The sequence below is a fragment of the Lagopus muta genome, chromosome 1 (genome assembly GCF_023343835.1).
Source record: "Lagopus muta isolate bLagMut1 chromosome 1, bLagMut1 primary, whole genome shotgun sequence".
Classification (NCBI taxonomy): domain Eukaryota; kingdom Metazoa; phylum Chordata; class Aves; order Galliformes; family Phasianidae; genus Lagopus; species Lagopus muta.
In genome coordinates, this window is record NC_064433.1 from 8,911,630 (window position 1) to 9,926,231 (window position 1,014,602).

General features: G+C 36.2%; 4 protein-coding genes and 1 long non-coding RNA gene across 14 annotated transcripts; 4 read left to right on the forward strand and 1 right to left on the reverse strand.

The window, feature by feature from the left end:
• The first annotated feature begins 1,181 nt into the window (after window positions 1-1,181).
• On the forward strand, window positions 1,182-172,171 carry SEMA3A (semaphorin 3A). Its single transcript, XM_048934056.1, has 17 exons — window positions 1,182-1,468; window positions 49,084-49,241; window positions 52,576-52,638; window positions 70,067-70,186; window positions 101,830-101,923; window positions 108,951-109,070; window positions 135,765-135,907; window positions 136,909-137,023; window positions 137,124-137,193; window positions 138,722-138,866; window positions 143,716-143,935; window positions 148,932-149,023; window positions 152,224-152,265; window positions 157,541-157,698; window positions 161,377-161,444; window positions 166,928-167,070; window positions 168,585-172,171. The coding sequence occupies exons 1-17, from the start codon at window positions 1,357-1,359 to the stop codon at window positions 169,038-169,040; spliced, it is 2,319 nt and encodes a 772-aa protein (XP_048790013.1). The 5' UTR covers window positions 1,182-1,356; the 3' UTR covers window positions 169,041-172,171.
• Window positions 172,172-261,925: 89,754 nt separating this feature from the next.
• On the forward strand, window positions 261,926-756,398 carry LOC125688256 (uncharacterized). Of its 2 annotated transcripts, none has more exons than XM_048934057.1 (2): window positions 261,926-262,002; window positions 755,015-756,398. In XM_048934057.1, the coding sequence occupies exon 2, from the start codon at window positions 755,438-755,440 to the stop codon at window positions 756,143-756,145; it is 708 nt and encodes a 235-aa protein (XP_048790014.1). In that variant the 5' UTR covers window positions 261,926-262,002; window positions 755,015-755,437; the 3' UTR covers window positions 756,146-756,398. The 2 variants fall into 2 exon arrangements, with proteins under 2 accessions (XP_048790014.1, XP_048790015.1); XM_048934058.1 differs by lacking the exon at window positions 261,926-262,002 and adding an exon at window positions 262,188-262,251 and having other exon boundaries at window positions 755,264-756,398.
• Window positions 310,116-445,931, forward strand: SEMA3E (semaphorin 3E). 2 transcript variants are annotated; one of them, XM_048934054.1, is made up of 17 exons: window positions 310,116-310,904; window positions 380,421-380,581; window positions 387,001-387,060; window positions 392,466-392,585; window positions 409,705-409,798; window positions 418,026-418,145; window positions 420,179-420,321; window positions 422,717-422,831; window positions 423,127-423,196; window positions 424,369-424,513; window positions 428,299-428,521; window positions 431,170-431,261; window positions 431,865-431,906; window positions 435,010-435,176; window positions 439,911-439,978; window positions 440,469-440,608; window positions 442,784-445,931. In XM_048934054.1, the coding sequence occupies exons 1-17, from the start codon at window positions 310,778-310,780 to the stop codon at window positions 443,234-443,236; spliced, it is 2,340 nt and encodes a 779-aa protein (XP_048790011.1). In that variant the 5' UTR covers window positions 310,116-310,777; the 3' UTR covers window positions 443,237-445,931. The 2 variants fall into 2 exon arrangements, with proteins under 2 accessions (XP_048790011.1, XP_048790012.1); XM_048934055.1 differs by having other exon boundaries at window positions 439,911-439,963.
• Window positions 533,586-852,553, forward strand: PCLO (piccolo presynaptic cytomatrix protein). 6 transcript variants are annotated; one of them, XM_048934047.1, is made up of 26 exons: window positions 533,586-534,048; window positions 539,785-541,024; window positions 552,238-553,638; window positions 671,031-672,173; window positions 678,686-683,747; window positions 684,125-686,130; window positions 707,770-709,981; window positions 715,077-715,225; window positions 722,451-722,532; window positions 738,993-739,118; window positions 778,594-778,702; window positions 779,331-779,398; window positions 781,270-781,481; window positions 785,859-785,909; window positions 787,609-787,739; window positions 789,404-789,430; window positions 791,611-791,704; window positions 794,183-794,254; window positions 796,605-796,785; window positions 798,024-798,218; window positions 799,436-799,618; window positions 809,593-809,734; window positions 813,353-813,420; window positions 847,339-847,473; window positions 848,049-848,194; window positions 852,186-852,553. In XM_048934047.1, the coding sequence occupies exons 1-26, from the start codon at window positions 533,816-533,818 to the stop codon at window positions 852,324-852,326; spliced, it is 15,609 nt and encodes a 5,202-aa protein (XP_048790004.1). In that variant the 5' UTR covers window positions 533,586-533,815; the 3' UTR covers window positions 852,327-852,553. The 6 variants fall into 6 exon arrangements, with proteins under 6 accessions (XP_048790004.1, XP_048790005.1, XP_048790008.1 ...); XM_048934048.1 differs by having other exon boundaries at window positions 799,439-799,618; XM_048934051.1 differs by having other exon boundaries at window positions 799,544-799,618.
• Window positions 795,842-839,953, reverse strand: LOC125688257 (uncharacterized). 3 transcript variants are annotated; one of them, XR_007374666.1, is made up of 10 exons: window positions 838,460-839,953; window positions 827,029-827,124; window positions 819,225-819,261; window positions 817,804-817,864; window positions 815,751-817,168; window positions 805,415-805,734; window positions 805,024-805,276; window positions 798,040-798,208; window positions 797,875-797,943; window positions 795,842-796,659 (listed from the first exon to the last, which is right to left on the reverse strand). It is a non-coding gene; the product is annotated as an uncharacterized LOC125688257 (long non-coding RNA). The 3 variants fall into 3 exon arrangements; XR_007374667.1 differs by having other exon boundaries at window positions 796,597-796,659; window positions 797,879-797,943; XR_007374665.1 differs by lacking the exons at window positions 795,842-796,659; window positions 797,875-797,943; window positions 798,040-798,208 and having other exon boundaries at window positions 799,801-805,276; window positions 838,460-839,949.
• Window positions 852,554-1,014,602: the final 162,049 nt, after the last annotated feature.

The window sequence follows — 1,014,602 nt, forward strand, 5'->3', positions numbered from 1 at the left end:
GATTTAATTAACCATCACTCACTGGAAGGGGTTGTTCAGATGTGTGGGAGGGGAGAGTTTCAGTTTGCTTACATGTTTGTATTTACAGCTCTCTAACATTTAGAAGACCTCTGGGGATTTTGTATATCCTTTTGTTTAAACAAACAAAACTCTTTATCTGTCTTTATTGCATAAAAATATAAGGTTAAAATAATCAGAAATTTGAAGATTTGGAACACTTTTAAGAATGCTTCAGAGAATCCTCCAATGTAATTTATAAGCCCCTCTAGACCTGTGCATGTCTCGAACTGACTGCTGGAGTGGGCTTTGCGAGGAATTTCTTCTGCGGAACAGAAGTAGTGCGAGAGGTGGGGAGGGTGGGAGGGTTGGAGCAACCTTCCCTAACAAGGCTTTAAAAGCTTCAGTGGTAAAGTTATGCTGATGGAGTACTTCGTTACTTGTTTCTAGCTGGGAGCGACCCAAAGAGGATTATGTTTTGGGCAGGAGATGTTATTTATGTGGGTAGAAACGTTGTGGTTTGCGTTGTGCTGTTGTTTTTCAAGGGGGACGAACACCTTTTAATTAGAAGCGTAAAATGAAATATTAACAATAAAAAGAAAAAAAAAAAAAAAAAAAAACAAAAAAAAACAAAAAAAAACAGAAAACCTGGACGACGACATAAAATACCTCGTGAAATTTATAGCTCCTTGGTTTTCCCAAGCTCGCTGGAGGTTTCTGTTCCCTCCTCTCATCTCCGCCGCGATGTTTTTTGCTTTTTTTTTTCCCCTTTGCATGTGTGCTGTGACAGCAGGGAAGGGGGGGTGGGGGTGGGGGGGGGGTCGAGCTTCCCTGCGCTCCTATTGTCAGCCGCTCCTGGGAGCGCGGGGAGAGCCGGTGTGCCCCGCGCCTCTCCCTCCATGTGCGCGGGGAGCGCGGGGCTTCCTCGGCGCCGCGCCCGCCCCTCCCGCCCGGGACCCGCCCGCCGCGCGGGGAGCGGGGCGCCCGCCAGCCCCGGCCCGGCCCGGCCCCGGCCCCGGCCCCTGCCCCCGGCCCGCGCCGCCGCCCGCCCGCCGCCGCCCGCATCATGCCGCCCCCCCGCCCGCACGCCACTCGCGCCCGGGGGCTGCCTCCTTTTCCGGCCCGCGGCGTGTGCGTGAGAGGGGCTTGAAGTTACCCCGGAGGCGGCGGAGGAGAGGCGCGGGTCCGGGGCGGCTGTTGGCGGCGGCGGGGCGCGGCGGGGCGCGGCGGGGCGCGGAGCCCACCCCCATCACCTGTTACCTCCGCTCCCCAGGTTGCCTGAAGTTCCCCGGCGGCGCCCGGCAGGACGGGGAGCGCCGCGGCTCCGGCTCGCAGGGACCCTACAGTGGCTGCTGCAGCATGGGCTGGCTCAGGGGGATTGCCTTGCTTTCCTTGGGAGTATTATTAGCAGGAAGAGTGAACTGCCAGCATGTGAAGAATAACGTGCCAAGACTCAAATTATCCTATAAAGGTAAGTCTGTTGTTCTCTCTTATTCTCAGATTCCCGCTCCTCCTTGCCCGGTCACCCTCCCCCCCCCAACCTCCCGCCCGCTCCTCACCTTCCTCCCGTCTTTCCCTTATCTCTGGAAGGGGAAACTGTTGTATGGAGAAATTTCTGAGAAAACACTTAAAAAAAACACTCCGTGCTCCTGTACCCCGCAGTTTGAGCACAAAGAGTTAGTTGCGTTTGCAGACAGGGACTGGGGATCGTGCTGATCCACGAAGAGTGTTTTCTGCCTTCTGCTATTCCATCGGACTTTACTCTTTAAAACGATGAGCCTGGCCGCTCCGCTCATCCCTCGTTCTGGGCACGGAGTGCAGCCCCGGTACAGATCTCTTTCAGACAGCGTGGAATAGATGAAGCTTTATATTTCCCCTTTTTAGGCATGAAATGGTTAATTTTCAAGTCATGAATATTCAGTCTGTAAAAATCTGACAATCAGATGCCTAACATAAGCAGTAGATGGTGGGTTTGCCAAGAAACTATAAACTGAAAGGAGCAGATCAGTCCAGAACAGGGGGAAAGGACTGTTATGCACTGGAAAGCACTGCCTGTGGATGTTGAGTGCAGCGCGATTTATTTGATCTGAGGTTGTGTTTGGTGTAGTCTGATGCGTTTCATTAAAGATCACAGAGAAGGTGTAACTGAAGAAAGAGCTCTGAGATTACGTTTATGTGGAAATTGTGTAATACCACTCATGCTGCAATTGTCAGTAATTAACTTTTGTACCATATTGCTAGCATTAAGAGAGGGCTCTGAAGTAGGCAGATTCTTTTCTTCACCAGAGTAGTTCCTCTGTAAGTACATTTTCAGGAGAATGCACAAAATCCGAAGAATATGTAACTGGGAAAGAAGACTGAGATGTAGGGGCTGTAGAGCATTGTTATTAAAAGGGTGTGTGTGTGTGTGTGTGTGTGTGCATTTTTCTCAGTAAAGCTGCTTTCTCATAATTCTCAGATTATTGGAGGTTGGGAGAAGGAGCAGCAGCTCTGATTCTGAGGGAAGGGAGGAAAAGTATCACACTACAGTGGAAAAGAGAACATGTGTGTGCACGCCTGGTCAGAGATGTCAATCCCAGTTTACAGTATAGTGGCAATACATCTCTTGCCAGTAGAAACACATTTCCTTTTTTTTTTTTTCTTTTCATTTTTTTTGCATGCTGCAAATGAGAGGGGGAAAGTCCTCTCTGGTAAGAGGCAGATGTCATTTTAATGCTCCAGTTAAAAAAAGAAAAAAGCAAAAAAGAGAAAAAGAAAAAAAGATATTAACACCTGCAAAACTTGGATGCATTGTATGCAGTAAATACATGTGCAGAATTTTATTAAAGAATACTCATATGCATATTTGTGTGTGTTTAAACATGAAAGGATTTATGTGAAAAGAAGAGTTAAAGGGGTTCAGAATGTGTTTGTTTAGTTTTCATGAGAGAAGCCATTTCTATTTGACACAAAATTGAATATTATGAATAATGTAGACTGAAGAAAGCTTCTACCATAACTACGTGTCCAACAAAAATCATTAAAAACCTCTTAATTGATTCCAAACTTTCACAATCATGCCTAAACGAAGATTAGTCCATGGAAGCATTAATCCTATAAAAATATCCTGTAAAGGGGTTTAATGGCTAATTAATTATTGTTTATTATTTTTCACCCTTTTAAAGTTTATTGATGGATCAGGTCTGCTCCCCCCACTTGCACAGGCTGATCTTAGAAACCAAAGGATGGCCTAATCTGGTTGGCAGTGGTTTTTATTCCGATGCTACTGTATCCATATGCACTTTAGCAACATTTTGCTACTCCATTGATTGGTTGCTTTCCAGTTTGAGCCTTGCTGGGCAAAAAGGTCTAATTCTCATTTTGTGAGTATATCAGACACTAAATTTTGATACAAAGCCAGTCCTATATGCACACAACAGGAAACAGAAAGAAGCATTGACACTGTTTTTGTAACTGCTGGGTCGCTGTAAAAAGATAATGAGTTCAAATGCTAAGCAACCCTGCTTCCTCCCTAGCAAAGAAAGTAAACACATGTTTAATTCAAAGCAAGTTAAAGTTAAGTCTGAAGACTTACAGGAATTCTCACTCTGGCCTTTGATTCATATGTGTACTTAATCACATATTTGACTTAAAACATGTGTAACCCTAAAAATCAAATGAGACCACTCACATGCTTAACGTTAAGTACCAGTGTAAATGCTTGGCCAGGTCAAGAGGAGCGTGTTGCATGTGCTGCTGCATCGATCCCTCAGAATAGGGATATCATTATTAGCCAGGGGAAACTAAGCCTTATCAGCTGGTGCTTTTCAAGACAAATTTTCCTTCCAGCCTAGTGCACAGATAAATGTTAACACTTTGGCTAGGAACAGCTTGGAGAGCTGTAGGTATTGAAAATATGTCTTTCAGGCACTCGCTGAATACCTTACATGCTAATATGCATCTCAGGTTATACTTCACTGTTGGGTGGTGCTACATGATTTATCTCTATCCAAACTCCTTGCCATTAGGATAAGAAACTCCCCAGTCACTGATCAGTTCTGCCTCTCTTTAAAGAACTGTGGTTGAGTAAAATAAGACTTATGATATTAAAAAGAATAGGTGGGGTGTAAAGTACAAGCCAACTGACTTCTCTTTTCAGTGGCTGTCATTGTTCTTTAACATGCATGCTTGTTTTTTTTATTATTATTATCTAAACAAATACCTTGGAGCTAATTGTTGGTGCTTTACTTCAGAAGAAAAGCAAGGATGCATTTTAACGTCTTGTTTTTCTCGACTGCTGGATGTCAAACATGGTTAAAAAGCTCAGGCATTTGCTTTAAAAGTTAGTGAAATGAGTCATGAAGGGTTAAAGCCCTGCCAACCCTGATTTCCTATGGTCACTTGTTTTCAAAGGTCCAGCATTAGCTCTGCCATTTCCCAGGTTGCTGGACAGAAGTTTTGGTGAACTCCCATTTTTGCTTCCTCTTAACTTCTTGTCACTCAGTCTTGTAGCAGATTTAGAAGCATCCTACAGGGCACACTGCAGATAGGAAGGGGAAGGGAAGGTGTGTAAATGCATATATTAAGGCCATGTCTGCGGCCTGAAAAGGTTCTTTCTGTTTATTGTAAAACAGAACTCTGGTTATTTAGCTTACATCACCTTGATTTTGAGATGTATTAAAGGAAGGAAATTTGAGGAGAGCATTGGGGAAATCCTTGTTCAGCTCAGGTCTGTGGAGAAACTGAACTCCTGTTCAGTAGCTCCAAGCATTTTCCTCTCAGTGCATGGATTGGGAAGGTTTTACAAGGATGATATCTATCTCCTTATTTCACTCAAAGAGAATTAATATGATTAAGGGCCTGATCCAAAGCTCACTGAAGTTGGTAAGTTCTAGATCATAGCCAAACAGCTACAAAACTGAAAGCTCAGCTGAGCCCCTCAACTTCAGAGTTCCTCTATATGTGTCCTTCAAAGATTTTGTGTCTTTATTATAGAGTTAACAAGAAGCGCTATTGTTGACAGGCCAAATGTAATGGAATCTTTCCTTAAAAATGTGATGGCTTTTTGTTGTTGTTTTTTTAATTGAACGGGCTTGACTCTCAACACGGCTGTAAGTCTCTATGCTGTGTCACCAGGTCACAGATTGTGTTCGGGAAACTTCTATTGAACAGAGAGTTATCAGAAAGATGGTGACCAAGCTGAGTGTGCAAAGTTTAAAACAATAAATACAGCCTTAACTCCAGATGGATTTTTTTGCATCGTTCATTGTTTCTTATTTTCTTTTGCTGTCCTCTGCATGGGGGGAGGCAATGTCACAAGCAGAGACAGAACCATTGACAGTAACACTTAAATATAAAAATATAAGTCCCAAAAAAGAGTTTCCATTAACAGTTCCCTGACTTATAGATTTTTCCTAAAGCAGCCCCAGTTTCTCTACGAGTAAAACTTGTGAACCCAACTTTCTCAAATCCATCTGTTGCATCCTATTTTTCTGCTGAAAATTACTAAATGCTGTAAGTATGTTTTGTAAGAGTACATGTGTGGTTCTTCTTTGTTATTGTTGCTCAATTGGATACATATTACTTGAGAACAAATAAGTGGAAAAGCATTGCACACAGATTTAGCTCTATTAGTCCCTGGCTCAATTTCAAGTCATATTAAAAATAAGTGTTTTGTTTAAAATTGGAGTGATAGTAAGAACTGCTCCGTCCTTGACATGCAGTTGATTTACATCTTTATGTGATGGATTTTTATATGGATGAAATCCTGGCCACAGCGAGAGAAATGGCAAAGCTTCTGTCCGATTCAATCAGTGCAGCACATTGTGATGAGGGAGGAATGACACTGCTCTGAATTACCTGTATGTATGCTAGGGTAAATGTGATATTCAGTTTAGGTTACTGACCTAGTTGGGTTGTAGCTGATGACCTGCTGGTAGGTTTGATTGTGGTTTTTCCTTTCAATCAAACTCAATTCAGTAACTCCATAAATATGGAGAAAGCAGGCCAGAGTGGGAGAAGGACAAGGGAGAGGAACCTCAGCCAGCACAGGCTTTCTTGAGCTGGGACCACTATTTAAGATTGTCTCAGATTTCAAAGTATCTCTTTAAAAAGCCTCATGCTTAAACTCAGAGATAAAAGCCCCTCTAACATGCTTGAAAAGGAGAAGAAGGGCAGCCTAGATTTGGGAAGAAGACTGGGAAGGAAGGCAAGTGGATAACGCCGTTAGGCTCATCACACTGCTCAGCTTCCACCACTCCTGCACAGGATTTCTGCATTGCCTGGCACTCTGTGTCCTTACCATTATCTCAGTGCAGGCTGGAAGCAATGAAGACATCAGATGCAGCCATAGATTTTGTCAGAATTTTTTTTTTCTTCTTTCCCCATAAATACTGAGTACTTAAGATAAACTCTGTGTGTTGCTCTACCTTGCCTTGCTTGAGTGGGGTCTTTACGAGACATGGGAACTGTTAGGAGAGACCATAGAACAACCCAAATGAATCTTGCCTGCCTCTGTCATGTCCCACATGCTGAATGTAGGGAAAAGCTGATAAAGAAAATGCCTGAGCTCAGATCTTGCCTATATAGGGAAATTTTCAGCTCACTAATTAGGGCCTGTAACACACAGAGTAATTGGAACAAGGAGGGTGAAAACCTAGCCCAACATTTCACTTTGCATTTCCAACTTTCCCATTTAATTCCAGTGGAAAAAGTGGTTTCTGAATTACAGAGCCCGCCTTTTCTGAGAAGCTGAAGTTCTTATAATTCTTTGTGCTGCAGGGATTGCAAATGACTGAATTGTTCATGGCAGGTGCTGTACTGACAGCAGTGGACAGTCTGCTTTTTAGCTGTGTACAAGGTGTGCAGCACTTACCCCTGCTTTTTATTACAGCAGCTTTAAAAATCTTCTAGCAATCAATTTAAGCATCTGTATTTTCACTGAGTTCAATGGATCTGCTGATACATAAAGTGTTTCTAAAAATCTGCTTCTGTGCTTGAAGTCTTTCTGATCAGGTCTGAAATACCTACCTATTTGTTTGCTTGCTTGCTTTTTTTTTTCTTTCTTTCTTTCTTTTGTATGTATTTATTCCATAAAACTTAGCAGAGCAATATTTAAAATAAGAAACCCAGTCTTTGCAGGTTGCTACAATGTAAATGGATTATTTATGATAATCTCTTCTGAATATGCATCTACATATACAGAAAGAACTTACATGGAGCTTCATCCAAGAAGAAACCACTAAATGATTTGTATTTTCAGTTCCTTCTTTTTGCTTAGAAGTGTGTTTCAGGCTTTATTTAATGCATGGCTGTAATCTGATCCTTTTAATATGATTTAGGTTTGACTAATCACTGGTTCAGTGTACAACCTTTAATGCCCACAACTGGTATTAAGGAGACATCATTTTATTTACTCCTGGGCCACAGGCATTTTGTCTTACACACACCCAGAAGATAGCAATGGAAGCACAGGTAATACAGAGTTGTTCCAATATTTTGAACGTTTTCTATATCAGTTGAAGCCTGGCTTGACCCTGAAGGAAAATCATATCTTTACCTGGGGTGCCTGAGTGATGGAGAGGAAAACAAATCCTTCTGAGTGGTGTCAATGGTTGTGACATTTTCCAGTTGTTTGAAAGCTAAAAAGGATAAGGCTGTCTTCAGGCTCCCACACGTTCATTTTTTTTTTAAGGAAATATGTGGGGTAGACCCCGTCAGTTCTATGTCAAAATTTTAAATGGAAGTTCTGTAGCTCATCCTGGTGCACTTGTTAATTAAGGTTACATGTGAAAGTTGCTGCTGGTGTTGTACTGGGGCTGGTGGGCGATTCAGCAAATTCCTTCCCTTGCAGGATTAAAGCTCCCTTCAGGAATGTCTGCAAGTTCACGGTCCTCCCACATAAAGCCTTCATATAGGTTAGCTGCTCTCTTGCAGTAACAGCTGTGGATGTTGAGAATAACTGCGGGGATCGTACATTTACTTGACTTTTCCTATTTTTTTCCAAGTGGGACAGTGCACAAGAGAAAGGGATGGCCACAGCTGTTTAGAGCATCAAAAATCTTAAGAGTGCTGTAGCCTTTCTCCTGCACAGTAGGAGTTCTCTGCGGTATCTTTCTCTCTCTTTTTGACTGACTATGTCAGTCACATTAAGCTCTTGTTACTGTCAATGGGTGGAGAGGGGAACCTCCAGAGAGCTAATCTTAGGCTAGGCGCACTGAATGAGACTTTAAGGGCGCACATCACTCTTCAGCGACTGGAAAGGAAATTAAGCTCCTTGTTCATTCATTTAGGTTTTTTTCTTACTCAGGAGGAGGATATCAAAAGAAGGTACCAGTTAAATGCTGTGGAAGAATTTAGGCTGTGTCTTGATCTCAAAACAGCCAAATTTGAGAATGTGTCTCTCTCCAAATGAGCATTTAAAGCTGTTAAAAAATCTAACTACCTACACCTACATATGCCCTCAGTTTCTGATCTGGAGGTCACCTGCGATTCGATGTAAATTTGCATCAAACCTTCAGTCACAGAGAGAAATATACAGTACTACTAAATTCTTCATTGTTCTTAAAACAATTCCCTAACTTACATTTCCCATGTCTCTCCTCCTTAATAAGCTTGTTCCAAATCCAATGACACATGCTGCAAGTGACTGTCTGGGGCTGCAGAGCTTTACTAATTTAATAGCTTAATCATTCAGAGCTTTCAATAAGCTGTCCCCTGACCAGTTCTACTACTTTCTGAAGGTTTTTAAACTTTAAATAAAAAAATTTTTAAGACCCAATTTTTTATAAGGTGGTTTGTACATAAATATGCAAATGTGCATGTACAATCTAAAGGGCAGGTGCCCAAACACTCAGTCTTCCCTTTTCAGTTGACCTATTTCATTACCGAGTGCAGGATGAAACCTAATTTAGGTTCATTTCTAAAAATTCTAAGTTTGACTTACACTTTTGGGGATTCTTTTCTCACCTTGGTGATTGCAAATTCTCCTTGAGCTGGACTCATCTACAGAAATCCGTGCAATGTGTGAGCATTACTTTGTGTCACATCTCATTTTAATCCTTTGCTGCTTGATAGCCAAACATGGCAAAGTCAAAAGTTTTTAACATTCTTCTAATGTTTTAAAATTGTTTGACACATGTTGGGCTGCTTGCTTATCTCTCCAGCTGAATGTTGCAGAAACATTAGAAGTGAGCAGTCAAATAAAATTCTCATCTCTTATAAATATTTTCGTGCAAAGTTGGATCTTGCAGGGAACAATTCGAGGAATGAAGTAGTTATTTGCTTTCAACTTGTGCAAGGAAGAAAAAGAAAATTCTCCTTTACTCTCCACTCTAATGAAGCAAAGCTCATGTTGGTTCTGACGGCCCCTCTTGGCTCCTTTTGAAATTCCAGCCTTGTGTGAGAAAAGGACACAAAAAAGCTCTGTGAGATAATTTAAAGGATTTAGAGCTGCCTTTCAAAGGGGAGGGGTTGGTGGCCTTTTCTAGAGGCAACAGAGGATAAATACAGCTCACAAGCATCCAAAAGAGCTGCAGAGAGTGCAGGATACAGCTTTCATCAGCAGCTGACACCGGAATAGCTATCCTTTGGTATACACAGATCTGACACCTGGCACGGAACATACTGAGGTCTCTTAAGATGAAGGAAAGATTCGAAGGTGTTAATGTTAGTTTTACTTCCTTTATGGATTTCCCAGTGCAACTTTACTACTTTTTACATAAACATGTAGTCTAAAATGGCTCTGACTCCTGGTAGAGCTCTTTTTCTCCAAACACAACAAAATTCATATCAGCAATGATGAGTGTTGGTCTGTCATACCTGTAGGTTAATCTGATCTCATCCCCATCATGCAAGTCAGTGTATACATCTCTGTTCTGCTAGCCCTATATGATAGGTATAACATTCTTTCAGTTAATGGGAAGGGCAGCAGAAATATCTTTTTGTGGATAACAGTAAGAAAATTTTATCTTCCAGATTACTTTCTCATCTTCTTCACTAATACAGCAAATGAACAGCTACATCAAGACTTCTTGTTTCAACTGCTTACGAAGAACAATATAAATGAATTTCTGAATTGCATAGTCCGGAAATCACTTTATTTTTAAATTGCTGCTCTTCCAAGATGTGTCAGAGACCATCAAGTGAGAGTAAGTGTAAATTCAGATGTACAGGAAGGCATGTTAACATTTTAAAAGAACCCTTGTTGTCACTTATCTGAAATGTTCTAAACATTAACAAGACAGTATTTGAAGGATGTCGGTTGTGCAGTTATCAGGATGGTAACCCTTCCCCGACATTGCTGTTCAAAATATGAATCCCCAGTCATACATACTGTAGTCATAATAACTGACCTCAAAGAATTGGGCAAGCAAGATTTCATCTCATGAGAAAAGATTTAGAAATTTATAAAATTTGAAAGAATATTCCATATAACTCTTAAAGGAATGTTTTGAAAGTGAAAATAAGAATGACTGTTGGACATTTTGGTTTTCTTTGCAGTCTGAAGTATAGAAAGCAAAATTTACATAAATTTATCATTCTAAACTTTTCAGATTTTCCCAGACCCTTTTTCCATCTGTGATGTTTTACTCCGTACAGGGAACAGTAGTCTACTGAGTATTTTACTTCCTTTTCTGACATCCCTTTTCAATTTTGCGTCTTTCATCATTCTTCTGACACCCATTGCAACTCTTTAGTGGACAACAGTCATGCAAATTAGGAAAGTTTTTTTAGCCTCACCCACAAGTGAAAGTTGGAGGTTAACAGAAACCCAACACCATGGCTGAAGGTACACAGGAAATCTGCACTGTAACAGGAATGAAAGAAAACACCATAAATGTGAAATCCTATTAATTCTTTGGCTCTTCTCTGTCAGCTTCTTCACCTCAAAGTGATATTAAGTAATCTCATGAGGAATTGCTCAAGGTCAGAGACTTGCTGTGCTTATTCAGCGCTGTATCCACTCTCAGAATAATCTCATTAATGTATATATTCAAAATTCAGCCAGAACTTAGTTTTGATCAACATACAAAGACCTTACGGGTATATTAAAGTCATTACAATATTATATTCACAAATCTGTTTGTTTGTAACATGAAACAAGTGCCTTTTATCCAGAAAGCCATACAAATTAATGCAATTTAGATATTCTAGATGGTTCTATGTAGGATAACTTTACAATATTTTTGCTTATCAGACAAAACTAAAAACCTTTAGACACTTCCCTTTCCACTCAGTCTGAACATAACAGAGGTGTCTAATACTCCTCTGCCCTTACATGCATATGTGCTTACCAAGAGATTCTGAACTCTAAACTTCTTTTTCTTTCCATACACAGTCCTTTTTCTCACTCTCCATGCCCCATGCTTTCCAGCCATCTCCAGGAGAAGTGCATCCCTTCTCTGTCACTGGGGAAATATTTGCTAATCAGCTCAGTCAGATATAATTGCCTGTCATTTGTGACTCGCTCATTGGAAAACTATAGCCTAACAGCCTTAGTTCAAATCTCATAATGAGGATTAACTGCTATAATAAATTCAGAAAGGGAATTATGCATCTCCATAAGATTCCTAAAATAAATAAGAGATTGCCTGTTCCCTCTGTCAGCCTGGCCTCTGCGAAGATAAAATTGGTTGTTTGTACATTCCACGTATCTTGTATGGGACATGTAAATTTTATCATTAGTGAACTAACACGAGGAATTTCTTTGCTTTGCTTTTATGCTTTCTCATGCCACTTACATGATGTCATGGTTGCTTTGAATAACGTTCTTCTTCTACAATACAATACCGATTTTCATGCTATTAATTAAGAAATACAGAAGAGACACATACATGGTTTTGGTGAGGCAAAATTCTGTAGTTTGACTTATCTATAATCTTATCAAAGCATATTGTTTGTGTTGGTTTGGTGATGCTAGAAAAGCTAAATCCAATTCTGGAGGCTGCCATTCAGATCATCAGAAAGCAACACAAAAGATTCAGTTTACTGAAGTAAAGAAACTTTTGCATTTGCCTTCTCATTATCAATTCTCATGTGTACTATTAATCTATATTAGAAATTTTAAGCTATTAGCAATTATCCTAATGTAAATCAAATATAACTTCATTAAATGATTGTGTCTGCAGTGGTGCAAGAGAGAAGGGAATTAGACCACTGATACTGCTAATTGCCATTGCTCCAAAGAGAATGAGGACAAGACTGAGCAACACACCTTCCATATTTTAACATGATTTGCATAGATGAGTCTATAAGCAACTTTTTAAAGGACATTTCTCGTAATTGCCATTCTCTTAAAACTGTTTTCTGTCAGTGTGTAGGAATATGACAAATGCTGAATTTTGTTTCACTGGAGGTTACTATGCATACAAACTATTTTACCTTATGCCAGACATATGGTAGTGATCAATGTATGTAAATTGTATGAGGAGAAGTGAAATATGACTTTTTAGGCTAGGAAGCATGTACTTGTTTCTGGTTATAAGACACTGGAACTTTAATTCTTATAACAAATTTTCTTTGAAAATAAAAGCTAGTGAGCAGGAAGAGTAGCAATAATTTTTGATAATCACCATGAAGGGACAATACTGTCCTGAGCAGACCAACTCAGTTAGACTCTTTGGACATCAGGATTTAGCAGAGAATTGCTTGCATGTGCCAGCCAAAAGATGAACCTGTGGTGTGCAGAGATGAAGAGATGAGCTGCTATGGGTCCACTTTTTAGTGAGTCCATACCATGGGCTCAGCAGCACAACTCAAGTTTTTCCAAACATAATGATTTAACAGAAAGGTATATTCTGTTCACTTTCATCCCTAGATATCATGTTCGTGCATCCATCATGCATCCATCATGAAATTCAACCTATTCTAAAAAATCAGGTTTTCTTGAGAGTTTGAGTTGTTTTGTTGGATACTGACTGATGGAGAAAAAAACCACATAGCTTAAATCAGTTCTGCCTTTCAAATACTTTTCAAAATTGCTCTCTCTCAGCCCATCCTTGAGAAACTGATTCTAATTTTGTGACGAAAATGCATTCACTTTGTACTCAAGTTTTTTTTTTTTTGTTCTCCTTTCTTTTTCTTCTTTTTTTTTTTTTCCTTTTTTTTTTTTTTCGATTTCATATTCAGTATTGCAGAGCAGGAAACTAATCTAGAGTCTGACAGGCCTTTATTCTAAGGTATTGTCATATTCTTCAATCTGAACTGAAAATGGACAGATCACTGGCTTTCATAAATGTGCTGAGAAGCTGTCAAAGCTCTTATTTGCATGTGAATGGTCAGCCGAGATATGAAGAGAGATATGTAAATAATTCTGCAGCTAGCTCCTGACAAAGATTGTTGCACTTCAAAGTGCTGTGAAAAGCAGTACCATAAAACTTTAACCTATTCACAGGTATGGAAACTCCCATGCCTTAAATAGATTTATTGTAATGATGACCATTTGGGGAAAGTGAATCTTACAAAGCAAGATCAAGTCTTCCACAACTATGCATTTTCTGCTTCTTTTAATATTAAAAAAAAAAAAAAAACAGCCTTTTCTTAAACCTCTTAAACCTTAAACCTCCTCTTCCTCCCCAAGGGGGGGGGGGGGGGGGGAGGTGGGTGGGAAAAAAAAAAGAATAAAGAATAGAAAGAAATAATAAAGAAAGAACAAGACCTGAGAGGTAAGCAGATATAGACCTTCACTGAAGAACCAGAGGAAGGAATGGAAGGAACGTAAAGGATATGAGTATAATTCTGAATCGTGTCTGTTAGTGCCTATTCCAAGAGACATTCAAAATAATTCATTATTTGAATCTGGTTTACAAACCACTCAGCGTTTCACTATTCTCCACTGTTGCACTTCAATATGTGTTTAACTGGGTAGGATAGGTAGATGGTTTAGTTTAATGCTAAACATATCCTTCAAAAGGTGCAGTTCTTCATGCATGCAGTGGAGCAAAATAAATGAAAATAAGACAGTAGAACAAGGAACATGGAGTAAAGTAAAAATCTTAATAGGCTCTGTGCCAGACAGTTTTCTATATGTTTTATTGTACTTTGTGTCTGCATAGAATTGGCATGTGTATATATGGAGAGAGAAAGATTTACTAAGCCTTTCATGCCTGAAACAGCTCCAAAAAGTGTGATTAGGCAGGCACAAAGGGTTCCAAAGTAAAGTTCACCTCAGAAAGTGCTGTGAATTATGTACCTACCTGTTAATCATGAGATAACGTGGGACTGTTGCTGTAGTTTACCGAGCAATAATCATTTTCCTTGATATTATTTTGTAGTTTCCATCTACTTACCTCAAAATACCATGATGTGTTTCATTCCAGCTCCATAATTCAGTAAATAGTTCGTGTCACCCCTGTAATCATTTATAGCACACATTTTCTTTCTCAAAAAGATTCTGTGCACTAATTTGATCTGGTTAAATTATGCTGAAAAGGATTCACAGAAACAAAGTTAAATGCAATTTCATTCACTGAATTTAGAAAGGGCAATTGTTCAAAGGCTCTGGGATTTGCTAAATCACACTAATATTCCTGTAACAAAATGTGATTTGTCTGAGTATTTATGAGAAGATTAAAAATGAAAATAAAAGAACTGATGTTACAAACTCCTACTCACAAGAGTAGTGCAACTGATTTTAATTTCACTTCACTCTGGCGTGAAGTGCCCTTTTGGGAGGCTCTGTACGTTCTTCTTCACATGCGGAATAATAATCCATAAAAAAACAAGCAATTATTTGGAACACTTGAAACTGTTGTGCTTTGCCCAGTTAATGGGAAGAAATGAGGCAAATGCTATTCAAAATGTTGTTCTGTTTCCAAATTAAATAGTTTTTATCCAGTAACAGTCTTTCTTGATTCTACTTATGCCATAAGATCCACACTGCTCTAAAATACCACAAGAAGAGCATTCTTTGCCTTGTTGTGTTTTGGAGCATCCTCATGTCGAGCGGGACACAAAAATGTCAAGTGAAGTCTCCACAGCAACTCTGGCTCAGCCTGGTGGATCTTTGAGTCATTTTTAGGATATGTATAAATGTCAATTAATTTTTTTTTTTTTTTAAATGTCAAAGCAAGTTTAAACTGAGTTTGTGAGCAGTGAAGTACATTGTGTCTTACTTTATCTCAGTTTTCCCTTCTAAAGGCCTTTCATTTCAAATATTCTATGTAGAATTCTGTGTACATAACATAGAGCACAAATTAGACACAAGTCAACCTTGAAGCTGTTCCACTGATTTTAGCACAGTAACTTTAGATAAGTAATACTTAAGTCTTGCAATAGATTTTCCATAATGAAATCGTTCTGTTTCAGTAACCATTTTCCATATCTTTCTGAAGAGGTCACAGTCTTGTGGAAACTTTTGTCTGTTACTGGAGCATTGCTTACTCACTATAGCTATAGCTTGAGGCACTTTGAGTGAAAGTTGCTTCTGCCTGCTTCTCACATGAGCTCATATGAAAGGACCCAAGAGCTCTTCTCCGCAGTGGAAGACTCCAGAGCTGCTTTCCTGCCACTCTAAATAGCTGCTAACACTAGCAGATGGGTGAGGAATCCCTGCTCCTTTTCAAACATCAGTCTGACAAAGTGGGCCTGCCAGCACAGGCCATGTGCTCCCTCACTCCAGACGTATTTTCAGAGGTCCCTTGGAACACTTTTCAAAAGAGCAAGAGCAATATCAACTCTTAGATTTAGCAGATGTATTTTACAGTGAGGGTGATGAGGCACTGGAACAGGTTGCCCGGAGACATGGTGGATGCCTTGTCCTGGAGATTTTCAAGGCGAGGCTGAATCGGGCCCTGGGCAACCTGATCTAGCTGTGCATGTCCCTGTTCATTGCAGGGGAATTGAACTAAATGACCTTTAAAGGCCCTTTCCAACTCTAAGGATCCAATGATTCTATGATTCTATTCATTTACGGAGACATTTCTATTACCCAAAAAATTATTGTGGCCTATGTGATCACATCTTAAGAAAATGCAGAAAGTCTCAAATGCAGTAGAGGGTGGTGGAGCAGTAACATTTTTCATGTTTTGTAATAGATATACATTTAAAGAAGGAAATAAAAATAATGCTTTCTATTCAAAATAGGAGTGGAAACAATTTGTGGCATAAAATCCAATAAGAAAAACATTTACTTTACTGATCTCTGGTGAAGGTGGCTATGAAGCCTTTCACTAGGCTGGAATGGCACATCAATTTCATTAGGGTTGTTACTTAAACTGCATCAACAATCAGTACAACCCACAGAGATTTCCCTAGTTAACAGGTATGTGCTGCTGTGGAACAGCGGCGTCCTAACACTTCAGTAGTGCTAGCTGATATTAGAAGGTAGAAAATGCATTATATAGTAATATATACACAAAAGATTTGTATCTGTCAAGGGGATCACTTACTGTAAGAAAGTCTATGATCCTGTTCACTTGATAAATAGAGGATGTGCAGGCATCAGACGTGTGTAACATTGCCAGCCAGCAGCAGGGTATGTGGAATATACATGCAACATGAAATACTCCTTCACTTGCCTTGCTGTACTGAAATCAGAATTTTTTTCCCACCCAACTGTTTGTTCTGATGGGGTATGGGGCATATCTGAGTTCAGTCTATCCCTCTGCTGAACTAAGGGAACAAACTTTCTAAAGTCTGTGAATTCTGAGTGTGTCTTTAGGTGCATGTATGCATTTACCTACATAACATACACAAACATAAAGATATTTACATAACCATGCTTGGCCAGATTCATAAATAATGCAAAATTACACCACACCCTGCTGTAAGTTATTTTTAGTACTTCCTCAATGTAAATGTCTAATTCAACATTAAGTTTCAAAATAATGAATGATGTGTTTTATGTTTCACTGCATATAAACATTTTCATTGCATAGTAGATGATTTAAGTGTGAAAGGTCTTGCATTCCTAAAGCTGCTACAGAATGTGGGTGGGAGGTGGATCTTTTCCCCTTTGCTCATACCAGGAAACAAAGAGTATTAGTATTTGTCATGAATTTTCATCAAGACAGTGTTAACATTACTGGAAGATACACGTGTACGCTGTGGAGAGTGACAGCTGGATTACAGTAAAAATATCAGGTGCTCTGAAAACCAGGACATTGGCTTTAGTATTTATAAAGGGTGTTAGCAGTGCTGGTATTGAAGATACCTGATCATGAGCCTTCTACAGCCATCAGTGAGGCCACATATAAAGGAGATCAATTGTCACTTAAAAAAAAAAAAATTCTTCAGGTGTAACTTGAGAGCTATTAGGAACTATGTCTTCTCTCATCTTCTTTCTTTAATCATCCATAGCTGGTCATCAGTAGTCACTGCATGGTACTGGTTTTTGGTCTGGCTGGATATTGCTGTTCTAATGTTCCACCTCCAAGACCAGCCTGGAAATTTCTCCACCAGTGTCAAGATTTATATACAGTTCTGTCTCCAGGAATAAGATGATCCCCAGATATACCTGCTAAGGAACAGCAAAACTCAGCCAGTAAGAAATGAAATGAACATAAAGAAAGATTATTTCTTTTCTTGCAGTCTCCCTGTGTTTTAAACTGGAAGCAGAGTGGAATTCTATCCTTACATGCATTAAAAAAAAAAAAAAAACAGAGCTGTTTCTAACAAAAACATTACTCATGCTAGTATCATAGCCTTAACTTTACATTTATTGGCATAAAGGCTAACTTATAAAGCTATGTGGATGTTTGCCATATGCAAATCCATCCATCCATAAATCAGTGTACAGACTGGAGACTGCACAGCTGAAGCGACTGTAATGGTAAATGAAACCTTTCACCACCAGGTCAAATGCAGTTCAGCATATGTAGTAAATGAAAAGCACTATCATACAGGAATTGATTTGTGGTGTGTGTGAAATGAGTGAGTGACCAGTTCATGCTGCTTCATTCACCACTACAACTGGCACTCCAGGTTTGAACTGGCACGTAAGAGCTGAGCTGCAACAGCAAAGTGCTGAAGCAACCTGGCTGATGGTTGCTCTCTCTAAGTCATGCATAAACAGAGAATTTGCCTTGTGGGACTGTCTGGTAGTGTATTACAAAGATTAAGCAGGCGTTTTCCATCAAAATGAATTGTCAATGAAAAAGGAAGTTTCCATTTAATCAAAATTTTCCACCAGTTCTATCCAAATGAAAACATACTTTGGATCATTGCACTGCTCTACGGCACATGATTTTGCACTCATCTGACACTAAACTGTGTGTGAACAGGGTTACAGCAAAGTTTATAAGAACTTCATGTGGTTTAGGTGTTCGCTTTCCCATCTTTTTTTGCACGAGACCAAAACTCCTGTTAAAATCTTTGACAGTACCTCAGAAAACAGCATAAGCATTATATGATGGCAGCACAGCTTAAGACATCAGCACAGCTTAAGACATACCGTCTAGCCTTGTATCCTGACCAACTGGTAAGAATCAACGATGAGTTGTTTATCTTTATATAGATTAGAATCAGAAGATGCCATACAAGATTCAGAAAAATTTCAAGATTTCTCAGTTTGAGGATATGACTTGGCCATATCTGGGCTGTTTTTTCCCTGCTAGAGCCTAAGAAAGTTAATCACCCAGACCAGAACAGACAGGTGAAATGATCAAAACAAAAAGCTGTACATTCCTGCATGTCATTTTTTTCTAGATTGTCACTCTGTGAAAAGTTCAGCTTTTTGACTGTTTGTCTTAATTTTAAAACAGCTGTTGGAATATTGTAATTTCCCTTGAGGCAAAAAAGTTCTTCAGCTGTACTTATTCCTGCTATGAAGCTATATAGTCCCAGAAAAGCAGTGCTTCATGAAGCTCCTGTGTGAGTTGTGAAGCTCCAAACCATCCTGACCATTACAGCTAAGTGTTAATGTCAAAACATAGTCCTCAGTATTCACTGCAACAAAAATAGCATTAAAAATGTATTTAATTTTTAGCAGCATTTAATACATGAATTAGAGAAAAAATATTGTTATTTGTTACAATATGTTGAACAGAACTATTATGTAAATAAGTTCTAAATTATTTGGTCTGTATATTTCATTATTCATTATCCTTCCTTCATAGAAAGCAGATGAGGTGCCTGCTATATTGGATAAAATAAGATTATACCACAGTTGAGAGCTATTGCTCAATTTTTTTAAGAATAAAGCATTTAAGATTTTGATAGGTTAAGATGTGCATTTGCCTTCACGCTTCAAGGACATTAATAACGTCAGGAAGACTGTGGCTAAAACAGATAGTCTTCAATTTCAGGTTCTAACACAAACTTTCTGTGAGACCTCAGATTATACTTCTGTGCCTTGGCTTCCAGTGTATTCTTACGCATTTGTTTTATTTTCCAGAGATAGTGAATATTTCTCAAAGGCAAGAACTATTTATGCATAATGGGATTCTGCCTGGGCTTTTCCGAAGAAGTGGTATAACTGATAAATAATACAAGTATTTAGTTCAAGGCTCAACCAAATGCCTAAGTACTGAAACAAAAAGCCTTACTCTTCTTTATTTTTACTCTAGTAAGAAAGCAGTAGAAAAGAGATTTATATATATATGAAAAGAAATGATGAGCAATTCCTTAACAGTATATGCAGATTGATTTCACACACTCAGGTTTAGTCATTCGAAAAGTACCTTCCTGACTGCCTCGCTTTTGCAGCTGATAAGTGAAATGGAATTTGGAAGACTGTTCATTTTAGACAGTTAAAAAAGGCATTGTTAGTTTAAAAAGTCACTTTTATAGCTTACCATTGTTCTAAAAGATTATTTTCATGATTATTTCCCATCATGCATTCAAAAGTTGAGAATTTCTGTTTTCCAAATTTCTCCTTTGCATCAAGCAATGCTCTGTATGTGAAGGCTGAAAAAATTTTCAAGTTTGCTACATTCATTCATTTCAGTATGAAAAGACAGTTTTGTTTCACAAAAATGCTGTCGAGGAGATGCAATTTCATTTTCATTCTGATTGATGCTGAAACGCTCTGTGCATTCTCTTGTTTCTTTCTTCCTTTCTTCTTTTCTTTCTTTTTTTCTCTCTCTCTACATATACATGTATATAATCTGTGGTTTCAGGTGCAGTTTATTATACTAGTCAGCTGGAATATTCTAGATTATCAGGGGACTTCCAGGTGTCATGCAAGAAGAATGACTGTTTTCCAAAACAAGCTGTGCAGTCCCCTAGGCTCTGGCATAGATGAATATATGAGCGTTATTAAGCACAGAAAACATTTCTGAAAAGTTAATCCCATGTTGTGTTTGAATGTTAAGGAAATCATGTACTCATTCTGAGGGGTTTAACCTTTCTTCAGAAGGTAAGTCTGGAACAAAAGTCCATATTTACAAAAGGTTTTCTTTGTTTTCCATAAGGAATACAATAAAAAAAAAAAAAAGAATTTCTCCTTTGCTAGAATTGCTGTTTCCTTGATGTAAGTACTCATTATCACTGTTGATTTACTCAAATACTGGTTATTACAGTAATAATAAGTGACAAGCTCTGTGTTATTTTGAAATAACACACATTATGGTTCACATCATGTCTTCAGAGACTCAAGTAATGTGTTATTTCATATTGACAAATGCTCCAAAGTGTTTGCTCTTATGAATAAAGATTTCTGCATGTAAATTGACTTTGAAGCGCACACTGTGCAACAGCATTTGGATGTTGGGCTTCACCACATTAATCCTTAACCTCTGTCACCTTCTGCTAGTATTACTACTTTCCATACTCTGGCACTTCTTCAAAGCTAACTGGAAGACACCAGTGGACTTGATTAGTCCATTAAACTAGTTGTTCCTGATTGTGAGATTCTGGATAAATTCTTATCCTTAGTATCACTTTATGAAGGTGTAATCTGAAGCCTATTAAATTAAATGTCTTCCAATTTATTTAAGTTGCATATAAATTAGGTTATAGTCTCTGGTTATAGATGATGTTACAACATTATTTCTCTTCTCAAGCTCAATCCCAACAGCTGGCATTACTTGGAGAGGCAGGGCAAAGTACAGTGTTATTTGCCTGAAATTTCTGACAAAATAATTTAAGTGGTATGTCAATGGCACTGAATCTTGCTATGCAAATTAGAAAGTGCTTTCACCTGCAGAACTGTTAAGGTTAAAGAACCAATTTTTTTTACAGGCACCTACCAGCTTAAAATATTTCTTACAGTCATTGATTTGGTCCTTTGAAATCATACTGTAAATATGTGTTACTGAAAATTAAGAATGCTAACAGAAAGTAACATAGGACCTGATGTTACGCAGGCTATTCTGGGCCTCAAGGGAGCTGCATTGTGTTCTGTTAGACTGCTCAGGTTCTGGAAAAGTCTTCTGGGATGGATAAATCCATGTCCAAGCATGCCCAATGGAGCCAATTCCATGAGGCTGACAGTGAATTTGCTCTCATAAAAGAAATATCTAAGACTGTTTTGCTGCAAAATCCAGGGGGAAAAAATGGAAAAATGAAAAAAAAAAAAGAATTTGAATTAAATCATCTGAACATCTTTTCCAGTTCCAGTGAATTTTACCTCCTACATAACATTTCCAATATAGAAAGTATTTCAAGAGGAAAATCTCACATGGATTAATGTTTATTGGTTGCCAAGGCAATAGTTTGGAGACCTCTCCAGCACAAAACAGACATCATAAGCAGAAGTAGGTTAGTATAAGGAGAAAATGTATAGACTATATGGAAGAAAATGTTCCAAGTGTTTGTTGGGGAAAAAAAGAAAAACCATTTTATTTTTCAGGAATAAAAATAAGTAGCTCTAGCAGCTGCCACTGAGATTGACAGCTGAGAAAAAAAAAAAAAAAAAAAAACACAATTGAAATTTAAAGAAATAAAATAAGTACTGGGAAATTCTGTATTTATTTCTGTTCAGAGAATGCCATCGTTAAACTTTTTGTAATCATAAGAGAGTACCAGTATATTGGGCTTTTCCAGACCAAACACAACTGTGGATCTAAACAGAAGAAAGCATTTAAAACAACATTCACTTTGAATTATTTCAAGCCTAACACCTATTTACAAGGGCATTTGTAACAGAAACAGGAGCAGAATTCTGTACAGATCTGTTCCAGTGTACAACTGCACCAGATTTTACTACAAGGGTTCCTCAGGAAGGCCTTTATATAAAGTTTCCTTACCACCATCATAGGCTGCCCGTATTATGGAGAGAATTACAATGTTCCTTTTAAGGCTGAACATTGCTCTGATTAATGTTGTTTTGTTTTCAGCCATCTTAACTCTGCAGATCTTTTTGCAGTTCTTCTACGCAAAACCAGGACTGAGTGATAATGAATTTTTAGATTCTTTGATAGGCTGATTTCAAATTATATGCAGTTTTATCTATACACTTTGATATTTCTAAAGCAGCTCTGAACTTTGTTTTTTCAAAGATAGCTAGTCAGCTAAAGAGTTGAGTGCCTTTGAAAATACTGTCTTTTAAGAGACAAGCTGAATCAAAACAATATTGCTCATTCATCCTTTAAAAGTTATGTGTTCTCATCTCTGGCTTTTGGTACACATTTTTTAATGACAATCATTGTTCATGGATCACTTTTAATCAGTTGTCAAAATAGTCTCTATACTTTCTAATGTATATATGCGCATTCATATTCTAATATATGTGTACAAATTAAGCTAAATATTAATAATACATTGTATTATGGGAAGAATATGTATATAGAAACAAATGGAAAGTAAAGAAGAAAAGAAAAATATTGAACCTTGAAATCCAAACTGTTTAGACTTGGAAACATATTACCTATTTTTTTCCTTATGTAGCAGTTTATTTTTCTTAGCATAGTGTTATTTAATGTCCTGAAGAACTAGACCATACTAGTTTCCTGGTATTTTTAACTGCACTGGATCAGAGGGCTACTCATTTCTATTGCCATGAAAACCATAGTTCATACTCTCAGCACATCCTGTTTTATTTACATTTCAAGTAAGAATTTTCTGCCTTGTTATCTTGATCATTTACCTGAGAGATTTTCAGGCACATGAGATCATCTTTCTGTCTTTATCAGAGATATCTCGTAAGATAGCAATACTCTCCAACATCTTCCATGAATGGTGTGCAGTACCTTAATGAGTAATGACAGCAAATAAAATTTGATATCTAACTGAGAGCTCAGATATGAGAAGCTTTATAATTTAAGGACTCAAGATTTTACAAAGATTATTCAGAACAGTTGTGTTTTAGTTATTTATGGAAGTGATCACCTACTTCTAAAGTTGTGATGTGCATCTGAACAGGTGTTGTTTTCTCCTTTTGCTGATGAATGTATTCAATACATACTCTTTTGAGTATGCATGGCTATTTCTATTTCTCTTACAGGTTTGTTTCATGGTTTTATTTCGTCAATTAGGAACCAGATTTCCAGTAGCATCAGGGGTAGAAAATGAGCTTAGAAGTTAGTTTGTCTTGCTTGGTAAGAAACATACAGAGGTATGTTACAACATTTAGTATAGGAATCTTACAAAATCATGTATGCCATAGCTCACAGTTCTCTATGACCCACAAAACTCCCAAGAAATATGTGTCTTCATGCCAGATACATTTGATGCATCCGCAAAAAGTGTCCGAAGATCAGCTCTTATCTTGCTGAGTCGATTAACATGTTTATGAACAGTTTGCTGCTGTATAGTATCGTATGCTTTGGCTATCTAAAACTGTTCAGGAATGAAATTCACTTGATGTAGAGATCAGCAATAGTGAAAATATTCCATCTTGAGACACAAACACTAGCCCATAGTTCTTGAAATTATTCTAGTCATGCAGACAATGTCTGTTGGTAAATTCTGATGCAGTAAATGTTGTCTAATGGCCAGGGGTAGTAATACCTGTCAAATAACATTGATCATTGCATCTCCTGTGAGGCATGAAGAAATACAGCAAGAAACAGAAAGTGTGACCTGGTGATCTGTAACAGGAGACCTAGGTCTAAAATAAAAACAATAATAATAATAATAAATCCACTCTTATCAATATGAATGAAGCTTATCTAACTGGATATTGGAATAAACAAATTAAGTACAATTGGATAGTGCAAATCTTGGAACCATGGCCCTGCGCTCTAAAAATTCCCAATAGAGTAAATAGCATTCAGTTATCTCTGTTCAAACATTTTTATATCCTTGTCATTTACATATGTTTTTCAAAAGCAAATGCAAAACTAATCTATAGGTTTAATAAAGTGATTTTTCCATAGAGTTTAAAGCAGCAAGCTTACTGAAATCCAGTGCAAGGTTTGTTAAGGGTTTTCAGGAAGAGGAGCCTGGTTCCCAATCATGATTAGAGCCTTCAAAACCAAATTAAACTTCTTCATGCTTCATCTGCTAAATGGTTACCAAATGGTCTTTGAACCATGCCTGGAGGGCTAGAGGGTGAAAAGTATTGATATTATAAATAATAAATGATAACCGTGGACAATAGAAGGAATTTGTCTTCACTAATTTAGGAGAAGATTATAATTCTGCTGAAGCAATTACTGATATTCTGTTTATCAAAAGTCGTGTGGTTTTGCACAATGTTAACTTACAGAAAAATGACAGTATTTTGAAGAAGCATCATTTTCATTACATGAAAAATAAATATCTCTACATTTCATATAGAGCCTGTGGCCCTATAAGGATGATTTGGTCACATTAAAAAAAAAAAAGAAGTGTTATTACTGAAGAGTCAAGCTGAGAATTCCTAAAGAGTTATGTATTTCTACTGAAACAAAGACAGTAGCAATCACACAAGTTTGGACATTGCAATTTTGCTTCTGAATATGTGTTACATTTAGCAGCCCCCACAGCAGTTCTTGATTGATCATTTATATGAATACATCTTACCTTTTTTTTTGTTTTGTTTTGTTTCTGTTTTCTTCTGTTTTCTGTATTGATTTTCAGCCGTAATAGTTTATAGTTCCTAAAATCTGAGGATATATGCACTAATTTTGGCTCATGTTTGATCCCAGTGAAAACATTACCTTTGAATCTTTTCTGCATTGCCTGGGATTTCTATTTTGAATTCATACTGGACTTGTATTGAATGTAAAACCTATAATAACTAGAAGATAAACCAAAACTTCAACAACAGGAACCTTTTATACTGACTGTGAATGTGTATTTAAAAGGATTTGTGTTCATCATTTTTATAATTCATTGTGATATTGTATTCCATCACTAGCAGCTTAATTTATTTCTTTCACCATCTGTTATTTTTTTTCTCTTCCATGCCAAAAAAATCAATAGTGCTCAATGAACAAAATGGAGCTATTCTATTATCCAACTAAACTGGTTTTAAGATGTTTTCATTCAAAATACTTTGGCCTATTTCTTACACTGGTTTTATTTAGCTAACCAGTCCTTTTATTTTCTAAACCCATAAAACAAGAGACAATAAATACTGTGTGTGAGCTGTCAGTGCCAGCACGTTAGTAGCCACTACTTTATGAGATGTATATCAAACTGGTTGGATTTTAATTATAGTCAATAGGTAGAGCCTAGTAATAAGTGTGGGCACCCTTGTGATAACTCTATCTAGCTCATTCCTCATACAGAACAGGTTGAGCCATTTTCACAAACACAGACCAGTAGTCAAAACAGTTTTCACTGTACACCATGTTAATCTAGTGATATAAAAAAAATGTCCTTGTGTGTTCCCTAAGCCAGCAAAATAACTGGCAAGTTTTGTGAGTTCCTAGATTGGCAGCTGTGCTCTCATTTACGATCTGCCCCTATGAAAAGTATATTTGAATCTTCAGACTACAGAGTTTTAGATCAGAACACCTTACTGAATACTGGAGCAAATGAAAACTATAATCACTAAAACAGAAACTCTTTAGGAAGACTAAAATACAGAAATGGCATGGCCCACAAATATTTGTTCATGAATTAGATGTTCATCCATCTGTGATAGGGTTTCATTAGACATATTGCAAGGATAAGATAGTAAATGAGAGTAATGTTACACTGGAACTTTGCAACTGTGACCACTTTTCTGACCTAAATAGGAATAAGTTGGACATGAGTGATTTAGCTATTGAAGTACCTTGTCCCAGAAACCACTGCAATATTTAATATGGGTTTAACCTTACAGTTTTAGGGCTAGACATTCCATAATTTTAATCTCTTGTTCTTTCTATGTAATATGAGGTCAATACATTTCAACTAGTGGTGTCACTGAGCCCATATTCTCACCTGGCTCTTTCTAAATCACTCTCAAGTAGTGGGGTGTATGATCAGTCAAAAACTATGGCAGCAAATTTCTCATGATTTCTAGCAGATTAGACCCATGATCTTTTGCATAAGAAATAAAGGACAATAAAAAGCATTTTGCTGTGAAAAACATAGCTAACTGTAGTGAATTCCTTTTTGTTTGCAGTTATAGCTTAATACAATTCTTTCTTTCTACTGAATTCTATTACTATAATGCCAGGAATTATGTTGGATTTCAGGTTCATATCCCAACTGTACGATTCAGGATATGCTTCAGACCTGTTTATTCAAATCATTTTATTCAGACTGTGGCTAAAATAAACAGAGAAGCAATTTAAAGAAACTTGACGCAGGTCTTTCTGAAAGCCTAGTAGACATAATGATTAATATTTCCAGGAAGGCTAATGATTAGACAAAATAATGGTATAGAGAAGAGCTTTCAGGAAAAAAAAAAAAAAAAAAAAAAAAGAGAGAGAAAGAGCTCTTACTGAAAATTGTTGGTAACCTAAACCACCTGCAAAAATACAGTATTTGCAATAGAAGCCCTTAAAGTTAAAACAGGTAAAAATAATACAATTATTAAATTAAATATAATTGAGAGGTAAAATATTGTGATTGATATGTGGAATATTGTGCCTGCTGCTTTTGTTTTTAACTTTAAGTACAGCATGCTATTCATAAAATATACATTCAAATGGATGTGATAAAATACAAAAAAAAAAAAAAAAAGCAGAAAAAATATGTCATGGTTTTGCACAGTTATCACTACAGGATGTAGCTTTTTGTCAGCTGGCAATTCATCAGCACTGAGGGTGCTCGCCATCCACACCTAAAAATGTCCTCATGCTAGCATTGCTGTTTTCTCATGAAGTCTCATTTATCTTCCTACACAGGTCATTAAATTTTGAACCTTCTTGCTTGAAGCTTGTGTCTCTGGTTGCCACTTTCTCTGTACCTACTCCCACAGAATTTTTGTGCTCCTGAGATCTCTTTATTTCAGTGACACTACCAACAACAAAATACTGGAATTTATATAGCTAAAAAAACGAGGAAAGATTTTGTTTCACTTTCATCCAAGTTTCTAATTCTAACAGATTGCAATCATTTTCTCTGAGCTACAAGATCTCACTTTTAGTCAGACCTGATATGTCTTTGTCTACTCTCAGCCACATAACACAGGGTACATATACAACACCATTATTCTGAGAATTTCAGCTTGCATGGTAGCACAGTAGTTCTGCTTTAAGTAACAGTGTGCCATTACAGGAAATCCTAATTGGATTCCTCGTAAAACTTGAACTTTTTTCTAGTCCACCCATGGTTTGATCCCACCCAGAGTGTATTTTGATTCCATACTTTTTTTTTTTTTTTCCTGTTCTAGTTATTTGGCTCATGGTTGTTCTAGATGATTGCTGATTGCCCATGTGTATTCCACCTCTGGTTCATATACACTGTATATATAAAAATTTTTTCAGCAGCTACTGGGACTGCATCTGGCTTCTGGGTGATATCATCATTTCGTGCACCCAAATTGGATGGAGCGAAACCAACATTCCCTCAGTTCCTTCATGCTGTCATATGTCATTTTGACTTCTCAATGTACAACATGATTTTTAATACCAGTACATGAACAGCAGGGTGAATGGAAAAGTTATTCTAACAAGTATTATATTCATGGATTTCTTTTTTGGCATTATTATTTTTTTCAGTTGTACTGCTTAGTTAGGCAAAGTGAAAATTATAGAATCATAGAATCATAGACTGGTTTAGGCTGGAAGGGACCTTTAAGATCATCTAGTTCCAACCCCCCCTGTTATATGCAGGGGCATCTCCCTCTGGACCAGGTTACTTGAAGCCCCATCCAGCCTGGCCTTGAATGTTTCAAGAGAGGGGGCATTCAAAACCTCTCTGGGAAACCTGTTCCAGAGAGGTTTGTTTCTTATTCTGCCCTAGAATTGTGGAAATGCTGAAGGAAGACAGTTTGTGTAGACAGATACTCCAGTAAGACAAGAAACTGAACACCTGTAAGAGAAAGAAAAATATTTGTATTCAGCAAGGCAGACATAGCAGTGTTGCTTCTTTTTAACAAAATGGTTTCAGAATAATTCAAGTCCATTGCTATATGTTGTATACTTTAGAAAAGTACGTGGGAGTAATTCAGAGGAATCTGAACAGGCAGCTGAGTGTTCAGCTTGCCTCCACATCAGCGTTTATTAATTAGAGGTTACCGGAATAGGCAAAATATATGGCAAAATCTAGCTTCTGTGGCACATATCTTTAAATGTGGTAAATAGCAGCTCAGGTTTGCTTTACTAGAGCTCTAAAAATATTATGTACTTAAAGCATTCCAAGATTTCTTTGCTTTATGAGACCACAGTTGGCACACATCAAATAGAGTAAGGCTTTATTTCCTCCTACCTTCATTTGATATCCTTTTTGTTCTTGAACCCAACTAACAATGCTCTTCTTTCCTGGAACCACAGTATAACTTTGTACTGGTGAAAAAACTTTTACTTAAAAAAACTTAGCAACTTGTTCTTTATACCATGGAGTCACTGAAATTTCATTTTCAGTAGGTATGACAGTCACTTGAAGAGTTGTGGATATTCCTGGTTTCTACTGATGAAGTGACACTATAACCACCAATTCTGTTTTCTGTGTACATAAATAAATAAATCACAGATTTTGATCAGGTCACGTATGCTTTTTGCCTACCCTTGGAACTTGTTTCCCACGAAAACATTCTTTAAAAATTAGTTTGATCTGATCAGATTTTATGGGAGCTTCTCCAGACTCTTTATTCAAGTCATGTGAATGCAATACTGAAGAAATACAGCTTGGTTATGTCTAGCCTACATAAAACAGTTGAGTAAAATAGCTAGGGATAAAAGGGTTCAGACTTTGAGAAGCATCTATCTCTCAAAAATTTTCAGGGCAACTATATGAAAATTAATCTTTTTAGCCTTGCACCGTACCTAATCAGAGGCCACAGGCGTTTATAATGTCTCTCAGCAGCCAGTTCTGCCAGTTGTGAGGTCAGTGTTTCCTCATCAAGAAAAGCAGCATGCAGGAAAAAATGATGGGACAAGTATTTATTAACCTTGAATAAATCTATTTCTTCAATATAGCTCTGTCTAATAATAGAGATGAGCCATGGTTCTTCCCCACTGCTACAGAATCTATCTGGAGTCTGAGCTGGCAAAGGAATTTAGGACTGGTTGAGCCTGCTCTTCCCTCTATACCTCTGTGTGTGGGAGTAAGAAGAGGGTGAGATCATTCACTGCATAACAGAGCCCCAACAAAGACTCCTGGCTTGTGAGTCTAAACTCACATTTGTGGGTCTCATACACACCAGAGTGAAACTGCCAGAAACTGCCCAGTCTCAGCTGTTTTTTTTTTTTGCTATGTAATTCTTCTTTTGCTGTCTCTAAGGTAACTGGAATCTGTGCGCTTTTTATCTTTCAGCACATCAAATGTATCAGATAATAGTTAGAGTTGGAACAATAGAAGATGAGATGCTGTGTCAGCATGTGGGCTGCAAATGGAACAAAAGAGTTTTCTTAAATTCAGTACGTTCTGAAAATACAAAGTTAGTAGCTATGTTCAGCCATGCAGTAACAGGACATAAAAGGAGAATGAGTTACTCTTAATCTTGCAGGTTTTTTTGTCTTTCTATATCAACATCCCCATCTTAAATAGCCATAAACTATTATGTTAGCATAGTATTATTTTTTTTTATTCCGCTCACTAAGTACCTCTGCTTTTTTTCTTTTCTTTTCTTTTCTTTTCTTTTCTTTTCTTTTCTTTTCTTTTCTTTTCTTTTCTTTTCTTTTCTTTTCTTTTCTTTTCTTTTCTTTTCTTTTCTTTTCTTTTCTTTTCTTTTCTTTTCTTTTCTTTTCTTTTCTTTTCTTTTCTTTTCTTTTCTTTTCTTTTCTTTTCCCATGCTATTATTTTGCAAAATAGACCATAAAACAACAAGTTCTGTTTCTTAAGGCTCACTGTGCTCTTTATGACTGTGGTGCATGTGTTGTCCAGCAGCTAGAGTGAGACTTGGAGAATGCTGAAGTCAAAAGAACCAAAATTTACACTGAGATTATTAATTGTCATTAAGATGCAACTTTTAATTGATATTCACCACATTGTTCCATGAAGATTTTTCACAAGGCCCTTCATGTGGTAATTTAATAAAGGTGAAGAGCAGCAACAACAGTGATGTGTGTAGAGAGTCTCTATCTGAAGACAAAATTCACATGACAGATATAATGGACTGTTTTTCAAGACAGTAATCCACAGCAATTATTGGCTCTTTGTGCTTGCATGATTGTTAAATAATTTTATTTTAAAGGAGATTGTGTTGAAAATATCTGAGAGGAGAATTAATGAAACATGATTAATAGCTGAACAACTACAGAGCTTTATAGCAATATACCTGTTATTTTAGAATCTGACCTAAATTGTGTAAGAATTCCTGTATCTGACAAATTTGACATACATATATTACAGTACAATTTTGGAGATTTCTGTCCTCTCTCTTTTAGTGAAAGCTATGTATCCTCACCTGTCCAAGAATGCATTCGTATGTATGTTCCACTGCATGTTTCAACTGCTTTACAAGGATTGGCACATGCCATGTCTCCTGTTGTCCATTGAATTGCTTTCTGCTCTCTCTTACAGTAAAGAAATTGTTACTGACCCTCAGGAACAATCAGCTTTAAGAGAGACTCATGAGACTAATTTTTCTCCTGTTTTTCTTTCTTTCTTTCTTTTTTTAATTTAGTAGGACAAACTTGTCAGTAATGCTCTGTTATTTCTTGTTGGGGCCTAATTTATCAAAGCTAAATTAGTAATTTTAAATCACAGGGGAAATAAGTACAGGAAGACACCAGATCAACCTCTTGCTGAAATCAAGGCTGTCTTCAGATTTAGGTGAGGTTGTTTTGTATCTGGTCCAGCCAAGTTTGAATTCCACAGTCTCTCTGAGCATCTCATTTGAGTCAAGACTTCTTTCTTATATCCCATTCCATTTTTTCCCATTCAATGGGATTCCAATTTCATTCAATTCCATTTCCCATTACAATGGGAATTCCGTCCCATTGTAGTTTGTTCATGTTACCTCTTGTCCTTACACTATGCACTTGTGGCAAGAATCTGGTTCTCTTTTCTTTATAATCCCCCTACAGAGAATTGAAGAAAACAATTAGATCACCTCTTAGAATTACTTTATTTTTCTAAACATAATATTTTCTCAGATATTGTAAGTTCAAGTGTTTTGATACTGCATCAGCCTAAAATGGCACTCAGCACTGTGGTTCCCCAGAGTACAGGTGAGTACAACTCCAAAATTATTTTGCTTCAATATTATGGACATATTCCACAGCTAGGACAGTAAAAGGAGCTTTAAAGCCTTTATTTCTGTGTTGCACTACTTCTGCACTGCTTAAGACCAAAACTCAAGTTCTGTTGTTTATAGAAATAGGTCTTTGCATGAAAGGTAAATTGCAATGTAACTGATTTTATTAGCTGTAAAAATTGTATTTACTGAATCAGTATCTAATACACCTGGACAACAAATTGTGCTTAGTTTCTCTCTCACCAAATTCTTCATATTTACACTCTATAGGTAGTGGCAGTGTAGTTAAACATACAAATGAATCAAACTCTGGAGGGCGAAGACTGAACACAATTACAGTCTTAACATTAGATCGTAATTGCTGGCATAGTTAAATTTTGGTTTATTTAAATATAGCCACCAAATTATGATGTGCTCTAATGCATGGGAATGAATTGCACTTTTGTTATGTTCAGTGAATACTTAGCTATATCCTTTATGTAAACATCCTACTCACGGTAATCCAGTAAGGACATAAGGTAGAGTCTGTTTATTTTAAGAGGTAAACCACTCAGGATTATCCAGGAATTAGGATGTACATGCAGATATGGAGGTTTCTGATGTAAGAAAACTTCAAGTTGTCCATTTTGCTTTGCTTTTACACCATAGTATAAGTTCAGCTACCTAAAAAATAGTCTATATTCCTGATTTACAGAAACATTTTAATGCTTGTAACCTGAAACAGGACTTCAGTAGAAGCTGAGTGTGTGCTGAATTTTAAGAATAATAAAAAAAAGCATGCATTTATTTATGCTTTTATGGCTATTGAGCATTACTGAAAACATAATTGATATTTTTATGTATACATAAAGGTCATGTTATCTGAATACTAACTAAACATGCCTGGTACATCCTGTGATAAATCAATGGTTTTAGTTTCTCATAACCTATAATGATTTGGACTGAAAGTTTGTATGATGAGTGTTCCGCTTCCTGCTGCTTGGAATTTTTTGGCCAACACAATCAATTCTGGATGTGAATATATGACATAAAAACTGGACAATCACTTGCACTCTGTCTGAATTCCAGAGAGGAAGCCTTTCTCTCCTCACTGGAGGATCCAGCAACTCATTTCATATTCATGAACTGAATCAGTCCCATACAACCTTTGATTACACATTTTTTATCTATTATTTCCAAAGGGATTTTTGTTTCCCTTGATGTACAAGATAAAACTGGGTAAAGAAGTAGGATGAGGTCAGAGGTGCTATATACACCTCTGCTTCAATTATTGCTGCATCGGGTATCTGTATTAGAGGTAATATGTGAATTAAGGTACTTGGTCTCTGTCCTGAATGTATAACCTTGCTGTTCTATCATACTTAAATGATGTGTGAACTGATAATTTGTTTATTTTCTGTCAAGCTACCATCCCTGTGGATGTATGTTTGGGCTTTGCATACTATGGGGTTAGGTTTAGAAGCAGCACATCTCATCATGCTAAGTTTTCTCAGTGATCATGGCCTGTTGATTCAAGTCAAACACCTGATATTTAGGAAACTTCTGTTTTAATTGTCCCTGTGTCTACATAAATCATAATGGCTTCTCTTTCACCAAGTCAATTGATACATACAATTAAAATGCTGCAGTTTAATGTTGAGATCTCTTTTGCAGAGATTTAAATATTTAAATTTCTAAATGTGATTTTATTTAAGTTGTTAAATATAGGCAGATTTGATTTCTTTTGGAGATTATCAGGCATACCTCCTGACTACCACTGACCTACGTAACACCTCTTTTAGGCAAACTGCTTCTTGATATAACAGAACGTAGACTCAAGTCAGGTAGCCAAGCTAGGTGTAGTACTGTCCATTAAATCTGGAACAGAGCTCTCATATGTCATGGAGAGCAGCAGAACATGCATATCTTATAGAGACTTTGAGCCAACACCAAATCTCAAATACTAAAGATCACTCTCAACTCATAAGATCTATACTGAGGCAAAATACAAAACTCTCACTGCTTATATTTTCTCCACAGAGATCATTGTAAAGCATATCAAATTGAACATTTAATCACAAGATAAGAAAAATATTTGGAGCAGTGTGCATAAGAGTGTTAGCAACTGACCCTTTGTTATCAGGGTCCTGTGTTTTAGCTTAGAGTGCATTCTTTTTTCAAAATGTTTCTGAGGTTATAAGGGTAAATGTTTTGGAGGAAGTTCCTGAAAACACAGGTCCTGTAGGAATCATACCCTTAATCCATTGGCTTGATTCAGTTTTCAACACAGTCAGTAAAATCCCACTGCCTTTGCTTGTCTTTGGATTAGACCTCGAGGGTCATTAACCAGTTGAACTAAGCATTGGAGCAGATGGAAACTTCCTCAACTTTCTACCAGATTGCTATTCAGACTTGTTAGCATCTGAATCTCAAGAGTGCACTCTAGAATTTACATCTGCAGAAAACAGCATATATAGCAAATGTGTAAATTTTTTGTCTTAAGTCTCAAAGCTTATACTTCTGAAAACAGCAACTGCAACTTTCTCTTTAGGTAACTGGGTACTATGTTCCTATTTACCTCCAAACTTGAAGACCTTTTTTAGAACCTATTCATATTCAACAATCATAATACTATTTAATTAAGGAATGTACCACTTGAACTGTAGTCATCCACTACAATCAGAGTGCTTTTTCTCTGACCACCATGGAGAGTTGGTTGTTATAATTTCATTTGCTCAAATTAGCGTGTTAAAACTCCCTCTGAGGAGGTAAGTAGTATGTCACAGCTTGAGGCAGGACCTCTGCACATGAATCCTTTTAGTTCATAGCAGGGTTCAGGCATGCAAATGTTGACATTTAGAAATTGTTTCCCCAGTAGGTCAAATTAGTGCTAGTGGCTACAGAAAGAAAACACTTCTGCCCTGATGCCTTTCATAATTAGACTAGCTAGGAATAAAACTAAATGTTTGCCTTCATACTTCAGGACATGTCCTCTGCTGCTGAAATTATATTTGATTAAGGAAAACAAAACAAAACAAAATGCTTTCTCTTGAATATACATTTGTCAGTACATGAAACAGAAATGATTACAATAAATGAACATAACTTTGTAGTACATTAACATTGTACACAAACTGGTAATGTTCCATGAAAACTCAGAGTTCACTCATTTCAAAGCTGCAAAATACATATTCTTGAAGATCTTCAAGTATATATTGAAACCACTTGATCGTAAAGACAAAGAATAATTTCCCTAACTATTTTATTAATAGGAGTGTGCTGTGCAATAGAATGTCATAATATACCTTTGTAATGTCCTTCTTTGGTATTAGATAGTCTTCAAAATTGATAAACACGTAGAAAATTTACTGTTGTGGTGATAGTTTATTCCAGATTTAAGCAAAATCCTACTGGATAGTGAATTCTACAGAAATACTTAGTAAGCTTAACTTAAATTATGGCAACATCTGCTTTAAATTAATCTGAGTTTATTAAAAGTAACAGTATAATAAAGCCACAGAGTTGTACCAATTTATATAATCTGAAATGCGTCTCTCTTGAACTCATTTAGAACCACCCAGTAGTGCTTTAATTTGGAAACACTGTCCTGTTCAATTTTAGGTGAATAGCTATTTATATATATATTATATATATTTATATATAATTATATATATTTATATTATATATATATATATATATTATTTATATATATATATATATATAAAATAGCTATTTTTATATATATAGCTATATATATATATAGCTAAAAAATTTATATATATATATATAAATAGCTATTTAATATATTTAATATTTATTATTTAATATATTTAATATTTAATATATATATTATACATATTATATATATATATATATATATATATATATATATATATATATATATATTTTTTTTTTTTTTTTTCCCTACATATCTAGACTTTTTCATTTACAGAAATGTGTTACTACTATATGAGCATCAAGGAGAAATGTCTGCTCTAATTTTGAATGGGGTTTTTGTGTAAATGCTCCTTATCTATCAACAGTGACCTGTGGTTTATTGGGTCAGTATGAGCATTTGGAAGACTGTACGGCAGTTGAATATACACTTGAATATTATACCCAAGAGAGCCTTCTTTTGGAGAGAAATTAGCAAAATAACCAGTGAGCTGTTGGGAATGAATAATATAATTTGGTCTGGAAAGGTAAATGGAAAATGCTCTGCTTTATCCCCCAAAAGATTCTTATTTTTAAAGTCTCCTTTACTTAAAACAATCTTGTACAGAGGCTATACAAGCTGTCTAAGCAATTCATTAAACTCATTGGGCAGGCATGGTAACTAAGTGCCAATAGCAAATGTTTCATGAGTTCAGGTGAAAAGTTGCCTTGTTTTACTCAAAGTACAAAGAGATTTAGAATGTGAATAAGTGAACTAAATTAAAATTCCTAGTAGATTTTGCAGAAATTATTAGATTTTAGTAATTCTCATTCAATGTAATAAATAAAAGGTACCATGCTGTGCTCTCCATCTCAGTGTGTCTGGGCCATTTCATTAATACTTGGAGTGTACGGGTAATACTCTGATGGTATCTATTCTATCAGCATCTGAAGAAAATAGGAATTTGATCTCAGATCTCTGTCAATGTAAGAAAAGTGTAGTTTTCATGATTGGAAAGACAAATGATGCACAAAAGTTGCACTAGAGTATCAGAAACAAAACTTTCATTAATTCTTTTTCCTGATGCAAAATTTCACTAAACTTACTTCCTCATGCTAATGCCGAGGATAATTATGCTATTGCGGTGATGCAATAACTATAATTTACTTAGATAGTCAAGACACCTAGGATCACAGATGTGGGCTAGACCTCTAATGTGCTACTGTAAACAGAGAGGAAAATAATAATAATAAAAAAATTGTCTGGGAAGAGACACATTTGAAATTTAGCAGCTTTGAACCATGCCAGCTTTCCTTTCCCAGCTAATTTCATTGAACAAAATATTGCATGTTTTTGATAGTTTTGTAACAGTATTTTTGCTTTTTCAATTGTTGTTTGTGTGCATGTTACCTTCCTCCTCCTGACACCTACTGCAGAATATCAGGGCAGATAGGGCTGGACGTTTTGTATGTATTTAGATAACTTCAAAAGCAAGGTGTCCTATTTATTTCAATGGAAACTACAAAGAATACAATAAAACAAATGCAGTTGTTTTATTACAATTTACAATACAAAAAACAATACAGTGTTTGATAGAACAAATTCTCAGCTATGGAGCAATCTTTTTCAACATAGTCACCACCATTAGCTTTGCTTTTTTGGCAGCAATGAACATGAACCTGTATGCCGTGCTCATAAAAATCTGTACCAGTGGAGATGACCAACTGTTTCACAGCTGCTGTGATGACGGTGTTGCTAGGAAAATGTTGCCCACACAGTCCATCAGCCCAAATGGGTGTTAGTCAGAGTACACCAAGTCCAGAGTATATGCTGCATGTGGTAGGACAATACAGCCATGATTGGTAGTGTGCTCCAGAGTCTTGAAACTGGCATGGGATCTGGAAGATTGTCTTCTTCTCTGGCCTGATTCTGGATGTTTGAGCCTTCAGCTTATTCAGTGTTGCAATATAAGCTGTCAGAAGTGAAGGATCCTCCCTTTCCTATCTCAAAAGTACATATCACTTTACCTGCTGAGGGCTGCTTCTTGAACCTTTTCTTTGATGGGGAATTCACATATCATCACACATGGACTGCTGTTTTGACTCTGGCTTGTAGTGGTGACACCACATCTCATCACCAGTAATGATGTGATCCAGGAAACTCATCTTCAGCCTTGTATTGGTTCAAATGATCCTGAAAAGCTTGCATATAGTGATCTTTCTGTTCCTCTGTGAGCATTTGTGGGACTCACCTGGCAGAAAACTTGGGATGATATTCCAACATTGCCACCATTTTTTCCAACACATTGAAGATGATATTCAGCTCTGTATACAGCTCTCTGTTTCTACTGCATCGATTCATGTGGATGAGCTGATCGAATGAGTTTTCATTTCTTGATGTGAGAGTTGTGCATGGCTGTCCAGAACATGACTTATTTGTCACTGTTACTGGCAGACATTTTCTCAGACTGCCCCTCTGCTGCCATCTGACATACAGCAAAAAATGTAATCGAATGTTGGGGAAAAGATTCAAGCTCTACTGCCATACCACCAATATCTGCCTCCGATGTTGTGAACCAACATAATAAAATAGGAGGCATTACTTTTAGAGAAACCCTTGTAGTTCAACTGTAAGTGGTTCAGCTGACATTGGAATAAAAACAACCTAAACTACTTTCAATTATCTTTGAAGTCCTTTTGAATGGTGCTCTAAAGGGGAGCCTGATGCTTCAGGTGATTTGATGCTTGAACAAATCCAGTTGTATTTACACTGATATGTCTTTGAGAAATCCAAATCTGGTCATGCATTAAGACCATGCAGACAGCAGGTGTAACGTGAATGCTGATAATCCGCTCCTTTTCCTCTTATTGCTGATGATTCTTTTTGCTGTTTGCTTAAAAGATCAAATACCTACCCTATTTCAAAACAGAAGGTATTTCGAAGAAGTTAGAGGTTGAAATACTGTTGCAGAAAATAGGTTCAGTCGCCCTGAAGTGATGCTGTTTCAAAATATTTCCTCTCACCTGGGACGGCCCTGGAGGTTTTGAGGTGAGGCAGAGGGATAAGGCAAGGCCAGGGAGGCTCCATTGGCAGCCACACCACACAGCCCAGGTGAGAAAGAAGTGTCAACTGTTATTTTACACTTCACATCTTGCAGCTTGGCTCTTCTCAAGACCTAAGTCATGGCTGTATTTGTATGCATTCACAGTGAGGTGGTAAATATGCTGGCTCCAATCATAGCCACAACAAACTCATAATAATAGAGGTTCATAATAGAGGTTCTTCACAGTGGGAGAAAGTAGATTTAAGTTGGTTAAATGGTGTTAGTTCCTCAGAATAAACTTTAAACCTCTGACAGCTTGAAGTTCAGGAACTCCGTGAGTTAGAATCTGTACCTAAATTAAATAAACTTTTAAGGATTTCTTACTCTATATGTTATATAACACCGACCTTTGAAATTAGGAACAAATACTAACATCTACACCTGCCCATGTCAAGAAACTCCACAGCTTAATTGTGTTTTGCGCAAAGTGGATTAAGACATTTTTGAGGGAACACTGAATTATCTAAATCACTTTACACTATAATTTCTTGGTGGTATCACAGTTCATGTTTGTTTATGTGCCACGAAATTTTAGGTGGAAACACACCCCTCCCAGCCTTTTTGGACTATACTCAGAATCCAGAAAATTGATATGAAATTTTATTTATCTATTTATTTATTTATTTATTTATTTTTGCATTTTGATTCTGGATGTTTCTTTGAAATTCCTTGTTCTTCCTTTGCTTGAGTAACCACTGCAAAAATAATGAAAGTAGAGTGAGTTTTAGTCATTTAGAAAGAAATTTAAAACATTGATTGATAGAAGGGCATTAAACATGAAATAAATTAGGCATCATTTCTTAGTCTGTTTTGGCACAGAATTATGTTCAAAGAGTATCAGTAGTAGAAGCCCCTCCTTCTGTGTGCTGTGATTAAATTGCATTAGCAGAGCTGTGTTGGTCTGTATGTGAGCTACACAGACTGTTTAACTGCACTCAGTGCTTTCATACTCTTGCTGAAATTCATCAAAATCCTCACCTGAACATTAGAGGAAACAAGAGCTATCAGTAGAGAGAAGGATGTAAAATGTGGATTTTACTCATGCATTATAATAATATGAAAAGACAATTCCTGAAAGTGCTGGATATGTGATCAAAGTGAAGAGTGGATTCCATTCTATAAAAACAAATTTTAACAGAAGGAGTGTTGATAGCTATGTCTGAAATTGAAACTTTGTACCCATATAAGAAAGGCTGTACGTAGCCCATCTAAGTCAGCTGCTATATAAAATATAATTATTTACCTAAAAGTATAACTGGCTGAAAATCTATTTGCTTTTTTCTTTTTTTTAATCACAGAACTGTGAAGAGTTTTTGTACATATTGACTAATTCACCTTACTAAATAATTTATGCAGTTATATATTGTAAGCTCAATAATTAAAAAAGCAATAGAATAAAATGAAAAAGGACTGAATCTCTGCTGTATTTTCCCCTACATCACAATATTTTAAGCTGTAGAAAGACACTGTCTCGTGCAGTCTCCTTTATCACAGACAATTATGTCTGAATTTTCAATTGTCATGCTAAATTGTTAGGAATATAGAATAAAGCATAGTCCTATTAAGGGATGAATGAGAAAAAAAAGCTGTTCTTCTCTTGGTCCAACTTCTCAGAATTTTTTCTCAAATGTCATGGAATTGTAAATAGTTTGTTGCTTGACTGTCATCAAAGAATTTGTCTGGTTTTGATATTACAGTTAGTTTTATATTCACTTGATAATTTTTTAAATCTTTTTGTTTGGTTAGTTGTTTTTTTTAAAAAAATTTCTTTTTTTTTTTTCTTTTCTTTTCTTTTCTTTTTTTTTTTTTTTTTTCCAGAACAAAAGGCATAAAGAGAATGCTCTGGGGAAATCCTAGTGGCCTTCCAGTACCTGAAGGGGTCTACAGGAAAGCTGGGGAGGGACGTTGTAGAAGGGCATGTGGCAACAGGATGAGGGGTTTTTAAACTGGAAAAGGGCAGATTTAGAGTAGATATTAGAAAGAAATTCTTTACTGTGAGGGTAGTGAGACACTGGAAAATGTTGCCTGGAGAGGTTGTGGTTGTCCCCTCCCTGGCAGCATTCAAGGCCAGACTGGACAGGACTTTGAGCAACCTGGTCTAATGAGAGATGTCCCTGCCTATAGAAGGGGGTTGGACATGGGTGATCTTAAAGGTCCCTTCCAACCCAAACCATTCTGTGATTCAATGATTCTAAGTAAAATAAAGAACTATAATGAGAAATAATATATATATGTATATAAGCTTAAAGCTTGCCTGCTTAGCCTGCAGCAGCACCCTTGGAGCTTCATGGAGGCAAATTAAGATTAGGAGCAAACTCAACTAATCTTTTACAGACAATGTTATTGTCTGCACAGTCTAATGTTATTAGACAATACAGGCACACAAGTGAGTTTAAAGCTAACTCAGGTGTATTTACATTGCATTATAATCAATATTTTGAGTAAATAGAAACTGTTCCTTTATTGCTTTGCTTTTTTCCCTGGGGAAAAAAAAAAGAAAAACAAAACAAAAAGCAAGTCCATGAACTGGTAATCTCCATCTTTCCTTTTTACAGGGAACAGTCAGTGAGCAAAATCTGTGCTCTGTACAATGGTTGGACCCAACTTGCATACAGGCCATAGAGAGTAGAAGATATGACAGTCTTCCAGTCTCGTTCCCATGTGCCTTTGCCACAGGAAAACAACAGTCTCTCTATGCTGTTAGTTATTGAAAAGGTGTTCATAACTGTAATATTTATGATATTTATTGAGACAATAATGAATTGTTTATAATAAAGTAATCAAAGAAACAACTAAACCATTTCACTTTCTTGATAACCAGTACCAGTTCTGCTTGTTGAAGCATATCTTGTTGATACCAGCAGTACCATACAAATGGCTGAGAAGTGGTGAACTAATAACTAGATTTGAGATACTTAATGAATGGGATTTAGCTGGTCACTTATCAGCACCAGCTGATGATGCAATTTAAGGTTATACAGTGTCACTTTAACCAAGCACATTCAAGATACGTTACTCAAGATATAGTGCTGGGCTAGTGTTCCTAAAGTGTTTCTACTATTTGAGTTGAATCATAGAAACATAGAACCACAGAATCATGGAATGGTTTGGGTTGGAAGAGAACTTTAAGATCATTTAGTTCCAACACCCCATTATAGGCAAGGTCACCTCCCGTTAGACCATGTTGCTCTGAATTTGGGTTGAAAGGGACCTTAAAAGATCATGTAATTCAGTTCCCCTCATGGGGACTGTCCAAGTCACTTTTGACCTGGTCTTGAGCACTTCTAGGAATGAGACATCCACATTTTCTCTGGGGAACCTATTCCAGTACCACACCACCCTCATAGTAAAGATTTTCTTCCTTATGTATATCTAAAGTTTAAAACCATTATTCCTTATAGTTTCACCACATGCTCTTATAAAAAGTCTATCTTTGTCTTCCTCATAAGATTCTTCCAAAGTACTGAAAGGCTGTATAATAAGTTCTTTCCCAAGCCTTCTCTTCTCCAATCTGAACAAGCCCAATTTCTCAGCCTTTCTTCATAGGGGAGGTGCTCCAGCCCTCTGACCATCTTCATGGGCCTCCTCTGGACCTACTCCAGAAGCTCTATATCTTTCTTGTGCTTCAGGGCTGCAAGCCTGGACACAGTAGTCCAGATGGGGCTTCACAAGAGCTGAACAGAATGGGAGAATCACCTCCCTCAACCTGTTGGTCATGCTTTTTTTGATGCAGCCCAGAATATATTTGGATTTCTGAGCTGCAAGTGCACTGTGCTGGCTCTTGTCCAATTTTTCATCCACTGATATCCTCAACTCCTTCTCTGAAGGGCTACTCCAAGTCTACTCATCTCCTATTCTGTACTAATGTATGGGATTGCCCTGACCTAGGCGCAGCATCTTACACTTGGCCTTGTCAAACTGCATGAGAGTCATGGAGGCTCACCTCTCAAACCTGCTGAGATCTCTCTGGAACTTCTGTTTTGTCAGCTTGATGTCATCTGCAGACTTGCTGAGAGTACACTGTCTGTGTCATTAATGAAGGTATTAAACAGTACCAGACTCAATATGGACCCAAGAGACACTACTCATCTTTGATCTCCACCTGGACATAGAGACATTGACTGTAATTCCCTGAATGTGGCCATCCAGACAATTCCTTATCCACAAGATAAGAAATGTTTGTAAGCAATTTTCATTAGCTCATTATTTTACTGTATTATTTTGCCATATTTTAGAAAACCTTAAGGGTTACAGAAGTCACCCTTGATACCTAGGGACTCATTAAGACATAAATGGGAGGTACTGAAGATGTTACCTACCCACACCTTAAGTTAGACAAGTTTTCCCTTAGGCAGAAATCTAGTTAAATCAGATTCTACATGAAAAAAAGAAAAGGTATAGATAATATTTTTATTTCCGATTTTATAATATAGTGCTTAACTGCTTATAAAGTTCACAGTTAAATATATACCAAAACCTTGAGCATAAAATCAAGTTCATAATATAAGATATTACAAATAACTTTACAAATATCATTGTTTAGTTCAGAGGTTACTATTTCTTGTGTTTTATAAGAAAACAACTCTGAGCAATGGAGATAATCTGGATTCATTTTCAGAGACAAAAAAAATGTGGAACTAATAAAAGGCAAACAGGTTAGCTTTTGAAATCTAAATGTTTCATGTCTTAAAAATGTCATGTGACTCCTTCAATTATTCAAATCAAGAACACTTTAAGGGCTGTCATGTAGCTAAATAGTGATGACATTAATGAACTAAAATCTACTCTCAGTTTTACAGTATAAAAAACATATGCATCCATATTTTGAAGTCAAAGGAGTCCATGCTTATGCCGGTGCAACTGAAACAAAACATTGGTGCAACATTCCTCTTTTCAAGTATCTGGTTTTAATCAAACTGTACTCATGGCTCTCAGGTTTTCTTTGCTTTAGTGGAAGGTAAGCAGGAGTGTTTCATTTAAAATTCTTGGATTGCATCATGAGCACATTAAAAACTGTATATCTTGTCCTAGTTACTTTCAATTGATAAATTGTAATGAAAACATAGTTCCCAGAACGATGCTCAGTTCCCTGAACTATGTTTCCAACTACATGTTCAGAAACAAAAGTATTACAACAAAAATAATGATTCTGTTTTTCTTCTACTCCTTTCAGTAGAGTTCAGTGAAATCAGGTGATTGGCAACTGTTATGATAAGGTAGATGAAGAGGATGAAAGCTAAGATAGATTGAACAGCTGTGACAGGCTCTGTTCCAATTGTATTTTGATTACCGATAAGATAACCCTCCCTTTTCTGCCTGCAATTTATCTCATTCAAACTACAATAACAAAGAATTGCCATTAACAACATATGCTGTGTAGTTTCAAGTTTATTGGGCCCATACTACACAAAAAAATCGAAGGTACTGATTGCAAAATTTTTCTTTTTACATTACTAAAAATGGCCTGTTTCACTGTGTGAGCTCATGCATCTGTGTTTTGTTTCAATTCAGATAAAAATGATTACTTTTTGATAATCTCAAGTAACATAATTGTAAAATTATGGGAAATTATACGTTTTTGAGGTTTGGGCGTTTCGGTGTTGTGTTTTTTTTGTGTGTGTTTTTTTTTGTGTTTTTTTTTTTTTTTCTTTCTTTTTTTAATCTTTTGCTGATAGTTTGATGAGTTAAAGATATACGAAAACAGAACTTTACTTGCTAAGGGCCTAATCCTAAATTCCCAGTGATATCTGAGGAGGTATAGGTAAAAAAAATAAACCAAATCTTGCCTCCTCAACCTCCCACCCCACCAAAACAACAACAAACAAACAAAAATATTGCATGTGTGTGTCACTCAGGATCAGACTTGGAATGCAGACAAGCTCATCTGTCTTCAGATACCTCACAAGCACCCAAGTCAGTTCCTGTCAGTGTTTGTAATATAGGAATACATCAGCGAAACCTCTCTGTGTGCACCACAGCTGTTGTCTGGTTGGGATGGGGAAATAATACAACAAATCTTGTACCTTTTTCCTGTTCTATCCCTGGTTTTGCCAAGCAGTCTCTGCTGGCTATAGCAGGAGGAGGCTATAGAAGAGGTTAGAATTTAGACTATCCACTCCTTTCTTTGCACAGTAGAATTGGTATCTTAGAAATCAGCAAATAATCACTCAGAGAGTAATGACTAATTTATATCTGGGACTATTTAAACAGATATATGAACTGTTATAAAGCAGAGGCAAATATGCATGTGTAAGCAACAAATGCATGTGCAAACATGCAGCCACCTGATATTCGGTAGCCAAGGTAAAAGCCTGGCGAGAGAAGAAGGAAATGTTCTAGCATGACATTGTGGGAGGCACTGCTCACAATTCAGCAAAATCCCTGTTTGATGGCATAATACGCATTGACTCATCTTTTATCTACTGCTAGGAGATATACAATGAGATCTTATCATTCCAGGCAAAGGAATGAAGGTTGAGAATTTTGTGCAACCAACAACCCACTCATTTGATTCTCAAGCATGTTATGACAAGCAGTACTGACTGTGTAATCCAGTCACTGCAGAGTCGCCAGTAATAGGCCAGGGCCAGATCTGAATCCTTGTGAAGAAACTTGGATTTTTATAGCAATGGATATGAGTTTTTGATTTTTGATTCTTGTCAACAAAAATCCTTACTGACATGTTCTTCTGAAGACTATAAGGGGATCACAAACCAAAGCTCATGAATTTTCTCATTTCTCATTGAAACACAGAAAAAATCTGCACACTAAAAAGATTATTGCCTGGTCGTAGATAAATTTAAAAAATAAGAGTGTTTATTTTGTTTTGCTCTTCATTTGACAAACTCCACTGAAGGAACACAGACATAAACCAAGGTTTACAGTGACATACCAACCGTGGATAAAACAAACATCAGGATCTGCCTGACTGTATTCATATTATCTATAGTTGTGGTTTTCTGGCTTATTCCTTAATGACAAAATTGTCATAAAAACAAACCAAATCTACATTCCTTCTGCATGCGTATTTTCATTGATTTCACTTTAGGAATTTGATCATTTTTGTATATACATACCATTAAATTGCAGTTCCATTAGCAAATTAAACAATCATGTATTAAGAGGAAGGAAAAATTGAAGGACTGGTTTTCTTGTGTAAATTTGTGAGGTTGATCTCGCAAAGTAAATGTTCTGACACAAGTCGCACTGGATCAACAGAAATGTCAGTTAGAAAAGAAAGACCATACTAAGACTACAGAGAGACGCACAGAAATAAGGTCAAATACCAGAAAGCTTGGAAACTAGTAGAGAAAAGAGAATGAAAGAAAGAACAAGCAAAGCAAGTCAGGATTGTGAATTTTAGGTTGTTAACGTGAAGTGCTCAATATCAAAAGCTGCCCCATAAATCTTGAGAAACTCAAACTCCAGTTAGTTTCAGTGATCATCACAACTGAATTTTTGTTATAATACAATGGGTTTTTTTTAACAGATGGTGCTTTTCAAGCTGTTAGTTTGGGTCACCTGCAACACTCCTAATAAATGTGGGTATCAAGTACTAATAACAAAAGCAGTGAAGTCTTTATTACATTCAGAATATCATCACTCATTTTAAATTTACTTCTTATATCATTTCATAGATGATAGTAAAGTCATAATGTGCAGTTGTTAGCTTTATAGGGAAAAATTCAAAGCAACAAAAATGATGATAGTTGAGGATGTGTCAAAAAGGAGTAAGAAAATGCTCTCTGAGCAATCACTGAATTAATGGTTCTTTTCTGCAGCAGTTGGTGGGACAATGTTATAAACTTTGCAGTAAAAATAACTGGAAAAAGCATAAAAGAATTTCAAAAATGACTAAAGGGCTTTTAATACAGGCAATCATTGTTTATCTGCGCAGGTCATAGATTTGCCAAACTTCAAGATGAACAAGAAAAATGGAAAAGAATTAGAGTATGCATAGTAGACAGTATTAGTTTCATTGACTTATTGAGGGCATTCATCATTTTCTTCTTGTCATTGCAATGCAATCTTTGTTGTAAATCTTGGTTTATTTTAGCACTGATCAGACATGTATGTTGCCAACATGACTGATCGACACTTAACAGAATTGATGGATATCAATGACCTTCTGGGAATGTGCCCTGTCACTGCTGTTTCTGTCATTGTCTCAGCAATAGTCTCTGGTTGGTTACTGAAAAGACACTAGATGGTAAACACTTTGAAACTAATTAATCTGAGGAAATTGAATACTTGATTTGTATTGATTGTGCAAATGTCATTGCTTTGCTCTTCAAGAGTACTTTCTAGAATGTCATATAAAGCTATATTAATCACTGAAGAAATGCATGTACTTTAGAATAAACAGTAGAGGAAATGCATACATTATTTAGGCTTTCATCTTTTAGTTTTGCTGTAACTATATCCTAATTAAATTATCAGTGAATGAGAATCAACAGCACCCAAATGTCATTTTTCTCCTTAACATATTCTCTGTTTGATTCCTGAGAAGGAGAAACTTGATTTAACATTATTTAAACTATACTGCCTTGTATATGATAAGACCTAACTTTTTTTTTCTTTTTTTCATTGAAAATTGGGAAACAACTATATGCCCTGTCGATTTACAATTTCCAGGAGAAATGTTCTACTGTTAAGGAAAGTATTATTATTATTTTTTTTAATCCAGAGCCACAAAAGGCAGAGTCATACCTCTATAAGTTCAAACTAAGAGAGATGAAAAAATTACAAAGGCTTCTGACAGCTATATTATAAAAAAAAAAAGATCAGATACAGATGACAGCAAAGCATTTCTAGCCAAGAGAGTTCTAAGACAAGTTAGGCAGTCAATCATCTGCGTCACATGCTATTCAGTAAGTCGACATTCAACATCTGAATCAGTCATTACAATGTAAAAAGAATTAGTAAAGTCTAACAAAATGCAAATCAGTGAACTGGAGGACAATACAGTCAAATTCTAAAACTTGGCAGGAAGCCAGAAGAATTATTTTGACAAGAATGCTTGGGATTATTTGATTTCTTCTTGTTACCTCAAAAAAAAAAAAAAAAAAAAAAAAGTCTCAAGCAGTACGAATTTTATAGAGTGAAAATGTATAGTAATATTTAGCCAGTTAAAAACTAAGAGAATGAGGAAGAAAATTTAGCGTGTGATCTGATATGTTGCTGTACTTTAACATCAGTGAACTATTTGATTCTAGGGGGAGGTTTTTTCAAATAAGTGCAAAGAATAGTGGGGCAAATCTGGGCTGAACAATGAACTTTCTTATGGTTATGTTCATCGAATGTGTTGCCTACTAATTCTCTCCACATTAGCCTTTATAGAATATCTGCTTCAAAATCCACCTGGTATATGCAAATGTGAAAAACAGATACAACATCTCTGGGACTACTGAATTGGAGATGGTGAAATTCTGTGAAAGTATCTTCAACCAACAACTTTGTTGTCCTGGTTACAGTAAAAGAAGGGGGAAAAAGAATAACAATTACGAAGAAATATTAATCAGAAGCTTATTTTATAACAGCAGCTTCACCTTCATTTTTATCCGCATAGGGTATATTCTCATTTACTCACTAATTAATTGAATCAGTTGTGGAAAATTGAAGTGAGCTTGTTGAAAACTAAGAAGTCATAGCAGATAGCTGCACCACTAGGCAGAAGCTAGACATTTAACTACTGCTCTTAAGTGGAAAGACAGACATCTTTGCCTTGGCAGATCTTGGTCATGACGCATATGCTAGCTGCCTAGAGGTCTGACCATGTCCTCTCTTGGAGTGTGCTCCAAGCCCTTGGATTCAAATGTGTCTGAACCCTCTCTCATCTGTCCCCATGGGTGTTGTGTGAGGAGTTGTTTTGGCATCGATGCAACTGCTTCTGCGCCTAAAACTGTACTTGGTTCTGTGTATCACAAGGCCAGAGCTTGAACCATGCAGGATTTCTCATTATGGGGAAAGTTTCTTATCAGTATCTTACTAGCACACAATTTGAAATGATAAAGTTGGCTTTGGTCCCAATATGAATGTAGGTAGACAGGACTGAAGAAAGAGTGCTTTCATGAAAGATTATACTAATACATTCTGCATTATTGTATTGAAAAATATTTTACAGCAATTTCAGACAAATGAATTTATCTTTGTTAATGCTTGTGTATAGCTCAGAGGAATTCTGTGGATTCTTGCACTTAAATTAATCCTGTTCTTGGCAAGTTCTGGGAGGAGTATGAAAACTAGAAAATTATCCTTAAGTTTAAAAAGAAGTATCTAATTTTATTCCTGTGATGGATAAGTACACAACTCCTGGTATCAGTAAGCTGAGACGATAGTAATACACAGAAAAAGATTGCGTGTGTCTTCTTAACTCATCACCTAGTCTTTCTTATCCTCTTTCTCACAACTTACAGATGTGTGAAACAGTTCTGTATGTTAGAATTCTGAGACTTCATGTTTAAATGTGGTTTTTATCAGCTGATCATCCTCAGCTTCATGCTTGTAAATCTCACTGATTGAACAAAGCTGAATTTTGTCCAACAGTTGATTAGTTACATGGATAGAGTTTTGACTATCTAAAATCTCATACACAATTTTAATTGATTTTGCTGATGACCTTTGTTTGTGTAGAGCTGAATCTCAGTAGCAGTCTGAGTGCGAATACTTGAGATAACAATATTCACAGGTCCAAGTATATAATACTTTCACAGATTTTCATTCCATAGCAATAAATAAATAAATAATTAAAAATCCATACAAGTCAAAACATAAGTCTGTAATCTATTTGACCAGATTAAAATAGAAAACATTATCTTTATCTTGCAGAAATGTTGGAATCCAATAATATAGTCAATTTCAATGGACTAGCTAATAGTTCCAGTTACCATACTTTCCTCTTGGATGAAGAACGAAGTCGGCTGTATGTTGGAGCAAAAGACCACATATTTTCTTTCAACCTGGTTAACATCAAGGAATATCAAAAGGTACAGTTAGTCATGTTTCATATGTCTTACGTGTTTTATATGTTTCACAATTTTGTATAGGACTATATGACTTACATAGTAAGTGTCTGTATATCAGGAATACTACCACGGCTAAACAGCCAAACGTGTGTCAACTCTATGAAGAGAGAAATTATTATGAGCCTGTAAGTGTCGAATCATTTTTATTTTCCCAAACTATGAAAATTTAAGTCATAAAGGAATAATCCAGCTAAGTTACAAACAAGATATACTTTGTGTTTGTTTAAAACCAAACAAACATACAGTTATGAAAGTCTACAAAAAAATCCTCACTTTTCCTCATTTGCAGATAGAAATATTCTATTCATGACTCTGTGTTGATTTCTTATCTTTAGCCCAGCACTTTAAAGCACTTTTCTCCTGCTGCTCATTAAGCAAAATAGATTAAGTATTAAAAAAAGAAAATCTGACAGATAGTTTAGTGATGTTCTGGAATATGCTTTCTTGCAGCCCTAAATAAAACCTTTTTTTATTTACTTTAATGTTACAAAATGCTAAAAAGGTAAATAATGGGACAGAAGTTGGATTTGTTATATTTAAGCATTTTGATGGCACATTTTAAAATTCAGGGAGTACTCTGTTATGAGAGATATATTGCTTCAGTACCGGGGGATTTTTTTCTTGGTGTTCCTGACCTTTTGCCCGTTTCACTATTAGCTTCCTAAGGTGATAGCAATAAATACCTTGTGTTTTTTGTTCATAGAGAAGACAGGTTATTCATTTGTATTCTCTAAGGAGAAAGGATAAAAGGAAAACTGTATATTTTCTTTTCTATTCTCTTTAGAGTAGATATAAAGGAAACTAGCTATTTATTTGAATTCTCTGAGGGATTCATAGTTTAATGTGCAAAACATCTGGAGTAATTAAAGGAAACAAGGTGTTTCCATTGCAGAAAACCACTCTGTAGAACGGCAGGGGTTGTATTTTACTTACTTTGCTATTAAGATATGTTTAGAACACTATTTGAATTTCTATACGAATATTATTGTATTATATAAAGAATTGCTGTTGATTATATAGAACTTAAATAAGAGACAACTTGGACTTCAGCTCTAAGAATAAACTAAATTCTTAAAGAATTTTGGGGTCTGCTTATTGAGGACAGGAGGGACACTGAAGAAACTTCAATCAAAATAACAACTAAGTTGGTACTGCAATTAAACTTCATCTTTCAGCATATTAAAATTAAGTCCAATCCAACCAGACATTGAACAGTTCCAGGGATGGGACATCCATGACTTCCTTTGACAACCTGTTCTGGCGCCTATAAGGAATAAGGAATTTATTCCTTATATCTAATCTAAATCTACCCTCTTTTTGATTAAAGTTGTTACCCCTTGTACAGTCAATTCTTATCCTTGTAAAATGTCCCTTTCCAGCTTGCTTGTAGGCACCTTCAGGTCTTCCCAGAGTCTTTCTCTTCTTCAGTCTGAACAATCCTAACTCAGCCTGTCTTCATAGGAGAGGTGCTCCAGCCATCTTTGTGGCCCTTCCTCTCTACTCACTCTAGCAGGTCCTTCTTATGTTCGGGACCTTGTAGCTAAACAGTGAATAGAGCACTTGCTGATGAAGACTGAAGAAAAAATTTAATTGAGTACCTCAGCTTTTTCCACATCCCCCATAATCAGGCTTCCTATTTCCTTCTGGAAAAGGCATACATTTTCCCTATTTTTACTTTCATCACTGGTGGACGTATAGAAGATTTTCTTTCTGACCTTGACATACCTGTTCAGTTTTAATTTTGACAGAGCTTTAGCTTTGCTATCATGATCCTTGACTGCTTAGACTATATTTCTCAGTATTCCTTTCAGTGTTATTGCTTCCAGCCTCTGCAAGTTTCTGCTTTCTGTTTGAGTATGTCCTTGTTCATCCATGCAGGCCTCCTGGTGCTTTTGTCCGACTTCCTTCCATTGCTTAAAAATAGTTCAATTTTGCTGACATTTAAACCAAAATAGAGAAAATACCGTGGTGTAAGAATCGTGAAAAAGAACAGCCAGCCATTCATTTAATTGATTAAAATATTGCTTTAATTAATATAAGAATCTTTGCCCAAAACTTGAACTGGTCCTTCTGGGGGATCTGAGAAATTTGGTTAATGTTTTTTCAACCTAGTAAATTTTAATTTTCACATCTCTTCATATTTTAAGCTGGGCATAGAAACAGGAAGTAGAAGGCATCCTTGGAGAGATAATGTGCTTATAAAATTTTCAACATTATTGTACAGACCTCAGACAGTCAATTTCTGTTTTCTGATTTTATTACATTCTAAGAAAACTCCAAATTTAAAAACACAGTTGGAAACTGTATTTTTGAATGACACATATCACATCTTTTTCATCCTCTTCTGTCACTTATATTCATTATTTTTCTGTTTCTATTTTGTTTCTTTTTGAATACTTTCCTTTTCACTTTCTTTTGACAAACACTATTGAACACCGTGGTTGTAATTCAGACTTATTGCCACTTATATTCATTATCTGAGACTCCCAAATGAGCAGCCTGGCATTTTATGTGAAGATCATGTTTTATTCTATATGTAATTCCTGAAAGCTTTTCAAAACAAAATAAAACAAATAAACAAAGCAACAAAACCCATAATAATAATAATAATAATAATAATAATAATAATAATAATAATAATAATAATATAATATAATAATAAACAAAACCCATGAGTAATTGACTGTGAGGGTCTCCATTTTCTCCATTTTCTGCAAAGCAAACACTACAGTAAACCTATGTTTAAGTTTTTGCATATTTGAGTAGCTCAATTGGAACAGAATAAACATTTCTGCTTCAATGGTGTGATACTTTTCAAATATCACAGCTTCTTTTTTATTATTTAATTAACTAAATCTAGAAAAATACTCAACTAGTAGTGATACTGAAGAGGCCGATGCCTCATTTACAATGCTGTAACTTTAATCTTAGATTGTATTTCACATAGATCAGATTTACTTCTAGGAAGTATCTGAAATTTTTGGCTCTGAGTCTCCATTTCATTATGTCAGATACAAAAGCGGAAGAATACTCAATACATTCAACTCTCCATTCATATTCAAGATTTTCTGCTGAGGTCATAATATAGATTATATTTCAAGATTGTTTTTACTGTGATTCTTATCACCTCTATTTTGCTCCTATCATTTCAATTCTTTGTTGTCAAATGTTGTCAAGGAAGAAGAAATAAGAATGAGCAGAAGACAAAATGAGTGAAGACACTTTGTAACACTTGGTCTGCAGTTTGTGGTAACTGAAGCATGAAATAATGTGATTTTTTGCTCTATGTCTTTAGATTACTTGGCCTGTATCTCATTCCCGAAGGGATGAGTGCAAGTGGGCTGGAAAAGATATTTTGGTAAGTACAAATCTTTTTACCCTTTTTTTTTTTTTTAATGAAACATTCTAAATATTTTATTAGACTTTATTGTGTTAATTCTTAAACTATAAGGCCGCATATCTGGGCTACTTCAAACTTCTTAATTCTATACAATTAAATTTTACCTTTATGGCACGAGGCAAAGTTTTTAAGTGGAAATAATAGAAATGAAATTAAGTTTTGTTAGGAAAAGCAAAAGTTTATTCTCAAGAAAAAGAAGGGAAAGGAGACATCAGCATGAAAAATATTAACCCTTGCATAATGTTCTTCTGACCTCGGGTTACTGACGTTCTGCTTTATTTTTGCATTCCTGAAGGTTTCATACCCGCAATGATTCCCAAGCACTTCTTCCTCTTTTTTTTTTTTTGGCTTTGTGTACTTAGCAAGATCACGATCAAAATGGTTTTAATATTCTGTATTTGGTACCCCAGGATAGACACTATTACACTAGACCCAATTTTCTGTACATTTTCCCACATTCCTCTGTATGTCTTATTCCCCGTGTTTTATGAGGTAGGATAGAAATAGCCAGTATCCTCTAAATAATACTCATTCTACACTGAGAATAACTGTTGGCTTTATAACAAGTGTATGGGAAATGGGAAGACAGGGCTGAAGAAAAGAAAATGGGAGAAAATAATCCAAATAAATACTTGCATAGCATACTCAAATGGGAAATCATTGTGATTGCCAACAACTGAGAGTAGAATTTGGCCTTGTGTGTATATGCTATTGGCCTGATTTTCAGGGATGATTCTGTAAAATATTCATAATGCCAACCATATGCCTCTAGAGAGCTCCATCTGAATAATTTCCTAGGTCACAATAAACATAATTTTATCATTTTTTACATGTAGTAGATTTTTTAATAGATTTTGGTGAAATCTAGAAAAGTAACAAGAGATTCAGCACTGAGAATGTAAGCATATTACTTTAACTTTTAATACTTACTTTTAGAAATTCAGAACAGTACAGTAAGTTCAGTGCATTGCACTAGGCTGATTCTAATCCATCTCCATCTTCATTTATAATAAAATATCATTTATAACAAAAAGATTTTACAAATGGAGTGAGCTGGGAAATTCAGGTTACCATTCTCCTACTCCTGTAAGATTGGGAGGTCCATTTATACTGTAATTAATTTATCCATCTTTAATCTTTTGCATCGCATGGTGTTAAGGCAGCTGCATCCACTAATGATGAGCAAAAGTGGTAGCCAATACCTTACTACAATGCTGTGTATGACCTGGCACATTATCTGCCTGTTGTGAACCTATGCATCAGAAGCAGCACGCTCATGAGTTGATGGAAGAGGATAATGAAAAACATGAGCATAGCACTGAAGAAAAAATGTGACCTAATAGTAGCACAGTAGTACAGAAAATTATTGGAAGAACCAGATAATTCATTTTGGAAAATATTTTTCACAGACTTGGGTTGTTAGGGATGATGTGGTATTTTTTTGCTATTGTTATTTTTTATTTATTTTCAGACTTATCTAGAAATAGAGGTAAGAAATAAAAGGATGAATAAGTCATATTTAGTGTGGGCCCAGTTTTCATACAAAAATGGAATACATTAGGCCTGCTCCAAAAGTAATGCCTCCTATTTTATTATGTTGACCCACAGTGTCAGAGTCTTACATTGATGGTGTGGCAGTAGATGTTTTCCGCCAATATTCCATTACATTTTGTTGCCGTATGACAGATGGTAGCAGAAGCATAGTCTGACAGAATGGTGCTTGACATGAAAGTGCATATGAAGAAAAGGTGTGTAATGTAATTCCTCTATGCAGAAAAAATTGCACTCATTGACAGTCATGGACTCTTGCTGAAGATTTGTGGAGCCCAAACAGTGGATATTGGCACAGTGAGGCAATGAGCGGTGCATTTCTTCAGTGGCAACAGTGAAAGAAAGAGAAACCACGTTCTGGATGGTTAGGCTCTCACATCACTAAATAAAGGGTGTCTTGATCAACCTATCCATGTGAATTGGCACATAACAACCAGGGAAATTGAATATGAAGTTGAATACTGGCTTCAGTGTATTGGAAAGTGTATGGTGGCAATGTTGGAACATCACAAAGTTTGCACCAGGTAAGTCCAATGAATGCACACAAGGAAACAGAAAGAAAACTGTAGGCAAGTCCATCAGGACATATTGAGCCAACATGAGGCTGAAGGTGACAGTTTCCTGGGTTGCACCATTACTGATGATGAAGTGTGGTGCCACCATCACAAGACTGTGTCAAAATGACAGTCCATGGAGCAGTGATATGTGAATTCCCCATCCAAGAAAAAGTTTAAGATGCAGCCCTCAGTATCTGAAGTGATGTGCACTATTTTTTTGAATGGGAAAAGGATGATTTTTCTGGATTTCCTGGAACCTGAAACAACCATCAACTCTGACCACTAATAAACATCCAGAGTCAGTCCAGAGAAGAGAACCTTTCACTTGCAACATGATGAGACTAGGCTCCTTGCCTGTTTGAGGACTGTGGATCACATGGTCAGTCATGGCAGAACTGTCCTACCACACATTCTGTACTGTCCAGTTTTTGTGCCTTCTGATTTCCATCTGTTTAGGCTGATGAAAAATGGACAATGTGTGGGCAACATTTTCCTAGCAACTGTGAAAGAGTGGGTTATCTCTGATGGTACAGGTTTTTACAAAACGTGGCATGCAGTCTCTTATTCATTGCTAGTGAAAATGCATAGCTAACGGTGGTGGCTATGTTGAAAAAAAGTGTTTTGTAGCTGAGAATTTGCTCTATCAAGTAGTGTTACTGTGCTCTTTGTATCTGTTGTAGTTTCCATGGAAATAGATAAGAGGCATTACTTATGGAGTGACCTACATATATTTTGGTCTGCTCAGGTCATCATCTTAGAATATTTACAGCTTCCTTTTATTGCTATAATACAATATACTGCTAATAAAGAATTTAGAATAACTTCTTTAGCTGTTATTAGAGATAAAGACCATTTACGGAACTTATTATTCCTTCTTCATTTATTCCTTAAAACCATTGTCAGTGCCTTGGGAGTGTGAAATATAAGGGCCATAAAAATAACTCAACAGTCTCTCATTAGTGAGAACAAGAGAAATAGAGGACAAATAAAGTGCCCTATGAAAGATGCTTGATTTAACATTGCTTTCAGCAATGTACCACTGCTAAGATATTAGATACTCCTCACTTGTGATGGTTCAAAAATTTTCAAATGACAGTCTGTACTTTTGCGTTGAGATACTTAAAAAAAAACTTTTTAAATTATTGATCTCCAGGGGAAATGAGTGCTGAAAATGCAAGTCCTCACTAATGGGCCAGGTGCACTGCAGCAGCTGCAGTGCAAGTACAACCTTGTCTCTGCCCTGCTCCTAACCTCGGCTCTGACCTCAGAGATTTCCTCTCATAATTATAAGAGGTAATTTACCATCATTTTTACTCCTTCAGAGGGATTCCTTGCACTGACACTGTCGGTCACGTTGATCTGGGTGCAGCAGACTTGCAGTACAGGCAGCTGGCTTGGGATTCAAGGAGGGTGGCCTTCTTGAACTGCTCTCGTGCTCCTGGACTCTGTTCCTCAAGAAGTCTTTCTCATTCTTATTTCTTAGCTGCTATTTATTAAAGGGATGAGTGTATGTTAATTAGTTAAGCTTTGCTCACTGTATTGATAAATATTTTTAAAATATGCTTTGAATTTCTTTCCCTGTGAGTAAAGGAGAAGGAAGGCTGAAAGATTTACCCCAGCTATGCAATATAGCAGGACTTCTCTGATAGAAGTTAACTCTTAACTTTTCACAAATTATAAATTAAAAATAACAAAAGCAGAAAAGTAATATCGCTTATGAGAAATTAAAAGCTCTAAATAACAAGTATTGTGTTTGCTTATGTAATCCAACTAAATGAACAGTTCTTTGAGGATTTCTTGCTGCTCTGGAACTCAGTCTCTCATTTGATCTACTCACCTATTCTAGTTTTTGTAAGTCCTGTAACTATTTCCAGTGTTTCCTGACTAGACATTGGTACTGATTAAAGAAGACAAGGTGTCTACAGGATATTTCTCAGCTCAACTTTTATGTTGAAACTTATGAGTGTGGACATGCTCATAGTCACATCCCTTCTTAGTGAGCCTCAATATTTTTTTGTCAAGATCTAACAGGCACCTGTGACCCAGCAAGAACACATGGCAGCCCCTGTATTACATATGGGTTAAATAGCAGGTAACTGGGAAAACAAACAAACAAACAAACAAAAAAAGACCATTGCAATTTCATTCTGATATCATGATATAATATAATAATCCAATAAAGCAAAGATTGAATGATTTACAAAAGTTAGCAGAAAGACTAGATAGTTTTGCAGGTTGAGATAGGGTAATTTGTTGACTGGAAAACTCATCTAATCCTTACACTGCTAATTTACTATAAATTTAAAAGTTAAATATGCTGTTAATACATTTCTGCACCAGGCTTGACTAAGGAACCAAAACAGTAGTTCACAAGGTACAAAAATAATTAGAAGAATCCCTATTAAAGGGTATAATAGATTTACTACAACTTGAAAACCTTGAAGATGTGTATCTGAAGTGCACATTAGGATGTTATTTTCAAGTGTGATTTGTCTATCTAATTTATTAAGCATTCTTATGTATCCCAGCCAAAATTAAATTGTTGAAATGGTTCCATACATAAATCTTTAAATTTCAATGGATACTTTGAGGAAGTCATATAGGACAAACTAGATGACAGAGACTTTGCATTCGGTATGATTTTTCTAATGAGAACTGGATGTTGGTATGCAATTAGATACAAAGAGTACCAAGCTATTTTACTTTGCACTAGCAAGATTCTTCATGCATTCTCTCAAATGAACAGCTGTATTTGTACTGGGAGTTAGACTTCGATGTCACTGAATGCAATAGCTAAGCTGTGTCAGCACAGTTGTGTGTATTAACACTGACTATATTATAATTTGTACAAGGCTGATATCTACTTGAGCTGTGTAATTGTCATTGGACTTCAGCTAGTTAACTGTTAGATTAATTCAGCTGTGATCAGCTATTATTATTGTAAGCTTTCTAGGTGGTATTTTAGAAGACCTTCAGATCAGAACCATTTTCCTATTAAAGAAGATGTAGTAGACTCTTTACAGGACATACAGTAAATCTATATTCTGTGTATGCATCTTTGCATTTTAATGTGGTATAGTCATCGAGTTTATGATTAATGTATGAAGAATCACATGACTGTAATTTAGTTCACCATTTCTTTCATGAAGATAATACTCAAGTCAAAATGTTCATATATCACCTAAATTTTTTCATTCTTTAAAGGTTTTCAGATATTCCCTAAATCTTAGGAAAATAAACAGTTCTAAAGCCATCAATGTGCAACAACTTGATTGAAAAAGGAAAGAAAAAGTAAAATAATATGATGTGTAACTTAGCAAGTGTTCCTCATATCTCATGATACTTTGGAATAATTAAGTTGGCAACGAATGAGCACTTTTCCCTTTAACTCATTTTATTACTGTTGTTGCCTTAGGGAAAATAGAAGAACATGGAGGCAGAAAGCAAAAATGATTCTTTTCATATGTTATTGTAAACAAAGATCAGAAGAGGGAATCTGAAAATTAAATACACAGTTCTGCCTCGATCTAGAAAGCTTGCTGCTAAATTCATCTGATAGTCGTTTATCAGGTCAATTTACCGCTGGCCCTTGGGGTGTGCCAAAGAGAAGTTCATCTCTTTATTCACTCTTGTTCCTATGGAGAGCATTCACAGTCAGATTTCCAACTCTTCTATCACCAAACTTTGTCACCATGAGCATTTTCTGACTGTCTCCAGCATGACAATGAAATCCCTTCATAGACTCAGGACATGCATACAGCCAGTGGAAAAGGAGAAAGTGCGTGTCTTCTGGGAGTAGTAAGAGATAAGGTGAGCAACAAATCCATAGTGATGGACCACCAGTGCAGATAAGGACAGGATTTACTCTTCTCATTAACTTCTATAAGAAGAAATGTGACTTCTGATCTGCTAGTAGACAAACAGTGCCACTGCACTTGTCCATTCTACTGCCTGTTCCAAGTAATAAACCTAGAAGAAATTATTATTTTGCAGTCTTCTCACTCACTGACCTTGTCCATGATCTTTATTGTGTTCATGATTTCCTACCAATTCATTTCTTACCGCTTGGGAGAAGAGGGAAGGCATCTTGTAGGTTGTATGCCGCTTTAATATTGCCACTGCGTGGAACTGTTTTGTATAGAATACACACAACATAAAAATAAAAAACAAAACAAACCTACAGCTCCTTCTCATAGAAGAAGTGAGCTGAGCATGGTGAAAACTAAGTATAATACACCAGTGCCTTTCAAAGTCATGTGGAGCTTTCTAACATAATTTTCTCCTCAAACAAATTCTATCTGCAACAGCTCCAGTTCTTGAACACTTGCTGGCATAATATCTCATTTATGGCTCAGAATCTATTCAGGAGTTGAGCCTACAGCTTGTGTTCACTTAGGCTTTTGCGTATATGTTTTTAGTACAGTCAGTTATTGTAAAGTAATAGCTTGGTATAGTTGGATAGGATATAGTTGGAAGGACTAAGTTGTCAATTGTTCATAGTTTACCTATTTATGTATCACGCAAAGCATTTATATCTTTTACTGTAAGGATCAAATTGATACAGATCAAAGAGAAAACTAATTTTCCAATATCTGGATTTTTTTGTTTGTTTGTTTATGGGTGTGACTTTAGAAGGAAGGAAGGAGATTTTATATTCATTAGATTTAATGCTATCCTGAATAAATTGCTTTTTTGTCTTTGAAGTATGAATTCACAGAAGCAGAGAAGGGTAAATTAAAGGAGAAATGAAGGAAAATTTGTTCCCAAATTATAGGTTTTAGTTTCTCAGCAGTATTTTTTCCTCATGAACTCTAGTTTGGCCTTGACAAAACTACTGCTGTTTAAAAATGACTTTGGGTAATTCCTTGCTGTGATTTATTGCATCCCAGTATGGTCAGAGTAAATTTGTCCTTTTTACAATTCTTTCCAGAGAAAAAACATTAACTTGATAACTATTGGAAGTCATAGATGTGTTCAGTACTGGTTTTCTTTCAGAGAGCTTCAGGGTGAAACTCATATAGTCAGAGAAGAGCATTTTCCTCGGTGCCATTCACATCTCTTTCCCTCTCTCTCTCTCTCTTTTTCCCCTGAATTTGTCTCAGGTTCTTCCTTGGCTAACGGACAAATGTTTAGGTTGCTGTTGCTTTAATGAAAGGAAGTATAAAGTAAAATTGAAGGATAGCTCAAAGATCACAGTTCCTTACTGAATGTGCACTATTTCCCTATTAAATTAGTGTACAAAAAAATTTCTTACTTTGGTTCTGTTACGTGCATCTACCACCCAATAGTTTAACTAAATTCATCCTTTCTTGATACAAATCTAATATTATCTGCCTTCTTTTGGAATAACTAAAAGAGCTAAATACTAGTTAATGTTCTTAAAATAACCTTGGAGATGATACATAATTATATCATATGTCAAAGCTAATATTTTATTCACATCCACATCTTCATGTCAACAAATATTCTTTGAATAAGCCTTATTGTAGAGAGAATTTTGGATTCTGAAGATGGCAGAACAAAAAAACTAAGAATACTAAATAAAGAAAGAAATGTCTCCCCTTCCTTTTTTTTTTTTTTTTCTTTTTCTTCTTCTGTCTGTTAAAAGTGATCTGTGTTGACACAGCTCATCTGTTTATTTTCCCTTGCTGATCTACGTATTCCAAATCTTTAGGTTACCATACATGTATCATGAATTGCGCCCAACCAAAAATAAAAAAATTAACAATCCGTTTGGCACCAAATTTTTACTGACTGGGAATTCAGAATAGTTTAATTTCCAAATCCAAATGTAAGGGATCCCACAGTAAGGAACATATAACTTCAGAGTCTGTCTTACAGAGTATATTTATTTACTGGTCTACATATTGCTAAGCAACAGTCACAAGGATGCCAAGTCTTTTGCTTTCTTTCAGCACTTCACACATTTACATTTACTTTCAACACAGAAGTTTTGAGTATATTTATCTTAGATGTCTGTGAATGGCAGCCATTACAAGATATGCCTAATGCTGAATAAAGGCAAGCTGATTGATATGGAGTCCAAGTGGCTTATGTGCATATAATAGGCTTGGCAACCTGTTTGTCTGAAATACTCCACCCAATTAGCAGGTGTTGATCCCTTTCGGAAAGGTGGAATGTAATCTGATTTCTCCAGGAGACAGGTGATCACCCCACCCAGATAGAAAAGATAAATGGGAGAGACTCCTTAGATCTAGACTGTGGTCGCAACTTAAATTGTTGCTGGGCTTGGTGATACTACTTGAGTTGAAACCAAATGGCATAGTTCATTGCTTTGCTAATAAAGCCACGTCCCAAATGTGGAACAGCTTTAGTCTGTAGAGCAAAAACAATTTTGTTTTACAGTTATAGTCAGAAAAGAATCATCTGCCACTTGTATGTAATGTTTTGAGTTATTCCTGAAATGTTTTTCTGTTCCTTACGTAAATTAATTCTGTTCTGTAGGAAATAAATGCTACTGAAGAACATAACAATTCAAAATAAATGGCGTTTCTTAATAAAGCTCCTGGAAAAGTTCAGTGTACAACAATCAATTTTGCAATTGTCACTGCAAAATCCTGAAAATCAATTTGCTGTACTGGATTCACAAAAGGCTTTCGTTTATCTTGTTAACTACACATTAACCAGATGTACAAAAATATGGACTGATCCTTAAAATGGGTATTTTGTGTTGCAGCCTTTTCTTGGCCTCCTTTTAGCTGTCCACAAGTTCAGAACAGTTGTTATCTGCATCTACTCAATGAAGATTTATGGGTGAAGTACATCTCCAAATTTAGACATACCAAATGCAGAACAAATCTGTGGAAACTTTGCTTCTTAAGACCTCAGGCTGTTCAAGATGACTGTTGCTAACAACAAAGATCCACTGATTTCACTGATGTGCTTTGTTCTTGGAGTCAAAGTGCTGGTATTGACCAACAGATTTACAGGAAGGCAGGCAGGCAGAGAAGCATTTTTTGTTTCACCCTTACTAACACAAAGCAGCAAGCAAAGGAGCTTTCCATCTGCTGTGCAAGTGTTTTGATGATAAAACTATTTGCTAATATGGCATGCAGCTTTGTGGCTTGAAGGAATCAGGATATATCTGACTTTTTCAGTAGTTTTTTCTTTTAATCACATGCTTTGTTAGTTGGCTTCTTGTTTCTTGTCTTGATGTTTCAGTGGTTTAAATTCAAGCAGACATTCTGCAACTTGAGTAAATCATACATTTTAAATATTCTCATGAACTGTTATCATATGAAAAAAATCAGACAGATAACAGGCATAACTTAATTGGGAAGATAACTGTGGAAGTACAGTAAGCTGTACTAAGCAACCAAGAATGTCTTATCAATCCTCATCAGCACACTCAGAATTTTCTCAGGGCACATCTCAAGAGTGGAGGAAAATCTAGTTATGGAATTATTCAAGTACTTATCTGCAATGGTGGCTGTGGTGACCAAGTCTAAGAGTAGTGTAATTTCCGACATCTTGGGAGGTGTTGAGCACTTCACAAGGGCCACTGGATATCAGGATCTGCCACCTTTTTCAAAGCTCAAAGTTAGTGAATGCTTTTAAAGTAGGACTAGAATTCAGTTAAAAAGCAAAACAAAACAAAACAAAAAAAACACCATAGATTTATAGAAATGACTAGATATTTTGTTTGCCTAAAAGTATTCAAGGTTTCTATTGGATAATGTGTTTTATTTATTATTATTATTATTATTATTATTATTATTATTATTTATCTGTTTATTTGATGAACATTGACTAATGGAGATGTAATCCCTAACAACTAAGTTAACAGAAATTCTGCAACACAGACCCCAGTAATTAAGCTGCTCAACTAACTTCACTCAGCAATGCAAAACTGACTTTCAGAGGTTAGGACCATAAAACATTGAAGCTCTGACTGCAAGATGCAGTAATGAGAGAACAGGAATAGAAATGAAGTTATTGATCCAGGCTCCAAGAGGTACACTGCAGTAAGCCACTGCTTGCAAATGTTTTCATGCTGTATGCAATGCTGGCCTCCCCCGCTCTAAAATCATACACCTGCTTAGTCAGGTTCAGTTGGAAGGTTATCTCCTGGAATACAGCTGCCAGGCATAATTTACCCACCTGTCAGACTCTGTGAAAATTTTATATTACTGGGAAACGTTCCCATTGCTGCCAATGCAGCACTTAGAATAATGTCTTTGCAGCAGTGTTACCAATTAGGTTACTCCAATAAAATGAAATTTAAAAAAGATAATCTCATTTTAACAGGACTGGAATCATTTGCTTTGTTCCCTGCCTACTTCAGGCCTGTTTAAGCAGACTGTGCTCTTCGATCAATGTTCTTAAGTGCTACTGTAATTCAGAGAGGGAAGGAGTAAAAAATCTTAAATTATTTTACTGCATTTAAAAAAACTTGCACACAAGCAGCAATAGCTATGAAAGCATATTCACTGCAGAGTTCACTCCAAAGAGGGCCTCCTTGCCCATGCTAATGTGCTGAAGTGTCTGCAGAATCTAGTTGATCCTAATACTCTGTGTACAAGTTACAAATACACATTTATTGCTCTGTCACTCCAGGAATATTTTTCCTGAAACAGGGGTATTGCATACTGAAAAAAATGCTGTGCCAATACAAACTGAACTGATTGCAGCTCGCAGTAGCCCACTAGGAAAAGAGAGGAGCAAAAAAGCTCCCTGATAACTTGGGAACATCTTTCAACAGTGTGATAAATTTGAATGACAGCAGTAATATGAGGGATTACTTACTCTCCATGGATACCCCTGACCTTGCCACTTGAGAATTCAACTAATTAGACAGAAGAAGAAAAAAAAAAGTAAACATATTAATTAAACTCATACATAGGACTTAATATGGAAACTGTCCATCCACTTTGATTTGAGAGACAAAACACGTATTTGTTTTGTTTGTCCAGCTGTTAGATGATAGCTTTAAATCCCCCTGTCCATCCAATTTAGACAAAACCTTCTGATATTTTAATCACTTGGCTATGCAGGAAGGTTGAAATAAAGGAAGAATGTTTTACAGGGTCTGATCCTTATCTGGATTAAATCAGCAGAAAACTGTTGAGGATAGTGGATTATTTTGTCTTCTACATTGTGTCCATATAATCTGGTCATTCATTTTTCATAAATGATATTTTTCTTGAAAGCAAAAAGGGAAAATCTTTAAAATTAGGAAAAAAAGTCTAGATGTTTGTTGGTTACATGGATTTACCCGTTAAAATTCCACCTAAAAAGATGTCATTGAAAATTCTTTGCTGCATCAGTAATCTAGACAGAAGGACATAAGTTCCTGGCTTCTGAGGAAGAGATAATTACTGGAAACTCATAAAACCCACCTAAATTCAGTTTTAATTTTCATATGTAGAGCAGATGTTTTGACAGATGGATAGGCTTTATTTTTATAAGTGTCCGGGAAAAGTCGGCAAAACACAGCCTAATCAGTGTTACATATCTGTGGTGTTTGTTTTTCAGTCTTTCTGCTTTTGACTTCCATGCTTTGGTTGCAGACATTTTCTTTGTAATTTATTTTTTCAGGCTAATCTCTCTCTTCATAATCCCTTCTATTAATTTGATACAAAAATATTGGAAATCTCTTAAAAATTAAATGTGTATGTTAGGTTAGTGTCAGACATATTGATCTTCATATGGTGGGTGTCTTGGTGGAAAGCTTAATTAACACTTTATCTTCTCTTAAAGACAGGCCCTCTGTCCTTGTGTATAATATATACTATTTGGTATTGGAATTTAGACTTAAGATCTCTGTCCAGACACACTGAACCTCACTGACTTTAATTCACGCTCGGAATTTGTGACAGTTTCTCAACTTGTACTACAAATAGGATTTTAGTACAGAAGGATTTGCAGTAAAACTTGTTTTGCTGCAATATCCTAACGTGATGGAAAAGATTTTAGCTACTTCTAATTTTTATTTTAATAAACTGTCAGTGTTGCATGTAGCATAGGCAAGACAAATGAACGGGAGTTTTCAGGACTGCTGTAACTCCCACGATATACCTAATTTTCTCTTTGAATGTCTACCTCAATTATTCTGTACCATATGAAAACACTTATGCTTTCTGCTGTATACGTGTATAAATACATTCGATCTTTAAGACAAAAACTTGTATTTAGCTATATACAGAAAGAAGAATTTCCTAATATGAAATTGCCCGTTATAAGGAATAAGACTATCAGGTGGAAAAATTTATAATGATTCACTATGGTGATTCCAATGTTCATCTTTTTAAAAATGTATTTTCATTAACTATCCAAGTTATATTTTCCTGTCTACAGAGAAATCTGCAAACTTTTCATTCATTTTCATTTGTATTAAGCTAAAAATATTTTCAACATTCACTCCACCCATGATCTCCACTTTGAAAGTCTAATTTTCTTTCTAAAACTGTTTTACTTAAAGAACAACATTCAAAAGTTATGAATATGTCCAGAACATGGAACATTTAAACAACATTCTCTTCCTGGGAAAAGCAAAAGTGGATTCAGAGGTACTTGGAGAGTGAAAAGAGATGCGGACAATGGTTAAGTTCCCTGATAATTTGACTATTACAGCTTCTGGCTCTTTCATAGAACAGAATAATAGAATCATGGAATTGCTCAGGTTGGAAAAGACATTCAAGATCATTGAGTCCAACCACAGTCTAACCATAGTACCCTAACTCTTACAACCCTCTGCTAAATCATGTCACTGAGCACCACATCCAAATGGTTTGTAAGCACATTCAGAGATGGTGACTCAACCACCTCCCTGGGGAGCCTACTCCAATGCTTAACAACCCTTTCTGAAAAGAAGATTTTCCTGATATCGACCTAAACTTAAACTGGTGCACCTTGTGGCCATTTGCCCTCATCCTGTCACCTGTCACCAGTGAGAAGAGACCAACCGCGCTCTCACTGTAAGCACCTTTCAGATATTAGAAGAGAGCAATACGGTCTCCCCTCAGCCTCCCTTTCCCCAGGCTGAACAGCCCCAGTTCCTTCAGACTTTCCTCATAGGGCATATTCTCCAAGCCCTTCACAAGACTTGTTGCCCTTTTTTGGACCTGCTTCAGCACCTCAATGACCTTTCTATTCTGAGGTGCCCAAAACTGAATGGGGTACTTGACGTGAGGCTTCACCTGGGCTGAGTACTGAGGTACTTTCTGTACCTCCAGTGGATATTTTCTCCTATCTGCTAGATGCCAGGATGCTACATTCCTTTTGTAGGCTTTGCTTCCTTTTCAGTACCGTGTGTTCTGAGATCATGTAGTGAAACGCTGGCTTGGACCTTCACGCCAACAGTACAGTGCCCAGCTGCAGGAGATATAGCTGCCAAGTGGGACAAGCCCAGTTAGAGGCAACCACGTAATTCTGGGCCTCCGGCCAAGTGGATTGGTTGTTGCTTTATAGTTGAACTGATGTAGCCACCAGTGTTGGGACCAGCAGAGCTGTGTGCCAGGTTTTACAACTGAATACCAATGCAACCAGGGAAAGAATGAGGAAACAGATCCTGGCCACTTAAGTCACCCAAATCTCATGTAGTGGTAGGTCCAAATCTTCTCGAGGCACACGCATTTTCCCTGATAGTGCTGTTTTCTTCAGCATATGTGCATGCTGAGATTTGGAGTTTAAATAATCATTCAGACCAGTTAAAATTGTTACAGTACAGATTTATTTTTATTTTTTTCTTCCCAGAGTCACATAAACGGGGAAAATTAAATATTCACCATCACAGAGCAGATTCTTGCTCAACTCTGGGTATCACTCACAAACTCACAGGTACAATGACATTTCCACACATCATAGTATATTTATGCAGTTGTACTTAAGCACAGTTAGACAAAGGAAGAACTCCAATTATGCTGCAATTGAAATCAATGAGGCTGTTGCTATTGTTCCAGCAAGAATAGCACTGTCTCTCAGGGAGGGAGAAAACTTCACTTTGAGTTTCCTGAGTTGACAAGGGCTTAAATCAGAACTATAACTTTACTTTGATGTCATTTATTGTGGTTTAATACCCCTCTTTATTTATTTTTTTACAATCATGTAAAACATATAAAGAAATCTAATCTGTTAGGGAGGTGTATGAAAATTTACTGAATAGACCTTAATGGTTCCTTTATGCAGCTATAAAACACAGGGAAGCTATATGAGCAGTATGAGCAGGACTGGGAACTTTAAATGTTAAATAAATTTATTTGTTTATTGTCAAAGGTTTATTGCTCTAAGTATTTACCTTCCCCCCTGTTTAACTAGATTGTGTCTTTCTCAGACATCCACTGTAAAATAATGTGTTAAATAATGAAATAAAGAGACCTTGAAAGCAGGGATGAATAAGCCAAATTTCTTATAATATAAGCAATTTTTATATAAATATATATTTATATTGGTAGAGATTAACTCTACCAATAATAACACAGTTCCACTACAATCCTGAACACCTGAAGCAAAAGTATACTTATCATAAAGTTAAATTCATCCTTCCTTCCTTCCTTCCTTCCTTCCTTCCTTCCTTCCTTCCTTCCTTCCTTCCTTCCTTCCTTCCTTCCTTCCTTCCTTCCTTCCTTCCTTCCTTCCTTCCTTCCTTCCTTCCTTCCTTCCTTCCTTCCTTCCTTCCTTCCTTCCTTCCTTCCTTCCTTCCTTCCTTCCTCCCTTCCTTCCTTCCTCCCTTCCTCCCTTCCTCCCTTCCTCCCTTCCTCCCTTCCTCCCTTCCTCCCTTCCTCCCTTCCTCCCTTCCTCCCTTCCTCCCTTCATCCTTCCCCTTCCCTTTCCCCTTCCCCTTCCTTTCCCTCCTTTCTTCCTTTTTTTTTTTTCCCCCCTCAGTCTTTCTCCCATAGGCTAATCTGGAGGAATTCAACAAAGCTCTGAAGATGAGCTCTGGATAAACCATGGAGGTTTTTTCATCTCACCTTTAAAATAGTAGCTATCTAAAATCTTTTGCTTTATGTCATAGGCAGCTGAACAGTGTTTAATGATTGTATATAATGTAATAGATACCATGTTGCTGTAAATCAGAATAGCTCCATTGAAACCTGTTTAAATCTATACTGGATGTAGATCTAGCTTTTTCTAAAGATGTATGACCATTGGTACCTGATATTTCATTTTTTCCAGGCGGGCAATTCTTAAAAACTTATGTAAAACATAGTAAACCATAAAAATATTTCTAAAATCATGGTACATGAAATCAGGAAAACCAAGGCATAATGCTACTGAAACAGTAATGTAGTTAAATTTGTCCAGATCCAAATCGAAAGGAAGAAAATTCTGGATTCTTTAATAATGCACAAATTGTTGGTCAGGTTTAAATTAAGTGGAGTCAATGTTGGATGCTTCAGCTGGAACATGTAATATCAGAGCTTAAGTAAAGATCTGCTTCAATTTTGTTTATTGTAATGTTTTGTGAATTTACAGTAGTTGCTCATTTTTACTCTTGCAGGCACTGAATTATTAATACATTTACACAGTTTCTCCATATTTCTTTTGTTGAAAAGAAGAAAGGAAATTCTTTTATTGAAAAAAAACAAAGGAAAATAATATTAAGAATAATACAGAAATACAACATAATTTAAATGATTTATGTCAAGAATTTGCTCAATATTCTACCATTGTGACAGTACAAGGCAGTTTGTGAATCTATAAGATAAATGTATTTTTGTGTTTATATATATGTGGGAGGAAGAATATGCATGCACTAGAGTTTGTGTGTGTTTTCATTAAGGAAGGTCAGAATGGGAAGAATTAAGAGAGACCTCTGGTAACATCCATCTCTCTCTCTTCCAATTTCCTGTTGGATTACCTTAACTATCTTTATGTTTTCTCTTCCATCTCATTTGGAAAGATAACTTAAACTGTCAGCAGTAGACCAAAGACTTAGTGTGATTTTGTATACATTTCTCTGGGGTACTCTTTTTAATACATCTCCATTATCTGTAATGCAGAGAAAGAGTAACATTTGAAGAGCAATGTCATTTTAGTGCAGTGCATTATGAGAAGCAGAGAATCAGTATTTTATCTAAGTTTGTTGCTTCCCAAGTAGTAGCCTAAGGCATGCTTCAAATTGCGCATGCATCTTCATGGCAGACATCATTTTCTGTTTGAGATTACCTAGTTAAATTAGCAAGCAAGTTACAGAGAGGGAGGATGCCAGTCAATGAGATCTCTGCAGAGGTGGTTATCACCACTGCACTGAATGCTGAGTACTGTTAGCAGAAGTAGGAAACGGCGTATAGCAATAGAGATGGATGAGCAGGCCATTTTGGGGCTGAACCCAAATGCTAATGCCGGCTTCATACAAATAGAAAATATATACATAGAAAACTTCTTCTTTTTTTTTTCTTTTTTTTTAACATAAACTTTACTGGAAATTGCTATTTTATTTCATTTTTCTTTTCTCCTATTTGAAATTCATTATTTATAATTCACAGGCATTGATGTTTATTTTCATTGTTAGACCTCATTGAAATGAAAAGATTAAATAAACAGAAAAAAAAATCAACATCTTGACTATTAAGTTAGATATTTCCATTTTAATACCATTAGGCATGAGATTTTTGCTAACATAACAGATTATGTTTGTGCTAGGGACTGTTAGTACTTTTTATGGGTGTTGAGAACTAAAATCACTCATGATGGATAATTTGGTCAGGTAGAAAATGTAAAGTCCAAGTCTTGCATAGGTTACATTCCAGGAGTCATAAACAGTTTCAGTAAAGCTAAAAGCATGTATTCATCCTTTCAGAACTGTTTCCTAAGCATAGACAATGGAAATGAGGCAGCATTTGTATTGTTGTTAGAAATGTTATATTAATGATTTGTTTTTCATCAACTCTTTCCATCTGGCCCATCTTTTTTTTTCTAACTGTTACTTAATTGAATACAAACAGTTGGTCCATTTTTCTTCATTATTTCATTCTGACACTTTTCTATAAATGGGCTTTGTCTTACAAACATGGCAGTGCCATAAATTACAGAGATGAAAAGTGTCTGAAACAAAAATGAGGAAAATTTGTTGTGTAATTTTTTCTTCAGGGCTGGATACTTTATTAAATGACAACCAAAGATATTTAAATGAGATCCTCGATCAGGCTATTTATTAAATACTTCATTCTAAACATGCTTATAAACAGCTTGAAATAATCACACGTTTAAAATCTGCTCATTCCGACGTATATCTACAACCCAGAAGCACTCCTATTAGTCATAATCACTGAATTAACTTTGTGCATAAATGTTTTTTTTTTTCATTTTCTTTGCAGAGAGAATGTGCTAATTTCATCAAGGTGCTTAAGACTTATAACCAAACACACTTGTATGCCTGTGGAACAGGGGCTTTTCATCCCGTGTGCACTTATATTGAAGTTGGAAGCCATCCTGAGGTAAATTATCTTAAAACAATATTTCTCTTTTCCCTCATTTAATCTTTATTGGTGTTTAGCCATGAGGCACACTCCCTTGTTTCTGTGGCTCAGGGAACAGATCTGGTAGGACCTGCTCCTGCTTCTGGTGCTGACGTGCTGATTGATAGATCACAACTGAATCTATGCTTTTCTCCCACACACACAGCATCCTTTCCCCCAGGGTCTTACATAAATACCAATAAGCCCATTCTGCCTACTTCATAGTTTAGCCAGTGCTTTTAATCTGAGATGAGCTTTGTCTTTTAGTGTCCTACTAGTTGGTACAGTCTGACACCACGGTAGATTTCTCCCAGCTAGGATTTAAAACAGTGTTACATATTCATAAATACCACTTCTCAGGTATGACCTGACATAGCAACTGTGTTTCATATACAACCTAAGTTTTGTTTTCTCACAAAATAAATCATTTTCCCTCTCTTTTCCTCATTTTTTTAAACCTTTATTTTGCTGACTTTTGCTTAGTACTGCAAAAAGCATAGAGTAGCTCTTGCACTGTTTTGTCAGTGACTGTGGTAACTAAATAGATAAACAGTCTTTTCCTGTGAAAAACAGTGTCATCCACAAAAAGCAATAGGTGCATGCTTATTTTTCTGGCTGAAGATTATACTAAAATATCTCTGTGCTCCTGCAGTTAATTCCATTTAAATTCTTTTCCTTTTAGGAAAGCCAATCTTTTTTTTTCTTTTTTTTTTTCTTTTTTTCTTTTTTTTTCCTATTAATCTGAGTACATGATATCAGTAAATCCACTTTTACTTTTCTTTCATTCTGACTTAACTGAGTGCTGCTCCATAGACTGTTTCAGTTTAGCAACCAGATTCTTGATGTATTTTCAGCAATCACTCACTTCATTTAAGGATATATTTTATTGTTGAATCTATAGTTATGTTACTGGTAGCTTCTGTGATCTCCAAAGAGCCACTCTTTCAACTTACCTTATGGTTTTGCAATTCAGGTTTTCAGATTTCTCTGAAAAGAAAGACATCACTGTTAACTGAATGAGGACTCAATTATTTAAAAAACAGAAATTCTTCTTGTAGAAAAGCTAACAGATTTTTTGAGTGTTGACTTTATAGTCTGGAAACTATTCTTTTCTATAAAAATGTCTTTTGATATTTGAAACATGAGTCTTTATAATGTTCTAAACAAAAGGTTTTGAAGGAATAAAGAGTAAAGGATCTGCAATGTAGAAGGTTTTTGTGTATATATATATATTTTAATATATATGCATATATATATTAGTTAATGCTTTATTCCAGAATGCATTTTTGGCAATTAGTGATTGTATCTTGACCACACACAGTATGTCATTGCTTACTGCATTAAACAGATTCTCTGCTTCCTGAGATCCATTTGGGAATTGGTAGACGTATTAATTAACTCCAGTTCCGTAAGATGTGTGTCAATCAATCCTTGGCTATCTGCCAAGTGAATCTATCTGCAGAGAGATAGCTGGTATGAGGTCATTTACTTCTGCATTTGGCTGTTTTATGACTGTGCCATAAAAATAACACACACTTTATCAAGAATTTATAGGAAGGGTGATCTGAGATGCGAGGCCATATCCAACCTTGGTTTAACATTCTGTGTTTTGAAAGACTTGGGTCAATGATGCATTTGGCCCAGGAGCTGAAAGAGGATGTTTGTTTTAGCTTCCTTCTAGCAGTTCATAACCATCAACAAAATATAAATCATTGCTTTTTTTGGTCAGTTTGTTAGCACCCAGTGCCGGAATCATTTTTGTGGACTGTGATTTCAGCTTCCCAAACCAGAGAAAGGACGATCTTCCTCAGAACTGCCGTGGTCACTGTTAGCTTCTGATTTCATACTTAAACTGTGAATGAAATTATCCTCACCTTCTGCTTCTGTATTCTCTGGATTACTGTGCAGGAGTAGTCACTTTTCAGTCCATCTCTATCTGTGCTGAGAGAAACTGGGGCAAGAAGGAGGCAGCTGCACCCACCTAATATCAGGCTTTCACAAATGTGATAGTCAGCCTGTGACCTGTCTTGATAAAGCGAGAATGGGTTGAGTTAGGTTTGCAATGAGAAATATTCTGGACTGCCTCTCTCTGAGTTAGAGCTTTTTCTTTTACACCAGCAGCCTAGGTAGGAATTACAAATGTGCACCTTCTGCAGGAGCAGGGGCAAGAGGAGTGTGTTTGACTGACAGCAGCTATTCCAGAGCGGGGGATGCAATCTTAGCCCTGCACTCTGCATCTGTAGAAGCCAGCTGGTTTATATGTTGATGTCAAACAGCAGCAATGGACATGTCAAAGAGCCACTGCTTCTGTATCATAAACAGTTTATGCCTTCATAACACATTAAAAAAGGTAAAAAGTAAAAATGGTGGTGAGGGATTGATTTTGAGTAAAAAAACTGCTCTCTAAAATATTTCCTGAAGATTCATTTTTAGCCACAAAATTGTGGAAAATTAACGAACTTCACCATCTGCTTGTTTATTTTAAATCACTTAGAGAGGTAAATCTGAACAGATTAGAGGAATAGTTGGCGAATGTACCTACTGTCTAATAAAATTGCTTGTTTATGTGATGGCAGAATAGAACCCACCTGTCTGAGACTGCTGGAGGAGAGGAAATTAGTGTGTGTCAAACTGAAGAGGATGGAAAAAATGTAATTTAAAGAAAAGAGTGGGAAGTGATAGAGGAGACACTGGAAGCAATTGGCATAGGCTGCAAGAGACTGGAATATGGTACAACTCTTATGTCTGGGGAAAGGAAGTAAATTACTTTGTGTGACAGTCATAAAGTAATGGGGAATATGATTTGTTAAGTCTGTTGAATATCTCTTCGATATGAAACAGTATTACAGCCCTATTCCATACTTGAAGAAAGCCATTTCTAGTGATGAAACTAGGCAGATATAATTGAGTTTGATGAACTACAGTATAGGAAATAATAATAAAAAGGTAAAAGGATATGAACAGCATGCTGTGCATCTGATTAAAAATGATCTGTGCAAATGTATACAGCCTAATATGTTGTGAATTACACTGCATTCTGAGGAGTAAAGCAGACTAATCTGTGCTTAAATCCATTCCAGATGTGGGAGTGAATAACCACAGTATTTAGAGAGAAGAATAAAGCTAATGTTTGAATAGACTTTAAGCACGTAAGCCATGAGTAAGCAGGAAAGAACATATTTAGACAGAACATAACATGTGTATGCGCAGAATACCTGAGAAGAACCTAATTTAAACCTTGAGGTCATCCATGGAAGAGGCTATATTTGTACCTTCACTGAATGGGGCGAAGTGGCTTGTATGCAAATGTTTATACTGCATGTATCTGAATTTAAGTAAGATGACCTAATACAAACACTTACATCAGCTTTGGGGACCTAAAGTTTGGTAACATGCAACATTCTCTCCAGGTAATGGAGTATAATTCAAGAAAGCAATTACTACACAATATAAGAAAGTAATTAGCCGAGCTATGCTTTACTCCCACTGACTTCTGTGGAAACAGTACCAAATGTGCAGAAATGATATCCTTATGGCTGCAAAATTGCAGAAGTCAGATCTGCACTTGAAAGGAACACATACAACTGCAGAGAGACACAGAGGTGCATTAAACTCACTAGTAAAGCACAACAGGATGCAAAATGCACCTGCTTGTGCGTGCCTGAGCAGGGGGAGCAGCCCTATTCCATTTCCCCAGGGCTCCCTTTGGGGTAGTTTGCATGAACAAGTGGGAAACAGTTCTGTTTAAGGAAAGAACAGAATTTTCCATTTACTTAACCCTTACATACAGGTGGAAGTATAGAGAGTGCAGTTTTTTTAACACTCAAGGCAGGAACTGCAAAGAGTTGTACAAAACTGTTTGCCAGATCCTCAGCATGAATACATTAGAATTTCTTCAGTCGAGGTAACTCAATAGATGCTGTCTGAAAAACTAACCCAGTTTCTTTTATTGTCTTCTAATTTTAGATTTCTTGTCAATGTCTGACAGATTAAAACTCATTTTTAACTGGATGAACTTAAAAGGTCTGAGATCCCTTTAGTTGCAGTTTATTTCTCATTCGCAATCAATAAAGAAGCTCTAAGTTTAGTTCAGATTTATGATGTACATAAAACATTAAGTTATTGCATATGAAGTTATATAACGCTACCACCTGTAATGTATTTACTTTTTCCGGTCTCTGTGTATTTTAAAAAATTTTAGTTCAACTCATAAAATTTTGCTGAATTATACCTTCTTCTTTTTTTTCCCCCTTCTGTACTTTACATTAGAAGAGGTCTAGAGTGCATTTTCTAAGTAATAGACATCCTGTTCTTATATATTTATGCATCTGCTTTTTCCAACCGTCTCTACATATATATGTTGGTATATATTACACAAATATATGAATATAGTGATAGAAAAACAGGGTTTTTTTGTTTTTTTTTGTTTTTTTTTCTTAAAAGAATGACTTTGCAGGGACACTTTACTTAAAGAACCAGTGCTACTGTTGAAACAAAATGTTGTGTAACATGTAAGAAGCCTACAGGAAAGCTGGAAGGGACATTTTAGAAGGGCACATAGTGACAGGATGAAGGGAAATGGTTTTAAATTGGAAGAGGGTAGATTTAGTCTATATATTGGGAAGAATTTTTTTCTGTGAGGGTTGTGAGACACTGGAACAGGTTGCACAGAGAGGTTGTGGATCCTCCCCTCCCTGAAAACATTCAAGGCCTGGCTGGATGTGGCTTTGAGCAATCTGGTCTAGACGGAAGTGTCCCTGCCTACAGTAGGGGGGTTGGACATAGATGATCTTAAAGATCCCTTCCAACTTCAATCATTCTATAATTCTATGATTCTATTCTATCATTCATTTTCTACTATAAAATCCACAGTGAAATACTGATTTCTCTAGCAGCAGATGTGGCATAAATTGGTCCAGCTTCATTGAAGACGGTAGAGTAGACTACATCAGTTAAGAATCTGATCTACTGTTTTTAAGTAAAACATTTGAGCAAACGATTTTTTAGGTTAAGAATCAACTGAGATTAATTGACTTCCCATCTAATTTATTATACCTTTATGTATTTATTATATGCTTACCAAATACATATAAAAAATAAGAATGGAAGAGATACTTTTAAAGGATGACCCTTATTTGTGATGATGGTACATCATGTTGATGTAGTAATTATGTGATACAATTGTTTTTATTACATACCAATTCTAAGCATAACTGTAATCATAGAGAAATGTTGATAAAAGAATATCTAGTTTACAGGCAGTGAGAGCTTATTTCAGTCCGGAGATTATGTACTTTTCAAGCTAGTTCAGATCCAGTCAGTACACATGAAAATAAAGATCTCCAGCTTGTGTAAGCGCTTGCCCTGGAAGAACAATTATTTCTTTACGCTTTCTGCTATATTAGAAAACTGCAGGTACTGGATTTTTTTGATGTAGTTCAGGTTTGCAGAAGTTTGTAGGCATCAGAGTAGCCATCATTAAGCTCACATCAGTCCAGGCATCTCACAGGACCAATGGCTAAAATCACAAAATAAAGGGCCTTGATTCCTCTGGAGGCTGATGTATCTACAAACCATCATTTCTACTAATCCACATTGCATTGATTTCCAATCCCTTAGGCTACCCTACATGAAGACTGCATGAAATCAGGCTTTTCACATGTGTACAGTTTACCTCCACTTGTCAAGAAGAGTAGCTCTTGGCATGTGTATAATCTTCCTAGCGTTTAGGAAGTATGTAGTTTTATATGCAGTTATATGTAGCTATATATAGTATGTAATATTTTTTGCAAGCCTTAATTGACTGTATTATCAATTGGGAAGGGATATGTCAAGAGAACTTTCCCTTGACTCAAAGACAATATTTGCAGGAGTACAGAAAGGGAACAGAGAACATCTCTATCCTTTGTCATAGCACAAACTAGGTGAGCAGTTTATTCTAGTAATCTTTGACAAATACTTCCATAAGAAAACCAGGATGTGTTGTTGGACAATCAACATATTGATAAGCACCATCATGCAGCAGTATTTATTTCTTATTTCCCAAATGGCATCTCTTGTTACATGGTATAATCTCGTGATAAAGTTACAGAAGTAGGAGATCAACATGAAGAGGTAACTTGATCCCCTTTTAAAAGACTTTTTGAAAAACTCCATAAACCTCTTTGTTAACAAATATGACTCATGCTGATGGTTAAAGCCTATTACTTAAGAAGGCCTCTCCTTGAATACATTGCTTTGTAGTTTACAGGCAGTGAGAGCTTATTTCAGTCCGGAGATGATTCAGTCTGGAATACATTGACTTCAGTTGCATTTTGAACACTTGACTGGTAAATGATATGATAACAAAATTCAGATTTTTCAAAATCCCATTCTGTCACTCTGAAACAAAAGATAATTCCAATAAAAATTTATTTCCAGAGTAGTTGTTTTAAAGTGAGACTGTTATTCTTAATATATTAATTTAGCCGTTTAATTTATGAGGTAAACTTCATTAAATTGAGTAGAACACATGACAACAGTGGCTGAAATCATTCCTACCCCTCACTGTTAGGAAAGTCTACACAGACGCTACAGAGGTTTCATCCCAAGCAAAGAGAGATACTGAAGAAAAGAATATTGTGATTTTTTTTTTAAGTATCCGATTTTAACAGGATAAGAATTGATTTCCTAATAATATTATAATAGTTACTAAACTTTGGAGTAAACCACAAAGTTAAATGTATAATCATTTAGATTTGCAGGCAATGTTCATTTCCCTGATAGTCAGTCAAGAAGGATGAACATTTATGACAACGGAATATTTGAGAACCAGCTGATCCACACTCTTCCATTTATCAGCAAAAAGATAGAATTGTAAAAATAGGACTACTCCAAATTATATATTTGCAAATAATCTGGTTCAGTATCTTGAAATTCAGATACAGTGAAAATACCATTTGGGGGGAAAGTATTTAGTATAGGGTCATACTTTAACCTCTTACGGGAAATGTGAATGTTGTAGGTTTTCAGTTGTCTTTCAATGCATTCAGTTCTGCCCTTGTATATTTCATAATTACACCTATGCAATTTGGAATCTATTTATGTCTGAAGTGACAGAAAGTCAGTAATTATGTCTGAGATTCACTTGGAGATTTACAAGTTGAACATTTACAAGATGGAAATGAAATCAAATTTTAAAACTGTCATGAGTCAAAACAGTATGCTGAATTATTTTATTTTTACACCTTTATTTCAAAGACCACAGACTTAATTGACAAGCAAAATGAAAGTGCAGTTCTTCATTAAGTCATATAGAGAAGAGGTCTGAGATATAAGAAGCAGAACAAAGACATGAAATTTATAAGTGCCATGGCCATTTGTTGCGCAGCAGAAAACACTAATGAATCCCCTATAATTATTAAAGTCTGATTAGTTCAGCTATTTAGCAAATAACTTTTGTTTAGAACTTGATAAATATATCTAAACTGTTATGGCAGATCTCTGAGTCCATTCATAAACAATATAGAGAGATATATAGAGATATTAATAATTTAAATCTAATAACTCTAAATTCACTTTACTGTATTTATATGTTGTAAAGAAAATGTAAATTAAAGTCACACTGCAGGTGATTTTCCAGCACTCTGCAGTTTGGTTTAATTGAAAACTTCCATGAGATGAAAGAGCACTGATAAGAATGAGGTCTGTAGTTTCTGGTGTTTCTGTGGATCTGGTTTGATCAATAGAGGCTTGCCATGCCACTGAATGAAATTTGGTAGTACCAAAATCCTGTGTATTTTCTTTCGTTTTTCCAAAAAAATTACCTCACACAAAGCAACAACCAAAAAATATATCTAGATTTTCTTCAAAGAGCCTAGCATGAAGGGTAGCATTGATTTTTAACCCACCGTCTCCTAATGAGTGAAATCTATGCGCTAGCACGCTTCCACTGAGATAACTAAGAAGACCATTGTTCCCCAAATGTACCAAGCTTTTGGCCTTCTGTTACTGAGAAATGCTGGTTGATTACAGTGGAGGACTGTATACAGTATGCCACAGCTGAATGACTTCCATGAATGAGAAACTAAAGCCAGTCGACATATTCATTAGGTTCAAAGAAATGTGTCTCAGAACTGTGGGAAAACTTTTGTTTATGCTGCTAGAGGGGAGAAAAAAAAAAAAAAGAAAAAAAAAAAAGAGAGAGACCTCCATGGAAGGAATGGAGTGTGTGCACGTGCACATACAGGACTACTAAGTGGATTTTCACTTCTAAGACACGTACGATTTTACTTTATGCATCTATGCCTTAAAATCATGTCACAGAAAGGATGAGTGACATTGAGTATGTTCAGATAATGCATGATTCAAGTTAAAGGAACTCTTAGGATTTGATTCTAATATTGTTCTATTTTAAAATCTCGCGTGCTTTTTCATGAAACAGTTTTCTTCAGTGGAGCCCTGTATCAGTGTAACAGACTGATGTTTATTTGTTTGTCAAATTAGAGCAGAAGCATCATTTTCTAGCATAACTAGAGAAATGACTCAGTGTTTTGTGATTGCTTTAAAAATATTAATTTTAATGATTGCTACTAGTGAAGCTGAGAATACATCCACTATTTGTAAGTGGATATTAATTATTTTTTCTATCAATTAAAGGGTGTTATGATAAATTATTTATTTCCAGAATGTAAATATTCTCACTGGCACATGATTACCTAATTTTGCCCTGAGATAATGCAATTATCCTTACTCATTACAAACTTAGATTGTTTTATTTAGAGAGATGACAGTCAGATTGAAATGTAGATCCAGTTTTCTGCGTGCGATTACTGTGTTCATCCATGAGCAAAGTTCCTAATAGCACAGAAGCTCAGCATTTGCCTCTTGTTACAGTAACAATTTGAAGCATTAACCCAGCTTCACAGTCATGAAACATATGCAAAATTTCATCCACTCACCTCCTGAAATAAAGACAAGTATGGCTGAATCCTTTGATCTTTCAACCAACACAAGGGAGAAAAAAAATAACAAACCACCATCTGTTGAGAAAACAATTTAATAAAAACAATGGAAAGCCAGCATATAGTGTAGACAGCTTTAATTGAGGAAATGATTTATAAATAGAATTATTTCTTGACTTAGAGGTGCAGAAAGAAGCAAAACTGAAAGAAGTCATTACCAAGCACAGATTTTGATAGATCAGCATCAAAGCAACAATTTTTATTGTGTGATCCTTGTCACAAATCTCCATTTGACATGGCCTGACCTCATGGAGAAGAATCACATGTTAAGTGTGATTTCTACAGCTGAAGGAAATGACTGTATTTCGTTTGTAGCTCAGTACAAACATCTTGTCAAATAGGCTTTAAACAGTCAAGGTCACAATGCAGCAGGTTTCAGCTGTGGGCGATGCTCCACATTCAGGCCACGGAGCTGTGAAATGCACAACCACAAACTAATGGGAGAATATCATAAATATGCAGATGCAAGGAGATAACCAAGATCCTGCTGACATTGACTGACTTTGCTGGACTTTGTCTAAAATTTTATGAGCTAATGTGTTGTGAAGTATTACTCAGATTTGAGTTTTAAAGGCTGTGGGTTATATTCAACTCTCAGAACTTAAGCGTACTATTTAAAAAGTGAGTCTGAAAACATCACTTATTTCCATACTTATAGACCAACCTCATACATACCCCTTTTGCATCCTCTCATTGTGTGTTCTGCACAGTGGCAGGCCTCTGGTCATTCCCTGAAAGACCCAGGCTGTTTGTGGCAGCAGTATGGCCTTCTTGGTGGCCATGGCTAAGTTTCTTTACAAACACATCCTCCTGCTACATGTGGTTGTAAGAGACTCACTCAGAATACCCAGAAAAAAAGCATTTCTCCAGTGCAAAGATGAGAGTACTCATGGATTTAAAAGTAATTTTTCAGACGGATTCAGGAAATAAAAAAGTAGTTTTCCAACACTTGGAGGCTCTCTTGGTGTGCTTCCAAGCACCCTATTCTTCCTTTCATTAACAGCTGCATTTGGCATGACGAAACTGGCTTCTCCACAATGATTAAATCTTATTTCTCCTTTGACAAAAAGCAGAGCAGCTGCAGGTGAAGCTACTACTTCTGTGAGTAAAGACCAGTGCATAGGTATTTCCAGTGGTTGCCTGATGGAACACTAAATAATTGTTCTTCTCTTGCTATCTTGACCATCCTCTTTTTATGGACAGACTCATATTTATATGAAAATGTTTCCATAATACTTTCCAGATGCCTTCTTGTTTTTACAAGATACATAAACTGAATTTCTTCTCTGTCTTGTGTTGTACAAAGAACATCTCAAATATGTTACTATCAAAATAAGTTTGAAAAATACTATTCAGTTCAATAAGAAAATAATGGTTAATATTGATGCTTTGATTAATGATTAGTACTTTGCTTGTTAAAGAGAATATAAGAATAAGAATTAATAAATAAGAATTAATAAATAAGATTTAATATATAAATATATACGAATAAGAATTAATCTCATACATGAATATAAGCCATGGAGAATATGCCTGCAAAAGGGAAGATCTCTCCAAAATATGAGCAGGTAGTTTAACCAAGACACCACTTTCTAAATTTAAAAAGTACCTTTATAAACTAAAAGACAATGGTTTTTTTTTTTTTTTTTTTTTTTTTTTTTTTTTTGTATACAATCTTTCATCCTTTTTCATCACTTTTTTTTTCTGGTATAAAATGACACAGATTAACCATCAAGTATTTCAAGATCTTAAAAGTCTGATAGGATTCCTTCATCCTTAAACAGTACTTTTGTGGGAATATGAGGCCCAGTACAGCAATGAATGTTTGATTGCTGCACTAGTACCTTGCACTATAAGGAAATCTAGATTTAGGAGTGGGAAATGAATAAGAGATTGTGTTTTGTGCAGAGAAGGAACAAAGGACTGTTTATAAAATTATCTAAAAAAATCAGACATAGAAACAGGGTATGGGCATGGAATCATAGACTCTTTAGAGTTGGAAAGGACTGCAGAAGGCCATAAATAATCATTTTTCATATATGTTAGTCCTTATGTCTTTTGCTGTGAAGAATTAATCAATTTATTGCTGGATGTCTCTGAGATATTAGGAATAGTAACTAGCAACAATAGTAATGAAATAGGCAATATATTAAATGTTTGTGCTAGTCCCATATGCCTACTGCTTATGTGATGTTGGAAATCAATCTAAGGGATCACAGCAGCTCTTTCCGTCCTGAAAATCTAAGAATAAAACCTCTTGAATTCAGAGGGGAAAAAAAAAATTTACTCTTCCATTCACTTTCAGTTCTAGTTTACATAGTTTGTAACAATTTGCTTTTTGTTTGTGGCACTCAGTAAATCTCTTTGGAAATGTGCTGGCTCCTTTTTGAGCTCTTGAGCATAAACTAGACTGAATCTATATCTTCTTTCAAATATCATTCATATGAGAGAAATGTACTGTGCCCCTCTGTTTCTTCCTTCACCTCTCCCTCGTTTATGTAAGACAGATGATTTAGTGACTATGACTTGACTCAGAAGGAATACATGCCTGAGACTTCTACGTGCCCCTGTGGACTTTTAGTAAATTAGTTATTTCCTAAGTAACTTATTTCACTGGAAAAGGGTGAGTAACTTTCCACTATTACTCGGGAACTCAAGCAAAGACAATTTAATACTTTTTTTTTTTTTTTTCCTTCAGCTACTAAGTTATTCATTTTTATTTACTTCATAAAGGAAATTTTATTTTTTAAAATGTTTTTTTTTTTTTTCTTTAGCTCTATGAGTCAAAAAAAAATAATGTGAGGAACAGACTAGAGAAACCAGTCAGTTGCCAGTGGAAAATATAGATAGAAAGAAGTAGTGTGTAGAATAAATAAATGCATAGTGGTGAATTCACACCTATAAGAAGTTCGGGTGACTTATGGCATCTAATCTATTCTACTTTGTTTACATCTGCAGTTATCTAAAGTCTGGACTGTCTTCTCACCTAATGATATAATTCACAACTGGCAATTATTGCAGTAGAGTAGTAATTTGCAGTTTTATTCTTTTTCAAATATTTTATGTCTAATTATAATCATATATATTGTCCAGTCCTAAGCAACTATCTTCTTTTTCACTGTGTGCATCAGTCAGCTCCAGAAGAGCTGTCATGTGATTTTTCTAACATTTTCATGTATTTCACTAAAGAAATATTACCTGATTTGTGAAAATCTGTGGATTCCTTTGAGTTGCAGCATGATCACATTTAGGGAGATACACTACTAAATGTTTGCAAGCACCTAATCAGATGAGAGCACAATACTCTCCATCAGTGAAATATGATCCATAGTGAATCTTTCATGGGAGTGCTAATAACTACCATTAGTTAAAGTGCTCTGATGTCACGGTATAACAGTATATGTCTTTAGATGTGTATCATTACAGCAATGTAATTAAAGATTATTTAGTTATTAAATGATTATGTTTGAGCCTTACCATTGCTTCAAACATGCCTTTGGAAAGAAATTAATCAAGGAAATTAAAAATCATCTTAAATGCAGAATATCTGGCAAACCATGCTTGGCAGAAAGCTGAGGAAGTCCAGTTATTTTTAAAATAATCTTGCTTGTCCTTGTATGTAAGACAAAGTTTATGCTGTTGATTAAAAAGAACAATGGCAAAATGGCAGAATAAAAATGCAGTGTAAAAATTATCATTGTACTGTTTCAAGTACTGCTTGAATGTAGAGCTCGAATAACACTGTGGATGGGAGAAAGATCAAAATTTGCTTGATCCTTTTCATACCTATTCTCTACATGGAGTTGAAATTCTGGAAATGAATGACTAGAGTTTTACCAACAGCTCTATCTGACTCATCGGAAGATGCTTTCAGGAATTGCTAGCCCAGTGCTTTCTTGTGTTCTTAATATAAACCATACCAGGAATGTTGACCAAGTGGCTTGATCTGGGTGTAAACATTTCTGAGCATTGTTCAAGTGAGAATATGACATGGGTGACACCCTTGACAGAGTGGGGCACTACAAAAGTGAGAGAAATTTATTTTTCCTCATAATTTCTGAGCTGGATTGAAAACTCATAGATGTTCATAGATGTTGACTTAAAAATCATTTCCTAGTTTTATGCAAACCAGCAGTGACAAATGTACAGTATACTTTGCTTTTCCCTTTGTTTAAATAGAAACAATCCATTGGGTAAACAGAATCATCTAAGACCTTTTCACATGTACACAAGAAGGTATAAAGTTCAAATCTCTGCTGTCCTCCTGAAACACTGGCTTTGCTCCAGGCATTGACATTGTTCACATACTTTAAGTTTTATCCTTATTTAAATGTTTTGCCTGATCATGTCTTTTAACAAAAGGGGGAGAAAAAAAAAATCTCTTGTACTGCCAAAAGTTTTGCTCATGACATGCTGAGAAAAGTATTGTTAAAAAAAAAAAAAAAAAGTTTTTTTGGATAGAAATTTGCATCTTTCATGCTATGATTTGTATTTTCACATCAGTGAGATAAATTAGCACTAGTGTCATCATCTTATCAGCCATATGCAAATCTACTGCACAATTTCATTGGAGGATGACACCAATATTATAGATTCTCCCTCAGACCTCAGGCTTCTCAGGAGGCCAAGAGGTTTGGCCTTAATTGGGTTTACTGTCTACAATTGAGATTTCTTAAAAGATGAGGCTTCAGTCATTGTTATGTGAAAATGATCCCAGGCCCCCAGGCCAGAAGAAACCTCCTCCAGACAAGCTAAAATAACCCTGGTGGAGTTGTCTGCACAGTGAATAAGCTTCAGATGTCCTTCAAAGACCCTCTATACACGCAATGGCCTAGTTTCCAAAATATATAAAGTTATAGTATGTAAGAGTGAAAATAATAATAGTAATAATAATTATTAATATTAATAATAAAACACATAATAGAAGAAGTCTAAGAAGAATTGGCCTTTCCATTCTACAGTTTCTTAGATACTACAGATTTTTACTTCTTGAGCAGAGTAGAAAGACTAGAAGTATATATATTGGTTGTTCCTGCCTGATTCCAGACATGCTGTTGAAGGGAAATTAAGAAGGAAAAAAAAAGTCTGAGAAAGTAAGACTCTATCCCAACGAATTATTTTCCCCTGATGTATAATTTATTTTTTCTAATTATGAGTCAGTATATGTGTAATCAAAAAACAAATGGCACTGATTACTTTTTCAAAGCAGTAAATCAAATCATTTCATTCTTTACTTCCAGGTTGTTTGAAGTATGGAAACAGCACAAAATCTGAAAAAGTTTACAAAACATTACTTTCTGAAGCTGACATTTATTTACCAGCTTGCAAAGGGTTTCATAAGAGATACGACTGCACATACAATACAAACCATGTGTCCAACAGCAGAAAACTGGAACAAAAATACTGTTGTTTTTTTTTTCTTTGCTTTAGTCAGGTTTCATTTTCTACTTGACTAAGCATCAGTGATCGTGAAGGTGCTGTATCAACACTAGTCATGGTGGCACATTCAATTTAGCTATAGCCAGTTGAAGTGCTTAACTGCATTTACTTTTTCTGAACAACAGTTTGTTTTATTCTGTTTTAACAAACCTTCCTGTTTATGCATTTTATCATCTTCAGTTATAAGAAATGCAGATCTGGTTTCATTACTCAAGTGTGGGAGTAGTGAAAGAGTAACACCCTTCATCAGCTTATGGTTGCTATGCCAAAGATCTTTTTCTGGAATAGTTACTGGACAAGAAATCTCTTGAAGTTTGTAGACTTTAATCTAGATAAAGAATTTTGGTTCCTCATTGAAAAATCTGTTAAACTCATACTGAATTTAGGACATGGAAAGTTTACGCATCACTTAATATGGAACAAGATCACAAAAATACTTCAATCTGATACATCTACTAAATTTATATATTCTCTGAAAGATTAGTGGGGATATATATAAAAGTAGTGGGAAAAGTTGACTTTGATTAACCTCAGTAAAGGGAGGGAACCAGAAAATGAGAGTTTGAACAAGGCAGTCGGGGTTTGGATTGTGGAAGACTTCTCCGCATTACTTAAGCCTTGTCCATAAGTAAACCTGTGAATGTCTCACGAAGGTAGTGTAAATCCCTGTACAGACATTCTCATTTCAGTTTAAGTATTATTTCAGATCTGCTTTTAGCTGCCTGCAAGTGACTGAAATAAGCTGTTCTTAAACTAAGCTCAGTGTACAGTCACAGAGTGCATCTGTTTACAGGAGCCTCATTACATTCAAACATACTGATACAGCTCTGAAGATTAGTGCTTGGATTGAATGTGCCTGTGCAAAGATTATAGCATGATACATTTTTTAACTCAAGATAATTTCCTGACATTATAAAAACAGTGACATATCACAAACACAAAATAAAAGTCTTAAGAGAAAGCTGGAAGAAAGTAAATGTCTGGGTTTTTTTCTTCTTCTTCTTTTTTATTTTTATTTTTATTTTTTTTTCATTTAAGAATGATAGAGAATCCTTTGAAAACTGTGATTTATTTTAACTGACATTACAACAAGTAGCTTAGATAGCACTTAAGGACTTAGTTGTTTTTTTTTGTTGTTTGTTTTTTTTACAATTAGTGTATTTCATAGAGTATTAATGATAATCAATAATGAAATAAAAAGAAGAAAGGAAAACAAAAGAAAAAAAGGAAATTGCATATTCTATCTCAGAATAAACATTGAAACTGTTCTTAATAATATTTTTTTAATAGACTTCACTCTTGTGTTTTTGAGTGTTTTCTATGATTTTTTAAGAAATCCTAATTCTAAGAATCTGCAATAAGAGAAACGACAACCAAAATTCAAGCAGAATCCTTATTAAAAACCAAAAGCAGTGCTACAATATTGCAATAAAAAGCAGTATTTTAAGAAGACAAATAAAGCATGTGAGAATTAGTGTCTATTGTAAGAAGAGAGATTTTAAATGTACTAACCTTCTGATAAGAGCTGAGGAGAGCTGTAAAAGTAAGCATAAATAACTATCATTATCATTACACAAATAAAGGAATGAAGTAATGCTGAATTTAGTCACAATAATAGATAACTGTTCAACTAACTTCTGTTAAAAAGAGATTGCTGTATTTTTTTCAAGCAATTAAGACAAAGAACTTTGGAGCTGAATATTTGTTTCTAAAGCCAAATCTCTTGTGCTCTGTGATTATTGTCTACTTGTTGATATCTATACAGCTAGGATTAGGCTCTATATGCCAGTCTGTCAAACTTTGGCATTAATGACCTAGGTATATAATTGCACACTAAGGTGCTTTTATAAAAGTAGCCTCAAAACCCCATTCAGAAGTAACCTGAGCAAATGATTTCATTGTTTCCAGTAATATGTAATTATATGTATTGTAATATGTGTATATGTACATATGTAAATTAAAACCAAATCCAAAACCTTTATGCATTTAGATACTTCTTATGGACAAACTGTTATTAAGTCTCAGTTCTTGATAGTTAGAGAGTAATATAGACATTCTGAAGATGAAAGGAAAGAGATTTGGAATTTTTGAAGTTGCAAGGAACAATAGTTTATGAAATGAATAGCAGTAGGAAAGTATGCAGGAGGATCTGAGACTTATATTTGGTCTTTCCTGGCCTAAGTTACTCCTTCACAATTTAGTTTACAGACTAATTTCAAACAGTGGAAGATATTTTACTTTATCTGAATCTTCTCATGTACAGTCAACTACTATAGTTACCTAGCCTTATATCTTGTAAATATGGAGAGCTATGCAACTTCAGAAATCATGCATCTGTTATAATATCACAGATACTCATTTCCACGAAATAAAAAATACAAGATAAGCAGGAATACAGAAACAATACATTTCAGAAAAGTTCCTGGATATCTGTTTACAATTTTCTCAACTAGAGAGAATAATGTTAAGCAAATTGAATGAAAGAAAGGAACTTAGGTACCAGTATGACATTTCAGATAAAATTTAATTGTATAAGAAGCAAATCAGTATCCAACTAGAAACAGCTCACAGTATCCTTCAGAAAAATATCAACGTAGATTTTTATGTTCAGAATATTTGAAATGTAGGAGTGCACATATACGTGTCTGTTAGAATCATTTGGCTTTCTTCCTTAGATACTACCATCTAAGATGGTAGGTCAAATCCCCATGTTGAAAATTATTTTGGTGTATTCAATTATAAATGCCTAAAAGCTCATGTGATGGAAAGGTAGAGGTGGTAGACAGGTAGGAATGCAGCTGAAGGAGAAAAGCATCTGGACACTATAAGACAGAGCAAGTCTGGTCTATTTTACATCCTGTTATTGTCACTTCGTTTTATGTTTGCAGCTTACACATACTAATTTTTTAACAAGAATCTTCTACTGACCGTTAACTGTTCTATGCAGGGACATATTGTACAAATCTGCCATAGCATCATCATCATGATTTTTTGTTTGTTTGTTTCTCACATCATTTAAGAAGATTAACAGTGCAGAATTTAAAACTTGTGACCAAAAACTAATAAAATGACTTAAAATGAATTGCATTTAAGATAGAAAGAGGCTTCTGAATACTAAAGGACAAAATCCAGACAGTAGGAAAATAAGGTTAAATGTATTCTATCTGAAGCCATTTCACAAGAAGTAGAGGAAATGTATGACATATGGTATCAACTACAGCACTTGGAGTTGAGTCTAAAAATGTTTCAAAAGACAGCTGTAAGTTTGCATGATTAAAAGGGGAAATGAAGGATATGATGATATATCAAGAAACAAGGAAGAGTTATGAAACCAGAGGTGGACTTGTGGGATGTTTGTTTGCTTTTCTTATCCATTAGTTTCTAATGTTTTTACTGAATTTATCTTCAAACTCAACCTGCACCTCTGTCTTCCGTTCTGTTTCTCCCAGTGACATCAGTGCTGGCCATTAGCACATAAACTGGGTGGATATTTGAACCTTGAAACCAAATCAAAGAACAATTTAGGGAAAGAGATAATTGCATATCAGCTCTTCTTCCTTCCAATATGTTTAAACAGATTAGATTATTTTAATAAATGTTGAACGTGGTGGAAGCATTTTTGAATAGTATCATCATGTGAATATCCAGTGCCTGTATTTGAATCATAAAAGCTAGTTTTAAAAAAAATAAAAAAATAATAATAAAAAAAGCAACTTATCTCTCTCTATATAATTGTGTCGTATTCTTTGAGAACCAAAAAGAGATATTCCTTGGGAATCACAAGAAGACTAAAGAAGCTAACTGGGCAGAAAGACTGGTGCACTTTCCCCATCACAAGTGATCCTTAGTAATTTTACTTGGCAGACTGTGCATAGCTTTGTGTGCGCTGAGTAAGCGAAGTTGCCATTAGCTTTACTAGGATTTGAAACAAGACTATATACTTTTGTTTATGGTGCTGGACAAGGCTCAGGAACTAGAACATTAGCTTTTTGCTTTGGCACAGATTTCCTGACTAAATTACCTAATTTCTCTCTGCCTCATTTCATAAGAACAGTCAAATCTGTTCAAACCAAAGGCTCATTTAGCCCAGTACCTTGGTTCTCACAAGGGCCAATAATGGATGCCAGTGGAAGAGAATAAGAAGGCAAGCATGCAGCAGTGCTTAGTGATATAGTCTCCCAGGCTCAAGCACTCGTTGTTCAGGGATTTCCTGAATCACGGGTGGAATCTCTGTGTTTAATGCTTTTCAATGATTTGTTTTTGATGAATTAGTTCTGGCGATTCTTGAGCTCATATATCTTTTAAGTATCCACAACATCCCATGCCCTACAAATGGTAACATGTGAGGAGCAACCTTGTATTTTGTTTCCTTTAATCCTTCTACCTGCCAGTTTCTGGTTTTAGAACAAAATGAGAACAATCTTCTTTTCTTCGTCTTTCTTCCGGTTTGCTGTATATTTTTTAATTCAAACGGCTATGGCTTAATGAAGTACTGAAAAGCCCAAGAGTACCACAGATTTAGAGACATAAAAATGGTGGTTTTATTCTTTACTTCTTTCTTTGAAACTTCTGACAGTAAACTTTTTTTTTTCCCAATTGTTTTTAATGTCATTCATTGAAAAAAAAAAAGGAAAAGAGAAAAAAGAAGGAAGGAAGGAAGGAAGGAAGGAAGGAAGGAAGGAAGGAAGGAAGGAAGGAAGGAAGGAAGGAAGGAAGGAAGGAAGGAAGGAAGGAAGGAAGGAAGGAAGGAAGGAAGGAAGGAAGGAAGGAAGGAAGGAAGGAAGGAAGGAAGGAAGGAAGGAAGGAAGGAAAGAAAGAAAGAAAGAAAGAAAGAAAGAAAGAAAGAAAGAAAGAAAGAAAGAAAGAAAGAAAGAAAGAAAGAAAGAAAGAAAGAAAGAAAGAAAGAAAGAAAAGAAAGAAAAGAAAGAAAGAAAGAAAGAAAGAAAGAAAGAAAGAAAGAAAGAAAAGAAAGAAAAGAAAGAAAAGAAAGAAAGAAAGGGAGGAAGGGAGAAAGAGAAAGAAAAAAAAAAGCTATTGTGATTTTAAGACCTTGTTCTTGATCTATAAAATGAGGTACTATAATATTGTTGTCAGAATTGCTTTTTCTGGAAAGATAAAGAAGGAAATGGCTATACACAAAGTGTCAAAAAGTCCTTGAAGCAAATGCATAAACTGTTCCAATTTATTCCAACTGCCTTTAGTTAGTAATATGAGATTTTACTTCTAGCACTGACAAATGAAACATTTTCAGACAGAAATATAATTTTAAATCTCCCATTCTTTATACAAAAAGAAATGCTTCCTCTGGTCATTTGAGGCCTTAATCAGCGCCCAGTGAAGGCTGAGAGTGCCACAGGCTGAACTGGAGCAGATGCTTAGTCATTGGTATGAGAATAAAATGCAAATCCTGCAATTTGACTTCTCTGCTACCACTAACACCTCCTGAAACAGGAAGACAGCTGGGCTATTATATTTCAGATTCCATTTGTAAGTGTTAATTTTAATGCCTGCATACAAAAGGAAAGGAATAGGGCAATTATACTTCATTTACACTGTAAAGTACATCTTTGTACTTTTAACTTTTCAGTTACACTGAAAAGTGCATCTCTAAAAATGGCTGGTGGACCTTGCTAGCCTTTATGTGATTTTTCTTACAAGAAACTCCAGTAGATGTTTGGTCATTTCTCATACAAGGCCATGCTTCTGAGGTCTCCACTTTCCACGGGATTTGCTTGGATAGGAACCAGTTAGAGTTGACAATGTTTCAAAAACACACTTTAATTTCTCAGGAGCCTATAATCAGTTTTCAAATCTTAGGTAAACAAAGCATCATCTATGAAGAAAGGATAAGCTCAGATGAGTTCAGAGGGTGCCTCAAGCAGCACAAACACCTCCTCCTGTTGAAAAGTTTACATGCAAAGTGATAGAAACCTGAGCAGCATTATCTTGCAGATGATCGGGGCAGATTTTAATAAATAAATAAATAAAAGACATGTATTTTCTCCTACTAGTTGGGATCAGTTTTTGTGGACTCAGGACTAACTTACAGTAAGGAAACTCTTAGTTTTAAATCTGTGACATTAGTTTAGAAATAACTCAATATCGTAAAAAACCAAACAAACAACATTTAGAATGAAGATATGCAAAAAAAAAAAAAAGTGGACTCTGATATTTGTCCTACTTAATATCTAAAAATTTTTTTTTCCTTTTAATTACATTGTCTTTTATTGGAGTTGCACAAGTGAAGCTGTGGAGAGAATTCAACTCAGTGTCTAAATATGCTAATATTTATGAATAACAAATTAAATGGACAGTTTGACACCGCAGATGAGACAGTATTTCAGCTCTTACTATTTTTACTAGTACATATATGTGTTTGTGTGTGATTATATATTTCAAGGATCAAGAGTTAAGTGTGGTTAAACATTTATCTTCATAAATGCAAATGAAGTTTTCATTTCCACTGGATATTCTAAAACAAGTAATCAGTATGAATTAGGAAAACATAATTTTTCTTCTTGGTGTTTATTGTCATTACTTTTACGATAACAAAAAGCAGAAGGGTGATTGTAGTGATGCAAGTTTAAAAGTTGTATATTCATCACTTCAAAACCTTTAAATTGATAGTGATGGAGCACAACTGTTCTAATTCCTAGTCATTTGGAAGGATTTGCTGTGACCCCAACTTAACATGTAAACATGGCAAGGGATATGAGTACAGTTCCTCTGGCGTTCACTGAACTTGAGGGGAATCTTTCTTTGACTTCTATAAGCTTCAGGATGAGACTCCAACAGAAAGCAGAATTTGAGAATATATGCATGATGGTCTCAGGGACAACACCTCTCTTGGGATGGCACTCACCCTCAGTTGAATTCTATAGAATCTGTTCTTACTGTCCTTAACCCTCATCTTACCATAATGACAGATCCTGCCTATCCTAATCCACACTTTGGCTGTGATCTTGTGGTGAATGAATAAATAAAAAATCATTTAGATTTCATTAAAACTGGCCACAGAAACTTATCCCATAAGTCTACAGAACTCAAAGGAGTTCTGAGAAGCTTATTTTCTGTATGAAATTGATGCATTTGCTAGTTAAATTTATTCTACAAAATTCAAAGATTATCTATATTGTATTATACTTACTGTACCATACTGTACATTAAAATTCAATACAATATCATACAATACTATGCTATGATCTTTGCAGATGGGATTTTGAGTCAAAGTTCTGTTAAAGAAAGGACAACATATCTTTTTCAAAAATACACCTATCAGTAGTTATGCTAATGAGAGTTGCCAGCTCTGTGCATTCCTGTTTATGAGTGTACATGTAGAAGTGTACATATGAGCTGAGTGTTTATTTTCTTTGTCAGCTTCATTAACTCTCTTCCCTTCTGGGGACGCTTGGATCCTAGAAAATCAGGCAAGGTAGAGAAGCAGGCAAAGAAGAGAATTTTTTCTTTTTCTTTTTCTTTTTTTTTTTTTTTTTTTTTTTTTTTTTTTTTTTTTTTTTTTTTTTGTTGTCATCTTGAATCAAAAGCACTTAAATTCATCTTTTTTTTTTTTTTATGTCAGCAAAGTTTTTGTTGCACTGGGAAAATATCAAACATTCTCAACTTTTCTAATAAAAAAACCCTCAACCTGCATGAAAAATATATTTTTCTCAAACACAGTACCATGAGGAATAATTGCAACTTGTCATGGAGACTGGTTATAATTATGTCTACTGTTAGTTATGTCTCCTTGTGAAGTTAGCTTTTCAACTGTATTGTTCTCTAATGCAATACCAGTTATTAACATGTTGAAGATATTATTTTTTGCTAATGAGGAAGAATAAAATGAGGCTGCATAGTAGGGCTGGGTGAAGTCACGCTGAAAGTGAAGGGTACGAAGACAAAGTAAGTGCTTATTGGAGAGATTTTAAATGTAGGTTTTCCCTTACTGAAGAAAAAAATAGACTACAGAAAGGGTCAGCTTGCTTATTCCAGACCTTGTTCAGTTTGTTGTTTTGTTTTCATTTAACCTGAATACTTATCAGGCACAGGGCTAGACCTGACACTTTACAGGCTTCTCTGAGTGAAATATTGCAGTTAGTTGACAATACTTCAAATAAAAAAAGCTTAGTAGTTGCTCCAGTATTTTCTGAGAATATAATTCTTTGTTGCTCTATGATTTCTTACACAAATTCTTTGAAAGCACATTCAGTACAGCTTATTGTAGTTGGGGAGGATAAAAAAAGGAGTTCGTAATATTTTTTTTTTTAGTTTTTCTTCTCATTCTGTCACTCACAGTCAGATTTTTGAAACCTTTAGTGAGGACTTGGGCTCACAGAGAATGTTTCCACACTGGGAACTGAAAAACAGGCTAAAAAGCAATGAAGACATATCAGTAAATTTTTCAGAAGTGACTAATAGTTTCAAGTATCAGAATTTTAAACTGCCCAGAAGGCATTCTGTGAAAATCAAAGCCCTTGAGCAAGTCTTAAATTGGGTGCTCGACTTGGGGGCATGCAAAATCACTTGGGAAATCAGACAATCTTGGCCATATGCTTAATATGTTAACTCCACTTGACTAGGTCCTTTCTATACATTGCTTCCCCAATTTGCAGTTGTTTTTGTGTTGTAAATAAGATACCCTCGACAAAACCCAACACAGACATGAAAGTTCCCCAGGAAAACTGAAGAACCTTTCTCTTGTTAAACGGCACCCTAATTATGGAGGCAGTTTTACAAACAGTCCCCTGGGGGAAACATTTTCGTTCTCATCAGGAAGGCTCTTGAATAAAATAACACCTTTGCTAACTTCATTTATTTACAACAGGACATAAGAATGAGATTGGGTTAGATTTATTGCCATTACATCACGGATGCTCAGTAATTCATAAAACATTGAGTCTAGGAGTTAGCACTGCTGTTATTTCCTCTGATGCCTGACCTCACCACAGTCTAATAACTTACAGGAAATCCAAAAGACAAAGGGGGAAAGAAGTGGTCTTGAATGCTAAAAATAACCATAGAAAACTAGTACAATCATGTAATAGACTTTGGCCCAATAATTTATTTAACATAATAGTAGAATCTGCTAAAGCAATTAGAATCTGTTCCAAATGTTTTTAGTGGAAAATATGTTGGGGGTAAGAATAAGAACAGTAAAAATTCTGTGAAAAGAGTTGAGACTTTTAGTTTCATGTACTGGTTTTAGCTTTATGTATCTTATTGCTTACATATGCAGACCACTTAATAACTAGACTAGAACAGACAGTCATTGTATGGTAGTTATATTTTCAGAGGTCATCCTATTTGAGTCAGACGGTGATCTCAGGTGATGTATTACACTTGACAACACAGAAAGCTGCAGTACAAAGACATTCTAATTCACAGTGTCCTCTGAGAATTGTTCAATATCCTTCATGGTATCTAGTGTCTGGTATGCTATTGGGATAGCATTTTTGGTGTCTTTACTAATCACTTAAGGTTAGCATGTCATTCCTATTAACAGTGTGCTATTTTTGGTTGTTTGTTTTTATGTGTGTGAATGTTTTGAAAGTTTTGCTAAAGGGATAATGACTCTAAAATGAAATACCTTGGTATTATTCATGTCTACTCATTTATTTGTGCTATCCAGAATTAAAACAATGTTTTGCCTAATGTACTAATTTAGTCAGTATTTTAGGCTTACTGCAAATGGGTAAATAGCTTCTCAGAAAAACAAAACGAAACCCAACTTGCATGTATGTTAGATAAGACTGGCCCACAAATGTATACTTCTTTTTTCAGTTTGGCTCGGCCTACCCACTTATGCTGCACAGTTATTTGAAAGATGCTATTCTTCATATAAATACCAATATAAGTATTCATACTAGTGAATAAGTCTTCACTATTTAACAGTATCAATTTCTTTGTCTTCCAGTTAGAGACAGACGGAATCAAAGTAGAGATAATGAATAGATTAAAATAGCTGTTTCTGAACAGCCCATTTGGCTGTTTTCCCTTTGATTAAATTAACTGAATTAGAATAATGTAGATAGATAATTAAATAGATTGATAGATGGATGACAGACAGATATAAAACACTTCCCTCTTTGCAAAGGTTTCTGATAACTTAATGAATATTAATTCATTTAATTTCAAAAAGTAGCAGAGAAGTATGGGACTTCCGATATTTTATTCAACCAGAACTATTGAGAGTTGTCTAAATTTGGTTCAGTCTAGGTAGACAAGTTTTCCAATCTTTACCCAAGTTGTCTACTATATTTTAATATATATTCTGAACATTGTAAGCCAGAAAAACTTGTCAGTATGAGTGACATATTGAGATAAAAGGAGACACAGAAATCTAGAACTCTGTACTGTTTTCATTAATCTACAAAAGGAAGCATGGAGGTAAAGATGATCACTACAGCTCTTTCAGCTCAGTATCAAAAATAGCATTTTCAGCTATCCAGATTTCAGTGAACTCTGCAAGTGTGGTTGAGTTCAGAACATGTTCGGGGTCTGAAAAGGAAGAGAGGAGAGGAGTTGCAGTGATCAAGAATCTGGGCAAGCTTTTTGAGGACAGGCACAGGGAGTTGGGCAGATACTTACCATTAGTTTTGCAGTTTCTTCAACAAAGATCCTTCTCAATTGCCATTATTACAGCATAGAAAACCAAGAGGCAGGTCCTGCAGAAGCTGGAGACCTTTTCTTAGGAACAGCATTTTGCTAAAAATTTCTCACTTAAGAGTGATTTCCCACAGGGTTTTAAAGCTGGTTTCCGATAGCTCGATTCTGCTGAGCCTCAAGTTGGAAAACAAAATATAATAATGGTGTTCCAGAGTCCAGTATCCTCCAAACATGTGCGAGTGAAAACACATGGAGACTGAATACTGAAAGTCAGAGACTCCTTGTATTTCTTTTCCCCCTTTTTTATTTTAATAATTAATAGTTTGAAATAGTTGCATTATTGCTTCAGTCACTTTTCACCTATTTCCCCAATGGCTACCACTTCCCTCAAAGTTTACAATTGTTTTAATATTTCTATTTTTTTGCATAATTTCTCACATTATATTTATTTACACTTGCACTTTTTAAAAAATAAGGCATTCCACTGGGATGACTTTAATAAAAGTTTCTTATTAAAAGTTCCATAACAGTGTGATTCCCAAACCTGAAACCAAAGTCCTCACTTTTAACAGTTTTCATTATTCAATAGATTAAGTGTGAAATAGGAAATATAATAACAATAACAACATAGCCATATCCCACACAGTTGTTCCACTTAAAATTCTTCTTGAAAAGTAACACAATTCATAAATAAATCACTTCTCATAGACTGAAAGGTACTTAAAAGACTCTGTGAAATATCTTTCATATAGTCATAAAATATGTGCTCAGAAAGTTGTATTGAACTAGAGGAAAATAATGAAAAAAATGAATTATATGGAAGAGGACAGGGAAAAAAAAAAAAGGAAAAAATGTAAAATCATCAGCCTGTGTTCTCAAAGTCAGATGTATCCTATCAGCTGCCTCAGCAGTATTCATTTCAGAAGGGCTACATCCTGTTTGCTCAGACCTAAGTTCATATGAAGCATCTTCTATGGTCAATGAAGAGTGACCTTGCCCTTGGGAGTTGCTGTTCTTGATTGGGCTGACTCGTCATTCACAGGTACTTGTTGCTTTCTGCTGACTGTGATTTGGGCAGCAAATATATCATGTGCAGTTAATGCCTCTGTGTAGAAGAGATAAATCCAAACCTTCTCTATAGTTTTTTTTTTTCTCTGAGCAGGAAGTGAGGCTTTTCCCTTTGTTCTCACTGATGCTGAGTACAGATTTAACTGCCAGCAATTTCTGTCTCAGCTAAGAGACATTGCCGTCTGCCTTAAAGTCCTTCAAATGGATCACCTTCTCCATGTATTGTCATACTCCAGGCAGGTTATTTTGTTTTTTCAGTTTTGTTGTCCCTTCCCTTCCCTTCCCTTCCCTTCCCTTCCCTTCCCTTCCCTTCCCTTCCCTTCCCTTCCCTTCCCTTCCCTTCCCTTCCCTTCCCTTCCCTTCCCTTCCCTTCCCTTCCCTTCCCTTCCCTTCCCTTCCCTTCCCTTCCCTTCCCTTCCCTTCCCTCCTTCCTTTCTTTCCCCAATCTGTTTCTTATATAAAACTCTTTGTATTAGTACAACAGAATCTGTGAGAATGGCCAGGGAAATATTAGCCTCAATAGTGTTCACAGATGTGGCCAAAACTACCTTTACTAGATAAACAAAATATGTTTAACTTATTTCCAAAGTGTCCTGGCATCTTGAATGTTTCTGGACCATCCCACATGATTGTTCATCAGCTTGTCATGAGGATCAGCTAGCCCCTTGAAGTTGCCTTGGAGATGCGCTCCTTGGTATTTATGGTTTGAGGGTTACAAAAGTAAGGATATGAGTTCCTTCAATCACTCTAGCACAGCTGAGGAGCATCACTGCTGTCAAATCCTTCTATATCTTCCATACCTTATAAACTAAGCCTGTAATACCTCTTTTGTGACTGTATGCATTCCATCAACATAGCTTCTTCAGATCATGTACTTGCACTGCATTAATTCATCATCGGCCAGCAGTAATTTTGTTGTGTTAAATTCTGCAATTCTACAACAGTTTCTGTGTGAATTGCCCAAGAAAAAAAAATTGTCTCTTCTCCAATAATCACCAGTTTTCTTACTAGCCATAAACAGTACTAAATTAGGAAAGAATATTTAAAATATAATAACAAAAAACAGTGTGTGCTGTTATCTTTCATCTCCTTGCTTTATTGAGAGAGTTCTGGACTGGGTGGCAGCTGAAATAGATGCAAAGAAAAGGCATTAAAAGTTTCTATACTGGGTATATATACAGATTTATGTACATGTGGATATATATGTGGATATACATTTATGTTTACATATATATGGTTGCTCCAAAAGTTATTCCTCCTGCTTATTTCTGTGAAAACTACAACACTTAACAGACACAAAGAGCACAATAACACTATTTCATAGAGAAAATTCTCAGCTGCAAAATACTGTTTTTCAACATAGTCACCACCATTAGCTATGCATTTTTATCACCTGTGAACAAGAGCCTGTACGCTGCAATCATAAAAATCTGCACCAATGGAGATGATCTGCTGTCGCTGTCACCACTGCTGAAACATACCACCCACCACCTACCTCACTGTGCCACATCCACTGTTTGATGTCCATACACTCACAGCAAGCATCAATGAATGTCAATGGGTGTAATTTTTTCCACATGGAGAATCTTGGTGACACACCTTTGCTTCATAAATGCTTCTATGTCAGATGCCATTTTTGTCAGACTTCCCTTTTGCTGTCATCTGTCACATGGTGACAAAACATAGCAAAATATTGTTGGGAAGCTTCAAACTCTAGTGTCATACCACCAACATCCACCTCTGATGTCATGGGCCAACATAATAAAATAGGAGGAATTAGTTTTGGACCAGCCCTTGTGTGTGTGTGTGTAATGTTGTCTAATGCATTATATACATATATATATAACTTCAGGTTGGTATGGTACTGGCTGGCTGAATTCTATTGCCAGTTATGAAATAAGTGTTGTCAAGTAGCAATGTCTTGTCACCACTCATTATCATGATATAGGAAATTTATTCCAGACATGTTTCAGATGTTTGAAAGTGAATCCTGATAGCCTGTAAAATAATGGAGTAAAATAATGGCAATCATCAGAACTTTTACATTTATTTCAAGGTCTGAAATATATTTCTTTGTGGCCAAGTCTTGACGTCTATCAAACTGTGCACTACAGGAAAGCACATATTTCAAGAAGCCATCTAGAGAAATATATCAATGAGATGAGGACAGGCTGAGAGAGTTGGAACTGTTCAGCGTGGAGGAAAGTAAAGTTCTGACAAGACCTGAGAGCTGTCTTTCAGTATCTAAAAAGGGACTACAGGAAAGAATCAGACAGGCCATTTACCGGAGTCTGTTGTGACAGGACAAGGGAAGATGGTTTTAAACTTAAAGAGAAGAAATTTACACTGGATATAAGGAAAAAACTTTTTACAATAAGTAAAAGTGAAGCACTGGAATAGGCTGCCCAGAGATGGGGTTCATGTCTCACCCCTGGAAACATGCAAATGAGGCAGAATGGGGCTCTGAACAACCTGATATAGCTGTGAATGTCCCTATTCATAGATGGACTGTTGAACTAGAAATAGCCTTATAATAATGAAGGGCCTTATTTAAGGGTCCTTCCAACGCATAACATTTTGTGATTCTATGGTATCACTTACAATCTAACCTTTCTAGTCTTCCACTTGAGGTCAGGGGGAGATGGGACAGAGAGGAGTATATAGGAAAGGTTTTATTTCTCTGTTGACTGTATTTTTGGTGTACAGACAGAGATGGTTTGACTTCAATACTCTAAAAGGTATTTGGGCATATTGCCCTATTTGTGATAGGTGAGACTTCCCATAGTATGTTTATCAAAACTCTCTGGGGCTTCAGGCTATCCAAGATACATTCATTTGACACTTAACAGTGATATATTTATCATAGTTATTAGTCACTGATACATTTGGAAACTTATTATATATAATGTGTGTCTACATTGCATTTTAACTGAAATATGAAAACACTGTGGGATTTCCCTGTCATACCTCCTATTTTAAATGGTTTATTCTACAATCACAAAGAAAAGGGTAGATCATTTTTGACTTAGGCTGACCCAGTTTCCACTCTTTTTTGCTTGCTATATACCAATATCAGTGAAGTTACAGTGACATAAACCAGAGGAATATAGTAAAAAATCAGATCCTTCCTATATCAAATCACTTTCCACATCTGTTTCCTATTTGTCCATAATGACAAATGGAATAATCTTGGGAATATCTTCTGCTTTAACTGTCCTGCCACTGACTTTATAGCCTTATCAAATATCCATTGGTGTGCATGTTGAGCAATTATCATCTACTAAGAAGAAATCCCAAGTAAATGTAGATTGTTAATAACATTTTTCAATAATGGCTTGTAGCATTAGTGCCTTTTTATATTACTGTAGTTGAAGTAGAGCATTCTCCTGAATTTACTGCTTTTATTTATTGTGCAAGTTCTATATATGTACGTACAGCATTTAAAACAAAATCTTTTTCATTATTAAATCATTTCTGGTCAGAAGGAGTAAAGTCAGAAAATTGCAGAGAAGTGAGGAATGTGTCTGGACTATTCAAAAGTAGAAAGGACAAAAGGAAAGTAATAAATTTAATATTATGCAAGATATTACAGATACAGGATGACTATACAAATATAATCAAGCAGGCTACATCTACAAGATTGTGCTTGAATTCTAGGATCAAATTTCACAAAGTTTGCCCCAAGTTTTTATCTTTCAAAGTAGGAAATCTCTTCAGATAGGCTGTTCTGCTAAACAGTCCATTTTCCCTTCACCTTTTTTCACCAGTAAATGAAGTGAAATGTTAAGAGCTTCTGGAGTTCCCTTGAAAATATCAGCTATTTGTGTGATTGATCTTCACATTAAAAAAAAATATATATAATCAAAGTAATTGAGTTAGTTTATTTTTATATTTTACATCCTACAACAGCACTATGGAGCGCCAAAGATCTAGCACTGAGCTCTGGAGCATTATCCTTGAGAATGAAATAATTGTGTACAATTAATTGAAGCTTTTACTTTCGAACACAAGACAATACAATATACTTTCTGGAGTTCACACACTAGTGAAGCTTCTCTGTTCTGAAGTTCTTGTGTGAGATTTAGTACAGAGAAGAGAAGGAAAATGGGCAACTTAAGAACAGCTTGTAACTACTTTAAGGGTAGTTACTCTCATTCTTCCACATCATAGTAGATAATATAACAAGGACTGAAAGCCACAAATGATTCCTCAGATGAAAAAAAAGGATTAGTTTGGTTTTTTTTGTTTGTTTGTTTGTTTGTTTTTGTTGTTGTTGTTTTGTTTTTAGAGAAAAAAAAAATCATTAAGGGTGCAATGGAAGGTTTTCAAGACTTGTTTAGAAAAAACTAAAGCTGAGTAACAGCCTGTGCTGGCAGTAGTCTTCTCTCAAATGGAAGCTACATATTTCTCTATATTGTAATATTTTCTCAGTTGATTTATTCTATGAATACATATACTTTAGTCATATTCCACGCTACTTTTTTTTTTTTTTTTTTTTTTCTTAAAACAGATAATTATCTCTGATCAGACAGCAAGAAATTCGTATTTAATTTATATTTATTAAAATACTGCCTTCGTCATCTACCTCAAAGAATTTTTAGGTATTAGTGACTGAGAACTGGGTGCACAGAATAATTCCCAGAATTATTGCCAGAGTATGTCCTGGCTTTAGAGTTCCATGATTTAGTTAGGTGTCAATGGAAATTAACCGCAGTGCAGATGGAAAAATGGAAATTTTAGCTTTTACTGTGCCCTGTGCAATTCTTCTATCAACATAATGTCTACTATGCAAAAAGCATTTATTATTCTGGTTTTACCCTTAGTGTAAAACATAAAGTAAACAAACTATTATGTTTGATTGGCAGATTTGGTCCCGCAGTTAAAATTAAAATCATTAAATGTACTGAAAAGCCAATTGCTTTGGATTTACTGACCTTGATTTGAGTTAGTGTTGACTGAGGCCTTTTTTAATCTTGTTTTATAACCCCATGTACTGTTCCCCCCAACTGCCATTTTGTAAAAGTCGCATTGCACATTACTGAAAAACAGCTTTGCTGATGAAGTTAAAATTGTATTTGATCATGTAAAACCAGTAGGTCACTGAGAACTCAAGTTCAGGTTTAGCATCCTGTAACACATTAATCTACACTTTCATTTTTTCAGTCAAAACATTGAAATTCCAGCTTCTTCAGTTGAAATTACACAGGCATATTCTTTGTGAAAGCGCAGGCTGTTCAATGAAACCAGGTAAAGTGTATGTGAAGTAGACTAGATGAGGCACAAGCTGTGTGCATGTATTTGTGCTTTTGAGTACCATCAGCACAATACTGATTAGAAAATGGGGACTTTTTTCAGATACTCTCCTAGTGTAATTTCACTTCTCTTGAGCAAAAAAAAAAACAAACCACCAAACAGTATGCATTACATATACAGTACTCTATTTAATTCAACTTATTTTTCATTTCATCAAATAAAATTGTTTTTTCCTTTCTTTTTTCCACTCCACAGGACAACATTTTTAGGATGGAAGATTCACATTTTGAAAACGGCCGAGGGAAAAGCCCTTACGATCCTAAATTGCTGACAGCTTCTCTTTTAGTAGGTAGGTGCCAGAGCATGAGTTCAGTGAGATATTCATTCACTGCCAGTTCCCTGCCATTTTTATTTACTTATTTATTTATTTTTGCTCTTCACAGCACCTATGGTAGGACTTTGTTTTATTTGTTTTCTGTCTAAGCTGACGTAGTCATTAGTCATTCCAGTTTCATTTTTCAATACAGTTGGCCCAGCCGTCATGAGAGCAGAGTTTGTGTAAGACAAGATTCAAGTATCACACTAACTGCTTTACCACTGTGTGACATCTTGTTTCTTCAGAATCAGAACTAGGTGACTCTGGAGGTATTTTAATTGCCCACTTCACTGTGTGCCCTCACAGATGGTTGCGCCAGCACATCTGGGAGCAAAATGAGAGCAGGAATAAGCAATTCTTCGTATCAGTACTGTAGCCAAGTAAAGTCCATCACCAAGTTGTACTCACATCTGAGTTGAAGATATACAAACATTCACAGGTCCAGGCCTTAAAATGTTGTTTCAGTTGAAAAGATGTATCTGACGGTGAATGCAATTAGACTCCTATCCAGAAAAGAGGGATTTCAATAAATTAAGTATATTTGAATTAGTAATACTTAGTTTCATAGAATATGTATGTATGGAGCACCTGGCATATGTTAATCTAATTAAACTAATCTAATTGATTTAATTTATATAATTGATTTAATTTATGTAATTGAATTGTGTTTGTTGTTTTTCCTTCTTCCTTCACAAAAAATGTTTTGTGAGATGAAATTAAGGGAAGAAGAAATTGAGAGCAAAACAAAGTTGATTCTTATTTCTGTAAGAACTCTGCCTAAGAGTAGCCACTTTATCCTTAATGTGTAACTTTCTGGCACTTAATCACAACTTCAAATCCAAGGAGACAGCAGTAGTCTCAGAAGCCTGCAGATTTTCTTATCACAGAAGCCTTTGGAAAATGACACATAACCAGATACACTGTGTTCTCTGGGACTACGTATGTCTAGTATTGCTTAGTGACTACAAATTTTATTTGCATTGTATTTAAAAGTGAAACTATTCAAAAGAGGCAACAACAAAAATTTAATCTTCAGTGTGCTTCATTTCCTGATCTTCGAAGCTCCTAATGTTCACAGGTGATGAGCTACCCTGGGGACATGCACTTTTTGAAAGGAAAAACAAGAAAGGCTTCCACATCTTGCCCCAACTTGTATCCTGAACAAACAGAAAGAAAGAAAAAAAAAGTATGTGTAAAAGTCCAGTGTATAAATTAGTGCCTGGAGCAACTTGAATTTGTGTCATAGCTACTCTCAAGGGATTGGCTTTACTATTTACTTTAATGTACAGTAAAGAAAGAGAATGATGGCAAGCCAGTATTACATGGTATACCTGGTATGCAACTGCACAAAATCAACAGCGTCTAGCTTTTCGCATTCCTTTTTTTTTCTACTCAGTTATGCACAAATATGATTGTTTTATTTCCCTTGGCTTAGATTTCAAGTCTTTAAAGCATCTTTGTTTTTGTGAGTCCACTCCCTATCTCAATAATTTTCACTCCATGTACTATTCCTCCTAATAAACAGTAGACTGAGCATCATATTTTGTTTTAAATCAGCCTTCCATTAGAGTCATGGTTGTATTAACACTGTAGAAAATGGCACAAATTCAACATTCAATGCCGGTGACTAATTGCAGCTCCAGTGACTTACAAGATTCATGTTGAAGCTAAAATTAGCATTCCTGCATCCTGAATGTGAACATCCTTTCTGCTCTGCCTCCTCAGAGCTACCTCACAGTTATATTGTGTCGTTGATTATAATGCTGCAGTTGTTTCAATATTTTAGTGAAGTTCTACTGATATTAAGAAGCTGTACAGCAGATTCACTCTGGTTCACAATGACTTACTCTCATCTTTGCCAAAATGCATAAAATTTATGCCAAAATTATGACCAAAGGTAATTTCCTGTCCTCAAATTGGGAGGTGAGAAGCCTTTCAATACTCTGGAGGTGAGAAATAAGGAATGAGCATTGTCTGTGTGGAGAGATGTGGTGCAACTGTTCTTTGAAGCAGTGAATGGGACTATGAAGGCCAGAAAAATATCTTCATAACAAATACCTCACACCAAGAAGAATATGGATAGATGCCTTCTTCCTTTCTGAGCTGAGAGATAGCTCAGTTGCTCCTGGCCCCTTGTCTGCTATTATCAGTATTCACAAGCAACTAGGGGTTACCTTAGGTTCAAGAGAGCAAATGTAAAAAAAATTATTCAGCACTTATTAAAATGCAATATTATAATTAGTAACAAAATGTAGCTATAGCAAAAATGGAAGAAGGCTGAGAAGAGTAAGTAATTTGAATGGTTAAATGTGGGAGGGAAAAAATAACTTCTGTTCTTCATCAAAAACACTAAAGAAAGCTTTTTACTAAGTGGGAAAAAAGAGTACGTTTTTGACTCCCTAACTAGGAGGTAAATCTTAGGTAAGTGATATGTAATTACCTAGGCTGGAATTTGGTCAAAACACCGAGGTTAGTTTGCAAAAAGTAATTTAAGATTTTTAATAGCCCTTAGTACTCAAGATTCTTATTTTACATTTCAGCTGAAACTCTTATTACTGTTAAAGGATCTTCAGTATTTCTTCTCTCCTAATAAAATTCAGTATTTGAAAAAAAAACAAAAAACAAAAAACAACAAAAACAATAACAGAAGTTCACCTTATTCAAATTGTTCCAATATTTTTCTAATATTCTTTCTTTCCCTCATCCACCTGCAAACATTTTTTCATTATTTTTTTAAGAGTTGTTCATTAAAAGTAGTTATTGTTACTCTACTCTTAAGTAAACACCAGCTGGGAACATGATACAAATAGTTCCTACTAATATCAGACATTATTCAGCCATTCCCATCTGTATACTGCTAATGAAACAATCCCCATTTGAGTGGGCTAATGCACAAATAAGTAGACACTAAGCAGTCTCTGGGCAATACACTGCAAGTGTATATTCCAGGGCAGGAGAAAAATGAGAGGAGCGTGGTACTTGCAAAACAAAATCACAGGAGAAAATTATCACTGAATGTGTTAGTCTAAAGCAGTAGTATTGGGATAGTTGAAAATAACTCAGGGAAGGAGACAGCCATTGTTCCATTATCAGTCAGCTGCTGTTTAGGAAATGTTCCTTTGGGATTTTCAAAAGCTCTGATTATCCAGAATCCTCAAGGCTGTTTATAGTTCTGTGTCTCACTGGTTTAAAAGAACAAAAAGAATATCTATCTATCTATCTATCTATCTATCTATCTATCTATCTATCTATCTATCTATCTGTTTACATTGTTTTAGATGCCTTTGTATTTCCAAATTTGAATTAATGTGATCTGAAATTCATTAGACTCTTACCAAGCAAGAATTTGCTATAACTGTATTACAACTTAGCTATTAAGTACATTTGAGTTTCAGGATTTCAGAGTTTATTTTAGTTTCAGGGGTGTTTTGGCTTTTGTCTTTAACAGAAGTGACTTCAAGGCACAACTATGTGCTTCTGAAAATCTTAACTTCAGTTAATATATAATAAAAAAAAGACCACAGATCCAGAGAATCATAGACTGGCTTAAGCTGGGAGAGACCTTAAAGATCATTTCGTTTCAACCACCCTACCACAGGCAGAGTTGCCATCTACTAGATCAGGCTGCCCAGTACCCCATCCAATCTGGCCTTGGGATGGGGCATCCAGTTTCTCTGTGTACCTTATTTCATTGCCTCAACACTATCTGAGTAACAAAATTCCTCCTAATATCTAATCTAAATTTCTCCTCTTTTAGTTTAAAACTGTTTCCCCTTGTTCTGTCACTCTCAGATTGTATAAAAAGTCCATCTCTCCCCTGTTTGTGAGCTCGTTTTAGATACTGGAAGGCCACAAGGTGATTGCCCCAGAACTTTCTGTTCTCCAAACTAAACAAGCCCAGCTCCCTCAAATTTTCTTCATAGGAGAGGTGTTCCGGCCCTCTGATCATCTCTGTGACTCTTCTCTGAACCGACTCCAACACCTCCATGTCTCTCTTGTGCTGCATTTTAGGAATGCAGCCTTCCCTAAGAGTTGAATAGAAAAAATTGGCAAATAAATGCATACTGTTTAGCTTTTAACATATTAACTTGGTGATGAACTTGGAGAGATGCTGGGAGAAGAGTCCTGCACTTCTATGACTCTTCCGTTCAATATGTAGGAAAAATAGTTCTTCTCCCCCTAAATTAGTAACCAGTAAACTTAATAGGTGTATTTGCATGCCTATGTTATAATGCTGCTTCTTTAGCATGCAACAATTTGTATCCAATATGTAGTGCTTTCTTTCTATGCAAACAACTGAGGGCTGTCATTTTGCTCTGTAAGGAAAGCCATAGTCCTTGTTTTATGCAGTTGGACTGGAAATACAAAGTGGCAACCTTTTTTTTGTTTCATTTTTTCTGCCTAGGAGATGTTTGTAAGTTTTCTATTTAGTTTCATTTCCTTCTTAAAGCCAATGAAGACTGCTTTGAAAACTACTAACAATGGAAATAGTGCAGCAAAACTATCAGTGACAGAAGAATCAATTCCTAGCATATCAGTGAGCAAATATCAGCCTAAAAGATGATCTGCATAGGGAAACAAAGATTAGCCTTCTTTTAACTATGAGAGGAGGTAAAAATCATAGAGTCATAGAATCACAAGGTTGGAAAGGACCTACAAGATCATCTAGTCCAACCATCCTCCTATCACCATAACTACACACTGAGGTACTAAACCATATCTTGTAGCACCTCTTCAACACCACTGGGGATGGTGACTCCACCACCTCCCTGGGCAGGCCATTACAGTGCATGACCACTCTTTGAGAGAAAAAGTTTTTCCTTACGTCTAACCTAAATCTCCCCTGGAACAACTTGTGGCCATTCTCTCAGGTTTTATTTGTTGTCTGGGAGAAGAGGCCAACCCCCTCCTCATCACAACCTCCCTCCAGGAAGTTGTAAAATGCAGGTCTCCCCTGAGCCTCCCCTTTTCCAGACTAAACAGTTCCAGCTCCCTCAGCCACTCCTCATAAGACTTGTGCTCTAGCCCCCTCACATTAAATCTTAAGTAGTTTATCAATAGTTCTAAATCAAAGGATGTGCATATTTAAGGTATAAAATGTTGAATCTTGTTGTTGTTTTTGTTTTAACTGACCTTTCTATTTCCTTATAAGTAGTAAGTAAAATAGGGGTTGTTACTTTTTTTTCCTTCCCCTTTGATGTATATTGATTTATCCTAACTCACCTGGGAGTGGAAGACAAGCAAATGAAGATAAGGTTGAAGATAAGGTTAAAGAAAGGTTAAGCACAGCATCAAAGCCATTTTCTCAAGCAAAAAGGTTTTACGTTCTTTAAACACTTAACTGCATACCCTGTACATAATAATCACTATAATTAAGTGATTGTCCTTTAAAAACTTGAAAATGACATAGAGGAATGATAAATTGTTAATTAAGGATATGCTGTTCTGTTTCAATTCTGATTACACCTCCTGCTGGGCACGACTGATCTATTCTAATCTCTGCTGTGAATTCATTCAATGCCACGCCTTTCTGCTATCATGTTTTCACCCTTCCTGACTTTCATGGCTACCATATGGTACGGAGCCTCAGTAAGTTCAACTGATAATTTCATGGTATCAATGTTCTGGGGAAAAGATGCCACTGATATCCAATAGGCATGCTTGGACATGGTTGTCCTACCAGGCAAACATCTAAAATTGCCATTAAAAATGATGAATGAATTCCTAAATTGTGTTTTAAAATAGAGTTCATCATGACCATGAAAAATGTATTACTTTAGCTTAAAGAAATGGTTATTTCATCCTTAAGCTTCTCTTTTTCACAGGAAACTCATTTAAAATGGGTGGCCTGAAAATAGCAGTTAGAAGCAATAATGATCTTTAATTCCATATTAGAAGTATAGAAGAGAGTATCTCATTTCCTTTTTAGGCATAAAAGGGCAGAGTTCTGAGAAAGCATTTCTACCAATTTGAATTCAGGTTATTTCATATGAAAGCTCTAACATTAATACTAGAAAAATACATGATAGATACCTTATTATTATTATTATTACTATTTTAATACTGGATATCTTCTATAAGTCTAGTTATTATGTATTTATTATTTTTATTTTCTCTACCAGTTGGAATGTATTTAACTTGATCTGGTCCATTGTGTTTAAGCTATGTTTGTCTCCTCCAGAATTCTTCTAGCTACTTCAAGAGAGGAACATTGTGACTCTAATACTATGAGTTTCCTTTCCAGCTGGGCTATGTTTGTGCCATTTATGGGCTGAAGTATCACAGGTCGACTTCTAATCCTCTTGTTCACTGTGGTACGCTTGGGGTCGAGGTAGTAGCAGATGATCTCATTTGATCTCTCCCTTAGCTGCTGCACTTTGCCAGTCTCAGTTATAAAAGTGGCAGAAGCTGAAAACTATGTTCTGTCTTCCCTTTTTAAGAGGATTTGCTGTTTTCAGAGAAGTAAAAAAAAAAAAAAAAAAAAGATGTTCCTGCATGAAAAAGCAAAGGGATATGATGACTTTCTGAACTGCGAGTCAATGAGCCTCTCTCCACTTCTAAACACAGAATGACAAAACCCCTGCAGTGTGGGTAAAAAAAATTGTGGAGGTCTCCAGGCAAAACTTCTGTTCAAATGTTCAAAATAGAATAACTTCATAGCTGTATAGATTTTGAGGAGTATTTTGTTTTTGTGTGTTGCTGTCTTCCAGGTATAGATGTACAGTCTCTCACTATTCCAGCCTAAGTATACAAATACATCTTGGTAAAGTGTCTGCAGTTGGCGGATAAAAGCTCATTTGAGAGGTTACAGTTAAGTTCTGCAGTGAGAAAGTGGGTCTAATCATATATTTTCAATGACAATAAATTGCATATGGTTTATTGCTGTGTAATTTTCTTGTTACTCCCATTAGTATAATATAAACAGAGGACTGACAACTTTCTCCTACTTACCATGACTGGAAATTTGAGAAATGTTTCTTACAGTTACATCCTCCCACAGATGGAGAATTGTACTCTGGCACAGCAGCAGACTTCATGGGCAGAGACTTTGCCATTTTCCGAACTCTGGGGCATCACCATCCAATCAGAACAGAGCAGCACGACTCCCGGTGGCTAAATGGTATGTAAGATGTACATTTATCCAGTTACATTTGTCTAGCTATTAAAGAATAGCACACAGTTTTGTTCCAGCAACATCTGTGCCATATACACTCCTTTATTTGAAGCAGAATTTTCTCTTAAACTAGTTAAACTAATCGAAAGTGATTTATAAAGAAGAATTTTTGTTTTAATTACATTGAGATTTGTGGAGTGTGATTAAATTTAAAACATATACAGAAACTAAGTTAACACAATTAAGCCACAGGAGCTGATTTCTGTAGGGCGTAAGTTGGACAGAAGCTCAAGGCCTAGGGAGGCATCAGCCACACGTCAACACAAAGTAGCTACAGAGCCTTGGGCAGGTCTAAATTCTGTACAAGCTTTAATTTTTTACTGGATTGAAAGGAATCTGACACTGGCCACCAAGTGCAACAGAGAGTGAATCCACTGACTTTTCTGAGCAGTCCAGAGTTGTCAGTGGGTTGGAAAAAATGAAAGGAATCTTGGGTATTTCAAGTTATTGCATTTCAAAATATTCAGCAGACAAAAAGAGAAAAAATATAAATTATATGGATATTACTAAGCACGCCTGTAGCTGCTTGTTCATGTGTACAGGGTGAGAGGAGAGGGATAGCTTCAGTGAAAATCTTGTTTTGACTTCATGTACTTTAAAATGTGTTTGAGTTCTCTATCCAATTTTATTGAAGTCTGGACAAGGAGCTACTAGTTATGGTTTAGTAGTTTGTGGTAGCAATGGTAATGGGAGGACGGTTGGACTAAATGACCTTGTAAGTCCTTTCCAATCTTGTGATTCTATGATTCTATGAAATTTTCACTAATTTAACTGGATTTACACCAGGATTATGAGAGTTTTGGAAATGAATATTCATCATTTTAAAAAGCTGCCATTTGATTTAAGTGGGCCAGTAATGCTAGCTGTAGTCTATGTTAATTTATATTTTAATTTTGAAAACTTGACTCAGATACTTTTTCTGTACATGCTACTTGCATCTGTCAGACTTGCACTCCTGTTTTTTGAATTCAAAGAAAAGAATTGTGTTTAGATAGTTTTCACTTCTAACCATATTACTTATGTCTGTGCTAATGTCTGGGTCTTCTTGTGTGGTTCTTTAATTCAGTGCAAAGTGATCATTTTAGTATGTAACAGCAGCCAGTTTTTTAACAACAGTTTCTTTTCATTTAAAGTAAGGAACTTTTCTTTCATACTAGTTATTATATTAGATTTATGTATGATAAACAATCTAAATCTCATGGTTAAAATTGTAAAGTTCTTTTGGAGGTTGGATGAACAAAACTATTTAAGACATGTAGCCTGAAAGTAATGCCTCCTTTTTATTTCTATGGGAACAACAACAAATGCAAAAAGGACAATAATGCTACTTCATAGAGAAAATTTTCAGCAACAAAATACTGGTTTTCAACATAGTCATCACCTTTAGCAACACATTTTCATCAGCCTTGAACAAAAGCCTTTATGCCACATAAAACTGCCTCACTGTGCTCATACCTATAATTTAGTTTCCATAAACATTCAGCAAGCATTGATGAATATGAATAGGTGCAATTATTTTCTGTAGGAAATGAAGGAATTCAGTGGCACACCTTTGCTTCATATGTACTTCTATGTCAGACACCATTTTGGTAGACTGCCTCTGTCCTGTCATCTGTTGCATGGCAACAAAATGTAATGGAATATTGTTGGGAAGATTCAACCTCCACGGACATTCTACCAACATTTGCCTCCGATGTCGTGGACCAATGTAATAAAATAGAAGGCATTACTTTCAGAGCAGCCCTCATATATACACTGTATGTATGTATCAGATAACCACATATGTGTATGTGTGTGTACACAGGTGTGTTTTTATGATGATGAGTTGTATGAATCTGACTTATTTCCTGTTAAATTTAGTTTAGTCATAACTCAGACGTACAACTGTCAGGTCAGTTGATACTTGCCTAGTAAACCAGCAATATTGTTTATTAGGTTTTTTTTTTTTTACAGTAATAGAGAAGATAGCTGTACTTCAGAAAACATTACAGTACAGTGTTACAGATATATCCATCTGTCTTGGAAACTGTGAGAGTAAAAATATATTCAATGTAATGCAATGTTCATTTTCATTGTGATAGTTGTGATGACATAGAATACGGTCCTGCAAGCAAAATCTGCTTTTGTGCTCTAGATTTGCACAATGACAGCTGAGTCAGGAGCATTTGTATGTTGGAAAAGCACAGCCACTGTCCACAGCTCCAGTACTTCATCACTGAAAATGTGTCATTCCTTTGTGGATTCGGTTATCAGTCTTTCAGCACCAAATGTGAGAACTACTTTTCCCAAATTAGCACTAAGGTTACATCTGACAGAGTAGAAACCACAACCTCTTTATGCAAGATGGGAAGGTGAAGACATTTGCATGTAAAGAACCGATGAATGTCAGACTCTTCAGAATTTAAATATCATCCAAAAGAAGCATAGAAGTAGAAAGGCAGTATTTACCATAGCACACAGTGAAGATTATTTTCAACACTAAGTGTAGTTCTTAAACTATCTTCCTGTATGGAAATATAAGTTTTATCTGGTTTAAAAACGCAAGAATCAAACAAAGGCTTTTAGAATCTATTCTTATAGCTGTATATAATTTAATAGACAATGATCCATAAGTACATTCTTGAAATCTGTCTCTCCCTTGCAAGTCAATGAAGTTACATTCCTAAGAGGCAAAATTTGACTTAAAATCTGCACTACAGTGCTCCTATTAAAGGTTCTAAAACTCTACTGTTAATTTCCCAATGGTAATGTCCTGGCAGCCTTTCTGCATAGGACTCCTACTTTCAGCATCCAGCAAGGAAGTCCAAAAATGATAACCATTTGGATTTCAAACTCTTCAGACATGCCTTTATTTGACTTTTTAATTTTTATATATTTATTCTTACTTTGGCCATTTGTCTATCTTTTAATGCAATTAAAAAGTTTTGTGATTGCATGTATTTAAGGTGAGTATATTTTTAATAAAACACATTTGCGCTGAAGGATGAGGTATACTTAATGTTCCTAAACATTTGTACAAACTAGTTTTGAATCCTAGGTTTGTAAACATTTACACATTTTTAGTAAAAGCATGGATTGCTATGTAGTGATGGGTTTGCTTTTTCAGTTACTGTCCAGAATATGCTTATCTTCAGGTTAAAAACCCCTATTCTAATGGACAGATACTGAAAACTTGATAAGGACTGCAATTCTGACCAAAATGTGAACTCCTCATCTGCATGAAGCTTAAAAGATAGGTGGTGAGACAGCCAGTTATCAGTCTTCTTGTACACTTTCAGGGACAGTGACTCAACCACCTCCCTAGGCAGCCTGTTTCAGAGCCTGACCACTGTCTCAGAGAAGTATTTCCTCACATCCAACCTGAATCTCCTCTAGCACAACTTCCTCTAATCCTATCACTAGTCATGTGGGAAAATTGGCCAACCCCCACCTCACCACAACCTCCCTTCAGGCAGTTGTAGAATGCTATACAGTCTCCCTGAGCCTCCTCTTCTCCAGACTAAACACTCCCAGTTCCCTCAGATGATCTTCATAAGAATGTGCTCCAGACCCCTCACCAGTTTCGTTGCCCTTCTCTGGACACGTTCCAGAGCCTCAATGTCTTTCTTGTAGTGAGGGGCCCAAAACTGAACACAGTACTCATGTTGTGGCCTCACCAGAGCTGAGTGCAGGGAGATGATCACTTCTCTGCTCCTTCAGGTTACACTATTTCTGATACAAGCCAGGATGCCATTGGTTTTCTTGGCCACATGGGCACACTGTTAGCTCATATTCAGCTGAGCACCAACCAACACCCCCAGGTCCATTTCTTCCATACAATCTTTCAGCCACTCTGTCCCATGCCTGTAGTGTTACCTGGAGTTGTTGTGGCCAAAGTGCAGGACCTGGCACTTGATCTTGTTGAACATCAATCCATTATCCTCAGGCCAGCGACGCAGCAAAGTTCTTGCTTGTGTTTACTTTGTTCAAAACAGAGATTTGAAATTGCTTTCCCTGTATTAAACCTAAGGTCAGAGTGCAGAGAACACAGCTTCTTGGTAACAAAAATGGAATGAAGGGAACACTTGTGCATGAGTTTTTCCTAGAATTTAAATCTCATCTGGAATTGAACAACAATACACAAGAAGTTTTTGGATTAAAGTATGAACACAGTTTCTACAGAGATTACAGAATCACGTGTTGAAGATGTTCCACCTCTCATAATAAGACTATTGCTACTGGGAAGAGCGGTTTGAACTGTGCACAGCCCAAGGGAAGGTGCTGGCCAGCAGCTTTTAAATATTTTTAAGTCTTTTAAAAATTTTAAATGCTGTCAGGCTTCTAAAGACATTTCATTTTGCATAAAAAATTAAATAGTCACCAAACCGAATAAAGCAAGGGAGACTGATTCTATAGCTGTGTAGTCAGGGCATTCATCTAGAAGGTAGAGAACAATGCATCAGTCACTGTAGCAGTGTATATTTAATTATTGATACAGAGTTAGCCAGAAGTGACATGCAGGCATTTGCAAAAACACAGTAAAATATGTCCATACTCAGGGAAGTCAACTTGGTATGAAAAACCACTGTTCAGTGCCCCACACCAAATCATGCATTTTGTCGTAAGCCATGTGCATGGACATTACTGGCTCCTTGTGCAAGTGCATAGTATTTCTCTGCACAAAAAAGCTTTGACAGTCTGGGCTGGTCTCAGTGAGGATTAAGAATACATTTGGACTCTCTAAAAACGTCTTGAAATTAAAAAAACAAACAAACAAACAAATCACATGTTCACCTTTACTATAGGACTAATAGCTTTGATGTTATTTCCCACAGAGTTCTGCCGACAGACAAAAAGCATGCTTTTCTTTAGATGTGCCATTACCTTGTATAGTTCAGACCCATCAGAAACCAATGTTATTTCAAGGAAGTGTAGATCAGATCCTGCTTTTGTGAACTGTTTCGGTAATAACACAAGATGAGTAGGAGTCATGTGCAGGCTGGAGTAGCTTCCCCTGATACTAGGGAGTTCGTCTGAGAGCTAAATGGAGAGTTTGCTGTACATCTTTCACTCCCTTCTCTTAAGCTTAAGAAGCATTCATGCAAGGGCTGAGGGCACGGCTAGAGGCAAGAAAGCAGAAATGGTGGTGCAGTGTACCAAAGCAAATTCTAAGCAATGCACTGAAGTTGAGGTTTAGGGAAATGGAAGGAAAGCTTTAAGCCACCCTAATTTTATTTTACTCAAGCATGGGGGATCTGGCCTTAAATTGTTAACATTTCATAAAATGAATGACCATAAACATTTATTTTAAAATCAAAACAAACTTGGGATGCACAAAGTTTGAGAGGAAATGAAATCACAAAATCCACATTAAGGTAGTATTATGAATGTGATTTACACTCCAAATAGTGAGGGAACAGCAAAGTTAAGGCAGACAGTCCGGATGGATTTCCAGCCATAGTGTGGAATTTCCTTGCTTTCTGTGGATTTAAATCTGCTCTATAATGTTATTTTATCATACTTTCCATGGCTTAATTTTTAAAATGGGGTAGCAGTTGTACTTACTCCCCTGGGGTTATTGTCCTTGATAATCTTTATTTTACAGTTACATAAACAGCTGAGAATTATAGAAGCTGAGTGGCTGTTCAATAAAAATGCTCTCTTAAATTTCACAGGCTCCATTTTTGGAAATAAGGGTTTGATACTCTCTTGGCGTTAATACAGAACCTTAGCTATCACTGTATGTTGTTTCTGTTTATGGCATTTTGTAGGATGTCCCAGCACTGGCAACTTACACACCTAATTTTGATTATATATGAATTGCAAGAGGAGAACAAGATTTCAATTTGTTTATATTTTCCTATCTAATAAGGATGTAGTAAATGCATCGAGCCTTTATTCTCTTCCAGCTACTCTTTTGAGGCTTATACACTTTCATTTACTGCATTCTTGATCTATAATTCTAATTTGATCAGCCAAATCATACTCTTTTTCCATCCATCCGTATGTACTCACATCCCTCTCTTATGTGCCTCTCCTTGCTCCCTAAATGCCTTCCTAGTTTCCCACTTTCCAGCCCACCTCCTACACATTAGCAATCCAGACATACAGAAAGCGATAATACATGCCAGCAAAGGTAAGCAGACAGAAAATGGATAACCTTCCAGCACAGATGGGACTAAACCATCCTAGTTTACTCTAGGAAGGCTATTTTCTAAAATTTATCTGAGATGTTCTTGGAGAAAAGAGGTGGTGGATGCTATAAACACAATATATCAAGAAAAGAACTATTTAAATGAAGGACCTTTGAAAAAGTTGGATACAAGTTGGATATGAGCAAATTTAATTTTCAAATCTGTAGTCAGTGGGGCAGCCTAGCAGGTTTGAAGAGGAACTTTAATAACAGTTTATGTGCTCTCAGATAGTATTTTTGTCTGACACTGTGAGAAACTGAAGTAAATAGACTCCAGTCTGTGTTCACATAGATATACAAGGAAATATTTAAACAATCTTACCAGTGAAAACAGTGAGGTTTATTTTTCAAGGATATCTTGCATTTAAAGTACGCATTTATATCTTTGAACCAAATTAGTTAGCTGATATCTCCTATCATGCAGGCTGCAGCATGGAACCAAGCCCAGCATTTTCCCACCACTGCTCATGCAGACAAGAACAACTCAAAGCCTTGCAGGAACAAAACGTATAAGCAAGTCTCATTTCTCACTTAATACACCCTCCCACCCCCATTCCCCTTAGCTTCCTTGCTAAGAATAGCAATAAATAATTACACAGTGATAAATTCCATGTGTGACAAATGCTAATGTCACCTAACACAGTGCTAGGAGGTATTCAGAAACTATGGTGACGGTGGCATAATAATGCGAACAGAATGGAATACAACTCTTTTTTTCTTCCTTAAGTTTCTAGATCCAAATTCTAGAGAATGAATAAAATTTTCAAATTACTTTTCTCATTGCAAGCTAACAAGTCTTTTCTGAATACATTTTATTATAACTCATTCTATTTCTCCTGGAAGAAATGTTGAATTTCTGGAAGCACAAAGATGCACTTCTTTCTTGCTGTTATTACTTGGTGTTCAACCTAAAATGGTTACAACACAGGGAGCCATAAGCTCAACCAAGTATTTGATTGGAAGGTATCAACGTAGGTGAATCCAGTAATTCATCTTGACTGATAGCCCCTGCCTGTATCCTTATACAAAGTAAATAACAGGCTCTAATTTGGAAACTGAAAGCCAAGTAGCAATTAAAGAATGCATAGTTGCTTTACACTGCGTCTGGATGTGAGAAAGATCGTGAAGGTAAAAAGAATCAGAAAAATCACTCCCAAAAAGTCACCTGAACAAAATTATTTTAAACACTCCTAGCAAAATATTTCCTACTCTCCTCCTCTCCCCTCCTCTCCTCTCTCCTCTCTCCCCCCTCCCCCTCCTTCTTCCTCCCTCCTCCTTCCTGCCTCTCCCTTCCCCTCCCCTCCTGTCCTCCACTTTCCTCTCCTTCCCTCCCCTCCCTCTTGCTATTGTCAATGATTGCATCTTTTTTTTTCATTCACCTTAAGTGCTATGAATGAGATTTTGTTTCATTTAGGTATGAAAAATAGATAAAGCCTAAAGATGAGTTTTGAGGCTAGAGTGGATTCAGAGAGTAGGAAAGAAAAACAAAAGAGGACATCCCCATGGTTCTGATCACACATTCTGAGAACTTCCTGACACTCTAGAGAATATGAACTACAGAAAAATACTTGCATCAGTAAACATATTGGTTTGTATAATAGCCACAGTATGCTTGATGAAGTTAGGATACAAATTAGTTCAGCAACACCTGATTTAGGATATGTGTATGTCTTATGGTTAACCATGTTCTCATTTATGAGTGTTAGCTTGGTCAGTCTTATTATTCACACCAAAAAAATAATAGCTGGGAGTGTAGATTAGGAACCTTGTTTTGTGGTAACTCATGCTGTGACTCACCCTCTTTATAGAGCATATATGATAAAAAATAATGAGAGCTCAGAGTTCAAAGCATGGTTTTCACAGGAGCCCAGATAAGCTTTTATGCTCTACACAGTACAGTTTTTAGGAAAGAAATTTATAGCTCTCTAAACAAGCACTGTGAGATATGACCTCAGTCCCTAAAAGATCATTGTGCAGTTTCTTTCTAAACAGAGAAAAGGAAGTGATTGCCAGCTTTGGGATATGTGCTTACACATGTACATTGAATTGATCTGTTGGTAATATATTAGAAATGATAGTTTTTGGGGTTTTTTTTAATTGTAATTTTTATATTACTGGTGAATACACTATCACGTCAACAATCCAGTAAATCCTGGTAAGCATCATGTCAGGGTGAGACCTAAGAATATTGCCCTTTCCTTCCGCTATTCTCTGACTTTTCCAAGGAGGAAATTGGATAACTGAGCCAGAACAAGCTCTGTCTAGGTCTGGCTTGACACGAATAAGTCTGTACCTGGCTGTACTGAACAAATTGAGTGATCTTGTTTGTGTGGTCAGAATCAAGATTTAATGACCCAGTTGAGTTGCACGTTACAGACATAGAATGACAAACCTGAGTCTCAGTTGCCACCTCCAAATGTAGGCGCTGTGCAAAAATTCAGCTGCAGGAGTGCACCCCAGGAATAACGGTCTCGTGTATGTTTCCAGCTCTTAACTTACTCTTTTTATATTTCTATTTATATTTATCTGACAATGAAAGAATGTTTATTTATATAGACACATGGTATCATAGAACTGTTCAGGTTGGAAAAGACCTTAAAGGTCATTGAGTCCAAATGCATCCTAACCATACTACTCTAACAGCACTCCGCTAAATTATAGGTAATTGTATGATATTTATATGATGATATAATATTTATATGATTATATTTATGTGATATTTATTACATCATACGTAATAAACATGTATCAGCTTCAATGGATAATTTCTGCAGTTGAGAATGGGCACATTGTGTACTTCTTTCAGTGAATAAATATTAAAAGGACCATGCATGTGTATCTACACATAAAAGGTCTATACATATATGCATAAATATAAACACGTTACCTTCATGCTCCAGTTAATTGTCAGTAAGTGTTATTGAAAATTCTTACCCTGGAGACGAATTTCGATAGGAAAATTGAAAAATAAAATAGGAAAGATAATTTATCTGAAACAGGTGTAATGTTCAGGTTCTACAACTGCACTTTGTTTTGCTTTTTGGCTAGGCCTCACTTCTAGTTACACAATCTGGTTTTCTTTGTAAGTATTATTTTTATAAAGATGTAAATCAGATTAAGGTGGCCTGATGCCAAAGGCACTACATGTGTACTGTAGACCTTGCAAACTCAGCTGGATTTCCCAGGAGCTCTGAGATCTCTGTGAGGGCTCACCACTTCTCTGATGCTTGAAAAGTAGTGACTTTCAGGTACCAAATTCTGCCTTCTTTCTTGTTAACAAATAACCAGCCAATTATTCAAGAAAAGTTAAGCAGAAATCTGCTGGTAGGGAATCACACCGCAGAATACTAAGTGATTTCAACAAAGTGGGAAGGGGTCTGTTACAGCCCTCTTCATTGAGATATGACACACATCTGATGTTTTTTGTACGTTCTTGTGCCTTTTCTTCCCTTCTGCTCTAGCCATCAATTTAATGAGTGTTGACCCTGTCAATACCAATTTCCTCTTCTCAGGACAGCACATTTAGAGTTTGGTGGGCATTCAATAGAAATTTACTGTTGACTGGGTAATTTGAGTTCATGTGTGTGGTGAAAAATTAGTGAGGAGAATTACCCAGAAAAGTGGATGCCATGACAATGCATGTCACCATGGTGTGACCAGCTCTGCTGACATAGGTTTCAAAAGCTCTCCCCCTGTGAAAATGGGGCCTGTTTGCAAATTAATTAGTTTCTGGCAGCAGCTTGATTGTTGACCCAAAGTTTGTAGAGTGGAAAAACAATCAGATTAGTGTGTTCAATATAAAGGCCCAGTGCGGCACTCAAGTGCAGTTTGCCAAACTGTTGAAGCTGTGAATAGAGTGAAACAAATTCTTTTTTGAGAAGCCAAGGCAAAGGTTAAGTGTGATGTGACTGGAGCACGCTGGCTGCCGCGGGGGGGGGGGGGGGGGGGGGGAAGGTGGAGAATTAGAGGTTTCAGCCATACAAGAATGGAGAGCACTAAGCAAGTTGCATTGAATTTAATGAAATTCACAGCTTCAGACCAAAGTGTTTGCCTGGCAGAGTCTGTGTTAAAAGGAGAAATAAGATGGCTTTGTTTTGAGAAGTTTTCTTTATACAATCTTGTTGGAGTTTGGGGATTGAGCCTTTAAAGACTATTAGAAACACTTCCTGAGTCTCCATACTGTTTCTAGGCACCTGCAGACTTTGAGGTTTGTACCAATTCTTCCCCATCTCTGCCACATATAAACTCTCTTTATGTCCACTGATTCTATCCAAGGCTCATTTATCACCTCCAGTGTTTGGGCAGGTTTCTTTTAAATTGAGCTGGTTCTGCAACTCACAAACAGGCATATCAGAAATCAACTCCTGTGAATTGAGAGACTAATTAAAATCTATTATTCATGTATGAAGACAAAAGTTAGATACTACAAAAATGCCACATTCCAGATATTTACCTGATAATGAAGTAAAATATCTACACTGCATCCAAGAAAAATCTGCTAATTTCTGCTCACTGCAGTGCTCAGTTCATGTCATTCACAATATACGTTATTTCTTCAATATCTATTTTTATACAAATCTGCTTCTTAAAATTAATTAGTCATTTGCTGTTTTTAATGCTTTTAGAATATTTTCTCTACATCACTGTAAAAATATACATTTTTATTATTATTTTCCCAGTATGCAAATGGAAAAGGCTAATGCCAGTACATGCGGAGGACACCATATTTATGATGTAGTATTCTCTTCTCCCAGTATCTTGGCTCTGTTTGCATAGTTCAGAAAACATAATAGAACTAACCAGAGAGAGAAAGAAGCTGGGATGAGAAGCTGAAGGGCTCCACCACAAATCCATCAAGTAACTGAGCTGCCCTGCACATTTAGCAGAGCAAATGGTGGAAGCTCTATCCTTGAAGATGTTCAAGGTCAGACTGGATCAGGCTCTGAGTAACCAGATCTAGCTGTAGATTTCCCTGTTCAGTGAATTGGAGTTGGATCATATGACCTTAAAGGGTCCTTTCCAGCTCACAAGATTAAATGATTCTATGATTCTGTAAGAGGAAACAGCACCTGAGTGTGTTCCAACCTCTTTCCTCCATTCCATAAAACCATGAGTGTTACTTTGCAGCTCACGTAGACTTGATGATTTGTTCTTAGTAATGGGCTGAACCTAACTCCTTTACACCAACATTCCTGAACCATGAATTTCTTGTCCCAGAAGGCATTCAGTGTTGCTTGCAATTAACACAACTGATTGCTCAAAGCCAGCACCTGATGTGGCATGTAGCCAGCGGTAACATAATTGGCTCTTTAAACGGGCAAACATCCACTTCAGAGTGGAATTTGTGATGAAGGAATTCATAGTTCAAAGTAAGTCAGGTATTTGAATACCTGGTCTATACATTAAAACCTCAACTAGCATTAGACACATCTGAATTATGTTGCAGACTCAAAGCCTCCCTTTCTCTCCGTCTCCACAACTTCCCCTTCTCTTTGTTCATGAAACTGTGTAAATTCCAGTCTGAATGCTTGTAAGGTTAAGTAATTGCTTTTGTTCTTTGGGTTATTTAATTACAAATCTCAGTAGATGACAGGTCCTCTGCACTAAAGGAAGACATCACATTTGCACAGTTACTGTATCCCAGCACAAATGTGTGTGGCAAATCAGTGACTGCAGATTTATTCATGCCCTCTGGGACCTGCACTGCCTTTTCAGCTTAGCATGCAATATGATTTAAATTACAGCTTGTGCAGAGCTGTGCCTTGGGATTACACTCCATGTTTCCAACTGTTTATAGTTCAGTGAGCTTTAACCTCTGTGATTCTGAAAATTAAATAATGTCATGGCTGATATCAAACTGATGGCTGGTATTAGATTCCTAAGTACTGTCTTGTATTAAAATACTATTTTTACAGCAAAGTGGAAACATCAATGTATTTTAAAATGATAATACATTCAGATAATTCAAGAACACAATTCAAAAGTCACACTAGCAAGGAGCAGCAAGGCTAATATTAAGCTCAATTCTCAAGGATGTATTCTTCTACTGTATTTAGCATTTATGGCTACTGTCTGTACTAGAGTAGGACATGGCCTAATACTTTTGTGATCAGACAGACACAGCATGCAAGATTGAGAAATGTAGCTGAAGGATCTATTGTAATTAAATTCAGATTTGTTAATTCATTGCAGACTAATTATTTATTAAATACCACCCTGGATCAAATTTTACATCTAGAAGACCCTTCTGTGCTGTAACTGTAAGACTTTTAGATATTTTTATAACCTGTCAATAGAAGAGCAGCAAAAACACCTGGTTACAAAACTGTATATTTCAGTTTGGCAGATCATTCCCAGCAGATCAGTTTTCATCTTTTTTCAGTATTTTAATTGATACAACAGCTTTTAGCAATTTTTCTTTGCTTAGCCCTGCAAACCCAGTGTGTCCAGGACAGATTCCATTCCAGTTCTGCTTAAACCACTTCACTGGGTTCCTCTCCGGGTTCTACCAGGCAACACCTGTGAAACAAAAGGGTGGAACAGATGTCACCATCAGCATAATTTAGCCCTTACAGCCTTATTCATGACAGTGTAAAGAAGAGAGAACAGGAGGGGAGAAGGACAAATGGGAGAGACAAATGGAATACTGTTTTTTCACCTGTAAAGGTAGCATGTTTGAGCAAATAAATAAAATAAAGCAGACCCAAATTCCTCATTCACAGAACGAATGATGGACAAATCAGAAAGAAAAGACTTGACAAATGGATTCTCATTTGATGTCTAATTTTTTTTTTTGTCAGAGCAGTAGATCATGAATAGACTATTTTACAGCAATGCTAAATTGGATTTTTTTCATAGTCAGCTGTAGAGCATCGTATATTACTTAGCTCAGGCTTCAGCATCTAGCTTTTAGGTTTCAAAGTGGTGTCAAATGTACCCCATCCCTTGGCTCATTTATAGGATTACATGGGTGTATATCAATACACACTTTCTGGGTAGATGTCTATCAGATTTCATTCTCTAATAAGCATGTAAGTTATGTCATTTTGCATGCTATGCAACAAAAAAGAAAGAAGAAAAAAAGTTGAGTTCTAAAAACCAATCTGCCAGCTAATAACTAACACTCAGAAAAAGTGAATGTGTTAGTAAACAAAAAAAAGGACTGTGTTATTGAAATGTGATAGCACAGTGGTTAAGAATCTTAAAAGCAACACTGTTCTCTGAAAGTTTCACTATCCAAAAGCCTGTCTGAGACTAAGCCACCAAAAATAGACTCTTTTTGAACACTTTTTGTCTCAGTACTAAAAGCTTTATTGATATAAGCTGAATACTTCATGTGTTAGAAAGATGAGATTTCCTGCATTATCAAGTTTTGACATTGTTATTCTCTAAAACTTTGGAACTACTGTTTCCTTTATAGTATCAAGCAAAATTTGATGTTCCTGGGCTATTAAGAGCTTCCACAAGCAAACTAAGTAAACAATGAAAAAAATAGTTCACCTTCTGACTTACATTTTAAAGAAATAGGTTGCCCCATATTTTCATTAGTTTCCTGGATTATGGAAAAAATATTTTTAACATTGTATGTATACATTTCCTTTCCTGATGGTACATAAAAATTTCTGTTCAGATAAATGCAGCAAGATTTGCAGAAAGGTTTTATTAGATAAATTAGATAAAGAAGAAACCAGACAAATTTTGAGGGACCAAGATCTTTTTTTCAGATTGATGTTCATGAAAATAGAAAAAAAAAGTTATTTAAAAAAACATGTTTCACATTTTGCCCTTATGAAATATTTGAAAGCATTCAGTTGCAATATGTTATCTGTAAACATAGCCATATATCTGAAAATTGGTGTTTATTATTTTATTGCTTTTTCAGTAAAATTCAAGTTGTCTGGTAAATATTTAGTGTTCCATTGATGGCAATGAGATTAAACTAGGCCCTCTGCAGACTTTAAGTATTTGTGCAGTGGGAAGCGCTCATGCACGGAAACATTGTAGCTACAATTCAAACTTCTTAAACCCTGGAACTTGAAAGAAAAGTAGGCAGAAAACACTGGGTGTTAAATTTATGAGGGATTTTTCCTGGAGATAACATGAGTTACCAATAAGAAAAATAAAACAAAACATTATTTTTAATGCTGGAAGCTGATGGCAAATGTTGCAAGCAGAAGGCAATGGAGAATAAAGACATGAGATGCAGAATTCAAGTTTCATAGAGCCCACAATAGAAAATAATAAGTTTTTAAAGACTGGGAATTTGAACAGGGACAAATGTAATGTTTACAGCAGACAACTGAGTGTCTCTTATTAATTTTATGCATTGAATACAGGATGTACAAAACTGAGGAAAACAGTCAAATAAAATAACAGATTATCATCAATATGTAAGTTATGCTGAAGGAAACAGAGGGAAACTGTCTTTTGTCAAATGCATGAATTCTTGGTTTCTCATTTACTTTCAGTGACTCTTACAATAAGACAGGTGGCTTATACATCTGATAGACAAGCTTCAAAACTCATATGGATCTGTACATGCAAGCATGTATTAAAACCAATGGTTTGTAGTGTCCAGTACAAATGTATAAACATACATATAAAGACCTATGCTTGCATCTTAGAAAAAATTATAAGTTCCAAATACGATGGAAAAAAGGGAAGAAAATATAGGAGACCTTGTTCATAATTACCTGTATTCTTCTCATGTATGGAAGTGATGGCTCAGTATTGTGGTAGTACATCCAGTAGAACTGCCACTATCTGCATTTTACACATGATTACAGGTCTTAAAAGCACAGTGGTAATTCCCACATATGAATAACCAACCAAATGAACAAGCTAGTAAACAAAAATATTTTAGGTTGTTATCTTTAGTTATTGTTGTTTGTTTTTTGTATTTTGTATTTCCTGATATCCGTGATAGTGTTTTACATGCTATGAAAGCTCAGTCACGGCACACAGCTCTCATCGCTCACTCATTCCTTCAACCTCTGTTTACTATTCTTTTGCTTCTCTGAAGGAGCTCATGCTAAAGGCAGAAAAAGCTTCATGAGAGGGAAAGGTGCAAAACCATTTTCCATGAACTAGTGAATCATCTCAAGGCTGTAAAATGGCTTGACATTGCTAATACTCAGTTCTGCTCCACATTTGACATACTTTTGCACTTTAATGGCTTGGGTTTTTTTTTGCCAGACCTCTACTGGTAGAAACCATTACTTAAACATATTCCACAGTTTCCTGTTCATTACTGAGTATCTTTTCCTACATTTCATTCTTTTATTACTATTTAAATACTTTTGCTAAGCTTCCTGCTAATTCTTCTCCCTGCTGTTTATGTATCACAAACATGTGTGCTGTAATTCTTCCCTCACTGTCTGTAAAAATACTGAAATTGTGAGACTGATACAATTTCACACCAAGAAGGTTTTCATTTTTACAAATTACAGTAATTGCATCAAATGTTTCTGAAATGCAGTCAGGAAATTAAAAAAAAAAAAAAAGCAACAAAACAAAACAACAGAGAGAGAGTTTACTTTTATGGAATAAAAGTACAAAAGTATGTACCAGTCAAACAGAATTTGAAGAGAGCAATTTTCTTACAAAGCAGTGCGAGTGCATATCCTTTGCATATCCTTGCTATTTCAAACATCTCCGTGGTTTTAAGCACACATGCACTATCAAACATTTTGTCTTATTTGTTCATTTGTTGTTTTTGTTTGTTGTTTGTTTACTTTGATAATAGATCTAAGTTTCATGTCATTGATAAATTAGTACATTACAACAGTATACATGCCGTTAATTCCTTATGTTGACTGAAGCTAAACTGGAATCACTTATTTTACTCACATGACTACTGAAAAAGGTTGTCATAAGTGATGTTATCACACTGAATACCTCAGATTGTGCTGAGGGGTTTTGCTTCCGCTTACAGACGCCTTGCTGCATTTCACATTGCTATGCTGCACTGACAGATCAATTAAAAACAGTCATTCACCCAGTCCTTCTTCCAGTCTTTGCTGCCATGCCTCATTAATCTTACGGTAAAGGATTTTATGGCAAGTTGCTTTGCACTAGCTGTGAAAGTTAGTTATAACAACAAAATCTTTTTCATAGTTTGACAAAAATGACCTTAGTTCTGTGGTCACATCTAAAGAATTTAACTAAGAAATCAAATTGTAGGAGATTGGAAAGGTAGGAAATGGATACAGGAACGTTCTCTGCTGGATTACTGCCTCAGAACTGGCTCAGGCTGAGGATCATTTCCTGATGACTGATTGTCCCTCACTGTGAGAGGAGATGATGGCAGAGTCCTGTCTAGTTTTTTGAAATGACATCTGGGAAGAGATTGCTTTTATAGTTACAAGATCCCTTTCTCACACTTCAAATTGAACCTGGCAGTACAAATTCTGGATGTTTTCTTCCTATTTCGAAAATAGATTATTTTTGACATAGGGGCCATGTCAACCCATAGGGGTTCAAGATGTAGACAGAAAAATAAAGAAATATATATGTGGATGAATGGTGCTGCTGGCAGCAGAGTAGAGCAGTGCGCAGAACTGACATTTTGAGAGTTTAAGCCCAAGGAGACATACAGAGGCTAAAGACATACTTGTCAAGTTTCTGGTGTTCAGTTTAAGGTTTCATGCTTTGCCAGTTGTGCTGATGATGGCTGTCCAACTTTCCCTTCAGTGAAATGTGGTTGCCTTGTTAATTCCCAGCTATTCCTCACCAGAGTGAACATCCAGAGGAGGGTCACAAAAATGATCGAAGGAATGAAACACCTCCCCTATGACAGTCTGAGAGATCTGGGGTTCTGGGGAGACATGAGAGTGGCCTTTCAAAATCTGAAAGATGGCTATAAAAAAGAGGAGGACAGACTCATTAGTAGGGTCTGCTGTGACAGAACAAGAGAAATAGTTTCAAATGAAAAGAAGGAGATTTACGTTGGATATAATGAAAAAGTTTTTTACATTAAGGGTGGTGAAGCATTGGAACAGGTTGCCCAGAGATGTGGTAGATTACATGTCCTTTGGAGACACTCAAGGTCAAGCTGGATGGAGCTCTGAACATCCTGAACTAGCTGTAGGTGTCCCTATTCATTGCAAGGGAGCTGGACCATATGACCTTTAAGTGTCCTTTCCAACTCAAATGATTCTATGATTCTACAACTTGGCTCCTGCATCATCCTGTGCTAGGAGCTAGGCTGATAATGCAGCAGCATGCTCCCTGAGCCCTCAGAACACTTTCCTGCAACTTCTAATTTCCAAGTTAGGAAGAGAAAGATTTTTGCATCAAGACTTAATCACATATTAATTTTTATTTTTTAAAAATAAAATTAAAAAAAATTATTTAATATTAATTAATAAATATTAATTAATATCTTGCAATATTTAAGAAGGCCTGAGAAAGTAATGAATGCAATGAAACAGGTTTGTTGTCTTCAGTTTGGGACATCTACCTTAAGCTGCTCGGGCATCCACAGTGACTTGTGCTCTACTGGTGAATCCTCAGATTTTACAAAAGACAGAGCCATTGCAATACTCTGACTGCCAAAGTGTGTGACACTCAAATTAGAAAAATCGTTTTTTCTTCATTGTCTTCATGCTCCACTTCGTCCTGTACTGTATCATTTCTTTACATAAAGACTATAGTTATTGTTAATAAGCCAGAGCTCTGAAGATGGTTACACAGTTAAGACACAGGCTTTCTGGTATTTTAATTTCCAAATATCAACATTAAGAAAAGAAAAATGACTGAGAGGGAAGAAACAAGTTTTTAGCTGAAAATCTCATCATTTTTTCTTATTACATCATCTAACTTATTTTTTCAGCAGGGAAGCTAGGAGATGCAGAAAAGTCAAATCAAATTATTTGTACATGAAGACAATATGCTGCAAATCTTTCTGTTCTGTGAAGGACAGTAGTTTTCTCAGTTTCCCAATTATTTTCTGTGGGGAACAAGTACAACAGTTTAAAATTAACGGTGTTGACAGATATATAACACCTCAATACATAGTCAGCAATGGAAAAGAGGTGTTAATTTTGGTTGCTGTTCTGTACAGAGATAATAATCACCTATTTTAAACTAAATAGGGTGGGTAGATCATAACCATTGTTTTGTGAGAAATCTAATTTATGTTGAGAATTAGGCTATAATTTTACTGAACTTTTGCATTCACTTTTCTTCACCATATAATTAACCATTCCATTGAGACCAGAGACAACAACCATTGTTGTCTCTTTAGAACAAAGGCTTCAGAAACTGATTATTGCATCAGAGTTCAATATTTTCTTCTTCCTCCACCATGTATAAGCTAAAATATTAGTTACAGGAAATATTATATGTAGATTTCGGAGTACTAGCACTGGCTGGTGATTTATGCCTTGGCTGGCACTCAAGGCCTCATTTATACAATATGGGGGTGCTAAGTACCCTAAATTAAAACTACACTCTTTTTGAATTCATTTGACACATTAGCAGTGGTGACATTCAGTCAAAGCAGTGAGAAACCGTAAGGACAAGATTCCTGGTGCTGAATTTGCATGAGTAAAAGCATCATGCATATAAATAAATAAATAAATAAATAAATAAATAGATGATACAGGAAGCCTTAGTTCAACCTTCGACTTCTTAGCCCGTACTATAATCCAACTGTGTCATCGTAAGTATTTCCAGTAGGCAATAGTAGTGCTTTTGTTTTGGTTTGTTTTTAAAAAAAGATATGAGGAGTGCATCCAAATCTATTCCAGATAATAGCATCAGCAGTGTTAGAAGACTATAGTTCTTAACTATCCATCTGGCTTGACTCAGACAAAAAAAGTACCACTTGATAAATGTTATGAACGTTTAAAACTTTCTGATGAGAATTTCTATTGCAACACCAATGAGTAACTGTAGTGTTTCTTACCCTGTAGAAGATGATAATCTCACTCATGGATAATTGAAGTGCCACATCCACCTGCCCATGGCGTTGGGAATAGTGTATTTAAATCACATCTGCTCTGTGGTCTCTCCCTGCTTCTATCTTCTGTGTCAGTGTCTGAATGCAAGTTACCACAAAGCCCTACTATTAGCTCCATAGCAGCCTGAAGTTACCTGTTGTGCAGAGAGCATTCCCACTTTGAGGATGTGGTCTGATGCCAGCACTATTGTTGAGGAGCTTTGTTCTAAACTGTGAATCTAGAAGATCTCAGCTGTGTTTGCCTGACTCGTTGCTTACAAGAGATATGTGAAAGTAGAAGAATTAAAATGAGCAGACTTTGGAAGAAGAGCTTTGGTTGCTTTAGTGTTTTGTATGCTACAGTTGAGTGACTAAAACCTCAAAGCAATTTAGTTCTCTTATCAACATATATCAAAAGCTTTGTCCTCTGGTGAACTTACTCATGGCTCTGTTAAGCACATCTGTGACTGATGCTATAAGTCCTATAAGTCCTCCTCTCTGTGGGTAGTGGAGCTTGCTATGATTTCAAGATCACATTTTCTGAGGACAGTGTTTGCTTCTCTGACTTTGCTGGGTCTCAGTGGAGAGGCACTGTAACTATTTATGAAGTCCTCAGTAAATGTCTATTTCTTTTTTTTTCTTTTTTTTTTCCTTTTTTTTTTTTTTTTTTTTTTTTTGTTAAATTTTTAATTTCAGACTCCCTAGCACTGTTTTTCTCCTCCAGGTCTTAGTCACTCTCCAGTAATTTTCATTAAATTATAGCAATTTCAATTTTACTGAGCATAAAATTTCCCTAGTTTCTTGCTGTGAGCTGGTAAATTAGTCATTTTGACCATAACTATACAATAATAGGGGCATCCAGTTCAAAATCTTTACAAAACATTTCCTGAGAGAGCTGACCTTTTGTTCCTGCCAAATGATGAAGAGATGACCTGAGCTTCTGTTCCCTCAGCTGGCTCAATCTTGACAGTTAAAAGCAATTTCTATGCCTTCCAGTCTATATATCTTCATTAAAATGCTAATACAGTTCTATTATCAATCCAATTTCTGATTTTTGTTGTTTCTTCCTATTGCTGTGTATGTGTCTGCATTATTGTTGCTGCTGAAGAATAACATTTATAAAAGAACAGATGCAATTCAATTTTCCTTAGCTTTTTCTGAACCCAAAGTGCTGAAACAAGCAAAACACATTTTCATTACTTAACTAAGCAAACAATGGCTTATAAATCATAGAGGCAGCTGGACCAAGGTGTCGTTTTCATAAAGAGCCAGATTTTTCATGAAGGACAGTTTAATGGGCTGCTGCCAATGAAATGTCTGCAGAACTGGTAATTGCAGAAGGGCACAGAAAAAGTGGCGCTAGGAAGGTGTCATGTGGGAGCTGAGAAATAGCTCCACAATCAGGACATTTAGTTAAAGGAGGCTGAGAAAGGTGTGTACTTTAATAATCTGCTTCTTGATGCTGATTACTTTAAATCAAAATACGAGTTTTTATTTTTAGCTTGTTCACATTGGCTACAAGATCAGAGAAGTGCTTTTAGGTGCAATTTTATTTTGATCATGTTTATGCCATGGCTTTGTTTCTCCTTTGATCATGCTTAAACATGTTTCAGACATGTTTGTTTGATGTATGCTATTTTTTAAAGCACTCTTCCACATTATATGGTTGTGTGTTTTTTAAAGCAATGAGTCACTGGAAATTATTTGCTGTCAAATTATTTCTTAAGTCCATTTTAACAAAACATGCTTTCTGGACTTCTAGCTAGTAGGACAATCATTTTAAGCAAGAGCATGTTGAAATGTTGTGATGGCTTTTCCGAGTGTTCCACTGATTTGAGGCAGTTTTAGAATCTCAAAATATCTTATAGTTCATGAACAGAAATTTGAAGTCATCCTATTTATCCACAACACCTACAGTGCACTGAGTTTGCAGTTGTCATTGGTGGTTTTGGATCAAAGATCCCACTTTCTATTCCGTAAAACTTGCTTGAAGTTTATTCCAGTACTTCTTAGGTAGCTATGTTGAATGTATGAAATAGGTCAGCCCTGACAGGACCATTTTAAGATTCCCATGGGAAGCTCCTGATACTGAACTTGTTTAATTTTGCAATGTAAGGACACGCAGTCTCAATATTTGAACATATACCCTCATGGATAACATTCTTTCTTCTGCTGCATGGTTGAGCAATTAGGAGAGTCAAGCATAAGTCTCTCATCTGTGGACATCTCCCTTCCCTTCATTAAAGAAGAGAAATTCAAAAGCACTACACAGTCCATGGAGAGTACTATGTTGCGTGACTGCCAGCCATCTGGCTGATTGATTCATCGTGGCCCTAAACAGTTGTAAGCATAGTCTGAAGACCCAGAGTTAAATGCCAGTGTGCATCAAGCCTCAGGCAGATCAAGCAGATCCTCAGCCAGTGAAACAGTAGAGAGCATGCTACAGATCGCTAGCTTACACCACCCCACATATCAGCTGAAGACCCTACTAAATCCCCTCTGAAAACATACACACACACAATCATGGCATTTCTTATATGATCATTATATTCATTCTGAACAGAAATTAATCTGTGTTTATATGTGTCAGAACACCTATAGCCTGTTCTCCCTTTATTTGGTTCCTTACATAGGCACAAGATGTAATATGAAAGAGGGGGGAAAAAAAGAACAAACAAACAAAAAAAACTAAGTAACAAGAACGAAGTTTGTATTACATGACGAACCATTCTTTAATTGACCAAAACATATTGACTTATCTGGATAGAAATGCAGCTTGAGGTTTGCACAGTAAGAAACACAAGAAACACAGAAAATATTCCATGATGTACTATAGATATGTTCGAATATGTGGCTGTATGAGCATTCTATTTTCAAAAGATGTAGTTAGGATTACTAATCACTAACTGAAAATCAGAATTCCTCCCAGATGACCATTGCTAAGCAGTATGTACAAAGCATATTCACACATGCTCTGAATACAACTTTAATTACATCTGCCTTCTTCACAGCCCCTCTCTTCTGCTGCCACTCTGCTAGATGCATATTTTCAATCTCTCAGTATTTTTTTTTATAATTCTCGTATTTCTGTAACACTAGGCTTTCTTACTGTTCTAGTTTCATTTGCAAAATTATGAGACGGAAAGAAAATAATAATAATATGCTAACCTAGGGCAAGTTTGTATAACCCTTACTATATCAGCAATAGTATTGACTCAAATGGGACTCCCCATGGGCTCATCGCAAAGCAGTATAAAGTTAGAATTTTGATGCCTGATAACATAGTGATTTATGTTAGAATTTGATATCTTGTGATTTACAAAACCCATTGTGCTGGAGACAAATCATTCAAACATTTGGGGAATGCATTTAGATTTTGTTTGAATGTATTTTCTTACCTCTTTCACTAAGACCTTAAGATTGTAAAAGTAACCATGTGCATTCGGATCAGAAGTTCTTCATATTCAGTAGACCAGACCAATGTCTGGCCGTCTTTTTTCTTTGATGAATCCTTCCGCAGGCTGCCAGAGATTTTCAGAATGTAGATGCACATTTCTTGTGATAGATCACATGGAAAATAATCATGATATTAACCACGTTACAATGTTAATTAATCTTAAGCCTTTTATCAGCATAAACTGAAAACCACTAAGTAAGGTAAAAATAAAGGAAATTTAGTATCTTGAGTTCTTCTTTGTGGGATGCATAGTTTAAGCTGATTACAGACTTTTGTTGCTTTTATTTGTCCAAAAATATTTATTTTAAGAGAAAACAGGTAATAGATTATAGGGAATAGCAGTTCCACAGAGGTCTGGTCTGTGGCCTCTGTTGTTCAACGTGTTCATAAATAACCTGAAAAAGAAGTTGAACAGCAAGATGAGAAAGTTTTCACACGATACTAAGTTATTCAGCACAGTGAGACAAAGGAAGTCTGTGATGAATTACAAAAGGATCTTATGCAACTGGGTAGCTAAGCAATCACATGACAAATTAAATTATTCTTGATGAATGATGTGGTGAAAAACCATGAGGAAAACTATGAGGAAAACAGACCTATTTTCACATTTAAAATGATCACCTGTGAACTGAGCATTACCATAGAACAGTGAAATTCTAGAGTTAGGCACATATTGTTCGATGAAAATTTCAACTTACTGCTTAGAAGCAGTCAATTCCATGTTGAATTTTAGGAATTAATAAAAACAAATCATAGAATCATAGAATGGCTTGAGTTGGAAGAGACCTCAAAGATTATCTAGTTCCAAACCTCTGCTATGGACAGCACTGCCAGCCACCTGGACCAGATAGTTCAGGAACCGATCCAGTCTGGTCTTGAGCACCTCCAGGGATGGGGCAAATTCCCTGGGCGTAACAGGGAATTTAACAAAGAGCGCTGTTAAAGCTATCTGTAGGAATTCAACTGATTCTCATCTTGAACTTTCAAGATATTTCCAGTGTAGTAATTATACAAAATATAAAAGAAAAAGTATGACCCAATTGTATAATAGACACAGCTAAACACATGCATGTATATATATAAATATATAAAATATGTTGCTTACAAACACTGCCATCCTTATTAAGGCATGAGGTTCATTGGACCGAGTGCAAACTGGCAAAACAAAATAAAGTTCATTATTTTCATGATTATATGGCAATAAACATACACTGAAAAGATGTTAATGCACGACGCTAAAATAGCTTATAATTTCACAGAGAAACAGGGTTCTTTGAGTAGTTAAATATAGTTCATACTTAATTATCCCAGCATGATGTAAAATGACTATAAAACAGATTGGTAAATCTGTTGGATGTTGGTTATGCCTTCTTTTTTCCAAATATAGTGAAAGATACCAGCTGAAGTATCTCTGTAAAATACAGTGATGAACCAGATTCACCACTGGTATGAATTTTCTTTTATGACTTCCATAAACTTTTCTCCCAAAACTGCTGACTTTTTTCTTTTTAAATAGCTAATCAGTGTGTGCATCTTATGTATGTTCATTTGTTGATATATTTTTATCCCAGTTTTTGAACATTAAGATATTAATACTTTTTTTTTTTATATATAAGTTAGGAACATCACACTGTCTCATTATTGTTTTCTTTGGTTATTGATAAAAAATCAAAACATTCAAATAAACAAAAAAAAAAAATCAAGAATATATACATAAAATTAGGAATCACAGAATCACAGAATCGCCCGGGTTGGAAGGGACCCCAAGGATCATGTAGTTCCAACCCCCCTGCCTAGCAGGGCCACCAAACATACACATTCAGATCAGGTTGCCCAGGACCCCGTCCAACCTGGCCTTAAACACGTCCAAGGACGGGGCATCCACAACCTCCCTGGGCAGCCCGTTCCAGGGCCTAACCACTCTCCTAGTAAAGAACTTCCCCCTAACATCCAACCTAAATCTTCCCTCCTTCAACTTAAAACCATTTCCCCTAGTCCTGCTGTTGTCAGCCCTTTTGAAGAGTTTACTCCCCTCCTGGGTGTAGGTTCCCTTCAGGTATTGATAGGCTGCAATGAGGTCACCCCGCGGCCTTCTCTTCTCCAGGCTGAACAAGCCCAACTCCCTCAGCCTGTCCTGATAGGGGAGGTGCTCCAGCCCCCTGATCATCTTAGTCGCCCTCCTCTGGACCCTTTCCAAAATCTCAATGTCTTTCTTGTACTGAGGGCTCCACACCTGGACACAGTACTCCAGGTGGGGCCTCACAAGAGCCGAGTAGAGAGGGACAATCACCTCCCTGTCCCTGCTGACCACCCCTCTCCTGATGGAGCCCAGGATCCCATTTGCCTTTCGAGCTGCCAGAGCGCACTGCTGGCTCATATTCAGTCTCTCGTCCATCAGGACCCCCAGGTCCTTCTCTGCCGAGCTGCTCTCAAGGACCACTCCTCCCAGCCTGTACAGGTGCCTGGGGTTCTTCCGGCCCAAATGCAAAACCTTGCACTTTGCCGTGTTGAACCTCATCAGGTTCACCCGAGCCCAGCCCTCCAGCCTGTCGAGGTCCCTCTGAATGGCATCCCTTCCTTCCACCATATCAACCGCACCACTCAGCTTGGTGTCGTCAGCAAACTTGCTGAGGGTGCACTCAATTCCCTCGTTGATGTCATTAATAAAGATGTTAAAGAGCACCGGTCCCAAGACAGACCCTTGGGGGACACCACTTGTTACCGGCCTCCACCTGGACATAGAGCCATTGACCACCACCCTCTGTCTGCGGCCTTTCAACCAATTGCTTATCCATCGGGTCGTCCACCCATCGAATCCACTTCCCTCCAATTTGGAGATGAGGATGTGGTGGGGGACCATGTCAAAGGCCTTGCTCAGGTCCAGGTAAATGACATCGGTCGCCTTCCCTTCAACCACCAATGCCGTCACTCCATCATAGAAGGCCACAAGATTAGTTAGGCATGACCTTCCTTTGGTGAAGCCGTGCTGGCTGTCTCGGATCACATGCTCATTCTTTATGTGATCGAGCATGTTGTCCAGGAGGATCTGTTCCATGATCTTCCCAGGCACGGAGGTGAGACTCACCGGCCTGTAGTTCCCCGGGTCCTCCCTGCTCCCCTTCTTGTATATGGGAGTGACGTGACCCTTCCTCCAGTCGTCCGGGACCTCACCTGACAGCCACGACTTCTCAAATATGATGGAGAGCGGCTCGGCAACCACCTCAGCCAGCTCCTTCAGGACCCTGGGATGCACGCCATCCGGCCCCGTAGACTTGTATTCATTCAGTCTAAGGAGGCACTCTCGGACTTGCTCTGCCCTTACAGTGGGGAGGGATTTACCTCCTTGGTCCCCACATAGAGGTTTGGGGATGCAGGGTTCAGGGACGTGAAAAAGACTAGAATCCTGGCCACCAGTGAAGACCGAGGTGAAGAACTCATTCAGCACCTCAGCTTTCTCTTCATCTGTTGAAGCCAGTTCTCCTTTTAAATTTACCAATGTAGGTACGCCCGTTTTGGCCTGTCTCTTCTGGCCAATGTACCTGTAGAATGTTTTCTTATTGTTTTTCACGTCCCTTGCCAAGTTCAGTTCTGCCTGCGCCTTGGCTTCCCTGATCCCACGTCTGCAAGTCCGGACGGCATTCCTGTACTCTTCCCAGGTGACACAGCCTTGTTTCCAGAGCTTGTACACCCCTTTCTTCGCCCTCAGTTCTCTCAGCAGGTCCTTGCTGAGCCATGCCGGTTTCCTACCTCGCCTGCCCACTTTCTTATTCAGAGGAATTCATAGAGGAAGCCATATTATACCACAGTTTTTAAGGAGATTCCACAAATGTTTAGTTACTCTAATGATAAGGTTAAGATCTGCTCATTAAATGTCTGTAGCAAACTTTTCCGTGTTTTAGAGGTAAGAGAAATATAAACACCTTTCACCACCTAAAGGTAAGGATGTACTTTATTCAGATATATGATGCAAAGATTGATTCTTGGAAAGTGAAGTCACACAGTTCATGTAAAGAAGGCAAGTGACTTAATTCATGGAATAGTAACATGAATAATGACATTGTCTTTCAGATCCCAGATTTATTAGTGCTCACCTGATACCTGAAAGTGATAATCCAGAAGATGACAAAATCTATTTCTTCTTCCGTGAAAATGCAATTGATGGAGAGCACACTGGAAAAGCCACTCACGCCAGAATAGGGCAGATCTGTAAGGTAAAATGATGACTTCTTTGTCTGACGAGGCACTCTGAGAATGTTCTTGACTGTAAACTATTCAGTGTTATCTCTGACACTACAATGAGACAGAGATCATCCAGATGGAAAATCACTTAGTTTTTTAAAAAAAATCACGCTCATCTTCTGAGCTTCAGAATGTTTCTGCAAAAAGTAAAATCTGTTATAGGAAAAGGAATAATTATAGATAGGCCAACAACATTTGAAGAATTTAATTTTAAGTAAATATTAATGCCTTCCCGTTTCCATATTAATGAAAACTCTTAAAACAAAAGTAAAGGAAGATTTAACATAATAACTGTTTAATTTAGCTGCAAAAACGGGCAACAATCCAGAAGACTTAAGGATTGCATATTGAATCATCCATCCATTGATAAATGTCCAAATATTTTCAGACAGACTTTAAAAAAGATTTCTACAAATTAAATTATATTCATAAACGTAGCTTTGGCACATAGAATGTTCATAGCAAAATCCTATGCTAATCCATAGTCACAATTTCAGTTTCTCTCTCAAACCCATACATAGCTGCTTGAAAATCATTTCCTCCATAATTATGAGGTCCTTAAATGTGTGGGGTCTATTTTGTTCACATGCAAGTAGTATATCCACTTTTGTTTAACTTAAGAATACAAAACCCCAGAAGATTTAACAAGATATGGCAGCTTAGGAATTGCCTGTATTTTTCCATTGCTATATATACTATATATATAGATACATATATATATGTATTATTATTTAACTAATGAGAATTATAAAGTGATACTATGAAATATATAATGATAAATTGTAAAATAAATGTAATTTAGAATTAATGTCATTGGCAACATTATAATGCTCTTATATGTAAATGTTGAATTATTTCCTCTGTTTTCTATAGGTAGTATCTTGCGATTGTTTAATATATTTTCCCTGCCTTCTATTCATTCTTCACACAAAGATTGTTACAAGATATTAATGAAAAATACTTTTGTTATTAGAATGACTTTGGTGGACACAGGAGCCTTGTTAACAAGTGGACAACTTTCCTCAAAGCACGTCTGATTTGTTCTGTGCCAGGACCCAATGGTATTGACACACACTTTGATGAATTACGTAAGTGTCAGAAATGGTTTTGAATATAAAAACGTTTTCTGGCATTGTCCATACAGAATTTCAGTCATTTTTCTTTTCCATCTCTTCTTATTGTTTACAGAAGACGTGTTCCTAATGAACTCGAAGGACCCTAAAAATCCAATAGTGTATGGAGTGTTTACAACTTCCAGGTATGGAATGTATTATTTTACTTGCATAGAAATTTGATGTCTGCTTGTTTTAAAGAGGTCCCTTCGTTAAAAATGTTTTTAAAGAACACAAAATTTTCTTAACCTTTGAACTGAGATGTCAGTGGCAGTAAGAAGTAATGAATTAGGTTTCTTTTCTTATGGGTAATATACATTATTGCTCTAAAGCAAGTAGCACAAAGACTACCAGTTTCTCAGACTGTTCTTTCTGTTGAACTGCCTTTTAATAGTGGAGATCAGAACTGGGCTCCTCAGTTCAGGAAAGATGAGGAACTTCTAGAGAGAGTCGAATGGAGGGCTACAAAATTGAGTAGGGACCTGGAGAATCTCCCTTGTGAGTAAAAGCTGGGAAACCTGGAGCTCTTCAGTCTGGTGAAGACTGAGGGAGGAGTGCTTATGAACATCTAAATGATGAGACTTAAATGGCCCTTTTCAGTAGTGTCAGTGACAAGACAAGGGGCAATAGGTACAAACTATAATGTAGGAAATTCCATACGAACATGAGGAAAAACTTCATTACATAGAGGGTTACAGAGCACTGGAACAATATGACCTGAGAAGTTGTGGATTCTCCTTCTTTGGAGATATTCAGAACCTTCCTGCATGCTTTCCTGTGTAACTAATTGAAGGGAACTTGATCTAGAAGAGGGGTTGGGCTTGATCTTCTGAAATCCCACCCAACCATTATGTTTCTTTGATTCTTTGATTTGTAGCAAGAGAAACTTTAGAAATAACATAAGCATCAGTAAGATTGTTTGGGGGAAGCGTAATGTAGGAAATCTGTGGTGTGAGAAACTGACTTCTTGGGGAGGTATTAGTAAGAAGTATTGTTTAAATCTGAAAAGTTTAAAAAATTTTGCAAGTTCTGTTATTGAATCATGTAAACTGTGACTTGACTGTTTTGGTTTCATTGTGCTTTCATCAGGAACAAAATGTTATTTGTAGCTTTAGCCTGGGGAAGGTTTGCAGTACTGGGAGCACAGAGCATTACCACATTTACCTGTGAAGGTCAGAACTTTAGGTCTCTAAACAGAAAGAATAGTGATTTTTCACTTTCTGGCTAGTGATAACCAGGCATAGAAAAGACATTTACAAGTACTTGCTGTCTCCTGTAACAAATTTCAAGGTAAGAAACAACACTGAAGTTTGCGTGTGTACTGCCCAAATGATGAAAGCAACTTCTAAAACAAATTGAAAAATATGAATTTTATAAAAGAATTAAACAGACCTATATGTACAGCCACAATAATTGGGGCTTTGGTCTTGTGGGAGCAATATGTTTTTAAATAGTGCAATAACAGCCATCAGCTTAGCACAGTGTCTGGGAGATCATATCAGTTTTGCTGAACTTTCACAAGAGGTAAGTTAAAATTGTTTCAAGAGCAAGTCAGAGTTTTGATAATCAGCATATGCTGATTAGAAAGCAATGAGCTACTATCTCGTAGCTTATCAGTTGATTAATCTGATAAATTAAAGAATATGATTTGATTTCTTCTCCCCTTATTTTTAGTAATATCTTCAAGGGATCAGCAGTGTGTATGTACAGCATGACTGATGTGAGGAGGGTATTTCTTGGCCCCTATGCCCACCGAGATGGCCCAAACTACCAGTGGGTTCCCTACCAAGGGCGAGTTCCATATCCACGGCCAGGAACTGTAAGTACCCTAAGAAATCTAGCGATCTAAAAAGAGAAAATTATTGAAAATATTTTTACAGATTACACAACCCTTGAGCTGAGAACCAAGGTAAAAACTGAAAAAGATTGTGATGCAGACTGGCAGAAGGGAAAGGGAAAGATAACCATTCCTCTAGGTCCAAAATTTACTGGTTTTCTAGTAAATTATGAAGCCACAATATCTGTAGTCTAGTTTCATTTGGGCCTTCATTATTTTGGCATTTGTATTAATTTCAACATAACCTTGAGCAATAGCTGCAGAAATTTGCTGAAAGTCAAATGTGTAATAAATCACTCTGCATTATTCTGTCCTTGGAATTTCTGCTTGTTCCAAATGCTGGCTGAACCATTCTTGGTGAGACTGAACAGGAAACAGAGCATCTGCCTGGCTATTAAGAAATATTAACTTGTTTGCAACATTCAGTCTGGTAGAGTAAGACACATTTCTGAAATGCATATTAGGGAGACAACGAAAATTTCATAACTTCCACTGAAATTTCTTTTTATTCCATGTTCTACATGCTTCGCTTTACAGTTAATGAATCACTGAAATATTTGTGTATATAAGGCATACATATTTAAAACTCCAAACTGATATAATCACATTCTAGAAATATTTCACTGCCCCTAAGTTGCCACTAATCTACAAAGATATGGCATTTATGAGAAAAATATTAATTCTATACACTGTGATATACACTGGGATAGCTACTTAGCTGCTATCAATCCGTTTGACCTATTTAAATTCTGGAACACCATTATTGTAGATAAAATATACATGAAAGTATAAGTAGAAATAAAAAAATATGTCTGTAAAATTTCTTAAAAACTGTTCTTAAATTCCCTTCTGGCAGAAAATAATCCAGGAATAGCTTTGATTTTTTATTATTATTACTATTAATAATAATAATAATAATAATCTGCCTTCTATTTTTGTCTGGTATGTTTTAAAATTGCTATTTCAAACCTGATCCTTCAACTGATTTCCAACATTTAGACAATACATACACTTGGACTAATGAAAATGACTTTCTAAGTAAAAGAAAACAGTGGCTCCCTGACAGCCAGATTACCTAGCACTTGTCATTCCTGCTGCTAAAGGGGTTACTAATTCTTTCCGGAGTTAAAAGATAAATTCTGGAGAATAACAGAAGTTTTATTTCTTAGAATGGATTTAATGCTTACAATTTCACTGTAACATGTCTATACTAGTATTCACCAAGAGCATGTAGATATGTTGAGATTTCCTTATTAACAATTTTCTTATCTAAAGGTGAATGTAGTGCCCAAGTTCTACATAGTACTGCAGTCACATCTTGTACAGCTAGAGTAATACTGTAAATTATGCTAATAAAAGAGAGTCTGAGACCACCAGTTCCTACTGTTAGTGATTCTAATCCTGTTGTCTAACATTTTGAAAAAGAGGATTTTTTTTGTTTTGTTTTTATTTGTAGTCACTGAAATCATTCTTTTGTATTAGTACAACAAAACTGATCTTGAAATGTGAGATGTCTTACTGAAGAGTTTTTTGTTGTTGTGTTTTTTTGTTTTCCTTAAACTGATAAAATTCAATTTACTTTCAATGGCTTTGAATCTGTTGAGAATAGAGAAGAAAGATTCTTTAAGTTTCTTCAAATGTCAGATTTCAGCTTCCTTTCCAAGAAGAATGTGAATGGGAGGGAGGAACAGTACATGAGCTACTTAGAGTATTTCAGCTACAGATCTCACTTTAGTTAAACTGTGCTGAATTATCTGAGGAATTTCATAGGTGAGGTGCCAAGAAACTTCCTGAGCATCTGGTGACTTGCCCCTTATTAGTAAAGAAAAAGAAAATGAAAGGTTCCTTTGAAAAGGTAGAAAACTTTGTAAACAATTTTACATCAGCTTCATATTTAACACAGAAGTTGCCAGGATTCTTCCTTTAAACTCCACAGAGTGTTATTTATCTATTTAATCTTTTGCTATTATTTGGTAGATGAGGGAAGATTTTTATATATACCAAATCATCTCATAAATTAATATTACTTTTATGTGAATTTAGATGCAAAGCTCAATTTTTCTCTGCTTTATGGTGCCAAGAGTCTATCTTCTTTTTTGGTTTTGGAACTGTTTTGATTCCTACTAGGATGTGCCTTTTTCTTTAGTCTTTCAGTTTTTCTAATAAGTCAGTTAGGGTATAACCTAGTCAACTTTTTCTAGCTTATCAAAATGCCTGACATAACTTACTGGAAACCAGAAGCTGGACAGATACTAAATACTAGATACTAAATACTAGAGTTCAGTTGATTCCAAGATGAATCTCATTTCTCCAACCTTTATCAGGACAACTGCATTTATGAATAATTTTAGTTAGACTCACTGCTGTCAAAAAACAATCTTGTCATTAGCATCAAAGATTATGTCTTTTCTGTTTCTCCTGGTTTTCTGACCACGACTTAAGTAAATTGTGGATATCTCCTCCTTTGGAGGTGTTCAAGGCCAGCCTGGAAGTGTCTTTCAGCAACATGTCTAGTGGGAGCTCTCCCTGCCCATGGCATGAAGGCCAGCACAAGATGATCTCTAAGGTGCCTTCCAATCCAAATCATTCTATGATTCTAATATTCTAAGACAAGAAAGACATGACTTTTACCTCTTCAGATGTTGTGCGTGCTGAAATTCCTCTGCAAGCAATCTGGACTCTGAAGAGGCTAAATCACCTAATGATTGGGTTCATTTCATTTCACTCTATTGGCAAAGGAAGGATTACAGCAAACAAATGTATTTTTTTCATTTCAACCAATTTCTTTATGTGTGATGGAATTAATACTCAGTGTAGATAATGTACTTTAGAAATAAAGACCAAAAGGTTTTCTTATTTATTCTCATGAAAGAAGAGCATTAAAGCAATAATCTGGCTCTCATAATGGAGAATCTTATTTAAACATACAGAATAATGACATTAATGTTAGGTTTATGTGATTTTGCTGCATAAAATACACCTTAGTCAAGATTGCTGCTGGTGAAATCCTTTGTTAGAAAGTGGGCCAGAAAGTAAATATGCAATCAATTGAAACACAGCTGAACTGGATTTATTTAAAATTGAAATGAATATTCATTTACTGATTTTTTCACTGTTTTTCCCAGCTGCAGTTAACAATACTTATTTCTCGTGTAGTGATTTTTATCCTTAGAGCACTTTCAATATATTATCCAATTAATCATTATCAAATTAAGCTGAGTAATTAGCACTGAATTGCATTTAGAATATTAATTAAGATGTAAAGCAAACTTAGAATTGAAGTGTAGAATTTGAAACTTAATTTTTCAGACAGGCAAATGTTTGGCCAATGATTATAAAGAGCATATCTAATTTTATTTCAGTAATATTTCAGCAGAAAGAAAGAACATATAATAATAATAAAAAGGCTGTCAAATGTTAATAAAATACAATAGATAACTAACTTATTTTCTGCTTAGTTTGTGTCCTATGTGTTAATCAAATATCCTGTGTTCCTTTCATACCATATAGTGGAATAGAATGCTGCAATTTGCTTTCTAATAAATATGCCAAAAAGGGGCAATTTACATGTACATGCTTGAAGCATCACTTGGCTGAGGATAACAACTACTCCTTTTGACAACATTGATTTTTTAATTTCATTTCTGATTAATTATTTATAATTTGGATCAAGGTGATAGTAAAAACAATTGATTTCTTCTTGTGAGCATCTGAAAGGTCTGAATTCTGGGTTAATGAGGTTGTCCTTTAGGTTTTCAGTTTAATTGAAAAACATCCTGTATGAACATATTGAAGTATCTAGATCTGCTGTTTGCATTTCAAGTGTATATGTCCTGAGTATAATCATTGTCAATGGGTTTCAAGGTCTTACATATCTTAAATATAAATCTGTGGAAAGATTAGCAGTAGGGGACAGTAAGTTGTTTGCTGGGTATCGGCAAATTAGTGATGTAATATAATTGTGGCTCATTTTCTTCATCCTTTCAACAATACTAACACATTATTAAATGGTTGCTTTGAAGTAACCTCTAATTACACATAAAATACTTACAAATTTTACAGAAGAGACAGGGATAAGGTGGTGGTGATCAACCACCATCCTCAAGTATTACCACGGGAAAATGAGGTGGGAATAAATTTTACCTATGCTCTCCATTTATGATAAATGGAACCCAGTCTGTGTAGCTAATTTATAGGTACATGTACTGTTGGTGTCACATTTTGTCAGATTAGTCAAACCCTATGCTAACTGCACTAATAAGAATATCTGTAGAGAGAACAGGATCCATTTTGTCATAACTACATGGATTACACAAACTTGCTGAGGCAGACAACCAGGAATTTTAAATTCAGCATTTGAGAGCATGATTTCCAAGAGAGGAAATGATTTCCATCAACTTCAGAAGAGAATATTCTGAAACTAAATAGTGACAAAAAAGATTAGTTATCTATAGCATAGAAAACCAATACTGAAATAGCTTGGTTTAGACTGAATAATTTTAGAAAATTCAGGATTTGTTCCTTTTGCCAAATAAAGTTTAACACAAATCAGTAAATGAGTAAAAATCTGTTTACAGCTGATAGTGGAAAAGAAACTGATGTGTAAAGTTCATTTATATTCTGTTAACTATGTTTTTTCAAATTCAAAATGAAAAAAAAAATTAATCACAGACCTTAAATGGCAAAATTAACTCTTGCTGTCAAGAGACAATTAGATCCCTTGTCATGTTTATTTATAAAATGAAAATGTTGGAATGATTGTGACAAAATGGAATTTCATATCTTAATATTCTTCAGTTTTAAACTGAAAATACTTCGTTTTTATTTTCAGTGTCCCAGTAAAACATTTGGTGGCTTTGACTCCACCAAGGACCTTCCTGATGAAGTTATAACATTTGCAAGAAGTCATCCAGCAATGTACAACCCAGTATTCCCCATCAACAACCGTCCAATCATGATTAAAACGGATGTGGATTACCAGTTCACACAGATAGTAGTAGATCGAGTAGATGCAGAAGATGGTCAATATGATGTTATGTTCATTGGCACAGGTGAGAAGTTTTGAAACTATGCTGAGTGTTCCTCCAGGCCTTGCAAAGGCAAGGATCAGATATAATTTCATATTCTGAAAGACAGAATGCTGGATTATGTTCCAGTGTTTACTCATGAAATTCTGGGGCAAGACTCAAAACTGTGTGGGTAGGCCTTTGTTAAATACATTTGTTACAGGTTCAGACTGCGTTGCTTAATTCTTTAGGAGCATTGCCAGCTGGAGTAAGATCAAACTACTTTATCCAACTACTTTTATTAGGGAATTTTATTAGAAATATTTTGCCTTATTAATTATAATTTAGTATTAAAATGGAGTTTTTGAGGTACCCATTTTGAAGCACATCATAAGAAACATTAATGAATGAGGAATGTTTCCAAGTAAGAAAAATGTCTTGTGTGCCATTTAAGTATTTCAACTATTGCTTTTAGATGCCCGGTTCTTTAGCCAGTAGAGTACATCATTTTACCTAAGATGCAGATATCTGGCACATAAAACGTGTTTTAAGAGGAGTTAGTATTTAAATAGAAACACGATATCCTTTCCAAAGCCTTGTAGAATGATACAGCTTGGGCACTTTGTCAGAAGTAGAAATATGTATTCAGAGAATACAATTTTCCCAGAAAGGTAATAATGAGAAATAACAGTGGTCAGGAACTAGCTGGTGTGCATTTGTTTAATTTCAGTGGCTTCCATAGACCTTTGCTGATTCATATTTGTGGATCTCCTTCTTCACCTGTGAAAATTTTCCAGTGGCTAATGTTTCATTATGTTGAATAGAAGTATTTCAAACTTTTATTGAACATAATTGCTAATAATTAGACATTAAAACCATTAATTCAAACCAAAACAATCCTTAAACCAACTGTTTCTTTTCAGCTTTGGCCTAAAAAATATCTGTCTGGCTCTCTGTCTTATAACAGTCAATTTCTGATTTTCATACAGTTCTGATACTCTAGATTAGGGGTCAGATTTCCAAAGCAATAAATCTCAAGGTCTCTTTCATGTTGATGTCTGAAATACATTATGCGAAAACTGAGATCTGATGAAGCTTTGTGTACTAAACACACTGTATGTGTAGCAATTCAGAACATGTATTGCAGGATGTGCTGCTCTACAGAAAGAGCTCCAGCTCTTTAAAGCTAAGAACTGAGTTATCAGATACCAGTGTTACAATATGTTCTTGCATAAAACACTGAAAAGCAGATTTTACACAATTCTTACATTTTTCTATCACATGCTAAGTGGTTTAATGCAATCTACAATTGGCAGTGTGTTGTGCCTTTCAACAAGTCTTCTATGACACGATTCAGCCCACAGAAATATTAATGGCAACATTCCCCTTGGCTGTGGCATGAGGAAACAAGCCCTTCAACATGCAGGCTAAGACACTAAACAAACATAAGGAGCTGATTTGAGCACAAGAAGTGGCATTTATCTAACAAAGAATTGGCATTCTGTCTAAGAAAGATGTCTTGGTTTCTGCAAATGAGAGATAAGTACTTGCAGAGAGAGGTTCATTGTACTCTCAGAGACCTCTATTAGACTAAGACGAGCAGTTATGCAGAAGTTCCTGTCTGTTTTCAGACAGTGCAGGAATACTTACTTAAACCTGAGATATAACTTTTGGACAGTTATATATGGCTGTTCTTATCTAAATCAGCCAGGCAAGGTCTGTCTGTAAAGAAGCTTCAATATCTAGCTCTTAACTTTGAGCTGGGAATTTAAGCACTTAGCTCTCTAAACTACCAGTGTTCAGATGTGTGGTGAGTCTTCTGGATCCCATCCAACTGCTCCTATTTGTATCCAATAATTCTAAGAAAAATATTGAAAAGTTATTACTTGCACTTATCAAAAGAGATTTCTGAACCAAAAACACAGTTTTGTGACAGTGCTATTGCTTCTTGAAATCCCATCTTTGGTCATCAAAACTGCTTTTTTTCCAGCAGGCTTGACTCTCATGGAACAAGAATGGGCATTAAAATACCCATGCTTAGAGCTGAGGTACAAAGGATGTTCTCAGTAAACTGACCCTATTGGAGTTTTCAGACTGAGTAAAGAACATGTTCCATGCAGGGGCAAAATGAAAGAGGCAGTACTAAGGCCCTGTCTTCTTATTTGCACTGGGCTGAACTTAACTGGCTGCTCTAATTGAAACCAGAAACAGATACACAATCAGTGCATATTGCACCTTCCCCAAGCAAAGAACAAACCAAACAGATCAGGGACCCTAGTCACAGTGCAATTTTGTATTTGATGACCTGAATCTATGGCAAAAACAGAGTTAAGCTCTCTGGGATATGGCTGGAATTTTTCTACGTAGGTCTCTCCCATCAGATTAGATACTTACATTCTTTGTATTTTCCCAATGCTCTGGCAGCAATCTACATTATTCTCACATGCTGCTGAACTTCAGCATGTTGAGGAAATACTTTTATTTTACTTTTCATTGAACAACTGATGATAATTGAACATAACATAATTAATAGTCATCCAGAGTGGTCGTCACATTTTCCTTTCCTGGGGGTGAAATCTTCAACCAAGCAGTTTCTTTCCCACCGTGATTGTACCAGTGTTTCACAAAGGAAATAAAATCATATCGGAATGCTTGAAATTATATCAGAAAAACAGGATTTAAGATATGCACTTAATGCATATCCTGAGCGTCTGATGTGTGGGATCATTTGGCACAGTCAAGATATATCTGTCAGTAAAGCAAATTAATAAGAGTAATCTTATCTTACTCAGCAGAGCTTATTGATCCTAAAGGAGAAGCTTGATTCCATTTGTGTGAAATTCTTTGAAACACTACTCTGTAAAACTTGATCAGGAACTGAGATAAAGCCTCCACTTTGGTACCTGTGGCCTGACCAGAGTTGCTGTAGAGATTAACTTTGACCTGAGAGTATTTCTCTGGCATTAAGTGTCTTTAATTGTTGCAGAATCCACTTAAAACATAGACTTCTTTTTTGAAACAACAACTTATGTCTATTCAGTGCAAACTCAGGTCCACAACTTTCAGTTGTGCTATTTTTTCAAAAATGCACCTATATTTCTCTAATATGGAATTTGAAGGATTGCGACTGGGAACAGCCATAACCCAACAGAGCATACAGCCACGATAAATTACTACACTGTTATATGTATCAAAGCACAATTCTCTCTTTTACCCATACAATATATTTTCCTCAAAACCACAGCCATCAAATTATCAAGGTAATTAAGGCAATGAATGCATCCATAACATTACAAATGTAACTAACATTAAATTATCTGTTCTACGTTAATCTGTTGTAGAAATGGTGCTTTAACATTCTGGTTTTCATGTTCCTATTGCATTTGCTCTGTAGTCTTCTCACTGCTTCTTGAATTAAATATATTCAATTTGTGGCAGTAACCATAAGGAAAACCACTTCCAAAACAATTTATCAAGTATCTCTTACTAGCTTAATTTGCACATTCAGCTGCCTAAATAGAAAATGTGGTTTTGTTTTTTGTTTTTTGGGTTTTTTTTAGAAAGGACCATTTGAGTTGGTTTTTGGTTGGTATTTTTTTGTTGTTGGTTTTTTTTTCCCTTTTAAAACAAGAACTATGAATTTATGATAAATGAATGAAAACAGAGATGGAGATATTTTGTGGAAAAAAAAAAATTAAATTCTGAAAATACAAAATTTCCTGTGAAGAAGCTGAAATAGCAGAACTTTCTCATGAAAGTGGCTTTTAAGTCACTCAACTTACAAAAAAAAAAAAACAAAAAAAAAACCCAACATTTTCATGCCATTTAATCTGCTTCATTTTTACCTGTATTTTTAATTCTAAAAAAAGTGAGAAAACAATGAGTTATCATCCTTTTTTTTAAATCAGAAGTTTGAACAGATACACACACATATATAAATCTGTGCTTTTATATCTCAATGCTTTTTTATTTTGAGAATGCTGATCTTTACAATTCTGTTATTTCAAGTATTTTATCAATTTTAAAATGCTTTATATTTTCCCAGAATACATATTATCGGACATCTGCAGAGATTATTCCTATATTTACACGGTACTATACTTCGCTGGTTAAAAAGTCACATGCAGAGTTGTTTACATTTCAGTGAGTCTTCAGTAACGTGTACCAACCTAGAAATGATCTTCTTCTTTTTTTCCCCTTGTAGATTCTGTTAATAAAAACAAATAAATCACAGATGCAGAAGCAGTAAAACAGAGATGGCCCTAAGTTGCAAACAGTTTCACAAAACCAGAGGCTGTAGCTCTGAAACTTCAAGTCGTGGCCTTGTTCATGTTAAAGGCAACTGTAAAACCCCCAAAAATGTAGATGGAATAGTGTGAAACTGCTGCCACACCTATTTCTGAAATTGATGATATAAGTTGCATTCCTTTTTATTCCTCAGTGAAGACTAGTTTCTATGTCACAGAGAAATATAATTGCCTTGAGGAGCTTATGCATCTTAGGTACTTTGTTTGACACAGGGATGTACTTAGGAAATCTAACGTCTTCATCTGTCTAACAACATTTGTCCAGATGTTTTTATATCCATACTAAGCCTTTTGACAGCATCTTCACATGCATTTTAAGAATGACAAACACACTTCAAAATGGACGATAAAATATTGCTGGGTGAATGTAGTGCTTTTCCTTCCTCAATTAAAGGACTGAAACACCTGCTATTTTATACTGTCATTAATGTAGTATTTCAGTCCTGCCCGTTTTGGGAGTGATAGAATACTGTTTGTCTTCTTGTTACTTTTGTTGAATTTTGATATTTAAAAAATTTCAATCAAATGCTCTATTGAAAATCAGTGTTTTTCCAGAGTATTTTGTTGGCAGTTGGCATTTGAAAACAAATGTGCAGTGGTGTGGCTTCACAATCTTTATATGTGAAATAGTTACATACAAGAGATTCTGATTGCTCTGAAGTAGAAGTATGCTTCTTAAGCACCTGAAAACACCTTTTTTTTTTTTTTTTTTTTTTTTTTTTTCCCTTTTCAAGATATTGGAACAGTTCTTAAAGTGGTTTCAATTCCTAAGGAGACTTGGCATGAATTAGAAGAAGTCTTGCTGGAAGAAATGACCGTCTTTCGGGTAAGTGCAGCTAAATTTCAAGTGTCAGGTTGTAGATTTCTCAGTGGACAGCTGCAAACTGAACTTCTTGTAGTCTAGCCAAAGAATAACCTGACGTAACCCTCTAATTAGCTTGTCACTTACAAACGCAGATGCTAGTCAAAATAAACCTTGAAACTGTCAGTGCTAACTGAAGGTTAATGATAAAAAAAATGGTATTCTAGGCTCTTGTTTTGTGGTTGAAACACAAATTTGTATCTGTGAATGTTACAGACATTACATGCTGTAGATATATGTACAAGTTTGGCAATAATGCCTGTCTCTTTTCTTCCACAGAGATACACAATAGAAGAATTGTATAGATGCATAAAAACTCAATTTAGATAACCCACATAGCATAACTGTAGGAAAATGCCTCAGGAAAAACACTGATCTTCACCATTATCTTATGTTTAATAATCTCAGAAACAAAGCGTTCATATTTTCAAAGGCAATTGAGGGCCTTATTTTCCGAGTTTCACAGAAGACACTTTAAACACTCCCTAACTGTTAACACTTCTTTGTGAAAATAAGTCTCTTCCAAGCTTTCTTGTCTGAGCTACTTAAAAAATATGGCATCATTCAGGCATTCCTGTAAGTTGAGGCCAAGTAAAGCTTTCAAACACTTTGCAGACAGATCCCAGGGATGTCTTGTGTTTTGTACTCAACAACAAATCATTTACATTCCCTACATCATTCTTTTAGTCAGTGCTGTTTTATGTCACTTTTTAAAACACCCCAGGCTTTAGTGGGCTGATACCTGGCCAGGAGCACCAAGTTGGTCTGACAAGCATGAAGATGACGTGCATGGTGGGTGAGCCCCACACTGTGTGGTGTCACTGCAGATGTTCTTTCAAGGGCCATATTCGAAGCAGCCACTATGTACTTATTATAATCAGTTGCCATCACTTTATCTTTGGCTTCTGAGCAGATACAACATACCAAAAAAGAGCATATTAATATGTATGTATTTTTTTTTCACCCATGATTTTCTCTCTCTCTTTCTATCTATATATGTATATATACACATTGTATTGGCCTTTACTTCATAGAATCATAGAATCATGGAATCATAGAATCATAGAATGATAGAATGGCCTGGGTTGAAAAGGACCACAATGATCATCTACTTTCAACTCCCCTTCCACGGGCAGGGTTGCCAACCACCAGACCAGGCTGCCCGGAGCCACATCCAGCCTGGTCTTGAATGCATCCAGGGATGGGGCATCCACAACTTCCTTGGACAGCCTGTTCCAGAGCTTCATCACCCTCTGTGTAAAAAACTTCCTCCTAATATCAAACCTAAATCTCCCTTGTCTCAGTTTAAAGCCATCGCCCCTTGTCCTATCACTATCCACCCTTGTAAACAGCCATTCCCCCTCCTGTTTATATGTTCCTTTCAAATATTGGAAGGCTAATGAGGTCTCCATGGATTCTTCTTCTCCATGCTAAACAAGCCCAGTTCCCTCAACCTTTCTTCATAGGAGAGGTGCTCCATCCCTCTGATCATCTTAGTGGCCCTCCTTTGGACTCGTTCGAAGAGCTCCACATTCTTCATGTACTGGGGGCCCCAGGCCTGGACGCAGTACTCCAGATGGGGCCTCACAAGAGCCAAGTAGAGGGGGACAATCACCTTCCTCTTCCTGCTGGCCACTCCTCTTTTAATGCAGCTCAGGATATAGTTGGCCTTTCGGGCTGCAAGAGCACACTGAAGGCTCGTGTCCAGCTTGTACCAACCTTACACAAAGACCATTGTGTTGAGTCCTGAAAGGATGGGTATCTCTGTTTCTAAGATTGGGTTTTCCTATTGAGGGAAATTTTTTTTTTTTCTTCCTTCCTCCCTTCCTCTCTTCTTTCCTTCCTTCTTCCCTTCCATTCTTCCTTTCCCTCTTTCCCTCTTTTTATCTTTCTCTCTTTCTTTTCTAAATGCCAACTATGAACAGATAATGAGACAAGTAATTTGTGGCTCCCAGCTTTTTTGTTTCTTGTACATGTAAAAGTCATTACATTAATGCAAGGTAATTTGGCAATTGTTGATAATGTATGAGTCTCTTTCCTAAATCAAGTAGAAGTGCCAAGTTAAAGGAGATTAAAAAAATATAAAAGTGAAAGAAAGGAGATAAATGGAATGAAAGTTTTATTTCAGACAGTCTATACAGAAATGCTATGGATAATGGCAATGTCAGATCTGTTATTTTATTTTATGTATGTATTTATTGACTACATAAAAAAATTTTGGTGTTCTGATTTTCTTGAAAGCTCATTTTTATCATTTGGCATACATTTAAGCCTTAAAGAGATCATTAACATACTTTGGTGCAATAAACAGAATTTGTGTGCATAAGATATGTATCTTTCAATAGGGAATTTGCAATTGATTTTAAATACATTATAACCAAATTTAAGTTTTCTTTAGTTGCAAAAGAGTCTATGTGTATCAAAAAGAATGTATTTAATTACTTACATTGCAATTTGTTGAATACAGTGCTTTTCATTTATAACTCCATCAAACCTAGCCTTCCGTATCTGTTACATTGATAACAAATTCCTCTTTTAACCCGTTTGTGCAATATTTCTCTGAACAGCTGAACAAACAAACCCATGAGTTCAATTTTCATACAAAAGTTACACTTAATTGATGCCTTCTAATGTAGGCTCTGTTAACCTTTTTGGAAAGGCAGGCCCACGTGTTTAACATCCACCAACCCATATCAAATTCTCTCAGGATAAGCAAGTTAAAAGCTACACAAGTGTGAAAGCTTAGTGAGAATGTTATTAATTTACATAATGAAAAGCATGATATACCAATAGCAAATTTTTAGATGAAATAATATTCATTATTTTCATATTTTCTGAGACGTTCTTTAAATAAGTTTAAATTTTAAGAGCAGAATTTAATTTCAAAATGAGAAATAAGTAATCACTTCAAGAGTTTGTAGACTGTAAGAATCAGATGAAATGATACTTCTACAATTGTAGTTACAAAGATGTATGTGGACATGTATATTCTAATTCACTTATAAGTAGAAAATATACCACTACAAAAGACAACAAGAAACACTATTACTAAGAAGCACCACTACTTATTACAGCTTTTCTAAGTTAGGCAAATAGTGTTCTGGCAAAATTTATGTATTTAAATAACTCATTTTATACTTTAATATTTTTTTTCTTTCTCTTAGGAACCCACTGTTATTTCAGCAATGAAGATTTCCACAAAACAGGTACTGTATCCACAAACTTTAAATCACTTTTAAATATTTATTGGTCTCTGTCTTTTAGACAGTAACTTGGCAGTCAGTGGAGATGCACATTAGTTACAGTAGCAGCACCCCTTCCCTTTACATAAACAGCAATATTTCCTCAGAAGAATGTAACACATAAATCCAATAGGAAAAACCTAGCTTGTGTTGCCTATTGGTAAGGTGTAAACTAAACAAACTAACCTTCTGTCTGGAGGCTCTCAAGAAAAAATGGCACATTACTGAGTTTTCTTATTACTGAAAATCTTCTGAAAGAGTGGCTAAGCTTTGTACCTTGCTTCAAAGGGGCTAGTGTCTACTGTCTGCGTTATTAGTTGCAAATTCTACCAACTCCAATGCTATAAATAAAGATTCAGGTCATGTGACAGGTCCCTGGCTCTGGATAGGCATGGAAGAAGTATTGGAAGAAAGTATCACCAGAAAAATAATCACCAGAGCCACTAGAAAAGAGGTTGAGGAATAGGAATAAGCACAGGATAAGCAATAGGATGCATAGCGTGCGAATAGAATGGCTTCCCTGTAAGGAGACACTAAGTAAATTAAGACTTTTCAGTCTGTAAAATGGTGCAGTCTACAAACAGGCAGAGACATGATACAAAGGACTATATAATACAGTACGGCAAAATAATGAGATGCCTAGTTTCTGTTCTCCCCAGAGGCTAATTAGCTATATAAAATAAGCAAAAGAAGATACATATCAACAGAACATACTCTGCGGAACTGATCATAGCATACAGTTTTGCAGATACTTCAGTGGCTGAAAAAAAGGATTAGAATCATGGATGAGAGAGTGTACCAGGCAGCACTGAGGATAACCATGCTGCTTCTACTTCAGGAAGCCCTTAAGATATTGTTTGTTGTAGACTAGGACACTCTAGTCTACTTAAGCTAGATGTATATCACTTCCATTCAAAACAAACAAGTAAACAAATGAAGAAAAATTCTGTATTAATCCACTACAACAATTTGTTCACACTCACTAATTTTACATTAATGTCATTGTCAGTATTAAAGAGATTTGGTAACACATGCTCAATTGGATGCTTTAATGGTTGTATGTATTCTAAATAAGATTTAATTAACTCATTTACCTGTCTTTCTACATTACTGAACAGAGCCGAGTATTCTGTTTGAAATGCTGCCTATTTGACTCAGAATATACTGTATATAGGAAAGTTGTCTGAATACATTCATGTATTTGAAAGAAAACATTTTGTTTGGGGCCATTTTTCTAACATCGTTTGTCATCTAGAGCAACAAAAATGGCTGGACAAAAAAAAAAAAAAAAAAAAAAAAAAAGTACTATTGAATAGTGAAATATTGGAAAACAAACCTGTCAGGTTGTATATACACATACATATGTTCAGTCCATACCAAAATGGTCTGCTTTGGATTATTTGTATAAGTACATTCCCTTCAAGCAGCCAATCATGTCTGATAATAGGACTTGCATTTCAGTGCAATCGCTTCTTCAAAGCATCCTTAGTTATTCAGGAGAGATTATGATTTTTCCCAAGTCTTTTGAAAACAAATGTACACTACTAAAATTGTCTAAATCTGAAAAAGAGTGTAAAACACAGTTTAAACAGGCAAAGTTAAGCTCATGGAAAGTCAACCAGCCACGGGCTAAAAATGACAGCATGAAAAGCTTTTGGCACTGTCTCTATGTATCAAATAAGTATTTGGCAACATTTTCATTTTATATTTTTGATTTCAAAATACTGTAGTTTTATTATTCAAACACTTTACTCATTTTGTTTCAATTAGCAGGGTGTTTTTCTTATAAATGGCACAATAATTCTGTGCAGTGCAGAAAGCAGGAGTATAAGATGTAAAAAGTGGAACTAGCATGTCCTACTGAATACTTTCAAAAATATCACTTTATTTTCTTCACTAACAAATCATGAAGTTTCTTCTTATTTTTGAATATGTTACTATACTAGATGTTCAAAGGTACCTCTTTTGCTGTCATGTCAAAATTATATATTACAAGAGACCTTCTTCCTAATAACCAAATCCTTCAAGTTCTTCAGGAGAATTTATTTGAAGATTTAAATGATATAAAGCTCTAAGGCTTCCATGCCTCTGTAAGTAAGAATAAATTCTGATTCTTGAGAAAGAGTGACTTTCAGCAATTCAGTTGATATAGGCCTTCTCAGGTCTTCTGTCTTTAACTAACTGGAATTATATTTACATTTTTTCACTGAAGCTACATATTCCTTCTGAGTACATACTTCATGTAGCATTATTACTTGAATGACTTATGCAGTTACTAGTAGACACAGACTTTGAGAAGACAGCATCCTCTAAAACTCTACAGCCTCTTCAATTACAGTTCTGTGAGTGCCAGGCCCCCAGCAAGACCCTGGTTGTACTTGGCCCTGAGTCTGCCCAGGAGGACTCCATAGTTTTTCGTTACGTTAAAAAAAAAACAACGTGGCTGTAAGGAGCATATGAAAAGGGCCAGTTGATAATGTTTCTATCACTTAAACAAGTTCCTGAACTCCTCTGCATCAAATAGTTATATTTCAAGACATAAAACAAAATTCAGTGGGATTTGAGTGTCCTGTTCTCTAAAGTTTTTGTTTCTCTGTTTTTGTTTTTTCAAATTCTGCTTAAGTTCTTCATTTTAAACATTCACATTTTTCATCTCTTACTAACTTTTGATTTGTTAACTGCAGATGGAGAATTCTCAGCTCCATCTTCCTTCTAACACTAGGGAAGAATACAGTGGGCAGCACAGTGGGGTGGAGAGATCACTGGATTGCTTAAAATATTAATCTCCTCAAGTTTTCTGGAGCGCTGATATTTCTTCAAGGATTTTCAGAGGGCTATTTTCTTTTTAGTCTTTGTGTTTTTTGGCTTTGTTTTTTTGTTTTTTGTTTTTTGGTTTTTTTTTTTTTCCTCTAGTTAGATCTGATAATCAACTGATTTATTAAATTAAAAACCTCTTGCTAGAGATTCCTTGCCCAAAAGGCAGTTTGTCTATATATGGCAAAGTAAGGTCAGACCACTGATACAAATCATTCTATTGCGACTTTCCAAATTTTATACTGCCTGAATTTATATATTACTGTGTACAGAATAATGATCACCAGCTGGAATCTAAAACTGACAAGAAGAGCAAACAGGGCAGAAGCCTGCAGGCTGCGCAGCACCTATATAGGCTATAGTCAGTGACTGAACTTCATGAACTTACGTACAAGAAATACATTCTTTAAGTAACTCTATTTTGGCTTCTCTCTCTCTCTCTTTTTTTTTCCTTATGCGTTTTTCATCCTCAAATGTTCTAAAGACATTTATTAGAAATCGGGGAGGTATTTTGGCAAAATGAAATTAGTTACAGAGATATGTAGGAAACTATTACACCACACTTCTTTATTTTCCCAAATACATTCTCCAGGTTCATTGGTTCATTTTTATATTGGCTGCAACACATGTTGCTACACACACACATGCACATGTATATATTAATGCCCAATTACATAGGACTCAGATCAATACCATCTGGACATTTAAGATGCTTAAGTGAAGCTTTAATTTGACCTATGCTGCCTCTATAATCAGTAAAGAGAAAAAGCATCCCTTGAGAAATATTTAGGTCACCTGAGATTTGAATTGCTGCTCTTTTTACTACAGAATGTACCCCTAAGCTGGGAACTTCATTAAGTAGCTTAAGTTAGGCAGAATCAGCCCATCATGTCCATTGCCTGTCATCTACTTGTCAACGATACAACTCTAGCTGGGGACTGTTATGTACACTGAAGGCTTTGTGAGGAGCTCTGTGTGGTCAGAGATTGTTGCCCAGAAGAATGTGGTTTTACAGCCCAGCTAAGGCGCTGTAATAGATGGAAGCAACTGCTTAGATAGCTTAGTTTTCTATTTATCAGAGCATTTGTTTTCTTTTGGGTACTTTACTTGTCATATTTTCCTTTAGAAATTATTGAAGTTTGTGTGAAGTCATGGGATGTTTGTGTTATAACTAATATGCCTGTAAAAACTGCCAAGCTGCTGTCTTTCAAAGAAACTAAAACAACACCTTTTTGGAGCACTTCCGTGTTTTCTTTCTCCTGTTATCCAGTGCACATCCTTTTCAGCAGATAGTTAACTTCAGCCACCTTCCATTCCAGGATTCTGTAGAAGTGATACCTCTGGGGCATCACATTGAAAAAGATGAAGAATTTTGATAAAATTTCTTGAAAGCCTATTTTTCACACCAACCTCATGTTTCTAAGATTGAAAAATGAGTTCAAATATCCAGTTTCACAGTGTGACTGCTCAGAGTGAGACCTCTAAAAAAATAAGTCATTTAATTTTTATAAGGCTATTTATTTTATTTTTCCCTAGTTTACTATCTCAGAGTGAATTCTATTTGCTTACTACACTCATACTTGTTTTCTTTGCAAATTAGCCCTAAGCTGAAATATCTCTCTTCAGAATTTCACATAGGATCAGTAGTTCAAGTTTCCTCTTGTCTCTCTCTCTTGGGACCAACTTCCCTAACGGACCACCTGAATTTGAGATCAGAAAGGAAAATGACAAGTTATTCTATTATGATGCCATAAAAGCTGTACTTGATTTTGTTTGCATCTCTTTTTTTCTTCACGTTTCTTCTCCACTTTTGAACTCCATCTCCTGGTCAACAATGTTTCTTATCCAAAATAAAGTATGCCTTCTTCCTTCATTAAATATATGTTTCAGTTGGAGTATATAATCTGCAGAAAAGACTATGAAACTTCAGAATTGTCAGGCATGCAAGTATGACAACTACTGCAAGCTTAAATATCTCCATATCTATCTGAAATCATTTCCTTTAGACCCACCCAAACAAATCCAAGTCATATATAAGAAACTGAAGTTAAAGCTGTTTTCCCTTTTATTTAAAGTCACAACTGTATTCTCCACTGTTTTATGTCAATGATTGCAGCATTGTGCCAATGTGGGGATCTGAATACAAAGACAAAAATGAAAAGAAGAATTTTTCTTTTCTCTTTTCTCAGAGAAACAACTGAGAACTTCATGCCAAAATGAAAGTTGTTCTTGTTTCATTTTTTACCCAGAAGACAATCTTATTCTCATTCATTTAGTGTACATTAGGGTCATGATTCCATATTGCATTTCCAATGGCCCTAACATATTAATTTATAATACATATTTTAGGCTTTCCTAGCAAAACAAAAACAAAAAAACAAGGAAAAAAAAATTATTTTATTTTACTTTTTCACTTTTGTAACAGCAACAGCTCTACATTGGCTCAGCCACCGGAGTTTCACAGCTTCCTTTACACCGCTGTGATATCTATGGAAAAGCATGTGCTGAGTGTTGTCTTGCAAGAGACCCTTATTGCGCCTGGGATGGTTCATCTTGCTCACGTTACTTTCCCACTGCTAAAAGGTAGGGACAGTTTCCGATGTCTACATGGTTTACTATTTGTTTTTCCTGATGATCTAAATGTGACCAGAGGGCTTTGGAGATTTTTCATGGGATGGTTAGCTGGAGCCCATTCTTTTCCAAAGAAAACATAATTGCGGGAGCTACAGTCAATATGAAGCTTTGATGAATTTAAAGGGAACACTACTACTCATTGGAGTGGATTTAAAAGCTATTGGAAACAAAACAAAACAGAGAAGAATAGTTTGTGAAATGGATTCATAATTTTTTATTTGGTAATAAGCAGGAAGATGTAAAATTTCTTTTACTTTCATATGTACTGATGTGTCTAAAGCTCTCAGATCAGAACAACTGCTATTTTACTATCACTCTGCATTGGCATTGAAGGTTTTGCAATGCAGAGGTTAAGAGAAATTGCAGAAAATGCAATCAAAAATGCCTTTTAAATAAGAATTTACAAGTCTTATTGCTTGATCTGAAAATTTTAAATTATATTTTCTTTTCTTCCCTTTGTGTATAAAATTCTTTTTCTTAAAGCATACGAATTAGTTACTGAACTGCTGTTAGATATTGAAGAAGAAATTAGGAACTGAAGTGATAAATGCTTTCAAATAAGAATGGCCATTGCTGTAACATCAAGATTCTTGTGATAGATTGGCTAAAATGTATGTAAATGTGTTAAGATTGAAGCAAATATGCTAAGTAACTTATGAAGAAACAAGGAGCATAGGGATTTATATGCAAAAGGACTCTTTATCTTAAAATTAAGGTTTATAAATACTTGATTGGGAATTTCAGGACTCCAAATTCCACGTTTGGATCGGTTGTTTTAGGCAGTGGTGTTAGGGAGTGGGAAGTAGCATTTGTTTCAGGTTTTCAGATGGTGGGCTTAAGGTTTCACTTTAGTGAAACTGTAGTTCACTACAATGCATCCTAAACAACTACTGATGACAAAAGAAAAAGCTGCTTCTGAGATGAATATCAGGTTTGGTTTGTTTTTTTCTCAACAGGAAGGGTTAATCTGAGTTTTTCTGATATTCGTTAAAATTAAAAAGGAGAAACCAATCTTATGCCAAAAGCAGAACAGTCAAGTTTTCTCAGCTGCAGGGATTTCTAATTTCTAATTTGTGGTGGGAGGACAGCAGTAGTAGTAGAGAAGGGAGGAGAGAGACAAGAAGATTTTCAAGGGGAGTCTGAGAGATCAAATTGATTTGAAAGTTTGGAGGACAGAATTCAGTGTGGTTTAGTACTGCCTTTCAGTTGAGAGAGATGTTAGTAAGGAATCTCTTCTCTGTTACCTCCCAGCCAGTTCTATCCCTGAACCTCATGCTTCCTTCACATACCTTTTCACCTGTCCTTCTTCCTAGCTTGTCTCAAAACTCACAAATCATATCATCCTGTTGTTCATCTTCTTACACTGAAAAAAAAAGAAAATAGAGCTCTTCGTTTTTCCTTATCCCTTTCTCCAATATTATCATTATCAGTCTGAGCTCATGTTTGCCATCAAAGGTAAGGGGACAGGGACCTCTTCATACTGGGATTAAGGGGCAGTGTTACTGCCTAAACCAGCTGTAGGAAAACCTTGTGGTGAAGAAGTTACAATTCCTGAAGTCACTGCAAAAGAAAAGTTTTTTGAGGCTGGGGTTCTGACACTGCCTTCAGAAGGAGCCACTGTCCCTTGCAACTTTCTGTGTTGTTAGGGGAGAGGATCTGCTGTTTACCAGGTACTTCTTAAACCCACTGCCTCAATCCAGTTTAGAATGTATCTGTGACATTGCAGGAAACAGTTTAAGTATCAGCATTTTCCAAATAATGGATGTCTAATTTCAGGCTCCTGAAATATTGGGAAAACGGAGTCCTCAAGCATTTGCACAGATGCTTTGCCAACAGTGCTTCTTATTCTTTCCTTTATTTAAAAAAGAAGCTTTTATGAGCCATGATTTTACTTTACTTTTATTTGTATATTTAAGAAGTCTAAATGGCAATTCACAGCTCCTGTGGTATGACCACTTAACTCTGCCTCATGCAGAGGTGTTCTGGTTCATATTTCATAAATCATGTTGATACAGTGGTGACATATGTGACATTTTCCTGAGATTCTAACTAAACATCACATCCAGATTCCATTGACAGTGATATGAGTCTGTCCGCAGATATTTTTTTTTCCTACAAATAGTATGCTATAACTGTGCTGCCTTTCCAAATTAAGGATGGAGTAAAAAAAAAGCTTGTACAGCTCCTTATGTCTTGGGGGTATTTTTATTCTTGAGTAATGACAAAGAAAAAGACAATATCTGAAATTAGCATCAGTGCATTTTTTGAATCATATGTCAATCAACAAAAGTTTCCTTTTTATTGAAGTGTCCTAAGATGCCTTGTTTCGCTAGAAACGTTCTTTGTAGTTTTTACCCAGAACGATATCAGGAATGAACATTCTGCATTTTTCTAAAACCGTTGCCGCGCTTCTTATAAATAATTTCAGCTTTAACATTTCAATAGTTTTCAGTAGAAGAAAAGAAATGATCTAAAATCTTTCAGCCAGGAGGAGTCAGCTGTGCAGTTGATGGTGCCGCTGTGAAAGCTCTCAGTACGAATTGATGCTGAGCTCCTAGAGCCTGGGGAGGGAATAGAAGAGAGATGGTCTCTGTGCTGCACAACAGTGGCTTTTTAAAAATGTGGGCTGTTGTCACAAGGGAGTGACCAACAGTGCTTTTTACAAGGCTACTTGACTTTTGCATATCCGTTGCTGGATGCCATAATCTGAAATCACAGCATTGTTCGGCAGCTTAATCCTCTTTGTTCTCCTCTAATTTTGCAAGCCCTCAGGCTTTCTCTGATTCCCAGACTAAAAAGATTGCACTTGAAACACATCTTTGTTTTCCTTATTCTTCTTTCCTTTTCAAGAGCTCTCTTCTGTGGCTCAGTTGAATTTTGTGTAACAGCTATTTAAATAAAAATAAGAGCAGACAGAGAGCAACTAATGCAAAATTAAATCGTTTTAAAAGCTTTTCCTGTGAATTACAAAATTTTAAGCACAGATAAGTTTATTTGCAGAAAGAGCAAATGGAAATCAAGTGGGAGAAACACTTAAACATCATTTTTAATTCTTCCCGTGAAAGTGTTTTATTCAGTTTATATTAAAGACAATGCCATTTGCAACACATACTGAAAAGGATGTATCAGCAGTGTTTTGGTGAGGTGTGTGGTGGCTGAGATGTTTTACTTAATTTAGTTTAAACTCTGTAGCAAATACTACAATTTGACATTCTAAATAATACCACAATATTTGAAGTATTCTGTGTTTGCAGAAAAGCTAATAGATTCTTTATGCTTTCAGAGCATGCTCGAGCTGTACTGTTTATGCTTTGATACCTTAGCAGTCCCTGTATCTGTGAGTCATCATGAATTTTTCTCTGATAAACACCACTAACAAAGTTAAAATAAACTTCCTAGGCTCCATACAAAAGGCATGTATTTACCAGTTGCTGAATACTTTTAGTATAAAGACCAATGATGCAAACTACGATAATGAATAGAATATAGTAGTAATATGATTTCCTTCATACTATTGTTTAGATGCATTTGTGACTCATGTTACTGTACATACATTCCATTTGTTGGCAAAAGTGAATGCTGACTATTGGAAAGGTTGCTAACAGTTTTCAAATTCAATATTTGCAGACGTACTAGGCGACAAGACATCCGAAACGGGGATCCCCTCACTCACTGCTCAGATCTGCAGCATCATGGTGAGTTATGGGTATGGCTTACAAACTTAGCATGAGGAGAGTAGGAAGTGCACGAATGGTTTGTTGCTGAAATTGTCTTGAACTTTTAGTACAGATGAATATAGAGAGATACATTGTTATCTTATTTACTGCCATTGCAGTGGCCTGAAGCAGAAAATAAAGATTATTTTTGTTTTTCCTCAGTTAACCAATTCAATCATTTTATTTTCTCTGCTTCATGTGTTATAACATCACACTCTTGGGCTAGGTGTATTATGTCAGAAAAAAAAAAACACATTGCTTTTAGAACATCAAGAACTATGAGAATGTTACTTCATATCATTTGAATGTGATGAAAACCAAGCACAAATATTAACCACCTTTGCTAAATATGAAATGAACTTTATTGTAGGTGCCACACAAACAATCCTTATTATCAGGATGCTCATTGCAATAGGCCTGCCCTTTGTGCCTTCAGTATGAGTTTTCTTTGTTATCTTTTGCTGGTCACATATTTTCACATAATATATAGCCCATATCTTCCCTTCTTGAATATCTTTCTGATAAACTTTGCTTGGTTACCAAAATTGCCAAAATCTTCGAAAGTTGTTGACTAAGAAAATGAAAAATATCCATTTTGTCTTATGTGTAGAGAATACTTGGGCAACACTTCCCTCTGCTGGAAAAAAACGATAACTCATCTTTCTGTTATTTCTGTAGTAATAGCCAATCAATCCACTGACAGAATTCTGGGACAAGTAAAACAGAGGTGGCTGAATCTGGAGATATCTCAGAACCCTGATGTTCTTCAAGTCCTTTTAACAGCAACAATGATTAATAGCCTGTATTTGTACTTTTGTGTCAGCTAGAGAGTCACAGAATCACAGAATGACGAGGGTTGGAAGGGACCTCAAGGATCATGAATCTCCAACCCCCCTGCCACAGGCAGGGCCACCAACCTCCACATTTAATAATAGACCAGGCTGCCCAGGGCTCCCCATCCAATCTGGCATTGAACATCTCCAGGGACAGGGCATCCACAACCTCTCTGTGCAGCCTGTTCTAGCACCTCACCACTCTGTAAAGAACTTCCCCTTGACATCCAACCTAAATCTTCCCTCCCTCAATTTAAAACTATTTCCCCTTGTCCTGCCATTATCTAACATTTCAAAGAGTTGATTCCCCTCTGTTTGTAGGCTCCCTTTAGGTACTGAAAGGCTGCAGTGAGGTAGTATAATGCACTACCAATATGCTTCATTAATATTTTTCTTTATATTTTTCTTTATATTTTTCTTATATTTTTCTTTATATTTCTTTAATCATTTGCAAAGTATAGCTAACCTTAATGTAGCTTTTCTTTTTACTTCATAAAACTCAGGCCAAGCTACTCACGGAGAAGAGCTTGGAATAGTGCATGAATGGACTGTGATCATTATGCGATTTGAAAACTCACGAATGCACAACTAATTTCACTTGGCTTTGTCAGTGCAGACCAGTAGAAAGCTCACAATTTTTCAGTTGTGTGAGTCTAGACATACGTTCACAGTGGGGGTGAGACAATATCGCTATTGATGGTGAGATGTCATTTTCAGTTCCCTGAAATGAAATTGCACCAGGCACTACATGTGGATTTTATTTGTGGAAGCAGCATGTCTTAGACATTGCCTTCACCTTTTTCCTGTCTCCATCATAAAAACTACTCACGATAAAGTAGACTATCAAAAGTCCGGAGTTTTTTTTTCTTTAATGTTCTCTTTCTCTTGCTAGCTGTGTGTTATATAACCTTAAGTCTGTTCCTTATTGTTAGGCATAAAAAAAAAAAAAAGAATTTCAAATCATTTTGCTTTTTTTTTTTCACCTTCCCTCAGTAAACATATTTGTCTGATATCTTCTGTCCAAAGTGAAGAGAGTCATCTGGGAAATTCTTAATGACAAAAATCATGACAACTCAGGGTTAAGAAAAAGCTATTCTATGCTACGGCTGACCACAAGGAGATTTAATGCAGCCTTGCTAAAATAGGCAAAGCAATGAAGTATGAGATATCACTTGAATATTGTACTTAGTAGTGAAATGAAGATGGACTGATAGAAAAAAACAGTAAAAAATAAACCTGAGGAATTACAGTTCCGAGTTCTAAACTTGAAGGATTTATTATCAAAATACTTAATACAATGAATGCTTTAGATTATTATAGAATTAAAATTTCTCTATACTATTTCTAAGTTTTATATCTATATATTTTTTTCCTATATTTATTTGGCATTTTCCTATGGAAATGTGCACCATGCATTTTTCAGAGAGCTACATGCCCCATAAACTCACTTTGCCAACTTATACTGCCTTTTTTTCTTGGCTATGACTAGTATTTTACTGGACAATGCATGTAGAATTGGATTTTCTATAGCCAAGAACCAACTCCAGCTTCTTTACACATTCTTCTGCAGTAACTGTCAGTCTTTTTCCTATGCAAACCTACAGAAATAAGAAAAAAGAACAATCTCTTAATGTTTATCTTACAAATACATTGCAGTAATTTACCTAGGCTTCAGTCTGAAACAGTAATGCCTTTAATAGTGCTTAGTTTGCTCTGTCAATTGTCCTTTTGTGCTAATGCGTAGTAAATAGAATAGTACAGAATGAGTACACAGCAACAACAGAGGAAACTGAGGATCCTTATCTGCACAGGTGTTTGTGCTTGAATTTAAAAGCTTGATTCCTTTGTTCTAGCCAAGGAACAAATTAATTTCAGTCATGCAGTAGTAATACTATCAATAATTTATGAAGTTTGTTATTGTTGTCATTGGTTATGTTGTTTTTTTTTTTTTTGAACATTTTGTAAATGGAGAGGAATCTTAGATGAGTTATCCCAGAGGGAGCTCAAGGAATCACTTTCAATTTCTTGATACAGTCAGGTGCATTTATCTGCAAAGTAATCTTGGTAAACTTAGCCTTTCATACTTCTCTTGTTATGTCAGAAATTATGTATTTATCAGGGTAGTAAACTGATATTACTGTTGGGTTCATTTGGGGAGCTACAGCTCTCAAACAGGATTTTGGGCTGAATTTTATAACCAACTTTGTGACTTCTACAGTTCTAAAGTTTTCCAATTCTTCCTGCTGCTCTTTCAAACCTCCCAGACTTTCAGTTTACTTCCTATTCTCTTTATCTTCTTCCTCACTCCCAAAACTGTTCTCTGATCCTGTGATTATGCCCTCTTTTTGTTTTACTTTCTTGCACTCCACATGTTCAATGTTACATGAACTCTATAATCATTTCTGGACCTACCTTCTGCTCCCTTAAATCATAGAATTGGAATTTGAAGGATATCTTAAATCCTTCTTGTCTCATTGCATGACTGTTACTTATACTACATTTTCTAGAATTGCAAACAAATTTAAAGGGGCCTACTGCCAACTTCCATGGCTGGAATGCAGTGGACCTGATCCACAAAGAATTTTCGAGTGTTCAGAGCACTCACCTTCAAGCTAAGTTCCACAAAAGCTATGACTAGCTTCTTAGATACTAAAGATATTCTAGGTATCTATTTTTTTTCCTGAAGAAACACATTTATGTACTTAAAATTACCCTATTGCTCATCTACATTAGGATCCTTGCCAAAGAAAGGACCCTAGGCTAAGTAAATTTCTATTGGCTGTCCAGTGTGCTTCAGCCCTGCGTGTGCTGTCTTGCGGATCCCAGTTTAGATAACAAGTTGCTTCTTGTTGTCTGTTTGAAGACTCTTTGTTTCCTTCTTACCCATGTGAATTCTGATCCTAAATCAGAGAACCTAACTTGAATCAAAAGAGGCACAACACCTAGATCATGCTCTCGAATCCATACCCATGAGTTCATACTTAATAATTTCAATTTGCAATCTTTATCCTATGACTTCTGGTTACATCAGTTAATCTCTTAATATTTTTCCACTTCCTCTATTCTGCTGGCATGAATTTGCTCATGCTTCATCTCAGATCTTTCCACTGTACATTCAGCTATGGTCCCTTCTAGCTGTCTTGCCCTTTCCTTGCTGCTTTACTTTCTAATTCATTTTCCACTGCTTGCCATCTTCCTGGTTTGAGGCTGCTCGGACATTCTTAAAAGGCGTGCGATTTCTGAGAAATGTCAGTAAAATATTGCTTCAGTTGCTTGTTTATTCTACCTCATTTACTTGCTGGAAAGGTTCAAATCCAACAAAGGAAATAAAGCTAACTCATCCCCTATTTGTTTAGTGTGTATAGGCCATTTGTTGTTTCCTTACTGAGAACTGGATAAGCACCAGTTAGTTTTCTGTCCCCCATCCCTCCTCCTATCCTCTATCCAGGCTGCAAGTCATAATGGAAAGACATGTAATTACTGTGTCAACATAAACCAGGAGCAAGATTTTATTTTTACCTTACAGCCCATGTTTGCTAAACATGACCAGTATGATAAAAGCACAGTGAAAGCAAACACACCTTGACAGTGGACTTTTTTTGAGAGGATTTTAATTAAACATCATTTTCCTGTTAAATTGCATCAAAGGAAGTTGCTTGAAGATTTCCAGTACTGCAGATCAAAAATGAGAAATTCAAATAATGACAAAGAAAGACAGAGACAGAAACCCCTTAAGATCAACACAGTGTAAAATAGTTTACCGACTCCTTCCTCCCTATTTACTCTGTAGAATAATTGTACTGTTGCCACTTAAGTTCATAACAGCTTTTTAAAGAGCTAGGTGGAGAGCTGAAATACGATGCCTTACAGTCTCTGCGGTATTGGAGAAGAATCAAATATCATATAAGTCCTATAGCTATGTGATATTTCCAGCAAGTTGATGAATATCTTGAAACATTGTTACAAAAGGAAGTAATTTGTTTAACTCTCTTTTTCCCCTCCCATCACGTCTGGTTTATTAACCTCATTACATTTCCATAAATTAAATCAGCATGAGAGGAAATGATTAATTGAAAATTGTTTCCTCAAAAACATTATTCCTGGTCATTAACCACTTCAGCAATCTGTAGTGCCTTATAATCTAAACACATTATAGTACTTTTAAATAGTCTAATGTTTTATTACTTTTCTCTAAAATATTACAATCGTAGAGCCCAGGAGATATCATTATGGGCATTCTGCAACTACACCCTGAGTTTTCTCACTGCTTAGAATTGGCTATTAAAAAAAATCTTACCGTGTCCTAGATATCTTCCTTGATGAATAATAACAAAGTTTGAACAAAATTTCATAATGAAGTTAACTTCATATATTGAGATGTTAGCAGCTGTTAGAGCTTAAAACACACACACACACACCAACTACCAGAGACTGTTACACAGATAAAGATAACGATGGAGATTTTCCAACAGTGTGCTGACATGAGAAAGTTTGTCTTTTAAATTTTTTTTGTTTATAATGAAAACTTTAAGGGAGCCCAATTTGTAAACGAATTTGTTTTATAATTAAGACTTCTTTTCTCTTCCTTGGTCATCCCAATTTATTTATTTGTTTATTTTTCCTTTACAGATAACCCAAGTGGTCAGACCCTGGAGGAAAAGATTATTTACGGAGTAGAGAATAGCAGCACTTTTCTTGAGTGTAGTCCAAAATCTCAACGTGCCATAGTCTACTGGCAATTCCAGAAGCAAAATGATGACCACAAAGTTGAGGTATAGCAGAAAAAATTAAGAGATGTAACTAGTCTTTTACATGAAAACATACTTGAATCTCAGCCGTTCCCAGAATAATTCCTATCTATATTTCTATTTAAGAACTTTTTCTGGAATCTTTTAAAGTCTCCAAGGAGATTTACAGGCTCAGATTAGAAAACGTTCATACACTATCCCTGGTCACACTCCCTGAAAAACACAGTTTTTCATTCAAATATTTTAGATTTACTCATGTTTCCTTTCACAGATGGTCCACGCTAACATGCCATGTTGAATTTAAATATTGCAAAGACCTGAAAACCAATTCTGGAAGAAAAAACAAACAAACAAACACACCACTGTAACTACTAATTATTCTGTTTGACTTTGTGAAAGGTAGTTTAACGGGAGCATTCTCTATGCATTACTTGCTCTAAAACTGAACTGCAGGTAATACACAGTCAGAAAGAGGAATTGGGAATTGTAGCCAACTCAAGGGTATGAAAACTTGTACACTTTTTTCATCAAAAGCAATATTCATAGAGGCAAAAATACGGACTTACTCTGCTTGCATTACATAAAGCTGATAATTTATTTTCCTCCTATTCTTGTCACCAGCATTCTTACATTATTACTCACCCAGGTTCCCAAGTCGTCTTAGTGTCAAGCTAGGTCACACATGTCTTAAGAGAGTAATCCACTCTGGTATGAAGAGAAATCAAGTTAGGAAACAAAAGCTTGTGTGTTAAATTACAGTTTTTGGAAATATACACAGACTACACTCATTTTTAAAACATAGCTAAATAAAAAGATTTATATACTTTTGCTTAATACTTTATTTGCATGAATAGAAAATCATCTAGAATTTATTTTTTGTGGAGACAGCAGCTAATAGGTTTCACGCCTTTTCTATTTACAACTCCACATGGATTCATAAAAAGAGGTTATATTCCTAGAAGTTAATTCATTCAGAAATATACAATATTTTGGAAAGCAGCTTGTTGAATATTCAACATTTGGGATTTAATCCTTACTGTTCCTTTGTAAATTCTCCACTTATCTAGAATCCCTTTCCATTAATAAGTGCTTCTATTGTGAGGAACAATAAAATGAGAGGTGACCTTTCCTACATATATATGTGTGCTCAAGCAAAATATAATGATAAATGTGGCCTATATAATTAAATCAAAGGAATCCATGTTGGATCTGCTGATTATGGGTTTGCATTTTCTCTGATCTAACTAACAACTCCATCTAACAGAATGCTATTGAAATTTATTGAATAGCAACTGGGACAAATGAGTGAATTCTTAATACACTATGCTTTTTTTTCTCAAACACATGAATAGTTTGTTCAGGGTATTGGATCCTTCTACAACTACAGACTAAAATGGTTTTGATTCTTGTGCTTTTGGGTCTTTTTTAGCCAAATTTTAAAAGCTGAAAGGAACAACACTTAGAAACTAGTATGATTAGAGGATAACTTTGGAGATATGAAGTATAACTGTTGAAATTGACATATTTTTCTGATACAGATAAAAGTGGATGATCGAATGATCCGGACAGAACAGGGCCTATTGCTACGAAGTCTTCAACGGAGAGACTCTGGTATTTATTTTTGTCATGCTGTGGAGCACGGCTTCATGCAAACTTTGCTCAAAGTGACCCTGGAAGTAATTGATACTGACCATTTAGAAGAGCTGCTCCATAAGGAAGAAGATGGTGATGCCTCCAAGACGAAGGATGCTACCAATAGCATGACTCCCAGTCAAAAGATCTGGTATAGAGACTTCATGCAGTTAATCAATCACCCTAATCTCAACACAATGGATGAATTCTGTGAGCAGGTTTGGAAAAGAGACCGCAAGCAGCGCCGGCAAAGGCCTGCCAATGCGCAGGTGAACACAAATAAGTGGAAGCACCTACAAGAAAATAAAAAAGGTAGGAACAGGAGGACCCATGAATTTGAGAGGGCACCACGGAGTGTCTGAGCTACATTACCTCTAGGAACCTCATCTGAGTAGAAACTTGTATAGACAGATAACTGGAAAAAAAAATGCAATATACATGAACTTTTTCATGGCATTAAGTGGATGTTTACAAGAGTTGAAAGCTCAAACAATTTCCACCGGGTTTAAATAAAATATATTTCTAACTTTCCTAGTAAGTCCTTCGTCTCCGCTCTGATTCTAAGACCAGATGGACCAGAGTTTCAAGGATGAACTCTCAGCCGGACATAGCTTACTGCTCAAAAAGTTCTACAAGCGTTCAGCAGGCAGGTTTTGCTTTCTCTGTGGCCTGAGATATAAATGAAATGTTGTATTTCATGCTGTCATCTTAAAGAAAAACAAAACCCACTTTTCATCATCAGCACCATCATTCCTAGACTATGTATAAAACTGCATGAACTCATCAAGCTGATGAATGTCTAAACACATGATTGGACACAAGGATTTGTTCTTGTTTTGTCTACCAGTTCTCCTGTTTATGAGTACTAAAAGAGGAAAAACAATGCTGAATGAGATTGTGGAAATCTGAACAACATAAGCCATTCATCATCTGGAAGAACAAAAACTGTGGAGTACACTGGCCTACTACTGATGACTTCTTTCAGCTTTGATCTAAAGATGTATTTTATTAAAACTATAATTTAATTATACCATGAAAAATATGCAGCAAACATTAGCTCTTTTCTAAAATAGATTAGCTTCTTTGTCTTAGAAATATTGTACTTCCTAATTATTACTATAGAGGAAAAAATAAAAAAAGACAACTTCCAATTATGAGCTACTTTACTCTTTTGTTTGGAAAACTTTCCAGGGGAACTGGTCACAATGCAGTTAATCTCCTCCCCACTATTCTAGAAAACTTTATGACATGTAACTTCAAAACAATTTAGGAACTAAGCTATTTTAACATAAAAATCACTGTGTAGCATGGAAGTCTTCTACATTCTTTTCTACAAGTATGGTATTTTAATTGACTCAATTTGTGTAATACCTTGCTGTAGACTGAACCAATGAAGAGGAGAGCATTGATTTTCAGTTGTATATTTTTTTAATTAAATAAAAAAAAGGTAAATAGCATTAAAATACCCTTTACTAATTACATACTTTCTTTCTTGATTAGTAAATATTTGTGAATGCTAATATTTAAATGATGTGGCTAATAGACTGTCATATATCCTTGAACAAACTTTACATTCAGTTTAAAGTGTATGGTTCCCAATTCAGTGATAGAAAATGCGTCCACACTACTGATTCCCACTGTTTTATTATTTCTGTGGGCCGGATCACCCAAAACAAAGAACTCAAAGAACTAGACCAAATGCATCCAAAAGGTCTAGGCCATAACCTCAAAGCCAGCTCTCCGTTTTAAAATTTAAGGGACTGTTTTATCTGGGAGTGATGTCTGCCACAGCAGTAAATTGGTGCAGTTCAGCTTAAAACTATTTTATAGTAACGGATAATTTGGTCTTGCACTTCTGTCTTATTCTGTGTACAGAAGAGAAACAGGGTAAAACAGACAATGCACTTGCACCATAAGTGTAAGTTTAGGGATGCAAGTAGTGGATTTATTCACCTCAGCACAGATGTGCCTTTGGTCTCCAGTTCTATGTTGTCCAGTTCTTGTGAGGTCATCTTCCTCCAGCCTCCCATATTTTATATTGATAGAGTCAGTAAATTGTATGATTTCAAGTAATGTCATTGTGGGAAAGTTACTAGAACAAAGTCCTTAGTTTGCTAAAGTAGCTTTTATATAAAGTGTATGTATTGATGACTGATCTGTTTTGCTGTTATTCACTCCAGATTATTTAATTTATCAATCACAACACTACTAGCCTTATCATAAACAGTATAACACAACTGCTGTGAAAGCAGCTCTCACAATATGTCCCAGTCCCTTTGCCTCTCACTAATTAAAGTATCCTTCTGATTAGTGAAAACTTAGCTTCTTGCTTTCATAACAATCTGGTTTTAAGGAAAGACGTAATCACTTCAGTCTCCTTTGAATCTTTTGCATCTGATGAATTTGAAAGTTTTTTAGCATTTAATTCTTTAGGAAAAAAAAAAAAATCATTGAATTCAGCAAGACGAGACTGTGAGGCCATGGAAAGTGTTTGGGAATTTAGTTTTGAAGCAACTTTAAATCTCTCCTACATTTACTTTGACTCCAATATAATTTATTTTCACTCCTGTGAACAATAGTATGGTGTCAAATTCCCTTGTTTTCGTGATGTGCTGAATAGGGGTAGCTTAAAACATAGGTTCAACTACATTCTTTCCTGTATAGAAGTATTAATTTTCAGCTCACCCTACGATTAATTTGTGAGCATTGTTGTCAACTAAAATATTTATTTGTAATCACTCTTTAGACTTTTGTGTAGGGCTATTGTCTACCATTGAGCCTTTAGAATACTCGTCGTTACAAAAGGAAACAGTTTTAAAATTAGCTTCAAGAGAATTCAGTGGAAAAGTGAAGGTTGATTTCAGAGCATGAAGACTTAATCCTTAATGATATTATGATCTAACTGTTTTTCTGTACTGTACTCATTTTTATAGCAACCTACTATCAAAAGATATCAAATCCTTACCAACCTCTCCCACCACTCCTTAAGAAAAAAAAAAAGCAGATTAAGTTAAGCCTGGATTCTTAGATATGTTTTTCTGTATAGAAAAAACAACAAAAACAACAAGAAAAACAAGAAAAACAACATGTCATTAATGGGAACAAAGTTGCAAAAGCTCTGATGCTTTTACCATGACCTGGCAATTTAATTGGATAATAGATATCGTCTTACTAACCTCAGTCCACTACTCATTGATGTGAGTAGTTATCTTGTCTTTGTATTCACTCATATAAATAAGAAGGCAGATAATTAAACCAGCAGTGGAAATCGTTGATTTCCCTGTTCATATTATGATCAAATTAAAACATCATTTTGATGCAAAATGATGTGAAATGAACTTTTTTCCAAAGATCATAGGCCTTAATAAATTCATGGATAGAAATATATCCTGCAGCTTCATTAAAAGCTCATACCCCCATTTCTGTCATTATTTTTTAATGCATCATAAGGATTGAAAATAAAGGTAAAAAAAAAAAAAAAAAAAAAAAAAAATCAGTGTTTCTGTAAATCACCAGTAAAACCCTTTAAACATTACAGTTAAAAAAAGTAAGAAGTTGTGTTTATGTGGGAGAGAAATAAAGCATTTCATTCATAACCATAAAACTTGAGGGTTTTTTTCCAAGATACATTTTGGAAAGGAACATCAAATCTGATTTGTCTACACTTTGCACTTGCATGATCACTGAAGACAGGAATTTGTTCAATGACTCCTAAAAACTGTATGATTAAATTTAATTACTGAGAAAGTGTGCGTCTTTGCAGAACAGAACTAAATCTTCATGCCCACTAAAATCACAGTGTAAAAATTAAATTAAATGCATGTGAATGCGCATTTACTGATCCTTTTTATGTATTATTTAGTGAATATCAATGGTATGTGTTTAATAGTTCAGTTTTTGCTACCTACACGTTAGCCAAAAGAGGTGTAAATATTTTTGACTAGATAAGGAGGTACAGTGTAAAGTACTGTTATCTAGAGGTACTCCATTTCAGTGTGTTCAGCATAATACTAAAATGCAAGATTTTGCCACACAGCTGATAAGGTGGTTTATTTGCTATATCAGTGCCAAAATGATGTGCTTATTCTTTAAGCACATTCCTCACTGCATAGTAAATAATTCTGCTTCAGTATCTATCACTTCAATTCAGATGGGAACTAGAAAACTGGAGAGAAAAAAAATGTAATTAAACTGCTGCTGTAAATTATTTCTTTTAGCATGTATTCAGTTGTTAAATAAACATTTCTTCCAAATATTTGAAGTTCACTGTCTTGACTGTTTACACAGAAATGTGCCCTGTAACCTTCATGAGCATGTGGAGTGCGCTGTTACCAATATAATGCTATCAGTGTATGTAAGTTCTGTTTAGTAGGCCAGAAAGGCCACTATTTTTATTAATGGTGTTTATTGTTTATTTTTGAGGAGTACAAAGTAGTAATGTTTAAAATGAAAACTTCAAAGTTATTTTCAGCTTAGCTTTTGACACAATCTCATGGACTTGTGCAGTTAAAGTTGCATATGTCCACACCACTTTATTCTGCCCATGAACAAAACTTATCTGCCTGGCTGTGCCACTCTAATGAATTAGAATGGCTATGCTACTTCCATTTGGAAGCTAGCTTTCATAGATACCAAGTAGAATAAATCAATTTCTGTCTGTTATCCGCATACCCTTGTATTAGGCAAATTTAGAAGCTGTTTAAAAAGACTTGTTTATTGCAGAGGAGTTGGACTTTAAAAGTCCCTTCCAACTCTTGATTCTATGGTTCTCTGATTCTGTGAACATACCAAATCAGTGGTTTGAGGCAGCAAGTTTTAGCATGCGATATAGGGACTGATGTCAAGCTGAAAGCTAAAATGAAAGAATCTTCAACAAAATATGAGGAAAGCCATACTCCACACTACACTATGCTGCTACAGGACTTACAGTCTGTGAACTGGAGCCTGGCATTTTCAGGTAAATAGGCTCATCCTTGACCATCTGCAGTTATTTCTCTTCCAAATGCAGATATCTCTTTCTGAAATAACCAATCAGTACTAACAGTACTTCTCTGATATAGTTTTGTTGACCCTATTTAGCTGACATAGAAAAGCAGAAAAAAAGTACAAAAATATACACCTAAACTATTCCTAATAATTAATGTGCATGAAATCATGACCTTTCTTCTTTGAGCAAAGAAGACCTCATGAGAAATAAAAGTTATGCCTTCACACAGTGTGCAAGCTTGCCATGTCTACTAATACACTAACGTACCACTGAGCTGCACCTGAGGCACACTGAACTGGTTTTGAAGCATGAGTCTTGCTTTGGTTAAAGATCCAATGCTTTTTTAGGCCACTGCATCTTACAGAATTGTGTAGATTAAATCTGATTGTCTGTCCTGTAAGCAGAACTCATCGTTATGTTCCTCAGAATGAGGTGGTCCTGGAGCCTGCAATACTTTTATGCTTCATGCTGATATATTGTACTCACTGCAGCGAGAGTTTCAAAACCATCTTTTTTCATGAGTGTGTTAGAATGAATTATGAGTGTTTATCCAGAGGTAAATAAAGATGCATGTCTCTACATGGTGACACGACAAAGTAGTCATGGTAATTCTGCTAGATAATCCAGAACATCTCACAAATATAAGTATGCATTTTAATTTCTTGTCTATTTCTGTAGCTAAAGGCAGGAGAGGAAAAGAGAAGACAAAAGAACTGCAGACATTTCAGCTATGCTTTGCAATGACCAACCCCTTAGGCCCTTCAGTCTCACATGGCAACTTTTTTCTTGGTTTGCAGAACTATACAGAAAAAATCATTTCTATAAACTCTGCTTTCACTGAATAATACCACATTGAATAGCTAAATAAACCAGAACAAACAGACAGACTGTGAAAGTTCCTCTGAAGAAGGCTTAACTTTCCTCTTCTGTTTGTTATTTTATCATTACAGTAAGGCCACTGGTCCTCATTTTATTAGGTTTTTATCAACACTTCTATTATAAAGTCTGATTTTGTGGAATTTATAATGTTGTCTAAGTTAATTCACTACCGACTAAAGGTTTTTAATACTAGCTTTTAATTCAGAAATGGTTTTACAGAAGAAAATTGTTAAAATGTGATTAGTTCAATTTTGAAAACAAAAAAATTTATAATTTTAGTTATGTCTGATGGTTGTTTCTGACTGTGCAGAAATGGGGAGCTGAGTAAAGCACAGTGAGCATAGCAAAAAGCTTCTAATCTGGGCTTTGAGTTTGTTTATAATGTATCTGCATGCTGATCAGAAATCCTAAATCAGACAACCACTTAAGCATATTTTTCCATGCTCACTCATGACTTAAGAATACAATGCTGTTCATACCATGATATCTGTAGGAGTAGTTTCACATGCAAGTCACTTCATGTCAGTCAATACAATTTGATTTTTAATTTCTAATCTATGTAAACTCAACTCTTACTCCTGTCTAACAACTGTTTGGCTTCCACTATAGAAGAAAAAGATATCTTCTGTTTTTCATACTAGATAATTAGGGAGAAATAATTTTTTGTTCTGATATAACTGAAATTTAAAGGATGGAACTGATTTAGGTCTGTTAGAACACTGGAGAATTCTCACTGCATTTTCTATCATTAATGCAACTATATGCAAACACCGCCCTTATAAACATTCCAATGCTTCTAGAAATTGATCAGTTGAATTTTTTGTCTTTAATGCTAACCAGCACACTTTGCTAAATCCTCACCCAAATAAAGCTGTGTTCCACCACCTTTTTATGGACTGAAATCTATCAAATGTTTAGGGGACTGAAAGGTATCTCTCAATTCCTGTGCTATTTGTTAGGTTCAAAGTGTTACGTATGAAAGCTAAACAGTTAAATGCCAGTGTAAAGCAGTAAAATATAACAAGACTTCAAATTATGATAAATATTTCACACATTATACATCTGTTATCTTGATTAGCTAGAGGATTTGAATGTAGAAGTATTAAATTTATAGTTAAATCCACTGTTGCATGTCAAAATAGCAGACAAAATGCAGTTTAAAAAAATCCTATTCAGACAGGGTAGATCATACTCAGCAAATAGGGGTCATTCATCATGTAAAAATTCTCCAATTTGATATTCATTGTGATTTGACAATAAGTTTGTAATTGTACACACTGTTACTTATTAGAAACCTGTTTCTGCAAATATCAGGAATTGGTGTTAACCCTGAATCCTTCTTTGTAGTTTCCGCATCTGTAAGAAATGAAAACTTGAAAAAAGGCTCTACAGATACTTGCAGCTATGGCACTAAATTTTAAGCCAACTGTTTTGAGTCTGGGTTTTCTTTTTTTTGGCATGTTTCCTGAAATTATGATTTATAAAAATAAATGAATATAGAAAATGCAATACTGGCCTACAAAATTGATATGTGTCACTTAGTACCATATTTCAGAAGATAGGAAGAACCAACTGCCTCAGAGGATGGTGTAGACATTTCTTCAACCAATAGTAATGAGATAACCTGCTCCCAGAAGAACTTTGTTCCTTGTATTCATTACTTAGAAGATACCTTATGCATTCAGTTTTCAGAAACAATTTCTCTCTCTTCTCCTCAGGAACAAGAACAGCCATGTTTTTTGGAAGAATTTGGGACTGCTTGTTCAGTTATAGTCAAACATAATCATGATAGTGTTTTGGTGGGCTGAAATATATTTGCAATACTAGAAATACTAGCTTGCAGCTCATTACCAAGGTTGTAAACAAGATTCCTTGTGATTCACTGGATAATTTCATACATAAAATGGAAAATTTCTGTCCTGAAGTGTCTTTATTTATCTGTTTCATCTTGTGCTCATAGTTTCTTTCTAACACAAATGTAAAAGAGATCCTAGTGAATATTGCCAAAAGAAAATAGCAAGCACTAGGGAAAGAACAGAACTGAAAGGGAGTATGTAAGGAAAGAATTAGTCATGGATTGGAGGTGCTGCACATTGAAAGCAAACAGGCAGCTGAATTCAGTCCTCAGGAAAAGAATCTAGAACCCAGATTTCACAATGTATGTAGAAAACGCAGTGCAATGCTTTCATTTTGAATCTATAAGCTTAAACCCAAAGGATAGGGGAGGGAACAGTATTTTGCCATTGTCAATCTGGAATATCTAGGAGTAGGAAATTCAATCAGAGTCTGTCATATTGTTTCTTTAAGGGTCAGAGCTGCAATAAATGTAAAAATAACCTGCAGATCTAATTCTACTTTGATCTGATACAGACCTTTCTTAAAGCAGAAAAGTATCTTCACATTTCAGAAGAAAAAACAATTATTCCCACTCTTCACATACTGTACTTTAACCTTACCCAAATACTTTGTCATTGGGGTAGAAATTTTATGATCCATTTTTTGTTTGTTTTCAGTTACTATTTTTGCTCTTCCAGAGTTCCCATTTTCAAAGAGGCAAGTTTTCCCAAAATCTGATATTAAAGAATCTGTTTTTGCTATGTGCAGCTGACAAGCGGACAGAAAATTACTGCTCTCATGAGACTTCTTATTTTCTTATGAAACTCATTTTTCAGGCCCAAGTGTTTGATTATATTCTAGTAACCTCTAAGATAGAGGTGTCTTAGATAAACTCTCAAAGAACAGGACTCATTATCCTTTAGGAGGCTTAGTCTCTTAAATATCTCAGGTACTGTAGAAAATCAGTTGAAGAACATTAATTAATCATTATTTTTTTATAGCATAAGAACATGTCTTCACAAGTATGATGTGTGAGACCAGAAGTCTAACTTGTCCTTCTGCAACATGGGACAAAAATCAGTGTATACATACATCTATAACAAACAAAAAGCAAAGATAGTGATAATTTATCAAAATAATCATCTCCTACCTTGCAACAGCATGCAGCCCAGGAACCTCCTGGTCCAGAGGTGGATTCTGTGCAACTGAACTGGTGCAATCCTCAGTGGATTTCTCTTCCACAAACTTTTCCAACCTTTATGAAAATACTTACAATCTACAGTATATTTTGGTACTTAGTTTCATATCTTTAACTTACTGTGTAAAGGACTGCACTTTATACCACATATTCTGAACTTGTTATATGCAAGATTAATTTAATTAATCTAATTTAATTAATTAATTTAATGTCACAGGATCCCCACCCACAAATTTATACTAGAGAAGCCTCTGAGTAATCAGTCTATAATCACTATCTGCATGTCCTTTAAATAATTACAGTAGAAGATCTATTCATTCATTTTTTTCCTGCCACAGAAGTGCTTTCCAAAATATAATTGCTTTTTAAGTTTGCTAATTATGTTTTGTGTGCTTTCTACCTAGGTTAAATAACAGTTTGATTCTTGTTGTAATAAGAAATATCACCTTTAGCAGTTCAACAAGAGCTCTGCTTCAGTGCAAAAAATTTAATTCCTGATTATGAAAATTTAAGCTACAGTCTGCACTTTGAGACAGGTGAACAGTTCAGACTACTAAGTCTTAGAATTATAAAATTAAGTGACCTTTAGTCACTTTCAATATAGTTTTAATCACCCCTGCAATGGGCAGGAATGTCTTCCTCAAGATCAGGCTGCCCAAAGCTCCATCCAACCCGAATATCCTTAATACCTCCAGGGATTGGGCATGTTAGAGTTAGGCTGTGGTTGGACTCAATGATCTTTAGGGCCTTTTCCAACCTGAGTGATTCTATGATTCTGTGCTTCTATGATCCACATCTTCTCTGAGCAACTTGTTACAGTGACTCACCATCCATTTTAAAGCTGCTACCCCTTGTCATATCACAACAGTTTCTAAGAAAGTGTCCCCATCTCTCCACAAGCCCCCTTTAAATAGGCTGCAAGGAGCCACCTTCTTCTCTAAACTAAATAATCCCACCTTTCTCACCCTTCTTTCAAACCGAGGTGCTCCATCCTCTCTGATCATAGTCATGGATCTCCTCTGGATCCAGGTCTATGCCTTTCTTACGCTGTGGGACCCACAGAAGAATGCAGTACTCCAAGTAGGAGAAACATGAATATAACTCCATGCATATACAGCTCCAGTTAGACAATAAAGATTATGGAATCATTAAATTTGGACTGGATGATCTTGTAGGTCTTTTTTCATCCTTGGTATTTCTGCTATTAAATATCCCAAGTTGGAAGGGACTTACGGTCACGGAGTTAACTAGGTCAATCTATGCCCATAACAAGAGGGGCAGTAGGCTGCTAGCCCTCCTCCCCGGCCCCACAAAATGGGACGGAAAAGGAAAAGAGGATAGGGAGCTGGGAAGGAAAAAAACAACAGCAGTGATTTATGGAGGAAAGTTTATTTTACTAACTATGATATCAGAATGCAAGATAGCACATTATAATACAATCTAATTGAAATTGAGACTAATAAATCAAAATAAAATAGGAGAGAGAGTTCCCAAGGCTGAGTCAAACCTGAAAAGCTTGGTATGGTTATATAATCAATGGATACGAAGATGTTACAATGTATAATCAACAGATATCAAGATGTTACAATCACAAAATAAATGAGAGAGTTAGGTAAAATTGATTATGATAACAAAAGAGAATAAATGGAAGGCTTACCCTTATGCTGGGCTTACCCACAAAACACCAGAAGGAGGGATCTCCAGATGAGACCCTCCCCTACTGGTAGCCAGCTCTTAAATAGGTCTAGGAGGGCTGGAGCCAAGCTCCACCCCTTCCGGCAGCACAGGTGAATTGCCTTCAGCTGTGCTCCTCTGGCTGACTCATGGCTCACTTCAGACGATCAGAGGTTCAGGCCATGACTCAGCAGTTCCCATACATACGGTTGAAGGGAAAACACCCTTCAACATCCCCTGCAAGGCATTAAGAGACCTCCCAACCCACAAGGGCCAGATCCCATGACTACCACGACATACAGGGACAGTTACCCAGAATTGGAGCATTAACATTTTAACTCCTAGTGCACTACATGATATTGTGATGTGGAATACCTAAAACCAAAAATTCACAAGACCATGATACTTACAAGGATCACTGATGATATAAATGACCAAAAAATAAAAAATAAAAAAATCTGTGTGAGTTTAAACGACTAAAAACTCAGTAGTCCCTAGAGACGTATTTTAATATAGCACTGTTTAATTACTGATGCATATCATGAAGGTAGAAAGAAGTCTTGTGAATTACCATGCTTAATCATATTATTCACAAATAAGATGACCTGTACAAAAAGTGAAATTGCAGCCAAAGGCAAGGAGGTCAATACGGTAGTCAGCTGGAAAGAATCTCCAGAAAATAGTGAGATCCTAGCAATTAATCTAATAAGAAACTGTTAACACAACACAAAGTTATGACTAACTGATTGCCAAGTATTGTCATAATAAAAGAGAAAAATGAGAAAGATGTTTTAACTGAAGACTGTGTGAGAAAACTGATTGCCCAGCTGAACTCAGAACAATGCAAAAAATAGCAGCATGTTTCTTCTATCATTATCCACTTTGTTTTCGTAAGCATCATGGGAAACTAATTATGATGACATCTGTGATAAGTCATCATTAATAATAGTACTGATCATCATTTATTTCTGATTAGTCATATGAGGAACAACTAAAAGGAAAAATAAACCTGATTCCACATGTGCATCACAACCTACTGTCTTGATAAACCAATCTAAGTGCTCTTTGAAAACAATTCAATAAATTACAGAAAACTTTATTGATAAGAAACAACTTTGTTTCTAGAAACACTACTTGTAACCACTGAGGGATCAGGATCATTATATGCTGCTTCTAATACGCATTATGCTTCCTACTTAAAGAACTTTCAAAATGCTTTTAAGACTTCATTGTTTAGTGTGTGAACTTTTCTATCAACCAAAGCGTGTGTGGAGGTTGGAGTAGATGTCAGTGTATACATGTGAACATTTAGCACATTGCCCACAATCAGAATTCACCACTGGAGTAGGATACCAGATGACTGAAAGAGGAAAGACATCTGTATACATTTGAAACTTAAATGACTATTTATCTTGGCATTTGTTCATAACTGTTAGATTAAAAGTTAGATTAAAACCATTAGATTGAATTGCAGGATTATTTATTCAATCTTCATCAAACATTAACCTTTCTAGTGCATTGTAGAAACAGGCAAAGTGTCCACAATGTTTAATTAAAAGCATGTATGTTTTTTCTAATCATTTCTTTTATGAGTGGTCTTTCTCTTTGTGGGCTGCCTTGGATATCACAGTAAATGGTACAGCTCTTTGTTGGGAAAGAATCACCCACTGAAATGATTTCTTAAACCATCTGGATTTCCTTTAGAAGTTTTTATGCTAATCAAACTTTCAGGGTTTAGAATTATCACAATCTTAATGCAAACGTCGCTGCTAAGTTTTTATTAGACAAAGTAATCTTTACAATTTTTTCAGGCATACATGCAGAATGTGATTTGATCTACATGGGCACTTAGATACCTCATATTGTCACATCTTCATTAACATCTTTCTTTTTTTCTTTACAATACGTATAGGAAATAGTGCTCATACTACTTCACAGCTGTGAACTTAGCCCAAGGATAAAAATTGCATCTCAGTAATATTACCTGAATGCCTTAGACAGAAAAGTCTGAAGCCACGAGGCTATTCACCCTTCCTAAATAAATAGATTTGCATTATGCATTTATACTCTCTTTGCCTTTGTACTATCCCAGAATTATTTGCAAAATATATGGCATATATTAAATAACCCAAGTTCCATACCACAATTTTTGTCTGATATGAAACCTTTTTTGTGTGTGTATAACTGCAAAAGCATTTCAATCTTTTTTCATATTCTCCTTCATTTTAAAACATATCTTGTTTCAGAGTTGATATGTACTGTGACTTCAAGCCAGCTCTGTATAAACTGCATGGTATCTTTCAAACATATGAAATATATTTGATCAGCTATCTGGAAAACATGATTTTTCCATATGGGTTAGTTTTCACACAGGGAGTTTTGTATTTCTATGGAGAACATAATATACTCAGACAAATATAATAGGTAAGGAGTTGCAAACCACTGAGTGGGAAAAGCAGGTGTCCAACTGGATTTTCACATAGAAAGGTCTTAAAGGTCACTGATGGTGATGAGGTCTGAAAGATTCCCAAATCCTCATAAAACTTTTCCTTCCTTTCCCAATACACTAATCTCCTGCTGCTCTTGATAATCCAGTGACTCAGAAAGTAAGACCTGTTTTATTTTCTTTTGCTTGTCAGAAGTAGATTAAATAACAATTTACTGAATTACCATTTTCTAAAACAAAATGAATATTCACAAGGGTCTTCACCCAGTAGAATAACCTTGCACTGATGTGTCAATATTTGTCTTTCTAGAATCAGACTAGAATCTCCAAGGAACAAAAATACAATGGTAGTAAAATTTACAGCCAGGTATGGCTTTTCCCGCTCTCCTAAAGTGGGAGAGCAGACAATTTGATATTCTTGTCCAGCAGAGAACTGAGTGATGTCAACCCTTTATCAAGGGAATACTTGATGGTTACTTCCTTCTGCTTTACATTTCCCACAGTGAAGGCTTCCATCCAGATGAGTTAGTTGATCTTTGTCTTTATTGTCTCTTACTCTTTTTTTCAGTTTATATGATTTAGTTTTGGTTATGATTTGTAAGGATTTCCTTGGTGTTTTTGTCCACTTGGAGATCTCTTTGTAAATTATCTTTCATCTTCTGATGTTCCCAGTTCCCTTCAGTTAAAAATTGTCTCCATAAAAGAGAAAGAAGACACTGCAGGGAATGATCTGAGTGAGAAGATGATAAAATCATAGAATGGTTTGGGTTGAAAATAATCTTTAAGTTCATCTAGTTCCAATCCACTGCCATGGACAAGATTACCACCCACCAGCTCAGCTACCCAAGGCCCCACCCAACCTGGCCTTGAGCACCTCCAGGAATGGGGCATCCACAGCTTCTCTGTAAAACCTGTTCCACTTCCTCACCATCTCTGAACAGAAGGATTTCTTCTTATATCTAATCTAAATCTACACTCTTTTAGTTTTAAAACATTAACCCTTGTCCTATCATTATGCTGCCTGATAGACAATAACTTTACAGCTTTGTTGTTGGCCTCCTCTTAGGCACAGAAAATCAGCAACGAAGTCTCCCAAGCCTTCTCTTCTCCAGGTTGAACCACCCCTATCTTCCTCAGCATTTCTTTATAGGATATGTGCTTCAGCTCTTTGAGCATCCTCTGCTCTCATTCCAACAGATCCACGTAGTTCTTACACTGGGGCCCCAGAGCTACAGTACTCCACAAGAGGTCTCATGATAGTGGTGCAGAGAGGAACAATTACCTCTCTTGCCTGGTTGACCTGACTTCTGTTGATGAAGCCCAGGATATTGTTAGCAAGTGCACAGTGTTGGCTCACACTGAGTATTTCATCAGCCAGCACCCCTTGAGCCCTTCTCATGGCACCTCTGAATTAGTTCTCTGCCTACTCTACATTCATGCTTGAAATTGCCCTAACCCAGGTATAGGACCTTGAACTTTGTTGAACTTCATGAGGTTTGCATGGGTCAAACTCTGGATGACATACTTCTCCTCCAGTGTTTTGAAGCTTGGTGTTATTCATAAACTTGCGGAGGGTGCACTCAATCCCATTGTCTATGTCCCTGGTAAGAATAAATAGCATCAGTCCCAATACAGGGACTAAGGAAGATCTCTTATCACTGGAAGATCCTGTAAACAAACAAACAAAATAACAATAACAATGAGCCAAAAAAATAAAATAACTTTTTTGATCATTTTACTGCTATCGTTTGCTTCTCTATCTTAATGCAGCAGACCTGGAGTAACTTATGAAGATTAATGAATACTGAAGTTACAGTGTTAGACAAGCACCTTTCTTTGGAAACATAGAGGTAATATATCAAGAACACTACACAGAAGCACAGTGGTTTTCAGACAGCCCCTCCAGTTAACCGTATAACCATTTGGCAGGCTTAGATTTTTTTCAGATTTAGCCTGCAGCAAATCTACATCTGTTTTGTCACAGAAAAAAAAAAAAAAAGGCTGAGAGAAACTGTAGAAGAACAGTGAATATATTTTCTCACATATAACAAGATAACCCACATCCTCCCAGAAGCATTGCTCTTTGAAAGTAAGATGAGAAGATAACCACAATTCAAATCAAAATTATTGTGAGAAATCATAAGTGGGTATAATGTTGAAGAAGAGAGAATGGGTCCAGGATATAAGAAGCAGCAAGACGCTTCAGTAAATATCTTATACATTAGTTGAATATGCATGTAATTCACAGTGTGTCGTTAAAATGTTCTGCTGTTAAGCACATCTAAATGCCTAAGATTGAAAGTACAACATCAGGTTCAAAATCACTTTCAGCCTCAGAACAGGAAAGAGCCAAAGTGGAACAGATTGGCAACTAGATCGCAGTAAGGGAGGAAGCTTAGCTGATGGGGGCCTTTGTGTTGGCAGGACTCAAGGCAGATGTGCAAGAAAACATTTTCTTTTTCAGAATAGTTACTCACTTTCACGTTTTGCTACAGGATAAGTACAGTAATTTGCTATCACTTATTGTAATTATAAATTACAAGGAAATTAGTACACTTGAACAGTGGAAACAATCATAAATTCCACACCATAAGGAGTAGAGGTACAAGCTGCAGCCCCAAATGATGACATTTTAATTTCATCCTGTGTTTTGAAGTATGATTTTTTAAAGTTTGTGTGCTTATGTGGAAAAATCAGGGGAAAAAAATAAATAGAAGAGCATAAAAATTTAAATAAGAAAAAATGCTTAAATATTCAGAATGTGACTCTGAGAAATGTTGTGAGAAATGCTAATATTAGTGTTTTACAGGCTGGTTCATCCCAGTTCTGTGACTAGCGGTGCGAGGGGACCCACAGACCCACGTCCCGGGAAAGGGAAAAAGGAAAAAAGGGCAAAAGGGTACAGAGATGGGTCTAAACACAAAGCAGCAGCAATGATCCGAGGAGAAACAAACGAATTTACTAAATAAGATTTCAGAATGCAAGATCACAGAATCACAGAATTGTAGGGGTTGGAAGGGACCTCCAGAGATCATCGAGTCCAACCCCCCTGCCAAAGCAGTTTCCCTACAGCAGGTCGCACAGGTAGGCATCCAGGCAGGTCTTGAACATCTCCAGAGAAGGAGACTCCACCACCTCCCTGGGCAGCCTGATAACACACCATAAGATAACACACAATAAAACAAAATAATACAATATAATACAACATAATTAGAATTTAAGCTAACAAATCAAAGAAAATGAGAAAACTGAAGGCCTTACTCTAATGGCGTGACAAGATGGCACCCGCAACAGAGACAAGCCAGGCAATCGAAAAGAGAGAAAGTAATCTGCAAACAGCTTTTTATCTTTTTCCTCTGAACAGAATACAGAAACACAATACAAAGTCCGCAGGGTTATGTAGTATGTAGTTCTTCTTCTCTGCTGGGACAGGTACCCCGAACTGGAGCATTAACTCTTTAACAGCCAGTGCACTACATGATATGAAGATGTGGAATACCAATAACCAAAATCATAAAACCATGATAGCTAACTACTTTCATTGTTGCCTGGAAAGAAGCTCAATTTTTAAACACAATTGTCAATACTTTGTTTATTTTTTATCCATTTGACTCCTATTCTTTATAGGAGAACAAATCCTTGAATATTTTTTTTGTAAATAATAATAAAAAAGATTAAGAAAAAATGCAACATTCTGCCTCATTCAAAATTTTCCCTTACATGGAAAATGCATGAGTCCTAAATTTGCTTAAATACTTGAAACAGAAAGGATAACAAAGTAATGATTTGGGGTATTATAGAATCACAGAATGACATGGGTTGAAAAGGACACAATGATCATCCAATTTCAAGCCCGCAGCTATATGCAGGGTCACCAACCACCAGACCTGGCTGCCCAGAGCCACATCCAGCCTGGCCTTGAATGCCTCCACGGATGGGGCATCCACAGCCTCCTTGGGCAACCTGTTCCAGTGTGTCACCACCCTGTGTGAAAAATGTCCTCCTAATATCTAACCTAAACCTCCCCTGTCCCAGCTTAAAACCATTCCCCCTTGTCCTATCACGATCTACCCTCATGAACAGCCATTCCCCTTCCTGTGTATATGCTCCCTTCAAGTACTGGAAGGCTACAATGAGGTCTCCATGGAGCCTTCTTCTCCAAGCTAAACAAGCCCAGTTCCCTCAACTTTTCTTCATAGGAGAGGTGCTCCAGCCCTCTGATCATCTTAGTGGCCCTCCTCTGGAACTGCTCCAAGAGCTCCACACTCTTCATGCACTGGGGGCCCCAGGACTGGATGCAGTACTCCAGATGAGGCCTCACAAGAGGGGAACAATCACCTCCCTCTCCCTGCTGGCCACCCCTTTTTTAATGCAGCCCAGAACACAGTTGGCCTTTTGGGCTGCAAGTGCACACTGCTGGCTCATGTCCAGCTTCTCATCCACCAGGACCCACAAGTCCTTCTCTGCAGGGCTGCTCTCAAGGAGATCTATAAATACCTGGGATTGCTCTGACCCAAGTGCAGGACCCTGCACTTGGCCTTATTGAACCTCATTAGGTTTTCATGGGCCCACTTCTCCAGCCTGTCCAAGTTCCTCTGGATGGCTTCCTTTCCTTCCAACTCCTTCCTACTCCTTCCAACACCACTCATCTTGTTGTCATCCGCAAACTTGCTGAGGGTGCACTCAATGCCATCGTCTGTGTTGTTGATGAAGATGTTGAAGAGCACTGGTCCCAAGACTGACCCCTGAGGGACACTGCTTGTGACTGGCCTCTACCCTGACACAGAACCACTAATCACAACCCTTTGGCTGTGTCCAGCCAACCAATTCCCTATCCATCAAACAGTCCATCCTTCAAATCCATACCTCTCCAATTTAGAAAGAAAGATGTGGTGAGGGACCATGTCAAAGGCTTTGCAGAAGTACGGGTAGTACAGAAGTACAGGTACATGTACAGGTACATCCATCACCCTTCCCCTGTCCACCAAAGCTGTCACTCTGTCACAGAAGGCCACCAGATTGGTCAGGCAAGATCTGCCTTTGGTGAAGCCAGGCTGTCTAGAACCATCTCTTTGTATTGGGTATGTTCATCACTATGTCTACTTTTACAGAATAGAATAAATATTCTGATTGTATTACTGTTGGGTGATCTTGGGGAATGAGTAACACCATGGTACCTGCCATGGTGAGCAGATGGTACAGATGAGCTTTCTTTTCCTCTCAACATCCAAATTGTCTTTTGGGAACAGTGTCTTCTATTCCCCAATCCATTCCTGTAGATATAGAGAGCAGTAGTTCACAAGGGCCAAAACTGTAAGAGGTCGTACACTAGCAACTAGACATGAGTGTGTGTATAAACCCCAACTCTGCTTCACTGCTTGTGAGCCCCATGAGTCATAGGTTCTTGGAGTCATAGGCTCACAGGGCTCTTGCCTATCCAAGTTTGGCTTAACAGAATGAGAGCAAATGAGACACAGCCTCCTCTATTCTTTATGCAGATAGTTAAACCCTTTCAAGAGTGACAAAGATATGAAATTTAATTTTGAAATGTTCTCAACTCCATCATTCCAATTTGAGAGCATATACAAAAAGGAAAATAAAAACAATTTTTTTTTTTTTAAATGTATGTTTGAAAAAGAAAACTGAAGGTATAAACACTGATTCCAGTCAAGTATCCCTCAAGTCTCCTTCATAGGTCCTAGGCACAACAAGGTTGATAAGAATCTCTTCACAAAATGGAAATTCTTATATTCTACAAGATATCTGTTGTAAACATACTTTATTATGTAAGAAAAACAAGACCAAAAGTTACAACTCCTACTAATAAAATCTATCGTATGGATATCTATTTACCTAGTTGTGTGTCCTTTTTAGACTTCATAATTCCACAGGCTGAGTATACTATTTCCTGATGTTACACAAATTCAAGAGCACTGTAATTCTTTCTGTAACTATTTTTAAATTTTGCTACTATATCATTATGTAAACACGTTTGCTGTAAGGCAATGGCAGATAAGATCTACTGACTTCTTGAGCCTTAGGAAGGCTACAGAGTGGACAGTAAGATATTCCATCTGTCAACAGAGACACTAAGAATATGGACATCTTTCACCAAACACAATAGGCAAAAGCCTGAAACAGGGACAGTGACTCAGATTTCCTTTAGCGCTTCTACAGCTCCTTACTTTCTGATGTGATGAATACATGGAAAGAAGTTGGTATGTAGTTTGAATATGGCTCAGTGTCTGGGGGTATATTTCATATGTGGTAATTGCTATGTAAGATGTGTACTTTTGTACTTCACTAGTGCAGAGTTAGCCTTCGCGGTGGTTTGCATTCAGATTGTACTGATAAGCAAAGCAAAAAAGGATTGTTTGCTCTCAGTTTCAGTTGTGCAGAAGTGTCATAGCAACTTGTTGTGGAGGATTTTATCAACTGATTGTGTTTTTTGTTGAGGCTCCCTCTGGAGCAGCAGAGGTGATAGCTGCATATTCTACAAGCAGATCCAAAACTCTTGAGAGGCAGCCATATGGTAGGGCTTGAATTTTTGAACATTACATTTGCAGTAGAGCTTGTTATTTTGCCATGTGCAAAACAAATGCACATGAACAAGAAAATCAATAAGTATCACAGAAAAATGCAGTATGATTTGGATAGAAACATTCAGATCTTGACATCTTAATAAAATATGTGTAAAAGGAAATATTCTTCACACTGTGGCTTTAGGCATTTAATTTAGGCAAGTGAACGATACCCTAGGCACTCTTCTCCACTCAGCAGAGCTCCCTGTCACCAGTTCACCAATTCAAGCACCTCATCTACATGGTTCAGCTGAAATAGTGTGAATTCTTTACTCTGTCTCAGCTCTGTTTAAGAGCTATTAGGTATGGGATGAGGAATATGCTTTTAAAATTGTACTGGCTCTTTCTAAGTGGTAGAAATTTTTACAGACTGAAGTGAGGGAAGAATATGCTTGTAAGGTGCACACACATAATTTTCTAGACAGATTATTCTACTAAGAACTGTGCTTCTGTGCTCCTTTAAACTAGGACAGTATGTATGCAGTAATTTCTTAACCACATTGATACTTGGTTGCCTGCATACTAATTCATTTATTGATGCAGATTCTCCTTTCCTTGAAACAGTAGAAAAAATGCTTTTGAAGAAAACTTTTCCAGATGTTCATAAGCAAGCAGTGACAGCCCTGCTTAGAGCTCTTCCTGAGGTTTGCTAAGTGATGTGGCCTGGTAATATGAGCATCAGATCTGGCATTATCAGTGTTATCATGATTTGCAAATAAAGAAGAGCTCATTCAGAAGCAGGTCAGCTTTTCCTTCTTTGTTTCATTATCTAAAGAGGGGCTAAAAGAAAGTAGGAGACAATCTCTTTAGCAGGGCCTGAAACAGCAGAACAAGAAGAAATGGTTTCAAACCAAAAGAAGGGAGATTCACATTGGATAGAAGGAAGAAATTTTTTTACAATAAGCATGGTGAAACATTGGAACAGGTTGCCCAGAGATGTGACGGATGCTCCATCCCTGGAGACATTCAAGGTCAGGTTGGACCAGACTCTGAGCAACATGATCTAGATGTAGGTGTCCCTTTTCATTGCAGGAGGATTGGACCAGATGACCTTTACAGAATGGCCCTGGTTGGAATGGACCTCAAGGATCATGAATCTCCAACCCCCCCGTGCCACAGGCAGGGCCAACAACGTCTCCCAGGCTGCCCAGGGCCCCATTCAACCTGGCCTTGAACATGTCCAGGGACGGGGCATCCACAACCTCTCTGGACAGCCTGTTCCAGCACCTCACCACTTTCATAGTAAAGAACTTCCCCCTGACATCCAACCTAAATCTTCCCTCCCCTAACCTAAAATCATTTCCCCTTGTCCTGCTGTTATCTACCCTTTCAAAGAGTTGACTCCCCTCCCTTTAGGTACAATGAGGTAAACCCGCAGCCTTCTTTTCACCAGGCTGAACAAGTCCAGCTCCTTCAGCCTGTCTTCTTAAGAGAAGTGCTCCAGCCCCCTGATAATCTTTGTGGCTCTCCTTTGGACCCTCTCCAACAGCTCTCTGACCTTTAAGGGTCCCCTCCAACTCAAACAACTCTATGATTTGGTGGAGTTGAATGCAAAGGGAGATCAGCAGTCTCCTTACTCATCCTCACTGGTCAGCAGGGCCCTTGTTCTGTTTCTGCTGTGAAACTCTGGCCAAACAACAAGTAGAAATGTTTACTGACTGTGGACTTACCATAGTATCTCATAGAGATGAGAAGGCTTAGGAATAGTCGATACTTCTGCAAGGCTAAAATGCCACACAGCAAAAAGTCAGCAAACAGTGTGGTAAATCAGTGATAACACTGTTACTTACAATAAATACAACAAGGAAAGCCTTTGTGCTAGCTGGCAGGAGCAGGTTACTGAGGAGTGATATGTTGGCCTTGGCAGGGACATGGCAGGGGAAAACAATGACAGAGTGGTAACTGAATCTGCTTTCTAACCAAGGCATTGGAGATGCAATTACTTCAGCTGTAATCTTTCTGACAAGCCAGAAATTGAACCAAAATCACTTTTAGTGCTGAGGCACCTGGATCTTACAAAAGGTTTGTATTTGCATTATGTTAAACTGCCTGCTCCAACCTATTCTACTGTCTTGGTTTATCCATCTGGAGAAAGACATGACCAAATATAACTGTTGGAGAAGAAGAGGATTTAGTTAAAAACCTGGTATGGTAAAATTCCCCATTACTGTCAGCAGGTTTAAGAGAACATCTGCAATAGGACACAGGTCACCTTGGCAAAACTCTCCAGTCATTTTAAGGAGAAAAGGAATTGTATGAGGAACTGTCGGTCAGCTTTTTGCAAGAAGCCTGGAGAACTTATTCCCACCTGGGGGAACTTTCTCCTACCAACTAATTTGGAGAACAGGAAAAAGGAAATTGCACACTGGCGGGGTTTTTTGCTAGACAATGAAGCAATCTCCTTATTGCTTAAACATTCAGGCTGCATACCTTTTGCTCTACCTCTCTTTTGTTGTGGTAGTCCCCTCCCTCTCCCAAAAAGCTGAATCAACATGAAAGATCAGCAGACATACTATGTTTTAAACAACAGACAGTGGCTTTTATAGGGCTTTGTTACATCTTGAAAAGATTAAGTGCACCTGCACGTGAAGAATCCCTGTCCCTCTGAATAATCAAGCAAATGCATCTCCTTCACCAGGTCACAAGCAAAGGACATGCTTGGGGTAGTCTGTAGATACTTGGGCTGCAGTCTGTAACAAACCTTGTTTAACCAAGAATGGGTGCTGCAATTTGTGAGGAGCAATGCTGCCATCCAGTGGATCTTCTCCAGTATAAAAGCGCATTTAACAGCAGTAGGGTAGAGAACATTCTCAAAGGGAAATCTGGAAATCTATATTTTTCTTGTTTTAAGTGAGAATCTGATTATCTTGTAAACCCTTTTTTTTCCCCTTTTATTTTGAACATTAAATTAGATGACATACTTCAGCTGTGAACTGTACTTCAGTGTAAAGTATATCAGTTCATTTTAAATCATCTGTAGCTATTGTTTAAATAGATCTGGATTTTGTGTGTATAATTTGATAATCACTCTTCTTACATGAACATGTAAATGCTATACTTTAAAATAAATGTGTCCTAGCTGAAATAGTACTCTTCTGTTAAGGTACACGTCAAATTTTAAAGCAGAAGACATATTTATAAGCTTAATTTAAAGCTCCTGAGGACTGTTTTGTCATTCAACAGGCATGGGATCAGGCCCTGTTTGAACAAAAAGGAAATTTGAAGTTATGCAATCTGTTTGAAAATTATCATGCATATTGCATATATTCATCCCTAGGGACTGACAGATCAACAGGTAGCATTACAAGGAAATTTCCTGATATATATCCTCTGCAAATTCCACTCAGGCATAAATGCTCAATCTGGTGCATAAGGCAGAATGATAATCTGCTCCTGAGGCAAATCACATAAATTCCCTTTGCTTCCATTTCCCTCTGTCTATAACAGGGATAATCTACTTTGCAGGCAAAATGTGAGCTTCAATACGTTGTGAATTACTAATGATTTTGAGCTCTTCAGAAATAAGAGAATATTTGTGTACTTCTTTATAGTGTTTGTACAAGGCATAAATCTATCAAAGGTTTGAAGGAGTTCACATTACCCTACTCTTTCCAGCCCTCCTCTTCCCAGCTAACAGCTCTTAGTAGTTCCTTTGGCTCCCAGGGTACCCCTGAAAATGGAGTCATCCTTTTGAAGGGTTATTAAGCTGAAGTACTCTTGTTGCAGCAAACTCTCTAAGAAGGATGAATCAATCTGTGTAACTTAACCAAAAGAATGCAAAGGGATCATTTCACCACTGCTCACTGTTTTTTTACTGGGAGGCAAGGTTCAGTTAATGAAGAAAGAGCGCTGGAGCACAAGCTGAAAATTTTAGTGAGATTCAGTTCCTCAAGATGGCATGAGATAAATTCAGATGCAAATGAGAGCATAAATGTCATCAATAATAATGTTTAAGAAGCAATTTAGCAAGAGTTGTGGTACAGTCAGAATCAGGGCAAACATTTAAGCTAAATTAAGGTATTTTTCTAACAATCATTTGTTTGGAGTGCAAGTTTGTTGATAGAAATCAAATAGACTGTTCTACCCCCAAACCAGGGATTATCAGGTTTTCTCTGACTTGCAAGTGATTGAATTTATAGAATCCTTTGTAAAAAAATGGTTAGGGATACTTGCTAGAGATAGCACAAACAGTTATAGTCGGTCAAAGGGAAGAAGAAAAGCATTTGAAGTGGGTTTAAAAATGGGAATACTATATGGGGAACATCTGTTCACTTATTGGAAAATACAAGAATGCTTACATTGAAAATGTCTTACATGAAATGTCAAAATATCTCAATCAGAAATTTATCTACTAGCACAATTAGGAATATTTTGGGGGGAAACATCTACCCCTAAACATAATTATGACTTAAAAAATTACATATCCCTTAAGTCTACAGAATGTTTTTCCATTTTGTGTTTCTTCACACATAGTTACAACGAACAAAATCCATCATTTTCTGTTTAGAGTGAGCAATAATTCTCTCTCATTCCTTCCATCCTCTATATGAGCCCTTTAGATGGACTGTTTGATCAGAGATCTACGACACTAACTAAAATGAACGCAGTCTTTGGATTTCTGATATTAGGAGGACAAGCACTAATTCTGGGATTCAGTCATTAACTTTGCTTCACTTTGGACATTTAAAAATCAGACATTGAAATACATGGCATTTACCCTGGAAGGTTCTTTAACTCGTTTATCTTAGATACTTACACTAAAGACGAGTTGAATCACCTTCTGAAGGTGCATATTTATCTTCTTGACTACATGAAGAGCTCAGCATGACTAGGTTAGTTTTAATTGTCCAACTTTTAGATGTCTACATTTGACAAATGAATCTTGCCTTCTGTTTCTAAACAAGGACCACCTAGGAAGAACAGAAGTCCCTTTCTTTCTTACCCCTGAAAAAATGTCATTATTATTTTTAAAGGTTTTCTTTGTCCATTCTTATTCAAATCCATGCACAACACTCCACTAAAGCTTTTTTAAAAACACATCACAATTATTAAAAATCAAAGCAAGAAAAAAAAAAAGAAAGCATTTTACTTCTGGTCAGCTGCTAATATCAAATTTATGTCCATCTTCATTGAAATGGCAGTTTTTTAAATGAACTTGTATGAGGCTGTCAAGACAAGGTGCCTGCAGAAGTCTGTAATATATAAGAAAACTTAAGCCAGAAGAATGAAGCAGCTGCATTTTACCCATAAACTCTCACTTCTGAAGTGTACTACTGAAGATTTACATAAACAATTGCAATCAGAAATTAATGCTTTTATTCTGTAAATCAGACAGTAAGTACCTATGTAAGTTACAAAACACCAATGCTGCTCTAATTTTGAAACATAACTTATGTCCTTAAACACAAAAATATATCTAACAATATACTTTTATGTATGTTTGCATTTATAATGCACTGTTCATATTACAGTTCCTTAAAATTAACAAATTATTTGAAATGCATCGTGTTTAAGATTACAAGGCATATTCAGCAAAAAATTCCATAGGCACAAGATAATAGATAAACAAAACAAACTAACGAAAAAGAAATAAATTAAAAAGAGAAGTGAATAGAAAAAAAGGAAAAGGAAAAGGAAAAGGAAAAGGAAAAGGAAAAGGAAAAGGAAAAGGAAAAGGAAAAGGAAAAGGAAAAGGAAAAGGAAAAGGAAAAGGAAAAGGAAAAGGAAAAGGAAAAGGAAAAAGCAGAAGATGAAACAAAAATCCAAATCACTCCTGGTCTCTGCTCATTTAAAAGAGGTGCAGATGATCTTCCTCATATGAAAACCAAAATGGTAATAAGATAATAAGATTAATCTCATTTTCCGTCTATATTTCCAGAAAGTGTCAAACGTTTGCAATATCTGCCTATTCCAGATGGGCTCAGCAAAGAAGAGAAGGTTATGTGCTTGAGTAACGACAGCTATCAGTAGACTTTATTTTAATGGTATCTAGGGCTTTAACTGCTTCACAGAAGCTTTTCATATCCATGCAATGAGCAAAATCATTGACAGATGCAGCCACAGTTGGATATTTTCATTCACTGCTTTTTTTTTTTTTTTTTTTTTCCCATTGCCTGTGACTATACCTGATGTGAGATTGAGATCAGCTGAATAAAAATAGCAAGGATACCCTCTAGTGGTAAACTGGAGCCCCAGCTAGCCTTGTGCTGTTTCACAGTTTTCTTTGGTTAAGCTTTATTTCTCATGCTGGTGCAGACAGGGTTGCTTGTAGGCACAGGAAAACTATATCTTACCTGCTTAAGCTCACAGCCTTTCACCCTGCTCTATGGCTCCATACAGCTCAGACTGTATCTCACACGTAGTATGACACCACGACATTCAAGATTTACCAACTTTCCTGAGTATGTCTATTATCTGGAGTTAAGAGTCAAAGAAGATGTTGTGGTTGATATACTCTCCTGTAGCTGGGAACTACACTGCCTAGTAGTCCTCTATGCTCAAAAGAAGCCCCCTGGAAGACGCTTTTCTTTTTGCAGCCTAGAATTATGCTTTTTATCTATTCTATGACCTAATATTGAAGTTTCACAGAATCACAGAATCAAGTAATGGCTTGGGTTGGAAGGAACCCCAAGGATCATCAAATTCCAAACTTGCCACAGGCAAGGGCACCAACCACCAGACCTTGGTACTAGGCCAGATTGCCCAGGGCCCCACCCAACCTGGCCTTGAACATCTCCAGGGACAGAGCATCCACAAACTCTCTGGGCAGCCTGTTCTAGCACCTCACCAACCAATTCCTCATCCACCAAATAGTCCACCAGTCAAATACATGTCAAATGTTTGAATATTTAACAGTGTTAATTCTATACTACCATCTCTCTTCTGGTTCTCTCCTAGTTCTCCTCGTTGAAATGGTAAGAGTCCCCAGGTGAATTGGAAGGAAATTCTACACATCAAAAAAAAGTTGATAGAAAAACCACGTGGGGTAGTGTATGTGAAACCATCAAATTCTGTTTGAAATGTAAAGTTATTCCAATACATATAAGTGACAATAAAAGAAGCATTTATCTTTGGATAAGAAAAGCAGCTGTAAAAACACTGGCTTTTCTCAACAGGGATTTCTTCCAGGTGAGCTCAGTGATTATCCATAAGTGTATCAGTACTGAACATTTATTTTTTTTGAGATTTACCAAGTAATTCCTGTGGCTACTATTCATTACTTTTAGATCTACTTAATTTTTAGATCTTTTAAAGTGCCAAAAAATAAATTTCTTTTAATTTAAATAGAGAATCACATTTTATAGGGAATGGAGTTTGTCTGTTTTTATAAAATTTTCAGCAATAGCATATATTAAGCATATCTTAAGCATATCCTAAGAAGAAATTACAAATTACTTAATTATTTCTTTGAGTATATTTTTTAGTTGTCAGAAATACAAACAAGATCTATTACAGCATTCCATCAATACAGGTACTTCCTTGTGAAGAAAAAGCTTATTTTCAGTAAAAAGTAATTTGAGTAATTATGATCAACTCTACCAACTCTGATTTGTTTATTTATTTATTTATTTATTTATTTATTTATTTTGAGGTCTTGGCTAAATTATGCAAAAGAATATATCAGTTTACAGTTGTTCATCCGTTTCCAAAAGAAAAAAACAAAAACAAAAACAAAACACAACAAAAACAATTCAACTACAGCAAAAAAAAAATAAATATATATATCAATATGGCATGATATATAATACATAAAAGAAGAGGGAATTGACAGTTATTTCTGAAAAAGGCTATAAAAACAGTACATTCTGATTTTTCAGTACTTTTAAGCGCACATAAATCTCACAGATGCAAAATAGAAAAATGTATGTTGAAAATTAACACATGGAATTTATCCAGTCTTTGATAGAACATATGTTTAATTTGAAACTTATGTGTCCTTAAAAAAGATCAATGCTCTATAAGGATTTAGTTTACAGTTTTGCCTGATCCTATTTTGTACACTGCTACTCTGTTAGTTTAAGTTCTTACTACTTTTTCATTACCACATGGTGCTTAATTTTGCCCAATACTGTGGGCTTGTTGAAATTAGATTTTGTGTTAGTGTCCTGAAGAGTTTTACTTTTCTTTCTCCCAGTTTCCAAGCATACTGTGAAGAAGAGTAGAAAAGAAACTGAATGCCACCTGTCTTTTCAATGTCTCCAGAGCTTTTATCTGTTCATCCAGATGGCTCCATTTGCATTGACAGTTTTTGTGGCCACTTCAATTAGTTTAAGCTGCTTCATGGTGCATCTAATTATTCTTGTATGTATTAAAAAAAGAACCTTTAATTCAGCAACAGATTTTAAATCAAATGTTGGAACAAAAAAAATGAAAATAGCAATCCCTCCACCCCAAACATTAAAATATGCAGAAATCAATTCTGAATCTTGTAACTTGGATAATGTTATAAGAAGTTTAAATTTATTTTTATATTGAGCTTGGTATAACATTGAAAGTTTCATTTACTTTCTTATTGCTTTTCTAATAGGAAAACAAACTAGAATTTTCCAACCACATTTTGAAGATCAACCAAATCTCAAACACTATTAAATATATATATATATATATTTTTTTTTAAAGGAAATTTTTTCACATGAAAAAAAACAACAGAAGGAAGTTTTGTTTCGGATTAGATTGCTTTGGAAGAAAATAATTCATTTTTAACATATCTGAAAAAATATGTGTAAGTTGCTCCAAAAGTAATGTTTCCTATTTATTTCCACAGAAACTACAAGTGATCCAAAGAGCACAATAACACTGTTTGATAGAGCAAATTCTCAGCTACAACACATTACTTTTCAACATAGTGACCACCACTCACTATGCATTTTCACCAGAGATGAACAAGAGACTGCATGCCGTAAAAATCTGCGTGGCTCTCTAGAATGCAACTTGTCTTTCATGTCTTTGTCTCTACTGCTGAAATGCACCACCCATCAACTCACTGTGCTTGCATCCGCTGTTTAGACTCCATACACATTCAGTAATTGTTGATGAATGTCAGTGGGTGCAAGTTTTTCCACATGGAAATTACTTTTTTCTTCCCATTTGATCAGACTGCCACTCTGCTGCAGTCTGTTGCACAGTAACAAAATGTAATGTAACACTGATGGGAAGGTTCTACATCTAATGCCATACCACCAGCATCTTCTTCTGCTGTCATGGGCCAACATAATAAAATAGGAGGCATTACTTTTGGAGAAGACCTTGTATTCTTTGTGTACCCTACATACCAAATTTATTTTCAGCCTGACTACGCCATTCACGCTCGCCAACACTAACCAACACTGCAAATGTTAAAATTAGTCAAACATAAACCAAGTCTAACGTACTGCATATGTGCATCTGATCCATATCACAGGTCTAGCATATCCTCAAAGCTTCAGATATGCAACACATATCATATCATATCACCTGCTAAAGATTTCTTCCCAAATTGTAGCCCACAGTGTGAATTGCTAGAGTTGTTATGTTGTTTCCCTGGCAATATAACTTCAATGAAAAATTCCACAATTTCTTGTTTTATTTTCATATTTCTATTACAGCTTACTACTTGCCTGTCTGGCAACAGGACAAAAGGCAACAGGCTCAAACTGCAACACTGGATGTTCCATCTGCACATGAGAAAAAACTTCTTCACTGTGAGGGTGAAGTATGAGTATGAGGGTGAAGTATGTCCCACTGAGTATGGGACAGGCTGCCCAGATTGCTTGTAGTCTTCTTTCTGGAGATGCTCAAAACCTGCCTGGATGTGATCCTGGTCAGTGTGTTCTAGGTGACCCTGCTTGAAGCAGAGATGTTGGACTAAATGATTCCAAGCGGTGCCATCCAACCTCACTCATTCCCTGATTCTGTGATTCTGTGAACAGTAATCCTGTTTTATTCCCCTTTTAGTATGTGTTTACCCGACAAAAAAAAATAATAATAAGTAAATTAGTAAATAAGTAAATAAATTCAAAAACAACAAAACAAATGTCAAAATGCTCAATTTCATTGAAGCTACTTGATGTTTTGTTACATAAGCTGAGAACACAAGCATTTGCAGTGGTCCAACAAATCAATGATCCAGAGATCTACTGAACAATTGTTTTTTGCATGTTTGTTTCTCATTGATTCTAAGTTGTTTAACTTTCTGCCATTTTCTTTTGTGCAGAAGTTGTGTTCAATTTTGTGATTTTTCTGTGCTATACTTTTATTCTACAGATTTTTTTTTTTTTCCATACAAGGTCTTCAGAGCCCTTTTTCAAAATGTCTGTGTTTTTTTTAACAGTGTTAGTCACGGAAGCAGACTAAAGAAGGCCATGTCTTACATAGGAAATTGGAAAAGATCCCAGAATACAGAAATATTAAATAGAGCAGAAGAAAAGTCAACATATGGATGCTATTGATGCAGAAGGAAAATAGCCAGCTCTACTCTAGTAGAAATTCCCAATCGGAAGACATACAAGAAATGAGTGTTTGTTTAGTTCACACTGTTGCCAATGCAAAGAACCATCATGACCCATAAAGCAAATCCAGGAGGTGGAAAGATTGTTTCATGAAGGGAAAGACAAATGTCAGAAATTCAGCTTTAATTGTGACCAAATGTACATGAAAAATGTATTACAAATTTTGAGAAAATCTCTCAGTGCTACCCTCAGGAGAACACACAGTCAGCTCTAGGCTCAGCTACTTGTCATGGTTATGAGGCATTCTTAGTGACAGAGGTCTTCTACCTGGAAAGAACTTCTGGAGTCATCAGTTGGTCACATGGTAAGGTTGGATCACTTTGGACTGAAAGAAAGATCTGTACATTTAAAAAACAGCAGTTAATCATAATTAACTGCCATCTGACTAGCCATTGTTAAACATATTTTCAGAATATTGTGCAGTTGCATCTCTGCAGATATCACATTGATGACATTTCTTGTACGTGGTAGATAAAAACTTTATATAAAATGTACTAGGGAAACATATAAATGATCTTCTGCTGTTAATGAACTGTATTAAATTGTAATTTAACTCATTTCCTGAGGTTTAAATTATTTATCTTAACATCATTTTTGCCATATTCTCAAATTAATTCAATATAATTCTATTTAAAATATGTAAAAATCAGTTTCTGATTTTTCAGAAATTGAAAATTAATTGATTAATTTAGGTTATTCTAGAAATAATAACTTCATTTCCTGGGGATATGCTTGAGTCCTTGCATGAGTAGTTCTAAGTTCTTCTGAAGTCAAGTAGGGAAAGTAGTAAAATTTACTGATTGATTTAAAAAAAGTAAATTTCACACCTTTCCAAACATATCTATAATTATAATATATAACAATAACAGCATGCTGTCCCAAATCTATTTTTACCAAGCCACTTTGTTCTTCAGTTCTGACAACTGTTTCCCATTATGATTCAAACAACTTCTTCCAAAAATCTCCTTAGGAAGAAACACACACACACACACACACACACACACACACACACACACACACACACACACACACACACACAAAAGTAAAACAATAATATTTTGAACAAAATCCTTCAAGACTTTGAAAACATTTCTGACTTTCTGAAAAGCTCTAAATTTTATGCTTTCTCATGACAAAGGGGTTTTATTAAATTCGTCTCTAAAGAAATGTAACCACATATTCAAACATATTAAGATAAAATTTGGTATCTAATTGAAACTTACTGCATACAGATAATTGGTCAAAACATAAATGGGCTTTGTGTTCAATATTCTCAAATGGGAAATGTATTCCCAGGTATTTGCCAATCAGTGAGTTTGAAATTTCCTTCAGTGTGGCTTCAATGGTTTTATTTTCTTATTGGGATATGTATGGGAACTGCTGAGTCACGACCTGAACCTCTGATTAATCACCTGAGGTGAGCCATGAGTCAGCCAGAGGAGCACAGGTGAAGGCAATTCACCTGTGCTGCCAGAAGGGGGTGGAGCCTGGCTCCACCCCTCCTGGACCTATTTAAGAGCTGGCTACCAGAGGGGAAGGGTCTCTTCTGGAGATCCTCCTCTTTGGTATCTTCTAGTGAGCTCAACCCAAGGGTAAGCTCTTCTACTTATTCTCTTTTGTGATCCTTGTTTGCTTTGCCTTACTCTTTGATTATATTGCAATTATAACATCTTGATATCTATTGATTATACACAATTGTATTGTGATTATAACATCTTGGTTATACAGGATACAAACCTATCTAAGACCTCAATTGTTGTTGGAAAAGGTTTTTTCTTTCTCCTATTTCTTGCTGTACTGTAATCCATGACCTCAAATATTTTCTTCCTTAATTACTGTCCAACAGCCATCTGTCCTCTGCAAAGCTAGAAAAGTATTCTTTCTTCCTTCCTTCCTTTATTCTTTCCTTAGTTTGTTTTTTTTACCAGTTCTTCGTACAGTGGAGCACGGAGAATTAGCTTAGATTACTGTGTCCTTTTAGCAGAGTAAATTTCCACTACCTTACTGCTAAGAGAATATCTTTGCTACCGAATTTTTCACAGATATGTTGTCAGAGAAAGCCTAAAACCAAGGCAAACATCAGAAGAGGAAAGCCCAGTTCAGCTGCCTGTCAGCCACTCTGACTTGAAGCTATTAAATGTATGTTTGACTTTTATAGTTAAATTAATCTTTCAAATTGATCATTGCCATTGGTCAAACAGAACTTCTTTCCATCAGGTTATTTCCCATTCAGAAAGCTCTTCAGAGCAATAATAAACACATTGGTTTGTAGCCAGGTTTTCTATTTTTCTATAAAGGCATTATTTATTATCAGAGATCTTCACACTGCTTGTAGTTTCAATACAAGTTATTCAAGAAGTCATGTATAATTAATGCATTTGATGTAAGCAATAAATCTAGTGGCTACTCATCATCCAGTCTGTAGCGTTAGGAATTCTGGACATTCTAGTAGAATCTTCTGGGGATGTCATAAGGGCTAACCCAGTTGCCATGAGATTTTTTTCAGTAAAAGTTTTACACTCTTCTATTTACCCTATACCACCAATAAATACAAGTCAAAAAGATTTTGCTTGAATTTTGCAAAACACTGAAGACAGATATTTGTTTCTAAACAGTCAGATTACTTAGAAGTCATATCTATGACCATTTTGTGCCTCTTCAGTGTCCCAGAGACAGCAGCCGGTAGCTCACTTAAACTGCTGCCTGTGCTCCAGCAGACTGTGACCAATTAATGTGGCTTAACAAATGTTTTCTGAGACAGAGTACTACAGGAAAAATAATATGATTTCTCTAGTGTTTTGAAGGATTGAGAAATAATGAAATGCAGGACATTGTTTTGTTTGCTTTATTTTTCTCTAAAAGTCATGTTCAGTTTAAATAAGAATATTGTATGTAAGGAAGAAGTATATGCTGTTACAATACATCCTTCTGGCTGATAATCTGCTTTTGTCAAAGTCCATGGAAATAAAGTACAGCATTTAGTGATGCACACATTCACTTCATTTTTATGACACTTACAAACCTTTGATCTATTACTTCATCCATCAATACAGTGAAAAGGTATTAGTTTCTAAATATGTGTAGTTTGAATCTCTCTTTTATTATTAATTTAAAATTCATTTTCCTTACAGTCACCAGGCTCTTTTCTTGATTGTAACTGACTCCTGCAGAGCAATAAAAATGTTAACACAGGAAATATGTCACTCTGCAAGTAATATTTTGTAATCCATTCAAAGCTTTTTCTATACTGTGTTTTGTTGTTGTTGTTTTTTTTCCCCAATTCAACTTCATATGAAATGAAACTCACAATGTGAAAGCACAAGACAAAGAATGATGGATCATTTCCCCGTATAAATGTTATATTTAAAATTCTGGCTTAGGTGGTTGGTCACAGGTTTTGTATATCTGTTAGTAGAAAAGAACCATAAGCAAATTTGAATCTACTAGCTCACCAAAGACTTTGAGATCCATTTCATCCAAATGATAGCAATTAGAAAAATGTGTATGATAAAAAGCAATTTGTGATCATGTATTCAATAAAAAGTAAGAAGCTCAAAAAATCAGTTTTCATGCTTCACTTCACTGGATGTGCAAAAAATGCTTAGGAAACTATCCTTGGTATACTATATCTGGAAAATAACATTTTTGTGAACAAAACAGTACCACATTTGTTCTTAATTGTCTTTCATTTCTGGTTAGTTTTGGGCTAAAAAACCATGATTTTGTGGAGTAGTCTGTATGAATTAGATTTCTGATGATACTCTAAGCAAATCACTTATGGGATAAAAATTGAACAATTATTAACTAATCTTTTTTCCATTATGACTGCAAGATACCTACCTTTTTTCATACCTTTGTAAGTCACTCCCTATATCTGTACCTCTCTTGATTGTCGATAATTTGGAGCACCAGTATTTTTCATCTAACCAAGTGAACGTTGTTTGGGAACTGAAATGAGAATCATTTTGTCATTCTACTGTTACTTTCTAGTCTCTTCTAGTAATAGACATAATTTTTGATGTATTGGAATTATCTGGGGATCAGAATGGGCAGTTCAGCCACCCTCTGGTTTCTTGCGGTAGCCAGTTCCTTCTCTCCTGTAATGCCTAGGAGCACAGCAGTAGACATTGAATGGTTTCAAGAGCTTCATGACTGCTAGGATATTTTCCTTTCATAAAAGTTACTTAGAGAAAAATTATGTTTCTTTTAGGTAGTCTTTGGATATTTTGACATACTTTCTTGAAGTAGTCATCAGACGGAAATATAAGCTCTCCTACATAAAATGGAGAATTCAATCAGCAAAGGTTCAGGTCACACAGGAATCCTGCTGATGAAACAGACTTGCAGACCAGTTTGCCAAGAGGGGACTTTTCAAACTATGTTAATTACTGACGAGAGTCAGAGTTATGAGATGCTATATATGACATGCTGGGTGATGCAGTGAAGGTGCAGAAAGTTTTCAGCTCCCATAGATCATCTTTGGTCCTTAGAAGAAGAGGATCTCATACCTGGATTTAGTGATCTGAGCTCAAGAAATTCTTCTTAATTCTGGAGAGACCATATTTAGCAATTGTCCAGATGAGGATCCAACAGTACTGAAGAAAGAGTTGTTGTACAGCTGGTCATTCTTTGTAGGTCTACAGGGGTTATTCTTTCCTTGCCAATCTCTAGATGAAAAGTAATACTGTTTCCTGAATGCCTGTGTTTGGATATATGCAAAGCACGAGTTTGTCACATTTGCTTGATGGCAGCGTGTTTTATTACACTTTCTCATGGAGATGTATGGGAAGTGGCTGGATAACACATGTACTGAAGATGTCAGCTGGTTCAACCAGATGCTGTTTCAGAGCATCAGGCAGCTGTGCAGCATATGCTGTGCACTGAATAATCCAGGTGTCTGGACCTTTTTATTTTGAATTCTGGCAGACGTACATCTTTTGATTTGTGAAGAAGGAAATGAATCACTCACCTGACATTTTCTGATAAGTCACTGTAAATAGCGATTTTTTTTTTTTTTTTTTTTCTTTTTGGTCTGTCAGAATCATCGAGGGACTTTTTGTTGTGGATTCCTCTTTTTTTCCCACTTTTAATTTTTTTTTTTAAGATTGTATCTCAGCAACTGAGTATTAAATCCGTCAGAGAAACAAGATTGCATCACCAAGTCAAAATGCATAATAAAATGCATCTTTCTCTTGAAATCAAAGTGCAAAATGAGTCAGCTTTTTTACATTCGTTTTTTTTAGCTTAGATGACTCTTTTTGTTTTGCAGAGACAACTCTGATTTTGCCTATTAAAAATAAGTTAACAACAAGCAAGATCTAAACAAACAGGCAGTGACATTCAAAAAAAGACGTGGTCTGAGTGAGTAATGTGGAGGTAAGCTCACACTGTCCAGGAAGACATCACTCTGCTTTTCTCACAGACCAGTTAATGACAGAGAAATAACAGACCAGAGAAATGATAGTGCTGCAGGGAACATTAATAGAAATAGCAGCTTTTCAGATGGTCTTCATAAGTGTACCATAGTGTAACAAGTGTGTATAATGTGTATAGCTATATACATGCATAACTGCACATCCCTTCAAATACAATACATAGTCAATCTATATATAACACTTATTATACATCTCCATTAAAATTAATGGAGACCAGCTAAAATTTGTGCAAGTAGTTGTGACAAGTCAGCAACATATTTCAGTTATCTAAAGATGTTATATCTAGCAGAACTCCCTACGTGTAGAAAATGGTGAACATTGAATAAGAAAGCACTCATAGGACTTTTTAATGCAGTTAATCTTCTCTTTACTTATTATTGTTACGTCCTTACTACTACTACATACTTATTATTTACGTCCTTAGTGACTCTCATTTGGTACAAGTCAGTTATTTCTTGCTATAGTTGTAATTCTCCAGGAACCTTGTGCACATCTTAAATATTGGGTGACTTTTCCATATAGTCTGTACACTGCATATTAAAGTCATGCCAGTCAAAGAACAGGATACATGGGAAATAGATTTCAGGACTCAAATATCTTTGCATATCTGTCATTCCACATATCTGCCATGTTGATTTATCTGACACTTTATTCCAAATACAGTAATTCTTCAGCTTGCAAAATTTTTCTTCATAAGGTAACTCAGCTTGATAACCCAGAAATCTCTGGCTGTTTTCACTAAAAAAGGCATAAGATGTTCCAAAGAATTTTTGAGTCACAGCAGGAAATTGTGAACTTCATATCTTTTAACATTTGACTTTGAGTTAGCAATCAAACAGCTTGGATAAATATATGAACTAGTATAACATCTTGAGTTAGCAAAGTGAAGCTGGAAATCTCCATTTTCAAGCTTTCTCAAAGTATTTTTATCTCTTTGCTCTGTTTCTGACAGAAAATTGTAAAAGAGTGAACTCCATTCATGCAAATGAGAAGGTATCTGTAATTTTTTTGTTACAAAATATTATTGAAGCCAAAATATTAGATGATTCAAACCAAGACCTGACATTTATATACAAACGAGAAAGTGAGCAAGCTTCAGAAAAGTTTATAAAAGATAAATTCTAAATTTAATATTTTATTTGATACTTGATTTGTAATTATGAAGTCCAAAGGAGTTGGATAAACCATTCAACTTTCAGAATTTATAGGCAAGAAAGAAAAATCAGGGGTAAACACAAAATTGTTAGCATTGCTCTTCTTTAACCAGTCAACAAAGAAACTAACTTTGATGTCTCAGGCTTAGAATCTCTGTGTATCTAAGGCAGTAATTTAGACCTAGACCATCAATTAGATTCTGTACTGTGTTGAGAGAGAATTCGCTGGAGAAAACTGTTTCTTGTGCCACTTTCCACCAGTGGCTCCCAGTTAGTGGCTGCCAGCAACAGAAGACTGGTTGTTCTGCAGAGAAGCCTCTACATGGAGCAGTGCTGTAGAAAGCTGCAGACAGAAAGCTGACCATTGAGTCAGCTCATTCTTTAACTATAGATATCACAAAAGTATTATCATTTGTCCTGCTTGGTGGCATCCAATGGCACATGTGGAGCATTTACCTGAAATAAAACCATTATTTCTGAGAAATTCAAGCATTCTCTTTCCAGAAATTAGACTTGAATAGAAAACTGTTCATTAGTGCTGTAGAACTGAGGGCTGTAGACAGACCTGGATGCAGCAAAGGGATCTGCACACAGTATTCATTTTCATGTTAGACATTTTATTTCAACTTTTTTTCTTCCCCTTCTTTGATTGTCAGCTCTATAATAAAAGTTCTGGTTGATTTAAAAATGAAATTGGATTAACTGAAGAACATAAAGATGTGAGATTAACATGCAGAAAAGCTACTGAGACCAAATCAAGTGATCAACAAAGTCTCTCAAGCGAAGCTGTAGAAGCTCTGCTACTTGGGACTCTTAAGTTAAAAAGTACTCTGGGGAACAGTTTTGGGAGATGGTACTGATAACTTACTAGGACTTCCCCATCATTAAAACCTGTAAAGACAATTATTATCACCAAGAGTAGGATCACAATTCATTAAAGTTTATAAGAAAAGCTGAAATACTCACTTCTGTGACATGAAAGCTGATGAAACAGAAAATAATATGAACACAAACAGACACAGAGTGAACCTCAACTGTCCTTTCAAGACTGGAAGGTAGAATGATGTAATTGAAGCCTTATTCTTTTCACTGATTCATGTGGTATCTGTACACCTCACATACAACTTGGCCTGAGGTTGCCATTCACCTTAGAGAGTGCACAAGACCTCATGTTTACATCATTATAATTCCACGTTCCTTAAAAATTTAAACATAATTTATACCATAGATTAATATTCAACTCACTGGGTAGTAGGACACACTGCGAAAAATAGTAACGCTAAAAAATGTCTGTTATCAAAGCAACTCAGTAAATTAAAATGATAGAGTAGTCATTTATGTAATTTTTTAAAATTTACATGACTGCTGTAGCATTTCTTCTTCAGATTTAGGTATTTTCATCCAGGACAACTGAAACTAGCAATAATAATAATATTTGATGTCAAATGACAAAGACAACGGAAAGGCCCAGTTTCCAAACAGAAGTCCCTTTTTTTTTAAAAAAAAAAAAAACAACACAAACTTTGCTTTATTTCTAGACTAAGAAAGGTGGTTAGGGCATTTGCTTAGCATTCAGGTTAATACACCCTGTCAAATCTTTTGTATGAGACCACATAAATTATTGAAGCATTTAAAACAGAAGTAGCAGGCTAACAATTTGAAGGGTATAATATTAGATTCTTTGTGCTTGATCTCCTTCTATGATTTGTTGACCCACCTGGTTAATGAGGGAAAGGCTGTTGACATACTCTACCTAGACTTCAGCAAAGCCTTCAATACTGTCTCCCACAGTATTCTCCCGAATAAACTGCCTCTCTGTGGCTTGGACAGATACACTTTTTTCTGGGTAAAGAACTGGCTAGATGGCCAGGCCCAGAGTGTGGTGGTAAATGGAGGCACATTTAGCTGACAACCAGTCACCATTGTTGTTTCAGGGTTGGTATTGAGTCATGTCCTGTTCAATATCTTTATTGATGACCTGGATGAGGGGATTGAGTGTACCCTCAGTAAGTTTGCAGATGACACTGAATGAGCAGGAAATGTTCATCTGCCTAGGGATAGGAAGGCATTACAGAGCAATCTGGATAGACTGGATAACTGGACTGGGGTCAATGGGATGAAGTTCAGAAAGACCAAGTGCTGAGTACGGCACTTTGGCCACAATGACCCAAGGCAATGCTATAGGTTTGGCTGGAAAACTGTGTAGAAGAAACCTGTGGATGTGATTGATTTTTGGATAAAAATGAGCCAGCAGATGGCCCAAGTGCCTAAGAAGGCCAATGCCATCCTTGCTTGGACCAGAAATAGTGCTGCCAGAAGGAGCAGAGAAGTGATCTGTACTCAACACTGGTGAGGCCACACCTTGATTACTGCATTCACTTCTGGGCCCCTCACTACAAGAAAGACACTGAGGCCCTGGAGTGTGTTCAGAGAATGGCAATGAAGCTGATGAAGGGTCTGGAGCACAAGTTTTATGAGGAGCAGCTGAGGGAGCTGGGATTATTTAGTCTGGAGGAGAGGAAGCTCGGGGGATTCATTATTACTCTTTACAACTACCTGAAGGGAGGTTGTGATGAACTGGGGATAAGCCTCTTTTCCCATGTAACTAGCAACAAGACTAGAGAGAATGGCCTCAAGTTGTACCAAGGGAGATGCAGATTAGACATTAGGAAATACTTCTTCTCCAAGAGAGTGGACAGGTTCTGGAAATGGCTGCCCAGAGAGATGATGGAATCACAATCTCTGGAGGTGTTCAAGAAATGCGTACATGTTGTTTTAAGGGTCACAGTAGTGTCAGTGGGAAATACTGGTGATGAGTGGATGGTTGGACTGGATGACCTTGGAGGTCTTTTCCTCAGTGATTCTATGAATATATACTTGCAAATAGCAATTCTCACTTCACAGGATATAAATGAATCAAGATTAAGATTTCCAGCACTATGTCAATAGAACCATAACATCCCTAAACTAGTTAGGTAGTTTAGCACACACTGACAGTAATTCACCAGGAGTTCTAGCCCAGTGACTTTAATTCTGCATTGCGTGTTGTGATAACAGGCTCATTTAACTCAAGGAGAATTTGACTTCAATACTGTCATGTACTTATCATACTAGAGAAATATTAAGACTTAAAGGAGATTTAAAAGCAGAAAATTTTGATTTTTTGTGAATATTTTAAAAATAAAAAATGAATAAAATGTCTTAATTGGTTAGCCATTGCTGAATTCTGCTCTAATCTGTAATTATATCTACCCTTCATTGCAAATTCTTTAGTATCCATGGAATGTTTATAAAGTAATTTAAATCTACTTCTGACTTGATTATAATTTCATTTTACACCTTAATGATATTGGACAGGGTTAATCTGACAGCTAGAAAGCCCTGTGTGCAGCATTTTTATGTAGTGGATTTAACTAAATCTAGGAGACGGTATTTTAATTTGCTACATAAGATTTACTTGAATTGGAACTTCTGAGATTGACTGCTGCCAGTAGGTGTATGCCTGCTGCCAGGAGCTATATGGCTTTTGAGGTGTTATCATCTAAGAAGAGCATGATCCTTGTTTCAGACCAAAACCTCACTGAAATCTAAAGTAACTTGAAGATCTGTGCAGTGTTGGTTCAATACTTGTGCCTAAAAAAATCCAGCTCTGTAAGGCTTTCCTTGTTAGTGGGACACACTTCGGTGAATAAGCAAAAGAACAAGAGAAGGATGCTTTGGCGTAGGACTACATGACCATCAGCATGCCAAGTGGCACACTCCCAGACAATGTCCACACAAGATTTAGGATGCAGATCACACTAGAGACTATTTATAATAAGCAGCATGGAAAAATCTACTATGCTGTTTTTGGCTGAAGGAAGCACATCCGTGGCCTGAAGAGTGGATCACTCATGGGTGTGATCTTTGCTTTATTGCTTGCTTGCCATTCTTGGCCCATTGTCATCACTACCATGAATGAACTTGTTCAACTATCTGCCTCCTGTCTTCTCTTCAGCAGACATGGAAAAGGGTTGATGACAGTAAGTACATGCTGTTGACTGAACCTGGCTCAAGAGAGAGCTTGGCAAGTGAGGAGAGAAAACTACAGCCTTGATTTTGCTACCTTCATCTTTTGAGGAAGACAAAGACCGGGAGACATCCTGACTGGCCTAAGGTTCTACTCATTTTTCCAATAGATCTATGGCACTGCAGGATTTGTTCGTGGAGCTCCCACAGAAGCCTAATGCAAGTGTATTTAGGCCCTGTCACTCCTAGGGACTTCTAAAATCTATTCCATTTCACAGCTCTTCAGCAAGAAACAGGGCACCTGGAAGGCAAGTCAGTAATTTTTAATAACTGTCCAGTTTTTTTTTTTTTTTTTTTAATAGTCATTTAACAGGTCTATCTCAAGTTAGGGTGAAATACTTTAATATACTAAACTTATCAGGGCACTTATCTGCTATTATCAGGTGTGTTTTTATGGTGAAGCTTGATAACAAAACTTTTAGATGCTACTTATTAAAATTCCATTGAGAGTCTTGACATGGTGACAAAAGCTGAATTTCCTCTCCAGATGCTGAATTTTATACCCACCAACACATGCAAAAGGAAGATTTTTGGAACTTATTATCCAGGTATTCCCCTGATCAGGAAACATCCTTCTGTGAATTGTAAAGTCCCATTTTAAATCACTTTGTGCAACTGTAAAAAAGAAATTTATACAGAAAAAAACTTCAGACTGTGGACTGATGCAGAAACAAACTTTGCAGCCATATAAATTTCTTCTGCCATCACTGTAGATTTTATAGTTCTGGTCTAATATTTAGTGGAGAGATTTCTAAGTTCCAACTACATAGAAAGAAAATTAGGGAGTCAGTAAATAATACTTCAGCATTTTATGCAGTAGACACTAAGTAATCACAGTTTCTCATATTCGCCTTTCAGAAAATATAGATCTTGACTGCAAAATATAAGAAAAGAACTCATGGGAAATATTTTAAAAAGCCATTGCCCTGATGGCATAGCTAAAGTTACTTTGAATGATCACATTCTTCCTATGCAAAGTTATACTGTAATTTAGTTGGTTTTCATTACTCATAATTTCCTTTCCTAAATAAGGTATGCAATGCCAATGGTAGTGAGGAGATGTCACAGTTACTATCCATATCATATGGAAAGATACATAAAAATTTGTGTAGCAATTTATGGCTTTATTGAGTGAAAGGTAGATAATAAAAATAAGATACTGTATTTTGATGTGATTCTCACAAAATGTCACTTCCAGGAATATTTCATTTTCTTAGCTGGAAGATCTTGGCTGACCTGCTAATGACATTTCTGGAAATCCTGAAGTTAAGTAAAATTTACAAAAGGACAAAAAATCAGCAACATTCAATAGTTTTGTGATAAAGTAGATAGGGCACACATAATTCCAGTCAATCTGCCAGACATTAAGTCATACTGATGTTAGGTAAGTTACAACAATGAATTTTATACTCTTTGCTTCGTGTGATTTTTTCTGCACTTTTGTCTCTGTATAATTTGTGTGTGTCTTTTTATGATAGGCTAAGTTCTTGCGGAAAATGCTGTGATGACCGCAACAGATATCACTAGCAAATACTGCTGAATCTAGACAGCTCTGAATTGAGTTTTCTATTCAACAACGAAGCAAAGGTGTTCAGGAACATAATTCTCTGGTATGTTTTTGTGTTTGCAGTTTATTTAGGATCTGCAGCTCTGAGTAAGACTCTTAAGTTTGCATGCAGTACGTATTAGAAATAATAATAATTGTTGGAATAGCTGAGGTGTTCTTGTTCTTATCACAGCTTGCTTGCTTTTATTGGCAGTATGGAAATACTTCTACAATTAATAATGTCTAATAATCTAACAATTAAGATTCTTTGTTAACTGATTTGAAATAGTTTACTGAAAGTTTAGAGGGTACTCTGCTTCTTCATCTACTTGGCTTTCACATTATCTTGTCTAAATAAATAAATAAATATATTTTTATATAATACATTTTGACTTTATTACTTGGATTTGTTCCACCAGAACTTAGTAGGAATAATGTAAATGCTCAGATTTTGGAGACATATCTGAGAGGTATTCAGCTGTAGCTTGAGGCCTTATTTTTATTATAAAACATTTTTTGTTGCTATTTGAAGGTCTTTTTCTTCCTACTTGCTTTGGAAGTTTCATATTGTTCAGTTATATTGAAAGTATAATGCTTTTTTTATTATTATTATTCAAAATATGAGAAATTCTCAGCATGAAGACAATCTTATTTACAAGATAATAACGTTACTACTTGTTTGGAATTCTGAGCTCTTGTATAAGATCTCATCCACCTAACAAAAATGTCCTTGAGATTTTGTCTGATCTATATTAAGGAAATTTGTGACACTAAAGAACATGATTTAGTGATGAGACTTGGTAGATCAGCTGATGGTTGAACTTTGTGTTCTTTTCCAACCTAAATGATTCTATGATTCTATTTATCCCTAAATAATTCTACTCATTAGAGCACCGCAAAAATAATGTGTCATGGCAGCCAGATTTTGCATTCTACCTGGGAGCAGTAGTGTAGGAAGAAGTTTTAGGTCCCTATCCTTGGCTGAATACAACACCAAAAGTCAACCACGAAAGGCTTGACATCTACTTCCCTGGTGAATTACTCACTGGGGAGTTAAAGCTGGCCTTTTACAATGGACTTTGAAAAACAAGTGAAAAATTGCTATGGAGAAAAGTTGCATCATTTTCTTAGAGAGATAAATTATCTTCTAAAAGTAGATCATAGTTGACACTGTTAGCAGTCATTGTTTTCAAGAGAACATGTGAAAAACATGTCTTCACGATTATTAATCTTATGCTTTAATCTCATTGAATCTTGTTTGTTGCTTAGATTTCCTTTTCTTACAACAGTCAGAAAGGTTCAGAGCTTTAACATTAAAATATTGCCACCTTGATCAAAACCTAAGAAGCCTCACATTCCTTTCCTTTCAGTCTTTCTTTGTATAAGCGTCTCCGTCTTCCATGCCATTCTCGATCCTGACCTTGTCTCAACCATGTAAATAAAACAGGACTCCTAGTCCTTCAGAAAATTGTACCTAAGTGTCTGGCAGCTGCAGAACCCTAATTTAGGTACCAGACCGAGAGCAGTAGCAGTTGCTGTTTTTTCTGGGCTACTCTTTTCTACATCATCAACATCAGCATTCTAAGCCCAGGTAGTATTTCTGCAGCAATCTCGTTTTACTAGGCAATGTCTATGACAACATAGATGTTTGAAGACATCAGCAGGATTATTGACTTTTTGGTCAAACACCTCCTCTGAGATGTTCGATAAACTGACAAATACATCTTGTGAATTGGACGTGATCCTTATATTATTAGCTGGATCACTTCAAATTATGCAGTTACTTATGTTATGAGACCAAATTTCCTAAATTAAAATTAAAAAATCTTTCAAATGAAGAACAAACAGAAATAAATTTCCAAAATATGGAAACATCACAGTGGTTAGAAATGAAACTAAATCAAGTAATTGGCTTTGACAAGGCAACAAAAAGAAAAGCATAGCAGACCTCCAATAAATTATTTGTTGTTAGTGCAGGTAACCTCTTTTGTGGATGTAATTTGCCTTGTTGCCAGGTAAAGAGTAAGCCTTCTTACTGAAAAGGCCCAGTATAGAGCTACATTTCTTGTGTGGTAGAGAATTAAGTGCATGTGGATTTAATCTTACTGCCAAATCTACTGTGCCTATATCAAATGTTAATATAATTTACCGTATTGATTCGGAGTCCCCCAAAGTAAGTTCCCCCCAAAATCTTATTTTCCCTTTATGCCTTATTTTCCCCCTTCCTCTTCAATGATTTTTATCTGCCTCAGATTTCAACACCTGTTTCAAGCAATCCGCAATGTTTCAAGTTTAATATTTTATGTTTCAAATATAACTGCAGAGGAGTGATGTACTGGGATTAGCTCACTAGGCCTATCTGATCCATGTGACTGTAGCTTTGCAAGTTAACTAACAGCAATAGCAAATGAGGGAGGTTGTGGGTTATTTATTAATCTAGGCAGTTAAAAAAAAGAAAAGGAAAAAAAAAAAAAGAGGGAAAAATATTCTTGCATGTAAATGTGTTCATGTACAGTCATTTCTGATCTTCTGAACTCTATAAAGAGGGGTTATGCATTAAAGTCCAAATATTCAATTTTATTCCTGGCTGTGTCACCAATCTGCTGCATCTTTCTAGAGAAGTCATTATGTATCTGAATTTCCATCTGAAATGGGTTTAATCACTTAACTGTGAAGTTCATAAGGAAGGGCCATCTTCATTGCTTGGTTGTCCTGGGGTCCTAAGCTTCTGTAAAAATAATAAGCCTTGTTGTAGATGAGCAAAAAATTAAGTCATTAGTGACTACATATGAAGGGACAGTGAGTTTTTAAAGTAAGTATTTATTATTTCTTTAACATGAGAATGGATTGACCGATTTAGTTAAAGGAAAGAACATGGCTTGCTGATTTCCATAGAAAAGTTTTAAATCCAAAAGCCTTTTATTAAAAACAAACAAACAAAACCTTTTAAAGCCTAAAGCTAATTTTCACTGAATGATTTATATTTATACTTTGTTATATGCAGGAACTCAAGTTTCAAACTGCCAAGAACTCAGGATGGGATCATGTGGTTATTGGCTGATCTACCCTGCAGCACAACAAAGTAGTCATTGAGGCATTTACTTTTGAAATGGTTCAGTGTATCCACATTGACCAACACTGGTTAATGGAAATGACCCAGCCTGCCCACACACAAAATTCCAGACACATTTCCAGTTCCTCCCTTTCTAATACTGTACTTGGCATTTTTCAGGAGATTGTGTTTATTTTAATAACTTTTTAAGGAATAAAGTTCCAAAGAGAAACAGCATGCTGCTTCTTTTTCGGTGTTACATTTGTTAAGAAAGTGAAAAGTCTAAAGAAAAGTATAAATAATTTCAAAAAGCATCCAATATACAATAATGCATCCTTGCAAATGTTTTTTACAGTTTGACAAGTGCTTAGGAATGCGTTTCGGATTTCAGAGAAAGAAGTTCAATCTTTTGATGCAGAATTTTTTTTCTGACTTTGGCAAATTATTTAATAATAGTGAAAAGCAAATATATAGATATGAATATAAAACTGAAAGACTACAGTACAATATGATGAAGTGAGAACAATATCAAAGACAACAGTATGCTTATCACAAAAAATGATAGTTATTCTCATATGTCATGCCATATTGAAGATTGTGTAATAAGCAAATACAAATATTAAAGATTAGCGCAGGGCAGCTATTTCAGTACAATTTTCTACAAAATTGCTGGTAATAAAATGCATTGTATCTTTAAGATTAAGTTCTTTCTGTTGTCTTTAAGGGGAAAAAAGGCTCAAGGAGAGGCTCAGAGAAGAAACCTTCATTTTACAGTCTTAAAGTGAAATTAATAAAAATCAACATAAAATGTTCTCCTTGATCATAAATAGGGAAAAGGCCAATGGAAAGTATCGTCAGTTGCCATTTGTAATTGTCCTGCATGGAGGTGACAAAAAACACAGACTTTATATACTTGTGCTGATTAAAATTCCTTTAAAAGATTTTCAGATGCTATAATGCTGATGAAATGCTTTAAATAGAAGAAATGTTACTAGAGAAAAAAATCAACGATAAGAAGCTTTAAGTTCTGCTTGATGCAGCTTGTGTCTTATTTCAACATTTCATGATATGTCAGTGTTGCAATTCTCACATTTTGTCACGGATTTGACCAGATCAATCTATGTCCGTGACAGGGGCGACAGGCCTCTGCCCTCCCCCCCCCCACCCCAGTCCCACAAAAATGGGAAGGAAGGAAGGGAGGAAAAGAACAGCGGCAACAATCTATGGAGGAAAACTTATTTTACTATAATATTGGAATACAAGGTAACACAATAGATACAATTTAATTGCAATTGAGATTAATAAATCAGATTAATAAATCAGACAAGATGAGAGAGAGAGTTCCCGGGACCGATTCAAACCTGAAAAGCTTGGAACGGCTAGGAAAGCACCCTCCAGCACCCACTGCCAGGCAGCAAGAGAGCGCCCCCCCCACCCGGAAGGGCCAGATCCCGTGACTTCTGTAATGTACAGGGATAGGTACCTGGGATTGGGGCAGTGACACTTTAATGCCCCGTACACTACATGATGTTTTGATGTGGAATACTGAAATACAAAAACAAAAAAACATAGAACCATGACATTCCACCCCTTATTCTACATCGTTACATCATGCTTAAAATATATATACATATATACAAACAAACAAAAAAAAAATGATTAAAATGCACACATGGCTATATACATATACATAAAATTAGTAACTGCACTCCCCCGGCATCAAGTTTCCCTGTGGTACACACTGGACATCCCCATTCTTCTGCATTACCCACCAAGTGGATCCTGGTCCCTGGGCAAAAACTGTACCACGGAGAGGTTTGCCCTTTCCAGAAGCTGGAAGAACCCAAACTGCCTTTCCTAACATGTTCTTTACATGTACAACAGGGACTTTATCTCCCTCTACAGTATGTAGGGAACTGGATTGGTTAGGACCATCACGATTAATAGATCCTCTGGTATTGACTAACCAGGTGGCTTCTGCCAAATGCTTCTCCCAGTGCTTAAATGTTCCGCCACCCAGTGCTTTTAGCATCGTTTTTAACAATCCATTGTATCGTTCAATTTTACCAGAGGCTGGTGCATGATAGGGAATATGGTAAATCCACTCAATGCCATGATCTTTGGCCCAAGTATTTACAAGAGAATTTCTGAAATGAGTCCCATTATCTGATTCAATCCTTTCTGGGGTGCCGTGTCGCCACAGGACTTGTTTCTCGAGACCCAGTATGGTGTTTCGGGCGGTAGCATGAGGTACTGCATATGTTTCGAGCCACCCAGTGGTTGCCTCCACCATAGTAAGCACATAATGCTTACCATTGCGAGATCGTGGCAAGGTGATATAATCAACCTGCCAGGCCTCCCCATATTTGTACTTTTGCCATCGCCCTTCCTCCCACAGAGGTTTCATCCTCTTGGCTTGTTTGATGATGGCACATGTTTCACAGTTATGAATAACCTGTGCAATGGCATCCATAGTTAAGTCCACCCCTCGGTCTCTAGCCCATTTGTATGTTGCATCTCTCCCTTGATGACCTGAGGTCTCATGGGCCCACCGAGCCAGAAATAATTCACCCTTGTTCTGCCAGTCCAGGTCTATTTGAGCCACCTCAATTCTGGCAGCTCGATCTACTTGATGGTTATTTTGCTGTTCTTCAGTAGCCCGACTCTTGGGCACATGAGCATCTACATGGCGCACCTTCACAACCATAGTCTTTGTTCGGGCAGCAATGTCTTTCCACAGTTCAGCAGCCCAAATAGGTTTACCCCTTCTTTGCCAGTTATTTTGCTCCCACTGCTGTAACCACCCCCATAAGGCATTTGCTACCATCCATGAGTCAGTGTAAAGATAGAGCATTGGCCACCTCTCCCGTTCAGCGACATCTAAGGCCAGTTGGACAGCCTTTACCTCTGCAAATTGGCTTGATTCTCCTTTCCCTTCGGTGGCCTCTGCAACTTGTCGTGTGGGGCTCCACACAGCAGATTTCCATCTGCGATGCTTTCCCACAATACGACACGATCCATCTGTGAATAGGGCATATTTCTTTTCATTCTCTGGTAGTTCATTGTATGGTGGGGCCTCTTTAGCACGTGATACTTCTTCTCCTGGTGGTGTTCCAAACTTTTTACCTTCAGGCCAGTCCATGATGACCTCTAGGATTCCTGGACGGCTGAGGTTCCCCATCCGTGCTCGTTGTGTAATCAGTGCAATCCACTTACTCCAAGTGGCATCAGTAGCATGATGGGTGGAGGGAACCTTTCCTTTAAACATCCAGTTCAGCACTGGCAGTCGAGGTGCCAGAAGGAGCTGTGTTTCAGTACCGACTACTTCGGAAGCAGCCCGAACCCCTTCATAAGCGGCTAAGATCTCCTTCTCAGTTGGAGTGTAGTGCTCTTCAGACCCTCTGTATGCCCGACTCCAGAATCCCAGGGGTCGGCCTCGGGTCTCTCCCGAGGCTCTTTGCCACAAACTCCAAGTGGGACCGTTCTCTCCGGCAGCAGTGTAGAGGATGTTCTTTATACCCTGTCCCATCCGTACTGGCCCTAGGGCCACGGCACGGGCTATCTCCTGTTTAATCTGTTCAAAAGCCTGCTGCTGCTCAGGGCCCCATGTAAACTCATTTCTCATTCGCGTCACATAATGAAGGGGGCTTACAATGAGGCTGTAGTTCGGAACATGCATTCTCCAAAAGCCCACTGCACCCAGAAAAGATTGTGTCTCTCTTTTGCTAGTGGGTGGAGACATAGCAGTGATTTTGTCGATCACATCTGTCGGGATGTGACGACGGCCATCTTGCCACTTTATACCTAGGAACTGAATCTCCTGGGCAGGTCCTTTCACTTTGCTTCGCTTAATAGCAAAACCAGCACTCAGAAGAATTTGGATTATTCGCTCTCCTTTTGTGAAGACTTCTTCTGCTGTATCGCCCCACACAATGATGTCATCAATGTACTGCAGGTGCTCAGGAGCGCTGCCCTGTTCCAATACAGTTTGAATCAACCCATGGCAAATGGTCGGGCTGTGTTTCCACCCCTGGGGCAAACGGTTCCAGGTATACTGAACGCCCCTCCATGTGAAAGCAAACTGTGGCTTACATTCTTTGGCCAAAGGGATGGAAAAGAAGGCATTAGCAATGTCAATGGTGGCATACCATTTGGCCGCTTTTGACTCCAGTTCATACTGGAGTTCTAACATGTCCGGCACAGCAGCACTCAGTGGGGGTGTGACTTCATTCAGGCCACGGTAGTCCACCGTCAGCCTCCATTCTCCACTGGCTTTACGCACTGGCCATATGGGGCTGTTAAAAGGTGAGTGAGTTTTGCTGATTACTCCCTGGCTCTCTAGTTGACGAATTAACTTATGAATGGGGAGCAAAGAATCCCTGTTGGTGCGGTACTGACGCCTGTGCACCATTTTTGTAGCAATCGGTACCTGTTGCTCTTTTACTCGCAGCAACCCCACAACAGATGGATCTTCTGACAGGCCAGGCAAGACAGACAGCTGCTTAATGTTGTCTGTGTCCACAGCAGCTATTCCAAAGGCCCATCGATACCCCTTAGGATCCTTGAAATGCCCCCTTCTGAGATAATCAATACCTAGTATACATGGAGCCCCTGGGCCCGTCACAATAGGATGTTTTTGCCAGTCCTTACCAGTGAGGCTTATCTCGGCCTCCAACACAGTCAATTCTTGAGAGCCGCCGGTCACTCCAGAAATATGGATTGATTCTGTCCCTTCATGACTCGAGGGCATCAGAGTGCACTGTGCACCAGTGTCCACCAGGGCCTTATATTTCAGTGGTTCTGATGTGCCAGGCCATCGAATCCACACAGTCCAATATACTCTATTATCCCTTTCCCCCCCCTGACTGAGGGCAGGGCCCCCCTATTCATTACCTGTGGTAACTGGAGCAACTGCACGGGTGGTAGATCTGCTTTGTAATTCTTTCACCCGGGCTCGTAGTACAGGAGTAGGTTGACCGTGCCACTTCCCCATGTCTTCTCCATGGTCACGTAGGTAATACCATAAGGCAATTCGCGGTGTATTACCCCTTACTTGAGCTGGAGAGTGTTTGCTTCTAACAGCTGAGATTTTTGATCGTGCATGTGAGAAGGAAGGTTTATCGTCTTTAGTTAGGTGGGCTCGGATCATCTCCTTCATCTCCTTCATCTCCTTCATTAGACTCTTTTGATTATCCTGATCTTCATCAAGCGTTTCTGATACTGCTACAGGTTTGTCACGGTTAATCAGTTGAGACACCTGCTCCGTCATTCTTGATATTGCAGCAACGGCAGAATGAATTGGGGACAGTAATTGTTCGTAGTTTTGGAGCGTAAGAATTAATTCATAAACTAAGGGTGTTCTCTGTTGTTCCTGGTATCTGTCACACGCTGACGTTAGTGTAGCGGCATATTTGTCCGGCGCTGTTGTCACAATTTTCTGCCATATCTCAGGCGTTGTCCTCACCTTTTCAGGGTCACGGTTTTGGTGTGGTTGGTTAGGAACAAAGTCAGGGTCATACAACATTTCCACCACGCCTATTTCCCTCAAATACTGGATACCCTTTTCCACTGTATCCCATTTTTTCATTGCAATCTTCAAGCCATTTTTGAAGGGATACTTTTCCTTCACGGCTATTAACACTCGTTCCCAGAGGGAGGCAGCCTCATCCGAACATCGACTAATTCCTCTGTCAATAGCTGGATCTCTGGCAATGGCACCTAGTTGGCGAGCTTCATTACCATCCAGAGACAAGCTATGGGCCCCACTGTCCCAACAGCGAACCAACCAGGAAACAATACTTTCATTCAGGCGCCGTGTGAACTCCTTTCTTGAACCTTGGATTTCAGTCATCTTTAGAGGCCGGCGAGTAGTAATAGAGACTTCCTCTTCATCACTCTCTTCTGCATGTCTCTTAGTTTTCGCTTTTGCCTTTCGTGGTGGTGGTGGTTCTGAGGAGGGCCCCTCGCCTGGATCTTCCTCCTCCTCCTCCTCTTCTTCTCTTTTTCGTTCAAGACGTGAAGACACTCGTTTCCATTTCTTGCCCTCCACAGGAGCAACTGGTATTGTTACTGGTGTCTCCTGTGATTGATCAGATTTGACTTGGGGATTTTCCCCTTTGGCTTGAACCTCAGCTCGGAAACTCTCTCTCTCCAGAATGGTATTATATAGGGCACGGTAAGCACAAGCCAAACCCCAAATAAGTTGTACCTCCTTAGATTTATGTAAGCCGCATAGTCCCTGACTCAAATACTGGCTTAGTTTCTCAGGATCCCACAGGTGTTCAAGAGTAAAATCCCATGACACTGCGGGTCCCCATGCTTCTAAGACCTTTCCTAAACCTCTCCATATTCCCTGCCAGTCATCATTCTCTGGTTTCAGAAGAGACTCCTTCCTCTTATTATTCACAATTATGAATACAATCAGAGAACTTAATGACATGCACACCAACATGAGTATTAATTCAAGATTCGAAAAACGTTTGACAAACCGAGAAGAAAACCTGGAGACTGGTCTGAACATCGTGTTGTTTGTAAAATTAGCTATTCCATTTGGGATGTAGTTGTTTGTGAAATTAGCCATTCCTTCTGGGATGTAGTTGTTTGTGAAATTAGCCATTCCTTCTGGGATGTAGATGTCAAAGTTCAAATCATACCACATTGCAAATAGGTAAAACATAGGTGTCTCCATCAGTGTCATTAGGTACCTATATATGGTTGCAATTCCACAACACATAATTATGAGCTGGATTATTGGCCAGTAGGTTGTGACTAGCACCATTGCTTTTAATCCTTTACCCAGCACCCCCACGATAACGAGTGGGTTCATCACTGGTGCTTGCTAAAAAAGGGTTAATGAATTGAAGCTAACAAGAGGAGGGAAAAAAAAAGGAAAAAAGGCACTACACAGACTAAGTAGTGCTCAAAGTTTACAAATATCCCAGAACACTGGCAGTACGCCTAATCTTTCAAGGTCAGGTTTTTCAGCACAGAAACCTGAACTACTGATAATGCTCCCTAACGAAGCTCTCTAAGAGCAGAGAGAAAAAGAGATTCGTTCAAAAAGCTAAAAAGCAGTCGCCCCACGTTGGGCGCCAAAAATCTGTCACGGATTTGACCAGATCAATCTATGTCTGTGACAGGGGCGACAGGCCTCTGCCCTCCCCCCCCCCACCCCAGTCCCACAAAAATGGGAAGGAAGGAAGGGAGGAAAAGAACAGCGGCAACAATCTATGGAGGAAAACTTATTTTACTATAATATTGGAATACAAGGTAACACAATAGATACAATTTAATTGCAATTGAGATTAATAAATCAGATTAATAAATCAGACAAGATGAGAGAGAGAGTTCCCGGGACCGATTCAAACCTGAAAAGCTTGGAACGGCTAGGAAAGCACCCTCCAGCACCCACTGCCAGGCAGCAAGAGAGCGCCCCCCCCACCCGGAAGGGCCAGATCCCGTGACTTCTGTAATGTACAGGGATAGGTACCTGGGATTGGGGCAGTGACACTTTAATGCCCCGTACACTACATGATGTTTTGATGTGGAATACTGAAATACAAAAACAAAAAAACATAGAACCATGACAATTTACTGTTTTATTCCAAGCTATCATAATGCTTTGTAAAAACATATTTGCTTCTTAGGGACTGGGAATGTATCTTCCTATTTTATATGAAGCATCATGTAATTTGAATTGTTGTGCTAGAGAAAATCTACAAAGCAGCTGGAACAGTCCCATGCAGTTTCTCGTAAAATTTTCTAACAGAATGTATCTGCAGACTCTAGCATACAAACTCACTTAATCCCATCCTGCAACTTTCAAGAGAGGTGCAGGAACTTCCTTTAATATGCCAGGAGGCTTCCTTCCAGCTTTATCCAGATCTCCAGCCAACTGCAGTTATCCCAGCTGGTCTGATCTGTGAAGAGAACTGCTATTTCATCAACCTGACCTTTTTTTTTTTCTTTTTTTTTCTTTTTTTTTTTCTCCAAAGCAAACAGCTTAAAGAGTAGATCTTTTCCAGCCTAAAAGTATTTGTGCTGTTTGAAATGAGTTAGTTCAATAGGCAATCCTGTAGAACAGATAAAGGACTAAAGTCAGGATAAGCAAATGGGAACACAGTAAAAGGAATGTCTTTTCAGGTACAGTGGGTGAAACCGGAAAATAGGAGCAAGTTTTGCTAACTACTGGTTTCAGCAAAACTATACAACTCTGTCCTACGCATCTTCATCCAGGCAGAGAAATCAGAAGTGATTCTGGCAACACAAACTCCCAGATGGATATTCACTGTAAATATCTACCCTCTTACTTTTATTTTTAGTGGAATCAGTGTTGAACTGCTACACAGAGTCATAGAATCATAGAATTGCTCAGGTGTGAAAAGACTTGAAAAGATCATTGAGTCCAACCACAACCTAACTATACCACTTTAACTCTAATAACCCTCCGCTAAATCACGTCTCTGAGCACCACATCCAAATGGCTTTTAAACACATCCAGGGATGGTGACTCAACCACCTGGCTGGGGAGTCTATTCCAGCTCAACCACCCTTTCTGTAAAGTTTTTGTGACATGCAACCTAAACCTCCCTTGGCACAACTTGAGGCCATTTCCCCTCATCCTGTCACCTGCCATCAGTGAGAAGAGACCAACCCCACTCTTGCTGTAAGCGCCTTTCAGATATATTCTCATGCAAGGGGAAACCTCACAAGTGGGTTCCTCACTGGTTCCTCACACGGAGCACCAATGTTGCATTGTCTCCTACGGTACTGACCTAAAACCAGGCCAGGACCAAATGACTGCACATACACAGCAATATTCTACCCACACGTCCTTTTACAAGATTGAGTGTGCATGCAACCAATCAGAAGCTTCTACAACAGTCAGTGCATGATCAAAGGGAGATGGGCGACGTCCTCTCTGAGGCACGAACTCAGGACCTTTAGATTATGAGACTTAATAACTTGATCCATCACCAGCACGGCACTGATGTCCCGATTCGAGAGCAACCTGCCATTAACCACAGGCCATCCCCACCCTTGAACTGCCACAGCAGCCAGCTGCTGCAGGCACGCCCTTAGGTGAATATCGTAACACCACGGTCTTCTACGGCCAGCCCGTAATTACCTCATTACAACATTGGAAATTCTGCAGGCTTGCAGGAGACTTTAACGCAAGTTGGCTTCTCATACAAGGGGGATCCTTACAAGTGAGTTTCTCATTGGTTCCTCACATGGGGCACCAATGTTGCATTGCCTCCTACGGTACTGACCTAAAACCAGGCCAGGACCAAATGACTGCACGTACACACCAATATGATGAACAGCAAAATGGCGTTTATTACACGTGAACTCTAGCTTATATAACCTATGTGCTTCGTCTATGCCCCTAAGGGCATGTGCCACTCATCAATCATAGAGCAGGGAGAGGGCCTATTGCGTCACATCCCGTGGGCGGGTCTCGCAGTCGCCTACAACAGCGGGGTACTTCTTTTCCTCACATTTGAATTGTGGAAACGTTTGATCGGCCACAAAGTGACCATTCACTGGTCTAAAAGTTGATTCTCTTCTTACAGCGCTGTAATGGCTCTTAGCTGTCTGGTCTTGGAAGTTATCAAAAGTAAAAATAATTCAAAATTAGTCAGCTGCTCACATTTCACTTGGAAATGTATTTCAGAATTTTGAAGAGGATGCTGCATGTCTGGAGGGAAAATATCCTGGTATCCTGGAAATTAAACTATTTTGAACTACTCTAGTCAAAGTCAGTCTACAGTCAACATGTGAAATTGAAGGTAGTTCTGTACATAAAACCATAATACATAAATTTATAGCAGAGCTTCAGAGCTTCTTTAAGGGAAGTAAACAGTCTCCTCTCTCATATGGTAATTTTCTGTGATCTTTTTAATACACAAAGTGCTCCTTCAGGCCTTCTACAAGACAAAGTTCTACAAAACATTTCTGAAAATATCTCCTTTACCTTACCTCATAACTATGGATGAATTGAATGCATGGAATAGCAGATCTCTGTCATAGATTATTAATCTAATCTTTAGCAGCTTCCTATTTACTGAAAATAATGCTCTCTGAACTTGACTTTTCTTTTCATAGTCATAGAGTCACCAAAATTTGGAAAAGACCCACAGGATCACCCAGTTCAATCATCCACCCATCACCGGTAGTTCTCAACACAACATCCAAAATTTTGCCATATGAGGTGTAGTTGATTCAGTACTTCATGATGTATGATAATAGAAACTGACCTACTGGAACATAATAAGTGATTTCAACTTCATTAATCTTACATAACAGGTGATTTTGTATTACCTAAGTAGAAAGCTGCTAAATATGAGATTCACAATTTATGGCAAACACCTGTATTCTGAAGTGAAATCTGAACACTTATATTTGTCAAGGAAAGAAGATACATATTAATTGGAAAACAACTCTAACCAGTTTTGATCAGGCTAAATTTTCCTAGGGGAAAGATGCTCAAGCAGGGGGTGAGGCAGACGACTCGTCTGAAATGTGTCTATACCAATGCATGCAGCATGAGCAACAAGCAGGAAGAGTTGGAAATGACTGTGAGTCAGGCTAATTATGACCTTGTTGCTATTTCCAAAACATGGTGGGACCACTCCCATGACTGGAGTGCTGAGATAGATGGCTACAAGCTCTTCAGAAGGGATAGACGAGGAAAGAAGGGTGATGGTGTGGCCCTTTATATTAAGGACTGTTTTGAGGTAGAAGAGCTTGGGGTTTGGAATGATAGAGTGGAATGTCTATGGGTAAGGATCAGGGGGAAGGCCTGTAGGGCAGCATCTTGGTGGGGGTCTGTTATAGACCGCCTAATCAGGACGAAGAGTTGGATGAGGCATTCTATGAGCAGCTCGCGGAAGTCACACAATCGCCAGCAATTGTTCTGATGGGAGACTTCAACTTCCCTGATATATGTTGGAAATACAAAACAGCACAGAGGAAGCAGTCTGGGAGTTTCTAGACTGTGTGGAAGATTGCTTCCTTACGCAACTGGTAGGAGAGCCTTCCAGGGGTGGTGCCCTGTTGGACCTGGTCTTCGCTAACAGAGAAGGAATGGTGGGAGAAGTGAAGGTTGGGGACCGTCTTGGGCAGAGTGACCACAGAATTGTAGAATTCTCCATTCTTTGGGATGTCAAAAGAGTGACCAGCAAAACTACCTTCTTGAAGTTCCAGAGGGCAGACTTTGATCTGTTCAGGGCGCTTGTAGCGCAGGTCTCTTGGGAGTAGCTTCTCAAGGGTAAAGGGGCCCAAGAAGCCTGGATGCTCCTCAAGACTGAAATCTTAAAGGCACAAGAACAGGCTGTCCCTGAGTGCCATAAGGCAAGCTGTAGGGGAAGACGACTGGTGTGGATGAGCCGGGAATTACTGTTGAGACTCAGGGAGAAAAAGAGTCTACATCCTCTGGAAGAAGGGACAGGCTACTTGGGGAGATTACAAAGAAGTAGCTAAGGTATGCAGGGAGGAAGTTAGGAAGGCGAAAGCCTAACTAGAGCTTAGGTTGGCCTCTGCAGTAAAAGACAATAAAAAAATCCTTTTATAAATATATCAACAGCAAAAGAAGAACCAAAGATAATTCTCATCCTATACTTGATGCAGCAGGGAATGTGGTCACTGAGGACAAGGAGAGGGCTGAAGTCCTCAATGCCTTTTTACATCTGCCTTTAATAGCCAGATCAGTTATCCTCTGGGCTCTTTATGCCCCGATCTGGAAGTCTGGGATGCTGCTCAGAATATGCCCCCGGCAATTCCGGTGCAGACAGTCAGAGAGCTCCTCCTCCATCTGGACTGTCACAAGTCCATGGGATCGGATGGGCTGCACTCTCGGGTGCTGAGGGAACTGGCAGGGGTGATTGCTGAGCCCCTCTCGGCCATCTATCAACGCTCCTGGTTAACTGGTGAGGTCCCAGAGGATTGGAGGCTTGCTGATGTGACTCCCATTTTCAAGAAGGGCCGTAAAGAGGATCCGGGGAACTATAGGCCTGTCAGCCCTCAGTACCAGGGAAGGTTATGGAGCAAATCATCTTGGATGAGATTGCACAGCATGTGCGCAGTGTCCAGGGGATCAGGCCCAGCCAGCATGGGTTCGTGAAAGGCAGGTCGTGCTTGAGCAAACTCATCTCCTTCTATGACTGGATGACCAGACTGGTAGATGAGGGAAGGGCTGTTGATGTAGTCTTCCTAGACTTCAGCAAAGCCTTTGACACGGTCCCTCACAGGCTACTTCTGGGGAAACTGGCTGCCCATGTTCTGAACAGATATAAACTTCTTTGGGTAAGGAAATGGCTACAGAGCTGTGCCCAGCGGGTTGTGGTGAATGGAGTGAAGTCCAGCTGGGACCCATTTCAAGTGGTGTCCTCCAGGGGTCAGTACTGGGGCCCATCTTGTTTAATATCTTTATTGATGACCTAGATGAGGGGATTGAGTGTAGCCTCAGCAGATGACACCAAGCTGGGAGGTGGTGGTGATCTGCCTGAGGGTAGGGTGGCCCTTCAGAGGGATTTAGACAGGCTGGACCACTGGGCTGAGGTGAATAGGATGAGGTTCAATAAGGCCAAGTGCCGGGTCCTGCACTTCGGGCACAATAACCCCATGCAGCGTTATAGGCTTGGAGATGAGTGGCTGGATGAGTGTGAAGACGAGAAGGACTTGGGGGTGTTGGTTGATGCTTGGCTGAACATGAGCCGACAGTGTGCCCAGGTGGCCAAGAGGGCCAATGGCATCCTGGCCTGCATTAGAAATGGTGTGGCCAGCAGGAGCAGGGAGGTGATCATCCCCCTGTACTCAGCACTGGTGAGGCCACACCTTGAGTACTGTGTTCAGTTTTGGGCCCCTCACTACAAGAAAGACGTTGAGGCCCTGGAGCGTGTCCAGAGAAGGGCAAAGAAACTGGTGAGGGGTCTGGAGCACAAGTCTTATGAGAAGCGGCTGAGGGAGCTGGGATTGTTCAGTCTGGAGAAGAGGAGGCTCAGGGGAGACCTCACTGCACTCTACAACTTCCTGAAGGGAAGTTGTGGTGAGGAGGGATTTAGCCTCTTCTCTCAGACAACGAGCAGGAAACGGGGTAATGGCCGCAAGTTGTATCAGAGGAGGTTTAGGTTGGACATAAGCAAGAACTTTTTCTCTCAGAGAGTGGTCAGGCACTGGAATGGCTGCCCAGTGAGGTGGTGCAGTAGCCGTCCCTGGCAGTGTTCAAGAGGCGTCTAGACGACGTGCTGCATGATATGGTTTACTGCTAGTGGAGGCAATGGTGATGAGGAGACGGTTGGATTAGATGATCTTATAGGTTGTTTCCAACCTTGTGATTCTATGATTCTATGAAATGAGTTTATTCTTTACATAGTTCATAGGCGTTAGATAAAAAAAAGAAAAAAAAAAAAAAAAAAAGGAAGCTATACTTCTATATTTGCCTTGGTTGAGAACAAGAAATAAGAAATTTTTGACATGTAGTCAGAGTCAATACTATAGTACTATGGTTGAGAGACATTGAATTGACTGGACATTTTGCTGAAATACTGTAATTTTCTTTTCCCTTGCAGATAAAGGTAAAAATGAGTGGAACCAGAGATGTAATATAGTTAACCAGAAACTGATTTATGAATCTTTTTACCATTCTTCTTGCTGCTTCTGTGGTGAATATACTCTAATTCTGATAAGATTTTTTTTTTTTTTTTTTTTGGAGCCACTCACAGAGCTAATGTGTTTAAAGGAGAAAGAGACTTATGTTAACTTAAGTGGGTAATACGGGCTGCTACACCTGGATCTTCTCCAAAATTAGATTGCAGTATTAAAAAAGTGCAATCATGCTGAGAGAGGAGTGAAGGAATTCTGTCACACTGGGGAGCATCAGGAGGGTTAAATGGGATCTCCAGAAAAACTCAGTAAAGAACCAGTTACTTGAATATATCTATTATTACCTTTTCTTCATTTTAATCTTAAAAATCAGTCATGGTTGAAGTAGTTTTTTTGATGACAGACAAGAGTGGAAGAATGGTCTAAAGTTCCAAGAGGTCTTCTTCTCCACTGTGTAAGAATAACTGGCTTACATCCAGAATTCTGCACTTAATTATATTCATTTTCGTTTTCCATGAACTTTAGTGCCTATCTTTCCAACCTTTACTTCAAACTGGAGGCACCTGAAGATACTGAAAAATCCAGATACTATTTGAATTTCTTACTTCTACAGCAGAGACATCTAACAATCTTTTGACAAAGTTCTTTTGGCAAATGACAATTTCTCTCATGTTTAATATATCTTTATACAAAATATTATATATATATAATTACTATATGTAATATATATATAATATTTTATATATATATGTACACATACATATATATTTCTGTAGCTAGTTGTTAAACAAGGTTATATTCTACCTGATGTCCTTTCTCTTTTTCTGAGCATGCTGTATAAAATACTGAAAATAGTAGAATATTCGTATTGACACCACAGGATTTAATCTTACTTATGTGTAACTTCATTTATTATTTTAAAGATAAATGCACCATCTAGAAACCTCAGTACAAAAGATATTGCACTTCTCAACACATTTTGCAGTTCCTGAAACCTTATATTATCATTATCTTTGCAGTTAATTCTGGATGCATTTTCTTCATTTAATTATTTGAGTATTTTTTATTCCGTAACAGATTTTTGTAGGAAAAAAAAAAACAACACTGTGTAAAACTGAGTCAAACTAGTCTATCATTAAAAAATGAACAGATTGCTAAAATAAAATGTCTCAGAGTTGTTTTTTTTTTTTTTTTTGTCCAAATCTTCTGGGGGCCTTCCCATCTTCTAACTTTCTTCTACTTCCTATCCTGTCAGGACCAATTCCAGAGATGTATACAAGCACAGTCTGAAGTGATATTGCTATTACACTACAAAGTTAGTTTTTCTACATTATCAATGTAAAGCAAGTCCAAAAACAAGCGCTACTCTCATATTGCTCAAATATACTTCATATTTTCATAGACTCATTGCAATTATCATGTAATTTCATTAAGATTTGTTTCAAAAGATTTTTGAATAGTATCTATTCACAAGCTTCTGAAAAAACAACCCAACACCTATGATCTTAATAACCTGCCTTGATGGCTGTATGGGATGTTTTAATTCAGGTTAAACTTAGTTGTAACTCCAGATGTAAATTTGCTTCTTAAATCATATATGCAGTATTAAATGAACTGTTACTGATGTTTTCTTAGAACCAAGTAATTGCTGACTATCAGCAATGCACACAGTCAGTAGATTGGATAGTGTAGACTGTGTGTTAGAGCTCTTGTGTTAAATAGTGAAGTTAATTTTATGACTGGATATTCTCAAGTGATAATAGTACCACAAATCATATATAAATCTAGTAAAAGTACTAAACTTAGCTCTGATTTAAGCTAAATTAGGCTTCAACACCCAGTCGCACCTCTATGAATCCTGAGCATTTAAACATTTACTTTGATTATAGACTTTTTTTCTCCATTGTCCTATTCAACCTCCTCTGTCATTCACTTCTTAAATAAAAACGAATTTAAAGTAGTTTTTTATTTCTTTCCCTTCTTTTTATTCAAAATGCCAAAAGCTCAGTACATTCGGGGGAAAAAAAAAAAAAAAAAAGAACAAGAAAAAAACGAAAGAAACCTGAAGTAAGTAGTCTGGGGAAAAGAAAGAAATCTCATTAACTGATGCATGAAAAATAAAACAAAACAGATATTTAAAAAGCTACTGCCAGAAGTGGAATAAATTGTTTTTGCCTGAGGCAGAATTTTCTGTTTAAAGTTTTCTTCCTCTATCATTTCCTCTGGAAAGTGAAGATTACTTTGCCATCAAAATTAACATATGCTGTGTGATTTTCCTTTTTCGGGATTTTGGAATAGATCTTTTACTACACTACCTTCATGTCTTTTAGTGTGATGTCTTTTTTTTCCTTTTTTTTCCTTTTTTTCTTTTTCCTTTTCCCCTTATAGTTCTGAAAAGTTTCTCAGTAGAATGGGTTTCTTTTCTAGAGATTTTGTGTGATACATATCACAGAATTGTAATGTAAAGATGTGAGATCTTTAATTATTTATCTTGGTAGTCTGATATGTAATATTTTCTGGACGTGCTCTGAATATCTTATAATCTCTTATTTTTTCTTGACATTTCAATTAACAAAACAACTCATCTGCTCCAACAAACTTCCATTAGATTTGCATATTTGGCCAACTTTGGCAAACTTTGTCCCAAAGCAGGACTCATGCTACCACCTTAGAATTCCAGATGAATATTATTACCCAAGACCAACACCCCAGGATGCCTTCTTCATTAAAGAAAAGAAGTGGGGATCTCCAGGGAGGATTTAACTTTTATCCTAAAATAGTCAGTGCAAAATTAGCTGTTTCTTTCTCTCCCTAACACCCTCTGGTCTTCAATTAAATTTTTTGTCTACACAAACTCATATTGGAAGCATGTTCTGGCACTTCTAGGGTGCAACTTATCTGATCTGTCTTAGATGTCTCCTGCAGGCTGAAATGAACCATAACCTACAAGTATCTAGTTCACTCAATTGACTATAAACAAGATCTAAATGACTCCTTCTGTATGCAGCTACGTTTGGCCAGATGATTCCCACATACCGTCTAATGTAGAGCATATAGCTGGAGGCACAGTTAGATCATTTCGAAATAATGAATATCCCCAGTGTTTTATATGCACCCTCTGGGGCTATATATAACTACACACGTTTGTTGAAGATTTTCTAATATATGTTAGCAGCCAAATTGGCATTAAGATCAAGGGAGAGTAGAGATATCATAAACCACATTTAATATTTCTAACTCTGGCCAGCCTCGAGAAAAGGTCACATTTACTGAATCCATACTTTTCAAGATAAACATCTAAACAAAAGACAAAACTCTATCCAAACATGTACTTTGTCACAGGTTAAATTCGGTATTGCATGCCAAACCTAAATTTGATACTATCCCAGTCTGTAGAATAAGTATGATTTTATGCAAGTTCAGTCAAGCTAGATTTGAAAGTGTAGACAGTATAAATGTAGCATACCAGGTTGTGGTACTTCGTGAGATAACGAAAAAAAATTTTAGGGGAAATCTGCTTGTCTTTTTGAAGGATTGCTTTCGAAAACAAAGAATATTAAGCAATTTGTTACTTATTTTGGTGACACTAAGTTATTAAGGAAGCTAAGACTCTAATTTAATGATTCTTATCAGGTTTTCTTTTTTTTTTTTTTTTTTTTTTTTTTTTTTTTTTGTTTTCTCACCACTGATTAACTTCATCCATTGATCTTAAAGCAGCATAAGAGAGAGTGATATAATTTTCATGTAACATAGATAGAAAACAGAAGGTATCAGAGTGTTTCCTAAGGATAACCAACAGACCCCTGGAAAATTCAGGAACCTGTTTTTTTTTTAAGCTCTACCTCAGGCTTCTTTACATGAAACAGCACTCTTACACTGAAGCTAATAAAAAGCATGTGCACATGCATTCAAGCAAGTCTAAATCATTGTGATGCTGACATGACAGTATTTAATTTTCCAGACTAAATTATGTTCCATTTCAATTGCATGGTGCCAGGTAGAGAATATGTTCTCAGGTGATATAGGGGCTAAATATGTTTCCAAAAGTTGTCTGACACAAGGGCAAGTGAATCCCAGTGCTGTTGCTTGTCCTGATTTATTAGTGTATTGTTAAACTCAATGCTCATTATTCAAGAACATGTCAGAATTCAATCTTTTAGGCTACATCTTGTATTGTATTTCTTTGACATTACATATATAAAAACAGGTACAAAATAAACTAGTGTTGTAACTTGGCTCTTCATTTTAAATAGCAATGTTCAGAAGCAGAGGGATAGAGAATGAAAATCTTACTAGACTGAAGTGCTTAGAAATGAATAGTTAATAAAGAAGCAAATGGTGGACCAGCTGAAGGCAAGTTTCATTACAAACAAGTAGAAAGTGAATTATTTTCTGAAGAATAAAATAATTTGAAGATAAATATAAGCTATGAATAATGTGGTACTATGATAATAAACTCTGAAAATTCCCCAGTAAAAGAATAGACCTGTTTTGTATTTACTGGGCTCCAATGCTTTGTACTTAATAGCTTTGCATTTTAGTTTTACTGACTGTTGAACTAGTTAAAAGAAAGTTTGAAAAAATGTATTTGAAGAACATTTAAAAACTGAGAGCTTGTATATGCCATGCATTATTCCATGGAGACTTGAAAAGGCCAAGAAATAGACTCTTCAGAGGCCACCTTGCACAGTGGATGTTATGCACTGCCCGCAGGCGCTGTACGCAATCCAGGCACTGTCACTGACAGCTCCGCCAGTTCTGGTGAAAGAGTAATGTGGTTGTAATGTTTCATTGTTACCATGCTTTCTCTTGTTTGAGATACGGTTAAGAAATCAGGAGATGTGAATTGTATTTCACTTGCATATGTGTCCTGAAGGAGTTCATGGAGGATGAGCAGAGGATCTCCAGGTTCTCATATACCTTCTATATTACAAGGCTGCCACTAGAAAGTAATTCTGGCTAAGATAATTTAAGATACACCTACATTGTCCTTAAATTTGGCTGGTTTACACTCATGATTTGTTTTGAGATTTTAGACCTAAGTGACTTGAATGTCCATACATTCTATAGGGCTGAGATTTGACAGAGAGCATGTTTGGCTTTTCCAGAATACAGTTTGCATACAAACCACTATACAGGCAATGGAGTAATGACGAATTTGTATTTGAATGTGAGATGGGGGTGTAAACTGACATGATACTGTGTGTTCTTAATTCCTGAATACCTATCCCTTTTGGTGTATACGTACATACATTCTTTATGGAAGGAAAATTTTGAAATCATACATTTTTCATATGAAAATTTTAGCTACACTCTTCACCAGAGTTAAAACATTCTCATTCTGCACATATATATAATACATAGGAATGTATTTTATGTCTTTGTATTGTGTGTTGTAGCATTAATCTCTTCTGCCTAAATCAAAAAGAGCTTTGATATATGTCAGCTTTAGACACATACCTAAAGCAGATAAATTAATATGTAGACTCTCATTTTCTCCCACAGCAATGATGTCATCCTTAATAACTTGGTCATCTATATTTGCAGTTTCTCCAACACTGGCTCATATATGCTGCTCTCTGCAAATCTATCCACAAAAAGCATTTTATTTTCTTCTCTAAAGCTGTTCAGACACTTCTACTGTCAATTCTAATGTCTTCAGATTGCTTCCCTTACTCAGTTACGCCAAACACAAATGACTGCGGAAAGGGTACATAACAGTATCGGTGTTTTTCCTGCCTTGTTCTCCATCCTTTCTGCACTACTTCCTATCCTTTTTGATTTATGTTAATCTTCTAAAGATGAAATATTGTGTCATTTACAGCACTGTTGACCTCAGGCACTCAAAAGGAATGTGTTAGCCTATGAATAATAATGAGTTTGGTTTCAAAAAAATATATTTGCATGATCATATGTAAAATTTTATTTGCCTTCTGCAACTTTATTTCAGACTTTACAGCAAGCATTTCCCCATCTTCTTTACAACCATGAGTGCCAAGTTTTTTTTTTTTAATATGAAAGCTGAGATTCATATATACAAATATTACTCTAGAAGCTGAAGTGTTAGAGAAAATATCAGATATCCCAAAAGCTGTGATTAAACTGAAATGCAGCATTTACTTCTGTTGGGAATACATCTGTTTGAATACCAGAATTTTACTGCACTGTTATTTATCTCCCTGGATCCTAGACATCAGAGCTCTCCTTTTGGATGGATTCTTTGCTGGTCAACAGACGATAGATTGATAAATGCTGAACGTCTGATGAAGTTTTCCCTTTGAGTAAGAAGAAAGGAGGTCAGGATTATCTTCCTTTTGATGTTATCATGTACCTTAGCAATTAGTTATCACAAGAAGAGTTCACAGTAACCCATTAGTCTTTTAACCACTTTTCTTAAAAGCTGAAATAAGATCTTGAAGATGAATGTACACAGAGTGAGAAAGAGGATTCCCAGATAAATCTGAAGTTTGTTGAACCACATCTGTGGGAATCACATAAATGAAGTATCACTGCATGAGCAGTATCTGTTTTTCTCATTTTTTTCATGTCCTTTCATTCCATTCAAAATACAGCTGCAAAGATTTTCTATCTTGCTCTGTCCTTATTTCCTTACATCTCAAGTCCAAGCTTCTCTTCCTCACTTTCAAAACACTTCACAGTTCCATTCCCGGTTACACCGCTGCCCTCCTCACCTCTTCCTGCTCTCTGCAGCCTGCCAGCTCTCCTTTTCTGACTGCTTTCTTTGTCATCTGAACTCACTGAGCATTTTGCACCTCTTTCACTGTGCCACCCTGTAGGTCTGGAACAGCCTTCTGATTATTCCAGGCCAAGCTCAGTTCCTGTGCTGCCATCAAAACCTTCTTTAAAAAATCATCACATTGCTGTGTTCTATGTCAGGAAAGAGACCTTCGTACCTTGATTTGATATATAGAGGGATAATTTCCACACGTAATTTCTGGTAGCCCATATCTACAGCTGAAAGGAGATAATACACCATATGTCATGAATGAAGGGATCTCAGTACTTAACTACTCAGGAATTGAGACAACTACAAGATTTAATCTATGAGGAATTAAAAACAAGCTGGGAAAATGCAGAGGAATTCTTACTGTTTGTTTCAGACTTGATTTTAGTTAGTTTAAGCCATAGCTTTGAAGCCAACATAATCCTCCCTGATCAATATGAAGGTGACATGCAGCAGCTTGCATTCATTACTGAGTTATTCTTTTTAAACGTGTTTCATCCATGCATCTGTGAGCACTTCACAGGGGAGATGTTTGGACTGTTCCCACTTTCAAGGAGTGACTGATGTACAATAGAGATCCATTCCACAGAACAGAAAAGTCAGTAGCCAAGAAATAGACCCTCCCTACTGCAGTTTTGAGGTCTATCTGCAACCATATGCTTGCCGCATCCTAATTCCTGGTAAGATCTCATAGCTGTGAAAGTTAATCAGAGAACAACTTTCAGTGGTCAAATCATGCAGTAAGTTTTCCTGTCAGGTTATAAGACACTTACAAACTGAGCCATAAGGTTCAGAGCGGGTTTCCAAAGTAAAGCACAGAAATGCTTTTGCTTTATTTTTGTTTCCAACTAACTGAATTCACATTTTTGTTACAACTGGGTAAGTAACTCCTTTAAACAATTTATTTTCTTTTAGAATGAAGGAGTAATCACAGAAAACATTTCCTTGTAAAATGTGAAAAAACACATTCCATCCTCTTCAAGGACAAAGACTTGCTACCACCTCGTAGTAATTAACTCCCTGTGCTTTCTAGATTAACTATTTGAGTTCAATAAAAAAGGAAAACAAAACAAAATTTGGCACTCATGCTGTGATTAGCAATAAAAATCCCCCTGGAAAATGACAAAATCAGCTAATTTGTGCTTTCATGATCATTTATGAATTCCGGTAACAAGGAATAAAGCTGAAATAAAAGCATTCATTTTAGCTGGCTATAAATAAACTGAAAATGCAGTCCTGCTAACAGACAGAGCTCATGAGGCTCTTCATTTTCAGTTTGCTACTGAAGAGAACTCCTTTGCTTTTCACAGATGCTTTGCAATGAATTTGTGTTCAAGCTAGATAGTGATAGAAGGTCAATACTTTTATTTGGAAAACAAAACTCGTGGAAAACATGAACAATATCCTTTGTTTAATACTGAAGGCTGTATTAGAATATCCTAGGAGGATGTATTGGTGGCTTGATTCAGAAAATGAATAAAAACAAGATCTTTCAAGGACCAAAGGTTGATCTAACAAAATGGCATCTAGAGAAGATGTAATAACTACTCAAAAACTTGTTGGAACAGCCTGAGGCAGTAAGTCCCAAAAAGTGAATAAAGTGGTCCAGCTAGGATAAAAACATTTTATTTCTGATAAAGTATTTATTTATTTACTTTTATTTATTTATTAATTAATTTTCTACCTTGTGTGTTGGCTTTAAATCAAAATTACACTTTCAGCAAGTGGCATATAAGTTCTCTGCCCAGGTTTCCTAGGCTCTCTAGCACTTACAGAGCAAAAGGCAGCCATTCTGCAAATTCCAGATTTTTTATTAAAATGAAAGGGAACATGAATAATAGGCACATTCAACCTTGTGATTTTTATTTTGATGTCAAAGACATAGTTACTGTTTCTTTGCTGTTAGCAGTTTGTAGAATACACAATTTGTACTGTAATTCACGTAGAGTAGCGTGTAAAGTTCCTGTAAATATTGTGCAAGTCAGAGCATAAGTTCAACATGAAACTCTATGGAAAATACTTTAAATTATATTTTAATTAAAATTTAAAATTGCTAAAAGCTTGTGATTCTGAAACAAAACATAATAACAGTGGTTTCTGTAGTGTGATGATACCAGCTAGGAATGTGCTTTTGCTAAATGAGCAAGCAGAGAGTGTGAATCAAGACTGTGTACAGTTTCCACAGACACTTCTTAAAACTGTACAGATAGTTATTTACATATGATTTTTAGAGCATTCTGAAGGTTTACTTTGTAATCATAGAAATATTATTATTTTTTGCACAAATTTCTTATAAAGATATTCTACTGCAGAGTCTTAGAATATTGATGATCTGTTCAAGATCTTATGAATATAGAATAAAAACTTTGTACCATCTATATAACAGGCTGTATAACAGGGTAAGTAGGTAGTTTTAAAATTACTATAATACAGTTTTATGTGCTGGAATTTTTTGAGTAAAAATGTTATGAAACTTAAGATCCCATGTGAATCAAAGATTAAAAACATATAATCAAAAAGTACCTAAAGTTAACATTGAATTTTATTTATGCACTAAGACTTCACATCTACCTGTTTCTTGTACTTCTGTTTATATGCAAACCTGAAACATGTTGATAAGAAATATTTGGTAGGTGTCTGTAGTACTTGCCCTGTGTCTTTCCTATCAGTCCATAATGATTTCTTACTTCCACCATAAGTCATGTAAACTTGTATTACTCACAGGAGGATTTTTATGTTTCCTTAATGTCAGCAAGTCACCTAAGTATGATTTTAAAAATAAATAAATAAATAAAAATCAGTATACATTTCATGTCTGTCCAGCAACATCTTGCAAGCTATTCTATTAATTAGAAATCCAGTAGTTTCCAGTCAGTAATTTCTTCACAATGTTGCATTTCATAGCTAGAATGTTTCCATCATGCATGAGTTACCTCCATCTGAAAGAGTGCATTCTTAATTCTTTGACTGTCTTCCAGTTCTTGTGGCATTTTTAGGAAGTGTTGCTATGGACAGTGATGTAAAAGAAGAATGTTGGTAGAATGATTAAACCCTAAGCTGAGGAACAGATGTTTGCTCCCTGAAAAAGCTTAATCATTTGGGCTTGGGTAAGCCAATTATTTTGCTTTCAGTTTTGGCTTGACTGCAATTCTTCATGAAATTCTGTGATTAGTCTTTCTACGTTATATCATTAGTAAAATTTTTACTTTCTTATCAATGTTGATAAGAAGTCTGATTCATAGTAAAAGTGATGAATTATCACTGGCTGCTTTAGGCACATATCTTTAAATCAGCTTCTCTAAAAACTACTTAAAACAGTATTGGTGAATGTAATTAAAAAAAAAAAAAAGGTTAAGCAGCTGCAATATGCACATCGATATATTTCTTACCATCCTTGGAAATCAGAACAAAAGTAGAAGCTGAAGATGACAAACTAAATAGTTCTGTATAAAAAATACTTGAGTAGTCTTCTTTAAAAGTAATGTGATTCTTGGGGGTAAAAAGTAAGAAACATTTCTGAAACTATCAAACATCTAACCTTAAAGGAAGTCTGTGTTTGCCATCCATATTTAAAGAACTAAACCTATCAGTAATATCAATTTAATTACCTAGGATTTATTTTGCCACTGCTAGCTTAAATTGTACAGATTACCAGATCATCCTATCTGACGCATCACTTTTATCTTCTTTTTTGCCTGGGACTCCTGAAACAATACTTACTTCAGTTTTCAATAGCATCTGTCAATTTGATATAAATTATTGTACTTTCTTTACTGTTACATCAATGAATAATTTACATTAATTTTACATACAAAAAAACCTCAGCAAACAACAGTATGATTTGGTGAATTAAACAGTAGAGTGAGTTTCAAGAAAAACATATTAGAATAAAATCACTTGTATTGTCTTACACAAAGTTCTGCCACTTGTTTCTCTCTGAAATTGAGATAAAGTGTCAACGGTTTATGGGCTGGTTCGGCCCGGTTCCGTGACGAGCGGGGCGGAGGGATCCACAGATCCGCGCCTCCGGAAAAAAAGAAACAGGGGACCCCAAAATAATTAAAAACAGCAGCAACGATCTGAGGAGAAACAAACTAATTTACTAAGTATATTATCGGAAAGCAAGATAGAACACTATAATACAATATAATCAGAATTGAAGCTAATAAATCAAATATAATGTGAGAGAGAATGTCCGAAAGGTGGATAGACCTCACCACAACGTTGAGGTGAGATGCGCAGTCCAGTTGAGCAGCAGGGAGATGGGAGCAGCGCCCACGACGAAGGGCAGGCGAAAAAAAGCCCATCAGGTGACCTTGCCAGGAGTTAAACCTCCTCTCCCTGACCGCAAGGTCCCCTGGGGAATGTAGTTCTTCTTCTCTTCTGGGCAGGTACCCAGGACTTGAGCATTGACAGTTAAAGTCCCAGTGCCCCACATAATGTTATGATGTGGAATACCAAAAGCCAAAAATCACAAAACCATGACATAAAGATAGAGGGTTTCTCTCTAATATGCATTGAGATTTATGTATGAAGTGCAATAAGAAAGAGTAATTCATGATTGTAAACCCACTTATTCAAATGTGTTCCACTTAATGTTCAAAGAATTTATAGAAGATATAACATGGATAGAATATGAATAGAAGTCAGTCTCTTTTACCAGCAGCAGCAGCATCATAGACACATCCAGACTCAATGAGCTTTTTGAAAAAATAAAGAATCAAATATGAAAAGGTATTGCATTGCACTATTTTGTGAAGATTAAAACATTGGGTACGCTGAGTAGATAGAAAGGTAATTTAATATTCTGATATAATTACTCCTTAGACATTTGAAACTGCAAAGAAAACACAAGTAGCCTGACTGCAATAAGCTTTGATTAGTCATACTGATAAATTGGAATAGATCTGAATTCTGTGTGAATGTAAGATGGAAGGCTAATACTTTCACCATATGGTTTGGATACACTATTATCCTTACACTATTACCCAAGTCTCAGACGTTGGTCTCATGTGATCATTATGGTTGTGCAATATATACTCTCCCCTGTGGCCCATTAATTGTCTTATAGAACAATTTATAGGTTACGGAGATAACTGAACTGTTATTAAAATGAAAGATTTGAAAATTACCCAAGTAATAACAAAAGGAGAGATCTAGAAGGAATAAGAAGTGACGGAATTGGTAATGGGATCTAACAACTTGTGAACTGTTAGAAGGAATCATATTCTCTGCTAAGAAAACAAGTGGGAACAATTTTCCACAATTTGGGAAACCATCATTAATTATACAGAAAAGGCAGGAAATATAAAGAACTGACTTTTAGCTGTATGTGGCTTACACTGTGATAGCTTAAGTTCAAATTCTTTTAGTAACTTCAATACTTGAAACATAATGAAATAGGGAGAAAACAGTTTGTACACAGGTTAAATGATGGCACAGAATGCTGGGGCCTCTCATAGCTTTTCAAACAGACTTGCAAAAGGGAATATAAAAAGATTTTTCTGATGCAGCAATGTCTTGGCAGATGACTATCAGAAGATTTTATATCTATTGTTAGACATTCTCCACTTACTAATCTTTCTACTGCAGTACAAGTAGAAAAGCTAGCAAAGGCCATGCATTACAAGCATCTACACCATCTTCAAAATTGAACTGAGTACATATGAGCCAATAGAATAGCAGATATGATAGGTGTAACTAATAGTTCTACATTTAATTTAGCTTTCTTCTGGTTTTTGAAATAGAATTGACCTTCCTCTCCTAGCTTAAATTTTCCTCACATTTGACTTCAAAGAAGTTTTTATTAAAAATAAAATAAAATCCAGTAGTACAGAATAATAGCGGTTTATATGAAAGACAATCTTTTCAACTGCTTTGGAAAGTAGTATTATTTTAAGTGATGTTTTAGTGTATTTCTGAAGATGTAAAAGAGAATAAAGCCTATTAAGTAAGACTGAAAAAGAAGGACTGAGTGCAAAATAAATACATGCTTTTTTAGTGAGTTATTTCAAAAAGATTTCTTGCAAGTTTGCAAACTAAGGAATTCACTAATCTTCTTTCTTATCTATTAAGGTAAACATTATCATAAATACTTGCAGCATCAGGAATTTACATAATAACTGGAAAAACTCTCTCAAACACTCTAGAAAAACAAACCACAGAGCAGAAAACAATCTGAGGTAAGAATTCTTAAAACACTCATAAAACATTCCATACATTTCAAGGATTATACATGGAATTTATTTTGTACACATGCAAAATATGCCACAGTGGAGTCACAAAAAATTACACCTTTCCTGCTCAAATAAGTACATTTATCAGTAATGTTTCCTTTAAATCAATTACCTTGACTTGTAGTTACCCTGATTTGTGATTTTAAGCTGTATCCTGCAATAATATTAAGATACCACCACAAGATGGGTACTGGGCAAACTTAAACTAATTGAAGTTCCACTCAGTGATAATAGCAGTAGTGTCATTTTTATCTAATTAAGTTTAGGCATTTAACTGAGAACTTTAAATTAGGACTTGAGTCTCCTAATGTTTCTAGAATCAGTGAAGAATAAGAATGCTTTCCATGAGAATTCAGATTGAATTTCTGGTAGTGCATTAAATTCAGCTGTTAGTAGTTCTCCCTTCCTGGAGTGCCCATTTTTGTTTCCTGAGCATAGATGAAAGTTGGTCAGACAGGATATTAATTTAGCACCTGCAGTGGGTGGAATTAACCTTTCCTGGTGTGAGACTCTGAATGTGAGGCATGGAGACAGCAGATAATTGTCTCATGTATTGTTTAGGTAAAAAACTCTTTTTTCTCCCATTTTTCCCAAATTATGGTAGCTCACTAAGCTATTTAGACAAAATGGCAATGATGTATCACATGGACATGATGCATCCAGGAAAGAAAATTCTTCCTATTTTACTGATTTTCAGAAGATTTTTCTGTTTTACTGACTTTCATGTAGTCTGCTAAGTGTTTTCGATAAACAGTAGAGTGAAGACATGTTGTGTACAGCTGAGTTGCTAAGTCAACTTAAAACTGTTCTACTTACTATTATTTCTTAAAGATATACATGCCTGCTGCCTTTTAGACTTATCTTCACCTACAGTAGGATATTTCAGCATGTGATTTTAGACAACCCAGATGCAAGTGAATTATATTGAGTCTCAAAAACCTGGAGTAAATTTTTGAGAAATTATTTTTGTTTTATAACACTAACATTGAGTTTTAGATGCTTTTAAAACATGGTTTTGCTTTCTGTGAGTGTTCAAGTATTGTAAAAAAAAAACTGCTTGAGTGGGTCAGCCTTCAGTCTGTATGACTTTGAAGAACTTATATCTTTGAATGTTGGTGACTTGTAATGACAATTAATAGAGTTAGTTGAAAGATGTGGAAAAATAATGAAATAAAAGAAGTGCCAAGCTTGTTTTGAAGGAAGAACTATTAATATATCAGAAACTTTATTGTACAAAATAATGATTATACTGTTCTGATTCTCTGGACATAGAAAGATTTGAAAAGACAGTTATTCTTGTGTTTGGTTTTTCTGAGCCCCTTCGAAGTCTCACTGCCTCTCTTTGTACAGAAAATTGTACCTAAATGAAGGATTTCTGTCAGGCTTGTTGCCCTAATTTAGGACACAGAACTTCAGATAGAGTCATGAACATTACAAAGAATAAAGCATTCATGTCAGTATTAGATACAGCGAGCTTAAATTGTCAGTGGAAATTTTTTGGGACTGTTGCTCACTTCCTTAGCTGTCACATTCTGACTGGCAGCCATTTTTGTATGATTTTGATTGAGGCTGAATTTAAAGACTATTTGGAACATATTTTCATTTCAGGGAAAAATAGCCTCTTGTACTACACAAGCTGCATTAAATGTGAATTTAACTAAACTATTAATTAAATTTTAAATCTTATAGACATTTATAACTGGAGGGAAATGACATGATTCATGCAGCTACATTTGTTATTATAACAAAGTGCTCTAAAGTCCTTCTATATCTTTCAGATTTATCGACCTGTGTGTACATAAACCAAATTATGTGCCTGTAACACTACACTAGAATTTCTGCTCTTTACCTTTATATAGAACAGAACAAGCTTAATATAACTGTGTAATTATTAGTTATGCTAATATGTGTGAACTTGATCCAAGGAACAAATATCTCCAATGTTTGCCCAACAAATAAACATCTCTAACTTGTCTGAATCCATTTAAAAAACCACCTCTCTTTCATTCTTTTTATTTTCTCTAAAATCCCCTATAAATCTTGGTTAATTACCTTCATAGTGTGGGGTAGATCCACAGCTGAGGCAACAGCCATCACAACCTAAAGTGTATGTACCCACTGAACTGTATACTTTCAGTGCTGGTGACATTTCAAAGCCAGTGTTGGCCAGAAATAGGGAAGTAGGGAGCAGGGAAAACTGGTGGGCAGAGAAGACCGAAGATCTTCAATTAGAGTAAGTGTATACAGCCTTGACTCTTTGAAATCTGCGACAAATTGTATAAACTTGGTATTGAGGACTTGGCATTAGATGCATACTGTCAAATATGAAAGGTGCAGGCATATGGTAAGCACTCAAATATCTGCTGCTTAAGGGTATGGAAAACAGCTATGTGAAATTGGTAGCAGATGTTCCTTCAGGATGCATGGATTTAGGTTCTGTGGAAAGACCCACAGCTTTAATGGCAACAACTAACATTTAAGTGATGCAAGTTTTTATAAATCCTACCTCACCTGTAGAGCTTTTTAAGAAATTCTGGAACATCTCAAAATAATCTTGCCCTTTCTGTGTAAATAGACTGGACTTCTATGAAAAAGATCTTGAAGCTGATCAAATACTCTGTTTAAAATTACGTTTCTTAATTTAAAACTTGTCTGAATTCATTAAAATTACATTTCTTTGAATTTTTATTTCTCTAAAATAATAATAATTTAAAAAAATAGTGACAAGGATATTGATAAAGAGATTGGGAAATTTAGGAAGTTCTTTCAGGTAAAATTCTTCCAGTCAGGAAAGTATCCTATGTAGAAATAAAATTATTCCAAAACTCCAGTGGGATTTCTGAATATTCTCTTTATAAAAATGCAGACATAAACAATATTTTTTCATTCATTTTACACTTTTATTTCTATGTACATAATTATTTTCCTATTCATGGCGTAAGTAATTTTTTTAAGTGTTCAATATATTCCACACAATTTCCATATCTTGGTTTCTTAGTAGCCCTGTTTCATTGTTGCTTTTCCAGAAAGTTCCTTTCTGAAAAGGAGAACTTATTTAAGAGGAGGTTAATGATGACTCGAATTGAAACATAGCTAGAAACCTTCAGTTTATGGGTGACAGACAGGCCAACAGAATTTTCTATTCAGATGAACTATTCCCATAGACTCCTTGGGAATTTTCCTTGGAACTCCGATAGTTTTTTTGTTTTTCTTTATTTCTCTCTTTTTTCTCTTTTTTTTTCTTCCTTAAAACAGTAGGTTATATCATGCAAGTTTTACCAGCCAGCCTTTAATGCAATGATACTAATTTGCATCTAGATGTGAAATGATATGAAGACAGGCTAGGGTAGAATGAGAAAAAAGGGTGAGAGGCAAGCAAGAAATGAGATTCTGATTTGGGACTGTGGTGACTCTTTGTATAGAACAGCAGTTCATTTATTTGAAAAGCTTTGGACAGACAGCTGAACTAAATTGCTAGACCCAAAAGTATAAAAAAAGTATTTCCATAAACACAGGAAAATATCCCTAAATTGATGTATCTTGGTTAGATACCTGATACAATCCCATGCCATGGCAAAATTCTCTGCAAAATTCTTTTAAATAAATTGAAAGATTCAGAACGATTTCAGTGATGCTGTACTGAGGTCACCATTATTTGCTATAGGGTAGGTCTAGATCACAAAATTTTTCTCCTCAGTTATCCAATATCAACAGGTTTTTTGTCTGCCTTAACCAGTATTTGACAATTTTCTTGTTTTATTCCCTTGATATGGCCCACATCACAGCTTTTTCTGTATCTCTTGCTCAATAGTGCTGCCTTTCTTAATCTTAAGCAAATGTTTAATTAATTCATGTATATATAATGATCTAACCCCCAAAATATTAGCTGTTCTAGTCTTATTTCTGTTGCATATATAGTGGTCAGCAACAAAAGTAGAACTGAAAAGAAAAAAAATAACACAAAAGAACAAATAGAAATTATACATATTTAAAAATATATTTAAGTAAGAGAGCTAGGGGAGAATAGAGAGAAAGATATTCTGTTTGGCCAACATTCACGCATTCATTTACTTCCCTCTCTATCTATCTATCTATCTATCTATCTATCTATCTATCTATTTATTTTTGTGAGCAAAATCCTGTTCTGCCCAACACATCCATGTTTATTCCTTTTCTGAACTCAATACTCATTAAACATTTTGTGCTATTGAAGAAAGGTACAGAAAGGAATACAGTTTCTAATGTTTCCTGATTCAAGTGTTTCCAATTCAGCTTACAGGTGATAACATCTCTACTGAGACTGGTAGAGCATGTTAGACAATAACTATCTTGTTATTTCTTATACTTGCAATATTTCCCTTGTCTGATGATAATCCACATGCCTTATACCTCAAGATGATCCAGAACGTCCTGTACTCCCCAAATTCAGTGACTCTAAAAACAAAAAATACAGCAAGCAAACAAATAACACAGGATTTGATATGTAGATATTTTTCCCATAAACACACCAGGATTGAATCCCTATTATCCAGGGATTCTGAAGGAAATAACATTTCTCCGCAGATCCAAGTGGCCAACATTAAAAATAAGAACTCAAGAGAGAAAGGGAATAATTTCTTAATCAGGACAAAAAGTGTTACTACGAATTCCAGGAAATTGTTCTATATTTCATAGCTGTATACATATTTTGGCATCTCATACCTTTTGTTCTGTATCCTCCCATGTTAGTCTCTTATTTGAAGTTCTGATTTAAACAAATAAGTTCAAAGGTCAGAGTGATGCATTCCCATTTCAGTCACACCTTTAGCTTTCAATAATCCTCAGTTCAATTTTTTCGCAATTCATTGTTAACATCCAGTTAATCTTTTGGTCTTGAGCAAAGTCAGCTTTATGTCTCCAGCACAAGAAGATTGCAAAGACTAAACACACAAAAGCTGCCAGGGGATCAAAAAAATAGTTATAGCCTCTGATTAAGGGATTCACAACAGTTCTCACTGCTTTGCACAGCAGCTTTATACTTCCCTCAGAAGAAGTGATTATTTGTAGGTTTTTACTTAAAATACAAATACTAATAATTATTATTAATAATAATTATAATAATTGCTACTTGTGGAAATAAATAGATAGGAAGAAACTTGTAGCTCCTTGAAAATACAATGGTGTATTCTCATCCTTCCTTACTGTTACATTATTTGCCTTTTTCATTACCAAACATTGAAAAAACAAATTGTATTGGGCAGGGATAGACATTTGAAGATAACTGTTGTTCTGATTTGTGTTACTGGTTTTTTACTTTATATTTTCTCATTTGGGTTATGGAGATCCATGCCTCCTTTCTTCCATTCAAGCATTTTACTATAATCTGACTGTATTAGTGACACAGCTGCTTGCAGCCAGAGGGCCCTCTGTACATAAGATAGGCAACAAGGATTTCGGTAATTCGTCTTCCTCTCTGTGCCTCAGCCACATGCTGTAATACTTTGATTCCTCCTAGGAAACAGAACATATCAGTTCTAGTCCTTGTTCAGAATTACTGTCGATTCAGCCATAAAAACAAAACCACCTATACAATGACCTAAAAAGAAATATTTGCTACAACTTTTCTTCCTTGAATTTTCAGCAAGGGCATAAGCATCAAAACAATTGTGTCACTTGTGCTCACTGGGTCGGAGGTAGCAGGTTTGGCTTGTTAGGTCTGTGCACAAAGGAATTCAAATGACATGCTTGCTATCCCATGCCTCACCCTGTTCTTTCTTTGTAGCAGCAGTAGGCTTTTATCCTAGGGTGGACCAACAGGATTCAGAAAATTACTTCCTCTTTGCATAACAGTTTTATCTGTCAATAGGAAGCCAAAGACTTAATGAAACCCCATTTTAAATTAAATGCATCTTAATAAACTACACCTTTATGAATGATTTGCTGATGTACCTTTACAGTTTAGGATTAGTTTGAAAGGAAATAGAAAGGATTGTAGTGGTATGATTTCTGTAACAAGCAATAGCAAAGGAAAGGAAGTTCAATAATTAGTCAGGTTTAGATACTGTATAGTATAAGTAATGAATAACAGTTCTAATATTCTTCAGCTAGTTATTTTCCTAATTCTTTTTTTGATCTTTGTATACGTAATTAATTCCCCTGGAATCAGTTAGGCATCTCTGATATGCTACAAATGTTAATGAAATTATTCTTAAAACATTCTGTGAAGTGTGGAAGTATTATTAATTCCCACTTTAGAGGTGAGTTCTGAGGCCCAGAAAAAAAAAAAAAAAAAAAAAAGAAAGTACAGAGAGTCAAAATCTGTGACAGTGCTGAAAACTAGTGGGGGATCTTACACATTTTTCTTTTTTTCTGAATTTTGTAGCCAGTGGGAATCAATTTTAATGATAGGAAAGTTGAGCAAAACTTTTAAAAGTGTAAATAAAACATTACTTCTTTTTTCTTCAGAAAATTTAATAAATTCATGTTGAGTACATGTCTAGTTTAGTTGAGCCAACCCTTTCCCTCCCTGGAAACTTGATGGAACAGCTTGTTCTGGATGCCATCTCTAGGCAATTGGAAGAAGAGTATCAGTAGTCAGCATTGTTCACCATGGGGAGGTCATGATTGACCAACCTGGTAGCCTTCTATGATGTCATCACTGGCTGGGTGGATGAAGGGCAGTGGATGTAGTCTAGTTGATTTCAGCAAGGCATTTGACATAATTTCTCGCAACATCCTTATAATGAAGCTGAGTAAATGTGGAATAGTGTGGATGGTGACATGGGTTGAGAAATGTCTTACTGGCAGAGATCAGCAGATTGTGATCAGTGGCACAGAATCCAGTTGGAGGTCTGTATTTAGTGGTGTTCCTCAGTGGTTGGTGCTGAGTCTGGTCTTGTTCAACATCTTCATCAATGAGGGGATAGTGTCTACCCTCAGCAAACTTGCTGATGATATGAAGCTGGGAGGAATGGCTGACACACTGGAAGGCTGTGCTGCCAGTCAGAGAGACCTGGACAGGCTGGAAAGTTGGGCAGAGAGGAAACAGATGAAGTTTAGCAAGAGCAAGTTTAGAGTTCTGCACATAGGGGGGAATAACTGCACACACCACTACATGCTGGCGGATGACCTGCCAGAGAGGAGCTCTGCAGAGAGGGACATGGGGGTCCTGGTGGACAACAGGTTGGCCATGAGTCAGCACTGTGCTCTGGTGGCCAAGAAGGCCAATGGCATCCTGGGTTTCACTAAAAGGAGTGTGGCCAGCTTGTCAAGGGAGGTGATTCTTCCCCTCCACTCTGTCCTGGTGAGGGCTCACATGGAGTATTATGTCCAGTTCTGGGCTCTCTGGCACAAAAAAAGACAGAGATTTCCTGGACAGAGTCCAGTGATGGGCTGAAAGATGATAGAGGGCCTGAAGCACCTCTCTTATTAAGAGAGGCTGAGCGCCCTGACTCTGTTCAGCCTTGAGAAGACTCAGAGGGGATCTAATCAATGACTATAAATATCTAACGTGTGGGAGGCAAAGGGATGAGGCCAGACTCTTTTCAGGGGAACATGATGATAGGATAAGGGGAAATGGCCACAAAATGAAGTACAGGAAGTTCAAAACAAATGTGCATAAGGCTCCCTAGAGGGCTTAAGGAGTCTTCTTCTCTGGAGATGTTCAAGATCCACCTGGATGCCTACCTGTGCAACCTGGTCTAAGGAGCCTGCTTTGGCAGGGGGATTGGACTAGATGATCTCTACAGGTCCCTTCCAGATCCTACAATTCTGTGATTCTGTGATTATGCACTGCCATTATATTCCAACTGTGTACTGCAACCTTTTGTAGTCCATGATTCATACTATTCAGATGTGGGCAGCATCTCCAAGAGGGTCCTAGCTGATCCCAGCAATGGTGTCACTAGACAAGACTGCTCTCTCAAACAAAGAGGAATGAGAATGTGTCTTCACATGGATGTTGGAGATTCTTTCTTTACAGTAGAAAAAGTCCGTATGTATGGATGTGTATTTCTCTCTTTTCAATGAAAAAGAAACTTCTAATGTGAAAGGATAAGAAAAAGTGGCTGAGCAGAACTTGGTGTTCTCCGAATTTGCCAAGTAAAGTTGTGGCAAGAGTCTCTTTCTATCCCAACTCATTTTTCCATATTTTCACCTGTCAAAAAGCAGCTTCTAAGTTGGGCAGCCACAATAACTTGCAATGATAATAAAACAAGCTGAGCCTCAGAACATAATTATCTCACAACATGTACAATGTTCCTGAAACAATTAACTTTATATTAGATAAAGGGAAAACATAGTTCCAAATAGCTTATAAGAACAATTTTGCTGAACTGAAGTAGGAATTCTTTAGATTTCTCAGTAAATATTTAGATTACTCAGTAAATATACTACTCTTATTGAGTTAATCATCATCACTATTCAGATATATGATTCACATGTTATGAATAGTGTCTTCATCTGTTTGTCTTTCGTATTAATTTGTTCTTAAAGAGACAGTTGCTGACATATTTAGCTGGTAGATTTCTGGAAATCACTTTTCCTTTTCTTTTTCCAAATAAAGCAGAGCACACCTAGTTATATTTCAGTGCTTTTATGTCTTGAACATTGCTTGCTATGGTTTATTTATTTAAGAAAATAAAAACAATAAAAATGTATTCTGTTTCAGCACTGCAAATGATCAAGACAAACATAAAAAAACAAGAAGTAGCGATTTCCAGCATTCTGTTAGACTAATGAAGAGTGATTTCTTATAGATCTGTGTTCTTTAGCATGTGAACCTTTTTATATCAGCAATCATTGCAGTATACATTAACCATTGGGAAAGATTCAGCGTGCTGCAGACAATCCAGAAGTACACATGCTCTTTGTTGGCCATGTTGGAAGGCCAGAATGTAGTTCTATCTGCCTGAACTATGAGTTTTATCTATATTAGCACGATCTGTTTTTCCCACAATGGGACCACTAATTCAAATCTCTTTCCCATAGACGATAATTTTCACAAAACTTGTAGGGATTAAATGACATTTTTAACTTCCTTCCTTTTTCAGATACGTTTGTAATATTCAAATGTAATTAGAAAGAGGATGAGAGGTACAAATAGACAGATGGATATGGAGGCAGCTAATGCAAATGCACATACATTGCTTCCTGGAGAAAAAACAGCAGTTTAGCAATAGTAACAGAATTACCGGTCAATCAGGGAAATTCCCAGATTTGTCCACTTCCTCTCTTTGAAAGTATTCTTCACAATGATATCGAAGGATTAAGGTGTGGAAATGGTTTGCTCTTTGTTGGATGTAGCCTGGATAATGTCTTGATAAAAAGAAAATCTTTAGAAAGAAAAATCAGTTTCAGTTCCAGAGTCCCCAGTGTAGAGAACTATGCAAAGACAGTCCTAAAAGCCAGGAGGGATATTTGAATTACTGGACCTCTAAGAAAGGTGGATAGTGAGAACATATTATTTGTATACAAATAGACAACTTCCGTAGATGGTTTTTCCTTATGAGAACCCCTAGTGATCCACCAAACTTGAAGAGAGAATGTTTTCTTGTCCGTGGAAAGGAATTTAGTGATCTTTCACAGTAAAAAAGATTTTGTACTGTCCCTGTATCCTGAGGCAACCAGCTCTGAATTTTTTAGGTTGTAATGTAGGTATGCAGAGTCATTTAGGTGGTGGCTTTTAAGTCACTTTGGTGGCATTAAGTCCCATCTTACAATTAAAGTGACTACTGCTTTGGCTATTAAAATAAAAATTTAGTAAAAATTTCCAGTCCTTGTCATTTAAGTAAAGCATTACATATATTTCTCTGTGTAGCTCAAGCACACAGCATGTATTTAGTTATGAAAAGTTACTCCATCTTTTCCACTCATGGTTTTTGTTTTTAATCTTTTATTTATTTATTTATTTATTTATTTATTTATTTATTTATTACAGTTTAATGACTAATAGAAGATCTAGAATTAAGTTACAGTGTAGAGGCTCACACATAATTTTTCTGTCAGATTCCTTTTTTCTGTATTCATATGTCCTTACTGTCAGTCATTTCTTAATATTTTAGTGGTTTCTGTATCTTATTAACTCAACACTGTAACATTTTATTGAAATCAGTTTTCATATTACATTTCATGAAATAAGATAGTTAGCAGGCATAATAAATATAAATTTCATTTCAGATTATGTTAAAACTTCTTTTAAAATGCTAGGTGAATTCAATCAGTCAAAAAAAATGCTGCAGTAATATATCATTTTCTAATAAAACACAGACTGGAAAATATATATCTGTTGTCTTCAGTTTCATAGCTGTTAAGAAGCAGAATTTCTCCTTTAGTTCACAATCCTCGACTTTTGAAGAATATTTTCTATTGTTTCAATTGTTTTCTGCTGTTCCTGTGGTAAATGAAAATAGCTTATTTATATTATAACCACTTACTTTCTTTTGATCCAAAGATTCAAAACAGGAAATATTTCATTGGTGCAGGAGGGTACATTATTCATTCTGCAGCTTAGACTACTTGGTACAAGCACTTGCTGCTCACTAAAAACAATTTGGCAAAATCCTATGCTTGCTGAAACCAAGGTTTAAACATCACAACGTGATTTAGCATAGTAAGGAATGAGTTTCTTAACATGACATATAGTTTAGACAGAGTCCCTCTAATTCATAATCAAAATATCTCAACAGAAGTTTGATAATATGATAGATGCAAACAATTGAATTTCTTCTACCACAATCTGAATTACTTTGGTAAGCTACATGCCACTGCGTACTCTTTCCTGGTATAAATTTATATTGTCCCTTTTGCACTAAGGGAGATATTGTGATTTATGCCTTTTGAAGTCTGGTGGTAAATATTGACACTAAACATGCTAGTTCTGATGACTCACCAAGACAGCTGGTAAATTTGCAGTCTTTTGAGGGAGAGAGAATGAAGAGGAAGCATTTAAAATTTTTCAAGTAAAAGTCCTAAGAGTTTTCACATCTGAAGAAAAGAGTTTAACTGTATATTCTTCATTGTTATCGTAGACAAATCCAAGCTGAGGAAGGCAGAAATTCTGCAATGAACAGATTTTATGTTAAAGCATATTGGAAAGACAGTTACTCAGGCAGAGTCCTTAAGAAATCTATTAAATTCCAGGATCCTATTTTTGCAGTGTGTGGTATATGAAATACAAAAAACCAGTGTACAGGAATTCATAACCAGTTACCATACACTCTCATTTGAAATGCTCTCTGACCAGTCTTCAGTATTCTGTAGTCACTGAAAGTACTTATGCACCATGAAAAGTAAGAGTTGTGCTGGACTGTTCTTGGTTTTGATCTTCTCATCCAAGTGAGAACAATACACTGCTTACAAGTTGCATATTTTTATTCAAAACTAACATACGTAAACATTATCAATTAGTTAACTGGTTCAACACTTTTCTCAACTAGAGATCCAAATTACAGACATCTGTATATAGATCTGGTAGAAACTAGCAATGTATTTGTAAGGAATTCACCCAGTGTAGCGCAGATAAAGTTTTAGAATTCCTTGAATATTCTTTCTTGCAATTTCTCAAATATTGGACTTGCAGCCCAACAGATGATATCATACTTAAAATCCAAATGCAAAGACAGAGTAGTTAAAATCTTCATCTTAAATATATGCCTAATTTTAACCAATTCAAAAATCTTGTATCCTGATAATACAAAAAGAATCTGTTCAGATGAATTTTGGTCCTTATAACACAAGCTAGTAGTGTTCTATTTTTCAAAACATCCTTTGGAATGATAAGTTAAATCTCTCTCTCAACTTCTTAATGAGATATCTCTATTAGCAGTTTCATAGCGTCACATTTTAATGTAGCTGAATTGAAATGTATGCTACCAGCTGTGGTGGAGCAAAGGCTAATGGGTTGGTTAATAAAGTATTTCCTATATGTGTAAGCCATTACATATGGTAATTAATATTTTCTTTTCCACAAAGGAGAGAAGAATTGCCTTAAGGGAGAATTTATGGTGATTTTTTTAGGCTTTGTTCCTCATGACAAACTTCTGTGGACTCATGTGCTGATTCTTTTATATTTCTAGTCATAGAATTCCAGTAATAGAGTTCCTGAAGAATGCTGTGCAAAATATTGACTTTTTTTCTAACTAAAAAATTTAATAAGTTGTCATTCTAAGTTCCAGATCTATCATTTTCCAGATATGTCTTCAAGATATTAAAAAAAAACCCACAAAATGCTTTACTTATTTCACAGAAAGTAGTGTTTTGAACTATCATATGGATATTTCTGGATATACCTGTTTTTTTAAGAAATAACATATATCTCACTATGGATGCAACTCTCAGTTCGGATGTATTCCTCTAATGTATTTAAATCTGTTGCCTTTCCTTATATAACTTATTTTTAACTTAATATTCAGAATGTCTAAGAACTATTTCTTAAGATATCTTTAAACAATAAGTTCAAATAAAGAAATAAGTTTACCAACATTTATTTCATTGTTTTTCATCTCTCAGGAAATGTTTGCTGCCCTATTATTTTTTTGTACTTTATAGAAATAATTTCCATCTGTCATTAGTCTCTGTCTCTTACAGAAAGATTAATGATTCTACAACTGTGAAACCCTCTTAAGGAAATCAATTCTCATCAGAGGTCAATCAGAAGTCAAACCAAACATTTTTTAAGCAATTGAATAGGAAAATATTCCATTATAGATGTCAGGATGAAATGTAACTAATGCCAGAAAAGTTAAAGGTTAGGGGCTAATCTACTGAGAAGTCATTCATGGATCATATTTAAATTACTTCAGCCTCTTTTAAAAAGTGCATTCTCTCATAAGATTTCTACTGCCTTTCAGGAGTTGCCGTCATATGTATAAGTTCCCTTACTATACATGTTAGTGTTTAAATTAATGAACTTCTATTTCTTTTCCTTAGAAATAGAAGGACCTTTCCAATCTATTAAAAACGATATCTTCTGAAAGACACTAATTTAGTAAGAAAAATATTTTAAAAATATATTTACTCTTCCTACAAAATCTACTGAATTAGAAAGAAAACCCATTGAAGTGAACAGAATTCTGAGTGTTAATATAGTACACTAATTCTACAGGACTCCTCTGAAAGTAATGCCTCCTATTTTCTTATGTTGGCCCATGATGTCAGAGATGGATGTTGGTAGCTGAATCTTCCTGCCAATATTCCATTACATTTTGTTGCCATGTGACAGAAAGCAGCAGAAGGGCAGTCTAATAGAATGATGTCTAACATGGAAGAGCATATGAAGCAAAGATGTGTCATTTAATTCCTTCATGTGGAAAAAATTAGTAGCTTAGTGGCAATAATGGTGATAGGAGGATGGTTGGACTAGTTGACCATGTAGGTCCTTTTCAACCTTGTGATTCTATGATTCTATGTCCCTTTGACATTTATTGATGCTTGCTGAATATTTATGGAGATCAAACAGTGGATGTGAGCATTGGATGTGATAGGGGATGTGATTCAGAAGTGGCAAAAGTGATGTGAAAGACAAGTCATGTACCAGATGGCCATACAGATTTTTACGAGCATAGTATTGAAGCTCTTGTTCATCACTGGCAAAAATTCACAACTATTTATGGTGACTATACATTAAAAAAAAAACAAACCACAGTATTTTGCAGCTGAGAGTTTGCTGCATCAAACCATGTTATTATGGCCTTTCTACCTGTTGCAGTTTCGATGGAGTTATACTTGAGACACTGCTTTCAAAATTACCTAGGAATACAGACATAGAGAAGAAAATATATATAGACATAATATATAGACATATAATTTCCAGTCTACAACATGAAACGACATTAATTAAACTGGAAGTGTCTATGCCTTGGTACTACCCCTATGGGAGAAAACTTTCGGTAGAGATGACTAAGTGATTCAGTTGTCTTTCTACAATTTAATCAAGTAGAGATTCACTTTCCTTAGCAAAAATATCTCATAAAATCCCATTCAGACATAAGACTTCAGGAAGAAGAGCAGGATTTAGCTCTGAGTGAATATCCTGTGTATCTTAAAGGCCTTGGAAACTGTTGGGTTTGATCTGAGCAAAATAGAAAATGTCACTGTGATTTATTACTGTTATGTCTACCCAAAAAGATGTATGCTGATGTTTCATATCTAAAGTACATGTTTTGAGGAATATCTCCAGAGATTCAATTTGGGAAGATACAAAATCCACTTCTCATCTTTTCTGTATTCCCCTCATTTTTTAGTACATCAAAAAGTATTCTGAATCTATTTACATGCAAAAGGTTTGAGATTAATTTGTAGGAGGACAAGTAAACTAAATAAAATGCTTATGCAATAAGAGTTCTGTGAATTTGTTTTGGAAAGGAGGGCATAGTCTCTGTTGTTTTGTTTTGCTTTGCTTTGTTTTTGAACAGCTAACTTGACTATTATTTGTGACTGCTTGAAACTAAACTGCTGGCTTTTCCTGTTGCCCTTCAGATGTATTTGCAAATATAAGTTATGGCTTTTTCGTCTTCCTTCCCAAATTGTGTCACATCAGTGTTGGCAGATCTGATTTTCAGAGGATCATGATGCTTGGTGATTTATATCAAGTTCATTGAATAGAATACTTTTTGCATAATCCTATTTATGACAGTTTCCAACTATTGCTCCTACAGACATTTAATCAAAGATTGGAAAGACCCATTGAAGTTTATCAGGTCAGCCCCAACACTCAAAGCCAAGATAATTTTAAACTGCATAGCTCAAGATTAAAATAAGATATCCTTTCTGTCTATTCCTAATGCTGAAACAAGTGCTGCTCTCTGAGCTTCTTCTCACTCATTATATCCTCCAATCTCTGAATCATTGTAGTGGCCCACCCCCAGACTCACTCATTTACAAGCAAGAGGAAATAAGCAAAACTGCCTGCTTTCACTATTTCTTAGATGTTAGCTGGGGGGGGGGGGAGCAGTTTCTTTGTTGCACAGATTTTAATTTAAATGTACTTAGCTCTTACTCCCTTTTGGAATTTCATTATTTCTCCGAGATGGAAAGAGTGATTCCTGAATGACTCTGAAACATATCCTCACATATCCTCTTTGAGATCCCATGCATTTCTTGTGCTTTTCACTTGCACTGCAACACTTCAGGGTCAGGATTATTTTGTTCTCTCAGCAGATTTTAATATAATGAAGCTGTGTTCTTGACACACAGATCTTATACTGCAGCGCTGCTTTTTCTCTGCCTTGCTCCTTGCTGCAGATAGAAGAGGTAATGCCTCAGAAACATGTCCCTTCAGCTACAGTGTCTCCAGAAGCTCTCTTGGTTTCCATGCCACACATCCAAGTGCCTTAACGCACTCCCAAGCTCCAGCATACAATTAATAGATGTCTAAAAATCCTGCTAAAAACAATTACTAAATCTCTTTACTCAAAATATTCTCTGTTCAGCTGTAGCACCCCACTCAGATTTTATTAAGACTTGGCTCTGTTATCATCTGTTTCCCAGCCAAGAACTACGAGAGTTATGACACAGGAGGAAAACTAAAAAAGCAGAACTGACATTGATTTCCATGTGTGCATGATCTTGCTCCAAAGACTAGTAACATAGCAACAAGGGTTGGATTTCTTTCTCCTCCTCTTTTTTTTTTTTTTTTTTTTTTTTTCTTCTCCCTTATGTATCACTATTCACCTTTCTTTGACTATGGTTTACATTTTACTCTTCCTTTAGGGCATTTTGGTTATAGTCAAAATAGAAGATGAATTCACAATTCCTTGTTCACAGTACTCACTTCCAAAGGTATTATGCTTGTGATAGTTAAACCCTCAAGTATCATCTGGTTTTGATAGAGTTTCTGTTTTTTATTCACTAATGCTGCTGGCCAAACCAGGTCATAATGTGTGACTTCATCTGATATCGAACAGCATGGGTTGGTTAGTTAGTTTATTTTACATACAAACCTCAGCATCTCCATTTCACTTCTTACAGCTGTGTTGTGTATCTTCCTCCAGGAACATCAATCAAGACTAGCTGATTTTAAGTAATGCGTTTTTCATTCTCCATTCATGTTCCCTTTTTGTGTCAATACATTATTATCCTTTCTTAATTTTAGAAATGGAGAGGAGCTATCAAGTTATATACGAGCATTAAGACAGTTATGTAACTTGATAACAGTGAAGTCTCAGCCAGATTTTAGGTAACTCTTTCCCTGAACACTTATGTACTCTGTTTAGACGTGGAGTCTCATAAGCTTCTGCATGAGGCTACTGTGCATTTCAGCAGGGATTTTGCAGGTAGCTCTGTGTTCAGGAAGTCGAACAGTCAGAAGCGATAAAGAAGCATATGGTGGTTTAACATTTACCCTGCACACAGAGTTAAGGGACCTGTCTCATCTTAGAATTCAAAGCTATGAGCCCTGTCAAGACTTTCTTTTTCCAGCAGGAGAAAACGAATATCATTTCCTTGACAAGATACAATTTCCTTCTCAGAGTGTTTACTACATCTCCAAATCATGAAGCTGAGGCTGAAGTCCTCTATTACCAGGGAAAATTCTACCCTGTATACATTTTTAATCATCTAACTTTACTAACAAAACTAATCACCTTTTACTGTGGAAAAAAAAAAAAAAAAAGAGAGAGAATGAATCAGAGCAGGAACCCAGTTTTATATTGACCTAATTATTGGTAGTGATTTTGGAATCTGCTTATGAAAAATATGAGGCTGAAAAACAGAAAAAAAGGATGCAAAAAACCTAACAACTAACTGTAAGTTTGCATGTATCAGTACTGGTTTGGGCATGATCTGCTGGAGAAGAGCTCTGCAGAGAAGGACCTGGGTGTCCTGGTGGGCGATAGGTTGGCCATGAGTCAGCAGTGTGTCCTTGTAGCCAAGAAGACCAATGATATTCTGTGGTGCATTACAGACAGCATGGCCAGAAGGTTGAGGTAGGTGATTCTCCTCCTCTATTCTGCCCTAGAGAGGCCACATTTATGATAATGTGTCCAGTTCAAAAAAGGCAGGGATCTCCTAGAAGAAGTCCAGCAGAGGGCCACAAAGATGATTAAGGGTCTGGAGCATCTCCTGAATGAGCAAAGGCTGAATAACCTGGGTCTGTTCTACCTGGGAAAAAGAAGACTGAGGGGCAATCCACTTAATATTTCTAAATAACCAAAGGGAGGTGGGAGGGAAATGGATGAGGCCAGGCTCTTCTTGATGGTGTGAAGTGACAGGACAAGGAGTAATGGACTAAAATTTGAACATAGAAAATTCCATAAAAACATGCAGAAGAATATTTTTATGATAACGGTGATGGAGCAATGGAACTGGTTGCACAGAGAGGCTGTGGAGTCTCTTCTGTGGAAATATTCAAGATCCATCTGGATGCCCATCTGTCCTAACTATTGTAGAGCACCTGCGTTAGCAGGGAGGTTGGACTCAATGATCTCTAGAGGTCCTTTCCAACCCTTGTGATTCCATGATTCTGTGATTCTGCATGTGCTCCATCAAGCCATACTTACGTGGTACAAAGTTTAAAGTCCCGCTATCAAGCCAAGGTCTCTTGACAGCGCTGTGCTTTGTCATGCCATAGCTTGCCTTGCCTTGCCTTGCCTTGCCCTGCCTGCCTCTCCCCCTCAACAAAGTATCTAGGAGGCTTTTATGAGGACCAGGTGATCTTCAAACTATTATTTGATCCCCCATCTCACATGTACAGTTGGGAGTCAGTGGATTAGTTGCAGATGTAGCAGGATTAAATGTTAAGAACTTTAAAAGCTACCACCATTTTTAGTACCTAATGTCAAATTTTGACGAAGTGCAAAGATCATTTCTTTGATCTCCAGATGCACGTGTGTTCAGAAATGCTTAATTTCATAGTTTTAACTATCTGAGAAAGTTTTCCTAAGTATAAGCAATGTTCAAAAAGCTCCCAGTTAGCTTAGTGATGCCAAGGTATAAGAAACAGAGGACAAAAAATACAATAGACACTAGATTTGACTGTTACTGAATGTCAGGAATTTCAGTTGTTAAACAAGATTCTAGGCAGAAAGAAGTGATTGCAAAATTATCTTTCTGCAAGTTAGCACCCATTAAAAGAAAAGAATAGGTTTTGTGTTTTTAATGATTTATGAATCACTTTTAAAAACAAAGTGGAAATTACTAGAATATGCAGGTAGCATTCCTATCAGTTTCAATCTGTCCTTAAGGGGATGGAATATATCAAGACTTCTTTGAACCTGCATATTTGACAGGCAACTTCTGCTGTTTTGAAGAAATGGACAAATGATAAAGCTAATGAAACTTGAATAACTTGTTTCTTTTAAAGTTTTGTTGTTCACTGCTTTTGACAGAAATTTTGTTACTGAAGCCAGAGATTATGTTGTTTGTGATTAATTAAAAACATATTTGAGGAGTTCTACTATGATTTTTATTTCTGGGAAACCAGAATGGAAAGAGCTATGAATAACATACTGATAAATTTAAAAAGACATTTTAATGTTCTAAATAATTTATTGATACTTAGAAAGGAAAAGATAAATACACAGGTGGCTAATTTTTAATGTGAGCCTCTCAGTGATTTACTAAGAACATCTGCTTTTTGGTTTATATGTGTTCTGTGAGGTTCTCAGATGCTCATAAAGAAACTGTCCTGAAGGAATGAGAGAAGCGCTTCACAGCAGAGATAATGTATATAGTGCAACTCACATGCCAGTGCTGATAGAGAGATTAAGTTTCTCTCAAGAGCTGTGAAGCACAAATGGACTTTTTTCTACTTTTAGTCATGCTAAAGTTTAGTCAGATTGTGAAAGATGCACAGAAATGATTTGATGAAGATTATAAACAGACAGAAATTGTAGGAGCACATGGATGTAAAGATTTTAATGAGCTAGTAAAACTTTCTTCAAGAATCTGTTGTAATTTCAGGAAGATATCTTTAGTATGGAGTTTGCTTTGACAGCATGCTCAGTTTCACAAACTTCACCTGAACTTAAATACAGCTCATGAATTAACTTAGCCTGTGCTGGAAGTCAAATAAGGTTGCAGTGCTAAGTATACGTGACTTGGGTGATGCTTATTGAAACAGCATGTGCACACTACTGTGACTATAATAGAGCAGAACTGAACCGTCAGTACATTCATGTGCCACTAAAGTCAGTTTTCACCATGACATGATCTTGCAGTGGATTACAGCTGTCACATGCCAGTGTCTTCTAGCAGATCAAATTATTAAAGCCAACTCTAGAGGCAAGTGTACTCTGAAATGCAGTTGCTTGATGCAGCTATCCTGTAGGATGGCAGGTACTACAGAAGAGCATTTTAATACTTGTATAGCTTAAAGTTCACTGACTTCCAAGGGAGCTCTCCCATGCGCTGAGCAACCATGCTTCATTGCTTTGCTGTTCCAGGGCAAGAATACTAATCTCTGAATCTTTAAAACTGAACTTTTATCTTACTCTTTGGATGATTATTTGGACAGAGCAGCCCAAATGACAGTACTGTACACGATTATTCAATTACTTCATTTGATATCTTTCCACAACTAAAACATAGTAGCATTTCTCTACTAATATTCCTGTGCTTAAGTCCCAAAAAGATACTTCAGAAAAGAATAATGTAGCGATACTTAAAATAACCAAAAGATTCCAAAGCATTGTCATGAGTCTATTGCTACTTAATGGCTTCCATATTTTGCATTATTTTTTCTTTTATGAGCAAAAGAACTTATCTTGGCCCTGTATGTAAAATCAAGACTTTATATTATTGTATCAAATGTACCAATGTAATACTATTTGCTGAATCTATGCACTAAGCAAAAGAGATTGTTTTCCTTATGTATTATAAGGCAGGACTCAATTCATCTCACTCTTCTGTTTCTTTTGCCTAACTCACTTGAATTTAAAAAGATACGTTTATTTTTATCATTATGTCAAGTAGATTTCACTTGTTACAAATTGAGCCTGAAACCTTCGAAAGCAAGGATGAAGAATTTAAACACTTCTCAGGAGTCAGATCACTAAGCTCTCCTGTGTAACCATATCATTTGTGTGGAGTTTTGAATGGTTGATAGACCATGGAATACCTTCAGAATAGTAAGGAAAGGACACAAAAAATAAGTTAGCACCTCTTCAGACAAAATTATTTTCCTCTCCATTCTAAAAATCCACTCAGAAATTCCTTACATTAAAAAGGAACTGTGAAGATAGAAGACTGAAAACAAGTAAAAATGAAAGGTGTTTGTCATCTATCTTTTGTCCGTTAAGCCTACAGCTATTTACTTGACTAAAAGAAACCAAAGATACTATGCTTATCTCCCTATCTTCTCACAAGTGTTCTTCAGGAAGACATCCCAAGTGAAATCATCTACAGCTAACTGGGGATGGAAGGATGATATAAATAGGACATAAGTACTATGCTTTTGCTATGTAAGAGTCTTCTTTTTCTAACCTGTTCCATTTGGTCTCCAACTAGACTACTGTCTTTCACATTTTTTCACATTTTTTAACCAACTTACTGTCACCTTGAAAACCAAACAGAAAATAACAAGTAGTCTCAGGTATGGAATAAAGCTGTGGAATAAAGGGAAAAATACATTGTGAGCATGCAGATAAACAATGACTTTAAAATACTCCTACCTTGTATAAATAAATCACAGCAAGAAAGTTTACACTCTCTATTGGCCCTCAACAGCTCTACAGCAGGTGAAACATTTTAAAATTGTCTTTAACATTCTTTGAAATAAAGCCTTCAAAAAAACAGGCCCCTCCACCTCTCAAGCTGAAACTGAATAAATAAAAAGCCATTTAATGGTAGCTCTTAATGCTTTTTGACATAGTAGATAGTGGCTAATTAAGTGTTAAAAGGCTAATGAAAATCAGTGTAAGGATGATACATGATCTGGAAAATACACTTTTGGCTTTTTATTGTATGACTTTGCGTCATGAAATCTTGATAAGTTCTTATTGGCTAATAAATTAGGATAAAAACAAGTTTCTCAAGATTGTTTTGGCTTTGAGACTGTCATTTGACTTTGAGTCATCAAAGTACTTAATCAAAGCCCTAACTTTAAGCATGGAGCTTGGAAGATTTTTCAAAGTAAGCCAGCTTGACACTGTATTTTGTTAAACTGGAAACAGATTACCAGGTAGAATGATGTGATCTATCACAATTTCTAAGTTAAGGTATAGAGTATGAGGTATTTCCAGCTTCTTTGTATTATTGGTAAACAACTCTCCAACTCATTCTTCACACCAGAAATATCACCTGACAAAAGTGTGGATAGACGGGAAGGAAAGTAACACTTTGTACTTCAGCCAATGTGTCCCTCCCACAGAATCACAGAATCACAGAATCACAGAATCACCCGGGTTGGAAGGGACCCCAAGGATCATGTAGTTCCAACCCCCCTGCCTAGCAGGGCCACCAAACATACACATTCAGATCAGGTTGCCCAGGACCCCGTCCAGCCTGGCCTTAAACACGTCCAAGGACGGGGCATCCACAACCTCCCTGGGCAGCCCGTTCCAGGGCCTAACCACTCTCCTAGTAAAGAACTTCCCCCTAACATCTAACCTAAATCTTCCTTCCTTCAACTTAAAACCATTTCCCCTAGTCCTGCTGTTGTCAGCCCTTTTGAAGAGTTTACTCCCCTCCTGGGTGTAGGTTCCCTTCAGGTACTGATAGGCTGCAATGAGGTCACCCCACAGCCTTCTCTTCTCCAGGCTGAACAAGCCCAACTCCCTCAGCCTGTCCTCATAGGGGAGGTGCTCCAGCCCCCTGATCATCTTAGTCTCCCATCCCTCATTGCTTTCATCTATGACTGCTGATAGAACTACCAGGCTGATCCAACTCTCAGCATTTTCCCTTTGAGTTGTCTGCCTTATAGTCAAAGGTCTAATTTCAGGACATATATGTATAATGGGAAAAGTATAAATCAGTTGCCTCAAGTACTAACAGTCATGAGCTTGTAGCAGCTCAAAATGGCAAAAGCAGTGAGTTGCAGAAGAAATACTGCATGTCTAAGAGCACAATGTTTCATGCCTCACATGTACAATGAAATCAATTAGAGGTAGCTTTGTGTACATCTCAATACATTTCCAAGCCACAGATTATACATATTCTCATTATATACTATTAAATAGGATTAGGGAACAAACTACTATTTGTAGATGACAAAAAAGAACTGCAGTAATGGAAATCACATCTTAAAGAATACTAAGCTGTTACAGGCCCAATTCAGCATCTTTCCTCTACAAAGAATCTCTGCCAAAGTCAATAGGAGATCTCACCTTTAAAAATATGGAAAGATCATGCCAATTCCTTCCAATAATAGTCATTACTCTTTACAAATATGTAAGGATCAATAAAAAAGCAAACAATATTTGAAAGCTAGTGTTACTTTTACCCCTGGTATAGGAAGTCTGAATGCTGTATATTTTTCCAAGTAATAATTTTTTTTTTTTTTTTTCCGCTCTGTGAAATAATTTAACCACTTAGTAAACCATCTGATTTGCTTTCTTTATTCTTGTTTCCATCAGGAAAATCTTCAAGACTGCTTACAAGAAAAAGAAGAAGAAGAAGAAGAAAAGAACCCTATTCATATTCTATTATATATTCTTCCACTAGTGTGATTTCAAGCACAGCAATTTTGTGTGATTTTATCAGACAGCAAAACAGAGATGTAGTTACGTCCTCTATCATTTCAAGGTACTGTTCTTACCCAGAAGGAAGTTGAAGGAGGTATTGCATGTTAGATAAATCTATTTTTCCAGACCTTGAATTTCCACCATTTTGTCCCCCCTTTAGAGGAGAGTGGTTTCTGCTATCTAATTCTTTCAGATGTCTCAGTTGCATATTTCTCCAGTCTTTAACAAAACCTTTTCAGAATGCCAGTAATACTATGCTTGTACATATGAGATCAGCTTTAGCTCTTTTCCGGGGAAAGCAATACTTCAAATCCTCTCAATCTTCTCACATCATCAAGACCTATTAGAACCAATTAGTTAAAAGCCAGAAATATACTTGGACAAGACTCTGTAATTGATGGCCAGAGTTCTTGGGCTGTTTTTATGCATGTAGTAATGGGTACACATAGGAGGGGGAATGACTTTAGATCTTCTGCTGCCCTGTGCTGTGAAGATGCTGGTGACAGCTGATGTCCCATGCAGAAGAGTTGTCCTATGGCACTGGAAGATCAGTTCATCCGGTAGAGTTGCTCCTCCCCAGCTGCAGAACTATGCTTTGCTTCTTACTGAACTTGCTTCCAAAGCATTGATAGAAAGATGTTTTTTATAATTACAACTATTATTATTTTATTATTATTTTAGCAAACAGTTTAACTATGGGCATGTCTGTTCCAGTACTTGCTGTTGCAAGAGTAGTTTCAAATTAATGTAGTATTTTCTCTTTTCAAAACAGGAAATGAAATTCTGGAGCTTAGATCTAATCAAGTACTGCACCTTCTATCATATACAACTCTGAAATTATATTTAAACTTCTATTTTGTTAAATATACATGAGTAATTCAAAAACTTCTAAAGATTTCCTAGAAGAGTCATTTTATTTAATTTTCCAATCCTTTCACATTCCTGTTCACAGAATTGTTAGGTCTAGATCCTAGACCTCCTCAAGTCATTGCCAAAATTTGCAATGAGTACATTTACAGCTGGAGTTTAAAGATATTTTTATATTTGATGAATATTTCATGAAATACACTGTATTTATCAAAAGCTAAGACATTCTAAATTGTTGATACATACTTTTTGTCATCCATTTTTGTTTTTCAACTTCTATGTCCTCCAAAGGTGGCTACATTAACTGTTACTGCAGTTGATCTAAATGTTTTGTAGATTTTTAGCACTATCCAGGTGTCTCGGTTTTCTCTCACGTGGATCCGTTCAGTCATGTTACATTTAACAACATCACTTCAAGTATAATTGGAAACAAAAGCTTTGTAATACTGAAGTCTCACTCAGATCCAACTTTATGTGAAATTCTGGCTAATATGAGGAGATAGTAATAATGCACTTTTACTGATGTGAAAATAGTATATGCGGATTCTGCATCATAATGTATGTCAAAATCTACTAGACATAATTTACATGTAGAAAGCTATCAGAACTATCAAACTATCAGTAATGTTTTGTGAATCCTTTGTGAATCTCAGATTGCATTTAGCTTTTTTCCATAGTGACAGACACGGTAGCTAAACTTTTCTGTTGACTTTTCTAGATTTTCAGTGTGAGTGTATAAATGAATGTAAACATAATCATTGCATTAAATAGTAACAGATGAAGGCAACGTATGTACGTATGTATTTATTTATTTAATACCAGAGCATTCTCTATCTTTCCATTAAAATCTAAAAGGTGCCAAAATTTTTTATACTTAAAAATTGCGGAGCAGAACCACCTGCTTTTTTTTTTTCTGTTTTTGTTTTGTTTTGTTTGTTTGTTTGTTTGTTTTTGTAATTTGGTATTAATTTAGCCCTGAAATCAGTGAGATTGTTGTCTTCTGGATTTATCCTTGCCTACAAGAACTAGCAGAAGCACTTAGATTGGAAACTAGAAAAATGTGTTACATTCTTTGCTTCTTCTTTAAGCTGTCACTTCTAAAACTGTAAATAAACAGTCTAAGGGACAGAAACATCTCAGAGCCTTGCTTTAGTTCTCATCGTTTCTCAAATAAACGACTGCAGTTCTAGTGCTATGTTTTCAGAAGATCCAGCAATTGTGATTGTCACTTTATGACTTCACTTATGGTACTTTACAGGTTTACAACTTTCAGTGCTGTTTTCTGAGAGGTTTTAGTAAATAATTTTGACTTGATATTGCTATAAATGTTTTGATATAGTGCTATGTTTAATAATACCTAAAATGCTATTGTTTTACTGTATGTAGAAAGAACAGAGGTTGATGTAAAGAGTACTGCATTACATTAAACAAAATACGAGGAAAAGTAAAACTTCACTATCCTGTGACAGCTTAAGCTTGCAAATTTCTATATATGTTTACTGTGAATCAGTTCCTGCTTTCACTCAGTCTTGAGCTGTTACTGTAAGAATAAAAAAGACTTTACATACAAACTATACATATTTTTTCACCAATGCAGATTTGCTGTATTGCATTTTCATGTAGATTTCTATTTTTTGCGGGAGTTTTTCCTTTTTTGACATTTTCCCATGGCTTATAGAACACATCTTCTCTTTTTGACAGATCCCACAGTGTACATCCAGAGTAAAAAGATGCTCTAGCTCTGAAACTTAAAAAGGAAAAGAAAGTCTGGACTTTGTTATAAGTCATTAACTTGATCCAATTTCTGTTTTTGCAATATATCTGATGAGTTTATAAAGTACTACTAACATTAACACACAATGGTGTTTCCTGTCTACTAAAGTCTGTCTTGGAGTCTTGTTTTTCTACCAGTGCCTGAATACTTTCCACTAAGATTCAGTAGTTGAGTTTTTAAGGGACCCCATGGTTGTCACAATAAGTCTAATCTGAAACTTTGGAAAATAGGTATAATATACTGCTACTTCGGTTTTCGCAAACACCTAATCAGGAATTCATAATGATTCCTGCCACAAAAGTATTTTAACCTGAAATACTATTTAGTACTTTATCAGACACAGTATTAATTTGCTATATTCTGTACATATATATATATATATATATACTGTATATATACACTGTATATATATTATACAGTGTAAAAGTTGGATATAAAGAGAATTTCCTGCAATTCCAACTCAATACTTCCAATCATGATTTTGGATTAAGCTAGATTTTTGTAATTCATTTATAAGTAAGTCTCAAGATATTAAATATGAAAATGCTCAAGAACATAATCCAAATGCATATTAGAATCAATACTTTCACATTTGGATTTGGGAGTCACTCCTGTATCAGCTAGCTTAAGCACTGCAAAATCTGAGAATTTTATTCTGATTGAAATAATATATTAAAACATTTCATTATCCACACAACTAATTATTTCCAAACTTAAACAGACGAAAGCATATACTTAAATATTTTCTCAAGTGATTAATTTTTGTTAATTGAATGATTAGTAATTATCATTTGCATGAAAAAAGATTTTGATTCTCAGTGGATATGCTCAGTTTAAGCATATCATGAAGTTCTAGTAGTAAAATTAGCTTTTACATTGCCTAGAGCTGAAGGATGATCTATGCTGGCAAATCCATGGAATGCTGTTGCGCTCACTTCTCTCCAGGCTACGAGGTGAGGTATGTGTTATCTTTTGGGAGCTCCTGACCACTGAGTGAGCTGCTGTTGACTGGTATATGTTTCAGGGTACATTTGTGGATAGTTGCATAATTGTTTTGCTTGGATTTGGGGCTGAATGTAATTAATTCATCCCAAAATGAATCGTAATAAATGAGGTCATAGATTACATCTGACTACATCTGTCATAATTTAGTAAGAAGCTGTTCTGTGTCTAGTATGTATAATTAGAGATTTTCCCACTTTTTTGCTGAAAATCTAAAAAGACAGTAAATGTGTCATCAACTTCAGGTAAAATGGCCTTTTCTATTTAAGTCTCAAAAATTTAATAGAATTATGAAAATAGAGTTCAGTGTTTACATAGGAATGGTTTCTGAAAATGCTGGGTACACTCAAATTTTTCGTATTTTCAATTTGAGAAACATTTTCTCCTCTCAACAATTTTCATGGATGACAGCCAATGCAATACACAACTGGTTTGTTATGGTAGAGACACTCCTGATTCTCTCTTCAAAATTTCTATTCAAGTATACATCATAAGAGCTTTTACATCCTTTTAGGACAGTTTTGCAATATAAAATTAAAGTCTTCTGGTAGAAGACATGTTATAATTTTGTAGAGAGGACTTCCAAGGGATTCCTCTAACTATATTATGTGGGTGGAGAGGGAGGGTGAGGATATTAAAATGGAGCATATGATTCTGAATGTGGGTGTCTGCTAGAAACATACTGTGCTAGTGAGTCATTATTTCAAGCTGTAAAGGTTTAAAAATATTCTTAAATGTTCTAGTTCAACAAATGTGAAACTTCTGTAGCTTCATGTTCTAAGGTTCAGTTGAACATGAATTCTCAATAGATAATTCCACACACGTGGCTATGAAATACATATCATTCCACAGCAGTCTTAGATGGCTCATCCAGTAGATCGTAGAATCATAGAATGGCCTGGGTTGAAAAGTACAGTAAAGATCTAGAACTAGGTTGAAACCTCTAGTTTCAACCTCCCTGCCACAGGCAGGGTCACTAACCACCAGGCCAGGCTGCCCAGAGCCACATCCAGCCTGGCCTTGAATGCATCCAGGGATGGAGCATCCACAACCTGTTCCATTACATCACCAACCTCTGTCTGAAAAACACAGATAATATCTAACCTAAACAGCCCACCTCAGTTTAAAACCATTCCCCTTTGTCCTATCCCCATCCACTCTGGTAAACAGCCATTCCCCCTCAAGTTTATATTCTCCCTTCAAGTATTGTAAGGCCAGAATGAGGTCTTTCTGGAGTCTTCTCCAAATGATGGAGATGACCAATAGAATCCCCATTTCCTGATAATTTAGATATACAAATGCTAGAACTCTGGCTGATTATCATATTTGTCACCCATCCAGCTTGAAATTCACTGGCTTTTACACATGCCCACTCAGAACAGTAAGCACAATAGATCACAAAATAGATCGTTGCAGACAGGATTTATTAGGAAGATAATATACACTGTTATGATCAGGTGCAGAGCTCAGTCATTTATTTTCAGTTCTCTGACTTTATTTTTCCCCTTTTCCCTCAGTGATTCTCAAAACACCTCAGTGCATTCTTTTCCATAATTTTGGTCCTTCTCCAAAATATTCCACAGTTTCTCACACATTTGCATAATTCCATTCAAGCATCCCACATTAAATTTTACACAATCTCAGAATATGCTTCACACAACATTCCATAACAAGCCCTCTAACCCCATTCAATCTGCAATGTGCACTGCAAAAGAGTGTTCTTGTCTGTGGATGAACTCCCTACCAAGAGTAATAGTCACAATTTTCCATGGGCAATCCCTGGATGAGGGGGATTAGGGCTCCCTGTTCATACAAATTTACTGGGGTTTATGAGTTGTCATGCTTCTTTTTCATGTTACTGGGTATTTTCATTTATAGTGATAAGACTTTAATCATAAAATCTAATATGTATTTTACAATTGCCCTTCACGGTCAACATCAGAATGTAAACACATTTTGCCACAGGTAGTTTGATGGCTTGCCTTGTCAGGGTGTGTGATCTGTAATTACAGCCTTCATATCAAACAGTACATTATTCTAATCTAATGTATTCTTTTTATTTCTATTCTCTATTATCAGTAGAGCTTCTGTACTGTTTACTTCATCTTACATACAGATATGCTGCAATATCCTTATTTTAAAGAGAAAAAAATTTGGATTTGATGTAAAAGATAGTATAATGGTGACTTCTCTGTTCTATAGGATCTTCTCTTTAATATCAGCTTTATCCTTTGATAAGACCTAATGGTACAATGAAAGAATCTTTTATTTTTTGTTTGAATAATGACAGTTTTGCCAACATATTAATCATCTATCACTAAATGATCTTTTAAACTAATTATACTGACAATGTTAAATGTCATAAAAATGATTGAGCCCAAGAAAACTATTTGAAAATCTGTTAAAATGACAGAAAAGTGAAAAACAGATTTGGTATACCCTTGACAGACTGCTACTCAGGAGATATGCTTCAACATTTAAGAGTACTTTAAATTTCAATATATGCTGAATGCTTTGTGTCCTGTTGATTTTCTGCTGTGTCACTGTTACACAAGGAAAATAGGCCTCACAAAGGACTTATGTGGGATAATTGCTACAGGTGACTTGGAAATTAAGGTACAGCATTGTTCACAGGGGTGCAAGAGCAGAGTGTAGCTGATATGCAAGGCACCCGTTCCACAGAAGTTCCCTAGGCAACCTTAGTTGTTGGCAACATCGAAGGAGTTTGATGTGATAACTCTAAGAGAAATAGCACAGGGAGTGGAGTAAAGACTAGTAGCCACACTGTGATAGATGAGAACTTGATGGTACTATGGAACTGATAAACTATATATTTGCTATCCTGGGTCAACAGTCTGCCATCTCTTGACAAAGTATGGTCCTTCGGGTGTACTTTGCTCATTATACGTTCATTATACACTCATAACACTGAAATACACCTCAATCCCAAAAGCTACCTGCCTCCAAGGTGCATCCATCCCTCACTAAGTCTGTGCTCTGAATTTTTCTTATATCTTCAAAAGCAAGGTGAGATAATTTTACATCAATCATAAATAAAGGTATGTATGACTACCATCACTAAAGCTCTGCTTGAAAAATAGAAAATACTATTAAAATGGCTTAAGAAAGGAATGATGTAAGGGAGGATACCACCGGATGTCAGACACAGACCACCTCTGACTTCTGGGACCAGTTAACTGGCTAGCTTCTCTTCTACCCATAGGAATGTCTATTGGGTAAGACTTGCACACCTGAGTCCTTTCCCAGGAAACTCAGAAACTTCAATACAGTTGTTTATAACTTAATGCATTTGTAGTCAGCTATATTATTCAAATTTTTAGTTAAACTCACGTGCTTTACAGACCGTGTATTTATCATCAGCAATCCAAAAGAAACTCCAATCTATTCTTTTAATAAAAACACTATTCATCAGTCTAGTCATGAGAGTTCTTAATCTGGGCACAGAGCAAACCCTTTAAGAGTGTTCATAACAGCCCATTTGGACTCTGCTAGATGAATTCGGCAGTGTGCTATTTGTGAATCCGTAACTGTGGTATTTTTTTAATAAACTGCACTCTTTACTAACCTAGCTGTAATAGTTCTTAGTCTGGGTGTTGCCTGAGCTGTTAAGAGTGGTAATGGGAGTCCATTTGTATGCCAGTAGATGACTTGGGCAGTGCACTGTATACTGAACACCACTGGACTTTCAGCACTGGATTGAGCATCATTTAGCATCTAAACTCAGCTCCTCACCTCCTCTGCTATCCGAGGAAAAATTGGAACACAAGGGGGGTTTATCTTCTGCCAAATTATGTTGCCCTTACTTACTGATCACCATGTCCTCATTTTGCTATAGCAGCTACTATTTCAAAGCACACTCCACAGCAACAAATTAACTTCTTACTGCGAAATCACTCCATCATATAACATAGTGCAGTTTTGTAAAATCTTATGGATGTTACAACTATAAAAAGGAGGTTGGATATTATTTCATGTTAGAATGAAGGATAAAATTTAACACACAGAGAGAAAGTTGGTAACTTAAAATTTCTTTTTCTCTCTTTTTCGTAAGAAAATCACATTTTCTTATGCTTTCATGAAAGCATAATAGTCTTATCTCAGTTAAGTTCACTGTCATGTAATGCAAATGCAAAGTAAGGCCATCAATCTGTACAGTGCAATTCATTAACATTTTCTCATTAGCTACCTTTTTGCATTCCAGTGGGATTTGTATTTAAGCCCCCAATACACAAATATTAAGCAGTATAGTTTTTAACACATAACTGATATGAACTTCAGCACTAACATTTTCATACAGTATATAAATTACATACAGTTACATATACATGTATAGAAGCAGTGCATCAGTATCACTGTATGATGTTTTAAATATTTTATAAAGAATTTGTGCTTTGGAAAGCTATTTTTTCTCCATTCAAGTTATGTATGACAGTACATCTTATGTGTATTTCAGCTCAAATACGTATGTTTTAGCGCACTTAGTGCAAAAACATGAATTACAAACCAACCAGTACTTCGTAAGTCTGTGAAAAAAAAGAAGCTGCTGAAGATAGATACTTTCTAGGGAGTATGTAGGAACTTCATTACATCAATTCTCTTCTGACCTTAGGAAAAAAAAAAAAAAAAAAAAAAAAAAAAAGAATTGGAATTGAATAAGACAGTGGAACTGAAATAAGACAGTGCAATTTGTTGTTGTTGTTTATAACTGCGTCTTTCATTTCTGGCAAAGGGCAAGCCAAATAACAAAATTTGGAAAATGTTGTTAAACTTAGAATTATCTTATTCAAGGAGCTTCTACATCAATGTAATGGCTGCAGTGTGTCCTAATAAATACCTGCAACTGAGGCAGAGGAAAAGTTCAGTAAGTATAAGGTGCTGATCTAAAACATGAATAAATTCTTACTCGTAAATAATTCTTGAGGAAGAGTGGATAATTGTGAGTAGGGAAAGACTATCAATGCGGTCAAAGCAAAAGAGGAATCAACAACTTTTTTATGAAGTCATAAAATAAATAAAGGGATTACTGAAGTAGAGAAATGCATGAATAAGAAAAATAGTAAAACAACTCTTAATGGAAAAAATCCAGAAAGTTACAAATGATTTTGAAGAGCAAGTGAACATAGATTATTAAAAAGAAAAGGCATTAAATGATGAAATTAAACTGCACATAGAAAGAACTAGTTACCAGATAAGAAAGAAATAACCTTGGAAGGAAGCCTGATTAAGTATACAACAGCATATAGACAGACTGACAATGAACCAAGATTTTATTTTCTGTTTAAAATATTCCTAACATTTGAGAAAAAGAGTGGTACAGAGACATTCATCACCTCCAAATAGCTCTGAACATTGTTACTACCATGGATGCGATGCTTGGAAATTTGGAAAAAAGATGTGGAAATTACTTTCACTTTTTTTTTTTTTTTTTTTTTTTTTTTGGCTTAGTTTAGGTTTTTGTTTGTTTGCTTTTTAACTAAAAGTATTTTCCATTTTATTTTTGCTTATTTTCCTTAACATCTCCCCTGGATAGTTGGCAAGAAAAGCATTCATAATTACCTTCATTGGCCAAACTGTTGAAAGAGAGACTTACGAAGACTTAGTTAGGAGGAGAGATGCATAGAAACAGAATAAATTAAAAATACTGTTAGTTGAAGAGTTCTAGCAAAAGTTGTGAAAATTTAAACAGCAGCCAAACTTATGCAAGAGTTAGAAGAAGAAAGGAGTTGGGATCTGCACTACAGTGAGCTTTGTTAGGAAGTTTTCTTTCCTATTCAGCTTCAGGAACAGAGTTTTAAAGAGGAAAAGTTTGTAATGCTCCTGTATGTGTTCTTCCATCCTTTCCTGCTAATGATACATTTAAAAGATACATATAATAATAAACCTTGGTAGTTCAGGAAATATTAATGCTCAGTTTACTTGTGTAAAGTTAATATCTTGCACATATGTATGATATGCCCCTTGGTACATAGTAGTTTTATATTTAAAGATCATGTCATATTTAAAATGCAAAAAAGGATCATTCTTATTTCATAATTTTTGAAAATTCATGATTTACAGGTTTTTTTGGATATGTAGTGTCAACATTTCAAGAAGCAGAATGATTACAACAACACCTCCATTACATGACAATTTTCTCAGTTGTTAACAAGTTTGAACTAGCTTTATTCTGGCATTTACCACCATAGGTAACCACCTATAACTGTATTAAGTGTATGCAGTCACAGCTTGTTATGCTTAGCATGGGTAAGATTCAAGAGCATTCATATATTTTGCCACTGAGTAACACAGCAGAAGATAGCAAATCTCAGATACAGAGCTGAAACCGTGCTCCTCAATATTAGTTCAACCCTCTTGGCTCATCAAGGTTCAAGTGGCAACTTTCATGTCCTGCTCATTCCATTTTACCTTCTCTCAGTTTTTCATCTTACCAGAGGCCACCCTGCCTTCTTCTGTTTCGTTTAGATTTCCACTGCACATTTGGCAATGCTGGAGAGATGTGCCCCCTGTTTATAGGCCACGTGTTCAACTTCAAGCTTGGGTAATCTTGAAAGGGAAATTTCATTTTTCCTCTAGTTTTAGTCTGAAATATGCTAATTCATTTTGGAAGGAATGGTGCATTCTGTCTGCATAGGGGCCAGACACATGCTGCTCATTCAGTTGGCAATTTCTTAAACTTCAACAAGGTTTAACTGATCAGTATTTAACATTTTTATAACATAGTGTCCTGGTTTCATCTGAGATAAAGTTGATTTCTCCTTCATAGTGTCTGATATGGCCATGTTTTGGCTCTGGGAGAAAAGCAATGCTGAAAACACACTGATGATTTAGTTGCTGAGCAGTGGCTGCACAGAGACAAAGATGTTTCAACTTCTTGTACTGTCCTGCCAGCAAGTGAGGTTGAGGGAGCACAAGGAGAGAGCTGGGAGAGAACAGAATCGGGGCAACTGACCTAATCTAGCCAAAGGGTTGGATATTCTATACCATATGATATCTTGTAAGGATGGGAGATTTCTGGGCAGACAGACACTGCTCAGAGACTGGCTGGGAATCAGTTGGCAAGTGTTGATAAATTGCATTTTACATTGCTTATTTTGAAAATATTTGTTCTTATCATTACTATTATTATTTTCCTTTTCTTCTCCTTGTCAGTCTAAGTAAATAGACTTTTATCTCAATCTGTGACTTCCACTTCATTTTTTTTTTTTTTTTTTTTTTCCAATTCTTTCCTTCATTTCACTAATAGGGGATGGTGAGGGAGCAACTACATGGTACTTTACTGCCTGCTGGGTTAACCCACAACACATCTATAATTGTATGAATATTCACTGACAAAAAAGCTATATGCATGTACTATATATGGTGTGACTGAAACCTTCAGAGAAAATGTGCAACCTATCGCAAATCTGTGGAAATTCACCCTAAAATATTAGTTCTGTCAAAATTGTAAACAACTGAATTTAACTCTAATGGTGGAAATCACTGACTGTTCTTAACAGTTAGTAATACACAATCCCCATGTGTGAAAGTATATTATATTTAAGTTTTGGAAGTATACTTCTTGAAGTAGATGTAAAGAAAATCTGTTCTCAGATTATTCTCCTTATGCTTTCCTGGTGGAGAAATTGGCTTCTAGCATGCATTTTGCCCTTTCACCTGTCTTCCTAAAACATCCTAATCTTGCAGCCAGAACTCTCTGACCACACACAGATTGAGATTTATTGCTGTGAGAATTTGATGCCAAGGCCAGGAAAGTATTTTTCCACCAAGAATAGCACATGGTATGTGGCAAGCTTCCTGTCTGGTCTCATTGCTTTTACACTTTTTTTGAACTGATGGAAGAGGCTACCACAGAAAGTGTCTGCTTGTGAGCTGTCTTTTGTCTAGGTGCCAATTTCCTTTCATTGACTTAAATCTGAAAAACTTTTCAATTCTGAATGGTTTATTAGCAACCAAGTCTTACAAAAATAGCATAAATGGCTATTTTATGCACAAAAAAAAAAAAAAAAAAGGGCACTAGTGTTTCCAGAAGTTCTCCAGATAAATTTAATAATTCAATACATGAAGTGTGAAACTTGTTTTTACAATTTGCAAAAATTATTTTGCTTTAAATAGAATTCGGAGAACAAATGAAGTCCTTTCAAAAAATGGCTACAGCTTTGTGTACACCTAGCACATAACAGAACATCATTATGCACAGAGAATTGTCTGAAAAATCAACCTAGTTCCTAGTTTCCATTTCTATATTTTATTTTTTCATTAAGGAGACCCTGTAGAATTTAGAGCTTTAAACAAAAATTCAAAATGTTGAATGGTCAAACTATGAGAGTCAAGTACTGCAAATAGTGTACCCCATGTTCAGTGTGTGATTTATCACATGACGATATCTGTAAAATTTGGAAACTGTAACATTTTTAGCTGGCAACAGTCCTGCATTTTTATCTGAATGAGTAAAGTAGACAAGTAGACACATTAATTGAACTTCCCTCATTAACATAGGATAAACATTTTCAGCAAATAAGTCACTTAATACGAGACACCCTCAGGCCTGATGAATACACAGTCATCTAAAATGAAGAGGAAAGGTGAGAGAAGGACTATTATCTCATTTCAAGAGGTAGGGAATTACGGGCTTAGGCACATGCAAAAGTTCCCGTGGAGATATCAAATTACAGAATAGCAATCAACATGTTGTAACTTTCCATTTGTGTTCTCTTGGTTTGTGACAAATGTGAAGTAGTTCAAATAATCCTTATCTTCTTCCATCACATATTTGTTGAGTACCAAAGAAATGTAAATCACCTCACACTTGTCACAGGATAAGAGATTGAGGATAAACATTGCTGCACATCAGTTGTATCAGGTAACTCATCACAGCACCATGACTTTCCTTTGGAGGCTAGCAAGTTCTCCATTACTACTCATTATTAAACAAGCAGCATTAACATGGCACTATTCCAAACAATAATGTTTTATCGGAAGAAATTATGATTCCACCTAATAAAGTATCTTGCGGACAAGAGAAAAATTCTAGCAATGCCTCTGCAGTAGCTGCTGAATTTTAGTATGGTACTCCTATATATTTTATACTTGTTGGAAAAAAATGCCTTTTGTTGCTGTTATTTTCTTCTCCATAAATTAAGGGATTGAAATGCTGTTAAGAGAAATTAGGATTGCTACTGCTGGGTCAGACCACCAGCGTAATCAATTACAATTTTGGGGCTCAGGATCAAGAGGTTATCAGCTGTCAATTTCTGTATCTTTTTGCAGGCAACATATACTTAGCATCTGTGTTTCAGAAAAAAAAAAAAAAAAAAAAGAGTATTTTTTGTTTGCTTGTTTTGTTTTTAAATAAACATAATGAAATAACTTTGGTGAAAATAATAAGTTCATAATTCTTTCTTTCATAACAAATGGCTCAGTGCCACTTTTTAAAAATCTTGTGGAATCATTATTCTAGTTGCTTAAAAACGATAGGATTGTTAAAGTTCATTATGTCCATGACTTTTGGACCAATTTTGAGATCACTTTCTGCTGAAGAAAGCACTGGAAGTATATGTAGCAGCAATGAAAATTTTACGTGAAGAATGAAGAGGAAACAACACAGATGACTGAATACAGGTTTATTGTATTTTCTGTTGGAAAAAAAAACAAAACAGTCTAAAGAAAGGTTTGATCCCACGTAGGAAAGCATATGGTCTTCTTTTGAACAGATACAAAGACTTATTTTAGTGCTTGCTTATTGTTTTTCCGAAGTTTCATGACCCATCTAAAGCCAGCCCTCTCCCAACATTTCTATTCTCTAAAACACTGTCTTACACATTTTAGTCTTTTGGACAGGTGAGATTTTCTTTATATTTATTTCTGGTTGTATATTTTCCTGTTTCATGAAGATCAGATGAGATAGAATCACCTGGCAGAGAGAGAAAGTATCAGAGACTTCAGACAGTGACAGAAGTCTTCTAACTGAGGGGCTGGGGAAATGGAGCTCGGAAAATATAAAGTTGCTGTAAAAAACAGCAGCCAGGATTTAAATGAAACAACATGAGAAACTCCCTGGGGACTAGAAGGGTGTAAAAAGTTTACTGAATTTTAAAGATCACTGAGTAAATTACAGTGTTGTATGGAAGTAAATTTCCACCTGCGAGAAAACTTGGGGAACAGTGAAGCTGGTGCACAAATACACATTTCTTCATTTCTTGGATAAAAAGAATTCTAAAACATTCCTTTGTACAAAGAGAACTAATACACTTTAGTTTTCTTCTCATAAAAATATAGTATTTATTGATTTTAAAAGCCTTGTGATCTTCAGGGAGCTCATTAAATTGGAAAGGTCTACTTCAAAGTATCAGTTAACTCGGGCTCCTATCAATATTTTTCAAAGCAATTTTTCTCATCTGAAGTCTGTGCACTGCCGCATTTCTCTACCTCTTTTTTTCCTGCATGCATACATATGTATCTCCTACAAATGCAAATAAATGTTTGTGTGCATGACATATACACATATAGACGCATATATATATGTATATAAACGTATATGAAGTTACTTGCGTTCTTAAGAACCTCAATTTCCTCCTTCAATAGAAAGTTACTTAGGAAACTTCATTTAATTATACTATTTACAAGAAGAAGAACGCTTTTCACATGTAAATGTGTAACACACTGATTGAGTTGGCCAAGCTGTTTAATCGATCCCAGTTGCCATGACAAGAATTCCCCTCTCAACAATTCACTCCTGCTTTTGGTGGTACCTTCTGAAGTTAAACTGCACACATGGTGTGGACCTGCATTTCAGCAAATGAGCGCTGTTAAATAGTCATTAGGGTTAGATTTCTGTAAACAGGAGATCATGAGCGATCTACTAGTCCCAGTGGATTCATTCAGTTTGGATTCATAGTTTGTCTAGGTTATGACAACAGTGTAATTAGTGTTTTGGAGGTACAGTTTTCCACTTGGCAGATAGACTACAATAGCTCTTTCAGAAATTCTACTCATTATATCTTGCTAGTATCAGGCAGGACAGTATAAATATAATTTTATAAGAGGTTTATAAGATTTCCTACTGGGAAGGGGTCCTTTTTCAAATGACCCTTAATCTTTTTTTCTGTGTCAGTTGTATATTTCCAGAATACAGTCTTCAACATCAAGTATAGCCCGAACAGTACCTTAAAATGTCAATGCACTTATTATTTCTTCAAGCTAAAACCATTTTGGGAAAAAAAAATAATTCCAATATTAGCATTTCATCAAACAATTATATTAAAAGAATAACAATTTTACTATATGTTTTCAATCAAAAGTCTTTAAGAATATCTCAAGGCTGGACAGGAATTTTGCTTTTACATCAAAACAGAAGGTTTGTTCTATTCTTCAAAGCTTTTTTTTTTTTTTACTTTAAACTGGAAATTGTGAAATTACCAAAGCTTTACATTCTTTGATCTGTTTTTACAGAAGTGACTTTTGACTTCTGAATTGTCCTAGAACTAAAAAGCCTTCATTTTGGTCAGCTTTTATGACATTACAGCATGTCTAATACAAACTTGAAAATGGATTTGAATTTTTAAGACATCTCTATCTCGTACAGTAAAAAAGAAACTGGAAAAAATCAATTCTATTTCTCATGGAGTTCAAGTATTAATAGTTTTCCATAAGCACAAGTGTCTCATTCTACAAAACTGTTTGGCTCATCCTAAGTTGCAGCCAGAGGCTGACATTTAGTGTAGAGACTTGACTAAATAGAAATCCTATAACCAGGTCTGGAGCACAACCTGCTAGATCTGTGATTAACTGTACAAAGAAAATTTTCATATAAAGTATGATAACAGTTCATTTATCATAACATTCTGCATGTATTTTGCTACTGTTGATGACAGAAACAGAACAACATTAATTACACTGTTTACGCTGTGTATTTGATGGAGTTTGTGTGAATGAGAAGAAAATACTGGTTCTTTGTGTTTCCTACTTCACTGGCAGGAAAGAGTTTAGTCTATATTCAGTGAGAATTGTGCCAGTGTCTGACTTTTCCATGCAGTGGACAATCCTGCAGAAATCATTTGATATTTGTTTTTACAAACAAGCATTGTTGCGATTCCACTGTAAGAGATTATATACATCTTGCTTGCAGTTCACATTTTTAGTGTCAGCAAAACAATACATTTCTTTGTAAGAAAACAGGCAAATATGCTTTCATTTACATCCACATGAGCCCATGACTCATGATGTATTTTAGGAATAGGCCAGTTATCAGTCTTTGATCACTGCCAGCTGAGTAATGGTTCCTAAAGCCAAAACAGAAAGAAAAAGTAAGTGTATTTCTTTATCTGCTAAAACTAAGTACAGTGTGCTTAGTAACGTAATAACAAAGAAAAACAAACATATAGAGTCAACTTTTCATTACACACGACTAGCTTAATATGGAATAAACTCTTTGAATATTTTCACGCTAAAATACATGTAGGCATATGCATTTCTCAGTTGTTCCGAATTTGAAAGAAAAGCGAAGCCAGTGGGCTGTTTGTTTTATCTGGACACAGGTGGAGTAAACCAACGGTCTCAACGGCCTTATGTCTTCAGTATCTTTTATTCCAAATTTTATTTCAGCTTCCTATTTGTTTAATTTGGTATCCTTTTACTTTACTGTTGCATAGTTGGGAATCAGTCTGAGTAAGTTTAAATACACTTACTTTAGTATTTTCTAAAGATATTGTTTAGTTTGGAAAATATATACTGCATATTTCTATCTACTGCTATTGAAATTATAATAAAATAATATTTATAAAACAATTCATTCACCTAGCTTGAATATTAATGTAATTTAGATATTTTTTATAACCTGTGAAATGATCATCTGGACTGTGTGATATATATGCATAGGTATGATATACATGAGACTGATTACTTAGTACATTTTTTTGGCTATTGAATGAGAAAATTGGTGTAATATATTTAAGAATATATAGGGAAATTTTCTTTTTTCTCCTTTAATGAAAAGGTAAAATAAATTTTCCCTTGTTTTACCAGCTGCCTGCAATGCCTGATGATTCTGTGAAAACTGAGCTTAGAATGTCACCTTCTTTTAATTACAAAGCCAAGAATCAAATTATGCTTAGCAAAACATAAAAATAGAAATCTCTGCAGACAAGATAGCAGCACCCAGTCTTGTTAGTAATTCATTTATTGTAAAAGGAATTGTGAAGAACAAGTCAATGTGAATTGCATAGGTTATATTTACTTTCCTCAAGTAAGTCAGATGGAACTGAATTTCCAATACCCTTTTTGTGAATAAATCTCAAACTTTCCAGGCTTGTCTAAAAAAGGAAGTTTGCATACAGTAAGGTAGAATGCAGTTTTACAGAACACTAGTTACATATCAACTCAAAATGCTAATGGCCCTGACCTGCAATAAGGTAGCATGCCAGAAATTTGTATATCCACACACAAAACTTTTTCTGTGAAGACAACAGCTCAGGCATATTTGATTCAACAAATCCCCATTACTTTTTTTCATTTTTTTTCATTATTTTATGGCAACATGTCTATGCCTGTGTGGTACAAACTCAACTTGTTGGAGAATACACGAAGGAAGGCTTAATAAACCAGACATAATCTTAACTTTACATCATGAAAATTAGATATTGGGAATACAACTCCCACTCCCTGTACATAAACATACCCCAATATCTGAATCACAGAATCACAGAATTACAAGGTTGGAAACGACCTGTAAGATCATCCAGTCCAACCACCCTCCCATTCCTATCAGTGCCACAAGCTACTAAACCATCTCTCGTAGCTCCTCATCCAGACGCCTCTTGAACACTACCAGGGACGGCGACTCCACCACCTCCCTGGGCAGGCCATTCCAGTGCCTGACCACCCTTTGAGAGAAAAAGTTTCTCCTAATATCCAACCTAAACCTCCTCTGGTATAACTTCTTGCCATTTCCTCGGGTCCTACTATTTGCCTGGGAGAAGAGGCCAGACCCTTTTGCACCACAACCTCCCTTCAGGCTTCTGGCTTTAAAATGATACAGAGGCTGGAGGTGCAAAGAATGCCACTCTCGGGCAATTTACAAATGCAATTTGCACACATTCATAGATATTATAAACCTGAATCTCTACATCAGTAATAACAATTATTTGATCCTCAAAGAAAACATTATCAAAATAGCAGGTGTTGAGCTGCATAGAGCTATTGTACAGGTACCAAGCAAGAAAATCAGAATATAAATGTTACTAAAAATCTGCTACATGTTCTTTTAATTTGAAGGCTACATTAATCCAAAAGTCCCAAAAAAGCCTCAAAACTCAAGAGATTGATTTCAATACGCAATTTATGGTGACAGCCTAGCCTTTTATGTATTGAGTTGCATAAGAAGATCTCAAAGGCCTTTTAAAATTTGGTTAGTGTCATATTGTTTTACTGTCAGGGATACTTTGCCTCTGTATTGCCTTGGTGACAGGCTAGCAATTCATAGTACATCTCAGAAAATGAATGTTTCGTGTTTGAAATTTGCCTATTAGGTCCAATCAAGGACTAGTTAATAAAACCAGCTATAACATAAGAGGAGTACCTTTGACGGGAGACTTTACTTTTCCAAAGTATTCAACTGCCACTTCTAATTCCTTCATCCTGAAGTCAAGAGAAACATTATTTTCTAATTTTTATGGGTGAAAGAAAAGGGGTCAAAGAAATAGAGATTTATCTCCAAGCTAGATCACAGTTTTCTGGGAAAGACAAGATTATCCTTGAAAATTCCTTCTTCCCAGACTGTTTGGGCCAGTTCCTCAATGTTCTGCCTTCAAATAGTACAAATATAAGTACTTATCAAGCTGTCTAGCATGTATTTTCTATTATTAGAGTCTATGGTGCTAACATCATGACATTCCTATTTTTCTTCCCCTTTTTTCTTTTAGTATTAGACTGTAATTCTTTACAATAATGCTTCAGGACAGAAGGAGGCCATGCAGCCCACTGCAGTCATTCCCAGTAAGACATTGCTAATTTTTCATTGCTTCAGAGTGCTTGTCCAACACTTTCTGAATTATCACAGCTGTGGTTTCTTGTGTCGTCTCAGATGATCCATTCTCCATGTTAATTACTCCTTTCCATCCTACTGATTGTCCTAGTGTCTAATCTCCTCTCATTTGACCTTGTCATCATTACACTTTGCAAAGCTCCATGAAACTTTGTCATATTTCTTAATCTTCTCCATTCTCTTGAGCTTTTATAATACACAGAGAAGCATGAAGCCTGTATATTAAAGCCTGATTCTATGCAGATGAAATTTAAACAATAAGACTTATATGATGTGGTATATGTTAAAAATAAGTGGTTTCATAAGTCTCCACATCCTGTGCTCTAGTACTCATTTACCAGTAGGTGAGTCTGAGTAGATATTATTCATTTCATTGAAAATGGAACATCCTGTAAAATATAATATCCTGTTACTAGATGAGATAACAGCTGTAGATTGGGAATTGCATTTTTCTTTAACAATTTTTTACTGGCTAATGTTTTGAGTTAGGTTTGACTTATCTGGAAGCTTCAGTGAGAGTTTGTATTCCTGCTCTTTTCCGAGAAATCATTTTGCAGTATGACTTAGTAGAGCACTTGGTGCACCCTCACAGACTTTAAAAACTGTTTTCTGCACTGTTCTAATTCCTGATTTTCTATGTTGAGATTGTTACTTCCATAGCATATCTCTCAGCTTTTGCACAGTATATGTTTTCCTATCCACTTTTAAGCAGCTGAAATATCAAAGCTAAATAAAGTAGAGATAAAAGTTATTTGTGATGTAAATAGATATGAACAGGTGATTTAACATTGCCTTTTCATTTTTCCTTGCTATATGGGACTATGAAAACTGACTCTAGCAGAAAATTTAGTGTTCACAACTAACAAGTCAACGTTGAATTTAAACTTGATAAATTATGTGTGTGCAACTGAGTGCCTGTGAGACAGATTAAATGATTTAGCTTAATGGCAGCACAGTCTGTGATATGGAGAACTTTAAGACTCAGATTTGTAACCCCTCAAATGTAAAGTAACATATGCTTCACCAGTGGATTAATAAACTAAACTCAGATTCAGTAAACATTCTCTATAAAGCACAGCCAATATTCATATAGACATTTTCTGTTGTAAATATTATTTGGACGATAAACTGAAACCACTGGTGAAAAATTAAAATGAGACCTGCATAGTTCTAAACTACTCATAAAATATAACATCCTGTTACTGGATGGTTTACAGACAAATTATTGGACACAATAGAGGGGAAATTCTTCTGCTTATGTTATACAGGAGGTCAGGTTTGATGATCGAATGGTCCCTTCTGGCCTTAAAAGCTATGAATCTACTTTTTTTCTGCAGAGTACACATAAAAGGTCAAATTTCCAAAGCTGGAATATTTCACTGAAGGACCAGAAGCTCTCTAAGATGCCTTTAAAATAATGGAGAGGGTAAAAAAAGGCATAAAATACTGACAAGGGAAGGAATACAATATAAACTGAACTAAGGGATTTCTGTCTTTTACACTCTACAAATGGGAATAAAATGGTAAATACATGAGTATGCTGTGTGCTTACAGAAGCATTTATGTGGCAGTGTTTAGAAACAACACACAGCTCAGTCTAGTCTGGTTTGCAATGGATATTTATGCACACCTTTTACCTTACAAGAAAATGAAATTCTTTCCTCCAAGGAAAAATATTTTCTCCAAGGAAAAAATACCTGTAAATTTACAGCTTCATGTCTTTATTATGCTGAGTGGCCAAGGAATGGACACAGTACTCCAGATGGGGTCTTAAGAGTGCACCTCCCTTGCCCTGCTAACCACCTGTCCTTTCATGCAGCCTGGGATATAACAGTCGGTCTTCTGGGCTGCAAGCATACACTTTTTGCTGATGGTCAGCTTTTCATCCTCCAGGATCCCCAACTCCTTCTCTGCAGGGCTTTTCTCAAGTACACATTTAGTCTCATGAGGCAGTTTCTGATCAGCTCTGCTCTTACAGTGGGAGGACTGCCTCCCAGAGAACTCTCCCAGCCAACAGTCCAAAGTCTACCCTCTGGAATTCCAAGATAGCCATTTTGTAGCATGGTTGCTACAGCAAGGACTGCTTCCTGTCTTAACCTCTTTAATGATCTCTTCTGCTTTCGTGAGCACCAGGTCCAGTAGTGTTGCACCTCTGGTCGGTTTGTACAATACCTGGACCAGGAAGTTATTCTCAAGCAAGAAGGACTCTTCCACAGACTCCTTCTGGTCAGGCAGCCTGTAGTGGACTCCAACCTCCAGGTATCGTTCATTGGTCTTGTCCTTAATTTTAAGCCACAAGCTCCCAACCTGACCATGGCTGTTTCTCAGAGGCAGCTCTTAACAATCTATACACTTAACAGCACTCCCAGATTCTCACTAAAGGTCACTCTTTAAACTGGGGCACATACTTCTGAGGCACTGTTACGTATTTTAAATCTCATTTCTAACTATGGGTTATTTATACATACATATGCTAAGAATTATATACTACTAATTTAAAGAATTCTTCAGTGGCACAGCAAAAAAAATATATATATATATCCACTCAATAGCAAATTACAAGGCTCTACTCTACTAGTAATCAGTACATAATTGAGGTTCCTCAACATATTTGCACTACATATAGATGTCTTCTCAAATACAAATAGTAATAAACATTCCTTCTCTTCCATCTTGAATAGATCATCTTCTTTTCAACATTCACTCCCTTATGATGGAGCTTTTCTAACTATATACATGCTAAAGATTCATTCCCTCCATACATATTATCTTTATTTTGTGCCTCTATCAACTTATTTAAAGATATATATTTTTTAATAATTCTAGCAGGGTTTAATTTTTAATTCATATGGCTATTTTCTGACAAACTATCTGTGCTTGCAGATAAGGTAAATATTTAGATATTTAGAAGAAAAAATGCTGAGATGTAGAGTGCAGTGAGAGATGTTTCATTTAAATGATATTTCTTCATATATCAATTCTTATCCAAAGACCTAAGCACACTTACATTTTACAGCTTATATCACTGCATTCATAAGTGAAATTCAGTTGCAGATGGAGAAAGAATAGTGAACAAACATCAAGATGACACAGAAGATAGGAAAGTACTAAGGCATCCTTGTAACAGTGAAATATAGACATAGGAGCAATTTGTTAAGTGAAGTTTAGTCAAGATACAAGAATTATGATTCTGTGTCACTTAAATCTAGCTTTATTATGCTTATATCTTATCCATTTGATAATATCTCTTAGAGTTTCTGTAAGATGACGTTGTAAATTTAGTGTAGCATACTTTTTGTTCCTATTCATTATAATTAACAATAGTTAATTACTGCAGATAAATTCCTGATCCCATTACAGTCATTACCATGACATGAGTGGGCTGGAGTCTACTTGCAATGCAATAATTTATGATGTTTTTGTAGGAATAATAGTTTCATTTCTAAATCTAGAAATCAGGAATTTTTTGTACGTGTCAGAACTGCCTGTAATTGGAAGGCAGTTAGACACAATACTGTAGATCTTTTTTATTTTTTTGCCAAGGTACCTGAGCTAAATCTAATTAGGCTCATATTATGCAAAATTTTTAAAATGAGATGAAGAATGGAACCCTTATACTCCTTAAATAGAATTCTTATTTTAGAAATAGCTATGATAACATCATAAAATTTCTTGTTGAGTCCCTCTGTGTAAAAACACAAAGCAGGTTTTATACAACTTTCCTTCCCTTTCCCCCCACTCTCCCCACCTCTCCTACTTAGGAAAGGGAAATTCTTGACATAAAGCCCTCACTGACAATCACCATCTGTCTTTGTGTTCACTAGTAGGTGCTAATTGGCATGAGTGAAAGGAGGTGGTAATAAACACTTAGACCAGTATAGCCTGTTCTATTTGACTGAGAAAGAAAATTCTTTGAACTGTACTGGATCTTCAACAAAAAGAGCTTTTCAAGGCAACAAATTCTGAGATTTCTACCAACATTATGAAAAAGTACTTGTGTCTGTAAGGATATGGAAAAACACACAGTGCTGATTATGTAATTGTTTTTATAGAAAAGGAAAAAGAATTTTAGAACTAGTACATTTTCAGACATTAACACAGACTTTAACACTTGCCACCCCAAAGAAACAGTTCTGGTGCTTGAAATCTAGAAGCACAATTATTTTAGATGAGAATAGAGGATCTGGAGTCCTGTATACTGTATCCTTCAAAAAATCCCTGGTTTGACAGTAAGCATCTACAATATCATAAGCCTTAAGAAAAAGGCTAAAATGTGAAAAAGATAACTGAAAATCAACATATCACCCTGTACTTGTGTTTTGTTTACAAACGGCATTATATACCAGTCATACTCCAGCTTAACAGTACTTCCTTATTTCTGCAGATCTGCAATTACTGCACCTGGATTCAATGTGCTTACTCAAGACAGGGAACTACTGGTGGTTGCAGAATCTAACACTAGTTTTGACTTTGATGCAATATGTTTCACTCATAAAATTGAAGAGATAAGAAGGGTTGAATGAAAGCTCCTAGTTTTCAACTGCAATTTCCAAGTGAGCAAAGCTTAAATATTATTATTTGCATTTCTGTAGCTATTTCACTTGGTCCTTTGTTCTAGAACTCACATAGACTTTTAAACACTGCTTTTTGCCCACACTGGAAGTTAATCTGAGCCATTTTAGGAATGAGTTCTGTAAAACACATTTTAAAATACTACAAACAGGTCACTTCATAAGAGTAATAGTTTGTGCCAAAAAATTTCAAAATCTATAAAAAATCACAATTATATATTTTGAACTTTTGATACTGTTAGGTAACAGAACTATATTTCATTAATAATTAGAAATACTAATTGCTAAAAATATTTTAGAACTTAAAAAAAAAAGAAATACTGACAGATTCTGGATTGTCTGTTTGAGCTATCCTTGATGAATTTTGTCATTGCTCAACTGAGGCATTGAGATTTCAGTAGAGAAGTCTGTCTTTAACAAGTAAAGAAATAGCCAAGACAAAACTCATCTCTATATTCTGTTTTCACAGTGCTACTATTTCTCTACTAAATCCTCTCCAGGTCTTCTGCTTTATCTTTCTCCATGCAAGTTGAACCTATAAAAAAAAGTAATAGAGGTAAATTCGAAACTTGTGGCATTTTTCTTCTTTCATTGTTTTTGTAAATTTCAGTTATTGCAGGCTCAGTATATGTAAATATATGCAGAGCATACAACGTAAGAAGGAATACATTTGTGTTGGTAGTACAGTTGTTAATGACATCAAGAAAATAGCCTATATTTTTAATCTCATACACTATTATGGAGCTGATTCAAAACATTTTCTCAGCTACATCTTTATTCTAGATGGTAAGAGAAGGAAAATCAACTATAAATTTATATATTGCTGAAGTGACAATGACTTATAAAGTTGTCAGAATCTTATTAAGTTTCTTCAGTTGGAAGGTTTATAAAAGTTGCTTTATCCATATTGAATTCTAAAGTGAAATAGATTTATATGGAAGAGAACTCCATCTCAGTTCAATATCAGTGCAGGAAGAATCTTCATTCATGTCTAATTGAGCTTTTGCAGTAAAGTCACAACCACCTACATGATGAGATAAAAAAGATGCTCTAGCTTTAAAAGAGAAAATGCTTTATTCTGAACTGCTTAATCCCTCACTCCTGTTTTGCTCTCGTTCCTCTGCTATTCCCTTTAAACCAATTCATACTGTGTTTTAAATATTCCCACAACAGATAAGCATATTTTCATAGTGATGTAGCTGTTTACCAATATTTGTGAAACTTCAGATTGTCTGGATTTCTCTTTATAATAAATATTAACATGGTTGTGGTAACTCCTATTGAATTCTTCCTATAACAAAGTCTCAGTTCTGGCAGTTGGGAAGAGCGCTACAATGCTGACTATTTTGATAGATACTGTTGTGGTAATTGCATTTAATTATTTAATAATAGTTATAAATAAAAATTTAAATACTGCTATAGTTGAATGTATGAACTTTTACATTTTAAGGTATGAAAATCAAACTCTGTTGTTGAGTCCACGGTACCCTCTTCTGGGGCATGTGCAAAAAATGGATATCAAGCACTCAGTTTCTTGTAGCCTGCTTTAGGTTGCTCTTGCTACCAAAATTATTCAAAGGCAATTTTTTAACAATATCAATTTATCAAGAACAGGCAGGACTACTGGAGGAGCTTTATGGCATTTTCTGTCCTTCTTGCACTGATCAATAGGAATATTTTACAGTAATGTGAATAATTAATGGACTTTCTAACAAAAATGCTTTCAATTTAGGTATAAAAATTCCTGTTATAGCTCCTCACCTGTTATAAATTTCCTGCAGAAACGCAGTCACATTTAAAACTGTCAAAAGCAAATGATGGCAGTTGGTTTTCTAATGCTTTGCAAGTCCTATTAGTATGATGTAGAAAAGTTAGTATTATCCAACAAACCTTACTTTCTGTGTCTTTCTGAAATAAAAGGAAAAACATCTGTGATTTCTCCTCAAATCATGGCCTCTCTCATCTTCTTTGGATGAATGTATCGAATCAATCCAGTGTTTGAGTTTGATAGAGAAAGAAGTTTAATCAGATAGCTTTTAAGATAGGAACAATTGGTGATTAACACTGACAAGCAGAAGTCAATGCTCTAAAATAATAAGGGAGTCCAGATTAAATAGAAACGGCGCATTTCTCATCTGATGCAGCATTTCTTTCCCAGATCCAGAGCTTAAGCATTTTGTAACAGTTTTACAAAGTATAAATGAACAGGCTTTATTATACAATATTTATGGATCTTAGTACTCTAATTCCCTTCATTCTTTTCTTTTTTTTTTTTTTTCTTTGAAAGATTATACTGCAACACAGCTAATATCTTCACATGCCAAGAACTTTAGCCAGTTGTTAACTAATTTTAACAGCCAAGAATAACTTGAATTAACTCAATCAGTAAATCACAGTCTTAATGCTAAGGTTGTACTCTTAGACCAAAGATTTATTTTATTAAATACTGAGCAAAAATGTTTTCAACTGTTTACTAGCATAAGTAGCCATAATGATGTAATCATAGCTTTAACTTGGTTATTGTACTAGTATACACCTCACTATAAGTTATTTGGCCCTCATTTTTGAGCTGGCATTATTGCATAAAGATTTCACTTAATTCTTTTAACAGAGACTTTAAACTGAACAAAAACAAGACATATAAACAAAAGAGGGAAAGGCTGCATGGCACCCTTTAGACTGTTGTTTTAATGCTTTCCTACCAAAACCTTTTTCAATATTGAAAGTAATCTAACTGACACTGAACAGAGACACTGGGGAGCCTTCCACAGAAAATGGTTATGTACTAGTTTAATTGGACTCACAGCAAATTGCAAGAGTCATGAAAGGTTTTTATTTCTAGATTTTGAGAAAGCTTTTAAAGAAACTACTGAAGTGTTCTACAGCAGCTTGAGGAAGCCAGTAAGAAAAATCTGAAATACCAGTGTACTTACAAGTGGAAAAAAATCTGGCTTTCAAATGCCACAACACTGGTAACTTTGTGATTGATATTCAGAATGCATAATCCTAAAAATAAATCAATGAACGTTTTGAATGCTGTCTGTTTGGTTACACACTGCTGTACATTTTTGTGTTTTTGGGTCCTGTTACAGTGTGTTTGTTCTCAGTTTACAATTATAACACAATTCATAGCTTTAAAATCATTTGGATTAATGTCAGTTAGGATCTTTAGCACAAAAAGAAATAGAAGAGAATGAAAGAAAGAAAGAAAGAAAGAAAGAAAGAAAGAAAGAAAGAAAGAAAGAAAGAAAGAAAGAAAGAAAGAAAGAAAGAAAGAAAGAAAGAAAGAAAGAAAGGAAGAAAGGAAGAAAGGAAGAAAGGAAGAAAGGAAGAAAGGAAGAAAGGAAGAAAGGAAGAAAGGAAGAACACTTTTGTCTGGAGTAGAGATTTGCCTTGCGTATGAAATCATTTTTTTCCCTGATTTCCATCTGACTTACAGTCTATTCTTACATGTTGCTGGTGGCAACCTTAAAACCAAAGAATGGCTTGGTATTCCACAATCCCTTTGGAAGTTAAGCTCCTCAGAAGGATGACTGGCTGTTACATAAATCAGTTTTTACATAAATCAGTCTTATTAAAAGAGCCATTATAGCTGTACTCTGTACTGGGGTATGTTATCCATTAGGCAACAAACAGCTTTTCCCAGTCACACATAAGGAAGTGCCAGCCTGTCCCCAGTGCCTCTACAAATGTTTCTATGGGATCTCACAGTTATAATGCACAACACTTGCCAAGTGCACCCAAGTATACTGAAAAGTAGCTATAACAATGAAAGACTATGTTAGATAAGTCAAAGTCAGCTGTCATAGTAAACATCAGGAATGCTGCACTGCATAATGGTCACAGCAGAGTCTTAGCTGAAATCCTTGGTGGTAATTAAGGAAAAAAATATAAAACAGAAATAGACTTAAATATTGATTTGTATCTCATAGGCATCATCGCAAAGATTTAACATTCTGGAAAATGCCAGAAGGTCTGAGATCAACATCTATTCAAAAAGCTCTGCCTCCAGCTTGGTAAGTATTGACATCTTAGAAGAGAGCAAGCATATGCTATGTCAGACCGTGTTACAGTTCTGTGATGAGAATGTCATTCATAAACTCCTTAATTGTCATTAACTTATATAGAATGACCTGCATAATACAGAATCTATACAATTCAGATGTAATTCAATATCAATATAGTTTCCCTATATGGTATATAATAACTCCACGTAACTAAAGTTTAGATTCCAAAACATACTCTGGTTTTATTTTGAGGATTTATATATGAGGAATACAAAATGTCCTCTTAATTTGTAGCATAATTGTGTTAAGAATAAGGACCTTATTTATATTTAAGTGTGTCTGTCAAATCTTTTCATGGATTACCATTGTATTTTTCACAAGATTGAAGTATTCTTGATATTTTTGTTCTCATTATGCAAAGGCTTATTAATAACACTGGAAATCCTACTGATAAACACTCAACTTATGTGAATCTGTTGACTTATGTGAATCTGTTACCTATGATGGTGTTACAGAAATACTCTTTAACAGCACCCTAACTTTGGCAGTATCAGAGCAAATCTCAGCATTGACAGCACTTGATTCAACATCTCCTGTACAAGTGTAAGAACTGAAGGAATCGTGCAGCCAACAGCACTCTTTTCAGGATCTGTTTTCAGGCATAAGATACCATTTCAAACTCTATATAGATTTTCTAAAAAATGATAATGCCTTTAATTAGACTGAATTTCACCTGTGTCCCAAAATAGTGTAGGGAAAATAAATGAGACTACTTGTGAACTGAGGATCTAATTCAGGGCAGCGTGAGGTAAGAGCTTGATACTTACTATGCCAGTTTTAGCAGGCAGTATATTTTTGGACTGTTTTCAGGAAAGTTTAAAAAGTTCTCTCTGTCATCTTCCAAACATTCCACAGTCTTTTTTAAGACTGATCAACAGACATGAATTCTGCCTAGGAATGTAAACTCATGGTCAAGTAAAATCACAATTATAATCAAAACAGCTGCCAAGATCTTTCTTGTCAGCAATTAATTCAGTTTTCCGCTGCACTCTGAGATGTCTCTTTCCAGATCTTGGTATAATGAGATTTTGGTGCATTTAAGCTATCAGACAATGCACTGTAAGGTGAAAGAAATTTTCATCTTTTGGTTATAAGTAACATAGAAAGGACCATCGCTTTCTGGCTGATTTTCCCTATTAATGTGAGAATATAGATTTCAAATATCTTTTTATTCTGACTAGTAACTCTCATCCACTAAGGAGCCAAGAATTTAGTTCTCTGAAATGTTACTCCATATTTCGCACTACTTTTCTTGTACATTTCTCGGAATTAGCTGGCTTCCCCCACAGTAGATAAAAGTCTTCTATACCTGTTAAATGTGATTCACTGTCACATGTTTTTTTAGGAAGTACATTTGTCATTGACAGAAAATAAAATTGTTCATGTTCTTACATATTATATTCTTCCATATGTATTTATTCCCAGGTAAGTGGAGAAACCTGCTCAATCATTTTATCACAAATTACCTGTAATTCAGAAGGACAAGAATCCCATCACTGTGTCCTGAAGGGGCACCTTTACTGTGTGTGATTCGGAGTCTGTTCTAGTCTTTCTTTAAAATTTATCTTCTTTACCTAAAACAGAAGATTGGCCTGTCCTGAATGCCCAAGGTACCCAGCCATAATTTGAGCGTATTTTATGTTATTAAAAATAGTTTTAAAACTGAATATTTATTTTCTAAATGTTTAGTAAGTGTTAGAGGTTGGGTATGGTATACAGGTCCTTACTTAATACTTACATTCATTATAATACTCACTACATTAACTTCACAAAATCTCAGCTCTTTATTTCTGAGCAATTTTCTATAATGTCTAGCTGCTAGACTGTAGCTTCTAAATCAATAATTGCTTATTTACTAAGATGGAGTGGAAGATTTCAGCAAATCAAAATTCTGTTGCCTCTAATTGTCCAGTAAGTACCAGCAACAAATAGACATTCTTTCTGCTTCACTCTCTTGCATATGTATCAACTCTTTATAGTTACTCAGAGAGGTGATTGAGAAAGCAAGGGTATATGTTTTTCACATGAAACATCCCTCTCCATTGGCAAGTACTTCATGAAACAACCCTTCTTCTATGTTATTGATTAAATTGCTACCACAAGCTGATGTAGGGAAGGCAACAGGGCATTGCTGTTAGTGATTTACATTGTATAGAAACTGAAACATTCCAAGTGATTAAATGATGCTGATGAAGCAGAACTCAGAAACTGAAAATGTTATGTTGAATAAAGAGCACAGTGCCATTTATGTAAAAGTACAAGGATCAAATATTAAACATAAACCAAAAAACATTTTGTTTGATGTATTACAGTAGTCTAAAAAAATATTGGACTTGAGTTTCACATTAATGTCAAGAGTTAGCACACATAGACCAAAAATCTGGAGTCTATCTGAGCTTGAATACTGAGAGACACAAATGAAACAAAGGATTCTGTTTTTAGAGGCATGCACATCAATGCTGAGAAATCTCAACTGACCACGTGGAAATTGCCTGCTTACAACTTGTGTTTTCAGCTTTCTAAGTATGAAAACGAACAGAAATAAAAGAAGCATGTTTATTTGCTTACTGTAGTCAATACTTGTCCATAATCAAGGAAGACCTTTTTTTTTTTTTTTTTTTTTTTTAAGCTTGATTCATAGGGTGTTGTTTTTTTTTTTAAAATTTGTCCTTCCTCAGTGATTTCATGCTTTCTCCCTGGGTAAAAGGATGTCTACTTTGGCACAGTATAAGGAAAGATAATGCACAAAACTATTATTGAAACAAGTTTGTCACATCTCAGTCTGCACACTGCAGACAGTTTATGACAAAGAGACAGCAGTTTTGACAAACAGAGATATTGCTGACTGAAGCACAACAAGACACACTGATAACACACTATAATCTCCATAGCAAGGAAACTCTCAGAAGCACTTTAAAATTATTCAGGCCTCCATAAGCTCTACCCTAGGCAGCCAGCAGTTTTAGCAGGCTGAATGACTTCCATGAGAGAAGAGCCCAGTACAAGACAATTGAGATAAATTTGTCCTTATGTAGTTAATTACTTTGTGTATGGTAAAGATTTTCTCCTTCTCATGCTACTGTTTCCTGTAAAAGGAGTATTTAAGAATAATCAACATTTATATTTCTTTGGAGAATCACAAATGAAATGTTATTTCAGATATATTTTTTATGTGATTTTAATGCTTCATGTTATGTTAAATGCAATTATAAAGAACATTGGTCTATCTGTGTAACCATGAAAAGGAAAGTTTCATATCTGTGGAGAAAACATAAATGGTGAAAAATGTTTGTTTTTTTGTTTGTTTTTTGTTGTTGTTGTTGTTTAATTATAAGTAAGGTGTTTGAAACCCGTGAAATTTTATCAATGTACCCCCAGAATTTGATGGGATTATTATATACTGAATCTGTATTCTGTCTCCACATTACTTGAGTGATTTCTAATTAACAGTAATGTCTAACATCAGTAAAACTTTTTAATAGATAATTTCTGAAATCTAAACCTTTGGTATAAAACAATTTCTCATACAGTAACTTTAATTTTAGTCTTCAATATCAAATGCTGAAGATCAGCTTTGAATTAAATGGTTTGCAGAAAAAAATATAAGTAGCAGTTTGAGAGAATGATTGGGAAAAACTAAAACATATGTGTTATAACTTATTCCTAATGTGAGTAATTCTCAGCTAAAAAGTGGAAGTTGACAATTTTGGAAAGTGAATTCTGTTACAAATCAATGACACTATCAGCAATAAGATCTTGTATTAATTTGATTAATGCTCTAGTATTTAGCTGCTTTTGTGAAAACCAGTGCAGAGCTGGTTTCTCTGTATGGAAATTATTTGTATTTCCATAAAGATTAATAAAGGAAAACTACACTACTTCTCTGAAATTTAAAATTTGTTATAACTATTATTCTGTTATATCTACAGTAATTTAAGCCTTGTAGCACCACTGTACTGAAGACCAAGCATTGATAGAAAAATATATTTGAAGTCAAATTTTTTACATAATGTGTAAAGGACTGTAAGGGTAAAGGAATAAAGGCTGGTCTCAGAAATGCATCTTCTTTGCTAAATAACATATTTCTGTAGAAATAGGAGACAATTTGAAAACATGATTTGATTTCAATACATCATATTCCTGTAGGCAACTCTGCATAACAGAAAATAAGAAAAAGTTGTTTTTATCAATTTATATTCCATTGTTTGAGATTGGGGCCCATAGTGCTAGTCTACGCTCAGGTGTGCCATGAAAAGTGTTCTGTCAAACAGTTAAAAACTGAGAGAGAAGAGGAAGGGAGAAGAGGCCACCGGAGCAGAACTATAGCTCACTGATTTTTTGGACTAGACCACAATCAATCACTCTGTTCCAGTGGAAACTTCATTGGTTTTGTACCATTGAAGAGAAGACAACGCAAAAGAAAAAGACTTTCATATCAACTGAAATATGAAGCTGTATAGAGATTTCTCCTGTAATATTTCGTTCCAGATGAAAACCCACATTCCTTCTTATTGAGTTTTATTACCTCTAACAAAACTAATACATTATCGTTTTATTGCTCACTTATAGTTCCACAATGATTTTTATGCTTTAGCGCAGTGTAAGCACCATCTTTCCTTTGATGTTTAATAACATCTGCCTCCCTTACATGGCAAACAGTGTTACTTAAACCCAAGTTGTCCAGTTTGCATATGACTCCCAGGGAAAATTTTAAACGTTTTGTGTTGCTGTTATTTAAGTAGGAAATGAATTAATAGGAAGAATAAGCCCTAGAGAACAATGTGTAAAATATTTTGAAGTTAAACTTATCAATTATTTTAAGATGATTGTCTTCCTAGAAGGTATTTATATTTTGGGCTTTATATTTGCAGACCTCATAAATATTCAAGGAAATATCTTTTCTGCATACCTTTGACATGACATGACAAACAATATCTTTGTTCTTTTTTTCTTTTTGGAGAAACTGAGCCTCAAAGAAATGAAATGAAAATGAAGGCACTTGAGCAAATTTGCAAAAACAAATAGTTGACATCTCCTGAGTGGTTTTTTAAGTAATTTAATTGCTGAATTAGCTTTTTAGGAGAGAAATTATATGCATCTTTGATTTGTCACCCCTGAACTTGCTCTTTTGCCTCTCAATAAAGCAATCATATGGTTTAGAAAGCAGCAAAAAGCTGTATAGTCACCTCATCAGTTGTGAAAAAAAGTGTATAGTTTTGCTCAAATAAATTACATCCTTCTGGACTTTGAAACTAACTTATATAGACTGCTGATAAAATAAGAAAAAAGAGTTCATCATACTAACTGTTGGCTGCAAACTAGTAGAAATTGCATTAGGAAATGCAATTTTTCGTAACAAATGCAATATATAGTCAGTATTTTAGAGAGAGCAATGGCATTCTCTGTAAACCAGGTCTGTCTAATTTAAGTTTATTACTTTAAGCACATATATAATTTTAAACTATACTATAAAGTGCAGATATTTAAACTTCCTCTTCTGTTAACAAAGAGATATGCCTTCTGTGTCTCCAAAGACAGGCTTTTGAGACTTAGCATTAACAGATGACTAATATTAGGGTGAACAGAACCTGACTCAGATTCATGGAAGGCCTGCTTAAAACCTCCTGACCAAGACATCAGATACATTCCAAGAAATCCAGAGAAGAAAGAAAGCCACTAAAGAGATATGTCACTGAGTTGAGAAAAGAGGCGAAAAATGAAAAGGACAAATGAATAGAGCTGAGAGATATCATCATTTGCATACATTACGTCTAAGAAGTTGTTATTTTAAATAGAACTACATTTCTACAGAAACAGTAGAGCAGCTATAGTTATGGATAATATTGTCACTCTCCATATCTAAGTGTGTTCTGTTATTCCCTGTGTAAAAAAATAACATTATTTGCTAAACAAGGTTTGCAAAACCTTTTTTTTTGGGAAAATTAACTCTTTGTGCACTATATAATAGTGCATAAGAACTTCGTTCTTGTATAATTTCACCAAGTTTCTGGATGTAACCAGTGTTTTTATACCAGCTCCTGTAAAATTTAAAAGTAGCTCATGTTGCTGCTTTGTTTGGCACCAATATTGCAGCATCTCCACACTGCAGACTGAAAATCATAAGCCTAAGGCAGTTCTCCAAAACAGAAAATATCTTTTTTAACAAAAATCTTAAATTGAAAAAAAAATATATCTATATAAATAAAGTTCAGACAAAGGGAAGAAAATGAAGAAGATCTAATGGATAATTACTTAATCCAAACAGTTAAGGATTTTTAATCCAAAATATCCAATGGCAGCTGAAGTCATTTTTTCACTATCTGGTGTTAATAAAATTTTTTTCTGTAGTAGAAAGAACTCAGACAAAAATGTTATATGTTAGTTATAAGGTGAAAAGATATAAGGAATATCAGTCAGAAAAGAAGTCATATTTTGGGAGTGTTTTGATCAATGTATCATTGCAAATGTTTCTATGAGCTTTTGCGGTAGACAAAAGATCAAGAAAATTAAATTATCCTTTTGCTACCAAGGAGTCAATTAGATGTGGATGTCTGTGGAAATTCCACAGGGATGAAGGGCAGCCTGAGCTGACAAGATCCAAATTGAAAACAGTTCTCAAAACTGCTGCTGATCATTATTTTTTATTCTTCAGAAATATCTTTTATTGTCTGTGTTCCAAATTGCACAGAAAAAACCTATAAGTTTATGAAGAATATTAGTTCCAGAATTAATATAGTTTACAAAATAAAAATTGAGATTCATAACTATAGCTTGCAAAATATCAGCAGTTCAAAAATTTGTTCCAGGCCAACTCCAGTCCAGAATATTAAGAGCTCCAGTAGGCTAATTTATAAGTATATTGTCAGGTGGTCAGTGTCAAATATTTGGTCTGAGTCCTCTGTTCAGTTAGGTTTAACATTTACTTGTTATAATCTCTTGGTAGTATGAGCATTATATATATATACATATATATATATATAATTTTACTGTGTGAAATTAAGTTGCTTGTTATGAATAGGAATGATAGTTTGTTTTTCCTCTCATTAATACTGGGGTAAACTTGAGCACCAAAACATACAGGTACCTTTCAGTGTAATGTCAATTCTTCAGCTAAATGAAGATCTGCAGACTCAACAGATGATGGACAGACTGCTTCATAAACTGATTATTTCTGTTTCAGATGTGAATGTAAAGTTGGAATTGTGTCTAAACATCAGCCAACATTTTCATAGGCATAGTCATTGGCACCTTCCTATTTCAATATGGCAGTTTCTATGTTTTTCTGGCTACTTTGAAGCCTCCTCCTATAGTTTTGCTTTCACTTTTCTCACATCCTATCCTAAAAACACAGCAATCTGAAATTATATTTCTCAATTTCACTATGCATCAGTCTTCAGCACTTTGCATTTGTAACTCTTTGACATAAAGTTTTTAGTGGAAAGGTTCACTAGTTTCCTCTGTTGTATTTAAAATAAATAAATAAATAAATAAATAAATAAATAAATAAATAAATTTATTTCTGGTATGCTTTATTTATATTTGTTTCTTTTAGACAGGACAGCACTTTTCATAAATATTAATTTCACACAAAAATGACTGAGAATGGTGATGCTGGTAGATAATTGCCCATTAAAATTCTGAATTTACTGAATATAGAAAATACAGACAATTACTATATTTCTGAGGATTTTTGTTTTTTGGGTTTTTTTTTAGGTTGAGGTTGTTGCTCATCTACAGAATTTATAAGAGAATAGCTTTAGATCCTGAAAGCATGCTATGCAAAATATTCAAAGAAGTCTTTATCCAAAGGCAAATTCCTGAGAATATCTGTGGAAAGAAATAATGTAATGATGCAAGTTTAGAACTAAGTCTTTCCAAAACTTAAGTGTCAGTGAAAGACATGTGTGAAAATGTGATTTTATTTTTAGGAGGATCATTTAAAGATATTTTAAAAACAGGATATTAGCTGTGGAAAATTACTGCCTCTTCAACTGAAATAAATAAAAAATAACCTCAGTACAAAATAATTCCTCCCATCTTACAGTTATTCAAACAGTCAAGTCAATTGGTCGTGTGTTGAGTGTTCAGCCCACAAAGTAATAATTTCCCAGCTATGGCTGATCAAGATTTATGTATTTATAAATATATACTTTGAGTTGGCAGGCTTTCTTGATCAAACACATCCCTTTTATAGAAGAAAATGGCAAATTTCCACAAAAATGACAAGTAATAGTAATCTTTCTCGGACAGGTTTCCATTCTGCTGAGTGTTTCAGTCTGATGAACTGAACATGGGAACTAAGTGCAAGATCTATTGAGGTCCTGTGAACAGTGCTTTGTGAATAACTGTATTTCAGAACTTTAAAAGTTTCAGGCTGAATAAAATGTGAAATTATTTTTCTGCATAAAAAACCTTTTTTATCTATTCAGTGAAAAATTACATAGAGAATGAAGGTTCAAGTAAGTCTATGTCAAATAACCTTTTAGCTTGAGGTGGATATGCAAAAACACAGGACCACACTTCAATTTTGCCTCATTCAAAAAAGAAAAGGAAAAAAAAAAAAAGAACTTAGATCCTTAGGTATAAATTACATCATTGATTTATTTTAAAGTTGGATCTCCCACATCTTTACATCCATCACTGGTCTATTGGTTCAACAGTGTTACCTATGCATACTCTTTAACAGTTTTATGAGCCTAATCATTTCTTTTCTACTTCTATGAGACCATGGCAATGATCAGAGCACTGTAGCACCTCTCCTTTGAGGTCACGCTGACAGACTAGAGAAATGGAGTTGTTGAGCTTAGGAAAAAAAAAGGCTCTGGGAGATTATGGTAAAGTGGCCTTACAGCATGATAAAGTGGCCTTGATAGGGGCTTATAAGAATGCTGGAGAGGTGTTCTTCAAAACAGCATATAGTGACAAGACAGGAGATAAAGGTTTTAAACTGAAAGAAGGTAGATTGGAGATTAAGGAGAATTTCTTCACTGTGAGGTTTGCTGAGAGAAGCTGTGGATATCCCATCACTGGAGACAGTCAACATCAGATTGGACAGGGTTTTGTGCAATCTGATTTAATGGGAAGCATCACTGACCATGGCAGGACGTTTAGGACTAGACGATCCTTAACATTTCTTCAAATGCAAACTATTCTGTGATTCTATGGTTCTATGATTCTAAGAACTTGAACTGCCAGGAGATCATTTAGTCATTTTCCTCAGTACACATACCATTAACAAGACCAGACATTTATGCTGTATGAATTCCAGGAGTTTTATTTTGGATTAGTTCTAGTCTGATTCCTTGGGCAGGTGCCCAATAACAGTAGGAGCATGTTGAGTCCAGTCCTGGAATGCATCTTCCAGTTTAGCTTCATTACAAAGGAATCCATTTTACATCCTCTCATTGCTCTGCAATGCTAGCCGAAGTGTGGTGTGTGAGTCAGAACATTCACTTCAACGCTGTAGTTGGATCAAACAGAAGTGCTCGTGTAGACAGATGTAACATTTGTCTATTATTCTGTTTCTTCCCAGACAAAATGTTAGAACAATCAAAACAGTGTAAATTCTTCAGGTTGTACTTTTTGCTTCCTTTTCTTTTATAACAAGTCATTTGTGACACGCAAATTTGTGACATTTGTGACATTTCTTTCTAGCAGACTTCTCCTGCTTCTTCTTAAACTTGAGCATCCTTTGACTTTGAGAACAGAGATGACCTACAGTGAATGCCTATTATGGTACTGAGTACAAAATAAGAAGTGGATCAAAAAAGTCCTGAACTTCAGAGAAGAAGAAAGCAGTAATTTGAAATAGAAAAATGTATTCTGCTTCCATTGCCACATTTGGAGAAAGTATAGAAAAGTTGATTGAACATGAAACATTCAGGAAACTTCAAAGAAGCTATACAGATTACAAAGATTTGTTTAGAGATTGAAGAATATCCTAATCTGTCTAGTGAAAGAAGTTACTATCTAAATACCTCCTAAATAATTACTTCTAATAAAGTGGACCAACTAATAGGCACTAGTTTGAATCTGAATGATAAAAACTTGCACAACATAAACAGAGATAGTTGTCTACAAGTGCTTCCTGAAAGAGGCAAAAGAGAGGTCTTTCTACATAAAGCTAAGTAGATGAGTCTTGCAGCCTCAGAGTTCTAATTTTATCTATCCATGCACAAGCTGGGAGAGGCAGGAACACTTTTTACTCAGCACAGTTTTCTGGACTCTGTGCTGATCCTGACCTTAGAAAGAGAAGGAAGCTGATCCATCTTCGTTTCATTTAAAAGCAGCTCCATCTTCATGTTAGTCCAAGATATGGAGAAAAATGTTTAGGAAACATGTCAGTAGTAAGAACACAGGAAAGAGAGTTTGCCCTACAGTGGAAGCACAGTGCTGTAGCCAGAGGGTACATCAGGGAAGGCAGAGATATCTGCAAATAAGGGGAAGAAGAAATGGCTCTCAACCCAGAGGGGAAAAGAAAAAACAAAGAGGAAGGTTCTTGCCTTCATTCCAGACCCTCTAAAATCTCTTGAAGTAAGCCTCAATATCCTTTCATTGAGATATCACAGGACTCAATATCTTGTTTGCTCCCTAACTCATTTTAGTATTGTTCCAATCATCTTTCTCCAGCCCAAGAGATAATCCAATCCAGGGGGTCCTCCTAAGTAGTCTGACCCAATTGTCCAGTACTATTTCAGTAGGCTTTGCATCCTTAGAAAACCTCACAAGCCTCTCTCCAAATGGAGATCTCTATCTTGAATCTGTTTCACACAAATATTTGTCTGTTTTGAGAGAGTTACTGAGAAGGCAAAACAAATATAAAGTAAAGTAATAGTTATTTTCTAACATTATCCTCAGGATCTTTTTTTGTTTGTTTGTTAGTTTGTTTTGTATTTCCTAGATTTCTCTTGCTGAAAAATCAGGATTTTGAAACCTGATGCAATAAATCATGTAACTGTGTGCTTAGGAACATGAATACCTGTGTTGAAATCAGTGCTTGTAGTCTGAAGGATGAGTCTGAAGTATCACTTTTGTTTGTTTGTTTGTTTTTGTTTTTGTTTTTGTTTTCTTTCTTTTTTTTTTTACTGCTGCAACTAAATTGTTTTAAATTAAAAAATCCTGTTACAGAAATTTAACCCATAATACAGATTTTATTGACTGTTTTTAGCAAATTCACATTTCTCAAGAATAAATTTATAATTTCAGAATATTTGGTGCTCTTAGCTATCTTTATTAATAGAAATTGAATCAAATCATTTTACGCAACCAGTAAATGAGGTCATCTATTTTCCAGCATTTTTGGTGATGCAAGAATTGGGCTCCGAAATCTTAGGAAAATATAACTGAAGAAGTACACAGACTGCAGAAGTGACACATGGGGACAAAAATGGAAGGGTTCTGCATTTTACACCCTACTTTGGATTGCAGATGATTTAACAATTACATAACATTTTAATTGTTATTATTATTAAAGCTATATCATATTACCTGCTAAAGCAATTATGCTGAGCACCAGATAGCACAGCAACACCAGACCATATTACTTGCCATAGTATAAGTCAGGGCTTCCCTCAGACAGACATAATTTTTATGCTCTTCTGGTTTTGCCTACTTTAACTTTTCTACTTTTGGGAATACACAAGTACGTGGTGTTTGAGTAGGGAAGACACAGAAGACTAAACTACAGTCCATAATGACTTTTTCTTTTGGGTCATTTCTTCCTTTATTCTTGGAGGAAGATGGTCACTTGTATAAAAACAAATTATGACTCAGAGAATCCCTACAGAGGGATTAGCCAGAGAAGTGTGGTTTTCACTGTACCTTCATGAAGTCACCATATAAATAGTCTTGTACTGTTTATTTAAGCAGCTCCCTAATCCTTGCCTTGCCCATTACATACAAACTGGTTTTGTTAATTCAAAATAGACATAGTTCTGAGCCACAACATTTATAAGATCATAAAATCTAGGGGTGGAAAACAAGTAATACATCATCCGGTACACCTCCCCTGAAGGATAGAGTAGTCTAGTTAAAAATGACCCAAATAACATGGTTTTAACCACATCCCGAGCCAGCTAGTTTGCTGTCTAGCTCATCCTACTGCCACAGCATTTTTTTAAAATTTTTCTTCATATTCTCCTTCACAAATCTCCAGCTTCTCACTTTCAATTCAGCTTGGCTATGGTTGGGAGAGTGACCCTCCCTTACCCATAGGAGAGCCTTCCATATTGATACAATCACTTTCTTTCTGTAAATGTTCCTACCTCTATGCTTGCTTTAGAAACTGGAGAAATTAGTGTAAACTACATTTCTGTATTATCCTGCACTGTCATAATTTTTTAATTGTCAATATTTTTTTCACATTTGACAATACTACTGTAATTTTTGCACAGCTGTAATACTGGATTGCTGACTAGTTATTTTAATAACTAAAAACTGATGTTATATACTGAATACTGTTGAATAACTATTAAGACAGTGTATAGATAAACAAGAGAAATGGGCAGAAACTGGAACACAGGAAGTTCCATGCTAACACAAGGAAGAAATTCTTTACTGTCAGAGTGACTGAGCACTGGAGCAGGCTGCCTAGAGAGGTTGTGGAGTCCATTTCTATAGAGATCCATCTGGACCCTGCAGCTCTGTGATTCTGTGGTCTTAGTAGATGACAGTAATACAATTTAATCCACACTTTAAAATGATGTAAATGATCTTAGCAAACAGACAACAGATTTCCCTGAGATAAGGTAATCACATATCTAGTTGAAAAATAGACTGTCACTGCTCTTCCATTTCCTCAAGATTGTAATTTAAGGATTAATTCAGCGCTGTTTGATGCCTTTTCCAGAGACTTAAAAGCTGAAGTTGTTGGCTCTTCAATAAAGAAAATGTGTTAAAGCCTCTTCTTTTTCTTTCTGTTTAAGTGAATGTTCATATTTCTATTAAATGTCTGTCTAGACTGATGTCAAAAGTGAAATCCAGTGACTCTCTTCATAATACAGCAGATGGCAAAAAAAGAAATGCTAACGGTGTAAGGCACACCCAAATCACCACACAAAGACAAAGTCTTTGTTTCAACTACTGCACAGAAAAGGACAGCAATTCAGTCAGTCAAGATGCTGTCTCACCTGGATTTATTCTTGGCTAAGAAAAAGCATGGGTGTATGTGTGTGGTAAAGCAGTTAAAAAGGTAGTAATGGATTTTTTTTTTTTTTTTTTTTTTTGTGAAAATAATGATCTTATTAATGCTGTGATTTCAAAAGCCCTTAAAGGATATACGTTTTTCAATTCCTGTTACTTATTCAGTCCAGAATCATAAAGGTTTGACACCTCTCACATTTCCAAAGCTGTCTGTGGCTGCAGAGAGAACAGCCACTATGTACCAAGAGGTGACATAAAATACCAGAGATTTGTGTGCTTCAGTACTCAGCATTTCAACATCTAAATGTTAGTTCAGTGACACTTGTGAAGAGATTCATGGAAGTATATACACCTCTGAATCTCAATAAACCATGGAGGGACTTAATGCTTTAACCACTATGACCCAGAAGCATCTCAACTAAGCTTCTTTCTGTATTGCAGTCAAACATTGTCAGCTCTCTCCCCAGCACGTTCCCTATTAAATGTTTGAAACTGATTCTTTAGATTTCCGCTGTCTTTCAAAAAAAAAGGATTTTGGACTATGGTGCTGTCATAAGAAATCTAATTCATTCTTGAAAGTAGATTATATACTGCTGAGGCAAATCAGAGCATGTACCAATTTGCTCTCTGCTTTTGGGATCTGTCATCATACATGACTTCCAGCAATAGGTGTAAGTAAAAATATGAACTACATGTTGTTCAGGACGCATGTCCATACTGATGATATCACCTTGCTCAAGCAGATGTGTGGAAACTATTATCAGTCAATAAAACTGGAATTCATTTTCAAATATTTTGCATCAAAATACGTTTGCATTTTTAAAACCTGCAATTGATTTGTGGTCAAAATGCTTTACAATTTACACTTTCCATTTCACCTTCGAGAAATAATTATATTAGAAGATGGCTGTAGGCTTCAAACAGAAAATCTGTAAGTCATATTTTCATGCGTCTGATTAAGAAAAGTAAACATTGTTTAAAGCTGACTCTGTCAATGGCTAAACCACTTCATTATGTAGCAGATTGACACCTATGAACTGAAACAACTAAATGACGCCTTTAAGGCGTAAGATGGTGTTTTTATATAACTAATGTGCATTTTTTTAAACAAAATGAAAAATTAACAAACGATAAATTGTAAGATCTTTTAAAGAGAGAATTACACAGTGTTCATACTGTTATCTAGTACTACAAAGAACATCATTCTCTTTAAAAAAATTCTCATTATGAGTTAATGGGAAACGTCTGATACCCGTAATTACTAGACTTCTGAATACTACATTTTTATCTTCTTCTCAGTGATCAGTGGAAAATATGACATGCCATATTTAATCATCAACAAAAATTAAGCTGTTCCATTTTTACTTTTGTTTAGACAGACTTCTGCAATTATTTAATAGGAAAAATATCATCAAAAATACATTCCTCTAGAGAAATCAGTAATTTGATTTTCATCCATAACTAACCATACAGATTGCTGTGACCCATGTGCTAATCGTAAGTCAAGCTCATGGAGTTGATTTCAGTGGTAAGATACTGATACTCTATTTTTTTTTAGTGCAACTCATAAAGATACACTGAAGAGAACTACAATTGAAGAAAGAAGCATTTGCTCCACCTGTTTTATATCGGTTAACCAAAGTATGTGATCTATGGCCCAAGTAGTATTGACATTCACCTATAATTAGTCATAGAAGTGACACTACTGCAAACAACAATGTCCCAAGGACAGTGAGTTTCAATATTTACCTGACAAAACCCAGTCTCTCTGAAATCAAAAGGAAAGTAATTTAGTTCAGAATTATTTTTTCCTCCAGAGCACTAATTTACAGGATAATTTTGCGGTGAGTTTGAAGTGCAAGTTCATGTTCAGTCAAACTCTTTTGCTTAATGAATATTGTCTAAATTTGATCTTGGATCAAAGGGAGAGTTTACTGTGTATGAAACAAGAGAAATAACATTTCCCTGTCCTAAAGACATTGTATATAAACACATTGGCTTTCACACAGGGCTAGGATCCAACTCCAGCAGACAAAAGCAAATGTCAGAATCATTTATAGTCTGAAAATTCTATATGATGACTAAGTTTTGTTTTAATTTCTTGTTATTACCTTGTATCAAACAGGATCTGGCAGCATTCTTTTGCTATCAGTTAACATATCCTCCCTAGGGTCAGTGGGGTCATTTGAGTGGTTTTCTGCTCCTTTCTTGGAGAGATCTAAGAAGATACTACTATTGAGCGATTACTCACCTGCTGTATCTATTTTTCCATGTTCTTGTTGTGTCTTGTCAGAACTCTTGCTTAATGTGCCACAGAATTTTTGTTGGTTGATTAGGAGTTAAGAGGCTGCACCATTGCACCACTGCAATGACAAGCATTTTTTCTGTAGGGCTGAAGCAAGAGCCAGTTACCAGTTTCTAACAGAGGCTGGAGCAGACATGAATTACCACCTCAAAGGCAAAGATAAGACAGAGATAATAATTACATGATATACAAGCTTTTCCTTCATCTCCCACATCTACTCTTTCTCTATAATAGTATTTGAAAGCTGAAGTGTCAATACTAACTGCAATGCTCACTGGATAAATAGTGACATATGAAAGCTTTGCAAGTAAAACACTGTAAGAGAAGGATTTCTTTAAGTTTTGTTAAAAGATTTGTCTGTTAAATAAATGATTACCTTTGCAATACACTTACCACAGGTTACAGGATTAATGAAGATGCAGGCGTCATTAACTTTCATTGAAGGCCACACAGCTCTTCCTTGGATTGCTCACCTTCTTTTGATCTGCAAACAATCCGAAAGAGATTTTCTGCCATGGCTCAGTCTTTAGAAGGAGGCAGTCTTGTAGCTTTCAAACTGGTTTTGAGTTATGGTTATGGCGATCTTTGGACCACCCTAGCTTTAACATTTCTAAACACTTCATTTTGCTTTATAGTTATAATGTTTAGAATTTGTTACTGGTGCTAGTAGCTAATAGCAGATCTACTTATTTATATCATGCTCCTGCATTTACATTTACTCTCTCAGTTAAACGAGTTCACACAGTATGTCAGAAGCATTTTATGTTAGAGTGTTTAGACTTACAGGCTCACTGGCTTCATTAGAACTGCTGTGCATCTGTGCAACAGTGGTTGCAGCAAATCAAACCGTGACTCACAGACTTTACAAAGCAATTCACAATTAATTTGGAGTTCTTTTACTAGTTTTTTTTACTGTACATACAGAATGCAAGTGTACACAGCATCTTTATTTTTGTCTTTTCTATTAAGAAAACCTCTAGTATTTTTTAGCTGAGAGCAATTATATAAACTTTATCCCAGCAGTCAAATATACCAGATTTGCATCTCAATTTTCAAACACCTGAGGACTTCTAGGCATGAATTTTTACTTACCTGTCAGCATTCACTTAAACAGATATTTTGCTACTGAAAAAAATTCAGGTTCAACAGAGATCTGTTCTATTTGCCTTGTTAACAGAAAATACACAGTAAGCCCACCATGTTTATCTTCAGAGACCCAGCAAGGTATTGCATGTGGACTCTGCAGCCCTTGGCATCTGTGTTTATACTCATCTAAGACAGAATCCTAATATTTGAACATCTTAGTTGCTATCCTTGTACCTACTGTTTAAAATCCTTCAGGAACAAGTCTCTCAAAACACCCCTAGAGGCAAGACCACATGTCTGTTTAATTGAAAAGTCGCTGAGGCAAAGAGCTTGTCTGCCTTGCCTGAGGCCACACATTTCTGCCTTGAAATTGTGTGTACCTTTCCACTACTCACTTTTCATCAATATTTATTTGTTTGTTTCTTTGTTTGTTTGTTATAAGTTGGTGTAAGGCTTATATATCTTATACAACGATTTGAGAAAAAATGAAGCAAGGATATATCTGTTAAGAACATTCATTTTTTTTCTTCTAGGAAAGAAGTGAGTCTCCTGCTTACACCAATATGTGCATTTTCCCGTTCCCTTCCATCTTGTTGGGCCTCTTTCCAGTGCAGTCATCTTTCTTTGTGTTCAGCAGCCTTTCCCTGCATGTGCATGCCAGCATCTCTTGCTGTCAGCTGAAGCCTCCCCTTCCAACAGCAGCTCCAGCTCCTGTAGCCCTGCTCCACAGCCTTCCCTCGACAGGCACGGAAAGTAGCCTGAGGCATCCACACAGCCCACTTAGCTCAAGAATTAGATTTCAGACAGAAATACTTTGTCCTTTGGCACAAATATGAAAATCAGCTTGCCTGGGTATTTCTGAAGCTACTGAAGCCCCTGCTCTGAGTCACGTGTTTGTAGGGAGCCAAGACCTACGTAATGGCTGGGGATGCATGGGTTTTTGAAGTGCAACAGAGTGTACAGGTAAGTTCTCATCAGAAGGGAATTGCCCTTATTTTTACACTGAGCTTGTCTGAGTAGACGTGCTGCACCTTTTCTCTTACCTAAGAACAAAATAAGGCCCATGCTTTCCAGCTGCTCCCTTCTTTCTCACCTTCCAGAAAAAAATGAAACTAGAATTTAAGGAATTTAAAGCTGGAGAAACTGTCTTAAGATTGTTGCACTATTGTGGTAGTACCACCTCAGGATACCTGAAGTCTTAACTAATTAGGTTCAGCATCTATAGCATTAGCTGGATCCTGAGAATATCCACAACCTCCTACTGTACTTTGAATAACAGCTCCAGAGAGGGGCAGAATTTGAGGGTTTGCATCAATGTTTGGTTTACTCACTAAATTTGGTTTCAGTATTCATACTTGAGCTTGCATTTGGATTTCTGTAGCCTTTTTGAAAATGTATAGATTAAATTAAAAAGACTATTGAATTTTCTATATCAAGATTCTTAAAAGCAAAAAGGACATTTGGGTTACTTCAGAAACTGAATTGTTTAAATTTTTAAGATTTACATTTAAGAGAGCTCACAGAATTACATCCAAAGACAAATGCAAATTTTCAGAGAGGCCTCAACAGATCGTGCTCTTTACAACAGCTTCAAGTGATCAAATGCAGCACACTGATACGCCTTAGTACGACAGAAAGGTGCCAATAAAATCTCCATCAGGTAGATGATAAACTTGTCTGTGGTGAGATCAGTTCTTGGAGGCAGAGACAGTATTGTTTTCACAGACAATGTCTCTAGCACACATACTGAGTGACTGCCAGATACCTGGCCCCACAGCCCTACATCAGTATACAATTCAGTGTAACCTGCAATGTGTGTGCATGAAATGGAACAAAGAGCTATGTGATTTAGCTCTTGCTCAGCTCTTGCTCCTGTGGTTTAGCTGCTGATGGCACAGTTTCCAACTGATTTAAGGCTAGCCCAGGTATGTGTACGTGACCTGCTGTTGGAGAACTAACAGGTAGACATGACCTCCCCACTTCTGATTATACAGCTTCCAGGAGTCCTTGGGTACCCTCACTGATTTACTTTTGTCTTTTCCTCCAAAGTTGCTTCCTTTTTTTTTTTTCCCCATCGTAGTAGATCATATTTTTCAATCTCCTTGAACAGATCTGCAGATCTTTCTTCTCCCATCTATTTATCCTGTCATTACAATTCTTAGCATTTCACAATGGTATTGTGCTAGGTTCATTTCAGTTTGTTGGCACACAGAAATTTCTTATTAAATCTTTCTGTCCAGATATCATTCTCTTTTGTAGGCTACCAAATGTGTTTGAGTACATTATCTCTAGATTAGTATATTAGTTTTCGTGTTTCATTTTTGCAAAGACCTGAGAAATATTAACACCTTCATTAACAAAAACAAAACAAACAAACAAAAAAAAAAATTAAAAAAACCCTACAATTGTTAATAACTGAAGTGTGCCTCAAAAAATGCTAAAAGATTCTATGCATGAGATCTGAGCTACAGAGCATTTTAATTTATGTATTTCAGGCCTGGACCTATAGACTTTTAAAATAAAAACTTAATTTTTGCCACAGGTATAATTTTAATGATGTGAATTTTAATGATGCTTAATTAGAAATGATTTTTAAAAAAGAGATGGAATTATCTGGTATTTGTTAGTTGCAATGTAAGAAGTAGCTGCTTGACCCTACTAAATCTGATGCTGTTTATCATGCTCTCATTAAGATGTGTGTAGAAGCACATCTGTAGAAGGAAAAAACAAACAAAAATAACAAAAACAAACAAAAAAAAAACAACAAAAAACAAAACAAAACAAAAAAACAAACAAAAGAAAACCACAACCAAAAACAACAACATAAAACCAAACCCTTTTTAAAATAAAAAAAAGACTGCTGATCCACTTAGTAGCATGCTGTTTAATGACTCTAAGTGATAATGCACTTAAACTGTTAATTCAAGGGTTAATCCTCCTCTAACACTGAGCTGGAAAAAAAACTTGAAATGACTTTTCAGAAGGGAGGGGCAGGAAGAATTCTGACCGTTCTCCTGATGCTTTACAACATGAAACCACGAAGCAATTGAGGAATCAGCGCACGGCACGTGGATTAAATCGCTTCCTAGAAGCAGCTCGTACTGTACATCGCCTCAACCCTCGCTGAACTTTCTCAGTAAATACGGCAGCCTGACAGCCCGGCTTCCCCGCTGGGTGGATCCTGCAACTCCAGGAGGGAATGGCACTTCTTGTTTTTAATTAGCAAAGGTGAAAGGTGAATTAAAACTGGCTGTTTAGCAAGTCAGAGCAAGGGGCTGAGTTCCGAAGAGCACCAAGGAGGAGGGTGCTTTCTTTTTATTTTTTTTATTTTTCTTTTTTTTTCCCTCCTTCTTTTAATGAATTGCCTTGCAGGAGGGACTGCAAATACAGCTTCTTCCTGAATCCACGGGCAGAGTTACTAGAGAGCTCAAGACACAACACTGCAGAGTAACGCCTTGGAATGTCCTCGCACTTTATAAACAATTGTACTGGGGAGGGAATGTTTTTACATGACATTTGCACAGCTTGACAAATGGCAAGCTGAGGCTGTGTGCTCTTCTGACGAACATTGATTTTTCACATAGAGATACCCCACAAACTGACCAAAGAGAGATATCTGACTGTACTGGAAAAGTAGAAGTGGAACTTGGAGCCTTAAAAAAAACAAACAAAGAGCTGCAGTTAAGTGAAGAGAGCAAGATTTCGATGTTGGGCATGATGGCATCTGCCCAGGACCTTTTAATTCTGGCACTATGTGGCTTGTTACTAGAGTTACCGGCTGGATGTCACGCAACAGATACGAGACAGCCAAGGTTACGTCTGTCACATAAAGGTAGGTCAGTGTGTCAGGTTTTTAAAGCCTTTATGCTAATGCAAGTTCATTGACTTCACTGAAAGTATTGCAGTGGGGTTAAACTGCGGTCCTTTGACAGAGTAAAATATTCCTCTTCAGAAATGCTGTAAATTATGTCCTTGTACTAAATTGCATCTGTAATTGACTTTACTGAAATTGGAATGATTTCAGGAACTTGTAGTGATTGATTTTAGGCTGTTTCAATATTCTTATACCTGAAAGAGCGTTAGGTTTTCTTGTCATTCTGTTGATGTCCTCTGTGCTGTAAGAAGGATGTCTGATCTTTAATAATAAGGAAAGTCATGAGAAGATAGCCTGAAATTACTACTGAATAAATATACTCTTATGCATAAAGTAACCCTTAAGCAATTGAATGTCTGTTTCACTTTTAGAATTCTATTTATCTACAAATATAGCTAAGGCAAAAAGACTGCATTCCTGTGTAACCATATGATTCATTTTCTAAACTAGCAAGTGTCATCACACTGTAATTAAAATGACTAACTGCCAATGTAAGTCTGCTTCCAGTTTAGCTGCTACTCAAAGAAAAATATTACTTTCTCTCATATTTGTGTATATTACTTACAACTTTTTTCTTCAGTTTTAGTCTCCCTGAAACCCCTTCTCCCTTAGCTCCTTCCAAGTGCCCCCTTGTTCTAGATTGCATGTGATTTAAACTCTTCCTTATGATTCGGTTCTTATCGTATGTATATCTATGGGTACCTGTACACAGCCATGACGTTTCAGTCCTCTGCAGTAGCATATACATTTCTAGATGTCATACATATATGTCAGGCAGTTAGTAGCAGTGAAGGTGGAAAAAATATGCATGGGTGCAAGGTAAATTGATGTTAAGCCAATCAGCTATGTTTAGATATTACCTTTTGTGCAAAGATGAAAAGAAAATACCTTTTTGCTGACATAGTTGGGAGTGAGAACATGCTAATTTGCTGAAGTACATTTCTGTGGCTATGGAAGTGATAACTATGCAGCATCAGTGTGAATTATATTAAAATATGTATTTTAAGTATGGCTAGGATTTAAAATCTAGCATCAGCTAGAACTCCACATGGCTTTAGTCTAAACAAGGTTTAATTGTGTTTTATATAGCAAGCTAAATTAACAGTTATAAAGAAAGAATCTGAATAGGATAATTGGTCTGTATGCCTTGCTAGGAAGCTCTATGAAATGAGTTTTGTTTTTATTAGGGCAATGAAACATGATTTAAAGAGGGAGACTTGTCATGAAAAGCTCTCTTGTAAGTAAACAATTGATTGCTACTAATGCAATAAATCCCTTTCAATATGTAAATCAGTAGAAATGAGTGATAAATGCTGATTATATAATTCCTTCACATCTCCTTTGTTGAAAATGTATTTTACTGTTAATTTATTTCTAGGCGTAGTCACTAAGGCTATTGTTATTATATATATATAAATATATATATATATATTGATTATATATATATATATAAATATATATAAAATAAAGCAATCTTTATTTCCTTGAAATGGAGTTAGGGAGAAGAGAAAAGCAGAGTAAATGAGACAAATAGACCTACTGTTATGTTGGTTCAGGGTTTAGCTGCCAATTCTGGCAAGCTCCCCACTATGGTTCTGCAACTATTAACTGCTTCTGTGCTCACTTGTAGGAATAATTGTTTTTCCGCTGGTTGGAATCACTGTACATTTCACTGCATACTACTTTCACTTACAGCAGGGAGCCAGTAACTTGGACATAGCACATCATAACTCTGATATTCTCAAGGAAATTTTAAAACATCCGTTTCTCTCTGAGGGCCAAACCTCCCCAGCCTAATGTCAGTTTTCCCAGATCCAATGACATAGAAAGATCTTTTACAAGCAAATTCTCTACCATGAGCACACATATCTCCATCCTGTATTTCACCTCATAGAGCAACCTGCAACATTTTTCACACTTATGGAATGTGACTGATTTTACAAGCTGTGTTGCAGTCAATGAATGCCTGACTACATACCCAAAGTCAAAGGTTATATGTGGCATCCCTGCTTACACCCTGGGAACTGCACTCGCAACTCTTCCATCCAAAAGAATGTAGCATCCAAGTATGAAGTCCATGAGTAAATGTTGCTGTATTCACTAATCAAACAGGAACAGCAGGAAGATCCCCTCATTTGAATTGCACATACTCCAGGGGGATGCTGTTCTGGGTACCAGAGGGGCATGGGCAGTTACAAAGTGGTGGCTGCACCACTTTGGTACAGGCAATGAAATCCATATGCGTATATTTTCAGCATGGAATAGCTGTAAATTCAGCAGTAAATTTAATCACAAAGATCCTGAAACATGAAAGCAGACATGCCTACTCAGTGCCTCCCTTTGCAACTGGTAACGTTGGAGGTTAATTAGCATTCAGGCCACTGCAGGCTAGGCTAGTACTGACAGATAAGTAAAAGCTTCTGTGATGAGTATGATGACCTTTAAGGACATGAGATTTTTTTTTTTTTTTTTTTCGGCGGGAGGAGTATTTATAACTAATTTACTTTAAAAGCTTATTACCTTATAGAGCTAGGAGAAGGCATCCACAAATCAGACACACTGATTTTTACAAACTTTCCTTTCCTTTTTCTGCTTCAGAAGTGATGTTCAGTGAAAGTAAAGTGAACTGACAATGAATGAGAGCTTTTTGCCCTCAGCAAACCAGGCTTCACCTGCAGAGCACACATGCTTCCCAACTCACTGCAACAAGCTCAGGTCCTAACCCTTGCTCAGAAGGGTCGCCTGATGGATAGGAATACCACAATCCCCTTGCCAATTAAAGGATATACTGTGAAACCTCTGTTTGATGCTATGGCCATTTACTCAGCTTTAGTGGGACTTAATCGAAATCCTGCATTCCTGAACTACTGTTAAACCTGTCAGTTTAATGTAAGCTGTAATGGTGTTTTTTTGGTAACACAGAGGATTGTCTTCACTCACATTAAACTCAAACATGAGAATTTTGCCATTCCTTTATTTGGGGTTGAATTAATTTTATGGTTTTAACTTAGTTCTTAGTAACTTGAACTGTATACAAGCCCAGGAATTGAAGCTGTTTTCCTCAGTCCATCAGCTTTTGCTCATGAGAAAATTTATATTGCAATTAACACCATTTGTGGTATTAGTGGTATGGTCATGTTGGAGGTTGCATTTGACAATGATCAGCAGATGTCTTGCTTGAGATAATGACGTACCTCTAACGTTTCATGTTGATTTGTAGAGATTAAAATGTATTATTGCTCACTCAGTATTAGAGAGAAATATTGTTTCTACGTTATTAAGTTGTAGGTTGATAAATACATTTAAAAATCATTAGCTGATTTTAAGTACAGTACAGGCACTGCTTAATGAGGTGATAATGGAGGCCAAGATTCAGACCCCGTGCTTTATAGGCTGCGGGTTGCATTCTTTCCCAGTGTCCCACAGTTTGAGTTCTCGCAATGGGAAATATATAATTAAGGTGAAATCAGCACACGCTATATGTTAAGAAGAAACTATTTACATTACAGGTTGAAATGGATTTGGTTTCTTTCCAGAGAGCAGGAGGGATACATTTATATAAGCCTAGTAGAACTACATTAAAAGCATGCAGGCCTGAAGAGCCCATGAAGGACATAATTGTATAATTCATGCCCAACACATGGTATGCAGTGTGCTCCTAAGTGTTCTTTTCTGGTTTGTGGATAGGTTAAAGAGCAAAGGTAACAGTATGAAAGTGGTGTCTCCACAATTTTGTACCAGGAATAGAATATGGTACAGTGGGCTCTGTGCAGACATCTGCAGATATTGAGAAATTTTACCTGTTTTACCTGTTTATACTGCTCTTAAGTGACTTGAGGAATTTTGGCATTGTCCAAGTTCAGTTTGTGTATCTATGTGCTGGACACTGTTTTTTCCTGGAAAGGGTGTGATTAAGTAGCTTTTCCAGTCCTAACATCTCCACCTTGCTTGCTGTGAGCAGTGCTTGCTACTTGAAGTAGTGAAGTTGCAACAGGCAGAAGGATCAGACTGAACTAAGAAAACAAGAATCTGGGCTTTTAAATTTTGTTCTCAAGATAAAACATTTCAAAAAGCTAGAAGACTGAAGAGACAGATAAAATTTTGCAGAAGTGATACTTTCTGTGTTCATATACAGATTTTAATATATAGGATGTGTTACATGAAACCATCTATAAGAATTATGGTTTGTTAGGCCTGGCTAATGGTCTTCAAGGACTGCTGAGCTCTGCTGCAAAGGAAAAATATTTCATTGCTATTTGCAGGAGCTGGATTTTCAATGTGCCTACTTTAACTTTTTGATAATAGTCATTTTTACTCCATTATACTTAAACTAGATTAAGATATGTCTGCAAATTTTATTGGTTGTAATTTAGTTTATCTAGTCAGAGATTTACTTGCAAAAAGAAATTTGATTTCAGAGACTAGTTTGGAAATTATTGTAGCAATGTCTTGCTCTTCATCTCTGGTCTTATAACTGTAACTATACATCTTCAGGATTTTTTACTGTGTCAGTAGGTGGCAGCAAAATTTATCCAGGGACTAATGAAAAATGTGAATAATAAAAATTTAGAAAAATTTTAGACAAGTATTTGTGGATACTGACGTAGGTAAACACATTAAATGTACATATAGTATTTTCAGTTAGTCATCACCTGTCCACAAAAAACATTGTTAATTAAAACCAGCCACATAACTGATAACTGAATCATGGCTGATTCAGTTTTATATGTAGACTTTTTCTATTTTAATAGTCTTCATGGCAGTAGAATTTTGGCTTGAAATGATTATGAAAGACTAGCTTTTCTACCAAGAAATGTTAAAACGTGAGTAAGATATTCATTCATACTATATATAAATCAATGTGAATCTATCAAAATAAGGACCTGGCTTATCGGTGCTTACCTATAGTCCAGGGAAGTCTGTATTAAAAAAATATGTTATGTGTGTGTATATATTTATGAATACCTATGTCAATGTATAAATATCTATATGTATATAAATATATGTATGAATATGTATACTTGTGTATACATAAATATAAGTATCTATAAAATATGTGTATGTAAATAACAGATAGATGTTCGGATTTTCCTTATGGTGAAATAAGTAACAGTATAACTCCGAGGGCTCAGGAACTAAAGACTTGCATTTTATCTGAAGGTATACAAATCTCTTTGAGTACAAGGACTGATATTACAAGTATTTGGAAACAGTCTCTTTTTAACTGAATTCTTGAGGCTACATAGAACTCAGTGTCAGAATAGAAATATTTTAAAGAAGGATATATAGATATCTCAGACGAACTAGTGAGTAAGACAGGAGGGCTTTTATTCCCTTTCTCCCTTTGGCCTAACAACAAACCTTGCCTCAGATTTATTATTTATCCATATCCCAAGAGGTGACTGGCAGCAAGTTCAGGAGTGTTTCCAAGTAATCCTAGATTGATTTGTTCACAAAGGCTGGAATTTTTTGGCAGAGAAATCATGACAGTTCCTTTCATAACTGCAGTTTGTTGACAAAGGCTTCTGTAAGTTTTACTTTAGCAGAACTCCGAAGTGATAAGCACTGCCACTGGGGATGTAAGAAGCAGATTGTTTGCTGTGTAACATCAATCACTTTCCTGTTTTTGCTTTAAAGAACTAAGTGCCATCTGAAGCTACAAGACCAGAATATTCTGCATGCTACTGCTTCCACACAGCTACCTCCTTGCTTTCAGAGTGATAACACCATCTGCCATTTCAAACTCTTCATCAGAGATTATACTTATTATTTCACTAGAAATGTTTTATTTTATTTACATGAACACAAGCTTAATGTTGTTTGTATGATTTACGTTATGCTGTGCAAGGGTGAGCATCTGTTTGAGACCTTTTGAGAAATTCTGGGTCAAAAAATATTCCAAAACTCTGCAATAGGTATACTAAATATTATTAGAACTGCTGTCTTGGTCTTCTTCATACAATTAGGCAAATATAATGAAGTCAACATGTAGGGAACATTAATTAGATGTAGTCAACATTAATTAGAAATAAACTTTATTTCTTAAAGAAATTCAAACCCTGTAGGGATAAAGATAATAATCTTTGTTTTACACTCCTAATGTAAGTATACTATTTTAAATGTTTTGTGTTGGTTAGTTAACGTTTGCACTTACATAATCATTTAAGCATTCATGACTGTACATGAAAGAAAATGTTAAAAGAAAAAAAAAAAGAAAATAGTGCATTATAAAAAAATCTGTGATGTAGTTTAGCATTAATTCCAAACTCTTGTGAAGAAAGAATGTTAAATAGCTTTGAAGAAACAGTATTTGAGTAGTTTTTAAATAAATTCCATCTTTAAGTTTGTGAAAATTACAAACTGTCAACATCAAGATTCTGTTTGACAAACTGACTGAATTTACTACATACTTAAAAGCAAATAAAAACATTGATTCTCTCAGGAAATGGTTTCAAAAATGAATGTTACCAGCCTATTCTTTTTTGTCATCTTACACTGAACCTACTCCTTTCTTCCATCATCTTGTTTCTTCTGATCTTCCTGAAGTCTACAATTCTGATTTTGGAAAAGATGTTTCACCTTGTTAACTGATTCAGCTAAAGACTATTGTAACTGTGTTTCTCCTTTAAGCATCTTTTGTTAGTTCTGATGAAGCTACTAGTAGATATGCTTTTGCCCATGGTACCTCCCATTATCAGGTGGTTTTATAGCTCTATAAAATATTTTTTGTTTCAGAACAGTGTAAAGCAGAACTGTAACATTTTTGTTCAACTTTTTTCATACCTCATGATGTTTACAAAAATCAGCTAGGCAAGAAACAACATTACAAACATGAAAAAAAAAAAAAGGATTTTTCTGTTTTTTTTTTTGTTTGTTTTATTTTGTTTTGTTTTGTTTTGTTTTGTTTTCAGGTTTTGTCCTGATGTTTCTTGATGCTAGGCTTTGCATTTGTAAACTTCAGCACATTACTATCAGGCATCTCTGAATACACTCTTTGGCCACAGTGCTGTAGGTGAATATACCATCTTAGCAATGTGTCTTTCTTTCTAAGTCTGCTCTCATTCTTACATTACCTATAATTTACAGGTGCTCTGGAATATAACAGCCTGTAAAAGATTCAATTTACAATTTCTGAGCAAGTATGAGCAGGAGGTCTGTAACCACAAAGATGTCAGCAAAGAAATGCTTGCCAAACATCCTGGCCCTGGCATGACGTGCAGACTGTGTGTAGCCAATAGCTGCAAAACTTGGATCACTCATGTAGCTAAAAAAATTTTTGATGGAATAAAAGTTGAATCTCATTTTCAATTTACTTATTATTAGTTTCAGGAAAAAGCAGATAATTGGTAGTTGCTTTTGTCACGTCGTGCTACTCTGTCTCAATATTGTACTTGCCATGCTTTATTACCTACTCTGTCAATTAGAGTGCTCAACTCTTAGTAAAGTCAGAAAGAGTCTTCAGTTACATCAAATGCCTTAAGACTTATTCTTGAAAGCAATACAGTGTTTCAAACTGAAATCTCATTTGCTTGGTGGAAGTGTCACTAATTTATTTTATGAACTTCACAGATTAGTAAAAATATACCAGGCTATTCTGCCCTATTGCCTTCCATGGAAAAATGGTGCAATAGCACATTCTGTAAGTCATGTGGATGCCATTGGTTGACTTCTAATACTTACGTCTTCAGTATCAAGGAAATTAATCAAAATTGTATCTTACAATATTTCTGCAAATGAAAAAGTTAACACAAAGGAAATGACAGAATAGTCTAATGGTAAAGATTAATTTCTCATAGACATGCAACATTTACTTTCTAAAGCGACATTACCATTCTTAATCAAATTTGCCTGTAAGTACAAAGGATATATTTCCAGTCAGTCAGAGAAGGTTGTATGACAAAAATTAGATTTTCATGCTTTCTGTGGTCTATTACAATATAGTTCAAAGTATCACTATGAACATTAAATATCCAAGTAAAGAAGAAATAAAAGGTCAAAAAGAAAAAAAAAAAAAAAAATCATTCATGGAGGAAGGAAAAAAGAAATTTAAAAAAAAAAAAAAAAAGAAAGAAAAAAAAGAAAAAGGAAAGAAATCCAGTCAAACAAAGCCTGTTAGCCTAACAGGAGGAAAAAAAAAAAAAAATCACTAATTTCTTCACATATTCCTTTAGCCTAGGCAGAAGGCATTCATTATTTATAAAACTTTGATGACAGGCCACATATAGCCCTCTTTAGACTGTAATTTGGCAGCAGCAACTGAGGAAAAATTGGTTTTGATCCTTCTGAAATCATTTTGCTAACACTTCTACTTCATCGGTACTGAAGAATTCCAGGTTTTAGAAAACTCATTCTTTCAGTGAATTGTGTGAATTCTATCTTTTTTGTTTCTTTTATTTTAAATTCCCCCAAACATATTTACTTAAAATTTTTAAAGATTCCTGACTTTATCATCATGATGGAATTTTTGGTGAAGTAATTGCAAAATAATTATTTTAACCAAGTAACCTGTGGTTGGAAGACAGGCCTTTCAGTGAAGAAGATGTCACTCCTCTTAATGTATTTATTCTCTACTTCTTCTGTGTTTATTTTTATCTAAAGGATTCCTGACTTCATACTGTGAATCAATTGATGCTTCAGTAGGAGTCAAACAATGGGCCTTTTACTGTTGCTAAGTTTTTTTCATAGGCTTCTTCTTACAACACATTTGTTTAATAGACCTAGTAAAATGGTGAATGCAGCTGTAAATATATCTTTTATTTGTCGATGAGTCATAAACATCACAGGGATGTTGGCTTTTTCTTATTCTGATCTTCCTGACACTAGGGAAAGGAAATTGTACAAAATGAATGAAAAGTACCTTAAACTGATTGCAGAAAACAACAGTCCCCAAATACCTTGTTTCTTTTTTAACAGATGGTTTCTCCCTGCAGTGTTACCAAACCTTAATAATAGTAAAATAATAGGTTGCTTGATGCAAGGGAATTATTCCAAATAGCGCTATTCACTCGGGTCATCAGTGAAGATCATTTTTCAGCCAGAAAGCTAAAGGTTAGCAAGTGTCACTTAATTCTGTGAGCTCCTGCAACTCTTTATTTGTGATTAAGTGAAGTGCTTTCCTGTGGGTGTGTGGTAAAATCCAAAAATAAAGGAAAATAAGCCCATTCCTCTATGCATTAAATATTTCTTCTCAGTTGACTGAGAGTGGTATGGTACAAAGCTTAAAAATATGTGTTGTCTTGAAGCCCAGAAGCACTCAGGCTGACTTTGAGATCTTGAAATTATTGCTGGGAAAAAAAAAAAAAAAAAAAAAAAAGTCTTTATGTTTCTGTGTTTACATGCAGTAAGTCATTATTTTCTCTTCTCTGCTTATCTTAGGCTTGCCCACATCCTTCAGCATATTTTCAGGTTACACAAGCACCTGAGATAGCTGTTTCTAAACATACTATTGAGTAGGTGTTAAAGTATTTGGCAGGTTGAGCATTACTTGTAGCTCTGGAACAGGTTGTAAATACTCTCATGTTCTACAATGATTGCAAAGAATTCCTTATTGGGATTCCTTATTGCTTCTGTGGGGGCGGCAGTCAAACAGTGCAATGTGTTATTTTATTTCTGAAATACTTGAATTCTTTCTGATAAAATGCCTCACATTCAAAAAATAAAAAAAAACAGTTACAGTAAAGAGTGGTTCTCCAAAAACTTCTACCTTGATTTCAGCAAGGCTTTTGATACTGTCCCCCACGACATCCTTATAACAAAGCTGAGGAAGCGTGGGATAGATGAGTGGACAGTGAGGTGGGTTGAAAACTGGCTGACTGGCAGAGTGCAGAGGGTCATCATTGGCGGTGCAGAGTCTGGTTGGAGGCCTGTAACCAGCGGTGTTCCTCAGGGGTCTGTGCTGGGTCCGGTGTTGTTCAACATCTTCATCAGTGACCTTGATGAGGGGATAGTGGCCACCCTCAGCAAGTTTGCTGATGCTACAAACTTGGGAGGATTGGCTGACACGCCTGAAGGCCATGCTGCCATTCAGCGAGACCTGGACAGGCTGGAGAGCTGGGCAGTAAAAAACCAGATGAGGTTTAACAGAAGCAAGTGTAGAGTCTTGCATCTGGGGAGGAATAATTGCATGCACCGGTACAGGTTGGGGGATGAGCTGCTGGAGAGGAGCTCTGTGGAGAGGGACCTGGGTGTCCTGGTGGACGACAGGTTGGCCATGAGCCAGCAGTGTGCCCTTGTGGCCAAGAGGGCCAATGGCATCCTGGGGTGCATTAAAAAGAGCGTGGCCAGCAGGTCGAGGGAGGTGATCCTCCCCCTCTACTCTGCCCTGGTAAGGCCTCATCTGGAGTACTGCGTCCAGTTCTGATCTCCCCAGTACAAAAAAGACAGGGATCTCTTGGAAAGAGTCCAGCGGAGGGCCACAAAGATGGTGAAGGGCCTGGAGCATCTCTCCTATGAGGAAAGGCTGAGTGAACTGTGTCTGTTCAGCCTTGAGAAAAGAAGACTGGGAGGGGACCTGATCCAGGTCTATAAATATCTAAGGTGTGGGGGGCAGAATGGCGAGGCCGGACTCTTTTCAGGGGTATGTGGAGACAGGACAAGGGGAAACGGCTGGAAACTGCAGCATAGGAAGTTCTGCACAAATGTGCACAAGAACTTCTTTACAGTGAGGTGACGGAGCACTGGAACAGGCTGCCCAGGGAGGTGGTGGAGTCTCCTTCTCTGGAGATGTTCAAGACCTGCCTGGATGCCTACCTGTGTGACCTGCTGTAGGGAACCTGCTTTGGCAGGGGGTTGGACTCGATGATCTCTGGAGGTCCCTTCCAACCCCTACAATTCCATGTGATTCTGTGATTCTGTGAATGCAGCATCCTTTCCTTTAAATCTACCATTAACTATGCTAAACCTCTGATACAAAAACAGAACAGAAACCTTGTTTCACTGTTACTGAATACAATGATAAACATCCTGCAAATTTCTGTGAATAAAGAGTTGACAGGGTCTTTCCTTGTTCCTGACCTTATTTTCTGAAAGAGGTGATTCATTTGATTGTTGCACTTATCCTGGCCGTGTACTTTTGTCTGTCCTGAGCACAGAAGGATAAAATAGTTAGCTTAAACCAGAGGCCTGACATAACACTCAGATAAAAGTGGGTGAAATGGATTTGGGATGAATGTTTGATGATAGGTCCAGGATGTCACACATCTGAAAATAAAACCCTTCTGAAAGTGACTTACTTCAGTTAACACTCTGCAGCACAATTGCCTTGACACGGTATTAAGTGAAGATATTATTCCTAATAAATGTGTCTTTGATCTATTAATGGCCTGGAAGATGAGGACAAAGATGTGGTCACTCAAGCAGTGATTTGAGCAACTTAAGCAACAGTGGTATTCGTTGAACACAGCTCCCTGAGCCACTAGCTGATATGTGTTCTGTGTCTGCTTCTGGGCACAATAAACTGACTTAGGTTAAGCAGGTTTCAGAGCACCCTGAGTTAAGCTTATGCACTTCACATTGAAATAGGTGAACCTCTCATAGCTGCCTGCCAGAGCACTGCTACTCTCTTGCAAGGACCAACAGCATTTATTTCTGCTGCAAACAAAGTTGCATTATAGACCATATTCTAAAAATTTGATTCCATAAATACTTAATCATCTGTGTACTTTAATCACACAAATGCTTCCAGCTCCACTTGAACTGGTGTTTGTTTGCAAGATCAAAGTCTAAGGCCCAGATTCTTTGTGTCCATACCTGTAGTGTAACTGATTAAAATCAATAATGACAAAAGTTGTTCTATATTCCTGTACCCCAGGCATTACAAAGCAACATTAAACTCTGACTACTTTGATTTCTGCATATAATTTAGCTTTCTGCTTTGTTGTTTGGTTAAAACACTTATGAAAACACTTGAAACTTACGTTTTTCCATGTTCTTTTATTATATGAAAGGTGGTTTTTTTTTTTAAATGCATCTATGTGGGTTTTATACAGCACTGTAATATGTGCATGTATTTGTCATTTAGAACTCTGAACTAGATATTTCAAGTGCTATATTGTCTCTGTCATTTTTTTTTCTTAATCAACCACCCCTTTGTTAGAAAATGAAACATACTACTTCATAAAGTACTTCAGGTCAATAGATTAGATTTTTTTTTTTTTTTAATTAACTGCATACATGTGTGATACCATTAAAATCCTTGAGCTGTAAAATTTTGAGTTTTTTGAAAACTTCTTATACTTTTAAAGTAAAATAAAACAAAAAACTTACAGTACGGAGATTTGAAAATAACACCAATGCTTATAACTTCTTGTGAAATAGCTCCTAAAGTGTACTGTGGTAACAGCATAGACATGCTCTAACTCAAATAGCAGGTTGAAAGGTAACAGAGGTATTGATTTGTACTTCTACATTATACTATTGCACGAAATCCAGAGGGAATAGCTGAGTTAGAGTTGTCAAATCTCAGCATTCTTTGTAATATAAATGGTGTAAATCACAAGCTAGCACACACACAAGTAGATTTATTTTAAACTATGGTAAAAATGTATCTCAGTTTTCTTGAATTATTCATATATAATATGACTAGTACATATATACATTGTATGTCTAGTAGTCCTGGACTGATAGTCCTGCTACTGCTGTTTGCTGTGGTGCGACTTCCATGTTCAACTGTCCACAATTTATAGTATGTTTCTACAGATTACTGTAAATTTCTGTGCAAATGCTGTCTCGGTGGTTTTACTTTTTGGTCCTTCAGTCTGTAAGCTGTACTCTTCCAGAAACTATAATTCTGACAGCAGAGCTTAGCTATTACTGATCTCCTGGTTGTTACTGCATTGAAGTAGTACAGGGTAATAACACATTTCTATAAGCATTTTGGAGCTTTGCAGTTGCTTTTCCAGGGATTACAATAATGCTGATAGTATTCAGCCACTTCTGGATTGTTTACAGAATTTCAAAAGTGCATCTGAGAGTACTAAGGGTAGAGATGGATCCTAAGAACTTAGCTTACATTAAAATGTGTGTGTCTGGGAAGACTATGGAGCATATCCTCCTTGAAGAGATGCTACGGCACATGCAAGATGAGGAGGTGATCCAAGACAGCAAGCACAGCGTCATCAAGGGGAGATTGTGCCTCACCAATCTGGAGGCCTTATATGGTGGAATGGTAGCATTGGTAGACCAAGGAAGGGCAACTATGTCGTCCACCTGGATTTGTGCAAGGCCTTTGATGTGGTCCAGCACCATATCTTTATCTCTAAATTGTCAGTTGTGTGCTAACTCTGAGACATGTACAAACACCTACTGAATAATCAGTTAAAACTGGGGATTTACAACAAACGTAATCTCTCAGTGCACAGTAAATTCCTAGGTAAAATTTATATGGCTTTATCAACAGGCTGTAATTCTGATGTATTATTCAGGTTATCCTGAGTTTTTCAGCAAGTGCAAACTTTCTTATGTCCTTGGAAAATCTAAAATGAGAGTGACCTAGTCAAACAGAATAATAGATCATGACTATTGAATAAGTGGCATGTTTTGCTTTTCCCAAGACACACATTTCTTAATTGAATATCCTTTTGTATCTGTCTCTGTGTTAAAAGTTTACATTCCTTTGGATAAGTACTTTAAAGTGATGACTGATGGTATAAGAATATTTGTTTTGAGTCGTAAGAAACAGAGTGCATAATGAATTCAGTAAATATCTGAAGAATAATGCATTGAATTCTATGTCATTTCAAGATTAACTTGTTTTTCCTCTCATCAGTATGACCAAATAGTTCTTGATATTTACACTGTAGGGAAAGGAGAAGAGAAAGAACAAAACCTCCTTGCTTACACATACTTTATAATGGTTTTTTTGTATGCGTTAAGAAGAGTTGAACAAGATTTGAGGTATATGTTGCATGCTGAAGCTCAAGTTCTCTGTAACCTCTGAGCAACTGTGAACATATCCTCTGACTTCAGTGCTTTATTTGGCTGCATCTCTTCTGATCATTTCCAGATTTTGATGGCATTTGTGCTTTGGGAAGTTCAAGTAGGTTTTTTTTCACTACATCCTCACTGAAAAATTTGGACAGAACTAGCTCACATATCACAGGCCAGGCCAGAATTTTCACTTTGAAGTTATAAGCTTAGCCTAAAGTTTCATCTATGAATGAGAACTGAGTAAAAGCCCAAATTAACAGTGCAGTGAAGACATGTGATCCTTTCAAATGCTACTTCTCTCTTTTTGTTTATGGCTGAATAAATGTCCCTGAGGGTTTAGAAGCATGCTGATGAATTTGTACTGCTTGGGAAGTACAGCTAAGTTTAGCATTTTGTGGTTACTGACCATATTCATGGAGAGTATTCCCTTCTGATTCATAAAATAGTATGACTAAGTAATTTTTCAGTGGTTTTGTGAATCCACACCTATTTCTGGCTCTGTATGTTCTTCAGGCTTCTACATATGATCTATACCAACAGTTATGCACACTTAGGACTATGGCTGCTTTTGTACTAGAAAATGAATAGTTTATGAACATCCTCTCTTGAAACTTTAGGGGGCAGAAGAAAAGAAAGGCAGAATCTCTTTCCCCTCCACAAAATTCCACTAGATTTGGGTTCAAGATGGTACAGATCAAGATATGTTAGGACTGAGTGAAGCTACGTTGCTGTGTCACATTTCTTTCTTTCCTAGAATCATTAAGCATCTTCACGCTACAGCTCAAATCATGATATTATTCATATCTTGCTATGAAAATCCTCAGTCTTCTCATTCTTTGCAGGGTCCAGTTCATCATGACAGAAAGGCAGAAAACAGTGATTGAACAGTGTTATCCAAATGGATCAGTAGCAATCGCATAGATATTTTCAACCTATATTAATTGTATTTTTAAATTATCTCCAATTATGAAGAAATTGAGGTCTTTCAAATCAGGCGTGTTATCCTCATTTGGATACTTTTAATCCAATTATAATGCTAATTGTTGTTCAGTGGATCATAATTCTCTATTTGAGGTGGAAATGTAACATCTGAGAGATCTGTGAAAAAAAAAAAACCTGTTGTTTTATCTTATCTTTATCTCTTATCTTTATCTTTATTTTTATCGTTTATCTTTACCTTATCTGAAAGCTTGTTGCTTCTTCCATCTCCTTCAACTGTTAGAAAATGAGACCTTTCAATTTTCCTTAATACTTGTATTCTATAAAACAACAACTCTAAAATGAAATTGATTGGCTTATTTCAAAACTAGTCATTAATAAAAATGCATACAATAAAACCCTCCAAATGAATTACTTTTGTTGAAATGAAAACCAAAACAAAGAACAGCAATTTTATGGTATATTAAGTATTTACATATTTTAGCTATCTATTTCTACTATTTTATTAATATCTTATTTTTACCCTTATAAGTAGGATCAGAAATGGAAGTGTGACAATATTCTAAAGGAAGATACGTAATTACAAACAAAAACAGCAAAAACCCTCAGATACAATTTCTTCTGTATATGCAGGCCAGTAAGTCTGAATGCTGTACACTGCATTTGGGAATACATATTAAAGTAAGAAATTCAGGACAGATTGTCTATTTGGAGCTGCTGGAATGGAAACCAAGATCATCATTCCACTTCTACCTTTGGCCATCTCAAAATCACAATGAAAATGGATCTCACATGAAGAACTGCACAGCATTACCTTTCATTATGCCTTGATAGGTCGTGATACAATTTTAAAAGCCAAGTTTTCCCTTGGTGAGATGAGTTTTTTTCTTTCCATGTTTGAACAGAATCTTTACTCTTTACTTGAAGAAAACAAAAAAAAAAAAAGTGTTTTTATTTATGTACTGTTGTTACTATTTCAAATAGCATTAATAGCTGTAGGAAAAAAAAAACAACAAACATTGCCCCAGACAGATGCAACATAGGTAACACAGATTTTTTATATGTGTATGAATCTGTACATTTTTTTCTTACCAATATACATTCCAGGAACATGTATAGAAAATTACAGAATCATAGTATGGCTTGGGTTGGAAGGGATCATCAAGATCCAAACCCCCTGTTGTATGCAAGGCCAGCAAATGACTATAAATGATTGTTAGAGCCACCTAAAGTCCATCTGCTGCAGAGGTCCTGATCTGAATACTTTAAATACTTTACATTTAGTATTCAGTTCTTGCAGCATTTTTTAATTTCTGAATGGATTAAGAAATAGTCTTTACATTGTTATTGTAAAGGATGATATCTGTTTTTCTATTCTTCTCAGTGTCTTTATAAGCTATTTATTGATTTTATGACTATATTAGGAGATGTAAGACGACCACTTGTAGCCCTACATACCTTAATACAATTGTTCAGTTGCAGATCTTGGTGTTTAATGAAGGCTTTGATGCCATTACAATGCCACTTGAAGTCCTAAAGACAACTTCTTTAAACCTATCAGACTGTCTGGAAGATGGAATGTTATAATATGAAGGTTAGATATCATAGCTGAGCAACTTTTGTAGCTCACCGTGGCAAGAAGAGCCATTAACTACACTGTCATCCTTTCATCAAGAGATTCAAATTTCTGAAAGATGCTGCAGACTACTCTATCATTTGAGCTACAAATCAAATGTATTCAATTTTCTCTTCAAAACTTCAATACTGAGTAGCCTGCAGGACACTGAAATCTTGCAGAGAGTGTAACAATTGCTGCTCACTGCACATAATCGAGAAGCCGAGAATCCTGGTGTTTCAGCTTACCAGGGAATAGATCCACAGAGTATAGCCAATTTCCTGGACTGTTATTTTAGTCAAGGGAGGATGGAGTTTTCTACTTCACTATGGATCACTTAAACAGTTTATCTTTCTTACAGATCCAAAAAACACATCTGTCCACATCTCAAGGAGCAATATTTTTTCACCCTATATATTGAAATAACATATGTCTTTCATCAGCAGGAAGTACTGCTGTTCGCCTGCAGTGATAAGTAGCTGCACTTACTCAGAGAAAACGTGATGTTCACAGTTTAAGAAGGCTGTCCACTTTTCTTTTCTCTTACTCAATGTATTCCATGAACTAGATAACTGTGTTTTACCAGAAGAATTTCTAATACCTGCATTCTCCAAGAAGGTTATACAAAATTGAGGCCTCCAAAGCATAACGTCAGTATTAGCATTGGAAGGATTTGCTTAAAACATTGCACAACCTGGTTTTCAGCAGTGATTTTTCTACTAAGAATGTGTCTTGTCTCAACCTGCATACCATGAAATGTCTGATTATAAAAAGTTGTTTGGGCTAAAGTGCAACAATAAGCCCCAAGCAAATTTTGTCCACACCTGGCTGCTTCTATAACATTTCTACTTCAGAGAAACCTAAAGTGTCTGAGAGAAATTCTGTGATCTGGCTTACATATTTGTTCTAAATATCAATACAAACATAGTTTCACAACTTCTGTGTGATAAGGCAATGTAAGGCTTGTAGCAGTACAGTAAGAATCAGGACTGGTGATGAAAATCCTTCTATTCCTTAATAAATGTTCTAATGTAAAATGATCCAAATGTACACCTGGCATCTCAATCATCATATTTCAAACACCTTGTTTCTAGAAGTGTCTATATACCTATTCGCGAAGCAAATACTTCAATTTATTTTACTTTACCTTTTTCTGAAAGAACAAAGTTTTCAAATTTGAGATGATAATCAATCCAGGGATTGATTTTTTTTTCCTTTTTATGCTGAATGAACATAATTTTCTACTGCCACTTTATCTGCTTATCACATGTACTCTTGTTCCCCAAAATTTGATTTAAGCATAATCAGATTATCTTCCATTTCCTCAACATAATTTAAATTGCACTCAAACTGTATTTCCATTGCAATTTCTGTTACCTTTCCATGGCAACTGACAAGGCATTCCTAACTGCAGTGAATCAGTTGGCTTCACTGTTTCTGTATCTGTGTAGATTCCATATACCCATTGTTCCCTTAGATTTACAAATGTATTGAGTCACCCAGATGTGTAGTGATTGATGATACATAAGTGGAAGGTCATTTCCCAGATATAAACAAAACATCGTAGCATTTTGTTTTCAAAGGGAGTTACTGAAATCACTACCAACTGAAACTGAGTGTAATGGATATTTTCATTTACCGAAGTGATCGTAGTCCCTAAAAAAAATTGTCCATTATTCTAGGGAAGTTAAAACTTTTAGAAGATCAGCTGGGAGAAGAACCCAGGAGGTATGTTTCCATGAACATTAATTCAATTCAGATTCAATTCCTCAAGGAAGTTCTAGTCACTAACGTCAGAACATAAATGAACAGGAAGGTTTGCAGTAAAGCAAGTTAGGCTACATGAGCCAATAAGGATTAATACCTTTTCTTCTTGAGTCCACAGCTAAGTGTTTTATTTCTGTCAGAAGGCTTGTCAACGGTTTACGGGCTGGTTCGGCCCGGTTCCATGACCATTCTTTGGTGGAGAATGCAGGCAACAATTGCTTTCTAGCTGTTTAGAACAAATCTCTCTCTCTGCTCTCGGAGAGCTTCATTGGGAAAGCTTATCTATTTCACCGCTACTCTCTGAAAACGTGACCTTGAAAACTCCAGGCGGACTGCCAATATCCTAGGATATTTGCAAACTCTGAGCTTTACTATCTTGCCTCTGTAAAAAAAAAAAAGAAAAGAAAAAAAATGCTTTCTGTTGTGAAACTGACTTTTAAGGGGCTGCATGCCACTGCTTCTTCTTTCCTAATGCTCAAAACATACTGGGCATTAACTAAGCTTGCCACCTTGCTCTATGGAGCAATCGGCATATACAATCAATTGAAAGCAATGGGTGGCGGAACATTTAAACACTGGGAGAAGTATTTGGCAGAAGCCACCTGGCGGGTTAACACCAGAGGATCAATCAGTTGAGACGGTCCTACCCAATCCAGCTCCCTACATATTGTAGAGGAAGATAAAGTCCCTGTAGTACATGTAAAGAACATGTTAGGAAAAGCAGTTTGGTTTTTTCCAGCTTCTGGGAAGGGCAAACCTCTTCGCGGAACTGTCTTTGCCCAGGTGTCATGGTTCTATGTTTTTTGTTTTTGTTTTTTTGTTTTTGGGTTTCAATATTCCACATCAAAACATCATGTAGTGTACGGGGCATTAAAGTGTCACTGCCCCAATCCCAGCTACCTATCCCTGTACATTACAGCAGTCACGGGATCTGGCCCTTCCGGGTGGGGGGGGCGCTTCTCTTGCGGCCTGGCAGTGGGTGCTGGAGGGTGCTTTCCTAGCCGTTCCAAGCTTTTCAGGTTTGAATCGGTCCCGGGAACTCTCTCTCTCTCATCTTGTCTGATTTATTAATCTCAATTTCAATTAAATTGTATATATTGTGTTATTTTGTATTCCAATATTATAGTAAAATAAGTTTTCCTCTATAGATTGTTGCCGCTGTTCTTTTCCTCCCTTCCTTCCTTCCCATTTTTGTGGGACTGGGGTGGGGGGAGGGGAGGGCAGAGGCCTGTCGCCCCTGTCACGGACATAGATTGATCTGGTCAAATCCGTGACAGATTTTTGGCGCCCAACGTGGGGCACGACTGCTTTTTAGCTTTTAGAACGAATCTTTTTTTCTCTCTGCTCTTAGAGAGCTTCGTTAGGGAGCATTATCAGTAGTTCAGGTTTCTATGCTGGAAAACCTGACCTTGAAAGATTAGGCGTACTGCCAGTGTTCTGGGATATTTGTAAACTTTGAGCACTACTTAGTCTGAGTAGTGCCTTTTTTTTCCTTTTTTTTCCCTCCTCTTGTTAGCTTCAATTCATTAACCCTTTTTTAGCAAGTACCAGCGATGAACCCACTCGTTATCGTGGGGGTGCTGGGTAAAGGATTTAAAGCAATGGTGTTAGTCACAACCTACTGGCCAATAATCCATCTCACACTTGTGTGTTTTGGAATTGCATCCGTATATAACTATCTAAGGGCACTGATGGAGACACCTATGTTTTACCTATTTGCAATGTGGTATGATTTGAACTTTGACATCTACATCCCAGAAGGAATGGCTAATTTCTCAAACAACTACATCCCAGAAGGAATGGCTAATTTCACAAACAGCTACATCCCAAATGGAATAGCTAATTTTACAAACAACACGATGTTCAGACCAGTCTCCAGTTTTTCTTCTCGGTTTGTTAAACGTTTTTCGAATCTTGAATTAATACTCATGTTGGTGTGCGTGTCATTAATTCTCCTGAATGTACTCCAACGCATTTGTAATAAGGAGTCTTCTCCAAAACTAGAGAATGATGATTGGCAGGGAATATGGAGAGGTTTAGGAAAGGTTTTAGAAGCATGGGGACCCGCAGTGTCATGGGATTTTACTCTTGAACACCTGTGGGATCCTGAGAAACTAAGCCAGTATTTGAGTCAGGGACTATGCGGCTTACATAAATCTAAGGAGGTACAACTTATTTGGGGTTTGGCTTGTGCTTATCGTGCCCTATATAATACCATTCGGGAGAGAGAGAGTTTCCGAGCTGAGGTTCAAGCCAAAGGGGAAAATCCCCAAGTCAAATCTAATCAATCACAGGAGACACCAGTAACAATACCAGTTGCTCCTGTGGAGGGCAAGAAATGGAAACGAGTGTCTTCGCGTCTTGAACGAAAAAGAGAAGAAGAGGAGGAGGAAGATCCAGGCGAGGGGCCCTCCTCAGAACCACCACCATCGCGAAAGGCAAAAGCGAAAACTAAGAGACATGCAGAAGAGAGTGATGAAGAGGAAGTCTCTATTACTACTCGCCGGCCTCTAAAGATGACTGAAATCCAAGGTTCAAGAAAGGAGTTCACACGGCGCCTGAATGAAAGTATTGTTTCCTGGTTGGTTCGCTGCTGGGACAGTGGGGCCCATAGCTTGTCTCTGGATGGTAATGAAGCTCGCCAACTAGGTGCCATTGCCAGAGATCCAGCTATTGATAGAGGAATTAGTCGGTGTTCGGATGAGGCTGCCTCCCTCTGGGAACGAGTGTTAACAGCTGTGAAGGAAAAGTATCCCTTCAAAAATAGCTTGAAGATTGCAATGAAAAAATGGGATACAGTTGAAAAGGGTATCCAGTATTTGAGGGAAATAGGCGTGGTGGAAATGCTGTATGACCCTGACTTTGTTCCTAACCACCCACAACAAAACCGCGACCCTGAAAGAGTGAGGACAACGCCTGAGATATGGCAGAAAATCGTGACAACAGCGCCGGACAAATATGCCGCTACGCTAACGTCAGCGTGTGACAGATACCAAGAACAACAGAGAACGCCCTTAATTTATGAATTAATTGTTACGCTTCAAAACTACGAACAATTGCTGTCCCCAATTCATTCTGCCGTTGCTGCAATATCAAGAATGACGGAGCAAGTGTCTCAACTGATTAACCGTGACAAACCTGTAACAGTATCAGAGACGCTGGATGAAGATCAGGATAATCAAACAAGTCTAGCGAAGGATGTGAAAGAGATGAAGGAGACGATGAGACTTTTGCGAGCCCACCTAACTAAAGACGATGAACCTTCCTTCTTACGTGCACGATCAAAAATCTCAGCTGTTAGAGGCAGACGCTCTCCGGCTCAAGTAAGGAATAATACACCGCGAATTACCTTATGGTATTACCTACGTGACCATGGAGAAGACATGGGGAAGTGGCACGGTCAACCTACTCCTGTACTACGAGCCCGGGTGAAAGAATTACAAGGCAGATCAACCACCAGTGCAGTTGCTCCAGTTATCACAGGTAATGAATAGAGGGGCCCTGCCCTCAGTCAGGGGGGGGAAAGGGATAATAGAGTATATTGGACTGTGTGGATTCGATGGCCTGGCACATCAGAACCACTGAAATATAAGGCCCTGGTGGACACTGGTGCACAGTGCACTCTGATGCCCTCGAGTCATGAAGGGACAGAATCAATCCATATTTCCGGAGTGACCGGGGGCTCTCAAGAATTGACTGTGTTGGAGGCCGAGATAAGCCTCACTGGTAAGGACTGGCAAAAACATCCTATTGTGACGGGCCCAGGGGCTCCATGTATACTAGGTATTGATTATCTCAGAAGGGGGCATTTCAAGGATCCTAAGGGGTATCGATGGGCCTTTGGAATAGCTGCTGTGGACACAGACAACATTAAGCAGCTGTCTGTTTTGCCTGGCCTGTCAGAAGATCCATCTGTTGTGGGGCTGCTGCGAGTAAAAGAGCAACACGTACCGATTGCTACAAAAATGGTGCACAGGCGTCAGTACCGCACCAACAGGGATTCTTTGCTCCCCATTCATAAGTTAATTCGTCAACTAGAGAGCCAGGGAGTGATCAGCAAAACTCACTCGCCTTTTAACAGCCCCATATGGCCAGTGCGTAAAGCCAGTGGAGAATGGAGGCTGACGGTGGACTACCGTGGTCTGAATGAAGTCACACCCCCACTGAGTGCTGCTGTGCCGGACATGTTAGAACTCCAGTATGAACTGGAGTCAAAAGCGGCCAAATGGTATGCCACCATTGACATTGCTAATGCCTTCTTTTCCATCCCTTTGGCCAAAGAATGTAAGCCACAGTTTGCTTTCACATGGAGGGGCATTCAGTATACCTGGAACCGTTTGCCCCAGGGGTGGAAACACAGCCCGACCATTTGCCATGGGTTGATCCAAACTGTATTGGAACAGGGCAGTGCTCCTGAGCACCTGCAGTACATTGATGACATCATTGTGTGGGGCGATACAGCAGAAGAAGTCTTCACAAAAGGAGAGAGAATGATCCAAATTCTTCTGAGTGCTGGTTTTGCTATTAAGCGAAGCAAAGTGAAAGGACCTGCCCAGGAGATTCAATTCCTAGGTATAAAGTGGCAAGATGGCCGTCGTCACATCCCGACAGACGTGATCGACAAAATCACTGCTATGTCTCCACCCACTAGCAAAAGAGAGACACAATCTTTTCTGGGTGCAGTGGGCTTTTGGAGAATGCATGTTCCAAACTACAGCCTCATTGTAAGCCCCCTTTATTATGTGACACGAATGAGAAATGAGTTTACATGGGGCCCTGAGCAGCAGCAGGCTTTTGAACAGATTAAACAGGAGATAGCCCGTGCCGTGGCCCTAGGGCCAGTACGGACTGGACAGGGTATAAAGAACATCCTCTACACTGCTGCTGGAGAGAACGGTCCCACTTGGAGTTTGTGGCAAAGAGCCTCAGGAGAGACACGAGGCCGACCCCTGGGATTCTGGAGTCGGGCATACAGAGGGTCTGAAGAGCACTACACTCCAACTGAGAAGGAGATCTTAGCCGCTTATGAAGGGGTTCGGGCTGCTTCCGAAGTAGTCGGTACTGAAACACAGCTCCTTCTGGCACCTCGACTGCCAGTGCTGAACTGGATGTTTAAAGGAAAGGTTCCCTCCACCCATCATGCTACTGATGCCACTTGGAGTAAGTGGATTGCACTGATTACACAACGAGCACGGATGGGGAACCTCAGCCGTCCAGGAATCCTAGAAGTCATCATGGACTGGCCTGAAGGTAAAAAGTTTGGAACACCACCGGGAGAAGAAGTATCACGTGCTAAAGAGGCCCCACCATACAATGAACTACCGGAGAATGAAAAGAAATATGCCCTGTTCACAGATGGATCGTGTCGTATTGTGGGAAAGCATCGCAGATGGAAATCTGCTGTGTGGAGCCCCACACGACAAGTTGCAGAGGCCACCGAAGGGAAAGGAGAATCAAGCCAATTTGCAGAGGTAAAGGCTGTCCAACTGGCCTTAGATGTCGCTGAACGGGAGAGGTGGCCAATGCTCTATCTTTACACTGACTCATGGATGGTAGCAAATGCCTTATGGGGGTGGTTACAGCAGTGGGAGCAAAATAACTGGCAAAGAAGGGGTAAACCTATTTGGGCTGCTGAACTGTGGAAAGACATTGCTGCCCGAACAAAGAATATGATTGTAAAGGTGCGCCATGTAGATGCTCATGTGCCCAAGAGTCGGGCTACTGAAGAACAGCAAAATAACCATCAGGTAGATCGAGCTGCCAGAATTGAGGTGGCTCAAATAGACCTGGACTGGCAGAACAAGGGTGAATTATTTCTGGCTCGGTGGGCCCATGAGACCTCAGGTCATCAAGGGAGAGATGCAACATACAAATGGGCTAGAGACCGAGGGGTGGACTTAACTATGGATGCCATTGCACAGGTTATTCATAACTGTGAAACATGTGCCATCATCAAACAAGCCAAGAGGATGAAACCTCTGTGGGAGGAAGGGCGATGGCAAAAGTACAAATATGGGGAGGCCTGGCAGGTTGATTATATCACCTTGCCACGATCTCGCAATGGTAAGCATTATGTGCTTACTATGGTGGAGGCAACCACTGGGTGGCTTGAAACATATGCAGTACCCCATGCTACCGCCCGAAACACCATACTGGGTCTCGAGAAACAAGTCCTGTGGCGACATGGCACCCCAGAAAGGATTGAGTCAGATAATGGGACTCATTTCAAAAATTCTCTTGTAAATACTTGGGCCAAAGATCACGGCATTGAGTGGATTTACCATATTCCCTATCATGCTCCAGCCTCTGGTAAAATTGAACGATACAATGGATTGTTAAAAACGATGCTAAAAGCACTGGGTGGCGGAACATTTAAGCACTGGGAGAAGCATTTGGCAGAAGCCACCTGGTTAGTCAATACCAGAGGATCTATCAGTCGTGATGGTCCTAACCAATCCAGTTCCCTACATACCGTAGAGGGAGATAAAGTCCCTGTTGTACATGTAAAGAACATGTTAGGAAAGGCAGTTTGGGTTCTTCCAGCTTCTGGAAAGGGCAAACCTCTCCGTGGTACAGTTTTTGCCCAGGGACCAGGATCCACTTGGTGGGTAATGCAGAAGAATGGGGATGTCCAATGTGTACCACAAGGAAACTTGATGCCGGGGGAGTGCAGTTACTAATTCTATGTATATGTATATAGCCATGTGTGCATTTTAATCATTTTTTGTTTGTTTGTATATATGTATATATATTTTAAGCATGATGTAATGATGTAGAATAAGGGGTGGAATGTCATGGTTCTATGTTTTTTGTTTTTGTTTTTTTGTTTTTGGGTTTCAATATTCCACATCAAAACATCATGTAGTGTACGGGGCATTAAAGTGTCACTGCCCCAATCCCAGCTACCTATCCCTGTACATTACAGCAGTCACGGGATCTGGCCCTTCCGGGTGGGGGGGGCGCTTCTCTTGCGGCCTGGCAGTGGGTGCTGGAGGGTGCTTTCCTAGCCGTTCCAAGCTTTTCAGGTTTGAATCGGTCCCGGGAACTCTCTCTCTCTCATCTTGTCTGATTTATTAATCTCAATTTCAATTAAATTGTATATATTGTGTTATTTTGTATTCCAATATTATAGTAAAATAAGTTTTCCTCTATAGATTGTTGCCGCTGTTCTTTTCCTCCCTTCCTTCCTTCCCATTTTTGTGGGACTGGGGTGGGGGGAGGGGAGGGCAGAGGCCTGTCGCCCCTGTCACGGACATAGATTGATCTGGTCAAATCCGTGACACCAGGGACCTGGGTCCACCTGGTGGGTGATGCAGAAAAACGGGGATGTTCAGTGTGTACCACAAGGGAATTTGATGTTGGGGGAGTGCAGTCTGTAATCCCATGTGTTAAGCATGATGTAGTGATGTAGAATAAGGGGGGGAATGTCATGGCTTTATGATTTTTGGTCATCAGTATTCCACACCATAACATCATGTAATGCACTGGGGGGTGGGGTTTGATACCTGCCGAATGTTCATCCCACGGAGAAGAACTACATTTCGCCAGGAGGCTTTGCGGTCAGCAAGGAGATATAACTCCATGCAAGGTCACCTGATTCTGCTTCTTCGCCTGCTCTTCGCTGTCTGCGCTTCGCCATCTGTTCTTCTTCAGTCACTCAACTGGACTGCACTTCTCACCCCAGCATTATGGTGAGGTCTATCTACCATCTAGACAGACTCTCTCTCTCTCTCTCATTGTATTTTTTGCTGATACTATATTTAGTAAATCATTTGTTCCACCTCAAATTATTGCTGTTGTTTCCAAGTATTTTGGGGGTCCCCTGTTTCCCCTTTCCCGCAAAGGTAGCAGAGGTATCAAACCCCACCCCATAGTGCATTACATGATGTTATGGTGTGGAATACTGATGACCAAAAATCATAAAACCATGACAAGGCTGCAAGCTGGCAAGGTAGTGGGTACACAGTACTGCAACTCTAGATTGACCTATAAGTTTAAAAAGTATAAGTTTAAAAGTGTTTCACCAGGAACAACCTCTCCTATAGGCTGACATCTGCTTGATATTTTCAGATTGTCCTGTACTGAGGCAGTCATCAAACGAGATCACTAAGTACAGTGCTATGACTATTATCTCCATGCAATTCTTTGGCCTCTGTCATGCATCCAGGAGGGAGTGATTTATTCATTCACTGTGTTTAGTAATAAGTTGAGTACATAAAGTGCATATAAACTTTTTATTTTGCTGAGTATTGCACAAACAAGTATTAAAATAATGACAAACTAGTATTAAAATAATATCAATAAAAATAAATTAGAAAAGAAAGTTTTGTAAAATCATCTATCTCTCAGTTTATATTGAAGTGTCTATCAGTTTGGAAATCTTGAACTTACACCTGCTACCTGGAAAGTTTTTTCACAGCTTCTGAAGATGTGTTAAAAATTTCATAACCTAAGTTTTCAAGTTGTCTAAATGGGGATTGATGTCTAATTTTACATGCCTGTCAATAGATAGATATATGTTGATAATCAAGTTCACTAATTGATACACATGAAAAGAAACATCTATTTAGCTGTAAATTGTCAGTCTTAGCTAGTATGAGAACATAATTCTTTGTTCGGATTCTCATTATTATTGCTCAGTGTATATTAGTTAAATAATGTTAAAGAATTCTCAATAAACTTCTATATCTAAATACAAATATTTATCTAGGACTACCACTAATATGAATTTCCTATGGTAATATTTCTAGTACAAGAAAGGGTCTATTTCTGTCTCAGCTGATACTCTATAGCCTATACTGTGCATATGGTCAAAACAAATTATTATAATGATCTCTTACATCCTTCAAATTTCTGGGGCACTTCTTATTTGGCATAATTGTGTCCAGCTTTGTTGAATGCACAGGCATACATAGGCTTGGTACAATTTCACTGTCAATATACTTCTAGTTTATACAGGCAGATACTCTCTCACCATTAATGTTTAGTTTTCATCTAATGCACATATCCTTTGCATTGGACTTTGAGCAAACATATGAAATATGTCACCTTAGCTGTTACGGCATGCCTTAATTTAAAAAGATTGAAATAGTAGGAAGTTTTATCCTGTTTAATCACAGCATATATTTTCCATCCTTGGGAAAAAAATAATTGAAAAGGATACCGTTATATATAACATAATGTCTTCTCTGACTTTTATGGGTTTCACTGTTTTAAAAATCATTGGAAATGGAAAACTATACGCTAACAACTAAAATCACATCACATTGCTTTTATTAAAAGTAAAAGACTGTCTAAAAAAGAGACCAAATTGTTTCTGCAGTGTTTCTTTCTTTGAAAAGAGACTACAAGGATATACTCTGTTCAGAAAAATATGTAAGTGTGCTTAATTAATATACTCAGAAATATTTAATAATAAGGAATTGGTTTTAAATCTAGATAAGCAGCAATTACTTTAGGAGTTTGGATACATCAAGGGACTCTGCATATATTCAACTTTTGTAAAAGTATTAATGTGACTTGATATTTGAAATAATAACTGAAGAACTTTCTGGGATCCATCCAGCTATGCTATAACATTCTTAGCACCATTTCCAATTTCCTTCTAAAGTCTTACTTTACTGAAAGTGTAATATTTAAGATACAGACTAAGACTATCATGTCATACCTAGAATAAATGAGATTTTGACAGGAGATTCCACTCCATCTGTTTGCACTCATTGTTAGCAGAGTTACCCCTACTGATTTTCTGCATCATAAAAAGTAAATCTAGTGTCAACAGATTTTGCAATTATTTGTGGAAAGGATTTGTTGATGGCAGTACTCAAGAATTTTTCATAGAATTTTTTTACTTCATAAAAGATCTTGGATGCATTTTTTACAAAGAAACTGAATTAGCTTGTTTCTTTTCAGCAAAATCCAACGTGGATTTATAATTTAATTTTCTTTAACTTTCCATTATATTTGTAGTTAAGCTCTAAACCACATCTCCTATTGGTGACTTGCATTTTTATAGAAGTTTCTGTTCAGATGCTCAGATTCTTATCTGGCTGGAGTATTTTAAATCAAATTAGAATAACTTAGTGACTGTGTATGTGTGACTTTTTTACTGAAATGTTTGTTAGCTGACATTTTCAGGGAAGACTGGGATTTCAGTGACAAGGTTTTCATCTAATCCACTTAAATCTTTTTGAAATCCTACCATTAATTATTGAATTCTCTTAATGAATAATTTCTGAAAATGCCCATGTACTTCACAATTGATATATAATGTAGTCCTTTGAAATATACTTGTCTTCAAGTGTCTTGTCATACTGACATTGCTATAAACACAAGGTTGTATATCCTTTCTAATCTCAACTGCTCTATGATTCTACAGTATTTTAACCCATCTTCTAGCCAACTAACAGGGTTTTAGTGGCAGTCCTTCAAGTTAAATTTCTCATGCTTCCATACAGATCATGACAAGAAGATACAGTACACTGAACTGTGCTTTGAGAATTTTAATTCTTTTTACTCTTAGATGTCTTTCAGAGCCATAAAATCCTTGAAGAATCTAGACAACTTTATCTTCATAGTTCTAAATATCAGTAGATATGGTTTACTATGGAGTACTCCTTCTTGTTTTCCATGATTATGAGAATTCTTTCAAAATTTCTATCCTATCACATCAAATTGCTTAGAAGCATTCTGAAACTTTTTTTTTGTTCACTCTGTGAAGATGGAGCCCTGAAAGGGGGCAGAGAGCTTATTTATATCCTGTGTTCTTCTTCCTAGAATAGTAAATATGAAGGTAATGTTCTTCTATTCCAGCAACACGCATAGAGTTTAATGAAGTGTTGCCAATTTTTATAATCTTTTAATCTAAAAAAAGACCAGTGTCGAATTTTTATTCTTCTAAAATTAATTTCTTATCTATGTTTATATATAGTCTTTTTTATATCAGTGTAATAATACTGAAAAAAAAATCATTGCTGAGTACTGTAAAGACTTTCTTGATACTATGTATAATTTACATAGACATAGTTGAGATCAAAATCTAGCAAACAAATTTATTGTTAGACATCTCAGAAGACCAAATATAATCACATGAATGGTAGCCTGCAGACATTGGACATCATGAGTATAAACCTTTGAGCTGTTCATTTTTAAGAAGCCTGTTTTCTCTTTACTTTTTTAATCATACACATAAAGTTAATTTTTCTGTTTGACTAAAAGCAGCTTGGAAGCCCCACATCCTGACAGCAACAAATTAACTCTTAACATTGTTCTTAGTATGAAGAAACACAATTTAATTTGAGAAGCATTTCATATGATTCTATGATTCTGAGGACATAAAATTATTAGAGTGTCCAAAGGAATGCTATGAGGATGATAAAGGGCTTAGAGGGGACAATATATGAGGAATAGCTCTGGTCACTTGGTTAGTTCAGTGTAGAGAAGAGGATACTGTGGTGAGGCCTCATGGTGGCCTACAACTTCATTATGAGGAAAGGGAAGGAACTGATCTCTGCACTCTGGTGGCAGCAACAGGACCCAAGGGAATGGTGTGGAGTTGTGTTAAAGAAGTGTCAGGTTGTATATTAGAAGAAAGTTCTTTACAAGAAGTTGGTCAGGAACTGGAACAGGTATCCCAGTGTAATGGTCAGGGAACTAAGCCTGTTGGACTTCAAAAAGTGACTGAAGAATGCTTTCAGAAGTAAAGTTTGAATTTTGAATTGTCCTATGTAGAGAAGGAGCTGGATTTGATGATCTTTTTGGGTCCCTGCCAACTCAGGATGTCCTATGATTCTAGGTTTTCTTTCATTTTTTCAGCTACTGATACCATTTCAATAAATAACTGTGAGTGCAACTCTTCCTATGTGTTCATTATTGTTTGGTATTATAAGGAAAACAGGCTGTGTATTCAGATCACCGCACACATACTCAAGGAAAACTGCATTAAATCAAACAATGCCTGAACACTTAACATTTTTCTTTTGTCTGTATTTCTATTTGCTAATGCCAGTTCCCGGGAGATCTCCTACCAGTAGCTAGTTATTTATACTTATTTAAATATAAAAAATGTTTTTATTTCTTGAATCATCAAAACCCCTGTGTAACTTAGCGTTTCTTTGGGGCTGTCTAACTCAGACTTCAATGAGAACAATTAAGAAAATGACTGAATGTTCCAACAAAATAGTACAACCAAGACAATCAGAACAGCTTTGTATTCCTTCATTAGACTTCCATGGGCTGCCTGGAGACTTAGGTTGGTTCTATTGCCTACCCAGCTCAGGTAACAAGACGCAGATGGGAATCAGCATGGTCCAAGTCTTCCAGTCGCTGACTAAAATAGCTGTGCTGGCATGAAGCTGGTATAATAATTTATTTCTGGAAAAGTCTGTATGTAAATGGAAACCTAGTGGGAACAAGGAGGAAGCAAGGGAGGATTTATGACTCAGAGAGATTTCTGTGAGTCGCTGTTTCCCTGGGCTACCCAAGCATACTATGCAGCTTCTTACTTGCTGTGAATGCAAAGGTGTAGTCTAGTTTAATGGCACAGCTGAACTCTGAATTTGTTTTGTATTGAACTGAGAATATCTGAAATAACTCCGATAAAATCATCAGTTAATCTGAGTTCAGTATAGAGTTCTGAGTTCAACTCTGGGGCTGCCAACAAAAGAAGAACATGGACCTGTTATGAACATGTCCAGAGAAAGGCCATAAATGTGGTCAGGGTGCTGGTGTTATCACCTCTCCTGTGATAACAAGCTGAGAAAGCTGGGTTTGCTCAGGCTGGAGAAGAGAAGGCTCCAGGATGACCTCACTGTATTCTTTCATTACCTATACCAGAGATTAGAGAGTAGATTAGAGAGACTGAGATCAGATATAAGGAAGAAATTCCTTATGAGGGAAGCGAGGCATAGGAATAGGTCACCCAGGGAAGTTGTGAATGCCTGCATCACTGAAAGTGTTCAAGGCCAGGTTGGATGGGTCTCTAGGCAACTTAGTGGAAGGTACCACTGCCCATGGAATTAATTAATCTTTAAGATTATTTTCAACACAAACCATTCTTTGTGTTGAAACCACTCTACCCTAAAACATTTTCAGTCTTACTGATGAACATCTGAGAATTTAAACTCAGTTTAAAACACTTATTTAATGAAAATGCCACTTGGTCTTTCCTAGGAGCAGGAATGCTTGAATACTTTTTTTTTTATGGTTTCATTCGACCCTAGTCGTGACTTTCAAATGTCCAATATTTCAGATATTTTGAAATGCATTCTTGTTTAAATGATCTAACAGAACTAAAATGTTTTCTGCCACAGTTGCTTCTGATAAACCCCTTCAGCTCAGTATGAATCTTCTTTAGGACAGCAGTTACACTTAAGTGGTGTCCTTAATAAGGATACTCACCTAAATCAGATTATATACATACAAAAGACAAGTAACAATCCTTCTATGTGTTTTGCTTTACCAGATAGCTGCCTTGGTAAAAGAAGCAAATCATTTTACTGCTTTTGCATCCTGATTCCAGTTCCTTATTCTCATAATCTGAAAAACAGCTGATACTTTTTGTACACCTGATTTGCTGCTTTTACAATCAGGTAGCGGAAAGCAAGTTTAGCAAAATTTCCTCTGTGTTGGTATAATCAGCTTGAACAGTTCAACTAAGGTCTGGGACTGGCAGATTTTCAAGCATTAAAACTTCAGTGATTATCCAGAAAAGTTTCTATAAAAGCCCTCAAAGCTTTAGTTGAAAGATTTCTAGTGAAATAGAAGGAAAGTATGTCCTTGAAGTGTAAAGTAACAATCTGGGGCTCTTTAAATTCAGAGAGAATTTTTTCAACACCAAGTAAAAAAATGGTCTCCAGGTATACAATAAGAAAAAAACTCAACACCTACACAACAAAATAAAACAACAAAACACAGAGAACTTGGCATTAAATTCAGGCAAAATAGCTGGCAGTTTTTGTATGATCATGCATCCTTACGATATATTACCATGAAAACAGCAGTGCTTGCATTTATGTTCATGTGCTTGTATGTATATTGAATGCATATATACACTTGCATTATATACAGTTATGTATGTCTTTCACAGAATCACAGAATCACAGAATGGCCCAGGTTGGAAGGGACCTCAAGGATCATGAATCTCCAACGCTCCTGCCACAGGCAGGGCCACCAACCTTCACATTTAATACTAGATCAGGCTGCCCAGGGCCCCATCTATCCTGGCCTTGAACACCTCCAGGGACAGGGCATCCACAACCTCTCTGGGCAGCCTGTTCCAGCACCTCACCACTCTCGTAGTAAAGAACTTCCCCCTGACATACAACCTAAATCTTCTCTCCCTCAATCTAAAACCATTTCCCCTTGTCCTGCTGTTATCTACCCTTTCAAAGAGTTGACTCCACTCCTGTTTATAGGCTCCCTTTAGGTACTGAAAGGCTGCAATGAGGTCACCTCACAGCCTTCTTTTCTCCAGGGTAAACAAGCCCAGCTCCCTCAGCCTGTCTTCATAGGGGAGGTGCTCCAGTCCCATAATCTTCTTTGTGGCTCTCCTCTGGACCCTGTCCAACAGCTCCCTGTCTTCCTTGTACTGGGGGCTCCAGACCTGGATGCAGTACTCCAGATGGGGCCACATTGTGTGCGCACAAGCACACATTTCATCATGCATTTGGTTTATAAAATTTCATTCCTATTTAAATATACATTGTTCATAAGAAAAACCTCTTGCAGTAATTGCTCCTGTGCTGTGATTTTGCAGTGTACTGTTTGCTCAGGATTATAACCCTATGCATTTCCTACAGAATTTTTAAATTTTTAAATTAGTTGCACAGTAGGACTTCAGTGTTTAGCTATCTTTTCTATAAAATTTTTCATAAATGTATGTTTTTTTAACATTTTTTTTTTACATTTAAGGTGGCAAAAAAAAAAAAAAAGGAATCAGTGTGTCAAAATTCTACTTACAAATGGAACATATGTTCATTATTTATTGCATATATTTTTCCCTACCTCTAAATAGCAGAACTTCATAGTAATAAATTTATGTTCCTGTTAGGAAATTTTCAATTAAAACATATTTCTGTTCCCTAGCACTTAAATTTCAGCCAGCCTCACTTCTTGAGTAGCCATACTCCCTTAAAGGACAAAATTAGCCTCTCAGGAGAACAGGAAAGATAATCCATGCTTTCAAGTTCAGGGAGTTTAAGTGTTCTTAAGAAAATGGAAAGACATTTCTGTTTGTGGTAAAAATACATGTTAAAATTTTCCCAAGTAAGAATAATTTCCACCCTGCCTGAAAATTGAAGAGATGTAATCATACACATTTAGGGCCAGTTCTTAAAGCTGTATTGAACTAATGCAAAACAGCTTAGTTTATATTTTTCATTTACATTACTGCAAAATTAATTTACACCAACCTTCCAGGGAAGCAAATCTTATTTGCATATCTTTTTCTTTTGCTGTAAGAAAGAAGTTGGCTCACATTGACACTAATGGATGAAAAGACATCAGAAGTTATTCCTTAGGAAATCTTGACATAATCTTTTCATCTCATCCCCACATTTTCATGCAACCAGATATCAGCTCTAGTCAGTTTGCATGAATCAGAGTGTCTCAGTAGCATGAGCAACACATGCCAGCACTGCAAACTATTAAATCTTTTGAAAAGCTTTCTTTCAAGGAATTTTAATTATGGCACCCAAGGTCATTCATGTTGAGACTTTATATTATGGGCCAAACTTCAGATATTAGTGAATGAGGCAAGGGTTAGTATGTGTAACTTTATCCTCATTGCAGAGTTCATATGCTGCTGATTATAAACTTGCAAACAAATCCTTTGTATCTCTCCTCTCTGAAATAGTTTTATGAAGAATTCATATTTTTGAAAATAAGAGCAGGTGACAAGGACAAATTGTCCTGAAGTATGTGAAAGAAATCTAACTTCCCCTAGTTTATGATGAAACAGAGATTATAATTAGAAATATCAGTTTTCTTTAGGCTACGCTGCATGTACTTAGGTCTCTTCACAATTTTGCTGCCAAGGAATACCAGTGCTTGGCTTCCATGAGGATGAATTCTCATTTTTCACAGCCTCTGTTTTCCTCTTTTCCGTCTTTCTCCGAACAGATAGATATTTTATAGACTAGACTTCAGCTGAAAGCACTGAATGAAGGTCCTTGCTCATTCATTTACAAACTCGATTTATTTGGCAGGTTAAATGAGCAAAATGCTGGACAGTCTTTATGAATGCTACCCTTTATCAAGGGTACATTGTTCATTGTCTATAATGCAAATTCTGAAGATATTTAAAGTCACATCCCAGGTTCTCCTTTGGATATTATTAATATGCGCACAAAAAATCAATTACATTAATATTTCTGCTGCTTATTCTAAACTTTATATTTTACAGACATCCAAGGGTATATTTTACAGGCATCCTATTGTAAAGTCTGTTTGGTCAGTGCAACAAAACTGGATTTCTGTTGGGGTTCTTTTTTTGCTTGAAATACTATGGGTTTTTCTTCTTTCTTTCTTTCTTTTCTTTAACTGAATCATCCTGATTGATCTGCCTATCTCGCTTTATTTGACATACACCACTTATCTTACACCTTAAGAATTAATTTGGCTCACTTGTGTAATTTGCTCTTATAGTCCACTTTTATCACAGTTTCTTCAGAAAGCTTTTATGTCTTTAACTGAGAATAAATTGTGTTAATTAGGAAAATATCGAATGGCATCTTGCCCATCACCATGGCTGAATAGCCATGTAATGTTTAAAACAAAACAAAAAAAAAGAGGTATTTGAGTTCATATAAAGTACTTCCTAAAATATAAGCGTTAAGTAATTAACCTCTTGTAGATGCTAATAATAATGTGGACAAAGTTATAGTAAGAGAGGTTTGGATGGGAAATAATGTAAACTCTATTTTGTTTTTATAATAATGAGAATAATTAATTACTGGGAAAAGTTTCTAGCCAAAGTGACAGAGCCATTTTAGCTGAAGGGCTTTCTAAATCATCTACTTGACCTCATCAAGAAGCTATTAGGATCGATGCAGAAATTACTTAATTAAATTTTATGCCCTCTGTAATGAAAGAGGTCAAATAAATAGTCATAATAATCCTTTTTGGCTTTTACTTGCAAATAAAACTGTGTTGAACTCAATCTAAGGCCTAATTCCTATTGACTTCAATAAGGAAATGATTTTACCCTATACATACACAAAACTTTTACTTATATGATGGCAGATGCAGAATGTATTTTAATTCACTTATTTTTAATTCTATTGTGTTACAAAAAAGAATGAGATATGGACATAAAATTTTTACTATGGCAATGAGAAGTTATAGCTTAATTCTACTTTGTCCCAAATGCTTCTGAAGTGTTTTGCAAATTTACAAATAAAGTTCATAAATTCAGTCAGTAATGGAACAAAACTGTCCTTTGGGTAAAGCTATTTAGTTTGGCTATTTTGATGGCTTTCTGCATTGCTGTTTTTGTTGTAGAGACAGGGACATGGCATAGTAATAATTTAAAAATGGAAGAGAAAAAAAAAAGAAATGGAAGACAATGTTTCCTCAGACATAGGTTTTCATTCTTTAATGACTGCACAACAAAACGCCTTCAGCTATAGTGTTAAACTGTGTGCTGACTGAACAAACAGTTGTCCTCTGAGAGGACTGACTTGATGATGTAAACATTTTTATTACCATCTTTTGTGCCTCTATTAAAGGCCAAAAAATATAAAAGTATCTCCTTTATCACGTGCAAAAAACATATGAATGTTCCTTTGGAAATTTGGCATTTTTGTATCTTTTCTTGTGATGATTAACACAAGTTGCAATGAGTCTGCAAGTATTTGTTTTTAATGCAGTGGGGCTGTAATATTTACTATATTGAACATTATGATAATTTTTATATTTATATGCAGCATATGTATTATGTGCCAATGAGCAGGTCGCAAAATTCTTCTAATTTATTTAATTACAGAACTTTCTGACTTTCCTAAGACACAGGGAAGTCCCTGCTGCTTTTTCTCTTTTGCAAGTTAATGCCTGTATTTTTAGCTCCATCACATAATGCAACACAGAGTCCAAGGCAATTTAGAACTTAACGGGGGTCAGTCTGCTGTTGTGACCCCTAATTGCTTCTGTCTTAAAACATTTCAGTATTTCTAAGATGTGTAATTCTTTTTCTTTTCAGTGCACATGAAAAAGGATAATGTTAGCATTTTGCAGTTAATTCAATTACTTTCCACTTGTGAAAATGCTGACAGGATTTCCTACCACTGGAAGAAGTGCCCTGACTGTTAGATGTGATTGGCAGCCCAGACATAACTTATAAACTGCAGCTGAAATTAAATAATTTTATCTTCACTCATATTTATTCTTCATGACAAATCGTTCAGCAATACTTTTAAGCCATTATTTCAGTGAATTGATTTTCAACAGTAATTAATGACCAATTTGTTAGATAACGTTCTTAGTCAAATCACAGATGATTCAGGATCTGCTTCTGAAATGGACAGCAAGTCTTTGAAGCACTTGTGGTAACAAGTCATGGCTGATTTCTTTAATAAACAGTTTAGACAAAGCTTTTCTTCTTTTCAAACTTATGCCATCTAACACACTACTGCTGAAAGACTTTGAATTGTGCATTTCTTATTTAAAAAGATGGGGAAAAAAAAGATATATTTAAAAAATAAATGCATTGCTGTCTGCATACTAGAGAAAATAACTTACCTTTAAAGGTCATTTTATTAAAAACATATTTAAAGATAATAGTGAAAAACATGCAAATTATATAACAGGAAAAGAGTTTGGAAATTAAAGTATGACAAAATTATGAAAGACTGAAGAGAAAAAGCTGTGTTAAGATACAATTACCTGAAGCTTGTAGTCAGCAAACCTAACTTTAATCACTTAAAGAATCCAGTCAGCATGAGCTTAATTCCAATATGGATTTAGCAGAGATGTGCCCAGAAAACTAATAACTGCCACATATTGGAGATACATCTAAAAATCTTTAAAAGTAGGAAAACAAAAGGAACAGACAAAAATTGGAAAAGTATGAAGACGAGTGATGTCCTAAAGGGCTAAAGATATACTTCTAGCATTAAGTCAAAAATAGTTACCTTTTCTTCCTTTTTTTTTTTTTTCTTTTCTTTTTTTTTTTTTTTCCCCTTATCTATCCTGAGGAGCTACAATAACAATGTTTAGTCTTCCGTATATCAACCTTTAGTGAAGGCTTTCTTAATTAAAGATGTGTCCGGGCCTGTTTGTACAGCCAGCTGCAAGAACAGAAGATCTCACCAGGGCCATGCAGAACTCTCTTGAGCAATTACATTTCATAGTTTGTAGAAGCAGATTTATCTATTTATTCTCCAACTATCTTTAGAAGAGAAAGAAATAGTTTCTTATGAAGGAAACGCTGATTTCCTTGGTTATTTCCCTCAAAGAATAACGGGAGACTGATGCATCTTCCAAAATTTGAAAGCAGAGTTGAGGTTAGGAGTTGCCAAACTCCTTGCCTTGACATAGTGAGGAATACTGTTTGAAATACTTATACTTCCTGAAGAAGGGCTCATGTTTTTAGCAGTGAAACTCAAAACATCATTACAGCTGATTGTGAACTGTGGCCTAAGGAAATGAAAGATTTAATTCCATTAAATATATATGAAGTTAAATATAGTCAATGCACATACTGTTCAGATTGTATTTTTTTTATTTCTAATACAACAAAATTATCTTCAAATAGAAGCTAATAAGAGATACAAAAATGAAAAGTTATTAGGTAAAATTAAGGAGCTGCACTTACATGCAATTTAAACCCTCTATTGTACTGTGAAAGCTGATGACATTTTTTGTCCTCTTTAATCAACTTTATTCTTGCAATTTTCATTATTTTTTTTAGTTTCTTGGCTTATACAGTGATAATTCAGCATACAGAAATAAATCAAAATGTTCAATTATTTTTTGAAAAATCACAGTTATTAAAACTACATTTGTAATCTGTTAGGTACCTTGTACATAAGATATGCAGTCTAGCCTTTGCTGTGTATTTTACAGATTTTTCTTGAAATATATGTTCTTAAGTAGAAGACAATTGCAAAGCATCATTTGTGTGCATGCAAATAAAAAAAATACATTTTTATAAACTTTTTCTTGTCATGTCTGTATTTAATTATGTTTAAGGATATAAGTTGCCTCAATTATTGTGTGCTTTTGACTACAATGATACCTTAGTTAGCCTGTATTTTGGAGGACTTAAGTGTTAATTATTCACCACCTGTCAATAAGAACAGATTATCTCATTGCATTTTGGAACAGTTATAGGTTAATTAGAATCAATTGATTTTTTTTTCCAATATATAATAACTTTTCAACTTAGGAGTTATGTAGTCAGAAATATATCTTTTGGCTAAATGCGCTTTTATTGGATCATTATTTAATCCATCAAAGACATTGATTATATCTTTTAATAACTAGAATAGTCATGACAAAAAGGAAAGATCGATTTAATGATATGATAATTTTAGCACAAAGCAGGCCTTGTAAGTCCAAGATCCTGCTTGAAAGGGGAGAAGTTGCCTGAAGGCTATGGAGAAAGCATTATGGCATTTCAGCGGCATATTTTCTTACTGATACTTCAGCACAGTTTACAGCTGGTTGATTTTGTTCATGCTTGCAGTCTTCTAAGAATTATGATATCATTCATGTTGAGTATGATAAAATCAAATGAAACTTAAAATCTGCTCTGGTTTAAACTGGTGGACAGTTCAGCAAAACTTTCTTTACAGTGAGAGTGGTGAGGTGCTGGAACAGGCTGCCCTGAGATTGTGGATGCCCCGTCCCTGGAGGTGTTCAAGGCCAGGATAGATGGGGCCTTGGGCAGCCTGGTCTAGGCTTGATGAGCCTTGAGGTCCCTTCCAACCTGGGCCATTCTGTGATTCTGTAACTGTTGAATGAAAAGAATGTTTTTTTTTTTAATTTATTCTGATGAGGTCTGAGATGCTGAAAATGATTTGAAGACCTAGCAAAAATTAGACTTTTAGGATTGCAAAATGAAGTCATGGTAAAGCACTAAAGATGTTTTCTACATCTGATTGATGTGCTCACATCAGAAGAAAGGTACCTAACTTTAGGCTAGTATTCTGTCAGTACTTTGACCAGTGTTAAATATAGCTTTCCAGATTGCCTTCTTGGATAACAGAAGTCCCATCTGAATATTCATTGTTTGCTGTTGAAATGGTGGCTATATTTACTGGACATATTGGTAAAGTTCAGTAATTGTATTCTTAATCTCAAGTATCACAGGAATCTTGAAACATCTTTTGTAGAATATAATCTGTAGTGGTCTTTCAAATACTTCCTAGAGAATACTCTGAAAATCAGAGTAAGAGCTAAGAAATACAAAGAGTTTCAGCTTAATTTTTACCAGGAGGCTGTCCCTCTTCATATAATTTTCTTAGATTAAAATCTTCAAACAAAACTCAAGACCAAAACCATGAATGTTATTTTTTGCCTCCCAAAGCCTTGGTTCTAGTTCCAGATCATTTATATTTATTATTTTATTTAAATCTCCATGTTTTCAGATCTTTTGACCCACTGATAACCTGTTAAACCTAAGTTCACTTTTAGGTAAACATGAAAGAAAAACATTATTTTTAGACAAAGATATTATGCCAAATACTTTAACAGAGGAACAGAAAGGGATCTGAAAGCTTGGCTTTAAATAGTGCACTAGCAAGAATACGATAGCACACCTATGAATAGGTGATAATGGAAATTTAGGTAAAACTTGATTCTTAATCTATTGCAATACAGCATATTTTTTGTTTGTTTGTTTGTTGTTTTGCTTCTTGTGGGCTCATAGAATCATAGTTGAAATGTTTTAGATGTTTTATAGCTTTTTTTGTATGTTGGTGTATAGCATGAGAGAACTACAGGGAAAAACTCTTAAGAGACACTACACTGGAAAAAAAAATTCGAAAACAAAACCATATTCTGAATACCAAGATAACAATGATTCTTCAGTTGCATTTTGAGCAGATTCTGAAATGCAAAGTTATCAATGACAGATGGACCAACACTATTAGGAAAAGTCTTTAAAAGTCCATTTTTAAATTTGGGAATGCAAGTGATTCACTTGAATAGGAATAATGTAATCTACAGGTAATATGCTTATAAATAGAAGTACCAAATTCTTGTCCCAACAATTACACTTGGGCTCGTCATATGGGAATCCTTTATAACCAATGAAAATAAATTAGCACTTCTTGAGTGCAATGCATGTCAGCGGTGTTAGGTATATGTATAACGAGGAGGTGAACAGCTATGTTCCTATAACTAGTCGATCTCTTGTAGAGAGATTAGATAACTTCATCATATGTAGACATACCAGACTTCTGAAATTGTAGTCCTTCTCTAACGTCAGATCTTGTAAGGTATTGGGCATATATCTGAATCTTTAGGGATGAAAAAATTTTCTGAGTTCAATTTTTTTTTCCAGGCTGTTATGAAAGGATGATGTAATTAATTTGTTCTATTAATGTGGTTCTTAAGTTTCATTTGAGAAGTGCTATGAATGAAAGCACTTTGTAGTTGCTGAAAGTGAAAGCAGAACCCAATCTCCTGACTTCTTTGGCTCTGCAAATTTTGCCAAATGTCTGCTGCTCAGGAAGCCATAACAAAAACCCTAGCAGTATTTAACATACTTGGATGAAAACAATTGAAATTGCAAGTGAATTGCAATTGCAATGAAAACTTGAGTTACTGCAGCAATTTCTGATGGCCAGCATGTAAAAAAAGTTTTGAAAAGTACTTAAGTTGCAATTAATAGAAATAATGGAGTATTTGTAATATCCTTTGGCCTAAAACCAAAACAATTACTGCAGTTGTCATACTTTCTAATAACAGTCTTATAAATGTTAATTACTAGTTTTTTATGTTGTCTCTGTGCTTTTTTATTTTATTTTTAATTTATTTTTGTAATGAAATAAATAAGATTGAGTGGCTTTATTAGTACAAGACATGAAGCATGCAATTATTTGGCTAGCAAATGAATAGTAACTGGCAAACTGTGTAGACAATCTGTAGCTAGATATTTGGACCTTTCTGGTGGTCCCAGAGTCTGCAGTGAAGATTGAATGGCATAGGGAATGAAGTATTTTTGCAGCTGAGTAGATCGTTCTTTGCAAATCAGAGCTAAGACAAATAACTAGCAAAGGCACAAAAATATTTACTGCTACTACCCACTGCACGTAGTGCTATCATACTGACATTATGGCTGAAAATAATTTTTCTGGCTCAAAGACTATCAAAGTAGAACACTCTCCACTGGTACAAGACATTCATAAGTCAAACAATGTGGAACAGCATTTCCTATAACCTCATAATCACATTTATGTGACATGTTGATCTTACATGAGTTCACCACTTATAATGCTTAAATTAATATTATGGTGTTAATATGGTTGATCATGCAGTCAGTGGGCTACAGCAGACCATAACAGAGGCTATTGCTTAATGGTTAGATCATTATTTGGAGGGACATACTTCTCTCATTACCTATTCATGGAATTTATTTACAGAGTATTCAGCAGCTTGGATGCCTCTGGTAGTTTCTCAATAAGGGTGAAATTAATCTAAATTTGTATGATTCTGAAAATCACATTGAAGAGTACAAAAACCAGACAGGATCCAGAAGCTTGTACTGGTCTCATAAATTCAGGCTACTATTTTATTTTATTTTTTTTCCTCTTGAACTTCCTCAGAAATTGAATCCAACATTAGAATTGAGTTCAGTCTTCAGCCAGCTAAACATGTCATGTTTAACCTAAAGAGCTTGATACATTCTAATAGCTGTGTTGTTGAGTTTTATCATTAAACAACAAGTCTTTTGTTTTAGGTCATGTGTTAAATAATGCATAGTATCTAATCTATAGGAACAACCTAATTCAGACAAATATTCAACCTATCTTTAGTGTATTTTCTTCTGATGAAAAAGAAATCACAACTGACATAGCTGTTTCTTCTGGTTGTTTCTTCTCACTCTTTACTATGAGGTTAAATATATCTAAATCACGCCTACTTTTATTAGCCTGTAATTCATCTGAATTCTTAACAGTAAAACAGTGATTTGTGTACCAAATTCATTCAGAAACGTCTCTGGAACTTAGATCATTTACTTTGAAGGGTATGTGCAGTCTCTTGATTTAAAAAGCAAAATGTTTCTGGAAGCAGGAGAAAGAACATTAGAGACATCTTTTTGTTCCACCTGTAAGGATCTTATCTACCTGATAGCATCTCAGCTCATTTGCCCTCCCCATCTTAGCTAATGTACCTTTCTAAGTCATTTAATTGCATCTTGACTCCTAAAAAAGCTTCCTGTGATTCCACTGAAGTCTCCTAATCAAAGCTTAATGACGTGTATGAATACCTGAATTAAAATAGGGGACACTGGGAGCTGAATTCTAGATATGCATCCTCCTTTTTTTAGACAGACACGTATACATTTTTTAAATTACGGAACAATTTTGATGAAAAACTAAAGCTTCCAAATCTTACATGCTGGAGAATCTAACTCATTGCTGTTACTGATACCTAGGAACTTTGTGGTTTTCATTTTAAATCATCAGAATATGTATATTTATTTACAGCCTTGAGCTACATCATAAAAGATGTCTTTGTAAGCCATAATTTTTAGTAAAAATAAATTAAAATTGTTCTGAACGCTACTGAAATAACAAACTGGGGCAATCCATCTGGAATTCATTTTTCTTCATATTATGGGGTTTGTGTCACTGCTGTCCAATTTGACATCGAAAAGCACAAAAATAACATTGACATAAGGATATAGTTATGTTTATACTTACAGAAGTGGAATTTTTTTCTGTCATTTTCAAAGTATCCATAGAATTGGCACCATCAACCAGCTTTCAGGAAAAAAAATAAATGTCTGTAGCAGGCATGCTAAAATGCAGCAGCAAAAGCCTATGAAATGAAAAAGCTGTCAGTTCATCTACTGTTCTTAGACAAATACTTTCATTGTACCCAATGGGAGGCTGGGAGAGTGGAACCAGGAGATTAAGGCCTGTTGTTCGCCCAGACATGCTTTGAGGAAAAGGGAGAATACTTGTCTGCTGGCTGCATCAATATTTTTTTCTCTTAGGGGCCAAACAAGTCTTCCCCATTAAATCAGTGTTGGTTTTTTTTTTCCAGTTGTTTTATTTTTTTCTTATTGGTGGTCATTTTGTTTTGTTTTGTTTTGTTTTTTAAATATATATATCTCCCTCAAAGCAAAATAAAAGCTGTTTCTTTTTCCTTTTTTTTAAATTTCCTGAAGTCACATTTGAAACACTTGTATAATATATGTGGGTTGTTTTGTTTTTTTTCACATCTCAAAGCTTAGCCTCCATAATGGCTGCAGCAGTAAGATCTTCAAGTGTTTGAAAGAAATTGTAGAAAGAAGAAAATAGATAATTGTACAGTGAGGACTGAGAAGAATTTTGTGACTGAAAAGAACTTTGTGATGATCTAAGTTCAACTCAAATCTAAATGAAAATTTGCTTTCAATAAGGGTAAACATACAGAATATAGGACCAAAAAGTGATTGATAATAATTGAAACGTACAAGAGAAAATTCTCCAAGTTGGAAAAACAAATATGAGAACTCTGACATCCTCAAGTCAGAATCACACACTTTCCATCAATCTAAATGCTGTAGTTGGAATCTTAATTTTTAAGTTCATTGGAAGAATTTTTCAATGAATTGTGAAATGTATGACCAAAGTGTGTGAATGGAACTTAGCAAATCAAACTCATGAATATTTTATAAAATTTATAAATTCCTCAGAAATTTAGGATGAGATTATTTTCACCTAAATCTAGGCTTATCCATCTATCTAAAAGCATGGATGTCAGTTCATTAAAAATAGGAAATTTGATATTTCATTTAATTTTAAATAACCCTGTGTATTTGTACACGTATGCCCATATGTATGTAACGCCTTCCTTTACACACATGCTTATGTCTTCCTGCTGGTTATGGGAAACCTAAAACAGTATCTAGTACTAAAAGATTCTGTTTTGGTACATTTTGGTGGATTTATTTATTTATTTGTTTAATTTTCAACTCAAAGGAAAAAAATCTGTCCTTAAAATGTGGAACTAAACTGAACTAAAAGTGAGATGATATCTTTATCAAAGCTAAATACTCTTCATTGTACAAACTTATTGTTATTTGATATATGAAGCATTTCTTCAGACAGATGAAATGCAGTAGAACAAATGTATCTAGACTTCAGTAAAATACTTAATATAGTGCTATGAGATGCTGTTAGTCAGCTAAGGATTAGGGTTAGGCAGATATTAGCACACACCTTATAAAACAAATTAAGAAAAACCAGTTACTGGATTTAAAGGATTGGGTTTTGCTTGGAGTTCCAAAAGGGTTATTCATGCAATGCAACTTATTTAATAGGCTCATTTATGAGCTTGGCATAAAAACAAGCAGTGTTCTAGTGAAATTTACAGATAATGCACAAAATAGGTGATCTGTTTTTGTGACTCTTGGGACCCACAGGGAAGAAGAAAACAAAATTCTAAGGCGATGTTCCTAGAGTTGTTGTTAGATAGGTACTGTAATTGTCTATGAAAAATAAAAAAGGGGCTCCTAAAATCCATAAAGTATTTTCTAACAAATTAGGAAAGACTGTTATATAAGGCATAGGTAAGATTGCTGATGTGTTATTCCAGTGCCATGGAAGGGCCTGATGACTACCTCCCATGAGAAAGCTGAAGACAGTTCATTATTCATTCATTATTACCTACCTGAGATGTGCCCATGACCCAGGCCTTCAAATGAGATGGCAAAAATATTTTTCATTTCTGTAAGAACTCTTCAGCTTACTACTTCTACTGCCAGAACCCACAGAAAAATGCATGATGTCCCTGCTACAGATCAAGACCCAGAGCTACTGAATTTGACCAGGAAAAAAAGCTAATAGCATGATCTTAAGGAAGGCTTAGGGTGGCAATGCAATGGCTCATGGATCGTAATACAATAGCATGGTTCAGTTTCTTCTACTTTCCTTCCACCCAAGTGGTCTTCCACCCATCACATCTCAAGAGTGAAAAATCCCATTCGAACAACAATTCCAGAATCCACTGCAAAATGACAAATTTAGAAATATAACATCAGCTAAATCATAAGCAGAAAAAGTGAACTTCAGAGAACCAAGGAAATATCTTTGTAGAACTATGTTCAGATATAAGGCAAGAAGAAATGTGAAACACCAAATAAATTCTATTACATTGTTTTCCCTAAGCTTTTTCCCTAAATAAATTTCTATGAGACATCAGCAGGGCTTTTTTTTGTTTGTTTGTTTTTTGTTTTTTGTTTTTTGTTTTGTTTGTTTTGTTAAATGAAACAGAAAGAACACATCACAAAAATACAACTAAAATAGAACGTGGCAAACTTATGCTGATATAACATTTCCATGCAGACAATTGTTAGCCAAAAACAGTAGGGAGTTCATTTATATCATTTTCGAGGCTGTGAGTTTCTGCACACTAATGAGCAGATGATGAGAAAGAGTCTTGATATTTCATTTTGTTGTTGTTCATTCTCTTTGGCTTTGTATTGAGCATCTTCAGCCTCTAGAGAGACTACCGTTGTATACATTATCTGGACCTAAGTAAAAGAAATGTCATAAAATACATTTCCATAAATATCTACAATTTTATCTTCTGCTTTACAGAATTACATGAATGAGTTCTCAAGGGGAAATGTTAGTTTAAATATAAAGGAATATATATATACAGCAACCTTAGATCAGTATTTCTTTTGTTGTCCCATTTTGAGCAAGATTGCAAAGATTTAATACCATGAAGGGTAGACGAAGATGATGAATAATAAACAGTAGACTTATAGATCACTATATTAATTAAATTTTTAATATTTTATTGTTGTAATGATTTTTTTTTTTTTTCCTGGAAGAAAGCCCTGTCCTAAAATATATTTAAGAAATGGCATAAATTCAAATATAAGGTTTCAGAGTACAACAGTTTTTCACTCTTCTGAAGCCCACTTCAGTGATGTGGAAATGTGACTTTTGTAATACATGCAGGCATTTTTATTTTTCAAATTATATTTAATTTTCAAGGGAAGTTAGGTGCCAGAAAATTGATCAAAGTGATTCTCCAACAGGACCTAGCCAGATTGGAAGAAATAGTTCCTGATTGCCTAATGTATATTTACAATACTAGAAGGCTTTCAATTTCTAAATAATTCTTAAAAGTCATAACTTACACTGCATTTTCCAACCAAAACTATATTACTTAATACAGAACACATATATATTGGAAAACAATATCTTATTAATTTAACTGACTTAACAAGCTCTTTCTTAAGTCTTTGTATTATTAATGCTTAAAACATTATGTTTTATGCTTTTACACCACTCATGGAAATTTTGTTACAGTGGCACGTTTTTCATCACACTAGTGAACTGAGAGAAAGGCAAATGATTTGTGAAGAGGAGCAGCCAAACTGAAACTACTGCAAGTTTGCATTGGGAATATGTGCGTGTTGGTGAAGACAATAATAACTTGGAACTGACTCACAGCCTAAATTAATAATGTCATCTTCATACTTGAGATTAATTACTGTGGCTTTTTATTTGTCCTAATCTTATCTGAACATATTTAAACATGATTTAATTATTGAGAATCTATTAAATGTAACACTTAAAAAAGACTTGGGGAAGATTTGATATTCTCAGTTGTTATGGATAAGTGAATAAAAGATTTATATACAATGCTCTTTAAAATTATATCCACATTGTAAAGTGGAAATATATTCCAAGTGCAATGTGTTTTCTGTAACCTTTAGGACTGCATATTTTTTCTTCAGATCAATGTACTAATAGGACTGGCTGTAAGTTACTAATGTTATTGACATTACTGAATGGTAATATCAATCCATTCTTTTGCTTCTGGATGTGCATCATAAACAGGAAGACTCTGATGCAACACATATACCATGTCAGTCAGTTTGTATAAAAATTATTTGTGGTTCCTGAAGCATCAGATTTTTAGCCATGATCAGAAGAAAAGTGCATCAAGATAAGCAAATGACTTGATTTAAGATTAATCTAATTTAAAATTAATCTTAAAATTTAAAAATAATTAGTCATAGTTTTTTAGTATGAACAAATTATTTCAGAATTATCTCAGAACAATTAGCTAAATGGACTTGTAGTCCTGGAAAATATACCTGAAATCCTCTTGTGGAGCCAATTAACTTCTTTGTGTTGCTTTGATGTGGTTTTGTAGTATAGATTAATTTTGGATTATTGAATTCAGCATTGTCTGAATTACAGAATGGAAAATGTAGCACTATGCGTACAGCAAAAAGTGAGTGAGAATATATTGGAATGGCAAAGCTGATTCTATAGCAAATTCAAACTTCTTATTCATTTCTTAAAGAAAGAAAGTAGGCTTTTTCAAACAAGTTGATGATTTATCATGTAGCTGAAGTGAGAAGGCAAAGTTTACAAATGGCATATGGAAACAAACCTTTTTCTTGCTTTAGTTGAGTAACAGGTTGGCCGAGTTATGTTTATAATCTAGACTACTTTAATGTATACAAAAAATGAAAAAACTTGAAATTGTTAATTTATAATCATAGTAATCATTTGTAGATTATTCCTTAAACAGACATAGTGCACAACTCCCTTTTGCTCCTAAAAAGAGACCACATCTTTCCAGTGTGCTAAGTAACATGTCTGAAGTTCTGCTCTAAAGCAGAGTTTCCCATATTCAGGGAAGTAACCCTAAAATGCAGGGGATAAATGGTAATAGAGGAAAAACATATCTTCAAATTCTGTTCTTAGCTCCAGCATAAGGCACAATTATTCACAAATACAAGTTACTTCAAAAATTTAACATATTTTTAATGCAACCCCACTATTTTCCCTAAGGATAACAATTTGAGCATATGTACATCATCGTATTCTTTAGGAAAATGTACTGCCTGAAGAACTTGTGCTTTTACAGATTCCATATTTTAACTTAACATTTCACATCCTCATTGTGAACTAAGATGTTTCATTAAATATTAGAATACTTTCATGAAAAAAATCTGATAGAGATTTACTGGAGGCTGAACATGCTGTTAGAATGAGATTTGGATGAATTCAAATAGAGTGAATGTCTTAATTTTACATTCCATAGTCTAATACTTCCTCAATTAAACAAAATTATTATTGAATTATATGTTCACTTTATCAAAGAAGATTCTAACTCGATTTTAATTAATGGATTGCAGATATTCTTTTCTTAAAATCATTAGAGATGATAACTAAAGTTACCATAGGTAGTTAGGACTACTGTAGTGAAATTATCTGTGCTCGTTATTGCCCCTTGGCTGTGATTCAAGAAGTGAATATAATCTTACTGCTCCTTCAGTCTCAAAGGCAAGGAACCAGACCTTTCAGAACCAGACTCATAGTACACATAAAAAATGCTTGGGACAAAAGAAGTTCTTTTTACTTTGTTGTCTCATTGATGCTGAAAGATATCAGTTAAAAAATAATTATGCTTTTCAGGAATAGAATAGACTTACATTATTTAATTTAAAACAAACATAGCAAGGATGGATTTAGTAAGTAGGAAAGATTATATTTAATTTTTAAAAAGAGGAGTGAGAGCACGAATATAACTGAAAGATTGACCTGCGATTATCCCTAGCATTTACATTTCTTATGTTCTTCTTGGCAACAGTGAAAACTAGCACTCCAAATAATATCTGGGCATGGTTCAAGAAACAGTATGACAAAGCCCATTCTGAGTAGGGGGTAGGATGATGTTACACTGTTTGGAGATCAGGATAATGGAACAGTTTAGCTTTATGGATATATGCCACATGCTCTTTGAGCCATAAAATGGTTTTATTTAGTAATACTTATGTAGCCAAGGAGACCATAGTCTTTCATATTAGCAGGGCTTATTGAATCACTCATACTTTTCAAACAGAAGAGGCATCAATTGTTTAATGTTGTCTTGATCATCAGCAATGATTCTTTGTTACCGATGAATGATCTTATCTGAAAATAACAGTGGGTAAACACAGCTGAGATAATGTTTTCAAGTACCAAATATAATTCATTAGTTTTCTTCTATTAAAAGGCTGTTAAGATGCCCAGTATGTTCACTGTATTGCACAAGTTTATTTTAATGTGTTCCCTGAAAAAACATCCCTTGGTTTCTTCATTTACATTTCATTATTAAATAGAATGTAGAAAAAAACATGATTCAGAGTGACTTCCTTCAATAAATTTTTGTTCAATATAATAAAATTTTTGCCAAGAGTATGAAAATCATATTTGTTTCCACCCACTGCAATTTATTATAGTTTCCCGCATTCACCAGTGTGTAACAGAAATAACACAATTTTAAGCCATTTTGATCACGTGAAAACATTTGTCAAGTTGACATTTTGGCTGCTTTACAGATATGTATGCAGTCTGTCAATACTGTATTATAAAGGTAGAAATTAAAGTTGTTTTTTTTATGCCATTTTGAGATACATGATTAATAGGATATAGCCTACTATGATTAATCTGTGAATTCTTAGTATCTCATACTTGACAATTGTAGCCAGTTGCTTTTTTTATGGTAATTCTTATTTCACAGAATTTCATTTATATACAAAAGGGAATTAATCATTTTCTTTGTTAGTCATCCTTTTTTTCTCAGTCACCAAAAAGCCTTGGCTTTTCAAGCAGAGTTTCCATGAAACACTCTTGCTGCTATATTTGGTTATTCCACCACATGCTCTCTCAGTTTTCCTCACTTTTCAAAGTTAATTTTCACTCTACAATTTCCACAATGTGTAATCTTAAGAAAGTATTTGAATATAAAAAGACCTTCCTAGCCAATTTTTTCCATTTCACACGTACTGAAACCAATTTGAATTGGCATATGTGAGCTAATGGTTCTTGTGCATGGGAAAACAAAACAAAACAAAACAAAAACCCAATCAAACAGAAAAATAATCAAAGTGAAATGAGCTTCAACAGTACTGGAACCCCATGGTTTCATTTGACAAAAAATTTCTGTGCTCAGTGACAGATTATATGACTTGAGTATAAGCCTAGAAGCAATAAAGAGTGAAAAGAATTGAGTTAAACTGAATGAGAGTATCCGTTAACACAGAAGCCACAATGGTCACCTTTAAAGTATTTAAAGGTTACACTTTTTAATTACACTTTTAGTATTTTATTTCATTTCAACTGTGGATAATCTCAAGTGTTGGGGGGAAATGCTCACAGAGAAGTGCAAACAAAATAAAATGAAATAAAAGCAAAACACAAAAGATAAAGTCCTGTGACCAACTCTGAAGATCACACTGAAATTTGTTCAATTTCTGACTTCCATTTGAGGTGAGGGCTTTTCAGTACAGAGCCTGTTCGTATTTCAGGTGCGTCAACATCCTCTCTGAAAGTCATGCTCTTTGTGTACTAATAAGTACCTCTGATGTTAACACATAGTACTAAGTGGAAATTGCCATGTGGTGCACAAGGATCCACAGCAGTACAATAAATTATTGCAAAACAGCTAAGTTTTGTTCAAAATCTGTTATAAGACTGACCAGAAAAAATTAATATGTAGATCACTAAATAGTTCAGGAGGATAGAAGAGATCTTTACAAAAATCATAAGGAAGTCGTTTGTTTTAAGTTTCAGGAGGGAACATACTGAACACTTCTTTGTTTTTGAGGACCAACAGAGTATTTGTAACTCTGAAGTGTTTTAAAAATTTGTCACTGAATCTGTCTCTTAAAGTTGTGCCACTGTGTCTATGAGAAAGGATACTTATTAGAATAGTAGTTATTTCTTGCAGCATTAATAATCAATGCTTTTATAGCAGTCAGTGGTTTTAGGACATGAAGAGTTTCCGTCTAGGTTATCTTCTTTTGCCTTATTTTTGTTGCCTTTTCAAAGACAATGTCTCCTCTCCCTACCTTGAAGCTCAAAAATTTTTATCTTTCTGAAACTCCACGTGGTAAGCAACATGCCAGCCTTAGGTCAGCTTCTATTTTCAATTATATTCAAATATATTTGAATATAATTTTGATATTCAAATATATCAAAAATATTTAAATAATGTGGAATAGTTCTCACAGTTTATTAGCTCACCAAGTCTAAACAGCAGATTCCTATGTAGAAGTGCAGAAGGCTGTATAAGCCTCTGTGTATATTTGGCACAGCAACCCCACTGTTGCCTTAGAATTCATTGTTCTGTGCAGTTCTGATAGTGCCCATTTAACATATTTCTACTACATAGTCTGTCTTAAATAAACATTATCAAATATCTCTTTTTTAATGCTTTTTCTTCAAGAAATTCAACCGAAAATATGATATTCTCAGCACCTCTGAATGTAAAACCTATTATAAATACAATCTAACTAATTAACAGTATAGAATTCAGTGCCAAAATATAAATATCAGTTTAAAGTGCTGTTATTTTTCTCACTCTGATGTGCACCATAGGTACCACTCTCCACACCACTGGCAACTGTGTCATTCCCTGTGTGCAAATAATTCAGCAAGCACTAGTAGGCTCATATTGAAAGTAAGACAAGAGACCTTACTGAAGGCATGACAGTGCATATTTTAATGCCATTATTGTATTTTTAATTGAAATTACTCTCCCTTTAACATTCTACATTTAACTTCTCAGTAAAATACTCCATGCAAGAGTTTTGAGACAGTCACACGTTAAAGGTGTATAGTTAGGCACAAAGCCAAAGCTAAGTGCTCCTAGCTCCTGTAGAGAAAAACATCCTCTAAGGAATGCAAATATTTATACTCAGAAGTTATCCTTAAAAGTGTGTGATTCAGCCTTCAACAATCTCCAATTCTTCCAAAGAAGGAAGTGAATTATTTTACAGTGTAAATCATAGAATCATAGAATCATAGAATGACCTGAGTTGAAAAGAACCTCAAAGATCATCTAATTTCAACCTCCCTGCCATGGGCAGGGTCGCCAACCACCAGACCAGGCTGCCCAGAGCCACATCCAGCCTGGCCTTGAATGCTTTCAGGGATGGGGCATCCACAACCTCCTTGTGCGACCTGTTCCAGTCTGTCACCACTTTCTGTGTGAAAAACATCCTCTTAATATCTAAGCTAATCTTCCTTGCCTCAGTTTAAAACCATCCCCCCTTGTCCTATCACTATCCATCCATGTAAACAGCCATTCTCCCTCCTGTTTATAAGCTCCCTTCAAGTATTTTTAGGGTACAGTGAGGTCTCCCTGGAGCCTTCTCTTCTTGAAGCCAAACAAGCCCAATTCCCTCAACCTTTTTTCATAAGAGAAGTGCTCCAGCCCTCTGATCATCTTAGTGGTCCTCTTCTGGACCTGTTCCAAGAGCTCTTTATCTTTCTTGTAGTGGAGGCTCCAGGCCTGGATGCAGTACTCCAGATGGGGCTCACAAGAACGAGTAGAGGGGGAAATGATTGATTAATGAGTGATTTGCATTCTATTTCTATTTATTTGTGTGCATGAGTAAATAAATACATATGCAGTCTAGTAGCACCATATTTTCTTGCTTAAAAGCTTATTTTCCATATAAGGAAGGAAAGGGCATAACATTGTTATTTAAAATACTCAAGTTTGACATTGTATACTTACCAGGTTATGCTAACACATGTATTACAGGTATGTGACAACTACCCACAATTTTACCAAATGATAAATAAAACAAAAAATCTAATCCCTATTCTGTTACCAGTGGTGGATAGAACAAGCAAAAAGGCAAAACAGCTTTGTTTTGATAATTGAAATAATTTGTTTGATTACAAACTGCGAGACAAGCTTCAGTACATCTCCAGCCTCTTATGTGTGAATTTTACAAACAAACTTTAAGTATAACTAATCATAATGTTACGAAGTCAGTTGCTTAAATAAATTAATTTTGACATATTAGAGGAACAAAATTTAATACATTTTATAAGAACTGCCCAATCTACATATTCATTTGTCTGTGTCAAATCGTTGAGTTAAAAAATCAGCAGTATTCAGTATTCATTGAAATAAAATGTAATGAAATAATAAAATGAAATTGTTTACTTTTCAATTTCTTCTGACTTCAAGGTCTTGATGGTTTTCTCACATTTAGCATCTTTTCTACTATCACAAGAGAGACTTGCAGTGTAAAACTGTCTCATGTAAACTCAACACTCCAGCTTTTATAGAAGTCAGATCTGTAACAGACACTATGGAAGCTGACAATGTTGTAGAATAGGTTACAAGTAGAGTATAAATGATATATTATACCTGCATTGGCAATTTTAGTCTGTATGAATAAAAAACTTATAAGACCCTCTTACTTGAAATAGCTAAAATTAGGAAGGTCAAGATTAACTGAAAAAATAAGGTCCTTCTAGTCATTCAATAGATCGTTAATAATTTCTGGTCACAGAGAATTGAAGGATATGATTACGCTTTAAAAAAAAAAAAAAAAAAGTTAAATATACATTTTTATTGAATTAAGAATTTTTTGAATTTTAAATATTCCACTAGACCTTTCAGTAATTAAAATACTGATAGTCTGTCAAGTCATTTGTCAGAATTGCTGCAAAAGAATAGAAACATTATGATTTAAAAAGAAACTCAGTTATTGACACTTCAAATTATATCATTTTTCAAATCTAAACACTTATTGAAATAACATGGAGTAAAACATTAACATTCTATCACACTTTAAATGAAAATTTAGTTCTATGTATTAATTTAAGTATTTAAATTAATTTTCTGACTGGAAATATATCATAGTGAAAAGTATTTTTTAATATTATTGCACTCTTTTGTGTCTTTCTTCTAGTAACTAGTTCTTCAAAGAATTAGAAATATTTAAAGGGAGTGAGGAAAAGGTAATGGGAAAAAATACATTTATACCAGTGGAAATACCTCTCATGGTGCTATTCAAGTAATGCTGCTATTCAACCATTATTGAAATTTGCAAGTTGTCATTCACAATTAAAAACACAATGAAAATTCCTAAACATGGAAAACAGAAAAGTTTTCCAATTAATATGAATCTACATAAAGCCAGCATTGTTTTTACTTTAGATCTGTGTGTCATTTCTAATTATGAATAATAAAAATTCATGCTGAAGTTAATCTTTTCTTTACAATAAGAAAGCTCTGTAGTGCAGAAAAAAATATCAACTTTTTTGGTTTACTATTTCACAGTCAAAGAGCATATCAGTTACTGCATATTACTGCAACATTCCGAGCGTTAAATTAAATTAAATTACAGACAATAGAAAAAAGTACAGTTTACATCTTTGGGAGATTAAAAAATGAGGCACATTAAGCAGTGTATTTATTCACAACAGAAATATTCCTGCTGAAATAATAGTCTAAAAATAGTCTTAAAACATCTCCTTCCATACATTGATGTTTCAAAAGCACTCCTAACTCGGTGTGTGTATCTGTTTTTCAAACATAACATGCTGAAAGCAGACTCGATTTTCTTGAATGACTTGCCTTTCTTGTGCTGTGGTTTAGGTAACTCTATCGCTCCCATTTTCCAGCTCTGCTACTGGATCTATGCAATGACCAAAGTGTGCTTATCCATCAGGGCAAATAAGAACAAATGATCCACGTGTTAATGTATTTTGTAGGCTTCTGACGTTTATTATGCATGATTAATTTTATAACTAGAAGGAGAAATCAAATAATGTGGAGATAGAACTCTTAATCTTTAGCTTAAGCACATGAACCTGTAACATCAGAAGTGAAAATTATACTGTTAGTTTAATATCATTAGAGCTTACTATAGTCATAAAAGAAATGGCTATAACCATTGTTGGTACATTAAAATGCAGATTTACTAGTTTATCTTGTTTTTTGCTAAATTATAAGTATTTTGGATTTTAATAGTTTCATCATATCTTCTTGTTCCTAATGCTGGAGAATTCATTTATATTGGCAGATTATGTAAGTAAATCAGAAACAGAAACCAAGGGCCAGATTTTACATAGATAAGTGTACCTTAACATAGGTAAGTGTACATAAATAAGTATACCTTCATTTACACAAGTGAAATAAGCTTTTCCCCTACATGACTGTTCCTGAGTTTATGTTTCAGTAGTATAAAATTATGTGGTGTTTATAGTAGTTTCTTTTGCACCCTGATCATGTCACTTTCTTTTGCAGCTGTGGTTTTTCACCTGTTGAGACTTAAACTGTATGGCACATTAGAAATTGAATCCATACATATCCATTTATGGATTTGTTGTGCTACATTATAATCACAAATATTTCTTTTCTTTTCTTTTTTAAGTTATTAGACTTCAAGAAAAGAATGTCATTACCCATATAAACTTTGTAGCTCAAGGTGAAATTCAGTATTTATGTCTTGAGTTCTGTGACCTAAAGCACAAGTTGTAGGATACTGGAAGACAGATGAAGGTGATTAAGCATAAATGAATCCAAATTTCATGTACCTCTTGTGCAATGAAACTTTACGTTTAAAATTCTCTGACTTATGAAAGTAAAAAGAAGATAAATATTTAACATGAAAGGATTCCTTAGACGTCTGTGGAACAAGTTAGCTGAAGCAGAGACACATAATTTGCATTAGAGAGCTGATGCTTATATTTGTGACATAAATGCAAGTACAGGATTACCTGGATTAGTGGAAGAGACTGCTACTTTGACAATGTCAGGGCACCTACACAAACACCATGGCTTCTAGAGTTCTAATTTCTGTACCAACAGCTTTCATATTGCATAATGCATAAACACTTAATAAAAACTAAAAAGTTACACAGAGAAAATAAATCCTTCTAAAGGACTTTCTTTCTGTTCATTACAATCTTTACAACATTTCAAAAGATAAAAAAAGAAAATGCATGTTCCAAAATGAATTAGACTACCACAGGAGGAAAAAATGAATAGGTTGTTACTGCTTTTATTAAATTTACTTTTCTCAAATAATCTTTTGAAAATACAGATTATCATAGCTATTATATTTGTATTTCTGTTATTAATTTGGTGATAGTACTTTCATTAGCATAATTTGAAATGGCAAACAGTATCACTTATACAACAAGACCTCTCTGTGAAATAACACACATACATATATATAAACATACATATATACTCTCTCTATATCTGTGTATATATATACACATGCACACATTCTGAGGGTCACAGTATTTTCCTCAGATGGCCATATAGATAGATGGATATTAATATTCTTTTTTTATCTTACTCTTATTCATAAATATTTTATCTGGAAAAGTGACATCTATAACGAATGACTTGGTCTCAATATTCTGTGCATATGGAAAATTCTATTCTCTATTGTAAATTGTGCTATGGAACATAAAGATGGAAAAACAACCTGGAAATTGTCTAATTCTTTTCCAATTAGTGCATGACTATTAACTGGAGTAGACTGTCAAGTGTTTCCTTCCATCCTTGCTTAATTGGCTCATCTAATAGCAGTTCCAGTACCCGCCTTTGCAGATTATTCTGAAGCTAATAGACCTGTCTGCCACATTATTTCTAAATTTATTGTTAAATTGCCAAATATAATTCCTTTGTTCGTCCTTGAATTTTTTTTCCTTTCTTTCATCTTTTTTCTTTCAAAAGCCTGTATTTATAATTTTGTTCTGTTTTAAAAGCTTCATTTTCTATTGCTTCTGAAAGAGCAAAATGGAGAGAGAATGCTTAACAGTTATCAACTTGAACTAGTGTATGTGATTATGAAATTTGGAGGGAAGAACATTTTCATCTGGTTTTCTTGTGATACAAGCATAATATATGTTGTTGCCTATGTGACCTCTTAGTGCCACCCATGCACTGGTACCTAAAAGTTATTTATTCAGCTCTTAGACAGAAACATCTATCCCTCCAGAAAAAAAACCTATTGAAATCAGTAACTTTTTATATCCAAAAGTAATGCTTTCTATTTATCTCCATAGAAACTACAAGAGATGCAAAGAGCACAATAATACCATTTGATAGAGTAAATTCTCAGCTGCAAAACGTTCTTTTTCAACTTACGCATCACCATTAGTTATGCATTTCTGCCAGAAATGAACAAGAACATGCATGCTGCACTCGTGAAAATCTGCACAAGCAGAGGTGACCCACTGTTGTCTCCACTGCTGACACATGCCATTGAAACATGCACCACCTTACTGTGCTCACATCCACTGTTAGGTCTCCATAAACATTCAGCATGCATTGATGAATGTCTGTAGGTACAATTTTTTCCATAGAGAGGAATTCAATCACATGTCTTTGCCTTATACTCACTTCCAAGTCAGACACTATTTTGTGAGACTGCCCCTCTGCAGCCACCTGTAGCACGACAACAAAACTTAGTGGCGTATCAGTGGGAAGGTTCAACCTTTACTGCTGTACTACCAACTATCTGCCTCTGATATCACAAGTTAATATAATAAAATAGGAGGCATTATTTTCTGAGCAGACTTCGTGGATGGTACTTATATCATCAAATAGAGCTAATGTGAATTAATTAAATCACAGAATCACAGAATCACAGAATCACCCGGGTTGGAAGGGACCTCAAGGATCATGTAGTTCCAACCCCCCTGCCTGGCAGGGCCACCAAACATCCACATTCAGATCAGGTTGCCCAGGACCCCGTCCAACCTGGCCTTGAACACGTCCAAGGACGGGGCATCCACAACCTCCCTGGGCAGCCCGTTCCAGGGCCTAACCACTCTCACTGTAAAGAACTTCCCCCTAACATCCAACCTAAATCTTCCCTCCTTCAACTTAAAACCATTTCCCCTAGTCCTGCTGTCGTCAGCCCTTTTGAAGAGTTTACTCCCCTCCTGGGTGTAGGTTAAATAAATATATATAAATATATATATATATATATATTTTATATATAAATATATATAAATATATATATAAATTATATATAAATATATAATAAATATATATATATTATATTATAATATATATAATATATTAATACTACAGTAATACTGCATTTGTATTTACACCAACAAGCATTTTTTGATGTACTAATCTTTATCTTTCTCTATAAAGAAAGATATCTTCAAAGAGGATAGTATTTTATAAAATCCTAGGAGGGTCAGAATAAAATAAAATGCTTCCAATTCTTTAATTCTTAAAGAGAGAATATTCCCTAGAACTTCAATCAAGTTTGTACTGTAAGTGGCAGAACTACTTAACTGTAACATTTCCCTCTAAAGTATTAATGAAATTTAATATAAACAATTAAATAGCTTTCAGTTAAATAATGTATGTTTAGGACTTATTCATTCCTAAGTGTACTTACTTATGACAGTTTGATAAATATATTATTGTATGACAAGCTATTTCATACAGTTTTGATGCTCATTTTACATATTTTCTATAGTATCAGGAATGGAGAATTATATCCCAGAGTCTAAATACTAAGGCAGCACAGAGCATGTCCTCAAATAGTCCCATGCTCATAAATAATAAGGAGAATATAAGTTTCTGTTTATATTTGCAATGCATTTAAATAAAATTCTGTTTATATTACAACATAAATTTCTGTTTATACTTCAAGCAAAACAATGCTGTCAGACTCACCTACGATGTGGTAGTTGAGATATGTAGTTCTAAGACAATATCTTCGAAGTTTTCATGTTTATATTGAATCTGATTTTGAAAGTCACCTTTCTGACTAAAAAAAAATATTAAAAAAATTTTTTTGTAATCCTGCATAGGGTCTCTGAATGTTGTCTGCTGTAGCTTTTTTCTCTATAACTTTTTATCTCATCATACCACAATGAAAAATCCCTAGTAATTAACCTAATGAAATGTTCTCTTTTCAAAAGTACTGCTTATTTTTGGAGGCAGACCATTTTTTTTAAAGATTCAAACTTTGTAACATGTATTATAGTACATGCCATCAGGTATGCTTAAAAGTTTTCTGGCTATGGATCTTGGGGAATTTCAGTTTGTTGGTTGACTTTTTTTGTTTATTTTTATGATTCCCCCCCTCCCCATGAAATAGTATGAAATTGTGGAAATCAAAGCAAGGCCTGCTTTCATTAGCTACTATTTTGGCAGATTAAAAAAAAAAAAAAAAAAAAGGATATTTACATATTTTAAATGAAGAGTTCTATTTTGTTTAAAGAGTATTTCATTTTGAAATGTTAGTTGGCTAAGAAGAGACAGCATTAATCAAAATACAATATGCAAAATTATCAAAATACTTCCATTAGGTCAATATGAAAATAGTTCCATATTTGACAATTGTATCCTATGTTGGCATTTTTCAAGGTCAAAAAAAATTCTTTCAATGCCAGAAAGGAATTTCCTCACAGTTCTAATATCTCATGTGTATTCTCCTTTTTTTCTGAAAGCAAATTCTCATTACAGGATAGCAGTAGCCGTGTCAGCCATCCATTCAAAATGCATTCAAAATATGAAGCTTCCCATTGTTATGTAGTCTACCTGAATGATCTTGTAGATCACCAATGGATAAAACCAAGCCCTGGAGAATTTGGTGAAATAAAAAATTATTCTTTTCTCTTTTTCCCCATCTTCATAATTTAATCATTTCCTCTTGCATTGTGTCTTCTAGTTTAAAATGCAAACTCTTAGTGAAAAGGATTATTTTTGCAGTGCTGGGTAAAATAATCTATAGGTTGCTATGGATTTTGCACAAAGTCAATAAGAATTATTTCAATGTCAGTATACAAAAATGTGTCAACCTCTGATTTATATTGTATCTTTATACTATAAAAAGCAAGAGTTCTTGTGAGAAAAAAAGACTATTAATGAAAATACTTCATTAATTTCTTTTTGTAAAGTCAGCTAAAACAAGAAAAGACAGGATGACCCTAAGAACTCCAAAGTTAAGCACCTAAACAAGCACCAAGATAAAGGTGAATTTCTAAAGGTACAATGAAGAAGAAAATAATGTAGGAAAACTCAATAAATTTGTAGTACTTCTACATGACATGCAGCCTGAATCAGGACAGGGTAATAGCAAGGTTGTGTTTTGAAGGATGAATGGCTTGTGATTATTTTATGGTTACATCAGGTCACATGAGGTTATAGAGATGTTACTTGTAATTTGGTCAGATACTTTCTCCTCTTTACATGTAGATTTCTTTGTAGATTTCTTTACAATTTGACAGGACTTTTATTATCAGTGGGTATTTTTCTAAAATATGAAGGCTTTAGGAGCATAAAGTACATATGAAATTCACTAGGAATAAATCTGACTCTGTGAGATGTATCAAAATCATATCAAAATTTACTGTAAGAATTTACTGATGATCAGTGAGAAATCATATTATTTACATCAAATGTACCATTAACTTATGAATAAATACTAGACTTATCCCTCTGGCTTGCAAAATCTGCCTAGGAATAATGTGGGGAAAATGTTGGGGAATGGTTGCACAAATCTGTGAAAGTCTAAGGATAATATGCAGTGGTTCACAGTATCATTTGTAATAGTTTTGAGGTCACTAATAGCTACCCAATGTTGACTTTTATTCTCTGGTTACAGTGCTTAAGATCAACTCTGATGAGTTCCAGTGGCTTAAAATCAAATGCAAAAATGTTGCAGGTTTTGACTGCTACTATTTCCAAAGTGCAATTGATTCTGAAATTTTTCAAACACATTTCCCAGGTTATTCAAATACAATTTTTCTCTGTTTCCTTCATCCAGCATTTAGTGTACTAACTATTTTACAATCAATTAGTCATTCTTGGTAAAGAAAAGGTAGAGACAAAGATTTTTTTCATTTCAGGGCTTACAGTTACAAATTTTGACAAAATACAACATTTATTCTTGTATAGAATGTATGTTATGATAGAATTCAATTACATTTAACTGTCTAAAACTTATTAAATTTCCTTATTATAAATCTTTATGTCCTTATACAAAATAATTTTGAAATGTCATTGAAATAACTTTTTCTCTTGTTCTGATAAAAAAAATGAAGAGGGACGACATCATAAACAAGCCATCAATCAAAACAAAACTTGAATAAGACATTTTCCTCCCTACAATTTAAGAAATTGAATTCTTTCATAAAAATCCATTTCAGAATAAAATAACACAGTTAAATTGGGAAAACAAGCAGACCTTTGATTTATTCAGTATTTATTCACATTCAAAGGTATTTGGGACACATACAGAAAAACAGAACGAAATCATGGATAGGTTAGTGTCAGATATCTCAAATTAAGGTAGGATTTCTGAAGAAACTAAGTATAGTAGCTGAATACTCGTCTCCTTTCTGTTAATTTAATCTTCTTCGTAGAAGCTGTTCTGGTCAATTAAAGAGAACAGACTTTGTGGTAACAATATATTAATTTCCACAAAGCTCCATTCACTGGTGCTCAGAGAAATATGAGTTTATTTCAGTGCATGTTGAAAATCTTTTTGAATTCACCTATGGAATATTATCTTAAAAGCTGCATCTGCTGGGAGTAATTGATGTGGTAGAAAAAAAAAAAAAACTTGAAAGTTCCCTTTCATCCTTTTTGTTCTTTCCATGTCTATTTTCCCTCTTCTTTTTCTTGCATTTCTTACAATGCCTCCTTTTGCCTTCATTCTTTTTTTTTTTAATCACATTGATGATTCCAGATAGTCTTAAGGTATCCTGTCAATCACATACCATCATGCCCAAGAACATATGCCCCTGAAAATCACATGGGATAGATCATTTTCATCCGTATTTTCAAAGGAAATTCAATTTAACACTCATTTTGAATGGTATAAAATACTGACTTCTGGCTTCTTCGCTCTAAATGAAAGAACCAGATTCTTTTTCTGTCAAAACACTGGATCCCTCCATTGGAAGAATGCTACTCTTCCCAGATTGGTGTGGTAATAAGCGTGTAGTAAGTCGTGCACCTTAATAAATCAAGCTCTGAAGAGACTGGACTGCCTGTATTTCATCATAAGAGAGCTGTGATTATTTGAATCATATGTTTCTGCTAAATCTCAAGAGTTTTATAAATCAATTCTTTCACTTGTTAACACTATTAAGATATTAAATATAATGCAAAGCATTTTATCTGAGAATAATGTAAAAAGCGTATATGTCTGTATGCTTTCTTTCTTAGCAATACCTTAGGTGAAGTGGATAACATGTCCAAGAACTATTTCATGGATGTCTGTGTTACCCTTAGACTGGAATAATTTCATATTAAAAAACTCTGATTTATATTTTTAATTGATTGTTTTTGTAAAAAGTGCATTTAGCAAACATTCTATCAAAAATTCTACATTAAAAAAAATGAATGATAATATCAATGATAATTATTATCTATATAATTACAATTTCTTATAACTAGCTTTAAAAATAACTCATTAAGGAGATAAAAATCATTGGGATTTGAAATCACCAGAGAATTTTAGGCAATCTCATTATACTGATTTAATACTGCTCACATAAGTAAATATCTACTCTACTTTGGACAGAGATCTGGGGACTTGGTATTATTTTATTTTGCATGAGCACAGAATACAGTCTAATATTTTCTACCACAGCCACGTTTTTAAAATGTATTGGCAGAGAACACTTTTGGGATACATCTATATTTTCTGTGAAAAAAAATCACATCACGACTGTAGAGAATTTGACTACTTGCCAAAATTTACTATCTAGAATAAAACTGAATTTAAAAAATGAATGCACCACCACTATGCAAACAATATCCAGTTACTTAGGAGTAATTATGAAATCGATATATTAAGCTTAATTTAAAATTTCTGAAAACTAATGCTAAATTCCAGTTCATTCAGAGCATGATGAGAATGCACAAAAGCAACTATCCTTTGAATGCCATTTTAGTGCTGGCATTATTATCTCTTTTTTGAGATGATTCCTTGCTTGTTATTTTGTGGATTTGGATAAAATATAGGAGAAAGTCTATTAGTTGGATGCAATATCAAAACTATTTCATCTGTGGCTACCTAGATAAAATCAGTGAATTTAACTGGCAAAATGATGAATGAGCTCTGGATTAGGCCTTATATTAGAAGCCAAAGTAAGTTTACTGTTCAGGTAATGAAAATAACAAAAGGATCTAGAAGGTCACATATTTTATGCTCAGAAGACAGTGCGGCAAACTACACAACTGTTAACAGGTATTGTAAATGTATTAAATCAATTCACAAATAAGTTTTCTTTCAAGGCAGCCTGTTAACCTGCTATAATTACTGGGTAGGTTTGATTACATACTAAAAATATTAAGATTTTACTACACTGCATTGAATTAGTTAGATTAGATTAGTTAGAATAGATTAGAATGTGCTTCTGGAAAAAAAAGTAGCTTACAATGTCATTAATCCAGCCCTCATGAAGATTATGTGTTTATTTTCAATTTGATGTGCAGTTTCATTGGATAAACTTCCAAAAATTACTATAAATGTCATTAAATGCTGTTTAAGCACGTTTTGTTTTTTAGTATTATGTAGCATACCAACACAATATGTATTTATAGATCTGTAATGGTTATATTTCTGTTTAGTGGCTAAAATCAGAATAGTTATAATGACAGTAACTGAATGTTTTGCCACTAGGGAAGAGAAACTAAATATTTGCTAAATGTAACAGAGGAAAATATAACAGTGTGAAATGGAAATATCAAGGATAAGTACCTGAGCTAACATGATTAGCTGTGTTAAAAGCTTTCAAATTTCACTGAATTTTTTCTGCCATAAGCCAAATAGATGTAGAAGAAACAGAAATATACTCTATGGTGCATTACATGTTTTATTTATAGGTTTTTTTTCCAATAGCTTTAAAGAAAGAGACATGGTTGTACTGCATACGGATAAAAAATATTTTCATCTGCCCAAACCATACCTTATAATTGCAGAAATTTTTGCCTCTGCAATTTGAACAAAGTAAAAAACAGAGATATTTAAAGGCATGTTTGCTTTTCACTATAATTAATCTCATCAGTATATCCACACATTCTGAAAAATCACCTAGAAAAGCACCAAACAGCATTTTTCATGGACTTGCTGTACCAGCTCACTTTGTGAAGCCAATTACATTACCCAAATAGAGCTAGATAGCCAAACTTCCCTGCTGTTAGGAGCAGAGGTTGAATCATGTGAGAGTAGTTATGGACTAATGGCTTTCTGCTTGTCATTACTAGACTTTACTTTCTCTCTCCTGCCCTGCCAAGTTTCTGAGGCATCTTCCTGGCAGCCACAAGATTAAACCTCAAGCAGTGAAAGTTCATACTTCAGATTCACTCACAGACTTTACCTCCTACTAATTCAAGTTCCTTAAATGAGGCCCTGAAATATATCAAGACCCATGTATTAAAAATACAGTGGAAACTTTCATAATTATTTTCAACATTCAAGATTTTTCAATTAGTTTGCTAGTTGCTATTAATCCTGCCTTTATTGATCTCAGCTCAGATTTTGCTAGCAAACTTTACTGAATTCAGCTGTCTCTTGACAATTTACACTGTTCCTTTTCTAATGCTTAATGGTTCACCTGAGTTAGCATCTCTCTCTGCTACATGGCAATCATTGTCCTGACTGAAATCAGTTTTGCAGTAACAGAGATGACTGATGACTATGAGCTCAGGAAAGTAAAAATTGCTAGTGCATTAGCTCATCTTCAGCAGAATAGTTTTGAGATGAGTTTCCATCTCTATTTTTTCCCCAGGGAAGAACATTTCTGCCTCCTGTTAACAATTCTACATGGAATATTGCCATTTAGAGGTTTTAACCTTGTCAGAATTATCCAACCACTTGTAAGATTATATTTTTGTCCTTGTGATGAATGACTCTTCAAAGTACTCTTGGATAGTAACCTACTTTAAGTACTTGTGGTTTAAACTGCAGGATACTTGCATAGCCTGATCTTATTGTTAATCTGTGTTTCATAAACTGTTACAGATATTTCAGGCTGTCTCTGTATGTCTTTTATTTGTTTCTCCTCTGTTTTGTTTATATTCCTTTCTTGTTATATGTAAGCAGATTTTGGTTGTTATTAGCTATGTAATAAAAAGCTGAATCAACTGAAATTCAATAAAGCTCACTAAATTCTTAAAAAATCTGTTCCACTATAATATTTATAGTCTAGGACTATGCTGCTCATTGGAAACATAAAATGTTATTCAGGTGTTCATATTACTTTGACTTTATATTTCTGGCCTTTTATAATATTGATGGGGACAATTGCTACCTCTTCCTGTGAAGCTGCACTGAGATGTCCACATCACGTACTCAACAAGTTCAAAGTGCCAGACTCATCTGTCAGTGCTCTGCACCTGGATAACATCTTCACCAGAAGAACGTTCTGCAGAATTAAGTAGTGTGGGAGGTGAGGCTATATCTCTGTAAAATTTGAAAGGGGAATCAAAGATTTTCGTGAGGGCAAAAAAGGGCAAGAGCAACTTTACAGTTGTGGTGATGTAATGCTGCAGAGAACAGAGCAGAACAACAGCAACTTTTTCACAACCTGAAAAAAAAAAAGTATATATCTGAATTGATATTTATCTGTATCCCATATATGAAGATATGTCTTCTTCCCTCAGTTTTTAATTTCTGATAAAATGTTACCTGCTATACAAGATAATTCACTATACTCTAGCTACTTTGAAGCAGTAACAACTTTTTTTGCATTTAATGTCCTAATTATTGGTTATCTATCACTTACATTCAAAAAAATCTTGACAGAATAAAAATGATAAAATTATTTAAAAAAATAAAGGAATAACTTTTATCACAATTTTTAAAAGAAATGTATGCTAAAGATTAAAAATTAAAAAATCAGATATTACAAATACAACTAACAATGCGTAACAAATAACTACAGTCCTTCTTGTCAAAAGGATATAATGTGAATATGTTCACTGGATTAGATTTGTTTAAGGAAAAGTACAGTAAAGAAGATCAGTCTGAATATTTGCCAGCAAGCATTGGCAGACAGACAAGAAATCTGCAGGTTTATTCTCGACATTTAAAGCAGGAAATAACAAGATTTGTTCTTCATAGATACTGTAGTGCGTTTGTGAAACATAATCTAGCAGCCCAGACTTGCTTTAAGGATCTCACTGTAAATGCACTGATTTACATGAATATCACAGAATATGTAAATGCTGAAGCTGTTATTTCTTTGTGAAGTAAAATAACACTGATATTTTAGTGGTGCACTTTTACTTCTGGTATAGAACTTCTACATTGAAATGGAAAATCACTATAGTGCAATAACTAAATAACATTTTCCTAAATATGGGGATGATAGCTCTGAGGCATTGTGAAGGTCCATTTTCACCGACGGGCGTAGGAATGGTCTTTTCTTCTTTGTCCTCTATGTTGAGCACTAACAATACATTATCTCTCAAAACTATTCTTTTTCTCTTGCTCTTTGGCATAAGACCTTTATGGGGAAAGAGCTTTTTGCTACAGAAATCTATAGAATCTCAATAAATTGTTGTGCTTTTCTCCGCTATAATCTCAGCCAATCCTGTGAGAGGACCTGACCACTTGCTAGATCAGTTTATATATTTTATCCATTAACTGCTTAATACAAAATGCATAGACTATTTTGACAACTTGGGCCAGAACATCTTTCCTGGAAAAGTAATCTAACTGCTACACTACCACTTTCCTCCTGCTTACTCTGCCTGAGCCTGAAGATCTTTCTCTACGACTTCAATAGGAAATGGAGAAAGCATCCATCTTTCCCTATCTAGTAGCTAGTATTGGGATTTGTCCTCTTTATGGAAAGAGGAATATCTGGGTTTCAATGCATTTAGAGAAGGAATTTCTTAGGTAACAGATTTAGTCTCTAGAACATTTTTAAAGGATTAGGAAACATTATAATTCCGTAGCCAGATTTTCAAAGAAAATAGCAGAAATATCTGATCTTGTGAGTGTGTTAGATGTGCTCAGCATAATTGCAGCTACTAAATCCTAGGATTAGTTAGAAAAACATCATCTTTTTGGTTCATGTTCAAATTTAGGTATGATCAAGGAAAATGAACTGTTCAATTAAGGATGTGGGCATGACCAGAAGCCCAAGTCTCGTGAGCATAAGCTTCTTGAAAGTAACTGAGAATAGACTTTAGGGAAAGCTGCTTTAAACTTAAGTATTTTGTTCCCAGTTTTGCTTTGACTTCAATGACTCCCTGAGAATCTCAACACTGCAAAATGCAGAGATCCACAGTCTATTATCTTGGTATTAAGTATGTTCTGTAACCTTTTATCATACATATCCTACAAAGTCCACAAATCCTAGTACCCTTCAAAGGAGCTACATAATACTAATACACTGGTGTTTCAGTAACCAAATTTCTCCCCAGGTCTCTCTGCTTGTTTATTTTCCAATCCTTTCCATATGTCAGACTCACTTATTTTCTGGCCTCAACACACGCAGCAAAATCACACCAGTATAGCTTTGGTGGAGGCTTTGCTAGTAATAACTCTTTTTACAAGTTTGATCTTGAAAAGTGTTTAATTTTCTCAGTGTTCACTGAAGACAAATGTGCAGGTGTGGTTGGCAGGACTGTCTCTTATACAAGTAGTTACCAGTTTACACGATCAGGTAGATGAATTCATAGTTCTTAGTATTCTTATTGAAAACAGGTGAGTGATCTCTCTGATCTATGTCAAGAAATTTTGTCTCAGTTATGAAAAATTTGCCTTCAAGATAGCATGAAAGTAAGCAGATGAAGCTACTACAATGTACTTCTGTGGCTGGATATAACTAGAATTTTGAAATGTATTTGTTCATTTGTTTGTTTGTTTCTGGACAAACTTGAAAACAAAATACATTGGATGTTTTACAAATGTTTAAAAAAAGATTTTATTTGGGACTAATGGACTATTTCCAGTTCTGATTTTAGTCCATTCCTAGTTTGATATCAAGCAAGAAATGTTCTGAAACAGCAGCCTGTTGGATTTACTTGGCGAGAGAAGCACCATCTACTCATTGCTGTGCAGTCTTGCACTAGGTGTATCACTGCCAAGAATGGTCTGTATATTAAGTTTAGACAAATAAAACTTACTTTTTCTGTTTTTTAAATCAGGACAGACACACTCACATGCCAAGTGTTTTGACCTCTCCAGTTTAAAAATATTACAGAAAGCTTAGATATTAAAAATGTTCTCCACAAATTTTTAATTATTTTTGATAAAATTTATACTAATATAGCTATTGAATGATAAATTTATTTCAAGTAAGGATAGTTGTGAGGATAAACTGAAGGGAATTTGCTGACTTTTATTAAGAGTGACTTTTGTTTCTTCTAAATAAAACAATTCATCACAATATAGCCAAAGGAACCTAGTTCCTTTTCTTCACACCCAGCTTTGCTCTTTTTGAGGCAGTCCTAGGGCACTCTCTGTAATGAATTCTCTAGAGGTTTCCCAAAGCAATGATTGTCAGCCTCTCTGAACTGCAAGCCAGACTGTGCTCTGAACCATCTGCTCTCAAGAAGAACCTGGTTGCTTGCCTCTTTCATTCTTCTTGGGGCCTGATTCCAAGTTTCTACAACATTACACAGGATGAATTTCACTTTCTCTGTGTGAGTTTAGCCTGGACCATAAACTGCTAAACCCCAGCTTGCCTTAACACTTTAGCATATTTCCTGACAAAATCAATAATCACTTGGAAAATTATGAATATGCATTTTACAGACTTTGTACGCTTCTCACTGAATTTAGTGGCAATATTTTCCATGAACTAAGTTGAGATGTTGCCGGGGTTAAAAAAATCAATAGAATCCCCCCAAAAAACAAAAGCAGAACAATGTTGTGCATACAATATGCATGCAGTTCAATATGCCTGAGTGAAAAACAAGGAAAAAAATTTCAGTAATTTTTCAATTTGCATCTGTTCATTCCTTTCTTCACATTTACAGTTAATGTTCTAAGCAGTGCTTTTTCCTTTTCAGAAAATGTTTTGGAGAAAACTTACTCTCTCCCATCCTCACCTTTTGATATATTGAGCACAAAGATTATGATGTAAAGATTCATATGCAAGTCTCCTAGAGAGCTGGCTCATTTTGAAAATTGTTCCCAGGTGTTTTGTGTCTCTTTCTTACTCAAAGATTATATGATTAGCATTTTAACGTCTCACAAATTCTTGTATAGTTCCCTAGGAGAATATGAAAATGAAGCCATGATGTTAAGCTCTTTGGTATTTATCACGCACACTCTGATTGCATTTCAGAGCTCTGGGATTTAAACAGGACGTCAGTCTTTCACAGCCCGTTTGGATATCTTGGTCTTCATATAATGCTCCTGGATGAGTATCAAGAGCGACTGTTCGTGGGAGGAAGAGACCTCTTGTACTCCCTCAGTTTGGATCGAATCAGCAACAACTACCGAGAGGTGGAGTAAAAAGATGTTATATGTTCGTCATTTTGTGTTACAATGCATAGCATAGAATATCAGAGTTTGCATGACTGGAAATGAGATAATGGTGTTCTTGTAAATACTGACATTTTGTGCATGAACTTCAACGTCATGTTTGTCTGTAAGAAAATATATCAATTATCATTTCATTTCCAGGAACATCTCATATGGGTTGTTCTCAGTGAAGAGAGCTGGGAGACTCAGAAAGTTATTTCTCACTGTTTTTCAGCATGTTTACTGAAATTTAGAACATCACACAGCACTTTATACACACCTGATGTCTACATCTCTGACATGTAACTAAGGAACAATCCTTCCCTTTTATTAGTGTAGCTTTTCTATAACAACAACAAAAAAAAAAACAAAAAACAAACAAACAAAAAAAAAACAAACAAGCAAAAAAACAAACCACCAAAAACACAAAACACAAAAAACACCAAACATATACACCCTCCCTCTTCTCCCCTCATCCCCAAGAAAAGTACATAAACTATAACAAAAATCTTTTTGATTATTTTCTACTTCTGTTTAGAAAATGCATCACTGGCTAAAAGCCAGTGCTGGTAAGTAATGACTGAAAATTTCATTTGAAGCCTACTCAGAGATTTGTGGGAGAATGGTGGTTCATGTCATAATCATACCAGTGAGCTTGGTACATGATAGATACCGCAGCTGATTGGCAAACTAGCAACTGAAGTAAAGAGACTTGAGTATTTGTTGATGTGGGCTCTGGCTTCCTTCTGCACTTGGTAGATAGGACTGGAGGCATGTGGTGGTAAAATGAGGTTGTGGGACCACCACTTTTTTACACAATCCTGCTGACTAAGAATAAAAGATGCTTTGAAATACTTCAGTTTTCCTGGTTTTTAAAATTTCTTCTTTGTTTTGATATATTTTCATTCATTCTCAAATGATTAAATGAATGAAAATGCAGGTAAATAAAGTACTCTAGAGAAAAAAGACTTTTGTTAATCTTTGTACTCCAATGATCACTAGGCTTGCGTATCAAATTCTTTTATTTTTTCCCCTACTTGTAAGTGAATAACATATTAACATGCCAACACCCTGGTCAGCTTTGCACTAAGGGGCCATTCTTATCTCCATTTGCTCCATGACTGTGAAAGGATATGTTTTATCCTTTTTATAAACAGTTTCAGCAAGGTAATCTTGCAAGGTAACATAGAGAAATGGGAACACTCAGATAGACCATCTGAGATTTTATCTAAATCAAATATATTAAAACAACACTTTTTAACTCCTCGCAGTGCACTACTGCATATTGAGCTGTGTTCCTGCGCAGTGAGGTATAAGTAAACTCCTTTTCCATTTGATAAAAATTATTAATATCCTGTGACATGATATTAGAGGTCAGGGATATGAAGACATTCAAGAAGCAGCTATTTTTATAAAATGAGCTTTTCTTTCCTCCTCTTCTTTCCCATCTGGTAGTAAAATCTGTATGGGGAAAGATGATAGGATAAAATTTTTTACACTTCTGTCCAACCACCATTCTCGCATCTGGATACACTCTTAAATTCATTACACTATTTCTTGTTGTTTTTAGATAGAAGATCAGCTCTTTACTCTGAAACTATATTGTCTGTCTTGAGATCTGTGCACAGGACATGACAAATTAATGGAAGCTCTGCATGCCTGCTTTTATGATGTGCAAAAGACAAGACACTGGAATAAATGGAGCTTGACCTTACACATTTGGAAACATGACCTCACTGGATCTCAGCTCCCTTGTCATATTCCTTTTCTCTTTTCCCAAAGTTTACGCAGCACAGATCTCATTCAGTAATAGCTAGGAAAAATTTAAGTTTCCCACTGCGATATCAGGAAAAGTCTAGAATGAAACATTTATGTTATATTAGAGCTTAATTAATGAGATATGCTAAGTAAAGTTCTTGGGAAAAAAAAAAAAAAAAAGAGATATGTCGATTCATTATTATCAAAGTTTTATATTAAGCTTCCCTTAACTATGTGTTGGTTAGCCTTTGACCTTTTTTTCCAACTGAAGATTTTAGTTTACTTAATCTAAGATACCAGCTATAACCTAGCAAAAATATAAGAAGGAGGCAAGTTTCTGGGTTTTATTTTCTCTCTAGGGTGTAAGACATTTATTTCAGATATTTGGCATGTTTGGATAGACTTCATTGATCTTTTTTTTTTTTCCTGCATTCTAGAAAGTAGTTGATGTGTTTAAATCCATTGGCATCATATTTTCTACAATTTTACAATACAAACATGCACTCTAAAAAACAAACTAAACCCCACTCCCAGTCAGAAATATATCTCTTCTGCCACAAAATGACCCTGCAGTTCCTTAGATAGCAAGATTATTAGGAGTTCTCCATAAGAAAACAAAATGCTGAGTGGACATAAATGCCTTTTCTTTGAGAATTATCGTCTGCCAAAATAATCCAGCATTTCCAACAGACTCATCTTATATGAGATACGTATCCTATAAATCTGCATTTAATAAACAGATTTAAGTTTCTTAAGGTTCAGCACAGTTTAGCTGTCAGACATGAAGAAGCGCTCTGAAAGATAGATCAGAGGTTTCTTTTGGTATACTATTAATTGTTTGTGTATATACATACCAAAATTATATTAGGCACATATTGTTCAGAGCAGCATTAATACACATTAAAGAAAAGATGAGTGCAAATGGAAAATATTTCTCAGAGAAGAAAACTATTCCTGTTGCAGTGGCTGGGAAATCTGGAGTTCTGAGTAGAGATTTCAACCATGGCATAGTCCTTCTATGTATCTTAGTTCTTCACCTGTCATATTTCTTCCACTTACTTTGTATTTGTTTTTATTTGTATTTGTTTGCTTATGGTATTCAGAAATCTTCCTTACAGTGTTTAGTATGTCTTACAATTAGCATTTGAAACAAAGCTACTGTCTATGAAATGTGGATATTAGTATTTTCGGAGAATTAAAGCCAGACAAGTACTTGAAACCATGTGTAAAGGCAGATCTTCAGAGTTCCCTCCACGTGACCTTTACTTTCTCTCCAGATATAATTTCTTTTCACACCACTTTTAGAATCAAACATTATACATATTTCAGATTTGATCCAAAGTATTTAAGTCTTGTAATGATAAACAAGCTGATAGAGAACTTATTTGATATCTGGTGCCAATTTTAAAAAGTTAATTTTATTGATGACCAGAGCAAGTCTTTTTGACAGCAAATGAATCAATGCTGGTAGCTCATTGCGAGTGATCTAACAGCTCACAGAGAAGGATGACTGTTGATTCTACTTATTCTCTTGTAGAAAGGAAATTAAAATGTATTCCCTATTTGTGCAAAAACTCTTTACAGATAGCTGTTTATCATAGCTTCTTCAAAGCGTTCACAAAGGGCTTGCTATTAAGACAAGCATTCCTGCATTAGCTTGTGCAGACAGCTTTCAATGTGCAGTTTCTGGTCCATTATGAGATAACTTCAGATTAGGATTTATATAGACATTGCAAAATGCAATAAAATCTCCACAGTATATCATGCCTTTCTTACTCTCTGGTAGAACTAAGTGTATGAGCTAAGCTTCAGAGCTGGCTGAACAGAAGGCTGCAAGAGCAGACATTGCTTGCATCTCCTTTGAATATCACACAGGAAAATATACAAATGGAAATAAGAAGTACATGATTTAGCAGTGAACTTGATTATTCCCTGGAAATAATTCCCAAGAGTTAAGATGATATGTATGTCGATACAAATAACATCTACCACACAAAAAGTTATTTTTTTCAGAATTTGTGTTTCAGAGAAAAACAATCTGTGTGTTCATTAAGCACAATTTACTAATTCAAGATAATGACTGGAAGGTTGAATTGCTTAATTGCTCTGCAGTATTCTAGTGTTCAGTCTAGCTCAGACAGTAGTTCATTTTAGCTAACAGTGCTATAAAGTTCATATAGTTTCCTGAAATTAGCTTTCATTAGACATGCTATCTTGTTTTTTGAGACCAGTGACTGAACAGGAAAGCTGTTTGGAGATACTAATTAGGATTCCAGATACAATTAAATTTTGGTTCCTCTCTGAATTTACTCAGTAGCTATCATTTGTACTGCCCTATGAATTTTTTTCTTTTTTTTTTTTTTCCTTTTTTGTCTTTAAACATAGCTTTTTTTCCTTCAATACAATGCTAGAATTATACCATCCAGTTTTCAAGGATAATAGTTTTGTGGTGCAAGATGAGAAACTATCATTAAACAAGCAATTTAAAAATGTACTTCACAGTAGTCTGCAGTGGTGACAAGTTTTGAATAGTTATGTCCAAACAAAAGATCAAGTTTGCAGCCCTGTGAAATCTATGCTAGTATGATGCTATTCCAGTCTAGATGCACACAAAAATTTCCCAACACTTGATACCACCAGTTTGCCAAAAGATTTTAATCCTGGCAAAGAGCCAATTCAAAGTTAAGGTTGGTAGTTTTCATAACACTGAAGGATAAACATTAGGAAAACATACATGTGGCAAGTTAAAGGCTACCATTACAGCTGGCTAATATCTGGATATCCATGTAGCACAAACATATCCCATTTATCCCAAAAAAGGAAAAATGAAATAATTACACAAATATCCTTTAATATAATGTTACTGTCTTGAGCCATTTACTGTCAATATCTTTGCAAATGATCATAGCAGACAGATTGAACAGCTTTTCTGTTTTCAGGATTAAAATAAATAAATTAGCTTTTTTCTGTTTGTTTGTTTGTTTGTTTTTAATTTCCTATGACAGAAAATTCAGTTTCTTTTAGCCTGTAGTCTATAAGAATTTTGAAGAGATCAAAATCGTAATGCCTATTTGTATTGAGACTCATAAGCCTTGTAAGGAGCTACTTTGGGCTATAAACATTGGTTCGGCTTAGACATAGATAAATGGCTGTAGGCATCCAAGATAGATTTCTACACCTCTTCTCACCTGCTGGAAAAGGTACAGAGATGATCCCTTATATTTATCCTTTCATTAGGCACCTTTAGCTACAACAAGCTATGATATGTATCCCAATAGGTAACGCAATGGCTGAGCCAACAACAGAAACAGGATTTCAATTGTAGAAGACAATGTGCAAGAGGCAGTTTTAGAAAGCAGATCCACAGTATAAGTGGTAGATTCAGAGATATAGGATAGTTCCTGCTGCTCATGAGCCTTTTTGATGAGAGCAAGTCACTCAGGAGGCAAAGCCCTTCACCTCTGCAAGAGGCACACATCCCCCACTTCTCTTCAGAATGTTACGGAACAAAATCTTGTTGCTTACTCTGCAGCCAGTTGTCAAACTTTCAGACAAGGGGTGAAAACTGAGTTATATCCTGGAGTTTTGTCTCTCCCTTAATTGCGCTTATGCATCTAATTCAGCACCCATTAAGTGGAGAATATGCATGTAAAATATTTTGAATTTCACTGGGACTAAGTATCCGAATACAAATATAATCACCTACAAACAATATATATTATATTAGGTTACAGAGTCAAGTGTTTCATTCATGATGTGGTTTTTCAGTGTCTTCATTCCTAACATTCTCTTGCATCACTGATAGAAAAAACCCAACACAAAATAAAATCAGTGGATGCTGCATTCTTGAAAGTATTCAAGGGCATACTGGGTAGAGATTTGGGCAATTTGAGTAATGGAAGGTGTCCCTGTCCACGCCAGGAGGAATGGAGCTTGATACTATTTAAAGTCCTTTCCATGCCAAAACATTCTATGATTCTGTGATTTCAAGCACTTTCTAGCAGACTTCCACTGAGGTGAACTTTTTTTTTTTCACTTTTAAAAATTCTAAGAAATAATCATTCTAGTCTGCTCAGTCATTGTTTAATATTGTTTTGATCCAAACAAATTATGCATTTGTAATGAAAAATAAATTTTATACAATAGATAACTGAAAAAAAAATTCTACTTGCATAATTTGGCATTCAGCAATAGACTGAAGAGCTGATCTTACTCCTAGAAGGCAAATAAGGACCTTCTATAAACCAGTTTCTTTTCTAAGTGCCACTTAAAGCAGAAAATCAGTAGTTCAAAATTAATTCTTTATGGGAAATTGTTGGAAGTCTCTGATGATTTATCAACAACATTTCTACTGAAGTTATATAAATTGTCTAATATATTTTGTTTATATTCTGTTTATTAGTATTAATTTAGCTGAGTTAGCCCAAGCAAAACTTTCATGATACAAAATATCTATTACATTATTGTACACTTATACAGATATTTAGAGGGTAATTATTTGGCTTGAAATCAAAATGTAATAGAAGCTCGATTAAATGTAATAACATACAATAAAAGAGTCTCACATGAAAAACAGTGGAAAAATTTTAACATCAGACTACAAATTGTACTACTTTCTATTTTTATTTGTTTTCTTTTTTTAGATCCATTGGCCTAGTACACCTCTTCAAGCAGAAGAATGCATAATTAAAGGAAGAGATGCTGTAAGTATCATCTAATATAAGTCAAATATACTTCAATTATAGCTTTTGCTGATCCAAAACAAGGACTCGGGAATGTCTAACTTTCAGATAGATCAAAGCAGAGACATAATTGTGTGTAGATGCTTAAAATTGTGTAACAACCAAGAATATACTAAATTATTAGTTTAATTGCTTTCCAAAGCAGCTCATAAAAAGGCAATGAACATTTTGATCATTTGAGCTTTCTCCTAATGTTTTTTTCTAATGATATCAAGGAAGGTACCTTAGTAATTCCCTTCTCCCAATTCTTTTTCTCTTTTTTTTCATACACATAGATTACCTTCTGTGTTTAAACTTTTTCACATTCCAAATCATTTTTAAAATTTAGAATCTCTAGAATACATTAAAAAGTAACAAAATTATCAATAATTATAAAGTGTACTTTTGCTCCACAGGTTTTTCTGACATACCAATATAAATATTGTATTTTAATGAACCCAGAAGCTCTACTGTTCCTGTGATTCAATGCTTAAACTTAATCATTTCCCAGAAAAAGACATGAAAGCTCACCAATACACAGAGTCTGGTATCATTTACACCACAGGATGAAAGTTCTTCTGGATGGAAGCTCTTTATAATTTTGCAGTGCACCAAGCTCATTATCTGCAACTCATAAAAACAAAGCACATAAAACACCTAGTAAATCTCACAGCTGCAAGAGCTCACACCAATTTGATAATGATGATAGTTTTACAGCAACAGTGATAGAAACATTGATGGGCAAAATGCTTTCCACAAAAGCACAGCAAACAAACAGCCTTGATGATAACCACTACATATTCAGAGTAAAGTCTAGGAAGCAATAAAATTTTTTCTTGAAATGTCCACATCAACACAATGGGTGAATCAGATGGAAAATAGTATAATAATAATAATAAAAAAACCAGCATAGTACATTACTCCTCACACTATCCTGGCTTAGAACTGATCGTTTTGTACTTATATTAGTAGTTCATTGCATTTTTCTGGATGTTTTTGGAGCCTTGAGATTTTCAGGTGCCTTTGGTTGAATATAGTGATTTTCTATATTGTCTTAAGTTCAAGGTCATATTAAATGAATCAAAAACATAAATTGTTTCAGTTTTATTTAATATGATCCCTAGCCATAAGTTGTTACTACTGTTAGAACCCTGCCACCTTTCCTTCAACACTACACGTTAGATGTATTTTCTTATATTTCGAAAATATTATTTGGGTTAAATAAATACAGAAATAGTTATGGGTGTTCCAATGGAATGTAAAGTTTTCCCCCTCAGACTTGTGAGATTCCCTAAAATTTGAGATCTTTTAAAATCCAGTCTGCTAGTGTACCTTCAAATATGCACTGGAATGAATGTGATAGTTTAAAAAATTAATATGTTTCTCATATTTCCATGTAATGTGAAAGTCAGGTGCCCTGATTTTTAAAAGGAAAAGAACAGAATTAACAAAAACAAAAACAAACAAAAAAAAAAAAAAACCACAAGACTCCAGAATACATTAAAATTGTAAAGTACATTAAAATTGTGAAAGCTGTAAATATTTTAATACCAAACAATATCAATTAATATTCTGATTCCTGTGTGACTCCTAATTTATGTGTGGGACAACTGAATGGGTGCAGCTAATTAATTCCAGGGAATGCTTAGTAATTTTCATTAGCATGCTCAGTAGTTAGTGTACTGCAATTGCTCAACATGAAAAGAAGCTACAGTGAACAAAACATTTTCTATTATTTGCCTTTTCATCTTCCTTTTTTTTTAATATAACCATAAATGAATATTGGTTTAATGGCATTATAACTTAAAATAGACAGTTTGACATTTGTAAGTTCAGAATTCTATTTTTCACAATATAAAGTCTCAGAGAAAAAAAAAAAAAAAAAAAAAAAAACACCTCATCAATTATCTTTCAAAGACCTCTTATTTATTTCCATGCTATTTCCTTCTTTATTTTCCTTTGCAAAATATCTGGTACTAACTGTGCAAATAATATTATGCAAGACTGATATGTAATAAGCATTGCAGTGCTGAGAAACTTTATACATTCTTTAGTAGCCATACTGATGTTAAACAACAGGACAATTTGATAAGCTTTTACAACCTGTATAAGGTTATCAGTAGATATTGTAGCAGTAAAACGTCAAGTATTGTAGTCATAAATACAGTTTCAGAAAACTTTCATCCAGTGTTCCAGGAAACACACCTGTTGGCCTGTAGTGTGAGAGCTTTTGATCCTTTCAATTAGTTTATCAGCACTGGAAATCATTCAGAAATAAAAATCAAATTCTGTTGTTACAACTAACTTTCACACCGAGAAACTTCAGATTATTAAATTCCACTGATCTAATAATGCATCTAAGAAGTCTCCTAAAGATAACCAGAATATTTAATTGTTTAAATAGGAAGTAGGAAGATGACTTATTTTAATGTTCTCCTGCGTGATGCATCTCTTCCTTTTTACGTGTATAGGATATTATCAGAGGGGCCAGCAGCAAAAACTATTTGTCTGATGGTTCCCAGAATAGCACCTTTTCCAACTTGTATATAATTTTGATAAAGCCATTTGGAATTAGTTTTTCTATATTTGGTGTCTCTCTTATTCTGTTTTTTAGCTGCAGAAAATGTCAGGCATTTCTATGAAGACACGTAGAAAAAAAAATAACCCATGAAGAGAGAAAAATAATCCTAAGATCTCTCTCCTTCTAAAGCTCTTTTGAGACAAAGATGAAGAGATATGTGGATAACAAAAGGAAACCATGGATAAAAAAGCACAACAGCACAGAGGCAGAACAGAGGGCTATGAGTCAGGAAGGTCATACTTTGGCAGGGAGGGAAGACAGAGCGAAGAGCATCAGTGCCAAGTGAAGCACTTATTTAAAAATTACAAAGCATCCTTTTTGTTGCCATTCCACTGCTGCTGGTTAGAAAACATTTGTGAAGCACAAGTGAAATGGGTATTTCTGTCTTTGAGTACTAACTGATGTATAGATGATGTCATCCCACTAATCTGAACTCATTTATTTCTCTACCAACTGACATTTGGGGCTTTTTTTCAGTGGGTCTAAAAATCCTGACCAGGTGAGAGACAACATAGAAAAAGACTTAAAAAAAAAAAAAAAAGTTTCCAGAAACTTATGATATTAAACAATTTTTATTTGTCCTTTGCATATACATATTTAATGTACACAGGTTACACACCTGTGTAGGTTTCCTGCTTCCTTCAAAGATTCAGTGAATGACAGGTTGGAAGGGAACTCTGAAAGACAGCTGATCCACCCCACCCTGGTCAAGCAGGCACACATAAAAAAGTAGCTGGTGCACAGATGCCCAGTCTCCTACGAGAATCAGATCCTACGAATGTGAGGCTCCTATCTGTCTGCAGAAAGCCTCACCTATTCATTCTAATTTTTCATGTCGCCTAGAGCATGAATGAGTGATAATGTCAGCTACCCCTGTCTTCCCTTTAATCTTAACCCATAAACTCTCAGTTGGCTCCTCATCCATCACCAAGCAGAACTCAATGCGCTCTAACTGCTCCCTCACATAAAGGACCACACCCCTTTATCTCACCTCCTGCAACAGACCCCCTTTCTATCCTCCCCCAAAAGCCTGCATCCTCCCATTGCAATGGTCCCTCCAGCCATCCAACAAAATCTCCATGATCGCAGCAACATCATAGTATCGCAACTGCATGCATATCCCTAACTCATCTTTATTGTTCATACTGCATGCATTATCATACAGGAATGGAGAGGCACTCCAGCATGCTGGGTTTCTCCCCAATGGTTCTTGGTAGATACTTCCTTGCTTACATTCAAGTGCTGAAGGTGACTCCTTTTTGTTGATTTTGTGTTACAATTCCTGTCACATCACTATATGCCCATGTTCATTGACCTTGTCCATCACTCACTTGCAGGGTTGCTAATAACTCTCTTTTCCCCATTATTTCATTTTAAACCTTTATGTTCGAGTCAAACATCCTATTGGCAAAAATAACTCTCAATTGCCATGACATATCCTCTCACTTAAAGGCTAAGGAGAAACATATTACAAAGGATAGTTTTTCCATATGAGTTTTTATTTTATTTTATGTTTTTTGCTCTTTTTGTTTCATAAATTTGAACACTTGCACTGAATGATGCAAAGGACTGAAGAAAAAAAAAAAGGCAGATTCTTAGTTCTGAATCTAATGTAGCTACACAAATTCTTTCAATGGCTCCACTATAGAGTTATTCTTTGGGACATTAACCTCTTGCAGATGGACATTAAAACCCAAGATTTTTCTCATATAGTCTGAAAACTGAAGAAAAGTTTCCAAAATGAAATTCCTCCACTCTCTTTTACAAAATAATTTTAGGATAGACTTATTTGCTTTTTGGAGATATATGAGCTACTTTACTGACTACTGAAAGAGTCTAAAAGAAAAGCATAGGTTAGAACAAAAAACTTCAGAATGGCTATAGTTAGATGAGATTAATCTCATTACAATTGCCTTAAACTTGGTATTAACATCTTAAAACCCAGGGTCTGAGTAATAGAAAGATCACACAACTAAAGAAAATGAATAGAATTTTTTCTTCACACACAGAAAATACTACATAATGATAAAAACCCTGATAAACCAAGTCAGCGGAGTCCCAAAATAAATAATTTTATTCAGTCTCTGCTTCTAGTTCAGCAAAGGAATTGTAATGACCCCACAACTCAAAACAATGCTTGTAAGTTTGTTAATTGTAATAATTATGAAGCTGCAAATACACTAATGAGTCCCAGGGTATTGCCTTCAGGAAACTGTATAATTTCTTCAAAGGAAGACTTGAATGGTGGAACTTAAAAAAGCATGAGGCTACACAATATAAAACGTGTTGATTAGCAATGCATTATACAAACATACACACAAATGCAGTAGTCTTATGGAAAAATAAAATAAAAGTGTTACTTCCTTGAAATAAAGTTCATTTAACTTGAAAAATAAGCCATTTGTTGACTGTTCATATATCCTGCTCTCATTTTAATACATACTGCATATAATAAAAGCTAATGCAACAAATATCTAGATTTGTGAAATGTATCCAAGGTTGAAGAAGCGCAAAATATGTTTTATAATTTAATCACTCCTCACTAGTTAAGTGCCTATAGTAAATTGTGATAAATCAGAGCTCTAAACTTCCTTCTAAGCATGTTGTAAGTGTCCATTCATGGATTTGGTGAGACTGAAGTAGTAGTATTAAGTAGGAGAACTAAAATTTTATAAATTACAGAAAAGAAATTCTCAGTATGAAGAGCATCATCTGATATCTAAGATATTAAAAAAAAAAAATTATTTTTTATCATTTTTAATGGAAATGCTAAGATTTTCCTATTTTTACACTGTATGTGAACTAGGATGAATGTGCTAATTACATCCGTGTCCTTCACCGATACAATAGAACACATCTTCTGGCCTGTGGAACAGGAGCTTTTGATCCAGTTTGTACCTTTGTAAGAGTTGGACATCCATCAGAGGTAAGAAATTTGTTTTACAGTAATGATTCTTCTTGCCTATATTACAGCAAAGCCTCTATGGTTAAAAATAAATATTTAAATTGAAGTGCTGGGAGATATTTTCCCTAATGAAATGTGATAGTTGTCCAAAATTGAGAATAGGAGAACTAATTAATGATTTATATAGTTGTATTTTGGAGAATTAGGCAAAGAACTTCAAGTCAATATTTTTGTTTGTTTTAGGAAATAATGTACTGCATTGCACATACTTAGTTGGATGGAATGTGGAAAAGCTTAATTGTTTTCTTATTGATTTCAGCTTCTTATTGTTGATCATATTCACAGAATCACAGAATTGTAGGAATTCAAGTATATGTTTGCTCCTTGATGACAATTTTAACTGTTTGAACTGTTTGAAATCTAGATTAGACTAGCATTAAAGAATCACTAAATACACCAATCTCTCATTTTAAATATACTTAGGCAGTTAACCTAGTCCAGGTTATACTAATAAACTATATATTACTGCATGGACATATAAATGCTGACTGACTGATCTTGCTTACATCCTGCTCCTATGTATAGTCTAAAGAACCTCTGGAATTAATGAGTATAGTCTGAAATTCCATAAATAAATAAATAAATAAATAAATAAATAAATAAATAAATAAGGGAAGCCGCCTTGAGGGACTGAATTTCTCCACATTTAATAAGGTTGAAACTCTGAGTAAAGGTATATATTATACTCCTAGGTGTGGACTTTGGAAATCCAGATGGAATTATTAAAATTGAAATTCAATTTTGAAATTGTTCACTTAAAACTATCCCTTACATATACCTAGTAATGCTGAAGAAATTGTTTATTCTACTATGAGGTAAAATAAAAAATGGTAGGGAATCCCATTGTTTATGAAAAAATCAGTTGATTTGTATCTCAGTACAAAAAAGACAGGGATCTCTTGGAATGAGTCCAGCGGAGGGCCACAAAGATGGTGAAGGGCCTGGAGCATCTCTCCTATGAAGAAAGGCTGAGTGAACTGGGTCTGTTCAGCCTTGAGAAAAGAAGACTGAGAGGGGACCTGATACAGGTCTATCTATAGTGTGTGGGGGGCAGAAGGGCGAGGCCGGACTCTTTTCAGTGGTGAGTGGAGACAGGACAAGGGGAAACGGACGGAAACTGCAGCATAGGAAGTTCTGCACAAACATGCGCAAGAGCTTCTTTACAGTGAGGTGACGGAGCACTGGAACAGGCTGCCCAGGGAGGTGGTGGAGTCTCCTTCTCTGGAGATGTTCAAGACCTGCCTGGATGCCTACCTGTGCGACCTGGTGTAGGGAACCTGCTTTGGCAGGGGGGTTGGACTCTCTGGAGGTCCCTTCCAACCCCTACAATTCTGTGATTCTGTGATCTATTAAAAATGGAAATGAAAATGCATTATATTTAAAGTTTTATGCAGATGAACCTACACAAATTGGAAAAAGTCTGCTGTATCCTAGAAAATTAAAGATTGGCTTCGAATTATGCTGTATAAGTTTATGATCTGCCTACCTTCATTTGAAACTGCACTATATTTTTTTGTTGTTATTGATGGTGATGATGTTTTCTACTATTGTTTCTTGCCAAACTCTTATCTTGTTTTGCGTGATTTCCTGTATTTAATTATGCAACTACAAAGTGAATGTTATTCCAGCCCACCCCAATCCAACCTACTCCTAGCTATTCTATATCAGAATTACTCAGTTTCAGCTTAAGTTCTCCAAACAACCAGGTTTTATTCTGTCTTTTACATCACACTTAAATTGTCATTCCATATTTAGCTAACAGTTTTGTACCCAGTAAGTCATAGAAGATATATTTCATACTTTTCTCATACCTGCAGTATTGTTTATTGATGTACTCGTCAGGATCATCAACAGGAAAACAAAGGATAGATGGTAGAACTCATTTAAAATATGCAGTTGACTCAAATAAATATTAATCACAAGTATGATTTTTTTTTAATGAACTCTACTCCTTATATGATAATAAAGTATTTCCTTCAGATACATATACAACTTTTAATAATTCTGAGTAAAGAAGCATACATTTGAAAAAATGAAACTGAAGCAACACACAGCACCAGAAATAAGAATCCAATCTATGCCATGCATCATCATCTTCTGTTAACAGCGTTCATTAGTTCAGAACCCTTAACAGGACTTATTTTTGAAACTATCAGACACTGTCTTCTAAAATTCTGGAACTAAACTATAAGCAATTTTAAAACAAAGAAATTTTTACATGTCTTTACCACTATTATGAACCTTGTGTCAGACTTCATGAGATAGTTTAAAAGAAGCAGTGTCTATTTATTTAGGAACTTTACTTAATCAACAAGCCAATAAAAATAGAAACAAACAAACAAACAAAAACACAAATAAATGAAAACCGAAGTTTTTATATAAGAATGTGTGGTTCACGATTCCCCCCCTTACACATCATTGTCTTTTCTTTCCTTCTTTTTAATTGATTATTTTCACATGTAAAATTGAAGTTCTAAAATTCTACCCACACTGAAGTCATGGGAAAAATACCATTTTTCTGTTTGTGTAGACCAACAGGAAACATATTTGCTACACTAGGAGCTATAAGTAGTAGCTATACCAGTTTCCATTATCTGAAAAATTGACTATAGGATTAAAAAAGACAGGTGCCGTGTGTATGGTAGTTTAAAAATAACACATGGTATGTGGTTGAGTAGCAAATTGTAATCTTGCAGGATACGGATATCTTGTAACTGCAGAAAGGAAAGGAACCAAATCTGTCTTCAGAAAATTGCAGTTTAAACTCTGTTGATCTCTCCAGTGAGACTATCCTGAGAAAGTAACTTCCAATTACTGTCAATTTCCTCCACCTCAGGTCTCATCTCCTTCTGTCTGACTTTCATGGAAAGGAGAATAATAAATGATTAGCAGCTGCTCTCCAAGGTCTTTAGGTCCAGCCATGGAAATATCCTAATTAGGGAATACTGTGATCCCTATATGGCACTGCTGGTTCCTAGCCAGCCTCACTGAAGACTCATGACATTATATTCCATGCATTTTTCTCAACTCATTTTTATTACTAAGTATAGTTGTAGAAAAACAACTTCTGAACAGAATGTCTCTAGGTAGTACAAGGTATATTTGAGGTTTATATACCTTTTTTGAACAGTAACACTTTGCAGATTTTTAGACATACAGGGAAAGAATTGTTACAGCAGACTTCTCTGCATCTCTAAGCCTAGCTATCAAAGCACATATAGCTAGATTTACACTTCCATGTGGAATTAGCATAGAAGAAATAGAAGAAATGCATGTATAGAAGAAATGCGTGCTTCGTGCCTTTGTGCCTCCTACCTTAAACATAAGTCTTGGTATTGCTTTCTGAGCTAATTGTCCAGACAAGAAGCAGCCGTTTCTGTAAAATAAAAAAAACAAACGAGGTTCTTGAATTATAATGTGTATGGTAATAACAACTAGAGCTGTAGGCATTAAAAACTTGAAAAAATAGTAGGATTACATATTCTACAACTTTCACACTTGCAATTTACTGTAGAAGCCAAAATATTTTGTTCTGGTGGAACAAAATGTCCAGCTGATGCTCTTGTTCTTCAGTCTCAGTAGTCTTCATGTTGCAGAAAAATATATTTTGCTAGTGGTTAATAATGAATGTTTGCATGAAGCCAGCCATTTCTGAATAGATGTTTGGTAAGCAAATGAAGCATTACTGCTCTTCCTTTGGACTGTGATAATATCCCATAGCCATGTTTATGACTGTATTCATACTGTATGGCAATTTCTGTCCCAATCCAACATTTAGCATGTTTTTGTGAGGCACATGCCAGCTTGTAAAAAGGAGTACTCTGCCTCTTCTACAAGTCTCACATTCTTATTCAGCTACAAATCTATATTTCCTCATAAAAATCAGTCTTGAGCTGTGTCTTGCTATAAACTGAGCTCATATCAACAAGCATTTGAAACCAGAAGACTTTTGTCCCAAAACCAGGCAGAATTTGGTTGTCTAATTGGTGGATCACTACTGCTTGGAAATTACTGGAAATCAGAATCTTTAAGCTTCTCAAAAAAAACAAAAAAAAAAAAAAAAAAAAAAAAAAAAAGCAGGAGAATGTCCTTTCCCAGTTTTTCTAGAAAAATATTAACATAATATTTTCTAGAAAATCTTAATATAGTTTAGTATGCAGTAACTGAAATATTTCACAATGAAGAAGTTTTATTAATATGCATTACACACTGAAACTCTTCTTACATGCTTTTTATGGCTTATAAAAGTATCACAATTCTAGTTATTTTAATGTTTAAATAGTTTTCAGTAATTTTTAATTATTTCAATTAAATATTTAAAGTATTACACTTGAGCATGTTGTTCAAATAAAACAACAAGCAATATTGGTAGGATTCAACCTCAAACTTGTGTTCTATCATCAGAGTATAAACAAATATTTTTCCCAAATCAAATTGCCTATAACTTTTATGATACACCACATACCCATTTGAAAAATTAAATGTATAACATATTATATAATATTTATTATATTATATTACATTACATTATACACATATAATATATATGCATATATATATATATACATATATATGTAGTTATATTACTGCTAAATCATACTGCTTTGGATTTCCAGGCTGTACATTTTAGTAAAGCTGTTGCCAGATATTACCTTTCTAAAAATATACAAGTGTAGTTATTGACAGTAACAAGCAGGGTTTTTTGGGGTTTTTGTCTCTCTAAATACTTTGACCCTGTTGAATGTTTTCTTCCAAATTCTAAACATTTCATCAAATTAACTAACATTCTTCTGTCATTTAGAAATAAATTACAAACGGGTGAAAATATGTGCTAACTTTGCAGAAGGAACAATTAAGCTGCTGTTACCAAGAATGTACTAGATATTTTTGTCTACAAAATACAAAGCAATTGCCAACCAGTAAGGGAGCTTATTATCTTTATGAAACACATTAACTTTGTGAAATACTTTCAAATGTTAAAGAGTCCATTCAGATTAGAAAAACTTGCATCTGTATTTGGCTATCAGTCATCCAGATACGAATTTTATCTCATGACATTTTTTCAGAATGTGTGAACAGAGCAAGAGTCAGATATCATCCAACCCAAATTTTGCATGATACAATCAATGTGTCCTTAACGCATATTCTGCGTATTCGTATTCTTGCTTCTTATAATTAGAAAACTTCTTTTTCTATTCAGAACAAAAATAAGGTAAGGTTCAACAGTGCAATACACTTTACACCAGACAGAGGCAAAATAAGCCCCTCGCTTCTTGCTTTAACAAACTGAAGTAAATTGACATATAAGTTAAGAAAGAATCTTCAAGTCATATCTTAGTTCAATTTTTACATGGCATAATGGTAATGACGTGGTAATATCATAATGCTTTCACCTGTTGGTAAGGAACAAAATTATATCAGATTTATGTATATTATTTTAGGATATTGTTTCTGACATATCTTTTTATAACCAAAACAAAATGATTTGCTCAGTTATTCCCTCTCCATGCTTTTTCCAATTACTCATCTCAGCTCTCAGCTTTTAGAGGATTAAGGAGTAGGAACACCTGGCTTCTCTGACACAAACAGAAGTGGGTGTTGGTCAGTCCCTTATTGCACAGAATGTGTGACAAATTCTTACACTGAAAATATTTGCTCAGAGACGAAGTGTTCCTTTTTGGAAGGATAAAAAGCCACCAGTTAGACACCTATCCCCTAGATCTTAACATGTTTATCAATACAATCTATTTATGGAATTAAATCTGCAATGATAAATGCTATGAAATTGATTATTTATTGCTGCTGTTATCTATAGTTCATGTGAAACAATTTAGATTATCTTTAAACTGTTGCCAAGAGTCCATGTATGTAAAGTGATGCCAAGTAATGAAACTACTGTCATAGGATTTTTTTTTAAAACCAGAAATGATTATATCATCTAATCTGAATGATCACCTTGCAGGCTGCGAAACTGCACCATATAACATCTAGAAGCACTACATTTTATTTCAATTAAAACACTTCAGGTTCTGGAGTTAAAAATGTGTATTTCAAAATAAATGAAAATGCCTCCTAAAATCACAAAAGGCAGAAAATTTATTAGATGGCATTACCCCCATGCTCATAGCAAACAACAGAAGTGCTTTGGTATAACAGGAAAAAACTACAAAACAAAGATCTACATCATCCTTAACCTGAAAAAGAATTTTGTACTGAACTCACAACTTACCTATGTATTCCTGAGAAAATGAGTAAGAATTAGGCAAGCAACATATGAAATAATTTTCTGCCCCAGTTTAAAGAACAACTCCATCTTCAAATCTAGCCAGTCTGATCCGTTTCTGAAAAGACAAACATCGTCTTGTAGCACAAAAAAATGTCCTTCCCAATCAATGCATATGTCTACGTGAGAAATTCAAGTTCATGAGATATGCTTGTAATAATTATCTTAATGAATGGCTGGGTATATGAATCTCTGGTAAGGGTAACAAAGAAAAGAAAAATCTCTCCCCCTGAGATCTTCACAAGTATAATGATGTATAAATAATTATGATATATATAATATATAAATATTATGATATATTATGAAATAATGATAAATAAATAATTATGGGTGTATCATAAATAGAGACAAGGGCCAGAATGAGAACATTTTGTGTGGTCAGTTACATACCGAATGGATTATTTCTCCCAAATATTGAAGTAAAACATTCAGGAAATTATGCATTATCATTTAAAATAATCCAAATAATGGCGACTCTGTTCTTTCACTTAGAAAACTTCCAGTTACTCAAGGCTAAATTTATCTAACATCAGCTTCCTGCCATTTAACCTTGATATGCCTGTGATAGCAAAGTTGAAAAGTCTCTCATTATCTTTTCCAAATCTTTTCCATGTATAAGTGCCTATACACAAAGATCAAGCTACCTTTTCACTTTTTTGATAAGCTGAATAAATATAGCTCCTTAATCCTCCTATCACAAGGATTCCTCAATTATATTTGTGTCCTTCCTCTGAACTCTGCAGTATTTTTAAGTGTTCTGGAAGGGCATGCACTACAACCAGACAAGCTATTTGATGAGGCAAGGTCACTTCCCTACTTCTGTTTGAGATTCCTGTCTCCATAGACTCAAGTGCTGAGTTCCTGGCACAGCATCACACTGAGAAATCTCATTTTTATATTTTGGAACTTCATTCAAAGCTACTCTCTGGAGCTCAATTTCCATTTGACTTTATACTGAGTTAAGATACCTAATTAGATAGTAGTCTCATATAAGAAGATGGACAAAGATTTCTAGAGATGCTTAATTGGTTGGAAAACACCTCCAAGATCATTTAGCCCAACCATCCACACACCACCAATATTATTTATTTATTCGTTTGTTTGTTTGTTTGTTTGTTGATTATTTCCTCACAAAACCATGTCCCTTAGCACCACATTTTAACATTTCTTGAACACCTCCAGGGACAGTGACTCAACCTCCTCCACAGGCAGCCCATTCCAGCACCTGACTGCTCTCTTAGACAAGAAATTTTTCCTAATATTCAACCTGAACCTCTCCTGGTGCAACTTGATGCCATTCCCTCTCATCCTATCTCTAGTAACCTGGGAAAAGAGGCAAAGCCTCACCTCTCTATAACCTTATTGCAAAAGGTTCACCTCTAAACTTCCTTTTCTCTAGAAGAAATAATCCCAGTTCCCTCAGGCACTCCTCATAAGACTTGTGCTCCAGACCTCTCATCAAATAAACAAACAAACAAACAAATAAATCATCTTTTTTTCTATCAAAAAGAAATCTTCAGTAAAAGAGGAATAATTGTTATGTACCTAATAACAACTACATTTTAATATATACCAGCAGTTCATATTCCTTAAGAATTTCACAGTGCAGATTCTTTCATCAAACAGCTACATATGGTCAAATGCCTGAGAAATCCAAGTATTCTGGATCGGTACCATTGTTCTTATCAGTCTTATACATTGCAATTGACAACAGATTTGTTTGACAGCACTCTCCACCTATGAAATGGAGTGGCATTCATTATTTTTGGATTCTACTTAAATATGACAACACATAGAATTTAAGTTCAATTTGGCAGAATTTATTAATTGATAAGTTACATGAAATGAATTTTCCACTGTATTTAACCTGTACTTTGGAAGCTTAAAGACAGGTGGCCAGGAAAAAAGGAATCAACACAGGGGAATAAGGCTATTAGATCAAAAACAAAGAAATATTCCAGCGATGTGGTAACTTAATGGGAATAGGTAGATCATTCCAGTCTCTGCCATCTCTTCCTACGCATCCTGGTTTCAGACAAATAGATGTTAACAGCAACGTCAGGTTGTTGTTGAGTTGTAGAAACAAGAACAGGCCAGTTGAAGAAGAGCTGCTGCCTTTATAGCACAGCAGTGGGGGTAGAGCAGAGCCAGGACATGTGGCCAGAATTAGGTCATGGGTTATTCCATACCATGCAACCCTGTGCAGAGTGCCATGAAGCTGGGAGGACTTGACTGGGGGTTGCAGCTGTTAGCTGCTTGGGAGGTTGCTGGGTTTTTTTTCATGACTTTTGTCCCCTAATTGTTAGTAATCATCAGATGAGAGCGTATTTATCTTGTATTTGCTCTGATATGGCCCTTGCAGTCACCAGATAAGATTAGACTGTCAAAATTGAGGAATATGGAGGTCTTGGATAGCTATGTAAAGACAAGAGAAGTTCCCCGCTGAACTTCCTTTGCTTCTTGCTGAGCATTTGTATTCTGTAGCCCCTACTTATAAGACTACATCTCCATGTAAACCTTTTAATTATAGAGATCCCTTATGAAGTTTCTGTAACTTTTATACCTGCTGACCACAATACTACTGTAATATGATCTTAAATTATGTTGTTAATTATCTTATTCTATGCCACAAGATCTTAATGAATTTATCTTTTACAGCTAAGGTTATGCAAAACTGTGTCTCCTAAAATTCTGACAAATTCAATCAGTTGTATATAATAACTTCTAACTGTTAAGGATAGATGCTTGTGATTTCTATATGCAGGTTTTCTTCCACTGCCAGAGTATTTAACATGAATTAGATCAGTGAAATATATTATCTCTGTCATTTTAGAGTAGATATTTTGACATAAATTACAAATTGCTAATCCTTTAGCAAACCCAGGCAGCAGTTTGACACAGCTCCAGATTTTAAACATGTTTTTTTCATTGGTGCCCAAAGTGTCTTACTCATTTAAATGTAGAATAAAAGGCATAGATCTAAAAAATGTGAATTTGTAGGGAGGATTTAATGTCTGTAATATTTTATGCACTTTCGTCCCATAGGATGTTTGATCTTTTCAATATGTCACTGCATAGTAAAGAGGATTGAAAACAGTTTCTCAGAAGAAACGCTACCCCCAAATAATCTTTATTATGTCAAATAGAGGAGAACTGACTATTTCAGCAAGTTCTTTGAGGACTCTATCCTTAATAGGGTATCCCCATTTGTCTCACAAAATAAAAAATATTATTGAATGAACATGGAAGGTGTAATTTTTAAATGTATTAATCCTCTGAAAGCAGGCAGAATAACATAACCAGTATGTATAATGTTTTTACAAATTAGCATTTGGAATTTTTTTAGAAGATCTTCCATCATGAAGAGTGATTTCATTACTGGAGCACCCCAGTGTTGCTCATCTGCATATCTGTGTTCTGACGATTTGCAATAGGAATTTATTAACATATATATATAAATATATATATATATTTAATAGAAACTCAATGTTACTGACTATTTTTCCACAGCTTTTAGATTTTTAATTCTTTTTATTAATGCTTTGTTGGGTTTATACCAATCAGACACACCTATAATATTGGAAACTGTAATTATCAGATACTGCTAATGTATGTTTGCTTTTTTTTTTTTTTGTCTACATGTAGTCTGCAGTGCATATAAGCTATATGACATAAGAAGTCTTTTCAGGCCTGACAAGGTGTGTTATTTTCTATTGGTAAGCAAAGAAAATATATTTTAGTGTTTATCTCTTCCACCAAGTGCCTTCTTGATGAGGGAAATGTGCACATTAAAGTAGGATGATGAAGTAGAGAGCTCATTTTGGAGACATATTTGAATCATTTTCTGCTGATTCACAGAAATGTTCTGTGATGTTTCAGATTATCTTTTCACAAAGGTTTGTTTTTCTGAAAAGAAGCCTCTGCAAAATGTATATAGCATGTCTGTCTGTGTAAAAATAAAAATGTATGGATAAGCAAGAACACAAGGAAAAAAAGCACTGAAAAAAATGTTTTGATAATACACAAGGTAAGAGTATTTGCAAAATATCATCTGTATTTACAACAAAAATGTTATAGTGCAAAAAAACTTAAGATGAGGTGTATTCTGTGAATTGTACTTCATTTTCTGTTGTTCTCACAAAATTTCTCTGTATTCATCCAGTGGCACAAGTGAAATTCTCTACAAATCCTTTATTGAAAATAAAATATTTAAAGTATGTTACTAATTTTGACATAACCTAACCAAAGGAATCAAAGAATGTATGTTACTATTCATAACTGTATATGGTTGTACAAAATGCCAGATTTTAAAGGTGTAAGGGTAAGATTAAAACAGCCTTAACAAATCAAAGAATAAATACTTGTGGGCAACAAATGCTTTCTTTGTTCATAAATAACACATTTGCTCTATTGAATTCCTTGAAATTCTATTTTCCAAGGATAAATCTTGTTACTGTCTTGGAGATTTCATAAATTTCACTAATTCCTTGGTACTTACAACTGTCAATATAGCTGCAGTGGTGTCTCATTGAGTACAAAACTTGGGGAAATTTTTAAATCACAGTTTTTCGTATCGGTTACTTTATTGTTTAGCTTGAGATAGTAATAGTAAAAAAAAAATTAAACAGTGTGCTTGGAATCTGTGAATCCAGTTATATTCCTTATTTTATGTCTCAGTGTAATTATCATAAAGGACAAAGGCAAACCTGCAATAGACTTCAGTGGAATTGCTATGTGAGAGGACATTTCTGTGCAAGCAAGAGATAATCTCACAGCTCTTGTTCACCAGTGTACAAAAGAGCAAAGAATACTTCTGAACATTCTCTTTCCAGAGTAGGAATGTTAAAATTCCCTTTTGGATCTCGTTCCTTCATGTACCCTGTCCACTTGCTGTTCTGGGCTTCAGACCCCACTTCTGATAACCCTTGTTGAATTCCCACTTTACCAGCTCACTTGTTCAGACAGGCAGTCCATAAGGTTGTGCTTCCCATAAGAAATCAGTGTGTCCAATCCATTTCCAACAGTCTTCTTCCTCAAGCAAGGCCCTATAATTTAATAAGGTGAATTCATGGTGTTCATACACCCTATATGTTTCATATCTAAAAAACTTTTTCATTATTTCTCACAAGCAATGTACCCCTATTTTACATATTTTCCATTTGACACAATTTGCAGGTGAACTTTCAATAGTTTTTAAAAGCACTCTTTCAAAATGTCTCCAAATATATGAAACATAAGAAATAGCTTTGCATGTAATGTCATTCTTATTCTAAAATCATAAAATCATGAGATCCTTAATACTAATAATGAATTTTGTCCAGTGACTTACAATAATAGGAAGTAGAATAGACAGTGTTAAGAACTACATTCACTACATTCACAAAAAAAAAAACAAATCTGCCCTGTCAAAATATTCTAAATATGATTTACAATTCTACAGTATAAACAGCATGAACTTCTTTAACAATAAATAAAATAAGCCAAAAGGCATAGGTCTCCTAGAAAATATACAGCTAAGATTGTAACAAAAGATTGTGAAACAATTTTAAATTCCTTTTAAAATGTCACTGTGATATATTTTACTTTATTTGTTACCTGGAAAACACTAACAATTAAGAGTGGAAAACAATCCACTTACAGAAAATCCAATTATTTCTTCTCATAAAAATAATATCATAGGAAATCCCAATCAAATCCTCTATATTTTTAAGCCCCTGATTTAGTTAAAAGATACAGACTTTGCATTAAAGCTGAGAATAGGCTTAGGTGCTTTGCTGAAAGGAATGGAAGTAAGCATATGTTTTAAATTAATCACATGCATAAATGCCTTCTTGAACCAGAGCAAAGCCATACTTGGCATGAGAGAAAGCAATTTTCTGCAACAAAAGTTAAATGCTCTATTTAAATTTTAATGGCTCTGATTGACCTTTTCTTTCTTTATTATTTATGACCTACATTCTTCTTCATTGTCTAAAATTATCAATTCATGTCAAGTTAATGGTGAAATGCTTGATGCCCTTGGAAATATCTGCTATTTCTTTTTAAATGACATGATTATTTTAATAATACTTGAAAGTGTATAATGTTTTCTGGGTCAAAGTTATCATGAATCAAACCAGTGCACCACTTTTTCCAAACTAGATGTAGAAATTTGTAATTTCACCTCCACTGCCACATAGGCTTGTTTTTTTGTTTGTTTGTTGTTTGTTGTTTTTTTGTGGATTTTTGTTTGTTTGTTTGTTTGTTTGCATTAATTTTATTATAACTACTGATAAGTACCCATAAAATAAATTGCCAAAGTTGGATTGCTGTGTTGGGTAACCTTTGATGAAACTGTCAGTTTTCTTGTGACATTTCTAAAAGGACTGCCATGTCACAAACAGCAAAGAGATTTAGAATTATGGTATTAGCCTTCAAAGCTGATTATTAATGTGTAACGCTTATTTCACTTAAATTGGCGTTCTGTGGAAGCTGACACATTTAACACCTGATCTTCAGTTACTTGTTCCAGTGATGGGGATAATTTACTGCCACCATGGAATATTTGGTATGCTGTTCTAAATGATGAAGGTGGAAAATGTCTCTTGGAGGAGTCACCAATTACATTTAACAATGACTTTTCAAATAGTTTCATGCATCTGCAAGCTTTTATGAGATGTGCATCCTGTACTGAGACAGATGAGATCCACTTAGAAACTTCTTTAAGTTAAGTTGAAATCCAGATTTTCAACTACTTTCACTGCTGGCAAGGCTTTATATATTTAAGCTACAATCCTCATTCAGAAATTCCACATATTAAAATATAGATAGTAAAAGGACACCATGCATGCTGTCTAATGTTTTCATTCCATGGTTATAAAGTTGACTGCATTAGATACATAAATGTTATAAATGTTAAAAGAAACATCTTTGTCTTCACCACTGATTTCGTTCTGATTCTCAGGGGAATGGTTAGCTACACTTAGCAGCTTTTTATTGACATACAGAACTTTGGTGTACAGTTACTAAAAATCCTTCCACATCTTCTGGAAGACTCCCATACTGGGCCAAGATTCCCTGGTCTGAGAATCACTGGAGTTTTAACGTAGGGAGATCTGAATAGGAAATATAGTTTGTAATAATAAGGTGAGATCATCTATTGCCCTTCAACAAGGAATTTATCTTATCGTTCTCTATAAAGGAAGAAATATAAACCTTAAAGTATAAATATAGATAACACAACTTTTGCCAGTATTTTTGTTTCCATATCTGATCACTTGATAATTTTTGATACTTGAGCATGTTTTGCTTTAATCGGCTACAATATTTTTCCTTTTTCTTTTGATTGGTTATTCCATTTTTCTTTTTCTTTCTTTTTTTTCTTTTTTTTTTTCTGGTGGGAAAAAAATAATGAAAAGCATTAAGTCTACAAAACTTTTAAATTTGAAACTGTTTATCCCCCCCCCCCCCCCCCTTACTTCTACATCTTGCAATCTAGAAATATCTTTTTTCTTTATTGACAAAATTCATTAGCAATTACTTTAGTCAAGGTTCCAGAAGGTAAGTTTTTTCACAATTTTTTTATATGTGATTGGAGAATAAATAGCATCACACATTCAAAACTTCTTAGAACATTTACTTTACAGAGTATTTTACTACAAGTATGACTTCCTGGTCCATTTTTGTACTTTCAGAAGGTTTTTGTTTCTGTTCCTACTTTCTCCTTGCTATTCTTTTTCTACTGTTGACCCAAAATATTACAGTATTTAGATTTAAAGAAATAACTGATATGCAATGTTTGAAAATCATGGAATGAGGTTGAGATTTCCACACACACAGAAATATTTCTTCACTGTTTGACATTTGTCTAAATGCAGAATGGGAATGGTTACTGTGCAATTGTAGCTGATACAGCAAAAAATAGTATTCTTGCAACACCAGTATCTACTCATAATTATATACTGAAAAAAATACTACTTCATTTTCTGCTACATCAGCTACAACATCAGGCCCTACTGTGGGTAATGTGCCAGGATTTGGCTAACACAGGAGCTTCTGAGGAGGTGAGATTGAGAGTGCCTGGTTAATTCATGGGCTTTAGGACTCATTACTTCGAGGGTGGTTTCTTATTGTCTTTATCTTGGGGGTGGCTTTTTCACTTCAAGTAGATATGAAACAGGTTTACTTTCCAGTATTCTGGGTTGCATCTCATTTCTACCCAACTAATGGAATTCTTTCTTTTTCACCAGAAGTCCCAGGGAAAAAAATGCCACTTATTGTTTAGATAGATGGGAATGAAAGATAGATACAACAGCTTGGCTCATTTGTGATCTAAGAAGTAAACAAAGAAGTGCTTTAAAGGGAAGGGGCTTGTGAAAAATCAAGAATATATTCCTTTAGATGAAATGCGTTCAGATATTCCATTAATCATCAATGTGTGGATGCCAAATTCTCTACAACTTGCCCTGTATATATAATCTTTTTTTTTTTTTTTTTTTTTTAAATCCTAGCCATCTTAACAGCTTTCTATCATTTGCAATGATCACTCTTTCTGCATCTTTGCTCACTGTGCATATTGTATGTTTCTTTCAGGAGGGTTTCAGGAGAGCATAGCTGCCATGAGTGGAGTGCTTAATCAGAAAGTAGTATTAGTTTTACTCTGTGGGCAATTGCACCTGAAGGTGCTGAGAGGAAGAGATTTCTAGGATGTACGGTGGGATGGGTGGACAGAAGAGAATGGTCTAGATGGAGAGAAGTACAAGAAATTAGAAAGAGTAGACATACTCAGGTTTCAGTACCTCCCAAAACTACATATTTCTGGCTACTGGAAATAAGGACTAAAAGTACATATAAATAATTATGCAAGGGCCATCAGGACACAGCAGAAAAGGAAAGAAATTGCTTATAACTTCTGCTTATTTCTGTTTTCTCCAGTGTACATGTACTGAGATATATTGAGATATTTCCTTGGGATACACTGAGCTGTACTAATTTGCAATCTAATAAAACATGACTTTTATCATAAAATAGCCTCCTGGACCTGTTTTGGCATGTCTGCTGTAAGGAAGAGGTCCAGGCACATTCACCTCTCAATTCCAGGGGATCTGGGAGCACTGTCAGAAATAATTTTACGCCTTACAAAACATCCTTACAAAACATTTGCTAAAGTATATGAATAACATGAATTTGAGGATAGTTTGCTGAATACATAGATTGAATGTATCTAATATTTTGATAAAATTCTGTATTTCACTAGTCTTTTGAATAAAACTCTTACATCAAACTGAAACTGCTAGACTACTGCAGTTTCTCAGTCACACAGTTGATGTTGGTGTACTGATAGATAGTCAATTGGATATGAGCTAGCAGAGTGCCTAGGTGGCAAAGAAAGTCAGTGGCATCCTGGCTTGTATAAGGAATGGTGTGGTGAGCAGGACTAGGGAAGTCATCCTGCCCTTGTACTTGGCACTGGTGAGGCCTCACCTCGAGTACTGTGTTCAGTTTTGGGCACCTCAATTCAGAAAGGACATTGAGGTGCTGGAGCAGATCCAAAGAAGGGCAGCAAGGCTTGTGAAGGGCTTGGAGAATATGCCCTATGAGGAGTAACTAAAGGAACCGAGGCTGTTTAGTCTGGGGAAATGGAGGCTGAGGGGAGATCTTATTGCTCTCTTCCAGTTCCTGAAAGGTGCTTACAGTGAGAGTGGGGTTGGTCTTTTCCCATTGGGGACAGGTGGCAGGATAAGGGGAAATGCCCTCAAGTAGCGCAGGACATGCGGGGTGGGGGGGAGAGTGATATCAGGAAAAACTTCTTTACAGAAAAGTTGGTCGAGCACTGGAATAGGCTCCCCACTGAGGTGGTTGAGTCACCATCCCTGGATGTGTTTAAAAACTGTTTGGATATGGAGCTCAAGGACATGATTTAGAGGAGGGTCATTAGAATTAGGGTAGTAGCTGGACTTGGTGATCTGTAATGTCTATTCCAACTTGAGCAATTCTATGATTCTATGTCTGTGTGGCTTATGGAGACTTTGTAGGTGAGCCTTCTTTCTATTTCCCCTTTTATTCTTCACAAATCTCTGAATTTTGTTATATGGATTGTGTTTTCTGTCTTGTTGTTGTTTTGTTTTGTTTTGTTTTTTTGGGGGGTGGGGGTTAATATATAAATCTTTTGAAAAGTACTCTCACTTGATAATTTATTCAGACAATATTTGTTGGGTTCTTTTAAAAAAGGTGAGAGAAAAGCAGCAATCCAAATGAAAATCTGAATTGCAAATTATTTATCTGCCTGTAATGACTGATAAACAAAATTTAACAAAGCTGCCTATGTTTTTTTCATGCCTATATTCTGCAGAAGTTGCATGTGCTATGTAAACTATAACATTTCTAAGCATACTTTTAGGAAGAAGATAGGTAAACATGTAAAAGCTAAAAACAGAAGATAACACAGCATTATATATTTTAACAACCATTGGAAAAAATGTTTAAAGTGGGAAAATACATTCCATGGCTAGATTCCTATCTGAAGTGTAGGTAATTTGGGGGAAAGACAGAGAAATATTCATCTCCCATAGACATGAAAGAAGTACAGTTTTACTGCATATTTAAACGATTCTTTTGGGACAGTGCACACACAGCAGTGATTTGTAGAAACTCGGATAATTTTTATGAGTATATCAGTGAAAAACAGTAATTGCATTTTCTCCCTAATGAATTCAATTCAGAACAAAGATATAACAAAGTTAAAGTTGGTCTCTGAGGACTTTTTTATTTGCCTGTAGGGCTTACACTGTTTTCTATGATTTTTTTTTTTTTTTAAAGGATCATCTGTTTCAACTGGAATCGCACAAATTTGAGAGAGGACGAGGCAGGTGCCCTTTTGACCCTACTTCTTCCTTCACTTCCATCTTAATTGGTAATGATCTTTATGTCACAAGCTTCATGGTCATGTCAATCTATCGTTTTGAGTATCTTTCTTCAGCATGCCAAGGTGTTGTCAGTCTTTCACTGCTTTCCACGTCACACTTAATCCTCACAGTGCTGCTGTGTTACATATCAGGCAGCATTCATTCCAGCAAGAATGTTTCAGTGGAGTTAGCAGAGGTTAAATGGCATGTGTGATGTTGAAAAAGTAATTGTATAATTTTAGAAATAATTTCCTACTTTATTTCAAAGCAAAGCAATATGCCTAGCTTAGCCTTATACATCACTGAGATAAATATGCAAAGCTTACTGATTTTTCACCTTTTGGGATGTAATCTGAGTAATCTTGTAAATGTTAATTTTTTTCATTTATTTATTTATTTTTTAAAAGGCACTTACTGTTTATATAATGTATAGCATTTTTGAATTTGAAACAATTTTTTTCTGTGCTGTCTTCTAAGAAAACAAGTGATTTTCTATTGATCATATAATCAACAATTATAACAACAGAATTCAGTGTATTTCCTGCAGTGGCAGATATCTGTGCTGAGCTAGTGTTCCTCATTGCTTTGCTGCAAAGTTTACCACTGTAGGGCTGTGAACTTTGAAGTTGTAGTTCAATAAACCATGTGTTTTTTTTTCCCTTTGTAATTTGTTCCTGAGAACATTTTGTGAGATGAAGCAAACATGGCAATATTATAGTACATTGGCTAAAAACACACTGGAACAGCAGGTAAAAGGTGGAATTTTGATACACTTAGAGAGTAACACAGTGGCTTTATATTTTCAGGAAATACAAATAAAATGAAAACTGAGCATTCAAAAAGAATAGTAATTGAAAGAAAGAGCTAGAAAAGAGAGGCTAAGGATCAAATAAATTTTAAGTTTTTCAAGGTTACAAAAAGGGAGGGACTGATTTTTACATTTCATTTAAAATATAAGAGTTGGAACTTTAGACAGCTAAAGTTTTTAATCATTAACTGAATTGTTACAAATCACCCATGGTGCTGAGGAGGTACTGGTCATGAGTGACAAACACATATTTTTCTAAGCTAGGTTTATTTTTTCGTTTAAAACAACAAATTAGAATATTTACCAAATCTCTCAGATTGCTGCAATTCATCAAAATATTGTTCATTCCCATTATCAAACATTACAGCTCAAATTCTTGGGTTGTTGGTTTAGGAAGTCATGAAAGAATCAGGGAAAAATTAGATTGTATTTTATCTGACCTTCCAAAATCCATTACGTACAATTGTTACGCCTTTCTCCACTCTTATTTCCAAATTGTTTCTATAGTTTTTAACAGATTTCAGTCTTAGCTCAGCCTGAGTACAAGGGCTTATCCCATGGAATTTGCTGTAGGCCTGAAACCTCACGAACTTGGAAGTCCTTCTCAATCTTAACTGAGACATAACTAAGTAAATAAATTAACCTGACCATGTTCCTACTGTGAGATCAATGTGAATTTTATTTGCTCAAATGGAAGCCAGATTGTCCCACTGAGCATTTCAAGACTAGTGATTAGTTGTTGTGCTTCTGGTCTATTCATTACTGTGCCTGGATTATGGGAGGTCCTACGGATCTTCATGGTTTTATCTGAAAGAGTAATTCATGAAAAAAGCCTTTCTTTTGTAAATGGTGATCTGTTCTGAACATCCAGTCAAAGACTTAGAAGATCAGTCTCACAAAGTGTTCTGCAATATGCAAGTTTAACATGGGAAAATAATATATTTTTATCACATCAGTGATACATATCCAAAAAACAGACAAACTTTTACCACTTCACAAAGGCTAATAGGACCTGAGAAAACTATTTAGAGGCTTCCTTGATCCAATGGAAATTATTTTATTTCAAGTAATTATAGAGTGTTTTAAAAACAAAGCAACATTCTTTGACATGTTTTTTATATTTATAATTCTATTGGAATTAGATATTCCCAATAGTTAAGAAAAACATCCTAAAGAAGTTATTTCCATGTATCCTACTGTATTCTAATAACCAGAAACATACAGCTTACAGAATAAATAGAATTAACACTGCTTCTTAAATTACAGACTGTATATCCTTTACCTCTGTACATATCCATTTCAAAATGGTCAAAGATAGAAATGCAAACATGTTTAATTAAAGAATCTTTTAATTGATTTTTGAAAACTTAGACTGATGTTTCTAATGCCAAATGCACTCTAAAGAAAGGGATGCTCCTTCCTTCGTCCCAGTTCTTGTACCAGCTGATGGTGGCTGTGACCCCATGGCAGGACATGTCAACTGCACCATGCACTCCTCAGGACTGGTCTTCCAGTCCTCCATCCAACACTTGGATATTCCCTTCTTTTTCATACCCTCCAGTTTTCTTGGACATGAAAACTTCATTTAGTTGGTATGAAATATTTTTTCTTTGGAGGTTGTTTTCAAAGATGCCTTCATTCTTCCATTCATGCTCAGTTGTGTGCAAGTCCTTGAAAAAAAATTAAGCAAAACTTTTACCAAAGCCTTTCATATTCCAGCTTCTCTTTCTTCATAAAAACAACCCAAAACCTATTTCAACCTCTGTAAGAAACAGCTCTAACTTGCATTGACACAGCAATTTATACCTGTGTAGCTACTGATTAACAGTGAGGATTAGGCTAACAAAGAAACTTTATCTACTTCTGATAAAAGTTTGAAAGTTCTTCAGCTTTAAAGATCATTTGCACCATCCCTTATTAGAAACAGATTTAGCTAAATTAACTTATTAGCAAAGAGACTATATTGTGCTGTGTCTCTTCATTTATCTATCTCAACACTTCAGTTAAAATCCTCACTTCAAGTAAACAGTAGTTCATGACTTTAAAACTATATCCATGTTCTTTTAAGCTTTATTATGTGTCATCTGACCCAATCGTAAAGTAGCCTGTAATGAATTTCCCAATTTATGAACAATTAACTTTTAACAATTTATTGTCACCATCAGGAAACAAAACAGATGTTAGATAGGTGCACATTTAGGTAAACTACCTATTAAAAAGAAAATAAAATTATTTGTAGTGAACTCTACCATCTGTTTTCAATAGCCATAACTCTGTTTGATATCTGATCACACACACTGATTAACTTAGATCACACTACCTCTTGAAAGCTGAGAAATTAGCTTATGCCTATATTTTGCTACCTCAAATTTTTCACAAGTAAGTGATGATAAACCTTCCATCCAGGAAATCCATTCCGATAGTTTCTGTTATTTGCAGTCCTAGGGCAGCTTAATGTCTTGTGTATTTTAATTTACTTTAGACAGTGCACTAAAAATAAAGCAGTTTATCTCAGAACAGAAGACAAAAGTTGAGTGACAGAAAAAGTAAATATAGTCAGAACATTTATTGGATAAGTAACTGCTTATTTATTTTGATTTTGTGGTATAGTGAAAAATAAAATTTGCTAAAAATCTATGTGTCTTAGTCCGGTAAATGGTAATGGATAGAGCACATAAAACTTCAAAATTACCTTACAGTTTGAGAACTTCTGTTAAATAGAAACTCCAACAGTGACTGAAGTTCATGGGCTGTAGAGCCATCACATTAAAAACAATAAATACTAGTTCTTTGTTAGTAATAGGAGCCCAAGGTAAGATGGATGTAGTATGGACATATCCCTGTATAGGATGTAGTATGGACATTACAGTGAGAATAAAATAAAAAAGTACTTAATCCATAATATTTTCAGATCAAAGTAGCTTTATTCCTTGTATAGTTAGTGCAGTTAACAGACACAAGAACAAAATCAGACTCTTGGCCTTGTATATTCTTTAAATTCACATGTTACGAAAGCCATTTTATGTGGATTAAAAACAGGTAAGTGTAAGTAGACCTAAAACCAGTGAAAAGGGATACGACTCTTAATGCTTTATGTGTATATGTATGTTTATATATATGTCCTGTGTATTAATTTGATGCATTTTTAAATAATTATATTTTTTTATGATTGCAAATATACCTCGAATTCACTGACCTAGACCGGCTTGGGCCAAAGAAACCCCCTTTAGGAATATAAGCTGGGGGATGAAAGGGTTAAGCGCAGCTCTGCTGAAAAAAAAACCAAAAACGGGGAATACTGGTGGATAGGAAGCTGTAAATGAGCCAGCTGTAAATGAGCCTGGCAGCTCAGAAAGCCAACCATATCCTGGGCTGCATCATAAGAAACATGACCAGCACGGTGAGGAAGGTGATCCTGCCCCTCTGCTCTGTGCTGGTGAGGCCTCACCTGGAGTACTGTGTCCGGATGGGGAGTCCTCAATACAGGAGAGACATGGACCTTTTGAAACACGCACAGAGGAGGGCCACAAAAATGATCCATGGAATAGAACACCTCTCCTACGAGTACAGGCTGAGAGAGCAGGGCTGTGAGAAAAGGCTGTGAAGTGACCCGAGAGAGGATTTTCAGTATCTGAAGGGGAGCTAGAGAAAGAAGGGGACAGACTCTTTAGCAAGGTCTGTGATGACAGAATAAGTGGAAATGGCTTCAAGCTCAAACAGAGTAGATTTAGGTTGGATGTAAGGAAAAAATCTTTTACAGTAAGGATGGTGAGGCACTGGAACAGGTTGTCCAGAGATGTGGTGGATGCCCTGTCCCTAGGGACTTTTAAGGCACAGCTAGATCTGGCCCTGGGCAACCTGATCTAGCTGTTTATGTCCCTTCCCTGTTCATTGCAGGGGCGCTGGACTAGATGACTTTTGAGGGTTCCTTCCAACTCTAAGGATTCTATGATTCTGTTGCATATGACTATGGTGTATAACTGCAACATTCCAATAATTAATTAAGCAACAAAAAGTAGGGGAAAAAATAATTTAACTGAAGTGTAGCTCACAGACTATTACATGATCTTTGACATTTTATCAACATTTTCTGTAGTTTCTGATATCTTAGGCATCAGTCTATTCAAGGGTTGTTATCCAGGAATTCTAGGCTTCAGATAAAAATTGGGTTTGATTGAACAAAAATGGGCTTTATTCTTTAATCCAAGAACATGGAAAAAATACAGGTGCCTTGTAAACAAACCCTGCAGAATTTTGATTTATTTACTTGCTTGAAACAAAATAAAAGTGTTTAAAAGTGTGTACATATCATAGAATCATAGAATCCTTGGAGTTGGAAGGGGCCTTTAAATGTTATCTAGTCCCATCTAATCCCTATCTCTCTCAGCCTGTCCTCGTAGGAGAGGTGTTCCATCCCTTGGATTATTTTTGTGGCCCTCCTCGGGGCATGCTTCAACAGGTCCATTTCTCTCCTGTACTGAGGACTCCACATCTGGACACGATACTGCTACTATATCACTTGAGTTAAAACTATTTTTGTGTGTATATGTGTGATTTTCAGTTTGGTTTTGAGAGATATGAGATTTTTATTTGTTTAAATAAGGCAAAAAAAGAAAGACTTAATTCTTGTTTCATCAGGTGTAACCAGAATGCGTTAAACTTAACTGTAGCCATTAATTTGTCAAGTATGTGTACACGTAATTCCTCACTGATGCTATAATTTTTCTGGAAAAGAGGAAGAATGGTGATGGTCTGTGAAATCACTCAATTTGCAGTTGATTTTTCCTGGAAGACACTGGCTTAACAGTGATCTGCAGCACTACAAACTTTGCAACTAAGATAAATGTGAGCTGATATGTAGTACCAACAGAGGAGAAAAAAATAGAAATAGTGCTAAGATTTTTCAAAACACAACCTCAACTTGTCTCTAAAACTAGAAATAGTCAGTGCTTTTAAAAACCTAACTGTTCAAGATTCACAGCATTCACTTAAAAGTCATGGGCAGAGAGCTATTGAACAGAAAAAGAGAAGATCCGCTTAATGTAAAAAGTGTGAGATCTCAGAATTATGCTTAATACACTTGTGCCACATTGTTCATCTCTCTCTCTAGGCCTTCTGTTCACTCTTGTTACTTATGTTTAACTTAGAAATACTTCATTATAAAAAATCAGATTTAATGTCTGTATCTGTAAATTATCTTCTGTGGAATAAAATCCATCCAAGATTTCAGTTTATTTCTCCTGGAATCTCAAAGGTAAAATCAGTGATAACTTGCCCAGTATAAGGTGGGGTGACATACCAGCAGATAATTATGAATACAGATACTTTATACCTATATCAAATAGATTGAATAGCCTCCCCATCTGATCTTTTGAATATTTGTATAACTGCTAGTTAGTACTGATCACTAGCAAAATGTGAAGAATTATCTAGCCTGCATGAATGCACTTTCCCCATTATCCTACTGTGTTGAAAAGACAACAGGCTCATTTTTATTATACATCAACATAATTTACCAAAAAAACTGAATAAGAAGAAAACAAAAATTATATAGTTGAATTCTTAGAGAGGAATTTATGACTAATGTAATTCATTAATTAGGATTCTAACATTTGCTTGGAACATTATTCAGATACTGGTGTGTCCTTCTGTTTAAGCACCTCTGTGCTTTTGTTGTTGTTGTCGTCGTTTTTTTAAGTAAAGCTTTCCATTAGTTCTACTGGTGCTATAATTTATACTTACTTTTAATTTCACTTGGCAATATTTTACACTGAATTACCGCTGTGTATTTTGCAAGATAATATCCATTCTTCATAAAGCGAAGCCTAGGGGAAAACTATGTTCAGCAGAGGTCTCTGAACCAGCCCCAGCTGCCAAACTACTCTAAACTGTTCAGAATAATTATTTAGAGTTATTATACCATTAAATTCATATATATCTCTTAAAATAAACAAATTTCACACACTGAGGGAGACCAACAAGCAACATTCTTGCTTTTGCTGCAATCGTTTACAAATGCCAGCAAATGTTATTTGAAATGACGAGTCATTTGTTTTGCTTAAGGAGTAGGAAACTGCGCCACTGAAATCTCCACTCAGATAAGCCAAGAACTGGCAATAACTAATTTCCTTCTCGTGCAGGGTGATTCCTGCTGCGTTGTTTTCTGACATAAGGATGCCACCTAGTGACCAACATTTTCAGCTTTTTAATTTAGGCCTAAGAAATTTATATTCTAATTCCAAACGGATATGAAGTAAATTACTCTTACTGCTTGATTAGTTTATAGGGAATCACACACATGAATAGAAAAAAAATATTGTTATATCTGACTCAGATAGTGATAGGCCAGATTTCTGAGCATATGTATTCAGTGCTTATATCTAATGATATATAAATTTTCAAGTTATTGGCAATCAATATATCTTACAATAATTCACTACACTTGTGTAATTCATAAATGCCCTTTTGAAAATCAGTCCCTGTTCTGCTCTCATAACTTTGCCAGCAAATATTTGCCACCTGATGTACAGATCTCAGATCCTGTCCCTACTCTGGTGAATAGCTTATAGATATGAAAACAAGTCATTGCTAGGCCAGAGAAAAATAGGCTTATTTAGAATCACAGAATTATTGAATCATAGAATCCTTAGAGTTGGAAGGGACCTCTAAGAGCCACCCATTCACTTGCCCTCTGACCACCTAAGTACTTCATCCAGCAAAATACAGCCAGATGTAGCTATCCCAGGTAAAGTAGAACAGATCCAGCAGTCTAAAGAGAAAGCATCTCAGCCTAATAAAACTTGTGCTTCTTTATAGAAATGAACTCTAAAGTGACAGGTGCAGTTTCTTATCTCTCCAACCAGGGAGAAAACTCCATCTCTAAAATACTCATATACCCCGCATCTAGTTCTGGGACCAAGCAATACTCTGCTCCTCATTAACAAGACAAGTTCATATCTATAAGTGCTCAGAACTGTGGGTCAGGGGCACATCACTGGTGAAATCTTAGGTTCTGATAAAGAGTAGGTATCTCAGGGCCAGGCACTAACTGAATTGAGAGTGAGATAATTGTGTTTAGGCACTTGATGTTACAGATGTTATTGCTCTATATATGGTTGTCATTTTAATGCTTTCACATTTTTTGTGCAAATCTATTCCAAAGACATTGCTTTTTGTCACAAAATTAAAAATTGTTGACCTCATAGTGTTTCAACTGTAAGCTCTACAGTGCTAATAGGAACAATGACTATAAACCTTTAAATTGCATGTAACTTACTGACACTTTCTCATCCCTTTTTGAGCAAACAATAGTGAGCCATGCTTATAATGTAATGTCCACAGTATTTAAGGAAATTATATCATTATAAAGTAGAGAATTATCACATTTGTTTGCTTGGTTTTTCATTTGTTTTATATGTGGTCTACAGGTGGTGAACTTTTTACTGGTCTCTACAGTGACTACTGGGGAAGAGATGCTGCTGTCTTTCGCACCGTGAATCGTATGGCACAACTCCGAACAGAACCAGATAGTGAGCGCCTGTTGAAAGGTACAGAAAATAGGAGAAGAAGGAACGTGGAACCAGTAGTGCTTTGCATGACTAGAGAAATTCTATTTATCCAGAAACTTGAATGATATTGTCCTTGCATGGGTATATCTCATTGGAGATAAATGTTTTTAGAATATCTTTTTTTTCTTTTTTCCCATGAAATTTTTCATTAATCTGCTACAATTAACAAACTGAAAGCTTTATTCTGATTACATATTAGCTTTAAGAACTGAAACTTCGAAATCCTCCATTTTTCACTGTTAAAAGTGTACTCTGGATGTTCCATATTATTTCATGACTCCAGATATGATTAAAATACTATTTTAAACATTTCTAATTGATTAGAATTTTTAATTAGAACATGCTGCTCTTTTTTTCAATACGAGGTCATTTCCTCTTTATGTTGCAATCAAACAACTGAACCTTCACCACATTCTGTGCTAAAGAGGTGTTATGCAACAACATAAAATAATAAAAATGCAATGATCATACAGTTAAATGAAATAGAAATTAAAGCAGATTATTTAGATGAAAAATAAAAAATTATTGCACAAGAAAAATCACTGAGAAAATTCCTATGCTGGAGAACTTACTTAGAAAATACTTCATGCTTTTCAACATGGAATGTAATTGAATTCAAAAGAATTTAAATTGCTTTGCAATTAAGAGCCAGACTCTGGATTTTTCTCACTCCAAAAATTTTGCAATAATTCATCCTAGAAGTGACATAACTGCAGCTAACGTTTGGTAAGGAGATTCAATAATTTTATTTTATGGTGGTTCATCTGGTGGTTCATCTTTTCAGTGAACATAGCTAGAAAGGACATTTTTTCTCTCAAATGTCAGGAAGGTTTTCTCTGGAATCAGAAGAGAGAGAAAAGTTTATGTGTTTTTTTCCTGCATGAATTTGAAATCATACTTGAATTCATCTTATAAAAGCATGTTTGGAATATTATGATATCCACTGTAAGCTCAATACTTAGATCCTTGCTGAACTCAGTGTTAACACCAGCTATACATGCAGTAACAACAACATAAATGTCTCAATATGGAAGTAAAGTTGCTTTTCTCTCTGGAAGCTGCAATTCCTTTAAGTATAGAATTCTCTGTGTTGTGCCTCAAACTTCGTTTTTAATTTACACCATATTTGACATTTAAATCTGTAATGTATTTAAATCTATATTGGAAAACGTGAGAAAATTAGCAAGCAAAAATTCTCTAGCCATATCTTAAAACAGTGGCTATTTTTCATAAGGAACAAGAACTTAGAAGATATTTATATTACCAACTGCTTCTTAAGAAATTGTACTAATTACATGAACTACATCTGTGTAATTAACATGTACTATTACATTCTCATTTAAGGAGTTAGTAAAAAATTTGCAATGATTCTATGAGTTTAAATCATTCACAGCTTACCATGATGTGGGGTTAAAAGTTATGGAGCACACATCAAAGTTAGTACTTAGGCTTCAACTCTGTAGCAAAATGTGAAAGCAGGAAAATCTCAGAAGGTTTTTATTTTATTTCATGACAAAAAAATACACAATGTGTCTTCTGTCTAGGAAGATATGCGTTTATATTACAATTATTAGCTGAACTTTAAATTAGCTGTTTTTCCAAAGTTAGCATTCCTGTGCATGATTTGTATGGAACCAGAGATTGTTATGTGAATATTATTGCCAGGTTTTAGCCTAACTCAAATAGAAAAACCCTGGAGAACAAAAAATGGAAAGAGATCTTTTTCTTACATACATACACATTGACCTGTGAATCAGAGTGATAAAAATAGTTTTACTTTAATGTATTCCACATGTCCTATAGGTATCCACACACAAATAATTTGATTTTTTCCTATTTTTACCACCCTGTTTCACTCAGGTAACTCTCCAACTGACATGTCCCTGACTCTTCCATTTTATTTTTCTTTGCTACCAGCTGATTATAAGGACTGAAAAGAAAATAAAAAAAAAAAAAAAAGAAAAAATGTTTTAATGAACTTTATCTGAATTTAATTTTGTTTTCTTTTGAAGAACCGAAGTTTGTTGGCTCATACATGATTCCTGACAATGAAGACCATGACGATAACAAAGTGTATTTCTTCTTTACTGAAAAAGCATTAGAGGCTGAGACAAGCACTCATGCCATTTACACCAGAGTGGGACGTGTGTGTGTGGTGAGAACCTTTTTCTGATACCCCACCTGAATAGGGAAAAAAAAAGAAAAAAAGAAAAAAAAAAAGAAAAAAAAAAAAGAAAAGTATTCTCCTTTCTTTTTTCTTTGTCTCCCAGGCAATATGGCACCTAGTAATGTACAGGAGATTATAGACCTGACTGAAAACTCTGCTTCTCAATGTCCTCAAATATTATAAAATTCAAAAATAGCCCAAAATTTAGTCTTGAAACAAATTCTCCTTGAGAGATGAAAATAAAGTTCAGAGACCCTATTATTCAATTCCATGTCTCTTTGAGTTGATATGTGATAGCAATAAGAACAGTTCACCACAGGACTCATTTACCATCATAGATTCTCAATTCAAACCAAGGCTCCATTGTTCCTAACACTGTCAGCAGGTCCTTCTGTATCTCTCACAGCTGACATTAACTGATGTCCCCTCATACTTCTGTTGACAGGACCAGCCCAGCCACAAGTTCTCTCTGATGCTTCCTCTCACTTTTCTACTCTGTCAGCATGAAGCAGACTTGACTCAATAGCATTTATGCAGGGTTGACAGCTATCCAACCAGATATCCTTTTGTAGCCAGTACAACAGGACAAGAGGCAATGGGCACTGACTGAAACATCCATATTCTATCTGACCATAAGAAATCACTTTTTTCTTGTATTAGAATGGTTGCACAGAGAGGCTGTGGAGCGTCTGTCCTTGGAGATATTCAAAATCCATCTGATTATGACCCTGAGTGACTTTCTGTAGAAGACTCAATTTAGCAGGCTAGTTGGACTAAAAAATATCCAAAAGTTCCTGCCAAATTCATGGTTCTGTCATTCTGGGATTCTGTAAATTTCAAATATCTTTCTGATGCATCTATAGACTGTTTTCTAAATAATAGCTAATTGCTTTTATTTAATATATAATTCCTCTTCCTCTCAACATCCTATAAGGAGGAATGTGCATAAAAAGGAAACTAGAACAAAGGATTGAATTGTCTAGAAAAGAGAAGTTTATTTCTTAGCATCCAACTTAATTTTTGAAATAAATTGTGTTCCTTCCTAACTGTGGGAGATAATTTCGTAAAACTAATGGGCAAAGAACAAGATACAAGATAAAAAATGTTCCTTCAACCCATGTTGTGCGTCACATATGCCCACCAACATACTACTTGTTAAAATATCTTTAAATGTGTCCATATATAACTTAAAACAGAGTATACAGAGTACCAAATAGGGCCTAAGACATTATCATTCTCATAGGCTGTTGGCTTTCTGAATTCAAGAAGGCATCAAGGCCTGAAGCCAAATTATTTGCCCTATGTTCTGGTATATGTCAAAATAGATTATTTTGATAACTCCCTCTAGTCTGAAATATATTGACCCGAATGTCTTATCTCTAGCCAAGGGTTAGACCAAAATCCCACAGATCTTTCTCCTCCACATGTCCAAAACTCCGAATGATTTATCCTCCAGACATTACCTTAACGGCCTTCACTCTGTATGCTGCACTTCAAATTTGATTTCATAAGTATAAAAAGTCAAGAGCTAGCTAGTGATTTGAGAACCGGCCTTTTTATCAGCTTTTACATTTTCATTTGTGTTGTAACAGGTTTTACAACTCAGAGGCATCTATCCTGTATATATCTTCTTTTCTAAGGAAAATGGATTTTTTTTTTTTTTTTTTTTTTTAGGATGTCAATGTGAAGATGAGAAAATCCATTAATTTCAGTAGTATAAAGTTGTGAGAGGAATTTAGCAAGCCTCTTACAGAACCTTCAGTATGCACTTACACAACCCACCTCAATATCAGGCCATAGCTACTGAGAATGCTATTTAAAGTTGAAGTCTGACTGCTGAGTTAAATGCATCATTTTATTAACAAACCCAAGACAAAAGAAAAACAAAAAAGTGTCAGCCATAGTAAAGTGGGAATTAAAGTTGCTGAAAAATTGCTAAATTGTTAGAACATCTTATAGACACTTGCCTCAGACTTTTCCAGCTGTACCAGCTGTATAAGTTCAGGGCTTCAGTTTCCAACAATGTTCATTAAACCTTGCAATGAGTGCCTGAAGCAGAATTAAGTTTTGTTAGCATACTCATTACATCCAGTTAACCAAAAAGAGAAGGTTTACAACAGCTGTATTTTTAATCTATGCAGGGATGCAATACCGAATTTAAAAATTCTTACAAACCCACAAGTCTTACAAGGCCTGGACTTGATCAGTGCAATCTTGCTTGCATCTTACCATCTCCAAAGCAGATGGACTGTACTAGTAATGGACATGTGGTCTGAAAATGCATGCTTTTGACATTAAGAGATACGAGAGACTAATTCAGAGGAGATGTTTGTGCTTCTAGAGTTATTTAAATTACCATAAGTGTTTGTTTCTTTTTATGCAGAATGACATGGGAGGACAGCGAATGCTTGTGAATAAATGGAGCACTTTCCTCAAAACCAGACTAGTTTGTTCTGTGCCTGGGAGAAATGGAATTGATACGCATTTTGATGAATTAGGTAAATACCCTAAACTGCAACAAACTTAAAATAATTGTAGAAAAATATGTACATTCATGATAACACATCTTAGTTTATACTGTACATGTTTTCATTAGTAGAAAACAGACATATGGAGTTGGTTGTCATCAATTATGGCTTTACTCATTGTATTGTTTTTAAAGAATGCATCTAATATCTACATTAAAAAATAGCATATGTAAGTTAAATAAGATTACCCCTGCTACAAACAATGAAGTGCCTCTTTTGGGACTGAGAAAATTAGTTTGCTGTTAATAATATTTATATTTTACAGAGGATGTGTTTTTGCTGCAAACTCGTGATAACAAAAATCCAGTGATATTTGGCCTCTTCAGTACTACAAGGTAAACAACTAGAAGAAAAAATAGCAGCAGTAGAGGAATGTTTGAACAGGCTATCGAACAGACAGAAGAGCTTCATGATGAATATCACAGAGAAAATACATAGCAAACAGTTTAATCCCTGTTCTATTCACAGTGGTCTTTCTTGTTAATGTGAAAACAGCTTTTTGATGGTGGCTTGAAGTCTCACATCATGATACAGTTTATCTGTTTCCCAGAAAACATGAATTAACTAAGTATTTCTCTAACTGATAATTTTCTAGTGCCAACATTTATGTACTCCTGCATGGTTATAAGAGCAGTCTATGAAAACCACCTGCCTTCCTTGAAGAGCTCCACTGTAATTCAGCATTAAGTAGATAGTAGCTTAAATTCCTGTTAACTTCTTAGCATAACCTAAATCATTAGCTGTGGTGTTGCTGGTGGCCTCCTTTTCCAAATCAGTGCAATTCAAGTGCAAGCTTGTTTCTTGGAGATCTAACTTTAGGATGTAACTGATAGAGAGGAGCAGCTATGCTATGGCCGGTATTTTGCTTTGTTGTTTCACTGTTTTTTAAGATGGACAGATATAGTCCTCTAAGGAAATTTCCATATATCAGTTCTTGCTGGCTCTCTATGCCAGCAGGAAGAGGTGAACATCTAACTAAAATTATCTGGATCACCTTCTGGAGACTTCAGAGAGAACTGTTTTGCAAGGAGAATTGATGCTTCTTTAAAAATAATGAATTACTTCTCCAGAACTAAGAGCGTCAGATGTATAAAATTTGAAAGGAAAAAGATATTATATGTAGATTGATCTACACAGATTAGTCTTTATGATCTAATAATTCTGACCAGCATTCCCATACACTGACACAAAGACATAAAAGACCTGAGTTGAGTTTTTTGAGTTTCCTGCCATTCCTCTCTCATATTTAGAGCCTGCGATCATTAGCCTGAAATTTGGAGATAAAAGCACTGAGCTTTCTCAGAGAAGTATTATAAACATATGTATATATTAATATTTTATAAACAACACTGCATATAGTAGTTGCAAGAAAAGCATACAGGAAAAATATTTTTTTTTCCCTGAATACTGTTGATGTGACTTCTTTTTAATTACATAATAATAAAAGTATAACATGTAGCAAATACAGCATACTGTTTTAACAATGTCTCTGAATTTTACTTCATAGCAATATATTTAGAGGATATGCTATATGTGTTTACCATATGGCAAGCGTCCGAGCAGCCTTCAATGGACCATATGCTCATAAAGAAGGACCAGAATACCACTGGGCTCTATACGAAGGGAAAGTACCTTATCCTAGACCTGGTTCAGTAAGTACAATCTATTTTCCATGCTTTTGTTAATGTAAATGAACTTAGGAAGAAAAAGCAGTTAAATATACAGGATTTTTCAAAATCTTACTGGGACCTAAATTCAGCAATTTTGCATTAAGGGCCCAATATCCTGAAGATAAAAGAAAGTGGAAGGGAAGGAAAAGGGAAAAGGAAAGGGGAAATGGAAAGGGAAAGGGAAAAGAAAGGGAAGAAAAAGAAGTTTCTGAAGTTTTTATTTTTGTCATATTCTTAGCCCAGGAATTTCATGTCCTACCTCAGTGGGGAGGAGATCAGTGGTGCGTGAGGGTGCCCTTTGCATTGCGGGCATCCATCATCACTTCACAGATTGTGCACATCCAGGGCCTCCTTCACCTTCCCCTTCCTGCTGTAAGTCTTACAACAGGCAATGCCAGAATAACCCAGAGAGAAACATCACTATTTCTTCTTGTCCAACGTCTTTTGGCAATACGACCTACAAAGGAGATTTTCTTTACAGTCATTGAAGTTCTATCCTTTAATGTGTCCATATTGTGCAGATATTTTATTCTGTGAGATGCAAAGACGTTTCTAATAGCTGTTTGGCTAAAACCCACACATAGCTTTCACAGTTCACCTCTTTTATCTTCTCACAGGCTAAGAACTTGCTCTATTGAGCTTAACGGTGGAATAAGCAGTTGCTGAAGCATTACTTTCAGTGTTGTTTTTCCTTCTATAACTGAATCAATATTCTCTTTTGCACTAAAAGCAATCATTTGCAGAAGTAAACATTTATCCCCAAATCACAGGAATGAGAGATTAAAAGGCCTATTAGCTTATCTAGTCCATGCCAGTACAAATTTTCTCTCTACAGTACAATTTTAAATGCATTCCTCTCTTATTTTAAATTACTGTTTATGTCTTCTTCTACCGGAGTTAGAGAAATAAGTCGAAGTACAGAATTGGATGCTAAAAAAGAGATTATCTCGGGTTCAAATCTTATCATTTGACCATCTTGACCACTGTAATTGTGCTGATACCAATACCAAATCTTGGGGTTTTTTTTGTTTTGTTTTGTTTTGTTTTTTTGGTTTTTTTTGGTTGGTTGGTTGGTTGGGTTTTTTTTATTACTTAATGCATCAGTATTGAGTCAGAATGGAAAAACAGATAAATGTTTATCAAATTTTGAGCAAAACACTATAATTCAAAGAAATTAAAGTTTTCTTCTTTGACATATTTAATAGAAAATTTCAGTTTTTACAGTTTTACCAAGTAATGAGATAATATTATGCATGGATTGTAAAATGGGTGTATATTTTACAAAGATGACATGATACAAGTTCTCTAAGTAGTATTCATTTTATCTGCAGGCAGTAAACCTCTCATACATTGTTTCAACTGGAGCTGAAATAGGCAGGAATTCAGTATTAATGGCTACAGTAGCACACAGATAGCATTACTTTTATTGAAGATTGAAAACCATTTGTTGGCAAGAAGGACAGAGCGTTGAGCCAGCAATTGAGCAAAGCTGACAGTGATTTACAGAAAGGCTCTATTAAGATCCACTCAGAATCAATTCTTCCTTGGCTCTGAATACCCACATTTCTTTCATAGTAGATTGAAGACTCCCTAACAGGCAAGGCACAGGAGCTGAAGCAGATATAAAAAAAAAGAGAGCAAATAATTTTCCTAAAAGAAGTATTTCTCGAGTATTAATCAGTTAATCATATTTGTCTATAAGTTGCAGAGCACATCACAGGCTGGAGTGGCTGACTATGCCAGCTAATACAAAATTAATTCATTTTTGGCTGCTCATCAAGGGTACAGCTTAGAGGTCTTTTCAACACTTTTCCAGTAGCAAGAAGTGAAACTGTAGTCCATAATCTGTTTCCAAAGAACAGGTCAGTGTATTGGTAAGGTGAATCATAGAATTGTTTGAGTTAGAAGGGACCTTAAAGGTCATCTAGTCCAACTCCCAACTACCTATTACCTTTTCCATTACAAAGGTGACAGTGACAAGAGGCCAGAAATACCTATTATTAGGCATCTCTGTGATTCAGCACTCTTTCATCTCAGCTATTGAATGGGGAAAAAATGGAGTCTATAAGGAATAAGAAATAGCTAAGAGCTAAATAAATAGAAAATCACTGCTAGAATTGCAGTCTGACAGATTTTATGGTTTGCTACTCTGAATTCTCCTTAAAGCATTGTTTGGTGTTTTTTTTTGTTTGTTTGTTTTGTTTTTTTGTTTTTTGTTTTTTTTGTTGTTTTGTTTTGTTTTTTTGCAATATTCTAGGTTGCTATTCAAACAATTTGCTTAATGTATTAAGACAGTGATGCTTCTGAAAAAGACATCAGTTACCTCAAAAACAGTTCTCATAGATTTCAGAGATGGATGCATCTACTGTTTCAATTCCAGACTAGCAGATTTTATTTAATTAAAAACAAGAAGCCTGCAAAAGATTATTAAATCTCTCTAAGACTGGAACTTTACAAAGGGAAGTTGACAATCCCTATTCACTTGATATGCTATTCAGTGCATGGAAAGCAGAGGCTTAGCCTATCTTCAAGCTCCTGCTCTGTCTCTGCATGGTAAATAGCCACTAAAACTCCATCACTAGGTTGATTATGTAATTACTTTAAAGTCAACACTGAACAAATACTTTCCTGAAGCTAAGCCCAAAAATTAAAAACAATCATTGCCCTATTTGAGAAGAGCAGGAGTTTGTTCTTGTCAATTGCAGCTGGCAGCAAGTTTAAAATTACTGTTTCTGGTAAACAATGAGTATTTTATTTCATTTTATTGATTGAAAAAGTCCAGTTTAAGCAGGGAGATGCTACTAATGTGGCTTTGCTTGAAATGGTTCTTAAAACCACACTGCCTTATGAATATTTGGAGAAAGTAAATGGTTACTGAGATATTTCCAGCTTAATCATAAATGGTTCCAATTAGACATGAAGCAAACTCAAAATGTAGAATTTATGTGCAGTTAAGGAACACCACATCCTTTGCAAAGCATCCTAAAGTTAACTTCTCTATTTAACACATTAAATTATCCCTAATTGCACACTTGACCAAAGGAATAAGCCTCTTTTAATCAGTCATTCACATGAAGTGTATTTGCTTTACAAAATGGTAGACTGATCAATGCAAACACTGGTATTTCGTACTAAAGCATGATATATAATACTTTAATCATGAGATAGAAATTAGAATAAAATTTAATACTGTTAAAATAGTGGAGATCAAGAACTACTGTTCCCACTGGCATAATTTTTAGTCGTGCTTAGTATATTATGATAAAGTATTTTGCAATCACAAAGCAATTAAACTAGAGATTGATTTCAAAAATTACTTCCCTGATGACTTTAGACAACTATCTATCTTCTGGACTAGGAAACCCCTTTCTCCTACCTCTGTCAATGGCCATTTTGATTACAACTTCAATATAAATCTGAGAATGAAACAAATGCTTTTTTTTTTTTTTTTTTTTTTTTTTTTTGCCAAAATCTGAATGCATCAATATTTAGTCTGCTCTTACTATACCAGACAGGAAGGAGTCTCTAAACATGGGATTGCCAAGGCTCTTCTCAGCAGATTAATAGACCTCAACTGGCTTCTCATGATTCGTAATTCACACATGCATAAAGCATAGACTTCACAGTCACAGATCCTATAGTGTTTTTCTGTGCCTATTATAATGCCAGGTTTTGTGCAGACCTGTCATCACCCCTATGAACAATGCTAGTCTCAGACAATTTACTTGGCAAACCTTCAGGATAATCCGTGTTTTCTGTTTTTGCAGTGTGCCAGCAAAGTGAATGGTGGTCTGTACACTACCACCAAAGACTATCCTGATGAAGCTGTCCATTTTGCCAGGAGTCATCCATTGATGTATCAGCCCATCAAGCCTGTTCATAAGAGACCAATTCTAGTAAAAGCAGATGGGAAGTACAACCTTAAGCAAATAGCTGTGGACAGAGTGGAAGCTGAAGACGGGCAATATGATGTGTTGTTCATTGGCACAGGTAAAATAAAGAAAACTACAAATACAACTGTTTCAATAGGTTTTGAAGTCCAGGATGAAGGAAATTTTCTAAAGTCAAAAAAAAAAAAGCATTACAACAGCCCTCTCTGACAGTAACTCTGGTCATGACTGAGCCAATCTGCACTCATAACCTTACAGAAGAGGGTGGTCATTCTACACTGCTGTTACTTCACAGAAAAATTATGGTAGGAAAAACTTCTAAAGAATAAGAACAGAGACTAAAGTATAGAATTTACCAGCAACATCATCCAAAAAAAGTAATCTTGATACAATTTCTGGAATTTTTAAAACTTCACAACACAGTCATGTATCTAAACATTCTCAGCTGGGATTTAGATTCTGGGAGAAACACAGGTGATATGATCTTCAAAAACATCAGTTCAAGTTTATTCCAATTTTTATCTTTCCCATTTCTGCAGTCCACAAGTCTGTCTAATATTGTTAAAAAGAAACTGACAGCTTCTAGGCTTGGGTTTTGACACAGCTCAAGGAAGGAAGGTAGGTATACTCAAGTGTATAGTTAAAAAAATATATATTAGAAAATTTCTGCCAAGTTTTCTTGTCTTTCCATTACACTGTTTTCAAAATTTACATAGAGCTTATTTAAATTGAATTTTTTAAACACCTACCAAAAGTAAGTATAAGATAAATTACATTACAGGGGTATGGTACAGAGTTGCTGTAACCCTAAGCAGCTAGAGAAGAAAAAAAGCACATTCTAATGGTATTTGAAAAATAAGAAGCCTTCAGAAAATAAGAGCAAAACTTAGAACTAAAGATGACTGGTCATGTCTAATCTGCTTGGAAAAAATCCAAGGATTCATATATTCAGATTTTATCAAGTTGACAACAGGAGTGGTGACACAAATCATTTTGACTAGGCAAGCATATACTGAGAATTATTTTTTACTTAATGAAATGCCTCTGATAAGCATTTTTCAGTGCTGAAAACACTCAGAAGAAGCATACTCATAGAAAAGCAAAAGCTTATTTATACTAGTTATGTATTCCAAGCTTTTAAATTGCCTCAGTACAGTCTCAGCACTGGATTTAGTGTGGTCTATAAAACATTGTGTCATATATCACCTATGTCTCTAATGCAGATTTAATAATGGTTACTAGGTTTTTCATATTTATTACTCTTGCATTTATGATTGAGATGTCAGATATTTGTACACAAGTCCTCTACTCAGCAAAGTTGAAACTAATGAGATTTAAGTACGCACTTCAGGGTTGTTCTGAACTGGCACCCAACAGCTGCTTAGTTTTGAGATGTCCAATCTCAGATGACAAGAAATTTCATCATAGGAACTTGACCTTTAGAAACTGTAAGTCAATTTCTTCAATCTATGTTCTGGCAAAGTTTCTATCAGGAAGCTCCTTGCTTCTCTTGACAATATAATATTAGAAAGAGTTAATCCTCTTTTATCTGACTCCAGCACCTTCTATGTAATATTTGTAAGCAGTCTTAAAGCTCAGCAGAAGCTTCCTTGAGGCAGAACTGCACATTAGGAAGGTTTTTCAAAGCAGAAGTGTGAACACCCGGACTAACTTTCCACATATCTGTAAGCAATATTGAAGAATCATAGAATCATTACGGCTGGAAATAGCCTGTAAGATCATCTGTTCAACCATCCACTCATCACCAGTATTACCCACTAAGTCCCTAAGTACCACAACAGTAAACAAGAATTGCTTATGAAAATCTGAACTCAAACTGTATTTTTTTTACTGATTCATCACAAAATGTATGTCCTTAGATATTCTCTTTGAGAAGAAGTTCCCCTTTATGTTTGCATCTTTGATCTTTTGCTGAACATTTTTTCCATTCTTTGTCTGCTCAATATTTCACCTGTAAATCAAAGGTGACAGAAAGTAACATAAGAAAGGAGTTGGTAGCTGCCATTGTTGATGACAAATTTTCAGATTAAGGAAAGTAAAATGCTTTAATAACAGTCAACAAGACAAAGCTGAAACAGTGGAAGATCAGACAACATTCTTGTGTTTTAATTTCCTAAAAGAGTTGTGCTGACAAATAGATCAATAGATCTAAATTTCAAAGTGCCTTAAATTTTTTGAAAGTATAATTTTTATTTGCTTATCTTTCTTTTATTAACACCTTCAGCTCAACAGCAGCTCAGTGAAAGAAAGAGGACTGCATATAAGGAATCCTTGAATTTGTTGGTGTTCTTGCCTGGAAGAATGGAGCAGCTGTGAGAAATTAAGGATAGTTAGTAGTTTCCTAACTAGTGTCAACACTCAAGTCCTATAATTAAAACCACTTAACACTCCCATGACTTGATGGACTCCCATTCCTACTGTAATTTCTTTATCTCAGACATGATCACTGTTTTTGTTCCTTTTGCAGATCACAAGTGTTACGACCTAGACTTTGAAAAACACTAGCTAATTTATCGTGTATCTCAGGGATGTCTCAGATGGCTTAGTTGCCAGATAGGCCAGAGCATGACACGATGTCTTTGGAACATATTAGTATATGTGATTATTTCCTAAGATTAATATGTGTGTCCTGTAGCAGTTATTTAATGTCTTTGAAGGCCAAATAAAAGTTTCCATAATTTTTATTCCAGCATTTTTATGTGTTGTTTTGTTTTTTTTTTTTCCCAGATAATGGAATTGTGTTGAAAGTCATTACAATTTACAATCAAGAGACGGAATCAATGGAAGAAGTGATTCTTGAAGAGCTGCAAGTATTCAAGGTGAACCATGCTGTATATGAAGCATATTTAAAACTGTCTTTAAAAATTTTCAGTTAGTTTTTAAAAAATGTGACAAACATCACATAGCAGTTGTCTGCAATAATTTTTCTAATTGTCTATTTTAAGACACAAATTCTTCATTTTCTGCTGTTTTTTTCAATAAACTTGTTAGGAACTATGTTTTGCTATTGCTCTAGGAAATCTGAACAGAGGGCAGAGAAAAGTATGAAAAGAAATTCCTGTAATTTTTAATCTTATCTTCAATTAATGTTTTGTTATGAAGACCATTCCACTTATCACTTTCATTTAGGACAAAATTGATGACATGAGATAATATTACGTTTGACAGGAAAACTATAGTGCTCCTGTGACTCTTATAATTCTGAAATAAGTGTTGGCTTGTCATTTTTAAATAAACCATTTTAAAGCAGTACTTCCCAAAACTACAATTTCCTCACATCTTTCTATAGGATCAGAAATTAGAAAAAATGAAAGTATCTAGCAGTGATGAATACAAGTAAACATCAATGCTATTTTGCCTAATTTATTCTCATAATGAAGCCACGTTATTTTTTCTAAACAAGGATGTTTCCTATTTTCTAGGTGCCAATTCCTATTATTTCCATGGAAATCTCTTCAAAAAGGGTAAGTGATGAGTTTCACATACAAAAATTGTGACTCAGATGTAATAAAGCTAAAAACATTAGGTTAGACAGATAGATAGACAGACAGAGAGATAGGGATCTAGCTGCACACAATCTCTAACAAGATCTGGTCTGAAAACATCAAATTGTTGTGTAATGCAAGTTCTGGTTTTTGTTCCTTTATGAAGCATTAATGTTTTCCAATTCTACAATTAAATCTGTTAAATCAGTCTCTGTATTTTACATGTATTGTTCACGCAAAAAACAAGTAAAAAAAGCAATTCGATCCATGAGAGATTGGCAGAGAATCACTATAGGGATTAGCTTGGTGGATATGACAACTCAAGGAAAAGCTCCTTGCTGATAAATGCAATATAGACTTCAGCTCTATGGCAATCTAAGTTCTAAATAAGCCTTAGTGGATGTCCCATATATTCAGTTGCCAATGAAGGCAGAGCTGTTTGGACCTGACTACCTTCAGAGTTTCTGCTAGCCTCTCCTAATACAAATACTTCAGTTACTATTCTTGTAAATAGATACTCATCTGTACCCTATCGTAGATATGGACCCATCTCAGGATGGAGCAATATAAACATCCCAGGATGCTTATTTCTTAATGTAGACAACTATTGCAATGTAAGTGCATAGAAATGCAGTGAAACAAAACTGACAAAGAAGGAAGATTGCTTTAGTAGCGGGTTGATTGTACCCCAAAGGTCATTTTAGTTTTAGTGGCTAGTCAACTTGCATTTTTTTGTAGTTAATGTAGAAAGACAAACTCCTCTGATAATGATTTGGGTGAGGATCCTAACTTAATGTTTTTTTCTGAATTATTTCCTGGATCAATTTATTTTTTCCATAGACTTTGAAAGGAGCTCCGGAGACTAGGTTTCCTAACATTGGAACTAAGTGAATGTTTTGTAGAATCACAGAATAGTTTGAGCTGGAAGGGAGCTTGGAAAAAAAGTATCATTTCAGATATTTCCTTATTTGCACTCAGAGAAATGTCATAGTAAACGGATTGTGCTGGAAGACTGAGAAAGAGATACTGTATTAAAAGAGAAGTAGTCTGCCTCCATTATACCCAATTCCCAAGAGGTCTGCTAACTCTACAATTTCAAGAAGCACCTGGAAATTATGGAGAGAATAGTAGAAGAGTCATCAAAGCTGTTCAGTAGTTGAATAATAAACATCCCTGCAGGCAGCAAAAGCAGCTGTACTTTTTCAACATATTAAAGAGAAGAGGGAGAGACAATTGGGCATCCAGACATAGAATTTTACCCAACCTAGTGACTTGCTGTTGTAGCAAAGGAGGGGGAAGGATTTGAACACTGATTTCAAAGCAATAAAAGTAAATTCAGATTTCTGAATATAGACAAATTTAATCTAGAAATAGCATACAGTTTCCTGGCACTAAGGAAAATTAAATGTTGGAATGCGTGTAAAGGGCTGGCACAAAATCATTTTGTATTTAATATTAGATTTGTGCACAGAAGTATAATTTAGTTAGTTATAATTTATGTGAAAAAAAAAAAAGTTATGCAATTTCTCTGCCCAAATATTTTTTCTAGTCTGCCTTAACTGTGGAGTTTGTGAGCCTAGCCTATAGGGATCTCTTGCTAGCTTTGTTTCAACAACCCCATAGCATTCACTAGTCTTCACTATGCCAGTGATATAATAAAATATCTTATTTCAGGCTTGAGCTGTTTATCTTTGTGGCTAGGAGAGAATGTTCTCCTTTGATGTTCTGTTTGCTAGATATCAGATGCTTTTTGCTGTTCTCTGATGAACCAAGCTGTACAGTAGATCTTACTCTTTTTAACGGATGAAAGAGAAAATTCCACTTTTCATGTGTCATTGAATGTGCTGTTCACATCTTCTGGGACAGTCGTGTTGCAGCTTTGGCAGAAGAGAAAGAATTCCCCTCTAACAAGGATCTTATGTTTAGTTATCAGATTGAGTTCCTGTTTATCTGTATTATCTCAGCTGAAGAAGAATTCAAACATTGCTGTTACCAACCTCTCTGTTCTCTTCCACGGGCATTTCTGAGAGTTAAGAGTTAAGTTCTGAGATATAGAAGAGGTGTAACCAGGGACAAGAATTAACTATTAAGGTTAAATTTCATGGTCTGTAATAGGCAAGCCAGGTTAAGTGAGCTAACTGCATTTTCCAGCTTTAAACAATTTTAATATAGCATTCTGAAAGCTTGTGCTTTGTTTGGCCATTTGGATAAACCCAGCCCAGTGTTCATAAGGAATCCTTTTTCTGATTGGAAAAACAGTGGAATTGAGCCATGCAAAAGCAGTTCCTATTGCAGTGCATATTTCCGTGTTCAGTCCATTTTCAGTCACCAGTAACAAGATTTTTCTCAAATCCCTGTAAATTCAAGATGTTCTTTTCTGAATTATCCCATCAACTTCTGAATCATACTGATCATATTTCATTTGCTTTGTAAAGGAAAACTTACATGACTCAAGCACTCTTAGTGTTAATGCTGACGAAAAAAAAATGTGAAGAAGATAAAGTGTGACCAGTTTATTTGTAAGAAAAGACTGAACACTAGCAGAAAAAATATCGACATCCTTTGTACTGAAGGATTATATAAATCATAGTGCTGCAGTGCATTTGTATGTGTGAACATACTGTACATCAAGAGTTAAATATGTACCTGACAACTCCAGTTTTAAGATTGAGGTTGCTTACAACTTTTTCAAATATGATCTTTCATTAATATTGTATGTCAAGTTTTTTTTTTGCAGATTGGTTAGGTGACAGAAGTGTAAGGAGGGAAGCACTAGAAACTACCTTGAGGAAGAAAAAGAAATGTATAAGTCTCTGTTTAAACACAAAGCTTACAAAGCTGAAACTTCAAAAGCGAGGAAATGCCAAACCATATTTGTTCATTCTAATTTCCTTCTGTTCCTCCGTCCTCATGCATGAGAGTTTAGACTGTTGACAGTTTTCCTACAGAGTAACTCTGCCTCCCTCAGGTCATAGACTGGATGCACAACAAAGCTGAAACTAATATTTCTTTAAAACTCCACTTGTTACAGAAGTCATATTGGAAGTTCTAGCAATTAATCATATGTGTTATACTTTTCCAGCAACAGCTCTACATTGGAACTGAATCGGTTATAGCACAAGTGAAGTTTCACCAGTGCGACATGTATGGCACAGCCTGTGCTGACTGCTGCCTGGCTCGAGATCCCTACTGTGCTTGGGATGGCATCTCCTGCTCCCGGTACTACCCCACAGGAATGCAGGCGAAGAGGTGAGAACTGCTTCTTTCTGTGGAATCTGTCTTGTGAAATAGGTTTAGAATGGTTCCTAATACACTGAGGGATTTTTACAAAAGATGAAGCCCAAAGTTTTGAACTAAATGAGTACCATAGACAAATTACATGAATAAACCACAGATGATGGGAATAATATGTGAGTGTACATATAATAAAAAGCAAGATAGGACAAGGTAATTAGCTAGGATGTGAAGAAATTGTGGAACCTGAGCATGATGTAAATAGTATGGAATAAGGGGTGGATATTGTCTTAATTTCAGCTGGGACAGAATTCTTTTCTTCTGAGTTTCAGATATGATGCAATGTTTCGGTTCTAGCAGAAGAACAATGTTGATACCACATCAATATTTATAGCTGCTGCTAAGCATTGTTGTACAGAGCCAAGGTCATTCTCAGTGAAGGGCCCAAAGAGTTGGGAGGGAACAGAATTATGGCAGCTAACATAAACTGGCCAAAGGGATATTTCATACTATATGACATTATGCAGGAGTTTTAAAGGGGGTGGAAGCTCTCTTCCACTGCTCAGAGAGCTGCCTGGACATCAGTTGGGGGGTGGTGAGTAATTTCTTGTGCATCACTTGTTATTTAAATTTGTCATAACTATTATGCTTTTCCTTTTCTCTATCTTAGTGAGTAGTTTTGTCTCAATCCACAAGTTCTACTTTGTTTTTTGTTTTTATTCTCTCCCCCATCCCAGTGTGAAGGGGGAGAGTGAGTGAACAACTGTGTGGTGCTCAGCCACCTGCCAGGTTAAACCACAACAGGCATAAACTGCATTACAAGGAATAATTCATGAATGAAACATATTTATTATGAATTCATGAATGAAACTTTATTATTATGACTACTTAGTTGTTATTTTAAGAAAGTTTTAAGCAAACCTCAATTTCCTTTCATTTCTTTTGCTCAGCAAAGAAAAGATGGATGTTTCATTCTTTATAACATCAGGGATGTATTTTGGCAGTATTTATACGGTAAAGATATCACAAAGCAATAATATATTTAACAAAATTTGGGGAAAAGAAAAACAGAAGAAGAAGAAAAATAAACAAGAATCTGGTAGCCACACACTTCCAACAGTGAAAGTAGGATGTCTGCAAAAGCTGAGGTTAGATGAATTTATAAACTCAGATTGTTCTGGAGGTCCACTCAAATCATGAACCTAACTTGGGTGCTTTAACAACCCCGGGGAAAATTCTTTCCATTCCAAATTGCTCTTTTATGGCTTCTGGCCCTCATTCTTTGTGCAGTGATTTCCCATATACCTATCATCTTACCCTCCCTCTCAAACCCAGGTTCTCTAATTCAACAACAAAGATACCTGATCTAACATATAAAACATGTATAATTTAATCCAGACCTTTTCACAGCACTTCTAAAAGATAACAAATGCAGAAATTGTTGGATAAGGTGGCTTTTTGAGAACTGAGCATTAAAAAGTCAAAAGGAGAAATACAGCCAATGCTAGCATACTTCAAAATATCCTGGAATTATTACACTGAGGGACAGGTAGGAAAGCTATGCCACTTTTACAAGATTATATAGTCTTCTCATGTCTCTTGCAAGCAGCCCTATGGGAGGACATAGACTCTGGTTTCCTGCTCCATATGAGAAGACCTTGGCATCAAATTAAGAAAGATGAGCAGATGGGCCAAGCAGATTTATGTCCTACAATGTGTATATATAAATTGGATTATTGTAATTATAATGCTTATGGGTAAGTTATCTAAGTCATAGAAACCATCTGGGGAAGAGAGTAAAGGGATAAAAGGCTGGCTTTTCTACCAGCCTGCTTAGGCTGCACTCACATTTATGTTATTCTGCAGGTTGTTTATTGTCCATGAAAAGATAAGAGAAACTTGCTCACTCCTTAACTCAGTTTTAGCACATTTTTAGCATATTTCTCACCTAAGACAACTTCCAGAGTAGCAGCCCCTAAGTTCCCTGACAGATGCATTTATCCAGGGTTCAGTGATATGGGCAGTACCCCAGGCACCTTCCTGTGCCTTGCCTCCCTGGCATTCATCAGGTCAGTCTCCAAAAGAAGAAAATACTTCTCTTATCACCCTCCTGCTCTCGAGATAAGAGCTGCAGAAGTGAAGAAGAGATTTACACTCTATTGAATGTTCTCAAGGTCTGTAAAACTTATTTTACATGTAAGGGTTTGGAGAACAGCCAGCAAGGACCCCTAATATTGAAAAGAATAGATAGCATTTTCTTTGTTCACTTTAACTAGCTCAGAACATCTTCATAGTTATGAGCTGTGCAGTAGATGGCAAAGCAAAGAGAGCTCCTCAGGACACACATATAGAAGTTGTTTAATCTACCTTCTGCTGGGATCCAGATGGAACCATTGCTAGGAAGGGAAGATCTCATGAGACAACATGGAGTTTTCTATTTCTTGGTTATAAGAGTTATCATTTCCTCAGGTGATAATCCTGCCATTGCTCCAGACACAATCAATGCCACACCCCAGAGCAGACACCTCTTTATTTGCCTTAGCCTTGTCTTAGAGTATGGTTTAGACTTTTGCACTAGTTGTATAGGGTGGGCTTCTGAATTGTAAGAGCAGCTGTTGCTAGAGCAGTTAAGAGCACTAAGAGGTCTCTTTTAATTTCTGTCTTACTGGTGTTGAACTGAAGATACACAGTAAGTATATCCTGCTCCCATTTGTTCACATGCTCTCTGCTTTAGAGCTTAATGCCTGCAAGGTATGAGAAGTGTTTAGAGAAGCATGAAATAGAAAACCTGTAAACTAAGGCACATGCAGGATGTAGAGAACTGCAGCAGAAATTTGAAAAACAAAAAAACAAAAAAACACAAAACACATAAGCAACCCACTGGTTGGCAGCTGGTACTAATTTGTTTGGTTTTGAAAGACTATATTTTAATTCCTTGGAAATGCATAGTCTTTATAATTAATTAAATATGGGACTTAATTAGGGAGACTTAAAAACTGAGCTAAGAGTCCCATAACCCAGTGCTGGCAGTGCAGAATATTACAGTGTCACAGTAGTTACAGGTGAGCAACTCTGGCATGCTGCAGATATTCTAGATGCCAGAAAAAAAAATTATTTTGCATTTAATTTCAATGCAATATTCTTTGGAAAGCAGAGTTCCAGGATTTAAATAGCTCTGTTAGTTCACTGTTACCTCAGTAATCTGATTTAGGCAGATTCCGTTTTTATCCAAACAAGCACTAAATTCCACTGATGAGCTTATTTGCTATGCTAACAATTTAGTATTTTTCCTAAGTCTCCGTATTGCTGCTGCAATATGGTTTTCCTTTCACAGCATTGATCAAGCTGATAGGCAAAAGAATATTTCAAGCATTCAGTTGCTTTTTAAGTTTCTTCTTATAATGCCTTGAAAAATATCTTAAATTGTCTTGCCTTAAATTATATGCTGTCATTTGAGTAAAATGCTTTGCACAGAAAGGATCTGGGTGATAACTTAAATGTCACTCTGCTGACACTCTGTTGTCACTGCTCCCCATTCCTTCCTATTCTTGAAACAGCACTGAAGTGAAGGTACAGGTAAATGCATCTTCCCTCATCTCCATCAAAATGCCACCAAAGAAATATTTATTTCTCCTGAATGGCTCCAACAACTGGAAAAATATTGTTATTTTGCAGAACTAGGATTTTTTTAGTTCATCAGGAAGAGTACTAAGTACCTACCTACTCACTGTCCATTTCCTATCAAACAGTGCTGCCTCACAGTGAGGTTTTCATCTTTATTTGTTTTTTTCAAGATTAATGTCAATTTTATTTGTGCATATTTGTGCAAGAGAATGAGTCTTATGAATAATCTATATACACTGATATGCAAAGCTGGTAGTACTACCACTAACACTTAACGGAGTTATCAGTAAGCACAGCTACCACATCTTTACATTAAAATGAAAAATCCCAGAATGAATTAAATGCTATCACTGAATATCAGCTTCTATTTAAAAGCATGGATTTTTAACACCTAGTCTGCCTAGAGATCCCCATGTTGTCCTTGCTGAATTTGGAGATTCTACCACATGCCTTATTACGCTCACATCCACTGTTTGGTCTCCATAAATTTCCAGTAATCATTGATGGGTGCAGTATTTTCCACACAGAGGAATTCAGTGACACACTTTTGCTTCATACGTACTTCCACGTCAGGTACCATTCTGTCAGACTGCCTCTCTGGTACCATCTGTCTCACAGCAACAAAATGTAATGGAATACAGGCAGGAAGGTTGATCTCTACTTCCATACTACCAATATCCACCTCTGACATTGTGGGCCAACATCATAAAATAGAAGGAGGTCCTAATAATTTCAATAAAGTCTATTTGTGCCTATTATTAAATCTGCCTTGTGTGTATTCATATAGAGTTGTTTGAAACAAAGAATCATAGAATGCCCAGGTTGGAAATGGCCTCTGAGATCATCTAACCTTTCATGATAAGTGCAAGACCTAGGCAAGACTGTCTAACACCTTGTCTAGATGAACTTTAAAAGCCTTCTCTGTTGGAAGATCTTTTTTTTTTCTTATAGATGCAATCATACGTAGGTTGAGATAAAACATAAATGAGTATCTTTCTCAAAAGTGCTACATTTTTAGGAACCAAGATTTAGCTCTTTATGTTTTTAGTGAATACCTCCTCATCATACACCAACAATCTCTGTGCCAAGCACATTTTCACAAGGAATTTTATTTTTCCTCTCCAGACGCTTCCGCAGACAAGATGTACGACATGGAAATGCAGCTCAGCAGTGCTTTGGTCAGCAGTTCATTGGTAATCTACTCACACCTTTACAAACTGTTAGCAAATACCTGGCACAGAAAGTACAGATTTTGCCAAAAGGCAAAAGGCTATACGTTGTCATTTTTATCCAGATAAAAGATTTAATTTGTGGTTATACTTGAACATATATTATATCCTTCTGTTTAAGTGACTGAAAATCAAGTACCTGAACAGCTGATAAGAAACAGCCACAAGCAAATAGCAGTATGAAGGGCTGAGACCTGTTTCTTTGTGTGTGGAATCATGGCCCAATTTGTTCCAATTTGCTTTATGGCCATCTTCTATGAGAGTCTGAGATGATGGGAAAATTCTCTTAGTAAGTCAGACTTTCACCAGGTGCTGCTTAGCAATAACTATGTGATTGGATGTAGATTAAATTTCAGTCTTAAAAGTAAGTCCAGCCTGAAGTCAGAAGGTGGCAAGAACTGTCAGAAACAAATTGACCTATATATGATGTATTTTTTAAAACATTTTCCTCCAGGAGAAGTCTTGGAGAAGACTGAGGAGCGATTGGTTTATGGAATAGAGTACAACAGCACCCTTCTGGAGTGCACCCCTCGAACCTTACAGGCAAAAGTAATCTGGTTTGTCCAGCGAGCCCATGAAACTAAGAAGGAAGAGGTAACTATCATTAAATCCTAATCTTTTAATTAGTTAAGCACGTGGTTAGGAACATTGCATCTTCACTGAAAGGCCTGTCATCAGTTGCTGAAATGTGCATGAGTATAAGGGAAGATCATGATATTCATCTGAGTCATTATGCTTCACTGAGTTAATAGACTTGGTCATTTCATTTGGTGCATGAGTTCAGCATCATGAAATTGAATAACTGAATAAATATTTGAAATGTAGCTAAACTTGTTAAGGTCTCAAAACAAAAGAGAATCTATCGTTTCACTTAATATGTTATCGCATAGGTGAAAAGTGTACATATTACTCCCAATGTTAGACTTGCTTAGCATTTGTTAATTCTTGCTGCCCCACCCATTACATAACAAAGCCTTCTGAAAATGGATTTTGGTGATTCTCTGCTTCTTTTATATATGTTGCCTAATTGTAAAAGTTGGACCAGATGGCCTTAAAGGTCCCTTCCAATTCAAACAATTCTGTGATTCTATGATAATTCCTACACCTCATAACTGTTACCATAGAACTGACATGGTACACATCAGTGTAGCTAGCCTTGTTTAGTATATGAGAGCAAATAGGAGAAAAACCTCAGACTATCACAGGGTATAATTGTTTTCCTTGTTGCCTAGCAGCTAGGCTCTGCTGCAAACATGAGACCCCAGCTCATCTGCAGACTGAGTCTGAGGAGAGAGATTAATCTGATACTGAACGTGGACATTTAGAATAAAGAGATCTAAGTAGGTTCTAGTCTTTGTAGGTTGTCATCAATGTCAGAGCAATTTTTGTTGCAGATATAGCCCATAGTATCATCTCATATTAAACTAGACATTTTCATTTCATCATTGACTAGGCAAGCCGTTGAATACAAAAGTAAACAAGGATGCCACATGCATCTGTAGATATTTAAAATGAACACATTTCTTCCTGATGTTTCAGTCTAGTCTCAAATCCCAGCATAGTTCTTCACATTTTGTATTTTCCCATGTATTTTCCTAGAAGATCCCAATCCACTAATCATAATTATTCTTACAATAAAGAGACCTGGTCTTTCAGTCTTTAATGAAACCTGAGGATTTTTACTGGGGAGGTAGGAGAAGGAGATGTGTTGTGTTTCCTTTTAGACTTAGCATCTCAGATACTAAGGAATAGAAGTGTAAATTCAGACTCTAAAGTTTCAGTACATTTTTATACTACTAGGATGAATTTATTGTAATGCTTTTCTTTTATATTTATTCCATTTTACATGAATAATTCTATCGTCATTAGAAAAAGATGATCCCAAGCAGAGAGAAGCACTTCTAGCAAATATTCAGGATCTTACTGTTAAATAAAAAGATAAGGATTCCATTCTGCTGGGCATTTCTGCTGGCTGGTTCAGACAGCTGTATGCTCTCTGCATATCTGCATGTCTGAATGCCCTGTATTTAATAACTTAGTTCTCAGAAACTGCAGGGGGAACTCCAACATGACACTCGGAACTGAGGCTTCAAGATCATGATGGTCCTACAGTGAGATTTCAGGTTGGGCATTAGGAAAAATTTATCTGAAAGAGTGTCAGGTGTTGGAACGGGCTGCCCAGTGAGGCGGTGGAGTTACCGACCCTGGAGGCGTTCAAGAAACGATTAGATGTTGTACTGAAGGATACAGTGTAGTGGGAAATATTGGTGATATGTGGACGATTGGACTGGATGACCTTGGAGATCTTTTCCAACCTTGGTGATTCTGTGATTCTATGATCTGAAAATGTCTGTGAGTGTTGCTTCAAAAACATTTGACAATTTAAAAGAGCATTCACATGGATAATTATGGCAGGTCAGCTGACAAAAGCCCACGTGTTTTCCATCCAGAAGTTCATTCGAATGTTTCAACCTAACTTCTTTCTGTGATTTAGCCACGAATGACTAACCCATGCTGGGAAAGCAGAACTGTCTGCTCCACTGTCTGTTCTGTCATGCTTGCCAGATTTTGTAGACTGCTTTCCTTTCACAGCTCAACTTCTTCTTCAAGTAAATATTTTATTTGCTTACAAACAGTGAAATAAAGGTCTTGGATCCTTAATCTGCCTCTTAACATTTAATATTATATTCCTGAAAGTACTTTTCATTAAAAAAATGCACCAATGAAATGCAATAATGCACTCTCCTCTATGCAACTATCTCTTTTCAGGTGAAGACAGATGATAGAATAATCAAAATGGACCTCGGCCTCTTATTTCTGAAGCTGCATCGGCTGGATGCAGGGACTTATTTTTGTCAGACAGTGGAACACAACATAGTTCACACTGTTAGAAAAATCACCCTGGAAATAGTCGAGGAAGAACGTGTAGATGAAATGTTCAATAAAGACTACGAGGAGGAGATATCTCACAAAATGCCGTGCCCAATGCAGAGCAACATACCTCAGGTATCAAAACCATGGTACAAAGAATTTCTTCAACTGATAGGTTACAGCAACTTCCAGAGAGTGGAGGAATACTGTGAAAAAGTCTGGTGTACAGACAAGAAGAGAAAAAAGCTGAAAATGTCTCCATCCAAGTGGAAATATGCCAATCCTCAGGAGAAGAAGGCAAGAATCAGGCCAGAGCACTACCGGTTGCCCAGGAACATAGCTGACTCTTGATGGACAAAATCCATCTTCTGTTTCTGGGCAAAATTTTATTTGGACTTCAGTAAGAGGGAAAAATCAGCTTGGTTTTGGTAAATGAAACAGGTTTATATGTATAAAATATCAGGACTGAAAACAAATATTCTATGGTAAGTTATACTGTACACTCATGACTGTTTAGAAGCATTTTACACAAAATTTTATCTGTTTCTAAGTAGGTCAATGCAATCAGAGTTTTGCTTTAGGAAGGATGTGACAATCTTCAGACTTTGAGTGCTTGAATCAGTTTCCTGTGTGGACCATGCTTGTGCTGTATATTGTTGCATATGATGGCATATTTAAGTAAATTCAAATAAGCATTCACAAGAGGGTGAAATATAGAACATGTATCTTTCATTGTTTTCACAAGTTTCTCATAGTTCTAAAAGCAGCATGTCTTAAGATCTTACATTTTGATTGTGACCAGTTCAAATTCATCACTGAGAGCAGTGAGATTTGTTAATATGGTGTCCTGCTTTTCCTAAAGATAATGAAGAGAAACCGTATTTACTTCCCACTGTTATTTGTCTCATCAGTTATTTATAAAGCACAGTGTACTGTTACAGCTAAATAATATTACCTAGTAACTTAATGTAAGTCAGGTGCATGCTGGGAACACAAAGAGAATGAAATTCTTCGACACATCTATACAAAATGTTGGAATACTGGTTTAGACAGAAAGCAAGCCTATCTTGTCTCTAATAATGGGCACTGCCTTAACAACACAAATTAAGCGACTGCCCTCTTGTGGCTAAACAAAGCAAATCCGATGGTATCATATTTTCTCAAGTAACGTGTAGCTAAGTATTCCTAGATCCACAGATGGTTTGTTTTCAGCATATACTTCTCGTCTCCATGTGCCAAATCCACAGATTTAGAAGGTAGTGTTGGAAGTCACTCATCCTGAAAAGACAGCATTTAAAGTAATACTTTATGTCATTAATGTACTTTTGGGATTAAATGCAGTAATACAAAGTTAGGAAGTAGACTGAAACAGGAACAGCATTATGCGGTTGCTTTTCTACAGTGTTGTCTGATCCAGGCAAACTTTCCTGATGCATGATCTCTGGTCAAAAGAGCTCTTTTCTGCTCTCGTGATTGATACTAGGAGGAGATCAAAGTAGTAAATTTACAATCTAGGACTTTCAAGACTTTTCCTAAAAATGAAAAAACAAAACCAAACAAACAAAGCAAAAGAATACTTTTATTTGAGCCCAAAAGCAGCTGCATAAAATGTAGAAAATATATCAGTTCACTACTTGGAAAATCTGGTATTACAAAATGGGCTACATATATAGAAAGAAATACATAAATTGGTGGAAAAATAGAGAAGTTATAAGCACAAATGAGTTAAAAATGAGTTAACTCCTCAAACAGAAACATGATGCCAGTAGAGTAAATAGCCAAGCTGTTACAGACTTTGATGCTGCCAAGAAAATATACAAAGGATTCACCAGCTGTAATGAGGTTCACGCACAGCTTCAGCTTCTAATCAGAAAGCAGAGTTTTGAATTAATAAGAATTAACATCCTGGAGAACAGAGATCTGCTAGCTTTGCTCTGCTGATGCAGTGGATGGATGCTGATGCAGTGCCCTCCAAGCACTGTGTGAGAGGGTCTCGGAGCAGGAGTAGGGAGCATTGCTGTGCCCCTCTGGAAACTGACTGTCCCAGTGTTTGGAAAGAGCCTGTGTCACACTGCCAGCAAGTGCTCGTAAAACAGCAGATAAGCCTTTCCATCAGCATCATCTTAAGGAGAAGAATTTATCAGGAAATTTGTACTTTGTTTAGCTAGATTGCCTGTCTGAGAGATGGGAATGGACACTGCGCATTGGCTTGCATGAATGTGCAAGGTTGCTAACTTTGATCTGATACAGGAGACTGGTTAAATTCACTTTTCAGTGGCAGTTTAATGGAACTTAGCTCCAGTTATCATCTCTGATTATTTACAACTACATGGAAAACTTCAGCACTAAAGACTATGACAGAGAGAACACAGAATAAGCATTTCTAATTTATATTTGATCCACTGTAAAATTTACCCTGGCATCCCTAAGGCTGGAAAGCTGCTAAAACGCTATTAATATCTTCTGATGAGTTATGAAACCCACTTCTTTTCAGTAGTAATGGGAGTTATATTTTATCTTTTTTTTTTTTTTTTCTGATTAAGTTGTTTTTTTTTTTTTTTTCTGATTAAGTATCTGGTGCCAAATGTACCTTTAATGGATTGTGAGAATAAAGAACAACAGCATCTCAGCCTGATGGAAAAAAATATGACTTTATGCCTCATTCTGAGATTTCAGGTAGAAATCAGGACGTTATATGCAGACAAGCATTCCTGATTTAATATGAGTGTGTATTTTAGCTCCCCATCCCTTCAGTGGTTACATATGGAGAATTCCATTAAACTTTTAATAAAAGTTTAAATTTCTTGCTCGCACCTTGCAACTTCCCTGAGTATTCACAGCTAAAAGATCTTTTTCAGAGTGCTACAACATAAATGGAAGAGGAGAAAGACTGACAGTAATGTATTTTGGAAAGATACGCTCAAATGTGCTCATACACAATGTTATTTAAAATGCTTCTTTGTATATATGGGGGCATTGTCTGCTTCTTTTCATTATGAGTTTGATGTATTTTGTATGTGCATGAAGTGTTCAATTAGAAATATAATTAAGAATCACATTTGGCTGACATCATTTGTATTATTTCTCATAATTCAGTTTTACCAGACAATAAGATCATGTGTAGATGACGTGTGTGATCATGAATAGATTTAGTCTTCCAAAGTCAGGTGGATTTGCGAAGGTTATGAATAAAGCAGCATCTGTTACACAGATATATTTTTGAGAGTGGAACATGGCTAAAACCAGAAGATTCTAATTTATAGACATTTATTGAGAAACAACAAGCTGGAAAACCTTTGAGTTCTGCCCAGCTGCTTGATGAAAACAAACAAAATGATCGTGTGGATCTTGTACTAAATACTTAATTTCCTCTCATTTTTCTGTTGTCAATGAGATTATCGCCACTGGTACAAACTGCTGTTGTCTCAGACTGTTGGGAGATCTAGTTGGGAGGGTGCTAGCCTGAAGTGAAATTCCTGCCTTGTATGTATCAAAATAGGCCTTTAGGCTATACTCAAATGATAAAACACATTTCTTTATGCAGAACTGATTTATGAAATAGATAAAAATAATTGCCTAATCCAGATGCCCCAAAAGCAGTCATATTGCAGGAAGTGTTGAGTTAACTGATACAGTTAAGGAGTTTGTTTTTTTTTTTGTTTTTTTTTTTATTAATTTTTGGAGAAGAAAATATACTTTTTCTCAAAATGTAGCCAGCCAGTTACTCTTTTAAAAAGTCCATTAATTCCCTTAGTCTGCCTCGGAGCAGTAAAGCTGGAGCTATTAATGCAACTTTATATCTCTAGGTCCAGAAGGTACAAATGCCTTTGAAAGCTGCACTGTCCAGATAAGAGGCACTGAAAGTGAGCTTTTCTACATTTGTAACCCAGCAGGATGGCTGCAATGCCTATCAGCCCTGGAATCCTGTTCAGTTCCCCAAATTACTGTTTTTAAAGGAGAATTCATGTCCTGTTAGCATGAGTATTTATCACAAATGAAGCCACAATTGACAAGTCTTATCTTTGGGTGATACTTTCTCTGCTAATAATGAATTACTATGATTTTTATTTTTTTATGAAATAATTTGACTAACAATATATTCAGGAAAATGGCAGAGCTAGCAGTGTCAGGTAAAGCTACTAGCTATAAGTTAATCAACATTTTACAATTTCTAAACATATTTGCCAAGCATCGACCTAATCCATCACCATAATCCCATTTGTCAAATAGCTTTGCCCGTTTCAGATGATGCACCTTATCAGCACTCGAATTAGATATGACTGTCATGTAATGTTGAACCAGGAAATACATTGTTAAGCTTTTGTGCACGTGCTCATAATTTGCTGAAGTGAGAGCTGCTATACGGAAATACAGGATTTGACATAGTTAAATGCAATTGGAGCATGGAAGCCATGGCTGCCCAATTCCTAGATTTCTTGAGATTCTTACTCAGAAAAAGCAGATTTAACTGGAGGAGGGGAAAGGTCTATGGAGATTTCAGAAAGTCAGAATTGATGTTTCATTATATCTGCTGGCTAAAGAGCCACAGTGCATGACTTGTTTCAGCAGACCTGCCCAATTGCAACACATGACAAATTCCAGTGAAACAAAACTGTATTACTTGCAATGCTAGTTAGTTCAAATGCAGAATTTTATGGCTTCAGGAATCTTTTTGCACATATTTGAAAAACTTTATTTGAAGTACAGTCTAGGATTACATTTAATGTGGGTGCGTGTGTGTACATTATCAACCCTCAGAATATCTCTAGTAAGTTTTGAGAGCTGTTTCAAATTCAGCACATCCAGCAAAATCACACACGTATTTCATGCTGACTTTTTTTTTCTCCGTAGCTCTGAAAAATCCCAATGCCCTCAACAAGAATTTCCAACATGTCTGTAAACACATAATAATGTCACATTAATAATAATAATAGTGATATTAGCAGTAATAAACAGCTGCAACAGCTGTCTTCTCTCCCCAATAGTAAGATGAGATTTGCAGACCAATTGGCATGATAAATGGACTATGATCATTTTCTGCATTTTAATTTGCTAGCTGTATTAAAAGGTGCTATTAATCAGAATTTGAAGAATGCACTGCAAACTTTGTGAAAATCAGGTAATGGAAATATTCTATCTTATTGCAGACATACAGATCATCAGGATTTAATGTACTGGTTTTTCTTCTGCTTAAATGTGTTACTTACCACATTAATTTGCAATTGCAAAAAATAATGAATATTTGTTAGTGCTTTTAATGTTCTAATAACTTTTTAGGTACTGGCTGATCCAGTTTCACAGAAGCCACCAGAGGGATGGAAGTACACTTTAGCATCCCTTACTGTAATTCACAGGAGCAGAAAAGGCCACATCAAGCTCCTCTATGGCACAATGCCGTGTCATGCTGCAGCAGCATATGAGGTAGTGCTGGGTTAGCAGCAATTTCAAAAACCACAGCATGATGCAACATGGAGAGCCCAGCTTGTGCTCCAAAAGTGTTGTTTGCCCCAGCAGTGTAAGGACAGGTTTGTGGTAACAACAGTCTTTTCCAAGAAGCTTCAGCTTACGGTAGCCTGTGGGAATAGAGATTTTTAGATTGCAACCTATCTGCTCATTTTTAGGTGTTCATTAAGATGATATGATTTGTCAGATTAACTCCACCATGAGGCTTTTAAAGTAATCAGAAAGCTCATTTCAAAACAATTTTTGTCTCAAAGGAAATACTCCAAAACATCAGTATAGCTGAGAATACGACCACTGCTTCTGAGCAATTTTGTTTTAGAGAGATAGCAAATAAAGCCAGTGAGGTGGATGAAGTTGACAGCATTCAACAAGAAATCAATATATCTTGGGGAATGTTTCTGGGAGAAGATTTGAAAAAAAATCCAAACATAGCAGCAGCTGAAATCACTAACTGATGCTCTCTTGCTCTTTTTAAAGACATGTCTCCTTATAGTCTACTTTTAATAAGGTTTGCTCAGAAGCTAGTGGAATTATCTATTTATGTGGATATCGTAGTTATTTGAATATAGATATTCATAAAACTGAAGTGTAACTCCCAAACTTCCTTTGTATCCTCCTGCCTTTTTATTATTTTGAAAATGAGAAGGGACTTTTTTTTAAACACAGTTGAAAAACATAGAAATGTGGCTTCATTTTGTTTTGTTTTGTTTTGTGTTTTTTTTCATGTGCACTGACCTTTTAACAGTGTGCACATGGCAAAAATTCATTCAGTCTCCAGAATATGAAATACCCTTTTGGAATGATGAATGTTCCAGACTAGAACATATCCATTTCTGTTCTGCACTGATGCTTTTTGATTGTTTTTCATGTCTTTGTAGCACCGTTTCACCCGTTTTGTGAATTTCATTAAATATTACACTGGGCAGCTGAATATTTGGATGTATTATTTATGCAGGTGTGGAGTTAGAGTCTGTAGTGATCTGAGAATGGCTCACGCAAGAAAAGACCTTGAATTGTGATTTGTTATCAAGGTTCTTGTGCCTGAGTGAAATATAAACTGTGGGGAAATTTTTCACTGCATAGGTAATATGCTCCAGAAAGGCAGAAAAAAAATTTAGCCTTAAAAAAAATACGCTAAACATCACTAAAAAAAAAAAACAACAAAAACCTACCATAATTTTAAAACATTTTCTATTCCATCTATCCTTTTCAAAGCACTTAAAATGAACAAATTAGGAAACAGAAGAGGATAAGAAAAAGCTGTGAGGGTGGCCTCTCTGGGGCTTCTTTGGTGCTTCCTGGCTGATTAATATGGCCACTTGCCTTAGGTTTGGTAGTGAACCAAAAAGAGCTAAAACTAACCCTGTCCTCTTCTGTAGCTGCCAGTAAGGCTCAACCGACTGAGATGACCACCTTTCTGCAGCCTATGTATCGTGTGTGCCACGATAAAGATGATACGTTCAAAAGCTACCCTGCTCTGATCCAGGATATTAGCTAACACATAAGTTGTGAAATCTTGTGGGAACATTGCAGATGATCAGGAGGCTGGAGCACCTCTCCTGTGAAGAAAAGTTGATGGAACTGGGATTGTTCAGCTTGGAGAAGAGAAGGCTCTGGGGAGACCTCATTGTGGACTTCCAGTACTTGAAGGGAGCATATAAACAGGAGGGGGAACAGCTGTTTACAAGGGTAAATAGTGATAGGACAAGGGGGAATGGTTTGAAGCTGAGACAGGGGAGGTTTAGATTAGATATTAGGAGGAAGTTTTTCACACAGAGGGTGTTGAAGCACTGAAACAGGTTGCCCAAGGAGGTTGTGGATGCCCCGTCCCTGGAGGCATTCAAGGCCAGGATGGATGCAGCCCTGGGCAGCCTGGTCTCATGGTTGGCGACCCTGCACATAGCAGGGGGGTTGAAAATAGATGATCATTGCAGTCCCTTTCAACCCAGGCCAATCTATGATTCTATTATTTGATTCTATGATATATGGCAAGGGATAAAGGGTGCTGGAGCAGCAGATTCAGTAGTGGGAGAGGGTTGGATGTTAGATGACTGGTAGGGAAGTGGGTGGAAAATGGGGAGAGCCATTTCTATTCTCAATGATTATTTACTATTCACTGTATTTAATATCATACGATAAAAGAAAAGCCAAGAAAGAAAAAGGAAAATTTATTAGTAATTTCTCTAATTACATACAGTCTCAAAAATATTAGCCTGGGAGAAGCTGACTATGCAAGCTACACTTTCAAAGGCTGTGGAGGAATTGTGTCTAGCCCTTAATCTATTCAGGCTGTAGAGGAAGCAAATTTTCTACTTGCTCACTAGATATTAAGTTATAAAAGACTTTCTAAGGTGGGAGAAAGACAGACTGCGATCTTTTTCTGTCCTCTTGATTTTAAATCAATCGATTGTGCTCTGAACACAAAATAGGGCTACTTAAGGCTTTCTTTGTCTTCATATTTGTGTATCAGATCTTTCTATTGCTCGGTCCTCATATATACCATGTATCCATATGGGCATTAATGTGTGCCCATAAGAAAAAGTATAAGATGAAAAAGACAGGTTCCTCAGTACCATTTAACACTGAGATTAAAAATTGAAGGAAGATTTTCTGCTTTATGTTTCATTGCCCGTTTAATAACTTGTATCTCTAGATTCTTATCTCACTAGAGAAGTGGACAGTGGGAAAAGAAAAGAGTATGAAGTTTTACCTGATCATCGAACAAAGCTCCAAATCTAAAAAAAAAAAAAAAAAAAAAAAAAAAAGAATTAAAAGAATATATTTCACACAGGTTACTAACAGCAATGATAGCTGCTGAGAGATCCAGCATACACTGAATACCCACTCCTGACTGTTATCTCCACTGTTAATTCTTTTGAGTTCAGAAGATGTCCAGAACAGAAAATGCTTACTTCCTGGTAGAAGTCATCATAGAGTCATACAGATGAAAAGCTAGCACTGTCGGTACCCTGAAATACATGTGTACTACACAACTTGAAAGCAAGTCCTGTAGCCACTCCAACTATCAGAGCTTTCTAGGCATCAAACACTTGGTATATCTGCCCAAAAGTAACATGAACAAGGCAGAATGGCATCATTAAAGAACTCTGCTACTCAAGGTTGGAAATGCTTGCTGTTTAACATGTCAAGCAATTAATTGAATTTATCTAAACTGGTAAACTGGAAAGGTGATAATCGCTTTAGCTGATGTCTATGTTGTATGCTAAAAGTTCATTAGTTTCCATGAGAGGACTCAAGAATATCCCATGTTACTCTTATCCTGGCTCATCCCTGTGTTTTCTTCATTTCAGTCATAGAATCATAGAATCAATGAGATTGGAAAAGTTGTCAAAGATCATCAAGTCCAACTGTCAACCCATCACTATCATGCCCACCAAACTATGTCCCTAAGAGCCAGTTCTACTCTTCTCTTGAACATGTTTTTTTACCCCCAGCCCACCCCAAATAGGATCATTGCTGATGTCCATCATTTTAAAATCTGAAATGAAAATTGAAAGCTTTATGGTCTTCACTGCACAACTGTACATGTAAGCCATGTATACAGGCTGTACTTGCAACACAAGTGATATGAATCTGCTTCAGATAGCATGAGGTAAATCTTTTAGAATTAGAGATTACTTGTCCAGTTCTAAAAAACTTATAATTGAAATTTCTAATTATGAAGGCTTCTCTGAAAGACATGCTTTGTATTTTATGATGTTGGAACACAATGCCAGAGATGGATGCTGGTGATGTGGAAGTAAGGATGAACCTGCCCACTTCTGATGCATTTTGTTGCTGTGTGACAGATGGCAGCAGAGGGGCAGTCTGACATAACTGCACCAGACATGGAAGTGCAGATGAACTTAAATTGTGTTAGTGGATTCCTTCGTGTAGAAAAAAATTGTATCCATTGCTATTCATCGATGCTTGCTGAATGCTTATGAAGACCAAACACCGGATGTGAGCACAGTGAGGAAGTGGGTGGTACATTTCAGCAGTGGCAATAGTGATATGAAAGACAAGCCATGTTTTGGACAGCAATGCACAGCTGTTACACCGCAAAATGAAGGTTATCTCAATCCGTTTTTCTGCATGAATTGGCAGATTATGATGAAGGAACTGTGTGCAGAGATGACTATTGTCTTCAGTGTATTGGAAATGATGTTGGCAGCTTTGGGATCTAGTAAAGTTTATGCCAAGTGGGTCCCATAAATGCTCACACAGGAACAGATAGAACATTGTTTGCAAGTTTCTCAGAACATGTTGAACCAATACATTCCTGAAGGTGAAAGTTTTCTAGTTTGCATTATTACTGGTGATGAGATGTGGCATCACCACTATGAGCCAGAGTCAAAACAACAGTCTATGGAGTGGCAACATTTGAATTCCCCTTTAAAGAAAAAGTGCAAGAAGTAGCCCTCAGCAGGTAAAGTGATGTGAGCTGTCTTATGAGACAGGAAAAGGTTGATCCTTCTAGATTTTCTGCAGCCTGGATAAACCATCCACTCTGTTCACTACATCATGACACTCAAACTTTCAGATTCAGGCCAAAGAAGACAACCTTTCTCCTACAGCATGATAATGCCAGACCTAGTATGAATTTGAAGATGGTGGAGCATATTGTCAGTCTTGGTTGCAGTGTCCTACCTTTCTGTATAGTCCAGATTTGGTGCCTTTTGACTTCCATCTGTTTGAGCAATGAAAAATGGTTTGCATGAGCAACCTTGTCCAAGCAATGACAATGTCATAGCAGCTGTGAAACTATGGGTCACTTCTGCTGGTACAGATTTTTATGAAGGCGTGATGCTTAAGTTGAAAAATACTGTTTTGTAGCTGAAAATTTCCTTTCCCAAATATTGTTATTGTGCTCTCTGTATCTGTAGTAGTTCCCATGGAACTAAATAGGAGACATTACTTTTGGAGCAGTTTACACACACACACACATATATATGTGTATATATATATATATATATATATATATATATATATATATATATATATATATACACAAATTTCCATTAAGCTGGTAATTAATACAAATGTTGCAATAACTTTGATCATAGATGTCATCCAGTATTTCTGTTATTACCTTGATTCTCTCATATACCTGCTATTTCTGTTTATATTGTCAGTTGTAAACATTTATCTGCAAACTAGGATGTCTGTGTGAAAGCCCACAATCTGTTTCTAGAAAATAAGAATTTTACACAAGGAGATTTCTGTTTAGAATCATCTATGTCAGCAATGACAGTATGCTCAAATCTTTTATCTCCATGAAGTTTTTCTAGCTTTAGCAATCCCCTCTTGAGTTCCCACTATTTCTCCAGTCAAAAATGTATTGAACTATTTGAAGTAAAAATGTCATTTAAATGCAAAGTACGTACTTGGCTCTTCACAGAAACTTGCTAGACTGCCATGGAACCATGGAATCATCAAAGTTGGAAAAGACCTCCAAAATCATCTAGTCCAACAGTCTACCATCAACCAGGATTTTGCCACTAAACCATGTCCCTCAGTACCATTAAACATTTCTTGAACACCTCCAGGGACGTTTCTAGAATCACCACTGTATGCAACTTGTTCCTGAACCTGTCCATTCTTTTACAGAATAAATTTTTCACAATATCCAATCTGGATCTCCCCTGGCACAACTTGAGGCCATTCCCACTAGTTCTATCACTAGTTATGTGGGAGAACGGACCAACTCCCACCTCACCACAACCTTCTTTCAGGCAGTTGTAGAAAGCTATAAGGTCTCCCCTGAACCTCTTCTTCAGATTAAACAATCCCAGTTCCCTCAGCCACTCCTCATAAGACTTGTGCTTCAGACTCCATTTCATACATTAAACATGTGATTCCTGGGCTGCATCAAAAGAAGCATGGCCAGAAGGTCAAGGGAGGTGATCCTACCCCTCTACTTTGCACTGATGAGGCCTCACCTGGAGCACCATGTCCAGATGTAAAGTCCTCAGTACAGGAGAGAGATAGACTTGTTGGAGTGTGTCCAGAGAAAGGCCACAAAAATTGATTGGGACGGAACATCTTTCCTATGATGACAGATTGAGAGAGATGGGGCTTTTCACTCAGAAGAAGAGAAGGCTCTGGGGAGATCTGAGTCTATCAGTATCTAAAGGGAGAATATAATAAAGAAGGGGACAGACTCTTCAGCAGGGTCTGTTGTGATAGGACAAGGGGAAATTGTTCTAGGGAATTGAATCTCCCTAGAACAAGGGAGATTCAGATTGGATAAAAGGAAGCAGTTTTTCACAGTAAGGACAGTAAGACACAGAATCATGTTTCCCAGAGAGGTAACAGTTGCCCCATCCCAGGAAGCATTCAAGGTCAGGGCAGGGCTGATCTGGACAGGGCTCTGAGCAACCTGATCTAGTTGTAGGTGTCCCTGTTCATTACAGCAGTGTTTTTAAAGATCTCTTTCAACTCTAATGATTCTATGTTTTTATGATATTATGCTTCTACGATTTTATGGATGTATGGATGTTGGCTTGGACTGGACGTAAATGAAGACAAAATAGGGTAGATGCCTATCCATACTCTATCAGCTGTACATCCTCAAAATAAGACACCTAGTCTGCCATTTTCTGTCTCCTTTCACTAAAGTTCAGATTCACTTCTTACACAGCTTTCTCCAAAGCCTTTTTCTTCTGCTGACTGGCATGCAGTCATTTCACTTCCACTTCCAAGTGAAATCATTTCTATTTTAAAGTAATTTACAATCTAGAGCAATGGCATGAAAAACAGGTACTTGCTGCTGACAAACCTCAAGAACAGCTGGAATCCATCAATGATTTCACAGTACATACTGCTTTACTCTCACAACCTACTCAAACGTGTACTTGCCATGTTTGGAAAGTGACCAAAAGTTGTGGGAAGGTACAAAAGGCCCCATAGGGCAATCATAGAAACAGGGAGAAATGTGACATAAAGGTGTAAAAAACAAACAAACAAACAAACAAACAAACAAACAAACATAGCTGTGTTCCTGCTGCTGATAGGATGATCTGTGTTTGAAAGGCTCAAGATTAGGAAAAGGCTGAATGAGAGGTGGTATATGTGTTACTAAACACATATAGTTTAGTGATTTCTGATTTTAGAGTTCACTGAATGCAAAACAGCCACAAATAGTGAAGCATCTTTTTAGAAAGACATGTAAAGGAGCGAGTAGTTACTGGTTCATGAGGATACCAAGAAGGTAATAATAGAGGGGAGAGGTCCTGGTAGCAGATGTAGATTGTTGGCTGGAGACTTTGGAATAGAACTTCTTGGATTTTGTTTTCCAAAAGCATAAAGAAATACACAAGCAGAAAGACAGAATCTTCTTACAATAACAGTATTGCTGGAGGAAATTTCTTGGTTCAAGAAATACAGAGTCTCAGGAAAATATTTGGTTATTCAGTATTAATTTTTTTAAAGCTTTAAAACTAAATATCAATTTAAGAAAGAAAAAAAAATGTTTAAAATCATTTATTCCTTAAGAGGATTCTTAGGGGAAAAGTATACGTAAGAGTAGTAAATAATATTTTGATAAGTAGAGAAGAAAAAGCTAAATATATAAAATATGTTTAAATGCAGAAATAAAAATAAGTAGCTAAATTTAGATTATGTAAACTGACATTTTTACTTTAGTTTTATAGAATAGTTTTTATTATTATGGTTTTTAAAACTTCTGGAAGATGAAAGTAACCAGTCTGAAATAGCACAGATTTATGATAAATAATATAGAAAATTGTACACGTATATATTTTTTCTGCCTGAAAAGATGTACATATATATATATTTTTTCCTCCTGAAAATCTGATTGAAAGAATCATCATGCTATCTACTATGACAGTCCAGTTATTTAGGTATGAGAATGGTGTATGTGTGAAAGAGAAATAAGTTTATGCTGAAGGGAACAGAATCAAGTAAGAAAACTTTTGTCACACTGTGTCCCATAATCATCATGGATCAAAATTGGTGGCTGATTTGGAAAGACCTTAATAGTACAGTTATACATGGAACAAATGATAAAATAAGGACTATAGTCTGTATAGTTTGTAGTTGAAAAACACTATGAAGAGTATGAAAAACACAAACCAATTAGAGTTCAGCTAACACTCCATAATAAGAGTGAACATGATGCAGAACCTGTACTATAAAAGACATTTGATAACAATTTATGGGAGTAATTGCAGCTTTTGTAAGAGAGCAATAGACTTTTAAGTCATTAGCAGAGCAAAGGCCTCAGTTCAGGACAGAAGCCTGAAATGACAAAAATACATTCAGCAATTTCATATTTGAATTATGGACACCAGGAGGCAGCGAAATCTGATATTTGTGTAAATTATATGCCTTCTTTAAAAGATGAAGATATGCAGGATAAGGAAAAGTAGAAAAAAAAAAAAAAAATTACAGCTGACAGGATGAAATGCCTCCAAAAAAATACAGTTCTCTTACAGGAAACTAAAATCAAGCCAGCTGTGTTGCTACTTTTGTTCAGAATTAAGATAGCAGGTAGGTTACCTGCTAGATACTATACGTATGCACTAATCTGTAGTGGGCAACTGCTGAGACACAGCTACTTGCTATTGTTACTAATGAGTGGTAGTAGTGAGATCTGAATGCAGTGATGTGATGTGAAAACTGTGGCTCCTCTAAATGAATTAAAAACTCTCCCACACCACGTGGAAGTCCCCATCCTTTCAAATCAGATACTCTTGTGAGAAGGCAAAAGATAAGCCCTTTCATTTCAGAGAGAGGAAAAAAGAGTTGACAGGAGATATAGCCTGCCTGAGGTGTGGAAGTACACCTTTTTGGTGTGTAATACTTTGTTCAATGCAGATAATCTTCGAGTTAAAAAATGAACACCAACTCCATTTGAAATCCACTAGCCATGCTGAAACAAATATTCATTGCCACCTCTCCCAGCAATTAGAAAGCAATCCATCTTAACCTGAATTTCTAAAAATGCTGAACTCTATGTCAGGTAGATGGACTCTAGTCTCCCTGTATGAAATGCAGGAAGGCATAATTAATCTTTATATTGAAAATTACTGCACCGCTGGTCATAGCAAATAAAGTTATTTCTCAGACCATTTCCTTTGTGCCTGGCTGAGCTGAACTGGCTTGGAGAAATTTTGCCAAAGGTTTGAGATTCTCCATACAGGCTGAGGTGAAACAAAATGAACAAATAAACAAGCCAAATGCTCAGCCAAATGAGCAGATAAACAAATAAAGAAATGACATATTAAGAAGCTGTGGGGCTGCATCAAAACAAGCGCAGCCAGCAGGGTAAAGGACGTGATCTTGCCCCTCTGCTTTGTGCTGGTGAGGCCACACCTGGAGTACTTCATCCACATGGTGAATTCTCAGTACAGGAGAGACATGGACCTTTTGGAGCACATACAGAGAAGGGCCACAGAAATGATCCAACGGATGGAACATCTCCCCTACAGGAGAGGAGAGGCTAAGGGAGCTGGGGTTGTTCAGACTGGAGAAGGAAGGCTTCAAGGTGACCTGAATTTAAAGTGGAGTATCTAGAGGGGAGCTGTAGCAAAGGAGACAGACTCTTCAGCAGTGTCTGTGGTGATATAACAAGGGGAAATGACTTCAAGCTCAAAGAGGGGAGATTTAGGTTGGATATAAAGGAAAAGTCTTTTACAGTGAGGGTGGTAAGGCACTGGAACAGATTGCCCTGTGACGTGGTTGATGCCCCATCCCTGAAGACTTTCAAGGTGAGGCTGGATAAGGCCCTGGGCAACCTGATCTAGCTGTGATGTCCTATTCATTGCAGGGGATTTGAACCAGATGACCTTTGAGTGTCCCTTCCAACAGTAAAGATTCTATGATTTTATGATTCTATGATTCTTTACTGTGATCAGTTTGGTCTCTCTTACTATCCATTAGTCATTAGTGATGGGAAATAAGAGCAACCTGCCATCCTAGGCAGATACAGAAAAATAATTTTTTTACTTTGTACTCTACAGACTTTCCGACCCTTGCACAAGACTGTTTACTGACTCATCTCCTCAGTGTTGAGGGCATTTTCTTGTAATCTTGGAAAAATAATAGATGGTGGCTTTACATTAGGAGTATATCTCACCTTAATGAAGTTCATATCTGCATGTGTGAACATTTGTGCTATATTGCTTATCATAATAAAAACCTTCCTTTTGATTTTTGTGGGGAAAACAGTCATATTTTGTTGGAATTGAGATTCAGCTTTCACATTCTCAGTTAATATTGATTCTGGAAATGCTTCAAAGTATTTAAACTGATAACTTATTTTATCACTTCACAGAAAGACTTACGATATGCCATTAATACTTTCAAGATGCAGAGAAAAGATTGAAGTCCCTCTTTTCCTAAAAAACCTTAATCAAAAACTTAAATATACAGATAGAATCATAGAATCATAGAATCATAGAATCATAGAATGGCCAGGGTTGGAAGGGACCACAAGGATCTTGAATCTCCAACCCCCCTGCCACATGCAGGGCCACCAACCTCCATGTTTAATAGTATTTCAGATATTCCTGATAATTTGGGAAGATTTTCCAGAAGATATCAGATTATTTCAAACATATTTAGTGACCTCAGAGCATTATCTAGTAAATTACTTAGGGAAAGAAAGAGACAGGTAGAAACCAAGGAGACTTTAAAATACTTATGCATTTACTTGCATTTGGAGACAGTACAGCACAGTGGGACCACAATCTTAATTTCTGGTCTGTGTTATCTCCAACATAGATGGTTTCATTTATAATTTTTTAAAGATTTTCCTGTTCTTATTTTCTTTTTCTTGTGATTGAACAGCATGAGGAAGGGGCCAGACCCCAGGGAGCAGCAAAGAAAGAGGCTGTTTTACCTCTTTGGCAGAGCAGTGGCCTCACCTACCAAGTTCAGACCTGCTGCCCAAAAGTGAGGAGAGGCAGCAGGCTGAGGAGAGCAGCGAGGCAGAGTCCACAGTCCAGATCAGACAAATCCATAGCAATGGGACAAGCCCAAGGCTTAGCTGGGAAATCACGCCTTTGGGCCAGGGTCAGAATCAGCGCAGGCCAGAGCTTAAATGAAGCTCCCAAGCAAAGGGCACATGGATCTTTAACAAGCCAGCAAGGTTATAAGGCTGCACTATAAAAAGCAACAAAACCAGTGTCAGTGGAGGTGGTGGAAAAGGTTGGAGAATGTGCTGAGACCATCACTGCACTCAGGCCCATGACACAGACGTGGTCATGGGCTTTCATGTGACAGCGTATCACGATTTGTCAAACCTGGTACAGATCCATGCCGCATCAAAAGATCAGCCAAAGAGCTTTGTGCACCATGGGAGCACAGAACAGCCCTGAGGCTGGTAGGGTGAAAACCTGGTTTTTGTTCCCTAGCTGTAACCGTTCTTGTAACTCTGGCTGTGTTCAGATGGTGAATCATCCTCAGTAAAAGTGCAAGAAGCACACACAGCAATGTTAGGAAAAGACATTACATGTCTGAATTGTAAAAACCTGGGCTAGTCTGTGGGTTTTTTGTGAAAAAAGAATCACCAGTCACGCACTCATTAAATATGAATGCAGGAAGGGAAGCAGCATTGAATAACATCTTCACAAAGGCCTTAGAGCAAACATGCAGAGTAGTAAAGAATTAAGGGTCTGCAAAAATCACTTACAACTATATTACATACATACAGTTGGAAGGGCTGTCAGGCAGGGCTAAGAGGAAAGTCTCTACACTGGCAATGAACTCCTGGAGCACTCAGTTCTCTCTGTATGTGCTGCTTTGGGCAGCACCCATCTTAGTGTCCTGGCTATGCAGATGACTGAGTCTCACTGAAAATGAACAGATTTAGGCTGCTAAGTTGTTTTGTGACTTCTGAGATAGTAAGAGATAACAAAATGCATCATTCAAAGAATGAAAACCGAAACACACAATGCTTGATAGACTTAGTATTCAATAAGCAAAACTATTTTTTTCTTGTTTTTTGGCATCTAAAAAAAAAAGAGTAGTTGTGTATGCTGATATCATAGGGATGAAACCAAAGCAGGTGTTCAGAATATCAAGTATGGTTTGGTATTACTGAAACAAATGAAGTATCCTTGGGGTCTGCTGATGGTTGTGCAGTCCCTGATTCTAGGGCAGGAGTAAGACAAAAGGGAGAGACTTGCACAAACCTGGATTATTTGTGCTTCTGGTTTCCTGAGTTGCACCGTGCGTGTTCAAGCATAACTTGAACATTCTCAGAAGAGTTTGGATGTGTTTTAGGAGGTGGTCTCATCTGAGGACATACAGGCCAGAAATTGCCATTTGTTTGAAGAGGTTAGAGTTACTGCATGGATTTCAGCTAATTAATCACTGCCAGATATCTATTTCAGACTAGCTCTGTAAACACTATCCTTTGTAGCAGAAACATATCCTAGTTTCAAGAGGCAACATTAGAGCATTCTAATACTGCATATAGCAGTTCAGGGGGTGAGTGCTTATAAGCTATTTATTCTGTACTCTGCTATTACACTGAATTCATCATTATGTCATCCAAGTTTCCCTTGAAGGTTTGTAAGCCTCTCAGTTTGTTTTACTCCTTTTCTGATTTAATATTGATTTTCTCCTTTCCATTTTCTGTAGTAGCCAGTTAATCATTAACTCTGAAGACAGGAATTAACATTTATAAATACAACAAAAAATAATGAGAAGTCAATCACATGTTACTCTGAATAATAAACGGAAGATAATTTTTCTGTCTTCAGAAAACAAGTCATCAGAAGGTATTGAACAAAGTAGTAATTGTAGAAAATTGAGAGTCCTTCCAGAAAATATATAAAAAATAGAGCAACACTAGATGTACATTTTCCTGCATTGAAAAAAAAAGCAAATTTCAAAATTAAAATAACATGTCAGTTTATATAGTGTTGCAGTATACTTTAGTTTGTTGTAAATTCTTGTTGCTGTTGACTGTAAACCCATTAAGACCCATTAAGACACCAGAATTTCATGGTTCTGTATTAAGGTCTGGGTTATGTGGCACAAACTATAATCCTCTGGTTTGAAAAAGTCCTCAGATGTGCCAGGTACCTTCTTCAACCGTACCTTTCCACACCTGCTCTCTATTCAGGCTTCATAGCTGGAAACCTTGTCCTGAAATTACAGGCTGCAGGCTATTACTACAAAAAGCAAATCGCTATGATGATCTGGATTTACCCATTACTAAAATGGCAGACCCTTTGTAAATATACCCCTATGGCTGATTCAGAGCTGGTAAACACAGTTGCAGATATAGTTGATAATATTAGCAGTGATTTTACTGGCAGTCATATAATCTTAATAATTGAAGCTGTTGACCTATATCATGCCACAACTGACTCAGTGCTTGCTCCTTGCTCCTTCTAGTTGTAGGGCAAAGAAGTCTGGTTTATGCATCTGTCAGAAAGCCTAAACACATCCTGCTTCATAAACAAGATCTGTATAAAGGAGATCCTGGAAAAGAAGAGGAGGCTCAGGGGAAACCTCATTGCTCTCTGTAACTTCCTGAAAGGAGGTTGTATTGAGCTGGGGGTCAGCCTATTTTCTCCTGTCATTAGTGATAGGACCAGAGGGAATGGTTTCAAGCTACGGCAGGGGAGATTCAAGCTGGACATCAGGAAGTATTACTTTTCAGAAAGGGTGGTCAGGCACTGGAATGGATGCCCAGGGAGGTGGTGGAGTCGCCGAGCCTGGGGGTGTTCAAGGAAAGGCTGGATGTTGTGTTGAGGGACATGGTTTAGTGGGAGCCATTGGTAATAGATGAACAGTTGGACTGGATGATCTTTTAGGTCTTTTCCAACCTTGGTGATTCTATGATTCTATGATTCTGTGTACAAAAGGCCAGAAAGTCAGCACAGCTGTGAAGAGGTAAGTTGCTGAGCTGTTATAACTCACAGTCATATAACCCTAACACAGGAGTGATGGTTGGTATGTCATCTCTTCATAACATTGCTCCTTTTGGCCTTTAAGAGCAGCATGATAAGTATGAGGCATGATTTCTTGTTGGTCATTCTGCTCATCAGCTTGTCATGAGATATTTCAGGCTATTTTTGGCCTCCTTCTACCCATCACATTGTCAAGACAACAGGAAGACAATGTGTTTTTCTGTTTTCCTTCCCATTGGTAAAGTGCAAATGAATTAATATTGTACTATTCTCTGTTCTTGTTATGACCTTTCTTAGAGGCACACTATGATAGGAAAATATACTTTTTTAAAGGAAAATATACCATCTTTAAAACCTTCAGTGAAAACTACTGTGGTAAAATTGTGCTGCAATAAAATAAGTAACATGTATGTGCTCATTTTAGGGAAATAGAGGATGGGTAGAATAAGACAAAGTGAAGTAATCCTTTCTGATAAAAGAAGTTCATAAACCTCTGGAAGCTTCTCTGTTTCTTAGTTATAAGAAAATTTGCCAGTACAGGGTAGAATCTGCATTGATCCCCAGGGGATATTTTTCCCCTTTGTAGCAAAAACAACCCATTAAGTAAACAGAGCTTTGTTGCCCATAGCAACACAAAATTGCTTTCTAGCAGGATAGAAATGTATTTTAGTTCCTTTATTTTTTCTAACTAAAAAAAAATCAGAAATACAGAATTTCAATTACAGTTATGCCTCACTTAATAAAGAATAAAAGGATGAAAGAACAAATTCATTAGCAAAATAATGTAAAATATTCCATAATTTGTAGTATTTACTTGCAGCTTACTTTATGTACAGCAGTGATAGCCTGACATCCAGTTATTCCAACTAGCCAACAGGTTTGTATTATGCTTTCAGATGTTACTTGACTTAGCGTAGATGAAAGTATATTCTAAAATGTATTTCACAGGCTTTTGCACTTTGTAGCATATGATGCGTATTTTCCTGTCAGTACTGTCCAAAGAAAATAAAATTACAACTTAAACTAATGAAAAGAAAGTCCATGAGACTATGCTAGAAGCATACGGAGTCAGCTACAAGAATTGAGTAAGGAGCACTAAAAAGGGAATCTGAATCAGACCTTGTTGCCCGAGCTCTAGACTGTGGAGTATAGTTATAGTGTTATTAAAATAATGTGATTTGTATTGAACTGGAAACTACATGAATGAGTCAGTGCTGAGCTTTCACAGTGGAAGGAAATCACCACCACAGTTTCTCATTGCTATGAACAAAAGAAAAAAAAAAAAAAGAAAAAAGAAAAAGAAAATTATCAAATATTAATTACCAAATGTCTCTGGAAATTTTGCTGTTGTATGAATACCCGGCTTACCCACACCCTAAAAGTTCTTTCAGCTTTCTTCAAATGTAAAGAGTCTTTTTCAGAAGTATAGTCCAGAAATGTGTAAGCTCAAAGAGAACAAAGAAAAGCATGAAATGGCTTCTGTGCTAGGAACTGGTAAAAAATAAAGCCTTTTCAGCCAGGAAAAGAGCTAAGTGAGGATTGTAGAATGAAGAGCTACAGAATCCTGAGTAGCATAGAGGTGAGTAGAGAATGATTAGTGAATGCCACTTCCAACAAAAAAGACATGAAGGCAATCAAATGGTAGAGGCTTGCTTCAAAATGCACCAAGGAGTTGATGCTTGAAGCATCAGTTGAATATCCCTGAAAGCTTGCACAGGCTGAACAGCGAATTGGAGAATTTGAGAAAAGATAGATCAGCTATGTTCTGAGAAATACACATCTAGCTCAGGAAGTTCTTAGAAACAGAAGTTGTAGAATAGGTGAAATATCACTATTCCAAATTATTTTGTCATGGGAATGGAGCCTGAAACCCACGTCACCTAAAGATCTGTATCTGAAACCTGCTTTCCAACTTAGATGAAAACACACCTTTTGCATTTAAGGAGGGGTGGATACAGGATCAATTTGGTAGATTTAGTGAGAATTAGATCTAACGATGATAAGAAATGGGGTGGGGATCTATATTTTCTATCTCTACTTTTATGTCATTTGGGAAGGCATTAGAAAACTTATATTTTTGTCCCTACATCTTAGTTGGTCATTTTGTCTCTAACTCTTTATTCCTTAGCTGTCATATATTCTTTCTTTTTTTTTTCAAGGAATGATATGGATAGTGATGGTGGAAATGTGGCTACAAAGAAAATACTGAACTGAAAGAGAAATAATGTGAGAATTTATGTAAAAGACTGACCTGGGGATACATTGTAATCATCTGGGTTTCTTCGTTTTTTATTTTGGCTGAGTTATGAAGGATTGCTTTATGGTGGGGAATAAGCCATGTATTTAAAAAAAAAAGGCTAGGAGTACAGTTATATGGATGGTAGGTAGTGACACAAATTGAGATGTATTAATGCTGCTATAGGGAGAAATTCTCCAATAATTCATAAGTCATAAAGGAATTAGAACCAGTTCCTCATACTCTATATAGCAATAAGAACAGGCCTGAGATTTTTTTTTGTCTCTTTATACAAATATATACAAATAAATGATAGTAAATTAGTTACAGAATAAATCTTGGTTGTTTAGTTTGTGAGAAGATCAGAGACACATTAAGGCTATACAGAGATACCTGATAATCCTTGCAGGAGACACCATTTGCCATTTGAAAGCACAAAAGATTTGAGATTACTTGAGTGCCTGATTGTATTTCCTTGATTGCATGCTATAATACTAGTTCTGGAATCACATTTCTAAAATAAATGCTAGTGCTTATTAACTCAAAATGTGCCTTCTGAGAATATTCTGCAATAACAGCTTAAAAAAATGATACTTCATTGAAGTCTTTGCTAACCAGAAACTATGTAGATATGAATAGTGCAGGGAAATGGAGAGTGAAATTAACTGGAAACTGATGAAACTGTTCTTGGATGCAGTTGGATGCAAAACTCACAACTAGTGAAAAAGTATGACCTCCATACCTGCAACTGCTTCAAAAATAACTTCAGGGTGATTTCACTACACCCATGTGCACTTATCCGAATTTTCTGAATAGGAATTATATTGTTTATGCATTAAAAGAAAAACTGTTCTGATACAAAAAGATCAGTAATTTTATGATCTCATCATTCATTTCCTATTTATAATGGTTTCTAATTAATTCAGTGTCTTTCATAGATGTTGTTTTATATCCAAACTTTCCCTGGACTGCCTATGCATCCAATTTTTTCTCTCAGTACATCATCTGTAGATCTTGCAGCTGCCAAAATACAGAAATACCTCTTTCATATTTTCATGGTTTTGTATTTCTTAGACACCAAATGTTTGGTTATATATCAAGGCTGATTTATTCAAATCTGCATACATTTCTCTTCATATTAAATAGTCTCACATTTCCAGAATATTTTTTTTAGTCAGAACACTCTTCCCATAAAATACATACTACTCACTCTTCCCAGATCATAACTGATTTACCCCAGGGAATGACTAAACAGCTCCTTTGAATTAGTAGCCATTAACTCCATCACATGCAATTTAACAGCCAAGAGTTAGAATGAGGGCTGGCACGTAGCAATTTTTTGTTGCTGACCTGTGCGCAGACTGGGAGATCATACTTGTCTCTACTGTTGAAACACTGGGATTGAAACACAGGGAGTGCTTATGCTAAACAAAGTAGAGCTAAATGAGAAACATTAGGATTATTTTCTCCTAGGCTTCTCCAGGTCCATAAATACACCATATGTTCGGTGATACTTTTATTAGTGAGTTAGGCAGTGTCTTGAGCTGTGGTCTTTCCCAATTTTCTCAGATAGAGTCTTTCATAAAACTCTAGTTCATCTTTCAGTGAAAGGCTTCATTTCAATAATATTATAACTCTAAAAACATTCTTGGTGGCCTAAATTTTCTCTCCAAATAAAATGTGAATATGTTTAGAATTTATCCGTTTCATGTTTCTTTTCTATATGCTACTGTTCTCGGGGGGAAGAAAAAAAAAAGGTATATCAAAATTATTTCAGATACTTGTATTTTCTCTTAGCATTGAATATACATTAACTGGTTTGGTTTGGAGTCACTATGAACAAATAATAAAAGAGAACTTAATGAAGTTTGAGGAAATAGCTGTTGTGATTACAATGGGATACTCTGAAAATGCAATCCTTGCCCTCCATTAAGTGCAACTAGTATGGGCTGAAAAACAAACCAGTAAATTAACCACATAATAAAGAATCACAGAATCACAGAATCACATGGAATTGTAGGGGTTGGAAGGGACCTCCAGAGATCATCGAGTCCAACCCCCCTGCCAAAGCAGGTTCCCTACACCAGGGCGCACAGGTAGGCATCCAGGCAGGTCTTGAACATCTCCACAGAAGGAGACTCCACCACCTCCCTGGGCAGCCTGTTCCAGTGCTCCGTCACCTCACTGTAAAGAAGTTCTTGCGCACATTTGTGCAGAACTTCCTATGCTCCAGTTTCTGGCCGTTTCCCCTTGTCCTGTCTCCACTCACCACTGAAAAGAGTCCAGCCTCGCCATTCTGCCCCCCACACCTTAGATATTTATAGACCTGGATCAGGTCCCCCCTCAGTCTTCTTTTCTCAAGGCTGAACAGACCCAGTTCACTCAGCCTTTCCTCATAAGAGAGATGCTCCAGGCCCTTCACCATCTTTGTGGCCCTCTGCTGGACTCTTTCCAAGAGATCCCTGTCTTTTTTGTACTGGGGAGCCCAGAACTGGACGCAGTACTCCAGATGAGGCCTTACCAGGGCAGAGTAGAGGGGGAGGAGAAAGAAATTACGGTTTTACCTCCTAGAAAGTTGGGAAAAACATAAAGGTTGAAGTTTGTGCATAGAGGGAAGGCACTAGGCAAAAGAATAAAGATAAGCCCCCAAACAATCAAACAGTGACTACTAATTGAAAATATTGCTAATGTTTGATTGACTTCAGCTTGCATTCTCTCTGAGATGAGCTTTTCTCTCCTGGGTCTCTGTAATTACCGTAATTCATTGTCATATTTTTCAATGTGATTTTGACCTAAGAATTTGATAGCTGGTATGATTAATAATAAGCCAGGAATGACCAGGCTTGCAAAACAGAGGCCAGATGCAGAGCTGGAAGTGATTGATAGCGGTGCCTGGAAACTGCAAAGGACAGATCATTTAGCATGTAGTGGCAGGCATGTAGCAATCTGGTGAGGCGTGAGTGTACACATTAACCTTGGCGATGGGCTGGAATGATGGATTTCAAGCAGGTTATTTTGTCACTCAGATGGCTGAGACCAAATGCAGTCATTGGCTATTGTACTCAAGCACATTTTTACACAACTTTGAGACTTCATATTTTAAAGCAATGCAATGCACTCAGGTAATTGGATTTTTTTGGTGTAAGTAAAGATGCTCTTTTCAAGTGGAAAGTGTCACAGGAAGAATGGACACAGATTAGACTTGATCACCAAAGTATACGTTTTATAATTGAATCACCGATGATCAAAAAATCATAGAATGAAAGTATCACATTGTGGTAATTTATAATTTCAGCTATTCAGTCTAATCTGTTTCTTGAATCTCATCACTTGAAATCAAATCTCATGAAGATGGTGCAGTTCCTTTCACTAATTCTAGCAAGCACAGCAGCAGCCTGAGGGTATTCATGCATGAGACGTGCTTGAGACTAATCAATGTGGGTAAGATTAAGATCCAATATGAGTTGTTTAATATAACTGTGTGTGCTTAGAATTATGGTAGACATTCCTTCATTCATCTGTACAAGCAACTAGCAGCATGCTCAGGTAAACTCACTACAGGCACATACTGTGTAACTTTGTAGAATATCTACCTTTCTTCTGACAGTAGGAGATCAATTCCAGGTTTCAAACTTTTCTATAATTTATATTGATTTTACTGTCTGCTTATCTAGACGCAGAGTGCCCTATTCAATTCTATAGGCACTGTGACCTCTATAAAACTATTCATTATTACTTGATGGAATAAAATGTAAAAAAGCAATACCAGGCACACGAGAGTCACAAAATAAATTACAGACAAAATATTATCTGCTATTGTCCACTTCCAGGTTCTCCTATTAATTATCAGTTATCTTATTTTTGTTTCTTTACACTAGAGATAAACATGAATGGTTGTTTAGATTTACACTTTGATATATTGACACATTAAAGCCACATAAGCAGAAATGTGTGTTTATGCCCTCAATGCATAAAAATATGTTTTGAATAAAAGGAAATGAATTCTTCTTACATAGCTTAACCTCTAGAAGCAGTTCGAAGTCTATAAAATGAAATGGCTTTTTTTTTTTTTTCACAAAAAGGTAAATGTACAATTTGTATTTGCTATATTTCACCTTTTCCTATTCTGCCAACAATTTTTCTTCATCAGTGCAAAGGCCAAGTTAAAAATTCATAAGCTTCTTTTTTTTTTTTTTTTCCTAAACTGATCATGATCCTTCTTGACAGCATTCATCAGTTCAGTTTGCCAAATGGTGAAAATCCTGTCTTCCTTTGAAGCTGTATATACCCAGACAACCTAGGATTTACACTGTATTCTGCAAGAGAAAGCTAATCATAAAAAAATTCTGTACAAAACAAGAGGACTAATAACAAATAAATGGGGCAGAGCAAGTCAGTCGTCTCTGATAATTGGTTGAGTTGACTCTAGCAAGGCCGAAATAGTGGCCAATTTGGCAACTAGCAGATATGGTCAGAACACAAAGCAAGTTATTTGCTAGCATTAATTAATAATTGAACATCCTTCTCTCCTTCATTTATGCTTCATTTTACAATATTTTTGGATTTTACTTCTACCATCCAAGACTCATGTCTTGCAGAGTAAAAAGCAATGTTTGAATGCAAAAAATGGCACCTTGTTAGGAAAACAAAGCTACTAACAAGAGATTGAACACCTAATTCGGAAGACAGGTAAGATTAAAATACTAAAGGAGCAAAGTTTGTTTCAGATTTCTACAGACATCACAGTATCTGATCTTTTAATGTTAAACCTCATAAAATGGGGAGTATGGCGCATGACATGGTAGAGACTGGGGCAGCAGATGCCAAACTAAGGTGGAATTGTTGGGATTGGGGCTGGACTGTCTTGGACTGTCCTAACTTTTAAAGCAAATGTCAGATTTGTAATGTGTAAAAATAGAACACTCATACATGTCACCTCTGGTAGGAACCACGTTTAATGCTGTTTTATAGAGCTATTTGGTGCATTTATTATGGATCATTTTGTTGTCAGTCCCTGCCGGGATATACCAACAACCTACTGGAAGCCCAAGTTTGGCAACATCTGTCATTTTAAAAAGAGTGAACGGAGACCTCCTAAGCAGTGAGAACTCTGAAGCATCATTGTACTTATGGTTGTGCATAGACTGTACTTCTCCAAGGTACTTTTTTGCTGTTATAAATTGAAGGAATTTGAGACTGGTAGTGAAAAATATTTATTTTAAAAACTGTCAGGTTTGTAAAATTGAGCTGCAAATATGATATCTGCACTATGCAAGCAGAGGACGATGCAGTAACACTAATCAATTGTATGTAAAATGTATAAATACAGCTTAACTCTCTTAACAGGTTAACGCTCCTTTACGTTCTGCATGGTTTCTCTTTCTTGCCTACCTAATGTACACTCTGCTTGGTGCAGTATCCAGGTTACAGTCTTGTTTGATGTTTGATTTTGTTAAAAAAAGCTCTACTGCAAACAACAAAATCGATTACATTCATCAGTAACAGTGTCCTTGTAAATGTGATTCTACCAAAAAAAGGTAACAACTAGAGGAAAATACATGGGCTCTTATAGTATTCTCAGTCTTTATACCTGTACTAATAAGTAGTTGCAAGGTAGCCCAGTGGCTTGTTCTCATATCCAGCAAAACAACAAGTTGTTAGGTCACTCAACCAGTTTCATAAACACAACACACTCTCCTGGGATGTGTTCTCCAGCAGTGCTGAACTCAGCAGAATGTTCTCTATGTGCCATCTCATTTTTCCTCTCACTGCTTCATTTTTCCATGGTGCACAGGACTTGTGCAGCCTGTGGTTTGAATCCAGACATGTTCAACTGTAATGTGCTTGTCCACAACTGTCCCTAGATGAATTTAAAGATAACTTCAGTAAGGACATGATTTAGAGGAGGGTTGTTAGGGTAGTATGGTTAGGTAGTGGTTGGACTCAATGATCTTTAAGGTCTTTTCCAACTTGAGCAACTCTGTGATTCTATGATTCTTTTCACCCACTAGCACTGCTTTCGTGACACATGTCTGTGACTTATTAAATACGTAGGAGAGTATTGCCCTCAGTGACTTGGCAGCAATAAGGAGATTATTCCTTTTATTTTTTGTTTGTCTGTCTAATAGACAGGTGTCTGTGTGGGCTACTAGCAGACAGAAAGGCACATTATTTATGTCACTATGACAATGGGAGCTGAATTCCAAGTTATACCAAAGTGTTTCTGCATACATTTGCATCTACATTTTATGTCTTCGTGTGACAAATGAAGGTTCTCTGCCCAAACAGTGGATATGGTGTACACAGCAACTGACAATGCCAAAAATCCAACCATAAGGTAACATTTGTGGCATAAATGCTTCTGTCCGTGACAAAAACTCTGACAAGGTCAGCAAGAAAAATGGGCTTCTGATCTGTTAGTCTACTACCAATTTTCCATGTGGCTTTGGGCATCTTCTGCAATTTTCTTTAGTAAGCTGCTTTATTAGCTCTTCAGGGAAGCACTTTCCCTTTGTGCGTGTTTCTGCAGTGGGTAGTCTAAGTGAGGTCCTGACCTCAGCTTCAGCCCTTAAGCTCTGCCATGGAACAAATGCCTGTAATAAACATACTTATTTGTCTCTCCATTAAGATACCTTTTGTGAAATCCATGGAATTGTTTCGCAATTGCTCCACAGTAAAATCCTAGGGCTTTTAGAGAAAGAAAAATAAAAGCTGAAAATGTGTTCATTTGTGTTTTTACTTTTTATTTATTTATTTATTTAAAATAAAGGCAATTTGACTGCCTTGGCACATTTTCCTACCTTCTTCCCACTAATCAATGCTTACAGAAAAGATAGCGGCTACAGTTTAAAATTGTTTTAGTATCTACAATCAGAACACCAGTTTAGGATTAAAATGATAATTCCTAAAGAAAACATGAAAAAAAAATGTAAAATCATCTGATCTGCAATTTTTTGGGAGGGAGAGAAAAACAGGGATTTTGTTTCATTTCTGATGCAACAAAATATATAGATATACAAAACTACATTGAGAATCAGACTCTAATGTTAACTGCAGTTAAGGTTCAGGTACATAATTCATAGCTCCACTAATGCATTCTAGCAGATGATTATTTCACAAATATGGCAGAAGGTGTCTGACACTTTGATTTAGAGTCTGCTATAACAGACTGTTTTCAAAGCAGTGCATTAGAACTTTCCTCCCTCCTCCATAACCACTATTAAATAAGCACTGAGAAATCTGACTTAAGTTTTAATACATGAAAGCAGCATATTTCAGAAAAATCATGCAAGCTCATGATTGTAACCCCCATCGAAGAGGATGGGATGAAAAAGATTCACTCTCTGTGCAATGGTCTCAAAGTACCTCTGCAGGGGATTTCTGATCAAGTGACGAATTGGAATAGATGAAAAGTTGCCTGACAAACTCCCCATGTGGCATGGAAAAAATATTTTAAAAGCCAGTAAAAGCAACAAGATATTAAAGCCCATTAGCCTCTGTATTCTCACAGCTGTGTGCACAAACAATTCTGTAAATGTGCAATGTTAGCTTGTTCTTGTGATCTCTTACCTGAGGTGAACATCTATATCAGTATGTTGAATATTCTGATGTTTCTGATGATACAAACTTCCGAAATTCAATTAGTCATGTAATAATAGTAAATATTAAAGTTATATAAGGGAAAGATGAGATACTTGCAGGTCACCGAGGGAAGCTATGATAGCATCTATTTTTTATATTTGGGTTGTTGGAGAAGCTGCAGTCTTAGCAGTGACAGAAGCTGGATCATGCCAGGTTTCAAGCCATATTCTGAATTACTGGCTGCCCTAACAAAAATCAGTGAGATACAGGTTAAGCAAATCCTATAAACCACATATAAAATAACTGAGTTCTTTGAATAAAAAAAAAGATAAATTCAAGAAAATATGGCAAACATACTCCCTTATATTCTCATTGAGGAATTGTGCCATGGATCTATATCTCTGATTGCCTCTTTCTGTTCTTGTATTGGAAGTTCAACTAAGTAACAGTTTTTGTTAAAAGGAATAAAATTCCCTGTAAGTCTATCTAACTGAGAAAACATTGGAAATAGGCAGTGAATGTGATTTACATTCACTCTGTTCTCTGAATTGCAGTGTTAAATCTAAGTCTGAAGGATTTTAATTGCTTTATCAACATTTATGGCTTGAGCTGAGCATGCAACTCTTCTGTTCCCTGCAGATCGATCACTTTTCTAAGAATCAAACTCCAGGAGCAAGAACTGTATAAATAAACAAATAAACAGTCATTCTGCATTATCCTTTATTTCCATTTACACAGCTAATCCACATTAGGAAAATTGGAAAAGATAAAATAGACTTTGCAAAGTATACCCACTGGCAATTTATCTAATTGTTATTAGATTGGGCTAGTTACAAAAAATGCTGGGGAATGGGAAGGCCTTCCTTCACCCTTGACTGGCAGCTAAATTAGACAGCTAATTTCCCTGAGCTCCAGCACAATAAATGGTGAAATCTTTTCTCTCCCTAGGTTACACAGAGGATGTAAGATGACAAGACTTCCACCCCAAAGTTACTTCTTAAATAAAAGAATGAAAACAGCCTCTTCTCCCTCCTGTGATGCTGAAAATATTCATAAACCTTATGTGTTTGCATCAAGGGCAAAATACTTTAAAACTGTTTTTAAAGCATACCGGTTTAAAGCATGGGATAGGAACAAGTTTAACCAAAAGTTTATTACTTAATTTATGATGGTGTTAAAGCAGTGTAAGTTAATTCTTTCTGGATCTGAAATCTGTATGAGTAGAAGGCATCTGAAGGAAAGAGAAGCTATTTCTTGCATCTTGACTGGAGTTCCAGATCTGGGTACAAATTGTTTTGCTTGAATCTTCTGAGAGCATTCTTACATTTAAAGGACACGTAACTTCTCATACTCTGTTCCAGAATTTTGGACAAGCTGGCCAAATTTTCAGAATTATTTGGTTTTGATCCTTTCAGTATTAATACTTCATTGTCTTGCATCTGTCTTTAAGATCTGGCAGATTTTCTGTTTCCTGTTTTCAATTTTCTTTGACAAGCATCTGGAGGCTTTTGTAAGCCAAGTGCTCATTCTGCATTCTATAATATTAGAAGCTGAGATTCCCCATCTTATTCTACTTTCTAATTCCCACTCCTGCTTTCCTCTTCACATTTTGTAACCAATTACAATAATCGTAATTACCATAATCTATTTTGCATAACATCCATTTACATTTTGTGTAAGAGCGACCATACAAAAGATGTAAATGTCCTGCAAGCAGATCAGAGCTCATTCTTCCATTTCAGAATGTTTAAAATTAATCAGGAAAAATGACTTACAAATTGTGCTGTGAAGGCTGAATAAAATTCAGAAGAATAAGAAATTTTGGACTGAGGCTGGCCATCTGTTCTTAAATCATTGGAGAATAAAACTACAACAGGTGACTGAAGTGCAGCATTTTCAGACTGAATTAACTTCACTGGGCTCTTCTAGATATAAGACTGTATGCTCAGGTGCCCAATCTTATTGTGTATCTCCTATAGTGCTTCTTTCTAATGGCTATTTCACAGTACTCATTAGTTAAACTTGAGTATTAGCCACCAGAGAACTTCAGTCTGAAAATCACAGATTGACAACCAGATTGACAACCAGAAATCACCAGAGAGGTGATTTAATTTCCTTTGGTGTTATTATTAGTTATGAACTACAGTGGTCCTCCTTTGTGCTTCTTTTTTTTTTTTAATATTATCATTAAGATATGGCCACACAAGTAAAGAACAGAGCGAGGCAATGATTTTTATCAGTTGGCTCAAAGTTATTTCAGTGTTTGGTTTTTTGTTTGTTTTATTTGCTGGAGTTCTCTATCTAAGGAATTGTTTCTCATCCTAAATCACATATATGTAAGAAACACATTTGGTCAGGTGCACTTAGCTAATTCATGAATATTGATGTCCACAGTGAACCTGAGTGCATATACAACTGAATTTTGTGACATAGCCTGTATTATATAAAAATGTGTTCTCTGGTATTCAGATTGTTATTCACAATACCTCAGTGTAAGGCTAGCAATATTTTTAAAGGAACTCTTTCATAATGTTTTCATAACAGTGGCTATTCTGGTACTCTGCTTTCTCTGGTGGTCACATGTAGATGTCAGGGAAGAGTGTAAGAATAGAGGCACCACGTATGTTTCCCTCCCCTTAGCATTTGCTGAGACTCTACCCATTTTCTGCTGATATACTGCCTATGACATATGTGCCTTGTAATGTTTAGTGAATTTCTCTTTAATCAACATGTCCAGTCTCAATTTGAATCCACATAAAATTTCGATATTAACAAAAATCCTTTCACAGTTAGTTTTACATGTGCACTGCCTGCTTTTTTAAAAATCAGCTCCTTTTGCTTATTTTTGAACTTATTTGACACTACTTTTATGTATTATTCGGTTTTTCTTCTGGTAAAAACAGAAAATACTTAACTTACTTATGCCATGTCATTCTTCTTTTATGGTTGTCTATAATTTACCCCTCAGACATGTATTTTCTAAGCTCAGGAATCCCAGAGTAATTAGTCACTCCTGTTTGAAAAACACTGTATATTCTGTGTGTATTCTGTTCATCCTTGCTGGTCATCTCTGGATGCTTTTTCACTTCTCTACTGTAACAATTTTTAATTTTGGTTGTCTGAAACCACTCAACGGATCAAAGAGACTGACAAACTATATCAGAACAGTAGAACTGACTGCCAGTATAGTGGAGGATATTCAAAATCCAAAATGTACTGTGCAGTAAAACCCTTTTTTAGCTTTTGAATATCTTAATCAGACTTTTTTCAGACTAATTACTACTTTTCCAAAGCCTGTCACTCACCCTGCTACAATCTTAATTTTTTTCTTGCTATCTTCTAATGTGCTCACAGAAAATTAGATCACTTCACATTGTTATACATTTTAAAGTTTGCTTTGAAAAAAATATCTTTCAAGTTCTCTTTGAATTTTGTGGGAAGAGTTAGAACTAACTAATTATTCTCTTCATCCTATTTAAATTATGATTTTGCTAGCAGGGAAGTTTGTACAATTACTGTAATTTTATTGTGTGTTAATGAATTTGTGATAAGTGTACTGTGTATCTGCAAAAAGCCACACTCCATTTGGTTGCTAAATGGGGATAAGAAAGATGTGCTTTGCAGTCTATGTCCAAATAACACAACTTGAAAATTGAAACATATTAGATGGGAATTATTACTGTGCTCCAGCCAAGCCAGTGTCCTGCAAATGCCAATTCAGATGCATATGGGCACAGTAGTTGTTTTGAGCTCATTTCAGCAGTTTCCTGGTGTAAGCAAAGAAAGCTCTTCTGAGCTCTGAAGCCTTGGAGTACATTCACATGAACTGAAAGCATCAGTGACAAACACTGTTTCTGTAAAGCTCTGCTAAGGGTGCTTTGATGTGAAGCACTGCCAAGAAGACTCTAGCAGATGTTTCAAAAAACTGAGAGTTGTACTCTCTCCCCTGCTCCTATCCTATGGCCTGTGAGAAAAATACCAGTCTGGTGATTATAAAGGATTACTAGTGGCAGAGAGGGTGTCAGGGCACTCACATTCCTTCTGGAAGCTAGGCTGGTTGGAAAAGGCGTCTGCTTCAAAGAGCAACCTATTCCCTGATCCCAAGGAGTCTTGCCTTTGCAGCATTAAATTGAGTCATGATCCTAATAGTAAAATGAGAAATTAAAAAAATACACATTTTTTCACTTGGAAAGGTAAGAGAAACCTCACTGAAAATTTTGAATGTTCGCTTCTTAATAACTTCCTCATTATGGAAGTTATTATGGATAACAACAGAATTGTGGATACAACAGAAGTAGAAATTTGTAGAAATAACACACAGCTCATATGTATCCAGTTCTGGTATGTTATACATTATTCAGGATGAGCATACTGATTGGAAGATCAATACATATGAATATATTCTACTTGCTGTCTAAAGAATAAGATCTAAAGAAATAGGCAAAATTTTAGGTTACGCATTGCGTTATCCATGCCAATTGATTATAACATTTGAGTTAGCACAGAAAGACCTGAGTTATTCTTAGAATCACATATATTATAGTATTTGGTTTTGTCCTATAGACAAGGAGGATGCTTGCATCCTTATTCTCTTATGAGCAAGTACATCTGCTTCCATTGTCCTTAGTTAGAAGCATGGTTCAGCGAACTGTGGATATGCTTACCGAGCAAGAGGATTTCTTTATCAACTTGAAGGCTCTATAGCATGCAAAATTACTCATCAAATATTTTATCTTTATAAGTAAATAATTTGCTGTCCATAAAAATTGTTATTTTGTGTATGCAGGCAAGTAATGAAGAAGGCTCTATACTTCAGGAAAAAAGCTTTTTGCCATAACTGGTAAGAGCCTGTAAGATTTGGACTGACCTGACATTACAGAGTGTCAGGTCATTGTTAACAGGCCATGTCTGGGTTTGTCTTGAAGTGGCTCAGCTTATTTTAACCATTGCCTGGTGGCCAAGGAACTATAAACTTGTGTGAGCTTAAGTTTTCTGGCCACTGTAAAGGTCTGGCAAACCTGTGAAGTTCCTGCTTTGCTTGCAACAGACTGTGATGTCAGTTGAGGCTGAGGAAGGCAATATTCAGACTTTAGCAGATTTGAACCTTAGGACAAGAGGATCATTGGCAGCATGAGCAAAATGCCAGAGAAATGGAGGTATTCTAGGAAGAGGAGTTCTGTTTGAACAGTTTTGATTGTATTATTATTGTGACTTTGCTGTTTCAATTACATAACTTAGACTGTGAGACTGTTAAAACATTAACTCAGCTCAAATTCTTTAGTTTTATAAGTGTACTTGTCCATAACGGTGTGCATATATGCATATCACAAACAACAACTTGAAATTCAGCCTCAGAACCAAGCTGAGATATGGCTGTGGAACATAGCTGTATTTGTTTATACAATGTTGAATTTCAGCCCTTACAAATATATTTCTAATTGGTGATGCTCATAACTAAAATGTTTCTGTTAGGCTGGCCAATTACTCAGTCAGTTTTCTTGTTCCTAACATACATAGAGAACACCCACATCTACATTTAAAATACACTCAATAAATACAATATCATGAGAAGCAAAGAAGTGATTTGGTAGCACTTGCCCTTTTACTCATGCTCAGAATGGGAAATAGGGTGGGATGACTGAGTGGGTAAGATTGCTTATCCATCTGTCTTTATTTTGTAGGACTTATGTTATTATATAGCAATTTTATTTCTCTGCCTTATTTACTCTGGCTGGATGTCATCTGTCTTTGTATAAGTCTGGTACTTTGAAGTCCTAGGCATTCATTTCACTCTTTGTGATCGAGATCTGTTTTTAGAATTCATCACTGTCATGATGATAATCATACAGTTTAGGTGTGACTGAGGCCAAGGTGAGTTAACATCTTGCATGACCAGTCAGACATCATGCAAGGTATAAACATGGATCCTCGTAAGGATCCTCAACATACCTAACCTCTCCAGACATACAAGGAGGAAATTTTCAATATTTACAGATTAAACATATGTGTTTAACATACACCCCTCTAGTAAATTTATGAAGATACCTGAAATTTTACTTCTGTGTGTATTTCAATGTTGTGTCTTCTTGACAGGCCTGAGCACCTTCACATTTTTATAGAAATATAGAATGTACTGAGTTGGAAGGGACCTCTGATGATCATCTAGCTCCATACCTTTAAACTAAATGTTTATCTGTCTTTTGAAGGGAAAACATATTATGTGTCCCCAAAGTTCACTTAGCCTGTGATGATGCTGATTGCATTCATTTCACACTCATACATTTCATACTCACACATTTCTATTCAATTCACACTCATACATTTCATACTCACACATTTCTATTCAAATGATGATCATACAGAAAATATTTGCTTCCCTTTTCTTAATTCAAAAGCTCAGAGTTACATGTATAAAAACAGATTCCCTCCCCTCTCCACTCTTCCAATTCTCAGGAGAGTGTCCTGTTGTGAGGAAGAACTTTCAACCTGTGCTTTTTTGGTCTGAAAATCTGATAACTTCAGGGAAAGAAGACATCTGCTTCTTTATGAAACCTCTTTAGGGAACTGAGAAAACTTTGGTCTCTACACATCTATTGAATAACAGTGTTCAGCTTGAGTGAGTACTTAAAATCCTGACTTAGTGGATTAATTGTTAGCCTGTAAGCCTTACATTTTAAACATCTTGAACTTAAAAAAAAAAAAAAAAAAAAAAAAAAGTGTTGAAAAGTGTTGATACAATTAGCTGCTACAGCACCACAGAGGGACTCACTGCTCATGTCAATCTTCCCAGATTTTTTCTATTAGCTATTTTAGGCTGCAAGTTACTTACCAAGGAAATTATAGTGAATTCCACTTTGTGGTACTTAATTCCCTCCAGGTACTGATTAAAGAACATCAGGTATTTAACTCAGTTATAAATCAATGCAAACTTGAAAGTTTAGTTGCAGTTTTTATTCAGTGCCACCTGAAATTAGCTATCTTGTTGAACTCAATGAAGATTCATGAAGTTGTGAATTCTCAACAGCTCTGCTCTTGTGAAGAGACACTGCAAACTGTAAACAGTAGGCATACTTTGAGGAGTGTAGGGTGCAGTATTTCTTCTAATTCCACTATCTTAAGGAGAAAAAATAGAGTATTTTTGAATTGAAAGCATTTTTAAAAGGAAGAAAACAAAACAAAGAAAAGCCCTCCAGCATATAGAAACTTTGTTTCTTATCTAATCCTATGGATTTGCCTGAAGATTGGTTGCCTAACCTCTGGTGTTCAGCAAATTCCTTGTTTTTAATTCTTTGATTGACTTAAACTTGCTCAACGTGGGTAGCTCTGCTACTTCAGTAAAAAAAAAAAAAAAAAAAAGAAAAACTTCACAAAAGGAAGAAAATAGAAAATCACTGGTACAAAACTTGTAAGTTATGATACAGAACCTAAATCTGTTACAATTCCAAACAGCCTCAAGGGTCTCAGCACATAATTGGCTCTTTGCTTGAATAAACCTTCCCGCTAGGCAGAGCTGTATTATATTAATATTGAATTTACTTCACCCATGTTGGTGCTGGTGGTGGTGTGTGTGTGTGTGTGTGTGTGTGCATTTGTGTGATGTGAAAACAGTAAGAGGTCTGCTGCCATGCATTTTTTTCTGAAATCCATTATATGCTTTTTTTTTTTTCAATAATTATTTTTATCAAATCATAACATAAATAATTTTCCTTCACCTAAACTTATGTCATCAGTCAAGCAGTTAATGAGTAGGACATCTACAAATTAAAGTGACTTAAGTGTTTTCTTGATTATTTTTTTGTTAGCAAATAGTAAAATCTTCCTGGATCTCTGGATCTCACACCACTGAGATTTACCTACCCACAGGTTATCAGTTTTTGTGTTTATGTCATTACTGATCTCTTTGTACTGAATATTACTTTAAACATTTGTGAACATCAGTCTACTCTCTGGGCCTTTTCCTACATGTTACACCATTCTTTTTCTGAATGAAAGAACTCATGAATAAAGACAGATTGGTCATCACGGCTAGAAGAAAGCCTAACTGTTTCAACCTGAAATTAATGTCATCACAAAATGAGTTTATTTTCCTTAATTAAATGAATCACTGTAAATTCTCAAAATGTCTGTTCAATAGCCATGCTTATGAAACAATATGACTAATAAGAATAAAGAAGAGAATAGAGCAAAATAGCTTTTGAATGTAGCCAGTTATAAACACAAAATGAAAGCCAACAGAAAGATGTAGCAGTTTTTCTTCTTTGGTCACTGAAAGGGAATGGGAAAGCATCCTCAATCTGGTAGGATTATGCTTTGTGACTTTCATAGCATTGAGTCTACTGCTTTCATAAACATCAAATTTACTAAGTTCAAATGTCTACAGAGTAATTCATAAAGATGCGCTCCATTAACCTCATTCCTTGAAAACACAAATGTGAGAGCTGAGGTGAGCCTCTGAGATACTGTTTTGTTATTTCTAGCAGCTTGTTACTATACTGTATTTATTTTCAAGCTGTAGTGCTTTTCTAAAACAGTTCCTCAACTATCAAGACAGTGTCAAATTGTAAAAGTGCAAATATGCAAACAATATAAAAATTGTTACCTTCTTCTTGTTTTAGAAGCAGAATATAAATATATACTTTTTAATTTATTATTTGACTTTCCCTTTTCCTTCTAAGCTGACAATGGTAGAAATTCTTCTCAAATACCTGAGATGTTGTAACATGAAAAACTGTGAGAATTTCTGTATTCAGTTCTCCAGAGATTCCGTTCAAAGAGGCACTAACTATTTTGTGTAGAACTTATTGCATCAATGAAAATTCGTGCAGAATTCTCAAAGAATAAAGGTTATTCATGCAAAATTTAGATGTTCTTTAGCTCTCAATAATTCCCACCTAATGCAGAATGTTTCAAAGCAAATATAAGGGAACAGATGACAGGAGATGGAAATATGTTTCCTATAAGTTTAGTGGCATGAAGCAGAAATAGAAATGTAGTAAAAGCACTGGTATCACAGAGATTTCCTGTGTTTAGCTCCTATTAATGGATATCATGAAGCAAATACTGCATTAGTTCTTTGCATCAATCTACTGATTTTTGCCTTTCCTTTTCTTGACTTTGGTTTTTGTTATTAGAAGATTATTAGACATCTAGATTTAAGAGATGAAAGATTACCTATTTTCTGATCTGAAGCTGACAAAAGATAAAGCTTTTCTCTATGTCCACTTTAATTTAGTCAAATGTGGCTCATACTTACCTAAATTCATAAAATGCTGTACACTGAAGTGTATTTTATTGTCCAAGCCTGAGGTCCCCAGTACAGGAAGGATGCAGAGCTGTTGGAGTGGGTCCAGAAGAGGGCTACAAAGATGATCAGAAGTCTGGAGCACCTGTCCTATGAAGAAAGACTGTGAAGGAGAAGAGAAGGCACTAGGTGAACCTCACTGCAGCCTTCTAGTACTTCTAGTACTAGAAGGGACCTTATAAGCAGGAGGGGAAACAACTTTTTTCATGGGCTGATAGTGATAGGAAAAGGGGAAAGATTTTAAACTAAAGATGGGGAGATTTAAGTTAGATATTTGGAAGAATTTTTTTTTTACTCAGGAGGCAGTGAGGTATTGGAACAAGCTGCCCAAAAGAGGTTATGGAAACCCCATCTCTGGAGGTGTTCAAGGGCAGGTTTGATGGGGCCTGGGCAGCCTGATCTGGTGGGTGGAAACCCTGTCCATGGCAAGGAGGTCATAACTAGATTATCTTTAAGGTCTCTTCCAACCTGAGCAATTCTGTGGTTCTATATTGTAATTGTACTGACGATCACTCTAATAATAATACATTATTTGCTGACTGTTCTTTGCAATAACAGCTGAAAGAATTCATGTTTCCCTGAGGAAGGCTCATTAGTTTCAGTACGCTACAAATTATCTTTCATCTCAATTCCTGAGATTATAGATTAATTTCTAAAAATGCAATAATAATAACAGACTGAATATTTTTAGTCTGATTGATCATCAGCCTAGTTAATATTAATGAAAAAACAAAACAAAACAAAACAAACAAACAAAAAACCTCTAGCTAGATCATGCAGGATTAAGATATAATTTTTAGTTACATCCGGGTAACATCTTGACTACCTCAGAGCTGTCATAACCTATCTGCCCTTTTCTTATCCTGGATCAGAGCCTGTGAACGAGGGGAGTCTTTTCCACTAGATGGCGCTGGGCGCAGGCGGGTGGCGGCTGCTGGCGGGAGGGACCGAGTCCTGCGCGGAGCCGCTCTTCCCCTTCAGCAGCTCCGAAGCTGGTATTAAGGCGGTAGGGAAAAGAAACCCCGGTTCTCTGAACAGGTTTTGCACTGAATAATAAGCAGGCTGTTGTAGCTGCGTCTCCTGCCAACATGGACGTCGCCTTTCTATCAGTACTGCCGTGCCCGTCAGCTTTTGCTTGGACTGCCTCCCACTTCCACCCCACCAATGTCTCTAGCCGATATATCTGCAACAGGATTTGTCAGAGATGCAGATTGCACTCCGGGGTGGGGAAGGTGAAAAGTTTCACATCAGTGTCTCAGGCTGAAGTGGATTTTTCACTTACTCTACTGTCAAAAAGCACAAACTTCTGATCCGCAGAATTACAGAATCACAGAGTTGGAAAGCATCTCTGGAGATCGAATCCAATCCCCAGCTATACCAAGTTCTGTACAGCAGGTCTCACAGGTAGGTATCCAGACAGGTCTTGAATATCTCCAAAAAAAGGAGACTCCACAACCTCTCTGGGCATCCTGTTCCAGGGCTGAATCAGTCACCGAAATGTTCTTTGTATTTTTTCAGCCCTGCTCATTTGAGTATTGAAACAGGAGAAAAAAGAGAACATGAACAATTAACTGACACTTTCCTGCGAGGAGGAGACCAGCACTACAGGAGGCTGAAGCTGTACCTGCCACGGTTTCTTTCTGCTTCTCTTCTCATGGATTTGGAGGCTGCCCAGTTCCTTAGTACCCCTGCCCTGCCTCAGTGTGTCTCCCATAGGCCTCAATTCCTCAAGACCTGTCTATGTCCTGTCCATGTCCATATCTGTGTCCCTGGCTCTGGCTCTGTCCTGGCTGCTTCCCTCTTTCTCCCTCAGGGGCTTTGCACCCTCCCCCAGTCCACCAATATTTTCAGCCTGCAGAACTCACAGTGGTTTCAGAACCAGCTGGAATGATCTGTGACCACCCCAGAACATCTGATGGCCTTCACTGTCACACAGACACTACAGCCCTGCCAGTCCTACCTAGCAACTTCTCCCCAGAGCAGCTGGGAGCAATGGTTTCTTCTCTCTACTTCTGCTCCAGTGTCTCATTGCTCTTCCAGCTCCTTGAATGCGTTTCTTGGCTGTGAGAAAGAGACTCTGTCAGTGGACTGGAGACCTTTACCATGTTTCAGACTACTTGGTTTCCTCCAATGTATATTTAGAAGAGGAAGAACCTTATTTTCACATGTTCCAACATTTTTTGAAAAGTATGGATGTAAGTAATGCCTTAAAGAAATGCCATACTTTCTGTCAGTCCCGGTACTTCATATTAATGCCAAAAAGCCCACATAAAGCATAATGCAAATGCTGTGATTTACTTTCTCAATCATACAACATGAGATGCATTTTCAAGCAGATATATTTCTATGTCTTAACAGCCTAGGAAATCACACAGCTGCTGAAAAGTTTGTGCTTAGTGGTTAATGCTTGGTCCTTAACTCTTTGGCTTCATGAATAGCTGGGTCTGTAGTGGAGGCTGCTCCACACTGTTTAGGACAGGCATATGTGTGGGAGGTCAGCTTGTGGTGGTTGGCAGGATGTGCTGAGTTTGAGGAATGAGTTATGTAGTTTGATGTTCTGTGGTTGTTTCCAGGCGTGACTATCATTGTACAGTCTCTGTCACTATAAAACTTCTGGTTTGCATTCCTGCACAGTTCTGTTTTGATAGTTCCATTCTTAAAGTGCACGTACTTCCACTTGATGTTATACATAGCAGCTGAGCCTGCAGATTTCTGTGTCTGCATCTCCCTGAGGTTTCTAAACCACAGTGCTGCAGTGATGTTTTTCCTTTCCTGAATGATAACCAAGCTTGTCACAAATACGCCTTTACAGTCTACTATTGATGGGTCTATGATAAGGCAATAAAGGCTTGTGAACATAGGAATATCCCTTCAAGTACAAACTGATACTTTTCTATAGTTCTCTTTCTCACCCAAGTACAAATAAACTGATGAAACTAAAGTGCAGAAATGTAAAGCCAGATTTGGTGGGTAGAAATCGGTATAATTCCCCCAGTGATTATGATGCTGTACTCATTTGTAGCAGCAGAGGATTTTAACCTTTACTTTTATAATCATTTAACACACTGCTGTACTCTGTGAAAGTTTGGTTCTTCCACATGAAGAAGAAATTCATATTTCAGACTGAAATTAAAGGATGTAAAAACAAACAAACACACACACAAAAGAAACCATAAAATAGTAACACCTGTTAATAACACCAATAATACACGTAGAAAATGGTGTTACTTCTTCTTGGATACATAATTATAAAAGACGTACTACATAAGGTTGGTTTATGTATGTACAGTATGGCAAAATATCCCTATTGGAAATACAGAAAAATGTAATGCAAAAATGGCATTTTACTTTTATATTAATTGATATAATTCTAGACTTAAACAGGCAACTTTGGTTTCGTCTGAAGCTTACTACAACATATAACATGGCATTCGGTTTCTTTCCACATTTTTCAGTGGTAGGAACTGAACACTTGGTTATCTCTATGGAGTTGTGGCATTCTCCCTCGTTGCACATAATGAGATCTGCATGATTAAAATATCAAGCTTAGAAAGGGGTATTTGCATTATGAGCATCTCAGGATCTCCCAAACCTACTGTCAGTCAGAGAATACATTTCTAAGGTTGAACTAACACCTATTTTATGTAAGAATAGCCATGTGCTCTTGCTACGAAGGATAATCAAACTATGCTACAGATTTCAAACTGAACACTGAGAGGAAACTTTCTCTGCAAGGCACCAGCAATATCTGTCTGTAAATGTAATAAGTGATAAGAAATATGGGTGAGGAAAATGGGAGAATGTTTTTTGTTATCTATCTCCTAGTTTCATTTGATTGATGAAAACAAGAGGTCTTCTGTGAGATTTCATGCTGACAGCTCTGAGAGAAAATTAATTATTTTAGGAAAATGATGAGTGAAGGAGCAGGGTTGGTTTTTCCCACTGGTTGAGAAGGCTGGGGTGGAATCTTCTTGCTGTTTTCAGCTACCTAGTGGGAACTTATCAAACTACTTTCATAATCAAATCACTAAATTATGAGAGAAAGAGAATGCAACATGAAGCAAAGAGATTGCAAATCTTCCTCAATGCAACCTCTTGTGACGTAGACAGCAAAGGGTTGTCCCCTTAGTTCCTTTTCTCCAGACTAAACAATTTGAGCTACCTCAGCCACTCCTCAAATGTTCTATTTCCTTGTTTCACAGAATCATAGAATGGCTTGGGTTGAAAAGGACCACAATGATCATTTAGTTTCAACCCCCTGCTATGTGCAGGGTCCAGACGAGGCAGCCCAGAGCCACATCCAGCCTGTCCTTGAATGCCTCCAGGGATCCACAACCTCCTTGGGCAACCTGTTCCAGTGCATCATCACCCTCTGTGTGAAAAACTTCCTCCTAATATCAAACCTAAATCTCCCCTGTCTTAGTTTGAAACTATTGCCCCTTGTCCAATCACTATCAATCCATGTAAGCAGTCGTTCCCCCTTCTGTTTATATGCTTCTTTCAAGTACTGGAGGGTCATAATGAGTTCTCCTCATTTCAATAGCTTTGTCGCTCTTCTCTACACACACTCAAGTGACTCAGCATCCTTCTTGTAGTCAGGGATCCAAAACTGAACACGACACTAGATATGCAGTCTCACCAGTGCCTTTTATAAAGAACAATCTCTCTTCAGGGTATTACACCTTTTCAGGCTCTGAAGAGAGACACCTTTGAATCCCACATTAACTGACCTTCAACTCTGTCAGAAATCCCATACCCAGAGAAGAATGTGGCCCCAGAAGAGGTTAGCCATGATGTGTAAGAGTCGAGTTAATGCAAGACTTCAACTCTGCACTTCAGCAGCAACATCTGTAGACTTTCTTTTATAGGAGTATTTGTTGCTCCCAGTTGATCCTTTGCAGACTGTAGAATGAGATGTTTCCATAGGGAACATTATTTATGTGGTCCCAGGACTGTATGTCTTTTCTATCCTATTGTTCCCTCTGTAGAGAGAGTCCTGTTCCCTAGAACTTCTGTCATAAACGAACACTTGGAAAACTGGAAAAATTAAGAGCCAGGACTATTTCTGAGGGCAGATGGGTCAGGTGACCTGTGTAGAGGAAATTAATTTAGTATGGGGTGGATATTAGCATGCTCCTATTAAAAAAAAAGGTCTCTGACCTAGTAAGTTTAGAGCTCTGAGATGGCTGTTATGAGCTGTAGTGTGTTTTCTACTTGAGATACAGCATAGATATGCCTCCTCCATCCCACTGAAAAAAAACCCACAAATACTTATTTTTCTCCATCTGACAGCATAGCTGCTGTCATACTCTGTGAGCTCTCTTTCTCCCATCTTTGAATAAACTGCAATGTGAAAAGCCCCACTGAGGAACAGGGCACTTTTCTATATAGTAATTCTCTTTCATGGCAGCCTTAAAAGGCCTCAGGAGATACTACCCAGGTGCATGACTTCCTTCACCAGATGATAAAATACTTTAATGTCACTCATTGCTTGGAATCAATCCCAAGATCACGAGTATGTGTTAAAATATGTATTCTGCCCCAAACAGGTTAAAAAAAAAAAAAAAAAAAAAAAAAAGTCACCTTACTGCTAGGTTTTTTTTTTACATTTTCTATCCAAATCTTGCTTCTAACTTGCGTATTTTTTCCTCAGCGGTACCAGTGGTGTCTCTCAGCAGAGGGTAAGCAGTATTTTACACCAAAGTGACTCTGAAGTTACTAAATATGTGTTCTCATAATTTCATGGTCTGCTGTTTCCTCTGCTTAATGGAAATATGCCATGAAAAAAAGACACTGAAGTAATATAGCATATTCTTCATCCATTAGAAACAGAAAATACATTCAGGAAGATGGAATATGTGCAATACATAGCAAAATGCAGCATAGGAATAATCTCTCAAATTTCAGCTGTTTGGACTCAACTTTTTGACAGTCTAGTAAAAAAGAAAAAAATTCCTAGTGCAGAAAGGAAAAAAAAAAGGAACAAAGGAACACCTACTTTTTAGGAATATCTTTAGGCATCTAAGTGAATGTGACTTCTATGGAAAATCTTTAGGTCTAGAAGAGTGTTGGTGCTATTCAGCATTGAAAAAAAACTGCCTTTGTGCAAAATTTCTTTGGGAAAGAATGGATATACAAATGGTACTGATGGCAATACAGTTTTTCTAATGGCAATAGAGAAACAAATTGTATCGGAAATTCTATCATAAGGTTTTAAAATCTGAGATACAGAAAGGCTGGTAATGCTGTAAGGACCAACATTACTGGATGTAGTTGCTATCATTTCTTTCTAAGCAGTTATTAACCAATTTGCAGTCATATTGATTTAGATTTGGTTCTGATGGATTATGAAGTTATCTTACAATATCTACTTACCAGAAATTATCAGAAATAGCCTTCTATCACGTTTTCATTTGACTCAATGGATATCGGGGGAAGTTCTTTACTATGAGAGCAGCGAGGTGCTGGAACAGGCTGCCCAGAGAGGTTGTGGATGCCCCATCCCAGGAGGTGTTCTAGGCCAGATTGGATGGGGCCCTGGACAGCCTGGTCTAGTATTAGTTATGAAGGTTGGTGACCCTGCCTGTGGCAGGGGAGTCAGAGCTTGATGATTCTTGAGGTTCCTTCTAACCGAAGCCATTCTATCATTCTATGATTCAATTTGAGCTTAAACCAATAAATATATAACTGGTACTTAGGTACAAAGAAATTCAGAAGTTAACTGTTGAAAATCCTTGGGTGAGAGAAATTTTTGAATGCAGTGTTGCTGCTGCTATTTATTAATGCTGACATTTATTAATTTAAACATTATTAAATATATTTTAACATTATTAAATATTATTTGAACAGTAATGCTGATATTTATTAATTTAAATAGATTTAGATAGATTTAAATAGATACTTTGCTCTTTCAGGCAGATTTTTAGTTTTTTTTTTTTTTTTTTTTTTTTTTAATTAACTGTTATGTGTGGTGAATAATGTGACCCTATTACTTATTATCTTGATATTTTAGATTACACATTTGAGTTGTGTATCAATAAAGCCACTCTGTATTTCTAGCAGCTACACAGACATGCCACACTGATATTTTGGCTGACACCAAAGGAGTGCAACTTGTTTGAGCACTTGTGAACACAATCCAGAAAGGTAAATCTTCAAGTCTGGTCATTTAAAGAGAAACAAAATTTTGTTGATTCATGTGAATTTCCCACAAAGTTACCCCAGTATAAAAGCTTCTTTAAATAGCTTCTTTAATTTTTGAACAGTGATTAGTGAATGGTTTATACCTGTGAAATTCAAGGCCCAATTTCTAGATGCCAAGAATAAATGATGGCTAAAAAACTTGTTAGACGGAAAGAAGTAAACATCTTTTCCAGGTTAGAGGTGATGCTGTAACAACTGAGTGTATGTTGGCAGTTTGGGGATTGCGATTTTAATCCAGATTTCTTAGGAGGTGTTGTTTTTCATTATCAACACTTTTTTGCTCTCTAGGAAAGGGAGGACACAGTGTGTCAAGAATTGAAAATCCCTTTGGGAGTCTTTGAAGTGCTGTGTCTTTTGCAGATTTAACAGTGTCCCATGTGTTTTAGGCCTTTTCTTGAGTTGTTTTCCTTTTGTCTGTTGTGCAGTCAGAACTACTGGCTCAACTCGTGTTATTTCAGGCTTTAATAATGATACAGAATCCAGCCTTTGGTGTTTTTTTAATTTAATTTAATTTTATTTTTTATCTTCCCTTGCTTGCATATAAAGAACCTTCTAATGTTTCATCTACATGTCTGTCTTGATTTGATAGTCATCTCCACAGAGTCAGGAATAAATTTACACAAGCAGATTTTTAGCCATTGCTATCTTATTTGTTTACATTTTCTTACCATTGCAAACAGTTTAGCTCTAATAAATCATCAACAGTATATTTGATTGGATGTTTTTATGTGTCTTAATATGATTTTACAACAAAGTGCTTCTACTATTTACTGCTATGTAATCAGGTAATCTGATTCTAAGATTTTAATCAAGTAATATTTCAGCTATTTCCATGCCAAGTTTTAGAGTGCTGATCTGTAATGTAGTAATGCCAAGAAGCAATCTGATTCTTCAGCATTTTCAAAATATCCTTTAAATGCTTTTAACAGCATTTCACACAAAACCATTAGGGAATGAAAACCAAATGCAATGGTTTTACAATCGTACTTCTTTCAAAAGGATTTAAACTTGTAACAGCTGACCTGTAGGTTGTACCGCTGCTGCAGTGATTATGTCACATCTCAGAACTTTAGGTGCATACTGGGGTAACACGTTTAGTAATTGTATTCTTTAATGATTTTACTTATGGAGAACTTTATAATGGAGTTAAAAAAATAAATTTGTATTACTCTGCCCATTATTTCAAATTTTTCCATATGGAAGCCAGGAGGGCAGTGATGAGCTACATTTGCTATCCTATGTTGTCCTATTCAACTATTTATAGGCAGTGTCTCTTCTCTCCTCTTACAACACTGATTTTTTACTTTTACCCTCATGGACTAGAAGGATTCTTCCATCTTACAGTGCACAGTGTGCACTTACTGAAAGAGACACAGCCAGTTTTATGTCATTTTACTACTTCTGAATTAGTTGTCTGGTTACCCTTTAGAGTCAATAAAGAAAAATAAAATGTCCAGGGCATTATTCATCCAACCTGTTTTAGATGGCAACTCCGAAGGTGAGATGAATCATGTTCAAGAGGAGGATTATGCTCTCCACTGGCTGTAAAGAGAACTTGAATAAATGACTTATAATAATATGGTTATGCTTTGGGTTACAGAATTTGGTCTGATGAATTCTGGACTTAGTCTTTTGCATGATTTTAGGCACAAAATAAGAGTTTATTTTGTTTGTTTTTTTTTAAATTTATGTTTTTAATTTTTTGTTTTTATTTTGTTGTTAAGAATGGCAGATAATTACTTCAAATTAGATTTACTGCAAGTGGACATTAATTCAGAAATATCAACCCAATAATACAGTAATGGATTTACTTCCTAGAACACCCATGAGGTATCATTCTCAGATTAATTTATTATAGCTTCAAATGTCACATTGTCTTGCTCAAGACAACATCTGCTTTCTGATCAAGACAATGTCCCAGTTTCTCTATTCAGTTTGCTCAAAAGATTGCCATAAAAAAATTCTAGTTTCTGGTGATGTAGAGTTGCTCCCAATGAACTAATTATATCTGTTCAATTCCTCTATACATATACTTTTCTGTTCAAAAATATTCCTTTGATAAAGGTTTTGCTTCTTGCAGACTTAGTAGTTTCATCATGAGGCTTTCACCTTTGGTTCTTCTGGATGTTAACTCCTTTTGGCTGTATCTTTCACACTCACCATTGCTGGCATTTTGCAGTTTTCCTTGGTTTTAAACTGCGCTGTTTCTGTTCTCCTAAAAGTATTGAGAACTTGGGGTTTATTTCCTTTGAAAAAAAAAACAAAAAAACACCTTCATTCTGATGTGGTTATGTTTTTTCATAGACCAAAATCAAATGTGCAATTGAAATCGAAATTGAAGGTCACAGTCTCTCACACTCTTTATAGATACACATTTTTCTATATCTGTTTTGTTGTTGGTGGGTTTTTTTTGTGTTTTTTTTTTTTGTTTGTTTGTTTGTTTGTTTGTTTTTTGTGTGTGTGATTTTGACATAGAATTTAGAGTTGATTCATCTGTGGAGAATTTTCGCTGTAACTTTTTTGCCAAGTGCGTACTTTACCCTATAACTTTTGCACTTTTCCATCTCTCAGTTGTATGTATTTGTATATATATGGATAAGATCAACAGCAGGGGATTTTTGATGATGATTCATAACAGCTACAGTAGGACAAATGGTATTTGCTGTATGTTTTTTTTTGTCTGAACAGTATACAAATGTATTTTACGGTAGCACTTCAAAACTTTTACTCAAATTGTATTATTTAACTTCTGCCTTCAACATAGCATTATTTTCTCTCTCAGAAATCACTCTTTTATAAGAATGAATGAATTCTCATAAGACCGTTTCTGATCTCGATGATGAGGTATTTTTACATCAGTGTAAAATCTTACAGAAATAATCCAGAACCCTAAGTCTAGGAAAGACAATGATTATAACTAATACATTTTCAGAGTTTCAGATTTAATAAAAAAAAAAATTGTCTTACCATTTTAGTGAAGTATTAGAAGGACAAAGAAGTATATTTTATTTGTTACAAAACACAGCCATGTGGAGAGAACAAATATTGCCTGGTAATGATAGTATAACACACTGTGCATCGCTGACAGTGAAGTGTTTTGAATTGTGAGAAACAGTCTGAAACTACAGGAGTTTTTTCTGCAAGACTATCTTGCTGAGTCATCTTTTTCTTCTGTTTGATTTACAAAAAGAGCTGAGTGATGGCAGAAAAAAAAAAAAAAAAAACAAAAGAAAAAAAAAAAAACAACACACTTCCTATGAAGAGAAAGGTAAAAATATTTGTTAATTCCTCAGAAACATTCATTTAGCCACCAGAGTGTGAAGTGAGGCATTCGAAATTCAGCACAGGTTGACAGTGATTTGAACTGGCAGCCTAACAGAAAGGTCAGATCTAATTCCTATGCCATCTGAAAATTTCAGTCTTTCCTTTAAATATCATTTGAACATCTACCTTTTAAATATCAGAACAATTAAATGACCAGAGAAGATAACCATCAGAGATTATCATTATCTTTAAATAAAAATGTTTTTCTCCTGAAACATCTGTCATACATTAAGTAGATGCTGCTAAATTCAGCTTAGAAATCGAGAAGACGTGTTGGTTTGTGCAACATAGGAGTGCAAACTAAATGACCATGTTGATCCTTCTCATTGCTGAAAGTTATGAATCTTCTGAGTAGAGCAGCATACCAATAGTATGACAGAATTAGATTGCATGCAACATCACTGATAGCGTATTAAAAAATATACTTAAAAATTTAATGTAAAATACAACCAAACTTTTTTTTTTTTTTTTTTTTTAGAGGATGAATTTTTTTACTTTGAGAGTGATGGAGAAGAGGAACAGGCTGTGAAGTCTCTTTCTCTGAAGATATTTGAGACCCGTCTGGATGCCTACCTGTGTGACCTGCTATAGGGAACCTGCTATAGCAGTTGGACTCAATGATTTCTTGAAGTCCCTTCCAATCCCTCTAATTCTATGATTCTGTGATTACCTAAAAGTTATTTATTGACTTAGGACTTAAGGACAGAAGTTGTTAGCTCCAGGAGGGAACTGGATGATGGTAAGATTTTACATGTGAAAAATATGAAATTTCTCTCTGCATGGGAGCTATACCAATTTACTAGCTCCTTCTTCTTAGCCATAGCAAACAGAAATAATAGCTTTAAACCTGTATAAAATAGGTAATATATTTACCATATCAGGAAGATCTGTCGTATCAGAAAAATCAGTTAGGATCTGCAAATCCATAGAGTCATCCATGCCGAAAGCTCATCTTAAAACTTCTGCCTTCAATGAGCCATGAGAAAACTGACATTTCTTCATTATTAAGCTTCTGAATACTGATAACTTTACAGATAATCCCGTCCTACTTGTAGACAAACTCAATGTTTACTCCTCTTTTCTTCAGCCTTCCAAAGGTGTTATAGTTAATAGTAAATCTTATTAGAATAGAAAACTTCACTTTATGATAGGTTCGGTATGCTGGGGACCTACATTAAAAATTAAGCTTGCAGTGTTGATAGAGACTTACAAATGTAGATGCCTTATAAAAAAAAAAAAAAGATCAGAATTGAGTTCTAAAGTAGTTAGGCCCTTCTGGAAATCCCCATTAAATGTCTTTGGGCCATTAATGCTCTTACAATAGAAATATGAAATAAAACAGTAGAAGTACACCTAGCCTAATTCTTAATTATAAGTTTATGTATATTTTTATCTTTTATCTGCAATGGAACACATAGGATAACCAGAACTCCTGTAAAATACAATATCTCTAAAATTTCCCAGTTTATGTTAAGGTAATTCTATATTTTTGTGCTTCTTGCTCCAGTGAACTATGTGCTTTTATCCTCAAAGAAATGGAAAGGAAAATTTTATGGAGGCCAGCGCTACAGCAACTGGTATCAGTGCATTACAATTATGTATAATGGCTTCAGTCTCTGCAGGTAGCAGTGAAGAGACAGTTTTGTCTTACATGTTGCTTTTTGTCTTGGTTTGTATTCTTCATGAAATGAATAAATAATTGTGATGAAAAGGATGTACTGAATAAAAACTTGGAGTTCAGAGAACAATTATTTTCTCATTTACTGTTTTGATTATAACACAGACAAGGTGTTTCATTTTTGTGTTTATTCAGAATAATACTGTTTTCATGCTTAGGGACTGTTTTCCATTGCATTAAAACAAGCATAAGCATTTTGGCTGTAGGTTATTTTTTGTCACAAAACTTCAGTGTTATGAGAAAACCTAGCAGTAAATAAGAGCAGTGCAAATTAATCTGAGATGTATTCTGTTCTTCTTTTCATCCAGCAATCTGAACCCTAGGCAAACAGATGGCCAAGGATTTCTCTGAAAGATTAAGTGCTTCAGTATGAGCATTTCTGAGGATGTAATTTAACATGCTACTTAAAGCCTTTTTTTTCTTTTTTTTTAATTTATTTCTGCTTCTCTTTTTTTTTCTGTGTGTTAATACCAATGGACAAAAGAACAATAGCCAAGATGCACTTTTCTACTAAGGCGTAACATTAATGTTTAATTCACAAACTATTTATTATGACATTAAGTTTACTTAGTTATAGTGAATAACGCTCACTGTAGTTCCTCTTAGTATACTTTAACTATAAAAAGAAATAACGGAATATTATGATTCCTTAATTTAAAATGCAATCAAATGTATTTATACGGGCTATAAAAGCCTCAGTGGTAGCAGTATGATTTTGATAGATTGTGCTTTCCATGACACCTTGCCAGCTGATCAAATTGATGATTCAGGCAATAATGTAAACTCTTGAATATAACGATCTTGTACTTTTTCCAGTAAGATTACAGGTACAGATGTGCCAGGACTTGCCTGCTCTCAGCCGTAACATAAACAGTGTGGTGCTTCCTCCTAAAACAAAGACAGAAGGAGAGTCTGGAGGCTGTTTGTTTCTGTGAAAAAGTGTACAGGTTTGCATACTGCCATCCCTTTTATAGGGAATAGATTTGAATAATGATGTGTTATTTTGCTTTGATACTGTAAATGGCTCTGCTATGATTGACTTAATTTAACTGAGTCTGCTTACACTAAAAACTATTTGATTTGCAGTTTTGATTTTGTTAGCAAAATTATGTGGTTAAGTATCTAAAATGGGCATGATTTAACATCTTTGGAGCTCTTCCTTATCCTGGCACAACTTGAGGCCATTTCCCCTTGCCTGTTCACCTGTCACAAGTGAGAAGAGATCAGCTCCACTCTTGCTGTAAGCACCTTTCAAGTATTGGAAGAGAGCAATAAGGTCTCCCCTCAGACTCCTTTTCCCCAGACTGAACAACCCCAGATCCATCAGTCTCTCCTCATAGAGCATATTGTCCAAGCCCTTCACAAGCTTTGTTGACCTTCTTTGGACCTGCTCCAGCACCTCAATGTCCTTTCTGTATTGAGGTGCCCAAAACTGAACACAGTACTCGAGGTGAGGCCTCACCAATGCCAAATACAGGGGCAAGATGACTTCCCTAGTCCTGCTCACCACTCCATTCCTGATACAAGCCAGGATGCCATTGGCCTTCTTGGACACCTGGGCACACTGCTGGCTCATATTTGGCCAACTGCCCATCAGTACACCAAGGTCCCTTTCCATCAGGCAACTTTCCAGCCACTCCTCCCCAAGTCTGTAGGGTTGCCTGGGATTGTTGTGACCAAAATGCAGGACCCAGCACTTGGCCCTATTGAAATTCATACAGTTTGCCTTGGCCCATTGATTCATCCAGATCCCTCTGTAGTGCCCTTCTCCCCTCAGGCACATCAACAGTCTCTCCCAGCTTGGTGTTGTCTGCAAACTTACTGAGGGTGCACTCAATCCCCTCCCCAATATTGCTGATAAAAATGTTAAAGATGTTAAATAGAAGCAGAAGACCATAAGAAGGCCTTCTCAAGGTCTTCTCCAACTTGATCTAAAAAAACAATCCCTCTTTCATCCTTTCTTTGTACTAGAAGTGCTCCAGTTCTCTGATTCTCATGGCTCTTCTATGGACATGCTCTAGCAGCTCCACATCTTTCTTATGCTGGGTACCCCAGACCTGGGTATACTTCAGGTACATCCTCCCACGAGCAGAGTCAGAGAGGATGATCACTTCCCTCACCCACTGGTTACGCTTCTTTTGATGCAGCTCAGGATATGATTGGCTTTACACACTGTGACGGCACACTGACAGTTCACATCCAGTTTTTCACCCATCAGTAATCCAAAGTCCTTCTATGCAGGGCTGCTTTCAAACAATCACCTAGTCTGTGTTGATACTGGAATATGACTCAACCCAAGTTGTACTTGGCCTTGCTGAACTTCTTGAGGTCACATAGACCCACTCTTCAAACTTGCCAAGATCCCTCTGGATTGTATCCCAGTGTCAGCTGCATTGCTAAGCTTTGTGTTATTAACCGACTTGCTGAGAATGTACAGAATCCCACTGTCTGTGTCACCTGTAAATATACTGAATACTACTGGTCCCAGCACAGACCTTTGAGGCAGCATTTGCCTGACACGTTAATTTTTTTTTCTTTCCTTCTCTAAAATATTTATTCAGTTCTTAAGACTGTACTGCTCAACCAGGGCTATTTACTTAGGCTGCTCCTGGGAACTGGACTTAGTGAGAAAACACTCATGGACTAATTTTCCCCAGCTAGTGCTTTCAATTCCAACAACAAACTTCCAACAGTATTATTATTACTATGATTTTTTAATTTTAAAACAGTACGTGGAATATAAAAGCAACAGACAAAATACTGCTACATTTCTACAGTAACAGATGTGATAGATGACTTTCTTGTTTAACAGATTCGTATTGTGAGAAGCACTGATTCCATAGGAGCAAGAGACAAAAAGAATCTGTAGGTAACACCAGGAATCACTGCTACCTCAAGATTTTTTTCTTTTAGAGATGAGTTGTGCTGCCAAAGAGAATATAAAATAATGGAAATGCAGCCCTTTGAATTTTAGACTCTATTTGAGTTGGTTTTCTATGGTGAAATGTTTTTTTCACTTATATTTTCCTCTAACAGAATAATTTACATTCCTAGTAATAGGCAATATTCTTGTTGGGTCAGTTGAGTTTTTGATATCTTCAAGGGTTACTTCAAATCAGTGGAGAAATTTTTGAAGTGTTCATATTTCAACATTGCTTTGAATATTTCTATATTTTCTTTATATAGTATGTGCAAGGGGATAACTGTAATCAAACATAGGAATTTTGATAACTAAGATCCAGCCACAGCAGATGGAAAGTGTATTGTTAATTTCTTCTTTCTCACTGTTTTATAGAACAGAAAATTGTTCTGTACCTCTCCATTTTCTTCTCTTTTTTTTTTTCTCCCAAGGCTTACTTCCACCTAATGTATTTGCTGCATTTCTGATGTTCTGTTGCTTTTTGAACTCTGCTGAGCAGTAGGTAGTGTCCTGGAAGGTGTTTTGCTCAAGGATAAGCAGTAAAATTAGAAACTGGAAGGAATACTTTATATTCTGTTCTCCTGTTTTACGTGGAACTTAACATAGATGTTTGACATAACATGACAGCATTGTTGATGTGTGCAACCTGCGATATGTTATAGCCTCAAATCTTGCTGTGCTGCCTGCATAACCATTTTTCACCCTGTGTTTATCTGAACATTCCTGCCCAAACAAAAACTGATTTTTTTAATGTACAGAACTACATGGATACAAAACCATTTCCCTAAATTTTCAGTGTAGAAAGGTTAGGCTTCGGTACTGTCCTCCATTATATTTATAGCCTCCTCTAGCTTCTTGCTGTTGAAATTGCAACAAAAAAAATAACAAGGTTTGTCCATTATCTCACAACAGATCTCTGTGCAATATAACTTGACATGTTTTTCATTATTTGCCAGTAAATTACTGTTCTGTAGGCTTGTGTATCTATTTCGTGTTGCTTTTACCCTGCAGCATTTTTATTCATGATGTTTTCCTTCCTACTTTACAAACTTCATTGAAGTCAGGCTGGAACACCTACTTCTCTCCAATGTCAAGGCCTACTACTTCTCTAGAAGGCAATTACACGAGTTTGATACTCTTTTTGTTTTTGCCAGGTTAATCTTGCCTGCTATTCTTCTTTAATTTTTATAACTATTATATGATTGTAAATACATTGACAATCACTCCAGTGTTTTTCTAGTTGGTAAGAAAAGATTCAATACTGAAAGTCACAATTAAAGCAGGTAATAAATGATCTGAACTGCAGAAGAATTACAGGACAAATTTGACTGTAGACATATTCAAAGGTGCTCAAGAGCTCTGACAGTTCAGCCAACTTAATTTTTCTACCTCGACAGGTTAAACTTGAGGCATTTGAATGTGAAAAAGATTTTCCTCAGGGAGTCATCAGTGCCAAAGCCAAATAATGGATTTAAACTTGGATTTATTTATATCAGTACTTTAGCAGAACGTTTACTGAAGTGAATTGAGATAAGCATAAGAAAATGGGGTCTAGACTGTCATTAGCAGACATCACAGAACTCCAACCAGAAACAACTGTGGGATGCTCCAACTGCAAATAACTGAATAAGTCTCACAAATTTTTAAAATAATTTATTCATGGCTTTTCTGTTTTTATTTTTTTATGAATTTTTTCACTATTTTGATTTTACTAAGTACATATTCTCCTTCATTTTTACAGGTGATATTTTTCTTGTTTTGGGGAAGGATTAAGAGACCTTGGAGGTGCGGGAGAATCTGTAGACAAAATGTTGCTTCTATCTGGTAAGCATGCCTTCCTGAACGCTCACGTTACTTGTGACTTGTGAGAATTCAGCTGAAAACATAACTTCCTTCTTAAATTGTGGTAGTTCTTTATGATGTGATTGCCCTCCCCTCCCTTGTACTCCAGATATGCTAAGTGCAGTTAGCTGAATGGCCTGGGGCAGTCGCCAGGGTCGACAGGGGCCCCTTGGCCCCTGGGAAACCATGGCAACAAATGACCTGAAGATAGAGAAAAGAACAGGATAGACCAAATAAGGAAGAAACAAGACATGCCACATGTCCATTGGTCAGAGACAATGGTAGTAGCCCTAAGGCATGGGGAAAGTTTTAAGAAGGATGTGCTCCTTGCAATTAAGGCCATTTTGCCGCTCACCATATTGGTGACATGAAAAGCGTGCGAAACTGACCGGGGCTGTCGGAACACTTTCACAAGGAGACTTCAGTCAGGGTCGCCGAAACAAAGGCGACAGCTAAGTATACACAATGCATTCAAGTTCGCCTCTAAGCCATTATATTGTTAGTTTCCATGCCACAGTGTTTTGACAATTAGTTGAAAATATCTTACTAAGGTAATTCTTCAGGCATCTGTTATCTGCCTTAACTTTCATCCTTTTGGAAAAATGAAGTTATCGTCAGCATGGCAAAACTATAAGTGTTCCCAAAAATGAATGTGGCACCTACATTAATTTTGCTTTTTTAAAATTTTTTACTTCTGATAACTCCATTCCCTCTTCCTTATCACAGTCCATAATGAATGTATTCACAGCTTCTTATCCATAAGCAAAGAAATGTATATCAGTTTGGTTGGTGGATAAATGGTATGAAGGTTCTTAAATTCATGCCAGATGCTTCAGTGACTCACTACCAAATGGTGAAATACATGAGAGCTTAACAAGGTACGTATTCTTCCTGCTGGAAATGCCTTTTCTCAAAGGCTTTTTTTTTTTTTTTTCTGAAGAGCCATCCTTAATACATCAGCATGCAGAATCAACAATAGCTAAGTAGGCAGCTTACAAAACAGAGCAATTAGCTTCTACTAGCTGCATCAATATAGTAATTTTATAGCAGCAAATTATGTAGGGAAATTTAAATAAAATGTTTCTAAGAAGATCTTGGGTAGTAAACTGAACTTAATATGCTTTTTTATGGTGTTTCTTAAACTGCACAGGCAAAGTGCTAGACGGAGCTAGAATGATCTTCAATTTTTGTTTTTACTTCTTGATCAAGAACAAAATTAGTTATCATTTGGAAAACTGAATGAATATGAAAGGAGTAAAATAACTAACAAACCTAAATGCAATTCAATCTTTTCTTGCTTTGATATTGCAGTGTAGTCAGTGCTCAGCCCCATATTTGTTGTCTCTCCTTACTCATTGAGTCTTTCTAAGCCCTTTTTCATAAGACTGTCACTGATTTCATGCAAATTAATTCATAAACAGAATATGTATTTTAAATGTATTTTCATGAATTAATTAATTAATCAATTAAATGTATTTTATGTGTTTTCATTTAATCTGCTTTTCCCAATGATTTCTGAAACACAGTTATATTCTAAATGAAGCCACACCTGCAGGCACAACAGTGAATATTGCATTGAAAATTCTTCTCATTGTCCAGTATACTGGTTGTGTAAAGCTTTTAGTGTCCCTTAGGACACTTGGATAGAAGCACAAGGTTATCTTGTGTTTAAACTCAGCTGTTGAGTTGCAAACTATTTTTATTTCTGTAGACTTTCCTTTCTAGTATTTGACTGTATCTGCAACTGAACTCTGAAACAAAAATTCCAACTAGCTGAGAACATAATTTTCTTTATGATAGGTAACAAATTCAAAAGATGCAATTTCCTCCTTACTATGTAGATAACCACTTATGTTACTATGTATTTTACATTAAAAAATTAATTTTAAAAGAAAGTGGAATGGGTGGATTCCTGTTTCTAAGTAGTATCATTTTGTCTGTCAGTTGCTACCACAATGCTTTGTTGTTTAGACCAAAAACACTATGAGGAACTGTGCATTACACAAAATGGAAGTTTTCTTTTCACCAATTTATTGTCTCTTTTCTTTCTAAAATTTAATTTAAATTGTAATCTTCCGAATTAACAGCATAATCTAAAAGTCATTAAAATAGATGGAAACATATCCATTCATTTAACAAGTTTTTAGAACAAGCATTTAAGTAGCTTTTAATGCTTATCTCTCTAGCTTGGTGAGTACTATCATTGTTATACAGATGATTCTGTCAAGTCGTGGAAAGGTTAAATACTGATTCCAAAATCATGAAATGAGGAGATTGCAAAAACAGAAATACTGCTCATAAGTAGACGAACCCAAGAGAAATTCATTTTTGAGTGCATAGTACTCAAAAACTACACATACAGCCATACAGTACATATTTTCTGAGCGCTGCCTTCAGGAATTTTTTGGGAAAATCCAGATTCTTTGTAAAATATATTGGTTTAACAGACAAAAACCTAATCTTTTAAATTTTGTCATCCACTTCGGTGCCCAAGCAAGTACATTTGACTTCTCTTTGGCAACAAATGCATTCTGTACAGATGAACTTTCAAAAGCAGGTTAAGAAGGTTCCAAGGATTTCAGACCAAAGCATAAATCAATATGCTTAGTGTATTTTAACTAAAATACTGCTGCCAATTTACATTCAGAGTCCCTTTGTCAGAGCCTTGACAAGAAGCAGTAAAGCAAATTTATTGCCAAAGAGTTGTCTGGACCAGAATGAGATGGCAGAAATTCTCCAGTTTTCCCACATCTTCACCATCTCCATTTAGTGCAGTGCATTCAGGTAGAATAATGAATTTTAAAAACATATGTTCTAACTATTATGTTTTACTTAAATATTAGTTCAGGTTTTCAAGACAGACAAGAAGAGTTTGTATAACAGCAATCCAGTGTTTAAAAATCTGAAGTCTTGTCTGAAAGCTGAATAGAAATTCTAAAATGCACCTAAGATTAAATGCTGTATTCCTTTCACCACCAATAAGTGTTTGCCTTTTTTCTTTAGTTTATACCACAAAATATAGAGACTCAGAGAGAATAAGAGGACTTGGTTTTTTTCAGAGTATTGTTTGGCAGAGAGGTAAAGGATTTGGTAATAGAAGTTGCTGTGTTTTATTTGTTTAACTCATCATAAGCTAATATTGGCACACAAATTGAATGTGTCTGTGTTACATTATTAGTAGACATACCATATTATTGTGTATTTTTCTTGTGATCTCTCCAAAAGCTTGAATCCATACTTTGTTTTCACTGAACGAACCAACAGACTCAGCTTTACCCACAGATTCAAAGAGGATCAAAGTGAATGGAGACTTACATTTAGCTCAATTCAGAACAGGAATGCATGCTACATCAGGGAGATCAGAGTAAGAGGATGTGATGTTTCTTAAAAATTATTCTCATTGTTTTTGAGTTTTGTTTTTCTAATCTAATTATCACACTGGTATTCCTTATTATCCTGGAGCATCCAGTTGTAAATTCTATATTTAAAAAAATTTTTAGTCTGTTTGTTCCCCCTCAGGTTTTCTTCTATCCTTATTTCTCTATCTCTTTTTTTTTTTTTAAATCTTTATTCACTATCATTACTCACTGCCACAATCAGCCACAGGGTAGCTTACACTTTTGCATCAGAATTTACTACCAGAAGTACAGCTAACACTCCTTGAAATCCCATCCTTGATGGGATATGTCCCTGCAGATTAAGCGGCCTTATTTTGCTTTGTAACCCCAAGGTAAATACAAGATGCATACATTATTTTCTGATTACTGTAATGTATTTCAACCACGCAAAATCTGCATTTACTTAAAAAAAAAAAAAAAAAAAAAAAAAAAAGATTTGGTCTGTCAGAATTTTTTAAATATTCATCAATAAAGTAGTGTACATATAAATACGCAGAATAGGCCTTCTTAAAGCATACCCTGTGGTCCTGGAGCTCACCTTGTTATAAGACTCTACTTAATAGTTTGCAAGACTTCCTTAGGGCTAAGGAATACTTTGTGGTAAAAGAACTGGCCCATAGTGCTGCTTCTTCAGCTTCACTGCTATATAAATGGCAACAGAAATGTTTTGGAAGATAGAAAAACAAATAAAAATTTATAGCTCAGAAGGATTTTACTGTATTTCTGTTCCATAAAGCACTCATACAGCATAAGTATATAGCCCTTAATCATGAGTTTTTTCATTATAATTTTTAGCAATATATAATGTTTTTAAGTGAAACTCTTTAATTTGATGGGCTGCATTTTCTTCTTGTTTTTATTTAAGTAGCTGTTCCAGAAGACTGGCTGTGACTGAAAATTTGAATTTGATTTTCTGCTGTTGCTCATTCTTTGATAAATCCTCAGATAATGAATAAAATACAAAGTTTTCATACTGACTTTGCAGGGGTGTCCCCAGGCAACTAAAGGTCTTAATCATTTTTCACATACTGCATATGTCTGTTAGCTCCATTCTATCTTCTTTTACCCTTCATACACAGTTCTTCTATATGCCTAAAAACTCAACCAACAGATTTTTCAGAAATACAGGAATTCCGCATCTGTGAATGCTATATTGATTTTGGGGCTGTATTGAAAATGTTCTGTCATCATCATTATAATTCTTGCACACTGTAATTTACTATGGGGTCTGCAATCTGCAAAACATATGCAGTATTTACACTGGAGAAAATTCACGTAAGTGTTCTGCTTCATATCTGATGGATGATTTTGATTTGCTCTACTGTCAGTCGTGATTGTTCTTTCATCTGCTATCACAATCCTATTCATTTTGAACTATTTGTTGTTCTACTTGACATCTGTATAGAATCATTTTGTGCTTTGCAAATCCTGATAGCTTGAAATGTGCAGCTAGGTTCCTGTAGTAATGCGTTTTGATCCTGTTGGAATATCACTCTCTGGACTGTCATCTATTGAAAATTCCATAGTGGCAACTTCAGTTTTAACCTTCCAAGTTCTTATTGTATTGTAGCCTACATTCAAAATTAGATTCCCAGATGTTATAATGCTATACCGACACTTCATTTTCAGATATTAGGACTGCCGTGTCTTCCTTATTATTCACAAATGCCTCATAGATAATTCTGGAATGTACAAATCTGTGTTTATTTTGTTGTTTGAAATATTATTTTCATTAAGGACAAAACATGCCTGCTCCACACATCTCTTAGGACTGCTTATAAAAGGCAGTCAGAACACGGTGCCACCCACGTCCAGGTGGCTTTTGAAAATCCTCAAGGAGGAGACTTCACAGCTTCTGGGCAGCCTATGCCAGTACTCCATCATTTACACCAGAAAAGCTCTTCCTGGTGTTCAGAGGAAACCTTTTGTGTTCTGGTTTGTACTCATTATCTCTTGTCCTGACATGTATAGCATCTGTTCTATACGTAGTATATAAAATCCCAAAGAATAAGCTTAATTAATAAGAGCATATAAAATATTCATTCAAAAATACTTTCTGCTAACATGAGATGAAATTAGTTGAAGTGAGATCTGTGTAGAACTTAAGTATCAAAGTCCAACTTGAGGATCTCTATGCTCCTTCTTCTACCGTTACTGTGTCCCAAAATAGGCCCAGTTTTTACACAGACCTAACATTTTTTATTTTATATAGTGCCTGCATTTCTTTCTCTAAATATCTCTTGTTCGTCATTCTTGACAGTGTTGATCAGCACTGAGCATAGCTCATGTCTCAGTCTGATCAGGATCCAGATCTAGACATCTGTTTTTCAAGCAGCTAGATCTGAAAGCACTTCTCAGGGTACATCTGAATCAGTTTTTGACGGATTAGAATCCACAGGAACTGAAAAATTTGAGAAACTCCTTTGAGGAAAAGAGGATGATGCAGAGTATTTTTTTTTTGAGAGTAGCAAACTTGCTCAGGAAATAGAAGAGAGGATCCAATTCAGAGGAACACACATCTGCACTTCTTATCTTTCCAAAGATTCCCTTAAACACAGGTAATAATAGAAAAGAATTTTAGGAAGGAGCCCAAAGTATCAAAACAATATTGGATGCAGGGATCAGACATCAAGGGCCCCCCGGTCAGGCTGAGTGGCATACAGGTGGTCTAAAGCATAAAAATGATGGAGAGGAGGAGAATACAAGCAGCACTAATTCCTGGGCTTTACACTGTGTATTCACACACCATGGTGAAGTTTGTGAATAAAATACAAACATAAAGTGCTTCTTTTTTTTTTTTTTTTTTTTTTTTTTTTTTTTTTTTTAAATGCCTTGCAGAAAAAAAAAACTCCAAACAGGTGCTCTGTGATGGTCAGTGCATTCTGCCCTGAAACCACTCTAAATAGTCTGGCAAGAGTGAGGGGCCCTGGGAAGCAGAATATCATGCATGACAAGTCCAGCAGCTGGTCATGGTACGGCTCTCTGGCTGTGCTGGTCAGGGTCAGCACTGCTCAGAGAGATCTGTCAATGCCATCAGTTTTAACATAGAAAAACATGTGCCTCACGTATCAAAAGTTTGGAAAACTTTGTCTATCGTAGCCCAGTTAATTATTTAGCTATCCTAACACAGTAAAGTAGATAGCTGTGATTCTTTTCTTGTTGTCAAGGATTGGTTCTCCTTTAAAAGAGATACCAATTTATTTTAAACTCTTGTGTGTATGTCTGGGCATGTAAATCTTTCAATTCCCATATAGAAAACAGCCTAAGAGAACTTGTCATAACATGTATAAAATTAAGTTTTTTTAGCTTTCAGTCTTTTGTTCTCTTTTCTCTGTCTTGATTCCTGAATCAATTGCCAAGTAATCCATAATTTGATATAGTACCAAAACAATCTGGTGCAGCTATCAGACTCCAAGGGATCCTTCAGCCCAATGGTTTCAAAGTTGAGCAAACTTTTAAGAACATGGTTTTGCACATCAAGCCATTAGCTAAAGCATTAAATATAACACATCAAACATTATCATTCACTGTAATTAAAGCTATTTTAAAAGAGGACAGCTCTGCCAATTGCCCATAGTTGTGACAACTCATGAGGTTAAGATCAGTAGCAATAGCTGCATTCTTTATGCTCCAATGTATCTAATGTCTGTTTTGTCACATAGATTAAAATTACTGAAAACAAGACACAGCTACGTTTACGTATGGGAGGAAGAACTGCTGAAGATAGAATAATTCATTTGGCTCTTAAGTTATAGAAGTTTCGTGTTTTCTGGGAAGGTCTTATAGTGTGATGATAGGTAATAGAGAAAATCATTATTTATTTATTTATTGCAACTAATTAGTATTTAATTTATTCAGGCAGAAAGGATGTGTATGGGAACTGCATACTCCTAAGAAAATCAAGAAACAAGGCAAAAGAGTTGGAAAAAAAAGAGTCTAGTTTTCCTACATCAGCCTTTTTTCAGAACTTTGCCATATCAATTAATTTCTTTGTTTTAACTTGTTTTAAAATCAGGAATAATTATATTTCTGTTGTCTGGAAGACTATAGACAAGACTACAGATATTCTAAATTTAGTAGCACTCGTAAAGCCTTTGAGAGACTTCTTTGGTAACTGTTCTAAATCATTAGTATGTACCTACTAATAATACTTCTTAGTAAGGAAGTTAATTCAATATTTCAAGAGACAGCTTGCTAATTAATTTTCTAATATTTTGCAAGTATGATAAAATTAACAAGTACACAGTACTAATTAGCACATATTACTTAACACTTGTGCAATACTGTGCATTGATGATTTTGTATAATATCTAATTTAAAATTTAAAAAAGATTACATAAATATGAACACGCATAGATATAATATGGAAAATAGGCAAGCAAAGCCCATTTCTACAGATCATGGAATTATAGAAACCAGGTAACATCTCTTCAGGTCATTTCTACATGATGCTTCTGGGGGAAAAAAGAGCACACTTGCTGTAGTCTAAACAATAAAGAGATTTCACCCTTCTGAAAACCTCCTGCAGTTCTGATTGAACCATTTATTTTTCATGCTGTGTACATCTATCTTCTCTCTGCTTGTTTATGCTCTTCATAGCAGCTTTGTTTTGTAGTGGTTCTATCTTCTTCTTGTGTCCCCTTTCATTGGCTTTATTCAGCTGACTTGTAACCTCTCCTAAATAAAATCCCTCACAGCTATCTAGTAACAAATAATTAGTACCCAGAGGACCTACAGTTGTTTTTTTATGACATTATTATTTTTTGATACATTTCCCTGCATAATGAAAAGTACATAAGTAGCAGGAGGAGGTTCTGATACATTATTGAGGTTCATTTCAGTGGATCTAGTGAATGTTTGTGTCTGAAGTAACACAGAGGACTAACAAACTCAGTTTTAATTAACATGTTCTGTGTGGACTCTGTGCTTACCAGAGGTTTCAGGTTTGATACGATGGAAAGCAGAGAGACTGCTTTTCAGTAATATGTATTTGAAGTGTGGCAGCTCTCTTGAAAAATTCCGGACTAGCAGAATAAACACCTGAAGAGAGAGCATGAAGGCAACAGAGCTAGGCTCTTTTCAGTGGTTTCCAGTGGGAGAACAAGAGGCAAAGGCCACAAATGGAATCACAGGATGCTCTGTCCTAACAACAGGAAGCATTTCATTATTGTGCAAGCACTGGCACAAGTTGTCCAGCTAAGTTGCGGTCTCCTCCTTGGAGATCTTTAAAAGATACACGGACACGGTCCTATATAACTAGCTGTGGGTGTTTGTAGCTGGACAAAATGGACCCAGAAGTCTCCACCAAACTTAATCGTTGTGTAATTCTGTGAAGTTTGTTTCTGAAAGAACGTGAACTTTGATAATTCTCTTGGCTTATACAGGGGGATGCTAGACATCGAGAAACTGTAAATGTCATCTAAAGCAAGACGGTGGATACTAGGACTAAATGCTAGCTTGTATTCTTTCCTTTACACTTTTCTTTTGGAACTCCTCAAGTTTTGTAAGCAAGTATTTGACACAGCTTAGCTAAAATAAAATGCCTCATTTTCATTTGAAGATTAACTACTACATTAAGTGAATTCAAATGAATAACATACCTTCATGGCTGTCTACCAAAAAAGAAATAAAAATCCAAATAAAGTCATACGTGCAAATAAATTGTCTCAGCACCTAAAATTCAAGCATTTCTAAAATCTCAGATGTTATGTACTCTATTTAACTGCAAAATCAACAAGGAGCCTGTCATAGTGTGTAAAGCCTACTCCTGTACGTATGAGTTGCTCTGGCAAGTAACAGTGAAGGAATCTATGAACTGATGAGGTTATTTGCTTTTCAGAGTAATATATTACTGACTATGTTATCAGCAGATTCTATAGACTATATAGGATAATTGAATATTTCCTCCTGACTCCGTAATAATTTTCTTCATTTGTCAAGTACAGACCAGTGATCTGCATGTGGAACAGTTTCTCTTTGCGCATCTAGGGCTTCTTATAGATTCTTCTGAACAGTCTTCTAGAAAGTAAACAAACAAACAAACAAACGTCAGTTGTGGTCACAATTAGCAAGAACAGCCCCTTTGACTTCTGCACCATGTAATTTTACTTATTTATGTTTTTAAATGTTACCTGTTATCTTTTTTCTAAAGTATTACACTATTTAATTAGCAAGCTATTTTCACTGTGGGCCTATCTGATTAACAAAGTGAAATCCTCACAGAGAAGGAAAAGAGAAATGTTTATCAGCCCATAAGATTTTCCTCTTCCTGTAGAAGAGGCAAATTCATATTTAACTATGGGATTGATGCACACTTACTTACATTTCCAGAGAACAGGTGGGCAAAGTGGAAGACTAGTAAACCTTCACAGGTTTGGTAATTCAGGAAGAAGTTTCCAGAAATTAAGAAAAATAAAACGCATATATATATATATATTTGGCACAAGTTTCACAAGCTCGTAGAATTATAGAGTGGCTTGGGTTGTAAGGGTCCCCAAGGACCATCAAATTCCAACCTCTCTGCAACAGGCAGGGCCACCAACCTCCAGGAGTTTACTTCCTTGTGAGAACTTAAGTTTACAAAAAGCAGCTTGTTTATTTTGTCCCACTCCCATTTGAGCATAATAAAAGATGCATATAGCTGCCAGATAAGTCTTGTAACACATTTTCATAAAACCACTTTGCTCTACAAATTTGTTTTCACATGCTATTAATAAAAAATATTATTCTCTGTAAATTTGATGCAAGATTTTAGTAGAACCTTTACATACAATAATACTGCTGTGGCACACAAAAATTAAGGTATTTTAGTTAAGGTTTTCAGGTCTTCTGTTACAGTTTTATCACTAGTCCCATGCTTTTCAGTGTTTATGTAAAGCCTTGTCTCTGAAGAAATTTGTTGGATCAAATTCTTATCTTGTTCACAGCAACTAAGGTTTTAAATAAAACATTGCATGTTAGGAGATTCTTAGTACTATCAATCCTCAAGTTTTTATCTAGTCCTTTGCCCTTCAGGTTGTGGAGAAAATACCAAGATCATCATTCTTTTATGTTCAAATCAGATCAGAAATAAAAATAAACCTATCAATAAAATGCCATAAAATTCATGAGTTCTTCTTTTTCTTTCTTTTCTTTTTTTTTTTTTTAAAAAAAAAAACAGTCTCATGATTTATTGTGCCTAGCTTGTGATTTTTAGAGTGTCTGTCTAATGCAGTACTGTTAAATATAGAACTTTAATTCATTTTATTCAATTCAATTTCTAGAACTTATCCGTCAAAATCTTCCTGCCAATACACTGAGACTTATGTTTAGTTTGCTGACTGCTTTTCAGAAAGACAATCATTGTGCAAATTTATTTAGACAATGTATAATTTAACTATTCTCAATGCAATTTTTCCCCCTTGGAAAAAATGTTATATTTGTTAAAATAATTGTCAATGCCATATGTAAAAAAAATAGACTTTCTTTTCCCCGTGCTGCTTGCTTGAAGCCTTAGGCTCAGCTTAAAACCCACATTTAACACCTGTTAAGACATTTTGGACACCAGTATTTCCTTATTATTGAAACTATCTAGATCAGAAGATGGAAATACCTGGTGTGTGTTTAAAAGTGAAAATTATATAGAAATGCCAGGCTGGTAAACAGCAATAGGAGCTTCTCACAAAGGCTGCTGAATCTTTATAGAGCGGAAAATTTGTATCATTTAATGTCATATAGGAGGTAGCACAGTTTAGGTAGAAAAGACAGAATGCTGTTTTATTCACGGGGTGCTATCTGATCTAGAAAATATTTGTCTTAATTGTAAAGTGCTAAATCCCAAGGAAGGAAAAATTAGAAGTTCATATTGCTGAATTCAAGTGACACATTCAGTTTAACACAATCTAGAGTAACACTCATCAAACTCATCCTCTGCGTGCTAAAGAGCTTTCTAATCTCTACAACACTTCTGTTTTTATAATATTTAATTTTGGTAGTGTGTTAATTTCTAAGCAGTTAATATTAGTATAGAACCTTTATTCTGACCCTGAATTAGGATCCATTTACATAGACCAGAGAGACATGCAAACACTGGAACATGTTTCCTAGAAAGGATGTTGATGTCCCATGCTTCTCATTGTTCAAGAGACATTTGGACAATGCTTTCATTCATTAACAGACTTAGCCCTGAAGTGCTCAGACAGTTGTACTAGATGATCTTTGTAGGTCCCTCCATTCCATTCCAGATGTTACTTCTAATTGGTCTCATGTGCAATCTATCCAATACACAGCTGAGGCAATTGAACAACATGAAGTGCAGAGTCCTGAACCTAGGGAGTAACAACCTCAGGCATGAGGGTATGCTAGGGGCCAAACATCTTGAGAGCCTCTTTGCAGAAAAGTAGTTATGAGTCGTAGTGGACAGTAATTTGAACATCAAACAGGAATGTCCTTGCTGTAAAGGCTAATGGTATCCTGAGCTGCATTAGGTAAAATCAGCAGGTTGAGGGATATGATATTTGCCCTTTGCTCAGAACGGATAATGCCACACACGGAGTACTGTGTTCAGTTCTAGGCTCCTCAGTGCAAGAGAGAACTGAACATACTGGATAGAGTCCAGTGAAGGGCTGCAAAGATGATCAAGAGACTGGTGCATCTCACATATGAGGAAAGGTTGAGAAAGCTGGTAAAGAAGATCAGGGGGAATCTCATCAATGTCAATAAATGTGTTGATGGAGGGTGCAACCAAATGGAGCCAGGCACTTTCCAGTGGTGCCCAGTGCAAAAGGCAGTAGGCTCTCATCTGAAAAAGAAATTGAAATAGAAAATGTTCCATCTGGCAAGAGGAAATATGGTTTTTATTGTAAGGGTGACAGAGCACTGGAGCAAGTTGCTCAGAAGGGTTGTGGAGTCTTCCCTACTTGGAGATATTCAAAAGTCATCTGGATATTCTAGGCAACCTGCTCTGTGTGTTTCTGCTTGAGGAAGGGTTGGATCAGGTGACTTCCAGAGGTCCCTTCCAATTCCAATCTTTGTGTGATGCTGCAAAGAACTATTTTCGCTTTTTTTATTGATACATTTCCAAAAATTCTTTTTTTTACCAAGTCTTAATTTGGGAACTATATCCCATTCAGTCCGAACAAGACTTTCAATAAGCTTGATGAAAATCACTCTCCTACGCATCGGTGACTGAATGTAAATAAGACTGAACAAATAAGGAAAGGTTTTTACTGTTTTTAATTAGCTCCAATTAGTTAGCTCCAATTTGGTCTGAGTAAAAATAAATATATTGTAGATTTTTTCTTTGAATTGCTGGTACTTGACCATAGCATATGACTTTTGAAAACTGATCACTTATTAAAGGATTTAGGCATATCATCAGAGTGTAACTTTTACTTACTTTCTCTTAAAATAACTATCAGTTTCTGCTGTCTTTAGTGATTCAGTGATTTATGGTCCCAGGAACAATTTTACTGTCTTGCCAATAACTCATTCCTGGTACATGTTTTGGGGGAATGTGTTTTAAAACATAACCTTTTAGATTAAAAGCATCAATTAAAAGAGGCAAATGTGCTATAATTACAACAGGGATACATGGATGTGTCTCAGATATTATTAACTTAAAAGCTAATTCTGAACACTTAAATGTCAGTTTAATTATTAATGGAGAATTTACAGTTTGTCAGAGATTATGAAATGCTTTTCCTAGATAGTAGTTACTCCTGTGAAAAATGGAAAGTGGTACATTTCCTTCTACTTGCTATCCTCTTGATTACGTATCTAGTCTGCTCCAATGAGGATACCCTGAAGCTGCCTGTTCAGTCTTTATGCCATTTAACATACTTTGAATGCCATGGCAAACTATTTCTGTTCAAGCAGAAATTCATGCTATGTTTACTTCCATTACAATAGATCTATCTTTACTTACTGGATATCCATATAAAAAACTGTACTTGTTTATTTAAAAACAAAACAAAACAAAACAAAACTTCACTGTTGGAATATGCAAGCAGTAGTATGTCCTGCAGTTTTGTAATCTCATATCTTCCCTGAAGAGTTAAGCAATGTAGCATTCTGTTTTTACTAGTAGATTACTGTGTTTTCTGTTCAGTATTCTTTTGAATATGTATTTCAATTGGTGTCGGTTTTTAAGTGTCCAAAGGACTGTAGTAACAAATCTTGAGAGAAGAGAAGAAATATTATTTTAGTTATCTTAGCATTATCTTTGTACCCTAGTAATATGGAGTCTATTGGAAATGATATTCTTAGTGTTCAGATCTAGCCCTTTTCCATCATAGATAACTATATGATAAAATCTCTTTCATTAAAATGATCAAATTAATTTTTAATACCTAGATTGATTTTTCTTCACCAATTCCACTGAAATGTTGTTCCAAAATTTCACTGTTCCCTGGCTAGAAACAGTCTTCTAATTTCCAAGTTAAACATATTAATATGCTCATTTGTTCCTGTGTCAACATTATCCTGCAGCTTCTAACCTTCCCTAGTTTTCTAATGTATTTACAAAATGGTTTTGTTTTACTAGGGTAAAAAAGGCTGGATACCTTTAATGCCCACTCCTAACACAGGCTGTTAATACTCTTGGCTGAATTTCTCATCTGTTTTTTCTCAAGATAGTTTTCCTGGAACCACAATGTCCATGTTTAATACAGTTTTCCAGATGATTTCACAATTATTCACAAATATAATTTCACAATTATATTAAAATTTCTTTAAAAGTATCTTTTTATTTGAAAATACAAAGTCTGAAACATTTTTAGGTTGTCGTTGCTATCTTTCAGAGCTTTCACACATCAGTGGTTTCTAGTCAGCTTCTGACATATATATTTACTCATATCCTCCAGAGTTTCTGACTCCAGATTGTAGCATCAATTCCTATTGTTAAGCCTTAAGTTCACAAGCTATTGAATGTCACTTCATTTCTATTTTTACTATTCTCAAGGTCACACATTCTTTCCTATACGAAAGAGTCCTTTTCTGTGTGGACAATGACTCCAATTCTGTTTAATCAGAGACTCTCATTAACTCACTCCTTTACTTTGTGCCAAGGACATAAAAAAAGCATATTAAAATGATTAACCTCGTGACCAATTCTAGAAAATATCTCCTTGTAAACCTACTCCTGCCTTGTTATTTTGCTCTACAATGTGCTTTTCCAAATCTTTTACCATTTTTTTTTCTCTAATAGAGTATCTCAGCATTATCCAATTTTCAAGGCAATACCACTGGTGCAGATGGATGCTTGACTGATACCTGAACAGGTAAGGTGCACCCAGCTTTTATGGAAAATGAAAATTTACATCAATATATCATGATAGACTGTTTTTGTGTATTTTTTGTATATATATTAAAGTGTGCAAATAAATACTGAAATGATTAAAAAAAAATAATAGATGACAGGTGAATTTAGAGTGTAACATTTCTTTCTTTCCTCCCAACAATGAAATATGTGGGAGAAAGTTAAGAGAGAATGCCTATGGGGTTTTATTTGTATATTGAGAGGCAGAAACTAAAACATGCAGGTGAGGTCTTACATCAGAAACCTAAAATGGCAATCTTTCTGAGTTTGTTTCATTTTCTCTCCTTAGTCCTATATTATGTTACATCCTCCCTAGCTTAATTAGTGAGTTTAAATCAGTAACAGACAGGCATCTAACTTGATAATAGAAAATATACTTTCTTCCTATCGACGTATTCAGATGTCCATATACTGTAGAATATATATTCCCTGGTAAATTACAAATAAAAAGAATGTCTGACAGGTTTCCTTTCAAAGTAGCCACCTGAATGTATCTGAAAGGAAATCTACTTTGATTCTATTTTTCAGTACCATATAAATATTCTTTACTCAGAGTGTGATGAGTCACTAGAACAGGCTGCCCAGAGAAGCTGTGGATGCCCCATCCCTGGAGGTGTTCAAGGCCAGGTTGGATGGGGCTCTGGGCAGCCTGGTCTCTTTGAAAGTGCCCCTGTCCATGGCAGGGAGGCTGAAACTAGATGATCTTTAATGTCCAAACCAAATCATTCCATAATTCTATGATATTCACCCTCAGGTGCTTGACAAAAACAAATAGGTAAACAAATGAACAAAAAACCCCAACACATTTCTAAAAAAAAAAAAAGAAGTATTTTAGTACTTAGACTTCAGCATTATCTTTTGCTTTGCTCTTGCCATTTATGAACTTCTGTCTGCTTCAGACTTGATGCATGGAATCTTTACCATACAGCCTTTTATTCTGTAACATCGCAGATATGCAAACTAGTCATGAAAGGCGCAGTGCAACGCAAAGAGGAAAGACAGTGCTTTCAATTTAAACTCAGTCATTTCAACCAGAATCACATAATTTGCTATTTTTGACTTTTGCTCAGTGAAAATCACATCAGTTTCTCTGCACAGAATTTCAAAATAGAGTTTGCATCTTATTGTGAAGACCAAGTAATATTTTTTCTTCTAGTATCTAAGCCATTTAATATCCTTTTCTAACCAGGATTTCAAAAATAAGAATGGTGTTGGATGCTGCTGAATGTGGTGTATTTTTTCTTCCAGGGAAATATCAGGCATTACAAGGAATGTTTTCTGTGTGCCATCACTATAAAACAATAAGGTATTTTAAAATAAAGGTGAACTTGCAGCTAAACAAAGTCGGTTCAAATGATACATAGCTGAACTAGATTACCGAAAAAACAATACAACGGCCGTCTTAGTTTCAGCTGGAATGAAATTGTTTTCTTCAGAATTTTTGGTGTGATGCTGTATTTTTGGTTCTAGGAGAAAAAAACAGTGTTGATAACACACCAGTGTTTACACTGCTGCTAAGCATTGTTGCACAGAGCCAAGGTCATTCTCAGCAAAGGGCCCAAGGAGCTGGGAGGGAACAGAATTAGGACAGCTAACTTAAACTGGCCAAAGGGATATTCCATACTATATGACATCATGTGCAAAGAGTTTTGAAGGGGATGGGAGTTCATCTGGCTCTTTCACTGGTTGGGGGGCTGGCGGGGCATTTGGTGAACAATTGCTTTTGCATCACTTGTTATATACATTCATGTATATACATATTTCTCATAACTACTATCCCTTTCCTTTTTTACTATCTTAGTAAATAGTTTTATCTCAACTCATGAGTTCGAATTTTTTTTGTTTTTTCAATTCTCTCCCCAATCTCACTGGGAAGGTGGGAAGTGAGTGAACAACTGTGTGGTGCTCAGCCACCTACCAGGTTAAACCACAGCACTGACAAAATGTGGGTAGTGTTGCAGAAGAATAGAGTAGAAAAGAAACAGAATAGAGTAGAATAGAGTAGAATAGAATAGAATAGAATAGAATAGAATAGAATAGAATAGAATAGAATAGAATAGAATAGAATAGAATAGAATAGAATAGTTCATCTGGATCAGACCTTAAAAGAACATCTAGTCCAACTGACTGACCTCTTCAGGGCTAACAAAAGTTAAAGCATTTCATTGAGGACTTTATCCTGGTTAGGCCTCATCTGGAGTACTTCATCCAGTTCTGTGCTCCCCAGTACAAAAAAGACAGGGATCTCTTGGAAAGAGTCCAGCAGAGGGCCACAAAGATGGTGAAGGGCCTGGGGCATCTCCCCTATGAAGAAAGGCTGAGTGAACTGGGTCTGTTCAGCCTTGAGAAAAGGAGACTGAGAGGGAACCTGATCCAGGTCTATAAATATCTAAGGTGTGGGGGTCAGAATGGCAAGGCCGGACTCTTTTCAGTGGTGAGTGGAGACAGGACAAGGGGAAATGGCTGGAAACTGCAGCATAGGAAGTTCTGCACAAATGTGCGCAAGAACTTCTTTACAGTGAGGGTGACGGAGCACTGGAACAGGCTGCCCAGGGAGGTGGTGGAGTCCCCTTCTCTGGAGATGTTCAAGACCTGCCTGGATGCCTACCTGTGTGACCTGCTGTAGGGAACCTGCTTTGGCAGGGGGTTGGACTCGATGATCTCTGGAGGTCCCTTCCAAACCCTACAATTCCATGTGATTCTGTGTGTGTGTGATCCAAATGTATTTTAAAAGGCTTGTGGCATCAGTCACCGCTCTAGGAAGCCTGCTCCAGGCAGAGTAAAACAGAAGCAGAAAAATAATTGTTAGTGTGAACTTCAATAGAAAAATCCTTTATTTCTTGTCTGAATGTGCTGCTGGGTTGAATTGCACTTGTTTCTCAGTACCAGAGGGACACCACCTGAACTGGTGTCAGTCAGCAACTAGCTAACAAAAATCAGCAACAAATGGAAGGCCAGATGAAGTCCTTTGTTTATTAAATAATTTATTGAATGACAAGAACTTTATTCAGATGAATTTTATTAGTGAAGCTTGAATAATTCACAACTTTGAATAGAAGGAGGGTTTGTATACGACATGGTATGTATGATTTTCTGAATCTCATTTTCTATGTCTTGTATTTCACTTAAGTGTCCCAATACATAGAATAACAGACCCACCTGTTCCCAAGAGAAATGTCAGTGCCCATTTACCATATGCAGGACTTCAAGTCCGTAAGCATACAAAAACAGTTTTAATAAAAAAATCTGCATGAACTTTCAAACACAGATGCCCTGACCTCTATTTGAAGCTGGAATTTATGTGCCCTTCCACAGAACACAGGTCAGTGAAAAAGTTATGGTAATGTTGGCTTCCTTAAAAAAGGAGAACCCCAGTCACAAGGTAAATGTATCATCTCAATAATATCTTTAGGTAATGAAAATTGCAAGGAGATCTTTTCACTGCACTGTGAAGGCCAATGTAAATAATTCCAGCTGGAAGGCAGATATAAGAAAACTTTCAAATAACATTCAAAAAATATATAGTTTCTGGTACTTCTGCAGTTTATAAAATTTTCTTTCTCTCTGCACTTTACATCTGTACTGTTAGATATTAGAAGGTACTTTTGTAGGTCACTCTGAAAGTAATGTCTCTTATTTGTTTCCATGGAAACTACAACAGATATTAAGAGCACAGTAAGACTATTTGATAGAGCAAATTCTCAGCTACAAAACACTCTTTTTTTTCAACATGGTCATTACCATTAGCTATGCATTTTCATCAGCGACGAACAAGAGCCTGCATGTCATGCTCCCAAAAATCTGCACCAGTGGAGGTGACCCACTGTAATCGATGCCACTGCTGAAGCGCATCACCCACTGCTTCACTGCGCTCACATCCACCGTTTGGTCTCCATAAACATTTAGCATGTATCAATGAATATCAATGAGTGCAATTTCTTCCACATGGAGGAATTCAGGGACACACCTTTGCTTCATATACTATATCATATCAGACATAATTTTGCCTCTCAGCTGCCGGTCACACAGAAAAAAAATGTAGTGGAATATTGGTGGGAAGGTCCAACCATAGCATACTCCACTGCCATACCACCAACATCTGCCTCTGACACTTTGAGTCAACATAATAGAACAGCAGGCAATACTTTCAGAACAGCCGTTATAGATACTTGTGATCTTTAAATGAAGTTTGCAATGCAAGGATTAAATATGTTTTTAGAATTATTTTTTTTTTCCTCCAGATGCTCCTTGTAGACTTCATTTTCCCCTTTTTACACAGTAAGGGTATCCATTTTTTAAACTGATATTCTTACAAAAGAGGGAGTACATCAGATGTCTTTTTAGAAACTGTATTTCCAGCAATTACAGTTCAGTTAGATTAAAGTTTGAAAATTATGGCAAAGTGTATATGAAACAGGACAAGCAAACACAAGATCATACAGATACATTGATCATCACAGGCCTTGTTAAAACAGTGCTGTTTTCTTAGGAGGAGAGAACTCTAAGGAACTTGAATTCTTTCTCTTGCTGTCTTTCTTCCTTTCTTTCCTTTTCTATTTCTTTCTTTCTTTCAGCTGGTTGTTATTTAAATTCTTTCATCACTGTTAAGGAACTGAACATACTGTTCTTTCAGATGACCATGCAGTCCTAGAAATAGAATGTCATTTCATGTCATTTATAACTACAAGTCAATTAATAGTACTGAATTTGGGAACATTGTATCTCCATAACTGGAAAAAGTAATATACTTTCTTCAGAGCTTGACAGAAGAATCTCTGAATCATGCTTAGGAATATTCAGTATATTTAAACCAAACGGAGAGGAAACAAAAGATTTGAATTCTTCCTTCTGGTACTATAGTAGAAATGAAAGAGTGTGCAAGGAATAGACCAAATCCTGATTGTGGTGAATCCACTAAGCAGTGGGTTAATGCAAAATTCACTTTTTCGGAAGGGATAAGTGAATATGGCATAAGTGGTAAATAATCTTGCGTAGAACTTTGGAAGCAAGTACATAAACTGCATATGTAGAAAACTTCCTCAACTAGAGGAAAGCTTTAAACAAGCTACATTACAGTAAAACATAATTATGCTTCATCTTTAGGGAAGCAAGAAAGTGTTATTTTTGAAGAGTTTGTTAGAAAGGAGTTAAACAGTTTGGAGAAATGAAAAGCATTTGTGCTAACAGCACAAGCAGTTGTCGTGGTTTGATTCTGTTTATGCCTCTGGAAAAGTCTAGCAGGCTTGCAGGCAATGGAAAGAAACATGATTTATAATAGACATAAAAAAGCAAAGTTCCACCTTCAAGCTTGAGGGGAGGAAATAGGATTGTCGCTGAACATAAATGTACTTCACAATTTGTGCTTCATTTCTGCTAGTGCAGTCACATTGGTATCAATATGTAATGGATGGTGGAAGTTACCTTTTAACTGGTTCCTGCAAATTGTGTGATCTCCTTTGGAGTTGAGGCTGCAATGCTGCTCAACAGATCCCTATGTGACTGCAAGGGAAAAATATTTGTTTCTTCTGTATTGAAATTATCTGACGTATTGCCACTGTATAAATTATAACTGAGTATATGAGTAAGGTCCAGGGAAGCCAGACAGTAGAACAGAGTTATGAACAAGAGTTACGATCATGTTCAGATAGTGTAATTCTTGATCCAGAACTGAAGAGTCAGTAGGATCTTACCACTGATCAGTGATTTGCAGTTGTAGACTTCTATCAGATCCAAAAGCCACCTGCTGATGTATCTCTTTTGAGAAGATGTCAATCCAATTAATTGTTTAGAGGTTCTGTGTTTGAAATATAAATGCTTTAATCACCTTTATTTTGCTGGTACCTGCATATTGAGACATGGAATTAGAATAAAGCTACAAATGATTGTTTAAAAATAGTTATTAAGCTTTTTATAATTCTGAATTATTACCAAATTGTTAGATTTTATTATCCTAATGATGAGTGGGTACTTGAGATGTAGAAGTAACAACTCAGAGAGATATAAATTACAATGTCTGATTTTGATGAAGTTCTTCACATTTTAGACTAATCTGCTGCGTACTGTGCTTATGTAAATTACATAGTTTCTACCCTAAACAAGTAGATAAAAGAATAAACGCATATGAAGAGGTACTGGAAAAAAGCCCTAGATCTACACAATGACAAAAATAGGATTGAATTCAATAGGGTAACAGTTTCATTCACTATGCTTTTTAGCTTCAGTGTGTGTTTGAGATTATATCTTGCTAAACAAAGAACAAAAAGCAAAAGTTGGTGCTTAGATTAAAAAGAAAAGTTTACAAATTAAAGTGGTTGTGGTGTGAAATTCTATTTCACATGCTCTGATTATCATAATTCTGAAACATTTCAACCAGCTTTATCACTTTGTATGTTGGCAAAGAAATGCCACGGTTTAAATATTACAGCTATGTTGTCAGCAGAGTTATCTTTGGAAGAAATTATCAATGAGTATTGATTTTTTATTTCATTTTTATTCCCATAAGATATTTGGAACATTGTTAGAAAAAAAAATATGTTGTTCAGGAAAGGGATATTAGTGGAAAGAGATTCTTATTTTGTTTTATATATATAACGATAGCCTCTCTGTTACTCATAGGGCTGCAAAATAGACCGTACATCAATTTAATGCAGTTTTCTGCAGAAATAATTCAACAGTTTTATCATAGCCAGTGCTAAAACATAAAAGCTGATTGCAGAAGGCTCCTTTTGCAAGTGATTCCCTGCATGTTCTACAAAATCATGCCTCACAATACACAATAAGAACACTCTAGTGTACAAGAACAGCAAGATGTCATATAGGAGAACATAGGGGAGATGAAAACGAAATCTCTGTCATCTACTGAGATTTTCTCTTGTTGAAATGTAAGTTGAAAAGTAAATACTGTGCCTTGTGAAGGTGAAATGATAGTTATCTTGTCTTGGAAATCTCATTTTTAAAACGTGGAGACAGAGATGTAGCAGTTGCCTATAACCTTGTACTCTTTTCATCTGTATCCAGATTACATAATAGGAAGGTTAGGACAAATGGTGAAGGTTACATGGACTAACATTTGCATACATAAAATTTCTGCTCATATTTCAACCAGTAACAGAAAGCTTATATTCAGATGCCAGCTATTTGGAAGATCTTTCTGCTTATTTTCATCATAAATATTACAGATGAAATCTATTACATTTATAACCATAAAATAAACAATCTGGTAAGCCCCTTCACAGCCTCAGAATGTTCACAATAAGTAGTATGGGCTGGCCGGTTGTTTTTTTTAGTAGAAAAGAATTCACAAGTGTGGGTATGAGCCCTGCTGTTCTCGTGTAAATTTCAGGGACAGAAAGCAGTTTTTTCAGTTTTATTTCTTCCCACAAGCTAATTGTAAGCAATGTAAAAGATCTTTCCATTGTTCCATTAGTCTAAATTCATTGCATGAACACAGAAACCAATTCTGAATACTAGTATTTCAGGTGCAAGTCTGAACTTGGCTGATTGACTTCCATTTTAAATGGAATGGAATGTAAATTTAATAACAATTTATCAAAGGTTGTGGGAGTCTGGAGGGGTCCCCACCAACTGGAAGCTTCCCAGTGTTGTGTCCTTCTACAAAAGGGCATCCGAAAAGATCCAGGAGACTGCAGACCTGTTAATTTAACTTCAGACCCTGGAAAAATTATGGAGAACGATGTCCTGGGGTACTGACATGAATGAAGTCACACAGAATGCCACTTCTTCATTCCCAAACAATGTAGGGAATATGAGGATGTTGTCAGTTCAGAACCATTCCCCTCTACCTCTTCATGCCTTCCAAATTTATTTTTCTTTTTGCCTTTTCATCTTCATTTTCCCTCTCCTTTTTTCTTTCTTTCTTTCTTTTTTTTTTTTTTTTTCTTTTTTTTTTCTTCTTCTTCTTCTTCTCTCTTTTTTTCCCCCTCAGTAGGAGTCCTCTCCACAAGCTACAAACCTGCTTCACTGTGAGTCCTCCACAGATGTGCTTTAGAAGCTAAACTTCTTGGACACAGGCTGCACAGTAGATGGAGATTCTGATCCACATTTGCTAACAATTTCATTGGGACTTCAAAAATACTAGATCCACTGTATTTCCAAATTCATCTGTTCTTTGTTGTTCTTGATTTCATACTTTTTTTTCTTCTTTTCTTCGGCTTTTTTTTTTCTTTTTTTTTTTTTTTTTTTTTTCCCCTTAGTGGTCTGTTACAGCCATCATAGAAAAGATACAGACCAGAAGAAAATTACTTTCACTCTGCATATTGTGAGATGATAAGTTTTAGTGTCATTTATACAGTGTATGTAACTGTGAGGTACACTGGAATTAGAGTTTTTAACACTATTAGAGTTAAAGGAAAACAAAAGTATCTTTACAATGCAATTGTCTAAAATAACATTCACCTTTATGACTGGAGAAAACAGTGTAATTTTTTATCCAAGTTTTCACAAAGTTTGATTATTTTTATTTCTTAACATACAATTTGCCTGCATATGTGTATAGTGAGGGTTTTTGTTTGTTTTATATATGTACATGTATGTATGCATATTCATGCACATATACATCTAAAGCACGGTCAGACTTTAGAGGTATTTCTGCAACAGAATATCTGGCTCTGAAGGATTAGGTGCTGATTATGCAGTTTCTTGTCATGGTGCAGACAGAAGCCACCTCATTTGAATCTCACGCTGGAGACTCTTATTCCTAAACTATTTGGTTTCTTGTCTACAGGAACTTCTTGAGATCCATACAGACCATATAATGTCTATTACAGATTTGTCTGTAGGCAGTTGCTAGAAATTCACTTTCAAAAATTTAAAAGACACCATTGTGCAAAATTCTATTCCACTTGAAAAATTGTAAATAATACACAAACATTCCCCAAACATTAAAGTTATAATAAAGCAAAAAAAAAATCTGAACTCTTCATAGGCATTTGCACAATCAGCACTGTAATCTTAATCTGTAATCCTCATGTGATGTAAACTGCTTTAATTCTTTCAGAAGTCGTAGTGCTAGGGCAGATTAATCCAGCTATGATTTGGGTTTGTTCTTTTTAATTCTATTGACTGAGAGCAAAAGAAAGTGAGAAACTATAGTAAACAGAATATTACAAAGTTAAATTCACTGAAGGAGGAAAAAAATCTGCAGAAATTGGCAAATAATTTTCTATATGGCATTGATAAAAACAGTCCATCCAAATACATTACTTACTAAATGAGAAATACCAACTCTCCCCTAGCTCATTTCCTTATCTTGTCTGAATGGCAGTGATCAGAGTAGCTAGACAACAGCTCTGGCTGAAAGGTAAGTGGGCACTGCCAGCTGTTCAGCATTTGTTCTATGTGTGTGAATGTGGAGCACGTGGCAAGGGGTTTGGGGATCAAGGCCATCTATATTCTAAATCTTTCTATTCACATGCTGCCTATAACTGCACTTAGTACTAATAGTTTTCTAAATGGAAAAAGATTATTTGAAATGTTACATAATAAAATAGTCAAGGACACGGTCAAAGGGAAGGGAGTAACACTATGTTATATCCCAGACCTGTAAATAATGATTTCCTTTGTAAAATACATCTTGATTGGGCTAAACCTTATATAAGGGGGTTACATTATAAAACAGTATGTGGATTCAAATTTCTGTCTTGCTGTGTTGAGTTGGAATCACTGATTTTGTAATCTGTGTTCAGTATTAAGAGCTAGGCAAAATACTCGGTTGCACCAGGAAGGATATGAGGAGATTAGGGAGACTAATATATCACAGACTAACCTCTTTACTCTGAACATTCACAGAGACACAGGCAATTCTCATTCTCCTACTACCTGGAGCTACTAGCTATGAAGACAAAAAAATCAAGATAGAAAGGAAAGCAAATGTTTAAGGTAAGCAAATATTTTACTACTGAAAATTTTTCACGCTGAGTACCTTTTCCATACTGCATTGTGAATGTAAGTACTATTCATTAAAAAAATACTACAGCTTAAGAGCTGGACGGTTATTAGTAACAATCAACTCATCTTATTTCTACATTCCCTTAGTGGAATTCCTAAGTGACAGTACTTTTGATCCCAACTGTATTTAAATTGTTGTGAGAAAGAAATTTCTAGCAAAGAGGTGAAAATTAGTGTGTAATTAGGAGTTCCCAAATCTCTGAAAAATAGCCGAGTTCTAGACTTGTATATAAAGATATAAGAAAACAGATAATAAGCTTTATCTACATAGATATTAAAAGGGACTGTAGTCTTGTATAATCTATCAAAATTAAATGTTTTATAAAATAGGTTAATAGTAGAGAGTAAGAAGTAATTAAACATTATTTGTATGGCTTTTTCCCTTGTTCTAGTGGGAAATATCAGCCACATAACATTCTGAAAAGGTATACAATTTTTGTTGGGCTTTACTATACTTTCTGTTTTTAATATATCACCTTTTTCTGACTGCATTCTCTAACAGAGGGATCAGAGCCGAGGTGAGAGCTTTTAGAGCATCTTACATACTAGCTATACACAAACAAAATGTAACTTCGTGCTATGGAGAGAGTGATGTTTCTCTGGAGTGTTCAGGAACAGAAAAACATTTATCTTTCAAATTTTTATTCAAGAAATGGAGGAGGCAAAGAAGAAATAATTATGAGGACAAACAAGATTGGGAACAAAAACTGGAGAAAGAATAATAACTTCAACTTTCCTATTGCAGTTTTATCTGTTGTGTAATACCCTCTGTAAGCATACAGGGCAGAACTCCATCCAATTAGTCATATTGATAATACTATTGTTTTGCACTGCTGATGTTTCACATACTTAGGAAAGATTGATTTTTAAAATACTGTCATCTTGGTCTATTCAGAAGTAATGTGAGCCTCATTGTGAAGAGATCTGCTAATTCTGAACATTTCTAGAATCCTGAAAACATTTGGTTAAGAAGTATTTATTTTGATGTTTATTGATTTAATTAGTAAATCTGAACCACCGTTTTAGTTTTGATCCAAATTAGTTCCAGGCATCAGCCTTAGATTGTTTGCACTTAAGTTACATACTGTTTTCTTGCATACAAACATAAAATTAAATTTCTTAAATAGAAATCAATAGAGGCTGAATTATAAGAATGAAAGTCTGGAATTGAACAGGTCTTTGCAGGTCTTCTCTTGATGGTGCATACAGTGTGCATACATGTTGCTGACCCTGTAAGGGAAAGCTTATGCTTACACTTACAGTGTTTTGGTCAAGGTCATTTTCTCTTATCTTTGTTGTTGTTGTTGTTTGTTTTTTCCTTCTGCTCAAGCTCCCTAAATTTTTCTCACTGCCTACAGTAAATCTGAGGATGAAGATAATTATTCATTTGATGTCCTGGGTAGTTTGGGGCATAAATGTAATGGATATGTTATTTGTGTGATCTCCACAGTAGCAGACAGAAGGTTTCTGTCGACTGAAGAATTCAGCAAGTCCAAAGGCAAGTGAGCTGGGAATCTCTGCTGAGAAGTTTGAGAGGGACTTAGCTGGGAAGAGATGTAGAGAAAAAAAACGAAATAACAAATAGCTCATCCTTACAGAAGCCCTGGGCCAGGATTAAGCTAAACAGGGCAGATACAGAAATGACTGAAAGTTCAAACATGACACTACTGGAGATTGTTACAGCTTGGTCTTTTAGGAGTTTTAATTTACTTCTCTGGTGTTGTTTCTGTTACTTTGTGAATGTTTAGATTTTGTGGGCATAGCTAAAAGCAAATATGCCAGAACTTGTCTATTAAATCTTAATATGTAAATAGAATTGGGAGATATTTATCTCTTTTAACACATAGGAAACTAATTGTGTTTATAGTACTTTTCTTCCATTATGTTTTTACTGCAGGTAAACTCAGAGAGTATCATACTGGAAGAGATAAACTGAAATCACATTTTACTAAGATGAACCTTAGGATTAAAAATCAGTTTTCTGGGTCAAAAGAAAGAATGTAAAGGAAAAAGAAAGAGAGAATCAGTTTGTTTAGGATAGATCCTGTAAATGCATAAGTGCATTTTCTCTAAATCATTGCATAAATCTTTTCTATTTATTTATTTATTTATTTATTTTAAATGATAAAATATATTAGACTCCTCCAGAATCCCCACACTGCTCAGACTGTCAAAGATGATTTGGTAGTAGGCAAAGCTTAGAACTCAGTAAGGTCATACCCCACCTGTCCCAGCGGAACCTGGATGGAGTGCTCTGCTGCTTTTTGATTCTCATCTTTCTGTGGCTTCTGAGTTATATTTTATTTTCACCTGTATTTTTCTAAATGTAGGATGAGTGTTAAGGGAATTATAGGTAGAAGGAACAATGACTTGCAGATACTTCAGGGCATGGAATGAGGAGGGATGAGTTAAAAGAATAAAGGGTCTGTGTGGGAGAGAATATCTGTTTCAGCTGAAATTGTGGGTCTGTCTATCTTCATGCCTTCAGAACTGCTTTGCATGAATTAGTACAAAAGGCTTCAGGAATTGTCAGGAAGCATCTCTCCACTACATGAGGGAGCTTTTTTAATGTAGAAATTACGTTTCTGTTAACGAGAACTTATCCAAGAGGTTAATAGGTGCAACGGAAAGAAGCATAGGTGAGCCTGAGTGGGTAAGGTTTATGTTCAGCTGAATTAATATATATTATTAATTTAAACTCTCCATAATCTACACATGTATTTAGCTGAGTAGTCTTATTTATGTAATAATCAGATCAATAAGACAAATGAGCTGGATATTTGTATGTAATATGTTTTCCAGTGTTCTACAGTCTCATCTCTGAAGTGATTGGTTTTTCAGTTGCTGTGGCTATTGCTCTCACAGTTCAGTTAGATCACAGAGTGCCTGTGACTTCATGCAGTGCTATATTAGTGTAAAACATCAAAGCTTTTTAACAGTATCCCACTAAACTATTGGACTGTAGAGGAATCTCCATCCTGGAAGATATTCAAAAGCTATATGGACATGGTCCTGGGCAACCAGCTGTAGGTGATGCAGGTGATGGTACTTGAGCAGGGGCTTTGGACAACCATTCTATTACTCTGTGAACCTTCAAAACATTCCATAAAACATGTATTTCTGCCACCTAGACTGTAAGTTTCTTGACCATTTTTTCAAAAAAATGTATTTCCTTAAACTTAGAATAGTAGAATGTCTATAAGAAAGGTTTATAAATTTTACATTTCAATAAGACACTTATATTGAGATCCAGTTTGAAAGCGTGGAGTCATCCACATTTTAGGCAAGCTGGCTCTCTGGCTTTCTGTTCAGTTAATGGGAGTTTACACCAAGCTGATTAGCTTTCTGAAGTATATATTGCTCTCTCTTTGAGTCACAAGGCCATGTGTAGGTGTGTAATTCCATTTACTATGCCTTACTGTATCAGATATACACACGTGGCTGGCAGATATGACTGAGGATTTGTAGAAGGTCTGCACCTCTTTACACTGTCAGCTGATGCCTACGCAGAATATAACGTTTAAGCAACTGAATCCCATCTGTTGTTCACCTGACTACCTTTTTATGATATATAGACTGACTCTCCTACTCTCTATAGTGGGATTCTAAATGCTTAGCAGGCATGTAGAATTTAGATAATTAAATGTATGCATCCTAATGTAACTAAGTCTTAACCTAAAATCAAATTGCTCAGTGGAAGCCAAGAAGGAATCTAAAGACCTGTATGCTTCTACAGACTGCCAAAACTATTAAGAGAAGTGAATTTCAGGACCCCAGAGAGTTTTCCTCCTAGTCCACTGGAGATAAAGTTCCTGTGGTTCTCTATGTGACATTCACAGGACAAGCATATGTTACCATTACATATAAACTGAGTCACTCCTTAAGTATAACCATGGCAAACAGATGAATGCTGATGGGAAGACTGACTTTCTATAAGCCACATACATACAACCAGTGCTTATATAAATATGATAAAAGGGCCTGGTTATGTTCTGTCCCATCAGGTAACGAGGTTCAAAGATCGTTAGCATATGATAGAAACATTGTCACAAACATGTCCAGTAGCTTGACGTTAGCTACTGTCTTGCACACACACACAAAGGTACACTCACAAACAAAAATAATCATACATAGTGAGATGGTAGATCAGACTGTAGCAATGAGGCTAATGGTTTGGCCAGATAAAAGTACTGACTGACAGCCTGCTTACATGTAAATGGCCACATTTTTATTCCATCTCCTGTTTTCCCATGTTTTTGCTCCCTCCCTTTACCTGTTATTGATTCTTTCCATAAGCCAACTGTAATATGTTTTGCACGTTACAACAGTCCACTTCAAATAATCCATAATACCTTTTTTTCTCATCATACTCATGATAATCTTGCCTCTATTCTTACATGCTACAAAGCTGTGGTTGAACTTCCTAGAGATAGTTCAAGTAGTTTGAGTGGTTTCTTCATCCATCAGTGACCTAAGACTTCTAAGCTTCCTTCTTGTCTCCGTTAACTACTACTCATTAGAGTTTGTATAAGTCAGTATATCACTTTTCCCATTTCTTGTCTTTGTCCTTTATGTTGAACAGTGCTAATGAAATTACACTGCAATATCATATCAGATATTCTTGCAATCTGGATATGGATATCCTTAAAACAAAATAAAATTAAAAAAATAAAATTTAAACAACAACAACAAAAGGAAATGAAAAAGAGTACCCAAAGAATCAAAGAATGGTAACCATCTTTTAAGTTCAGAAGTAACAACATACAACACTTCATTACGAAAGAATCCAATTCTATCTTTCTGTCATCAGATTAATATTAATTCAAAATTTGATCTGTGGAAACAACAGTCTACATTCTGGAATGAAGGAATGTTTACACTAACTCATTTGGACTTAATGGACATAACTTTGAGTAACTGATGGTGGCTTCTTTGTGCCATCAGATTTATACAGTGTTCTCACCAAATACATGGTACATTAAGGAGACTTCCCTCTATTTAGGCTGTTTTTCAGTTTAAGCATCCTCTGTGTGTTCTGGGCACGAAAAGAGAGAATTACTAAGGCAACTAAAACTTCCAACATTCATATTTTATAAATAACTGTCCTCTGAGACAGATCCTGAGAATCTCATTGTTATGTTTACTGATGCAAACGCAACTGAATAAACTGAACAGTTACTTTATTCTAATGTGATCTATCATAAATTGATGCTAGTGATGGTTCAGATCACTCCCTACACTCTTCCTAATTGATATCTTTTACTCTTAATTGTAATAATCCTAGCTATGAAAGTCTCATGGTACAAGCAAATCAACTTTGAGATCTTAATGATGATTTTTGTAGCACTCTGACTTATACTCAACTGCTACAGCTGGATGAACTCAAATTAGAGAAAACAACTGGAGAACAGCAGGACAAAACTGCATGCTGTTGTCGTGGGTGGTTTAGAATACAAGCCTTGAGATTAAGGGCTTTTTTGCTCCATCTTCAGTTCAAGATGCAGATCATTTGTGTTTTAGGAGTACTGACTGCAAATAAATACAAGATTTTTAACATTGTGACTAATCTCTACTGTGGGAGTCCATATTGTGAGCATTATCAGCATTGCTGTGCTGTAGGCAGTTGGCAGACCTTTTTGTTTTGTTTAAGCAAGCAAATCTGGTTGTAAGATTGCTAGGATAATTCAGACAGGTGTCCATGCGCTGGCTATTCACTTGGACAAAGAACGTTTACTAATGCAGTTCTGATAGGACTGATGAAAACGAGACTAAAATATCTGGAGTTCATAAATTGTTTGTTTAATAATAAATAGAATGCTATAAAGTCAGTGGTGTTGTGTCAGAGTATCCCAAGTAAACAGAAATTCAAGAACACCAGATTGATGCAAATAATTCTGTCCATGGTGTTTTCTCTGACCTGAGTGTTTTTATATTATATTTATCCTTCAAGCATTTTTTTTCTTTAAGTGGGTGTTTTTTGGAGGATCCTTGGAACAGTCCAAGTCACTATTTCTTCAGATTCTCAACCTACATGTTCAAAGCGATGAAATGGAAAATTACATATAGAGAGAGATAAGTAGCATGTGTTTGAATGGAATGTCAACAGACAGTGTATTCAAAGGTAGCTTGTTATGACCTGTGACTGTTGTTCTGGTGACTAGTAAGGTAAGAAATTCGTCATGATCTTGAATGCTTGCTCGGCAATCCTTAGCCAAATTTTGGCTACCTCATAGACAAGAGTGTTTTAATACAAGATTTGTACCTGTGAGAGAAGAAGACTTTACCTCCTTTGAGATCTTGCTTTAAAGTACACAGTCATTTAGAGTAGACTGTGTGTGCATCTGTTGCCATTCCTAATGAGGAATCTCATGTAACCTACATTGATGAGCTTCCTAGAAATTTAGCACATCAGTGGTCTGCCTAATTCTACAGATGAACATGAAGATATATAGTGTTCTAATGTACCCTGTGCTTTTGGCTTACGTGCATGTCATATTTGGAAAAAAAAAAAACCAAAACTTTCCAGACGTTGCATAATGTTTTTCAGAATACAATACATTCAGAATTCTTTAGCTTCTTTAAAAACTTCATTGGGTTTTTGGACTTCCAGGAATTCCATTCAGTGTATTGATTTAATGTGACTACTTTCTTTCACCACCCTTATTCTATCTCCAGTGCAGTGTGTTCACTTTCATTACAAGATTTTGAAGAAGACAGGAAGGCAAACAGTTGAGAAACTGACTCATCTAGGATATTCCCTATTTTTATTTATTTTTATAGATATAAATATATTTATCAAATGTATTTTGTTAACTCACTGGAAACAGCTATCACTAAGATTTTTCATTCTGTATAGAAGATGGAATGAATTCATGGATGCTTCTTAGCCTTATCTTCTAAACTCAAAGTACCCTCAACAGTCCATATCTCCCAAATGGGGCAGATAACACTGTGACATTTAGCAAGGTACTTGTATATATTAGAGTACGATATCATCAACATGCTACATTTTTAAAATATGCTTATCCAAATTCTAGCTGCTCTTCACTTGCCCCTTTGTTAGTGATCACTACGCCCTCCCATAAATTGCTATGATTGACGCACATTCTTTCTTCGCTTTTACTTGGGCATTGTGCCAGGCATGTTATTAAGCTATGGAAGTTTTCCATTCCCTCCCATTTTGGCAGCTCATGTCAAGGTGCTACTGACCTCTTGTTCCTTTCTTCTAATGATCTTCTATGTGCAGAATGGCTTTTTCTCCCCCTTATAATGTAAACAGTGTGTCTACACTAAGTAGGCTACTGATAAGGCTAGATGTCTCCAGTGTTGTTAACCAGTGAATTAACTCAGAGCGCTCTTTGTAGTGCTGAAGTTACACACTGAAATTCACTTGCCCTAGATCAGATTCAGCACAGGTGAAAGATGAACAAATCTTTGTGCTGCTTCTTCCTACTTGACTCCAACTTGGACTTGCTATTTTGGAGAGCTGATGGCTCTGGTTTGCATACGAAACTGGTTCATTCCCAGATGAAAGTACTGTATTACTACTACTATTCAGTCCTTAGTACAAATGAATTTATACCACCTTTGTTTTCCAGGGATACATCATGTATTGACCAAACATATATCAGTGTTTGTTTGTGGATTATAATGATTTAATTTGGACTCAGACAGATGCAACAACTGTGAGTCCACCAAGGGACTTGGTAGTTGGATTTCCCTCTGCTCATGATTATCCTTTTTAAGTTATCTGCTATCTAAGCGAAGGCAACTTGTTTCTATATTCTCCGTCTATATTAATATGAGATGTTCTAATTTCATACACTTTTAAAGAGAATGTTTTATCTCTGAAGGGTTTTAATCATATTTTCCAGTAGTAGTGATTAAGAATATACAGAATATATAGAATAATCAGAATTTAGTCTGATACCACCAACCTGTTTCCTGCAGATCAGATATTATGACTTTTGAGTATATAGGCTGATTTGTTTGATAACTTTTCTGCCTTTGACACGAAAGTGTTATGCCTCATTAGTTTGTGAATTTCACTAGCAGCACCAAAATGAAAGCTGGACAGTGAGAAGTATGTAGGGAGAAAGAAAGATATCTAAATGATGGAGTGCATTGGAACTTCTGGGACAGATAACAATTGATTTCCTGCTGTTTCAAAAGAAAAGGTAAATGTCATGGGACTATGGAATGAGCCAGTTCTCACAAAAATCCCTCCTTAGATATTTGAGGTCATCATCTTAAATCACATCCTTGGTGAAGCCAATTGTGAACTTTCCACTGAAGGTCATATCTCATCTTACCTCTCCTTATGAGCTCCATATTATGTGTCTCTCTCCTGCCTTGCTCTATTTCAGAGCCCATTAACAGTGAAACAGGAAGAGCATATGTAGTTTTTATCAGTAAGCACCAGCAAAGCTGCTTCTTCCCTGATTTTAATTGTTTTCCAAAGGAATTTTAATGTTTTGTTCACACTTGTTTTGTCTGCATCTATATATGACATACACCATCTGTTTCTCAACAGAACATGATTTCTAGATATGTCAATGCTCTAGTTACCTATTTTGTCTTTGAATAAAGAAACTTATTCTAATTTATTATTTTTGTGTTTTAAGAAAAATTCCATTTGGAAATGTATTAAACTTCCAAACTACCTAACTAAAGAACAGGAAAGCCACTCTCCACAGAAGATGTTTAAGTATATATTTAAGTACATGTGAATGCTTACATTAGTATGCATCATAAAACCAAATGCTTTCAGCTGAGATCCCTTTACTCCCATCTTTGTTATGCATTTGCCTTTTTGCATGCAGCACCATTTTGCACATTTATTCATATGTAAGTACACAATATTATGTGCTAAATGAATAAGGATGTGTGCATTCATGTATATTTGCTTCCAAAATCCCTTGATCTTCACTTCACATATCATATAAGTCTGCCTTTGTCCAAGAGTGTTGTGTGACTCCTCTTACAGGTCTCTGGGATATCTTTACCTACAAACCCATATGAACAGTCATTTATTTACACTCATGTTATGCTTCTCCACTTAAGAGAATTTTCCCTGTGTGTCTTATTGTGTTGTCTTCTGTGCTGTTCTTTTGAAATGTAACTTAAAAGTCACTTGGGAGGGAAGTAGTAAGCCTACAACTGCTCTTAGTTTCATCATTTATTGTGAACCAGTACTATTAAAAAAATAAATAAATAAAAAAAATGTCTCTGTTGAGATATAGATGTTCTATAAACATTTGGATGGCATCCTTCCAGAGGTCACATCATGTGTTGACCAGTTTTACAGAAAGACAGTAATGGTATACAAAAGGAAACAAGTAAGAACACCAAATTTTGTCACATCCTTGTAGCCAAAACAGTTGATATTTGTGAAGAGCTAGGTCATTATTTTGAATATTCCAGTGTGTTGGCTAGAACCAAAACCTAGTAAGATCTCTAGGGAGGATTTGGCTATGGGGGGGGGGGGGGGGGGGGAGAGGGGGGAGGAGGGGAAGAGGAAAAAAAAAAAGCCCCTAGTATAGAGGATGAGAAAGGAAGAAACCGTGCTTAGTGGCTTTTTGGCATGTCTTTTATGGGTAAAATTTGACCTCTAGTCTCCCAATTCCCTTAGCCAAGCAGCAAAGCATTTGGCAATGAAGCATTATTGAAGTAGTATAGAGTAAGGGAGCAATTAAACCATTTGGACATGCAGAAGCTCATGGGACTGAGATGGGCTGGATCAAAGGAGGCTGAGAAAGATGGCTGATGCTACTGCAGTCACTTTCTATCATTTTCAAAAGGTCATTGGAAAATTTCCTAATGACCAGGGAAAAAAAGCCAGTGCTGCACCTGTTTCCAAGAAAGGCAAGAAGGAAATCCACCAGAGAGCTTCTATCCAGTTTGCCTAATTTAGCTGGTTCTCTTTCTGAAAAGGCTACAAAAGAAAATCTCTTGGGAGTTCTATCCAAGCAGGTGAAGGACAAGAAGGAAAACCCTGCTCCTAAAATAGGCACTTAACAGTAAGTCACACAAATAGGTGTCCAGACTAGTCTTGAATATCTCCACAGAAGGAGACTCCAGTCTCTCCAGGCAGGCTGTTCCAGTGCTCTGTCACCCTGTATAACTGGAGCCAAATTAGAGAGATCTGTACTGAGTGTGAGAAATAAACAGAACCATCAGGCTCAGACGGATTCTTGTTAGCAGGCCCTCCCTCAGTTACTGGTTGTATCTTTGGGACAAACAGTTTCTGTTGTTTCCTTCGATGATGTGGAACGCATCCCTGGCAGGCCTGTGGATAAAGCTGACGAAAGTGATGGATACATTGAAGTACACTTCAGTGTATCTATGGGCAAGGAGCCTGGCAGGCAGGAGCAACAGGCTGGCAGGGACACATCAACGTAGAAGTAAGCATAAAGCCTGCTATGTATAAGACGCCTGCGGGGTCGGCACCCTCCCACAGCCCGCGCCCTGAGCAGACCGCTGCTGAGGGCGGCGGTGGCTTTAAAGGCCGCGGCGCGGGGCAGGGCGGGGCGTGGTGTGCGCGGTGTGCGCGCGGAGGGAGCTGCCCGGAGCATGCGCTGCGTGGGGCGGTGGAGTGCGGCGCGGTGCGCGGGTGGTGGCGCCGCTCCTCCCTGGCAGTAGGCATCGAGCCCGGCCCCGCCGCGCCTCTTCCTCCTTTTCCTCCTGCTGTTGCTTTTGCTCCTACTGCTGCTGCTGCCGCCGCCGCTGCGCGGGGCCGTGGTGGCGGCCGTGGAGCTTTGAGCACCAGCCGAAGAGCGTGGCCCTCCGCCCGCTTTGCTGCCGAGGGGAGAGCGGGCAGCCGAGGCGGCCATGGGCAACGAGGCGAGCTTGGAAGGAGGCGAAGGGCTCGAAGGGGCGGCGGCGGCGGCCGGGGATGGCGGCGGCTCCGCGGCCCCTTCGCAGAGCCTGGTGCCGGCCGGCGTGGAGGCGGACCTGAGCCAGCTGAGCGAGGAGGAGAGGAGGCAGATCGCCGCTGTCATGTCAAGGGCGCAGGGGCTGCCCAGAGGGAACCTCGCCGGCGCGGAGCCGCCTCCCATGCAAAGGCACGCACGGAAAATCGCCCTTCTCTCGCTTTTCCCTTCCCCCTTTCTCCGTCTCCTCGCGGTTGGGCGCGGTGCGATCCGGGCCCGCGGCATCGGCCCCGCGTTCTGCTGGCGGAGGGAGGGAGGCAGCGAGGGAGGGAAGGGGGCGGCTGCACGAGCGCTCGGATGGAGCCCACACTCCGCTGCTTTTCGCACTCCGTTGGTTTCTAATAATATCGACGTTGGTATCTAATAATATTCGGTGGGCTGCGCCCTCTCCCCTCCCGTCGGCACCGTTCTGTGTCTGGGTAGGGGGAGATATGCGGGCAGCGTTTGGGTTTTCTGGATGTATGCGTGCCTCAGGGAGTCGGGTTGCCCCACAGCTCAGGGAGCAGGCAGGAGAGTTCTCCTGATGGGTTTTGTAAGCATCTTTCTACGGGAAAGGGGGTTCTTGTTGAATCTTTCAAAGCTTTTGGGCATAATGCATTTGCTATCCATTAGTCCTCCAGTTCTTAACCTCTGCATCTCTCATTTGGCTTCATTAAATAGTCATGGATTGAGGACTGTACCAGTCATTCTTTTCCCCTTTATTTTCCCTCTGCTTTTCTTGAGGGGAAAAGGAAGGCAAGAGAACAGGTTTAAATTGATTGCTGCAGAATTCAGCGATCTGGGTGCTGGTGACTTTCCCTTATTATGCATCTGCGAAGACTAGGTCGTTCCCTTCCCCTCTCCGTCCTTATCCCAGGGTAAATGCGCTGCCCGAGGTGCAACAAGCTGGCTCGGGTTGTGATGCCCGGTGCTGCCCTTCCCCGCCCAGTTCCCGCGGCTCGGCCCGTGCCGCTGTCCGTGGTCCTGAACTCGCTGCCTTCTCGTGCTCCGGGCCCGGCGTCTCGCCCTCCGTCTTTGCGGCTGGATGGGCTGTTTGTCGAGAGGGGGTTATGGAGCAACCTCCTTTGCCGTGCAAAACCGTTCTTGTCGAGCCTGTATAACATCAGGTTTAGATAAATGAATTTTAGATGATAATTCAGGTTAGTGGAATCATGATCATTGTTGGATAAAGTACTGAAGTAACTGGGATTATACCTAACATTAATATTTATATTTTAGTTGGGAATCAAGTCATCTTGCATATTAAGCAGGTGATAAAACTATGTAGAATTTAATTTTCTGTGTATTTCCGGGCTTTGCCCAGCTTCCATAGACGTTAGTAGGCTGAAAAAAAAAAAAAAAAAATCTTACAGATCAGTTCTGTTGAAACAAAGCTTAAAATTTTCTTCTGTATACAGCTTAGGTATAAAGACAAAGGTGGTTTTTTTTTTTTTTTTTTTTTTTTTTTCCCAACACTAATATTCCAAAATAAATATCCATGGGGGACTATAGAATAGGCTAAAATGTGAATATTTCTGCATTTGTGAATTTCTACTTTCCTACAAACACTTTTTATCATATTGGAAACTCTTTGCCTCATATTAGTGCACTGTACTTTCAATCTCTACTTAAAGTGTACCATCATTAATGTACCATTCTTTCTATTTAAAGTAAAGACAGTTTGTATTTGTGAAGTACTGCCTCTTTGCTTTTTGGTAAAATTGGCATTTTAACTCCTAAGTCAGTGCAGTAGCCTGTCATCTAGCTTCCCTTGGGGATTTGTAGTGATTTCTATCATAGTATCTTTGTGCCTGTTATAATGTAATGAGGTTACTGCTTGTCTCTGCTCTTATGACTTCACTTGCTTGTCTTGTATACTTGTCTTTGCTGCTGGAATTTGCTAGTAATGTTGGGAGTGATTACTAAGAACTTGATTAAACCGCTTGGAGTCCAGTCTTTTAACTCAAATAAAGAATTAACCTGCTGAAGCTTAGATTCCCTAGCTACAAACTTTTTTTTAAAGTCTGCATGGACAATGCTTCTTTAACAGTGGCCTACAAGTGCTGTTGCCAACAGTTTTTTGGTTTTTTTTTTTTCTTTCCTCTAGTGTGGCTACGCCAATCCAAGCATTAAGTGATTGAAGTAGTGATCAAAAGAGGAAATTAAAAAAAAAAAAAAAAAAAAGATATTAAAACATCTAATTTATATAACCATGTGTTTTGCCAGTGTCTCTAATAGGTTGTCTTGTGGTTTTTTTTTTGTGTTTTTTTTTTTTTAATTCTTCTTTCCCATCTTGTTAACTGGATTTTTATTATTCAGTTTACCTGAGATACTGATAATTATTTTCTATTTTAAACGCTTCCTGTCCTCTGCCAAAGTGAATTCCTAGTGTGGATGATTTTTTTTCAATATTTTATTCTATTGATTCCAGGCACATTTTGTAATGCTTAGTACCTATAGAAGCCATTCCATTCTACTGCCCATTTTCAAAAAAAAAAAAAAAAAAAATCTAGTTCAGGAAGTGTAGTTTAGGTTGATTTTTTTTTATTATTTTTTTATTTTTATTTTTTTTTTAATTAATTTGTATGCTTGTTCTGTTTGTTCTGCCTTCATTGAATGGTCTTGTAACTATGTCTGTGTCCACTAGCTGAGGAACTGTTCCACTTGTTCCATGTCATCCGCAAGGAACAAGTGACCAGACTGAATATATGAACCATCTAATGCAACTGTTTTTATTTTGAGTAGATCGCTGTTGTGTTGTTTGTTTCAATTCTTTAAGTTGCTTACACTGTACAATAACCAAAAGTCAGATGTATTTGGAGAGAAAATTCTGAGAAGCCCTTATGGAATGTCACGCTTCTAAAAAAAACAGTCTGACATAATTTCCAACAGAAACTTGTATTTTTGTTAATGAAATCATTTTTTAAACTCAGTAAAAAGAAATAAGTTTCCAGGGCTATGCATAAGCTTGTACATATCTTGTGTGAAGTAATTTTACTTCTCTTTAAAATTATTTATACCAGTGAGTGCTTCTAGGACATGTCTTTTAAAACAGTTTTTTATGGTTATGGCATAAGGAACTGGACCAATAGTCTTCTGCTGAAAATTTGCTTAACTGCAAATTAAGCTTTGATTTGCCTATAAAACTCATTTAAATGAATAAAGATGAGCTCTGTAAATCAAGGCCAAGTGAGGAGAAACATAGCAATGAAAATGAAGGAATTAGGTGAGGAAGAATAAGATGATTTTGTTTGTTGCATTTGGACTAATGGTGATTTCTTTTTTTATGGATCAGAAGGTTTAAAAAAAAAAACCAAAAACTTCTGAAATATATATATATATATATTTTTTTTTTTCTATAGAATTTCTAATTCTGCAGTTTCATTAAAATTGTTCAATGTCTGTCATTGAGCTGCCTGTTGGTTGTAAAATGGTATTAGAAAACAAGGCTTCAATTTCTGACTACCTAAAACTAAAGAGATTAAGTCCTGGCTTTTGACAGAGGTAATGTTTCTCAGGAAGCTTGTCTTTTCAAGGCTTTTTCTTCCATTAGTTAAGCACGCTCTGTCTCCATCACTTAGAAATACTGCTATGTAGAAAAGCAAGACAAGTCTGTTCTGGAGAATACAGCAGCACCAGATTTTTTTTTTTTTTTTTTAATTCAGTAAATTCATGGGTTGTAATCTCATTTTAAGTTCTGACATCTGAACAAGTGGAAATTTATGGATCACATTATTTTGATAAAAATGAAAGCTGAATGAGAACTCCATGCCAATAGGAACTGACAGTTATTTATTCTTGTTAATGTCCTAGTTCAATTTTTATAAACAGTTATTTTCTTCTTCCACTTTCACATTGTAAGGTTTGACTGTGGTTCCATGTTTCCTGACCTGAATTTATTAAAACTGTTGATTAAATACTGTTGATCCTTTTCCATTTTTTTTTTTTTTCTCCTGTCTGTTTTGCATTGCTGACTGATTCTTTTCAGCAATTCCAGATGTGAATGCTGGAAGTGTACCAGAGTACTACTGATACAATAGTTGAAATTATTTCACTTAGCAAGTAGTACTTATTCAGACAAGTCTAGAGTGCTTATCTAAATTGCAAGAAAAAAAAAAAAAAAAAAAAAAAAACCTGCCTGGGGTCTAATTAAACTTTACAGTTGTATTTTCTACATAGCAAAAATGCCAAATGCCTAGTGGAATTAAATTATCACTGGACTTCTGTGATCCTCATCATGAATAATGAGCTAACAATCTTTTACTAATGTCAGTGGAAATACACCTTCTCCATTTCTCGAGTTGCACATTGAGATTGTAAACTTCTCCGATTTAAGGCCAAGAATTTTTCAAGAAGTGGAAAAGAGTAAATGGAGGTATGGAAATCTGAAAATACAATTCCATGTGAAAATTTTTAATTTTCAAAAAACAAACAAGAACAAACGAACAAAAAAACCAACAACCAACCAAACAAAAAAACCACCCTAAAAGAACCAAACACCAAACCATAAGAGATTATGATCAAATCACATGAGAGAATTAACAATTGTAGAAATTGCTACTACTTAGCCATTAGTATTTTACCATTATTAGGTAGGCAATGAAAACTCAAAATATTAATCCTCAGTAATAATAAGTCCATTGTAACATTAACAGTGTAAAATACAGTCTTCACTGTATCCAGTATATATCATTGTGTAGCCTTCTGCTAAAAATCTTAATAGAAATAATAATAATAAAAAGTTACTGCACAGTTTGCTCATGGAATGGAATTAAATCTAAAAAGTGATTGTTTTGGTATGGACACCCCAAAAGAAATGTAGTGTCTTCAAAAACAAGTTCACAGTTAAGTGGATCTCTCAAAGTAAAAACTGAAAATTTTATAGTTGCAACACTGAAGGAATAACATATCTTCCAGCAAAAGCACAGTGATAGCAGTGAATAGAATATTTTACTACATCCTGTGGCAACAGCACTGCATGCACTATGATGTCCTCAAGCTGCAATTGAGTATAGCAACAAATAGAATACCTTGCTGCATATAACAATGTGATCTTGACTTTGGTTCCTATTTTCTTAGCCTTCTTTTATCCTTTATGAAAACAAAGCAAAGTGTAACTGTTAAAAAATAGTTTTATTATTGATGGGCAATATGAATTTTTGGAGTGATGCTGGGAGGAGGCTCTTTGATAGCTCTATTTGAAAAAAGAAAGCTTTGATACATACTCTGTGTACTGTCATCTGTTTCATCTGGTTGGAATATTCTGAGTAATGAGTGGATAGGTGGTAGTGAAAATATTTCCCTGCCAAAAACAGAGAAAAAAAACCTGCCTACTTCTGAGTGTACCTGGATTTTTTGGAGTTTTAATCCTTGCTCTACAATACATTGTAAATATATCAAAACTTTGCACAAATAGCCAGAATCTAAGTACATAAGCAGTTACTAATATGTGTTTTTTTTGTGTGTATGTCTCTGCTTTGATCTGCTAATTTTCCAACATGTTTCTTTTGGTTGTCTTTGTCTCCCCACGTTTGTATTCCAACGGCTGGAGTGGAAAGTTAATAGTTTGGATTTAGGTGAAATAGGAGTTCTGAATTCTTCATCATTCTGAAGAGAAAATTATCTGGTTAAACACAGTTGCTGTATTAGATTATTTTTAAGTCAGTCTGTGAATTAATACTTGCGTAAGCCCTTAAAGAACAATAATTTTTATTTAAATACTTATTATATGCAATATGTTGTAAATCTTGGAACTGGAGATGCTTGAGCACCTGAGGATCTTCACATTGTTACCTAAGCATTTCTAGGGGCACAGATGCAGATTATTTTAACTATTTTTTTTCCCCAATAGCTTGCGTTGTTTTCATTTATTTCACTTCCTTTCTGCAGGCATCCTGATCTTGATACAACCCACCATCCAAGGCAAGCAGGTAAGCCTCCAGATCCAGGACCAGGTTTAAGTAAAAGCAGAACAGTAGATGTGCTGAAGACAGAACAACGAGCACCTGGACGGAGTCCCTCGTCTATAAGTCTAAGGGAATCAAAGTCCAGGACTGATTTTAAAGAAGATCAGAAGCCAAGTATGATGCCCAGTTTTCTTTCAGAAGCCAATCCATTGAGCGCAGTCACTTCAGTTGTGAATAAATTCAATCCTTTTGATTTGATATCAGATTCAGATGCAGCCCATGAAGAAGTTGGTAGGAAACAAAAGGTTACCCAGAAAGAGCAAGGGAAACCTGAGGACCAGAGGGGTCTTGCAAAACATTCATCTCAACAACAGTCTCCAAAGCTAGTTCGTCAACAAGGACCTGTCAAACCTACCCCTCAGCAAACTGAGTCTTCCAAACCAGTGCCTCAGCAGCAGCAACCTGGGGAACCAAAGCAAGTTCAGAAACCAGGCCCAAGTCACCCAGGAGACTCTAAGGTTGAACAAACGAAACAACCACCTCAGCCACGTGGACCACAGAAATCTCAACTCCAACAATCAGAACCAACAAAGCCTGGTCAGCAACAAACTTCTGCAAAAACTTCAGCAGGCCCAACAAAGCCATTGCCACAGCAACCAGATAGTGCTAAAACATCATCCCAGGCACCACCTCCCACAAAACCATCATCACAACAGTCAGGACCTGTAAAACAACCATCTCAACAGCCGGCAAGGCAAGGAGGTCCTGTAAAGCCATCTGCCCAGCAAGCAGGGCCTCCTAAACAGCAACCTGGATCTGAAAAGCCAACTGCTCAGCAGACAGGACCTGCAAAACAACCACTGCAGCCTGGACCTGGGAAGCCACCTCTGCAGCAAACAGGGCCTGTGAAACAAGCACCACCACAGGCAGGGCCCACAAAACCATCTTCTCAGACTGCAGGTGCCACAAAATCCTTAGTGCAACAACCAGGACTTACCAAGCCACCAGGCCAGCAACCAGGGTCTGAAAAGCCCTCGCAGCAAAAGCAAGACAGCACAGCCCAGCCTGTGGAATCCACCCCAAAGAAAACCTTTTGTCCTCTTTGCACTACCACTGAGCTGCTGCTGCACACACCAGAGAAGGCCAATTACAACACATGCACACAGTGTCACACTGTAGTCTGCAGTCTGTGTGGATTTAATCCTAACCCTCATATTACAGAGGTGAGTAACTTTTAAACTGATGTTCATTACCAGAGCACAAAATTAAGTTTCCCTTCATTATGCCGAAACATCAGATTTGCTACAGTGTATTATAATGACCATTTAAGGCCTTAATGAGTTCAGAGAAATAATCATGCTATTCAGGAAAATGCCTACAAGAGGGGATCACAGAATCAAAGGGGTTGTAAGGGATCTCAAGAGATCATCAAGTCCAACCCCTTCACTAAAGCAGGTACCTTACAATAGGTTGCACAGATGGGCATCCAGATGGGTCCTGAATACCTCCATAGAAAGAGACTCCACAATCTCTCTGGGCAACCTGCTCCAGTGCTGTCACCCTTACTGTAAAAAGATGAAAAAGAATGTAATGGTACAATGAAAAGGAAGGTCACTGTTTGTATAGTATTTAGGAATATGTTCTCGGTTTTTTTCATATAAAAAAGGGGAACACTACTGTGAATTCTTAAAAATTTTGCTTGATTTGACATTAATCCTTTTCTTTGTTTAAAATCAGACAATAGTCATGTGCTAATACATTCTAAATACATAAAGTACTAAAAAGTAAAATATGTAAATAACTAAATAAACAATTGAATATGAAAATGACTACGTTCATAGGTCCACTGTGGGTTTCAGAAAAGGACTTGGGGTGGATTTGCTTTGTAACTACATTGGTGTTCATTAGCTGAAAGCCTGAGTTATGAAGTTTGACTCTGATACTCAGGTTACTTCATTCTTGTGTGATGCTAAGGGATCTCTGTGGACTATTTCTAACTTTGATTACTATTCTAGCTGTAATTATGTAGCATAGAAATGGTGTAGAAACCAATATTAGTACTTTAAATGAACTCGCCTTAGCCTGATATATTTGCACTGGCTTGATTTATGTGCCCATACATATATGTGGACTTTACTTGCTGTGCACAGGACTAAGACTTCATATGAAGATCTGATATCTTATTTCTTGAATGTCTGCTTATACATCCTGATACTCTAATTTTCATTTTGTGATACAGGTTTTTTCTGTTTGCTTTGTTTTTCCCCAATAGCAGGAATTTTATGAGTTTATAGAAATTGACCTGATGGTAAAGACTAAGTAGTTATAAAGCAGCCAGAAGGGGGGCTTGGGGAGTTTGCTTTTGCCTTCTGTTCAGCTAAATTAATACCCAAACAGATGGCAATAGGAAGAAAAGTACAGACATTATTTTCAGTCTGACAAGTATCCCTCGATTTCAAATCACAGAATTGAAGCATCACTAAGGTTACTGGGGGCCAGAGGTTGTGTAGTCCAACTTCCTGCTAAAAACAGATCACCTAAAGCAGATAGTTTGGGAGTGTGTCCTGTCCAGTTTTGAGTATTTTGAGTATTGGTGGAGACTGCACACCTCCACGGCACTTCTTGTTTGATGTGTTCTGCAGTGATTTAAGAATACTACTGTTGTGTTAGATTGCATTTCAGTGTATGTTTATTAGTGATGTTTTTAGGTTGGTGTCTGGTAACAAAGAGGTAGTTTGGTAATTATTTGTTGATTTGTTGTTAAAACTGTCAAAGTTAAACCTGAAAGATTCAGATAGCACACTGAATTGTTTAGCAATGTATTCTCTTCTTGGAATTTAGTGAAATTCAGAATTGAGATTGCAGATCTACTGGACTGTGAGAGAGATGTCTTGAACAGCCCAGTGCAGAAATGTCAGAGCAGCTGCAAACAGACTTGGAGATTGTATTATCAATTATATATGATATAGGGGGAAAAAATACCCATATTATCTTAAACCTGAAACTCTACTGCCCAGCATGTCATTCTGGAGAAAGTGGAAAAAAAGATTTATTATGTTACGAACAAGTAATGTTACCACATTGCAGAGGAACTTTTGTTAAGAAAGCAATGTTTTTTAGACCAAAATTTCTTAGATTTATTTCTGGATGCTGATTTCTATTTCCTCAGTGATTTCTTGTGGTCTCTCAGAGCTCTGAGCTCAGCTTCTTTCAGGAACTTCAGATGTTCTGTGGAAGTGATTGACATGATTGACAAGTTTGGTATGTTTAAGTGAAGTGGATCTGAAGAAAGAGAAAGAAAGGGTGTTTATGTAAGAAGATCTCAAAGTAAATTCTGTGAAGCTACTAGTTTTTGAAGTGGATATTCTGTGTGTGAAATTCAGGGCTATAAAACAATAAATACAGCTGCATTTAAGACTAACTGATTACATACATATGTAAAAGCAAATTTGCATTTCATATTACACATTGAAATAAACACAGGATATGCATTTATTTCATGATGAAAGCATTTTAGTAAATGGAGGTATTGGACATCTAATTTATTCAGCTATTACTTCTAATCTCCTAACTCCCACTCAGATTCTTCTCATTTGCTAAGCTCTGCACCACCAGCTGTCTTGGTGAAACTTCCTTGTGGGTGTCCTGCTCCTATCTTCAGTGAAGTGCAATGAAAATCACATCTGACTGTGTTATTGAACAGTTGGAGTGAAGTAATAGGACCTGTTCTGGCAGATAAGAAAATTTGAATCGCTTCATCTGCAAAGGTTCCTGCTTGAAATATTCTCAAACGTTTCTCCATTGAATCTTTAGATTTATTAACAAAAGTTTGTTCTCTATAATTCACACATTTCTTCCTGTCTAGCACAAAATCCATAATTTTGTCTTAGCTGTCAATTCTCTTGACTATGGTGTCTTCTCTTTTGGTTACTCTTTGAATCCTTCTGAAATGTTACTGAACAAAAGTCTTTCTCTTTCTCACACAGTTACTGACTTTATCTTCTCTTACTGTTACATTTTGACTTACCCTGCTATCTTTTTTGCCAAGTTTCATGATTCTGTAATTCTGTGTTGTTGCCCTTTCCATGCCCTTTTTAGCTTCTATTTTTATTGTTTTTGTTTTTGTGTCTTAGAACAATACTTTCAAAGCAGAGGTGAGAGAATAAAAGGCATTTATTTAGAGAAAGATTGACATTACATCTTTTTTGACATTTTCCTCTATACAGCTGCTTGAACTACCACCTGAAATTCCTTGACATCTTATAAGTTTTACAGGGTAGTTTTGTCTTTGCAACTAGCAGAGTGGATTAATTTTCCAGAGTAAATCTTTTGAAGTTTCTATATTCAGTATATGGAATATACCAGCTGATTCTGGTAGGAATAGAGTAAGGTTTACAAACTCTCTCAGAAAATATTTACATGCATTGCCAAACCATTGTGGAAAGTGCTGAGGTTTTTTTTGTATTTGTATTCACCTTTTTCATTGTCTGTATAAGATGCAGTAGTACATGCACTAGGTCTCTTTTTACTCATTAGGGAGAACTATGGAACTCTGAGCAGAAAGTGATACTTTACTGCCACAAGGTCAGATCCTTTGAACCGTTTTTCTGAACCGTCTGACATTGCTGTCCCCCTAGGGAAGAGGAATAGACTGTATCTTGGTTTTGCACAGCAGTCCAGAGAGAAAATACGCCATACATAATGTGTTCAGTAACATCTCACTAATCTGTCTAGGTATTTGTACCTCACTCATCACCATGGCACAAGTGCCTAGCAACAGTTGCATAAAGTACTTGGGAAAATTATATAAACAGGTTTATTGATTGGTACTCTGTGCCTTTTTTCTTTTACGTACGTCAGAAACTTGTGGAAGGTGTGTTAATTTTATTACATGATGATAATTTTTAATTAAAAAAAAAAAAATCTGTTTTCCTAAAATCATTCCTATCAGCTATTAGCATCAGAAGCCAGCACTAAATTTAAAAGGATTCAGTTGAGTAGATGATCTGAATCAGGAGTAGGCTTTCTGAAATGAACAGGGCCATCTGAGAGACTATCCATTCGGTTAAACATTTGTTTTCTGATGAAGCTAGGCAAAAAAGCACAAAGTGTTACAGATAAACCTAAGTAACCAGTGCATATGTTTGATAACTGAGGTAGGTTTTAAACTGTGAACAAGTAAGAATCATAGAATAACCCAAATTGGAAGGGACTGATAAGGATCTTAGAGTCCAACTCCTGGCTCCATCTAGGACCACCCAAATTTCTAAACCATACGTCTGAAGTGTTGTCCAAATGCTTCTTGAACTCTGGTAGCTTGGTTCCATGTTCAGTGCCTTGGGGAGTATTGGTGTCATCCTAGCTAATGGCTTCTGGAAGACTCCCACAATGACTTTATTTGCTTGTCCCTTCATCCTTACCCACAGGATGAAGTGTCATCACGAACTGCAACCTCTGTACAGACAAGCCTGTCCCTCATGAACTGCCTTGCCTACACTGCCTGATTTTGGACCACATAGAATGTTTCACTGGTCTTGCCCCCTCTCTGTCTCCCCATTCCTCCTTACCCATTTCAACATGAAGTATGAAAACATTTTTTTTGTTTGTTTCTTGAGTGGAGGGGAAGTGATGGTGTCAATATTTTTCTCCTTTCAGTAGAGCTAGGAAATTTCCCTATCAGTTGATCCAGGTACTACACTCTTGATATTTTCCTTTTTCTTTCTGAAGCCATTTTTATGTACAATCCTACTGCATCCATTGGTAACTTAAGAGTATAATACTTTGGTTCAGATGCTCACAATTATTTTTGGTATCTGTTTTTATTAATGTGCTACATCTCCAAGTATCCTAAGCAGTAGTAAATGCTTGGACATGAAATGTGTTCAGGAACTAAAGAGAATTTACACAGACGGGCATTCATTTTCCTCAGTTATTATTATTAGCGTTTACAGGGAAATGAATATGTAATAATTTAAAGCACTACTTAAGGAATATGTCTGTTATTCCTGTGGTGAATTCAGATGAATTTTGCTTATACTTATAACAGAAATAAGAAAAATGACTGTGCTAAATCTTTGCAGATAACATGAAAGTGAAGAAAGTTACTGTTTGAATTCACATATTTCATGCGGCTTAGTCTAGGCACCGCTGTGTTGTAGTAGGGTGTATGAACCAGGATGCAACATGGCCTGGAAATGAGATATAAACAGAAAGGGATTTGCTGTGACTTTGAATAGTAACAGGTCACAAAGTATAAACATTTTTTTTTTTTTTTCATGTTTTGTTTTGAAAAGAGAAAATAACTTCTCAAATTATTAATTTAGATATCCACTCCTAACTATTGCAAAGTAAAGCTAGAGGTATTCTGTAAAAGAGGATGGAGTTTAGTCTGGATTCACATTGATCAGAGGGTAGATTCAGACAAGCTTTGTTTAGTTGGTAGTCTTTTAAAGATTATAAAAATTTAGCATACATTTGGGTGAAATACTTGTGTTGCTTCAAAGAGTACTACTGACACTGCAATTTTGGGAATGAAATGAAGTTGGTATCATTCTTTTACTTCTGTCCCTAGAACAGAATACTGTGTGTGGAATACTCTTAAACATACCCCCACATAATTTCTCTTTGAGAATACTGCTTGCTTACATTGCTGTTTTGTATTTATGATTAGGTGTATTAATGTTGTTGATGCCATGGTTGTTGTTTGTTGTTATTTTAGGAAAGAGTCAGAACATAGGAAGAAGCACACAGCTACACAGGACAAATATTTCATCCATGTTTTTTCAGCTTGACAATGTTCCACAATATATTGCAGTGTTTCCTCACTAGCCCAGATAACTGTCCTGTCCAGTTTTTAACACAAGTAAATAATAAATTAATCTGCATAGCTAAAGATGTCAACTGCAGTGAGCCATCTGCACCAGGATTACTGTTGCTCAGCAACTGTAATTTACTACTATGTTAGGCCATGTGATGTGGGGATGCTGTTTGCTGGGTAATCACTGGGCAGGAAGCATGGCCCAACCCTGCTCCCAGCAGACAGTATAATCCCCACTCAGATCCCCGCTGTACGCCCTCAGATCATTCTGCAGCATAGATGAACTTTGTTAACCTTCTCTTTGCTGCACTCCTGAATTGCAGTTCTATTCTTTGCTTATCATTTATGTATTTCTATTATATTGAATCTAGATGCAATTAATGAAAGTAATCAGCACTTATTGCAGTGATGAATGATGCAGTGCCTGAACTGCATTAAAACTTCTTTTTTCTTGTTTGATGCATCAGGTGGCTTAAACACATGCTTGACTGTAAAAACTCACTTTCAGAGATTTTGAAATACTGGTGTTAACAAAAAATTGTCCAAAGGATTATGTTGGCTATTTTATGGTTCTAACTACATAGGCCATAGAATAATAGTTCTCCAAACACCCATACTTCATATGCAAACCATAGCTTTTTGCATTAGTAATTTAAGCAGAATATCAGAGTATGATAGGATTGTGATAACTGCATAATACAATTCGTCTACATTTCGGTAGTTTTAGAACAACTTTGAGTTGAAAGTAACATTTAAAATGGTCTTTGAAAATGACTAATTTTTAAAAGTTTGTTTGAACATTGGCTTAGGTGCATGCAACAGTGTTCATAACCACTACTGCAGTTTGTGGAACTGATACCTGAGGAACATGCTGCAGATGAACCTAGCACTGTTTTTGTCAGCATTTTGAGTTGGTGTTTCTTCGTAAGCTTTCCAGTCACCTCTTACAGCTGGTATCTGAAAGGAAGATAAATATTTATTTTTCAGTGATTAACTCTTGCCTCCAGTGAGTATAAGTTGCATAATATACAATAGTTACATGTTTATTTCACCATGATTATTGTGAGTTGCTGAGATCTTATGGAGGGATGGTGTAGAAGGAGACCTTTTCTTTCCAGAATTGCTCAGTCTTGCTTAGAAGACCATTCCAGTTGTATGTTGAAATACAAATTTATGTTGTTTTGTGGTAGCAGCTGTTTTTTTGTTCAGAACAGGATCTTCTGGTCTAGTTTCTTCTCTCTTACAGTATTCTTCTGCCTCACTTGAAGCTGCATAAAGTCATGGGCTCGTTTTCATTTTTCATGTTTTTCAAATCATCTTGTCAAAAATGTCTGCTGAGAGCCAAATCTGGATTCCTTACTTTCCTTCTCTCTGAAGTTGTCAGGTACCAAATAAGCTGATATGTTTCCAGACTAGAAGCATAATTTTTTTTATAAAGAATTGGGGCAGATTTGGGCACTGTAAACAAAGTCCCTTTCCATCTTCTTGCCAGTGTGAAACCTCTATAAATCTTTGTGTTTCTGTGGTGATGTAAAGAGATCTTAATATTTTATGCATATTTTAGAGTTTCTTTTTATAGTGTCAAGTGGTCACTTTAAATGATAATGAGATGTGTTGCCTTAGAACGCAGCTCTGTTCTGCAAAACAACTGTTAAAATGGCTTCCAAGAGCTTCATATGGATAGTGTGCCAGTAATTTTTATATAAAGTGTGTACAAAAAAAAAATCTCTCTCATTGTATATGTGGAATCTTTGAATCAAGCTGGATTCTCTTCCTCCCCTAGATCATCTGCAAGAAAAGAAACTGAGCATGCCAATCAATGTACTTGCACTCTGACAGTTTTCACATTGTTTTTGCTTATGTTTTATAGTTAGAACAAATCTGAACACTTTAGCAGAAGGGAGTAGGCTCCAGTTAGTAAAATATCATTAATAAATTCATTTGCTGCTCCCAACCAGTAAAACAAAGCTTTTAAAATTTTTAGATGTTATGGATGATAATGCATGAAATATATATTAGCAACTTGTTTGTTGTTTTGAGAGCACATAGCTTCCACATCACTGAGCTGGAAAGCAAGGTAGCACTTTCTGTATTCAGTGTTTTAAATCTGAAAAAAAAATGCAATGTGAAGTTTGTCACATTTGCAATCCTAGTCATGACACTTGATGGCATGGTTCTCAGGGTGAAGGAAATTACTAATGGATTTCTTCTGAAAGAAGAAACACCCCACCTAAAGTATAAAAATAGGCAGCATAGAATTCTCAGCATCAAAGGATAATCTCTTTTGTAAGTAGACAGGAATAACAAAAGCTTGTGTGTTTTGTTTTGTCATGGAAAGTTTTGCCTAGGTAGAGAGATGAGAAATACATAGAAAGAACTGCTGTCCAGTGAGACCTTTACGGATAGATAAGCATTAGTACTTTACTAAGTTTTACTAAGTTTTGCATCAAGCACAATAACCCTCAAAGTCAGTCTGTGTTTAACAGAAGCCTGCTCCTGTTGAAGTTTGTAAAAATCTCTGTAATTGCAGTAGAGGACAGGCTGGTGTTTGTTACAAAAAGGTATCATGTAGCGCACTTCATTCTAAACACCTGCAGCTCCAGTCACAGAACTAAAATCTGTACAGGTTTGTATGTTTGGAGGTGTTGTGTATAAGCTATTATGAATAGAGGAGTTTGGCACTTAATTCCTCCCACTGAGATGCATGGGAGGAGTTCTGTATCTAAACTAGAAAGATTTAAGAAAAAATAATACAGTGGAGTAAAACTTCCTACATTTTCCATTTGGAAGCCCAGCTATGATAATAATTAAATCATTTTAACTTTTAAAGGCTTCACTTTTAATACTGAGTGTGTTTGCATAAATGTGCATACAGGTATATTAAGATAAAAAAAATAACAACAACAACAAAACATTTTAGAGATTGCAAGTTTTGTCTTCTGCACAAATTTTGTTGAAAAATGTGGCACAGAATTTATTTTTGTTTAGACTCCAGTTAGATGTTATGGTCAGATTGATCTGTTGAAACCTAAATGCTTGTAAATGTGTCTGAATTTGATCACTTAAAACATAAGAAATATTCAGACTACTTCTTCTGTAGCCTCACTCAAACCTGCAGCTATTTTTGAGTCTTTGAAGGTTTCACAGCGACTTAAAATCAAATTTACTGGAAGACTCAGCTTCTGAGTGGGAGCAGATAGCTACCTGTTAACCCATGGTTTCACTGAAAAATGGAACAGAACACACAGAATATATTTAATACTCAGAAAGGACTGGCTCTTACCTTAGAGTGCAGCACTTTGATTTAAAAAGCGAACAAACAAAAAAAAAAACAGGCAAACAAACAACAAAAACCCACAAGTGGAGATGGCAGAAAGAAGCGAGGGAACAGTAGCAGCTCTAAGCCTCTCGTAACATCAAGTTCTTCCATTCAAATACAAGTGAATCACTATGCAAAATGCATTGTCAGATATCAGTAAAAGATCTGTGGTTAGTGGGAAAAGACCTGCTTTGCTCAGGTACATTAAAAAATTCTCATGGAGTCTTCTTTTTGCACTGTGGAGTCCACTACCCTAATACAGAAAATGTGAGCCACCCTATCAAAGCCAGAACTGTGTGACAGCCAACGTGGATATTCAGAGTTGGTGACTTGAGTCTGGTCTTTAATTAAAACTAAACCTTCAAGAAAACGCTAAAGAATACATACAGAAATTGTAGCAAAATCTATATAATTAAATTACATTATTGATGTCTAAAATCAGCTCTTTTAATTAAGACTTACGACTGCTGAAATTCTCCCTTGGACAGAGGGTTTGTTTGGGAACTGACCACCAATCAAACAACATCAGTGTTGAGCTAAATGTCATCATTGCTTAGGTCCTCTGTGCAGTTGTGAATTCCTTCAGCAATTCAGAGCAGAGCTGAAACAAGTGCTGCAGTTTTGTTTCAGTTTACCTTTTAACATCAATTTGCTGTCTGGGTTGCACGTAGATAAGAAAACTGTTAAAACAATTGTAAAAAAAAAAAAAGTACTGAGAATGGAAGATAAAAGCAGTATTATTATGAATAGTGGCTTAATTACTCTAAACTGGGGCCAGAGTTGTGCATCTCTGTGAATCTGTTAGTATTAGTGAGCTCATTCAGAGTGTGTATATACCATGTTTATCAGAATAATTGGAGTAACTGTTTTAGGGAACTATATCCAAATGTTCATTAATTTTTGCTGCTGAAAAATGTCAGGCTGGTAAGACATGAAAAAAGAATGAATGTATGCCTCATTCCATTCCATCACATATTTTTTTCTATGAACTCTGATATTACACAGACGAAATACATCTTATATATATAATCTCCAAATTCATCCTATGTTATGGGAGAGATTTCAGACCAGAGTAAGAAACAGGATCCAGAAATCTTCACCCTTAGGGGCAAAGTCTTCTGTGTTCTCCTAATTGCAGCTTTCCTCTGTTCTAATGGTGCATGCAAATATCATAGCTGGTACGCTGAATTTCATATACAGACTAAAGAACAGAAGTAGGGCTGCAGATGAGTGGATTAGGTATCTACTTGCAGGCCCATGGGACTCCATGCCATATTGAATGGCGTTTTTGCTGCCTATAAAGTTTCTGCTAGCAATGGAAGATGTGGAAAATAGCACGTGATACTTCCTGGCCACGTGTTGCTTTAACATGTTTGATGCTTCCTCAGATTGTGAGACTTTGCAAACGCAAAGGAAGGGTTGGCTGCCTAGGGATTTTTTTTTACTTTTGTTTTTTATTTATATATTTTTATTTAATTTTTTATTTTTGGTATTAAGTAGAAAATAGGCATCCCTCTCATATAATACATTTTGGGAAAGAGAAAAAAATCCCAGTAACCCAGTAATCCCTAGGAACTTCTAATTATAAATGAATTTTGGGAAAAATCATTATGATTCCCAACATCAGTGCTTAGACAAAGCCCCTTACTGATTCTAAATGAAGGCTTGCCCTCTGAAACTGGTGGTAAAATGTGGGTCTCTATCACATATAGTGTCTATTAACTCACTTCTGTGCCTAATTCATTGGATACACGTACACTGCTAATATGGGTGCCTGTAATAAATTACCAAAACCATAAGCTATGTGGAGAGCTTGATAGTTGCACACTTAAAGATAATTATGCATTTTCTTTGTTTTAATTAGGATTATTGTTTGCTATCTTCTGACTTGACTTGTCAAACTATTTTAGTAGAATCTGGCTCTTCTTTCTTTTTCCTCTTCTGGCAAATCATTGCTGTAAATGACTCACTGCTGGGCCCCGTGAAATTTCAGAGTATTTTTTCATTCTGCTAGGTTTTAATCCACTGGTATTAAACTGTGTGTAAACTGAATGGGAAGTCATTAGAAGCATGGGCTGTATGATTGCTCAAATCACAGGGATGTGAAGAATAACAGAAAAGAAACAGCTGAGCATTTTAATTGCAAAACAGTTTTAGTAGTAATAATTCTCCCTTTTTAAAGAAAATTCTGAAATATTGCAACAAGCTATGCATTAATATAAGCCATTAATATGTTCACTTTATTAACATTGTCTTAGCTTAATTATAATACCTTTAAAATTATTATTTTTTTCTTGCAGATTAAAGAATGGCTCTGTTTAAATTGCCAGATGCAAAGAGCATTAGGTGGGGACCTAGCATCAGGTCTCGGTCCTGGGCCACAGTTGCCTCCACCCAAACAGAAGACATCAATTCCAGCTTCAACAGCTAAACCTTCCCCTCAGTCACAGCCAGGTCAAAAGAAGGATGGTTCCCCAAAACCTGATCCTTTGCAGCAAGCAGACTCTAAAAAGCCTGTACCACAGAAAAAGCAACCATCCATGCCTGAGTCTCCTCCTGTAAAATCAAAGCAAACCTACGCTGAGCCTTCTGACACTGGCCAGCAAATAGATTCTACTCCAAAGTCTGATCAGGCCAAACCAGTGCAGGCTGAAGAGAAGCAAAACCAACCCAACATACAGAAGCCTACAACGGATACTGTGCCTACCTCTGCAGCACCGGGCATGAAGCAGGATTTGGCAGATCCCCGGCTTCCATCAGCTCAACAGAAAGTGACAGATTCCCCAAAGCCAGAGACTACCAAGCCACCAGCAGACACACATCCAGCTGGGGACAAACCAGATTCTAAACCACTTCCACAAGTGTCTCGGCAGAAATCAGATCCCAAGCTTGCATCTCAGTCTGGGGCTAAACCAGATGCTAAAGCTCAGAAGCCCGTTGAGCCAGCACAGGTGAAAGATGATCCTAAGAAGGTACAAACAAAGCCAGCCCCAAAACCTGACACCAAACCAACTCCCAAAGGCCCTCAGGCAGGGACAGGTCCCAGACCTATGTCAGCACAGACAGCAGCTCAACCTCAGCAGCCTCAGAAAACTCCTGAGCAATCCAGGCGTTTCAGCCTTAATCTTGGAGGCATCACTGATGCTCCTAAGCCTCAGCCTACAACACCACAGGAAACAGTTACTGGGAAACTTTTTGGTTTTGGAGCTTCAATCTTCAGCCAGGCCTCAAGTTTAATTTCCACAGCTGGTCAGCCAGGCTCACAGACATCAGGCCCCACTCCACCTGCTGCAAAGCAGTCCCAGCCTTCTTCACAGCCTCCAGCCTCTCAGCCACCTCCCAAAGAGGCCACTCAGGCTCAGCCCCTTCCAAAAGCTGCTCCCACAAAGAAAGAAACCAAGCCTGTGGCAAGTGAAAAATTGGAACCAATGACTGTGGATAGCACTTTAACGACTAAGGGATCTGATTTAGAGAAGAAAACTAGTTTGGCTAAAGATAGCAAGTCTCAGGCTGCTGAAGCTAAGAAACCTGCTGAGCTGTCAGAACAGGAAAAAGCCAGCCAGCCTAAGGTGTCCTGTCCCCTTTGTAAAACTGGACTAAATATTGGTTCTAAGGATCCTCCCAACTTTAATACATGTACGGAGTGCAAGAAAGTTGTGTGTAACCTTTGTGGATTTAACCCAATGCCACACATAGCTGAGGTAAGGCGATACAGTCTGTATTTACTGTGTTTCTGTCAGCAAGTTCCCTGTGCTGGGGTGTCGGTTCTTTAGCTGTTGATTTGTTAAGGAAAAATTTAAATGTTTATTCTGTGGCGTTTTAAAATTAAATATCTGCATTGTATGAAACGTGGTCTGCAGTCAGAGTTCCAGTGAGTTTTTTGCATATTAATAGAGTGTGGTGTGGCTGGTTGATAGTTTTTGATAAGGCATGAGCAGATAGTTTATTATCCAATCTAAAATTGGTTCTGCTATTGTACAGCAAACTCCTGTACTTTCTAGTCCATCATGTGATAAAGTGTCTTTGTATTGCTTCAGTATTTTATGTTAACACGTATGCTTCCTCATTAAATCCATGTTCCTGATTCAGGCAATTGCAGAATGAAGGAATATATTAGTGCTTAGTTATTCCCCTTCTTCCCCAGTTTGATAAGCTTGCTCAGTTAACCTCATTCTGTCTCTGGAGACTTTGTATACGCTGTTGTGCTCATTAAGAAGGTTACCTGTGTGGTTAAATGTGTAAGGTTCTGAAGTTGCTTCATTCATTGAGGACTGAGAATTTGAAGGTGCCTTTTCCGTGGTTGCTCAAGAGAGATCCAGCAGGGCCAACTTCTGTTTACAGAATTAAGCTTATTTTCAACAGATTACTCAGATTCTATGTTTTCACCCTCCTTCCTTTATTTCTTATAATTGTTTTTATAAATGTTGAGGGGATTGGAAAATTTATACTGGCTTAATGGAAAGATGGAGGCTTTCTGTATGAAGTTGGTGACTTGACAAATGCAGATAACATAAAAATATTTGTAATTTAAATTTGCAAGTTGGTCTGTGTGGCTCATGGGAAAAGTAGCTATTGGTGTTGTTTTTGAAATCTGAATGAGTGAATTAGAAATGCTCCCTGGGCTAAAGGTTATAACATCTCTGCCCTAAGGTGAGAGCAAATTCTGGGGAGAAATAAGCAGTATTTTCCCTTCTACTTCTGTTGTACATTCGCTTTTTTGTTGGATTAATTTCTTGAACGTGGAAAGGTGTATCAGTGGAAAGATGTTTTTCCTAGCATAGTAAGAACATTTTATCTATCTCAAAAATATGTTGATTACTGTCCAAAGTAGTCATTTAGGTCACAAACAAAGGTCTGAAAACGCAAAAAGATACAGTGACTGAAAGACAGGATTCCATTAGATTGTTGCTTCTGCCATGAAAGCCATCAAATGCACACAAATTCTTACATCACTGTCCAACGTTTTGCTCCCTGTGCGCACACACTCTCCATCTTAGGTTTTAAATACAAAAAATCTATGCATACACAGAATACCACAGAAACAAGATGTGTACATTCTGGTAAAATGTGCAGAAATGACAACTATGCAAGTCCTCGTACATGAGTTGACTTCCTTAGCATTGATTTAGGCTTGATGGTGTTGGGACAGCATTGTTGTTTGCAGATTTCTCTTCTGTGTATTTCTGCTAGAGATGAGAAAGGTGGTCTTCTGTTTCCTTTCTCCAATCCCTGTTATTACCAGAGGATTCTTCCCATTTCAACTTTTTGGAATAATAATATTTTTCTGTAGTCTGACTTCCTTAGCCCTTTCTTTTCTTTTCTTTTTTTTTTCTTTCCTTGTTGCTTTTTCTTCTTTCTTGTACTACAAATTTCCACCCCTGTCCACAGTTTTCATTCTTCTTTTTCTAAAAATTGGTAAACCTCTCTTCTTTGAGAGCAACTTGCTTGGCTGAGGACAGCTTGACTTTCATTTCATGTAGATGGGAGACAGAAGAAGGAGCTCATCCTCTCCTCTCCCACATGATCTGTGCAAATAATGTATTTTATGTCAGAGAGCAACACTATCCATACATGCATTGCATATGGTATATGGCTGTTGTATAACATAATGATGACCAAATATTTTATGCTCACTAGCATACTCTTATCCTTCAGAAAACTATTTTCTTATGTGTTGAATACAGTCTTGGAGGCTTAAATTTACTTGTTATTTTTGGAGACTTAGGAAGGATAAATAGAAACGTTTTTTTTTAAAACATTTGGTTTGGTCTGGTCTGGTTTTATGCTTAATTTTTTTATTCCTATTTTCTGAATTCAAAGAGAAAAATTGTTATAGGTTGTGTTCCTTCCTGGTCCCAGAATGTGTACAAATGTAATGGGTGCTTTATAGTCTTGTTGTAGAGTCACAGCTAAATCACAGTGATTGTAACAGCTGCTTATATATTATCTATATATTGTTGCCTTAGTAACAGCTGAAAACAGGATGGATTTTATTGAGTGTGTGTTGGTCCAAAGCTTGTCACTAACAAAGCTTGTATTGAGCTGTATGGAAAGAATCAGTCTGCCTCAGCATGGAGACATGTGTTTCATGGATGGATGCAGAGGAGAATCTATACTCTGTGGTCACTTCTACCTGAGGAACTTCTGTCCTCTAGGCAGTGCATGGTTGTGCTGCAGACAAGGCTGCAAGTACTTTAAAGCAGAGAATGTGCTTTGTTATAGTGAGTTACCTGCTCTTGCTTGTATATAACTTTAACTTGCAAAATTTCTTTAGTCCATTGCAAACAGACTTTTGATAGCCTCTCTTCTGCAGGAAATAAGAGAACTAGACTTTTACCTGATCTAAGCAATATGCTATTTACTTCAGTGAAATTGCATTGGTTTGTGCGAGTTGAGAATTAAGCTAGAATACCTTTACGTAAAAGGAGCCGATTGTTCCTTTTCCCTCTGATTTGTTGCTCCAACAGTCAAATAGTTATTTACTTAAATGCAATTTATCCATGAAGCAAAAAGCTTCAGATGATTAAATAAATGACACTTGATAGATTTCAGACCCACAGGACCATGTTGTGCTCTAATGCATTAACAGACTCCTTATTCTGCTGTTTGCTCAACAGGGAGGAGCACTGTTTACCAGCTCTGTAATTAGCTTTCCAGCTCAGGTAGTTGGAAGCAGCTCTATTTTTAGTAACCAAGCACAGGATCACAACTGCAGAAGCTAGAAATGAATTGTGTGACAACGACCATTTTGTGTATTTAAAACTCAGTGAAGCTGTTTAGAATACTGAACAGGAGTGAGATGGTTGCCTATAATGTAATTAAGTATGTTGAGACACCAGGGTCAGGAATATAGAACCTGTGATGAATTAATGTATAATTAAAAAAAAAAAAAGGGAGAGAGGGCGTTAAAACTGAGCTACAGGAAAACTGAGAAATCCAAATCCATAGAATCGTTTTGGGCAACAAGAAAGAACAGCATCTTAAGAGTCATATATTATGAACAGAGAGAGCTCAAAATGTAATGTTTATATGTGAGTATGCTAATGGATCTAATCTAATAGAACTGCCAAGGGAACTACAGAAGTGCTTTTTAGTCTACTGATCGCTATAAAATTATGTGGAAGGGTACTTGGGAGTATAAAATATTTCATGTTCAAAATAATTTATTAGGGCTATAGAAAGGAAAGAATTATTTCAGATGAAGGACAGGGAGGAGTTGGGAAGGGTAGAAAAGGCATAGTATCCCAGATTTAAAGAGGGCTTTGTGTTTGAAGATGTTATCTGTCAGAGATGTAATCAGAACAGGTAATATAAACAGTGTTGTGTAGTAAGTGATGTTTCTTAATGTTCGTGGCAGTGAATATTCTCTGTATGAAACTTTTTCATGTGATCTATAAACAATGACCATGATGAAACCTTTTCCAATCTATATTCTTGGACTGTTAAAATGAAAAGTATATATATATTTAACCCACAAAAAGAATTTGGGTTCTTTTCTGATTACTTCCCACTGTTACTTATTAGACCAAACTGAGTAAATATATATTTTTTTGTCTTCACAAATACCATGGAGAGAGGAAAAAGCAAAAAATATTAAACTCATTTTCTAAGAACAGTATTGTTACTAATCTCAATGGCTTAATCAGCTTAAAAATAGTACTTTGTTCTCCCAGTAAGAACATTTAGAGTTAACAGTAAGTACGCAGGTGACTCCAAAAGCAATGTCTTTTTATCCTCCTGGAAACTGCAACAGATATAAAACCACAACAACACTATTTAGTAGTGCAAATTCTCAGCTACAAAACTCTATTTCAACATAGTCACCATCAGTAGCTATGCATTTTTGCCAGCAATGAACAAGAGAATGTATGCCATGCTCATAAAATAAATAATAAATAACTAAATAAAAATCTGTGGAGGTGCCCCTCTGTCACCACTGCAGAAATGCACCATCCACTGCCTTACTGTGCACACATCCACTCATTGGTCTCCATAAGCGTTCAGCAATAAACATCTGGGTGCAATTGTTTCTGCATGGAGGAATTCACTTACACACTGTTGCTCCATACACACTTCCATGTCTAATGCCATTTTGTCAGTCTGCCCCTCTGTTGCTATCTGTCACACTACAACAGAATGTAATGGAATAATGGTGGGAAGGTTCAATCACTACTGCCATACCACCAATATCCTCCTCTAACATCGGAAGCCAACGTGATAAAGTAGACATTACGTTCACTGCAGTCCCTTTTAATATCACTTTGGAACCTGGGACATCAGAAGGGCACTCTTGTTGTGGTTTATTGTCATATGCCTGAATGCATATTGGGGTCTTGTATGTTCCAGAAAGAAATCTGCAGGAAGGGTAGTGGCATGGTTGGATCTTTGATGTAAATAATTCTGTTGTCTTCTCTTTTTTCAAATTGTCATTAAAGTCTAACCTCTGATGGAACAAAGATCTCAGCAGGTGTGACCCAATACTCAGGGTTAAATAATTAGCTTTAAAATTGAAAAGAAAATTAGAAATGTACCCATTGAGTTAATGCCCAAATGTGGCTCAGGCTTCTTAAAGTTACACGTGCAGGAACACTGTAGTTCCTCTGAAGTAACAAGCCATCCGCATCTAGATGGGGCCTCACAAGAGCTGAGTAGAGGGGGACAATTGCCTCCCTCTCCCTGCTGGCCACCCCTTTTTTAATGCATCCCAGAACACAGTTGGCCTTTTGGGCTGCAGGCACACACTGCTGGTTCATGTCCAGCCTCTTGTCCACCAGGTCCCCCAAGTCCTTCTCCGTAGGGCTGCACTCAAGGAGATCTTCCCTCGATTTGTATAAGTAACTGGGATTGTCCTGACCCAAGTGCATCACCTTGCACTTGGCCTTATTGGCCTTATTTAGAATCCTTAAAATGGTACACTGCATCATCTGAGGTGACACCCATTACCTATCTTTATTAACCAACTTGTGTTGTCTTGTTTTGCCAGTCTGAGAAGGCTCAGACCATTCTGCAGGTTGGCAGATTTCATTCCTGTTAAAGGTTCCTGTCTACTTTGTTGTATTTAGTAATGAGTTGTTTTGGAAACAGATGATGTCTGGGAAGCAGTATAGAAGAATTTGCATTTAAGATAGAAAGGGAAAAAACAACCATTTCTTTCATCTGAGTAATTTATCTGCTCTGCCTATTCCCTCTCCCCTTATGTTTATAGCTCCTTTTAAAACTTTGATTGTAAGTACTGAATGCTATTATTTTTTAATAACAGTAGGCAAGTAATACGTAATTTAATAGACTAACACAGTACATTCACTAAATTTTATGGAAATTTTATCCATTAAAAGGTAAGTCTTTATAACTGAGAAAACGTTAAAAATACTACTTACTATTTTGAAAGATAAAATCTGGCATTGAAAACAGAGTGTATGTTAGATGATATATCCTCCAGTGTATTTCTTGACTATCAGAATGAAATTAATTTAACTACAAATGAGATATCCTGCTTCTCCTGTTTAACTAATTCTGTGCACATAATAGAAATTACATTAAAATATAAATATTTTTATAAGAGAACTTGGCTTTTCCCAATTTCCTGTGGAATGTGTATATTGTATACATGAAATGGAAGTGTTAATATGGAATGACTCTTTGAGGAGCAACTCAGTTAAAATTGAAAACAGGTAAAAATGAAAAAAGAAGTGGATTCATGCTGGGATTCACTTTACTTATAAGGCTGAACAGCCTAAGCATCATCAACAGAGTTATGCTTCTGGCATCCATCTCTGCAGAGGCAGTTAAATGATTAAAGTCACAGGCTTGAGTTGTCCAGGATATATCAAGTGTGTTTGAGGCTTCCACCCTTCTCTGATGCCAAGCTAAAGCCATGTTCCAAGAAAACCTACTTCAACCTGATAGTTCTCTATAGGCTTGAGCTTCTGTCATTTGCATACAACTTGAGCATTACGTCTGCTGGTTAAATACTTTTGGCACCTAGATGTTAGATGAAATCGCTTTTAGGAGCTGATATTGGTGAGTCTTTGAGCATACTTCACTCAGAAGCAGTGCTGTTTGTCATAAACATCAGTTGTGGCTGTTTTTTATAGATAATATTTATGCCTGCTTGTGGTTGAGTACAATATGGTAGTGGCTTATTTAGTTTTCTCTTTCTCTGTACACAAAAAAGATCAACAAATATGTAGATGTGTGACATCAGGACTCCCATCCCAGCTCAGGGTACAGCCAAGTTTCCTGTCCCGTGGTCCCATTCAAGACCTCATCAGTTTGTGTTCTTTAAGGTGGAATAGGGAAGGTGAAGCCAATAATAAGCTACTGCATCCAAGTGACCTGAAAATTAATAATAGTTTTATTTCAATATTCCATCACTGTGAAGGGAAGTGAGAAGATCCTTATTTACTCACAGGTTTACCTGAATGGATGTCTTGCATTTCAGTAGGACTTGTCATTCTGAAATGAGTTATGCTGTAATGCAGTTTCATTTATTTGGCATTCAGGTTTTGTTAGTTACAACTGAACGTGCTGATCTTGAAACAGGATTTGAAAGCAAGACTTCTTTAGATCTCCAGAGTCGTATAGTCATGACATCATCTATAAGACTGTGTTCTTATTAATTTTTTTGTTCCAGCAGTTACAACCATAAAATTGGGGATTTTTTTTTTCCTGGAATTAAATTCGAGGAATGAAAAAGATTAGTTTCAGTGCTCAGAGTAATAGTGTGACCTTTGGAAGTACTGTAATCATGATTAATTGCTTACTGTGTATTCAGGCCTCGACAAGTTTCCAAGAAGCAAGTACTCCAAGGCTAGCTAAATGCAGTTGAAACAAACAATGGGATGAAGACATAAAGCTATGCAAAGGCAGATGGTTTTTATTAATGTTGGTAATGGCCATTGATGGTGTGAAATCTGAAGGGATGGCTGCTGCAGCTCTGCTGCTGACACACAGACATATTTTGTGTAGCTGCCTAGTTTTCTTATCCGGCTGGAATTCATATTCAAATCTTCTTTGCTAACATTAATGATTTGATACCATCTTTAGATGTCTTTGCTCTTAGAAAATGAAAAATGCTTAGGTGAACAATTAGCATAGAGCTTTCAACATTGATTCTGCTGTGTGTTCTATTTTTTCCCTATACCATTAGGAAATCAGACAGTTCATAGAGGTGGTGTGTTACTCAGGGTCAGGCAGAAGTCTGAAATCTAAAGTAGATAATCGGGGAAGATTACTGACATGGCGTTGAGCCAGGTGATTTTCATCTGTGTTATGTCAGTAGAAATTTTTCTAGTGTCTTGTTATTAAATAAGGAAGAAGTCTCCTGAAGCCTAAGGTATTATTACTTGCATCTAAGTTTAACATCTTCTTGTAAACTTCATAATAATATTTTAAGGGTTGTTTTTGTGATAAGGATACTTTTTTTTTTTTCTTCTGCTTTATGATGTGTAATAATCTTTTGGTGTTGCAAAACATAAGTGCTTCATTTTGAAAATTCAAATATTGGTGTGAGATTAAGTTAGTTCAGGGTGGAACTAAGGACTTGAAAACATTGTGACCTCCTTCCAGATGTTGTTAAATGAATGCACAAAATCTAATGGGTATTAAATGCCTATTTTTTTTTTGGTACGCTGAGATACTTTATCTATCTGATCACACTGATGATATGTACAGGAATTGTCAAACCTTAAGTGATCATAAAAACATAACTCATTATCTCTTTGTCAGAATCCTTGCATAGTTTTGATCTTCTTGTAGACTGACTGCAGGCAGGATTTCTGAATAGATTCCTTTTTCTCATCCAGCAAAATGAAAAGCTGGTATTTATTCTAAAAAAAAAAATGTTTTTATATATCAAATATAAATATTTTCACTATTTGCTAATGAAATATTCTAATTACTGGAACATAAATTTTTGACTCATAAAATTCTTAAAGGACAGTGTGTACTCATTTCCTGCAAACTGAATTTATTCATGTTATTACAGTAGTTAATAACTTCCAGTTGCTGCATATGTTCAGAATTCCATGTCATGGTTGTGCTGACCAAAAGACTAATGCACCATGACAGTACGTCTTTAAAGAAAGGTCAGTATTTTGCACAGAGCAGGCCCAAATATCACTTGGGTACTACTGTTGTGTGATGAATTTTGATTTAATGGGATTGCGTACATGCAAGCAAAGGCATCCTACAATTAATTTTAAGTGCTTGCATGAAGTGTGACCAACAGTATAAATGATCAATTAAACATTAAGACGTGAAGAAAGAAAAATGAAAAAGATGGGGGCACTTCTCTGGTTTCTTTCTGTGTGCTTCACAATAGAATTTCACCTTGAGTTACGTAAAGAATGTAAGAGTCATTTAAGGTGGTTGTTGGCCAGTAATTTCTTTTGTATTTCTGAAGTATTTCTGAAGTGTGTGTGTTTGAGTTGACAAAAAGAAGAACAAACCTGATTTTTGATTCAGTATTATTAATGAATTTGATTTTTTTCTAGTAGTACTAAGGGTAGGGATTGAAACTGGGTGGGAGCTTAAGATACTGTGTAGTTGTGGAGAAGAGATTAGATGCATGCGAATAAGCTGTTTGAGATGCTGTCTCAAAGCATTTGAAACAGGAGGTCATAAACTGATGCTGAAGGAGGGGGATTAGGTGCCTTTAAGCTATTCTGACTGAATTTTATACACAGTGCTGTTGAGTCAGGGAAAAAAAAAAAACATGTTTTCTGCAGTTACTAGAAAAAAAAAACACAAAACATTAGACTGTGTTAGACCATCACACTTACTGATGTAAGTGATGAGGTATGCGAGTTTTCCATCTATGTTTTGGAGGTTAATGAAATTACTCACAGTGAGGTAAGCTAGGCTTCTAAGGACAAGATGCAAAAGACCATATGGCAGTCTTCTGTTTTTAGTATTTCTAGGTTAGTGCTTTCTTTGTGGCTTCTTTTATTTATTCCTTAGCAGGTGGCCTTCACATTGGAAATGATCCAGTTGTCATGTACAAAGATTAGAAATTGAGCATAAGTAACCTTGTCCTTAAACTTAGAATTCTTTAGAAGTAAATTTAGAAATCTAACTGCTTTTGGAGATTTTCCTATCAGTTGCCTGAATAGTTGATCTAAAACCTGCACTTATATTTATAATCCTTTAATTTTATTTTTTAAGATTTCCCAACTTTTCCTGACCTATCTAGATGTGGTGAGTTGACATTGGCTGGGCACCAGGTGTCCACCACAGTGCTCTCTCACTCGCAGTCCTCAACAGGACATTGAAGAAGACACAGAGTGAGAAGCTCAGGGGTTTAAATAAGGACAGTGACACTGCCCACCAATCACTGACAAGGCGACACAGACTTGCCTTGGGGAAGATTCATTTAATTTATTGCAAATTACAGGATTGTGCAATTGCAAGGATTGGAAAGGACTTCAAGAGATCATCAAGTCCAACCTCCCTGCTAAAGCAGATTCCCTACAATAGGTCACACAGGTGGGCATTCAGATGGATCCTAATATCTCCATAGAAATAGACTCCACAACCTCTCTGGGCTGCTCAAGTGCTCCATCACTTTTACCATAAAGAAGTTCTTCCACATGTCTGTATGGAATTTCCTATGTACAGATTTTAGGCCATTACTCCTTGTCATATTGCTACTCATCACTGAGAAAAGCCAGGCCTCTCCATTTCCCTCCCACCTCCTCTTAGATATTTATAAACATTAATCAGATTCCCCCTCAGTCTTCTTTTCCTCAGGCTGAACAGACCCAGGTTACTCAGCCTTTCCTCATACAGGAGATGTTCCAGACTCTTTGTCATCTTTGTGTTTGGTCTCCTTCTAGGAGATCCCTGTCTTTTTGGAAGTTCTGGGGAGCCCAGAACTAGACACAGTATTCTAAATATAGTACATTTTAGAATACACAGTATTCTAAACTTACAACAGTAGAGAGCAGTGAGAAATAAAAGCAACTGAAAAGCACCTTCCTCCCACTCTCTCTTCAATCTCCTCTCTACAAGCAGCACAGGAGAATAGAGATTACAGCCAGTCCATAACACTTTGTCTCTTCTGCTCCTCCACAGTCCTTCTCTGTTCCTGCTTCAGTCCCTCCCATGAGATTTTATTCCTCCTGAACTCATCCTGCATGGGCTTCCCACAGACTCCAGCTCTTCAAACACTATTCCAACATAAGTCTGTACTGCATGGCTCATTCTTTGGGAGTGGAGTGTTTCAGCATGAGTCCCCACAGGCGGCAGCTCCCCCAGTCCTCCGGCCCCACTGTGTGCTCCTCCATGCTATATATGCTGCCCTTGGGCTGCAGGGAGACAGTCTGCTCCACTGTGGGTCACTCCATGGGCTGCAGTTTCTTTCTTCTGTGTGTTCTCCCAGAGGCATAACCAGCATTGTGCATGGTCAGCTCTGGCAGCAGTGGGTCTCTTTTGGAGCTGTTGGAGCTGGCTCTGCTCTGACATGGGGCAACTGCTGGGTTCTGCTCATAAAGGTCGCCTCTGTAACTTCTCAGTACCAGAACATTGCCATGTATGCCCAATGCACTAGAAGCTTTATACTGTGATAATTTGATTTGACACACTCCATTCTCTTATAACTGCACACATTTGCAAGTATTGAAGTACACTAAAGATAATGACATAACACTGATCCTGATACTAATTCCATGGTAGTTGTCAATAAAAACCTCTGAATCTTTTTTGAACTGCCCAATAAGCATTAAATTGTACGTGGCTCTTGTGATGCAGCTGCACTCAAACCAACACGTGGGTACACCTTGAATTTATGTAAGAGCTGGCATCCGATGATAAATGTGACCACAGAGATAAAATCTGACAGGCCTCTGAGAGTCTGTTGTAAATTTCAATCTGTGCAGTTCCTGGGCTGCCTGTTGGCATTTCAGAATGCCCTTGAGCTGAAATGCTAAATATTAGAACTTCTCTGGTATTTGAATTATGGTAGGAAAGAAGGATGTTTAAAACACTTGATATTTTTTCATATTTTTTTATTGAAAAAGGCACTAAATATTGTTTTATCAGAAGTCTATTTTTATGCGGAAAATTGGCTAAGAATGAAATTTCAATATGCTCTGATTGCTTGCTGATTTTTTTAGTGATTTCTATTACACTTCTTTTCCTCTTTTCTTTAAGTTTATAGTCAAAACCCGATTTTGGATTAAGGTTTCATCACAATTTCAGAAGTAGTTTTGTTTTTGTATTGCTCTATTTTAACTGCAGGAAGGCAAAAATTCTGGTGAAATCAAAATTTAGTTTTAGAGGGTATTTTTTTTTTTTCCCAAGGATTCAATTTTGAATCTGTTTAAGGTGATTGATATCACAGTGTGACATCTGTAAAATTGTGAAACTGTAGGCTTTGTAATCATTACAGAAGTAAAACAGAAGCATTTTTCTTTGACCTACAGAACACTTGTGTTTTGTCCTGAATCATAAATGAGCCGCGAATGCTTATGTTGTGCTGCCTATTTAAAGTCCTATGCCCAGTATACCTGTGACTCTGTTATTACAGGTCTCTAAAGGGGAAGAGTTGCTATTTTCCTTTTATATATTTGCTGGACTGGCTCCAGCATGGCTGTGTCTGCCTCTTTTGTCCTAGGGAGGCCAGAACCAGACACTGCACTCCAGATGTGTCTCACCAGTACTGAGTACAGTGGAGTAATCACTGCCCTTGGCATGCTAGCTGAACTCTTATCTCATACAAGCCAGGATGTTGCAAGTATTTAAGTATGCCTTTTGTCCCATGTCTCCTCTAGTCTTCATTCTGTACTCAAGGGCACATGTATTGTGTTGGAAAGCACTATCGCACCATGATGCAGTGAAGCACTTGCATTGTGGCTGTAAATAAAGAAGTTAATAACTGTGTTTGGAGAGTTTGGAGTACAGAGGAAACCCTGATCAGTCCACTCCAAGAATTATTATCTTTAAACTGACCATAAGTCAGTGTCTGTGAGTGAACCTCACAGAGACAAATGTTGTAGACAGAGTTATAAAGTGTGGATTTGTGATTGCTGTCATGTCTCTACAAAACATATGTCCTATCTTCTCCAAAGCAGGTATATACTCACTTTTCCAAAGATGTGTTAAGCCATTTGATAATAACAGCAACAGGTATTGTTTTGGAAGGAAGGAGAGGTTAAAATAGAAGCCAAGTCAACGTTTCATATGATATTCAAGGAGATGAATTTTGCACCTGATGGTTTTGTCTGGAATACTTAGAATACTTAGTGGATGAGAGTAAGGCTGTCGATGTGGTCTACCTGGACTTCAGTAAGTCCTTTGACACTGCCCCCCACAACATTCTTGAGGAAAAGCTGTCTGCCCATGGTATGGGTGGGCATATGCTCCGCTGAAACACTGGCTGGATGGCCAGGCCCAAAGAGTTGTGGTCAATGGAATTCAATCCAGTTGGCAGACGGTCATCAGTGTTGTGTCCTAGGTCTCAGTACTGGGGACACTTCTATTTAACATCTTTATTAATTATCTTGATGAGGGGATTGTGTGTACCCTCAGTAAGTTTGCAGACGACACCAAGCTGGGAGGGAGTGTTGATCTGCCTGAGAGGAGAAGGGCACTATAGAGGGACCTGGAGAGACTGGATCGATGGGCCAAGGCAAACTGCATGAATTTCAATAGGGCCAAGTGCTGGGTCCTGCATTTTGGTCGCAACAATCCCAGGCAACCCTACAAGCTGGGGGAGGAGTAGCTGGAAAGCTGCCTGATGGAAAGGGACCTTGGTGTACTGATGGACAGTTGGCTGAATACGAGTCAGCAGTGTGCCCAGGTGTCCAAGAAGGCCAATGGCATCCTGGCTTGTATCAGGAATGGAGTGGTGAGCAGGACTAGGGAAGTCATCTTCCCGTGTATTTGACATTGGTGAGGCCTCACCTTGAGTACTGTGTTCAGTTTTGGGCACCTCGGTACAGAAAGGACATTGAGGTGCTGGAGCAGGTCCAAAGAAGGGCAGCAAGTCTTGTGAAGGGCTCGGAGAATATGTCCTATGAGGAGAGACTGAAGGATCTGGAGTTGTTCAGTCGGGGGAAAAGGAGCCTGAGGGGAGACCTTATTGCTCTCTTCCAATACCTGAAAGATGCTTACAGCAAGAGCAGGGTTGGTCTCTTCTCACTGGTGACAGGTGACAGGATGAGGGGAAATGGCCTTAAGCTGCACCAGGGTAAGTTTAGGTTAGGATATCAGGAAATACTTACTTACAGAAAGGGTTGTTAAGCACTGGAATAGGCTCCCCAGATAAGTGGTTGAGTCACCATCCCTGGATGTGTTTAAAAACCGTTTGGATGTGGTGCTCAGGGGCATGATTTAGCGGAGGGCTGTTAGTTAGGGTAATATGGTTAGGGTGTGGTTGAACTTGATGATCCTTAAGGTCTTTTCCAACTTGAGTAATTCTGTGATTCTATGATTGTATGAATCAAATTACTTCAGGTAAATGCTTCTTTCTACTTTTTCCTTCTCCTAAATCAACTTCCTCTCTCCTCGTTCTGAAAGCGTTGTTAATATTGGAACTGATACTGTTTTCTTTTATTAAATGTAAGGCTCCTTCCTTTTTTCATCTTTCATAGTAAAAGTTTTGCTTATTAAGGATTTCTTTGTCCTAAGGCATTGTGTGAAAAAGGAATCCAGTGTTAATTAGAAAGCTTCTTTAGTTAGTACAATCATACAATCATTAAGGTTAGAAAAGACATCTAAGAACATCTAGTCCAACTATTCATGTACCACCACTATTGCCCACTAAACCATGTCTTTCTAAGCACTGTGTCTGCCCTTTCCTTAAACACTTCCAGGAATGGTGACTGACTTCCCAGTTGTAGAACTTGTACTGTTGCATCTCGAAATAGTCCATACAGTTTGTAAAGTGGGAAACCTTACCTGGTCTGTGATTGTGCTGCAATTAAAACTCACTCACTGATCGATTGTTTTGGAATCTCCATGTCTGTAAAAAGAATTCATCCTCATGTTGTAATAATAGTATTTATGAAGAGTTTCTTGCTCTTAAATAACGTTTTGTTTGGATCACTCCTTCATATATAATTAATCATTTTCCACAAGCACATGATCCAGAATTGCTGTTCAGAAATAGTTATTTAGTTTTCAGTAGTCATATACTTTTTAAATGCAGAGATATCAGTCAGAATTGTTATATCATGACTAGAGTGGAATTACACTAGAGCAAGTATTTCCCCTTTTTCAATGAGTTACACATGATCGGTAGCAAATAATTATGGCTCTTATTATAACGAGTCAGGGCGAAATGTTTGGATCTTCCTCAGCAAGTAAGATACATTTCTTAGAGCATATCTAGCAAAAATTATGGTCTTATTTATTTATTTGTTTGTTTATTTATTTATTTCCTGAACTCCTGTAGCTATGGTTGTGATTGCAGCATTTGGATAGTTTTGTTGGTTGTTTTTTTTTTTCCCCCTCCACTTACTTTATTGTAACTGATTAGTTTTTTTTTTTCCTTATGATTTGGATTAATTCCTTATGTTGCAGGGTATTAATACCTCCTTTACTTACTTTCATATTGCTTACATACTTTCTATAAGAAATGGGAGTTATTGAAATAGGCATTGAAGAATATTTAATTCCTAAGACTACTAAGCTTTGTGTTCTCATAGTGAAAAACAGGACATATCAAAGTGTCCATGCAACAGTGCATCTTCAGCATGGGTTTCTCTTTTCCTGTGTTAGAATCTTGTTTACACAACTCTGTCAATGCAATGTAGAACTGGTAGCGAACTGATGGAGTTTTAAGAAGGTCACAATTGGAATTTGTAAATTCAAACTGTACATTTAGTGATAAGGTTGGGTCAGGTACTAGCTGCTGGAAACTAATGTTTTCACTGGTAGGCCTTCCAAGTCCTTTTACATTTTAGTATACTTTTTAAGTACAGTTTCTGTTCAGATAAAAATATTTATTTCTGTTGACAGATCTTGTCTGCTCTTTCCTTGGCATCACTTCTTTCTCTACACTTGACTTTAAATCTGTTGCACTGAACCTGTGTGAGAAGAGATGCATCTTGAATTTTGTGTTCAACCCACTATTACTGCATTAGTATTGTTTTCTCTAGTTTATTTCAGCCATTCTAAACCAGTTACTCTTACTGCCTATTTTCCCCTTGATAGTAAAGTTAAATGTGTGAACATCTCATTTTATTTAATTACCAAAAAGATCAATTTTTTAAAATATTAAGAGAAGTGAGACTAAACAAGTGGAAAAAAGAAGGTGCTGACAGAAAGATGATTATTTGCAAGTTAGTATAATAAAAATAATAAGATCCGTTGTTAATATATTTCCTTGCAATTACGTTCTTCTTTTGTCCATTGAATATACCAAACCTGAAGCTAGTGCTTCAGCATGGTATAACAGAATAGATGGAATTATTTCTATGAAAGTATTAAAAAGAAAGTCTTTTAATTATCTTGGACATGATTTAGTTGGGGGCTTCAGTCTCTTTGCTGTCTATTCCTAGCATCATAAAAACAAATTAACCGATACAGAGATTAAAATATATAGATTCATACTGTATATCACTTTTTAATATATTTGTACATGGAGTATATTTTAGCTTGTTCTTTTCTAAAGGTTGTATTTTATGGTGGATTTATAGTAGTTAGAATACATTGCAGACTCTTGTATTAGATATGGTAAATGTAGGAAAGAGCAAGGATTCATTGCAGGCAAGGCTGATTTGCTGTTTCAATGATTCATATGTACATTTTGAAAGCTATTTACTTTCCAATTAAGACTCTAAATCATTACCTTACCTTATTGCTAGTTCTTTTAAATTTTGGTGGAAGTGTTTCTTTGTTCATTCAAAAAGGCCAGGATCTGATTTATTAAGTTCTGATTTATTAAGTTCTTGAATGCTTAATGTTGGCAGCCTTATTTACATACAGACAGTAAAATCGGAGAAGTCATTGCAGTGGCTTGAAGGAAGGAATGCAAGAGGTCCACTGATTGTATAACATTTTGATTCAGACCCCAAATAACCAGTTTCAAGTGAGGAATGTGAAACCAGCCTATGCTTGAATGACTTACCTGCAAAAAATGATGAAGGTAGAAAGACAAGTATGTTGTCAGACAATCACAGAAACGGTTTTCATTGATCAGTCACAAATGGATCAGTTCAGTTAATCACTACTTCTCTCTGGGGTCCATGGAGTTCATAGATTACAAAGTTCTTGCAGTCAATTCCTGAGATCAGTCTTTCTTCACCATGTCTAATTTTTAAATTCAGAAGATGGTAACCAGGAAAACCCTGTCTTAAGTTTTGCAGTGGCATTAAGTCTTAATTGAAGGTGAAAACATCATGGCACCAAGGGCTTCTAAGCTAGAAAGATGAGTTCAAATCATTGAAAGACGTAAAAGGAGAAAGGGAAGATACAAAGCATTTTTTCTCCATTAATGGTGTTACCTAATTAGCAGTGATAGTGAAATAGCTTTCTGTCAGGTATAGAGTATTTCCTTCATCTAGTTCTGATGGACCAGGAATTTCTGTTGCTGACCTCTACTGGTCTAAATCCCATTGTTGAGATTAAAGCTCTAAAACAAGAGGGGGAAAAAAAAAAAAAAAAAAAAAAAGTTTTATTATGAAAGACTGTAAGATAAACTCTGTTAGTCAACTGAACTGAGGCAAAAGAGCAAGTTATTTTTAGAAATAACTACTAGAAATAGTACCTAACACTTGTCATGCAGCTGAAGCTTATGAGACTCTTAAATATATTTCTCATGACCATTTGAGAGGCAGCTGAAGTAAATGTTGAAATTATCAGTTATGTCTTCTAGAAGAAAGGATTCTCAAAATTACCCATAAAACTAATATGGATGTCATTTGTCCTTGTTTAACTCCCAAAAGTTGCTAGAAATGACTAACTTAGCAGAGACCATCATTGGTCAATCAGCCTCATGTAATATTCACATACTATAGTCTGACAGAAATGTGACTGAAACTTTTCTGCCTTGAGAGTTAACAGAGAGAGAGAACCAACTATTGGTTGCTTAAGTGTTCGCATTCTGTATCTGAGGATATACTTTTATAATGGCAGTTAAATTTCAGAACTTTATCCTCTAAACAGATGAGGTAAGTTAGAAACTTGTCTCTTGTTAGTAGTTCTGTGTGGGTTTGTTCAGATATGTCACTGAAACCCTGAACATAGCAGTTTGAAAATTACAATTTTCTGGATTACATTCTGGAAAGTAACAGTTCAAGTCTTGGTCTTGCAAATAATAAACTTTCCTGTGAGTAATCTGATGTACTTTAACTTTCTACTTATGGGTAGGGTGCTGCTGTATTTTCTTCCTTTGATGGAGTGACTTATCCTATAAGGATCTCAGTCTGCCTCTGATTGAACTATTCAGAAAGGAAGAGAAAACTCATTTGGCATGTAGGTGACAAATTTTGTTCTTCCTGAGTACAGACCATTACAATGAATAAAGTCTGCTAGGACGGTGACTGATGTGGCACAATCACTTGAAGTGATGTATGCTGGTTTGTCCTGGTGCTACTCTATGTGCAATGATTTAGTGTATAGTTGGAGAACTGTTGAAAATATATAATTTGTTTATGATGAGAAACTGTAGTCACGTACCTATAATTGCTGAAGTAGAACAAGGAAGTATATCACAGTAACTTATTAGGAATTGCTCAGTACTGTTTGGATCTTGCCTCAAGCTTTTCTAACTGTGCAATTAGGTTTTTATCTTATCGGAGTGGTGGTGAAAGTTTTACTAGAACAGCATCACAGCACGTTTCACATAAACAAAGACATTACAAAATGTTTTTAGCTTATGAATAATATTGCGAGGAGGAAAAAAACAAAACAAAAAAACTAGAATTCCGATGAGTTTGGAGAAAATAGCAAGGCACACACTGCCACCCAGAGCAGTGGAAGATGCATGGGTACAGATGGCTAAAGACTGGGCAGGGCAATAGGATCCTGCAGATGTGCTCAGGGCCTTGACACTTCCACTTCATGTCATTGGTTGTTGAGGACATCAGAGATGAGCGCAAAAGAACTGGGAGACTGCTCTTTGAGTGTTCTGTCAGGTGGTCCTTAATGCATACATTGTAACAGGCACTGCTCATGGCTTCCTGATTCCTCTAATTAAATCCCTGCTACATTTTCTTCCTAGAACTGGACTTCTGATGGATTGAAGAACTTGCACAGTTCTGAGACATTTTTTGAGTGGGAAGAGTTGTGTGTTTGGAAGATGATATTTTAAACCTCATGTGGGGAGCTCATATGACTGTGGGCATATGATGTGGACAGCTACAGCTGATCAAGTCCATGAAAGCTAACTTTACTCAACAATGAGCTAATCAATATAGTTAATGAAGTGATGTGATTCATCTCATCCTAAAATAGACATCTGCATTTAGTCATATGAATTATTGAGTAAACTCTATTGACTCTTTTGACTAGATCTCCAATGACTTTAATGGGAGCTTAGCCAGTAGTTCAAATGCAGACATTTAGATTGCAGATTTAAAATAATTCGGTCTGAAAGAAACTTCAGTAGGTCAAAGTGGGGTCAGTGGACCAGGCCAGCTTGCCCAAATCTTGAAAACCTCCATGGATGGAGGCTGTACAACTTCTCTGGGTAACTTGTTCCAATGCTTGAATATCCTTCACGGTGAAAAAAGTTTTTCATTTGGTTAGTTCAAATTTACATCTGCGGTATCATGTCTTACCACTGGGCACTGCTCTAAGAAGCCTGCCTCTATCTTCTTGATGACCTCCTTGCAAGTTCTGTGATGCATCTGTTAGGGTCTCACAAACTCTTGTCTTGCTCTTGGCAAATTCATTAATTCCTACTTGTCTTTTCTACCTTCAAGCCTACATAACTGTGTTCTGGACTTCCTCTATGATTTTCTCAGGGAATGAAGTGAACTTTACCAGTTTGTAGTGTTCTGGATCATTTTAGAACAGGGAATGCAGCATTTACCTTTCTTCTCAGATCTCCATGTAAATAAGTTTAAAATCTCTCTAAGTGATCACCAATTAGTAGTTTTCTTACTCATGCTGTTGGACATGAGTTTTGATGAAGGCCTGAGCTGTCACTCATGAATATCTGGTGTATGAAATAGAAGTACAGAAAGAGGTCCCTAGAGAAGTGTTCTCACTCTGTCAGTTTCTGTGTTACCTGGACAACTTATGTGTTTTACTGCCCAACACTTTTCTATAATGATTTCATCTAATTAGGTGTGCTAATTCTGGAATTGAAGCATGTTGCAGAGATCCAGGCATCTTGTTCCACGTACACAACTGTTTGTTTTAATGCAACAGATCTTACTGCATACAGTGTATACAATTGTTTGTGAATTTGTTCCAGAAAAAACCTGGCAAGTGCAAAGATGTATAGAAATACACACTTTATATTGCTGTTTGTGTTTTGAAGTAGTATAAGCTAATGTTAACCTTTTTTGACAATATGTTAGTCCAGGTATAGGCTGCACTCATAATGGTAGTTTATATTTTTGATAGCCATATGTAACCATTTCAGACCCCTAGAGAAAGCTATTGCTTCTCTGAGTCAAAATTACTTGAATGTTAATATAGTTGCCTATCTAAACTTTACAACGTTTTGTTCTTCTGCACTGAGCTACTTGACAACATTGCATCTATCACATTTAAAAAAAATATATTCTTCTTCAGTTCTACTTTATGCAGGGGTTGCCAGAGTTATCATATAAAATGCATGAAATTTTACCACTAGCGTGAAATTGGGTTGGTTTATGATAGCAAAGCGTTTGTCCTTCAACAGTAAAAATACAGTTAGCATGTTTATCATCACTTATAACAATACTTATTTTACCATTAGTAGCATTTTGCTATCTGAAATTCTGACAGATGTTCTGTGTGAAGGAGGCATTAATACAAATTAGTGGTTCAAATGACTTTATTTGTATTTGTTCTCTCGTTATCTCTAATAGAAAATGACACAGCATAGTGAGGAGAAAAACCATTCAACTAGTGCTGTGAAAGACATGGTTTAAATGTGACAAACACAAAGTTGTCTTGACAAGCCAAAGAGATTCTGTAATATTCAATCTTACTGCTTAATTAAAGGAAAAAAATATATTAATTTTATGAAACAAAGCATCTTGACAGTTGTTGAAGATGTTATTTCCATCCAAGTTGAATAAATCCTAGACTAGAATCAGTCTTGGGATTTGAATTATGAATAACAACCAGAAATGGCAACATCCATACTCTTTTAGTAGAGCTCTGTTCAACCAACCTGGCTGAGTAGAAAATGAATAGCTGGTTGGGCTCCAAACCAGAGTGCTTTCACCCCAACAGGACATTGTGAACAGTGTGAAGCTACTTTTTGCTTCATCAATTTTGGAGGAAAGGTAGAAGCCTAAGGCATATTTCCTGCTAGGCTTGGGCACAGGATTGGAGTTGCAAATTGCCTTTTGCTTGATGGGAATGTTTTGACAACTGTTGACCATCCTTCATTTACAAGTATAAACATTAAGATTGTCCTGAATACATATGGTCATTAGTCAATCACTGAAAAGTTAGCCAGCAGATATGGCAACGTAGTCCAAATCTCTGTTCACTCAGTCTTTTTTTTTTTTTTTTTTCACATTTTTGGCATATTTATAGTAGTTGCCAGGTTGGTTTTCAAATCTCTCTGTGTTGTTGAACAATTTGATTAATGCCATCAGCTGATTTTTTTTTTTCTGTGTAAGACCAAGATTATTAGAGTTTTTACACTGAGATATATAACATTTCCATGTGATTTTCTGAGCTATTATAAACTAGACAGCAGATTACAGCCAGCCCATCATCTGCTCTCATTTAAATCAGCATAAATTAGAAGTAGCTTCACTGACAGTAAAATTTTTTCTTATATGCACTAGTATACCCAAGAGTGAAATTCAGTGTTACAGTTGTTTCAGAAGGCAAGCCATGTTTTTCATCTAAATGCTGTCTGAACTCATATTAAGTCACAGCTCTTGACGTAAGTGGACTTGAACTCTTGTTTCTAAAACTGACCATCCATAGGCAATTTTGCATTTTTCCTATCAATAACTGACTTGACTGTTTGGTCTGCCAGCTTTATTTGCTTGCCATTTTGCCTAACAGTACCCTAGCTGTGGTTTTAAATATGGCAGCAGCATGTAAAATGGGAATTATTAAACTCTAGAAAATCTCTATCTGTTTGTATAACAACACACAGAATATCTGCTGCCCAGTTTATTTTGTCTACTATGTCAAGAAGAGTTTTTATTGTCTGTATACATCTTTTTCTGACCCAATTAGAAATATGTAATATCAGAAATCATTAAGAAGTCTGTCCTTGTGAGATTAGCACCTATATTTTGCAAAGCCAAGAGTTCTGAAGACTTCAGAGAGGTTAATTTTAGCACTTCATTTATTTGTGTTTCTCCAAAATGAATATGCAGATCTTCTTCACTTGTTTATTTTTGTTATTTATGATAATAATTCTGCTTTAGAACTAGTTGCTGTGTAATAGACCCCTGACAAAGGGAAAGCATGATCTAATGGCTGAAATAAAAAGAGAAGCTTAGATTAGTTAATATTAACTGTAGCATGAATATAAATTCTAGCAAACACAATAGAATATGTATCAGTGGGTATATGATTCCTGGATTAGCAAGAAAGCTGGTGAATTCTAATGCTGTAGTACTGGACTGAAAGGCTAAGAGGTATTTGACAGTTTATCTAACTATTTATTTAACTGTGACTGTGGTTCAAGCAACAAACATATGATGTTTGAAGGGCCCCCCAAAATTGGTAAAAATTATTTTATATGAAAATTAACAGGCTTCCTCTAGAGAGAGACTAAGAAATATATTGTCAGTCTGATAAGGAACAGATTTGATCAGGCTATGTAGGACTGAGTACCTGATAAGCACATCAGAACCACAGAATAGTCACTGTTGGAAAAGACCTCTAAGGCCATCTAATCCAGCTGTTCACCTAACACCAATATTGTCCACATAACCATCTTCCTATGCTCTACATCTAACCTTTCCTTACACACTTCCAGGGACAATGACTCCACCACTTCCCTGAGCAACCTCTTCCAATACCTCACCATTCCTTCTGAGAAGAGATTCTTCTTAATGTCCAACCTCAGTCTCCCCTGACACAATTTGAGGCTGTTCCTTCTTGTCCCCACCTCTCTACAACCTCCTTTCAAGAAGTTGTAGAGTGATAAGTTCTCCCCTGAGCTGCTTCTTCTCCAGACTAAATAATCCTAGTTCCCTTGGTAGCTCCTCATAAGATGTGTGCTCTAGTCTCTTCACCAGCTTACTTGCCTTTCTCTGGACATGCTCCAAGGTCTCAGTGTCTTTCTAATTGCAAACTGAATGTAGATAGTTTTAGATAATAAGAAGAGATACAGAGCAGAGTATAGTTACTGCAGCAATCTACTGGGAGCTGTCTGAAGTGTGCTGCTTTTCCGTTGCATAACATGGTCAATGACTACTAATGTGAAAGAAAACAGTAGATACAGTGTATGTAATAAATAGAATTTGTCTCAATGTACACTTAGTGCTAAAGTCCAAGCCAGGGTAATTGAAAAAGTGATTTCTTCTGCTTGTGAACAGTGTTATTGAACATGAGCTTCAGGTACATTTTCTCTGATACATGTGGCTGAATGTAGAGCAGAAGACTATCTTCAGCTGGAGAGCAAATTTGTTAGATTCATGAGCAAAGCATCCTCTCTTATTTATTGTTCTGCAGATTCATCTGACAACAAATTTTAATTGATGACACTGCTTTTGTTTTTTTTTTTTTTCATTAAAAGTAGGTAAAATTTTCATTTATTTCTATTTTCCTACTGGCTTGACACAATGTAGTGAAAGTTTTAGTCATTAAAAGTGTGTTATAGTTAGAATTTTGTCTGGTATCCAAGTGAGATGGAAAATGGAGTGTTCATGCTGTAAAACAGAACTTGAGCTTTCTCCAGCCAGTAACCAGATATTTTCAAAATTGTGTATAGCACGCAGCCTTGTACTTAGAATAACTAATAAAGAAACACAAAATAAACTGATTTTTCTTGAATCCGCAATGAAGAGTGACTTAGAAAACAAAGAAAAAAAAGGCAGTGTATCTTGATATTTACCTCTTGAAGCAGTTGCACTGACTCTTGCTTTTGCAACAGAAGAGGGATTTTTTCAACTCGCAGTGTTATGATCAAATAACATGAATAACTTGTGGAGATGTCTGCTACCGGATCAGTAGATTTGAGCCCTCCTGCCTTTTAAAGTTCACATGCAAGTTTAGGTCTAAGCTTTGTGGTTGGCACTATTTATGTTCTTTTTTGCAGGATTGTGTAGGCTGCACACAGGTTTCTCATCTGTACTGTGTGTTTTTTATTTCCTAATGTGGAGAAGGAAGGGTATCTTTTGGCTTACTACTTTCTAATTGAGTGAGTGTTGAAATTACAGATGGATGAAAGCATTACTATGCTAACAGCTACATTTATTGCACTTTTATACATTACTGATGGCAAATAATTGCTCCAAGACAGCACACTGTTCTCATTTGTCTACTTTCGTTTATGTTAATGTAAAATGATAAATGGAGACTTGATAATGACTTACTTTAAAACTTAATTCTATGTGTTACACCATTGTTTTTGTTTCCAATTTGTATATCCAACTAAGGAAGTTTCACTTCTGGACCAGCAACAAAACCAAAGACAGCATCAGAAGAAAGTTCTCCGTATAACTCCTGTTCTGCAATTTCTGTTCTCTATCTGTCACTATGGGGTGCTTCAACAGACGTTGGTGCCTTTGTATCACACTTCTTCTAGGTACTGTTACATACTGTCAGATCTAGGTTTTGTGCTAGCGCTGTTCCACCTTTTTAATGGATATACTAATTTGCTGCTTTTTTGAGTCTTACACATTCTTATTTTACAGGAGTATTCTTTCATACACACGTTTGCTCTCGTCTGCATACATGAATACAGCATAACTAGGTATTTCAGACCGGCCAGGTTGAATAGTAGCTTCTGCACTGTTCACTTCCTTTGTTCTACTCTAAGATGGTGAACTGTGGGACTTAATACCTTTTTAACCTTTTTATCTTTTGTTTTATTTTGTTTTCTGAGGAGGCTTCCAAGCAAAATCATCTGCATGTGGTTGGACTCTAGGGCTGTATTTGAAATACCAAAGAGCCACTACAGACTAACTTTTCTCTTGTGATCCAGTTTTGTGTTATGATGGAACAGTTACAATTTATATCTGTTTTACTGCAATTGCAAAAATGGTCTCTTTGAAAATCCTCAATTCTGAAAACTTAGTGATTTTGTTAGCCATTGTGGTAATGTGTAGCCAGACACTTGTTTTGTTTGGAAAAGAAAAAGAACATATATAAATAAAAAGAAAAACACTACAAAATAATATTCTTTACAGATACTGCAGTATAGTCAAAGTGATTGATCTTCATTTTAACTTACGCCAATGTAGCTTCATTACTATAATTGTGAATGCGAAGTGAGAATTGCAGATAGAGGTGTTCAGTTTTCTCTAAATGCATTCTGTGTTTTATTCACGCAGTGGAAGCTCTGATAAGCAGGCTCTTAGTGCAGCTGCTGTCATACCCAGAGAAACACTGTGGTTCAGAGGAATTTCACAGATGGCTGAGGGTACTGTGGTTGTTTTGTTCCCTGCCTTCCCTCCCCTTGCCTTAATCATCTGAAACATTTTGACCACATCTTATTTGTATGCAAATCAAAGATCTAGAAAACCATGAAGATTTCAACTTTCTATTGGAAAAGTAACCTTGGTGTGAATTATATAAGCTTTTATCTTGGGATGTTTAATTTTGTTTCATTTTTGCATCAAATGTAGCAAGTGTTAATGACAAAAATAGTTTCCACTGTTCCCCCTAATTTCTTTAACTCTGTTTTTGTCTCTTCTCAAACATTCTTACATTTTTTTCACCTTCTAGCTGGTCTTATTATGATTTCTGGTATCTTCCTCAATTTTTCTACGCTGTCTCTGAATCTCCGAAACTGTATTCCTCTTCTGGGTGCATGTGTGACGGGTTGGTTATTGCTGCTACTGCCAGATTTTATACAGCATTTTGTGTACGTATAACTAAAAAGTAGTACAGATCTCAACTCAATTGCTTTTGCACTATCCTATTTATAGTTATTAATGTGTAGCAGATGGGTAAATTCTCCACCTGTTCTCAATGCTATATCCAGCTGTTTCAGTGATAATTGTAATTCATCAACATGGGAATAAGTCATATACAGAAGTATAAAACCCATTTTGGTTTGAATTGAGAAAAGTAAAGCAAACCAAAAATGCCCTGAAGTTCCACATTGCGGGCTTTTCCACTTGCAGTACCTCATCATATACTTTGTGATAAGGAAATGAAAACAGAGATTTGGCTTCTATTTCCAGTGCTTTGTACTGTGACAGTAGGCAAGTGAGGTGAGCTAAGCCAGTGTTGCTGATAGCTGAGCAATGGTCGCATGTCTTCTTTATATTTCAAACTCCCTGTTAATGACTGTGACTTCTTGCACCTCAGTAGAAGAGACAATGCCATATCTGGCAGACACCTCCATATCTTAGCACTATCATCCTTCATTTTAAAATCTTGAGGTTTTCTATAATTTTGGGAAACTCAAAGAAGGAACTCTGGGATAGATTTCTCTTTATATTATCTGCTGTATTAGCAACAGTATCTCACCATTGTTGGATTACATATATTTTCACAGAATCATTCAGGGCAAAAAAAGCTATCAAAAGAGTGCATTATTCGGTAAGATGTATGAAACGTGTGGGCTTGGACATCTAGAGTTTCCATTTATACATATATATATATATTTACATATATGAAATATCTAAATAAATATGTCTATAAATTAAAATTGAAATTGTAGTTGCTGTTATTCATAAAATGTATCTAAACATATTTTTTATAATTCTAGGTTATTTACTTGAATATCTTTGTGTGATAAGTAATCCTCAGGTTATTATAGGCATGAAGGTTATACATGTTAAATTTCTTTGCATTATTAAATGATAGATTGGAACCTTGTGCGAGTTGGAAGTGTACTTAGCAGTAATTTTGTATTAATACATAACAATTATGAATTTATTTAGCCTGATTTTGTTTCTTAAGGTTGTGCAGTGTGGTTTTAATTGTTTTGTTCATTACCTTGTGGTATTTTTATTCCTTTCCAAAGAGAATTGATTAACTAGAATTTTTGTGTGGGGAGAAATTCTTCTCCCTTACGTGCAATATAATGAAACTATAATCTTTTGCAATTAATGATTTTAACTGATTCCTGAAAGTATGCACCTATTAATCTTCCGTGCTATTTTATTCTCTTGTTGTACACTTCTCTAAGGCTGGGTTTTGAAGTCTTTTATCAGATTTATCCTTGACAGTAGAAAATATTCTACCTTATTTCCTAGAGGCAAAGCATTGCAGAAGAAAATCCCTATGTGGCATAGTAACTGCAGATTAAAAACAGGTCTGTATTATAGCAACTGTCCCAAACTCAGACATTGTCTGACTTGCAGTGTGCCCCCCTTTACAGTAAGCTCTGTTAGGAATTGCTCATGAGGCTGGCAACTGCATTTAAATAACTAATGCCACCTGGATTGTTATTTGGGATTGACAGAGAATGTGATGCACAGGTGCAGTCTGGCTAATGTGCTTTATGTGTAGATGTGCATAAATGAGGAGGAAAATATTTTTCCTTAAATACTATTAGTTTGTATATTACACTGGCTTAAAAAGCATTAGGAAGTAAAGGGAATTTGTTTACTGTTCTGTATGCAAGAGAAGACAACGTGCAGTGTTTGTGGAAAAAAATGGGAAGACATGAGGCCAAATGGGCATGAGTATACAAATCCCCCAAATTAATTTATAAAATCCTAGTAGATCCAAGGCAGCCTTGCCTCATGACTTAGCAAAAGCATCTCAGTCCCATTCCTAATAGTTTGAGGGCAGAACCTGTTAGTACTGCCAGGCCCCCCAATATTCTGAGAACCTCTGACATTTTGCGTACTGCCATAATGGTTCACGAGTATAACAGGAGTTTGAGAAGTCTACTGATCCCCCAGGGATTCTCATCAACAGTGCTAAGGGTTGCAATGCAGACAGTTTTGCAATATACAATAGGAACTAAAAAGTAACTTGCAATTGTCCCATCTCTTTCCTCTTAGCCTGTTTCAGACCACGTTTGCACATTTCTTCCAACTAATTTCCCCTCTCACTACTCTAATACTGTAGAACTAGAATGAGCAAGAGTACAGAGTAAAGTGAAAACAGAAATATAGCCTTTGCAGAACTGGTAGGAAGCAGCACAACTCCCAGCTTATCTGACTCTAAAGTAGTAGACAAACAGTTTTACACATTGGAGGTTTTAGGGCTGCAGGTAACTGGTTTGCAACTCAAACCTTCCCCATGGCAGCAGGAAAATCTTGAAGAGCTTCAGCCAAAATTATGTTTCAGTGAAAGTGAAATCAGTGCTTCGTGTTACTTGTTATATTTTCATGCTTCTGTTTGTTAGTATGATAATAATAAATGAATAAATAAATGAAATTGGGACATCAAAAGCACAAGACTTTTATAATCAATGAGAGACAACCAGAGAGTTAAATACTGACGTAATACCATGTAACTCAGTGAGAATCAACAGAGTTGTGTTGTTTTCAGGATTCTGGAGGTGGTTTTAAGTAGAACTTTCCTTGACATTCAATGCACTGCTTGGATTATAGCCTCATTATGATGATCTTTTCCTAAGCATTGTCACAGAAAGATTTCACATTCCATTTAAGGACGCTGGTTTTTTTTCTTCTAGTTTTAGTTTTTATTTTTGATTAAGTGGCTTGTGACAGCTTAAGCAGATTTGTGCTTTTGTCTCTTTCAAATTTCCAGTTGTTAAGCACAGCTTGATGAGTGCAGGCTTCTGTTTTTAGTGGTTCTTTGAGCATGTGAGATCTGTAAATCCCTGGCTGCTTTGGTGAAGTTCTTCTGCCTTGAATTGCCAAGTATGATTCTGCAAAATCTCCATTTTGTGCTCAGTTTGTCCTGCTTTTTTTTTTTCTTTTTTCTTCCTACCAAGCACTAAACGTCCTGAATTACACTGGAAAAGGAATGATGAGATTACATTGCAAGAGGAATGGTGGCCTTTTATACACATTTCTCAGCATTATATCAGATCACATACATCAGTTTACTGAATGTACATAAATAAATAAATATTACAATAAATATTAAGGTCAAAGTTAGAAACAGTCAGTCTGACAGAACAATCTGTGCATGCAAAAGTGAGTGGTTTGGGTTCTTTATGTTCAAGTTTTACAGTTTCACTTTGCCACTGCTTACTTTTGCTAATGGTTGTTTCTTACTTCTTTGCTTGTCCATCTAGTGATGAATCTGGTATTCCCTTTCAAGGGCTTTTCAAGCTTTTGACGTCTTTTTTTAATGTCACGCAGAATGTCTTATTCTGGATGTGGTGTTTGTCTAATGCATGTTTTCTTAGGAGAGAAAAAACCTGCTATTCTAAATTATGATATACTGTAAAAGTGAAGACTAGGAACCTTCACAGTACTACTTGTATTGGGATAGCTGAATGAATATAGCTGTAGCTCAATGATCTTTAAGGTCCCTTCCAACTTATGCCACTGTGTGATTCTGTGAAATTAGAATGATTGTTTCAGAATTCGAGGCAGATTACTTTCTCAACTGCTCACTCCCTCACTCTCCCCAGGTGGGATAGGGGGACAAATTAGAATGATGAAGGTGCAAGAACTCCTTGATTGAAATAAAGATAGATTACTAGATGAAGCAAATGCCGTGCACTCATGCAAAGGAAAGAAGGCGTCATCCACCTGGTGGTTTCATGGAAAGGCAAACGCCATCACTCCAAATGTACTCTTCTTCCTTTTTTACTCCAGTTTTTGTTGTCAAGCATGATGTCATATGGTGAGAATATCTCTTAGGGTCCATATTCTGTGCACCCGTCACCTGGTTGGCAGGGCAGTAGGGGAAGCTGAAGTGTCCTTGGCTCTGTGAGCAGTGCTCAGTGATAACTAAAGCTCTGGTTGATATATTATCACCACTATTTTCAGCCTAAATTTCAAACACAGCAGCATACAAGCCTATGCAATGAAAACTAACTCTGTCTCAGTCAAAACCATGACACCTGTGGGAGTTTATTTCTTACTGGGCACATTATTTTCTGTCTAATGAACACGAGAGAAACTTATTTTTATTGTCTACGTTAAAATGCTTTTTAAAGTTTGATGATGTGTTCTGCTAGTGAATTATGTGTGTTATACATTTGAAAGGTATTGATGTGTTTGCACCAGGGTGAAGGCTTTTTTCTTCTGAATTTCATGTGCTAGCCCTGTTTTGGTTTTTTTTGTTTGTTTGTTTTTGTTTTTGTTTGGTTGGTTTTGTTTGTTTTAAAGCATTAGAAGCTTTTCTTTTACTCCAAGAAGAAGCTGCAGGCTTCTTTGTAACGTGGGTAGAAATGGTTTTTGCTCCTGCAAGACAGGCGAGCGGCACCAGCAGCGCCGCCGCCATTTTGCTGCTCCCGGCGGTCTGTTGCCAGGGGCAACTGTTGTTTTGCCGGCGGCCCAGGGCTGGCTTTGTGCAGATCGCTCCGTGTCACTGCCGAAGGAGGCAGTGATATTCAGCTCCTTTCTGAACAAACCCCAGTCCTTTCAAAGCCACCTGCTTGTCAGAGTCATTGAAATTTTTTTTATAACTTGTTTCTGGACTGATTTCGTGTGTGTTTTTCCCCACATTTGAATGCAGGGAGCTGAGCAGGTTTTTCAGGTGATGGACTTCCTTGGGATTAATGTGATAAGTTTGATTATTTAAGCTTTATAGTAACTTCAGGATTGGTCATCTCCTGGTTTGCTCATTGTAGCTACGCACTGGTGGAGAGCAGTTGTTGTTTCTCAGATTTATTTCTGGAGTGTTTTATAATAAGTCTGGAACTCGCTAGCAATTTTACTTTACTATTTCACACCACCTTCAGGAATATGATGGAAAAGGTAGAAACCTGTGGAGTGATTTTTGCACCTGTTTCTGACTGGCAGAGTGTTGGACTGCTGGGTACCAGCTGTGTCGTTTTGGTGTAGTTTCCAGTGGACGTAAAGAGAACAGACGAGTCCTGGCTGTATTGTCTCTGAACTGCATTTTACTTTGTGTTCTTTGTTCATTTTACTACAAGTCCCTCAGGAATGTTTTCCAGAGCGTGAGGTATGGGTAGAAAAGGTAAAAGAACATTGTGTTCAATCTGTTTGATTTAGAAATCTCAATGACAACATTTGAATATGTATTTATCATTTGCAAATAAGGAATTTCAGTGAACATAAGTATACAGTTTTATGTTTCTCAGAATCTACCAGATGTTTCCTTTTGTACTCCCGTATAATGAAGTGATGGATTACAAAAAAGGAAATAAATATATATATATATATTCCTCATTGGATTATAGTTATCTCCAGGAGATAAATTTTTTACTTTATGTATTTCTTAAGTGTAACATCTATGACTTGACATTTCATAGCATGACACGAACATTTATGAACCAGAAACGATCAGTCATGGAGTGATTGGCTATTGAAAAACAGTATCTGCTGTCAATTTTAGCTGCATAGATTTATGCTGTACAGAGCATAATTTCATTCTCAAGAAAGTAGCCAAGTTTTCACACATCTGTATTTGTTTTTCCTGATTTATCTTACTCTGAAACATACAACTAGAGATATAATTTTTTGTGTTAGATATGTAAAAATGAATTTAATAGTTTTTCATTTGAAGCATTGGCCAAATAAATTTTTCAAGCAGTCCTTGCTTAACAGATTAAGAAAGGGACATCATCCACGCTAAGCTAAGACTGACTGAAATTTTATATGCTTGGGAATAGAGTGGTTCACCAAGTACAGAAATAGTGAACATTTTACGATTTGAAACTCCAGTAGCATGTTATGTTCAGGTTTTATTAAAATATTTTTTATTAATTTATTAAAATATTAATTTTTTTTTGTTGTTGTTCAAAGTATTGTATGCCATGACTTCCTCTTTTATTCATAATTATGCTTTTGGCATTTTCCCCTACACTTTATCTGTTCACACCATTTGCTCTGAGAAATAAAATAAAAGTTTATTAAAATTTGTATTTGCTAAGATATTTGGTACACACTCAGGTGAAGAAGTAAGTAGTATTCCTATAGAGAGACGCATAATATCTTAAAATGTTTAAGAGCTGACATTTGTCTTTCAACTGAAGGCAGAAGAGATTACAGATCTGTTAATTGTTGTCATTTTATGGTATGCTGTGTAAATGCTACCTCTAATTATTTATCTAGAAATATGTAACATTACTCCATTCATAAGGAGAATGAACAGAGCTGGTTTTGTAGTTGCAGAGCTGGTTGAGGTAAGGCATTTCTCAGTGAACCCAATTATGTTGCTATTAGAATTACCATAAATTGTCACTTCCTGCAAAATTTCTATATATTGTTGTACACGCTGATGGCAGAAACTATACTGTGTTTCTTCCTTAATTAAAATGACAGATATGGCATTACAAGTTCAGTTGGGGAAGAAGTTATGTGCTTTCTACTTCAAGTTTAGTTGTAGTAAGTTACTTGTGTTAGGTTATTATTGGCTTCCCAGAAAGTCTACTTTGCTGGTTGAACAAATTTCTGTTTGTACTTGAGAGTTTGAAACTGGAGAATGTTCTAACAAGTGAGTTTTGTAACTCAAGAAAAAAAAATCCACACAAAAACGCATTTAAATTGCTGCCATTTACTGTTAGTTACTCAGATGGATAGGTTTCAGTGGTGAGAACAAGGTGCTTTAGTGGTTTACTAATTCTCTTTCTGAAAGCAAGATTAAAAAAAAAAAGATGATGAAATACAATGTCATTAGTTCTGAAATCACTAATGAATCAACAATTCATTTAAAGAGGTAGGGAAGGAAAAAAAGTTTCCTACTGTTTGATCAATTTTGTAAATTACCAAACACTTGATAGAACTCAGTCTTGCACTAAAACGTGCATACCAAGCTATCCTGATTGTTGATGCTCCAAACAACTGCAGGAGATCAAGTGGAAGAGAAAAGCATGAAGCCTACAACTGTTTGTTTTCTGTAATTCAAAAAAACACCTCTGGGAAACTGTTTGTAGTAAAGCAATTGTCTGCATAAATCTGTAGGCACCCATTTGTGCTGCTTCTGAATATGAAGACAGTAATTTCATTGTGACAGTGAATTTGCCTCTTTACATTTCTTGGAGGGAGACAATATCTAGATAGAACCTGATCAGTATCTTTTCCTGCTATCCAGTGTATGAAGTACTAATGAGGTTGTTTAATTCTGACAGTGAGTATGATAACGTTGAGAGTAGATTAGGACCTCAGTCTAGGAGAGGGATCTTCAGTAAATTTGTAAAGGAAGATTAAATCAGTCTGCATCAGAAGCGTGTACTAACACAGTTTAGGGAGGGTCCACTCCACCCAGAAAGAACTACAGGAAGGCCAACCAACTAGCAAAAAAATGAGGTGATATTTTTATGTGATATTATAATTCTAAAACATTTCCTTAGGGAACACATCATCACATCATATCATTGTTGCTTGCGTCATTTGTATTGCTTTAGGATTTTGTTTTTGTTTCTTGGGTTGTTTTGTTGCTTTTTTAATATATTCTGTAAAATCCTTTGAAATTGTGAGTTAGAAAATACAGATTTTGTTAGGTTTTCTCTATTCTGTTATGTGGATCAGATAAAACAATATCTCCTCTTGACCTGCTGAGAATTTGTTCAATCTATGCAACTGATCTTGTTTTAAGGCGGCAAGTGTATATGAGAGCATCCTTTAGGAGTTTCTTTGGTTGATCCTACTCCTTATTTAATTCTGTCAGAATAAAAAGCTCTTTAGATCTTGTTACCTTATTCTCATATAGGAACTTGGATTCTATAAACAACTTATTCACCATCTATTTTTTGTTCTCTGTGTTCACTAAGTTTCTCACAAAAAGATTATACTTCATGGAAGAGAATTACCACATTGCATGGCATCCAGTAGGTATTTATGGATAGATTTCTGAAAGAGTTACTGTTTTCAATGACAACAAGCAGAGCTACTTATGCTGAGCTCTGTGCTTCAGAGCTCACTTTGATTTAAAGGTGGGCAAAAATTTTCTGCTCAGTGGACATGCCATTAGTTGTAGTTGAAATTACTTCATATTTTGGATTTTACCATTTTCCAATTCTAAGTGTAGGATGCAGAAGATTATTGTAGAGAAAGTCCAGTGATTAGTTACTGAAGTGCTTTAGTGAAGACTTAATCTGTGGAGTAAGATTTGTCACATCAGAAGTGTTCTGTCATCCTTTGCGACACACCTTCTATATTGCTTGAAACTTCTTCATGGTGGTTTTAGATTATCGTGCATAGTTTGATGACCTGTTCTTTGGAGAAGGTCTTTGGTAAAGGAAGGTTTATAAGCAACATTGTGGTGAAAATTTCACAAGTTTATTATAAGTTTTTATAACAGCACATTATAACCTAAAAAGGATAATAGAGCATTAAAAAAAAAAAAAAAAAAAGTATAATACAGACTGCAGTTGAAGTTTTTGTTAGATTATTTTTTAGTTTTCAGTATAGTTGACAAGATATCTAGAGAACTGTTACACAGTTACATAAAAAGTCATAAAATCTCTTGGGTTCAATGCAGCAATATATCTAATGTGTCATGCAGGAGAAGAAACTGTTTTAACAAAAAAAAAAAAAGATGCTTTGGTGTTTGACTTAAGGATTTTTTTTCTTGATTTAGATTTGTTGTAAGAGAAAGATTATCTCATAGTCATCTTCTCTGCTTTCTTCTGATAAATGAGAAGAGGCATTTGATAAAGCAAAGCTTTTAGTTTAGCAAAGTTCTTTGCTTTCAAGAACTCAGAAGACATAAAGAATTTTTTACGTTTGCTTGTTATCTAAAAAGTAGTCACCTTTTGAAGAATAATATTTAGGATTTGATCCCATTCCACTCAAAGGCATATGTAAAGACCATACCGTAACGTTGCACCTAACAATGTTAATGGGTAGCTACACCCTGCTCTGCCAAACTTTCCCTAAATCTATGCCTGAATTTAGCTGCTGCAAGATTCTGGCACCTCCTGAACCTTTAGGTAGCCAGCAGTGTCATAGAATCATAGAATGGCCTGGGTTGAAAAGGACCACAGTGATCATCTATTTTCAACCCCCCGGGTATGTGCAGGGTCACCAACCACCAGACCAGGCTGCCCAGAGCCACATCCAGCCTGGCCTTGAATGCCTCCAGGGACGGGGCATCCACAACCTCCTTGGGCAACCTGTTCCAGTGTGTCACCACCTTCTGTGTGGAAAAACTTCCTCCTACTATCTAACCTAAGCCTCCTTTGTCTCAATTTAAAAATATTCCCCCTTGTCCTATCACTATTCACCTTTGTAAACAGCCATTCCCCCTCCTGTTTATATGCTCCCTTCAAGTACTGGAAGACCGCAATGAGGTCTTACTGGAGCCTTCTCTTCTCCAAGCTGAACAATCCCAGTTCCCTCAAACTATGTGTATGAAATGAAACATTGAAGTCTTAGCAGATCAGGTTAATGACATTTTTCAGTCATTTTCAGACTTAATTTAGTTGCAGGATAGAATCTAAGACATATATATTACACAAGCTGGTATTTTGCATGCATGCATTTCATTCCAAGGACTGGTTTTTGGCAGTGTCATCACCTACACTCCTAATGTCTGGTCTTATTTTTTATAATCCACTGTCAGTGCTCCAGATCCATAGAAGAACCTTCTTTCTCCCCTTTTTGTGGACTCTGAGCTTAGTGTATTCCAAAATATGAAACTCACTGTAGTGGTTTTATGATTTTTGTTATCGGTGTTCCACATCGCCAGATCATGTTGCGCACTGGGAGTCTCAGAAGACAAGGTGTGTACTACAGCTCCCAAAAAACTTTGCTGTTCCATTTCCATTTTCTGGTCAGTGGGAAAGATAAAACTGACTGAAAGACGTGAATCTTTCTCTTTTTTTTGCTTTAAAATTGAGTTTGATTTTGTTTAAAATGTGATAGAAGAAGAAAATGTATATCAGATAGAAAATAAAGTTTACATTTCGTCTGACTAGAAAAGGATAAATAAAGAATAAGCATACAATTTGCATGGACATGGCACATCCACTTTCTATAATATGCTGGGAGACTGAAGGAAAAGAAAGCTCAGATGTTTTTTCAATCATGGAAAAGAGGAGAATCAGCAACGTTCTTGATAAAACCAGTAAGAAGTAATCCTGATGACAGCTGCTTTGTGTTTAACTCTCGGATCCACTGATTAAGAGTAAAATGTAAAAATCTAGACTAATTCATACAAAACACACTTGAAAAAGGAGTGGCTACTTTTTAAAGTAGATTTCTCTAAATTTCTGGGAAACTCACATCTCATTTCAGTATACTTCAGTGAAATACAGGAACTTGGTCCACTGTATAAAAATCAGTTTATTACTCTGCTGAATCTTTGTTCTTTGGAATCTTTTCAAATTGAGATTTATGTTTTCAATGAAAAAAGGTAAAACCCAGAAAGTAGAATTAGCTTTAAAAATCAAAGACTGGCAGGTCTTTGTATGGAAGTCTTGTGAAGCTTTGTATTTATTACATGTCTTTTATAGTGAGAAAAAAAAACTTATATAAAGCTGTGTGTGTATATATATATACATATGCAATTACATAATAAATACTTGAATCTATATATGAAAAAGGAGACATACATATATATAGGCAAAAATCTCAGATATTTACTTACACTCACATTGTTTTTGCAGTAAAGGCATGTGAACAGAATCATAGGATCACTATGTAAGTAATATTAAAATAAACTTATTTGCACTACTGCATGTATTTAAGCTTAAGAGAAAAAGTTTGGTGAAAGCTGATAGCACTATTTAGAAAACAATCATTTACAACCAAGTTATGAGTTTGAGATTGTTCTGTGTTTTCTCATCTGGGGAGGGGAGAGGGCAAAATAAATGCGTTACATATTGTGTTGTGAAAATAAAATAAAACAAAAACAACAACAACAACAAAACAGGTTTGGTATTGCTCTAATGTGTAGACTTTTTTTTTTTTTTTCCAATAATAGAGCAGTTTTATTTGAGTCTTGACCTCTTTCTACATTGTTATGGCAATAGGAAATAACTCTGTGTTTCCTCTGACAAGGTACTTAGAGTATCAGTAAATCAGTCAAATAAAAAAAAAGAGTTTGGAAAGCACCCAGATTATAGAAGGCCAGACAATTTAACAGGCATTGATGTTTTTTTATTATTTCTGTCAGCAGCAGGTTAGTATGCTGGAAACATCCTTGCTTTATCCACATTTCAGAGTCATCAAAGTAATCTGTTTCCTATCCAGGGCAGTTCCTAAGGAAAGCATTTCTCATCCCTTTCAAATGCCTGCACTGTGTTCAGATGAGCTGTGGCAGCTGGAAATTATTAGAATAGACTGACATGGGAAATCACACAGGAAAGGATTCATCTCACTAAAGAAGAGGAATCAATGTTCTGTTATAGGGGAAGAGGAGTTCAAGTACAAAAGTGAGCAGATTTTCAAAGAGGCTCATAGGAATTGAGCTGTATGATTGCACTGATACCATTTAATATTGCAAATCACATTCTACCCCCAGCAGATTACATTTAAAAACAAGTTGATAATCACAGATGATAGTGTCATAATAGCATAGGAAGTGCTAGGCAGGAATGAAGCAGTTGCTCCTTTATCCTAGTCCTCCCTTGTAGCTCTCCCAAAACAAATAGTGATATCAGAAGTGGAACGTTAGTAAGTATGCAGCTGTAAATGTTACATTTTTGATATGAAGAAAATGACATTTTCCAAACACATGAGGTTTGGTGATTTCCCCTCAAACATACACATTATTAACACAAGGAGTAAATCAATTGGAAATCTTTCCTCTTGAAAAGGAAAAAAGCCTTTACTTATAAGCAGTATCCTGTAGAAAGAAAAGGTTGTTCCATATCTCCGTTTCTCTCCAGCTGAGTGGATGTGTACATTTTGCACTTGCAGGGAGTGACCTCTTGTTACGTAAGCCCCTCTATGATTTTCAGTGCTAGTATGACATATATCATGCACAGCTTGGAGGCACTTTGCACAGTATATTATTTCTGTTCTTAATCTTAGTGTCAGTGTGAGACTATAATTGGTGGTAGATTCTTGGTGCAGCAGCAAACAATTATACTGAGGCTGGACAGACACACAAACCTGCACCGTTTGGGAGCAAGTCCAACTGTGTGATTTTTTATTTTTATTTTATTTTATTTTATTTTTATTCCTGAAAAAACAGAGACAGCTTAAGTAGATATTGGATTATAAGGATATTCACACATACTTTAATCATCTACATAGATAATTGTGCATTTTTGTTATTCTGGGCTTTCATAATTCTGACAACTGTGGATTGTATTCAGAGACTTTCCAGTTTGTCTCCTATCGGATATGTTTTTTCTTGTTTTAAGATTAGATAATGTTCTGGTAGTGATGCCCCAGTAGAAGAAGGCTGGTGGTACTGATACACTAAGGTACCGTACCTTTATGTCATCGAGACTGTTGACAAGTTGCCTTTTGAATGTCACCTCTCTGCATGACATTCTGGCAGTCATTTCCACCTGAAGTTTTCTTCCTTTTGGCAGTTCAGCTCAAGCAAGCCAAATGTTTAAAATTTTGTATGGTGGTTATTCTGGAGAGAAACAGAGCTTTCTTCTGTAACAGCGATGAAAAAATGCCATTGAATGCAACAGCTATGAGAAAAAAAGTTACCTGTTATTGAACACTAGATAGCTAACAAATATCTTACAAATATGGATGCTTGTTTCCCTACCCACAGGTTCTTTGAATCAAACTTTGCCTTAATTCTCCTTCTGTTACTATTCTATAAGAACCGAAGTAGATGTATTTCAGACTGGAGAATGAACTAAAACAGTTTCCTTAGTTTAGCTTCCTACATACTTGAAGGATGTGTGTTTTTTTTCTCCAAGTGATATAATTACTTCTTAACTTTGTTAGCTTTTGTTATGAAGCATAACAACTCATTAAACAGACCAAAAAGTAAGTTTTGTAAAGGAAATAGCAAAATTCTGTGAACATAACAGAAGAACCTTTACCCTTGTGGACAACAGCCATTCAGTAACTGTAACTTTACATCACACGAAACTGTTAGAAGCTCAGGTTAATCTCTTCTGCCTCTAGCCATGAAAATGTTAAGCATCTCTCCTATATTACTCATTGGATTCACACTGTGAATTTAATGGACAGATGTTGTTTTTGCATAATCTCTCTCATACTACTTAAAATGTCAGTATTTGTCCACTGGAGGCAAATTTCCCTGGAGACTGATGCAGCAAGCATGTTAAGTGACCTGTATTGAGAAGTGCTTGTATGGTTAGAGGTGGGAAAATGTGCTCAAAAAATGAAAACAAACACACCAGACCACTGCAACCTTCTGATGAGCATTTTGAGAACAGTGCTACCCAATCACAGATTGATCTGTCAGTAAAATAATAAATAGGTTTAAAAAATGAAATAGAAATAGAAAAGCCTGACTGGCTGGCAAAAAATGTAGTGCTTTCTGCTCATAAAGAAATAAGCAGCTACTGAGAGAAAGAGCAGGGTGACACCAGCTGTCTGTCAGAACAGAGCCATGTTGAAAACCCAAAGTCTCTTACCAGTAAGCTGGCTACGTGCACACTTACATATGCACACATCTGTATTAAATAAGAGATAACACTGAATAACTTGAAAATGGTGGTGGCTTGAAAAATAACTTCTTTTCTTTTATTTGTAGAGATGTTCTTCATTTTAAAAGCTGGGAGACTTGTTTTCTACTCAACTGTCAGGTTCATGCTTGTGTAGATGTGCGAGCTCTATGTAGTAGTTCCTGGAGCTCTCAGAGTGCCTCTCAAGCCATTAATAATTCAGTCCCTGAAGGATTGGCTGAGGCTAGGTCAGACTGGTTTGTTTAGGGTTTCAGAGTAGGCCATAAACATTCATTATACATCAAATATTCCTTTTTTGATTTTCAGCCTACACAACAGGAAACTGTAAGAGTATAGAGGAGATGGTATTGGGTCAGACCAAGATATATAGAGCAAAGAACTATGTCAGTGACATATAAAAGAATAGAATAAAGAATCAGGACATTGTACTTTCCCCAGATACTCTCCTATTGTCTACTGCTGTAGGCAGAGGTTCAGCATTCATATATGTACTTTGCCAGCCTCGACCTTGTTCAACTTAAAGTTCTCTTTCTCCAGATTCCATGAGGTTTTTGTGGCCTTTGCATTTGTGCCCATACCTGCTTTCTGCTGGTGTTGCCTCTCTTCATGCTCTGTTTCTTCTCTCTATCTATTCTCTTATTTGTTTCCATACTTCTTCCTTCCAAGTCATTCATATTTTCTTATAGTATGACATACGTATTAAGGCCAAGAAGTTTGTTAGGGACATCAAAAAGAAATATTAGTCCTGATTGTATTCGGTATGTGATAGCAATTCAGTGTTCCTGAAGTGCTAAAAGTAGATTGGTTCTATTTGTGTCACACTCCTACAGATCTAGATCCTCTCCTTCAGCAGATTTCTATAGTCTAGGAATCAAGATTTCTGAGCAACTGTTTAGATATCTCAAAAATTTTCTATGGGAAAATAAGCTGGTGTAAGACAGCCAATCTCTTATGCTGTGCTGTAAATAACTTTGCATATACCTGTGTTGTGTAGCTAATGCCATGCATAGAGAAGCTTCTTGTATTGCCATTAAAACAGTTGCATCCTCAAAAACCCAGTAATGAAATTTTCAATGAATATTGAGAGTGATCTGTCACTTTGCTTGGGAATAGCTTGATAATAGCCCAGATCAAAAGCATTCCAGGAACTGTTCCCAGGATGAATGATCACAGTGCAGGGACTGTGCTCGGATCAGGTTTTGCTTAATTGTAGACGTGAATAACCTGTATGACTGTGTCCATGGAGAATCCTTTTTACCATTCTGGAGTGGCTTTGAACTGGCTATAAGCAAGCTACCTGATGGGGTTATCAGTAATCACTGTCCTGCAGCCTGTGAGGGAAAGGTGTATCTCATTTCTAAGGTGCATATGCAGTACAATGATTATGCTTCCGGAATGTTTCTTACAAATATATCATGGTGATGTATGACCTTTATTTGCTTGCCAAGCATCTCATGGCTCTGATACAATAACCTGTGACAGATTGTTTGAACTGCAAAGCCCTGGAGCCCTGCTGTAGGTGAAAAGTGGATGTTCCTTACATATAGTGAAATATGTCAAGCAACGGAGCAAGGAGAGCTCTCTGAAAAAGCAAAACAAACAAAAAATGCCACACTGAGAAATAAATTAACAAAAACATTTCCCCCAAACCAACAAAGAAACAAAAACAACAACAACAACAACAAAACTCTCCTGTGAATAACAGCAAACATTAAATAGAGGAAATCTAGAGCTGGGAACCCATTTATTTCAGACACACATTTTCAAGTTAATTCTGTCCTTAGTGTTTCTGAATTAATGGACATACTAAATGAGCGCCTTCTAGTCGTACACTACATTGGCTGTGTCAGGCTATACCTCCTCTGCTGGTGATGCCTTCTCATTTCTCTCTCAAAGGTGCAAACCAGCTGTCTGCTTTCTTCCAAATAGTGAATACCTGGTACTGACTCAGCTTCAGGGACTTATCAAGAGATCATCTTCATTGTTTCTACCCACTTACTGTGCAGTTGTATATGAGTAGCACTGTGGGAGCTTGCAGAGGAAATCTGTACGGCTCACCTCACAAATGAACAGATCCTATTTTGTCAGATTTAATACTATAATTAGATAGCTTTGTATTTGTGTTCTTTGCAGTCTCTAGTTATTTTCCTTAACAATTACTCAGTGTTGTGAAAGCTCTAAAAGCAATGTACGTGAAGTTGATTAAAATGAAATTAGGGTAAGGCAAAATGCATGTGCTTCTGAGAGAGGGAATGAAGGCACTTGAATGTAATTTTATTGTTAGGACAAAGCTGTACCTCTGATTCATAACTGAATACAAGAAGAAATTGGATTCATAGCAATTAAAGGGAATTAAGAGCTTTGATTATCTACATAGAATGAGTTACAGAATACAAATATGAGATGGGTGCACTGGGGAGGTGTTGCTGGTTCCATGGATAGCTAATGAATCATAGAATCATAGAATCACCAAGGTTGGAAAAGATCTAAAAGATATCCAGTCCAACCGTTCTCCTATTCCCAATAGCTCCCACTAAACCATGTCCCTCAACACAACATCCAGCCTTTTATGAAGCCTCGTTATGAAGAACATAACGAGTGTTGTGTGGGGGAGGGCTAACGAGAAGCGGATATAGCACTTCAGATACTGGAAGGGACTACAGAAGGCTTCTGTTTGGTTTGGAAGAGAAGGTTATGAGTTGAATGTTGGGTTTAATTTGAGCTTCTGGTCCTCTCTTTACAACTTCTGATACAGAAGTCCTGGCACAGATTATGGATTTTGCTATAAATTGTACCTGTGCTCCAGAGAGATGTAACAGCTGCTAGGTGTGCTGCACTGGGACTACCAGTCCGTTCTGAAGTATGTTGGCATGGTGCCTAAATCTGACTTGACAATAGAAGCACAGAAACTGACTCTGTTGTCTTCTTACACCTGAGCAGTGTTCCAAGGGATAACTGTATAGTGCTCTTCTGTCAATTTCGTTGTATGTTTCATATTTTCTCTTTGATATGCAAATCTGGGAAATTACTTCTGAGAAGTTTATTGTTAAGATTTTAAGTAGCTTTTTTCAGAGCCTATGAAAAAAAATAGGGTTTTTTTTTGTATAGAAGGGAAAGAGTCTGGGTTTCACAGCAAAGAGAACTTACACAGCATGGCAAAATGCATTCAAAGTATAGCTGTTAGCGTGTCAGAAGAAAGCAATCTGCAGATGAACATGACTGTCAAGCAGGTTGCCAAGGCTGATAGTGTGTGCTGAGAGTTGCATACCTCACCTTTCTACAGAATATCACAGGGTGATGCAGATTGGAAAGGACCTCCTTCCCAACATTTAGAAGACAGACTCCCAAAATCATTTTCTTATTGTGACATAAAGGAGGTAAACTGAAATTTTAACTTCACCGTATGACTTTCTTGTGTGTAGAGACAGAGGCACTTGCTTCTTCTAGGAGTGCTCCGAAAGTAATGCCTCCTATTTTATTATACTAGCTCACAATGTCAGAGGCAGATGTTGGTGATAGGCTAGTAGAGGCTGAACCTTTCCAACAACATTCCATTGCATTTTATTGCTATGTACAGATGGCAGCAGAGAGGCAATCTGACAAAATGTTGTCTGACATGGAAGTGTGTATGAAGCAAAGGCGTGGAATTCAATTTCTCCGTGCTGAAAAAATTGCATCCTTTGACATTTATTGACATCTACTGAGCATTTATGGAAACCAAACAGGATGTGAGCACAGTGAGGCAGTGCGTGCTTTTAAACAGCAGTGACAGAGACAGTGGGTCAAGCTCCACTGGTGCAGATTATTTTAAGAGCAGCAGGCAGGCTCTTACTCATCACTGATAAAAATACAAAGTTAATTGTTGAACTGTGTTTAAAAATAGTGTTCTGTAGCTGAGAATTTGCTTTATTGAATAGAGTTATTGTGCTTTTGTATTTGTTGTAATTTCCATGGAAATAAATAGGAGTCATTGATCTTGGGGCAACCTACCTACAGTGAATACTCCTAGGTGCCTGTTAAAAATGTATCAGTGTTTTACTATTTACAAATTGTTTACTAATGATTGCTTCACATCAGCCCAAATCATTGAAATTTCCATTTGTGTTGTAGGAGCAGATATGCCCTAGTCAGTAGACCACAAAGGACATAGCTATATAAACATATAGAAATGGACACCAGCTGTGCTGTCTCATTCCCTGAGCTGTCCAGAGATAAGAAATCTACAGACTTGAAGCCAGGTATTCATCTTAAGTGATGCTCCATGCTTGAGTTTGACCTATTTCCCTGCTGGGACATGCTATAGTAATGACATGTCTCTGCAGCATCTGGAGAAAAGGTAATTCATGTTCATAGGACAGGCAGTGCAAGCATAATTCTGTAAAATCATGCAACATTTCTTTAGGCTTTTGATACATTATTCTTTCTTGCTATTTCTTCTGGCAGAGTGGTCCTGTTTACCTAATGACTGGAATTAGGTGGTCAACAGTAGAATTTCAAGGAAACCTAGTGTGATCTGGTGTCTTCTTTAAGAAGCTTTATCTTCTCATGCAGGCTGTTGTGTATCTTCCTCTGAAGATCCTGCCATCATTAGCATGCAGTCCCTGCGTGATAGTAGCCCACAGTCTGCATCATGAAACTCCATTTTTAAAAAGAATCTTTCAGTGATTAGCACTTCATTTTTTACTAATATCTTCAGTTCAGTAAATAGCTTATTTTGACTGTTGCTATCACTTTTCCTCTGATGGTAAGCTCTATGTTCACTCATGCTGTAGCTGAATAATGATTTCTTTGAAAGTTTAATTAAACTACTGCTTTATAATCACAATTTGTTTATATGATAAACTTGCTTCAATAAGTAGCAGTTGGACAGGAGGATCAAACACTTGTTTTTATGGCTTTTTCTCAGTCAAGGCTAAGACAATACCTCTTATAAAATGCTGTATTAATTTAACTAGTGTGAAAGGTAGGGACACCTAGACTGAAAGGCACCTCAAGCTTTTGTATGCCAGCCTCCTTCTCAGAGCAGACGTGTCTTCAGAGTCAGAGTAAGTTATTCAGGGCAGTACGTGGAAAACCTGGTCCTGCGTGACCTTGACACAAGCTGTGTCTGCAGCTGACTGTGCCTGGAAAAGAGATTGAAAAAGAATCAAAATACATAAGGGAAGTTGAAAGAATTGATAAAACAGATGTTGCAAATTATCTTTTTACAGATTTCTTGATGACTGCATAAGTTCTTATCGACTACAGAGTTTGCTTCTTTTCATCCTTTGTTTATAGTACACTAATTGAAATAGCTTATGTTCTAAGGAGATGCGGTAAGATTGCATTGGGTTAAATGTACAGCCTGTTTCCTTGTCTTGAGAAGCTTGGATCAGAAAATGAAATTCCTTTGTGTGTTGGCCTGATGAGAGGACAAGGTGGAGTATGACCACCTGCCAGTGTCATTTTATGCAGTTACACTAGGACTCGTCTTGGCCTTTTTCTTCTACCAGCCTGTATCAAAGCACTCTTCTCTCCTAACCTCAGCCTGCTTGAGTGTCTTCCTGAGGAAATATGAAAATTTATACTTCCCTTGTGACTGAGAGCACTGGGAATTCATACCAATAGGCCACATAGACCCTTCATATGAGAGCTTTCTTGAACTGAGTTGCTTCCACAGCCTGATTCTAAATTGAAGTTGTGGGAGAGCAGTCAACTGCTGTTCATTGAAAGGGAAATGCAGTCTTTCATCGTAATTGCAAATTTAAATTGCTCATTTTAAAAGTTGAAGAGTCACAAAGCTTCTTTTAGTTTCTTTTGGGGAAACAGATGCTTCTTTGAGATGTGATCAAGGACAAAAATCATCACAGCTTATTTAGCTTATCTTAGTATGAAGGAGTATTTAATTCATTCACATTAGTCTCATGAATTAAAAAGAGTGATCACAAAAACGCGATCATCTAACTTCGTAAAACTTGCTATTAGATGCTCTACATATATATGTGTGTGTATATATATATATATATAAAATAGAGAGTCATGCTCTGATAGTCTTATCCTTGAGTAGTCCAAGGAGGAAGTATCCACCTTCAACAGTCATCTTTTCCTGGGGTTTGTCTGGAAATCAGTGATCTGAAAGTATAGTACTTGCTTGTTTGAGTAATTAACAAATTCTGTTATTGAACAACTTTTCAGACTAGCACCAGCTTTTAGTGCAAACATCTCTAATGTTGCTGGTACATCCCTACTCTTAGGGGAATAATTTATATCCTTCAAGTCATTTATGCTTATTGTTCTTGTAATGCTTTTTTATTAGTGTTTAGGGGCATCAGTGGTATCAGATTTAAACTCACGTTAAGACTCATGTTAAGGCTGTTCTGAAGCACCTGAGAGTTGATTAAACCCTTTGACTGTTCAGTTTGAACCATGTCAGAGGACTGAGTTAAAAGTATTTAGACCATTGCAAACATGCCATTAAAATTTCCTGAAAGATGTGACTACACTGGGAGATAAAATGTTAAAAGTTTGAAGTATCTTTTTTGCAGTATATTTTCCCGTTGACACATACAAAGCATGTTATTAAAACTTCCCTTTTTATTTATGCAGAGTAGAAGTTTGATTTATGCAGGTGAAAATATTAGCTATCAACTGGGAAATTAGAACCATTATTTTTCATAACAAAAGTCAAGAAGGTAAAATCAACATCTCTAGCAGGGACCTTGCTCATATCATTAGTTAAAACAAGTGATTGGCCATGGTGGCTGATCAGTCTCTGTTCTTGTGGACAGTTCCATTTTTTTCCTACCCTCGGCAGGGATGAGAGGAAGGAGATTCTGCCTCCATGTTTTGGTGTTTTCATTCAGAGTAGTGCTGTGGTCACAGTATTTAGGAGAGGAAGAGGCATGCTTATCTGTGGGGAATTTCAATTGATGTTTATGTCTGGGGAACCAGATAAGAGAGAAGAAAGCAACAGGAAAATATGACTTCTCAGAGAATGAAAAGAGAACACTTTAACAGAGGACTTTTAACAGAGTTAAAGTGTGAAGCATCCTTCTGAGGAGAGTTAAACTTGGAGAAGAGTTGGCTGGAGGGGATCTCATCGAAGTGTATAAAGACCCAAGAGGAAAGGTATAAAAATAAAGGATCCAGGTTTTTCTGAGCAATGCCTACTCAAGAGGTGGAAGGCAATGGACACAAATAAAAATGCTAAATTCCATATTTTTTTCTTTTCATTTTTTTTTTTTAAACTGTAAGAGTGGTTAAAGACTGAAATAGGTTTCCCAGAGATCTTGCGAAGCCTTTGTCCTTCAAGATTCTCAAAAAGTGGACACAATCCTGGGCAATTTACTTCAGCTGACCCTGCTCATTCAGCAGGGTAGGACTAGAGTCTCTCAAAAGCCCTTTACAGCCTAAATTATTTTGTGTTTCTATTGTTTGGATCTAATCTTCTTTTTAAAGTGGACTGCTACTTCAGAAAAAGCAGCTTCTGGGCATACATTTATATAACATATTTACTACCTTCTGTATCTCTGGATTCAAAGGCAGAAAAGAATTGTACTCAAGCTTTGTGTAGACAACTTCTTTTCTAAATTACATCTGACTCTTCAAAACACTTTCCTGAAACTGACTTTCAAAATGTGAATTTACTTTTTGCTAGCTGTAAACTAATTTTACTGAAGATTAATCAACTCTAGAGAAGCAAGTACAAATGACAGGATACAGTGCTCAGGGTTTTAGGAGTTCTTGATTTGTGAGGGGAGAGCACATGAGGTTATATGACCACTTTAAATATTTGTTCTAATTGAGTTCTAAAGAAAGAAGTACTTTCCCATGCTATGTCTTTCAGCTTCAGGTTAGTTTTTTATCATGCAGAAGTCAGCAATATCACAGGCATTTTGGCACAGTTAGTGCTGAGCATATAAATGAGGTAGGGAAAATACCCTTTGCACTGATGTATCAAAGCTGTTGTGTTCTACTTATGAGCATGAGTCGCCAAATGTACAATTCCATGTAATTTAATGCCACAACAGACCATATAAAAATGGAATTCGGGTTTAGCTTTTCCTATAAATGAGACCCATGATACATCACTTAATGTGTTATTGTTACTGCTGAATAAGAAGGAAGTTAGGTGTCAGGAAAAAAAAAAAAAAGTGTTGAAATAGTCTTTTTTTCACAGTTCAGAAAAGCTGTGATTTGATTCCTGCAAGATTTGCCTGTGTATCAGTGCAAAAATGATCTGTGTACACTGTGAAGAATAAGTTGCTAAAGTTTGCAGGTGCTACAAAATGTGGCTGCATGCTTTTCTTTGAAGCAGGAAAAAAAATAGCGAAAGGATATGAGAATGCTGAGTGCATGGGAGGTAAAATCGCAAAAGAAATTTGTTTAATTTGTTTTCATGACTAAAATAACCCCAGTTAGCCAAGTAACTTGTTAAGTTTGTATGCAGCTGTGTATTTCTCTTCCTCCACAAATGATAAGTTTTAAATTTGATTATCATTGCACAAAAATATCATGGAGGTCTCTTTCAAAAAGTAAACTCTGTTCAGCAGTCAAAAGATTAAGTAGAAAGTTGAAATTCCTAAGAGAGGAATAAAGAATAAACCAAAAATGTATTATGCTCTCTGAAATTTTATACTATTCTCAGATCTTGAATTCAAAAGGTTTGCTTTCCCAATCTCAAAGAAGTTTTAGGTTAGGACCTGAGAGGATATGGTAAAGGATGACATGGAAAATCAAATGTACAGAAAAGTTTCTGTGTAAGAAAAGGTTAAATCCATTGGGGTTTTTTATCTTAGCAGAGTTCTTCAGAAGTGTTAGGACGGCTTGTAAAATCACAAATGATGTGAGAAAATAAGTGATGACTTTACACAGAATCCAGATATTGAGGATCAATGAAGTAAATTATTAGTTAAGAAGTGTAAAATGGAGAAAAGGATTCCTTCCTTCTTTCCTTCCGTCATTCCTTCCTCTCTAATTCTTACACCAGTGATGAACAAGAGCCTGCATTTCACACTCATAAAATCTGCACCGGCAGAGGTGACCCATTGGCCACCACTACTGAAATGCACCACCCAGCATCTCCCTGTGTTCACATCTACTGTATGGTCTCTGTAAATGTTCAGCAAGAGTCAGTGAATGTCAAGGGGTGCACTTTTTTCTGCATGGAGGAATGCAATTACATGCCTTTGCTTCATACACACTTCCGTGTCAGGCAGTATTTTGTCAGACTGCCCCTCTGTTGCCATCTGCTGCACAGCAAGGAAATGGAATAGAATATTGGTGAGAAGGTTCAAGCCATACTGCCAAACAACTGACATCCACCTCTGACATCGTGGACCAACATACTAAAGTAGAAGGCATTACTTTCGGGACAGTCCTTGTAATTAATGGTCTAATCTGTCATCCTAGCATCAAAAAAACCCAGGATTTTCTGCAAGAGAATCCGTGAGTCTTGATAATACTGTAATCCACTGAGCACCTCAAGTGTCTATATTGGTGGTAGTGATAGTGTCTTCTATTGCTGTGTACTACCTACAGTCTATGATAATAGAAAAGACTTTCTAAGTTTTAAGAAATTTATCATGTTACACAGCAGGGAGCCCTGTAACAGTTTATTGCAGAAATAACATTCTATATGGGGTGAGTTGGTTTCACAGTCCACAAGGCATAGTAAATCTTTCTGATGTCTTGCTTTTTATTTGGAAAACAAAGAATATTCATAATTTAATTAAAATTGTGTAATTTGTGGTGTATAAAGTCTTGAATGAGATTTACATTACTAGATGTAGTAGTGTGAATTATATATGTCTGGTTGCTGAAAATTTCTTTACAGTAGGGAAAAAGAAATAAGACTTTCTAGTACTTGGTTCATCTCACTCTGAAGTAAATATCAGACATGGGCAAGATTAAATTTAGCTTTTAAAGTACCTGTTTTTACCACTGACTCTAATAGGGCACTGTGAGACTTGCTGGTGCAAGTAACTCTTGTGTGGAGTCTGGATTTAGGTTGCCTTAGTCTTCACCTCAGTCAGTGCTGGTTTGCGTGTAGACCCTACTGAAAAGGTGGAAAGGGATTCCAACCTAACTTAAATGTTAATGCATAGATGATGTTTGCACACAGTAGAAATGAGAGGGAATCTTGGTCCAGAGTAAAAAGAAAGGAAGGGCTGTTAGTGATTGAGGTATAGTGAAACACAGGCTGGCCCTGTTCTACATGTACTGTGTAATATGAACTCAATACCCAAGCATAGCTCAAATCCCTCACCTTTTAAAATCTACAGGCATAATTAAAGATGAAGATTTTAAGAGTAAGTTAAATATTTTTATTAAATTTCAATTGGAAAGTTAAGTTGTACTTTGACTGTTCATGTCAACTCTAAATTATTAACTGTTTACATTACTGTTTGAAAACATTTGCAGTAACTGTTGCATCATCTTCCCTAGTCTTCACCTGTTTTTTCTTTCTTATATTTTTTCCTTTTTTGCAAACTTCTTTCATCGGTATTTTAAGAAAATAGCAAATCTGTTCAGAGGCCCTACAAAAGATTCTCCTTAGAACTAACAATAGCTTTCTTTAAAAGCTACAAATTTCTGCTTCCCAATAGTCATTTCTTTTCTAAAACATAGTAGTCCAAGCAAAATGTTAAACTCACTGCATAACAGTGATTTCATGTGACGTTTCTTCATCGCATTATCATCAATCTCTGAAAGCTTATTAAATCATATTCCAGATCATAAATGTATTTATCCTTTGCCAACTGACACACTCATCATTCATTGCATGGCTCCTTTGTTTTGAGAGAAAGGAAGACGATTCTAATGCATCTTGTTGTACTCTCATTTTCTTTATTTCTTGGAACATGATCTTTATTTTTCCATAAAAAAATGGATAAGTGGGCAATAGCTGGATTTATTTTATTTTATTTTGTTGTTGTTGTTGTTGTTGTTGCTAGAAATACAAATAACATCTTACTTATTTTTTGGAGAGAGAACAGTCAACCACATCCACCCCATCTGTTCAGAGAGTTTCTTCAGTACAAATCCTTCATTTTAAAAATTACATAAAATTGGCTTCTCAATGGAAGTCCAAAATTACAGGAACACACTTTCTGAAATTCGTCGTGTGGGACAGAGAGAACATTCAGATGTTGGACTTGGTTTGCACTGTAAATAGTTCAAACAACCTGTATTTGTGTGTCAGCTGTTATCACTTAGAACCAGTTCAAGTGGTTGCTACTGTACTTGTCTGCTTAAATCCTCTTTCTAATTTACTCACAGGCAGGAATTCAGAGAAGATGAACATGTTAACAGGAAGTATTTTGATTTCTGAGATCAATATTCTTTTGGCTTTAGAGAAGTAGTTACGGAATATACTTGATGTAATAGGTGGCCCAAACCAGACAATCTAGCAGTTAAGTATTAATTTATTCAAATTTTCTTAATAAAAATAATAGAAATTATGCTTCCTATTATATTTCTATAATAACCCTAAGGCTACATTTTCCTTTGTTCATCATTCAGCAGTGCACATTTTCCCTAACTCTATGGAGATGCGAGCATGTTGTAGAAAAAAGAGAAAGATCTATCTTTTATCAGTACACTCATCAGTATAATGAAATATATGTAAAGTACTTAGGTGGGGAGATGATTCTTAATTATGGAATGGGTATACTAGTGGATGGGAACCAGCAGTGTGCTCTTGCAGCTCAGAAAGCCAACCATACCCTGAGCTGCATCAAAAGAAGTGTGGCCAGTAGAGTGAGGGAAGTAATTCTGCTTCTGTACTCTGTACAGGCAAGGCCTCACCTGGAGTACTGTGTCCAGATGTGGAGCCCTCATTACAGGAGAGACATGGACATGTTGAAGCACTTCCACAAGAGGGTCACAAAAATGGTCCAAGGAATGGAACACCTCTCCTATGAGGACAGGCTGATAGAGCTGGAGCTGTTCAGACTGGAGAAGAGAGGTCACCTGATAAGCGGCTTTTCAGTATCTAAAGGGGACCTACAGGAAAGAAGGGGACAGACTCTGTAGCACAGTCTGTGGTGATACAACAAGGGGAAATGGCTTAAAGAGCTTAAAGAGGGTAGGTTTAGGTTGGATATAAGGAAAAAGTCTTTTACAATCAGGGGTGGTAAGGCACTGGAACAGATTGCCCAGTGATGTGGTTGATGCCCTGTCCCTGGAGACTTTCAAGGTGAGGTTGGATCAGGCCCTGGACAACCTGATCTAGCTGTGGTGTCCCTGATCATTGCAGGGGAGTTGAGTGAGATGACCTTTAAATGTTCCTTCCAACTGTAAGAATTCTAAGAGTCAGTGATTCTATGCAATAAAGTACTTAATCTTCAAGTTAAAATTTGTTCTAGAAGAATGTATACTAGAAATTATTTGAGTAGTCAAGATACCTGGAGAATAGTCATAGAATCATTGAATGGTTTGGATTGGAAGAGACATTTTAGATGATCTAGTTCCAACCCCACTGACACAGGTAGGGAGACAATAATCACTTTGTATTGTTGTGTTTGTAGTCTTAAGGTTTCAAAGTTTGGTTGTGCTATATGTCACAGTGAAAATAAAACCTTTCCAATTGTTGGTATACAATAAAGATGTATTAGAATTTGTTTTTCACTTGAAGCTATCAGCTATCCTTCAAATCTTGACAGTATGTTGTATGACAGATGAAAGAAGAAGAAGGCCACAGTTGCTTTTAAAATAGTTTATAATAGTATATGCTGCCACAGAATCCATTTAAAAATATATACTTCTTAGCATATTAACCTTCCTACATTTCTCACTTCATTAATTCCTCTCAGGCTTTGTTCTCCTGTCAGTAGTGTTAATCCATTAAAGTGTATCTTTTCATCATTTTAAAAAGATGATAGGAAGATGTTACGCCTTAAAAATATTCTTTTCTATACCATTTTGCTAAAGAAAGATCTCTGTTAGCTACGTTTACAATAGCTTCAGAGTTCTTATTTTAAAATAGGAATGTGTATATAGCAATGAAAAAGCTTGTTTCATTTATGATTTGGAATTTGCTCCTTTTGGTTGGATGCACTAATAAATAATGTTGCACTTTTTTTCCTATGAATTGTGTTTATTCTGTTTTGGTTTTATATCATGATTTTCCTTATTATTCTTTCAGAATTATACCTTGTCACTGGGACTAAATGCTAATTTGTTTTGGATGTAGATAAGAACAGTAGTGTTGTTTGCAGTGTTGATTTTGAATCAAAGAATGTTGATTATTGTGGTTGTGGTACCTTCTGCCATAAATATGCATACATATTTTCAGAATGACAGAACTCTGAGTGAGCTGTATAGTGAAGTGTCTGCAAGAAAGCGTGGGCTTTATGCAGTCAGGGCAGTTCTGTATGCTCAGTACTGCCTTCAGCTTGCAAACTCTTTCTCAAGAAGACACCTATATTTAATAAGATGGATAGGGCTCTGAATTTTATTGACTATATTGACTAAGGGCTTGATTCAGTTGCCTGAGCAGTGACATCTAGTACTAGTTGAGATGCCTGTGGGCATTTTGCCTAGTTTCTAGACTGATCTGGAGGCTTACTGATAGTATCTGCCACCATGCAGATATCTCAGGGCATCTCTGACAGCACTGGCTTAGCAATGCTAGGAGAGGGGGATTTGTTTAAACAGAGGTTTAAACTGCATTGCACAGGCAAAATGAACAGAGTTTTTGGCATACAAAAAGAAAAATTTCCCTTTCAGTGATGAATGCAATGTTAAGAATTCAGTATTTTGTTATTAAATTTGTGTTATTTTCTTCTTGATACGTTTGATTTATATTTAAATGCAGTGTGATGTCAGATTGAAATTAGCTCCATTTATGTATTTTACTTTGGTAATTCCATTTTAAAAGAATAAAGAAAATAAGAATTAGGTTACCCATTCTGCAGATTTCAGAAAAGTGGAGAAATTTAAGTAATAAGTTAGGAAGCAATTCTTTACTCAGAGAGTGGTGAGACACTGGAACGGATTGTCCAAAGGTGTTGTGAATGCCCCAAACCTGGATGTACTGACGGCCAGCTTGGATGGGACCGTGGACAGCTTGAAGTAGTGGTGAGCAACTCTGTCCACAGAAGAGGGTTGGAATGAGCTCCTGTTTGAGGTTCCTTCCAACTGAAGCCATTCTGTGATTCTTTGATTCTGTGATGACTGTAGATTCATTATAAATAACCTATATCAAGTAAGTTGTCATTATATGTATATACATCACATGTATGTGACAATATAATTTACAGCATATTGCTTGTTTCTTTTTCTACATATGAAGTCAGGGATATGCTTATTTCTGCTGGTAGCCAATGGCCAAGGATATTTGAACTTTCCCATCACTTGTGACGCTGTTTCAAAGTCTAGATGAAAGTATGAGTGTGAAAAGGACAAGGAGCTGTTCCATGAACATATAAAAATATAAGTCAAGTTACACAGCACAGACTTTCACAGCTCACAGTTCAGAGTATAAACAAGACCAAATAGTCCTAGCCATTACTAAGACCTCACTAATATACTTTTGAATATGCTTTTACTAAAGGGAGGGTCAATTTTAGGCATGATAAAAGTAGACTGTGCCTTAGAGTCAGCCTCATGCAAGAGAGAAAAGAGATTTCTGCTATATAGAAGCAGTACCTGAGTTGCAGTGTCTGGCTCAGTCAACCACAGGGTATTATTTCCAGAGGCCACTTAGTGGTACCCATAAGCACCAGGACTGAGCGAGATCCAGGGCTCAGTCAAAAAGAGAAGAGTCTTGGTGTCAGGCCATCCAGCCCTGTGCAACCCCTGTGTGTAGAGGAGAGACCGATAAACAAAACTGAAGAGTGACAAGTGTTCAGTCTGGAGAGCTTGTTAGTCTGAGCACCATCAAACATACAAGGGTACACAGTGTGTGGGGTGACAGCTCTGCTGAGAGCATGCAGTGGACTGTTGCTCCTGTTCCTGAGGTCAGAGATAGCCTGAGATTGTAACAGTATGTCCCCATGAGGAATTGATTACATATGTTCTGGAATATAAATAGCTATTCCATATATATAAAATGCTACTATTTGAAGTATAGGATGAATCCTTTAAATAAGGATCAAATGGTGAAGTCATTTTGGGGGGTGAAAGGATGAGAGGCTCGTTGCATTGCTGTAATGCCATTGGAGGAATGTCAAGTTGAATGTAAATTTGTCCCTATAGTACAACAGAAGAAAAAGCATTAAATAAATTGCAATTCTGAAATAGCATAGATTTCTGTGTTTAATCTTTCACCGTTCAAATCAAAGGTAATTCCCATATTCTCCTTGCATAATAATTGTCCGTATAAATGTAAAGCTTCCTATTATTTAACTTCATAAATTTAAATCATCAAGAACAGGAACTGTTGGCTGCACTTTTCAGCTTCCATGGTTGTATTTCAGAGAGGTGCCAGAATTCCTTCCCAGCTCGTGGCCTGAAGCCACAGCCATAGGCAGCAAGTGAAAAAAAATGATGTGATTTTATAACGGGAAATTGCAAGGAATGATATAGAAATTTGAGAACCAATATGTTCATTGGGACTTGGTGTATCTTCAACACTTTGCTGAACACAACCTGTTCATGAGTCATTGCCAGTGTCTTGCTTATTTATTATTCAGCTTCTAAAACTACGTATGCATCCAGTGAATATATGGTCTCTAGATTTTGAGTACTTTATTCAAATACCACAATGATTTAAATAATAAACCACTTTACAGCAATCATCACATCCTGAAATAACAATTCTTGCTAAATTAAGCAGAGAAAAGTGGCAGCAGCTGACAAATGTCTCATTTAGGAAGTCTGGGATTTTGTTGATACTTCAGTGCTGCTTTGCAGTTTGCTAGCATTTCATCAAAGTCTAGTTTATATTTGTAAGATATGAGTGTGGTCAGTTACATCTTTCTATCATCTTTAGTGGAATGAGAGCTTTATGTTTAGTCTATGGAAGTCTTTTCTGTTAGAAAAAAATTAAATTCTGTTAAAATACCTAGCTAGCTACTTAGTTTTTCTAGGAACTGATTTTTTCTTGCTTTTATCTCTGCGTATCTAACACAGTGTTCACCTGAGCTCTTCGTAATTTGTAGTGGTAAAATATCAAGGACTGCTGATGCAAACTCAATTTATAAATTCCAGTTATTTTTTTTCAAAAATGAACAAAGTCCTTATGTAGTTATTAATGTTTCCTTTGTTATTTTAACACAGTTGTGTTACCTTTAAACACTGTTTTTCCCTTAATAGCATAGGTTTTTTTTAGACTAAGCTGTATTTGTAGATATCTACAGAGAAATATATGTTCCTATGCTTACAGAATTAGGATAAAATGAAAATCAGAGAATTTTGTATGTCAAACTGTTGCAAAAAATTGCTGTCCTTAAGGAGAATTGAGTGACAAAGGAATAGTGGTGCCAGAGTTCTGTAATTAATTTTGCGTCCAAAAGCAATTCTGTTTGCATTACCTGGTATTTACTGCATTGTCGAGAGATCTTTGTGAGACATTTATCACCTCTTTTATGCTATAAGTCTTATCTACTCGCTATAAAGACATAAAGCTGGGAATGCATTTACAAAAATGTATGGTATAGAAGAGATTGCTTCTGTACTTTCATCACCGTCTGCAACAGGAGAAAAGAAAAACAGTACTATTTCAGATACATATTCAAAGGAAAAATTGGAGGTCTTTTCCAGCCTTGATGATTCTGGGATTTTGTGATTCTGAAAGATTTAAGTTAAAGAAGATTGTAACAAAGATAAAAAGCTGTACTTCCAGCGCAACACAGATGACCAGGTTCCTCTAGCAGTATTTTTTTCAGGCTCACAATAGCAACAAGGAAAATAATTTTTCAGTACAGCTGTAATTTAAATGAGCTGCCCATATTTTCTGCCACATCTGCCCAATTGCAGGAAGAAAGGAAAATCTCACGGAGCATTGTGTCCTTTCTTCAAAAATACATCATTTGTTCCCTTGACATAGACAAAGCCTCCCAGCTAAGCCCCCTGCATCTTCTTCAAATTTGTGTGATTTACAGATAATAAGGGAGAGGAAACATATAGCAAAGATAGATCTTATATCCTAAATTGGAAGGTGACTACCCTTACGGAGCAGAGGTTAATTAGGAAAGGGAGAAGGAAAGGAAAGGGAAAAATGTCAGAATATTTGCTACTGTAGCTCAGAAAACATGATTTTTTTTCCATTACTGCTAAAAAGCCAAATACTTTGGACTGCCCTGACAGTGCAGGGTGTCAAGACTTGCTGGGTTTGTCTTGGCACAATTTCAGCTTGTTTTAACAATCCCCAGGTGTTCAAGTGACTGTAGTGTCACTGTGCATGAGCTGACGTTGTGAAGCCCTGGATGATAAGGGTATGGCAGACCTGGAGAGGCACTGCCTTGTGAATATCAGCTGTGTCTTGGGATGCAACTTCAGCAAGAAAGTGGTGAGAAGGAGACAGCGTGTGATAAGAAAACACAAATGTAGCTCCAGGTGTAGCACAGTATAGAAAAGAAAGATACTCTCACCACTGTAAGCATCATGCTCCCAGCAAGGAGCTCAGGTTGCTGACAGTTTATTGTAGCTTCCCCTTTTCTTATTTGAGGAAGAGAGTAACTGTAAACCCTAAGAACAAAAGGAATATTGGAAAAATGAGCACCATGCAAAATAAAATGTTTGTTATAGCTATTATTAATGGAGTTTTGGGTATTAATTAGATAACTTGACTATTAGACTACTGAAAAACTAATTCAACTGTCAGTAAATTCTTCTCTTTTTTTTCTGCTGTGTTCTTTTTTATTTATAACAAGATCTTGAATATAAGGCTATGTTCCTTGTTGATGACATTCAGTGAAGGGCACAACACAGTAATGTGGTAAACAGTGACAGGGCAGTCATCTGGGAGAATCCCAGTGAATCACTAAAAAAGGCTATTTGAAATGCTTAGAGAAATCAGAGTATTTACTCTTCTTACATGTCTGTGTCAGGGACATCCTGCTGGATTTGGGAGACAGTCTGAAATCAGGTTCCTATTCCTTTGCTGAGTGCTGTAATTGCTTTGATATGCAAAATATGGTTATGGCTACCCATGCTTCCTCCACTGGAAGGTAAACAGTTATCCATCTAATCTTCAGTCACCCCAGTGCTCTAGATGAAACAGGAGCATCTGCTGCCCAAGGACATGCTCTCTGAACCTTTCCCATGATTGAAGATAACCAGAGGGATGGAAGCAGTAGATGAGACATGATTTGAGTTGCTCCACACTGTGTTGTGTCACTGTATTTTTGGTGAGATAGACTGCCCTCAGTTGATGCTGTAGGCTAGGATTTGTGTTGTGAAAGCCAGTGAAACCATTCTGTTTGTGTTTCTGGTCAGGGTGATTATGCAGTCTTCCTATTCTCCTATACCTCTGTGGAAAATCTAAGTTTTCTAGATCACAGTGAGAGATCTGCCGATGAACATCAGAAGGAATGGCTAAAATCTTCGGTCTGTAATGATGCTAAAAATAAGGGAATGCTCTTATTGTTGTTGCAAAATCTATAGTATGAAATGAACTACTTTTAAAAACGGGCAATAAATAGTTCACTAAAATATGGAAAAATGCTCAGCATGGTTCTTATAGGAGCTGTGAAATGTTCCTTGTGACAGTGGTGTAGTAGCGCTAAATCTCTAACATGGTGTGATCTACGGAGCAATTTAATTTAAGTGCCTTGGCTAGATAAAATTTTCTAAGACAGAAAAGGCCTCTCTTTCAGCAGAGCTCTGAAGGGAGATACATTTTCTAGTTGTCACAAACTTATGACTAAGCTTGTTTACCAGGTCAGGCTGACACCTTGACAAGCGAGATGTCAGTGTAATCCTATAGGATCACTCAGCGTGTAAGACCATGTCAGGGCATGAATACAACACAGTAAGAGGCAATGCACTGAAAACCTAAAATAAGCCACCCCTACTAGAGTAACACAACAGTATTACTGCAGTCTGAAAACAGCATGGTGAAATATCTCGCTGATCCTAGTTGCTGGCATAATTCTCATAAAGCTCTGATATCAGCATGAAGATTGCTTATAAGTCAGCTGGTGATTCTTTGTTTTCATAACAGAGATTTGACTTTAATCACAAGCTTTTCTATTGTAGCTATCTAGAAAGTCCTAGTATTTGGCAAGATGTGAAACTATATTCATAATGTAGGAACTGTTTTGTTGTTTAAAAGATACTATTGCTCAATGTTTTGCAGCAAAATTGTTCCCAGACTGAGTCAGCATGAAGAGCAGAGGTACTGAATGAGAATGGTCTCTCCAGTCTGTAAGCAGAGATATGAGCTCACATTCACTTGGGGAAATGAAACCAGAGAGTATGGAAGGGTGCTGGTGTCACTGATGACAGTTACTTTTTAGGTCTACTTCAGACTTTTTTTTTCCTGTTAATGACAAAGAAAACATTAAGTAAACTGTGGTAAGGCTTTTTACATCCAAAGCTTTCTTTAACATTGCTCATTTCTTTCTTATATGTTGAAACGCTGGTATGTTAGGTATGATGTTGGTTGATGCTTGCAGCCAAACTTTAACTGGGAGGAAAACAGGCAGCTTCCAACTTCATGTGAGCTATCAGCTGTCTGTTACAGCATTTCATGATATGGTGTTTATACGCTCTTAAACTCTAAGGACACAGATAGATCTACATTCTCTTCCTTGCCTTCTTAAGGTTTCCCAAATGCAGTAACAGATTTTATAATAGGCAGATTTTAAGGACTGCTATCAGAGATAACATACAGCTTTTTATTCTACTACTGTTGCTGTATGATCACAAGCTTAGTAATAAATAAAAAATCTTTCTGAAACAGTAATTGTGTAAAAGTTTTCTGCTTGAGTCCCATTCAAGATAAGTATAAGGAACTGTGAAGAAAAAATGGTGGGGCTGTGTTTGTGCTGAAAGTTAGAGTACATTCAGTACTTGTCATCTTGGTTGGCAGTGCAGCACACTTAAGAGTTCTGTGACCAAAGTGTTGCGCTCTGTTGGAATGCACCTGAGCATTACGGGGTTCAGGGTGGTGTATCTCAAGTACATGCTCTCTCATCTCACATAAAGTCCTCATAGTCCTTCAGTTCAAGATGAAGAATAAGGAGATAAGAAAGAAATTGCTTTTTGCAGATCTGGGAGTGCCTGTCAGCCCTCCTTAGAAACATTTTCAAACTCTTCCCCACCAGACAGTATCAGTGAGTAAAGGCTCAGACCTCAGGGTGGGCTGGATACTGTGGTAGCAGTACAAGGTAAGTAAGTGCTTCTGTGTATTTAATGAACATTTTACTTGAATCTAGATCAGTGACTCTGACATGAACTTAGCCCAGGATTTTTGCTTGGATCCTTTCAAATTGTAGATCGTATGTACCATCCTTGCCAGTCATGGGAAAAGTGGTGTAAATCAGTGATGATCTGATAGGCTGTCACTGTCTCTGTTTTTATTTTAGTTTTACACCTGCGGTTTACTCTGGCAGCAAAGCAGGTTTGTTTAAGTGATAGATAGGAAAAGTGACAGTGTATCCTGTCCTGACAGGTGTTTCATGACCCTCTTGCAGACCTCAGCACAGGAGACAAGCATACTTGAGCATTAGCTTAGATTATTTTTTTTAATGCATGCACAAATGAGGTTAGCTTTCCTGCCAGCCACTGGAGCCTTTCATGGCAGAGCTCTGGGAACATTTTAGAGCATTGTTTGCTGGAGACAAAAGTTTCTGTGATCTTCAGCAGGATTTTTGCTCAGCTTGGGGTGCTGCCTACGCAGCATGATAAAATCCCGTGGTGTAGAGGGTGCCTGTATTTTCATGCACATGACCTGCTTTCCTTTGATGTGTCTTTCTCTCCCTCCTGTTTGATTCTGCAAGCATGAGGAAAATTTTTTAGCAAGATGCACAAACATCCGTTTAGCTATGCAGCTTTTTTCCTCTTAGTTAGCATCTTTGAGATGCTGTAATTACACTTCTGGGTAAAATATGCTGTCATGATAACTTATGCTTGGAATGCTTGATTTAAAGTGGTGGGACCTGTTCTGCTTGTGTTTTTGCACAGAGTAGAGTGAGGGCCTGATGGAAAATAGTAAATTAGAGCAAATCTGATCTTTCACTGAGAGAAGCAGTTGAAGTTTACCAACTCAGCATAAAAGTGATGAACTTCTGGAAGCTTACAAAGGAAGGTACCTGCATGTGGTAAAACATGGGGCTTTCTTTTCTTTGTTTGTTGAATCTGTGCTTTCTTTTAAGCCCACCAGTCTGCTGTTCAGGTTGTGCTGCTGACCTTTAAACTGTTGTATTATCAGTAGACAGGAATAGGACTAGAACATGTTGCAATGCTGGTATTAGAGCAGCCTGAGAGTGAGATTGGTGATCCTGTAAACACTTCAAAGAGCATAATCCAGAAAATCAATCTAGCAAAAATATAATTGCTGAGAGACAGTAAGTCAGTCCAGTAAAGAATGTCTTGGGGTATCTTTAGGATTTGCTTTGTGTATTTATCTGGAGAAGAGTATTTACTATAATTAATCTCCCAAGGAAGGGACATTCTTCTTTTTTTTTTTTTTGCTTATGAGATTTCATTCTGATCATTCTCCTTCCTATTCCAATGTGAAAAGCACAGACATCCTGTCCCCAGACAAGCTGGCTGTGTATGGATTCAGATGGATTTCTCAGGGAGCTCAGCAAACAGGACAAGCCTTTAACTCAGGAGCATGAGATTCACTATTAACTCTTATAAACTCTTAACTCCATCTAAAATCTGAGCACAGACTCCTACATAGTGGAGTTCATAATAGATTTTGCATTGTGGTCAAATTTTGACTTGAAACTGTATGGTGACTCAGTTTAATAGAATAGCCTTTAGTTTGCTACACAATTTTCATGTCAGCCTTTTAAACTTTGAACAGTATTCAGGTTTTGCTGTTAAATCCTCTACAGAAGGTCATTTCTTAGTGCTTTGTGTTTCATAAGAAACACTGAATATTCTTGAATGTTTTTGTACCACATGTGAAAAAGGAACAAAGATTATAAATGCTGAAATTTCCCCACCCTTAAAACCTTCTTTCCCCTTATTTTTATGCTAACAATAACCTCAATGTTGGTCTGTTTGAAAGGAGGAAGGGCTTTTCCCCTTGGGACTGACCAGAATATCTGGTTTGTTGAACATTTACCAGCCTGATTCAAGGGGGAGTAGGTTGATCTCCACTGGACTGAAATGGGCCTAGCATAAGGCATGTGATGTAACCAGTGAATCAATTCTAGTTCACTGAATGCTTTGGAAGTGGTTATTGTTGCATTCTGAATACCAAGCTAGAATGAGCATGCTTACTTTTTCTGTAGAAAATGATGTTCTCCTGATACTGAAATTAAAATCCAATTTCATTTCATGCCTTTGTATGCATTGGCAAAGTCTTAGGAGTCATCTTAGCATTTAAGTTTATGCCACATAGTCAATTGAGTGAAATAAATTTACCAAGGGATGAGGAAATGAGATGAGGTTCATAAGATAATGAGATGCTTAGCATATATTAAACAAATTTAATCACAGACACTTTAGAATTCTTTAAACTTTTTTTTTTTTTTTAATAAGATTGCTCAAATGACATTTTGAGTTACTGTCTCTTGCAGAGATGACTTTCTCTGGAATTTCAGATTAATATAGATAGCAAGTATTTGTTTTGGGCAGTGAATGTAAAGGGCAGTACATCTGTGTATTAGTTAAGCACAAAAATCTTTGTTTTCTCACAGTGGTTAGCTTCTAATAATAATTACGTTTCTGTTAGTCACCAGAGATAAGAGAAGAAAGGTTACTTCCCTGCTTCACCAGCGGGTGAAATGTTTCTTACGGTATGCCCAGCTCAACTTAACTTACATTTTGCCAGTTTTTAGAAAAGGTGTCCCAAACTTTCAAATTCTTCAGTGTTGATGAGATTTTTTTTTTTTTTGACTGAAGGTCTTATCTCATTGACTTCACTGTCTTGAATATGTTACAACAAAGAAATTTAAACTTGATCTTTTAATAGCTACAACTAGAACTTAGAATCTAATTTTCCTTTATTTATTGGCTTTTCCTTTAGTTTCCAAAAAGAAATTGTATTACAAAAAGCGGTAGGGAAAAATTCAAGAAAAATAAAACGGTGCTCTTGTTCTGCAATTTCACTGGTTTGTTTATAAAACATAATCTGGAAAACTAATAAAATTCCTTTAGGGATAAAGCAAAAAGATGGACAATGTATTTTTACAGCTTCTCAATGAAGCATAGTGTCTGTATTACATCAAGCTCTTCAGGACATAGACTGTTTATTATCTTTTTCTTATTGTTACTGCTTTGTTTTATATTTGCTATGCATACATTTCCAGACAGAAAACCAGACAGAAATTGAGTTTAACTCCGAGAAAGTTTCTTAGGAATACAAGACAAATCAAATCTATAGCATTCGGAATGAAGTCTACAGCTTCTAACTGAACAACTTAAAGATGGAATGTGCAAATGCTTTGTTAAAGTATGCATATAAACTTATACTGTACTTCTGTTGGATTGTTCATTAATTGTCTTGTTAGAATTGATATGTGAGACTATCTCTCACCCAGAATTTCATTGAAGAGATTCTGAATGTTCATGCCTGAGAACAGGTATTTTACTCTGCATGAACACACACACAAATGTGCTGTTTGTGTCTGAATGTTTCAATTTTAGTAAAAATACTAACTATGCCTATTTTTTATCACCAAAGTTCAACCAAGTCATACGAGTTGCCTCAAAGCTTGTATTCAGGTACAGAGAACATCTAAGCAGACTCAGATTGAGTTAGCAGGACTCATTATTGCAACCAAAGCTATGTTGCAGAATGAAGGTGCACAGCCAAAATATTCAGAATGGTAATTGTTAGAAGGGTGGGCATTACTGTATATACTGATAGTAAAGAGAACTTACATTTTCTAATCTACACAATTTTACTGTTTTTGTTAATTTTCTTTGTTCAGGACAATATTAGCAGTACTAATTCACGACTGTACTAATACCTGTCACAATCAAGAACAGAAATTGTTCTGCAATGCATTAATTGTATAAAAGACAGAATAGAATAAAATATATAATATTAGTGTTTCTGTGTCACTGATTTATAATGACCATCTAACAATTCTGAATATGAATTTCCAGAAATACAGTTCATTTTTTTTAAATGCCATGCAGCTCAGAATTTTGAATTTAAGAGTACAAATACACAAATAAGCACTCTCAGGAAAAAAAGTAATGAAAGTACATGTTCAGCATTTTTAAAAGTAAATGGTTTGGTGGACACTGGTGCTTTGTTTTTGCATATCACTGATTTTATTCAGTGTCACTTATCCAGTGGGGAGAAAATGTATTTTGTGCTAATTGTATATAGCGGAAGTTCTATCTGCCTCATGTAAGCAGTATGTGCATTTGTCCAGTTGAATTTCAAATAAGTCAGTTAATAGATTTCTTCCATTACTAATCTATTTTAATAAATAATAAAAAAAAAGAAATTACAGGAAGATAGTTTTGATGCATAAATTCAAGTTGTTTCCCTAAAGGTTAAACAAAGGTTTTGTTGAAGTCTTGCTGCTTCTGAAATTCACATAGAACATTATTCTGACATGGTTCTCACAGGCATCATTTTGTGATGATATTAAAACACAGGTGCAGATGGGATAGATTTTTTTCAGTAATTTTTGTTCATATTTATTCTTTGAAAAGTACGAGCTAAAAATAATGTGGTGGTATTTTTTAAAGAATATTCTCAGCTAATGCTTTAGGTAGTTTGTAGTTTTTTGGGGGGCATAATCCATGGGAGGAATTGCATTGCATATTCATTACAAGGAACATTTACTGATCTTGCCAGTCCAGCACCTTACCCTGGTGCTATTTCCCAACAAAGCCAAAAGCAACAATAAACTCCCGCACTCCAGTGTTGTTTTACTCCCATGGAAAAGACGAAAATCTGACCAACCAACAGCAACAACAATAAAAATGAAAACAAACAAACAAAACAAAACAAAACCAGAAAGGGTTAGCTTCTGGAGGGGTAGATGAATGAATACATAACTGTTTCTCTGCAAATTACCTCCTGGTAGAATTTCAGATGAATCCATCTCTAGATAATCTATCTGTAGATAATCTCAAGTAATACATTTTGACCTTCTTTAATCTTCAAATCAAGCAGATTTTTAAAAGTCTTTCCTAAAAAGCAAGGAGTTTTATCTAGATGCTTAGTTTCTATGTATTATTTGCAGACTGCAATGTCAATATTTATATAAAGGCTTTCTGTACTAAATTCACTATTTGTTTAATAGATGCTGAGGGTCTATTTTGATTAAAAGGCTATGCTGTAACAAAAAGAAGATATTAATAAATGCAACTGAATTTTGTAATAATGGTAAATGTAGGTACATCTTGAGTTCGGGTAGTTGATCATATTTTACATATTTATATAGTTTTACTTTCTCAGTAATAAGCCATAAAACAGGAAAGCTTATACTTTGTTACTTTCTCATAGAAACTGTAGAAAGTACAATGAGTCAGAAGCAATGAACTGTAAAAGAAAAGCAGTAGTATAGGTTATTTTCTTGTCCAAAATGTCCTGCTTGTCATAGTAGGTCCTCACTGTGTGGCTTTTGAATGTTTGTCCAATGTAGTTTTTCGGTAATATTTACAGTGAGAAGTTTTCAAGAGGTCATAATCATTCTTGAGATCTTAAAACAACTGGCATGATGTTCAAAATGTGATTTCTTGTATTTCTCCACAACTGTTTCCCCTTATTAGAAGTGTCTGAATAAACTGTTGTGTATGTGTAGCAGCTTTTATTCTAGCACATGACATTTGTAAGTATATATAAAAAATATGCTTGTTAATTGCAGATGAAATATACATATATATATATATAATATTTTGTCAGATTTTTCCACATTCACACACAAATCTTGTGGGATCTCCATTCCCTTTGCTCCCCAAAACCCAACTCCTCAGTGTTCCCCAAAACCCAACAACAACAGCATAAATTCTCCCTACAAAAATATTGTAATCCAAATATTGTGTTTAGATTCTATAAGTTATTTCTGGTAATTGTTGTCCTGTCAGACTGTATCAACAAACAACTCAATTGTTGTTTTTTGGGATTTTTTTTTCCACACTTCTCTTGTTTTATCAGGGATAAAAGATAAATTGAGCAACCTGTACTCTCCCTACCTGGCTTTTTTCCGTTAATTGTCAAAGTCAGTTTGGACAGATAAGCAGAACTAATCTCACTTTCCATAGTGTATGTAACTCCTTTGCGCTTTTTGAATGCCTCATTTTTCTTTTATTTTTGTTTCTGCTCAGAAGGACGTATTACCAGAGCACTTAGTACTTATGAACTCAGCTAGTGCCTTGGCTTACCGCAAATGTGCTCGAGATCGTGCAAAAGTTAATGAGAATTAAATCTGAGAAACAAAATCCATGTCACTGCCATTCTGCAATGTGCGCTTGGCCATTACAAAAATCTGGTTACAGCAGACACCTACGCAGGAAGTGACTATATTTCACAGAATCACCAAGGTTGGAAAAGACCTTCAAGATCACCCAGTCCAACCATCCCCCTATCACCAATAGTACTCACTAGACCATGTCCCTCAACACAACATCCAAACATTCTGTGAACACCTCCAGGATTGATGACTCCACCACCTTCCTTGGCAGCCCATTCCAGTGCCTGACCACTCTTTCAGAAAAGTAGTATTTCCTAACATCCAGCCTAAATCTCCCCTGGTGCAGCTTGAAGCCATTCCATCTGGTCCTATCACCAGTTACACGAGAGAAGAGGCCGACCCCCAGCTCACTCCAGCCTCCCTTCAGGAAGTTATAGAGAGCAGTAAGGTCTCCCCCGAGCCTCCTCTTCTCCAGACTGAACAGTCCCAGCTCCTTCAGCTGCCCCTCGTAAGGCCTGTGCTCCAGACCCCTTTTTCCAGAAAAAAAAAAGAAATTGGCTGTATTTAAAAGGGACATGTATGAAGTAGTGCATGAAAGGAGGAGCGTAGCTTTCAAGCACACACTCCACAGTCAGGGTGGGATATTTTCCCTGATTTCAGTGAAAAAATAAACACAGTAGACTTAACTAAGATGCAGTGTAGAGAGTGCGGGAGGAATTAGCGTTGGCATTTGGACTCAACTGACACATTTATGATGTGGAAGAAATAAAAAATGCTACAGGTACTTGGTGAATTTATGATACTATCTAGTTTTATATACTCAGCTGGGGAGTTTAAACTGAAACAAAGAAAAAAGGGAAGACAAAAATGTTCAGATCAGGAAAAATACAACTGTACGCCTGAAAACTAACCCTAGAGGAAAATTTTATTAGAAATGTGCTTTATCTGTGCAGGTGGAAAAAAAGATGACTTTGAGAACTTATGCAGTCTTTCCATCTGCATATGAAGATGAATATGTGCCCTCCTCCCTGCTTTAGATTTTGGATTTTACTGGGATCTAACATATCATATTTCTGATTAAAATTCTCAAGCACTCAGTTCAGCTTTCAGCAAAGTTAAATTCTTGTTAAACTAGGTTCTTGGAACCTTCCTACTTGAATTATTCAGGAATCTTGTAATAGATATTCTTAAAAATTATACAGCACGTTGTTCATAATTTCACAGATGAAAGAATGTATAATTCTTACGAAGTGCCCTCCACATTTGCAGTGCTGTCTCAAGGTCCAAGATCCGTATGTGATAGAAGCTTTCATCAATGAGTCTCAACGTTCTTGTGACACAACAGGAAATGTATTTGATCTCAATTTCAATATTTGTTTTACTCTTGTTCTTTTAATGCTCTTTAATTGCTTTTTGTATGTTTTTCTATTCACAATGTTGTTTGGCCTACTTTCAGTGTTATGTATAGTAATAGTCATGAAGTATAACTTCTCACCCTTCATAGTCACTTTGCTATTTCATACGTTCATGGACTCATAGAATCACTAATTTTGGAAAAGACCTCTAAGGTCAACAAGTCCAACCATCAACCCATCACCAGCACGCCCATTAAAGTGTACTCCTCAGTGCCACATCTCCTCTTTTCTTGAAAATCTCCACTGATGGTGCCTCTACCACTTCCCTGGGCAGCCTGTTCTGTTACCTTACCACTCTTCCTGAGAAGAAATTTTTCCTGTTCATTAGTCAGGTGCAAGTATTTTGACATCCCCTGCAAATGGTCTCTTTACCTATGTCTGTCTTAATTCCTATCCTGGATCTCTTCAATTTCTTCTGCTCTCATCCTTCTGTCATGTTTCCTTCCCCTCATGGGTTTCTTTCTATTCATCCTTGCTTAGTTTGTATTTCAGGGTTGACAGAAAAAGGACTAAATTACACCTTCACAGAGGAAACCTGTTGGGGACAATCTAACATGTAAAGTTAGTTTGATATGTAAAATCTAGTGAATAAATTACACAGCCTGGCAGAGTGGAAAAAAAGACCTCATAAAACACATAATTAAACAAATCAGGGCACTGAGACCTTCACACTTCACCTCATTTCCCCTCTGCTTTGATTATTATTCCATGAGGATATTTTCTGTGGTATTACTCGCTGTTAAGCGTCTCATTTTAGAAATGTCAAAACACTAAGTGATTGCCTAAAGGAAAATATTCTACTCTCTAACTTCCCATTTTATGACATACTGGTAGTAAATTACTGAATATACATGCAGTTCTCTGTTTTGTTATCTTGAGCTTTGCTGAAATATAAATTTTTGCTCTCTAGGTTTAAAAAGAATATATTAACATACTGCATGTGAAGTTCTTTCTAAAGTAAAATTAAAATTATTTAAAAATAAGTAATACTGAATAAGTTTTACAAAACTGAATTACTTGATTTTTGTGTACTTGGTGCATTTTAAGCTCTTTCATTCTTTTTTCAGTTCTGTCTTTAAATGAAAAAAAAATACTGTTTCTACAAGGGGTAATTGGAGTCCTCTTTTTCTTTTTTTTTTTTTTAATCAACTCAAAAGGCCAGATGATTATTTGGCAAGCTATTCGGAATGCTTTCCACTTTCAGAAAGTAGAATAATTATACAGTATTAGTTAATGACACTACAGCCTTGATGGTCTTTGTTGAAAGACATGAAACTTTCTGAAGAAATTCTATTCTTCTCACCTCTGTTTTGCTTTACACGTAAATACTTTGGAAGACACTTTCTAATTCAAAGTTTCAAACTAAGATCTCTCATCTTTCCACAGCTCATTTTGAAATACCTTACATAAAGTGACATCTGTGTTACTGCTTTTTCGCCAGAAAGTTAAGGTATGTGTTACATACCTTATGGCATCATTTAGCATAAGAACATCTAAAGGTCTTTTAGGCTAGAGTTTTTCTGGAACTGTGTAAGGATGTTGTTGGATGGAGACAATCAGAGATACTGAAGCCTTGCACTTGCTTGTTGGGAACAGTCCATGCCATGGTCGGTCCAATTGCATGCCTAGCTGTTGCCAAAAACACTACAGGAGAATGCGTGTTTTACTAACTGTAGATTAAATCTAATGTTTACTCCTTTTCCCCATGTTATCTAACTGTTTCTCCTGTTGAAAATTTTCTGCTTCTGTATAAAATACTTGAACATTCATTAGAATGGATAACTTCTTTCTTTCTGCATTATAGAGTAATTCTCTAATTCCATGAATACGTAAGTAGAACATCTTAAAACAGGATGAATTAATATATCATTGTTTCTTCTGCTGGGATTGTGCTCTCAATAGTGTCATTGCAAGTGAAAATATTTCCATTAAATCTAGGAAATGTAAAGGAGCAGCAAAGGTACAAGGGGAGACACAGGCAGTGAGATCATATGTTCAATCAAATTCACTGAGCAGATGGTGTTTAGGGAGGCACAGAGGCACAGAAAAACAAAACACTCCAGGGAAATGAAATATATAAAAAATGCACTGATTTTTTTCTAAGTGAGGAGAATACATGGAGGCTAAAGGTTCAGAAGGAGGAAAAAAATGAAAAAAACAAAACAGGTGACAGAGATGGTGTCAAATATTAGCAGGATCACAGTACATAAGAAAAATATTGCAAATAGGTAACACTGTGTGTTGAGAGACCCATGGAAGTGACAGTGGTGGGAAGATTAAAGGCAAGGTTTTAAAAAAAAAAAAAAAAAAAGAAACTAAAATCAGAGAGAGGTAAAAAATATCTAGCCAAAGAGTTTTTTGTGTTTTTGTTTTCCCTTTTTTTCCTCTATTTGTTCCATGTGCTAAAACATTCTAACTGTCTTAAGCATAGCAGATGGAAGTTTCTGGCATTGCTCAGCATAGGGCCATGGTCACTGGCTGTTTTTATTGGAAAAATATGCATATATATATCCATAAAACAGTTCCTTCCAGGCTTGAAATTAGCCTTACTCTCATGCTATGCTCTACAGATTGTTTATGAAGGATCTCTTTACAGTTGTCTTGAAAGAGATTCAGAAAATGCTATGTATTTCAACTCATAAAATATCACTGTAGTAAATTGAATATTTGCTGGTGATGTTGCTGTCATTATGTGAACAATCTTAATGAACTGTGTTCAGAATAAATTTCATGACTTGAATTATACTTTGAAATCAAGTCTATAATTTTTCACAGTAAATTGGAAAGGTATGTTGCTTTGACTTGAGGGCTGAAAAAATCCCAGTCTATTCTGAACTGAATTGATGGAAATAAAAATAACATTAAAATACCGTAATAAGTTCACATCTAACACATACGAATGTTTGAGTGACAATTGGGAGCCCTACCGGTTTAATGAGCTGTGCCAGACTATGTCAACAAAGTAAGTGTTACATGATTCTGGAGTACATTTAAAAAATAAATAACTCTATATCCTGTGATTTGCTTCCCTGACTTATATAATTATTTTAGGGAGAAAAAAGAGAGAATCATAAAATCCACATTAAATTGTATCTCTGGTCTTTCCAAAGAAAGGCTATTTTGACATATAGTGTCTGAAACTAATAATAGAAAATATGATTTTGAGTGTATCTTTTGGTGTCTTCTCTTGTCATTGATTTTTTCTTATTTCTGGAACACTATTTTTACTATTTTTATTCTTTCCTTTCCCAGTTCACCATATGGTCATCTGTTATTCTTCCTGATGATTCGATTCTTGTACTCAGGCTTCACAGGTAGTGAGGACTTTCTGCTGTAATGTTAAACAATATTGTACTTAGGTGCTCCAATCTTCTTAATGCTCATGGCATAATTTCTATCTACTGTGAGTTCCACTGGAACTAGGCTTAGCACTAAGGATTAGAATGTAGATGTATTTTGGAGCCTCAGGACCTTGAGCTGTAAAATTTTCATAGCAGAAGTCTTACTTTTTCCTGCTGTGCAATACTGAAAACATTCTTGACACATACTGTTTATTGTCCAATAGATTTTATGGGAAGCTAGAGAAATATATAAAGAACTATGTCATGTACTGTAGTTTCCTAAATATATTTGACAGCAGTTTGTCTTTCTGAATGGTCCATTTTTCAGACTCTCTGTCATGGTTAGAAGAGTTCTTTCATCAAAAAGGAAGAAAGATTAACAGAAAACTTCGTACTGTAAATAAACATAATGAAAATATAACTGCAGTGCTACAGAAAAATGTCAACTGGAGTAAGGGCAAGTGACGAATCAGGAATCATTTTTAACTTGTATCCCATAAAGAGGTAACAAATACAAAAGATGCAAGTAAAGCTTGCTTATTTATTCATTTTTGGGGCCGTCGAAGCTGTCCAAGTTGTGTTTTCTAATAGCTCTATACCAGCACATTATTTTTTGCCTTCTTTAAAGGAATTCAGATCATACTATCTTATATTACCACATGGAAGATTTCTTCTGCTAAAGCAATGAGGTTGAATTGCATTGAATGGAAGACCATCCAACCTTTTACTATGAACTGATATACACCTTATATTGCATAGATTTATGCATCTTCTAATCTTGTACTTTAAAAATCTGATTGCTTTTAGTGATGCTATGCAAAATATGAAAACTAACATAGTTGGCTAGGCAGTGTATTATATTCCTAAAGACAGAGGTTAACACTGTTGTATTAGCAAAGTGAAAAACAGCTTAAGATTTATTATTTTGAGTGCATTTAATACAGTAGGGCTCCGTGCAGGGATCTGTCATTGCACTAAAAGGAGGAGTATGTCCATCAAATGCTATTTATTCTAAATCCTCTGAACTTCATTACATAAGTAAAAACTTATCTTCAAGGAAAAACTTTTAAAACTTATAAAACTTAATTATAAGCAAAAACTTATAAGAAGCTACACAGTAGTAAAGTCATCCTTGTCTTTCTTTTTAAAATATCATCTGGAATGGCAGGAGATTTACATTTCATGAAATGTTATTAAAATAATCCAAGGTCTTGGAAAATGCTGTGCAGACTACACTCTTATGTCAAAGCTTTTTCTTTCATAGTCTTAATAATGTTAATAAAGAGAGCAAAATGAAACTTCACCGTCAGTAGGACAGATGATCAATGTTTGGCTATGTTTTTATATTTAATTTTTATTTTAGTGGATAAAGTTGGTGCCAAACTGAAGTATTATCTCTGGAAGATTGAATTGTGTTCTTCACTGTGTGGAACTGGACTGGATGTCTGCATTTTGCACCCTCAATTTATCGCAATGAATTTAAGACACCACACTCTGATTAGAATTTGAGTATGGAGGAATGTTTATGAAGCCTGAATTTTCTCTATGTTGACAATAGCAGATACAGTGCAGTGGAGAATTTATGACTCAAATCCTAACTTTATTAATATATAATTCAAATTTACATAAAATCAAAAATCAGTAATTTTAAACACACTTTAAAACAGAGTGAAAAGAGAAGAGGGTTCAAAATGCATATTATGAAGTAGTATTTTCTTTTTAAATAATCTCCTGAGCTAAATACTAATTTTGGTTCTGTAACTGAAATTTTTGTCTATCAATAGGATCCATGTCTGTTTATTGCAATGTTCATTGTCTCTTGAGACAAAAGAGCCAGGCATAGGCTTTCTGTAATGTGCATGTCTGAATTTCATACACTTGAAATTTCTTTTTATCCTTTATCCTTTTTATCCAGTAGAAGTTTAAAAAGTGTGATAGATGCTAAAATAGTTTCTGCGATTGTAATGCAGAGATTGTATTGACATAATCAAGAGCCATTACTGGAGTGTCTAGAGAGTTGAATAGCTTGGACCAGACGATCAAATTTAGTCTTAATTCCTTTCTAGAAACAGACTACCACCAAGGAATAAGTTTAGAAATGCATACCACTCATGGAATTGAGACCTTTTTGTTATACAAGTTGTCTTAATTTATTGTCTTAAAATTGTTAATCTTTGATTGCTAATTTCTTTAAAGGTGCTGTAGGTTTTTTGTTAATGAATTACTCCCAAGAGTTTATTTAGAACACTCATGCTGTCATGTTGAGTCTGTTGCACTGATAGCTCTTGGATCCGTTTGACTTTGCTTTTTCCCTGTATCCAGGAAAGTCCAAGCCCTGTGTAGTTCCTGCTGAAGATGCTTTTTACCTGAGAGCTCTTCAGGCTTTGTTCTTTATCTCTTAAAATTTGGCTCTTGTTTTAGCAGCTGCATACAGTGACAGGAACCTCAAAGTCAAACTCTGAGACGGGTGAGGTCATCAATAAAAGTACAAACTAAGTGAAGATCAAATGAATGTACACCCAAGTTCAAGAGCATACAAGTGGATTTCAGCTCACAGATGTTGCTTGAATAATTTTTAAAGCAGTCTTTCTTGGACTGGCTGGCTTTTCTAGAAAATTAGATATTACGAGCTTACAAACACTTTTGTTCTGCACCTCCATTTTCTCATCTTACTGCAGTGAGTGCTTTCTGAGTTCTTACAGATCAAACTTGTAGGCTGAATGGACAGCCTCATGAATGTCTGAACTATCAGCTCAGATCCTCTTGTCTGCTTTGCCTTCTGTCTCCCCACTTTCTTTACAGCATCATGTATTACTATCACAAAAATGCTGATCAAAGAAGGCTGTTTTCTACTTTTGTCTATGCTATACATGTGAAGAGATTCTGTGTCTTGTGGGCATATTCTTGGCTTATTTTCATTTTGATAGTGTATGTAACTGTGTGTGTGTTGTTTGTGCTGTGGTACTGTTTTGAACTCTGTTTGCCTTACTGCCTCAGGTCTCTCTCTTTTTTTTTTTTTTTTTTTTAATTTTATAATATTTCGGCTATGTTCTCTTGCAGAATTCTTGTCATTTGTGATAAGGATCATTCTGTTAGATAACTTCCTTTGACTGTTTTTGCTTTGCTTTGCTTTATCAAGGGTTGATCCTAGTAGTTGTAAACATTCCTATTCTATTTTATATTCTGAGGAATCAGGAATCTGAGTTGTGGTCTTGTTTTTATTAGGCAATTATCTACTCTTCAAATTGCAAGACTTTTTCTTTTTTTTTTTTAATCTCAGGTGAGGTTCCATGTATGGTGTTGTATAATTTGGAAAATCTCCCTTGACCATACTCTTCTACCTGATACTTTTTTTTCTTCCCAGTTCTATGCTGCATCTCTATTAACTAGTAAAATTAGTTATTCCCTAGTAACTGTCTTTGATTTAGTTGTTTGAACACTATCAAGTATGTAAGCTGCCTCAAAACCATCAGTTAGGAGGTATCAAGCTCTCCTGATATTTCTCTGCTGAGGATGACTGCTTGTAGTTAAATTTTAATCAGGGCAAATTGGCATCGCTATTGTTTCCCAAATTTCCCACACTTCGGTGCTGGTAAAATTTTTAACAGCAGAATACTTACAGTGTTTTTTTGCCACTTTCACTGTGAGTGTCTGGCATGGGGTTAATTGTATCTCGACATTTCCTGGCCTTACATAGAACCACATGCATTCCCACAGCTAAACTTGCTTGTTCTGATCTTGTAGGGAAGAGGATCTTGCTAACTCTGTTCCCTCAACTGTCCAGTTTATGACACAACTCAGTATCAAATAATTTTAACATTAAAACATTATCCATACATATTATGCTAACATTAAAACAGGATGCATAGTCACAGACCAGTGCTTGAGTATGTTCCCTGGTCCTGTTTATTTTACTACCCTAGAGTAATAATAAAGTGTTAGATTGATGTATATAGCAAGTTTGACTTTGAAAGATTCGGTTTCTCTGGAGTTGGAGCTGATTTGCTTTACTTTATAGTCCCAAATATCAAGCAGTTAGGTATTTCCCAGGACAAAAGGAAACCCATGTTCAGATCTCTTTCAAGCCATATTTGGAGCAAAGATTTGAGCTTTGATCTCCTTTCTCTGAAGCCCTGGGCTTGCAGACTCAGTCTGTCTGTAGTCCAATGAATATTTAATTACTAAAAAGTGGAATAGTGTTTACAGAACACATTTTGATGTATTGCAGTTTTCCAGCTGAAAAATAATTATTTCAGTGGATCTAATTTTAACACTTGAATTCTTTGCTAACTTAACTGAAAGAATTTAATTCAATGACTACTAATGTGGCATAGTAATTGAGAGAAAGGAGAGGGTTGTGAACATTGTGTGCTGGGATAAACTGAAGGTATTCCGCCTTCCAATTTTGCTTGTTTATAAGTTCAAAAATAAATGTTTCTGACATGTTTCTCTTTTCTGCTTTGCTCTGGAACATCATGTGCCTTTGGCAGTTTGCTGTTCTGGTATACGTATTTCCATTGCTTCTGCAGCTTTAATCCTTTAAGAAAATTTAATTTCAGCTTGCTTTTTAGATTGCTCATGAAGACATCCTTTAATTAATAGTGAGTATGAACTGGACTTTCCTATGCTTTTGAGTGATTTTATAATTAGTGTTCTCATTTCTCACTAAACTGCATGAGTACTCTCCATTCTTTCTATTCAGTTTTACTTGTAGTACTTTTTCTTATGTTCTTTCAAAGTTATTCTCGGTTTTGTTCTTCTGGAAAAATACAGTAATTATACCCTCATGAATCACAGCCTCTGCCCTGTTAATTACAATTAGGGGAACCCATACTTTATTGTATTTAGATTTCTATATAAATGAAGACAAGAAGAAACAATGTGGGCTTTAGAAGTTGACATTATTTGCTCATCTCCTCCTTCTTTATTATGCTGCTTATGTCTGCAAAATTCAAGATTCAGATGGTAACTAGAAAGATCCAGTTCATAACCTCCTATGTGGTCTTCATAGTTTAAAATAGGAGATATTTTTTAACATTTTTGCATGGTCTTCTTTCTGCAAGATGTCCTGTTTTTCCTCTATGACATATTCTGTCCAATAGTAAGTGATGGCAATCACTGGTAATAGTAAGTGATGACTCTCCTCTGGATTTATCCAGGTGGTTCATATATAGAAAATTGTACCATCAGATATGTAGGGTTAAAATTAAGTCCTCATGCACAGGTAGAACTTTACAGATCAAGCCCTAGAGACCTGATTAGCCTTTTTTTTTTTTTTTTTTTTTTTTTTGGTCAGAAAAGCCTTTTTATGCATTACTGCCCACTGGCTTAGGTTACAGATAATTCAGTAATTCAATTCAGTAATAAACAGGCCATCCTAAAATTTGTTTCCTTTAGAGGAAACAGTTCTCCTGGGTGATGTGTACCAGTGACTCAGACCTGCTTCAGGAGGTGAAGAAGGTCTTTATCTGTCTTCTAGTTGTAATCCTCTGCCTTTCTTTGAGCTAGGCTGGGGTGAGCAGATGGCCCATTAACTGTGCCGCTCCTCATTACTCCCTTCCCTTTCAATGTTTGCAGAAGTTTTCCTTCCCTTTTACAATTCCTCTTCTCCATCGTGAGTAGTTGAGGATGGGCTGAGGAGTAAAGGAACTGCCTTTCTCTCAGCTGGAAAACAGTGTTGCTGGTGGCAGAGCTACTCAAAAGCTATAAAAGGCCAGAGATCTGGCCAAGGGAAGCAAATAAGAGAGCAAGGAAGCTTAATAAAGCAATCCGGAAGAGAGATCTTACAGGAAGGTGAAGCACAGGTGAAGCTGCTGTGCAGGTAGTTCTCCTCATCTGCACAGATGGCCTTCCTGCAATCCTGTAAAGTGCAGCAAAGATGGTGATTAATGCTTGGTACTCATACATACAGCTTAAAAACCAACATTCTGCTTTACAAACTTTTAAATTATGCCTTGCAGATTAGTGAAGGAGCACACTGTTGCGTGTTGGAAATCTTTGGTTTTGAATTTGGGGTATCAGCAGCCCGAAGAGTGGATCAGTACCTCTGACTGGAATTGACTGACAGTCAATTTTTCAGTATCTCTTACATCACTACAAATTAAGGCAAATATTTTCTATTGAAAATATGCAACTAATAGGATGGCTGCTGTTTTCAGAGACAGATGCTCAAATGCAAACAACTACCCCAGAGTTGATAGATGCTTGCTCTGAAGTTTAGCTACATATAATTCCTCCTCTGTTTTCTTCAGGTAAAAAGCTCTCCAGATATTTGTAGTGTCAGCTGGTGCTTAGAAATTAATGAGTTTCATCGTGATGTTGCCTCTGCCCTGAAAAGAAAAGAAAAAAAAAAGTTCATTTTGAAAGAAATCTCTTTTACTTTGTTCCCTCCCTGACAATCCAGAGATCCAACCTTCCCATAAATGTGTCCTATATATCCTAAATGTGACACTTAATTGTGGTAATGATTCTTAACTCACTACCAAGAAGAATCAGGTCGTAATGAGGAGTTAGCCAGAGGCTGACCATCTTTTATAGGCAAATTCAACACCTAACAGAATTTTTACTAAACTAATTATAGTCAGATATTACTTGCTCTGCATGAACATTTTTATTTTTTTTTTTACATCTGATGAGGTAAGGGTTATATCTCAATACCAAGTTCTTTATGTATACAGATTTAAAGTATAGTGAGTGAAGTATATTTAAACTATAACAAAGAACTTATCTTCTAGCTGTCATTATAAAATCAGGGATGACAACTGTTACACGTTTGGGATGGCAGCAGTTCTGGGGGTTCTTATGGGTTCTGAGGAGCACTAGGGAAATCTTGTTGTCAACATCAGGAGATTGAATGTGAATTTCTTATTTATATTCTTTGCGTGGTTTCTAGTTCCAGTCCAGTCTAATATGATGGGAGATCCAAAAGATAAATAAGAAAAATATTAGCTAGTTTTAGTTTTCTTTTTTGATATTTGTAAATTTTAATTCAACTTCTTAATTTCTTCAGAGATATTTGGAATTGAGGATGCTTATGTGGTAGCTAACTGATTCTGATTTTGCAGTGGATTGAACAACAAGGAGCATGCTTGTATGACAAAAACAAACAAACAAAAAAAACCCAACAAAACAACAACAACAACAACAGATATACTGTCATCTTGTCAGTTTTGTAAACAGGGCTGTGACAAAGGAATTGGCCAGCTGTATGTGTTTGCCTTGTCCAGGGCCTGGCTCTGTTTCTTCCTTATCAACTGGGTTTCTCCCTTGCCCCACTGTATGAATCTGTTTCACAATTTTGACTGCTCTGCCTTCTGCCAGGAGTTGAATTTAGCATCAGTGTGATTACTGTCCAGCCAGCAACTAACTGGCTATTTTTCCCAGGTATTTTTTGCCCTAAGCAAATGGGAAGGGAAAAAAAAAAAAAAAAAAAAAAAGAGAATGCTTTTTTTTTCCCTTTTCCCTTCATTCTTTTTTTCCCATTTTCCGAATTTCTTGATGGATGGGAAAATCAGAGATAAATTAACTATGCAAAAATATTGTGTCATAGTCATGTTCAGTAAAATAATGATAATCCACACGTCATTAAGCAGTTCACTTTATAATCCTCAAAAAAAGAGAGGGAGGAAAGAAATCCTTGTCTCTGTAGCAGCTCACAGTAAGGATTTAATAGCGGATGCTGTAGTGAGGTCTCATACTACTAAGGTTTAATTACATTTACAAAATGTAGTACAGCATATCTGCTAGATTACTGAGCTGTAACTTGTCAAATAAATACAGCACAAATTGAGATAGCTGTATTTTAGTGGAGTTTATTCCTCTCTAATTTGCAAAATCTAGTCAATCATAAGAACTTTCCCTGACATTAATGTCAAGTAGCTTCACTCCACAGCATTGGATAAATTAATTTTATTTATATAAGGACTTGCATGCTGCTGGTGAACACAGCATCTCATGTCTTGGAAACAGTTTGAGTTTAGTTTCAAAGTGCATTAACACAGTGGGGAAGTGTGAGATTTGGTTTTACAGTGCAGGAAGTTGGTGTCTTTGAATTCTTCAAGCTCTGAGAAATCCAGAGCCTGTTTCTCAGCTGGCCACAGGACACGGGTGAAAGTTAAGCCATGTGGAAAGTTCATCTCTGCTGTTGAAGCCAGATCACCCATACATGTGGGACTTGGTCCTCCAACATGGTAGGATCCTTGCTATTAGGCCTCTGGTGAGGAAACTGTGTTTATGTGGAGCGTTTCCTCCAGTGCAGTGACCCATCACTGCCTGTTTCATACTCGGGGTGCTGCAGACTGTGTGCATCAGTTGATGCACAGCCAATTGTGGTGGTGTGTGGAAGCTCTGAGGGATTCATGCCTCAAGCCTCGGTGATGGGATCTCAGCAGAGCGGTGGAAGATGGGAGCTATGTGCATATCCCCCCTGTGTAAAATCTGGCAAGTCTGTACTTGAAATCACAGCCCATTAGTTTCTGTGGCAAAAGTCCTCTTTACTTCATCAAGATTAAGAATAGATTCTGTTTTTCAAGTACATGTACAGGTGATTTGAGTATGTCTGGGTGCTGAGACTTGCTGGTAGAGAATGACGCGGTACTCTACAGCTGAACTATCTGACCTATGACTTGAAGCATCACGTCTATGCCTGACCCTGGCTAACTCCACCCACAAATTTCCTGGGACAAGTCTTTTTACATGGTCACTAAGACTGGTGATCCAACTGACGTTTAAATGTTATCACATGTTGAACTGCAGTGCCTGGGGAACTCAGTGACCGTGTTTAATTTGGTATGAAGTCCCTGAAGCATTGAGAGAGTATCTGACTTGCATGGAAAGTTTGTGCAAAAGTTGGTGCTTACTTTGATATTCACATCCAAGATAATTTCACCTCTGTGACAGAAAGAACATTCATCTCCTTTATTACTCATTTCATTGACTGTTACAACTAGAGGTGATCCCATTCTCAGGAGAATTTTACCTTTTCTTTTGGTAAAATGTAAAGGTAGATTTGACAGGAAGGGAGTCTTCTAGTTTTCGGAATGAAGGCTGTAGAAAGCTCACTACAGAAATACAATCTTGCAAATGATTTTTACAGTCCCTTATGATGTACTCTACAGAAGATGTCAACTTGAGATAAGAAATGTGCTTGGCAGAGAGGGATGTTGGGTAAATGAAAAATGAGTTTGTATTATGGCACTGTATTCCCCTTGGAACATTAATACAAGGAAGTGCAGGCTATTTTATTAAATCATGTATTCTGGCATGGAATCTGTCAATTCACTCAAGAACTCAGTGTTGCTAAGTTGTCCATCATTCTCCCACATCTCACCTGCAGATGGTGTGCTGGAAACAATGTAAAACAGTTGACTAGTAACTATCATACATTAGTGTAAATCTCAATCACTTGCATCAGCAAAGCTCTTAAAAAATAAATTCTGATTTAGTCCCATAAAGCAAACAAACAAACAATATATATATAAAGAAAAGAAAAAGATCTACCTCTTGGCATATGAATTTGTTCAATCACTCATAACCCAACTGTTCTTTTCCTGTGGATCTTTCACAACTGGAAGTTTTTGGTCTCTGACAGAAGATACGTATGCACCATGTATTTCATGTTGCTCATGATTCCACAGGCTGGTAAAGAGTTCAGGTGTCTAAAAATATCAAGAGATAACTCATAGAAAGTACTAGGTGGACATTAGGACCTGCTGTTTCATTTTATAGGCTGACTTGTATGTAATAAAGCCCCGAGCTTTTCAGTGACCTTTACTTATACTTTAAGTGTATATATAAGTATATATATAGTTAAGACTTTTATGTGCTAAATAACTGAGAATTAAACTGAAATCTGTATAGAAAAAATGGAAGATATTTTTTAGATTATCTAGCTGTGGTCTCTGCCTTTCTCTCAGTGCTTTATGAATTCTGATGTTATTTCTTTAATCCTCACCAAATTGCCACTTTTGTGGACTGAGTCAGATGTCCAGTATTATTATTCATGTTTCAAGGACATGAGTTTTGCTTGCACTTCATATTGGTAAGATGACAAATGCAACAAATATTCACATTGCCTAAATAATTGGATAAATTGTTCAAGAGTATGTGTAAGTACAAAATGAAATAATATTACTGCAACATTGATTTCATATTTTTTACTATTAGTCTTGTGATTTTAAATAAAGTGAAGAGCTACTAACATTGTAACTATGGCTCTGGCTTCTAATCCTGTTTAAACCACATGCCTATCCTTCCTCGCAGTGTAAATTTATGGAATGAATACATCATTTGTTTCCATATAATTGTGGTCATCCTCTGGACTTTCTGTTCTTGATCCAATTGCATTGATGGAGTCTTCTTTCTTTGCAAGAGATGCAAAAAATCCTTATTCCCTTTATATGATAGAAATCGAATATCAAGAAGCAGTCCACTGTTGTCACCTGTATTTTTTCTGGATGTGCTTGTGCCTGTCTGGGTTAAGTTTAGTCTGTAACTCCTTTGCATCCCTCAGCATTTTGATCCCTCTGCTGACTTAGCTCAAAACCTTCATAAAATTGAATGTAACAGAAATAGCTTTCATATTTGGTGTTGAAGTCATTGCTGTTTCAGCCTTCCACTTGGGCAAAGCTTTACCAACATGGAGGAGACAGCAATGTCCTCCCCATCTCCACATACAGTTGTTCTTCAGAAATATTTACTTGCCAGCCCTTAGTAAGTCCTAAGCAATGTTTGGGAGAGCTATCACTTCTGATTTTGTGAGGGTGTTCAATCTTTACGAGCCAAGTTAATTACACATGACCCTGTGGCTATGTAAGCACATACCTCCTGCTCTTAGGAGTAACTTGGCCACAAATTCTGATAGCAGCAAATCAGTGAAGTGCTTAGAGAGTACCTTGCAATGAAGGGCTGCTTAGACCTTGCATGCTCCAGGGAAGTGTGTTGTGGGAGTTCAGTAAAGAAGACATTTATGTCTCTTATGCCTGTGTTAAAAATAATCAGTAATTCATTATCTCAATGAATCTTACTCTTCTTCTGGCCCTCAAGTAATGTGCTGCAGGCAAATATATCTACTGTTCTGCATCCCCTCCAGAATATTCTCAGTTGCACTAAAAAATTTTTTTTCTTTCCAAAACTCCCTGAAAAATCATGTCAGTCTTTTTTGCTATTTTAGTATCTATAGTAAGAGAGTCATTGCTGAAAGGAAAAAGCATAATGTGATTAAGAAAAATGAAAAGCTAAATGATCAAGAGAGAGGAATGTCTACTAAGCACTTTTCCTTGCTTGTTTCCTTTGAATTTTCCTACGGACCATTTTCAGAAAGCACCTATTGTGCTGGATGGTTATAATAGGTCAGACAAGTGAGGCAGTGCCAAATTACAAAGTGTATTAGGCATAAATTCAAGAAACTTAGGTTTCATGTCTTTAAAATGGGCACCAGAGTGGTTACTAAAAGTAGAATGGAAGTGGAATAATTTTAGGGGTATAAGGAAAATGGTCTATTTCTTAATGAGTTGGATAAGCATTTTCAATACAGTTTTGGTACGCTATGTTCTGATTCACATTTCTGTGTCCACAGTGTTCCAGTTAGTTGCTAAAATGGGAAAACAATCAAATTACATAATGTCAGAAAACCAGTAAATAATTAGAATTGTCTTGAAATTGATTACAATAGAAAAAAACACTTCTCTCTGATCATGTGTGGGTTTGAGCATCAAAATGAAACCAAAAGTATCCATCATATGAAATTCTAAATGAAACTACTTTGAAATCCTTGCATTAGATGGCAGAAGCATGATACTAGTAACAATTTCAGTCTTCCTACAGTTGTTTGAACCTGTTTGAGTTTTATTTACTTATTTATATGTGTTTTTTATTACCAAAGAATTACATTACTGGGGAAACTGGAATGTGGAAAACACTTGGAAAACATGTGGAAGACTTTATTAATAAAATCTACGAATGTCAGCTTTTTCATTTGAGAAAAACAAATGTTGAATTTTCTTTTTCTGCAGCCTTTCAAATAAAATACTTAATTTTAAAATCAATTTCAGATATGTTTGAATATCTCTTACTACAGTGTGTGATTTAAGGTTTTAACCTATGAAAATTTGCTTTCATGTATATGAAACATTTGTAAAACCCTGCTTCTTTATGGGCATATTCTATTTTGGGCATTGTAAATGTACATTAAAATATTAACTTTATTAGATTTATTTTTCATTTCACTGTTTTAGCTTTATTTGTGAGGTCTTCTAAGCATGCTGATTTAATTTGAAGAACTCTGGCAACCATCTGTGTAATGCATGTTTCCTCCAAGTAGCTGAAGATCAATAATAACCTGATTACATGATAATTCAAAAAATGTGGCTAGTAGTTACTAAGATAATGGTGAAAGAGTAATCAGAAATACCTTATGAAGAAAATGCAAACTTTATGTGTAAAGCCTGCCCTCCTTGTTTTCCCAGTAACTGCCATGTTCCAGTAGAGAAAGCTATTTGATAACTGCTGCATGATAGTTTGAAATCATTAGGCAGCTGTTGTAATTAAAAATCAACTTTTATGTATTTGTCAGGTGCTTTGACTACAGTAGAAAATACATATATTTATCTCAATTTCATCTAATTTTGGTGAAGACTTTACTAGAATTTGACTTCCTCTTCTATGAGGAACATTTTCTATCCCAAAGTCAAAGCTAATGCTAAGCATTCCTCTGGCATATCATTCATGCATATCACTGGTGCTTAGAAAAGAAGTTGCTTCTCCTTTTTTTCAGTTATTTCTCCCAGGTGATAACTTGTGACCAGTTGGGTTTGTATTAGAATCATAGAATCACAAAATTATCTAGATTGGAAAATATTTTCAAGATCATGAATTCCAACCATCAACTTGACAGGAGTCCCATCTTTAAACCATGTTTCTTAGTATAATTTCAACACATCTCTCAAGTACCTCCAGGCATACCTCTGGTATTAAAATATACCAGAGGAGCAGTTTGAATAGTAGGCCTGTTTGTTCAACTGTTAGACCAGTAATTGAATGTATTTATTTATTTCCTCTTTGCATATTTTTTATGCCACATTCTTAGCCAGTTCAGTTCCCTCTCTGTGCCCAGCCTGAAAAGTGGTCACTGAGGATGTTCTTCAGTTATGAAATGCTGATTTAAGAGAGATGTTCTGTGAAACCTTTCCATTTGATACTATGTAGATGAATTTATGGTAACATATCATTTTCTCTTTTTATCCTTCCTGTGATTAGTAATATTAAAGAGGAAGAAACAGCTGGGAGCATTTTTCCAACTGGATACGCTGGAAAATTTGCTTCTGAGAGCTTTCCATTTTGAAAGCATTTTTGCTTTTACTGATCACATTCGCTGATTCTCACTAGACAATAAAATGCGGATATTTAAAAAAAAAACAAAACTTTTTGCCTCTCTGTAGACTGTGAAAACAGTGGAGAGAAATCTAATTTCTGTAGAACCAACTAACCTGTTGGTTGTAATGTTGCTTACTGTGGTGTTGCATAGGATAGGATTAGTTTAGTTGAAATTCAGATGTGTAGCATTAGATATCTCTGGTCCAGTGGTTCACAAAAAATTGCATCTCTGTTTTACATGTGTAGCTAATGCACCTTTCAAATCTTTTCATCTCTCTAAGGTTTTTTATAGTCAATACAAATCTAGATAATTGGCAAACACTGGAAATACCTCTTCAGGCCATTCTAGGTTGGACATCTACTTTCCCATCAGCTAAACTTCTCTCTAGTCTCCACTGGCAAGGTCTCTGAACATCCTGTGATATTCAAGGTGCTGTGGGGATCCAAATTAACTGCAAATATTTGGAAAGGCACATGTGACTCTGGATCGCTGAAAAACTTTATAATCCTTCTTAAACAGTGGTTGTATGCCAAGCTTCTGTCCAACTTCAGCATCTTACTCATTCTCTAACTTTTCAGTTTTTCCATTTGTTTGACTGGTCTGTATAAGGGATAAACTCTGGGTAAGCAATAGTCCTCCATACCTGAATGGAGCCGCAACCTGGGAAAGCACCAACACAATTCAGCCTCTTCAAAACTGTACATATTCTCAACAGAAAAATTGCAGCATAATAAAAACATAAATATTAACATATATATGGATCCTAGATCTCTAATATGCTTAGCTAATGCAAAGCTTTTCGTTTCCCTTTATCTACCACAGAGATTACAATTTGCTAGCTATCCTAGCAGTGCTAAATAGAGGATCTTGTGTTCTGAGGAGACTTCCAAGGAACTGCACACTACTTAGTAGTTTTTGCAGGACTATCAATAGTGTTTTGTCAACATTCTGCAGGGAATTAGTCTCTTGTTACTTACATGTGGCAAAGGATGTAACAGAAAGCAAGTAAAGTTGTAGCATATGTTTTATCCTTAAGATTGGACATTGATCTTTATTGTCTTCAATGTACTGGAATCTTCGAAGTCTTGCAGGTATGAGACATAATTCATTTTTCTTATCCCATGTACTGAACACATAGACATTTTCTAAACATGATTGTAAATCTGCCAGGCCCAAAGCAAGGTAGCTGTTAGCTATCTGTTCCAAATGTCTTGCTGTTTTATTGTTTAATTTAGAATATGAGAAAAGACGGAGAGTCGAGTGCTTTGATGAATAAATTGGCTGCTGCCCAATAAGCTAGTGCTGATGAGATTCTGTGTGCACTCAGAGCATTTTTCCCCTACTATGTGCTCCAGTCTATACAAAATAAGAATGCCTGTGAATTTCCCTATTCTGCTTTTTCATGAAACCAAACAGAAATGCGTAGTAGGGAAAAATAAATGGCCTTATCTGCGATTCACAACATGGAGCAATATGTAATAGCACCATCCTTCTTATGAATAATGATGGTAAGCCACTCTTTGAGAAAATATATAGAAGCAAATCATACGGGCCAGATCCTGAAGCCACTGGCAGACGGATGGCAGCTGTACCTTTGTTCCTACAGTTCTGAGCAGAGGAGCACTTGCAGACAGTGATTACTTTAACCTAACTGATCTGGTCCTATGTAAGTCTGAAACACTGCTCAGCTTCAGAGCCCTAAATCACTGCTTCCAGTTTAAATCTAGACACCTAAAGAATTGTCCACATTGGGAAAATGTCTTGTAACAGGTCTTTGCACTTGTATCTTTTCCCTTTGTATTTTCTGTGTGTTTAAACCAGATGAGGAGACACAATGTGATTGGCGGAAAAATACTTAGACATGGAAGTCTGAGAACCATTAGTGTACATGACACACTGTTGTTCATTCTCAGCACTGGAGATGAATGGTTTCCAATTTAAAAAAAAAAAAAAAAAAGTGTTCTAAAATCAGATGCAGCTTTTTCTATATATCAGACAAGACGATTTTCTAGCTGCACATGAGGAGTAAAATCATATCATTGATTATTTCAGTTCAGCCACAATATAAAAGCTATTAGGAGGATGAATCTCCATTTTTTACTTTCTTATTGTCCTTATTGCCCTGAAATATGTGATTCTGTTTCTCACAGATTACTTATGTATCTTTAAAATTGAATTCCAATGTGTTTAATAATTCTTATCCTCTTAGTTCTTTAAGAAATATATTTTTGTTTCTCTGCTAAAGCTTTTATAAATGAATATGGTAAAGCTTTCTTAAAAGACGTGGCAGTAATCATGTATTGTTTTCACTTTAAATGAACTCTTCTCATCTAAACTTGTCATATTCAGTTGCTCTTACTGTTGTGCTTCCCTCTTTTGAGAGTGCCTGTAGGTAGTAACAACCAAATTTGTCTTTGTTTAATCAGTTCATAATTAAGCATAGTGAAGAATTCTTGGAAGTATTCAAGGCCAGGCTGGATGTGGCTCTGGGCAGCCTGGTCTGGTGGTTGGTGACCCTGCACATAGCAGGGGGGTTGAAACTAGATGATCATTGTGGTCCTTTTCAACCCAGGCCATTCCTTGATTCTATTAAGTGGGCTCCCATCATAAACTTTTGAGAAATCATGGCTCGCATCAGGCTTCCCAAGCATTCAGCTAACTCTCTTGCTGGAATCCCCTGATCCAGAAGTCACAGTCCAAGAGAAAAATGCACTGAATAACAATGCTGTGAGCCAGGACTGGCACAGGGAGATCACAGCTTTATACATTTTATTTATTCTGATTGTACCATATCAAGACATCATTTTGTATTTCATTTGCCAGTTTATGCCTTTTTATAACCTCATAAATGCAGAATGTAAACATGTTTTCTTGTTCCTGATTGTTTTCCTTAGCAACAGTGTATTTACCATGAACCACAAACCCTCCACTTCAGTAGATGCTTTTTTTTTTTTTTTTTCTGCTGTTTATTCCAAGCAGGAAAAAAAGTATATACAGTCTTGATATTTGAATAGACTTAATGCATTGAGTGAATATATTTAAATGGTTTTAAGGCAGTTAGAATCCATTAACATTGCCAAGGTATCTTGAAGTTATCCAGAAACTGGGAGTCTGAGGCCTAAATTCTTCAGTTTCGAAGTCACTTCTGAAATATCTTACTAAGTCTTTTTTCCCCTGCTTAATAGAGAATGATTTATTTAGATTGTCCTCGTACTTATTATTTTTAGCCATGCAAAGTCTTTTAAGTATATCTCTACATTTTATTGTGTCGTTTTGCAGGAAGGTCAGATTTTGTTCCAATAATTGCAGTTGGCCAGAGAGATGCTACCAGAATTATCTATTATCACAGATACTGGCATTCACTAATTACTGTCATTTTAGTTTTTGTTCTTTTTACATTGCTTTCTGTACTTTTTCTCATTAAAATTATGAGCATCAACTTATTCTGTTACCTGAAACAGACCAAATTTCAGTGTGTATGTTACAATTACATTTTAAAGTCTCTCTATCCTAATTTTGCTTCATTTATGTAAGGAAAAAATTACATTTCCTGCATTAAGATATACCTTAAAAACAGAAAAACAAAAAGTCATTTAAAAACAGATTTTATTTTTATAGTGACAGAGGCAGAATGTAACTGAGCTTGTCTGAACTCTTCTGAGAATACTGCTCTTACTCATGTTTACAGTTGTACCTTTTTGTGGAAATTTGTTAATAATGACTAAAATTACTCAGTTGATAGACTTTCGTGGATATTAAATATTCTAGCATCTTTGTAGCTTGTCTTTGTTTGAAACTCCCAGTGGCCACAAACACAAGATGCCTTTTGGCTGCAGAAGAGAGTTCCCAATGATCAGCAGGCAAACCAGGGAAGCTGTAGTTAAGTACAGTTATGAAGAGTGTTCAGCTCAAAAGATCTGATACAGGTGAAGGTCTACTGAAGATGTTGGATCAACTGAATTGATCCAAGAGACTTCAGTAAATCAACAAACCACAAATTGGTGTCAAGCTAAATGAAAAATAAAGCCGCTGACATAATAGAATAAAAATGATAGAAACTGCAATTTGAATAATTAATTTTTTACACAATATAGGATGAAGAGGAATAGACCTTTATCATTTGTAATACTGAAATTTTCACCTTCAGCTCTTTCCAGATCAGGCAGGCTCTGTCTGACTTACAAAGTAGTATGAAGTAAAATACTTGATTTGCATGGACAAAACTAAATTCATTTAACTTGAAATAAAATATTTGATTTTTCTTTTCAAATGAAAGTTGTGTAGTTAACTTTGATTTATGGATGGCAGTACTTATCTAAGTACATATCTAAATTCTGCTTTTTTCTACTTTTATATTCTCTAACACTTCTTACCATACCAGCAACGGGTTTTCGTTCTGATAAAAATACAAGGAATACTGTTTTAACGGGGAAAAAAGAGGCTTTCATCTGTATTCTCCCCACATTTTTTTGACACAATCATGAAAAGTTAAAATTTGTTTTGTAGCCAGGAAGTCTCAGGAGGTAAATGGAGATTGGAAAATCATTGCTCTATTCTCCAATTGGCTATGAATTTGTTTTTGTTTTTATTTAAATGGTTTTGAGTATGTTAGTTGAATAGCCATTGAGGCCAGTGAACTGAACTGAACCATAATGAATGCTTAGAATTTAATTATCTTAAATGCCTTATGTTTATATGCAGTAGTTTGGCACGAATTTGATTACATAAATAGTAAAATTGTTCATTTAAAGCAGTGTTAACAAGCAAATAATGATTGTTAGTTGATGGTTACATTATGGTTAGACTTCACATTCTTAAATATCATTTCCAAATTAAATGATTCTGTGATAAATGAGAGTTTTTAATAATTTTGTCATGGATTGAAAAACCGTGAAGGTTTTGGTTTTACACAACTTCAGACAACAAGAACGAGAACAACAACAACAACAACAATAAACAACAATAAAAGAAGAAAAATGTGTAGACTTGGAAACTTCTAGAACCACATCCACATGAATATAAAGCTTATGTTATAAACATATGCAATGGTTTGCAGTTACCAGCATAGTAACAAAAGATCCATTTTAATAATTGTTTTTAGAGTTCATTTTTTGTTTCACAAGTCTGCAATATAAATGATGCTCTCTTTTCAAACAGAAAGCATTCTGCTAGTAGGGCCACTGCCATGAGCATGTCTGCTGCTAAAGGACTTAAGTAACATTAATTTTACCTCCTTTGACATCAGTGGAAAGAAATAGGTACTTCTGGAATGTATTAGTTTGACCCTTTCTGCATGCCTGTTCTCCTGTGGTACGAGTTGTATCTAGAATTGCCTGTTTTTCTTCACTGTCTATGACAGAAACATGGCTGAATTAAGTTCCTGTTAATGTCCTGCTTCCAGTGCTGCTACTGAACAAGACAGGAAGATTTGATGGCAACACTGTTTACAGTGATTTAAATGGCATTTGTTCACAGTTACTCACTCCTATCTCCTGTCCACCCTTTGAATTGTATTAGACCAGTTACTTTTGTGACCATGAATTGACCTGGAAAGTTTCCTCAGTTCTTCTGAAGAATAAGCCAGAGAAATATTTTATTTTTGCCAGATCAATTCTTCAGTCAGATTCACATCTGTTTTCAGAAGCTGTTGAGTAAAGGAATGAGAAGAGAAGAAACTTTTTGATCTGGCATAGTTGCCAGAGAAATAGAAAGTCTCAGCTGGAGTTGAAGAGGTTCGTAGTTATGCAGTCCCTGGGGAGAAGAAGGGATGGTGAATAATTAATCATCAAAATGGTGAGACATGGAATTGCAGATCTTTGCAATTAAGTTATGTTAGTTTATATTGCTTTAAATAATCACTGAATAACCTTTCACTATTGCCTAGTGCTTACTGAGTGATCTACGGCATATTAGTTCTTGTTGTACAGTCTATTCGCTAGGTGAATAGGCTTAATCTCATTGTTTAAAAAAAAAAAAAAAAAGAACAACGACAGTAAAATGCAACCTAAGCTATTTTCCAGTGTAGAATAGAACTTGACTAGGCTAGAGACCATTAGGAAAAGATGAATATGTTCATTTAGTAGGTCATGATGAAGCACTTGATGAGCATACTTAAAGATCTATCCAAAAATAGTCTCTGACCTGTATATGACTATTTTGAGACTCCAGAGGACAGGTATAGTCCCAGAGGATTGAAGAAGGAGAAGCGTAATTTATAGACTGGGATATTTTCAGTGAGATCTCCGTATTTTTGTTACTGACAGTGACGGAGATGGTACAGTTCTGAAACCAAAGATTAAGTGAATCTAAGAATCGCAAATTCTGAGTAGAACAAGGTTAGAATTTCTAATAAAACTATAAATGGGATGATGTGTAAAACCAGCAGGATGAATCCCTTAAAGGTAAGAACGAAGATCTACTTTTGGTGGGAAGAAACGTAACAGGGAAAACAGTCACTGAGCCTCATTTAGACATAAAAGTGTCTGAAGGTTATAATGTATGATGAGATCCATGTAAATGAATTGTGTGATGTAGTTTTTTAGGAGACAAACTTAACTCTTTGCAAAGACACTTTATGAATTTGTTATTATTACATCTTCATTCACTGCTGTTAAGATCTCAGCTAGAATTTTCTCCCTTTTTTGAACACCACTGCTTAAGAAAGGTATGGAACAACAGAAGAGTGTAGTTGTGACTAACGAGTGGTTTATGACAAAATAGATCAAGATAATTACATCTGATTGCTCTAAAATAGAGAAGGATGTACGGATACATAAAAACAGTTATGCAATATGTCGAAGACTAATGTGGACAAATATAAATATTGCCAAATTAAAGGCTAATAAGGAACAAGGAAGATTTTCTGATCTGAATATTTGGAAAAAAAAATCGTCTGACTACAAGATATTCAAATATTGGGAAGAGAGAGTTTGTAAGACTATCAAATTCTCTTACTTAAATATATTTTTAAAAATATTTTAAGTATGTAAATATATTTAAAACTACACAGTGGTTGGATTAGGCTCAGAGTTTTGCATCCTTACTCATGCTGTAAGTTCCATATAGGGTAGGAGGTGCTTTACCATGCACAAAGAATGCCTTGAATGTAAAGGTCTAGAAGAAGCTCTGACAAGAATAGCCAAGCTGTGTGTTTGAATTACAGATAGGAGGCTGGTGCCATTTGGAATTATTCTAGTGGTGTTAACAGAGAAAGCTTGTGGCAGAGAAAATCAAATTCTGCGTGTGATCAGCCGGAAGCAATAGCTGAATATGCTCAACAGTGTGACGAGGAGAATGTCCAAGGTCTTTAGAATAAACAGTATAGAAATAGTGCAATCGGTACAAAATTTAAATGTGGGTTTCACTCGTCAGTGATGAAGTTTCTGAGTGAATCCATTAAAGCCTGCTTGCCTACCCACAGATTTTAAGCCAAACCATTTCTTCATTGAAATATCCAGATTACAATGTGCCATTCTGGTACATTTTATCTGGTATTACTGTGAATACATCTGATAAATGCAATGACATTATATTTAACTTTCAAGAAAAACTTTGACAGCAAGTTATTTGAAACAAACCATCCTACTTTCAGAATATGAATTAGTTTGCGGTATAACCAGTCATCTTGTAATATAAACCTAATTCTTTTTTCTGTTCCTAGATCCCATTACAGATAACACGTAGAGTTAAAGAAAAAAAAAAAAAAAGTGGGACAAGTTTATGCAAGCGTGGAAAACAGCACAACTAGTGTATGGGGCTTCAGTTTCTTCTTTAAAATGGAGTAACAAAACTTCAGACTTCAATAACTTCTGAGTGTTTTGGCATTTTCAGATCTGACAAAGTCACAGAAGTCTCAAATGCATTAAAGGAGGATTTCATAGTACAGAAACCACTTGTGGACAGTCTTTGTAAAAGCTACAATTTAAAAAAAAATAAATTATCTGGGCTCACATCTTTTTAAGCTACAAAGGTGAATCAGACTTAGCCATTGCAATGAAATTTAGTATTTTTAGTATTAGGTTTAATTTTTATTTCTAATCGTGGCAAAATAATAGTTATGCCTTGAAGTTAAGAATTTTTATATGTGCTTGCACACCCATCCGTATGTCTATACATAGGTTTGTAAATTTAGTGTTCACAACATGTTTATTATTTTCTTTCCTTGTACTGATTGAACCTGACCTTCCTTATGTTCCTCTCTTTATATACAGTCACGTGTGTTTTTTGTTCTGATATAGTACTTCTAGATAGAGCTCAGATGTGTGGGGGAAAAAGAGGAGAATACTGGGTTGTTACAAGTTTGCCATATACAATGAGCACAAGAAATGGGGTTTTGGCACAGAGTAAGCTTCTGATTTTTTGTTAATCTGTAGTTAAGCAGAAGTGAATTTATGACACAGGTTCTAGAGGAGGTCTCAAGGGAGTTTTCCTGTCTTCTATTCTGATATATTTTTGTATGACATACATTATACATATCTAAAAAATACATAAGTTTATGTAAGCATTTCTTGCTAGGTTTTAACATATTTACTTTGGTGTGCACAGAATTTGTGTGCAGTTAAACTGAAGTAGTAGCTGCAGAAAAGAACATCTGGCCCTCTTCAGCAGCAGTATTTTACTCAAAATTGTGTGTAATATCCTGGTTTCAGTCTACTGAGAGACTAACTGATTAGCAGTTGTGTATATTTTAGATTAATTATGTCTTGTGGGCAGTATAGCATATGCTTCAGTATACAGAAGGCTAAATTTAAGAATACAGAAATTGCCTCTTGAGAGCAAATCAAAGTCACAGCAACCAAGCGATCTTAGTCCCCATCTGCTGTCAGGAAAGAGCCAAATATAAGCCAATCCAAAATTTAGAGTACTCCCTCATGACTTACCACCATAAATTTTTACTTTATTATATTACAATTGCCAGCTGTAACCAAAGAGTTTGTACTCAGTGCAGTGATAGATACTATGGAGCTTTTTCACCCTTGGTTGGCTTCTCAAGTTAGTACAATTACAATTAGGGAATATTGTGTTCCATATTTCTCTTACTTCATTATTCTTTTTTTTTTTTTTTTTTTTTTTTTTTAATATGTGAGAAGAGATATAATAATCTATTCCAGCCACATGCAATTTAAGAGCTGCTTTGTTTAAATTATCCTATTTTCTCCTTCTATTTTTCCATGCAAAGTAAGAGCTTCTTCCTGAAAAGTTCTAATGGGAACATTGAACTTCATTTGCACATACACAGTTATAGAACTATTACAAAGAATATTGAGTAGCTAACTGGTAGCTTATAATTATCTGAGCAAATCAATAGGAAAGAAATCATTACAGGCAATGAAAGATATTTCCTTATTCCTTCAGTTACAGGTTAGCATTTATTTCCATGTAGTTAAAATATGTAGTTAAAAATTAAATAGGAAATTCCTACAAAGACAGTCCCCATTATTCTCTTCTTTTTAGCTTAACCATTTTTACCTCTCTCAAAACCTGTGTTTCTAGCATAGCTGATTTCAACAGAATACCTGTGGCTTACCCAGGTCTGTGCCATCCTATGGGCATCTGTAGTATGACAAGTCAGAGGTCCATGCATATTTTTATTTTTCTGCCTCCAAACTTGGTTATCCTAAGGGTCTATTCCAACCTGAGTGATTTTAAATGGATCTCTGAACATTGTGTTTGTTTCTTGTCTAGCTATGATTATTGAACAATTTTAGCTGATTAGCCACACATTGGCTGAGAGATGTCTTTGAAAGCCTAATTTATAGGATGCCAGGATAGAAAAGGTCTTGTTGGGCTGCTTGTCTTTGCAGAGCCCAGAATCTGCCAGAACCTGAATACAGAAATTAAACATTATCCTCAGGAAATCTTGCACTCCCTGCAGGTCACAGTCAGTAGCTTTCTGAAGCTGCCATCAGGTGAATGAAAGTATGCACTTACTGAGCCATTACCTGGTCAAATATCCAGAGAAGAGAAGCAGTGCCAATATTTGTCAAGAGCTTTTGCCTGTTGACATCAGACTTTTCTACTGCACACAAATTGAATGTACTTGGTTTTTAATTTTCTCCTCTGTGCTGTAATCTCTAGAAAGAAAGAAGCATTTCAAGGCTGTGCTGTCCTTATTAAAGTCTTGCTTTATTTAAATAATAAACTACCTTTTCATAAACAATTCCGCTTTGTAAGAAATTGTAATTCTGAATATGTTTTGCTGAACTGACAGCTCCCTCTGGACTCAGAGCCCTGCATGTCACACAGAAGCCCTGCTGCAGTGCTTCCTGCATCACATCACCCTTTGTAGCCTGACATGAGGACTCCTCCAGGGTAACACGACAATATCTCTGCTAACAGAGGGGCTTTCAGTGCTTGCTTGCTAGGTGCTATTGCCCAGCAGACACAGATGAAATACCTGAGCATCACCAACTTCTTGGCTAATATATACTCTCTCAAAGTTTTCTCAAAGAACTTCTGTTAAATCAACCTTAATTTTCCAGACAGCTTTTAGGCTCAAAGGAGGCAGAGGCATTCTTAGTTTTCACACAGATACTTCTTCTGGTCCCTCTGTTGCTTTGTTCCAGATTGTGCTGAAACATCTTGTCTTCCTAGGAAGCTGCAAGGCTTGATAACTAGTTTGTCACTTGGTGTCAAGTGTCTCTTTAACAGTATTTCCACTTATAATAATAATTCACAGGTAGCGATAGTACTTTGTATGAGCTCTGCATTATAATACTGTTAGATAATATAAAGAGATCTCACTGAATTCCAGTTAGTGTGCCAAGTAATTTTGTTTGGGAGAATATCACCCATCATCAGTGCTACCTTCTCTTTCCTGAGCTTATTAAATTAGCCTAATTCATAAATAGTACCTGAAGCATATTGCTGATATTATTCTGAAATCAGCTTATTTCTGAACCTAAGTAGTAAATAACATGCATACCTACTATTTATACTGTTTACAGTATACATGTGTTAACCCATGTGAAATAACGCAACTTTTTATAATAGCAGGCATGAGAAACCTGTCATAGTGCTATATGAAGTCTCTTATTTAATTATTACCAGAAAGGAGCCATATGAAATCTCTATACCAGAAAACAGGACTTTTTACAAGTATTTATCAGGGCATTTTGGGATGTGACACTAAAATATGTTGTTTGGTTACATCATGTCACATGAATCTTTCCTGTAAGAAGAATGGAGGGTAGTACTGTAATATGGCAGATTTCTGGAAGCCCAACTGGTTACTAAATGTCTTGTGTGCTTTTCTAGGCTACTACTTGATATGAGACTTTCAGGAACTCATTTGTTCTTCCTTCCTCCTCCCTCTTAGTGCATTTTATTGTGTTTGAGAGTTCTGGTTTTGGTCTATTAGAAATTTAATTCCAGCTTTATTTTATGCCGAGGTACACACAAATGTAATTTCTGCAAGCCCTATTTCCAGGGCAGAGTTCATTTGCTGTTTTTTTTGTATGCTGCTGTCAGATAACTATGGATAGAGACCAGGTTTCTGATCTGCTTCATACAGTGGAACAGTGATCAGCATTCGGCAGGAAGAAAGCAAGCACTTTCCCTGTGCAGAGATAACCTCGCAGCTGCCTGCCCTCAGAGCAGATATTGCTGAGGAGGGCTTTTCTTTTGCTTGGGTTCTTTTTGGCTTAATCAATTGTTCTATGTCTGGATACAATTCTGTTTGATTTAATGTTGAAAACTTGAATTCAAGCATCAGGAATATTTTCAATACCAGTTTGTATGACCAAACTATGAAAATCCAAGTATAAAACCCTTTAGCATACTGGTATTCAACCACCTCTGGCTCAGAAGAGCTGTTAGACGCTTCCTCCTGCTAGTCTTTACAAAATGGGGTGAAAAATTAGTTTGTGAAGAGGCACGAGTACCGCTTCACCAAACTCTGAAAATAGCAGCCTGCCTGCCTCCCTCATCTGTAGCACAGTAGGGGCGAGTTCTGCAATTACACTAATGACTGAAGGGCTGATCAAACAGCACTGCTCACCCTAAGGGGTCTTGTAAAGAAAGGTCTTTAAAGCTACTGCAGACTTTTATGAGGTAGACACTATAGTGGTCCCAGGATACTTGTTTGGTGGCAGATGCTTGGTCAGTGGACCATGGACCTACACAGACACCCAATGTCAGATAAGACTGAAAATCCAAGTTCCCCCATATTTATTATACAGCCCAGTGCCCTATCTTCTATCCCTAACTTAGAAATGGCAGAACGCAAATGCTTTGAAATGCTAACTGAGGGAAGGGTTGAACATTGGCAAGCCATCTTGGCCATAGGCTTTTATTTCAGTCACTTGAGTCATTCCTGGCTAGGTTTTCCAAGTCTCAGTAAATACATTGGACGGTGGTACATGCGCCTATTGCTGCCTACACTTTTATCCATCTGTTATCATGGCAAAATTCCTGCTTAGAAGTTGGTCGGGCCATTATACTTATGTTCAGGTGCCAAGTGAATGTGGGTTTAGACAGTTACAAAAGCTCTTCTGCAAGATAGCTTTGCTTTAAGATAGAATTGCCACACCAATGTCTCATGCTTCCTTACCTTGTGACATCTGTTGACACTGAAATGCCAAGAAAAATACCTGCACACCTATACAGTGGAATTCTGTTGCTGATGAATGTTGACAAATTGTATTGCCAGTATTTTGCAGTTGTACTTCATGAGGTCATATCCTTTTCTAAATACAGAATTGCCTTCTTGTTTTTAAAGCAGTTTTATAACCTAAAATGTCAGCCATTTCAGCGTCCTCTGTAAATCTTATGCAAGCATATTTCCAGGAAGGAGGAAAAGTTACTAATATATGTTACATGAAAGCATTCTTTCCTAGCCAGTCCTGAAGAGCATGACTGATATCTGCAGCTCCACTTGCAGAAAAAACCGAGCACATTTCCACCTCGGTTCAGTAGCTATACTAATTAAGTAGTAGATAATTGATAACTAAGCCTTATTACTACTGCTCATCAACATACAGTTGCTTGATTACAGTATCGTTTAAAAGCATTGTTTTTGATATTAAATGTGATAAACATTGTATCTTAAGTTATTCCTTTACTCAGCCTATTCTTTTACTTGAATAAATTATGTTAAGATATGTTCTAAAACTTGCCCATATATGAATTGAATTGTAGCAGCTTGACAAACTACTTGTCAGCTGAACTGTGGTACCTGCCTGTATGATACCTGACCACTGTTAAATGGCTGCAAAGCAGTCAGCATCAGCAGTTAATTAATTACCTAATGTCAACTGAGCAGCCTTAACTGGTGATAAGACAACCTTAATGGTAGTAAATGTTATGTAAAATAAACACTACAAATGTACTACATGTTTTAAACTTCAGACAGAATGGAAATGAGCATTTACACCAGTGGTGTGGCTACATTAGATACAGTCACAGTAACTTCATTGCCTATGCTTTTATTCTCACCTCATCTTCATTTCAAGTTAAAAAGCATTAGCCTAAGTAAAGGTAGAAGTAGTCTACCCACAAGAAACTGATGTGTTTTCATTTGCAGTAGAAGGACTGAAAATGTGCAAGCTGATAGTTACATGACCTTATCTACCAAGTGCCTGTTTGTGAAGCACCTCATTATCACTGTGTTCACTCACGTGAATCCTTGTATGTAAACATACTGATACTTGTAGGAGCTTCCTTGTAAGAGTGACTTTCTCCAGTATATGATGTTTCCATCAAGTTTTCATTACTTCTTAATAAACAGGATTTGAAGAAGAAAAGTAGCTATTTGCTGCACCAAAGATCTGTGGGACAGCATTTTAGATCTGCTGCATAGCTTCTGTGTATTGATATTTTGCTTCTTAACATTATTATGAATTTTATTTGATAATCAGAAGGTTTGAAATGAAAGGCTGTAAAATAGCAGATAGACATTTTTTAATGCAGAGTTCATTTGAGAAATGGAACAAACCTGTGATATAAGATCAGTTTTTAATTTTCCTGATCTCCTCAGGCATACTATATCTCTTGAGACCGGGTGGGATGCAGTCAATGATTGCTACCTCTAAATATAGTTCCCTACTAGTAGGTATCTGGCTTCATGTTACAGTAAGTGGAGATCCGGTCAATACTGTTAATGGAGTCTAGAAAAAGAAATGACCTAGAAGAATCCCACTAAAATTCTTGTTAGTATGACTTTTAATAATGTGGACTCGGAAAATCTAGCCTAGGTACCTAATACCATTTCAAGCATTTTACTTTATGATTTTTCCTTCCTTGCAATCCAGAAGGCACAGGTCATATCTTCCAGCTTCTTTTTGGTGTCTTGGACTCTGCAGAGTATTTAAAATGGTTGGACAGAGGTGAGGCAGGATATAGTAAGGCGTTGAAAATGGCTGTGACTCCAAGGTTCAAGCAACGTAATGCCACCCTTAACAGACAGAAAACGTAGCACCAGTATGCACAAACAAAATTGATGTGTCCCAGTCTCATATCTAGTTCCTGTCTCTCTTTTCATCATGGTTGTAGGCAGGGTTTGAGATTGATTACAAGATCTTTATAGTTCGGAGGATGTTTATGTATGCTCTGAAGCAAAAATTCTTCCCAAAGTGGAAGGTGATAATCTTGTATTTCTTTGCTTATGTTTTGTTTGTTGTTGATATTCTAAGAATGTGAAGAAATCACATTATTGTTATTTATTATAGGGCATTTTCCTCCCAGAAAGGAAGCACACAAATGAAGCTATGTTTCTTTGTAGGAACATGCACATTTTCAATCCTGTTGCTGCTGTTTGTCAGTTAATCTCTGAGCACTACAAAAAGATTACTTAAGTGTTCCATTGGTTTGCAGTTTCTGTCCATTAAACAATCAATCATGTCTGTGCACATGGACTGTCACTTCAGACATGTGAGATTTCATCAGTGTCTTTTTAACAACCTTCGAGAAATGGAAATTCTTATCTCTTGCTTTCACTGTTTTCTTCCTCTTAGTTTCTGTGCATGTCAGTGAGAGACTGTCTAAGAATTTTATCTTTAATAAAAATGTTACTGAATTAAATTAACTGCTTAAATAAACATCAAAGAAGTTCTCTAGAGTAGAAGTGAGTTAGTATATTCAGAATGCTGGCTGAATGAGAAAGAAGATTATGTCGTGGCAATAATTATAAGAACTATTCCATACACACAAAAGCATTTCAAACTTCAGACATGACTGAAAACATTAAAGAAAAGTTCTTACTGGAAGTGGGTAGGGAGTCTTTTTTTTTTTTGTTATCCTGTTCTCTTGACATTGTGAAATATTGCCAGGTCAGAGATGCTGGAACTCTACGGAGTGTAAACCACTTTCATATTTATTCTCTACCTGATACCAACCAAGGTTGATTCTTCATATTTCTGTGAAATCCATTTGTATTCTGTGGTTGATTACTTAAATATATATTCTGGCTTGCATAAATAATTAACATTGTAAAACATTAATTCAAAATATATATTTACATTCAAAAATTAAATATAACTCTTTGATACCTCTGATGTCTCTATATCTTTCTTCTAAGTCTCTGGATATTGTGATGTGATGGATTTGCACCCCAGGATATGCCCGTAATGGATAAATCTGAGAGCATTTTTTTGACCAAAGTTTTTATCTAAGCTGATATGCTTTTCAAGTAATTCTCGGTAGGGAGAACAAGCACTTTGAAATGGAAAAAATCCTTCATTCAAAATCTCACAGAGATATTTTCTGACATAGGTTTATAAAAACTGAACTGATGAATATTCTTGTTCATTGTTACCCTTGAGCTGTTTTCAAAGCATATTAGCTCAAGAATTTCCATCCTGAAGCTAAGTTACTTTCCAAGCACTCTTTTTGTGTGTACACACTATTGTACGGAGCTTTTGAATCTGAGTCTGCAAGAAAGGCTCCAAGATATCACATTCTACTGTTGAACAAGGGAGAAGAAACCACACTAATTTCATTAAAATCACTAACTTCTAAAACAACAGTCCATTTTAAAATTGAAGTGTACCTTGCTAATTTAGAGAAAGTACAGATAGCTGGAATTATTTGTGGAAAATACATCATGTTGAGTATTTCTCTCTTCCGGAACATAAAAAATAATGAAAAATAAAGATACCTTAATCAACCTTTTATTTATTTATCTATTTATCTATCTATCTGTCTATTTATTTATTTATTACCCACCCTAGGATTTTGTTGGTATCAATGAATAAATAGTTTCTGATCAAACATTTCAGTGATTTGGGAGGGAACATGTCACGGAATTACTCAAGCAGCATGCATCTCCATGAATAGTGCAGTGATTGCACTGATATGCTTCAGAAGAACGTTAGATCTAACTTAGCTCATGCAGAAGTGAACGAAGAAAAGTTTCTTCATTTCCAAGAGATTTCCTCTGACCTTATCTGAAGAACAAGAAAAAAATGTGTGGATTACTTTTTCAAGCTTCATTAAAAGAATTTCAGCAGATGGCTAAAACAGTGAAATCCTGCTTCTGTCAGCCACTTTCCAAAGGGCCAAGAAAATGCAAAATCCTTACACTTATCTGGGCAATAACAAAGGAGGCGATGAACATTAATCTCTCCCTAGAATATAGTCATTTCTTTGGAGTGTTTCCTATTGAAACTTAGGGTTCTGTTCCTATTAATTACTTAGAAATTGCATTTTGTGGCATGTCATGTAGAGTAGACTCAGATTCAATGCAGTTTGGGTACCAAGCTGTTCTCAAGTGTGTGCCCACACTTTATATTTGTAAAAGTGCACCTTTGATTATGGACAATAGAAACACTACCAGTGTCTGCCATTTTTGTTACAAGAACATAAGAGTTTAGCTCTTATTTCTGATGCTGACATTCACAATTGTCATTTTGGTACGTAAAGGAGAGTTCAAAAAAAGTATGTGTCCAAGTAGTGAGTAAAGTATTTCCTCCTAGCATCTAACATAAATCCCTCCTCTCAGTTTAGAGCCATTCCTCCTTGTCTTGTCATTATTAGATCATGTAAAAAAATTGCTTTCCCTCCTGCTTGTAAGCTGCCTTCAAGTACTGGAGGGCTGCAGTGAGGTCCCCCCCAGCCTTCTCCAGGCTGAAAAAGCCCAACTCCCTCAGCCTTTCTTCATAGGAGAGGTGCTTCAGTCCTCTGATCATCTTTGTGGCTGTCCTCTGGACCCACTCCAACAGTTCTGCATCTTTCTTGTTCTGGAGGTATCAGGTCTGGATGCAGTATTCCAGATGGGATCTCATGATAACAGAATAGAGGGGGACAGTCACCTCACTTGCCCCGCTGGACACCTGATTAGAGGATCTCACCCCTTTATTTGTGGATGTGACCATGGAGACTTGCCCATAAAGAAGATTCAAGGCAAAAGCAATTTAATTTGTGTCTGTCTTGAGATAAAATGATGTAAAGGCTCTGCAGAGAATGTACTTAATGTCTACTTTTCTCCCTTAAAAATGTTTTAGGACTGTGCTATACCTAATTTTAAGACAGATAAATGAGACAATTACTTGTGTTCTTGAAGCAAATGCTTCTTTTCACACACTGTGAAAGTAATTTAGAGTAACTAAATTTGTTCAGGTGTTTAAAGACAGGTGAATTTAGTGCCAGATTAATATCTGTTCTGATTCTTTTCCTTGAGATTGTGTTTATCCACTTGAAGAAGGAGATGTAGATTTACAGTTCTAAGGTATTTCATTTCTCTTTGGATTTCCCAGAAGAGAGAGTTGTCATTCACATTCCTTTATTCTACTACCTTTTCTATTCAATACCAAAATGTATTCTGCTGATACAACTGTTTAAGAATTTAGGTAATTCCAATTTAGACTGTATGGTTGCTCCAGATATAAAAGTAGTAAAAGTTGCTTTTCCATAAAAGTTGGGTGGCTTTTGTAGGGAATAGCCTGCAAACCCTGAAAGTTGAAATTTGCATGTAAACACACACATATACATAAATAGGAAGCATTTCAGACATTGTCTTCAGCCATTGTTGCCTGAGAAAATCTAATTGATTTCAGTTACTGCAGTCTGTATTCAAGGAACAGTTATTGATCCTTCTGAATTTTAAATAATGTTATTGTTCACAGGTAATATACAGGAAACAATTTCATTAATTTATAGCATACTCTGTGAATCTTCATTTTAATTGGTCTGTTTGGAATGAACTTTAACAGAGCTACATTAAATGATTCTTCAGCAGTTTTATGGAAAATACATAATTTCAAACTACTAATCATTATTTATTGACATTCTTTCCAAAAGTAATTACTGATACAGATTTAAATACATCAGTAGTTTGTGAAAGTGACTATAGTAACTGCAGTTTTTTTGTCCTAAATGTGTATTGCATAAGTCAGTGAATGCTCATAGCACACCAAGTTCAGATACTGTTTTTCAGTTAGAGATCTTTTTGAAAACAATCACTGTATTTCAGTATTTTTGGAAAATTAACTGGAGTTTTTATAAATTCTTTCTTTAGCCCTGTTATTTTGAATGACTATGCTCTACTTGTGTAGAATAATAATAATAAAAAAGCATACACATGAAAAAAACTACAAAAGCAAATAAAAACCCAACATAATAAAAACATTAGTGTGAATTGTATTCCTGGATGAGAAGTCTTCAGTATATTCTTACGTAATGCTTTCAAGGAATACCATAAAAAACAGGAGCTTGTAACATTCATCACAAATTTTTTGGCACATTTCCTTTTCCCTTATTTCTCTTTTCCATCAAAATATGAAGTTGAATATTCTAAAAATTATTGTGAGCAGGGAGGAGAAGGAAATATAGATATTGAGGTAGAGGTCAGCTTCTGGATTGTGTTTGGCTTACCAGATAAAAATGTATTATAACTTCTCCAATTGATTATTCCATGAAATGCAGTACTGGACTGCAGTTTACTCTTACAAGACTTCTGAATTAAAGTCTGGGCACAACTTTGACATCCTGAGATGAGCAGGCTGTCATAATGCAATACATCATCATCTGTGTACAGAAAGGTAGAGTGCAAAGAAAAGAGGGACCTTCTAGAAAAGATAAATTAGGACTTCAGAAACAGTAGAATTTATAATAAATGGATTAGATCAGAAGAAAAGACTAAATAAGAGGGAGGTAAATACTATTCATTCCCACCTCATCAGCTGCTGCATTAGATTCTCTGTTTTATTTTGCATCTGAACTTTGTAGATTAGACTTATGTTTACATTCATTTGACATGACATTTGCATAAACTCACAAAGGGCCCATTTTTTTTCTGATGACGCTTGTAAATCTCACCATGTAAATGTGAGATTCAAGTCAGATATTGGCCATCTATCTATCTAGTGGCCCTCTGCAGAGTGATGAACTGTCATCTTTGAATGCTGATATAATTTATACTTGTAAGGATTATTTTGGAAGACATAGAAAATGACAAACTTATAATGCAATAATGCATTCTTGTTACACAGATTCTAATGAGAAGAGAAAATATCCCAAACTTAATTTGTTCTAGTGAAAATAGTCAGACTGTAATGAGAAGAGAAGATAGCATAAAAACGTATCAATTCTCTTAGCTTCCTAAAATGCAATCTCACTGTTGTCCTCAAATGCCATTTTCCAGGTTCCCTTGGACTACTCCATTTTACAGTGCTTTTTCACATGCTCACTTGGCCATCTCTTATTATCTCATTAGAAACTTCCACACATATTAATCTAGAGTAATTGCACACTTTTTTTTTTTTTTTTTTTTTTTTTTTCCCCCCACAGGAAAACATTTTACAAATATTTGATGCCTTTCAATAATGGAAGATGAGGACACACTCCAGCTAGTCACAGCGAATTTCATCCATGTAGAACCAATCAGTATCAGGTGGTTTTGGGCAGCAGAGAAAACTGCCTTCCTGTTGTTGGCTGTCATTCAAAAAAAGCTGCCTGAGTTTGAAGTACTGCATGATTTTCAATGGAACTTTTAGTGGTTTCTAAAGTTTTCATGAAATCCTTTATTTATTTATAATCTTTTTCTTGACCAGATTAGGAGTTATATCATTATCTCTAAGATTTCTGAAAACTCAGTGAATTTATTTCCTGGCAGATTGCATGGAAAACTCTATAATGTGTGCCCATTTTAGATAGTCTTTTTGACAGAATTGATTCATTTTCTGATCTACTGATTAATACTGATTTGTAATAAGATTAAGGTTAAGCTCTTAAAATTATTTTCAGACATCAACTGAAAACTGAATGCTTTGGAAGGTAGGAAGCTTTTACAACACACTCACCAAGGCAAGTTTTTCAAAATCAGATTAGCAAACATGCAACTTCCTAAAAAGTTTATCAGGTTTTAGAGGGGAAGCTCTAAATGCAGATTACCCAGTCCTATGGTTGCATATTTTTCTTTAAGTGTATTGTTACCATAGTGACTGCTGTTATATAACATAAATCACTCACTGAAGCATGAAGGCTTAGCAGACAGTACAGCACTCTCTTCCCCTTTTTTGAATCAGTGTTTTTCTAAGCAGGATCTTTATTGATGGAATGAGAGTAAAAGGTGCCATCTAATAGCTGGGAGCTGCCCAAGGTTCTCTGGGTTTTGTTTTGCTTCATTCTCCAGCAGCTGAATTTCCATTTCATCTTGGTGATGTTAGTGTGTGAACTTTCATCCTGTCAAATACGCTGTGGTACAGTCAGGCTGCCATGAGTTTTGTGAGGATTGCACTTACTGTTTTATTGGTGTTTTTGTTAAACCCTTAGACCACTGCCTACTGATGTTTATGCTTGTGCTTGCTAGATCAGTTCATTGGGTTTGTTGGGTTGAATGAGTGAATCCTTTTACATAAAACCAGGAAAAAAAAAAAATATCAGTTCTCCCACTGCTAATTTTTAGATCAATCTATCCTTTCTTTACCTAAAGAAGTTTCCTAAAATACTCAATGTTATTGCATGTATGGCTTTATTTTCCTACTGGCATGATCTACATTACTAATGAAATGCAGTTTGCTCTCTTTGCTCAGGTCCTTTCCTGCTGAGCTTCTCTCAGCCATTCATCTCCCTGTGTACACACTGTACCTGTGTCCATCATTACTCCATCCCAGGGACAGAATCTGGCATTTGCATTTGCTGAACTTCAGTTCACTGCTGATTGTCCAGTATTCCAATGTATCTAGATCTTTCTGCAAGGCCTCTCCTTTCTCTAAGGAGTCAGCAGCACCTCCCTCTTTAGTATCATCACTGAACTTCCTGGGGATGCTTTCAACTCATGCATCTAGATCACTAGTAAAATGTTGAACTGGACTGGCCCTAGCACTGAGCCCTGGGGAGCAGCATTGGTGACTGACTGCCAGCCTGATGTAGCCCTATTCGCTGTGTATGACTTGTTGAGCTCTGGTGCCCAGCGCAGTGTGAACCTGTTTGTCTTGCTTTTGGATGGTTTATTCAGAAGAATGCTGTGAGGAATGATATGAAAGGCCTTCCTGAAATCCACCACCTTCCTTTCATCAATCAAGTGGGTGAATTTATCATAGCAGCAGACAAAATTACTAAGGCAGGATGATGAACCCCTGTTGACTATGCCTGAAGTAACAGAGTGGCAAATATGGTGATGAAATCCATTTTTTCAGATTGCTTACACAAGTAGATGAACTAAGATGTAGGTTAAAGTTGAAAACCATGAAACTGAAGCTTCATGTCATTTCACATGAAGTCTTCCTTCAGTCAGCAGATATTTTCTGTCTTTCTCTAAAATTCACTATTTATTTAACATCTTGCCTATCAAGGCCCAGGAGCAAAAAAAAATATTGTTTCTGTCTTCTTTTTCTTTGCTATATTTTCTTTACCTGAATAACTTGCTATAAGCTAGACTTTGTCTCTATTAAAATATTATTCTGCAACAAACAGTGCTATAATATTGATTACATTGAGATATTCAGTAGATGCTCAGGTTTTTCTCATATTTTCTGCACTTTCCTAAAACTCTGTCCACTCTTCATAGTGTCTCTTTTTAAGCTTTAGTAGTCTGCCCTTAACATTGAAATATGGTGAGATTAGAAATGAGAGGGGCAACATCTTAATGTTTGCATTCACATTTCAGTAACAAATCAATCAATCAGCAGTAAAATCTCCCAAACCAGCTCTTGAATAGTGAATTTTGTGAATCTAGCTAGGAATGTGGGATTCTAGCATAACTTCCAAAAAATTACTGTGGAATGAAAAGTCAGTTGAATTATTTGCATGATTTTTTCTTTTTCTACAATTTTATTTAAAAGCTTTTGTATTGGAGTTACTGTCTAATTGTTTGTTTGTTTGTTTGTTTGTTTACTGTATTCAAAGCAGAACATATAAATTAATACTGCAAAATATCTGAAGTAAGCAGAGTTGAAATTCAAGCTTTTAAAAAGAATATACTTAGTTGCCATCTCAGAATAATTGGAATAATAGTATCAGAGTGCCATCTATAAATAAAAAAGAAGTATTTCTGAAATACCTGATACATAGTAAATGCAGATTATTGAAGGGCATCATTGTAACTGCTTTGATGTACAAAAATTCGTTGTGCACTCTGGAAACTGCTTCCAGTTCTACCCTTGAAGACAGATGTGAACTTTCCACTTCATTGCCTAGAGATGGTTTTTTGAAAAGAGCCCCATGAAAGGTTCATTTTACAGTCACACTGTATGTTATTTTAGCGTCAAAGGCTTGGGAATTGATTACACAAACTATTATACAGATATGAGGACTTTTGTTATCTTGTAGAACGAAACTAGAATTCACTGCTCCTTACATCTGGAATTACGATCTCTATCATTCTCTCTTCATACATCTGTGTCTGCAAATTCTCCATGACTTGTATTTAGAAAGGCTCCTGCTTTCTGTGATTATTTACAATTTCTGCTGATGAACAGGAAAAAAAAAAAAAAAAAAAAAAAAAAAAAAAAAAAAAAAAAAAATTTATTAAGGCAAATACTTATTTTACTAAAGAGGTTCCTTTTTTCCTTTTTTTTTTTTTTTCAAAACAAACAAACAAACAAACAAAAAACAAGAAAATAGCTTGCTGATAAATAGGATTTTTTAAAATTTCATTTAGAATGTAAATTGAGAATCCTTAATTTGAGATATGTAGGTTAACCAAAAATAAATGTAATTTTCAGTTTTAATGCAATGTTTCTTTGTTTCTTCAAGTACTGTAAAAATCCTTGTAAAAATTTCATTTACATGAAATAATGGAGTCAGTATCTGGATAAGACCCTCTCTTTAATGTCATCACCTGGACTTTATTGGCTGAATTTGGACTGCTATAGCCTGAGAAGAGAGATTATCACATAAGGCTTCCTTTTTAGATTTGGATTGGTTATTACTTTTTAGCAGTCCAACCTCTTATCTTTAATATTTCTGTTGAGAGTTAGCAGTACATTAATTTTGGAAGGCTTACATGATTTTAGATTATTTGGATTATATAATATGGATTATAGTTGTACCCATGGTGTCTCTTGAAAGTAAACTGAATCTTATTGTATATGATTGTTGAAGTGTATAGGATTTATTTGCATATTAAAAGCCAAAAAAGCATCTGCTTTTAGTTACACTCTAGCATCACAGTATGTTAAGTTTTTAAACAGATTGTATTTCTATTAAAAAAAAATCGAAAAGAAATTGTAATGAATGTGGGTTTGAAGTTTTTCAATAAAAATGTTTTATTTTAATCTTTCATGTACATATTTGGTAGTATAATTTGCCAAATTACAAAAATCCACAGCATGCTCCCCTTTTTTGATTTAGTTACATTTGTTGACAGGATTATCTTGCTGACTAAATTGCATATTCCTTTTAAAGACAATCTTATGCTGGACTGGTGCTCTCTTACCTGGAAATAATGTGTTTCCTTGACCATGAATTATTCTCCAGACTTTTTGCTTGCTTTCTTCTTTTCCCTTCATTTTCAAAATCTTCAGGCACTAAAAGGATGCATGTATCGGTTAAAAGAGATAATGAATAAGTACTAGGCAAGAATCAGTACCAAATGATAAACTCTCTGAATGATAAAGCCAACATTAAACGCAACTGAGGAAATAGACACATTCATACAGTGTTTCTAATTAAGGAGAGATTGAAACAGATGAGATGTGATGGAAAACGAGTCAGCGGAAGTGTCTTAAGGTCTCAAAAATTTAGGTATCAGATTATGTATTAGGAACTTTCATTAAGATTCAGTTTAAAGTTTATCTTTGCATGTTAGTTCATGCTGTCTGCACACCTCAAAGTCATCCTTGAAGTGAAGTTCATCTGAAACACTGTGCTGCAAGCTTTCTCCCCTGATCAGGAATATGAGGGCATTTGTCAGCTTTTCAATCGTGTTTGTATCTGGAAATAATGTTCCATAGCCTAGGGAGGAAATGCTGGTAGCCAGGATCAAAACGTTAGATCCTCAGTTAAGTGTTAAAAGTTTGTTAAAAAAAAAAAAAAAAAAAAAAAAAAAAAAAAAAAGTGTTAAAAATGTTAAAAAGTGTTAAAAGTAACTGAAATAAGACTGTATAGAGCTAGCAGTTCCGAAAGCCTCCCATTGCTCGAACATTTCCATCTTTCTCTGTAGCATTTCATTTAAAGGGTTGATCTGTCACTTCCATTGCATAAAATATCATGAAGATCCATCTTTGTAAAAAAGCCTATTCATGCAATAATAAACTAAACATGAGCAAAAGGCAGATATCTCTCAAGCTATCTTAGCAGTGATTATTGTTTATGCAGAGTACATTGCTGAAATGAGCTACATGTTAGTTTTAGGATTATCTGGTTTATTAGCGCAAATAAAATGGAAAACACTGACTTTTTAGAGTAATTGTGTCTACCGGTTTTCCCTGTATGTCTAAAACTGTAACAATGTTTTTACGGAGAGCAGTGGATGTGTGATAGTATAAACAATTAAGGCTGAGATAAGAACATTTTTTTACAGCTTATCATCAGGAACAGATTCCTAGATGTGGTGAAGTTTTGGCTCTAGGCAGCCTGAAAGATTAGGAAAAACTCTCTTTACTACAGAATTCATGTCATCTTGTTCATACCTGGGACTTAGTTTAGGAGTAACCATTTTTCTCTAGGCTCTTCATAAAAGGTCAACATTGAACACAGAGCTGAATAGTCTTTAAACTCCTTGTGGCATGGTATTGTTTGCTGTTTTAGTGCCATCCATGACCCTGGATATTTTGACAATTTAGAACAAATAATAACAAGAATATATGGGGAATACTCATAATATTCATATAAGGATGGATTATTTGTTTGATTAGAGGAGAGGAGTTACCTGTAGAAACACTCCTTAGAATAATATACTTTGGCGGAAAGGCCAGTACTCAGAACTCAGCCCATGAACCTAACTCTTGAGATGTTCATATTGGAAATATGAAAATGAAAATATTTCTATAGTCACTACTTAAAACATTCAAGTCATAGGCTTACAGAGTATTGTTTCACATGAATTAGAGGGTAGTTTTATTATGAAATCCCTGTGGAGGCACCTTGAGATCTTTGAATGTTATCATGACAGCCAATGCAAACACAATATGTAATTGTCCAAAGGAGTTAGAATGTCACAATCTTTTCCTCACCTGGTAGAAAAAAAGGTTTGTTTTGCATTTCAATTAGTGTTTGTGGTCTTCCATTGTAATTCAGAATTTCTTGAAATATACATATGGCTTAATCATCTCAGCCTTACTGAAGTACTTGAGGCTCAACCGTTGACTTCTCTGGCCTTTTGATGAAGCCCATATACACTTTGTTTTTTTTCCTTCATTGTGGTTGGATTTGCCATGAAAACAAAAGAAGTGACCACCAGAGTCAGTGAAATGCTTGATGAGAATTTCTTTGTGTAAGACCGAAGAGGGCTTTTGGGCAACAGCACTCGTACATCTAAACCTGCCAATGTAATGAAGGAGTGCTACTCACGTGAACGTAGGAAAATACAAATAAATGCAGATAGAAAATCGGTATGGTATTGTTCCCTCCCTTGACCAAAAAGAGCATTTATTTTTCAACATCTTTGCTTTGACAACTGTAATGATGTATTCAATAGTGATTTGTTTTTGTGCATTTCCAGCATAACTCTAAGCCTCTAAAGACCTTTAAAATATACACAGACACATGAAATTCCTATTATCTATCAATTTTGATCACTAATGTAAAAATTCTGAAGAAACAGAGCGGTTGCTGGAAAGATAAGAGATGTTCTCAAGGTGCTGATGTGTATCTTGAAATAATAATAAGACATATGCATTTCAGAGTTGTCATCACTTGAGGAAGCAGATTATCCTTGTGTTGTTGCGTTCTGTACCTCATCTGTTTAAAATGGAGTGGAATATTCAATAGTCCCATTTCTATTAAATAAAATTCCTGACTTGTGGAAAAGAAACATAGATTCATCTGTACTTCCCTGGTAATCTTCTACTGCAGTATTTACAGGTCTCTTCCAAGCATTAACACTTGATATAGGATAAAAAAGAAGAGAGAATTGGTGACAGCAAATCAGCTGCCAAAGTTCCAAGAGCAGTTTTCATTTTTTTGGGGAGTCAAAGCAAAATCATGGGGCATTAGGAATAACTGTGATTGCTCTATTGCTCGATCAAACAGATCATTTTATTTACGATTATGCTTCTAGGGGACATTCTTTGAAGCCCTCTAGCTAAAATGTAGCTGTTTGTTGCGCCAGGATATTAGTTTCTAGCACAAAGAATAGTTGAGGTTGAAAAGGAAACTCGAAAGTCATCAAAATTTTTCTGTCAGGGTAATAACAATCTAGAGAATAACAAGCTTGGGATGTACCAACATTTTGGAGACATAAATGGACTGTTCAAAATCTTTTTTCAAGCATCGAAGGTGCGTCTATTCAAAAGGAGTCCCTGAAAGATTGTTACTAAGCAAACCTAAATTGGAATGGAAAACAATAAGCATGTGGAAACACAAAAAGGAAGGGAAGGTTCAAGTAGTGATTGCTAACTGTTGTATTTTTTTCTGCTGTCAGATGTCTGATTTGGTGGTCCTGTTCTTCATGTGTGTCCTTCCATCAGACTGTGCAATGGTGGTGGACTTACAAACAAAAATGCTCAAATTGCAACAGACACACACCAGATCAATCCATCTGAGGAACTACCAGTATTAAAATACCACCTACAGAGATCCTTGAACAGTCTTTGCTGGCCAGGCAGTCTTCAGCCATGTGAAGAACCATCAGCTTGTCCTGCACTTGCAACAAACCATCACTGCTACTGAGTTGCTGCCATCCACTTCTGTGTATTATGCTTTGTGTTCTTTTATTTTAAACCTTTTCATGCCACTATTTTTCTTCTTAAATTCTTGTTTTGATGATGATACTCCACATTTTAATTTTCTTATATTCCCTGTCTTTTTCTCACATGTTTTTCCTCATCTTAACAACCCTATCTCAGTAAAGCTGAGTAGAGGTCTCAAAGTTGCGCTACATAAAACTAGACCTTGCGTTATGAGATAGCTGAACTTCTGAGCTGAGGATTTCAACGGTCCCTTTCAGCCTTCTTTCCACAAAAAGCCTGTTCTGTAGCAAGCAGGACAAGAACCTCTCAAGAGGAAGACTGCCTCCAATTCTGTGTTACATTAGAACTCTCCAGGGCTCTCTTCTCCAGGTGCATGTCAGGGCTTCCGAAGTCTGAATGCATGTTTAATTTCAAATAGCTAAAACATTAATATAATTTAGGATAATTTTCCTCCAAAGGAGATCTGATTTTACTACCTGTCAAATTGCTCTTCTCTCTCCTAATTTGACTAATAATTTCATGGTGACACAGACACAATTATATTTCTGGAACCTAGCTAGATTCAATACATAAGAGTTTACCTTTTGTTACCTGTAAAATAAATTATGTTTTAAAATTTTTTTTTAGAATTTATCTGATACAGTCCTCCTCCAGAAGACACGTATTGAATTCTTGTATATGGCTTTTTCTTCATCACAGGGATTAATTCTGCTTTCTTTGAAGTTATTTTATAAAACTTTGTAAATATTTGGGTTGGTCTAGCAGAGCTGTAGTTACAAGAATCAATTATTCTATGCATTAAATAAGTGCAGATATGAGTTAATATGGGTCAACAGTGTCTCACTCAGTTTGGACAGATGACATATATATCATAACTGCTTGATATTGCTTTCATATTGCAACAGATCCCAATTACTACTTGCAATTGATCATGTTCTTTCCCCTCCAGTACGATGATTTCTCTTTGTGCTCATTTGCTCTTGACATTTGCTTGTGTTCAATTTTACTATTATTTAAAAAAAAAAAAAAAAAGAGATTACAGCACATGTTATTTGAACATTACCTTTAATTCTGAAGCCATTTTGACTGCAATGTGGATATCCTTTTATCTACAAGTATGCCAAATATTTTCTTGTTTAAAATTTCTTTGCAGAATTTGACTTAACTCAATTTTGATAATTTTTTTCTTCATCCCTACTTTTTACATTCCTTAAGATGCAGATTACTGGGCTAATCAGATTGTTTCTTTTTTTTCCCCCTCTTTGTGTGGGCTACCTGATTACTTTTTTTGTTCTTCTTAAGTGGCCTGGGAAACTTCCTGTGCATAGCCTGAACAAAGCTGTCATAAAGACCTTGCAAACTCTGTATAAGTGTGAAAATAAAAACAAAATCAATAGAAAACAAATATCATAGGTAAAATTGTCTTAAAATTGCAGGACAACTGGTTTATATTAATATTTGTGCCAAAGTAAATGTCTGTTCATTATGCTGTTTTTTTTTTTTTCTTTTAAGAAACACAAAATCTATACATATCAAAGAAATCAAAGTAACAAAGAAAGGGACGGAAAACTTGCATAAAAAGAAATATATTTTAGTAATTGCTTTTTTCTTTTTTTTACTTTAATTATTTTAATTACTGAGAAAAAGCATACGTTTCTTGTCATAGATGTATTCCATTTTTTTTATATTTAACACATAGTATTTGATGAAGATTCTGTTTGTCAATGTGGTTATTTTGGATACAAAAAACAAAAGGAAATTATTTTTTCACATATGTACTTCTTCATCCTTTTTTATGTTCCTATATTGGTTTTATGATTTGATTTTAATGGGAGGAGAGGTGAGAAATAATTAGAAATGGATAAAGGTATACTCCATCCATGGCAAAATAGTTGTTCTCCAGATTAAATTAAGCATTTGACTTCTGAGGCCAATCAAGAGATGTTCTGTGGGATGCAGTGTTTATTTTCACCTTCTCAAATACATTGTGTACATTGAGTTGCTTTCAATTAGAAAAAAAATTTGGTTTGCCAATTGATGTTTGCTAGGAATGCATAGTGTATTGATATACTGCAATGTAAAATCCTTAATTGGCAGGAAGATTGAATGGTTGACTTTTCATCTTAAGCGATATCACACAGCATGTGTGGGACAACTGGGGGATCAGCCAGTGCGGGTTCATGAAAGGCAGGTCCTTCTTAGCCACCCTGCTCTGCTTCTATAATTGAGCAGCAAACCTGGTGGATGATGGAAGGACTGTTGACGTAGTCTAGGTAGACTTCAGCAAAGCCTTTGGCACATTCCACTCCCACGGTATTCTTCTGGGGAGGCTGGTAACCAGTGGCTTGACCATGTACACTCTTCACTGGGTAAAGAACTGCTGGAGCGTCATGCCCAGAGAGTGGTGGTGAATGAAGTTAAATGCAGCTGGTCACTGGTCACAATTGGTGCTCTCCACAGATCTGCAGTGAGGCGTGTCTTTACTGATGACCTGGATAAGGGAATTGAGTGCACTCTCAGTAAGTTTGCAGATGACATCAAGTTGGAAGGAAAAATCAATCTGCCTGAGGGTAGGAAGGCCCATCAGAGGAGACTAGACAGGCTGCATTATTGGGCTAAGCCATGTGGGATGAAGTTCAACAAAACCTAGTGGTGGGTCCTGCACTTGGTCCACAACAACCCCAAGCAATGCTACAGGTTTAGGGAAAAGTGGCTGGAAGACTGTGTGGCAGAAATGGACCTGGGGCTATTGGTCAGCACTCAGCTGATAATGAACCAGAAGTGTGCCCAGTTAGCCAAGAAGGCCAATGACTTTCCCAGTTATCAGAAATAATGTTACCAGCAGGACCAAGGAGGTGATCTTCTCCCTGTACCTATCTGATGAGGCCACACTTTGAGTACTGTGTTTAGTTTTGTTTCCCATGTTACAAGAATAGCATTGAGACCCTGGAGTATTTCCAAAGAAGGAACATGAAGCTGTTGAGGATTCTGGAGAACAAGTATTATGAGAAGTGGCTGAGGGGAGTGAGATTGTTTAGTCTATAGAAGAGGAAATTCATGGGAGACCTTATCACTCTCTACAGCTGCCTGAAGAGAGGCTATGATGAGGTGAGGGTCGGCCTCTCTTTCCGCATAACTAGCAATAGGACTAGAGGAAATGGCCTCAAGTTGTGGGACATTCAGGTTAGATATTAGGAAAAATTTATTCTCTCAAAGAGTGGCCGGGTGCTCAAATAGGCTGCCCAGGGAGGTGGTTGAGTCACTGCTCCTGGAGGTGTTCAAGAAATGTTTAGATGTTGTACTAAGGGACGTGGTTTAGTGGGGAAATATTGGTGGTAGATGGACTTTTGGATTGGATGATCTTGTTCTTTTTCAACCTTTGTGATTCTGTGATTTTGAACTTAAACACCTCTGATACTGTGGCTACTAAGTACAAAGCAAAAGAACTGAAATACTTGAGCCCTTGCATGATATTTGCAAAATAGACCATTGCAGTGAATATTGAGTGTATGAAATTGTCAAGATGACGCTTGTTCTTTTGTTAAACTTGAATGAGGAGAACTTTGAGAAACAACTCCTTTGTCTTGTTCAGCAGTGTGGGGTTGTTGGGATTATTGAAGACACAGGGAAAGAAGTGTATATTTAGAACATTAATGCACATGTGTATTGCTTGTGATACCAAGAATGTCTGCTGACAACTCAGGAACCAAAGAGTGTGAATATTTCTGTAAAGAACTAAGAAAATTTTGTAGTAAAGATTGTTGAAGGAAGATGATGTCCATTTCTTAAGTCTTAATAAATTTGGGTTGACAGGCTAACTGAAAAGGTAGCCTTAGGCAAAATTAGTATTCAGGGCATGAGGTTAACTGAGGAAACATCAAGTCTAAAACTGAGGCATATGACTTCATGGTACAAAATTTAATTTTACAGAGAACCATTCTGACAGTGAATCAGGAGCTAGAGGACTGGTGATATAAGAATATCTTTATTGGTGCTTTTGCGATCAAATATGCAAATGATGATAAAAACTTAGATTGAATTATAAAGCACGTCTATATAGCTTTAAAAAAGTACTTTTCACTTTAAAAGTGAAAAGTAGCTGCAAAGATAACAAAAGTCCAAGAGCAAGACTCATTAAATCATTGTGTATCTGGGCAATTCCAGGTCATCTCACCAGCTGTACTTACATCAGTATGGCAGGGAGGAGTGACTGGTACTTCCATCTCTTGGCAAACATTAAACTAAACATAATAACTAATTCACTCATCATCAGCTGCCTTTGTTAATCTTAATTTATCATTATTTTTCTTTTTAAGAAGCTTGTCCTATGATGTGCTTAGTGCTACTGTGTGTGGATCTAAGAAGGGGAATGTGAATGAGCAGTGAGGAGGTTGCAGTTGAAGAGATACTCAATGGGATAAGAGTTAAATGTGTTATGTGTAGAAAAAAAAACAGAAACCCTGGAAACTGGATAAATTATCAGGAAATAAATTGAAATTATGTCATGTGGAAATGTTACTGTGAAAAGAAACTGTGTACTGAATGCCTTTTTCTTGATTTTACAAACTATTTGAATCTAGAATGACTTTGAATTAAGATTGATCTATCATAATTATCTACTCAACTCTATATAAGTCTCTGAGAAAAGAATGAAAAATACAGTGAAATCAGTTCTTTTTTCATTATTCTGTTTATAATGAAATTTATTTAGTGTATTTAGGCATTTTGGAACTCCTGGTAATATTGCCATCTTAATTTTCATAGGTTAAGACCAAATTTGTTTCCACATGTATTAATTCTATTTTAAAATTTTAGAAAGTGGTTCACAGCAAACTCTATCACAGCAGATGTTCTTGTTGAGAAATGACCAATGACAATATCCTGGCATCACCAAAAGTTAAGTACTCTTGGTAGGAGAACCTACCAGTTCTGTTATTGATATTAAGCCTCCCACAGAAAAAGGCAAGATTTATGAAATCAAAACTAGAGTGGGGAGTCTGATACTTAGAATCCTGTAGTTCAGGCATTCTTTATGCTACGGTTCAGACCTGGATTTCCAGTCTCTGGTTTTTCTGTTACATCATTTATTACTTAATTAGTTTGTAATAGGAAATGCGTGAGGGTTTCTGGGTTATCAAACTTCTACCACTTATTCTAACTAGATGTCTCATTTTCTGGGCAAAATTCTAAAATGTCCTATAGTGTATAATTCATCAGTCATCTGTCCTGATCAGTAATGCTATTTACATTATTAGCTATGTAATTACTATCAGAACAATTTTGCGCTGTTTTTCATGTATTTTGTATTCAGTAGGTTGCTAAGTTAACTAAATCAGAGAAATACACTGATTTGGTGAGACAATCCATCATCACAGTAAAAGGAATCAGAAACAAGCACTAAAAGATTTTAAGGTGCAGTACAGACTTTGTATTTCATTTGCAAAGTATTACTATCTATTATCAAATCCAGAAGTTTTGGAGCTTTTTCTTTCGTTTCAGTACTTTTCTGTATTCCGGTACAAAAAAAGAGAAAAATCTCTTGGACAGAGTCCAGTGGGTGGCCACAAAGGTGATAAAGGGCCTGGAGCACCTCTCTTATAAGGAAAGGCTGAGTAACCTGGTTCTGTTCAGCCTTGAGAAAGAAGAGTGAGAGGAAATCTGAACAATGTCTATAAATATCTAAGGTGTGGGAGGCAAAGGGATGAGGCCAGACTCTTCAGAAGTGTGCGGCAACAGGACAAGGGGAAATGGCCACAAGCTAAAGCATAGGAAGTTCTGCACAAATGTGCGTAAGAACTTCTTCACAGTAAGGATCATAGAGCACTGGAACAGGCTGCCCAAAGAGGCTGTGGAGTCTCCTTCTCTGGAGGTGTTCAAGATCCACTTGGATGCCTACCTGTGCAATTTGGTCTAGGGAGCCTGCTTTGGCAGGGGGGTAGGACTTGATGATCTCTAGAGATACCTTCCAGCCCCTACAATTCTGTGATTGTGTGATTCTGTGATTTCTGTCTTTAAAATTCCATTTTTCTATTCTAAAGAAACTGTATCCCAAACCTCACTACAAAAAGTCTGATTTCTTCTACGTAGTAGCTGGCTAATTGGCAACAAGGTCTTTTATGAAGATTTGTCCTTTTTTTCCCCCAATTTTCTGGAATGTAGAATAAAAAGGCATTGTGCAGAAGTGAACAAAGAGGTGTTCTTCCTTGGTTACTGCCATTTTAACTTAAACTGCAAAACATACACAAAAATTCCAGAGAGAAAGGTAACTTCTAAAAGAAAAAGCACAAAGAGTTTTTCAAAGTTAGAGAGATTTACCAAGTTTGAGGTAAAGTTATCAATGGTAGATTGTAGAGGATTTAGAAAACAATATGTGTTGGAAATACATAAGCAGACTTTGTAGATAAAGGTCATCAATATTTCAGGACAATGTATTTTTCTGTTGTGTTTTCGTATAAGTAACTTCATATGTCTGTTCTATCACAGGTACAGGAATGGCTGTGCTTAAACTGTCAGACCCAAAGGGCGATGTCAGGACAACTTGGGGATATGGGCAAGGTGCCACTTCCAAAACTAGGCCCTTCACAACCAGTATCCAAACCACCTGCGACTCCTCAAAAACAGCCTGTGCCTGCTGTCTCACATTCCCCACAGAAGACTTCCACACCGCCTACTCCAGCAGCCACAAAACCGAAAGAAGAACCAAGCGTTCCAAAGGAAGTTCCAAAACCTCATCAAGGGAAATTGGAAAAAACATTGTCAACTGATAAAATCCAGCAAGGAATTCAGAAAGAAGATGCAAAATCTAAGCAGGGCAAACTTTTCAAGACACCTTCATCTGATAAAATACAACGTGTTCCCCAGAAGGAAGATTCAAGACTCCAGCAAACAAAACTGACAAAGGCACCATCATCTGATAAAATTTTGCATGGAGTTCAGAAGGAGGACATAAAACTTCAAGAGGCAAAATTGGCAAAGATACCCTCAGCTGACAAAATTTTACATGGAGTTCAGAAAGAAGACCCAAAACTCCAACAGATGAAAATGGCAAAGGCATTATCAGCTGACAAAATCCAACCTGCAGCTCAGAAAGAGGATGTACAACTTCAGGGAATCAGATTGTCCAAGGCAGTTTCAGCTGATAAAATTCAACATGGAATTCAGAAAGATGTAAGTCTTCAACACGTAAAAATTGAGAAAACTTCTTCAGTGGAGAAAATCCAACAAGAAGCTCAAAAAGAATCAAAACTTCAGCAAGAGAAGCTGCCAAAGACACTTTCAGAAGATAAAATTCCTGCAACAGTAAGTTCAGATCAACAGAAACCCTTAAGCAAATCTGAAGAAGATAAAAAACCTGAGCTCCTGGAAAAAAGTACTCCACATCCAGAGGACAAAAAAGAGCAAATTATAGCTGAGACAAAAGAGCATGTTACTGAACAGAAAGCGGAAGTTGAAGCACCTTGTGACAAACTGCATGGGAAGAAACAAGAGGATGTTAAGAAAGAGGATTTGACAACTGGAATTCCACAGATGGTTTCAAAAACTGAAAAAGCGGAGGAAGAAAAAACTCCTGTTCCAGTGTCACGTCTGCCAAGATCTGACCATGTGGAAGCAGTGAGAGAAAAAATAGTAAGTAACTTTTTCCCTTTAAATGCTTTTCTCCTTTGTGACAATTTGGAATCCCATCCTGATAGATCCTGTCATTTACATCTTCCTGCTCTTTATTGTTATGGATGATTGGGTCGTCTGTAAGAATGATACAAGATGATTCTCCGTGACAGAATTGCTATTGTTGAGTAAGAGTTTCACCAGTTAGTCTTGCCCTTTGCGTGCAACTTTCCAATAGTTCTTGCATGATTTTCAGCTTAAATAGTTAAGCTTTGAAACTAAAAGTTTCTGTTTTATGGGTTTTCAAATATTTATAATTTCTTTAACTCCTTTTTTAGACTCAAGAGTTTAATTGTTCAAATTGGAACATTTTCATAATTCTTAATCCCAAAAGCAAATAATTGATGATAAATTGCACAGTATTGTGAGCTACCAAAAGATGATAAACATTTTAGGAGTATTTTGTGATGCTTGAAAATGGTATATTAAAGTACGCAGCCTTTACATCTTTTAAACGTTTCATCTGCTTATCCTGTGTTTAAGTAGTGTTTGTGGTGAGCTCTTCATTCAGATCATTAGATGACTTAATAATAGAATGTGCTAGGAGGCTGTATTTCTAAATAAATTCATTTCCTAAATATCAAGTCAGTAACGAGCCACTTATCAGTGGAAGTGGGTAACATAGACAATTTGTTGATAAATGACAAATGATGGTTGAATTTTTTTGTGCATCAGTACTCAAAGTTGGGTGCTGAATATTATATTACTAAAGTAGGAAAAGGTTTAGGAGAAAAGTCCAATCTTGCCAAAATTATGTTTTAAAATAAAATCCGTAAATAATGAGGTTTTTGTTTATTTCTCTGTTTGTTTGATAACCAAGGTATTTAGGCAGAAAATTATTCCAATTAGGAAATCGTGCTGTGGAGAGTTCTGTTAAAAATTATTATTTTTAGAAATCATATTTCCAGTCAGATACATTTCCATCAACTGATGTGTTTATATGATACAATGCTGTCTAGAGATGCGATATCTTGTGGTTGTACTGAGGGAACACAGATTTTGTTCTCAGCAACATAGCCAAAGTGCTCACTTCTGGAATAAACAAGAAAGTGATCTAAGAAAACGAAATATCAGTTTGAGTATTTCATATTAGGCGTGAGACTCTAGTGCAGCACTTTCCAAGAAGAGCAAGTTAACAAAATGTCCCTTTGGAGGCATTTTCATAGTAGCATGCATTAATATCAGAGAACCTAAGAGATACACTTGATTATTTTTGTTTTGTTTTTATTTAAAGTTCTATTCTTTTGTGTGCGTTCAAAAACTTCTGTAGTGAAAAGTTTTCATCACTCTCTAGTCTCAGTCCTTTCTGGTCATTTTTGTGTTCTGTGAAGATAAGAAAACACATGACACTCTTGGCAAATCTAAGATAAATATATTTGACTTTTGTCTCTGATAGCAACAGATTTGTATGGTAAATTACTTCTAATTATCTCTTGATATGTTATGTGGTGCACACACACCTGCATTTCACTTTTGTTTCACTTAATCATTCTCATTGCCTTCTAACTTAGTCAGAACTTCCTGAGTTACCTCCCTAGATGAAGTTTAACTTTTACTTCTGTCATTAGACTTTGAAGCACATTTAACCAAAGTTTATAAAGCATAATAGTTTAATTCATAATAGGGAATACATAGATGTCATCTTTTAAGTATTTTTAAAATTAGAACACTCTGAAATAAAAAGACCCCAAAATTGAAAGAGTGACAATTGAATAGCTATTTTTCCTTGTACACAGACACACAGACACACACACACACACACAAAAAAAAAAAAAAAAAAAAAAAAAAAAAAGTTTGGTATCTTCACTGATGCTGTTTGGATAATTAAAAGAAAATATTTATACACTGAAGATTATAATATATTTCAGGACAGAATCTTATAAAGGATTTCAGGTGTATTTGTAAATAACAATGTAAAGATGCAGCTAACAAATGACTAATGCCATTTTATATCAAAATATGTGAAAATGGTGATTAACTAAATCTTGTAGCATCTCAGTGAAATAATTAGGTAACATTATCCTCATTTTTCATGGATAAAAAAAGTCAGCAACATGCCAACAAGGCTTAAAAGAAACTCAGAGGATAAAGATCTGTTACAGTGAAGTCAGCCTTGGAAATTGTCAGATCTCAATTATATTTAGAGATGTGAGAACCTTTGAAATAAATGTGAGTTAAATATTGAAACATTTTTAAAGATTTGGCCTCAAATTATGGTTTAAGATATCACAATGCCATTTTTTCTTCACACAATTGTTTTTCCCAATAATATTTTAAACTTTGATTTGTTCAAAGAGATATAAAGTAACAAACTGTATTTGCTGATGATTTACAGGTATTTTTTTTCCTAATAAACTATCTTGTAATCACATGTGCAGTATCAATGAATTGTCCTAACAAGGATGCCTAGAATTCTGGGACAGTTATGACATATTGATCTGTCAGTGTGTAACAGTTATCTTGGAACTCCCAATCAACATAAAAGTAGTTAGTTATATCTAAATGAACATGTTATAATGTTGTAACTTGTACATGTTTACAACACATCAGCCACATGATGTAAGTGCCCTTATCATTGCCATCTCATGTTTACTGAAGAAGGGTTATGTGCTTTGGTTGAATACCTGGTTAGAAATAGTGATACTGTAATATATTTTAAATTGACATTATAATGCTCTTAATTACAAAACACGGATGAGGGAGACAAAATAAGTAAGAAGAGGATTGTTTGTAGGCAGATTTTTGGGCTCAGGTTGTTAAATAAAATGTTTTGATAATATTAAAAAAAATATTTAATAATTTACTCAGACAGAGACAGCTTGCACATAACTGCATTGCTTCTATAAAGAGAATGACCTTTTCAAAATCATGAGTTTGCCTGCACAAGAAATTTTCTGCAACAGAATGTAATCCATTATTATTCCTTTATTAATCTTACTGAATTATAAATAATTCTAAAAACTGACAAGACTTTTTTTACATCACTTTTCTTTTAAAAGAGTTCTAATTTCATTTGATAACCAACTGAGCATTTTAAAGTAAGTTAGATATCACCTATTTTCAAGTAAGCACAAACTTCTTTTGTGAAATAGTTTTACGATATACTGTACCCATCACTGTAGAAATGCCACTGGAATTGTAGGAGTGCATCCATTTGTCATTAGTACAAATTAAAGAGGTTGCATTAATAACAAAAGTTTTTTCTTTATTGACTCAGATACATTTTTCATTCATTTTTCCTTCTCTAAGAGCTGTTAAATGTATGCATAATCCTTAGAAATGTTGTTTCCTCAACAGTTTGTTGTTTGCCTAAAAATCTTGTGTTTGATACAAATTGTTTACAAGTTTGTTGATGTCTTCACATATGTGATGGCCAATCTTATCCAAAATAGATTACTAGTCATTGAAGAGCAGATAAATTTAATGACAATTCCTTTATCTCAGAACGCCTGAGGGAGGGAAAAAATGCATAAAGACCAAATGTTTCTTCTCATAAATTGCATGCATATTATCTTAAAACATGATGTGCAAGATATTTTTTGCATCAGACAACTCTACATATAAAAAGGATAGAAAATATATTTATATATAGTAGCCTTGAAAAGAAAGCTGGATTTTCTTGTCACATTTATGCTTAGGGAAGTTCCTAACTACTATAGAACTTTTTCTTCTCCTTACTGTACAAATAGCAGTTTTTTCCAACATTTAGTATCTTATTATTTATTTATAGCAGTGATATTATGGCATATGCTGGAGTTCATTAATATATCAGGCAATGGCAGCACTCAGTTCCATCTTGTCTCGTTTGGGCATTGAGTAGATACTACACATTGGACACATAGATAATGTTACTATCTCAGATTAGGAGAATGGCTAAGGTTGTTCCATGCCCACTTGCCTGTTTACTTTTGAAGTTAACTACTTGTTTAACATGTTTTGTCTCATGATTTTTAAGTCATTTTATCACTTCATCTCTGTGTGGAACTCTCATTGACTCACTTTCCCTACTTGGGTGCAATCTGTCCATCAACTGCTAGGAGACTTTCTGAGCTTGAAAAATGTTTGAATTTTCTAGAAGGTAATCTAAGTTGATGAATTGCATAATTGGGTATGTCTTTGCAAGTATAAACATATTAGAAACAAAATAACAATTGCTGAAATTGTAATGGGGGTATGATATTTCTAGATGAAAGAATCCCTTAGTTTTAACTGGAAACATATTTTTAAAAAACATATTCCAAGTGTCCCTTAAAAATATTCAATTATAATGGGAGTAAAGATAGAAAGACAAGTTTGAAAATATCTATCTATATATATTCTATGTTTCATTTTTTACCTGATAGGAAAGGTCCATATGATTCTATCATTATGGGCTGAAGAATATCCAAAAGTACCTTTTTCATAATAATGAGTTCAGAAGTTTTCAAGTGGTGATGGCTTCCCAGAGCTGTTTGGAGTGCTATTGGAGTTTTGTCCTTGTTTATGTATTAAACACAGCTTTATCAGGAGAGTTGTTCATAGAAATAATTGTTGCCAAATCTAATTTTTAAATGCAACAACTTTTGCTCTGGAATCAGATACTTGGGTTTATTATATTGGGTTCAGTATTGTTAAGAACAGATGTTGTTTCCATCCAAGGTAATATCTGATTTTGTTAAGTATATAATAAATCATTTTTCTGAAATGGAGATTACTAAACTAGATCTTGATGAGTAGATTATTTTAATCACATTGCTAGTGGTTTTAGTGGAGGATTATGTGCACAGTGACATGCCTGAAGGCAACAATAGGTATTGAAACTGTAAATTAAATAGTAAAAAAAAAATGAACTGCTTTTAAAAAATAAAATAACTGACAATAACAAATATTTGTTCTATTATATTTTGTCCTTAAATATACAACTTTAGGTGAATAAACATTTCAAAATATTAAAAAATTGATAGCAACTAAAGATAAGTGTGAATGTACTTATATGATACTATAGATGGTACTAAAATTATAACTGTCATGATTTTTTTGTATTTGTTCCACAGTATTTTCTTTTGAATGCAGCATAATGCTAACAATGCTGATAAGTCACAGATTTAAGTAAATTGCTAGGTCTACTTGAGAAATCATTGATTTAGATTAACAAAATTGATAAATAATCATAGAATCATCACAGAACCATAGAATGGCTTAGGTTGAAGGGGACCTTAAAGGTCCTACATATCTAGTTCCAACCCACTGCCATACGTAGGATAGCCAGCCACTGAATCAGGCTGCCCAGGGCCCCATCCAACCTGGCCTTGAATGCTTCCAGAGATGGTCCATCCATATTTCCTCTGGGCAACTTGTTCCAGTGCCTCCCCACTCCAGTAGTACCTGAGTGCTATAATACTTCACATCATATTATTAAATCATATCATATTATTAAATCACATCATATTATTAGAATCAGGAGACTTGGTATACTTGTTCACAAGTTACTATTGGAGAGGAAGACACTTGTTGATAAGATAAGCTGTCACTGTCGTGAAACAGGGTTATTTTGTTAGTTGGGTGATGAGATTCTTCTTGCATTTCACAGCTGCGAGAAATTAGGAGGCATTTCACATCTAGGAGAAGGGAAACTGGTGTGAAAATATTTGTTGTAGGATATTCTTCATATTTTGTTATCCAAAGGAAAGTAGGAAAGTACTGGTTACAGTGTTCAGTTGCATATGCCTGCCTTGTTTTCTTCCTTATTTCCTTTGATCAATAGCTGTCTGTCTTGCTTTTATCACATACAGTTATACTTCCTTCAGCTTACCTCTGCATTACAAATGTACTGAGAAACTCGTTTTTAATGAACTGTTGAGAAAATGTTTGTAAAAATATGGGGACATTCCAGACCACATTAACTCATGCTTCAGTACTCTGTGTATTCTTATGTTACAATGTGTAACTCTACAGAAAAATGAAACCAAAGCTCCAAAATTTGAGAAGATGCACATATTTTTAGGGAACTGTAAAATATTAAATGGGCAAAGTAAGGAGTAGACCCCAGAAATGCTGCAGGCTGTTTGGTAAGCTATATTGACATCTAGAACTCCGTAGGCAATTTTGAAGCATAAGTAATTAAATATTATTTTAAATTAGCCAACAAAAAATTTGTTCCATGCACATGTGAACAAATGATAGACTATCATTAGATAGGATTCTGAGAGCAATTAACTACTCTATTTGCTTTTTATTTGCATTTAAAATTTTACAATTTATAATATAATTTGCGGATGTGGAAAATCAGGCAAAGCATAGTTAAATGCTAGCATAGTTAATGGCTTTGCAAAGCAGAACTAGTGTTTAGTCATTTATGATTTAATATAATTTGACTTAAAATTTTACATCTAGGACTTTAGCTCATCTTTTAGAAAAACACACATGTAATTGCTTGGAGACATAAAGAATTTATATATAAGTATATACACACGCATATGTATTTATTTTTTTAGGAAAAGGAGGATGACAAATCAGATACATCAAGCTCTCAGCAACAGAAAAGTCCACAAGGTCTGAGTGACACCGGGTATTCTTCTGATGGGATATCAAGTTCACTTGGTGAAATTCCAAGTCATATCCCCAGTGATGAAAAGGACTTACCCAGAGAACCTAGTCAAAAAGACACTATTTCACAAGAAAGCCCACCGAGCCCCTCAGATCTAGCTAAATTAGAAAGTACTGTCCTTTCTATTTTGGAAGCTCAGGCAAGTACACTTGCTGATGAAAAATCTGTGAAAAGGAAAGAACTTTATGAAACATACAGTGAACAAACAAAGGATCAGCATAAAACAAAGCCTTTGCCAGTCACTCCAGAGTCTTACAGTTCTGATGAGGAAGACTTAAAAGCTACTCAAGAAGGTGAAAGAACCATTGCAGCAGATAGCAAAGGAGGTGCTTCGTCCCAAACTGACTACAAGGAAGAAGATGGAGGAGATGGAACACCAGCAAGAAGACAACGCTATGATTCTGTGGAAGACAGTAGTGAGAGTGAAAACTCACCTGTACCAAGGAGAAAAAGAAGAGCTAGTGTTGGCTCTTCAAGTAGTGATGAGTACAAACGAGATGACAGTCAGGGATCCGGTGATGAAGAAGACTTCATTAGAAAACAAATTATAGAAATGAGTGCTGATGAAGATGCCTCAGGTTCTGAAGATGATGAATTCATTAGAAATCAACTCAAAGAGATCAGTGTAACTGAAACCCAAAAGAAAGAAGAAGTGAAAAGCAAAGCCAAAGGAACAGCAGGAAAACATAGGAGAATGGCACGGAAAAGTAGTGCAGGGTATGATGAGGATGCAGGAAGACGACATTCATGGCATGATGACGATGATGAGACTTTTGATGAAAGCCCAGAGCCAAAATACAGGGAAACTAAAAGTCAAGATGGTGAAGAACTTACTATAAGTGGAGGAGGAGGCCTTCGGCGTTTCAAAACAATAGAATTAAATAGTACAATTACAAGCAAATACTCTGAGACACCTGAACAACAGAAGGGTATTTTGTATTTTGATGAAGAGCCTGAGCTAGAGATGGAGAGTCTTACAGATTCACCTGAAGATAGATCTAGAGGAGAAGGGTCTTCTAGTTTACATGCTTCTAGTTTCACACCAGGTACGTCACCTACTTCAGTGTCATCACTTGATGAAGATAGTGACAGCAGTCCTAGTCACAAAAAGCTGGGAGGGGAGAGCAAACAGCAGCGCAAAGCTAGGCATCGGTCTCATGGTCCTCTTCTTCCAACTATTGAAGATTCTTCAGAAGAAGAAGAACTACGGGAAGAAGAGGAGCTGCTAAAGGAACAAGAGAAACAGCGTGAGCTAGAACAGCAACAAAGAAAAAGTTCTAGCAAAAAATCTAAAAAGGACAAGGATGAACTGAGAGCTCAGAGAAGAAGAGAACGTCCAAAGACTCCTCCAAGTAATCTTTCTCCCATTGAAGATGCCTCTCCAACAGAAGAACTACGACAGGCAGCCGAAATGGAAGAGCTGCACAGATCTTCCTGTTCGGAGTACTCACCTAGTATTGAATCAGATCCTGAAGGATTTGAAATCAGCCCAGAAAAAATAATAGAAGTACAAAAAGTTTACAAATTGCCTACTGCTGTCTCTCTATACTCACCAACAGATGAAAAACTAATTGGAGTCCTAAAAGAGGAAAGTGGTCAAAAGATACTGAAAAGTGCTGAAGAGGTATATGAGGAAATGATTCACAAGACCCACAAGTCCAAGTCTTTTCAAATTACAAGCGAAAAAGATGAGGTATTTGAAAAAGAATCTTTATATGGTGGAATGCTGATAGAGGATTATATTTATGAGTCTTTAATAGAGGATACTTACAATGGAACTGTTGATACTAATCTTGGAATGAGACAAGACGAGAGTAATGAATACATACAGCAGAGAGGAAAAGAGAAAAAAATAAGAACTTCAGAACAGATCTATGATGAACCACAGAAAATTACTGATCTACAGGAAGACTATTATAGTGTAGAGTCTTTATGTTCAATTGTGCCTCAAGAAGATATTGTTTCTAGCTCTTATATTATTCCAGAAAGTCATGAAATAGTTGTATTAGACAGCACAGTAACTTCCACCACTGAAGAAAAGCAGTTGTTAGATGCAGAAGCTGCTTATGAAGAGCTTATGAAAAAACAAAGAATGCAGCTAACTCCTGGGTCCAGTCCAACACAGCCAACTTCAGATTTTGCTCCTGCATCTGATGCGAAGGTACCTAGTATTGGAGAAACGGCAGATAGCACATCTCTAACATCAAGCACCACTTCAGCAATCTCAGACGTATCATCTCTCAGTAGCATAGCACTTTCTATTCCAGATGTTAAAATAACACAGCATTTTACAGCAGAGGAAATTGAAGATGAATACTTAACAGATTATGCTAGAGAAATTCAAGAAATAATTTCTCATGAAACATCGATGTTGACATACTCTGAGATATCAGAAGGTGCTGCATCAATTTTACCTTCTGATACAGCTTCCTTAACATCATCTACATCTTCCATTTGCACCACAGACAGTTCATCACCTATAGATAGTGCAACCACAGGTTATGTAGATACAGCAGATGCTGTAAGTAAACTAGCAGATTCTGAAGACATAATAGCCAAAGTTCCCTTTGCATCTACAGAAGAGTACTCCGAAGTGAGCATGCCTTATGAATCTGTTGCCGGAGCCACTACAACGCCAACTATAGCCTCAGATATGGATACTGTGCATCAAGCTGCAGTTTGTTTGCCTGAAACTGCGCCTTCAGTATTCACCACTACAGTTTTAAAACCCAAGCAATATGCAGCTGATACCATTACTAATGATATCTCCACAGCAGAAAAGGATGCAGCTAGAAAAATGAAAAGTACGGTAGAGGCTAGCATTGTCAAAATTCATCATGAAGATTCACACAAAGAATTGAGTCTTGATCTGACAAGGGTTAACTTGACTGGTGCTACATCTGAACAACCACCCATATGTATAGCATCAGTTTCAGTTAAAGAGCCTGCATCAGAAACACCTTCTGTACCTACACCCAGAGTTGTAAGTAAGACCAGCATAGTCTCCATGCCTTCCTCAGCTCCTGCTCTAACATCCAAAGTATTTTCACTTTTTAGAAGCTCTTCTTTGGATTCTCCTGCACAACCTTCTCCACCCCCACCTCCACCACCACCACCACCTCCTCCTCCTCCATTACCTCCACCTATTTTACCCAAACCAGCCATTTATCCCAAAAAGAAGTCACAGATTCAGGCTCCCATGGCAATAGCTCCCCCAATGGTACCTTTAGTCACAAGTGTTGCTACACTGGAATCCGCAGGTGTATTAAAGAATCATGTGGTACCAGTCACAAAAACATACACCTCAACACCACCTCCTGTACCACCCAAGCCGTCCTCCATTCCAGCAGGGCTCGTTTTCAGTCACAGGCCTACTGAAGTAACTAAACCTCCAATTGCTCCTAAACCAGCAGTTCCTCCACTCCCAATAGCTGCTCATAAGCCAGCAGAAACACAGCCCAAACCAATAGGTTTGTCATTGACATCAAGTATGACTCTGAATTTAGTCTCTTCAGCTGAATACAAAATAGCATCACCCACATCCCCTTTGTCTCCACACTCTAACAAATCTTCACCGAGGTTGGCAAAACCCTCACAGGAAACTTATGTTGTCATCACATTGCCATCTGAGCCTGGAACTCCCACAGAAGCTATCACTAGCCAGGCTGTTACCAGCTGGCCTTTAGAAGCACCTTCTAAAGAACAAATTCCCCAGCCTATGCAACCAATTTTTACTTCATCCACGAAAGCTGTGGAAATTCAAAGTACAACAGATCAGAGTATGTATATTACAGGTGCTTTGCAAACTATTCCTATGACCACACAATCAACTTTTGAAAAAGTACCTACTTCAAAATCAGAAGCAGTAACAACAGAGGTAGCCAAGACCACAGCGTCTGTAGTGAAGCGCCCAGTGCCCAGTGTTGGTTTAGGCAGTGTTGCTATTACTATACCTCCAGAGCCAATATATATAACAGATCAACCCAGGTATAGAGAGAATGGAAGATTCCATCCTTTGGGTGATGTCATTGATCTTCGCACTTTAACTAAGATGGATATTGAAATGAGAGACAGCTGTATGGATCTGTCTTCTGTTTCCATGGATGCGAGAAGGCAAATGCCCTCAAGTGATACATCTGGGAGGCCAGTAAGTACTGTTCAGCCAGCTATAATAAATCTTAGTACTGCATGTGTTGCAGATCCTTCTCTGTCTGTAGTCACTGAGACAGCAGCTGTTATGACCTGCACTGCCACTGTAAGCTATTCTGCCAGCACAGACAGCCTTGTGGATCTGGGACATGCAATGACAACTCCACTGCAGCTAACAACATCAAAACAATTTGAGCCTCCATACAGAGTAACAAGTAGCCAGCCCTTCCCTATAAGTAGAGATGAAGTGCCAATAAATTTATCCCTAGGTACTTCAACACATGCAGTGACATGGGCTGCTACAAAGCCTGTTACTGTACCACCAGTTAGTGTCACAAATGGTTGGACTGATCTCTCCACTTCTCAAGAGCCAATGGAGGTTGGAGCAGTTGACCTCAGCACTACAAAATCTCACAGAACAGTTGTAACAATGGATGAAACTACTTCAGGTATCATAACTACAGTAATAGAAGATGATGAAAAGCCTGTGGACCTGACTGCAGGGAGAAGAGCAGTCTGTTGTGATATGGTTTATAAACTGCCATTTGGTAGAAGCTGTACAGCCCAGCAACCTCCAACTACACTTCCTGAGGATCGATTTGGTTACAGGGATGACCACTATCAATATGATCGTTCAGGGTCATATGGCTACCGAGGAATGGGAGGTATGAAACCATCTATGTCTGACACAAATTTATCAGAAGCTGGACTGTTTGCATACAAAAGCAAGAATAGTTTTGATTATCGAGTTGGGGCAACTGATGCAGCAGTAGATCTTACTTCTGGAAGAGTTACTTCAGGTCAGTATGACACAGCTGCAGATCTTTCTTTGAAATATGATTATGATGTTCCTCATCTCATTTCAGGATGATTTTTTATATATTATTATTTTTCCCCTTCTGTTGTTTTGTTTTCTTTTGGACATTGTGACAAACAATTCTGGATTACACATGTATTTCATTTCTTCATTTTACATATGTGTTTTGCACAGAGATGCCTGCATGTGCCTGCATGTTAAGAAATGCTGCTTCCTTCACATCTAAAATAGATCAATAACCTGAAGATTTGCATGCAGTTACCCCTCCCCATTTAATTCATCAAGATGAGATGACTGTCAGAGTCCACAGAGCAGCATTCTTTTGTGGGACTGGACTGTAACTTTGCCCTGTAATTTCAGGTGAGGTTATGGATTACTCAAGCAAGACCACTGGTCCTTACCCAGAGACTCGGCAGGTAATTTCTGGCATCGGGATCAGTACACCACAGTATTCCCAAGCAAGAATGGTATCATCCCTCAGTTCCCCATTTGGCGCTGGAAGTGTTTTAAGATCATCCAACGGTGTTGTTTATTCTTCAGTAGCAACTCCAATCCCATCGACATTTGCCATCACTACACAACCTGGTTCTATTTTCAGTACTACTGTCAGAGATTTACCTACTCTCCAAACAATTGACTCAGTGCCCTCATTATCAACTTTGCAACAAAATCAACCACTTCCAAGATCATACAGTTTCTTGACAACAATGGCAGCTGAAAAAGATGCAAGTGCTACTCTTGATATTGAGACAGGCTTACCACCTCTTACTCTAGAAGCTATTGCCACTGAGCCAACCAACTTAATACCTGCTACAGCATCTGAAGTTTATACAGATGTAATCGAAGATGAGGTTGCTCTTATCATTGCCCCCGAAGAAGGCAAACAGCAGCAGCTTGATTTGGAGCGTGAACTTCTTGAACTTGAGAAAATTAAGCAACAACGCTTTGCTGAAGAGCTAGAATGGGAACGTCAGGAAATTCAAAGATTTAGGGAACAAGAGAAGTTTATGGTGCAAAAAAAGCTTGAGGAGCTGCAATCCATGAAACATCATCTCTTATTTCAGCAAGAGGAAGAACGGCAAGCTCAGTATATGATGAGACAAGAGACGTTAGCCCAGCAGCAGCTGCAACTTGAACAGTTCCAACAACTTCAACAACAGCTCCACCAACAGTTAGAGGAACAAAAAATTCGACAAATATATCAGTATGGTTACGATCCTTCAGGAACTGGCTCTCCGCAAACAACCACAGATCAAGCCCTTTTGGAAGGACAGTATGCAACCACAGAGAATGGCCAATTTTGGCCTACTGATGATGCAACCACTACAGCTTCAGGAGTGCTGGGCATTGAAATTCCACAAAGCCAAACTTGGTATACAGTTCAGTCAGATGGCATTACCCAATACATACCTAGGTCTGGTATCCTGAGCTCTGTTTCAGAAATGTCTCTGAAAGATATTGATGTTAGAGAGGAGAAGCAATTGAAAAAGAGAAGTTCTATGCCAAAATTACGTGGCCCTTATGAGGAGCTTGAGGAGTCTCTGGAAGAAGAGCCCAGATGCTACAAAAAGATAGTGGACAGTGGAGTTCAAACTGATGATGAAGACGGAGCAGACAGAGGTTACACAAACAGGAGACGAAGAACTAAGAAGAGTGTTGATACAAGTGTCCAGACAGATGATGAAGATCAGGATGAATGGGATCTTTCTAGCAGATCTAGAAGAAAGCCTCGTGTAGGGAAATACAGTGAGAGTACCACAGAGGCAGACAAAGCCAAACAATTCTCCAAAGTGTCTAGTATTGCAGTTCAGACAGTAGCAGAGATTTCAGTACAAACAGAACCTGTAGGAACAATAAGAACACCTTCAATCAGGGCTCGATTGGATGCTAAGGTTGAAATCATAAAACACATTTCAGCTCCAGAAAAGACATATAAAGGAGAAAGTTTGGGGTGTCAAACAGAGACAGAGTCAGACAATCAGAGTCCCCAGTATTTGTCAGCTTCATCCCCTCAGAAAGATAAAAAACGCCCAACACCATTAGAAATAGGCTACTCATCTCACCTTCGTCCGGACTCCACTCTGCAGGTAGTCCCTTCCCCTCCCAAATCTCCCAAAGTTCTCTATTCACCCATTTCACCTGTTTCACCAAGCAAAGTTATAGAGTCAGCATTTGTACCATATGAAAAATCCATCACTGATGACATCAGCCCTCAGAAGATGCTCCATGCTGACATTGCCAAGGTTCCTCCATCAAGTCCAAAGGCAGCAAAGATGATGCAGCGCTCTATGTCTGATCCTAAGCCCCTGAGTCCCACAGCAGAAGACAGTTCCAGAGCTCAGTTTCAGTACACTGAGGGTTTCATGGTAAGAAGTATTTGTTTTCTTTTTTTTTTTTTCAGTATGCAATTGCACAGCTGACTATTATAGCATGAGGGCTGATGAACTCATTAGCAGTGGCTATGCATGTAGTCTTTTCAACATGCTGATAAGTCTCAATGAATGTCTGCTGTCTAAAGCAAGGCTACTTGAGTTATTGCTTTGCCTGGAAATCGGGGAACTGAGATCACAGTCTTAGTGAGATTCAGGAAAAAATGAACAACAAATATTTGTTCAAAATTTGAATGGTGCTTTTTTTTTTTTTTTTTTAATAGTACTTTGCTGCCAATAAAATGGTTACTAGCAATTCCTAGAAAATGAGAAACATTTTCTTTTCTATTAATACAACACCCAGCTCATGTGGCATGGTCTGTAGTGTATTTACACTGGAATTACTGCATATGCTTTCTGAGACAGATGACATCAGATTTGTAATGTCATGATTCAGCTGATTTTTAGCCATCTGTGATACTGTTGGTAATCTTATGTCCCAGTGTGTATGTACATCTTTTACATCTTCCAAACTGAAGGTTTTCAGACCACAAATAGTTTTTTTTTTTCCTGGTTTATTTTGAATAGGAAGGATTATCAAGAAGTTATGCAAGTGCTGGAGGCTGTTTCTTATGAGGTCAGGGGAGATGTACTGCTTTTAGTTGGGATAGAGACAATTTTGAATAATAAAGGACTGACATTATAAATTTTCTATTTCTACAGTATTCTTTCTCCTTGAGAAGATTTCTGATTTGGGAATCACTCCATTGTTAATGAATGAGAGAAAGTAATATTGTTTAACAAAACAAACAAACAAACAAACAAAAAACCCACATAATTTAACATGTTCTTGTTAAAACTTCCTTTTGTCTGAATCCATTCTGTCAATTGTAGGGTCAGTATCTAACTTGTAAGAGCTCTAGGAAAACTGCCATTTGATGTCTGTAATTTTTGTCTTTTATGTTCCATTTCTGTGAATACATAAGTAAGACTGTAGTACAGACTGAATAAAGTGGGTTTGTCCTTCTGTGTTTGATATTTTGTAGTGACCAGGTTTGTCTGGTTATAACCTATGAGAACCTCATTGAAAGCAGTTTCTACAGCTTTACATATTTGATCAGATATTAAGTACTTCCTGTGCTATCACTGCTTAAAAACATTATTAGTAGTTTGAAGAGAAAACTGTAGTCTTGACATATCAACATCATTCCGTAATGCAGGATTAACAGTGTGAGAAACAGCAGCATGAACACTCCTTTCATGTAGAACAGCACCTTGAAAAATGTTGAGCAGAAGTTATAAAAGATTGAGTTGTACTCGATGTTGGAGAGTACTTGTAGTCATCAAGCAGAATATAGTCCATGTCTCAAAGTGCATACAATCTAATTCAATGAGATGGGCATTTTTTCTGGAACTTGAACTACAAGTTGACTAATGCAAGGAAAGTGAAAATCTTCCATGTTTTTAAAGTGAGCTGTGTTAACTGTGTCTTGTGGCATGTGGTGGGGAAACTGCTCCACAAACCCCCCATGGCCATCATGGCAGCTTTCAGACTTGATGTTATGCACTAGATATGTTTTCCCTTCTCTTTCTGATACAAGCTCTTATGTTCAGTTAGCTTAAGCTGGAATAAGTTGAAAAATAAGCCAGAAGTTATACATAATAAAAAGAATACTTAGAAAGATTCAGAAAGTAATCTAATGATATCAGCATCTGGAAATATGGGCATAATTTGCTTTGACATTATCTGTGTGAGTTTCAGTTCTGGATTGCAACTGGATTACTCAATCCAGTTGTACTGGGAGGAGAGGGTATTTAGCTTCCAGAAGACTTCCAGTATTCATTCCAGTATAACTATGACTTTTTGATACCAACTAAGAACCTGCTGTTAGAACTTGACTTCTCAAAAGTACAGGAAAAAATGGACAGTGTTTTCTTCTTTTATGCCTTAATAATCTTACTCAAAAGTTCCTCTTAATAATATATACATAGTGGCACTGTTGAAAAAATATAAACCTTGGTGACATTTTTTTCTACTGCAGATTTATGTTTTTACAACATGCTGTTACTATACTGAAATTTAAATTCAAGATCATTTATGGATAATCTTAATAATTGTGAAATGAAAACATGAAATGAAAGTGTTTCATCAACATTGAAGTATTTTTGAACTGCAGCTGTTTTTTTGTTTGGTTGTTTTTGTTTTTTTGTTTGTTTTATTATTATTACTTTGCAGAGTCCAGTTGCCATTTGTAAATTCTCTGTGTGCCTTTTTGTGCCTGTTGAGTGGAGAGCACCTACTTGCCTACTTGTAAAAAAGGAAAGACAGAGGGGATCAAATACATCATTCAGAATAATGAAGTTCAGTGCAGAATAACTTGTGAAACAGTTCACTTAGAAGAAGAAGGCAGTGATGAATGTAAAGAAAGAAAATGGAAATGAAAGACTATTTCTCTACTTAAGGGGATATTTTTTTGCGTGCATGAATATCCCATTACATTTTTAATAGTTCTTGTTTCAGTATTATGTCTTTGTTTCCATTTATAAACACTGTAGATGAAAAGGGTGTTCATGTGATGTGGTCATTCTGCATGTTTCACAGACGTAATCTTGTGGCAGTTTATAAAAAAGTTTCATCTTCCTGCAATCAGTGAGCCTAGTAGGATAGGAATAAAATAGTCTTGTTTTAAGGATTACAATAAAATGACATTTGCCCGCTAGGTAATGCACTTTCGTCATTCATATCCTTTTCCATTGAAAAATATATTTATTATAACATTACAAGGGAAAGATTATGGAGACTGAATATAATGATAAAATGGTATTTCCACTTTTTACAATTACTGCTGTAATTTTATGTTCTTTAATGTCCCTTTTGTAGGAAATTATGACATTTTATCCAGTCTAGTAGAACTGAAAGACTGAGAAATAATCTCTCTGCTAATCATCTAATGATAAATATCCAGAAGATATTGCTTTTGGTGACAGCACATTTAATGTCGAGATAACAAGTTATGCATTTACATTTTACTTCAGCGGTTATAGTGGCCATAGCTTCTGTGAGCAGTAGAATGAACACAGATGGTGGATTCTTTTTAGTCCTAGAGTAAAAGAAATGCTGTGCTTTTTGCTTATTTTAGTACCTTGTAGGGAGGGCAGTTCTGTGAGTAACCAAGTGTAGCTGTGTCAAGGAAAAATTGTGAGATGCAGGTTGCCAGAAAAAAAGTAGAGTCATGGAAGAAACAACTGGTATTTGGTATAGATGAGCACTGAGTAAAGAATCATCATTGGTTGTATGATGAAAGACTATCCCAGATTTAAAGTGCAAAGAGTTTTCCTTTTTTTTCAGGAAATCTAAGTGGCATTTGTGGGATGTGGTTTAATGAAACTCTTCTTCCGTCACTGCTAGCAACTGATCCTTCATCTTGGCCATGTGTACACCAGTCTTAAAGCGTAGTCTGAGATTGGCCTCATTTGAATGATTCCTATTTTTGCATGCAGTTTATTGGGGTCAACCTGACAGTACATTAAAATATGTAGTGATAGATTAAGTCAATGGGTCTGGCTAAGCACACGGGTTCCAATATCCCTGAAGGGTGTCCCTCAGCTACCTATGTGGCTGCTTCATTGGTCATGGGCAGATCTTATTTTGAGTTTGAATTCAGGCCAGAAATCCAGAGAAGATGTAGATGTATCCACTGAATTCCTTTTGTTCTTTTGTGCCTCTGTTGGGCTCATGCTAACTGCAGGGGAAAAAAAAAAAACAACATGATCTGGGTTTCTATGTCATCATATCACATATGTCATAATATCACAGACTGGTTTGGGTTGGAAGAAACCTTTAAGATCATCTAGTTTGAACTCCCCTGCTATAGGCAGGGATACCTCCCTCTAGACCAGGTTGCTCACAGCCCCATCTGGCCTGGCTTTGAATGCTTCCAGGGATGGGGCATCCACAAGCTCTCTGGGCAACCTGTTCCAGTGTCTCATCACCCTCACAGCAAAGAATTTCTTCCTAATATCTAGTCTAAATCTGCCCTCTTCCAGTTTAAAGCCATTTCTCATTGTCCTGTCGCTACCCACCCCTGTAAAAAGTTCCTCCCCAGCTTTTCTGTAGGCTCCCTTCAGGTAATGGAAGGCCACTCTAACATCCCCCTGGAGCCTGCTCTTCTCCAGGCTGAAGAGCACCAACACAGCCTTTCTCCATAGACGAGATGTTCCAGCCTTCTGATCATCTTCATGGCCTTCTTCTGGACCCTCTTTCCTATTATCCCTTATATGCCAGTTTTCTCCTCTCTTACCCTTTGTTCATTTTTGTCTGTCAAAGGGGAGAGATTAATAATTTATTTGATATGCACCATTGGCATTCTCTCATCCATGAAGGTAGTAGAGAAATAGTGCTCTAATTCTGCTTATCAGTGCTTCAAGGACATAGAAGAGACACTCACAGTCTCATCATCCCTGTACTTTTCAACCAAAATCACAGCACAACATGCAGACTCTTGTTCATCACAGGTCAAAATGCATAGCTCATAGCTGTGACTGTGTTGAAAAATAGTGTTTAGTACTAGAGAATTTGCTCTATCAAATGATGTTATTGTTCTCTCACTATCTGTTGTAGTAAATATGAGGCATTATTTTCAAAGCAATCTGCATCATTTTCAAAAGATCCAAAATCCCTCAGGAGCTCATGTGTCTGTTTTGCAGAACTGACCTAAATGCCTAGAATATTAAATATTACTGACTTTTCATAATGGGACTTAGGTTCTGTTAGCAGTTGAGTTACTTTCAAAAGAGTTTCCTGCTTCACACTCACATAAGTCAACTTCTCTTCCTCTCTAGATTTTCTTTAAAAAGACATCTTTAAAGTAGCAGTGTCAGTTCAGTAGAGCAATGCACTGATGGGGAGGGGGAGGGCCCTGAGGGTCACTGATTCTTACAATCCCCAGCACACCACTTCTCTTCTGCATTTCAAAAACATTCACTGGAAACTGAGTTGAAAAGTTAGTCTCTCACTCACCCATAAAGACAGTTCATGACAATCTTTTATGTAAATAGTAAAATATCTTTTTACACTTCAGCATTTCATTAGATTTGAGATTGCTTTTTCCACTGAAGGTTTGAAGCATTTACAGTTTAGAGATCTGTTAACATTTCAAGCTACTGCTTCTTTTGCTGTATTTTAAATCTTTTGGAATAACTTTTCTGTGAATTAAATAAGCCACCTTTTTTTCCATCTGTCAGATTTTAAAACAGAGAAGACTATCTCACATTTGGTCAACATATCATATAAGCCTTGTTTTCTAAGTATTTAACTGGGTCATTCTGAATTGCCTGTTACTTTTAAATCAGTTGAATTCATACCTTCTATATTCAATACAGGGATACTCATGCATAGCAGAAAAAAAATATATTATATTCAATCTTTTTCTTTTCAAAGGAAACCCTTCATAATCTATTTTAAAGTGTGAGATTTATGGTAGAGCTGACACAGAGTCTAGGCTTTCTGTCACTTAAACCTTTTCTTACCTGCTGACAGCTCATCCATCTCCCTGTTAGCCAGCTCTCATTTACACATTAAAAAAGAACCCATGGCCACAGTCCTCAATTTTTTGTCTTCTATAAAAGACAGAGAAGAATGAAGATACTGTAATCTCTGCACTTGTTTCCAGCTGACTTGGTTATCTAACCCCATGATTCCATTTTAGGAATCCTTTTTGGGCGTAGGGAAAGATCAATATAAATGTTCTCTGCTTTAGAGTAACAAATACTATACATATGTACAGCAGAATACAGCAGACATAGAAGAAGAGTAGCATACATTGACTATTAAGCTTGTACTTATTTAGTTCTGTTTTGCCTCAAACTCTTCTCTCTTGCCAAGCCATGGAATGCAGTAGTTTTATCTGAATAGAAAGGAGGAGGATACCATTTGTACTAGTGTAATTGTCTGCTTATCATAGATGGACAGGACTAACCTGTCTGAACTCAAGAGAGATTCTTTCACATGTTCTGCTGACTAGTTCAACTTCTTGCATTTTATTCTGTCCACTCTCTTAGGAGAAGCAATGACAAAAACTCAGAAAAATTGTACTGAGAAAATGAGCATACATCCTCAGAAACTTTGACAGAAGATCAATTTCTATAAAAGCTTCCCTGCAAAGGAAGCACTGAGTGTGCCCTATTTGGTATACTAGACATTTGGTATACTAAAAGCAGAACAGCAGATCACATTAGCTGATGCTAAAGCCTCTGCAAGTATGCTTTTTGCAGCTGGAGAATCTAACATTGGACTGGATTCAGCCTGTGGTTTGATGTTGTCCAAATGGAGTCATTGGTTTGGGCTGCTTTTCCCTACTGTGATTTGAATACATTTGAGATATCCTTAGAACAGAGATTCTCCAGAGCTTTCTCCAGAAGGCATCTAGTTTGCATGCACAAAAACCTCCCTGCAAACTTTCCCAATGTGAAGTAATTAGAGAAAAACATGGAATTTATTCTTGTCAAAGTAGAAAACTAATGCCTTCTCCAAAACTTTATCTCATAACGTGAGCTTTATTTCCAGCACTTCTTTTAATATCGTTAAGATATTTTTAAAAGTTTATTAAATATTGCCTTGATCAGCCAAATGTGATTAAATTTTACTTGGAAGTAATCCAAGACTGGCAAGAACAAAAAAAAAAAAAAAAAAAAAAAAAAAAAAAGATGATGGCTCATATGTTCTACTTGAAAATATATGAAAAATACCTCAGTACTTTCAAAACTAATGATCTGATGCTCACTCAAAACAAATAAATAAAATAAGATAAAATAAACAGGGAAGGATGAAATCAGGCTAGTCTTTAATGTCTAAGCTGCAAGTGTGTTAATAGTGAATAATGCATTATTAATGTTATAAATCATCACTCACAGCTCTGAAGCTTTACATCTCATCTCTGGAAATACTTGCTAGATCTGATTCTCTCTTGCCATAAGTGCTACACCATCATTTGGGCTAATAACACCTAATAATTATTTTTTGAAATTAATAAGACTTGCTTATGACAGAACTAAACTTATGAGTACTTCATCTCGGTCCTCATCCTCAAAATGTTTCTGTTTTGACATTGATTTTCTAAGTAAATGTTTTTGTGTTAAAAAGTATTTATTAAAGTAAATAACTGTATTCACAATTCTGAATTAATCTGAGATTTTAATTGTAGGCATGTGGTTTACATATTGATGCTCAAAAATCCAATGTAAGTATTAGGAAATACTGACAAAATAGTTCTTTCTACTGCCTTTCTTTAATTTCTTCCTCCAGTGTACCATTATTTATTTATAAGCTAATATTTAACAATTACTATTTTTTAATGGAACTATACTTTCCATCTGCAAACTGAAAAGAGCTATCAGGTTAAATTGGTCACTGTCAAATTGGACAGCAGCTTTAAGTGGAACAAACAAGACTTGGTCATAGACTTGACTCTTTAAATATTTAATTGCAATTTAGATTGTAGGAAAAATGCACTCACATATCATTTTCAGATCAATTCAGTACAGGAATCCCAATCACTTTGGAAAGCAAAACAGCAATTCTACACAATGTTCCAAGATGAAATTCAGGAATGGTACAGACAATACAGGTAGAAAATTAAAAATAATAAAAACAAAATCAATCCATCAAATTTCAGAAGTGTGACAATAAAAGTACTAAAAAAATCAAAATTCAGATATGACTTAAAGTATAAAATGCTTGGGCAGAGCTTGAAATTTCTTTCTTGGTATTCCTTCTATCCTTCTGTGTGAGAGTACGGATGAAGCCTGCCTTTTGGCTCTCCTCCTCCAGAACTTCTTGCATTCTCACAGACTGGATTTGGATCTAGGCTCTGTTTCTGTTCACATTCCCCATCTGTCCATATCTTCTCTCTGATCTCCTTGCAAATCCCTACTTCTGTTTCCCAGCCAGTCCCTCTCTGACACCTTCTCTCATGCTATCTGAGTGGTTCCTGCTGAAGTGCAGCTTTCATTCTGTTGCCTTACTCACTTGGCAAGCTGTTGGCTATTGCCAAATGCAGCTCAAGCATTGAGTCTGCTGGTGCTCTTACACTGCCTGGCAAGCCTATTCTCTGGTGTAGGATCCTGAGGTGAGCTAGCCATTAACTAAAAGTAAAGACAGAGTTTAAAAATAAGTAGTATAGATGAAGGATCTGAAGAGGATTAAATGCTGGAGACTTTCTCAGTATGTGTGAGATAAATAACTTAAATGCTGATTTCTGCAAATCTGGACAACTGCTAGGTGTAGACAGTCAGCAGTTGCCATAAGTGAAAAGATCAGGAGAGATGATAGACAAGGTGAATCAGAATGAGAGTTACCTCCCTAAAATTTATGCCTAATATGGAGAAAAGGAATTTGAGCCTTGATGTTTATTTTCTAATCCTGTATAGGATTAGAACGCTGCGCCTCAGGAAATCATAATGCAGCATGTAAGTAGTATTTACTCAATGAACTTATGGAGCACATTTTCTATATGCTCTTGCATTGTTGTGGTTTTGTTGCATATATAATAGAATCATAGAATGATTTGGGTTGGAAGGGACCTTTAAAATTACCTGGTTTCAACCCCTCTTCTATAAGCAGAGGCTCCTCTCACTCAACTGGTTTGCTCACAGCCCCATCCAGCCTGGCCCTGAATGCTTTCAGGGAGGAGGCATCCACAATCTTGCTGGGCAACATGTAGATGGTGTAGAGGGTAACAGTGAAAGAAGCTGATACATTTGTCTGAGTGTAAGTTGGAGCCAGTGGCTGTCTTTTTCAGAAATTTTACTGTCTGGTTAATCACTTACATCACATTGATGCTCCTTTTATTATACCCAAGTATAATTTCCGTAGTAGAAATATTACAGCCTTGTAGAAAGGAAGTGGAAAGGAAGGAAAGGAATCAACAAGTTTGTCCTTTGCTCATTTGATTAGTGATATAATAGTACAGAGAGTTTTATAGTAATGCTTCCACATACTTCTTTAAAAGTCGTTCTTTTGACAGCAGTAGTGTAGGCTGCTCTGAGTCCTTATGTTCTTACAGCCTCGTTGAACATTGCCTGTCTGAGAGAATTATAACCTAGGCAGTTATTTTATTTTTTTAATTCCTTCATCATTTGGTGGAAGAGCTCATAGAAGACGACAACAACTTGTGACAAGTTACAAAAGTAACATTGTTTTGCTTCATGCATCTGTTACTGTTTAACTTAAAATTGTTCTTTTTCATATGTACATATACATATATACATAAATAAAAGCAAAGTGGCTTTTCTGAAGGATATTTTGTAGACATGACTAATTGTATCTTTCATCTCAACAACACTGCACTTGTAGAATACTTGCCTACATTGAAGCTCTTATTTAGTAAGAATAAATACTGAAATCCCTACTGTTTCTCACCTTCCACAGCATCTTGACAAGAAATCCATAAGGATGTGATTGCCTGTATTGCCTTCTGAAAACATTAAATAGCCAAGCACTGCAGCCATCATAGTGCCTGAGAAAAAGATCACCAACTCAACAGATTGGGAGCAGTGTGTTGAGATAATATAGTCCCACCTCCACCTCAAAGTTGGGCTAGTTTTAAAGTTAGGTTGGACAGCCTCTTGAATTTTGAGAATCTCTGCAGATTTCACAGCCTCTTTGGGCAGCCTGTTCTGGAGCTTAATTGCTCCCATAGCAAAGAATTCATGATTTCCCTTGTGTAACTTGTGATTTCAGTCCCTCACTGTGCATCTCTTAGAAGGTTGTAAGTCTACATTCAGTAATCCCACCTCTGATATTTGAATCATAGAATGGCCTTGGTTGAAAGGGACCATAATGATCATGTAGTTTTAACTTCCCTGCTATGTGCAGGGTTGCCAACCACTAGACCAGGCTGCCCAGAGCTACATTCAGCCTGACTTTGAATGCCTCCATGGATGGGGGCATCCACAACCTTGTTGAGCATCCTATTCCAGTGTGTCATCACCCTCTGTGTGAAGACATCAATTAGCTGTCTTCTGCAAACACAGGGAACTTTTAGCCTCCCTTCGTATAGCAGCAGCTCTCCTCAAGCTCCAAACATCTTAATTGGCTTATACTGCCTTTAGTACCCAAGGATTTTAATGTTTTTGATATGTGAATATACATTCAGATAGACGGAATATAGAAACCTTTCCCATGCTTTACCAGTTAGTGTTATTGCTGTCTGGCTCAAGAGTGATGACACTTGGGCCATTGTACTGCTTCGTATCAGAAGTAAATTATATACCCTTGAGTATGTCTTATGCTGCTTTATACATAACACAGTTCAGGAAACACTAGCCAGTTCTCACCATTAAGCTGTCAAACACAGTGATTTGGAAAAATGCTCTTTTTTTTTTTTTTTTTCTTTTGTTTGGAAGATGAAGCCTCCCTTCCCACCCCCGATTCTTTGTGTTTATTTTATTTTATTTTATTTTAATGTTATTGGAAATATTTTTGGGGAAAGAAAAAGTCTTTATTAATTGTAAAAAGATTTGTTTGTCTAAATTGTTCTAGAAATATTTTTCCTTTCTCAGAATTTGTCTGAACATGGTCCTTGCAGCTTCATGCGGCTGGCCCGGCTTGAGCCAGAGGTCTGAATCAGAAGACTTCTACCAGTCTCTTCTAAACTCAGTCATTCTGTAATTCTGTTATTCTGTGACAATACAGTCAATAAAGTTGTTGGAAAGTGACAGGCAATGATAATCAGCTGTTTGCTTTAAAAACCAGGAGTCTGATATATGGAATTGCTTTGAATGTATATTATGAACTAGAGATACTGACAGAATGGCTGAGACCTAGAAGTCTTCTGCATCAGATTTTTTATGCTATTTACACCAATCACTAGTAACTTTGACAGCTATCTTACCCATATTGCTACATTATGCTACACAGACACAGAGTGAGAAATAAAAGAGAAAATAAAGTGGAACAAGAAAGGTCTCCTGGTCACATAAGAGAGCATAAGAAAGAAACATAAAGTATATTTCAATGTCATCATACTAAATAGTCAATTATTATGTAATAGGGAGAAACATACAAATGGCTTAGGATAGCACTGTATTTCTAAATGTCTTTCTGAAAGTCACTGCCATTTGCTGAAAGATACAGTACAAATAATTTATTATTAGATACCAAAACATTTTTTAAAGAAATGTATTATAATTATTATTTCCTGCAGTTCAGAGTGTTCAGAGTTGGAGCTTAGTCTGGAAAATTTAGTGCAGAACAGATGAAGAGCAATCAATAATTTATAGTTTTTCCTGAGCTGGTCATATAGCATGAAAAGGCTGAAGAACAAGTTGAACGCTCTCCGCCTTTCTGTTGTAGCTGTTGTTATGTTTCCAAACGCAGTTCAAAAATTGGAACAGTTCTGTGAGTATAGACTCTGCAGCACAGTTTCATGTCAGTGTCTATCTCCTTCCAACTTTTGTCTATGACAGCGACTAATTCATATACTTTCAGAAAAGAATAGTTGGTAGGCTTCTCAGGTTAGGTGTTATTTTCCTCTCTTACAGAACTTGTTTTACGCACAGAAAATTGTCATAAGGTTCCTTTTAAATGTTTACTAAGTGTTAACCATTAAAAGCAAAACATCTTTTTTATATCTATGAAATTTCTTTTTTTTTTTTTAAACTGAAGACAGAATTGAAAAATATATATCTTTTATATTTTATATAATTTATACGTTGAAATATTTTGAAATAGATATATTTTTAAATATTTCTCCTAAATTAGAATGTTGTTATATAGTTCCATGAGTAATAGGAAATTTCTTCTTGGTGGAGCAGGCTAATTATATGTTCCAGATCTATGATCATAAAAGAAAGTAATAGCATTATCTTCTCTTCACAGTATCTTTTTATGTCTTGCAAAGAGCTCAAGGTTTGCTTTTTATAAGACACCACTGTGACAGTGGTTTATTCATCATTACTTGGTCTTGAATTTGAATTGCTCTACAATTTATGAAATATTATTCTTCTTATGTTACTTTGTGCTAAAATATATTGGATATTTATGTTCCCTTTTCTAATTCTTGGTCATCTTACCTCTCTGAAATTATTACTGTATTACTGCATTGTAGTAATATTTCATGAATATATAGCCTATAAAATGCTTGAGGAGGGAATCAAGGTTGTGGTGGAAAAGCAACATCATAGTTTAAAACTGTTGACTGTGGTCAGATACCAAGTCACTGAATGTTCTCCAGGAGAGGAGAGCAAATAAAGAGAAATATTTAATCATAACTTCAGTACTTGCTGATTGTATGTAAGCTGATGTTCAAACTACATGATAAAGAATTGCACACTCGTGCAGAGCCCCTAGACAATGCATGGTAAGGTAAATGGCATTGATGATTCATCAGTCAAAATAATCATCATCACTGTTCAGCCAGCCTGGCTCCTGTCTGCTATATGTACAGTGAGGTACTGGAATGATTACTATGCATTCAGATTCCATAAGAGAGATCTGAAAATTAAAGCAATGTTTCCTGCTAAAATACTGAAGCAGCTAGTTCTATAAGCATTACAGATTATGGAAATGTTCTTTATTTTTGTTTATGTACTTATCAAAGATCAATTAACATAAGTAATATCATCAGAAAGTACTGTAAAAAACCATACTAGGTTCCTCCTTCAGTGATCTAAAAATGAATTAGCAACAATCTTCATTATGAGAAATGACTTGACGATGAGAAGAACACACATAAAAAAGGCAGAAAAGATAAACAATCCAAGTGTGTATTTGGAAACAATCCTAGCTGATACCTCATCAGAATACATTCAGAAACCAGAAGGCTCAGGTATAAGATCTGGATTTCTGTATTTTTCCAGGCAGCACAATCTTATTTAACCATGGTAAGCACTGTGAAAAGCACGTTCTATTTTTCTTGTGCTTTTTCTTCAACTACATTACTATAAGCTCACCAAATTTCTATCTTCCTGTCCTGTTTATAACAGAAAATAAGAAAGTTATGAGTCTAAATATTGATATTAAAATAGGAGAAAGAAAATTCATTGAATATCACTGCTTTCTTCTTCCCTGTCCCTATGCAGTTTGAATGTCACATTGACAATAAGCTGTTGGATGAATTTATAAAAAAATGGAGCACTTGCTTTTCTGAAAATTTCAGTGTCATATAAATTATATATAATAATTCCTAAAACAGTCAGCTTTAAAAATATATCAGCAAATATATCATAAAAAGAAAAAAAGAAAAAGATATAAATTTAAACAGGTGAAATAATGAAAGCTGTTCTTCTTCCATGAAAAGTTCTATTTTGTATCAATATACCAATATAGCAAGTTTCTTTGTAAGCTAATTAGTAAGCATATTAGTGCTACCTTCAAAAGATGGGCTCTTTGGAGATTTTGAGTGGGGTGTGAGAAGGTAATTTGGTTTTGTTTAACTTGTATTGCTTAAAAATGGGTTTCTATCAAACTGGAATATCCACTTTTATGTGAGAATAAGAATGGGGATATATTTTTTGTGTGGTCTGGCTAGTACACTTTGTAGAAAAAAAGTAACAGAAAATCTGGGCATACTGTGAGTGGTTTTCACACTTCATAAGTATGGCCATCTGTGGCAGATGATCTGCTCTTGTGTTTGTTGTCAGGTTTGGTTTCATTCATTTGGCTTAGCTGGAAGCTTCTGGAGAGAGATTGCTCCTATCCTGGGAGCAGCAGAGCATATTTTAGAGGGAATTCTCATGCTTCAGAGAAAGAGGAGTGGAGAGAGAGGGGAAAAAATGTTGCATGCAGAAGTTCAGAGAGGTGCCGAGAAACTGCAGAGAAGTGACAGGAATGGGTTCACAAGCTGAACTGATGGAGAAAATGACCTGTCCAGATGAGGTGGAGGAGATTGTGTAGAACTTGCTGCAGACTAGAAGGCTTCTGAGTTGTTGGAATGAGATGAAACTTGGAAACGAGGAGTCAACAGGAAAGGCGAGTGTCATAAACCACTGTCTACAGTCTGCCTGACCAAATTCTGTTTTAAAATGTTACGTGTAAGTGTTCATATGAAATTTAGCCTCTGAGGTTTTTTTACCTTTTTTGCATGTCTCTGCTACTTCACAACAAAAGTCTGGTTGAATAAAGGGTCTTGTCATGCCTTCTAATATGGATGTAGAAATATAATCATCATCAGTCTTCTTAACTTCACTATTCAATCTGTTATGTAGAATTAGACAGTGTAAACACACATTCTGGAATGAGGATTTCGGCTTATTTGAGAGTTTTTAGCTGATGATATAACACAGGTTTATCAAATTGTTCTGTGTCAGTTGTACTGAGCTGACTCCTTCAACTGTGCTGTTGTTCACTGGAGTAATGCTGGATATTTTGATAGCTGTGCCACCACTATGAAGCACTGTTGGTTCCGATAAACCAAACCTGGTAAACCTTGCAGAGCTTATATGCTACTGGAGGGGAGTAAGAAGTGTGTTTTTCTACAGTAGAAAATGTTGCAGTAGTAAATTTTAGAGCACTTTTGGAAAGGGAAGGAAGGAAAATTAATACAAGTTGTTTTCCAGGCACACAGCAGTGTGGATGAACTCAGGGTTGAGCTGAAAAGACAGGAGGTGTAGCCACATAAAGAAAGACCTGCATTATGCAGTCAGATGTTTGAGAAGTTTGTCTAATCCGTGTTTTACAGCTAGACTTACATGGCTGTTGTCCCCCAGCATGAACCACATTTCAGAGAAAGTGATTAATAAGGCTCTACTCACTCTGTCTCCTTTAATCTAGACCAGGGGAGCAAAGCATTAGAAGTGCAGAATGGAATAAACACTGCCTCTAAGTCAGAAAGAATGGAGCCCAAAGCCTCTGACTGCTGAGGTGGTGAGATTCCTGCATGGAGAAAATGATTGAATTCAGCTACAAAACAGCTGCTGCATGAGGAGGCAAAACCAGGAATTCAAACTGCAGCAATTGCTAGGAGTGGAACTGCCATGTCTCATGTCTTGAGACATGTACGGGTCACGTTTGTGTCACATGAGGTTGTTTCTACAGCCATTATGAGAAACAGGTGTCATTATGGGGAGAGCTGAATTAAAAATCTGCTTTCTTTCAGTTCAATAGTGTGGAAGACTAGCTCAGATTAGCTCTGTACCTTATGTCTGCATTTGGGCAGATGAATTCTCAGTCTAGCAAATAAACACAGGCTGTGGAGCAGCATGTGAGGTCCTGTCAGCCACTATCCACTGGAGGAAGCAAGTAGCAGAGAGTAGGCAGAAAAAGACAAGATTTTCTCACACCTTCTTTGTTTGTTTGCTTTTTATTGTAAAACAAGATTAATATTTCCATTGTTTTTGAGAGAGGGTACTTTTTTTCTTTAATTAATCTGAAAACTGAAAGTAGTCTGATATCAGTTGAAAACAGATGGTGTTAATTCAGCAAACACATGTCCTACTGATAAGCATAAACTGTTCTGAATTTTTCTCACCAGCACTTTCTGGCCAGGATTCTCTGACTGCAAAGGGAGAGAATTAGAAGTATGTTCTCACTGACTGGGTCTCTTCGCAATCCAGTAAAATTTTTAGTAGATGAGATCTGAGCTTCAAACAGGAAGAATGTTCCTCTGATTGAAAGGAATTACGTATAATCATGTATGTTACATGATGTGAAACTGTGTGTTATTAATTACAGTGAGTGAATGACCCCATGCAAAAAAGATTTATTACATAGATTTGTCCTTCCAAGATGAAGGAGTGTGGTGCTTTTTTCTACTGCCACAAATAGCTTCATTATCAACTAAATCTGAAATTTACAATTAATCCTCTGTACAGTATCCTTTAAAATAACTGGTTTGAAATACCAGTGGCAGAATCACATAGCCTCTGCATCGGAATGTGCTACTTAGGTACAGCTCTGTGCCATTAATTAATTAAATCTGAAAACAGAGAGTGCTGGAGATAACAGCACATCATGTGCATACAACAATTTTTATCTTTATTAAACACAGGGAGCAAATGGTCCATCTGCTTCACAGACCTGATAACTTTCCACAGGTTAAGCTGGGAATTTCTGAGTATGTATCTGCAGTTTTGAACTCCTTTACATAATGCACACTGCTGCTGAAACGACAGGGTAAAAAAATAAGTGATGATGAAGAAACACTAATGGTGTTATAGTGTGGTATAATGTATTGTAATATAGAATATAGCCCTCGTCAGTCTGCAGCCTTTTTCTATTATTAAGCACCAACTTATAGCAATTTTAGTTTTGTCATTATTTTTTTCTTCAGGTGGTGAATCTTTCTCTTTTACAACTTGTTATGCAGAGCAGAGACTTCAACATACTTTGTACAAAATGTTTTGTCATTTATTCCATAATCTTTCAGGTTATAGAAGCAGAGTATTTTTCAAAAACCTTATCTTCAAAAACTTTTGTGGGTCATGAGGAAAATAGAATCTAGATAAATCCATTCATTTGGATACTTTCTGACTATCTTCTGAAAAAAAAAATCACAAAGAATTTACAGTTAGGGAAAGATTTTACTTCACAAAAGTATCTCTGAATTGATGGTATGAAAAAATCCTTATTAAATCAGGCCAGTTCTGAACTATGTCTGTAGTAAAATAGTACATGGAATACTAACTAGAGTTTATAGTAAAAATACAGTATTGGGGATTGGGAGAGGAGTGTTTTCTTTCTGTGAAGTTTATTTGTAGTTTTTAATATACTGATATACGTACATAATTAAAACTCTGTAAGGACCAGAGAGATGATCATTCCTCTGTACTCATCACTGGTGAGGCTGCACTTGACTGGGCCCCTCATTAAAGGAAAGACATTGAGGCCCTGGAGCATGTCCAGAGAAGGGCAACAAAGCTGCTGAGGGGTCTGTAGCACAAATCTTATTAAGAGCAGCTGAGGGAACTGGGATCATTTAATTTGGATCACTTTGAAAACCACCGTGTGAACTCCACATCTGTCTGTAGTTTGAATATCAAATTTTCATTGAATTTCTCCTTTTTCCTCCTGAGATCAAAAGAAGCATATGTCCTTTTATGTGTTTTATTGAGGAAAGACACTGATATCTCATGTCACATCAGCTGTTAGGGAGTGCACTGTGCTGTTCCTCTTGCATTTGAAGTAAAAATGTCAATTTCAAACAATTTCACAGAGAAAAAGAAAGGAGCAAAAGGATGGGAAGTACAGAATTGCTCATTTGAAGAATGAGAGACTCTAACTGAAAGATATGAAAGAAAAAAATGCATATTGTTTTGGAATAGACTATTTCTAAAAAAATTATACTGGTTTTGACAGGGTGATACTTATCACTACAAAGCATCCAAAGGAGTGAAGAAAAAAAAAAAAAAAAAGGAGAGAAAATCAGACTGACTGGCATTCCAATGCTGCTGTGTGATTTAGGAACTAGTTTTCTGCTCCACTGCTCAGTTCCCAGAGCAAAATTGCTCCAGAAAAGTAAAAGATGATAGTTCCATTAAAGAAAAGCTGTCATATTACTCATGAAACAGGGTATTTCCCTCCTATACACAAGGCCAAATTCAGCTCATCTGACTCTTCTTAACTCTTCTTCCACTCCCATTATCAGCAAAGACACCTGAGGAAAGACAGTGCTGGTTGGCTGGTAGGGTTTTATTGATGGTTAGACACTGTGCAGAGTTTGTATTATTCCACTGTATTATTTTATAAATACACTTTTGAATACATTTTCCTTATGTTGCAAAATTTCTGTTTTCCTTTACTTGGTTTCCAAACTGTGATTTGTCATGGATGTTGTACCAGCTAGTTGAGAGAACTTCCTCGATGTTCTTGCTCTGTTTGTTACCAAGAGTAACAAACCTCTAGCCATTGGCTATATGGTATCTACATCACAGATGTAAAGTCCAGAAGGGTCCACAAAAACTTGGATGAGAAATATTTTTTGTTCCTCTGTGGTGTACAGCACTTTCCTCCACACTGTTGAGTTCGCAGAGGATTGTGGCAAAGGGGTGTCTTCTGCTGTGACATGGTTTACTTTTAGTTTTCATGGTGTCATGGAGTGTAGGTAGTCTAACATCACTATCTATTGCAATCTATTTGCCTTTTTTCCAGTTCCCTTCTCCATCACACTGATGGGAAGTGAGCAAACAGCAGTATGGTGCTGAGCTGCTTGCTGGGTTAAACCATGGCAGTGGGGAAGCTGTAGGCCACCATGAGGCCTCCTTTTGTATTCTCCAGGCTGAACAAAGCAAATGACTTCAGCCACTCCTCATATGTCTTCCCCTCTAAACCCTTTGCCATAGCCCTCTTTTTGATGTTCTGTAACAGTTTTATGTCTTTCTTATGCTGTGTTGCCCAAAATTGCCTACAGTATTCAAGGTGAGGCTGCATCTGCACAGAGCAGAGCAATACAATTCCCTTCCCTCAACCAGCTAGCAATGTTGTCAGGCAGAAAGATTTTGCTAAACCTGTTTGTATTTTGAGTTCCTCTCTGTGATCTTGTCATTAAACTGCAAGACTGAGGAATGTATTCTTCTCCTATTTTTATTTTCAAAACTTTGTTAACAATACAAATTACTGGGAGAAGGGATCATAGGATCATAGAATGGCGTGGGTTGGAAGTGACCTTAAATATTATTGAGCTCCAACATCCTTGCCTTGGGCAAACTTGTTTCTTTGTCAGTTTTTTACTCTGTAGTACTGAGGGAAGCGTATCTATAGCTTTGTCTCAAGCACAAGCTTTCGGGTTATTTTTGCAAGTTCAGGTTCACCTCAGAAGCTGATATGACTACCATTGTATCCATCCCAAAGGGAAGTCCCAGAGTAGGTTGAAATTCTATGTAATCACCAGCAATAAATTAATACTTTAAAAGGTTGTCATGGTAAAAGAAGCAGAATAAATTAGTTCTAGAGATTTACAGTCAGCATGCAAAGCAATGATTTGCTAAACACGGAAAGATTTGTAAAAATCACGGAAGACAATAACAGATGACAAGAAGCAGATAGCTTAGAATGAGGAAGGTGGAAAATATGATAAGATATGGCAGAAAATATTGTGGCTTCTTAAACCAAAGAGCTCACTAACGTCACCTGCCTTACATCCAACTTAGCATTTACATAGTAATTGTAAGCCTGAGGAATGCTTGTCCATACTTGATGATTTTTTAATTTCTTTCTGTAGTAGTCCGATGAAGGTTTCTTCTCTCTTTCCTTTGGGTACTTTAAACCTAAAATGAGCATAATTTTATGCTCATACTACAGTAACCTAAAATACACAGAGCGTTGATAGTGGAAATATTCCTTTCCACTTCCAATACTTTCTTGATCCAATATTTTCTTGCTGCTTAAAGAGATTAGAATTTGGTGTAGATCAGACCTAGCTTGGCTGTTTTCCCCAATCCCTTCCAGCAACGAAAATGCAAAATAAATAAATAAATAAATAAATTTACTACTACTCTAAATTTTTATCTACCAAAATACTGAAGTTGAACTTCCTTTACATCTACTAACACAGTTCCTAGGTAACATGTTGATACAACTGATCATGAAAATATCTAGGAAGAAAGAAAATAACATTTTATCACAGTATTAAAATCATTTTTTCAAGTGTAAATCTTATGAGAGTAGTAGCTGAGTTCTATAGGTTGTAAATACTTCTCCAAAAGCAAGCCTCAGGTCTTCCTGTAGTGTTCATCAATCTGATATGTAAACAAATGTAGTCTTTTTATGTAGACAAAGTTATTAAATGACGACACTTTTTTCAATACAGTGCAGTTTTAGTTGACATGGGATTTATTCATCAGCAATATAGCTAGCGTCCAAAAATAATTCTGTAAATGTTACAGATCTTTTAATGAGTGTGTTATTAATAGCTGTTCCCCAAAACTGGTGACCATCTGTGATCAATTCACCATCTGTGATTGCTATATGAATATGGGAGGGGAGAATAGTGGTATTGGACTGAATTTACAATATAAATTAATAGCCAACTAGACCTACTGTAGATGATTAATTCGTCTTTGATTGTAGCTACACACTACAGCTAGAAAAATTATGTTCTTTGATTTGTTGGCACAATATGGGTTTGGGGAATGGACATTGAAGTTGAAAGGGAAGTTGAAAACAAAATTAAATTACATTTATTGAAATCTGAAACATACAAAAGTTGATGGTATTGAAATGAAGACGATGAAAAGAGATTAAATGGCACTTGAAAATGTACTGAATGTTTTTCTAAAGATCCATTACAAATGTGGATTATTGTGATTTGCTGAGATTAGCTTAAGCTTAGCAGAAAAAGAGGTTGTCAGCTCACTAAAAACTTTTAGACTTTCTTGTCAAACAAACTAGGACAACTGCTATTTTATTGCTAATTAAAATTATTCCTATTTATTTCTTATTTGAGTGAAGTAGCATTTATTTAAGTAGAAATTCCATTTTTAATTAATAATAGTTAATGCTTGGAAAGTACTGTGCTTGCCTGCGGAGGCAGAAGTGACAAGTTGGTTAATATTCTTTTTATTTCATTACTTAAAGATCACTGAAGTGTTTCTGTATTTTTTCTCTCAGAAGGCTGCATTCTATAATAGCTGGTGTGATTATTCCTGTGTACGTGTATAGACCAATTCTTTATCCTTAACTATGGCAAAATCCATAAGAAGCTGTTGGAAAGACAGGGTACAATCTCCGAATCATTCAAATTTAATGTTTCATTGTATCTATATTGAAAAGGAGCCTACATTTACTTCAAAACCTTTCACAAGCACTAGTAATGTAGAGGGCATTGTAGCTTGCATCTAACTAGTTGTGTGTAACTAGCCTGTTTCCTAGCTGATGGAGAGAGTAGAGAGCTCCAAAAAGTATCTCATCAGTATATGATATGTACTTTTCTTAGAGAAGCATTAATCACCCTCCTACTATTAACTGTGGGGAGTTCTGCGCACCTGGCGTGAAGTAGATTATTGTATTTTTATGTCGCATAAATTTTGATGCTGTAATGTATAGCAGTGGAGTTAAAGAAAAACAGGAAGGTTGACTAAGGGACTGGACTACCTGTTGTACCAAGTAGGTTGGCACTAGAAAGTTCTTTGATGTCTGGATTTTAGTTCAAGTTGTAACTGATCAGTATGCACTCAGAATCTTACTCAGAGATTTCTATTACACTGTACAAGTATATGTTTATATATAGACGTAAATATCTATGTATGTACATTTATAATTATACATATAAATTATTTCCATTAAATGTTAAGTAAAAGGACAGTGCATAGATCTGCATATACTAACCTCACCCTAACACATATACATATAATGTATGTGTTTAGGTATGTCAAGATTTAAAAAAGTAACTTTTAAATTACAGTATTAATTCCATTTCAAGAATATAACATAAATTTTTCAGTGTCAGGTTAAACAAAGCCCTAGTGAGTATCTCCCTTATTTTGCATTAGACTGCTCATTTTCTTGATCTTCAACAGGCTACAAGAATTTATGTGATCCTGTTTCCTGAAGTTTATTCGAGGACACCACATACTTCCTCTTTGTTACAGAAAGTATGTGGCTAAGATACAAAGCCGTACCATTAATAAGGCTTTAGATTCCTTGTGATCTATAGGCAATCAAGCCTCCAGAATAGTGATTGAGTCTTGTTTCTTCTGTTGCAGACAAAAGGTTCTTCAAGCATCACTCCATCTGGCACTCAGAAAAAGGTGAAGAGGACTCTGCCCAACCCACCTCCAGAGGAAGCAACAGCAGGAACTCAGTCAGCATATACTTCTGTGGGATCAGTTTCACGCAGAAGGATTTGTAGGACCACCACTATGGCCAGAGCCAAAATTCTTCAGGATATAGACAGAGAATTGGATCTGGTTGAACGGGAATCAGCCAAGCTTAGGAAGAAGCAAGCAGAGCTAGATGAGGAGGAAAAAGAAATAGATGCCAAACTGAGGTATTTGGAAATGGGCATTAATAGGAGGAAAGAAGCCTTACTGAAAGAAAGAGAAAAGAGAGAGCGTGCCTATCTCCAAGGAGTAGCAGAAGAACGTGATTATATGTCAGACAGTGAAGTTAATAGTACCAGGTCAACCAGAATAGAAACTCAACACGGCTTGGAAAGACCACGTACTGCACCCCAGACAGAATTCAATCAGTTTATGCCACCACAAACCCAGCCTGAGACACAGTTTGCCCCTGCTACAAGCCCATATGCTCAGTATCAGTATTCATCTCCTGCTCTGCCTACGCAAGCACCAACTCAGTTCACACAGCAGTCACATTACCAACAACAGCAGCCTTTGTATCACCAGCAGGTTTCCCCCTATCAGACCCAGACAGCTTTCCAAACAGGAGCTACTATGTCCTTTACTCCACAGGCTCAACCTCCACCAACTCAACAGCCATCCTATCAACTCTCATCACAGATGATGGTGATACAGCCAAAGCCAAGACAAACTCCATTATATTTGGAGCCTAAGATAACAACAAACTATGATGTGATTCGCAATCAACCTCTCATGATAGCACCAGTTTCAACTGACAATAATTACGCAGTATCCCAGCTAGGCAGTAAGTACACTACCTTGGACTTAAGGATAGGATTAGATGAGAGAAACAGCATAGCAAGCAGCCCTATATCAAGCATATCTGCAGATTCATTCTATGCAGATATAGACCACCACCACACACCCCGAAATTATGTACTGATTGATGATATAGGTGAGCTTACTAAAGGAACAGGAACACTTGGTTCTGGTTTTAGCCTCCATGAAAAAGATCTAACCAAAACAGATCGACTGCTTCGCACAACTGAGGCCAGGAGAGCACAAGAAGTATCAGACTTCCTAGCACCACTGCAGACTTCTTCTAGGTTACATTCCTATGTTAAAGCTGATGAAGACCCAATGGAGGACCCTTATGAGCTCAAACTTCTGAAACACCAGATAAAGCAGGAGTTCCGTAGAGGTGCAGAAAGTCTTGATCACTTGGCTGGCCTATCACAGTATTACCACCCGGAGGGCAGCTTCAGGCACTTTCCCAAGTCTGAGAAATATAGCATAGGTAGGCTTACCCTTGAGAAACAGGCTGCTAAGCAGCTTCCAGCAGCCCTCCTTTACCAGAAGCAGTCAAAACACAAGAAAGGTTTGATAGACCCCAAACTAACAAAGTTTTCACCTATCCAAGAAAGTAGAGACCTTGAGCCTGACTATTCAACCTACATGACTTCATCAAGCACATCATCACTTGGGGGAATTACTACTAGGGCAAGGCTTCTTCAGGATGATATAACTTTTGGCCTTAGAAAAAACATCACTGACCAACAAAAATACATGGGCACACCACTAACTTCATCCATTGGTGCAGGCCTCGGGGCTGCACTAGGTCCAACAATGAGATCCACCTTACAAGATGAAGCAGACAAGTCTTATAGCAGTGGTAGTAGATCTAGACCCTCATCCCGACCCTCCTCAGTTTATGGGCTTGATTTGTCTTTGAAAAGGGATTCTTCCAGTTCTTCTTTAAGACTGAAAGCCCAAGAAGCTGAACCCCTAGATGTTTCGTTTAGCCATGCAACACCTTCTGGAAGAACTAAACCCACCAGTCTACCTATTAGCCAAAGCAGGGGAAGGATCCCAATTGTAGCACAGAACTCAGAGGAAGAAAGCCCACTAAGTCCCGTTGGTCAACCAATGGGAATGGCAAGAGCAGCAGCTGGACCCTTACCACCAATATCTGCAGATACCAGGGACCAGTTTGGATCAAGCCATTCATTACCTGAGGTCCAGCAACATATGAGGGAGGAGTCACGGACTCGAGGCTATGATCGAGATATAGCCTTCATCATGGATGACTTCCAGCATGCCATGTCAGACAGTGAAGGTAAATTAGGCCTCAGACTGGTATCTTACTATCACAACACAAACCCTCATTTCTATGCATGTGTCTAATTTTTGTTATACTGCAAAGACTCATTCTTCATGTTCCTTGGTGCATCTTCTATGTAACTACATTTTTTTTTTTGAGTTTTTTGGTTGTTGTTGTTTTTTTATTTTACCCTAACAGCAGTTTCTGGATGGTGTTACGCTACTCTGGCATGCTCGCTGTATTGTTGATTTGCATTCCTTTTGGTTTTGCTTGTGCATTTTCCTTTTCTCTTGTTATTATCTACTTTTCTAATGATAGTGTGTAGAATATTCTGTGTACAATGTGTGCCCTACCATCAGTCTTTATGTGGAGCCTTCTCCGGTGACTGTGGATCATTGAACTTATTTGCAATAGTTTTTGTTGGGATTTGGACACAATCTCCTAAATCCTTTATAAAAGCCTCTAGTGATTTTATTTGCATGAAATTTCATTGTAGAATTCAAGAGCCAATAATTCCATCTCTTGATGCACCACTTTAGATCTACATTTACATTGAAATAGTATGTTCATTAAGTACATATTGTATGTTAGAACCATATAGAGCTTAACATGGTAGCAAAATAACATTCTACATACGGTTTGTTGAAAGCATCCTGTCATGTGAATTTCCGTGCATTCAAACTTGTGATGATGTAAGATAATTTGTCATTTGGATGGTGCAAGACAATCACATCTTTCAATAAACTTTCATAAAGTATTTTACTTCTATTGATGGAGAATGCAGTGTAGCTGGTTTTCTATGCACCACATACAATATGTCTGCCAAATAAGCACAAGAGTTTATCTCACTTAGGTTCGTGAAAGGAACCTTTCTGATGTATTATAAATGGTGCAATTAAAAATGTTTCTTCTAAGTAAGTACAGCAGAGTATTTCAGCTGATGTTAAGTACTGAATAATTGCAAACTATGTACCACTTTTGTTTTAGTCAGTTCAGATTTAATATATTCTAAATTGTTTAAAGATCATAAAGCCAGACTGAAAGAAAATGAAATTAATATGTTCAAAATTGTATGCGCTCCCTTAACTTTTTCTTATGTGTATTTACTGCACAATAAAGGAGACTTTGCATGCGCTATATTGTCTGTAAATGGCAATGATTGTCTATAAAGACAGATTTGCATGATTATGAAGTAGTATGGTTTATTTTTCAGGTTTATATTAACCTCTCTATTCCTTGTTGCATTATTGCCTTTTTACATAAACTGGATCTTTCATAAACATTAGAGAAATGAAATCTATTTGCCTTCCCGGTACCACAATATATTCTGTAAATAGTCTCCTCATGAAGTCTGTGTTTCAGAGGAGGTTCGAGTCTGCCACCTTTGTTTGTTTTTTTTTGTTTGTTTGTTTTTTTAATTTTATCACAAATTTTAGTATTCTCACTGTTCTTAGCACACACAGTTCTATAATTAAACCAAAAGTCAATTAAAAGAAAGACCCCAAGATGCAATTTAAATAGATAGGTGTTACCATGTCTCGACTCAATTTGTGACCATTAAGGGTCATTACAGGGTCACATTCTGCAACACACAGGACTTTCCTCCTGAAAAATAAGAATAATCAAACTGGACTGCAAAAACTGGGTTTTTACCTCATATAAGATCATAGGGAATTGTTTTTCTGCACTACAGTGCATTATATATTTGTACAAGGCATACATGTTACATGTTAGGTTGAATCTGTTTTGGTTTTAACTTAACCTCTGATTAGTTAGACTCTATCAGAAGCATTCTATCATGATTTGATTGGTATTTACTAGATTGACATATATATCTGAATATCAGGGCTTCCCTGTTTAGCAATATTGTTTCTAATTTTTCACAAGCTTTTTTTTTCTTCTTGAGAAATCAAAACACATTATGATATTATCTTCAAATATGCTGTCTAAAAAGAAGCAGTTTGAGTTGCAAATAATTCCTGTAACATGAGTGTAAGATACGAAATGTTCCAGAAGATGTATTAGTTTTTCAAAAAGTTGTGGACTTCCTTTCTCAGGACTGCACTTCTCTCTGTAGTGCCCTGACAGTGGACAGTTGCTCTGGAACCCTGGCAGGTTGCATTCAACTTTAGCTTTTCATCTTTTCCCTTTCCCCCCACCCCCTTGCTATTGCATGGTGTTGATGAGATTTCATGAAAAGAAATCAGCCTAAAGCACAATCTTAGGAAAGTATTTCTTGTGCTAATGATTATCAGAGCTCAAGTTTTCATGTCTAAGTACTTTTAAAAATGAAAAGTTAGGATATTAATGTTAAACTGCTTGTATTCAGTCCAAATTGAGGCATGTGCTTGACTTGATGTTCATTTTTTAGAAGTCGTATTCCATAGCAAATAACAGAAAATACAGATAGGACTGCAAGGCCAAACTTTCTGTTTTTCACTACATAACTTTAATAAACTGCATCTACATAGCTTTAGTACATCTTAAGAAAGAGTTTTGGCGCTTAAGTAGTAACTGCACTAGGATTCTAAGCTTCAAACAAGATAAAAAATTGGTTTTATTATCAAAGGAACACAGCATCCAGATATCCTCATTGAAAATAGTGTTCTGAGCTTTTGGAACATTTATCAGTCTCCCAGCATTATGGGTGCTGTGAAAGCTCTGATACAGCAAGTAGTTATTTATTAACCCCAAAGATGCCACAGTTTTAACAAACTACAAGGTATGCTGAAGATGCTAATTTTCAAGAACACTGAAGCTAGTGCTAAATTGGATGAAGGTAAATAGGCCCTGTCGATCAGCTAAGGAGAGAGAAATTGTTCTTTTTCTTATCTCAAGGATTATTTTTTCTCTTTTATATACTGGTTTGTTAATTCTACAACAGAAATGATTACTACAACACAACTGACCCTTTGTATTTTTTCACCTATGGAATACAGAGTGATTTCATCTGTGAGTGGTTAAGGTCAGGGATATCCCTGAAGAAGTTTCTCAGATTCCACTGCCTGGAGTCCAATCTCACCTTTTAAAACTGTTTCACTAGCAGCACAGGACCTTACTGACTCCAGCAGGAATTTTCACAGGTGGAGCAGTCTGAGTGCATACTGTTAGCTTAGAACAAGAGCATGTCCTCTAAAACTAGTGTTCGTTTTGACTAAGGCCATCAGAAGACATGTTGGCTGTTCTCAGGCTTCCAGCTGAAACAAATCTCAACCAATCAAGCCCAAAATAATGTGTATATGTACATATGAGCGTGACATGTGTGTGTCTATATATGCATCCATGTTTTTAAAAAAATCATACAAAATGCACACATTTATCTCATTTTGAGGAGAAAGGTTGGTCAGAACTGCAGCATAAAAGTTCTATGTATGTGCTAGCTTTTCTGTGAAATAAATCTAGCAGAATTAATTTCAGGTGAGATGGGGGAAGAAAAAATTTGTTTTCTGCTCAGCTGGTGACATGGATTGCCATAGTCAGCATTATTATCTGGGATCAAAAAACTTCATTAGGTTTTTAATACAAGCCCCAGTAAGAAGTTCTGTCAAGATGAGTTACAGTGGTACATGCAAGCACTAGCCATTTGCTATAAATGTGTAAAGCATAAATGATGCGTGTATTAGATTGTCGTGGTTTATGGGGACCAGTTATTCAGTAACTAATTACTCACCATCCAATATCTAATCTTCAATAATGTTTATATTTAATGCATATATGCTGATCTATAGGATAATTTTTAAACCATTTGGAATAGATAAAATTTGTGCACAGTGAAGCAGGAAGAGACTGCATAACAAAGATGAAGAGTCTTTTTGCAAGACCTACTATAATACGGGATGGTTGTTTTTACCACAAATAGGACATACAGAAGGGTACTTTTAAAAAATTGTGCATATATTCTCCTATTCTTGAAGTAATTGAGTGAAATAGTCAAGAAAAAGTATGACTTTGTTTTTCCATTCAACTTTTTTTCCAATCATTTGCTAAACTAAGTTGGTTATGTTTAACAACTAAATAGGTAGGATGTGGACACTACCATTTTGCACTTCACATTCTGTGTTAAGGTACAATTGCATTCACTCCTGTTACTATAGCAACAACTGACCTTATTTTAGGTTTGCGTTTTCTAGAATTTTTGCTGAAACATACTGTTTTTCTTCTTAATTCTCAAATTCTTTATTATTACAACATAATATTCAAACTTTCATTGGATTGTATTTAGCTGTGTATTGTTTTGGTTTACACTGATGGGCAGTGTAGATGGAAACCCGAATTTCATTTAGCAGAAATGTTACTGAACACATAGGACCCAAGAGTCAGTAGGCATAAAATGCATTTGCAAAACTGATTTCATTGAAACAGTGCTACTTCATCCACAGCAAGTATCTAATACAACACATTTTATACCAGTTTAAAACTATTGCAAATATAAAAACTAAGTGATATATTGCATGAAGAATATTCTAGCTAACACTCTAGCTTTCCAGACACAAAGAAGGTTCTTACTGAAAAATCAGAGGATGAAATTCAAAATGATAACACCTGAAAAATTTCTGCTTAGGATTAGAAAGATAATAGATTTCTTTTACTTTCTATCTTCTTTAATTTGGGATGACATGATTTAATAAACAAGCTCAGTTTTCATAGAACTAGTTTTAAACGATCTCCAAATTGAAAAAATTCAGTTTAGGAAGTTAGTTTGTCAAGTTGCTGAAGATTTTGAAGGTTTTCAGGTTTTTTGTTTTTCGTTTTTTGTTTTTGTTTTTTTTTTTTAAATTTGACTCTTTTTTCATTAAATGTTTTAGAAATACGTGGAATCTACAGTGTATTTCTGAGCTATCAGAAGGGAAGAAATGGCTACAGCACTCAGCAGTAGATTTCTTCTGATATTTAATATCTATAGTTTCAACCTAAACAGAATCTTCTCACTCTGCTTTATCACTTACAGCTAAATTATGCCTCGATTCAATGTCTGAATTCTCACCTGTTACTTTGCTTTAGCTGCATGGCCAATTAATAACCACTATGCATGCTTGCTATGCACAATGCACATTATTGCCCTTTGCCCAGCACTGGAACAGAACGTTTTACCTTTCCTTGGTTTTCAAAGCCTATCATCTCCGTCGTGAAGAAACAGATTGGTTTGACAAGCCCAGGGAATCTCGTTTGGAGAATGGACATGGCCTCGACAGAAGGCTGCCCGAGAAGTTGTCCCACTCTCGACCACCAAGTCAACACCAAGATCAAATAAGCTGTCAAGTAAGCCATTCCTTTAGTTTGATAAGTGTTTGAAAATTTAATCATCATAGTGTTCAACAGTGGACGGACTGCAGGATTAATCAAATTCCAGTAATTCAGTTGACGTGCTACTGAACCTGTATTTGTCATCAATACTTGATGATGGCATTAAAATAGCATTTCTCTGTATTTAAGTATTAATTTCATACATTGTCTTTGACTTTCTGAAACATACCTTTAAGGAACTAAACTATAAACAGAACTATAAATATAGCAGGTATTTCTGTAAATAAAATCCATGGTTGGTCTGATTTTACCTTACCAGATTTATTCCATTCAAATTCAACCTCCTTATAGTTGTCTAAAGAAAAGAACTGCTTTTGTCCCATTTACATTAGCTTGCACTTTAGTTGGTCAATGTAATTCCATTCTGTGATCAAGTGTAAAATAAATCAGAAAGAATGAATCAATCTAATAATTAGAATACCTCATTTATTGTAGTGAAAAGAAAAATACCATACTGTTTTTCAAATTTGATTATTTGAAATCCAGTTCAACTTAGTAAACCACCAAATACCCTCTTGGTATTAATTGAGTTTATAAATTTCATTTGATATCTTTAAGTTCTTCACTTGATTATTTCAGCTGTCATTTTTACTGGCCAACACTGATTACATTGTTTTCCAAAAGATGTAATGGAAGCAAGAGAAAGTATGGCATGGCCAATTTATTCTCCTTAAGAACTCAGCGTGCTATGTTTATTCCTCGATAGCACCTGAGCAGAATATCCTATTCTCATGCAGTGATAGGAACTATTTTGGCTGGTGAGCATATTTGACAATAGAATGTAGGTTTCATGAGGATTCTAAGTTTTATGAAGTAAGCTTCCAAATATCTTACAATACTATCTGTGACTTACTTTTTTTTTTCTTTTGCCTATCTCTAGTTTAGCATATTCACAGATTTATACAGCCTAAGTTGTACTGAGTCCTTCTTGCTGGCAAAGAAGGCTTTAGAAGATAATCTTTACAAGATAATCTTTACAACGAATCTATTCAAATAGCTCTCACAATGAACCAGCTTAATGGCAAGATAAAGGATGTTTTCATCTTCACAGCTCTTAATGTCAGTGGTAACAAAAACAAAACATGCCAGAACACATTCATCCTCATGAAAATATGCATTGCTCTCAACATACACAATAGTATTTGACTACTTCAGCATCATGACATAAAATTAAAAATTTATGTTAGTAATCACGTTGGCACAAGAAGAGAAATACTGATAAGCTGATATGGACATGTTCAGTAAGATGTATTTAATTCTTCAGATCCTTGCTTTGCCCTTGGAAATTGTTCCAAGACTTCTTACTCATCAAGAAGGTCTGATCTTTGTTTAAATAGCGTTGCACTAGGACTGCTTCAAGGACTTTGATCAAAGTTTTGAGGGAGGAGATCTTAAGGCAGCTAGAGTTTCTCAAATTATTTCAACAAAGAATTTTTTTATCCTCTCTAAAGCTACTGTACTATCCCCATGTTTGTATGGAAAGAGAGATGGTGCATTTAAAATCCTGCCAAAGGCATTTTTAAAAGTTTTTCTAGTTGGAAATGGGAGAGTGATCATGTTCTGAATAGTTCTTTGTGCTGCTTTTACTATTGTAAGTTCTGTGAACAAAAACGTAAAGCTGCTGCAGAAGAAAAGCAGTGTAGAAGAAAGAGCAGTTCCCCCTTCATCTCTTGCAATCCAGGTTAGCTACAGCACTTAACAATGCCAAATTATTTCACCATGTCTGCAGAAGTGAGAAATGACAGTTCTCACCAATTCAGCATCATCTGCATTGTCAAAATGTTGCTCAGAAATTGTGTATGTTAAGTATCTGTGAACATTTGAGACAATAAATGAAACTGATTTTCATACGAATACAGATACAAAATTATTTTAAGACAAGGTAAGAAATGTCAGAGTCATTTTAAATGTTTCATTCCTTAGCTTCACATTGAATTCTGAATTTGTTGCCCCGTGCTTTTTCTACTGTATCCACAAGACCAATTCTGCGCAGAGATGTCCAGCCTCGTGTTGTGGGGCTCCAGATGACAAACTGTTTCTCATCCTGACCATATGAACACGTCCGGCTTCACCTGGAGCCATCCTGGCTGCAGAAGCTTTCTGGAAATCAATTAGGATGACTCTGAGTTAACCATTTGCACCTCTCAATATTCCATACACAGCACAAACCAACTGCAGAAGGAAGTATTTCCATGAATAGCATGAATCTCTTTGTCAGATCAGTCAAAGTTTCAAAACACACTGTACATTTGCTAAATTTGCTACATGTATTTCTTTTTTTTTAAAAAAAAAAAAAGCTTTGCTGACTTCAATCATATTTGTATTTGAGATTTTGTTTCACATGTGATACTCCAATTTACTTACTAGATGAAATCAGAATTGCTCAATTATGTCTCACAGAGCTTATACACGTGAAGGTAATAAATAAAGCACACACCTTGCTTTTGAAGCAACTGTGCAGCAGAGTGACAAGCCTGAACTTCCAAGTTTCCACAGATTTCTTATAAACGAGGAATTAAGCTCACATATACTGTATTACTAATATTAAAATATATTTGTTTCTATAGCAACTTCTTTAACTCCACATAGTATTTTTAAATCACATTCAATTGCAGTGCAGTGTACTGCCTTAATTGCTGTTTCCCTGTGCAACGATTCTGAACTGCTTACCTGAGGAGAGTAAGAGTGGTTTAAACCTAATCAATATGTAATCTGTTGCAGATTTCTCACTGATCCCTGTTGACCCTAACAGTACACTTGGTCACTGCCAGTTAACCAGGGACTTCTTTTAATCCCCAGATATCACAGCTTTTAGTGATTAATTTTTGTGAAAGTTATTTGCGTATCCTGAAATAATATGACTGTTTCAAACAGGCTGTGAAGGAACACTATGAGGATGTGCCAGGGGAAAAAGGGGTCATGAAAAAAGATGCACAGTGAGATTACATCAACAGGAGACAAGTAGCCTCTTAATGGAGGGAGTTAAATACAGACCTTCCTGTGACTGCAGCTGATCTTTTAAGCCCTAAATGATTAATAAACTCATAATAATGCCAGTGTATTGTCATCACTTCATTTTGGCAAGAGTTTTCTGAGCACAAAAATAAATGTAGACTTCTATAGATTAAATCTTTGAAATATCATTCTCCTATGTCTCATCTTGGTCCTTTGAACTGTACCATTTCCTTGAAATAACACGTAACTCGTGCAATTTTAGGACATTAAATAATATTCTATTTAAGTATGCTGAAATATTTCATTTAAGAATGATGAAAAATGGGTCATGAAGTAAGCAGCGGTGTCAAAATGAGAATGTTTATGAAAGAGATCCAGAAGACTACTTGCGAACTTCTTTTCCAGATTCTACAAATCCAGAATACTTAGTTTTGATAGTTTTCCAACTCTCAAGGAGATTATATTGAATTTCTAGAAAACTACTTACTCTATTTCAGGCTTTGGGGAGTCATATTTTTATTTTTATCCTTTTTTTTCATATTCTCTGGAAATAACGAAGAAATAAGAGTGTAATTGTTACAATATCAAATGTGTTACTTGTTTGCTGCCACCTCATTGTAAGTCTAGATAGAATTTAGCAGGCAGTTGTTCATTTTTCAGTCACTCAATTCTCACTGAATGACAGAATGACGTGTATCAAAATTCAGAGTGCAACACTCACCTCTACGAAAAAGCAAGCATCACTCCCTTTTCATTGCATTCATGTACAGGAACCTTGCATTTGTTACCATTTTTCCCAAATATTTCTGCAAAATACCTGATCATCAGAGATCTGTCAGTACAGAGATATTGGCACTCCTAGGATTTCCAGAGAACTTGGTATTCTTGCTCTGTGCAGAGGAAATGCAAAAGCTCAAAGAATCATGATTGCCTCAGCTATAGAATTTCCTGGTTCTGGCGGTCACCAGGCTTCTGTACTCGTACAATGGCCTTTGGTATTCAGAAATTAGAACTGATACTCTCTAACTCATCAATCCGAATATCCTCCATCCCTTTAAGACTGGATTTCATAAACAACTACCCCCACACTTAAGGACTGAGGTTCAGCTTATCAAATTGTCCCAGATTTTGGTGGAAAGAGAGTGCAGCACTATTTAAAAGCAGGGCTTTCAGTGGCTGTGTTGACTTGCTCCAAAGCCCAGGTCATACTTTATAGCTGTTGTTACAGACTTTGCCTGGAATATCAAAATACATTTAATGCACTTTAGTTCTACATAAATAAAACACTAAGGAAATTTACTCTTCTTAATTGTCCTCATTACCTGATAGAATTAACTTCTGTGAAGCTTCCATAGAATTTCTTTATCAGACTAAAAGACAACAAGGAAAATAGAGTATATATTTAAATTGATTTTCTATAACAGTGGTAGAAAACCTCAGCACAATTATCTGTTCTTCATTCAATTTCTCAGAAGGGCTTAATGCTGAGTGATAACATCAAACATGACCAGAGCTAAAATTCCTGGAGGAAATGCTTTATACTCCAGTTTTCATTTAGCTCACTGGGATGGAGCCCTCAAGGGCTCTCTGAGTAATGTTCTGAAAAATGTGACGTGAGTCCTGTGTCAACTCAAACGGGATGCTTGAGGGAAAGATACGCTGGAGAGTTTAAATGTGCTGTAATCAGAGGAGGATAATGTTATCAGTGCTGACTGACTCATTGCTTGAGTATACTGGCTGCTCCTGGAATGGTGAGGAAAGGATCTCCATGGCAAGGACCTATGGCATAATGCTGTGGGTTTTGTAGTGGAGGGTCAAGTCACCTTAAGCCCTGTGACCTAAATCTAGGTTTGGAGGCTTTCACCTCCTACACTCCTGCACCCTTGAGTGACTGTGTGATTGCAGTAGGGGCCCTCTCTGTCTTCATGGTGATAACTGGGGGACAAGTCAACAAGAAGGCCCCAGGACATACATTCAGGTAACGGAAACCACCTTCTGAAAAAGTAAAAAATGCGAACAAATGCAAATACAAAGCGACTTGTGTTGTGCAGGGTTTTGAATATCATTTCAGATAAATACGGGCATTAATGGTTAAATTAAAACCATCAAAACCAACATAATTGTCATTCCTTGCATACTCTGTTTACATCAACTCCTGCTCTTTCGTATGTATTCTCCTGCCATTTTCAGACACAAAACCATTCTGAAGGCAAGTGCCTAATGTCATGTTCAATTTAAGCACTGATTCCCACCAACAATAGAAAATAATATGCTACCCTGAATGTTAATAAACGTTAATGCTTTTGTTCACAACTTTATGAATCACTAAGATTGATACTTATCATAAAATTCTGGAAATGAAAGTAATGAGAAAGTAATATACTAAAGCAAGAGACAGTCTATATTTTCTGATATATTTGTCAGTGAATTTTATACAATACGCTTCTGCATATTCTTGGATTATTTTTTACTCAGAAAGCAATTCTGCTAAAGAAAGACAAGATAGAGCAATACCGAATAAAGAAATTGTAAGTTGAAGTTTATGAGCTGCAGTGTTCCTCAATTAAATTTGAATTGCTTCCACCAAGATGGATCCCAACTAAGTATATGCTCTAGTATCTTCATACTGCTTCTCTTGAACTTCATTACTTTGTATTACTTCTTATTTGCTGAATTAAAAATAAAATTAGAAACATTTATTTTAAAGATTTTTTTACAATTTTATGGAAGCTACACGTGATAAATGCATCACCATTTTTACTGTTGAACTACACTTGCTGATTTTAATAACTGGGAAAACAATGTCCCTATCCATTTATATGCATGTACAACTCATGGCACTGTGCACACTTTTACTAGCATTAAACCCTCTATTCTGGCAGAATTCCAGGGTAAGTCATAAAGTCTGCCTGATCTCTGTTCTGATTTATTCTGCAGTACTTGTCCTTTACCAGATTTCTCTTTCATCTGAGGTAAATTATGGCTGAAACTACAGTATGCTATGAGAGGGTTTCATCCTTCTAGATGCAGTGCCATCCACTAGAAAAGAGACTGAATTATGACAAATGATGTATGAACTCCTGCTCACTGTGGGACTTGATTTCTCTGTTTCCCCTCCTGTCACTTCTGTATGCTATCCATTAACATCATAAGGCTCTCCAGATCAGAGACTGAATTTGAAGTGCTTAGTTCAGGAGGAGCTTAGTCCTTTTAAATACTACTTAACCATAAATAATAGTAATAACCACCTGGTAGCAGGCTGCTGATACATTCAGACATCCATGTGTTCACACTGATTGACATCGTTCCACCAGCTCCCGAATTCCACTGCGGGTCCCATTGACACCCAGCCATGAGCAGCCCCAGGCAGCTCTGCTCCCATCTCTCAGCCAGGGTACAGAGCTCAGGCTCGGCAGAGATGCTGGATTCTTCTGTGCTTCTGAAAGACAAAAACTGCAGACAAAAACAGTGTGTGATGAATGTGAGGTGTGTGAGTGGTAAAACACCCTGCAGAGGTGTTTTGGTGAGAATACACAGCAATCTTCTTTGATAGATGGGCTGATACGTGCTGCTTGGCCCCTTCTGTACCCATCTCATAGGGCAAGTGGAGTGATTGTAGCTGGCTTTTGAAAACACACTGCTTTCAGCTATGACATTTTGCAGTATTAGCCCAAGTGAATTGCCACTCATGATTATATAAACAGTAGTCCTGTAAGTTTTAGGTCAGGCCTTTTAAAAAGCTTTTAAGATTTAGTGAAGAAGTACATTAGTTCATTTTTCTTTGATAAAACTAGAACAGTAACTTATGGCTGTTTGCACATTCACCACCATTTGTTTAGGTCCATATGAGCAGTATTTTATAACAATTACAGAGATTGTATGTCTTCTTATTCTCCTCTCAAACATTGTTTGGACAAAGGATTAATGCTAAGAAAAACTACAGATGACAGAAATCACCTTCCAGTCATTAGGAAATAAAAAGAGAACTGCTGCCATACTGAAACTGGATCTCAGTTTTTTGGAAGCAAATATTGATTCCCCTGCAGAAGGATTTTCTGATCAGACAAACATGTCTCGAAAGTCAGGGGATGTTTGAGTCACAGAGTTGTGATATTTCCCTTGATGAAATAAGTTCATTTGCTTGTTTCTGTTTTAACTGTCTAAAATACTTGTTACAATTAATGTTATGTTATCTCTTAATGACATGCATATTTGTGTTCCTCAGATAAATGGGAAGCCCCTGCAGTATCTTTTCCCTCATGCAAGACTCAAACTACTGAGAGACCCAAAGGATCACACAGTTTCAGGTAAACAGCAACAACCCTCTATGAGACATTAATTGATTAGCATGATTCATGAAAAGTATTTGCCCTATTAAAATTTTTTCCTGTGTTTTATGCAGCAGAGATTCAGTGGTCATCTTACATTTTGCTATTTGGTTGTAATGGAAAGCAGCAGTGCAGAAAAAAAGTCACAACTGTTTCAGATACTTAAGCTATGTAGACATTAAGAGCAGAGGGAAAATCTGTTGCAATGTACATATCAGTAGTCTGCTTTGCAATTGCTTTTTATATAACTGTATTCTTTTCAGGAGAAGCTTCGGTAATATTCAACAGGGGAATCAGAAAAATAGGTAGGCTTATGTAGGTATTCAGCAGGAATAGAATGGAGAATTTTATTCTTTCTGCAGAGCTACTGGGACTCTTCTACAGAAGAGGTTATTGGAAAAATAAGATTCCATTTTTCTGTGATATCTTCACATAGGGAAATTTTTCTCAGAATTTCAGATTTTTTCTCTTTTGCCTAACTCATGCATATGTTCACATGAGATTCTGCTTGCCAAGGAGAAGAAAGTGGCAGAAGTTACGTCCATTCCCCTCCCAGCTGTGAGCAGGAGTGCAGTCTGACCTTTTAGGTATCAGGTTGCAAACCACTGCATGTTACAGATGTTGCAAGGGTAAGGTTTGGCTGATGGAACTTTTGGAATTGCACTCTTTTCGCATACAGTATTGATAAAAAATTAAGAGGTTTTTCCATTGTCTCCTTCAGAGGTACGTGCTTTTAAGTGGGTTTGTTTTGGAACCGTAAGACTTTCTTTCCATTTAAAGAATTGCAGTAGTGTGTGTCAAACCCTGTTTCTGTGCAGAAGTAATTACCGACTGCCAGCTTTGGTGTTCCCTTCAGTATTAACTAGAAAGTGGCATCAACTCACTTGAATTGCTAAATATTGTTTACACAAGGTTTCTGGCAGTAAAATCTTGATCACTCCCACTCCCCACATCTACCTCATATTTAGGGTGTTACATGAATTTTCTGTATATATTATCAGGCATTTTCTTACTAGTCACACAGTGTAACACCCACTAAAGATTTTGGAATACATCAGGACCTTCCACCCACGCAGCACCATTTGAAAGCAGCATCCAGCTCCTCACTTCTGTCAGCCTTCCCTGCCTGGGGCCTTGCAGCCAACAGGAGTATCCTCCTGGAGACTTCTTTGCCTCGGGGAGTGATGAGTCATGCTGTGATCCAAGCTGCTCTCTTATGAGAACAAGTGGAATGACAGCCACACAACCTTGTGTAGTTCATGTCTTAATGTTGCTGAAGGCCCGAGTCTCCTGTGTCAAATTACTTACACTTAAAATGTTCCAAATTCTCCACTAGCTGTGCTGCTGGCAACCATGCATCAGGGGAAATACCTTGTAAGTGACGATTGGACAACCAAGGTGTAGATATTGGTTTCCCACTTATTAATGCTCTGCTCATCATGAGATCACACAGGATTGAATATTGCCTCAAGGTTCCATAGCCCATGCTAAAGCTCGCTTCTGTAGCTGTGCTGTATTGGACTGCTATGCCAGCTGCCGTCATACTTTTGGTTTGTGATCCAGATAAATCCCTGAAGCCCTGCAGACACATACGACTGTGTGGAGTGTATACAGATTTCCCTACAAGTATTAGAACGCTGAAGTGCAGATTCTGCAGAGGAGTGAAAGGGTGAAACAAGGTACCAGTAGGGAGTAGATGAACAAGAAGATATTGTCATGTTTCTCACTCATTGTACATGTTTTAGGTACTGTAACTTCTTGACTTCACAACTCGCTCCTTCCCCCCACTCAGAGCCCAGGAATTAAAGCAGAAAAGCTCTTTACCTGTGCAGTGCTTCCTCCTGAGCCTTGAACTTTGAAAGTGGACTCTCCCAGAGCTGCACATGTGGTTCTTATTTGCTTTAAAAATTCAACTTTGGTTAACTGGCATCAGCAAACTTCTAGTAAGTCTCATTAGTCAGACAGTGAGGCAGACTTGGAAATCTATTACAAAACAGAAATTTCTTAAAATAATGGTAAATCAAACAACATATACTCTGATTCCTCCACAGCTTCTTCATTTAATCAGCTAGACACCAGTGAAGTTTTTGTGTATTAATCTAGATGCTGTAGTTGAATGGCTGGCTGGTTGGATTCTTTCTTTTTTTCTTGGTTTCTTCCCCCTCTCTTGTTCTCTTCCCCACCCTTTCTCCATCCCCCTTTCCTCTCCCTCTGCCTTTCTCCCCTTCACCCTCTTTCCTGTCAAAAGTACCAACTGAGGTGTTGAATCATTTTTTGTTTATCTCTTCACCATATTCTTGTTGCATATGCACAGGAAAAGTGTAAGTTAGGAAAAAAAAAACAAACTTGATAATGCCCAAGGCTGGACCTGGATCTCCCCAGAGGACAGCCAGGCAGTGTGAGTCTGTCCAAATATTCTTGCAGCTGCCTTGGATAAGACTCTCTGAATGCTTGAGTTCCTGAACTCACATCTAGGACCTGTGTTCAGGTCCTGTGTGCCCACGGCAGGGTGTGCATCATCCATTGGCTCTGATTGTCTGACAGTATGCACAGAGCATCCTCTGTTCTGGCTGTGCATAAAAGACTGTCCTATGTGGTCTTTTCAACACAAGCAAGAATAGTTTCTGCTGATCATTTAAATACTGTACGTGCAGTTTGGTCAGTTTAACAGCAGGAACAGCCTGGAGAGATCCCCAAAACTGCCAGGTTCTCCATGGGGAAAATAGATCAACATTTAAGTACACAAATAGTGTACCTTAAGTAATGTGTGCTGGGTAAGCACAAGCACAGCATGAGTGTGTACCAGCTATACCACAGCTACAAGTATAGGACAAAACAAATTTCATCCTTCTATTACCATCAATAATTTGAATTCCAGCCTGACCTCAGATGTCTCCAGGAATGGGTCTCTCTGGAGGCAGCCTGTTCCAGTGCCTCAGCACCCTTATCAATAAAAGTCTTTTTCTTATATCCAATCTAATATCTCACCACATGCTTACCATAGTGGAGCTTACTGTATGATAAGGGTTTCAGAAATTGTCTCAATATAAATATCAATAGTAAGAATAATCCCAATTCCTATAAAATTCAGTCTCTCTCATTACGTATTCTGTGCACATGAATTCTATTTATTTGCTTTCTTGCTTAATGAAAGATACAGATGCCTTTGGTGTCTCTTATGTAATCTGGCATAATTTTGCACACTGAAACATTTATCAAATTTTAGCATATAAATGAGTTGTTTAAGAATGAAAAATTATGATGGCAAGAGAACAGTAGCTCTGAATGAAAAATGAAAGTGTACTCCAGCATATGCCATCATCTAAAACTCACAGCTCTTCTGTTCAAGGTAGGCACTGTCCCTTCCTCAGGCAAGACTGATGGATAGGAAAGAAATGCCAAGGATTTTCTCTGCAAAGACAAATAATTTGCAACATTAAAAAAAAAAAAAATAGAATTGGCATCATGGTTCTGGTGAGCTGTCAAAGCAAGGATGGCAGTGATCAATGAATGATAATGTATCAGTACTTAACACTCCAGAAACTCACTGTTTGCTTTCACTGAGATTCCCTTGATTCCTTTGGATCCTTTAGCATTAACAGAATAAGTACTTTTTTATTCTGCCGGCATTTCCTCTTCTGGTTTTCAACACTTCAGAGTAATATTTGAAGAAGGCAAAGGAGGACATGGCTGCTGATGCCATTAAAATGTGGCAAGACTCTTTGGAAATGTTGCAAGGAGAAAAAAATACATCCTGTTCTTCCCAATGAGGTAGATGAATCTCAATAGCTCTGTACAAGGAGTGCATGAATGTCAAAATAATTCTTGCAGGTTTGTCTCACTGGGGACTCAGTCACAATTACTATCCCCTTTCCAAATATGGGATGTCTTGTGCTTCTGAGAAGCAAAACGTACCTGTGGGCAGGCAGGCTGTCTATGTTCTGGAACATCCTCTTCAATTCTGATGAGAAAACAAGCAGAGAAACAAATCAGAAAAAGCTGTGAACTTTATAGTAGAGAGAAAAAAAAAGAAAAAAAAAAAAAGAGAGAGAGAGAGAATTAGACTGAGTGCAGAAGATTGTGTCCCTAATCTTCACTCTAGCAGTGATGTCAGTGAAACAGCTAATAGCATGACAGGGTACCTGCAAGGCTGCACACACGTCAGAGTTGCCTCATACTCTTATAAGGGCTGTTAATTCTTGTACCCAGCACCACATTTCTTAAGCATGCCAACTCATGGGATACTTATTCAGAGAGAAAAGAGGAGGAGAATTAGAAGTTCTTTTCTGTGTCAAATCTACACAGCTACAGTCTCTGAACAAATAACCCAATATGTTTAGACTTCTTTCACCTTCATATTTAGACTTCTTTCACCTGTAAGTTCTTACAGTAAAATAATGAAGTGCAGTGAATATATGATGTTTAATCAAGGAAGAAAACTCAACACATTATGTACAGTCATAGGCCATACTGAATATGGCATAGTAATAATGGACTTAGGGTAAAAGTGTAAAAGTTGTCACTTGTCCTCAGACTCTTATCACAGATGATTGCTTATCCTTTTTCTATGCTTTAGCATTGTGAAGAACTAAGATAATAATTTGCATTAAAAATATCCTCCTCCAGCAGTCATTTGTCACTGGGGAAGGATCTAATCTGTAATTAACGACCATAATTCCCTCAAGCACTCTCTGCTTATCAGAGATGTGGCACAAAAGCTAAATCAGTAAAGAGAAAGAGACAGAGCTGTTACAGCCAGGCTACCACATATTCTATGTTTATGTTCCTTTTACCTGAACAAACATTATTTGAAGTGCACTAGTGTGTGTGTTTAAAATGATTCCTGTGAAATCTTTTTGGCAGGTCCATTTGTTTATACACTTTTCAGTGTATGAATACCTATTTAAGAAAGTTTAGTTAGACCACAAGATGAGGAGAAGTAACTGGGAGATCAATCTGTCTACTGATAATAAAGGTGCAATTTGCTTTCATAGCTCTAATGCAGAAAAGGATGCAGAAGCAGATCACTGCAATTACTGAGAGTTAGAATTCTGCTGAGCCCTCTGTTTCTCATTGAAAGCCAAAAGGAAAGCAGGCATGTAACAGTGAGATTGAAAGACACTGAAATAGCATCTGTCAATTTCTAACTGTGTCTAACACAGCTCAGCACTTTCTCTTAAAGAACTAGAAAAGGAGATACTCAGGAAGGTCTGTCACTGATTGGATGAATGTCAAGGACATTAGGGCAAAACTGACAGAAGTCCAACTAATGAAAGTTAAATGCACAGAGATACCAGATTAAGGTTTCACTTCTCAGGGGAGATATGAATGATCTTAGCAACTCTCAGAGGGAAATGAAGACCCTGTGTTCCCATCTTTGAATACTTGCTATGAAAAATAGTAATTATACTATTATAACTACATTAGAATGAGGCAGTTAGAAAGGGCAAATAACACTATTTTTCTTTCTTGATTACAAAGGAAGCACAAAGAGTCTTAGACTGAGATTTTGGTCCTGTAGAGATCTTAAGTTAGATGTGATGAATGTCTATGGCTATAATGAAGAAGCTATGGAACAATCAAACTAAGTGGGGAAGACTGGATGCTGAAAGGACCACATTGCTCCACATCACCCAGTGACAAATACCCCTTTGATTTGGATACATTTTCCAGAGCAGGGTGCTGTAACATTTTGAGGATGATTGCCTCCTATTCTCAATTTATTTCGTCAGTTCTCTGAAGTGTGTTAGGTGTGCACTTTCAGGAGGTCTGGCAGCAGGATGAATCAGGTTAAGATTTTTGATTTTACAGGTCACTGAAATGGAGAAAAATTAATTCTCTAGATATGGAAATGAAGAGTTCAGTGTTTAAAGCAACGATGTAGATAAACATTTTATCCTCATCCCTGTCACAAAAATGAGTATTTTAAGGGATTAATTTTACTAAGCAGCTAATTGACTACTAAATTATTTAATTCATAAATCATTTTCCTTCTGTAATAGATATTTCAAGATTTTTTTTAGATGTCAAACTTATATAATACAAATAAGATGCAGCATGTCAAGTGTCATTGTGCTGATATTCTAAAATAGCAACCAACCAAACAAGAAAAACGAACTGAAAATCACTTTGTTAACTGCCCCATTTTAAAGTGTAGAAGCATTATTTTTCTGTGTTTTATTTTGTTTTCATTTGATTTATTACCTGCCTAAGCTGGTACAACAGAAGTAATGGGATGTCATTATCTAAAGACATAAGTTTAAATCCAAGGCAGATGAGAGGTGTTTGGATACAGTTTATAACCTCATTCAGTAGCGTCTGTTATCGTCAGGGAGAGAACATGTGAAATGAACTGAAGGTCTCAACATGTGTCTTAGTGGACAGTTCCCTGTTTGTAGATACAAAGCTGGCCCAACTCCATAGGCTGAGTGGTTGTAAGAAATGAACTGTCAAATGGCAACTCCGTTCTTGCAGTGGGACTGCATGAACAGCTGCACTGTGATGCCTCTTATGAGAACACACATTAAGCTTCTGTCTGTCCTGCTGCCAGCTTAGGCACTTTTCCAAGCAATGAGTCAAAAGTTAATTTGAAGCTTAATGACAAAGGAATTACAATTCCTTCACTTATTTTCTGCAATTTATATTCATATCATATCACTTCTTTTAATGAATTAAACACCCCAAACGTGTAGTATTTTTCTCATTGTAAAGTTCAGGTTTTTTTTCAAAGAATTAAGTGGCTGCAGGTGTTATCTGTTTTGGAAGAAGGATATTTTACACTGAATGGTTTCATAAACTATTCCTCATTCATGACAGTTACCTATGCAGCACTGTATCAGTTGATTCCCTTGTGCAGCAGAGCCATTTGGTTGAGATATTCTTTTGATTTTCCTTCGAGAAGAATTGTACTGAGGCATTACTGGGTACCTTTAAAAAATAGGCAGTGATATCTTCTACAGATTCCTCAAAACATTGACCAGGTGCCCCATATATCGTGGGGACATAAATGTTCCCCACGATACGCACACTCTTCAAAGAGCAGCTTTGGTTTAGCCATTGCCAATACACATTTGCACAAATATCACACAGATTTTCTTTGCTTTAAGAATTGTAGTGGGAAAAAAAATATGTTTGATTAGTTACATAAACACCTGTATACAGTTTGTATGAGTCTGTAGTACCAAGAGACATTATGCAATGTTTGTAATAAAGGATCAGCACACAAAGTTGTAGTTAAGAGAACTTAGGTTGAGAACTAAGAATATACTAAGAAAATTTAGTATAAGGTAAGTCTTCAAGCCTTTACTTGTTATTTTCGTTAACAAAATATAGATAGTGTCAAAGCATGGAAACCTACTTACAAAATGCTTCAACAAAGCCAAACAGTTTTAAGTTTTGGTCCAAGATGTTAAAATGACTGGTAACATTCTCCTAGAACTAACCTGTTATTTGCACTGTAATAAAAAATCACTAATATGCCAGATTCATAATATACTAATTAAGTTGTGACAAATGAGCAGAGCATAATTTATGTAACTCTTTCTTATGATGAGTTGACTCACTCTATGTGAAATATGAATCAATTTTTTCCCCTTGTTAAGAAGACCATTAACAAAAAACGAAAAGCAAAAGCTAATTCTGTAGAATTAAAAATGTCTTTTTTTTTTTTTTTTTTTACAGTGAAGCCAAATATGATTGACTGAAATACTGTCTGAGCAGATTAAAGATTGTCTGTTATGGTTCATTCTTGTAAGAATCTGTAATGTTTTGTGAAGCTTTACATTTACATATAGTCAGGATGTCTGGACAAAGTGATGACTAAAAAGCTGTTCAGATGGATTTAGAGAGCAGTGGTTAATGGGCTGTGTTTTTCCAAGGGCACATAATGAATCTGGGGACTTACATCATTTCATATGGTTATCAGTGATGTGGAGGAGATGACGGAGTAAACCTTCATAACTTAGAGATGGCTTTGGATTATGGAAAATTCTTGAGGTCAGGGCTGCCATTTAGAGGGACCAAGACTGACAGAAGGAATGGGCCAATAGAAAACTTGTAAAATTGAAGGACAAATACATATCCCACCCCTGAAGAGAAGAAAACCCATACAATGTCACAAGGCAAGGACTGTTTGGCTGGGAAGAAAATCTGCAGAAGAGGCCACTGGGAAGGTCACTGTAGGAAGTAAGCTACACACTGTACACCCTAGCAGAAGAAGAAGGCTAGCAGCATCCAGGGCTGTTACCAGAAGCATTACTCTGAGTTGGACAAGTCTATGCATCTCCCTGGAAAAGACTTTCAGCAGGTATAAATTATCACCCCTTACAAGTGCAAACCTTTCCTAAATGCAGTAAATATTAGAGCAGTCTCGTTAGGTCAAACACAACCTTTTTTAGCACTTTATCATGGATGGCAGAAGATGTGTAAGAAAAGAGGACAGGAGTGCAATGTTCTCATAACTTCCAGCAGTCTGGAAGCCACGTTCAACCATAGAGGCAGTGAATGCTTCTGTGAGTTTAATATAGAACTACTTCTTCCTAAAAGCCTTAGTTTATACGTTATAATGAAGCCAGTATACACATATATTACTTACTACGTCATATTTACATTAAATCTGTTGCTGTCCCTTAAATAGCAAAGGCAATTGGGATGGGAGAGTTCAAAACATCTTAAATAATTGAGCACAGTTGTCAGTCAGTGGCATCTCTTGCACCAGTGGTGTCTATCAGTAAACATGCATGAGTAATCTTACTCTGATGTGACAAATTGTCCAAAAAAAAAAAAGCTTGTCTCTTGTTTTCTAGAGCTGTAGTAAGTGTCCCAAGAAGCTAAATTAGAAAGTACTTTATGATCTTTCAGAATGAAAACCAGTGTACAAACCGTCATGAAACTCTTTCTCAGCTGATATAAATCAATGTTATGTTAGTAAAACATCCAGAATATAAATGAATTTCATCAGCTCAGGATTTGGCCTCAAGTATACTTTATGCCTTAATTATGAATGGCTAAAAGGTACAATAACTGAGAAAATTTAATCATGCTTTTAGTAAACAACTTCATTTAAGTGAATTGCTTGAATTGAGCTTAGAAAATGCCAAAACAAATCTCTAGAGGACAATCTTGAAAATGTTTTACCTATCCTAGACAACCATGCTTTGATATGGCTCGTCATAGTATGTGTTCCATATAATTGTATAGCAATAATAAGGAAAATAAAAATTTATCCTGGATTTGACTATAAGCATTTCTTTTCCTGTTGCTTTCCAAATGCCTGACCTAAATTATTTTTGCTTGGTTTGTCATATTTCCTTTCTGTCTATTCTCCAGACTTTCCAAATTGTTTTATTATAACAATATGTAAATAGTTTATTTTTCGTCACTTTTAAATCTGAACTCTTTGATGAGAGATCTTTCTTTTTCATTGTTTCCCGTGGCTGACAATTCTATTCATACAGACAGTGGAATGTGATGTAAAATTGTTCCCACAGATGAGGACCTACCAGAACCCTATCATATGTCTAAATGATTGATTTGTTCTTATTGCTGCAGCATGATATTTTGTCATATTACGAAATTGATTGTACCTAATATCTCTTTTTCATTTCTTATCCTCGTGCATTTTTTAAATGGCTGCCACTGCATCTTATCCAAAAAAAGATCACTATTGTCCTTTTTTGCTATAATTCAGCTGTCTGGTTTCAAATTTTGTTTTTGAAAGTGTTAGAAAGTTGAAGATGAAGACCATATTTGGGCTTTTTTTTACGTCCCTTGGCAGTATGTCTATGCTTCGGGTCTTGGAAACAAAAAACCGAATTTCTGTGTTGAAACATAAACATATCTTCCTTTCCAAATTACACAAGGACACTTGTCATTGTCCTCATGGGCATTTTTCAATTCAAGTCCAATTCAGTTTTTTCCAGTTTACTCTGTAAAGATTCAACTTCAAAGCACATAGAAATCAAGAGAAATAGCTAATGATTTTCAACTACTGTCTTGAAGGGCATGACCTTAGGCACTAGAAATCCAAATATATAGAGGCATACTGCCTCTATATATCCAGATGTAGACACATTTTTCTAAAATATCATACTTTCTAAAATATGTATTAAAAATTCTGAAAGTTCTATATCTGGCTGTGACTTGTCATATTTGAGTCATATTTCTACTGACTCTCTTACTTAGAGTTTCTTGTGCCAATTCATTCAAACTCATGTGAGTTTGTGATCTTGAAGAATACGGTCCATGCAAAAAAAGTATAGTCAGGACCCTAAATTCTGAAAGAGCAAACTTTTGGCTATTCAAGAAATTACTGAATGAGATCCTGTGGGAAGCTGTCTTTTGGGACAAAGGAGAAGTTCTGAGCTGGCAGTGCGTAAGGACAATTTTCTGAGTGCGCAAGAGTTCTCCATGCCTCAGCTTAAGAAAGACAGGAGGCAGGAAACCAGCATGGCTGATCCAGAAAGGACCTGCTGGTCAAAATGAGGGAAAAGAGGAACATGTACAGGCTGTAGAAGCAGGGATTTGTGGCCTGGAAGTAATATAGGGATGTAGTCTAGACCTGCAGAGGTTGGATCAGGAAAGTACAGATGGAACTGAGCTTGGCAAGGGATATGAAAAATAACAAGACTGGATTCTACAGGTACAGAAGAGATAGAAAGAGAGTGAACACCCTCTGATAAATAAAAAGAGAAAACTGGCTACAACAAACATGGAGAAGGCTGAGTTACTTGATGAGTTCTTTGCCTCAGCCTTCAGTGAAAGGCTTCCCATCTCTCTCACATCCCTGAATGCGTTAGAGGGGCTTGAGGGAGCAAAATATGTCCTATTGTAAGAGAAGAGCCAGTTGGAGACCATTTCATGAGACTGAATCTGTTTGAGGCTGGATGACGTGTATCCCGGGATCCTGAAGGAACTGGCTGATGTGATTGCCAAACCACTCTCTATTATATTTAAAAAGCAATGGCTGCAAGGCAAAGTAACTGTGACTTGGAGAAAAGGAAATACCACTCCCATTTATAAGAAAGGGGGAAAGGAAGTCTGGGGAACTAGAGGCCAGTCACCTGGGAAGGTCATGGAGAAGATACTCCTGGAAGAGATATTGAGACATGAGATGAAGACATAATCCAAAGGCAGACTGTGTGTGACCAGTCTGCTGGCCTTCTGTGATGGAGTGACGGTAGACAAAGGAAAAGCAACTGATTTTATCTACCTGGACTTCTGCAATGCCATTGACTTGGTCCCACCCCACATACTTATCTCTAACTTGAAGATATATGGATTTGAAGGGTGGATCATTCAGTGTATAAAGAACTGACTGGGAGGTCACACTGGGAGCATTGTGATCAGCAGATGTATGTCTGGGTGGAAGGCAGTGAAGAGTGGTTTCCTTAAGAGGATTGTGCTGGGATCAGTACTCTTTTAGCATCTTTGTCAGTGACATAGACTGTGGAATTGAGTGCACACTCAGCAAGTTTGCGTGCAACACTAATTTGAGTGGAACAGTTGATAGAAGGGAGGGATGTCCAAAGGGACATGGACAAGCTGGAGAAGTGAACTTATGTGAACCTAATGAGTTTCAACAAAGCCAAGTGGGTCACAGAAATGCCAAATGTGTACAGACTGTGAGAAGTACTCATGGAGAGCAGCTCTGCAGAGATGGACTTGGGGTCCTGGCGGTTGAAAAATCTAACATGAGTCAGCAGTGTGCACTTGCAGCCCAGAAGACCAATGGTTTCCTAGGCTGCATCAAAAAAGCTGTGGCCAATGGGGCGAGGGAAGTCACTGTTCTTCCCCACTCTGCCCTTGTAAGGCTCCATCTGGAATACTGCACCCAGTACTGGGGTTCCCAGCACAAGAAAGTTGTGGAGCTCTTGGAGTGGGATCAGAGGAAGGTCACAAGGGTGAAACACCTCTCACATGAAGACAGGCTGAGAGAGCTGGGATTGTTCAACATTGAGAAGGCTCAGGGCAGACCTCACTGCAGCCTTCCAGTACTTGAAGGATATAAATTACATGAGCAGATAGTGATAGGACAAGGGGGAATCGTTTTAAACTAAAAGAGGGGAGACTTATATGAGAGTGTAGGGGAAAATTTTCACTGTGAGGATGGTGAGGCACTGACATATTGCCCAGAGAAGTTCTGGATTTTCCATCCTTGGAGATGTTCAAGACCAGGTCTAGTACCTGATCTAGTGCCTGATCTAGTAGGTGGCAACCTTGCCCATAGCAGGAGGTTGGAACTGGATTATCTTTAAGGTCCCTTCCAACCCAAGTCATTCCATGAATATCTGTAGCACATCCTGATTTTTTTTCCTTGCTTTGTTCATCTAATGAGACAAATGGTTTCATGCATTTGGAAATTTAGCCCAGAGGAAATACTTGTTTGAGTTAGAGTATGAACAGTTTGCACAGAGCTTCTGGTTCACATGGCTGCATTCTCAGGCCAGTGATTCAGTTGCTATTACTGTATGGGGCTTCCCTAGAAGTTAAGCAATATCAATCCCCTCATTTGATGCTTAAATTCTGTTTTGTTTTATACAGAAAAAAGATCCTTGCAAACTTTTTTTTTTTTTTTTTCAATGCTGTATAAAGACAGGAAAAAGCCCAGTGTGCCAAAAGTTACTCAGCGTTCCTCTGCACTCCGTTTCTCTCTCTCCCTCTCTCTCTCCCTCTCTCTCTTTTTTTTTTTTTTTTTTTTTTAGTTACTTTATGCCATTTATATAGGTTGTTATTGACATTTGTTTGGAAAGTCACATCTAATCATCCCTTAGACACTGAAACAATAACAGGAAACATAGGTTACTTATACAGTAGTGGTTCTACAGAGCTGTATGACTTAGTAGAAAAAAGATGGTAAGATCTCATGACCTATCTTGTGAACAGAGCAGCAGCTACTGATAGCCAGTGATCTGATCTTTATTATCTCTATAATGGCAAAGCATGACCGAACCGTAACTTATGGTCAGCCTACTCAAGCAGAATGTATTTTTTTTTTTGTCAGTTGAGTCATGTATCTTGTCTTTCTACTGTGGGATACAGTGGAATAGGATTTCGCAGTGTTCTGCAGAACACTCTGCTACACAGGTTTAGAATAAATAAGTCAGATTGAATGCAAAGTACCCCGTGATGGAGATAATGGAAAAAAGAATATTTTAAAACACTTCTGCAGAATGCTTGCCATCTCACCAGTGATAGAATTTATCAGTGCCAATTTGTTGATCACTGCTCAAATATACACATGTGAATATACATTGCTGAAGTTTGTTTTGTCTAGAAGGAGATGAAATAAAGAGAAAAATGTCATTTTGAAAGTTATAAAGTAAAATAATTGGGGTAAAATAATCTTTTATTAAGCATTTTAAATATTCATTGAAGCTCTTGTGTTTATGCTTTCAATTATATAAATCAATGGCTCATAAGCTAATTGTAATGATTTAGTACCTGTATTTGTTTATTGTTTTAAAAAATAAATTTAGTTGTATGATCTCTCTTATTAAAATTTAGGATTAGGCTTTTGTTCTGTTTTTCTTTGCATGCTGCATCTTAAGGCTTTAGCAAAGATTAGACGGAAGGGTAGGCTCACAGCCTTGGGATATCAGTAAAAACAGTTGCCTTTAATTAGAGTCTTCTAGCTTTGAAGCATCCTAAAAAGCATTGGATCTTAAGTATGTAAAATTCCCTTTGAAGAGATGTGTTCCTGAAGATATTTTCCATAGAATTTAATAGCCAGAGTTCAGAAAGGTGCCCTCTTTCATTCACAGCAAAGATTCCATTTTTGTCAGTTAACGTATCTTATGTCATATTAAGATGAATACAGTAGTTCACTAATCTGGACTTCAAATCTGTTTATGTATACTATATATATAGAAAATATTTACCTCACTATCTCTGTTTGCAATGACATTGACTAATGTATCACACTGAATGAAGGTAGCTTAAAAGTATCATCAAACACACAGTTTCTCAGATCTCCTTTTTTCTGTTGTTGCTTTTGTTTTAGTCTTTGAGTCTTAATTTTAATCTCTGTCTATTCTGACATATTCAGACATTAATCATTCAATTTTAGCTATTGTTTAGAACATCATATCCCATCTATAATTCAAATTATTTGCATTAGAAACAGCCAAACAGCAATAGTAAATTGACTATCATCCATACTGAGCTTATAATTAAAGGAGTATTAACTACTATGTTGGATATATAGCAGAAATTTAATGAATGTGTCCAGAGAAGGGCAATGAAACTGGTGAGGGTTCTGGAGCACAAGCTTTATGAGGAGTGACTGAGGGAGTTGGGATTGTTTAGTCTGGAGAAGAGGAGGCTCAGGCGAAACCTCATTGCACTCTATGACTTCCTGAAGGAAGGTTTGATGAGGAGGGGATCGGCCTCTTCTAGGAAACAAATAGGATCTGAGGAAATGGCCACAAGTTGCACCAGGGGAGATTTAGATTAGATATAAGGAAAAAATTTTTCTCTTAAAGAGTGGTCAAGTGCTGGAGTGGTGGAGTCACCTTCCGTGGCAGTGTTCAAGAGCCATCTGGATGAGGTGCTATGAGATATGGTTTAGTAGCTTAGTGGGTAGTTATGGTGATAAGAGGACAGTTGGACTAGATGATCTTGTAGGTCCTTTCCAACCTTGTGATTCTATGTGATTCTATGTGATTCTGTGTGATTCCCTGTGCCTGTAACTTGGGTATTACAGTGAAGTCGTTTTATGCTGATGATATAGATATCTTTGCATTTTTACTTCAGAGGGTCCCCAGAAGCTCCAATATTTATGCTTTTCCAATTCTTAATTTGCTGTTAAAATGGCTGTTCACTCATCATGTCCAAAGAGAGTCTGACAAAGATTTGCGTTCTTTTATACTACATTTGCATAACTTAACATTCACAGAAGTAAAAGGTTGCAAGAAGCTGACTTTGTTAAAGATATTGCTCAGGTCTTCAAAGTACAAAAAAAAAAAAAGAAGACAGACATGTAGTGAGAGGACATATTTGCTAAAATTTTCAACAAAAAATTCCAGGGAACTTACTCAGAAATTTCATGGTATGAATTTCATGCTGAGTATTTTCAACTTCATAGTGACTCTGGGATTTGTATCCTCTTTGTTGTGCTGTTTGGAATTCAAAAGAAAATAAAATGGTTATTTGAAAATGTCTCATATGCAGTTATGACGAAAGCTGAGTCACAAAGGATATAAACTTAGATAAGCTGGGATAGAAAAACGAGTAGAAACTTCTATGACCAGGAGCTCAGTGTGAGTAACTGCCTTCTAGTGAGATCTCAGAGCTGAGCTATCAAAGCAGTAATTGTACTCCTGGGAAAAACCTAAATCTAAAGAGATGCAACTTTGCAAAGAAATTGTGTGATGAACTTGATATATCTGATTAGTTTAATCATTAAGCAGGTTTAGACTATAAATTTAATAATTTGAAAATTAATTATTTAACTGTTCCAATAAAAATGAGCAAAAAGTCTTTTACATTCCCAAATCAAGTATAAATCATCTCTTGTGTAATTTTCTTTTTTCCTCAAAGAATGAATTTGGGTGTTTCTTTTGTACAGAAAATGTTTTTTTTAAGTAACACGGTAGCATGACAGTACATAAGATTAGCTTTATAAAAGTATTTTTAAGCTTTTTTTTCCACTCCTATTTTTTTTTTTCCTCTATGTGAGAGAATGATTTGCTTCTCTCCAGCTAAGAAAATCAAAGTGAACATAATGTTTCAATCTCTGTAATTTTTAAAGTAAAAAGAAAATATGTCAGATTTGACAGTGCATTACCATAAAGTGATTGTAGGCTGTTCTCCATTCTGATAATTTGTACATTTTCTGATGTAAAAGCTGTTAATTAAAAGCAAATATTTAACAAAAATATCAGTATCTACTGAATACAGGTAGATATAAACGTACATGCTTTGCAAGAGAATGTCAATGATCTGTCAACCTGTCTGTATGATTCTAAAAGCTCATCTACTATAATTTTCCAGCAAAATTGTATTCATGTTTTCGGCATATGATAAAGCTATCCTGTGAATCCACACTTCACATAGATTTCTAGCTTGTTAGTCGAATTTAATTAATACTCCAAATTAAGGTTTGTTTGAAATAGGTTTGCCATGCAAATTGTCATTTTACAGTACAGTAAGGCTGTCAGAAAAAGGCAAGATCGACTTCAATGCAGTTTTAGTGGATGAATTGTATGTGTGATGCCAGTGATACAGTATTTACTCAAGAAAATGTTTTCCTTCACCGAAAGCAAACTGTACACTCCTAACTCTCTCAAAGTTAATTCTTTGAGAATGTAATGGATGAAACCTCATTCTTCTGATCACATCCAGAAGTTGTTGAGGAAATTCTACTGATGATTTGTCTCTTTCTTTCTTTCCAATGAATTATTCATTGCTTCATCTCTGTTTCCTGTTTCTTTTGATCTCAGGCAATGGACTGGGAATCCGAGTTGTAGGTGGGAAAGAAATTCCAGGAAGCAGCGGAGAAATTGGAGCATACATTGCCAAGGTCTTGCCGGGGGGCAATGCAGAGCAGACAGGGAAGCTGATAGAAGGTAAGCTAAATGCATTATCAAAAAGTGGAAGCAAGAGAGTATTGGGGCTACAGTAGGACTGTTTATAATATACTCTCATATCGTTTTACTCTCACATAACAAATGTAATCTTGTGCAAGGGCAGAGGTGTAACTCAGAGCCCTTTTAAACTTCCATCTGTCTTAAAACAGAAAAAGAATCAAAGAAGATTCTTTCATGCCTTTTATAGCCAGAGAGTTACCATGGTGAGCAGTATTCTGGTATGCCTTCTTTTATTTGTGCCAGCATTCTGTCTTCTGCATTGGGGGTAAGACTGTATGGAGAGAGTCCAACTGTGTCACATATTTTATGGATATGTGTCATTTTGAAGATGTTTACCTGGCTTGGTCACCTGGGTATATCTTTGTGGAATCACTTTTCTTAGTCACGCCTTCCAAATGAATCACAAGTCCACTTCTGTTCTGTGACACACACTAGCCTTTTTTTGGTGATGATCCCTAAAGTCAGACTTGACTGAATTCATCTCGCTCATTTTAGTTTTCCAGTTTAAAAGAGTCAACAGGCAATGGAGAAAAAGAAGCATCTACACAAGGGCAATTCATTTCATCTTTCATAGACTTCTATTTCAAGAAGTGGGAGTGTCTTCCTCATTTATTTCACTCTAAGATGATTGCATTACACCAAACAGCTGCCTTTACACAACTAAAGTTAAATATATGCGGAGTAATTTTTACATTATCAGGTATTATAGCAGATGTGATAATTCCTCCTAATAACATTTTATGCATAGTCACATAAATGATCTTTCTATAACTAGTTCCTTTTTCTTATAAGAATATATGTATGCACCTGAAATGGTGTCCATGGACAAAAATATAAAGTGTGTTTTTAAATAATTCATCTAGTTATTTGTATTTCTTCAATAAAAATGGTTATCCAGAAAATGATGGCAAAAGAAAGAAGGCAAGCAAGAAGAATAGTTCTCCCAGGTAAAATTCAATTCACGTAAACTTTCTGAATAGAAAACATGCAACAGAAGTCACAATTAAATCAAAAGTAGTTTGCAAATAGAACAGCAGAGTAACTGGGTTATAGAATAGTTCAAAAGTGTATTTATAACTGCACAGTCTCCTCTGCATTCATGTTGTTCCTAGCACTTTTTACATCCTTGGTAGTTGTTTTACTTTTTTTTTTTTCGTTTGTTTGTTTTGGTTTTTGTTTTTGGTCAATATTTTAAAGATTTACATAAAAGAGAGCACATACACCTCTTTCATTGTTAACTTAAAGTTAGGGCAAAGGAATGATATACAAAGATATCTTTCTTTTTTCCCTATGGAATAGATTTTACCATTCAGATTAAACATGTAGTATCTTATTTATCAAATGGTAGAAGGATGTTATTTATTGCATGTAAGTAATGAAAGAATTGTTCTTAATTGATTGTCTTCTGAAGTTTGTATTTGTTTTGGCTCACTCCATAGAAAGAAGTGAGTCTCTCATAGCTGCACTAAATCATGCAGTAGCAAGCAGGTAATGAGTAGAATACAGTTATTCCATATTTCCTAAAGACTGGATGTTTCATGAAGGAGGATGAGCAATTAGCACCTGGAATTTTCTCCACACTTTTGGTTCCTCTCACTGGGAGCTCTTCTGAGAATTGAGGTTTAAAGTACTTCTTCCTCACCATATGGCTGGTTTTTTAGCAGTGCTCAAGAGCATCTTGAATTCGCAGTAACTACTGGAGAAATTCAAACAGGGTAGCTTGCTTTCCTTTCTGTTTACATGATGTTTTTTGAAGCTTTTTAAAATTTATTTATTCATATAAATATCTTATCAAAGTGTTGACTCTTTCTCACATCACATACAGAAAGCTTTATATGTGGTTATCTGTAAATGACAATTATTTCATATTAGTCATTTGTAGAGTAATCATGAGTCACTTTATGTGCTAAAATGCTGTCTGACTTCAAAGTAGTGAACATACCTACTCATCAACTGAACAATGTCATGCAAATTTATATCACAACTCGTTAGCCTTTCCAAGAATACAATTCACTGCAAAAAATCCCATCCCATCCCATCCCATCCCATCCCATCCCATCCCATCCCATCCCATCCCATCCCATCCCATCCCATCCCATCCCATCCCATCCCATCCCATCCCATCCCATTAATTCTTCATCTGAAAATCCTGTTGGTAGAGTGAGGAAAAGGATAGATTTACTGTGGTTGTAATGGAAGCAATGTCCTACCCACTGTCTGTGTGACAAAAGAAATGACACATTTTAAAATACAGATAGCATTCTGTCCTTAGGGAATAGGAATCCATAACATTTTAGCCTGTTTAAATAGCTTTGGAGGAGTCTGTTAGTGATGAAAATTTTATTTATAGTTCTGACTGGCAAATACCAGTCTTCCTTGGTTTTCTCACCTTGAATTGCTTTCAGATGTCAAAAATATATCTGACTCATCATTCATTGGCATCACAAAAAACTGGAGGTGGAAGACTCATTCTACTGAATTCATCAAGTGCAGGAACTATTTGATAGATGTGTCTGTGCTCCCTCTCGTGTTGACAGAAATAGTTCAGTTATATTCTTCCTGGTAAATCTACATAGGAAATGGCATTTTATACTGCCAGAATTTTTCAGAAACATAAGAAACTAGGGTAAAGCACAGAAGTAAAATATTAATGTGTATTACCAAGTAATATAGAGTTACTGCATGCCTTCAGCATTCCAGTGCTTTCATTGGACCATTCTGACAGGTTGACTGGAAAGCTTAGCTGCTTGTGAACTATGAGAGTCATTGTTCCAAGCTTTCAATAAATGAGCCTTGCAATGCTTAAGCTAGCTAACACCATAATACAGAGGAGAATCCTTGCCTTTCTGGTCTTCTGATGATCCTAGGAGACTTGCATGGTCTGAACTTGCTAATGGTGAATTTGATTTGTGGTAATCGTACTGTATTTCCTCCAGTCATCAGCAACCATGGTACTGATCAGCTTTTTGTTAAATTATCAGAAGCATAACGAGTACAATGTATACCAACTTCAAATAATATCTTCTCAAACATAAAAATAAGAAAATGGTATATAATGAAGACAGAGTCTCATCATCACGTATAATTGAGAATTCAGTTTGATTGAATTCAGTATTTTATAATTTAATAAAAATATTCAATACACAAGGATATTTTAGAATTCCCCATCTTGAAGCTGGTCCAATAATATTAGAAGAAATTCCTCTTGATGTATATATGTACATACAGTGAAATATAATGCCATCCAGTTTAAGTAGTTACAAAGGTTTGAAGAGAGAAAATGTACTGCCATTTGAGAGTTCTGTGGCAGTTAATGGTGTCCTGCCCCTTTGTCCATATCCTTTGGCAGTTGTTTTGATCTTGATTAATAACTACTCCGTTATAGTACAAGAAATGATATTTCACAAAACATCATGAAGATCCTCTAAGAAAAGCAGACTGCAGCCTGATGACAGGTACCAAGAGGTTGACAAAGCACATCCAGTGTCTTCAACATCAAAGTCTGCATATAAGTGATAAGTTATTAAATATAACCAATATCTTTTAGGATTCAACTGCATAGGCTGCTTTCCATTCTTCTGGAAGTTCCCAAGGTGACATGACCTGTTCTCTTCTGGACTGTATTTTGAATGGCCAGTTCCTTATTGTGCGTATCAGAGTCCTCTCTCATCTTTAGAAATCTTTGAAATCTCAGAACTTTAGCATGCCTTCAGAAAATAAACCTGAAGTCTCCCCATGCATGTTTCTATTCTTGCTCTTGTTCCAACTTCAATAGAAGGTCTTACATATTACATATTCAAGTGTCAGAGTTTCCTTTTGTAAGACCTTAGATGCACAACTCTAAGTCTCTGTCTTTGTAATGGCCTAATATGAGGTGAAAACCATTAGAATTACTCCTCAGAGAGAAACTAAACACTTTTTCCTTGGACTTTTATGAGAGGCCATAGCCATGGACTCAAATTCCCTCTCAGATTTTAAGCTAGTATGGGGAGAAACAAGTTTTTCATTGCTTGCTCTCATGCATCTTTCCACTTCAGGACTGACATATGAGGTGATCAGTGTGTACCAAATCATCATGCTGTTACTGGCAAAAGAGAGACACATCTAGATCAATAAGGAGTGTTTTCCACGTTGAACATAAAGAGGAAAAAGATAGGAGAAAAGAACTGCCTGGATTACCTCTGTGGACTTCAGAGAGCAGTCAGTTTTCTCAGTTTCAATTCTCTAAAGGAGGAAGACACAGAAAGCCTTATCAGAAGTCTGCCATAACCACAATGCAATACAGCTCTCACCTATGGGGCAGACTTTGGCTTGTGATACAAATTTAAACATCCTGAATGTGCTTTCCTGTAAGCTTTAGGCCCAGACAGGGAGCCTTTTTCTCCCACCTAAGCCTGGGGCTACTTGAGTTCTCAAGATGGAGAGTTAAGAACAAGTGGGTCACACAAGTTCACAACAAAAACGATTATAGTGAGATTGCCACACTTCTGTTTCTTCCTCTGAAGGAGGAAGCAGCGCATAGCCTCTGGCAATGCTGTAGAAGAATGTAAGAGGATTATTTGAAGGCAGAAAACAAATACACACGGCTCATTAAGACCCATGTCTAGACGGATGCAGGTGTCATTACCACAGGTCTTCATTATTTCCAAGACAGGCAGATTAGTCAAAAAGAAAATTGCGATAAAGAGTAGATAAAGATAATATATAAAGTAGATACTACTTTATCTACTTTAGATACTTTAGATACTACTTTATCTACTTTATCTACTTTAGATAGTAGATAAAGAAGTATAGAGGATGGCAAAGAGAGAAACTGCTGTGTTAGGTAGTAATCTTCTACGGTTACATATGAATGAAGAAACAAAGAAACAAACAAATCTGCAACCAGCAAACCAAAAAAAAAAGCCCCAAGAAAACAACAGCACACATTTGACCGCTCAGAAATGTGACTGAAATATGAAAGATGCAGAAGTATGAAATATTTAGCAACTTTGAGTCTAGGGGAGTCAGAAAGTGAAAGCTGAAAGACAACTAGCAGGTTTGTGGTTCATGTACAATTCCTTGTGCACAAGAACACAATGTGCAGTCTGCATAAACCACATAAACTGGAAACATCTTGAGTTTTATGCTACCTGCAATGCTTCCTCTGAGGGAAATGCAAATAAGGCTAAAGATCAGAGACGAGATGGCTAATCTAGGGAGATTATGAACTCTACTTTGGTTGTCTATTATAATTAAGATGTTTGGATATAAGAAATATCATATAGAGGCTATTAGACTGTTAGCATCACTGTTTAGTCTGCAAAGTATTTTTGGATTATGAGCAAAAAAATCCAGAAATAAAGCAGCTTTTTCATTTTTTATCCAGGTAAAAGTGGAAATTAGCCAACTTCCAGAAGCTATTCCATCTTAGCCACGCCTCATGGATGTTCTTTGTATGCTTTCAGCTAGTAATTTTTCAATCACAATTATCCAAGTTTTTTGTGCCTTTCTGGCATCAGAAAGAGGTGACATAAATCCTCATGGAAGGACAGTGGGACATGTAACTGGGCTGCTTAGCAGTCTGAAAAGAGCAGAAAAAATAAAAGATTTTTATGCAACTTTTTCAAAGTACTTTTGGACTAGTTTGGATTCCCCCAGGGGCTGAAAAAGACTAGACCCAATTTCCAAAGTTTCCTTTGATGAAGGAAATAGTACGTAATGTCTGTTCATCTTATTGAAACTATCTCTTGTCATATCATAGACATACTTTGGATGTTGCTTGGAAAATGGAGTGTGGCTGGAATGGTCATGGGTACCTAAATAATTTGAAAACCTAAACAGAAGTAGTAAGTCACAATTCTTCCCCTACTCCTTTTGCCCCACTTCCCTCTTAATCCTGAATTACAGATGGACTTAAATGTAATACTGACTGGTCTTGGTCATCTGTCAGTGGGAAGATCAGTAGGCAGCAGATCTTAACCATGAGTTTTAAGAGACAGTAGTGAGAGCTGCTTGCTGCTTAGAGAGCTAAAATTAGAAACATCAATCAGTGCATCACAGTGAAGAGATTTCCCAGTCTTCATGAAGCTAGGGACAGTGAACAGCCAGCATCACTTCTTGTGTCTCTCTGATAATTACAGTCCTGGCAGAAGGTAGATAACATGATGAAGCTGAAAGATAATGAAATGAAATTAAAAGGAACACAAGAAGGGAAAAAAAGATTCTCAGAAAACTTTGAATCATCTTAAATTAAAAGAAGCAGTCTTTCTGTACTGCATTCCTGTTTTGTAGTTTGACTGCTTTAATTTATAACTGCACTGGAGGAAACAAAGAACTAACTTTTCCTCATTCTCTGTAAATTAGTTTTAGTGATTTATTGTGCTACCTGTGCTTATTCCGTGAGGCTAGAGGAGAGAAGTTTGCTTGCAGTTCATTCCCTGGGCTTCAGGCTTAAGTGTATATATCTGAGCAGTATTGACTTAATCAAAGAAGCTGTGAACAAAATAAGAGGTGGTGATTTGTTTTTTGTTTTGTTTTGTTTGTTTGTTTTGTTTTGTTTTGTTGTTTGTAAATATAAAATACTTTTGTGTAATCTAAACCAAAATATAGAAAGAAAAGTTACTGGGTGCTCATGATTTTTTTAAAGGTATGGGAATTAAGCATTATGTTTATATATATTAGAATCAGTAATGACCAGGCCTCTTGCAATAGGCAGTTTACAGTGTTTTCACTCCTGCAGTTAGCCCTGTTAAACTAGTATAGATCACACTTTCTTTATGATCATGAGTCTGCAAATATCTTGAACAACTAATTATCGCTGAAAGTCATTGTTGTGGAAAAGTCCTGTCATACAAATTGTGCCAGGAAATTGGATTTGTTATAACAAATAAATAAATCCATCAAAATATCTCCTTAGGGAATTTCTGCTTTGTCTTAGGTAGGAAAGTCTGATTTATAAAGACAAGCAAAATAACGTGGATGCTTCAAGCAGATAGTAGACCGAGACACAATGACTAAATATTCCAGAAGTAATGAAGAGAAGAGCAAAGACAGAAGTCAGGCTACAAATATATGTCAGAAAATTTATAAGAGAAGTTATGGAAGATTAGTCTTACAAATGTCATTACTGATATAACTAGTTTTCAGTAACATTCTACTAAAATCATATTTGAAAGCACTTCTCTCATTAAGTACTCACATACAACTGTGGAGTTATAAATCAGTAGTCAAAATGCTTTTGAGAGCTGGTTATTATCAGGACCCTGATGGATAGCTCATGTCAGGAAGAAAATCCAGGTATTTCTTGGAAAGAGCCTTCATTGCTTCCAAAGAATGTTTCTGATTTGGTCAACACTGGAGGAAAATAGAGTATGCAGAGCTAGCTATGTGGGCACAGTGGGGATTCTTATCTGGAGACACAGTTTTAGTTGCTGGGCCCAAAACATTTAGGGGAAAAGTCTCCCCAGGGATTATGACAGATGAACAGGTGAATGGCATTCTCCAGATCAAGTTATACCTGATACTAGAAAATAATAAAGGCACAACAAAACTAGACCTGTCAAGATGCATAGTAGTTACTGCGGATGATAAAAGAGTTTTGAATTTTGACTTGCATAAAAAATCTCTGCTTCTATTGCTCTGATTCTCATCTTCTGCTGACACAGACAGGCTTCTGTGTTTCTTTTCAAAGCAACCAAGTGCTTATAAGTGTAAATCTTCCAGTACCTAAACCAAGACTATCTTGCTTTCCCTGTAGAAATCAGCAAATCACACTCCTGTCCCCAGTGACTCTATAGAGAAGTGATGTATTTCCTTTAGGCGAACAGGCTCACTGGTAACCTAAAATGTAGATATTAAGTGCCTACACTGTGCATTCAATAGAACATCACACAAAACAAGAAGCCTTTGTTTGTTGTTTTTAAGGAACAGTTACTCTTTGGCATTCCAAGAAGATTTTATTATGGAATGGGAAAGACTTTTTCTGTAACAGTGGATTGTGTTGTTTGAGAAAACTTGGACCAGGAAGGTGAAAATGTCCTGACTTTGCTTCTTGTTGTGCACACTACTGTGAGCTGAAAGTAGCAGGCTGGGAATTTACTTTAAGGTGATTTTAATAGGGAAAAAAAAAATCAGTGAAATTTGTGAGGGCTATCTTGAAGTACAAGTGACATATAGCAATGTCTTCTTAGATCATATTCCTTGCTCCTGGGTTACAAAAACTGTGTTAAAATATTTAGCAAGTCAATAAAAATATGTGCTGCCACTGAATATCTCAGAAGTAGTGTGTTAGTACTTTGCAAGATGCTGCCCAGACGTGAAGAGGCCTATGAGGATCATGTTTACTTGCCAATGAAAATAGGTAGTAGCAAGCAGATTTTCTTCAATTACTTGTTATATAAAAATATTTTATAGATAGATGTTTACTCATTTGATTCTTCCAAGATGCTAGAAATCTTCTGAGGACTTTTAACAGTTATTGACAATTTCCTGTGAAGAAAGGAGGACTACTGAAAATAGGTTTTCCAACAGTAGAATGTTATTTATCCTTCAGATGGGCTTTGCACATGGTAATATGTAAGGCTTGAACACAAATTTCAATGGTTGATTGTAGAACTGTGCTTTGATGTTTTTAAAAGTGATGTGATCATATACATAAGGCCTGTGCTTTCTGAAGTATTGAGTAATAAACAGAGAAGGAGAAAAACAATTTTTTTTCCTAAACTGCTTAAATTAAATCCACCAATCTCTGAAGATACTAAAGAAAAACAAAACAAAACAAATAATACAAAAAGAACCCTCCCCTCTCCAAGATCAAAGCAAAATCGGAAACAAATAAACAAACAAAAAAAAAACTGAGTAAGCAAGCAATTCCAGAATTGTTCCTAGGTTTTATAATCTGCTTCATCTGGTATCAGTTGCTTTACAGCTTTACAGAGGAGGTGCTGAACTGGTCTGCGCTCTGAACTTATGAGACCTAACAATGACTTTCTTACTCATTGTTAGAAACTCAAGCAGGAAAAGCAATTTTCTGCAAACACTTTTGCAGTATAGTAAATTTCCAAATTGGAATATTATGTAAATTAACAGAGAAAATGAATATTTTAAAAGTCAGATTAAAAACAGAAATCCAATGAACATTCTTAAACAAACAAACAAAAAAAAAACCACCAAAACATAATGATGTTATTTTAAATTGCTTCTATTCCACAATCTAATTAGATTATCCATAAAGAATGGCTATAAAAAGTTTCCTATGGAAATCTTTAGTTTTCCTTGAGAGGAAAGGAGCAGGTGATCATATAATTTGACAGAAAACAGGTCAAAACTTTGTTGATTAAAAAACACTACTCTTTATCCATATTTATTGTTTTAACATTTATACGTATTTGAGGCTTACCAGTTAAATTAGATGGCTACAACTTCACACTTTTATATTAAAAAGCTGAAAGAAAACACTTAGCGTATAACTTAAGATGTATATGAAATTGAAGCCCCAAAATGTAAATTATCTAAATTATAAGTAGCTAAAGTTAGATACCATTAAACAGAAAAAAAATCAAATCTTGTTTTTGTTCCAAACAAGAACCCATTCCAAAATTTGGAAAAGAATAAAAGTGAATCTCTAGGCTTCAATTAAACTCATTCCAAGTAGTTAATAAGAAATCTTTTTGTAATTTTGAAGTTTCTAGTCCCACAAGTGTTGTTGCAAAAAGATGCCCAATTCCTTATGGGAAAAAAAAAAAAAAAAGTATGCTCTGCTATTATTTTTCTATACTGATTCTAAAATATCTGACCAAGAACTTGTTGAAATCTATATTATTTCTGTTTGTTTATAATTGGAATGTGCTTCAGATCTGAAAGGAATAAAAACAGTTTGATAACTGTTTGATAAGTACAGCAGCAAGCATAATTCTATTAAGATTTCTGGGCTTTATACTACAATTGAAAACCTGAAATTACATTATAGGTGCATCAGTGTGTTCCAGGTAACTTTTCAAAATGCTTTTGCTATGTGCTTAGATCTCATAATTTCTAGAAAAGTGTAATTTGTTGCTTGATTTGTGTTATTGTGAGGCTAGAGTGATGACACTAACAATGTAATTGGAAAAGAATGGGCTTTAGAATTACGTTCAGCTCAGTAAAACAGTAATAATAATCTTGTGGTAATAATTATTTTCCTTTGATACTGGGGATCAGATTTCATGCATGATAGTACACTGAGGGAGCATTTCAAGTCTGAGAGTCCTGACATTTGCTCTCCTTGGGTATAACGCCAGAAACAACTGGAATATAAATGGTAAAAAGGCTTGAGGCAAAGAGACTGATCTTAATGTCTGGAATACATGGGAAGCAACTAAGTTCTCCAGGTCTAAGCTCTGATAGTCGCTGAAAGGACACAGTGAATGTTTTGGAACATTCATTTGCATTTGGAACATGTAGATTTTAACAGTGTTTCCAGATCATCACATATAGATCAAGATGATCTGACTGCTTTTATGTAACAGGCAGGTTCAGTGCCTGCCAAGTGAATAGGAAACCTTGATTCTAGGCCTTCCTCAGCTCAACTGATGTTCAGTTGCTGAGATAATTTAGCTTCTAAAAGAGCATGCACTTGATGAGATCAATACTAAATTCTTTTAAAAATGAATAAAATCTATTTTGAGTTTAGATCTTGCTCTTCATTTTGGAAATGGTCTTTCTTCCAAACCATTAACCCTATTATTTACTGTGATAGTTAAGGCACTTTCTGGGAAAGTTCTACATCTTTGCCTTGATTTTTATTCCGTCAAAAAATGATTTTCAAAATTTTCAAAAACAATTTTCAATTATAACTTTTCAGTTAAGTGCATAAATAACAAGGAATGGGAAAGAAAGGTGGAATCTGCATTGTTTTGCTACCTCTCTATATGAAGGGTTTATAACAGTGCAAGAACGAGAATTCCATTCTGGCCTTAATAAAATACATATCTATTAAATAAAGTAAAATTGTAGAATCATTAAGGCTGGAAAAAACCTCCAAGATCATCTGGTCCACATGTCCGCTTACCACCAATGTTTCCTCACTAAACCATGTTTCTAGAACAACATCTACACATCTCCTGAACATTTCCAGGGACAATGGACTCCATCACCTTCCTGGGCAGCCCGTTCACACTAGTTCAGAGTGTAAATTTTTCCTAACATCCACCCTGAATCTTCCTTGGCACAACTTGAGGCCATTCCCTTTAGTCCTTTCACTAGTTATGCAGAAGAAGAAGCTGACCTCCATCTCACCACAGCCTCCTTTCAGGAAGTTGTGGAGATCTACAACGTCTCTCAGCTCCCTCAGTTGCTCCTCATGTGATTTGCACTCCAGATTGCTCACAGCTTCATTGCCCTTCTCCAAACACACTCCAGGGCCTCAATGTCTTTCTTGTAGTGACAGCCCACTACACTCAACATAGTACTCAAGGCGCAGCCTCACCATGGCTGAGTCCAAAGGGATGATGACCTCCCAGTTCTTCTGGCAACTCTGTTTCTAATACAAGCCAGGATGCCATTGGCCTTGGCTATATGAGCATACTGCTGATGCATGTTCAGCTGAATGCTGACCAACACCACCAGATCCTTTTCCTCTACCCAGTCTTCCAGCCACTATACCCCAATTTTCCTGGGGTTATTTGTGGCCAAAGTGAAGAACTGGCACTTGATCTTATTGAACTCATCCCATTGGCCTCAGCCCAGTGATCCAGCCTGTCCAAATCCATCTGTAGGGCCTTCCTACCCTCAGGCAGATCGACCCTTCCTCCCTTTGCAGATTGTGTCATCCTTTATGAGGATGCACTCAATCCCCTCATCTAGGTCATCAATAAAGATACTAAACAGGACAGGCCCCAGTACGGACCTCTGGGGGACACTACTAATGACCAGTTGCCAGCTGGATTTAACTCCATTCACAACCACATTCTGGGCCCTGCTCTCCAGTCTGTTAATTACCCAGCGAAGAGTATACAGTGCAAGGTTTGCATCCCTAGGTAATAACACTAATGCGGAATTTATCACCCTTATTGATTATTTATTACAAAATATTAATTTCAACACATTTTTTAATACATTTCTCAATAGAAAGAGAATTTCATAGCTTGAAAGTAATGTAGTCTTCATTAAAAAGATGAACATATGAAGAGATTCAAAAGTATTAAAATAATGTTTATCCATTAACTAAAGCCAAAATTCTTGCATATTTCCCAGTAGACCCATGAAAAATATCTTATTATTTATTTCATTGCTTTCAGTCATCATAATGCCATGGGTTCACAGATGCACATGATGGTCTTAGAGGTATTATCCAACCTTAATGTTTCTAGGACATATTATCATAGAATCACAGGTACAGTTAATTATGTGCTGGGTAAAAACATGAACAAGTTACATGTCTTCTGTTTTTTCAAGGGGATACCATAACATTTTTGCCTTTGCTAAGTAAGCTTCTTAACTGAAAATGAACCAGACTTTGCCAACTCTAATTCAACTGAATTAGAGTTTATTTGAACTATATTGCCATTTGTACAAAACTAACTGCACAGTCACAGGCTGAGTATAATAATTGACTTGAAACAAAGTGCCATATAATGTTGAAAATGTTTAAGGCTGAACAGGAGAACCAATACATTAAATTGTTCACTGGAAAGATATCCTAGATAAAACAGTATGTTATTTTTCATGTTGATTGTAGCTGTGGCTTTCTCAACATCCCTTCATGATTTACGGCTTCAAAGAATGTTATAATGTCATCCCCAGTTAGAAGGTAGTTACTCGAATCTGACAGTCACAAACATTTCCACTGTGAAGTCTGGTTCTAAGTTGCTCAGTTGTTAAATTTCCTATCTGTTTTTCTGTTGATACTGGCCTAGTGGTTTTTATTTATGTTATAATACACTGTTTTTGGCTGTGATGTTTTGCTACACTGATTGTGTGAAAACAGATTATTAACTATTCTCTCATTTGTGCATCTTTAACATAACAAATAGCAATGAGATATGTACCACACAGAGCATACATAATAAACTTTTCTCAGCGACAATGTTCAGTTAGATCTCAGGTATAATAAATAAAATGGTCTGAGAACAATTCCATGTATGTTAGGAGGTCCACAGGACTAATTATAGGACTTTATGTAAAGCTGAAGTGTTTTATCTATAGATTAAAATTAGATATTGGGCAAAAATTCATGAATTTTGAGAGCATCCAGAAATGTCTACTGTGATGTTGGCTTCTCTCATTCAGTATTGCCACGCTACTGTACAAGTATTGTGATATTCCAGGATACTCCAGCCTTTGTTATTGAACGTACACTTGCATTAGGTGATTTTCTTCTTCAGCACCTGAATTCAATAACATTCATAAGTTGTTATCTGTCATTTTCCTAGAAATTAATGTTGAGATGTGCCAAGCAAAAGTCAGAGGCGCTGAACAATTTATTCCTCAGCTAGCATGACTTGGAAACTAGATCTCAGTGTGCTTTTCTTTGTGGCATTATTTTACATATCCCTGTTATTCCCCAAAACGCCTTGTTATGAAACATAAAATTTCTTAAACATTATTTTCCGTGAAACTGTAGAACACCCCGGCTGTTTGTAAGTATTGCTCATTCCAGCTGAATTTTCCTTTAATTAAATCTCTGTGCAAGGTGTAGGTTTTCTCCAACTGATTAGCCAGTTCTTTGAAACTTATACTGGCCATGTCTAGTAATCCAATTTGCCTACAGACTGCATTTATCATTTACTGCTAAACCAGCCCATTTGTTATTGCCATAAATCAGTGTTAGCTTAATAACTGGCAGGGAGTAATTTCCTGAAATTTCATAGTTGTTTTGTGTTTGCTTTTCCCTTATTTAGGAGAAAAATAAATCAGATTGCTTAGATTCAATAGCATTGCAGTGTTAATTTCTTTGACTGGAGCTGGAAATGGATTAAAAGAATCACCTGGTAGTAATAAAGACTACTACAGGAGTCAGCCCTTAATATGCAGCAAGTGATACAATGACGTTTACTAAACTGTTTCACTTAGGGTAACTGATTTATATATGTAGGTTTTCAACTTTGCTCTGGAAGGGATTTAAAGGTACCAAAGAGAAGTTGAATTTCTTAGAAGCAGTACTGAAAATGCTAAACATTATTACAAATATGAGATTTTTTACTGTGTACTTTGACCTGTCATTTAAATCTGCTAATATAAGTTTTGATAAATAAAATTAGGAAGCAATTTCGAAAGTATGTCAGTATAGCTCTGGAGTTTGACTGTTTGGGTTCATTGATATGTTATCAATGAACAGATATTATTACTCTACAATTGCTTTGGGTCTTAAAATGATTTTCACAAAAGGGCTTTCTCACTGATATATTGCTATGTGACAAATATCTGCAAATTAAGAGGGATTTTATTAATCTGTTTACAGTACTTTAATCCTTCTTTTTGATTCTGAGCAGTCAGTCCAAAATAAAGCATTCTGAGTGACTTTACAGAATGGCTGAAAATTTCTGTTTAGGTCTTCATTTCGGTTCAAACAGTTTGAGCTCTACTCGGCTCTTGCGAAGCCCCATCAGCAGTACTGCATCCAGGCCTGGGGACCCCAACACAGGAAGGACGTGGCGCTCTTGGAGCGGGTGCAGAAGAGGGCCACTAAGATGATCAGAGGGCTGGAGCACCTCTCCTATGAAGAATGGTTGAGGGAACTGGGCTTGTTTAGCTTGGAGAAGAGAAAGTTCCAAGGAGACCTCATTGTGGCCTTCCAGTACTTAAAGGAAGCTCATAAATAGGAAGGGGAATGGCTGTTCATGAGGGTGGATACTGATAGGACAAGGAGGAATGGTTTTAAACAGAGACAGGGGAGGTTTAGGTTGGATCTCAGGAGGAAGTTTTTCACATAGAGGGTGGTGACACACTGGAACAGGTTACCCAGAGAGGTTGTGTGCCCCAACCCTGGAGGCATTCAAGGCCAGGCTGGATGTGGCTCTGGACAGCCTGGTCTGGTGGTTGGCAACCCCATATATAGCAGGGGTTGAAACTAGATGATCCTTGTGGTCCTTTTCAACCCAGGCCATTCTATGATTCATTGATTCTATGAATAATAACAACTTCTGACCTGAAAAAGATGTGGAGTGAAAAAAAAAAAGAAAAAGAAAAAGAAAAAAGAAAGAAAAACAACCACCTATCCACCTATCTTCTTCATTACAGAGATACAGATAAAATATTTTCTGTTTTTCATGATTAAGGTTATTTATAGTGCACAATGATACAAAGTAATGAGTCTACAGTTCCATGTTTACATTTGAATGTTGAGAATAATCCTCCTGAAATACATTAATTATTTGATTTAATAACTTTAAATTAAAGTGAATTTTATTCAACTCCCTATGTAATGTTATTATGCTTATGCCAATAAATTCTAAATGTGAGGGATGTTCTCCTCAGGACTCATAGCTGCAAATCCCAAAAGATATGCTAATAATAACTGAGAAATATTTAGACTTACAAAGTCAGTAGACTGCCTTAGAAAGGGTATAAGTAGCTTTTTGAGTGAGAAGAAGCAGTACAATCTTGGAGCAGTGGTGCTTGTAACATAATTGTTCCTTAGTCTTTGGAATTGTAAGGATTTTCTGTGTCGTTGTTTTCATAAATCTATTCATAAAAGGCCAACAGGAATAGATCAGAGAGACAAACATGCACATCTACAAAAAGAAACTGGCAGTTAGAAAGAGAAGGGGTCTGGATTCTTCTTACATGCTTACTTGTTCTCCCTTGATCACAGAATCACAGAATCACAGAATCACCCGGGTTGGAAGGGACCCCAAGGATCATGTAGTTCCAACCCCCCTGCCTAGCAGGGCCACCAACATCCACATTCAGATCAGGTTGCCCAGGACCCCGTCCAACCTGGCCTTAAACACGTCCAAGGACAGGGCATCCACAACCTCCCTGGGCAGCCCGTTCCAGGGCCTAACCACTCTCCTAGTAAAGAACTTCCCCCTAACATCCAACCTAAATCTTCCCTCCTTCAACTTAAAACCATTTCCCCTAGTCCTGCTGTTGTCAGCCCTTTTGAAGAGTTTACTCCCCTCCTGGGTGTAGGTTCCCTTCAGGTATTGATAGGCTGCAATGAGGTCACCCCGCAGCCTTCTCTTCTCCAGGCTGAACAAGCCCAACTCCCTCAGCCTGTCCTCATAGGGGAGGTGCTCCAGCCCCTTGATCATCTTAGTCGCCCTCCTCTGGACCCTTTCCAAAATCTCTATGTCTTTCTTGTACTGAGGGCTCCACACCTGGACACAGTACTCCAGATGGGGCCTCACAAGAGCCGTGTAGAGAGGGACAATCACCTCCCTGTCCCTGCTGGCCACCCCTCTCCTGATGGAGCCCAGGATCCCATTTGCCTTTTGAGCTGCCAGAGTGCACTGCTGGCTCATATTCAGTCTCTCGTCCATCAGGACCCCCAGGTCCTTCTCTGCCGAGCTGCTCTCAAGGACCGCTCCTCCCAGCCTGTACAGGTGCCTGGGGTTCTTCCGGCCCAAATGCAAAACCTTGCACTTTGCCGTGTTGAACCTCATCAGGTTCACCCGAGCCCAGCCCTCCAGCCTGTCGAGGTCCCTCTGAATGGCATCCCTTCCTTCCACCGTATCAACCGCACCACTCAGCTTGGTGTCGTCAGCAAACTTGCTGAGGGTGCACTCAATTCCCTCATCGATGTCATTAATAAAGATGTTAAAGAGCACCGGTCCCAAGACAGACCCTTGGGGGACACCACTTGTTACCGGCCTCCACCTGGACATAGAGCCATTGACCACCACCCTCTGTCTGCGGCCTTTCAACCAATTGCTTATCCATCGGGTCGTCCACCCATCAAATCCACTTCCCTCCAATTTGGAGATGAGGATGTGGTGGGGGACCATGTCAAAGGCCTTGCTCAGGTCCAGGTAAATGACATCGGTCGCCTTCCCTTCGTCCACCAATGCCGTCACTCCATCATAGAAGGCCACAAGATTAGTTAGGCATGACCTTCCTTTGGTGAAGCCGTGCTGGCTGTCTCGGATCACATGCTCATTCTTTATGTGACCGAGCATGTTGTCCAGGAGGATCTGTTCCATGATCTTCCCAGGCACGGAGGTGAGACTCACCGGCCTGTAGTTCCCCGGGTCCTCCCTGCTCCCCTTCTTGTATATGGGAGTGACGTGACCCTTCCTCCAGTCGTCCGGGACCTCACCTGACAGCCACGACTTCTCAAATATGATGGAGAGCGGCTCGGCAACCACCTCGGCCAGCTCCTTCAGGACCCTGGGATGCACGCCATCCGGCCCCATAGACTGGTATTCATTCAGTCTAAGGAGGCACTCTCGGACTTGCTCTGCCCTTACAGTGGGGAGGGGTTTATCTCCTCGGTCCCCACATAGAGGTTTGGGGATGCAGGGTTCAGGGACGTGAAAAAGACTAGAATCCTGGCCACCAGTGAAGACCGAGGTGAAGAACTCATTCAGCACCTCGTCTTTCTCTTCATCTGTTGAAGCCAGTTCTCCTTTTAAATTTACCAAAGTAGGTACGCCCGTTTTGGCCTGTCTCTTCTGGGCAATGTACCTGTAGAAGGTTTTCTTATTGTTTTTCACGTCCCTTGCCAAGTTCAGTTCTGCCTGCGCCTTGGCTTCCCTGATCCCACGTCTGCAAGTCCGGACGGCATTCCTGTACTCTTCCCAGGTGACACAGCCTTGTTTCCAGAGCTTGTACACCCCTTTCTTCACCCTCAGTTCTCTCAGCAGGTCCTTGCTGAGCCATGCCGGTTTCCTACCTCGCCTGCCCACTTTCTTATTCAGCGGAATGGAGACCTCTTGTGCTTCCAGGAGGGCCTCTTTGAAGAGCCGCCAGATCTCCTCAACATCCATGTCTTTGAGGGCAGCGCGCCAGGGGATCTTGGCCAGCAATCCATTGAGTAGCTTGAAGTCTGCTCTTCTGAAGTTCAGTGTCCTGGTCCTGCTCTTTGCCAGGCCCACATCGCTTGAGATCACAAACTCAACCAGGGCGTGGTCGCTGGAGCCCAGGCAGCCTCCAACCTTGACGCCTTTGATGATCTCCTCAGCGTTGGTGAGCAGCAGGTCCAGCAACGCTTCACCTCTGGTCGGTCTGTCCAATACCTGAACCAGAAAGCTATCATCAATGGATTCCAAGAGCCTTCTGGAGCTCTTGCAGCTTGCCGTGTGGTTTTCCCAGCAGATGTCCGGATGGTTGAAGTCCCCCACCAGGACAAGAGCCCGTGAGCCAGACATCTCACGCATCTGGAGCAAGAAAGCCTCGTCGACAGCCTCCCCTTGATCAGGTGGTCTGTAGTATACCCCTAACACCAGCTGACCTATATTTGTCCCATCTCTAATCCTAACCCACAGGCTCTCAACCTGTTCCTGACTGCTTCTCGTAGGGAGCTCCTCACAGTTTATCCAATCTCTGACATAGAGAGCAACTCCCCCACCCCTCCTACCTCGCCTATCTCTCCTAAAGAGTCTATAGCCGTCGATGGCAGTATCCCAATTGTGGGAGTCATCCCACCATGTTTCTGTGATAGCAACAAGGTCATAACTTCCCGAGTGCATCACAGTTTCCAGTTCCTCCTGCTTGTTACTCAGGCTGCGTGCGTTGGTATAAAGGCACTTCAGCCGGGCTATCCGTCTCGCCACTCTTGATGCTCTTGATGCTCTGTTCCCATCCCAAACAAGCTCAGCCTGGGAAGGAATATGCCTTGGAACAAAATACTTCAAACTCACATACCCCGATGAGCAGGTTTCAGTAGTGGATACAGGCCCTGTTGTTCTATGAAGGTAGGTTTTCAGGAGTACTATGGGGCTTATTGCTCCTCCTTCTAAGGACTTCTCACCAGGGCAAGGAGAAGACTCCTAATAACATTTTGCGTAATGGTGCCAACTGTGCCCAACGGTGTTTCTTTAGCATACTTGTTTATGAGCATATATGCTGCACAAGTGAGACAGGCCAGATTAGAAAATGCACAGTAAACTGGGACAGATCTATGCTGTGGAATTAGGGTACAATAGCTACATTATGGCAGACATAACGTGCAGAAAAGCGAGCAGTAGTGCAGAGGATATGAGGGTAGTTAGTGCTAAAGCAAAAGATTTATAGATCTGTGTGGAAAGCAATGTGGTGAAAAGCAATCTCTTATTCCTCATTAGAATCTATTTGCACAGAAAAATTAGATGAGTACTATTTATTTGCCTCACTGCAATGACAGAGCCATTTAGTAGTGCTGACCAGTCATATAAATGAATAGAAAGTTTGATTATTTCTTAGTTACTACATCATGTGCTGTACAGAAATCCATGAAATTAACCTTTAAGATGGCACAGTAAAAGGAAATGAGTCATTCAAGGAAACGTTCATCAGTATGTGAGCACTGAGCTTGCTAAATTACTTCTGTCATTGTGTGGGTGAAGTGGAATCAATCCATATAATTCATACATTTGCTGCTCATATGCACAGTTTGGGGACTACTCACTAGAAAGAAGCATTGACATGTCTAAATTCAGCAAAGTTTCATGTTAAGTTTATGGATTATATTTTCCAAATGCATCTGAAGGGACTGATTAGAAGAAAACAAGATGTTCTGAGATATGTTGAAGGAAAGGGTAAACGGAAGCAAAATTATTGGCAAGAACTTTCATGACTACTATTTACAAGGAAGCAGAAGTAGCTTTAATTTTAGACAATACTAAATAAAGGAAAATTTTTCATCTTTTTATTCACAGATCACTGTACTATTCTTCGATGTGTCAGGTTATTTCAGTGGCAGCAATTCACACAGTGGAAGCTGACTGGTTTAGTTGAAAAGTAGGAGTTCTCTTCTGACTCAGAATCTTCAAAGAGCATGAGAAAAGAAAAAACACTTCCCACTGTTTAGGAAATAGGAAAGCTCTAAAGAAGGAATGAAAATGCCTTCAAGTACAACAATGACCCTTGTTGAGTGTGATGCTGCCAGAACTGTAGATGTGATTAAAACAGCGTCACAACAGACTAACAGTTACAGAAGGGTCTGGATCAGACATGGCAGTGAAGCACACTGACATTTCACAAGTCAGTGTCATTTCAGAAGTCCTGCTGCTGAATGCTAAGGGAGAGCTAGCTTGGAGAGAGATACCTGGGAAAGTACCTTGTGGCTGCAGCAGATAAACTCCTTTCTGCTTCCTACACTTTCTATACATACAGAAAAATTTGGTGCCACCTAATGGGCAGCCCTCAAACTCCTGAATTTCAAGTGTATTAAACTATACAGGGACACTTTTGCTAGAGATCTATAAAGACCTATATTAGTTAATACTTCAAACTAAGAATTTCTAACTGAGCATACATAATTATATATCTTGGGATATCATGCACATGGTCTAGGAGTGAATACTTACCAATCCCCACAGTTGGTAAAAAGACTTCTGCATTTCTTAACTTTAAATTTAAGAAGGGAGTGAGGGGGCATGGCGGTTTGGAGGGAGAGAAGCTTGATCATTGTCCAGCTGCTCTGATTTCATAGAATGTCCAGGGTTGGAAGGGACCTTAAAGAACATCCTGTTCCAATTCCCTGCTATGGGTGGGGTTACAACTCACCAGATCAAGCTGCTCAGGGGTCTATTCAAGCTGGCCTTGCACACCTCCAAGCATGGTGCATCCACAGCTTCTCTGGACATTCAGTGCCAGTGCCTCAACATCTTCTAAGTTCTGGTATCTATTTTTTGGTTCTCCATAAACATTCAGCAAGTATGAGTGTCAGTGGGTGCCGTTTTTTCCACATGGAGAAATTCAGTTCCATGCTTTTGCTTCATTTGCACTTCCATGTCAGACACCATTTGGTCAGACTGCCCCTCTGTTGCTGTCGGTTGCACCGAAACAAAATATGACAGAATGTTCATGGGAAGGTTCAACCTCTATTGCCATGCCACCAACACCTACCTCTGATGTCATGGTCAAACATCATTAAATAAGATTTTGGAGCAGGCTTCATAGTTTAGCCCCACCCAGCTCTTTGTCCTACCACCATCTGCCCATGTAAAACTCTATGGCGCTCCTGTAGCAGGTAGCTGTTTAAAGGCAGACATCAAAAAGTAGAATGTCTGTATGATCAGACTAGCAGTTGTAGCATGTCCCAGAAATACCAGATTAAACACATATGTCTAATTATACAGATCATAGAATCATAGAATTACCAAGGTTGGAAAAGACCTCCAAAGTCATCCAGTCCAACATCCACCTATCACCAATATTTCCTCACTAAATGATGTCCCTTAGTGTGACATCTACACATTTCTTGAACACCTCCAGGAATAGTGACTCCACCACCTTCCTGGGCAGCCCATTCCAGAGTCTGACCACTACTTCAGAGAGTAAATTTTTCCTAACATCTACCCTGAATCTTCCCTGGCACAACTTGAGGGCATTCCCTCTAGTCCGAGAAGAGACTGACCCCTACCTTGCCACAACCTCCCTTCAGGTAGTTACAGAGAGCTATAACATCATCCCTGACCCTCCAGACTAAACAACTACTGTTTCCTCAGCCGCTCCTCATAAGACCTGTGCTCTAGACCCCCTCACCAGCTTCATTGCCCCTCTCTGGATAAGCTCCAAGGCCTCAATGTTTTTCTTGTAGTGATGGGCCCAAAAGTACGGAAGGTGTGACCTCGCCAGAGCTGAGTACAGAGAGAAAATTCACCTCCCTACTGCTTTTGACAACACTATTTCTCATACAAGCCAGGATTCCATTGGCTTTCTTGGATACATGGACAGACATATAGCTATATATGTATATGCATGTGTGTGTGTGCAAGTGTCCTTGTAAACATACATACAGTTGTAGTCATATATGTGGTTTTGTATATGACCATGACATAGAAAGTATAATATAGAAACTCCCTCTATAAGTACAACACAGTATCAACTCCTACTAATTAACCCATAGTATCTTTTACTGCATACTAATGTATAAGTCTGCTCTCATAATTCAAGAATAATGATATTCTATGAATTACATGGTATGTGATGCCATGTCTCCTGTTGGTCCTGTCTTCTCAGTAGTGTCATCCCTAACCAGACTGTGAGCAATAGGATTAGAATTACAATTAAGACATCATTCCCATTTCTCAACTGCCAATTAAATCAGCAGAACAAGTACAATTATTCTCAGTATGATGAAATTCAATTCATAAAAGTGCAGGCTTTGTAGAGATGTGTTTGTGAATGAAGAAGGTTTCCATTTGCAGTTTATATTTATAGTTATTTGGGACACACTGTGTGTTCAGTTCTTTTCATCCCCCTTGAAGGAAGAGGTATAGAGCATAATTTAGGAGCAATCCCCCAGGACTCCAGGCAACTGACAAAGAAGGAATAGAGTTTGCAATTATATTTCTACTGCCTATGAGCTATTGGAATTAATTGGGAAAAGTTATTAGACTATTTATTTCAAATTATGTTATATATATATATATATACATATATACATACCTACATATGTATATATACATATTCAAGACAATATTTATTACCATCTGTAAAAAAAAATCAAATCGAATTAACATGGATCATTAATTTTAAAGAAAGTAATTATTAGCTTTGATGAAGATAAACAAATTCCTTTGAAATGCTGATGAGTTTATAGCAATTCTCCGGGTACTTTTTACCTAAGGAGAATTACTCAAACTCTTTCATCTTTAAAGCGTACAGTATCATTTGCACTTCATTTTATTACCTTTGGTATGTTGGTAGGATTTATAGTTGCAGTTAACACTTTTTATTCTTGTTTATGTATTTTTTTACCTTATTTATGTCTGTTACGTATCTGATACACAATGCTTCACAATTATAATTGTTCAGTTTTTAAGATACAGGTTTTTTGTCTTTGTTGATATGCAGTACAAATTTGTGTTTGACCCTACAGAGTTGAAATGTCAGTTTAACACTTTCGTTTGTCTGTTTAAAAATTAAGCCTGATATTTCACTTGTTACATGCTTTTCAGGGCAAATAGGCCATTGCAATAGCTAGCAAAGCTAAGAGCAGATGCAGTGTTGAGAATTCAAAAACAGTTCTGCATCTATATGTGGATTTGATGAGAAATATGGACCAGAGGTTGTTGTAGAGCTATTGTATGGTTGGTAGGTTAAAACTGTCAAAATATCAAGACAGCTTTTACTGCTGTTGCATCAGGACACATTTGCCTGTATCAGCAATATCAGTGGAACAGCAGGGTGGGCGTTTGCAGCCACTCTGTCAGCACCGCCCAGGCTGTGGGTGCATCCTTTCAGCTCCTCTCCTGCCCCTATCCACTCACAGATTCATCACCCAACTTCTAATCCTTTGGCCCAAGAAATCTCAAATCAGCTCTTGTAGGCTGTATTCTTCCATGAGATCTTTAACATACATTGGTGCATGCATAAAAGCACTAAAGTGAGTTCACAAGGCTTGTAAATGAGTTCTTAAACAACCAGCACTTTTGTTTGTTGCCAACCACAAGCAGGGTCTTCTCATTCTTAAAATAACAACTTCTCCCTTTCTTTCTCTAGAAGGCCACAGATAGGATAATATCCCTATATTTACAGATATCAGTAAGAACACGTATTATCATCGCCTTGTTCTTCTTCCTTCATATACAGTCAATTCAATATGTTAATGATGATCATAAGAAACACACAAACATGCAAGACTAGCTAATAAGAGATCGTTTGTTTTGGTGTCAACAGTGAAAAGAAATGGAAGCTGCTGCTAATCAGTATGCATTTCAATGCTAGTATGAGTTTGCCATTATCTTGATGCATTTAAAATAAATAAATACCTCAGTTCACTAAAGCTAGCAAGCAACGAATGCAATGTGATTGATTGTTCTGACTGCCTTATCCTTAGTTGCCTTCTAACAGGCCTGCCCACATGAGATCCAGGTATAGGGCTATGTCTGAGACTGAAGGAGAGCAGAAGCCTTACTCTGCACAGTTATCTCATGCTTCTTACCCTTTCCCAGCCACCACCATGTTCACCAGCTCTCACCTTTCCTTGCACTCACTGCTGCTCAAGAAAGTCAGGCAAAACATCACGCTATCTCTTTCTGTGCCACTGCCTGTGGGTACCTACCTCAGGCATCCCTAGATTTCCCTGGAACTAGTCTCCATCCATCTCCTAGATCTCCATTGTCTTATCCACTTTCCAGATCTCTACTCTGTTTGGTGTCTTTTCCTCATTCTGTCCTGGAACTCTTTTCCAAGGAGTGTTCTTTTTGAAACTGCTTCTTTTCTGCATCCTCTGCTTTTTCTGAGTCAACTAGTCTCTGGTTTCCATAATCAAAATAAGCCTAAATGCAGTAGCACAGCGCATGATTGGCCGATACATAATTTCTTCTTGTTAACTGGAGGACACAGGAAGGGTCACTTCCTTTTTATCCAGGTGTTAGCAATATTTCAAAAGAGACCATATTAGTTGCAGTTAGCAAGCACCAGGCATCTGCTTGAGAGTTCAGAAGTTCAGTTTTAAACATTTGCACATCCCTCACGTTCATCCAATTATCTGCTTCCTATTAATAATGATTATTATTAACAGTAATAATCCTAAGCACTTCTTCTAGTTCTGTTAGAATAAATTAAAAAAACACATTTATCATATAAGTTCCCTCCAAGAACCTGCAGTTTAATGGGATTTGCTATTGAAATTAGTTTTGCAGTTTCCATGGAGAAGAGATGTATCTGGCAAAATGTATACCTTATGCCTTCTGGGAATAATGTAAATCCAGCATGTGAAACAGATTTTTTCAGCAATAGAAAGACCCACCAGTTTGGAATAGTCAAATAGAAAAATTCTTGCATTACTTTTATTACTTTACTCTTTTTCTGCAGTTTCTCTCCCATTGCTATCTGATGTAGAATTGATTAATTCATCTTCACATTGTTTTTTTGTTTTTACCTACGCAGTTTTTCATATCAAATTCTTTTTCTCATATCAAGCATATCAAGCTTTCCATTAAGGCCTAAAAGCTCATTATAATAGAAAGAAAAACTTATTATAATATAAATAATAGTTACAGTATAAGCAGTAAGGCTCATTTTTTAAATCTTATGTGGGCACTCATATAAGTTGATCAGATACTTAACTGCTAGATAATCATCTTGAAAGTGCAGTATAACTTCAGTAACAGTGCATTCAAATTCCTTTTAGATACCCCTGCAGAGAATGGCATAATCATGGACCTAATCCTGCAACATTTATTCACAAGCGTATTTCTTTCTTCATGAATTTTGCATTTGTTACAGTGGTCCCTCTTTGTGAGAATAATGCCACTTCCTTAAGCAATTCCTGCAATTCCGGCAGATAAAAGTTGTGCAGATATGTGGGAAAAATAATTACTTTGTGTGACAGGTGCAAGTATATTGGACATATGTAAGCACCAGAGGATTTGCTTTCTAAGAAAGATAAAAGACTAATTAAAAAGGTAAAAAAAAAAGAAGTGATTTCAGTTGTTTGTCATGGACCAATCTCAATGATAGGACTGTAGTATGAGGTGTATAGCAACTGTTACTGAAGATCAATTCCCTTTCTCTGATTTTGTGCTGCAGATTTGCAAATTGCAGTGCTCTCTTAAGTATGGCAGTACACAAACTTCCATTCCAGCTCGACTAGATAGAGCGGTTGGAAGGGACCTACAGAGACCATTGAGTCCAACTGCCTGATCTTTCTGACTGCTTACAAAAGCAGGAGTAGAAACCTGCCATTTTTTTTCTTATGGTTCTTAATCCAGGCTGTGCTAAGAAACTGAGTAATGCTTGAGCTCCCAGAGAAGGCTGCTCTGAGAACTGGAAAAACTGCTCTGGGCAGCCTTAGCATGACATGAGAGAATCTAGTATCTCTGTTAAACCAGCAGTGAAATTAAACTAAAATTGATGTCACTCACCAGATGATCCTAAAAGTGGAGTTTGTATTTGACTTTATTACTGAGACTGAAAGAAAAGAAACATACCAAAAACAGAAATCAGGAAGTTTTTCAACTTTACTGAAAATGTGACTTGAAAACTTGTGGCTTCTACTACCTCTCATTTGTCTAACAGGGAGGTAACCTGTATTTCTCAACACTGAAAAATCCTAACTTTTTTTACTAAAATCATTTATTCATGTGAATGACGATTATAGATATATAGGCATATAAATTCTTAGGAATTATTATCTGATCCTTAACACATCACAAGTGCTATCACCTACAACTATCTTAATGTTAGTAAGATTGTTGATGCAAAAACATTACTAATGGTACCTGGCAAATCTCACTGTTACTACTACTTTCTATCACATAAGGAAAATGAGGCATAATGAGGCTAATTAGCTTGCTCTTGATAACCTGGCTGGTTACAGAGGAAGCAAAAGTACAACCCAATCTGTTAATTCCCATATTTCTCATTTTCTTTTTCTCATTGTTGCTTAGGTTTGACAAATCACTACCTATCTATCTATCTATCTATCTATCTATCTGTCTGTCTGTCTATTTATCTATTTATCTATGTAAATTTTTGTTTCTGATAGAATACTAATTTTAGATGACAAATAGGGGGATCAATGCAAATATTTTTAGATGTCTGAAAAATAAATATCTTACCTAAGCTTTTTTGGTGGTTCCCTTTTCAAACCACAACTGGAAGAAAGGTGCCCTGAGGGATGTAATTTGTCTCCAAATAGGGTCAGCTGAGATGAAACATCCTAAGAGTAGCTTGCCTACACAGCTACCAAGACATGAGGCTTAGCTTTAAACATCTCAAAATTGGTTTTTCGTCTATTAGCCCAAAGTGAGGTAAAAGTGAAAGGATGATTTATTTTTTTTTAAATATATAACTGCTCTTTCCTTCCTTCATGTATACTCCATGTTCTTTCTTACATTAAATATTCTCAAAATTGGATGAAAACAAAGTAATGTTTATATACATTACATACTTTTGTTCAGTTTATTGATTGTTAACCAGAAAATATTTAAACAAATATGCTCTGTATAGTTTCTATTCTGATCCTGAAACAAAGTATAATCTATATGACAGAAATTTGTACAAATGACAAATTAACCTCTACAAAAGAAGCTGAGCAAATGTTGATTAAAATCAAATCTTTCTAATACATAGAATTCTGAAGTTCTGCACTTCTGATAACTCTACAAAGGAAAGGTATTTTGCTGTGTCATAAGAAATCAAGAGTTTCTTAATATTTGGGAATATGATAGTGTTCGCTTCAGCAAAAACAATACATCTTGTTAAGAATCCATTTTAAAATGTATTTTTCCCTTAATTAGTTAACTAGCACATCCAGTCAAGTTTATCCAGAGCTGTTGATCTATTTGATTAAATACTAGGGCACCCATTTCCACCTCAGAATATTCCTCATAAAGCATACATTTCTGCAGTTCTGTAATTTAAGACCCACCTTCAACCCTTACACTTCTGCAATACCAGATAGCTGCTGTTGTTGATAAAAACTTCCATGAAATGATGGAAAACATGAGAATCAAACAAAAAGAAGTCTCCTTTTTTGGAAGAAAGACACATAGCAAAATCTACACCATTCTCATATTTTAGTATAGCTGTGCTCCTTCACTTATGCCTATGTCCATGTTAGCATAGAAACTGAAGCTGGCTTTCCAATGCATTAAAATTTTCTTCCTGAAAAAAAAAAAAAAAAAAAGAGTGATAGAATTGCTTTAGTTTCAAATTGTATATTATATCAAACTAAAAATTTAAGACTGAAAAAACTTTTTGAAATTTAAACAAAAAAAATGTATTTTCCAGCTACAAAATGCTACACTTTGTAAATGAGTCTTTAAATTGTTTCCATTATTATGAATCTGCCTATATGAAAACTCAATAAATTACTGAAAAAGTTAGCTCATCTTGAAATAGAATATGAATATATTGATCACAATGTAATATCAAGGATTATGATTATGGCATTATGAAGAGTATTACTTCCCAAAAAATTCTAATGCATATGCAATAGCAAAATAGATATAAGCAAGAGCTAAGAACTGCATAGCTTTGGCCAGCAATTTGTATTCAGTTTCCTTAGTTTTCAGGTTACATGACTAAAAACTGAGATAAGAGCAAGTTCTATTTTATATTTGAATAATCACATTGTGTCAAAAATATAAAATTACCCACAGGGTATAGGAGATGATTATTTGACAGAGTGACTCCTATTAGAACACATCAAGTAAAGATCTCATTCTATCCTTTATGACAGAGTGGTATTTTAAGGTCTTCAGTGATTCTCATTAAGAAAGCTCGACTTTTTACTCAAACAGTGGTATTTGCTCACTGTGAGTCACAAAAAACTTTCTGTTCTTGTTTGTATCTGACTTTAAGTGTCATTGCTATCCAATGCATAACAATGGTCTTTGCACATTCCTAGCACTGTCTGAGTGTTTAAATGATGGCAATAATTCACTTATTTTCTGGATTGGACTTCAGTTCCTTCGTGGTAACGTGGTAGTATACCAGCCATTGCTGCATCAAGCAAGAATGCAGATTTGGGTGGAGTCTTTGCCTTCAGGGATCCCCAACAAAAGCCGCATGTTGGGGATCCTCCGTTGGAAGTAACTTGCAGGCTTGGCACTGGAATTTGCATTCACTCAGTCCTGCATGTTAATGTTATTCTCTCATACTCACATTATCCTGAGTAGCAGGCTGTATGCATCCAGGTGGTTTATCCAAGAGATACTAGCAACTGAGTCTTCAGCTTCAAGGTTCTTATGCCTTTTGCACACTTGTAGAAGTTCATAGATATTATGATAATTTTCATCCCCCCTTCATACCTTTAAGTCTTTGAACAACTTTACTGGATTATTCACTTTCCTTTTTTTTTTTTTTTTTTTTTGAATTTACCTTGAGATCTTATGGTTTCAGACCTACTCTTTGTCTTTTTGCTTCTTTCTCTTCAGGTTGCACTTGGTTTTAATCAGTCCTTTGCTATAGCAAGTTGTACCTTGCCCATTTTAGGTTGCTTTCTTTATCCCAAGCAAGGTTCTGTGAAGCTACAGGAAAATGTGTTGGGATCTTGATGGCAAACCAATGTGCCACGAACCTCCTTTTCCTTTCTTCACCGTTCATTCTGGGAGTCCTTCATGTATAAATTCCCATTCATATTTCTAATTCTTAAGGTATCTATTACATAGCTATGCATTATGAGACTTTAATCTGGATTAAGTGTCACTGTCAACTTAGTTTTTCTAGAAACTTCGGTGGAACTTGAGATGCTGCAAAATACTATTTATCTTCTTTGATCCAGCAAAGACAGCTGATCTGAGTCCAGTCTGTCCTGTGTTCTTTCTTTATTGGGAAATATTTTGGTTGAAGATACAATGGATAAAAGACTGCGGGCAGGACAGGGAGTCATGTATAAATATTCCATTGGCATATATTTAGGTAGGTGCTACTGGGACAGGAGTCTGGGTCAGTCTTCTCTCACCCTTCTCTCAAAGGGTGGTCAGGTACTGGAATGACCTGCTCAGGGAGGCGATGGAGTCGCCGTCCCTGGCAGTGTCCAAGAGGCTCCTGGATGAGGAGCTACGAGAGATGGTTTAGTAGCTTGTGGCACTGATAGGAATGGGAGGGTGGTTGGACTGGATGATCTTGCAGGTCGTTTCCAACCTTGTGATTCTGTGATTCTGTGATTCTGTGTGATTCTTGGATCCACGTTGCTAAATTTGCTAAACGGAAGATCAGACTGTATCTTAGCAGCAGCCAAAGGGCCTCCCCTTGCATGAGATGTAAGTTCACTCCTCTTCTGTAGAAGATGGAGTGTTACAGCTTGTATTTATTTATTTGAAAGCACAAAAGAAATTTTAAAACCAGTAAGTTATATTGGCTTTCTTTTAGCATAAACTGTTGTGCTTGGCTTCTAATTGTTATGACAATAGGACAGTGTTTTATATATATATTTTTTCTTGTTTGCTGTAGTAATTTATATCCTAAGGAGACTAGAAAATGAAGAGAGTGACTTTTCAGACATACATTGTAACTTCTGCAACTATTGTATGCTTGCTTCTCATCACATTTCCCTCTCATCTCTTCAAAAGAAAACTTCAGAATCAGATATCACTGGAGAAAATTATATTCTCAGTTGCAATCTAGAGAAGATGAACTATGAGAACTGCATTTTTGTAAATGAGAACAATTTTGTCCTCAAGACATAAAAGGAAAAGAACAAAACGAATAAATAAAGAGAGTTCTGAATACACCAATCTTGATAAACACAGAGTGCAGATAAGGATATACTAGCTAAAATTCATAAATTTCATATGTAAAAATAATGTTATACTGGTATGGAAAAAAATCACTTAAAAATGTACTTACTATTCATAGTGGAGGCTGTAAAGAGAAAATACTGCAGTATCATTTTTTGTACTGATATCCAGGTGACGTTGGATTCAACACATTTTAGATTCTACTGTATGTATATTATGACATTATTACTTCTGAAAAAAAAAAAAAAAAAGACAAAGTCATAATATAGTGCTTTTAAAAGAGGATTTTCCTTTGTGAACACAATCTGATAATGAAATGTTTAAGATTTTAAGTTAAAGTCCCCTACAGGAAGCTCATCTCTCTGGCAAAGTTGTTATAATTTTCACATAAGACATTATTGCAGGTGAAGTATATACAATTTGTTCTGTGAACAATATGATTTGAAAAACATTTTTTTTTTCTGAAACAGACTGATAATTATAGTGCACCAGACCATTTTATTGAGCATCATATATGTGATCATCTTTGTGTAACTTTACTGTAGTATGTTAAGTTTGAAGGTAAGCAGTGGTGAAAGTGCTATTGATTTATCATCTATATTTATTATCATAGTTATTTTCATAAGCAGCAACTCTAATCTTCATTTAACTTCCTCAAATCTTCAATTCAGGTCATATAAATATATCCAGATCATCGCTTTCTGCATTAGCATAGTTCAGACTGGCTGGTGATCTGCAATAGTGTGTGCTAATGATATGTAAGTCTGAAAGCAGACTATGAATCAGAGAGGTTCTTAGTATTGGGTTAATAACTTTAGCTGTACTGATTTGTGGTGTATTGTTTAGCTGCCTGTAGATGCTAAGAAGACCCTCAAATGCATAGTTGATTTGCTCTGACTGTACTTTTGTCAGTGCTATTTGATAGTCGTAGAATAGCGGCTATGAGGATAGGTAGGTCCATTACTATCATCTCAATTTGATGAAAAGTGCATCCATCTTTAATAATTCCAACTGTTGTCTATATAATAATTATTTTAATAATGGAAATTATTCAGCATTGATATGAATGACAAATGGAAGAGTAAGCTAAAATGTCTACAAAAAAAATAATTTGGGGTGACTCATGCAGCACAGGGAAATACATTAACACATTGACTTTCATCAACCTATTTTTAAACATCAGAAAGTTTTAGAAATAAAAGAAAACTAATTGGACAAAATAGACCATGAAATAATTTATTGGTGAATGTCAGACTGTGGTTGGTACTGTTTTTCCTTGTTCTCAGTGCACATTTAACTTTTAAAGAACTTTCTAGTAATTCAAAGTAATGTCTCTGAATTTTAATTCTTCTATGAAATAAATAGACACTAACATTCACTTTTATGTTATGATATGTTTTATGTTATGATAGAAACAGCTAGCCTAAGAGAGCCCAATTTTCTTTTCCACTGTGGGAATTAGACAGACCAATGATAACAGAAATCAAACTGATGTATTTGTTCTGCATAAGAATAAACCCTGCAAACTATGAAGAAGCAGAAAATAAATCCCAGCATTCTGTGTGTGTAACTATAGTGTAACCAAGACCAGAGGATCTACCCTAATGTCTAGATCTTAAATTACAGTAGGAGAGCAATTTTGAATCTTATACAAAAGTTAGCTTTTGCACATTGTATTATTTGATTTTTTAGAGGTAATTACTAACTCCTGGCAACACTTCTGGAGCACTTTGAGTATAACAAATAGAAGACCCTGCAATATAATAGCATAGAAAAAGTGACTAAGAATATCATATCTTCATAATAGCATTCGTTGCGTTACAGGTGGGAATAAAATTCAAGAGGTGTTCAGTGGCTCAGTATAGTATTTCTCTATTTGGAGCAAATATATTCAGAGAAATAAAATCTTTGATGATTTTTAGATTTCTTTCAACTTAAAATCTAATCACACTGCCAACTCATATCTTAAAGAAAGAAATAAAGAGGGAAGAAAATGTGAAAAATATCAGCAAATGGATAGAAACTGGGATATATATTTTGTCTACCAGTTAGTCAGAAACTCTAATACCAAGACCTATTCTGTTTGTGTTTTTTGTTGGTAGTGGGTTTTTTGGGGGTGGCATTCTTTTTTATTATTATTTTTATTTATTTATGATTTGAATGTTATGTATGCATCCATATTCACATATTCAGATAAAGAGAAGAGCTTCATCACCCAGGCAGTGGACTGAAAAATGCATTTATTGAGAGCACTTAAGCAGAGTACAGGCTTTTAAAATATATTAATACCCATATATCCTTGTAATATCTGGATGAAGTAACAAATATTTCTGCCTTTGATCACTATGGAGGAAGCAGACATAAAAAAATAAATTACAAGAATATGGTGGAGATAGATGTGGGAACAGGTACTATGAGCTTTCCAAATCAAGGTCATTTTTTTTTCTAAAAAGTTCCTTTTTTGTGTTATTATCCAATTATCTTAAACATCTTTGATATTTCTATTTTCTTCTGTCTCACCTTTTTTTCAGTAACCCATACCATATGGCCAGTTTCTCAAGGCTGACAAAATCCTCTCCAGAATGCTGTGTCTGAAATCCTGGTATCTAATAATTGATAACTGAAGAGTTCTGCAGACTAATTGAAAATAACAATGTTCAGTGATGCTTACTATCTTAATGCAAAGCTAAGAACTCACCAGTTGCAGAGAGGGAAGGTAGAAGTAGCTCTTCTCTGTCTCAGATAACATATTCTGAAGTACTCACATAAGGTATTTGTACCTTTGCTGTATTGTTTCTATGGATAAATCAACTGTTTATGTTCTCAATTTTAACAACTTTGCTGAAATTCACTTCAGAGAAGAAGTAGTAATTTACCTAGTATTTTCATGCAACTCATGGTTCTTCTGAACATTTTTCTGAATATAAAATCCAATATTATAAATATTGTAGACTAGTAGGAGCTCTGAATCTCTCCTTTTACAGTCATTTGAGGGAAGCTGTCATTTCTGCACACATTCTGAACTTTGTGTCACTCTTAGCATACTCAAGTACAAAGGAAAACTTAGTCTAACGCTGTTTTACAGCCAGTATCTAATAATCTTATTTTTTGAAAGGACACTTGAACCAGTGCTTTGCATTAGTGCAAATCAGGAGTAATGCTAATGGTTCATAGAACTAGTGCAGGCTGAAAGAAAGCCAGCATGTAGGTCCACGGAAGGGAGCATTAATGGCCCCAATCCTTGAACAACATCTCTGTTGGAATAGTCCTCAAGGGTTATTCCATGCCATAGAATCACAGAATCATAGAATGTCTTGGATTGGAAGGGACCTCAAGGCTCATCAAGTTCCAACCCTCCTGATGCAGGCAGAGTTCTAACCCCCATCAGTCCTGGCCTTGAACACTCTCAGGGACGAGGCATCTACAACCTCTCTGGGCAACTTGTTCCAGCACCTCACCACTCTCTCAGAAAAAATTTCCCCCTGACATCTAATCTAAATCTTTCCTCCATTATTTCAATGCGGAAGGCCATAAAACTCTGGAGAGTTGGCTGGGGACAGCCACTGCTCGAGAGCTGTAGAGCTTTGGTTGGCATAAGTGAGACCTTGTGGTCCAGCTGGGCTGTCATACTGTTGCTGCGCATTGGTCAGCATGTGATGAGTAATTGTGTTGCTACTGTATATATATAAAATGCAATGATAACCATATTGTTAACTTTTCCATTTTCCTCTGCATCTTAATACATAGTTTTTAACACAAACCACAACTTCTATTTTGTTTCCAATTATCTCCTTCATCCCACACAGGGGGTTTGAACAAACAGCCATGGTGTTGAGCTGCTGCCAGGTTAACCCACAACATACACACTAAAGACATCTACTCATGAAATATTTCTAGGTTAATATGTTTGCCAGTTCACAGCATGAGGATCCTTTTTAGTCCCCGAGTTATTTTATTTCCAAAGTAACTGCACATGAAAGGTGACATAAACATGATGTCATCTGATCTTTAAGAAAGAAACAATTCCATTGACAAAAGTTCTGTATCAGCATGGAAGAGCAAATCAAGTAGTAGGAAATACTATGAAAAGACCGTAGTTCTTACTATTTTATTTCAGTTCTGCATCTTGGATATCTTTTCTTTATCGTAACTAAGAACGGCCTGGCTACAATTATCTCTTTATTTTGGAATGAAGAATCTATCTAAAGGAACTACAGCAAAGTACCTATGCCAAGGTACTTTGTTTAAGTTACTCCTAAATACTGTGATCCATGATCAGGAGTCAATTATATATAACTTCTAGAATTGAAAGTAAAGCAACACAGTTTTCAATAATGGAATTAATTTCTGATTGTTTAATATTGTAGACTTTTTCATTGTCACTTAATATTTCCTCTCTTCATGGAAAAGATCTTGAGTAGGCACCCACTCATATACGGGAAATCAAAGAAATGAACTATTCATTGTTCCTCAATTAGAACAAATCACTTAATTCATGGACCTGCACTCTAATCTGTTCAAGAACATTGTAGTGCAGATTCGAAGTAATACCCCTGGAATTGGCCATTTCTGTTTTCTTTGATACATAAAGTTACAGTAAATATGGAGAAAGCATTTGAACAGTCCGTAAAGCAAAATTTAACTATTTTACACAGAATATCAAACTTTTTGAGACCAAAAGGCACACCTGAAGATTGTTTCAAAGCACCCTGCTCCAAACATGGTCAGTAAAAGCAGGTTGCTCAGGGCTGAGTCCAGCTGGGGTTTGACCAGCTCTAAGGATGGAGATTCCATATCTCTGGGAAAACTGTATTTCAATTACTTACATATTTAAACCTTTAAGATTAAATAGTGTATATTTTTACACTGACAGATAAACATCAGTGATGAGTTGCATTTTGCATGTTTGCATGCTTAGCAGCTGTAAAACACTGCAGGAGACTTGACAGCAAGGAAAACCAACATAAGTCTGTTACGCAAGCATTGTTTCTGACATCTGCTCCACATGTGATGATTACAAATCTAAGTAGCCAGCAATTAGCTCAGATGTTTAGCACAGGCAATAAAAATTATCAGAAGATTCCCATTTTCAAGTACATGACCAGTCCAGCAAATTTCAGAGTGCTAATTCCTCATATAATTGGAGACAGATTTATTCAGGCTACTTTGAGTTTATCTATTTGTTGTAAGCTCAAGTCTGGTGCCAGGTTTGATCTAGTACTCATCTTTTTCACCATTCTTAAAGCAGGCTACCAAGATTTTTTCTCTTCCCCAAAGTTTCAGATGTTTCCAGGATTAGCAAAGCATGCTGAATGCTTCACAGGGACTACACATAATTATTTCAAGCACCTTCCTTCCCAGGCTGATCAAAGATTGCTCTGAATAGTCCCTGCCTCCCCGCTGTTACAGATTTCAAATTTCACCAGTACTTATCTTCCATTTTACAAGCTGTCAAATAACTAGTGAAACTGTCAGAAGAAGGAAATCAGTTCTGCGGAATTTTCAGTTTTTGTTATAAGTTAACAAGTAATTGGGCTGTACATGGCTGTGCAAAAATTTTAAAAGTTAAAACTTTACTGGTTGCTAAAACTGCCTGAAAAACTTGAACAGCGTAAAGCAATTACATTATTGTAAAGTGTGGTAGTATAATGCAATACATCAGAATTCTACCTTCTTCCTGTGAGGGTTTTGATGAAATATAGGTCCTTTCCTTACTACCACAGTACAAGCACTGACCATCCCTTGGGGAGAAAACTTGTAACTTAGCCACTGAGGGTAGCAACTAGAATGAGTGCAGGGTGTGTTGAGACATTTATGGGGTACTAAAAATATGGTCATATGGCTATACTTCCTTTCTTTCCTTATTTCTTTGCTGAGAGGGTGGTCAAATACTGCAACAAGCTTCCTTGTCAGGTGTTAAGTATCAGTGTTCAAGAGATACTTGGACAATGCCCTCACTAATATGCTTTAATTTTTATTTCACCTTTAAGAGGTCAGGCAGTTAGAATAGATGATCTTTGAAGGTCCCTTCTAACTGAACAACTCTGTTCTATTTGTGTCAGAGCAGAGACGTGTTAAGATTTTGATCTTGTTCCAACCTTGACCAGTAACAGATGCATTTAAAAGAATTTATGAACACAACAGGCATATAAACGGTTTGTTTGCCACTTTCAGTTCAGTATGACTGTAATGACTTTTTGAAGGGGTTGGATCATATTAATCCAGCTAAGCATGGCTGTCTCCATGGAATTTATGTGTGTATGAATTCCCCTCTCTGCTATAATTACTTTGTAATCAATGGAAAATAATAAACGTGTTCTGATTCCAGATTCAAATTCTAACCACAAAGTAGATGCCAACAGGATTGAGTAAATAGTATGTCATCATGTGTAGTGGAACAGGGCAGAATTCTTTGTGTAAAAGGCTGATCTGTGGGTGCTGATATTGCTAAAAATAAGTTGTAGTTCACTCTATGCAGGATGTAGCTGTTGCAATTATAAAAGAAAGAATGATGCAATAAAATAAGAATTTGATTATTAGGACAATTACTATCAGTCAGTAGAGTTGCCATGGAGCAATGTGCATTTTCTTATTTCCCTGTTTATTTTTTTCTCCTAAGCATAGGTGATTTGAGCATACAAAGTTTCAGAAATGTGAAGTGACTACCAAAGACCAATTACAGGATGTGATTGGTCTTTACGTGAAAACTTTATTATGAGTCTCCACTGACTATTAAAAACTTTTTTTTTTCCTTTTTCTGTTATTAGATTCACATCATCCTTAAAAGTTTTCTTTGCAGTGTTACTTCTACCTGCAAAAGGTACTTAGCAATTGCTCCTTAAGAATAAAGAAATCAGCTTTTTGCCTATAAACATTTTTCCTAGGGTCCAGGGCTCCCAGTCAGAACAATTAAGTCATGTTTCAATTGCTTTGATTTTAACATTGGTGAATCCTCGAGGCAACCAGTAAAAGCAATTTACCCCTATACTGACAGTGTTAAATGGATCTCTGTGTGAACTGAGGCTGTTGAAATTCAATTTCCTTTCTGTTTGCTTAATTGTTCATATGTGCTTAGCCTTTCTGACCAAGTGTGTCACTGTGGTGCCATTGCACTCCACAATGAAACTCTCACCAGTGAAAATGAGAGATTTCCTAGTCCCAGCACTACAGCAGTGCTCTGCTTCTTCCTGCTGGTCTGTTGAATTAAAGCAACTTGTTGATGATAGCCTTATGGACACTTAGATTTTATTCAGAAGCTATGCAAACAGAATGAGTAAAACCTAGGATAGTGGCTGAATGCATTTTGTCAGCAAATTTATTTTAGAAAAAAAATGTTACTCACTCAAAATTCTAAAACAAGTTTCTTTCTTTCTCATGGCCAGCAACACATGGAAGAGGTGATTTGCTTTATTTGAGAAGTTCATACTGTTGTATTCAACATCCAATGCTACACAGACATAGACAAAAAAATAAAAGTAACTTCAGATCTTTTCTTTCTTGAAGTCTAAAGACAGACCATGCTGTTATATTTGTATAGCAGAAAACTGGAGAAACTGAATTTATTCATAAATGCTGTTGCTTCATTTCAGAGGAACTGATCTTAATACCAGATCTGCTATAACAAGAAAATGCAAGATAGTGGTTTTGAATGATGGCTGGTAAATGAAAGGGGATAAATATTAAAAAATACAAATCTATTTTTGCAGTAACCAGGCTTCCAAATATTACTTTTTAGTCATTCAGCAGTTTGTATTTCCGTAAACTGACTGCTGAGAACAAGATGCTAATTTCCTACTGAGAAAAATTAGAAGCAGCTCTGGTATTTCAAATTCTAAATCATGGAATGTTACATAAAAAGCTATAAGATGATGTTATAGTTTTTATTTCTCATGTTCATTGCCCAAAAATTTCATCTGCTTTATTCCATAAGCAATTCTCATTACTTTAACAATAGGATTTCTTATGAGTTTATTTCCACATTTCACTTCATTATTTTTCCCATTTATTATATGCAACAGCACAGGATTTTGAAATAAAAATATAATCCAGCTGAAGACTTGATTTTATCTGTGTAAGTGGTAGCAAACTAAGTGTTTGTGGTTTTCCTTGCTGTGTGGATGATGTGGTTTTCAACTGTTTTGTAACATATTGCTTTTAATGGAATATAAAGAATTCAATATCTTGTCCCATTAAGCATTTTTTACCTCTGGAGTCTGAGGGTTGGATTTTTATACGCATTATGAGAATTTAGTCCTTTTGGAACCATCCTTATGACTAGCTATTCAAAATACAAATGCAGCTCTCAAAACTTGAGTCTTTAACTACCAGATACTAACCTGTGGTTTGTTGTTTGTAAGAATTTTACAGTAACCAAAAGATCTCTCATCAGAATACATATCATGATTTATAGAGTGGCTGACTCCTCAAATACTGTTAAACTTCCTTATAGTGCTTGCTTGCTCCATACCGAGTCTCCTGGCTCAGTCACAGAACACTTAAGTATACAGTTATTTCAGCTTATCTTTTTAGCTCTTTTCCTATCTTCCAGAACTAGCTGTAGTCAGCTGTTTTGATCCTTTCTTCATAAGAACTTATATGAAAGTAAAACGTAAATCTGCATATTTGCAGGCTGGCATATGAAATTTGAATTGATGTTTTCATTGGAAATCAGTAAGCTCACTAAGCCTCATCTAACTGTACTTTTTTTAAGGGACAAACTAGAGAAAATTAATTTCAATTATCAAATCATATTTACAAATTCAGTCCCATTTTGAGGCTCAGATTCTCAACAGCTATTTCCCATTAGTTAATGAGCTATGTACCAAGACCAAGAAATAATGATCTGTCTACCAAGACTGGCCAGGAAATACCTCATCTAAAATGGTATGGCTTCTTGCCATGTTGGTAGGATTGCATGATTTTGTTATTGCAATTTTTTTTCAATATCATGTAACCTAGACTGCAAAGAGTGCATGTATAGTTTAAATTAGAAGGGAATTCATCTTCTGACATACTTAAACAGGTAAGTAATAGCTGATGGGACAATAATATTCAACAATCTCATCTGTGTGAAGTGAAAAGGCTTTGCTAATGTGTTGTGCCCCTTAAACAACTGTCACTCAATGTCACATCAAATCTTCTTGTCTAAGCAATCTTTGTGATGCCTTAGTGAAAATCTGAGCACTTTACCTCATGCTGTTTCGCCATCTTAGGTATGCAGGTTCTGGAATGGAATGGCATCTCCCTGACTGGAAAAACCTATGAAGAAGTGCAGAATATTATTATTCAACAGTGTGGGGAAGCAGAAATATGTGTAAGACTGTGAGTTTTTCCCCATCTTTCTGTTTCCATTTTTTCCTTTGGCTTTTCATGGCTTTTTTTTTTTTTTTTTTTTTTTTTTTTTTTTTAATTTACAGTTGTTAAGGTGGAACCTTTGTTAGCATGTAGCATCAGTGTAATAACTAACACAAGAATTCATTGTGATTGCGGGCTTGTTCTTTGTTCTATTAAGTCAGAATGGATTATAAATTGACGTGGTAATTTACAAACAAGGATATCCCCACTTTCAGGCCACAGTCTCCTCTCATTGATACTCATACAATCCACTGAATTTACTGTCTGTTAGAAAAAAAAACAAAACAAACAAACAAACAAACAAAAAAGGTAATTTAGCAATAACATGATTTTCGCTGAAATGTGTAATTTAGATGAAAGTCACTTAAACATCGTAAAGAATGTATAAAATTGTGTTCAATCCATTAAAGATTTCACCTTAAAAGAACCTTTTCTTAGCTCCTTAACAGCACTGCAAATTTGAATCAGCAAAGAAGGGGCCATTCTTGGGAGCTGCTTTCTGTCATGTACCACTATTCATTTATCTACTTAATACAATGAGGAGGGTGCCAGGAAAGATTTTCTTTTGTCTCAGGCTTCTCATTGCTTTCTTTAGGGACCTGAACATGCTCTCGGATTCCGAGAATCCCCAGCACCTGGAATTACATGAGCCAGTAAAGGCAGGTGAGCGATAAGATGTTGCTTCAAAATTTGAGCATTGGATAGCAGATGAAATCTGTATTTAATGTAAGCTAAGATATTAGCTTTGTAAGCACATGTGTTGCATCCAAAATCTTGTCGAGGGCAGAAAGAGGACAGAACACACCTTGTATACAAAGCCAAGCATTTTTGGAGTAATTGAAAGTTGGAACAGTATATACAGCAAACAACTGTTATTTCAGATCAGTTCTGATTTTTTTTTAACAGTTTAACCAAACTATGTAAACCACCTTTATTAATGACTCAGTTCAATACACACTGACATAGTCTACACCATCTAATTACCAAAAAGGAAACTTGAGTAACAAAACTATAGCTAACATTTGTTACAGAGTGAAGACAACCTGCTTGTTACCCCTTTCTCTGTGTCACAGTGGTCCCTCTTCTCTTGCTTTTCTGGTCCCTGCAGCAGTGCTTTGTCTTCAGGGGCATTACAGAAAGTCAACAGTGTACAGAGGAATCTGCTGGAAGGAGTCTGAGCCCTCCTTGCCAGGAGATGGATGATGTTACTGAGCTTTTTAATATTTTTCTAGCATGTTTTGTGCTCTGCTTTTCCACTGCTGATCAGCAGCTCTGCATCACATATGACTTGCCTGGATATTGTACACTTTATCTGTAGTAGAAACTTGTTCTTTGCTTCTTTCATCGTTCCCCAAATTGATTTTGCCTGGCTCCCGAGTTTGTATTAGCGCCAGTACCAGTGAGTTACTGGTAGCCCTGGGGCCTCAGCTGTCATCTTGTGCCCAAAACTGGCTGCACTCACCCTAAGCCTGTACTCCTGTAAGTAGCAGAAATAGTTCTTTCTACACAGAGTAATTACTGTTGCCCCGCTGCATCTCAAAATTATTAATAGGCCTCACAGCATACAATAATGCAAAGTGAAATGTAACTAAGAGGAATTAAAGTCATAGCCACCTGGTCATTAGACAATTATTTGTGCACCCAGACATGCTAAGACAAGGTGCTTAGAAAACTGGAACTATTCCGAAGTAGATATAACAAGCCTTGAAGCCTATGTTACCTTGATACAAAAAAGCCACAGTAACAATTTGAGTTGTCTAAACCTTAGCTGAACAAGGTCAGAGACAATAGTAAAGACCTTAAGCCATTCATGCTTTTGAGAACCTAGGAATCAGTCCAAGCCTTTTATCATTTTAACTCCAAGTGCTTTAAAGCACAGATAGAGTTTACACAGCTTCATTTTCAGAGTAAATTCTGCCCTATCTGCCAGGGTGGGGGAGGACCATTGCTCTCCTTCCACAGGCATTTCATGAAGGGTTTTGACATAAGAGAAGATTGGCTTTTCTTCTTCATTTGCTTTCATTTTGTTCTGCTTTGATTAATTTGCAATCCTGAAGTTTTAAGATGCTTTTCTCTTTAATCTTTGTATAAATGATCTCAGAAGCAGAATTCAGAGTTACTGAATGGCCAATTGATAAAAAAAAAAAAAAAAAGTTAAAAAAAAAGTTGTGGTTAAAGCTTGTTGCAGCAAAGTTCAGTTACATGGTGAAGCTGGTCAAGGTCTCAACAGTGAGGCCAGGCTTTACAGACTTTACATACTTTAGCAGTGTAATTTGCTCAAGTATGATCCAGAATGATCATACTTTTCCTCAGATAGACAACAACTTTCTCAATTAGCTTGCAAGATAGATAGCACTGCTTGACAGTCTTGAGTAGAAGGATTGGAATTTGTATGTCAGTGTTTTAGAGAGATGCCTCTTTTATATAAATTGCCTTTTGTATCCTCAAAGCATATAAGCAGCCACTGTGCCATGGCAAGATAGATTTGAATATGCTAACAATTATGAACACAAAGCTTTCTTATTTTCATACAGTAGATAAAGCGAAGTCCCCAGGGGTCGATCCCAAGCAGCTGGCTGCAGAGCTCCAAAAGGTTTCCCTACAGCAGGCACCTCTGATTGCCTCCTCAGGAGTAGAAAAGTCATCACATGTCCATTCCGGAACCACTTCTGCCGCTTCCAGTGCTGTTCCCAGCCCTGGCCAACCTGGTTCTCCCTCAGTCAGCAAAAAGCGACATAGCAGCAAGGTGAGAAACTTGCCAGTTATGCATCAGCAATAACATTTTCGTAACAGAAAGGCCTATTTATCTTATAGCAAGAGGACACAGTGCGTATTGATGAATCCATTTGCAATGACAGTTATGACTTTTAAGATACAGAATCTAGAGACAAAAAAAAGGGAAATTAAGTGATTTGTCCAAGGTCATTCAAGACTGGTCACTCTATGAAAATAGTTTCTTTAAATGTAATGTTATAATTTTAAAACAAAAAAATTGCTCTTTTTGTTCTCTGTTTATTTTTCTTAACTGTCTCCTATGGTATTACTAAGGCCACACTTTCCCACTGAGTACTAAGTTATGGTTGAAGTTTCACAGGTTATGAATAACCAAGGCAACAGTAAGCATTTCTCTGAAAAACACAGAAAGTGAAAAATGAAGTCATAGCCAACAAGTGTTTTGTCACTAGCTAATTCCTGTGAACTTGTTAAACATAATTTCACATTTTCTTTGCCACACCAGCTGGGCTTTTTTTCTCCTTGTGCACCCTCTTGCACATCTGGAGAGGGCAGGGTGGGTATCTATCAGGGTGGGTAGCCCTTTTTCACAGTCAAAATGACAAATTAGACCATAAAGTCATCTATCGTGTTTTCCTTTTTTGTTGTGTTTTGTCAAACAGTCAACGCCTGAAGTAAAAATCAATCCTATGAAGATTGCATTTGCTTAAGCAATTTGAAAGATAGCTAAAGCAGGTTGCTCTCCTGGATACTCAGCTTCTCGCTGACTTACCGTTTGAAGCAAAGCCTCGCAATGCAGAACACACTTTCTTGATATGTACTTCTCTGCACTTTTATTCTTTCTCATGACTGTCAAGATTTTACAAGAACCCCATCCCTAGGGGTTTCTACTGAATTACTGCTGTATTTGTACTTTGTGTTGCTGAAGCTGTAACTTTGATTTGAACTACAAATGTTTTAGGTGCCATACAAATGAAAAATAGCAACTGGGGTTGTCTCATTTCAGATAGCTCACATTGCTATCCTGTAAGGGAAAAACAGAAATCTCTTTCATCCAGCGATATAACAAAATAATAAATATATTTATTTATATATTTATTTATATATTTATTTATTAGCTTATTTATTAGTTTATTAGTTTGCATCAGATGGTAATTCTGACTGTTCAGAATTTCCATAGACTTTTTATGAATATAATTCTTGTCTATAATGTACATGCCAAGATTTCGTGCACAAAACTTCAGGGATCTGTCAAAATTACCTAATCATCAGGTTCACATTGTAAACATCTTTGTGTGAACTAGTTTGCCTTGTGTTTTATATTTACCAGTGAGAAAAGTAATTTAAATTAGCAGTAATGAGACTAGATGATTCCTGCCATTGAAGTAAAGGAAAGTGCAGAGCTGTTAGTGCAGATGTCATTATTGACAATGAAAACCCTTTCCCTTGGCTGATGAGTCATACTCCTAATTCACTGAATAGTGTATGAAGGTATATAAATCATTGATGTACAGTGTATTCTGGAGAGATCCCTCTCCCTGTCCACATGAAGAGATTGCTCCCAGCTTTGGTAGTGTAGCTGAACATCTGAAGTTAGGGGCATAAATTTCATTTCATTCTGCACAGAGGATTTAGTAATATTTTATGAAAATTCAGCTGCATGTTATGAAGATAAAGAAAAAACATTAAAATTAATACCTTTTTGCAGAAGATGTAAAAGTTAAAACTAATCAGGTAAATGCTTGAAACTGTCTTTGTTCATTTCTGAAAACCATGTTGATAGGCATTGCATTTCTAATCACCATAACTTGTTGCCTTGTGTAGTTTCTGTTCATTGGTTGTAGGCCATTTTTATAGTAATGTTGAGCTCTCTTAGAAGCAAATGCTACAGCTCATCTTTTCCAGAACAACTCTCAGAAAGCATTTCCAGGAAGGCAGCAGCACCAATTCTTTCCTTTTGCCAAAGTTTCAAGACATATTAAATATTCAAACTGCCTATATCTTACTTTTTCTACATATTATTATTATTATTATTCAGCAAGTAAAACCTTTTGTTAAAGATTCTATATAAAGTATGGACTCCTAAAATGATGTAGGAGTCTATTTGGTATTCTCTAACGTAGAGCTTCTCACATTTAATGCTTTATTTTATTACAACCGTAAGAAAATCTGTAAGGATTTGGGGGATTTAGGGATTTACAAAAGAGGCAGATAGGTTTTCCATTTCTCAGAAACTGAAAGACATTCTAATGGCACTAATTGAAAAGTGCGTCAGACTAATTCAGTGCTGAGTAGAGGGGGATGATCACCTCCCTGCTCCTGCTGGCCACACTGTTTCTAATGCAGGCCAGGATGCCGTTGGCCCTCTTGGCCACCTGGGCACACTGTCGGCTCATGTTCAGCCGAGCATCAATCAACACCCCCAGGTCCTTCTCTGCTTCACACTCATCCAGCCACTCATCCTCAAGCCTATAACGCTGCATGGGGTTATTGTGGCCAAAGAGCAGGACCTGGTACTTGGCCTTGTTGAACCTCATCCCATTCACCTCAGCCCAGCGATCCAGCTTATCCAGATCCCTCTGAAGGGCATCCCTACCCTCAGGCAGATCGACACTACATTCCAATTTGGTGTTATCTGAAAACTTACTGAGGGTACACTCAATCCTCTCATCTAGGTCATCAGTAAAGATATCGAACATGATGGGCCCCAGTACTGACCCCTGGGGAACACCACTTGTAGTGAGTCACCAGCTGGACTTAACTCCATTAAACACTACCTGTTGGGCATGGCCTTCTAGTCAGAGGGTTCAGTGAGAGACCGTGTGAAAGACTTTGTTGAAGTCTAGGTAGACTACATCAACAGCCTTTCCCTTGTCTACCAGTCTGGTCACCCAGTTGTAAAAGATGAGGTTGGTCAAGCATGATCTGCCTTTCATGAACCTGCCTGGCTGGGCCAGATTCTCTGAACGCCACTCACATGACATGTGATCTCACCCAAGATGATGAGGGTGTATTCTGCTTAGCATCCCAGACTTCTAGATTAGTGCATAAAGTGCCCTGAGGATAACTGATCTTCCTGTTAAAAGCAGATGTAAAGAAGACGTTGAGGACTTCAGCCTTCTCCTTCTCCTTAGAGGTCATATTCCCTGCTGTATCAAGTAAAGGATGGAAATTCTCCTTGGTTCTTCTCTTATCATTTATACACTTATAAAAAGATTTCTTATTCTCTTTTACTGCAGTGGCCAATCTGAGTTCATGTTGGACTTTTGCAGTCCTAACTTTCTTCCTGCAGACCTTAGCAACTTCCCTGTGATCTCCCCAAGTAGCTTGTCCATTCTTCCAGAGGACATAACTCTTTCTTCTGGAGTCTCATCAATAGTTTCAGGTGACTTCCACCATCTTGGGCAGCCCATTCTTGTGTCTTACCACTCTGTTGGAGAAGGCTATTCCTAATAAACAACCTGAACCTCCTCCAAAGCAACTTCAGGCCATTCTTTCTAGTCCTATCACTAATTATGGGGCAGTAGAGCCCAACCCCACCTTACCACAATTTCCTTTCAGGTAGTTATGAAGATCAATTAGGTTTCCCCTGAACCATCTCACTTCCAGACTGAAAAATCCCAGTTTCCTCAGACTCTCCTCATAAGGCTTGTGCTTCCAGATCCCTCATAGCTTTGTTGACCATCTCTGTACATGCTTCAGTGACTCTGTGTCTTCTTTGTAATGACAGATTCAAAACGGAACACAGCACTTGAGTTGTGGCCTCACTAAAACTGAGTACAGGGGGACAATCATGTCCCTGGTCCTGCTGGCCACACAACTTCTGATACAAGCCAGGATGCCTTTGGCCACCAGAGCACACTGCTGGCTTATGTTTAGCTGAGTGTCAACCAACACCCCCAGATCCTTTTCCTCCACTTTCTAGCCGCTCTGGCCTAAGCCTGATAGCATTGCATGAGGTTAATAATACCCTCCTCTGTATTTAGTTGCTGTGGTCACACTGAATATCACACATTTACTATGTCTCATAGCAAAAACCACAACCTACCTACTTTTGACATTCAGTTTTGTTAAACTCCCCAAGGCTTTCTCTGTGACCTGTCTAGACTGTAAAGACTGTGGTGTTCAATTTGTCAAATTCTGTACATACACGAAGCCTGATCAAAATGTCAGGGCTAGACTCTTTAAGTTCTGTTGCAATACTGTAACTGACAATATTGAGCATACCGATTAGATACAATGGTATGGTGTTGAAAAATATATGTTGAAATTGCAGCATAGACAACAGCTGTTAAAAGGTTGATATTGAGAAGCTTTCATTTCCAATAGGCAAATATGTATACATATAATTACATGCCTCTTTATTTGTTTATGTATTTTAATCCGGCAGCCAACTGAAGCTACAAAATCTGCTTCTCATCCAATCACTGGAGAAATTCAGGTAAATACATAATTCTTTAAGTGTAAATTATTGTTTAAATTGAGTACTTTTCTCTGGTGAATAAATACATTAAAAATCATCTTCATTAAGTGATTTCTCATTTGTAGAATCAGAGAATCATAGAATACATTCAGTTGGAAGGCACCACAAAATTCAACTGCTGACTCCACACAGGACCACCCAAACTTCAAACCCTACGTCTGAGGACATTGTCCAAATGTATTCTGAACTCTGGCAACTTTGGGCTATGGCACTGCCATTGGGAGTCTGTTGCAGTGCCCAGCCACTGCCTTGGTTAAGATCCTTTTCTTAATCTCCAGCTTATCCCCCTCCTGACACAGCTTCATGCTATTCAACCCATTGAAATGTCACCAAATAAAATAATATAAGGTATAAAGTATAGTTAGGTTGGGTTTTTTTTTTTTTTTTTTTTTTTCTCTGAAGTTTGCTTGGTAAATACAAATAAAAGTACAAAAAATGTTTCAGTTCCTGAAAGTGCTGAAAATGTAGCAATCTAAACTTTAACCTTCAGGCAGTTACTGTGGTTCAGTTCAGAAATTCCAGCCTCCACTGGAACTCAACTGAAGTCCCACTGGACTTTACTTCCAGTGAAGACTGTAAAGACGTTATCACAGAGCAGTGCATTTATTTCCTGCAATACCAAGTGTGTGATTATCTCTTATGTAAACTGCAATTTTTTTAAACAGTGGAACTGGGAGCAGCAGAACTTATTTTCTATAGATTTTTGTTTTTTGTTTCCTTTATTCATCCCTGCCTTTTTGTAGATATGGTCTTCTCATAGTATTAATTATTTCCATAGTACTGTAGCATGACACTAAGGTAGTAAATTATCATAGAATCATAGAATGGCCTGGGTTGAAAAGGACCACAAGGATCATCTCGTTTCAACCTCCATGCTGTGTGTGGGGTTGCCAACCTCTAGAGCAGGCTGCCCAGAACTACATCCAGCCTGGCCTTGAATGCCTCCAGGGATGGGGCATCTACAACCTCCTTGGGCAACCTGTTCCACTATGTCACCAACCTCTGTGTGAAAAAACTTCCTCCTATTATCTAATCTAAACCTCCCCTGTCTTAGTTTAAAACCATTCCTCCTTGTCTTATCAGTATCCACCCTCATAAAAGCCATTCCCCTTCCTATTTATATGCTCCCTTCAAGTACTGGAAGGCCACAATGAGATCTTCCTGAAGCCTTCTTGCAGCACTAAGGAGCATGATGGGATTTGGTAGGTCAAGCTGATGGTTGGATTTAGTGATCTTGAAGGTCTTTTTGAACCTAGATGGTTCTATGATTCTATTCTATAATTCTGTAAATTCCTCCTTCTACTTGGGCTCTGGAAGTCAGAATTTCTTTAAATTTTTACTGAATGAACTGGCTATTTCTCAGTAGAATATCAAGTGTTCAAATTTTATGTGCTTTTTACTGATTGGAATAGATCAATATCTGTGTTGTTTAAAAAAATAATAATAATAATACTGACAGTGTTAAAGAAACATTTCTTTCAAAATTCTAAGTAATCATCCAGCATCTCATTCTAGTCAGTAGAGTGAGACAGAATCATCCAAAATGGGGAAAGCAAAAGGTCTAAAACTCACCTAATGCAAAGGATTTTTTGAGAATTTGAATAATTTAGGAAGATAAATTAAAACTAATCTCGCTGTGTTTAAATGTGTTCTCTAGCTTCAAATCAATTACGACAAACACCTTGGCAACCTTATCATCCATATTCTTCAGGCAAGAAACCTTGCTCCCAGAGACAATAATGGCTATTCTGATCCCTTTGTTAAAGTTTATCTTCTTCCAGGGAGAGGGTAAGTGCAGGATGAATTCAAGCCTGAACATTCTTTCTTTAAATTTGTTTCTTATCACTAATAAACAAAATTGAGAGCTTATAGAAAGTGAAGGTACAACACCAGGAAAAAACGTGGATATTTAATGAGAAGCCAGATGCTACTTCCAGGAGGATGTGCAATACATTGCTAATGACTTCAGACACTTTTGGGTAATTTTTGTAGATTTCATCCACTTTTTCCATCTTTCCATTTAAAAAATGTAGTACAATGCAGAATTTATATTGAAAGAACAGTCTGCTGAAGGGTAATAAATATACAGATTTCAAAGTTCTCATTAGAAATCTCTAAGATGTAGTGAAGTGTATGGATTTGGGAATAATAAATTGGCCTTTGATTCTGTAATACAAAAAAACCCTGCAAGTTAAGGTTAAAATTGGATTGTTGCTTTTGCTCAAAACACTGCAAATTTGGAGCAGATTTGCAAACATATACAATCACAGTAGCTGATACTGGTTTAAGACTGCAGTATGATATTAAAAGTGATAAATAATAGATAAAGAGCTTTCTAATCACATGTGATTTTATTTCTTCATTTATTAAGAGTTAAGATACAGTTTTATAAATTCTGGCAATCTTGTATTAAATGACTATACAAATCTTGTATTTAACCAATTTTATTTTTTTTCACAGAGCGCTGCTTTTTAAAACTTTGCCTGTTATTATAAATAGCTCATTAATGTTCCTTTAAAAGATGTTTTTCTGTATCAGCAATATTATAATTCTTTTTTTGTGCCGTAAATTTGCAGAATGTCATATATACAGCAATAATAATCCTGCTGACTTAAATGGCACTACAGATATATCTTAAGGATCAAATTTTATTTTGCAAAGATGAATTCCTGAAGACATTTCAATTTGTGTAGTCACACTCATCCCAAAACACTCTTAGTCTGAGGCCATTTAACTAAAATTATGCATTTCTGATCTATTGAAAGTAAAGTGCATATTCAGGTCACAGTTCACATTTGACATATAGAGAAGCACAGCTAAAAGCATACAAATGGTTCAGCTAAAGAAATACATGTATGCTGCTGATTCAGTCTGTACAGCATTCAATATTGTTCAGTGGCACTGGGTCTAAAACTGTTGCTGGATAAAATAGGAACAGGTCCTAAATTTTGAGAGCATTTTAATGCATCTTGCCAAATACTTGTCCAATAAATTTTACTGGGAATTTTACATATTCACACTGTTGTAGAAGTTAGGCTTTGAACTACAGAGATGTTCAGCCTGTAGAATTCTAGTTCAGATCCAAGCATTAGGTTCAAACTTCGGGCTAAGTTATGAAGAGTTTGAATTTTATTTGGGTTTGTTACTGTAAAATATGGCAATATTTTCTAGTTTCTGTTTTGCATGTATTTCAGGACTTTAGGGAATAATGCAAATGAAGAGCCTCTCAAAAGTGCAAAACTTGTATATGAAAAAAGAAATGTAAACTGCTACTAAATATATTTTATCAGAAGTTAAATCCTTACACATCTGCTTACTCTTCATAATGCCTGTTTCCTTTGATTCTGATACTAGCAATTACCCCTCATTTACGTTTTCTTTCATCTTTTCTCTCTCACTATTTTCTCTCACATTGCTTCCTCTGTGCTAACTGTTTAATCCTGGATATGCAGACAAGTCATGGTTGTCCAAAACGCAAGGTAGAGTGTACTGTCTTTCAATTTTCTTCTTTAACTTTTACATGCAAGCATGATGTTTTGATGTGCCTGTGCACGGAAAAATAGATTTCTCTTGAGTTTTTACAATTCATGATTGCTTCTATTTATTCATTCTCTAGTGAATTTCATTTCCAGGTCAGCAGAAATTGAAAGCAAGCAATTAATATTCCTTGATATAGTAATATGTTAGGCCAAAACTTTGAGGGCGAATAAAATTTGCTTTGAAGTCTGGAAGGATTTAGTTTAATCACAGATATCTAAAAATACATTTTCACTCACTGAAAGTTGTAAAACAACAGTGAACTTGTCTCAAGATTTTGAGTGGTGGAGTGGCATCATACTGACAAGAGGAACAACATTGTTTGAAAGTGAAATGGAATGTTTTTCTCTGTACACCTTCCACAGTGTGTATACATTAATACTAAATATCACTCTAGATAATCAACTAGATCAATGCTATTTGAGAACATAAATGGCTATTCAATGTATTTGAATTTTTAGTAATTAGGCCTACTAATTTTTCCCAGATTTGGAAATGTAAAGTGAAATTCAGTTCTCAAAGTACACTAGTATCAACAAAGGCTAAATACGTAATAGTAATTCAACCTTCATTCTGCATTTCTTTAAAAGTAGAAAGCTGGCCCAACAAGTCAACAGATGTCTTTTTAGTGAACATATTTAATAAATACTTCCCTTTTTGGAGAATAAGGCCACCACACATTCCAGAATTAGAGGGAATGACTGCAGAGTAGTATTGAGTTTGCAGAGTGAAACTGCTGGTGCTCAAAAACCAACATTTATATATATATATATATTGTCATATATATATGACATATATATAGAAATATATATGTCAATGAAACATGTACATGTTTTGCATAATTAATTCAGACCCACACCAATCTGGTACCCTGCACAGTACATATTAATGGCAGGCCAATTTAAATGTCTCTGATGTGCTTCTTCTGAATTAATCTTACTTGAAAGGAATCTAGTTCATTAACTCAGGCTATACCACAATGTGAACCAAAACATAGTTCAATCACAAGTCAGAATTGGGAAAATCAGGAGAAAAGCTCACTACCAAATGTGAGTGTAAGGATACCATATGAGTTTAATAGAACAGGTACAGGTCATTGTGTTCTGCTTGACTTTACCACTGGAAAATAGCCCTGGACACATTTGTTCTAGTAGCAGATGTATGACCTTGCAGTATGGGAGGTTTGAACAGAAGTCAATGAGAAATTAAGTTGCAGAGTGGCAAAAGTAAGTTCATTGCCTTATATCTTTTTGGGTTTTCAAAATGTTAAAAGCTTTTCATGTTCTCCTACCCTGCTCTTTTGAGATCTCCATTACAATTTATATTAAATTAAAACTGGAATGGAAGCAGACATCAAAGCTCACAGCACTAGATAAATCCATATTCTATTAGAGGTTTGAGTATTCCTTTCTGCATCCTCAGGAAATGTAAAGTACAATAGAAAGCACTATTAACTCTTTTTGAGAAACAGATTATGCAGGCATTTTTTTTTTTTAAATTCCTGGCTATTGATAAAAACAGTCATGAGGTTGATGTACTTTTATGTTTGTTTCCAGGATCATTATAGGCAAATGCAGACTACAGGATCAATAAGAAATTAGTGTTTCTATCATTAACAGGATATCATATACCCCATGGCCTTCATTAAATGTTCTAGTGAAATAGGAATCCTGTAATTAGAGACTATAACCTATAAATATAATGGATTCCTGCTACTTTAAAGTGCTAATAAGAGGATGGTCTTGGAAAAAAAATCAATGCATTATCACTGTCATTTCTAATCAGAGTAAAACATCTATAACGAGAGAACAAAGCATATGTGCATTTGCTGACTGATGCTTTACATTGAAATAGTTATAGGAAGAGAGACATCACTGAAGAGTTAGAAGATATTTTAAAAGGCCATGTCAGGAAAAAAATGCTAGGTGTAGTGAAAAAAGCCATAGGCTGTCATTGTCCTCTTGCAACCCTGAGTTCTTAGAGAAACACGGGAAGACATTCTTTTCTTTGTCTGAGAGTTCTTTTTGCGTGTGTGTGGATGCGGATTGGTTTTGTTTCATATTAGAACTGAAAGAAGCAAAAGATCCTTAATGTAATGTTTCCTTCCTTTGTTCAAATTCAGTGTCGAGTACAAACGGAGAACTAAGTACGTGCAGAAAAGCTTGAATCCTGAGTGGAATCAGACAGTCATTTATAAAAATATCTCCACGGAGCAGGTGCGTGACTGATAGCAATATTCACTGTGATTTGCTGTTTTATTTGTGTGGCTGCAGTGCTTACTACGAAGGAAGCAGCATTCCTGGCAGTTCTGTGAAGCCATGTGAAATCTTAAAAATTTGAGTGAAATTTGGAACTATTTCCTTACTGCTGGTAAAGTTCATAATATCAATATTTTTTTCTTTTCTTTTTATTCAGAAAAAATGATCTTTTGTGTGCATTACATTCACAAGCATGTCAAAAGTACGGATTAATTCTGAAAATGATAATGGAATACAAGGAATAAATAAAAAGACAAAAGCTGCTGAAGTAGATGCAGAAATCAGAATAACTCTTGGTTTCAAAAGCCATGCCAGTTCACAGAAAACACTGATCCTGCCATTTTCTTTTTCAAAAATGTTTATGTAGTCTAGAGATACACGTTCAGATTTAACAGTAATTTACAGCAGTAGACTTAAAATATGAATCTATTCAACAAAATTCAGAAGAGATTTCATTTCCTTGGTATAGAAAAATTTAAATCACATCTGGGAAGAGGGTCTGTGGAAATCTGTTTCTCGATGGCTTCATAACCCTAACTGATATAAGGGTTTAACTGAGGCAGTATGTATCACTTCATTCTTCTTTTTCTCTATATCCTCTGTTAAAGAGAATTTTTACTTCTCAAAAAAGATTAAATGAAACATCTCTTTCTTTCTCTCTTCTTCTTCCCCCACCGCCTTTTTTTTTTCTTTTTTCCGCCCCCCCCCCCCCTTTTTCTTTCTTCTCTTATCCACAAGACAAAGCCCAGAAGTAGTTTTGGCTTAATAACAGTATTTTCATATCGTGTTCCGAGTTCAAATGATATTTACCATGTGTTTAAAGTTAGCAGGATCAAACTGCTCTGTCTTCTAGCGGCACTTTCTCATTTTCCTTTGAGTGCATTGCCTACTTGCAGAAACCTACTTTCATATGGAAACTATTTCAGAAAAATCATTTTCAGTAATGTTACCAGTTAAACTCTTGATGGAGATATCAGCTTTTGGTTTCATTAACTAAAGAAAACTGGAGGATGTAAGGCAAAACCTTACTTTGCTGTGATGGTATAATTGCTCCTTTTAAAATAGGCAGCCATTCAGTGTTCTTTGCCTTTAGTACATAAATATATCTTTAGAAAACCAAATTTTCCTCCTCTCTGAAACTCATTTCATACGCTGCTTAATAAAGGTCTTCAGATGATTTTTCATTGTCATAATATTTTATGAACTTATTAGACTTATTGAACTAAGAGATTTAGAATAGAAATCTGAAAGAAATGTAGAATACTGAAAGTATTCAGCACAGTTTTATTATCATATTAATGTAAAAAATGCTAGTGAAGTAGTGTTGTAGTTACTTGAAAATCATCTCTATTTTTCTGTTTCCACCAAAAATCTTTCAACATCTTTTTTTTCTTTCTTTTCCTGGATCTGTACATTTTTCTCTCTGTCCTTACACAGTCATCACTTGTAACAAGAAATGAACATGTCCTCCCAGAATAGCAGAAGTTGAGACAATGCATTTCTGGAAAGTATTTAGGGTATTCCTGTTTTCAAGGACAAAAATACATATACTCAATGTAGCATCTAGTAGGAAATTGTGTAATCCAGGAAAGTATGGAACAGCGATTTTTCAACTTATTTTTAGGTTATTTTCACATCAATGCTGTCTTGGACCATTTAAGAAAAGAAATTTTATTCAGTCAAGGAAAACGTCACATTTATTTATTATTATTAGATTGTTCAAGACAGTTGTTCAATTTTTTCTTAATTTTAGCAGGTATTCTTAAGAAAGCTGTGTTAAAAGTTCCCTAATTAGGTAGGATTTAAAAAGCAAAAGATTAAGAAATTACTCTCTATTATTATTTTTATTTAATCTTAGCTGTCAAGTAATATTTTTATATTCTTAAAGAATGCAGTCTAGATGCTAAAAATATAATTTCCCTTTGTGTGGATTTACCCAAATATACAGATTTTAACTGGTTTTCCAAAGAAACTGGATTTGTGCATTTACTCATTTTCTAAAATTTTCTGGGAGCACAATATATTCATAATACATAATAAAATGAAATTGTTAAAGACGAGATAGAGTGATTAAAAAATGTCTGGATCTTTGTTATGTTAAATGAGGGGAAAGCAAAACTTAAGAGGAAATGCTAGTCTTCTTCACTTACAACTTCAGTCTGATTTCATATATCTCATTCTCCAGGATGGTGGGCACACATGCTGTCACAAATAACATGTGGAAACTCCTAAAGTCGAGCAAAGCAGAGGCCTATTTGTATTGATAGCAAATAATAGCCCCAAATTATTTTCCTGATATCAAAGTTGATGGGAAGACAAAACTGCCTACATGACAACTATGAAAAATGGGTACAAAAAGGAGATAACAAAATGAAACCACTTGATCTGAAGTTTATGATGGCAGTGGGCTTACTTATTTTTTTACTTAAATTGCAGCTGAAAAAGAAAACACTGGAAGTAACTGTCTGGGATTACGATAGATTCTCCTCGAATGACTTCCTTGGTGAAGTAAGTGTCTTTCCTTCTCTCTGTTCTGACTTGATAGAAAGCTGATGAATTGCATGTTAGTATCAGTCATTACATTATGCTATTGAGACATGTTTTAGCACATGTGTAAACTAACTGCAAGGTGAGTTATTTGATCTTTCTGATTCAGGCTTTCCTTTTTTAACAGAGAAAATGAGTAACAGCACTGCCAATGTATAAGCAAAAGCAAAATTTTGTAAGACTTATTCTGAATACAGTAGTAATTACTAATAAATAAGATGAAGGATCCTTGGAAACAGTCTGTCTTTTAAAAAGCACATGAATATATATGGATGTACTGGATAATAGAGAATTATAAACAATAACTAGGACATCAAAGAAGTAATTAAAAATGTTATTATCGAAAAGAATCATAATTAGAAGCCCAGAAAAATCAACTGCTCAAATTACTGTTCTTATACAGAGTAACTCAGTTCAGTCTTCATTTGAGTTTAGCAAAAGTGCACTCAGCTCAGCTCGAGTTTCCAATTGTGTAACTATAAAACTGAGCAGTCAGTGTCACTATTTGAATAACTACTAAAACTAAAGATGTATGGGAAGCAGCTACATGATTACTTATTCCCTGTATGCTGCATCAGATTTCCTGTTAAATTCAGCATTTCATCTGATAGCAAGGTTTTACTAAATATTTACGTCATTATTATTTATGACATTTAGAAAACAGATGCTCCAGCAGCTACTTCTAGAGGAAATTTTAAACTTTTGCCTTCAAATGTTTTCAACTTCTAGAATTATTTTATTTATTAAATCATTCAAACTTAAATATGAAAACAATACTTCAAGGAAAAATGAAGAAGGCTATCCAGTGTATTTCAGGAGTATTTTGAATTCCAGTGGAATAATGCACAGTAACATCAAATAAGGGATATCCAAATTGTGCCCTGAGGAATTTTTAAAGGGCTTGCACAAAAGCACAAGCACAGATGGCACTGAGCATCACAGACTGCTAGAAAATTGAATAGAGCCATCACTGCTTGCACGCCACCAAAATCAAATGACGTATCAGAGTTCACATCCGTGAGAACAAACCCTCTTGTCTTCATAACAGAGACACTAGCTTACATTGTCTAGTTGGAACAATTTGTAACCATGTTAACCAAGTTGTTCCTCAAACTGTTACAAAAAAAAAACATACTAGAGCAGATGCTAAGTAGTTAATTTGTTCAGAACATTTATAGATTTAACCAGAGATACCAAGACAAGTCATAAACAGCCTATGATATTGAAAGAAAAAATGGAAAGAAAAAAACCTTGCAACCTTGTAGGAAAAAAAAAAATCATATATGAAGAAACTTGTCTATCTGTAAGCTTAAAGAGGCTTCCTTTTATTCAGAGTCTTGCATTAAACTGCCAATGAAAGCCTGCCTAGCACTTCTAAAGCCTCTATCTGATATTAGTTTTAACTCTTTTACCTTAGTGACAAATGCAAGGCTATTTTTGTCCGTTCTTTCATTCAGGACTGTAATGGCCTGCTAGTAGTTTATAACTCCTTGCTTTCTGTACCACAAGTCCTTTAAGAGTCTTTACTGGTAATAATGTTCTATAATGTTCTTTTTTTTTTTTTTTTAGACTTTTTTAAAAATAAATTTTCCACACTCCAGCTAACAATGCAAATGGACTAGAGCGGATTTTTAACTACGGAGTTTTTTGTTTGCTTGTTTTTTTCCCATTAAATTTTTCTTCTCATTGCCACATTATGGTTTCATTATGGTTTTGTTTCCTTTTTTTTTTTTTTCCTTCCAGTGAAGTTTTCATGCTTTGCCTATTGACTATATTGCTGAAATGCAAAGGTTTCCCTGTTCTTTTTCTGTTGCAAATTCCGTAAATTTATTCAATTTTGAAAGGAACAAGACCCAGTCTCATAGTACCAAAGACCTTATTAAGTATGAACATCATTTGCACCTTTTTTTACACTGACAATAAGGAGAAAATAAGTGCACAATTCTGCTAGGATGTGTCTATACAGAGGCAGAATGACGAGTACTCTCTTTAGTCTTGCCATCAAGCTAGTGCTCAAAATGTCATCATGATACGGAGCTTTGTCTAAGCTCATATTCCATACCAAGATTTTGCTGAGGTGTACACACAGTGATGTACTAATAAATGTGGGTTTCCAACTACAGCTGGTTTATATCAGGCAAGTTAAGACTGTGAGCAGAGAGTCCTGAAACTGTCAGCACCCAACCTTTTATACTCTGAAATGCTTATATTTGATTGTGGCTTCTGACAACACAACTGTAGATGCTTCTGCTGTACATCACCATTAATAGATCAGATATAGACTGTACGTTGTGTTTTGGTTCAATTGTAGGTATTGATCGACTTGTCCAGTGTCTCTCAGCTTGACAACACTCCTCGGTGGTACCCTTTGAAAGAACAGAGTGAGAACATTGATCATGGGAAATCTCATTCTGGACAGAATAGCCAGCAGTCTCCAAAACCATCTGTCATTAAGAGCAGAAGTCATGGAATCTTCCCAGACCCTTCCAAGGGTAGGAGTAACTCAGTGCATTTGATTTAAATTTTTTCCCAGGTGACAGGAAAACACTTGCTATTTCTGAGTTCTAATGGAAAAATAAAGATACCATTATAAGTTTGCATGTACTTTTATTAAAAACTTATTTCTCTCTGTGGTTAATTCATTGGAGACCTGTGCTAATGCTTAACTCGACCCAGTCAGTGCTAACAAGCTCACTGATACTTGTGTCATTAAAACAGAAACCTTTAAGCTACATGATATTTTTACATCTGCTATAGATTTTGTGACTTGCTTTTTTTTTTTTTTTTTTTTTTTTTTTTTTCTTTTCTGGTAACTTTGGCTAAATTCAATGCGTCTTTAACTTTCAATTTTTCTTTTAATATTCTATGACATTTCATCTTCATCAATGCCACATTAATATTTTATAGAATAACTATTATACTATAATAATACTTTTGTATTTCTAGTCAATAATAATGGGCTGTAATACATTTATATTACAATGGAAATCAGCAGAGCTGACATAGTAGAATTTTGCTAGTTCTTACAAACAGAGAATTGATCTCGATGTCTCCTGCTCCAATAAATGTTGGTGTTGGTTTTTTGTTTTAGTTTTTGTGGTTGTTTTTTTTTAATACTAAGTACTCATTGGCCAGTTGCCCTCTTAAGAAACATCTGCAATATCAACACAATTACATTCCCAAATACAATCCAGATGAGAGCCTCTGAGGGATAAGTCTCTGCTACATCTTTTTTCTACTTCAGTGCCATGTTTTGGTAGCAATTGGTGTCTATGTAAGATCTACATCCAAATCAGAAGTTAGTGCAGAAGTTATTAGACCAATCATTCTGCAGGAGATAGAGAAATCTGCTTTCATTACATAAGATTCAATTACCAGCACTAGGAATACTGGTTATTCTTCACATGATAGTGAAGTAGAAAGCAAGAAACAAATCAGGCTTTAGTCTACTTCTAATCAACCAGAGTGGACCAGTTCAGCAAGCATAATTAACAGATGTTAGAAATCCAATAATACATGAATTATTCTCTGGGAAATTGTGAGAAAATAGAAATTGCTTCTTAATAAACTGAGTTACCTACTCACAGTATGTCCTGAGACGCTGAATGGTGTTGCACAGATTAATCTTTATTCTTTGTTCTAGAATGTAGCTAGAAAGGCAAAGTGAGAGAAAGAAAATGAGTTTGTTTTTAATAAATGCAACACTTGTGCTTCTCCATTTCCTTGGTAGACATGCAGGTGCCCACCATTGAGAAATCCCACAGCAGTCCAGGGAGCTCCAAATCTTCTTCTGAAGGACATCTACGTTCTCATGGGCCATCCCGCAGCCAAAGCAAAACCAGTGTCACTCAAACACACCTTGAAGACGCTGGGGCAGCCATCGCTGCTGCTGAAGCAGCTGTCCAACAGCTTCGCCTTCAACCAAGTAAAAGACGCAAATAAATTCCTCAGCATGGCAGCTTAATGTTCATCTGTTGCCTTTTTCCCTGCTGTCTTTCCCTCTTGGCTATTTCTTTTCTGTTCTTGGCACACTGTGCTCACTCTTTCAATGTCTTTCTTTGTGTGCCCGTGTGTGAATACATATAATTACAATATATCTTGTATTTAGATGTCTTTTATTTATTTATTTTAATTTATATAGACTGCAGTGAAACTGGCTGTTTCTCCATCACTTTCTTCACTCATGGTCCATGATATTTCATAGTTATGCATGACTCACAGAGAGTTCCATTGTGTGATGATGTTTTGATGTCTAAATAACTACGATAACTAAATAACTATGAATTAAGTAACAAAAACCTGCAGAGATGCAGTTGCCAGTTTTGCAAATTGCACACAGGTACTGAGAGCACACTAACAATAAGCTATACCTATGAATAGTAACCAAGCAGGGCAGTATCATATAGAAAAGATTTAAAGTTGGAAGAAACAGTTTTTAACAGCACAACTCAGACACTGTTTTTTGAAACGTGATTGTATCTAACGGTGTTTGGAAAGGAAATGTAAGGCAACCTTCTTTATCTCTCACATAAAAACATGTTAGTGATGAGCAGAACAGCAATACAGAAAAATGTTAAGTACATGAAAGAATTAACAAGTAGATTTTGAGAGTGTTAACATGTTATCCAAGTTGGAATTCAGAGCTAAGTCAGTTGTTGTCATACAGGTTTTCTAGGAATTTTTCTGCCACACTTTGATTAATGAGTGAGGATGGGTTTTATCTGACATCTTCAAATAGATTAATAAATTAGAACTTTTCCGTTTAAGAGGATAGCTCTCCATAGCTATCATTCCAGCATCTGTTTGTTAGTTGAGCATTTAATTAACGGCAAATCAAACTCTCTGACTGTGGATTCATTGTGTTTGTCTTCAGGATTTGTTGATATGCCATAAACTTACCATGGTGCAATGCAAAAACTAGGGGGAAATTATTTCCCTTGCCTTCACCATCATTAATAAAAGAAACAGCCAGTTTTAGTACTCTTTAATGCTGTGCATGTGGTGTCTCTTTGGTGTTTGAAAACACTACTTATTTAAATACAGAAAGAAAAAAAAAAACACTTCTGTTTGCATGAATAACATTTAAGCTGGTTCCATCTGAGGATACATACTCTGGGTTTCCATTTCACCACACTGCCACAGCAGCACATAAAAGCGGTCAATCTAATCATGCCAGGAAGCAGCACAGACACAGCATAGCAGGAGTCCTCCCTATTCAAAGAACTCAGTCTGACAATCTGCCTCCACCAGCCAATGACAACAAAGACCAAAGCCAACTAGCCCTCAGGAAAGTGATGTCTGATGGACCAGTCAAGCCTGAAGGAGGTGAGCAGAAGGGCATGGTTAAGAAACACGACACATCCCAAATCCTTCTTGCCATGTCTACTAATTCCTTGCAATATTTAATTATTTATTTTATCCTTTTGTTAAGTGCTGTAAATGTTAACATGAATCAAGAACTCTGCTTGATTTTTCAACATCAGCACACAATTACATAACAAAAAAAAAAAAAAAAAACAACCTATGCTAAGAGATGTTATGAAACGAAAAGCATATCTGCTTCCATTCCACTGGAGGACTTCTCTTGAAAATTCTTATAGTTTTCCTCATGTTGTCAGCTAATGAGAGCATACGACCAAGTTAGTCTGTTTAAGCATGATTAAACATACCTTGTGACAAAAAAACTAATTGCACATTTTGTTTCTGGAATTCTAATTGGGACATTAACAATGTATTTTTTCTCTCCAATATTGTTATGCCATAGGCATAGATAATTTTTTTAACCCACCAGTGGAAAGGAAAGTTTTGATCCATGTATAGCTCAATCTTTTGACAACTCTCCAATCAGTCTCTTACTTTCCACCTGTAGACATCTGTTCATCAAATCTAAATGCTATATATCATCAACTTAACCATTCAACACAAATAAAGAGCCAGAATCTCAGCTGATTCAAATTGACACTGTTCTATTGACTTCTGGAGCATTTTGGTTATTTCCAAAGAATCAGAGGGATTATCCAAATAAACTTAGAGATTGGACTCTCAGATCTTCTCTTGTGTGTATTCCCTTTCCAACCTTACATGAATTATTGTAGATTTTTTGGTTAACACTATTATATACCATGGGCAATAAAGTGTAGCTGAGAATGTAAGAGAAAAAGAGGGCATGATATTTCAAATGATTAATGACAATGGGTCATTAAATAGTGTGAGGGAGAAATGACAAATTAACAAGGGTAAATATAATTAGTAATTTTAAATATTGCAGTTAGAAAGAACGAGTTGTATCTTCTCTGAAATCTTTAAGAAAACTTCTTTAAAATTATATTCTTATGTTCACATGTGTAGCCAGACTCTACAGCTCAGCTTCTGACACCCAGTTCAGGCAAAGGCTGGAGTAGATCGTGACTCTAGTTCAGGTACCATAACTGAAAGATCCATCCTATTCCTGGAACATCTTCCATAGAAATCTACATAGATCATGATTTTTTATGGTGCCATGTGTGTAGACATTTGTCACTAAGAATTATAGTCTAACAATGTATTTTGGCTGAGAGAAACAATGTTAAACCCTTTTCCTTATGATATGAAGTTGAAGCAAGTTTCACACATATTATTTTATGAATCAATATACAGTTGTCTGAGAGCAATTTTAGAAGCATGTTACAAAGCCCTAGGAATGAGAGCCATCATTTATATCAGTGATAAATGAGGTTGGAATTACTATAAGAAGACATGGTACTTTCGTGTTTTTACTTGGACAAATACAGGTAATGCACAATGGCCTTCACAATTTTGACAAGTTTGGTTTCAGACCTGTGAGAACTTTGGGCTTCTTACTATTCAAAAACTAGTTTGTTCTAATTTATTTATGTAAGGTGGGCTAATAATTACAATTTTGAGGGTAATTGATCAGTTATCTTCAGTGAAATGTTTAAATTAAAACAGGAAAGGTTATGAGCTTAAATGGAAAAGACACCAAGATAAATCTGCTTTCAAATTTCTTTGAGTGAAAAAGGGGAGCTGAGGGAAAGAGATTTCTTCTTTAATTCAACAATTCTAAAAGTTGAGACAATTGTAAATGATGAGTATTAGGGCATCATCAGTTTGAAAGTCCGTTCCTGGAGGGATGCTTCTTGGTTTTGTTACCCACCCCCATCACTATTTAATTTATTGGCATCTGGTTCTATGAAATAGAACAGTTGACTTAGCAAGTTAGTACGGGCTGATTTTGCCTTTTTTGTCACTAAAGGTAAAAGCCCTTTCTTAAGAAAGCCATTACAGATAATGTAGAACATTTTTATTATTATCACATCAATTTATCTGAATGTGTTGGAGAACAGCACATTTCAAGACAGCTGTTTGTTTCTTCAGGCCAAGTAGTAGCAATATATGGTGTTTCCACAATGGTGATGGGGAAAAAAATCTATTGATAGATTTATATTTAGATTATTTATATAGATTTATCTGTATATTTATCAGTCGTTCACACATAACTTAAGAGAACCCTTAGAAGGGGTTACGTCCTTTAACTTAGTGTTGTGGTTGTTTTCTTTTGTTTTTTTTTTCTCTTGCATTGGATTGCCACTTAAACAAAACCAAACAAAAGAATGCACCAGAGAAATCGTTCTCTACTTCTAGACCTATGACCTTTCCCACAGAATACATTTTGCTAGTTAGTGAGTTAATTATATGTCTGATGAGAAGTAAAAAGGAAATCATAAACAAAAATATTACTCACAGTACTGTTAATGAGGAGGATATACATCACCTTAAGGTTATTAGACTGAACTATTTCTTTATTTTAAACAGTAAAAAATGTATTTAAATTGATCTGTTTTAAAATTAAAGTGAAGCCACAACAGAAGATTTTGTTCAGCACATTTGTAAAAGCCAATATTCAACTACAGTACTTAATTAAAAATATACCCTGAAGAGTAGCGTCCTTGTTGCCTGTGAGAGATAAGAGTGCAATCTGCAACTAAACAAATTGCACAACGTACATTCCCCTCACACCCTTCAAAAAGGAACAATAAATTTTCAGAATAAACCCTTTTAAGGCAGAAGCAGCAAGGGATGCAAGCCACAGGGAAACAGAAGTTTAAGTTAATTTGAATTCATTTCTGTGAAAAATTTGAATCAGAGCCAATTAAACATTCACATAAAATTAATCATATTCCTTTCAACATAAACTGTGTATCAGGGTTTATCCTGGGTTATCAGGGTTTATTAGTCAGCTTTTCAGATAGCATAAATCAGCCCACGGTCTGCTTTTTTGTCAATAATTTATCCCATAGAATGATCTCGCCTGTTATGTGGAAATTTATTGGTAGGTCATTTATGTTTAAAGTATAATAAATTATTTTAGAGTTCTCCAGATAATTAAACAATTTCAAATATTATGATTATAATTACTGGCTCTCTGTATATGTGTATATAAAAATGTAGGTGCATCTGCAATAGTTATTTCCTGATTTTATCTAGAAAGTCTTTTCAAAGATAGAGAATAATTAGAAATAAGTAAACTACCTGGCTTAGTTTTAATAACTTCTAATAATGCAAGTGAGAAGGATAAGGAAGAACGTAATTTCACTTCAGCAACAGAAGTGGAAGTGAATTCAACAAACGAAATAGGAAGGCACACTAGCTCCACACACACAAATCGCCATTTTTAAAGTATGCAGTTTCATAGGTAGCTTTGGTATCCACACAGATATTTTATATACCTGCCTAATGAGTATAATTCAATAATAATCCATTGCAAATAATATCTTTATTTGAAGAAGGAGTGTTAGTTTTGCCCCCAAATATACTATTTACATTGTTTAAATTTATTACTTTAAAATAACAAATATTCAATGGAAGAACATATTTTAAAACCAAATAAGAGAATTTCTAGAAGACTACTCTGGTTCTTCCTAGGGTACTTGGAACACAGTATATCAGTATTTGAGTACCTAAGTAAATGGTCTAGACCTGAATATTATTGTACTCTAATGATTTTTTTTTCCTACTCTTCCAAACTGGCACTCATGAGAGATATACTGAGTCAACACACTCTTGCTTGAACATGCAGATCATCGTAGATGCCAAAAGAGAGATCAGAGCCTTTATCTGCTTTAGTCTGTACTTCTCGTGTTGCTTGACATATGTAGAAAAAGCACCAGGAGGAAAGTACTCAACTTTGTCTCAAGTGTCAGTATAACAAAAGGTTAAAGCTACAGCAAAATGTGATCTGATGTATTTGCCAGTAGGATATTGTTAGCAGCATAAAATCCATAATACAGGTCTGAGCCAGCACAGTGTAATTTCTAACCACTTAATATTAAAATAAAATAAAATAAAATAAAATAAAATAATAAAATAAAATAAAATAAAATATTAAAATCAGCAGGAATTGTCTTTATCACAAACTAGTGTTCACAACAACGTAAAGTGAATGGAAGCTGATTCCTAGGTTCTGTAAATCTTTTGTATTGGATTGACTGTGGATTTAAATATCTCCTCATCTGTACTCCCATTTTCACATTTTGATAGGCAATATCTTTTTAGTTCCTACAATAATTTAGGATACTACCTTCACACTTACGTAATTTACTGCCCAAAGCTGTTTTATATAAACTCCTCCACCAGTTTCTTAATTTCCAAAATAAAAGGGTTTCATGTTGCTACAAATAACCCATTTCCAAGAATCATTATCAAAACAAGAACAGTATGTCCTCTCTCTCTGCAGATAGCAATAATTTCAGGCTGTATTTTGAGTCCTGTTTAGTCTAAAAGTTGGCACATTTTGCTTTGACTATTCCTGCTATTTACTCTTCCACCATTTTAAACTGACATGTAATTTCAGGAAATTGCTTGGATTCTTCATCTGATAACTTCTATTTCAAAAGTCCATTAGATGGTAGCTGAAGCTTATGAAGGACATTAAAAAAAAAAAAAATTGGAATTGCTTTGCTGAGTAAAGAAATACCATCACCACATTTTCAGATTAGTGCTATTTTGCCACCGTTATTCACTTCAAATGGTAAATTGCTTTGCACAACATTGTGCAGAAAACTCACAAAATATCACTTCTTGGTGAGTAGTCAAAGCTGTGCCTGATATACAAATGCAGCTGAAATAGCTGAGACCATGATTTAAAGTAATTTTTGGAGTAAAGGAGAATGAAGGGAGGAGACTATCAGAACTGTCCTGGGGCATTTCTCACTGGCTATTTATTCTGTATCTTTATTCTGTTGGCAGTTCACAAAACATGCAGCTAACAGCCCCATCAAAAGAATGTAGTTAGCTCTGTAGAATTTCATAGATCAAGTTGGAACAGTACTTTTTATTGCTAGCAAAATCTTCTGAAAAGTGTGTAAACAGCAATTTTGGGGCAGTGAGAGTATGGTACACTGAATCAGAAGACAAGAGAGAGAGAATAATAGACTTCTGCCTGAAGACGTGTGACATGAATAGTCTGGGATGATAAATACCCAAAGCAGATCTGTAGTTTCACCTGCTTGTGTGGACTTGCACTGCTGTGTAGGATGGTGTCAGCCCTCTTTGTTGCTCAGGGCTTGTCGCAAGACTGCCAGTCCAGATAACTCTTTTTCAAACAATTAAAGGCAAAATCTCAAAGCTTAATGCTGAACACTAGCTAAAAGACATTTTTCTGTTTGGATTACAAATTGGACTGTCTTTCTCAGTCTGTTTTGACACCTGAGTTATCACTTCTAAACACATACCTGAGAAGTGGAACATACATTTGAAAGAAAACACAGTTTCTGCAATTTAATGACCAGGAGAAAGCTGAGGCTGTTCTATTCACAGAACGTCTCAGTCATGCTTTTTGTATTATTCTCCTTCTTTTTTTCCCTTTTCCTCCATATCTGTTCACTCTAGAAGGATAGCTGAAGTGGTGACAACACTGGACTGTTTCTCTTTTCCTTCTGACCGATTTGACTCTTCATGACAAAAGGTTTTTTGTGAATATCCTTCCTACATTACATTAAAAAAAAAAATAAAAAAAACTTTATTGAAAAAGCATATTTATTGAAGAAAAAAAAGAAAAGTTGATATCAATTTTTTTCTTTTCTTTGAATCCAATATACTTTCTTAGACGACGGCAGGACTTACCTGTTTTCCTTGCTGCATCCATAAGACAAATTTTCTTAAATTATTGCTTTTATTCCAAGAAGGCATTAGGGAATATGGATGAATATTATTCTCTCAAAAGAATATTCTTTTTTTTTTTTTTTTTTTCTTTTTAAACAATGCTGAATAAAAAATGTATCACTTTAATCATGATCACTATTTCTTGGATAAAAAGTCTTATATCAGGGTCACTAATTTCCACTTAGAATCTGAAAGAATTCCTTTACGGAATCAAGAATTCTTCCAAGTATTTGTGTATTATTCAGGAGAGTGGTTGAACTGAAACTTTTGCTCATGCCACCCTGTTGAAAAGATAGTAGAAAAAGTATTATGAAGTGTTAATAACAACACTGCATTGCTGGCTACTAAATATCAAATTTCTACCCATAAGCACAACTTATGTACAGGACATTTCCTCTAAGAGCTCAAAGCTAAAGTAATATTGACAGATGAAAGTGAAATCAACAGAACATCAATTTAGCAACAATAGCAGAAATTCTGTTTAATCTTTCAGAGGAAGCAGCTCATGTTAGAGCATTAATCTTTCATTTCTGATATCTGTTCATCACAGCCCAATGGCTGGACAGCCGAGACATAACTGAAGTTACAATACACAGAAACCATGAAATATCCTTTAGAAAGAAAAAACAGAGAACAAAGAAGGGGATGGAAAGAATATTTCTTTTCTTGAAGTAAGAAGCCAAATTATCATTTTTTATAATGATTTTCAGTTATCCTTAGTCTTTGATCTGCTGAAGGTTTCACAGTCTTTTCATTAGTATCAGGTGTAGTTGGCAGCAACCTTGAACGTGAAAATCTAAATCATTTTTTGAGGGATTGGGAAGTAATTCGAAAAAAAGAAAGAGCAAGGAAGGAATAAGACATAGCTCTTCCATACTGTGTTTGTGAGATAGACAAAAGATGGCAGTTGCCTTTGAGCAGGTTTCTATTTACATAAATGCTGTACATTTAGACAAAACAAGACTATGTCTTGCATTATCAGGCACTTCTGTGGTACCAGAAAGGAGTATCTTAACTCTGTACCTCAAAATGCTAGAGTAAATCAATAGCAAGATATGTAACTCTCTAAAGTTTGATAAGCAGAAATTTGAATTTTCTAGCATAAGCAGCTGTCAGCAGAATCTCTAATTCAGAAGTAAAACTGCCTATTCTCACTTTAGTTTTGTGTCCTTTATGTGGACATGTAGCCAGCTGGCCAGTCAGTGTGGTGATTACTCTGAGGTCTTCACAGACCTTAGTCTAATAAGGCTAGAACAGCATAATAATGAATTCAGTCTTTCCAGTGGTGTTCCTAGGACAACATTTGTACTTGATTAAAAACAAGGGATAGAACTGGAAATGAGTGTATAAATTTGGCAGATTACAAAGCTAACCACAGTTATTCTAAATCAGACAAAAGATTGCATCCATCACCTTCATCACAACTTTCTCATATATCCAACAGAAACAGCATCACATATACAAATTTCTCATATATCCAGCAGCAGCAGTTTACATGTTTCCATTTGTCTGTAAGAACTACAGATATGTAGAAAATGTAGTGTTTCATATGTTATGGAGGAGTTCTCTGTATCTACATTTATTTATTTATTTCACAAGAACATCTATAAATCTATTTTTAAGTTTCATCTCCTCTTTCAAACTAATGTAGTTCATTGCTCTCATATAGAAGACAGAAAAAAAGTGAAACCTTGAACCTTAGAATTTTCAAAATCCAGTAATTAATCTAAATTTAGGCACATTATACCCACTTGGCAATAGATATTTCTGAAGATGATCAATACAGAAAAATACATAAATCAGACAAAACGATAGTGAAACTAAAAATATAGTACTGAATGTATATTAGAATATACCTCCATCAGAGGAAATGATTACATTTTGATTAATAATGGGTGTAAAAATTTCTAAACCAGTTATGAAGGCCAGATTCAACTTTTTGGACATGTTAAACTAGTTTTTACATTCTAACTGTTTTAGAAATCCACCAGTTATACTAAATGAGTTCAGGCACTACATTTTACAATATAATCAATATAAATATGACCCAGATATGAACCACCCTTTGAATCACAAATGTTATGGTGCAGATCTATGTCATATTAGGTAAACTCATTCTTAGTGGAAGGACCAGGTATACTTTCTGTGCTAACATCATACTGCCTTTTCTTGCATGGGTTATGCAGATGCGTAGCTATCCAGATTGTCCTCATCTCTGAGACATTTGTCATGTCATGACTAAAAACAAACCAACCAACAAACAAGAATAATAATAAGAACTACAAAAAGTAATCCCCAAACTCCAAGCAGATATCAGAAATCATACAAGTGACTCATTCAACCATCATGAGAACTGAGGTGACGGACTAGTTTGGCAATCATGATAAAGCCCCAACAGGCTGTTTAGTATATGGAAGCTGACATAGTGCCTTATAAAAGGGAGCTTGACCTCTTTTCTCCAAAATCTCTCTTGCCCAACATTTCCCAACACCAGTTTCCTGACACGTCAACTTAATCATAAGACTTCACTCACAGCACCACAGAATGAAAATGATGGAATAGCTAATGCTCATAGCTATCTGAAGAGAGAATACTTCAGTGGTCTGGCTGCCTGTGCTGCAAAAACAAGAATGTCTTTACCTCCAGAAGAGATACTGGAAGTATCTGCTAATAACATTAGGATTTTATGGTTTATTAATTTGTATTATCATCCAAAAAAGACATCCTTTTATTAATGCACGTAGTTAAGAATTTGAGATAAATAATATTTTTTTTGTCTAAAAATAGTTTTGATTGACAGATTCTTTCTGTGGCTGTAGGCCTTAGTGAAACAGATGAAGTTAACGGAGTTGAAAAAAGCAATTTATGAGATTGTTTGGCCCAAGAACTGACGGCATGTGAAATGCTTCATTCTTTTCATCCAGTGTCAATTATTAATCTGATACTAATCTAATCTAATCTAATACAATACGTTAGAAGAGTCACATTCATCTTTGTGGTCCCACATTAAGAAGCATTCAGCAGTTTTCATAAAAAATATTATTCATCCAGTCACACAAAAATAATCTTGGTTGCCAGCTTAAAGCAGAAAACCACTGGGGCTCTGGCTCTTATTTGAAGTAATTTCCATTTAGATATTTGATTAAATTCTTACTTAAAGAAGGATCTCTTTTAACTGCTTGCATTACTGTTTCACAGTTCACCAAAGTAAGAGAAAACCTCACTAAGGCTTCACAGAATAATAAATTTAAAGGAAAGTATTTTATCTAAGGTATATATGCTCAGTCACTTGGAAAAGATTAAGCATGACAATAGATGTACTATGTTTAACTTAAAAATTAAATCAAAAGATTTATATTAATATTTCCATGATAATTTCATTATTTTATATGAGAATAGTCTTTCTACTGTTTGTGTAAATTGATTATTATGTGTAATGTCACTGAGTCCTTTTTATTGTATATATTTCTCAACTTGCTAAAGACTGAATACTGGAAAATTTGTTCAGTGTATAGCAGTATTCAAAACACAAAACAATACATCTGACATACGACAAAGTGTTTTAAGCATGAGTAGTGCATTGAAATTCCAGGCAGACAGTAAGAGATATCCAGATAGGTAAAAGCAGTTGAGAAATGTAGTACGGTTGCAGTGTTACGTCTGAAGAGGGTGGAGGTCTTCATACAGCTTCTGTGACTGTAGATGTTGTACATATATTTCCTTTCAGTTTCCTCATAGTCATAAAATGTAATGAATGTTTCATGAAGAAGAAGAGGAAGGCCCATCACATTTAAAGGGTTACCCTACAAAATGTTTTGGATGAATTACTGGTTTTCTGTAACTTTAATCAGAAAAGCAGCGTTAATCAATCTAACCCAGTCTTCTTTTCCTTTAGGACATTGATTTGAACTATTATCATGAGTGAAGAAAAATGTTCTGGTGATGCTCTGGTTTAGACCATATTCTATGTGAAAATAAACATTATCTGCAAAAGATGGTACCACAACACTGGAATGTAAAGTAAAAAAAAAGTAAAAGATGTTACAGCATATAATTTTGATAAATTCTATTTTTTCTTAATGTGGATGACACTGATTTTTTAGAAGGCATTTGGTAACCCATTGTTCCTGTCTGTACAGCAAGGTCTACTAACCACCGACCTGCAGAAAGTTCTGTCTCCACTGGCTCATCAGTCAGTAGTTTTGGCAGTGGATACAGCATGGATAGTGAAGGCAGCAGCAGTGCCACGGGAGAGAATAATCTGTTTCCCATCCCAAGAATGTAAGGCTTTTCCTTTAATATTCTGAATCTTCTGTGCACTGATTATGTGTAGTGCTTTCACTGCTAGTTATCTTCATATGTAGTTTCCTCTGCAGAGGAGTTACTGAGTTACACGGTAGAAAAGCAGTTAACTGTAGAATTTCTCAGAGCTCAGATTCTGCTCTGTTGAGCTGTTAATAACTATAAAACCTCTTCCTAAATCTCATGATTTTATTGTTGTCACACAGGAGACATCCAAGACTTCCATGCAAGCATTTTGAGATGGGCTTGGGTTATGGTTTAGTAGTGCAGTTTTCCCATGCTTGAGGCCAATCCATTTAGATTTTCAGACCGATCTCCTGGAATTCCCTAACAAAAAAAAGTAATTTCTCTTCATCAGATTAATGTTTGTAGCCTGAATTTTTTGGCTGTTCTCAAAATATTAGTCAGTAGTTATTGCTCATTCAGTATCTGCAGTAGCTGTTACATGTTTTCCTTTGCAGTCCAGAAATAGAAGTCACAAGAACATGATTAAAAAAGCTTGAATTTAAAAAATAAAAAGAGGAAAACAAAAAAAGGCTCAATTTTTTCTCCGGAGCAGTGATATTTCTAAATATTCAGCATTCTTTTTAGTAAGATCACAACATACAAAAGGCTAAAAAAAAAAAACCTACAGCTACTAATCTAGGATTTCTCTCTCATCTATGGAATCCAGGAGAGCAACACCAGCTCAGGCTATGGAATGCCAATTGCTTAATTTTATTGAAATTTTCAATCAACATAATTTTAGGTCAAAATGAGTTTCACTTCTCAGTGGCAAAAAAAATCCTTTAATTGAATTTGACAATATCAAAAGAAAATTATTTTGCAATCATTCCTAATGAGAAAGACAAAGGTCTATAAGGTCCCTGTGTACAGAAACAGGAGGCAGCACCTAGTATAATTTTAGTAGACATATGCTAAATTGAAATCTACATAATATTACTTAGTGTGAATTATCTAGCAGGGTGACAGTATCTTATAGCTACTTGTATTTTGTTGACAAATTTACTATTCTACTAAGCCTTAAATTGGCTGCACTTTACTGAAAAGCAGGAATAAATCTCCAAGATTTTCAACCTTTCCTTTGTTGTAATTTATTCCACTGAATTTTGCTTAATTAAATAAAATATATCCAAGTCCTATTTTTTTTGCTGTATGGACTGCATCATATTCTTATTGTGCTCTTAAATTGTGATGTGCAGATTTTGAATCTCTAAAACTTACGTCAAACACACAGACAGCAATTTTTTCTTATTTTGTTAGTTTTAAGGGCTTTACACAGTAATTAATGAAAATGAATGACAAAATTAATGGTTACCATCTTAGAATCATATTGAGAGAGAATGTTTTAAAACACATATCTGTTCACATTTTCAGGTTTGGATAAAAATAATTATATGTCTGATTATATACATGACTGAAATTCATAGAATCATAGAATCAATGAATCATAGAATCATAGAACGGCCTGGGTTGAAAAGGACCACAGTGATCATCTAGTTTCAACCTCCCTGCTATGTTCAGGGCCGCCAACCGCCAGACCAGGCTGCCCAAAGCCACATCCAGCCTGGCCTTGAATGCCTCCAGGGATGGGGCATCCACAACCTCCTTAGGCAACCTTTTCCAATGCATCACTACCCTCTGTGTGAAAAAATTCCTCCTAATATCTAACCTAAACCTCCCTCGTCTCATTTTACTATCCACCCTCATAAACGGTCATTTCCCCTCCATTTTATACACTCCCTTCAAGTACTTAAAGGCCGCAATGAGGTCTCTTCAGAACCTTCTCTTCTCCAGCTAAACAAACCCAGTTTCCCCAACCTTTCTTCATAGGAAAGGTGCTCCAGCCCTCTGATCATTTCAGTGGCCCATTTCTAGTCAGTGTTATGTTCACACAGACTCGATAATACTTCAGGGACTCTGATCCTGTACATGGATGTTCAGTATACCCATGAGACCGCTGATCACAATTTGAAGTATGAAGTGATCAAAATGATTTAAGAAGTCTTGGCATATGAAAACATCTTTGTTGATTTCTCTGTTTAGAATGAATTTCTGATCTACCAATAGAAAAGTGTTGACAGCTGACTTTTTACTTTAGTCAGAATGATTAGTAATGAAATTTTAAAAATAATAATTTAATTAGTAACACCATGGGAATTGTTTGATGAATTAACTTATTTTAATACTTGCCAGAACTAAACATTGGCTCAAATATCAAGAGAAATTAATCATTTTATACAGTTATACATAGATGAATACATTTTGTAGCCTATTTAGGAAATAATTTATAAAAATCTCTTATTGTTCATTTTTAATATCCTTGAAAAATACATTTCTATCTATGACAACAACTATGACTTTGTACTGTGTAACCACCTGTGTAAGTATTATGGCCCACACAAACCTAATGCAGTTCAACGAGACCAAGTTCAGGATGTTGCACTTAGGTTGGGGCAATCTCAGATACTGGGAGATCTCTATGAGAACAGTCCCGTGAAGAATGACTTAGGGGTCTGGGGGGACAAAAAGCTGGACATGAGCCAGCAGTGTGCTCTTGCAGCCTGAAGTGGATAAGCAGTGGATGCCCATCCCTGAAGCTGTTCAAGACCAGGTTGGAGGGGCCTTGGGCATCTCTGATCTACTTGATAGCAACTAGGCCATGGCAGGGGTTAGAACTAGATGTTCTTTGAGGTCCTTTCCAAACCAGTCCATTCTATGATTCTGTGAATGTGTGTAAAATAATATTAATTTAGGATGCAAATGTAAAATCAACTAACAATATGTAGGGTCTAATAATTCTTTTATCATGCACATACTATACTTTGTAAATAGGCACATAACTCACAGGAGCAGATGTGTTTTTGATGGTGATTAATGCCATGCCTTAGAGCTTACAACAAGTATGTTTAAAGATTAAAAAAAGGAAATAAAACTTTTTAACCTAACATTCATAAACTGAAAACAGACAACTAGACTCACATCCACATTAGATTCTTTCTACACCCAGGGTCCACCAGAACATGCTTTATTCCACTTACCTTGCTTTAAGATAAAGTCTCATATCTTGTCTCCTGTGATGAATCTAAACTGCACTGTAAAATCTGTCACTGGAAGAAAATACTTTCCAGAAACAAAATCTACCTTTGCAGTAATGATATTGTAGAACAAATAGCAACTACTTCCATATTTCACCATTCAACATAACAGTATAAAGTGAGGTGAAGAGTTATGCAGACTGCTTGCAGAACCCCAGACTGATGGAAGGCAGGTTGCAAACAGCCTCTGGTTGCTCCGTTCTTCAGGAATGCACAGGCATAGTAAGATGTGATTGCAGTTGTCTCCAAAATAAAAACAACGAGAAAAAAGTGTTGCGATCTGTTTAAATAGCAATAGAAAAAAAAGCTTCTGTCCTGTTTATTTCCTTGAATTTTCTATACTGTGTATATATATATGTATATATACACATTTATTTCATTTCTTTTCAATAAAGTTCTCGTGCTGAGACATGATTCTTTGGCTAAGGTATACCATTTGCTTAGATCTGATCTCTTCATGGTCTTATTGACAGATATGACCATATTCTTTTTTTAACAGAGGGAAGATGAGCCAGAATGGACAAGAACCAATAAAGCAGTCGGGAGTGGGATTAACTGATGCAGAAGGTAAAAAGAAATACAAACAACGCTACAGTGGTATTCCCTTCTATTTATAAAACTGATATGACAATTTCTCTTAATGATTATGTGATGAAAGATTAGCTTATGCTCTCTTTGTATCATTGATTAAGGTTCTCTCTTTCATTTATTCTAAAGGCCCTTTGCACATAGCACCAATGTAATGAGTCTTCAGTTTAAATGAGAAGCTTGTTTTACCTGTGTCCTTAAAGTTAATTAAATAGATTGCAATGAATAATATTTGTTTTTCAATGTTCATTGCTTTTCATAGTATTGGAATAAAAAAATATGAAGTATGGAGCTGACTCAATACCCATTAAATTGATAGAAAACATCCAGTGGCTGTCAGGCTCTATTTTTATAGGATTTCAGAATACTTCATGAAGAAATTAATTTTGTTGACTAAATAAAACATTAACATTAAATAAAAATGTTAGCTGAACATCAAGTTTGACCACTGCACTTAAATCATATTAAAACACTTATCTGATTGGGAAATCCAGAGTGAATGTTTTTGGTTTGTTTTTTTTTTTTGTATGAATGTGGTTCTACCAAAGAAGGAGCCACTGTAATACTGAAGATGGAAAGAGCCTGACAGGATGGCTGTTAAAAGATACATGTGCAATGTGAACATTGTGTATAATAATGGACAATTGCATGAAAATTAAGAGTCAGTGTTTTGTATTGAAGGATATGTTAGGAAAATTCCATTTCCCTTTACCTGTAAGGTATTTTCTTTCAAGTATATGCTTCTGTTGACCTCAAATATAAAACCTAATTATTGTGACCCTCATTTTGTTATTAAAATAATATTTTTATCATTTGAATGAATTTCAGCACTACCTTGGGTTTTAATTAATTGATAAATTGAAATTTATATACACAATTGAAGTCACTTTAAGTTCAGCCTTGAAAAAATCATTATTTATCAGGTTTCTGCAATCTCTTTACATGGAGTAATAATTGTTGTTGCTATATTTGAGGTAAAAATAATCTAGTTTCGCACAAATTTGAAGAAGTTAAACTAGAATTTGAAGGGTAAAACTCTCTTTTTCAAAGCAAGAATCCTGAACTGTGTATATGCAGTTTGTTAAATCCTTAATTTAAATACGTTACCTATCATGCAAATACGTTACCTATCATGCAAAAATCCAAATTTTGCTGCTTATCAAACTTCAATTTATGCAAGGGTTGTTATAAATATTTTTAAAAGAAACTACTTTGAAAAGAGAGGAGGTGGGAAGAAAATGGGAAATCAGGAATTTTCCATTTTTACTTTGTTATGGTGTGTTTAATACAAAAAGATATATGTAAAGAAATAGTTTTTCAACATTTTGTTCAGCATAAATTGCCCCTTAGTTCATGTTTTTGATCATAAACTTTAGCAAATACAAAAACAAAATGTTTTAATATAATGTTTGCATCACTCCAAAAGAAGATATAAATACCCAACACTTTTCAAAATTTCAAAGGATGCGTATTTAAGATTCAGTCACCCAAAATTTTTTTCCCAAAGGCATACTTCTGCTCATCTTCAAAGTCTGCAAATAGCTCAAGATCTTCGATTCCTAGTTTTTACTTACGATGCAGCCTGGTTCCGTTAAAATTAAGACTCCAATTCAGTTACTTCAATTAAAAATCTAAAATAAGAAAAACAAGAGTGGTCCTCACTAAGCACTGTTTCTCCTCATTGAGAGAAGGTGGGGGGCAGCCAAGTTTTTGGTGTCTGACTTCCAGTTGACAAAGTGGGGACAGATCAATTTCAAATGATAAAACAAGCCAAAGGCTGGAAAGCATTTCTGTTTCAGCGTGTAAATACAATTATATTTTGGGGATGTCATTCAGAATTTAGATTAATTCTATATTAACCAAAAGAATTTCAATATTATAGAAATATTGTGGTATTATTTTCATAAATGAACAAAAAGTTAATGAAAAACTTAAAGTCTTAAAGGTCAGTTGATATCTTTTCTGTTGTATACAGAATCTGTGTTACAGACCAGATGAGTTCCACAATTAACTAGAATTAAATATTTATTCCCACTTTTTATTGAACAGAGTCTCTCATGGCAATGAGAATTGATTTATTTTCTCATTGCAGATAAGAATTTAGCATTATAGTTAAAAACTTATAATTCTAGTACTATTTTTATATTTTTAAATGCTCTAACTGGATGTGAAAAGTAGCATATATATTACTTTCTTTAATATTGTGTTGAATGAATGTAATTCCTTAAACATGCACATCTAATGATATATGAAATATTTTAGTCACGCAAGCCATTCACACAGGCTTAGAAATATGTCAGGGAACTTACACAACCAAGATGTTTAAGACAAGCAGCAGGAGGGAAGGCAAGATAGGACTCCCAAATGGCAATGAAAACTGGCTTTTAGGCAGTTTGATCAATACTGTGGCAACAGAGTTCATGTTCAGCTCACAGAGTACAACATTGGAATGTACGCTAGTGGAATAAACAGGGGAAAAAATAAAGTTGCTTTTTTTAGTTGTTTACTGACTTGAGAAATGTGTTACTGTTTTGTTGGGAATGGTTTTTGTGATATGAAAATGTACCAAGTAAGCAAATATCAGTAAACAGTACTACTTACTTTGCTGAAACAACCAAATGGTCAATATAAATAACTGAGTATTGCTATGATAATCTTCGTTTCTCTATACATATCATCTTGTCATTTTCTGTATTTTCATACTAGTTAAGAATATAAAATAATTCAGAGTTTTGTTCTTCGACACTGTGTTAGTTATTTTTATGATATGCATTGTTGCATGTTATCTTATACTTGACATTCTGCCTTGAGCAGATGAGAAAGTTAATCTTAAATTTCAGTAAATCTTATGATGCATATTGTGATCTTCATTGACTTATGCAAACCAATTTCTTTATTCATTTCGGAAAGTGCAATATCTTTTGTTTAAAGTTTGCTTATGAAATGTCTCTGGAATATTACAGACATTACAGACAAAATAACAGATGTTTTCCCTGTAAGGATTGAAAGAAACAATTAAAAACACATGATTAATATATTGATTCAGTGTTAGATCATGATTGGTTTATGTACCCTATCTACTCAGCCAACTGATTATACATGGTATTTTCCACCTACCAACTGTTTTTCAAATTAAGAAATATGCAGGAAATTATTTTCTTGAATTTCAGAACTGGTTATCTACAAGATAGTTTTAGCTGCAATTATTTCTAATAGGAAAGAGTTGTATAGATATAAATAGCATTTTAAATGAAATAGTTTGTTATAAGTAAATTTTGAAATTTCTCATTTTGAATATGCTGTGCACATTTAAGATAAACTTTTGGCATTTCATAGGTCCATATGAAATGAATGTTCTTTTAGAAGATACAAAATGTGTTATAAGAAACATCAGTAAGCATGACATGCCTTCAATCATTCCATAGTTGGAGTCAACAAATACTTGCAAAGCTTGTCATAGTCTGTGCTTGGCCTTGCTTACAGACTTCCAGACACAAAATAGCAAATTTCTTATAGGAACTGAGTGACTCCTCACCCATGCCTTCCAACAGAGTGCAGTTGTTCACTTTTTCTTTAAATTTCCATCCAGTATGTGTACTGAATTCCAAGCACTTCTCCGTGCAGTTCTGCCATGGACCAAAGGCTCACTTTCTGGCATTTCCACTGGTTCTTTGAGTGTCAGCTTAGTCAGAAAACTCCAGAATATTCTAGTAAAGGTTTTGTAGACCTATTTCCAGATTCAAGTATAAGGAATAGATTTGTAACGTTTCAAAACAATAAATGTTTCTAACAGTAAATATTTATTTACTGAACTTCTGGAAGATAATATGCTAGTGATAAGCACTCATGGTTTACATAGCCATACATGAACACTCACAGTGTTTTTCCTTTTTTTTCTTTTTTTCTCTCTCTTTTTTTTTTTTTTTTTTTTTTTTTTTATATATATATATATATATATATTTTCTCTAGTTACTGACAAAAAAAAGTTTGGTGATAACATCATGCTTTAACAGAAAAAAATTACGGTTCCATGCTTTTTATTTCACATAGTCAGAGTAGTCTAACCTAAAAACAGAACTTTTTATTTTCCTTAATTTTTGAGCTGTGTGTCTGGATAATCAGTCTGGATAATAAACTAAGATACAAGGATTAAGTAATCTCAACAATTTCATCAATTGAGTCTAACCTTTATTTCTCAGAAGAAAAAAAAAAAGAAAAAAAGAAAAAAAAAAAAGCTTGAAATATAAATCAAACCTTAAAATAGGAGGAAGGACATCATTCTGTTATAGCTTTGGATTTGTCCTGATGAATAGGAATGCATCCTACCTGTCTGGAATACATGCAGCAAATTGAGAAACTGACCTTGCAAACTGTATTATCCTTTCTCATGAAGGAATTCCCAGGAGTAATATGTGTATTAGCCCTTGAGTAAAACAAGGCATGTGTCATGATTTTCCTGTTCTCAACATGCAATCCCATGAAATAAACTGACAGCACAGGCTCAACTAACTATTGACACATTCTTAAAAGGAATTAAAACTCAGAAATGTATAAAATCATTCTTCCTTTACTTACTGTTTAGTTAGGCTAGAGTAATTCTGAATGAGCAAAAGGACTCAGTGTCATATAATTAAGAAGAGAATAAGGTTTTCAGAAGTTGATTAAATCAATTTGTGTGTCTCCACACTTTAAAAATTTAGCATTCTATTTTATTATTAATTCCAATGGTTGCAATATCAAAACTATAGTATCATCCTTCTGAGTACATTCAAAGAGAAAAGGTCATAATTCCAGAACTTCAACCAGAAGAATATAAATAAGAGGGAAAGAAAAGAAAAATATAATAATTTATTAAGGGCTAATCACAATACAGTCACTGAGATTTTTAAGTTCTTGCCTATTTACAAATCTCTACGTTGATGTTTTAGTTTCATAGTCTGAAAATATATTTCAGTGAAGATGAAAAATTTTTCTTGCACTTATTTGTATCATTTCACAGAAAAAAATAGGACTGTGAATCAGAATATAATATGATACTTAATATTCATGATGTAGGCTACAATTAATATCAGATTTCTTGATGGATTAAAATTAGGTTGGCTTTTATTGCATTTGTACAAGTAATAGTGGCTTTGTATGAAAACCCTGAGACTAGGAAGTAGTGTAGGATAGAGATCATATTAAATGTAGAAATTATGTAACTTTCATTCTTTCATAATCCATAATCAAGAGTGACAGCAAAAAAAGTATTTAGCTATCTGTCCCTCACAAGAAAAAAAGAATGAAAGGAAAGAAGAAAGAAACAAAGGGATGCATTACGTTTGTAGACTCTTGCCCCACAGAGGTGTATAGAGGAAACCAGATGATAACACATCCAGTCACTTATTTTACATGTTTGAGATAAATTCTTTGATATTTAATAGAGATGCACTGTAATTTAGGAATTAAAATGCAAAAAATAAAGTCATAAAAAAGCTCTTAGACTTTATAGTTTGGGACTTCATCCTCATTTTTTATGTTGAATTGTGAAACACCACTTCATGCCAGAGCTACAAGGTGCATTAGAATCTACTTTACATGCCATAATTTGCCAATTCAGATATTTAAAACTCTTCATCGACCATATAATGACTCTAAATACTACACGTATTACATATTCAGGTCCTTTGGTATAAAGGATATTCTTTGCTAGTCTCTAACAATTTTTTTTTTTTCTAGTTAATAAACCAACCACATTTATTGATTTTTCTTAGTCAGTGCATAGAAAGATTATAATAACTTACTTCTTCCATTGTGTTAGCTATGGGGAAGAGGTACAGCCTGCAAAAAGAATAAAGAAGGCAGATTAGACAGAGCTTGTATTGCTACTATCGGTCAAAGACATGACAGTGATTATTGGGCAGTTCAACATAGGAACTGAAAATGCACCTTTCCTCTACAAATGATTGTCTGGACACATCTGCACATTCAGGCATGGTTATTTCTCTTTTTTATGGCTATTTTTCTTCTTTAGGGGAAACACATTTATTCTTTGGCAGTGGTTTCTTCTGTACCTTTGACTATTCAGCAGCCTCAGGCCCTCATGTCTCACATTCCTTACCCAGTTTTTGTCCTGAACAGATAGTCCAAGTGTGGCGGGAAAGATCCCCTTTCTTTTTGTTTTTCATACCTTTCTATTGTGCTTCATTCACTGGAGCTACATCAGAATTTTGTATCTATAATACCAGGTATTAAGAGTCTGAAAACTGTTATTAACCAGGAAATTTGAAGTGTTATTATATTTTCAAAATCCATTTATGTTAAGGTTTATGAAGTGAATGAATAAATAGACACATTCTGAATAGCTCCAATTAACCTACAAATCATACAGTGTATTTACTTTTCTTAAATTTAGTTAAACTGAACTTTATTTCTGGTGAGAAAATTCCTATCTTCTATCACATCGTATCTGATTCACAATAGGCTAATGGTAAATTATCGGCACTGAATAACCAAGATAGAAACAGTTTCTTCCATAACAGCAGAGAACTTAAGGTGTTTTGTAATAGCTCCATTTTGGAAAAGGCTCTATCCAATTATTTTCAAGGACATTTTAGTCTACTATCTCAAAACTAAAAATTGCACCATCTATTGTGTTCCTGCTCATATATGATATGATCTTTGTTTTTTTCTTGCTGCCTCCCCAGTAACTGAAATATCTCAGTAGTGTCGAACCATCAGTTATAATACGTACTAAAATATGCTGGATTTTAAAATATTTTTCTTGAATCAATAGAGGCATGTAATCAATATGTACGTGACTTTTGACTTGATTGTAATGGATATTGAGCCATAGATTTAAAGAGAAAATCAGCCAAACTGAAGTGTAACAATGTAGACTGCTTGTTTTTGAGCCCACATCGACACTCTGAACATATCGACATATCGACACTCTGAACACTCTCTGTCTTCTTTAAAGAGAAATAAAACCTTGATAATCTCTTTTCTAAGACATAATAACAATAATAAACTCTGAGCTTATGGGCATATTTTACCATGCTGACTTACATGTAGTCAAGGTAATTGTAGACAAGGCAATCAATCCTGCCCCTCTGTGCAGGTGAGACTTCACCTGGGGTACTGCATCCAGATGGGGAGTCCTCAGTACAGGAGGGGCATAGATCTGTTGGATCACATCCGGAGGAGGGCCACAAAAATGATCCAAGAGATGGAACACTTTCCCTACAAGGACAGGCTGAGAGCTGGGTCTGTTCAGCCTGGAGAATAGAAGGCTGTGAGGACCTGAGAGCAGCCTTTCAGTATCTGAAGGGGGACTATAAGAAAGAAAGTAACAGACTCTTTAGGAAAGTTCATGGTAATAGGACAGGGGGAAATGGTTTCAAATTAAAACAGGGAAGATTTAGGCTGGATATACGAATAAAATTTTTTTAAGGGATGTGATGCACTAAAATAGGATGCCCAGAGAGGTGACAGATGCCCCATCCCTAGGCACATTCAAAGTCAGCCTGGATGAAGCTCTGGGCAACCTGATCTAACTGCAGATGACAATGTTCACTTCAGGGTAGTTGGACTAGATGACCTTTAAAGGTCCCTTCTAACTCAAAAAATTCTGTGATTCTTCAATTGTTTCTAAAATAAAATATTTTTTATTCCAAATAGAGGTGGTAAAATGTGATCCTTTCCTAGAAAGAGAGCTAAATGAAAAAATAACTTATTGCCAAATTCATCTACTGTCTATAAATAAAAAGGATACTGTTCAATCTGACATTTATATTGTCATTAATAGAATCACAGCTGTTATTTTGGCCATCAGCTTCTAGCAAAGGTCTACTCTGTAGTATTCTTGACAGCTTAAGATTAATCAGTGCCACCTAAACTTAAAGCAGAAAATAGCAGTGATGGTGATTTCTTATGTGAATGACTGCTTCAATATGGAGTGAAAAACAGGAACAAAAGTGAATAGAAAATAAGTAATGAATGCATTTGCAGCTAGCCTATCAAGTGTCAATTTCCTCATACTGCAGTGCCTTTACTTTTAAAAAGTGGAAAGATATTCTTTCTGTCATACAGGATCTTTAAGCAGTGGATGAAGCTGGAATAAGTTGTCAGTAATCTTTTTTTTTTCTTTTTCTGTTTTAAGGTATCTGTAACATTTCATACATGCTTCCTCAAACTTGAATAGCCATATTGTTTATACCTAAAAATGACACTAATTTGAAAAATTGATTCAAGATAAAGAACAACAGCATTATAAACCTAAGAATGATTAGCTTCCTAAATTCTGGGAAACATTTTTTTCAGAAATTACTGATTGGCCCAGTAGTCTATTTTGCCCATCTGGCTCTCCAGTAACAATTGGAGCAATTAGCGTTGTCTTCCTGAGGTACTTGCCAGGAAAATCCAACCGATTTCCCTGAAAAGAAGCAGGAAGAATTTAAATAAGAAGAAAGACTGCAGCCAGAGATAAAAACACAGAGGAAAATGAAGCAAGTACATCCTCGTACTCATGTGACAAACAACATTACTTTATATAATGATCCAATTGTGTATAATTGATCCAAACAATCCAATTGCCAAATTGTTGCTATAAAGTGTCATTAAAAGAGAAGTAAATAATCCAGGGAGCCCTACTGTGATTAACTAGTGGCTAGCCAGGCTGCCTGTGCCACTCATTTATGAACTGGGACTGGATGGGTACTAGTCATTAAATCATTTGTCAAGAAAATTTTACTGTGGCTCATTTTTTTAAAAGCTTTCATTTAAAAAGTCCCAAGAATTCTGTAGAAAATAATCAAATATTAAAACGAACAAGCTAAAGGAAAAATAGAAAAACCTGAAAGCAAATGGATTTCAACTCAACACTAAAACATAACCTTTTGAAATAGTGAGTCAATAAGTATTTTGAAAGATAATTTTCTTGCCTAATATTATTAATGGCTTTTCTTGGTACAGCTTTTAAATGCATCTTCACTAAAGCACTGCTCCATTGGACTTTCAAGAGGCTTTTCTGGTGATTCCTTTGAGGGACAGTAGGGAAAGAGGGTAAGAGGGTTTGCACTTAAGAATAATACTGCTAGCAATACCATCAAAACTTTGATACATGTATATGGTATTATTTCTGAAAACAAAGCTAAACAAAACAGAGCAAACTGGATAGCTACAGACACATTTTACTACAAATACAAGTTAATAGAGGTAACTTTGAGCACCAAAAAGCAAATAAGGATTGAGGTTGAGGGAATATCAAAAAATTATCCATTGCTTCAAAGTATAGTATTGTTCCTAAGAGACTTCTACTAACCTGCATCAAAAATCTTAGCTGTGACTGAGACTTTAATTTTGACAGTCTGTTGTAGAACTTAACAGTCCTTTACATGTTTTTTTTCCTTTAGTTTTTCTTTTTCTAGGCCTGTCTTGCTTGCTGAAATTAATACTCTATGATAGAGAGCGAATTCCAAAATTCAAGCTTTTCCTCTCACAAACACAGCATATTTTAGCAAGCACTCCTTATAAATATATGTTTGTAAGAGTTCTTGTAGATGGTACAATTGCTTCTAGTGGACAGTTCTCTAACAGAGCACCACTTTTATTGAATCTACCTAAAATATAATATATATCATAGCCTACTCCTATAATTAACAATTCTTTGTAACTATTTAATGTATGTAATATTTAAAAATAGATGGTATTGCATTTCATGTATATGATTTAGAAGATTATTAATTCTTGATTTCTTTCATTAGTTAATTTATAACAAACACATAAATTATATAATTATGTTGGTATTCAAAATATCTTTTTTCCCCCATTTGTTCTTGTAATACAAATCCTTTTTTAGGCTGACATTCAAACAGTTATCTTGGAGTACAAACGGCTAGAGCATTTTCAGGTGCGATCACAAGGCAGGCTAAAATTAAAATTTAATTGTTATTTAATTTAGTATTTAGACAGAATTATTAGGCTGCAAATTATGCTTCAAGACAGAAGTTTTGAAAATCAATGTGTTGGAATTAATATGAATCTTTTCTGTGATTAAACTTACTAGATTCTTCTGATTCTCATGGTAAAGAATCTGGTGTCATAGCTATAATTACAACATTATGCTCTGTCCCTATTTCGTATATAGATGCATATGCTTACCATAATGATTCATTATTTAATCCCATGTCAGTAGGCTTAGAGACTTATAGTTTCAAGGAAGACTTAGAGACTTACAGTTTTAAAAACAAGTGAATAATGATTTTGCCATTCTAGAAAATCTCTAGGTTCATAATTCTGATAAAGAACTCCTAACCGTTTGTCCTGTGTAGGTATTTGAAACTCCTTTAAGATGTTATAGAGTACTATTTCCTTTTGTGTATTATTTCTTCTGGTACCACTGTGCCTATGAGTGGGAGAGAATGAAACAAACAGAAGAATGATGAACGTCATGGTAGAAAGTGATGGCTGTGTTTCCAGAGTACGTTGCACTTTACTGTTTGTTTACAAGGATACAGAAGCTAAAGTACTTTGTGCTCTAGTAAAGTTGCTGTTTCAGAAAGTTTTGAGCATCCTGCCCATTTATACAATTCAATGAAATATAATTTCATTATTATATATATATAATTTATTTATTATATAATAGAATGAAATATCTTTTTTATTATTTTTTAAGTTTTTTTTTATATTGTGACTACCTCTTTGGCTTTGCAATCTCACTGATTGGGATGTGATAACGTAGCATGACTTGAAAATGCCTTCCAATGCCTTGAAAAACTGAAAATTTTTGTAGATCTCCTGAGTTAAACACCCAGTTTGTACATCTGCCATCATATTTCATGTTTTACATTGTCATAGTGCCTAGAATTTTACATATTTTCTGGTAACATATGGCTACAATAATTAGTCAGTTTGTGTGATTTACTAGAAAAAGACCCATATGTAACTTCCATCAATGCCTACTGAGTCATACTGGTATGGATTCTTTCTGTTTCCTTCTGCTGTTCATCTAGTATCTATAGCATTTATTCTCCTTGGTTGTGCCTGAGTGACTGTTTAGCTTTATAGGAACAATACTCTGCTATGTTCATGAAAGGTACTGGATTCTCAGTGACATGAATGCAATTATTCAAAATCTTCACCATATTAAGCTCTTCTGACTAACATGATCATTTTAAGGGTCCATTTTTTCATGACAGGTTAAAGAGATATGGGAAGATTTCACCCCTGAATGGCACATACGCTTTAACTCTTTGTATGTACACTGGTCTTAAGGCTGTGGGGTTTTGTTCCTGCTTTATGTCAATATGCAGAGAAGCTGTATTTATATAAAGGTATATTTCACACAATTTCCCATATTTGAAAAACTAAAGACTACACAATATCCAGACTTAGTATCCTATTTCATACAATTTACTTTCTCTTCAAATGCTCCCATGAAGAAAAATTTCCTAACTTGCTGAATAATTATACTGCGTATTATTACAATTAAGAAACTATATAGGGTTACTGGTAGTTTTTAAACCCATTGTACTTTTGAACATGAAACCTGGCATTTCTAATGTTTATTCATTTGTGCACACAGAGAGCTTTCACATCAAATTGGAGACAGAGTTTGGGAAACAGAGTGTATGAGCCTTCCTCATCAGTCCTTGTCAACACCTCATTTAGGTGTTGTTCCACTGAATAAGGGGCTACTCTGTATTCACAAAATTATAAAAATATAAGGAGACTTGAAGAGTCTTGGCTTGCCAATGTGATAGAATGAGAAACCTAAACACACATCTCCTTTCCTTCCCTTTCTGGGATCAACTGGAAGATGGGGCACATTTAAAGCTTACAACAAAATCAGTAATTATTCCCTGGCTCCTGCTATAATTATGAGAAGAACATTCTTATTAGGGAAACTAAGATTATGAAGTAAGTAAAAAGTGCCTTTTTGGAGGCATTTTGTGAATTTAACTGCATAATTGTTCTCACTTGAATAATCCCAGTAAAGGTCAATGCTAATAAATTTCTCAGATCAGATGTCTTTTTCTTCCAAAACATTATACAGTTTGATGAAGTTTAGATTTTTAATTTAAATAAATAATGAAAATTTAAGTAGAGGTACATAGAAATGATATCCTTCTTCTTTGGCTTCTCAGTGAGACATCTGAATGAATAACTTGACTCCTAAATGTAGTCTCCCATTACAAAATAAAGGTTGCAATATACTCTCAACTGCCTGAAGAATACTGATTGGAGAGTCTTGTATAAATACATTTCTGATGATACTAAGTTACTTTATACACTTAACTTTTGTTGCACTTAAATTTTGTGCAACATTTTGGTAGGACAGTGGAGTTAGTATCCAAAGAGAATGCTCGTGTCTGACAGATGTATGTAATGTACACTGTGACCATCTGGCCTTCCATACTTCTTAAGTATTATTTTTTTCTATTTCAAAATTCATTTTGAATTTTGAATGGCATTCAACTCGTTTGCAATATCATATAGCTGCAGCATGCATTACATAAGTGTTATTGGCCTCTATCCAAAATGAGATTTGAAGGAGGGAATGAATATGCTGTCCTTCTGGATATTTTCTTAGAGGTACTGTGTATCTCCTGTACTCTTCCTAGAAGCACTGTTGATATCCATCTGTAGACAAATAAATGTAAGTCTGTCACAGATTCTTCATTCATTTCCATTTCACTTGAGCCTGTGTTCAGTATCAATTCAGTATGTCTGAATCATTGGTAGACAATCAATCTTGTGTACCCACAAAAACTACTGTTAACTTCTATGTATTGGTCAAAATCCTTAACTTTCCAGCCTATTTTGCATTTAGTTTAACCTGTTTGTAGGCATGCTAAAAGCCTTCAGAGTTTACTTAAAAGACATGGTGAAAACACTGAGTGAAAAATCTCCAAGCAAAAGTGAAAAAAATATCAGGGATCACTGCAACCCCCCACCAAGCAAACTGAGCATAGCCCCACTCTGAAATGCAGCCCTGACCATGACCTAAAAGCAGGAACTTCCCCACTTTACTCCTGAAAATATTTTTTCTGACATTGTTATGTTCATATGTTATGCAGGATTCATCTGCATAATTGTTTTGATTCAGAGCAGTGACACAGCTTTGAAATAAATTCTTCAATTTTACCTTGTCTGACACTGAGTTGATTTTCTTTTCAGAATAGTTTTGGCACATCAAAATAAGATTCTCTGAGAGAAACTTAACTGGAAAATCTGCTCCAGGCAAGCATATTATGTGCTCCTGTCTCTGAATATGTCATAATCATAACCAATGGTGAGACTTTTGGACAAAACTGGACCACGTGAAGAAAAGGAAATTTGTATCAGGGACCAGAGTCAATCCAGTTTCAAAGAAAAGCTCCCTACCATATGCAATATAGATGTAGGTGCCACAAAACTTACTACTTTGGACCACTGATCTTTTCCTGTTGCACCAGTTTATATGCTAGTGTTGATAAGATAACAGATAATTAAGGAAACACCGAAGTATAAGCCTAAGGACTTTGCCACTTAAATCACTTGAGAACCCAATATCAGTAATAATTCTACAGATATAAAATCTATACACACATATAAAAACATACATACCTCTGTCATCCTGTGATCTGTGTACTGAGAAATCCTCTTCATGCCCATATAAAGGGGTCTCATGAAATAAAGGAGATAAATATGTCAGCTGCCACACTGCAGTAAAAATGAGAAAAAGGTGAACAGTGATGAACATTTCACTTCCTTCTGTCACACTGCACTAGTGGAAAATCTCTGACAAAGAATCTATCAAATCTTTTTGAGAAGAAGATTTTAAAAAAAAAGGGATTCTAACAACATCTTCATAATTCTTTCCATTTAATTTTCCCCTGTAATTTGTTCTCATCCTAATTTGCTGTACTGATGTATGCATATGTTTCATTGCTTTATATAGCAAACATCACAACAATGCAAAGTATGAGAGATGTGTATGAAATCATGACATATATAGGGTGATATACACAGTCAAATAGATATAGTGGGCTAGATTTAAATCCTGTAACAGTTTAGTTCAGAATTTATCCATAAAAGTCATTCAAATTGTGTTAGATTCAGATAAGAATAAGAAGGATGACATGGTGAGAAACTTTCAATTACTGTGAAAATTTTTGGAGTTTGGAAAACTAATCCTTTGCTACACAGTCTTGTTGGGATTCAAATCACCCACCTTTTCTTTGCGAAATATCCATACCCCATAAGATTTTGCCCCTCTGTTTGGTTTCAGTACTAATATCGGTGGGTTTTGTAAAAAAGTGGATAGACTGAAGTGGAAGGTAAGGTTTATGAACACTTTGAAGTGGAAAATTTGTTTAATAATGCATGTCAGGAGCAGAAGTGAAGTCAGCAAATTGAAATCAGTGCAGATAGCGATGATCATATAACTTTGTGTCTGAAGATTCAGTATGGATTAATCCAACAAGCTAACACTGTGCTGAGTCAAGGTAGATTTCATACATACAGATTCCTAGGATTAGGTAAATTTCAATGATTTATATGCATATGTCTATACAAATCTAAACATGTTCATACAAATGCATACGTATGAATGCCAGTATACATATGCACATATGCATATGCATGAACATATATAAATGAAATGAATCGCATTTACACACACATGTATATACATAAATGTGTGCATGTATGTATGCATAGTATGATTTAGTAATCATCCTGTATGTTTAGAAAAAGCACCCAGTTGTAGATCAGTTGTTTCATCTCCTTCTGCAGGAGTCTTCATTATTTGAAATATCACTTTTGTTTCATGAGCTTTCATAATCTGAAAAATAAAGACCACTGAGATTGAAATGAATAGGAAAAATCTTCAATGACGTGAGCCCTGTGTATCAAACTAAATCTCACTTAGAAAAGCAATGGATTTCATTAACCTCACTCATATTTGCAATTGTCTTTTCATGTTTTCTATTGCTTTACTAGTCTTCTTGCAGTAATTTAAATGTTACTGATTTCATTGGCAACTTCTTTTGAATTTGAACAATAGGATAAGAACATTTCTGGTCTGATCCTTTAAATAGTCTAGGAATTTTTCTGAATTATAAGGGTTTTATTTCAGCCTCATACTCATTCAATTTCTGTATCAATTCTCTAATTAAAAACCTAGGCTTTTGTCTGATATACCAAACCATCTAATCTAGTATCTTTCTACAGCTGGGACCTCTGAACTAGATAATGCAACGAGGAAATTTGTCATGGGATTTATGAGATGATCAGCCACTTAGGCAAAGCTTTTGCAATCATTGGAAAGAAAGAACCATTTTGAAGGTACAGTTCATCTGTCCTGTTTTAAAGATATATTTGCAAATAAAACAAACCACATTTTATTTGCTTTTCTTGTGGTTTAAAGGGAGCCTTGACATCTGGCTCACATACATACATCAACATTCAGACAAATGAATCTTATCAGCAGGATCTATCTCCAACAGACATTAAATAACATTTACCGTAAAATGTTATTCTATATGCATCAAGAAGTAAATTTTAAACATATTTAACTTTATTTGAAAAAAAAAAAGCTAATTTGATTTGATCTGCTGTTTTGAGATGGCTGCTGTTCTCAACAGCAAGTGTAATTATAACCTGAAGTGTTAAGTTCCATAATTATCTTGAACTAACAAGAAGCACGAGATAGTTTCAATTTGCTTTTTATTAGAAAAGGCTCAAATTAGGAAGTGAAAAACTGTATGTAGGAGAAATTTGGGGTCAGCTCTCAGATATATTCAAAATAACCATCTTAAAATAACAGATGTTACATGATAACAAAGATCAGGTGTTATTTCCTTGTATATGAAAGTCAAAGCAGATCACAAGTCCAAATTAATGAACAATTATGCACATATATGCACAAAATAACGAACAATTTAGCACATCTTAAGAATATTTAAAAATACTAATTCTGTTTCCATTGCATTTATATAACTAATAATTTTAGTTCTCCAAATTCTGTGTTGCAAATATGTTAATTTATTTGTTTGTTTGATTGTTTATTCCTCTGAAAGGAACCAGGAATTCTGCCAGGATTAGCAATCAATAGAAATATGTTTCATTCTTGCTTCTTCCTGAGGGAAGCCCTACAATAAACTTCTCCTTAAACTTCAAATCTCATGGGGAGGAATAAAAATAGGCACCATTGAGATGGTATAGAAAGCTGCAGAATAGTTCCACGGATTCAGTGATTGACACAAAGCTCATTAGAAAGAAGGGAAATTACTTTCAAGATTCACAGTGTACCTGGAGATACTGATTGCCTCTTAATTGGTTTTGTCTCTCAGAAGAGTTGGTGCCTGGTATTTGCTAGAGGAAGCTCAACCTTAAAACACACTAGCAGATAACAGCCTCCCTGCTGACCTAAGGCAAACCTCATAAGAAGCTCTGAGCTGCCTAAAGACAGCATATATGCTTCTATCTGAGTTCAGTACCTCATTGGAGATGGCAGTTCTATTCCTATTGACCTCACTACAAAAACAACAAACACAGTTGGAAACAAACAAACAAACAAATAAATGAAAATCTAAATTAAACAAATGGAAAAAACTAATAATCAAATTAAAATGCAATCACAGTTAGTAAGCTTATCCTTCTTTTATCCAAGACCCAAGATATGCTTGTCACAACTAGGCAATGGTCTATATAACCACACAATAATCTCTGTCTTGAATGTGTACCACAGTATTTTAAATAATTTTAGAATTATTAACAGTTCAAACAAATTCCTGTCTCAAACATCCACTTAGTTAACTGTTAATTGAAAAAACACAAGGACAACTCCCATAGAGTTGGATTCAACAATTTCTAAGGTGGAACAGGAAGAACTCTGGGAGCTGTCCCACAAAAATGGGAAGAAGAGAGAAAACTGATGCAGGAACCAGTCAAATTTTATAAAATTACACGTACTGTAGGCCCACTTAAATGCTTGGGGAGTGAGCACCCCGCAAAGAACCTAAATGTCCATAAATGAAAGCAAGAATGAAGAAAAGCCTAAATTTCACTGCTTAGACTTTTCTAGGTAATGGTAACAATCTGTCCAAATATCCTTGAACTTTGACCTGCTCCCACTGGCCTATGAGCTCATAGCCTGTGCCAGTGACTTCTCATGTTTTCATGATCAAGATGCCTGCATTTCCTCATTGATTTTGGAAAAAAAAAAAAAAAAAAAAAAAAAAGGTTGAGAAAGACAGGAGCAAACCTGGTCACCTCTGAAAAGTGCCAAACAATTTTTATATAACCATGTTGTAGAAATGGATTGTTGTCTTCAAGTACTTGTGAGACCACATCAGACAAATATGTCCAGTTTGGGGCCTCAAGGTATATTGAGGAGCTTCCAACATAATGTCAGTACAGTGTTTAACGGCCGGAGCAAGTGTCACTGAAGAGAGGCTGAGGATTAATTTAAACATCAGAAAATGAGTTATTGCTAAACACCTGATGGAAGCCTGCAGAAAAGATGGAGGCAGACTCAGAGCTCCACAGCGAAAAAAACCCAAAAACAACAACAAAAAAAAAACTACTCATAAGCTGAAGGGAGAATTGAACAGAATATAAACAAAATGGGAAGTAAATCAGCATGAGCGTAGTTAAAGAACTGGGTAGGGTTGCTTAGTGATGGTGTGAGGACTCTCTTGGAAATTATCACAACTCAACAGACAAGATCTGAGCAAGCTGATGTAATCTGGAACTTAACTCTACTGTAAATGAGAGGTTGGATAGGAGACTTCAATTGTTCTGCCTCTATATTGAGCATTGGTGCAGCCCCATCTTGAGCACTGCATGTAATTCTAGGTTCCACAAATATAAAAAGGATGTTAAGTGCTTGAATACATCCAGAGAAGGGCAAGAATACATCCAGAGAAGGACAAGAAAGATGGTAACAGGGCTGTAAGGCATGTCCTGTGAGAAGACACTGAGGACGCTTGGGTTGCCTAGTCTGGAAAAGATGAAGAGGTGACCTCATTGCTTTCTACACCTTCCTGAGCAGGGGAAGCAGAGAGTGAGGTGCTGGTCTCTTCTCCTTAATGACCAAGGATAGAATGCATGCCAGAGGGTATTCAGACTGGTTACTAGGAAAAATTAATTTCCCACAAAGGAGGTCAAACACTGGAACAGGATTCCTGGAGAGGCTGTTGTTGTCCCAAGCGTGTCAGTGTTCAAGAGACATTTGGATAATATTCTTAACAATATATTTTAACTTATGTTTAGGCATGAAAATGTAGTTGGACTTGATAATCTTTTTAGGTCCCTTCCAGGTGAATTACTATTATTCTAGCCATTTCCTCTCTCAATTATTTTATGAGTCTATACTTCTTTCATAAAACACACTGTCATATGCCAGCAGTGCTGTTCCCTCAACCTCATTTCATACGTCATGGTGGTATAAAAAGTGTCCTGAGTTGGTTTATGTGAGTAATCCAAATCAATAGTCTGTGGGACGCTGGGAGTGATGCAGTTAGTAGGATACATTTTGCTAACTAGTTCACTAGGCAACTGTACAAACATCTGTGACTAAATAAGGAGTTAATGGTAGGGAAACTGTATGAAAACAAATAAGCAGGACTGTGAATAGAGTTTTTTCAGCACTGGTGCCAATTTATTCTGTTTTAAGATGAGTAAGAATCAGTGATTAGTTACAGTCAAAGATGTTCTCTGCAGTTAGACTGGTGCCAAAGGGAGTATTATTTTCTTTGAGATATCACCAGGAAGAGTTTAAATAAATGATCTGCAGAAGCTTTTTATTAAACGCTCCATAGCATTTTTTATAATAATTGTGTTAGCCAAATTTGTCCAGGTAACTATACAGTACTTCTTACAGTTCTCTGCTGAAATTGCAAACAGGTAACATATTCTCTTCTTAGCAAATGTTTTCCTTTCCCTACCCTATGTGCAGGAAGACTTGGTGTATCTAATGACAGGCTTTTTAAAAAAGTCTGCTTACTAAATAATAGAAAATAAAATGACTAAATTTCCTCCATTGTTCTTTGTTTGAGAAGTAGGATGATGTTTTGTAGGTAAAGCAGAAAGGGAGACTCAGTGACTAGCTCCTTGCAATGGCTCCAGATTTTGTCTTTAACAGTAAAGTATTTAATTCTGTCATTATAAGTCCCTCTTTTCAAAACATGTAAAAGAGTTTGCAAAATGAGAAAGCACACTGCTGAACTTGCAGCAGACTTTATGTATTGAATATTTTTATTGAAAAATGTGGTCCTTTGCTATAGCTTATGTGTCCCATGGATAAAGGAATGAAATTCAGCATGGAGCTTGAAAGTTGCTATTATGTTGTGTCTTCGTGCTTCTTTGAGATAGGTTAGAAAAGTGATTAGGACTACCAGTATATATTTCATTGCGATTAACAACATATATTTAGTTACAATTACTATCTGTGGCTCTAGTTGCATGACCCTTCTGATTAGAAGACCTGCTTATAATTTTATGCAAATAATGAATGTAAGTATTCAGTACAGACCATTCTAAGACATAGGTGTACTAAGAATTCTATATCCTGTCCCACATGATCAGAATGAAAAATTCAGCATGGAGCTTGAAAGTTGCTATTATGTTGTGTCTTCGTGCTTCTTTGAGATAGGTTAGAAAAGTGATTAGGACTACCAGTATATATTTCATTGCGATTAACAACATATATTTAGTTACAATTACTATCTGTGGCTCTAGTTGCATGACCCTTCTGATTAGAAGACCTGCTTATAATTTTATGCAAATAATGAATGTAAGTATTCAGTACAGACCATTCTAAGACATAGGTGTACTAAGAATTCTATATCCTGTCCCACATGATCAGAATGAAAAAATAAAAAGGGCTACATGGCTACTTATGCTTCTGGTTCAGGTATTATGTTGTCACAGTCTTAGTCACTTGAAAACTGAAAATTACAATACTATCCTTGTAAAAATTTTGTGTTTTAATAGTAACTGCTGATATTATTGTTACTAAGGGAAACTAATCCAATTTTTACGGAAAACAATTTGTGCAAGCAGTTGAGAATATGTATCACAAAGGACCTGAGACAGACAGTTTTGATTATTTTCATGGAAAATATGACTATTACAAGATTATTAACTGAAAGAATGATGAATAACTTGAGTTTATTTTATTTATTTTTATTTATTTTATGTAGAGGGCTGTACGTGTTGCTTAGCCTGAACTACATTTCATAACCTGTGTTCATAACTTGATTTACTTGCCTTGCACAGAATAATTAGATGCCTTGCAAGCCATTTCAGGAGGAATTTTTCAGTTTCCCAGCTCTGTATGATGTCGTAGCTTCCAAATCATGGGTCTAGTTGGCTACATTCCTTCCTGTAGCCAAAGAATATAAGGAAGGAAAAATAAAACTGGTAAAGGAAAGCTTTTCCCTGTATGGAGGATTTACCAATACAGAAAATTTGTGGATTCCATGCTGTGAGGAATATAACAGCATTCATAGACCTTGCAGTTTAGCAATGGATTCCCAGTGTTTTGTTTGTGAAACTACACGCAAGGAGAAATTTCTGGTGTATATAGTCACAATGGGAGAAAATTGCAGCATTTCACTGAAACAAATTCAAGGACAGAACGTGATCTTCAAGTTCTGTGCCTGGTAGTCCTATCTTTAGCTATGATAATCATTTTGCAGAAATAGTTAAGGCTGCCACTACAGCCAATAAGCCCATGCAAACTAGTAGAGTCTTTTAATATGAAGGTGTATTATCTTCTAAATTAAATAGGCAGCTTGATATTGCTTTTTGGGGAAAAAACAGAAGCCAATTTTACATGACAAATTCAGTTTAGGTACTGATTTACCTGCTTACCAGGTAAATATCAATTTGAAAGTTTAAAAAACATGCATGAGCTAATTTATACAAGGGAAGTTCATTTTTTATTTTTCCTTTTTTTTTTAATCTCTCATTAGCTGTCAGTCTCCATGATGATTTGCAAAAATAGTAAAATATTAAGGTAAAAGATTGTCTTTTATGTCATTTTGCGCAACTTACTATTCTTGAATTAAACAATTGGTTTCTGTCAAAAAAGAGATACATAAGTAATTCATATTGTGTAGACCATTTGTATAATTACACAGAAATTCTGAAAAAATACTCAGTTTGAAGTATCATAAATAGTCAGATTAAATGGAAGATTTAAGTCAGTTGCATCTCTGGAAAACAGATTTTCTTGCCAGATCTGGAATATATTTAATTTATATGTTGTTCTAGATATTCACAGGCAATTTGAAACTGTGATCAAGCCTTAATGTCCTTTGTTTATCCTTTCTTATACATGAGTTTCCATAGCATTGAAGCCAGTCCAAGGTCTTGTGAAAACCAACAATAGAAATACCAAGGTGGCCAAATTAATTTCATCCTGAAAGCATCTTGTAAAATAAACTTCTTCTGTGTATCACTGTTACAGTAGCAGCAGGGAAGTGATGAAAAATAAAGCTGATGCTAAATTGCGAATGGGTGACAGATTGCAAATACATTCCCAATCAGAAGTATAGAATTAAAGAGTCGGAGATTTCCTGCAGAAGGCTAAAAATTTAAGATTTTGCAGATAGCAATGCATGAAATCAGGAACTTGCTAGGGAAGTTGAGAAAGGCGTTGAAATTAATACTAATTTTTTGCATCCCTCCTAAAAAAAACAGACATACTCTGTTTTAGATCAATTTGTTGTAAAATGATCTAGATTTGAAGCTCTGTGTGATATTTCTATGATAATTTTCATTCACTTCTTTTCCATTATTACTTGTGGAGGTGTTCTTTGGAGAAATATCAGCAATAATATCCCAACTGATTCTTTTAAATCACATCAGAATTTGTTCTGAAACTGACATATTAATTTCATTTAAGAAAAACAAAACAAAACAAAACAAAAAAAAACAAAAAAAAGAAAATAACAGACTATTTGACTAATATAAATTATTTGGAAAAGAACAAGAAGGAGACATAATTTTTCATTGTGCTCTCAAAATCAGGTTTATTACAGTGTTTCAAGTTCAGATTTAACCACAATAATTCCTACTGAAAAGGTTGGCATGTAGGCTTCTGAAGACATAAGCTGAAATGATGTTTAGTGCCATCATTGTTACTGTTACTGAGCTGTTCTATACCTGTACCTCAGAATTCATATATTTAAATATATTTCTAGTTCTAGTAATTTCTAGTAATTATGCTTTTGTTCTCAGTGACTAGTTACTTTCATTTTGAACTCATTGAACAGTTTGAGTCAGTAAATAATGTCAAAAATTAAAGAGTACTACTGATGAGTCTTTGAATGCTATGCATTTTTCTGTCCTCATTCATTTAATATTCAACACAAATATTAACGATTTATTTCTTTGGTTTTTCACAGTACCAAAATCTACTTTTAGTAATTCTTATGATGCCAGGTCAGAATAATTTAGAGACTTGTATTATATAAGAAATGATGTTTTTGTATAAAACAGGGGTGGCCAGCAGGGCAAGGGAGGTGAGGCCCATGTAAGACCCCATCTGGAGTACTGTGTCCAGACCTGGGCCCCTCTGCACAGGGAGGATAGAGGATATGGAACTGTTGCAGTAGGTCCATGGGCCAAGAAGATGCTCAAAAGGCTGGAGCACCTCTCTTATGGACAAAGGATGTGGGAGCTGGACTTGTTTAGATGGAGTAGAGAAGGCTCCAAGGAGACCTCATTGAAGCCTTCCAGTAATTGAGGTGAGCTTGTAAGCAGGAGAGAGACTTTTTTTACATAGTCTGTTAGTGATAGGATAAGAGGAGAGATTTAGGTTAGATGTTAGGAGGAAATCCTTCACTCAGATGGTGGTGAGGCACTGGAACAGGTTGTCCAGAGAGGCTGTGGATGCCCCATTCCCTGGACATGTTCAAGACCAGGTTGGATAGGGCCCTGGGCAACCTATGCCATTCTGTGATTCTGATTCCCTTAGGGTATTGTTCATAAAGAACAAGGCTCTGAACTAGTGCCAGGCCATGGTTACTATGATAGATGTCACACTCGGCATCACTAGAAGAAGCCTTCTGAAGAACAGTAATATATCACATGAGACTTCTGACTTATTACCATACATATGAACAGTCATAATGTTGTAAGTTAAATGTTATTTATTAGCAAACTGATGCACAATAAATTGTTTCTGTATCCAAGGGGAAATCATAGAATGGCTTATATTAGAAGGGGCATCAAAGATCATCTAGTTCCAACTGCCCTGGAATGTACAGGGTTGCCTTTCAATTTCTTAAAGTACAGCATTAATTTGTGATATCGGATTACAATTGAGATTTCAGAAATCAGAAGAACAGTATTAAATCTTGGAGATTCTTTATAAACTCATGACTATAGGATGCAATTAACTGAAGGGCTCTGAGTCATTTATTCCCAAAGCAGTCTCATGACTGTGTCAGGAGACAGAAGAAAAAAGTAATTTCTGTTTTAAAATAGCTGACAGAAAATAAAATGTGCAGTAGCTGCAGCAGCATCAGCTTTCTGTGATATACTCCTTTCTAATCATTACTGAAAGGGTTCAGTTAATTATACAATTATTACTCAATACACAATGCTCAGGAGCAGAATATGTTTTTTAATGAAAAAAAATTAGAAAGTGTTTTTTATATATACAAATGGATGATATTTGCTTCAGAGACCTCACAAAGTTTATGGGGAGTTTCTAAATGAGGTAAAAATATTTAAATATAAATACATGTGTTTTCTGATTCAACTTTTCTGAGAACATGAGGATAAATTAGGATCCTCTGTCTTTTTGAAATCCATAATTTTCAATTTTCATTGTTTTAGAACGAGAGCTTCCAGCATTTTCCTTATTCCCCATGAATGTTCAGAGACTCAGAAACACTTTTTAAAATTTTTACCCCATAAAAGATTAAGAGCTTTTTTATAGAACCATTTACTCCACTTGGAACATGGTCTTATCAAATAATCTTGAGCTTTGTTATTGGTTTTTACACTACATATAATTCTATTTATATAACAGGTTTCTTTTCACTTTATCAACATTATAAACAGGGGCAAATTTTCACTCTCTTTTTTTTCCCCCATCATGGCAGCATTCATCACAGAGGTCTATAAATGCATTTATTTTAGTGCTATATTGTCCTTATGCTAATCTGCTCTAGGTTTTCAGATTATTTCTTTTTACTGAAATGCATCTCTGTGGAGTTTAAACACACACATCAGTTCAATGGTGCAATGAAATGCCATCTTCAGTATATGTCTATTATAACCAGCTTGAGGGAATCAGCACTACAAGAATAACTTCTCAGTACTGAATCGGAGAGAAAAAGCAGGTACTTTAAACCATAAAGATTTCAGATGGAAAGTTGCAAATTTTAAAAGGATTGATATACAATTAATAGATTAATCTAGAGATGGGCTGAAAAGTAAATTGATATTTTTCAAAACTGGCAACAACTTTAGGAATCATCTCCCCATTACTGCAAACACTGCTTCCAGACACCAATGCTCCAGTGACTGTAGTATTCTGAATTCTTCATAATACTATGGAACACGCTGCATATAATTTCTACCCTTCCTTTCTGAGTAAAATCTTGATTAATTTTTCCATCTTAGACTGGGCTGATTCCATGTTTGTTCTTATCAATAGAAAGGATCATCCCTCATTGATGTACTGGGCAGATTCTGAAAATAGTTGAATCCCAGTTTGATTACAAGTATTAACTTTTGTGCTAAAATTTCCTATGTTCTGTACATCCAGTTACAAAATATTCTGGTGGTCCTGGAAGAAAGATTTACCTTGTTTGCTATAGTAAGCTTTGCTAGAACTATCACAACTCTTACTATCATACCGAATATGCAATTTTTCAGATTCTTATGCTTAGAAGTTTTATTAGCATCAATTATTTCACAAGTCATTCTTATTTAATGAAACAAAAATAGCATCTCTACAGTGGGCTGCAACCACTGTTCCAGGTAATGTAAGCACACAACAGAAAATCTATTAATGTAATAGCATTACCTGTCTTCCACACGAACAGTCAGTGTAGAAGCATCTGCTCTGGTACCCAGGCTGTGCAGTGCACATGACGGTGCACACCAGTGAGCAGCTCCAGGGAGGTATGAGCAAGATTTTAAGCATATTTCACTGAAGAGACCAAGAACTGCAGGATAAATCTGAGGGGGAATCTGGAAATCATGATGTGGAGAAAGAATAGGCAGGTTCTTACAAAAATATTCATCTTCAGTTACCATGATAATGTGCCTATTTTGTGTTTATAACACAAAAGAGTGCTAACATATTGCGTTAGCCTGAGAATGTGTATGGATATATTTGTGTATACAAATGCCATCTTCCACCTCCTTCTCAAAAAAAGCTTTATGGAGTTACATATGCCACCATGTGTTAAGTAAATTTTTTTTGGTGAGCTATAAATGACTTGGGCAAGCTGTGAAATAAAACAGCCTGTTCCACTGCATTAAAAGTGAAGATTCTGTTCTTATTTTCTGTGCAATAAATGTGCAATGGGCCACTATCCAAACTAACTGGAATGAAAACGTCATATGTGGTTCATACACCAATACCTATTCACTGTGTAAAATTCCCCTTAATGCAGGCTTTATGAGAGAGGGAAAACATGAAAATATTCTGTTATATCCTAAGTCAGAAACTGTACTTTTTCCGTATTGATTTTCACTTTTAAAATCTAATTTAGTGTTACTAGAACTAAAAGTTATTTTTCTGGGTATATTTCGTATGGTCTAAATTTTTTAAAAACTTGCATCTGATTTTATCCATTTACCTCCAAGATTTTTTGTTCTTTTTTTTACTATTTTATCAGGCAATACCTCTAAGATACTAAAAGAAATTGAAAAATTACCTCCTAACTAGCTACTTTCCAAGGGATATGGGAAAGTTCCTATGTGGTTCTATAGCAGAACATCATTTTCCGTTTCCATTTAAATGCAATATCATAGTTTTTTCTTCTGCTTGACCTAGAAATGTGTCAGAAATTGTAGAAATATACTTAATCTTCATCTCACACTGTTCCCCAGGTGATCAGCAGGTGATGTTTCCCAACAGAATTATTACTTTACAGAAATACAATCTTCAAGTACTTTAGTATTGTGTGTTCCATTTTTAGCTGTTAATCTTAGGAAATACGCAATTCTTACCATATTTTTCAAGCACTCTGTGTATCTGAATTTAGGTTGGTGGTTGTTCGTTTGCAATCTACCTAGGAAATATTTCGTTATTTTCTCTCTGGATTCACAAATGTAATCAGCATACAATAGCTACTTCTAAGTTTTTCTCTTTGGAGTTTTGTGCAACCTAATATTCTGCTCTGTATTCAGAATTATTTGATGTTCTTTGCTGTAATTTTTGAGCACATTTCTATTGTCGCTTGCTAACATCCATGGGAGTCCATATGTAACTTCAGTTGTTTCACTCATCTTGAGGTGATCAAATGATTTCCATTATACTTTCATCCTATTGTAATATAAGACAAATAAACTTTAACCAATTTGATGGGTTTTCCATTTGTTCATGCTAAAACATTTAATTTCATGAAGTCAAGGAGGCAAAAAGAATAAATAAATCTGTTGTGTTGAATATACATCTTCGTATGTATATTCAAATAAAGTGTAAGCTTAGGCACAGAAAGTGAAGTTCATTTCAGAAGGGATTTTGTCATTTCAGACTGCATTGCCAAACTCTTAAGAACTTGCATCTCAAGACTAAAAATGATTTTAAAAATTGTATTTGTCAGAGGAGGGGGGAAATAGTTTAAAGCATGTCATCATTTAAAAAGAATCTAAGCAAACTCTAGCAAAATCTTCCCTATTTTTTATGTAGGTAAAAACCACTACTGTCATGGAAAAGAGCTTCCACTCAGTTTAAATGAGTATTTTGTAGTATTGTGCAAAATTTTTCACTGAACAGAGTCAATAAGCATTTTTGATGACAATTTGCAAATTTCTTCTCTCATTAGCACATTTTCTCCTCAGTAATACTTTAATAGAATAGGCTTAAAAGACACTCTATTAATCCAGGTTCAGGTTTTTTTGTATGCATGGAAATAAACACTTCTCTTCCCTGTATGAATTTTTTCCCACTAGAAAGCTAGGGCAAGTCAATAACATTTCTGACATGCCATAGAAAGCCATCTTTTATGGAACTGATTCTACAATATATGATATTTGTCCTTATGTAACATGTTAAATTTTGAAAAGAAGGCTGTGAACATATATTAAGGCTCAAGGAAATGATTTATGGTGACGATGAAAGGGAGCGAATGTGTCTAAAGGGGGTTCTTCTTGAGAAATGAGGCTGCATAGTTCTCCCTTTCACATCCAGCCTGCACATATCATTGAAGTTCAATTAAAATCGATTAATTTTGATAATCACTTTGGTTTTATCTCATTGATCTTATGGTAAATGATAGATGTGTATTTGGATTATTTTAGCTCAGTTTCAATGACTAAAAATCAGTTTTTTGAATCAAATCTATTGCCTCACCTCACTTGCCATAGAAGAAAAGGAAGCCACTTTCCAAAAGGCATTTATCCATGATAAGACATGCTTAAGACGGGTTTCAGTTAGACATCTAGAATTCCTTCTGATTAACTCTGTCATCAGTATATTAGTCTAAACCATTGCTGAGTTTGCTGGAATTTTGGTATTTAAAGGAATTGCAGGGAAAATATTAGAGTAATCAGCTCAGAATATAAGGCTCCTCTTTTGCAAAAGTATAAATAAGCAGAGGTATCTAATAGAATGTACTACTGGAATTAGTTCCACAGCACTCTTGATTTCCCTCTTTCCATTTTAATCCACTTTCGACAGCTGTTCGTTCAAATTCAGGTATTCAGTATTCAGCTTCATAATTGAAAAGAATCTCTGTAGTCACCTCTGATCACCTAAATTTGCTGGACATGATATTTAAACTTAAATCTTAACTGTCTTCCAAATGCCTCAATGGCACCACATACTTTTCTCACTAAAATATTGAAAAAACTTTTCTTGGGAAATCTCTTATAGTGTGATTCCATTCACTGTCCTGACACTAAAGAAGCTTTCTTTCATTGTCCACCTCCTTTAATTTTATTGCCTCATTGACTCATTATATACTTTTATACCCTACATTTGCAAAAGCCTTTTAGGGTGCCAAACAGAAATAAATTCAGACGAAATTGGACTCATGCATCTTTAATTTTTTTATTATTATTATTTATTTAAGCACTTATAAAGTATCAGTGTTATCTTCCCATCATTTTTTAAATTACTTTACTTCAAGTGTTTTTAAACATGGCATCAGTCCAGAGTCAGTATTATTTCTTTCTCTTCACATCTATAAAACAGAGGCACACTCAGTGATAAATAAATGGAACAAAGATTATTTTTTTTCCTCATCAGGCAAAAAAAAAAAAAAAAAAAAAAAAGAAGAAGAATACAATAAATCAACAGTTAAAGTCTCTGTTTCAAAAATGTATATTTATATATGTATAAAAGGCATAAAAATGTTTTATCTGAAAAAAAAAGTCTTAACAATATTCTCTGCCAAAGAGTCTGTTTAATCCTACTAAGAATTTTAGAAATACAAGCTAAAGTTCTGCACTAATATATTCAAATTTTTGTGGGCAGTGTAAGTGCCTGCTACTCCTAGGAATCATAACATAAATCTGCCAGCTTGTTCATATGCCTGAGCCTTAAAGCCAGACATTCACACTGCCTACAGAATTGTAAATTGTGCTTGCTGTGAGCAAAGATTCTTAATTCTTCTTATCTCCCTCATTACATGATTCCATGCACATCACATCAGAGGAGACAGAAAAATATTAATCTTTTTAGCTCATTTCATAATATGTAGGCTGTTCACAGTGGCTCAGGGAAAGAAAAGGAAAGGAAATGGAGAGCAACTCTCTCAGTTTGTGCCTTCTCCCAGTGTGGAACATCCCTTGTTCCCACAGAGAACCAATTTCCCTGACAGCATTTATGCCGCCATCCCAGAGGGGTGTGAATGACTGACACAGTATCCCTGCACATGTCAGGTGAGGGAGGGGATAATTTGAGCCCTTCATATGTACTACCACCTAGTCTTCATGCAGGCAAATGAGAGAAAGCTGAACATATACCAGGCATAATGAGCTGCTGTAATCCATGTTTTGAGCAGGAGAAAAAAGAGGTGGCTTCAGTCTGTGCTTTAGATTTTCCTGGGACATGTTGAGAGCAACATGCAGGACAGATTGAGCATCTCATTGAAGGAGAAGCAACAAACTTAAGAACCTGCATGTATCCATTCTCATCTTGGGAGCTGAAGAGTATATTTATTAAGCCAATATTATGCCATTAAATCCAAAGATATCTATTTAAAGTACTGGAAGGCAGGAGGAAGAGTAGTTAAGGCTACATTGGATGTCTGATTTTTCTTACAGTAGAGAACACAAAGGTGAAACCAGACTACAGAAGAAAAATTGACAGTTTTCAAGGGAGAAATAAACGTGTGGGAGAAAGACAAGAAATAAAAAATAGGATATAATGGAAAAACCTCAGAAGGACAGAAAGGTCAGAACCTGGAAGCAGTAGTAGGTATTGTTTATAAAACTCATCCATCATTATTTTACAGCAGTTCCACCAGTAGATGTTGGCTCAGCAAGAGGATGAAAGACATTATAAAAAAGAACATTTGTCACTGCAAAAAACCAACAAACTAACTAGCTAAGTAAAACAAACAAACAAACCCCTCCACAAAGATAGCAATATTTGCCTAAACAAATACTGGAAGATTTTGGTTGGTTGGTATTTTAGATTCTTGGTATATTTATTTTTGAAATGACAGTGAATACCTTTCTACTTTACCTTCTGCTGGATTTGTTTAACTCCAGTACTAAATGTAAACAGTATATGTTCAATATTCACAGTAATTCTGAATTATTTACTGGAAGATGATAACATTATCTTGCTTTGCTGAAGCACCGCTGTCTGCTGGAAAACAGATTTCTGTCTCTCAAAATGGTACTAAAGCAATCCAGAAGTGACAATTCTTGCTACAACAGCACTCTTTGGTAGATGGAATATTATGTCTGTATGAACTTATAGATTATGAGTGGAGGGAAACATAACAGTGGCAAAGATCCCTCTCAGCGTTTCTAATTCTTGATTCTGATCATGGGATTCAGGAAGTCCTGTTCATGCTTACAATAGAAAAGACTCTCGCTATACAGTATTTCAATCCCAGTTAATAAATCCAGGCATCTCTAAGTCAGACATGCAGTTATTATTGTCTCCGTCTGTCAGGTCAGCACAGAGATAAAGATCAGAGAAAACCACTAAAGGACAGTGCTATGAAGAAAGAACTAAGCATAGGTGATACACAGACAGTTGGACTGGATTATCTTTTCCAACTTTGGTGATTCTATGATTCTATGATTTGAGTTGCTCAGTTATGGAAGAAATGATGTGTAATGACAGTGTTAGAAATAACTATATCTGCACCTTGTCTGTCACTACAAGGTAAAATGCTGCTAAAAAATGCTTGTATTCTAACAATGAACACTGCACAGACGTTCATTAATTTAATCTCTCAAGGTATCAAAACAGATGAAGACCCAAGGAAATGAAATTAGTTGCAACAAAAAGTGACTTTTTTTCTGATCATATGCTTATGATGACAATACTCTAATCATTACTCATCTCTTCATCTTACACTGAAAGATAATGGAAATTTTTAGGCACTCAATAAGTGTACAAAATATGTACACTTTAATTACAAATGTCACAAGTTCAGAAGGAGCACACTTCACATTGTACTTAAATGATTTTAAGACAACTGCTACAAAAATCTGTGGAGGTTTCTTATTAACAAACATTCTCCAGGAGAACATGTATGCTGGTGCATCATATAGTCTCATAATTTCTATTTGCACTATCACATAATGTCCCTCCTTGACCTATTCCCTGATCTGCATTCCTTGATTTCTGTACTAAATTATTTTAGATTTCTCCTGATATTTCTTATAACACGAACCAATTTGCTCTTTCTGAGACTGGCTGTGCTTCTGGAGTCAACCCGCACATCTCTGAACGGTGTTGACAGATGCTTATTTCAGACAATTAAGCCAGATAAAATTCATACTATTGTCCTGTAATATTAACCTGCTAATTTAAGTGTACTGCTGAATGAGCTTTGATAGCATGGACCAGAGACAGATGTTTATTGCTGTCTTGGGTAATTTTTATTGGCAGCAGGCATCTGATCAAAAGGCTATTGCAGCATAATCCATAGTAATCAAAACTGAAATTTGATTTACTATTTCATGATTACTTCAATAGCGATAGCAGCAGTGCAGATGATGCATCCTGTGATTTACAGCAGCAGTCACTTAAGACTAATAACAACTAATTTATCTGTGACAACATAGAATGTGATAGTTCTGCAAGAGTAAAAGGTTTGTTGTTTTTTTTCCATCATCATAGCTTAATTTCCTTAACTTCTTAACTTAAATTCCTTAATTTCTCAAAATGCCTCACAGCAATTTAGTTTATTAACCATCATCTTTTAATTGCTAATGAAATTTAATAAGTCTGGCCCACACCAGGTTGTGGAAGAAGTATGTTGCCATGCAAAATAATCACCACAGTGTTTAGTTGTAGGTATATCTTTTAGGACTTGATTTGCTACTTTGATCCTAAATTAAAGACAGTGATAATGTCTTTGGTCTTTAGCCTGTACCTCAGTAAGGTTGCATTTTAGATATATATGTAAAATGTAAATATGATGCAAAATCAATTTGAAATTGGCAGTCCCTTTCAACATTTACTCCATCATGTCTGTAGAAAGCAGCTGCATCATTCTTTCCAGTCCTTGATTGCTTGACTAAATTAGGACATAATTTCTTAATGCTTTACTCTTGCCCACTTCAATAATCCTTCGATAAATTTATACCCATTTCATCTAAAATATGCCTAAATCAGATTCTAGCTTCAATTTGTGCAGAGGTTTAAAGGGCCAGGTTGTAGCAGTGATTATTTTTAATTATATTATTTCTTCATGATCCCCCCAAAAAATTAAATGGAAAAAACAAAAGAATGCGTGGTTTCTTACGGACGTATGTGAAACAACAGCTGGCTTATTTAGTGGGAGATTATTCAATTTTGATAATACATTTGCAGTACAGGTAGGTGATCTTTAGAAAGTTATGTGGTAGCTTTCTAGTCTTTAAGAGAGAAGGTTCTCCATTTGTATCATAATTGTTTAATTTCTGCAGAATTGCTTTTCTCCTTCTTGGCACCAGCTAATAGAACTTAATGGTAGTGCAATAAATCTCCATTGTGCTGGCACATGCAACTAGGTATCAAAGATTCCCAGAAGCTTATGTGCTATTTCACTAATGGCTAAAGAGAAGAAGAAATAACATTTTAACAGTAGCAGAAAAATAGATATAGAAGCATAACCACCCTTTATGACTTGATGATGTGATAGATGGCGTTCAGCTGAGGGACGTGAGCTCTACTCACACAACTGTATCCAATTAGAAGATATAGTCAGACTGGGCTCTACCTGGTCTCAATACAGTCTTGTGGGAGAACAGGCAGGGGAAAGGTGAAACAGCTTGGCTTACATTACATTCTGTGCTTTCCCTCCATCTCTGGACTGATTTAGAGAAAAATGCATACACTGTAGAGATAATGGGCTTGCATTTCTGACCCTATGAGAAAGGAAGTCACCTTTATTTTAAAGGTCTCAATGAGTACTTTCTTTTAAATTATGTAAATGATATTGTTTTGTACAGGAAGGTGAAATGCTTTACCAATGTCTTAATTCATTGCCTTTCAGAATCGTACTCTTCAGTGCGCTATTAAATATTGGTGGCATTTTGTTTTGGTTTGCTTGTTTGTTTTTTAAAATAACTTAGATATCTTGATGTAAAAGCTTCTAAAAAGATGATATACAGTGACACTGTATACCCTGTAAAGATTTTCAGTGAAATTTTGCTATTGTAACAAAATCATCTCTGAAGCAAGTGCATCCTGAAGCATATAATCTATTTATGCAATGAAAGTGCATATATCTTTATGTTGTTCACCTTAGAAATACACTATCCTTAGTATTTCTGGACACCTTTAAATGATATCATCTCTTTTGATAAATAAAACAAATAAACATCACCACCCAAAAACAAAGCAATCAGAAGCACCCAGATTAAAACAAGAAAATAAAACAAGAAAATATTTATAGTATCACAACACTGTAGGGGTTGGAAAAGACCTACGGGCATCATCAAGTCCAACCCTTCTTCTAAAGAAGGCTCCTTACAGTAGATTGCACAGGAAAGTGTTCGGGCTGTTCTTCAGTGTCGCTAGAGAAGAAGACTCTACAATCTTTCTGGACAGCCTGTCCCAGTGCTCTGTCACTCTTACAGTAAAGAAACTTTGTCATGTTTGTATAGAACTTCCCATGTTGCAGTTTTCACTCACTGCTCCTTGTCCTGTCCCTGCACACCGCTGAAAAGAGCCTGGCCTTATCCACTTGATTCCCATGATTTAGGTACTTATACACAGTGATGAGATCCCCTCTCAGCCTTCTCCAGGCTTAACAATCCCAAATTTCTCAGCCTTTCTTCATACAAGAGATGTTCCAGGACCCTCATCATCTTCATCACCCACTGCTGGATTTTTTCTTGGAGATCCCTGTATTTTTTGAACTCAGAACCATACACAGATCACAGTCCTCTGAGATCAGCCAGTTCTCAACCTACTTCACTATCCAGTCATTTATTCTACACTTAATAATTTCGTTAAAGGATGCTGTGGGAGAAAGTGTTAAAATGCAATCCTTTTCCTTTTCCATTTATTTGAGTTGTTGGGTTTTTTGTCTTTTTTTCTTTCTATTTTTCCAGGTAAAACACAAGTTATGGGTGAAATCAAGATTGCATTAAAAAAGGAAATGAAGACAGATGGAGAACAACTGATAGTAGAAATTCTTCAGTGCAGAAATATCACATACAAGTTTAAATCTCCAGATCATCTACCAGGTATTTCACAAAAAACAGCTTCATGATACTTTGAAAACATAAAATAAGATGTATCTGAAGTCTTTTAACAACACCATTAAAATAGGAAAGGAAATTGCTTCCTAATCAGATTGACAAATTCTATAGCATAACTTTTGAAGTGCTCTTTGCTCCTATTAATTTTAATGAAAATGAAAACATTTTGTAGAAACAAATTAACTCTCAGAAGTTAATCCCCTTTTCATAGCATTTTTGATTGTTAAAAAATAACCATTTTTAGCTTTAATAAAAATTATTACTCCTTGGGTTATAAAAGATCTAGTGAAAAGTTGTATTTTGGTATAAAAGCTTATTAAATTGAGATACTCATGTTACTAATTATATTTTTTCTTTCAATGACAATGTTGTCAACACAATGTAATTTCATGAATTTAGAGGAGTGGTTCCATTTTTTACACAATGTGAATGAGAACAGAACATGGCTCTGTAGAGTACCTTGTTCTCTTTCTTCTCAGCATTTCCCTACGTTTAAGTTATTAGCAATAATGACTATCTGAAAGTTTCTGTATTTAGTTTATTGAACTGTTCTTCTCCAGACCTGTATGTGAAACTATATGTTGTCAACATCTCTACCCAGAAGAGAGTAATTAAGAAGAAGACCAGGGTATGTAGGCATGACCGAGAGCCTTCATTCAACGAAACATTTAGATTTAGCTTGAGTCCTGCTGGACATTCTCTTCAGGTAATTCTACATCTTATTGAAATCTGATTTTATATGTTTTTCATGCTGATCTATGGGCATTTAAGATCAATCTTCTAGCCTGGTTGTTTGCTGAAAAGAGAAAATTACAAAGTGATTTTAAAAAGTAAATAATGGAAATACAAAATAAATAAATAGATAAATAAATAAATATACTTTTTCAATATCTTTGGAAAGTTTATTGTATTATCCAACTTAAACATGCTAACTTAGATACTGTTCTCTGTGTATGTTAGTAAAGGTGATATTTTTGGTCTGTGACACATCAAATGATTTCTTTCTTTTTTGTTGTTTTGGTTTTGTTTGGTTTTGTGGGAATTCAGGAATAGTGCTTCTTCTCACTGATTTAGACAGATTTGGTCAGATACACTTCTTTAGAGGGGTAGAATTTACTTTATCTATTTCCATTGCTTTCACATGAGTAGATAACTATACGAGTTATTTGTGTTCATCTAGTCAGTGGAGATGAACAATTCCAGGAGTGCATGCTAATCTTAAAAGCAAATCAAAGGAGTTTTTCAGTGTCTGCTAAAGATACCTTTAAAACTGAATGACTAACATAAACATGTTGACTATGTTTTGATGAATACGATTAGATTGATAATTTACATGCCTAAATTAGATTTATTGGCTATAATATTAAAACTAATGCCATAATGTAAGCTTCTTAGAAATGGAGCCAACAAAAAATAGGTACAGCTTTCCCTGTGGTAAGACATCCTAAATCCTTATTGATCGAACAGATTGAGTAAATCTACTAGAGATTATATTACATGGAAAAAATTGATGTCGTCAACAAAGTCTTGCCAAAGTTTAAGAGATAAAATTCCTCTGAAAACTTTACCTATAATGGTAGTTTGAAGGAGTGAGGCCAGAAAAGAAGAACCCACAGAGTTGTGTGGGAAAATGAACCATCAAGTTGTTGAGGAATAAGGGAGGTAGTCATGGGAACAGCCAGCCTGAGACACAGCAAGGTGAAATCAGAAACACTGTGATGTGTCTGGTGCTGCACATTACATCTAACAGAAAAAAGGCTGTCTTTTTTAGCAGTCTCTTTTCTTGTAACTGGCATGGATATTCTTTATTCTTTGAGCACACAACTGTAGGAGCACAAGTAAAACTAGTAAGTAGCAAGTTGTTACTTCTTCATGCAAGTTGGAGCCTGAACTGTAAAATATATTACAAATGATTTCATGCAAAATTTATCTGAATAAAATCATTTAATAAATTCATGTTAAAAATACCTCATAAGTAATTAAACACAAACATACAACTTGTGATCAGAAAATGACACAGAATTGGTAAGATCAGCTAGTGTAACTACCCAAAAATCAAACCATATTTCTGAGAGCATTATCTAAACTCTTCTTGAGCTGATCTTCTATAGAACATAGTAGGTATCTCAGGAGTGTACCACTGCATGATTGTTATTATCCTATGCATAACACACTGCACTTTTGGAAGCAAAACACTTGCTTAGAGAGATCTTTGGTCTGACTCAGTCTATATGTTTTAATATGCTTGTCGTGCCTGTCAATCAATCTGTTCCTACTTGAAAGTATGAAGGCTGATTTGAATGCTGAATTTAAGAGTGATGAGTATTTAGGAGCAAAGACAGGGGCACTGTCAGAAGAGATCTGGCAAGAAAGAAAGGATACCAAAACAGAATGTATAAAACAGAAATGGAGTTGGGAGATAGCAAAGGAAAAGTAGACTAGAGAGAGGGATTAAGAAGAAATCAAACATGTTAGTCACAGAAAGCATATTATTAGGAATAAAGTGAAGTTAAATATTAGGACAAGGATCTGCACTCCAAAAAATCAATAGGGTAATAAGCAAAACCTGCAAATATTAACCATGAAAATGTAATCATGGACTACTGAGTTAAGAAAATAATGAAAATGAAAAAAAAATCTAGACTTGGCAGGACATGAATATTGAGAGTAAGAAAAAAGAAAGAAAGGAACTGAGACTGCTTGATTCAGGATAACAAGGCTGGAATTTAATGACAAACTAGAAAAGACAATTACTAGGGATCCAGCTGGTAGGATTGGAAAAAAGGATCAAGGACAGAAGATACAGAAAATTTCTGTCAGAATTTTTTCCTCCCCAAAAATGTTGATGTGACAGAATCAAAACATTCTGTAGAAAATATTTTGACAATTTTCAGACAGGCATTTATCTCAGCCCCTAGCAGCTCGCTTTCCCGATTTCCCTGTTCCTTGGCAACCCACCTGGGACCCTTCTGGAAAAGCACTGGTCTGCTGTCTCCTTTGTCTTGCTTCTTAGCTGGCTCCTGGTAGACTGGCTGTCTGCAATTAGAAATTCAGAATGTTCTATATGAAAGTATTAAAAACAGAATGTTTTCAACAGAGATTTTGGCTTAGCTTGCCAGTCTTTGAGTTGTTCATCTCTTTGGAAGAAAGTGACCTAGAAAACCACCAGGCTGCCTAGTTCCCTTGGGACAGACAGGCTTTCTGATTAGTGAATTGGGATTTCCTAATAATTCCATGCTTGTGGCCAACTCATTTAGTCCTCCCTCTTCAAATTTGTTGACTGACACACATGGAGGTGTCCAACCTGTCCGGATAGGTATCTTATGTGGTATGAAATACAGCCAGAAAAATGGAAAATTCATCCAAAAAAAATGATTGCAAATTTCTTTCCCCCTCTGTTTAAAATTTCTGTTGTACTGTAAAATTTGTATTTTTGACTTTGTCAAAATAAGTATCAGAATGGAGAAAAGTGCAGAAATGTTAACATTTTTGATTACTGAAAATTCCAATTCTTCTACAGTTCTGTTAGGTATCAGTTATTTTATAGCCTCCTTCAAGATCTCAGTGAGGTACAACTTTTTTTGAGTCCTGACATTCTTCTGCTGTCTATACCTGTGAAACCAAGGGAAAAAAAGCTCCAGTTTCTCTCCTACATATAGAGGAGTGACATATGTTTCATACAGAGGGTGACAGCCTCCTGCTGTTATCCTTTACTCGTTTTCTGAGGTCTGCTTGTGACTCTGATTGCTAACCTTCCACTAATCATGGAAATGCATTTTTTCATAAATTCTATTTCTTTCTGAAAAACATAGGAACTTGATAAAAAATAAATTAGTAATGAACTTGTTTATTTGGTTACCCAAAAATTAAGAAATTCTAGAAATTATCTAGTTGTGTAGTTATAACACACCCCAGCCCTGAAGTATGTCTGTTATCAAATGTATTCCTCTCAGAAACATCTAGAATGGATCAATAAATCCAAAGAACAAATTATGTCCTGTAGGGAAGGAAGTTGTTCCTTGCATGACATTAAACTGCTTAGCTAGAAAACATGATGCTTGTAAGACAAATCAGGGAGAGTTTTGAATACCCGTCCTTCAGAGCTCACATGAGTTCCTTGGTCTAATTCATTCCCTTCCCACTCGGCATGACTGAGGCATCATGCAATCAATACTTTGGCTCTCAGCAGGGACATAGCAAAGATGGGATTCCCGACCCAGTCAACATTTTAAGTTGGACTACCTCTTGCTGAGATTGGAAGCTAGAACTCCGGAATTTCTTGCACACTTGTGTGTTTTGAGTTTGTTTTTTTAATATATCAGACACTGTCCAGCATCCATGAATTTAAAGAATTCGTACTTTGGCTGCATAAAGATTTAATCTTTAAGTTAAAACTTGACCTTGTGTTTTTCTTTAGAAAACAGCAGCTGAACAATTTACTCACTAAAGTTCAAGACTGTCATCTTCTAGATGCTACATACTGTGCTAATGAAATAGAAAAAGGGGAAAGATCAATTTTCACTGGGCTTTTTCTATTGTAAAGAACTATTGGGTCCTACTCAAAGGGTTATGGACAGTGTTTCTTTCCTGTGAAACCAGAAAGCAGAGCTCAATATCTGTGAATCTTTTGTGTTTGCCAGCAAGTAGAGTATTTTAATATATATATTGATAACTATCTTTTATTATTATTTTCCCAGATTCTGCTTGTCTCCAATGGAGGGAAGTTTATGAAAAAAACACTGATTGGGGAAGCTTATATCTGGCTTGACAAAGTGGATCTAAGGAAAAGAATAGTAAACTGGCACAAACTGTTGGTCAGCTCTACACAAACACACTGAGCAGAGCTGTCTGCTTAGGGCACAAAAGAGTCTGCTATAAAAGCATCACTCCAAGACTATTGTTTGAAATCATTGTGTTTAGCTAGTCTTTCTGAATACAAAGTAGAAAAGAGCAGTCTCTGGGCTACATAGCACACTTAATGAGGGCTACTACACTTGTTTTGCTGCAAAATACAGCAAAGTAAAAAAAAAAAACAAAAAACAATAACCTGGGCCCAGAAGTTAAAGTGAGGCTGTTTGAAATGAAGACTGCTATGAGGGCTCCGTGTTGATGGACTCTTTGTGAAGAGAGTAACTGTGAAGGAAATAATGAAGGCTGGAAGGCAGGTGTTAATGCATAGCTCGGCTGCAGCTGGAGGCAGTGTGATGTAAAGTGCAGTCTGGTTTCCTGTGTGACCAGAAGGAGATCATTTTATGCAAAAGCACCCAGGGTGACTGACTTTCCAAATCTCACTTATTAGAAGTGCAAACTTATTCCTCTGCACCTTAGGATCTTTTGTTGTAGTGATATTATGCCACTTGACACAAACTGCAATGCATTTGCAAGAGTGGCAATGTTCTTTTACACTACTTTTTTTTTCCTTCTTTCTTTTCCCTTTAAAAACTATGGTGTGGAGAATCAGACCTAACTGTTGTTTTTTTTTGTTTCAGTGTGTTAACAGTGAATATGAACCGCTGTTCTAGAATGTAATGGATAAAAATATACTAGTGATTTGTAGTTTAGGATGTGGTTTTGAAAAGACAGTATATAAAATGTACTACATCGGGACGAAAGAATGTTGTTTCGATTTCAATGACGCTGTACTTCACCCTACTTTTTAGCAGCTTTAACAAAATTTGGAATAGAGGAGATACAAGCACTGAGGCTAACACAACTATTTCAGCTAGTTCTTCTATTTTTTAACAATCAGTCTTATTGCAAAACTATACGGAGATGACAAACTGTAGACTATCCCGTGGACATTTTGGAGCTGTAGACCACTACCCTGCTCAGTGCAGGGCTCGTTGTCAACATTACATAAAGGCAAAAGAGAATAGATAACAGGACAGCACCTGCCTGAGGGCTGTTGCGTTAAAGTTGAAAATATCCTCTGGTATCTCAGCTGAATGTCTGAGTACTGAGTTATGAAAGAATAGGAAGGCAACTCGCAACACTTAAGACTGTCAAAAAGTCAGGGACTGCAACCGAGCAGTTAGGCCACTTTGGGCAGCAACTACTGCATGAGATGGTTTAGGCTGGGTGTTGCATTTTTCCTCTTAATATCTTTTGAAGAAAAAGAAAAGCTTTTAAGGAAAGCAGTTCCTTTAAAAACAAGAGTCAATGTGGTACTCACTCTCCTATTCCTCAGAAGTTAGTTAATATTTCACAGCTTCATTAGAAAGTGGTTTCCCTTGAAATATTACCTCATGACCTTTACATACTTAAAAAGAAAATGATGTTATTTGTGCACTTCAGACTTTTATTTTTCTTGACCAATAAGGACTTTTCACAAATCATTTAACGTGTGTCTTCATCTGTTTTCTGAAGATATTTTTAGGTAGCACACTTCCACAGGTTGTACAAGACCAGATGAAAATATTATTTTTGAAAATAACACATATTTAAAAAATAAATAAATAAACGAAAAAATGGCAAAATAAAGCTTAGCACATTCTGAACTTGGACTGACCATGATAAAACCACACTCCAATTAATCCAGTGACACTTCCTACATAGAGTTCTTGATTTATCTTTACCAACTTAAAATAACAGAAATATGACAAGAAACACACAGAAAATTTTAAAGATATATGCATCAGAGAAACTCCCATTAATCTGCTGATAACCTGCTGGTAGCCTGCTTGACTTGCAAGCAGAGCAATCTCATCTAAATCCTATTTGTTGAATACAATGCCACTGATAGTGGAAGTAGGGGGTGTGCTTTAATGTTGAATTTTATGCTTTCACCAGTATGTGTGTACCCCACCTCTCTTACATTTTAAAAGTCCTCTACAGTTATTGTAAACATCCTGAATGTTTTGATGTTATGTATGTTTTTATAAAAGGATAAATATTTCAAAGAAAAAGACCCCTTTCAAACAAACAAAAAAAATTGTATGTGGATATATTTGACATGTGTGTTTCTCTTTTGGTAGGTTATCTTGCATTCCTGACAGCTATGCTGTGGTTGTTGTTTCTTTAAAAAAAAAAAAAAAAATTAAAAAAAATAGTCCAGTTTCAATAACTGTGCAAAGTATAAGCCATGAGGTGTGCAATTTTGTGCAAACTGCTGGTAATTTTGTTCTTGCTAAGATTTATTATAAAGACAGCAAGTCATGCTGGTAGTTGCTATGGAGACTTCCAGCAAGACCGAGAACTATCTGGCTGTCTTCCTGGGAAGCCTGTAATCATCACTCTTAATTGAGAAAGAGGACAGGCATGCTTTGCTCTCACAATGTATACAAGTGTGGCCAATATTTTTATAAAATAGTTGTGTTGATTGGTATAGCTGTTGCTCTGTGGAACAGCTATCTTTGCCTGCTAATCAGCTGTCAGCAACTGGTTTAATTCAAGCATCTTTGATTCTCTGAACAACACACAACATGTTTCTGAATATTGAAATTGCAATTTTGGATTCCCGTCATGAAAATCAAAGAGCAGAGTTTGTCAGGAGTGAAGCCAGCCTTGGACAGCTGCAGCAAGGACGGGCTACTTAGATATTGCACAGGACAGGACAGGGACAGACCTGGGCCCACACTCTCTCTCTTTTCCAAGGCAGCAACATTTAGAGGTCAGAAAACATGTCCAAAGTGTGCCAAGTTCCTTTTTTTGACCAAATTTCTAGGTTGTACTGGAATCACTCTATGCAACACAGATTCATATTTGAATGCTTTTTTTCCTTTTTTTTTCTTTGTTTTATGAATGAAGTCAGGAAAATCTCTCTTGTGACAATGTTTTTTAAAAAATAATCAAACAAGGACTATTAGTATTTTTTTTACTTTTTTGTATATATCTTGGTATATTTTTTTCACTTTTTTCTCATTATTTTTTGTTTCTGTTATCTGGCCAAACAATGCTTATATGTGACAGCAGCTTTTATCATTTATGAGTGATTGGTTATTAATGAGTTTGCACATTCTGACAATTGCTTCAAAGATGCATAGTTCAGGTAGACAATAGCACAGGCATTTAAACTTTTTTATTCATAAATTTGCTCATTCAACAGAGATTGAAGCTGCTTCTTTGTTCAAGGCCTTGTATAGTGGAAACAAGCTGAAAAATGAGCAAAAGCACAGTGTGTGTGTTTACAAATGACAGGGATTTCTAATGTGGTCATGATTATTGTGCATACAATGAGCAGCAATTAAACACTTGTTTTTTTTTTTCCAAGATAGACATGAGAGTTTCTATGATGAATGTTGAGCTAGTTCTTTATCATTACACTTTAAAGGGATAGTATCCAGGGGCAATGAGTGCTGCTTCTTTATTACCCACATTTTTACATTGCATGGATCTATTGTGGAAGAAACAAAAACCCAATCCACACCAGCTAAAGTCAGAAACAACTGTTCTCTTGACTTAACCAGGCCTTTAAATCAAGACCTAGAAAATGTCTGAGTTATTTTTCTGGATGCTGGGTGTCTGCATGGTTGTGGGATATGGTAGCTGGTAACCAGCTGATAATGATTCTTTCTTTGAGGATGATGATGAAGAAAAAGAAGACATCTACTATATTGTAAGGTAGTGTGTGCCCAATAGAGATTATTTAATTAGGATTTAGTTTCATGGAGATATCATAAAGATGTTAATAGTATTTTTTTAAATTATTATTTGAATCATAACTGACACTATTTTTAAGTACTTTATTTTAATTGCTACAATGTTGAATGTCCCAGATTCCATTATTTGAGTATATATCTAGATATGTATATACCTATGTGAATAACAGAGAAAATTTGCATTTGTTTGAGTGTAACTTATAAAGGTAATGAAACAGAGAGGAAAATTAGTGTAAGCATCCATTTACATTATATTTAAACCCTATTCCTTCATGCCTTGTGAATTTTCACTACACCTGGCATGCAGGATCTATCATTCTGTGTGAATATATGTTGCCTTTAGAAGGAAAATAGAAGGAATAGATGAATCCGGATACTCTCTCTTTAAATCATAAGAAGCATTTTGATGTTTTCTGTATGCTTTGTTTTATTACTTAAAGAAAATAAATAAGCAAATATACTAATGATCACAAAAGTTATAATATATATAGATATCCATAACTCAAAATAGAAAATTTGAGAGAAAGCCGTTTTCTTAATTTGTTACCCTGTAAATAAGTGCACATTTTTGTAAAACAAACTAAGTTTAAATTATTAACTCCATCTAACATCCAAGCATGTAAATGTGTCCTTATTTGATTGTATCTATAGATGTTCAGTGATGTGCTCAGGTGCTCAGTAATGGCTGAGTAGCGTGTGTGCTGTCATGCTCAGACAACGTGTACAGCATACCCAATGTTTAAAAAAATCCAGAAGCGCCAAAAAATACCCACAAAATCACAAAAAAATATTTGTCCTTGGAGAAATGTAATGTTTCCACAGTGAATGTTGCATGCCTAGATGGTGGTTTGTTAATATCCATTTTGGTTTGAATTTCTTTTAATTTTCATTTTGCTTCCAGATTCATCAGAGAAAACAATATAGACTTGTTCTAAAGATTGTAAAATCTGAATCTAAAGCGGTATGAGAATTGTACAAAAATGCTTGTAAATCTGTCTGTTTTCACTTTATGTATAAATCCATGTCATGTTTTTGTGATTGTATACAGGATGTATCTTGAGAAATTACGCAAATTGTGCTGTATAAAGGCTGTTACTTCAGTCTGACAAATAAAAAATTAAAATATCTGGTTTGGTTTCTTTTCCTTAATTAACAAGAGACCCAGTTTTGCTGATTCATATCTTCCATTTGTTGACTACAGCAGTATAATTGTAATGCAGTGCACACTACCTGTATTCATCTGCTATCCCTATTTTGGCAGTAGTACACCTTCCAGATGTCTGCAGCTCCACTGATGGTACTGGGGACACTTGTATTTAACGTCTTTATCAATGATGTTTATGAGGGGATTGAGTGCAACCTCAGTAAGTTTGCTGATGGCACCAAGGTGGGAGGGAGTGTTGATCTGCCTGAGGGGAGAAAGATACTACAGAGGAATCTAAATATGTTTGGATTGATGGGCCAGGTTAAACTGTATGAGCTTCAATAAAGCCGAGTGCTGGGTCCTGCACTTTGGTCACAACAATCCCAGGTAACCCTACAGGCTTGGGGAGAAGTGGCTGGAAAGCTGCCTGATGGAAAGAGACCTTGGTGCACTGATGGACAGTTGGCTGAATACGAGCCAGCAGTGTGCCCAGGTGGCCAAGAAGGCCAATGGCATCCTGGCTTGTAGCAGGAATGGAGTGGTGAGCAGGACTAGGGAAGTCATCTTCCCGTGTATTTGGCATTGGTGAGGCCTCACCTTGAGTACTGTGTTCAGTTTTGGGCACCTCAATACAGAAAGGATATTGAGGTGTTGGAGCAGGTCCAAAGAAGGGAAACAAGTCTTGTGAAGGGCTTGGAGAATATGCTCTATGAGGAGAGACTGAAGGATCTGGGGCTGTTTAGTCTGGGGAAGATGAGGTTGAGGGGAGACCTTATTGCTCTCTTCCAATACCTGAAAGGTGCTTACAGCGAGAGCAGGGTTGGTCTCTTCTCACTGGTAACAGGTGACAGGACGAGGGGAAATGGCCTCAAGTTGTGCCAGGGGAGGTTTAGGTTGGATATCAGGAAACACTTCTTTACAGAAAGGGTGGTTAAGCACTGGAATAGGCTCCCCAGGGAGGTGATTGAATCATCATCCCTGAATGTGTTTAAAAAACATTTGGATGTAGTGCTCAGGGATGTGATTTAGTGGAGGGTTGTTAGTTAGGCTAATATGGTTAGGTTGTGGTTGGATTCAGTGATCTTTTCAGGTCTTTTCAAATCTGAGCAACTCTATGATTCTCTTCTACGATGTCCACATTTCATTTTTACATAAGGAATGGCTGGTTCTTCAACACACTCTTGCAGACATGACAGAACCAGATTTTGCATGCAGCTCACTGGTTATCTTCACCTACATTCACCTGAGGCATTGTGCAGAGAGAATAAATAAATGTGCTGACATCAGCACAGTTTAGGAGCGTAGTGAGTTTTGCCTCCTCACAGGGAAGGAAAGATGCATTGAAAATGTGACCTAACTCTGCACATTTTAAGTACGTTCTCTATACCCTTTTAAGTTCCCGATGAAGATAGAAGAAAACATCTAATAATCCAGGAAGGGATTTTCTGGCTTTTTACCTTTAAGGGAAAGAAAATTTCTGGGAGTTTCTGTCTTTTAGCCTTTATTATAAATAAGAAGTCAGTTTTTCTGAGCAATCATTTTTAAATGATTAATGATTTAAATCATTTAAAATAATTTAAATCATTTTTAAACTGTGTCTGGTTTGTACAGCATCCATGAAGTTTTCCCATGAAGATTACATTTCAGAGCTCTGTCTAGACCAATATTTAGTATATTTGTATTGCTTTCCTCTTTGATATAAATAATATAAAAATCATGTCTTAGCCAAGTGAGATAAATCAGTGAGTGAGTCTGGCATCTGGAATACAGAGCCTTGAAAGTTTTCTCATAGTTGAGACTCTTTTCTTCAAAAAAATGGTAGTGAGAAATAGGTTGTGAGGATTCTCAAGACAAGAGATGCCCTTCACATTATCCAGCTTGCTACAGCAGTGACACAGACTAACTTCTACTTAAAATTCATAGAGAGTCAAGCTCTCACCTTCCCAAAATCATCCTTAATCAAAAGTTATAATTTTGGGATACCTTGGTTACCCATTTCTGCATAAACATACATTGCTATGACCAACACTTACCCACACATTCTTGGAATGGTTGGAGAGAATTTCTGATGTGCTCAGGACTTTTGCAGGACAGAAGGCTGATTGGAACTAGTTGCCCTGGAATCTGTAGGTTTACCTGAATCTAGCTCCAGGAAACTAACTTACAGAAAGAAAATCTCATCAACCTTTCACAGATACATAATGATTCAATAGCATGTTTCTTTTTAAGTAATTCATAATGATTAAAAAGAATCCATGTTTATTCAGTTAAAGCACTCTGCAAAGTGCAGAGCATGTATGAAATACCATTTCCTTACGGAACTATTCCAGGTATTATGCTAGCAGCTGTACGTGATACACTTCGGAAAAGGAGAAATCAGGCAAGTCACAGAATATTTTTTAAATATAGTCTGAAAATAAAGCTCATATTGAGTGAATTCCATGGAAAATATAGACAGAGATTCAACTTGGCGTCCTGTCCTGGCAGCAGATGCCTCTGCTCTCAGCACTGAAATCGAATATTACATTGTCACAGTGCTCATAGCATGACAAAAACCAGCCTCACACTACAGCCTGCAGCAACTGAGAGCCCGCTCTGCCCCCTCGCAGCACTGCCCGGCACTGCAGCTGTGTCGCACCGACATGGAGCTCCTGCTGCCACAGCTGCCCGAAGAGCTGTTGGTTGCTTTTTTTTTTTTTTTTTTTCTTCTAAATCAAAGTAATCCTAACTTATTCCTGTCTCCTCCAATGCAGTCACAAATCAGGTGCACATTTTTTGTCTTCTAGTTTCTACTGTTCTACTGAAGGCTTTTTTTCTCCAGCCTTCTCTTTTAATAGTTTTTAAAGATTTGTCAAATCAAGTCATTTTGATTTCACTTGTATTACCAACTCAAGCCTTTCTGGGCCTAAGAACTTGTTCGTCTATATTACTAAATGGTTAAAACTGTCCCCAGAACTACAATCTCCAGACATATTGTCCTGATCAAGAATTCCCGTATATTTTTGAAGGTCTCTGCAAGGTTTTTCTTCCTTGCTTGAGGTTTAGCAGCTGTTAATGCTCCCCAGCTATGCCAGCTTACAAAAGTGTGTCCAACTCATTAAAATGGCCTCCTTAGTGAGGCCAAATTCTCAGAGTCTCTAGCTAGAGCGTGACAGCAGATATCTTTTCATGTCTGCCTATTAATGTATTAGGAAACTCCTTCATTCATCCCCTTCCCTGGATGATTTTTCTGAACGACCTGATAAAGGAACACCAGCATTAACCACTTAAAATTGAAAAAATAAGCTTAATGAACTAAATACATAGGGGGAGTAGTCTGATTCACATTTATCTATGTAGATAAAATGGTGCAATTGAAAAGGGTAGATGTAAAGTCCTGAATCTGCAATGGAATATCCCTATGAAACAGGACAGCTGAATGAGGTGTGCCTCTTCAGAAGAGGACTTAAGGATTCTGGCAAACAATAATTTGAATATGAATGAGTAGTACATCATAATGTAAAAGAGAATTAACTACATATTTGGTGTATTATCAGAAATGTAGGCTTAAAAACCGTTATTTGGCACCTGTGACAACTGTGTACACATTTAAGTTTTCCACTAGAAGAAAGACATTGATGCATCTGAGCAGGGCCAATAGACTCTTTTTGGAAGTGTACAGAAACAGGGCAAGAGTCAATCAACACATGTTATAACATGAGAAATTCTGTTCAAGTATTTGGAAAAAAAAATGAAAGAGTGGAAAATCAAATATGGGAACAGGCTGCCCAGAGAGGCTGTCAAATCTCCATAGTTAGAAATGTTCAAAACAGATGAACAAGACCCTTAAACAACAAATACATGTGGATTTGCTTGAAGTTAACTAGATGACCCGTCATAATTCCTTTCAAACTAAACTGATGTCTGTGGCACCAGACATGTAACAAAAAGAAATTACATCTTGCTATTATCGCTTCATTTTTCAAATATTCAAGGACAGCATTTCATGTATATCAGACTCAACTATATCCATTATATTTTAGTTACATTAATCACCAGATTTGTTCTTGTGAGATGAAGTGCTTCTGCACAAAGAGAAAATTGAGCAGCGTTCCTGCATTCCCTGTTTGACAGCAGTGCAGTCCCATTACGTTTGAGTGCAATTCACTGCTGGGCAATATGAATCTTTCAAATCAAAGAGCTAGAAAGCCTGTTTTCTAAATTGCCTCTGCCAGCTGGAATGCAGAAGTCTATTCGAGTTTTAAAGTTACTTATCCAGCATTGACCTTTCTGCTTTCTAGTTGAAAATGAAAAAAAAGTAGGAAGTGATGAAGTGGGACAAAATGAGGAGAACTTTGTCCTTGACTCATGCAAACCAAAGTTATATGTTTTCCCACTGACTGCAATAGTGACCTGGTGGCTTCATATGTACTTGCAAATAAAGCAGTGACAGAAGTCATACTTCTTGTAACTATCTATAATGGACCAGAAAACAAGTAACTCACAAAATGGTTATTGAGACCATCCTTTGGCATCAGGTGTGTGTTTATCACTTGATAGGTCAGAGCTAAGTCAAGGAATATGCTTGTAAAAAAGCGGCTGCACGGACAGCTGCAATTCAACACCCCGGCTATCATATGGGTTATATCTGCTTTTAAAGAGGTAGCTGAGGTGGTGTAGATCCATCCAGAAAAAAAAAAAAAAGCACCTGAAAAGATCTGATACTGGTGGGTTGGATGATGGAACCTAGCCTACACAGTCCTACTTTACTTCTTGGATGTCTGGCTGCTTAGTGGCCCAACTTCAAAAGGATTGTAGAATCATAGAATGTCTTAGGTTGCAAGAGACCTTAAAGACCAACTAGTTCAATCCCCCATCGGCAGGGTTACAAACTTCAAGATCAAGCTGCCCAGGATCCCATCCAACCCATCCAAGGCTTGAATGCCTTCACAGACAGGACATACACAACCTCTCTGAGCAACATGTTCCAATGTCTCACCACCATCTGAGTAAAAAATTTCTTCCTAACATCTAACCTGAATCTCCTCTCTTTTAGTTTAAAGCCATCCCCCCTTGTTCTATCACTATCAGACCACATAAAAAATCAGTCCCACTTCTGCTTATAAGTTCCCTTCAAGCACAGGAAGGTTGAAATGAGGTCTCCTCAGAGACTTCTCCAAGCTGAACAAATTCAACTCCCTCAACTTAACACAAATACATTTGAACAACAGCACTAGAATGATGGTTCACTTGACTTTCTGTGAATCACTGCATGGTGAAAACTGTATTAAACACAGCTGCCCTGTTTCCCTGCACATTTAGTCCATATCTTATTAAGATCAAATCTCTTGTATCAGATCTGGAGGTTGGTGGTCCTGCCACGGTAATGGGGTTGAAACTCGCTGGTCCTTTGGGTCTCTTCCAACCCAAGCCCTTCTGTGACTGTAGTGCAAGATTTTAGCAGGAAAAAGGCATGCCTGCAAGTGGGATGCAAAAACCAAGTAGAAAAGGGAGGGCTGTAATATTGTGGCAGGGGGGTAATCCAAGGCCTAAAGGGTCCATAATCTTTTTATGAGAGGAGCCACAGTATTTAAGCAATGACAGTAACACAGCTAATGTTCAGTTCTCCAAACTTTTCTAAAAGTGCTCTGTTCACTGGATGGTAATTTCACCTGCTCTTATTTACATAAAGTTGGTGCTTTGTTTATTTCTACTTGATCACTGGAAATAATTCATTGTTAAATTAATTTCTGAGTTTACTTCTTTAGAGTTTTCTTGAGAGTAAAAAACAGTGGTAGTGTCATTCAGTAATTTGAGTCACCAATTCATCATATGAACATGAAAAAAATCTGTTAAATTGAGGATTTAGGGGATTCGCTGAGGATTTGAAGCAAGCTTTCACTGTTAATCCTACAAGTAGAAGCAGTAATGACTTCCAAATCTCCCACTCAGCATCAGAAAATAACAGCACTTCCTAATACAGAAAGATATAAAGTCCTGCTCAAAATGTAACCTAACACTAATTGTTCTTGTGAAGTATAACTAAACGAAGTGCTATAATTACCAAGCAGGAAGGAATAAGACATCTATCCATGATATTTACTTAGTATTTTTGAAAGTGACAGAGAATGGGAACTGGACATTTGTGTTCAATCACTGTATCCATATCTAATTCAAAATTAATTTTCTCTGAATTTTTCCCACTGACATGTCATAGTATAGGGGAAACAAAATTTGATATTTTCAGCTTTTTGCTATGCTCATGAAACATGCCATTTGAATGCAAGTTCTGAAGATGCTTAGAAATAGCTTCATTAAGAATACAAGGGAACCTCTGATTTTCTAATCAGCTGAAGACTTACCAAAACGACTCAGATGTTTATAAAAATTTGCAAACTTTTTCTTTCATATGGTCTCCAGAGACTAGGGAAGTGTCATTCCTTCTCTTTTAGAGATACCGAGGAGCAACGAAGCCACAAGTCTCTTTTCAAAGTGCTTCACATTTCCATGACTTTCTCAGCTTTCCTTTGTAAATGACGGATCTTACAAAATCCCTTCCTCTAAGGAGAAATGAAATAATAAAAAACCTAGTTTCAACATTATGTTCTGAAAATCACGCAAACCTTGTGCATGTCTAAAGAGAGAAAGAAAATTCCTACTAAAAAGCAGTAGCACTCATGCCAACAGAAAGTGCCTGAAGCTTGTATGCAGTCTTTAATGCAGATTCAGGATGAACACATCTGGGCAACTGCCCTTTGCAGTCTCTGCTCTAATTGATAACAGTAATACCAGGCTCATTTTGTAATTGAAAAAAAAAAACAGTAATACCAGGCTTTCAGAATTCAGAGAGCCTTTTACAACCAGAGGGCACTTCATTCTTGCTTCCTCCTGGGCATTTAGTGTGACTTCAGGTCATGGTAGAACGTAGTATTATTTTTTTATTTTCTTTATTTTATCATAGATGGAGGAGCATAGGCATGCATACAGCTTTCCTAACAGAGCTTATTGGATGTCATCTTTGTTCAGGGAACATTGGTGGCTTTTGCACTGTTGCTTCACAATGAGGGTTTTTTCTGTCATAGGGATAAAACTCCTCACCTGGACACACTTTATCTCCTACATACATATGATGATGTTTGCTCAACAATCTAGCTTATATTAAATTTATACTTTAGAATAGAAGAAAAACACAGAGGTCTATCTTTCAGGCATTTACATTTAAGCTAGATAAATTCCATGGTGGAAGTTGCAGCTACTATCAAAATCAGCAAGCCAAAGGAAGACTGAAATCTTTGTAGCAGCAGTTCTGTCTGATAAGCAGACAAGAGTGATGATGTGGTTTAATAAAAATAAGTCCTGTGCAGTCTGAAATCCTTTGTTCATGGGCAGACTATTGATGTTATATGATATGTACAGTGTTAGTTCAGGAAAAGAATAAAGAATTCAGACCTCCAGACTTGGTTTATTTAACTTATACTTGCAAAGAACGGATTCATCTGAGCCGTTCACGACATTAAGGTGATATCAAGCTACCTGAAATGAATACTCTTTTGTTGTTTTACCAAAAGGACGATCTCTCTCTGATAAGGACTGTATGTGCTTTCAATCATTTTTAGCATATTTCAAAACACATAGTGTTGTAAAAAGGTAGAAAACATGCACAGTATGCACTCTAAAGGCTTAGAAACAAAACCGATGAAGTCTTTTTTTAAAATGTTTTTAGCTTTCAAATGCAGTTGGATTTTTTGTAGTGATTTTAAAATGCCTAAATGTTGACAATAATGGAATCAGCATTCCCTGAAAGCAACCGAAGAGTCCCTTGAGCTCTAATCTTTATGATAAGGAACCAGCTGTGAATATTCATAAGTCAGTGCAGCCTCATGGGCTTCACCCCAGAGTACTGAAGTTAGTGGACCTCATAGCTGGGCCCCTCTCAACAATTAACCAAACGTCATGGGAGTCTGGGACAGTTTGTTACAAGAACCTTTTACTCTTTAGGCTTATAGACAAGAAAAAAAAAGCAAGCTAGTGACTTGTTTTCCTTGGAATTAAATATAGTACGTAATTGCAAGTCTCCAGTTGATTCAGACGATTTTTCCAAGTATACAACAATCTAATCTTTGTTTTAATGTCTGTGATATAACCCATGTCAATAAGTATACAGAAGAGGATCCTAGAGCCCAGTCTGTTTCTGTGTGGAACAGATATGAAGAACTATCAAATAAAATTCTATATATATAAAAAATAAATAATATATTTTTTCCTTTTTTTTTTTTTTTTTTTTTTAAACAGCATGTCTTCTCATTTTGAAATAGAAAAAGTCCAGCCCAATATGTAATATAAAAGACCTGTTGTCTATACTCCATATTTTGTTGCTTAAACACAAAAGCCAATAAGAGTGACCAGCGCTCCCTAGTGGAATTAACAGTAACCAGACACCAGACCTAGGCATATATTGCTTATTTTAAAGCTTGTATGAATCTAGAGGCTATAGCATTCAAAGCATTCCTTGAAATGCAGGGTGATTTTGATCTTAATCATCTCAAAATTTTAGTAACGTAACGTTCAGTTTGTTACAATCTAAAGTTAACCGTGGCTTTAAAAACTTATTTCTTATGTTAATTAAGCCTTTATAAAATCGTCTCTGTAATCAAGCTTGTTAAGAGGAAAAGTTAGTGTTCATTAAATGCATACTCTCCAGCACAGCCCAACCGCAGGAGTGCTTGAGCTTCTATAGACATTCTCATTTTATTTGTGGATATTCACACTGTTATGTGAATAACCACTATTATGGGATTACTCTTGCAAGGAATCAGGTGTCAGATTTTGAAGAAAATAACATATTTATAGTTGAGAATATCAGTGAGGGAGAAAATGGAAAGTTCAGGTCTTATGTAGAAGTGCTGATTTAATTCTGTGTTAACCAGAGCAGCAATGTAACAACTTTAAAAAAGTTATTTTTGTATGTTGAAAAGGTAGGGATTTTGAACTTAAGCATTGCATTTTGATGATTGTGTTGTATTGACTGCACATTTTAAGCAAGTCTTAGGAAACTTCAATTCAAACTTCTAAAGAATATGTAGAATACTAAGGATGCTACAACCTAGAGATATGAGAATAAGGAATGAACGAGTGAGGAAACTCTCCACAGAAAAATTCATTGAGGATCACATAAATCTGGAGATCTTTCCACAAACATACATTAACATTTTTATTTAGAAGACATTAGTTGAAGATGAAGAAAATAAATCCTATGGGTTTTTAAATACAGTGATAAATAAATAAAAATTAAAAAAAAGGAATCTTTCCTAAAATAATAAACTAAAAATAATAATTAGCAATCATTTTATGAAGAAAAAAAAAAAAAAAAACAATCCTAACTAATTCAGACAGTACAGTTTATTTCTGTTTATTTTAAACTTTGTTATCTAGAAGAAAAAGACTGCTTGTAAGCTGTAATACTTTTACCCTATATCAGGATTTCTCAAAATTGTCAGTTAAAGCTTCAATTTGGAATTTTTTGTCTTTTAGAGCCTGTTAGTTTTAGAGAAAGCAGCAGATGGCAGCAGCAACCACAGAACTATGTGCACGTGGACCCAGGTGCACACAGGTAGCAAGTTTTGTAACTTCCAGTGGAAGGGAGAGAAGCTGATCTGCCTGATGAACCTGAACATACATTTTAAGGAAAGAATGAAATAAAAATGTAAAATTGCATTTTTGCCTGATCAAACTGTGTAAATAGCACACACATTCTTGAATCTGTATGAGAGGGCCTGTGCTAGCCCATAATGTTCAATTTTACATGCTGGCAGTGCTGTGTGGGGTAGATCAAGCTGCTCAAAGTTCCACATGTGTGGGACAAACAGAAGTCTCCTTAAATGATCCTAGGCTGTGGAGCTAAAATTAATTATACAAAAACTAATTGTGAATCATTATGAATCCTGCTGACCTGTCACTGATATATACATGTGTGTTTGTGCACGGGGGTTTTTTTTGGGGGGGAGAGGGGAGAACAAAGGTTCTGTATGCAAAGTGCCATTTTTAGCTAACAAGAGGCTTTAGAAAAACAGAGGAAAAGGAAGCATTGAAGAATTAATGGGATTATAGTACAATTTCTGCTGAAAGGTACCTCAGGAAGTTATGTCTGGTCTGCTATGGTGTGATGTGACAGGTCTGTTGAGTCTGAAACATGAAGCAAAGCACAAAGTAATGCAGGACAATTTATGATCTTCTCTTGATGTGGCAGTGCGCACTTTCTAATCCCAAAGTTGATTTTCTGTACTTAGTCGTCAGATGTCAGACATGGATTAGATTCTTCCATGTCCTTGTGAAGGGATACAAATGGTTTGACTAGGGAAGCAAAGGTGAAAAAAGTTTGTATTTTCTCACAGTGAAGTTCCACCATAACATTTTACGTGCTAAAAGACAGAGGATGTTACTTTTCCAAGCAGATGTCAACATACAACTGATTGCCAAGACTTCAAAAATTCATTAGTATTTCTGCCCCTATTTCCATTTTTCATTTAGTAATAGCATTGACCCACTCCTCAGATATTATTAAAATAACACAAGCAGTTGAGGATTGTGGCAACTAAAACAAGATGGAGATTTAAACTATGAAGGTAGTGCCTAGATAGCTCGTTGGATCTCACTTACGGCTTATTTATTATGAGCAAATACTCTGTATTGCCAGGAGATGGTGCCATAACTCCAGAAAACGTCGATTTGTGTTTTCAGTCAGTAGTAAAGCAGAAAAGCAGGATGCACAATTCCTTTTTTTTTTTTTTTTAACACTACTACATGAAAATGAAAGCACACTTTTTTTTTTTTACTTTTTTTTTTCTTTTTTCTTTTTTTTTTTTGAGTGGCAGGTTTGAGTATTTTATGTTTCAGAAGCTCACCAATATTTTTTTCTCTCTTCTTCCCTTCCTCCTTTTTCAAATTTAACTGTCCTGACTTGATCTGTTTTTATAGTATCCTTACTCTACATTACTTCTGTAAAGTTGGTTCTGTTTATTTTTTGATTCATGTACTGAAATTGTTCTGTCGACAGAATATTGAACCAAATATCAGTTAGTTTTATGAACTAACAAAAGAAGGGGTAAGATATTTTGGACTGACACATAAAGAACCAAGATTTATATCAGAATTAATTTTGTTGTGCCAAACACTGAAAGAAGACCCCACTGCTTCGGAAAGCTTGGATCCTCTCCCGAACCTCCTGCCATATAAACATGACCAGGACTGAAACCACAGTTTTGCACCAAGTAAAAATAGCCCATGCAAATTGCACAAGTTCTTCACCTTTTCTTGTGCTTCTCATTTTATTGTTCTTTTTGAAATATTTTGTCCTAAAGTCACCCCTCCCATGGACACTGCTATACAGAACAAACAGTATCACTTACACTAAAAGACTGAATTTGGCAGCCAAATCTGTTTAAGCTCAGCCATGGGAGAAGCTTGCAGTGCTGGACCACTGCATGAAGCCAGCTCTCAATATACATTTTGTGCACATAGATGGCCCGAGTTCCACCTGATGTCAGGTCACTTACCTAGCTCAACTGCCTTTTCTGCAGGTTCCTGAGGGATCCTTACTAAGACAGCACAGTCTGTTTATACTGCATATAAACCCAGAGAATAATCAATAATCTTTACCTTCTCTCCTTAACAAAATTGTGACACATTATCCAACTTAAATTTTGTCCACAGCTTACTCAAGGCTTATCATTCCTTTCTGTGATGCTGCCCATTATTACTAGGAACTGCTGACCAATCTCACCCATAATCTTCCAGTGGTATAAGGAATGTATCCAGTTTGAGGGCAAAAAAAATTAAGATGCATTATATTTCATTTCCTATAACTATCTTGTAAGTTTGTTTATGTATTTTGGAATTCTTAGCGATACATGTCAAGAATCTGAATTACTGGCAGATCTGACATAATCCAGATATACTGAAGAAATCTATCCACAGACTTCACTTAGATATTAGAAATTTTGTTGATTTTCATCTTAGAATTTATGATTATGTTAGTGCTTGTATTCTCACAGTTGACAAAAGGCATATTTATGCATAAGTTTTCACAGTCAATTTTTTTTTTTTTTTTTTTTGCATAGATTGAAGAGTAATAATTATCCTTAGTTTTAATGAAAAATACCTATAAATACTTACAAACATTAGGCTTTTATTGCACTTAGAGGCCCCATGCTTGCTCTGAAGGACTCTTGATCTGTAGTTCTATTTTAACATACCAGTGGCGAACTTGGAGTTGTGCAAAAATGTCTTTAAAAGTAGCAAAAGGAATATCCAAATCTATCATTTGATGTCTAACATATGCAGAAATCACTGCATATTGTAAATCTGCATGTAAAACAGAGGCTATGATTGATGAAGAAAAAGAAAGGTACAGATCTATGTTAGCCTTTAGAAGTGACCCAGTGTTCTGTTTCAGGATCAGAAATAAAGAGAGTGATGGTGCAGGGCTTTGTCTTGATCTCAGTAGGAGCAGATGAATTAATTTGATAACTACTTAATAGGAAAGAATAAGAAAAGGAATGCAGATAATAAGTAAATGTTATATCCCTTTAGATGCTGGGCACCTCATCTTCAAACAGCATTGGACATGTCTCATAGAGAATTTCTGATAGTTCAAAACAGACAGATCTTATCCCTGCAGAAAAGCCATCCTTGGTCTTTTAACCTACTATAGAAATTCTTTACAATAAAACAACTCTATTCTTAAAGTATGCTCACATGAAAAACTTCTTGCTGTACTGATAAAGACAAGGCCATGCAGGTACAAAGTGGGAGCTGCTTCCAGACTCCCCTATAGCAAATTGCTGGCTGATGTGGTTGTGCAGGAAAGAGCTTTTTTGCAGCACACTGTAGCCCTGAGAGCTGTGCCAGAGCTGCAGACTACTCAAGCTGTAGCTTGATCAGTAACATCTAAGTGTTCAATGGTTTCTCAGTTAGGATCAATATATTACACCCCAAGAATATTATAAGTTACAGATTACATTAATAACATACAGGCTTCTCAAGCCCTAAGTACAAGCCCCAGTACGTCAGACATATCCTGCTGAAGATCACAAACTCCTTGAACACAATGCTTTCTGCAAGGCTTCCAACATACCCCACATTGATTCTGCAGTGGGGAAGAAGAAATCATCATGAACAACATATTCCTTCTGACAAAGGACTCCCCTCACTGCAAGAAAGATATTGAGGCCCTGGAACGTGTTCAAAGAAGGGCAACAAAGCTGGTGAGGGGTCTGGAACACAGGCCATATGAGGAGAGGCTGAAGGAGCTGGGAATGTTCAGCCTGGAGAAGAGGAGGCTCAGGGGAGACCTTATTGCTCTCTATAACTTCCTGAAGGGAGGTTGTAGTGAGCTGGGGGTCGGCCTCTTCTCTCGTGTCATTAGTGATAGGACCAGGGGGAATGGTTTCAAGCTACGGCAGGGGAGATTCAGGCTGGACATGAGGAAGTATTACTTTTCAGAAAGGGTGGTCAGGCACTGGAATGGACTGCCCAGGGAGGTGGTGGAGTCACCGAGCCTGGGGGTGTTCAAGGAAAGACTGGATGTTGTGTTGAGGGACATGGTTTAGTAGGAGCTATTGGGAATAGGTGAACGGTTGGACTGGGTGATCTTTTAGGTCTTTTCCAACCTTGGTGATTCTATGATTCTATGATTCTAACTCACCACCAGAATGAAACTGCCAGCATTAGCATCCAGAGAAGTAGAGGAAAGATGAGCCTGGCATCAGGAAATGTGGTAGAAACAAAATGTATGTATAGAAATATAAATGTTCTATTACTAGTAACAAGACTTCCTTTCTAATCCTAGCTGTATTCTAATATCAGTATTAGACCTGAGGTAATAATACTAATTAAACTCTGGATGTTTTTATTAAACTAGTAATAAATTCCTGGTTTTGTATAATGTGTATTGCTTCTTTGCCCATAAACAAGGTTTTTATTATAACATCATCTATATCTGAACGAATTGTGGGTAGACAGCCCTGGAAATGGATTCATTTGTAAGAGAATAAACATCCAGATTCCTCTACTTTGTTCCAGGCATTGCAACTCTCTCACCTTCCTGTATCTGTAATAGTAATAATCTGTCCAACACTTTCCTAAATCTTATAGGCTTGTGGAGGCAACACTGATACTCACTGTTCATGTTTTATTTCAGATTTTCAAGTTCTGTGGCAAGAGAATTAATAGGACTTCTATTTACATAATCCAGTGTTTCTGTGCTCCTCGCAGTGTCTTTCAGCATTATCACACTAGAATGTCTAGGAGTGAGTGGGAGGGAGTAATTTCTGGAGACAAAGTGCTTTATCAGTCACAGCTGGTTATTGAATACCACATACAACATGTCAGTCTATTGCATAATTGGATGAGCACTCTAAAACATCTGTAAAAGGCTATGTAACAAAGATTAATGTTTCTACAAAGGAAAAATCATGTTACTTCTAATCTCTAACTCTTTATCTTCAAGAGAAACAAACAAACCATATTTCTTCAATGATCTTGGGCATTAAGATTCATAACTCAATTGAATACACATTTAAAAAAAAAAAAAAAAAAGACAGAGTAGTGGTATTGCTTTTAGGATATATTGCAATCTTTTTCCTCTCTGCTAAATTTTTGTAAAAATTATTTCTCTCGCTTTCATCCAGAAGTTAACTATTTTATTGCATTTATTTATTTGCTTCCCCCTTCCTGCTTTCCTAGTCTTTTCTACTGACAGTATGCAATCTTCTCCACAAGAACTACATTCCTTTATCTTTCAGAGATATTACATGTCTAACAAATATGACACACATTTAACAAATATTTTTAATTTCTACTTAGTTTTGAAATGTACTGAGTCTTCCTTAAACCTAAAGAAGGGCTCTGACGCTCAAGAGATGTCTAATTTTCCCAGCTAAATCAATGCAACATAAAAACCCTGCACTTTTTAACAGATGTTAGCAAAAGCCATTTTGATCTTTTATTTGATCTTTATGGAAAGTAAGCTTTCATGAAAGGAGTTTGTCAATTGTTCTGCGTTGGTTCCTGAGCTGAATGTTTCTTATCATTCTATTTGTGTGAAAAAGGCACATGATAATTACTGAAATGTGAGTCAGTCCTGAGATCCGAGGAAATCATTAGTCATTCACACCTGGAGTTTTTATGTCTCAACAGCAAATCTCTTCCACTCCAAACTTGCTACATGTTGCCTTGGCTTGCTTGCTAAGCTTGCCTCCAATGTTATACCACTGCCAGTAAGTTCTTCAAATATGTGATGCTGTATTGTCTGAATACATGACCCATTATGGACGTGATTTATTAGGACACCCACTATGATGGTGTCTGGTACACAACATTCATCTAAATATAACACTAAAGCCATACAGGCTGGAGAGCTGAGTACAAGCTGAGCTGTGAGCAAAAGAGACAACAGAAAATATGCACTCATCACCTTTAAAACTTTTCAAACAGAAAGTGTAAAGTAAGAATACATAAAGAGAAGTAACAGCCCTTGTGGGAACAGAGGCAGAAGAGATAATAGGATTGCTGCAGCCTTTTTTCCCTGGGAAGGATACTGCACCGTGGCAGTGCATTTGGGTATCTGCAGCAGGTCCTCCACCTCATCTGCAGGAGAAAGAGAGATAATTTTCCATTCACCACATTTTGCTGCTGCAACTCATTTCCTATATGTTCTCTTTTGCAGTGTAACTGTGTTAAGTAAATGAGAATTTTAAGCAGGTGTGTGGGTATGTGTGCCTATGCATTTTCTCATCCAACCTCCCTTTGTAGTATAGTGATTGGTACTGCAGCCCTAAGTTAGTAAACTCGGATGCAATAGAAACAAGGTGTAGAATCAGCAACAGCTTCATGGATAATTGGTTTTTCTACAGAATGTAATGGGTAGCCTTTTTCTCTGTTCTTTTGCATCCATATAACTGTATCTAGTGTACAGCATTTCCTAAGCATTTCATGAGCCGTTTGTCCTTTCAAGTAGCTATTTTTCTTCTTAAAGAACAAGTTTCACAGTGTGTTGTGGATCCATGAGGAGACCTTCTCAGTGGCTTTACAGGATCTTTCCTTTGAGACACTACTTTCTATTTTAATACAATAACATCCCGTTATTTTTTATCATGGACATGTTATGGTTATGGAATTTCTAATAATTTTCAGTCTCATCCAGCAGACACAGAAATGCAGACATAAACATCTTTCTTGAAAAAATTACGCAAGAGATATTTCATATCTAAGACCAGTTTAACTTATAAGCTTCCCTTTTGTAGTTTCAGCCATAGCAGTTATCACTGTACACATATATTTATGACCTTAGAAGTTTTAAAAGAGTTTTATTCCTGGCCTTTGTGGCAGAATTCTTCATGCTATATTGTAAAGGTGAAAAAAGAAGTTACATTCACACTGGTGGCATTTTACTGCAAGAGCTTTGTTTGTCTGGCCCAAGTACAATCATTCCTTCAGAAAATAATTCTACATATCAGAGAAAACTGGAAAACTGAAAGACAGAAATGTGGGAGCAACAAATGTATTGCCATTGGTAAGTCAGTTCGTCACCTAATGGGATTACAGTTGCAGATAGATCAAATTGCTGGAGCAACATAGTAGTTTTTAACCCTGCCAAACCTCTCAGTTAAGATTTACTTTTCTCTCAGAAGCAAAAAGCAGATGTAATTTAACAAATCACAACTCGCAAGTGGCTTAACTGTTCTAAGATGTAAAGATAAGGTGGTACACAGGGTAATCGTGCGGAACAAAAGGATACAAGGAATACAAAGTATTTAATTAGTTCAGCCTATTGAAGCAATAATGTATATGATCCTCCAATAGTTTTGTGTCTGTGTATCTCACTAGTCTGAAATATTTCTTTAATTATTATTATTATTTTTTTAATGAGGCAACACAAATTAATGATTTCTACATAGAACTCTTTTCCATGCATTTGCTGGCTAGGAAGTCTAATTGTGATACTGCAGACTTCTCCAGGCTGCTTTTTATCCCCTATCAATGAGTACACTAGATGGCACTCAATGTTTATTACTCAATGAATCTAAGTCTTATCCAGAAATTAACAGTGACCACCAAACAATTCTTGAGATTCCTGTTGCCTTGAGCTTGAATTGTTGAAACAGGTAAAGACAGAAACAGAAATTAATAAATTTCCAATTATGCCAGTAGCAGAACAAAAAGGTGCATTCCATACATACATCCAGTTAACATGTAATGTACTTTTTACAAGTCAAACAAGACAGTCCCCTTTAAATACTTCACCCAGAAAAAAAAACAAAAACAAAAACAACAAAAAAAACACAGTATTTCTACTCGTCATTGTTTGAGTTTTCTTTCTTTATGTGGTGTTCCAAAAGATCTTAGAAGACATTATGTTCAGGTCATCCTGGTGTGTAGCAGAAATTATAAGTCAACCAGTTAAGGTTAACCAGAAAAGGAAGGATTGAAATCTGAAACAGAGTTCAGTGCAGAAATATGTAGACAGTGATATTCTTAAAAAATAATAATAATAATAATTGAGTAAGCTTTGGTATATATTCATTCCGCTATGCAATTCTATCTGTTTGTCATCAATCAGTCTGATCAGGACTCTATTCACTTCAGAGCAGGAATATGCAGAGTTAATGGGAACTTTTCCAATGCTTCTTTCTACCATTTCCATGTTTTTCCTATCACTCATAATCAGGCTCTTCTCCAAGCTAGTAAACCTGGGGATAAAGCCAAGTCCAGGTCCTATTATCTCCCAAGATAAGGGCCACACAAGGAATAAATCTCCATAATAATTTTCAAGAATAATAAGTCACAAAGCAGCAGCAAAATTATCCACCTAAAAATACCAAGCAGCTATGGCGCTAGCAGGCTTTTAGAAGCTGGTATCATCTCAGATCACTGGTTTTCATTTCTCTGCCCATCTTTCAGACAACCAAACTCTCTGGCACCCATCTAAGGCTTGGTTGTGAGTGCTCTCTTCACTCATCATCAATCACAAGACACTGCATACTATATGCCTGCCAAGACTTCAAGCAGCCAAGTGAGAGATAACTTTTATAACTAAGTAACAGTCACAGTGAAGTCAGAATCTTTTCACAGTGAACACCTGAGAGAGAATCAAAGACAGTATCTAGCCTGTCCTGCACAGCAGTAAGGACACCATGCAGCATTTTGAAAGGAAACTGCACAGTAACAATTCAAGTTATCAATTCTCTTAAAGACTGTCTGCTATTGTACTAAAGTTTTTACCACTGTAGACTTGCTACTGCTACTGACTTCAAAAAATCTAAAAGCTTACAACTCTCAAAATCTGTAATAGAGAAAGAATATGCAGTGACCCAAATCTGTAAGCAAAGATCAGGTTCACAATCACCTGAGGAGCCTCAACATCCGTAAGTCTATGAGTCCTGACTAGTTGCATCTCAGAGTCCTGAGGGAATTGGCTGATGTAGTTGCCAAGACACTCTCAATGATACTTGAAAAGTCATGGCAGCCCGATGAAGTCCTTAGTGAGTGGAAAAAGGCAATGTCACAACTACTTTTAAGAAGGGTAGAAAGGATGACCCAGGGAACTACCGACCTGTCAATATCACCTAAATGCAGGGGAGGTCATGGAGAAGATCCTCTTAGAATCTATGCTGAGGCATATGGAAGAAAGGGAAGTGATATGGGAAAATCAGCATGGCTTCTCCAAGCGCAAGACCTGATTGACTAACTTAGTGGCCTTCTATGGTGGCAAAACTGTGTTAGTGGACAAGGGAAGAACCACTGATGTCATATATCTGGACTTTGGTAAGGCTTTTGAGGCTTTTGACACAGTATCCCATAACGTTTTTCTCTCCAAATTGGAAAGACAGGTGGACCATTCTGTGGATGAGGAACTGGTTATAAATCTGTACTGAGAGAGTGGTGGCCAGTGTCTCAAAGTCCAGGTGGAGATCATTGATAACTGATATTCCTCAGAGGTCAGTACTGGCACCAGTGCTCTTAAATATCTCCATCAATGTCACTGACAGTAGGATAAAGTGCACCCTTAGCAAGTTTGCTGAAGACACCATACTGTGTGGTGCGACTGACATGCCCAAGGGATGGAATGCCATCCAGAGAGACATAGATATGCTCTAGCAGTGGACCCAGGAGTTACCCGGTTGCCAGCTGGGTCATGGCAACCCTTGCTATCAGTACAAACTGAAGAATGAAAGGATTGAGCACAAATGTGCCAAAAAGGACTTGAGGATGCTGGTGGAGAGCAAGCTGGTCATGACCTAGCAATGTACACTTGCAGTACAGAAAGCCAACCTGATCCTGGGCTGTATCAAAAGAAGCATGGTCCGCAGGTTGAGGTTGAGGTTAGCAGGTTGCTCCTCTACTCTGCACTGATGAGACTGCACTTGGAGTACTGTGTCCAAATGTGGAGTCCTCAGTACGAGAGAGATATGGGCCTGTTGGAGTGCATCCAGAGCAGTGCCACAAAAATGATCCATGGGATGGAACACCTCTACTATGAGATCAGGCTGAGAGTTGGGGCTGTTCAGCCTGGAGAAGGCTATCAGAGAGACCTGATAGTGCCTTTTCAGTAAAGGGGAGCTATAAGAAAGAAGAGGGCAGATTCCTTAGCAGGCTTTGTTGTGATAGGACAAGGGGAAATGGTTTCAAATTAAAATGGGAGATTTAGACTGGATATGAGGAAAAGATTCTTCACATTAAGTGTAATGAAGCACTACAACCAGTTTCTCCGAGAGGTGGTAGATGCCTCGTTCCTGGAGAAATTCATGGTCATGCTGGATGGGGCTCTGAGCACTTGATCTAGCTGCAGATGTCGCTGCTCATTGCAAGGGAGCTGGACTACATGACTTCTGAAGGTATCATATGATTCAATGATAATGTCTTTCATCATTATCATGTACACAGATATGCTAAACCACAATTTTTCTTTGGTGATATTAATTCTTTGTCAGTACAGAAAACTGACAGCTGAAAGTAGAAGTTTAGGCCATCATTTTAGAGATGGAACTGAGGAGTCTTTCTCAAGGCAAAGAACTTGAAATTTTTTACATTAAATCTGGACGAACAACCCTGAGGAAACATTGGCTAACATAGAGACCATGTGAAAAAACAACAGATGTGCAGAGATTTAAACTGCTTTCATCCTAATATATGAGGATATAATATATAGGATACATAGGATAATATATCCTAAAATGTCACTCAAACTTAGTGATGGAAAGACATTACAGAGAGGAAAACACTATTATCCCTTCATCCATAGGTAAATCCTAATAGGAGAATTCTGTGGCAGCAGGTGTTCTAGAACATCGGTAGTCTGTGACTGAAAGAGAAACAGACAGTGATAGAAAAGCTCAAATTTACATGAAGACATGACTCTTCAGTGGAGTTGATAAGTAAATGGTTGATTGATTTTCACCACATTTCTATATCAGCAGGACATTGCAAAAGAGAGATGCATCACTATCTTTGTTACTTGGTCCATAAAGAAGACTACAAAGATTCTACTCAATATTTTTTTAAGTTGAGGAAACTCCTGCCTGCACACATTCCAGTAGAAATCTAAGCCCCACACGTTATCCCCACTGCAAATATCCTTTTGGCCATATGGCTGCAACATTTTTTTTAGAAGAACAATCAATAATGTAGCTTAAACCCCTATTCCTAATTTTTCTGCTCAGACTATGAAGAAAGGAAGTTAAGAAATTTTTAGGTGCGTTCATCTGAAGGAACTGTATTCAGGTGATATATTTATTACTTTGCATGGTTATTTGTAGAAGAGATAACCTGGAAAAAGTGACCAAGTGCATAAAGGTTGCTGTGTTTGGAATTTAAGTTTATCTTTCTTCATACAAAGCATAATAATACATTTGAAAAATGTCACTGTGATCTGTAACTCCATTGCAGGCTGAGACTGCTCTACAGAGAAATGTTCTGTTTGCCCCTGAAACTAAAAGTCCACAGCAGAGAGATTTAGAAGTTAGTCACATGAAATACAAGCATCTATTTATTTTCAAAATAATTATAAAATTTAGTTTTGTTGCATAAACTCAATAATAAAGATTTTTTTAATTCAGGCTATAAATACTTGCTAAATGGATGAAACCTTTCAACAACTTTTCATAAAACATTTCTGCAAGTCTGACTTGTTGCCTTTTTGAACCTAAGAATTTCTGAAATTTTAACTACATCAGTCAGTAGGTATACCAGTGGGAATCTTCTCATCAAGAAGCAAGAAAGAGTTTGGTGTTGCAGCTTTTGCTGTAGTTAACTTTTTCTTTTTCCTTTCAATAATAGTTGATTCAGATGGTAGCGGAAACTTTAGGCTTTTTGATTACGAAAAGAAGATAAAGCTTTTCCCGATAGGATAAATGTCCTTTATTTAAACTGAACAGCCCATAGCAAATCAAATTGCCTTTTATGAGGAACTCTTCAGTTTTTCACTCTTAAGGAATAAATGTAAGAGAGGAGCTCTGTCTCACATGTGGAATATTTCTGAACGCTGTTATTAATATAAATCCTGGCTTCATTGTATTTTATTGCTACTGGAGTCTTAAAGTAATTTTATTTATTCTGTCTTGTGTTCTGGAAGCTCTCTACCCCTGCTATTTTTATTTATTTATTTATTTATTTAGTGATGTTCTTTTTGTAGACAACAGGAGTGTCATCTTTATACTTTGTTTACCTGAACTATGAGAGTATACATAACTTGAGGCCTCCATATGTTATCCATGCACATTGGAAACAGTGGAATACAATATCAAAATTATTTTTTTACCTTATTGATACATAATGTTACAATGAGTAAAATCAGGTTTTTTGCAATATTTTCCCTGAATTTTTCCTAATGTCAAAAGGATCATTATACTGAATACCACACACTCACTAGTTTCCACTCCACAAAGAGAAGAAATTAATTCAAGAGAATGTGAATTTAATTTAGCTTGTTACTACCTGCAATGCAAAAATAGAAGATTCTAAACAACTTCTTTCATCATGTCTAGAAATCTGTAATTTAATACCTTTTGATAAATTCATAGAATAGTCATTTCATTGTTGTTTTACATTTTCTCCATGCTTTTAATGCTGATTTTCAGTAACACTGAGCTGTTCTGTATTATAGGAACCCCATTAACTTATTATCTAGAATACATATAGTTATTTATGTTGTTAATTAAAAGGCCATTTAGGTGAATATGAATTACAAGTGTTGCAGATACAACTACCTCAGAGTAAGAGTGTGACAGATCAAGCATAACATTAGAGCAATAGAATATTAAAAGTAATATAATAAATATAGAAAAAAAAAATTCTACTGCCTTCTACAGGAAGATCAAAATTTATCCGATACCACACAAAATCTATGTGATTGTAGGCAGGATTCCAGTTCATCTATTAAGGACATTTTCCTCAATTGGTGGATTAGAACAGTGTTTAAATGACTACCTCTTTCCTGAGCACAGGGAATGGGAACTAACAGGACAAGACAAACACTTGGATTGTCCTAGAGACTGGGTTCCTGAAGTTTCTTATTGAAGTAACATGGCACTGTGGTGGTAGTTTTTAGCATACGAGGGAAATGAAGCCACAAGAAGAGAAAGGAAATAGGATTCTGGAACAAACAATGACATCATCATACTTGGCTGAATGGTAGAGGTATTTGGTCCCAGTTCCCAGGAAATGTTTTGGTTTTTTTACCTGATGAAACTGTGCAAACCCTTTTCACTGAATCAGTTTCAAAGCATTCTGCCTTCTCCAAGGGTTTTGCTCCAATCACAAGTATTTGAATTGGGCTCTCAGTAACCCATTCTAAATTTAAGTTTCCTGCATGCCTGCCTATAAAGGCATTCAAATGCCACAATTCTGAAGACTCTTCTGTCCTTAGGCAAGTGAACATTATCTGATCACCCACCGAGACATGGTTAATACTCAGAAAATGTCTGTGTCCTAAATTCAGACACTTATGAATGTCCATAGGCAACTAAATTCAGCACCCAAATGTTTTTGGTGCTAATCTAGGAACACTCAAAATTAAGAAATTCTGGACAACTTTCTGGAATGAATTCTTAAGGAATGAGCACTTCTAGACGAAAAACCTCTGTTCCTTCTGGGAAGACTATTAAATGTAATTAAGAGAAACAGATCTGTTATCAACAAGTTTAAATTTATTTCAGTGGTGACTACTCCTATACGAGAAAAATTTTAGAGAGTTTCAAATTAATGAGAAAAAGAAGTGGAAGATAATGCTATTAAAGCACTCAGAAGAAATTCCTGAAAGTACCGACCAGTGTGTGGGGAAGAGCTAACAACACAGCCAAGCTAAGCAAGCCAAAAAAGTCATGTCAAGTTAAATATGAAGTTTACAATTAGGTCTCATCCATACATAACCATAACAACTTTATAGAAGATCATCTGTTTGATTTAAGGTATGAGTTTCACTTAATGTCTGTTTCTATGACTATGTATCTTACTACCATGTTTGTGTAAAAAATCCAAGTTGTTACAAGCTTACGTCTTGTGAGAAAATGATTTTCATTATCTGAGGCACTTTAACTATATAAACATGCTTACTTGATGGAAGGGGAAGGTGAAGAGGCTTTTCCTCATCTGCCTGTCTTTGAAAGCACTGAATGCCTGATCGTTTAAAGTTACTCTTGAAGCTAAATTTGCTTTACTTATATTTCAAAGTCTGGTTATCAGCATTTGTAACAAAAAAATCTATACCTGCAATATTATAGGCTTCTTCCTAATTAGCATCATATTTTACTTTAAGCAATTCTTCATTTTTAAAAATCTTATGTAGTTTTCATATTCAGCACAAGTTCAACACTAAAATATTATATTTCTCACTAAAATATTATATTTCTCAAAACAGAGTAGTTGCTGCAGTTCTCTTACAGTTATTATGGTATTCAATTATATTTACAAAGATATGGTAGACTTATTAAATGTAATGCAAACACAGAAGCAGTTAACAAGAAAACAAAAATAGCTCATTACATGCTTAGCATGATGATTTCATTACTACTCTACACAAATTTCATAGTTCTAATAAGATATGTAGTAAATGTAAGTTATTTTGAGACTAAAAGCACAGCAGGACCATCTTCCGTACGGCTCAGCAATTTTTAGTTTTTATGAATCATAACATCTTAATTTGAAATCTGCATAAAAATAGTGCTAAAATGAAAGGAAGGAATATTAGGACTCTAGTTCATCTAATTTAAGCATCCTAAATGTCTGCATCTTAAGAATTAATCATCCAAAATAAGTTCTGTAGGGAGACAACAGAAGATATTTCTGAAAATTGTAGAAAAAGATATGGTCTGCTTAAGTTTGGTATTTAATAGGTAAGCTGCCTCCAGTCCTAATCAGTTAGGAGGAATGTTGCTGTCATGGAGCTGACAATGGCCTGTTCTATGTAATCACATTGTTTTTAGAAAAGCAGGCAGAATCAATCTGTCCATTAGGGCAAAACATCCTTACTTAAATAATGCAAAACATATCTTAGCTTTTTATATGCAGCTTGTATGTTAGTTAAGTTCTTAGGAACTTCAGAAAATGAAGGACCCATTAACTTTCATGAAAACCTCCCCAGTGCTTAACTGTCTGCCTATTAAGGTATGTTGGTTTCTTCATAAAGTAATCTCTATATGATATTACATAAACCTGGCAAAAACAAATCCATTACATTTTTTTTTATCTATTACATGTATATCCTGCGCTGATACTAAACAGGATATGTCTGCTCCTGATTGCAGAGATTATAGACATTGCTTGGATATCATCTTCCTACAGAAACCGTTTGACCAGAAAGCATCTTGTGTCCTTTCCGGAAAGATTCAGTTATTTACCAAGTATCACCCTAATAATGCATGAGATCCACATATGTCTTTAGAAAGACTTCCAGATTCACCAGTTTAGAAGTATCTTCCTCTCTACTTCATCCTAATGCCTTACATAGGCATTAAAAGGCACTACTCTGTGCAAAAATGCATCTAGCTTTCAGTTCCAGAACCTGACAAATGCTCTAAATGAGCTGTTTCTTCATTTCTACTGGAAACTACCGTGACTGGGTCATTTACAGTTACAGTTATTCCCTGTGTTTCTATCCAAATTCCACCAATCTCTTCAAGACTCCAGTTCTGCATTTATATCAGTAAGTTATATACTTCCTACTACTCACTGTTGTATTTTTAACCAGTGGTTTGGTTTTGGTCCTTGTCACATAAGACTCTTCTGAACTACGCTCTGTCATGCTTCAGGAGTTCATCTGGGTGCAAGAGATGAGGCAGCTTCAATTTGGCCACCATTTTGGAGGACAAGGTTATAGAAATAAATGTCATTGTGCCAATTGGCTTAAGTGTCAGAGAAATGTCCTATGTAACTTCAGTATTTCAGCTGCTGTTTGTTAGCTTCAGCTTTTAGTGAGGGGTGGAATGTTAGGTTACAAGCCTAACTCCAATAATGGTGTCCTGGCCATGGACTCCTTAGAGATAGATAAATGTATACATTCCTACTCTACACTTTACATACTCCCACTACATGTATTTGTTTTAAATATATCCATTCCTGACTAAAAGGAGAAAGCCCTATGAGTACCCAGCTGTATGAGACATTATTTTAAAAAGGTACAAAGATATCAAATAGTTTTAATGGTGGGGTGTCTCGCTCCAATTTATAGGAGGGAGATGAGGTTCTTTTAATATCTGTATACCTGGCATGAAATTAAGAAACAACAGTTCATATGTTAGTCCAACCATTTTATTACAACTCCTAATAAGGGAAACAGGGAAGGGAAGGGGTGTGAAAGAAAAGATAGTAAAGAAGCAAGAATTGCATAAAGCGGGGAAAATCACCACCAGGATCCAGCAGCAGTCCCGCTGCACGACGTTTGAAGGTCCGAGGCAGAAGCAGCAGAAGGGGAGCAGCAGCGTGGCCGGCCTTGGGCAGCAGGCAGGTAGCAGGAGGCAGTCGCGGAGCCAATCCGGGAGGAAGCAGCAGCGCTTAGGCAGCAGGCCCAGGAGAGTTTCTCAGCATGCAGGAATTTTGTAGTGTGAGGAATCTGATGTCAGACACCTCTTCTTCTACTTCAGCATGCAGGCATCACTTCGTGAGGAATCTGTCGTCAGAAATCCTGTCCCAATGGTTTTCAATTCCTCTTTTATCCTCCTTGTTCTCCTGCCTACCTGACAAGGACCGGCCTTGAGCAAGAGTCATTGAGTACCCCCTGAGATGGCCATCATCCTGAGAAGTCCACACAGAAGAGCACTTCACAGCTATTTAGCTGCAGCTCATCTCTCCTTGCCCCTGGCCTTGTCCGTCTGTGTCCCCCAGACAAAGGATTTCACAACCTTTGCCCAGGACTTGCCTGGACTTGAACAAGTCCATCTATGTCCAAGCAAACTTTGAGACACTGATGTAAACAGAATAATATCTTACATGGGGATATGATTCTTTTTTGTGTGGCTATTTCAGTAGCTGCATCTTGTATTAAAGAGCACAAATGCTTCATTATGGATCATTTGTTTGTCATAAATACAAATATAGAAAACAAGATTCTCTACTGGGGGAGTGAGGGGGAAGCGTTCTGTATTTTCCAAGGGTGAACTTTGAAAGCAAACAAATTTTGGGAGAAAACTTTTGCTCTCATTATTCTACAGTGTCTCATGATTTCTAAGTATGAAACCAATGGGAGTCTCTGTTCCGAATTATCTTTCATTTCTCATTAAATTTGATTTTTAATAATGTTTTTTTTCCTCCATTCTTTCACTGAGGGAATTACTTGGAGTTGCACAGTGCTTGCAAAAAAAAAAAAAAAAAAAAGTAAAGAGAAAAAGAAAAAATGTTTTATTTGTCTTAGGAATACAAAACCTCCAGAGAGCATAGTAGAGGGGGATAATCTTCTTCCTTTCCCTCCTGGCCACTCACTATCTGATATAGCCCTGAATACCTTTGGCCTTCCAGGTTGCAAGAGCTGTCTCGTGTCAAATTTTTCATTCATCCCCACATCCTTCTCTGCAGGACTGCTCTCAAAGAGCTCTTCTCCCAGTCTCTACACATATCTGCGATTGCCGTGACCCAAATGCAACATCTTGCATCTTGCCTTGTTGAATCTCATTAAGTTCATGTTTCTCTAGGTCCCATTGGATGGCATCCCTTCCTTCTACTGTATCAAAGGTACTACTCTACGTGGTGTCATCAGCAAACTTGCTAAGGGTGCACTTGGTCCCACTGTCTAGATCATTGATAAAGATAATGAAGAGCATTGTTCACAAGATGGACTCCTGCAGACATCACTTGTGACCAGCCTCTACCTAGCCATAGAGACATTGATCATAATCCTCTTACTGCAGTGATCCAAACAATTCATTATTCAGTGAATAATCTACCCTTCAGATTCATATTTCTCCAATTTAAAGTTAAGAATGTGATGTGGGATGATTTAAAAGGCTTTGCAGAAGTCTATGTAGATTACATCAGTTGCCCTTCATTTGTCTACTGTTGTTGTCACTCCATCATAGAAGGTCACCAGATTGATCAGTTCATCCTTGGTGAAGACATATTGACTGTCTTGAATTACCTCCTTGTCTTGCATATGCCTTAACGTAGCTTCCAGAATAATCTGTTCCATGATCTTCCCAGGCACAGACATCAGGCTCTCCAGTCTGTAGATTCCTAGATGTTGCTTACTACCTTTCTTAAAAACTGGGGGAATATACAGGATGATAAGTTTTAAGCCTATGTAACTGAGAACCCGCAGCAGTCATTTTAAATTTTTAAGACCTGCCTCTAAGAATCCACTCAGAAATTTGCAGCACATCTTTTGTTTGGTGATACCATATTAGACTCTTTCAAGCATCAGTATCAACAACTTTAAAGCTGCAATTGAAGACCTGCCCTATTGCCATATTTCCATAGCAATAATAATTATGTTCAGATACTCTGAGGAAAAGGGGCACAAAGAATAGATACTCATTAAAAAACAAGCTACTTTTGAATGAAAAATGTATCTAATCACTTGCCTATGGTAATGAATATCCAATCAGGTGCATTCATCACTTTCTACTTCACTGCATTGCCCTTTAAACTGAAACGTAATACTGTTCTTCAGAGACTCAAAGAGCAGATTTTAATTAGCAGTTCAGCATAAACTATGCACTTTTTATGACTAAACGTAGAACATTCCTGAATGTTCTGCTTCAAACTCAGCTTCAAACACACCTGCAACATAATTCCATTGATGGCAGGGAACTCAATATACACTGGGGATGAATTTGGTCCTCCGAGTCTAAAGCTTGAAGAAAAAATGAAGGGAACCAAGGGAAATAAAGAATATTCAATGAGTTCATGATGCGTATTTATCTTTTTGTTGAATTGCTTCCAAAGGCGTTTTTTTGGGTTTTTTTGGTTTTTTTTTGGAAAAAGGTGTTCAAGATTTTTTTTTTTTTTTTTGTAAAAAAGATAAAAAAGGAGTCATACCACAGAGGATTATAAAATTATCATATATATTAATCTGATGCAGAGAAAGAAATTTCTGCCAAGATTATAAGATGGTTAAGTAGTAGCTCCCTCTACTCACAGGGAATTTGGAATAATTTAGGCTTCTGTGATCATGAGTGTCCCACCTTTAATATGTTCTTCAGCATTCACATGCCTCTCACATCTCTCCACTCAAGCCTATATTCTTGAGGGATGTTATGAAATAACACGGATGATATTTGAACTGATGGCAACCAAGTCTGCTCCTGATTGTTGCGTGACCAACTAATCAATCTCAAAATTAGGTTAGCCAATTTCATATCAGCTACATCAGATACAGTGTTGTTGTACAAAACATGATTTCATAAGAAGTTTTCATAGGGGTCCACGGTCCACTACAACAAACTGCTTTAAGCAGTGATTTTTTTTCCAGGTACTTGTTCAATCCTCCTTGTACAAACACTTTAGTACACAGATAAGGAAATTAAACAGGAAGGAACAAAAATTACTGACTCACTGAACTGATTAATAGTTGACAACCATTAAATATGCTTCCTTCACACAGAGCATCAGCAGGAGCCAATACTTTGCTAAGAATGTTGGGAATCTAATCACTTTATTCTTTATAATATTTTTCATTGTAACTAAGCTTTTCCCACTAATTTACGGTGAGCAAGCCTGTCTAATTAAGCTCGCTGACAACAGGCTGAGGTTTCAGTTAAGGGCAAAACAATGCATGCAAGACATTGATCCAACAATGCATCCATTCAAACACACTACTATTTTGGTGTCTTTATAAAAGCATTTTTTATAAGTTGAAATTACTTGGGAGAAGGCAGGTGAATATCATCTATGACTAGTAGGCACTGTTGTACTAAAAATAAAATAATTGAGATTTGTTTTAAAGTAAATTCACCAATAAAAATATAAATAATTTGTTGATTCTATTGTTATCACAGTACAACATTCACTACAAGAATATAGTAGTTTATTTATTTATTTTTATTACTGCTGTAGTATGTTGAATATATCCTTATTTGTGTCTGGAGTAGATCTCTTTACCCTGGCATCTTACTGAAGTGCAGTACTCCCTCCAACTCTGGTTTCACACCACTCGCACTACCTGGCTCACGTCAGTATTCTCATGGTAGTTTATTCCCAGCTAAATACTCCCTTGCCTCTTCATTGCACATGACTAATCTCTAACTTCAGTGACTTTTCTAGTGTTTCCAGTTCTTTGCCCTGTCTGTCCCATACAATATTAGAACAAGAGGGTAAACTGAGATAGTTATCTTCCTTTTCCTCTTTTCTGCATAAGCACGAGGGTCATTATTAACATATGTGTATTCTCTACATTCAAGTGTTTTAAGCAGTATATATATAGCAAAGCATGGAATAGCCCAGCTCAGATTTTGTGGACTACCTTAACTGTTGATCAGAAGGCATCTCATTTGAGTCTAGAAAGTCATGGAGACTGTTTCAAAGCACAAATGATTTCATTAATTGTGGTTAGTTTTAAAGACATAAAGTCACATTTCTGAATTCAAAGCTTACCTGCTCGCAATTTATCAAATTCCTTTTGCTTGCAGTCTCTAGAATTTTTAAAAGAATACATTTTCTACCAAGACATATTTGCTTCGCCTTTTCTGAGAAAGAGCTAAACTGTTGAGTTTCTATAAATAAACGGACTTAACAACAAAACTAAGGCAGTGATCCAACCTGACAATTCTCAGTCCATAATTAGATTCTGAAACAACCTTAAGAGGGTTATTTCAGTGTCAGAAAAGCAAAGCTACCCACCAAGTGATATTATTAATAATTCCTAATATTTTTCCATTAATTTCAGTGAAATTTTATTTTGCATAAGAATTACATAAATAAAATCTCATATATGCTAAAAGGAGAATTAAAAAACCCTGAATATATTATAGGATAGATCCCCAGTCTTTGATGATGCTTTTCATATTTCTCTGGAAACGGGATATAGAAATATGCTTGTCTGTACAAAGGATTGTGACATAGAGCTGTTGCGCTCTATGCAGTACTACATGACTTAAATATTTTAAGATGTATAAAAAGAAGATAACATTTTCAAAGGCATCTTAGAAATTTGGATATACAAGGGTTTTTTAAATTATTTTCTGCAGTTGTATGCTTTCAGTGGTAGGGAGTAATAAAAGAAAGTCTCATAATACTATTAGAGACACATAATCCCTTTTCATCTTTCTATATATTAATATAAGAGAAATCTGGTATGAAGACTATACTGAGAATACTAAATCAGTCTTTGAAAATACCTACTTTTTTACTGACCGTAGAAGGAACAAAGTTTTACATGAGATGACGTTTCACAGGAGCCTATCCTAGTACTATGTGATGAAACTCCAACCTTGACAATGAATCCCTACTCAATACTACAATAAGCCACAGGTATGTATTATTTGACTGAAGCCAGCACCACTAACTTAGTCATATTTAAGAGGCAGAGGTCTTGGCAAGTCTGTATATAAATATGAATATAGGAAAAAACTCAGGAAAGTCTTTACAATCCTAAGAATATAGTGAATATAACTTTTCTGATTAATCATCTGTTTTACAGTTGCATGTGCAGAAGTCCCAGTAGTATTTCTTATTAGTTAAATCGAGCTTCAACACATTTGCAACTTTTAAACTGGAAATTGCAAAATTTCTGTGGTTTTTTTGTTGTTGTTGGTTTTTTTTGTTTGTTTGTTTGTTTTTGATCATTAAGTCTATAAGATTTTTAACAGAAGTGATATGAAAATGAAGGCATTAAAACTAGATATCCATTGTAAGGAGAGAATCACAATATCCAAAGAGCATGTACCTCAGCAAAACTCCTTTAGAAACATTATCAGGATAACACATTAATCATATTATGCAGGAATATTACCCAGAGATAGGATTAGACAAATAAAGGATTGGGTTATATAATTATAATTTAATTTGCTCTTTTGGCAGAAAAGTTTGTTCCTGAGCTGGAGCTCAGCCTGCATCACAGAAGTCAACAAAATAAATGTAATTATATTCAAAACCAATAGGAAATGTAACCAATGTTATATTGTATTTGTCACTGAACATCTTTAAATGGAGGTTCTCCATCAATGTTCTCATTTCACAGTATTTAAAGGCTGAAACATTTGTAAGATATTTTCTTCACATTGATATTCCAATTAGCAATATCTGCTTGCTTAACTAAGATGAGATTGAGTACAGTTAAAATTGAGATTGGCAGCAGATTGACACATTATTGGTTGATTAATCTACTGAAAAAATGTAGCAATGAAAGAAGTTTCTTCATGTGACCATTTTATTAGTTATCATTGATAAATGGATACTACAAATCCTATGCAAACTTCCAGGATTTCCATAATTATTAACTCATCTCATGTCTTTTACAGAGAGTATGTGCAAATTCCTGCATCCATGAGTAAAATGTACACACTGGCCAAGAATCTCTGCTAAAAATAAGGAATAAAATAGGTAGGTATTAGTCCTTTATCACATTTTGATGTGTATGTTTTACAGAAATGCACAGATAATGCTGATATGCTTTTACTGACATAACGATAATACATGAAATTTCTCCGTAGATATACAACTGGCATTTGTTATAAAATAAAGGTACAGCAGGAAAATCACTGTTAAAAATATGTCACTGTTAGTGACTAAGGTTAAGTTGTGACAGTACAGTATTTCTTCTGTGTCCTAATAAATATTTAGAAAGAAGCCTGTGCAACTTGAGTAAAAGCTTGAAATAAAGGATTTGTGTCTGATCCAACAGTCTAAGATCCCAGAGGGAAAAACAAACTGAAAACAATTGAAAATTAAAAATGAATGATATACTTCATGTATTGATAGGAATTTTTATAGCAATTAAGTAGTTCATTTCTGTTAGTTTCTGTCTACACTTTTTTTTTTTACAATTTTTTTTCATTTAATCCAGTAGCTGTATATTGCCTTAGTGATTATATGCTCAAATATTAGCATAAGAACTTTAAACTGTTCACAATCCTAATTAAACCTAATATTATTTAGAGGGCTGTTACCATGCTTGGTAGAGCTGGTTACCATCACTGAATTAAATGGAATTTCTTACTCTACAGAAGTTTTATTGAATTTATGTGTCATAGATGTACTCATAAATAAAAAGAGGGCAGAAAGATGCCAGACACAGAGGTGATGCAATCTGTATGAGAGACAGATTTTGATGTCCATGTAGTAAATATACATACCACTTTGCTGACAAAGACGTTTCTGTTAGGTACAAAAAAGAAAAGGAATAGAAATGGTCCTCAGTTATATACTGAAAAATACAGTGCAATAATTGCTAAGCCATTATACCATGACTCTGTGCACTTCTTGATTAGATCACTTTCTGAAACAACGATTTACCATCTTTGCCTACTGTAATAATTTTTATTCCTCTCCAGGAGGAATAAGAATTCTAATGAAACACTTAGAAAAAACAATGAATAAATCATTGAGTTAATCCCCCTTGATAACACATGTACCAAAAAACCTAATTCTTAATTTCCATTCACACACATAAAAAAAGAATTTTTCATTAAAATTAAAATAGCAGATGTGTTTTTATTAAAATTGATGGCAAGTAATAAGTTTTTAAAAGCTTTTAATACTATATATGCTATCTAAGATAGGAGTAAAATATTCCCATTGGACTGAACTGTGATGCTTAATAGTGATTTTTAGTGACTAAGATTTCATTTTCTCCATTATATTAAAAAGTGAGAAAGAAAATAAAGGCACTAACACAACATCTCAAGCCTCATTATACATTCTTTGTTCAAGAGACTTACTGAATGTCATCGACAGTTATCCAGCAGTCAGTACAAGAGAAGAAAAGGAAAAATCTTTACTTTCAAAATATTCAAAGAATGCAATCAAATAAACTGTTCATTTAACATTTTTTTTTTCTCGTGTTTGTGTTCATTTCATTTCATTCATTTATTATATTTAATTATGTTCATTTTATCTCGTAAAAAACACTGCTATATTGTTCCCAATGTGTTTCTCTATAAATTCTCACAAAGCCCACAGAATTATGCTGTTGACTCCACAGCTTCTTTAAGAAAAATAATGAAGTTATAAAATCTGTTTTTCAATATTAGAGTACAAATGAGAGCTTTGATGCAATATCCCACAGAAAATACGAAAGCTCAGTTATCTGAAGCTTCAAAATGCAATGCGAGGCATTCAAACTGAAGGTTTGGAAATAATTTTCTTTCCTTAACTTTCTGTTACTAGAAATAATTAAAAGAAACCCTTGGTATCATACCAGATTTCCTAGATGTCCATGTATTGTCACACATGCAAATATGCTCAAATGTTGCAATTACTTGAATCATAATATTGATTATTAATTATTAATATTTTTATTGATTTAATTGATTATTAATTATTATTAAAATTATTAAATTACTTGTCATAATAGAATGGAACAAATCAGAGGGATTAAAGCATTTTCAAGATGTTAACAGCATCCTTGAGACATGACAGTGATCTTGATAGATCTGTTAACTGACAGAATATGCTACTTCTTATATTCTTATAGTCTTGTTACAATGCTTTGCTTCTTGGCTATCAGTCAAACTTTAAAGTGCAAAAGCAAAGATGTAGGGAAGCTAACAGAAGCACAGCTTAAAATGGGAGACAAGAAAAATGAAGGAAGCGTATGCCCTAAGCAACTGCAAGGGCTGTGGCAGCAATAAATGTATACCATCTCTGTAACAACGATGAACCAATGCTCAGGAGTCTTCCTAGGTCCAGAAAATAATTCTGTTCTTCACGGCACCCACCTGAAAAAGTGATGAGGGAGAGACATAAAATATAATCCCTCTTCTTGAAGTGATAGACTTTCCATTGAGATGAGCCTGAACATGGTAAGATTCATTGTGCTTGGATTCCAAATGTAACAGTTCTTTTCTGCATCTACTCTTTTTACTTACCAAAATGGACATAGATATACACAAACACCTCCTTTCCTCCTTGTGTCTTCTGCACTTAAGCTTGTGTATGACAGTACTTCTGGGCATGATGTTACTTGGGAAGTGATATTTCTGCACATACTATTAAATTTCTTGAAGTAGTATTTTAGAAAACAGAAGGTAAAATCCAAATAAGAACATAAATGTGGAAAGCAAGCATACAGAAAAATATTAACTGAAAATCTAAGTAAAATATTAATTGAAAATAATTAGTCCACAAAAACAGTTTTACCAACATTATATTAGAACCTGAAAGTCTCATGTGAATTTCATCACATTTGGATACAGCTTGTACATACATCCGCAAAATTAAAGACTAATGCCATGGAACATTTGGGATTAAAATAAAAAGGTCTCAAATGTTTAAACAGCCCTGAAAACCTCTCCTGACCCTATGTTTTTATCATACCTATGTTTTTACCAAAATATTCAGTATTTAATTTTAACATTTGTCTCAAAATTAAGCAAAACAAATTTTCCCTCTTTGAACTTGTTAACTGCCAGCGCATTGCCTGTTCTAGATGTGATCTCCTAAGCAGAAAGCTCTAGCTGTATTTAAGCAGTCAGCATTACTTTGAAGACTGATACAACTTAAGCATATGGAGTAGCAGACCTCTGCTTTCTATCTAGAGGTATGGTAGATACAGTAGAAAACAAAATATTCAAAGTGAGCGTTTACAAAACAAGGTGGAATGTAAACAACTTAATTCCACTTCATTCTTAGGCAGAGTTTCATATTCCAGGATGATATGATCCAGGTAACAGAGTTGGCTAGTGTTAGTTATTAAGAACTCCAAATTACTTACTTCCACTGCATCATCTCTATATTGAAATACATTTTATTTTCTTTAGAAAAGTAATCACATCTGAGGTGATCAGATTTTCCAGAGGCAGGAGTTTCTGTCACTTCAGCTAGATGCTCCATACTTCACACTTTGATGAGCAGATCAGCACACCAAAACATAGGTTGAACATATAATACATGCCAGCTCATTCCTTCTTGCACAGATAATAAATTAAACATTTTTAAAATGAGGGCTGTGTGGAATGAAATATAAAATATATACAGAGATGTATTTAGAATCCCATGTGTATGACAAATTGAATCCTTCTAGCTTTATTCCATAGTGGTCATAAAAAAATACTTTCAAGAACCAGTAGATGCATAAATTATTCCCTCAAGCCTACACAGATCTGGTATATGATGAATGTAGGAGGTTGAGTGAGAGTAGCTTATATGCCAAGGAGTAAGAAAAAAGAGAAGAATGACAAAGAACAAATTTAATAATAGGAAAGAGGGGGTTAGTTGATTTACACATTCTTATAGTTTCTCTTCTCGAAGTATGCATAGTGGTTGCATTTTTACTTCTTTGCATCTTAGACAAGCAGACATTATTGGAACTGAAGGAGCCTACTGGTTATATTTTATTTTGATTTTTTTCATCTTTTCCAATGAACTTATATTTTTAAACGACACTTGTAGAGTAAAACCAAAGCAGTTTACTGATCACAGTATTTTTAAGCTACTTTTTTCACCTTGATTTCACATGACAAATTCAAGAATGACAGTATAAGACATCAGGGTTACCTTTGCTGCCTACATGATGCACAACTAGTCCTGTATTCATCTAGATACCTTAAATTCACAAGGCACAATAAAATATTTGTATGTCTTTTAAAAATAAACTTTCATATTCACTGGATATTTGTATTTGCATGATTGCAATCAGGCTGATATAAGGGCTGTCCCAAATGAATTGCCTCCTATTTTATTATGTTGGCCCGCAAGTCAGCAGTGAATGTTAATGATATAGCTGTACAGATTGAACCTTCCCACCAGTATTCTATTATATTTTGTCATCTTGTGATATGTGGCAGCAGAGGGGCAGTCTGACAGCATGACATCTGACATGGAAGTGTGTAGGAAGCAAGGGTGTGGCACTGGATTCCTCCATGTAGAAAAAAAATCGCACCCACTGGCATTTATTGATACTTTCTGAACATTTATAAAAACCAAACAGTGAATGATAATACAGTGAGGTGGTGCAGATTTTTACGAGTGTGGCATGCAGGCTCTTGTTCATTACTGAAGAAAATGCATAAGCTAATGGTGATGATTGTATTGAATAATAGTGTTTTGTAGCTGAGAATTTGCTCTATCAAATAGTGCTATTGTGCTCTTTGTATCTGTTGTAGTTTCCATTGACATAAATAGGAGGCATTACTTCTGTAGTACCCTACATGTGCCAATTTTCACAATAGTATTTGAGAAAGGACAACCATGACTCCTTAAAAGAAGTAACTAACCATTGACTGAGCAAATCTACACAGAAATGTTTATTAGCATGGCTTGACTGGTTGTAGTGCATCTGTTCAAAAGCACTGTAATGGCCGAGCAGCGCAGCTGCCATTCAGAAAAAGTTCAGATGTTCCAAAAACAAATTCATCAGATGTGCATAATGCACTCAGGTAGTAGACAACATGACGTATGAGGGATGTTATATTCATTCAGTTTTGCATCCAACGTCTTTGACTGCAGTCCAGTGAGAACAACGGACATTTTCATGGCACAGAGCACTAATTATCTGCTAATTATTGGTTATTTTTGTGCTATTAGTTATAAATACAAATATCATTGCGCATTTGATTTATTTTGCTGACAACTTTAGCATTCTTCACATTTTGTATGGAGAACATGTGAGTGTGCTAAATGAAGTCCAAAAGTCACATGATTTCTGTATTTACTGTGAAGGTAAAAGGGACTCACATTTTACTGTTACGGAACTGGTAAGTACACTTCATCTTCTGAGGAATAACATGCCTATTTTTTACACTGTCTCTACATCCTTTTTTTTTTTTTTTTAAATCACATAAAGATTAGGTTATCTTTTTGTGTCTTCTCTTAATACAATTTTCCACCTGTCCTGTTGTTTTTTGTTTTTGTTTTTGTTTCTAACATCAACCCAAATCAGAGTAATTCTCTCTACTTCAGTAATAGAGATTGTATGTGCCTTTCTTTTCTTTGAGACAACCACACATAGTCACCTTTCAGTTTAAAATCAGGAACCCAGCATATAATTATTCATTATTCATTGGTCCAGAGAAGGGCCACAAAGATAATCAAAGGGCTGAGGAAGCTGGGCTTGTTCAGTCTGGACAGAATGAGGTTGCAAGGTGACCTCATTGCAGCCTTTCAGTACCTAAAGGGAGCCTATAAACAGGAGGGGAGTCAAATCTTTGAAAGGGTTGATAACAGCAGGACAAGGGGAAATGGTTTTGAGTTGAGGGAGGGAATATTCAGGTTGGATGTAAGGGGGAAGTTCTTTGCTGTGAGAGTGGTGAGGTGCTGGAACAGGCTGCCCAGAGAGGTTGTGGATGGCCCGTCCCTGGAGGTGTTTGAGGCATGGCTGGATGGGGCCTTGGGCAGCCTGGTTTAGTATTAAATGTGGAGGTTGGTGGCCCTACCTGTGGCAAGGGGTTGGAGATTCATGATCCTTGAGGTCCCTTCCAACCCAGATCATTCTGTGATTCTGTGATTCTGTGATTACTTTTCTACTATACAGTTTTTCCTATCCACAAGAATAATGTTTGACATCTGCTTTTCAGTTGTAGAGTAGAAGTCTAGTTGCCAATGTCTTCCTTGTGTAGGACAATGTGTGCCTTGTCAATGTTAAGTCATTAACCTGCTCTGAAAAGCATGTTTTACTGAGAAAGATAATCCAATGCAAAACATATTATCTTAAGTGACTGTTAAACAAATTTCAGGTAACAAACTGGTCTATAAGTATGTAAATTTTGGTTGCCTATGATGGATGAAATAGATTCCATACAAACTGTCTGAATGTATATTTCTGTGAAAGATGACACTAGAAAAATGAGATTTTAGTTTTTATTTCATTTGTGATCATGAGTCAGAAATGCCCTTGAAGAAATCAGTCATTCTTGTTTTATTCCATATATTCTGTTGAAGGTAAATCTGTTTAAAGGTCTATTCTTAACATGGCATGACAACCTGCAGCTTTCTCTATGTGAAAATGTAATAATGAAGAACAAATATCAAGAACAAAAATGAGGGACAATTCTCCGTAACTATGAAAAGAGCAGTCATGGGTAGGAAAAGATTATATTTTCTTTCAGAACAGGCCTGTAGTTGTCAGAATAGGCTGCTCCCTCTTCTGGTCGGGTAACATTAGATGTTAGACAGGTAATTATGCCCAGTGATTTAATACTAAGTCAGATGCAGAACTTGGAAGAGGTAAAACTGGGTGAAAACTGAAAGAATTTTGATGTTATAGTGCACTATATTTCAGAGAAAAATCCAGATACTAGAATGAAAGCTATGAGTCTTTCTTAAAATTTATTCTCAACCCAATCATATCAAGCAAATCTAGGTGAGAGCTCAGTTAAGCATACAGAAACAAAACACAGAAGAACATCAACTATGAAACAAGCAACTATGTTCAATTTAAGATGTTTTGCTTGGGAAAGAATTTCTCACTAGGCAATCAGTTCTTTTAATCTGTCTTTAGCTTGCACAGATAGTTAAAATGAAAAATGTTTACAGCCAAGATATTATATAGGTGCAGCTAATTTGTTCAATTGGAACAAACAACTACAAACATCTGAAGCAAATTCTCCTGAGCTACTTAGTATGATGTTCTGTACTGGGAAGCCAAAAACATCATCTGTCATTCCAAGATGAACTATACTCCTAGATGGAGAGGTATCACATTTTTTCTTTTTTTATATGCTTAAAAAAAGACAATGAAATAAGTTATTGCAGAATGGTAAGAATCACTTTTCTCAAAGATTCTCCAAGTTAGATAATTTCTTATTCTGTGATGATAACATAACTCAGGACATGATAGTTCATGCATATTGAATAATTCACATGAGTAATTCTTCTGGGAAAAATCATCAGACACACTTCAGGTTAGCACAGAAGTTATTTAAAAATTTTCAGTTCCCATGAAGGTAGCAGCCAAAGAGTGACCCAATTACATTGACATCAGGAGCTGTAATACATCTAGTTGTAGATACTAAGGGGTAAAATATATCTAATTGCCTTGTACTTCATTTGAATCTCTAATCAGCTTTAAAATTTCATAAACAGTAAATAAGACAAAGAGCAATGACTCCAGCAAACCAGCTTTTAAAATTCTGTGTAATGAAATGGAGAATGAAAGGTAGGGATAACTGTGAACAGCTGTTCATAACATCACATTCAGACTGCAGTGTAATACTCCTGCTCACACTCTGACTAAAGTTGCAGTAATCAACTACATTAGTCATAACTATTCACCTCTGTGTGACTAGGACTATGTTAATTCTAGACAATGAAGAGCAATGGCATAATTCTTTTTATTTCACTCATTTTTTGTCGAAAATACATCCCTTTATCCTTTGGAAATTTGCCCCTACTCCTACAACTCTCCGCTCTTAAAAAAGAGTGGGCTGGTGCCGACTCTTAGCTAAGCGAACTAGAAAGCACCATTAGCTCTGGCACATTTCTCATGCCATGCCACTTCTCTCTCCCCAGTTTTCTCCCAACCTTCCTGAGCTCTTTATTGCTACAGAGGGTCACGCTTCTGTTTACACTGCCTGTACTTAACTGCCAACGCTCATCTTCCTGCTAAGGGGTTCTAATAATGTCAAGGATCAATGGACTGCTGAGATGAAGTCAAGTAGAAAACAGAAATATAATGAAATATCAGTACACACAGAATGGCCCTCGAATCCACTTTCCAATGAAGGAAAAAAAAAGCTTTCCCTGACTGATACTGACAAAAACTGAAGCAAAGTGCTTAGAGCCGTGTTACAATTTTATAGAGGGCTACAATTCTAGATGTCTCTGTTTAGATAATATTTGATAGAATCAACTGAAAACATGGCAGAATTATTGCATTAAGATGGGTGTGCTTTTGAGATACATAGTTAATCTCAAAGGGGAGGAAATAGTTATTGCTATCTTTGTGTACTAGATTCCCTGAGAAGCAAAAATTGGCATAAGGATGACATATTGCTCTGATCGTTTTAATTAAAGCTTGTAATGCCTCAGTAAATACCTAAAAACAAATATCACTCTAGTCAGCTGTTCTCTCACTCCTTCACTCGTCTTTCCTCCCCAGACATACACTGCATACAGAATGAAGAGAAATGAAGACCTCACCATAAGCCTTCAGCAGCTATAGGTCTTCTTTCAGTATTTTAAATGTGTCAAAGCATAGCCCTTTGCCAGGTATTCTTTGCAACACAGAAGATTAGGTTCAATCTTCCTGGGGGGTGCTTCAAAACTAAAGAGGATAGCAAGGATCTTTTCCCAGAGCCAGTCTCTGTCTCCTGGTGACTGAAATAAAATTTCCTTGGATAAATGCCTAATCAAATTTGAAGACACAAAATACTGCTTAGCAAAGCACTTGATAAAGACCAGACATATCCAGATACAATAAAAAATGTTTCCATGATCACAGGAAACTTCAGAAACTGCCATCACTTGTGGCAGAACCACAAGCTTTATACTGGATAACATATGCCCAAGAGTATTTCTTTCTCATTTCCTATGTTTCTTCTCAACTCCAGTAGTTCCTTAGGCCCCTAACACTCTAAAGCACACTCCTTTCTTTGATGCCAGCCCCTCTGATTGCCAAACCAAAAAATGCACATTTCATCCATTATCTGTGCATTGCAGACAATATTATACTGCAGATCAGCTCCTGAAAGTTTCATTAGTGGTGCCTATATAATATTCACAAACATGTGCACTGGCCCATCTTTCACATCAGGATTTATTCAGTAGATGGTCCAGCTGGTTTGCTCCAAGCTGGGAAAAAGTTACAAACCAGCTGGGAACTTATTTACAGGAACAGTCTTGTTAGTATGAAAGAAAACAAGAACAGCAAAAAAAGATTCCAGAACTGCTAACACTGGAGGTGAAACTGTGAATGTAAGTCTTCTCTTAGTTACTGGCTAGTATTAAGAAAATGTAACTGATTTAACTAAGATGTGTTTGTTCAGTAGTGAAGCAAACAAATAGGGAAGATAGAAGAAAACATTTTTCTCACAGTCAAAACAAACGTTTTTAAAGAATTAGAAATTTTGTATGTAAACATTGTGACAAAACTTCAGTAGATATTGCGTAGATAACAGTGGTGGAACACTGAAGTATAAAGCTCTGCTTAACTATGGCCCACAGTTATTCATGTAGCTGAAGTGCAAATATCCAAAGAAAACTGGATCTAACCTTTTCCTTGCTGTCTTGATTACTGTACCTGGGTAACACCGTTCTTTATATTATAAATTATCGGTGAGCATCACAACACTTATAAGAAAAGTAAAGTACTGATAGAGCACGCAAACAAAAGTGCAAACAGTGCATGTGAAGTTAATTATGTAAACTTGAAAGCTAAAAAAGTAAGGACTCCCTCATATTTGTCATGACTCCCAGCATTGATGGGATTATTTCATATACAATTTACTGTAGCAGTATGAGCTACAGACCTGAAGTAAAATCAAATGATATCAACAGAAGCTGTTAAAGACTTGTAGCTATACCTGGGATGCTAATGGAATCTGAATCATATCAGCTGCTTTTTCTTTTTTTCTTTTCTGAGTCAAAGATAAGCATCTATTGTGTCTTCTTGATGTTGCCTTGAAAGTGATACAAGATAAAGTGAGCTCCTCAGACTTTGTTGTCCTCTGTCTGTGATCCTGCCAGAAGTCAAGAGGAGAATGATTTCAGAGTAAACTTTTTGAAATCCTGAGATTTCCTGGTATAAAGTCTATGACTGTTTCTCTATAAACAGCATTTAACAATAATGTGAGAAATGTGGAGAAATAGAAAAGTGATTTTTAAATAAGCATAGAATTTAGTTGTTTAGGACGTTGTTAATCGTTATGTGTTCATTCTAACTTTTTTTTTTTCATTATTTGAGTCTATGTATCTAGTAGTAGATATTTCTGCAACTTTTCTGCAGATGGGAAAAGATGCTTTGTCCAAACAAAACAGAAACAGTATAAATTTTTGATTTTTCAAGAGTCTCCACTGCCTGGGGAAAAAAAGTGAACAAACCAACAAACAAGAGAAAACCAACCCATTTGACAGAGAATTTATCCTTGCCTCAGGGTTGTTTTAGGATCCCATGAGATCATCTGCAAATATGAATTTATGGAGATACTTTTTCTGTGTGGAGTTTTGCAGAATATCATATCCACACTGAATGTGTTTCATACGGGGCAGACAGGAATTCTTTCCCAGAGAGTAAGGAATTCCTACTCATTCATTTTCTGTCTTCCTTTTCCTTTTCCTTTTCCTTTTTTTTTTTCTTTTAAATATATATTTTCCCTAAGTAATAAAGTAAAATGAGAAAATGAGAGAAAGGAGATGAACATTCCTGTATCATAGCTCATATGAAAAGGGGTATAGAAAAGGTTGCGTAGCATGCTGCAGACTACATGTAAATTCAGAAATACAAAGAACTTTTACTTAACTTCCCTCTTTTTTCAGCTCAGGCTGTTCCTATTGTATATTTGCATTTGCTTCAGTCTTATTTTAGAGGAATGAATATTCAGAAACTTCTCATAGGAATCACTGTCATATACTGAAAAGCCTTTGGGGTGTTTTTTTCCTCTGTTTTTGTGTTTATTCAACACTTATTTTTTCCTTTTTACATTAATATGAGATTAGATCTAGTTCTCTATTCCTTTCCTCATGCAACCAGAATGATCAGAGATCTGTTAGGGTAGGCGCAATGTAAAGTCATAAGTGATGAAATCCATGCAGGGAGCAGGAAGGAGTAAAGTTCCAAGGCAGTTCTGTTGGTGGAAGCAAAGCTGGAGAGGACTGCAGAACTGATCATACAGCCTTCCTCAGTGGCCCATTAGCTGCTAGATTTAGTGCAGATTAGTCTGATACTACCAAGAACAGCAGCTGTCAGCTCCAATGCAGCCAGCAAACTATGTTGAAAAGCAGGCACACTGCACTGCAGTTTCCCCAGCTCCTAACTCAATTCCTCTTGATATATGGCATCAAATAATGTCTTGGATTCTTTCACGCTTAATTATTTTACTAAATTCCAAATTTCAAGTTTGACCAGACCTTCCTGTGTTTCACTCTCTCTACTAAAACAAAAATGTGTTGCAAGGCTGGGTTATTTGCAAGGCGATGTTTAACAAAACAGTGTGAGATGTATCTGATTAAAAACCCAGCCAACAATAAAGTGATTATCTCTCAGCTCAGTGTGTGGTGCCATATGGTGACTGAGCAAGTGGGAAGAACTGATGCTTAATATGCAGCTCCAGTGATTTACGGATACTGACTTCCTGTAGAAAATGACTTTCTTGCATAAAAACCTAATCAGTTTTAAAAGTACATGTTCGCTTAAAAAAAATTATAACGATAAATTTGACAGTAAAATTTCCAAATATATTAATGATCTATAAAAAGATCAAGTGAAAGCTATATTTCAAGCTACCTGTCTCAGTCTGCCCTGCTGACCTCGTTCAGAGAGCTGCTTGAAATAACAGCTGATTTTACTGCTCTGTTGTGTGGTGTTTGTTTTTTTAATCATTCATTATATTTACAAACTGTGTATAATAGCAGGAAATTAGCTATAAAATATATATATAAGCAAACTAAGCAATAATTATACTTTGGGCTTTTATTTTCTCTTCTCTATTTTTCTTTGAAAAACACAGAAAGCAGAAAGGCAGCAATCACATCTTTGTCAAAACAGATTCATATAAATAGTTGGTTGGAGTTCATAGAACAACAGCACATTTCCCTTTATCAAATCTGTACAAAACACCTCCACTCTCACTGTAGTGTAAATCCAAAGTAATGTTTCTGATTCCATGTTAATAAATATTCTGGAAAGCAGACACTTTGAGAACCAAAGCTATAACCTGTAAAAACCTTTGGGACACTTGTGTCTCTAATTCCACAGATTAGAGATAAACACATTTGGTGTTTAAGATTTTAGATAATTTCTAGTATCTATAAAATTCTATCCTGTGGGATATAGCAGCAGGATTTCCATTACTCTTGTATTTCCTATTCAATCCTTTCCTTTAATGTGTATGTGTTTAATCCCTCCTTTTTACCTTTCGAAAGCAATATTGTTTAAAAGAATTCCTTTCTGACATTTGATCTCACAGTAAAAAAAAGAAAGGCAGAATCCCTCAGAGATCTGTAGTATCTCCAGACACATTCTTCACTTTGCTCTGAAGCTGACAAGCACAAGTCTCCTGTCTCTGTCCCCTCATTAATACAACCTCATTTCTTATCTTTCCTTTCTCACAGCTATTATTATTTGAGGATACACATATTTATATAAATTAGAAACTTCAAATCTTTTCCAACCAATCTTAATTATTTCAGAGGCCCAGTACCTTGATAGACTAAAATTGTTTGTGTGTTCTTTGCTTCTTGTTCTCCACCCTTATGTTTATTATCAGAAACAAACAAACAAACAAACAAACACTATCATTTTTCACAGGATTGCATACTCTAATTCTTTTTCACATATTTTGCATATTTCAGTTTGGTGACACATGTAGTGTCTGTTGTTTTCTGTATTTCTTTATGTTAGAATTAGTGTTGAGTAGCATTCAATACAAGTAGTTTTACTGAAAATTACAGCTACATTAAAATTTAAATTAGAATTTAATTCAAAGTTAAACCCAGTAGAATGGTCAGTAATTTTGAATTTGGAGTCATCCCTAAAAACAAAACATACAAGAAAAGGAATACCTCCTAACTATACTTCATAGGTAGTATGGTAACAGAAATTATGTTGTGAAAGTTATATTATCATGTAGAAGTCCCTAAGAACTCTACAAAATAAGGAGACAAAATAATGTAAAATAGAAATTTTCAAACTTTTTTTTTTTTTTTTTTTAATGATTAAAAATTGAGAAAATCACAAAAGATAATAATCTCGTGCTGTGCGGGTCAACTGGAAGATCAAACTACAAGACATTAATTCACTTTTATTAGAGATTAAGAAAGAAAGGGTATGAATAGGGTTATAGAGTGAACGCTAGAAGAGGCTTGTAAAGACAGATTAGGTCAGGAGAAGCATCTGAGGAGCATGGAGTCAAAGTGCTTGTTTAAAAACTTTACTTCAAAGGTAGATGGAAATGCTCAGGGCCTTTTTACCATCAAATTTGGAATGCCTTCAAGAGTGGAGTTCTCATAATTTCCTGGGAAAATAGTTTTAATTTCTGTTCACTCTTATAGACAATCTAAGTTTATGATCATGGAATTTGGAATATTCCTAGCAACTATTAATGTAAAATATGCTGAAATAGAAGATTAACTTTGTTGTTATTAATGATTTTTTAAAATACATAGGTTAACAAAAATCCATGGATCAGTCAAACACAAACAGAGCTTAAAGCACTATTAAGACAGGAAAGCTGAGCTTCTTTGGTGACTTCCTGTGAATTTCAGATCTTTATCATGTGATCTAGAGAAACTGAATGTTAGCTAGACAATACATAGACCTGTCCAAGGATTTTACCACAAGCTTATCTTCTCTGCATGAAGACCTTCAGAAACTTGTAGAAAGAAAGGAGGAAAAAAAAAAGAGAATTTAGACAATTTAAACAAACATACTTTAATTCAGAGAATAGACATTCTAAATTTCATTTGATGTTTAATGTTTAGTAAATACTTAACTGCTTTGCTAAATTAAGTTTATTGAGATGGCATCTACATCCACACTGGAACGATAGCCTTAACAAAGAACTTCACAATTTTCTTATGTGGCATTTTTCTGTCTAAAGGTTTTAATTAATCTGAGCATAAAAATTTCAATGTCTGTTTGTTTCCAAGATTAGGAAAAGGCATTTCATTTATAACATTAATTGTTTTCAACTACTATACCATGTTTCATTGTTTATAGAACATAGGATATCACAAATTACCTGCGTAATATGTTCATATGCACATGTATAAAAGGCAATGTGAGTTTATATAGCAATAAAACTATCACACTTCATCTAAACCTTGAAATGTAACAACAGAATTTAGCAGAAAAAAATTCTAAGTGATATGAAATAAGAAGTAACAATTTCTTTGTTCAGCTCTATTTTATGTGATATTTTTACTCAGATGCCTTTAAATTTCTTAAAATGAATCTTAATCAAGAGACTGTTACTAGAACCTGAATTTTTCATAAGATCTTTAATAACTATAGCAATTTAATTATTTAATTTTTCCTTTGATCTCATAGACCTTGTTATTAACAAAAGGAATGTTACTAACCAAAGGTTAGTTGTATTTGAGAAGATGTGACGTGATGTAGAGGTTTGCAAATTATGGTAGGAACTTTCAAATAATTGTAACCTGTAGACTAGTAGAAATTCAAAAACTGTAATATAAAATTAGCACTTACCTGTCATCACAAAGATGAAAATGCAAAATAGACAATCTTATTTAAGCACTGCTCAATAATAAATCAACAGGCCAGACATGACTCAGAGTCTGCTCATAAATTAGTTGACATCGAACAAGGAATCACAAGGAAAGGGAAGGCAGAAAAGAAAAAAAGAAAGAAAAACTGGGCCTTATTTGGCTTTTGTCTGTTGCTCTTAGACAATTACATGAAATATTAAATAGTGCAATTACTGGCAAAACAAGAGCGTTAAACAAGCATGCTATAATGGATCGTGTTATTCCATTTAATACTAGTTCAGGTACAAAATGAAGTAAGTTTATTGCTGATTAATCTTTATTCTGTAAGACACAAAACTGAACCCAGAAATACGTTTCTCCCAAGAGACTTCTCCCTACCAATTCTACAGAGAACAGAGGTAAGTGTTCTTTATTCCTACTGATGGCAATTACAGAAGAGGAAAAATAATATGCCAAGTTAATCTTAGCTAATATTAATGGTTTGCATGGACCAAAGTTACTTAACACAGAAATCTTACATTATACCTACAGTCAACGCACCCAGGTTTTTTTATTTACCACTGAGGAAACTGTTGTTTGATTTAGAGATTGTAATTAGGGTTTATATTACACACTACGAATCTAGATCTGTCATGCTAAAGTTAGAGTTGACTGATGCTGGCTGGAAATTGGCAGCATGCTCTCCTCTGCCTGCTTCAGTATCAGCAGGAAATAAACTTATAAACACTCTCTTCAACATCTTCTGTCCCATTTGCAGCAGTAAGATGGTGGTAAGAATCAGCCCTCTATCTTAAATGGAAAAATTGTTTCAGAAGCTGAACTGTATAAACGGTTAAACTGTTAAATGATTATTTCAGAGTTTCCATGCAAAGATGACTCTAAGTGCAGAAAACAAAAGTGGCAAAAATTCTGTCCTCAGCAGTGCCATATACGAAAATCTATAATATTTATTTTTATGAACACATTATAAGTAGTGTCATTATAAAAGCCATACTATAGCTTTAGGTATTGTGCTTAGACGTGAAATCATGTAGTCTAATTAAGCATGCAGTGGTGTGGTACCTCAGTTAAACTCATAGAAGAATTTAACTGTTTTGCTGTTGAAAAAGGGTTCTTCTGAGATTTCTTCTAGGAATAAGGACATGATCCAATCTCTTATGCGTCCAGAATATTTCCTACACAGAAATAAATTTAAACTGGTGAAACTAAAATAAAAATCTGTCAGTATTAACAGGAACAATGCTAGTCTGCAAACAAAATAAAGCAACAATTAATATTGTTATTTCTGTGATTGGTATTAGCATTCAGCTCTTGCTAGCAGTAACTTACAGCTAGTACAAAGCCTACCAAGCTGCACTGTATTTTACAGCACAGTGTGGGGTTGCATCGAAATTTAAATATTTTTTTAAGTCAAAAAAATCTTAAAAACTTTGAACATTTACAGTGTCATACCAGGGAAAACTGTGAAGAGGGCTGAGCAAGTATGAGTTCCAGTGCAATAAAATCCAAACTGGTAATTGCTTTTTCAAATGTGTCAAGCTGAAGGAATGTTAGGAGGGTGTATGGGGTGGCATCAACACTGCAGCTAAGAAATAGACATGTCCTGGCTTTATGTTCCCACCTTGTGATTAAAAAATGGTGACAACGGAAGTGTTAAAAATGTAATGAGAGAGAGATGAAAGTGAAAACAAGATTTTTAAGTGTAATAGGCTCAATTAAGGATTCAAAAGAATAAGAGTGGCAATACAAATGAAATAATGAAAATTTACTTTAGCAGTGATGATATTAACTGCTTTGTTAAGCCTCTGAGCATGCCCAGGATAAGGTAACATTTTAAATGTAGATACAGTTGTAACCTCATTAAATTTTTATGCAGCAGGAACTGTCATTTGTGAAGAGTTTCATCCAACATTGCATTTTGCAACCCAGCATGATCCAGGGACCTGATCCAGTCAGCATGCTGAGTGCAGCCCTGTTAGGGTTAGTGTCCAGCATTGATGGCCTGCCACACTGTGCTGGTACAATCTGATGTTAAATGGAGACAAATTTTAAAGCACCTGGGTCAGGGAAAAATTGGGTCTTTGCTCCCTCTTAGCACATAGAATCGTCATTGAATCATAGAATGTTTTGGGTTGGAAGGGACCTTAAGTATCTTCAAGTTCCCATTCCCTGCCACAGGCAAGGCCACCAAGTTCCAGATCTGGTACTAGACTGGGTTGCCCTATCCAACATGTTCTTGAACACCTCCACATACTGAAAGATATTTTACTTTCTGTGTGGGCTCTAATAGGCATGACTTGTTCCTGCCCATTCTTTTTGCACGTGAACATATTTCTATGTGTCTGTGAAACTCTTTCTGTTAGATTAATTCAAAGGTAATATATTTCAAAGAAGTCTGCAGCTCTGCAACCTCCAACATCCAAAATGTGTGGGTAGAAGCAATGTTTTAGTTTTCTACAAGATACTTAATGTCATCTGACAGAGGGTGAAGGTACATGCAGACATGAGCAGTTGAAATTGTTCTTGAAATGTGTGGACACTAGCCCATGGATGCCAGCTATGATGTGTAAAGCAGGATCAGAGGACAAACTGTTACTCAGCCCCAACTCTGTAAACAAGATCCAGAGCTACTCAAAATTTCCTATTTCTTGAAGGGATTATTAATCTCTTTTCTGCAGTACTGAACATGTGTCTGTGCCTAATTCTCACTGAAATGAGAATCAAGGGTACAAGAAATATAGGAGGAGGAGCACTTTTATCTAGGGATTACAATCTAACTGGAGCTTGCATTAAAAGATAAGACCAAGGTGAAAAGCCATGAAAGGCAGTTTCCAGCATGAATGTCTAGCTCCAATGAGCTTCTAAACTCGCATTTCTACTATTTAGTTAAAATGTTGCTAATTTTCCCATCACAGTCTGCATTTGTCAGCTTCTCCAGAATCCAGGCATCGTAATTTGCCCATATCCATGGCTATCACTGTCTTTCTCCAGTTGCCTTTCTATCACCTATTTATATTAATTGTTTTCCACTATAATACAAATGTAACTTGTTATCAATGAACAACAAACCAGAAGACAAACAGAAAAAAAAGCAGGAAGATGCACTGAAATGATATATTCTGATGAGAGAGAGAAGAGGAAGACAAAAGTCAGAATTTGTGGGGAGAATGTAATTGGCTGCATTTGGTAATTTGGTTGTATCCATGAGTCTCTGTGTGAGAAACAGTGTTAGGGTGACGAGTTGACAAGAAAAGCAGATGAATGAGCAGCAAATACTATCACAGCTGAATAAGTGAGTACCTGAATAGGCCAGGAAACACTTAGTTTCTGTGTTTGCAGTTGTTCATCTGAATGCTGAGCTGTGTTTGTACAGTAGAACATTGTAGTATCAGGATTGAGACTGCTGGTCAGTCTCTTGAGTTTGATGCTGACAAAACTGAAACATGTGAGTCTTCCTGTACGGATTAGTAAGAAGGCATGTGAACACTGGGAAACTCAATACAAGTCTGGAAGTGGCTGCAATTAGATGGAAATTGTTACAGGAATAGGCTCAGACAGCTACTGGGAACAGAGGAGCCTTAGATCAAAATTGTATGCCTTTTATCTTATGCCTGTGCTTTGCTCCTGTCCCAGAAGAATTTTCCCAGTCAAGACCAGAACATGCAAAATGGGATATTGCTTGTCAACATAGAACAAAATTAAACACTATTTATGCATTTTTTATGTTGTAAAGAAGAAATGGAAGAAACCATTAGCTTAATTAATTATTAATAGTACTATTTAGCATTAGTTTATGAATTACAATAAATAGCAATGCATTAGGCCACTAGAAAATTGAAACTGCTTTTGTGTGTGTGTGTGTGTGTGTAGCATATTTACCTTAAGAATTCATGGTGCTATTTTCTACATTAACATAATAGTCCCTAGCATTTTAATCTTCCCAATGCACTGGGGGGGGGAAAAAAAGTGTAAATAACTGATATGAAGAATTACTCTTATAACTAGGATTGATTTCTGTTTTCCAGATGACATCATTTAATCAAAGGAAACCGAACCAATGACATTGTTGAAGTTTTCATACAGAATTTCACTCCCCTCTTATTTTTATTTTTTTTCCCAGATGTCGAAATAAAAAAAAGATATCAAGCTACAGCTTTAAAACATACCAAGGCTGTCACACTGAATGCTAAGTTTACGTTTTTGTGTATTTCCTAGGTGGATTTCAAACTGGCAGGGCTAAAAATTTACTTTCTTGAAATGATGAGACCTTTGTCTCATCTCTACAACACAAGGAAGGTTTGTCACTAGTGAAAGTAACTTTGAAGGGGTAGAAAGAAAAAAAGTAAAAATAGTAACTAAACAGCTATCAGCCTTCAGGTTATATTAAATCTCTTTTGAGAGGTAATGAGATAAAAAAAATTGTCATATTCTTTCAGTGGCATGAATAATATGATAATATTTCTTTATACACAGCAGCTGTAAAAATACAACAGTCCATTTCAAGTATTCTTTTGTCATCCAAGTACTGGAAAAATAATTATCAGCTTACCCAAATATAACTAGTCTAATTACAATATTTTAATACCAAACTACAGCACTGTAAGAATAATTTATTTCAAGATAAAATTGTTTCCTCGGAAATTAGTAGAGCTTATTTTAATGATCACTCGATCACAGTTTTGCTATATGTGAATCAAATGCACTCTTACTATAGTGCATGCTCTAATGAGATGTCATAGCTGTAAACGTTTGCATAGATACCGCCTAGAGATAATGGATACAGATTTGTTTAGTTTGACTTCCAAGTCCATGTTAACAGAGACCAGATGTCTCCAAAGGCATGGAGGGAATGTTACTTTCAATGTCTTGTTTGCCCGCTAATGCCTACCTACTGCTGTGAGCATGTCAAGTAAAGGCATTCAAAAGATGAGACAGTCATATTTCTTATACTGTTCAAGGTTCAAGTTTTTTTCTGCATTTCTGTATCCATATTGAAATATACTGATAGTAATTTCCTTGTGCTCTGCCACCACACCTGCTCAATAGCAAGAAGTATAACTATAGTTAACTGAATGGCCTGGGGCAGTCGCCAGGGTCGCCAGGGGCCCCTCGGCCCCTGGGAAACCATGGCAACAAATGACCTGAAGGTAAGAGAGAAGTACAGGTTAGACCAAATAAGGAAGAAACAAGACATGCCACATGTCCATTGGTCAGAGACAATGGTAGTAGCCCTAAGGCATGGGGAAAGTTTTAAGAAGGATGTGCTCCTTGCAATTAATGCCATTTTGCCGCTCACCATATTGGTGTCATGAAAAGCGTGCGAAACTGGCCGGGGCTGTCGGAACACTTTCACAAGGAGACTTCAGTCAGGGTCGCCGAAACAAAGGCGACATATAACTCAGATCTCCTGTATCTAGAGTCTTTGACAAAGCTTTTGCATTAAGGACTACATAGACTTTTAAGGGCTACTCTTGTTTTATGATAGGAGATAATAATTACTATATTTGCTTCCTTTCATCTTCATATGACTAGCTTCAGTAATCAAAATAGAAAATGTCTCAGTTACATTTAAATCATTAATGGTAGTGAAACAAACATGAGTTTTGATTTGATTTTTTATTTTTTATTTTTTTATTTTTTTTTTAGTAATCTTGTGTATTTTTAAGGCTTTGTATGAGGTTTTAATTAAGAATACTTAAGTAAGATAAAGCTCTATTGCATGGCATTTGGCTGGGTGTGCTGTAGTTCAGGATGTTAATCAGCACGTGCTTAACACACAGTAACTCAGATCATGAGAGCACCTTGTCATACACAGATACATAGTAGTAAAATCTAGAAGAGATACTGAATTCCATTAGTTTCAAGAAAGATCTTTCTTTCCAGCTTCTACTTGACTTCTATTTTTTTTGTTGTTGTTTTTACATATGTGTCATCCTCCATAGTAAATCAATAATGAGCACTGGACTATTACATATATTTTCAAATACATGTTAAAGTTCAGTGGTAGTGACATTTGACACATTTCAGGGCTTTATCACTGTAATAAAATCATTTTTTTATTATTTTCAGTTAAACACTGGCAGTTAAAAAATGGGAACATGTAGCAAGTTAGAGAATAAAAGCCCATGAATAATTCCACTGGAAAAATCAGTGAAAAATGAGCTCCTCCTCACTCCAACTGCTCCCTGATTTTAGGGAAAGGAATGAGAACTTTCAAGAATGGAAGAAAGGTTGACTGAGTACAAGGCAGACAAGAGAACAGTGTAAGAAAGGAATAAATAGAATTTGAGGTACAATGAAAGGATAAAAAACATTTTAGATAGCAGACTTACCTCTTTTTGCTCATCATTCCTTTTCTGTAATAAAGTGTTCCTCTATAGATCATACAACCACATACAAAATCAAGGCCTGGGCACTGTAAATAGAGAGCATAAAATCCATAACAAATTAACACTGGACTGTGAGTTGGAATGTTCAAAACCTCAGAAAACTATGGCTAGTTTCAAAGTCCAAAGAATTTTGGACAAGGTCATTTCTAAGAGGAAATTGTTTATTTTTACCTCTAGTTTATCATGTGATAATTGTCAATACGAAAGGTAAGTACTAGCATACTAGCACTGAAAAGCTTACCTTGACTCAGCTGAATTATGGTATAACTTTCCTGTTACATTTCCATAATTTTTAAATTGTTCATTATCATTAGCCATAGGCCAGATATCTGCAAGATTAAGAACTCCAGTGCACTGAAGGTGCATAATTTGCTGAATATGCAGAACAAGTACTCATATTTAAATAAAAAGATAAGACTAGGTTGATAATTTCTGCATTTTCAATTGAAGTTTGTTTCTACAGATCTGCTATTTTGTCTTAAATATTCAATATTGCACTCTTTCTTGACTACAATTATATTTAATGTATCAACATAAAACAATCAGACAACAAGTTGCAATGATTTAAAGTGCTTTTTGCACTAGCTATTCAATAAAATTTTAATGGGTACACACAGTGATAGACATTAATGTACCCCACAGAAGGCAGACAAATCTGCAGATAATTTTTTCAGGACTTGTAGCAGTAAATAGAGAGTTTATTAAAAACAATATTTTACTAAGGCTTATGAACTAAATGGCTTCTACATCCTGCCAGTATTTAATTGGCTAGCAGTTTTGAGAAGCTATTTCTAAACAATTAATTATAAGAAAGAAGGTCACAACTTAAATTGCTAAAAAGGTTTTTCATCTATTATTATTTACAAATGAAGAAAAAGCATTGCTGAACGAGTTGTGTACAGTGCTGCAGTACACTATGGCTGGTCATTCTCACTGACACTAGCAGGCACGTTTCAAAAGCTCATGTGATTGGGAGCCACATGGCCAGACAAGAAGAAGTTTGCGAAGTGGAGATGAATTCCACTCACTCTTTCATGATGAAGATTGCATTAGCATACACTGCATCCCTGATTGACTTGTGCTATGAACACCAAAGGCTCTGCTGTGAACTTTGATAGCAATCCTGCACCAGTTTAACCGCACCACTTAGTCTGCATGTAAGATGCTTCAGTAGTTTTAGGTTTGCCAACATGTTTGTATGCACATACATGCTTCCCAGCATACCAAAGGATCTGAACTGCGCACGAGAGCCATGCCACCATATGCAAAATTCTTTACTATTCTAATTTTGTGATTATGGGATAATAACGATAATTGAAAAAAATATATATAACTTAGGAAAAATAAAATAAAATGGTTGATAAGTACATTCAGTTTAAACTACTTTAAAGTATTTCTGAAATCTACTGGAACACTTAGATTTTTAATTTGCTATGTCATCCTTCAACACTTTCTTTTCTGTAATCCTGAGCAACACAAGTCCAAATAGTTCCATTATGTTCTGTTCTAGCAACAGGTTCTCCATGACAACAGCTTTGCAGCTTGTAAACTGCAAAGGTTACTCTAACCTGAGTCCCTGTAGAAGTTGTGTAAAAGATTATCCTGAGTGCTACAGAAGGGCATTTAAAGAATAAAGCTTTTATCAGGTGTATTCAACAAGCACTCACCAAATCCTACTTTAGTAATTTAATCTTCTACAATAAATTCTCTTGGTGAATAAAGGGAAAATTGTAGATGTAATCTTTTTGGATTTTAGTAAACCTTTTGATACAGTTCTTCACTGTATCTTCCTGTATGAACCGTCCAAATGTGAGGTGAGCAGATTCATCCTGCGTAATGAATCAGCTGAACAGCAGATCTTGAAGGGTTGCAGTGAACAGGGCTACCTCAGGTTGGGAGCAGTGTTCTCCAGGTGGTCTCAAGGTTAGGGACAGTCCTGTTGAATATTTTTATCAGTGATCTAGATGCACGAGTGGAATGTATCTTCAGCAAATTCACTGATGATACCTTGAAGGGATGAGAGGTATTGTTGAAGGATCTAGACAGACTGGAGAACTGGACAAACAGAAACTGCATGAAATTCAATAAAAGTAAATGCTAGGTGCTGCACCGGGATGCAGTAATGTGAGACATAGACTGGGAGATGAGTGCCTCAGAGCAGAAGGGAGCAGGGGGTGCTGGAGACAACAGCTCAGCATGAGCCAGCAGTGTGCCCTGGCAGCCAAGAGGGCAAACTACATTTTGTAATGCATTAAACACCATATAGCCAATTGATCTAAAGAGGTGGTTCTTCCAGTATATTTAGTGTTGTAGCAGCCTCACCCTTAATACTGTGTGCAGTTCTGAGTACCATGATATAAAAAAAAAGATGTTAACGTACTTCAATACATCCAGAGGAGGGCAACAAAGCTGGTAAGAGGAGGCATGTTTTGTGAGGAGAGGCTGAGAACACTTGGATTTTCTAGTCTGAAGAAGACAAAGAGGTGTCCTCTCTGTTCTCTACTACTTCCTGCGGAAGGGAGGTGAATGTGCCTGTCTTTTCTCCCTGGTGACCAATAATAGGGCACACCGAAAGCTAGTCTGTGAGAGGCTCATTAGATATTAGGAAAGTTTTCTTTACTTTGAGGATGGACAAATACTTCCTAAGCTGCTGGTTGATTTCCCATGACTGTCCTTGTTCATGAGATGTTTGGATAATGTCCTTAATATGTTTTACTTTTATTAAGCTTTGAAGTGCCTGAAGTTCTCAGGCAGTTGGTCAAGGTGATCTTAGTATACCCTTTCAAACTGAACTATTCTATACCATGAAATACAGACAGTTGTATTCTTTCCATGCCTAAACACATTCTCCTCTTAATTCTTCTTTTCTTTAGTAGTCTTCGCTGCCCCATATTGTAGTTTTAATATCTGTTCTATTTACAGGATGATATGCTGAGCGCAATATATTGAATTTGGACTTATAAGCCAGACTCTGTCTTAGTCTCCAGTATTTCTTTAATGAATGAGAGTTAGAAGAATGTCATTTATATTGACCAATGGTAACAATTTGGGAAAAGTAAGATTTGCACTTACATATATGTACAGCAATTTCACCCAGAAATCAATGAACTTAAAAATCCAGCATGAATATAAAATGTTGTAGGAGTGGGAATATTTATGCTGTGGCATAATTAGATTCTCTGATTTATGTGGAAAAGAAGTTGGCTAAAGAAATAATTTCACTTTGCTGAGGATTTTCCTTCCCTAGGATATAGTACATCACACACTAACTAGGACAAATAACTTAATCTAATAATTACTTCTGGTTGAATGAAAACAAAATGAGATGCTGAAACTCAGCCACTTGACTTTAAGTTGAAAATAAAATGCACTGTCTGATAGAAAGCACATTCCATGGTGGGTTTCATATAACTGCCTTGCTCTAATAGCATAACTATCTGAACAATGTCGAACATTATGTAAAATCCTGCATTAAAAGAAATGCATATATATTAAAAATTGAAATAAGTGGAATCTTATAGAATATTCATGTATAAGTCCTTTTAATTTCTTAATCACTAAGTAATAATATGTCTTTAAAGCAAACCTGTTATTCTTGGTAAGATGCACAGAAAAGCTGGCATGCAATTTGTTTTCTGTTTAGCAATTTTAATTTCTTAATTCATATCATACACAGAATAGGCAAGGGACCAGAAAGTATTCATTCTAATTTTGAAAGAAAATGAAATGAAATGGTTTGATCATTAATGTACCCTGAAGTAGAGAGAACACTTTGTAATGATCTGGGTAGCATAATCTTGTTTAAAGCAACACTGAAAATTTATGGCAGACGTATAATTTGAAATAGAGAAAAATATCAGGAAACGTGAATTAATTGGATTATTCAGGGCAAAGAACTCAGATGCCAGTTGTCTAATCATCATGCTGTACTCTGGTTAGGATCCAAAAAAATTGACTTATTTTGTCTTTGCACTTCATAATATTATGCTTAGCATTTCAGTGCAGTCATGAAAACAAACAAGGTGTCTGTCATTAATCTTGTGCCAAATCACATCCAAATAAGCACAAAGAATACGCTAGTGAACAGCAATCACTAAGAAGTCAACATCTTCTGTCAACTTTCCTTTTTCCCAGATTCTGATGACCCAGATGACCAAAATTCTAAAATTATCACAGTTTGACATGGTTTCTGTGACAGGGGGCAAAGGGACCCACAGATCCACAGACCCTGGAAAGGGTGGGGTGGAGGAAAAGGAAAAGGCAGGGAGATGGGCTTAGATGAGGAAAACAGCTGCAACGAGCTCGAGAAAGCTTGTTTTTCTGAATACAGTAGCAGAAAGTGAGATAATGCAATATAATCCAAAATGATTGAAATATAAGCTAAGAAGTGAAATAAAATGTGAAAGAGAGATTTCGGAAATAAAATGTGAAAGAGAGTTTCGGAAACCAAACTTTGTACTCTAATGCTGAAAGCAAAGTAATAAGTAATAAAAGTAATAAGTAAAAAAAGTAATAAGTAATAAGTAACAAAAACGGCAGTCTTGTGACTCCTTGTCCATTTTATGTTTCCCTCCAAATGGAAAATGGAAACAGAAAAATGAAGTCTTCTGAGAGTTTGGTTGGGAATTGAACCCAGGTCTCTCAATCCCTGACAAGAATTTAATTTGGATTTGGTGTGGTGATTGTGTTATTTCTATGCTGCCTGAAACATTTTGTTTTGATCATAGTCTCTGGATTTTGAGACCTATCTCACACTGTCCTTCACTAGCACTTGTATGAAGTATGAATCTGAATTTTTCCATTTTTGCCTGCTTTTGGGGCTCCTTCTTGAGCTTCCCTTTTGCCTTTTAAGAATGCCAAAATCAAGTCAGATCTTTCTCCTGCATAAATTCCAACTTTACAAAGACATCCACATAAGTAAAGAACAGCATTTGCCTGAACACCAAAAATGTTTATAGCAAGAATCAGAGCCTCTGTGAAGAGTCTTCCTTTTTATTGTATGTATGATAAAGATAAACAATAACTGGTCTTGTTCATGTTATTTCAAAGCAGTGCAAGGAAAGAAAAAAAGAAAGAAAGAAAGAAAAGGTTCGTGATCCCATGCAAAATTGTTTCTAACTCAAAGCCATCATAATCAATAAGAATCTTCTCACTGATTTTGAAGGCCCTTATAATAGACGTTTAACAGTTGTTTTTTAGAGCTCTTACATTCCATGAGAAAGAGCTTAGCTATAATGTTTATTATCAAAACTGCAACAAAGTATCTACAATGTGAGAGGTTTGTCATACCTCCAAGATGGCATCTTATGGCACTGTTAGTGAGTTTCTTTGTTTATTGATCTGCTTTAGATTAAAATTTTTAGAACTGCACTGAGTGGGAACTGTATAATTGTCCTAGCCAAAGCCAAATATTTCTGGTGCACAAGGCAGATGGTAATGTGATCAGGTGTTTTTCCCATAATTTGTTGGCATTGTTTGCATCTTCTGAAAATGTTTCAGTTTCAGTAACCCAGACTATCATGAAAGCGATGTCAAAAAATACAGCATCAGTCCATTAGGAATCCTCGATTAGCCCACCAGGTATGACTCAGATCTGATCACACCTATATAACTAAATTATAATTCTATATTATGATTATTTATATGTATACTCATTATATATACAGATACAGAAAGATATATCATAATTGTGTCCAATGAACTTATGAATATTTTTATAAACTTCTAAATAGATAAGTAATAATCATATCCAGTGTCTGTTCTGGGCCAGCTCTCCATTTTCTGAATTATCCAGCTACACTCCTTCACTCCTACTATGAAGAAAATATACATATATGTATATATAGGCATTTTTCTTTGTTTATGAAGTCAGTTGTATTCACTAAATCCTTCTCTAGAGTTTTTCTATATACAGACAAAGCATTTAAAGTGGCTAGTCTGATCAATATTTACAGACTATCTTGTGATAGGTTTCCTATTCATTTCCTTTTCCCAGTGTACATTCAAGAATGATTTGAGATTCTTCAACACTGGCAGTGAACTGCACATTAATGCAAAACAAAATTTTGCTGTTTAATTTACACGGTTTGAAAGACCAAAACACTTTCACAAATGGACAACATAGTACTTCTTGCAGGGCAAAGTCTTTTATTTCCACTGAGCCCCTGATATATTGGTAATGTCAGGCTGTCATGTCATAGAACCTTTTCTCATATGGTATGGCTTCCAGCAAGCATTTCTGTTGCTCTTGGTCAAAGCCTGTGCAGCATTCTGCCATGAATAGCTTCATGCATCCTGCACATTTCTTTCCTGAATTATAGGCCATGCACTGGCCAACTTCAGATTTCATTTTGATATGTTTTTTGTTGACCAAGGTGGAATTGGCTGTGAGCATTGTTATATAGCACTTATAAATACGTTGAAGATGAATGATTAATTGTTATAGTCTTTATTGCCACATTTTAATTCAAGACATTTACAATATTATGCTTACACCCTTCTGATCTTCCATAACGATTTCAATATGCAGAACATTGGAACACTAATTTATTTTTGAGCACATTGCCTTGGGTGCCGCATTTGAAAATCAGCATCTGAAATATTGAGAAAGGGCAGAGAAAAAGTGCTCATCGGAACACTTCTTTATGAGAAGGGCAGTGGTCTCATGCCAGCTGTTTCTTATTTGTTGGCAGAGAGTGTTCTGCTTCTTAGCACTTCAGGAATATGAAATAAACAGTTCAGCACATTGAGGTCAATGTGTTTGTTTCAACTCTGGAAGCAGGAGAAAAAAAGTGTTTTTTTTTTTTTTTTTTTAGTTTATGACTTATGCAAGAAAATAAACAGTGTTATAAAAGTGAGGTTAGTTCTGCAGACTTTCGTGACACTTCTCCATTATTTTTCACAATCTAATGCCTCTTTTCTATGAATTGTCTGATGAGGGCTCCTGAATCAATGCATGAACATGGTATAAGAGGAACACAATGGAAAGCTGCATAAATATTACTTTTTACAAGATTTTCCAAAGAATTTCTTGTCATTTCTCATCAACACCCTCACATAGTAAATAACATCAACAAAATGTTGTTTTCAGTAATCAGCATTCATGACTCATCCTGAAACAATTATATGAAACAATATGTTCTATCAATAATAGCATAATGCAAGACCAGATTTTTATAATCCACAAGCAGTTTTTTCCATACGGATTATGAAACGAACACAGGCACAAAAAAGCAACCAAGGAAATAATAAAAACACCCAGCGCTGTCAATAAATGCAGCTCTCATTACTGTTTTAATGTATTCAAATTATTTTGACACTGGATGCAAACATCTTGAATGGAAAAGAAAGCATATAAGAAAAACAGAGCTCAATAAAAGCTACAGAGAATCCAGTGCACTTGTGAATATAACACAGACAAACATGTCCTATGAGGAGTAAATAAAGGAACTGTGGCTGTTTAGTCTTGAGAAGCTGAGGGAAGACGTTATTGCTCTCTTCAAATACATGAAAGGTGATTGTAGCAAGAGCGGGGTCGGTCTCTTCTCACTGGTGACAGGTGACAGGATGAGGGGAAATGGCCTCAAATTGCGCCAGGGAAGGCTTAGGCTGGATAACAGGAAACACTTATTTACAGAAAAGGTTGTTAAACAGTGGAATAGGCTTCCCAGGGGGGTGGTAGAATCACCCTGAATGTGTTTAAAAACCATTTGGATGTGGTGCTCAGGGACATGATTTAGCGGAGGGTTGTTAGAGTTAGGGTAGTTTGGTTAGATTGCAGTTGGACTTGATGCTCTTGAAGGTCTTTTCCAACTTGAGCAATTCTACGAGTCTATGATTGTATGATCTCTTACTTTCACAGGCAGCTACTTGTTCCTATTAAAGCTAAAAGAAAATGAAGGATGTCACTGGTATCTGAAATAAAATATGAAATATACATTCTATCCAAATGTGTAGGATAATGTAACTGAATTACACAGTTTTGTGTTTTATGATGTACTAACTCTGCTACTGCTTGCTTAAGCCAGTTTGCCTATGTTCAAGGACTGAACTTGACATGCAATAAACTATCTATATAAAGGACCACGGAGAAGGAGAGAATTGATTTTACATAAAAATGTAAAATGTTGTCTATGAAGATTCAGGTGTCATAAGTACTGTAGATAAATTTTTCTTCAAGTAAATGCAAGGAAAAATCAAGTCTTAATAAGGTGAGATCAAGTTTGAAGAAAATGGGAAAATCAATTCCTCTAGATTAAATCACATTATCTTATATACTTCTGTTAATGCATATATGTACAGTGCAAATATAGAAAGAAAAATCACAAGTAGGAAGCAGTCTGTAACTGTTCTCCTGAAATAGCTGTAATATACAGTAACTTGTTATTTCTAAGCCATACTGTTGTATACTAAAAAGCTTGCCTCAACTGACTGGCATAATGCCCATTTACCTTCACCAAGGATTTAGCCTGTAAAGCTTACATTGCAGACATTATGTCTATTTTCACTGTACTTGCAGGGAGAAATACATGTTCTGATGCTTCTTTGAGCATTACTACTTTCTTTCGGATTAGACAAACTCTGGATTTCCCCAAACTATACATATTTCGAAAACATAGAGGTACTCTTTATACCTCACCTAATCTTTGTAATTTCAGAATTAAGTCCCACCCTGTCATGGTACAGATAAAAAACATGTTCAATGTTGTGCAAGCTGGAACAGCTGTGTTCCACAAATAGGACTGAGCATCATTATCCCCATATCACCACGCCAGGGATATCCACACTACTGTCCTTCAGCCTGTCTTCATTTTTTGCATGAAGGATCAGTATTGAGCAAGTGTAGGAAGTAACTTGAAAACTACCAATGAAATTGGTTATAGTTCCTATTTTTCTAGACTCTTGAGGGACTGCTAGGGTTGTTCCTACAGCATTGTTAATGAATGCTCCAGAAAAGTGAAAACAGTGTCTGAAGATGTTCAAGAGGGTGAACGGTATTCCTGGCAAGTAGATCCGGATGTGAATCCAGCTGCCCATATCAGAATAGCTAGAGCACAGTCCTTTCAAACTTCAAAAAATTTTAACTTTTAAACTTTTTTAATTTTTTTCTTTTTTGAACTTTAAAACTAGAAAATATACAAAGAATACCCAGGAGCCAAAGCAAAACAAAACAAAACAAAACAAACAAAGAAAAAGACTATCTACATCCATTAATTAATATCCCAAACCTCTAATCCTCCCTGGTACCTGGAAGTCATGATGGCTGCTTTTGCACTGTATGGCTCTTGCTGTAGAAAAGAAACTAAAAACAGTCTTACTTTCATAGGCAGCTCCTGGATACAGACCATTCGTATTATATCATATAAATAAACGTAACCAATGCTTTGGGATCTCTGAGATATATTTTGGAGATAAGCTTGTATTTTTCAGCATATAGTGAGAAACATAATGCAACAACATTCTGCATTGCTGCCATCATAGTTTGTATAAAAGTTTGTCTGCTTATTTGTGTGAAAATTAGCACACTGCTGGAGATGAATAAACTTTTAAGTAGTAATTGGCAAGTTTAGGATCTCAGGCATTGGTGTGTTTTTTAGCTTTTTAGCCTTCATAATCATATGACATAACAGAAGTCAGCTGCTATTGAAAACTAACATCTCCATAACTCCACATCACAACACAGACAGACAGAGAGGAGTTCCTATCCTAACAATACTCTAAATCAAGTACAAAAAGCAACAGGTATTTATAAGGAAAAGACAGAGTGGCATATGGTTATTTGGAAGTTCGAATAGGGGAATGAGTGCAAAAAATTACATCAGGCCATTAAATTCTCATGATCTGGTATTAGAATTGTAGATTTTAATGGCTTTTTGCAAAAGTACAGTGGTTGTGATAACATGGACATGGAAAGTCATTGACACCGTGTAAGCGATTCTTTGGATTTATATGACACTAATTTTTCGGAGTAAAGCTTAGCCTCTGAAAAAGAAATTTAGCATTAATTGTGAGTGAATGTACCAAATTTTCTGTGAGTTAAAAACTTGCTTATGGACAACTACTGCAGAGTAGTTAATAGGCTTCATCTTCTCACACCAGCTTTCTCATTGCATTTTAAATAGCCATGTTCTAAATAAGCATTTCCACATATTTTACTTTGTGCATCTTAATAAACCTATTTCTGTCCTTGGAGTTTTCTTTCTAATACTAGAGCTTCTTTTGGTCTTATTGACACTTCTTTGCTTGGTTGTTCATAAACTTACAGGTGAAGTTTTTTTCAGCAGGGATGTTCAGGTAATTTGGGAAAAGAAAAGCGTTATGCTTTTTGTTCAACAAACCTCAACAAGAAAGTCTTGCATGGGTAGTTGTGAATACTGACATGCAACAGTAGTTTTGTTATTTTTGAAAATTATTTGTTATGTTTCAAAATTATGGGATCAAAATTTCTTTTGAGCAATTTCAGTTTATTTGCAGAAAAATAATTCAATTTTTTTGTTGTTATCTCATGATAATTCACTAGCAGCAGTACCTGTTTTTCTTTGTTTTTTGATATTTTAATTTTGAATTCCTGATTTTGTGTTATTAAAATTATTTAGTGATGTGACCTGTTTGCACAAACCCTATGGAAGCTTGCAGTCAAAATGCAATAGTAGGTAACATTGCAAAATGGGATGGAATTCTTTTCAGAGATTATGCTGATATTTTATCTACTCTACAAAATAAATGTGCTCTAGAAAACCTCCAGATGAGTTTTAATGATGAATGCTACAGCTGCAACAAAAATCTTAAAAGTAGGATATTAGAATCCAAGGAAAACCGTAGTGCAAGATCTCTCAAAAGACAACTGATGACACAATCCACAAAGTTTCAAAACTATGTAATTACAGTTTTTGTGCTTAGATGTTCTGGCAAAAGCCAGAAATTACTAACTTCTATCAGAAACTTACCCTTTAGTGTCAGAATAATGCAAATGTGAATGCACAGCAAATTCTATGTCAAGCATCAAATTTAACATTGGCTTCTGGAATCTTTGTCTTCCATTGAGAAAATAAGGAGCAAACACTTCAGAGATTAGCTTCATTCAAGGCACTGTGACAAATGCAAGTTCGTCTATAAAGAAGAGACTAGTTTAAACCTACTTTTCATTGGTAAATGGCTAAAAGCTAGATTCACAGATCATTGAAGTAAATGACAGTGTGTTTGTTGAGTTCAAAAGGTATTAACTTAGGACCGAAAATCAAAGACTTCAGACATCTGTTTATGTCTGTTCAAAGGCCAAGGTGAAATTAATTGTTCTTGTTGGCCTGTATCTTGATGCTGCATATGGTGCAGGCAGAAATATGAAGTACCAGTACTGGAGACTTCGTTGAGAGAAGAACCATTGCTTACATAAGTGAATAACGGAAAGCTCCATTTTTCCCTCTTCTCCTTGGAGTCTGTGTCAAGGAGTATCTCAGAGTGAGAGTGTAGTGATTTGACTCAAATACCATGACACACTATCACAGAAACATAGAATGATTTGTATTGGAAGGGACCTTTAGAGACTTAATCTGCACAAACTAACAAGCTCCCCAAGGCTATTGATATGAATCAGAAATGAAACCAGCAATTTACCATTCTTTGGATTTAAAATACATGAGTTATAACATGCCTAAACTAGAATGTAATTGTTTTTAGATATTTAATCAATTGGAAGTTTTGAGTCTAGACAGTTCAGCAAGCATTTTCATAGTTCTCTACAAGAGCAGTTGATTTTTAGGGATTCAGTTATTGCAAGCATCCCTCATACTGGAAAATATGTTTTAATTGTAGATTTAATCTCAGTAATTTCTACTCAAATTAGAATAAACTACTGGTATAATAACTGAGAATTTAAGATATGAAAACGCTATGATCCTGCCAAGAATATAGATATATCTACAGCAACATAATGGACAAATCCTTAAAGGAAGAGATGGAGGTAGGATCAGAACAAAAAGTAGCAGTGTTAAGGTGAAAATAGTACAGCTGTCTTAGGGCAGAAAAGGATAAAACATAACCATTAACATCTTATTACTGATATATTATCTAGACAGCAAAATCTATTTCATAATAGCAGACTCTGCAAAATAAAAAATAATATTCAGACTATTTGTATATGCATGCACATAGTTACTAGGTAATTAGAACGGAGAGAATAGATAATGGCTCATAATATATTTGCAGCAGTAAAGATTTCACTTTCTACACGGGCATGGAAATGCAACAGTGGGAAATCAAACAGTTTGTGAATACCAAGCAACATGAGAAGCATTTCCAATAATAAACACAATTAGCAATGTAGATGAGAAATCTTTGTGATTTATGGTCTGCATGTGCAATTATAACACATTCATAAAATGTTACCCATAGAGCAATCCAATACATTTGTTTATCCATGCTCCCAGATTAAGAAAGTAATGTTGTCAACCAAGCAATTGTGGGCATTACAGATTCAAGATTAATTACCATCTGCATGGGACAGATGTTAAATCTTCAATTTCGCAGCAAGGCATCTATAGCTTATTTCCCATGGAGTGCTTCATTCTCTGATCAATAAATGTATCAGCCTAGCTGTTCATCTTGCCACAGAGGTCAGAGGAATGACAGAGATACATCTGTTTTTGTGTCAAATAAGGGCTGAGGAAATGAATCTTAAACAGATAAACAGCCCTGCTGCAATTGTCTTTCAGTCTTCTACTCAGCTACTGATGATGATTAAGTTTTAAGCATTTGGGAATCTGTTACAGCTAGTACATTATAAAAAAAAAAAAGGCTGAGGGGAACCAAAAAATACAAAGCAGTCCCATCTTTTTTCACATGCTCAAACTGGAATACATACTCTATTTTTATACAGGCTGGGACTGATCCCCTACTGCACCTTCAGATAATTCAAATGAGCCAACACAGGAGAGTTGATTTTGTCTAATAACTTGTCCTCAAAAGTTGTAATTTTCTTTATAACTGTTATTTCACTTGAAGTAAGAAGTCAATAGTCTGATTAGTTGCCGTGTTAGTAATCTTTATCTTTAAAAAAAAACACATACATGCACACACACACACACAAAAGCACATAGTAAGACACTAAAAGTACCTTTACTTCAGAAAGTATGCAGAATACGCTTGATTTAAGACTAGGCCCAGAGTACTGCAAGACAGCAATCTCACTTTGTCTAAACACACACATCTCTCTGATCTTTAGATACTTTTGTACTTTGCTTGAAGCTCTCTGTGACCTCAGCAACCTCTGATCATGTAATATCAGTCATCCATGACTAGAACAGAATTGCTTGCCCTGCAAAGATATAGAGCATCTAATGCAATCTTGCTTGGAGAGTCAGTTGTTTCTGTTATATTTAGGTTCCTTGGAGATGTCCAAGGAGTCAAGGCTATACTTACCTTCATATGACAAAGTGGAAGCTCACCTTTCCTACATGTGTCAAATTGCCTAGTTCCTCTTTGATCCCTATCAGTCAGAGGAAGTGACCTTTCATATCCCCATCCTAGAGCAGTGCACTATGCACCATAGAGCACTGTCTTGCCTCCTGCTGAAGAACAGCCACTATGCAGTCAGGTGCACAAGAGCCAGAGACAGAGCAAGAGGCCTGGCAGTAGCCAGGAAGGAAAAAGGTTCCTGTCCCAGAGGATTATTTAAACAAACCCATCGATTCTGTAATACAAAACACACCTTGATGAAGTTGTGTTTAAAACTTCACATTCCCTCAACACATGTGGAGGGGAAGTATTTTCACCAGGATAATCCATGGTTAAACATTCCTTTTACACTTTGAGTTCAGTGCCCGTAAATATGTTGAATGGTCTCACTTCTCGGTTGAGTGATTTGGCTTCTGGGCAATTATGTAAAGACAAGACAACATTGGCACACACTGCACCATTAAACATGCTCTTCCTGGTAAGTCGTAGCTATATTTTCTCCCAAGGGAATGGTGATGCCAAACATTTCTGCATGATTTCCTGAACTGCCAAAAAAAAACCAATTAAATTAGATCTCCATGTGAAGAGTAAGAAAGACAATAAATTAAGAAGACTGGGTCTCCTGCAGAGGCAGATGGGTGAAGCATTCAGATGTCTGTATTTCATTAGGCTATATGTAATTTCCTCCCTGAGAGTCTGTATGTTATGTTTCTATGAGGCAACACCTATGGTAGACAGAAAAAACAGGATTTTGTTGTTGTTGTTGAGTTTTAAATTTTACCTGAGAATCTGGACTCAACTAAATATAAATTGTGTGGCATATAACATAAGATTAAAAAAAGATTAACAAGTATTAAAATACCATGTCACACTGCATAAAGGAAGAATTAAGGTTGCACAACTAAATTTTATTTTTAATGTTCTCTCTTCATCATTTTGACCATTTAGAACACTGGTTCTCTTTCTAAGCTGGGAAATGCTACTTGTCTGTAATAAATGAAGAACAGAAGATGAGTATATATTCAATAATTTGCCTAAGATTTTGTTTACTTGCACACATCCTAACTCACCAAGATCTGCCACAAGCAAATTAATTTCCAGATAATCATTGCTTTTTATTTTTAAAAGCTGTTTCAGATATACTTTAATGATGAATGTGATCAAAGGTTTATTCTGTACTGAAAGTAGATGTGCTGTTCTCTCTTGAGATGTTATGTCTCACGGACATTGTGTCCAGGACTTCATGAGAATCTGGTTTATGATGCACCTTTTTATCTGATTTCACTGGTAGTGCTCTTATAAAGCTGAATACACAGCTGTGCTGCTAGAGATTCGTGCAAGAAAAGCTTGTTGACTTTGAACTCTTGTTCTCTAAATTGTACTTGTTTTGATATAGAAAAAAAAAAAGATAAATCTCTGAACCACTTTATACAATATGTAGAAAACTTGAAGATTTCATTTATGTTCTCAGCCATGAACTATAGGAAAGGTAGCGTTGTCCAGATAAATACAGTTTCCATTAGAAATAAGTTGTTCCAGTTCTTACTGTTGCAGGACCATTTAAAATGAGAACAAAATAGAAAAATAACATTGCTATTAAAGACCTATGGGCAGTTACAAAGAATTTCAGTTTGCTTAAGGAAGTCAAATGTAAGAAAGGATGCAGGCAGTGGAGCTGATCTAAGGAAGGGGGTCTGGGGGAAGGCGAAGGCTGACCAGCTGACAGAGCCAGTATGAAGCTGGGACAATTCATGTGCAGAATGAAGAGCAGTTTGAAGTCAGGCATAGAAGAACAGGGATTTGTTTGAGGGGATTTCTTCTTTCCAGAGAACACCTTAAAAACTGTGGTCTATTTTCCTTGGCATCTGTGCCTGTTATGTCTTCTGGACTCATTTTGGTTACTGAAAGCAGACTGCAGAAAATGTTTTTAGCAGATCTGTACACCAAATATCTTTCTACCTCATGGATTAGACGACGTTGATTATTTTTTTTCTCTAGGCTTTTAAGTTTAGAATTTGTATCTGCATTTTTTCAGTTTAATAAGTGTCATTTGGCAGAAAAGAACTAAGAATGAAATAAGAAAAAAAAATGAGGCACAAAGGAGGAACAGAATTCAGAGAATTCTGCAGATAAATTATACTGACTAGGGAGAAAAGTAGCTTGGGGTTTAAAAAACACTGACAATCAGAGAAAGAAAGACAGAGCACAGTATGTATTGTGGCAGCACTCATCTAGGGCAGTCAATCTTAAATTCTGGTGTTCATTTTTGGAAATGCTTCAGGATATTACAGACTGATCCATTGTTCAATAAAATAAAGATTTTTAAAAATAAATATAATTTCTTCCCATGCGTGCTGTTCAGGACCCAAAATTTGGAGATAAATAAGGTTTCAGAGATGCTCCACTATGTAACAACTACTGCCTAGCTCTAGAATTTTCCAATGAAGTACGGAGGTTTCCTGGAACTGTTACTGAAATTCATAGCTGTCTTGATATTCAAACTTACACTGATGCAACTTCTATCTTGCCTCTATTGTATGTCATTTTGAGAAAATGAGAAAAGAACTAATTAGGAAGAGGAAAAACTAGTAGAAGGATAATGGTAAATAACAGCTACAAATATGATAGAATTCTAGGATGGAGAATTGTAGGACAGAGAAATATGGTCCATCCCACAGCAGATACTGAAAAAAAAAAAAAAAAAAAAAGATTATAAAACACATTTCTTGTTCTCTGTTTAGTACTTAAAAATATTTTCTTAAAAAGTAATAATAATTAACGGTGTGATTTTCTCTAACTCTTGGTTCTATTGAAGTGCAAGTGAGATGATTCTTTTCTTACATGACTCTTCTGTTATGATTTCTGTTGTTCAAGTCAAAGTCTGTTTCTTTTTTTTCTATTTCTGAAAGAGTGCAATGAATCATCAGTCTTAATCAAGGAATAAATAGGTTTCCCCCTATAAAGGAGGACTGAGCTAAAGAACATATAAATAAATTGGACAGACAGAAGACAGAATGCACCTGCAAGTGCTGAGATTTCTGGCTGATGCCATTGAAATGTTACTCTCAACAACCACAAAAAGGTCATGACAATCACAGGAGGTTTCTGAGGACTGTGAAAAAGCAAATGTCACTGTTATCTTCTTCACAGACACAGAGGATACAGAGAACTATATGTCAGTCGACCACATCTTGTTCTCAGAAAGATGATGTATAGGCAGTTGTCCTAGAAGCCTTTTCCAAACATATGAAGTGAGTTGTCATAATGATGTTAGAAAGGGAAAAATTGTTCCTGGGCAATCTGAAAGCCTTCTACAAGGAAATAACTAGGGCAGTGAAAGAGGAGAGAAAAGGGGATTTTTATTTTTATTTTAGTAGGGCTTTCAGCACTTTCTCCCACAGCATCCTCATAGACAGAATGATTTAGTATGGACTAGATAAATGGACAGTAAGATGGATTAAAAGCTGGAAGAACTGCTGGTCACAAAGTGTAGTAATCAGCAACCTGAAGTCGAGCCAGAGGCCAATCACTAGAGGAGTACCCCAGAAGCTGACACCAGGACCACTACTGTTAAATACATTCATTAGTGGTCTGGATGATTGGACAGAGTGCTGCCTCAGCAAGGTTGAAGAAAGTACAAAATTAGGAGTAGTGGTTGATATACTAGACCATTTTACTGCTACCTAGAGCAACCTGAAAATGATGAAGAAATGAGCCGGTAGGAAATCTGTGAAGTTCAGCAGAGAGAAATACCAAGGCCTGTCTTTAGGGAGGAGTAACCCCATGTACCATCACAGGCTAGGGGTCAATCAGCTGGGAAGGAGAATTACAGAAAATGCTCTGATGGAGTACTGGTGAGCATCAAGATGAATGTGAGCCAGCAATGTGCTTTCACAGAAAAGAAGGACAACGAGCTCTTGGACTACAGAACATGTTGAGGGAGATGATCCTTCCCCTGTACTGAGAACTGGTAAGATACATTTGGAGTGCCAGGTTGAGTTCAGGGTTGAGTGTATAGGCTCAGACACATGGACATATTGGGATGAGTCCAGCCAAACAGATGATTAACTTCTTGAAGTGCCTGACTTACGTAGTTATGTGAAGAGCCTAAGAGGGATGAAGCTTCTCAGCCTGGTGAAGAGAAGGCTCAGAATAGATCTTTTCAATGTCTGTAAATACTTATTAGGCATCTCTGCTTGAGTGGGGTTGGACAAGATGACATCCAGGAGTTCCTTCCAACCTCATCAATTCTGTAATTCTATAATAAATTGAACTGTTAAAGCCATTTTTTTCAGAAGTATTTAGAAGTATGAATTCATTAGCTATATATTTTTTTCTGATACATCTCTCAGACTGATGTGAGCAGCACCAAGATGGAAGATTACTCCTCTTATATCTGCTAACTGTATCTCTATCTGTAACTGTAACTGTATCTGTAACTCTTCCTGCTTCTTTACTCTCTGCTCGCATTTCCCCATCCTCACAGTAATATTTCTCCTTTTGGTACTGTGTTTTGATTCAAATGTGTTTAATAAATGATTCATAACATTAATCTGCCTTGTATTTTAATAAAGTACTATGCTACAGTAGAATATCAGGTGGATAACTTATACCACATAATGAAACAGCAAAGATACTGAAGCAGCAAAAGTGTAATTTCAAAATGACATATTTTTACAAAGAGTATAAACATAAGGCAGATACCAATAATCTCGGGTAATGAAATACTGCAGATACCTTGTCAGAATACTCTCCAGTGCAATAACATGACAGCCCACAAAGGGGCACCCAGATGCTGTGTTTAAAACAATCTTTTCCACTGTTTTCTCTCGTGCATTTCCAGATGCTTAAACTTCAGGAGTTTCCAGACAAAAGCTTTCCCTCACCGTGGCACCAAACTCGAACCCCAGTGAAATCTCAGCCTTTGGAGTTCATTTGAATATACATTCAATTAACCTCTCTTCATTTATCACAATGACAACTATGATACAATGGTAATTTAGGGGTATTGCTTCTTTACTAAACCACTGATACACTTTCGGCTAATGAAACCAAGGCTGACTAGAACATTAAAAAACAGATGAAAACTGCCAAGTGCTTCTTCAGACAGAATGTTTATTATAAAAATAACATTACAGGTGCTCAAATTCTTGAGCAGATGCTCAAATAGATGCTTCTTGAATCTGCTCCTGTTGTTTGCCTATGTCCTTCCATTTTCTATTAAAGTATATCCAAGCAGATATTTCTGTGTTGCCACTTTACATTGCTGGCAGCTCATATATGACTCAGCTTTTCCAGTAATCTATCTGCATTCCTGCTTTTGCCTGTTATAGCGTACTTAACTTTTGTATGAGAGTCCATTTTGCAGTAAAATCTATTTAATAGGACCCAGTGGAAAAATAAGAAAGGGGTGGAACCAGTGTTGAGGCAAACTTTATGTCAGTGTTATACTCAGCTGATAAGAAAACTGAAATCAAAGATTTTTATAACATTTGTACAACTTAAAAAAAAAAAATCTGCATAATTAATATATGTCTGTAAATTCTGCACAGCATATTTGCCAGACCACTGCTGTAATTGGCTAATGGTTTCTGGGAAAGCAGAGATTTGATTGCTTTTTAGCTGAGAAAGGGAAACAAGAAAACAGACTAACTCAGGCTATCTATCTATCTATCTATCTATCTATCTATCTATCTATCTATCTATCTATCTATTTAACTGCTTTACTGAGAAACACCTGACCGGCAACTATGCACATGCATACTAGTGATCATATATTCTAACTTACTAAAGACATTCTACTTCAGGGGAAATGACAGCTTTAGACATATATTCTATATTCTAACTTACTAAAGACATTCTACTTTAGGGGAAATGACAGGGGAAATGACAGTCATTTAGAATTAGACTAGAATTAACCATTCACTGTAATGTTAGGATTAAAAAGGGCATATTTATCAATGAAATTAACTTCTGTGTCTACAGATTCAGCCTGATAATTCTAAATCTATCACTACCTTCAAAACAAAGCCTAGTATCGCACAATGGCAGCATCTGATACTGTGCACTTCAGGTTTTACAGCACTTTACAAAACTAGAAAACATCAGGTTTCCAGTGCAAATCTTCCATTGCAGAAAATGGCAATAGCTGTTTCTCAAGCTGTGAAAATAGTTGCTGGGGAATGGCAGTCACTTGTAAGTAGTGAGTTTTAAGAAATCTTATTTGGATTTATGTATTATTGTCTGTTGCTGGAAGGCCAAACAAACAACACTTAGCTATTATCCAAGAACTATGAAATAAAATTGATTAATTCTACATCTTTGTTTTCAAAATTGCACAGTAAAGTGAGCAATCCATGATATGGATTCCAGCTATAGATGACAAGTCCACTTGTTCCCTTGTGCTTTTTCACTCTGAAGTAACAAAGACTGTAATGACACAAACGATCAGCAGCATGCTGGAAATGTCTTTGGCTATTTGTCACCACCTGAACTTGTATTAAACCATTAAACCATTTAGCATATGTTTGCTTAAAATCTTGCTGCAGAGTGAGATGCGAAGTGTCATGAGACTCAGCTGTAAGATAACAGTACACAGTTAAGCACATTTGTATCTCGATATGTCTAGTAGAAGAGAAAGATTAACTATGTTCTATCCATATACTGCACATCCCAGCCAGAGTTGTAATTGACTAGTATAGTTAAGATTTGATTTAAGGCAACAATTCCATTAGCTTGGTTTTGCTAATAGAGCATAAGTGTTCCATACAGCATTATATCTTCCTATGTTATCCCTGTCCTAGCTTAATTGTGTGCTGCAATCTTATCTGCTTCTACCTTTATATTATTTGCTATAAGGGATAATAGATGCATGCATTTGATCACTCAGTAATGCTGTGCAAGAGAGTAATGGCATTTCTCAGAGGATTACCCAAAATATCAACATTTTCAAATCAATAGTGATTGTTAAGTGGATTGCAGATTCCATTTTGACTCACTAGGGCATTTGATGGATTGAAATGATCAAAGATAAATATCCTTTGGCATCAGATAGAGGTCTCATATACTATTCTTGTAGTCTAATGTAAAAAAAAATCAAAGAATTAGATGACAAACAAGCATTTTTGAAGTGAGTAATTAGAAGTATGGTTTAAGGCCAATACTAGTTAAATGGCAACATTTTAAAATGTATAAGATGAACCACATTAGCAGAATGGAGTGTAATGAAATAATAAATGCCTAATTCTCTTATGGAAATGAAAAATGTCAGCTTCAATCAGAATCCTAATTACATAATCGCGCATGAGGTCTTTGGCTTGTTTGTTTTCCTCAACTCAGATCTGTGAAGAGTTTACAATTATTTTCTTAACAGCTTTTACTTTTTTCTCCTAAGATTCTACATGACAGGAAGAGTTGTACAAGGCATTTCATCTCTGATGCATTATGGTAGGGATTTGAGTTGTCTCTAGGTTTCTGAAGTCATGTATTAATAACATTATGAAGTTGCTATCTCAGTTGGCTTCCCTGTTCATTTTTCTGGTGGACTATTGCTTCTAGGACAGAACTTCTAATAGAACTGGCACATATTCTAGAAGCACAAAAATTCCTGGAAACTGATGGTTGAGGCTTGCTGGTGCGCCGAGATAATATTAGACTCAATAACCACAGCAGCTACACACAGCAACAGCTTCTTACCACACTATTGAATAAAGAAGTTCTTTTTAATGCAGCATTTCTCATATGCAAGAAAAAAAAAAAAAAATTGAACCAGACGTGTTACAGATTGGAATTTGCAGCACACTCCTATCTCTTCCAGTCAAAGGGTCTCCAGATGATTTCAGGTTAGAACTATTGCCACATCTTTGCTTTTGCAAATAGATTAGAACAATTACCAGGAACTAATTCCAGAAGTTCAGAATTCTTTTCTATGATTAAAATTTCTCATTTGATTTGAAACAAACATTAGTTCTTCTGAATTCTCCTATTGTGCATGCCAATGGCATATCATGGTGTTTTCAGTCTTCCTATCTCCTATGTAAAATGTTGACTGTAGTTTCCTTCTGGCCTAAACATCTTTCTGTGAAAAGCATGCAGTTGAGAACAACACAGAAAATCCCTCAGATCTCTCAGTTGAGACCCAACCACATAGTTGCATGTTCTCATTACTGCAATGGAGAAAAGAACTTTTTATTTTGTTGCATAGCTTGTTAAAATAAAATAAAGTAAAATAAATAATTAAAAAAAAAGATTTGGAAGTGGAATCACTCTGTCTGATATAATAAAAAAGAACTAGTAGTTCTGTATAACATTCTAGGAGGTGACATCAAATATAAAGGCAATATAAAAGTTTGGTTGTAAAACATAGGTTGCACTACAAGCACAACCTGTTACCATGCTTGCAAGGGCAATGCCAACATGTCAGTTTCCCCTAGTATCTTTTAGGATCAATGAATTTCAGGTTTCACTATCACACATTTTTGTTTCAGTAGAAATGCAACATAGACCTGGTGCCTGTCTAACATACATACCTGAGATCTTCTCCTTAGGTCTTCTGTCTGCACATTCCTTCAAGCAGCAAAAAATTGATGCAACATTGCACAGAACATCTTAGTAATGGAAGAGACAGATTACTGGGCTCTCAAGAGAAAAGTGAATGCACAGGTTATTCAGAAAAATCAATATTTTAATGAACTAAGAATTGCAAATTTTGGAGCAAACTTTGAAGTTCTGGCTGTTTTTAAAAGCTTTGTAACAGCTTAGCGCTTTCCTTGACCACCCTTCATCTGGATTATGGCTGCTATGAGAGTTTGACATTCTAAACCATGAGGGAGTGCTTATTCTTTCTCCTTTTTTGCCCTTCTCATAAAAGCTAAAATATAAAAATATAAATATAAAAGAGGTCTATAGAGCTGTGATCTGCTATTCAGAATTTTTTATCTTTTTCTTTTCTTTTCCTCTCTTCATCAAAATGTTAAAAAATAAGATTGTCTTTGATACAGAGCATTAATTCAAGGGAACCGATTTGAAGACCACAAATGAAACTTGTCATCCCCCACCTGCAGCTTCCTCAAATGTGAGGTGGTCTAATTTGCCAAGTCTCCTAGAGATGTCAGGAACAGCTGTTACTCATTTACAGCGTATAAACTGGCTTTAATCAAAACTGCACGGACTCTCAGGGCTAACTCTAATGGCAGTAAAAATCCTGAACTCACTATAACCTTATTTATTAGTATTAGGTTAACAGGTTTTTGAAAAATAATATCTGAATGTTGTAGTTGGAAAAGTTGGCAGGATAAATGTAAGTATAGTAAGGCCTGTACAATAAATATTTGGTCTAGAAGGAAAATCAACAAAGGTGTAGCTTCAAAAAGATAAATTTTATAGTGGTAAATGTCAAATATTTGGAGAATACTAAGAGAGAAATTTAATATCAGATGTCTGAGGGAGGAGAGCCAGGTAATGAAAGCACTGAGATTATGTAGAAGACTCTTCTTCATATTATAATTTAAGAGAAATAGAAGGAATTGCAAATGTTAATAGAAAGAAAATCTAGAATCAGAGTGAGCTGCAAGTTTGTTTAGCAATCTAAAATTACTAAGGAACTTGTCTTTGAGGTGGACCTGAAAGCTGAAGAATAAGCAATGAACTTCAAGAAAATTTTGGAAAATTTCAATACAAATCTCTTTTTCTATCCTTATATCTATGAATACTTATGTTTTCAATAGGAAATGTCAACTTGGATCACCTAGTTCCAACCCCCTGCCATAGAGAGGTTTGCCACCCACCACATCTGGTTGATCTGGGCTCTCTACCTTCTGCAATGGGACATCCACTACTTCTCTGAGTATCCTGTGTCCTTGCCTCACCACCCTGTGAGTAAAGAATTTTCATCTAACAGCTAATCTAAATCACCTTTCTTTTAATTGAAAACCATTTTCCTTTTCCCTGTTAGTTTATAAGGCCCATCTAAATACTCAAAGGAAGCCATGAGCCCTCAGCCTTTCTTCTTAGAAGAGGTATCCAGCCCTGTGATCACTGTGTGATAAAAAACAATGACAAATTTTGAGAAGTTAAACTCCCATAAACGCCCAGCCCCTATCATTGAAGGCAGTTTTCAGGATTTATATATAAAGACTGACATACATCAGCATCTCACAATTCTGAAATTGGCTGTAGGAAAAACCTATGATGTGAAGCAGATGGCAAGCTGTACTATGAAGGTAAAAACTCTGAGACTTCACATGAGCTGCAGTTTTAAAGTGAAAGCTTGTCTATGTCAGTAATGATCTAATTATGAACTAACTGATTTGGATGCAGCGCCCTTTCATTATCTAAAAAAGAGCCGTGATGTATCTGGCTGGCTGCTTGTAAGTAGGTAATGGATTATTTACATGGGTGATTGCAGTGGTCAGGGGATCGCAGGCTAATCATAACACGATGACTGTGTGCCAACAAAACACTAATGAGAAGCTATTCCCATAATCAACAGTTTGACTTGCAGCAGTCATGAAGAGGGCACTGCACAATGTCTGATGTAGATGGGATGCATCCAAGTCTGGCCTAGCATGTTATTTGCCTGCATAGATAAAATTTAGATATGACATTGGTAAAGCTTAGCCATCAGCACATGCTAGATACCTGCATAAAACAATTGACCAGTTTAGAAGCAGCTAAAAATATCTCCACGAGGTGCTGGGTACAATGAAGCACATTTGAAATGTTTATACATCAGCGTTCACAGCATGAGGAACAAGCAAGAGGAGTGAGAAGTCTTGGCTCAGTACCAGAGCTGCAACATCACTGGCATAAGTGAAACCTTGTGGGAAGAGTGCTGCAACTGGTGTGTCACGATAGACCGTTATAGGCTCTTCATAAGGGACAGACAGGGCAGAACAAAGTGGGGGGGGTAGTGCTGTGTGTGAGGGAGGAGCTGGGCTGTGTAAAACTCACAGATGGTGATGACACAGTTGAAAGCCTCTGGTTAAGGATTAAGTGACAAGTAAATAAAGTGGATGTCACTGGGGGAGTGTACTGTAGGCCACCCAGCCAGGATGACAACACTGATGAAATAGTCTTTAAGAAACTAAAAAATACCTTAGCCACCTTTGTCCTTACAAGTGATTTCAAGTTGCCATCATTAAATGAGAACACCACACAGGTCCAGGAGATTCCTAAAACAGCTTGATGATAACTTCCTGGTACAGATAATAATGTATATGACTAGCAAAAGTGCCCTCCTAGATTTGCTGCTTGTAAACAGAGAGTCTTGTGAGTGAAGTGGTGAGTGGACATCTTGGTCATGGTGACCATGAAGTTTAAGATCTTTGGTGACGGGAAGAAAACTGCCACCAAACTTCAAACCTGGATGCTGGGAAAGCAGACTTCAGGCAGGCTCAAGGAATTGATTATCAAAGTGAGCATTAGGTGCACCTTTTAAGGGCTCAGGAACAGGCAATTCAGAGATGTCAGAAATCATGCAGACAGAGCAGAGGGCAGGTTTGTCTAAGCAGGAATCCTCTAAAGCTTAGATGGAAAAACAAAGTTCATGGCGACTGAAGGTAAGATCAGGTAATATGGAAGGACTATGAAGATGCTGTTCATCATTGTGGGGAAGAAATCTGTGTGGCCAAAGCTCAGGTAGAGTTGAAGTTGGTCTACACTGTTGGAGACAAAATATATTTTTAAAATACTTTAGAATTATGTTAACAGTAAGATAAAGACAAGAGATAATATTGGTCTATTACATGATAAGGATGATCACCTCACAAATAAAGATGTGGACAAAGAAAGGTGGCTGATGCCTTCTTCACCTCTGTCTTGCACCAGTGATGGGCTCTGGGACTCCTGGAGCCCCAAGCTGGTGTACTGTTACTGTGATAACAATAAACTCCCAGCTAGACCCAAATTTGTGCTGGATTTGCTACTCCACCTGGATGCATTAATGTCTACAGGGCCTGCTGGAATTCTTCCCAGGATACTTAAAGAGCTGGCTGATGTCACTGGGAGACCTCTCTCAGCTATTTTTCAGTACTCTTGGGAATCTATAGAGGTTCCTATTGATTGGAATTGGCAAACATGTTCCCAGTTTTCTAGAAGGGCAGAAAAGAAGACTCTCATAATTACAGGCCTGTCTGTCTCGCTTCAGTGCCTGGTAAAATTATGGAGAAGATTATTCTGTGTTGTAAAAACACTTGAGAGATAATGCAGTCATTTGTCATGAGGGGAAAGTCTTGTTTAACAAACTTAATTTCCTTTTATGACAAGGTTACCTGCCTAAAAACCAGTTGATGAAATCTTTTAGGATTTCTGCAAAGCTTTTGATACCGTTTAATCACAGCATCCTTCTGGGCAAAATGTTCTGCATTCATCTAGATAAAAGCGTAATTATCATAGGTGGACAACTCAATGACTGGTCAGGCTCACAGTGTTATTGTAAAAGGAATTATGTCGTGCTGGTTGCCACTCATTTGTGAGGTTCCACAGGTCTCCATTTAAAGGCCAGCTGTCTTCTGTGTTTTTGTCAGTGATTTGGATGTAGGACTTGAAGATATGGTAACTCTGCAGTCAACAATAAATTGAGGGGAGCTGTTGATTTCCTCAAGAGTATGGAGGCCTTGCAGAGATCTTGACAAATTAGAGGGGTGGGCAATCACCAAGCATATGAACTTGAATCAAGCACATGAATCAAGAGCAAGTGCTAAACTCTGCATCTGGGACAAGGAAACCCTGGATACATGCTCAGAGTTGGGGAGCCCAGAGAACAAGAGCCCAGAGAACAATCTCACAGAAAGGGATCTTGGGTTCTGGTTGGTGCAAGTAGAGTCTGAGTGAGCATTCCATAGAGTGCATCAGATCCAGCACTGCTAGACAAATAAAAGAAGGGACTGTCCTGCTCTGCTTTCCTGAGGGAATGTCATGGAGCTGCATCAGGGGAGGATCAGGTTGGGCATTAGGAAAAGGTTCTTCACTAAAAGGGTGATTGTGTGCTGCAAGAGGCTCCAAAGGCAGTAGTCATAGCATCAAGACTGCTGGACTTCAAGAAGTGTTTGGACAGTGCTCTCAGAAATATGTTTTGAATTTTGGGTGGCTCACTGTGGAACTAGGAGCTGGACTTGATGATCCAACTTCAGATATTCTATGATCCTTTGCTTCTAATATTGTTTTGTATGTACTCTGCCTTCTGATGGAAGGGATCTGTTTAAATGCATGTTGGAGGGGTCACATGATTCAACAACTTCAATCTTAAGGTACTAGAAAATTTAAACTCAGTATACACTATTTGACTGTATTTGTTTTTGCTACCTTCTATTTACTAATGCAATTAATTATTTAAGAACATAAGCGATAGCTTAACTATTTCTGAAAACTTTGATTATGGGGCTAAACACAGTGTGAAGTATGGAAAACATGAAAACATTATTTTGTTTGGATGCTAGGAGAGGCAAAAATCCAAAAGAGAAAAACCCCAGAAAGTTAGAAGAGTTAGGAAAGTACCAGCATAAGGATAATGAACTTTTCAGGATTCCTATATTTTGAAACTAAGCATTTTTTCCAGGTCAAAAAACAGATAATGGTGATTCTGAAAACAAAAGAAGTATGAATAAAATTTAAATGTGGCTTTTCAGCTGTTTCTGGGATAGATAATCCCTTCTAGTCTGACTGATTCTCTGTTCTGTACTTCAGCCACCTTATCATAAATGTTGACCTTACTCTGTCTTAACTCCATGACTACCCTGTTCACATGCCATAACATCTACTGACACTCTGTCTTTCTCCAGTAGCTTTTGTCTTTTTCTTTAGTCTGTTTTTAAAGAGGATTTCCTGCTTTTTTTATTTTCTACAGATTTCTTCCCAAGAACCTTCAAATATCTACTTTAGTTATTTGTTCTTTCTTTCTCAGTACAGTACCTCCAAAAACTCCTATCCAAAGATTCCATTCCTTGGGAACAGCTCAAAACAACAATATAATTTTATAAATAAACTTCCTGTTAGTCAAGTTTTCTGTCATACAAGCAGGAGAGGCTGGAAAACAAAGTGCATATCAGACCTGGGATTTTCCATCTCAGAGGCCTAGTTCATCCTACAGTGTTTTATACCTAAAATGGAAAGGCTTGATAAACCTAATTTTTAACCTTTGGATGAGGATTTTGGACTCATATAATTAGAATTCTGACAGTGGGAAAAAGATTATTTTTAATTTGATAATTAAATATTTTATCAACTTTGTTGATTGAAAACTTATATGGAGGAAAGTTAGAATTAACAAATTATCCCAAAGTTTCTCAACACTGCACAAACTTCAAACAGATATTAACCTCCCAAATCAATACATCCAAAACAATTCATAGGAAAAATGGTCTTGTACCTTGAAGCTTTCAGTATTACTTACAGCAGGGACACTGTGAGGTATGACCAATTAGTATTGTGAAAGCATCATAAATTCCCAAATGTTCTGTTTCAAAACATTATTATTCCCTAAAATCCTTCTACTCCTCATCAGGGAAGATTATCTTTTTACCTTTCCCAGACCTGTCTTCCCGTTCTTTACCCTTCTCACTATGATTGCACACCATTCAGAGATACAGATATTAACATTAGTTTGTTGGGTCACCTGCTGGGGTTGGAACTTGATGATCCCTTACAACTCATGCTAGCCTATGATCCTTTGATTTTAAGAGTCTTATCAAACCTAAAATGCTGGCTCTATATTACTGGTAGAAAAATACCATTCCCCACAATAAGAAGTGTGTGTTGCTGTTTAACAGAAGTTTTAAGCATTTACTGTCTAATCCAACACTCACTGAAGTCCCTGAGGAAATTTTCATTAGTGATGAGGATCATTCATGTTTCCTTTATAACAGATTAGTGGGTGTTTATATGAAGGCCCTGTAGACATTAATTAATCTGTATTTATATAGTAAATTTAGAGTTTAAAAATCTCTGACACTGTTCTATTGGTAACTCAGGAATTTGACTTGGCTAGCAACAAGTCTGATAGCATCCATCTTCTTAAGATATTAAGCTCTAAAATTTATTTTTAACATCATACAAAGACAACTCCAGAGCTTTTAGTCTTGCTCACAGCTTTGCTGAGAACAGAAAGAAATTTAGCAACTGTTCAACTTCACAGTTACAGGTCTAGATCATGTGGGCAGAAAACAAACCGTCAAGAATTGTATGAGTTACATAGTGCAGCTATTTTTCAGTAAATGAAGAGCAGCAACAGAGATAGAAAAAGAAGAAATTTGCAAAATAAAAGGAGTCAAAAATCAACTGCTGTAACTATGTGACCTACAAACATAATGTTACAGACTTTTTTCCTATTTCCTTGTTTAATCGTACTGTTGCATGCCTACAGACTACCTACTACATGTAGAAGAATATGCTACCAGCTTGGAAATAATGTTTTCTATACACATCAGATGATGTGTCCCAGTTTCTTATAAGACTGTATTTACAAGTTCATTGCTTGCATGATACATAGATTTGGTCTTGGGATCAGTCCAGCAGTTGTCTTTAGGACAGTGCAGAAGAACAAAGTGAAACTCTTCACAGCCCAGGGATTCAAGGAAAAATAACAAACAAAGCAAATAACAAACAAAAAATAACACAATAACACAGCATTCTTTTTTTTTTTTTTTTTTTTTTTTTTTTTTTTTTTTTTTTTGGTAAAGAGCCTTAAGAATAGGAAAGAGGCAAAAATCTTCCATCCAGTACCTATGACAGATAGTCAGTGGTCTATTTTTAGAAGCTCAAACAAGAAAAAAAAACAAGATGTATGTCAAGGAACTTTCTTCCCCGAAGCTGAAAATTGAAATTACTACTAAAATTGTGGGAAGAAAAAAAAATTTTATTAATGTCTTCTATTAGTGCCTTTTACCTGTGTTTAGTAATTCTAATCCTAGTGACTGATCCTCATGTATGTGTTACTGAACTGAGAATATTCTCATCTATAATGTGTCTGTATGCCATTTCTTTCTTTTTGATATAGATTTTTAAAGCAAAATGAAAAGTAACAGTTGCAGAGAGTACTGTTCTAAACTACTGCTAAAATTAGCCTGTCTTAGCAAGCCTATTCTGCAAGAAACAAAACTTTAAGCAGAATGCTGTGGCTCATCACCTGAGCCTAACGATTGAAGTGAGAGGAGATTGAAAATTAATAGCCATCCATTTGCAGTTCCTAAGCCTAGAGAACCTGAGAAGCAATTGAAATAAATTAAAGAGGGCTTACACGTTCAGTTAGCTCCTAAGTGGACATATCTCTACCGCAGAGATAAGTCACAGAAGGAGAAACATAGCAACAGGAGTGCATGACATGGGTTAGAACATGAATGTTCAACCTTTTGGCCTGCCTGGACCACAGTGAGTGTAGATGAACTTTATTAGGTCGCATATCAACCTTAAAAGGTCCTTTCCAACTCTAAGGATTCTAGGATTCTATGATTCTCTGATATACATAGGTTGCATTGGAAGTAATGCCTCCTATATATTTCTGAGGAAACTACAACCGATATGAAGAGCACGATAACAGTATTTAATAGAGCATATTCTCAGCTAAAGAGCATTCCTTCTGACACCGTCACCACCACTAGCTATGCATTTTCACCAGCGATTAACAAGTGCCTCATTCTACTCTTTTGAAAGTCTGCACCATTGAAGGTGATCCACTGTCACCATCTCCACTGCAGAAGCACACCACCCACTGCCTCACTGCACTTGAATCCACAGTTTGGTCTTCATAAATGCTCAACAACTGTTGGTGAATATCAATAGATACCTTTTTTTTTTGTATGGAGGAATTCAATTGCACATCTTTTCTTCATACGCACTTCCACATCAGGTGCCATTTTGTCATTTTTCCCCTTTGCTGCCATCTGTCACGCAGCAACTAAATGTGTTAGAGTTAAGGTTCAATTTCTACTTCTATAGCATCAACATCTGCCTCTGATGTCATAGGTCAACATAATAAAACAATAGCTGTTACTTTCTGAGCAGCCCTCATAATATATATAATATAGTCAGTGTATATAAGTAAGAAAACTTCTTTTAATCTTTAGTATTTTTTATTCAGACAAAAAAAGAGGTCAACAAAAGCATGACACTAGTGTTTTTGTGAAATAACTACATCAGTGTGGTTCAGTGGAAATGGTTGGAATTCTTTGTGAGTTCTCAAAGTGTTTGTCAGAGATTTTTGATGAAATGTTACTCTTCCCATGCTTCATTCCTGAAAACAGTTGTTCATAAATGTGTGTAGTGCCAAAAAGCAATGACATGACTAAAGTGTGATTGTGAAGGGAGGTATATTTCTCCCTCATTAGAGAGGTTGTATAAAAGTCTGATGAAGAGACACGATCAAATTGTTTGAGTTGATTCTCTGATTGCAACTCAATACATTCCATCTGAAAATTTGCAGGTAATTTATTTATGTCAACTGAAAATAGAATTGCAAATATAACAAAACCCCTTTTTTTTTTTTTTTAACCAATCTTGAAATCCATTCTCAAAATTCATTATCAGAATGATAAGTGTGACTGCATATTTTTTGTGGTTCATGTGACTGTGTTTAGCAAATGTATAAAAATGCTTACAATTCTTTGCCATAACTTGAGTCAGCACTGCTCTGCACCCTCCCCTGGTTCTGGTTTCTGCCCAGACAGTGTTAATAGGGCATTGATGTTTTGTTGGTGCTGAGTGATGGTTGTTATCATGGCTAGTCACGGAACTGGGATGGACCAGTCAGTAAACCGTTGACAACTGTGCACCCAGGGCAGGGCTGGGCTGGGCTGGACTGCTCAATGGGGCAGGGGAGGGTCACAGAACGAGCTGTGCCAGGCTGCTTGCAGGCCACAGACCAGGTTGGACACTGCTTGGGTTAGAATACAACATACCATTTTTTAAAGTGCTTACATCATAAACCACTTGGATTACCATTGTCACTGACCCTCAATAAAAGAAGAGGGAAAATTCCATGGAGCTAATATAATTTTTATGAGAAATATAGAATTAAATTTCTTTATTCATTAAATTCATTAATAATTATGCATGACTCTGTGGAAACAAAATTATCCACTAAAAACTTGAAGTAGCCATTGATATATTTTATCCATATTTAAATTTATGTAATTAAAATACTAATTGTTATAAAAGGTGGTAGGTTTTTCTGACTTCAAGCTACAGCCTTTGGTTGAAGCTGTCAGGCATTCTTATGAGTTTTGTTGTCCAGCAGAAAACTTTTCAATCTGTACATGATAATTATTATTTCTTTTATAAATAGGATAAAAACTGGGCTGAGTTCAAGCTTCAGAAACTTTGGACACCGTCTTTCATTTGTCAGCCTCTTGCTATTATGGAGACTCTGGGAGAGTGGTGCTCTTAGATTTATTTCACTCAACCCTAATGCATCTTTACAGACAACACTGAAGTTGGAAGAGGTCAAACAGTATGGAGTGATAATACATTTTTTACTACACCACTGATACCATCATCTCTCTTTTCTGTTGTGCTATTAATTATATGTTAGGATTTGAAGGGCTCTCCTCAAATAGCCTCTACAAACACATGTTAATAAAAGAAGAAAATATATCATGATCTACATGATACACGTGAATCCTATTGTTTAATACTGCGCCCACATGAAATCAGGTGAATCCTGGGGAATGCAGATATTCATAATTTATCTCCTTTTTCCATTAAGGAGTTCTAGTTGCAGTTGATTGTGCACAGGAAGATATTTCTTCCCATGCCACAGAGATCTTTCTTCCCATACCACAGAGCTTCAATCTGCAGCTTTCGCAGCCTTAAGGAGAAAGTTCTCCAGGCAGATGTCTTGAAACAGAGGAGGTAGGGCCTTCCTATTCTGTTTAAATAACAGAAACAGGGAAATGGTTGAATGGACTTCAATGTCATAGGTGCAGTTGTCTGATTTATTCCTTCTCAGAGGAGTGTTTCTGGCATCTATGTAGATAGTAACACCTTGCCAGCTGGCCAGACGGTGACATCAGCTGTCCTTTCAGACAGATGAATTGCAGTGTGCACAGCTGTCTGGCAAAGCACAGACTTTTCAGCAAAAGTAGAAGGGAAAAGCACTTCATGCATTTCTGATGATATGTTTGTTTACAGAATTAACTATGTTGAACTGTCTTATCACCAAAACCATCTTTCTGACTCTGCAATAGGTTACTCAGTTCAGTGCCATAAAGCACAGCAATTCATGCAGAAATTTGCATTCTCTCCGATGTTGAGTGGATTGTGTTTTTTGCAGTGTGGCCATAACAATGTATGGGCAAGACGATCTTGTCTAATCTCCTATTTTTTATAACTCTAGATCACCCTAGGATCACCCAAAATACATATCTTGATCTTTAGGATGTTAAAATAGCCATATTTTAAAACCTATTTGAATGGACTGAACACTCATAACTTTAACTGATATTCACTCACTTGGGAAAGTATGATACAAGGTCTCAACTGGCTTCAGGGTACAAAATTGTACCAGAAGTACCAGCTAAGGAGCTGGCAATGCTAGTGTGCTGGTTCGTAATGCTTTCCATAAAAAAAGCCCTGAACAGGGCTTGGGACTCAGTCTATGGCAGTTTCAGTGTCCTTCACAGTTTAATCACAAATTGAAAATGATTATTCCTAGTCTACATGCAGAAGAATGCACATCTCAATGTATAGGTGAATGTATAGGTAAAAGAATGATAATATGATATTTAGCCAAAGCTGAATCAAGCTGAATTAGGAAAGGATAGAGACTGGGTGAAACTATCACACAAGTTAGAAATGCTGCCAACCTAGAAATATAGCAGTGGCTTTCTAATACTGTAAGCAGTGGCATCATTGTTAAAGAGCCAGAAAAATGTTAATATAATTTTGACTATTCAATGGTAGAATCTACTCTTTTTTTTTTTTTTTCCTTGAAATGAATTATGAGGAATTTTTCTTTTTTTCATATTGATATTCATTATCTCCTTGGATTTTCAGTTCTTTCTATCCACAGAACCTATATAATTTGGTGTAGAGTCTTTTATAAAGCTGATCACATTGCTTGCATGTGAGAAAAATTTATCCACACTCTTTTGTTTAATGATAGATGTGTTTACAGATGTGAATGCTCATTGCTCATTCACTTTACACCTCATGCCCTTTTGCTTATGTATTTAATATATTCCAACTGAGTAAATTAAAGTCAGAATCAAAGACAATGAACGGTTGTTTCTAGCTCATCTGGTACTTTCCAAGTAAGGTACCTGAATTCTCCAGGGACATAGCAGATCATTTTCCATCCATTTAAAAGCATGGCTTCATACAGGTTGTGCTCATAGGCATAAAATTAGTATGATGACTGGACAATGTTTCAGGATGTTTATCTATTAAGAACTTTTTTAGGATATTTGGATCTTCTCTTATTATGGTACAGCAGCAATGGAGATGTTGGATTTTGTCTCTGATATCTATGTCCTATGTGCAAGAGGAAATGAACAGATTATTTTTACATCTGAAGAGGAAGTAACCCTGACATACACATGGTGTGAGTTATAATGTCTAAACGAGTTCTTCTGGAGCTATAATAGTTAAAGTTTTGATCTGAGCTTCAGTCTTATTGCCTTTTCCATAAGAAGACCATTTCTGTGGATGACATGAATGGCCTGAGTTGGTGCATCTTCAGTTCAAAACCACCTAGCTTTGTCTGATTAACCACCAAGTTCTTTATGAAGTATTAGGGTGGACTTATCATTGAAGATGATCAGCATTCAAGGAAATAAAAGATGTGACTTCGTAAATTTAAGTGAACAGCTGGGTATTACTGTCGTAAATTGTCACAGTTAGATCTACAGCGTTACACTAGTAATATCCAGAGCTCAAGTTCTCATAATGCAACCATTTACTACATTTACCCCTATTAGAACTGTACTGTGTTCAGTCTATTTGAAATTGTAGGAGCTATTTACAAAATCCTCTTCTATATATGTAATGTTTTCTAGTGCTGGACTTTCAGAATTGTGTTTTCCTTGTTTAATTAAAATTATAAATCTGTGTTATGCTTCACAGATGGACACTAGCAATATGAGTTTCTGTCATTTTTCTCTTCATATAAAATACTGATGGCAGGCTCTGTGATGCAAACACTGTTTGCAGAAACCATACAAATCTCATTGGGATTCCCAAAGGAATTTGACCCATCATAGCAAATATACTTTAGAATGATTATGTAGCCGTCAACTATATTGCTATTCTATTCTCTGAGTTTACTTGAACTGTATTCTTTATAACAACCAAAATAAACCCTCTGCATTAGACCATTTTTCTCTGCTAAACAAATGAATAGTAAACATGAGTAAGTGATCTTAAGCATTGAAGATTTTACTCTGTTTTGCTTGTGACATGTCTGGCAAATCTCCAGGGTTCTGCTTTAGGAATCAGGACTGTGACATTGTAAAAAGCTGGCTTTCAAGTTTTTTCTGCTTAGCAGGTTTTAAGTATTTGAGCAGCTCTGAAATAAATGCCTCCTATTTGGCCCACAAGATCATTGATGTTAGTAGTATGGCAGTAGAGAATTGAACCTTCCCACCAATATGACATTATATTTTGTTGCCATGTCACAGAAAGCAGCAGAGGGGCGCTCTGATAAATTGGCATCTGATGTGGAAGTACGGATCAAGCAAATATGTGCAACTGAATTCCTCAATGAGGAAAAAATGGCTCTCACTGACATTCATCAACACTTGCTGAACATCCAAACAATGGATATGAGCACTGTGAAGCAAAGGGTGATGTGGTTCAGCAGTGCATGAAACACATGAAACAGCTACGTGAAAGACAAACTGTGTTCTAGATGGCCATGCATAGTTGTTACACCACAGAATGAAGAGTGCCTCAGTTAGCTCATCTGAGTAAATTGGCTAATGATGATGACTATGATGAAAAATAGAATTTTGTAGCTGAGAATTTGCTCTATCAAATAGTGTTATTGTGTTCTTTCTATCTGTTGCAGTTTCCTTGGAAATAAATAGGAGGCATTACATTCAGAGCAATCTCCACACATTGGAAGTATAAAAATTATTATTTTTTCTTTCTTATCTAATTAGCAAGACTATTCAGAGTCTGATTTGTTACATGTATGTAAGCACCAAGGCTAACTGGACATCCACAGATGTGAGTCTCATATGACCAAATGGATTTAGTGGCCTCTGGTTTCTCTTCATGAAAAGCTGGCACTCTAAAATTAGTACCTGAAAGTACATTAGTACTTTCAGGACCACATGCTCTCTGATAAATAATATGTAACCATAGTGAAGAAAATCTGGCTGAGACCAAATGTATTCATACAGGAAGGCAGGACCAGATTGTTTAAAATGAGGAATCTTGTAAAGAGCTGTTCAGATGACTTCAGGCTAACCATGGATATTTACACCTCAATAAATAAATAAAATGTCTAATTCTAGCCTTAGTTTTCTTTTTATCTATTTGTACTGGTCACTGTAAACATTATCAAGTACTACCATTTCCTCAGTCATCTCACCAGTTCACATTTGCCAAATGACACAGCTGTAATTGTAGGCAGTTTTAAATTCCCATTATTAACTTGAGATTTTAGGTCTTTTTAATCTTTTATATGCTCTTCCAGTTCCTCTGTGAGATAAAAGCTGTTATTACTCTGCCCATTTCTGGCATACCATCATGATCAGAGATTACAGGGTTTGTACTATGTGACTCTTATTTGGAGTAGATTCTTGTTGTTCTTTCTCAGCTCTCTTATCTCACTTTTCACCAGAAAGGGTAACAAAAGACCTCAGACTGTAAGACTCAGGTTGAAGACTTCCTTCTTAGTATAAGTGCTCTATTAATCAAATGTCTTATTCTGTTTTACTCCTATCTCTCTTGCACATCAAAATGCTGAGAGTAGATAAAGATATTCTGTATGAAATCTCTATGTAGGTAATCCCTGATACAGGAGATAGGTACCTGAATGCTCTAGCTCCATATATTTGTATCAGCCATGATACCTGGATTCAGCAGTGCCTGTATTGAGTATGCAGAGTAGCTGAACACCAAATTAATTCCTAGACCTAATACAATAAATAAACGTTCTTTTTTGATAGATGATGCTCCTAGACTATGCTCACCAGTTCAGTCTGCAAAAAAATGAGAATTAGGTGAGCTCCCATGGTATCCTTTATTTAGTGGTTTAGTAGTTCAAATATCAGTTTTGGATAACACTACACATAAGGTTCTGATGAATTTTTTGTTCTCCTTTTTGAAGAAGCAACCTTTTTTCTTCTTTTGTTTAATTTCAGATCTGCATTTGGCACAGCATTACTGAAAAGTAGAAAGTTCTGCAGCATGAAAGTGTACCCTTCCAAGCATGACTATCCCTCCATTTAAGGAGACCTATTCCTGGATTTCGTTAACCAGATAAATTCTCTTCCAAAAGAGTAAGTAATCATTCTGTATTAATAACTGTATTAATAAAGTTGGAAGCTCAATTTATCTTCAACTGATCATACAGAGCAGGCACTGTTGCTATCTGTAGCAATTTTGGATTTAGAAAGAGATAACACAAAAGGAGGTTGTTTCTCAAAAGCACTGGCAACAAAGCCCTTTCTGATCCCTCTCTTGGTCATTAACACTTCAAAGTATCTTGGAAGTCTCTCCAGTCTCAAAACAAAGCAACTGCTTCACTTATTGCAACTAACACTGAACTACATGGTAAAACTCAGTAAAACAAAGCAGCAAGGAATATTTTTTCAAGTGTTTGGAGGGTGTAATGCTTCCAGTGATCAGTGAACTCAAGATCATTTTCAAGTCGACTTATTTTTATGTTTCATCATCTGTGTCTTCCAGGTAGCCAAGCCAAACAAAGTGAAACTGAAACCGGAATGCCAGGCAACTGCAGAGAAAGATAAAACATGATTACAAATATAAATACAATCTGTTTGTTTGCTTGTTTTCTAAACAAGGTTATAGGATATATAAAATATTTCAATTAGACCCCTTTTTAATGAAGATCTGGGAGATTTTCATTTAATTGCCTTAAATGTGAAAAATAACTTCCATAGATGACTGATTTTTCTTCAGAAAAAAGAATATCTAACATGCTTTATTTCAAAGTATATTGAATTGAATCAAAATATTTCCAATTCCAGGAAACATTTTTTTCAGTACGAAGTACTAAGAGCAAGTTTATTTGGTGGTTTGATTCTCTTCCTTTCATAGTTTGCTTTTAAATTACCTTGAGACAATTGCAGCTGTATTTCTCAAATTCTTGCTTGCAGGCTCAAGGATGCTCAGTGTCCTTTCATTTTCAATCAGGATACAGCACATGCTACATAACACAACAGCAAAAATGAAGGCTACATCACTGGAGTCTAAACTACCAAGATATCAAAGCATTCTTGGACTCAATTCATGTAATAATATCAAGATATGCAAATAGCTCTGTAGCTTCGTTGTGTGTGCATTATTCCAATCTTCCACTGCCTCTCAGATGCAAACGCACCAAAGACCCTCTCACAGCTCTGTCCTGCTTGAGTAGGTAGGATCATAGCCTGATTAATAAAGGAAGGAATCATCTACATTAAGACCATGTCTCCATGCAGACATAAAACTGTCGTCTACATCAGTAACTGCATAACACATGCTGGAGGACAGAAAATTTGCACAGCTCCCTGAATTAGGTTATTTACTAGCCTGTGTCCTCTACAGTAATGACAACCCTTTCTACATATCAGCCATTCTCAACATGAGCTTAGAATCCAGAGCTTTTACTTTTTTTAAGGTTCACTGGCAGACAGGTAGTATCTGTCACTGAAATATAACAAGAAGCTCAAAACTTTGATCTGGTTAATTTTATTCTAAACTGAGAAAGTAAAAATGAAATCAAATTATGGGAAGTCAGTATTTGAAATAAATGTACTGAAGACTATATCTCAAATGCAAAATCTCTGCTATGTCTTCAAACACATAAAAATAAAAAATTATACATTTCAATTAAAAATGATTCACAATCACATAAAAATACACATACAAGTAAGCCACTGGAAGCACGGAAAGGTCTGAGCTCACACCCTTACCCAAGCACCTCCCTCTTATCCTCCTTTTCCTACCCAAAGTCGTTTTCTCAATGTCTGATCCAGCACCCCCTTGTGATCAGTGGAAGCCTTTTCTGTAGTTTCAGTAGCACGCATCAAACTGGGTAGTAATTCATGTTTTTCTCCATCTCACCATGCAGTGCTTTTGCATTGTTGTACTGATGGTTTTGTTTTTTTTTTTACTGTAAAAGTTTCAATTCCAACAACTACTGATGTCAGCAATCTGATTTTCTGCTGAAAATATGAACACATCATTCAGTGTTTATATATAACTATTTCCTGAAGCTGCATTAAAGTCAAATCTTCTTACTACCTGCAAATGTGCATACCTATTTTTCTAGCGCTAGCAGAAATAAATTAGCGGGGAAATTCAGACTATGAAAAATATGCTTAATAAATGTACATTGATATTTCCAGTGCCTTCAGAAAGTATTATATTTTGAAATTATCAAAGGCAGAAACATTGTATTCCCTAATGGCTTGACCCTTCAAATATACAGGTTTCCTTATATCATTTTAATTAATAAATTCATGAATCTTTGGGCACAAAATGAAATTAAAAACTAATTGAAATAGGTATTTGATTAATATTTCAACCTACACATCTAGGGAGGATCTTCAAGGAAATGTGAAGTTTAGTGTTCACTAAGAATCTGAAGTCTTTAATGTTTACTAGGTATCTCTTCTAGATAAAATCAAAATCAGCTCTTTTTTTAAAAACATAAGATAATGATAAGCTTCTTCTATATATATCATTTTTATAGCCTTTTCCTTCAAGAAAAGAACCTAATTGATCTAGGGGAAAAAAAAAAAAAAAAAACAGCATTCTTTTTTTTATAATACGAGTTGCTGTGATTTAATTATTCTACCAGACAAGACAAATGTTTTTGACACGTGCTAGGCAAAGCTTTAGATAGTGCATTCATGCATAGAAAATGGACATGTCCCTTGAGAACAAATGCATCATTCTGCTCCATTCCTGTTAAAAAAAAAAAAAAAAAAAAAAGAAGTAATACATTTTTATGTGGCCTAATTAACAGAAACAACAGCAGTTACAGGAGTAGAACATTTCAGAACCTGCTCAGCTCAGGCAGGCCTGTGAGAAAGGGTTGATTGCTTCTTAAATCCCTAGGAGTCGATAATGACAAGAAAAGACAAAGAAGCATCTGATCCAAAGTCAGAATCATTAGTAATACTGATTTCATAGGACTCTAGAACAGGCTCAAGGAGAAAGAATCAAGGAAGTACTAATCTGAACAAGACATACAGTTTTTCATAGCAGCATTCAGGTCTGTAAGCAGTGTGTGCAGATACATAATGTAGAAATTAACACTTTTCTTCAGATGTGCAGAAAAAACTTATTTTGGTATGATGTTACAATTACTTCTCCAAGCTGTAATAAACTAATTATTCTTTTTTATAAAGATGTTGTAGGCTTCACAGAATCACAGAATCACCCGGGTTGGAAGGCTTAAAGTATTCTTTTTGATTGAAAATGCTTTAGGAATAAATGAACATTACAGAACAGCATCTGTGTGTGGTATTGAAAGTACCTTTAAAAAAGTACCTTCGTATTTGCAAACTCCTTATCACATACAGGTTAGAACAAGAAATTAGTCACACAGTGATACTGCAATGGCCAAATATTGCTGTGCTGAAAAAATACTGTTTTAGGTGTAAACACAACATACAGAAAGAATATTGTCTATTACTACTCATATATCTTAACTCATATATCTTAAAAAATGATTTTTTATTATTTCTTTCGTAGCAGAATGCCTCCCTGTGAAGTATAACATACTTTCATGCAAAATTTTAACATTAAGCATACAGAAATGTTCAGAATGAGAAAATCCAAGCTTTCCACTGAGAATAAAGTTAAGTAGCTACTAAGCTGGACCAAATTTTAAAATGTCACATTTGGAAGAATCTGAATTTACAATCTGCAGTTGTTGATATTTACATTCCTACTTTCATTTTTGAATCTTAGAAGAACAACGTTTTTGTAAAGGGTGCTTTATGAAGTCTGTTTTCTTCCCTATAGCCTAACAGGTTTTCTTTACTCTAGTCCTTATTCTTTGATCAGATGCTCTTCTGAATGCTAACTAACCATTTTACAGCTCAGCAATGTTATTACTAAGTCCATAAAAACTGTATGTACTTTTGCAAAGAAAATATTTTTGCAAAAGAAAATACTGCAGGAATTTAAACTTTGGGTGTTGTAACTTTGCATATCATGAAAATAGTTAACTTGAGACTCATTTTTGAGTGACAGAATTCAGCTAATCCTTTCAATGTCTTTAATTTGCTTGAGTAGTTCGTTTAACTGCAAGAAAATAAAAAAAATGCATGTGTTATAGTCTCCAAGTACCATGGCTATAAAAATAATTGCAGATATATTTTATAGTGCAGAAAAAGCCATAGATATGTATATAGTGATCAAACACTAGGAGAATATATTATGACTGCCTTAGCTACAGCTATCTTTGGGATCCCATCACTGTGCTTTTAGATGCAGCATAAGAAAATACCATGTGCTAGTTCTGTTTCTGTGCAATCTTTCCACTAACACAAATTCCATGAATATGAGATGCACTGCAATATCCAGCTGCTCAATTGAAACTTGAATTCCCCAATGGTTCACAAATCCACTAGGATGGAAGTAACTGACATTTAAACTAACTTTATTAAAGAACTGTGAAAACTTCAGGATTGTAATGAGCTCACACCAGCATGTAACTTTTGTCCAATGCAAGCATCTGAATAGGTATTTCAGACATGCTCACAAAAAACCAAGTTTGCCTGAATATTAGCACAGGTCTCTTTCTGGCCTCAGGGCCGGGAGTCAAAGCTTTAGTGGCATATATATATATATATATATATGTATATCCAAACACTGAGACACTGAGATTTTAATGCTCTGTGCTTGGAGGGAAAGAAAAAAAAAAAAGAAAAAAGGGAAAGAAAAAGGAGGAAATGGTCTTCTAAGTTAAAGCAACTGCATCATGCAGTAATTCCCATATCCTGTAAAACAGTAGAAGAGTTTTCTACTGTTCTTTAGTAAGGGGAGATATTCAAAACTCACTTAGAGGTTTTCCTCTGCAATCTATTCTAAGGAACCTTCATTAGCAGGAGGCTTGGACTAGATGATCTGCAGAGGTCCCTTCCAACCTTTAAAATTCTGTGATTCTGTGAAGAGCTAGAACACATTCAAATGAAGAAAACTGATTTTCTTTCTCCCAGGATAGTGTACTTGTTTTTATATGAAGAAACAGCACCTTCACTTATGAGTCTGAATCTCTCAGGGAACTCTACCAGCACTTCTTATTTGGATCCTAGTTCTGCTGCTAATCTGTTCAGGCAGCAGGAGTTCTGTTAATAAGAGTGCTCTCACACCAGAAAATGAGTTAACTCCTAATCACAGACGAGCTGAGCAGCTTTGAAGGTCTTTCCACTTCAGTGCAAGTATGGTGTGTTATATCCTTGTGGTGTCTTTTAGGAATGCTTTTCCTAGAAGCTCCTGGCAGATATTCACAGTTGGTTGCATCCTGCAAGATTCCAGGAATGGCATTTTTTGGGTATGAGAACTCAATAGGGACTGAAGACATTTGGAACTTTAAGTTGGGCTTAATACTGGGAACCATAGAATCCTGGAATCATTGAATATCTTGGGTTGGAATGGACCTTATAGCCCAACTAGTTCCAATTCCCTGCTGTTGGTAGGGACACCTCCCACCACATACAGCTGCCCAGCACCTGATCCAGCCTGGTCTTGAACACCTGTAGGGATGGGGCATCCACAGCTTCTCTGGGCAACCTGTTCCAGTGCCTCAGCATCCTGTGAGTAAAAAAAAAAAATAATCCTTCTAATCTATCTTTGTTTAAAACCATTTCCCCCTGATGGTGTCCTATCACTATCAGATCATGTAATTTTAATCTGCATATTTTTATGCAGTAGAACCAATTGGAACTTACACCCAATGCCCATATGAACAGAACATTCCTATATGCAAGAGCAACAATATTCAATGTTGCTGTGATTATTTGTTGTTTCATATCTGCATCAGTCTGTATTGCATCCTGGGAGAATTATGTTTTTTCCAGAGGCTTCTTGTGAGTTGTGAGGAAGCTGGCAGTGCCATGGGAGCACAGACATCTGCATCACATCGTCAGGCAGCTCCAAAGAAACAAATCCCCAAGCAGCTAAACATGCACGCTTGCCTGCAGCCCCTGGCCCGGCTGCTTAATTAACAATCAGCTCCTGAACAACTAAGTTCAGCCATGTGTCAACCTCACCAATCGATTATGCTGGCATTAAACAACCTACCCACTAGGTGTTTCCACTTAGTATTTCAATGAGATATAAACATGTATCTCTGGAGAAGTGTTTGTTGTGGTTGACTTAGTAGAAGGTATCTGAGAGCAAAATATGAACTGATTGCTATTGAATGCTGCAGGACTTGAAAGCAAGCTGTCAGACCTGTCTCTCTCCATCACAAATGCACCTTAGGCAGAGCATCCTGCATCTATATAGCTAATGTAAATAATAACATAGTTTCCTCTGAAAATAATTGTCTGGATCATCTCATATTGATGGAATATTTTTCTTTGTTTGCTGGAGAGATTGATGCATGGATACATTCAGGTGAAAAACAAAGCAAATTTCTAAGAAAACTGTAACAACTGCTTGTTTGTTCTTTTTACGCTGCCTGCTAATAAATGCTGTCTGTTCATTGTAGGTATCATTTCATTGATATATTCCTTTCATATACTTCCAAATTCCCTGAATTCATTGTAAGCAAAAGGCAGTGGAACTAGGTTTGTCAAAGCAAAACTCCCTCTTGGAGCCAGAGAAGCTTTGACATTATTCGAGTATGTGCCAAGTGCACTCATTTACTCAGAGATCATTCTTGGATATGCTTTTCTCTGGGGAGCAACTATACATCAAACAAATGCCTTGCAAAAAGCTCTACTCATGGTTCTATGACAGATTCATTTTTAATATCTGTAAGGCACAACTTCTAAAGTAGGATTTCGTGTACCAATAGATTTTACTAATTTCCAGAAGCATTGCTATGGGTGTGAATGATTTCTTAACCAGGACCGAGTGCACAGAATCACCAGCATAAGACTATGCTGTTAATATATTAGGCCCTATTTCACTTGTCCTCCGAGAGGGCTTTATTGGTGTAGTCTAACCTGCCAGACTAGGTTGAAGAGCTTCAGTAAAGACTGTCAGATGGAATAGAAGCAGAAAAAGAACAATTCAAGAATTATTTCTGAGTCAGTCTGCATCACTTTACACATATTTGAATACAATCCTTGTAAAAGTGTTCAACTTAATTAACTTTTTGAGTGTGATATCAGAAAAAGATCAGAGTGATAGGCTGGATGTGGCTCTGTGCAGCCTGGTCTAGTGGTTGGCGACCCTGCCCATGGCAGGGGGTTCAAATTAGATGATCATCATGGTCCTTTTCAACCCAGGCCATTCTATGATTCTATGATTCTATGATTCTATGATTCTATAAATACATTTAGAAAGTCTTACATAAAAATGTAAGAATGAAAAAAAAGAACAATCATTTTTTAAGGAAAACTTTTTATTGATTTTGCTGAAGAAATTTAAAACGTATCTGTAGATTTTCATTCCAGCGACTTTTTTCTAAATAAGTTTTCTGAACTAGCTATGTCTAGATGTGGAGTTCTATTAACGTGTGAGTACTCGACACATAGTAAGCCTGAACTGAGCATAGCACTTGCATTATAATTAAGGTAAAACAAAGCAAATATGCAAAAATAAGGTACAACACAAAACCAAAATTTCCTCAGTAACATCTCCAAACCATTTGCACGTATGTATATTCTGTATTAGTAGTAAGCAAGTATTACCCAGGGTCTCCAATTAGTTCAGATCACTCACTCTGCTGGTTATTGAAGGAAAATAAACAGGAAACATTCCTTGCCTCAAAATCTCTGCAATCCAGACAACAGCACCACACCACAGGGCTCTCAGAAAGCAGCGTGGAAGAAGGATGCTGAACCTGAGGGCAACTAATTGGAACACAAGACTGAAAAAACTATTGGCTAAGCATTCAACTGGAAGCTTTAAAGATTTTTTTTCTTCCATAAAACAAGTGGACAAGAGATACAAATGAATCACTTGCAGCCTGTCTACTTAAGGACTCTCATTAAGAACGGGCATCACAGTGAAGTCAGATCTTGAGACAGAAATGAAAGGAGACGAGGAAAATGGCTGTGTCTAATGACTTGGATACAAAGGCACAGAAAATAATAAAACACAAGTTAATAAGCTCTCACTGTTAGAGAGGTTAACATGATAGAAAGGGATGGTGCTGACAGATTTCTATAACCAGATTATATAAATAACAAGGGTTGGTAGAAAGAGCATGGACAGAACCTTGCATTAAATATTAAGCACTTGCATTATCTGAGCTAAAAGATCCACTGCAGTAACCAGAAAATTATGTCATTCCCTAAATTTTTGTGGCTAAGCTATTAGAAGGAAAAGAAAAAGCAATACATTGCACTCAGCTCAAAAACATTTGCAGTGCCTGTGATCTGTGATCATTTCCATGCTGCTGCCATTAGGGTTATCTTTCTCAGTACCTCAGGAGTTCCGAGCAGAGCCTACTAATCCTGAATCATCCTTTCTGACAGTGAGGAGTTGTGCAGGAGGAGACAGGGTTATCATTACTATGTCAATGACCCAAATTTTCTGAGGGCTTCTTTGTAAAATCAAAATACTTTTGTATTTTGTCACACTTCACCATCTTTCTGACAATTCCACCAGTGAGTAACTTGTAGTGGAAAAATAGTTGTATTCTTGCCTCAATGCAAATTTCATCTTGGAGAAAGAGCCTATTTTGCAGCTTGGAAAAAATAAAAAAGAGCGAGAGAATAAAAAAAAAATGGAAGAGATGTTGGAAAAAGCTCCATGTGTAAGCAAAATACCGGTGTGACATCAGGCCTATATATTTAGCACAGAAATTAATAACAACACTTGGTTTAGTATTTCGTCCTCTGCATACACTTGCTGTTTCTGAGACACAATATTCTGTGTCATTCATAAATATACAGTATAATGCCTAATGACTTTTATCACAGTTCAAAGAATGTTATTTCTTCTCTCCAAAGGCAATCATTAATAAGTCACAAGAGGCTATGAGTAATTCAAGTTCAAGTTAGGACAGTATTTAAGTCTAGCCCAAGTCTAGCTAGATTCTTGCTCATAGGGCCCTTGGCCCTAGTTCTCAATTCTTGAGTGCAAATTCTGGTCCCAGTGAGGTTATTAGGGAAAAAAAAAAAAAAAAAAAAAAAAAAAAGAAGAGAGAGAGAGAGAAGTAGTAGACAAAGTAGAAGAAGATGAAGAAGATTAAGGCAAAACAGATAAAATATAATGTGGGAAATTTCCCCCTTGAAGGTTACTCTTAGGTTCCTTGGAAAGGAAATGGACAAAAATATTTGCTTAACCATTATTCCTGGAAAATCAGGAGAACAGCAAAGAATGGAAATGTGAAAAGCAAGCTGCTTTCCTGAGCAGAACAAATTGCCTCCATTCCTCTTACCACAGCCATCTTCCTGCCACCCCCACTGTGACCTTCTTCTTCTGTCCCCGCTTGGCTCCTCTTCCTCGCTCCTCACCTGCCAGTGGTGGCAGATGGCTTTGAGGAGCTGGGACAGCCTGTGAGGAGTAAGCATGTTAGAGAGGAAAGGATGAGCTGCTGGAGGCAGGGAGATTTTCCAAGGTTCGCTATTGCTGGGCAGTAGCACTGCTACCTCAGCTACCCTCACTCCTCCTGGGATCCTTGACAGGAAGCGCTCTGGAAAGCTTCTTGCTGTGAATTGGCTGCTGAAGACAGAAAACAGAACAAACATTGCAGCGAGAAGTGATCACTCCATCTTTCCTCATTGTGCATTTGACAGATTCACATATACCTGACATGACACTTGCCTGCAACTTGCAGAGCTGTACAGCCAAGGGGAAGGGGGAGGGAGGGCAAAGTGGGATAAATAATGCTACATCCACAGTAACAAGGCAGCAGTGTGGAAATCTGTCAAGAAATACATACTCCTGATAATAGGGAGAAAGCAAGGCCTAATCTTGTTTAGCACAAGACTGGAGTTAACACATTCAGCTGCATGAGATATAAACAAGCTCCCTTCTGCCTGAATGAAAATGCCCCTCCACGTGCTTAATCGCTGTGCACAGCTTGGCACTACTTGATCTTCAAGATCCCCCTTCTTCTTCTCAGCTGGGTTGTTATCATCCTCTGTTATTATCTTCATACTTCCCCTGGTTATTATCAGCATGTTAACTTTGCCTTTATGTTGACAATCTACCTGGCAATTTTCTCCTCTCCAGCTGGCTTCCTTGTGTCTTGAATAAGAAAACTAATGTTCTCTGCTCCAAGTGAATGTCCTGTTCATTATTCTCAACATACTGTGACACAGCAACTCTGAATACCAAAGACTCCAGTAAATTCTCATCTATTTCTCAGTCATATGCAACAATTAACCAACCAGTACATGCAGCAGATTTATCTTTTATGGTCCCTACTGTATTTAGATTTTATACCCTATGCCTGTATTTCATGGTTGCCCAGACCTGTGATGTGAACATCTGAGTAAACAGTGTTTAATATTACACATCCTTGATGTGCCACAGAGCACTTCTGTCATACCGTGTTCTTGATGTCATCCTGGATGAATCATTTCATAGCCAAGCAGGCTGAAGCAGAATACAGTCAGCTAAAAGAACTGCTGAAAGAAGGTCCTTGCTGATTTGCCTATCAGCTGTCTATGGACCATATGGTTCACAGAGCAGCAGGGAAGTGAGCTTTGCCATAGATTTGTCACTCTCCTGTGCTCTTGGTTACATCTCTGTGGGTTAGATCTGCCAAACAGTTACAGTTGGAATATATTATTTTCCCTAGGAAGGTGCTGTTAAAAACTAAAAAAAAAAACCAACAAAAAAGATTGGCTTGGTCCAGAGGAAGTTACTGAGTACATCACGTGTAAATGTCATGCTGAGGTACACACTAATAATGCGGTCTTCTGACCTTTCAGTTAAGTAAAGATTAAATCTGCTCTTGTCCTTAAGATTTACCATCATTGCAGACTTTCACCTTTTTTAAAAATGCATCAAAATCTGTAGACCTCAGCAAAGACACAGGAACAGTAGCTAGTAGTTCTTGTGATTAGAAACTTAAAGTTCTGCAAACTTTAGCAAAGTGAAGGTCAAGCATCTACAAAGTCACAGCATGCAAAAATCAAGTGGCAAAACAAAAAAACTCTCAGATTAAAATCCATATATGAGATATCCACCTAAAACTAGTAAATAAAATGAATCACTAAATCAGTAATTAAACCAACGTTTTTTTACCTTTTCCCCTTAATTAAAAACTACAGCATTCTAAGAATTTAAACAAAAATGCTGTCAATTTCCATTTGAAAAGAATATATAAGGAGGGTTTAATGGCTTCAGTTTATTAAAGTCATTTTGTGCTCATGGTTAATTAAGAGCACAAGGGCTTCCAGTGAGAATCAGAATGTTCTAAATAATATAATAATAATGACTTTTGTAACCAATTACAGTAAAATAAAACTGGATTATCCAGTATGACCTGTCTGGCTTTGGTATTTATAATTTTAAATCCTATTTAATTAAATCCTCAAGCTACCATATTAAACATAAAACACCTGTGGCCTTTATTATATAAATACAGTGGGTCAGGAATGAATTCTCATTCCAGAACTGGGTGACTCATTCATCAGAAAATTTTCTGGGTTGTCATCATATTTAAACAACATTATGAACCAGATCTTCAGCTGGTGCAAATAACCTATTGTAAATAGACTGAAATAGCACCAGAGCTTTGGACCACTGCTCTTTATTTCTAAGCAACATGCATTTCTCTGTTCACCAGTGAAGACAAGGTTTAATATAATAAAAGTATATAGTTTCTTTTCTCCTCTCCTAGCATTTAATTTAGATTTGTTTTCTGTTTTAATGTGAGGATTTAGTATGTAAAGAAATCTCTTAAGAGGAAAGATCAGCAAGCAAGTCCTGACTGTAGCAATGGGCAGAATTTTTATTTCCTGGTAGCCATGTGCCTGACATTTCACACAGAATTTTCATCTCTGTCTCTCCAGATATAATTGCTCTAAGTAAAAAAATATCAGCTATTTAACAAAATTTAAGAGTTTTTCATTCACAAGGCCACTTCTTTCCTTCTCAACAATTAAAGCAATCTATCAGGCCTTACTCTTAATTATGCTTTCAGCAAATTTTATTTTCTAAGGAATCTAGTTCCAAAATATATTCTTCCATATAATGCTTCTGACATATCAGAAAAAAAAAAAAATAAGATTTTCCCTAATTATTTTTAAAAGTAATCCTCAAAAATTTCATTCTTTATTGAATCTGTCATTTTGGGGGATTGGAATGATGGAACTAGGGAAATTTGCAGTGAACTATTGTCTGCTACAATGGACTGAGTGGAAATGCATGCTGCAACCACGAAATTTCAAATTCAAGGTGGAATCCATAGGGAGAGAAAAAGTCGTACTAGAAAAGCCAAGGTTCAGTAACAGATGTGTTTGTATTGTTTTCATATTCAGTCTTTTATGTTAATATAAGAATAAGTACTCTGCGTGCACATCATGTAATCAGCTCATACGGTGAGCAGTTTGTTTCATTAAATTAGATCCTTTTTTCATGCTCAGCACATTGATGAGGAGATGAACAAAGCTCATATCACTGATTTCCAATTTTTTATTTCCAGTGGGGAGTTGTCTAGAAGCATTAAATCAAGAGTCACTGAACCATCTTATTTCTAGCTGTTATTGTTGAATAAATATTATCCTTTCCCTTCTCCCTCTTCCAAGCTTTCTTAGTTTTCCTTCTCCACAGACACCATTTGCTTATTAGTTAGTAAAAAAATATATATGTGAATACAAACATATAAATATATATGTGGACTTTTTCCAGTGAAATCAATGAGCTTTGGATAATGTCTTAAATATAGAAATGTAATATTTGTATGTCTGCGTGTATATGCATACGTATTTTTGCATATATATGGGTGTGTGTGTACACATGACTGCATTGCTGTTGTTTTTTTTTTTTGAATTTGCATTAACTGTGTGTACATTACAAAGGATCTGTGTACCAAGTACAGATCTTAAAGGAGATTAGATTTGCTTATCTTTCTGAAGTGTCTTTATCACCAGTGCTTCCATAGGCAAAATACAGGAGCTCTACTTCGTTATTCAAAGGTCATAAAATACCACAGATACTTAGACTACTCAGCATCTAAGTTCTTGTTGTTAACTGAACAGTTAACTGAAATGGACTCTTCTTTATTTTCATTAGATTTACTAGCTGTTTTGTTGTTTTGTTTTTTTTTAAATAAATTTGAGCAGAAATTTCAGTCACCCTGGTGTATTATGGCTATTATAAGCATCAGCTGCACAAGTCTTTTCAACCAGAGATGGTTTTTGAACCTTCTTGGATATACTTAGGTGAGTACTCAGTGCACTTTATCGGTATGTCAGTGTCACTTTCTTTGTGATTTGTTTTCTTTTTCGTCATTTTTAAGTGCTTCCCTGCATCACTAGGTAGAATGAAAACACTTTCTCTGTTTGAGTACTTACAAAATAATCCCACTGTGTGGACAGTGCACTTCACTCCCAATTAATCCACTAGCAGGAATTAGCTCCATGCACATCAATATTACAGTGATGGCATTTCAAATTTTTCCCTGTAAATTGCAGTCTCTTCTGTCCTCCATAGTTTTAGCCATTTGGCTGAAAATACGTGGGTGAATTGTACATTTTCTTTTGTTGTTTTGGGTTAGAACATTTCTTTGCTATCATTGTATATATAAGGAAAAGATGAAAAAAAATCATAACTATGATGTCAGTGGCAGAGCCAGCAATAGTGCCCTTGACTTTGCATGCCTTAAGTGCAATTATGTAATTTCAAGTCTATTGTTGGAGTTTCTAACAATTAATGTTGCAATAATTCTCTAGATTAATGTTGCTGTGAAGCTCTTACCGCATGCTATCATACATATGGAGGTATATGGGCTCACATTTCAGAGAGGACAGTAAGACAATATCAGAGATCAATAATCTATGATAAAGAAATAATAAGAGATTAGTAATAATCATAGAATCATAGAATCACAAGGTTAGAAAGAACCTACAAGATCATCTAGCCCAACAATCCTCCACTTCCATTGCTACCACAAGCATAACAGTATGAATCAGGCAAGTTTTCTATAAAAGAATTGTGGCTAGATAATGCAACTTAAACTAAGTTGTTCATGGATAGATACTACAGCACATGCTAACATCCAAAACATACATACCAGTATGTAAATTTCACAAAAGAAAAAGCTAGGAACAAAGTGAGATCCTACCATTTATTTTTTGTTTTTTAAGAAAGTCACGTATATTCAAAGGCTTTTATTTTTACATGGGACATTGTAAGGATAATAAAAGGAGTCTAGAATGCAAAAATCCATTGAAAATACAGTTGCAGTGAAGCTTCATATTCATAATCTCCAAATCACGTAAGTAGTTGTCATCCTCATCACTCATAATAACTGCCTACATATACTCACAAGTGCTCAGGGTTTACCAGGAGCCAAACAGGCAGATGGATAATTCCTTGTATATGTGTCTACATAGTTTTACTCCTGCTGCATACCACCAATCACCCTCTCTCCATCTGCAGTCTGTCTCTTCAACTGCATTTCTGTCCTTTTTTAAGCCCATACCAAGCTTTTGTAAATAGGAGAAGAGAAGTATGCAAGGAATACAAAGATGTTCTACATCTCAAGATGCACTTGATCCAACATTAATGATATGTATCAGTGTGCTGGTTTATTTAATTCATGCTTAAGTCTTAGATCCTACATCCACCACACTGCCTATGTTTTGGCATGCATTGAAATTTAGCTTTGACATGCACCTTTTGATGTCCTGAGAAGGAAACTTTGTTACAACAGAATATACCAATGCATGAATATCCATATTAAGTCAGACTGACTCCTGTAACCCAATTCAAACAATGGGCATAATTCTGGAGGATGACATACAAACAGAATGGTAACAATGTATGATGTTTGTCAATAAGAACTTGCTCAGGTCTCCATTCTTCTATGGTCAACTATCTATTCACACTTGCTTTGAGACAAAATGGTGGTTTCTATGATTTTCTTCTGACTTTGTCTTTTTCTTCAAGTACAGACTGTGAACAATTTAATCTCCACATATTCTTTTCATAACTCTGCATGTTTCTAGCACATCCTTCCCCCATGCCATTTTCTTTTCAGACAGAAGGCTCCTGGCATACTCAGAGGTTCCCTATATGAAATCTGTTACAGACCTTTGATCATTCTTGCCACTTCTCTCTGCACTTTTTCTAGCTCTGCTTCATGCATTTCAGATGAGGACCAGGATTACATATAATGTTATAGTATGTATGTGGGTGAACCAGTGAATTTGTATATTGAGACAGTGATCTCCATTTTGCTCCCTTTTACTTTTTAAATAATTCCTAACAATTGCTTTATGATCGCTACCCAGAATCAGCTGACATTTTAATAGAAATCTCTTTCTCATCCAGAAAAACTTGCTCTGGAATGCCAGGCAGTGGTCAGTTCAGAGCACATAATTCCATCTGAAAGTGGGATTGTCTTTTCTACTCATTATCATTTTACATCATTTTACATTTGGCTATTCTGCTTTTTTTTTTTTCCCTTTTTTTTTTTGGTCTTTCATTTATGTCAAACAATTCTGTGATTTTTTTTTGCAGTTAGATTTTGTTACCCTGAATAATTTAGAATCACCCTGAATTATTTAGAATCATCATCCAACTTCCTTATATCACTGCTCACTATGTTCTGCAGGTCAGTGATGACTGAATTAAGCAGAAAAATCCCCAGCACCTACCCCTGTGGAATTCTGTTGCTGACATCCTGGGAGAAATAATTATTCACTCCCACTTTTTGTTGCCTGTCTTGTAAACAATTATTTATCCAAATTATGGCCTTTCTTATCTCTTATGCATGGTTTCTTAAAATCTAAATCCAAACAGATGATGTCACTCAGATCAATTTTGTCTATACGCCTGCTAACACTTAAAAATGTCTTCAATAAACCCTCTACAGTAGCATTTCTCTTTGCAAAAGAGATGCTGAATTTTCCAAGGTATAGTGCATCTACTCATATATACACAAACTCCATTCCTAACAATAGTTTGTCTTCATTTGCCCAGGCTAGAGACACAAGGTTCACTAGTTGGCCACTCTGATCATGTCATCTAGATTATTTCTTTACATTGGTGTCATGCTTGAAAACCTACCAGTTAGTAAAGCAATTTTAAATTAAACATTAAATATCAGAGTTACTAATTTAGATACCAGAGAATTAGTCTCTGTGTGTTCCTTTGGATCTTATAAATGAATACTGCCTGCTCCAGGCAGATTTTTTCTCTTCATTTTGACAGTTAATTTCATAACATCTACCACAGCCATTTCTGTCTTAAGTATGTCCACTGTAAAGTCCTCTGCAAAGAAGAGAGAGAATGAAGAATTTTACATGCAGATGCAGGAGTCAGAAAATTTGATTATCTGACGAGAGAGAATTATTACAATCCAGCAGAGTACTCTAAATGGCAGAAAGCTTAAGGCCTCTTAATTCCCCTTTATATGTGTAAAGCCAAGGAGTTTAGCCTTTCTATTCAGCTCAGGTACTTACCGGTGATATAACCATAATCCTTCTGTCTAATTAAGATGTCTGAAGGCTGATGTGGCCAAGATTTTTTTCATTAAGGATTTTTTGATGTTTCAAGCTTAAGACATGATCTTTTAGCTTGTCTTCCCCTTTCATAGTTACCAGAAATAAAATCGCTTATAGCTAGATGAGAAAGACTTTTGTGGCATATGATAACTACAGCTTGCTTTTAACATTCTCTTATCCTTCAAAATACGTTATCTTAAAATACTGCTGCTAAATCATTTTTGTTCTCCTTATGCAGCAGAACACAGTACATCCTTATGCAAGCAACAACTCTAGAAAATGAAAACTTATGGGAAAAATAATTAGGACTTGATAGTACTATGATGTACGGCAACAGTGATAATAAGGAAAGATAATCACATGCACAGGAAGTCTAGAGAAGTACATTATAACCTTGCTACAAATTAACTATTTGTGCACTCTCTGCCATGAAAGTATGAGGGTTGCTCTGAAAGTAATGCCTACTATTTTATTATCATTGTCCATGATGTCAGAGATGGATGTTGGTAATATGGAAGTAGAGGTTGTATCTCCCACTAATATTCCTATATATTTTGTTGCTGTGTGACAGATGGCAGCAGAGGGGAAGTCTGACGAAATGACATTCAACATGGAAGTGTTTGTGAAGCACAGGTGTGGAACTGAATTCTACTAATGGAAAAAAAGGCTGAACATTTAGTGAGACTAAACAATGACTGTGAGCACAGTGAGGTGGTGGGTGTTGCATTTCAGTAGTGGTGGTGGTGACAGTGGGTCACCTCTGCTGGTGCAAATTTTAATGAGCGTGGCATGCAGGCTCTCGTTCATCACTGGTGAAAAAGCATAGCTAATGATGGTAACTGTTCTGAAAAACAGTTTTTTGTAGCTGAGAATGTGCTCTATTAAACAGGGTTATTGTGTTCTTTGTATCTGTTGCAGTTTCCATGGAAATAAATAGGAAGCATTACCTTTGTAGCAACCTATCATATAAAAGAAAGATAAGCATGTTAGTAATATTCTAGTAAGGTATTGGAAGAAGACCAATAATTTTTAATAACCTGTAAAGATGGGTTTGCTAAACAAAAGATTTTTAAGTTTAGACTTTTGAACAATATTTTTCTTTTTTTTTTCCTCTTTTTTTTTTCTTTGTTATACTTTGTTTTAAAGAGACGTTTTGTGGGATTTATTACTGGATCAGGCACTGTGTTTGTATATTAATTATGAAACTAGGAATTAGATCGTGTTTTATCAGCAGCGAATGATGCAAAAATTAATCCTACTCAGAATTTAATTATTGATCTATGACAACTTAACTTGCTACAACAACTCCCTTTTGGCCATAAAAAAAGATGCCTGCTAAGTACCAAACTTTATTAAGAGCTTTGATGTGTAACTTTTTAGAAGCGTGAAGATGTTATCAAGTGTCTTAATGTACAGTAATAGAATTTACGCTTTGGAAACACTAAGATCTCTGTGAATACTTGTACCAGAGTGATAACAGCTGTACTCTATTGTTCGTTGCTGAACTGGTAAAGGTTCTGAGTGATGTTGGACATTCAGTTTAGGAACAGCAATACCTGAAAAAGCTGGAATGTTGTCCTGGCGGACTCTTGGAGATCCCAAACTGAGATTATTTAATGTCTGTATAACAAACAGAGTTTTCAAGGAGCAATCTAGGGTGTCTGAATCTTGAATTTCCTTCTTCCTTGAAAAGTATATGGAAACGTCATATCTGAAAGGTCATTTAATGCTTCTTCACTCTTCCAAGGAAATTTTCTGGTGCTGCCTAGCAGGAAGCACTGACAATTCTGTCTAACTTTCTGTGAATCTTATAAACTCAAATTTCAGTAAGAATTTAATATTTTTGCTACGTGTGCATCAGCAGATTAATCACTTCTACCCATCTGACATTCCAGACAGCAAGTTTTCCATGGGGATTGATACTAATCAGATCTGTGGTTGCTCCAGCCACAGTGGCATGGCTGCCAATCACCCCACCCGGCAGAATCATAACATTCACAAACCCAGGCAACAAGACAACTGATTCAGTGACCTCCTTAACATTACAAGACTCAAATTCCTATCAGTCACATCCAGGAAATGCACAACTTAACATAGTGGATACCTTTACAATGACTTCTGTTTCTTTTGTTGATAGCAAACTGCCACTTCTCCTAGAAACATGCAAGGTATTTCATGATAAGTATTTCACCACGGGAAACCATACAACAGTATGTCCAGCTCTACTCATTTTCAGTCAAATCTCTGCTCTTTGAAAGGGAAACATGACTAATCCATAAATTGTGTTTTTTATGCAGTACTTAACCAATGTAAAATGTGTAAACACCCTGAAACAAGATCCTGAATAGCAAGGATGAGTGCTCCTTCTTCTCATTGTCTTTTCACACCACGTACCTTGACAATGGGACTGGATGCTAAATGTCTAGCTGTATACTGGACATTCCATCGAAAAAGATATTGTGAGAAAAAATATCAAAAGCTTTACTAAAATCCAAAAAGATAACATCAACTAACTTCCCTTGGACAGCTAGATAGGTGACCTTGCCATACAAGGAAATTTAGTTAAACAGGATCTTCACCTCATGAACCTGTGTTGGCTGCATTGTCAGGTAAGAAAAGAAAACAAGGTATAAAGGCACATGCAATGCAAGATGAAACCTTCTGTCAGTTCTTGTGCTGGTCAGTACTCCTGCGCTCTGTGTTTTCTTTTGTATCACATGTGTGCTAATGAGAGGTTAACAAACCACATAGGTAGAAGTGGGAGTTTGAAAGTCAGTCAGGCACTGTGAATCTTCCCAAATGTGTCAAAATATGAGAATTGACTGTGCTAAATTAGTCAGTACTGATACACTGTGGAAAATGAGTGATTAATAAACTTGGGTGCTTTTATTTGCCTCCTTGCAGCATGATGATCTGGTTTCTCCACCGTGAGAAGCAGAGAAGCATGAGAATAACACAGGCAGTACTACATAAATCTTTCAAATCAATGTTTTGTTGTAAGGCAGACTTCTATTTAACAATGAATATTGCTTCATACATCATACTAATAACAATGCTAGAGTCTTTTTCTCGTAATTTTGTATTAGAGCAGTGTTTTGAAGAAATAGATGGCACCTGGATAGATGTTTCTGTTGTTGTTATTGTTTGTAAACAAAAAGTGAAACAGAGCAGGTTTCGAACAAGATACTTATAGCTAAGTACCACAAGTCCCTGCTTCTCCAGTACCCAGGACTGGAGAGAAATCCTTTGAACTGAACGCTTTGGCTTTGTTTGACCAACAGCCTTCCTGGCTCACAGACAGTCATCCTGGGGAGGCAAATAATGTTTGGCAGCCTGTTTCTGCACTAAATTCAGTTTGGGTTTTGGTCTGACGTGAAATTACCAAGAGTTTGTGTAGAAAGACACGGGAAGGAAAAGTCAATTTCAGTTTTAGCAAAATGATGGGTTTCTACAAAAAAAAAAAAAAAAAAAAAAAAAAAAAATCCTGTTACACATACACACACCAAAAAGAAAAAGATAAAAACAAAGGAAGAAGAAAAGAAGGATTTTTTCATTTTGTTTCAAGCTCTAAAAATAATTTCAGATAAGTGTTTTCGATTACGATTACGATTTTATTTTTATATTGCTTCAATATATATAAGTATTTTTGCCCACGGAAAAGTTTCTGTGAATTATATGTGGAGTGATTTCAGTTCAGTAATGACAATGCTGCAGAGGATCTAACTGGTGTAATTCACTTCTCCAGAGCTAACACATAACTGAAAATTTGCTGTTGTTCTTTGTAGCACTAGAAGTTCCCATGACAATCTCCTTTTGAAAGGCAGAAAAATCAGACCCCGCATTTTCCATACGAATGTGACACACTAACCCTAGACAGTACAATAATGTATTTTCTTTAGCTGTAGTTCATGCTTTAAATGATCTCACCTGCTTCTAGAAACACAAAGCATTTAGTAAATCTGGGAGAACTATGTAAACAGCAATAAGGACTTCACTTCAATATTAACTCATCAGGGGGTGAGTGTTTTCCAAAGGTAGCCTTGAACCTCAGCAGGGTGGAGTGGAGGAGGAGTGATGAGCTCCCACATTGCAATTTTAATTAGTAAGAAATCAAAGTTGTACATCAGACATGGGATTTTTCTCTGTAAATCAAAAGGACAGCAGCAAAGCAATCAGCTTTTTGCTAGCTGACAAAAGGACTTTCCCTAAGGAATTCATGATCTAAGGATTAATTTGAAAATAACTTCGACAGCAGCAGATAAAAACAAAACAAAACATCTGTGAGCTTGCAGCTTTCTCTTCTACTGATTTTGTGAAAGGTGAAACAGAGTCATATAGAATATAGCCAGCCCTGTGTTCATGGCTGACATCATCACCAGTGTTGAATACAGTGCTGGGAATTTGCAGATTTTTCAAAGGGAGAAAAAAGATGATATTTCGTTATAATGGCTATTGACTTTTTTACTAGAGGCAATGTACTTATTTATGAACCCACTTAAGTAAGACACAGTGTTAAAAGAAAGTTATTAGATCAAAAACTTGATTTTATCACTCTTTAGAAACATCACAAATATAAATTTGATTTTACAGGGTCAACTCATAACAAAGAAAGCAATAGATTTATTTAAGAAAGGGAATGTAAAGATGTTAAAAAACAATAGTAAATACAGGATTAAAACTAGCAAAAGGAAATACAATGTGAGACAACCATTATAAAATTTATGCATAGTTATCTTCAAGGCTTTGCTGGCTATCATTTGCATTCTGAATCTTACCCCACAACTAAAAGGAACTATTCTTTATTGCTCTACAACAAAGAAATTTCACATATTTTTCATCAGTACAGGTTAGGGAATGACCTGGTAGAAAGGTGCAGTCCAGTTTGGGATCCCCAGTTCCAAAAATACAGGGATCTACTACAATGAGTACGGCAGAGAGCTGAGTAAACTGGATCTGTTCAGCCTGGAGAGAAGACTGAGGGGGAATCTGATAAATGTATATAGATACCTAAAGGAAAAGTGGGAGGCAAATTGATGAGGCCAGGCTCTTCTTGGTAGTGCATAGCAATAGGAGAAGGAGCAGTGGCCTAAAACTTGTACATAGGAAGTAAATATGTGTAAGAACTTCTTTATGGTAAGGGTGATGGAGCACTGGAACAGGTTGCCCAGAGATGGCTGTGGAGAGGTTGTGAGAGTCTCCTTCTGTGGAGATACTCAAGACTCGTTTGGATGCCTACATGTGCTACCTATTGTAAGGTACATATTATACTGGGGGGTTGGACCTCTTGAGGCCCCTTCCAGCTCCTGCAATTCTGTGATTCTGTGAAAATCATAATTTTATTTATACAAAACAGCTCCTACCCTAGATAACACTGTTTTTCAATGGAAATAATGTTATTTTCACTTTGATTTTTTTCAGGTTTTACCAAAAGCGCTGTCATTTTTGAAGGCAATTCAGTAATTGCTACTTTTAGTTTTTCTATCAGGAAAATACTGCCTAGAGAGGTTGTGGATGTCCCCTCCCTGGAGACACTCAAGGCCAGGCTGGATGGGGCATTGAGCAACCTGGTCTAGAAGGAGGTATCCCTGTTGACAACTGAGGGGTTGGAACTAGATGATCTCGAAGATCCCTTCCAATTCAAACCATCCTATGATTCTATGAAAAATAATAATAATAGTAAAATAATAATAATAATAGTAATAATAATAATAGTAATAATAAAACAGTCTCACGAGATTCTTACAATAGTCAAGAATTGAAAAAAAATGCAGTTTTCAGTTTGGTTTCTGTAGACTGGAAAACTGTTTACCTGAAGTGTCCAATTTAGAGTGACATCATGTACTCCTGTGCTCTACTTCCTTTACTCTAATGCACTGAAAAAGCACATAACAGAAGAATTATACTGGTAGAACAGGTATGCCAAATGTGTGCCTTTATTGATAACTGTTAGAATTCTAAAAAGATGATTAAAACATTGTGGCCCAGAAAAAAGCATAAAAAACCCTACTCTATCAGGGGTGAACAGAGAAATTTTCATCTGGTAATGACTATAAAATTAAGAAAGTGTGTTGTTGAGCCTAAGGCTAAGTTTACTTATTCATTGTCTGAGTCTGAATCTGAAGATGTCTCCAACATTGCTACAGACATTTTAAATATTTTGCTAGAGGCTAATTTGTAAATAACTCACTGACTAATTAGTAGCATCAAAGTGTGGAACTGTGCATCACCTTTGGTATTTACCTACTGCCACGAATAACTCTCATCATATGCTGTGACAGTATCTTCAGTGCTGAGTCACTGCTGACTGCTTTTAGAGTGAAGGCAAAGGACTGTTTTCAAAACTGATTGAAATTCTGTGTACCAGGTCCATAGCAGATGTAGTCTACAGACTGCCCAAGTCCCAGAGGTTAAATGGTTTTCTCGTCTCACTATGCTGAACACAATAGAAAGTTATCCTGCTCCAGCCTAAGCCCTTGGCAGCACGTGGAAATTCTTCTACCAAAAAGAGAGATGTATGTACAATTTCTGGCGCCGCCCTTCTCTAATTCAATCACCTCTTCCTTTCTATCATAACTCATCTCACTTCCTCTCTAGGAATTTGTTTATTTTTTAATCTCACTGCCTTTGTTCATCTTCTCCTGTAAGCTATTTTGTCTTGGAAGACTGAGTTTGACTCTCCTGCTCTGCCAGGTATTTCTGGTAAGGTTAAAAAAATCAATGAGAATTTAGGGTCAAACAAAACAAAACAAATTACTCATAGTGAGTGCTTCAGCATTTCTGGAAAATCGGAATGACTCCATGGATTTAATTCCTAGCAGGCTGTTAGATTTACAGTGTTTTTGTGTTGTGCTAACAGCATAACACTCTCCCTTCCTGCTCTTGGCCTTGCAAACCCTCCTGAATTTTGTACCTAGGAGAGTGGAAAGCACAGCCTGAAGGATGTAGATCACACATCCTTTCTGGCTTTTGGCAAGCAAAATATCTGACAGTTGCTTTCTAGAATTTCAATACCCTAAATTCTGCCCACTGTCATAGGTATGCAGAGAGAAGACTCAGTTGACTGCTACTCTCTACCAGCTACAAGGGAAAGGAAGGGAAGAGAAGGGAAGGGGAGGGAAGGGAAGGGAAGGGAAGGGAAGGGAAGGGAAGGGAAGGGAAGGGAAGGGAAGGGAAGGGAAGGGAAGGGAAGGGCTTGAAAAAATAACACCTTTTGGAAGCATTTATTAATCAGCAAAATCTAAGAGAAAAATGCTATTAAATGTTTTCATTACATCACTGTGTCAGATTAATCTGTACAGAGATCAGTTGAAGACTTTCTATGTTTTATATTGAATCAAATTGTTATATCGAATTAATATAACTAATTAGTATAAATAAATATTCCAAGGATTTCCAACAGCCTTATTAGCTTAGTATATCATATGTTTTTCCTCATAATATCACTGTCAGATAATGAAGTACTCTTAACTCCATTTCACAAAAGAGAAGGTGAAGCTCAGACGACAGACACTGTTTGGCTGTGCAGTGACATTCAAGCATGGAAAGATCCATAGGTAATTATTAAATACAGACTAAAAAAAACTCATGCAGCTTCCAGGGTTCAAATTCACATCTTCACAGACATCAAAACACCAGTTCAGATAGAGCTGGCATAACGCTTCTATATAAAAATTTTTTTGTACAGTGTTAGTGGCATTACATAAATTGCACAGAACCAGAGAACTGAACTTGGGCAATGAAAAGGAGAGAGCCAATATCCTAAATGTTGGACCATCTTTTTTACTTTAAGTGTGCAATAATGTTGAGATCGCATAACGAAAGCCAGATACTTTGGAGCTGGTCTTTGATCTCATCCTTACTAACAGGAATGATACTGTCTGCTCTGAAAGTAATGCTCCTATTTATTTTCATGAAAAGTACAGTGGAGCACAATAACACTGTGTGATAGAGGAAATTCTCAGCTACAAATAGCAAATCCTCACCTATGCTTTTCAAGACAGTTATCATTATTAGCTATGTACTTTCACCAGTGATGAACAAGAGCCTGCATGCCACACGTAAAAACCGGCACCGGCAGAGGTGTCCAACTATTGCTGTCTCCACTTCTGAGATGGATCACCAACCATCTCACAGTGCTCACACCTTTGCTTCATACATACTTCTATGTCAGATGCCATTTTGTAAGACTGCCTCATTGCTGCCATCTGTTCAAGAGCAACAAAATGAAATGGAATGTTGTTGGAAAGGTTCAACCTCTACTACTATACCACTAACATCTACCTCTGACCCTGTTGGCCAACAGGATAAAATAAAACAACAGAAGAGTAATAGGTTTTCATACCCAATTTATACCAACATAACTGGTGACACAAGGCAGGAGGAGAAAGTGAGATAACCCCCCTGTGTTTTGCATTATTTTCCATTTGTGAATTCTAGTGGATTTCACATTTAGTCATTTCACAGTGAGCAGGCATATAAAATATCCTGACGCAGAGAACACCATGGAGTCTGCCTTAAAGGATCAGTTAAATTCCAAATGCAATGGGCCCTAGATCTTTTTTTTTTTTTTTTTCAGTGAAATCTGGGCTACATTATTTTATTGATTTTCCAGCAGACAGTCTAGTGAAATCAATGGGCAATTCTTTTTAGTAATCAATGGTACTATCTGGCCATTAGCTTGTATTAGAAGAGAGATCTAAACATCTGACGGGCATATCTAATAGCACATGCATCTCATTACAGTCATGTGGATCAAATCACAAAATGTGATGACAACTTTACCTTTATAAGGAAATGTCTATGTGGGAAAGGAAATAATGTGAACAAATGTCGTTATCACCATATTTATTAAAGTAGCCAGATTGTTAGAAAGCAAGTCTCCAGAGTAAGTATCAATAAATAGTCTAAAAATTAGGTGATCAAAATTTGCAAGGTTTAAAATTAGCAGTTGCTTTTGAAAATATCACTCATTTCTGTCATCAACAACAGGAAACTCTGGGTGAAACACTGAATACATTAGACTCCAGTTCTTAGTAACTTCTACTTGTGTATTTTTAACTTTCATCTAATTAAGAGGAACACAGCAAAGAGAGTTCAGTAACCTTAAGAAATAAGTTGATTTACCAGACAGACTTTGAATTCACACCTTTCAGAGTCAAATGTTTGTGTTTCCAGGACTTATGTTATTTTTAGCTAAGCTACTTCCCTTGATCTGTACTGAGTTGTGAATTGTTCAGACCTCATTTAAACAAGCTAAAAAAACAAAATATAGAAGTGCATATGTGTGCTACAGTGACCTCAAGTAGAAACTTATAGGTAACTTCACTTGCATGAAAGAAGATTTCTTGCACAACATTTGAGATTTTATGCTCCAAAGGACACGAATGTACGGAGAACAGTCTAAAGCATTTAGGCAGCTGCTGGAACCATAGTAAGATGTTTAAAACTTTCTCAGCTACTTTGTTTTATATTGCATTCATTTTTTGATGAATCTTGCTGGATATCAGCATGATATTCATCTAAAAATATCTGAGTTTTTTTAATAGAATTTCCCCTAAGTAGTTCTTTCAGGTTTTGTTGATTCATTAAAGCTATTTATTAGTGTGCTAACAACTTTGGGTGCCTAAAGTCCAACCAGAACATTAAAATGGTAGGCCTGGCTCAACAGAGCCACATGATGAGCTGATTCTAGGATTGTATAGGAGTGAGATAACTTTAAGATCTACCTTTTGTCTACTCCCAAACATTCAGGTAATATGTTTTAGAAAGCTGAAGATCTTGATGACATTTGTATTTCTCACCTTGGCTATCTGCAGATCCATTGAAATGTTGATGGCCCCAAAAGCTATTTTGAAACCTCCATTAGAATTTACATGCTAAAACTTTATCAAAGTCAGCACACAACAGAGAAAAAATATCAGTGTTTCACATTTGCCTTGTACAACAGACAACAAAATGATGCCAATGTAACGTCATTTGTACTTATAAGTGAAGCAGTTTGTGTAAACAAAGCCTACCAGGAAACAGAAACAAATTCTGGATTTGATTTTGAGCATCCTGAAGAATGCTACCGCTCCTGAAGTTGCTCCTCTGAACTGTGCCTTTTACACATAATTGTGTCCTTAGTAGAAGTGGAACAGCACTCTGGGCTTCCAAGCTAAATGACCTCACATTCTTATTCTCTGCTCCAATTAATAAGTATTTTTCTAATAATAACCATGCTATACAAAATGGAAGAGCTTCTCTGAAGTGAAGAATTCAGTCCCCATTTGGTTAAAAGTACGAAGGATTTAAAGAAAGAAAAATTGTGTAGATATTTTTTTCTTGCACATAGATACAGACTTTTATTTTCCAGCTAAGACAGCAAGAAACAAACCATTGTTGAACTGTGCGGTTAGTGGCTGCTAATAAGAAATGTAGAGCCTTAGTAGGGCTCAGATTAAAAAATGGGCCACACGAAATAGGCTAGTCAAGAAAAATGCTTGAACCACTGTCCTTTGTGTGAAACCACATGAAGTAGTTAAACACAAGAACCTTGTATCTACTGCAGGCTGCTTGATCAAGCAAAGACTGTTGATGAAGGCTTCTTCCTCCATCTACAGGAGGCATAGTGATCACAGGTTCTCATCTTGCTGGGGGACTGCAACCCTCCTGACATCTACTGGAAAATTAGCTCAGTGAGTTGTAGGTGACCCAGGAGGCTCCTGGAAAGGATATCCAAGGGTAACTTCCTGAGCCAGTTAATAGATAGCCAATTAGGTTGGTTGCAATGTCTGTGTAGAGGACATTGCATCCAGCCTAATTGGCTATCTATTAACTGGCTCAGGTTAACTCAGCTCAGTCAATGCTCAGCTGAACTTGAGCCAGCAGTGTGCCCAGGTGGCTGGGCATCCAAGCCTGTATAAGAAATAATGTTGCTAACAGGAGCAGGGAAGTGATCGTCCCTCTCCAGCATTGGTGAGGCCACACCTCAAGAGCTGTGTCTAGTTTTGGGCCCCTCGCTGCAAGAAAAACACTGAGGCCCTGGAGCATGTCCAAAGACAGGCAATGAAGCTGGCAAGGGATCTGGGGCACAGGCTTTATGAGGAGCAACTGAGGGAGTTCTGACTGTTCTGAAGAAGTCTGAAGAAGATGAGGCTCAGGGGAAACCTTACTGCTCTCTACAACTACCTGAAGGGAGGTCAGCCTCTTCTCTCGTGTAACTAGTGATAGAACTAGAGGAATGGCCTCAAGTTGTACCAGGAGAGATCCAGGTTGGACATTAAGAAATGCTACTTCTCTGAAAGAGTGGTCAGGCACTGGAATGGGCTGCCCACGGAGGTGGTGGATTCACAGACCCTGGAAGTGTTCAAGGAGTGCTTAGACATTGTATTGAGGGACGTGGTTAAGTGAGAATTATTGGTGATAAGTGAATGGTTGGACTGGATGATCTTGTAGGTCATTCCAACCTTGGTGATTCTATGATTCTATGATTCTATGACTGCTGGATCTGTTGCTCACCAATTCAAGTGATTGGTCACATCATCATCGGAGGCTGTCTGGGCTGTACTATCATGTAATGGTGGAGCTCACACTCTTGAGAGATATCAGACAGGCAAAGAGTAAAATCAGGAAGGTTAATTTTAGGAAAGCAAAATTCCAGATCTTCAGGGAGTTAGTCAGCAAAACCCTCTGGGAATCTGTCCTGAAAGACAAGGGAGCAGAGCAGAGCTGGCAGATCTTTAAGGAAGCTTTCCTTAAGGCACAAGAGCTCTACATCCCAAGATAGAAGAAATCAGGAAAGGAAGACAAGAAACTGGCATGACTGTACTGGAACCTGCTGTTCAAATTGAGAGCAAGAGGAAAATGCACAGGCAGTGGAAGCAAGAACATGTAAGAAAACTGGGAGAAATGTAGGGATGCTGCTAGGCTGTGGAAGGATGGGATCTGGAAGAATTAACAGGATCATTATGAGGTAAAGAAGGCCAAGGTCTGTCTGAAACTGGACTTGTCAAGGGGTGCAAAGAAGGATAAGAAAGGCTTCTGTAGTTACATCAAGCAGAAAAGAGAAGTTCAGAAGGGCATACCCCCTCTAGTGAGAAATATAGGCAGGCTGATAGCAACAGGCAAGAAAAAACTGAGCTACTCAAAAACTTTTTTTTGCCTCAGTGACTGTTCTACCCACAGCCCTTGAGAAAAGCAATTCATGTCATCTATCTAGGCTTCAGTAAGGTCTTTGACACACTATTCCACAACATCCTTCTCTCCAAATTGGCAAGATATGGATTTGACAGGGGGACCATTTTATGGATGAAGGAATAGTTGCAAGACTGTAGTCAGTGTTGGTCAATGACTCAGTGTTCGGATGAAGATCAGTAACAAGTGTTGTCCTACAAGGGCCAGTACTGGCACCAGTGTCCTTTAACATTTTCACCGATGACATCAGCAATGGGACTGTGTGTACCCTCAGAAGGTTTGCTGATGACACTGAGCTCCGCAGTGGAATCGACACGCCTAAGGGACAGGATGCCATCCAGAGAGACCTAGACAGACAATGGACCCAGGAGAACTTTCATGAGTTTCAACAAATCCAAGTGCAATCCCTGCTATCAGTACAAGCTGGAGAACAAAAAGGATAGAGCATGGCCCTGTTGAAAAGAATTTGAGGGTACTAATGGATGGCAAACGTGACATGAGTCAGCAGTGTGCCCTCACAACCCAGAAAGGCAACTGAATCCTGGGCTACAACAAAAGAAAAGTAGCCAGCAGGGCAAGGGAGTTGATCCTGCTCCTCTACTCTGTACTTGGAAGGTCCAGATGTGGTGCATCCAGGTGTGGAGTCCTGAGTAGAGGAGTCACATAAAACTGTTAGTGCATGTCCAGAGGAAGGCCAGGGAAATGATCCAAGGCATGGAATACCTCCACTGCAAGGACAGGCTGAAATAGCTGGGGCTGTTCAGCTTGGAAGAAGAGAAGGCTCTGCACAGACCTGATAGTAGCCTGTCAATATCTAAAGGGTGGGGGCGGTAAGAAATGAAACAGAATTTTTAGCAGGGTTTGTTGTGATAGGACTAGGGAAAATGTTTTCAAGCTAAAAGAGGGGAGATTTAGATTGGGCATAAAGAAGAGGGTTTTTTACAATAATGGGTGAGGTATTGGAACAGGTTGCACAGAGAGGTGATGGATATCCTGTCCCTGGAGACATTCTATTCCAGACTGGACCAGGCACTAAGCAACCTGATCTAGCTGTAGGTGTACCTGTTCATTGCAGGGAAGTTTGACTAGGTGATCTTGAAAGGTTTCAACTCAAATATTTTATGATTCTATGACTCTAGTAGAAATATCCCTACCATAATAAATTCAGAGAGGAGAGGATTATTGTCCAGGGAGTTCTAGGACTCTTTCTGTGATGCAGGAGGAAGGGCTTTTGGAGATTGCAGGAAATGTATAACGTATTTTAAGGGAATTGGAATAATATACGAGACTTGCTACAGGGGAAGAAATAAAAGATGAGTAAAGATGGTTGAGAGGAGAACAAGCATGAGAAAACAGAGTAGAAAGGGAATAATGGCGCTGGTTGAGTTAAATAGGTTGCTGGCTTTGTTGCCTTGTCTGGCCTAGCCCTGTGCTTGATGATCACTCAGGATTATTAAATCCTGTTCCTATTTTCAATGACATTTCACATGGTCTTCTGTGTGTATGTGTGCTCTTTGTAGAAGGGAGTAGAGGTCACAGGGCCCTTTAGGCCTGGATAGCAGTAACAAGAGTGAGCTGGTTGTGTTTTCCTAATGAACTGCAGAGCTATGAGTGTGAGTACAGGTTGTAGGAAAACTTCAATCCACGGTAGCTGGCAAGCAAGTTAATTGTTCATGAGGCTGGTACTGGAGAGTTGCTGGGTCTGGATACTGGGTTGGCCACATGTGCTGAGAGACTACAGCTTGGAAGACCATAAGTCTGGACCAGCAAACACATAAAGCTGTTTGTCTATGTCTGCAGTGAGAAGTTTATGGCATAGCAGCTGGAGTGGAGCTGTGGGCACTGGGGACCAGTTTCTGGTTATACAGGTTGTCTGTGGCTCATTACTGAGGGGATTGTTATTGTCCTCATATCTATTTGGACTTTCACTCTGATCAAACAAAAAGGAAGACCAGCATCAGACTATCTCCACTATTCACATTTTTGTGGGTGCTGTGTGCATTTCTGTAGGTGCTGGCAAGGCACTGTATGCTGTGCATGAGTGTATCCCCCCAGGAATACAAGTTCAGCCTGTCTATTGCCTGAACCAAGAGACACAGAGTCACAGCAACCTCCCATCCATCGATATGTTACATTCACATGATTCTAACAGTTTGATTTCTTGTTTACTCTTCATCTTGCCTTGAAAGCCTGAATACTTTCCTTTAACCTCTTCTCCTTTTTCTAGCACCCAGCTCTACAAAGCTTACTTTTCCTTTAATCTCATCTTGTTTACTTTGCAAAACAGTTATATCTCTAAGGGTGATCAAAAGGATGGTCTTCATGGATGCACCACAGGCTATTGTGTTGTGGTGATGTTGCGATATCCTTTATCGGGACCATCTTTCTCCCTGCTGAATCCTTTAGCAGCCCTTTTTGGAATGAAAACTGCAATTTACCTACTATATTTATTAAAACAGTATATAGTTGTAGGTTTGTTAGTGAGCACAAAACACTAACCATAAATCTGCATAGTACATCTGATTTATTTGCACTATGATGAAGATTTGCCAATGTAAAAGTAAAAATGAGTGTAAAAAAAAGGGCAATATCCTGGTTGGTGAAATTTAGTTTAATTTTATTACAACTTACAACGTTTAACGCTTGACCTACCGTGACAATTTTGGGCTTATAATTGCTTATAGCGTATATGTCACAATATTTTTTAGATCTGTTCATTGTATAGTAATGCTCATCAGGATGTTTACTGTTTACTTGAAAATGTAAAGTGCTGAAGGCACAATTATGATCATGCAGTTTGACATTATGCAGAGTAGCAGGAAATGGTGTGATTTTTCCCAAATATATGGAATACTGAACTTTAAGCAATAAAGATTTTTTTTTTAAATTCTTAAAGAAGTCAAATGATGAAGAACTTATGAAATGATGGTGAATTTATGAAACAAGCTGACAATCTCTTAAAAAGTCTTGCTTCCAACTAATAAAAATAGAAAATGTTTAGATCATATAATAACTATATCTAACATGTCGATTTTTCCTCAAATGGGCAAGTATCACATGATATATTGAACAATTGTCATGTATGTTCTGCTGATAAACTGTATTGTGCATGTTAGAGACCAAGTAATGCGTCTGTTGAAGAGCTGTGTCTGCTTAGAAAAAAAATCTCATCAATTCTCAACGTAGAAATAATTAAATAAATAAATGTAGAAGTTTCATTAATGTCTCTTTAACAGCTTTCTAATTAGCAATTATGGTGCTTTCCTAAGATTTTTCAAAAGCTAGCATACAAATGTAACAAAATGTTTTGAAGAAAGAGTAACAGTGCTTTTAAAAAAATCCCCATGTACTGTAAATAAGAAGCTGAGAAATAATTGCCAGCTGGCTTTTTTAATGCTTATTTTCTACAAGAGAGACAATGACAGCCATATTCAATCTAAGAAGGCCAAATCAGTACAGAGAATACTGTTTGTTCTTTTTCTCTCAGACTCCTTTTTCATACTGGTCATTTTCTTATATCCTTTTTCAATGTGTTAGGCTAACACAGACATTTTTTTAATGTATATCATTTGCTTTGCTCTGTGAGGAGACTTAGAATGCCTGCTGGAGATTGGCTGCAGCCAATCTGCTTCACGTGAAGGTAGAAATAGGTACATTTGGATGATGATGAGGTATACTGCACGGGGCATCTTTAGTAATAAAGCAATAAAGTCAAGCAATAGGTATGCAGTAAGCTATAATTTTTAACTGCTAAAAATGCACGTTGTTTAGGTGCAGTGCAATTAATAGCATAACCATTGCAGTGTTCCTCACAAGCAGTGTTGATGAAATTGCCATGGTCTAGGAGGGAGAGGGAATATATCTGTGTAGAAACAAGCCTCTTGGTGTCACTTGCTAAACGGTTTAAAAGACAAGGCATAGCCAGTTTGTCTTATGACATAGAATTACAGAATACCTCAAGTTGAAAGGGGTCGTATGCATTATTAAATCCAACTCCTGGATCCACACAAGACAACCCAAAATTCAGCTCATCCTGTTTGAGAGTTTTGTCCAAATACTTCCTGAACTCTGGCAGGCTTGGTACCATGACCATTGCTCTGAGAAGCCTGTTCCAGTGTCCAACCACTGTCTCAGTGAATAATCACTTCCTAACACCCAATCTAACTGTATTATGGCACAGTTCCTTGCTGCTCACTTGTGCCCTGTCACTGTCACCAGTATAACTGTCACTTGTGAGGAAGTTTGCCTCAGTCTCCTCTTCTCTAGGCTGAACAAACCAAGTGACATTAGCCATTTCTCATATATCTTGACCTCCAGACCCCTCAGCACTGGTCAGTGGTTCACCCCTTGGTCAACTAGGTGAGTAACTTTGTCATAAAGTAATTTAATTAAAAAGGACTTATTCAAATAGGTGTAACTAAAAAGACTCTTTATCAGGGCCTGTTGTAATAGGACAAGGGAAAATGGTTTCAAACTAGAAGAAGGGATATTTAGATTGGATATAAGGAAACTTTTTTTTTTTTTTAATAAGGATGGTGAGGCACTGGAACAGGATGCCCAGAGAGTTGGTGAGTGCTCTGTCCTTGGAGACATTCAAGGTCAGGCTGCTGAGCTCTGAGCAACCTAATGCAGCTGTAAGTTCATTGCAGAGGAGTTGGACTAGATGACCTTTAAGTGTTATTTCCAACACAAACAATTCTCTGATTCAATGAAAATAAGAAAATATTAAATAATATACAAGTTATAGCAGCCAGAGACACCCTCCTTCAAATCAAAGACATGATGAAACAATAGTGTCAGCTATCTGTATTAGGTATCAGACATCAGTGCTTTACTTTCCTATATATGTTTAGCTTAAGAGATTCACATGCATGGAATTTGCTCCCCCCATAAGACCTTACTGACTGTATGGCCTCAATGCATCACTTTCCACTCTTCCTGCTGAAACTGGATCTACTGACTGACAAACTAACATTCCTAAGATGTGCAGGAACAGAATGGAAAGGAGAAAAACAAAAAAAAAACCATGCTCCATACAGATGGCCTAATGTAGCTTTTAGTTCATTCACCTCAGCAGGGGAGTCCTGAACTCTGATAACTATTCCCAACACTGTTTATGAACTTTATGTTAGGAAGATACTGAATAAAAGTAAAAATAATTCGGACAGCAGTAATCTAGAATTCAGTCTCTCCATCACCTCCCTGATGAATATCTTAGCAACTAGGCTGTCTTATTTTTAAAATAACTTCAGTCTTTATCTTAGCTGGAGTAGAACACTTTGTGTACAATGCATTCCTGCAATGTTATTTTACTCAAACAGTGGAAAACAGTCCTTATTCAATTAATTAAATTATTTATTTAATACCACAAGGTATTAATTGTGTTGATTAACTTCACACACTCTATTATTTTCTAAGCAAATAAATAAAATCAAGACTGTGTGGTTCTACAGAACATCACAGGAGCTATAATAAGCAGAGATTCCTACTGTTTTAATAATGGGGACTGTAAAACTCACTGAAGTGAAAGGGTGCTAGGCTGTTTAGGTAAGGGAGAACCATTAGGGAAAAAGTTAAAAAGATTCAAAATATTGTCATTGTTATGCTGAAGTAAACTTTGCCAGTTGATCATGTGCCCATTAAGATGATGGCACCAGCTACATGCATTGTTGAGTACAATTTTCATCCTGTTTAAATATGCTTCTCAATGACACCTTGCATTCAAGCTAAAATAAAATAATAATAAAAAAAATACAGGCAATCTCATTTTGCCTGCCAAATGATGGATCATTGCAAAGATGTTCTGATACATCATGGCCTCCTTCACCTATTTCTTCTCTCCAATCCACTTAGAAAATTATTTTACTCATTCTCCTCCCCACAACACTCTTCCTTTAATATATTTCATTTTATTTTCTTCAATGTTCCTCCTTTGTTTATTTGTGGTGGTTATGAATGCTAATGTGTTCACTTCTGATTTAGCACTTTGTGAGGTCAGTTTGTGAGCAGACTGGATGAATACCAGATTAATTAAAGAAATCTTGAATAAGGACTCAGGATCAGTTATTGAGGTGGAGAAAAAAAAAATGGAAAATGTAGGTTGAAAAATTTCATTAGGATGAAGATAATAATGACAGTTCAGAGACTCTGTAAATTAGGGAGAATAATTTCAGCACTCATTAGTGTATACAAGTGCATAGTGTATGCAGAGACTGTGGTGATAGGGGAACTATGTAAGTATCCATGAGCAGATGCTTCCACAGATACTACCTGAACATAACCTTTGTCAAAATCACAATGGAATGTCTGTATATAATGAGACACTTATTTTTCCTGTAATTTAAAAATAACAAAAATAGAGTTTTTCAGCTACTGGTCATATCCTTTTACCAATAGTAAAATACCAAAATACCAAAATTCTTTGAATTTTGTCCTTTCAGTTCTTTCAGTTTCAGTACTGGAAAAGTATCTTTAACAGTAAGTACTAAGCATGAAAAAATGAAGCAAAGTTATTTTGAGCACTTGTTTCAGAGTATTTTTACATATGCAGAAATTTAAAAATGAAATTCTAGTTACTTTCCCTAGAAAAAAAATCCTTGTTTCTAACCCAAAAGAGACTTATTAGTTATCATTTGATAGCAATTTACCTTTCGTCATAGTAAATTAATAACAGCCTGCGAGCTCATCATTCTATTAAAAATGTTACCTTGGTAAGGTATTGTTTAAAGAAGCCTTCACTAGCAAAGAAATAGCATTGCCTTAAAAGCCAGATGTGTGTGAAAGCAGACCTCTCTGCATGCACAGGGAGGTGCCCTGGACAAACTTTCCTGTCAGAAAGGAAAGAACCTGCCTTCCTTCATGTTTTATTTCCAGGACTGCAGACGAGTTGCCTGCAGAATATAAGGCAGAGAAAATTGAAAATAATTGTTAAGTCTAGTGTGATGTGTTAATTAGAAAAGTACATATATCCCATATGTTCTTACCTAACACACAAATGCTCCAAATTCAATCTATTCCTTCATGTAGAAGTCACTGAAACATCTGCCCTGAAAAATACTTTACTACCACCCCAATGAGCACTTCCTTTTGTGTCCAATTCCACCTCTTGAGGCTGTTCTGTTTTGCATGTCATTCTTATTTATTGCATCTTCATAAGAATGACCACACAGTTCTATTATCAGGCTTGGAAGTTAGATATGTATGTCTTTCTCTCTTTCTATCCTTCTTTCCAAATGCTTACTATTGCACACTGCTTCTGTTCCAGAGACAACCTGACTTTAACAATCCCCTAATTCTGTTAATTTACAGCCAGAATGAAAACTCAGTATATGGTTTAAGCAAACATACATCACTGGAAGAAAAAGATGTAAAACTGAAATTAAATTCTATTCAATTTATAGAAGATTCAACTGAATGATAAAATAGTTCAGTTGGAAGGAACCTAAAAAGATCATCAAATCCAACAGCCTAATCACTTTAGGGGTAAACAAAAGTTAAAGCATATTATTGAGGCATTATTGGATATTGGATTATTACCCAAGTGCTTCCCTGAATACCAACAGGCATGGGCTATCAGCCACCTGTCTATGATGTCTATTCCAGTGTCTGATCACCCTCACGATAAAGATATTTTTCCTTATATCCAGAAACCTTCAATGAACATCTCTGTGTGCCATTCCCTCCTATTCTATCACTGGTTACCAGAGAGCAGAGTACAGAACCTCCCTCTCCACTACCCCTCCTCAAGAAACTGTAGAGTGCCATGAGGTCAATTCTTAGCCTCCTCCTCTCCAGTTTAGTCAACCCATGTGTTCTCAGATTGTCCTCATAAGAGATGATTTCTGGTCCTTCCTGGCCTTAAACTCAACATCATCTGTGAGCATCTGCCCTGACCTGCCCTGACCAAATATCTGCCCTGCCAGTCTGCTCACAACTTCCTCTGATAACATTCCTATGAGACAGAATGGCTACCAAACTGTTTGCTTTTTTGTTTGCTTGTTTGTTTGTTTTCTGCTATTCAAAATTGTGGCATTTACTACTTATTTTCACAGGGCAATATTGTAACTTGATTTTATTAGGGTAAGAAATAAGTTCTGAAGTATATCAGAAACCATGAATATAGCTCCTAGCTGTTACTAACTTTCCAGTTGTAATAAACAAATGTCGGCCCTTAGTCCTAAATTCCTAATTTAAATGTTTACTTTTTCTGTAAAGACGAAGAAGGAGAAATAAGTGTCTTTGGAGACTTCCAGTGGAAGATCCTATTGACATAAATCATGCATCTTACATGACATACTAGACTTTTCTTGTGCATCTCTCAAGAGATCCTATTTTTAAAATTTATAATTTTATATTAATTTTATATAATTTTATATTTAATTGTATATAATTTTATATTAATTATTTCTTTGAATAAGAACTCTTTTAGATATGTACAATTTAGGAAAAAAAATTAAAAGCAATTTAGGAAAAAAAAAAAACAAACACCAAAAAACAAACCAACCAACCAACCTTCCATGCTAGTGGATTTGCACCCGACTTTCTGTCCATATGAGTGAATACAGATATCAAATCCAAAGGTCTCACAAATAGTCTATTAGAATAAACAAGAAGAAAGAATGATTTCAGAATTTTAAGGTTATTCAAATATTGATGTGTAATTAATAACTACAGTAATTTTCACATTAATTTCAGAAATATCACCAGTCAGAGAATCCAGCTGTCTAATCAGCACACATTTTCTGGAAACTGTTCATTTATGCTTTATGCTAATTCTAATAAAATAATTACAAATCTTTTGCCAATGCAATGCCTGTAAATAATTTTTTGTCTGAAGTTTATACCAAGATACGTCAGGTCTCTATTGTCTTCAAGTATGGTTTCTCTCTGCAGTGTGTTTGCTTACATTTCAATTATTTACAAATATATTGGCATTATTTCAAGTAACATCACTTTTATATTGACAACATAATGATTTTAAGCCCCTCTTTCTTTTCAATATATAGTTTTATGGGCTATTTTTCTAATATTGAATATTATCAGTTTCATATAGTATACAGTATTATACCACATACATACATAGCATTAATTAATGAATTTTAAAGGGAGAAGAAATGTTAACATGGAATACATGATATGTACAAGGTAACAAAACAGTTCACAGTGTGCATGTGTTCAAGATGCTGTTTTGAGACATCTTGATTGCTTAACAAGAATGTTCAAATTTCATAGTTGCCACTTTTGGTGTTTTTCACAACTATTTGGTTCTGAAATATGTAGGAAAATTTAGGCATGTAATAAAATGGTATGAGCCTACCTTCTTCTGCAGCCAGTGAGGAAAGATTTAGAGACAGATTACGGTTAGGCCAACTGAATCTCTCCCTGGGACTCCTCAAGAGTGAGGAAACTCATGTTTCTATCATGCCTTTACATACATTGACCTCTTCTTGACTGACGCTGGTATTTATATTGAGAAATCATCATTTGGACTTAAACTTATGACAAATTTAGGATGTCCTGATCTTTTTTATGTATCTGGGAAAGTATGAAAGGAACATAAAGAACCTCTCTAAAACATACCTGATAGTAGAGAGTCCACAAAGGATCACAGTAGTTGTAAGCGCTGTTGCATCAAAGGGAAAATAGTGTCTGTAAACTGTGTCAGAAAGACAGATATAGATTCCCCAGAGAAAATCACTGTAGCAAATAATGAAGTAATATATTCATTAATTAACAAACCCAAAGCAGAGAGCTTACTGAGCAAATGCAAAGTACTTTCACAATCTGTATGATTCCATGCAATCAGCTTCCCTATAATCAAGGAAACCAAAGAAGCAAACATATGACATACAGAGCACCACTGTATATTGAAAAGATAAGCAAAGCATTTTAGAATAGCATAGCGTAGCACAGCATAGCATAGCATAGCATAGCATAGAATAGAATACTTCCTAGGTCACTCTGAAAGTAAGATCTTCTATTTATTTCCATGGGAAGTGCAACAGATACAAAGAGCACAATAACGCTATTGACAGAGGAAATTCTCAGCTACAAAACACAGTTTTTCAGCATAGTCAGCTCTATTAGCTATGTGATCATCACCAGTGATGAACAAGAGCCTGCATGACTCCCCCTTCTGCCATCTGACTCATGGCAGCAAAACGTAACTAAATATTGGTGAGAAGGTTCATTCTTTACTGAAATACCACCAACGTTCACCAATATCATGGGTCAATACAATAAAATAGGAGGCATTACTTTTAGAGAAGCCCTCAGGAAGACTGGCATTGCATAGGATCAAAGAGAAATAGAAATGGAAATAATAGCAATAGAATAAAGATTTGTGATTTCTTAATCCAAACTCAGTTTGATAAGAGAAATCAGAAAACCTTAAGCTCAGTCTGACCTGAAATTTGAGATTTACAGTGAGGAATAAATAATACAAATTGAAAAGTACAATTGTGTCAAGTTAGACATTTTCTCTTTTTTTTTTTATAACTAAATTGATGTCTATTTTTTTTTTTTTAATAAATAAAAGGAATGAAGAAGAAGCATATCATTCTTTTGAAAAGGCTGGTTGTTAATTTCACCGGAGAAATCCAGAATAAGGAAATTTAAACCTATAGTGTTCGTGTAATTGTGCTAGCATTCAGAGCAGGCTGGAGAGCTCTATCTGTAGAAATATAAAATGGCAAAGGGAATGATACTACATAAAACCCTTTCCTCATGTTCATTGTCAAAGACAAAGCCATGAGGCCATTTTCTTACACCATGAATATTTTTTATTTTAAATTTAAGAGTACTTAAACGAGACCTGTTTTGCTCTACTGCACAGCCTGATGAAGTGAAGACAAGCGAACCTGTCTCAGAGGTTCATAATGAATGTCTACTTACTTTGCCACAACTAAGGTTTCCCAGAGCAGGAACAGAGCTCTGATCATCAGACAAGGGGGAGAGCTGTCATATCATCTCTTTAATGAGCTTTTAAAATACTGTATTCAGCAATTCCAGTCAAACAAACTGTCACAGAATGTCATTATAGTAATGTCATGAATGTATTTACATGCCAATGAATATACTTGGATGGCGCTTCTCATAAGGAAAACAAAGGCACTAAACCACAGTTGTTGTATTTGAGCTCTAAATGCATTTGCATTTACTGTTTTTCTCACTTTTTTTCTCACTGATGTGCTAATCACTCAGTTTATAGTGTTGAGCACTGTGCTGAGCAATGAAAATAATATGCTTCTGCCAGGTATTATAATTTTGGCTTCGCGTATTAGCTTAATACAAGACTCCTCCTTATGTACACTAGTCATGGATGAAACATATTAAGAATCTTTGTCTTGATCCCAGAATTTCATTCTTTGGATTTCTGTGGGTGGTTGAGGGGGCAGTTATACAAATGATAGATAAATACAGTAACATGGCTTCTAGCACGTGCATCACGGACTTCTTCACAATGACAGAACGTACCCAAACTAAACCTTGCTGTTCAATCAGAAGCTGTTAACACGCTATGTTAGCTGGACACGCAACAGTACAAGTTGTATCTCAATCCTGTTCCCCATATCACTACTTTCCATTGCAGAATACACTTTAACTATACAGAAGAACAAGAGATTTTTTTCTGGCATGTTTGCAAGTCATGTCTTGAGAAGTCCCTAGCAACCCAGAGACCACAGCTCACAGCTGCTGCTTTTGTCTTTTGCACTTATCAGTTGTATTCATCTCCAGACACTTTGAAAGACATGCATCTTTTGCATTGCAAGACATGCATTTTCTTTCAGCAATTAAACTACTGTAAATGTTATGAAGAATTTAATAACAAAGGCTGCTAGGAAAGTATAATGCACTCTCTCAAAAAATGCTAAGTAACATATATTGTAGACCACCAGTGTTACCACTTACATTGTAGATCAAGTGCTCAGAATGAGAAAAGTTGGATTCACTGGACCTTCCTGTATATGCTACACCATGACAAAATGACAGATTTTGCTCTAAAATTAAACAGCAGGAAAGAAAAGAATACATACCTCACACAGTCATATCCTGAGGGGGCTTCATTTATTTTTTTTCATTTTTGTGATTGCGCTGCAGTAAATTCACAACTGTAGTTTGAAAGAATGAGGGGAAGATATCTTTTAAAACTCCACTGTTTTACAAAACACTGTGTCAATGTCATATTAAATATCATTGTCTGAAGTAAAGAGGGTTGGAAATCACAGTTGAGAGTGTAAAAGAAAGAGGCACTCAATATTGTTAAACAAATATATTAATCATAACTCAAAAAAGGGCAGAGAATGACTATTTCTTCAGGGAAGAATATGATACAGGAAGTGAAGTACCTATTTGCTGAATATCTGCTTCACTGAAGCTCATAAAAATTACTCCAAGTACAAATAAATAGCTGGAATGTTGAGAAAAGAAGAAAAATTTCTATTTTTCTGCCCTCAGGCTCCAAATAAGCCCACTCACTCCTTAACTAGGTGGTAGAGTGGGAGACACTCTGAAGCAGGGTGAAATTGTATATGTTAATCTGGTATAAAATAGCAGTCATCATTAAGTTCTTGTTTAGCAATTAACACACTAAAAAAAAAGCAAATGGACCTGACAGCACCTTAAAATATGTCATTATTTACAGTCATTTGTTTAATATGAATTATTTCTCATGTACTAATTTAGGTGTGATGAGACTGCTTCACTGCTTCATTTTCAGTTTACTGGGGATGCTCCAAAAGTAATGTCCCCTATTTTTATTATGGTGGCCCATGACATCAGAAGTAGGTGGTGGTATGGCAGTAAAGGTTGAACCGTCCCACCAGTGTTTTATTACATTTGATCATAAGGCAGAATGGACAGAAGACAGCAGAGGGGCAGTCTGACAAAATGGTGTCTGACATGGAAGTGTGTGAATTTATCCATGTGGAAAAATTTTTGCCCATTGACATTCATTGACATCTGTTGAACGTTCATGGAGACCAAACAGTGGATGTGAGCATGGTGAGGTGGTGAGTGGTGCATTTCAGCAGTGACAATGACAACAGTCACCTCCACTGGTACAGATTTTTCCTGGTGCAGCATCCAGGCTCTTGTCCATCTCAGGTGAAATTGCATAGTTAAAGGTTGTAAATATGTTGGGGAAAAAAAAAAGTGTTTTCTAACTGAGAATTTGCTTTATCAACCAGCATTTATATTTTCATCGTATCTGTTGTACTTCCCATGGAAATAAATAGGATGCATTACTTGCAGTGCAATCTATGTAACAGTGTTGACTTTGTTATCTCACAGCTGGCTAAGTCACAGACAGTTCTTAGACTCTATTTTAATGTGCATAGTTCATTAATCAAGGTTAAGATGCCAACTTGCAACAGTACATATTTCCTATAACTCAGAACGCAAAGGACTGTTCCAAGGATGAGGAACATACATAGTGTAAAGTAGAGAAAATGAAAACATAGGAAAAGTTTTAGTAGTGGATAAAAATTCAGTAAATAAGGAAATGATTTTGATGTGTAAACATAAATATGATTTCTATGAATAAATTCAAGAGACGGTTCAGAAGGATGGAATACATGTTCATAGCTACAGTACAAAGAAAAATATCTACTTCTCCCCAGACAGGAGGAACACCTTCATGGTAGCATGAACAATTATGTTAAAAATCTACTTTACGTCTTTACTAGGAGACACTTCCACTTTTTTTTTTTTTTTTTTTGTCTTATTCCTGGCTTGAGCTGGCTGTAATTTATTTCATTAAAGAATCTGTAGAGCAGTGTTATTTGTGTAATGTTCCTTGGGCACATAATACCAAAAAACGGAGCAGCAGCAAAAAAGCTTTTCTTGGGGTTTGTTTAAAAAATAATTGCAACCACCATGGTTGTCCAGCTGTGGTAGGAATGAAACTGCATCTATCATCTGCACAAAAGGAGGCAAAGCTTACCTACCTCTGTATTCCCCTGAAAGCATGAGTCATGGGCCTATTGAGAACAAAATATGGATGTCAGATGGTTAGCCCTCAGGTTGTCTGGCAACCTGCTTGCTACTCGGAAAGAGGTAACAGCTGCTTCATATAAGACTAATAGGGATGATAGAAAAGCCTACACTGGCATGAACAGCTCCCCAACTGAAGAAAATGGGCAGTGAAGCCAGTATTTGAACCTGAAGAAACAACAAAACTCTACTAACAGGACTAGAAGAAAATCCTGAGCAGCACTCCTTTATGGAGAATCAGAAAAGATTTAGCTCCTAGATCTGTTTTAGTCAGATTTTGTTTGTTTCTTTTTGGTTTGTTTTTTGTTTGTTTATTTGTTTGTTTGCTTTGTTGTTTGAAGCTTGAAAGTCTTCAGTGCTGCCTCACAATTAATAGATTATATCTGTGTTCTTATACTTGCATTATAAGATAATTCACCTGCCTACATCAATAATCCCACCCTTTCTTAGCACCGTTTCTGAGACTGACAATAAGAGAGGGTCACAGAATAGAAATCCATCAAGGCACTGCAAAAAGTTCAGCGTCAAAAAATTTCATTTACAGGAGGTAGAAGGTCAGGAGCAAGGCTGAAAATTGCCTGTTACTGTAAAGCAAGTCTTAACGGCTTTTTTTAAGGAACTGAAAGCTAAAATGTTTGGCGCTGTTTTGATGGTTTCTTTGTTTCACCACTGAAAAACTGGCTGGGATGGGGTATGCATTTTGGCAGATAATCTCAGTTACTGGATTAGTCAGAAACAATGTCTAAAAAAGCATAGATAAGCAAACCAGGGACCAGGAGTAGGTGCAACATTTGGCTGATATGCTGTATTATTGCTAAGAAAAAAACACTTGTGGGAACACTAAGATTTCATAAATGTGCATTGATTTCACAGAATTCTCAAATGCATTCAAACATCTGAAAAACTTCATATGGGTCTGAGACTGAAAATATCAGTGAGGAAAAAATATAAAGCTTCCCTTTTTTTTTTTTTTTTTTTTTTTCCTGCCTATTCAAAATGTTTGTCATACAGCCTAAGAGAAAGCTTGGAAACAAAATGTTTTACTTCTAGTTGAGAATAGCTCAAGTTTAAAATAAATTAAAAAAAAAGAAACTGCCTCCAACAAAAAAACCCTCTTGATTAGCAAAGAAGTTAAAATTAATCCTGGCTTGACCTCAAAAGGTGCTTTGATTTTTCCCATTTTTAGAAGATTTTGGGGGAAAAAAAAAATTCTTTATTCACACAGCTGTAGCAAAGCAGAGAGGAAGAGCTGTAGCTGATTAGAGAAAACACACTGAAGTCTCCCTAAAGAGAATGCTGAAACTGATGCCAAGGTCCATTATGTCATACTATTTTCTTTGTCCTTCCTATGAAACAAAGAGATATACTCCTTTTGCTTCTTTTTGCTCCTCCTGAAAACAATCCTAATCCCAAAAATTGGATGTAACAGGAGACCTTTAACTCTGCTCCTTTATTCCAAACACTAAGTGTCTTGGACTAACCCTAACAGAAGTGCTTATATGTATTTAGATAAGGCTTTAAATACTCATGCCCATAGGAAGATCTTAATTCAGCAGACTGAAATAGCAGGAAGAACTCCAAGGTTGTCTTTAAAACAGCTAGACACTTCTAACTCCTTCAGAAACCCAGATATTAACAGGATTCTTGGTTTTAGCTGTGCCTCTGTTCAGGTCCTATTGAGATATCCAGAGATATCCAGAAAAACTTTCTTGATTGGAGAAAATAGAAATCAGGTCCAAAATACACAGTTCCATCCAGACAAAAAGATGGAACCTGTCATTATTCTGTGACTTTACTTGCTTTCTATTATTAATTCCAGCTCTCCCAGTAAAATTCAAATCAGCATAAAAAGTGGTTTCACAGTTGGGAGGAGACATCTAGAAATAGAAGTTTTAACATGCAAGTAGTCTACTGCAGGCTTCCTCTGTGATCTCTGGGGACTCAAAACTTTCCTTCTTCAGCTTCTAGCCTTTAAGGCAGACACAGTATTGTATTTTTCCATCCTTTTTTTGTCTCGACTACTGGGCTGACAGCAGCTGGAAATTTTCATACAATCCACTCTAGAGTGTTCCTTAATCTACATTAAAAAATATAACTGCAAATGTCTTATTCAGGCCAAAACCAGGTCACATGCTGCTTATAAAAGTGTACATTTGAGTGTTTAAATAAAATGAGGCCTCAAAATCCTTGACAGTTCACCCACAGCTGACAGAATATGCAGAAATGGTTAAAACAATTTTCTAGATTCAAGTTATAAAAAGATATTCAGTGAAACTGTGTCAAAGCCTCATGGAAAGAGGGGAGTGCCTTAAATGTCAGAATGTATTTAAATGCTAATGAATGTCTGATTCACATATAAATTAACAAGTTAATTTAGGGAAAACAAAATGACCTCCCTCCTCCATGCCCTATTGATTATGTGCTTGTAACACCTCAGTGAACAGGATGCCACCCACTTTTTCAATCAGGCCTTTTTGCTCATTCTGAGTATTCTGAGATCTTTTACTGTCAACATGTGTGTTTCGAATATGAAAAAATAGCAATGGCCAATGGATATGCTTATTTGCTATTCAGGTAATGAACAGTGTCATGTCTGGTCCGTGACAGGAGGGAGAGGTGGTCAGATTCTTAAATCTCCCCTAGTTAGATTAAGGTAAAATTAACACTCCAAACACAATCATTGATTTTAAGGAGAATCTCTGTACTACAATTATCTTCAAAGTATTGGCACTCTTACAATCAAATTTATCTGAGCTGTGCAGCCAAACAATGCAGCTTTATAAGAAATTAAAATAAGTCTTGTGTTTCTTAACAACTTTACAAGGGAAAAAGAAAGAGAGAAATGGACTGGAAGGAGGGAAAGAGAGATGGACAAAGAAAGTGATCATTAGTCCAGGTGAAAGCACTGGTCTAGGCAACAGGGAGATGGGGTCCTTGGTCTGTGAGAGCCATTGTCCAGAAGTTCCTAAGTCCCCCAAGCTTCTCTCAAGCATCTGTTTATGGCTGCTATATTTACAACAGTGTATTCCATCAACAAGTTTGCTATCAACAAGTTCTTCATCAGTAAGATCACCATCAACACGCTTGCAGGACTCCCTCCTCCAACCACGTCTTCAACCTTTAGCCTGTTGTCATGACGATGATCTTATCTTGCAAAAGTTTGAGATAATTCTAGGCATACCACTGATAAAGTGTTCTTTTGTTGGTCTGCTGCACAGAGCTATAACTGCAGTCATTATATTATATTCTGGAAGAAATTCAGCGTTAACATCTAAGTGATATGACACTTTAACAAAAATCTTTCAACACCTCCTTAAATTGGTTAAATGAAGAAGGGGGAAAAAAATCTGATAAATGAAAGCAATAGCACAAAAGTAAAAACATGTCACCCTAGGTTTAAAATATCTGTAAAATATTATACACATTAAGGCAAGTTTTGTGAACGTTCATGCTTATGAGCATCCTGGTTATCATACCTGAGGGTCTTATCACAGAATCATAGAATTATAGGGGTTGGAAAGGCCACAGAGATCACCTAGTCCAACTGTCAACCCATCACTACCATGCTCACTAAATTGTGTCTTCTCCTCTTAACTCCCTGTCCTTAGCAGACAGGGAGAACTGTACTGTAGGTTTTATAGAAGAAAAGAGTCATCCAGAAATTTATTCCGAAAGCATATTTGCAACCAGCTCTACAAATATCAGACCTTCCAGCCTCCAAAATCCCAGGTATTTATGAAAATAATATGCCTTTGAATCCAGTAAAGTCTTGAATATATGTATTTTTCAATGATAATTCAATTTCTCAAAGCCATTTTGGTGTGGACATGCTTTTTCTGTTCATGCCTACCTGGCTCCCAGTCTAGACTGTTTTGGAATTGCTTTGGAGAGATAAAACTCCATAGAGCCTTCCAGCTCTGCAGCACTTTATGTGCTCCTATCCTGAAATCTCTTAGACACATGTTTTTGAGTAGTAAAGCCTGCAGTACATACAGTATTTTCTCAGATTGCGGAAAAATATCTCTTTTTTAGTAGGAGTTGGGGGAACATTCCTGACAGTGATTCCAGTAACAGACATGGACGATTCACATTTCCCTTTCAGAGATACTTGTTGCATGGGCCTTTTAGCAGGTCTGAAGTTGAAATCTCACAGAAAAGCCAGCATTTCCCATTCCTACAAGGAGACAAGCTAAAAATGACAAAATCAGAAAGTTTAAATACCTATTCTAAGTGCTTAAACATTTGGAATAATACAGGTGCAGCCAAATTGTACTTGAAATGTAGTGGGTTAATGTTTAATGTTATCTTTAATGGTAACGAAAGTGTGCAAGCCACAGGCTGTGACTGAAAAGATGGATTCCCTTTGTATTCTTAGAAGCAAGAACACTAAGGATGACATTTTTTTTCTTATTTGTTGATTAAAACGAGATTATTACCATTAAAAAAACAACAACAAAAAAAAACACCTCTTATTACCCTTAAAAAAATATCTTGGTTATTGTCACATTGGCAGATGCAGTAAAAATTTCAATCATTTTAAAATTTATTCTGTCTGCATCTTCTTTATTTTAATGAATAGAAAATTCTCAAAAATTACAGCTTCAGACTGATCAGCTATAAATAGACAATTGCACTGAGCTTTTAAACAGGTTCAACCATGAAATGACAATTTAAATTTACAACTTTTCAAATATTTTCTTTTTAATATTTGCAAAAGAGATTGAAACAAGATTCCACCTCCAAGGTTAATTTTATAGTTTGTAATAAAACAAAAGCTAAAATATTAACATTTTATTGGAGTTTTTAAATGTTCCATTTTTGGAGAGAAAAAATATTTTTATTTCAGTGAAGTAAAATCAAAATATTTTCCCATGTTTTCATCTCAGCTGGTGGATCAAAACTAAATTATCTAAACTGCTCCATGATTAAATATGGGATTTGACTGGGATTTGACTGACAGACTCTTTCTTCTCTAAACTTCCTCTGTAGACAAAACAGAGGCAGGTGTTTCATTTGCTCAATTAATCCTCACAGCTTTGATTCCTTTCCATTCTGAGGGTGCAGTTTCCAGCACTGAAACATTAACATACATATTCTGATGCAGCCTGCACTCTTCCATACAAAAGACATCTTTTCTAATGCTAGCTCAGTGAAGGAAAAGAGATGCATCAAGAATAATTCAGGACAAGCAGTTCTGATGGCTGCTTCAGAGCAATTTTAATTCAAAGCAATCCCAGGTAACGTCGCAAGGAGCCAAAGTTATCAATACAAATCAAATTCTTCAGAAATGTGTGAGCAGCCAAAATGAAATGTCCTTGTTCTTTCCAAAGGAAAGTCAGAAGTGTTTTCCTATGGCTTTCATCTCAGTTGTGTTGTTCTGCCAAAGAACAGGATTTATAAGTTTATTAAAACAAACATTGACCAAAAGCTTTTCTGTGTTCCCCCAAAGTGAATTAATGCTAACAGCATCCTTATTTTTAGAGCCAAAATCTTCATTTTTTTTGGCATTCCATCCTAGAAGGAAGTGAACACAGAATACAGAAAACCCTTGAATATCATCAATTATGAATTTTCATCCCACAAAAGAACACTTTGACCATTGTGTCAGATGGCTAGCTCATGATTCCTAAAATATTAGAATATACCTGTACACTATACACAAGAATTATTAACAGCAAGCATCAGTGAAGAGTGAAGTTACTGCTAGATATGAAATATATACAGATCTGCCTAGACGCTTTCTTTCTGTCATAGGTTCTGTAATCAGTTTACTCAAATATCTTCTGAAATCATATGACAGTTAGAGCTAGTAGTGAGAACCACAAGAGTAAACTCATAGAAACAAGGAATGCTTAATAGATTTTTTCTTCTTCACTTTCTTCATTTCTTCTGCAGTTTTATCCTCCTCTAAAGATTAAACTTTTTTCCTCCTCCTTCAGCAAAAGAAGTCTGTTTTTCAGAACACACAAAAAAAATTACAAAGAGCTTGCTTGATTTTTTTTTTTTAATTATTTCTGAAAATGAAACATCTGAATCTTGGCAATAATTAATGCATGAAAGTGCATACACCACAAATGATCATTATCATCAAATCCAATGTGAGTGAACATATGGTGGTAGGATAAATCAACACAGAAGTAGTATAAATAACAATGCTAAATCATTAAGTAAATAGGGAGGAAAGGAAGATAACATTGCATTAAATAATTTGACGGCAGGATAACATTTGTGAAGAGGGCTTATACTTAATGATGTTTCCCCTTTCTGTGTGGCAACTGGGGGTAACATCTGATGTCAGTGATTTGGATATAATTTAGGTGCATTTTTCTAATTAAGTAAAATGGCCTTTAAAGCAATGGTGAGGAGATCATAAAAATTAAAATTAGTCTTTCTTTAGGTTCATACTGGAGCTGTGGCTCAGTGCATGGTGTCCAGGGCTACCCAAAGCACAGAGAAAGTTAATGTGTTGTTGTCCTCATCATCCACCCTATCACCCCTCCCCTCTCTACATTCAAACAAATGGCCTACAGGACTGCAGTGAAAGGCACCTTGTTAAACTATAGCTGTACTCTATCAGGACATGTAGGACCATAAGTCATAACAGCAAACTACAGACTGATATTATAACTGACAGAGCTGCCCTAACACAAATGCATCACTTCAGGATTCTGGACACACTGAATTTGGCTGTATTCAGGAATAGAGCAATGAATTGCTCAAGTCTAGGATGCCATTACAATGAAAGAATCCTTAAGCATTAGCATATATCAAGAACTTTGGACAGTAACCTTCTTGAATTCTGGCACGTGGTCAACTATGACTGTCAACTCTGAGGGGGAGGAGGGGGAAGGATTGGTTTCAGTGTAAAGAGTGCTGCCTAAATTGTTTCTTTGGAGACAGAAATAACATGAAGCTGATGGAGGCAGCTCCAGGGAGACATAATATTCCCTAGTGAAATCTAACAGAAATAGCCTATACGGTACTTATACCATGTCACAGAGTGAATGGTGACAGCGCACAGAGAGTATTTCCGTGCAGAAAATTAGCAAGAAGCAGTAGGAACAGGAGACCTCTTACAAGATCAACACCACAAAGTGAGCGATTAGGCTTTTATGAAAGAGAGGTCAGAGCTTTTCTGCTTTTCTGTACCCTGTCATCACCTCTCAGGACTATGGGTGATGCATGTGACCTAACAAAAGCTGACCACAGCAGGCCATCCTGGGTCAAGACTCAGAGTCTCTTACTTCAGTGCGGATGATGGAGCTCATTCCCAGTGTAGCTTCTCTGAGGCATTAAACAGAATACATTATGCGTTCATATGATATTATTAAAGTTTCAAAGTTACAGAACCAAGAATTCAAAAGCTATCTCTGAAAACTTAATTCAGACCCTATCATGTTTTCTCCGTTTTCACATGACTGTCCTAATTTTTCTGTTATATATTTGACTTCTAGAAAATCTTGCAGAAAATGTTTTTCATGGTATCTCAACAGTGAGACAAGAGCTTTTAGACTCCATTATGTACACAGTATAAAAGATCTGTATAAATACATGTTTACAGGAACTTTTATTACTTATTTTGTCTGCATGATTTAATGTGTGGTACATTTACTGCAAACTGCTCAGACTAAATCCCTCTCTGATTCAGAGTAATGCAACATTACTTCAGATGTAATTCAACTTCTTGTTGAAGTGCCCATATTAGGAGGATATGGCAATGGAAAAAGTAATTTATGCTACTGGGAGACAGAAGCAATAAGCTGCCTCTAAACTCAGAGAATCTCTTCTGTAAAGACAGGAAATAGTGAAATAATTGCCTAAACATAACTAAAATAATCTAAAATCACTGAGAAAGTAAGCTTCTCTACTGTCTACAACTATTACATCATCAAAATTTGGTTTTGCCATGACTAGCATCAACATAAACTTTGTCATACATTTGCTGCTCTCAAGAAACTCCAGTAAAAGTCAGTAAATTAGCTAGAAATTAGCTAGTGATAACTTCTGGGAAGAGCTCTGTCATCAGATCAGGTTCTCTCAACTCAGCGTTAAACTTTTGTACTTAAACCTTCTCTAATGCAATCACTATTTGAACAGGGAACATCCTAGCAAAAGCCACAAGAGCTGATGAAAATTGCAATAAAAATTCACTAAGTCAGCACAAATCAGCAACATTTGTGCAGGTTCCTGGATGAGGGTTGCATTTCTCTGGGTTTTGCATCTGGGGCTCTTTAGGATTGGTTGCATTTCTCTGATTCTCTTGGCCTCAATCTCTTACCTGCCAAACTTTGCTAGGACCAAAGGGACACTGCTGAGCTCTTACAGCATTCCGAGCTTTGTGTTTGGGAATAAGTTTAGTCACTCTGGCAACCAAAACAGCCTTAAGTCATGTTTACCCCATTAATCCTCATAAGTGCTGGCTGAGAATAACTTACAGGCAGAAATATATTGTCACAATAATTTTGTAACAAAAGACAAACAAAATCCCCCAAACCACAGCAACATACAAAAGCCAAGAGAGGGGACATGTTAATAGCTATATACCAAAGCTTCTTTGTCAACAGATTTTACTAACTTAATACTTCTTCAAACCTTTTTTTTTTTTTTTTTTCTGATTTATACCAGCATGGCAACACCAGTCTGGAACAGCAGGGGCTAGAGACTTAGACATTATGACCTTAGCCTTTATTCAGAGGATATCTTTAACTGCCAGTCTATATAACGTAGGGCTTGCATCCATTTTTTTTAGGATTGTGAAAGCAGATAATTAACATTATAATTAACAATAAATAATTTGTCCAAAACATAAAAATGTAAATGCAGATCTCCATGGTGATTATAATGAGTTTTTCCTTGCAGCAATCATCCTTTTTCTTTTTCCTTATATACATCTGCTAGTTATTCCAGTTTTTATTATGATTCATTATCTATAGGCTGGTATCTATCAGCAGGTGACCATTATGATAGATAATGTACAAATATAAACACACACATGAAAAAAGGAAATAAATGCATAAATGCTCAAGATAAAAAGACATGGACAACTATTCCAACTTTTTTTTTTTTAAACATTAAACAAATAGCATTTTATGACTACAGTGTTTCCCACATTTGTTCCTGTTAAAAAGTATGATGGGATGCTTACTAATAACATTATATTACCCTATGGTTGCTGGGCATCACTATTAAATGTCACAAAAAATTTCAGCTACAGTAGTTTTTTACCATTATATAATACCAATATAATTATATACCATTGTATTATATAATACCGAAATATATTAATTATTTACCAATATATAACAGATATTACCAGTATATAACAGATTACAAAGTAAGTTCCAAAACTGATGAATGTTGTATGGAATTCCCACAAAATACAATGCCTTTGCCTTATGAGAAAATATGTATCTATCACTATTTCTTTTCAAATTTCCAAGTATTATTCTGTAATTTTTCCCTAGAGCAAGTGACTCAAGCTGTCAAAAAAAAAAAAAAAAAAAAGAATATAGAAATAAAGAAAGAAAGTAAAGCAGAAATAGAGAGAAAGCAACAAGGAAAAGCAAAGTATTAGCCACTTCCCCTGCTATTGTGGCACTGCAGCTGTGTAAATAACAGACTGTATTTCAATCCTTTTTGGTCTACTTTCCTCTTTTGGCTTTATGTTTGGTGAGAAACACTCTTTTATTTCCAACTTCTCTCCTTGATTCCTGCAAAGAGACCCGAACTTTCCCAGTGCCATGAGCTGGGCACAGGGGAGAACAGGCCAATGTACAGACAGCACATGCACCTCTTGTGTGGGTACCCAGCCCTGAAGATTTTCCATCACAGAAAATGTTATCATCTGAACAGTAACATATTTTGACAGCATGACATATTTTGAAACTTTCAGTTTTCGTGTTGTTGGTTTTTTTTACCTCCCTCTCCTCATTGATTCTTCCATTTACTGCAGGATCCTGAGTTTATTGGGTTTGTTCTTCCACCTACAGAACACTAGAGGTATCACCTTTTCTAATTCTGCCATACATCACCATGAAAGATGAGGTGGACAAACAAGTGAATAGTGGATTTTGGGAGTCCACTGGCTGACAGTGAAATTAGATGGGAATGAACTGAAAAATGGCCAAGCTCAAGTGTTCTCATTAAGATTTTTTTAATTGTTCAATCTAAGTTAAAAAAAAGTTAGTTACATAAGTCTTCTGTTGAATCACTGTAATTTTATTTCAGCTACTATAAAAATAGAACGTGATTTTGCAATGAATTATTGAAATTAGCATGTACACACTCAGAAATCTACTGTTCTTTTCTCTCAGCAAAAATTCCCAAACACTTAAGAAATGCAAACCGATTGTGATAAGTGCTTCAGTACTGCATTTGCATTTTTCAGCATTGTTAACATTTGAAATGTAAAATCAAACCCATTGTTAGCTGGCTCTAACTTACAGTTCTATATATTTGGAACATTTTGAAGCACTGGGGATTTCATGTTTACCTGGAAGAAAAACAGAAATGAAAGTTCTTTCTGAAGGGAAACATCCAAGTCCACTCAGCTCTCCTGAGAGGGGAACTTGCTCTGACAGAGCCAGAAATGAACAGCATGTATCTCACAACATATTTATCTAACTTTGGTATTCAGAGTAAACATGCAATTCCTCTCTGACCATCTAATTCCTCTGAAGCAAAGACAATTCACCATTCTTGTCTGGGCTTGCATAACTTAATGCAATAGTTTCAAAATGAAAGAGATTACACCAAACGTTATCGATTTTAACATTTTGACTTGAGCCAGAAGGAAAACAAAAATTTTGACCAAATCTTAGTGGCTTGTGCTTATGCAGACCAGAAGCTGAGTTAGCATCCAAGAGCAGCATTGAGGAGATTTGGAAGTGTCAGTTGATGAAAGACTCAACATGAACTGTCAATCCTGGGTTGCATCAAGAGAAGCATGATCAGTAGGTCTGGGAAGATAATTCTGCCCCTCTACTCTGCTCTCATGAGACCTCACCTGGAGTACTGCATCCAATTCTGACCGCCTTAATACAAGAAGGGCATGGAGCTGTGGGAGAGGGTCCAGAGGAGGGCTGCAAAGATGATCAGAGGACTGGAGCACCTCCCCAAGTGGGACAGGCTGAGAGAGCTGGGCTTTTCCGTTTGGAGAAGGCTTTTATAGTGTCCTTCTAGTATCTGAAAATGGCCTACAAGAAAGCTGTGTAGGGACTTTTTATAAGAGTATGTATTGACTGGATGAGGGGAAATGGTTTCAGACTAGAAGAGGGTATAATTAGACTTGATACTACGAATACATGCTTTACTGTGGGGGTGGTGAGGCACTGGAACAGGCTGCCCAGAGAGGCTGTGTATGCTGCTTCCCTGGAAGCATTCATGGCCAGGCTGGACTTGGCTGTGAACAACCTGGTCTAGAGAGAGGTGTTCCTGCCTAGAGCAGTGGGATGACCACTAGGTGATTTAAAGGTCCCTTCCAATCCAAACCATTCTATGATTCTACGGTTCTACATAATTCAGTAAATTCTCCTATATAGATAAAACAACAGTTAAAGGGTAAAACACACACACACACACACACACACACACACAAAAAAAAAAAAAAAAAGAAAGAAAGTATGTATAATAAGAACAAGTATTTTTTGCCTTGTTAAATGCTGTATTCAAAAATAAGTCAAATGCTATGATGAGGATAAAAATAGATGAATTTGAAAAAAAAAAAAAAAAAGATCCAACCCCTTTCCTATACAGATACAACAGTACTTATTGCAAAAGGCATTAGTAAAAAAATGTCTCCAAAAACCAGTGACTCAACAAGTCTTGAAATGATGCTAAATGGAGGATTGCACTGGCACAAGACCTCATTGAAATGACAACGTACCCCTCTTGTAAGAAGGGGGCAATGATCCCAAAAATTGGATAAAGCAAAATATGAAAATGTATAGCTATGGTTTTCAGAGAGGAGGTCAAATGTGCCATACCTATATATAAAAGTGAACTACAGTTGGTGTTTTTATATATACAACATATTTTGCTATTAACAATTTACTACTGCTGGTTGCTCCATTTAAAATGATTCCACATTGTTGTGGTCAACACATGCCACTCCACACAATTATAGTAATCTAGCTTACTCAACATCTACTACTCTGCTCCTCAATACTAAAACATCCTCCATTTAATTTTTATGTGTGAGCTAAAATGATCTATAATGACGGGAAATTAACCTGTAAAGCTGTTGTACCAGATGTAGCCTCCAATTGAAAATATTAACAGTCATGTTGCTTCCACTTTGATGGACAAACTCTCCACAGCTCTTTTAAGAGCACAGTTATTAAAAAAAAAAAAAAAAAAAAAAAAAAGAAGCTTCTAAAAATTTGCCCTCTCAAGAATTTTTCAGTAAATGAAAAAATATTAGAAAAAAATATTAAAAATATTTTTTATAAAAATTAGAAAAAAATATTAGAAAACAAGATGAAAAATTAGATACTATTGTAACACAGGGCAGTATGTGGACTAGAATTTTTGACCAGCCTCAGTATTTAAGGTCGTATTGAGCCACTCTAGAGTGCTTAGGAATTAAACTATAACTTGAAAAATTCTGGGTTACAAGAGTTTTGCAAAGCAATTTTTAAAGCATTAGGGAAGAAGTAAATGGATTTATTAACTTTTTGTGATTGTATAAATTCTTCTTCCATTCCTTTTGGTTGCTTTGAGAAAACAGATTTTAACAAAAATACAGAATGTTCTTTGTGAAAATTTCTACACTTTTGGGTATAATGTGAGTATGTTGTTTGAAACATTGGAGATTTTTCCAGCTTGAGAAGAAAATAGCTACCAAGCAGATGCACTAGCTATTTCAGAATACTCCCTCCTGCTACACTAACAGAAAACTGTTCTGCTGATTACCATTGCTTAATATTGTCTCCCACACATACAGAATGCCATGATTTCTTGAGAGAAGTACCCAGGACAGTTCACTGAAATCAGGCTTGGCATACAGATTGCTAGCCTGGCTGTAATCACCCCTCAAGTTACACAGTTTGTAAATCACATATCAAAACATGGGACCACATCAATTAATGTTCTCCTGAAAACAAATCAAGGACAAGCCTACAGTGTGACATTCTGCCAATTTTATTTTGAATTGACATGGGGAAAAGCTGAAATGTTTAGTCACAGTCTTTATTTACTCACTCTGTCTTATATACTATTGCATAATGCTATCACAATATTAATATGCAAATTGCCACTCAAATAAAAGCTATCCTTTCCCCATTGATTTTGAGCAGGGCTTCTGTTACAAAGAAAAATACTTAGTACTTATATGCCTTTTTCATCTTCAGAACTGCTATACTACATTTTAATTACTCTTTTTCATTTTTCTGGCCCCACATTGGGTTTTCTGCCTCCTCTATCCATGTACTTCAAGGTTATGTTCTCCTTATAGTGTTTTCCTCAGACTTTCATGTTTTCAGAAATGATCTCCCTCTCATCTCTTTTTATGCCTAGAAAGCACATCTTAGGAGATTGGCCAGAAGAAAAGGCTAGACAAGGGCAGCAGTTTTTTCCAAGGTCAAATTAAAGAAAGGAATTCTGTTTCCAAGAAGGAATAAGCAGTGGTTCCTGCCTACCAGTGGTGCTCCTTTTTTCTCAGCAGGTATCTCAGTGTGCTCTCAGACAGCCCCCAGGGAGATTTTTCTATAAGACTTGCTTCAGCTGGCCTAGAGGTAGTGTGCACCTATGAATCCATGGTGCCAGACAAAAAAAAAAAAAAATAGCAGCACCTTCCTGTAGAAGGGAACTTTATCTCCTCAAAGAGGATTTCTACTGCAAGGAGCAGTGTGGGAAGGAGAACATGCTTTGGTCCTAAAGGAATTTCCCAGCCCATTGCAAAAATGTTGATCTGTGTTATAAAAAGAAAACTCTCAGACCAGATTTATCCTCTTAAGCATTGTGTCCTTTTTTTTTACAGAATTTATTTCTTAGAATTATAGAATCATAGAATCACGCAGGTTGGAAAAGACCTTAAGGATCATGGAGTCTAAACATGACCTAACCATACTACCTTAAATTTAACAACCCTCCATTAAATCATGTCTCTGAGCACCACATCCAAGCAGTTTTTAAACTCACCCAGGGATGGTGACTCAACCACCTCCCTGAGATGCCTATTCCAGTGCTTAACAACGCATTCCATAAAGAAGTGTTTCCTAACATCCAACCTAAACTTGCCCTGGCACAACTTGAGGCCATTTCTCCTCATCCTGTCACCTGTCACCAGTGAGAAGAGACCAATCCCGCTCTCACTGCAATCACCTTTCAGATACTGGAAGAGAGCAATAAGGTCACCCTTCAGCTTCTTCTTCCCCAGACTAAACAGCCACAGTTCCTTCAGTTGCTCCTTGCAGGGCATATTCTCCAAGTCCTTCAAAAGCCTTGTTGCCTTTCTTTGGACCTGCTCCAGCACTTCAATGTCCTTTCTTTACTGAGATGCCCAAAACTGGGCTGGATGTTGTGTTGAGGGACATGGTTTAGTGGGAGCTATTGGGAATAGGTGAACGTTTGGACTGGATGATCTTTTAGGTCTTTTCCATCCTTGGTGATTCTATGATTCTATGATTCTATGAAAACTGAAAGCAGTGCAGTGGTGAGGTGAGGCCCCACCAATGCTGAGTACAGGGACAGGATTGTTTCCCTAGTCCTGCTCACCACTCCATTCCTGATACAAGCCAGGATGCCATTGGCCTTCTTGGCCACCTGGGCACACTGCTGGCTCGAATTCAGCCGACTGTCCATCGGTACACCAAGCTCCCTTTCCATCAGGCAGCTTTCCAGCTACTCCTCCCCAAGCCTGAAGGGTTGCCTGGGGTTGTTGTGACCAAAATGCAGGACCCAGCACTTGACCCTATTGAAATTCCTGCAGTTTGCCTTGGCCCATCGATCCAGTCTATCCAGGTCCCTCCATAGTGCCCTCTTCCCCTCAGGCAGATATTTCTTATATTTTTCATGATTTTTATGCCCTGGGTTATTATTACTTATCATGTGCTTTATCATCCATCTAGATGCTGTGATGACAATTTTAAATATTGGACTATTTATACAGACAAACAGTTGCAGTGTTTTGTACCTTTATGAAGAAGTTTAGACACAAACTGGGCACCATTTCTGCTCTACTCAAACTCTGAAGCCAGATTTCAGCAGGAATTAAGCATTGCAAAGACTACTACTTATCTCCTTCAGAAGAGTTTATTTTGCACACAGAACATAGATGGGTTCACGTGGGGATTGGCAATGGGCTTCCTTTGGTTATAGAAAGGGGGAAAATCATCTGAATTTAAAAGGGAAATATTTTCTGTATTTCAAGGAGGAAGAAATGGACATTTAAAGACACATCTTCTGTCACAGCTACTGATGCACACAGCCCACTTCGTTACAATTTTCAGAAGAAAATTTGGGACTTATCGTTTGGGAATTACCATGTTTACTTATAGAATGTTAGTAGTTTATCTGAAAATAAAGGGAATTCTCTCATAAGAAAATGTGGATTTTATCAATAATCATACTTTCTCTGTTTTATTTTTGATTATTTTTAAGAATCAGTGATTAGAAATGTGAATAAATACTTGAAAAGCTCTTTGAAAAGCTCTTGAAAATGTTTTGATATGTTTCAGCATATTGCTTTGAAATATCAAAATAACCTTTTTTTTTTCAAACAATAGTTTCAAGTTGCAATATTTAGCAATTTATCAGTAGTTGCTTTTACTTTCACTTGATATGCATAGATATAAACTATTCTTTATCTTCACTAACCAGTATAATCTATAATCTGTTTTTAGAATGTTTTCTAAAGATAACATTTAGAGCTGACTAAGAGATAATAATGAGTGTATTAGCTGATGCACTTTACAAGAGTTCTTGTAGATGTATGAGCGGTCATTGTAAAAAGCTGGATTTCAATTTTAGGGTACAGAGTAACTTGGATAATTTATAATTCACAAAAAAAAAAAAAAAACAAAAACAGCAATCAACAAAAATCTTCTACAATAAACACTCATTTCTTTCAAGCAATAGAGATCTAGGTTTCTAAAACTTTACGTTCTAAACCCCCACCACTGCTAGTGTACTTAGTGTACCTACTAAATCTGTGATTGTGAAGATGGACACAGCTACTTCAGTGCTTGTATTGCAGGCACTCTGACTCACGGGGCTTTCTAGACTGCACCAAAAAGTACAAGCTAGGATTAAACTTAAAAGGGTCAAGTGAGAACAGATTGCTACCTTAATCATTTAAATTCACTGGTATCATCTGAGAACTTGTATATCCCTGTATGTGATTACATTTTGTTGATCTTTGGATCAGGAGATTTATTTAATTTTTGGTGTCAGATTGCCTTTCTCCTTTTAGAACAAAGCTACTAAACTTACTTCACGCTTACATCTTCTTTAAATTCTCAGTTACTATAGAAACAGTTATTAAACTAGGAGTGGCAGTAATTAGTAACATCTGCAAGTGCAATACAAAGTCTAAACATAATTAATCCCAGCATTTGGAGTGCAATGTGCAGAACTGCCCTTTTTGCTTTGCATGGAGCCATAGACTCTGCAGAGCCAATAATAACACAGGAGATTAACACTACCATACCAATATATTATGGGTTGTGAAACAGCGTGGAAAGTAAAGGGGATATTAACCCAAATGAGTAACTGACATTGTTATTACAGAGTTTAATGGGGTATGATTCTAAAGAGAATTAGACTGGCATAGATATTATGGGCACATACAAAAAATTTATTTTACATTTTCTGACAACATAAAACTACTCACTTGCTATTAGAATGACAGCAGGAGTTTGATATGTAACTTTAAAATCAGTTCCTTTGTTTCAGTTATAGACTGGGGTTGATAAGACATGTATGTTTACCCAGAACTGCTTTTATCTTTTGCCTTTTCACTTTAAAGCTGAATTTGATTTTTAAGAACAGACAATTAAAGATTTTTAATAAACCATGAAAAAGATGAGAGAGTTTCTCTCCCATCATGCTTTTATGAGAAGGAATATTATAAACATTTATTATTTTATTATTTCACAAGTGTTCTCAGCATAATGTCTATAATCTATGCAACCATCTTCTCTCATCAGGAACTATGTGTACCTACACAGAACAAGTGATATAAGTTGAACTTAAACAGGCTTTGCAGTTTGTGTGAAATATCTAGCAAGCACTGTATTATCAGACTGAGGTACACTGTACTGTACACAGCAGTGAGTGAATGAGTTGTCTTCATCCTGAGAACAAGTAGCAAGTCTTGTGCTCCTAAACTCAAAGCTACGTGGACTGTAACCTCTGTTTAGTGACAAAACATATTAGTTTCGGCCCAATCCCAGATAATGGGGCCGCCTGGCTTCTCATCTGCCACAGCGTAGCACATCAATGTCATGTAAGTCTCTCCTGACATACTCAAAGATTTGCTGAATATACCTTTTTTTTTTTTTTTTTTTTTTTTTTTTTGGATTCCTAGTATAGCATCTTTTAAGATTAAAACAAAGAGATGTGCACAACAGTATTGGTGGACCAAACTTCTACCAGAGTTCCCTTTCCCCTTTCTCTTGTTATCTCTCTCACTTACCTGCATCTCTAACTTTTAATCACTGGTTTCCTTCCCTTTGATATTTCATCTTCCTATTCATTTCTTTGCCTCCTCTCCCTTTTATGACATATGAATTGACTGTTTTGTCTTTATTTCCATATGCATACCTTTCCTTTTTCATTTATGCTTTCCTGTTCTTAACTATTTTCCTCAATTATCTGTCATCCTCACTTTTTTTCTCCATCTCTTCCCTGCTCCATACAGCTTCTGAGTTATTTTTGCATCCCTATTAGTGACCAAGCAGTTTACATGATGCTGTCTCAAACCACCTATTTTAGGACAAGATGTATCATGCTTTGGAGGTGCTCGTCAACATTCATGTGCTACAAATGGAGCTTATACCACTAGTTTTGACAAGCTGTTAAACTTAAAAGCATCAAAAGGCTGGTGATCCAACAGTGAATGCAAACACCAATCAGCAAAAGGTTAGTGGAGGCAAATAGTCTGAGAAATATTGTTCTTTGATCATGCTCAATACCTTGTTCAGAGATACCAGTGCTCATGTGCTCTCAAGGTATCATTCTCAGCTGCAAGGATAAATCACATAAGAGTTATTTAAATAAAAACACACTATTTACTGTTGTTAATTATTGGCTGAGACAAAAGAAAACCTTTTTTCCTTATTACAGGTTCATTCTGCCACCAAGAGCAGTATGAGAACAGTGAAAACTGATGCCAAAAGCAGGGAATCAGATTCCACTTGCTGCCTACTAAGTCTTAACTCTTCCTGATGAACTTCCAAAAGAAGCATCTGTTCCTGAACTGCATGAGAGAACAGCAGTGAGGGAGTGTTGGGTCCCACTGGTTGTCAGAGCCATGGAAAAAAATGGTTGCTATTAAAAAAAAAAAAAAAGGGAAAAACAACAACAACAAAGAAAAGGGTTCCAGTTGTTTTTCCAGACTTCTGGAGATTGATCACAATTGTTTCCACAATCACAGACTTCTAGTGAGACTTTTTGTCTAGGACTCACATCTTTCATAATATCAAGCTACATCTGCTAGAATTTTCTCCTTAACTCAGCATCTCATAGAAGTGCACATTTGTAAAAGCTAAGAGTTAAGTATTTGACATAAGTAGACAATAGGTGTGTACAGATATCAAGTAAGTTTGAATTCAATATAATTATTTGCCACTTCTAAAAAAAGGAAAAAAAAAGAAATGAAAGCTTAAGATTCAACCTTTATGAAATGACAATATATCCCTATTTCCACTAGTACATTAAGAAGATTAGGAACAGATGAAAGATGAGTATACAGGACAAGGACATTTACTAAAAAAGACAGTCCAGATGTATTGAAGGACACGAGGAATAATGTTTTCTTTTGAAAGAATATTGCTAGTTAAAATCTCAGCAATACTTCAGAATGCAGCTTCCATAACCACCTGGCTAATTAGGTAAGAGAGGATAAGTAGGTATGAAATAGTGAGGTGGATTCCCTTCATTTATCTAGAAGTGATTTAGTATGATTATTCTGATTGCCACCTCAGTAGGCAGGTATCCTCTCTTTCCAGTGGGATGATGGAACTTTTTTAGACCTATGATTAAGATTATAGAACTTTTAGACCTCTGAAGTTGCATTAGGCTAAGTTTCAGGACAGTGGCATTCTTTCATTTAGAAAAGCCTCTACTGGCGTAAATTGATCTCACAGGATGAAAATCTTGTTGTGAGTAGATCTGAGGGGAAGTCGTCTCTTTTGAAAGAAGAAATATATGTATACATTTTAGTTTAAAAAATCACCAATATCTATCTGCTCAAAGGCAATGCAAAGGACAGAATAAACCAAATTAGAATAGGTGGGCTGTGAGGAAGACAGACAGAGTTACACAGAAATATTTTGTCACTCAGTTATTTCCTTATATAAAGCATAAATGTTATTTGTGTAAGACTGTTCTTACAGTTATACTTCTTTACAAGCCCAGAACATACTATGCTTTAACACATAATTAAGGGTTTTCTCCAGCAAGATTACTGACACTTTCAGTTCAGTGAATAGTGTCACAACAGTACCACGAGATTTACGAGCATTTGTACATTACAAAGTAAAATACAATACAGTGATGCTTGAACAAAAAGTTAATTTTCCTTCCTAACTTAGTGGTATTATAACACCTGGATGAACAGAGAGGCTTTCAAAATCAAACCTCTATCTCCACATTGTACTACAGTGCCATGTGAAGACGTACCAGAATCAATGACAATTGAGTGAAATTTATGTTATCCTTCCTTTTTAAGTGGATGAAGTTTTACATGTCTGGCACATTGCTCTAGGATTTCTTCAGTATTCAGAGAGAGAATATTTCTGATGCTTGGCTACAAATTTGAGTACGGGGTTACCCCCAAGTTACTGTTGATTTAACGGCATTGTCAAAAAACAACCAAACCCTACCTTTCAACTCAATGTAACTCATAAAGTTTTTCTAATACAGAAGTCTATTCAATTCAGATATGTAAAACAATTTCTCTCACTTGCAATGGGCCAGATCTTGCATTTTCATCTACTGCACTTTTAAATAGGAGTATTTTTTCCCTTAAATTAGAATTTGTGATCAGGCAGTCTGCACTCTCTTTGTCACCCCTGCACAATCAAACAGAGTAAAAATTATTCAGCAAGATTAGCCCTTCCTGCCCTGTATAACATAAATACATAAAGAAGATACAGTGTGCCAGGAACAAGATGATATTCTGGTGATACTGTGGCAGTGAGTAAGACCTTGCCATATTTTAAAGTATTTCAGTGAGCAAAGTTTGGCTCAGCTGAGTGAGAGTTGTGGGCCCAACTACCAAAATACTTATCTCAACCACAAAGTTCAAGTGTGCTTACTGCATTGCAGATTGTGCTCATTGAGAATAATAACCACTACAACATTGTTTGATCTAAACAGAAAATATTAAAAAAATACACTGAATCACTCTGTGCTGTAACTGATTTCTGTATATGTCAAGTCAAAACCTTTTATCCAAAGGTTTTATGGCAGCACGGATTAGTGGAGAAACAGTTGAAGTACAAGCAGGAAACAAGATTAATAAAACTTTTAATCTAGTTCTAATATGGAATCTGCTTTTTGTTGTTGTTGTTCGTTTGTTTTCCTAATGGTTCACAGACAGAAAATCTAACTGTATCACCTCTTATGCTGGATTTATAACAGTGAAAATAATTTATGAAAATATACATAATATATCCAGAAACTGAAATTAAATAATAAAAAAAAAAACTTGATCATAAATTAATTCTTCTTACTGATACACAATTGAGAAAACTTGGATGCAAAATAATTTTTTTATTTTTGCCATTGGAACTTCTATTTCTAGCATAAGAACTGTCAAGGTCAACTGAAAGATTCTCAGTAATTCCAGTAGGTGCAAAGCAAATTATTTGTAAGATCCCTGTCATTATATCAATCCTTGTCATCCCTATGCTCCTTCAAAGAAAGATCCCGGTCAGATATGACAGGTAATAAATTTAGAATGAGGTGAAGTAAGAATGAAGAAAGATTTACTTTTGTGGTTTGTCATTCAAGTCTATATTTAAGTGCTTATAAAAGAAGTCTTGTCAGTTGTAATAGATCTTCAGGAACCTTAACAAGATGAATTATAAGAATAACTCCAGTGCAACACTATCATGAAGTAGGAACCATATATATGAAATACTGTTCTAAAAGTGTCTGCATATGTAAATATTCTAATAATCAAATTTTAAGAAATTGATCACTTAGGAGATTTTAATGACTTTTCAAAATTTCATGACGAAATTACCTTTTTATTTTCCTAGATTACAGGACAATGAAGAGATACTGAGAATGTTAATTCTGCTAAAATTATGTATTAAGTCAGTCACAACTTCCTGTCAAAGCCAGCAGGAACTCATTGGAGCACATTTATTCATACCCATGAGTCATGATGAGGTCATGATGAGGTCAGCATTTCTAAACATTATGCATCTTCATTAAATATCTGACAAGTAAATGTATTTTAAGCATAGTGTGGAACAAAAGAGTGAGAAAATAGTAAATAATACAGTATTACTGGAGTTCCTACACCCTTTTGTTCTCTGTATATGACATTGATTTCCAGATTTTCAGATTAAAAAGCTGATCAGGACAAAAATTCAAAAGCCAGCTTCAAGACTCACTTCATTTTGAAGCTAAATTGTTATTTGACTCCAGCTTTTCTCAAAACTAGGCTCCAGTCCACGCTTGCCTGTAAATCCTGTAAAGCCTGCAGGCTGAACTTGAGTTGTGTATCACAGATCTGAGCCTTCCCATGAATACCACATAGGTGGCACAGGTGCTGAGCTCTGTGTTCCAGCTCTTGCTGCTTCTTGTGCCTCAGTCAGCTTTCTCAGAGCTAACCTGAACATTCTCCCTCCATGTTGCAGCTACACATTGACACCCTTCTACTTCTTCCCTGAGTTTTAGCATGCTCCAGGGAGGCATTTACCTACACCTAAGTGGAGTTCATTGTGAGGTTAGTACCTTGCAGGGAGTCTTGTTATTCAGCAGTAAAGAACACCATAGATTTGATGTTTCAAACAGTGCTGCAATAAAAAAGCAGTATTTTTCTCCAGCTCCTTTTTTGCATTTCAGCTATCATTACAATGTATTAGCACTGCTGAAACAGTCACAAGCTGGAGCTTACCCTGCTAGATAGGGTTCCAAACCACCCATGCATTGCATTGTTGCTTCGCTAGCCATGAGTTTCTGCTGCTCATAGAATCATAGAAGAGCTGGGGTTAGAAGGGACCTCAAGGATCACCAAGTTCCAACTCCCCTGCTGTATGCAGGACCACCAGTCTCCATGTCTAATACTAGACCAGGCTGCCCAGGGCCCCATCCAACCTGTTCTTGAACACCTCCAGGGATGGGGCATCCACAACTTCTCTGGGCAGCCTGTTCCAGCACCTCACCACTCTTGTAGTAAAGAACTTGTTAGAATTATAAATCACAACACTTACTGCCCTAAGGAGCTCTATAAATGATGGATGCAGCATCACTAGTGGGGAAAAAAAAAAAAAAAAAAAAAAAAAAAAAAGCAGGTCTTTATAACCTTCTACATTGGTATTTAATATTTTATTTTACCATTCTTTGATTTTTCTTTGCCTCCTGTATTTTATATTGAAACAGTATGTCTGAGTGAGAGCGCTCTTGTTTACCCATCCAAACCATTTCCCATGTGGGCTGGCACAGCCATTTGCACCCTCTCAGCTCTGACCAATCTGTGCATCCTTTCTGCACATCCATTTCAGTAGGAGGTGTACAGAGCACATCCTTGCCAGCCCCGTGACCATAGCTTGGCCAGCAGCGTATGGGCCTACATGGGGAAGAGAGCTGAGAATTGACATGAGCACTTTTCCTGCTGGACAGAGATGAGCTGAGGGAATGTTGTGTTCTTCGGTTGGGCAAGTTGCCATGTGGGGCATTTCCATTCCTTATTCTGACTGGGTAAGGTTAGAGTGTTAATTCATCACCAAATAGGCTGTAGGTATTCTAATAGGAGAACATAGAAGATCCCAGCAGAGTTCAGGCATGAACTCATGTTGACCTTGAGGATGCTAGCAAGCAGCAGAACCAGGCAATTTTGGGGGAATATTCATGTTCAGAAATGAACTGATGCCCTTTATATATTGGGTAGTACTAGCCTTAAACAGAGGAGGGCCACAAGAGGGAGGAGATGACTTAAATTACACTCAAAGAAGTTGCCATAGCCTCGTATGACCTGAACCACACCACATTTTAAGACACTTTGCCCCATGGATTTCTCCAATCCTTTATGCCACTTGCAAAGTCTTTTCCCCATCTTGGACATCATCTCAGCGAACCCTATGAAGCAGTATGCCTGTCAAGTAAATTACCCCATACCTGTGGCTCTGTAGTTGCCCACTGCACCTTATAGCAGAGATCGTTGGTGCCCCTGCACCCTGTTAGCACAGCAGATGTGTTTGGATGAGAAGTTATAGCTGGATCTGAAGTGTTGCTACACGATGTGGCAAAGCAGAAAGGCTTGTTGCAACCCGGGGCTGGACTGTAGATACTACTCTGACTGTATGAATTTACAGGTTGCATTACTGTTTTAGAAATTGCTATTTTAGATTTGCAACCGAACCCTAAATCCTACGTGCCTACAGGTAGGTGGATAGGTGACGACAACTGGGAGTTCTTCCCACCAGCTCTGAAGTGCCAGCTCCAATCCAGAAACAATGTGGATGAGTGACTGCATGGTTTACAGATTGCAACTGAAATATCATGCTGGCGTGGAGCCCAGGCAATGCAAACACTCAATTCTCCATTTGTCTCAGCTTTGGTCCTTCTGCCACCTTTAAAAGAGAGATGAACACTTTCCTGTTTTACAGAGGCTGTTGTGAGTTAATACATTCAAGATTTTGGCACTCTGATACAATGGATGTGAAAATAGCGAGAATAGTGTCTGCTCTTTCATTTCCACCTGTTGGACTAATAACAAAAATGCAGAAGGAAGGAAGAAGGAAAGAAGGAAAAGAGATTTTAGTGAAAAGCTGTTAGTGAACTTTTAATTGCTTTATTAAATTACCTAAGCAACCTTTACCAGGTTTACTTTGTATGGAGCAGCCACAGAAAAGGGTGTATGCGAGCATAAAGGAAAGGCAATCTGAGTCGCCCGAGGGCTCTGCAAAAAAGTACATACGCTAGAGATATGATTGAGGAGGAAAGAGCCTGGGGACTTGCAGCGAGCCCCGGGGACCCGCACCGGGAGGACCTTCCAGAGGGCCATATACATACGAGTATATGAACGCACCCCAGGCTGGGCACACTGCTGGACGTGCGGCTGCTGCTCCTCCAGAAGGAGGAGGGGGATAGGGATTAAAAGAGGCAC

Coding starts and splice junctions, on each gene's coding strand:
- SEMA3A (XM_048934056.1), top strand. CDS start 1,357: ATGGGCTGGCTCAGGGGGATTGCCTTGCTTTCCTTGGGAGTATTATTA. Junction 137,194..138,721: donor GGAGTGTTTACAACTTCCAG/GTATGGAATGTA, acceptor CCTTATTTTTAG/TAATATCTTCAAGGGATCAG. Junction 143,936..148,931: donor TGTTATGTTCATTGGCACAG/GTGAGAAGTTTT, acceptor TCCCTTTTCAAG/ATATTGGAACAGTTCTTAAA.
- SEMA3E (XM_048934054.1), top strand. CDS start 310,778: ATGTTGGGCATGATGGCATCTGCCCAGGACCTTTTAATTCTGGCACTA. Junction 424,514..428,298: donor CTTATCCTAGACCTGGTTCA/GTAAGTACAATC, acceptor CTGTTTTTGCAG/TGTGCCAGCAAAGTGAATGG. Junction 435,177..439,910: donor ACAGGAATGCAGGCGAAGAG/GTGAGAACTGCT, acceptor TTTCCTCTCCAG/ACGCTTCCGCAGACAAGATG.
- PCLO (XM_048934047.1), top strand. CDS start 533,816: ATGGGCAACGAGGCGAGCTTGGAAGGAGGCGAAGGGCTCGAAGGGGCG. Junction 709,982..715,076: donor TGCCATGTCAGACAGTGAAG/GTAAATTAGGCC, acceptor TGGTTTTCAAAG/CCTATCATCTCCGTCGTGAA. Junction 847,474..848,048: donor ATCTCCAGATCATCTACCAG/GTATTTCACAAA, acceptor GTTCTTCTCCAG/ACCTGTATGTGAAACTATAT.
- LOC125688256 (XM_048934057.1), top strand. CDS start 755,438: ATGGGGCCTCACAAGAGCCGTGTAGAGAGGGACAATCACCTCCCTGTC.